Raw genomic sequence first — 1,099,718 nt, 5'->3', positions numbered from 1 at the left:
GCTCCTGCTTAATCAGTGAGTTTAAGATCTCCTGTGGATGATCCTTTTATACCCTGACCTTTTGGCTCATTGATCTCAACCAGTGATCTTGCCCTCCACCTTACCTCAGCCACTTACCATTATGGTCATCCTCTGGAACTGGCCATACCCAGAACTCAAGCTCTCCTGTAAAGCTCCACATTAAGTATCATTCTAACTACTTCTCTTTTCAGCTCATTCTCTGAGAATTTCAGCAATCCTTCAACTCCATCAAGACCAAATCCATTAATTCCTATCACATTTTCACTGTTCCTCACCTCTTCATGCTTACACCTCCCTCTTGGATCAGTTTAAAATCCATAGTCCATCATTATAAACACTCCCTTTCACATAGCTGCAATTTCTTTGCCTCTCCTTCACTTTTCTGTACTCATGGGTATACCACAGTTCCACTTCAAATCCAAATGCATGACTCCACATGTGTAGCTCAGTGAGACTGGAAGAAAACACTCAACCATGTTGATGGTCTAGTCTTAAATTCATGAGCCCTAATCTCAAGTGTCCAGAGTCCGTCCTTATTTCCCTAGTCCATTTGTCTCACACTGTCATCAATGATTATTTTATACCTTCTCTCCTCCAACCTCTAGAGCATCTTCCCTCATTCTTTCAGCTGAGGTCCTTATTTCCTATTTTACTGAGAAAATAGAACCAATCTGAGAACTTCCACAGGTTTCCATAGCACACCCCCCCAGCCAACATTTACCTGTGCCCAGATACTGCCTTCCCGCTAAGTGAACCTCTACTTCTAGCCAAAGCCAGCTTCTCCCTGTGTCCCACATCCCACTCTCAGTAGTTCATTGTTTCAGCATCTCTCCTCTATCATATTTCCTTCCCCGACTCTTATTAACCTACAAATAGGCTATTTCGCCTATGATTAAAAAAAAAAAAAAATTAACTCCACTTCTCCCTTCTGCTATTGCCACATTTCTAATTTTCCTTATACATTGAGTCCACTCAAAGTTGTCCATGGGGTGCCTGGGTGTCTCAGTCAGTTAAGCGTCCAACTTCGGCTCAGGTCATGATCTCACAGTTCATGAGACTGGGTCTTGCATCAGGCTCTGTGCTGACAGCTCAGAACCTGGAGCCAGCTTCAGATTTTGTGCCTCCCTCTCTCTCTGCCCCTTCCCTGCTCACGCTCTGTCTCTCTCAAAAACTAAACATTTTTTTTAAATGCTTTTAGTTAAAAAAAAAAAAAAAAAAAGATTTGCCCATGTTCACTGTCAGCGTTGCCTCTCTTCCCATTATTTTTTTAAACTGTATTGGGGTATAGTTTATATACAACAAAATGCACCCAAATTAAGTGTACGGTATGATGACTTTTGACAAATTTATGCATGTACTCATCACCCCTATTAATATTTAAAACACTTCCTTCACACCAACAGGTTTTCTTGTGCTACTTTGCAGTCAACATTTATTCCCACTCCCTTTTCCAAACACTAATCCGATTTCCATAAAGATAAATTTGTTTTGCCTGTTTTAGAACTTCATGTAAATGGGGTCATATAGTATGTACTCTTTCATTTCCAGCTTCCTTTAGCACAGTTTTTGAGATTCATCCTGTTGGTGTGTGTCAACAGTCCATTCCTTTTTATTACTGAATATTATTCCATTTTATAAATGGAATTCTACTCCTTTGTTTATCCATTCACCTCTTGATGAACATTTAGATTGTTTTCAGGCTGTAGCGATTATGAACATTTGTGTACAGATCTTGTTTTTTGAACCCATTCTCATGAAGATTTCTGCCTCCACTTCATTGAAACTACTCTTATCAAGGTCACCAGTGAACTACATGTTGCTAAATCCGGTGACCAAGTCTCAGCCCTCGTTTTGAGCTACTAGCAGTATTGGATGCTGATGATCACACTCCTGGAGACATTGATCTTGGCCTTCCCCACTCTCCTTCCTCCTTGACCATTCTTCAGGTTTCCTTTGTTGGCTTTTCCTCGCCTCTTCACCTTTAAATATTGGCACCTTTGTCCTGGGATCTCTTTTCTGCCCATCTTCTCTCCCTTGGTGATTTCATCCAGTGTTGTGGCTTTAGATACTTAGATGTTGATGACTCTTAAGTGTATCTCTAGCCATCTATCCTCCACTGCAGACTGTATCCAGCTGCCTACATGACATGTCTACTGGGCAGCTCAAACTTAGCATTTCCCCAAACTGTATTTCTGATCTTCCCCAAACCCTGCTCTTGCTATCTTTCTCTACTTCACTTACTAGAATTTCTTATTTCAGTAGCTCAGGCCAGAAACATGAGGGTCCTCGACCCCTTTCTCCTTGACTCCACATCCAAGCTGGCCAGCAAACCTTAGAGGATCTACTTTTAAAATCTATCCAGAACTAAAACAGTTTCGCTACTGCCATGCTGGTGCAAACCAGCATCATCTTTCACCTTGTCATTAGTTTTCAGAATGTAGACAGCAGACCCCTAGTGACTCCAAAATAAAACTCTTGCAGGAGTTCAAAACTATTTTTGCAATAATACTAACACATTGTCTTTTTCACTGTATTGGCATTTACACTAATGATGCAGAAGCAATTGTGGATAATAGTGCTGGACCTTTAGCACAAATCAAGGCATCAAACTATACTGAAGTAATAATTTTATTCTTCACTGACACATACTCTAAAATCTCCTCAGTGAAGTGGTAAGTATTAATTTCACTAGATCTTGACCCTTGAGTACAACTATACTGAAGTAATCATTTTATTCTTCCCTGACACATACTCTAAAATGTCCTCAGTGAAGTGGTAAGTATTAATTTCACTAGATCTTGACCCTTGAGTACATGTCTTTTTAATATTCTGTATGATTCTAATAAAACACTTCTGCTTCATGCTGAAATACAGTATTTTTCTCCAGGGAATGCACTGGTGCAATTGATTTGTGAGCTAAATTAGCCATTTTTTTCATGGAATGTTATTTTTATTTGAAAGAATGACTGGCGAACTGTGGCAGACATTGTCCTGCAAAAGAACAAATTGAGCTTAACACTTCAAAGAAAACAACTGGTAGAATTTGTTGCTAATGATAAAATACTAGTTTTCAAGCTAAAATTGTAATTTTAGAAAGCCTGTATCTATCCCTATGAGTTTGAGGGTTTCCCAGTTCTTTAAAGATAAATGGTATAAGGGAAGAGAAATATCTTTTTTGTCTACTTTTAAGTTCTTGACTATGACCCATGTAACAAAAGACAAATTCACAAGAGAAAAACTTACAAATTTATTTAACATAGACATACTTTGTTTTATTGCACTTTGCTAAAAAATTTTTTTAAATGTTTATTTTTGAGGGGCGCCTGGGTGGCTCAGTCGGTTAAGCGTCCGACTTCAGCTCAGGTCACGATCTCGCGGTCCGTGAGTTCGAGCCCCGCGTCAGGCTCTGGGCTGATGGCTCAGAGCCTGGAGCCTGCTTCCAATTCTGTATCTCCCTCTCTCTCTGCTCCTCCCCCGTTCATGCTCTGTCTCTCTATCTCAAAAATAAATAAACGTTAAAAAAATTTTTTTTAAATAAATGTTTATTTTTGAAAGAGAGAGAAAAACAGCTCATGAACAGGGAAAGGCAGAAAGAGAAGGAGACAAAGACTCTGAAGCAGACTCCAGGTTCTGAGCTGTCAACACCAGAGCCTGACGTGGGGCTCGAACCCATGAACTGCGAGATCACAACCTGAGCTGAAGTCAGATGCTTAACTGACTGAGCCACTCAGGCACCCCTACTGCATTTTGCTTTATTGTGCTTCACAGATTTTTTGCAAACTGAAGGTTTGCAGCAACCCTGCATTGATGAGCAAGTGTGTCAGTGCCATTTTCCCACACTTTGTGTCTGTAATTTCAGTAATTGTCACAATATTTCAAACTTTGTCATTGTTACTGTATTTGTTATAATGACCTGTGATCAGTGATGTTTGGTGTTACCGTTATTGTTGTGGGGCACCACAAACTGCACCCATATGAGACAATGAGCTTAAGTGTGATTCTTCTTACTCCTCCATGGACTAGACATTCCCCTCTCTCCCTCTCCTTGGGCCTCCTCTATTCCCTTTTGAAAACAACAGTATTGAAATGAGGCAAATTAATAACCCTATAGTAGCCTCTAAGTGTTGAAGTGAAAGGAAAAGCCCCACATCTCTTGCTTTAAATCAAAAGCAAGAAATGATTATGCTTAGTGAGGAAGGTAGGTCGAAGGCAGGGACAGGCTGAAAGCTAAGCCTCTTGTACCAGTTAGCCAAGTTGTGCATGCAAAGCAGAAGTTCTTGAAGGAAATTCAAAGTGCTGCTCCAGTGAACACACAAACTAAGAAAGTGAAACAGCCTTATTGTTGATATGGAGGAAGCTTTAGTGGTCGAGGTAGAATATTAAACCAGAGGCAATATTCCTTTAAGCCAACGGCTAATCCAGAGCAAGACCCTAACTCTCTTCAGTACTATGAAGGCTGAGAGAAGTGAGGACACTGCAGAAGAAAAGCCTGAAAACAGCAGAGGCTGGTTAATTAGTTTTAAGGAAAGAAGCCATCTCCATAACATCAAAGTGCAGGATGAAGCAGCAAATGCTGATGCAGAAGCTCCAACAAGTTATTCAGAAGATCTAGCTAGTTAATGAAGGTGACTGCTAAACAACAGATTTTCGGTGCAGACAAAGCAGCCTTCCATTGGAAGAAGATACCTTCTAGGACTTTCATAGCTAGAGAGAAGTTAGTGCCAGCCTTCAAAGTTTCAGAAGACAGGCTCTTACTGGGGGCTAATGCACGTGATGACTTTTAAGTTAAAGCTACGGTTCTTTAACCATTCTGAAAATCTTAGGGGCCTGAAGAATTATGCTAAATCTACTCTGCCCATGTTCTGTAACTGCAACAACAAATCCTGGATGATAGCATATCTGTTTGCAGCATGGTTCACTGAATACTTTAAGCCCACTGTTGAGATGTGCTGCTCAAAAAAACCTTCATTTCAAAATTTTACTGCTCATTGACAATGCATCTGGTCACCCAAGAGCTCTGATAGAGATCTATAATGAGATGAATGTTGTTTTCATGCCTGCTAACACAGCATCCCTTCTGCAGCCCATGGGTCAAGGAGTAATTTCAACTTTCAAATTTCATTTAAGAAATACAGTACAGCTGTAGCTGCCACTGATAGTCATTCCTCTGATGATCTGGGTAAAGTAAATTGAAAACCTGGAAAGGATTCACCATTCTAGATGCTAATAAGAACATTTGTGATTCATAGGAAGAGGTCAAAATGTCAACATGAACAGGAGTTTGGAAGAAGTTGATTCCAACCCTCATGGATGATTTTGAGGAGTTCAAAACTTCAGTAGAGGAAGTAACTGCAGATGTAGTGGAAATAACAAGAGAACAAAATTAGAAGTGGAGTCTGAAAATGTGACTTGCTGAAATCCATTATAAAAGTTAGGCTGAGGACTTCCTTAATTTTTTTAAATGTTTATTTATTTTTGAGAGAGAGTATAAGCAAGAGTGGGGGAGGGGCAGAGAGAGAGGGAGGGACACAGAACTCGAAGTAGGCTCCAGGCTCCATGCTGTCAGCACAGAACCCAACGCAGGGCTTGAACTCACAAACTGTGAGATCATGACCTGAACTGAAGTCGGATGCTTAACCGACTGAGCCACTGAGGCGCCCCTGAGGACTTCTGTCTTATGGATGAGCACAGAAAGGGGTTTCTTAGATAGAATCTGGTCCTGGTAAAGATTGTTGAAATGACAACAGAGGATTTAGAATACTCCATAAAGTTAGCTGATAAAGCAGAATTTGTGAGGATCGACTTTAATTTTGAAAGAAGTTCTATAGGTAAAATGCTGTCACATAGCATCACATACTACAGAAAAGTTGTAAAGGGAAGAGTCAATCATTGTGGCATACTTCATTGTTGTCTTAGTTAAGAAATCGCCACAGCCACTCCAACCTCAAGGAACCACAACCTGATCAGTCAGCAGCCATCAATATCATGGCAAAACCCTCCACCAGCAAAAGGATTAGACATGATGCTATTGCACACTTAACAGACTACAGTAGAGTGTAAACATAACACATGCACCAGAAAACCAAAAAAATTCATTTGACTCGCTTTATTGCAGTGGCCTGGAACTAAATCCACAATACCTCTGAGGTATGCCTCTGTAAGTTTTACATGACACAGGAGCCTTCATAAGGAAGTAAATGAAGACCCAAAGAAACAAACCTGAGGTTTTTATGTGAGGTTTGACGAAGAACGGAAAGTTGTAGGAAGATGTGGTCGGACAAAGATAAGCTAAGTGTAGTTAACTAGGGAAACTTAGCAAGGCGTGTTTGAGGGCTATCTTTTCTGTGTTCCTTCCATTTTGGGAGATACTATATTCCTTTTCTCCCAGGACAGAAGAGACCCTCTCACATGAGGGTTTTATGACCTATTTTGGAGGAAAGTCAGTTTTTTTCTGAAAGAAAAAATCATAAGAACAGATGAAATACATGTTTGCTCTAATGACCACTGTTGAACACTGTGGGTTCACCTGTGTACTGACAAGCAACAAGTCACAAGCAGAGCTAATGAAATAGAAAAAAGGGAGGGAGGAAGAATTCTTCCTTCACATGCCATTTCTCAAATCCCTTCAGCTTGAATATGCCAGGATGCTGCATTTTAGGGTAGCATATCCTGAACCTGATTAGAAGTAGTAATAACATCTGTGGGTTTTGATATTATGTAATGAAATGTGTGAATATTTGAAAGACTTACATAACTCAGTGAACTAATATTCCCCCACCCACCCAAAATGCATAATGTTACAAATACCTCAACCAGAAAACATACTGTAATAGACTAAATGCAGAAGCAACTATGAGAATCCAGGTGTATTCTACTAAACCAGAGAATAAGGTGATTTGTAAAAATGTTACTAAATATTTTTTGTTTTGAAAAATACAAAATTTATAGAAAACTTATTTCCATAAAATATGTTATTTCTGTTAACATGGGTTTATTATTTAGTGAATTAATAACCAAATATTATAAATGTTTCTCAGTTTTAATTTCTACTATGGTAAAATACCAATAGATGTAACCCACATGAGCAAAAGCTCTTTGGAGTTCTTAATAATTTTTAAGAATTTGTAAAGGGGTCCTAAAACCAAAAAAGTTTGAGAACCACTGACTTAGATTATTTTAAGAGCCTCTTTTCTGCTTCTGACCCATTTCAGCCTTCCCTCTCCTATCCCCAGTACTTCAGCCAAGGAAATCCTCTTAACATAGAAATCAGTTATTCACTTACTCAAACACTCTAAAAAGCTTCTCGTCTTGCTCAGAGTAAAAGCTGAAGTCCATACATTCACCTACAAAGCCCTACTGACTCATCTCCATTCCTGCTGGCTTTCGTGCCCATCCTCACTCTTGATGGGCACACTTCCATCTGAGGCTGTTCCTTCTGCCTAGAAAGCTCTTCCCACAGATGGTCACCTGACTCCCTCATCTCCTTCAGGTCTGGGCTTAAGAGTCACTTTCTCAACAAGATTTCTCTCACTGGCCAATTTAAAGTTGGCAAAAACACATGCCCACACTCCCAATTCCTTTCCCTCCTTCATTTTTCTCATGGTACTTATTGCCATCTAATATACTGTTTTATCAGTTCATCCTTATTATTTTTCTTTCTCCCTCCTCTATCTGCTGAATGAAAGCAATTGTGAGAAATAAGCCTACTGCCCCCAATCAAAGGACGAACATGGAGACTCTGAGTGAACCCAGGGTTTAATCAATGTTCTTGCAACGGCAGGTGTGTGATGGACAAGCACACTGGGGGCAGTTACAGCAGGCAATTTATCTCCTAGGCGAAGTCCCTCCCCTGATTCCTCATTGGCTGAGTACTACAGAGGTTACAGCCTTATCTGGGAGGTGCCGCAGAGACTTCAGTTCTTTGGCATACTGGTTGCAAAGCCCACGAAAAATAAGCCTGCAAAATGGATACGTCGGGGAGAAGAACCAGAAGCGAAGTGTCTAAGGGTTTGGGACTCCATTGTGGTGGGCGGGGTGGGGCGGGCCAGGGGGAGTGTTGCACATATTTCTAATAGGCTGTAAACTCATTGCTAACTAGACAGCACAGCTTTTATTTGGTATTTCTGAAAATTAATCCTCTCACTTCTCACAAAATGAATACAGCCTCTAATGACCAATAATCTAGGCTGGTAATTTGTTAATCAGTGATACCATGGCAGTTTTTCCTCTTCCATTACTTATTTTATTATCTATGAATTAGTTTATTTTGCTTCTCTGAATTAGGAAACCTTTCAGGTGTCAGTAGTGCACGTTTAAATGTTTCTTTTTTCTCAACCACAGTGATGTTTTAAAACTTCAGAGCCTAAAACCTCAAACGGGTTTGAGCCCACAGAAAAACCCTTAATTTGCATATGGATGGCTCATTTAGGCAGCATATACACGTTTAAATGACTTTGGGGTTTTTAGTATAGTTGACGCACAATGTTACATTAGCTTCAGATGTACACCATGGTGATTCCCAAGCTTATACATTATGCTGTGTTCACCACCAACAGCATCATTGACTATTTCTTATGCTGTGCCTTTTATTCTCCTGACTTATTCATTCCATAGCGAGAAGCCTGTGTTTCCCACGTGCCCTAATTTAAATGGTTTTTTATTTACTTGCATGTTGATCCTTTTCAAAAAGTAGATAATTTGGTATATTGGCAGACGCTAATTCTGCTGTATTAGTTAAGTGTGTGAAAACTCATAGGTATAGTTTAAACTTCCTTTAAAAAATCAAATGTATTATTTCTAGATTCTCTCCCTCTCTCTGCCCCTCCCTCACTCATGCTTTCTCTCTCCCAAAATAAATAAATTTTAAAAGTGGGGGATGTGCCTGGGTGACTCAGTAGGTTTAGTGTCTGACTTCGGCTCAGGTCATGATTTCACAGGTTCATGAGTCTGAACCCCCACCCCCGGCCATCGGGCTCTGCACTGACAGCGTGAATCCTGCCTGGGATTCTCTCTCTTCTCTCTCTGCCCCTCCCCCACTCATGCTTTCTCTTTCTCTCAAAATAAACTTTAAAAAAAGATCAAATATATTATTTCTGAAACATAATATTTCACTTCTTTATTTCATTTTTTAAATCTTTTATTTATTTTTGAGAGAGAGAGACAGAGTGAGAGCAGAGGAGGAACAGAGAGAGAGGGAGACACAGAATCCGAAGCAGGCTCCAGGCTCTGAACTGTCAGCACAAGCCCGACGCGGGGCTCGAACGCACCAACCGTGAGCTCATGACCTGACCAGAAGTCTGACACTTAACCGACTGAGCCACCCAGGCGCTGCTATTTCACTTATTAATTAATAGGTAAGAAAACGAGGAAAAATTATGAGTCACTCCAAAAATTTATTCAACACATGGCTACATAAACTAATATCAATAATTAGGAATAGTTTAATGAGAAATCTTGACCAGAAAACTTTTTTAAACCTTAATGAAGTTTTATACCAATGGTGACAGCAAGAATTTCTTTTAAAGTGGTGTTTTTATTCCCATCTCTCTCCTAAATGTTTTTGAAAGAATAAAACCTTTTGCATAGTTTAAGGAGTGCTTTTGAAGTGTTTTCAGAAAGCAAGCAGGATATGTTGTTTTCTTTTTAGAACTGGAGCTGAGACTATGTGAACATGAGTGGAGCCCCAGGTCTTTCTCTCATAAGTGTGTGTGTCTCCAATGATGCTCCTGCTGGGACCCTAATGAGATTTATTCCCCTTACACCTTTGTCTGCCCTGGCTCTTCATGCTGCTATATGGTGTTTGGTTTAATGAGATAACTCCTGTGATCCAGGGCAAAAAAAAAAAAAAAGAGAGAGAGAGAGAGAGCCTATCTTTTCCTTAAATGGACAAAAGGATAGCTGAGGGAATTCAAAATTATGTTCTCTGTTTGCTGTCATTTTATGTGACCAACATTTGATGGCAATCTTGAGTATTCTGAGCCAGGAAAATGATCGTAGCCACTTAATCTCAAAATCTCAGCCATGGCTAGGCAGACTGCATCTCACAGAAGTCTATTTGGTCTTAATGTAGAAAGACAAGACAGTAGCTGGGAGGTGTCTGGGGTGGAGTGCAGAAGAGCCGAGGAGAGGCTAGGAATTCTAAAATTCTTTTTATGAAATAACTTGAAACAATCTAGGGTCGATGGAACAAGCAATAAAAGTATATGTGTAAAATGTTTAGAGCAATTGGGAAGGTTATGGCAGTAGAAGTAAGTGAAATCCTCTTCTGTCATAGAGAAAGGAAACAGATGATGTCTAAGATGAATGAATCAAAAAATAGGGATAATAAATACATTATTTAGGAAGGCAAAAGTGACCACAAGAAAATTTTTAAACAAATTGTTTAATAAATTTAAAGAGGTTGGTTCTGAGGAGGGGTTGGTTTGGAGAGGACTGGAGCAAGGGAATCTTGTTTTATTATTTTTATAATCTCTTGTACTCTTTGATTTTATAACCGTGTGTGTGTATACATATATACATATGTATATATATATATGTATATATACATATATATAAACATTTTTATAAAAAATATATTTTTATATATAGTATAATAGATAGAGTAAAAATGAAATAGGTAGCAAATCTGACTTTCGTGAAGACACGAAATAGCTTTGGAGAAAGTAGGCCCCCTCTCTTTGCCTCAGCCCCATAACAAGTCATACTTCAGAAAAAGAAATTTTGATTTTGTGCTTGCTGCTTATGCTGGAGTTGGAACAGATAATGGCTCTTCACAACTTGTCGGTTCAGAAATCTTCTCTACTGGTAGCTTTAACCACTTGTCCCCAAAAGCAGATCTGCATGTTCCGGGGAGCTTTATAGAAAGTGCAGATCTCTGGGTATCATCCCAGGAGATTCTCTGCTGGAGGTCTTGAATAGCATCAGGAACCTGTAGGAATTCTGATGTGTAGTCAGATGTGGGAGCCACTGCTTTAATCCAGTCTGGTTTATGTAGCCCGCACAACAATCTTTTTTTTTTTAATGTGTCTATTTTTTAATTTTTATTATTTTATTTAGAAATTTTTTATTTAATTTATTTTCTTTAATTTACATTCAAGTTAGTTATCATATAGTGAAACAATGATTTCAGGAGTAGATTCCTTAATGCCCCTTACCCGTTTAGCCCATCTCCCCTCCCACAACCGCTCCAGTAACCCTCTGTTTGTTCTCCATATTTAACAGTCTCTTATGTTTTTGTCCCCCTCCCTGTATTTATATTATTTTTGCTTCCCTTCCCTTATGTTCATCTGTTTTGTATCTTAAAGTCCTCATATGAGTGAAGTTCTATGGTATTTGCCTTTCTCTGACTAATTTTGCTTAGTATAATACTCTCCAGTTCCATCCACGTAGTTGCAAATGGCAAGATTTCATTCTTTTTAATTGCTGAGTAATACTCCATTGTATATATATCCACATCTTCTTTATCCATTCATCCATTGATGGACATTTGGGATCTTTCCATACTTTGACTATTGTTGATAGTGCTGCTATAAACATTGGAGTGCATGTGTCCCTTTGAAACAGCATACCTGTATCCCTTGGATAAATACCTAGTATTGGAATTGCTGGGTTGTAGGGTAGTTCTGTCTTTAATTTTTTGAGGAACTTCCATACTGTTTTCCAGAGTGGCTGCACCAGTTTGCATTCCCACCAGCAGTGCAAAAGAGATCCTCTTTCTCCACATCCTCGCCAACATCTGTTGTTGCCTGAGTTGTTCATGTTAGCCATTCTGACAGGTGTGAGGTGGTATCTCATTGTGGTTTTGATTTGTATTTGTCTGCTGATGAGTGATATTGAGGATTTTTTCATGTGTTGGTTGGCTATCTGGATGTCTTCTTTGGAGAAGTGTCTATTCATGTCTTTCTTCGCCGGATTATTTGGTCTTTGGGTGTTGAGTTTGATAAGTTCTTTACAGATTTTGAGTACTAACCCTGTATCTGATATGTCGTTTGCAAACACCTTCTCCCACTCTGCCAGTTGCCTTTTAGTTTTGCTGATTGTTTCCTTCGCCGTGCAGAAGCTTTTTATTTTGATGAGGTCTCAATAGTTCATTTTTGCTTTTATTTCCCTTGCCTTTGGAGACGTGTTGAGTAAGAAGGTGCAGTGGCCAAGATCAAAGAGGTTTTTGCCTGCTTTCTCCCCGAGGATTTTGATGGCTTCCTGTCTTACAGTTAGGTCTTTCATCCATTTTGAGTTTATTTTTGTGTATGGTGTAAGAAAGTGGTCCAGGTTCATTTTTCTGCATATTGCTATCCAGTTTTCCCACTTGAAGAGACTGTCTTTATTCCATTGCATATTCTTTCCTGCTTTGTCAAAGATTAGTTAGCCATACGTTTGTGGGTCCATTTCTGGGTTCTCTATTCTGTTCCATTGATCTGCATGTCTATTTTTATGCCAGTACTATACTGTCTTGATGACTACAGCTTTGTAATACAGCTTGAAGTCCGCACACAACAATCTTAAGGAATAGAAGACCAAAGCTCAAAAGCACAAAGTCATTTTCCCCAGATCATACTTAACAGTGAAGTCAGCATTTTAAGCATATGTGCCTCCAGTGGTGTGCTGGTAGACGTTTAACATCCAGTCTTCCTAAAATAGACCTCTTCCCCTCAAAAGAACCCTGATGGGGAGGCTTTGTTGATTTTGGTGTTGTCAATACCCTTGCTGCAGCTAATTTCAAGTTACCAGCATGCCATCAGTGAACATGGAGCTGGGAAGAGATGCTCAAGAGCACCAGAATATTTCTACCATATAGATACAATGATCTAAGTAGATGTATAGCCATAATCTTAAGAGCCTAGTTTATAGTAAAGTGTGGTAAAATAATGAGGAAGTGGTAAGTCTTGAGTAACCATTACCTGTGTAATATAATTTATTCAATTGTAAATTTAATTTTTAACAATGAGTTGAGCCACTGGCTTTCACAATCACCTGAAAATCTAACAGCTGGCTCTCACACGCTGACACAAGTCTGTATGCCTGACTCAAAAGCCCTCTGTACTAGTGTTTAACAGCATGCGGTCTGTGGAATACAAGTTCTTTAAAATCTCTTCTGAAGCAAGATTTTAAAGGTCAAATATGTTTGGGAAGTGCTGCATAGTTGATTTGCTTTTTTTTTTTAAGTTTTTATTTATTAGAGAGAGAGAGAGAGAGAGAGAGAGAGAGAGGGAGAGAATGAGTGGAGGGAGGGCAGAGAGGGGGAAACAGGATCCAAAGAGGGCTCTGTGCTGACGACAGACAGCCTGCTGCGGGGCTTAAGCTCATGAACCATTAGATCATGACCTGGCCTGAAGTCAGACACTTACCCAACGGGGCCACCCAGGTGCCCCTGATTTGCTTTTTTGAAAATCTGCCATTTAGATTGGTGTATTGTAGTCCCTAAGAAGTGCTGGAGTAAAGAGACCTATTAACCTCAACCCCAAGTTTCCCTTTGCATGAGACATCATTCACCATCCTGAGGGATGGTTGCTCCTTCGAATCCACTTTGGGACATGCTATACATCTGGGGCACTCCTAGCCAAGTGATTAAAGCACCAGCTCTGGAGCCAGACAACCTGAGTTTGAATCCTAGTTCCACCATTTACTAGTTGTAGGTCTTTGGGCAAATATAAATTGTCTTCGTTTCCTTATAATAATAATTCCTATTTCATATGGTCATCCCCAGGATGAAGTGAGTTAGCGTGTATGTAAAGTGTTTAGAGCAATGCCAGGCACCTGAGAAGTGCCACCTGGGCACATGCCATGGTTATCATTATTCTCCTGCCCTTGGCCTCCAGCCAAATCCCGTCTTCCCAAATCCTCCATCGCCCCGCCTCTCAAGTTTCCCAGCAAGTGGTATGGAAGAAGGCAACAGAAGGGGAAGAAAACATCTCTTGACATTCTTGCCTGAGTTCGAAGCATTTCTAGCCACCCTAGAAGGACTTAGGATTTGTCATTTTCTTCCCAGAACCTGCCAGTTCAGACTGTGATTTTAGATTTTACATTTAAATTAAAATGCTCTTAATTAGAAACCACTTAGATATCCTGTCACACTGATTAGAGGGGAATTTTCTCTTGCCATCAAGAAAATAATGGTGACTTTATAGCAGGCCTCTTCCTTCTGAGTCAGCATTGTCAGGAACAGGGACTGCCACCCTTCACAGAAGACTGGTTCCAGGTTCTGGCCTTCCTAGCTCTGTCACATCCATGGCTTCTCCCCGGTCACCTGAAGGGCATGAACCCCTCTGATGCTTTGCCTTCTTGCCAACTTAGTCAACTGCATTCTGCCTGAGTAAAGGGGATGGTGATGAGGTGACAGCATACCGATTCCACAAAGCTGGGTTGGGAGAAGCTAGTTTTTACTTCAACTTAGTTTTCTAGGAATCTTATTTTATTTGAAAAAGAGTGAGTATAGGCAAAGGACATGAGGAGGTCACTCAAAAAAATATGTAAAAGACCAACATAAAAATATTTCTAACCTCACTAATAATAATCAAAGAAATGTAATAAACTTAAGGCATCATAGTTCTTATATTGGGACAGATTTTTTTTTTTTTCTAATTGACAAAACCTAGTAATGGCGAAAGTGTGAGAAAACCAGCACTCTCTTAGACTATTATTAGAGACTATGGAATCTTTTTGGAATACTATTAAACAATACAAATCAGGTGCTCCTGGGTGGCTCAGTCAGTTAAGCTTCTGACTTTGGCTGAGGTCATGATCTCAGTTCTTGGGTTTGAGCCCTGCATCAGGCTCCGTGCTGACAGCTCAGAGCCTGGAGCCTGCTTCACATTCTGTATCGCCCTCTCTCTCTGCCTCTTCCTTACTCACACTCTGTCTCTGTCTCTCAAAAATAAATAAACATTGACAAAGTGTTTTAAACAATATGAATCAATGTTTGAAATGTGTATGTCCTTTGACACAGCTTCGACTTTAGAAATTTATCACAAGAAGATAAAATTGGATGAGTAAACAGAAGTATATGTTCAAAGAGCCTCATGATTATAAAAAATTGGAAACAAGAATAATTATGTATGTGGTAGATTGAACTATAGGTCTCAATTCTTCACCACAATCTGTACTCACAAAGTCTATTTCCCCATCTCTTGACTTTGGACTTGGCTACGTAGTGTGCTTTCAGTGGCACGTGGGCGGATTCTTTCCTTCAGGAAGAGCATGAGAGACGTGGAGGAGAGCCACTCTTGCCCCTATGGACAGTGCAGCTACAAACTGAAGCTGAACTGCCCAGCCGAGGCCAGCCTAAGTCAGCCAAATTCCAGCCAACCTAGACATGTGATACATATATCACATGTGTACGCATCCATCTGTATCTATATGTGGAATTTAGATAGGATATGTTATAATTATATACATTATGCATTATATATAAATCACTCTTAAGTCATTGCAATTGCAGGGTGATTTGTTAAGCAGCAGTTAGTTCACCAATACAGCCTATCAACAGAGCATATATGTAACCATCCTATGCAGCTGTTACAAATGATGGTACGATCTATGCTTACTGGCGTGGAAAGAAGGCTACTCAATATTGTTAAGTGAAAGAAATCAGATTTCAGAACACAACCTATCTAGGTACAATTACACAACTATACACATACAGATGCGAGAAAGGATGCTTTTCAATGGTTCTTTCTCGAGGGTGGGAATCAGGATTTTTTTCCTTTCTCTGGAGTTTTGTGTATTGATTTTATTTTTCAAAGAGCACCCATGATTTTTTTTTTATAATTGGAAACATGGCAATGGTAATGATTATGACATGTACTGAGAGAATAAAAAGATGAGTCTTTTTAGAATAAAGAGAAAGGCAGTTAGGGAAAGAGGAGCCCAGGTTACATGCAGCCTTTGAGAGGCGGACAGAGTTCAGATGTCGACATAATAATAGCATTGATTAGTGTTCACCCTGTGTATGCTGGGAAGTGAAGGATCTCATGTGGTCCTTGTAGCAACCCCATAAGGTCATAATTTTAATTTTCTTCATTTTACAGAAAAAGAAACAGTTTCAGCGAGGATAACTAATTTTTTTCTGGATCACACAGCTTGGATTTGAATCCAGGTCTGTCTCCAGAGCCCATCCTCCTTTCCAGTATACATGCTTATTCTTATCGCGTGGCTTTGAGCAGAAGGAATGAAAGGGAGGAGTGACAAGGAGGCACAAGGTATGAAATCCAAATACCTGAGCTCTTACAACTTGAGGGGCTGTTGATAAAGAATAGGCAGAGGATAGCACAGAGGATAGGTCGGAGAATCAGCCAGAATCAAAGGTGCAAGCCTATCTCTGCACTTAGGAGCTGAGTGATTGTGCACCAGTTCCTCAGGCCCCTCTAACCCTAGCTTTATCCTTCCATGAAAATATAGAATAAATAATAAATACCTCCTTCACAGTCATGAGAATCACTTCAATGCCTGGCACATAAGTCACCAATAAATGGTTGCTAGCATTTTAATATAAGTAAAAGCACTTTGGAAAATGTAAAATGCTAATCAGATACTAGCAGCTGCAATCTACGATTTCCCTAAACACAATGTTTAAGGGAAATTGATCACGTGGGCTGAGGGGCGGTTAGAGTGGACTGAGAGACTGCCTGCCCTGCCCCAGAGTGCCCTCGTGAGCTTGGCTAGGGGGCTGGCAGTGGGGATGCCAGGTCAGGCAGGGAGACGTTCCCATGCGAGAATCCACAGGACTTTGCAGCTGCCTGGCACCTGCAGATGAATGAAACGTCACAAGTGTAAAACATCACGAACATTTCAGATCCGGAAAAATAGTGATGATCGTGATGAAGACAGCTTCGTTACTGATTTGTGAAAAATGTGTTGAAAAGTCAGTTTGTGGCACTGAAAGCTGTCTGTGAAGGATATGTTCATTTGCCCATTCGCAAATATCTATCATGTGTCTGCTGTGTGCCTGGCACTGTAGTATACTCAATCACATTATGGTGTGAGGCAGCGGTGGGGAACAAAGATCACACAAATAAATGCAAAATGCACCTGTGATCAATGTGGAGTGAGGAGGGACATGGGGTTATGAAAACAAAGAATTGGAAAATGTTTCCAGAGAAAGTGATGATTCAGATGAGATCTGGGGATGAAAAGAAATTTAAACAATTTAGTTCAAGTTGTTATTTTGCAGAAGTGTGACCAGTTTTCTGAGAGGCAGTTTACTTTTTTAAATTTTGTTAAAGTTTATTTAGTTGGGGGTGGGGACGGGCAGAGAGAGGGAGAGAGAGAGAATCCCAACCAGACTTTGCACTGTCAGTGTAGACCCCGACATGGGGCTTGAACCCATGAACCATGAGATTTTGAGAAAAAATCAAGAGTCAGATGATCAACTGAGCCACCCAGGCGCCCCATGAGAGGTAGTTTATATTTGGTCACGTAAATCATAGGTTCTTAAACTTGAGTGTGCACCTGAGTCACGTGGAGGGCTTGCTGATACACCCCCTGCTGCGCCTTGCCCGCAAAGCCTCTGATTAAGAGGGTCTGGGCTGGGGCCTAAGAGGTAATGTTGATGCTGCTGATCTGGGGCCACATTTTGAGAAGCACTGCTGTAAATTAACACCCATACTACCTCTTGCCAACTAACAGAACTAAACACGAGCAACTTCTAACAAATGTTTTCCAGGTTGCTTACCGCAAAAATCAATTTCCAAAGTCTTTTGGTTGAAATGTTTTTACACCAGGTTGAATGTTAACATTACGTGTTCAACCTTTCTCTTTATTGAAAAATGAAAAAAACAAAAAACACCACTGTAATTGTAGCCTCGCCCCGCAGTTAGGTCTGGGTGAACAAATGTCAAAGCCCTGTAAACAACGCTAATGGAACCTTTGAAGGGGAAGATGAGTGCCTGGCCTCCAACACGGCAGTGGGCGCAGACCCAGATGAGGGGCGTGCTGGCTGGGGAGTGGGTTAGTTTGGGATGATCCTATCGTTCATGGCAAAGGAATTCTGTTCCTTGGAGGCTGGGGAAAGGAAAAACTGTCAACCATCAACCACTGATATATTTTAATACAACAACATCATACAAGAAATACGTGAATATATTGCCATTCTAAACAAACTAAAGCGGTAGAGATAAAGCCTCCTCAGTGGTCATTCTTCTCTTCCTTTCTCCAGAACTAATTTATGTTGTCAATTGGCGTTTATGTTTTCAGACCCTCTTGTATGCAGTTTCTATGGGAACAATTGATTGTGGTTTCCTGTGAAGGTGTCATACTCTGCATTGTTCCACAACTTACTGTTTTTTTCCCACTCATTTGTATGTCCTATGGATTCTTTCATGTCTGTACGTAACTCCACCATGCTCTTCTTTTTGCATGTTTCTGCAGAATACAGAACTAATGAAGTTCATTTATAGACAGACATTTAAGCTGCTTCCTCTTCTGCCAATTTTGTTGCTATTTTGTTCTGTTTTTTTAGTACCTATAAGCAATGCTGGAGCGAACATTCTTTTTTTTTTTTTTTTTTTTTTCCTTTTATTTTTGGGACAGAGAGAGAGACAGAGCATGAACGGGGGAGGGGCAGAGAGAGAGGGAGACACAGAATCGGAAACAGGCTCCAGGCTCCGAGCCATCAGCCCAGAGCCTGACGCGGGGCTCGAACTCACGGACCGCGAGATCGTGACCTGGCTGAAGTCGGACTCTTAACCGACTGCGCCACCCAGGCGCCCCAGGAGCGAACATTCTTGCGTGTGCCTCCCCATAGGCAGGTGTGGGTGCTCCTTGAAGGCACGTATTGGGAAGGAGAACCACTGAGGCCCAGTATTTGTTTCACGTTTTAACAGATAATTGCCAGATTGGGTCCCTAGTCACACCCACAGGGGTCACTGGCTTCCTTATACATGTGCCAATAATTGGTAGTCCCAAATGTCTTTCGGGCCACCATCCTGGTGGGCGAGAAAACAGTATTCCATTTGTGTTTTAATCTTCATTCCCTTCATTGGTAGTAAATTTGAGCATATTTTCATATTCCAACTGTCCAGTTGATTATCTTAGCTATGAATCACCTAGTCATGATCTGCTCATCTTTCTTTTGGGTTAACTTTTTCTTATTGATTGGAGGCATTCCTTATGTAAACATGAATCTTTTGTCTCTGTGTGTTTTGCAAATACTTTTGCCCATGTGTTTTCATTTTAACTTTTTGTTTATGGATATCTCTTCTAGGATGGAGAAGTTTTAATTTGGAAGTCGTCAAATTCATCATCCTTTTCCTTTTAAGGGCTTTGCTTTCTGCATCTTGCTTAAGAGATTTTTATTTCCATCTGCAACTATCTTGGAACCACCTACGTGAATTACCTTTCATGTCAGTGAGTTGTAGAGCCAAAAGTGGTCTTACAAATGTGGCAGTCTAAAGCTGAGGAAATGAGGCATGAGCAGGGGATGGGGTGTGTAATGCCAACACCGTGCCGCCACCCTGTAGCCGAGTGACGGAGCCAGGCCCCAGCCCAGGTGTTCAGACCCCAAGGAAGGTGACTCTAAATCTGTCCTTGATGCATCCACCATGACTTTGAACAAGCTCACACAGAGAGGCCTCTGACAGAGAGCAGTCCACTACAATTGGCACCAGACACCAGATGGTCAAAGGGCCTGGGGGAAACGTAAGACCCTCCCCAGAGCCAGGCTGCCTATCCACTCTGTTATGGGGATTCAGCATGTCTCCACTACCTACAAGCTGCATGACCTTGAAGAGGTGACACGCTGCCTCAATTTCCTTGTCTGCATGGTAGAGACCAATAATAACACATACGGCAAAAGGGTATTGTGAGGTTAAGTGAAATGATTTATCCATAAGGATTTAGCATGTAATTCATGTCCAATAAATACTAGCTATTATTTATTAATAGCAATGACAGTGTATCATTATTCTTGCTTGTTTCTAGAAATTTCTCTAAATCTGAGAGAGGCCTCACCAGCTCATGGGTGTCTGTTTTGGGCACCTCTTGTCTACTCTTCCAGATCCCACCAGCCCACTTTGGACTCCAGCCACTGTGTGGTGACCAGTTGAACATAGACTTTGGCCTGCTTTGAGCAGGTGCATCTGTCAGTACCTCCCCTTGGGCCACCTCTCTTGCTGCAGGCCTTCTATGACTCCCTGGGTGGGACTCCTGAGAAGTTGCTGGAAGTGCTAAGCAATTAAAACCCATGGGTCACTGTGACCAATGGGGGACTGAAGCTTGCCCCTTTCTTCGCTGGGCAGACAGTCCTGAGATGATGCCACTGAACTCACAGAAGCTCCCATGCATCATGGGGTGGCTGACCCAACAATACATCCTTCTATAGTTATCCTTCTATGTTTCACTTGTCTCTTCCTCCTGCTTCTTGGGATCACATTCCCAAATAAACTAATTCCATGTAGGCCTTTATCTCAGGCTCTACCTTCAGGGAGCCCAGGCTAAGACCTAATGGGATAGAGGTATCTAACTGTCACATATCAGTCTCCAGCACAGGACCTCAGGCTCAGCCCCCTAATCCAGCACCTTCCTCGTCCTGCAATATTTCTGGGAATCCTCAAGGTCAGCTCACTTGTTTCCATGCATGAGTTTCCCTCATGTGTTCTTTGCCCCAGGACCCTCACTGATGGTCACTGCCTGAGAAGCCACTTAAGGTACTATATTGTCCCTTCCGGTCCTGCCTGTGCCTGGTGAGGATGCATTCCTCCTTAAAGCACTGTGTTCTGGCGTTCCCAGACCTCAGCCCAAAGGAATGAAGGCACCATTTTGTTCCTGGAAATTCTCCCTCAGTGGAGCCACAAGAACATATGGGAAGAAGGACATGCCCTCTGACACTCTCATCACCTGTCGAGATGACTTCAGCAGGCCACTGAGGTCCCCAGGTCTCACACAGTCCCTCATGAAAATGGCTCCTCCAGCCTCCATCTGTCCTCTGTATGGCTCAGACACAAGTCTTTGGGACCAGGCTGGGGACCAAGAGCCTGGAAGATACCCTACTCCCCTCCCCAACCCTAACTTTTCCCCTAAACTCCAACCACTTTTCAGGATTAGGAACCCCAACTCATCTGTTTATCTCACAGATGTCTGAACCCCATTTCAGACTATAGCCAAGACTTCTGGTATACTTGAAAGATGAAGGGCTGCAAGCATTTTATTGGTGCTGATGTCTGCATTTCAGAGAGAATCATTTCACTGGGCCTGAGACATACCTGGTAATTTTCATTCACTGGGACTTGGTTCAGCTGTTATGGCCCTTGTACCCCTCCTCCAGGCAAAGTTTAGAGTTCCTTTTGATATCAGACAGAACCCTATATGGGATCTGACTCCTGTCTGTGTTGCAATCATTTATAGTGCTGACACTCCTACCACATTGGCCAAATCTTGAAAACAGATGGTCTTGCTTGCCTTTAAATTACCAGTTTACAGGCTGGCACTTCTAGGCACTCAGAAAATGTCTTTCAAGTGAATGAATAAGGCAATAATACATTGAGATCTTCTGGGGAGTGGAACTATCACTAACAGCTGGGTTCAGATACAGACCAGCTCAACAAGGCAACAAGGCAGGGTAGCACAGAGGCATCTAAATGCTTGCTTGTTGATTGTCCCTTACTCTAGGCTGTATACTTCATGAAAACAAAGAGTCCACATTTACTGCTGTATCCTCATATCTAGAAGAGCTGGGAACATATATGCCTCCCATCAATATTTATTGAATAAATGAATGAACTATAGATATATTTCCATCTGTTTTCTTTCTGGATGCACTAATGGTCTTGATTTTCTGGTTTTCCTCCCTCCCCACCCCCCCCCCCCCCCGGGAGGAAGAGAGCATGGAGCTAATCTTCCCCCTCCCAACACAACGGTGTACTGCAGATACATTTTTGCAGATGTAAGCTTGAACCTTAATGTCAGGCAAGCCAGAAGTGCACTCCAGAGAGCCAGGGTGAGCAATCATCCAGAAACACAGTGCTATAGATGGGCTGAGGGAGGGCAGGTGAGAATCTGGCCAATGAACTGAAACTGTAGGGCAGAAGGTAGTGGGTTTTGTGGTATATTTTTCTTTTGATTTATTGCTTTTGTAAGAAGTGGATCATGTACCCAGAGAGTTATGAAGATAACGTAAAAATCAGTACAAATCCTGCAATCCTGAGGGAAACACTGTTAACATGATGAACATCCTTGAAGGAATTTCTGTATGCGTGTGCACACCCACATGTTTGCATGTGTTAGGTTACATTCACCTACAAATGACAGACGACCAAAATAATGATGATGCAAACATGACCAGCTCATTTCTCTCTCACATGGAAGTCTGTGTAGGTGGTTCAGGATTGGCAAGGTTCTCCCCAGCTATCAGTCACCCCGGCTCATCCCGTCTTGTTGGTGTATTGTATGTGGCTTCCACCTCATGGTTCCAAGGGCAGCATCTGCATTCTAGAAAACAGAGGAAGGAACAAAAAAAGAGAGGTTGTGAGAGAGGCCAAAGGAATACAAATATTTCTGCTTATATCCCATTGGCCCAAACTAAGTTACATAACTGCAAAGGGCATTGGGAAATGTAGTCCTTGTTTTTGGCAGCCATATGCCCAGCTAAAAATCCTATTACCATGAAAGAAAGGAGAAATGAATATCCAAAGGTATCCGGCAGTCTCTGTCATAGTGTTCATGCAGTATTACGTAACAGGATCAAAGAGACAGTGTAATACAGATTACAAGCTCTGGAGATAACCATGGGCTGACATCTGGCTTAGCCACTTGCTCTGGTTTGCTTGTCTATAAACTCAGGGATTATAATGGAACAAACCTATTTCATAGGACTGTTGTGATGACTGAATGAGCTAATGTATATAAAAGGGCTTAGCATGTTGCCTGACAATAAGCTCTCAGTAAAGTGGCCTGTTAATCTGCTTTTTTTTTTTTTTAACACTCACCAATATAGCTTTGCTTATCTTATCCTTTTAATGGCTGCATAGGATTCCATTATGTGGAGAGAACGTAATTTATTTAGCTAGTCCTCCCTTGATCACCATGTTCCTAATTTTTGCCATTATCAACAATACTTGCATCAACATTATTTTGTACTTGCATGATTATCTTCTTAGGGTAAATTTCTACACGTGGGACAGCTGGATCAAGTTCATGCAAGCAATTTTTACAAGTAATGACATATCACCAGATGTATTATTAACAGCTAGCGTCTGAGGACATGGGAGCGTTCCATTATAACCAAGTTTTGAGCACCTACTATATGCTGAACCTTGTACTAGTTGCTACAGAGGGTCCAGAGATAAATACACCATGCCCTGAAATCCAGGAGGAAATAACCAATCAGGATTTGTGAATACAAAATTCGGATGCTGTGAGTTGACCTGGGGCTGGAGCGAGGGTGGGAGTCTGAGAGGGTCTCTGTGATGAAATGCTCTTTCATCTGGGACCTGATTCCCAAAACATGTGTGGGTGTGGGGAACGGGAGGATTGGAGCAGAAAAGCATATTCCAAGGCGGGGAAAGAATGTGTGTTGAAAAGGAGAAGATAATGGTTAAGAGCATACACTCTGAAGCCAGAGTGTCTGGGTCCAAGTCATGGCTCTGCCACTTGTTACCTGAGAATGACCTCTTTATGCCTCAGTTTTCTCATCTTTACAATGGGGGTGGTAGTAATAGTAGGGCTATTATAAAGATTGAGTAAGTTAATGCACGGAAATATTTAGAAGAGCTTCTGGCAGCTAGAAAGCACACTGCACCAGCTAGTATTTTTCAAAATTTTTTAAGTTTATTTACTTGCGAGAGAAAGCAAGAGCATGAGTCAGGGAGGGGCTGAAAAAGGGAGACAGAGAATCCTAAGCAGCACGGAGCCTGATGCTGGGCTCCAAGTCAGGAACCTGAGATCATGACCTGAGCCAAAATCAAGAGTCAGACGCTTAACCGACTCTACGACCCAGGCGCCCTTTGTCAGCTAGTATTAATGCTTTCAGCTTCCCACCTCTGCATAAAAGTCAGCTCAAAACTGAGAGTTCGTCAGTATTAAAGCCACTTATTCATTTTCCCCAAGGGTTTCCTCTTTTCACTCTTTCAACATGTATTACTGAACACCTCCTAGAGTGTAAGCAAAATAGTCCCAGACCCAGGCCTCAAGAAACAACCGTCTGGTGGTGAGAGATATCAGTAATAAAAAGTCTTACACAAGCAGAAGCCCAGTTACCTAGGAACCAAACTGTGTTGTGCAGAGAAGCACAGGGTGAACTGTGAAAGGCAGGATCCAGAGGATTAGGGGGTTAGGAGACCCAGTAGACCCTCAGAAGGAGCAGCCAATGGAAGGACCCAGAGGAGGGCATGTCTAGCCCATCGGAGGGACTGAACGATGGCAGTGAGATAATAGGAGAAGCTAGAGAGGGCAGAGGCACAGAGGGAAGCGCAGTGGGAGGCAGGGGCTGGATCACGGGAGGTCTCCAGCCCCCAGACAAAGACAATCCTTGGAGTCTCAGGATGAGCAGGCCAACTGAGTCCTAACATAAACACCTGGGTAGCCTCTCCAAGGTCTTCATTTTTACCGACCGAAAGGTACCCTCCTTCCAGCCAACAGTTTCTCAAAACTTTCCTTGTACTTGGCTCCCAAATAATCCTGAAGCCCAGCAGAGAAGTCCAAGGAATGCTTGGACCAAGGAATGCTCTTAGCTCCTAACCCATCTTAGCTCATTTACTGCCTGATAATCCATGCAATAAGTGGTATTACCTTCTTTTGATAAATAAGAAAATAGAGATCCCGAGAGCTTAAGTAACTTGCCCAAAGTCATACAGCCTACCAGACAGTAGAGTCAGGTCTCTGAGGGCAAAGTCTGACCAAAGTCAGACCATAGGGCAGGGATGGTGTTTCACGTGGGCGTGTTAGAATGTCAGGAAACCACTGTGCAGTGTGATACGGTTTCAGGCAGCAGCAAGCTGAAAATTATAGAAACCTCTTTTCAACCAAGTGTAGAGTTCATTAAGCTGCAGGGAGCTCTTAATATCTTCAGCATTTCAAGGCAGCTCTATGCTCCATGAATAAAGGAAAGAACGAATACCCTCCCTAAAAAGGTGAATGAAAGCTTCTGCTAACTAAATACTGCAGATAAGCATCTTCCCCATTTGGCCGCAATTACCTCGGTTGGTCCCAAGTTACATCATTGCTAGTGAAATGATTAACAAAATAATGGTAATGATACCGACGGTAAATTAAATGCAAATAAAAGGAGCTCAGTGTACTATTCAATTTCCCACTTGGGGACCACTCCTAAGTTGTGTTCTTCAGCTTCCCACTGGGAATTTCCACATGTAAATAAATATGCCTGGTTGAAACTGAAAACTTAGACCTCTGTACGGGGATAACACTGAAATCTATCCCTGGGATTGCTTCTTCTCATCCCAGGGACAGTTCCTGAGGCTAATGTCAGTGAAGATGGATTCCCCCTCCCCCCAGAATGTTCCAATGAATTATGTAAATAGAGACAAACACCTTATAGGACTGACCTCTGTCACAGAATTTGACATCCTCCTGCCCCAGCCAAACCAAGTGGAAAATTGGATTTAAAGAAAATGAATCAGGACTTCCATTGCAACCCAGATGCTTTGTGGTATCTGGGTTCTCACCACCACAAATCAACACAACCCCACCAAGAGAAATTACCAACAGATGTGACAAGAAATGGGCATATCACTTGGGGTCCAGTTCATGTCATCAGCAGGTTCCTATCTTGTCAGAAGCCCTTTTATAAGGGTTTCAGCCATAGTCATTAGTTTTTTTAATAGTTCACCCTACAAGAAGAATGAGAGCCCTGGGTTTAAAATCTAGCCCTGCCTCTTATTAACTGTGTGATTTCAGAAATGTTACTTAAAAAGCTTTTTGAGAACTATTTCCTCATCTTTAAAATAAGGATAATAATAGTAGCTATTTACCATGTGGCTTTGAGAAGTAGAAAGAGAATACATGTTGCAGTGCCTGACTGAGACTAATTGCTCAAGAAATGAGGTCTGTTCTTATTACTATTAGCCTTCAATTAAAGGGTGATTCCATTTCAGGATGAGCATAAAGTTGGTTTTAGACTCTGATTTTTAACACGACTTGAGACCCTCTTAGGTCTTGAAGTTATATTGATATCAGGTTGTATAAAATTAAACTGTTTTTTTAAAAATTACTTACCTGACATGGGGCGCCTGGGTGGCTCAGTCAGTCAAGTCTCTGACTTTGGCTCAGGTCATGATCTCATGGTTTATGGGTTCGAGCCCCATGCCAGGCTCTGTGCTGACAGCTCAGAGCCTGGAGCCTGCTTCAGATTCCGTGTCTCCCTCTCTCTCTGCCCCTCCCCTGCTCATGCTCTGTCTCTCTCTCTCTGTCTCAAAAATAAATAAAAAGATTAAAAAAAATTTTTTTAGGGGCACCTGGGTGGCTCAGTCGGTTGAGCTTCTGACTTCAGCTCAGGTCATGATCTCACAGTCTGTGAGTTTGAGCCCCGCGTTGGGCTCTCTGCTGACAGCTCAGAGCCTGGAGCCTGCTTCAGATTCTGTGTCTCCCTCTCTCTCTGCCCCTCCCCTGCTCATGCTCTGTCTCTCTCTCTGTCAAAAATAAATAAACATTAAAAAAAATTTTTTTTAATTACTTACCTGTCACTTATTAGCAATGCAATTTGGAGCAAATCCTACCTTCATAGGGTCTCAGTTTCCTTTTTTGCTCAAGTGAAATTGAACAACGATAGATAAAATTATAAGACTCTTAGAAGATAAAATTATAAGAGAAATGAAGTTATAAGACTCTCAGAAGAAAACATAGGAGTAAACTTTATGACTTTGGATTAGGCAACGATCTCTTACATGTGACAAAAAGTGTACAAGCGATAAAAGAGAAGATTTACAAGTTGGACTATATCAGAATTGAAAAGTTCTGTGCTTCAAAGGACACCATCAATGGAAACCAATTTGACAATAAATTTCATATATTGAAAAAAAAAAACAAAGGACACCATCGAGACAAGAAAGTGGAAGGGCAACCCACAGGATGGTAGAAAATATTTGCAAGTCATATATATTAGACAAAACTTGTATCCAGAATAAAGAACACTTACAGCCCAACAACAAAAAGGCAAACAAAACAATTTTAGAATGGGCCAAATTTTGAATAGATGTTTCTCCATAGAAGACATGCAAATGGCCAATAAACACATGAAGAGATGCTCAATCAACACCATTGGCCAGCGGAGAAATACAAATGAAAACCATATGAGATAGTACTCTGCACCTATGAGAATGACTGTAACAAGGACAGACAATAACAAGCATTTGTAAAGATGTGGAGAAATCAGAACCCTCATACATTGCCAGTATAAAAGTGAAAAGGTGCAGCCGCTTTTGGAAAACAGTCTGACAGTGCCTCAAAGGATAAACACAGAGTTACTTAGTCACCCGGGAGCTTCATTCCCGGTAGCCAAGAGAGATGAAACCGTATGTCCACATGAAAACTCGTGAATGTTCACAGCAACATTATTCATGATAGCCCCAAAGTGGAAACAACCCACAGGTCTACTGACTGATGATGAACCTTGAAATCATTAAGGCAAGTGAAAAAAGTCAGTCACAAAAGACCATCTATTATATGATTCCATCTTTATAAAATGTTCAGCATAGGCAGATGGGTGTAGACAGCCTCCACAAGCCTGGGAGGGAGAGGGAATGGGGAAAATGGGAAATGATTGCTAGTGGGTACAGTTTCTATTTAGGGGGCTGATGAAAATGATTTAAAATTCGATTACGGTGATTGTTGGTCAACTCTGCAATTCAAAAAGCATTGAATTTACATTTAAAAAATTAAGTGGTCTGGACAAGATGAGTTATTTGGATCTTGCCCAATTTAAAATTTTATAGAATAGAAGCAGATCTTGAAATGGCGCTGGGTGCTACAGGAAAAGAATGAACCGCTTTATGTTTGGGCACAATGAAGGCTGAGGAGTGAACTTAGCCTGTGCACAGTGAGTGACAAATCCCACCACCCTACTACAAAAATTTGCTAATTCACAGGTTAGCTGCTGCTTATGCAAACCAGTGGTCAAGGGCTTACTCGCCACTTATGTTTGATGGGATACTCATCATATGCCTGGTCCTGTTCTAAGCACTTTCCATGTATCTCATTTAATCACAGCAGCCCTGTGAGGGTTCCAAGATACTGAGGCTCAGAGGGCTGCAAAGAAGTTGAGGGGTTATGTGCAAATGCAAACAGCTTGACTCTAAGGCCTGTGGCCACACTTCTCTCTACCCTGCCTAGCTTTCTCCATCCATCTACCTGGGTACAAGGAAACTGTGTGCTTAATCAGCAGTGAGTAAATACGTTAAAAATAACCTTATCATCTCTTGTGCTAGTTCTTTTTTTTTTTTTAATTTTTTTTTAACGTTTATTTATTTTTGAGACAGAGAGAGACAGAGCATGAACAGGGGAGGGGCAGAGAGAGAGGGAGACACAGAATCAGAAGCAGGCTCCAGGCTCTGAGCCATCAGCCCAGAGCCCGACGCGGGGCTCAAACTCACAGGCCGCAAGATTGTGACCCGGGCTTTAGTCGGATGCTTAACCGACTGAGCCACCCAGGCGCCCCTCTTGCGCTAGTTCTTAAACGCGGGTGGTATGATCATTTCGTATTTTAAAACCGTGAAGTCAGCTTTCCCGGATGCTCAGGCAGGCACTGTGATTTGCTTTCAAGGCACACACTTCCGGCTTCCCTGGGCTAGATACGCGCCTCTTATCTAAACCAGGCTGACTGTTCTTAATTTTTCCTTTGTAAATGTCTGTAATGGAGCGGCTTCCCAGAGGGCTCCTGGAGCTCCGGATTACTCTACAGCTAGGAAGTAGAAGCTACAGGAGCCCTAAAGAAGCCAGATTTCAAAGTGCCTGTCCCACAGTCCTTGATTCCTCCATCATAAACACAGGATAAGGACTCCTGGAACTTAGCTATCTGGAGGAGGCAGCAAATTCTGAAGCCCCGCCTTTACCGCAGGCTGTCGGGCTGGGCCCGTGGGGGCGGATGCGGCTTGGGCTCGTGCCCCTCCCGGACCTCCTCTTCCTGCGCGCACTGGAGGCTGGGCCTCCTGCTGCTGCAGCCTCTTGTAGCTCCGGCCCAGGCCCAGGCCCAGACCCAGACCCGGGTCTAAAGCCAGCGGAGGCTGTCCAGAGAGCCCGACTGTCGGCTTACTGCGTGCCTATAACTGAGAAAGCTCAGTTGAGCTCTGGAGCTTACCATAGATAAACGGAAGGTTGGAGCCCACGGTGGGCGAGAGCCGCCAGGCTCCACATGCGCACCTGGGCCTCCACCATGTGCGTGACCCTGGGAGGCAAGGCGAGGCTGCTGTCCAGCCCGGGTCCCTGCCAGGTGCACGTGGCCTGCGGCCGAAGGAGGCCACGCAACGGTGTCCTGGGTGGGCTCCCCAGTCGCCAAGGCCCAGTGGGCTGCTGTGGGCGCCAGAGGCTCCATTGGAATGACGCTTCCTTAGCAGATAACCAGCGCTTGTAAGAAGTTACAAGGTGTGTGTGTGTGTGTGTGTGTGTGTGTGTGTGTGTGTGTGTTTAAGAGTTTTTATTTTTTTTAATTTTTTTCATGTTTATTTATTTTTGATAGAAAGAGGGACAGTGTTAGCAGGGGAGGAGCAGAGAGATAGGGAGACACAGAATCCAAAGCAGGCTCCAGGCTCTGAGCTGTCAGCACAGAGCCCCGTGCGGGGCTTCAACTCAAGAACTGGGAGATCATGACCTGAGTGGAAGTCGGATGCTTAACTGACTGAGCCACCCAGGCACCCCAAGGTCTGTGTTTTAAAAACAAGAAAAACCCACCCAAACCCTAAAATCCAGAGGTGTATGATGGCCTCACCTGGAGTGACAAAACAGCCCCAGAACACTAGATCCCCACCTCCTTCCTACCCTCACTTCCAAGGAGGGCTCCCTGGGGGTGCTGAGTCCAGCCTCCGCATTCCCTGTCTACAACCGATTTACAGGAGGGGCTAGAGAGGGCCCCCTCCCGGCATGGCCTGATCTCCCAGGGTCAGATGTACTGCTCTGATGGACGTTCATCTCTTCTTTAATTGCTGAGGCAGCCCAGAGAGTGGGAAGAGCCCGACAGGATGCAGAGCCAGATCAAGTTGCCAATCAACTGTGTCCAGTCCCTGCATGGAGAAGCAAGAAAGCCCTGAGGAAGGGAATGCTCTGGAGAGCATTTAATTTTCCGGGACTTCAGAGAGGTAAGGTAACACAGGCACATGCTTTGATAAACCGCTTGAAGTGGGTGCAGGTGCTGAAACCTCCCAAACTCCCTTGCCTGAGTCGCACCGGGTAAGTGCTGCCTTCTTCCCTGGGAAGGTCTGTCAGGTTAATTGGAGAGGAGGCAAGTCTGGCCAGAGCTTCTTGAACAAGGAGGATGGAGCCTGAGGCCTGGTCTCTGTGTTCATTTCAGCCTCTCCCTTCCCAGGCTCAGTCTCTTCTCTAAAAGATTAAAGAAGGTCCGATGGAAGACGTATCTAGTTATGAGGCTTCCAGGATCCCCCAGACCTGGTTAGCTTTTGTGGCCTGTCAGTCTTCCCCTCCCCCCACCTGTGTGCAAACAGCACTTTCTGCATTTGTACAATGTGGGGCTGGAGTTGCAGGGTCAGCCCGTGAGCATGTGTGTGCCTCACAGTGAAACCCAGAGTAATAGAGTCTGAAGCTCTTCCTGTACATTTAAAAAAAAAAAAATTAATGTTTACTTATTTTTGTTTTTTTGGGGTTTTTTTAAAAATATAATTTATTGACAAATTGGTTTCCATACAACACCCAGTGCTCATCCCAACAGGTGCCCTCCTCGATGCCAGCACCCACTTTCCCCTCTTCCTTACTCCCCATCAACCTTCAGTTTGTTCTCCGTATCCAAGAGTCTCTTATGGTTTGCCTCCCTCCCTCTCTATAACTTTTTTTTCCCCTTCCCTTCCCCCATGGTCTTCTGTTAAGTTTCTCAAGATGCACCTATGAGTAAAAACATATGGTATCTGTCTTTCTCTAAGTGACCTATTTCACTTAGCATAATACCTTCCAGTTCCATCCATGTTCATTCTTTCTCATTGTCAAGTAGTATTCCATTGTGTATATAAACCACATCTTCTTTATCCATTCATCAGTTGATGGACATTAAGCCTCTTTCCATAATTTGGCTATTGTTGAAAGTGCTGCTGTAAACATTGGGGTACAAGTGCCCCTGTGCATCAGCACTCCTGTATCCCTTGGGTAAATTCCTAGCAGTGCTATTGCTGGGTCATAGGGTAGATCTATTTTTAATTTTTTGAGGAACCTCCACACTGTTTTCCAGAGTGCTGCACCAGTTTGCATTCCCACCAACAGTGCAAGAGTGTTCCCGTTTCTCCACATCCTCGCCAGCATCTATAGTCTCCTGATTTGTTCATTTTAGCCACTGTGACTGGCGTGAGGTGATATCTCAATGTGGGTTTGATTTGTATTTCCCTGATAAGGAGTGACATTGGGTATCATTTCATGTGTGTGTTGGCCATCTGGATGTCGTCTTTGGAAAAGTGTTTATTCATGTCTTCTGCCCATTTCTTCATTGGATTATTTATTTTTTGGGTATGGAGTTTGGTGAGTTCTTCATAGATTTTGGATACTAGCCCGTTATCCGATATGTCATTGGCAAATATGTTTTCCCATTCCGTCGGTTGCCTTTTATTTTGTTGATTGTTTCCTTTGCAGTGCAGAAACTTTTTATCTTGATGAGATCCCAATAGTTCATTTTTGCTTTTAATTCCCTTGCCTTTGGGGATGTGTCAAGTAAGAAATTGCTGCAGCTGAGGTCAGAGAGTTTTTTTCCTGCTTTCTCCTCTAGGTTTTTGATGGTTTCCTGTCTCACATTCAGGTCCTTTTCCATTTTGAGTTTATTTTTGTGAATGGTGTAAGCAAGTGGTCTAGTTTCATTCTTCTTCATGTTGCTGTCCAGTTCTCCCAGCACCATTTGTTAAAGAGACTGTCTTTTTTCCATTGGATATTCTTTCCTGCTTTCTCAAAGATTAGTTGGCCATACTTTTGTAAGTCTAGTTCTGGGATTTCTATTCTATTCCATTGGTCTATGTGTCTCTTTTTGTGCCAATACCTTACTGTCTTGATGATTACAACTTCGTAGTAGAGGCTAAAGTCTGGGATTATGATACCTCCTGCTTTGGTTTTGTTTTTCAACATTACTTTGGCTATCGGGGGGTCTTTTGTGGTTCCATACAAATTTTAGGATTGTTTGTTCTAGCTTTGAGAAGAATGCTAGTGCAATTTTGATTGGGATTGCATTGCATGTGTGGATTTCTTTGGGTAGTATTGACATTTTGACAATATTTATTCTTCCAATCCATGAGCATGGAATGTTTTTCCATTTCTTTATGTCTTCTACAATTTCCTTCATAAGCTTTCTATAGTTTTCAGCATACTGATCTTTTACATCATTGGTTAGGTTTATTCCTAGGTATTTTATGGTTCTTGGTGAATGCTTATTTATTTTTGAGAGACAGAGTGAGAGCAGGGGAGGGGCAGAGGTAGAGGGAGACACAGAATCCAAAGCAGGCTCCAGGTTCTGAGCTGTCAGCACAGAACGCCACACGGGGCTCAAACTCAGGAATAGTGAGATCATGACCTGAGCCGAAGTCAGATGCTTAACCGACTAAGCCACCCAGTCACCTCTCTTCCTGTACATTTTCAAGATGTTTTCTTGGGTTGGTTTGCTCCTCTGTCTCCAATTTTGGCCTGAAAGAGCTCGGCCATAATCAGATGATCAAAGCCCCCGGTGTAAGACGATTGCTTTGATTTGCTGTTTGCTTCAAAATCCGGATTACCAGCCTTTCTAATGAAGCCACTGTGAGCACAGGATTTAAAAACTCCCAGGTATCAGCGCCCTGACAGTCATTAGTCCTTCCCCATCTGTCTCAAGACCCCCTTTCTCTAAAAAATATTTTATACACCCTCTTTACTGTCCTGAAACTCATAAATAATATAAGCAATCCATATACATGATTTTAAAAAATCATCCTCATACCCTTATTATATAGGAGCAATTAAAAGAAAGTAATTTATTAGAAATAATACATACTTTAATATAGGCATGTTTGGGTACAATCCAACTAGAGACATTAGGAAGAAGTCAGAGCGTATACCAGCCATGAAATCATGTATATGATTCAGTGTATATGCCTGTGTAAGCTGTACATGGATGCAAGAGTGTTGTATTGGTGATGCAGACACCATTAGTAGTGTCAGTTTTCCAGAATGAGTTCCAAAAGAGTTTAAACAGCTCTTGATTAAAGTAATAGTAATAATAATAAAGTAACCCAACAAATCCTACCCTAAGTACATGTTCAAGAGAAATAGAAACACACGTCCATGCAAAGACTTGTACAGGAATGTTCACAGCAGCGTTATTCACAAAACAGAACAGGGGAACAGTCCAAATGTCCATCAGTTGGTGATGGATTGAAAAGAAATGTGCAGTACACTTCAGTGGAATACTATTCAGCAATAACAAGCAGCAAACTAATGATCCATGGCATGATACACATGAACCTCTAAAAACATTATGCTAAGTTAAAAAAGAGAAATACAAAAGACTACATATTGTATGGTTCTACTTATGTAAAATTTCTAGAAAAAACAACTCGATTGAGACAGTAAGCAGATCAGTGGTTGCCTAGGGTTGGGGTGGGAGTGGGAATTGACTGCAAACAGGTGCAAGGGATGGAAATGTTCTGAGTCTGCATCATGGTGATGGTTGCACGACTTACCAAGCTTACCAGCACCACTGAACTGATTAAACACTTAACTGATAATGCTTTAAAAATGAGTGAATTTTATAGTATGTAAATCACAACTCAATACAACAATTTTAAGATGTACTCTACACTTGATTTATGTGATAATTCCATTTTTCAAAAACTTGATGTATACCAGTTGTGCCAAAAATGAATTGTGTTCATATTTAAAGCAGAGCTAGATTTCAGCATCAGGTAATTATGAGCAAATTTTTCCTGCACATGAGTGTCCAGTAGGACATGGGACAGATGTGAGGGACAGTTCACTGTGAGGGACTGTCCTACATGTAATAGATTATCTACCATTCCTGTCTCCTGCCCACTGAATTCCAGAAACAGCCTCTAATCACAGTGACACTGAAAATGTCCCTATAGAAATACAAATCGCCCCCTAGGAAGTGGTTTCATCCCCACCAACGATTCCTGATGTAGCCCATCATCACATGGGGAAACTAAAGCCGAGTGAGGGGCGAAGACTTGCCCAGGGTCGTAGAATGAGTTAGTGCTTAGTGGCATTCGACCCAGACATTCTAAACCACACTTCAGAGCTCTCTGGCCTATATCAGATCTTATCAGCCTTGTTTTTCTTTCCCTCCAGACTGCTCCATCCTTTGGTACCTAGCGTGTAAAAAGCTCAGCCTCATTCAGAGTTATGCAAGAGGCAGGTAGGGGTCCAGAGATTGTCAGTATTATACTAGCACAGGAAATTCACCTTCAGGGAGCTGTAATGGGGGCAGCTGGTTCTGTGAGTCCCAAACGTGAAGCTTCAGCCAGTTTATGAGCCCAGGAATGTCAAATATCCACCATACAGGCTGCAGTTCCAACCTTTCCTCCTATGGCAAACATGACTAATTGATTATGGCACGCCTGCCTTCTGAGGCTGGATACGGACTCTGCCTCTTTCTCAAGGCAGCCATTGTTAATTAACTGAAATTTTCAGAAGAGGCAAATAGTTATTGTCCTAGAAGTGCTGGGCCCAAAGAAAGGAAATGGGCTGGATGCAGGTATGAGACAAAGAGCCACCCTATACTCCGGGAGGAGGAGAAGGCTTCTGGGTGTAGTAAAGAAAGGAACAGACCAAAATGAAAGACTAGACAAGGACACTGGAAACAACATTTCAGGCTTTGGTTCAGACAGAGTCCTCAGAGAGCAGATGCTCAGTAACTGTGTGATGAATGACCACTGAGAGAATAGGAACTGTCTGTCCTGGTTGTAGAGTAATCTCTTGGTCAGAGCCCAAGTAGGTAGGCGTGCGCTGCTCCCCAAAGTGAGGCTGAAATCCAAAGGTCTCTGAAGCTGAGCTCATAGCCTAGGCTCCCTGAAGAGTCCTTGTTTTATATTCGAGGAGATTCATCCTGGACCCAAGGAGTTCTCCAGCACAGAGAGATGTGATCACAGGAACAGGTTTCTCTTAGAGGGAACCAGAGACCCATGCAGTGTCTAAGATTTGGGGAATAGAGTCTAGTGGCCAAGTACCTGAGCTTTGGAGTCAGATAGACATGGGTTTTGATTCCAGTGCTGCCAGTTACTAGCTTTGTGATCTTGAGCAAGTTGCTTAACTTCTCAGAAGTCATTTTTCTCATCTCTCCATGGGATCTAATTCACAGAGTACTGCGAGGATCAAATGAATGGACATTCATCTTGCTCTTACATTTATCTCTATGCCCATTTGAAAGTAGCCATTGCCATTTAGTAAGGATGGCCTGCATCCCAAGCTTCAGGGATAGGCCATGACTGATCTAATCACACAGGACCATCCCAGCCCTGTTGCTCCACTGATGGTTCAGGGATGAGTTACTTAGGCTATGCCAATCAACATGTGGTTTTCTGCTAGTTAGTTCAGTCTGGTTTTGTTGGAATAAAGTTTAGAAATGGTGTGTGGTGGTAGGAAAAGGGGTGACTCTGTCTCTTTCTCTTTGTCTCTCTGTTTCTCTGTCACTCTTTTTCTTTCTTTTCTCCTCCTGGATATGAATGAGGCATTATGTGGCCTCAGTTTCTGCCAGAAGCTATTTTGCATCCATGAATAAAATCTGGCCTGTGGAAAGTCGACATATGGAATAGGGCAGAGCTAAACCACAGAGAAACCGAGCCAGACCCCTGATCAAACCTCACCTGACTCAATCTGAATTGTCCCTGGACTTTCAAAGCAAAATATGGATTGGGCTTCCTGTTACTTAAAATGTAAAGGGTTAGCACACTAAAGTGCTCAATAAATGCTAGTAACCAAAACCATTTGTATTTTGATCAAAATAATTACCAATTAAAGCCCCCAACAGGGCTTGACAGTTTCATCCCGAGATACAGCACAAGTTCCTAATGGTATTCATTCATGCCACAAACTTTTCAAACAAATTCATCAACAAATAATGATCCAGTTCCTACTGTGTGACGAGCCTTGTGCTAGATGCAGTTACAGTGGTGAGCCAGACACACTTGGTGCTGCCAAACGCACAGCCCCATTGGCCTGGGAAGCCCCACCCCGTCGCCACCCCTCGGAGAGGTCTCCTTGCTGAGCTGAAAGGTTGACCTGAACGCTCACAAAAGTGTGCATACTTGAAAGGAAAACCTTGGAAAGTGATTATACATGTGGAATCTCTGTGTGAAATTCAAATGGTTTTTAGTGTGGGGATGGCAGGATTCACTCTTCTTTATTTTTAATTTTGTTTCAATGCTTATTTATTTATTTTGAGAGAGAGAGAGAGAGAGAGAGAGAATATCCCAAGCAGGCTCCATGCTATCAATGCAGAGACCAGTCTGAGGCTCGATCTCACAAACTGTGAGATCATGACCTGAGCTCAAATCAAGAATCAGATGCTTGAGGGATCAGGCCCACGCGTCGCGAGCGCAGTCCAGTAGCTCGTCCCCGCCGCAGCATGAGCGTCCCCGCCGCGCCCCCCATCTTCGCCCCCGGCGAGAACTGCAGCCCCGCGTGGCAGATGGCGCCCGCGGCCTACGACGCGGCGGACATGCACCTGCAGATCCTGGGCAAGCCGGTGATGGAGCGATGGGAGACCCCCTACATGCACGCGCTGGCGGCCGCTGCCTCCTCCAAAGGGGGCCGGGTCCTGGAGGTGGGCTTCGGCATGGCGATCGCAGCTTCCAGGGTGCAAGAGGCCCCCATCGACGAACACTGGATCATCGAGTGCAATGATGGCGTCTTCCAGCGCCTCCAGGACTGGGCCCAGCGGCAGCCACACAAGGTGGTTCCCTTGAAAGGCCTGTGGGAGGAGGTGGCCCCTACCCTGCCAGACGGCCACTTTGATGGTATCCTGTATGACACCTACCCCCTGTCCGAGGACACCTGGCATACCCACCAGTTCGCCTTCATCAAGGACCATGCCTTTCGCCTGCTGAAGCCCGGGGGCATTCTCACCTACTGCAACCTCACATCGTGGGGGGAGCTGATGAAGTCTAAGTACTCGGACGTCAGCGCCATGTTCCAGGAGACACAGGTGCCAGCCCTGCTGGAAGCGGGCTTCAGGCGGGAGAACATCCACACGGAGGTGATGGAGCTGGTCCCACCGGCCGAGTGCCGCTACTACGCCTTCCCTCACATGATCACGCCCCTGGTCACCAAGCACTGAGCCCGCCTGGGCCTCCGGCTTGACCACAGGGGGGCCGCAGTCCCATCCGCGTGCCCCACCAGGTGCCTTCGCAGCCGGGAGTGCAGGCTCTGGGCTCTCGTGGCCCTGGGTTCGAGTTCCGGCCCACACTGCGGTGGGGCGCAGGGCCAGCTTCCCTGACCTTCCCTGCAAGGGGATACCGCTACCTTCCTCTCAGGGGCACTGAGGGTAAAATAAACACTAACACTGGGCCTGCCCAGCACAGTGCGCCAAAAAAAAAAAAAAAAAGAATCAGATGCTTAACCAGCTGAGCCACCCAGGTGCCCCCACTCTTAGTTCTTCCTGCCCCCACATACTGCAATTCAGCCAGGTATACCCTCCTCCCCTTCCTCTCCCTCTTCACCTTCATCTGCCTTCAAGACTTCAACAGAAACTCTAGAAGAGGCTCCCTGTCTGAAGCGGCTCACTGTTCTCTTCTTGGAACCTCATATCTTTCCTTTGCATCTCACACTTCTCTGAGCCCTTAGTCACCATGCGTCTCCTGGCTTCCAGCTGCCCATTCTTCCAGCTGTCACCTTGCCCTGCCCTCCAGGCTCTGGCCTCTTTTAGTTTATACTTAACCTGTGATTTCCAGCCCACTGCTCTGCCCCAGTGGCTCACTTTTAACCTGCCCAGATTCCCACTTGCCCACTGGTGGCTTCTAGGGGTTCTGAAGATAATTCCATGGTGCCTAGATTGCTAACTTCTATTGTAGCTCCCGGCCACCAGCCTAGACTTGCCTGGTACCTAAATAAATTCCTACCTTTAACATAATGGGGACAGTGCCTTGTCCTGACTCAAAAACTACATTGCGGAAAAGAAAAAAAAAATGCTACAATGCTGTCCTATTTCCCCCAGCCTTGCTTTTTCTTTTGTTATATACACTTAAACCAAACAAGTAGCACATGTTTAAGGGGGAATACTCACATGATAGCATTTGATAAAGTAAAAAGTGAAAGCCTTCCATCTGCTTTCCCTCAGTCCCTCTCCCCAGAGGCATCCGTGCTACCATTTGGCTGTGTAGCTCTGACCCAAGGTAGTCGTGGGCTCTAGAGGCAGGTCACCTGGATTCAGATCCCAGCTCTACCACTTATTAGCTATAGATGTTGAACCATCTAGCTTACTTCCTTGAGCCTGGGTATACTTACGTGTAAAACTAGGGTAATAACAGGACCTCCTCTTGAGGTTACCCAGGGTGAGGGTGGGGGAACTAAAAATAAAAAAAGCAGTAAAACACATAGAATAGTGATTGACATATGGTTAAATGCTTCATAAATGTAAGTTATTATCTACCTCATTTTTAGTAACAGCCATGTAGGGTTCCATAGTTGAATGTCTTTTATTATAAGCCCATGCAGTTTATAGAGTCACTGACCAGTTACTCCAGACTCGTGCTCCAATGCTGAGAATGTGTATTTGGAGTTGGGCATGCTTGGAAAACCCAGAATATATTGTTTTGGTTTTCTTGTTTGGAACCCAGTGACATTGTTCATCCAAGCTTCCAGGTGTTCACATCCTGACTAGAAGGTATGGTAAGAGACCATATTTAGCAAAGGTCACTTCTGCTTTCTTCTAGACATGTTCTCGAACCACACACCCTTCTTTCCTCCCAAGGTCTGTGTCCTGGGTAGCCAGCACCCTGGATGGCGAGCTCTGCTCTGAGCTGAGCTTGCTACCAATTAGAATTAGAACAGTTTTTCTCTCTGCTTTTCAACATGCTGGGCAGGCAACACCCTGGCTTCCTAGCAGGTCAAAGCAATCACAAGGTATCTTTGAATAGTTCTTTCCTGGAGAAAAAGAAAGGGGAGAAGCAACAGACCAGATGGATCTAAATTGAACACACTTTTCTCGGCACTTAATTTCCCTTACACCGAGCACAAGAGTCATTTGGCGGCCTTTTGGGAATACTTCCCAAGCAATGCCTGGAGTTTTAACCATTTGACAGCCGTTAACCATATTGAACCTCATAGGGCTTAGCTCCCCACCCGCCACTGAGGAGCATGATCAGGAACTACCATTTACCCTGAGAAAACGTCCTGTAAGTGGCACCAACCAATCTTCCCCAATACAAGCAGACCACAAACAGTGCTGACAACCATGCTCAGCAGAACCTTGATGCAGGGGAGAACAAGAAGGATCCGGGATAGCCCCTCAGAAGCACATTTTTCACCTTCCCCAATTAAGATGTTCATGCCTCTGTTGTCCCCTTTTGTCTGTGGTGCTATCCCATGGTCGTGGGATTCACAGTCATTGTTTCTTTTTCACCTCTCATACCCAGTCACCCAGCTGGCCGAGTCTACTCAGTGATGCGTCTTACATCCATCCCTAGCTTTTGCAGCTCTGCCATCTATTTTCTCGTTCAACAAAGCCTATTGGAACTACCAGGGGCTTTGTTAATACTAAGCTGAGAGAACAAATCTTAGCAATGCTCCTTATTAATTGTGTGACCTCCAGCAAGTCCCTTCACCTCACTGAGTCTTGGTGGTCTCATCTGTTAAAGGGGAAACCAATGCCTAATGCAGTGTGTTATTTTACAGATTAAATGAGAGCTGCATCACAAGTGCTAATATGCACTAGGTCTCAGTATATATCTCTTGGACAGATGAAGAAGTGAATGGAGACTTGCAGTTGAATGTGATGGAATTGACTTGAATGTCTACTTTTATTTCTTTCCAAAACCATAATAAAATGGAGATAAAGGGATAAAGAGAAGTGTAGCCTTACAGGAACACATAGAACAAAAACAGCATAGCCTTGACTTGTGATCCCTAAATACACAGGAAATAAACGAGGAAATTTCAACGTGACACCTGTGTATCAGTTAGTACTTGCATAACAAACCACAACAAAACTCATGGCTTAGTACAAAAATCATTTTATTTGTTCACAAGTGTGTAAGTCTGTGGTTTGGGCTGGGCTGAGGTGGGTGGCGCTTCTGCTGATATGAACTGATTTCACTTTTTTGCAGTCAGCTGGTAGCTGGTGTGACTGAGGGCTGGGATCTGCTGGGATGGTTAACTTCTCCCTCCCTATTGTCTTTCACTTTGCAGGAGGCTGGCTTTTGCTTCTTCACCCTGTGGTCTTGGGGTTCCTAGCAATCAGAGAATAATACCCAGTTCTCAAGCTTCTGCTTGACTCATATTTGCTAATATCTCATTGGCAAATCGCAGATTCAGTGTGGGAGGGGGCTACAAAAAGTCACAGATACCTTGATTCATTGGGGGACATTATTGCACAACCTCTGAAGCATATCCCCCATCTTTCTCAGTTAAGACGATCATGTCTTTGTTGCCTCTCGATAGAGATACTCTCCAGTGGTACTGACAGAGTCAGAGGTAGACTGAAAGAGATAAAAGCAGGTGGGCAAACGAGATCGACTTAGCAGACCTAATGGAAATGGAAATGGAAAGCAAAGCCTAACGTGGGGGACACCAAGAAGGTAACTAGTTCCTGCTATAGATTCCCAGAGATTCAGAAATTGAAGGCACCAAGTACATCTGGAATTCAGAGCTCAGGTGGGGCTACCAACAGAAGAACGGGCTGAAAGTCTGTGTAAGAGGAACTATTGTGACTCTCTGTGTCTTTGGCCCTGCCCCACACAATCAAGTGAATACCTGTCCATATCCCAGAGTTAAGATGTACCCTGGGAGAGGTGAAACCAGAAGGATTCATATCTTGGAATACGAGGCACTGCTGAAGGTAGGGGCACCTTATTAAACTACAGGAGGATTACTCAGTTGACAGTAAAATAACAATATTAAGAAAATTAGATGATGCCACAAGTGATTAATAGAAATACCATAGAGAAAAAATAAGTGAAGTAGTTATCAAAGACTTCAATAAATTTCCATAAAGTTTCTCAGAACTTAAGGAACTGAGTTTCTAAATTGAAAAGGCCCACTAAGCACTTTGCAAAATGAAATTGAAAGGGAAAAAAATAGAACTGAGGCAAATCACTATGAAAGTTCAGGATACTGGGAATAGAGAAAATCCTAACAAACAATCAACAGTGAAAACATGGTAGTGAAATACACATGGCATCAGACTTGGTGGCCACAGTAGATGCTAGAAGATAATGGAGAGATGCTTTCAAAATACCGTAAGGATACACTCAAACTGTAATTGTGATGGTAGGTTGATGATATTTTAGACATTAAAGACCTAAAGAAATTATCTTACACGCATCTTTTTTAGGAAGTTGCAACAAATAAGGAAGACATAAAAAACAGAAAACAGGACCTGCCCATTATTAGCATATTGTCTCACAACTGCAAACTCATATTTCTAATACTCTGCTACATGATGCTGAGGTCCAGACTCTGAAAACCCCTTCTGCCTTGGCCAGCTGGCTCCCTGTTAAGTTGTGCTAATGAGGAAGGGGCTTGCTAGAAGGAAACTGGAGGGCTGGAGAAGGAAGAAGGGACTTGCTTCTTCCTGTTTGCTTCCTGTCTCCTTGCAGTTCCTGAGAGGATCACACTGGCCCCTTCTTCACCCTGGCAGAAGAACCTTTTTCTTGAGCAACAGCTAAATCCAGTCTTCCCAACACTTGTAGAATCTACAGTGCCCTCAGAGATACCAGCACCAGCTGAGCCATGACCTTTACCCCCACCCCTCTCAACCCCATCTTCCTGCATATGCGGTTAAAATCACTCCTATGGTTTCAGAAACCTGATGGTAGTGAGAGGAGACCCCAGCACAATGGCTATGCATCAGACTGCTGAGTTGCTTCAGTTGATAGCCCCAGTTTGTGACCTTCCCATATCTGTGCTCTTTGCAGACTGACTTTCAGAATCTTTCACTGAAACTTGGAATCTGTTCTACCCCTTGATTATAGACTGCCATTGTGACTTGTTTGGCCAGTAAAATGTGATGGAAGTCATACCAAACCAGTTCTAATCCTAGCCTCAAGAGGTCTTGGTTAATTACTTCCTGTCTATGCAGCCCTTGTCTCCACCATGCAATCTGGGCTAACCCACTGGAGGATAAGAGATCATGGGGCATACCATCCTATAGCCAGCTACTCCACCCCCAGCCCCATAAGCAGGGCTGCAGTTAACTGCAGATGCCTAAGGAAGTCCAGCTGAGCCTAGGAGGACCAGTGTGCAGAGCTCAGCCCAATTCACCAACCTGCAGAATTGAGCTGAATAATTGTTGTCTTTAACCACCACATTTTAAAGCAATTTGTGGTGCAGAAATAGGTAATTGGTGCACAGGCTTAGTTAGAGAGCAGCCAGTCCACATTGGAACAGGAGGACTGAAGGCTCACCAATGGATGTATTCAAGAAACAAAATGATATCATTAGATAAGCTAATGTGTTTGAATATATTGAAACAATATTTACATTTCTAGGGGAGAGTTACATAATGATTTACTTTTAGATCATAGGAAGCTAGGCAATTTATAATAAAAAAAGTTGTAAAGGAAAGAAAATGCATCATAATGTTCAACATGTCTCCCCTATGAATAATATTCACACAACCATAATAAACGCTGAATATTGTTTTAACCCCAAATTATGATACAGTGATATTGGGATATCATTGTGAAGCTTGGGGGCTGGATGTGACTTGTGCACGTGTGTGACGGAAGATGGAGAGGTAAAACAGGGAGAAATCTAAATCCTGTCTTCAATAATTGGAAGTCAAGAAATAGTATGATTATGTTGCAATCATAGAGATAGATTTCAGAAGAGACAACTAAATTAAGTAGATGCCTCCATGGAGTAACAATGTTAATGGTGTGAGTTGGGATTCTTATTGTAAGCCTTGAGGAACTATTTAATATGAGTGTGTGTGTGTGTGTGTGTGTGTGTGTGTGTGTGTGTGTGTGTAAAATAAATTTCAAATTTACAAAACTGAATGACCTTTGTGGATTTCTGTCTGTAGTAATTGCCAACTCACTATTGTGAACTTGAATCCCAAGGCTTGGTTTCGGCAGTTCTGTCTTTTCATGAAAGTGTTTTTACTAACAGAAACACGGATAATATCCCTCACAGTTCCCTTGTGCCCCTGGGCCCTTGCTCCCAGATCCAATCACCATCTTTAGCTCTCCCTCCCAAATATGGCTGCCTACCTCACTCTACCACCATGTATGTGCAAGAGCTCAGGACATCTTCCCAACTAGTTTCCCTGCCTCTCATCTTTCTTGTTCCCTTCAAATATTCTTAACTAAGCTGCAAAAAAATGATAAGTCATCTCAGGTCATGCCCTGTCTACAATTCTTTATTGATTTTCCTCAGTCTACAGGACAAAGTGTATACTCACTAAGATGTCATGCATGGTCCTTCATGGTCTGGGCTCTCACCTTCCCAGCCTCACCTCTTGCCATCTGTTAAGCTTATCTCCAGCCACACCAAACTTCTTCCCACCCCTTGTTTTTGTCATGTTCTGGTTTTCTGCTTAGTTTTTGCACTTGGCATTCCCTTTGGCAGACCCTATTTGTTACCAACTCAAAATTCACCCTTCCTTTTCTTTTTACCTAACAGAATCCTAGAAATTTGTTGGTCTCAGGGAAGGTGGGCCCTTGTCCTAGTCCAGAGGTGGGCATATAACCCAGTTCTGGCTAATGATTTGTAAGAGGAAGTTGGTATAGGACATCTGGAAAGATTTTCCCTTCTTGATAAGAGAAAGGTATGCAAGCAAAAACTCTCAGCCTCTTGTCCCCCTAGCTTTCTTTTCCAGAGATCGGCTAAGGACATGGACATGTGGTAGAGCAGTGGGAGGCCCCTCCTGGAACCCAGACTTCCTACACCCTCTGCACCAATGCTAGAAACACCCCCAGACGTTTTACTATAGAAAAATAACTCCCTCCTTGTTTATGCCACTGTTGGCTGAGCATTACTTGAAGCTAAAAGTGTTTATGTTGGATATACTTACAGTTACCTGACTAAATCCTGCTCATTAAAGAGCTCTGTCTGCTGACCTTGTGCACCTAGGGCTTCTTTAATTATAGCATAATGGCTAAAAGCACCAGCTCTGAGGCCAGACTGCCCAGGTCCATCACCCAACTCAACTGCCTACTAGTTGGTAACCTTAGACAAGTTATTTATCCTCTCTGTCTATTAAATGGGGGTAAGAAATTATTAACTTTATCTAATGTTCATAGGGGGTAAATTAGTTAATGTATATTAATGCCCTTTGTAGTTCACTCCCGATAATCATTCCATTAATGTTTGCTGTTTTTAATACAAGCTTCATCATACTCCGTCACAATAGCCTTATAATCCTCTTCCCTGATAGGTTGTAAAGTTAATGAAGTCAGGGGTACATCTGTCTAGTTTATTATATCCTCAGGGATACTTTGCCTAGAGAAACTGCCCAATAATTATTTACTGAATAAATAAACATAGTTCATACAGTGTGAACAGTGTACAGAAAGTAAACCAAGTCAAACATCAACCCAATTGGGAAGTCTTTTTCACATGAAGTCAGTGAAAGGAGTTATAAATTGGCAGCTTTGTGAGTTCTAGAGGGCTACTGCGGGAAAAATTCCCATCGTTGCTTCAAAAGACAATACACCCATGTGCTTATAAGACCCCCAATGAACAAACGTGATTCCATTAAGAAAAACCACAGGATCAGCCAAAAGATATTCAACAGCCCGTGTTGGGCCAGGTGTCCATAAGCAATTGCATTGACCTTGTCCACATTTGGCTTTCTAAAGATGGAGGCTGTAATCAAAGACAGGATGTAGGAACTAACAGTAGTTTAAAGGACATCAACTCCAGATAACTGTTCCTCCAGTATCTTTCTTGATTTCTTTTGTTTTATCCTGCTTTTCCTTGCCACTCACACTAGTAGCAGAGGAACACCCACTGTCTGGGCTTTCAACTCATCCTTATCCCCCACTTTAGTTGGATTGTCCTGACAAAGTTATCCTTTACAGTGTGTGTGTGTGTGTGTGTGTGTGTGTGTGTGTGTGTGTGTGTGTGTAAATAGAGGAGAAAGATCTAGCACAGGAATGGTTGCAGTACAAGTATTTTCTGGCTAGTATGCAATTTTTGTATGTGTGTGTGTAAATAGAGGAGAAAGATCTAGCACAGGAATGGTTGCAATACAAGTATTTTCTGGCTAGTATGCAATTTTTCTTAAAAATTTTTAATATTTATTTTTGAGAGAGAGACAGAGTATGAGCAGGGGAGGGGCAGAGAGTGAGGAAGACACAGAATCTGAAACAGGCTCCAGGCTCTGAGCTGTCAGCACAGAGCCTGATGTGGGGCTTGAAACATGTGAACCATGAGATCATGACCTGAGCCAAAATTGGACCTTTAACAGACTGAGCTACCCAGGCACCCCATTAGTATGCAGTTTTATTCCCTCATGTCTCTTGACAGGCAAGACAGGGGAAAATACTTCCAGGGCCTTCAGAAAGCTTCTACTATCTATCCTCATGATAATTTACTTTCTTACCTCTTTCTTTTCCCTTCACCTTGAGCAATTATGGCATCTTTCTTTTCAAAAGCTCAGTAATTGGAAAACTGGTTTATGAATCTGGTAACCCTTTCTTCCCTAAAGGTTATCCCCCACCCCCATCACACAGAGAGCTACGGGAAAGAGAAAAGAAAGGGAGGTGTATGTATTTTGTGAGATCTAGAAGGATGAAAATTGAATTTACTTAATAATCCCACTTGTTGCTTTTTAGGAAGAACTTGGAAAGGCACAAGAATTTGTTTGGGTAACAAAAGGGCTGAAGCTACATGAGACATTTTCTTCGGAAAAACATGTATACTTTTGGGCTGCCTGCGTGGCTCAGTTTGTTAAGCATCCAACTCTTGTTTTCGGCTCAGGTCATGATCTCACGGTTCATGAATAAGTGCCCTGCATCAGGCTCTGTGCTGACAGCGTGGAGCCTGCTTGGGATTCTCTCTCTCTCTCTCTCTCTCTCTCTCTCTCTCTCTCTGCCTCTCCCCTAATCTCTCCCCCCACCCCATCAAAATAAATAAATAAACTTTAAAAAATTAAAAAGATATGTATACTTTTTGTTTTTTAAGTAAGCTCTAGGTCCAATCTGGGGCTTGAACTCATGACCCGGAGATCAAGAGCTGCATGCTTTACTAACTGAGGCAGCCAGGCATCCCCTTTTAAAAATATTTTTAAAAGTTTGGTAGTCTCTGAATTGATCAGATTTTAAACCACCATCACCAGACGGTATCAGCTCTAGAGATCACTCCATAACAAAGAGAAATAACAAAAATAATAATATTAGCAACAGCTCATATATATCAAGGACTATGCTAAGCAGTTTTTATATATTACTTCATTCATTCCCAACAAATACATGGCATAGGTCCTATTGTTATCTCATTTCTCAAAAAGGGAACTAGAGCATAGAGAAGTTAAAAATTACTTGCCTGAAGTCATAGCTAGTAGTAGAGGAGCTAAGACCCCAAACTAGGTCTGACTCGAAAGCCCACACTCTCAACCAATATAGGAACTTCTATAACATGCATGACCTGTATAGGACAGTCATCTGAACCCGCTGTCAAAACTGCATCCAGTTTTCCCAGGGCTTCTTCCTTCTGAGTGTTCACGCTTTGAGAAGTCTGGTTTCATCAAAGAGGTAACCACAAAGAGTGGAGACAGGAGGTGCGAAGTACAGCTGGCATGTGTGCTTTTTTGCTCTAGAAGTATTTTTAAAGACAATATTATTAGGAAGGTATTTTTCATTTGCAGCAACAGTCTCCATACCTTTTCTGGGACCCTCCATAAACCCAGAGAACATCTGTGGAGGGAGTCCCTGCAGTCAGCCTGGGGGAACATCACCCTCATCAGCCTCTCACTGGCTATATGATCTTGTGCAGGTTCTTTACCACTTAGTGCCTTTTTCTTATCTGTAAAGTGAGCATATCAATAGCATGTGCCTCAAGTCATGGGCCCAGATGCAGAACCTCTAGCCATAGAGGATTGTTCCCAGGCCTTGACACCTGATGGAATTTTCACTGATGGGTTTAGAAATTTTGAAAGGTTGACCTCTTTCTTCTTTCCATCTTCTCCCTTTTGGAATGGGAATGTCTATAACCGCCTGCCCCACTGTTGTATTTTGGAAGTAGATAACTTGTTTTCTAATTTTATTGGTTCCAGGATGGAAAGGAAGTTTGTCCTAGGATGGATCATACAGTTTCATGGAGATGATTTATCAATGATGAGATTTGGGACTTCTTCTGACTTGATATTTAGATGAGATTTTGGGTTTGAGCTGATGCCTTAATGGGTTGAAATTTTGGGGAATTTGGGGGGGGGTGACTTTATTGTGCCTGCCATCTATGGCAAAAAAATCCCCCCAAAACAAAAAACCTCTTTGCAGATGTGATGAGGTTAAGAACTTTGAGATGTTAAGATTATCCTGGGTTATCCAGAGGGGTCCAAAATGCAATCACACGTATCCTTATAAAAGGGTGACAATTTTCACACACAGAGAAGGTGATGTGGAGACAGACACAGAGATTGGAGAGATGTGGCCCCAAGCTAAAGAATGCTAGCAGTCTCTAGAAGCTGGAAGAGGCAGGAATAGATTCTCCCCAGAGCATGCGGAGGGAGCACAGCCCTACGAACACCTTTGCTCTAGCCCAGGGATACTGATTGCAGACTTCTGGCATACAGAACTTTGAGAAGATGAATATCTGGTTTTAAACCACCAAGTTTATTGAATATTTATTAGAGAAGCATCCCACTTCCAAGTACCAAAATCTGTATTAGCTTCTTGTGGCTGCTGCTGTTACTGGAAACATTAAATGATTACATACACGTAAAGCCCTTAGAACAGTGTTTTAAAACAGTTCTTTGTTTTTGTTAGGATTGTCATTATTATGGACATTGGAATGTTTTCAGGAAACAGAACTTTGCAGTGGTCCTTCAACAGGGGTCCATGGATGAATCCCCAGAATTTGTGTGCAAAACTCATGGTGTATGTGCATATGTGTAGTTTTATATCATTTTGCCGGGACCACAGATTGGGTGGCTTAAACAACAGAAATTCGTGGTCTCCAGCTCTGGAGGCTAAAAACTTGAGATCAAGGTATCAATCAGTAGGGTTGATTTCTTTGAGGGCCGTGAGGGAGAAATCTATTCTAAGCCTCCTTTGATGGCCATCTTCTCTATGTCCCTTCACAAGATCTTCTATGTTTGTCTGTTTCCGTGTCCAAATTTTCTCTTTCCATAAGGATACTGGTCTTATTGGATTAGGACCTACCCTGATGACTTCATTTTCACTTGATTACCTCTGTAAAGACTTTCCTCCCAACAAGGCCACATTCTGAGCTACTGTGACTTTGGACTGCAAAATATTTTGGGGGGAGGACACAATTCAACCCATAACGGTGTGAATGTTTCCATAGCTTTCATCAGATCTCAAAAGTACCCAGTACACATGCTCATAGGTGCATAGTCACACTTGCTCACAGACATTAAAAATCCTCTCACAGTATAAAAGCCTAGAATGGTTTTGGGGAGGGACTAGTGAATGGTTTGGGGGAAGGACTTCCAAGCCCTAGGATTCTCATCTCAATAGGTAGATGCCATCTTTACTTAAGCAACCTCAAACCATACTTGGAAGTAGGCGTTTTATTTGAAGGCAGTCCATGTAGTAGAAGAAGCACAGGCTGTAGATTGAACCAACCCACCTTGACACCTAGGCTCTGTATTGCATCACTCAACCTCTGAGACTGTTTCTTGGTCTGAAAAATACCACCTGCCTTAAGGCTATGATATGAAGTACCAAACTCAGTGTCTGGATCCTAGCAGGCACACAAATACCTATTCTCATGAGTGGGGTACAGCTAACTAATGGGAGCCAGCTCAACAGCACACAGAATGACGGAGTATTCTTTGACACATGCTCTGCCCTTAATCTGATATAGACACTGCTTGCCTCTTCTAGGTGACCTTGGCAGGGCAGGCTGACAGAAAATGGCTTTTAAGAAAAATGGCCCATTGGTTTTCGAATCAACCAGAACGGCAGGTAATCCTGTAGTCGGTTGCATGGACATTGCCTCAACTTGACAGAAGACTCAAGCTCCCACCTAGGGCAAGCTCAGTTTCACATTGTATGGAACATGCAGCGTGTTAGTTAGGGTAAAGTGTAAGTTGCTATAACAAAGAAACCTGAAAGGACACCCGTTTAACTAGATACATTTATTTGTCTTTCCTGTCCTAGCTAAGAGATGGTAGGCTGCCTGGCCATTCTTAATATGTAGCTTTTACTTGTGGGTCTAGAGGTAGTTGCAGCTCTCATCATCTCTCAGCCAACAGGAAGGGGGAGCATACGCTCAAGGTTTTTAAGGCAAGATCCTGAAGGTGCACATCATTTGCTCACACCTCGTTGGCAGAATTTAGTGACAAGGGCTCATTGAGCTCTAAGGAAGATAAGGATATGTCATCTTTAACTGGATTGCTATGTGCCCAGCTAAACCCAATTACTATGGAAGAAAAAGAGTACAAATAGTGGAGGATACAGCTAGCAGATGGCCACATCTGGCTCATGGGATCATTTTCTTGTTCTAGGTCTATCAGTGGCCCTATCCTTAGGATAAGTGACTTTCTCAATCATGCTCCTCTTCAAGAAACACCCTTGTCTTGCAACACACATACATACATGGACACCTGTGTGACTCAGAAAGGATCTATGGGCCTCAGATCCATGAACAGTGGAGTAGCAGATTCAAGTTCTTATGACTGCATGGTATTTCACAATTGACTAGCTCTCTCCATTCTATTATCTTATTTGATCTTCGCCTCAGTTTTGAGAGTTGGGCAAGATTTATTATCTCCATTTTACAACTGTAGAAACTTTTTCCAGCACTATGGAAACCTGCCCAGCTCAAGTGCAGAGTACCCACAAGAACTGGGGATTAACAGCCTCAGGAACAGTCTTCAGCCAGGAAGCGATGAGAGTCTGTGACAAATTGCCTCCTACCTTCCTTGTCCCTTGGTGGGAGATTTCTGCCATTGTTCCACATGGTGCCTCAGAGGGTCCCCAGTGGGCCTAAACTACAATTTCCCACAGTGGTAACTCACTCACTCATTAGTGCTCTCCTTACTGACTCTTTTCCCACCCCTGTCTTACTTTCCTTGCTCCCTCATCTAGGACACCCTCCCAAATTATCCACCTACATCAAAGGCCTTGTCTCAGGGTCTGGCCTTTTACAGTCTTTTCCCAAAACTTCCCAAACTGAAGTAGAGATATAGCTTTCTCTTTCCCTGTAGACGATAGTCTATGAAAATGGGAACTTAGAACTCTGGATGGCATGACTTCTATGACATGACAATCTGAAAACATGTGGCAGATGGACCAATGGGGTCCAAGACTCAGAGCGAGGATCCTGATACTGTGGGCAGCTTGGGATCCAGCCCACCTTGAAGTCCATTCCATTTGTACCTTGACCTCGCCATTACTTGGTACCTTGCGCTTCAGGTAATTTTGAGTTTGTTTCTGTCCCTTACAAACAAAAGAGTCCTGGTGAGATGATGTTTATTTTCTTCCTTATGCTTATATTTTTCTATAGTGTAAAACAAAAAACCCATTTTAATGCCCAAAATGACAGAATAAAGTTCCAAAGGAGAAAACAATTTTTGGAAATGTCTTTGACAATGTCACCTTGAATAACCCATGTGGGGGCACAATCCACATTTTTCTCTTAGTATCAGTGAAACCAGGCCTTCATGAAACAATGGAATCACTGAACCATGAGTTGTCATAGGCAATCACACTCTCCAAATGCTCCCACAGTGCTGAGTGACAGAGGGCCTTTCCTTTGTCAGCTCCACCAATCACCCAGACTCTTAGAATGGTTTGGATGTAGCTTCTCATTTGGCCCCAAAGCTGTGCCCAAGTTAATGACTTGGAAAAACATGCCATCATCCATATAATCTGTAAAAAACAGAGAGAGCCCTGAATCAGGCATTTCCACTGCAGAGGAAGCATTCACAAATCCTGCACATTTCAATGATGTTTGCATTATTTCTCACAACTGTTTAATTAAATCCTGTGTAAACAGATGGGCTTATCTGTTTGGTCCTAATAGTTGTAAAATTTGGATATTGTGTGATACTGACAATTACAAATATTTGTATTTACCAAGTAATATCCTTTCCATTAAAAAAAACTCCTTTATGCTAAAGAGAAACTGATTTAGTCTTTATGGAAACATACTATAGCTTTTTGTTCCCATGGCCTTTTTATAGCCAGAGGGATTCACAGATTGCTGGGCATCTCTGGGAAGAGAAATGGAAACAAACCACAGAGCACTGTCACCCTCTGCTCAGAGCTCAAGTACGTCTTCATAGGCAGCTCCATGTCCGTGTCTTGGGGTCAGACATAAAAAAAAATCTGGTCCCGATAAGATAGGTCCAATTTTCAAAAATATGCAAGTCCTTTAAATAGTAATTTATATATAACTTATATTAAATATTGGAAACAATGCAAATGTGAAGTAATTATTTTTTAGTTAAATTGTGTACAATGAAATCTGTGTAGCAATTAAAAATGGTTACAAATGATAATGTACATTTTATGGCAATAGGGCAGAGATGTATCAACTCTATATTATAAGTGGAAAAAAAAAGACAGGTCACAAAAGACTATGAATAGCATTATCTAAGTTTTGTAAGAACAAAAGCCATCTTTCTACACATGAAAGTCTAGAAAATCTTATAGCAAAATGTTAATAGGATGTATTTTTGGGTGGTGGAATATATATTTTTATGTTCTTTGAGCTTTTCCAAATTTTCTGTAATAAACGTATTATATTTGTAATGAGAAAAACAAAAATGAAAACTAATAAAAACACAAAATAATAGGTTTTAGAGAAGGCAGTAAGGTGACATATAAGAAATTAGGAGGCTTGGGGCACCTGGGTGGCTTAGTCGGTTAAGTGTCCAACTTCAGCTCAGGTTGTGATCTCACAGCTTGTGAGTTCCAGCCCCACATCAGGCTCTGCGCTGACAGCTTGGAGCCTGGAGCCTGCAGCCTGCTTCAGAGTCTGTGTCTCCCTCTCTCTCTGCCCCTCCCCACTCAGGCTCTGTCTCTCTCTCAAAAATAAAATAAAACATTAAAAAAATAAAAAAAAAAGAAATTAGGAGGCTATTCTAGGATTTTTAAGGCACTCATTCAAACGCACTAAGTGCCTACTGTGTGTCAGTCCAAGTAGAAATACATAGGCTTTTAAAAAATCAAGCTCTGGGGCGCCTGGGTGGCTTGGTCGGTTAAGCGTCCAACTTCAGCTCAGGTCATGATCTCATGGTCCGTGAGTTCGAGCCCCGCATCGGGCTCTGTGCTGACAGCTCAGAGCCTGAAGCCTGTTTCAGATTCTGTGTCTCCCTCTCTCTGACCCTCCCCCGTTCATGCTCTGTCTCTCTCTGTCTCAAAAATAAATAAATGTTAAAAAAAAAATTAAAAAAAAAATCAAGCTCTTCTGCTTTTGAAGTGTTCACAGTTTAGAATAGCACCATCTAATAGAATTTTCTGCAATGATGGAAATGTTCTCTGCACTGTCCAGTGCAAGTTGCTTTTGGGTACTAAGAATGTAGTTAGTGTGACTGAAGAATGGAACTTACACTTAATTTAAACCTAAGTATCCACAAGTGGCTAGTGGCTTCTGTAGAAGAAAAGACATACACAGAAATAATTAGTATTCACTAAGTGCTAGAGAAGCACATGGGATGGAGATATTAACTCTGTTCATTAAAAGCCTCTGAGAGGAGATACATTTTTGGCGATGAGTCTAAAGGTGTAGTTAGAAATTCACCCTGGAGGGAAGAGCATTTTGGGTAAAGGATACTGCAGATGCAGAGGGAGAGACATGACTGGGCCTGACACTTGTAAGAAAGAAAAAAAAAAAAACAAAAAAAACAAAACAAAAAGGCACTAGGCAAAGTTCATGTCCCATCAAGAAAGATAGGGAGAATAAAACCTAGACAACAATCCAGTAATATTAAGATCTACAGAAATGAGTCATTTTCTTATTTGTCCAGGGGAATAGTGTCACAATTCAGGTAGTAACTTTCAAGTCCACTAAAACTGGATTATCCCAAGGGAGGAGGAGCTCTTTGAGCCAAATACTATTACAGACGCTTTCATATACTTTATCTCATTTAATCACTACAAAAACCCCATTTTACTGAAAAGGGAAGCAAGGCTCACAGGATAAGTAACCGCCCAAGAACACACAGCTAGTAAGTGGCTGGACTTAGGTCTAATATTAAATTACCATAAAAAGATCAACATATGTAAACATATCATATTAATCCCACCCAGGAAGACATTGAGATTGAAAATAGAAACACTCTATTTTTAATAGAATGTAGAATGTAGACCCTGAGAGATTATGTTAAAAGATTTCATGGATCATTTCTAAGCTCTAATGGTGATATCCCAGGAGACAACTACCATCATGATAAATTAACTCTGGGCTGTCTGTCAAAGATTGTAGACTGAGCTGGCCAGTGTTTTATATAGCCTCATCTTGTATCGAATGCTGCAGATTGCTAGAACCAACATTACCAAATTTGATGCCAATGTCCATGGCCCCTCTAAGCCCAATTTACAAGGGTACCACCAAGTGACAAAATTATAAGGTCCTGAAACTTATCTGTGTTGCCTACTGGTGTATAAAGAGTCTTGAGTTTTCAAAGTCCCACTTCCTGGACCATTCTCTTCACCATTTTGCCTTCCTGAACCTTGTTCAGATTCGACTCAATAGCCTTGGTTAACTCCATCAACTGCTTTTATGGTGATGCTTCCCAACATCTGTTCCGCTCTACTTGTGGGAATTCCTGCTAGGTTTGCATGACGTTGAACTCAATTTTTTTTTAATCTCACTAACTAGGACAGCAACAGAAGGCTAGGGGAAAAAGGAACATTCAAGAGAAAAAAGAATCTTCTTTACTAACACTGTAAACATAAAATAGCAATTTTCTTGTACTTCATGTATTAGAAATTTCTTATTTCCAGTAATGTGAGAGTTGACCTCGGCTACAAGGCTGATATCTCCCATTTCGGGGTTTGAGAAATTTGAGCAGATGAATAAACATAGAAGACTTGAACCTGGAAGGAGAATACTAATTAGTAAGCATATACAACTAGTAAAGCAGTTGTATAAAGGACTAGCCAAAGAATGACCAGAAAAAGGGACAGAGGAAAGAAATAAAGATGTTGTTTACCAGAAAAGCATCTATGTTGTCATTATGGAAGGATTAGAAATCAAATTTTCTGATTTAGTTTAGTGTAATTTTAGTTTATTTCATAGTTTAATGTACTCTACAAGGATGGGGGTGGGAGACTGAAGATCATCTTCGTATTCCCCAAGACCATGTTCTTTAAAGGTTCTACCCAACAGAGCTAGGAGATAGAAATGCCAGGACTTTAGGAGGAAGACTAGCCAAATATTAGTGGCTCGGGTCCTTAATTAACTGAATTCCTTTTTCTGAGCTCTGCTCCTCAGAGGAAGACAGTAAAATAGATGGAGGCTGAGTACTTCCTAATAAAAGTAGCCTGTTTGGTGAATATCCTCATTAATTAAACTAGTAGTTTCTAGCACTGAATTAAAAAAATTGTTTATACATTTTTTACATAAATGTATAAATATGACAATTACAACACTGATCGCCAGTCTGTGTGCCTTTCTCTCTCTCTCTCTCTCTCTCTCTCTCTCTCTCTCTCTCTCTCACACACACACACACACACACACACACACACACACACACACACACACATGGGATCATATTATACACACTTTAATGCATCTGGCTTTTCTCACACAGTGAAAATTTCTCACACCTCATAAAAATCTGAGCCAACTGTGTGGCTCTAAATCACTCTTTTTAACAGCTGGAAATCATTCCATATTTTAGCTATACTATTGATCTAATGTGGATATTTCTCCCCTAGTCCTTTGTTTATCAACCATGCTATAATAAACATTCTTGCACCATGCTGTTGTTTCTTTTGGGTGAGTTGCCAAGAGCGAGATTGCTGGATCAAAGGGTAGCATAGGTTTTTTTTTCTTTTTCTCTCCCTTTTAAAGAATAGATGCTACTATTTGTTTCTAATTTGCAAGCAACCTTGAGCACTCACTTTTCCTCCCTTGACCTCTGTTTTCTCACTGCAAAAGGAGATGTGTGGGACTATAGATGACCTTGAATGTCCTTTGCAGCTTGTTCTAAACTTGTCTGCTTCTGCGCCTGCGCCCACTGCCCTGTGTTTTGCTGCAGTGTAGTGAGAATCATCACTACTGCTGACTCAGGAACAAACGCCCTGCCTGTCTGAGTCTCAGGATTTGAGACCTACATTTTGCACACAGACTAGTCACTTCACTGAGCCCTTGATTTCCAAGTTCAGACTCTGCTGAAATGCCTTGGTGAGGGAAGCTGCCTTTGATTAGTTGGGTTCTCCCTGACACCCAAGGTCCAAATGAGAGCTGGACAGCAAAGCTGATTACACAGCTCTAAGCTTCTGTCATTTTTGTTGAGATTTACCTTGATCTAAACAAAAGGTGTCTCAGGACACATCCATAGCAGCCTCTGTGTTTGAGCACTTTTTCAGAATGCTCCCAATTTTCCTTTAATGAAGATAAATACTGGATTATTGTGTGACCAAACTACTGAATGAGAAGGGGAAATGTTGCAAAATGATGATCTACTCTGTAAGGCTTTCTGCTCCGTGCATGTCTATCCATTTTAAACCATCCGGACCAGGGAGAAACAACGATTTTACTTGCTAAATCTGAGGGACTTCACGCAGATCATTTTTCCAGACTGAATAATAATAATTGCTTATTGATAGCAAACCAGGCAGCTGACCTCACTCTAGGCACTTCACATGCCTACTCTCAATCCTCAAACAACCCCTGAGGTAGGTTAATATTCTTATTATCCTCATTCTACAGATCGAGGATCCCCCCCCTCCCCCTGCAAGGTCACAGAGGCTAGGAGGTGGTGTAGTCTGTCTGCAGAATCCATATTCTTAGCACAAAACAACACTGCAGGGGAACTCAGCAGTAGTGGGCAAGTGGGACAAAATTACTGCACGGGGCTTCTTAACTATCTTGTTAATGTCACCTGAAACCCACACTGAGAGCCCTCACATCCACCATCTATAGAAGTTTAATGTGTTCACGGCTCAAAATCAGCTGGACACCGACACAGGCGCTCGCTATAATTATATCCCGAGTGGTGGGGTGGACCAGAGGCAACACAGATTTGGGCTCAAGTCCTGGCTCTGCCCGCTGGCCTTGGGCAAGTTTCTTCCTCTCTCAAATTAGTCCCTCAGCTCTTTCTCACCTGCTGCCCTGGGGAGGCGAGGAGGCTGTAGGGTACCGCCAGCCAGGCTAACCCCAGAGCAGTCGCGTGTAAAGGGCCGGCTCCTCTCCCTCCAGCCCCGCTCCCCAGTGCTGTGGAGGGCAGCACCTGGAATGCGCAGGGCCACCTCCAGGCCCTCTCCCTCTTGGGTTCCAGTTTGCCCCCCAAATGTCGTGGCACAAACACTGGGTCAGGACTGCCACGGGATGGCCTCTTCTTCAGTAGACTCCCCACCCTCATCCAGCAAATGCCGGAGAGACATGGGTTTTCAAAAACAGCTATTTATTTGCTTATCTGCAAGGAGCGGGGGCAAAGTGATCGAGGGCGAAATCAATTACTATTTTTCATCTTTGACAAAGTAATTAAGGCCACAGTGACTGGTTAATTCCGACCGAATGGCTGCGCGGTGATGGATGCGGATTTACGGCCTCTTCGGCGGCCGCGCGCGGGCCGGATTATCACTCCAAACAGGCGGCCGCGGAGGGCGGGGGCGGAGACCCAAGTCCGGAAGACTTGCGCTTTTTATTCTAATTCTTTTTTAATGCTGCGGCTCCATCCCGGCGCTTCCAAGCGTTGACACACAGCTGTACGCACGACGAGCTGCCCCGGGCCACCAGCCTCTGAAGGCTGGCTCTCTCCCGCCCTGCCACCCCCACTCTGCTGCTCGACGGTGCCCGACCCCCCGCCGGCTTAGGAGCTACCCCTCTTGGCCTCCCCGCCCAGACCCCCGCCTCCACTCGGAACGTAGCCCCTCCTTTCTAGAATCTTGCGTCTAGAAGTGGGGTGAGGTGGGGAGCTCAAGCAGCGTCTCCACCACCATTACGCCCCCACCCCGCAGCTTTCCCTGAGCGTCAACCGCCTCTGAACTGCCTGACGCGTGACGGGCGCCACGCTGGAACTCAAGTGCGCACTAGGCCAGGGAGGGCCCGCAGGCGACACGTCAGGCCTGGGGACCGATCGGGGGCGGGAGCGTCACTTATGCTCAGGGCTGCAGTTCACCTGGCTCCCCACCCCCCCAGCCTGGAACGTCAGTGCGCCCCGGAATGTTGGGGGTGCAGGTGGACGCTCCACCCGCTTCCGCATTTGGCGGGGGAGGCTCAGACGCACGAAGAAAGGCCAGAGCCTTTCCAAGTCGTGACTGTCCACGGTGGAAGTCTGCCCAGGGCCTGCAGAGGGGGGGCCTAATCCGACCCAGGGGCGCATCTCTTGGCGCGGAAGTGGGGGCTGTCAGGCCTGCCCTTACCCTTCTTCTCCTATCCTCGTTTGGCTCGTTGGAAACGGGTCTGTTTCGGAAGAAGCGCCCAGCAGGCTCCCTCGGCTCCGGGTGGTTCCCAGAGTCTAGGATGTTTCCCAGCGCCCACCAAGACACGCGCCCCTGCGGGCTTCTCGGCCCCGCCTGTTGTGCTGACCCTTTTCCAGCCAGAGCCCAGCCCGATCCCACACCAGTCTCCCTTACTCCTCCTCCCCGACCCCGCCTGACTTCCCTCGGAGCGGGCCTCCGGAGACAGTGCAACTGGGCCCCCGCGACGTCCCAATGGGCAGGGTGGGGAAAATTTCCCGGGTTTGAAAGCGACTTTCTAGACCCCAGTTTCCCGGGCTTTAGAACTAGGAATTTCTCAACGGTTGTTACCAAAGCTAAATGGGATAATTCATGGAAAGCTCTTGCACAATGGTTCAATATTGAGAGCTTAATAAATGTTAACTCGAAACTACAATAAAAAGCGGCCTGAACCCCGCAAGGCGGCTCGCCAGGAAGGCTTTATCAAGAAAACCTACGCATCGTTCCATCCTAGTGCAGATCGCGGGTCCCCAGCTGGCTGCCCTCGGAAGGGCCAGACTGGCGAGCCGGTGAGCGGCGGCACCCGAGCTCTCTCGAGCAGTTCGGAAGGAGGCGGGAGGGGGCCCCCGCAGTGCCCCGGGCGCTCACCGCAATCTGCCGCCGCAGCCTCCGCCTGCGGCCTCCGCGGCTTTGTCCTCCTGCCGCGTGGGGACGGCCCAGCCAAGTGCAACGGAGCCGACCCCGAGGCTGTGGGCCGGGCTGCGAGCGTCAGGGAAGGGACAAAGTGCCCTCCTTGGCTCCCCACCTCCGGGGCGAGGCGTTCCCCGAATGAGGCTGGCCAGAAAGGAGACATTGGTTTTGTTACCAATCCCCTTGGAGTCTCCAAACCAACCCTTCTTTGCAAAGGTGTTTTCCCTTTCTTCTGATGGTAGCCATTGCTTTATACCAAGAAAATCCATTTTTTTTAATCTTTAGGGCCACCCCTCACTTGCCCCGCAGTACAGTAGAACGTCCTCTTGTGGCTTCCTGGTTGGCCATCCTGCCGCCTGGCTCTTGAAGATCGCTCTCTGGAGGATCTCTCAGACCTTGCGCTTCCACATCTGGCCTGGCTGTGGTGGGTTTTTATTGAGAGGGCTATGAAAAAAGAATGGGTTTCCGTTTGACTTTGAAAGTGACCTAAGAACGAGATCACTGTTGGAAATAATGTCCTCTTTATTTGTCGAAAGTATTTTCAGAGGTGTCTAAAAAATACAATGAGAACAGTCATAATTTTACTCAGAATTTCTTTTGTGTTAATAGAGATACAATAGGAATGCAAATACTAGACCTCAACGTATAAGCGAAACTCCTAGTTTTCTGGAAGGGCTGTCTAACAGCCCTCTAACAGTGGTTGTCTGCGAGTAGAGCTGTGAGGATCTGAAGCCCACATACACTCAGGCAGGTACACCATTATAAATGTTATAAATGCAGGACCCGTGAGCACTGGCCATCGCAGAGCTGTGCCGTTACATGCAGACCCTCGATCTCAGGGTAATATTGTGGAACCCGCTGCCTGCAGATTCAGAGAGACAGCCAAGGGAACCAGAGGAAGAGAAAGGCAGAAATATGACAGTAATTTAATTCCTTCCCCCTCGCCCACCTCGTAGCCCAATCCGCTCTGTTGGCGGCTGCGCCTCGCCTTGGGTGCAGTGGGACGTGTCCCTCCCATGTTTCCCTTAATTAGGAGGAGGCAAACTTCTGTCATCCCCTCCCGCCAGCTTCGGTTTAGTAATCAGACCCATATGAGTCACGCCGAACACGCAGCCCCCTCCTGCCCGAGGGACAACTGGCCAGCGTACTCTCTGCTGTTGTCCCTTTAAAACTCGAATCCAAGGGGGTAATGATTTATCAAACTTGTATTATCAAGAAAATGTCAAACGAAGGGCACCTTGCTTTGCACTGACGCAAACCTGGCCTTTCCCAAGGAGATATAGAAAGCGCCTCTCTTGTTGGAGTCAAACCCAGTCTTCTCAATAGCTGGTTTCACTCTCTGCCGGTTCAATCTGTTGCCCGTGTCAGACATGGTGAGTGTTTGCTTTTGTTCTTTTTAGAGGAAAGGGAGCTGCGGGTGGAGGAAGGGCAGATTCGTTTAGAGTACTTCTTTTTGAAGTGTTCTATGCATTTTGGAAGAGGAAGGGAGGGCAATCTTCACAGCCGTAGGTATTTGTTCTTGTGAGCATCACCTGAGGTCGGAAAGAGGTTTCTGAAGCTCTGTAGAACCGAGATCCCTATCTTCTAACTGTGATCCCAGGCACTGTCCTCGGTGCTGAAAAGCCAGGTGTCGGTACTGAGGCTAGTCGCTGAGTCCTAGAGGCTTTTGAGATAACAATGCTTGCTGGAGACAAGGTGTTTAGATTTGGTGCAAATTAATGAGTTCCGACCTGTGCATTTATGAAAGACGGTTAGACGAGATGCACGAGGTTGAGGTGAAGGTAATATGGTCATTCTTACAGTGTAATAGTAAATATTGGTGCTAATATTCAGGAAGCCCTGAAAGATTACACGAGTGGAGAAACCAGATGGAAAAACCATCACTTGCAGATCTTTTAATTTGAAACTCAGTTGAGAAAAAGCAAATGAAAATTAGTCCTGAGTTTTGGTCCCCAAGCATGAAGGGCATTGGACACTCTTGTAACTAGTTACTGGAGGGAGAAAGAGAACCAAAAAACTTTGCATGTTCTTTTACGTATCTGGAAATCTGGGAGTGAATGTAGGTTGTGTAAGATAACAAACCTGGTTACTGTCTTGTGTTTTACATCTGGTTTGTTATGGTTATTGTGTGGTGGTTGTTGTTCTTGTTTTGCTCGGGATCATTATTCCTGCCTTTGCTACCTGGAGGGCGAAGATGGGGTTGGAAATGCTGGGATTCGTTCAACCCATTTGGCCTGAAACACTCGTAGGTGCCAGGGCATCAGCTTTGTGGCCGCAGCTTGCCTATAGCTTATTTAAAAAAAAAAAAAAAAAAAAGGCAATGTGCATTATTGAATGACAAAGGAAATGGGGCGGAAAATTAAAGAATCTTTCTACTATGGTGATGGGGAGGTGGGCACCCTACAGCCGTGATGTGAAATCCAAAGAGGGCGGGGAGCTCATGGCTGTAGGGTTATTTCTACCCTCCTTTGCTACCCCCTACAAAAACACATTTCTGCCTATTTTCTTAGTTATCCCACCATCAGGGAGGAGAATATTAACTGCTTTATGCCATCTGGTTATTGACAAGACAGGCAAATTGAGAAATACAGTTTTTCTTGGAGAAGGAAAAAAAAATCCAGATGCCAGTTTATTCCCGAGATATTGGGACCTGAGTGGTGAACGGACCCGAGTGGTGTCTGGACCTGAGTGGTGAACGTCTTTACATGTAGATACAGGTATTTTTAGAGCTACCGTGACTTTCTGTGCGTGTGTGTATGTTTGTGTGTGCACGAACTTCACGTTGTATTTGCAGGATTGCGGTGCTCCCAAGGAAATGAATAAACAACCAGCCAACAGCCTGGGGGCGGCGATGGCGCTGGGCCACCATGCTGGCCCGTGCGCGCCCAGGACGAGCCCGGAGCAGGAGCTTCCCCCCGCCGACGCCGCCGTGGCGCCGACGCCGCGTGTGCCCAGGTCCGCTTCCACCGGCGCCCAAACTTTCCAGTCCCCTGACGCGCGAGCCTGTGAGGCGGAGCGGCAGGGAGTGGGGGCTTGCAAACTCAGTAGCCCGCGGGCGCCTGCGGCCTCGGCAGCTCTGAGGGACTTGAGCGAGGCGCGCGGCGCGCAGGCCGCAGCTCCTTCTGGGGCCGCCGGGCCCGGCAACGCTCTGCATTGTAAGATTCCGGCCCTGCGCGGCCCCGAGGGGGATGCTAACGTGAGTGTGGGCAAGGGCACCCTGGAGCGGAACAATACCCCGGCCGTGGGCTGGGTGAATATGAGCCAGAGCACCGTGGTGCTGGGCACGGATGGAATCACGTCCGTGCTCCCGGGCAGCGTGGCCACCGCTGCCGCCCAGGTAAGCAGGTCGTGCTCGGCCCGCGCCGCCTCCCGCCCCCTAGGTGTGCGAGGCGAGCCGGGCCGTGGTGGGTGCACGTGTGCTGATGGGGAGACCGGTTGGCAGTGCCAGGTAATGGACGCGGGAGGCAGCTTTGGGGCTTTGGAAGCTCGCGCTGCGCTGGGGTCCCCAGTTCAGGGCTCAAGGGCTGCTGTGACCCTGCCAGAGGAATCACGATCTCAGGAGCCGCCACGACCTGTCTCTTACCAACCTCAGTGGTCGCGCAAATTCATGCAGGCTCATGAAGCGGTTGAGACAGATAGATTATGAAAACAAGACTCCCCCTTTTGTCCATGAGTGAGTCTTTTCTTTAAAATATTTTTCCTTAATTAGAAAAATTAAGAAATACAGAGGAACCCTCTTCCCCTCCCCCTGCAGGGAATAACAGTTTAAGTGCAGTAGTACCTTTGGCTTAGAGTGAAATTATCACACGAGAACTCATTGAGGAGAGGTGGGTGTACATGAAGCTACTACTGAAGCTTAAGCTTCAGGGCTCTTCCAAAACCCAGTACCTAGTTTTTCATCATAACTTTGTATATGTTGTTGTTGTTGTTTTCTTAAAGAGAATCTATCTCTTTAGCTCCATGCCTGGACCTGCCTCTACATTTGATCCTTTACACTCAATGAGAGGCATGAAAAACTCACAGAGCAAATCCCAATCCTGGGTTCAGGATAAGGCAACTACTACTGCTTATTATTACTCTCTCCCATACAGGCTCTTGTCTTCCATTTCCCTCCAGTCTCTCTGCTTCCTCTGATCTCTTTCTTTCTCTGTCCTGTCTCACCTACTTGAGCTCTTCCTTTTCCATCCCCTGCCTTTCTGCTATCTCCTCTCATTCCCCTGGCTGGGGGGCTAGGCATGTGTTGAGCACCTGAATCTAAACATCTGCCTATGTGAGATTTCTGGTTTATACAGCCCTTCTGTTCGGTGACACTCTAGTATTTACACACACACACACACACACACACACACACACACACAGGCCCACACCTCAAGAACCCAGCTGTTGGAATAATAACTAGAAATGAACATACACTTAGACCTTCCCACTTGCCCCTGTTTTTGGTGTCCACTTCTGGAGCATTTGTCTGTATATATTAACTGCCTCTGACAGCATGTGCCCAACAGTGTGACCCCAGATGGAGGCAGAAGATTGTTTCAAATACCTTGCTTAACCTCCGCACTGCGGCAAAAGCACAAAAGCGGCTGAAACTCCCACCCTTTTAGCCTGAGAAGAATTGGAGGGTGGGTGGGACTGGAGGTGCTGTGCCTGGCAAAGGACTGTGGAGGGGATGCTGAAGATGTTCAGAGTAGATTAAGCCCTGCATTTGCCTACTCTCAGCTCTGCCCATTTTTCTGTTCTTGCCTTCCTGATACCTACCTCAGCCCTCCTCCCTTCCAGAGACTTCCTCTTCTCCTGACAGCTCCTTTACTCTCCACAGCCTGTGGAACAGTGTGAGACATACCAGAGTGCTAGAATAGCAAATGGAGTGTGACGGAGGAAGTAGAGGCCGGGCAGTGGCTTGGGTCCTTGGAACCTTGGTGTGGTGTCCAGGCATCCTGAACATTTAGAATTTGTTGAGGTGGTTTCATCTTCTTCCTTTTCTGCTTAGTAGTGAGGCATTCCAGAAGGAGATACCGCCCCTAAGAGAGCATCTTAGTGTGAACTTGGAGAGGCAAGCCTCAAAGATCCATAGATGGTTGGAACTGGAAAGCGCCTCAAGGGATAGTTCTTCTCAGCCCCTCATTTTATAGATGGGAGCACAGAGGCTCAGAGAGCATGTGGCTTGCCTGGGATTATCCAGATGGTTAGTGGTAAAGTTTAGACCAGAACTCAATGCTTTAGATGTCTTGTCTCTTGCCATATCTACCTTCTCTGTTCTGCCTCTTGTTTCACACCCACACCTCTCTCCAGCCCATTTCCCTTGCCCTGGTGTTGAAAGGTGCCCCCCCCCCCAACCTTACACTAGCAAATCAGGTAGGTTCTGCCTATAGGCTTTGGTAGAGAACATGAGGCAGGGGCTCTGGCTGGCTTCAGGCATTGCGGCTCTATTTCTGACCTAGCAGACTCCAGAGGGAGAAAGGGCTGAGGAAGGAGTGTGTTGAGGGTTTTGGGGAGAGAGGGGTTGGTTAGGGATCTGCTTGCTGGGGATTCTAGGCATGATATTGGGGAACTGCTTGCCAACTGAACTCTTGGTCAGGGGTTGGGGATGGAGGGACTTGCTTGCAATCAACCAACAGGTTCAAGGTTTGGGGAAAGCTGCTTGCTGGTGTGCCCTGACTGCAGGATTTGGGAAGGAGGGGTCTAGGGGTGTGTTGAAGATGAATCTTCATATCAGAATTGGGGGCCTGCTTGCTGAAAGACTTTCAGTGCAGGGGTGAGGGGTAAAGGCTCTGCTTGTAGATGCATCCTCTCTCTTCAAAATTGGGGTCCTGCTTGCCAATGCATCCTCAGTTGGAAAATGGGGGCCTGCTTGCTGGGAAAGACCCTCAGCAGGGGGGATGGGCAGAATGGGGCCTGCTTGCCGGTGGCCCCGGGGCTGTTATCCGACAATGTGCTTTTCCGCCCCCAGGAGGACGAGCAAGGGGATGAGAATAAGGCCCGAGGGAACTGGTCCAGCAAACTGGACTTCATCCTGTCCATGGTGGGGTACGCAGTGGGGCTGGGCAATGTCTGGAGGTTTCCCTACCTGGCCTTCCAGAACGGGGGAGGTATGGCTTTTCCGGTCTTTCCGCCTGCGGAGGGGCGGGGCGGGCACTTGCGGGTTGGGGAGGAACCAGGAGCCTCGGAAAGGGCAGGGAGGGGAGGCTGGGAGCAGCCTCCTCGCTCCGGCTCCATCCCCCATAGGCATCGGTGCTAAGCCAGAGGGCAGGAGCCACCGTAAGGGTTTGGCACTAGATCCAGGAGGCTTTTGTCTGAAGATGGAGCTCAGGAGAGAGGGGGGCCTCCATGATCCCCCACTGGTCCAGCTTGGGGGACTGGTTCCCGAGCCAAGTGGGCATGGCCGCATTCAGAATTCAAACTCTGATTTAGCCAAGAAATATTCTTGTAGCAGCGCACTCTGTGCACTTAAATGGCAGTAGCTGTGTGGTCCTGGACACCAAATTAAGGACCGTTTAAGATTATAACCTGGAAATCCGAGCCTACATAGGAGACCTTGCAAATGAGTGTTTGAGTTGTGCAGAATGCAGGGTGCTGGGGAATGCAGAGGGGCCGGGGTCTGTACTCTCCAGAACCTCTCAGAAGTACCCACACACATACATCCCCTTGGGCACAAGCAGGACATATTTTGACTTTAGCCAAGTTGTTTGGCAAAAAATAGTTTTCGTTTTGTTTGTCTTCACTGGGCGGAAGAAGCTGCTTTTGAAGGAAAACCATTTCTGAAATGGTGAGGATGCCAGTTAGGTACATACCAGCTGCCAGGCCCCTTGGATCCAGTGTACCTCTTATGTACACACTGAGGAGGAGAGAGCCCGCTCATTCAAGGTCCTCTGCTGGCGCTCTCCACCTTGAGGCACCTTGGCCAGGGCCTCGCCCCCACATTGCCTAAACTGACAAGTCCCCCTCTAGGAATAGGAATTTGCAACTAGGACCTCCTCCTAGGACCAAAGAGACCCCCTCCCCACCAAGTTAGGGTTTTTTTGTTTTTTGTTTTCTCTTGGGGGAGCTCCAGACAGCAGACAGGTGCTGCACCACCAGATGATTAAAACAGAAAAATATGCCTTCTCCCCTCCAATTCCAAATTAGGACACATTGACAAGTACTTATGAGGATGGCCGATCATTTGCAAACGGAGGTGCCCTGGAAACAGAAGAACATGTGCTGGCCACACAAAAATAGGAACCCTAGCTGGGTTTCCGCTTGGTTTTCTGTAAGAATCCCAGTTCAGGGTGCAAGAAGTGGGCCGGAGATGCTATAATAAGGCTTCCAGTGACATGTAGTGGTGGGAGGTGGGGGAGGAGCTAGGGAGGGCCTTTCAGCCAGGGCAGTTTGGCATGCCAGAAGTACCCAAGTTTTGCTCCCCTGGGGATCCGCAAAGGGTGGGTCTGCGTCTGGCCCAGTGGCCAGGTTCCTGCTCCTGGTTCCAGGAGCTCCTCACGTAGCCATGCACGGGGAGGGGGAGGCAGACTTTTCTACACTGCGGCTCCCAGCTCCGCAGCCCACAGCACTGGGTGGAGAGCTGGCCTCCTCCTCAGGAGCAGGGGGAAGGATTGCATAATCCACCTTTCTCCAAAACCCCATCTGGAGAGGCCAGAGCAGGACCCCCCCCCCCCCCACCGTTTTACTCCCCAAGAGCTTGAGGGCCCTGCTGGGCTTTCCTCACCTGGAGGGGCCCAGGCAGGAAAGGCCTTTCAGCCCAGACAGGAAGTTGGAAGAAGGGTGACCAAAAAGAGTAGACCAGAGAAAAATCAGCTTTCCTTTCCTGGAGCACAGCATTCTGGGTTCTGGCATCCCTAGTGCCTGAATTGGCTCTGACCCATGCAACAGTGCTTACTGGTCCAAGTCATTTCAAAGATCATGGCTGTTCCCTAAGGCCCTCCCAAACGATCTTAATTCTTGAAGGGAATGAACCCCAGAGAACCCCCATCAGTTGAGGCAGCCTCCCTACTACTATTGTCCTGTTTGCAGGGAGCGGGGGCGGGGGGGGGGGCATTCCAGGGAATAAAGAGATGAAGGGCTGACAACCTCTGGGGGCTCCAGTCTAGGTAAGAGACTATGTAAATATTGGGAGGTGCTCAGTGCCTAGGGAAGTATTGTGGGAGGACAGAGAAGGGAGGCTTCTTGAAGGAGGAAGCATTTGAGTTGACCTTGAAGGATGGAAGGGATTTTCATGTGGAGAAGAAAGTTGAGAAGTGTGTGGTGGCTGGGGTGGTGGAGAGAGGGATTTTCTAGCCACTTGTCTGGCAGAGCAGACCCAGCACTGAGTGGCAGGAGGTGTGCAGGTAACTCAGGGTATTGCACAGGAGGACTCCTGGAGTCTACCTTAGTAGATATCGGGTCCTTGGAGGGTGGAGATGCTGAGACGATTTCACCAAATATGACTCTAGTAGTGAGTCACGGGTGTGGATTTATTGAATGCTGGAAGAGCTTAATTTGGAGGACGTTGAAATGCTGTAATAAGAAAAGGAAAAGAAGAGAAAAGAATAAAACCCCACCATGACACAACCCCTAGCAACCCATCCAGGAGGGAACTGGGAAAAGTAGTGTGTTTGTTGGGTACTCTGGACTGAACTTGGTACAGGAAGGCTGTTAAATGTCCCGGGGTCCCTGTGGTTGAGCTGGAATGTCAAAAGTTTCTTGGAAAATGAGGGGGAGCCAGCTCCCACCTCAGAGGGTGAATATGGGCCAAGGTGGCCTTGGCCTCCGAGGGCTTCTCACTTCTCACTCTGTCTTTCCAAGGTGCTTTCCTCATCCCCTACCTGATGATGCTGGCTCTGGCTGGGTTACCCATCTTCTTCCTAGAAGTGTCACTGGGCCAGTTTGCCAGCCAGGGGCCAGTGTCTGTGTGGAAGGCCATCCCGGCCCTACAAGGTGAGTCCGCCCTGCCTCCCAGCCTCCTCAGCCCTCTTCTGCTCTCTCTGGCACCATGCAGCCCCCAGGAGGGAGACCCGCTTTTGTGAACAGGATAACTCACATTTTCCTTTATTTGATCTATTCTACCTCTGGGACCCTCTGAAGAATGGCCCAAGATTGCCTCTGGCATTGGTCCGTTCCTCGCAGAATGCCTCAATCTCCCTGATGGACACAGAATCCACTCCACTATTTGTGTATCCATCTGTGAAAGAGAGCCAAGACCTAGGTCCCCTCCCTGTGCCCAACTGTAAGAATTCCCTAGGACTTGGACTGGAATGAGTCCCTGGAAATCTTGCTTCCACAGGCTGTGGCATCGCAATGCTGATCATCTCCGTCTTAATAGCCATATACTACAATGTGATTATTTGCTACACACTTTTCTACCTGTTTGCCTCCTTTGTGTCTGTGCTGCCCTGGGGCTCCTGCAACAACCCTTGGAACACGCCAGAATGCAAAGATAAAACCAAACTTTTATTAGGTAAGTTTGGATATCCCTACGTTAAGTGGTGGGCAGAGATGAAAACAACCAAATATACTTAATTCTAACATTTAAGGAGCTCATGGCTCAGAGGAGGGGTGATGACATTTTTGTTTGCCCATGACTAACTGGAGTGTTTGTTAAAAATGCAGACTTAGGGGCCCACTGGGTTGTCTGATATATTAGATTTGGATGGGGTTGGGAAATTCGCATTTTAGCAAGGTCTTCAGGTGACTCATATGTACTGTACAATTTGAAAGCAATGGGGTCCTAGAGTCTAGGAGAGTGATGCCTGTGATCCTGGATCACACTTCACAAAATACTGCTCAGTGCATGAGGTAAGTAGGAGAACAGATACTTGAGTGGCAGACCTCTGATAGAGATTAGAAACGTGCATAATGTAGTAGCTAGAAATGGAGAAGTCTGCCTGGGGAGTCAGGGAGAGTTCCTGGCGGTTCAAACCTGAAATCCCCTAGGATGTGAGGGCTTGTGGGGAGCTGTCAGCTTGCTGGGTCAAAGGCAGGTGGGTGGAAGTGAGGAGGAGCAGGGCAGACTTGTCAGCAAGGCTGTCTGGCCTAAATGACATCTTTGCCCTTGACGGTACATGGGTCTTGGGCAGGTAACCTTTCTCTCTGGATCTGCATTTTTGTCACTTGTAAAGTAGGAATAATAGTGTTCTTTATCCTACCTACCTCACGGGATTGCTGTAAGGAAGCCAGAAACAAAGGATATGGGAGCAGCTGGAAAAGTATAGCCTTCTACAAATAGAAGGTGCCTCGGTCACCTTTGTCACCTTTGAAACCTCTCTGTCATTTCAGTGGGCACAAATAAGCAAGTAGTTTCTTCTTTTTCCAGCAGATTTGTTATTCCCCTTAAGCTCAATCTGTGCTGAGGTCAGAATCTGTGATCTCTACATGATTGGCTCTTAGTGTAGGCCCCCAAATCAGCTCCTTTGCCCTTACAGCCAGCACATTGCAGAATGAGGGCATTATTTAACCCTTTGAGTGTGTTATGAGAGAAAGATGAATTCTTCCCTGCCATATCCTTGGAGACATGCACATACCTAAAGGCAGTAATTCACACTGGAGTATTTTTACGCACATTGTGCATATACATACATGCCATGACCAACCTCTACCTAGATTGGCTTTGACTAAGACTGAAGAAGAGCTAAAACTAAAGACATGTGCCCATGAAAGTCAAACCCTGTGTACCTGGAAGTATTCAGGAATGGGGGATGGGGTGTGTCGAGGTTCCCAGGTGGGTGGCTCGACGAGAAGCGTCCGTTAGACTCTCTTTGCCTCAGTGTTCTCACAGTCTCAGTGTTGGTGGATTCTTGGGTTAGGGCAGCAGTTGTCAGCCCAAGCTGCTATACATCAAATCACCTGGGGAACTGACAAATCAAGACATCCCTTAGGGTCCACATAAGACTAATTAAGTCAGACAATTTAGGGATAGAGTCAAGGATCCATAGTTTTAAAGTGCCCCAGGAACCAAAGAACCACTAGGTTGGAGTTTGATCACACCTCTTATTAATTTAGATGCCCTTAACCATTTTTGGAATGGAATGCCCCCTCTCCTTGCCTGCATTTCTGCCATCCCAGTGGTCACCTCTACAAAGCTGTTCTCTGGGAGAATTCCACTCAAAAGCTGTTCATGGAGTCACAACTAACAATTAGCTGCTGGAGTGCCCTCCTGGAACATTTTCTAGGATGTAGATTCTAGAATGCAGAAATACCTCAAGGTCATTCCCCAGACTTGCCTGTCCTTCCCAGATTGTGCCCAGGAGGGAGGTCACTTTTCAAGGGAGAACCTGCTGGAGGAGGACTGCTGGCTTGAATCAGGCTCCATGGGAAGTTTGCCTGGGGACTTCCATCAGGAACCATAGATGTCATGGTGATCAGTGTCCCACAGCTGTCCTCCGGGAGGGGCAGTAGTTCAGAAACAACATTCTCTTCAACAAACATATCCACTAATATTTGTGTGGCACCTTCACACTTAAATAACAGCTAGCACCACTTTCGACATGCCAAGCACTATGGGAACCCTTTTACTTGTATTACCAACACACAACAAGTCAACCCATGGCTTCTATTATTATTCCCATTTTACAGATGAAAAAGCTGGAGCTCAAGGTCATAGAGCTAACTCTATGGTAGACCTGGGATTTGAACCTAAGTTTGCCTGCCTCCCAAGGCCACGGTTCTAAAGCATCATGCCAAATGCTCCCCAGTCTACAAAGCAGCTTCATAAAAGATGTCCCTGCTGTTCCTAATAAGAGCCCTAAGAGTTCCAAGGGGCAGGTGACATGATTACCATTTTGCAGTTGAGAAAGTGAACTTGAAGAGAGTGGAAGGGTCAGGCTGTAAATCGAAAGGTAGAACCAGCACTGAGATTTAGATGTCATGATTCCTGATTGCCTGCTCATCCAGGATTCCCGAAGGCTCCTTGGTCCAGCAGGTTCTGCCCCATCAGTCCTGGCAGAGTGACATCAGTCCATGTGTTCCCTAACTGTCTGTTAGGGACTGAGATTCCCTGGGCTAAAAAGAAAGCTTGTCCGAACAGTCGTTTGACTTAGTAGATCCACTTCTGGGGATCAATCTTAAGGGGGGAAATCAAAGACCCAGATAAGACTTATACATGATTATTCATTGTAGCCACATTTACAGTCTTGGAAAACACTAGAAACACTTAAATGTGTGACCAAAATGCAAGTAATTCTTGAATAATCCCATAGTTCAAATAAACTGTAGTGCATCCATAGAATGAAGTATTCTGTAGTCATTAAACATGAATATTCATAAAACACGGGGAAATCCTCCCCCAAATACACAAAATGTTTACTGACAGATTTGGGACCATATTTTCTTTTCTACCTTTTCTATCATGGACACATTTATTTTATAGCCAGAGTGTGTGTCTGTGTGTATATATACACACTTATATTCGTGTGTGTGCATTTTTTTTTTTTTTTTTTTGAAGCAAGCTGAGCATGTTGTCTAGACCAGGAATGTGGGAGAGGGTGCTCCTGGATTTGTGAAGTTTCCAGTCTGGTGGATGATAACCCAGGAAACATTAAAGGCAAAGTAATGGCATTTTACAGCTAAGCTCCTAGTTGACTGGTACAAACCATAAAAACTATGCAAGCTCTGAGCAGAGAGAGATCATGGACATTTTTCACTCTGATTATTCCCTGGGAGCATATGAACAGGCTGGACAGATTTTTATCTTATTCTTAGCAAGTGCTTTAAATTCCACTCCCATTGAAAACAATTTTTTTTAATGTTTATTTTTGAGAGATAGAAACAGAGCACGAGTGGTGGAGGAACAGAGAGAGAGGGAGACACAGAATCTGAAGCAGGCTCCAGGCTCTGAGTTGTCAGTGTAGAGCCTGACGTGGGGCTTGAACTCATGGACCACTAAATCATGACCTGATCTGAAGTCGGACACTTAACTGAGCCACCCAGGCGCCCCAATCCCCCACTTTTTTAAAGCAAGTTTCCAATCTTCACTCTTTCTCTGTGCAGTCCCTCCATCTGTTCGCTGTGCTGTCTGCACATGACTGTGTTCCATTACTGAGGCCAGGCTCTCCCTTGTGGAAGTATTGGTCCTTTGGGGTCCTGGGGTGACTTAGAAAGGGCGGTGGTGGACTGACTTGCAGCAGTCAGGCTGCTCTTGAACTTGCTGCTCTTGAGTTCTCTTGAACTCACAAGTCATGAGTTCAGATGGTGGATATCCCAGACCCTTTCCCAAATGGCCATTCTGAGAAATGTTTAGAAAATGGAAAAATCCCTTCCCCTAGCGCAGTGTTCCACAAATAACCTCCAGGCTCAGCCTCTGTCCTATAACTGCCCTACCATGTGATAGCGGGCCACTGGTCTCAGAGGAGGGATTGGATAGCTCACAGTTATGACTTTCAGTCATAGCGAGGAAGTGTTTATCCCATGGCCGGCTCAGCATTGCTAGGGTCATATCGCTCCAGGAGCCTGACTCACCACCGGGATGCCAGGGCCCTGTACCCCAGCCCCCCAGCCCTGGCTCTGTCCATTGTTAGAGGCTGGGCTTGCAGCATGTTTCTAAGGTGTAGGTTGTAAGACTGTCTTCCTTAGGAGGACTCAACCTTTCAGATGTCTAATGGAGAATAGCTAATCTATGCCCTGCCAACTGAGACCAGCGACTGTTCTGTGAAATTAGGAGCCGACTGGGTCATTTAAAATGGGAACAACAAAAATACCATTTCTATTCCTGGAATGGCTTAATTTTCATTAGAACTTTAATTAAATGATCCCTTTTCTCCCTGGTCTTTCGTGTGCTTTCATTTATTAATAATTGCCCGAGTAAAGAGAATCCCATTCGAACAGCTTCCAATTTAGCACGATCGTTATCGCTGTTCTTTGTTCAGGGTTGCTGGGCCGCGGAGGTCTGATGACACGGCCCATCCTTCCTCCACTGGCCCACCTGAAGGCGCTGCGCGCTGGGAAGCACGCTTCTGCCGCCCAATGGTGGGAAGGGACATTGCAGGAGGCTGGAGGCCGCAAGGAGCCCGCTGCAGTGACGCAGGAACAGCGTGACTTTGCACTGCCGCTGAGAGTAGGGATTCAGAGACGTCCGGGGAAGCTCTCTAGTGAAGCTGCCCGCATGATTCACAATGGCAATTCTGGAAGCAAGCGATTTGGCATTTGCCCGCGTGTTAGCGGTTTCTTCGGTCTTAGGGGATGGACGTACTTTTTGGCAGGAGGACAGGAGATAGCTTCTGCGCTTACTTACAGAAAAGGGCTGTGGATGGTCCTTTGTTGTCTTTCATTCAGATTGCTGCTGGGGGAAACAAATGCTCCCTTTGTAAATATTTGATAATTAGGTCAGAACTCCTCCGGAACTCTGTTATTTGATTAGACTAAAGATAATATTGAATTAGAAGGTATTTTGAGGACTCTAAAATCAGAGGTTCTCAACTCTGGGAGATTTTTCAGGAGACATTTGATAATGTTTATAGATATTTTGGGTTATCACAACGAGGGTGGTGGGGTGGTGGTGGAGGGGCGGAGATGCTCCTGCCATCTAGTGGGCAGAGGTCAGCGATGCTGTTTATCCTGCAATGCACAGGAGAGCTCCCGGCAACAGAGAATTAATTATCTGGTCCAAAAAGTCAGTAGTACTGCTGTTGAAAACCCTGGTTTAAAGAACTAATCAGAGGGAATAGGGGCGCCTGGGTGGCTCAGTCAGTTAAGTGTCTGACTTCTGCTCAAGTCATGATCTCACAGTCCGTGAGTTCGAGGCCTGCATCAGACTCTGTGCTGGCAGCTTAGAGCCTGGAGCCTGCTTCTGACTCTGTGTCTCCCTCTCTCTCTGCCCTTCCTCCGCTCATGCGCGCGCTCTCTCTCTCTCTCTCTCTCTCTCTCTCTCTCACACACACACACACACACAAATAAATAAATGTTAAAGAAAAAATAACTAATCAGAGGGAAGAGAGTCTTATAATTGTTATTTAAAAGTTTTTATATGATATAATGAGATATTCTGGAGGAACGAGCGGGAGGTGGTAGGTGATTTATGGCTGGCCAGTGAGATTGTGGGAGATGTCACTGAGGGCTAGAGATGCCCACCCCATAAAAGTGTATGACAATGATGACTGAGTTATGGCTAAAATTTATTGAGTCCGGCAGCGCTCAAGGCATTGTGAGATTTTTTTTTTTCATTCCTGATATCACTTGCTTCGGTTATTGCAACAATCTTGTAAGCTAGATATAACAATTATCAGACAACAGAGGCTTGGACAGATAAAGGGACTCCTCTAACTCCTCTAAACTCTCAGGGCAGAGGAGCCTCTGAACCCATAGTCTTATCCACTTTACTGTTCCACAGGTAGTATGCATTAGGAGTCCATGCACCAGATTCAGGTGGCCCTGTGCTCTTTTTTTGTTGTAGTTTGGTCCACGACATTTAAAAATAATTTGACCTTATTTCCAACATTTTAAAATGGAGAGATTTCAGGGCACCTGGGTGGTTCAGTCAGCTGAGCGTCTGACTCTTGGTTTCCACTCAGGTCATGATCTCACAGTTCATGAGTTCAAGCCCTACATCAGGCACTGTCAGTGCCGAGCCTGCTTAGGATTCTCTCTCTCACTCTGCACCATCCCCCCCCCCCCCCCGCCCACTCTCTCTCTCTCTCAAAATAAATAAATAAACGTAAAAAAATAAAATAAAGTGGAGAGATTTCATGTAAATATCCAAATTTTCTGCATCTTTTGCCAGAACACAAGGAAAAGGCATGGCCCCTTTTGTCTGGAGTATCGTCTGGTTTGCCAGAGTCCCCACCTCTCCTTATCACCCTCTATTTTATGCCTTCATCATTTGTGTCACCAGCCTGGTTTATGAAGGTGTTCGAATCTATGATCCCTGCTCTCTGCTTCACAGTACAGTGGTTAAGAGCATGGCCCCCAAAGAAAGAATGCTTGTTTGCCTCCTGGTTTTGCTGTATGACCTTGGCAAGCACCTGCTCTTCTCTGTGCCTGTTTCTTTATCTGCAGCATAGACAATGACAATACCTACCTCATGGGGTGATGTGAGGCTTGAATCAGTCCGTGCATATAAAGCACTTACAAAGGTACATGGTATGTGCCCTGTGTTAGCCATTGTTATCATTACTTTTCACTCCTTTGTAAAATAGTATTTTTGGGGATAAAACAGTATCCTGGCGGACTCTATTTAAACTGCCAAGTGATGGGTATTTCTAAGGCTGTCAGAGAGGCATTGTAATATAGTCAGAAAGACTTCAGCTTCTTCCTATTTGAAATGAGCATACTAATATACACCTCCCAAGGTTGATGAGGATTTCATGGGATAGTCCTTGTTAAAGTGTCCAGGGGAGTGCCTGACCTACTATGATCCACGTGGTGAGTCCCCCCTCCCCATCCCACCCGAGGTCAGGCCTTCTCAGCCTCGAAACCTTGGACATTTTGACTGGATAATTCTCTGTTGTGGGGGGCTGGCCTGTACATTGTAAGATATTTAGCAGTATCAGTAGCCTGTACCCGCTAGATGCCCATAGCATCCTATTCCCTAGATATGGCAACTAAAAACGTCTCCAGACATTGCCAAGTGCCCCGTGGGGGACAAATTCATCCCCAATTGAGAAGCACCGTGTTAGGTCTTGTCGCAGGCTTACAAGCACATGGCATGGTCTCTGCCTCCTCAAACCCACGTGTGTGTGTGGAAGGCAGACGCAGCATGTATCTTAAGGCACTTACCGTCTGTCAGCCATGTGCCAGGCGGCGGGTTCAAGGTGAACTCATTAGTAAGCCTCCTGTGGTAGTCCTTCAGAAGGTTTGCTTATGTCTGATTCAATTTCAGATTGCAGATTTGAATTTTCAAATTTCAGTTACAGATTCATTTCTGCAAGCCATTTGTTTCTTATGGAGTCCTAGGATCTGGGTTTGAATCCCAATGCTCTTCCTTATTGGCTGTGTGATTTGAGTAGAGTTACTTAACTCCTCTGAGCCTTTTTCCTCACTTTAAAAATGGAGGTAATAGGGGTGCCTGGGTGGCTCAGTCGTTTAAGCCTCTGACTTTGGCTCAGGTCATGATCTCGTGGTTCGTGAGTTTGAGCCCGGTGTCAGGCTCTGTGCTGACAGCTCAGAGCCTGGAGTTTACTTCAGATTCTGTGTCTCCTGCTCTCTCTGCCCTCCCCAACTCATGCTGTGTGTGTGTGTGTGTGTGTGTGTGTGTGTGTGTGAGAGAGAGAGAGAGAGAGTGAGTGAGTGTGTGTTTGTGTGTGTCTCGAAAATAAAAATAAACATTAGGAAAAAATGGACGTAATAGCACTTACCTGTAGGCTGTTGTGAACATTAATGAGATAACCATGCAAAATGTGTAGCATGGCTCCTGCCACATAGGGAGTTCTCCGTAAATGACAAGCTTTGTTAGCACAGGGCACTGCTGTGGGTCCTGCAGGCTCTGGGATGACTAAAACATAATCCTGGGGTTCATCTGCACCTGACAGATGCACCTTTGTTCAGGTAACACTTTCCAGGTTAGTCTCTAGCATTTGGCAAATACTTTTGGCTCTTATTCTTCAGTTGCTAGAGAGAGGAGAGAGATGTGTGTAATTTCTGTACAGATTTCACTGTGTCTGTCCCATCTTCTTCTAAATAGATTCTTGTGTCATCAGCGACCATCCCAAAGTACAGATCAAGAACTCCACTTTCTGCATGACTGCCTATCCCAACTTGACAATGGTTAACTTCACCAGCCAGGCCAATAAGACGTTTGTCAGTGGAAGTGAAGAGTACTTCAAGTAAGACTTTTTTTTTTAAATAAACTTGCTAAGGGAAACCCAGTGAATTAATGAATTTTCAAGTTGTGGTCCAAGGTGTGGGTGGTCCAAGGGATGAGCTGCCTCCATCTGCGCCCTCTGTATCTACTCGAGTGATCTGGGAGGAAGTCTTCTTCCCTGGTTGGACTTCTGAGAGCAAATTGTTGTGTTTCTTGGCTTTGGAGAGGGGACGTGATTGCATGCTCTTGGGAACAGAACTGGTATTGCTGTCACTCCTGGTGTTGGTGACAGAACACTGCAAAACCTTCAGCCAACGTGACTGAAGCAGACCTTCACTGAACTAGGTTTTGTTTATTTTACTTTGTTATTTTATTATTTATTATTTTTATTTATTTTTAAATATAATCTATTGCCAAATTGGCTAACATACAGTGTATACAGTGTGCTCGTGGTTTTGGGGGGTAGATTCCTGTGATTCATCGCTTACATACAACACCCAGTGCTCATCCCAACAAGTGCCCTCCTCAATGCCCACCACCCATTTTCCCCTCTCCCCTGTACCCCATCAACCCTCAGTTTGTTTTCTGTATTTAAGACTCTCTTATTGTTTGCCTCCCTTGTTTATTTGTGTTTTTTTCCTTCCATCTAAACTTGGGAAGGGAGGCAAAAAGTAAGAAAACAGTCATAATTTAGTTTAAAGAAGAACACTCTCTCTTTTTATTTTTTTATTTTTAAAAAATTTTTAACGTTTATTTATTTTTGAGACAGAGAGAGACAGAGCATGAACAGGGGAGGGGCAGAGAGAGGGAGACACAGAATCGGAAGCAGGCTCCAGGCTCTGAGCCATCAGCCCAGAGCCCGACGCGGGGCTCGAACTCACGGACCGCGAGATCGTGACCTGAGCTGAAGTCGGACGCTTAACTGACTGAGCCACCCAGGCGCCCCTCTCTCTCTTTTTAAAAACAGTTTTGCCTTACTTTTGTACTTTTTACATTCTTTTTTTTTTTCAGTCTTTGAGGATTGAAGTTAAGGAATAGTAGGAAATCGTTAGCCACCATAGGAGGATTTAATAAAATTTATGGAATCATTTATTAAGGGAGATAAATGTAGACAGGGTTCAGTGGAGGGTAAGTAAGGAATGTTCTCCAGTTAAAGCTTTATGTCGGGGTTGTAAACTCGGATGTGCCCTGGGGTTTGGCAGGGAGGTTTTAAAATACAAACTGATGATGGAGAATGGTGGGGACAGTGGCAAACTGGAGAGCCCGTCTGCCACATGAGAGGGAGGCTGCTCCGCTCCAAGTGTCATTTGGAAAGGCAGGCCGGTGCTGCTAGAGCTTGCATTCTGTAAGACAAGTCGGAAATAAAATCTGAATTTCTTACGTGTCTCTCCCATTTTAGAGGTTAGCAAATTCATTCAAACAAAACACTGGGGCCAAATGAAATCCCCATATCAGTGGGCCCCTGGTTTGTGGCCTTTACTTAGATAGTAAGAAGTGGTCTCCACTACCTCTCCCAATAGCCATTAGTTCCGATTCCAGGTTCTCTCTCCTGTGTGCACTCAGAGGGGTCATGGTTGTTTCCTGCAGAACAGAAGTGAGAGTTAGACTGAATGATAACCTAATCCCTTTTGAAGATAATGTAGGAGCAGAGAGAGTGGGCCACCCCGATCACTGGGAAACTAGGTCTTGACTTGGTGGTTAGGTGAAATCTGATCACATAATCCATGTGGTTAGGTATATGGTACAATGATTTGTGAATATGTTTTTGGTGGTCTTTACCTATTCTCTGGGACTAGTCTTTATTTCCAAGAGGATTTGTTATCAGGAGCCATTTGGGAGGTCCCTCGTTAAAGCATGGGCTAGTTGACATGGCCAAGATGCTGTGGAACGGTTGCCTCGATGGTTTACCCATCTGGGGAGTGGGGACATGGGGGAGGACTTTTTATTGCTTGGGAGACATGGTTCCTAAGTTTGGGGAGCCTAGGCCAGTTCCACACTTGGCCACTTTTACCAAGCTCTTGAGCCCAGGTTGCCCCAGGGGTTGAGACCGAAAGAGGCTGGGGCTGTGCCACTGTGGAGTATGGCCATCTCTGTTCCCAAAAGCAGGGCTATGCGCTGCCAAATAGCCTCCCAAGTGCATACCCGCTAGCTGCCAGAGAGCACCGCTGCCAGCTAGGCCAGGAGTGGAGCCACCACCTTCACGTCCCTGTGCAGGTCAGGACACCCTGGGCCGACATTTCTGCAGTCCCGTCCAGTCTGGATTCTGGCTGGCCTTTTGTTCAGGTCACAGAAAGCTACAAGCGCAGCAGCTTCATCCAGGGTGCAGGACTTGATCGTTGCAGAGCTGAAGGGATTGTCTGAGTCATGACTCAGTGTCCCTACAGCTACCTCGTGTCGCCAGGAGGGGGGAGGGGACTGCTTGTGCCAGAACCCCCAATGCCCTTGGACTTGCGCTTGTATTGGGGCAGCTCCCGATGGCAGTAGAGCTGACTTAGCCTTGCTCAGAGGCTGCCAGGGCCATAATGGGCTTCCCACAACATAATTAGAAACCCAGTAAATCCAACTGGCCTCTGTGCTAATGTATGGGCTTGAACCCAGATCGGCACATCCCTCACCCTGATCTCATCAGGTCTCTAACCAGGACGGTGAGAGTGCTGGGGTTTATTCAAGGCTCCTGGCTCTGCTGGGAGATAAAAGCCTGCAGACTCTCACCTCCCTCCCTCCTTCTTCCCCTCCCTGATCTCTCTTTCCACCTCTTAGGTACTTTGTGCTGAAGATTTCTGCTGGAATTGAATATCCTGGGGAGATCAGGTGGCCACTAGCCTTCTGCCTCTTCCTGGCTTGGGTGATTGTGTATGCGTCCCTGGCAAAAGGAATCAAGACTTCAGGAAAAGTAAGAACGTGTATTTATCTTAAAAAGTCTGGGACTCCCAGGGGTGGTTGTGTTATGGAGCCGCAAAAGAGCCAGGAGACGTGGGGATAAATTCTGACTTTGGCCCTGAGTGGCTCTGGGACCTTGGGCAAGTGACTTCACCCTTGCCTTTAAAATGGGATAAATAGCATGTTACTTTCAGGGCTGTTTTAAGGATCAAATGAGACAAATACACACAGAGCTCCTGAGTGATGGTGTGGTTGCTGATTAGTTTCCTTCCTCTCCTGTCGGGGGCTGCCACTTTGTTCACCAGATGGGATCTACCTCGCATGATTGAGTCACTCTCCCTAAACTCCAGAATTAGTGCCGCTGGCTTTTTGCTTCTTGGTCTGGCTGCCTGGTCAGTTATTGCTTCTGCTGAGAAGCTGGAAAAAGATCAAAAGTGTGAAGTGGATTCCCTCTCCTCACTCCCACCAGCATATTTTGGACTTTTCACGCCCTTTTTGTGACCCTCAGCCCAACACTCTTCCACTCTGCGTGCCCAGAGCACTAAATGGGGACAGTCCTGACGGTGAGATTTTGGTTGAGCGAATCCTTGGCCGCTCTTGCTGATTAGTGGCTTGGCCAGCCCTTTGGAGACATTGGAATTCCCACCCCGAGCTCAGTTCCAAGGCACAGAAGGCAAGGAGTCCAGGAAACCTCAGGACACACTGGACGTTCTTGTAAGGGTCACGTTATTTTCCCTCATTTTCCTGCCGCTTTGGGAAGAACCCCATTAAACAGTTAACCAGTCACTCAATGATAACCAATGATACTTAATCATCCTCAGAGTCCATTTGTGTGGCTTGGGATGAAACCCGATGTGCCTTTAAGGCCCAAGGAATGAGAATGTGGTGGTGGGCTCAGACCATAGGCTGTGGAGTTGATTTGGTCTGGGTGTCCCAGCCAGGGCTTACGGTGGTGATATCCAAACAACCCACTTTGGAAGGATCAGGCCTCAAGGGCACATGAGTCTTTGTCACCTCCCACCTCCCAGGCAGGCCTCACACCCCCCACCAGGCACCCAAACTTGGCACCCATCAGTACAGAGGGGAGTCTGTCTTCTTCCTGGGTGCATGGTCGTGCTCATAGGTACCTTTTGATAACAACTCTTTCTGCTGCCCTCCCTGTAATCTGGGACCACAGGGACTTGAACTGTAGACCCCCACAGGATTGTCAGGATTACAGGAGGTAATTGGTACACCTAAAATCACATAAGGTTGAGGTAGAAGCAGACTGGGGGTGAAGAGACCTGGGTTCTAGTCCTTTGGAACTTCTCATGGTGTTTGCTGTATAGGAACATCTCTGCTTGGGCTCTGGCTGAGGTTCTGATTTGCTCTTAGCTTTTATTTGTTTTTCTGCTAAAGTGAAAAGCAGAAACCTAACTATTGCAGAAGTCCTCAGTTTCCCCATTTTTAGAGTAAAGGCAATCAGGCTGGGTGATGTCTAAGACATCTGTCTGAACACTTGCTAGGTGAGCTGACCTCAGTTTTCCCCTCTGACCTCAGTGTTCCCTTCTGTAAAATGAGAGTTAGGATCAGATGACTCCCAAGGAGCCTGCTGGGTTAGACTAGATTTTTCTTCTAGGGCAGCAGGAAGATGGGGGAAATGTTGACATGACCCTCACAACAATGGCCGGCGTGTCCTGAGGTTCCCGAACTCCTTGCCTTCTGTGGCTTGGAACCAAGCCAAGTGACTGCTTAGCAAGAGAGGCCAAGTGTTCTTCAAACAAAATCTCACTGGCAGGATTGTCACTTACAACTCGAGACAGGACAACCTCAGCTTGGTTGAAGTGGCCAGACAGGTCTCTAGCAGACAGTCTCTAGCAGGATAAGCTAGAAGGGGTGACTGCAGGAGAAGAGGTGATGGGTGAGGAGGGAGAACAGTGGCCCTGTTGGTGACCTGGGGAAGGATGGCCTGCTGGCTCTAGAGTCAGATCAGTCTGAGTTCAAATCCTGCCCCTATCGCTTTCTCATTGTGTAATTCTGGACCAACTATTTGGCCCATGGAACCTCAGTTTCTGCATCTGTAAATTGGGAAAAACAGTACTTACCGCATAGGACTGTTACAAGGATTAAATGAGATCATATATGTATATGTATAATACCTGGTATCTGGTCAGCTCTTCACTAGCATTAGCTTTTCTCATCTTTGTTGTTATGAATGACTGATGTCTTGAGGGGCCACTGCAGCACTCTGACATCCTGGTAGCTCTGGTGGGGAAATGGGAAGAGAAAGGGAGCTTTGTGGAACACTGTGTGCCAGGCACTACGCTAACTGCTACACACGCATTAGTTCATTCGATCTGCACAACAGCAGATTGAATAAATAAGGACATTTATTCCCATTTTATGTATAGAGAAGGTGAGGCACATCAAGGTAGAGGAAATTGCCTGAGGTCACACAGCTTTTAAGTGGCAGTGGTGGGATTTGAACCTACCTCTGTTTCCCTTTAAAGCCTGGACTCTTTCCACTACACAACATCATTTCCCCAGGAGGGGCAATGTTAGGAAAATATGGGAATACAGAATTGTGGAGCCATCTGTTTGCACAGAGGGGATAAAAGTTCCCCTGCTGGGAGCCAGGACCCTTGTACTCCCACCCCATCTCTGCCACCATCAGCTGTCATTGCCAGGAGGGCAAGTCACAGAGGCATCCAGGCCTCAGTTTCCACATCTACAAACTCAAGGGTCAGATTGAATATTCTCCAAGACCCTGTTAGCTTTGTTAGTCCATGATTTTTTAGGACAGTGTTATAGCTAGAATTTAGTCCTTGGTGCTAGATTTTACAGGTTTTCTGGAATGGGAATTTTTGAGGAGCCCTGAGCAGGTAAGCTTTTCTTTTAGATCTGCTAGCTTATCATTCTGCTTCATGGAGAACAGGTGCCAACTAAGGATCACTGATCATTTTTTTTAAATGAGGAATGCCACCAGAAATAATGAATCACAATTTATTACCCTGCTCTGGGGTGTGCAGACATTGGTCATGGAGCATCGTTTGGAAGCCAAGGTGAATGCTGACGCTCCTCATTATGACAGGCTCCTTTGTGATTGAAATTCCACGAAGACTGTCATTTCTAAGCAACAGAGATGTCCACCTTCTCCTGCAGCAAGAGGAGCTCAGTTCCTCTTGTTCAGGGCCGTCAGAGACAAGAATGGTCTGCTGCTTCCTAGGAGATCTCCTAGGAATGGGTCTCCCATTGAGGAGCTAGAATTCCAGGGGCAGGGGTGACAGCAGGCAGCCAGAAGGTCAAATGCATCCCATATGACCTTGGGCCGCTCTGCGTGAGAGTTATGGCAACAACACAAAGTAGCCTAATTAGCTAGCTGGTGGGACCTTACCTGACCACCTGGTTGGGGCTCCTGCTGCGAGGCGGATGCTGCCAGGTGTCTGGGCGGCAGGCTCAGATCAACTAGTCATTGCCACTCCTGCCAAATATAACTCGTTACCGTTGGAGCTTAATTCCTCTGACAATACATCCTGAAAACAAGTGTGTTCTGAGCCCCCTTCCCCCAACACAAGCTGTGCATAAAGCCTCCATGTACACCTGACTCACACTGGAGTCGAAATCCCCAGGATGTATAAACCAAACTGTGGGCCCTTTCAGTTCACCCAGATCACCGGCTCCGCAGTGACGTCATCCTCCCACAAACCAGGGCCTGGAGCTGGGTGAGGCCAGCAAGTGCCTAGGGTGGCAAAATTTGAGGTGACACTCACTCTCAGGCTCCTGCGTGTGTGGGATTGGCCCCTGGGAGTGAGTGCCTCCTTAAATATTACACCCTTAGTGCTTTCTCTTGCCTCACCTTAGTCCCGGCTCTGCCCCACCCACTTGTGATCTTGTGGCCTTTGAGGGAAGAACAAAGACTTTGGAATTAGAAAGCTTTAGCTGTGGATCTTGGCTCCAGCTGGGAGACCTTAAGTGAGATATTTAACCCCTTGTGAAATACTTACTCTGAGTCTCAGTTTCATCTTCTGCAAAATGGGACTACTAACAGCTGATTTGTAGAGGGAACTCCAGAAACAGTCGCGTCTATGCAGTCTCCCGTAGTCAGATGAGAGCAGGTGTCTCAGCTGGGTAGACTGCTGCCAGTCTGGCGGTTTTCTTCTGCTGGCCCCTGCTGTCCAAATCACCTCTTCTCCCCTGCCTCCTTCCATCCTCACTTCCCACTAGCCCCCGTGGTCAGGAGGTGAAACGGATATTCCTTAGTTGTGGACTGCCCTACTGTCTTGGTGGGGTGGGGAGTTCAGACTGGCCAGGATCATCCCTGCACCCAGCCCCATCCCATAGCCTGGAGGACAGTCCAGCCCTCCTGAGGCAGGCGATTTTCTCCTGAGATGTCAGATACCTTTGGGTTTCACAATGGTCTGTGTGTGGAAGGATTTCGCTTCATGGGAAAGAGAGAGGTGCGTTTGGTGGGGTTGGGAGGAGGTGGGCTGCCCTCCCCCATAGCCCCCTAGTAATCATGTTGTCCAGGCAAGGGCAGCGGGGAGGCCGCAGAGGCCCCCTGGTCAGTGGAGGCAGCAGTGCAGAAAAAGGACACCCGTCTCTGGTCTGTAGCCAGAAGGAAAGAGTTGACCTTGATGGTAGGTTGGGTTTAGAGGAAGCAGTCGCTTCTGCTGTTTCTTTAACCTACAGCTTTTGGACAGTGGCAGCTCTACCCTTTCAGCTCCTGAGGCCAGAAACATTGGGCTCATCCCTGACTCCTCTCTCTCTTCTCGTTCCACACTGAATCAGCAGGAAATTCTGTAGCTCTTCCAGCAAAATAAAATCTGGTGTCTGAGCATTTCTCCCAGCGGCACTGAAACACCCTGGGTGGAGTCATCACGGTCCCCGGGACAAGGAGTACAGCCCAGCCTCCTAGCTCCTGGCCAGGCATCTACTCTTGCGCCCTGCTGTATACTCGAAGTGTAGCAACTGGATGCTGCTGGAAATGTTAGATCTGTTACCCCTCCATCCAAATCTCTGCAGTAGCTCCCCATTTCCCACAGTAAAGGCCCCACGAAGCTCTCCATGATCTGTCCCCACTCCCTGCCCCCACCTCTCTGACTTCCTCTCCTACTTGTGCTCCTGCCAGCCACACTGGCCTCCTTGCTGTTACTAGAAGTCAGGAACACTCCTTACTGCAGCCGTTCCCTCTGTCTAGAATGCTCTCCCACATATCCAGTTGGGTCACTCTCACTTCCTTCAAGTCCTGGCCAACCTCTCAATGAGGCCTTCCCTGCCCATTTCAATATGGCCTTCTTCCCAACCGTCCTCCCCAGCACACCCCACCCTCCTTCTACCCTGCTCTACTTTCTCTTTTCTCCAGTACACTCACTACCTTGTAACCTGCCACAGATAATATGATTATGACCACTATTGGCTAGGGAGATCCTAGCTAGAATGTCAGCTATTTGAGGCCAGGGGCCTTTGCTGGATTTACTGATCTACCCAAATGCTTAATGAAATGACCCTGAGATAGATTGGTGTGTGTGTGTGTGTGTGTGTGTGTGTGTGTGTGTATATATATATATATATATATATATATATATATATATATATATTTAAGTTTATTTATCTTGAGAGAGAGAGAGAAAGCATGAGCAGAGGAGGGACAGAGAGAGAGGGAGAAAGAGAATCCCAGGGAGCCTCTGCACTGTCAGTATAAGAACTCACAAACCGTGAGATCATGACCTGAGCGGAAATTGGCTGCTTAAGAGACTGAGCCACTCAGGCGCCCCAACCCCAAGAGTTATATCTTAATCTCAATCCTAACCTTCCCTTGGGGCGCGTGGGTGGCTCAGTCGGTTAAGTGTCCAACTTCAGCTCAGGTCACGATCTCACGGTTAGCGGGTTCGAGCCCCACGTCGGGCTCTGTGCTGACAGCTCAGAGCCTGGAACCTGCTTCGGATTCTGTGTCTCCCTCTCTCTCTGCCCCTCCCCCACTCACACTCTGTCTCTGTCTCTTGAAAATAAATAAATGTTAAAAAAAAAAATCCTAACCTTCCCTCAACCCACCTCTGCAAGTCCCTTAATCAGTCCTCATCCCCTGAAAACCCAGTGCCTGCTGGTCCTGCCATTCTGGAGCCCCCCGCCAGGTCCTGGAGTCTGTGCAGCCAGTGCGTGGTGGTGTCTCTGTTTCTCTCCCAGGGCACAGGGGTCCCAGGTACCCTGCGGGGAGGTCTACAGGTGGGAATGTGGGAATGGGGAGGCTCTGGACCAACAGTGCTTGCCTAGCTGGCTGTATGCACCCACCTCAAGGATCAGAGAGGGTTTGGGGGGAGTCTCATCCTTGTAAGATCTTTTGATGCATTCTGGGGACTCAACTGGCTTGTGAGCAGAGGGTTGTCAGTGTTATTAAATTTAGGATTGGCATAATTCCCGAGTAAGACAGAAGTGGTGCTTCTGTTTCCACTATAACTTTGTGTGAATCATCCCATTGTACTCCTCCAAGAGTCCCATGAGGAATATGCTGGCTTTATCACCACTTCACAAGTGTGGGCACTGAGACTCAAAGGGGTTAAGTCATTTTCCAGCTGGCTCAGCTCATAAGTGATGGGGCTGGATTTGAACTCAGGTTCGTAGGATGGGATCCTGATCCCAAGCTCTTCCTTTACCCAGATGTTTGATTGACAGATAAGCCCCATCCAAAACCACAGTCCCCATGTTCTGCTGATGTTACTTCTAAATGTTTCTTCACTCTGTCCCTCCCTCTCATCCAGAATGCGGGAGTGTCCTTCGACTGACATTCAAGGCCTCCCATGGTGTGGTCTCCTCCCAGCGCCCCTGTCACTCTTAGCCCCCACTCTGTGCTGTCCTAATAGTAAGTCATTGGACCTTTGCCCTCACACGACTGCCTTCCCACTTTCCCCCTCCACCTTCCACCTCATCTCACCTCCTTAAGTTGTATTTGGCCTCTAGATCTGACTCAGGTGTCCTCTCTGTGAATCTTTTAGTAAACTCCCAGGTTGAGTACAACGCTTCCCCTGGAATTCATAGTGTCCCAGGTGAAATGGTGTGGCCCCCTGTGCAGACATTGTCTCTGGGTCTTGCAGGCCCTCAGTCCCTTCATCTTTATGCATCTAACACCTGGCACAGTGCCTGGTTCATAGCAGGCCGTCAATAAATACTAGTTGAGCTTCACTGCACTGAATGGCCATCCATTCTCAATCAGGCTATGCTAATGGCTATGCTAGTTAATCCACAAAGTAATTTTTTTAAAGAAAGGTGTTATTGTGTCCAGTTTATAGTTGCAGAAACAGATTCAGAGAGCTTATGAGCTTGTTGAAGGCTACTCAGTGCCAGACGTGTGATTTCATTTGAACCTAAGTGTTTCTAAGATCATGCTCTTTTCACCTGGCCAGGCTGCCTCACCTAGGGTGTCTGTATAAACAAGGATGGAAAGCTGAAGCTAAAAGACTCATCTCTAACGGTGGATTTAGTTAGGGTCCTCAAGTAGAGGGTGGGGTTGGAATTAGGGAGGAGGGAGGCTCCTAGCCTTCCTCCCTCGGTAGTTCCTCAGAGAGGTGTCCCCTCAGCAGCTGGGCGGGGTAAGGTCGCCCCAACCTTCCGCACTGCAGCCGACTCACCCACAGCCTTCACTGTCCCCTCACAGACCTTATTTCTGGTCCTCTCTGATCTTGGGTCCCGGTGCCTTCCCTGTGTCCCCAGCCCTGGCAGAGTTTGGGGACAACTACCGTGACGCCCTCACCGTCAGGTGCTTGTGTCCAGATGACAGATCACCCTCCACTTCTGTTGATGCCTCTTTGGCACGGACACGTCTTGCAGGCATGCTCATTCTGGTCACTCTTTCGCGTGGTTCTTCCAGGTGGTGTACTTCACGGCCACGTTCCCGTACGTCGTGCTTGTGATCCTCCTCATCCGAGGAGTCACCCTGCCCGGAGCTGGCGCTGGGATTTGGTACTTCATCACACCTAAGTGGGAGAAACTCACGGATGCCACGGTGGGCTTATGCTTTCATTCACACCCCAGGGATGAGTCTCGCTCTGGGACAGTTTGACAAAAGGGGTCAGACTTCCTCCCCCAGGGTATCTCGCTGTCCGCGTTTACAAGGTCCTGGTAACCAAGGACCATTACGCACTCGGGAAATCTTTAACGAGAAGTGGGCAGCTGGGGTTTTTTTCTGATCCCTGGAGTGGTTGTCCTACATAGCTGTCCTGTATCCGGGGTTGAGGTGCAGGCGAAAATGAAGAATGCAATGCCCGTAATAGCACTGGGCCACCTCACACGACTCATTGGGTACTAATTATAGTGTGTTGGGAATGGAGTTTTGCTGGGTGGAAAATAACAGCACTTAGGCAAACCACAGCAATTATAACTTAAAGGGCTCAGGCACATTTGCAGACTTCTGGCACACCCACACGGAGCCAGCACACATTTGGACTTCCTCTTTGCGTATTCTGTACAGGCATATCCTATTCTCACATCCCCAACCCAAAAACCTCCAAATGAGGGGGTGATTGGCTGGTAAGTGAATTTCCTCACCTTGAAGAAAAATCGGCTTATACACAGCATATTAAGAACCTATAGCTTGGATTGGGTTTGGCTGCATGTAACAGAAAACCCCAGGTAATGACAGTGTGAACAAGACAATTTTCTTTCCCTTTGATGCATGGAAGTGGCCCAATGTACATAGTTAAGCACTGGTTGGGTGGCTTCGTAGAGTCCCAGGCTCCTCTGTCTCTGTCCTCACGTGACTCACTTCTGTGTAGTCGCCAGAACCCCTGCCATCGTATCCAGCATTCCAGGTAGCACAAAGAGAGTGCGGAAAGAGGTGGAAATAGGTACCCTCCCTCTCTTAAAATAAAGGAGAAAACCCCAGAAGTTCCACATGATACTTGTTTTTCACATCATTGGTCAGAAACTAAATCATAGGATAATCTTCTCGTAGCTGCACTTCCCCTTGATGCAGGGAGGGGGTCCTTTCACTCGATGAATGGCTGTCTTTACATGAGACCACAGCTTTGTTACTCAGGAGTGTGGGACAGTGGATGGTGGGGTAGGTGCACACTTGCCAACACAGGCTTGAACTTTCTCTTTGCACATTATAAGCACAATTTAAACACTGGGTTTAATTTATAAAAATGATGGGAGGTCTATTGTACAAATCACATAAACCTCTAGCTCTGACTCCTGAGTGGCCATCTGGAGTTTTATGGGGACAATTAAGAGAGATCACCAAGAGAACCAAGAGGCGTTGTCAGCCAAGTTCGAGGAGGATGTGGCACCATGCAATCCACTGTGCTGAGGCCCAGATGGTTTTACTAAGGCGAGGAGCTGTAGAACTCTAGAGTTTTAATACCAGCTGTAATCTGTAAGGACGTCAGTTTAAGAAGGTATTTCTTTTGTACCCATGACTACGTTTGCTGTTCCGGTTATTTATCGAGCACGTATGCAGCTAGAGAGAGGGCTGTCCCTTTCTGTTCACTTCTACGTGGCAGGACGTACAAGCATGGCCTGTATGTGTAGTCTGGTTTCCTTTCCTTCGATTAGAATGGAGGTTTAATCTCCCAGGGAATTTACTGCCCCTTTTTGGCTGCCAGCACAAATGATGTATGTTTCCCATTTGTGTTGGTGTGCCTTTCCCCCTGGGGAGATGATGTGGCCCTGACTTTGGGAGACTCCCCTCCCCTCCTCCAGTGACCTTGGATCTTCTCTCCCTTTGCCTCCCAGGTATGGAAGGATGCTGCCACTCAGATTTTCTTCTCTTTGTCTGCTGCATGGGGAGGCCTGATCACTCTCTCTTCTTACAACAAATTCCACAACAACTGCTACAGGTACGTGGAGGCACTTGATAACCCAGAGGTGGCTGCTGCGTGGGAATAAGGTCTGGGAACAAATCAATGGACTGACTCATCAGACACCTAAGGCCACACCATACCCTCACACTTAATGTGAGGTAGAGCCAGAGGGTTGCTTCTGGCATAGATGGAACCACCTGCTAAGTCCTAGCTGCCGGCTTCTGATGGCCTGGACCCCAACCTGCAGGGCCGACTCTGACACATGAGCTCAGTGGCTCTTTATGTGATGGGGTTGAGCCTCCCCAGAGGTTGCTATGCAGCTGGCTATGTCCCGGGATAGTCATTTGTGAGCTATCTAGTCTATGGATACAGTTGTATGCTGGTCCCTGATGCAGTGTGGTCACTGTCCCTTGGCAAATACATTGCCAGAGATCCCAATAAGAAAGGCAGCAAAGTACAGGGGAAAGAGAACTCTGTTGATGAGCATGTTAATTCACGGAAATGTTAGTAGATGTGGTGGGCATCTTTTCACAATGTATATATGCATCAAATCATCAGGTTGTATACTTTAAATATATTATAGATTGTATTTTTCAGTTATACCTCAGTAAAGCTGAAAAAACAATGCAAGATTTGAGTCCCTTTCTAGATCTATTAATCAGAATATTTGGAAGTGGGGTGTGCCCAGGAATCTATATATCCAGAGAGGATCCTCAGGAGATTCTGATACATAGTGACATTGAGAATATTTGGATGGTGTGATGTTAGGGAAGCCCAAAGACCTCCACCCAGGAGAGCCTGGACGGCTCCTGGAGGAGATGACGTCTGAAAGTTAAATACATCTACAACAAACAATAAGAAAATACAGTCTATTCTATTGTTGAGCTGATCTAAAATAGAAAAGAAGGAAGAGAGGAAGGGAGAGAGGAAGGAAGGAAGAAGGGAGGGAGGGAAGGAAGAGAGGAAGGGAGGAAGGAAGCAAGCCAGCCAGCGCTAGAGTCAGTTGGAATTGGATTTGAGTTATGACTTCATTTACTAACACGTGAGACGTGGGCAAAATATCTCATGTCTCTGAGCCTCTTTTCTCTCATCTATAAAATGCAGATTATATATATTATATTATATTATATTATATTATATTATATTATATTATATTATATATAAATGGAGAGGTAAGAGATGATGTATGCAAAGTTTGTAGAACAATATTTCACACATAGTAGGTACTGAATCAATGGAAGCTGCCATTATTATTATTTTCTAATAATGTATGAGATATTTTGTGAATGAAGAGGAAAAGATTATAGTTAAGCTGTGAGCTGAGGTGGTTGGGATGGCTTCATGGAGGTGAGATCTCTACTGGGCCAAATTTCAGCAGGTGCAGGGGAGGTGGGAGTTTATTTCAGGTGGCAGGAACAGCTAGAGGTGGGAATGAGACTGAATGTGATGGAGATGTGAGGTGGGAGCGGGTCTGTGGGACTGGAACAGAAGGTGTGTATGCAGGAGGCTAGAAGGAAATGGGCCTGAGCTGGGCGGAGGCCAGGTTGGAGACAGCTTTTGTACTAGCTTGCTAGGGCTTCCATAACAAATACCGCAGAGTGCGTGGCCTGAACAACAGAGATTAATTGTCTCACAGTGCTGGAGACTAGAAGTTCAAGATCGAGGTGTCGGCAGGGTTGATTTCTTCTGAGGCCTCTCTTTGGCCTGTAGATGGCCTTCTACTCCCTGGGTCTTCACGAGGCCCTCCCTCTGGGTGTGCATCTGTGTCTTAATCTCTTCCTGTTAGGGCACCAGTCATTTTGATCAGGCCTCACCCTAATGACCTCCTTTTAACTGAGTTACCTGCGTGAAGACCCTATCTCCAAATATAGTCACATTCTGAGCAGCTGGGATATTAGAACTTCAACATATGAATTTGGGGGCACACAATTCAGCCCATAATGGCCGGAATGCCAGCTAAGGTATGTGAACTTCTCTGGTCACAGCTGCTCGTGAACTTATGACCCGAGAATCAGTCTGAACACTGTCCAAGGGGACGCATGGCTCTGTGCTTTGGTAGAAAGGAGGCTCTGTGATGTGGCAGAAAGAACATGGGCTGAGGCAGTAGGTCTGGGTTCAAATCCTGACCCACAATTAATTAGCCCTTTTCTTTCCCTGTGCCTCAGTTTCCTTATCAGTAAACTAAGGGGCCAGATAAGGTGGGTTGTTTACTGAACACTTGCTCCGTGCCAGGCTCTGCACTGTGCAGAACATCACATGGTTCTCTCCTCACAACCACCTATGAGAAAGGTGGGGTCATTGCCACCATTTAAAATCACTGTGGAAGGAAATAATTTGCTCAAGGTCACGTGACCAACAGGTGGGAGAATCAGGGTTTGAATTCTCCTTGCGGTTCCATCTAGCTTGACCTCTCTTTTGAGTCTGGCCAGGTTGGCTGGACAGGCAGGCTGGGAAACTGCAATCATATTGCCAGTAGAGGGCGCCGGGGTGAAGGCAGAGGGCTGGTCTCCTAGCCTGCCTCAACCCCTGGGCTTTTGTGTGCCCCACCCCAAGGTGTCCTCAAACCCTGGTGGCATTTCATGGTCCCACCGCCTTCTCTTCTCTCATATATGATTCCTGTCCTGGAGTCCTTGAAAGGCTCCATCCCGTCCGCTTCTGCTCTGATGGACAGTCTTGCCTCTGCTACTTTGATGAGGGCAGCCCTGGTTCGAGAGCACGTAGAACTAGAGTCTTGACCCAGGGGCCCTGGAGTAGGGCAGTTAGGAGAAATCTTTGGTCAAGACTGGTTGTTCCTTTCCGGCCCACAGTGAAAACATGTTTAGAAATGGGCACGTACACACATACACGTGTGCATTCAAACACAGGGGCACACATTTGTGTGTCCTTCTCCTTGTCCCTTCCTGCTCACAGAGCACACCTAATGGCAAACTCTTGTCTCTTCCCCAGGGACACTCTCATTGTAACCTGCACCAACAGTGCCACGAGCATCTTTGCCGGGTTTGTCATCTTCTCGGTTATTGGCTTCATGGCCAACGAACGCAAGGTCAACATTGAGAACGTGGCGGACCAAGGTACGGTGCGTTTGTCACTTCGCTGGTGCAGGACAGGCTCCAGGCTCACTTCACGAGCTCCTGACCTATGCTCCCCTGGGAAACTGGCCTTCTGGAATAGGAGATGGTGGGACAGCCCAGCACCGCCTTGTGGAGAGACTCAGACAAGCTTGAGTAGGAAGCTCATGCAGGGTCAGAGCTGGCCAGTTCCCAACCAGAGGGGCTGGTATAGAAGCCCCGTTCCTGCTTCCTCTCCTCTCTTTGGTTTTCCCTTTCCTCTCTTAATGCAGTTCCAGCCTGAATAAGTAAGATCTATGCCTGTTATGCCTGTCAGGGGCAAGTGGAGGATTCTTTGGGCAGCGCCCAAAGAGGATTCTCCAGCACCCTGGAGCTCATGTGGACACAGCCCGCTGCACGATGGCATCCCTCGCAGAGGGTCTGTGGAAACCAAGTGCTGATGCCTACTACCCGGAGCACCGACTTCAAAGCAGCTTTTCCTGACAAAGCATTTTCTGTTTGTTAGGTCAGGTGTGCTCTCAGGGCCTTCTGCTTAGTTAGCAATGCAGACCTGCAATTTTTTTTTTCCCCCAGTGAGTGGAAAGGTTGGATGGTGGTGGTGGGAAGGATGTAGAAAAAAATGTTTACTCTCCATCCAAGTGATCCCCATATTAATGGGTACTCGTGAGTTTATAGAGAGCTTTCATTTTCATCTCAATCTGTTATTTCCAGCACAGCGTTTTTGTAGATAGTGTTTAATATTTTTATTTAACTCTTTGTTTCCTCCCAGCCTTACTCCACAAAGGATCCCGTGATTAAGGGATTTCATTGTGGCTACTGTCTGTCATTTCAGTCATTCTCTAACCAGATGTTCGTGGGATGCCTTGGTGTTGGAACTGCGCCGGGACTGTGGGGACAGGACAGGGCTTCCTCCAGGGAGCTCACTGCCATTCCCAGATCATGCTCCAATGCGAGCACTTGAGGGAACTAAGCCCTAGAAATGTCACCTTCTCCTCGGGCTGCTGCTGGGCTCTCAGCTGGCTCCCCAAGGATAATTAATTAGGGCTTCAGTGATGCTGCTGGTGCACAGTGGGCCTCAAAGAGTTAAAGAGCTGGCATACTCCAGGGGGGTAATTACCTCTGCCAGGAGAGAATGTTAACCCCCCAGGGTGTTTGGTTCTTCAGCACTGCATTAAATTAGAGTTGCTGAGTGAATGCTACCCCCCTGCCCTCCTTGAAACCTCTCAAGTCCCTGGGGAGCAGGGAGGGGAGGGAGGGGAGAAAAGGCCTTGTCCTGGGGGGGGGTGCCTGTGCACCCCAGCTGTCCTCATTTCCTCTAAGCAGAGTAGCTGGAGCAGGGAGGTTCTGGCCCACTTTTTAGCAGATCTGAAGTGTCTGTGAGTTTTGTGACATTCCTGAGCTCATCGTGAACCAGTGGCCATGTTGCAGGGTTATGATTCCTGAGATGTGTGGCCACCTTAGCTAACTCTTCTGAGCTCTTTCCTGCCCCAGGAAAAGGATTTGGAGGCACCTGTCGCTAAAACCCAAACAGAATTTTGTTTTTCCTTTATAAAGAAAGACTAAGACAATTGCCCATGTTTCTTTCTGAAAACTTCCCCTTTCCAGATTTTTTTCACTTCCTCTGATTTAAATGGGGAGAAGAGCACTTCTTACAGGTTCTAATGTGTTAAATCTCTGGTTGTCACTGGCACAGGGACAGAGTGCCTCATTTGCATGAGGGAGTGGGCACTGGCTCATAAGGCCTCCTCTCAGACCCCCTGGGGCAGCTATCCCTTCATCTGAGTTTACACACATTCTTAAATGTGATTGGCAGGATGTCTGATTTTCTCAGATATGATGGATGCTATGCAGAATCCAGGAGAGACATCTGGGGTCGGGGCCGCAGTCAATGTCAGCCCCACCCCCTCCTAGCTGGGCCATGTTGGCATGCAGACATTGGGTACATTTTTGCTGACCCAACACTAGTAACTGTGTTTTGGTCTTTACTCCAAAACAAGTTCTCTTTAGTGACCTAACAATATTCTATTTTGTTTACCACTCCCTTCTTAGGGAAGCATTTTTGTCAAAGTCATTGCTGTACATCTCAGCCATATCGGTTTGGGGGGAGCTGAGGATGGGATGAGTGATGACACCAGCTGTCCTCTGCTTTTACGATGAGCATAGGGAAGGGGGCATGTTCTCAGTCATCTACCCCAGAAAAGCACCTTCCTGGGAAGTCAACCTTTAGGGTCACCTGCCAACCACCTTCTTTGCTGCCTATGGAGCTGAAACTCATGGTCAGAATCCAACCAGAAGCTCTATCAGCAGCAGAAATGCTCATCTACCCTCAGATAGACTGGGTTAGACCAGAGTAGATGAACACAGATGTGCATATTGGATTTAGAGTTCCCAGATCTAGGTCCCTAATCATTCAGAGACACTGCTGATCAAAATGAATACTCTCAAACAGGACTGACCATCCATCCAACTGTCTGTCTATCACCTGGATGCCAGTCCTTCCTTCCAAAGGCACAGTTCAGGCAGTGTATCCTCTGAGAACTTTTCCATTCGTAATAGGCTTCCCAGCAGAGTGGCCATATCCGGTGTGTTGTGATCGGTGTATTGCATTGACCAGAGCCCTGGTTGTGTTTTTAGAGACTCTCTAGGATAAAGCAAGACAGAGACCTCCTGTCCAAGTTGCTGACATGCAGAACCTCTTTGATCCCCTCTCATAGGAAGAGTATTGACGATCTTTGCGTACTGAGTTCTCACTATGTCCAGGCATCGTTCTGAGCCCAGTGTGGGTACTATTATCCACATTGGTAAGGAAAGTGACATCTGTCCAGAGAGAACAAGCCTCATCTAAAGTCCCACAGCTGGCAAGAGGAAGAGCCAGTTTTTCAGTCCACAAGGGAAATGGAGTATGCCCTCCAGCCACTGGGCTATACTGCCTCCCAGTGGGAGAGGAGAGGAACAGGACTCGGACTCTATGGGACATAAGGGCCTCTTTGGGGAAAACTCTGCTGGGGCTCAGTCAATCCATTTTTCCAGTGGGGGAGAAAAAAAACCCTGAACTCTACAAAGTAATATAAAAATGTATTTAAAAAAAATCCACTTCCCAGCCACCTTAGATACACTGAGTTTGCTGAAAGTGATGCCTTCACCTGTGTACTTCAGGGAGGCAGATGTAATAGAAGCAGGCCGAATATTTTGAAATCATTTCCTGCCCCCTGAAAAAGCAGTAAAGCCCAAAGGGCCAAATCCTGTTAAAGCAATCCACCAGGTCCTCATGTCGTGGCCGTTTCAAGACCTTCTTGTCCGCTTTATGGGCCCGGCTGTCGCCAGAGCACTAAACTGGATTCCTTGGTGTTCTGCATTTGAGACCTATTTTGAACTGTAGTTTAATACAGACTTTTATGGTTCACATAGGAAGCCTTCAGAGGCTGGCTGTGCCGTCTGTTCAATAAATGCATAAAGCGGGGGTATCTTAAGCATTCAGGCTTTATATTTTAAATACCCCAAGGCCCTCGGCAACATTAGGAACTAACAACCTGATAAATTCCAGTTTAAAAAAGTGCTGTTATGCTTGAGTTATAAAAACTCCAGGTGCTGCAATATCTGATTTCCAAACGTGCGGTGGCTGTGGATTAACCTGGCATTCGCTTGTCTCTGCCACTATCATTTAGTTTTCTGTTTACGAGGAAATCTGTAACTGCTGGGTCTTTAGCGATCATGGGTCACAGTAATCTTCCCAGTGAGGCTGCGAGGCAGGTAGGAATGTCTGGCAGTCTTTGTGAGAGCAGAGAAATGGCAGCTCAGACCTCTTCTGCCAAGGCCACGTGTTGTATTTGCTGAAAACCCTGAATCAGAACCGCTAGTTTCCAAGTTCCTTATCCACTCATAATCACAGTGAATAATCTGTGGGTTCTGATGATGTGTGAGGCATTAGTGTCAGTGCTGTGCCTGTGCTGTCTCATTTGTTCCTCGTAAACACCCTGTGAGGTATTTTTGTTATTCCCATTTGACAGATGGGCAAAATTAAGGCTTATAGAAATGAAATGGCTTGTCTTGAGTTGCATAGCTGGAGTCCTAGAGTCTGAATTTGGACCTGGATCTGTCTGACCATTAGAGTCCAATTTCCTTTAACCTTTACACTGTGTCTCACAGCTCCCTTTCCCCAACTAATTACCTGTGGATTCATGTAGCCCTGTCTTTACCAAGCCTTTGAAGGCAAGATAATAAAAGCAGTAGATGGATTCACGATTTATGCAAAAGGTTTCTCCTGGAGGAGTGACTAGGAAGACTGTGAAAGGCAGGAAATGATGTCATTCTTGGTGTGGTCTAACCTAGTGCTGGGTTTCTCAACCTCAGCCTTATTGACATTTGGGTTGCATAATTCTTTGTCATGGGGACTGTCCTGTGCATTGAGGGATATTTAGCAGCATCCCTGGCCTCTGCCCTCGAGATGTCAATAATCATCCCCCACCCCAGTAGTGAGAGTCAAAATTGTCTCCAGATATTGCCAAACGTCCCCTGGGTCAGGGGTGGGGGCCTAAACTCACCCTTGGTTGAGAATCACTGTTCTACAGGGTAATTATTATATATGCTCCCCCAACTCATCAACACAGAGATGGGGGGTTTTGTGGCGTATGTGTGGGATACAGCCTGGCCTTGGAGTCTGAGTTTCTGCTGTGGCACTATTTTTAGCCTCACCTCTGAGTTCACTGAAGGGTGGGCCTGATTCCCTTAGTCCTTCCCTTCAAGGAGTTTGAGGTCTAACTGGGGAAATGAAAGGAGATGAAGAAAAACAACCAGTGGAAGCAGCATATAATATGTCTGTGGAGAGGCCCCTGTGGGCTTCCTTCCAGGACGAGGGGGTCTGGAGCTGGGCCTGTGTGCAGTCATCTGTCTTGTTCCTTTTCAGGACCAGGCATCGCATTTGTGGTTTACCCAGAAGCCTTAACCAGGCTGCCCCTCTCTCCGTTCTGGGCCATCATCTTTTTCCTGATGCTCCTCACTCTTGGACTTGACACTATGGTGAGCCGCGTCCCCTTATCAAAGGAAGAGCCTTCCCCGAGGCCCTTCCCGAAGACCCTCTCGCCTGCTTCCTCTGTGCAGCCTGTGGCCAGGCTGGCCTTGGTGGTCTCTGAATGTTTCCCCGAGCAATGTAGGATGGTGAGGTACCTGTCCAGGGCTCAGGACAACTTTGTATTCGTGGGTGACTCGTGGGGTTGTGCAAAGAAGCCGTTCCCTCTCCTTCCCTCCACTCTCCATGCAAGTTTTAGCCTGTGGACTTCCATCTTTGGTGTCACTTTGCCAATGCAAATTCTGTGGGGCTGGATAAGAGGGAATAATATGAAGTCGATTTTAGGGAGATTGCCGTGGGGCTGAGACTGCCATGAATCTTGCTGGCAGGGGCTCAGACTTTAGTGGTTGGCGCAAAGAGGGGTTTTCCTCAAGTTGAAGATCAAATTCGAGGTAAACTGGAGGAAAGGAATTTACATCTCATGAATACCAAGTGAAGCTTCACATGTCCTGACGGATGAGTGTGTGCAGTCTCCGGGGGCTGGATACGCGGTTTCTAGAGCTCACATCCTTTTGGATTCCCCTTGCTGGCCTTGTGGGTTGGACCCCAACAAAGCCTTTTAGACCCATCAGGGGAATGCAGTCCTAAGAACCAAACCTCATGCAAATACCTCTTTCCCTGGTGGGAAACACAAAGGACCTTGGGAACCTTTTGGGTTGGGTGGTTTGTCTCAGATGCCCCTCTCCTGGCACCGTTCCAGTTTGCCACCATCGAGACGATCGTGACCTCCATCTCAGATGAGTTCCCCAAGTACCTGCGCACACACAAGCCGGTCTTCACTCTGGGCTGCTGCATTTGTTTCTTCATCATGGGCTTCCCTATGATCACTCAGGTGAGCTGCCTGCTGGCCACAGGCTTGGGGTGGGGCACGTGGGGGCCCGATGGCTATCTGCTCGAGACTCTTAGTAGTAGTCGAGTCACTGCCATTCCAGTGTGGACAGCACCCAGTCATGAGGGATTCTGGCCACAGATAAAAACCCGTCACCTTGGCTACTAGTGTTACTTGTAGCATCTTCATAATTGAGATGTCGCTTCCCTGAGCCAACAAGACAGGTGTGTCCTACTTTTAAGAAAATAGAATACATGAAAATCCAAATTTACTGACCAGAGAAATTCCCAGTTGGTTACTCATTACACATGGGAGTCAAACAGCTATTGGATTCCTTCTAGTCCTGCACGTTAGCTTGCTCAGTATATGTATTGCTTTTGCTCTCTCTCTCTCTCTCTGTGACCTTGAGCAAGTCACTCCTTTGGGCCTTAGTTTCTTCATCTGTAAAATGATGAATTGGCATAAGATAGTCTCTAAGCCTCATCTGTCATGGAGAGGCATAAAGAGCAAGGTAAAGGTGCAAGGGGATGTGTGAGGAGTGCCCAATGACACCTAAAGGTCATATGAAGGTCAGGGGAGTGCAGATTTAGGGGTAGAGCTGTCTATTGCTTAAGGCAAAAATGAAACCATCTGCCTGCTTTCACATATACGTCTTCAGATGTTGACCTTTGCCTTTTAAGAGTGAGATGTTAGATCACTTTTCTGTGCTTGTTTTATTGATTGGCTCAGAGTCTCTCTCGAGGAATTGCTTTGCTAACATGGCAAGGCCCCCAGCCTGCATACTAGACTGGGATTAGGTTACCACTGTGGAGGGGAGGGGAGAGCCTTTGACTCCTGCTTGTATCTGACTCTCTTCCCCACAAGGCAAGGATTGGCTGTTCTAAGTGGGAAGAGCCAGGATCCAAGCCCACCGGTGTTGATCGTTTTCTTTTACCTACCAGGGCGGAATTTACATGTTTCAGCTTGTGGACACGTATGCCGCGTCCTACGCCCTCGTCATCATTGCCATTTTTGAGCTTGTGGGGATCTCCTACGTGTACGGTAAGGAGATTGCCATGCTGACTGCCAAGGGAGGACTTAGTGTCATAAGGCATCCGTGGCAAGTGGGTTTTCCATATTTAATAAGATAATGACAGGTTTAATTGCGGCTCCTTGGGAAACATAAGAGGGCTGCACCTTTATTTCCAAATTTGCCTCGGGACCACCGTGATCCGAATTTAACTGAGAAGCAAAAGGTGGCTGATGGTGAAACTCAGAAATCCCTCTTTGTTTCAGAAACTCCTAAGACCATGCCTTTGGGTATGGTCTGACACGTGATGACTTAGGATCTGTGGACGTGGCCAGATTAGGGAGGAGGAAAGCTGCTTTGCAGGTGTGAAATTATTTCCTGGTCTTGCAATCCTCATCGAGCTTGAGGCAAGAAGTAGCTTCAAGGCTGGGCCTCAGATACCACAATGAGAAAAGAGACCACCAGGCTCACTGGTCTTAGGAAACTTTATTAACATAATGGAAGTCTGTGATGCAAGAACTCAATCCGAGCTTTTCCCAGGAATGAACTTCCAATTTCCTTACAGTTTAGTCTGTCCTATTATCACCATGGCAACCTGCATCCCGTAATTAATGGGGGCTATTATCAAGAACAATAGGAAGGTAGGGCAGCAAATGCCATTTTTGCCTTTTGTGTGGAGGTGCTTGTGCTTGGTGGGGGGGTGTCTCACCAGGGGATCTCCTGGCCCCCTTGTGTGCACTGCCAGTCACACAAGCAAGCCCTACTGGGTTCAAGGCACTAATGACTTCTCCGTACCTGGAAGTCTTAGAACCATCCACAGACTAAGGCCTCCCTAACATAGATAAGGTCACCAGAACCAGGAATGTGAACAATGCCAGTAGAGACTATTTGTATATTAAAACCAAAAAGACATAGCAGCATGCTCTAAACTAAAAAGAAATGCAGGGTATCACTTGGAACACACGATACACATAAAGGACAAATGTCTGGAGGAAGAGGGGTCAGGCCAGACAACTCTGCAGAACTCCCCCTTTTAATTAAAGCTGGGGGCCCAGAAAACTTCACTGTATGGCCAGGTATCTGTCGTTGGTAGGAGCATCTTGCTTTTAACGCAGTTGTTAACTTCCTGCCCAACAGGTGCTCAACAGCTTCTTGCTCTCCTGAAAACTTCATTAAAATGGAGGGGTGGTGGTGATGATCACGATGTGAAAAGGAAACGTCTTGGGTGCAAAACTTGGGTGCCCCAGAAACAGGAAGATACTACAGTCATTTGGGTGTTGGTAGAAGGGACATTGGTCTCAGTCTAGAAATCACATCCCCGTTGCCGGGAGAGTTTAGTTTCTGCTGGCCACAGACATGGGGCCAGCACTTAGGGCGGAAAAGATAGCCTGGAGTCGGCAGTGAAGGCTGATTGAGGACCTGCCGTTGAGTCAGGGTGAAGTGTCAGAGAGCCTTCTACCTGAGCAGACACTGGCAGGAACCCAGTCAATGTACCACTGTGAATCTTAGCTCTGTGCCCAGACACCAAAGGCTTTGCCATGGAGAGGCAAGAAGAGGCCCAGAGGCCCCCTTTTGGAGACTCAGCCCCTCGTGGTGGTCCGCTGGCAGAGTCAGGACGGAACTTCATTTGCACCCTTGGACCAAGTGCAGAGAGCTGTCTCGACCTCCTCTACTCTGTGTCCTTACTGCCGACTGCCACAAAAGGCACACTTGCACAATTCGATTCTATAAAACAGTGCTTCCCAGTGTGGATTACATACATCATTAAGATAGAGGCCTTTAAAATTTTCTGTTTTTAGAAGTGAAATTGCGCCCCCTCCCCATTATAAATCTGATAGATTTCTTGGTTCGGAAGGAAAAATAAACCCTGAGTGCCTTAGTCCCTGAGCTGTGCTAATTTTTCCGGGACCATCAAGAAAATTATCTGGACTCTAAGAGAGCTGGCGCTCAGCTGCCTCCAGAACCAGGCTGACTCTGTGTTGAGCTCAGGGTGAGCGCAGTAAGTCGGCATGAACCTCTGATTTGGACCTGGATAGAATTTTAAGATTTTTTTTAAGTTTATTTATTTATTTTGAGTCAGGGAGGGACAGAGGGAGAGGGAGACAGAGAATCCCAAGCAGGCTCTGCACTGTCAGCATGGAGCCCGATGCAGGGCTCGAACTCACGAAACTGTGAGATCATGAGATCATGACTAGAGCTGAAACCAAGAATCAGATACTTTACTGACTGGGCCACCCAGGTGCCCTAGATCTGGATAGAATATTAAGAAGTGAATCTTAGAAGAAAGGAAAAGCCTGAACATGTATATAATTTATACTCCAGAAAGTGGTATGTTCTTTACTCAGATGATGAGGCCAGACTAATGCAAAGTTAGTCTTAGGCCATTTAACATAGACCTGTGAAGAATGAAAGTGAACCTGACTGATGTGAGGCTCTCCCTTCCTGACTAAGCAAGTGAATGGCAGAGATTTGTGTTTTCTTTTTGGTTCTAATAGTCTCTAGACTCAAGATTCCAGAGGAGGAAGAGGTCATTTGAACACATAAAACATGGTGGGTGTACTTTGCAAGTTTTATCTTTGGATTTGAGTAGCTGATTCAGGTTCTGCAGTCAGGATTCCTCAAAGGCCAATATCTGGGTTTGAGGGATCCAGGTTGAAAAGTGGAACTCCCTATGTTCTGTGTAGGTGAGATCCCTTTAAGAGATTTTTAAATAAATAGAGTCACTTGGAAAAAATGATTTGTACCTTCCTGGAGCTCATCAGTTCAGGAGACTTCTGTCTGGGGGACCTTGTGCCTGAACTGCTATCACAAAGACCTCCTGTCTGCTATCTGCTAGACTCTACATTGTGTGTTTCCTCTAAGATGCAACATGTTAAATTATCTTGCTTGTGTTTTCAACTTTGGTCAGTTACTTGTTTCATATCTCAGCCCCCAGACTGTCTTTCTCCACATCCTCATGAGGAATGTTAGATTCACACCAAACAGTGGCTTTTACGTGATGGAATATGTCCTTCTTCAATTCTTGTTACCCATCCTGCAGGCCGAACTCATCGAGGGCTTTGTAGTACAAAACAAAACAACCAAGTCTCTCCAGAACTCTACGCATGCAAGCTTAACTTTGTTCCTCATGACTCCACCTTCTTTAAGAACATTGTTGACTGAAATGTCACTGTCTGCCTCTCATTCAGAGTGCAAATTCCCCCAGCAACATTTGCTGGGGCTCAGTAAACATTAGGAAAGACAGGCTGCAGTCCATTAATAACTCACGCAGGTAAATGTGTGAGTAAATGAACAGGTATTTATTAGGTGCTTACTGTATGTCCTGTGTGCTCCTAGGAAGGTGGGGAGGGATATTCAGGCAATTTGCCAGCTAGCTCCAGGAAGAGTAAGGCCACTTCACACTTAACATTGAGAGGAAGGTCAGGACTAAGCTGCACATCCCTGGTCAGGAGCTTTTGCTGCCCAAAGAAAAAGGAGGGCCAGAGTAGCCAGGAAAAATCTCAAGAAGGTACTGTCTGAGAGAGAAAAAGATATAAAAGAAAATAAAGACTGAGATTTAGTGAGTGTTGAGCTTATTGGTAACCAAGGTGGAAAAATATGAGCTAACACATAGGGTTTTGGCTTTTAGAGATGGGGCCTTCGTTATAAAGGAGCAATTTGAGGTACACACAGTGCCAGAGGCCTAACTTGTGGGACCTAGTACAAAGTGAAAATGCGGAACCCCTCATTAAAAATGTACTAAGAATTTCAAGATGGCAACCAAAGACCATTAATCCAGGGGCAGCACCCTTCTGAGTGTGGGGCCCAGTACAAGTGCACAGCTCACATGCCTGGAGGCCAGCTGTGGCTGCACAGGAGGGAGAGCAGCCCCCTGAAGATCATGTTTAGACCAAGGGCAAGGGTATGGTTTATAAAGACAAAAGCCACAAAGCTGCATGGGTGAAAATGATTGGTTGGTTGAAACAAGTTTTTTATTTTTCAGTTTAGGGTTGGTTGGTTATAAGGAGCTTGTGGGAACCAATTTCTGAGCCCCAAATCTGTTTGTTGAGTCTAGAATAGTAGCCATGATTTACCACATTTTTCCTGCTGTTTTCCTGCTAACTCAGTAACAAGCAGTTGCTCAGATCCCTTTTGGAGCTTATCTTACCCCTCCAGACTCGAGATCATGCAGCAGGCAAGTCCCTATGCATATGCCCCAGGCTCCATGAACAATTCTCTTTATCAAGAGTTAGGCCTTGGTGACTGGGTGGCTCAGTCGGGTAAGCATCCGATTCTTGGTTTCAGCTCAGGTCATGATCTCAGAGTATTGAGATAAAGCCCTGCATTGGGCTCTGCACTCACAGTGTGGAGTCTGCTTGGGATTCTCTCTCTTTCTTTCTCTGCCCCTCCCTTTCTCTCTCTCTCTCTCTCTAAAATAACAAATAAATTTTTAAAAAAGAAGAGTTAGGCCTTGAGGGTGAGGGGGATTTGGGTCAATGGAAAGAACAGAGCAGGAAGAGGAAGCCGCATAAACAACGGCCTGAGAGGAAGGTAGCCATTGACACAGTAAGGGACCCAGGTGGGGACTTGGGTGAGTCGGCCATGGGATGGGTATCACTGGACTGGGTTTAGAGCCAGCAGAGGGTAGAAGGGTTGGAGAGCCTGATCAGGAATGAGTGGGAGGCAGGAGGACGAATGCCTGGTGGCTCTCAGCCCGTTCTCCTGTGCTATACCTGCAGGGCCAGACCACAAGTTGGCAGAAGGGGCAGAACCATCATGGGACCTGGAGCTAGTGGGAGGCCAAGGCCAGGTGTCCAGAGCCCTCATGTGAGTCCCAGAGAGGGATGTGACTTTCTGGACACTGAGCTGGCCCTGGAACCCAAGCCTCCTCCCTCACCATCCCAGCACCATGCTCTCTGCATCAAACTCTGCTTCTTGCTGAATCTGAGCAGCCCCCATCTGCCCCTTCCTACAGTTCTGCATCTAGCTCCTTCACCCCTCTGGGAAAGCTGGAGTGCTCTTTACCGCCATCCCTCTCCTCCTATAGGAGGCCATCTCTGTGTCTTCCTCGGGTCTAACGCTGCGCTCCATCAAATCAGTTTCCGAGTCAAGCTTTACATCATCATCTCTTGGGGATGGTCTATTGGAGAGGAATAATCTGGTAACAGAATTGAAAACAGTAGCAGAAACTTCTAGAATCTTTTTTTTAAACACTCAGGCTTCCTTCAGTGTCTTGTGTCTATTTTTCTGGGTCTTAGCTTTGATTTCTATTCCTTTGAGTTTCTCCCCTCACTGCTCGGAGAGGCCACTCATTTGAAGGCATTTGATAACACTAAAGAACATGCACAGATAACAAATCCAAAGAGGGTCAGGTCAGCTGCTCATGGCATGAAGTTCTTGCCTGTAAATATAAGGAACCAACCTGGAGCCTCTTTGTGTCATGGATTGATCTCTCCAGTCCCCCCAGCAAACCAACAAAGGCTCAGAAACAGAATACCTTTCCTGAGATCACACCATGAATTAGAGGCAGAACAGGGGTTCAATTCTTAGATCCTAACTCCCCATCCAGCACTCTTTCCCTTGTACCACATTGTGATTGACCCTGATCAGGGTTTAAGACAGAATAGGAAGCTCAGCTGCCACCTGAGAAACTTTAGAGTGAGTTGAGAACAGCTGTCTTTGGTGAACCTCCCACACCGTTCCCAGAGCAGGCTGCTCTATAGCTAACCTCAGGCTTGGCTGTCCTCCATCATGGCTGCTGTCAGCAGGGCCTGGTGATTCATGATCATGAGAGTTAGCTGACATTCTGGGTCTGGGCTTGGCATGGAGTAGAAGCAAATAACAGGAGCTGAGGACTATGGAAGGTCTCAGGATCCATTATTTTGAGGATGATGGCTAGAGTGGACTTTTGAGGGTAAACTTTAATATTGAAGTATAACATCGTGTATACAGGAAGGAACACATAACTGAGTGTACAGCTGAATGAATTTTTACCCCTAGGTAACCAGCATCCAGATCAAGATATAGAATATTATCAGGGTCATTTTTAAAAAAGGGGTTGAGATGAACTATTTTGTTCCCTGAAGGAATACCAGTGTCTGCTTTCTACCCCAGCAAGAGATTGCTTTTTCATATCACATTATTCTTTCCTGCTGCCATGCAGCACAGAGCAGGCATTGAGGGGACAAGGCTAGAGGATAACTCTGGGCTGAGGTGGGGACAGGGGCACAGGTCAGGTGAAGGCAGCTCGTACAGGTGCTACACAGGGAGTGGATGGCCAAGGGTAAGAGATAGCAAGTGAGGAGTGGAAGGGGAGTCCCCAGCGACTGAATTACGCTGCTCCTCATGGGGCTAAGGGCAGAGGACCCAGAAACCTAAGGGGGTTGGGAGAGCCCGGGAACTGGAGGAACAAGTGGCCAATGTCTCAAACAAAAAGGTCTCAAGATGTGCAAGGGATTATTCCTGAAAGGAGGAGGCATAGTGGAAATGGGGGCTTTCCCCGAGGAGTGCCTCTGCTCCTCTTGACCTGCAGGGTACCCACTTTTCACATAAATGACCAGAGGATGAAGGAATGGGGAGATTTAAGCTGAGGCTCCTGGGCCCCTGGTCAGAAATACTGACTCACTGAAGCTTGAATTCAGGGAGCTTTCCTGTCCCATCAGCATGGCGACCCACACTTGGGGGAAAGCCATGCTTCTGATGAGCTCAGGAAACAATGTGAGAAGCTGTCCCTTTCCAAAACCTTCCTCAGTGGCCCCTCCGTCCAAGGAGTAGCTTAAAGGTCTTGGTAAACTGTGAGTGTGTGGGGATTGTAGTTATGTGTGGCCATGAGAATAACCATCTCCTCTGCTTGATACTTCAGTGAAGTTGATCAGTGACCAGGACAGCAGTCCTTTGAGCTCCAACAGAGTGGGCAGTGGCCGTTGCCATCTTACACAGAGTGAAGATAAATTGGCTCATGGAAGAGTGTCCTTGGGAGGGTGGGGACAAAAACTAATATGTAGTGACTCTCACTCTAAATCCCAAGGCTTTCGTAATACACTGTGCTTATTGACCACGATCGTAATGGATTTTGCCGAAGTTGTTGCTAAGCACATAAGGCCATCTGTGAAAACAGCCGCACAGGTGACTATGCCTGGCTGTGGCAGTGCTGAGACGCCTGGGGTAGACTGCAATTGAGCTTTTTAGATGTTACCTTGGGATGACATTTTTGACCCTCACTGCAGAGCATATTTAATATCTATTTAAATGTTCAGTTTCCCCTAATCTTCCTGGCAGCGAATCATTTGTCTGATGGTTTCTTGCATAATAGGGGTCATGCTGACACCAGTCTGGGGCCATCCCTAGCCAATGGCACTTACTTGAGGGCCTCTAGACCCTGTCCTCTACCCTCCCTTCCCCCAACCCCCTGCCACTGCACCTCATGCTGTCTCCACTTGTCTATTTGCAGGCTTGCAAAGATTCTGTGAAGATATAGAAATGATGATTGGATTCCAGCCAAACATTTTCTGGAAAGTCTGCTGGGCGTTTGTAACTCCAACCATTTTAACGGTAAGGATTGCACGCTTTATCGTGTAGTTGGATCTCGCCTGTGTATGTGGTGCTTTACGTTTGAACAAGGTGTATTATTCTTGCCTTCCAGAAGAGGAAACTGAGGTTCAGAGAGATCTAGTGGCCCACCTGAAGGTGCTTAGCGGTGACTCATGCAGTTTGGAGCAACCTTACAGAACATTTCCTCATGTACTGTTAGCAGATTACAGTCACATTTCCCACGTGCTAACCACGGTCCGGGCTCTGTTCAGAGAACTTTATGTGTGCCACCACATCTCTCCCTCACAGCAGCCTTGTGGGGCTGGCGTTGCAGTCGCCTCCATTTCACAGATGAGGAAGCTGACACCCAGAGGCTATGTGACTTACCTAGCACTGCACACCTAATAATTAGCAACCACCGCCTGGGTTCGAGCCCAGGCAAAAGGCTCCAGGACTCTTGCTCTTAACCACTACTCAGTAGAGCTGCTCTACAACCAAGATAGCATAAATTAGACCTTTATGGTTCACTTTTATTGTTTTTTGAGAACTATCTCATCATCCTCAAGTGTGACGATGACATTTTGAGATCATCTGACATTCATCTTCTTAAAGATCAGAGCCCTTCATGTGTCAGTAAATCTGCATAGGGACTTGCATGCACATCCCGTCCCTTCCTTTATTGTGATACAGGCTGAAGGCTTTGCCTTAATTCACCCTCCAAGCACAGTAATTGACTGCGACCTTGCCTTTCCTCCGCTTCCCTGGCTTGTGATGGGTGCTATCAAAGCAAGGCGGCGGGAAGCTGGCTGTAGTTCTGGTTGCAGCCGGCAGGTGGCACTGGAAACCAGATTAAGACCGTTGTTTAACTTCAGCACCAGGTTCTCTAAAGGAAAACAAGACAGGATGAAGTAAAATTGTAAAGAAAATATGTATTTACTTTTTTTTTAATTTTTTTAATTAAAAAAAATTTTTTTTAACATTTATTTATTTTTGAGACAAAGAGAGACAGAGCATGAACGGGGGAGGGTCAGAGAGAGGGAGACACAGAATCCGAAACAGGCTCCAGGCTCTGAGCGGTCAGCACAGAGCCCGATGCGGGGCTTGAACTCACGGACCGGACCATGAGATCATGACCTGAGCTGAAGTCGGACGCTTAACCGACTGAGCCACCCAGGTGCCCCTCTTTTTTTTTTTTTAACTGTCACAGAGTGAATTTTAATCAAAACACCTCAACTGATTTCCGAAAAGACATAAGTTTAGACAGAAAAACCATTCAGCATTTATCTCCCTCTGCACTGACATGAACACCATACTGAGAGGCCCACATCAATGCTCACATTTTAGAGGCGATAATTTGTCAGAAAAGTCCCACTAGATTTGGGGCACGAGGGGTGAAAAGAATCAAAATGGATTTTCCAGTTTCTTGAGTTTAGGACTGAAATGTATATGAAGAGCTCAGATTTACCTAATTGGTGGGGGATGGGGGGGAGACTTTGAAACTCTCCTGCCTGGGGGCATTCTCTGGCTCTCCTGAGCTTCACCATTTCCCCCAGTCACCACCACATATGATTTATTCTTGGGTGAAATCAAGACCTGACTTTCCTTCCTGTCTTGGAAGAGATTAAGCTTCAGAGAATTTTATTATATTTTGCAGAAACGTATCACATAAACGTAAGAACCGGCACCACCATTTGTGGAGGTCTGTTTGGAGGAAGGCACTTTGCCCCTAAAGCTTCCGACCACTCTGCTTAGTGGGTGATTCTTCCCCCCATTCTACAGTTATGTGAGCTGAGGCCCGGGGAGGCTAAGGAGCTTGACCAAGGCCACAAAGCTTTCAGGAGGCAGAGCTGAGACTTGAATCCAGGGCTTCTAAGCCTCAAGCCCACACTCTAATAAATTTCTAGAAACTCAGTGCTTTCATTTCCAAGTGGAGTTTGGCCAGTTTGGAATTAAAATAATTCTAATCTCTGTGAGCAGAGAGTCAGGGAAAAGAAATTGCAGGGACTTGCTGTGTTTTTTGAGAAAGTTTCTCAACCATGCTGTGCTTTCTTGATTTCAATTATGCAACTCCCATCAGAAACCTGTAGAGATCCCAGAAAAGCTCCTGATCCAGATTCCCCTTCTGTGTTTGGGAGCTATGGACAAGTAGAAGCGGCCAAATCCATTGTCAACTGATGTACCTCTCTCCTTCCTTGGCTGCCATCAGCAAAATGTCAGGGTGGGCCTGACTCAGTGGTTAAATTATTATCTCTCATGGCCAGGCTTGTCTCAGGCAGGGTTTTATCAAAGTTGGCTTGGCAGAGGGAAATTTATGGCAAGAACAGGTGTGCACACATAAGTTTGATGTGGAATTTGTGCAACTGGAAATGGGTACCAAAGGACCAAGCCTAACACTTATTTTTTGCCACTTGCCCTTCTGTAAAGCGAGTATTTGTGGTATGCTGGAATGAACTGAGATTATGGGTTTAAATTACTTAGAAACCTCTGAAATGAAATTGATCATTTTTATATGTGCCTTCTTGGATTTATAGAGCTATAAATATTCCCCATGCAATTATTGTATACATAGTCAGATCACGTTACTGAATTATGTGCACACATAAGCAGATGTATTGCTATTTATATAGTAAATGAAATGGAGTAACTTACCATAATTACATTAGGCCATACTTCCAATAGACTGGTTAATAAAGTTTATAACTCTAGGGGCAAATGTTTAAAAAGGGGCCTAGAGTAAGGCATCTCTTTCCATAGGAGCAATGTTTTCAACAGCCGTCTTCAGGCTCATGTTGCTTCAGATCAATACACTGAATTATTGTTGCATTGAAATAATCACTTGGCCCAGCAGCCTGGGCTTTGCAGCAATAATATAGATATGCCTTACATTTGTATACTGCTTCATGCTTTTCTAAAACACTTCCATATATCATCTTTGCGGACATAATTCCCTCCAATCATTTTTGGGCCATTATTTTACTGCTTAAGATAGAATGAGATGTGCGGGCGGCAGGGGCGGGGTGGGTGGAGAAGGCAGGACTTATGTCATCATTATTAGGTACATTATTCTCGGCTGCCACTATATTGCCTCTATGAACATGGGCAAGAACATAGTTTCTCAGGTCAGTGCTCCCCAAAGGTGTGGCAAGAACAGTTAGAACCCCTGTTCTGTCTTTTCCAGTGCCTCTCTTTGTGTTCCCTTGTTCCCATGGGTGTTCCCTTGTTCCTTCTCAGCTGCTCTAAACTTGCTTTCAGAGGGTGCTCATTGCTCCTGCCGAAGTGTGCAGTGATGCAGATAATGGGCAGAAAATGACTCATCACCTCTCTTCAAATTGAGAGGGGACTTTTGAGTAAATATCAGACCATTGTTCCCAGAAAGCCCTTGTGTGTTGTGTACGCAGTGTGAAATATATCCATTTTATAGCAGAGAAGTCTGAGACATGAGGGTCCCTCCTCTAGTTAGCGGTGGAACCGAGATCAGCCTGCTGGCCTCTTGGCTCTTGGCCCACTGTTGGGTGACACAGCCTGTTCATCCTGAGTCGGTTGAGAGTGCACCATGCACCCACTCTGTGCCCCATGGTTTATTATAGGACTCAGCTTCAGGCTCAGTCACTGCTTGCCAACCACTCCTGGCCTCACTCTGCCAGCTTTAAAGGCAGTGCCTGGATACGGGCCATTCCCCATTCAAGGAGAAGTCAAGGTAGATTCAACTCATTTATTTATTTATTTTTGTTTTATTCTTTAATGTTTATTCATTTTTGAGAGAGATTGAGAGAGAGAGAGAGCATGAGTGGGCTGTCAGCACAGAGCCTGATGAGGGCCTCTAACCCACAGACCATGAGATCATGACCTGAGCCGAAGTAGGACACTTAAACGACTGAGCCACCCAGGCACCCCATCAACTCATTTCTAAAAATATTAAAATCATACATTTAGGGGCGCCCAGGTGGCTCAGTTGGTTAAGCATCCAACTTCGGCTCAGGTCATGATCTCACGGTTCGTGGGTTCGAGCCCCGCGTCGGGCTCTGTGCTGACAGCTCAGAGCCTGGAGCCTACTTCAGATTCTGTGTCTCCCTCATTCTCTGCTCCTCCCCCACTCAGGTTCTGTTTCTCTGTCTCTCAAAACTAAATAAACATTAAAAAAAATTTTTTTTAAATACATACATTGAATGGATTCTTTCTCACAACAAAAGCTTGATTATCCACTATAGAAAGTACAGACAACCCTTTAAATACGCCCCGCTCCACGCATCAGTCCCCTTGATGTATGGCCCTTACGGTGTCTTCACAGCCTGTGTGTGTGTGTACCCATACACGTTGCTCAGTTCTGGGAGATGGCAAATGCAGCTGGCCAAGTGTGTGTCATCTTCCTCCTGAAATTCAGTTTCTTCATTTGGAAAATGGATTATTAATAATACCTCTTCCAGGGTTGGTCTGGATATAACATGGGATCATAGATAGGAAAGCAGCAAACTGATGGCAGGGGCTCAATACCTGGCTGTTAGGAATGAACACTTCGCATCACCAGCCTAACACATGTGTTTCTCTTTTCTTCCTAGTTTATCCTTTGCTTCAGCTTTTACCAGTGGGAGCCCATGACCTATGGCTCTTATCGCTACCCTAACTGGTCCATGGTGCTCGGATGGCTGATGCTCGCCTGTTCGGTTATCTGGATTCCAATTATGTTTGTGATAAAAATGCATCTGGCCCCTGGCAGATTTATTGAGGTAATTCCATCAGCTCCTTTTCCCTGCCATCCCCTCCCGAGGGAGAAGCTCTCAGAGCTCCGTGCATTAAAAAACAACAGATTCGGTAAACTTATTCTCCAGGGAGACTTGGTGATTAAGTGATCACAGTTGCCACCGTTTCTATTAAACCCGTTTTTATTATGTATTATTCCTCTAATGGAGAGACTTAGCCGATCTGCAGGCCAAGCTGTTATGCTCTTCCTCAGTGCCCTGGCAGCTCTGGGGAATAAGTGATCATGTCTCCTCTTTCCTGGAGTTCCCCTCCCCCCCTCCCCTTACCCACAGTTTACATCTGATATTTGGTTTTTAACCACACGTCAGATTCCCACTTTCCTGATGTGCATCTCTGTCCAAGTCTTCTCCCTCCAAACATCTATTCCCATTACGTTTTAAATCACTACCCCTTCCTGTTGGACTGGTATTAGAATGGCTGAGGGGTCCAAGCTCATGAACATGTCACCATCCCCATACAATGTAATGAGAGGTCCGGGGCATGGCTGGTGTGAGGTGAGACCTGTCCTTGTTAATCCCTTGATGGATACTTTCCTCATTTCTAAAGAAAAAAAAAATCCCCACCCTGACTCCAGGGTGTCTGGGAACGCATTGCCACTTGTTCAGCCACCAGTGAAGTGTGGTCAGGCTTTTGTTACTTATGAGAAGTCACTGGCTCAGGTGTGCTAGGGATAGATCAGCACTGCCTCTGTCTTGAAAATCCAGAGGTTGGACCTTTTGGACCAGACCGGTGCTCCTCAGGGTTTGGCCCCGGGACCAGCAGCATCAGCACCACCTGGGAGCTTGTTGGAAATGCAAATGAGCAGGCTCCAGCTGGCTCCACTGAACCAGAGGTGGGGAGCGGGAACCACCCCCCACCCCCACCCCCCCCACCCCCAGTCTGTAGTTTAACCAGCCCACCAGGTGTGATGCACACTCAAGTTTCAGAGGCCTTGGGATAGACCAAGGCAAAGAAACACTTGCCAATAGAGGGCAGCGAAGAACAGGTGTATGGACTTGGCTCTTGGTCAGATTGAGAAGAGGAAGAGAGGTCTCGGGAACATCCCACACAGGGGGTGGCTTTTATTTTCAATGGACTGAAAATGGAGACAGAGTTGACAAAGGGAATGTAGGAGTCTCCTTACTGAAGCGGTATTCCAGTTTGCATCCTCAGGAAATTGTCTGCTGTCCCCTTGAGGTAAATTACTGTGGGCCCCTTTACCCCCAGGGCTGTCTCCCTCTTGCCCCAGATGAGCCTCCCACCAACTCACCCAGAAATCTCATTCCCTTTGAACAGAAGCTAGTGTAGCCTCTGCTACTTTTGTCTTAGGCCGAAATTCCCTAAACTGATGAGTTGGTTCTATAAATTTATTATGGTTGATTTGGGACACAAAGGTTGCAAACTGATGATTAAGGGGAGATTAAACTAACAGCTATAAGAAATAGCTTCACTTTAATAGGTAATAAACATATAATTGTTCCCCCTTATGGAGTCTGAAATATGTTTTCTTAACTTTTTTCTAGAAAATTTTCCCATCACATTATGTTTTCTGTAAAAAGTTCAGTTGAAGGATCAGAGACAGTCCCATTATTTCTGGCTCGCCTACACTGCTGAACCGAGTCAGGAGCATATATTTTTTGTCAACAGATAATTAAAATCTTTGCTCACTCTTGGCAGTGTGTTTTTGGGGTTGTGTTTTTTTTTTCCCGGCCATTTATATACTTAGGGGAAATATGCTAAACAAAATCCAATTATTTTGATGTAACAACCTACTGTTGGGACTATGGAACAAAAGTAACTGAGCGCATGTCTTTTATAGACTGCGTCTGGCAGTGGAGAGAGAAGCTTGCGAATTCTCTTCATTTGGAAGGAAAAAATGTATAATTAAAATCTGGGTCCTTTATCCTCTGTTAATCTTGTGCAAGGCAAACTCCGAGCAATTGTTATATTGCTTGCAGGGCGATGTAAATAACTTCAAGTGAACCAAACCACGTCTCCTCCTTAACGTCCCTTGACCTCGTTAATTAAGAGGGCTATCTTCCTAACCGCTTCTCTTGGCCGGGGACCTCTTGGCTTAAGGAAGGTTCTGGCAAAAGTGGTGTCAGGCAGTTTGGGGATAGATGGGTGCTGCCTAGGGGAGGGATGGCGTGTTACTTCTGTGACCCTGTGTGTCTTTGGCTTCTTTGCAGAGGCTGAAGTTGGTGTGCTCGCCACAGCCGGACTGGGGCCCGTTCTTAGCTCAGCACCGTGGGGAGCGTTACAAGAACATGATCGACCCTTTGGGAACCTCTTCCCTGGGACTCAAACTGCCAGTGAAGGATTTGGAACTGGGTACCCAGTGCTAGTCCAATGGCATGGGATGGCCCAGACTTGATCCTGTTTTTCCTCTCTGCCTCCCCTAAGGTTTTCCCCAGCTTTCTTCCCATCTTCTCTCTCCTCACGTCTTGGTTCATGTCCATGCATGAGAATGGTTATATAGAAAAGTAGGACACGGTGTCGCATGCTGTAGTGAGGAGCTAGACAGACCACTTGAGGCGCTTTGCCTGTGTCCATGGTGTCAGTTTCCAGAGGGGTTGGAAGCTCAGGCTTTACCCGGCAGGAGTGGATCGACTAGGTGAGTGGGCATTTTCCGGTGAAGTCACGAGTAGGTACGCGAGACCCGGTCGGGCGGGAGTATCCACTGTGTGTTGTCCTTGGTGGTGCCACGGAGGCTTATATAAAATGGCAGAATTACAAGACTGTTGTTTGGGCTCCATAGTGTTGCTGAGCTGAGCAATGTAGTGATTTCATTCAGATGCAGGAAGTTTAGGAGGGTATATTTAGATGGTCGGCAGGGGTCTGAAAATGGTTTAGGATAAGACAAACCAGTGGATGTGGACACCACTGGGGTGTCCAATTGTAGATTTCCATTTACAATTGGGGATCTGTTTTCCCTCATTTGGGCCAACTGTCTCAAGTGTGCCAAGAACTCAGAGACTTGTCTGTGCACACTGCGAATCTCAGTGGAGAGTTTTCTTCCTTCACTTGTCTTCTGCTTTTTCTTTTTTCTGAAGTAACTATATTTGTGAATTCTCTTCATCATTTCCTCCGCCTGTACACAAGGAGCCATCCTGTAATTTGCCTCTGTATGGGCATAGCAGAGCTCCATTCTAGTTTCTACATGACATTTAACGCCGTGGTTCAGTGTCACAATCCCATGTTTCTTCTCCTCAAAATGTCTTTCTATGAGCTGTAGATCCCTGGTCTTCCAACCTCTGGGAAAACAAGATTTACCCGTTTGTGTCTATATATTTTCTATATATAAGACATAACCTCCTACAAGACAAAACACTTCTCAATTTTTACTCTTTTTCATTCACAATAAATGCCAACTGTGGTCATAGAGAAATCAAAGAAATGGAGAGTTTAGTTGAAAGCAACCATGATAGTCCATGTGCTGGTAGTACATTTTAGGTCACTGTATTTACAGAAATTTCTGGTAAATACAGCTTAGGTAAGTAGCAAGTGAGCCAATTAAGACTATAGCTTTTAAGACTACATTTAGCCGATTCAATTTTAAGACTTCCCAATTCACAATACTCATAACTGTGCTCTAATGAGAGCGAGTCATATGTCTGCAGAGATTGGCGAAGCCGTGACCTTTATTATCTTCTTGTATCCTGAACATGCATATATGAGATTTTTAAATGTGATATGTGTTCATGTAGTCTGTATGCGTAGTGGTGTTTTCTGTCCTTATAAATATCTTAAGAATCACTGTAGAGATGGTGAGTTTAGAATAGTGTAGTCCGGATTTTTTTTTCCTTACAGTAATAATATCTGAACCTAAAATTGTTTTCTTTAGGGGATACCATCTCAATCACTTTCTTACTTGTTTGTCGTCACGTAACAGGGTCTCAGGCAAAGTTTTCAGTTTAAATCTTGTATATTGATGTGACCTTTTCATCCCGTTCAACAGCAGTGAACCCTAACAAAAGACCTTAACGTAACATATTTTTACTTTAAATGACTTCATTGGTTTAAAAAGAGGTCTCAACTCATTTTACCGAGCTCTTCTTTTTCTAGGGCAAATATCATTGTCATTTGCCAACAGTGACGTGATTTTCCCGTTTTTGAGAACTGCCTGTGGAAACTTTAGAAAAGGAAACAGAGTCTACGGCCATACCACCCTGAACGCGCCCAATCTCATCTGATCTCGGAAGCTAAGCAGGGTCGGGCCTGGTTAGTACTTGGATGGGAGAAAAGGAAACAGAGATGGGTTTTGAACTGTAGGTTTTCATCTCTTTTGTCTGCAGTGCCTGTTTGTTCTTCCCCTCTTTGTTCTCCTTTTCTGCCTATTTCCCAAAGCTAGAACTTACTAGAATCTATCACAGAGACTACACTGAGCTTCCCCTAGACACAGTGTTAGGAACCTGAGCTGCGGCCTCACATGCCCCCGTGTTTCCCATAGTGACTTGTCCGCCATGAACACTGGTCTCCCCAAGAAAGCCATATTGATGAGAAGCCCCCCTTACTGTAGCAGATTTCACATAGTGGTACCGAAAATTAGCGTCTCCAGGTGATAACTGGTGGAGCTGGAGAGGCAGGGAGGAAAAACTTAGGTTTGGAAATTATCTCTAGCTTTTCCAATTTGAAGCCTGAAGAAAAGAGCTGAAATCAATTAGCATTCTCTCACGGGACTGGTGTGTTTGTGTCAGGGCGAATGATTTTGGCTTCCCTCTCTCGCCTCTTGGCTAACACTGGAGTCCGATGCTGGATGCCAACCCAATTTCTGCTAATTATTGCTGTCGTGATTAAAAGAAGGGGTGGGGTACCCGACGGCTGCTGCCAGGTTTGTCTCATATGAACTTGAACTGCAAGTTGACTTATGAGGGCAGGGGCCTCCTTGCTAGCTACATTCTGCTGTGAATGTTACAGTTGGAGGCAGCTACATTTGTGTTTGTCGAGATGTGTCCAGGCTGAGACTCAGTAGCTGTTCCCTGAACAGCCAGAGTGTTTTTCCTTTTCCCTACAATTGCCAATTTTCATGTAAAATTTGCTGAAAGGTGAAAGGTTCCGAACTTATCTGGAAACGGTGACTTTGTAAACTCCGTTTTTACCCATTTCTCTAGCCGTGTTCAACTTTGAGGCTTTCCCTGGCAGACAGGTGTTCAGCATCCAAGCTGATTCGTCATCATGTATCAACCTTTGCCACATCCCCCCCCCCCCCCCCCAACACTTGGCTGGGATGCTAACCAGGTGGATGTTTCCATGCTATGTGTTTTCTTCCACAGTCAATTGGATGAGAAAAAAATGAATGAGTAAGAAGAAAATGAAGGGCATTGTCAAAAACGGCTCCTTGAGCATTCCCCTTCAAACTGAGTTAAAAACCAAGTTGCTGAGGAAAAATTTTTGTTGGTTTTTACTGGGCAGAATGGTGAGGTATTTTCCACTTGTGAGATAATTTCCTAACACCGACAAATGCCAGAAATCCATTCAGAGAAAAACAAAAGCCATATGTTAAAAGCAGTAACCTTGTAATATCCTTAAAGGAGAAAAAAAAAATGTATATTTCTTAACTGTTGGTGTTGTGGCTTCTTATGCAAATATTTGTCTTACGTATTAGTAACTTTTAGTCTCTTTAGGGCTGTGTGTTTGTCATGTACAGATGTGTCCAGTCTGGTTTTATTTTGTTTGTTTCTTTTATATTCATTTGTTGCATGAAAGTCGTGGTCAGTGCAAAATCTCGACCTCAACGTCTTTGAAATTTCCCATGTGTTTTTAATGTGTAAGAAATGTAACTTGTACTTCAGTGAGCAGCACTTTAAAAATAATTTAATACAATGATCTTTAAATGGCTAAGACTTGGGTTGTCTTTACGCTAATATTGCATTAGAGTTGAGTTTTCCTTAACTGAGTCCTTATTTTGTTATCTACATGTGCCTCAGTGCTGCCTGACAACCTTCACCTGTCAGCATGGTCTTCCCATGCCTAAAATTTGAATTTTTCTTTCCTCTTTGTTCCCTTGGCCATCAGTCATCGTCCTCTTCCCAGAGACTTGCACGATAACGGTTGCTCAATGTGTGCTTGATGGCAACATCACACTGCTGCTGCCGTACCTGGATTTGGGTTTGTGACACTCGTCTTTGAGGCAGCTGACTCCAGTGGGAGCATGCTGTATGGCAGGTTGTCCTGCAGGCACTGAAGGCCAAGGCCAGCAAAGGAACATTTCCTCTGTTTCACACTGGGTGGGTGTCATGCACGAAACTTCCAGGCTGGGAACAAAGGCTTGGGTGAGTTTAATCTCGATAGTAATTTCTCCACGAAGTGTCCCTGGGATTTCTAAAAGCAAAGCTCCCTATCATTCCCAGAGTTTGCTTCAACTGTACAGAAAGGCCAAGTAATTTTGAATTGTGGTCTTGGCTTGGATCACCTCTGAGCAGCCTGCAGCCAAAGAGAAAGTATTTTCAGATTGGGCATGAATCATCTCTGAGAGCAGAGGTTTGATTTGCCTGCCATGGATTAAATACATCTTCAGGTAACCATTTGCCTTATAGGTGTATTTTATTGTTAGGATGATACTTAGTAATTGACTAGGAACTGTTTTGTCTTTTTTTTTTTTTTTTTTTGCACTTTATTGTGGACCTATCATGGAATAGGTTTATTCTGAAATTGTGTACTTGGCTAATGTCCTAAATGCAGGCATCGTATGTGGTACTGTTGCCTATGAATAAAGATGTGTTCCCTAATCAGGTCCTTATATTTTTTCATTAACTGTACATGAAGAAAATATATTATGTTACAAATGATGCATCATATATATATCTTACAGAGTACATATTATATACTGTGCATTATTCATTTAAAAAGTCATTATTCTTGAGGCCCTACCTCAAATTTTGTATTTATGTCTACAAATGCAATTTATTGTATTATATATTTGCCTATTATATACTGATATAAATTAGAATTTATCTTAATAATGTATGAGTTCACAAACCCTAAATAAATGTCAGTGTTTAAAACATGATGATAATAGTATTGTGTTTATTTCAAACCCATTACCCACATTTTTTCTTTCTTAACAAATGGCCTTCAGGTATCCCCAGGATTGATCTGTTTTATTGGGAGAAAGCTGGAACAGAAATGGAAAACTGCCCTCCCGGGAAAATGAGATATTGCGCCGCTGCAGAAACAAATATCAATTAAATTGTTATATTCTTAATCATCAGAACACACTATTGTTTGCTGAATTATTAATTATCCCTCATAGGGAAGGAGAGGGAGGGAGCGAGAGACTCTGAGTGCATCTGAACACAGGGACTGGGCGAGTTAAATCCTTGGGTGTATTTGAATGACCACTTTGTCAGTCTTCAACTGTATTTCAACTCAGCAAACATTTACGTAGCTTCTGCATTGAGTTAGACCCCAGGCAAAACAGAATATGAAATAGAACAGCCCCAGATCTCAAGGAACTCAGAGCCCAGTGTAAAGACTATGAGCCCCCATGTTCCCTGCCCAGAGATGGGCCCTGAGTTCCTGGGTCATGTGCAGAGACTGGTGGCTGGGCATTCCTATCTGATCCTGCCACCCCAGAAGCTTGATCTATCCTTAGCTTCTGTGTTGGCAGGCTCCAGGGTAGGGGGGATGGGGGTGGGGGTGGGGGTGCTGGGCCACCTGTAGGGGGAAAAGAAATGGCCTTACAAGCTGACTCAAAACCTGCCAAGAGCATGCATGTCCGTCCTGTGTAATGAGATTGACCCACACACTCAGGCTTGTCCATAACCATGCACTTCAGCAGGCAGACCAGGTGGCAAGTCCCAAATTCAGTGTAAGACCTTGTCTTGAGAGATGAAGAAGAGTGCCTGGTGAGATCAGAGTCTGGTGCTGGCTTGTCATCTTAGGTTTCTTTCTCGAAACCCCATTGCTCAGTTGTGTTTTCCTTTGACTTTTTGTTTTGAAAATTCTCAAGCATATGCAAAAGTGGGGACTGTGGAATAATGAACTTCCATGTCCCTGTCATTCAGTTTCAATAATTATCAACTCATGTTCAAGTTTATTTCACCTGTCCCTGTTACCACTCTGAACTGTGACCTTGTGGTATTTCTTTGGAACATTTCAAAAGATCCCTGAAACCCTAGAATTTTACTTGGAAATGCTCTGATGTGTCCGTATACCCCCTTTTAAATAGTCTTTCCCTAAATGGGGACAATGACAAGATGTGGGAAGCACAGAGCTCATGCATCTATGGCAGGACAGATTGTGGGCTGCAGAGTGTTGCAGGGCTCTGCCTGGAAGGAGCTAATATGGCATTTGCTCTTAGAACTCTTCTGTCTTCCTCCGACCAATCTATCTTACTGTTGCCATTTGTTTCACAGCTATTTGTCTCCTGGACTTTGCAACTCTTTTCTCACTGAGCTCGTTGCTTTGATACCCCTCTGCTTTTGCTGATGCTTCCTTCCTCCTTCTCTCTAGATGTCTCTCCTGGAACCAGAGATTTAGAATCCACAGTTGCAAGGAGTTCCAAGGCCATTCGTTGCAGTCTCTGTGATACACAAGTTCTACAAACGCCTGTTTGTGGGAACTGGATTTACAAAGAGATCCATGTGGGATGAGTAGTCACTGCCTAGAAGATTCACCTTGGGGGCTCTTTACAACAGGAAACTCCTCCAGTTTACTTCTAAGATACTTGAACTTTACAAAGATTGGATTTACTTCTCTGATTTACACATTCTACTGTGTGAAACAGAGACTATGTGTGGTTTGGGATAGTCATTTCTTGTGTTTTACTGTGATTTTATGAGAATTGTGATATTGTGAGTCATTTAGCTCAGCCCCATTCCTGTTTTCTGGGAAACTTCCCCAGACACTTGTAGGATTAGGAGAAAATAATGACTAGTATATAGTGTGGATCCACACTGAAACGGACTCACATTTTTGTTATTCATTGATCCATTCATTCATTCATTAATTTACTTTTACACTCTACCGAGGGTCTTAATTGTTTATGTTTCCAGTACCTAAGAGTTTGTGACACATAGTAGATACTCAGTAATGCGGTTTTTTAACAGAATGAGCAAATATTGAGTATTGGCTCTGTACAAAGGAACAGAGCTCTGTGTAACAATGTGCAAGGAAAACATGAGTAAGACTAGATCCTTCCCTCCAGTTTACTCAGAGTGAGTGGGGCTTTAAAGATGGGTATACACGTTGCCATAATATATAGTGGAAAGTACCAAGTGCCATGAAAGGATTTAGGATAAGAACATATCAAGGGGGTATGGAGGAAGAAATTCCTTCTGGCTGAGAGGATCAGGCAAGATTTCATGAGATAGGGACCTGGAGAGGATGTTGTTCGTGAGGAGGGTATTAAGATGAGCTCTCTGGGTAGATGAAAGCACGTAAGTGATGGCGTGGGCCTAAGACAGACCATTTCAAGAGAGTGATGGATGAAACTGGGAGTATAGTGTGTGTGTGGGAAGTGGGAACGAAGGCTGAAAATGCAGTGTATGCTTTGACAGTCAAGGTCCTTCAATGCCAACACAAAGAGTCCAGATGCTGTCTGACAGGCCCCTGGGAGCCATGGAAGGTTGTTGAATAGCGGAGAGAGATTTCCTGGCAGAGGCAGCTCTGATGCCAGGGACAAAGCATTGTCTTGGAATCGAGTGCCAGCTCCTTTTCCTTATTCACAATGTCTCAGTTCTCTCACTTGTAAAACTGCAACATTTATACTCATCTCACACAATTGCTCTGAGGAGTCCACCGAAGTTTGTATGTGAAAATTTAACACTGTAGATGAATGTTGGGTATTTACTGTTAGATTTGTGCATTTGGAATATTGATCTGGTCTCTGTGTCAAGGATGGATTAGAGTGGGGACAAACCTGAGGCAAGAGCACTGGTTTGATTTTGCAAGAAACCAGCCTTTTCAAAAACGTCAGACGTGAACTCCGAGACACCAACCAGGTCATAACTCCAGAAATATAAGGGGTCTTTAGCAGGTAACCTCCTTCCTGACTTACAGGACTGGGGCCACCAGAGGCTACATTTAAAAGAGCAGTCAGCATGGAAATGGCATGAACCAATAGGAACAGACATGGTGGTGGGGCTGGAGGATGGTCCTGGAGACTCTTGCCCTGCTGAGGGCTGCCATGTTGGTTGCTGGATCTTGGCGAAGTCTGGAGTCCAGGGCAGGTGGCTCAGGTGGCCCAGGACAGCCTGGATATTTATATCTCGCTACTTGTTTCCTCACGCCTTCTCCTCTCAGCTGGTGGAGGCTGAGGGATTCTGTGGTTACTTATGAGGGATACTCATTTGCATGACTTACCTGCCACGTCCATCCCACGCTGGTGTTGTGGACAGGTGCACAGAGAGAGTTATGGGCCCTACCTTCTGAGGTAGCATGAATTTGACCTTTGGCTGAGAGCTTTGACATAGACCATATCAAACAAAAAACACTCTGCTCAAAAGTGGAGAGCACCGCTAATCACAAGCCCACGATAGTCTTGACGTGCACTCCCTCCCTGCCCTTACCTTCTTGGGAGTGTTTCCCAACTCTATACACCCTGTGTCTTGAGGTGGGGGTAAGATGAACTTGCATTAAGCCGGCATTGGTGTTTTGCAAAGTTGGTAGAATTCGAGAGAGACTGGTGGAGACTGAATTTCTCTGGATTTCTAGCAACTTCTTCAACTTTAGGCTTGTCGCTCAGCCAAATGTGACATTTCCCGGTCCCCTTGTAGCCAGGTACAGTAGATTGGCTACTGGCTCTACTTCTCTACCCAACCCCGAATCACATCTGGGCTATGTCCTCATTGTAAGCAGATTGTCTTTCTTGCTCCTTGAATTACATAGCATGCAAACAGTAGTGACAGTGTGCCAGTTTTGAATGTAGGCCTTGGGAGACCTGGCCTATTGCCACTTGCACGTTTGTGACCCTTTGTGCCATGAGAAAAGCTTGTCCTGGCTAGCCCACTGGTCCAAGGCAGTTGAAAGGCATGTGGGACAGAGCCACTCAACTGCCACACAGAACTACTGTGAGAATTCAATCAGCTCGGCCACTGTGGCCTGAAGCAAAAGTGCCTGGCTGAGACCAGCCCAGATGAGCTGATTCCTAGCCAGCCTGTAGATACGTGAGAGTAAATAGTGTTGTATGCCATTGCAACTTTGTGGTTGGTTGGTATGCAGTGAGAGCTAACAGGTATATGAAGAGTGGCCACATGACTAGGTTCTGCGCAAAGATAAGTAGAAGTGATATGTGGGACACTGAAGTATGCTCTTCATTCCACGTTTGCTATCTGGAGTATGGATGTAATGGGTGGAGTGACAACAGCTATATTGAATCACAGGGATAAGAACGACATCTAGGGATGGTGGAGCAGAGATCTGGAAGGAGCCTGACTCCCTGAAGACTTCATAGAACCGCCAGATGAAACCTGGATTGCCCAGCTCTAGAATTCTTTTACCTTAGAGAGCATCAAACATCTCTTATTGAAGTTATTACCGTTTGGGAGTTGTTCTGTCATACGAAGCCAGATGGAATCCTTACTGATACAGGTCATAAAATAAGCTAGGATGACTAGAAAGAGACCCAGGGGGCCACCGGGACATGTGGGAGAGTTTAATGCTACTTTGTTGGCAAGGAGAATTTTTGTGGCCTGTGACTCTGGCCAGCAGTCTAAAAAGCATCGGAGAGGACAATTTTCATTTCATGTTGCTGGCAGAGCCAGTGTCCTGAATTCATGTGCTAGGTTGTCGCCTAAAGTAGCCAGAGCAGGCTCTCCTGGTTCAAAAGTCTCTCTCTCACTCTGCCATCCCATGGCCTGAAATTCCTTCAGTGGATATTCATTGCTCTAGGTCATCAGGTCTGCTGGTGGCAGCCATAATTTAGTGAGGACTTCTCCATCTCTCCTAATTCTGTATGAGCATGTATCACAGGATGCCTTCCTCCTAACTTTCCTGCAGTGTTGAGCACATGGGACTTCTCCTCGGAATAAAGTATCATTTTAAGGCCTGGAGAAGAAGACTGGGTACACGATTTTGTGGGCAGCCCAGCGACACTGGATGGTAGAAGGAACCTTCATGGAGGCAAGTTTGAAAGTTGATCAAGGGGCGTCATCTCTTCCCCCCACTTTTCGTCTCCCTGGTGAGAAATGGTCCTCAAACCCTTTTTGCCTTTTATTCCACTCCCTGTTCTTCCTACTCCTTATAGAGGATGAGCAGGAGCCACTGGTCCTCATTTCTCAATGGGTTCTCTTCTACTCTCTCGCTTTATCCATAGCAGCGGGAGCAGATGGCCATGCCAAGGTCCAGCCTAGAGAGAGGGCAGATGGTCAGTCCATCTGGAGTTCCACGGTAGGCTATGCTCTTCCAGCATTGTCTCTGTAGTTATGAAAGTCAGGCTTTGCTTCCTGCTAACTCTTTTATTTTATCGACTGGTCAAAACTTATGCAGGGAACAGAGCTGCTATTGATTCATTTCCCACAGGCCTCAACAAGGAGACCAAATTCACGGGTTTCATCCCAGGAGACGAAGTGTAGGGTAACAGTTCAGGGCACAGATTCTGCAAGCATACTGCTTGGGTTTGAAGCATGGCTAAGCCACTTATGTGGCAAATGGCTCAGTTTCCACACCTGTGAAATGGGTATAATCATCCCACTTACCTAACTGGATTATTTTGAGGAGTAAATCCAGGGAAAGCAATTAGAGCACTGACCCACCCAGAGTTACATGTAATAAATGGAGCCATTTTCATACTGAGCAGGGTTCAGGCAAGGTCTGCCTCTAGCGGGAAACTATCCTGTTTGAGGGTAAAGTGTGTGCTTTTCCCTGGTCTATAGGAATGGACAACATGTGCTTGTACAACAGTTAACAAAACCTGGGGCTGTGCATACCTTGGTTCGTGTCATCAGACATTTGAAACGCATCCAAGATTATTGGTGTTATAGATTAGGAGGGTTTCATCTAGAGAATTATAAGGTGCCTTTATCTATCTGTCTCTCTCAAGATTTTTCTGTCTTCCTGCACATCTACATCTAGCTTTGTTCTAAAAAGTGTTTGTGGCTGCAAGGCTGAAGGACAATAGTTAACTTAGCAAAACGGAAGTCCCTCTAATTTGGATGTCAGTTAAGTCTGAATGTAGTCACTGGAAGTGACTGTAGAATTCATAGGTTTATATCAAAACAGAAGTATGTGCATGGATGTACTCATTCAACCCCTCTTTATGATTGCATGCGTCTTTCAGGAAATGAAAATGCCCACGAAAAGGTTAGGGTTGCATAGTGAGCACTGGGGCTGCTAGGTTTGTGAAGGAGACTGGGGGGTTTTGCATTTTCCTAGGCTCTGCCACCACATTGGCACTCGTACTACTCTCGTTTTAAAAAACATTTTTTTTAAACATTTATTCATTTTTGAAAGAGAGAGACAGAGTGCAAATGGGGAAGGGGCAGAGAGAGGGAGACACAGAATTCAAAGCAGGCTCCAGGCTCCAAGCTGTCAGCACGAAGCCCCATGCAGGGCTGGAACTCACAGACTGCAAGATCATGACCTGAGCCGAAGTCGGCCACCCAACTGAATGAGCCACCTGGGCGCCCCTCGTATTAGTTTCTAGGGCAGCCATGTCATAGCAATTCAAACTGAACACAGAACAAGCTCAACACAACAGAAACTTAGACTCTCATAGTTCTGGAGCTTTGAAGTCTGAAATCGAGGTGTTGGCATACCCCCCCCCCCCCGCCCCCCACATACACACCAAAGCTTCTGGGAGAGGATCCTTCCTTGCCTCCCTGCCTTCTGCTGGCTACAGGCACTCCCTGGCTTCCAGCTCCAGCATTCTATTGTTTGCCTCCTTTGTCCCACAGTGTTTCAGAGTCCCTGTGTGTCTCTTCCTTCACGTGGCATTTTCCACTTCTTATAAGGCCATAGCAAATTAAGGCCCGCACTGATGACCTCATCGTAACTTAATTACATCTGCAAAAACACAATTTCCAAACAAGGTCACATTCACAGGTAGGGGGGGTTAGGATTTCAAATACCCTTTTGGGGGATGTGATCTAATCTGTAACAGCACTATACCTCTGATTTTCTCCAGTTTTATAAGGAAGCTTGTTATGGGTCCATAAATGTGAAGGTAGTTGAAAAGTTGTTTGGACAAAGGAGAGGGGCTTGGGGGAGGGGACAAGGGCAGTAAATGAGATAGGAAGTTTCTCAGTCTTGGGTCTGCCTCTAGCTTATGGATTTACTTTGGATATTAAAAAGAGTCCTTCCTGCTTGCCCTCTGTGGAATCTGCTGCCCCCAAAAGAGTCAGCAATGGAGCAGCTCTGGGGGTCAGTGAGATGAGGTAGTCTGTTGCCTTGGTGATGGCCAATGAGAAATGTGTGTTCTCCATGCAGCTTCCTGAGAGGGCATCCACTGAGTCATTCAACAAACATTCATCGAGCTCCTAAAATGTGCTAGGTATTGGTCTAGGTGGAGAGATTTATTGGTGAACAAGAAAGGCAAAAATCCTACTCCTTTGGAGCTTACTTTATATTGGGGAGACGCAAGAAATAAGTCAATGACTAAATCATTACTTTAGATAATAATGAGCACTACAAAAAAAAAAAAAAAAAAAAGCAGGGTAAGGAGGCAGAGGGACCTGGGTGAAGTGAGAAGCTTCCTTAGGCGGGGCCTCCCAAGGATCTGACATTCAAGTGGAGATTGGAGTCATGTAAAAAGAGAGCCACACAAAGATTTATGGAAATGATGTTCCAGGTAGTGGGAGCAGTCCGTGAGGAGGGCGTGCACTTGGAATGTTTGAGGAATAGCAAGAAAGCTGATGCGGATTGAGCTAGGGGGAGATGGGGGAGAGAGATAGCTGGGAGGGTGGGCAGAGACCTGGTAAGATGTTTGAATGTTTTCAAGATATTGTGGAAAAGTGCAGTGGGAATTTTTGCAAGGGAATGGGACCTGACACATGGTTTAAAAAGCAGACTATGGGGGTGCCGGGATGGCTTGGTCAGTTGAGTGTCTGACATGGGCTCTGGTCATGATCTCGTGGTTTGTGACTTCGAGCCCCACATTGGGCTCACTGTCGTCAGCTTAGAGCAGAGTCCACTTAGGATCCTCTGTCCCCCTCTCTCTGCCCCTCCCCCACTCACACTCTCCCCAAAATAAATAAATATTAAAAAAAAAAAGCAGACTATGACTGCTGGGGGGTGGGGGTTTGACCGAATTGTAAGGGGGAAGAGAAGAGGCAGAGGGAATGATGGGAAACTGATAGCACCAGGCCAGGGAAGGAACAATGATGTACTGGAACAAGGTGGGAGTAGTCAGGGGCAGTGAGAAGTGGTTGATTTGGGGTTTTTCTTTAAAGTATACTGACAAGGGCTTGATGGCTTGGATGTGGGAGTATAGGGAAAGCAAGTCAAAGATGACCCCAGGTTTTTTGGTGGGAGCACCTGGTGAATGAATGCTGGTACTCTCTCCTCAGAAGGTAGCAGGAAGCAAGTTTGGGAGGAGGGAAAATCCAAAGTCCTTATTTGGCCATATTATAATTTTTCCCCCATGGCCATTAAAGAAGTTTTTTAAAAACAGCTTTACTGGCATACAATTTACCTATTGTAGAATGAACCTATTTAGAGCATAGAGTTCAGTGGCTTTTAGTGTATTATGAATATCTGATTTTTTCACCCACCACTACAATCAACTTTAGAACATTTTCATTACCACCCCCCCCAATAAATCTTGTGCTCTTTAGCTGTCACCTGCTAATCCTTCCTTCCCCTTCCCCTCAGCCCTAGGCAACCACTATGCTTTCTGTCCCTGGGGATTTGCTGACTCCAGACATTTCACATAAATGGAATAAGATGTGTGGTCCTTTGTTACCAGCTTCTTCCACTTAGTGTGTTTTCAAGATTCATCTGTGTTTTAGTGAGCATCACTATTTCATTTCTCTTTATTGCTAAATAATATTCCCCGGCATAGATATATATCATATTTTATGCATCCATTCATTGGTTGATGGACACTGGGTTGTTTCCACCTTTTGGCTATTGTGAATAATGCTCCTAAGAACATATGTGTATAACTTAGTGTGTCAACACATGTTTTCATTTCTCTTGTGTATGTACCTAGGAGTACAGTTGCTGGATCATATAGTAACTTTATCCGAAGAACCATTTTACATTCCCACCAGTAGTATACGAGGGTTCTAATTTCTCCTCTTCTTTGTCAACACTTATCATCCGTCTCTTTGATTTTAGCTGGCCTAGTGGCTGTGAAGTGGATAGCTCATTGTAGTTTTGATCTGCATTTCCCAGATGGCTAATGATGTTGAGCATCTTTTCATGTGTTTATTGGCTTTTTGTATATCTTCTTTGGAGGAGCATCTATTCAGATCCTTTGCCTAATTTCAGACTGGGTTATTTGTCTATTTGTAATAGTTTCTGAATAGTTCCAAGTCTCAATCAGATATGTAACTTGCAACTTTCTCCCCTGTTTCTGGGGGTTGTCATTTCAATTCCTATGGTGTCCTCTGAAGCACAAATGTTTTTGATTTTGATGACGTGGTCATATTACATTGAAGACACCTTATGGTAGTTGGCTGTATAAGCCTGGGGTTCCAAGGAGAGACTGGGGCTAGGGATACACATTTGAGAATCATCCATGTACTGATAGTATTGAGCACAGGTCCCGTTGCCATATCCCAACAACAAGAACATACACAGCCATGTGGTCCCTTCGTTGCCACTATAGATATCTGCTGGGTGTATTCTGTGAAAGTTACCTTAGCCAGACAGGTCTATACGTTCAAAACCCCCACTCAAGAAATGCACTTTTAGGAGGAGATCGAAATACTTAGTTATCAAGGAAGATTTATGACCTTGTTGAGATGAACTCTTGTTACTGTTAATGGATGTGATGCTGCAAAGCTTTGACAGAACATATGTCTTGCTTTATTTTTTAATGGAACACGCTAAAAGCCCCATCCCACAGGACCAACTAATTACTGAGACTCCAAGATAGAGAGCTCTAAAGGTCTTACCCAGACCACCTTTTCCCTTTGCTGGGGTCACTGTGACTTCCAGGGATCCTGGGATTTCTGAGATCAGTAAAAAGGTCTTTGAAACAACCGTTCAAACCTACCAAAGGCTGTTCCTGTTGAGGTGTAAACAATCCAGAGGTGTCGGGGCCTGGCTCTCACAATACAACATGATTTATGGGTATTCTCATTCACAAAGCCCACCTAAACTTGAGGAATCCTATATTCTATAAGATGTGTGATTTTAATGCTAGTTTTAAATGCAACTTGCTCCAGGTTGAAGGAAAAAGTCCCGACTCTGTAATGAAAATACCAGGTTAAGGCAGACAGATCCCCTGTGGGCTTGAGTTGAATCCCAGAAGAGCTGGAGAATCAGTTTAGCTTTGACATCAGTTTACCTCTTAATCTTTCAGCTCCACTACTAGAGAGCACAATACACTTCTTTGTTGACTTCCCTTCTTCCTCCTCAGCCATCAGGGGTTCGAATTTACCTGTTCACTTTCTTTTTCATCTGCCCAGGGACCACACTGTAAAGGGCCAATTAGCTGGCATATAGAAATATCCAGAAAAATAGGGCAGAGATCGTAAGAACATGTAGATAGAAGCTTCTCTCTTCTAAGCAGGGCTGCCAATTGGGTGACCTTCAGTGGGGGTCTCCTGGGGTCATACTTATGTAGGGGTTAGAAATATGGAAAGTGAAGGAGGTGCCAGAAGTGAGAAGGGCAGATCTTTATCAGTGAAGAGACTTTTGAAACGTTGGAACTGGTTTCCAGGAAATGAGGGAGGGCTGTGCAAAGAAGTTTGTTTCCTCCCCTGAGCCTGTAAATGTTCAAGGAGTGGGTGGGCTCACGGGAGCTCAGTGTGAGCGAGCCGAGGAGCTTTAAATCCTGCGGGGCGCATTTGGTCTAAATCAGAGGTTCTGTCATCTCTGATTTCACCACTCTGCATCCTAGTTATAAATAACATCCCGGGATAGAGAAGTGCGACAAAACCTGGGTGGGACATCTTTATAGGGAAGGCCCAGGGTCCGGAAGGGGGGGTCACATAGTGGGAGGTGGACTTCTTACCCACAACAAAGTCTAACTTTGCTCCCCAGGGAATAGCTTTGGGGTGGGGGGAGGGCCCCAGAGGAACTGCAGGACAGGCTAAAATAGAACTATGAAAGGAGAGTAGGGCTTTTGACAGAACCATCAAGAAAGTCACCAAGAAAAAAAATGGTTAGGAATTTCCCCTATGTGGCAGCATTTGCCCTGTAGAACCGGAAGGTTTGCAAACAGACTCCCCAAGCCCCCACTGTAGCTCACTCCAGCGCGGGGACCCTTCTGCACCCCCTGCCTCAGCGCCCTCCCCTCGCACCCCTAAAGCGTGTACCCAGTGACCGAGGCCACCGGAGAGAGCGGACAAGGCACAGGTGTGAGCGCAGACTCCGCCGCCAGCCCCCTCAGTCCACTCGCCCCTCCCCACCCCCACCCAGTTGCCGAAGCAAATCCCGAGTAATTGTTTTCCGGGGAGGGGCTGGGCGCGCTCCGTGGCGCAGCGGGGGTCAGGGTTCCCGCCGGGAAAAAAATCCACCCGCGAGGGTTAGGCTGCTCTTCGTCTCCGCCGGGATGCACTGTGGCAACTTCGGCAGCCCCCACAGCGGCGGCGAAGCAGAGACGGCGACAGCAGCAAGGCCAGCGCTGCTGGGCTGGAGCGCGTGAAGCCGAGGGGGCGCCTTGCGTTTTCAGCGTCTCCCTTTCTGCCGCGCGTCCCGGGACTCCAGTCCCGGTGCTCCTGGTAGTAGCGGCTTCCGCGCCGGCAGCCCGGGGCCTCGCAGCTCCGCGGGCGAAGCCGGAGAACCCGATCCCCGCGCCGAGCGCAACCTGCCGGAGTGGCGGAGCCCCGCTCTCCCGCCCCAGCTCGGAGGCGGGCGCAGCCGCAGCGGGGGCCGGGGCCCGAGCCCGGTGTTGCCACCGCCCGCGGTGGGGGGCGGGCTGGAGGCGGGGCGGCCGGGGCCGCCTTCCCGGGCGCGATCCCCTAGCGCAGCACCCGGCGCTGCCGAACCACCTCCCCCGCTGCCCGCTAGCAAGTTTGGCGGCTTCGTGCCCGGCGCGCCTCGGGATCGAGGCGCATTTGTTTCCTCCTGGATTCCGCGCGCCCCGTTTGGCGGGGACCCTCGGGAGCTATGCCGAGGGATGTGATTTTAGTTGTGTGGTTCTGCGTGTGCACCGCCAGGACAGGTAAGCACGGCTGGGCGGTCGGAGGCATCCCGGGGAAGGGGGGGAGCCGCGCCGCTGTGCCCAGAGCCGGCACCGGCGTCGGGAGACCTGGAGACGAGCTCCGCGCTGGTCCGGGAAGGGGGCGAGGCGTGGATGGGTCCCTCGGATCTCTCTGCCCTGCAGCAGATAAAAGGGTGAGAAGTGGGACTCACGGGCTGGAAGATGTCCCCATGAGTGCCCCCTTTCTTGGAGACTCGGCCTCGCGGACGCTGGAGTGAGGGGCGCGGCCGAACCGGCGCACCCTCCTGCTGCTAGTAACCGGCTTCCGGGTCGAAACCCACAGCAAGTCCGGCCCGCAAACCCTACACCCCCGAACTTGAAAGGTGCGGTGAAAACCTCTCTCCCAGTGCCGGGCTGGGTTGAGAAGGGACAGCCGTGAAGGGACAGCCGTGGGAGTCGCGCCCGCAGAGAGAGCGCTTCCGGCCCTCGGGCGGGCGCGGCCGCGGCCGGGGAGGGCAGGGTGCGGGGTGAGGGCTGCGGGCGAACCCCGGGATTCCGCGGTCTCGCCTCGTTCCCTCCTGACTCTCCCCAGGGGAACTCCAGGAACATTGTCTTCCCCTCCACCCTGCCCTCAAGGGCTGGACGAATAATAATTCGGGTGAATTGGAACCGTGGAGACAATCCAGGGAGATTTTCTCAAGCTCCAAACCAGTTTTTCCTTGCTGTAATTGCGGTTTTGGATTGTGGAGGGAGGACTAGGATAACTGGCATAATTTCCGAAGTCCCCACTTGGTTCTGCCTCCAGAGACGCAGTTGTGAGGACTCCGAGCGCATCTCCTTCCATCCGCTCCCACTTGCCTCAGCCCTTATATCTCAAGGGGTTTGGAGACCCGTTCTCAGTCGTCTTCTCCACGGGTCTCATGGTAGAGGTGGGAAGATGGGGGTGGGGTGGGGTGGAGTAGGCACTTTATGGTCAAAAATACGGCTCTCAGATGCGGGGGGTGGGGGCGGGAGCGTGGCGAATTTTTATTCCCGGGCTAGCCAGCGTTGAGTACGCGCTGTCGACTTTGCACCCAGAACCGGCGTGTAGTCACTACTCCCTTTATCTTTTCTTCTTTTGCCGCTCGCATTTCCCTTCTCTAGAGCCATAAGCCTCCTTCCCAGGCCAGGTGGCAAGTTTATTGGAAAAGGACTGGGGAGGGGAGCTCGGCTTTGGTTGGCCCAAAAGTTCCCTCCGCTTGCGCCCCAGGCGCCCCTCTTTGGCAGTTAGCCCGCCTGAGGATACAAAGTTGGGCGTCTAGGAGCTTCCTGCCGACCTTTTCCATTTCCCCAGCGGGGTAGCAGTTTTCCCTTTGCTTAATGGAAGAGCGAGGGGTGTGGACTCTCCAGGGACAAAAGGAATCCCCATCCCTTTCGTATCTTCACCTGAGCTTCCCGAGGCTGCAGAGACGCCAAGGCTCAGTCCAGCCGAGAACAGTTGCTTCTTGGGTATGGGTACATCGGGATGAACTAGTCTTTTAAAACCAAGAGCACACTGGAAGAAATGCGCCCCCGGAAGATCAGGACGGGCGAGGCTAGTGCAGAACATGGGCTACCAGTCCTGTGCGCATCTGGTGCTGGTGGGCATCTTACCGAGGAACAGAGAGAGAGAGAGAGAGAGAGAGAGAGAAACTAGATGGGGGAGGGGCAGCTTATTGGTCATTTCACATCCTCAAGTGCACATCATTATCGTATGCCTAGATCCTTTGTTCTCATTACTCTTGTGAAAAGTCGGCAGAAAGTGCTTCCATCCCAGAATGAGTGACTGTGTCTCTGGGGTGCATTGTTAGTGGATACCTTTAAGAACACAGCCTTTTCCCCTTCCCCACACACCAACCTCTTTTAAGTCTTGTAATAATTCTGTTGTAGGAAGATTCATTCATTCATTCATTCGTTCATTCAAATAGTGGAGCGCCTTGCTGGGTGCCAGGATTCCTTGTGTATGCAAAGAGGAAACAACTTGGTGCTTGACTTCCAGGAACTTCAAGCTTAGCTGAGAATCTAGGTAGAAACTGGAAAACATTTTTATTCTACAGATTGATGGGGGTTAGGAGAGGGAGAAGTATAAGAAGTTTCAATGAAAGAAATACAGAGGAGGAATGGTAGGCTTGAATTTTGAGGAGGGGTGGTTGGTGGTCTGGGAAGGCTTTAATCAGGAGGTGACATTTGAGAGTTGTGTCTTGGAAGGCTTTAGGGAGTTTTCCAGGAGGGCAGACTGGGGAAAGTATACCAGGCAGGGAAGGGAAGCATGGTAGGATCTGCCCTATTGGTTGTGGCAGTTGCTTAGGGAGCTTGGGTTTTCTGTGCCACTTGGCACTTAAACCCCAGAGGCCACATAGTTCTTCTGCAAAAATTATCAGAAGAATCAGGATTTGGGGGGGGGGGTGGAATTATATCTCAAGTGTTTCACTTACAATTTCTTGTGTCTTGAAGGGGCATGATCAGCAGTTTTCTGGGGGCAGCCTCTTTGATTTGCCCAGGAACCATCATCCCTGCAGCAAGCATCCATCCTTTATGGCAGCAGAGCCTGGCTCGTGATTAGTTTATCAGGATCTGAACAGCCGCTTGGAAAGTTTATTTGTCAAGTGGGGCAATTGTTGTCTGGGCTGTTAACAGTCCCAGATGAAATAAACATGTGGTTCACTTAGTGAGCTTCTCAGATATCACCGCCTTTTAATGGAAATGAATAGATGATATCAGGCACATTTTAATTAAAGCAGCACTGCCTTGCAGTAGCAGTTACATATGAAAAGATCTAATGATAGGTGTCACAGGAAGCTGCTTAAATTGCTCATTGTTCAGGGCACTTGTTTTAGAGAGTTAAATGGAGTCAAGATAGGAGGTGCTGTTTTCCAGTTCTTGTTATTTCTAGCTGAAAATAATTCTGGGATTTTCAGGTACATCGTTGATAATTGATAATGAACATTTAGAAGACTGCAGTAATAAGGGTGATAAGATATTATGTCCGTGGCTTTTCTCCAGTGGCTTGGATGTGTGAATAATACAAAACTCTCTTTTGTAGTTTGTTTTGGTCACCTGGGCCCTGGTGGAGGGGATGGGCAGGGAGCTCCTGGGGCCCCTTTTGCTGCCTTTTGCTGCCACCTGCTGGAAAGGAGAGCTTTTCTTTTTGAAGCACCTCCCGGGCTATTCATTAACTCTGAAATCATAAAACTGTGAACAGAGCCCCCAACCTGCCATAATTATGTGCAGTATTTGCCTGACTTAGAACAGGCATAGAGCATATTCTTCAAAGATATTGCTTTTGGGGTATTAAGCATCTTTGTAGGAGTCCAGGGGTCCAAATCCGATCAACTGGTTGTGAAATCTTGCAGTTAAACGAGGTCTTGGAGCATCTCAACACAGCGTCTATTTCCACTGTGTTGATGAGGAGAAAGCACCTGTCATCATGGACAATGAGCTGGATTAGATTGAAGTGAGCCAGGTCCAGGAGGATTTGCTTGGGAGCTTAGGCCCAGGGTGCTGATGGTGTGCTGAGTGGGTTTGGGGCCTGAGTATTCCCTGGGCAAGGCTAAGGCCAGCCATAGCAGGTGTCCTGGGAGATTAGGGTGGAGGTTCTGAATCATAGAGCCAGGCCTCAAGTGCCTCTGTGATGGTGACACACTGCCTTCCAGGTTTTAAAAAATGTTTCTTCCCTAGAAGCTTTTTATCCTGCTTAATTCCAATTCCCAGCTTCAGACATTTATAGAGCAGTTACGGCCAAAGTAGAAAACTTTAATAGAGTTTCCTTGGAAAGGGCAGGAGCTCCATGCGTGGACAAGAAGCAGAAACATTAAAATAAAAAAAATTATTTTTTATGGAACTGACACTCTCCTACTACAGAAGGTTCAGGAGAGGCCATGTAAATGCTACCTTATTAATAGATTTTCTGATTCCCTCGGCAGTGTGTAAAGTGCTATCATTTGAGCATCCTGCTATGGGCACGAGGCATTTTCATTCTGAAGGAGACCAATTAAAGGGAGAGAAGAAAACTGTATCTGGAAGCCTAATTGATTTCTCTTGTTCTGTTTTTATGGGATGTTCTCATAACAAGAGCAATACCGTTACCTTAAAGCCGGGGAATCCCTTCACTTGTGGGCTCAAGGAGGAGGAATGAGAGTAGACTTAATATTGAGATTTCCCAAAGCACAGCCAGAGTGAGAAGCCCTTCTAGGTCAGTTGGGCATGTGGAGGGATTGGGAGGAAGGGGGCCACCTGTATATTTTGTACAATTCTATAGAGTTGAAGACCAGGGAGCTGTCTTATGAGAGACAGATGTGGCAAAGCCCAGCTGGGCACCAGGTGTGTCCTAGGAGTGTTCCCACAGTTTATGTGGGAAAAAGAACCTTATGAGGGAATCTTAATGAGGCTGGGAGGCAGGTATGATCATCCCCATTTTACAGACGAGGGAACTGAGTCTTGGAGAAGTGAAGTGATTTTTCCAAGTTTTGGTAGGGGGCAGAGACAGGACTGAAGTTGACTCTTCCTTTAGTGTTGTTTCTGCAATGCTTTCTAGTTTGAGTGTGCCGTATTCTCACTTGGGGACAAGGAGCCAAGGGCACCGATGGGGTGTGCTGCTAGTTCTACAGAATCTGTTTGGGTGCCTTGTACGCTTGTCTAGTTGCAGGGCTCCTAGTCTGGGAGTATTTTAAGAACGACCATTATAGTGGGTCTTTAGTCCCTGCTTAGGTCAACTGCTGCCACAATAATATTGCATAACAAACCATCCAGAACTCGGTGGCTTAAAACATTTATTCTGGTTCATGTGTCTGTAGGCTCTTCTGGTCGTCTTGACTCATTTAGGTCAGATTTGGCTGGTCATGGTGCCAGACTCAAGTGGGGTGTCTCCATGTGTCTCAGTTTCCTTGGACCAGTGGACCAGTAGAGTCATGTTCTTTTCATCCTGGTGCAGAATCACAGGAGAACAAGCCCTACCGCACAAGCACATTCAAGCCCCTGCTTGTGTAATGCTGCTAACATCCCAAGCATCCCAATGACCCAAATAGGTTGCATGGCCAGGCTCAAAGTCCAAGGACGTAGAGTTTACTTTTACTCTAGTAGAAGGAACTGCAAAGCCACACGCCAAAGGGTATGGGTCTGGAAGGGGTAAACATTTGACTCCAATAATTCAGTCACCCACAGTTTTTAAAGAACGTCTCCTTGGCCTGAATACCATCCTGTCCTCTGGTGGTGTCCCCAGATATGCATATTGCTCTGAGGTCATTGTCACCTAAAGCAGTGACACAGCATCCACTCGTCAGTTAATTAATTAGGTTCTAAATTCAGGGCGTACCAGTTGACAGGCCCTGTGTGAGGTACTGGGGCTACAGGGACGTTTCCTTCTTCTTGCCCGGCTAAGGGCACATTCCCCAGATCACTTTCTAAATTCCTAGCCAGAGAAAGGCCAGCTTGGAGGTTCTCTGGAGATAACTCTTGATTTAATTTCTGCCATATAGGTGTACAACACTATAGATCAAACTGAAATATTAGTTCTTTTCCTGCCTTTTCAAGGTGATCACAGAACCGCTGATATCTGAGCTCACTTTGAGAAAAACATCACCAGTCTCACAAGAGGCTCATGGTGCTATGACTTGAGCCAATAGACGCCCATCAGCTCAGTGCTTCTTTGCACAGAGTTGGTATTCTGGGATCAGTTTTTGCGAACTGAGTCTGTGTGAGGGATGAGCAAGTAGGATGGGAACTTAAGTGAGATCATGATGTAAAGTTGGAGCGTATCCTCTTCCTCCTCCTCTTAAACACACACCTCAAGGGGCACTTGGGTGACTCAGTAGGTTGAGCCTCTGAGTTCGGCTCAGGTCATGATCTCGTAATTCGTGAGTTCGAGCCCTGCGTCAGGCTCTGTGCTGACAGCTCAGAGCCTGGAGCCTGCTTCAGATTCTGTGTCTCCCTCTCTCTCTGCCCCTCCCCAACTCACACCCTGTCTCAGTCTCTCAAAAATAAATAAATGTTAAAAAAAAATTCACCCCCCCCCCCAAGCCCTCCAATGATTTCCTATTGCAATTAGAATAATATCCATCTCCTTGTTGTGGCTCAAAAGGAAGGGTCTAGTCTTTGGCTTCATTTTCTACCACTTTCCCCCTGCCCACTCTGCTCTAACTGTACCAACTTTTCTCTGTGCCCTGAACATTGTTTGCAGTGTGCTGTTCTCCACACCTGGAAAGCTTTCTCCCCAGATCTTGCCATTACCAGCCCCTGCAGGCGTTCACATTTCAGCTCAAAGGAACCTTCCCTGACTGTGCTTTCTAAAGCCCCACCCAAGGTGCTTTGTATTCCATCACTTTGTTTTATTTTCTGCATAGCATTTATTGCCAACTCGGATTATCTATTTTTTTTTTTTTTTTTTTGGTCCTCTTTTCACGCCTTACCCTAGGAATGCATGCTCCAGGAAGACAGCTCCAGTGCCCAGCCATGCATATTATTAGATAGTAAAAACTCAGTAATACCTGTTGAAAAGGTATTAAATGAACGCGTGAATGCAGAGTGAGTAGAAGAAAGATTTGTCTTTGAGTAAACTGGTCTCATAAGTGGCTGCATTTGGAAGGGGCAAATTTGAACCTTTAGCTTAGAGGACAAGGAGAAACCTGGCAGAAATGGAGAAGGCAGTTTACTGTGCCTTCAGTTTAACCCTTTGTCCGCCTTGGCAATGACAGGCTACAGCCAGACCAGCCTTCTGTTGCTACAGCAGCTCCTGTTTTTCCTCATAGGAAAAGAGTAAGGAGAGGGTAGATTTCCTTCCTCAAATCTGTGGAGGAAGGGGTGAAGGTGAGAGAGCTGATGAGGTTGTAATAGCTCACGATGTCCTGATGAGCCTTCACTCAGCCTCTCTGGGACAAATCGGTGTGAGCTTTCCAAATCCTGCCTCAGCAACTGCATTACCAGCAGACGAAAGTTGACAGCTGTTGCTGATTAAAACATTTCTGACTGTGCGATCAGAATTGCACTACTGAGATGCTAAGTGTAGATAGATGCTGCCTTTATGGCTTAAACACAGTCCGTTACAGTGGTCTCTAGCCTTATGAATCCATGTAATCGGAAGTCACTTTGCAATCACAAGCGTGCCATTGCACAGAAGGCCCCCTGGGTGAGAGAAAGCCTCAGGCATTTGCCTTTCTTAGGTAAGGCTCAGGGCCATGTTTCCCTGCACTAAGGTTCTCCAACATTGTTGTCAGGGTATTTAACTTTCAGGAATCCCCTTGGCGGGAATTCTCTGTTGTTTCTCTTTTTTGGCCACTCCCTCCAACCCCCATCTCGAACAAGGGCAGGATTCCTCTTCTTTTTTTTTTTTTTTCTTAAAAAAAATTTTTTTTTTAATGTTTATTTATTTTTGGGACAGAGAGAGACAGAGCATGAACGGGGGAGGGGCAGAGAGAGAGGGAGGCACAGAGTCAGAAACAGGCTCCAGGCTCTGAGCCGTCAGCCCAGAGCCCGACGCGGGGCTCGAACTCACGAACCGCGAGATCGTGACCTGAGCTGAAGTCAGATGCTTAACCGACTGAGCCACCCAGGCGCCCCTGGGATCCCTCTTCTTTGTCCTCTTCTGAATCATGATGAATAGGGAACACTCTCCAGAGTGATGGTGGTGTCAGGGTTTGCTACTGCGTCAGTTTCTGAAGCAGGTAGATCAGGGCTACTATCCAGTATCCTCGGTCCCCAGATCTGAAAAAGCTTGATAGCACAAAGTTCCTTCAAAATTCCTATGACGGCAGAAGCTACTACCCCTGAGCTGAACTCATTTGGTGGTGAAACTTGACCTCAACTGATAGGAGGCTAGGTATGGTCTTTGTTTAGCCAACTAGAGGACAACTTCATAGTTTTTGCTTCAGAAAGACTGTGTTTTGATTGTGGGGTACTGATTCAGACTTTGCTTAGGGTGTTCCATCAAATGTATATAGGCCACAGTATCTGATATGATAATACATTCTGATATGATAATACATTCTGAATCTGAAATGTAGTTGGCCCTGAGGGTTTTGGATAAGAGATCATCAATCCTTAATGCATGGGGAATGAGGGTGGGGGTGGGGACAAGGAAACTACAATATCACTGGGCCCTTGGAGGAAAGAATTGCCCTCCTTTCCCTCTGGAAGGTAGCATATGCTCGCACTCATCACTGGCTTCCTGGTATACCGTGCCACTCTTGGCCTCTATAATTTCTGTTCCATATTGCTGCCAGCAGTCTATATTTGAAGCCAAGACAGCTCTTTGTGTTCTTGTTTTTTTTTTTTTTTTTTCAGTGGTGGGATTCGGGACGGACCCTGACCTGCAGGTGGATATTATCGCTGAGCTCGACCTCGTGAACACCACCGCTGGAGTCACTCAGGTGTCCGGACTGCACAATGCCAGCAAAGCGTATTTATTTCAAGGTAAAGACACCTCTTCCTTTGCACGGGGGCAGAGCTTGGGGAAGGAGGATCTGTCTGGTGAGTGTTCATATGGTGTGTGTTTGTCGGAAGATCATCTCTGCTATTTCTCTTGTGTTATTGTCATAAGGAATGTTCGGAAATGCCAAAGGTGTTCAGATAGTCGAGGGGGTGTGTTCTGTGGGTGAGAGGAGGGGCACTAGAGGCATGGTTGTGAAATATTTGGTTTGGTGGTGAAATTTTTCCTTGGGTATTTTTTTGGGGGGGATCTAAAGTCGATTGAAGTTGCAAAGCCCTTGAAAGCCATTGGCCAGCCATATTATTTTTTTACATGATATTTCTTTAACTGTTATCTTTATCTTTACCTGTACCTATACTATACCTACACCTATCCTTATTCATAGATCTCTCTCTCTCCCTCTCCCTCATTTAATGGGCACGTGAGCACGGAAGATGTTTTATGGATGAATTAACATTCATCCATAACAGAGGATGTTTTATGGGTGAATTTAGGGGTGCAACTTACTTGGTTCTCAGTAACCCAGGGAGTATAGTATGTTTCTTAAAAGCCCACTGCCTGAGATCAAATTCTAACTTTGCCACTTATTGGCTTTGAGACTTTGGGCAGTCCCTTAGCCTAACTGTGCTGATGTCCTCGTCTAAAATACTGGTACCTACCTCCTGGGGCTCTTACAAGGATTAGAGGAGCCAGTCCATCGGAGTGGTTACGACAGCGTCTAACACATACCGTGGATCCTTAATAAGTACTAGCTGTTAGTCTGGAGCTCCTGCTTTGGACCAGGCAACATGCTAATAATAGGGTTACCAGGTACCAGTAAGAGTAAATAAGAAAGGTGCAGCCCCTGTTCTAAAATGTAATGAGAGAAACAGTCATTACCCAAGGAATCATTGAATGACAATTGCTGTACTTACTGTGAAGGGGATGTATAGCCTGCCAAAGAGTAGTACGGGGAGAAATGGTGGTGGTCAGGTAAAGGTTACCCTGAAAATTGATGTGTCAGCAGAGACTTGAAAAATGAATAGAAAGCCCGGTGCAGGAAGGGGTGGGGGTTCAGAGCATTCTGGTCAGGGAAAAATAGTATGTATGAAGGTCTTAAGGCAGAAACCAATAGAAGGGTGGCTAGTATTGGAAAGAGTGGTCAGTGGCTGGAGAGGCAGGCAGGGGCTGGGTTATGCTGGACCCCGTGGGCAGATCTGATATCCAGGGGTTTAGGTATGCTGATGATTTATGGCCAGTATCCATTCTGATAGGTGGAAGGCCGTGTATACTTGTTAGCTATTGTAATTATTACCCCTGTTTGGAGTGCCGGGTTCGTGGTCTCTTACTTTACTCTCAGTGCTGTGGGGGCCTTTGCGGAGCTTGCTGTAGGGGAGTGACCTGATTAGATGTGATAGGCAGCTTCGGTATTCCTCTGTGAAAATTCCTGGCAGGGTTCTTTTAACTCGGCCTTTTGTGAAGATAGCAAAAGGATCGTTTTAGAATGACTGGACCAGTATTAAGGGATGAGATTTACATATTTACTGCAGAGATAACTTAAGCCTTGTTAATGACATGTAATAAACCTACAGACATTATATGATGATATATAACAAGCCTATGGACATGTTAGTTTCCATTTACTCTTACTAAAGAATTGGTGAAGTCCCTAAAGTGGGTATCGTTAAGAGTATACAAGATGGAATGACTTTTCTTTTTGCATTGTACAAGGTCGGTCTGCTCAATTACTGTTGAGAGGCCATGCTTCATGAAGGCAGAAGTCGTATCTGTTTAGGTACCCCTACATCTCTAGAACCAAGTACCATGCATGGCGTGTAGTAGGTGACAGATACACATTTTTAATTGAATTAAAATATCCTCTGTCCAATATGCTCTGTAAAAGCCTTATTGCTTACTTTCACTGTTCATTTACTTAATTATTCCACAAGTACGGTCTTCCTAGGCAAGAAATCTGTTAATATGTGTACTCTTTGCTTTGGCCAACTACCTCTGGGACATCTAGCAGACTCCAGCCATGGGGAGGGGTTTTCACTTCTGGGGGAAGAGTAACTTCATTATGGGAGGTTGACTGAAGAGGACTTTCCCTTAAGAACCCTTGTGGTTATATTGGGCCTACCTGGGTATTCCAGAGTAATCTCTTTACCTCAAGATCCATCATTGAATCACATGCTAAAATCCCTTTTGCCACGTAAGGTAACATGTTTGTGGGTTCTGGCAGTTAGGACACGGACATCTTTGGTGGGCCATTATTTTGCTTATCACACAGTCTGCCCTCTAGCCTCCAAAGGTTAATTTCTGTCCCACATGAAAAATACATTCACCTCATCCCAGTATCTCCCAAAGTCATAACCTATTATGGCATCTGCTCAAAGTCTAGAATCTTATCCAGTCTTGTCAGCTGATGATCTAAATAATCTACATCAGGTATGACTGTGCCTCTGAGTATCATACATTTGGGGACAAAACTCTTCTCCATATGTGGATCTCTGAAAAGTAGGAAACAGGTAATTTGTTTCCCAAATACAGTGGTTGTGTAGGTGTAGGGTGCCCGTTATAGACAGTCCTGTCCAAAGGAAAGAAATAGAAAGGAGAGGGGCCACGAGTCCCAAGAGATTTTGAAATCTAGCAGGGCCAGGGAATAATCCCATGTGGTCCTTGGCTCTGCCTTCTGGGCTCGTGACTCATTCCTTTGAGTTATTCTTCCTTTTTCAGGCAGAGTAGCATGGGTGTGTGGCTGAGTAGTTTTAGCAGCCTGTTTCCTGCCTGTAGTATTTTGGAAGTCTGTCAGCCTTTTCTCGTTTCATCCTGTCCGTTTTCTTCAGTCCAAGTTGGCAGTGTTTCTGCTGGTATAACATTCTCAGGAACATTTAGGGCCTCTGGTGCATCGGACAAGAGGCGCCCCCACAGATCTATCTAAGATCTATCTTAGATACCCCCATCTCTGTTCTTGGCCTATGCCAAGATGACTGAGGGGAGCCATGAGTCACATACCCGATCTCTTCAAAGAGCTGTCCTGTGATTGTATCTTCTGAACTTTTGATCATCAGAGGCATTAGCAGAAAGTTGTTCAGCTATGCCTGTGGCTTTTCTCCCAGAGCAGAATTTCCTGACAGGGAATCTCCTAATTTTATCATCTTTTGCAGTCCAAATAGGCTGAGAATTCTCCTACTCCTCGGGCCCTAGTTTCTTCTGCTTGTCAGCTCATCCCTCCGTCTCCCTTTCCTGTTGTCTTTTACTATAAGCAGCAAGGAGAAACCAGTCTATACCTGCAATACTTTGCTTGGAAATCTCATCTGAATGTCCAGGTTCATCTTTTGGAAGTTTTGCGTTCCGCATTACTACAGGACACAATTCAACTAAGCTTTCTGCTACTATGTAACAAGGATCCTGTGTCTTCCGGTTTCCATTTCCTTTTTCGCCCTTACCAGCAGTATTTAAAAAAAAGTTTATTTATTTATTTTGAGAGAAAGAGAGAGCGCGTGAGCAGGGGAGAGGTGGAGAGAGAGGGAGATAGAGAATCTCAAGGAGGCTTCATGCTGTTAGCACAGAGCCTGACACAGGGCTGGATCCCATGATCCGTGAGATCATGACCTGAGCCAAAATCAAGAGTGGGGCACTTAACTGACGCAGCCACCCAGGAACCCCACCAGCAGTATTTTTAACGTCCGTGTTTCTACTAATGGTCTGTTCACCATGATTTAAGTGTTGTCTAAGATGATACAGGTTTTCTGTACCATGTTCTTTACCTCATTCTGAGTCCTCACCCGTGGGGTCTTTAACATCCATATTTCTGCTAACAGTCTGTTAGCGGTCTAGGCTTTTTCTCTCATGCTTCTCAAAATTCTTTGAGCCTCTGCTCCTTATTCAATGCCAGAGGCACCTCTATGTTTTTAGTTATCTGTTACAGTAGCATCCCACTTTCAGGCGGCACAGTCTGTATTAGTTTCTCATTGTTGCTGTAACAGATGGCCACAGATTTAGTGGCTTAAAGAGATTTATTATCTTATAGTTCTGGAGGTCTATGGGCTTCAGGAGGGCTAAAATCAAGGTGTTGGGAGAGCTGTGTTCCTTCTGGGGTCTTTGATTTATTGTCTTTTCTAGCTTCCAGAGGCTGCCACATTCCTTGCATCATGGCAGTGTCATTGCAAATTCTGCTCTGTTGTCCCATTTCCCTCTTTCTCTCTTTCTGTTGCCATATTGTCTTCTCTGATGTTAACTCTTCTGCCTCTTTTCCCCCCCTTATAGAGACCCTTATAATTATATTGGGCTCACTCAGACAATCCAGGGTAATCTTTTTATCTCAAGATTCATAATGTAATCACACCCACAAAGTCTCTTTTGCTATGTAAGGTAACATATTTACAATTTCACAGGATTAGGAGGTGGACGTCTTTGCTGGGGGAGGGGGGCGCCTCATTTTGTCAACCACAGGATGGTTAACACTGTTGGGCAGCCCTGTCTAATAGCAACGCAAGATGAGGCCTATTTGTAATTTTAATTTTTGTGGTAGTCATGTTGAGTAAAAAGAAATGACTAATATTAATTTTAACTCTACATTTTATTTAACCTAGCATACTAAAAATATTATTTCAACCTATGGCCAATACAAAAATTTATTAAGATATTTTGTAAGTTTTTACAAAGTCTCCAAAAATCTGTTTTGTATTTCATACTTATAATATACCTTGATTTAGATGCTAAGTTTTCATCTGAAATAATTGGTCTATATTTAGATTTAATAAAATTTAAAATTGAAAAGTAGATTTGCCAAGCTATTCCATACATACTCATGTAAGTGTCAGATATTAAAAATTAAACAGCTTTACTGAAGTACACTTGACATATTCTGTAATAATAAAGTGTACATATTCAAAGTGTTCAATTTGGTAGTTTTGACATATGAATATACCCATGGAACCATCACCACAGTCAAGACAATGAGCATACCTCTCACCCCAAAAGCTTCCTCTTTTTCCCTTTTGTAATCCCTCCTTCCTGCACTTCTCTGCCCTCATCCCCAGGCAACTCCTGATATTTCTGTCACTATAGAATAGCTGGCGTTTTTTAGGAATTTACATGTATAGAATCATACAATATGATCTTGGGTCTGGATTCTTTCACTGATCATAGTTATTTTGAGATTTAAATGTGGTGTGGCATGTTCAGTGCTTTTTTAATAGGCAGTGTAGTTGGGTCTTTGCTTTATTTTTTCCTTTTTCCTTTGTAACCAGTAAAACAATATCTATATTTTTATCAAGGTATGTAGACTATTCATAGACTGTTCATGTCATTGTTGACAGATTTAAATATATATGTGTGTGTGTGTAAAAATTTTTTTAACATTTATTTATTTTTGTGAGAGAGAAAGAGAGAGAGAGAGAGGGAGAGAACACAAGTGGGGGAGGGGCAGAGAGAGAGGGAGACACAGAATCCGAAATAGGCTCCAGGCTCTGAGCTGTCAGCACAGAGCCCAAAGTGGGGGTTCATCCCATGAACAGTAAGATCATGACCTGAGTCGAAGTTGGATGCCCAAATGACTGAGCCACCAGACGCCCCAACATGTTTATATTTAAATACATCTTTTTTCTATTTGTTTTCTACTTGTTCCCTCTATTCTTTGTTCCATTTTTTCCATTTTTTTGGCTTCCTTTGGATTAACTGAAGTTTTTTGTTTAATGGTACCATTTAATTTCTGTTGTTGGCTTATTAACTATAACTCTTTTTTATTTTAGTTTTGCTTTAGAGTTTATAGTATACAACATTAGGTTATTACAGTCTACCTTCAAGTGAGAGTATGCAACCTTATGTATAAGAACATTTCAATCATTTGCTTTTTTCTTCCTGACCATTGTTTTGTCACACATTTTACTTCCTCATATGACATTATTTTATTATTATTATTATTTTAAGTTTTTTAATGTTTATTTATTTTTGACAGAGAGAGAGATAGAGCACGAGTGGGGAAGGGGCAGAGAGAGGGAGACACAGAATCTGAAGCAGGCTCCAGGCTCTGAAATGTCAGCACAGAGCGTGATGCGGGGCTTGAACCCACGGACCACGAGATCATGACCTGAGCCAAAGTTGGATGCTCAACTGACTGAGCCACCCAGGAGCCCCATCATTATTATTATTTTTATTTAATCAGTCAATTATCTTTTAAAAAAATATTTATTTATTTATTTCTTAGAGACAGAGAGAGAGAGTGGGGAAAGGGCAGAGAGAGAATCCCAAGTTTGATGCGGGGCTTGAACTCAGGAACTGTGAGATCACGACCTGAGCTAAGATCAAGAGTTGGATCCTTAACTGACTCAGCCACCCAAGTGCCTGAACAGATTTAGATGATAAGAAAATCAATCACATATTTACCCATGTAGTTACTCTTTCCTGTGTTTTTCTTTTCCATCTGGTATCATTTTCATCCTGTCTGAAGGCTTTCCTTTAACACTTCCTATTGTGCCAGTCTGCTGGTGATGAATTCTTTTGGATTTTGCATGTCTGAAGAAGTGTTTTGTTTTTATTTTTTGAAAAATATTTTTGCTGGGTGTAGAATACTGTGTTGACAGTTTTTTTTCTTTCAGTACTTTAAAGATGTTGATTCACTGTCTTACCACTTGCACTGTTTCCAACAAGAAATATGTATCATTCTATCTTTGTTCCTTTGTAGGTAATTTTCTTTCTCATGATTTTAAGACTTTCTCTTTATCATGGATTTTGAGCAGTTTGACTATGATGTATCTTGGTGTGATGTTCTTCATCTTTTTTTCTGTGTGAGATCTCTTGCACTTCATCAAAAAATTTGGAAAAAATTTGGCCATTATATCTTCACGTATTTTTTCTGTCCCTGTTTCTCTTCTTTAGGGACTCCAAGTTACATGTATGTTGGGCTGCTTAGTGGTGCCAGTTTACTGATATTCTGTTCATTTCAAAAAATCATAATTCTCTTTTCTCTCTATTATTTTCAATAGTTTCTATTGCTGCACTTTCAAGGTCACTGAGCTTTTATTCTGTAGTTTCTTTTATTATTATAATTTAGTGCTTTTTAAAATCTCATATACTATAGTTTCATCTCTGTAAGTTCAGTTTTGACTCTTTAAAAAATATTCCATGCCTCTCTTTAACTCTGAATAGATGGAACACAGTTACAATAACTGCTTTATATTTCTGTGACAGCTAATTCTAATATTTATATCAGTGCTGGGTTAATTTTGATTGGTTAATTCTTCTTCTCATTACTACTTCCTTACATGGCTGGTAATTTTTGATTGAATGCCAGACATTGTTATTTACCTTGTTGGTGCTGGCTATTTTTGTATTCTTATAAATATTCATGGTATTTTTCTAGGACACAGTTAAGTTACTGGGAAACAATTTGATCTTTTTGGATCCTACATTTAAGGATCCTACATTTTGGATCCTACATTTAGATGGCCAAGAGCAGTGCTAGTGCTAATAGGTAGAGTAGAGCTAATTATTTCCCATCACTGAAGCACGTCCTTTTGTGTACTCTACCCAATTCCCTATAAATCGTGAGATTTTTTGGCTCAAGTGGTGGGAATAGGCATTGTTCTCAGTCCTGTGTGTATGTTGAGCACTGTTACCTTTTGGGCTCTGGTTCTGTGTTTTTTGGTAGTTTTATCACATGTATGCAATCCACTGAGTACTGATCTTAAGAGAGATCCATATTTTTTCTGTCTGCTGTCATCTCCTCTCATGTATATTGTCCTGTGAAATCTAAGTGCCTTGGTCTCCCCAAACTCTCAACTTCCTCACCTCAACTCAGGGAAGTTGCTGGGCTCTGCCTGAGTTCCTCCTCCCTCCGACACAGCGCGGGGACTCTCTTGGAGCAATAAGCTTGGGTAATGGTAGCACTCATCTGTATTGTTTTCCATTTCTCAAGGATCACTGCCCTTCACTGACTGACAACCAATGTCTGGAAAGCTGCTATTTCATTGAATATTCATTTTAAATTTAAATTCAGATTAATTCAAATTCAAAATCAAAATGTATTTCCTCAACCGCACTAGCCATATTTCAAGTGCTCAATTGCTGGATGTGGCTGGGGTTTACGATATTGGACTGTGAAGGTCTAGACAGGCTCTGAGCTTTTACTGTTTCACCACACCACATTTAAATTTTTTTTTCTTAGCGTTTATTTATTTTTGAGACAGAGAGAGACAGAGCATGAACGGGGAGGGGCAGAGAGAGAGGGAGACACAGAACCGGAAGCAGGCTCCAGGCTCTGAGCCATCAGCCCAGAGCCTGATGCGGGGCTCGAACCCACAGACCGCAAGATCATGACCTGAGCTGAAGTCAGCGCTTAACCGACTGAGCCACCCAGGCGCCCCGTCACCACACCACATTTAATATGGGCATGTTACAAAATCCTGTCTTTCTTTTTTTTAATTCATATATATGTATGTATATATATATATATATATATATATATATATACACATTTAATGTTTATTTATTTTTGAGACAGAGAGAGACAGAGCCTGAGCGGGGGAGGTACAGAGATAGAGGGAGACATAGGATCTGAAACAGGGTCCAGGCTCTGAGCTGTCAGCACAGAGCCTGACGCGGGGCTTGAACCCACGAACCATGAGATCCTGACCTGAGCTGAAGTTGCATGCTTAACCGACTGAGCCACCCAGGTGCCCCTAATTCTTATATTTTAAAAAAATGTTTATTTTAAGAGAGAAAGAGAGTGAGAGCGAGAGTGCAGCACAAGCGGAGGAGGGGCAGAGAGAGAGAGGGAGAGAGAGAGAATTCCACGTTGGGCTCTGCACTGTCACTGCAGAGCCTGACTCAGGGTTTCATCCCACGGATCATGAGGATGACCTGAGCCAAAATCAAGAGCTGGATGCTTAACCGACTGAGCCACTCAGGTGCCCTCAAAATTCTGTCTTTCAATATGAATACATGATAGTAACTGGCAAGCTACTTAAGCTCACTGCCTTAGAGTACTTCCATTTACTCGTTGATGAAATGGAATCATATATATATACATTGTATTTATATGTATATTATATATATGTAATATATAGATATTATATGTATGTAATATGTATTGTTATATTGTATATATATGGTATATATGGTTGTAGTGAGGATGAAATAAATTAATACATATAAAGAGCCACACCTGTAGTTGGTACATGGTGAGCTGTCATTTGATGTGAGTTCATACATTTTTAAATAATAGAATATGACTGTGGCTGCCTTCTCCTATGTATATCATCTGTCTTGTGCGTTGTTAGCGTCAGATTTTAACGTGCAGAGGTATATTGGGATAGTGGGAAAAGCAGAGGACTGGGGAAGGGGCAGAAGATTAGGGCTCAGAACTTTATATGTAATAGTTTATATCATCCTCACTGCAACCACATAAGGTAAGTACTTTTATTGCCCCATTTTGTCAATGAGTAAATGAAAGTACCTTGAAGGAGTACTTAGGGGTACTAGTGGATATGTCACTTAATGTTCTCAAGGGTCAGATTCCTCATCCGGAAATGGGAAGAGTACACAGACTGAGTGTAAGAATTAAATGACAAACTATAAGAAGGTACTTTGAAATGCGTAAAGTGTAAAAAACAAACTCATCATTCTTTCCTGCATTTATTTTTATTCCTCCTCCTATTTCACCATTCTAAGTCTAGCTCTGAGTTGATGTGTATTAAGGGAGTGAAAACCTTCATTTCATTGGCTAGCCTGATAATAATATTGATGAATTTAAGTAGGAAGCTTGCTTAACTGGAAACGCTTCTATCATACCGGCTCCAAAGCCTGATAGGATTATTTGGGGGCTAGCTAGCCTTTTACGGTTGTCTTTGTCACTGCCTTCTTTGTGTAGTGCAGACAATTGAATAAGTACGATTTTTATCCACTTCTTACTTGAAACCAATTATATTAGGAATTGGGGTTGGGGGCAGAGAGAATGAATGGCTATGTGTAAGACTGGCATGGATCTTTTCTAAGCTGAAAAACACCCTAAATACCAGCTTTAGAGTGTCAAAGTCATTTTAGACTTGTCAAAGTGTCAAAGTCATTTTGGAATACCTCTGCTTTGCCTTGAATGGGACTCAGAGAAGGCCTGAGGGTTTGGAACTCTACTTCTCCCTGACTTGACTGTACCTTGGTGTTACCTGGTGGGGAGGATGTGTCTGTCCATTGGTGTCTCATTTATAAAAGTGAATTAGAATATGCATGGGTGAAGATTCTTTAATGTGTTGGTTTTTTTTCTTCTGCCAGTAAAATGCTACCTTATAGGAGTTCTATCTTAGAAGAGTTTCTAAAGAAAAAAGTATCTTTTTTTTTTAAAAAATTTTTTTTAACGTTTATTTATTTTTGAGACAGAGAGAGACAGAGCATGAATGAGGGAGGGTCAGAGAGAGGGAGACACAGAATCCGAAACAGGCTCCGGGCTCTGAGCTGTCAGCACAGGGGCCCGATGCGGGGCTCGAACTCACGGATCGCGAGATCGTGACCTGAGCCGAAGTCGGCGCTCAACCGACTGAGCCACCCAGGTGCCCCGAGAAAAGTATCTTTCAAGTAGCATGTTTTCTGTGACGAGATAGAACAGAGGCTAATGTGGGATACTTCCAGAAGATGGAGGCATTCTAGGATTTGTGCTAGATGTTGTGGGAGACACAGACACAAAGGCAAAGATCTTGACCCCAATGAGGTTATAGCCGAGAAGGGCAAACACAGAATGCCCTTGGACACTCGAATGGAGAGGAGAAGAGAGCTGGATTGTCGTGGGTTATAGAAAAAGTCCCAAGTACGTTGAAGAGAAACTTCTCACTGGATGACCTGGGGAATGCTTCCTGGAGGAGGTGGCATCTCAAGCAGACCTTGAAAAATGGACAGGAATTAAATATATGCAGTTTGTGTTCATAGGCGCACTGCTCATGGGCACTCATTTTCACAAAAAGGTACTTGAAGCTTGAGTTATAGCTCTTAATGCTCTGAAACTCTGAGGAAGATGGAGTTACCCAAAGGGTTTGTTTAATGCTGATCGTCCGCCTTTCCTGCCACCCACTATTGCCCAAGTCTGAATTGTTTTTTCTGTTGATTGGATGCGCCTAGTCACTAATTACCTCTGGGAGCATTTACAAGGCAACCTCACTTGGAGTGGAGTGATTTAGTATAACTCTGCATTTAATCAATTAGTGGAGTGATTCAGTTCACATACCAGCATTTCTCAAATATAGGTATTTTTGCTCTTGCCAAAATGAAACTCAAGCAAGCTGTGGGAATGGAGAGGGTTTTTCAGGTTCCTCTCTAGGCAAATTAACACCTGCACTGGCATATTTGGGAAAATCATTCAGTGGCTGTGTGACTAAATGTATATCATAGAGAAAATAAATAATTTCCTAAATCTTCACACTTGTAACATCTGCACTTAAATCTGTTTTCTCAGTCATGTTCCTTCTCCCATCAAATAGTACATTAAGGAGAGCGGAGATGGAGAGAGACAGCAGAGAATGTAAAAAGATAGTAATGCTTTTAGAAACTGCTATGTATATGGACCACTTCCAAACTAACATATTGACCTTGGGCAAATTACTTTACCTCTTGGGATGTGTTTTCTCTCTGGACATTGGGTAATAATGGTAATGTCTATGATACACAATATTTTAAGGGTAAATTTAGATAACATAAATTCATTGTTAGCAATAACAAACTTAAATGTTAATCCATATTATTATTAAGAGTTCAGCAAGTATACACTTTGTCATTAAGTATTTAGCAGATACCTACTATGTGCTAGGCACTCTTTCAAGTATAAGGAATATAACGGTAAGCAAATTAGACAAAGTCCGGCTCTTGAGGGGAAACAGACAATAAGCAAGGAAGTATAGAGTAATTTCAGATAACTTCATTTATTTAAGTTCAGATAACTTTAAACAATTTATGTTTTTAAATGCAGGAAAATATTTCTGTGTTATTTTCTCCCAAAGAGTATTTGCAATTATCTATTTACTTTGTAACAAGGATGGATCAGTTGTCTGAACTGGATTTTTTTTTTATTATCTCAACCCCTAAAGTTTATTTGTCCTTTAATCCTTCCATCAACCCTATTACTTTTGTACTATTTTCATATCCTTCGAACAGATGAAGAAATAAGACCTAGAGAGTTCTAGTAACTCACATTATCTGTAGGGACAGACAGGGGATTTGAATTCAGGAGTCTATACCTGCAGAGTCTATGTCTCAGCCCCACTCCACCTCCAGGTTTTCTTTCCCTAATATATCAGAGTAGGAGTGGATAAATAAATGTAATGTGATAAAGATACAGCTTCTCTTAAGAGAAAGCGAAGGGGGCGCCTGGGTGGCTCAGTCGGTTAAGCGTCCGACTTCGGCTCAGGTCACGATCTCGCGGTTCGCGGGTTCGAGCCCCGCGTCGGGCTCTGGGCTGATGGCTCAGAGCCTGGAGCCTGCTTCCGATTCTGTGTCTCCCTCTCTCTCTGCCCCTCCCCCGTTCATGCTGTGTCTCTCTCTGTCTGAAAAATAAATAAACGTTAAAAAAAAAAAAAAAAGAGAAAGCGAAGGACATCTGCCAAAATCTCTTTGGCAGGTGTTTTAAATCCACTAGGACAGATGGTGGTCTTGTCAGTTGGTGAATTCCATTTAATAGAATTTTATGATTCTTTCACTGGGAGGGGCCTGCTGAATACCTGCAGATGAATACCTGGTGATCCGTTTGGCAGCCCAAAGAGAACTTGCAAAAGTCAGAAGTAACCAATGGGGCTACACTTAAATGTGTATCCATTTAAAATGTAGTCTCTGTGGCCTTTTGACCAGGTTTTCTTTAAAAAAATTTTTTTAAATGTTTATTTATTTTTGAGAGACAGAGTGTGAGCATGGGAGGCGTAGAGAGAGAGAGAGAGAGAGAGAGAGAGAGAGAGAGAGAAAGACACAGAATCTGAAGAGGCTCGAGGCTCTGAGCTGTCAGCACAGAGCCTGACGCAGGGCTTGAACCCACAAGCTGCAAGATCATGACCTGTGCCGAAGTCGGACGCTTAACCGACTGAGCCACCCATGCGCCCCTTGACCAGGGTTTTCTTGAGAGACCCTTGTGGGAGAATTAGATCAACATTGACAGCAATGCTGTCTGATGCATGCTGTGATTCTTAATTGGGATTTGTTTTAACATATTGGGACTAAATTCCTTTCTGTGGGAACACATCTCTAAAATTAGAATGTAAATCGGTAGAAAAATATGATTTGATATGCAAATATTTTATTTAAATACAACTTTTCGTGGATATAGCCGGTGCATGAAGTGGAGCCAAGATGTGCTGATGAGCTAGGCTGGCTCAGCCCTCATGCTTACATCCTGGTAAAAAAATACGGCACATGAGCTGCCTGACAGCACAGGGTTGCACAGTAGGCATAGGACCCCGTGCCTGGGGATGCAGCTTCTAGCATGGTTCCCTCACTTGACTGCTGGTATATTACGTAACTACTCTGGGCCTTGGGTCTTTAAGGTCATAACAATGTTTTAACTTGGCAGAGGAGTTACTCTGCCAAACAAAAGAAAAACACGTACAAGCACAAGGGATAAAAGAAGCAACGATGCTGTCACTGTCCCCCAGAATCAGATGTTAACATTTTGTCTGTTTGCTTAGAACCTTAAAAAATCTCAGAATAATTTGAAATCTGTGTTCCCCTCTCAGTGCCTTTCTTCTTTCAACCTTTCTACCAGCCGTCACTAACATGGTTGGTGAGTACTCAGTCCGTGTGTGTGTGTGTGTTAACCACATTTATATGTGTTCACATATGAGAAATATAAGGAGGGCATATGTATAGTGGCTAAATGTATAGTCTTAGGAGCCAGACTGCTCAGATTGAAATCCTAGCTCTCACTGTTACTAGCTATATAATGCTGGGCAAGTTCTTTAACTTCTTTTTGCCTCATTTTTTTTCCTATGTGTGATATGGGGATAATAAAGCATCTGTCTCCTGGATTGTTCTCTGGATTAAGTAAGTGGATTCATTATTGGACATACAGTAAACATTCAGTGAATGGTTTGTGTGGCTTAAAAATTATATAAATGGCATCATTCAGTATGGATCTTTCTGGAACTTATTTCACTCACAATTATTCTTTTGAGGACATATAGATCTTGTTCATTAGTTTGAACTGATCCAGAACACCTCAATGCACTCATCTGTTTGTCTATCGATGGAGACTTGGCTTGGTTCAGATTTTTCAGTGTGTGTTTTTGTGCATGCCTCCTTGCCCATGGTTTTTAAATTCTTAGTATATTTACCTTTCCATAGAGAACATTCTTTAAGGGAATCCTTAATTGTCCAACAAACCTTTAGTCCAGTCCTGTGGTTGGTCACCTCCAGTGATGGAGATAACATTGTATCATGAGTCAGCTCATATTGTTTTTAGGCTACTTTCTCAGAAATAATTTAAGGGAACACAAATTTTGGGTTAATGCAATTCCCTTCTATTGCTCCCACCTAAATCACTCCAGTCACATTGGCCACCTTTTGGTTCCATGAGCACACCAAGATTTTCCCTGACCCACACCATTCCTCCTTGCAAGAGGCCTAGAAGACCTCCTTGTCCCTGCACTTTCTGTACCTGGCTCTCATTCTTAAATGTCGCTTCCTTAATGAGGCCTTCTCCTACTCTCTTCCCTATAAGGTCCCCTGTTTTATTATCAACCACTACTTCCTGGTGTTTAGTCCTTCAGAGTTACCGGTAATTGAAATGATATATTTCTCTTTGTTTCATTTAACTTTGTCCGTCTGCTAGTCTATCATAGATCAGTCCGTGTCTCTGCTTGTATTGTTTTCTGTTATAAATCATTACCCAGCATGATGTCATTGCCTGGCACTTATAGTTGGCACTCAGGAAAGATTCGTGCAGGTAGAGGCACTTGTGACCACAGAGTAAGTGTAAATCCTCTTCCCATGAGATAGCCTCTCAGGTATTTGCAGGCAGCTTTCAAGGTGTTCCATCCTTACTTTCTTCAGGCTAAACATCTCTGATTACTTCAGTAGTTCCTTATTATGGGCCAAACAGAGGTTTGTTTGTTCTCACTTACTATGGCTCTTCTCTCAGTTCTCGGTTCTAGATCTTAGGCAGTTGGTTTTTTGGATTCATGTTTATATCCTTGTGTTCCTTACCATTAGATTTTATTACTATGTAAAAGGGAGAGGCTGGGTTAAATCACCAAGGTCACTTGCAGTTCTTAAAAATGGAATTGGCGGGGTGCCTGGGTGGCTCAGTTGGTTAAACCTCTAACTTTGGCCTAGGTCATGATCTCGCCGTTCCCAAGTTCGAGCCCTGGGTCGGGCTCCGTGCTGACAGCTCAGACTGTGGAGCCTTTTTCAGATTTTGTGTCTCCCTGTCTCTCTGCTCCTCCCCCACTCACACTCTGTCTCTGTCTCTCTCTCTCTTTCTCTCAAAAATAAAGAGACATTAAAAAAATTGGAATTGACTATTCCAGAACAGCATTGTCCGATAGAACTTTATATGATGATGGAAATGTTCTAGATCTGCACTGTCCAAGACAGTAGCCACAAGTCGCATGTGGCTACTGAGCACTTGAATTGTGGCTGCTATAACTGAGGAACTGAATTTTAAATTTTATTTAATTTGAAGCATTTTAAATTTAAGTACCATACCATATATGGTTAGTGGCTACTGTATTAGACAGCACAGTTCTGGAGAAAAGCTTACAGAATTTTAAAAGATGAGATGGTGTGTATAACGTATTTAGAAAAACCAACATGGGGATAGACTGGCCTGGTCAGGGTCAGGATTCATTTACTCAGTGGTCTTTTACTTAGTTAATAGATTTTTTTCTTTCTTTTTTTCTTTTCTCATTGAGCATCAGCAACGTCCTAGGCACAATACTCGGTGCTGGAGATTTAGCTGTGAAAAAGACGATCTTCGCCCTTGCTCTCATTGGACTTTCTATCTGGTGCAGTGGTCCTCAGCCCCGGTGTCGTATTAGAACCATTTGGGGAACTTGAAAACATTCTTATGCTGAGGACCAACCTTTAAGAGATTTTGATCCCCTTATAAAATAAGTAAGTCATGGGGATGAAAAGTACAGCATAGGGAATATAGTCAATAATATGTAATAACTTGGTATGGTGACAGATTGTAGTTCCACTTATTATGGTGAACATTTCATAACATAGAGAATTGTCTAACACTAAGTTGTATACCTGAAACCAATATAAATAAAACATTGTGTGTCAACTAAAATGAAAAAAAAAAGATTATTATTTATTTGATCTAATGGGGGGCCCACATTAGACTTGGATAGTCTTGTAAAAACTCCACTGGTGAACCTATTTGGTAGTAAGGTTCAGAATCTCTGGTCTAGGGGAAAGTAAGTATCCTTCTTGATAAATAGGGGAGAGAGTCATGCTTAAGTTTCCACTTTGATGGGGAGGTTTGCTGCATATTTTGAAATCTCCCAATTGATGCCCACTTGACACAACCCAACCCTCCATCCCCACCAAAAGAAGGCCTTTAGTGGCCTGAAACATCGTGCTCCATGAGGTCAATTACATGGGCTTATTTGTTGTGTAATGGTGTCAAGTCTGCAAACTATTCTCAGTCTGTAAACTCGGTCTCCTTTCAAAATGTTATTAGTCTTCAAACTGGATTTCTCTGTCTGGAGCCTTTTTTTCCTTTAATATGTATATAATATATATAATATATAATATATATAATATAATGTTTATAATATATAATAAAATATTATAATATTATATATATTATATATTTTTTTAATTTTTATTTTTATTTATTTTTTATTTTTATTTATTTATTTTTTTTGTAGATGCTCGAACTTTTTATTTCAATATTGGATACAATATTGAATACTTTTTAATTCTATATTGAATTTATTTCAATATTGTTCAATATTTGAACAGGAAAAAAGCATTTATGCAAGTCACAAGCAGTAAAGGTGATTATAAAGTTTTTTTTTTTTATGCTGGTGTAAACAATTTTTTTTTCAATATATGAAATTTATTGTCAAATTGGTTTCCATACAACACCCAGTGCTCATCCCAAAAGGTGCCCTCCTCAATACCCATCACCCACCCTCCCCTCCCTCCCACCCCCCATCAACCCTCAGTTTGTTCTCAGTTTTTAAGAGTCTCTTATGCTTTGGCTCGTTCCCTCTCTAACCTCTTTTTTTTTTTTTTTCCTTCCCCTCCCCCATGGGTTTCTGTTAAGTTTCTCAGGATCCACATAAGAGTGAAACCATATGGTATCTGCCTTTCTCTGTATGGCATCACACTCTCCAGTTCCATGCACATTGCTACAAAAGGCCATATTTCATTCTTTCTCATTGCCATGTAGTACTCCATTGTGTATATAAACCACAATTTCTTTTTTTTTTTTAATGTTTATTTATTTTGAGAGACAGAGACAGAGCATGAGCAGGGGAGGAGCAGAGAGAGAGACACAGAATCTGAAACAGGCTCCAGGCTCCGAGCTGTCAGCACAGAGCCCGACGCGGGGCTCGAACTCACAAACCGTGAGATCATGACCTGAGCCGACGCCGGACACTCAACCGACTGAGCCACCCAGGCACCCCATAAACCACAATTTCTTTATCCATTCATCAGTTGATGGACATTTAGGCTCTTTCATAATTTGGCTATTGTTGAGAGTGCTGCTCTAAACATTGGGGTACAAGTGCCCCTATGCATCAGTACTCCTGTATCCCTTGGGTAAATTCCTAGCAGTGCTATTGCTGGGTCATAGGGTAGGTCTATTTTTAATTTTCTGAGGAACCTCCACACTGCTTTCCAGAGCGGCTGCACCAATTTGCATTCCCACCAACAGTGCAAGAGGGTTCCCGTTTCTCCACATCCTCTTCAGCATCTATAGTCTCCTGATTTGTTCATTTTGGCCACTCTGACTGGTGTGAGGTGATATCTGAGTGTGGTTTTGATTTGTATTTCCCTGGTGAGGAGCGACATTGAGCATCTTTTCATGTGCCTGTTGGCCATCCGGATGTCTTCTTTAGAGAAGTGTCTATTCATGTTTTCTGCCCATTTCTTCACTGGGTTATTTGTTTTTCGGGTGTGGAGTTTGGTGAGCTCTTTATAGATTTTGGATACTAGCCCTTTGTCCAATATGTCATTTGCAAATATCTTTTCCCATTCTGTTGGTTGCCTTTTAGTTTTGTTGGTTGTTTCCTTTGCTGTGCAGAAGCTTTTTATCTTCATAAGGTCCCAGTAGTTCATTTTTACTTTTAATTCCCTTGCCGTTGGGGATGTGTCAAGTAAGAGATTGCTACGGCTGAGATCAGAGAGGTCTTTTCCTGTTTTCTCCTCTAGGGTTTTGATGGTTTCCTGTCTCACATTCAGGTCCTTTATCCATTTTGAGTTTATTTTTGTGAATGGTGTGAGAAAGTGGTCTAGTTTCAACCTTCTGAATGTTGCTGTCCAGTTCTCCCAGCACCATTTGTTAAAGAGACTGTCTTTTTTCCATTGGGTGTTCTTTCCTGCTTTGTCAAAGATTAGTTGGCCATACGTCTGTGGGTCTAGTTCTGGGGTTTCTATTCTATTTTTTAATCTACAGTTTTCAGTTGTTCAGATTCTCGAATTTGAGACTAGAACTCAGCCCCAGTGGGCTGAGAAGAGTGAGGAACCAAATGCTAGCAAGGCGGAAGGAATGTTGACTTGGAACGGTCAAGGAGGAAATTTATGGTTGTATCACTTGACACAGTGTGGGTTTTGCTGTGGCTAATAACAGCAAGGGTTGGCTTCTTTCTCCGTGTTCGTCATGGAACGTGTGGGGCTTCTGGAACAGGCTGACAGAGCATCCTTTATGTGGAACATTGCTGGTTGTTGTGACTGAGGGAAAAGAGGCATGACAAAGCATGAGCTGACTTTCAAAGCTTCTGCCTGGAAGTACATCACTTTTGCTCAAAGAAAATTTCACGACCAAGTAAGGAAGTGACCTTCCCCAGAGAAAGACAGTAAATATTTGTGAACAATAATACGGGTTCTTATAGTCTTCCCTTCTCATCCCAAATATTGATTTCAGCCTCCTTTTGGCTCCCAAACACACTTTTTCCCCCTGCCTCTCTCTAGGGAGACCAGACAGAAATTTTATCCAGTCATGTAATAGAATCAAAGCCTAGAATCCTGTGATGGTCTTTCTATCAGATATTCATTTTGCTCCTCTTGCTTCAGATACTTATGAACAAAAAAGGCAAATTATTTGCTTCCCATGTACCTCATATATAATGTTAGATCAGGGGGAGAATAACTTACATAAATACTTTTTTTGGAAAGGGGAAGAATGGGAGATACACAGTTATAATAATTCTGGGAATTGATGGCGGGAGATGTTAGAAGGGTCCCTTACTTAGGAATTGGACATGTTCTTTTGTTCTCTGGAAGTAGATTTCCAGTCCATTGTTTTCTGTGGCTCTTGGTTTCACTTTGTTGGGAGTCCCTCCTCTTCCATTATCCTCCTTGGTGGCTGAAAAACTCTGTCACTCCACTTCTTCCCCATAGAAGGTTGGGGGCCAAGTGTTGTTTTGTTGCTTAAAGTCATAGTTTCTTAGTTGGAGCTAGTGTGGCTCTCTGGCTGTGAAACAGGAATAAAACTTGGTCATTTTTGTCATTGATTTAATTCCAGTCAGCTGTATGTACCAAGAGCCTCACTGACAATTTATTCTATTACATTAAACTTATCAGATTTTCATGGAAGAGCCAGACCCTTTTCTCCATTTCTCCATTTTGTCCAACTGAAAGGACTCACCGGCACTGCCTTAATTTGTTCAGATGTGTTTTTTTAATTATTTATTTATTTATTTATTTTTATTTATTTATTTATTTATTTATTGTTTTTTTTTTAAATTTTTTTTTTCAACGTTTTTTATTTATTTTTGGGACAGAGAGAGACAGAGCATGAACGGGGGAGGGGCAGAGAGAGAGGGAGACACAGAATCGGAAACAGGCTCCAGGCTCCGAGCCATCAGCCCAGAGCCTGACGCGGGGCTCGAACTCACGGACCGCGAGATCGTGACCTGGCTGAAGTCGGACGCTTAACCGACTGCGCCACCCAGGCGCCCCTATTTATTTTTTTAATATATGAAATTTATTGTCAAATTGGTTTCCATACAACACCCAGTGCTCATCCCAAAAGGTGCCCTCCTCAATACCCATCACCCACCCTCCCCTCCCTCCCACCCCCATCAACCCTCAGGTTGTTCTCAGTTTTTAACAGTCTCTTATGCTTTGGCTCTCTCTGTTCAGATGTTTTAACAACGAGTGGGGCGTCCAACCCTTGATTTGATTCTCATCTCAAGGTGGACTTTTGATTGGCCTGCTCAAAGTATTTCTGGGTTTTATTTGTCATTGTAGGGAGATGAGAAAAAGTTGTCTCTTCCAACCCTGGAAGCCCTGGAATTTCTGACTCTGTTCCCTTTCATTTCCATCAGCAAGGTGGCCAATTCTTTTCTCTTTCACCTTGTGCTAATTTGCTAGGGCTGCCATAACAAAGTACCACAGACTGGGTGGCTGAAACAACTGAAATGTGTTGTGTCTCAGTTATGGAGGCCAGAAGTCCAAAATCAAGGCGATGGTAGTGTTAGTTCCTTCTGAGGGCTGTGAGGGAAGGGTCTGTTCCAGGGCCCTTTCCTTGACTTGTTGACGGTTGTTTCCCCTCAGTGCCTCTTCATTTTCCTTTTAAGTGCATCTATTTGTCTGTATTTTCCCTTTTCACAAGGACACCAGTCATACTGGATTAGGGCCCACCCTCAGACCTCATACTAACCTGTTACCTCTGTAAAGATCCTATCTCCAAACATTTTGAGTTACTGGGAGTTAGGGCTTCAAATTTGAATGTGGGTGGGGAGGGATATATTTCAATGCAAAGCACGTCTCTTTCCTCTAGTTCTTGTCAAATGCAGCCAATAGTAATCAAGGCACATACTAACTTTCTGTTTTTCAGGCTCATCAGCTACATTTCTCTTCTAGTTTATTTCAGATGACAGTTTTACCAAATGTTTCATCACTGCATAATATGAATAAACATCTTTCCAGCCTCTATTAATACTTTCTGCCCACTGCCAGAAGCAATGCCACATATTCTTACTTTGTTGTTGTTATATTGTTGTTGTAGCACCCCAGTTCTTGAACCTCTGTATGTATTGATAGGAAGGCTAGACGTTAGAGTAAGCAGCTGTTAGTGATTTATAATATCGAGAGTTTGTTTCTTGCTCATGCCACAGGTCCATCATGGGTTGGCTATCTTTCTCTCCTTCCCATTTTCCTCTCTGTGAGACTGGGTGCAACATCTACCAGTAGCCTGGCCATTGCTGTGACAAAAGGAAAACAAGAATGGTGACGCGTTCACTGGTTCTTGAAGCTGAAGGTTGGAAGTGAGATGTGTCACCTCTGCTCCAGTTTCATTGGCCAAAGCAAGCCATATAGTCAAGCGTTTAGTCAAAGGAGATGGAGAATACAGCTCTCCTCCAGGCACAGACAGTAAGTACTTCTGAGCACACAGACCAGCACGTAGGCTATTTTGATATTTTTGGAGAAGTTGAGAGAGATACTAGACAGAGTTGACCTTTTGGGACTAGACAGGTGGGAAGACCCGAGCCAAGGGTGAGGAGAAGGATGTTGGCCTTGGCACTGAGATCTAACTGGAGTTCGCACCAGTGGAATCTGTCTTGCATCAGAGACCTGGCAGGTTAACATGCCAGGGTTGAAAGAGACCGATGGAGGGAGCATCAGAGGGTTTGTACCCCAGATCTTCAAGTTGCAACTCTGTCATTTAGTGGCTATGTAACTTTTGTCGAGTTACCTGACTTCTCTGAGTCTCTGTTTCTCATCTGTCAGAGGGGACAGCAGTATCATCCTCCCACGGGAGTGCTTTGAGTATTTCATCCCCCCCATGTCGTAACCGTGTATCTTTGGACAAGGTACTTCACTTCTATGTACTTCAGTTTCCTCATCTATAAAATGGAGATGTAATAATATGTATTTGTAGAGTTGTTAAAAGAATTTAATGATGTAAACCATTTAAGCCAGTGCCTGCCTTGTAGAAAATGCTCAACAAATGCTGATTGTTCCTGTAGTTGTATCAGCTGAGGTGACAACAGTGCCAGACACATGGTGAACGCACAACAAAGACGAGGTAATCGCTTTCTGCACTGACATTTTATTGAGGAGTAGAAGTCTAGGAAGCCAGAGTCAGGGAAATGAGGGCTGAAGCAGAGAAGGGGAGAGAACAAATACAAGAGCTCATTGCCAAGCAGGCCACAGTTTCCTGACAGACTACTCAGAAAGGTCACATAGTCACAGCTCCCCGTGGTCAATGCAGTGATGGGGGCAAGGAGAAGAATTTATCTGTTGACTTCCAACTCCCTTGGATCCAAGTTCCCTCCATGAAGCATCTATGTCCCTACACTTCTGGGCTTCATGTGCCTGGATATGACATGAGAGCTGAGAGAGCTCCTGCCTCAGTGGCATCAGGGAGACCCCTAGAGCTTGAGATGAAGGGGTGTGGCATGATGCAAGGTTAGGAACTGATGGAGCACATATGTGAGTCGTGAAAGTAACTGGGAGCCGTCTCCAAGGCAGGCTGGAGTCTGCAGTGGTGGTGTGGCAGCCACAGCCATCTGGCTGAGTCACCATGGGAATAGCAGGAGCAGTTGCTGGGGCACTCTGGCCTGAAAGCCATGCAAGTGTGTGAATCTGGGGTGTCTTATAAATATAGTCGGCAATTTTGCCTCCTTCTCTCACTTTACAGGTGAGGAAACTGATACGCAGAGTGGGAAAAGGCTTATTTAGGGTGATATAGGTTGTTCGTTGCAGCGTAAAAACTAGAATCCAGGTTTTATGAAGAGTTAGTTCTGAGGTTTACTGATCTCTGGATTTCTGATTCAGTTCTAGCCCATATTCATCCATCCATCTGTCCATCTGTCTGTCCATCCATCCATGCATCCATCCATCCATGCATCCATCCATCCATCCATCATCTCTGTGCTTGGCATTTATTAAAGACCTCCTTTATATCTCGTGCTGTGCTGGGCTGGGCACTCCTCACACAAGAATGGGGCACTAAGAGTGGGGAACTGTGGGTTGCCTCTTTCTCCTCACTTTATGGCCTCTTTTCTGCTGTGGCTATTGGGAAGGCAAGCTGTCTGTGGAGTTGAGCCAACAGGGAGGAAATTGGATGCACTTAGGATGCTTGATAGATGGAATGACTAATGTTTTCTGGGCCAGGGAGAAGGGAAAACAGTGGTTCCATCTCTGGCTTGAGCTCCAGTGTATTGGCAGTGGCTCTGCGGTGTAGGGGGGAAGGTGGATTTCCAAGGAGGACATCTGGCTTCTGTGAATCCCCTAGGATCTTAGACATAGCCTCCCTGTGAAACCTAACCATCAAAGAGGCTTACTGGCTCACTAACTGCCAGGCACTGTGTGGAAACTGTGAATTACAGACAGGTCCATGTTATGATTCCTATCCTTTTCTTTTTCTTTTTCTTTTTTTAACTGAAGTAGGGTGGACACACAGTGTTACATTCGTTTCAAGTGTACACAGAGTGAGTCAACAAATCTCTACTATGCTATGCTCACCACAAGGGTAGCTACGATCTGTCTCCATACAATGTGATTATAGTATCACTGACTATATTCCCTATGCTGTTCCTTTTATCCCTGTGACTTATTCATTCCGTAACTGGAGGTCTGGAACCTCCCATTCCCTTCACCCATTTTGCCCATACCCTACCCTCTCCTCCCCTCTGGCAACCAGCAGTTTGTTGTTTGTATTTATAGGCCTGATTCTGCCTTTTGATGGTTTGTTTATTCGTTTGTTTTGTTTTTCAGATTCCACATGTAAATGAAATCATATGTTAAAGGAAATGAAAGTGTAGTTGGAAGATGAGCAAATCTGTAAAAGATTATTAATAACACTGCACCATTCATATTAATAACTAATAGTTATTGTGCTTGGCTAGGAGGGTCCTGTTGTATCTCAGTGACCTTGACTTATACTTCATGGACAGACTTTGTGAGCCTGTGGACCTCCTAAATTGCATTTGTACCTTTTTCTTGGGAAAAGGCCTATTGCTTGCATCACAAGCCCAGAGTTGTGTGTAGTCTCTCGCAAACATAAGCACTCTATGGCATTTCATCCTTATAGCAGCCCCATTTTTCAGATGAGGAAACCAAGACCTGGAGAGGTTAAGTGGCAGAATCAGTACTTGAACCCAGGCCTCTTTGACCTTAAACTCCATGCTTGACCCACTTTGCCATGGTGTATTCCTATAGCATTAGTAAGGGGAAACTGAGGCACACAGTGGTTGGTCCCATCTCCCAGCTTCTATTTGTGCCCAGAAAGGGTGTGTGACTGTTGCCTTGCACAGAAAGTCAGTGCTTCAGGGGCAGATGGGAGACTTGGACCACTCAGCTTGGAAAGCGGAGGTCTGAGGACATCGTGTCTCCAGTTGGGTAGAGGAGGGTGGTGGTGAGCAGCTGTGTCTGTCTCCACAGAGGCGAGGGCCAGTGCGTGGCTGCACTAGGAGCGTAGTTTATACCTAAGTTCCTGATTTCAAAGTGGGTAACTGCAGAAGGGGTTATATCCACCAAAGTTTTGTCTAAAATTGGGGGAAAGATACGTAAATCCCAGACGCTTTCCTTGGTCAGTTTTTTTTTCCTCTATGGTTCAAAGTCTGTTTTATTTTCCTGACATGCAAAGGTCAGTGGTGAGGGAATTGGTGTGTCCAGGCCTGGATTCTCTGGTTTCCTCAAGCTGCAGCCCCAGCAGAGGCATCTGACACCCACAACACTTAACTTTGCTGTTCACCTTGAGAAATGCAGATCTGCACATGCCCAAGGAGGTCTGTACCTCTGCGAGGCCCCCGGGACTTCAGCTGCTCTGTGAGTTCCTTCACACCTTGACAAGCTGCAAGGCTTTAATGGGCTTAACGCACTTGGGAAATGGGCTGTTGAGGTTGTGTTGTGTGAATTGAGACCCCACAGGGCAATCATTCTGTTGGGTTTATTACACTGATGGTCCTGGCTGCATGCAAAGGAGGAGGGAGCTGGAGCCTTTGGAACTCTTGGCTGAAATAAGTAAGCTTCTTGCAATAGAGAAATGCGGTTGGGTTGGTTTGGGAAGGGGCATCGCTGTGAGCAGGTTCGCAGAGGTGCTGAGTGGTGTAGGCGAGATATGTGTGTGAGTGCACATCATGGCTCTGTGAGTGTGAATGTGGACATGGGGCTGAGGGTAGGTGTGTTCCTAGGAATAGGGTTGTGTATGTGTAGTAATGAAGACCTGGGTTTGATTTCCAGACCCACTGTTTACGAGCAAGGTGGACTAGTCTGCATGTCAGTTTTCTCATCTCACAGAGTGGCTGTAAGGATCCAAATAAAAACCGTGCATGAAAACGAGTAAATACATGCCTGGCTTTACTTAGTGTTGAATAAGTGGAAGCTGTGGTGTTTGTTGTAGTAGGTACGTGCAAACATGATGAGGGTGTGCATAGGTGCGTGCACTCACATTAGTTGTGTCCCCAGCTGTCCCACAGAGAGTAGACTCTCTGTGACTGAGGGGCTTTCCCTCATGCAAGATCACTGGTATGCTTTCCAGACCTCCTTTTCCAGAGAAACATTGCACAGTGAGTACCCCCTGGGTCCCATCCTTTCTAGGATTTGCCCTGATTTTCTTTGGGATTGTTCATGGTTTTTGCACTTTTTTGAGTCTTTTCCCCACTAGCTATCATTTTCCAAGTTCTTTCCCAGTGTCATTGGTGGAGGGAGGAGGTGACCCAGAGGGATGAGCGATCCAATTTATGTGGGGACCACCTGCTACCACTTGAGATCTAGACACAGATTTGTCCCTTCCTCCTGCCCATTATTCTTGTGCTTTGCAGATGTAAATGAGTGGAAGGGGACATGTGAGTTCCCCCCACCCCCTGCCCCTGTGTTAAGGTCCAACTTGAAACTTCACATCAATTTTTCATGGTGGGTATTAGCACATTTTCTCAATTTTGAGATTCGTATTTTACCTTTTAACATGATATATCTTGTATTCATTATACACATATAGTGATTGAAGGTAATGTTTCTTATCCCTGAAACTTTTGTTGAAGTAACTGTGCATCTTGGAATGGATGGCTTCTTAGACCTCCATCTCGGAAATCATAACCTTATATTTCAATTTTCCATTTTGAGGACTGTTTCCCCAGCTACACTGGGGACAAGTGTGGGGCAAAAGGGACTTGTCATGGGTCCCAAGTAGAGTGTCTGGCCCATTGTGGATGCTGAACACAGGCTGGTTTGAATGGGTATCTCGATAAGTCATGGTTCCCCGCTAAAGGAGCCCAAAATGCTGGCGAGCCTCAGTTGTTCCCTTTACTATGGCTTTGGTCCTTATTCTGTGTTAATAGTTTGGGGTCTTACTATAGTTTTGCTGCTAAGGTCACTACAAGAAGAATCTAGTTGGGGAGGCAATACTGGAAGGTGTGAAGACAGTCACATGGGGTGTTGCTTGTGTTCCTGAATGACTGCCAGGTGGCGAGTGCTGTTGGAGGTCTGAGGGTTCAGAGCCGATTTGGGCTGGCTGGATCTGGGAGGACTTGCAAGAAGAGTAGAAGACTGAGCAGGGTTGGGTTAGGCTGAGAAGTGGAGGAGGCATATGATGCAGGGGGAATGGCCTGAGCAAAGGCGCAGGGAGGCATGGTCAAGGACACTACAGAAGACAGTTTGGCTTCCATAAAGAGATCATGTGAGAGTGTGTGGGAGAGACGTCTGGAAAGGCAGGTTGGGGCTTGGCTGTGAAAAGCTTTGGGTATAAGGCTTTTAGGAACTTACTGTGGGGAAAGCATGGGCTTTGGTATCATTGAGACCTGGGTTCGTTCGTTCATTCATTCATTCATTCATTCATTCATTCATTCTTCCAATAACACATTTATTGAAATGCCAGGAACTTTGCAAGTGCTGGGAACACAGTGGGGAGCGTGAAGACCGGCCCCTATCCTTGCAGAGCTTACAGTCTAGTGGTGTCAGTCCTAGCTTTGTTACTTACTACCTGGGTAAACATAAACAAGTTACGTAAAGTTTCTAGGTCTCAGTTCATCATCGGTAAAATCGGGATAGCCATAACTGAATGAAATAATGTAAATCAAATTGCCTGATACACAGTGGGTATCACAGCAATCTTAACTTTCCCCTTCCTGTTCCTCCTTGCCATTTTGCTTTCCTCACCTTCTTTCCATAGGTGGTAGGGAGTCATTGGCTCTGCATGTACCTGCTGCTCTGGGAGAAGGGCACTTCACCTTCTCAACTACCCCTGAGACTGCCAGTTACAGTTTAGTGATCTCCGCAGGCATGTGGCCTCATGCGTCTGCCTCCTGGAAGTGACTGCAAATTGGTATAGATCAAGGCAGTTCACCAGCAGTGGAAATTAACCTACTGAAGTAAACTAACCCTTGAAGTTTCCCCAGGATGACTGTAAGATCAGAGTATGGTCTGAGCTTAGTTAGGTGGGACCATGCCTAGAGAGAACCAGGTTAGGCGTGCAGGCCAGGAAGGGCAGGAACAGTGGAGATCGGAAGTGGATCCAAGGAGGGGAGAATGGGAAATGAGAGGAGATAAATGGCCCCAGGTCTAGGGGAAGACTAATGGGTGTGGGTGGACCCCATGCAGAAGTTTATTTTTAACTCCTGTAAGTATTGGTTGAATGCCTACCACATGCCTGCCACTGTCCAGCTGCTGGACAGTGCAGAGGCTGTATCAGTGAACAAGAGAACACATTCTCTGTCCTTACGGGTATCAGAATCAGAAGATAATGAGCACATGAATGACAATATAACAAAATGTTGAATAGAGTTGAGGACCATCCATTCATTCATTCATTCATTCAACAAAATCCTGAGTGTCTCCTATTTGCTAGTTATTATTTTGGGTTCCGGGAATACGACAAGGAAGGAGACGGTCTTTACCCTCATGGACTTTGCATTCTGGTAGTGACACAGTCTATTAACCAGTAGACAAAAAATATATAATAAGGCTCAGCTAGTGATAAGTGCTATTAAAAAAAAAAGAGGAAGATAACAGAGTACAGGTGACAAGAGGGTGCTTTTTAGATCAAGTGCTTAGAAAAGGCCTTCGGAAGGAGGTGTTTTAAGAGTGGAGACCTGCCTGCCTGAAAAGTGATGGAAGTAGCCATATCATAACTGGGGGAACAGCATTCTGGGTAGATGGAACTGCAGGTACAAAGGCCTCAAGCTTGGTGAGTTAGAGGCAAGTCTAGAAGGTCAGTGTGACTGACATGGGGAGGGTGAGAGTGAGAATAGCATGAATTAAGGTCAAAGAGGGAAGCAAGAGCCAGATCATAAATGGCCTTGGGAAGTATGGAAAGGAGTTTGGGTTTTATTTTCCAGGGGTGAGAAACAGTTGGAAGATTTTGAGCATGGCAGTGATGTATGTTTTGTACTTTTTTCTTTTGAGAGATAGAGCACCTGTAAGCTGGGGAGAGGGGCAGAGGGAGAGAGGGGCAGAGGGAGAAAGAGAGAATCCCAAGCGGGCTCCACACTCAGCGAGGAACCCCATGTATGGCTCGATCCCCCAACCCGGGGATCGTGACCTGAGCCGAAATTAAGAGTTGGACGCTCAACCTACTGAGCCACCCAGGCACCCCAGTTTGCATTTTTTGAAATATGACTGGCTACTGTGTGGAGCATAGAATGCAGAGGGCCAGGAGTGCACTGGAGAGATCAGCTAGGAAGTCGTTTGCAGGAGTACGAGGGAGGTGATCGCTTTGACTAGGATATCATGGAGGAGGAATATCATTCAGGTTTGGGATAAGTTTTGCAGGTAGAGACACTAGGATTTGTGAATTTGTGATGGATTGAGTGTGGGTATGAGGGACCTGGTGGGGTCAAGGCTGTCTCCTCATTGTTGTTGGGAAGACTAGTGGGGGTCCTGCTTCATTCAGTCTTATTAGGTCATGTTGTGTTTGAGGAGCTTATTGGATGTGCACAAGGAGATGTGAGGAACGCATTGGGTTCTAGAAGTCCAGGGTTAAGGGCAGAGAGGGGGCTGGAGGCATTATTTCCGGGTGTCATCAGCATGAATGTGGCATGAGGTGAAGGGAGTGATATGATCATTTAGGGCGACCTCTCAAACTGGTGTCCCTGGACTACCACCAGCAGCAGCACCTGGGGACTTATTAGAATTCCAAATTTTCAAGCTCTTCTCTAGACTGAATCTGAAACTCTGGGTGACGGTCCGGTGATGTGTGTTTTCACAAGCCCGCCAGATAATTCTGGTGCAAATTCAAATTGAGGGTTGGGGAATGAGTGTAGACAGAAAAAAGGTCCACAGATTGAGCCCTGGATCCCTCTGACAATTAAAATCAAGAGGAGAAGAAGGAGTCAACAAAGGGGGTTGAAAAGAACCAACCTGGAGCTTCAGAGGAAAACTCAGTGTTTTGCAACGGACGCCGAATGTTTAAGAAGAAGGTCGTTGATAGTTGGGTCAAATGCTGCTGAGGATTGATGGAAATGAGGACCAACGATTGTCCAGTGAGTTAGGCAACATAAACATCTTTCCTTACTCTTGACTAGAGCAGTTTCAGTGGCGTGGCTGGAATAAATGCTTGTTTGGGGTTACGTCTCAGAGAGAAAGGAAGGTGAGGAAGCAGAGAGTGCAAGTATAGGCAAGTGTTTTACCGGATTTTGTTGTAAAGAACAGCGAAAGGGGCAGCAGCTGGAAGGTGATTTTGGGTCTACGGAGGTTTTGTTTCGTTTCGAGGTAGGAGATAGTATAACGTACTTGAAAATGGGTAGTAATCCTGTCGTAGAGACAATTTAGAATGATGCGGGAGAGAAGGGGGCTGAGACCAGGAGGGAGGTCCTAGAAGAAGTGACAGGGACTGCAGTCCCATACATGAGTGGAGGGACTGGTGTTAGGAGCAGGGTGAACTGATCCCTGGCAACAGGAAGGAAGGCGGGGGATAGCAGATAGGGAGAATGATGGAAACAGAGGATAGTGAACATAGGGCCCTGAGGCTGGCAGACTCACAGGTGCAAAGATGAGGTCATTTAAAAAATTTTCTCAGTGAGGTCATCATCCGAGGGCAAGGAGCGGTGGTGGAGATCTGAGGTGAGAGAAGAAGGTATAAAATAGAAGAAAATAAAATGGGGTGATATGATGTGATAGAGCATGCCTCCTCATGTGCTCTCTATGCCCTCACAGTGAGTGCATGAGGGAGGGGTTAGAGCTTCACCCACAGGGGCTGTCTTTCCCCCAGCAGCTCCAAGGACTCATAGGCTGAGGAGGGCCATCTATTTCTACACAGGTATGGCACAAACATAGATTCCAGGCTGCCCCAAGTCAGGAAAAAAATTGGGCACTCAGCCCAGGGTTGAAGCTGAGCCCCCCTCAGCATGGTTTGGAATGGTCTTTAAGTTCTAGAACTTCTCGGCTTTTCTCCTGCAGAGAAGACAGTGATTTCTTTGGTCCATGGGAGTTCTCCAGGTGGCACTCCATTGGCTGTTGTTCAAAATGTGGCATTAGTTTATTTACTTTACAGAATATTCTGTATTTATTTTTTAAACTGTAAAATTTACAAGCTGCAACAAAGGAAATAATCCTAAGTATATAAAGCCAAAGTTAATAATTTCTAGACCTTTTCTCCCTCCGCCACACCTCCATCCCCCAGTTATTTTCTTACTCTTTTTTCTAACCCCCAACCCCCCCCTCCCCATCCCCCCCCCCCAAGAGCTCATTCAGGCTCTTGAGTCTGTGCCCAAACTCTAATGTTGTTCTCCATTGAAAGGAACCAGACCTCCCTGGATATAGCTAATTACAAAATTTGGGGCAGGGGAGCTTCACAATGGCTCTGGGGTATCTGCTTTCAGATGTATTTGGGTTATCCCCAAAAGTGGTCAGGTAGGGCAATTTACTTGTAAAAAAGCAACAGTTATTGCCATAAGTTGATATAAATTATTTTGAGTCTGTCACCATACTACCCTGAATGAACCCAATCTTGTCTGATAGAAGTTGTTTCCAGAAATCCATGAATACATGATAATCCTCAAAAGGAATACGACCCCAAGCAAGTTCTTTAACTTCTTTGTGCCTTAATTTTCCCATCTGTAAGACAGGGAGGTAATAGTGGTGTTCACCTCTTAGGACTGCTGTAAGGATTAAGGAGTGTAATTCTTGCAGAGGCATTAGCAAACAGTTAGCATGTAATGTTAAGTGTCAGTAACGATTCACATTATTCGTTTTACCATTTTCACAGAATACTCTACAAGGTTCTATGATAAATACTCCAAGTGCAAAAATTCAGACTGGGAACAAATCAAATATTTATTAAGAGCTGCTGTTTCCTAGGCACTGTGCAATGCTGTGATTTGGAACCATCAGGAATAATAATTTATATTTATATGTGAATTTATTTGATGTTGTTCTTCCACACTAGATATATGCTCTGTGAGTGTAGATTCTTTTTGGTGTTCAATTGCTGTATCCTAGCAATTGGCATAGTATTTGTTAAATAAATGAAGCAATGAAAAGCACTCGGTTGAGTAGCAGAGAGGGGTATTTATGCAAACTATAAGCAGTGTGAGAAAATGGAATAGGACTGTAAGACCATAGCAGATATTTCTACTGCAGATTGGAGGTGTGTGTGTGTGTGTGTGTGTGTGTGTGTGCGCGCGCGCGCGCGTGTGTGTGTGCATGTGTGTGTATTCCCGTATGTGTGCACATGTGTACAATAGCACCTCCTTATCTGTGGGGTATGTGTTGCAAGACCTCTGGTGGATGTTTGAAACCATGGATAGTGCTGAAATCTATACATACTGTTTTTCTTATACACACATACCCATGATAAAGTTTAATTTATAGGCTAGGCACAGAAAGAGACTAACAACAAGAACTAATAACAAAATACAATTATGATAATATACTGTAATAAAAGTTATGTGAATGTGGTCTCTCTCTCAGAATAATTCATTGTACTGTGCTCACCCTTCTTGTAATCCTGTGAGGTGATAAAATGCCTACGTGATGAGATGCAGTGACGGGGATGATGTAGGCATGTGACCTAGCATTAGAGTACGATTGACCGTCTGATGATAGGTCAGGAGAATCATCTGCTTCCGGTCCTAGGTTGATTGCATGTAACTGACGTGAGGAAGGTGAAATGGAGGATAAGGTGAGGGGTGGGGGGCTACTGTCTGTTTTCCAGGCAAGCATCCCAGAAGAGGATGCTCTGACCCCTGGCAGGTGAGAGATGTTTCACCAGGTTGAAAAGCAGGCAGGAGACATTCTGGGCAGAGACACTTTTGCCTGGCAGAGAGCCGGCACATAGAAGTGCTCAGTGCTGACAGACCGATGGAGTAAATGAATGGGAGAGGCACTGAGGTGCTGTCAGGTCACTGGGTTTGTGGGGGGAGGGGCACCCAGGGAGTGCAGATGATGGGGAATTACTGATGGTTTTGAGCAGGAGCGCTTCAGCGTAGACACAGGGTCCTGGGGGAGGATGGTCGGAGCTGCTGTGGAATCAAAATCTGGGTCACTTTGCTGCTCCTATTCTTCTAAGAAAATTTCATGTTTTCAAAGAAGCTGTTTCTTGTTTCCTTCCTTCTTTTCTGGTAAAGTTGAATAATAGCCTGGGCTCTGGACTTGGATCTGGATTCAAGTCCCAGCGTGGCCAAAGCTAACTTCATGACCTTGGACCCTGTTCCTCACTTTACAAGTGGGGGAAATAACACCTGTTTCTCAGGGTGTTATGCATTGCCACTAGGTAATGTGTGAGGAAGAACTTTGTAAACTAGTTAAGATCTGTGGAGATGTGAGGGGTGGGGCTTCTAAATTTATTCCTGGGGGTGGCAGTGCACTTGGCCCTTAACCCCAGAAGTGCAGCCAGACGTTGCTTAATTTAGCATATACGTTGAAGGTGTGGTTTTCACTGGGGGAGGAACTCCCTGAGGCGTCAGAACTGGGGACTGGGGTTCAGACTTAGAGCTGTCCTGTCCGATATGATAGCTACAAGCCATGTACGGCTATTGAAATTTAAACTAATGCAGATTAAATAAAATAGGAGGTGCAGCTCTTCGGTTGTACTAGCCACCCTGCAAGTGCTCAGTAGTCACACTGTATTGGCTACTTCTTGGCAGCACGGCTGGCCTTGTGGAGAGCTCTGTTGGATGTCCTGCCTGCGTCCTGGATCTGCAGAGAGCACCCCCCAGGGTCTGCTGGCATTGCCCAGTGAGGCCTGCAGAGGAGACAGCCTTTGGGTGAGAGTGAACTCATGTAGCATCCATGTCACTCTGTCCCCTGTGCTGTATGTGGGGATGGGCAGGACACGTAACACGTTGTCAGGTTGCTTCTTGGGAGCCACGTGCTCACCAGAAATGAATGCTGTCTCTTGGCTTCCTGCTGTGCTTTGTAGCTCCTTAAATGATCCCAGCAGACAATAACCCAGGCGCCTGTCTGCCCGTATTTACATTTTCTGTGGAGGCAGAGCCAGTGGGAGCTGCGGCATGGAAAAGCACTTTCCCATTTCTGTCATTCTCTTGACGATGCCTTCTTAAAAACCTCAGGGAGGGAAGTGACAGGGGCCTCTTGCTCAACTGATGTGCATTGGCCTTTGGGTGGGCTTTGGCTGGGCAATTGCCAGTCATGGTAATGGATGTCCTCCCCAGCCATTCTCTGGGCAGGGAGTGAGGAAGGGACCCTTCCTCTGTGTCTGCAGGTGCCTCACATCTGGTGGCGGGTGGAATGAGGAAGGAAGTTGTGAAATGGTCCAGAAAACTCAACTGGCCTGGAGGGGTGTTATTTATTTATTTATTTATTTTTATTTTATTTTCTAAAGTTTATTTACTTAGAGATAGAGCACAAGCAGGTGAGGGGCAGAGAGAAGGAGAGACAGAATCCCAAGGCTAAAGGCGCAGAGCCAGATGTGGGGCTCAAACCTATGAACTGTGAGATCATGACTGGAGCCAAGATCAAGAGTCGGATGCTTAACCGACTGAGCCATCTGGGTGGTTTTTAAAGGACTCTCTCCAAGTAGATGATGAGACAAAGAAACCGTAATACTGATAGACTTCACCCTCAGGCACCACCTTTATACTAGGAGGAAGAGTCAAGAGCGAGAACCATTCATTCACCCAACAAATATCTGTTGAGCAACTACCACTTGCCGCGTACCGTTCCAGGTACAGCAGCCACAGACCATAATCCCTGTCCTCATGGGATTTATGTTGCCGTGAGGCAAGGAGAGCCGGCACTTACTGATTACTCACTGTATGCCAGGCCTTTTCAAGCCAGCTCGGTCCTTCCCCCACCCTTCTCTGCCCCAACCAATAGCAACCTTACTGGATGCCCACTATCATTACCCCCTTTTTTCAGAAGTTATTGTCCAAGGTCACTCAACTTGGGAGTGGCGGGGCTAGTCCAGGCACTTGGGCTTCCCAGTTCATGCTCCCAGTCTTACTCTGAGCTTTGCTGCTGTACAAGCAGGGATGGGCAACGGTGTTTGTGGGTACAGAAGGACTGAGCAGTCCCTGCCTTTGTTGGAGCGTGAGCCCCGTGTGACTGTGTAGCCCTGCATTTTCCTGCCCCCAGGCTTTCTCTTCTCTCTTGTGTCATTTTCCAAATCTGCAGGATCCCGAAGCTTTCTTAGCCTCGTGATGTCGTTTAGGGCACAGCAGCGTCCATGGCTGTCCCTGAAGTTCCTTCCATCCAGGAGTCCTTCCTTCCTGATGCCTCTTCACAGATTCTGCGGGTGCTGGTGCCCCAGGGAGCAGCACAGATAGTTTTTGCCTTTCCTCAGCATTTGATTTCTTCAGGCTTAAGTAACTTTTCTGTGTCAGTGATGTCAGGAATATTCTTTTTCTAGCACCTCTTTGCCTGCAGAAAAGGAATCTGGATCTACTTTTTCTAATATTTCTTTTTCAATTCCCTCTGGGGATTAAAATTTCCCTTTTTCTTTCCCACCTTTCTGCAGGTTTAACTTTTTTTGAAATGGCTTCAACCTGCTTCTTCCGTTCTTTCTCTGTCAATTTAAGGCCTAACTCTGTTTACTGGTACTGTGTTCTTCCCCCTCCTTTTTTACTCTCTTTCCCACTCTTCCTGTTTTGACTTCAAGAGCAAAACCAATTTTTAAAAAATGTTTATTTATTTTTGTGAGAGACAGAGAGAGAGTGAATGAATGAATGAATGAATGAATGTGAAGAAGGTTCCAGGCAGACCCCGATGCAGGGCTCGAACCTACGAACTGCGAGATTATGACCTGAGCTGCAGTTGGACGCTTAACCAACTGAGCCATCTAGGCACCCCAAGAAAAAAACCAATTTTTAGGCTGTTCCAGTCCTTTCTGGGTTTCTGATGTTCTCATTCCAAAGTCCAAACAGTAACTTTCTCTTGCACACATTAAAGCTTGAAGCCTTCATGCCCCCAGTGTGCTCTTCCTGTGCCTTGGGTCTTATTCTGAATCAGTACTCCAGTTACAGACTTTTTACCTTTGCATCCTGGAACAGCCTTGTGCCACTACCACTAGGCTTTTTTCTCTCTCAAGAATGTGTCACAATGCATCACCCAGTAGAAGGGCTTTCATTCTTCTCTGTTTCTAGAAGATGCTACCTTCCCATTGTAATTGAATTGACACCCCCCCCCCCCCCCAACCCAGGTCTCTGAAGTCCATGAACATCATCAGGACCTATTTAATATCCCCAATTAGGAAAAAAGGGGCAGAAGCATTTTGGAATCCTTCCTGTCAAGCTACCACAATAATCAGGGTCTTTCTTTTCATCTCTGTTGATACCCCTAAGAACTTTCCAGAGATTGGGGCTTCCTTAGAGTGACTTCTGTAGGTGGTGGGTACTTCAAAGAAAATACAGAGAAGCCACCCAAAACCATCAAGGTTAATTCTGCCACCGAGTACCCTAAGTATTGTATAAACCTTTCTTAACTCCTGGAGTTCTGGTACCTTGTGCTCATGGAGATTGGGTGGGGTATCAACCAATCACCCCTTCCTACAAGGCCCCTAAGGGACATATGCTGGAATCATGCTTCTCAAAGTTGAATGTGCATATGAAACTTCTGGAGATCTTGGCAACATGTAGATTCTAGTTCAGTAGATCAGGGGTAGGGCTTGAACTCTGCATTTCTAACAAGTCCCTAGGAGGTGCTGATGCTTCTGGTCCGTGGATCACAGTTTGAGGAGAAAAACAACAAACCAGCAAAGGAGTACTTTTATGATTAGCTGGAGTTTGGCCCCAGTTCTGATGCATTCCTCCATTGAGGTGGAGTTTGCAGGAGAAGGACTTTTTCCAAGTGGAGACTGTTCTTTCCCTAGTATCAGCCTGGTTCTTATTGGCTTTCTTGGGGATGAAATGCTGTGGAGAACACATCTTGCCAAGCTGGAGAAGGTTCTGGGCTATGCCTTACTTTAATGACTATAGGTAAGGAAGGCAGTTCAAAGAGGTAGTAAAGAGAAACCAAGAGGGAATGACTGGGAATTCTTTCAGGCAGGAGCAAACACAATGCCTTTCCTCTAGACTCAAGGATACTGGTCTCCAAGGCCTAGTCCTTACTTCTCATGGAACACTGAAAACTCTACTCTCTCCCTCTTTGTATCACCAATCTATAGCAGTGTTTCTTTTTGGAGGTGGAAGAGGTTAGGAGGAAAAGCACTCTTACTTTGCACTCTGTTCTTTTCTGTCTACAATGGCTCTGTGAACACTTCTCCAGTAACTTTATGCATCAGGTGAGCCTTGCTGAGCTAATGTAGTTTCCCAACAGTATTTAGCCAAAGACTCTACAGAGCTCCAAGGGCTCCAATGACTCTGAAGCTTTCCCCACTGAAGTCCGTTTACACAGGGCACAGGACGCATGGATGCCCTGACAAACTGATCCCTAATTTCTAGAGCTGGGGTATCATAACAATGATATATTACTTTTCAAAGCTTTTTTGACCTTTCTTCTTTTTTTTTTTTTTGTAATTAGATGCATATCTTCTTTAGCAATAATGCAGAGCTATGCATGAATCAAATTTGAACCATGATTCTTCTCAAGGTTTCCTGTTGCTGTCCCTGCCTGCTTTCCCTTTTGGATACACCCATATTTCCCTTTGTCCTTTGTGGACTTGTCCCTAGCTCCTCTACCTCCAAATGTTGGACTAAGCTCTGTTCTCAGGTACCTTATCTTTTCCACCTCTTTGATCTCATGGCCTCAGATACCACCTACACACTGATGATATTAAATTTATATTTCTAGCCTGCACCACTTTCCTGAAAGGCAGAGCTGGATAGCTAATTGTGTAGTTGGGATTTCAAACATGAGATACCAAAACCACCCACCCTCCCCACCCCCATCTCTGGACGCGTATTACAAGACTTCTTCATCTCAACAAATAGCTCCATCATCTACTTAGTTACTGAGGCCTCAAATTTAGGGATCATCCTTGAACAGTCTTCTCTTCGTCTCCCTAATCCAGTTCATTAATTGGTACCAATTGAGATCTCCTCTGTCTCCAAAATACATTTTGAATTAGATCACTTCTTGTTTCCATACCCACAACCCGACTCTAAGCTACTATTGTGTCTTCCTTGGAATATCACAATAGTCTTTTAACTGGTAATCTTGGCCTCCACTTTTGTACTTTGGTAGTTCATCCTACAGACAGCAGCGGGGTAGTGTTACTTATGCTTAAAACTTCCCAGTGGCTTACCAATATACTTAAATTCCACACTAAGGACCTTCCTTATAAAGTTGTACCTTAGGGGCGCCTGGGTGGTTCAGTCATTTAAGCATCCGACTTCACCTCAGGTCATGATCTCACAGTTCATGGGTTCTAGCCCTACGTCGGGCTCTCTGCTGACAGCTCAGAGCCTGGAGCCTGCTTCGGATTCTGTGTCTCGCTGTCTCTCTCTTCCCCCTCCCTGCTCATGCTCGCTCTGTCTCTCTCTCTCTCTCTCAAAAATAAATAAACATTAAAAAAACTAAAAAAATAAAGCTCTACTTTGTTTGGCTCCATCCCGCCTCATCCATATCGGTCTTTCTTGCTCACTGTAATAAATGAGACCAGTCTTCTCTCTGAACGTGCTGTATCAGTCAGCCTTTGTGTGCAGTAAACTACCTCAGGGCTCAGGAGCATCAAATGATAAGCATTTATTCTCACTTTTATAGAACTACAAGTTGGATCAGCTGATCTAGTCTGAGCTCAGCTGGGAGGTTCTGCTTCAGGCTGAAAATACAGCTGGACTTGGCTCTTCTCAGCAGTTTGAGCTCAAGTCTGTTCCATGTGTGATCTTTTGAGAGCCAGGTAGGAGGGACAAGTACTCAGGGCATGCTGTTCTTGGGGCAAGGCACAAGCCCAAGAGGGCAAGTGCACAGGCACATTTTACGCCTTTGCTCATATCATACCTGCTCATACTCCATTGGCCAAAGCAAAGTCATTTGTCTAATCTCAACATCCGGGGGCAGGGTAGTGTATTCTACCCATGGTGGGAGCAGGGCATGAATGCATTTGCTGAATGACATTGCAGATTGTGATACACTCCAAGCTTGTTCTGCCCCAGAAGTTTTTAATTTGCTGTTCCCTCTGTTTGGGATGTTTACAAGCCTGCTTCTCATTATTCAGTTCTTAGCTATGTGTTACCTCCTCATAGAAGCCCTTGAGGGACCTTGGTCTTGGGTAAAGTAACCTTGTCATTCACTCACTACATTACTGTGTTTTATCTTTTTCATCTATCTTTATTGCTGCCTGATACTACCTCACTTACTTGTTTTGTTTGCTTATTTTTTGATGAAATGCACAGTTTTGGAGGACAGGACCTTGCTTGGCTCACATAAGTATTCCAGTGCCTGGAACAGAACTTGTCATCTAATAAGCGCTCAATAAATATTTGTTGTTTGGCCAGCTGTCCAATTTTTATATACCTTGAAGCCTAACTATTGAAAATTATAGGTCTCAAACACTGTGGATCCAAATATGTATCACCACATGTGGTAGAGTTAATCAGATGACCCACTACAATCTAAATTGATAACTATGGAGAGTTTAATTAATATTAATTTATAAGCAGTCATAACAACAATTGGGAATTTCTTACCTGTCTGAAGCCTGTTCACTCTAATTATTTAACTCACCATGAACCCATGAGGCTGGCAAGAACAAATATTATCCTATTTATTAGGCATGAAAACTGAGACGGAAGGGTCCAGTCAATGGCAGAGTTCCACTAGACATACATCTCCTGAGTTAGGGAAGACTGATCTGGTCATGTGGACTGTGGCCACAGGTGGGGGTTATGTTTTAGCAGTGTCGTTTGGCAGAGAGTAAAGCACAGAATCTATGGGACTTTTGACCTTACTTCTTACAACCATCCATAGATTGAAGTTTGTTGGGAATAGAGAATGTTCTCTGAGCTTTTCAAGAATTCTTGGTGGCAAAGGGGTACCTGGTTTTGGCTCAGGTCATGATCTCATGGTTTGTGGGTTTGAGCCCCATGTCATGCTCTTTGTTGGCAGTGCAGAGCCTGCTTAGGATTCTCTCTCTCTCTCTCTCTCTCTCTCTCTCTCTCTGCTCCTCCCATGCTTGTGCTGTCTCTCACAAAATAAATAAACTTAAAAAAAAAAGTATTCTAGATGGCATGGACTAGTGGAAAGATGCAATTTGGAGTCAGATAGATTTACGTTCAAATCTAGCTGTCCACTTACTAGGTGGTCTTGGGCAAGTAACTTAACCATTCTGACCCCCAACTCCTCATCTGCAAAGTAGGGATATTATAGCCTCCCCTCTTTAATTGTGTAGTAAGGCATCCAAGCATGTGGTGCATAGTAGGCACTCAGTAAATAGTGGTTTTCATTATTTCAGGTACTCTTAAGCAATGCCCTTTTCTGAGTCTGTCATGAATGCCAAATGGGACTTTCAGATAAAGATAATGAGAGTGAAGTTTTATTTACATGATACAACTTGGATGATTTTTAGACCAGTTTTCTTGGTCCATTCGCCAATTTTTAGATAACTTGTCTGTGGTGATTTTAGTAGGTAGAAATCCTGGATATCTAGGACATACAGCTTCCATTGTGGTTTGTTTCTGGTTGTACACCATTTACTCCGAAGGCTGGAAAGAACCTTTGAAAGAACTTTGGTCCATCCTTATGACGGAAGTCAACACCATAGTCACACCATTCTAGGCTGTACCTCTGCAGAGGACAATACCTGAGATCTCATGATCGGAGGGAGATAAAAGTGACCTGGATTTTAGAGGTAAACTGTAGTTTGTGAGCATCTGACCTTCTTGATCCTGGTAGCTATGTGTGTGTGGTTTCCTTTGCTTGTGTACTTGGTAGTCAATAGCCATATGCCCTTATCTGTCCGTCTGTTGGCATCAGTGCATGAAGAGAAGGCCAGTCTGGGAGATGATGGAGTTTAGACTCCTAGTGACTTCTTGATAGGTTAGATTGCTCAGAACCAGTTGTTCTCCTTACTCTTGCCATAACCCGAAATGGGTTGAGTTTGTACCAAGAGCCAGGGTTACAACATATTAGCCCAGATGCAAAACCCTTCTTCCATGGCCAAAGATTTCTTCCTCCTGCTTATCCATGGTGGAGTTAGAAAACCTAATATTCCTTCAATGACATCCCATCACCCTTGGGATAAAACCATAATTCTTAGATGGCTTGTGTGGTATGGGCCCTGCCTACTTGCCCAGTAGTGTCTTACTGCTACCCTTTTGCTCTCTTCACTCCAGCCACATTCCTGTTTCAGTTCCTTGAATGCCTTCTATTTTCTCATGCCTCTTGTGTAAGTTCTGCATATTTTGACTCCAAGTAACTAACACTCAACTAGCTTAAATAAAAAGGAAGATGTACTTATTATCTCATACAACAAGAAATCCTAAAGGAGGGAAGCTGCAGGTTGGTTAATTCAGTAGCTCAGTGACATCAAAATCAAGGTTTCCTCTCCCCCTGCATCTTTTTATCCCACCATTCTCAGCATGTTGGTTTAGCTTTCCTCATGCATGTAAGAAGGTTGCCACTTTTCCAGGCATCACATGTAAACAGCACAACATACATCAGTAGAAGAGAACATATCTCTTCTGGTATGCCTCTTGTTACCAGCTGAGAGATCTGTTATGATTTCTGCCATTGGCTGTGTGACCTTGATCTCAAATTACTAACATTTCCTGAGTCCCTCTCCTTTGTATACCCATGGAAAGAACCAGACCAGATAATCTTCAAATATATTTTAATTCTGTCCTTCCTTCCTTCCTTCCTTCCTTCCTTCCTTCCTTCCTTCCTTCCTTCCTTCCCTCCTTCCTTCCTTCCTTCCATTTATCTATCCATCCATGTTCTATTTGACATATATTTACTGAAGGCCTATTATGTCTCAGGAATTATAATAGGCAATGGAGCTAGAATACGGAACCAAAGTCCCTATTCTCATGAATTTGTATAATGTCATGGAAAAGATAGATAATAAATAATTACAAATAATGCAAAATTGTTGTGTGATTTGGCTATCCCAGGGGTGTCTGACCTTGGTTGAGTGACAATTCCTGATTTGGTTACCTTTGAGAGCAGGGATGGGACAAGGTAATGTCTCAGGCTATGGTAAACATCAGGGACTATGGTGGGTAAGAAATTAACATCTTTTGGAAAACAGCAAAGAAAATCTAGTTTTCTTGTGCTAATTTTTGTCTTTGGTAAATTGAGATATAATTAACAAAGAATAAAATGAACAGATCTTAATTTAGTTTGATGAGTTTTTACAGTCGTATGCATCCATAAAACCATCACCCACAAACAAGATATAGAAATTTCCGTTAACAACCCCCACTCCCACCCTGTCCAGCTGCTTAGATTTGCCTGTCTTTAGATTTCAAACAAATAGATTAATACTGTATGTATTTTTTGTATGTGGTTTCATTTGCTCAACATAGTATTTTTGAGATTCAGCCACGTTGTTGCATGTATCAGTGGTACCTTTTTATTGCCAATTAGTCTTCTGTTGTATGAATATATTTTCATTTCTTTTGGGTAATATCTAGGAGTGGAATTTCCGGGTCGGAGGGTAAGTGTAACTTTAAAAGAAATCACTGGGGGCACCTAGGTGGATCAGTTGGTTCAGCGTCTGACTTCTGCTCAGGTCATGATCTCACAGTTCCTGAGTTTGAGCCCTGCATCCGGCTCTGTGCTGACATCTTGAAGCCTGGAGCCTGGAGCCTGCTTCACATGGTCTGTCTATCTCTCACTACCTCTCCTCTGTTCATGCTCTGTCTCTCTCAAAAATAAATAAACATTAAAAAAAAATCACCAAAGAGCTTTCCAAAGTGCTTGTTGATTTTTCCATCCTGTCGACAAAGTATGAGAGGTCCAGTTCTACATCCTTGCCAATATTTAGTATTGTCAGTTCCTTTGATTTTGGCTATTCTAAAGTGTATTTAGTGGTATCTTATTGTGGTTTTAATTTGCATTTCTCTGATGACTAATGATATTGAGGATCTGTGTGTGTGTGTGTGTGTGTGTGTGTGTGTGTGTGTGTGTGTGTGTCCCTTTCCTATATCTTTGTGAGTTATCAAGGTCTTTTAACCATTACAATTATTGTTTTAATTATTGACTTTTAGGAGTTCTTTATATATTCTGGTTATAAGTTCTTTGTCAGATTATATGCATTGCAAATACGCATTGCAAATTTTTCTGCCAGTCTCTGGCTTATGTGTTCATATTCCTATGGGTGTTCTCATGAGCAGAAATTTTAAATTTTGATGAAGTCCAAGATACTATTTTTTTTCTTCTGGGGTTTGCTTTTTTGTGTCTTGTCTAAGAAATCCTTTTGCCTAAAGTTATGAGGTAATTTTATCTTCTAGGAACTTTATGGTTCCAGCTTTTATGTGTAGGTCTGTGATGCATCTTGAATTAATTTTTGTGTGTGGTGTGAGATAAAAGTTGAGGGTCATTTTTTAAAATACAGATATCTAGATGTTCTGTTGCCATTTGTTACAAACACTTTCCTTTTCCTCTTTCATTGACTTAGTGACTTTGTCAACAGTCACTTGACTGTGTATGTGTGGGTCTATTTCTGTATTCTCCATTCTGTTTAACTCATCCATAGCTCTATTCTTAGGGTAACACCATACACTCCTTTGGTTACTGCAGCTTTATTGTAAGTCTTTTTTTTTTTATTGTAAGTCTTGAAATCAGATAGTGTAGTAATTCCAACTTTGTTCTTTTCTTCATGGTTGTTTGGTAGTTCTGCATCCTTTTCATTTTAATTTACAGTTTAGCATCAGCTTTTCAATTTCTTCAAACCATTCTCTTGGCATTTGATATGGATTGTATGGAATCTATGTATCAATTGAGATAATGTGTGTCTTTTTTTTTAAGTGCAGTATCTTTTTTTTAATTTTATTTAAAGGGATAATGCATATTTTAAAAACAGTGAGTTTTCTATGAATCAATCAATGAACATTATATACCTCTCTATCAGTTTAGGTTTCTTTAATATTGCTCATCATTATTTTATAGTTTTTAGTGTAGGGGTGTTGCACATCTTTCATTGGATTTATTCTTTGATGTTGGGAGTTTTTTCTACTTTAAATGTAATACTGTTAATTTTAATACTGTTTAACTTTAAATGTAATACTGTTTAATTGTTTATTGCTACTTTGTAGAATTACAATTCACTTTTATAATTTTTTTTTTAACGTTTATTTATCTTTGAGACAGAGAGAGACAGAGCATGAATGGGGGAGGGTCAGAGAGAGGGAGACACAGAATCTGAAACAGGCTCCAGGCTCTGAGCTGTCAGCACAGAGCCCGACGCGGGGCTCGAACTCATGGACCGCGAGATCATGACCTGAGCCGAAGTCAGCCGCTTAACCGACTGAGCCACCCAGGCGCCCCACAATTCACTTTTATATATTGATCATTTATCTTGCTTGAAACCTGACTAAATACACTTACTCTGGTTTTTTCCTTTCACATATTCTATAAGGTTTTCTTTATTTATAATGATGTCATCTGTTGATAATGGCAGTTTTACTTTTTTCTTTTCAGTCTTTGGTCTTTGATTTCCTACCTGCCTTATTACACTGATTCAAACTTCCAGAACAACGCTGAATAGAAGGGATGCTGAACATTTTTGTCCTAATCTTAGAAGGAAAGCAACGTTTTACATTAAGTTTGATGTTACCTATATGTATGTATGTATGTATGTATGTATGTATGTATGTATTTGTGTATGCATGTGTATATGTATATGTGTATGCATATATGTGTGTGTATTTATGTATGTATTTATGTATGTGTGTACGTGCATATATGTGTATGTATGTATGTATGTATGTATGTATGTGTGTATGTATTTAGTAGATCCCCTGTATCAGAAAGAGGATGTTGTCATGTATCCCAGTTTGCTAAGGGTTCTTTTTTTTGAAGTATAATGGTATATAACACATTAGTTTAAGGTGTACATGATTCAATATTTGTATGCATGTGAAATGATCATAACAAGCCTAGTTAACATCCATCACCATACATAGTTACAAAATTTTCTTGTGATGAGAACTTTTAAGATCTATTTGCTAAGAGTTTTTTTTCCCCTCATCATCATAAATGGCTGTTTCATTTCTATGAAGTGCTTTTTCTGTATTTATTGAGATGATTTGGTGCCAACTCTAGCTTGAGCCAGTATTGGGAGCAGCTCTTTCAACAGCAGGACTGTGGGAGGTCAAAAATTTATAAGCATGTCTTGTACAAATGGAAAAGAAAAACTGACGCTTCTTTGAGAATTTTCTCTATGAACTAAAGGTGTAGCTGGTACGACCACAAAATTATTCTTTACCCTAATTACTGCCCTTTAAACAGAAAATTGCAGAGGTATGTCTCGTGTACCAGAAGTTGCCATGGCTTTAAGATCTTAGCATCAACTGAGTCTGGGAGAAGTAAAAGAAAAAGGTAGGCATGGGGACTGTGCGTGAAATAGAAAATATAAGACTAGCAGATGACACAGAGGCACTTTCTCTCATTTCAGTAAGTGATCTTTATATAGGGCAGTGTGGACCAAATAGGAATAAGGGAAAATTATAGCTCAATTTAGTTATGAAATGGAAAGAGAGCCTTGAAGTGCTTTAAACAAGTTCTAGCCCTGAGGCTCAGAGGAATCTCATTCAGAGAAATAGGACAGATTGCGTTTTGATCACCCAGCCTCTGTCCTGTGATCTTAGGGAACTCATGGAGAATGAGAGAGGTGCTGAAGGGCTGGATAAATATTATTGTTATTATTGTTTAAATGTTTATTTATTTTTGAAGGAGAGAGAGACAGAGTGTGAGCTGGGGAGGGGCAGATAGAGAAGGAGACATAGAATATGAAGCAGGCTCCAGGCTTTGAACTGTCAGCACAGAGCCTGACGTGGGTCTCGAACTCACAAGTCATGAGATCATGACCTGAGCTGAAGTCAGATGCCTAACTGACTGAGCCACCTAGGTGCCCCAATTATTATTATGTTTAAAGGAGAAGTTGTGGATTCCAGAAAGGATAGCTTACTGATCTTAATATCTCTTTTTGGCAAAATTCTAGATTTCTTTTTTTAATTAAACAGATGGAAACATAAGAAGAGAAATTGTTAACTTCCCCTGGAGCTGGTTCAAGAATCCACTCAAATGTCACCTTTCTCTAATGGCTTCTTGGGCTCAGAAAGGCAGAATCGGTTCAGTTTGGTCTGTGTGCTCCCCCATTAATTATTTTTAGCTCTAGCCCTGACCACATATGTTCTTGTAATTGGTGTCCTTAGCTCCTGCCTCCTTTACTAAACTACCTCTTTAAAGGCCAGGGCCACATTTCTTTTCTGTGTTATCTCTGAGCTTAGCACAGTGCCTGGAACTGTGAAGGTGCACATAAATGTGTGTGTGATAAATGAAATGATAGGACTTGCCAAACTGACATTTTTAAAAGAATCTTATGTTCCAGCCAAACTTTTGTACTTTTGTAGATCAATAGCCAACTCAGGGCTTAAGTAAAAAGGAGAAATTTAATTGGCTCATGTAACCAAAGTTAGGGATAGAAGTGGCTTGAGTCCTCCTGGATTAAAGAGTCATGATGACTTCATCTCACTTTCTCTTCATCTCTTAGCTCTGCTCTGTTTTGCACTGGCTGTACGTAAGTCGAATGCTCCTCTGGGGAGCAAGGTGGTTCCTAGGACCCCAGGCATAAATCACATTCTTTCCAGAACCTTAGTGGAAAGGTGCCTCTTTTTTGTCAATAAGTAAAACAACAGTTTTGGAACCATGTCTCAATTGGACTGTCGTGGGTTATATACCCATCTCTGAGCCAAATGCTGTGCTTCAGGAGGATAGATGGTTAGCCTGGCTGGTTAGCCAGGCCTGGGTCACATGTCTCTCATGCCATTGTGGGTGAAGTCAACACCTGAAGCATATAGATAGAAAGTTGGTGAGTGATGCTTCTCCAAAAGAACATCATGGTGTTGTTACCTAAAAAAGGGGGAAAGTGCATGATCAGCAGAAAAAAAAATCAATTACCTCCGGGTTCTTGACCAATTTTATCTGTTGTTATCTTGTAGACAAGTATCCTTTGATTTTGGTGGGAACTTTAGCACAGTCTCTCTGGATATTCTTTGGGCAAGATCATCAAATGTGAGCTTATTGATAATATAGTTAGGTGGATTTATAGTTTCTTGAACAAACATATTCTAAAAATCTTGATTTGTGAATTGAGGTTGACCTGAAGGGTGGTCCCCAGGGCCATGCTGTCTGATTTTGTACCTAATTCTTTCTGGGCTAGCATTTTTCATCAGTGACTTGGATAAAGACATCATAGATTACTTATCAAACCTTCGGGTTTCGCAGTTTGGTAAGGTTGCAGAAAAAATTTAGTAAATGATGCAGGGTCTTAAACTTTTTATTTTTGCCAAGGAAAGATGCAAGTCTATTAACTTCCAGCTATTCATTTTGTCAATATTTCACTAAGGAAAGACATTGATTACATCAAGAAAGGAAAACCATGATCTCAATAAAGAAAATCCAAAATACAACACTTTCCAAGAAGGCACGATTGCTTTATACTGACATTAAAGGAAAATAATGTAATGGATACAGCACAATCAATTGCAACATAAAAGTTCAGTTTTCAAAATTACAGTGAATCTAATTTCTGTAATTTTCTCTCTATAGATTTGTCATTTTAGAGTTACATTTGACAGTGCATCATGGCACGGAGCTTTCATGTGGACTTGACTGTTTTTTTAAAACTTTGTGGAAAGTTCAGAATCAGAGCTCTGCTGGCAAAAAAGAATGACACCCTTATGCTGTTTCACCCAATACAGATATTTTTCAGCACACCAATGGAGGGAAACAAGTCCCCTGACCCCCAAACCATGTACGTGCACTTCTCTGGCCTGACACACCTCAGCCATGTCTGCTTTCTTCTTTTCCCCACAGGGCAGGGAAGAAGCTGTGCGTCTGGCAGTGAGCTGTGTAGGAAGGATGGTGGAGGAGGCAGGAGGGATGATAGAGGGGTGTTCTCACCTAGATGTCAGCCCCAACCTGGGGTGCTCCCCTACCTCATCGTCTTGCGCAAAGCAAGCAGGAAAGCAGCTGAATGGGATGCTGCAAACCAGCGAAAATTGAACTCTCCTTCCCCCCAGCCCCCAGCGGTGCAGAACCTGTTGGCAATCCCCTCATTGGGAGCTGTTGCTGGAGGTGATGAGGAGCTGGGATGTCACTGCATGTCAGAAACCGGGCTCTCAGTATCTCCACAGGCTGGAACCAGGAGCGAACCTGACAGGGTGGAATTTCACAGGAACTAATATAAAGTACTTCCCAGTGGCTCAGAGCCTCCGTTACAGAAGAACGAGTCTATCTCGAGAACAGTTCATGTGAAAAAGGCCTGGGGTTTTTCATTGACTCGAGTTTAGTGTGAGCCAGAAGAATCGGTGCCGTCAGTCTTAGGCTACCTTAGTAGGAACATAATTTCCGGATGGTGGGAGATAACAGTTGTGCTACAGCAGGATTATTTTGAGCCAGATGATTTTTATTTTGCTGGGGGTTTTGCTACTATGTTTTGTGCACTAGCAGCATCCCTGGCCCCCACCCACTTGATGCCAGTAGCACTTCCCCTGAGTGTGACAGCCAAAAGTATCTCCATACGTTGCCAAATACCCCTCCGGACACTGCAGAAATGCCTCCAGCGAGAAGCCGTTGCACTGGACTCTAGTCTGCATGTGCCATGTGACAAGTGTATTCGGGTCTCGGCCCTCCATTGTATGGGGAAAATTCACAGTCTGAATGAATTCCAGAACAGTGGGATGGGCGAGGGTGAGGTGTGTAAAAGCCATGCCACTGGAGTGTTGGAGATTGTTTATTTAGACTGGAAGAGAAAGGACTCCGGTGACAGTGGTGGTAGAGTCTTGTGTTGGGGAAGGATAGCCCAGCCTTAAATCCTTCCCTCCTCTCCTTTTCCTGTTTTCTCTTTTTTCTTCCAACTGTTTTTTTCCCTCTGGAGCTCTTTCCTATCATTCTTTTTTCTTCTTTCTGTCTTCCCTGGCTCCACTTTTCCTTCCCATCTACTTTTTTGTATGCTATTTTTTTTTGTAGTGATAAAATACATATAATATAAAATTTATCATTTTTCAAGTATGTAGTTCAGCGACATTAAATTGCATTCACAGTGTTGTGCAGCCATCACCACTGTTGCCGAGATTTGTCATCATCCCCAGTGGAATCCACCCGGTTTTATCTCCGACCCATCACCAGGGGGGCACAGAGGGACCTCCACTAGCTGCCTTGGTGTGATCGCCTTGGATAAATCCCACCATCCATGCTCAGCAGGGATGGTGAGACTCAGCTGCTCATAGCCTTTCAAATTCCTATTAGCTGCTCTCAGCTGGGCTCAGTGTGTTTACCCTCGGTGCTTGTTTGTCCCACGTGGTTTCCTCCCCTGTACTCCCCAGCACCTGCTCCAAACTATCCCATTTTTCCCATTTGGCCTACCCCCATCCTCCTATTATACCTCCTATACTTCACTGCCTATAGTTCATTATTTGGGTTTATCTAAAATGAATTTCTTAAGCTCTTTCTCCTCCAGAATTTTACCTGTCATCACCTATCTTTTCTTCCTTTAGGCTTGGTCCTTCAGGCCCTGTGATCTTTCTCAAGCTACCTATCCCCCTAGCATATAGTCATATCTTTTGCCTTCAGAACTTGGTGTAAGAACCATGCCTTCTCGTTCTTGAAATTTTGGTATATTCCTCCTTCTGTCTTCTTAACATTTTGTATTAGTTGGGGCTGCTGTAACAAAATAAAATAAACTGGGAGGCTTAAACAATGGCCCTTTATTTCTCATACTTTTGGCTGCTGGGAGGTCCAAGATCAAGGTGCCAACACAGTTTGGTTCTGGTGAGGATCCTCTTCTTGGCTCGCAGATGGCTAGTGCCTTGTTGTATTCTCACATGGCAGGGGAGGGAGAGAGGTTGAGATACTGAGATTGAAATGGCCAGAGCACAAGCTCTCTAGTCTGTTCTATAAGGGCACTAATCCCATCATGAGGACCCTCACCCTCATGACCTCATCTAAACCTGATTATCTCTGAAAGCTCCATCTCTAGTTACCAACACTTTGGGAGTTAGGGCTTCAACATATGAATCTCGGTGGGACACAGTTCAGTGTAGAACATATGCCCATCTCTTTCCTTCGTAAAACCTGGAACAATCCCTCATCCTGATTTCCCCTCATGTCATTGCTCATCTCCCTCTTTTCTGGTCCATATGGTAAGCTGTGGCCAGTGTTATCCTCCCTAAGGACTCATCATGGCACTGTTCTATTCAGAGTGTGGCTTGAAGAATCCAAACCTCTTAGCATGGCATTTGAGATCTTCCATGAATCTGGCTCCAACCCACTTTCTGTTCTCATTTCTCGCAACATCACTTATCCTGATTCTAAACCTTGTGCATCCTGCTGCTGACCTTGGTGTGTGTGTTGCACTTTTATGATGCCAGTCTTTGCTTTTGGTCTCTTGTCAGTTAGAGATGCCCCTGTCTCCATTTCAGCCTCTTTGACTTCCTCCATATGTACCACATCTTTTCTGGACCAATCCTGGATGACCTCAGTTTGAATTAAGTGAGTTCTTTCTCCTGGAAGATTCAGTACATTCCTTAAAATTTTATTTACCCCACCTTTTATTCTGCTCATTTTACACTTTGTTCATCTGTCTGTCCTCTCAGTTAAGGTGTAAGCTTCCTGAGCGCAGGGACTCTGTTGACCTTTTGGTTCTTCCCCAGGGCTTTGCACCCTTATGAACCTATGATATACCAGTTACCTGACAAATGCGGGAGGTTTTCAGTTTAGCCTGTGGAGAAGAAGAGAGCAGCATGGGCCCAACTGGCTGAAAGTTCTTTATTTAGATTTAATCTAAGGAGAGACATTTTGAATTAGAGCTCATCAACAAAGGGTGGGTTTATCAGGAGGGAATGAGTGCTGTCCCTGAGGGTGTTCAAACAGAAGCTGGGAAGACCATCTCTCAGAGATATTATAGAGAGAATTCCTGATTCAGTGGGAGGTTGGATATGAGGTCCTTTAAGGCAGTGTTTCTTCATCTAGGCACTAATATTTGGGGCTGAATAATTCTGTTGTGAGGGACTGTCTTGTGTGTTCTATGATGTTTACCAGCGTTCTTGGCCTTTACTCCCTAGCTGTCCATGGCACCTCCCAGTTGTAGTGATAAAAAATGTCTCCAAACATTGTCAAATGTCCCCTGGAGAAAAAAATCACTCCAGTTGAGGACCACTGCTTTGGGGCCCCTTCTACTGGTGAGAGTCTATGAAGGTAATGTTTTGTTTTTCTATTGTCTAAATAACAAATATCTCAAAGACACTGGGAGTTTTGTAATGGGGGAAGGAACTGATCTTTATTGAGTCTGCCATATGTCATGATCTGTGAGGTGGGGAGTTTTACCCCTATTTTATAGATGAGGAAATTGAGGCTCAGAAAAGTTATGTGGTTGGTAAGTAGCACAGCTGGGTCTCAAATGTGGACCTGCCTGAAAAACTCTGTTTTCTTCCCCCTTCTTCCCCCTTGCTCTTACCTGAGTGTGTTTCTTATTGCATGTAAACTCAAATCTTTGATTAACCTGCCTCCATTTATGAGTCTCACATTCAGAATGTGAGAGTGTTTCAGTATTTGTTTCTTGAATTTTCCACTTTAGTTGAGTGCTCCCCCTTAGGCTAACCTAGAGTCACAGATATTCGGAGCATCCACGGTCTTCATGGAAGAATCCCACATTGAAATGCTTTAGTAGTTGGCTGCTCCTACTTAATGCCACTAATGGCTTTCTCCCCAACTTTATTGATTTATAACATAAAACATATAACATTGTGTACATTTAAGGTGTATAATATGATGGTTTGATGTAAACATACTGCAAAATGATTACCACGATAAGGTTAGTTGATACCTATCATCTCATATGATTATCTTTTTTTTGTGATTTCATATGTACCCTTTTAACAACTTTCAAGTATATAATACAGTGTTAACTGTAGTCACCATGATCTGCATTAGATCCCCAGAATTGACTACTTGTGTAATCTTTGAATCTTTGCACCCCAAATTACCCTTTTCTCCCACCCAGCCTCTGGTAACTACCATTCTCCTCTTTCTATCAGTATGGCTTTTTAAGATAAGTGAAATCATGCAGTATTTGTATTTCTGTGTCTGACTTATTTTACTTAGTGTAATGCCCTCAAGGCCTATCCATGTTGTTGCAAATGACAGGATTTCCTTCTTTTTTATGGCTGAATAATATTCCATTGTATTTATATATGTGTATGTACATATATACATACATACATACCACATTTTCTTTATCTGTAAGTAGATACCTAGGTTGTTTCCATGTCTTGGCTCTAATGAATAATACTACAGTGAACATGGGGGTGCAGATATCTCTTTGAGGTGGAGATTTAATTTCCTTTGTGTATATATACTTAGAAGGGGGATTGTTTGATCATATGGTAGTTCCATTTTTAATGTTTTGGGAGCCTCCATACTGTTTTCCCTACTGATTGTACTACTAGCTTACATTCCCACTGACAGTAACCAAGAAGCCTCTTTTCTTCACATCATCGCCAATACTTGTTGATCATTGCACTCATGGCTTATTTTAAGGGAGACTCAAATGTCATGAGGATTCACAGAGCTGTGAATTATTATCAGTGTTGCTAATAACCATGAAACATCTTTTCTTGTTCCATCCTGCCCAAGAAGAACCTTTAGCTTTTCTGCATGCAATCTCAGGAACTCCAGATCTTTGTGGGGTCCCTTAGAGGGCACGTCACCACTCAGTCTGATAGCTTCATTCACCATTGGGCAAGTTGTTCTTTTTTCTCTACTGTGGTAAGTTCAGGAATCTGCTAGGAGGTTTGTCTTTGCCAGACCTGACAGAACCCCTTATGAATCAATACTTCTGTCTATACTGTGCATGATGGACCCCAGAGATGCCAGTCTTCATGGATCCAGTAGGCACTTGCTCCACTTGAGGACAGAATTGTCCTGCCTGCTCTGGCCTGGGACTCAGCCCATTGGAGGAGCAGAATGTTCCTTGCTTGAAGTAGGAGAAGGACTCTTATTCCAATCACTCCACACTTTGTTTCATGGCCCCCAATTATCCTTGCTTTGCCCAGAATCCACAAAATGTCTCAAGAAAACACCCCATCTCCTGTGAAATCTTATCCCTATAGACATGGATGCTCAAAACCTGCCCAAAGGTCTGGAGAGGAGGGAGCCATCATCATTCTTGACCTTTAGGTTGCCATCATAACAAAAACAGAATCTCTTCTTTTTTCTTCCTCAGTTGCCAAACAAAAGTCAACATATAGTGGCTAAATGGTGTGGGGTGGGGAGAGAGCTTGCTTATATTTATAGCATCTGGGTCTCCACTTGGCCAGCCACCATGCCCTCTTACACAAATAAAAATGGGTATTTAAGACTCAAATTGAGAAATGCGAACATTTCCTGTGCCATCAGTAAAAGGTTTAGGCTGGAGTGCATGTAGTTGTAATGTTCTGAAGTGTGTTTGACTCATCCTTTTGGTTGACTTGGTGAGTGTGACCAATTCTCTGCTACTTAGGCTGTGCTTAGGATGCCACTGGTTAATTACAGTTAATGCTGTGATTGGAGAGCCCCAGAAACATTCGTGTGCACACTGGAGTTGACACAAATGCACAGTAGTCTCATGTCCCAGACCATGAGTCCTTGGACTTTATCTGGAGAAGTAGATCTGAAGAGTGTTGTACCTTGCCCTCCAGGCCTGGGTTGAAGAAGAAGGCAAATGGAGTGTAGAAGGTAGTGCCCAGCCTGTGGAAGAGAGAGGGAAAGACCCATTAGGGCCCGTAGTGATAGAAGTCAGCTGCGGCTCTATTAGGCAAGAACTTGAGATTTGCCCTTTGAGATCCTTTGAGTTAAAAATCAGTGTTTCTCAGGGCATCTGGGTGGCTCAGTCAGTTAAGTATCTGACTCTTGTTTTTGGCTCAGGCCATGATCTCATGGTTTGGGGGTTCAAGCCCCATGTCAGCCTCCACCCTGACAGTGTTGAGCCTACTTGGGATTCTCTCCCGCCCTCTCTCTCTGACCCCTCCCTTGCTCTCTTTCTCAAAAATAAATAAATTTCAAAAATATAATATTAAAAAATCAAGGTTTCTTGTTAAATTCAGTATACATGCAACTTGTTTGGGAATCTTTTTATTTTTCTTCTTTTTTACCACTAAACCTGAAATTTGAGGTCTCTTCTCATTTGAAAGTGTCTATTAAAGATTTAAATGCTGCTGCCATATTCCCTGGCCTCATTTGGCCTCTTTCAAATATCAGGTCTGAAGGAAGGGAGGTTCAGTCCAGCATCTCCAAATGGTCAGCTTCTCAGAGCTGCAAATACTGTGATTGTGTATTTTCTTGTGGAAATAAAAATTAGCTCTTCTTCACGAGTGTTCAAGTTGCCACCATGTTTATCTGCCAAGTATTTAGAATCCTCTTGCTGTACAAACTGCAGGCATGTCTGGCATGTAAGTGGGGGTGTGGGGTGCAGAGTGGTGGCAGAAGAATTTCACTTTTCATCTGCACCTCACCCGGTTCAGGTCGCCCGATGTCATGAAGTTGTCTGTCAGTAGGTGGCAGGGTGCAGTTCAATGCAACGATGCATTAGATAAGACAGTGTGATCAAACTTACCCCCTGAGAGACCCCTGTCTCAATGAAGTAGCTGTTCACCCAAGCTTTGGCTGGTTCTAGTGGGTAGAAGGGGGCACCATTAAAGACTGCCTGTGTTTGGAGTACCTGGCTGCAGTTAAAAAAAATGTAGACCTACAATTTCCCCAAATAGTTCTCGCTGTGCATTTTGCCCAATAAACACAAGAAAACAACATATGCTTAAGCATTTGCATTCTGGTTTGCCTGATGATTCCAGGGATCATTTTCTGGAAGAGTGTTAGAAATGTTTTATAGTCTCAGCTGAATCTCAGCTTTGTTTGTCGAGTTCCACAGACAAACCCACGACTTTGGAAGTTTGGCAAATTGCTCATCTCGGAGGTCTAAATCTCCATCCTTCAAGTTCTAGGCAAGCAGTGACTTTAAAATGTCTTTTTGCACTTACATATTTTGAAACAAACTCTGGGAAAAAAAATTGTGTTTGGAAGGAAACTTGGAAGCTGGCTGGTTTTATATGTGTGATAGAACAAGATGCTCAGAGATTTGCTTTAAAAAATGAAACCTTGAAACTTGAAGTCTGATGTCCCTGGGGCCATATGATAAATGCTGATGGTTTCGTAGAGCCACACGTTTCTATCCTTTCCTTTTCACATTTATTTCTTTGAAAGACATGCCAGAGCCTGAACTTTGAAGGGACCTGGCAGCCTCTGCAGAGGAGAGGAAACTTCTCAAAGGAGAACCTTGTGGGTGCTTTAAATATCTTGCCAGCTGGGTGCAGTCACGTGAATGATTTTCAAGATGTAAAGTCACATACTTGGAGCACTAGTTTGTGGTTCTGGTTGTGTCTCTTTGTTGTCAGTTGCTTGATGTGTTGTTTCAAGCCAGTTTCATAGTAAGCAGAGCGCCCTTTGGTTTCTTGATTTGTTCCCTAATTGTTTAGAAATGTCCTTATTAAAAGACAAAGTAAACATGGTTTCAGGTATTGTGCTGAAGGCAGAAATTGTGGGGTGGTGGGAGGGGGACGGGGGAGATGGGAGAACGCATGTGGTCCTTCTTTGAGATAAAAGCCCATCCCAGAGACAAAGGCGGTTGGAATACAAAAGCTCTTTGTACACTGAGCACGTCTGCAGTTACGGATGAACCCTCTCCAATGGCTGCTATCAAACTTGTCATATTTTATTCATGAGTTGTGGTGTGCCTGGGTGAAATAAGAAAAGCAAAGCTCCAAATCATAATTATGGCATAAAAAAGATAAAATAGTTATTATTGTGACATTTTTGAAGAATTCTTAAATCTCTCCAGTAATTTATTTGAAAAAGTTGCACAGAACGACTGGGTGTGTGGCACATATTTATGCTGGTGGGGGCTCCGGGGCTCAATTACACCCAGCCCCACACTGACAGACACTATGCATATAGTGAATAAGAGCATAATTAAGGAGAGGGCTACATCAGTAGTTAAACGTAAATAGAAACGCTGACAGGCATTTTTGCGTTTATCATGCTCACATTATTACTCCGTGGTTGATCAAAATATTGTGTGGTTGCTTTTTCATTTTTATCTTTTTTTTTTTAAACTAGACTGTGGGGTCTGGATTGTTTGGTACCCCTGGTAGGAGGAGATTTAGGAGAATAGAGGCCAGAAAAGCCCATTTAAAAGTATACCTCTGCCCTGTAGATGATGTGGGACAGCAGCAAAGAGTTTAAGAAAGAAGCTGTTGGTTTACGTCATGAATTTGAAAAAGTTAGATGAAACACTTTTTAAAAAAGATGTATCAACTTCACTGGAAAAAAAAAAAAGCTAACTGTTGTTCCGTAGGCTTTGACACAGGGGTTAGTTGTTCGTCACTCACTCACTGATTTATCCAGAGACATCTAGCAGCCCATACCATCCTTACGCTCATGGCCTCCCATCTCTAGTGCAAATTATTTATGGATTGAGTGCAAGATATTTATTCACTCAGTTTATTTTCATCATACTGGGTTCTATCCACCTGTTCACACTGCTAGATTGTCAGCTCCTCAAGCAAGCGGGTGACACCGTCCCAGTGTCATGTATGTGGCTCACAGGGTGCCATCCAACCCCAGCACTCAGACGAGGAAGAAAGTGATGGAGACAAACATTTTAGAACTGTCCATATAGATGACTGCATGTATTTGTCATGTAGATTCTGTGATAGAAGGATCATGATTATACTACCATTTAATGGGAGAGAAACAGAGTTTTGGAGGGATTCAATGGCCTGTCATTTAGACATTAAGTGTCAGGACTGACAGTGTATTCCAAATCTTCCGATCCCACATTCCATTGCAGCACAGGGCGGTGTTTTCCAATCTTTCCATATATTGGCACAGAAGGAAAGCGGCTGTATTTGTACATTACACTGGGGAAAAAAGATACTTTTTTTTTTTTTTTTTTTGTGCCTAAAGTGCTCTGTCTGGCCACACCAAGGGCTGAGAGGATCCACGTCTTAGTGATTCCTGTTACCAGGTCTCCAGCATCTGCTCAGAGGCTCCTGGGTGAGCCAGGAAGGGCCTGGGAAGGCAGGGGATGGAGGGGGTTTGTGTGTGGCCTAGGTGTATCTAGACTGTGGGGTATGAGCGCAAGCCAGAGATGTGCTAGGGAGGGGCCACAACGCCAGAAGCTTGGAGGGTCAGCCAGGTGACTGCTGAGCAAGGGAACGCAGCCAACTGGAGACATGGTGTGATGCACTGCATTTCCTCAAGGTCAGCATTCACCGTGCTGTTGCCTGTGGGAATGTGGGCCCCATGTTGCCAGGTCATCTGATTGCTTACTGGAGATCTGAAATCTCCCAATTTGTATACTGTATCCTAGGATTCTAACACACATACCGTTTTTCACGTTTTCATAATTATGTCATATGTGGTCTTACAATCAGTAGTATCTTAAAGTTATAATTGACAGCTTTTTGTTTTCTTTTTCAGGGGGTGTAAAATAATGGTGTATCTTATAAACTGTGGCACCTTGGGCTTGATGAAATATGCTGTGTTGGTTGGGAGAGTGATATGTCATACTGGGGGCTAAGCCAACATGGTGATGCTCCATCTGGCCTGAGGCTGGTCAGTTTGCCACTTTTGACCTGGAGCCAGGACACCAAGCAGGACCCAGTTCTCAGCCATGGCTGCCTGTCACAATCATTTGCAAGACTAAAATAAACCCTGATGCTGGCTTTACCTCAGACTATTTTCCCGAATTTCTGGGGATGAGGCACCTTAAAGGAGAAGGTCCCCATCTACCAAGAAACTTATGAGCTGCAGGCATTGCTGCAAAAAGAGAGACACAGCAGGATTGGTATTCGAAGCTCAGCCTGGCTTTTTCCAGCAATTCGCTTTAGCTGTGTATTTCATGTATCTTCTAGCCACAGTATCCTTTTTGCTATTTCACTTAAAGGGAAGATCTCACCATAATTCGGAACTTGTCTAACCCACTAGCATGTGCTTCAGCATGTGTGTTGAGAACAGGGTAGGATTGAGAGAGAAGTTGCTTGACTCCTGCTTTGAATTGCTTTGTTTTCAACACGTGACTTTGGAATCCTTTCCATCTCAGTTTTTGAGAGACTGGCTGTAGGAAGATCATTTTTTTGTTGTTGTTGTTGAGACTTTATCTTTGAAGGGGCCTCAACAGCTTGTTTATGTAGCGATTAATTGGCAAGCATTAACTGAGACCTGGGTGTGCTATGTGCCAGCCACTTTGCTGGGTCTTGATTGTACAAGAAGAATTTGATGGACACCTGCCCTTGTGGGGCCCTTGGTCTAGGTGCAGGGAGGAGACAGCCAGCAGTGTATTGTGTTCATTCATTCATTCATTCATTCGACAAATATTTATTTTACCCCTATGATAAGCACTATTCTGGGTGTCAGAGATGTAGCAGAGAAAAGGCAAAGTCTTTGTTTTCATGAAACTTATGTTCAGCAGAGGTGGGTGATCATTATATAAGTTAGTAATTTTAGATGTACTATGTACTATGAAGGAAATAAAGTAGCAATATTGTGGAAAGAGCTGGAGAAGACTGACTTTGGGAAGGATTAGGAGGGCTTTCTTGCAGAGGTGATATTTGAGCGATGCCTGAATGATAATAAGTCACCCATGCAAAGCTGGTATTGCTAATGATCTCTTATGCTGTTGATGAACACTCTTCATGTGCTAGGCACTGTTCTGAATTCTGTATATTCATTAGTTCATTTAATCCTTATAATACTCCTCAAAGGCAGATGGATGTTATGAGCCCCATTTTACAGAAAGGAAAACAGAGGCACAGGGAGGTGAAATCACTTGGCCAAGGTTATAGGTCCAGTAAGTGGCAAAGCTGAGAATTGAATCTAAGCATTTTTTTTTTAGCTTATTTATTTATTTAGAAAGAGAGTGGTGGGGAAGGGGCAGAGAGAGAAGAAGACAGAGAATCCCAAACAGGCTCTATGCTGACCTGCGCAGAGACTGATGTGGGGCTCAAACTTATGAACTGTGGGGTCATGAGTTGGACGCTTAACGTACTGAGCCACCCAGGTGACCCATGAATCTAAGCTGTTCTGCTCCAGAGGCCACATTCTTCGAACAAGTGTTACAGAAGCCTTTAGGTTCGAACAAGTTTAAGGGGCTCAAGGATGGCCACTGTGGGTGGGGGTACCAGAAGAGGTCAGGGAGCATACCCAAGGCCAAAGCAAAAACTTCTTTACTTCAGCCTCAGCTGTAGCCCCAAATCATGTAGGGTCTTTCAGACCAATGGTGAGGTGTTAGGGTTTTGATTAAATTGCAATGGGCAGAGTGGTAGTTTGAATAATACTCCCCCTCCCCCAAGAGATCCATGTCCTAATTTCCAGAACCTGTGAATATGTTACCTTACATCACAAAAACAACTTTGCATGTGATTAAATTAAAGATCTTCAGGTGGGGACATGACTGTCAATTACCCAGGTGGACCCAATGTGATCAGAAGCGTCCTTATTCAGGAGGGAGATAGGGTGCCGAGGAGTCCATCTGAGTAGGAGGAGTGGAGGGGGCAGGAAATGGGCTTTGAGGGACCCTGACAAGTGACTAGAGAGCAGGCAGTGGAGGGCAGGAAGAAGCCTCCATGCGGCCCGAGAAAGTGAAGGAAAACCAGAATGCCTCAAAAAGGAGGGAAGTGACAACTGTGTGGGAGGTTGTGGGGAGGTCCGTTGGGCTGAGGATTGAGAACTGGCCGTTGGATTTGGCAAGATGCAGAATGCAAAATGTGACCAAATAAGTGGTACTGGTCAGTGCAGCCAAAAATACTGGCTGGAGGTCTCCCTCCAGACCGCATGTGTCTTACCGTAGTACAGAGCCCACTGCAGAGAACATGTTCCACCATATGTGCTTGAATTTTGGAGTAGAAAGGGAAATTCCCCCTCACCTGGGGCTACAGAGCCTCATGGCGGTTCAGGTATTGGTCTGGGCCTAGAGACAGGAGCAATGTTTGGATCGGCGTGGAGAAGAAGGTGGTTGGTTCGAGCTCCAGGTGGGAGAAGTTGAGAGGGCTTGCACGGGGGAGGAACTCACCGCCGTCTTGGAAGGGGTAGTTCCAGGAGCCAAAAAGAGTATCTGCTGGCCAAGTCCGACCGTACCTGAATAGAAAAGACTCCTCGGGAGCTGGGTAAGGCATGCTTTGAGATGAAGTATCACAAAGACTCTATTTAAACCCCGAAGGGGTAATTTAACGAAAGCTGATCACTCAGGTATGTTACCCTAAGACACGCAGGAGCCAAATTATTTGCAGCAGTGGTAAAAGACCAGTTTTTCCCCAAATCAGTGTTTCATGTCTTCAAAAAAGTTTCCGTAAATGGGGATTGTAATTTTATTTTATTTATTTGTAAAGAAAATATTGCTAGCTTTATTCATATGGGCACTGGAGTTTGTATTTATACTTAGAGTTCTTTAATTTTGAGATTTCTTTTATACACAGATTTTAAGAGATAAAGTGTAAGAGGCTGATAAAGTAACTTAGAAAACCTGTGCAATTTACACAGGATTGGTATTTTATCTTTGGATAAAATAATCCCACTGCCTGAGGAACAGAAGTTTGTTTTTTTCAATATAATTTATTGTTAATTTGGCTAGACACAGTGTGTACAGTGTGCTCTTGGTTTTGGGGGTAGATTCCTGTGATTCATCGCTTACATACAACACCCAGTGCCCTCCTCGATGCCCATCACCCATTTTCCCCTCGCCCCCACGCCCCATTAACCCTCAGTTCTCTGTATTTAAGAGTCTCTTACGGTTTGCCTCCCTCCCTCTCTGTTTGTAACTATCTTTTTTTCCCCTTGCCTTCCCCCAGGTCTTCTGTTAAGTTTCTCAAGTTCCACATATGAGTGAAAACATGATCCCTGTTTTTCTCTGACTGACTTATTTCACTTAGCATAATACCCTCCAGTACCATCCACATTGCTGTAAATGGCAGGATTTCATTCTTTGTCATTGCCAAGTAGTAGTCCATTGTATATATAAACCACATCTTCTTTATCCTTTTCATCAGTTGATGGACATTTAGGCTCTTTCCATAATTTGGCTATTGTTGAAAGTGCTGCTATAAACATTGGGGTACATGTGCCCCTAAGCATCAGCACTCCTGTATCCCTTGGGTAGATCCCTAGCAGGGCTATTGCTGGGTTGTAGGGTAGTTGTATTTTTAATTTTTTGAGGAACCTCCACAGTGTTTTCCAGATCAGCTGCACCAGTTTGCATTCCCACCAACAGTGCAAGAGGGTTCCCGTTTCTCCACATCCTCTCCAGCATCTGTAGCTTCCTTAGTTGTTAATTTAAGCCACTCTGACTGGTGTGAGGTGGTATCTCAGTGTGGTTTTGATATGTATTTCCCTAATGATGAGTGGTGTTGAGCATCTTTTCATGTGTCTGTTGGCCATCTGGATGTCGTCTTTGGAAAAGTGTCTATTCATGTCTTCTGTCCATTTCTTCACTGGATTGTTTTTCGGATGTGGAGTTTGGTGGGTTCTTTATAGGTTTTGGATACTAGCCCTTTATCTGATATGTCATTTGCAAATATCTTTTCCCATTCTGTCGGTTGCCTTCTAGTTTTGTTGATTGTTTCCTTTGCAGTGCAGAAGCTTTTTATCTTGATGAGGTCCCAGTAGTTCATTTTTGCTTTTAATTCTCTTGCCTTTGGAGATGTGTTGAGCAAGAAATTGCTTCAGCTGAGGTCAAAGAGGTTGTTGCCTGTTTTCTCCTCTACTGTTTTGATGATTTCCTGTTTCACATTTAGGTTTTTCATCCATTTTGAGTTTGTTTATTTTTGTGTATGGTTTAAGAAAGTGGTCTAGTTTCATTTTTCTGCATGTTGCTGTCCAGTTCTCCCACCACCATTTGCTAAAGAGACTTTTTCCCAATGAATACTCTTTCCTGCTTTGTCAAAGATTAGTGGGCCATACATTTGTGGGTCCAATTCTGGGTTCTCTATTCTATTCCATTGGTCTATGTGTCTGTTTTTGGGCCAATAGCATACTGTCTTGATGATTACAGCTTTGTAGTAGAGGCTAAAGTCTGGGATTGTGATGCCTCCCGCTTTGGTTTTCTTTTTCAACATTACTTTGGCTATTCAGGGTCTTTTGTGGTTCCATACAAATTTTAGGATTGTCCTAGCTTTGAGAAGAATGCTGGTGCAATTTTGATTGGGATTGCACTGAATGTGTAGATTGCTTTGTGTAGTATCGACATTTTGACACTATTTATTCTTCCAATCCATGAGCATGGAATGTTTTTCCATTTCTTTGTGTCTTCTTCAATTTCCTTCATAGGTTTTCTATAGACTTCAGCATATAGATCTTTTACATCTTTGGTTAGGTTTATTCCTAGGTATTTTATGGTTCTTGGTGCAATTGTAAATGGAATCGATTTTTTTGATTGCTCTTTCTCTTGCTTCATTATTGGTGTATAGAAATGCAACCAACTTCTGTACATCAATTTTGTATCCTGCTACTTTGCTGAATTCATGTATCAGTTCTGGTAGCTTTTTGGTGGAGTCCTTTGGGTTTTCCATGGAGTGTGTCATGTCATCTGCGAAAAGTGAAAGTTTGACTGCTGCCAATTTGGATGCCTTTTATTTCATTTTGTTGTCTGATTGCTGAGGCTAGGACTTCCAACACTATGTAAACCAACAGCGAGTGGTGAGAGTGGAATTTTTGCTCTTAGTTGTAGAGCTTGTTCGGCAAGGTGGTAGTGGAAAATTGGAGAAGGATCTGAGAACCAGATAGCAATTTGAGTTCAGGAACAAGCTGGTTTCCAGTGATTCCTTTTAGGGGTGACATTAATACTTAATATGATTGGAACAAAATCTCTAAAGAGGAGGTCAGTTTTCAAAGAAACACAGCAAGAAACGGCACCCAAAGCCTCCTTTCTGGACAGATGCACCCATTTCTTGGAGCTCCTGTTCAAAGCCTGGAGTTTGAAGTGTCCATAAAGGTTTAGTATACCTGCTTAGCACAGGGTTGAAAGGCCAATAATTGCATGGTTTCCCCAGGAACCTGAAAGCATGGACACCCTGTGGCCAATGCAGATAGAAAAATCCCAAGGGAAACCTCCCCAGCAGTGACTCTGGAACAAATTAGTTAAGTAGGCATGTAATTAGATTAATGCACGTGGTCTAAGAGCTGATGGTTTACTTTTTGGGATGGTGGAAATAAAGGAGCTGAAGAAAAAAAAAATGCATTATATTGAGTTCCAAATTAGCACTCCTATCAGAAATCTTCAGGGCACTTGCAATAATGGAGCAAAGAACCTCCTCCAGCAGCCCTGACAGGTGGCCTGTTTGTGTTGCCTAGCAGGTGAGGGTACCTTAATCATCACTTAGTTCCTGCTGGCTTACTTGGGACCACAGCTGCTTTATGATTTCTCCCTGTTGTAGAATGTTGTGGAAAAGATTTTTTCCTCCTTCCCGTAGCCTAGTGAGATACTCTTGTATTACTTTCTTGGCATACATAGTGACCAGGCCTGCTGTAATGTAATCGGCCAATTATTTCTGGAAGGACCCCCTGCAGCTGCCCTCTCTTTCTCCTTCAGCTCTTTTGGAGAAAATGAAATTGCATGTTTGAAGCTTGCCAGGCAAGCCCCCTTGCTCTCCCCAGGTGCAGACTTGTGCAATGGGAGGGGGGGTATCCTTCCTATTAAGTCCTGCCCCTCACCTCTAACCACTGGGACCCCAATAAAATCGATTCTACTTCTCTGCCTCTCTGCCTCTACCTCTCATTCTCTAGTTGGCATTCATTCCCTCACTCCGTCTGAGGTAATGCTGCCCCGTTGGTCCCCGAGTGCTGAATTTGTGCAGTTTCTGGGGTGAGATAGTGCCCAGGCCACCAAAGTCATTTCTCATTGAGCCTCTGACAGTTTGCTAATTAATATGATTGTGGTCCTTGCAGCCTGTGTTGAAGTTGGACCAATTTCCCAGGGGTGGGAAGTCCGACATTAATCCACTAAAGCAACTAAATTACTTGTGTGCGAGAGGAGACCGTTTCATCAGAAGTATTTTCCTGTGGTTTGACATCTCGCTTTGCAGGCTGCATACTTCTAGAGCTCTTTCTAGTCTGGTGACGGGGAGCCCAGATTCCTGATTGAAAAGTTCTGTGAAGATACCCCAAGGTGAACAGAAGCTTATATTGTTTGCGTATCACCACGAGGGGAGCCAGCTCTAGTTTGAAGCTGGGGAAAGAAGTAGCCAGTGCTGTTTTGTATCAGGCTGAACACAAGCTCATCCAGAGGAGTGTTGCTTTTTGCCTCTTGTTGCCACAACTGTCTTTTTGCCCACAGAGCCACGGGAGCTTACCTTTAAAACATTAGCTGTTCACCCTAGTAATTGCTCTATCCTCTAATTTAATGAAAACCCATTAAACCGAAACAATAATTAAAATGAGACATCATCTCTGTAGGAGGTTTGCATATTAAAATCACTGTGCATTTCAATGCAGGCAGATTTTATTCTTGAAAAACAGCATTTGAAGCAACATATAAAAATGATTTATAATGAATAATCATAGACTAGAGAGCTTGGCAGTTAAACATGATGCCCTACTGTTTACTAGTGAATTGGAGTAGATTTGGCAAGGTCAAGGCAAGTATAGCATTAAAAAAGTCTTTTATGGCTGAGAATTAGGACCATGCACAAAAGGGAACTAATTATAATTGGGTCAGCTAACTGCTCTAAACTTTTTTTTTTAAAGCATAATTTATTGTCAAATTGGCTTACACACAACACCCAGTGCTCATCCCAACAAGTGCCCTCCTCAATGCCCATCACCCATTTTCCCCTCTCCAAACTTCTTAAGCTGGCTAGAGATGGCATTCAATATACGGAGGAGCTTAGGGTCTTGGAGGAAGAATTCTCTTGTCTTTATTCTCTTTTGTGATTAGGGAAGCCATGCAAAAAATAGCTGCAAAAATGGACTCAGGGCACATCTTTGGCTGTTGAAAGAGGTGGGGTCTCTTGGACAAGTCCCTTTTTTTGGGAGTCTGTTGACTCATCTTTGAAGTGAGGCTGTTAATGTCCACTTGGTGGGTTATTAGGACTCTGGGATGTGATCATGTGTGTGAACACACTGGCCAATGTTAAAGCTCAGACTACAGTGTGTAGCTTTCTGGGCCGCCTTTGTAAATCTCAGAAATGTCCTAAAGAGAGGCATGGAGAGGGAAGTACTTACAAAGCACATGCTAGGTACTGGGCATGTCTGTGTATTTTTCCTGAACCGTGCAAGGTGGGTGGTATTACCACTGGGTCTTAGATGAGGCAACTCCAGGATGAAAGAAGGAAGGAAGTGGGGTTAATCCAGCTCTGGCAGAGGCTACGCTGTGGAGCTGGCATTCAAACATCAGCAGGGCAGAGACCCGTAGATGGCACAGAGATTCAGGGATGCATTGTAGTTGGCCCTCGACTGGAGTTTGAATTCCAGCCATTCTATTTAGCAGGAAGCTTCTTAACTCTTTGTGCCTCATAAAATGGAAGTAGTAGTATTGACATCACTAGGCTGCTGTGAGGACTAAATCAGGTAGTTTCAAGTATTCAGGTTGACATCTAGCACACCATAAAAACTCAAAAATGTTCTGGATGTTGGCTGGCTAGACCTAGATTGAAGGAGCTGGGAGCCCCATAGACTATGACCAGTTTTTAATTTAAGAAAAGAGAGAATGGCTATTAACTGCCTCCAACTGTGGCTGGCAACCCTTGCTCACCTGCCTGTTGCCCTCCTAACGGGCCACAGCCATGACAGCTGCAGCAAGAAGTGTCTCATGGTGTGGCAGTTGCTGGTACAGGTTCTACTCCAACCCTCCAGGACCCAAGGCCTGCCTCAGCTGTGTTCCACATAAACTAAAAATTGTCATGTGTGTCCTATGTGACATGTACTATTTCAAGAGCTTAATGTGTACTGGTTGAATCTTCACACTTTCCCCATGGGGTAGATGCAATTTTATTCCCATTTTACAGATGAAGAACCTTGAGGCACAGGTTAATTTGGCCAAGGTCCTCTCTGCTAAGTGGCAAAGCTGGCATCTGAACCAAATAGTCGGGCTCCAGAGCCTGAACCCTTAACGACTATCCTGTACTGCCCCTTAATGGGAAGGTCAAGTCTTTGAGGAGGAGCATCAGCCTTGTGATGCTTCTTGAGCATGCCCACTTATGGCTCTGAACTAAACCATTCCCCTTCATGTACGTTTGTGTCTTTAATCCTGGACTCTTCACCCCTTGTGACTGGAAGAGGTCTTAGTTATATGTTCATAGTACTTGGTTTAGAGGAGTGCTCAAAGTTTTAAAGGTAGTAGATGAGCTAATGAAAAAGTGAATGAATGGATAGATCATAGGGGGCAGGGACAAAGACTACCCACGTGGCTTTTATAAGAACCGGGAGAGCATCCTGGGATGCTCTGGGAACAATGTTTTTGCCTGCACCTGATGACCTTTTGTGCATGTGACTTCAGGCCCTATGGTGGGCATGCCCTTGGGTTTATCAGACTCTTGATACTGTGGCTTAAAATGATACCTGAAGAGGTTGTGCTCTCAATTACTGCCAAAATCTACCTCATCTTGAGCTGTCATGGGCAGCATCTCCCTGCTGAAGTGCCCCAGCTGGATATACTGGGAGCTGACAGGTCTCTATTAAGGAGGGATGTGGTATTCCATAGGAAGCCAGACCCGGTTAAGATTGACTGGAGAGAGTCTGATGTGCTCACTGACTTAAAGGACACAATTATGTGATTAAAAGCAAGGTGATTGGTGCTTATTTTCTGTTGTAGGATGCTCTTATTTCTCCTCTGTTTCCATGATGTGCTTGACCATTTTAGCATACCTTTTTAATGATAATTTTCTGATTTGAAAAATTGAGATATGTGGAAAGGAGAAATTTCATGTTAGCTCCTGATTGTTGACCTCCTGATGGATGGCCATTCCTGTCTTTCTGCCATGTGTTACTCCGACCTTAATGTGTACTTGATATGCTATATGTTTGTACACGTTTGACATTATCACTTAGGTATTTCCTATGTTCTAATACTTTGGATATCCTTGTTCTCTACATAATTTTCCATCGGATGAATGTAGTCTAAACTACTCCTTACTGCTAGATAGCTTTGGCATACAATGCGGTCTTATTTCCCTTCCAGGGAAATTGAGATGTAATTGATAACCTACCAGTTTCAGGTGTACCACATAATGATTTAATATCTGTATATATTGCAAAATAATTAGATAATAAGTTAACCATCACCACAGTGAAAATTTTTTTCTTTTTCTTTTTCAATTTATTTTTTGGAGAAAGTGCAAGTAAGGGAGTGACAGAGAGAGGGAGAGAGCGAGAATCCCTCTGCACTGTCAGTGCAGAGCCTGATGCAGGGCTTGAATTCATGAACTGTGGGATCATGACCTGAGCCCAAACCAAGAGTTGGACGCTGAACTTACTGAGCCACCCAAATGCCCCTACAATTTTTTTCTTTTGATGAGAACCTTTAAAATCTATCCTTAGCTACTTTGAAATATACACTACAGTATTGTAGTCACCATGCTGTATGTTTCATCCCCATGACTTATATGTCCAATAAATGAAGTCCAAACCTTTTATAATATAGTCTCAATCATATTGACATCTTTTCTTCAGTCTTTTGTTTTCCTGACCTGGGATTCAGATAAATCTGGCATTCATGCTTTCTCTCTCTATATTCTGAGGTGTCCCACTGAGACGGAGGGTGGAGGGAGGTAGACCAGGGAGGAGGCTTAATCACTGGTAGGTTGCAGTGCCTGTGTGGGGAGGAAGCCTAAAGAGAAGGAGTGATCTTAGTATGCTAATTTCTTGTGACAAGTGGATTCCTTGATTGTTCTTACTGGTATTTTTAAATGTTGGGGCGCCTGGGTGGCTCAGTCGGTTAAGTGTCCGACTTCAGCTCAGGTCACGATCTCACCGTCCATGAATTCGAGCCCTGCGTCGGGCTCTGGGCTGATGGCTCAGAGCCTGGAGCCTGCTTCCGATTCTGTGTCTCCCTCTCTCTCTGCCCCTCCCCCGTTCATGCTCTGTCTCTCTCTGTCTCAAAAATAAAAAAAATAAACGTTAAAAAAAAAAAATTAAATGTTTATAAGAAGAGCTTTAGCTGCCTTACCATGCCTATCTAATAAGTAAAATTATGGAGGCACCAGAATCTCTTTCAATGGAGCCACACAGTAATTATGAAAAACATGTCACAGGATTCCTTAGGGTGAGTCCCCCAATAGAGTTGGGGATGCTCAGCTAGCTTTATTATTCTTTAGGCAGCTCGTTTTTTCATGTGCTCTTTCTCAACAGGTTGGGGTTACAGTTGAGTGTCTTTGGTGAGCCTCCTTTGTTACACTGTGTTCCCGACTTGAGATTCAAGATAGATTATTAAGGCAACAAACATTTGAAGCTCTACCATGTGCCGGGCACTGTACAGAGTGTGGGGTATTTATTGATAAACCATTCCTCATGGGGTTTATAGTCTGGTAGGCATGAAGGCTGTTAATGAAATGATGATACACCATAAATGATTACACACACAAAACCTTGATGGCTCTGATAAATATGAGGAACACCTAATATAGGAACCTGAGCTGGCTTGAGGTGGTCAGAGAAAGCTGGCCTGAAGGACTAGCAATTAAGCTGGTAAACAAAAGAAGAGAGAATGGAGAAGGAGAATGAGAATGTGCTAAGTGTGGAGGAGCATGGCCCTGGGAAGAAGAGAAAGTAAGCTTGTGTGGCTGGAGTGGAAGAGTGAGGAGGGGTCGGGGTAGGGAAAGAGGAGGAAGAAAAAGTAGGTAAGGGTGTCAGGCGAATGCCATGGTGTTTCTTGGAGGACTCTGCTGGGGCAAGACTCCATTTTTCTCCCCATTGACTTGCTTTGTAAAGCTTTCAAACTTGTTTGCCTCAATTTCTTCACCTATAAAAATGGGTGGGGGGATATTGATACTTAGTTCAGGGATTGTGCAAATAGATTGCTCATAAATATTTCCCAAGTGACTACAAAGTGTCAGCCATCGGGTATATGATGATGCTTTGTCCCTTTTCTGCGAAAATCAAGCATAGAGATCATGCACCTTGGTGAATAGTAGATGTAGCAGAGTGATAAGTGTAGCTTGAGAAACCAGACTGCCGGGTTGGAATCTCCCCATGGCTTCCTAGCCCAGTGTCTTTTAGAAAATTAAATTCTGTAAGCTTTAGTTTCCTCGTGTATAAAGGAGGAAACGTAACAATGGCTACTCCTAAGGCTACTGTAAGTGATATGTGCAAAGCAGTCAGCCCAGCACTTGGTACCACAATGAGCTGTACACATGTTTACTTATCATTCTGGCTTCTGGAGCTAATGGAGGTTTAATGGGATGTCATTGTGAATTTGCCAGTGGAGGTAGAAATCCCTTACACATTAACCGGGAGTCTCCTAGCGTCCCCACTACTTTCTGCTGGTGATTTCAGTTTCTTTAAAGCCGCTTGGGTGAGTCACCTCAGACTTTGTTAAAGAAGGGCTGCAGAACCTAACTGTGGAACATCTGTCCCCCGCCCCCAATCACACAAATTGTCCCATGGACAGTTGGCAGTTATGAATTGGCCAACTTTCTCTGTGCTCAGAAATGAAAAGCCATCTGCCATTTCGAGTTGGTAAGTGTTGCTTTACCTTTTTGGGGCCAGTCTTACCGTGAGCTTACCTGGGACACAGGCTAGAAGGACTTGGTGCATCTCTGTCTGGATTCTGCCATATTGTGAGGTTCTCTGTATAAACATGTTGTCATTACTAAGATGTCACCTACATCTTCCATCCATCAAGGCTGAGGTGGGCTGCCTGGGTGTTTGTTCTGTCATGTTTCTGGCTGCTGCTGTTCTTGCTCCTCCCCCCCCCACCCCCCCCACTAGCTGACCAGTGGAGAGTTTCCTCCGATATTAGGCTGAGTAGCTGCTGTGCTACTGGACTTTCAGTGAGAGAGATACTTGCAGAGAAAGAAAAATGCCAGGATAATGGAAAACACATGGGTGTTCACTTCTGCACAGCAATCCTGCAATGAGTACCCTCTTTCTCCTGCCTTGTAAATGCTTAGTGATCTTTTTGGACTCTGGCTCAAAGATCTATCTTCCACCATGCCCTTCCCAGCCTCTGCTGGTCCCCTCCTTCCGTTGTGCATTGCCCTGCTCTACCTGTTGTCTGCAGGTGACAACCTTGCTTCTGCGGCTATCCTCAAAGGCAGGAGCCGTATTTATACTGGCTCACAATCCTCACCCTGTCATCAAGCAAAAGGGAAATGAAGTTGCTTCTGTATCAGGCAGACAAGAGTGTGTGAATACCATAATTTCTTTGACCTCCTCCCTTCACCCAGTACTTCTTTTTTTAACTGATGCTTAATCATCACATTAGCATTTTTAGCCTGTAAAAATGACTAGGTAGAGCCATTTCATCCTAGGAAAGAAAAAGCACTTAACCCTTGCTGCTGATGTAGCACTTCTTAACTAGATCGTGTAAAATTTCTGGATGTTTGGAATGACATTTTTTTTTTTTTAAGTGTAAAATGTTCACTGTAAGTGGTGGTTTGTATGGGAGATTACCCTGATGCAATGGTAGAGTCCAAGTATGCTCCCTAGAGGTCACAAAACCGCCTCACCAACCAAATTCAGATGCTTGAATCATGCAGCTTATTAAGTAAAGTCAAAATGTCCAGGAGGAAGCAGGGGAAAGAAATGGAGTAGGAGTATAGGGTACAGGCTGGGTGAAAGATGGGCCACCCCACCAGATTCCTGGGTCTAGCATTGTTCATGTATTCAGTCTTTGCCCCATCAGCTTCTTTGCTGATTCAGCGGTTACATGGACAGGAATAGAGGTTATATAAAGGGTGGTGGTGGTGGTGGGAGGTGAATTTCAGTAAGTGGGAGGTGCCAGATGCTAACGTGTATCCTGTCTTGGAGAGGGCAAGTACTTCTGGTCCCAGCTTTAGTTACCAGTTAATCTGGTGAGAGTGATGGGTTTAACATTTTTTCAGGCAGAGTAGAAGTGGGGCCAGAATGGGAATGGGATGAGTGTCACAGATGGCTATCCGATTTAAGGTTGACATAGCTGTCATCCTGAAGGTGTTGTGATATGTACGTTATGACTTGGTTCTCCCACCCCATTCTATTTATAGGTAACATGCTTAGTCAATCCTTTTTATCTATGTTCAACACACCTATGTTTCATTCATTTGATCGACAATTAACACGTTTCACAGGTATCTAACTTGCTGTCTATATTTAACACTCCCTACGAGCTTTATTCATCCCACTTGTTTTTCTTGTTCTCTCTAGAAGAATTGAATATTCTTTTTTTTTTTTAAATTTTTTAACGTTTTATTCATTTTTGAGACAGAGAGAGACAGAGCATGAACGGGGGAGGGTCAGAGAGAGAGGGAGACACAGAATCTGAAACAGGCTCCGGGCTCTGAGCTGTCAGCACAGAGCCCAACGCGGGGCTCGAACTCACAGACCGTGAGATCATGACCTGAGCCGAAGTCAGACACTCAACCGACTGAGCCACCCAGGCGCCCCAGAATTGAATATTCTTAAATAATATAACAAGCACATTATAGTGGTTGCATATGCCAGTACAATATTCAGTATAGATTCTCCTTAATTGGCTTTCATTGGTTGCTTTTTTAAACCTAGGGGGGAAAAGCCCATTTGCTGTGAAGCAGGTGACCTATCACTGGTTCCAGTAATTGACAACTTTACATTTATGTTGATTTGGAAAATCAGCAGAGGAGAGAAATTGTAGAATCTAGTTGTTTCATGTGTAGAAAACACCTTCAGTACCCTCTTTTGCCAGGTGACTATTCATTTCCATGAATAGAAATGGAATGTTGAGGCCTGGGAAGAACTTGAACTCCCTGATCTCTAGTCATCTCAGTTTTCAGATAGGGAGTGTGAGACTCAGAGGGGTAAAGTGCCTTATCCAAGGTCACATAGCTAGTTATCTATAAAACTTGGTAGTCTTTAGTCTCTTGAAAACTGGTTTAGTGTTCTTATATGTTGTAATAAGTGAGATTACGTCCTGGTGTTCTTTTAGCAGCTGAATTATGGTAAACATTTACTTGAGAGAGCTTTTCTGAAAATGAGAATGCACATAAAGTCTCAATGTTTGAAAATAGATGATTTTTTTTACATTTCACTCTGATGAGTGCTAACGGGGTATCTCTGTTTCAGTGTGCCAGTCATTTACAAAAAGAAGTGAGAAGCTGGCAGAGGAAATGCTCAGTTCTGTAGGAGGGTTGGGTGAGCAGCAATGTGGTTGAATTGGATTAGACCGTTAGATGGGGTGTCCTATAAATGGGAGGGGTTGAATTGGCACTGAAAGTGATTTTCTTTAATTTGATAGCCACTGACACTTGATAAGTGTCCATTTATCTTCTCCTTTTCCAAAGGGTATCTTATTGGTTTCTGACTATAATATTTGTGGTTACTTGACATAATAATAGAAATGATAAAGATAAAATAGAAAATAAATGCAGTAAGTCTGTATTGGATGCCTGTTTCATGCCAGGCACTGAGAACTGTGGATACAACAACGAATGAATGACTGTGCCTGTCCTTGTGGAGCTTCTAATCTAGAGGGGAAAGAAAATATGGTAAAAAGGATCATGAGTAATAGAAGGGAAAAATGGATCATAATAATTAAGTGGTGTGGAGAAAATAACCAGAGAGGTGTGTTCGATATCAAAGGAGAACCTGCTTTGGAGGGAGTGACCAGGAGGTTGAAATTGCAGTATGAGCTAAAGGAGCCAGGCATGGGAAGGGTGGGGGGAAGAGCTCTGTGGGGAAAAGGGAAGAGTAGCACAAAGACCCTGAGGCAGGAGTGGGCTTGGGTATGACAGAAGAGTATGGAATTGGGTGGGGGAGTTTGGCAAGAGTCAATTGGTGTGCGACCTTGCAGGCCATGCTAAAAAGCCTGGATTTTTATCCTGGGAGGACTGGGAAGCCATGGAAGGGTTTTTAGCAAGAGCCTGAAAGGATGCTGATCTAAGCTTTAGGATGAGCCTTTGGGCTGCTGTGTAGAATGGAGAAGAGAAGGCAATACAAGCAGGGAGACCAGTTAGGAAGCTGTTGGAGATGCCCCACTAAGAGAGGGTGGCAGCTTGGGTAAGAGTTTCAGAGCAGAATTGGGTGAAGGTGGACGGATTCCAGACATGGGAGACCTCACAATTTGCTCTTGAGTAGGATCTGAAGGGTGGAAGAAAGGGAAGACTCTGGGACAAGTTCTGGTCTTTGTGGCTTGAACTGAGAGGTCCCATTTGCTGAGACTGGCAACTCCAAGAGAAATAGAGGGTTGGTGGCGGTGGCGAATAACAAGAGCTCTGTCATAGGTATATAAATTCTGAAATGCTTATTAGACCTTCATGTGGAGATATTAAGGATATTGAAGATGTATCTGTAGCTTAAGGGAGAGGTTGGGATGGCACATAGACACACTGCAGTGTCATTGGCCATTGGTGCTGGGATGATGTCTGAGAGAATGGAGTGACGGGTGAGGACACTTGCCACTAGGCCTGCTGGGGGAAAGTGTTATGAATATCATGCTGCTTGAACGTTGCTCACTTTGCACTGGACTCAAGCTTTAGAATCCTCTAATGAGCTCTCTGGGCCAACACTGCCAACCAGCTAATTCCTTATAGACGAATAAAGAAGGAAATAGCAAAAAGGGAAAAAGAAAGATGTAAGTTAATCTCAGATGTGTTTTTTTTCTTCCTGCACTAAATTCTAGGTGGAATTTATTAGGATTTTTACCCAGCAGTAATAAAAACGTTAACAAACATTTGCTAATGATCTCTAGTTTACAAAGTGATGAGTTCATATGTTTTAATAGATCGCTAATACTATCTTTTCAAGTCTTCGGCTGGGATTTTGGAGAAGGTATAGAAGCATTCCCTAAGTGGCTCTTATCTCTACCCTTGACAAAAGTTGAAAGCTTGCCACTTGACAGCACAGTAGTGAAGGACTTTCTTTGGGTAGAAAAGCAAATGTCCAGGTAGGTTTTATCTTGGGTGCTATGCCTGGGTTAGGTGCCCCCACTCTGGAGGACCAACCATGCTTCTCACCTTGCAAAGCTGACTTCTACAGCTTGAAGATGGTGCTGTTCTTTGCTGCAAACTTCAAACAGCAACTTGTAGAATTACACCAGGATGGAGAGACCCTGAGAAATGACCTAGTTCACCATCTCCCTCATTTTGTAGATGAGGAGACTGAGGCCCAAGGTCAGGTACTTGAGGATTTTTTTTCTGTTGGAAGCCACTCTTTTTATTTTACTTTATTTTTTAACATTATAATAGAGCTTGTGCTATAAAGAAGGAGGGGGCAGAGGCAGAGAGAGAGAATCTTAAAAGGGCTTCATGCTGAGCAAGCCCTCCCAATGTGGGGCTTGATCCCACAACTCTGGGATTGTGACCTGAGCTGAAATGAGGAGCCAGATGCCCAACTGACTGAGCCATCCAGGCACCCCAGAAGCCCTGCTTTTAGGATGAGGGTCTTCAAGGTCCATATAGTCTGTGATGTAGCTTGGGCAACACAGCTTTTGAAGATCTTTCTTTTTCAGACTCTTGGAGAAGTAACCAAGGAGTTCCCCCAAAGAGGATGTGTTCAGGGCATGAGTAAAGGCCACCAAACATGCCTTTGGTATCCTTTTGTTGTCTCTGAATAGTTTGCTCTAATTCTGTTCTGTTGGTGCCCAGTTTCTGATTTGAGGAAGTATAGTGTAAAATAATGAGAGTGCCTAGTTTATCGTGATAAGGGAGAGTCTGAGTATGAAATGATGAATTATCTTATCATGCAGAATTTGTAGAATTCCTGGCCAGGAGCAGTATTAGCTGGATTCCCATACCTCTAAGCCTGCTGAATTGACCTCAACTTCAATATTTCATGAGCAGGGTCAGCCACTCCATGTTTACAGAGAAATTCCAGGCACGCTTATGGATCATGAACATGCCTTGTATTCTTCAAGCAAAAATGGAGATGTCTGTCCTTATTAACACTTGTAAATCTCTGCTGGGTACAAAACAAGGACAGGTTTCCCTCTACAAATTGTGGAGCAAAAGAAATGGAGTCCCCTGGGAAAAGTGAAATTGGAAGCTGCTGAGTGGCATTTGGATCCTAAACACAGGCTTCTGTGAATTTAGGATCCGTTTGTCTCTCACTTTTTTTTTTTTTAATTTTTAATATTTATTTGGAGAGAAAGAGCGAGCAAGGAAGAGTGAGTGAGTATGAACGGGGGAGGGGCAGAGAGAGAGAGAGAGAGAGAGAGAGAGAGAGAGAGAGACAGAATCTGAACCAGACTCCAGGCTCTGAACTGTCAGCACAAAGCCTGATGTGGGGCTCGAACCCATGAACTGTGAGATCATGACCTGAGCCGAAGTCAGATGCTTTATCTACTGAGCGGCCTAGGCGCCCCTATCTCTCACCTTTGTTTTTGTTTTTGTTTTTGTTTTTGTTTTTGTTTTTGTTTTTGTTTTTAACAGCAACTTCATCTGTTTGTAGCAGGCCACATTGCCCAGTGTCCTGTCAAAATTTGTCAGAAAATCACTGGCTGACCAATTGTGAACTTGTGCAAGTGACAAGGGGGTACAGTGACAGAGGTGGCATTTCTGGGTTTTGCATTGAATGAATGCTGCTGTATGAAATGGTGGATGGTACCTGAAAACAAAGTATTGGTGAGTGGTGGGGTTGCGGTGGGGGCGGGGGAGGATGATAGATAGGATGTGGATCCTGTGGACATTTTTAACTGCATCTTTTCTCTTCTTTTTCCCTCTTCTTCTTCTGTATTCCTTCCTTCTCCTCCTTGTTCTCTTGGTCCCTGTCTGTTTCTGTTTTTCCTTTCTGACTCCTAGAAACAGAAAGAGAGATCCATGCAGCCCCTCATGTGAGTGAGAAGTTAATCCAGCTGTTCCGGAATAAGAGCGAATTCACCTTTTTGGCCACTGTACAGCAAAAGCCATCGACTTCGGGAGTGATCCTCTCCATTCGAGAGCTAGAACACAGGTAAGCTGTACTTTTGCAAATGTATTTGCAATTGATGGACTATACAACATGCCTTGGAATTTGGACGTTGTATCCTTGAGAGCATGCCCCTAGCTGAGGCCTTGTTGCTGTTGAACACATTGGTAGATTTTCTTTGCACTAAGAACTTACCTTTGGCAAAGAGGTTTTCTTGTTAACTCTCCAAAGACCACTCATGAGTGTCTTTCTCGCCTATCTTCTGTCTTCTGGTAGTCTTTGCTCCTATGAAACCACATTCTATGTCCTCTTGAAATCTTTAAGAAAGTCATATTTAAGAACCTTCAATGAGCATTATTGTGTGTTTACTCTATGCAGGAACTGTGCTGGACACAGGAATACTAAGGCAAATAATCCAGAATTTCTATTCTAAGGATCACATAAGCTAGTAGGGAAGATGGACAGATGTCATGAAGTATTGTAGCAGTATGTGTTTAAGGAATAAAGGTATTAATGGTCAATTCTGAAGGGTCATGGTAAGCTAAGGAAGCCTTCAGAAAGGATTGTGGTTGTATAAATAAAGGTGACTATTGGATAGGCTGAAGGAGAAGGAGTAAGGGATGGGAAGACAACATTCCAGAAATTGGTTGCTATGATTTTGGGAAGGAAAAAGGTGGTGGGGTCAGTGGTTGGCACATTGTGTGTGTTGGGGAAGCTGAGGAGTTTGGGGTGGGCAGTGAGGGGTGGTACTATAGAGGTAGGTAGAAGCTAGATCATCTCAAAGCTTTGAGGCCATGTTGAAAATTTGGACTAAAGTCTCTATAGATAGTGGGAACCATATAAGGGTTTTAAGTTTGAGGAAAGAGGATTCTATTTTAGGAGTTTAAAGTAATGATAATCTAAGACAAGTATAGAAGCTTCCTGAGAGAGAACAGTGAGTTGTAGCCAAGGAGAGGGCAAAGACTGTCCATCAGCCTCCACTCTCTGAAGGCCTCCTCCATAGGTCTCTAAAGTGTGCCAATCCAGAAGCCCGCCCCCAGGCCAAAGCACCTGGGCAAACAAATGGGCCTCTTTTACAGAGAGACTTGGCAGCATATTTCCATCTGCCCAGACCTCTTTCCCATTGTTTAAGTCTCCTGGGACCTGGGAATGCAAACTTCCTGTGGGTTTTAGAACCAGGTGATCAAGTAGTGTCCCCTGAGCAGCGGCCACAAAAAAACTCAGACACCAGATGAGTGTAAAAGCTCCCTTCTGGGAGAGGGTGGTGCTCAGGAATGTGGCAGAGGGAGGTGTGAGGCGGCACTTGCTGGCTGGAGCACAGCCGAGGAGGAGCGTGAAGATGGCACCCCCTAGTCGTGGTCCTGGAGAGTATTCCCACAGGCTCCTGGATGTGTGAAATTAGATGCCAGCCCCTCAGGGCAATGCTTCAATATATGCGAATGAGCTGCTTTTCCTTAAAGTCTGGGCAGATCAGCTGCCTCTGAGCTGGGCCCCGACCTCATGAGTCTGAGTGCAGGAGCCCTTCAAGAGCAGTTTCTCAGATCATAACAGCTTTGGGGGCTTGTGGGTGTGGGGGCTTGTCTCAGAAGTACAGGTCTCAAAAGCCAGGCTTCCCAATGTGGAGTTCAAACCCTTAGCCCCTACGGTAGAAGCTCTGGGTTTTGAGTTCCCTCCTGATTGTGGGTCTCCATGCCAAGGGTAGGGTTTATAGTGAGGTTGTGTCCCAGCCTCTCCTACCTGCTTCCATTTGGATGCTTTTTTCCTTATTTGCTCACTGAGCTCGGCTGGACTTCGGTTTTTTTCCAGAAGAAATTGTTGCATAAGTAGCTGTAGACTCCGCATGTCTGTGGGAAGAATTGAATTCAGGATCTTCCTGTGGCACCATCTTGAATTTGAGCCTCCTGGCCAATTTTAGTTTTTAATACTAACTTTAGTAGTCCACAGCCTACGTGTACCTGTGGGCTTGGATACCAGGGAACAGTGAAGCCTGTGACTGAGAACCTGTCCAGGGAGGTGGGAGGTGGAGCTTCCCAGGAACAGAAGCTCCCAGCCCATTGAGTGTTCCATCCTCTCTTGGGACTTGATTTACAAAACACAAAGTCAAAGGCAAAGTTACCAAGAATTTCCAGATGGTGATGGCACAGTGGAACCCTTCAGAGTGCAGGACCTTGTGCAACCCACTGGTCACATGCTGTGAAGCTGGCCCTACCTACCTTGCAGCAGACAAGGTACCCTTTGTAGGTACCCTCCCCTCAGATCTCTTGTAGGTTCTCTGTGCCCTTTGCCTGCTTTTTATGGGCTTTGCTTCTGAAGGCTGGCACCTAACTTTCCTCAGAGCACTGCCTGTTGGCCTCTGTAGCCACTACACAGAGAACAGAAGTGTCTGGGAGTTCATTTATCCCCCAGGCAGCCTGTAGTCTATGATTGACAGAGTGTAGGAGTTAGAAGCCTTGTTCCCTTGCTTTGAAGGCCTTAAGGCCAGACCAGTTCTGATGTTTGAATCCTCAAGTGCTACCTGGAATGGAGGTAGGTTGAGGCTTCCATGTCTGCTCCTTCTGTCCTTCCCCTTCTCCTGGGAGCATCTCCTTGAAGTGCTGAAATCACTTGCTCCCAAATTCATGTGTCAGAGTCTGCTTCTGGGGAACCTGAGTTCCGATAAACCTTCCTTTACCTATTTAGGTTGACCTATCTAGTAGCAGTAAAACTGAGCCAAAAACTGCATAAAGGTTTTTAATACATTAGGTCGGTGGCTCAGGAAGATCACACAGAGTGATGGCTCTGGGAAGGGCCAGAATTCTGGCAGGTCAGGGAAACAGAAGGATGTATTAAACAGGAAGAACGGTGTGGGCAGCTACAGGAGAAATGCAGGAAAATGGAACTTTTGGGGGCAGGGTGGAGAGGTGCAGAGAATGGACCAATTTTGCTGGAGCAGAGGGTCTCCATGTACATCTTCAGCAGAGGTGAGGACCAAAAGTTCTCTTTTCAATCGTTGAGTTCGATCTCAGCCTCAAAGGGAAGTGATGGACCCTGTTTCTTCTTCTGAAGGGATGTTGTCAGCATAATAAATTGGCTGTTTGTGGGTCAGCCCAGAGAAAGAGAGGTAGCATGTGTTGGAGAGGAGGTATGGCTTCGAGGCCAAGTGTGGTGTAGATTAGGAGGAAGTGTAGGTTCTTGTCACTGAAAGGTGGAGGCGTCAAGCCAGTGTCGGCTTCACAGACATGAAAGGGTGACATGCTTGTTCCATTGGGGCAAGGTAGTGGAGTTGGGGGTGAGGGCTGCCTCAGTATGAGGGCCACCTAAGTGTCCGAGAGTGGAATGTAGAGTCTTTATTCTCAATTAAAGCAGAGGAGGGAACTTCCCAAAGACAGGTGAGAAGGAAGTGGAATGGCCAACCATTGTAGAAAGAGCAGACCTCAGAGTTGGAGTGATGGAGACTGGAGGTTCGGGCTCTTCTGCACTGTTTCATGTCTCAGCTTAGTTTCCTGGTCAGAAAAAGGGAGGTGGTCATCTACTTTGCAGGTTGCTGTAAGGTGAAAGATGATTGTGCACATGAAGTGGCCTGCTCTTAATAAATACACATTTCTTCTTGTCTAAGCAAAAAATTTAAAGCTACTTTCAGGGTTTTTCTCTTTTGAAATTTTCAAAAAAAATTTTTTTTAATGTTTATTTATTTTTGAGAGAGATGGAGACAGAATGCGAGTGGGTTAGGGGCAGAGAGAGAGGGAGACACAGAATCCGAAGCAGGCTCCAGGCTCTGAGCTGTCAGCACAGAGCCTGATGTGGGGCTTGAACTCACAAGCTGTGAGATCATGACCTGAGCCAAAGTTGGATGCTCAACTGACTGAGCCACCCAGGTTGCCCCTCTTTTGAAATCTTAAAAAAAATTTTTTAACATTTATTTATTTTTGAGACAGAGAGAGACAGAGCATGAACAGGGGAGGGTCAGAGAGAGGGAGACACAGAATCTGAAACAAGCTCCAGGCTCTGAGCTGTCAGCACAGAGCCCGATGTGGGGCTCGAACCCACGGACCGCGAGATCATGACCTGAGCCGAAGTCGGACACTCAACCGACTGAGCCACCCAGGCGCCCCTGAAATCTTTTAAAAAACAGAACTCCTTTAGTAAAGGTTTAAAAAAACCCACCAAATCCAAAAACTTGTGTTGCCACAGAGTCCTCTGATGCCACCTTCTCTTCCCTAGCAGGTTTCTAATAGAACCTGAGGATCATTGAATAGAGAATCATCTGATCATTTTTCATTGTACTAGGAAAACCTCAGGTCTTGACTGAAAAACAATAAACATGCAGATATAGAACATTCCCCTCCCCTTTGGAGTTCTGTGGTGCCTTCTTCCATGTTTGGTCTAATCAAGGCAAAGTATAAAGAACTGGAGGCGTGCCTGGGTGGCTCAGTTGGATAAGCATCTGACTTTGGCTCAGATCATGATCTCATGGTCCATGGGTTCAAGCCCTGCATCGGGCTCTGTGCTGACAGCTCAGAGCCTGAAGTCTGCCTCAGATTCTGTGTCTCACTCTCTGTCTCTCTCTACTCCCCAACCTGCCCCCTGCTTGTACTCTGTTTCTGTGTCTCAAAAATAAATAAATATTAAAAATAATAATTAAAAAAAAACAATTGGCTGAATTGGGGCACCTGGATGTCTCAGTCAGTTAAGAATTTGGCTCTTGATTATGGCTCAGGGCATGATTGAATGGTATGTGAGATCGGGGCCTGTGTCATTGACCCCTGTATCGGGCTGTGCGCTGACAGCATGGAGCCAGCTTGGGATTCTCTCTTTGCCTCTCCCCTGCTCGCATTCTCCCCACACCCCCAAATAAATAAACAAACATAAAAAAGAATTGACTGAATCTGTAATATACTGGTTATGGGTAATAAAGAAGACCTAGTTTCCACCCTTAAAGAGATATTCATCCAGTTAAGGAGATCTGTGGTATGGAAGAGGAACATACGATAGTATATATTTAGGAATTAGGCAATTTGAAGCCAGCAATGCTCCCATCTGTAATAGAGAATTTTCAATCATTTTTCAGGTTTCTTATTGTTTACCAGGATAACTGTGTCTAGAGGAGCAAATTGTCTTGGAGACATTTGTCATGGATATCTGACCAGGTGTAAATGATGACCAAGATTTTGAGGTTTTTGGTTCATAGCAGGGGGTTTAGGGACCTGGTAGATTGGAAAAATAAATTGGAATCTGTCAGGGATCTGACAGACTGGAAAGCGAGACTCCTTGGGTTCTTTTTATAGTTCTTAGTCACGTGATCCGCATTGAATCATTCATGATCCAGATGAATTAAATAAATATTTGCAACAATTGGGATATGGGCACTTAGATTTCTAGATAAATTAAAAAAAATTTATGTCTCAGTTTTTTGTTGTTTTTTTGTTTGTTTTAGTATACTCAGAGTTATGCATTCAATGCAATCTTTTACAAATTTCTATTACCTCCAAGAGAAATCTCACCCTTTAAGCTGTCACTCATGAGTCTCCCTATTAGTAACCAGCCTTAGGCAAACACTCCTCTATTTGCTAGCTCTGTGGATTTGCCTATTTTGGCCATTTCATATAAATGGAATCCTACAACATATGGTGTTTGTGACTGGCTTTCATTTAGGATGTTTTCAGGGTTCTTTCATGGTGATAGTGTGTGTCAGTATTAATTTTTTTTGAATTGTAGAATATTGCATTGTTTGGATATACCATGTTTTATTTATCAATTGGACATTGAATTTTTTTCCAGTTTTTGGTGATTATAATAATTCTGTGAAATTATCTGTACGGGTTTTTTTGTGGACATATGTTTGTATTCTCTTGGGTGTATAACTAGAGGTAGAATGGCTGGATCAAGTGGTATCTGTGTTTAACTGCTAAATTGCCAATCTGTTTTCCAAAGTACCTGTACCATTTCACATTCCCACCAGCAGTGTAAGAGAGTCCCAGTTCTTTTTTTTTTTATATCTTTACTAGTTAACTGTCTTTCTCTTTGATGTTGCCATCCTAATAGGTGTGATATAACCCCTCACTGTGGTTTTGAGTTCTATTTCCTGATGGCAAATGATGTTGAGTGTCTTCATGTTTTACTGGCTGCTTATATATCTTCTTTGGAGAAATAACTATTAAGGTCATTTGCCTGTTTTAATTGGGTTGTCTTATCATTTGTAATACTCAGAGATCCAAGTCCCTTTCTCAGAAACCTGACTTAGATTTTTCCAACTTTGTGGATTGTCTTACTTCCTGGAAACCTTAAGTTTTTAAATTGGATGTCCAGTATATCTGTTTTTTTGTTATTGTTGTTTTTGTTGCTGTTGCTTTTGTTCCGAGAAGCCATTCTTCAATGAGGCTATTACAACTTCTAGGATTGGGATGCCTGTGTGGCTCAGTTGGTTAAGCATCCAACTTTGGCTCAGGTCATGATCTCACAGTTCATGAGTTCGAGCCCTGCATGGGGCTGTGTGCTGACAGGTGAGTCCGAACAGCTCAGATTCTGTGTCTCCCTCTCTTTCTCTTTGCCCCTCTGCTGCTCGCATGCGTGCACTCTCTCTCTCTCAAAAATAAATATTAAAAAAAGAGACTTCTAGAATTTATTTAAAAATTTTGTAAGGTTAGCTCTTTATGCCTTGGATAGATTATAACTTATTTTTGTCTGTCTGGTATGAAGTAGCAGTCCAACTTCATCTTTTTGCAAGTGGATAACCAGTTGTTCCAGCACCATATATGGAGTATTTTTTTTCCCCAGTGAATTATCTTGGCTCCCTTGTCAAAGATCAAAGATCCAATATCAATTGATTATAAATGGGGAGATTTATTTCTGGACTCTGAATTCTATTCCAGTGATAAGTGTCCTGCTGCTGGTACTATTTTGATGATTGTAACTTTCTAGTAAGTTTTGATATTAAGAAATGTGAGCCCTCCAACTTTGTTTTTCAAGGTTGTTTTGGATGCTCCAGTCTTTGAATTCCTAAATGAGTTTAGGACCAACTTTTTTTTCTTTTTAAGTTTTATTTAAATTCCTGTTAACAGTTTCAGGTGTACAATGTAGTGATTCAATACCTGCAACACTTGGTGCTCATCGCAAGTGCCCTCCTTAATCCCCATACCTTTTAACCCGTACCCTCGCTCCCTTCTGGTAACCATCAGTTCGTTCTTTAAAGTTAAGAGTCTGTTTCTTTTATCTCTCTCTCTTTCTCTTCCCCTCCTCCTTTCCCGTGCTCATTTGTTTTTTAAATTTTACACGTGAGTGAAATCATAGAGTCTTTCTCTGACTGACTTATTTTGCTTAGCTTAATACTCTAGCTCCATCCACACGGGTGCAAATGGCAAAATTTTATTCTTTTTTGTGGCTGAGTAATGTTCCATTGTGTATATATAACACATCATCTGTATCCATTCATCAGTTATGGGCTCTTCCCATAGTTTGGCTGTTGTAGATAATGCTGCCTTTTTAATGTCTGTAAAGATGTGAGCTGGATTTTCAAGGGGATTATGTTCAATCTATAAATTGATGTAGGGATTATTGCCATTTTAGTAATAATAAATTATCTCCAGACCTGGACTGTCTTCTATTTAGGTCTTCTCTATTTTTTAAACAGTGTTTTGTGCTTTCAGAGTGTAAGTTTTGCATGGGTTTTGTTTATTTTTTGAATTATAATGGCATAAAAAATTATACGATAAAAGGAATTATTTTCATAATCTCATTTGGCTCATGGCTACTTTATAGAAATGTACTTGATGTTTGCATGTTGAACTTCTATCCTGCAGGCTTGCTAACCTCACTAATTTGATCAGTTTTTAGTGGATTTCTCTTAATTATTACATGTAAGATCTTGTCATCTGCAAATTGGACAGAAAGAAGTAAAACTATATCTGTCTGGCTGCCTCTTATTTTCTTGCCTAATTGGCTTGTCTAGAACTTGGAGTACAATGTTGAATAGAAGTGGTAAGAACAGATAGTCTTGAAAGCTTTTCCATGTTTCATTTTTGATGTTAGCTGTGTATTAGATGCTGTTAACCAGGCTGAAGTTCCTTTCCATTCCTAGTTTGTGGAGTGGTTTTTTAAAATTTTTTTCCTTTTTGTTTTATTGTTTTGTTTTTGTTTTTCATCTTGAAAGGGTATTTTTTCAAGTGCTATTTCTGCATTTATGGAGATGATCATGCTTTTATTCTGTTCCTTATTGATGTGGTGTATTATACTAATTGAATTTTGGATGTGACACTAAGCTTGCATTTCTGGGATAAATCCCACTTAGTCATGTTGTATAATCCTTTTTCTATATTCCTGGACTTAAGAGTATATTGTTGAGAATTCTTATATCAATATTCATAAGAGCTGCAGGTCTATAGTTTTCTTTTGATGCCTTTGTCTAGTTTTGGCATTGAATCTTTACCTGACTTTAAGCTATGTGCAGTGGTTTTGTTTTTTTCCCCCCCTTGTAAGCCAACACTTGCTGATTGTGTACTATGTGCCAGGCATTTGAGTTTTAGTTTTTTTTTTTTTTTTTTTTTAAAGATGATCCTCTTTGATTGAAGGATACAATTTTGTATTTTGAAAATGTCTCTCCAATTCCAGTATTTTTATCAGCTATTCCATTTGTGTCCCATTTTCTTGAATCTCTATAATTGTGATGAATAATAAACAGATTAAAGGTCCTTGCAAAAGACAGGAAGCCTGCTGATAATCCTGTCTTTAATATGTACCTAATCTGATCAGAAACTACCAGACCTTATATTAAACAATCCATCCTACATCTAAGAATATAGGCATGTATATATATGTAGTCCTGTGTGAAGGAAATTTATCTTTATTTCCGATACACTGAAAGGCCAAAAAATGAATAGTGGTTACATTTTATTAAATACCTCTTCAGTGTACCTTTTGAGATTATGAAAGGGAGAAAAACATGAAAGTAACAGAATCACATTAGAGTCCATAATGTTGAACTCTTCCTGGGGAAAATCCTTAAATACATCTACTAATGTTGTCTTTGGGATTTTTGCAACAATATTAAAAACAATAGTAACACTAATAATAGTAACTAGTATTCAAGCACTGGAAAAGAGGCATGGTCTTGAACACTTGACAGGAAATTCATTACACACTTAGGAACTCATTAATAAGTGAGATAGTAGATTTGTGTGTGTTTGAGGCTTTTTGAATTCCTCTCTGGACTTTAAGTTTATTGGTAATACTTCTATAAATGTTTCTGGTAGAATTGACCTGAAAAGGATATGGGCTGATATTTGTTTTTTGTGGAGGCTGGGAAATCTTTCACTACTAAAATGTTCATTTTCCATTTCTCTTATGGTATTTTAGATAATTTTAAGCTCTTATTGGCCAACTTACATTTTGTCAAAATCATTTCATCGAGCTGTGTCTTTGGGGGGCAAATAGTTGGACATCATATTCTTTTTATATTTGTAATGGGAAATACCTGTATTTCCTTTTTGGACAGGGTTATCATGGGGTTGTGTAATTTATTGGCCTTTCTAATGAAACTGCTCTTTTATTGGTTAAGTCTTTTTCATTTTAAAATCCGTTGATTTCTGCTTCTTGCCTCCTTTTTGATCACTTTGTGTATTTTTAGTAGCTGCTTGGATGTTTTCAGTATTTAGTAAAATCACTGAAGGCTTTATGTTTTCTTGTGAGTATTATTATGAATGCAGCTCATTGACGTTGCTATAGTTCTCCTTTTCTGTATTTTTCTGTAGTTCTTAATTTCAGCTTGACTTCCTCTTTGACCCAAGATGGAATGTTTAAGTGTTTAATCACTTTGAAATTTTTAATATGTGACTTCTAGTTTTATTGAAGAAAAAAAAAAAGTGCTGTAACATTTATAGATTTGAGATCGCTGAATTTTTTTCTGGTGACTTGTACATATTAAATATGTTTTTGGTGGCACATTTAAATGAATGGGTAGTCTTTGTGTGAGTATCAATACATACAGATATAACTTCATATGTAACACTTCCCAGTTGTGTTATTGAATTTGCCACTTGTGTACTTATTTGCCACTTGAACTATGACCTGAGAGATGTAGACCAATAGCTTTCTATGATTAGAATTTTGTCCTGTTCTCCTTTGGTGGGCTTAAGGGTCAGGCCTGGAAAGGTCAGGCATGAACTGTACCACATCTCATTGGCTAGTACTGGGAAATTTGGTCTAGAATTGTGCCAAAGATGAGAGAACATGGGTATTGGAATAAGTAGGCAGTCTTGGTCTTGATTGTTTGGGATGTTTCCAGTTTAGTCTGTGCCCAAATTAGCAAAGTAGTGTAGGTGAGAGATTGTATCACAGGGTTGTTTTTTTTTTGTTTTTTTTTTTTAAACATGTAGTACTTTTATGTACATAGTATGTACTTAATAAACACCGAGTATATCAACAATTTGTTTTCTCCATCCCTGGTTAGGGTTGCTTAAATTTGATGACCAGTTTCAGAGGTTCACATGGAATATATTTTCCCAGGCACAGATATTGCCTTGGATAGACTACATATTGTAGAAGACAGTGAAAAGGGCAAAGGTGTTGATACCTGGAGACTCAAATGAATAATATCTTGGAATTTTTTGTGAGGATTAGAGGTATTTTTGTAAAACATCTAGCATAGTTCTTGGTACCTAACAGGACCTGCCCAAAAGCCATGAGGATTGTGGCATTGAAGTGGAATTTTGATACTGAGGGAAAGCAGGGTGCTGAGGAGAGGGCAGATAAACATACAGTTAATTTTTTTTAGTTCGGTGGTTAAAGGAAAATGATGTCTATCACCCAAACCTTCTGGTAGCATTCAATTTTTTCAGTCAAAAGTTCCCTTTGCTAATGAAGCACAATGGGGGAACAGCATACTGGATCTGAACACTCTCCTCAGTCATCATGTGCTCCATGGGAAGTAATCATCCAATTGCCTTTTCCAAAGCCCGGGGCCAGAGAAACTGCATTTACTGTTCTGGAAATCATGGTTTCTAATTTCTACTAGGCTTCTGGCTACTCTAAGGCAAGGCCATTATTGAATTAATGGCAGAAGAGTTCTTTCAGTGCTGAATTCTTTTCTAGCCAAAGGCAGACATCTCTCTCACCCGATGGGGATCCAGCAGTCAGAGGTGGATCATCTGGGAGATTTTGATGCCTTAAACCAGGAGTGAACTTCTTGGCACAGCAATATTTGGAAACTCCCTAGGTAACTGAGCCAGTTGAGTTCCCATGAAGATCTTAAGTGAGCAGATGAAATGAAATGGAAAACTTAAATACAGGGACGATTGAAAATGTACCTGCAGGTAGCAGTTGAAGTATACTTTCAAGTAATGGGCACTCCATTATTAATTCTAATCTGTATTTCAAATTTCATGAATTTTTTTTAAAGTACCAATAGAGCACATTGGAAGAGCAACAAAGATGAATTTGTCTTTCTGAACTCTAATATCATTGCAGATTTAAAGTTTATTTTTCCTGATTCAAGCGGGTTAATACAGAGCTTTGCTAAAATGGAAAGCTTAATTAACATAGATTAAATCTAATTGAATGTTCTGCCAGTGTACACAAATCTATAAGATAAAATGGTAAATCTTCTGTTTTTCTATTTTATTCCTAAATTACAGATAAAATTAAGTCTGAGCATAATTAGGAAGCTGAAAGCAAGGGGTCTGAGAAAAAGCTTTCTGTGGAACACTTCTGTGAGAAGATTAAGAAGACATTTTTGGTTTCCTAAGAGGGCCTTTCTTTCTAATCGAATGAAACTTTCCATTTCAAAAGATACCCTTTAGTTTCTGGAGTTATTGTGGTGGAAACAACTTTCCACTTTGATGCCAGATAGACCTGGGTTCAACTCCTGGCTCTATCAATTACCAGATCTGTGAGCTTTAGGAATTAATTTGCCTCAGAATCCTTTTGTGTAAAGTGAAGGTATCCATTACTATGCCATGGAGTCCTTGAGAGGCCAACAGGAGTGCTGGAGTTAATGGTTCCCCCCACGTCTCCTATCAAGGCCCTAAACAAGTGTCATTCTCCTTCCTCTCCTCGTGGCTGCTTTTCATATCTGCTAGTTCTTCCCCCAAACACTTCAGAAGGAAAAAAAGGTAGGTATTGGGACTTCTGGACCATTTGAAATAGGGCTTAGGTTTTCACCTCAGGAGGTTGTTATACTCCAGAGTAATGGGTTGTTCTCCTGGAATGCATTCTATAATTTCTGAGTGGGTTTGCCTTCTTAATTATGAATGATTTCAGCTAATATTTAAGCTATTTTGTACTCTCAGATAATTGAATTGGCAGAATGGAGGATAGGAGTTGGGGGGAGGACCGTCTAAAAGAGCGTTACATGGTTTGGTGAAGCCAGCCCAAGAGGACTTTGGCCTGGGACAATTAAAAGTACATTTCCAGTAATTGAACTTTTTACGTAAACTTGAAAGTTTAACTCTTTCCTCGAGGAGAATCCAGTGTAAAGGTGCATTTAAGAAGTAGCTGTTTTCAGTTGTTATGTGGCTTGCATTTGGGAAGGTAGGGAACAACCTTCACGTTGGAATCTTGCCCTAAGCAAGACCTAGCCATGCTGCTTTGGAAGTATTACTGACCAAGTCTCCACATTCCAAACACAATGGAGAGGCCTTGGATTTAGGACTATGCTTGGGTTAGACTGTAAGCTCCCTTTTCAACATCCAGGAAATGTTAATGGAAACTCTGCAAATACTGTTGTGTGGTGCTACATGCTGGGCTACAATTGTGAGGCACACAGTGATGAAGACAGTCAAACCCCAACACGTATAGTTAGTCCTCTGACGAGAGGACTCAGGAATCAGTGTGTGAGGTGCCTTCTATTGCCCACTGAGAGGCACAGGCAAAATAAGTAGAAATCCATCTAGAAGACGAGAGGGAGGGAGAGGGTTCTGGATGGGGCATGAGTGAAGGGGCAAGAGATGGGGGAGATCACGGTGCCTTCAAAGAACTGAAGGAAATGCTGTGTTAATGGAGGGTGGGGAGAGCATAGGTAGGGCAGAAGGAGCAAGGTATGGAAAGAAGGGAACCTGGAGAGTCAGGCAAGAAGCCAGATGATGAATGGCTTTTAGGCAGTTAAAAGGGTTTGGTGTTTCTTCTTGGAGTAATTGGGAGCCATGGAAGGGATTTAAGTGTAGGTGGGCATGATTTGTTTCTGGAGAATCACACTGGCTGCTTGGTGGAGGCAGCTGGAGAGGACAAGACTGGAGCCAGAGGGCCAGTAGGAGGTGGCTGCAGCTGTCAAGAGCCTAGGTTTTAACCAAGAGGAAGGATTCTAGACTAGGTCAGATAATGGTGTTGCAGATAGAGGGAAGTGGATTCAGAGATAATAGGTAGAGTGAACTGGTTGTTGTTCAATGTGGGATGTTGGGGGCCAGACAGGGAGGAGTCAAGGGTGATACCAAGGGTTCTAGCTCAGGCTATAGGGAATTCTTTGTCCTAAGCAGGAAGGGAAGGAGGGTGCAGGTCTTGTTTTATCCCTGTGTTCATGTCTCATGGCATAGTTCCTTGAATTTGTTCTAGTTTTCAGTTGAAAAGGTTAAAAATCTAGAAAAGCAGGGTACCTGGGTTGTTCTGCCATTTAAGCTTCCGACTCACGTTTTGGCTTAGGTCATGATCTCACGGTTTGTGGGATTAAGCCCCAGGTTGGGCTCTGTGCTGGAAGTGCAGAGCCTGCTTGGAATTCTCTCTCCCTCTCTCTCTGCTCATCCCCTACCAGCGCTCTTGCTCGCTCTCGCTCGCTCAATAAATAAATAAGCTTAAATCCTAGAAAAGCTAAAAAGGGTAATAAAGCATGGGAAATAGTCTCTGATAAATGGGATCACTTGCTTTTAGATGGAGGTGGCTCTTTGGAGGAAACAGCTAAAATGAAAATGCTAATCTAGAGATTCTTCCAAATGCTAGGAGACAAGACACCTGGAATCTGGGTTTTTATCCTTTTTACCTTTACACCCAGCAGAGTGGAGACACTGCTTCCAGGGACAGTTTCAAGGCTGTAGTATGCGTTAGCAAGTAGTAATTTTCAGACCGAAATGAAAATGAGTGGAAGGATCTCACGTCAGGGAAATAGGTTTTTCAGGAACACACTAATTAAGTAAAATTTAAGTCTTTGACGGAAGAAATGAAGCTGTTCAGATGACTTTTGACCTTAATTGAAGAGTGGAAGTATCATAGCAATAGAGTATAATGTTTTGGGCAAATTGCTCATGCTTGTATGTATGCATATTAGATTTTGGATTGCCTGGTGTCTGAGAAATGGAAAAACAGCAAATGAAGCCATTAACCTTTACTTTTTTTAGTAAAAAAGTCACAATTTCATTAATATTTATGCATAAAATCACTTAAGTTCATTGGAATTCTAGAGAATTGGAACTATTGTCTTTGACTTTCCTTGGAATTAGTAGTTGTAAAACACTTGCATGTCTGGGTAATATGTAGTCATTCATTTGGTTCTGTGGAGAGAAATATGGACAGATAAGCCTCTTCACAGATGAAAGATTTAATCCTGTGACTTGCTGAGTTCTGGGTGGAAGGCACTCCAGACTGTGAATCCATTGATGTGGGTGATGCCATGGCATGGTTGCTGGGCCTACAGTTAGAAGACATGAGCTCAAGTCTCTGTTCTGACCATGAATACCCAAGAGCTCTTGGTCAGGCCCCTCCCTGTACCTCAGCTTACTTACCTGTTACATGGGAATTCATTATTCATCAATTACTTAGCCGTGTTACACAATAATCTGTGGGCAGGAGCATTGGACTCTGCAGTGGTGAAGACGATATGCAAGTGACTTGTCTTCAGGAAGCTTGCGTTTAGCGGGGCAAGTCAGATAAATGTGGGCAAAATTAAACCTAATGACAAATGTCAAGGAGGAAGCTAGAACAGACAAGGGATGAGTGACAGGTCAGTGGAGAAGGGAGACTGCCAAAGAAGGTTCCGTGAGGATCAGACACTTAAACTGAATCCAGGAAAGGGCCGATGATGAGTAAATCAGAGGAGTGTCCTAGGTAGAAGAGACTGGAAGTACAGTGGTCCTGCATCAAGATCCAGCCTGCTGTGCTCAAGGGATAGACTGATGGTGTGTATGGAGCTTTGTAAATTGAGGGTGAGGAAAGTGAGGTGTTCTAGTTGAGGAGATGCTAACAGTAATAGCTGCCTTGACAATTTCAGTATATGAGTGCTTCATAAATGACCAGGTGTGATATTTATATAGGCCATATAATTTCAGGTCCCAAATCACTTACCACCAAACATATGCCAAGAAAACTTACCCATCCATGAGAACTGTTCCTTAGAAATCAAAATGACTTCATAATTTGAAACTGCAATCACATAATTCTTTGAATAAATGAACTCCGCTAGTGCTGTTTGTTTAGATCCACCCCCTTCACTGACTGAATTGGTTGCCAATAATCATAGCTTGGTAGGACTGAATTGGCAGTTTACCACCTGCACAATTGTCAGGTCATCTGGAGATGACCCGAACAAACTTATTCCAGCCAGTAATAGCCTGTCCTGACAGGTGAAGGGTCTCCTCCCAAGAAGACAGTTGTGACCCAGAAATGGGGGGAATATACGGTATGTGGGAGCAACACGCTGAGGAGATCGTTGTGCTGGTGTGCACATCCTAGGACAGAAACTGCACGGAGCCACAGCAGTGACCTTGGCAAGCTCCCGTTGAAGGGTAGCCTTGCAGGATTTGTTGATGAGCACAGACTTGAGGATAAAGGTCAAAATGGCAGGCCTGTAATTGACTTGCACAAGGACTTCATTTGCCTCACATCATAATGACCCCTATGACATTCTTCCACTAAAAATTTTTTAAAAATTCTGAATTAATGGCTGACTCTTAAAAATTGGGTCATTTGGCCTAAAAATCCAGCTTTCTAGCTTCTCATGGAAAAACATGGAAGACCATATGTTCTTCAGATTGCCAGTCCCTGGCTGTCCTGATTGTTTCCATGTGACTGCGAGACCATGTGTTGGTAGCTGTTTTTTTTTTTTTTTTAAATGTAGACTTAAGAAAAAAAAAGTTCTTGTACTCATGTTTTAATTAAAAGAAAGGGACCGCTTGTTTGAAGAAAACAACTAGAGGGCGCTTGGGTGGCTCAGTTGGTTAAGTATCTGACTTGGGCTCCAGTCATGATCTCATGGTTTGTGAGCTGGAGCCCCACGTCAGGCTCTGTGCTGTCATCGTGGAGCCTGCTTTGGATCCTCTGCCTCCCTCTCTGCCCCTCCCCTGCTCATTCTATTGTGTCTGTCTGTCTGTCTCTTTTTCTCTCTCAAAAATAAACCCCTAAAAAAAGACACAAATCCCAAAGTGATTTTTAGTTCACTTGAGGCCTGTGAGATGCCTGCCTGGCCCTTGCAGCCATGGAGATGCAGCTGCCCCCTCTGTAGGGGTTGCGGTGCTGGTGAGGGTTTCCAAACATGGGAGAGTGACCTCCTGAGGGGAGATGGTGGCTTCCAAGCTAGAGGTCATAGGTGGCTGTGCAAGGATGCCTTTACCGTGCTGGCATCTTTGTTGCTAATGAAAGGAGGTGGGCAGTTGAGGACTCGTGGTTTGTAATAGGTGCTCTTCAAATTGAGAAAGGAAGAAAGAACTACAAGAGCAAGGAGCTGGAACTGGTGGGGAGCTCCATGTGTTCCACACAGTATTACACCTTCCAAGCAGGATTTATGTGTGAAGCTGCCTTAGATTGTTTTCTACAAATCGCCCCAAAGACATTTCATGTTCCTGTGGCCATGGTCACCACGTTGTCTGAAGTCCGATTTGGAAACTTCTAGTCTGATGAGGAGTTTCTGGCTGACTTGAGGAGTAACTTTGAGTTTGGAAGACCATGTTTGGTTCCTGAAATCGTGGAATCTTTGGGAAGTGTTAGTGACCAACTGGGAGTAGGCCAACAAATGATCATGCAGTAACAGCCCTTGAAAAGCTGGGCTGCGTAGTCCTCAGTGGAGTTTTAGCAGAATTGTCTTTGTAAAAACAGATCTGCGTGAGGAGTTTAAATGGGATGGTGAAAATTACCATTGCTGGGCCGTTTGTCTCCTCCTGATTTGACTCTGGGTACTTGGCTCTCTGCTTTGGGAAGATGGGATAATCTCTCTCTGGATCTTGTGTATTCAGTGTCTTAGAATCAAGGTAACACAACAAGAGGTAAGAACGCCTTGTAGAGGTTTCCGGTATTCCTTCTTTTAAAAAGCGCACAGGAAGTCCTTTGGTGCTTTTTGACTTCTGTCTTAGAAAATCTTGGGCTAGCAACTATTACCCTCTGATTACCCTTACTGGTGATTACCTTTAGACTGAATTTCCACTTGTCTTGAGACCTAGTGAAATGGATACCGACAGTGTGCCACTTGTTTGACCTTCAGTATCTCATTTATCCCCATCACCACCAAGATGATTATTTTTCACCTTTTGAGATTAGGAAACTGCTGTTCAGGGAGGTTGAGTAATTTGTCCAGAATCTTGCAAATAGAAGAAGTAGAGCCAGAATACAAAGCCAAGCGTGAGCATTTGAAATAAGGCCCAGGAGGGTCTTTAAGGATTTTGACCCACTGTGTTATCTTTAAATAATCATGTCTGTCTGCCTTTCTTTCTTCCTTCCTTCCTTCCTTCCTTCCTTCCTTCCTTCCTTCCTTCCTTCCTCCTTTCCTTTCCTTCCTGTTTTTTTTTTTTTTTTTTTGAGAGCGAGAAATAGAGCGAGTGAGTGTGTACATGTGCAGAGGTGTGGGAAGGGCAGAGAGAGAAGGAGACACAGAATCTGAAGTAGGCTCCAGGCTCTGAGCTCTCAGAACAGAGCTCGATGTAGGGTTTGAACTCACAAACTGTGAGATCATGACCTGAGCTGAAGTCAGATGCTTAATTGACTGAGCTACCCGGGTGCCCCTAAATATCATTTTTCACCTCTTAACTGCGGTATTGCTTCATGTGAATAATTAGTGTTGCTGAGTTAGACATGTTGAGATTGTAGTTTCAGCCTGACTCAGGGCACACATTACTGACTGGTGTGGGACTTCTCCCAAATATGTTCCAAGGACCACCGGCCTACAAGATAGTCTTGTAAAACCAGAGGTATGAGATTACATAAACTTGGGAAAAAGGACACACTCCCTCTCTTGCTTGGAGAATCATGATAGTAGCATATTCAGGGCTCTTTAAAATCATGCAATAAGGTACTAGGCACTATATTAAGCACTTCAAATGCATCCTTGAATTCTTACAAAATGATAAAAATGGTACTATTATTACTTCATGGATGAGAGATTGTTGGTTTGTTTTGTTGAGGGTCACCCAGGTAATAAAATGATGGAACTGGGATCACACCTAGGTGTCTGGTTTCTCCGCACATTTTCCTAAAGAGTGTAGTATATTGGTTCCTTAAAGTTGCTTACTGTGGCATTTCCCAAACTTTATCACACAGTGCTTTGGGGGGGGGGGGTATTTAATATCTTTTGGTTGGACTTGCATTCTAACTAACACTAGGAACTACCGCATGTACATTATTGATTCAAGGCCACAGTGGGCTGTCTGTATAGAAGGAAGCAGTTTGGCAGCCTTGGAGAGTCTTAGAACCCTGAACATAATGGAATAGGTCAGGTGTCAGAACTGACAGGTGGAGACCAAGGGAAGCTTGATGGGGTTGAACCCAGTTAAAATGTCTCATTAGTCATTGATGCTTGCACTCCACCTCCCTGTGGTTGGCAGTGAGATGCCTGCTGAAGAAGACTGCTGTTCAAATGCTCCAAAGGTGTCCCGTATCCAACCAGTGTTTGATGGTGCACTGAGGGCAGTGCCTGGGACATGCTCCACCTGTCAAGTTTAAGAGGTAGAAGAGGGGCATTGTCTGCTTATAGACTGTCAGATGAGATGTTAGAAATTCTTAGTGTCAGATGAGGGTAAGATAAATCACTCCTGAGCTGTCTAGGCCATGAAAAACACAACCCACAGGCTTTATTGATATCAAATTATTCTTCTTTAAGCCAGTGTGGATCCCAGAATTCAGAAATGAGTGGAATGTCTGGAAAAATTCAGACACTTTAAACTTGAGGAAAGCCATGAGAATTTATAGGAATCTTTTTTCACTTCCTTTAGTAAAGGCTCTAAAATATGGTACGTACAGCAACTCCTAGGGGTTCCAAATAACATTTCATCTTGCAAAGTACCCTGGGGATTCTAAGAGTTATGTATGATAGCTGGATGGTACCTCAGGGATGAAGAGCTAATCCACTGAATCCCTTGAGCTCCTTCCAGGAACACTGTTCAGGAAACTCTGTAGGGGGTGTTACTGGAGGTGAGATGAACTTCTCAGTCCAGACTATAGTAGCAGTGGAACTTGAACTCCACAACACTGTTGAATGCTGTTTTGATGGACCAAGAATTTTGAGCAAGCTTTTTTAGTAGTGACTCTTGATGCTCTATTTTTGGGGAGATGAAAATAATTGCTTATTTCTGAGCTTGGAGAACAGTGAGGTTTCTGAATGAGGCCTGATGTAAGGTAGCCATGGGTACATGCAGAACTTATGAGGCTGATCCTGTCCTGAGAAGGACGGGTAGATGACAGCTAGTGCTGTGTGCCTGTGTATGCTCGTGGCCAGTTCAGGGTGTTTGTTCTGCACTCTTCCTCCTCCTGAGAGTTCTTAAATGTCTTTTCTAGGGGCACCTGGGTGGCTTAGTCAGTTGAGCTGCTGATTTTGGCTCAGGTCATGATACTACAGTTGGTGGGTTCAAGCCCCACGTTGGGCTCTGACAACTCAGAGCCTGGAGCCTGCTTTGGATTCTGTGTCCCCTGCTCACACTCTGTCTGTCTGTCTGTCTCTCTCTCAAAAGTAAACATTAAAAAAATTTAAATGTTTTTTTATAAACCTGACGCTGTTTCAGTTACAGAAAGGAGATTGAGATAGGCCTTTGCGGAAGATGAGCCCATTAGTAATTACAGCAGACATGTTGTTCTTTTCCTCTGTATCCTTTGATGGCTTCCAAGGGAAGATCCAAAGAGTTGACCATGGCTACAAGTCTCCATGTGCTCTGTCCCCTGCTTGCACTTCGTATGTGGTCGGTCAGCCACAGTGGCCTTCCTGATGTTTCACAAACAGGTCCCACTTCCTCTTGCCTCTGTCCCAAGGCTTTTGCACATATTTCCCATGTCTAAGAACGCCATTGTCCTGCAGGCTTCATTTCTTACTTCATTCACTTGTCCTTCCTGGTGTTCATATCTTGTCTAAGAAGCCTTCTCTGACAGCTCTACCTAAAACAGCCCCCTCCCCTGCCCCTGCCATGCTCCATCCCCACCACCCTCCTGTGTGTTTTTATAAACTTTATCATCCTCTTAGGTAGTGTATGTTTACTTGTTCCCCCTTCTCATCCATTAGATAAGCAACTCACTTGCAGAAACTTCAGTTGTTTGCTGCTGCATCCCAGGCACCCTGAACAATGCCTGACACCTCCTAGGTGCCCAACCAAATTTTGTTAAAAGAATCAATCAGGAAAAAAAAACTGTTGAAACACTGACGGGAAGCCACTGATTCTTCTAGGGAGAAGTCCAGGGAGGCTTTATAGAGGAGGAGGCTGGAACTGGACTGGACTGGAACCTGGGACTGGAAGGAGGAGTTTGCTGGGCTGAGGATGTGTGGGTTGGGGAGGGAGGTGGAGGAAGGGAAGGATCCATGGTATTTCTGGTCATGATGGCCAAGGCATGGTGTCTTGTTCCTTCTGCTCTGCTCTCCCGCTGGCTGCCTGTAGTGTACAGATGACTAGTGTCATTGCTTAGAGTTCACCCCGGGCATCTTGTCTCTGGCTCCCATACTGCAGTCAGGTGCATCAGGTGCCTGCTGGAGCTCTAGTACGAGTGTGATGAAGCCGGGGAAGGGGGGGTGCATGTATTCATTCTTCTGCAGTGAGTATTATCAGCTTAGAACCAGCTTCTCGTATGAAGTACACAGGGGTTTCACGTGCTGGCAGAGGGGCTGTAAAACATCTCGAATTGATTGTAGGGTAATAATGTCCATCTCCAAGAGGACTTGTTATGATTGTAAAATGTCCAACTGTTTTCATACATTTAAAACTCAGGATGAAGTGAGATCTCTGCTTGGGGCTTCTCACTTTGACACTTGGAATTTTAATTGAGCCTTGGTAGCTAGATCTTCAAAATGAAATAATGTTCAAACACTGTAATTAAATTTTCAAAAAGGGCAGCAGTAACCTACATACCAACAGGCTCGGCCTGTGTTCTGTAGTGATTCACGTATTGCTTAATCTGAGTATCAGGGCTGCTCTGTTGTTCATTTGCATGTTACTGGGGAGCGCTTGCTTAGCAAATGAGGATGAGCCACCAGAAAGCTCTCAAATATCCTCAAGGAGATGAACTGAGGGCCTCTCTCTAGCCTACATTCCCCTGGGTGGGCAGTACTACTATTAGGTCCAACTCTTTTCGATTTCCCTCCTTTTTTTTTTTTTTTTTTTTTTTGGTTTGTTTCATGTTCATTTTTGAGAGACAGAGAGAGAGGGAATTCAGTACTGTTAGCACAGAGCCCGACGTGGGGCTTGAACTCACAAACCTCAAGATCATGACCTGAGCTCAAGTCAGACACTTAACTGGCTGAGCCACTCAGGCTCCTCCTCCCCCCTCCCCTCCCCTCCCCCCTCTCTTTTTAAAGTACTTGATTGAGGTTTGATTGCCAAACAAAGAACTGTACATATTTAACACAACTTCATGAGTCTGGAGACAAATACATACCTGTGAAACCATCACAATCTAGGTCCTAAATTTAACCATTGCCTCCTAAATTTTCCTCCTGATGTCTTTATTATTACTGCTTGTGAGAAGAATCTCTTGCCAAAATTTCGTGTAAACGATACAGTGTTGTGGACCATAGGCACTGCTGTACAGCTCTTGTCTAAGGCTTATACCAAGGGCGTTGAAGTGCTTAATCAGGTCCCTGCTTCCTCAGGTTCAGGTGGCCAAGGCAAGCCAGGAACGGACAGGAACAGATGATGAGTTTGCAGTTAAGGCTAGACTGGGGGTCAGGGCACATCCAAGTTGGATTTTTAGGCAAGTAGTGGCTTGGAAGCCAAACAGAAAGACCCCAGGGGGCATGCAGAAGTTGAAAAGGTCAAGGTCAGTAATATGGCTCCATTCAGTGGTGTAGCCAGGACTCTGGAACACTCGAGTAATGGATATCAAACTCCCGTGAAATCAAATAATATAGCTATAAGCCATTAGCAGCAGGGTAACTTCATTTTCTGTCCTCAGGCCCTTGAAGGGTGTGACATGGCATAAATGCCTGATGTGTTGACTGAATAGATGAGATAGACTTTTTGCTAGGTCAAGTGTCACCCTAAGGGCAAGTCTGCCCAAGGCCTGCAGATGTAGACCGTGAAACCCCTCAGAGAGGTGTGAATTGATTCATTTAAAATTATGAAGCTCGATTTCCTGCCAGATTTTGACAGTTCACCAGTGTCAAGAGGACTAACCATACTTATTGTCATTTGTTGGATGCTGGGGTTGAATCTTTAAGAGTGGGTTCAACTTGCTGGATATCCAGGATGGGAAGAGCATTCCAGGAAAGGAGAATAGTGCTTAAAAATACAGGGTGGGAAGGTAAAGGTTGGAGATGATGCTGGTAGGTTTTGGTGGTCTCATCGTCAGGAGTCTTGTGTTCTTGGCTGTGCTCAAAGAGTTTGAAATCGTAATAATACATGGTGAATGAATGAGCTCTTCAAGTAGGCATTGTGGAGTCAAGAGGCTTACAGTGGGTCTAATTTGCAATGTGGAAGATGATCGCTGGAGGTGCATCTAAGGTGTTTGACCTAGGAAGAATAGCTTTGCCCCAGGGACATGAACTATAGATGTGTGAAGGAGCTACTACATGAAAGGGAGGAACATACAATGTCTTGTGGGGGAAGCAGTGGGCAGGGAATGTGGGGGAGAGTCCTAAGGAAGCCTTGTCTACACACAGCCTCACATCCCCATGGACTTGAAGCCACAGAAGGTCTGGTTAAATGTTTTAATTACATGAGGAACTTTTGAACTACAGAATGTAAGAATTGTTCTATATTTCATTAATCTGAATCCCTGGGAATTTAGTCCAAGAATCTTGGTTTTAAGTAAGTCCCTAGGTGATTTTAATGCCCGCATTCTGTGGACAAGTGTGGGGAAGTGTTGGTGCAAGGTGTTTCTAACTATGCCTTATGCGCTCTCTTGCAAAGGCCAGAGAGTGGAAACAGCCATTCAACCAGGGCTGGAAGACAAGCCAAGGACTCATGGAAATCCCCCAGGAAACTCCCTGCACCTGCCATGGGGAATCTGTACTGTTTGGGATATAGGTTGGCTGAAATGAAGACCAAAATAATACTGGTTTAAACAAGAGAAAAGCTTAATTTTCTCTCCTGCAACTGTCTGAAAACAGTTGGTTGAGAAGTTGTGAGAACTTCACTCAGCTCTTCTGTATTCTGGCCCCACAGTCTCTAGGCTGTTACCCTCTGCCCCATGGTTCATGACAGTCCACTCCTCAGCCCTTGCTAAGCCAGCATGAGGGAGAACAGAAGGTGGAGAGTGTGCTCCTTGCATCCTAATGGCCAGAACTTGATCACGAGGCCACACCTAGTTGCAAGGAAGGTGGAGCATGTGGCCTTAATTCTGAGAAGCCATGTGTTCCACTAAGCTCCTATTACTAACAGAAAGAGAAGAGAGGTCACACTGGGTGAGTGTGAATTACTGGAGAATTTTTATTGCACAATTCTCGGTGAGGACCTGGTCAGGGGAAATTATCCCTCCAGTAAAATTATCCAAAGCCTGGCTATGGAAGGAGGCTGGCTTTCCTAGAAGTTCTCACTATAAAACCCTTCCACAGGAGAAAGAGCTTTGGCTGGAGCAAACCTAGATATTGGATGGATACAATTTAAATGTGCTTATGCTTTGTGAACATGACGTTTGCATAGAAGAGAGGGACAGAGTGGGAGGTCTGTAGAGAGTTTGTGGCTGAGTGGAGGTAGAGAAAACCAGCATTTGCTGAGGTTATGCTTTTATGTGTTAAATACTTAACATAGAGGATAGTATCATATCTGTCTAGCAGATTGGAATTTCAGACCTGGCTGTATTGCTTGCTGGCAGCTGGTTTAACTATAAAACTGAGAGATGTATGTTGGAATTGCCAAGGAACAGCCTTGAGTTTTGGGGCTGGAGCACAGAAGAAGGAATGGTGGCTTGGATTGTGAGTCTGTGTCCTCATCTGTAAGGTAGAGGTTCTAATTGTGCCTGTGAAGATGTGAACATTAATGTGTAATTACTAACTCCTTGGACCCCCTTATATGGTCCTATGATCTGAAGAGCCCATGTCACCAATGTCAAAATTGTTTTCATCCTTGTGAGGATTTAAATTCCAATGAGACAACTATAAAACTCTGTCGACACGGTCAGTGCTCATCATGATATCAAATAAGGTGGCAGGAAGCTTTCTCTCTAGCTTAAACAGGTTCTTGGAACTTACGTTAGGGGACTGTTTTCTCATGGAAAGCTTTAGCTATGGATGTACTGTTTGTTCATGTAATAACCAGTGCAGGTATTTCTGGTGAGACAGCTCTTATAGTGGAGATTCAAGGACTCCATCTCCATCCACTTGATCATTCTGCCCCCTTCAACATGTGGTGCTCACAGTTGCTCTGGGGGTTATGCTCCTTCTAGCATCCAGAAAGAGGTGGATTGCATGTGGGACGTTTCAGACCACCCCTGGTAGCAGCATTCTGATTATATTACATTGGCTGGAATTCAAGTACATGGCCATACCCAACAGCAAGCAACATTAGAGAGGGAGTCTAGCTCTGAGCCAAGAAGAAAGGATGTGGATTTGGTGATAAGTGAGTAGTCTCTTACATGCTGAGTTGATTTGTGCCATATTTCATACTTTTGAAAACCATAGTGAGTTAGTGGAAGAGAAACTTGGCTTATTTTACCTCCATCTGTTGTGATGGGCATAGTCCATTAAGAACATGGAAGTCCCTAAGGAGGCTTTGCCAATAGCTCTCGCCTTCATGTCACAGAGTACCAGTGGTTTCTGTATCTCTGCTGGTTCCAGCCACTTCATGTCCTCCACAACATCCTAGATAGTATCATAGAGTGGAAGGAACATCGTTACTGTTACATAATTCTGGATGCAAATCTTAAACCTACCGCTTGCTGTGTTGTCAGATCACTTTAGACCTTTGAACTTGAGCTTCACCTGTAAACTAAGGTTAGTGATGCTTTCCCTGTAGGCTTGTTCTGAGGATTTGAGACCATGTTTGCCACACAGTAGGCACTCAGTAAGTGTTGTTGTTGGTGGTTATTATGTAGCTACTGTACTTTTCTGTTCTCAGACCGAAGGGCATGGTTAAAACTTGCCTAATGTCTGGCTTTATCTTGTATGTTCTATTCATGGCATATCTTTTGAGATCAGCCAGGTTTGAAATGTGGTCTCTATATCTAACTTGTAAACACTGGTGACTCATGGTAAAACTAGTGGTAATGAAACAAGTTTGTCATGATCTTTGTGACTGAGGAGCCATTGGCCCAGCTCTTTTCCAAGATTCAGAATAGAGGTCCTGTGCCTACTCCACTTGTATTCAGGATGGCTGGAGATGAGGGCTTTATGGACTACTTCGGGGGTTCCTCTTGCCTAGTAGTTGGTGATGTACTCACTTTTGCCCGCTACGTGTGTCAGCCTTCCCTGGTTTGAGATGGCCACCCAGTCTCACACAGGATGGGAGAACCCTTAATTTCTTTGCTTTGCTATATTTCCCCAGGAGTCTTTTCCAGTCGGTCTTAGTGTCTTATGTTCTAGCTATTCTTTGTAAGGTTTCACTTTATGTGGCGGGTAGAAGGTGGATTTCACAATTGGAACCATGGTGCATTGGTGGCTTTCCTTGATTTATTACAAGAATGATCCGGTGCCTTGGAGAGATAAGGAGAAGCTGTCAGCCAAGGTATTGAGAAAAGGTAGACTGAAGAGAGACTTCCTAGAGGATCCAGTCTTTTTTTCTGAAAGTAAGAAAAAATTTCAAGCTTTTCCATTGATATGTCAGCCATTGGTGTGGCCTCCTTGGCTCTGCCTCTTGGGGGAGCAAACAGTACTTTATTCATTTTTACTTTTGAGCTAATTTTAGACTTAGGTGGAAGTTGGAAAAAAAAAATTCCTTCTGTATCCCTCACCTGACTGCATCTAATGTTAACCTCTTACATAACTATGGAAAACTCAAAACCAAAGAATTGACACTGCTCCATTACTAGTAACCAAAATATACATCTTACTTGAATTTTACCAGTTTTTCTACTGATCTTTTTTTTTTTTTTAACCCTGTTCCAGGATCTTGTCTAGGATCCTGCATTACATTTATTTATTATTTCTTAATCTCCAGAATGTGGCAATTCCTCACATTGTCCTTGTGTTCCATGATTTGGGTACTTTTGAAGAATACCAGTCAGTTACTTTGTAGAATATCCCTCAAGTTGTTTCTCACATTTCCTGGTGATTAAATTATGTATTTTTTGGTCAAGAATACTAGAGGGCTGATAGGTTTTTTTCCTGCATCACATCAAGGGGTTCCCGATGTCAGTATATCTGTATATCTTATTATTGGTCGTGTTAAGCTTGATCACTTGGTTACAGTGGAGCCTGATAGCTTTTTTTTTTTTTAAACTGTAAAGTTTCCATTTTTCCTTTTGAGGCCAGTTTGTTCTTTCTTTAGAAGCAGTAATTGATGAAGGTCTTTTCCACACATCAAATGGGAAACTGCTTTTGAGTCCATAGGACGAGGTGTGTTGTGTGGGCCAGTTGGTGAAAGAATGGATTCGGAGCCATGCCTCGGTAATACCCAGTCTTCTCGTGACCCCGTTGCTCTTTGCGGCTTTTTCCTTCACTTAGCTCATCTAACTCCTTTGTTGTTTAAGTAGGCCAGCAGGATTTCTTTGTATATTTTGTGGTAAGGTCCTCTGTTAAAGGACATTCCTAGCATGAAAAAAAGTGTTTCTAGGCCTCTTGGTGTGATGGAAATGAGGAACTCTTTTTTTTTTTCTTTCTTAAGAATGTGTTTCCAAAATATTTTATGATTCTGATATTCCTCATGTAGAAAACAATTACTGCATCTTTTTGGGAGACTGGAGTTTCGACATTCTTAACATTTGCAAACCATAGCTCAGCAAACTCTGTGGTTGTTGAGAAAGGTGTAGTTCATTTCCACGTTGAAGAATGAGAGTCTGCCTTTGCTTAAATCCTCCTGTCCAAGACCAGAGAAGTATTTACCTCCTAAATACTCCCTACTAAGATGTGTATGTTGAAATTTAAAGAAAAAATTTTTAATGTTTATTTGGTTTGAGAGAGAAAGAGAGAGAGAGAGAGAGACACAGAGAGAGAGAAAATGTGAGCGGGAGCACAGGGGAGAGCCAGAGAGGGTGGAGGGAAAAAATCCCAAGCAGGCTCCACGCTGCCAGCACAGAGCCCAGCACGGGGCTCAAACTCATGAACCATGAGATCCTGGCCTGAGCTGAAATCAAGAGTAGGTTGCTTAACCAACTGAGCCTACCCAGGCGCCTCAGTGGGGTTGAAACTCTTAATGGCCATGTTCCTCTTGTAAGACCTTGCCATGGGTTTGCGGCCCGCAGACCAGCAGCAAGAGCATCATATGGAGCTCATTAGAAGTGCAGTCTCTTAGACCTCAGCCCAGACCTACTGAATCAGAACCTGCAATTTTGAGAAGTTTTTATTTATTTTGGAGGTGGAGGGGATAGGACAGAGAGAGAGGGAGAGAGAGATTCCCCAGCAGGCTCCGCACTGTCAGTGCAGAGCCTGACTAGGGGCTTGATCTCATGAACCGTGAGCTGAGATCAAGAATCAGAGCTCAACCAACTGAGCCAACGGCACCTCAAAGCCTGGAGCACTTTAAAAAAGAAGCTATTGCTTTCACAGTAGCTCTGTCTCCCAGGTGTGTGGGTAGTCTGAGCTGATCAGGGATTAAGACCAAGGCAAGAAGATGGGCAGGAAGCTGCTTCTGCCCTTAGCAAGCATGATGGAGATGGGAAACATAACAGGAATTCTGGAATTGCAGAAAAATTGAATTTTAAAGCCCATGAGTTCTTTTGGAAGGTGGAAGGGACTCTGGTTTTACTGGCTTCTTGAAGCTTGTGTGGTAGAAGCAGCTCTGCAGCTGGCAGTTACCTTCTCTACCTTTTGAACTGCCAGAGATCAGGCTTGGGTGCTCACAGTTGATGCAAAATGAATTATTCTGAAATCAATTTACTGAGCAGCAGTTTACTTAATAATGATTTCCCCTAATGGTCCTGCTGACATAAAATTCATGTTTGTGAGATTCATAACTATTCACATGTGATAGGAGGGTAAATTGATTTTAATCAAATTTGGTTTTAAATAAAGCTGCTTTAGGTGAATTTTCACTTAGATATATTAACCTTAGGTAAATTGATTTCAGAGGAGTTCACCTGATTCGAGGTGTTTGCTTTTGAGGAGGGGTCAGTGCAGGACAGGTGGTGCAATAACCTCACCCATGGAAATGTTGAATCCTTCGTTCAAGCAGAGATACTAGCTATAACGGAGGTTTTGTAATGGCAAGTGGGCTGGGTGGGAACCCGCTACATTTTTCTTAATGGCCCCCTGAGACATCTATCATATAGCCAGCCCATCGTATGCTGGGTGTTGAACTATGAAAAAAAATGTTAGCTGATCCCCATCTTCTGGGCTATCCCTAAACATGGTTCTTTTCAGTTACCTGACACATTCATGAGAGATCCTTTACAGTGCTCAGATTTACCCTGTGCTAATCAGCTTGAGTGGCCTTATCCTAATGTGACTATGTTCTGTTCCTTCATAGTACATATCTGTGTTCAATTTCACTTTTATTGGTGTAATTATTTTTTATTGAAATATAGTTGACATACAGTGCTATTCATTTCAGGCGTACAACCATTCGGCAATTCCATACATAGTGCTCACCATAAGTGGAATCACTATGAGTTACTATACATTGTTGTTTCAGTGTTACTGACTATTCCCCATGCTGTTCTCTGCATCTCCAGGACTGACTTTTATACCCGGAAGTTTGTACTTGTATACCCCATATCTCTTTGGCCCATCCTCCCACCCATCTCCCCTGACAACCATCAGTTTGTTCTCAGTATTTGAGTCTGTTTTTTTTTTTTTTTAATTTTTTAATGTTTATTTTTTTTTGAGACAGAGAGAAAGCATGAATGGGGGAGGGTCAGAGAGAGGGGGACACAGAATCTGAAGCAGGCTCCAGGCTCTGAGCTGTCATCACAGAGCCCGATGTGGGGCTCGAACTCACGGACCATGAGATCATTACCTGAGACGAGGTCGGACGCTCAACCAACTGAGCCACCCAGGCACCCCTTGAGTCTGTTTTTTTAGGTTCCACATAAAAGTAAAGTGTATGGTATTTGTTATTCTGAGTTATTGCTTAGCATAATACCCTCTAGGCCCATCCATGTTGTTGAAAATGGCAAGATCTCATTCGTTATGTCTCAGTAGTATTCCATTGTGTATATATACCACTTCATTCATCTGTTGGACACTTGGGTTGCTTCTGTATCACGTTTATTATAAATAATGCTGCAGTACAGTCAGGGATGCCTATTTTTTCAAATTAGTGCTTTTGTTGTCCCTGGGTAAATATTTAGTAGTAGAATTACTGGATCGTAAGGTATTTCTGTTCATTTTTTGAGGAACCTCCATTCTGTATTCCACAGTGGTTGTATGTCTTCTTTGGAAAAATGTCTATCCACTTTTTAACTGCACTGTTTTTGGTATTGAATTGTACGGGTTCTTTATATATTTTGGATATTAACCCCTTAATGGATATGTCATTTGCAGCAAATGAAAAGATACACTGTGCTCCTGGATTAGAAAAATTAATACTGTTTAAATGTACATATTACCCAAAGCAATCTACAGATTCTGTGCAGTCCCTAACAAAATACAAACAGCATTTTTTACAAGACTAGAACATATCCTAAAATTTGTACTGAACCACAAAAGACCTTGAATAGCCAAAGCAATGTTAAGAAAGAAGAACAAAGCTGGAGGAATCACAATTCCAGCTTTCAAAATATACTATAAAGCTGTAGTAATCAAAATGGAGTATGGTACTGGCACAAACATACACACGTAGGTTAAGGAAACAGGATAGAGTGTCCAGAATTAAACTCATGATTATATGGCTAGTTAACCTATGACAAAGTAGGCAAGAATACACAATGGGGAAAGACTGTCTTTTCAATAAATGGTGCTGGGAAAACTGGACCACCTTTTAACACCATACACAAAAATAAACTCAAAAATGGATTAAAGATATAAATGTGAAACCTAAAACCATAAAAATCCTAGAAGAGAACACAGGCAATAATTTCTCTGACATGGGTCTTAACATTTTTCTTGATCTCCTAAGGCACAGGAAACAAAAGCATACACTGTTAGGACTACATCAAAGTAAAAAGCTTCTGCACTGTAATGGAAACCATCACCAAAACTAAAAAACAACCTACTGAATGAGAGAAGACACTTGCAAATGATATATTTGATAAGGGCTTAATATCCAACATATATTAAGAGCTTATGTAACACCAAAAAGCAATCTTATTAAAAAAATGGACAGAGGACCTGGAAAATACTTGTCCAAAGAAGCCCTACAGATGCCAACAGACACATGAAACGATGCTCAACATGAGTAATTATCAGGGAAATGCAAATAAAAACCACAATGAGATACCACTTGACACCTGTCAGAGTGGCTAAAATCAAAAAGACAAGAAATAAGTGTTGATAAAGATGTGGAAGAAAAGGAACCCTCCTCCACTGTTGGTGGGTATGTGAATTGGTGCGGCCAATTTCCCATACTGTGGAAAACAGTATGGAAGTTCCTTAAAGAAATACCACGTGATCCAATAATTCCACCACTGGGTATTTACTCAAAGAAAACAAAAACACTAATTTAGAAAGATGTATGTACCCCTGTGTTTATTGAAGCATTATTTATGATAGCCAAGATCTGGAAGCAACTGAAATGTCCATTAATAGATGAAGAGATAAGAAAGATGTGGTGTGCATATATGTACAATGGAATATTATACAGCCATAAATGAGATTGTGCCATGTGCGACAACATGGATGGACCTACAGAGTATTATGCTAAGTGAAATAAGTCCAAGAAAAACACCATATATTACTCCCAAGTGGCATCTAAAAAAAAATGAATAAGCAACAAGCAGAATCATTGTTATAGAACAAAGTGATGGTTGTCAGAGGGGAGGGAGATGGGGAATTGGGCACAATGGATAAAAAAGTGGGAGATACAGGCTTCCAGTTATGGAATTAATAAGGTATGGGAATAAAAGTCACAGCATAGGGAACATAGTCAAAGATAGTGTAATAACGATGTATGGGGACACATGGTAGCTTGTGGTAAACATAGGACAGTGTATAAATTTAAATCATTAAGTTGTACACCTGAAACTATGTAACATTTGTTTGAGTATAGTTGACATACAGACAAGAAGCACATGGCATTCTACTGGCCAAGAGGATTGGCATTGAGCTGAGATCCCTTGCCTGATGACTGAGGAAAGCATTCATTCTCTTTGGGCATTTTGTATAATGCAAATAGCCCATCTACTTTTGGCAGCCTCTCTGGGACTCCATTGTATTGGGTTGGAGACAACGCATTGGATGGCAGAGGAGAAAGGCAGACAGAAAACAACACTAGATCTGTGAGAAACCCAGAAGCTTGATTACCTTTGTATTTTCCAATACAGTGAGTCAATAAACTCGCTAATTAAAAAAAAAAGTCAACTATTATTTCAGTATTGCTTTTACTGAATCACCTTCACAAGAAACTTTTATTTTCTACATTAGTGATTCTCAACTACAATGTCAAAGCAGTGTGATGTGTCATAATTAGTGAGGTGTGTCATATGCACTGCATTAGTATTAATGAAAACCAGAGATTGGTGAATGTCATTAATTGCAAAACTATTAAGTTTCTACTATATGCTAAACTCTGTGCTAAGCTCTGGAATTAGAATGATGAGCAAAAACCGATATGGTCCGTGTGTTCATGGAGCTTCTAATCCAGTGGGTAGAAAAGTATCAGCAAAATAATTACATTACCATTCTCTAGGTTGCCCTTTTGTTTTCTTGTTTTCTTTGGCTGTGCAAGCCCTTTATTTCTGTAGTACCAGTGGTTTATTTTGCTTTAGTTTCCCTTGTTGGAGGAGACCTATCCATAAATATGCTGCATAGGCCAGTGACCAAGAGATTGCTGCCTATGTTTTCTCCTAGGTGTTCTCATGGGTTCAGGCTCACATTTAGATCTTTAATCCACTTTGAGTTTATTTTTGTATATGGTGATAGAAAGTGGTCTTTTGTGGTTTGATAAAAAATTTTAGGATTACTTCTTCCAGTTTTGTGAAAAATGTTTTGGTATTTTGATAGGGATTGCATTAAATCTGTAGATGGCTTTAAGTAGTCTGGACATTGTAACAGTATCCTTCAAACCCATGAGCATGGAATATCTTTTCTTTTGTTTCTGTCATCTTCAGTTTCTTTCACTAGTGTTTGATAATTTTAAGAAAGCAGAGGTGTTTTTTTTTTTTTTTTCTTTTACCACCTTGGCACGGTTTATTTCTAGGTATTTTACTTTTGATGTCATTGTAAATGGGATTGTTTTGTAGTGTTCTTTTTTGTGATGTCTTTGTCTTTGTCTGGATTTAGGATTGGGGCAATGCTGGCCTTGTAGAATGTATTTAGAAGCTTTCCTTCCTCTTCTGTTTTTTGGAACACTTTGAGGAGAATAGTGTTAATTCTTCTTTAAAGGTTTTGTAGAATTCACTGGTACCTACTTCTGGTCCTGGACTTCTGTTTTTTGCAAGGTTTTTTGCATACCTGTTCATTTCGTTATTTGTAATCTGTTCAGATTTTCTAGTTGTTCCTGGTGCAATTTTGGAAGGTTTTATGTTTCTAGGAATTTATCCATTTCTTCTAGGTTGTTCTATTTGTTGGTGTGTGTGTGTATTAGTATTATTATTATTATTATTTTTTTTTGGTAAGATTTTTCTTCTCTTAAAATCCTGTGTATTTCTGTGGTGTCCGTTGCACTCTATTGTTTCTGATGTTATTTGGGTCATTTCTCTTTTTGAGTCTGGTTAAGGGTTTATCCATGTAATCGTTTCAAAGAATCAGCTCTTGGTTTCATTTTTTAAGTCATTTTTCTGTTTTATTTTTTCCCTCTTCTACTCATCTTGGGCTTTGTTCTTTTTCTAATTCCTTTAGGTATAGTTTAGATTGTTTGAGCTTGTCCTTGTTGCTTGAAGTAGGCCTGTATTGCTGTATATTTCCCTCTAGAACTCATTGCGCCCCAAAGATTTTGAACCATTGTGTTTTCATTTTCATTTTTCTCCATGTATTTTTTTAAATCTTTGATTGCTTTGTTGGCCATTGGTTTTACTGAGTTCTTAAAGAAATCTCATTGTAAGTATGTCACGTACAACATACCTCCCTATGTTGAGAGGTCAAGTCTTGATAACAGAAGCAGTCAGATCACTAACCCTTGTTTCCTGTGGCAGTCACTCTCAGCCTTCAGTACTTGGGGACATCGGCATCATGGACAAAGGAGGGTCCTACCCTGTACCAGTTCAAAGTGTCTGTTTCTAACCCAGAATGGTTGGCCTTGGCAGTGCAGTTCTCCACCCATGACATCAGCTTTCCCAGTGATTCTTGTGGTGGTTTTAGTTGTGGGACAGGTCAGGTGAGTCTGTTTTGATTCTCGTTTTTTTAGGAGTCTGGCACGTAGGTATCATCATCCTAGCTTTTTCTTTGATCATGTTACTTTGACTTGATTTCTTGTTAAATGAAGATAAAATTACCATTAACTGGATTGTTAATTCACTGAAATACTACAAAGTACGAAGCTGGTATGTGGTAAAAACTTGATAAATGTTAGCTATTATTATATAGTCATTAATTGAATGGTGCTTTTATCAAATGACTTTGGGGAACTTTTGTTTACTACAATAGTGATTCTCAAATTCAATGTTAAAGCAGTTTAATCTATCACAATCAACTGTGAGATGTGCCATATATGATTTATTACTGTTAATAAAAACAAGATATTAATGTGTTCCAAAAATATTAAGTCTTTACTATATGCTAGGCCCTATGGTAGACTCTGAAGATGCAGTGATGAGCAAAAACAGACGTGGTTGGTCAGTATGTTCATAGAGCTTTTAATCCAGTGGGAAAGACAGATATTAAAAAAAGACAAAAATGCATATTTAGAAATAAGTACTATAGAGGAAAGGAACATAGTCTATGAAAAATCCTGGCCAGTGGTGAGAAGTGCTTATTAGTGAAGTCTTCCTGGGCAGGTGACCTACAAGGTGATTAGTGCAGGATGAGTAGATGTTAATTTTGTAAAGAATGGGAGTGAGAGTGTTTTGGATTGCAGGGTGGAATGTGTAAGTGCTGCGTTTTGGTGGGAGGTATCGGGGTATGTTCAAAGATCTGAAAGAAGGTTGGTGTGCAGAAAACAACATGGAGAGTATACAAGCTGAAGCTGGACAGGTAGGCAGGGGCCAGAGCATGTGGGTTCTTGGTGGCCATGTCTAAGAATTCTAGTCTTAAGCTCAGCAGCCATAAGTCATTGATTTGTAAGCTTAGGGTGGGAGGTGATTGGAAGAGATTAGTGATGGGATTTTTGTTTTATAAAGATGACTGGCGGGGAGACTGAGTGGCTAAGTTGGTTAAGCGACCAACTTTGGCTCAGGTCATGATGTCACGATTTGTGAGTTCGAGCCCCGTGTTGGGCTCTGTGCTGACAGCTTAGAGCCTGGAGCCTGCTTGGGATTCTATGTTTCCCTCTCTCTCTGCCCCTCCCCTGCTCATGCTCGGTCTCTCTGTGTCTCTCAATAACAAATAAATGTTGAAAAAAATTAAAAAAAAGATGGCTGGCAGTAGAGTGCATTTGAAGGGACCAGAGTGGATTCAGGGGGGCTAGTTGTGAGGCTATGCAGTTGCCAGTAAGAGGTGATGGTGGCTTAGAAAAGGATGGTAGCAGTGGAGGAGGTGAAGAATAGAGAACCCAGGAGTAGAAGCCATAGGACTTGACAATGGGTTGTACATCAGGCACTGGGTAGAGAAGTATAAAAAACCATGCTTAGGTTTCTAGCCCTCATTTTGATGTAGACCATAGTGAGTGAGGACTGGGTATAGATGGAAAGTTAGTTATGTCTTGAGTTTACTGAATTTGAAAGATCAAAGTGGAGTTCAGTAGACAATTGGCTATTCAAGTATATAGCTCAGAAGACAGGCCTAAACTGTAGTTAAAAGTTTGTGATTAATTTATGTTAAAAAAAATACCCTAATGTATTTTAGTGGATTCAGGGTACATTGGAGCCCCTGATCTGAAGTGCTTTCTGAGAGGTAGGAAAAAGGACTGAAGTTAGTGGTAATGTGCCAGAAATTGATATCTTTTGGAGTGTTCCATGCCTGTGAAATCACCTATTTGTCCTGGTAGAAGATGGCTTGAGAACTGTGAGGGTTCAGGGTAAAGGTCAAATGTCAGAGATGGGTTCTGTGAATCCAGCACCAGTTGACTCATTGGCTGTTTCCCAGCTCCTTTGCATTCTGCTTGCACATACTCAGTGCTATCCTTACTTGATCTTTTTCTGTTGCCTGAGTGCCAAACTTCCTCCTCCTGTCCTTTGCATTTCTCCTTCCTGAAGCACCTTTCTCACCTTCTACCTCCATTTTTTTTATTCAGCTATAATTAACACACTTACTTGTTGAAGGTGTATGGTATGATTCAACAACTCTATACTTTTCTCAGTGTTCATCAAGATAAAGGTGCTCTTGATCCTTTTATTTCACCTATTCCTTACCCACCTTCCCTGTGGTAACCATCAGCTCTCTGTATTTGAGTCTGCTTTTTGTTTTTCATTTTCATTTTCTTAAATTCCACACGAGTGCAATTGTATGGTATTTACTTTTCTGACTTATTTCCATTAACATAATACCCTCTAGGTCCATCCATGTTGTTGCAAATGGCAATATTTTACTCCTTTTTAGGGCTGAGTCATATTCCATCGTGTATACGCCCTGCATCTTTCTCCATTGATCTATGGAAGCAACTCAAGTGTCCATTCATGTCTTGGCTATAGTAAATACTGTAATAAACATAGGGGTGCATCTATCTTTTCAGATAAGTGTTTTTGCTTTCTTTGGATAAATACCTAGTAATGGAATCACTCCATCATATGGTAATTTTAATCTTTTTAAATGTTTATTTACTTTTGAGGGAGAGAGAGAGACAGAGCATGAGTTGGGGAGGGGCAGAGACAAGGTGGTGGGGAGAGGGAGAGGGAGACAGACACAGAATCTGAAGCAGGCTCCAGGCTCTGAGCTGTCAGCACAGAGCCTGACAGGGGGCTCAAACTTGTGAACTGCGAGATCATGACCTGAGTTGAAGTTGGACACTTAACCAACTGAGCCGCCCAGGTGCCTGGGTAATTTTAAGTTTTTAAGGAATAATCAGACAAGATAAAAAAAGGCATCCAAGTTGGTAGGGAAGTAAAACTTTAACTAGTTGTAGAAGACATGATACTATGCATAGAAAATTCTAAAGACTTGACTAAAAAACTACTAGAACTGATAAATGAATTCAGTAGGGTCACGGGATACAAAATCAATGTACAGAAATGTGTTTCTATTTACTTTTAATGAAGCAGCAGAAAGATAAATTAAGAAAACACCATTTACAGCTGTACCAGAGAGTAAAATACCTAGGAATAAACTTAGCCAAGGAGGTGAAAGACCTGTGCTCTGAAAATTATAAAACACTGATGAAAGAAATTGAAGATGATATAAACAAATGGAAAGATATTCCATGCTCAAGGATTGGTAGACGAACATCTTAACAATCTACAGATTTAATGCAATCTCTATCAAAATACCAACAACGTTTTTCAGAGAACTAGAAAAAATAATCTTACAAGTTGTATGGAATCACAAAAGACCCCAAATACCCAAAGCAGTGTTGGAAAAGAATAGCAAAGCTGGAGATAGCACAATCCCAGACTTTAAGATGGAGTACAAACGAGTGTGGTACTGGCACAAACATGGACACCTTATCAATGGAATAGAATAGAGTCCAGAAATAAACCCACATTTAGTCAATTAACGTATGACAGAGGTGGCAAGAATCTACAATGGGGAAGTAGTTTTTTCTCCCTTCAATTTAAAAAGTTCTTCTGTATCTATTTCATTTTTGAAACATTTCTGGATCACAAGTCAGTAATTTTTTTTTTATCCCCCTTTCTTCAAAGGTGTGGCTTTATTGTTTGTTTTTCTTCAGGTTTTTTATTTTACCTTATCAAATGGTATGCAAATTCTTTGAAGGGAGGCATGTAAATCAAAGGCCTTACTTGGTGCTTACTAGGTAACACTTAGTGCTATGTCTTACATATGATTTTCAATCTTGCTTCCACAGAATGTAAGCCTGGCTTAGCCTTAAGAAAATGGGCCTTTGACTAGTTGTAGTTTAGATTTGTGCTATAAGAGGTAACTGATTATTTATTTTCTTGTTATTTTGAATGGGAGAATGTTTATTAAACTAAAGATAAAGAGTAAGTTCTGTGTGTTAAAAAAAAAGTGTCATGAAAAGTGTGGAACAGTGAAGATCGTATACTACCATTTATGTTAGAAAGATGGGGAAAAAGAATAGGTTAGTACTTTTCTAGCATTAACCTGTGTAAGAAGGCATGGTTTTATTAACTAAAAGATCCTGAAACAATTGGATGTCCTTATGCAAAATGAAGTTTAACACAGACCTTACACTTTTCACAAAAATTAACTCAAAATTGATCACAAGTCTTAAAATGCAAAACTGTAAAACTTCTAGAAGAAAACAAAGGGGAAAATCTACATGACCTTGGGTTTGGTGATGAGTTCTTTACAATATCAATCATAGGATCCATGAAAAAAATTTGGTAAGTTGGATTTTACTAAAACAAAGCCCTGTGCTCTGCAAAAGACACTATTAAGAGTGAAAACAAGAGTCACAGACTCAGAGAAATATTTGCAAAATATATCTGTTAAAGGATGTGTGTCCAAAATATATGAAGAACTTTTGAAATTCAACAGTGAGCAAATATCTTTTTTTTTCATTAGTGAAATGCAAAGAAGATACTTTTACACACTAATTTAGAATGGCTAAAGGTAAAAAAAAAACAAACAAACTGACAAAACCAATTACTGGGGAGAATGTATAGCATCAGGCACTCTCATTTCTGGTGGAAATGTAATCTAGTACAGCCACTTTGGAAGATAGTTTGTTCATGTCTTACAAAGCTCAATGTGGTCTTACTACATAATCCAGAAATCACATTCCTGGGTATTTACTTAGCGGTTTTTAAAACTTATTTTCACACAAAAACCTGAATACAAAATTTACTAAACTGCTTTATTTATAATCCATATAAAACAGGAGAAAACCAACGTATCTTTCAGGAGGTGAATGGATGAATTTTGGTATGTCTATACAATGGGATACTATTCAGTGATTAAAAGAAAGGAAAAACCTGTTAAGCCATACAAAGACATGAATGAGTCTTAAATTCATATTACTGAATAAAAGAACCCAGTCTAATAAGGCCGTATACTGTATGATTCCATTTATATGAAATTCTGGAAGAGGCAAAAATAGAAGGGTTAAACAGATGAGTGATTTCCAGGGCTTTGAGGGTTAAAGAGGTGAAAAACAGATTTTTTTTTCAAGCAGAGAAACTATGGAGTATGACACCCTAATTAATGGTGGATAGGTGACACTGGGAATCTGTTAAAACCCATAGGAAGTTATGGCACAAAGAGTAAACTTTATGCATATTGTAAAAAAAAAAATTGGAAGATTGGGGGATTGTGAGATGGAATGTGGAAAGTGACTGAACAGACTAACTCTATTACAAATAGGTGGAACAACCTTCATGAAAAGGGGGTTGGAGAAATTGCTGACCTGAGTAACTTCAGAAATAAGTGCAGTCAGTAAGACTGAAGGCAAAAGGAGTAGTATATAGATGCTTCATTCTAGTAGATAATTATTTACACAAAGGTATAGCTTAACAGTTGTAAAATCACGGTATGTGTACTCTGGAAGTAATAGAGGGTGGATTGTGGGAGGTTATATATAAATATGGGAAAAGGCTAGAATAAGCCATATGGTAACAGATTAGAGTTGAAGGCATCAGTATAATTTTAATTCAGATACACACACATATAGAAATACAGATCTGTATATATACACTAGTTATTATACCATATACATTTCTTTGCTCTATCAGCTAAGATGGCCTAGAAGCAATGATGGTACCCCAGTACCAATGAGCACACCAAGCAGCCAGATCTTGGTTTCTACACCATTTTCTAATGAGAAATTTCTCCAAAGGTTTCCTTGGAGAAATGGCCAATTTTAGAACTGAGTCAGTAAACCTGTAAGACCAGCCTTGAGCATCCAGCTGAAAAAACTTCCAGTGGCCCATGCTGGAACCATTTGGGTGACCAAATAAACTGCTATTGGATGGTAAACCAAAGTATAAAACACCTGAGTAAATAGTTTTGAATAAATGACTGAATAAAGAAATGAGAGAATGGACAAATCTTCCATGCAGTAGAATTCTAAATAATTGAGATACTCCAAGGAGGTAGAGCTTAACTCCCCACTAGGTTAGTGTGGACTGCCCGTAGACTTCCTCCCAAAGAGGACAGTATGAAAAGGGAGGAGAGGGAGGACTAACCTCACAGTGAAGAAACCTGACAGACACTATTTCACCAGGAAGGTTAATACCAAGATTAATAATCAAAACTAGTAAGACATGTTGGTAGTATGTATTTTTGATATGCTGTCATGAGAATTACACTTCCTTCCCCAAACCTACAACCCAAATCTAAATGTGAGACAACACCAGACCAGTCACAATTGGGGGAAATTCTATAAAATTCCTCATCAGTAATCTCAGTTTCCAAGGCCATAAAAAAACAAAGTCTAAACTGTCCCCACTAAAAAGTGTCTAATGAGACCTGTCAATTGAATCTAATGTCTCCTGGATGGGATTGTGGAGCAGAAAAAGGCTATTGGTTGAAAATTAAAGTTATCTGACTAAACTCTTGATTTTGGATCATATTGTATCCATATTGGCTCATTAGTTGTGATGAGTGTACCATATGAATGTAAGATGTTAATAGAAGGAGACCAGATATGGGGTATATGAGAATTCTCTGTTCTTTATTTACAATTTGGAAGTCTAAATTACTTTAAAAAAAAAAAACAAAAACAAAACACTTTGGAGGGATACACAGGAAACTGATAACAATAGTTGCCCATGAGAGATATTGGGTGCTCTTTCCCAAGTACCATAAAGATAAATTGCTTTTTGAACATGGAAGTAAAAAATTCAAGTTAAACATTTAAACTTAAAATATTATAAAGTGAAGACTGTTATTTTTTTGTTGGGAACAATGTTTCTTTAAGTCTTTAAGAAAACTTTGAAGTATAAAAAGTGCTATATATATATTTGCCATAACTACAACAATTATTGGTTCCTTTTTCTTAGATCTTGATATTTAGAAACCTCTTTATTGTGAGTTCCTAAGGGTAAAGAACTATACCTTGGGCTTCAGATAAGATGCAGTTGTGTGATTCTAGGCTCCTTTCCTTGGGCTTGTTTATTTAATACTTTGACTGTATTTGAAGGCATCTGTAGTCAGAAACTAACATTGCATTCTTCCCTGTTGTCAACTAGCTTATTGGTTGCTTTAGTCTTAGAATTTGTTTTTTAATTGGGAAAAGAAATCTCCTAACTTTGCAAGCTTTCATGTCTCCTGTCAGTATGTGGGATAGTTAGAACCATGTGCTTGTTACTTCAGTAAGCACAGCATGGCTTACTTGCATGCTTTAAAGACTGTAATTGGGGGCCGGGGCGCCTGGGTGGTTCATTTGGTTAAACATGCATATCTTGATTTTAGCTCAGGTCATGATCTCATGAGGTTGTGAGTTCAAGCCCCACATTGGGCTCCTTAGGGTGATCATGCAGAGCCTGTTGGGGATTCTCTCCCTCCTTCTCTCTCTGCCCCTCCTACATATGCTCTCTCACATAAACTTTAAAGATTGTAATGGAATGGTTTTGAGTAGATACAAAGAGACTTATTTTTACATTTCATTTAACAGTGAATGTTTTCTTTTCAATAACCAGCAGTTTGTAATTACTGTCCCCTTTAATCTTCTGCTAGATGTTTGCTAAGAGGGTTGAATACAGAACTAACAGGTAAGTTTACAACTGCAAGCAAGATCACCGGGTCAAGTCTGAACAAGGGAAAGGGAAAGGCAGAGAAACACTTTCTGAGAAAAGGCAGGGTGTGTGTACCCTTTCAGCAGCTTCATACCTCTGAGGCTGTTTGTTTCCATGCATGCAGAAAGAGAGAAGGGAAAGAATAGTCACTAGTGGACAGCAGGCTCTTTGTGGGGAAATTACCAACACTGTATCATATGTTTTTCTCCCAAGAAATTTGTGAAGTAGATGTTATTTTCTAACAGATGAAGAAAGTGAGGTTTAGGGAAATGGTGTGTCTTGTCTGTTTCTACTTGGGGATTCAATGCCTGAGGCAGGGATTGAACACATGTTGGCTGGACTCTGAAGCTTCTTGTATAGTAGGCATGCATTTTCTGCTCTTTCTACTGTTCCATATTGCTCTGAGTAAAGGAAATAGAATTTGGGAGTAGTGGAAGTTTGTCCAGGTAAATTGGGACATTTCTTTTACCTTTGTCAAATAACTCTGTAGGCGGAAAGAGCACTTGCGGCTAGAACCCGTAGAAAGTAACTGATTTATAAAGGGACCACTGAGATGACCACTTCCAGTTCGGGAAGCATGAAGTGTGAGGCCAGTGTATTGGGACTTGATACAAGGGAAATAATGGATTACTGAGAAAGACAATGCATTTATCTTTTTAAATAGGCTCTGAGAAACATGCATTTTAAGAAGTGATTTACTGATCTTACATTGCATTTTTGGAGCAGAATTCCACTTTTGATAGAAGAAAATGCATAGTTATAAGTTTGTGGGCCTGTAAGCAGAAAATTGGCACAATGGGATTTGATCATCTGGCCAATGGCCCTAGGCATTTAGGTAGGGACATTACCTAAATTATAGTTTCAGATTTTAAAGATATAAACCAGTATGCACAAAGTTAGTGCTCCAAAGGCTATTGATGTGTAACAAACCATCCCCAAACTTACTATATGCTTGCAGATTCTGTGGGTCAGGAATTTGGACAGAGTCCAGAGGGATGGCTAGTCTTTGTTTCATAATGTTAGCAGTATCAGCTGGGGAGAGTGGACAGCTGGGGAAACCATCTGGAGGTATTTCCATTTATATGTGTGGTGTTTATACTGGTGTTGGCTGGGATCCCAGTTGGGGCTTTCCAGCATTTGACGTGGTCTTCCCAATGTGGTCTGGGCTTCCTTATAGCATGGCAGCCTCAGGGTAGTTAGAACTCTTCATGGTGGGTCATGACTTCAGGCTCAAGTGTTCTGACACACAAGGTAGAAACTGCTTGAGGTTTTATGACCCAGCCTTGGAAGTTACCAAGCATTGCTTCTCCTCTTAAAGCACTTAAAAACCCACCCAGATCAAGATTTGGGTACATATATCCAAGCCTTTCAATTGGAAGAATATCAAGATTACATTGAAGAGCATGTAAGGTGGGAGATAACGTTATTAGTGTTTTTTTGGAAAATACCATTTGTAAAACTCTGAGCCATGTACTTTGGTTATGTGTCCTATACAAGACAGGAGATGACTGTACTCATGTTTCCTGCCATTTCTATTTTTAGCTTAGCAATCGCTTCATCACCATGGATACTTGTCAGCTTTTCGTCTTTCCTCGGTTTCATGTTCTTGTGTCTCTTTTTAATGAGTTCAGGTTGTCTAATAACCTCTATATCTCTGGGGATTGTTAGTTAGAATTTATTTTTGGTTAGTCTCTATTCAGTATTAGTTTGTGTGAGCGAGGGAGTGTTCGCCCCATGCAGTTTCTGAAGGACCCAGGTTTATTACATCTAATGACCTTACTACCCACTAAGATCTCAGAATTCTCTACTGGATCATGTGCAACTTACGTGGATAAGGCATACTCTCTCTTAACTGCCTAGTCTTGGTCCTCCATGTTACCTCTGCTTATGTTTCATTGGTGACAGGTAGGCATGTGGTCCCTACAGATTTGGAGGGACTGGGGAATAGCCTGGTGTGTGCCAGGGAGAAAGGTGAGGTGTGAATGTTAGTTATGCCTGTTGTATATGCCCTCTCCTCTTCTCCCCGTCAAGCTGCTAAGGAGCCTGGAGCCTAAGCATTACCAGAAAAATCCAGGGGAGAATGAAACTAGCTGAGCAACTAATTATTCATTTTCTTTTAAAGTTGATCAGTTTGCAGAATAGTGATGAATTACAGAAATCTAGACAAGAGCTGGATCCTAACGAATTTCTTAGTTCAGTGGTTTCAGATTGTTTTTGGAAGCAGATTTCTTTTATCTAAACTAAATCTTATGGGGAAACTCCAAATTATACAATGGAGAGTGAAGTTTCTCTGATGCCCAATCCATTCTCTGTGTCTTAGACACCCTAAGTCTTTTCTCAAGGAATCCTGGGGTGTTGTGGATCAGATCTGATCATTTAACAGGTAGGAGAAACCGAGGTACAGAGGGGCAGGGACACAACTGCCAAAGATTTTATGGTTTGAAGCAGGTGTAAGGTTGAAATCAAGTCTTGGTAGCCTTGGGCCAGTGTTCTTTGCAATATTACTTATACTATTGCCCTTTTTTTTTTTTTTTTTTTTTTTTTAAGTACACAGAGTCCTTGAGACTCCTGGCCTGAGGTAGGACACTATACCTTCCTGGTATTTTTGGCAGCTTCTCTTCATTATCCCAGCAGTTGGCAAAGAGCCAGAAGAGGGAAGTGAGCTTCTGTGTGAACACCCATGGAATTTGTTCCTTGTGATAAATTTCTCATGGCATGAGGAAATGTTGTCTTGTACTTGAATCTGCAGAGGGATTCTTTAGCTGGATGGGACATTCTGGGACCAAGGACGGAGGAGCTGAGTCTTCCTGAATTCTCTGCCCTCTGGCTTTGATAGGATCATACAGTTGTACCTGGAGAGGAGCACAGTGTGGTGAGAAGAGCATGAATCTTGGAACTAAGTAGACCTGGATTTGAATCTTAGGAGTTACAGGAATTTGGGCGAGGCACTTTGTCAGTTTGGACCTTTTGTTTTTACCTTAAAATGTGAATTTTGTAAGACTGTTGGCAAAATGAGAGGTGGTGATACATTTAAAACCTCTCAGATAGTAGAAAGTGATGGGGTGTTGCCATTGAGAGCATCCATTTTTATGCCTACCAGACTGGGGGTCAAGTCCTAGTTCTGCCACTTACAGCTGTATGAACTTCAAATCTTAAATTTCTTTTGTTTAATAAAAATGGACCTCAGTATAAGTTTTGGGGGAAAAGGATAAAAAGTTTAATAAAAATAACTTGGCTGATCTTGGTAGATGTTAATTGGAATTATTCCTGTTTTTTTTCCCTCAAAATAGCATGAAATTCAGGTAGTCTTATAAAACTTCGGTTTATAGTAACTATGTTCATAATACTCACTGGTGACTTTTAGAGAATTATACTGATGGTGGATAGGGTCTGTCTAAGTAGGGCAAGGGCTTAAGTTTAAAAAAAATTTAGCTGTGTAAATACAGGATGGGAATGCTTACCTTCATAACATCAGTTTCATAACATTTTGTATGAAATGGTTTGCAGGGTTAGATGTAAACGTTATTCGCATGCACTTATAGTTGTGGACAGCCCAGAGACTGTCTGCATTGCTGGATGCTCCATTGAAGAGGGAAAAGGATTCATTTTACTGTAGCTACAGCATGATGACCAACATGGGGAAGGATCTGGGAAGAGGAGTAAGGCAGAGAATATATGTCCAGGGGGGCCTTGTTGTCTAGGTGGGGAGTCTAAGGAAGCTGCTAGGGATGTTCAGTCTGAAAAAAAGAACTAAGTAGTGAATGTCCTTGCTGTTTTCAACTATTTGAAGGATGATAAACAGACTTTTCTGGGAGCTGAGAGAGTTCATTGGCTGAGTACTTGGCTGAGGTCCAAGGCTAAGGGGAGAAGTGCTGCTTAGAAGTCTGGCAGGTGATTTTTTTTTTTTTTTTATCAGTCATATAGCTGTCCCCTCCCCCAAATCCACAGAAGACCTTCACGTGCTTGAGGCTTGAAGAAAGAGGACTGGTCAGGGGCCGTGAGCTTACTCGACTCTTGTTTGTATGATTACCTCCAGTGCCCTTCTTCTTGCTGCCAGCACAGCAGCCTCTAACTGCTGCTTCCCTCAACCCTAACCAGCTGGCCAGGAAGTAAAGCAACACCTGGTATACTTGACTGTAGAGCTGCTTAAGCTCTAACATGCACGTGAATCCTCTGGGGATCTTAGTAAAATGGAGATTGAGTCACACAGGTCTTGGTTGGGGCCAATCTGAATTTCCACTGGTGGTGATGATGCTGGTCTATGGTCCATACTTTGAATAACAAGGCTCTACTGCAACTCATGACTCTTCCCTGCAGGCTACCTCCAGGTGTCTTTAGGCCAAATGACCCCCTCCTAGGTGCTCTGAGGACTAAGTCCCACACCTCTGTTAGCAGAGGGTTACTGTGTGGAAATAGTGCCGTATTCCCCTCCCAGCACCCACGAAACCATCTTACCCAGATAGAACTTAGCCTTCCAGTCTCCTTGTCATGTGTAGGACCACTTTAGCAGTTATCTGATGTATTTGAAAAAAACAAAAAAGCCAAAAAAAAAAAAAAAAACCCAAAAACATGGTCTTGACTTCATCCACACTGTTGGAAATCTAGCACTTCCTGAATGTGTGCATTATGCTGTCAGAAACCTTACCCTAAGAACCAAGTATCCATTTGCCTAACAATCAGGCAGATTTCTTCTCTTTTAGCTGTATGTGGAGATTACCCTGAGGTAACAGCTTGCTGTAGTACTTTGTAAAGTAATCTTTAAAAGGTATGCTTATAATGAGCCCTTGCTCAATGAAGCCATAACCCCAGGAATAATGATTGAATCTAGTTAAATATATCTGCCTCCCGTTGTCTTTTTCTTTTTTTTTTTATTCTATCAGACGATCTATAGGAGGATTCTAAGTCTTTGACATCCTTTTTAAGGTCCTGTCCCTTCCTGCAGCAGTGGCTTATTGGTCAAAGTGAAGTAATTGAGAGATGTCTCATGACGATCTTGGTGAGGTCTCTTATACAAAATCGTGTTGCTTTTCTATTCAGAAACTGGCCTTGGGTAAGGAACTTAGTATCCCTGATCACATGTGAACTCCTCTGCAGAAAGGAGATAAAGATACTAACCTTGAAGAAATTAAATGAGATGATGTTTATGAAAGCAGTTGGTCCATTCCTGGCATATGAAATGAAATGACAGCTTCCTTTGTCTTCCATTTGTTTCTAACTTTTGTATGAGGGACACATTTTATTTCCTTTTTTGCTAGTCTGAAAGCATCTTCCGAACAGGATCTATATTTTAAATCCTTTTTTAGCCCTTTACTATGTGTTCAGTAACAAAATGTTGAATAAATTAATGAATGACCAGATGATCTCTAAGGTCTTGCTGACCTTTTAAATTCTCTGATTTGGATTCTTTTAGTGTTCTAGCTGCTTAGAAGCAATTTGGAGAATTCCCTTAAGATGAATGTCTTCCATGTTAAGGATTTTCTTTTTTGCAGTTTTATAAAATATGTATTCTATTATTACTAATAAGTACATACCTGGGCTCAGGAGCTGGCTGCAATAGTAAAAGTAACCTCTTGAATTTACGACCTTGGGCCTGATTCTTTGTCTAGTATGAATTGGGTAGGTCAGAGTCTAGTCTTTGCCAACACTGCTCTCTTGGGAGGATCCCTGTGAAAGATGAGCAAGAAATACACATTTGTTATTGTCCTATGATTTGGGAGTCTCTCATAATAGAGGCTGAGGTTCAGATCTATTCATTTCGGTGCTCATAGAAGATGTTTTTGTGTGTGTGTGTGTTTTAGATTAAATTATGATCTGGCTAGTGGGGTCAGGCCAACTCAGCTAATTAGAGGAGAAACAGCGGGTCCTTTTGAATGTAGGGATGGTATCTGGCTACCTAATAGGCAGGTATTTCTTGAGTTGTCTGTACAGATGAATTGCTGACAGACCATGCCAGTTGAGGCCATCTTTACTACTGTCATTGTGCCTCTGAGATGGACAGCAGGCTGGTAGAAAAATGCATGTCAGATTTAGACCTGAATTTAAATCATGGTAGGTATATTCTAGAACCTCAGTTTCTTAGGGATGCTATCGGCCTTTTAGGTTTGTCAGGGTGATGAGTTAGATAGTATATGTTAAATGCCTAGTGCAATGCCTCGCGGTGAGATTAGGCTTGATTTAATGACGATGATGCATTTCAGAAGAGGTTTGGACTCAAAGTATCAGCCCTGGAGCATGTCTGGAAGGAATGTCCCAAACTTGACTGCTGCATTTTATGACAAAAGTGCAGACTGCAGTGGTGATGCTGAGTTTTTCATGGATCTGGAAAATGTGACAACAATCTGGGGAGAGAAAAGACTCAATTGCCTGTTTCCTGACATGATAATTTGAGATACTGTCCATATGTGAGTGGCTTCAGCCACTCTTCCCCTACTCCATTACATAGGAACTGTTGTCCACTTAAGGCTTTTTGTCTAGGGGGCAATGTGTTTAGTAATGTTTCCTTATCTCAATTTATTTCAGTTCCTGATACCCAACCTGACTTCTGTTTTCCTTTAATTCTTAAAAAAGTAGACGAGCCAGAAATAAAATGAAGCATCATTAAGCCCATTTCACATGAGTGGCCTTTTTTAGACACTAGAGGGTTCTGAACTGTACCTTTAAGTGTTGGAGAGATCTTGCACCAAGCTTTGCTAATTAGCTTGTGGCCTGTCAAGTCAGAGTGGATCAAACAGTCTCTGGTTCAGAGGCTCAGGGTGTCACTGTGAGGTTCTCCAATGATAGGTGAATTTGATTCCATGCAGTACAAGTGGTTTTTAGTTATTAGATCTTTGTATCCTGTTTAGCTAATTTTAGATTCTGAGAAACTGGGTGGTGAGTTTGTGAGTAGGGAGCATTGATAACTGTGGGATCCAGAAGTAAAAACAAACATATTTTTGTTACTCTCCATACAGCTATTTTGAACTAGAGAGCAGTGGTCTGAGGGATGAGATCCGATATCACTATATACATAACGGGAAGCCCAGGACCGAGGCGCTTCCATACCGGATGGCAGATGGACAGTGGCACAAGGTCGCTTTGTCAATTAGTGCCTCTCATCTCCTGCTCCACGTCGACTGCAACAGGTATGTCTGTGCTTTTGTTCTTTTGTGATTCTGTCCTTGAAATCGAGCAGTGGGAAGGGGAAAAATATCAAACCCCTCCAGGCCTTGCTGGGAAATAAAAAAACCAAGGGACCCTAATTGTAATTTAACCTACCAAATGGGCCATTAGATGTGCTGAAATGACCAACTGTAATATGCTAAGAAAACAGTTCATTAAGATGAAACAGTATCCTGTGATTAGGAACAAATGTACAAAAGGTTGATTACAGATTGGGGAATATTAAGTGCACCTCCGTGTACTCCAGGCACCAGCTGAAATTCCATGGAGCTGTGCTCACAGTTAACTGTGATATATTGTTGTTGAGTTCGTTCCACTTGGAGGCAAATAAGCCATTCTACCTTAGAATGAATCTGAGAAGCCTGTGCCACTGAAGCAGCTAATTCTATTTCACTTCATCAAGCACAGCTTTGCTTAAATATCTTTTTCCAAATGGAGGCTTCTTAAAGAGGCTGTGCTTTTTGAATCTTTTGGAATTAATGCCATCCATCCTCTGCAGAGGAATGAGGCTTTCAGTTTGCCAGAGGATGGCAAGACTTTGTGACATCTGGGGGATTTCATCGGGCATTGTGAACTGGGGTGGGAAGGAGATCTTGTCCCCCATGTATGTCACTGGAGTCAGGTTTGCTTCCAGCTGAAGAAAGACTGATGGTGTCTGTCGGATCATTTGCGGCTGGACAGCTGGTGAATGGTGGTCAAGGGGAATGTTTTGACCTCTCTAGAATCCACTGAAAATCCTTGTGGATAGTGATCTTACAGAGAATATTTTTGCATTGTGAGCAGTGCCCATGAATTGTTGATTCTTGTTAATGATACAAAAAGTTAACTTGTTCCATTAGGCCCAGGATAAGGAACAGGCATGTGGGGAACAAACTACCTTCTGGGACCAAACAGAAGGAAGAATAATCCAAGGTTAATCAGCTCCAGACTACAATTCTAATGAGGAGGTATTTGAATGTACTTATAGCTCTGCAGTCTGTTTTGGAAGAGGACCTGGAAGGGCAGAGAACAAATTAATGCCTGGCTTAAGGGAAGTTCTGCCATCTTGAATTAGTCTTGGTCTATTTTGATTTGTTGAAGATGTTTGTGGCCTTGAGAAGAATTGTGGTTTCAACCAGATTATAATAAGTGTGCCTGGATAAATTTTTCATAGAAACAACTTGTTCCTTGTGACCCTATTTTCCTAACTTGGGCAGCCTGCGTAAAGCCAGCCCTCAGCCATCATCATGTCCATTTCCACCTTTAAGAGCTCATTGGTGGGATGCTTGGGTGGCTCTGTCAGTGTGAAGCATCTGACTTCGGCTCAGGTCATGATCTCACGGTTTGGTTTGTGGGTTCAAGCCCTGTGTCAGGCTCTGTGCTGACTGCTTAGAGCCTGGGGGCCTGCTTCAGATTCTATATCTCCCTCTCACTCTCCCCCTCTCCTGCTCATGCCCTGTCTCTCTTTCAAAAATGAATAAATGTAAAAAAATAAAAATAAAAAAAAGCTCATTGGCTACTTATTTTCTAGAAGTTAGGTAGTAGCATTCTTGTTGTTGCCCCCCAGCCCCCACCTGTATTGCTGCCCAAATGGTAGAGCAGAAGGGCCCTGCATGTCCTATGCCACAGGTCAGAAAGAGGCCATAAAGCTCTAGTTTAGTAATTCCCACCTGAACAGTTGGGACACATTGCTGGTTTCTTGCTATGCAATTTTTTGCTTCTGCCTTCCAAAAGTGTTTTTTTCTTTTTAAATATAACTTATTGTCAAATTGGTTTCCATACAACACCCAGTGCTCATCCCTCCTTCCAAAAGTTTTATCTGTTTTTCTAATATTATCTCTGGAGGAGAAAAAAGAAGAAAGGATAGATCTCTGCTAATCTAAAGTTTCACACCTTCACAGATACTCTGGTTCCTATGAAATACTCTTTTCTGACATCCTTAGCCACTTGCCTGCTCTGAATTTGTGGAAGTTAATTTCTTTTCATCTCCATTTTTAAATTTCTAAACTAGGATAATACCTATTCGTAGATGGGAGTGCTAAATGAGATAATCCACATAAGGTGCTCTGAAGTGGTGCTTCATCTTTGCTCAGGGTGATGTTTGTTGTGGATTCTGCACGTTTTTGGTACCTCTTTGTCTCCAAACTTTCAGCCACTGTATGTCCTTCTTGGCTACCTTGGCCCTTTTAAGAGCAAAGTGGATAGAGGATGGGAGAGCTGGAGCCCCCAATAGTCTATAGGGTCATCCTCATTTATAAGGAATGGACTGAGGGGGATGCTGAATATTCCTTTCCTTCTCTTGAAAATTTTCATACTTTGGTTCATGACCTAACATGTCCTTTATGTAAGATCTTGGAAGAAGAATGTAAAGTTGTTTGCCTGTTAATGATTCATGGGCCCAAACACAAATGAGGTTTTTAGATAGATCGGGAGAAAGAAAGACCCAGAACAACTGGGCCACAGGAGAGGTTAAAAACTGATTTTTGGTGTAGTTCCCAAAGCTGATGACATGTAAGAATTTTTGGGGAACTTATAAAAAAGATGGAGTTACCAGGCCCCATCTTTGATCTGTTGGATCAGATTCCCTGAGGGTGGAAATGTCTAAAAAGCTATATTTTTAACAGGCTTTCCATGTAGCTCTTATGCAGGTGGTCTAGCTTTGGTAAATGGAGTGGTATTTCACAACCACTGGTTTAGGTGGAAGGGGAGAAAACTGGAGAAGAGGCTAGGCTGCATTGAATACATGAGAGATCCTGGGAAACCAAGTACCTGCAGCAGAGCCCTCAGGAAAGAAGAAAAGATTAAGGAAAGAGGGCACTGTCTAGTGAATAACGTAGGCTTACCTTCTTCACAAGTTTCTTCTTAGCACTAGCTGATTCTAGAGTGGCAAATGTCCTGGTCCATTTATCATGATACTGGTCTACCACTTCTATAGGCCACTCTCACAGAGAGTGAATGTTACAAAGGCTGATTTTTACTCCTGAAACTATTCATTTCATACTGCCTGAGATTATTTTGAGTTGCTTTTCCCCTTAGAGTTACACTTTTTTCTCAACCTGTTACCCACTAGAGTTCTGCTGGTTAAGTGACAAACAGTGATGTGGTAACATTTATTGAGTGTTGACTTGTGCCAGGCACAGTGCTAAGCTTTTATGTAGGTTAATTCATCCCATACTCATGCTGTTTCTTTCTTGTTTTCAAATGATAGACCAGAGGTTACATTATATGTCTGCAGTCCTGCTTCTAGTAAGTGGTTGTACTGGGATTTGGAATCAAGTCTGATTCAGGAGTGTTCTAACTGCTAGATCATTTAGCCCAACGTGGGGGACCATGGCACTGGACTTGGAAGCTGAGGGAAGTCCAGAGCCTGGTTCAATGTGATCAGTTTGCTCTCTTTTGGTATTTTCCTCCCACACATCTTACGTTGCTGATATTGGAGTTGTTTGGTAGGATACAGAATCTTCCTGATGGAACCCATTGCATTGGCATGGGGGAAGGGACCTGTGTTTATTGAATACTACAGACCAGGTAACATGCTGGGCATAATATTTCTTAGGATATTAATGTGGGGACAATTTATTAGACTTGTTGCACAAGTTTGGAATTAGAACGGCTCAGAGATACATAATTTAAAACTTTGAACCAAGATCTAACTCCCAAGCCTTAGTCTTTCTGTCCCTCCACGCCACCTCTGTAAAGTGTTAATGACCTGTACTTCCCAGGACATAGTCACAACCACATTAGGGAGTCTTCTGAGGGGAGAAATGCTCCAAAATTTTCTGGACCATAAAGACATTTGAAATAGGAAGATTTCCCTGGCAATTTTATTGCTCTGAAGAAGTGGTATGTGGTGAGATTTTGCACCCTTTTTAGCTTAGAATTGAGAAACAGCCTTTTCAGACCTAATTACATTAATTGTCACAAGAGAAGTGACTGCTATCTTAGTTGGTGGTTTTACACTTCCTGCTTGCTTCGGAGACTTAGTTTTCTTCCTGCTTTAGCTGTTGAGCTGGGCCTACTTTTAGAAGCTCCCAAAGTATGGGTAGCAGGTTACCTCAAGCTAGAAACAGAAAAGGAACCATTCTGTTGGGCGGCTAGCCTGATTATCTCCATTGCCTTGGGTTTTTCTCCAGCTGCCTTTATATTAATAGTTGCCAACAAAGACAAGAATGAGGCCTGTGCTAACCGTCCTCAGATTGTCTCATTCCATTCTCCTTTCACCCTGTGGCCTGTTCCCATTACTCTGAGCCCTGAATCCACTGACATCTGGGATTCAGTGCATAAGCATTCTGTTCACCACAGAAGACTTTCCTCCCCTTTGTTTGGTAACTTTTAACTTTCAGTCAACCTATCAAATTAATGTATTGGACACACTCTCTGCCAGGCTGTGGAGGATACAAAGAAATAAGAGTCCTAGCCGTTGAAAGTTCATGGCTTATTCACTCACTTTTAATTCTGAAACCACTAGGGCCCCCCACAGTGATTGGGCCTGGCCTCCAGATATCAGAGAAAGCATAGACTTGGACTGAAACCCTATTAGCAGGCTGATTGGACAACTCCTAATAGCAGTTGAGCAGTGGAGAGAACTGAAAAAAGTCATTCCCAGCATCTTGAAGTGACCGGAGCCGAGCTTCTCAACAGCTGAGGGACAGACTCAAATGTGTTTATCATTCTAATGGTACATTCACCCAGCACTTTGTGCAATATGCAGGTGTCCCTACTCTAAGCAAACCTCCTGTTGCCTCACTGCTGGAAAAATTTCTCTTACACAGTCATACTGCAACACAGCTCTGAACCCTCACCTCATTGCTTCAGATTTGTACAAGTGTGCACACACATGTGCAGTGCAGTTGTCACTCTGACAGTGAACATCATGATCATGGTCTAGACAACAAACACACTTAAGTTTTTTAACACCTGCTATTTGTTTATTGCAGAGCGCATTGAATTTTTGCATACAACTGATCTGGAGCATGCAGAATTTGAAAACTTACTATAAATCACTGAACAAGCCAGTAATTCAACATTTGTGTCTAATATTTCAGAATAACTTCAGGATATGAGCATCTGTTTCTCTAGGTTTTTCATAATGAAGTATGTTTATATGGCATCTTCATTTCAGGGAGCTCCCAAAGAATTTACAAACATCTTATTAAACCTAAATTCCTTAATGTAGTTAAGCCACACGTATAATGTACTACATTGATTTTACAAACATTTTCACTATAGTAAGGAGGGCGAAATTAAGAGATGACCATCAAAGGCTATAGCTTCCAAGAGATCCTGGCCAAGACTCAATCTCCTGGCTTTTCAACTGATACGTTATTCACTTCACAAACTGGAACACATGCGCACAATTTACCAAAATTAAAATAAAATTGAGAAACCAGCATATGCCTCAGGTCCAGCTAACTCATCAGCTCCAGACCTTCTGTCCAGGAAGAGATGGCAAGTAAGCTAGAGAGAGAGGATATTCCCGTGTGCAAATTTTAACAATATCAGGCACCAGTACAAGAGACGTTGTAAGGCAGTTCATGATGGATTGCTGGATTCCTGATGGAGACACTCAGGTCTGGTAGATCACAGGAGGGAGAACTGGGGTGTGGACTGGCCTCTCAGACTCCTCTTACCTTCCCAGGTGAAAATGAATTACAGTTTCTGCAGCTATACAGTTTTGCCACTGTGTGATCTGATTCTGTATCAGTCACATGAGAATTTGGCTTGGAACAGGGGTCATCTTGTAAGTATTACAAAGCCAGTCATAGTGTCGATGAGAGAGGAGTGTATATGCATGAGTGTGTCAAGTTGAGGGAAAGCTTGCAGGGAGGGCCAGAAAAGGAAGTATGAGAGAGGGGAGGGAAGAAAAGGAAAGGGAGAGCTCTTGTCTGTGTGATGAGGCATATGAGCTCTCTGGCTTAATCTGGACTGAAAGGAATGCTGAATCTTTGTCTTGGTTTTGCCATTTATAAAATGGGATTTCCATGCATTATGCAGGAGTGTGAAATCAGGCCATTTGTGTCTTACATTCCTTGAAGAGTCTTAGTTTGTTCATTCACTCATTTGCCAGGAACTGCACTTGCATCTGTAAAAAGGGAAATCATAGTGACTCTTCTAACATAAGATTGTAGGAATGTAGCAAGAGAGTGTATGCAACATCTTGATAATTTCAAGCTGCTTTGTAAACACATAGCATTATGAAACATCAATATATGCCATCATATAGAAAAGATGTTAAAATATATTGGAAAAGAGTGCAGTAAAGTCAGATTTTCACCTGTATAAAAACAGTAGCTCATGTCGCGTAGATCAGGGCCTAGTGTGTAATGTTGATCTGTGGTGCAATGTAGGATTTGATATCGATCAGGTCCTTGAAGTTCTTCTGATGGCCAAATCTTAGGCAACATTCTCCAACAGTTTTGGTTCCATGGTTGCCAGTGCAGCACAAAAATGGTTTTTACACCAACAGAGTCTCTTCAACAGGTATGTAATTGTAGAATCTCTTTAAAAACAGGTAACTATGGGGCACCCGGCTGGCTCAGTTGGTTAAGCACCTGACTTTGGCTCAAGTCATGATCTCGTGGTTCATGAGTTTGAGCCCCACATCGGGCTTTCCGCTGTTCGCACAGAGCCTGCTTCAGATCCTCTGCACCCCTGTCTGTCTGCCCCTCCCCCGCTTGCACTCTCCAACCCTCAAAAATAAACAAACACTAAAAAAGGTAACTATGGTGAATAGGAAAGAAGATATTCCATTGTGATAAAGTCTTTTGTTGATCCTTGAGAATGTGGCATGACCTTTTCCCCTTTTTATTTGTGAGGAGGTACAGAAACTTAGTTCCCCCTCCCCTTCTCAGGAGCCAAAAATATCATGGTTTTTATGAGAGGATGTAAAGCCAGGTGAAGTCTCACTGAGTGAGGAAACTCACTTGTTAAAATTTCCTAAATAAAATAAAGAGTATGAGTTTTTCTACTTGGAAAATCTGGCTTTTTAGCACAAAAGTGTTCTGCACTGCCAACTTGAGCTGAAAGAGATTGTTAACTTGGTATGACCTCGGAAAGTAGTATAGAGTCTCTGGGCCTCGCCCTTCTAGGTATACAGTGAGGGGCTTGGGAACAGATAATTTTTGGGTTTCCTTCTAACTCTGACCTTCTGCGTATCTTTCTGATCTTCCCTCATCACAGTATTTAGGGCGTATGTTTCTTTTTTTTCAATCTTCAGGACCCTGGAGAGCAACTCAGCTTTGCCGTCATCACAGGCCCTTAGTATAGTATAAACAAGCAGGGGGTTTGCAATGATCTGGATTGATAAGTGGGTTGACATTGCAGCATGCTGCTGGTGAACAAAGACTACTTACCCTAGATGCCCAATCTTTTTTTCTCACTTGTCTCTTTCCTTGCTGGAATAGATGCTGCATATGCATTTTTAGATGCTCAGGGATATTGGCCTTTTGTTCTCTCCTTCTGCTCCTTATTTTTCTGAGTGTTCTACCCAACATGTGACAGTCGACAGCCTTTGGGAGGTGCTGGGTGACCTGGCAATGAAGGCCTTGGTAGATCGATGATCTACAAGATAGAGCAGTGCACTGTAGCCAGCAGATGATGTATAGTTATGCTGTTGAAAAACATTTTTCTGAACACTGAAGGGAAAAAAAGCCTTTGCTGCCAGCTCGGAGAAATAATGGGGGAGACTGGATCCAAAGATCCAGGTGGCCAGTGCTGTAGATTCTTTGGCAAAGTGGAGAGTAGCTGCTTAATTGTTAGGCAGTTGAGACACTAGGGTATTGGATGGCTCGTTCTGACTGAGCCCCTCACACCTCTACCCATGCTGGTTACCCTGTGGCCTACTCATTCCAACCTTGTTAGGTAGGTTCCAACTTTAGTTTTGCCTTGTCTTCTAATGAAATCAGTAGCAGACCTATTTCTAATTTTGTCTTCTCAAGAACCTTCATCTTCTCTCATTCCCCAGTGGACTTAATGAACTTGTACTCTGGTGTTTTTTAGATTTGTAAATGGAGAAGACTGAAAAGGAATACAGTAGAACCTATCCCTTATTTGGTGGTTTGTTGGCTACATGAGGCCATAAGTAGATTGACAAGAAGGCACTTTATTGCATACATAGACCTAAGATGTATTAAAATAGAGAGGGAAATAGGACTTCATTTCCAACTTCAGTGATTTCATCTACATGCCTTCAGACACATCCTGAATTGTCGTTGTATTGCATGGACAGGGGTCTATACCAGATAAATGGAAGGGGAAATAGGCTACAAGAGAAATAAATGTTTTCTTGTAGGAAAAATATCGATGCTTGCATCTTTATCGTTATAATTTTATTGTCTTTTTGGTGGATATGCGTATTTTTTAAAAAGGAAAGCAAGGAGAGAAAAGTCAAACTAGAACAATACATGTGATGGAAGGAACCTTGTCTTTTTAAAGAATACATTTATATATTGTCTCTGTTCCTGTTAGGATTCACTCGTTGGAATAGAGCATTGGGGAATAAAAAATGCATGAGCCATGAGGACTTTTTACTTAAAAATATTGCGTTAGTTTTTTAGTTAGACCAGGGGTACTGATGTGGTCATTGAAAAGAATGGCTTTTCTACACTGTTGTAAGGACATTCTTCTATCTTTTTGGAAACTCAATGCTAAACAGCAGCCAGGGTGGTTGGATACAAGGAAACAGATGTATAGTTGTATCTGTACAACTGTACAGATACAAGTACCTATTTGGTGGCTTAAAAAAATTTAATGTTTATTTGTTTTTGAGAGAGAGAGACAGCATGAGCAGGCGAGGGGCAGAGAAAGAGGGAGACACCGAATCCAAAGCAGGCTCCACGCTCCCAGCTGTCAGCACACAGCCTGACGTGGGGCTCAAACTCACAAACTGTGAGATCGTGACCTGAGCCGAAGTTGGACAGTCAACCAACTGAGCCATCCAGGCAACCCTGGTTGCTTTTTTATAGGGGGTATGGCAGGAGTGGGAGTGTCGTGTGAGGATGACGCAGCTTACAGGGAAAATGTTTCTGCACATTGTTTTCCCTGTTCTAACCCCAAATTCAGTTGACTTTGTCCCTTAGCTCATCCTTCTTAATTTCTTGTGAGTTTCTACCACCAGGAGTTCCAGATTCACTAAACCAGTTGCTTAATGTGCCTGGACCCTCACCTGAAGGTTTTGCTGGGCAATTAGAGTGGAAATAATTCCCCTTCTCTTTAGAGGACCTGTTGTGTGATGCTTTCTGTAACTCTTCCTCAGCAATGTCATGCTGCATCTCTACTCGTTAGAGTCTATTAGTCTGAGGATATAACTTTCCTGACAGCAAACTTCACACACTCGAACTTACAGGCTTGGGATTGGGGCTATAAGCTGGCTTTGTTGGGATACTCAGAATGCCCGTATTAATCAGAATGGAATTTTATTTCCACCAGAGGTAGATAGCTCCAGGCTGTGACATCTTGGTACATTCTCAGCATAATACTTGACTCACTCGTTCACTCAGTGCACTTTTGCTAATACCTGCTCTCCAGGTCTGATGCCATCTTTGAAGGACAGGCAAAAGAAAAAGCTGGGGAATGTACAATTCATATTTCTTGAATTCTTTGACATTTTAGCCTCAGAGGTTCAGCGCCGTGCCGCGGGAAGCTCAGACTGCTTCATCATTAGCGAGTTGAGGTTAGTGTTTCATATTTCTTTAGAGCTGATTCCTGTATTCGTTTGTTTTTCAATATAACCCTCTGAAGCAGACATTGCCTCTTATAGCTGGGGACTTTTGAGGTGCTGAGAATAGAAGTGACTAATCCAGGAGTATATAGGAAGTCTGTGCAGACTGGAGCCTGGGTATAGAGGTCCTTTCTTATTTCTTCAGGGAGCTTATTCCAAATGAAAACATTCCATTTTTCCCCTCCTTTTTCTTTCTTTCTTTTTTTTTTTAAATTTTTTTAATGTTTATTTATTTTTGAGGCAGAGGGAGACCGAGTGCGAGTGGGGGAGGGGCAGAGAGAGAGGGAGACACAGAATCTGAAACAGGCTCCAGGCTTTGAGCTGTCAGCACAGACCCTGATGCGGGGCTTGAACCCACAAACCATGAGATCATGACCTGAGCCGAAGTTGGACGCTTAACCGACTGAGCAACCCAGGCGCCCCTTTCTTTCTTTTTTCAAACACCCCTTGTGACAAGAGAAAACTTTTAACTTCTCACAGAAAAAGTACAATGTATCCCATTTATAAACTGTAGAAAACAAAGGCCAAGTTTTATGTGCTACCTACTAAGACCGGGGTAGTGGTCACCTCCCAGGGCCACTTCCCTGTTGGACCAAAATCTGTCTTGTACATTCTAACCACTCTTGGTCTTCAGACTCTTGAAGGCTTCTGTGGTTCTGTTTTTAGATTTAAAGACTCTCCTTCCTTCTTGGAATCTGAATGTTCATAGGTTTGTGGTTTCAATACCACAGAGATGATATTGGGTCAGCCCTTCGAATGGCCCATCATCCTCTTATGATTTGTATGAGTTGCATGGGCCTCTGTGCTAATGGCCAAGGACCTAATCTTAAATCATGACTGACTGCAAATGAGCCATTTGGCCATTTCTTCAAATGTGCGAGAGATGAATTACAGGAGTTCCCAGTGTTACATGGGTGGTTTTGTACTGTTTCAATATAAATTCTGATATTCACAATTTCAAGGTAATATACTCTGTGTTCCTTAAGGTGACTTTGCAATCACAAGGTCTCATTAAAAACCACTGGAAATGAAATAGAGAGTTAGGTGGGGGACCCCCATTTAAGAGGACTTATGTCATTATTGCTACTTTTATTAGTATCAAATTAGATACATACTGGAGCCTGCAGGAGCTAATAAGAGTGAGGCACAGGATGTAGGTGAGCACATTGAAATCAGAGTAATTTTCACAGATAGCAATTTTTCGTAGACATTAGGGTGATACGTAAGGACTTCGCTTTGCAAACCTGATTACCATTGTCCCTAACATGTAGGTAAGTGCATGTAATGACCTCCTGTAACTTTTAAGATAAAAGTCACAATCCTTAATATAGCTTTCAGAAATTTTACTTGGTTTGGCCCAAGTTTCCCTCCTTAGTTTCCTCTTGCACTGCTTTTCCCACTTCTCAGACCTCAGTTTCTTTCAGTTCCTTAAGGGAACCATATTCATTTATGCCACAGGATCCTGTACATGGCATTTCTAGAATATGAAGCTAAATCCTACTTACCCTTAATCTTTAGGACAAAAGTAGTCTCTTGTGTTTTATACTCGGGCCATAAAATAGTGCTCATTTTCCTGCAGAGTAGTTTTTGGTCATTTGATTGATGTCTGCTTTTCCCACAGGCTGTAAGCACCCTGAGAACTCCCCACTGTATCACCAGTACATATTATACAGCTGTCATGTAATAAGCAGTCAACAAATACTTGTGATACCTGAATAATGAATCAATGGAAGAGTTCTGGTTTAGGGGTCTGCATTTGTGGCTTCTGACCTGTGATCTTAGCCTTCTAAATGGTTCCATTAGTTAAGTCTCCTTGTTCTTTCACCTCAGTCTCTGTGCCGTATGGGCATTGTTTCTACCCAGTCTGCTTATACAGGGTAATAGGGAGGATCCAGTGAGAACCTTCATGGGAATGTGTGTTGTAAATTTCAATGTGTTTTGTAAATATTAGGCACAGGGAATGGTGAAGAGGAAGTAATCCTCGAATTTCTGCTTTGAACTTGGGAGGATTATTCTTTTCTAGAGGAAGGCAGTTAATCTATAAAAAGGCTTTTGGTGATTTCCTGGTCTGATTCACAGCACAAGGTTGAACCATGTCTCACTCTCAAGTTGAATTTACATGTGTCCCGTGTCTGCAGGAGCTCTGGCAGGCATGAATGAGTGTAGGTGATTTACAGATAGGGTATGAACATAAACCCATCACAGGTAGGATTAAGGGCCAATGTGCCCCTTCTGCTGGAGAGCAAACACAGTTGGGTGGTACATGTGTGTGTCCTGTAAGGTTGCTGTATCACCATTATAAAATTCTGTGGAACTCCTTCTTGAAACTGCATTTAAAGCTTGCGATAAGGGCCTCCTATCAAACCTGTTAAATTAAGCCCTTTGGGCAGGGTTTCGTGAGTATTTCTCTTTTTCTTTTTAATGAGTATTTTATGCTATTTTGGTATAGACTTATTGTGAAGCTCAACAGATTTTTTTTCTTCAATTTTTTAAATTATAAAAGGTGCTTGCCAGATTCACAAAATAAAACGTGTAAGAAGCTATGTGGACAGAAATTCTAGGCAACCATATGAAGGTTGGTGTGAAAATTTACAGAATAGGCATTTTTTAGCTTTATACGATGGAATATCTGATAAATTTATCAATGCATTTCCTGTATAAGCTACATGATCTGTTATAGTAGTGAATAATAAAAACAGAAAGGCGCAAGCTACTTACAACCCTACAATACTTACCACCCTGTCCTTAATTCTGTTGCATAGTGGTGATCATTAACTGTTATATTTGCATTCTCTAGATTTTTTTCTTTGCATATACAAGCATTTTTTTCCTCCATGATGAGATAGCACTGTATGCATCGTTCTTCACTTTGTGTTATCACTGAACAGAGTAAACCCTTGCTGCATCACAGGTGTGGAGAGGAACGTATTCAGGAGGAATTAGGGCTGCTTTGTTTCTTGTGCCTTGGCAGTTCTGAGCTTTGGCAAAGTATGTAGCAGTATTCACCTGTAGGTCTGTAGCCTCCTGCTTTGGGCTGTACCCAGCAGTGGCTATAGCAATGGGGCAGGGAGCCAAGAACCCTTGCCCTTGATCAGCATGTCCTGTCTCAGCTGTGTAGCTAGAGACCATGGCAATTAGCTTATGTTGAGATAAGGGTTGCAACATTGAAGTGGGTATGTAATGAGGGTCAGATGTTCTGAGCATGTGCAGAGTGCTAAATCTTGTGTGGCCGATGCAGAACTGGTGCTATCCTGGGTCAGGCATTGGGTGAACGCAATGAGAGAAAGTATAGTTTAGTGGTTAACAGCACAAGCTTTTGGAGTTGGCCAACCTTGGATTTCAACTTTGGCTCTGATACGTGATTCTTGGCAAAGTTACTTAACTTTCCTAAACCTTGATCCTAAGGCAAATGTAATGCCTTCCTTAATGGATAGCTAGAATTAAATATGACCACGCACATGTATTAGGACACCGTAGGCTGCAAATAAAAGTGGTTTAAACTGTAAGGATAATGATCACTTGAAGTTGAGATGAGGCAGTGCCTGAGATGAGTTTCTGTTCAGGTCATCTGGGACTGACAGATCCTTTATATCCTTCTACTGTGTTATCCTCAGCATCATCTCTGGATGCTTTCCATGGGCAAAGGGGAAAAGGGTCACTATGATTGTCCTAGACTGACCATTCTTCCATGGTGCTGGCACATTGCTCCAACAAAACTGAGGTACTGTGAGAAAGAGGGGGAAATGGCTCTTGGGTAGGCTGTCAGCAGTGGGGCCATAGCTTATCAGTGGTTTAGTGCAATTCCTGGTAAGAGTTTGAGGCACACCTCCATGATGCTTGCTGATGCTGATTTTGATAATGATGGTTCTTACACATCTGAGCAGAGGGGAAGTGAAGAGGGGGACAAATACAAGGAGGTGATACCAGGAGTCATTTCTATACATGGCTGTTCCTGCCATCAGGGCATCTTTAAGGCTGTGTTCAAACAGGAAAGGATATGAGTGGGTCTGAGTGGCCAGCATGGCTCCTGCTTGAGTTCATCAACCCTGGTGGCCAAGAAACCTCCTGTTAGGCCTTTACTATGGGAAATGTGGCTTCTGTCTGTGGCTGCTTCCCCTTCCACGTGAAGTGCAATGGCAGACCCATGGAAGCCAGTGCCTGATTGCAGCTTCTTCCCAGGCCTGCCTTCCCCTTCTTCACTACCTCATGCTCCTAGCTCTTACCTTCTTGGTCCACTGGTCTCTGGCTTTTGATGTCTGCAACTTTACACAATCAGTTTTGCAAATCGTTAGATTTCCTTCTGTTTACTGACCTCAGATCTTCAGGGCACCCCTGCCAGCCCTAACCCCTGGCAACCCCCCTGGCAGCACAGCCCTTTCCTGCCCTCGGGGGAGATTCAGACCTTGGTTTTCACAGATTCCCTGATGCTGACTCCTTGCTGTACTTGGATCTTGTTTCCTCACTATACTTAAGCTGTAGATGGGATCCCCAGCTTGGTGGGAGGTGCTGCTTACCTTGCTGGAGTGTGAGCCAGGCAGCAATGGAATCGACATTTACAGTTGGGTCGAGGGTTTCACTTGGAGTAACTCTGAAATCTGGATTCTGGATTTCAGTGGAGAATAGAATACAGCCTTTACAGAATCCATGAAACTGTTCAACATAGAAGTTATGTGACTGAGCTTTGCCCTAAAGCTCATCTTTGCCAAGTGGCAAATGAAAAAAGGTGATCTCCTATTTGAAAGGTGAGCAATCATGAGGATTAACTAAAATGTCACCTTCAGAAGGGAGTGTGTTTAGGTATTGGCTCCAGTCTTCCCTCAAGGGGGAGACAGTGGGATGGTGGAAAAAGCTTTGGAGTCTGGGCTAAGTATCTTTCGTTCGCTTTTCCAGAAACTTTGTCTCCCCTCTCTTTTTCACTCGCTATGTCTTGTCAGGCTGACCTGTGTGGCTCGCATCAGCAGGTTTCTTCTTCATTTAGATTGTTTGAGTTTCATCAGCAGGAAAAACAGGAAGGAGGTGAGAGAGAGGGAAGAGAGGATAAGATCTCAGTTTCCCTACCTCTTTTTCTGTGGGGTCATCTTGGGCTGACTGAGACTCTTGACTGAAAGCCACAGGCCCTATCAGATAGCCCTTTGTGGGCCTTTTCATGCCCAGAAGAGAGATTCCCTAGCCCCCTTTTTATAAACTCTGTGGTTGTATACCATCCCTTGTAGTTTATCCACTCTCCACTCATACTTCTATAAGTAATCAATTTATTATACTCCCTTCAGATTACCAAATTACCTCTATATTTTCCATCAAGATCCTGATTGTTATAGGTTCAAAGTTAGAGACCCCGGATCACTCTCTGCCTTTACCACTTCATAGCTGTGTGTCTTTGGGCAAGTTTCTTAACCTCTTTGAGTCCGGGGTTGCTCATCAGTAAAAGTGAGGTGGCAATTATTCTTCTAACCCAGCAGGAAGAAACTGTGTAAAATGTGCACAGTGAGGTGTTTGCACTGTGATTTGCCAGGAGCTTGGGGAAAGCAGAAAGCTTTGAGGATGGAGCAGGTAGGTCTCCAGAGAGGGCTCTGCCTCCTTCCTTGATTCTCCAGCACAGTTAATGAGAGGCATATTTGACAGGGAGACTGGACCCAACAGATTATCCTTCAAAGCTGAGCCTGTGGGACCTCCTCTTCCATTCATCTTAGTCTATAAGCCCAATTCTTCCAGAATACAGATGAGATCCCTTCCAATTACAAATTATTTTGTGATGACACTAGCCTCTGTAAGATGGACTTTCAGATAAGGCCTTTGGTAAATATAATTATGTGGTGAAAAAAGAGGAAATTGTCAAAATGGTGCTAAGAGACATAGATGAAAAGGCCGTTCCTTTGGGTCTTGTTTTTTGCTATTGAGAGTGCAGCAATGGCAGGAGTAAATCCAGTTATTGTGTCTGTGATAATCTGACACTAGTGGCTAAACAGAAATGGCAGTGGCATTTATATTGGAAATTGCTTTGGAAGGTCTTGTGCCTGAACTTGGAGAGGGATGTAGCTCTGACTCTAGCTGATCATGATCAGTCTTTACGAAGTCAATCATCTCCTCCTCTTTTATTGTCTCTAAAGGACTTCCACTGTGTGAAATCACAATCATTTACCTATTTACAATTTTATGATGTCTCATTCTTTCTGACCCATAGCCTCATCTCCAGTGAATAGCGTTAGCAACTTCCACTTGTCTTCTTATAATACTGTGTCCCCAGCACCTGGCCAGATGTTTTTGCATTTGTTGAATTAAGTGAGTGAACAAATGTGGGAAGGAATCCTTTGCATAAGTGGCTGTGTTGGACAGGCAAGAGAATTCGAGGCCTTAAAGGATCTGACGGCTAGTATTCTTTTGACAGCATTGAAGAGATTGGCATGAACCCACAATTCCAAGACCTCAAATGCTCAGGGCCCTAACAGAAGCAAAAACACAGGTTAATTGTTAGAGGATTTGAATATGGCAAAATTGACTTATGGGGAAATGAGGAAGGTAGAATCAACAGTGGTTTGAGTGAGGCTATAATTAGAGCCTGACTGTGTTCATATCTAGATCCTCTGTTTGCAGTTATTTTCCTTTGCCTATTTTATTTGAACCACAGATTTATTATTTGTTAAAAAAAATCCCACATCATGGGTTTAATCAGAGTAATATGTGGGAAGTACATAGATCTGTGTTTGGCACATAGTAAGCACTTAGTCAGTGTTAATTTTTTATTAACAGTAGTAATAGTAGCAGTAGTAAAAGGAGGAGTGGGGAAATGTTATGAAGTAAATCACTGAATCCTAGCCAGTAGATGAGAAGAGTTGGGTCCCAGCTCTTGGTCCACAACTCAACTTTGTAACTGTAATACAAGAAAGGCAAAATGAACATGAAAAAACCTGATTTGAAGGACTTAAAGTTCTCAACTGCAAAACTTCCTATGAAACTGTAATCAAAAGAGTGTGGTAGTGGCATAAGATAGACCTATAGAGTAATGGAATAGAGAACCCGGACAAACCCTCCCCTATATGGTCAATTTATTTTCAAAAAGGGTGCCTATACCATTCAATGAGGAAAGAACAGTTTTTCAACAAATGGTGCTATAAAAACTGAAAATCCACTTGCAAAAGAATGCATTTGGACTCTTTTCACCACATCTAAAAATTAACCCACGGGTACCTGGGTGGCTCAGCATCCGACTCTTTTCTTTTCTTTTTAAAAATATTTTTTTAATGTATGTTTATTTTTTGAGAGAGAGAGAGTGACAGTGTGCAAGTTGGAGAGGGGCAGAGAGGGAGGGAGATGGAAAATCCAAAGCAGGCTCCAGGCTCTGAGCTGTCAGCACAGAGCCCAATGCATGGCTCAAACTCACAAACTTTGAGATCATGACCTGAGCTGAAGTCGGATGTTTAACCAACTGAACCACCCAGATACCCCCAGCGTCCGACCCTTGACTTGGGCTCAGGTCTGACTCTTGACTTTGTGTCAGGTCATGATGGCATGGTTCCATGGGCTCAAGCCCCGTGTTGAGCTCTGCATTGTCAGTGTGGAGACTGCTTGGGATTCTCTCTTGCTCTCACTCTCTCTGCCCCTCCCGATCCACCTCCCTCTCAAAATAAATGAATTAATGTAAAAAATAAAAATTAACTCAAAATGGATCAAAGACCTAAAGGTAAGTGCTAAAATTCATAAAACTCTTAGAAGAAAAAATAGGGGAAAATCTTGATGCTGTTGAATTTGACCATGATTTCTTGGCTAGGACACCTAAAAGCCCAGGCAATTAAAAAAAAAAAAAAAAATCAGTTGGACTTAAGATTAAAAACTTTTGTGCATCAAAGACAGAAGGGGATAAAATATTTATAAATATTATATCTAGCAAGGGTTAAATATCCAGAATAAAGAACCTTACAGCTCTTCAACAAACAACCCAATTGAAAAATGGGCAAAGGATTTGAATAGAAATTTCTCCAAAGAAGATACACAAATGGCTAATTAGAACATGTAAAGATGCTCAACATCCTTAAAAAAAAAAAAAAAAAGGGTAAATCAGAATCCTGAGATACCACTTTATACCCTTAGGATGGCTATAATTTAAAAGGAAAATAACTGTTAGAATGTGGAGAGATTAGAACCCTTATACAATGCTGGTGGGAATGTAAAATGGTGCAGCTGCTGTGGAAGAATTTAGTCTTTGCTCAAAAAATCGAAGTGACCCAACAATTCCATTCATAGGTATACATGGAAGGAATTGAAAGCAGAGACTTGGACAGGTAATTGCATACCAATGTTCATTGTGGCATTTTTTACAATAGTGAAAAGGCAGAAACAACTCAAATGTCTGTTAACATATGAATGGGTAAACAGTGTGGAATATACATGCAATGGAATGTATTTTCAGCTTTTTATAAAAAGGATTGCAGTGCTGGCCCACGCATTATGCTCAGTAAAATAAGCCAGACACAAATGGACAAATACTCTGCGATTCTACTTGTATGAAATGTCTATAGTAATTGAATTCATAAAGACAAAGCTGATTAGAGGTTATTGGGTTGAAGGGTAGGAGAACAGGGTTTCTGTTTGGTGTGATGGAAAAGTTTTGGAAATGGTGGAGGTACAACATTGTGAATGTAATTAATGCCGCTGAATTACTTAAATGGTTAAAATGGCAAATTTTATGTTAACTATTTAATGACAATGTAAGGTTAATAATGTAATATACCCCCCAAAACACATTGAAGTACACTTCAAATGGATAAATTGTATATGAATTATTATTAACCGTTTCATAGCAGTAGTGGGCAATAGTTTTCAAAGCAATTACTGTATAGTGTGTCATTGAGCCTAAAAGAAATAAGTGGAACAGGTATCATTTTCTTTATGTAAAAGGTGAGGAAATCAGGAAGATGAAGTGATTCCCACCCCCGCCCCCATCAGGCCACATCCCAAGTGTATGGATTAAACTTAGAATTTACAATACAGTCCTTCTTATTCTTGGACCTGTTCTTTTCCCATTAGTCTTACTGAAAACATTCTTTTCTTGTTCGTATGCCAAATTTTCCCCTCATAATTTTCTCACCCTCTTAAATTTTACCATAGATTTTAATTTCAGAATTAAAGAAGTCCCCTGCATGTCCTTACTAATACCCTTATTTGAGACCTCTCTGAAAACTGGCTTGAATTTATACCATGTAATGTGAACAGGAAGGGGCCACCAGGAAAGGGGGGTAATTAAGGAGGTGAGTGGGAGATCTCAGTCGTTTCCATGATTTTGTTCATCTCCCATGAAACGCCTTATCAGAAACAGGGCCTTGCAGTTTAAATGATTAGACGGAGTTTGAAGGGGGTTTGAAACTCCATCAGACACTTCCTGAGCTTGGAGCTGTAGCCTCATTGTTTTCCAGACACCAGTTTTTCCTCCACAATGAACAATAACTTTTTGATTAAACAGCTGGCAGTTACTATTGAATGCCTCACATTTAATAACAAAAGTCTTCCTTCAGAACAGGAAATTTTATCTAAATGGCTTTGCTCTTCGGTGACTGTGAACTTCTAAAGTCTGACAGGACTGATAGCATGAAAAAATAAAAATTTCTCTCAAGAAGGTGACAATTACTTTTTAAAAGAAAGGGGCCCAAACTAAATGAATAATTCAGAGAACTTGCTGCAAAGCAGAAGTCAAGACCCATGAGTTGTCCTCTCTGTAAACATTATTAAAAAACAATCAAGTTTGTATTGACACATTTATATTGGGAAGGCTATAGACAGCCACTGAGAGAAAAACAAAACAAAACATGAAAGTACCACTGATTCAAGGGCCTTCTTCATTAGTTTTGGTCTTAATAGGAGTAGCTACCATTATTCAGTTAGCATGGTGCTTGGCACATAGCACTAAGTGCTCTACATGTTAATACCTCAATGTGAGTTCTCCCTGTCCTCCTGATGGCATTTTCCCTTGGCTGAAGCCAGCTGGAATCCAGGGGGGGAAACCTGTACGTCTGCTTTGGCACAAAGAAGGGCAAAGACTGTATCTGGAGGGGGTAAATGGGGATATCCAGCTCAACCTAATTTAGTTATAGCCTTTGCCGCTATTTGAAATTATCATGTTGCTTGTTGTTTATTGTTCATCTACGCTATGATGCAGGCTCCAGGAGGTCAGGGATAAAATCTTGTCAAAATTTAAGTGTCTGCCTGTATGTTTTCCACCCATCTATCATCTACATAGCTATTAATGGAGCATGATCAGGGAAACTTTTGTTTATTTGTACGTACTCCAAAGAGATGGGATGTTGGAGGAGTGTTCTTTGTACTGCTTTCTTGTTTGTGTTTAATTAGAAAAATCTCTAGAAACAGACCCACGGAGGAGTTCCCTGACTTTGTTACTTGAGGGAACACAATATCAAATAAGGCTTCTATCAGAGATTCTTTTCTACAGTGAGGCCAGGCTGGTACCTATAAGTCTGGTTTTATGAGGATCCTAGGAATCTGTATCTTTCAAAAACTTACTAGGTTGTCATGTCTCCTTAGGTTTGGGACCTGCCTGTGGACTTTATTGGTGCTTTCAAAGGTCCTGAAAAAGTAAAAATGTCAAAGAATACAGATCCCTGTTTGCTTGAATCTTGGGAATGCTAAGGTTACGGGTCAGAAGTGATCTATGATTGATTGTATCAGACTTCATGGAGAGAGAAAAATATTCCCCTGGTCCCTTACCATAGCTGCTAGACCCTGGTACATTTCACATGGATTGTTTGGAAATGGTCAATCATGAAGCCTTTGGGGAGACATCCATTTGCTCTGTGAAGCTTTAAAACGCTACATGAGGATGTCACATACACTCTATGCATGACAGATGGCTTTTGGGTGTTTATGTATTAACATAACAAGTAGCAGATGGACATTGGATCAGAAGACCTTCAATGTCCTTTTCCGACCCTGAGAATCCTGGTTACCAATGTGTGCTTTGTGTGAGCAGCAGGCATTTAACATAACATTTAAATTTTCATCTAGGTGAATAATAAAATGCCGTTAGACTAAATTGTCACCCATTCAGGAGTATCAGCAAATATTTTGGAGGCAGCTAGCCTAGGGTATAATCGAATGCTATAAGCAGTGCATTTTGTCTTAACTCAGGGGAAACATGGGGCCATTGACGATGGCTTCAGAGTGCCATCATTGGCAACATATAGGGGAATGATTTAAGAAACACTCACTCCCCTTTCAAGTTGCTGCCCCATGCTCTTATTGAAATGGTAAAACTGACATTGGGTACTGTTTTTAAAGCTGTTGAGCCAAGTGGCTTACGTGAGGTTTTTGTTTTTGTTTTTTTTTTTTTCCCCTGAAAATGTTTCAAATTAAAATATCTTTTAGATTGTTCTGTGAAGGTGAGAGCATTGATCTTACCTAATAACATTAATAATCTCCTTTAAAAAAGCATTTATAATTTACAACATAGTTTTACTTAGATTATCTGTTTTGTGTTCATTGAAAACCTGTGCAATAGGTATTATTTCTTAAAAGTTTGAAGAAACTGAGGGTCCAGAAAGGTTCCGTAACTTGCCTCAGGTCACAAAGTGCAAATAATTAGTTAGGTAAGACACAAATGGAGGTTTTCTGATTATAGACCAATGATCTTTCTGTATCTTCTGTTAAGCTCCTTGTCGAGTATTTGACTTTTTAAGAACAGAATCCATAGAGAATTATAAAGCACTATGGCATGGTAGAAATTTAAATCTCGATTTGAATTTAGGCTTCACTATTTATTGAATGTTATTAGGCAGGTCATTTAACCTCTGAACATCTGTCAATTAAGTATAGTATGCCAATGCCTGACTTTTAGGGTTATTTCAAGGATTATAAAGTATGTAAAGTTCTGGAATTTAGTAGATACTCCTACGCAGCTCTTCTGACATTTTAGGCAGTGTCTGAGTTTGAGCCTTACTATGCTTGCCAGGTAAGTGGTCCTGCAGCACTGCTGGGACACCCTCTGGAGACTGGCAGTTCACTGCCTACCAAGGCTGTTACTTCCCTCTGGGTTTTGTGTTAGACATTTTTTTCCTATCTTGAGTCAAAAATGCCTCTTTGTAGCTTACACTTGTTGGTATATGTTTTACCTCTTTTAGCTACATAGAATGAGTCTAATCCCTCTTTCACATGACCATCCTCCAAATAATTGAAGACTTTATCATGCTATTTCTTAATCTTCAGACTGAACGTACTTTATTCTTTGAACCATTCATCATTTGATTTGGGTCACAAGACATTCACAGTCTTACTTGGTTTTTAGTAAAGTGTGCCTGTTCAGCATCAGAAGTTTCTACACCTAAATGTGATGGTTTCTGGACAGATTGCCTCAGATTAGAATGAGATAATTATCTTACAGTACAGTTTAGGATTGCAACACCCTTTTTGACAGCCTTATCTCCACTCACTTTTGGCCACAATGGCTAAATATTTTTCAGTATGTATGTCTGTTAAGTCTTAGATCTCAGATTCTGTCTTTGACAAGCACGGTCCCTAAGCATGGGACCTTTCAGTTTATTATGTTTAATTTCATTCTATTTGGCTCTAATTCCTGCCTATTAATGTCTCTTTTAACCCTGGTGGTATTACTCTAAATCTAGTATGATTGAAAGAATCACACCAACTCCTCTATTTTCCCAGAAACTCAAGCACATCTGGTATTGCACTGCTAAACCATAGATAAAAATGCAAAATAGGGGATGCCTGGGTGGCTCAGTCAGTGAAGTGTCCTTCAGCTTGGTGAGTTCAAGCCCTACATCGGGCTCTGTGCTGACAGCGTGAAGACTGCTTGGGATTTTCTCTCTCTCCTTCTGCTCCTCCCCCACTTGTACTCACTTTCTCTTTGTCTCAAATAACTAAACTGTAAAAAAGAATGCAAAATAGGACAGACCTACTGGAGCTGGTTTTCTGACCCTGATCCACAGTCAGCATCAACTTGGGGTAACAGCTGAATTACAAACTTTAGGCAGATAGTAAGGGTTGGTAAGAAGTAGTGGGAGAGAGATATTAGGGGCATAAAATATGGTTAAGAAGGAAAAATACCCTTGGTATACAGACCCAGATGAGGAAAGAAAATGGAGATAGTAAAATTTAGGTAATAAAGGTATGAATTGTTTAAAAATTCAAGTACAATTAACATACAGTATTTGTTTTAGGTGTACAATGCAATGATTAAAGAGTTCTGTACATTACTCGGTGCTCATCATAAGTATATTCTTAACCTTCTTCACCAATTTCACCCATTCCCCCCCCTTCCCTTTGGCAACTACCATTTCTCTGTTTTTAGGAGTCTGTATTTTTTTGTTTTTCTTCTTTCTTTGTTCAGCTATTGCTTCTAAACATGAGTGAAATCATATGGTATTTGTTTTTCTCTCACTTTGCTTAGCATTATATCTGGATCCATCCATGTTGCAAATGGCAAGATTTCATTCTTTTTTATGGCTGAATAGCATTCTGTTGTGTGTATATATATCACATATATATGTATATTTTTACTCTAAAGCATTTTAAAAATTTCTTTTAAACTTTTAAAATTTATATTCAAGTTAGTTACCATACAGAGTAGTCTTGGCTTCAGGAGTAGAACCCAGTGATTCATCTCTTACATGATGCCCAGTGCTCATCCCCAGAAGTGCCCTCCTTAATGCCCGCCACCCATTTAACCCCCCACCTCCCTTCCAGCAACCCTCAGTTCTCTGTATTTAAGAGTCTTTTATGTTTTGTCATCCTCTCTGTTCTCATCTTATTTTTCCTTCCCTTCCCCTATGTTCATCTATCTTCTTAAATTCCACATAACAGTGAAAGCATATTATATTTGTCATTCTCTGATATTTGTCTTGCTCTGAAATCCTATGATATTTCTGTTTCACTTAGCATAATACACTCTGGTTCTATCCATGTTGCAAATGGAAAGATTTCATTATTTTTGATGGCTGGTAATAATCCATTGTATACATATACCACTTCTTCTTTATCCGTTCATTAGTCAATGGAGATATGGGCTCTTTCCATAATTTGGCTATTGTTGAAAGGGCTGCCATAAGCATTGGGGTTCATGTGCCCCTATGCATCAGCACTCCTGTATCCCTTGGATAAATTCCCAGTAGTGCTGTTGGTGGGTCATAGGGTAGTTGTATTTTTAATTTTTTGAGGAACCTCCACACTGTTTTCCAGAGCGGCTGCATCAGTTTGCATTCCCACCAGCAGTGCAAAAACATTGCCTTTTCTCTGCATCCTTGCAAACCTTGGTTGTTTCCTGAGTTGTTCATTTTAGCCATTCTGACAGGTGTGGAGTGGTATCTCATTGTGGTTTTGATTTGTATTTTCCTGATGATGAGCAGTGTTGAACATCTTTTCATGTATCTGTTAGCCATCTGTATATCTTCTTTGGAAAAGCATCTATTCATGTCTCCTGCCCATTTCTTCACTGGATTATTTGTTTTTTGGGGGTGTTGAGTTTGATGAGTTCTTTATACATTTTGGATACTACCCCTTTATCTGATGTGTCATTTGCAAATGTCTTCTAGGTATTCCTAGGTATCTTACGATTTTTGGTGCAATTGTAAATGGGATCAATTCTTTGATTTCTCTTTCTGTTGCGTTATTACTGGTATATAGAAATGCAACTGATTTCTGTACGTTGATTTTATATCCTGAATAAATTTGCTGAATTCATGTATTAGTTTTAGCAGTTTTTGATGGGGTCTTTTGGGTTTTCCACATACAGTATCCTGTCATCTGCAAAGAGTGAAAGTTTAATTTCTTCCTTGTCAATTTGTATGCCTTTTATTCCTTTTTGTATGATTGCTGAGGTCAGGACTTCCAGTACTATGGTGAACGACTGTGGTGAGAGTGGACATCCCTGTCATTTTCCTGACCTTAGGAGGAAGCTCTCAGTTTTCCTCCATTGAGGATGATATTAGCGTGGGTCTTCCATATATGGCCTTTATGATGTTGAGGTGTGTTTTTTCTGTCTCAGTTTTTGTGAGGGTTTTTATCAAGAAAGGATGCTGTATTTTGTTAATACTTTTTCTGCATGTGTTGAGAGGATCATATGGTTTATCCTTTCTTTTATTAATGTGGTTATTATATTGATGGATTTGTGATTATTGAATCAGTCCTGCAGCCCCGGAATGAATCCCACTTGATCGTGGTGATTAATTCTTTTAATGTATTGTTGGATTCGATTTGCTAGTATCTTGTTGAGAATTTTTGCATCCAGGTAATTAGCCTGTAAATCTCATTTGTAGTATAATTCTTTGTCTGCTTTTGGAATCAAGGTAATGCTGGCTTCATAGAATGAGTTTGGAAGATTTACTTCCATTTCTATTTTTTGGTACAGTTTGAGAAGAATAACTTTTAACTCTGCTTTAAATGTCTAGTAGAATTCCCCTGGGAAGTCATCTGGACTCAGGCTCTTTTTTGGGGGGAGATTTTTGATAAATGATTCAATTTATTTGCTGGTTATAGGTCTGTTCAAGTTTTCTGTTTCTTCCTGTTTCAATTTTGGTAGTGCATGAGTGTCTAGGAATTTTTCCCTTTCTTCCAGATTGCCCAGTTTTTTGGCATATAATTTTTCATAGTATTAAAATTGTATTTCTGTGATGTTGGTTGTGATCTCTTTCATTTGTAGTTTTATCTGTTTTATTTTTGATAAGTCTGGCTAGGGGTTTATCTATTTTGCTTATTTAAAAAAAATTTTTTTTTAATGTTCATTTATTTTTGAGTCCTCTGTTTTATTTTTGATAAGTCTGGCTAGGGGTTTATCTATTTTGCTTATTTAAAAAAAATTTTTTTTTAATGTTCATTTATTTTTGAGACAGAGACAGAGCATGAACGGGAGAGGGTCAGAGAGAGGGAGACACAGAATCTGAAACAGGCTCCAGGCTCTGAGTTGTCAGCACAGAGCCTGACGCAGGGCTCAAACTCACGGACCGTGAGATCATGACCTGAGCCGAAGTCGGACGCTTAACCGACTGAGCCACCCAGGCGCCCCTATTTTGCTTATTTTTTAAAAAAAACAATCCAGCATTTAGTTTCACTGATTTGTTGTTTTTGTTTGTTTCTATATTATTTATTTTTGTTCTCATTTTTATTCTTTTCCTTCTTCTGCTGGCTTTAGGCTTTATTTGATGCTCCTTTCTAGCTCCTTTAGGTGTTAAGGTTAGGTTGTGTATTTTGGACTTTTCTTGCTTCTTGAGATAGGCCTCAATTGCAATGCACTTTCCTCTTAGGACTGCCTTTGCTGCATCCCAAAGGGTTTGGACTGTTGTGTTGTCATTTTCATTTGCCTCCATGTATTTTTTAATTATTTAATTCCCTGGTTAATCCATTCATTCTTTAGTAGGATGTTGTTTAACCTCAATGTATTTGAGGACTTCCCAAACTTTTTAATAAGGTTGATTTCCAGTTTTATAGCATTTTGATCTGAAAATACACATGGTATGATCTTTCTGTACCTGTTGAGGGCTGAGTTGTGACCTGATATGTGATCTGTTCTAGAGAATGTCCCATGTACACTTGAGAAGAATGTGTATTCTGCTGTTTTAGGATGAAATGTCCTGAATATATCTGTTAAATCCATCTGGTCCAGTGTGTCATTCAGAGCCATTGTTTCCTTGTTGATTTTCTGCTTAGATGATCTGTCTATTGCTGTTAAGTGGGGGTTTTAATAATACCATAATATTAGGGGACTTTATCAATGAGTTGCTTTGTTATTAATGGATTTATATATTTGGGTGCTTTCAAGTTGGGATTATAAATTCTTACAGTTGTTAGATCTTGATAGATAGACCCCTTAATTATGATATAATTCCCTTCTTTGTCTCTTGTTACAGTCTGTGTTTTAAAATCTGGTTTGTCTGGTATTAATAAGGCTACTATGGCTTTATTTTGACGTCCATTCACATGATAGATGGTTCTCCATTCCCTCACTTTTAATCTGCAGGTGTCTTTAGGTCTAAAAAGAGTCTCTGTAGACAGCATGTAGATCTTTTTTTTTTTTTTTTTTTTTTTCATTCTGATACTCTGTCTTTTGATTGGAGCATTTAGTCCATTCACATTCAGAGTGATTATTCAAAGATAGGAATTTAGTGTCATTGTGTTACCTGTAGAGTTGGTGTTTCTGCTGATATTCTCTGGTCCTTTCTAGTCCCTCTTAAAATGTCTTGCGGGGCTGGTTTAGTACCCAAAAACTCCTATATTTTTTGTTTGATGAAACTCTATCTCTCCTTCTATTCTGACTGGTAGGCTCCCGGATAAAGAATTCTTGGCTGCATATTTTCCCATTCAGCACATTAAATATTTTCTGCCAGTCCCTTCTATCCTGCCCTATTTCAGTGGACAGGTCTGCTGCTATCCTTATGTGTCTACTCTTGTAGGTTAAGGACCTTTTATCCCTTGCTGCTTTCAGATTTCATTCTTTATCTCTGTATTTTGAAAGTTTCATGTCATGGTGTTGACCTGTTTGTGTTGATTTTGACCAAGAGTTCTCTCTGCCTCTTGGACTTCCCCAGGTGAGTGCAGTTTTTAGCAATAATTTGTCCAAATAAACCTGCCTGTTTTTGCTATGTTTCTTCTTCTAGGACTCCTACGCTATGGATACTGATTTGTTTCATGGAATTAATAAGTTCTCTATGTCTCTCCTTATGAGGCAATAATTTCCTTTCCCCCCTTTTTCAGCTTGATTATTTTCCATAATTGTATCTTCTGTATCTCCTATTCTCTCCTTTGCTTCTTCAGTCCTTGTTGTGACTGTATCCAGATGGTTTTTACCTCTCAGTTACAGCATTTTTTTTTTTTTTTTAATTTCAGCCAGACTAGTTTTTAGGTCTTGGATCTCTGCAGCAAGGGTTCTCTGGCATCTTCTATGCTTTTTTCAAGCCCAGCTAATAGTCTTACGAAAGTTATTCTAAATTCTTGTTCCGATATATTGCTTATACCTGTTTGTGGAGGAGAGGCCCACTGCATTGGTTCAGAGTCAGTCTTGCTCCAGTAAACAAACAGTTGCCAGGCATGGAGCAAGAGGGGGGTTGCGGGGCAGGGTTTGGTGTAAGCAATTCCTACTTCCACTGGGGGCTGCTGTGCTGCTTTCTGAAGCCCCACTGGATTGCTGTTGGGGTGAAAATGACGCCACCCCAGTCTTTGGTCCCCAGACCGGGGATCTCAACCCCTCAGTATTCAGGCAGTCCTCACAGAATAGCAAGGGCAGCCAGCTTGCCTTGTGGCATAACTCTCTTGTTGTTTTTTTTTTTTCTTTTTCTTTTCTTTTTTATGTTTGTTTATTATTTTGAGAGGGAGGGAGGGAGAGAGAGAGAGAGAGAGAGAGAGAGAGAGAGAGAGAATGAACGAACACAAGCAGTGGGGGACAGAGAAAGGGAGACATAGAATCTGAGGCAGGCTCCAGGCTCCGAGCTGTCAGCACTGAGCTTGACGCGGGGCTCGAACTCAAAAACCGTGAGATCATGATTTGAGCCAGAGTCAGACATTTAACTGACTAAGCCACCCAGGCGCCCCTTCTGCATTTTTTTTTTTTTCTTGGGTGTGAGGCTCAGATTTAAAAACCCAAAGTCTTCATGGACCAGGCACCGTGCAGTCTGCTGCCTCCTCTGGGGTAGAGCCTTTCTGCACTGTGTCTAATGTCCATTGTCCCTGAAAATACACCTGCACAGTGTGTGGAATCCATGTGTAGCACCACTAAAAGCAGGAAAGGTTATCGTCTCTCTTGATGTGCCTCTGTCCCCTGCCAATGAAAGGCCTTTTGCTGGTGCCTGCAGGGTCTTTTATCCTTGGGGAGGCTCTATACTTTCTTCAAGAAGTACTCCAGGAAGCAGGGGAATGTTCTCTCCCAGTGTGTCATGGAGATGTCTACACCACATTGTGCACTCTGGGATCAGCACCCTCCTCCCCAGGGGTGCGCACCATAGCTCTGCTCCAGAGAAACTCTTAAACTCCCAAAACCTCAGAGTTTGAGCTCTAAACACTTCCCCCCCCCCACACACACAATATCTGTGATGTTCACTATTTCTCATTCCCCAGTCCGTGGTCTAGAGATATTTTCCTCTTGTGCGAACTCAGTGCTGCCCTTTCTCAACCCCTCTCTCTTTCACTCACTTTTGTCTCCCCACAGAAAGGGTTCCCTCCTCTCTGCGGCACTGCCATTTTTCTCCCTCCCCTCATTCACTTCCATGCACCTTGCACCCGCCCCTCTGTCTCCCTCCAACTATGCAGACACTTCTGCCACTCCACAGATCGATTTCTCTGGTGTTCCAAGCGATCCGACCTCAATACGGTTGTGTCTGAGGGATGAGGAAAGCCCAGGGTCCTGCAGTTCTGCATCTTAACTCCCTATACCACATATTCTTTTCTCATCTGTGCTTAAACACCTCAGTCGATTCCATATTTTGACTATTGTTAATAATGGTACAATAAACACAGGGGGTGCATGTATCTTTTTGAATTAGTGTTTTCATTTTTTGGGGGTAAATACTCAGCAGTGGAATTATTAAATCATATGGAAATTCTGTTTTTAATTTTTTCAGGGGTCTCCATACTGTTTTCCTCAATGCCAGCACCATTTTACATTCCCACCAATAGTGCATGAGGGTTCCTTTTTCTCCATATCTTTGCCAACTTTTTTAATTTAGTTTTGACTTTAGCCATTCTGACAGGTGTGAGATGATCACATTGTGGTTCTGATTTGCGCTTCCGTGATGAGTGATGTTGAGCATCTTTTCAGGTGTCTGTTTGGCATCTCTGTGTTTTCTTTGAAAAAAATGTCTATTTGTGTCTGCCACCCATCTCGTTATTGCTTTATTGTTTTGTTTTTGAGTTGTAGACATTCTTCATATATTTTGGATAATAACCCAGAAGAGGGATGAATTTGATACATGTTTTCTAAGTGGATGAAGCAGGTCACCTGAGGACTTGGTTGTCTCTGGGAAGACCTCTCCTCTCTCTGGAGAGACTTTTTCTGGCAAAGTCTCCCAGAAGTATTTGTTAATTTAATTTGAACTGCTGACTTCCTTATTTACCGCAACAAAGGTATCTCCTTCCAGATTTCAACTTTGCTGCCTCTTTTTCGTTTGCATTTGTATTTACTCTGCAGTCAGCTGGCAAGGAACAGTTTGGAAACCTGCTGAGCCCTGCTACTGTCCTTGCTCCTGAGCTCTGTATGGATTTAGCTCGGAACTCAGTTCTTACATGTTGGGGGCATACTCTATTCATTTCTATAATCCATCTCCCTGTCTAGTCTGTTTTCTCCTGTATAATGCCAGAGGTATATTTTTTAATCTAGTCATTTCTTGTCAGCTGTTTTTGCTAAACAGATGGGTAGGAGGAGACTGCAGAGCTCCTCTTTTGGGGCATTCCTTTCATTTCATGGTTTTTGTTGTTATTGTTGTTTTTGGTACAAATCCCTGTGTGATATGTATTCCATATTAGCACATAATTAACAGCCAGACAACCTGACATGGAAATTCAACAAGTAGCTCACCAATGTACGTAGTTGGCAGACACTCCTGTCAAGGTAAGTTTTGAGGAAGTATTTTGTAGATTTCCATGAATGCTCAACAATTGTCAGAGCCAAGAATACTGCTAATGATAGTATAGATGCCTTCCCCCCCCCCCCCCCCGTCTACATGAAGAAATCTGTTCTCACATTTGCCCTATGATGTGAAGACTGGAAAGAAAGGTTGTATTATGCCCTTCTTACCATAAGACCAAAAAGGGACTTAGCCTCCTGTGCAAGGTCATTCCCCACCTTTTAGTGAGGAGGGGAACAGCATGGGAATTGCCTTGTTTTCTCTATAGGGAACTTTCTCCAAAAAGTGCCTTGGTATTCACTAGTGCCAGCTAAGAGGCAGGGGAGGATGAGGCTCTGTCTAGCAAGGGAAGGTCATTGCAACTTTCCTCTTGAGGAAGAGCGTGAACGTTCTTGAATTCAAGGCAAAGCCCAAGATAAACTGCTTCATTTAGCATGCCATTTGGGCTTCATATTATCTTATTAAACAGTGGCATAATACATGTCGATTCACATGGTTTACATTGGAAATGAATTCTTGTATATAATTGGGAAAGGTACCCTGGTGTCCCTTCAGAGGTCTTTCTTCATCCAGGTAAATAGAAATTCAGTATTCCTTCATAAATAGTATTGTTGAACCACTGCATTGCTTTGTATAGAACTCTGAGGGTTTTATCTGTTAACAGAAAATCGAGTTCTTCATAGAATATTGACTGATCTTTTAAGTGGATGGGACAATTGCTAGGGAAGGGAGGGCATTCTTAACCAAAGTCATGAGTAAAGAGAGGTTGTACCTTGTGAAGAAAATTTCTGATGTGAGCCCTTGATTCAGTGAGTGACTTTGACAAGGAGTGTCAGTTACTCTTTGCATTGTTCATTCCTCTCAAGCAGTTTTTATGTTTGACTGGATGTTTAATTTTGCATGGTATTGTATTAGAAATTAGATACATGTTAAAATACCAATATGTACTAATGGCATGCAAAATTCCCATAATTCTCCGCATATAGCTTAAGAGGCAGGATCTCATTTGAGTGCAGGGCCTACAAACATGACTAAATGGGAATTGGGTTTTCTTTAGCCATAAAGGAGGGTAGATTTTAGATGATTGCAGAGTAAATACATTATTTGTGTCGGATAGCCTATGGGAACATGAACTAATTTGAACCGATTATAATGCAGTCGATTTAAGCAGTAAATCATGTGCTTATTAAAAGGACTGTGCTTGACCTAATTAATTTTCACATTACTATTTCTCCTATTCTTCTGTCTGGCTTTCCTGTTAGTTAGTGATCTGCCCTATGGTTCAAACTTGCTATCCCAATCTTTTTTGTGGATGAAAAGCTGAGAGGGGTTCATCTTGCTCTTTTGGCTGCCTTGTATAGATCTCATGAACTGGGGATTGGTGGAAGAAGACCCTTGAAAAGGGTCATCATGTTTCACTTGTTTCCAGTAACTATATTATCTGCAGAAAGATGTCATTTGACCACCTGAGTTTTCAGGCTATATTACTTAGTTTCATGCATTCATTGCTCATCATGAACTCTGGGCTGTATTACTGTAGCACTTGTATAACTATAGCCCTCCTATTCTGAAGATAGTATTAGGGAGAATTCATTTATTCATTAAATAGATGGAGTAAGCACTTACTTTGACTATCCCTCTTCCAGATACTAGGTATACTGACTTAAATAAGACTGATAAGGTCCCTGCTTTCAAGGTTTTCTTGCTTCTGGTAGGAGGAGATAGTCATTCAGCAAAGAGCTAAGACAATTTTGGAGACTTACTTGCTTTGATAAGAGAATAAGCTAAGTGATTAGCAGTTAGTAGCTACTTTATATAGGATGGTCAGGGAAGGTCCAGGTGAAGGAGACCACTGAGCAGGTGCAAGAATGTTGTGTTGGGGGTTTTATTTACTGCACACGCAGCAGATGTTTAGCGGTTGTAGCAGTTAGGAAGTGCAGGTGCCACTTGAGGGTGAAAGTGCTGGGCCTAGAGGTACCAGCAAAGACCAATTCCCTCTTCCTTGGCAGGGAGGTCTGAGAAAGCAGGCTCAGCCAGGACCAAAATCCTAGAGACTCCAGTGAGTAGTGTGAGGTACGTGGTCCTATGTTGAAGTGCTGGAATGTAAGGCCACATAGGTCATCCAGGTGGGGAAAGTCTCAGAGATTGGTAAAGAACTAACATATAGGGCAGTCAGGATAAAGACTCTTGCTTGCTTGCTTGCTTTCTGGCTATCTATCTATATTTTAAATTGTAGTTGACATATAGTGCAATATTGGTTTCAAGAGCAGAATTCAGTGATAAATCACTTAAGTGCAACATCCATTGCTCATCACAAGTGCCCTTAATACCCATCTCCTTTCTAGCCCATCTCCCACCTACTTCCCTCCAGCTCTGTTGGTTCTCTGTAGTTAAGAGTCTCTTGTGGTTTGTTTCCCTCTTTCCTCTCCCCCCTGCTTCCCATATGTTCATCTGTTTTAATTCTTAAATTGCCCATATGAGTCAAATCATATGGTATTTGTCTTTCTCTGATTGACTTATTTCGCTTGGCATAATACATTCTAGCTTCATCCACATTATTGAAAATGGCAAGATTTCTTTTTGATGGCTGAGTAATATTCCAGGATATATATTTTGATAAGGATGCATGAGGACAGCCTGAAATAAGAATTTAGAGTGCGGGCCTCTGCTCATTGCTGCTATTTTAATTTTCCCAGAAACCTTTCCTATAGATTGACTAAAACCAGTTCAGGTGCCAAATGGTCTAGGAATGTGCCTAGTACTGGACTAAGCAAAAGTGTTAGGAATAGTGGCCTGTCATATTTTACTCCTAAAAAAGGAAGTGCATTCTTTGTTGGTATTGGTTTAGTGGTTGTGTATCCACACACACTGTAATAACTTTGCAAATCATCTACCTCTCTTTGCTGAGTCTTTTTCCAGTCTTACATGAATTTATGATGAACTTTCAACAGAAGTCAAACTTGTGTAAATGTCAGAGAATTACCTATTGTGGAAGAATGTAAAAGATCGTAGGATGTTTGCTTAGAATTTAGAGTAATATAGAAAAGTTTGACTTATGGCTTGAAAGCATTTAAAAGAAGCTAATGAATATTTTAAAACTAAATGAAAATACTGAAATTTTAGGATATCGTAGAAAATACACCTGGTCCAAAAATTGTTTTTGATCTACATTTTAGTATCTAAATAAGCTGTTACTTTGCTGTACAACTTTAACAAGGTTAAACAGAAATGAATGTTCTTTGAGTGAATTTGTAGGGGAAAAGAAGTTGGGTACACGTTAAGTGCCTGTAGAAGTGCTGGCTGTTTCTGTCTGTGTGTTAGCTACACTTTGTTTTCCGTTCAAACCTGAGCTCCAGTGTTTCCGCCTTTGAAAGTGTTTTCTGACTATGGCAGACAGCAATCTGTTTTTCTCTCTGCTTTCATAGATCATTGCACTTCACTGAATAAGGTGTGTGCATGCATGCTGTCTTCCTGGCTCAGGCATTTGACCCGAGGACAGGGACTTGGCCACATTAATTTTGCCGTGTGGGTTCCCGTAGCCAACACAGTGTCACACAGATGATAGACAATCCGATACTGATGTGAAGGAAACCTCATTAAACAAAATACTAGAATATCAAGTTTCCATTTCCTGACAACATTGGAAACCAAGGAGTTCACTCTATTAGCTTTGACTTTTCATTTGAATTGGGTGATCCTAGATTTAAGTGACAGATCACAGATCACTGTGCCCTATCTGCATGAGCCAGCCCACCTAAACCCTACCCCTGGGGTCGGCCCTTCTGTGAAGAGTCTGATTATATTTGGCATGTTGGTGGCATAATTCCTTTTGTAAAAGAGGAATAGATAGGGATGTGATCATTTATTTCTTAGTTTATGATGTGTTATCAAAGCAGTAGTCTGCACAATACTTTTACTTCATTCAGTCATTCATCTTTCACTCGTTCACTTTTTCCTCCCTTTGCCTTTCCTTTAGGAAAACACTACCATATACCTTATGTGGGGCTTTAAATTTGTATGTGTCTTTGTCTAATAGCTATAAAATTGTTTTAAATGTGTGTATTTTTAGTTTGTATACATTACAGACCCTTTGGCTTTTTTACTGTTGTCTCAAAACTATTTTAAAATAACTTAAAAAATTTTTTTAATGTTTATTTTTGAGACAATGAGAGACAGAGTGCAAGCAGCGGAGGGACAGACAGAGGGAGACACGGAATCTAAAGCGGGCTCCAGGCTCTGAGCTGTCAGCCCAGAGCCCAACGTGGGGCTTAAACTCACGAACCATGAGATCATGGCCTGAGCCAAAGTCGGACGCTTAACCGACTGAGCCACTCAGGCGCCCCATATTTTAAAATAATTTTAATATTAAAAGAAACTATTAAGAATGGCACAAAAAAATCATACACTCTTTGCCCAGATTGTTTTTTTTTCTCTCTACATACTGTGTTTACATATGTCTGTACTTAAGCACATCATTATTTTGAATCCTTTGAGAGGAAGTTGCAAAGATCATGACTCTACCCTTAAATACTTCAGTGGATATTAGTGAAGAACAAGACACTTAAATATACATGATCAAGCCTCAAAATCAGGAAATTGAACATCAGTACAATACTGTTATATATCTACAGTTCCAGTATCACCAAGTTCCTAGTAATCTTGGGCATAGGATTTATTTTTTTCTGCTCTCAGCTCCATTCCAGGATTCTGTCTCATATTTATTTTTTATGTCCCATTGGCCTCTTTTAATTGGCAAATGTTCCTCAGTCTTTACTTTCCATGACATGGGCATTTGAAAGAGTACAGGCAGTTATTTTATAGAATGTCCCTTAAATTGGGTTTGTCTGCTTTTCCACATAAGGGTCCCCTGTGTGGGTATGTATTTTTATTTTTATTTTTTTAACACTGTAAGCTCTCTTCATTTTGCTATGTCTGAATCCAGTTCGTTGTTTCTGCCTGCTACATGGAATTCTCCAGTGAGGTCTGCCATTTGGAGTGAATTGGCCAGGCTGGTGGGAAAGCAGCCAGCAGACTTTCCTTGGCATCAGGAGAGGATCCTGATGGGGGCTATGTGACACTGGAAATCAGCACACACCTTTGATACAGGCATCAGGGTCCCTGCCTTGCTTTGGGCTGATGGTTGAGAAAGCAAGCGTCTGAGGCCCAGTATTTCTAGGGCAGAAGGAGGGATTATGCTTGCGAAGATAAGGCATGATGGAAGTTGATTTTTTGATCCTTCCTTCCTTCATGCACTTAATAAACCAGTGATTACGGGCCTCGTCTGCTCATTGAGGCTCACATTCTGGTGTATCGAAAATCAAAAAGAAAGCATTAAATTGAAAGCTCTTCCTCCAACAGATGCAAATGTTTCACAGTGAAAGGTTCAGATAAATAGTTTGACAGTGTCTTTCATTGTGTTAGTGAAGCACCCTTACAGAAAATTATGCTTCTGACTCTTTACCTAAATACAGAGATTTCCATTTCTTTCTGGTTTCTTCTGAACTTCACCAACAGGGAACATAATTTTTGCATTGTTCTCTCCATAGTTCGTAAATAATTTTGCATGCCACTTTCCTCCAGTGGAAATTATTTTGTATATACTTTCCCATATTTCACAACCTGCATATTTGTCACTCTTAATGACCATAGTAAATTACATCAGGCTGATCTACTGTAATTTACGCATTTCTCTTTTGTTGTAAATTTGGCTTGCTCCTAGTTTTTTGTGAATATTAGAAAAAAAATCCTTTTTTAAGGGAGGATATATAACAGCTTCTTCGGTTAAAGCAGTTTTGACAGGTTGTTTCATCTAAAATTGTTCATTCTAACATGTGAAAAAGGTTGCATTCCTGTGGAGAAAACACACCCTGCCTTTTTAAGGGAGAATTGTTCCTTGCTTATGTTTGAGCATCCATTTATAATGGAAAGATAACTAGTAGAGATGGAGCTGATATATTTAGAGCTTTCTCCATTGAATACCTTCCATGTATTATTAGGAAATAGCACATTTCTAGTGGAGAATAAGAGAGTGATGGACAGTACAGCGAAGTTCCAAGGCTGCGGTGTGACTGTTCCCGACTCCCAACTGTCACACTCATTCATTGGCCTTGACTCAACTGGATGGTCTCTCAGTTCTTGCCTTTGGAGAACCAGTGGAGGAATGTGCCACTCTTTGGCAGAGGACAGTCAGCTCCCTTCCAGCACGGAGACCTTATGAGTTGTCAGAACTTCCTTACTCTGGAAGTACCTGGAGCTGGCTCCTCGCGCAACTGCTCTGAGCATGTACTGAAGAGGGCAAGGAAGGATAGACCATCAGGAGGAATTGAAATTCGTCTACGGTCTCTATGGCACCCCATCCAGAACCTTCTGAGCATCTAAGGATAAGTCGAATTCTTAGGCAAGCTCTTCCTTCCCCTTCTCAGCAGAGACAGTGTTGAGAGGCACTTGGTAGAGGTGAGGTGGAGGCCTGTGATCAGCTGGTGTTTGCAGAGACTATTTCTAAAGAGAGCAAAAATCTCAGGATTTGTGAGTAGGGCAGAACAATTGAGACCATACCATTGTTCACTAGGTTCTGTGGGTACCTTCAAAGATCCTGGGGCTGTTGCTTCCTGCAAGTTATTTGTCTTCATATATCTTAGGAAGGTTTTGTTTTCATGTACAGAACTTTCTTTTCTTGCTCCTTGAGGGGAGGATTTTGTAGGTCTGGCTTATTTTATCTCTCATTGCCTTGTGTGGAGCTTGTATCAAAAAAAGTACTCAAAAGAGGTGCCTGGGTGGCTCAGTTGGTTGAGTGTCTGACTTCAGCTCAGGTCATGATCTTGTGGTTTGTGAGTTCTAGCCCCACATCAGGCTCACTGCTGTCAGTGTGGAGCCGACTTTGGGCTTTTCTCTGCCCCTCCTCCACTTGCACACACACTCTCTCAAAAATAAACATTAAAAAAAAGTGCTCAATAAATAAATATTGGTTGTATGATTTTGTGCACTAAGGATATTGTCATGTGGGCAACTACTACTCTTCTGTTAAGAGGAATGTAGAAGTGAGGAGCAGCTAGATAAACCAAAGTCAGGGAGGAGTAGAGTGCAAAGGGGTGTACCTGGGCTTTGCAGCCAGGAAGAGGGAGATCCTCATCCCAACTTTATTACTCCCTGTCTTAACTTGGTTGACCCATTTATGTTCTCTGAACCTCAGCTTTCTCACCTGCAAATGTGGATCAGACCACTTTACTCACAGAGCATGTGTAAGGTTTATTACTCAAAGTAGACAGTTAAAAATGTTTTCTCCCTCCTTTCCCTGCCCAAAGGGTGACTATAGAAAGCCAACAGAGGTCCAGTTAACGTGTCCAAGTGTTGTCAGGAAGTAGATCCCTACATTCATGTTACCCATAATCTGAAATGTGCCACATACTGCTTCTATCTCTCCATACCAGCAGCTAATGCCATGAGTGCTTCAAACAACATACATACCCTTTGGTTCTCCTTTGAGCCTCTTCACTAGTAACTGTTTTTTTGCCTCTACAGGATTTATGAACGTGTGATAGACCCTCCTGAAACCAACCTTCCCCCAGGAAGCAATGTATGGCTTGGTCAACGCAATCAAAAGCATGGCTTATTCAAAGTAAGCACTTCTTTCTACTTCTGCCATGTAGTTTTCTATGTGCTTGACACGAATAATTGTCAGAACAATTCTATGAAGTAGGTGCTTTGAAACTAGGCAGAGTTGAGTGATTTGTTCAAGATTGCGTAGGATGATGCATAGTGTAAATCATCCTCCACATGTTTCTGACTGACCTAATTCTGGGAGACAGGATAATCTTCAAATTGGCTTCCATTCTCAGAATCTTGGGGTGCATGGACACTGAGCTTTTGCTTTTCTTATCTATAAAGAGAGTAATACAATAACTGTGTTATTATACTTTATAGAAACAGGATACATTGATAAAATGAAGAAGTTAAAAACTTCATGAAATTTTAAGAAAGTCTTGTTCTTCAATAGAATGGCAGTCTTTTGCTTCTGGCATTGCGGTAGAATAGATATTTTAAAAAATTCTGCTTCAGAATGCCTATAAATGTTGGATAAAACGGAACAAAACTCTTTGAAGACCCATCATTGCACTTATAAGAAAGGAAATTCTTAGAGGCCAAATATGTGGAGAAAAGTGAAAACCAGAGGGAGGGATGTCTGCCAGTACCAAGAATTTGAAAATGTCTTTTCTGTTATTCCCATTTGAGTGAGATATACTTGACCTATAACACTTTGTAACTTTAAGATGTATAACTTTTAGATTTGATAGACTTGTATGTTGCAAAATGATTATCAGCAGTATTAACCAACACCTCCCTCATCTTACATAATTATCATTTCTTGTCATGAGATCATTTAAGACCTACTCTCTTAGGAAAATTCAATTACATAATACAAGATTAGGCACTATAATGATCATGTTGTACATTAGATCCCCAGACCTTATGTGTGTTATATCTGGAAGTTTGTATACTTAGACTAGCATCTCCCCATTTCCCCCAGCCCGTGGCAACCAGCATTCCACTGTCTCTCTGAATTTACGTTTTTTGGATTGTACGTATAAGTGGTGTCATGCAGTATTTGTCTCTTATTTCATTTTGCATAATGCCCTCCGAGTCAATTCGGAAATGTTGAAAATGGCAGGATTTTTTTCGCTCGTGGCTGAATATATTCTCTTGTATACATACCACAACTTTTTTAGCCATTCATCTGTTGACCTATACTTAAATTTTTTTATGTTTTATCTGTTGTGAGTATTGTGGCAATGAATATAGGGGTGAAAATACCTCTTTGAGGAAGTGCTTTAATTTCTTTTGGCTATGTACTCAATAATACACCCAGATGTGGGATTGCTGGATGGTATGGTTGTTTTATTTTTAACTTTTTGAGGAATTTCCATAGCTATACTAGTTTATATTTCCACGGTGTACAAGGGTTCCTTTTTATTCACACTTGTTATTTTTTGTCTTTCTGATGATAGCCACTTTAATATGTGTGAAGTGATATTTCATTGGGGTTTTGATATGCATTCCCAGATGATTAGTGTTGTTGAGCACCTCATGTACGTATTGACCGTTTGCACATCTTTGGAAAAATGACCATTGAGTTCCTCTGCCCTTTTATAATCAGCTTTTATTTGTTTATTTGCTGTTGTGTCATATGAGTTTTTAAATATGTTTTGGTTATTAACTTCTTATCAGGTTGCTGATTTGCAAATGTTTACTCCCATCCCATAGGATGCCTTTTAATTTTGTTGATTGTTTCCTTTGCTGTGTAGAAGCTTTTTGTTTGTAGATCCACTTATTAATTTTTGCTTTCATAGCTTATGCTTTTGGTGTCCTATCCAAAAAATAATTGCCAAGACCAATGCCAAGGAGCTTTTCCCCTGTTTTCTTCTAGGAGTTTTATGGTTTCAGATCTTGCGTTTAAGTCTTTAATCTGTTTTAATTTTTTTGTGAGTGGTAATACAGGAATCCAATTTGTTCTTAATGCGGTTATCCAGTTTTCCCAAAACCATTTGTTGAAGAGACCATTCTTTCCTTATTTGTCAAGGAGTCGTTGATTATATATGCAGCGGTTTATTTTTGAGCTCTTGATCCTGTTCCTTTGGTCTATGGTTTTTTCTTTTCTTTTCTTTTCTTTTCTTTTCTTTTCTTTTCTTTTCTTTTCTTTTCTTTTCTTTTCTTTTCTTTTCTTTTCTTTTTTATTTTTTTTTGCCAGTATCATACTTCTTTGATTACTAGACCTTTGTAGTCTACATTTGACTCTTGCACAGAAGGGGTTTGAACTACACGTGCCTACTTACACAGGGATGTTTTTCAATAAATGCAGTACAGTACTGTAAGTCTATTTTCTCTCAGGATTTTCACATTTTTCTTTAGCTTTATTGTAGGAACACAGTATATAATACATAAAGCTTACAAAATATGTGTTGTTTATGTTATTGGTAGGACTATAGTCAACAGTAGGCTATTAGTAGTTAAGTATTGGGGGAGTCAGAAGTTACTAATCCCTGCATTGATAAAGGGTCTAATGTAGTTTGAAATCAGGAAATGTGATGCATTTAGCTTTGTTCTTCTTTCTTAGGATTGATTGCTTTGGCTTTTGTGCTTTTGGTCTTTTGTGGTTTGAAACAAATTTTTTATTTTTTTGTTTGAAAGTGCCAGTCAGATTTTGATAGGGATTGCACTGAGTCTGTAAAAGGGTTTTGGTAGTATGGATATTTAAACAGTATTCTTCCAATTGATGAATATGGATATCTTTACATTTGTGTCTACTTCAATTTTTTTTTCTTTTTTTTTTAATTTTTGGGACAGAGAGAGACAGAGCATGAACGGGGGAGGGGCAGAGAGAGAGGGAGACACAGAATCGGAAACAGGCTCCAGGCTCTGAGCCATCAGCCCAGAGCCCGACGCGGGGCTCGAACTCATGGACCGCGAGATCGTGACCTGGCTGAAGTCGGACGCTTAACCGACCAAGCCACCCAGGCGCCCCTCTTTTTCTTTTTTTTAATCAAAGTCTTATAGTTTTCAGTGTACAGATTTTTCACCTTCTGGTTAATTTCCTAAGTATTACACTGTTGTTGATGCTGTTGTGAATAAGATTCTTTTATTTTTCAGATATTTCATTGTTAGTGTATGGAAATGCAACTGATTTTTGTATGTTGATTTTGTAACCTGCAGCTTTACTGACTTCATTGATTAGTGCTAAAAGTTTTTTGGTGGAATATTCTATGCTCAATTTTCTGAGTCTTTTTATTATGAAGGAGGTTGTATTTTGTCAATTCTTTTTCTGCATCTATGAGATGATATGATTTTTTAAATCTCATTCTATTAGGGTGAGTCACATTTATTGATTAGCATATGTTGAACCATTTTTTGCATTCTAGGGATAAATCTGCTTGATCATGATGTATGATTCTTTAATGTGTCATGAATTCAGCTTGTTAATATATTTTTATATCTATATTCATCAGGGTTATTGGCCTGTAGTTTTCTTGTAGTATTCTTCCTTGATTTTGGCATAGGATAATGCTGGTCCTCTTAAGTTAGTTGGTGAATTTTGGGAAGACTCAAATTTGGAAGAGTTTGAGAAGGATTGGTGTTAAATTATACTTAAGTGTTTGGTAGAATTCACCGATGAACCCATTTGGTCCTGGGATTTTCTTTTCCTTTAAAATTGAAGGTATAATTTACATAAAGCATAAGTCATTCCTTCCAATGTGCAGTTTTGGGTTTTAGAAAATTGATAGAGTCACATACCCACCATCATAGTCAAGATAAAGGACAATACCATAACCTCCCCAAATTCCCTTGTAACACTTTTGATTCATCTCTTCTAATCCTGAATGGCTACTAACCACTGATCTATTGTCTGGCCCTATAGTTTTGCCTTTCCCAGAATATTCTACAAATGAAATCATATATATATGTATGTATGTTGAGGTTCACCCATGTTATATGCATCAATGATTCTTTTTTATGGTACTCTAATTCTGTAGTATGGGTGTACTACAGTTTGTTTATCCATTCCTCAATTACTAGACATTCAAGTTATGAGTTTTGGCCATTTACGTATAAAGCCACTAAAAATGCTTGCACATAGGTGTTTGTATGAACACAAGTTTTCTTTCGGGTATGTATCATTGGGATTGCTAGGCTGTTTATGAAACGTATGTTTAACTTGATAAGAAAATGCCATTGAATTTTCCAAAGTGGCCATACTATTTTGCAATGCTACAACGATGCGTGGAAGTCCCAGTTAGAGCTTTAAATTTCAACAGTCTGTGCAGGATGGGAAGAATGTCCTAGATCTCATGCAAGATTGGAAGATGGAGCAGAAACTTCTAAAACCAAGCCACAATTTAGAAGACTACATCTCTAGCCAAGGGTGGACAGAAGCGTCTACTACTTAGCCACAGGAAGCAATCCAGTAACTAGTCTTTCTCCACCTCAGTTTCACACAGTTCTGTAATGAGAATTTGAAACCATAGTCCTGCTATCATGCAGCCTGGAAATTTGGATTTATTTTGCCCAAGAAGTTCAAGAAACTGTCTTAAAGCATTCCTGGATTGGGAACCTTGGGATTCTGGATGAAGAAAATACAAATTATCTTTGGAGAAGTTTTCCTTCTACGCAGACCTCACAGGATTCCCACAGATTAAGATCATGCAAATAGAATTTTAAGTCCTTATGAGTGAGAGTTAGAAGGAATAACAAACTTTGAATTAGCCCTCAAAGGGCTGCAGAAATTGAAATTACAAGAAAAGAAATTTTGAAAATCCTGATGTTTTAAAATGTTTAATGCAACAAAATAACCAATTGTGATGACTAGAGAGTATAAATATGATGAGGGAGATCTGAACCAAAAAGAAGTTCCAGAAAAGAAAAATATAGGTATTGAAGTAAAAGAAAAAACCTCAACCCACTAAACAGTAAATTAGACACAGGTGGGGAGAGCATTTGTAGAGTAGAAAATATTGTCAAAGTTATTACCTTAATAGTGGGAAGCTAAAGAGAGGGAAATAGAAAAAAGCTTAAAATGTAGAGAAGAAATATAGAAAAAAAATGTTACATATGTGTTTAGTGTGTTTATATTCATACCTATATATTTCAAAAATCCAGAAGATAATAGAAGGGGTTATGGGCTCCATTAGAAGTATGATGGCTAAGAATTCTCTAAAATTGATAAAACACTAATTCTGATTATAGCAACTATAATGTGATCAAAGTATATATTAGCTATTGTTGTCTATCAAGAAACTGAGCTATTTTTTAAGCTTCTGAGTTTTTTCTTTAGATCACAATTCTTATTTTTTTATTTTTTATTTTTGAGAGAGAGAGAGAGACAGACAGAATATGAGCAGGGGAGGGGCAGAGAGAGAGGGAGACACAGAATCTGAAGCAGGCTCCAGGCTCTGAGCTGTCAGCACAGAGCCCTAAGCAGGGCTTGAACTCACAGACCAAAGTCTCATTTTATAATCTCATTAGAGATTACTAGCCAAAGTCTGATGCTTAACCAGCTAAGCCACCCAGACGCCGCTACATAACAATTCTTTGTGTGATTAGATGATTTTTCTGGTCTGGTCTGGCTATGCTGTTATATCTTGGGCTCTCACATGTCTGTGGTCATTTGGCAGATCAGCAGGGGGCAGGATGATCTAAGATGGCCTCTTGACATCTCTGGTTGTAGGCTGGCTGTTGACTAGTGTACCTCAGTTCTTCTCCATATGGTCTCATTCTCTAGTGGTCTAGGGGCTTATCCACATGACAGTCTTAAGAGTCCAAGTGTAAGAAGACAGCAAGCCTGAGCTTATTAGTACTTTTCAAGGCTCGGCTTGCCTTACACAGTGGCTAATATTTTATTGCCCAGAGCAAGTCATAACCAAGAGTCAAACTCATAGTCCATCTCTTGAAGGACTATTCTGTATATCGTTGCAAGGATATGGATGTGAGGAAGGGAAGAAGTTTGGACCATTTTAATCTATTACACAAGCAAGATAGCCACACTTAGACATATTACTGGAATAGTAGAACCCCCCAAAGACACAGAAAAGATACTAACAATAGCTCCTAAAAGGTAAATTTTCCACAGAAGAATAACAGCTTGAACAGCTGGCTTTTAATCAGTAACAGCAGAAGACAGTGATAATAGAAAGAATTTTTTTCAAAGTTTTCAAAGAAAATCACTCCCAAATGTAGTAGCATATATCCAGCTTAATTCTCATTTGAGAATGAGCATGAGATAAGAACTTATAGATAAATAAAACTGTTTTATGACCAACAGGTGCTCGTTAAAGAAACTTTGCAAAAGAAAAGACATACAAAATACAAGGGGGAATTGGTGAACAAATGGGGAGTATACACAAACCTTAATCATTACTTGATTAAATAATAATGCCCAATTTTGGAAAAAATAAAAATATTACAAGACAAAATGCTGGGGCTATCTGATTTTAAAGTACTATAAGGCCTGTATTTAGAAAATGAATAGAGAAATTGGCTAACTATATTAAATTAAGTTCACATGTTAAAAATTCACCAACACCAAAATAAAAATATTACTTCCAGATTAAAATTTTTTTTTTAAGATTTACTCATTTTTTCAGAGACACAGAGAGACTGGGGGGGGGGGCAGTGGGGGAGAGAGAGAGACACACACACACACACACACACACACACACACAGAATCTGAAGCAGGCTCTAGGCTTTGAACTGTCAGCACAGAACCTAACAGGCACAGGGTTCGAACTCACGGCCTGTGAGATCATGACCTGAGCTGAAGTCTGATGCTTAACCAACTGGGCCACCCAGGTGCCCTCACATTTAAGTATTTGAGAAAGAGATATTTGTAAAAAGTTCTATCAACCCTGAGGCACCTGGGTGGCTCAGTTGGTAAAGCAAGCAACCATTGGTTTTGGCTCAGGTCATGATGTCATGGTTTGTGAATTCTACCCCTACTGGCAGTGGGAGAGCCTGCTTGGGATTCTCTCTCCCTCTCTCTCTGCCCCTTTCATGTGCTCTTTCGCTCTCTCTCTCTCTCTCTCTCTCTCTCTCTCTCTCTCAAATTAAATAAATAAACTTTACCAAATAAAGTTCAACCCAGAATAAGGCAAGAAGAGAAAAAAGTTTTAGTATAAACTAGATATAATTCCAGTGCATAATATTTACTAACTAAGTGATTTACACTTACTGGGTAAAAGTCTGAGTACTATATTGGATTCATAAAACTCCAATCCTGATGTATATTGTTTATATTGAAACAATAAAAAATAAAGATTTATTTTTTGCTTTTATGGACATTGCTGGAGCACCAGTGGCCAAAAGGAAGTTCAGTCCCTTTCTGACTTCTGACCGGAGCAAGGACCAGAAAAGGCATTTCAATGCACATTCCCAAATTCCCACGAAGATGGTCTTCCTTTCCTTCCAAAGAACTGAGACAGAAGTACAACATTTGATTCACGCCCACCCGAAAAGGATGATGAAACACAGGTTGTGTGAGGACACTACAAAGGTCAGCAAACTGGCAAAGTAGTCCAGGTTTACAGGGAGAAATATGTCATCTCCATTGAATGAGTACAGCAAGAGAAGGCAGGTGGCACAGTGTCCACGTGGGCATCTACCCTAGCAAGGTCTATCACTAAACTAAAACTGGATGAAGACCGCAAAAAGATCCTTGAACGTAGGAAAGGAAAAGGGCAAATGTGAGGTAGAAACAACTGAGAAGATGCAAGAATAAAGTAATCTTCTATGTAACTTTAACAAAAACTGTGAAAATGAAGGAAGAAAAAAGGGATTCATAAATGTTGGTAGTGAAATGCCTAAAAAAAAAAAAAAAAGAAAAAAAGAAACAGGCCAAATGAAAGAAAAAGGAGCTGTAGAATGCTCTGGCACGATCAAACTTCAAGGCACCCAAAGTTACCACATAATAAACAATTTTAAAGATGCATACACCTGATATGTAACTTTTAAATATACATTGCAGCATTACAGAATACTCTGGAAGGATGGTGTTCTCACTACAGGGTGCTAGGTCAACTGAATATCCCTATGGGGAAATACTAATCCTGGACTCTATTTCCCACTACATGCAAAATCAATTCTGGGGGATTATAGATGTAAATCTGAAAGGTAAACCAGTAAAGCCTAAAAAGATAGGATAGAAAAATATCTTTATGGCCTTGATGTAGGAAAAATATTTCTTAAATAAGTTATAAAATAACTACAAAGAGAAAGTTTGATGTACTTAAAATTTGCAAGCCCCCCCCCAATATGTAAGAGAGTAAAATAGAAACTATCCAATTAGTTCTATCCTACAAAGGCCAAAAAGGCAGAAAAATCGATGAGTAAAGTATCCAACTTGAGATGTTAGCAAATGGAAATAAATAAATGAAAGAAGAAATGAAAAAATAAACATATAAGAATAGAAATGAAAATAAGGAGTAGGATACAATAGACAAGATCTGGAAAAACACAATTTGATCATTTGAAAAGACAAATCTGGAAGTTTGAGCAAGAAAAAAATGAGAGAAAGCATTAAAAAAACCAAAATACTGCAAATACTAAAACAGTAATTAATCATTGATTTTATATAATAAAATGGAAAATTAGAGAAAAATAGGCAATTTCCTGAAACTATAAATTATCAAAATGGACTTTGGAAATGAAACATGGTCTTAGAATCAATAAAGTATTCTAAGGAATTCATGATACAAAATCTGTATTAGCTTTCATTGCAAAGCAAGTTTATTCAAAGCTTAGTGGCTTGAAACAGCAAGTATTTAGCTCACAGTTTTGTGCATTGGTGCTTTGGGTTGGGCTGAGATGACTGATTCTTGTATTCTGAGGGTTCACTCATGCAGTTTGAGCAGCTTCTGGTTTTCTGGGGACTGGCTATACTGGAATGGACTTAGCTGGGATGGCACATCTCTCCTTCATGTGATCTCTTATTATCAGCAGTCTAGCCTGATCTTCTTTATAAGTCGGCTGATGAGGGTTTCCAGAGCTGGAGTAGAAATATGCAGGGTCTTTGGAAGCCAAGGCTGAAAACTTGCACATTGTATTTTGTTGCATTATATTGGCCAAAGCAAGTTTTAAGGCCAGACTCAAGGATATGGGAAATAGATTTCATCTTTTGATGGGAAATACTACAAATTCCCATTGCACAGGGTAGCAGTCTGGTAAGGAGCAAAGGATTGTGACCGATTTTCACAATTTACCATGTCTCTCCACCAAACAACCACTGGCTTCAGACAGTTTTACAGGGGAGTTTTATCACATCCAAGGAAATGATTCCTATCTTGTATAAATTCTTATGGAGAAGAGAATAAATGAAAATATCTCCCATCTCATTTATGAAGATAGTTGAGCATTCAACTCTTGATTTCTGCTCAAGTTGTGACCCCAGGGTCATGGGATCAGGCTCCACGTTGAGCCTCAAGCCTGCTTAAGATTGTTTATCTCCATCTGTCCCTCTCCCCAGCTCTCATGCATTCTCTCTCTCTCTCTCTCTCTCTCTCTCTCTCTCTCTCAAATTAAAAAAAAAATGGAGTTTTATAATACACTGTACTTTTGAACACAGATTAGATTAAAAATTCTAAAAAAGAAAATAACGTAAATTAGCAATCCAAATCTAGCTGTGTGTGTCTGGATGTGTGTGAGACCAAGTTGGTGATTTCAACAATGCTAAACTACTTTTATCAATACATCGACTAATACAAGTCACATTAAACAGAAAAATCTATGGTTATCTCCGGAGGGAGAAAAAGCACTAGATACAATTCAGTACTGACTCATGATAAATTCTTAGCAAAATAGGAATTGAAGGAAACTTCATTAAACTGAAAGTGTGCATGAAGCAAACATGCAAAAACGATTGTTCTTATAGTTTAAATATTAAGAGAATTCCTGTTATAATCTGGAATCTTACAAGAATCTTTATTACCATAATTTATTTTCAACATGATAGTGTAGGTCCTTCTGGCAGAAAAACAAATCCCAACCCCCAAAATGTCCCCACGCACCCCTCAAAACACAAGGGTTAGTAAAAAAAAATAGTGAGAAATTATATAATGGATTGCATAGAAAATAGAATTCACAAATTATTACAGTTACCAAGATTGTTCTGAAACAGTGCTGGATATAAAAACCAGAGAGAAAATCAATTGCATTGCTGAAAAAAGTAGCATCAACAAAATGCAGTTAAATAGAATATTTCATTTATAAGATCAAAAAATGTATAAAGTGCTTAAGGATAAAAATATATGTATAATGATTATGGAAAAAATATAAAAATTTTTTAAAAATCATTAGAGAAGACCTAAATGAGGACAGGTGCTTGGAGAAGGCTTAAAAATGGCAATTCTACTCAAATTGATTTCTCAATTGGATGAACTTATAATAAATTCCCCAAAGGATTTTATTTTCTGATAAAATCTGCAAGCTGATTTTAAAAATGATATGGAAGAATAAAGACCAATAATATTTCTGAAGTAAAAGGAATGGCTTTCAGATCTTATTATAAGCTTATAGCAATCAACAGTTTGATATCCATGTAAGGATTGGCACATGAATTAAGAGAATAGCCTGGAGAGGCCAGAAAGGGACTTTTTATTTGTGGCAACTTGATACATAACTGAATTGGCATTCCTGATCTATGAGGAAGGGATGTATTCATAAATAAATGGTTATGAAAATCACTGCTTTAAGTATTTCATGTATATACTAATTGATGTAATTGATTTTGGTGTGTATTGTCAGGAAAAGCTTTAATATATTTGGAAACCATACACCAAAATCAATTACAATTAAATACATAAATGTGTTGCACCTGGGTGACTCTGTTGACCATCCAACTCTTGATTTCAGTTCAGGTCATGATCTCATGGTTGATGGGATCACGTCCCAAGTTGGGCTCTGCATTGATAGCTCAGAGCTTGCTTGGAATTCTATCTCCCTCCCTCCCCTCCCCCCCTCCACTAGGTACCAGTGCCTGTTCTCTCTCCCTCTCTCCCTCTCTCCCTCTCTCCCCCTCTCCCTCTCTCCCTCTCTCCCCCTCTCCCCCTCTCCCCCTCTCCCCCTCTCCCCCTCTCCTCCTCTCCTCCTCTCTCCCCCTCCCTCCCTCTTCCTCTCTCTCTCTCTCTCTCTCTCTCTCCCTCTCTCTCTCTCCCTCTTCCTTTCTCTCTCTCTCTCTCTCTCTCCCCCTCTCTCTCTCTCTCTCTCTCCCCCCCTCTCTCTCTCTCTCCCCCTCTCTCTCTCTCTCTCCCTCCCTCTCTCCCTCTCTCTCTTCCTCCCTCCCTCCCTCCCTTCCTCCCTCCCTCCCTTCCTCCTGCCCCCACCCCCAAATAAATAAGCATTAAGCAAAATACCTAAGTGTGAACTTTGCAAGTTTTAGAAGACAATATGGGAGGATATATTCATGATCACAGGGTGGGAAAGAACCAATAATAAGTATAAAGCCGTTAAAGATACTATTGACAAATTTAATATACAAAACAAGTTGAATATGTTTCTCAAAGATGACCTGGGCAACCAGATCAATTAGTAGAACATATCCAGTAGAGAAGTGTTAAAATCAGTAAGATGCTCATAAATCAATAAGAAATCAGGCAAAAGGTATAAAAAGGCAGTTTCCCAAAGTGGAAACATGTGAATAACCAATGAATTTATTAAAAGAAATGCAATTTCAGTAGTTATCTTGGAAATACAAACTAAAAACACCATGAAATACCATTTCTTACCCCTCAGCCTGGCAAAAATGAAAACAAAAATAGGATGATGCTCAGTGTGGGAGAGGTTAATCGAGACACGGTGGTGGAAACTTGAATTGGTTGAGCCACTAAGGAGGGCAGTTTGGGAGTTTTTGTATAAAATTAAAGGCATGCATATCTTATGACACATGACCCCAACTTCTATACACATTGAAGAAAGTTTGACATGTAGCCAAGAAGATATGATGTACAGTCCTCATGGGAGCTTTTTTAATGTAAAAAAATTTGGAGAAAAAGGTGTTTATCAGTGGGATGATGTTTAAATAAATGGTAGAATCCTATAAATAAACACCAAAATCATTGAAATTAAAGTAGCAGGAGAAAATTATAGTACTAAGTAATTTAAAAATGCAAGACATTTCAATTTATTGCTTATTTATACATTCACATATGTAAAAAAATAAATACATGGGAATAAGCACTAAATTTACAAGTTTACTTCTGAGAGGAAGGAATAGAAATTTAAGGATGGACACTCAGAAGACTTCAACTATAGTGATCTTTCATTTCTTAAGGTGGGTGCTACATTTGCAGGCATTAGCTTTATTTTGCTTTCAACTCTTTTGTATGTCCTAGATACTAAAAGAAAAAAAAAAGAACATGTCACAGGGTTCCTGGGTGGCTCAGTCAGTTAAGCATCCACTCTTGATTTTATCTCAGGTCATGATCTCACCGCTTTTGAAACAGAGCCCTGTGCTGACAGCGTGGAACCTCCTTGAGATTTTCTCTCTCTCCCTATCTCTCTGCCCCTACCCCTCTTGTGTGGATGTGTGTGCTCTCCCTCAAAAATAAATCTTTAAAGTCAATACATACACACACACACACACACACACACACACACACATAAGTATATATACACACACATCTGAATATATACATGCGTGATTTTTCCACGTTCCCTTATTTTCCATGTTTCTAAGAATCCACGGAAATTTGTCCAGATGTCTCAGTTCTAAACTGACTCACATTTAATGCTCTTTCTTGTTCTGTAGTTAGTTATTTCTTGGTGAAGCTACACTTTCCTTGGGGACTTGGGTCTGAAATGAAGGACAGCACTGGTTCCCAAGTCCGGGAACACTTCAAAATATTGCAGAGACATAGTAACATGTGTTGATGATGGTCTAGATTAGAGTTTTACCTTGGTCTCTAGAATGATCACAAACTGTAATATATGTTCAACAATTAACATAGGTAGCTGGATGATTGCAAAATGGCATAGTAGGCAGCTAGCTCTGAGCCTCTGTCCCTCTGTAGAAACATAAAAAATAAGCAGGAATTGTCAGAACCAATTTTGTTAAAATTTAGGAAAATAGTCAAAGGTTTAAAGCAAACTAAGTAAATTCTCAATCAAGAATAAGTGCAACATTAAAGTAGTAGGAAAGCTTTGTGATATCTTTTTACCCTTGCCTCATACTGGTCATAGCTCAGTGGCATCTCATTGTCAGTCTGTGTTCTCAGTGTGGGACAGTGGTCCCTGATTCTGGAGGGAGCGGAGACCTTATTTACATATCATAAGGTAAATCCATTCTGTATGGAACTACCTGAAGGACTGGTACGAGACACTTGTCTAAGAACTCTTCTGGGTCAGGAAAGTGACAGGTGTTGCCTGAAAATATTGCAAATGTAACATAATTTGCAGCTGCTTCAGGAAAGAAGTGCTGTTGACACATAATAGACCACATAAAGCCAGGATGAAATGCTAAGGAGAGAGAGTCTTTGGGAAATCATGGTATTGAACAGCACCTGCGCAAAGAAAGTGCACATGCATTGTCCAAAGCCAAATACATGTTCAGAAAAGGCTCAGACACTCTAAGCTGGGTCTTTGGGCTGATCTCCAGGATTAGTGCAAGCATGTCTAAGTATTAAAGGAGAAGGCATCCAGTATCTTTCCCTTCCTCCTTCTATTTCCCTCCCTTTCTCCATCTCCCTCCCTCCCTCCCTCCCTCCCTCCCTCTCTCCCTCTCTCCCTCTCTCCCTCTCTCCCTCTCTCCCTCCCTCTCTCCCTCCCTCTCTCCCTCCCTCCCTCTCTCCCTCCCTCTCTCCCTCCCTCTCTCCCTCCCTCTCTCCCTCCCTCTCTCCCTCCCTCTCTCCCTCCCTCCCTCTCTCCACCTTCACTCCTCTCCCTTTGCTACTCTGCCCCCCCCCCCCCCCCTTCTCCTTCTAGCATTCAAGGAAGTCAGTCTAAAAACTATATGAACACAAGCTCAGGACCAGGCAAGATAAGGAATATAGTCTCTTTAAAAAAAAAAATTGGGAAAGTCCTTTAACAAATGCACTGCTAGAGCATTCAACAATAAAACAAAACCAAAACCCAGGAATCCCTGGAGAAGGGAGAGAATTCTCTTTCTAGATCTCAAGTCACTATAGTATTCAAATGGCCAGTGTTTAAATAAAATCACAAGGTATTGCCATTCACAGGAATAAAATAGACAAAAACCAACTCTGTGCAAGCCTAGACAGTGGACTTACTAGATAAGATTTTAAAACCACCATACTAAATGCGCATAAGGAGCTATAAAGGAAAACATACATGAAGAACTAAGAAGTTAGGAAAATTAGGTATGAATACATGAGAATATCCATGAAGAGACAGGAATTATAAAAAGGAGCCAGACAGATAGTCTGCAGCTAAGAAGTACAACTGAAATGCAAAGTTGACTAGAAGAAAGATTTGGGCAGGCTGGAGCATCACTGGACTTGAAGATAAGACCATTGGAATTAACCATTGTGAGCTGCAGAAAGTAAAATGTGGGTACCGGGAGATGAATCCGTTTGAAATCATTCTACCACTACCACATGCTTTCCCACGACACTGCCTCCACTGCCTTCATCACTTTTAGTGTGGTCTCAAGTACAGGCAGGGCTGACTTCATGGGCAGTTGACCTGTGCAGTCCCATGGGGTGCTAAACTTAGAAGGCCCGTGATGGGCTTCATTCTCTGCTGTTGCTGTCTTTAACATTTCAATAAATTTTGAAAGGGCTCTGCCAATTACGTAGTTGGTCCTGAATATAACTCATGTGGGTGTTTATTAGTGACACACTCTAGATTGTAAGCTTTACCAGAGTGAGAACTGGGTCTGTGTTATTCAGCAAGTGCTTAGAATAGGACAAGGTTGGGGCTCCTGGGTGGCTTAGTCGGTTGAGCATCCAACTTGGGCTCAGGTCATGATCTCACAGTTCGTGAGTTCGAGCCCTGCGTTGGGCTCTGTGCTGACAGCTTGGGGCCTGGAGCCTGCTTCGGATTCTGTGTCTCCCTCTCTCTCTGCTCCTCCCCTGCTCACACTCTCTCTTTCAAAAATAAAGATTAAAAAAAAAATAGAGAATAGTACAAGGTATGTGGTTGGCAGACAACATACTCTGAAGTACAGACTACAAATCTATCATATTCCTGGCAGAGTGGCCAAGTTTTCTCTCACAAAAGTAATGCAGATTATATAAGAATACGTATTAAAAGCACTTAATGCTTAGTGGGTTACAACACGCATCCTCCCCCTTTCTTGGTTACACATTTAATACTCGCTGTGTGCTTAACGTTAACACTACATTGTGGAAGTGATTGGCACTTTTCTTGCCTTTGAGGGACTTCGGTTTCAGTTAGGAGCTGGTAATTAAGTAAGAGAGGGAGAGTGGTAAGCTTGCTGAGTGTTGCCTTGTAGCTGTCAGGAACCTTGTGCTTAAGAGCCCAGCTACCTGATACAGGCAGAAAACACAAGGAGTATTCATAGACTGAATCATTTTGCTGCAGAGGTGGGTTGTAGGTGGTGGAAGAGTAGACAGTTATTGAATGCTTCCTGCATTCTCTATCTTGTCTGCCCTACATATATTCTCTCTGTTAATTACATTTCATCTGCAGAGCATCCTAATGAGGTAGCTATAATCCGAACTGTATAGATGAGACAATGGGACTTGGGGGTTGAGCAAGTTGTCAGTCTTACATAGTTTGTGAGTGATAGAAATGGGATTTAAACTTAGCCTTCCCCCCCTCCGTCGAGCTTATGCTCATTCATTCATTCATTCATTCATTCATTCAACATCTATTTTTTAGGCTTACTTACCCCGTTCCATTAACTGTTAGATGGTGAACACATTTCACTTCTCAGCGTCCCATGGAGGAGACACACCCTGTTGTCTTTTTCTGGAGCTCCAGCCCAAAGGTACCAGTGAGAAGCACCAGAAGGGGTTTGCCAGTTCCACCCTGATCCTCTCATTAGGGAGCAATGTGATTCTCCTTGTTGCCCAACAAAGTAGCCTCATCAAATGGCTTTTTTGAAGGAACTTTTCAAAACTCCTCTCCCCCATAGAATTTTATCTGTCAGTCAGTGCTTCTGGCCATCCTTTGGTGAGATGGCACCGGTAAGGGTAACATGTCAGTGTCTCTTTATAGAAACATTATCTTGATCAGTCCACTGCTGCAGAAATCTCCCTTTCTGTAAAAGAGGCAGGCACCCTTTAAGTGAGAGGTTGGTCTATCTTCAGGCTTCTAATTAATATTTATCTTGTAGAAGCTGCCTCCTGGGTCCAAGAACCACACCTGCTTTATTGCTCCAGAACTAAATACGCTTAGTATTGTATTTTTAGGTTAAATACATATAGATGTATTTTTAGGCTAAAATAACATCATTCTCTGTTTTAAATATTAATATGTCGCTTCATAGGCAAAGTAAAAGCAAAATCTCCTCCTTTGTCAAACCTAATTTCTGGGTGCTGGTGGATCCTTGTGGATAGTGCAGTAAAAGTGCTCCTGCTGAAAAAGAGGGGGAGGAAATCACACTTGGTGCCTGGCCCAGGAGCCTTTAGCATGAGGTGATTCCCATCAGAGATCCAGAACACAGGGTGGGGATTTCTTCCTTTCAAGATAGCATCCATCGGAGAAAATAGGTGATTGGTAGTGACAGGCTTCTCTGAATCTTCTGATTGTCAAAGATTTTCATTATTGAGATGGTTGACTACCACTCCATTTCCTTTTGATCAGTTCTGAGCTGATTATACTGTTATTATTCAGAGGGTAAAGAAAGAACAAGTTTAGGTGACTTACAGTGAGCTACAGGATGCTTCAGTGGTTTGGGTGTTCTTACATTATTTCCATCCCAAGGCCATTCACTGAGGCCAAGACTCACTCTCTCTCTCTCTCTCTCTCTCTCTCTCTCTCTCTCTGTCCCTTGGATTTGGGTTTGAAACCTTTCCCTTACCTGGACATCACTGTCTCCTTAACAGCTGAGCTGTCAGTGGGAAGTGAAATTGATTACAATTTTTTTTTTAATGCCACAGCTGTTGTTTCTTACCTCAGCTGGTTCCCATAATTCCACAGATGGTAAACATATGTTTATAGGCACAGAGGAAAAGAAGCTATTTTGGATTCCTCCCTCTCTAATTTTTATTTTTCCTTTCATGCAGAAAGTCAAAGTCACAGAGCTGGGGAATCTTATGCATTTGTAGATTAATATTTCTGTGCATTAAGACTTTGGAAACAGCAGGACAGCTAATGATATGCTAATGAGCTGACAGTTTTTATTGATCGTAATGAAAGTCGACAAGTGTCTTTCTTGGCTTTTATGCAAGCTGGAATATTTTATTAACTGTCTTCAGGGCAGAAATACATAATTGGTTGCATTTTGAAAATCTTCCTTGTGAGTTTCTCAGGTCTTACTTTTTGTCAGCCTGTTGCCAAAGCTTGGGTCCTTGCCAGTTTATAAACAGAACACATCTTCATCCATATATTTACATGCCCAGCAGGAACTCTCCCCACCCCCTTTCCCTTTCAAAGCAATTTGTTTCAATGTTTTAGCATACAAAAAGAGAACCATTTTCTTCAATGTAAACAGAGATCTGCAGGGAAATAAGAGCTTTAAAAAAGAATTAGCATTTGTTTGGTGGCAAAGCTGCTTATATTTCTACCAGAAAGCTCTGAATGTTAGAAGGGTTTGCCTAATCTTAGTTATTCCATACAGAAGAGGGTCCTAATGGTATAATTTTTTCTAATCTTTATTGCATCTTCGTAGATTTCTTCCTGTGAAATGAGAAGTGTTCTTGGAACAATGGAAATGATGGGCATTCATTCCCGAAACAAAAACTCATAATGTACAACCTACCTGGTGCAAATTTATTTTGCAGTGCATGGTGAGCTGAGTACAGGAGGTAGAGGGTGGCAACAGGTGGTTTCAACAAAGAAAAAAATTATCCACTTTTCCTCTTTCCATCGGTACTAAGAGTGAAAGTTTATTAATTTGGGCTTTGCATCTTAGGGATTTATTTAGACTCTCAGCTTGGCTGAAGTTTAACATTGCAAGACCGATGAAAAAACGGATTGTTTAGCAAATTAGTAGTGTAAATAGGATTGCAGAGGAAGATACTGGCTACTTAAAAGGATCTCTGTTTGCCAGCACTGAAAAATTATTTCAGCAAACTGTTACATCTAATGCAAATAATTTATGTGCAGTTGATTAAGTATCCATTAAAGCAATTAAGGTAGAACCTCGTTTTGATAACATGACCTTGTTGTAACAACATCTTGTAAGCTCATGTAACTATGAGACTTTCTCAAATGGTCTATTTTCTCCTTAATCCATGTTGGAATGGCTTAGCACTGGTAATGGAGTTAGTAGGCCTGTAGTTAATGGCCTAGGATTAAGGTGTCCTTTAGGAAAGCTATTTAGTGTCAAAGCCTTAGGTTTTTCATAGGTCAAATGACCAGGTGATATGGCCCTGGATCAGGAGTCCTCATTGGGTGTATCAAGGTCACCTCAGAAGCTTTTTCAAAATTTATATGATGTTCTCCCTAATCTCTAAAATTCTAATATGCACCCCAATTGTTTATTATTTATTTTTGAGATAGAGAATGTGAATAGGGAAGGGCCAGAGAGATGGGGAGACAGAGGATCTGAAACAGGATCTGTGCTGACAGCAGAGAGCCCCATGTGGGCTCTAACTCACAAACAGATCATGACCTATGCCAAAGTCTGATGCTTAAGTGAGCCACCCAGGCGCCCTCGTATCCCTAGTTTAAAAAACTGATATCCTACAAGATAATTTACAGGTGTACCAGCTCTGAAAATATTGTTCAATATTATATAATTAATAGGTTTTAGGAATTTGATGCTTTTAAAGTGTTTTTTTGTGCCTGCTATGTGAAATATACTGCAACAGGGAGTACAAGGGGACCTAGAGATGAAAATATGATTTTTGCCTTCATGGTGTCTATAATCTAATAATTCTGTTGACTGGTATTCGATTCCAAATCACTGAGGTTTTATTGATATATTAGGATGTGGATGCTGTTTTCACCACTGTGATCTTTTAATGAGTAAATCCTCTTGCTCCTTGCCCCCCCCCCCCCAAAGAAAACCTACAAATGACTGACAAAAGAGCAGGGTTTTTCAAAGTGGGGCCTTTTGACTTTTCATCAGAATCATCTTGGGTAGCTTTTAACAATCAAGGTTCCAGGGCCCACTCCAATCCTACTGAAACAGAATTTCAGGGGTAACCCAGGAGTCTGAATGTTAAACGCAAGGTTATTACTCAAACTCAAGGTGTTTACTCAAGGTGATTATTAAGACACTCAAAGTTTGAGAAACACTGCCATGACAGATGTGAAACACAGCATAGGTCTGAAAAAATGAGATCAAGTGAGGTCAGCTAATACATGCCCTACTAGAGTTGCCTTTTTTCAGTTATGTGTAAATACATTTAAAGTTAAATAAGAACTAATAGAAATTCTTCTTATTCTTATTTCATCTTTGGGAGAAGTTGCAGCACTTGAAGGCATGTTATCTATAGAAATCCTCATAGATGACTTTTCTGTGAGAGATAAGACTGAGCTTCTATATAGGCTTATACTTTATGAAACTCTTCTCATTCTCTGAAGAAAACCCCATGCTTAGCAAATGCTGCTTTTATTGACAAACATCCAGGTACGGAAGAGTTCATATGGCACCTTAATGCCCAAGACCTTCTGGTGCTTGTTCTGGGGATGGTGCTAGGATGGATACACACACACACATACACACACACACACACACACTCACTCACTCACTCACACACTCATGCACACACACACATACATGCTCAGACTTCTTTGGGTTACAGTTGGTATTGTATAGTGTATTGCCATCCTTCTTTTAGTCTAGCATAGAATTATATCCATTCAAATAAATCACATTTCCATCTTGATTTATTTGGCAAGAAGAAGTGTTCATGCCACTATTGTGCTGACCCTGATTGCCTTTCCTTAGAAAAAAACACCAAGTGCTTTGAGTTTTGGTGTTAATGGGCATTGAGAAGTCCTCAGCTCTTATTTCTGTTTGCGATCAAGTCAACACCATTGACCTTGACCTAATGGTCTGTGTAACACCCCTGTGTGGTTCAGGTTAAAAGTAGAAAGGCAGAAGTGATGATGGAGGCAGGCAGAAGGAAGGTGTGGGGGAGGCCATTTGTAATTTACAGTGTAACTAAAGTCAGTATTCACTTTAAAAAAATAGGAAAAGGAAAACTGATGTACCTTCTAAGTTATGTTGCTACAGAGTGAGTGGAGGGATATCCTTTTCAGATGTATTTTCCATTCGTTCTTAGAAAGGCAATTAATACTGTGACAAGCGTGCCGTAGGTTTCTCAGTGCCGTTTCCATGAATGTTGTAGGCTTTTCTGATGAATAGGTCATAGATGGTCCTGATCCTTCCTGGTACTTGTGCTTTCTTCACTTTCATGTCTCGTAGGGTGATCAATTGTCCCCGTGTGCCCAGGAGTCTGTTGTAGCACTGGAAGTCTTGTGTCCTGGAAACTGTAAATCCTGAGCATACCTGGATAGTTGATTACTATGAATTTATCCATATTCAACCTATTCAGATTAGACAGATGTTGTCTAATGTGTTGCTGCATTCTCTGTAATGGTCTTTGATGGAAATTTATAGCTTTTCTAATTTTTTGTTTACCTTGAAAGGTATGAAAGCATAGAAAGTAAATTGTGACAATTTCAGTTTGGATGCCTGTTTCACGGACTAAGAACTTGAATGTTGGAAGGATCTTTAGTTTTTGCATCCAGGCTTTTTTCCAGATGAAGCAACTGAAACTCAGAGAAGGCAGTTGACTTACTGTTTCAAGTTCACTCAGCTCGAGATGAATCCAGAATTGGAGCCCAGGTCTCCTGACTTCCAATCCCATGCTTTTCTCATATTTTTCAAATGTGTTTGAAAAGTATCCTGGGTACTTAGAGGCATTAGCTTGCTTTGAGAAACTGAGCAGTTTTGTACCAGCAAGAAGCTGATTGACTTCCATGATGCTCTATCAATTGCTCTCTGGAATCCTCCTGCTAGAGACTATGAATTCATATTGAGGACCTGGTGGCAGGGACTTCTACCCGTGGGGTGGTTGTCTCCTCTTGTAATCACAAATACTCCATCATCCTCGAAGAGGAAGCAGTTAGTAAATGTATCCAATTCTGAGGGAGAGGTCCTATGATCCTGTTATTTCTGTTAATGTTTCCCATTCATAATTTACCTTGAAATAGTATGCAGAAAACAGCATTTGCTAATGACTTTCTGCTTAGAAGATGAACAGATAAATGTAAACCCCCTCTTAAAGACTTGTGGCATGATCTTAGGCCTTTATTTTATTTATGGATTAATCTCAGTATTCTGAACTAGGTCCCACATCTTTCATCTGTTCTGTAACATTTCTTCCATCAACTCAGGAAGAAAAAAAAAATCCCTAAAGCCAGAATCTTGATATTCAACTTAAAAAATCCAAAGGCCAAGTCAGTATTTACATTGCAAGATGGCAACCCCAATGACTTTCTTAAATCAGGGCTGTTCTTCCTGACTAAGTTAGAGAATTAAAAGGCCACTTTTTACAGTGAGATGTTGAGTAAGTTTTAAGACTCACCAACAAAAAATCATAATAATCAGTAGAGAACAAATATTGTTAAGCAATTCTCTCCATATCTAATTTTCTTTCCTTGATTAAATGAATCAGTAAAATTTTTAGTCTAATATGTTTCTATTGTTCACTGCTGCTTAAAAAATCCTCTAAGTCAGCAAAATTTAGTGTTCCAGAATGACTAAGGTTTTGGAGGAATTTTTATTGCATCAGTGCCTTTTTGGTTCAATAGTTTTTTTTTTTTTTTTTTTAATGTCTTATTTATTTTGATAGAGTGAGGGAGGGAGGGGCAGAGAGAGAGAGAGGGAGAGAAAGAATCCCAAGCAAGCCCAGTGTTGTCAGTGCGGAGCCTGACCTGAGGCTGGATCCCATGGACCACGAGATCATGACCTGAGCCAAAATCAAGAGTTGGATGCTTAACTGACTGGGCCACCCAGGTCCCCTTGTCCAATAGTTTAAGAACAGTCACTGGTAGATCCTTAGTATTGTAATGTCATTAGCAACAACTCGTGGCAACTAATGACAGCTTTCTCAAGATGAATGTAGTTTCCAAGATGTCTGGAGGAGGATGGTTTGGAGTAGTAGTTCATTGTGGACTAAGGGAGACTTACCTTTTGAATGAAGATAGCAGTGTTGTAAAAAAATCATGTGCATATGACTGCACAGCGGCCATTGGAACTGGTAACTATAATCTTGATCACCACCTCTCTCTTCTGTTATCAAGGGAATCATCCAAGATGGGAAAATCATCTTTATGCCAAATGGATACATAACTCAATGTCCGAACCTAAATCGCAGTAAGTAGCAACTTGAAGCATTTATGAATTTTTAATATTATATAACTCACTGATAATAAACATGTCACACAAAGTTTAAAAAATGTTGACTTCTGAGGTAGTGGGGATAGGGAGGTAAGTTATTGTCTATATTATATAGTTCTGTGTCTTTGAAGTTTTAAAAAAGCTTATGTGTTGACAGGATTACCATTTGAAGGTAAGAAAAAGTACATTAGCAGTTGGGGTTCTGTAGATAGAGGAAGATAGGTTTAATATGCTAGTATTTATAGTAAACAATGATTTAAATAGCTTGGCTTAGATGTGAGTTTACTTTCTCCACTTTTACAACAATTCACATTTTTTCAGTCGTATCTCAGTAAAAATGAGGACTTAATTTCAATTTAAAAATTTCCCATTGCCTTTTCAGTTAACAGTTCTTTTTTCTAGTTCCTTTCTTTCTTCTCGTTAATAAAAGGAAAAGATGTAGACCTGAAATCCTGGGTGATTTCACTCCAGTTGCAATGTAATACTTAACCAGAAAAGCAAAAAGCCTTGGACATAGCCAAGCAACTACTGTTGTAAAAATTTCTTTATTGTATTAGCACTTTATCAACATTTCTTATATTTTCTCTATTGAGCTTGTCCAACTTGCAGTGATTTCTTAAGCCTGGTGCAAGGAATAATGGATTTGCAAGAGCTTTTGGCCAAGATGACTGCAAAAGTAGGTATCTAAATTTCACTTGTGATGTTTCACTTCTTTCTCCATCCTATCTGGAATTTCCAGTGATATGCTATAATGGAAACATTTTTAGCCTTGGCATTTGCAGTATGTTACTGTGGAAATGGTTTATTCTTACGTGAAATAAGGCTACCTATAGTGAACATAACCGTTTAGCTCTTTGATACTATTAGGCTGCATCAAGATGTTTACTTGAAGAATGTTTGGAAGAAAGAGGCCCTGGGAGAGGAAAAGGAATTTGCGTGCTGGCCATCAAACTAGTAACACTGAGATGATATATGGTCAGAGGTACTGCTGCTCATAAGCTAATGCATTTTAGATGTCAGAATAATTGCCAATAATCAGAAGTGCAAAAGAGCCATTGTTAGCAACAAATGATTGTCATCAGAAGGCGTTATATCACATTTCTAAGATGTGATTCATTTCGGGACTGGTCCTGAGTTAAATAGTGGAGGAGGCAAAGTTTGCCTTCTCACACATTCGGTTTTATAATTGTGAATGTTTGCAATGGATCATCCACTTCACAGGCATCTTTCAAGGATCTGTTACTTGCCAGGTACTGCGTCAGGCACAAAGGAGGCGATAATGAGCAAGACATTATTTCTCTCCCAGAAGCTGTTCATATTGAGTGGCGGACACAAAAATGTAAATTATTATGGGCTTTAATATATAACGTTTAGACTCATAATGAAAAGCCCTGAGCCTTGTGGAGAAAGGCACTGAATAAATAGAAAATGAGGCTAGTGCCGTTGTTATGATACCAATCAGTCGTGGACCTAAGTCCTGGCCTAGGGTGAAGAAAGAATTAGGCTGGGCTTAAGAGACATTATTATGCTCTGCAAAAGGAAGAATTTTAATAACCGTGAAAATGATACATTAATCTTGTTGCACCAGTGGCTATGACTGCTCCCAGCCATCAACCATGGCACAGGGGAAAAAAAACCCAAAAACTGGTGGGTAGGTAAGTGTTCGGGCAGGGGGGTAGGGCTGTGTTTTGGACCCGATGATTGTGCTGCTGAAGATCAGGTTTCTCTTTCAAACTAGGTTTTTGGCTAAGTCCCCTTTTGTCTGGAAAGGAGAGACAGAACACTTTCGTAAGAGAACCTGGGACTTGAGAGCTGAAACATGCACTTTTCACTTCAGCATACAGTGGAAATGCGAATTGCAGCCAATTATTTGCCTTCCCATCTTGTGGTATATAGAGGCGTGTATTTTATATCGTCTGGAGCAGCTTGATCACAATAGCATTAATTATATTTTAGCTTGCCACCAAATTTTTGGAATGAGAAATACGCCACTCAGTCTCAGGTGATTGTGGTTTCCCAGCTTCAACGATGCCCCTTTCTTTCTTGTTCTTTCCTTTTGCAGGGGATGTCACTTTTCTCTTTTTAGCCATATGTTATCTAGGAGCCACATTGAGCTCTGACCTCCAAACAGTATTATGTAAAATGGGCGTTTGTGAGGCTGGAGATATCTAATTGTGGGCAATTGCAAGCAGAAAATGGTTTCACCCACCTTCTAAACCCCGCCTCTGGCACTTTGGAAGATTTATAAGTCTGTTTCTTCCAAACCATGAATAGAATTATAATTAGAAAACCAAGGACTTCCATTTTCACTGCAGAATTTTGGAATGTGTAATAATCGATAAGAGGAGAGCTGGTAAACTTTTTCTGTAAAGGGTTAGCTAGTTGATTTTAGGCTTTTCAGGCCAAGAGGCAAAATAGAAAATATTATGTATATACTTGTTTAATCACTTAAAATGCAACCATTGAAAAATGTAAAAATCATTCTTAGCTCGCAGGCCATATGAAAAGGAAGGGTGGGCCAGGTTTAGTTCATGGGCCCTAATTTGTCAACCCCTGATTCAGAAGAAGCTGGAAAGTCAGTCGTACTAGGTAATATTTATTGAGTATTTGCTATGTGTTAGATATAATGCTTAAATGTTTTATATTCCCTGTCACTTTAAACCTCACAACAGTCCTGTGAACTGGGATTGATTTATTAGCCCCCTTCCCAGATGAGAAGACTGAGTTCCAGGAATGTTCTGTGACTTTCCCCAAGACAACGGATGGCAGAACTGGGATTCAAACTCAAATTCTGAAAGCTGAATCATAACTGATGCAGTTGGAGAAGGGAGGACTGGAAAGAGAAACAAGATATAAAGAAGGAATGACTAATGGAGAGAGGGAGTTTGGGGATGGAGGGATCAGTGAGAACAATGGGCAAGTGGAAGAGAGGAATGTGTGTTCAGATGGTAACTTGGCAGTGAAACATGCACGTAGAGCTTATAGTAGCTTTTGGAGGGGGAAGGTCAGGGCAAGAACAAAGCCCCTGAACTCACTCTTTTGGTTACAGTTGATTGCTTTCTCTGGGAATCTGTGACATTTTGAGTCCTGGTGTGTGCCAGGACCATCCAGGGCCACCTTACATTACATGATCTCCTTAAAGGTTTTCAGATCTTAAAGTCTGCTCAGAATCAAACTGCAAACCTAGGATGGGCCAGGTGAACTCTCATCAAATAATTCTTGAAGAATTCTCACAGAAGATCTTTCCCTCTTGCCTGTGCCAATGTCTGAACAGGAAGGTCTTCTTTCTGTGCCTCGTGGAAGCCTTGTCTCCTTTTTGTTTACTCTTAAACTGAGAATACAGGCCTTTGGGGTTGCGTCTTCATGTAGGAGTTTCCTTTAAGACATCCCAGCATGGGCAGACCCTGTTCCCTAACTCCTCTTCCCTGCATCCTATGTAGCCATCAAGGTGGGCGCTTGGGGGCTCATTGACCTTTCTCCAGTTGCTGGTTCCCTGTAGGTAAAATGGTGACAATTATTTTTGATTTTTTTAATGATTCCATGAGTCCAGGCAAGTGAGATTTGAAGGCCTGGTTTTGTGTATGGCACACAATAGGCATTCAGTAAGCTGTAGCTGTTCATTTTGTATTATTAAACCTAGATAGAAATAGGCAGCCATGAGGGGAAGATGGTCCTTAAGAAAATGTACACCTTGCCCAGTGGCTTGGCGCCACTAAGCCTGGCAAAAGCCACAAGTTGCTGTTGGCGTCCTGGTCTAGAGGTAGGTGCCAGGAGGTCTTGGAAAGCAGAAATTCTTTACACTTGTGTGCTAGTAGAAGCCATGGAATCCTACCAGAGAGGAAGCCCAGTGCACAAGCTGGACAGGAGTTGGTAACCATAATCACATCAAAAAGATGCAGACACCAGATCAGCCCAGGGGTCTGCCCAGTGGTCTTCCCCAGAGGACTTGCTCTTTCTTTTTTCTTTGGGGGGGGGGGTGGTGCTTGAGAATGACCACGACCTTGCTGAATACGGACCATATCATGGGAGCAGTTTGTATGCACTTTCAGGTGATATGTCAGGGTACATAAGAGCCCTCTTGAAAAATTCTGGCATTCTGGCAGGATTAACCTTTTTCCAGGTAGAGAAGGTACAGGGAAGCTGTCTTCTGTCATTTTCCCTAAGCCATCCACAAGAGACCACCAGTCCCTGGCTTCCTCTGGGGCTACCCCATTGCTGGGCCAGGTATATTGTGGCTTGCTCTTTCTTGCATCCCACCTGTGCTGGAATCACATTCAGCCTCCAAGCTCAGGAAGAAGAGAACACTGGAGACTGGGAATTTCTTGATTACTTCTGTTTCAGTCTTTGGCAAATCTGTTTATGCAAACCAAGCAGCACTTGGAATAGCATTTCAGCTTGTAACATATTTAATGTTGAGATTTTCATTGTTTTGAGAAACTCAATAGTGATTTTTTTTTTAGTGAAGCTTAAACGTTTAACACAGTGAAATATTCTTTCCTTTCCATTTAATAAATGCCAAATAAATAGTATTTCAAAGAAAAAAAAAGCGCGACTAATGTACTCTGATCCATTCACTGACCTCTTACGTGAAAAAGACCTCTGATGTCTGTCTGTGAATGTGCAGAGTTAAGAATAAATGATTCTGTCCATGGTTGCTTAGATAAATGCATGAACAAAGGTAAGACTGAATAGAGATGTGGATTTGCTACTGGATCTATTTTGGATCTGTAGACATTCTTGGAGAAAATGGCAGGTAGTGTGGAAATAGCTTTTGAAAATGACTTTGTGTAAATTCAGCATGCTAATACCAGTGACAGAAACTGTAATTCATTTTTTGATTCAGAGTTGTTTTCTCCTTTATTGTTCCAGTATTTAGCAGGGTTGGGGGAAAGGAAGGTAAAGTTAAATGCCTTTGAAAAACTAGCTTTTTGCCTTATTAGTCTTTGCTTTTGTGTCTATCTCCTGCACTCTTATTATAGAGATAAGGGCTCTTCAGTGTTGTCAAAAAGTCTAAATATGTTAGAAAAGCAAAGACAGAGTTCAGAAGGGAAGCATTTGCCCTGAGAATAGCTTCCGTTATATTAAAACCAAGGTTTTCTTGGTACTGACTTTTGTAGGTGAGCATAGCTCAGTTTTGTTGGACAGTATGGGAAATTGACAATACTGCCTTTAGACACATTCCTGGATGTTCAGGAAACTTGAGCAGTCACAGAATTGCCTTTTGGGTTATTTAGTCTTTAAGAAGTTTCTTGGAGTGATACAGGCACTAGATTGTTCCAGGTTTTCAGAGTGAGGCTCATTTTTTCTCACAGATAACCCATTCTCAGCCAGTTTTAGTAAGGATGCAGGTCTAGCTGAACACTTTTTCAACCCCAAGTCATCCGTCAATCACTGCCTTTTGTAGGAACTATGGGGGCTTTAGAAATGAAGTAAAGGTGATGTGTGATAAGTTGTCATTTCTTATTATCTCTCACCTATATGTGGTTTTACTCACTTGACCTCACCAAACTCTAAGAAGTGTATTTAATGTGTTTCCTAAAGAATTCCCAAAGAGCTTAATTACGATAGATTCCAGAAACTCTAATTAGGCTAGAGATTTAAATGTAATCTGAATTTTTGGAAGATTGTGTATACTGGAGGGGTCACAGGAAGCTAGTATTTCAGGCATAGTTAGCTCTGTTTCTTCAGGGGTGATTTTGGTGCATGCAATTTGTCTAGCATCCTATTTGCTTTTTTCCCTGCCCATTGGAAATGCCTACAAAAGGCAGAAGGAACAAGTTTTCTTGAGAGATCCTAAAATTTTGGAGAAGGAGAATGAAATAAATGACAACAGCAAAGTTTGGAATTCCATTTCGATTCCATTTGTAGAGAGTAGTGCTCAGTGGTGCTGGTGGGAGTAAATGAGAGGAGCATGTATGGAATGGAACCATAATTAGTACAGAAAGATGTTGGGAGTCGTTATTATCCAGGTTCAACCATTATATCTAAAATACTGGCTTGAAACGGTCTTACTTGGCTCAGAGATTGGCACGATCATCTATATAGGGAAAATACTCAAGACATGGAGGTGTAAGTATGGTTGAGAAGGAAAAGAGAAACTACTTGAAATTTTAGGATGTAGTGTTTGTTTTAGTATATATGCTGCTGAAGGGAGAACAAAAGTAGCGTTTGTTTTGCAATCAAGGTAGTCTCTAAAGAAAAGGGGGAAATGGTAATAATGCTATCAGATTGAGTTCCACTTGAGTATGTGTGAGATTATACCAAAGTTCAATTTTTTCGTACCATATGTTTGAAGGCAACTGGAGTAGGCTGCATGGAAAGTGATCAAAAGAGGATTGGACTTTTCTCATGATGAGCTCTTCAGTGAACCTGGTGGTGCTGCATGTGGTCAAGAGCAGGTGTGAAGACAGGATAACCTCAAATGTTTGAAGAGAGTAGATTGCTTAGGACAAGTTACAGAGCAAAACTAGGTCAAACAGAAAAAGCGAGGAGAGATTTCATAGTTCACACCAAGAAAGGATGTTTCAAGCATCCAGAGCTAACCCAAAAAAGGTTTTTGAAAGATAACGTCCTGCCACTGTAGATGCGTGAAGAGAGGCTGGTGAATCACTGCAAGGGGTTACTTGTCATGACGTTCAAGCTTGAAAACTATTTTCGGATCAGAGATTCTAAGATTCTGTGATTGCTGGTAATAGTTGGGTGACCTAGGAAAATGAAAAAAAGTTTTTCTACAGAATCCCAACCTCACCTGGGGGTTTGGTTGCCTGTCTTCACCTTTGAACACCAACGTGGATTCCTTGGATGTTCGTTCTGGGGGATCCTGGGCTAGGGAGAAACTAGATCCTTGTATGAATTTCCCTTTTCCTTGGCCCAGCTCCCAGTAATTTCTCATAGGAGAGGAAGCAGTGATTTCCCAGCCTAAAAACTGACACTCTAGTGTGTGAACACGGAGAAAATGATGGGAGATTCATGTAAGTGCATCGGAGTTCCTGATTAGATCTCCGGTAAACATTATAATGAGTCCTTGAGAATACATTCATTATGAGTGTTTCTGTGTGGGCTTGAGCTGAAAGCACATATGTTTATGTACACCCATGAGGTCCCTGAGATACAGTTTAATGTCTCATTTGGTACTCATCAGACCATAGTAGCCAATATGTCTTCAATTTAGAATGATTCCACCTCATGTTTAAAAAAAAAAAGAAAAAGAATCTGGCTAAGAGTAAGTCAGCTGCTCTGAGTATTTTTTCTTTCTCCTACTTGGCTTGTATTTTTCTTGTTGCTATTAGCTTTGTCAGGACAATGCAACTGAAATAAAGAAATTACACCAAGTTATTCTTCTTTGCAGTTAAATTACGCAGAGACGAGACTTAATCAATTGGAAAACTGTCATTGTGAGAAGACGTGTCAAGTGAGTGGACTTCTCTATAGAGACCAAGACTCCTGGGTTGATGGCGATCACTGCAGGAACTGCACATGCAAAGTAAGCCTCTTTGAAAAAAATACCGTTTTAAGGGAGCATTTTCACTAGTGATTGTGTAATCTGGTCTTGTACTATATAATGCCGACTCAGAAGTATGTATGATCTTTTTTCTAAGCTTCTACTTAGCAATCTGAATAATTTTGAAGGGAACCTGGAAAAGTGTCATGTCCTATGTAAATACTTGGAAATTACAGTGTGCTTCTATTTGACAACACAGTCTAATACAATCTAACATTGTTGCTAACAAACTTACTGTTTGGAGTTTGAGGATTAGAGTATCAAAGGGAGGAAGGGACTCTGATTTTCAAGCAGCCTAGCTTTTTAGTCGTTCACAACTTCACAACTTTTCTGTGCTAGAAAAAAATTTAAGAGGAGAGTATAATTAGTTTCTAGATGTTTTTATTATATTTTAGAAGGTGTCCTTCATCTGTTTCAGAGACTTACAAGACTGCCCTGACTTTCAGGGTATCCGTCATTTGTATACTCCATCTGTTTTAGAGAATTCATGAGTACCCCCAAAATTAGTATGTAAACTCTGTGCAGTTGAAATTATTTGATAAATATCTGAAGAATGCCACTGTTTGGGAAAATACATAATGGATTGTTAGAGCCTCAACAATGATTGACAGGGTCTGCAAAAGGTGTCATTTATGTTCTTGTAAAAATAGGCTTTTGTTTTCTGCCTAATCTGCTTAGCCCACACGGGCAGATGGAATGAAGCCAGTGATGTATATCAGAAAAGTAATTGAGGTGGCACAGATTCATTTGGGTTGGAGAAAGTACTTCATTTGTGATCTTGGAGTAGACTGGCAATTCCTCCCACTGCTTCTCTTTCCCTGATGAGGTTTCTGGGATGAGATGTAAGCTTCTTCCACAAAGGGAACTTTGAAAGGGCACTTCTGAGATTCCTTTCCCTGTCCTTCCTTCCTCAGAGTGGTGCTGTCGAATGTCGAAGGATGTCCTGTCCCCCTCTCAATTGCTCCCCAGACTCCCTCCCCGTGCACATTGCTGGCCAGTGTTGTAAGGTCTGCCGACGTAAGTACTGACTGAGGGTCGGAGTGGTCCTGTGTAGCTGATGAACATTGATCCCATGAAGTACCAGAAGTTGATACTATATGTATGACAAGAAGAGCTTCTATATTTTAATCAGCTGTGATGTGCAGATACTTTACATAGGCTTTTTTTCTTTTTTAATCCTCATATCAACTCTAATTACTATTCTTCCCATTCTCTGTAGAAGGAACTGGTATTTGAAGGGATTAAGATTAAGTACTTGTCTAGGGTCAAACAACTGGTAATGGGTTGTGTTGATCTGTAAAGTCACAACTCCAAAGCTCCACACGATTTTGTCTCTCTCATTCTTTTTTTTTTTTAATTTTTAAAAATTTTGTTTATTTTTGAGAGAGTGAGTGAGCATGAGTGGGGAAGGGCAGAGAGAGAGGGAGACACAGAATTCAAAACAGGCTCCAGGCTCTGAGGTGTCAGCATAGAGCCCAGCATGGGACTTGAACCCATGAACTGTGAGATCATGACTTGGGCCCCAGTCAGATGCTTAGCCAACTGAGCCACACAGGCCACCCCCTGGTCTCTTTCATTCTGAATGGTGAAGTTGAGGGCCAGATTCGATGTTTAGGCTTTCTGAGGTTTTGGCCAGATTTCCTGTTACTGAAATGCCTTGTTAGAAATTTTGGGATCAACTTCAGTTAAAATATTGACACAGATTCCTTTAAAGTTGATTTGTCCAAGTTAAAGGATTTAAAAATTCTTACTGTTTTGGCAAGGTCACTTATTTCAGCTGAAATAGTGAAATGAGCCTGGAGACCAGCAGTAAGAGTAAAAGCTGTCATTTAGAATGCTTGGTATTTGCCAGTTACTATGTAGATGCTTCAATTCTGTTAGCTTATTGACTCCTTACTGCAGTCTTTTTGGTGAGGATTATTACTCCTGTTTCACAGGAAGCTTAGGGAAGTTAACTTACCAAGGCTGCAAGCTGGGTAAGTGACAGCAGCGGAATGTGTAACTAGTGATGCCTGACTGAAAGGCCCATTGTCTTTTCATCCAACTGTAGGGTCTTCCGTAGCAAGAGTTTAGGTTAGATGCGTGGCATCCTCTGGGTAACACTCACGGTTGTTTCTCTATTAAAAATACCAGTATCATGGGTCTTCAAAACATCGTGGTCTAGCTTTTTGCCAAGAACAGCCTGTCTCCTAATTTGACAGTGGAGGTGGGGATAGCTGGTTTAGTTACACCAGCCCAAACCTTTCTTGCACTTTTTTCAAAAGGGACTTTGGAATATTCTTCCTCTTTATGGTTGGCACAGTATACCTATTACTGTGGAAGGTGGTCCTTGGAGTTAATCTAAAAAGAGGGATTTTCTTTTTATTTCGAGCACTTTTGGAAGTCTTGTCTGGCAAGACAGGTAGCTTAGGTGCCAAGATGCTGAAATGATACTTTGCTCCCGTGAGGGAAATTTAGGTAGGTATGGATTCTTTTTTTTCAATTTTGATATTCTGTATAATAGCAGAAGATGAGGGTGAAACACTGCTGGGAATTTGTTTAAAAATATGACATACTTTTAGTCTATTATTTTGAGTTTTTTGGATAGATCTGTGAATACAGTCTCGTGGAAGTGGTTGGACATGGGAGTAGATGAGTCCTTCGGCTGTTTGGTGTTTTAACCTTTTGATTTTCTAATTATAAAAGCAATGTATTTCTTGTGTAACATTTGAAATCACAGAGAAGAGTAAAGATGATGGAGAAATCTCACGATACCACCATTTAGAAATAGTCATTCTTGAAATTTCAGTGAATTTCATTTTTTTCATCCCATCTTATGTGTGGTTGAGATCTTACTGTGCAGATAATTTTTATCCCACTTCGTTGACTTACTATTATCACTTAAGTGTATCCCTGTGCTTTAAAGAACACTGTATAAACTTCATTTTAATTAGCTTCATGTCATTCCAACATTGGGCTGTTGCTTGCATGACTTGTTTAACCATTCCCCAATCATTGGATATCTAGATTTCCCACTTTTCACTATTATCAATTACTCTTCAGAAATGTGTTTTGTATAGAAAACATATTTTTGTATTGTATATTAACATGCAGGTCTCCAGAGTAGAATCAGTGGGCCCCACATTATCCCCTCAGTAGAAGCGTGTGTGGGGAAGGTAGTCTCTTTTCTTGATTTCAATTAATTTGAGAGTTTTTAAACTTTGAAAAATACCTTAGAAAGTTACCCAACTTTACCAACATGCTGATAGGCAGGCTAACTAAAACATCAGGCTAACTAAAACAAAACAATCCTTTTGTTTGGAATTCATAGCAATTTAGCTACGTAGTACTAATTTTTTCAGCAGCTATGATTGGCAGTTTGATTGTAGTTTAACAAAATGGCAATACAAATCATGAACACTAGTTTAAAAAAAACAAAATGAAAAAAACAAAAATGATACACAGCACCTCTGGTAATTAAAAGGTTAAGAACCTCTGGCATAGAGGGTTTTCATTCCTTCATAATCTTTTATTTTTTATGTTTTAATGTTTATTTTTGAGGCGGGGGAAGGGGCAGATAGAGAGAGGGAGACACAGAATCTGCAACAGGCTCCAGGCTCTGAGCTTTTAGCTCAGAGCCTGACGTGGGCTTGAACTCGTGGAACGGGAGATCATGACCTGAGCCAAAGTTGGATGTTTAACCAACTGAGCCACCCAGGCGCCCCATTTCTTCATAGTTTTTAATTGAAATACACATTGGGCAGTTCCCGAGGGCCGGTGCCTGGAGCAGTGGTGAAGGAGCCCTCTCTGCCTCAGAGGGCTCACTTTCAGATTAGGTGACTTAGAGTATCTAGAATTCTCAGTGTAGTCCTGTTAGGCGTGTGGCTAGAGCACTGTTAGAACACAGAATGATGGCTTGTGGGACAGTGCTGAGGGGGCTCAGAGGTCATCAGAAATAGGCCTGGGGTGCTCCCTGGAGGAAGGGGAACCAAGCTAAACCTTTTTAGGCTTCTAGCTGATGACAGTTGGTGGGCTGAGCAGTAGGGTGGAGGAGAGGAGAACGAGGACTGATCAAGCAGAGTGCCAACACTAGTCAACAGAATTTCTAGAAGTTTCTAATACCTGCATATCAGAAAAAGGATGGAGAATATTTACTTAGGTTGTCCCTTTCAGATAAAATTTCCTAACCTACTCTCTGGGTTTGGGTGGAGCAGGATTCTGGAAACTCTGAGGAAAGGTGAGGATCTGGCTGAAATAAAAGGGGATTGAATATGTAAAAGCAAATTGTTTTGGCAGCTGACTTATTAAGTGTTCATGTAGCTGTCATGGCCTCAGGAGCTGCAGTGCTTACCGATGGGGGTGTCTGTTTGGAAATAGGGTCTCAGTTCATTGCTTGAGAAAAGTGCTTTGTCCTTCTGTTTTGATCAAAAGGCCAAAACACTCTTTCTGTCTTCAAGAGCAAGGTAGCTTTCGTAGTGGAGGTTTTGGGTCCTGATGCTACCCTGTTCTTCTCTCTCTTTTGGAGGCATCAGGAAAGACTCAGGAGAGCCTTGTACATTCCTTGGTTGTGGATGTTCAGGAGCTCATTCCTGGGGCCCCACTCTGACCTACCAAGTCAGTCTCCAAACAGTGGTGTCCTGTAAGGTGTTCTTTTGGTAGATGGATTGGAGAAGTATCCTATGGGAGAGAGGAAGGATGACGGAGAGGGAGTCTGTTTGGGAACAGGATTTCCGTAAGTGACAAGTAGAATAAAGTTGCAAAGGTGGGTTGAGGATTGGTGAGGACAATTGTATTCCATTGAATTCATGCATTCATTCTTACTGAGGTTCCCTCCCAATACTGTCCTTACCTCCGGGAGCAACCCCCCACATGGGGATCATTTGTTCCATGTCAGACACTGTGTTGAGCCCTTCTAATGACCCAAAGTCACAGTCCCCACTATTGTCCCCATTTTATAGATGAGAAGTAACTTATCCAAGGTCTCTCAGCCTTGGTGGAGACAAAGTAACACGTGATCTCTGGCTCCAGAGCTGATTGAAACTCTTAACTCCTCTCCTCTCCACGGCTGTCCAGGGAAATGTATCATGTCATTATGGCAGACTATTGTGTAACACACACACTGTGCAAGAAGCAGAGGTAGCACAGAGAGGGGAGGGATTGACTCCATTAGAAATGTGTGTGCATTAGAAAAGCTTCACAGGGTAAGTAACAGCTGAAGAGGGTGTTATCAGATAGGAGTTTGCTGTGTAGACAAGATGGGTGAGAACACACCTAACAAAGAGAATCCCGTGTGCAAACTCAAGGAAGCAAACATTGCATTGGTTTTTGTAGTCAGAAGCAAGATTTGAAGGCAAGGTTGTGGCATAGTCAAAGCGATTTACAAAGGCCGCTGCATCAAGAGAGCTGGAAGCAGGGCGGCTGGGCATGGGATTCAGGCATATTCTGGGTAGACTTGATGAGGCCGATAGGCAGGCACTGCCTGGGGAGAGGAAAAGGAAGGGATGAACGTGAGTGATGGCCAAAAGACCAGGCACACAGTAGGTATTCCATTTTATATAAATATATGTGTGTATATATGTGTATATATGTGTATATATGTGTGTGTATATATATATTTGTATATATATGTGTATATATATGTATATATATACATGTGTGTATATATATATATATATATATATATATATATATATATGTATTTGTATGAGAGCGATGAATCAGGGACAGAGTGTCTGTAAGGGGGAAGTTGCCAGGTTTTGAACAAGAGCCTGTGCGAGACTCATAGTGTGATTAACAGAACTAAAACAGGTGGAAGTAGCTCAGGAAGTGATACATTCTGTTTGGCAAGTGTGAGTTGGAGATGCTTGAGGGGCAACCAGTGTGATGTGGGCATCTTGCTCAGAGAGGTGGTATCTGAAGCCAGATCTGTGAATGCACCCCCTGAGGCAGGAAGGATTCTTGGGTATTCAGCCTTTCTGATCTGCCAGTCTCCTTTAAGGTGCAGTACAGAGTGCCCATGTTGATATTCGAACCCACTGATTGCCAAGGGACGGTTGGAGTGTGTGTAGGGTACAAGTACGTAAATAAAGATAGAGCAGCCTAATTCCATATCGGACAGGGGGGCCGAGTCCCACCTGTGCATTGTTTATTCAGTGTGCACCCAAATGGCAAAAGCGTCCAATCACTGCACTGGAGAAACGAGGCTCAAATTTGAAGGGCCCAGCATCTGCTGGCGCAAAAAGATACAATTGAATAACTATTTCTCTAAGTCCCCAGTACATTTGTTTCTGCCATCACAGAGAAGTGTGTGCGTCGGTGCCAGGTTTCAATTTCATGGTCATACACTGTGAAATATCCTAGTTTGCATGTCCCCGGTGTGATATGAAGGACTTCAGGTATCCATTTACATTTCTACTCATACCAAAAGCTGTTGGAACGGACTCCCAAATGCCCCAGCCAAAGGCACCGGAGCCTGACTCACCTTCTGCTTGAATTTCCTCAGACATCAAAAATAAGCCCTTTGGCTGTAGATCAAGAGGTTAGATAATGAGGATTGATGTTAGGTGTATGGAGGGCAGTGGCAGAGAAGGAGGGGTACTGTGGGAGAAATGGGGGTGAGTGTTAGAAAGCAGATATTCTTGTGACCTCGAGTGGTGATCCCGAAAGCTGTCCTAAGATAATTTTGTTGACAGTTGACGCTGGAATCATAAACGCGTCCCGCGCCAGTGCCAAAGCTGCAAATGGCCAAGGCACGCGGCATCGTGTCCGTGTCGCTCATAGCCCTCAAAGCACCCTGCTGCATGAGGACATAAAGTTTAGTGGACATTTAATTTTTATACGGGGCGCTGGTGAATTTGAGAGATGGATATGTCCCTGTGTGTGGCATGAGTGTAAACAGTAAGACGTTCCTATCTCCAGACAGACTCCTCCCCAGAATTCCTGCCAGCAGAGAGGAATCAGGCAGATTTCTTAAAGAGCAAATGTGTGGGCGACAAGGGGCAAAATGAGGAAGATTTCTTTGCTTCCGAGCCTGGGCCGAGAAGCAGATGGCAGATGTGACAGCAGTGCATTTAGCAGAACTGTCACTCTGAAATAAGTCATGTTGCCAGGCTGGCAGCAGCTGCATCTGGGAGTGTGGGGGTTTCCTGGACAGGAATTCCAGGCGCTTGGTGGATGTCCGGTCTCCCCATGCAGGTATATTGGGGAATCCACATCATCACTGGGACCAGTGAGTCACGGTCAAGAAAATTGAGGCACAAAAGGTGGTTGTGGAGAACTTTTTCTTTTTAAATTAATGTTTGTTTACTTTTGAGAGAGTGAGAGAGAGAGCTGGGGACGGGCGGACAGAGAGGGAGATACAGAACCCAAGAGGAAGACACAGAATCCAAAGCAGGCTCCAGGCTCTGAGCTGTCAGCACAGAGCCCGATGCGGGGTTCATACTCAGACAGCAAGATCATGACCTGAATAGAAGTTGGATGTTTAACTGACTGAGCCACCCAGGCACCCAATAATGTTTTCTTTTGGAAGGAAAGGAGGAGAGGTTGATTTAGAAAACTCTCTATGTTTTGTGTTTGTTCTGGAACAAAAGCAGAACTTTTGTATTTGCTTTTAATGTTTGAAAGGGCATTGAATAGCAGAAAGAATTCTTATTTGGGAATCAGAAATTTTGACTGGTTTTTGCTACCAATTATAGGCACATTAATTCTAAAATTATTTGTTGTTATTAACAGTAAGCCCAGAGAGGCACTGAGCTTGGGGCTGGAGATAAAATGATGAAATAGACCTAGGCCATCATGGAGGTTTTAGCTAGCAGGAGATGTGTATAATGAATTGGGCAACTGAGAGAAAATGTGAGGTGTGCTATGTTGAAGCTAGGTCCAGAGTACAATGCAAGGGTGAAGTGAGGGCAGTTCACCAGTGCTGGAAATCAAGAACAGCTTCGTGCTGGATGTCAGGCCTACATTGCAACTGATGGGTGTAGAGGGTGGGGGTTTTCCAGGGGAAGGTGGATGAGGCTGCCTATTCCTGGAGAATAGTACGTGTAGAAGCAAAGGAAAGCGTGGCTGGGGTATATGTAGAGGTTGAATGTTTGGGAGGGTGAGTAAATGCAGAGAAGTTGGTGAGCTGTGGAGCTGTGAAGGTTGAGAAGTAAGGAAAAGCTACATGAATGGCTTTGTTTGCTGAATTAAGGAATTTGGACTACATTCTGAGGGTATTTCGTGACCCATAGTGATTTTTAAAGCATGGCCTCATATTTGCAATTAAGAGAGGATAGAAAGACTCCAGATGGTGGGGTGTAAGTGCTGGGGTAGATAATGGTGCCATTCACAGAAAGGACATATTAGGCTAGAACAGATTCAAGTTTGGTGTGGCTGGTTGTAGGTCTGGTTCCAACAGGAAGCAGACTCTGAAATGGAGATTTGCGTGTCCTTTATTAGGAACTTTTGTCAGGATTAGTTCGGGGGTAGGAGTGGGATAGTGAAGGAAGCAGAATTGACCAGATGAAGGGGTTGAACTGTAATGCAGTTACAATAAACACTTCAGTCATTCCTACAGGGAGTTCTGGAGCTGGAATGACCTTTCAGAGAGATTCCTAGTTGGGGCCAGGGGCCAGAACTTTGTCCTACCTTCATCAACCACTCATTGTATGTGGGCTGCCCTAGAAAGAACATTTGAGCTTGGATAAAGTGGCTCCTTTCAACCAAGGGCAAGTCCTGGATCATTATTCAGTTGAGCTGTTGGTCATCAGTTGTCCCAGCAGCTGCAGGAATGAGTCCTTTGGCCATCGAGGGGGATCTGGGTAGCATGTCACAATATCCACTACAGGATCATGATGATAAGTATAACCAAATCTCTGGGCTTTCCCCTTCTGTGGCTAACAAGAGGGAGTTAGACAAGTTGATTGTGAAGGTATGTATATACTTGAACATTCCGTGAGAGTTGGAGGATTGTAGAACTAAGAAGCTACCAAATTTAATTAACCTGTTTTTAACAGATGCAGAAATGGAGGCTCTGAGAGGTAAGGTGGTTTTTGTAAGACAGTGAGTAGTAGAGACGTCTTAGAGTGCATGTTTTCACTTCTGCCTCTCCTGAGGACTAGGGTAGAAGGATCCTCCTCTGTGCAGGAGAGGGAGTCATCAGGCCTTTGCTTTCCTGTTCCTGGAAAGTTTGATGTGGCTGGAGAACTGGGTGGAGACACATTAGGGTCAGATCAAATTAACATATTCTGCACTGGCTTAAAGTTGGGTCAGCAAGTTGAGTTGAGGACTGAGTCTCAGGGGAATCTAAATTGAATGGTGGGAGTTCTATTTATGCTTTTAACTTTGCTACAGAGCCTGTCTATTCTGTGCCCTTCATAGTGACCTATAGAGTTTACCTTCCCAAAGGCAGTCTCTCTAGTGCATTGATAAGTACTTTACTGGTTTGGCTTGTATTTCTCAATAGTTTCTGAACTTCATAGGAACATAGAATGTGAGGACACGCATTTCCCATGATGACAAGGAAAAAAAAAATGGTGTCCTTCTGCATGGCGGCTTAGGTTCTGATGAATGGCACATGAGTCTCCTTTTACCCAGTTGTTTATGTCTGGAGTGTATGAATTAAAGCTACTGCTATTATCCTCCATGGTGATGTGACAACCACTTCTTCCTTGTTTTGACTTCTATCCACATCACTTCATTTTGTAGTTCCTTTGACAGATCTGACGTGGAAATAGTTGTATATCCTGAGTTTGATGGGCTCATGGCAAATGTAATGAAGATGACCATTTGATGGGAACTCAGTAGTTGTCCTTACATTCTTCCCATGACTTATGGGAACAGTTTCCTGTTGTTTAGAATCAGAGAATCTGTGGAATCTGTTGAGGTTGGATGGCTCCATGGAGGTCAATTTGTTGCATAGCCTGACTGACCCATTTTTCTGTTTTTGTTACAGCAAAATGTATCTATGGAGGAAAAGTCCTTGCAGAAGGCCAGCGGATTTTAACTAAGAGCTGCCGTGAATGCAGAGTAAGTTTCAATCTTACGTTCCCCATCCCTTGGGGGGAATTAACATATAGATAGATGGGCTTAGTTAGGGATCTGGAGTGGAACATGTTGGCCTGAGTGGGTGTCTGAGTGGTGGTCTGCTGTATGGGATGGGAAGGTCCCATCCACTGTCATTGCGTGGCTGGGTGGTCATCAGCTGTGGAACATAGAGCCTTGGGAAAAAGTACTGAAGGATGTGAGAAGGCAAAGGTAGCCAACAACTACCATAAGTCAGTGAGGTTGGCAGGTGGCCCTGGGAAAGGGTTTTGAGTTGATTTTGGGGAAATTGGTTTGTGATGCCAGCTCTGGATGGTGCCATCTCTACTCACAAGTGTCTTATATATTGTGAGAAAATGCCTGTCTCCTGCCTGCCCTCGTCTGTCTCTTTCTTGAAATAAGACGTGTAGAAGCATAGATCTTCAGTAGTCGGTCAGCTAACCTCCCGTGCTCAGCTGCTGCATACTAGCATGGTACCAAATTCTGGGTATATAATGGTAAACACAACAAAGTCCCTGTTTTTCTAGAACTTGCAGTCTAGTAAGAGAGACTGATAATAAGGAACTAAATAAGCGTATGATATAATGCCAAATCATGCTGAGACGATAGAGCGCTTTTGGGTAGGTGTGGGTGGTCTGAGAAGGCCTTTCTGTGGAGGTGATATTTGAACAAAGTGTGGAAGCCGTCCTAGGAATGTAAGAGTGAGAGACGGAGGGAAGGAGGGTGTACAAACACAAGGTGGTACATTACAGAGCAGCCACCTTCCACTGAGGAGGCACAGCTGGGGTTGTGGGGCATCTCCAGAGAGGCTGAGTGGAACCACTGCATCTCAGAATAGCCATCTTTACGAGTGCTTGCTACTACATTAGTTCATGTGCTCCTCATCACAGCCCTGGGGAAAAGAAAGGAATCTCTTTTATAAAGATTGAGGAGAATGAGGCATTTAGAGACCTGGAGAAGCTCTCAAGGAGCTTGAATACATTTCTCTATGGGGGCCTTGGTTGGAGGTGGGTGGACGAAAGGTTCTTTTCTGTCTCTCTGGGACTAGACTCTACCCCAGGGGTTAACACCCTCAGACTTTCCTATTGTATATTTCCCATTCCCACTTTCTTGGCTGCACTGGGAATGCCAGAGATCTGTGTCTCCAAACAGTCTGGTGGGCACGTAGGTGTGGTGGTCTTTGTGCAACGGTAGATGCTGTGCACCGAGGCTCCGTAGTCTGCAGCAGAGGCAGGGATGGTGTGGCAGCTAGGGTTCTGTGATCTCTCAATCAGCAAAGCAAGCTACCAGACCTGGGCATGGGGGAGCCGGTGGGGTTTTCTCTAACCTGAGGCTGGCATATTACCACATAGGATGTTGGGTGGATTAAATGAGATAAAGCACGTGAAGTACTTGGTAGAGTGTTTGGCACAAAGTAGGTTCTCAGTAAATGTGAGCTCTTCTTATACCACATGACCATACATGTCCTCTCTGAATATAAGATTGATAGAGGTCCTTTTCTCTGTAAATTGTTTAACTTTTTTTTTTTTTTTCTTTTTGAGAGAGCGTGCATGAGCAGGAGAGGGGCAGAGAGAGATAGAGGGAGAGAGAATCTCAAGCAGGCTCCATACTCAGTGTGGACCCCAACATGGCCTCAATCCCATGACCCTGGGATCATGACCTGAGCTGAAATCAAGAGTCAGATGCCCAACCACCTGAACCACCCAGAAGCCTTGATTGTTTCACTTCTAGGAGAGAGAAAATGATTTGGATTCTAAAACCTTTTTTTTAGAGGCAGCTGGGATGATTAAAAGCAATTTCACCCACTCTGCTGATGATCCCAGTTTGTTTGTTTTTTAATTTTTAAAGAAATATTTATTTTTGAGAGAGAGAGAGAGGCAGACAGAGTGCGAGTGGGAGAGGAGCAGAGAGAAGGAGACACAGAATCCAAAGCAGGCTCCAGGCTCTGAGCTGTCAGCATAGAGCCTAACGCAAGGCTCGAACCCACGGACTGGACTGTGAGATCATGACCTGAGCCGAAGTCGGACACTTAACCAACTGAGCCACCCAGGCACTCCCCGGCCCCCACCCCCCCGCCCGTATCTGTTTTTTATGTTGCCACTTAGAGGTAACAATGCCCTTTATCTCTTATATAGAAACAGTAGGTGACTCTGGCAAGGGTCCCAATTATGACTCGATCTTTTGTCAGAGGATCAAGGCAGAGAACTTTGGAGACCTCTGGAAGATGTGGGCCTGGATTGAAATGCCAGCTTATTGGAATAGCACTTAGCACTGCTAATAGCACATTGTAGATGCTCTGCCTGCTTGGGTTCGTCTTTTACTGCTTTTGTTTGCTTAGATTTTTACCGTTTATAAAAGTTGGGGCAGACAGGTTATTCCCTTTGCACGTGTGGTATGTGTGTGTATATATGTGCACGTGAGTAATTTCGTCTTTTAAAAAGTCATTAATTTCTTTTTATAGTTATTTATTAAATGTTTCCTTTGTGTATGGAAAAGGGTCATTGACAACTATATTTCTTGAGCATTTAGTATTTTTTAGACACTTCTTTTAAAGCATTTTAAACATACTATCTTCTATAAAACTCATAATTACCCTGCTAGGTAGGTGCTATGATTATTCCCATTTCACAGATGAGAAAATTGAGGCATAGAAGATCAGTCACACAGGTAGTCAGTGAGCTAGCTTGGATTTAAACCTGTGTGGTCTGGCTTTACAGGTTCCTTTCTCAGCCTCTCTACTGCCACTCCTGATGGTGTTAGACTTATTTGGAAATAATTCTCATTTCTGAGTTTTAGAAGCTAGATCCAGAAGCATTGAATGATCACTCTTTAGTCTGTCTGAGAATACCAGGTTGGTAAGGCTATGGCTCATTGATTCTCTTGATGAATGGGGTAGTATTTATAACTGGCCATAGAACAGCCTTGGGACACATTTAATGGATGCCGTCAGCAGGTAGAGGAGGTGATGGGCATAGGATGCCAAGGCTTTGAGTCCCTCCCAGGCAGCCTTTCTTAAGATTTAAACCCTGATGCCCAATGGTACCTGTTGCATGTAAAGAGTTAATGTCTCTCCTAGGCGTCTATACTGGTACTGTATAAGTACTGTCCTTGGGAGAACTGAGCAAATAATTAATTCTTGGTCTTCTGTGGTTCAAGTGCAGATCCCCATTTGACAAAATGCTGCCTAGAGATCCTTTCATTTTCATTTTCCTAGGATCATTTTAAAACCTTAGCAACACCAATTAGATAAGAAAAACTCTTGTTTCAAATATTTTCACCAAGTGTTTTCAGAAGTTAACATACTTTTTTTTTTTTTTTTTAAAGATGAATAAGCTCTTCTAGTAGTCTTGCTTACTTTGTCCAATTATTGCTGCCCCGCAACATTTCTTCAGGCCAGCAACAATTTTTGACTTAACGGTGTGAGTTGTTATTAGAAATTCAGGCTGAAACACAGTGATTAGTAAAGAACTTGAAAGTGTTTATATTTGACCGATGACCTAGAGAGTGTCACTCTAAATGAGAAAGAATGGAGGCATTGTATTTTTCTACCAACACAGAGTTCTAGGGGTCATAAAATAACATACCATAATCAGGAGGGTTTAAAATGTTAATTATCAGATACTTCTCACTAGAAATAGTTTTAAAAATAAAGTTAAAAAAGGTTTTGTGCCTAATTATGTGGCTGGACTAATGGATGTGGTGGCACTTTTGGTACTGTAATCACAGTTCGTACTATTTCAAGATCATGCAACGGGGTTTGTCTCTATTTAAACATTTCAAATTACGATCTTGCTCATTAAATACGTTAAAGGTTGATTAGAATTGTCTGATTTAATCAGCCAAGGCAAGCCCTTTTCATAAAAAAAAAAAAAAACAACTTTTGTGAGTGATTATATTAAAAAAGTCTTCATGGCATTTTAAGTATTATTATTATTATTATTATTTTTTTTTACAAAAGCAAATATATACTCTAGATAAAAAATTTTGAACATAGAGGAAAATTACAAGGATGAAAAAGGAAATCGCCCCAGGATCTCACCATCTAGACATAATTGTTTTTTTTGACAGCAAGAATGAAACTTATCTTATTTTCTCAATTTGAGTTCTGCTAAAAGCAGACCCTGAACTAAGGATTTCAGAACAAGGTAGGGCTCTCAGAAGCAACCAGTAAGGGTGTGGAGGATGCAGAATGGGGTAAGGCAAGGAACTGAGCGAGGGTGGGATTTGGGCTGAAAGGCCTCAAATACCCTGGTTCCAGGAGGGGTGCTGGAGTACTAATTGGACCCCAACTATTGTGTCCCCTTGAGGTAAAGAGCCTCCCATGCCTGTCATTCCCTGGCTTTGGGCTGTGGCGGTGGGGATGTACAACTTGTGGGTAACTCTGTCTGCTCTCTGTGTGGCAAAGTGGTGCCAATGCCCAGAATACTATCTGAGGGTGGCAAGGATGAGCCATTAGCAGAAAAGCATTCAGATGGTGGGGGTTGGGCACACAGAATTCATAAAGGGGATTCAGCAGTTTCTGTCACTCCTGTTTTTGCAAGGAGCCAGTAGATAATAAATACATTGGTATTGAAAGATATTGTAGAGGCATTAACAGTAAGCATTTTGCTTTCCTGTGCATGAAAGCTTATGCTGCTGATCATAAAGTTATTAATGTCTATTGCTTCAGTTCCCTGTTGCAGAAATTAAGGCACAGCTGGTAGGCACCCTGGCCTAGGACCAGTGCCCACTCTCAAGGTTAGGTGCCCCCCCCCCCCCCCCCCCCAGTATGGCCTGGAATGGAACATATGTGAGAATGGAACATATCTGTGATGGAGAGTGAAGGTGCACAGGTACCAGGCTGTATTCTCACATCTTAAGTCCCATTTTAAGATGGGAGGAAAGCAAGAGATCTGGATATCTTGGGACAGATAAAAAAATGAATGGCAAGGAGGACAAAAAGAAGACACTGCAAGGAATATTGGAAGCAGGACTGTTGGGGCTGAAAATCATGAGACAGGAGAGGAAACCATGGTGCAAATTTTCCAAATGGTGGATGAGTCGTTTAGAAATTAAATTTATATTTGATGTTTAGAGTTTTGTTTAGGTTCATAGTTAGGAGTAGATGTGCTTGATGAAATGGTTTCCTGCGAAACCAGTGGACTGTGGGGCCACTGGAATGCTAGTGTCTCAGAAATGGAAACCTCTGTATCGCCCCCATCTCTCCTGGCTAGCCAGCTCCATCTCATTCCCTCATTTATTTTGAGAAGTACCTTTTGGTCTTAAGTGAGACTCCTTTTCTCAAGCTGGCTTCTTAGTTGACTTAAATAGCCTCTTGGGAAGAGGAGAGAAAAGCTAAACATTCTAGATAAAATAAAAGACTCTCAAACCCTTTTTTATAGTAATTAATGGACTAATATTTAGAGTTCACAGTACAACTAAATACAGATGCTAGTAATGCCACCAAAGACAACCTTTGGTGAAATGAGGTCTTAAAGATTCATCAGGTGAATATTTAAAAATCTATTGTAAGTGATTTTACTTACATATAGGGAGAAATCCAATACTCCTCCAACTCTCCATTCAGTTCATTCGTACTTGGATACCTTGGCTCTTGTCTATTTCCTCTGCCAGGAAAGTCTCCTCTTCCCCATTTCTTTATTCATCTTTGGCATCTTCCTTATAATTTCTTCCCACTTGAGCAGTAGCATTCTCCCATGACACATCATCATACCCTTTTTAGGACTTACTGTACTGCATAATAGTTAAGAGAGTTTTTTTGTTTTGTTTTGGGGTTTTTTTGCCCCCCTCCTTCCTGTATTCAGACTAGGAACTCCTCAAGGGCAGGGAAGAGGTCTTAAATTATCTTTGCGTTAATGGTTTGTGTGATCCAGGAGCACTGAAACTACCTCATAGCAGCCTATGAGAGCTCATTGTTCATAACTTCCCGACTCCAGTCAGTGATACTATGTTGTTAATTCAAAATTGGTCGTCATCGCGGTATTCATATCACAGAAATCAGCAAACCGTACAAAGTAAGGCTCCCCCATTCAGCAGCCCATTGTGAACTTCCCAGCAATACCACTGTAGAGTGACCTTCTGCTACATAGAAGATACTCGAAACTTATTTGTTGAAGTTGGGGCTGTGTAGACCTAGAAAAAGAAATGTGCCTTCTCTTCCAGGAGTGTCATCCTGGAAGTTCTATTTGCGACTTTGTCATTATTGTGGAATTCCTAGAAGTACTATTACTTACTGAAAGTTGTTATCACTGCAGGCTGTTAACAATGAGCATTTTATGTCTGTGTCATCAACTAAGAAATGTGAATGTTTTTTTGTTTCCTGATTATTTGGCTTCCAGGGTGGAGTTTTAGTAAAAATTACAGACGCATGCCCTCCTTTGAACTGCTCAGAAAAGGACCACATTCTCCCAGAGAATCAGTGCTGCAGTGTCTGTCGAGGTAAGTGGGCTTGGTGGTGGAGCGGTGCTTGGGATGAGGGTGGGAGGCATGAGGGCTTAATGAATAATGTGAAGATCGTAACATGGGTGCAAAACTCTGCTCTGCTATTTGCAAACTTGCGTATCCTATTTACCTTTCTCAGCCATAGTCTGAGCAGTTCTAAACCTGAGGGTAATAATAGTCTGTTTCACAGGACTGCTGGGAGGGTTAAATGCAAAAATGCATAAGTACCTAGCATCATGCTTAGCATGTGATAAATGTTCCATAAGTGACAATTCCTATAAAAAGAATGATAGTTCTTGCAATAATGGTTATTATAACCATTATCATTATTACATTTTCTCATGAGTGGCATTGGTAAGCAGACTGTTGAGCCTTTCCCATGGACCAATTCCTGTATCTAGCAGACAGGGGCTTCTAGTGGATCCTTATTTATAGGATTATATGCAACTTTTTTACTTTCGTGCAAGGAAAAAAGCTTTAGCTAAGTAACACCTAATTGCTAATTCATTCTGGAGCAGAAATTGTTTTGCTTCCTTTTCCTGGAATTTTCTCCTTTCCCAAAATTTGTCCTCTTCAAATTGTGGATCAGCTATCCCTTCATTTCTGAAAGGTCTTGCCCTGGCAGATTTTCTCCTGGATTAGGAGAACCTAAAATTCGTTTAAAATCTTACAAAACAAATCTGGTTAAACTCCTATCTATTTTTTGGAAACTATACCTGTCACACATCTTTCTTCACATTCTCAAATACCCGTGGAGTTGATCCTTTTTGGCTCCCTTTGAAGCTTCTACAGCATAGCAGATTTAGCTCTGGTTACCTTATATTTCACTTTTCTCTCGTTTTTCTCTAGCATAAGAGTTGGCACATATTTAATGTAAAGGGCCACAAAGTAAACATTTTAGGCTTTGTGGGCCAGAAGGTTTCTGTTGTAAATATTCAACTCAGCTGTTTTGCAAAAGTAGCAGAGACAATGGGTAAATAAATGGGTGTGGCTATTCAAATAAAATTTTATTTATAAGAACAGGTGGCAACCTGTAATTTGTTGATCCTCTCCTCTAGCATCTTCTGATCTATAGAAATGTTGTATATTTTATCATGGAGTGTTCAGCTTATGCAGAGATTTCTCTGCTTGGTCTTTAGAAAGTTGTATTTTGGTAAAATTCCTAGGAAAACGTAGTGTGTTGATAGCCAAGAATAGCTAACGATGCCATCAGAAAATCTGCCCTGATTTTTCTGCCTTTTGGAAATAAGCATGTTTGCAGCCAGGACGCTTTAGAAACACCTAAAGATTGACTGGAATTTTCAGAGGGATGCATTTATTGGTAACGGATAGGGTTGTTAGGTAGGTCTTATAATTTAATGCAAAATCCGTTACTTGCTATTTGTTGAAGTGCCAAGTGAGACTCAGTTTATGTAAATCCTTCCTGATTTATGGTTTCATTAGAGCAGAATCATTGATTATCCCACAGAAATTCAAGAGGAATGTCATTGCTCTGACCCAATTTACAATAGACCTCGTGCCCCTGCTTCTGCTAATACTTCTCCAGAAGGCGTGCACGCCTTTACCAGTGAAGATGTTGACAGGTGTGACCTCTCACTGAAAAATAGACTCATTCAAGGCCCCATTGCTGCAACCTGGTGGGTTTTACCAAACCTGACATGACTTTGAGGGAAAAGTGGGAAGCAGGAGTAACACTTCCTAGATTAGATCATAGCTAGGACCAATTTGTGAAATCGGGGCTTTTCTTCCTTCTCCTATCTGCTGCTTTCTGAGGCAGGAAACTACCAGCTTTGTTGGGAGGGGGCTGTTTGCTGATAGTTCTTTCGGAGGTGTCTGTATCAGATAGGGTTATTTATGCTTTTCGACAACTCTGCATTTTGATAGGAATGAGAGAACGTCTTCAGGAAAGATACGGTGGTGAAAGAGTTGAATTGACCCATTTGGATATCTGGATTTTCTTAGGTTTCTCCTCTTGACTCCCACCTCAGCGTTCAGACACTGGAGTGAAGAGAACGTTATGTTAGACAAAGGCCCTTTTCAGCACCATTTACTCTGTACCATGACCTCTGTTGACCCCAAGTAGAGCAGAGCCCAGAACATCCTGCTCGCCTGTCCACATGCTGGGGCTTGCTCTGCACAGCAGAGAATCAGAAAAGGTGCATTTTCCTGTGCAGTGGGTTATTCTCTTTATTATGAAAACACAAAATTTATATGTTGGTTGACAAAAAGGCAACTCAGGAGACCTCTAAGGTCTGCTGTCTCAAACTGTGCTCTCCATGAATTTTATTCCAGATCTCTTAATCCAATTATTTCCCAAGAACATCTTTAGAAGTAGCATAATAGTCTTTCCTAATACCATGGGAAATATTTTTCTCCTTGGATTTATAGTTGTCTTTTACCTTTTCCTCTGTGTTTCCTGTGTCTTGCAAGAAGAGGAGGGGTTGGTTCGTTTCTGTTCTGACAAGACGTGCAAAGCCCAGTGGGCCTCTTCTAAGGCATATTATTCAGTTCTTCACCACTCCCCACCCCACCATCCTTTCCCCTCTCTAAAACAGAAAGTAATGAAAAGGTGACAAACACTCAATTTCTATGTAAAGTAATTTTTACCCTGCATATGGAGGGGCTGTACCATTTGCTTTGTGAATTGAGATTGTCTCCTGACGGGCAGGCAGTAAGTGAGCAGAGAGGCGGGCCTCTGATGACCTGAGATGCGTATTTCAGGGATGACCACAGTGGTGTGATTTCAGCTGTATGGTTTCTGCCACCCTGCTGTTATTGATTACAGAAACTGAAGTGGCTGTAGCCTCTCTCAATACCTCCATGAAGGCCCTTCAATTAGCATATTTATCATCTCTCTCTGTCTTACTGTGGATGTCAGGTCATTAGTCTGAGGAAAATCACCCCATGAGAGCTTATCATTCTTTAGCAATCTGAGTCACAATCTTCCTTGGGCCTGTTTAGGGAATGGAAGTTTTCTGAGGTTTGTCTTCATTAGGCCTCCGATGAGCCGTCCTACCTGAGGAGGTTTAGACTGGGAATTTGAGAAGGCACAGAGAGTGCTCTGTGCTTTCTGACCCCAGTTGGCTGGCTATATGATATGCATAAAGTGCTCTAACTTTTAAAATTGCATTTGTTTTAATGATTATATTTTATGAATTCTTTAAATGTAGGAGATAAGGTAGGTGAAAATACATTCTTACCACATAGAATAATTCTATCACTGTCAGGTCAGTGACTTCGAAGGAAATGATTTTCAGTACCAGATATTCAATAGACTGTATATTTCACATAGGAAATAATGTTGAACCCATTTTGCTGAGTTCTGACCATTTCGCTTGAGTTATAACTTGGTGACATGATTCTGAAACTCATTTTATTCCAGTCATGCCTATTTTCTTATATGGTTACACATTTTGCCTCTGCCCCCCACCCCCTGACTGATCCAGGAGAGAGATGAAGATTTTCACTGAGTTTTTCTCTTTGTGGGAATTAAACCTAAGACCGTAGAGTTAAGAGTAACAGGCTCTGACTGACTTACGATGTTCATTGTACCAACACAACTGATATCCAGACTCTAGGGGCGTGGCACTTTGTCTCTATAAATCTTGGGCCATGCCACATGCTGTAACGAATTCCTGGGCCCTTTAAAGGGAAATGAAGGTAATCAGCTGAATTGGTGGTTAAAGCCACATGGCTGTTGGTACACCCGGGATGTCCCTAAAGAAGGGACAATAGGACAGTTAGGGAAGATACCTGCCAAAAGACCCAAAGTGATGGACGTTGGCAGGAAGAGGCCATTTTGCAATTGCTGAGGTCCCAAGGTATCCAGTACCACCCAGAACATCCCCGTTCCCCTTTGCAGTTTCTCTCTGATGCTTCAGGACAGTTTGTGCCGGCAGTGTGAAATTTCTTTACCTTCCTCATGACGTTAAGGCAATGACTGTAGCAGGAGCCTGACCACTTAAAGTGTGAGCCCATAAGGTGGTGAAGGGGGAGTGGGCCCCGGAGTGACACCGATGCCTGTGCCCGGAAGAAGTAATAAAATTGTGAATGTAACCTCAGCAGAAAAAAGAGTGCCCCTGAATTGGCAGTGGTCTCAGTTAAAGGGGGGCAAAAAGCTACGAACCTTGACTGTGCATCCTCCAGTTGCTCCAGGAAACGACACTGATCATTTGACACATTCCAGAATTCTTGACACACACCTCAGGGTTTTATGCCCCTCATAATTTGGCTCTAATTGTATCTTCAAGGTTGCCAGTGACTTTGGAGGGTTTTTGTGGCATGTTTAAGATTTTCGGTGTTGGGGAAAAAATTCTTGCCCACATCTGTTCCCAATGTGTTTATCTGTAATTTTAATTCATGCTCACTTGCCTTGTCATCTGGTCTGGACTGAAATGAGTTGAGATTATTTGTACTATTTAAGATTTTATGCCCTCAATTAAATCCTCCCAAACACTCTTGGCATCGTATGATTTTCCCCCCTGGTCTTCCTCGTCATTCTAGTCTCCAGCAGAATTTGTAATTGAAATGGTTTTAGAGAGAGGGCTTTAGGGTATTTGAGGTCAAAAGAGGCTCTTGATGAGTATATCATCTAGCACCTAAATGGAGGAACTGGCAGTTAGCAGCTGGGGCAGGTTCTGTGTGTACTGGTAGATGGAGTCTGATCAAAATCCCTGCAGCCATGGGCTGAAGTGGATCGTAAAGACAGGGCTCTCTGTTTAACCGTTGAGGCTGGGAGCAGAGGGCATTTGAAGAGTACTGTCTCTGGAGTCTGTGACCTCTGTGGCCCCAGAAGTGCTGCAGTATATCGGGACCCACAGAGCCTCTGGAAGAGGGCACGTTGTCCCAGACAGAAGACTTGAAACTAAGGTCAGGCTGCCTTGGACAAATAGACCCTTAAGTGTTGACTATTGCAGAGGAAATGGATTGTTCTCTAAGACAGAACCTGTAAGGATCCAGAGCTCAGTCACTAGCGGGCTCATCCTGTTGGCCTAACCATTATGGACAAGGAGAAAGGAATGTCCTTACCCCCAAGGGCCCAGGCTTCTATGGTGTGTGTGTTGGTTGTGGAGTACATGTGGGTGTTCAATTGTCATAGGATATAGCTGGGCCATATCCCTCCTAGCTGGTCCATGGGTGGAGAGATTCCATACCAATGAGGCACATGCAATATACTGTACTTAGTATACCTTAGCCCCTATATAACTGCCAAGGTTCGGCATCAGTGATGTGAGAGGTACTGGCTTTCTAGGATTTAAGAGTGCATTTTTACATCATCGAGGTACATCGTTTCAGAGGCAACTTGCCTACCTGCTGGGGGGCACATTAGTGGTAGGAGATTGAGGGTAGGAAAAGGTGCTCTATGTGGAATCCAACTTTTATGTTAGAGAAACCATCTTGCCCAAGGATGGTGGCCTATTCGTTCCTTATTGTGGAAGAAGTCACAGTAGCAGATCATAAAGGTACTTGTCCGTTACTGGCTGTAGAAGCCAGAGGTGAAGCAGGATGGGTGGATGGTTTTGGTAAAATTATAAAAGGGTATGGAGTGGGATCTAGAGAGTGGCAGTGCATGTGTGGGGGCTCCTTTTAATAGGTGGGGTTTATCATATGCAGATAAGGCCAGTGGCTTTAAAGACAGCAAGTTGTTTGACAGGTGTTATGGTCTTTCACTGACAGCAGAGTTCTAGATACAGGGCCACTAGGCAGAGTCCACATTTTCGATTACTCCCAACTAAAAAAATGTGACCTCAGGGTTTCTGTCACTCCATTAATTTCCTTGAACATGTTATGGGTACATGCGGCTTCATGTGTTTAGAACTCCCATCCTTTAGTCAGCTTCACTCAGCCTTTAAATTGCTTCAGATCTTGTGTTATGACCCTTCTCTGTGATATGCTCTTGAAGCACCTTGTTCTCCATCACATCATCTCCTTCTAATCCGATACTCAGCATCGGTCATTTTTGCTAGAGGGTCAGATGACTAAGAACATCATTATGCTGTTGACAGCATTTTTTAAATTCTATGCCTATTGCCTAGCACAGTGCCTGGGCACCTGCTAAGTGCTCAATAAATACTTGTCAAATGAATGCACAGTGCCTCTCCTGGGAACTAAAACAGGTATTTGAGTAAACGTTGGAACCTGATTTCTGCAGATTATGTGTCTTCCTCTGAGGATCTGCTCATGTTCACCATTTGAACGTGAGCTCCATGTAGGTTTCACTCAGATTAGTATCTTGTTGAGGGCTGATGTTCTGTTGTGTGATTAAGTTGTTTTACTTCTGACGTAGAGTGTCCAGGCAGCAAGTTGTCAAGGAATGTGTGACCTGGAGAAAGAAACAAAGTTTGTTCTTTTGGTAAAATCGAGGTGTGCCGTGGATTCGAAAATGCTAATGGCTGGTGGAGTCCTGATCTCTTATCTTTCCTGGAATGTCCCTTGATGATTAAAATCACGTCTGGGCAGGGGCGCCTGGGTGGCGCAGTCGGTTAAGCGTCCGACTTCAGCCAGGTCACGATCTCGCGGTCCGTGAGTTCGAGCCCCGCGTCAGGCTCTGGGCTGATGGCTCGGAGCCTGGAGCCTGTTTCCGATTCTGTGTCTCCCTCTCTCTCTGCCCCTCCCCCGTTCATGCTCTGTCTCTCTCTGTCCCAAAAATAAATAAAAAACGTTGAAAAAAAATTAAAAAAAAAAAAATCACGTCTGGGCAGTCATGTGGGGCGGGGTGGAGAGACAGGTGTTAGAATCATATTTGGATTTATATCTCTATTTTACCCATCACCGTTTAGCTATGTAACCACGGAGGAGGTAGTAAACATCTTTGAGCCTTGGTATATTTGTCTTTAAAATACTTTGGATTCTTCTTCTGGAGAACTGAGAGGATTTAGTCATTAACTAAACAAATATTTATTGACGACCTATAATGTGTTGGATATTGCTATGGGCACAAGGTGACCAATCTTTCATAGTCCTTTCCTTTGAAGAAGTGAGCTTCTAATGGGGAGGTAAACATTGAATAAACACAGAAATAAATATACAGTAATTGTGATCACTACTATGAACAAGAATAATAGGATGTATGGAAGAAAATAATGGGGATTTCTTTAGACTTGGGAGACCAGGGAGTCTTTTCTGAAGAGCTTGTGGTTAAGCTGGGACTTAAAGACTGAGTAGAAATTACTCTGGCAGGGGTGTTGTGAGTTGGTGGAACAAGTTTACAAAGACTCTGAATCGGGAGAGGTTGGAACAGTAGAAGAATTAAAAGAAAGACTGATGTGGTTGGAGAGAAATGATGGAGAGAGAGAAAGGGCCTTCTTTGTTGCCACGAGACCAAGTTAAAGATTTTGTATTTCTCGCAAGTAAAATGGAAGCCCTGGGAAGGTTTTTAAGGGGGAGAAGGACACGTTCCAATATGTGTTTTAAAAGGATCCCTTTGTGTATAAAATGGATTAGTGACTGGGCAAAAAGGGCACAGGGAGGCACATGAGGCCCTGTCTATTTGAGAGATGGTAATAGTTTGGAGTACAATGGGCTTTTCTTATTGTTGTGGAGGAGAAAATGTTATGTTCAGGAGATACATACAACATAAAATTAATATACACAACCCAGTTTTAGAACATTGATTCTCTGCCCAGTGATGTACAGTTGTAGTAAATTGTAACTTGACCTGAGCAGGCAACTTCTCTTTCTTCTCTCTAGCCCTCACCACTGTTGAGAAGTGTCAGGGTCTCATTTTCATGGTGTTTTAAAAATTTCCCCTAAGTTTCATTCCAGGATGGTTTTGTTGATTATTTTTTTCTCTAGTCTTTATATTTTAAAGTTAAGGAAATTGATGTGATTTTGATTATTAGCAACTTAGGCTTGGGCTGGTAGTTTTGTGGTTTAAACCTAAAAGGTGGAACTCTCAAAAAAGAAAATCTTTTCAGTGGGTTTATCTAGGCCGATGTACTATATTACATGTAAAAGATGTCTGTAAAAATTGACACAGGGGGTGCCTGGGTGGCCCAGTCGGGTAAGTGTCCAACTTTGGCTCAGGTCATGACCTCACGGTTAGTGAGTTCGAGCCCTGCATCAGGCTCTGTGCTGACAGCTCAGAGCCAGGAGCCTGCTTCAGATTCTGTGTCTTCCTCTCTCTTTGCCCTTTCCCTGCTTATGTGCAGTCTCTCGTTCTCTAAAATAAATAAGCCTCAAAAAATTTTTAAAAAGCTACCTTTTAAAAAATTGACTGTATTTTCAATTTATATTTCCTAATAGCAAAGCATGTGAAGAACAACACGTGGCATTAGCATATACTTTTATTATAATTTCATAACTCTGTACCTAGTGATAAAGATTGAATTGTGTTAGAGAAATTGGCCATATATTTGCATCCAGAGAAACATGGTATACTTCTCTGTATATTTATATAGATTCCTTTGTTCCATATCACATGTACTTAGATATGATATAAATTTAAGTGTTTGAAGTCACTTAGACTCTTGCCATATTAGGAACTTGGGAAGGTTCAGTATTTGAGGGGTCAGGACAAAGATGATTCCCAGTGTTCTGGTTTAGGTGGATAAAGGTGTGGCAGATGGGTATGGAGAGTCTGGGAGCTTGGATTTGAGAAGTAAGATCAAGAGTTTAGTTCTGGCTGGGGGAGCTATGAGTGCCTGCGAGGACATCCAGATGGATTGCCAGGTGGCTGTTGGCTATGATAACCTGTAAAGTGGGGTATGCTGGATAGTCAGTGCTATTTCCTGTGCCCTTACAGAGGACTCTGAGCCTTTATTCTTGTTTCTAGGGAAGAGTAGATATTCTCAACCACGTGCCAGAAATGATAGGGTGCAAGCATTGACCTACACTTAGTTTTGCTAAGAATGGATGGGCAGAATCTGGGGTTGGGTCCTAAGTGGACCTATTTAGAAACACTTTGTAAGACATAGAAGGGTTGAGATCCATTGAGTGTAAGCATTAGTTGTCTAAACTTCCAAGTATTGAAAATGTATAAGAATTATTTCCTCAGTATTCTTAACAAGAACTTCAGAGTCAAATCATGATCCTGTCTATGTTAACTTGGATAAAAAAGTGAGTCTCAACCACATTTTCCTAATGTGTGAAGTGAGGATAATAGTGATTTTTAGCAGTGTTAAGGGTTTTGTGAGGTAAGGTGTTTAATATGCTTAGCACTATGTCTGGCATGTTGGAAGAAGTCAATAAATAGCAGTTTTTGTAATTAAGATGTTCTCTGTATTTGGGCCAGTCCTAGTCGAAAGAACTCACTATGTGCTTCTATTATAGGAGAATAATTCTGGAGGCTCAAGTCACTTATTCAAAATAGTCAAGTAAGCACTGCTATAAACATTGGGGTACATGTGCCCCTATGCATTGTCAAATTGGCTTCCATACAACACCCAATGCTCATCCCAAAGAGTGCCCTCCTCGTTGCTCATCACCCACTTTCCCCCCAACTGTTGATGGGGGGGGTGGGGGAGAGAGGAAAGTGGGTGATGGGCATTGAGGAGGGCACTCATTGGGATGAGCACTGGGTGTTTTATGGAAGCCAATTTGACAATAAATTATATTAAAAAAAAAGTCAAGTAAAAGAACTTGAATATTGGGCTGTGTGTGTGTAGTCTACAATCTGGTCACAGCTTCTAATTCTGAAAAAAAAAAAAAAAAGATTTAAGGAAGAGGGTAACTTTGAGTAGTCTCATGCATCAGACCATGTTGATAACCAGCTGAAGGAAAAATTATACAAGGGCTAGCTAGAGGGCTTGTTAAGAGATTGTAGGTAGCAACTGAAGACTGATACCCAGGAAGGGAAGAATCTGTATCCCAATGTCATGGTATGGAGACACATCAGATAAGAAAGACAAAGTCTTTAGAAGGATTCTGAAATGTGGAGAATTGAGGATTTATGATTTGGCAGCCAACTCTGATCCTGGAGTGGAGTTTAAAGAATGAGGATGTCCAGCTGGGGGTGGTGAAAGTATCCTAAAACTGGATTGTGGTCATGGCTGCACAACTGTGTAAACTGATTAAAAATCATCAAGGTGTATCTTTACAATAGGTGAATTTTATAAGATGTAATTCATACCTCTATAAGGAAGAAAAATGGTAACTAGCAAACCAGTCATATTTGCCTTCCAGTTGGTTAGGAGGGTGGAGGCATTAAATGCCACTATAGATTAATTTATCTGTTCCTTCACTCATTAATTTACCCTCCCATGTTTCTGGCTGGCTGTGTGTCCATCCATCTGTAAGCCATCCCATCCAGTTACCCTTGTGGGGGTAACTTTGGTTGAGAGAAATAAATCAGACCTAGACCCTAGACTTTGAAGATGTTAGTGTGATTGAAGATAGGATATTTTGTTAAAAATATTTGGTATTGGGGTGTCTGGTATTGGGGTAACTGAGTAACCCAGACAGTTAAGTAAACTCAGTCAGTTAAGCATCCGACTTCAGATCAAGTCACGATCTCATTGTTTGTGAGTCTGAGCGCTGCATAGGGCTCTCTGCTGTCAGCATGGAGCCTGCTCAGATCCTCTGTCCCCCTCTCTTTGTGCCCTTCCCCCCTTCTCAGAAATAAACAAGCATTAAAAAAATACATGAAATTACTTCACAGAAAATAGATATATTGAGGATGAGAAGAAACCTAAATTGTAATCCATTTGTGTCTTTATGTGCAAAAGGATATCTTCTTAATATTTTGGATGTCGGAATGCTTAGGAATTTGTTGCTTTGGGGAGGGCAGTGAAATAACATGGCAATGGATAACCTTGGCCTCAGACTCTGGCTTCTGGCTCTGTGTACCTTCCATAATTAACTTCTCCAAACTCCATCCGCTGAATCTATAAAGTACAAATAGTAATTTCAGTTTCGCAGGGTTGTTAATAGAATTACATGGGATAATGCATGTAAAAACACTTAGCTGAGTGCCTACCATTTGTGTTAATAATTATTATTATTACATTTCTGCCAGATTATTTGACATTCTCCAACTGTATCCTTCTTCCTCACGGGGTTGGAGTCCCATTCCTTTTTCTAGGATTTGTGCCCACCCCTTCTCATGTTTCTACCTGGGATGAACTCAAGGTCAAGTTTTGCATCATCTAGAAGTGATTTCTCCTTCTCTGAAACACTGATTATTTGTACTATTCACATCTCACTTCACATAGATTGCCTTGTATTTATACTACCCCTGTATTTGGCTTGTCTCCCTTTAGTTTGTAATTTCCTTGCTGGCAGAGACTATGTCTCAAACATCTTTACTTTTCTCTCAGAAGCTTGCATGGGTGCTTCAGTCCACAGAAATGGATGCCCCATAAATATTGATTATTCACTCCTGCAGGAAGGCAAGCAGATAGTGAATAAATACTGCTTGAAAGGAGGCCTGGATTAATTAATTAAACACATGCTTTTGGCACAGTGGTCAGGCCCAGCCAAAGTAGATTTGACATTAAGATTGGTTTGTCCCATGGGCCCTTCATTGTCCTTGAAAATACAATTTACCCAACTTTCTGCATTGTGAATTGACGTGGCATACGCTTGATAGAGATGCATTGGGATATCAACATTGTCTGAGTGGCTTTTTTCCTGCCTGTCAAATGCATGCAGAAGGAAAAGGACAGTTGCAGTCTCCTGGAAAAAAAGAGAAAAGAAACAAAGAATACATGTCATAATGGATGCACATGTGACCTTGGGTCGAACTTCACAATGAAAGAAAACGTGACAACTTAATTATTGATCAATTCTGACATGGGGAGGAAAGTGTAGCCCCTTTATCTGGCACTGAGCTAAGATGTCTGAAAATGGTCCCTTTGGTAGCAAAATCTCAAGTCTTTTTATTTGTAATGGTTATTGTAAGCCTTTAAAGCCCTAGTAGCAGTGTTTTTGACTGACAGAGGTGGTAGGTTTCCAGTAAGTTAAGTTTTTGCTCTCATTTTGATTGGGGCAGTTGACAGGTTATAAGTAGTGAGGCTGAGTCTGATACTATCTATGGATCCACTCTCTGATGTCCTGAGGAACAGCTACATCTTTCACTTTGTATCCTGAAGTTTTGTTGTCTGAGAGGATATAGGATATGGTGAAAAGTACATGGGCCTTGGAGTTCACCAGACCTAATTTAGAACCCTGGCATCTCCATCCTCTGTCTACTAGCTAGATAATAGTTTAATCTTCTCCTTCCTTATCTAGAAGTGGAGGAGAACAGCGTTACTAAGTTACTTTGAACTGTAGTTGTTGTCAACGTTATCATAATCCTTCTCATCTTTGTGGCTAACATTTGTTGACCTCTTCATATGTACCAAGGATTGTTCTAAGTGTGCTACATGGAGTAGCCAGTTTAACTCATTAATTCATGTGTATTAGGAAGTGTAATGCCATGCATTATATTATATTGTAGGTGTGTGAATCTTATTATTTAATAATAGTATCTTTTAAAATTCTGTTTCAAAGGGAAAAAAAAGTTACAGAATGCCATCACCAAAATGATTTAAGCTTGGAGTTTATAAAATTCAATGAGTTTTATCTTGGTTAAAGCCAGAAGCTATTGTTCACATGATAAATATGCAAAATATAAAAGCAGAGCTATTTTGGTTGAATCCAGGGTGGGGGACTTGAGCCCTACCTGACCACTCATTTGTGCCCCAGGCTCTGAGCAATAGTTTCAAAATCACTGATGTTGTCCCTTCCCAGTGTACCTGTCTAGGTAGGTGAAGTGATTTATTGTGCTTGTGGCTGCAGAACCTGTGTTAGAATTGAAATCTCCTGCCTCCAAGAACCATTCTTGTCTATGAGACCACAATATGTGATCTAGCAATATAGTTCACTGAAATGTACTAGTTCAAGTTGATAAAGCACATTCATAACCTTATTGTATTTGAACTTTTGTGGTAGGAATAACATATTCCTCCTAGTTCACCTAAAAACGCTGCACCATAAATATCCCCAAATTTGGTGGAGTTGGCAATAAGGGGAAAAATCAGAGACCAGAAATACTGAAAAAAGTGATTCCATCGAGATAAGCAAGAACACTGGAGTTGGGATTTGCCACGAGGGCGATGTCTAATCCCTGGTGGTAGAATCTGCCTCTAATAGACACTGCCAACAGATGGGAGACAAAGTCTGGGGCTTGTGTGAGATGCATAAATCAAGAACCTTGAGGGGAGAATCCTCGTTGGGTGGCTAGGAGAAACCTCCTTTGCAAAAGGAGACTGATCTATCAGTCTTGACTCTAGATAAGGGGGTATGGAGGAGAAAAGATTGCATTCCTGAAAGCTTAGGGCCTGAATTTATTCTACCTGTGTGGCTCAATCATCATGTCCCAAAGCAAAATACAAAGTGTTTTTGGGTTGATGGTTCCTTTGGGAACCTGAAGGAATCAAACACAAACCTTCACTGAAGAAATGCCATTTTATTTATTTATTTAAAAAAAATTTTTTTTTTTTAACGTTTATTTATTTTTGAGACAGAGAGAGACAGAGCATGAACGGAGGAGGGTCAGAGAGAGAGGGAGACACAGATTCTGAAACATGAAGAAATGCCATTTTAAACCCCAAATCTCAATTCCCACAGATTAAATTATAAAAAAATATGTGCTCACAAACTGAGGAATCACTGAAAACAAGAATCACTGAAAACAAGTCATGCACAATACTTAGCGAAACTACAAACCACAAAATCAGATGTACAAAAACTGAAGATCCTGGAATTATTGATGTAAGACAAACGTGTCTCGTGCTTTTTTAAAAAAGGAAATTAAGCAGCACCTGGGTGGCTCAGTCAGTTAAGCGTACACCTTCAGTTCAGGTCATGATATCCTGGTCCATGAGTTCAAACCCTGCATTGGGCTCTGTGCTGACAGCTCAGAGCCTTGGAACCTGCTTCAGATTCTGTCTCCCTCTCTCTCTTCCCCTCCCCCACTTGGATTCTGTCTCTCTCTTTGAAATAAATGTTAAAAAATAAAAGCTCTTCAAAAAAGTAAAAAAGGAAATTAAAAGATGAAAAAGGGACTGTGGGATTTGACCAAGGAGACAAAATAAGAATTCTAGAAAATCTGTGAAATAAAAATGCTGTTGATGAGTGAAACTGACCACGACCCAGGCCAAAAGAGAATAAAGATATGTCTGGAAGTTACACAGAATTCAGTACAGAGAGAAAAAGGGAGTAGAAATAGGAAAGGAAGGCTGAGTAGCATGGAGAAGAGCTTGAGAAGGAATAACATTTATCTGATTGGAGTTCTGAAAAGAGAGAGAAAATGGTGAAGAGAAGTTCTGAAGAGACACTCCCTGTGAATGTTCCAAATTGATGAAAGATTTGATCTTTAGATTCAGAAATCCCAAGGAATCATAGGAAGAAGAAATAAAAATGAACTTACCCTGGAGTAAAATTAAAGAATACAAAAGGACATTTAAGCAAATTAAGATTGAGCACAGTCACTTTCAAATTATCTTCACTAAAGGAATTTGTAAAGGGCACTTGAGAGAGAAAAAGAATTATCCTGGAAGCCATGTCTGCGATTCAAGAAGGAATGTTGGGAAAATAAATACGGAACACACGGTTTAAAAAGGATGCCCCTGGAAACCTGCTCGGGGATGTTTCTTGCCGCGTTGTTTGTGATTCAAAACCTGCAAATATCCCCAGTGCTCATCTGTAGTGTAATGGATAGATGGTGGAATATTGACGCCACAGAGTATTATACAGCATTGATGAATAAACTGTAGCTACAGGCAATAGCAGGGATGAATAGAAAATACACCATAGAGAATATGTAAAATATAATTTCTTTCATGTGGAGTTCAAAATGGGCATAAACTGAATGATCTATTTAGAAATAAGCACCTATATATGGCAAATGATAAAAACATGCAAGGGAGTGATAAACACAAAATTCAGGATAGTCCTCTTTGATGGTTGGGAGGGGACTCGGGGAGATGTAATCAAGGGGTACTGATAATCTGGTCGTGTTCATTTTATATATTCATGTAGATTCATTTTACATATTTCCTGTGAGTCATAAGTTTTACAATAAGGCGATTATAAAAAGATTGGTTACGTAAGAAAGTGGTGGGAAGGGGATTCAGGGTCAGCCTGGATCAAACATACTTTGAAAAGCATTAAAGAGAAACATCTCAAGCATGTGGTAGTCCAGTTTCCCATTCCTACTCTCCCACCCCCTTCCTAGCCTACCCTTGCATATTGCCAGTGTATGTTTTCATGCATGGTGACAAAATAGTAAAGATAATTCGTGGTTTATTACTTGAAAGTCTTGTGTTGTAATGTAAAATTTTATTTGCTTCTTTAGGTCATAACTTTTGTGCAGAAGGACCTACATGTGGTGAAAACTCAGAGTGTAAAAACTGGAATACAAAAGCTACTTGTGAGTGCAAGAATGGCTACATTTCTGTCCAGGGAGACTCTGCCTACTGCGAAGGTAAGTCAGCTATAATAAAGTCATTTGTGAGAAATGTACTCCTGGTAGACATGGTTGAAATTGAAAGCTGTCACTTGGCTCTGGTCTTCTGGGATCCTACCAGAAATTATATCGGCTACTTGGGTGCTCTGTTCTCCTCGTTTATCCAGGCTTCTCAGTAGCATGTGGAAAGCCAGACCTTTGGAGGGAGTTCTGAAACACAGCAAAGCAACAAAAGTGGCAGGGCCATGTCAAATCCCATGTTCTGCTTTCACTGTATGTAATAATCACTGGCAAAACCATAAACACATGATGTTCTTTTGCCTTATTTGAGTGAATTAGTATTTCCAAGTTCAACTGAAGGTTATAGGGTGGGTCCTCTTTTTGAATGCTTTGATACTAGCTTATACCTGACTGCCTTTTTCTTCACCTGCCAAGGTCAGAAGTTTTTTTTTCAATTGGGTTTCTAAATGACTGATTCATGGGTTGCTAATTCATAAACTATACTAAAAGTCACAGTGACAGATGGACTCATAACTTTGGCACTTGGATGGATGCCATTACAGGGGTTAGTGGCTTCAGGCATCAGTGATCCCCATTTCCACTCTAGAGAGCAGAACAACTCTATGTGAATGCCTCTTTCCAGGCTTAGCATTCCACCTTGATGGTGGTGAGCAATGCATACTCCTGCTCCTGTGTAATCCCCTAGTATCCCAGCCCATCCATTTCTCAGGTTCTAGCTGGCTCAGTCTCATCAGTTTGAGAAGTTCTAATGGGCAAAGTGGGGCGAAGCTGTTTCTCTGTCTTGGTTGGACCCAATCATTCCTGACCGATTCACTAACAATGTGTTGAACCTTGTGCTCTCTTAATTGGGAAGGTAGAGGTCTTGAATGGAATGAATGCTGTAAATCCTTGGTCATGATCTTCTAATTGGTTTGGTTCTCCACTGGCTCACGTATTCTCAAGGTAAAGATGATTCATGATGAAAATGGTTTTTTCCATTCATTCCGTTTGTATCATTGATCCCTGCTTAATTTCTTGGCTTTGATTAAACCTCTTCAGTTGTTAAGAAGATGTGTGTAATGCTTGCTGGTGCTCAGTACCTGGTGGGTGGCCTTTGGTTTTGATCTCTTCTAAAAGACTTTGTCCATTACTGCTTTGGTTCTCATTAACGGTACAGTATAACCAACAGGTCTTTTCCCTTTCTCCTTTATATCTTTCTTTCCACCTTTGCTTACTTTTATTGATTTGAACTTGATTAGAGAAACATGCCATTTGGGAGGATGAAGTTTCCCCTTTGCTTTATGAATCCTTTTTCATCTATCCTTCAATATCCTGGTACTCATTTGTCAGTTTTGAGGAAGAGGACTGATAACGTCAGTACTTCATATTAATATTTATTTTTTTTAAATCTTAGGCTGTTTTTTATTTTTTGGTCAGAAAATTAATTTCAGAACTTTAAAATTTGAACATTCTCCCCCTCAGTTTCCATGGAAAATCCTACAAAGCAGGTAATGTTCTAAAAATTTTACTGTGCCCTTCTGTTATCTGTGGGGATAGACTATGAATAATTAAAATAATGACAGAGGAAACTCAAAATCATTTGAATCTTGATCCTCCCACTGGCAGAACCAGTACACCTACCACTCCTGGCTCCCCTTAGCTATTGAGAGCTAGCAGAATATGGCAGAAAATTACTGCTGTGCAAGCTGTTTGGGACTCTGATTCATTCCTCATCAATGCCATTTTTAATTGCATAGAATAAACTCCATGAGTAGCCATTTGTGATAGTAAATCTGCCCTTTGTGTGAGAGGCCTTATTTGTCAGTAAGTGATTTTAGGTCTCATCACTGTTTTCTTGGACATACTTCTCTTTAGCCTAGTGTGTGTACCTGGCTTTGGGCCACAGTGCACTGCGGTGCTACCTTTGGTAATGGTGATGTGCTAAAGCTTCAGTCCTTTCTCTCTTGCTGTGGAGACTTTCTACAAGTCCCAGCAGGCTTGTACATGGAGAGGATGAGAGCCCCAAGAAGAAATGACCAAACATTAGAGTCCATGTATGGGATAAGAATAGAACTCATCTGGATGGGAGGCCCTGAGAACAAAGTAGAGTGAATATCAACATTTAGAGCAGAAGCCCATTTCTCATTCCATCCTGCCATCTTCAGCACATTGGACTAGGGGCTTATTTTCCTCTGGTGGCTGATGACTGCCATGGCCCTAGGCATAGTGTCCTAATACCAGTGTCACAAGCAAGCAAAGAAGGAAGGGGAATGAATGGGTTACAAACCTTCTCTGTGTGAAGTTCTGTTTTTTGTGTTTAAGGAAAGTCCTTCCTGGAAGATTCCCTGTAACCCCCTGTCCCTGCCCACATGCAGATTTCCACTCTCCTATTTTTCAGACCTGGGTTACATCTTCTTCGACCCTAGACCAACTTTTGGGCAAGGAGAATGAGAGGGCTGTTACTGGTTTGGGTTGTATTCAATTCTTGGGAGCTGGGGTAGGGGTTTTCCTTCCCTGAAACCAAATGATCTTTGCCCTTTACCTGAACCACTTAGGACTGTGGCAGTGAGAGGAGGAGAGTGGTTTTCGGTGGGCAAAAAGCAATGCCTGTCCCATTGTTTTATGGTTAAATGCAGTTTATGGTCATTTTCCCAGCTCTGTCCTCAGGTGGTCTGCGATGGTCTGATGGACAAGATTAGAGGTCACCAAGTGCCCACCTGGGTACCAGGGACTCTCAGGCTGAGTTTGTTGTCTTGCCATAGTCTAGAGAGAGGTAGATACTTTTGAACTGCCTCAGGCAAGTTATTTTTTTACTCTGAGTAAATGGAGTGAAAATGACCCGTGGTACAAACCACAACGAACAAGACTGCCTTGCAAATTAAAACAAAATATTACACACATTGTCCAGGCTATCTTGAAAAGCCCATTCAAGGCTCTCAGTGGAAAAAGAAGCACAAAAGGCTTTCCATTTTCTTAACTTCCTTGGGTAGTAGCAGAGATACAGTATTAAAGACTCCTGCTCTATAGAGGTTGCCAGAGAAACTGCCATAAAGATATCGGAATTCTTAGCCAATCAATGGAGGATAATAAGACCTTTTGTCAGCTCTGATACAATTCACAGGAGATCGTTTCATTTTGCCTCGTCCAACTCAGCACCAACATTCCCCATTTTGAAGATAGTTTTAGTTGGATTTTGGTGTTTTATGTATCTGGTCTGCTGAGGTGTTTGATCTCTGCGATGACATTTTCACTGAGTTGGTCTTAAATAGTTTCTGATATACTGGCTTAAATTAGAGGCAGTTTCTGAGGAAAGTATAGCAATTGGAGGTCTACTCATAATCTTCTTGAATTTGGAGTCTGTATAAATAGTCTCATTAACGTTTTCTTGCTGGAGTAAAAGTTATTTAGAAAAAGAAAAGGATAATGTGATGTCATATACATCATGCCGTCTGCCAGGCATGGGAAGTACTACAATTAGCATTAAGTCACAGTAACTTCTACTTACAGACTACTCTGAATTTTTCAGACTTCTTTTATGTATATTGTACTCTTTGAGACTTAAATCTGTGAAGAAAGCGGCAGCATTGACCATATTTAACTATGTTGTACAAGTGCCAGACACTCATACTCAGAGAAATGAAGTAAAGATAATACTCAACTTGCTTCTACTCCCTACCTTCCCTCCCCCCATCCCATTTCAATGTTGTATTTTTGTTTAAAATATTAGCTGCCTCCTTGAGCCAATGAAATATCAGTGGGTGTGACCTGTATTTCAGGGTCGAAGCTTTAAGAGCTATTGTAGGGTTCCACCTCATTCTCTTCCCTCTGTAACACAAAATTGGCAGTATGCCAGGGCAGGGCTGCAGTTCCAGAATGAAGAGGACAAGGAGCAGGGGGACAACTGACAGGTGATGGACATGTGGCATGAAGGAGAAATAATTGTGTAAATCACTGAAATGTTGGAAGGTGTAATTATCTGAGGGTGCAATTGCTTTTGCATAACTTAGCCAAAGTCTACCTTACCCTGCCTGAATTATTTGATAGAAGTTTTGTGGTTTCAGAAAGGTACCTCTAGCTCAGTGCCCATGACTGAAAGCAATTTTTTTTTTTAATGGAACAAGCATTGAAGATTACTGGAAAAAGTGCCAATGGAGTGGATCATTAATAGTCTGTTCTGGCTATGCTGCCACACAATAGACTTTTTGCAGACCACAAGTTGTAAATTAGTGCTTTGTTATGGCCGATTCCAATATGGGAAATTGGATTTCCCAATTACCATAATGAAACAGTGCATGTCAGAAACTTAGCAAATTGTCTGGTATCCACTAAACATTTAATGGATCACAACAGATACCATTATCATCGTCATTAACTTACATCATTAACACTTAGGAAGATCTTAGGATTTGAAGAGTGTGTACTCACTGAGGCCAATACTTTGTGAAAGTGGGTTTCCATCGTTACATCTTGTGGGAGAGTGTTCTTAGATGGAAGGATTAGATTTTATCAGTTCTGTCCACAGTGTATTGTTGGCGGAGGGGTATGAAACATATTTATAATGATAAAATCCTTTTTTTTTTAAACATGAGTGGGATTGTATTCAAGAAAATGTTGTGGAACAAAATAACCTATATGGGTATGAATTTAACAATTTCATGTAACAAAAGCACTGAAATGTCTGAAACACAGCAACTGATAAGCAAGGTGATTGAAAACTTCTTTCGCGTAACTAGGGGTGATAAAGTGTTAAGAGGCTGGTAAAGTGGCAGAAAGGTCAGTGGTCAAATGAGATGATTTCAGAATAGCTAAGGTGGTACATATTTATTGGATGCAGAGGCTAGTATGTATGCAATTCCATAGAAACAAGATGCTGTAAACTCTTGATGAAGAGACTGCATGGGAGAACATCTAGTTGCTTAATTATACTTCTAATTATGCAAGGATTAATCAGGTAACTCTTGTTGTTTTGATTGTTATAAAATGCATGAGCTTCATGATACATGTAGCCCAATTTATACTTGAATCTGGACTTCAGTCTCCTGAAGTCCTGCTTTGGACAGCATAAGGATCATAAGGCTCTGTTGAGTATTCATGTTAATAGAATCTTAACTCTAAGCTCCAGCTCCTGTTTATTTCCAGGGATTCAGAATACTTGAAATAAGAATACCCTGAAGTATCCTTTTTACCCCCATTTAGCCTACATGACTAATAGGTCTTCCGGTACCTAGTTATCTGTCAACCCCATGCCCCATGCCCTATCTTTCCAAGACTGTGATCTCTATCTGGCCTTTGCTTTGCTCATAATAACCCATGTGTCACCTTCTTCCCAGCACCAGATAGAGATGAGCCTTATTCCTGGTGTTGATTTAGTCTCTGCTGCTTTGTCAAGGGTATTGATGAAAGGCATCAGCTTCTTCTCTCCCACCCTCTTGAGCTCTTGCTGCTTTTTACCAACCCTCTTTCCCCTCTAACTCTCTTCTTGGAATTATTAAAGAAAAGAAAAAGCCCAAATCCAAATCTTGGTTACTGCATTTGGGTTAAACCACTGGGTTAATTGTTAAGCTCTGGGGCTCAGGAAGGAGCCCCAGATAATCCAAGTGGAACAGTCGTCAGGACTAATGTTAAAGTGGCACTATTTTGTTTCTTCAAGCCTTGTTTCAAAAGATCATTTGTAGGATATTGTTTGGAATTTTTAGTTATTTCTTTATGGTAAAAGTGTGGTAAGTGTTGATGAGGTTTCCAGGCTAGCTCATTGTAGCCTAGCTAACTCATTGTGCCCCTGAAGTGTTATACTACAAAGCTCTGCTGAGTTCAGGATGCTGAGAACAGAGGACTGTGTTCTCCCAATCTCCATTAATGGCACTTCCATCCACAGACTTGATCCATTCACAAAGTGTAGAAGTTCTCAGTCCCATTCTTCCCCTCGCACCCAATATCTGCTATGTCAGGAAATCTTACTGGTATTCCCTCCAAAATGAGTCCCAAGTTCACCCATGTGTTGCTATGACTCCAGTCAAGCCTCCTTTATCTCTTGGCTAGTGATTGTGACGGTGTCTTGTCTGTTGGAATCCATTCTGCAAACATTGATCAGATTGGGCTTTTTAAAATGTAAGTCAAGGGCGCTGGGGTGGCTCTGTCCCTTAGCGTCTACCTTGGGCTCAGGTCATGATCTCGCAGTTCATGGGTTCGAGCCCTGCATCGGGCTCTGTGCTGTCAGCTCAGAGCCTGGAGTCTGCTTCAGATTCTGTGTCTCCTTCGCTCTCTGCCCATACCCCACTCATGCTGTCTCTGCTCTCTCTCAAAAATAAACAAACATTAAAAAAGGAAATAACATGTAAATCACATTCTTCTCATTGTCGACAATGGTCTAATGGTTCTCTTGCCCCTTAGAATAATATCCCAGTTAGGTCCTGTGTCAGGCTGTATGTGAACCAGAACCTACCTACTTCTGTCTTCATCTCCTACCACTCTTTCTGATGCCCACTCTTCTCTGATCACACCATAATTCTTTGTGTTCCTTGAACAGGCTTGTGCGATAAAATCATTCTTTCCTCAGCCTGGGATACTCTTCACCCACATCTTCCCTAATTTGCTTTCTAGTGATCATTTAAGTTGTAGCTCAAATGCCACCACGTTAGAAAGGCCTCTCCTAACTATTCTCACCAAGTTAGCTCTGTTACTACTCTTAGCTACTCTCTGTAGCATTTTATTTCCTTCATTGCACTTATTGTCTAAAATTGTGGTGTTTTCCTGCTTAAAGGTGGGTGATGTTTTCTCCTTCGAATATAACCTGCGTGATGGTAGCAATTTTATCTTCTTCATTGTGTCTCTAGCACCTGGAAAAGTGCATAGTACGTTGAAGACACAGAACAATGTTTTAAATTTATGAAGGGATGGAAATCTCAAGCTGATGCTTGCCTTTCTGTATCTGTGACACTGCTTTCTTTCTTGTATGAGAGTTGTTGTCTTAGTATGGTAAGGGCTTCTTTTTAGAGTGCAGAGTCTGCTCATTTTGCTAACATTCAGTTGCATATAATGCTGAAATGCCGCCTGCTCATTTGAGTCCGTGTAAAGAAGACTGACAGGAGAGTCAGTTTTCACAATAATTTTGGTCACTTTTTTTGGCAAAAAAAATCACCAAACAGTCCAATTAAAAAATGGGCAGAGGATCTGAATAGATGTTTTTTCAAGGAAGGCATACGCATGGCAAGAGGCATATGAAGAGATGCTAACATCACTAATCAACATGTAAATGCAAATCAAAACCACAATGAGCTCTCACCTCACACTTGATAGAATGGCTGTTATCAAAAAGAAGCAGTAACAAGTGTTGGTGAGGATGTGATGAAAAGGGAACTTTTGTGCCCTATTGGTGGTAATGCAAATTGGTGTAGCTACTTTGGAAAACAATATGGAGGTTCCTCAAAAAATTAAAAAGAGAACTACAGTATGATCCAGCAATTCCATTTCTGGGTATTTGAAGAAAATGAAAATACTAATTTGAGAAATTTATGCACCCCATTGTTCATTGCAGCATTGTCTCCTATAGCCAAGGTATGAAAATAAAAGTATCCACTGATGGGATGGATGGGTAAGGAAAATGTACATACATACAATGGAATTCAACCATAAAAATGTCTTGCTCTTTGTGACAATGTGGATGGACCTTGAGGGCATTATACTGAGTGAAATAAGTCATACAGAGACACACAGTGTATCATCTCACTTATAGATGCAATCTAGAAAAAACAAAATAAACTGAGCTCATAAACACAGATTGGTGGTTGCTGGGCATGGGGAATAGGTGGAGGATCCAAGGGGTGAAGCGGGGTCAAAAGGTACAAATTTCCAGTGGTGAAATAAGTCATGGAATATAATGTCCAACGTGGTGCCTATGTTACTAATACTGTATCCCATATTTGAAAGTTGCCAAGAGAGAAGATCTTAAAAGTTCTCATCACACAGAAAAAAATTGTGACTATGATGATGGATGTTAGCTATATATCTTGTGATCAGTAGGCAGTATACACAAATATCAAATCATTTTGTACACCTGAAACTAATACCGTGTTATATGTCAATTATACCTCAGTACAAATACATTTTAAAAATTACAGAAAAATTTCTTGTGGCTTAACCCAATAGAAACTTTCATTTTCTTTCAGATGGATGTTCCTGGTTAGCAGGTAGATTTCCTCATACTTGGGATTCTGGGACCCAGGCTGTTGTCCTCTTTCGCTCTAGCATGTATAATATGTGGCTTCCAAAGTTGCCATGGAAGGGGAAAGGGATTAGCAGGTGATGAGTGTGAGGTTTTTATAGAGTCTGCTGGCCACATTCCACTGGCCAGAGCTTAGCCACTGGCTATACCTAACTGGAAGAGAGCCGTGTAAATGTTGTCTAGCTCTGTGCCCAGGAGGATAAAGAATTTGTTTTGGTGAATGGTTTTACAGTCTTGCCACAGTTTCTCGATGAAAACATCTCCCCCCATTATTTTTATGTTTTTTACTTTTTATTGCCTGTGTCCCACCAAATGGACTTCTGGCTTCAATGGATTGTATTAAAACTTGCTTACTTGGAAACTGGATAGGATTTAACTAAACTGTCACTTGTACTTTGTTGTTTGCATTATCACCAGGCCTTCCTGTGGCTTTCATTGTATCACATCACCTGGATTTGTTCTGTCCCCAGTATACCCTATATGCCAAAGTGACCCATCCTTCCATAGAAAATTCACAGCCTCTCACATGCTAGCGTTCTGACTTTTATGCTAGAAGGAAAGCAATTCATGGAACAGGCTTACACACATCTATAAAAGATTGATGTCCACATAATGTTCCCAGAGGTAAATGTATTCTTTAAAGAGGTTGCTTATTAATTAAGAAAATCCCCAAACAGTTAAATTTCAAACAGCATAGCAAAAGGAAATGAAAAATCAAACCAATGTGGATGTGGAAGAGAGCACTTTTAGGCATGGGCACTAAACAGATTGTCCCTGCCTGGGTGTTTGCCTTGGTAGTCTGCTAGCCTTAAATAGTCCTCCTTTCTAGCATTTTCCCTCCCTCCTTTTTTTCTTGACAACTCTCAGGACAGTGATGTAGTGAAAGAACATTGAACTCTAAGGATAAGGAGATCTTGACTGATCCTGGCTCTACCACTTAATCACTTGGGTGACCTTGGAAAGTCACTCAGTTCTTCTGTGTCTTGATTTTTCTCAAAGTGCAAACAGGACTTTAAACAAGACTTATATAGTACCATTTGGCTGTGAATGTTAAATAAGAGACTGAATATGAAAGCATTTTGTAAAGGCTAAGGCAGCATAGCTATGTACTGTAACATTATTTATGGTAATTATATAATTACACATTATATAATCGTTACTATAAATATTTTCAGCATTGACAGTAATTGGGCTAGTACTTGGTATTCAGCTATCTAGGGTTGAGATACATACACACACACTCTGAATATCTATCAAACTGTGATGGTTAATTTTTTGTATCCTCCTGACTGGGCTAAGGGATGCCCAGATAGCTGGTAAAACATTTTTCCTGCATACTGGAAGAGATGAACATTTGGTTGAGTAGACTGAGTACAGAGATCCGCCCTCACCATTGTGGGTCAGAATCATTCAATCCATTCAGGGTCTGAATGGAACAATAAAGCAAAGGAAGGCTAAATTCCTTCTTGCTCTTCTTGAGGTATGACATCTATCTTTTTCTCCAAGGGGACATTGGAGCTCCTGGTTCTCAGGCTTTCAGACTCTGGGCTCACATAGGCAGCTTCCTGGTCCTTAGGCCTTTGGATTTGGACTGAGTTATATTATCCACTTTACTAGTTTTCCAGCTCATAGGTAGCAGATTTTGGGTCTCCATAATGATATGAGACAACACCTATAATAAATGTCCTGATTGTATATTTGTCAGTCAGTCTATATTGATTATCTGTCTGTCTGTCTGTCTGTCTATCTCCTGTTGGTTTTGTTTCTTTGGAGAATCCTGACTAATACATCTCCAACATGTATATTGAGCTATTGTTTTATGTTTAACCCTCTGCTAGTCATTATGGACTTCATGGAAGTGAGGATACATGCAGTGTTCTGGGTGAATGGCACCTGCTAGAATTACGCAGTATGAAGTCTTAAATGTTGTACAGAGTGGCCCTATCAAGGGCATAGGGAAGAGGCAGACCTAGAGTCTTGTCTCATGCTTTCAGCAAATATTAAGCACCTATGTCACTGGGTTGTATATTGCGCCCTGGGAACTCAAGGATGATTAAATCATAGTTCATTTCCTCAAGGAAGTTGTCGTTTAAAGGCAAAGAGAGCCTTGTTATCAGATAATGAAAATACAGTAGGATTTGTTTTATCTTAGGAATTGAATTGGGTGTTAGGAGCACAGTAGTACGAGTAATGCATTCTGCCAACTAGAATCTGCACAGGGTGCCCAGTGGAGGGGGTATTTGAGCTGAGTCCAGTTTTTTAGGAGGAAATATGAGGGAAGGCCATCCTCAGCAGAGAGATTAGCATATATAAAAGTACAACGTGCAAAGTTTAGCATGGTTAGAACATAAAGAGCTTGGTAGGAGATGAGAAAAAGATCTGGCTGATGGTCAAAAGGTAAAGAGTAGTGTAGGCATGCTAAGGAGTTTCAGTTTTATCCTGTAGGCTGGTGTGCATCCATATAGGATGCAGGCATCACAACAGGTTGAAAACTGGATCTATTGAGATATGGAAAAAACATTGGAGCTTTAATTAAAAATTTTTTTTATGTTTATTTTTAAGAGAGAGAGTGTGTGCATGTGAGCTGAGGAGGGGGAGCGAGAATCCCAAAAAGGCTCTATGCCCAGCACAGAGCCTGATGTGGGTCTTGATCTCACAACTGAGATCATGACCTGAGCTGAAATCAAGAGTCAAATGCTTAACTGACTAAGCCACCCAGGTGCCCCTTGGGACTTTAATTTCATCTTAGTCTTTTAATTTTCACTTTGGTGTAAGATTTATAATGTACATATTAGTATAATACATGTGTAAAATAGACAAATATTTTCATATAGGAGGTACATGTTCCCAAACTGTTATCTATGTGGAGGCATGATCAAAACCAGAAATCACTAGTATAAGCTACAGGATATCCAATGGAGGGTCTCTGGTTGGATGACATTATTGGATTGGTATGTTAGGAAAGTTCTATTCATAGCCATATAGAGAGGCCACATTGTGGAGATGCTGGAGTCATGGAGCCAGATTAGGCAACACTGCTTGAATAATTGGTATCTTCATGAGTTCTCAGCCCTGGCCACAGTGGCTACTGAGGAGAATACTCATCATTGAAACAATTAAGATATGGTTGTTTGGCCTTGCTTGGTGCCTTTCTCCAAATCTTCCCAGTGTGTTATGTTTGATTCTTGACCATGACTTCCTTCTGAGAGCTCTGGTGCCTGGCATTTTCCCAGATGAAACTTTCTTGCTTTGTTCTTTGGAGAATTTATCAGAGGGGCTGGGTGGTACCCAGAGGCCAAGCCTATGAGGATGGCCTTATGTTATTTTCCAATGATGTATTTTCACTATAAGAAATCACCCTGAACCATCTTTTGGCTCACTGTTAGAAGATTTTAGGATTTTAAGTGTCTCCTTGAAAGACATGCATATATTTTATGTATAGTACTTAGCATTTTTATGTAGCAAAAAAAAAGGAAGAGAAAAAAGTGAGTCCCTGCTCATAAAAATGGTTATTTAAAAAAAAAATTTGGTTATTTAAAAAAAAACAACAAAAAACCTTGAGTTATCTCTAAGATGCCTAATACCTAGATAGCATTGAGAAGATTTCAACTCAGGAAGCTTTTATTGTGCCCTTGCTTTGGTGGCTGGCATAGTGCCTGCTGTGGCTTCTGCTTCTTGATGAAGCTTGTCTGGGCGAACAATTGTATGCTCCAAATAATTAGGGAAAAATAGCGGAGATACAGTGGAAAGATTCAGCTTAGTTTTGGTGCACTTGGGTTAGAAATTCTGGCTCTCCCATTTTGTGAATATCAATCTCTCTGCTTTTCCCCTTTGTAAAATCAAGGTGCTAATACTTAATAGGGTCTTTTAAGAATTGATACAAGAACTCAAGTGAGTAAAAAGTCTAAGGATTTAGTGTAAACCAGGTTTTAATAAATGTTCTATCACACATAATTAAGTCCTAAATGGTTCAGGATGTGTGTCAGTGAGTAGGGAGGAAGGAGAAGGCTAATTCCTAGAATTAGGGCAAAAGAGGCCCTCAAAGGGATCTTGAAAGACCGGGACAACAATGACTACAAAGGATCATGACTATGTGATTGGGAAGCCTGGGATGCTATGGGAGACTCGAGTTGAGAACAATAGGGTGTGATGGAGTTCGCGGACCTCGGGGGAGGGTGAGAAGGAGATCATTGCCAGAGTTGAGAACAGCATCTATGTGGACCTGGAGGTGCCAGAAAGCAATGGAATGTTTAGTTTTTCTGTAACCCAGGGTGGGAGATGGAGAGTGGTAAGTGCAGAGTTAGGAGGCCTTATAGACGTGACGAAGTTTGGATGCTACTCTAGCAGCAATGGGAAGTTGAAGAGTTTGGAAGAGATGTGATAAGATGGAATAGATATTTCTGGAAAATCATTCCAGCTGCAGTGGAGGCTGGCATGTAAAGCAGGAGTTCCAGTCGTCAGTCTGTTGCTCTAACTTATGCAAGAGATCATGGTGAAAATGGAGGTGGGAAGAGGCAGGAGGTGAAATCAACAGGATTGGTTGGTTGATTGGATGTGAGGGGCAGATTGGATATTACATAAAAAGGGAATTTAGAATCAATTCTCTGGTTATTGTGTTTATACCACATCAAACTCTAATGGCTGGGTTTGTGGTTTCCTCCTCTGGGCTCTGATGCCACTCTGTTCAAACCTTTATTAGAGTGCTCATCACACAGGATCACTTTTTCAACATATTTTTCTAGGTTAAGAGCTACTCAAAGGTCAGGCCTGTGTCTGATTCATCTTTGTATGCTCAAGATGCAGCCCGGGGCCTGGAACATAGGAAGTAGATGCACAGAGAATACTTTCTGAATCAACCAGTGGATAAACGAAGGCACGATTCCATGAACAGACTTCAGTGCTCTATGCCTTGTTTCCACTAAGACATTTAGAATTGCACAGAGAGATCTTGTTTTTTCTCCAAGTGGGGAAAAACCACCTCAAAATGCCTTTCAAATGGGGCTTGCACATCTTTTTATAAGAACCTTCCCTTCCTTCTTTTACCATTGAAAGGATTTGCCAAAAGCCCAGTCTTAGCGAATAACTTCTAAGGAGCTGCTATAGAGATTTGTGGACTTCTTCCTATTCATTTCTGGATGTTTATTTTCTTGCTGTGGAATTTTGTCTTTTGATACTGACACCTGGCTCCTTAGAACTCTACTAATGGGAACTTTTCTGAGCCTTGTTAAAGAAATTGGATGTATCAGATAGATTATAGTTTACCTGTCAATGCTTGTAGCATTGTGCAAACTTATGTTTTGTGTTTAACAGAGTAATAAGTGTATTTATTTAGGATTGGGAGGAAAGAATGGAAATGAGCATTCTTCTTCCTACCACCAGCAAGTACGCTTAATGAGGGCTGGGATCGCTATTCCTTTTGTTCACTGTTCTAGCTCTAGCACCTTGTAAAGGGCCAGGCAGTGTGCTGAGCAGGTATTTACACTTATTTAATCCTGTCTCTACTTGGTCAATAAAGAAATCTAATATGACACAGCTAGTAAATGACAGAGCCTGGGTTTAATCTCCAGTCCTCCTGACACAAAAAGGAATTCAAAGTCCTGTGCAGTGATGCAGAGAAAAAATAACTACAGTTGATTCCTGTTGTACATTTTTATTTGGCCAGGATACATCTGACTAGGTGACCCATTTCTTCCATTTCTAGTCTATGGCAAATTTCTTACACACAAATACTATGTTCTATCAATATATATTTGTCTTTCTGATGCACCAGCTCATCAGGATTTACAGCAGGCAGGGTAAACCGAGCATCCTTTCTCAATTGCAGAGAAGCTGTGATAAAGAGCAATTCTCAGGATCCCTGGGAAATTTTAGTTAGCTCTTCTTTCTTGGGCTATTCTTCTGGGAATCCAAAGGACATTGGGCACTTTCACGTTGAGGCTTTAGTATCTCTTATTGCTCTGAGTATAGATAGTTAAAGGGAATCTGTTTAATGTGAAGTTTGAAATTCTTAAATTTTAAAGAAGAAAAGTGGCTTTAGGACTTTCTACATACTTGGTGTCTCCATCTATTTCCAAAAAGTGGATTTTTCTCCAAATCCAATTTAATGAATTTGCAATTCATTTGTAGTGAATAATTATTCACTGTTATTCATTAATGCTATTCTCATAGGTGATAAAAAAAAAAAAAAAACATTTCTTTTAGTGTTCTTGGACACATCTAAGTGCCCAGTCAAATAAGAGCTTGGACACATCTAAGCGTGCATTAAAATAAGAGCTTGGCCTTTCGTGAAGACACAACTGAAATATACCACTTAGTGTGTGATTAGTTCTGGTATAGATGCAAAAGTAGACTTTCCTTATTGTGTGTATATATCTCTATTATCTATATAGCCAGATACAGATATAGTGTTCTAGTTGGGTTTTTCATTTTCAAACATAATTTGTAATACATTTTCATACAGACAGTGTTCACAAAACATAGTAACTGACCCGGTAAACTACCCACTGAGTCAGAAGCAGGCCATTTGGTATCTACATCCTCACCTAGTGTATTTATTAATCCCTGGTGCCTGAGTATTGTATCCCTTTTGGTAAAATATAGGGGGATAACTTAAATGCTTCAGTTTTTTTTTTTTTTAATTTTTTTTTCAACGTTTTTTATTTATTTTTGGGACAGAGAGAGACAGAGCATGAACGGGGGAGGGGCAGAGAGAGAGGGAGACACAGAATCGGAAACAGGCTCCAGGCTCCGAGCCATCAGCCCAGAGCCTGACGCGGGGCTCGAACTCACGGACCGCGAGATCGTGACCTGGCTGAAGTCGGACGCTTAACCGACTGCGCCACCCAGGCGCCCCTAAATGCTTCAGTTTTTAATGTAGCATTCTTAAAGTTCATTACACTTGTCCTAAGTAGGGATGGAAATATGATTTTTTATTCAAACATATGTTTAGAAACTGTTGTCTACCGGATACCTAAATTGCATCTAATGGTTTTGAAAAGTCCTTAGGTAGCAATGTTTAACTTAGCATCTGTTAACTTATCTGTACATGGAATCTTCTTAACATGAGAAACCTAGTGTCTTGTGGAACACCTTGTAGAAAATGGTTTACTACATAATGTGTTACTATGTGTTTACTACATAATTATTGGCTCTAATACTATTTACAGATATGGGGATTCCTAGAAATCTCTGGACAGTTACCTTACAAATGTAAGGATTTTCTAACATGAGTATAATGAGTTGTAGAACTTACTTTAATGCAAACTCTACAAAATCTGTTGATCTTTCATAATTTGCCTGACCTATGCATTATAAATTTAATTTTTGTGAATAATGATTGAGAATAGTGTCTCATGTTTTCCCTCCTTTGTTAAAGTTTGGGTGTGATGATGCTGAATGTGTGACCATTAACCTTGTGTGTGCATTGTCGTTTATAAACTGCTTAAAAATACATTATTTCCTTAATCTCCTATGAGCTCCCATAAGATAAGGATTCTCATTCTTAGAATATTTTGTAGACGGGGAGATAGACGTCCAGAGAGGTGAAATGGCACACCCAGGATCCACAGCCAGGCATTGAACCCAGTTAAATTAAATCTTAGTCCAAGTTTATGGGTCTTTTCCTGTTGTCCTCTCTTGAAACATATGTTGTTTGTTGAACACTTAAAGTACACAAGGCACTTTTATTAGCATGGAGCATAGGCTCCACGAGGTCAGCCATTTTTGTTTGATTTCTCCCCTGTGGAGTTTCTAGCAGATAGCAGCTTCTGGATGAGTAATTATTGAGTGCATAAAGGGATGGAAGAACCACAGTAATTAGGCTGCTGCTATTTGTTCATACACTTTATATGTTTTTATGTTAAATACTTCACATACTATGTCATGTTTTTCATATCATGCCCTGATAAAAATACTAATATTTTCATTTTACAGATGAAGAACTGAGGCCAGGAAAAGTCAAAGGGCTTACCTGAGGTTACTTGGCTAGTTAAGTGTTGGAGTTAGGCCTCTTTAAGTCCATAAGTTTCGTTCTCAGCTCTGCAGGAGCAAATTGAAGCTCAGATGTACTTAAACCTGTGTTGTCTTCTACCTCATCTGGCTGTTTCTGTACCAAACTGCGTCATTTCTCTGGACCGAATTCAGCCTTAGGGTAGACAAATGATGAACATAGTGCACCTCTTCAATGACAGTCAGTGTGCTAAGCATTTTGTAGGTGTTGTTTCCTTAAATTTCCCACCTACACAAGCTAAGTACTATTATTGCTGTATTCCTATTAAGAAGATGATTGACCTGCCCAAGGTTACACTGTTAATAAATGGTATGCCCACAACCCTCATCTCAGATGTATTTGTATCCATAAACAAAAGAACAAAAGCAGAGAGCAGGTTTCAAAGAAATGTAATAAATGTAATGAGCTTTGGTTTAATGCTGTTTTTACATTTCTTTCCTTGTAGTGGATCGGGAAGAGTTTGGACAACACTTGTTTCGTGATCCTAGGCTACACAGCTAAGGAATAGTCCCCTGTCGTAGATGCTTGCCTGTTTCCTAGATCCCTTTCCCAGTTCCTCCCTGTGGAGAACTTCCTGGAAGAAACTGGCTGAATACTTGGCCTAGATCTGTCTGCCTTCTCACTGTCATCTCCTCCTTCCTCCACCAAGGCCCAGGGGTCCTCTGCCTCATCTTCCTCCTTAGGTTACCCTGCAAAATCAGCTACTCCTGCTTCTCCACTGGCTCCATTTCCTTTCGCTTTCTAATCCCACCAATTTCCCACTTTCTAATTATTATCAGCATCACTGATGCTTAGTGTGATAAGACACACTGTTTATCGTAGCCACAGATAGTTCCATTACAAAAAGAGGGAATGAGATTAGTGCCCCCCTCCCTCTCCCCCCTCCATATTTACTGGGAAAGACAAAGGATTTAAATTAAAGGATTAATTGGAAACCTCATAGGTGCACTTTATTTCTGGTCAACACAACCAAGTTCTTCTCTTGAAAGGTCAGTGAGTTTTTCCATAATTTTTAGCTGCTCTGTGAAAGGAACTGTAAATCTTTGTTTATTTGCTTTATAAATCTCCCTTCAGCTCATTTAGTACAGGGCCAAACATCATAAATCTGTGGCTTTCTTTTAGACAACAACCGATGTTACCATAAAAGGAAACCTGGTCTACTAAAACTATAAGAAACTATCAGTACCAACTTTTCCTGTGTGGAAGGTATGTGTGCTTTGTGTTAGGAAAAAAACTCATACCCCTGGGCCTGCTTGTGTTATTTTCTACATAAATAGCATATTTTATAATGTTTCTCAAAGGAATGAAATAATCTTTGCCTTGAAATTGTATCTACTTTAAACCAGGCACCTTAAACTTATAAATAATGAGAATACAGCGAAACAGATTAATGACGTGCTCAGAGAATGGCTTATTCTGGTTAACTGGGCATTTTGATTATCTGAGGAGAATGTCTTGGAAAGCCCCTTGGTGCACCCCTTTATTGTTAAAAAATCTAGTTTGAAATCCTGAATCCATTTTCTGGCTTTAGGGTGCACATGGGCATGTTTGTTGTTGAATTTCTGCTTAGTTGAGATGTTTGCTTGAGAATACTCACAAGGCCACCAGGCTAGTGTGGCCATTGATTCCCAGTCTCTGACTCATAATGCTAGGTGTGGGTGCTTGAAGACACAGCTTGGGAGGGGGTTGTTTGCCCTCCTTAACATTTGGGTTTTTTTTTACCTGAAGTGGCACATAACAGTGGAAGAATGGGATCTTCTTAAAGTCAGAGAGGATGTCTTATTCTTTTTTGCCTCTCCAGCACCTAGTACTCTTCATGGCAGTTTTTCTGAATATCTGATGATTTAAAATTGAAATATTTGAATCACTGATGTGTTAAATGTTTTGGATAGTTGATTTCCCTCCCTCCCTTTCTTTCTCTGCAGTTACTGAGCACTTGTTTTTGAATATTCTCCCAGGTGCTGGGCCTACCAAGAAAGGAGATTCATACTCCCTTTTACACATCAGATATTGTGTTGAGTGCTTTAACATATATCAGCGTATCTAATGGTCCTTTTACACTGTACAGTACATTCTGAAGTTCGGATTTTTAAAGAGGAGGATCTAGGGGCACCTGGGTGGCTCAGTCAGTTAAACATCTGACTCTTGGTTTCAGCTCAGGTCATGATCTCATGTTTTCGAGAGTTTGAGCCTGTGTCGGTCTCTGCATTGGCAGTAGGGAGCTTGCTTGGGATTCTCTCTCTCTCTCTCTCTCTCTCTCTCTCTCTCTCTTTCTCTCTTTCTCTCTTTCTGCCCCTCCCCTACTCAGGTTCCCCCTCTCTCTCTCTCTCTCTCTCTTTCTCAAAAAAAAACAAAAACAAAAAACTTCAAAAAAAATAAAGAAGAGGATCTAAATCCCAGCAGGATTAGGGCTAGGATTGACATTTAGGTCAGCTCATTGCATACCTGTTCTTTCATCCTTGTTCCTGAATGGCTGAGCAGCAGAATCTCCTGGAAACTTCTACAAAGATTCCATTTGCTAGGGCCCTTCCCTGACTCAGAGTCAGAGTAAAATCTTTAGAGACCCTAGCCACCAAGAAGTCTGTGATGTATGCCTTCCACTGGTAATTTGATATTTTTGTAAATTATAATCATAAAGAGGTCCTGTGAAATTCTTAACTCTTCTTAGGATAATTCCTTAAGAACTTTGAGAATATTATATATCAGTTTGTCTTCAAATTTATTTCTCTCTGTCTACACCTTTATGTTGCTGATTCCCTACCCAGTAGTCTGGCTATTGGATAGCTCAGCAGTTCTTGGACCTTGGGATTCTGAGGTGCAGCTAGGGAGCAGTTTGCCAGATATTTTTGATTCTACCCCCTCTGTTTGCCAGGGAATGTGTTATAAGCAGGGAGGAGTTATAAGCAGAAGTGATGTGTCTAGCTTCCAAACCACAATATGTTGGGTAATTGTTGGGTAAGAACCTTTACAATTCCTTCCTTTTGGCAGTAGCAACTAGCAATCCCAGATAAGGGCTGCCGTGTGGACCCAAGTTCCAGAGGATTATAGTGATCCAGGATTTCTGCTGACTTGCAGTGAAGATGTGACTTGAGTTAAATGAACTTTGGTTATTTGAGGTACTGAGATATTGGGGTTATTTGTTACTCAACTAAAACCTGGAATAGCCATATGTGGAAACCACCATTTTGTGTCATCCAAGATACTTGAAAACTGAGTGTAGTATTTTGTGGGACAGATAGGAAGGGAAAAGGATGGCAGACAGAAGGAAAGACGTCTGTATTTTGAAACTTGATTCATCGAATTCTTTTTTCATTTTAGAAGTGATTTGAGAGGAATGTATAGAAGTTGAGAAAAGAATTTCAGTAGGGACTATGAATTGCTGATCTGGGGATATCTTGCATATCTCAAAGGCAAATCAATGGGTGTGACAGAAAATAGGTTGGTGAGTAGGGCATGATGTGGAAATACTGTTGGGTAGTTTATTATACCTAGAATGTGAATTATATGTGGGCAAGTGGTAGAAGATAAGCAATTAATGTTCTTAACTATGGTTATTACTGGTGCCTACTGGATACCTCTTGTCTTTGGAGCAGCACAGTGCCATGTCAGACCTGCTGTCTTTTTTTTTTTCCATGTTATTGATTGATTGATTGATTGATTGATTGAGAGAGTGCAAGTGGGGGGAGGGCAGAGAGAGAGAAAGAGGATCTGAAGGGTGCTCTGTGTTGACAGTAGTGGGCTCAATGTGGAGCTCAGACCTGTGTGAGATCATGACCTGAGCTGAAGTCAGACAATCAACTGACTGAGCCACCCTGGCACCTCATAGACCTGCTGTCTTAATTTTATGAATAGTTTGTAAAAATCGTTAGACCTTTGACAAACTCAGTTAAGCGTGTAACGCTTGTCTTGGCTCTATTCTGATATTTCACTTATAGTTTTCCTTATATCAATAAGCTAAGAATTTAGATGTGTATTAGATTGAGAGTTGCCTGTCAGAAAATTTCCCTCTAAGAAACCCATGAAATAAGGACCCAGTGGTGATGTAGAAGTGTGCTGATTGTACTGATTTTTTTTTTTTTTTTTTTTTGATGTGCCAGTGGCAGAAATCCAAACTCAAAATGGTGTAAGCGGAGAAAATTTATGGACTCAAATAACTGAAAATGTACAAGTAGCTTTCAAGGGAGGCTGGATCCAGGGCTCACACAATGTCACCAGGACTATTTGTATTTATCTCTGGATTTTGTTGTTTTGATTCACAGGCGGATCTGTTCGAGTGCTACCACCAGCTTCACGCTTGTCTTTATAAGTGATCCCACTCATTTTAGCAAGAGTCAGAGAATTGAGTCTCACTGGTGTGGTTTGGGTCTGATATTTGGCCCTGAAGCACTCATAGTATCCAGGAAGCTGTGGCATCCTGATCAGCCAGTCCTGGGGCACAGTCTCGTGCCTGGCACAGGATGGGTCACTTCCAGTCAGTCGTGTGGGTTGCTCAAAGGAAGCTCAGGGTGTTTTGTCAGAAGTGTGAGGATGGATTTTGGGGAGGAAAAGACAACACCTGTGCTCTACTATGATGTCTTTCAATTTTGCAGATAAGGGAACTGTAAAAATGATAATGGTTTGATAATGATTTCAGTGGTGAAAGCACTGAGTTTAGATTCAGGAGAACGAGATTTAAGCCCCTATTTACTACTCTCTGGCCCTGTGATCTAATCCCCAGGTGCTTCTTTGCTTGTCTGCTGACTGGTGGCATGATGGCCTGAGCAACATGCTGGTATGAGATAACAGGTTATTACCAATGACTTGACTAAGGTCATATGGTCACTAAGGGCAGAACTAGAAGTGGAGTCTCAGTCTACCAGCATTAAAGCCAGAATATTTTAATAGCAGTCATGAAAGTACTCTGGAAAACTTGAAGAATTATGCCAATGTGATTTTCTGTTTCTAAAAAGTTGTTTGTGGGTGGAATTTTGGTTAGTCAAATGATTTTAGAAGGGCAGTGCTTACCATTTTAAGGATTTCTGTGGTTAATTATTTAGAATTTCTTTAAGTGAAAAAAAACCCAACTAACCAATTTACTTTGTTTTGGTAAATATTTTTCAGATACCACCTTTAGAGAAGGTCAGGTCTAATTACGTTATTTTAAGATTCAATCTTGATTTTCATTGTTTTAGCGTAATGTAGTGGGAAGAGAACAAACTTGGGGATCAGAAAGATGGGGTCTGTTTCTGTTTGGCTCCTTATAAACTTTGTTGCTGTGGGAAAGTTGTTGAGTTTCTGTGAGCCTGTGCATGTTCATCCTTGGTAGTTTTTCCTATTACTGCCCTTAATAGCATTTTTCCCTTTCCAATTCTCGCCCCACCTGCACCTTGTGAAGACACATGGTGCTGTGACCTGATGCTTGGAATTCTTGTTCCCTCTTGGCTCCTGTTTCTTTCTTCAGCCATTCAGTGGTGGGGCTCTCCAAGGCTTGATCCTAGACATTGTCTGTGCTCAGTCCCTATTCCCTGTCTCCCTTGCCTCATCTTTGTCAGTGCCTTGTTTGTTTAGCTCTGATGAATGAATGACACACTCTGGACCCCCAGCTGAGATCTCTGTCTAAACTTTATGCCTGCATGTCTAATTACATTCTTGAGAGCTCTACCCGGATGTCTCAAAGGCACCTCAAATGCAGTGTGGCCAGAACAGATGTATTACCTTCCCCCAGAACACCTGCCCTTCTTCCAGTGTTTCCTCTGTGAATGATAGTACCAGCCATCCTGTTACACAAGCCACAGATTTATGAGACATTGTTAATGCTTTCCTCTCCTTCACTCCAATGTCCCATCCATCACCAAGTTGGCTTGATTTTATCTACTGGGTGTCTTTTCAATTCATCCAGTTCTGCTCACATTCCCTGACTCCCTCTAGACACAGCTTTTTTTTTTTTTTTTTTTTTTTTTTGTCTCTCATCCCAACTGTGGGAGTAGCTTCTTCATTCTGGCTGTGATTGGTTTTGCACACTAAAATACAAAACCGATGGTACTGTCCTCCCTAGTCTTAGTGCATGGATCCCCATTGCTTGTAGGAGAAAGATGCATCCTTATCACAGGCCTCAAGGAACTTGAGAACTTCTCTTCTGGTCTCACTTTGCATCTTGCTCCCCATTTCTCTCCACCCATACCAGGTGTCTCTAGCAATCTGCCTGTCCTTTTGCATGCGGCATCCCTTCCCAGTTCCTTATAACTTGGGACATTGTTATCTGCTGCCTTTTCTTTAGATCTTAGATCAGTTACTTACCTTTTCAGTAGAACTCACCACCTGGGTCACACTGCTGATATATACTCTCCTGGGGCCATATGTCTTTGCTTTGTTTTACTCTTATGGTGCTAATTGTGCATTTGTTTCCATGATTTTTTGATGATTCCATTCTTTCGAATTCACTCCTCCCACCCCACCCCTGAACATTGTATCCCTAGCATCTAATAAAGTGTTTGTCATATTGGGTAACAAATATCTCTTATTTTAGTATCTCTTATTTTAGTGAAAAAGCATGATCTCTAAAGACAGCCAGACTTGGATATATCCTGGCCTTGCTGCTTAGTTACCCAGTTTGAGTGAATTACTTGAAATATGTAGGTTTCTGGTTCCCTCATCTGCAAAATACTACTAATTCAAAAAACTACCAGTTCTACCTCATAGGTTGGAATCAGATGAGATAATGTAGTAAGCTAGCTACCTCGTGTGGAGCCTGATAGATGGTGGAAACTAAAAAAAAAAAAAAAAAAAAGTTCATTCCCTTCCTTCTCCCCTCACACTTCCCTTAGAGTATGACACATTATGTTTCATAAATGTTGGAAAGTTGGGAAGCTCTTCTCTGTACATTTTTCTTATCTTTATAGCCATCTTTTTTAGCCTAGACTGGGCATCTGCATGACTTTTACTGGAGGCTGTTCAATTCATTAGTGATGAGTCATCACCATCATGTGTCCTCTTGGTCCGTGCAGGATCACATGGCCCCTTAATAGCCTCAGTTTATGATGATGGGCCATTTGCTGAGAGATGGGAGTAATTTGCTTAGTTTTGAAGGTACATTAACTTGATTTGGTCACTAAGACCCGATGATTAAATTTCTTTTTGGAGTACCCAAATAGCATCTCTTACTTGAACTCTCTTTGGTTGCAAACCAGGTTTCAATGAATTAAAAAAAAAAAAACAAAAAACAACCCTACTATCCTGACCAAGTTAGTGATTTTCTCCCAGTGTCCCTAGTTTCTTCAAGGTTCTGGGTTGATTAGGTCAACTCCATTTGCTGGAAAATGTTAACAACCTATTTTTTTTTTTAAATCTGATTTACCTAGTCAGCTTACCAGAATTATTACATCAGTAGTCGAGTACCTATGAATGAGAAGAGTAGATGTGCCATTAGGAGGAGATGAGGTCAGATAGTTGCTTTTCACTGCATAGATCCTGCTTCATTCCAAGAATGTAAGACAACATTCAAGAATATAAAAGTACAGTGAAATAGTAGAAATGATTTCTAAACTAAAATCCCACTGGGCAGTAAAATCATAGCTAGATTAGAAAGACAGGAAGTTTTATACCTGAACTTCTGCCCATAAGGCTATGTAATTAGTAAAATTGAGCTGTACATGTTTATTGCACAAAAGAGGAACCATGATTAGTTGCAAAATTCATGCTGTCCATGCTCAAAATGGTGCCATTTTCTGGGAAGAAGGAGTGTTTTAGATCGCTGCCACTGTCTTGTGAGGCTCTACTGAAGGACTTCACCTCTTTGATCTCTGTTTCCTTCTTTGTCATGAGGAAGTTGTAATCAGAATTAGAAGTCACAAGTTGGTGTTCTGCGGGACAAATCTGGCCTGCAGACTTGTCTGTCTTATAAGGCATTTTAGAGAGACTTGCATTTGATGCCTCTTGGCACAGTTTGTAGGCTTTCAGTTTGCCTTTGGCTCTTGTGGTACACCGGGCTCTCTCCTCTGGAAGAAGATTCCAGGGAGCCCCAGAAATGCAGGCCATGCAGTGCCTCAAGCTAGTTTCAAAGGAGTGGGTGTTTGATCAGGACTTTTCAGGGTTCCAGGGCCCTCCTTCATGTTCTACCATTTTGTAGTCCTTCCCCATTTCTAGCGCTCTCCCAGGGAGTTGACTGTCCACATCCTAGAGGGAGATGGAGGTCAGATGACTCAGAAATATGGCACTTGTCAACTGGCCACTGTCCCCTTTTCCCATAATTGGGAGATGCTTATCCTGTTTGTCTTTCTCTGTCTTCTCCCCATGAGCCTTTGGCAACTGCAATCTTCAGGACCTGCTCAAGGACCTAGAAGTCTCTGATTTTATTAGGTACAAGTGGCTCATAAACTTCAGCTTTCATCGTCATCTAGAGCCAGATGGCTGGGCCCCCCAGAGTTTCTGATTGAATTGGTCTAGGGTAATAATTTGGAGCTTGATAATGTGGCATTTTTTCATGTTTTCAGATGATACAGTATCCTCCCTCATTCCTGATGGCATGAACACACTTTTAGTACCACTGTTCTAGAAATTTGGGTTCCTTTTTACCTTTCTTAAGCCCATATCAATACAACAGATGACTGTGGGCCTCATATAGGCCTTACACCACAATGATAGGGAAGTATAGCACTGTCTCAGAGAGTTAGAAAATTCAGGGATGGCCTACTGGCTCTTCTTTTTATCCTTCTAATTTTATAGCCTTCATAGCATTATATATAAAATCATTTTCCTGCATAAAATTTAAAAAAATTACACAAAAAATTTAATGGGATTGAAGAGTTAAGTATTTTAAAGAATTAAGGGCATCTTCGTGGCTCAGTCAGTTAAGCATCTGACTCTTGATTTCGGCTCAGGTCATGATCTCATGGTTAGTGGGATTGACCCCTGCATCGGGCTCTGCTAACAGCAGAGCTTGCTTGAGATTCTCTCTCTCCTCTCTCTCTGCCCCTTGCTCCACTTGCATGTTCTCTCTCAAAATAAACTTAAAAAAAAATTAATCCAGAAGAAAACTGCAGAACATGTGATACAATATTTGCCTCATATAATTTCTGGCATATGGTAGGTGATAATCAAAATGGCTTTTTTTTTAAACAGGCAATGTTTCACCCCTGTGGCGTTTCTTTCTTTCTTTTTTTAATGTTTATTCATTTTTGACAGAGAGAGAGAGAGAGAGAAGCAGACCATGAGTGGGGGAGGGGGAGGGACAGGGAGAGAGAGAGGGAAACACAGAATCTGAAGCAGGCTCCAAGCTCGGAGCTCTCAGCACACAGCCCCACACAGGGCTTGTACTCAAGAACCGTGAAATCATCACCTGAGCTGAAGTCAGACACTCAACTGACTGAGCCCCCCCCCCCACCCCCAGGCGTCCCTCTTTTTTAATTGTAATGAGAAAGGTCAAAGTCATTTTAGTGAGGGTAGAGTTTGCTCCAGATGCATTCTGTTTATTATTCTCCCTTTGCAACCCTCCTCAACTAGCTTGTCCCGTGTTATATGTACTCTTATCTGATAAAAATGTGTACACAATAGGTTCTGGAGACAGAGTGTGCAGGTGTAAATCTCTCCTTTATCAGTTACTAGCTGTGAATGTTGGGAAAGTTACTTTTGTGCCTCATTTTTTCTCATCTGAGTTATGGTGTTAATAATAGCACTTACACCACTGCTCTAAGGGTAAAATAATACATGTAAAGGGTTCGAGCAGTGCTTGAGGCATTTTAGTGTAATGGAGTTCTTGCCTTTTTCCGGGGCATAGGGCATTTTGTGGAAATGACTTTCTGATTCTGAAAACCACAATCTGTTGTTTCCCACCTAAAGAAAACTAAGGTATAAGAAAGATTTGGATTTGTCTGTTCTTATAAAGACTAGTAATCATCCACAGCTCGGCTGTCTGGCTTGGGCTTCACTTATATCTTCCATTAGAGAATATGACTGTGATGTGGTATCTTCACTCTGCTATTTGGTATTTGGAATCCCCTGTTGTTTAAAGAAATGTTTCCTTAATTTGATAAATTCCCCCTTGCTATTTTTTTCCTTGCTTTCCTTGCTATTTTATCACATCGGGGTGGACTGCATTTCAGACTTAACATCCCTTCTTAGCAGACGTTAGTCATTTGAGTCAGAATTGAACGACCTATCATGGTAAATAATAGCTGTGAATTTAATCCCACAAGCCCTATTATCATTGGTTGGTAGATAATACTGGCAACATCTTATGCTCATAATACTTACATATTTTTATCCAGAGCTTTTTCTTACCAGATTGTCAGAACACCTCAGGGAGGTTGTTACTTTCTTGAGTTTCTACCAGATAGAGCTTGGAGTTGAACAGACCTGTGTTGTCCACTTGACTTTCCCACTGCCTATTTAGCCTCAAAGTGCTTAACCTCTCTGAGCCTCAGTTTCTCCATCTGTAGTGCCCTTTTATGGTATTGAAGTACATGTCGGTTGAGTCACTGGTCTACACTCATACAGCCAACAAGTAGCAGAACTGGGTATAAATCCAGGTGCATGTGACACAGAAGCCTCTCATTTATTATTTTCTGCAGTTTCTGAAGAGGGTGGTGGGTGGTTTGTGGTCTGTGGTTCTAAATATCTGTGAGATGAATGAAGCCTGGGACTCCCTGAGAAAGGGCTGTTGTCCCAATGGTTTGGTTGCAGCAGATAAGCTAGGTGGGCCCCATCCCTGGGCAAGGACCTCTTCCAGCTCTGTGCTGACAGAAGAAGCCTATTCCCAGACTCATTGCAAAAAGGGTGATGGATACAAACATTGAAACTGTTTTTAATTGTCTTGGTTCTTCCACTTTGCTGTTATGTTTTCTGTTCCACTGCCTTCTTGACTTTGACCTTCTTTTTAGGCCTTGAACTCATCCAGTATTAGGGAGAATTGAATGTAACTGGCCCCTTGAACAGTGTGAAATCAGTTGGGTGGAAAGGAACTGTAGTCATTGCCCTCAGTTTTTGACTCTACAACATCCTGGGCAGATTTCACAGCTTTCTAGAGACTTCTATGTATAAAAAGCTCAGTATATTGGGGCGCCTGGGTGGCTCAGTCGGTTGAGCGTCTGACTTCAGCTCAGGTCATGATCTCGCAGTCTGTGAGTTCGAGCCCCACGTCAGGCTCTGTGCTGACAGCTCAGAGCCTGGAGCCTGTTTCGGATTCTGTGTCTCCCTCTCTCTCTGACCCTCCCCTGTTCATGCTCTGTCTCAAAAATAAATAAAAACATTAAAAAAATTTAAAAAAAAAAGCTCAGTATAGTTTGGGACTGGAATCTCCTATCCAATTTAATGCTTTTCTTTTCCTTGTTAGCACTGCTTAAGCTTTGGCCTGAGGAAGTGTAGCCTGGCTTTTAAATTCTGCCTCCTCTTGGGCATACAAATACAAGTCCTTCCATGAGGCTGTGTAAGGTCTGTGGCAAGTCTCCTGGGCCTCCCTCCCATTGCTGGCATTCCTAACATTGAGATTCCCTTCTGCCTGGTCTCTCCTAGCTAACCACCACACCCTTTCTTCATCTTTTAGCTGAAACTGTGATAGTTTCTTGCTGCCAGGGTCTCTTTACTCAACTGACAACTCTTGAATGTGGCCCAGTCCACATGGCTCAGGTCTGGCTACCTTTTCACACGCTCACTGGGCACCGAGGAGGCATGTGTTCTTGTCATGCTAGTACCAGGAGTGTGGGATGCTTCTCTGCTAACAGCTCTTTCTGCCCTGCCTTTTCTTTCCAGTGCTCTTCCCCCCCTCTGCTCAGACACAGAGATGATGAGTAAGTTCATTGCATAAATAGATCCAGCTGAACAATAGCATTCCAGCCTCTCCTTGGTAGTGCGCCCAATCTCTTGAAAAGCATCCTTAAGTGGTCAGAGCATTTGGTATGGTGGTAATGAGTCACAGTACCTCATCCTGTCTCCTTGTTCCTTAATCCTTTGCTTCTAGAGAGCGGTGAGGGGAACCTGGAAAATGGTATTTGGCACCCACTTGTTTTTAATGTTTGTAAAAATTTAGTACTTGATCTCTTTCTGTCCTCTACTTTGAGACTGATTCTGGTTAAGAAGGGAAGTCCTGGTCAGCATCTTAGGGCACTCGCTTCTCTGTTGTGTCCCAGCTGCTTCCTTGGCCATGCCCGTCTTCTGGTGCTTTCCACTCCTGGATTTCTCATTTTACTATTTTTTGGACTAGGCTCTGATTCCTGAAAAAAACTCCAATGTTTGCCCAACTAGTCCAGCTTTTCCATATATGTTCCAGCTTTTTACAGAGGGAATAATCTTAAATTCTCCAAAGAGGGTCCGAGTGACCACTGGTCTGGTGATAAAGTCTAGAGCCATATGCCCAAGGGGAGGGAAGTCTTGCCTGCTGAGGGGGGTACATGCCCTAGAATGTCTTCTGCTGTCTCATTATTTCTGTTTGACATCAACATTTATGGCAACCGATGGTTTTGTTGTAACACATTGTCTTGGTTCCTGTAGATCAGTAGGCTGGGCTGACTGTATAAATCCACTGTTTAACTGTTACTGGGACTCTTGAGGTATGTGTGTGTTTTTTTTAATGTTTATTTATTTTTGAGAGACAGAGGGCAAGCGGGGGAAGGGCAGAGAGAGAGGGAGGCCCAAAATCTGAAGCAGGCTCCAGGCTCTGAGCTGTCAGCACAGAGCCCAGTGTGGGGCTCAAACTCAAAAACCTTGAGATCATGACCTGAGCTGAAGTCGGACACTTAACTGACTGAGCCATCCAGGCGCCCCTCTGAGGTGTATTTTCAAGAAGGGAAAGGCAAAGTAAATTCACCTTCATTGTGTGCCTACTAACCTTTGTACAGTTGTTCTCATTTAATTTTCCCAATGGCTGTGTTTGGTAGATGATCTTACTCCCATTTTAAGGAGATGTAACTTGAGGCTCTGAGAAATCTAAGTCACATGCCCATTCTGGCTAGAGTCAGGGCTAGAATAAAAATTCAGATTGTTCTCATTCCAAAATCCTTAGGTCTTTGCCCTACATAAAAATGAAAAGACGTCAGAGGAGGTGTTTTGGGCCAGGCCAGCACATTGGCATCAGCGTTAGGGTGGTTGTATAAACTGGCATGGGCTTCAGGGAACAGCTTTTGGCACTGGCACTTACCTCCCGGGAGCACATGAATGGTTAGTTCCTGGCCTGAGGAGTGGCTGCTCTCGAACTAGAACCTGCTCTGGAAAGATACTTGCTACTCCACCCTGGCTTTCCATCTCCAAGCTTATCATTATGCACATTACTCACAGCAGCAGAGGAAGTTAATTTGGCAGAAGGAAATTAAACTCGTCTCTTATTCTTCATTCCCCCAGAAGTGTTGTACTTGAGGAGAATCACATTCCCAAGGTGATAGGTATTGTGCAGAAAGGGCACAGCAACCCCCCTCCTTCCTTTGTTCCTCCAAAGCCTGTGTAGAGTGCAAAAAAAAAAAAAATGCTGAAAATATTTTTATTTAACCCAAAAACATTTTTATGAAGACAAAGATACTTACATGCAAGGTTATTAATTCAGAGTTACAGGCTGCTGAATATGTAAGTAAAAACAGTTCCTGGGGCAGCTCTGTAAACAGGGCTTTGCAGATGAGGAGGCCAGGCAGGAGACTGTTTTCATTTCAGTGTGATCTCAGTTACTGTACTCACACCTCACAAATATGACTGGATTTCTGGGTTTCTTGCTCAGGCTGTGATTTTAATTTCTGGCCTTTCCTTTAAACTGGATTCTTTGCATATTTCATTGCTGTCTAGGATGCTGGAAGCTAGGGTTTGTAGTCTGCCAGAGGGCTGAATGTCTTTTGGAAATTTAGAGCCTTGAAAATTATTTGGCTCAATCTGCTTATCTTATAGATTGGGAGAGGAGATCCAAAGAAGTTAAGAAGCTGGGTATTCGTTGTAGTTTCTGTCACTTACAAGATGGTGGTCGTTCTGGCCTGATATGAGTTCAGGTGTTGGGTAATCAGTACAGCCTGGAGCAAAATGTTACCTGTCCCATGTCTGGGGCTCTTGCCACTGGGTCAGAATGACTGCTGCTCCCCCAGCTGACTTGTCATTTTTCACACTTCTTAGAAACTGAGTCCCAGGCATGGTGCTCATCAGTGCCTTAGCTTTTAGGGAAGGGAGTTTTGTCTGCCTAGAATGCCCCCCTCTTGTGTGCCTGGCAAACGCTTACATGGTATTTCTGACTGAATTTAGATGCCACTTCCATGAAGCCTTCTTTGACTCCCCCAGACAGACTTCAGTATTCTCTTGACTGAGTTTCTGTTTTATATGTTCTACTTATTATACCATAATCGTGATGCTGTGACTGATGGGTGACATGTTACTCCCTGCAGTGGGCTAGGAGTATCTTGAGGGCACTCACAAGCCTAGGGTTGGTGCCTTTACCTGTTTGCTGACTAAATGAGTACACAGCAGTGCTGGGCTGTGGCCAGGATGTTGGTGAGACTTTTGTTGCAACACATGAGGGAACTTGCCATCCCTTCTTACTTAGACATAGCAGCTGTGGACAGCCGTTTGCTAGTGTCCAACAGATTGGCCACCAAAGAGAGTCTTGATGAATATACTTAATGTATTTTGTTGAAAAGAAAAAAAAAAAAGAAATCAGTATGAGCCAGTGTGACTGAATAAGAAATATGTGTTTGTTCTCTGCTCCTCTCCTTTCCTGGCACATTTGGCACAGAGCTCCTAAAACCCTTGGAATCTGCTAAAATGATACATGTCTTTTTGTATGCTGGTGAGATGACTGGTGGCTGGGGGCTCCTGGGTAACCTCTGGATGGGAGCTGGTTGCCAGGGAAATCAACCATATGATTAGACAGCTGGAATTTTCAGTCCTGTACAACCTTTTATATAGGAGAGGGGCTGGAAGTTAAAGCTTCCATAAGAAACTAACGGAAAAGGGGCACCTGGGTGGCTTAGTTGTTTAAGTGTCCGACTTGCGCTCAGGTCATGATCTTGTGGTTCTTGGGTTCGAGCCCTGGGTTGGGCTCTGTGCTAACAGTTTGGAGCCTGGAGCCTGCTTCAGATTCTGTATCTTCCTCTCTTTCTGTGCACCTCCTCCCCCACCGCCCCCCACTCACACTCTTGTCTCCTTCTCTCTCAAAAATAAACAAACATAAAAAAATTAAAAAAAGGAAACTAACTGAATGGATTGGGAGAGCTTCTGGATTGGTGAATAAGAACATGTGCTAGGAAGATAGCACACTCCAAACTCTGTGGGGACAGTAGCTCCTGTGCTCAGGACCCTTCCCGACTTCACCCTGCACATCTTTTCATCTGGATGTTCATTTTTGTCCTTTAAAATATCCTTTCTAATAAATTAGTAATAGTAAATAACTTTTCTGAGTTCTGGGAGCCGTTCTAGAAACTTACCAAACCCAAGGGAAGAGGTCGTGGAAATCCCTGATTTATAGCCAGCCCGTCAGTCATTCTGGACCTGCTGTTGGTGTCACAGATGGGTGTAGCCTCTTGTAGGACTAAGTACTTAACCTGTGGGACCCGACTTTACCTCCAGGTAGATAGTGTCAGAATTGAATTGCAGGAGCCCCAACTGGTGTCTGGGGAATTGATCACTGTGGGGAAAAAACACTCATACATTTGGATGAGAAGTGTTTTGTGAGTACAGGAAACAAGGGATTTTCCTTTGATTACATTTTTCTTTTAGGCAGCAATCACCACTTTCTCCATCCTCAGTGAAATTTTATAAAGTAAGTGTGATTCCTATATCCTTCCATCTCTTCAGAGATAATCGTGTAAAGATAAATAAGCTGTGGTAGTCATATAATTTCTATTTAGCTTACAAATAATGCCTTGGCTAATTAAAACAACTTTTAAGGAGTCTAATTTACTTTGTCATTGCAGCTGAGCATTTGGATGCTGGGCTTAGAGACACATACACCCATTTCCCCCACATACGGCACACTATCAAAAACAATCATGATACAAACTCAGCAGGCCAATTTTGAAAATAAGCACAGAGTATTGTCATGAAAAAACATGAAGATTCCCTGAACAGCCGAATACTGCAATAAAAGAAATGTGATGAAACCTTGGTGAGATCTAACAGAACTATCTATAGTGCAGCAGTGCCTGGACAGGCTCATAGTAGCATGCCTATTTTTATGATCTGATTTATTGTTCACTGTGGTTGAAAGAGCAGAAAGCCAGTCAGCTAAAAGCTATGCTTTCTAAGTACCCACAATTAAAAGTAAAAAAGGACAGCAAATGCATTTGCTAATGAACAGAAAGTTTCTCATGCTGAAAAACGTAAAGCCAAGCAGTGGAAATTTGTGGGGAAAATGTAAAAATTATACGTGTTCCCAAAGTGGCACAGTAAGGATATTTACGTCCACGCTTGCAGTCCATGGTCCTCGTTTTCCAAATCTGCCATTGTACTTACAAGTGAATTAGTTTAAATTTTATATTACAAGTGCCAGGCCTTAGAGGAGCTGAACTAGAATTATTTGTTGTCCCCTGGAGTTACTTTAGTTATTTCAGTGTAATATCCTGCTGAGATTTATATGAAAATGAATTTTAATTTCTAATAAGGTAACCGTATGCTTTGGAGGGTGTTGCATAAAGTGTCATAAATAATTATTGTTTCTAACACACTCAACCATGCGACCATCAGACCTTATTTGCACCACTCACATTAGACCTGGATTTTAGCTCTTGCCATATTCCACCATGCTTTTCTTCCGATCTTGAAATAACGACAGGAGAGCTACCCTGGTGGAAACCATAGAGGCAGAAACATCCTTCTTCCCTTCTAGGTTCTTTGACTGGCCAAATAGTTAAATTGACAGAAGACAGATTAACAGAAGAAAAACAAATTTTAATTTTGTACGTACAGAAGTCCCAAAGATAGGAGACTTAAGGGCAGGTTAGACAGTGGAGGGTTTTATACTGTCCCTAAGGGATGGGATAGTACCTTGGAGCTTCAAAGGGGAGAGGAGGTCAAGGTCATGGGACCATAAGAAGAGTAGATATTTGGTAATTGGAAGTTTGCCTTGCCATGTGGACAAGTCTTTGAAATAAAGGTCAACTCTGGTAATAGCTCTTGTTCTGGTACAGGCCCCCTATCTAAATTCCTTTAGGTGGTTAAGGGAGAGGTAAAAGATTTTCCTGAGTCTGCTAGACCTTAATTGCTTTCAGCTCAAAATAATTCACATGCCAAAGTGGCATATTTCGGGGTCATGGATTCTCCCCCCTCAAAACTTTTCTCTTTCTGCTCACTTACATAATATTTTATTTTAGAACCACGAGGTCCACAAGGGAGGCAGGTATCCCACAGACTTGGTGTTATTTTTTTCACTCCTAATTGCTGCAAAGAAAATTGATCACATTAGGCATGGTGTATATGAATTGTCCAGAGGAATTCACTTGGCTCATCCTTTCCCTGTGATTAATAGTTATTAATTTCAATAACTGTGAATAAGAGTCAGAGGAAGCAAAGAAAAAAAAATCACCTTCCATAAATAGTTTCACTTTTCACATCCCAGAAGAGCAGAGTGACTCCTTATCTCACTCCTCCCTTTTGTTATCCCTTCACCCATCTTTCTTTGCTTTACTGGGTGTCCATCAGTAAGTCAATTAGCACATATTTATGTGCTGCCCTGTTCCATGCTGGGCAGTGTAGGACATTGAAAGAAGAGTAAGACATGGTTTCTACCTTTCATAAATCACTTCCTTAGAGCTAGTCAGGCTTCCTGGAATGCTACAGAATGTAAGTGGAAGAGAAAATTCAGACAAATGTTGGGTCCCTGGGAGCTGAACCACGTGGGTTTCATGAAGAAGGTGAGTTGAAGAATGAACAAGATCTGGATGGAAGGAAAAAGGGAGAGATTTTTTGCTCATTCTGCAGAGGTTTATCCTAATATGGTAATCTTCAGGTACCAGGGTTGAAATCAATGCCCTACTATTCAGTGTATGGTAGCCCCACCCTTGCTTCTCCACGGTTTCACTTACCCGCCATCACCAGGAGTCTGGAAGGAGATGATCCGCCTCCCAACATACCGTCAGAAGGCCAATAGTATCGTAACACCGCGACACGAGGCCGATGTCATTCACCTCCAGTCATCTCTTCATGTGGGCATTTTAGCATTTCACATCTTCACAAGAAGGTGAGTACAGTACAATGAGATATTATGAGAGAAAGGCCACGTTCACATAAGTTTCATTACAGTGTATAATAGTTGTTCTATTACTAGTTATCGTTAATCTCTTATTGTGCCTACTTTCCAAGTTAAATGTTATCATTGGTGTGTCTGTAGAAGAAAGAAACTTAGTGTCTATGATACCAATACTGTTCTCAGTTTCAGGCATCCACGGAGTGGTCTTATCTGCAGATAAGCAGCGACCACTGTATGAGAATTTATTTTCTTCAGTGTGATCCAATTCCCATGACTTACTCTTGATAAAAGGAGGAGGAAGTGCCAATCCTTGGATCTCTATTCAAAGTCAAAAGCTCTCTCACAGCTTTTGGACACTTCCCCTTTCCCCTCATCTTCTCAAGGTGACACTTGTTCTTCTGGCAGATGAGTTGGGGTGTCTGGTCTGAGCATTATTCTTCCAAGCTGCTTTATTCTATCTTACCTTGGGAAAGTTGTAGTTCATCATAATCGTTGGGTGGTGGTCTCTGTTCTTCTGTATCCTGGTGGAGGTTTCCATGCAAGATGAGCGCTCCCAGAGAGCCTTTCCATCCTGATGTCTATTGTTTCCACCTCTGCTGTCACTGGAGCTGCTGATTCTCTGAGACCTAATTGCAGCTCCCATTTGCTCACTTGCCTGGGCAGCCCACTTTGGGATGATTTTGCCCCTCACTCCTGTGGCCCCTTCCTGATGATCTCACCAGCTAGCATGCTTTGTAAACTTTTCATGGTGGGGAAACTGTGGATTCCTTCCTGCTTATACCTAGGATCTGAGGAACTGTTGATACTCTTTCTGCCTAAATCTGCTACACCACTATTTGTGTTCACCTGCAACTCCTTTATTGGTGTGGGGGCTCACTGTAGGAAGATCACCTTAGATACTTCCAAATGCCAACTGAGTGGTGAATTCTTTGTTCTTATATCTTCCTCTATCCTGTGTAGAGTTTATTTATTTTTGAGAGAGAGAAAGAAAGAAAAGGAAAGGGGCAGAGGGAGAGGGAGACAGAGAATCCCAAGCAGGCTCCACACCATCAGCACAAAGCCCGATATGGGGCTTGAACTCATGAACCCTGAGATGACCTGAGCTGAATTCAAGAGAACCCTGTTCTGTGTAGAGTTTTTATCTTCTTGGTGCCTGTGCCCCCACAAAACTAAGGAGCTGGGGGTATTAGGTCCTTAATGCTTTCATTCTTCATATATCCTCTCTGAATCTCCTCCACTTCCATGTTGCCCCCACTGGAAAAGCTTCAGTTTCCTTTTTATGTAGTAGGAAATTCCCCAATGTCAGACTTTGTTTTCCTACTTCATGGGCCTACTTGCATTTTGCTTTGGCAAAAAAACTCGTATCTTCAATGATGAGAAAAACTGTAGGAGAAGAAAAGCTGCTACTACAAAACTAGATTATCAAGAGGAAACATACATCAAGAAATAGTTCACAAAATCTATCTACTAAAAAGTACGATGTATGACCAAATGTGCCCAACGGTATTTTTCTGATTTACAATTCAATAGCATAGTGAAGATGGCAGCTGCTTTGGACTTAAGACGTGCGGTACCCTGACACCAAATCAGTCGTATCTGTGAGATAGAACAAGACTAGATGTTGGGCATCACTGACAGCTAAAGGATGAGACGGGAGGGCTCAGCAGTTCCTCTGTACTTTATGACCCAGAGAACTGGGGTCAAATTAGGAGTCCATCTTCCCGAACCAGCCTGAAAAAGAGAATAATGGTAAATACAACATGTTATCTTTGATGGAACTCTGGAACAGGAAAAAAGGCATTAGTGGAAAAAACTGAAATATGAATGAAGTCTGGAGTTGAGTTAGTAGTAACATCTCAATGTTGGTTTCTTTGTTTTGACAAATCCACCGTGGCAATGTAAGATCTTAACATGAGAGGAAACTGTATTAGAGGTGTTTAGGAACTCTCTGGACTATCTCTGTAACTTTTACATGAGTTTAAAATTATTCCATAATAGAAAGTTTATTCATTATTGAAAAAATTTTCAAGTTTGTTTGTTTGTTTATTTTGAGAGTGAGCACACAAGTGGGGGAGGAACAGAGAGAGGGAGAGAGAGAATCCTAAGAAGATTGTGCACTAAGAGTGCAGAGCCTGATGCTGGATTGAACCCATGAACTGTGAGATCATGACCTGAATTGAAATCAAGTGTTAGACGTTTAACCAACTGAGCCACCTACTTAAAAATAATGGAAAGTTTATTTTAAATATGTTACTTATACCTACGGGAAAGCCAGAAAGCAAGAGGCAAAATGCAAACTGTTACACTGAATGCTACAATCTTGTTTCTTGTTTTGGTATTTTCAGATTTTTTAAATTATAAGAATGTTAAATAAAGCCCTTAAATTTCTTTCTTTGGAGATACACACACACACACACACACACACACACACACACACACACACACGTATATATATGCATGTATATGTGTACACATATTTCATTGTTTTATTTACATGTGTTTAGATATTTAGATATGTAAAAAAGAAAAAAAAAACCCTTTCTTCCAATACTTTTGATAGACTGATCCTCCATAAGAATGTAAACCATCCTGCATTTAAGAGATTCAGGGTAGATAATGTAAGGTTTTTTTTTTTCCAGTTTCTTTTAGCTATAGCTGATTTTTTTGCTGTTGCTGTTTCTGAAGTTTTTTCTTAAGGTTGTATTTTTATGCTCTCAGTTTACAATCTTTTTTTCTGCAATGATGATGGTGACAATTTCCATTAAGCACCACGTACATCGCCTTCTACCATCTTTATGTACCTCTGGTCCTATTATTGCCAAAATTAATCTTCTTTCCTACGTGTGTAAACCCTGTGACACAAAATACATCTTGTGAGCTATTGAGCTGAAGCAGTGGCTAATTTAACAGCTTTAGTTTGGTCAATAATGTTGACCAGTAGGAAAACATTCACGGTCTTCTGTCTTCCTGCTGGTGAGCATTATTAACTTGGCAGTCTAATGAGTTATCTTCAAAATTTCCCTCGGTATATACCTCTGTGTAAGAGGAGATTGGATTAAATTCAATCTATATAATGCCAGGGATGATGAAAATTGCATGTCTTTCCTTCTTGGAAAGACTCTTTTTATGGAACTTTTTCTTCTTTCTATAATGCCACCTTTGCTTAAAATGAAATGCACATTTTTAGTAGGAACCAGACACTCCTATCACTTGACAAACAACAAAGTTAACTTGAAACGTCAAATGAATGAGATTATATGTTAGGCTAGACTCAGGTTTGCAAAAAGGCTCATGGTGTCCAACTTTGGAATACGTGGTGGTTTTTGGTATATTCTGTGCTGTGTCCCTACCTTAAACCAGTGATGGATGTCAAACGCCAGGATTAGGGTGCCCACCCTGCAAGATTGGCAGAAACCCTGTTATAGAAGAGTACTGTACATAAAACATGTACTGCAACCTGCTGCTTAGTTCTGTTATTATGCTTTCTCTACTTGCCCATCATTGTTGGTGCTTTTCAAAGAGTTAAGACTCCATTAGGCTTTGACATGTGATGATACCATTTCATCCTGATGTTAGTCTACAGCTTTGCTTTGGTCCTACATGCCAGTGATTGGCATCTTGGCATCACTCTGTTGTATGACACTTAGTGATTACAGCACATAGAAACACTCAGCTGGTTCTTTAGATTTTTCCACCCTAAAAATTCACGCCTCCAGTTTGAATTTTCTTTGATTTCATGCTATTTATATTTCCAAGGCCAGACTGTGGAGCCTTTAAGGGTTGCTGAGGAGCGTCCATTGAACTCACTCTTCAAAATAGTCCCCCTTCCTCTAGTGGCTAAATTAGTACTAGCTCTTCAAGTCCAACACTAATGGTGGCATTGAAAACAGGTGACCTGTTAAAGCATCACTTGCTTACTAATGTTCTTCCTCTGGACTTTGTTCTGTTTTGTTTTTAAAAACTCACTGATAAAACATTGAAACCTCTGCAAAAAACCCCAACTTCCTTTACTTGAGTTTTATCTCTAACTTTTAAAGGGCATAGATTATTTTTTTTAAACTTAATTTTTAAGCTGTTTTAACTGGAAATGTCTCAGCTTCAAATAAGATGGTTTCTGTTGTTCTGTTCATTATTCTGTCAAAGTTTTAGCTTCTAATCTGCCACCTGCTCTGTAAAGGACATCAATACACCAGAGTGTGTTGGCTAATTATATCTGATTACTTGGAAGGTCATATGAAGGCTTTGAGTGTGTGTGTTTGGGTGGCAATGTTTAGAGTGTTGATGGATGAGGTCCCTCCCATCCCCACAGGGCAAATAAATAGGGGTGGACAAAAGGTGTTGGCAGTGATTGACTAAATCACAATGAAAGATGTGGATCTGGCCTTGGGAAACTTTTCTTTCCTAATCACCTGAAATTCATAGTTACTGTTTGACCTTGAATAAAAACCTTAATCCAGTTTCTTATGTTGCTGAAGGGTGTTGAGTTTCAAGGTCATTCTAAAAATGTTTTTGAGTGTAACCTACTTCTTGAATTGTCCAGTCATCTAAATCCTGTCTTTTGGGGCTCAGAGTTAGAGCTTCAGAGTTGTTACTGGCCTTTGATCTTTGGTCAGAATCCTCTGAAGGTGTTGGATTTTCTTTTTTCTCTTAGGCTTTGTATTCTTAATATTCTTTGTCCTAGCAATTATGGGCATACATACTCTAAAAAAAGCTAAAGAAAACATGGGAAAGATAAAGATAGCTCCTATTAACTTTCCAATTTTTATTTTATTTTTTTGAAAGCCAGAAATTCCATAGGAGAAAACATTATAATGCCTCCAGTTCCTCCCAACAGAGTACGTATGACTGGGTTTATATAGATCAGATAAATTGCTTTTTTACAAGCTACAGCAGAAGTTGAAGCTTTTGATAGCCATTCTTTCTGGACATAAATGTTCTTTATGTAGCAGGATGTTAAAATACTACTCTTTCTGTCCCATAGAGGGAAGCTCACAGGCATAGAACAGAATAAGTGGTAACTCCCTATTTCCAGGGGGAGATGTTGGACCACTTAAGTAGGACTTAAGAAGAGGTAGGTGGTGCCTAGGAAATTGTCTTGACCACCCACTGCATCTCGTTAAAAAGGTTGGAGAAGAAAGAAAGAGATCAAAGACTGCTAGGAGTCTTTTTTTTTTTTTTTTTTTTGACAACATTGTTAAACTTTTCTACCTTTGGGAAGGGGGGAGGGGGATTTCTTCTTCCTCTTGAGCCTGGTGAGAAGAACTTCAAGAGTACCCCAAGAGAATTTGTGTTTCTGGGAGCTTGGGGAAGTCAGTGGCCTGGTGTCTGACTCACACCTTATACAACCTGAGGAATGAGAGCTGGAGTAAATGCCTTGGGCAGCTGGGAAAGGGGCTCCAAATGAAAGACTTGCATTCCCAGTTTGAGTCACATTTCACAAATCCCTGGTGTGTCATTTGGGTTTTCTGAGATCCAGTTAGAAGGGAAAATCATTTATTGGGGAAGTGGGGAAGGCTTGTGAAAAATGAAGCAGGAAGCAGCAGCATTGGGCAGGAACAACTGCAGACCACATGGCGGAGTCTTGGCCAGTCAGTGGAGAAATCCCGAATAGAGTGTCGGAGAGAAGGAATCCCATGCTGGTCATTAATGGCCTTCACTCACGCTTCTGCAGTGCTCAGGCCCTGGCTGGAGACCGTCCAGGAAGAATGTGACGTCAGGTCTAATGCTGCTGCTGCGGGATGATGCAGATAGGGGTTCTTGGCCAACTGGGCTTTTCACAACTAAACAGCAAGATCTTTCTTCAAGAGAGCTGAGAAGCACATCTCTGTGGCTACCAGGAATGACAAACTGCTTCTCCGTACGCTCCCCAAACATTCCAGCGTCTCTGTGTGTCAGATTTCTGAGGAGACTCTAGGCACCTATTAGGGCCATAAAAGGCTTCAGATCAGAGGAATATGGAGGCTGAGCAAGAATGTGCTATGACAGTTCCCTACATTAATTAACAAAAGGAAAGGCTTTGCAGATATGTGGGCGTTCTGACCATTCTGTCTTGGATGAATGTTGTATCCACACCAGTGAATGGGAACTGGTAATGGTTGGAGGCTAGGGGGAATGGAGAGTGTTCTTGCTTATTTGGGCAGTTCATTCCATTTTATTGTACCAAAAAACTTTAATCTTAATAAAGATTACGCAGAGCAGGGGGAAGCTATACTTGGGAACTTTTTCATCCAGAAAAGTCCTGTAGACTTACACCAAGCCTCCCTCCCCTTTCCCCCCAAGAGTCCTATCTCCTGCTCCTTTCAAAGAGTGTGACATTCAGTGTGGTAGGTGTGACTGCTCAGGGACTGCTTGACTGTGAGAGCTACCCAATCTTACGGCTCCCAGCCAGTGGGAAACTTTCCTCCTCTGCTAAGTCACTTTGGTGAGGCGTACTGTCTGTAAGCTTGCTCTTCTGCCAATCTGTTGCCTCCTACAGCTGTCACGTGCAGTCTCCTGCCATGTCCACTTGCAGCGGACTCACTTTTGCAACCTTTGGCTACTCTAGGAGCAATCTTGAATGCTAAGAGTTTCTCCTAATGCCCCCAGGTTCTCTGTCCCTAGGGTGTTGCCTTGAATCCTCAAAAGCATGACTGTAATTTTTAACCACAAATAGAAGAGTATTAGATTAATATTTTATCCACTAATGCAATTGGTACATTTTGTATTTTAAAATGTACTCTTCGTTAATTAATTAATTGAACAAGTGTGTGTGGGCCATCTCCTTTGTCCAGGCTCTGGGTTACATTTGGGAATAAAGTACTTTAGATTTAGTCTCTGACTTTAGGAGGCCCCCCACAGTCTTTAAATTTTTCTATAAATCATGCCTACAAGCATAGAACTATATGTTTTGATTTAGCTTTATCGATTCCTGGGTTTTTGTTTTGTTTTGTTTTTTCACAGAGTGGGGACATATTTGGCTACCCTTCCATCAAGATATGCCATGGAAAGAACAGGCCCAAAGAGCATTAGCAATGCAGTGGTTACTAAAATGCCATTTTTCTAAGTCACGTTAACCTTGTGCATCGGACAGCCTGGAAAGTTGAGGCTAACAGGAGCATTAGAAGTCATCTAGCTCAGAATCTTTATTTTGTGTCTTGAAGACCAAAGCTTGGAGAGGGCAAGTGACTTGCTCAAGGTCAGGGAGCCCATAAATGAGACAGCTGGGACTCCAGCTCCTTCTTCACACCCTTTGTGCTGACTTCTGTTGGTGCACAGACAGTGGACCTTCTGCCAGAGAAGCTAGAAGGGAGTTTGCCATCATCTGAGCTGCAGGATGAATTGGGTCCAGGATCCCCAGCTCTGAATCCTCAGAGCTGTTTGACTCTAAGAAAACAGACTACTAGACCTGATGCCAAACTAGCTTTGGCACTTTACGTGTTATTCAATTAGTTGCCTATAAACTTTGTAGGCTCAAATTTTGAGGTAGACAAGTGTTTAAATACAAAATGTAGACGAATGTTTCTCCTGGAGAGTGGAGTGACAGACGTGAGAAGAAGGGAAGGAGCCAGGCATATCTGGCGCATCTGTTAATAGTGCTCTGTGATCCCACCTGTAGAGCTGATTGTCTTCCCACCTGTGTTTCCACTGCTTTTCATTGTGCCTGTTACCATGTGCCTTTGTGACCCTGGGGTTTCATTTTCCATTTCTCTATCTTTGTGGTACATAACGGGTGGTCAGTATATACTAATTGAAATGATAGATGATAAAATCTAATTAGAATGGCATGCTAAGTTGACATAATAACATAATAATAATGAGCATTAATGCAGACCTTTGATTATAAAGTATTTTTGTTTATTGCCTTTATTTATACTTTGTTTTTTACTATATTTTTACTTTATACACCCCCACCTCCTACCATAAAGGAGGTATTATTTTCCCCAGTGTCATAGGAAGGTAGAGTGTCAGAGGAGCCATTGTTATATAGTGTTATTTAATTGGAAAATTGAGATTCCAATGCAAGAGTCCTGGCTCCAGACTCCCCATGGAAATTTTCAAATGCCAGGCATGGGCCGCTGCCAGGTTGATTGTTTTCACATGCCCATGATCAAATGAGAAAAATAAGAGTAAAAAGTGAATTTCCTTAATGCTAGGCTTAAACTGAAGGATCATCCTTTGTGGGGTTTTGTTTTTTTTTTTTTGCCTCAAAATGTCCTTTTTAAATAAAATGATAGTGGTAGCATATGGTATGTTAAATCTTTACTGTCCAAAAAGAATATTAGCTACAACTTGTAAGACATATATTACTTAAAAACAATTTTTTTTGAAGTGTTTATTACCAGTCTGCTAAACTTCAAAGCCTAGGAACCACAGCTACCTTGGTGGAATATGTCAACCAGTTAATTTTTTCCATACTTGTATTTTGGGAGCAAATGACGAGCAAACAAGCTCATACAAAAATTTAATTAAGACAACATCCATCTAAAAACCATCTAGGGCATGTCCTGGAATCAGAATATACCAAATCTCTTTTCTCAAATTTGCTTTAGCTACAGCCCTGGAAAGTGAGGGTTCGTATTCAGAATAAGGATAGTTGTGTTATTATTATGAGCTTGTATTTTATTATTATGCTATTTGCTGGAGCTTAGGGGTAGTTAAATACATTTATATGAGGATTTTCCACAGTAAGATTAAAATGAGGTTTATTGCTACTTCTCATTTAAGCTTCATCTTCAAATAATATTCTATTTCCAGAACATCCTGGATGATTACCTTTTTCTCTGTGTTTATAAAATAGATAACACCAAAGCATTCCCCCCCTTTTTGCCCTAGAGGCTGGTAATGGGAGCGGAAGATGAGTGTGGTGGTCTCAGTCTGCATTCCCACTGTGTGTGGCTGTTGAGATGGACTCTGGCAGAGTCAGAGTCAGGGAAAGGAACATTGATGGCTCATCAGACTGGTGGCATTTGGAGCCCACTTCGCAGTACTGGGGTACTGCTGTCTGATCACTGGCATTTTGCTGCCTCTTGGCCCTTGTCTTTACGAATGAGTAGCATGAATTTCCAATCTCCCCTAGATAAAGACGGTGTTTATGAGTGTCGGCATTAATGGTACCGTTTTGCAGCCCTGAGGTTAAAAGCTTTCCGATGTCTCATTAACTCACAATGGCATTTCATTTTTAATATTGCTTCTGCAGGCTTGCTTGAATCATCACAGTTCAAGTGACTTTAATTTGCAGAGGCAAACTTAACAGTGATGGATGCTCTAGAAATACAAACCAAAGTGGTGGGTACCACCTTGGTGGGCTTATTCTTGGCTAACAGTTTTTCATGATGTTAGGGACATGTCCCGAGATGTTAGTACAATAAAGTGAGAATAAAGCAGGCTTTGGGTTTAGACTGACTTGGGTTTGAGGTCCACCTGTGTCAGTTGCCAGTGGCCTTTGGCAGCTCACTTAACCTTGAGTCTTAGTTCCTTTATAAAATACACGTAACTGTACTAACTTCATAGACTTTAGGGGAAGATTAAAAAAAGAATACATACTGGGGCGCCTGGGTGGCTCAGTCAGTTGAGCGTCCGACTTGGGCTCAGGTCATGATCTCGTGGTTTGTGAGTTCAAGCCCCGCGTTGGGCTCTGTGCTGATGGCTTGGAGCCTGGAGCCTGCTTTAGATTCTGTGTCTCCCTCTCTCTCTCTGCCCCTCCCCTGCTCATGCTCTGTCTCTCTCTATCTCAAAAATAAATAAAACATTAAAAAATTAAAAAAAAATACATACTTAGCATCTGGCAAAATACTAGGATGGAGTCTGTCCTGTGTGTTTTCTTCCTGGTGGCACTCAAAGAAGTCATTTTAATGAAGTGCTTTGCTTGGAATAGCTAAGACTGAGTGGCAGCAAGTGTAGACAGTCAGAAGCCTTCCTGCTCTCTCAGTATGGTCTCCAAAAGTAGAATCTCCATTATTTATGGGGGATTCAGGATATGGAGATCTTGACCCTCTCTCCAAATCCCTCTGGGTTTTTCTCAAGAAGCAAGATCATTAATATGACTGGGTCATCCTATACTTTAGTCATGGGGCCTCATCTTCCCTCCGTGTGGTCACTGAGTCTGGCCTTGCTCTCTGAACAGGTCTAGCTATTGTGGTCCTGAGACTGTTCTTTTCTCAGTGCTTACAGCTTCTCATGACCTAGTCTCTGATGCAGCCAGCTGGAGCAGGTTAAGATCCCAAGACCGTCTCTTGGGTTGAAAGCGCTAACCACATGGCATTCATCTAAAAGCTTTGAAGTGGAGTTGTGTCCACTGTGGAGCATTACTTTACCTTTGTCATTGTCCCTTACATGACCATTGCTTTCTGATAATTTCATAGGGAGATAGGCAGGCTGAGCCAAAGTAAATTCCTTGGTCTCTGAGTGAAATAAACATCATCTCTAGCACTATGGATCACTGGGGAAGCAAAACACAAAATTAAGGTCAGAGTTAATTTTGATGGATGTCGAGCTATCAGTGGGTTAGCAGGTGATATATTTACATATAATGATGCTTGGTGAAGGTGGGCTGATCCTGCTTTATTCTTGGGACTAGAACACAAGTTCACAGATCTCTTCTTTTGATCAAGGCAGCATGGTGTTCCAGATACAGTCATCCATCCTGTCCCTTGGGAAATGAGAGAGAGCAGTCAACTCAGCATCTCTCCCTTATCCCCTTATTGTCTGGTTACGTTTTGTTTTCCCAAGTTGGGGTGGAGGCAGGTGTATTTGAAATTACTAAAACATTTAAACTTGTTACGAATGTCAGTTCTTTGTGACATATTCTCCCCAGAAGACATGCTAACATGTGACATATTGATATGATCGGGCGTTCACAGCTGTATCGGACATGGGGTGAGAAACTGCAGAAATGATTGGGATCAAAGTTATTGCTAGCCTGGGGCTGCTCTCTGCTTTAACTGCTGCAAGTCTTGTTTGGAGCTTTCTGCATGCATATTGTACACTCCTGCCAGCCTTTCTCACCGGCATTCTCTTCCTTCTCTTAGATATTTCTCTGTTTTGTTAGTAGCCAGGCAGCCAGGTTTCATCCTTTTGGTGACTGTCTCAGTGCTAGATTTGTGTGGGAGGGTTGCATGCACTCATTTGCAATTTAGGTGCTTTGCCGTTATGATTAAGCAGTAATTTCATCACATCCTCCGATTCTCAAAGAATGATAATAGGATCAAGATGCCCACTTAAAAAGAAGCACTTTGTAAAATTAAGGTGTGGCCTATGATCAAAAGTGATTTTTGTGACACTTTGGATATATAGTTAAAGGTGTACATCTGAATGCAAAGAAGCAAATGCGCATATTTCTAAAGGTACAGATGAGGTTCATGCTCCAACATGAAGCCTTCTATGACTTGTACTAGAGAGACACTGAGGAATTCCATGCTGGAAGTGAGTTTATCAATGATTTAAGCCAACCTTCTCATTTTATGGGAGACACAGGTGCCCAGAGAAGTGAAGTGTAACCACCTCTAGCTTCTTAGTGGAAGAACTCACTGGCTGTCTCGAAACAGCTCCCATTTGCCTTTTCTCAACTCCTATAGTAATTACAGCTCTGAATCCCCAAATAAGTAGAGGTGGGATCTCACATTCTGGAACTTCTTACATTGCTGATTGTTTCCCAAGTGTGGACTTGACTAACCCATTTCACTGAAAATATGTCAGTGGGCTGCATCCTGAAGTGTTTCTGTCCTGAAGACAGATGGGTACTAATAAGTTAGTGGAAAGATTCAGTAAAGTATTTTTTGAGTGAACTATCCGGGTATTTTGCCTACATGCTTCTAAGTTAAAGGATCTAGGACAATTTGTAAAATTTATTGGAATGCTTTAGGTTCTTGTATATGAATGGGATCAACACTATGAGTGTCTTGATGCAAAGACTGTTTTATTACAGTAATTTTTAAATTTGCTGAGCCTGCTACATAGTAGGTGCTGAAAAATGTTGAATAAGTGAAAGAAACGAGTAAATGAATGAAAAATGTGGGTAAAGAACCAATAGGGAACAAAAGCTACGGACAGATGGGTGGGGAGAAGCGCAAGTGTACCGGGAGAGGCTGACTTGTCAGGATAGCCGTGCTCACCGTCATGCGTATCCTATGCCTGAGTGTGAGACAGGCAGACTCAAGAGGTCTTCTTTTGGGGGCCCAAGCCAGTGATGTCTTTCTGTTGTATTGTAGTGCCTACTCTTCCAATTCACTAACCTTGGCCATTTGAAAGGGAAAGTGGAATTTAAGGTGCAGGGGAAGGCGAAGTTGTTGTCCTCATTATCTCATCACCTGGGGCAATTCAGAATGCCAAGGAAGGTAGACTCAACAGGCTCCAAGCAGGTTCACAGGGTAGGGTACAAATGTGAGAATTCGTTTGGTGGGAGATGAATGTTGGTAACACTTTGATGTCCTTGGGCCTCCATGTATTTGGTATGTTCCCAAACCATTGTACTTCCGTTTACTGTGGTAAACATTACAGCCACTTATGATCAGTCCTGCTAATCATCATCTCTGACTCGGAGCTGCTGCCAGCAAAATTCCTGGCCTACCAATTCATCTGCTTCAGCATACTCCTTGGCATTGATCCCCACAGTTGTCTCACATCAACATCTAAGTCGCCTCCTGGCATTTAGCATCACTCATTCATTCACTAATAATTGTTGGTGGTCTTCTATTTCTTGGATGGAGCACAAAAGCTGAGGTTATGAAGGTGGGGAACCCCTTGCCCGTGTCCATGGTGCACACTGGTGAGAACAATAAAACTCCAAGCCTTGATTAGACTTCATTATATCTTGTATGACAAACCTGTGGCTCGCAGTGAAGCAGACAGCATCACAAGAGGAAGGATGCATGATAGGTTACCCAGAAACCACATGCAAGGTGGCATTTCCTCTGTGGCAAATCGCTACTGCACAGGGTGTGCATCTTGTTGCCTCAGAAATCTGATTTTGCCGGCTTGTGGAGAAGAGTTCCATCGCTTACAGACAGGCTTATATTTGACGTGCTCATAGAACGTGCTTATACAGGATATTTCAGAATGTCAGTTCAATAATTTACGGTAACTGTCAGGCAATTCAGGCATTTATCTAAGACAGACCAGCATATTCTCACCTTGAAGGGAAGGAAAAATGATCAGAGGATCCCTTGACAGGCATGTGCTCTGAGGAAGATTTTATTCGCAGCAGCCTTGGGTAGGCTGGTGAGTCTTTCTGGAAGATACCCGTGCCCTATCAGCAGATGGCTGTACCTGAGTGGCCATGAGAGTCCCCTCTCCCTACAGTGAGCCCTGCCCACTTCCCAGTTCTTTCCTTGTGCCCTGGGGTTGTGGCTGTGCTGTTCTGGCTTAATCCAGGCATGGAGGTGTGAAGCAGTTAGAGGAATGGATCGACTAGCATTGCCTTTGAAAGTGCGCTATAGGAATATTTTGTTCTCCAAGTAGAGCACTGTGTTTCCTACTAATTTCTATTAAAATATATATTTTAAAGTGACATAGTTTGACATGGCTTGTGATGGGAAACAATCTGTTGCTCACCCCTTTCCACTCCTGCCCTAAGAAGTTTCTTTTGAAATTCCTTCCATATTTCCTTGCATTATTTATCCTCTCTTTTCCTTGTTAGTGAATTGATGTCATTGTTTGCCTTGCCATCTCACCTAGGCACTGATTATTTGAGGGTAGGGTCAATAGGTCACACTAGTTCTGTGTCCCCACAAAACTTAGCACAGTCTTTGGCTGATAGTGATAATTGTTCCCTCTCCCAAATTTCCAGGTAGAATTATAAGTCTTGAATAATAGCGACATATAGATGGAGCTTTAAAGAAAAAAAAAAACCAAGAGATTATTATGGGTGCAGAATTATTTTGGTATTTCAAAGACTTATGGCCTGTTAGGATGGGAAAGGTCCTTGGAAACGATTTATCCAAAATCACCATTTTCTGGTTGTGGACTCCAAGCTCCTGAGGGAGATTAACTGACTTGTTTGAAATCCCACAACTAGTTAGTGGGGTAGCTGGGGTTTGCGTTTCTCTGATCCTTAGTCTAATTCTGGAATTCTTCATTTGGGTATTTAAAGAGTTTGATAACTTGATGCAAAAAGTGGATTTTCATTTAACTCCTGTGTTTGCAATATCATTTCAAGCAATAGTTTGGTGCTTGGGTTTCTTAGCTTCCATGACAGGAAAAAGCACATGTACGTGAACTAAGTTCTGTGGAATTAAAATATTTTTGTTTCTCCGAAAATAGTCGGTAGACTTTACTAATTCTTTGTTTCTATGATGGAGTTTGAAGTTACTCTTCTAAATACAAACCACTGACACAGAGGAAGCAGGGGAAGTGAAAATTTCTAGAAAAAGTAAACACGGACTGCAGAATTTTAGAGACACATGGAAGTTTTGCTTTCTTGAGAACGAGAATACCTTGACTTGTTTTCTCCGTAAGCATTTTGTCAAATGGCTGTGGATCAATATTTGTGTTGCCAAAATACCAAGTAGTCTTTTGGGTTGATTGTTTTACCAAATCTAATAATGATTTGAGGGAATTGTCTTTTATTTGTTATGATCACATATTAGTTTTGTCATACGCGTCACAAAGTTAAGTAGGTTTCAATAGTAATCTAGACTTTTAATTGCCTGAGGGGGTATCTTGAATGGATCTATCAAAGCTGGTCTTTGATGTATTAGAGTCCCGTATCTCCCAGTAGTATCAGGAAGTGGTAGATGACAGAGATGGAATTGTGACCAGTTTACCAGCATTATGACCTTGGGCAGATTGCTAACCTCTCTTGCCCTGGTGGGAACCTTCTCTGGTGCACTCAAACTCCTTTCTCTGTGTTGTCATAGTGCTTTGCATTGTGGTTCTATTATGGAACTGATAAGTTCCAATGTGTGAAACACACATTGTTTCACAGTTGATTTTGAATGTCTCTTCCAATATTCTCAGCCCCTCCAGGGAAATTCTTTCTTTCTAGTTTCTTATATCTACACAACTAATGTGGATCCAGCATGCCCACCCTCTTCCCCAAAATGTTTCAAATGGATAAATGGGTCAGGCCCATAGTATATCTGGACCAGATCTAGAAGGAGCACTAAGTGACATACTGGGTAAAGGCACTATTATTTTCCTTGAGGCTCCCTTTCACTTCTTTCTGAATTAAATAACTTCATACATCTACAGAACTTTGAGAATACAAAAGGAGGCAAAATTTTCCTTTCTTCTTCTTTATTCTTTTATTAGAGAGAGTGTATGAGTGGGGGAGAGGGATGGAGAGAGGAGGGAGGGAGGGAGGGAGGGAGAGAGTCTTAAGCAGGTTCCTTGCTCAGTACAGAGCCCGATGTGGGTCTAGATTCCACGACCCTTGGATCATGACCTGAGCTGAAATCAAGAGTCGGACCCTCAACCAACTGAGCCACCCAGGTGCCCTAGTAATTCTGAATTTTAAATGCATTACTTCTTCATTTTCTCCAGGATTTTATAAACCTGAAAAGTTTAGTCTGTTTTGCTTATGCTTTAAATTGGGAAAGCAACTTGAGCTTGAAGATGAGCATCTCTAAAGAGTTTGACAAATGTGGATGCTGAGTTTGGTGACTCAGAAGATTTAAGAAATCATAATAAGTTCACAGTTCGTGTTCATGAACTATTTTTCTTCATGATGTTCTTGTATTACTGTCCTGTACACAGCTTTATTTTCTGTTTTTCTCTTATAGTAAATGAGGATTCAGCTTGCTAACTACTCCCCACCCAACCTTGCCTGCCCTTTCCCTTCCCTCCCTTCTCAGAGAACTAGGATTCACAGAAAACCTCAGGTTTGAAAGGTCCGACTGGATCTGAATCCACACTCCACCGCCGTGTGACCTTGAGCAAGTGACTTAACCACTCTCTGTGTAGTTTTCTGCTTTATAAAATCGGGACAATTAGGTAGCTATCTCATTGGGTTGCTGTGAGGATTAAATGGTTCTACGTTATCACCTGAGGATGTTTTCCTTCCTTTTGTTCTTTAAGTGAACTTCTTATTATAGAGCAGTTTTAGATTCACAGGGATGTTGCAAAGAGCGCATGGAGTTTTCCGTTTCTTAGTGCATTTGTTCATAATGAATTAAACAATATTGATACATTTTGATTAATTAAAGTCTAAACCTTGATTCAAGTTTCCTTAGTTTTTATCTACTGCCCTTTATCTGTTACAGTACCCCATCCCATCCAGGATGCCACTTCTATTTAGTCACCATCTGTCCTTGTGCTTCCCTTGATGTAGCAGTTTACTTGCTTTTTTTGTTTTTGTTTTTGTTTTTTTAATGTTCGTTTATTTTTGAGAGAGACAGAGACAGAATGTGAGTGGGTTAGAGGCAGAGAGAGAGAGAGACAAGGGATCCGAAGCAGGCTCCAGGCTCTGAGCTGTCAGCACAGAGCCCGACGCGGGGCTTGAACTCATGAGCTGTGAGATCATGACCTGAGCCGAAGTCGGATGGTCAACCGACTGAGCCACCCAGGTGCCCCTGCTTTTTTTGTTTTTAATAGTAAAACATTTTTGATTGTTATTTTTTGGAGTACAGTTACACAATGTTACCTTAGTTTCTGGTGTACAACATAGTGATTTGACAAGTCGATACATTATTCTAAGCTCAATACAAGTGTAGCTATCACCTGTCACTGTCCAACACTGTTAGAATATCACTGACTATATTCCCTGTGCTGTGCCTTTTATCCCCATGATTTACCCATTCCATCATGGAAGCCTGTATCTCCCACCACCTGTCACCCATTTCCCCTTCCCTGCAGCCCCTCCCTTCTGGCAGTTATCAGTTTATTGTATTTACAATTCTACTTGTTTGTTCATTTGTTTTGGTTTTTAGATTCCGCAGATGAGTGAGATCCTATGTTTGTCTTTATCGGTCTGACTTACTGCACTTATCATAATACCCTCTAGGTTCATCCAAGGCAGATAGAAAGATCTCATCTTTTTATATGGCTGAGTAATTAGTATCCCTCTGTGTGTGTGTGTGTGTGTGTGTGTGTGTGTGTGTGTGTGTGTGTGTGTGTTTACACATATCTATATATTTGGCATTTTCTTTATCTGTTCATCTACTGATGGACATTTATGTTGCTCCCATATCTTAGCTGTTGTAAATGATGCTGCAGTGAACATAAGGGTGCATTGAATTTTTGGAATTAGTGTTCGTTTTCTGTGGGTACATATTTAGTAGTGGAATAGCTGGATCATATGGTATTTTAATTTCTAGTTTTTTGAGGAATCTCCATAGTGTTTTCGCAGGTGGCTGTACCAATTTACATTTCCAACAGTGGTGCAAGGGAGTTCCTTTTTCTTCACACACTTCTCAACACTCGCTATTTCTTGTCTTTTTGATTTTAGCTGTTCTGACAAGTGTAAGGTCATCTTTCACTGTGGTTCTGATTTACGTTTCCCTGATGATTAGCGCTGTTGAGCCATCTTTTCATGTGTCCACTGGCCATCTATAGGTCTTGAAAAAATGTCTGTTTAGGTTCTCTGCCTATTTTTAAATTGGATTGTTTGTGGGGTTTTTTTTTTTTGTTTTGTTTTTTGGTGTTGAGTTGTATAAGTTCTTTATATATTTTGGATATTAACTGTTGATGCAAAGATATGTTATTTGCAAACATTTTCTCCTTTCAGTAAGTTGTTGTTTTTGCTGATTTGTTTCCTTTGTTATGCAAAAGCATTTTATTTTAATGTAGTCCCAATAGTGGTTTTTTTTTGTTTTTTTTGTTTTTTTTTTTTTTGCTGGTGGTTCCCTTGCCTCAGGAGACATGTGTAGAAAAATGCTGTTAAGGCTAATGTCAAAGAAATTATTGCTTATGTTCTCTTCTAGGGTTTTTATGGTTTCAAGTCTCATATTTATGTTTTTAATCAATTTTGAGTTTATTTTTGTGTATGGTGTTAGGGAGTGGTTGAGGTTCATTCTTCTTTCAGTATGTGGCTGTCCAGTTTATCCAGCAGCATTCATTGAAAGGGCTGTTTTTCCCCTGTTTTATATTCTTGCCTTTTTTTTTTTTTTTTTTTTGGTCATAAATTAATTAGCCATATAAGTATGAATTTGTTTCTGGGCTCTCTATCCTGTTGTATTGATATATGTGACTATATTTGTGCCAGGACCATGCCACTTTGATTATTACAGCTGGGTAGTGTATCTTGGAATCTGGGATTGTGTTACCTATAGCTTTGTTCTTTCTCAAACTTGCTTTGGATATTTCGATATCCAAAATACAAATATTTGGGGTCTTTTCTGGTTCCTACAAATTTTAGGATTATTTGGGTTGCTTTTGTGAAAAAATGCTGTTGATATTTTGGTAGAGATTACATTACATCTATATATTGCTTTGGGCAGTGTGGACATCTTCACAATATTCTTCCCATCCATGAGCATGGAATATCTTTCCAATTGTTTGTGTTGTCCTTAATTTCTTTCACCAGTGTTCTATAGTTTTCAGAGTACAGGTGTTTTACTTCCTTAGTTAATTTTATTCCTGGATGTTTTATTCTTTTTGGTACAGAAGTAAATGGAATTGTTTTCTTAATTTCTTTTTTTGCTACTTAGTTCTTAGTGTATAGAAACAAAACTGATATTTATATTTTATATCTTGCAACTCTACTGAAGTCCATTTATCCGTTCTGATAATTTTTTGGGTACAGTTTTTAGGTTTTCTGTTATACCGTCCTATAGATAGTGACAGTTTAACTTCTTCCTCATCATTATGGATGTGCTTCTTATTTCTTTTCCTTAGCCGATTGCTGTGGCTAGGAATTTTGGTAGGGTTGAATAAAAGTGGCAAGAGAGGACATCCTTGTCTTGTTTCTGACCTTAGAGGAAAAGCTCTGTTTTTCATCACTGAAAATGATGTTAGCTGTGGGTTTTTCATATATGGCCTTATTGTGTTTTCATATGTTCCCTTCAGACACGCTTTGTTGAGAGTTTTTATCATGAACGGAAGTTGAATTTTGTTAAATGCTATTTCTGCATCTGTTGAGATAATCCTATGATTTGTACCCTTCACTGTATTGATGTGGTGTGTCATGTTGTTGGATTTACAAATATTGAACCATTCTTGCATCCTCAGAATAAACCCATTTGATCATGGTGAATGATCCTTTTAATATTTTGTTGAATGGTGTTGGGTAATATTTTGAGGATTTTCGCATGTATGTTGATCAGGGATATTGGCCTGTAGTTTTCTTTTTTTGTGTGCTGTCTTTGTCTGGTTTTGGTATCAAGGTAATGTTGGCTTCACAGAAAGTATTTGGTTGCTTTTCTCCTATTTCTGGACTAGTTTCAGGAAAATAAGTTTTTCCTCTTGAAAGGTTTGTTTTTTGGAAGTTTCTTGAATACCAATTCTATTTCTTTACTAGTAATTGGTCTATTAAGATTTTCTATTTCTTCCTGATTCAGTTTTGGAAGATTGTATGTTTCTAGGAATTTACCCATTTCTTATAGGTTGTCTGATTTGTTGTCATATAATTTTTACAGTATCCTCTTAGAATCCTTTGTGTATCTGTGGTGTCAGTTATTTCTCCTTTTTCTGATTTTGAGTTGCCTTTTTCTTGATGACTGTGACTAAGTATTCTTTTTTTTCAAAGAAGCAGCTCGTGGTTTCATTGATCTATATATTTTTTAGACTCTGTCATTTATTTCTGCTCTGATCTTTATTATTTCATTCTTTCTCCTCTTGGGTTTTGTTTGTTCTTCTTTTTCTAGTAACTTGTAAGGTTAGATGGTATATTTTAAAATTTTCTTTCATGAGGTGGGCCTGTGTTGCTATAAACTTCCCTTTTAGATCTGCAGTTGCTGTGTCCCAAATATTTTGGAGCAACTTGTTTTCATTTTTCTCCATTTATGTTTTGATTTCTTCTTTGTTTTCTTCATTGACCCATTGGTTGTTCACTAGCATGTTATTTAGCCTCCATGTGTTTGTCTTTTAGTGTTTTTTTTTTTTTTCCATGTGATTTCTAGTTGAGTACATTTGTGGTCTGAAAAGATGCATGGTGTGATTTCATTCTTCAGTTTATTGAGACTTGTTTTGTGGTCTACCATGTGATTGTGTAGAATGTTCTATGTGCACTTGAAAAGAATGTGTATTTTGTTTTTGAATGGAATGTTCTTGATATATCTGTTAAGTCCAGATGTATACAGAGTGTGTCATTCAAAGACACTATTTCCTCCTTGATTTTCTGCCTGGATCATCTGTACATTGACACAAATGCAGTGTTTAAAGTTCCCTCCTATTATTATATTACTGTCGGTTTATCCCCTTATGTCCATTAATATGTGATTTATGTATTTAGGTGCTTCAATTCTGGGTACATAGATATTTACAGTTGTTAAATCTTCTTGTTTGATTTATCCTTTTATCATTATGAAATGCCCTTGTCACTTGTTACAGTCTTTGTTTTAAAGTCTGTTTGGTCTGATATGAGTGTTGCTATCCTGGCTTTCTTTTTGTTTCCATTTGCATGGTAAATGCGTTATCATCCCTTCATTTTCAGTTTGTATGTCTTTAGGTCTGAGACGAGCCTCTTGTAGGAAGTGTATATATGGGTCTTTTTTTTTTTTTTTAAATCCATTCTGCCATATGTCTTGTGATTGAAGCATTTAGGTCTTACATTTAATAATAATAATAATCGTAATAATTGCTATTATTTAAATTTTAGATAGTGAGTGGGGGAGAGAGACGGGGGGAGAGAGAAATCCTAAGCGGGCTTCCTGCTCAGCATGGAGGCTAATGTGGGGCTTGATCCCACAGCTCTGGGACTGAAATCAAGAGTTGAATGCTCAACAGACTGAGCCACCAAGATGCCCCACATTTAAGTAATTATTGATTGATATGTACTATTGCCATCTTTTGAACAATTTTCTTTTCTATTTTGTTAATTGTTTTCTGGTTGTTTATGTAGTTCTTGTTCTCTTTGTGATTGGTGAGTTTCTGTAGTGGTATGTATGACTTTACATTGTGTATACCTATTGAGGTTTTGGGATTGTGGTGACCATGAAGTTTACATATAACATCCTAAATATATAGCATTCAGTATTAAGTTGATGGTCACTGAAGTTCAAAGACCTTGTAAAAATATTTTTTTATCAACTTCCTCCATGTTTTTTGTATAGGCTGTCCTATTTTACATCTTTTTATTCATAATTTTCTTCTAATTATGCCTTTTTCCATTCCACTTAAGGAAGACCCTTTAATATTTTTTGTAAAGCTGGTTTAGTGGTGATGAACTTTAACTTTTGTTTGTCTAGGAAACTTGATCTCTCCTAGAAATCTGAATGATAATCTTGCTGGGTAGAGTATTCTTGGTTGTAGGTTTTTTTGCTTTCAGCAGTTTGAATATATCATATCACTTCTTTCTGACCTGAAAAGTTTCTGCTGAAAAATAAGCTGGTAGCCTTATGGAGTTTCCCTTGTGCATAACTTTTGGCTTCTCTCTTGTTCTTTTAAAATTCTGTTTATCTTTAACATTTTACATTTAATTATCATGGGTTGTGGTGTGGTTTTCCTTGTGTTCGTCTAGTTTGGAACCCTGTTCTTCTAGAACCTGGATGTCTATTTTCTTCCCTATGTTAGGGAAGTTTTCAGCTACTATTTCTTCAAATACATTTTCTTCCCCTTTCTCTTTTCCTTCTGGAAATGTTTGTTCGCTTGATATTGTCCAAAAGATCCCTTAACCTATCCTTGTTTTTTAAAATTCTTTTTTCTTTTTGCTGGTCAGTTTGAGGGCATTTCCATTATCCTGTCTTCCAGATCTCCAATCCATTCTTCTGAATCTGCTAGTCTACTCTTGATTCCCTTTAGTGTATTTTCCATTTCAGTTATTGTATTCTTCACCTCTCAATGGTTTAAATTTTTTTTTTCTCTTTATTGAAAGTCTCCCTGAGTTCTTCCACTCTTCTCTCCAGCCTGGGCGAGCCTCTTGATGATCATTACTTCAAGATCTTTATCAGGCATCTTTCTTATTTTCATTTCATTTAGTTCTTTTTCTGAGGTTTTATATTATTCTTTCTTGTGGAGCATATTCCTCTGGTTCATTTGCTTGACTTTCTGTGTTTCTATGAAGTAGGTGGAACTGTTCTTCTAAACTTGAAGCAATGGTCTTGTATATGGTCATTCCTTCTGTAGACAGTGTGTGCTTAGTGACTTCTCCTGACTGGTGGGAGCTGTGGCTTGCAGAGCTGTAGGTCATGGGTATTCCATACTAGGTCTGCTCTGGTGTGGTTACTGGAGCTGGAGTGGGTGCAGGCTGGGGCAGTCTTGAGACTCTCTGCACAGGTGGTACCCTAGCAGGACAGGTGTACCTGATGGGGGTGCAAGCTGAGGGGTCCCAAGGCTCTTCACACTGAGAGTGCCATGGCAGGACAACTAAAGATGAAGTGGGTGTGGGTTGATGTGGTACATGGGTCTTCCGTGCAAAGTGTGCCCTGGCAGGGCAGATGAAGATGAAGCGGATGTGAGCTGGGGTGTCTCGGTACTCTCCACATTCAGGGTCCCTGGTGGGACAGCTGAGGGTGAAGTGGGTGCGGTCTGGGGTGTCCCAGAGTACTTAGCACAGGGTGTCCCCTGGCAAGACAACTGGAACTTAGGCCAATGCAAGCAGTGGTGTACTAGGGTGCTCTGTCTGGGGGTTCCCTGGTGCGTTGGCATGACCCAAAGCAGGTATAAGCTGGGAGTTCTTGGTGTGCTTCATGCACGTGGCACCCTGACAGGACACCTGGATCCAAATCAGGTGTAAGCTGGGAGTTTTGGGAGTACTTTGTTCCAGGGGTGCCCTCCAAGGCATCTGAAGCTGAAATGGTGGGTCTGAAGTGTTTCAGGGTGCTGTGCACTTGTGTCACTGAAGGTTGGAGCTTTTGTGAGTGCTGATCAGGGGTATCTTGTCTGCACCGCCCAGTGGCCACCTTGTTGGGAAGGCTGTGACTGGTATGGGTTAGGCACCCTGGACTCCAAGGAAGCAGGCTGATTAGGGTGCCTAGATCCTGCCCTGGTCTGTGTTTTCCAGGTGGATGGGGTGTGTTAAGTTGTGTCTGCCAGCCCCTCTCATCCAGAGGAAGTTCCAGCAGCTTCTTAGCCATTTGACAGAGTTTTAGGGCTGGCTTTTTAAATACTTTTATAGTTCTTTTATCCTTTTAGAGTGTGTGGGGCTGGTGTGTCTTAGATACCCAGTACTTGCTTAAGTGGCAAGCCAGCCCTGGCATCCAGACACTGCTCTGGTGTTTGCTTTCAATGGGGAGGGGGGATTTTAACCTTGCTGCTCACCAGTCCTTCTGACCTAGAGAGTGTTCTAGTAGCTCTTCCACAGTTTGATAGAATTTGAAGGATGGATCTTTTATAAACTTAATGCTCTTTTAAACTTTAGCTTTTTTTCCATGCCCAAGGACAGGCAAATCTGTTCCTACTCCGTCAGAACTAACCCTCCCTATTGCAGTTCTCAGCATCAGGGGTGGGGCTTCTCTTCATTACCATGTCCCAGTCTCCCTTGTATTGTGCAGAAGCTGTTCAGTCAGCCCTCAGCTCTTCTTGAGGAGGAATTGCTCCATAAATAGTTACAATTTGGTGAGTTCTGTGGAGGAGGTGAGTCCAGAGTCGTCTTATGTCGCCATCTTGGACTGGAAGCCCAGTAGTTAATAGTTTCCTTTTTGATGACCTTGACAGTTTTGAGGAGTACTGGTCAGGTATTTCATAGACTGTCCCTCAGTTGGGATTTTTCTAATGTTTTTCTCATTTTTAAACTGGGGTTATATGTTTGGGGGAGGAAGACTCATGAATTTTTTTTTTTTTTTTTTTTTTTATACTTTGGGTTATAATCTAGTACTACATTTTCTGGTTGCTCTAATCATACCAGCTTTGTCAGATGGGAGCTCTCAGCTGGCTACAGTGACAGGGATTTTAAGTTTGATTCAACTTCATCAACCCAATGACTTGTTTGGATTTGATAAACTAGGCAGCTGGGGTTCTGAGCAGGGGTTGCCTGTGCACTCACTGCCTTTGACCATGATTAGATTCTTCCACTTGCCAGAATGTGTCAAGCCATGTCCCCTGCAGGTTTTTCTAGCCTCTACACATGGAAATTCTTGGAGTAGAGTCAAGTTTGTTCACTTTGTTGCCTTATCTCCTCTCCCTGTTCACACTGTAAATTCTGTTTGAACAACTGGGAAAGAGCCACCCACTCTAGGAGCAAGATTAATGAAGAAATATAGTTTAATGTACCATTTCTTTAGCCCCACAATGCTAGCATTTCTTATAGTTTGAAACTTTTCTAACGAAGCACTAGACAGGCTTATTTCCCAGGTAAGTTTTACATTCATGGGGCTGATGAACCCATAATTCAATGTATGCATAACTCCTGGTTGGAGTACTTCCATTTCCTTAATTATTTGCTTGCAGATTTGCTCTAATCTCAGGACTGTGTGAGCTCCCAGAAGGCAGAGACTGTATTTTATACATATTTGTGAATCCTTTGTCTAGCACAGTTCTGTATTAGAGGCTTTACATAATTGATGAAATGAAGAAGTCAGGATTGGAAAAGTAATTAATTTGTTTACCTGGTTTGGTGAACTTAAAATCTTACAATCAATATATATAATAAAACTTACATTTAAGGAAAGTCTTAGGTTGTCCCCCTTCCTTCCTATGTTGTAGTATTTTATTATCTACCTCTTGAAGCACTTTTGAAAAAAGAACACTGATTTTAGTACTCATTTTCTATAGCTGAATTTTCTCATTTGTCAGAACTTTGCCCATTTTTTTCAGATCTTTATACCTTTTCTTTTCTGTCAGTGCTATTTTTCTTAAGGTAACCATCTTTTGAACAATTTTCTTTCTATTTACCATTTCATTTCTTCTCCCCCCTCCTTTTCTCTTACTCTGGGAGTGTGTTGCTCAGTTTCTTTCAAGCTTTAACATCAAGGGGTTTGATGAATATATTAGCTCTGTTTATTGCTGGATGTCTATATAAAGAATGAACAAGCTTCTGAGACCCAAGTGTGAATGAAGCAAGGTTGTCAATGAGGGACCCAGAAGGGAAGGAAGAGATTTGTTCCTGCTGTTGAAATTAACTGCTGTTGTTACTTGGTATGAGCAGATCATGGGCTCCAGACTTGCTCGGCAAATCAGTGCTCGCTTTCCTGTGGTGATAGCAGTTCCTAGCTGGGAGAGACCTTGGTGATAAATACCTGTCCAGGTTGTGTTGGAATGACAATATATTAGCTTTTGAAGGTCATGCTTCTTTCTTCCCTTCACAGTATGCTTTAACCTGTTACTGGGAGGTGACTTTATTTGCTTCACGGCTTTTTTTTTTTTTTTGTCCTGTGGACGAATCAATGTGCTTGTGAAAAGGTCAGTAGCTTTTGAAATGCCTTAGGACTGTAATGGAATGTAAGGCCCATTTTCAAGATTCCCCTCCACCCCCCTTTTTCCTTCCCCTCCCACTAAGAATCGATTCCAGAGCCCCATCTGTGCTTTCCGTCTAAATGGTTCTTCTTTACAGGTGTTAACATTACATTTAAGTAAAATATGACATTGGCCTGTTTTAAGCAGGCACATCCTGTTGGAAACACAGTATGTTCTCCATTCCCACAAACCTCCTGGTAATTATCCTTGTAGTGTCACCATTTCCAGGTGACTGTTTGGCTACATAAATGGCCATATAGGCCTCATTTTTGTGGATATAATGTATGGAGCTTTTGTGTCTGCACAAAAGCTGTAGGATCCTGTAAGTGTCTGCCTTGTGTGCTTCCAGTATTGGCAGAAACTAACTATGCCCTGCAGATCCTGCATTGGAAAGAGGCTCTTCTATTGTGGTGCTTATTGGCATTACTGGACACTAATGGATGGATACCAGATAATATATCAGAACCTAACCTTTCCAGTCACATTTTGTGTTAGGACTGACAGGGCCATTCAGGGTAAGGTGAGTGTAATTACATTCTTTTTAAGGGCAGATCAGTTTTGGTTTAATTCAGTATCTCCCTTCCAATAGCTGAGGATAAAGGAATTACCTAGAGAAGCTTTGGAATATATCCTATGAGTAAACGTATTGCTTACTCTTTTTTATGCCTTGGAACCATTTGGTTGGAAGCACTTTGTAAACGCCAACCAATCATACTTTGAATAGCCAGTAAGTCCCTAAATCCCTATGAAAGGCACACAGATGTGACATGATTTAGTTCCACTGTGTTTCTAGTTTCCTCTCTCCATTCTCATCTGCAGGTACTCTTTGTTCTAGCCATGGCGGAGAAATCCAGGTTCCTGTAACAAACCCTGCCCTTTACCTCTTACTGCCTTTGCACCTCCTGTGCTCCTACCTTAAGTTACTTCTGCACACTGTAGTTTCCCGGTCTGTATTACCAGCAGAAAAACTCCAAGCTGCATTCAAGACCCATCCTTATTAAACCTTCAGTGACCCTCTCCTTCCCCATGTGTAGAATTAACCATTCCTAACTTAATGCCACACTTCTGCTTGATACATTGTTGCACCTATCATGATACCTGACAATGTTTTCCTCTATGTGTCTGTCTAAACCAGTGCTATCGCATAGAACTTTCTGCAATGAGGGGGAATATGTCCATTGTGGTAACCAGCAGCCACATGTGGCTGTTGAACACTTGAAATGTGGCAAATACAAATGAACTGAGACTTTATATAGTTGGTTGTTGCTACCATATTGGACAGTTCAGTTCTAGACCGTAGTTTTTGAACTTTACCATGTATTGAAATAACGTGGAGGGCTTATTAAAACACAGACTTCTAGGGCTCAACCCCAGAATTACTGATTCAGTTGGTCTAGGGAAGGGCTTGATAATTTGCATTTTTAATAAGTTCCTGGGTGATGCTGATATTTCTGATTGAGGCTTTATACTTTGAAAACTAGTGGTCTAGACCAGTGTGGTAAATTACAGCCTCTGGGCTAAATTTAACCAGCTACCTATCATTGAATATGTTGTATTAAAAGATCATTTACATTGTCTACAGCTACTTGCATACCACAATGACAGAGTTGAGTAGTTGCAACAGAGATCATGACTTGTAAAGCCAAAAATAACTTGCTATGTGACCCTTTATTTGTTATTATTTTTTAAAGTTTTTATTTACTCTGTGTGTGTGTGTGTGTGTGTGTGTGTGTGTGTGTGTGTGTATGAGAGAGAGCGGGGTGGGGGGGGGGACTGCATATGCGCAAGAGCAGGGGAGGGGCAGAGAGAGAGGGAGACAGAGAATCCTAAGCAGGCTTTGTACCGTCAGTGCAGAGCCCGATGTGGGGCTCCAACTCACAAACTGCAAGATCATGACAGCTAAAATCGAGAGTTGGACAGTTAACCCACTGAGCCACCTGGGCTCCCCGACTTGCTATCTGACCCTTTACAGAAAGAGTTTGCTGCTCCTTGGCCTCTTTGAATTTGCCTTTGTTGTCTCTTTAGCTTTGGCCCTTTCTACAATGCCTGGTGCAGAGCAGTCACTGCAGGAATGCATGAAGCGTTGTGTAGGATCCCAGTTGAGTATAAATACTGGATTTATTTATGACAAATTGTTTCAAAACTTATAAAAAGCCTATAACAATATATTTCCTTTGTTTTTACTTGAGGCATTTAAAATTCACGTCTCTTAGCAATTTGATCAAGGTGAAAGCTTTGAGTAAAGGACTATGAAATGGAGAAACCACATTATTTTGAAAGGTAGGAATATCCTATTCAATATATTAGTAGTAGTAGTAGTAATATTTTACAGTAATATAATTGGAAAGCTATTTTATCCTGAAACTGGTAGGATGACCTTTCCTTGAGATTGGAAAGAATAGCTTTTATTTTTTTTTAATTTTTTTTTTTTTAACGTTTATTTATTTTTGAGACAGAGAGAGAGAGAGAGCATGAACGGGGGAGGGTCAGAGAGAGGGAGACACAGAATCTGAAACAGGCTCCAGGCTCTGAGCTGTCAGCACAGAGCCCGCCGCGGGGCTCGAACTCAAGGACCGCGAGATCATGACCTGAGCCGAAGTCGGCCGCTCAACCGACTGAGCCACCCAGGCGCCCCTGGAAAGAATAGCTTTGACGACCCTCTCCTACCACCTCTGCTGGGCCCTTGTAGGGCAAAGAATAGGGGAGCTTCCAGATTGGTTTCTCTTTGCACTCCCTCCAGGTCACTGAGTCTCAGGTGTGCTGACCAATTACAAGGTCCATAGACCATTAACTAAGAGCTTTTTGGAGTCCCATTAAGGTGAAGATTGTGTAGCCTGTGAGCACTTTTTTCTGTCTTGTTTCACATGGTTTATTTGGGCAAAAGAACGTTAAAACAATCTTAATTTACCAGCCTGTAAAGCTCTTATCCAACCAAAACCTGGAAGTTGTCCTTGGTCTCTTCCCTAATTTCTCATATCAGCATAGTGGTTAAATAGGGAGACCTTGTAATTGGAATGTCTAGCTCCAAGGTTCTGGCTCTACTCACGATGAGCTGTGTCACACTGAGAAAATTATTCAATTCTCCATAAGGTCACCTAAACTTTCTGTGCCTCCCTTTCTATGCTGGATTCTTCGTGGTGGACCTGGCACCACTACCATCATCCCTTCTTAGAGGCTCTATCTTCACCATATTACAGAGAGGAAGGAAAATTTTCCCCAAGTTCCCTTTTCCTGTATGATTTTGGGTTAGAAACAGCCAATTACAGGCACCTGTACACGTGTTGGGAGGCTGGAGAGAAACTACTCTTTTCGAGAAGCATTTACAATGGACACTTGGGTGGATGTGAAAGCCCTAGCAATTTTCCAGTAAGCTCTTGAGAGGGACCTGTTTGCTGCTGTAGCTTCGGGCACTGGTGGGAGCTACCCAGAGATTCTTACACTTTGAGTGGTTTCCTGGTGAGCTTCTGAAATAACTGACTTTACTGAGATAGTCTGAGATCCTTGGTGGTTCCTTCTTTTACTGCCATAGTCCAAACTGTATGAACACCTGTAATTAATTCCTTTTCATACCTGACATAGTATTTTCATTAGTTAAATGCAAATAATAACAGTGGCTGCCTTATAGTATTAAATGAAAAAAAATTAGATACCCAGAGCTCTTTGAACATATTCTATATTAGTTTATTAATTTTTGTGTGTGTTTCCCCCATTCTCTCTTAGGCTTTGAACTCCACTACATTCTAGACACCCTTCTGGGGAACCTTCTCTGCTTTCTGTCTTATTTGCATAATGTATCTGTTCCTTACATTTCCAGCCAATTGACACTTCTAAATGCAAATGTGACCATGTCTGTCTTCTCCTTGCTATCAATAGCTCCCATTATCTGTCAGGTGAAGTGTGAGAAGATTAATGGTTCCATGGAATGGAAGACAAAAGTTGGCCATGGTAGACCATTTGTCTACTCATAGCCTGTGCTGTAGCCTTACTGAACTTCTTCACAATTCTAGAACATGTGCCTTTGCACATGCTGTTCCATCTGCTAGGAAGATCCTTCTGTCTTTTGCCCACCTGCTTAACTTCTCCATCTTTAATATTTTGCTTAAACATACCATGCTTACCTCAGAGTATTCAAATTAAATATTTACATGTGGTCTTTTCCTTAATTATGTATGATATTTGGGTCAAAAGCTTTTTCTAATTTTTCTTGGTATCTCTAGCCCAGGGACTAGGATAGGATGGGTTTCAATAATACATGTTCAATGAATGAATGATCAAACACTTTCATACGAACATAGATCCTACAGCTTCCAAAGGAGTACACTTGGCCACAGGGGTTAGAGGCCATGGTGTTACAGGTTCTGTCATCCAGTAAAGGCTGTGTCTGAGGACATGGAACAATAGGAAATATTTTGGCCAGTGGGTACAAAGACTGATCTGTTAAACCAATAGTGGCTGGAAACAAGCTGTGAATGCTATTGTGGCTCTAGTAGTCTCAGATGTTTGGGTTTGATCTTCCTGATTAGGACACTGTTTGATTCTTCAGGGTATACAGTTTTCCACTCCGCCAGTCTGGCTATTGCCACTCGCTGTTTCAGAGTGTCAGGCACCTGAGATCATGACTGCCTGGTAGCAAAAGAGGTCCTTGGTGGATGATGTAAAGGTAAAACCAAAGCGTAATGGAATGTGCTACTGTTTCCCTACAAGCTGGTGCAAGAGAAGATGTATATTTTTAGTGACTCTTCAGCCCTACTTAGAAATTTTTAGCAAGTGTGTTACTGTAGGAATGCTTAGATCTATTATTTACCAGATGGTATGAGTTAGAGATGGATGAAGTGTGGCAGAATCTTTGTTTGTTTCTCATTTGCATAGGCTGCTTCCAATTCAGCTCCTGTATTCCACTTCGAGTATTGCCAATGTTTGGACATCTCCCACTCTCTACTCAAGATAATTTAGTCATCAGAAGGCAGTTGAGAAGTTTTCACTTTGCTTTCTGCTTTAATTGGTCTTTGGAATGCTTTATTCCCCTGGGGGCATGGCGGGGAGCTATAGTAAAGTTAGATGTAAAAGGTCTGGACCTGAGTCCTAGATCTACCATGAACTAGTTTTGCGACTTTGGACAAATTACTTAACCTTTCTGAGTCTCATGTTCATGCTCTTTTAAATGAGAATGATTATAATCAGTCTTCTTAACTCCTAGGGTATGTTAATCTGATTAAAGGCTTTCTAGTTCTAGGGCAGAACTAGGTCCAGTACTTCTTTTTTTTTTTAAAGGAATGAGCCATTACACAGGGAACATGGACTTCCAAGCAGTGATTATGACACTGCGGTATTTTGACACCACATCCTTTCCTGCTAACATCCAGTGGTGGAAGAAAGGGTGAGTGTATGTGGGGTTTGGAGGTTAGGGATTTCCACCATTCCAGGAGGAGTATGGTTTACTCTGATGGAAGAAGGGGAGAGTAGAGTCATTGTATGCTGGAAGTCCTTGTTGTCTGGTTAGGGACTACATGTAATTTAGTGGTTCTCAACTGGGGGAGACTCTGCCTCCCAGAGTACGTTTGGCAATGTCTGAAGAGATGTTTGATTGTTACAACCATAGGAAAAGGTGGAGGGGGGAATGCTACTGGCATCTAGTAGATGGTGGCCAGGGATCCTGCTAAGCATCCTGCAATGCGTGGGACAAGCACCCACAACAAAGAACTATCTGGACTCAAGTGCAAATAGTCGTGCTGTGGTTGGGGAACACTGATGTCCTATTTAGTCCTGTCCCACAGTTGTAGGACCAATCAGGATGAGTTGCATCAGGATGGAGAGAACCCAGAGGAGGTGATGAGCACTCGGAGTGCCCTGCCTGAAGGCCATTTCTTGGTTTGGTCCGGGACCCCACTCCTGAATTCTCCAGGTTTTCAGCCTAAGGAGCCCAATACTTATGACATGAACTTGCATTAGACTCTTCTTTGCTCATTGTTCACCCTGGAATAGTGTCTTTTATCAGTATAATCTAGTGATTAAGAATATGGGCTTTGCAGATAGAGTGCCTACTTTGAATCCTGGCCTGTTATTTACTACCCAGCCATGTGACCATAGACAACTTTCTGTGGCTTTGCTGGACTGTAAGATGGAGATACTACTATCCATCTCATACAGTTGTAGTGTAATTAACACATGGAAATAATATAGGGAAATAATAAATAGCTAGACTGGTACTTGGCACTCTGTAAGGATTAACAGATGTTGACCATCAAGTACATGACTATCTTCCACAGCCAGTACACGTTAATACAGCACCACTATGTGGCCCCCATATCATTTCAGTTCAGTTGGCCAAAACCTTATTTCATGCCTTACTTTGTGCCAGGCAGTGCTGAGCAGGGAGAAATAAAAGATTTCCCTAAGGAACCAGCAGGCATGGAAGTAAACGTGTTACTGTTGAGTCGAGTGAGTCTGGCCAACCTGCATGTGCTCTGCTGTGGCAGCTCCAAGTTGGGAGTGGTTAATTCTGTCTGCAGCCATCTGGGAATAAAGTTGGTTGTCGTTATTGTTGTTGTTTTCCATTTTAGAAGGTTAGTTTTTAGAAGATGGCAAAGCAGATGGGGAGAATGGGTTTCCACATAGAAAGGGGAAAGTTCTTACTGTCTACACCCACGATGGTGTATCTCTTGAACCTTGTCCTCTTCTAAGCTGCTTAGTCTCCGTGACTGGTGTCACTGAATCCTCCTCTGCTCCACAATAGCAGGAAGATGTCACTCCTTCTTGTCTGTTTCCACTTTCTATGCTTTAATAAATACACTTGTGTCTGAAAAGACATCTTTGTGTAGGAGGGCCTCTGAACATCCTCCTTTCATCCCTTTCCTGGTTGGAAAGAGATACCACTGTAGGAAGCCCCAAAATGACCGCTAATTTTGGGAATCCATGCAGTAGACCAGCTGGACGTTGTTTCAAACGTCAGTGATCTGTGGAAATGTTTAATCTGGTTCACCCTCATGATGATCAGGAAAAAAATTCTTTCTGGTAGGGATCCACTGGCTGATAGTATAGAGGGAAAGTTAGGACTTAAAAAAAAAATTTCTTTCCTGGAGTTTTTAGGACTTCAAAAAGGTACCCAAGCTGCAAAGTGCCCTTAATACAGAGAAACAGGGATTATGTTTTGCTTCCGACTGTATTTTAATGAGCTACATTTGCCTTAAGAGTTGAGATCAATGTATTTACATATCCAGTTTTAGAGCCAGTCTCTTAAGCCAACCCGCACATCCTGAATACAACGTTAAATAGTGAGGTTTGGCTTGATGGGGTTGGGGGAGGGGACGGGTGTCAGTCTGAAGAGAGCTTTTAAAACTTTAATATCTCTTTCATGCTTGTCTGAGAGTGTGAAAATGTGAGTGAATCATCAATTAATTATGGCGCATGCAGTTGTGGATAATTGCTCATTCTCTTTCAAAAAAACTACGGTCCCCCAAGTAGTTGCTTGATTTTAGGCACGGGGTTTAAAAATTCAACCTATTTTTGTCATGCAAGCAAGGCTCGTGGAAGGCAAGTCAGATGAAAGCTTTATTATTGCTAATGATGATTTCATACCTTTAGAGAAACACCTGTGTTGCTTGCATGCTAGTGACTGTTCTCCTTTGAATGCATGCAGATTGCATTATGTACACAGTACTTGGCCTCTTTTCTTGCATTGCAAGTTACGTCTGAGATGTGACATGGTACTTTCAGAGTGGTGACAGGCCTGTTTGCAAATTTGTTTATAGTAGTTATGCTGTCAAAAGCATGTGCTATTTTCACTTGAATTCCAAGGGGACTAATTTCATTAGCACCATGTTTGGACTGACCCATGGTGAGACTAAGAAGCAAACTAAGCTTCTGTCTTTGATATCAGACCTTCTCCACTCTTTTCTGCCTTAACGAAAAGTGTAGTTTCAGGGTTCCTTAACCCGGTATGATTGCTGGTTTTTGTTTTTGTTTTTTCATTTTCTTGTTTTGTTTTTCCCGTTTTGTTTTATAAGGGCCTGCCCAGTGCATTAGAGGGTGTTGAGTAGCATAGTTGACCTCTATCCCCTTGATGCCAGTACCATGCACTCCTCCACTTCTGACCTCTAAAAATGTCTCCAGACATTGCAGAAAGCTCTCTAAGAGGCAAAATTACCCCCATTTGGAAACATCTGTGCTATTTGATACTCCATTTGTACAGAAAAGAAAGAAATCTATTACACCACGACTCTCAGTTATATGCCAGGTGGTGCACCAGGTTGTTTAACACAGCTATCTACAGTGAATTGAATATATTGATTGGTCCACGCAAGCCCTATTTTATGCCTGTGGTCCCACCAAAATTGTTAATAGTACCCCCTTTCACTTTCAAAAATGTACAGATTTAAATTATAAAGTTTCCAAGCAATTGAATTTTGAGCAAGTTGTAATTACAGAAAAGGGCATTAGCTCAGAAATTCAAGAGATTTATCAAAGGTGAGGGCGTACAGCTACTAAATTGGGTTGCTAAACCTTGAAATCAGTACTGTGTAAGTCCCAAGCACTATTGGTGGTTTTGCTTTTTTCCCCTGATTTCCCCATAGTGATCTATAGTAACTCTTAATACTAACAGGCTTTTAAGACTATCCATGGTAGAAGATACTGGAAGAGTTCATCCTTCACAGCATCCAGAAGGGAGAAGAGAGAATTTAGAGTTGGGCTGTCCCTCCTAGGATCAAATCTGAGTTTCAGCTTTTACTTTTCAGTGGCCTTGGGACTGTGCTCCCTGTATTTGTGCCTCTATAAACTAGAGATGATAGTTGAACACAACTATCATAAGCATTAAATTAGGTAACATATGTGTAGTATGGTGGCTGACATGTATTAAGCACTCAGTAAATTGTTGGTAATTAGATTTCAAGATAAAAAGGAAAGTGGTGATAGGCACGAAGGGTCCTTAGCAAGGGTTACTTGCCACTGTCTTCTGGCTCCCATGAGGGGTCTGCATCTGAAAAGAATATTCACTGAAATTTTGTAACCCAAAGCTAAAGCTATTCCTCCCTTCCTAGGATAGTTCCAATTTATAGGAAATTGTTGAAAAGCAGCAGAAACAAAATGCCATACAGATCAAGGTCATGGATCTGTAAAGGTGAGGTTTCACTTTGCATGGTTTAGGAGAGGGAGTGCTGAAGCTTGGAAGCCTTGGAAGCCCAGCAATGGTTCTGTTGATAGACAAGCAGCTGTTTGATCTTGAGTAAGTCCTTTCCCTTCTTTGAGCTGTCGTTTTGCCATTGTAGGAAGAATTAGGCTAAGCTTTGATATCTTCCTACCCATTAAAAAGACACACACACACACACACACACACACACACACACAATTAATAGCTAGGTAAAGTCCCAGCTTTACCACTTAAAATTGTACTTTCCCAACTTCATCATTCAAGTAGAAATAATAATATTCTTATTATCCCTCGTTAAGGAGGCTGCATTTTATGGTTGAAAAACATGAAACAAAACAAATCTCCCAAAATAAGACGTGGCAAGGCAACAGGATCCTCTCTCTATTTAGGTTCAAAGACTTGTTCAGTAGTTTCAACTGCCATGGATTTGAGTAACCCATTTTCCTTCCTTTTTCATCTTGCCTGTTTATGTAAATTGTGGCTTATTCAATGAGAAAAATTCACCAAAAACTTATCTTCCCATCTCATGAATGAAGTGTTTTCTGTTCATTACAACTTGCAGTGATCTCTCTGCCACAAACTTTAAGTGTTGAATCATGTCAGTCTTACTTATTCACGGAACACTTGAGGCCGTGCTTGTCCCACATGTTAATAACAGTGCTGTATAAATCAGAAAAAGTTACTGCTCCCAACGAGCTTGTGTTCAGGACCATGGCCTATATACTATTTTTAAAATTTTCATGTATCGTCTTTTACTCTCTGCTGGATGTTACTCTTTTCCAGGGCTTGACATGGTGTTTTTTGCATCCGCTATGGGTGCTTAAAAAGTACTCAAGGGGTAATAATTATAGAAACTGTAGCCCTTCTTTTCTGAATCTTTCGAGTACCAGACTTTATGTTTCGTAGGCAATGTCTCATTCCTCACAGTGCAGTGAAGTTGGTTTTACTCTCTTCATTTGAGAGTCAAGGAAGTAAAGACTCAGCAAGTTAAAATAACTTCCCAGTATCACAGACCTGGGTAGTGGAAGAATCTGAACTTGAATCCAGGTATATTTCATTCTAACATCCATGCTCTAACATGTTGTGCTATACTGGATGGATAGATGCGTGTGTGTATGCAAAAGTAGGTGAATGAATTTGACCCAAAGGAAATTTCAGTTTTATGTGTATTTATACATATGTTGTATGCATTCAGTTTTGTTTGTATCTCGTATGCTTTCCTCATTGGCCACTACTTCTTAGTCACCCTTGATGGTCCTTCCTCCCCTTACTGAGTTCTAAACATTGAGGTACCTCAGGGCACCTGGTCTTCTCTTTCTTTTTATTTTCTTGATGATTTCATCCAATCGTCTAGTGTCCAAGAGCATCTGTGTACGAGTGATGCCCATGTTTACGTTTGCGTCCATTCCTGATCCCTCTCTCCTATGTTCAGATATTTTACTGTTCACTTTATATCTTCACTTGATATGCAGAAAGCTCTTAAAAGTTAAGACATTCAAAACTGAGCTCCTTATATTCCTGGTGACCTGTTCTCCCTCAACCTCCTTGTCCTTCAGTCTTTGCCATCAGTTAAAGGCAATCATTTGAGTTGCTTAGGCTAAAACGTCAAATGTCATCCTTGATTTCTGTTTCTCACATTGTACATCTAATTCATCAGCAAATCCTATAGACCCAACCTTCAAAATAAATCCATACTCTGTCTTACCACAGCTCACTATCTTTATTGCCATTATCTGCTTTAAGCTGCCATCAGCTCTCACCTTTGTACTGCAGAAGTGTCTTAAACACCTCTGTTTTTGCTCTTGAACACATCTCTCCTTGCTTCACCTCTTCTGCACACAGCCACTAATGGGCTCCTTTTAGAGTGTAAATCAGATCATGTCACTTGTCTTCTTAGACCTCTTTAGCAGCTTCCTAATTCGTAAAAGCCATGCTTTGGACCCTTCCTAGTCTTCTGTGCTCTTAACACCCCGCCCCCCACCGCCAGAGCTCTTCTCCTCCTAATCTACCCTGTACTTAGCCTCTTCCTGCCACACCGACCTCCTTGCTGATGTGCAAACACACCAGACAAGGTTCTTTCTCTAGGACTTTGCCGTGACTTTTTCCTCGGCATGTATCATCTTTCCTTCACCCCTTCAGTTTTTTACTCCTGTGTCACCAAATCAGTAAGGTCTGTTTAAAATTGCATATCGTTCTTACTCTCTGTCCCCCTCTTCCCTTTTATATCCTTCATAGCAACATCACCATCTGAAACAATTTACTTAACCATTCATGGTGAGCAGTATGAAGGCAGGGATTTTAGTTGAATGGGTTTACTATCCCAGTCCCTAGGACATTTTATATACTCAGTAAATGAATGAATAATTTGCATATTAACCTTGTGCCAGTCACTGTGCTGAGCATTTTGGATTCGTTATTAAACTCAAAATATTCAACCATCATCCTTTCACTTAAATAATGATGATGAGATGATGAGACACCTGAGCTTGGAGAGATTACATATCTTGCTCCAGGGTAGACATGGGTCTGCTTCACCTGGAACTCCCTGCTTCAAACAATTACATTCTGAAGTTTTTGGTACGCCAGACCAGAGCCCCGGCCCTGGCCCCTTCTAAGAAACTCATGTAATTTTAGCCATCTTGAGACATTTCCTTCTGGTGGGCTTGTGACATGGCATTTCTCAGTTTCCTGCAAGGGATTAATAGGCATTCTTTAGGGTAAAGGAAGAGAATCAGTGCTAACGATTATTTTTCTTTCACCGAGCTCAGGAAGGGAGTGGTTGGGGGGGGGGGGGATCAACATTTATTTTAAATGAAATTTGCAGGAAAATTGTTAAACACCTGTTTCAGTTCTTGCAAAGCAATAATCTGCCATGTCTGAGAGTGCCAGCCAATCTCACTGGACACCTCTGATGGGGGTTCAAAACATGGTTCCATTGTTTACTTTGGGGACAGCCTGCCTTAGCTGTTCCATCTCTATTTCTGTTTTTTCCACCTAATTTTAAAGCTCTCGCAGGGCAGGGACGATGTCTTTTTATTAGTGAGTGAAGCTCCCATGACGCTTCACAAAAGCAAACAAAACTAATTCGAAACTGGCAGAGTGAAGGAACACAGGACTGCATGAAGTCAATTCCTGAACCTCGTCTCTTTGAAAATCCTCACACCTGGCCTAGAGCTGATGCTGAACTTGATGCCTGTTGATTCCAACATTGTACAGTTAATTCTCAAGGATGTTGTGGTTCTTTCAGCATTGGGTCATGTCAGCAATAACTGCCTCTTAGCTTCTGGGAGTTTTCAAATGGGACTAGAGGACAGAGGGTCAGTTTGAAAGAGAATTCTCTGACTGCTTACAGTTCCCTGAAAGACTTTTTTTTCCTCCTGTGTTGATCATTTTAACAAGGTACAGTTTAATCTCCCTGAAACCTTAGCATTCTCCATGAAAAGTTCATTTGTTGGACAAAAATGAGCAGTTCAAAGGTGTCACAAGAAGTTGTACTGCTGGTGTGGGCCTGGCAGTGGAGAGAGTGAAGCCAAACTATGACATAGGTGTCATTTTATGCAGAATTCTTGCTGCAGCATATCTTTTTCAACTGTCTGGCTCCTCTTGTGCTGATGTGTGTGTGTGTGTGTGTGTACACACACACACACACACACACACATATATATATGTGTATATATATATATATATATACACACATATATGTGTGTGTGTATATATATATATAAAGGTTGGATTCAAGTCTGCAGGGAGACCATATCTCTACACTTGGTTATTAGAAACTCATGTGTTCCCTGTGGAACCCAGCTGAAAATAGAGACAAAACAAAATGTAATTATATAAAAATTTTATGTACCTATGCTCCAGAAACCATTCTACATTATAAGAATCTTTTTCACCCAGCACATAAGATTTCCTTGTTCCGGGTGGTTCCTGGGAGATTTTGATTAAATTAATCCAGGCTAGAGAGGGCATCAGTATTTTCTTTTAAAGCTCTCCCTGTGATTCTAACACGCAGCCAGGATTGAGAACTACTGTTTCAAGCAATCTCTGGCCTGAGTGCTAAGAGAATCATTTCCTCCTGCAGATTTAATGTAGTGCCTTAGCAAGAGAAGGTATAACCCAGTCAGAGCTTAAATTTTTTTTTTTTAAGGAAACACAGGTGCTAGTTAATGACTCCATGCTAAAGACCTAGTCAGCATCTCAAAGAGCAGTGATAACAGGTAGTACCCACTGATGAAATGAGAGGCCAGGATTGACAAAACCAGATTAATTAATTAATTAATTAATTAATTATATATTCCTTGAGCATCTGGTGATATGGTCTCCCAGGCTGATTTATTCTAGTCTGTTTTCCCCTCTCTATACTTCTCTCCCCTTCTCTCTCATTTGTATCCACACACTCTCCTTCTTTCTCTCTTCCTTTACCTTTCTTCTTTGGTTTATATTTCTCACTTTCCCTGTACTTATTTCTCTGTTTGGCCAGAGTATGAGATGAGATGTATTTTGTGTTGTCTGCAGTGTTTATTGAGGAATTTATATCCTCAATGATTTATTTCAAAGGCAAATTAGCTGGGCAGTTTCTATTTCTCTTAAAAAGCCCTGAAGTCAATATTTTGTAAATTTACACGTTGTCCTGAAAAGTTGGCATCCCCAAATTCTGCCCTTGCCCTCCTTTGAGTTGTTGGAACCTCCTAGAACTCGAATGCCTCACTGAGCAGAGTACAAGTTAAGTTAGTCACCTAAGCTGGCAGATACTCCTTTCTCATCCTCCATATTACTATGTGTAGATTCTTAAGTGTTAACTTTGGTGTTTCAGAAACCAAGCACAGTTGGCTTCCCTGTAAGCATCTTGTCTGGATGTTGGGATGTGTTTGTTCTGCTATACCTTACTGACATTCATTGAAGGTGGAAGAGACTGGGGTTCTGGCTTCAATAAATAGCAAAGTTAAGCTTATTTAAACTTCACACCATTATTAGGTCTGTACTGTCTTCCTTTCACTGTGTGTGTGTGTGTGTGTGTGTGTGTGTGTGTGTGTGTGTGTGTGTCAATTTGGGTTTTGTATAACCAACTTGTTTTGTTTCACTGGTTTAACTTCCTGGGTTTTCCAGCTCATATAACTTCTTCCTTGGCATATCCCTCCTTCCCTTCCCCATCCTAACTGTCACCCTCATTACCAGCACTGCCAGGGTGATCTCCCACAGGCACTAGCAAAACCTAGCTGATCTCTGAGTCCCTGTGCAAAAATCTGACCTATCAGGCTTGTGTCTGAAAACTCCCCTTTAATGACTTAAACTAGATTAATTTGACTTTCTGAGTTGCAAACTTATATTTTTCTGAACTGCTTGCTGCATGAGTCTTGGATTCAGGCTCACAGTCCCAAGAGGAAGAAGTGAGCTGGAGAGGGGTTGAATAAAGGACACAAAAGAACGCGAATAAAGGGAAGAGTCACCTAATGTGTTAACTTCCAGCTTTCAGTCCTTTCTCCATTCATCCATGTCACTAATGGAAAAGAAATGGAAAACCAGGAGCTGCTTTTATTTTGATGGCAAGTACTTTCTACCTGAAAACAGGATTAAAGATCTCAAAACTTCTCCATCCTCAGCAAGACCTCTAGTGACTGCTGAATAGGTACTTGAGAGATTGCCAGCACAGGACTAAATGAAGTGATCAGAGGCTCATCACAATATAGTAGATGATAGGTGCACACAGGTTTGGGAAAGTTAGAGCCTATAGTATTGCTTGTTGGCTTGTGAATAAAACTTTCAAATTTCATTAGCTGTTTCTCTAGCAGTCAGCAGAAGAGGGGAATAGGTGTGGTCTGTAAGGAAATTGTTACTGCCCTTATGTGTCTGGGTGAAGGAACTGTGGATGGTTAGGAAGGGTCTCCAATTTGTCATGGTTCAGGTTAAAGCCTTCTCATGATTGAAAGATACGATGGTACCCCTGTGGTTGGGTGGTTTGCACTTTCTGAGACACCATTTGACCTTTCAATTGCCCAGACAACTGTTATAGATGAAGTGTCTTGGCTGGAGTACCTTTTTTTGGCAGCCTTTTAGTATTTAACTAATGCTATTTTAAACCAGCAGCTTAGGGACTAGGGTCCTTCTGTGATTGGCTTTTAGTTATGTATCTGAGGCCAGTTAACTTGTTTCGTTAAGACCCAGGAATAATGAGAAGCAGTCTATGACCTCACACAACTCCATTTCAGACATGTATCTTCATTTTTGATCTTCATTTGATCCTTTATTTTTTTCTGACTTTATTTTCTTCTCTCATGTTAGCTTTTACCTGTTGAACTCAGTGAAGGAGTGTGATATTTTAAGTTGTTCGTGCTTTTGTAAAAAGGTTCAGAAACATACTTATTAATTTTATTTTGTTCAGATTAGAAGACTAAGATATTTTCATTTTAGAGAATGAAGATATGACTCGCCAATGTTTTGGACTCCTCCATCCCAGAAATAATTACCATTAATCTCCTGGCACATTTACTTCCAGGCTTTCAATACGTGTGTGTGTGTGTGTGTGTGTGTGTGTGTGTGTGTGTGTGTGTGTCAGTGTGTCAGTGTCAGTATCATCATGGTTTGTTTTTTCATCAACATCTGTAGTTGAACAAAATGGCTGTCACACTTTTAATACCATCCATATTCCTCTTTAATATTACAGTATTTTCATTTTCCTAAGCTATATATTTTTTTAGAAAATGATTTGTAATAACTGTGTAACATTGTATTATAGAGATATATCATTCTCTGCATTTCTCTAGTAGATATTGAGGTCATGTTCCATTTTCACATTTATCTATAATGCTGCAGTGAACATCCTTGTATATAAAACCTTGTTAAAATCCCTGACTGTTCCCTTTGAATATATTCTTAAGTTAATACTCAGAATTTTTTTCAGGTAAAATATCATTTCAATGGGACTGGATAATTCTGTAATTTTTAAATTTTGTTGATAGTGCAAGTAGCATTGTGTTCTGGGAAGAAACTGGATTTGAGTTTAAAGTCATAAATTGAGGACAAGTTCTCCTTACTTGTATGACTTCAGGAAGGCGGTTCACTATGCTGATTATTTTCTCTTCCTTGGTTGCACAGTGGAAGATATGAAATTCATCTTTTCCTTCTTCTTGTGAGGGTCAAAGGAGGTAGTGAAAATAGCACTTGGTATATTTTAAAGAGCTTTACTCTGTGAGGCTTTGTTTAATATTTCTTTGTACAGCAGGTATTGTTTCAAGTGGGGCATATCATTTTTTGTTTTAATTTGTTAAGTTTTTAAAAAATTTTATTTATATCCAAATTAATGTATAGTGTAATAGTGGTTTCAGGAGTAGAATTTAGTGATTCATCACTTAGATGTAAGTGCTCATCCCAACAAGTGACAACCTCAATGCCCATCACTCATTTAGCCCAACCCCCCACTCAACACCCCTCCAGCAACCCTCAGTTTGCTCTCTATATTTGAGAGTCTCTTATGGTTTGCCTCCCTCTCTGTTTTTATTTAATTTTTCCTTCCCTTCCCCTATGCTCATCTCTTTTGTTTCTTAAATTCCACATATGAGTGAAATCATATGAAATTTATCTTTCTCTGACTGACTTATTTCACTTAGCTTAATACATTTTAGTTCCACCCGTGTTGTTGCAAATGGCAGCAAGATTTCCTTTTTTTTGATTGTTGAGTAATATTCCATTATGTATATATACACTACATCTTCTTTATCCATTCATCAGTCAATGGACATTTAGGCTCTTTCCATAATTTGACTATTGTTGATAGTGCTGCTGTAAAGATTGAGTGCACAAGTGCCCCTTTGAATCAGCATTTTTGTATCTTTTAAATGGAAAGATAGAAAAATTTTAAGGAAGTTTAAGAAGTTAGACATTTCTTGATGTACTAATTATTACTGTAATTGAGGCATTGTACCCCACTCCAATTGCACTGCCTCTCCCTCCCCCAAAGAAATTACTCTTCCATTTAGGTCTTTATTGTTCTCAGTTTATCTTTATAACTTCACTGGCTTTGAAGTTCGACATTTTATTTCTGTATTTCAGGTTGTTACCCTAAACGTTGTAGCATCCAGACTTAGCTCAACAACATCTAAAGTTAATATTTCCACCTTCCTTCTGAACAGACTTACTTAGAATGCTGTAAGTCTAAACACTTTTTTCTTTTATGTCACTTTTTCTCAGAATTTTATGCCTATTTTGTTTTGTTACTACACTATGCTTTTTATTTTTTGCTATACATTAATTTATTTATATTATTAGACTGCATAGTTATTGTTCATTGTTTAATTTATCCAAATTGTCTTTGCTTTGTTTAAGGATTTCATTTCTAATCTTGGGAAAATCCAAATATTCCTCTCCTTGGCCCAACATTGAAATCTGACAGTTATTTGCTCAGAAAACACTTACATGTCTGTGTGGTTTTTGTTTTGTTTTGTTTTGTTTTGTTTTGTTTTGTTTTGCCTCTCCTTTTTTTGGCCCCTGTAAATTTCCACTACTTTCTCACAAGCTCAGATAGTCATTTGGAAGAGGGTTTGTTCTATTTTATCCAAATTTACTAATTGTTACAAAATGGGAAGTTGTCAGGACATTTATTCTGCCTTATTGCTGGAAAGGAAAGTGTTGCCAATTCTTTTTGACTGGCTGATTTGTACTGGACAGATACTGGAAGCCTTTCTTACTGGGCATGAGGAGGTATTTGTTGGTAGTTAAGTAAGGGAACAGAAATGTAAAGAGGACTTTTTCACAGGCCATTCAGTTCATGATAACAATAGATGAAACATGCTGCTTGGTTTTGGCAACTAAATACTGTTTACTTGTTTATAGTTAGAGTTTAACATTCCTGGTTTAAGGGTAACCCTCAAGCATCTTCTTCTAGCTGCATCAAGGCCATGGGATTATGAACTGGTGAGCTGCTAGTCCATGTTGTGAAGATGAAATTACTTTATTTCAACTGTATGAAAAGCCCGGAAGCTAATAGTGAGATTAAATTAGCTAGGCAATAGGTTATAAATGCTTTTGTGGTTTTATTTGTTTTTGGATAAAGGATACTGGTTTGATGAGTCTATTAGTGATAAGTATTCAATAGAAGAATTTCTATCCCTCTCTTTTAAAATGCACATGTGACTTAGATGCTAGTTAGTTGTTAGGAAAAACGACCATATAATGTGAGAGAAGGCTCAGGGCAATCTTTACTAGAAAGAGAAGTTCAGGACTACATTCTGGTTTATAAAAAACCAGGAAGGACTGGCATTGATGGTTTATTTTCTGAATATTTTAATTTCAATGTATCAATACCATGATTGTAATTGTCAGTGTTCACTGAATACTTAGAATATTCTAGGTACTGTTCTAAAAGTTTATTAGCTTTCTTTTGAAACTCTTTAGTGACTATGTAATGTAGGATGTCTTATATAATACTTTCAGTTGAAGAAAAAAGCCAGATTGAGAAACTTGCTCAAATTCATACACCTGGTAAGCAGTAAGGCTGGGATTTGAACCCAGACACCAGTGTCTGAAATACTCTGTAATGTTGCACATACTGATTTTTGTAATTACAGAATCGATGGTGTAAGTGAATGTTTTAGGTGTGCTTTCTGCTACAAGATGTCGGGATGCTGGCTCAACGATGTCCTCAAGGATCAAGGCTCTCTTTTGTTGTTGTCATCCCCTCATTCTTAGCATGTTTTTTTTTTTTTTTCCATCCTCAGGCTTACCACATGCTTGCAGGATGGCTTCTGTACTCTAGATATAACATTCTTGTCCAAGGTAGGAAGAAGGGAAAATAAATGGAAGCTCTGAAACTTGAATCAGGAGAGAAAAGCCTTTCCTGAAGCTCCCATGGCAACACTCTTCTGTCTGGTTGGATGGTATTGTATTACATGGCTGCCTCTGGCTGCCAGGGGTGATGGGAAACTGGATGTCTCACTCTTTTTAGACTCTTGTAGAAGGTAGGCAAGGAAGGAGTTGTGAATGGTTATTGAGATAGTTAAATTAACAGTGCTACAGTGTGATGCTGGAAATTTAGATGAAATCTATCACTCACTTGGATGAGAAAGTCATGTAGTGGGAGCCAGGAAGGCCCACTTGGATCAGCTTTGCCTTCTGCATGTATATATTGATATAGACCTTGAGGGCTTTCATCTGCAGACCCAGCCCCATTCATTATCAGAGTCAGGCCCATAGGCAGTAGCAGATAACTTGGATCTGGAATTAATCTTGTTGTCCTAACCTCAGGCTTCTGGAATGCATGGCTGACACCCTAGCTCCCACCTTTTTGCTGAGTGTTCTTGTTATCTCTAGGCGCCAAGGGGTTTTTCCAACTTCTGACTCATTTTCAACCTTGACTTTTCCTCTGTACTTAATACTCTTGTTGTCCCCCAGCATGCTGGACTGAGGTTCAGATACCTGGATTAGATTCATGTAGGCTTCCCCTTTTGATGCTCTGTGGTGAATTATGACACCATCACTGCCAGGAAGCTCAGGCTGCTGGGCTCACTGCCACAGTTCCCACCTACGTATTAAATCAAGATGCCAACAGGGCTGTCTGAGGCTCAACGTGACTTAGGAATATTGCCTATTTTATTTGTCCTCTTCTCGGGCTTAACCTTTTCTGACGTTCACATCTTATCCTTTGTCTTGTTACTTGCTTCGCTGTCAAGGCTGCCCAGGCTGTATCAATTTGTAGAACCAAAGCTGTGCTAGGTCCCCTACCCCTTCCCAGGCCTGACACAGAGGTGGCCAATAGACTGTTTAGGTCCTAGTCTCTTCTAACTAACCAAGTTTAATGTGGCCTGAGAATTCTCTTATTATTCAGATACCTTCCATTCCACTTTCCAATATCTAAAATTTCACAACTAGCAAGTTCCTTATTTTACCCAGTTTAGTTATTGGCACCTCTTAGGTTCCAGGCTCTGTGGTGGGAACACAGTCACATAACGTATTACTGTCTACATTATATGCTAGCAGAGAAGATCAAAAGGAACACAGTTACCTCCAGGGCAAAGGTTTTATCAAGGGAGTAATAAACAGTGGCAATGCAGGGGCTCTGAGCTAGCCCATGAGGCTTGGAAATGTCTCCCTGAGGGAGAGGTTGAGACTACTAGCTGAGAGATGGGGGAATTTGGGTCAGGCAGCTTGGGTCTAGAACATGGGCAAGAATGGTAGGGCCAGGGAACAGCGAGTAGGACTGGCTTCATGGGCGAGTGGCATGCACAGTTACACACTTAGGCCTCACTCTTGGTTTAATGCTGTGTTGGTGTCATCTTGAAATTCTTTGAACAGGAGGGCTCAGCGTTTTTGTTTTGCACTGTGTTCCACCAATTATGAGGCCATTCTTGATTGAGAGGAATCCAGTGTGCAGAAGGGTGGCTACTGGGGTGGCTGGAGAAGTAGGTAGTTTTTGAAAAGAGAAATACCTGTAGGAATGTAATGACAATTACCTTTTATTCAGGATTTTCAAACAAATATTAAGTGACTAGTATACATGCTAGACACTATGCCTAGAACTGGGAAACTACAGTGAATAAAACCAACCCACAAAATTTCCTCTCTCACGGAGGCTACTTTCTAGTGGGGGAGATAGAAAATAACAAATAAGATGTCAGGTGCTATGGAAAAGAAATGTGGTAGGGTAGGAAAACATGATGATGGGAAAACATTGAGTGTGTGTGTTATCTTGCAAAGATTGGTCAGGCAAGCTGTTGCCATGTAGGTGGAGCATGATAGAGGGGTAAGGGTTGGAGTGGAGCACAGAGAGGTGATCATGTGGGTCTTTGTAGGCCATGGTAAGTAAAGACTTTGGCTTTTACTCTAAGGGAGCAATTGGAGAGTTTCCAGAAGGAGAATGACATACCTTACTTATACCTTAAAAGTACTCGGTATGTTCAGAATAGACTGACAGGAGGCAAAGGTAGAAGCAGGAAAATCCATTATGATGCTGGTATAAATAGTACAGCACAAGAGGATAGTATCCTGTTACTCGAGTTTTAGTGGAAGTATGGTGACAAATGATTAGCTTCTGGATGGATATACCATGAAGCTGATTGGATTTGTTGATGACATAGGACACAGTGTGTGAGAAAGAGTAAGATTGAGTTTAATCTCATATTAGTTATTTACATGTTAGTGTGAATAAGCACATTTAATCCCTCTCAACTTGATAAAGGAAAATAAAGAATTCAGGGAGATGAAAAGGAAACAGAAAAGAGTAGAAATATTTTAGATTGATATCATGCTTACTGTTTCACCTTATTAACTTTTAGGGAAAAACTAGTGAAATTATATTTTATGGTATCCACAGGACTGAAACAAAGCATTTCTATAAATACTAATACAGATAAAATTGAAAAAGACCCCAAGAAAGGTATATGAAAGAATAAGAAATATTGGGCTTGCCCGAAGTCATGTTTTTTTAGAGTAATTTTGCCTTTGGTGCTAATAGTTTTCAAAAGTTTGGCAAAGGATGCTGGCCTAGTTACAGTGGAATCACCATTGGCATATGTTAAAAAATAGAGATTTCTTGGGCTCTTCCCTTCCACTTTCTGATATATTGCTGAATATGTGTGGTGTAGTTTTATAAAGTTTCCTTGTTGATTCCAGTGCATATTTGTTTGGGAAACTGTGTAATATTTCTTCTCCAATACCATCAAAATCTGGCTAAGAAAATTCTGGACTGGCAAGAAAGCAAATAGTAAACTAGTACAGGAATCATGTGTTTAATGAGCAAACCAGCCACTAATAAGCTGTGGTATAAAAATCTGTTAGGTCTTCATACCTTTTGAAACCGGGGTGAGGGGAGGCAGGGGCGGGGAAGAGAAATGAGTGGTCAAAACAGTAAGAGTTTAGTTACATTTTCTTTTGATTTAGGCAGTATATCTACTAATAATTGTTTGGTGATTTACTGAAGGAAAAAGAAATAACACTGGATTTAAAAAAATATGGTTTCTAGTACCTGCTCTGGTACTTAGTTGCTTTGGCAATGGTGTGCTGGAACTGGCCCATAGTAGCTCCTGAGAACCAATTATATTTTCACGAATCTTGAGAGCCAGTTAACATAGCTCATATTAAAAATTAAATTATATAAGTATACAATTAGATTCTATTAATAACAAAGGTAATAAGTACCAAAAACTCATCGCTTACTCTTTTTTTTTTCAACATTTTACCACCATTATCTATGATATCATAATTACGTGGTGAAAATACTGAATAAAAGTTTAACGGACTCAATTGTGTTCTAAAATTCAAATATTGATATCCTGTCCTCCAATGTAAATGTGTTTGTAGATGGATAGGGTTAAATGGAGTAATCAGGGTGGGATCCTGATGTGATAAGTGCTTTTATAAGAAGAGACACCAGAGAGCTGTCTTTCTCTTTCTCTGTGCCTGTGAGGTCATAGAGAGCAGGTGGCGATCTGCAAGCCCGGGAGATTGCTCTCAGAAAGAAACCATAGCAGCCAGCACCTTGATCGTAAACTTTCCAGCTTCCAAAACTGTTAGAAAATAAATTTCTGTTGTTTAAGCTATCCAGTCTGTGGTACTTTGTTATGGCGGTTTGAGCAGACTAAGACAAATGGTGTGTTGCTGTGAATTTCTTCCCTCTTCCACGTATAGTGACATCATGTCAGTAGCTGGAATTTGGCCATGGTGGAAGTATTTACATCACAGAAGTTGGCAAATGCTACAAATCAGAGCTTATATGATTTATTGTTTTGTTGATTGTCTAGGTTAGAGTTGACAAATGATTGTCCATGGAACAAACTGAGCCCAGAACTGTTTTATTATTTTATTATTTTTTAAGGACTGTTTTTGTATAGCCAGAGAGCTAGACGTGCATTTTTTTTACATTTATAAAAGGTTGTAGCAACAGACGAATTAATAAAAAAGCATAATGAGTAATAAATGGTATAGATATATGTGGCCTGCAAAGCCTAATGTATTTCCTATCTAGCTCTTTACAGAAAAAGTTTATTGACTTCTAGCCTAAGCAAAGGGACAAAGTGTTAATAATACAGAATAAACTTAACAGCTTTTTGTGTCTGTAGTTGTTACGTTGTGAGTAGTACAAAAAATTGAGGAAATAGTCTTCTGGCATTCAAAAATAATTTGCTAAGTCAGGAAAGAAGTCTCTCAGCCCTAGAGAATGAATGAGGTCTTAAAGCATATCTTTGTTGTTTCATTTAACCTCTTACTAGTGTAAATAAAATATAAACCAGCATTCTTGTTGGAATTTTACTTGTTCATCAATTGTAACCGTAGGTTGGTTATGAATACAAGAATTCAACAAAACCCAAGAAAATTATTTTGTGAGAATCCACTGGTTGTATAGAATTTCAATAAAGACTATTGTATATTTTATTACTTGTAGTACTACATGTTCATAGCAGTAAAACTATGAAATAATCTCAAAATATGTTTGTATATTAGGTATTGATTTTTACAGAATTAATTACTATACAACTCTTGGCTTGAAACAGCATGCATTTATTATCTCACAGTTTCTGTGGGTCAGGAGTCCTGCGCAGGTTAGCTGGATATTCTGCTTAGGGTCTCCCAAGGTTGAAATCAAGGTGGTAGGTAGGTTGTGTTCTTATCTGAAGGCTCAACTGGGGGAAGAATTTACTTCTGAGCTCACTCAGATTGTTGGCAGAATTGATTTCCTTGGAGCTGTAAGACTGAAGGGCCTGGCTTCTTTCTGAATGTCAGCTAAAGGTTGTGCTCACTTCCTAAAGGCCACCCTCAGATCCTTGACATGTGGGCTACTACATGGCCACTTTCATTTTTTTGTAATTACAGTTAACACACTATGTTTCATTGTTTTCAGCTGTTAAGATATGTTCAGCACAAGTGTAGCTAACATCTGTCACCATGCAACGATAAATTGGCTGTATTCCCTCTGATGTACCTTTCATTCCTGTGGCTTATTCTATAACTGGGAGCCTGTATCTCTCACTCCCCTTCACCCATTTTGGTCATGTGCTTAGTCTTTTCCCCACTGTCAACCATCAGTTTATTTGCTTTTGTTTTTGTTTTTTTTCTTTGAGTATTGAGTTCTATCCGTTCTTCATATATTCTGGATACTAACCCTTTATTGGATATGTCATTTGCAAATATCTCATTCTATTCAGTAGGTTGTCTTTTTGTTGATTGTTCCCTTTGCAGAGCTTTTTATTTTGATATAGTCCAGTAGTTTGTTTTTGTTTCCCTTGCCTCAGAAGACATGTCTTGAAAAATGTTGCTATGACTGATGTCATAGAAATTACTGCATGTGTTCTCTTCACAGATTTTTATGGTTTTAGGTCTCAAAATTAGCCCTTAACCCATTTGTGTTTATTTTTGTGTACTTAGTAAGAAAGGGGTCCGGGTTCATTCTTTTGCATGTATCTGTCCAGTTTTCCTAATACCATTTGTTGAGGAGACCGTCTTTTTTCCATTGCATATTCTTGTCTCCTTTGTCGAATATTCACTGACCATGTAATTAAACTTAATTATAATTGACCACTGGATTTCTGGGCTCTCTATCCTGTTCCATTGATCTCTGTGTCTGTGTTTGTGTCAGTACCATACTGATTTGATTATTGCAACTTTGTAGTATATTTTGATGTCTGGGATTATGATACCTCCAGTTTTGTTCTTCTTTTTCAAAATTGCTTTGGCTAAAATTATGGAAAGAGCCTAAATGTCCATCAACTGATGAATGGATAAAGAAGTTGTGGTTTATATACACAATGGAGTACTACATGGCAATGAGAAAGAATGAAATATGGCCCTTTGTAGCAACGTGGATGGAACTGGAGAGTGTTATGCTAAATGAAATAAGCCATACTGAGAAAGACAGATACCATATGTTTTCACTCTTATGTGGATCCTGAGAAACTCAACAGAAACCCATGGGGGAGGGGAAGGAAGAAAAAAGAGTTTAGAGTAGGAGAGAGCCAAAGCATAAGAAACTCTTAAAAACTGAGAACAAACTAAGGGTTGATGGGGGTGGGAGGGAGGAGAGGGTGGGTGATGGGTATTGAGGAGGGCAGCTTTTGGGATGAGCACTGGGTGTTGTATGGAAACCAATTTGACAATAAATTTCATATATTGAAAAAAAAAAACCAGAAATACAAAAAACAAAGTTGCTTTGGCTATTTGAGGTCTTTGTGGTTCCATAGAAATTTTAAGATTATTTGTTCTAGTTCTGTGAAAAATACTCTTGGTATTTTGATACAGATGACATTAAATCTGCAGATTGCTGTTGGTAGTATGGACATTGAAACAATTTTTGTTCTTCATTTCTACAACATTGGAGTATCTTTCCATTTGCTTGTGTCTTCTTCAATTTCCTTCATCCGTATTCTGTAGTTTTCAGAGTATACATTTTTCACCTACTTGGATAAAGCTAGTTATTATTAGCTTATAAACATGCAGTGGATTTCTGTATATTGACTTTGTATCCTGTGACCTTGCCAAGTTTATTTATCAGTTCTAGTTTTGTGGTGGAGTCTTTAGAGTTTCTATATATAGTGTCATGTTGTTGATAAAGAGTGAACACCTTCTTCCTTACATATTTAGATGCATTTTATTTCTTGTGTGATTGCTGTGGCTATGACTTCCAGTACTATTTTTAATAAAAGTGGCAAGAGTAGTCATATTTATCTTGTTCCTGATCTTAGAGGAAAAGCTCTTTTTCACTATTGACTATGATGTTCTCTGTGGGTTTTTCCTATATGGCCTTTATTATATTGAGGTATGTTCCCTCTAAACCTTTATTGAAGGCTTTTATCATGAATGGATATTGTGCTTTGTCAAATGCTCTTTCTGCCTCTATTGAAATGATCTTACGGTTTTTATTTTTTCTGTTATTGATGTAATGTATCACATTGATTGATTTGCAAATATTGTACCACCCTTGCATCCCAGGAATAACCCCGTTTGATAATAGTGAATGAGGTTTTTAATGTATTTTTGGGTTCAATTTGCTTTTATTTTGTTAAGGATTTTTGCATCTATGTTCATCAGAGATATTGGCCTGTAGTTCCGTGTGTGTGTGTGTGTGTGTCTGTCTGTCTGTCTGTCTGTCTGTCTGTATTTATCTGGATTTGGTGTAAGGGAAATGCTGGCATCATATATTGAATTTGGAAGCTTTCTTCTTTCCTTTTGGAATAGTTTGAGAATTAGTATTAACTGTTCCTTAAGTGTTGGGTAGTGTTCACCTGTGAAGCTGTCTGGCCCTAGACTTCAGTTTGCTGGAGTATTTTTGATTACTGATTCAGTTTCCTTGCTGAAACTGTGTCTCAAATTCAAAAAGTGTTTAAAAAAAATAAAAAAGTGTTCTGTTCAAATTTTCTATTTCTTCCTGATTTAAGTTGGAGGATTGTATGTCTCTAGGACTTTATCCATTTCTTCTAGTTTGTCCAATTTGTTGGCATATACTTTTTCATAATGTTCTCTTATTATCCTTTGTACTTCTGCGTTGTTGGTTGTATTTATCTCCTTTTTCATTTCAATTTTGAATCCCCTTTCTTTTTTCCTTGATGAGTCTGGCTAAAGGTTTATCAATGTTTGTGATGATCTCAAGGAACCAGTTCCTGATTTCATTGAGATGCTTTGTTTTGTTTTGTTTCTGTTTCTAGTTCATTTATTTCTTTTCCAATCTTTATTTCCTTTCTTCTACAGCTTTGGGTTTTTCTTTTTTTCTTTTTCTTCTTTTTCTAGCCCCTTTAGATGTAAGTTTACATTGTTTGAGACTTTTCTTACTTCTTGAGGTAGGCATGTAGTGCTCTAAACTCTCTCTTACAACAACTTTTGCTGTATCCCAGAGATTCTGGACCATTGTGTTATTTTATTTTCTCTTTGATCTTGATTGGCTCATTTCATGTTTAGTAGCATGTCCTGTAACCTCCATGTGTTTCTGTTCTTTCCAGATTTTTTCTTGTGGTTGATTTCTAGTTTCACAGAGTTGTGGTTGGAAAAGATGCATAGTATGACTCTAGTCTTTTTCAGTTTGTTGGAATTTGTTTTGTTGCCTAATGTGTTATCTATTGTGGAGAATTTTGCATTTGTACTTGAAAAGTGTGTGTATTTTGTTGTTTTAGGATGGACTATTCTGATTATATTTGTTAAATCCACCTGGTGTAATGCGTCATTCAAAACCATTGTTGTATTGTTGGTTTTCTATGTAGATGATCCGTCCACTGATGCAAGGGGGCATTAAAGTCTACTACTGATTATTGTGTTACTCTCAATTACTTCCTTTGTTTGTTTTTGTATTTGGGTATTCCCATGTTGGGTGCACAGATATTGGCAATTACTATATCTTATTGTTGGACCATTCTCTTTATGAATATATAGTGACTTTTTTTTGTCTTTTGTTACAGGCTTTGTTTTATTTATTTATTTACTTTTTGAGAGAGAGAACGGGGGAGAGGGAGAGAGAAAATACCAATTTCCAGGCCTAGCATGGAAATTGACACAGGGCTTGATCTCATGATTGTGAGATCATGACCTGAGCCAGAATCAAGATTCAGATACTTAACCAAATGAGCCACCCAGGCACTCCCAACCTTTGTTTTACAGTCAGTTTTGTCTGATACAAGTATTGTTACCTTGTATCATTTGATACAATTACCTTGTATCAATTGATACAAGCCTTGTTTTAATTTCCATTTGCATGATAAATGCTTTCACATCCCTTCACTTTCAGTCTTCATGTGTCTTTACATCTGAAATGAGTTTCTTCTAGGCAGCTTATAGATAGGTCTTAATTTTTTATCCATTCTATCACCCTTTGATTTTTTTTTATTGTAGTGTTTAGTCCATTTACTTTTAAAGTAATTATTGATGTGCATTTATTTGTTACTTGATTTATGTTTTCTGGTAGTTTTTCTGTTCTTGCTCTCTTCTGTCATTTGTCGGCTTTAGTGATATACTTGGATGCCTTTTTCTTTACTTTTTTGCATATCTATTACTGGTTTTTGATTTGTGGTTGCCATTAGGTTTATATATAGCATCTTATGCATATAGCAGCTTCTATTAAGTTGATGGTTTCTGAAGTTTGAACCCTTTCTTCACTTTTCTCCTCCTGTGTTTTAGGTACTGTGTCATAATTTACATTCTTTTAGTTTGTTAATTTCTTGACTGATTTTTAAAGATATTCTTAATTTTACTGCTTTCATTTACTTTTCTTACTCTTACTTTTTGTCTTTCCACTCAGAGTCCCCTTAAGTATTTCTTCTAGGGATGGTTTAGTGTTGATGGATTTTTTTGACTACTGTTTGGGAAACTCTTCATCTATACTTCTAGTCAGAATGATAGCTTTATAGAATAGAGTACTTTTGGTTGCAGTTTTTTTTTTTTTCTTTCAGCATTTTGATTATATAATGCCACTCCCTTTTGTCTTGCCAACTTTCTGCTGAAAATTCAGCTGATAGCCTTATGGGGTTTCCCTTGTATGTAACTTTTTTTTTTATTGCCACTTTAAAAATTCCCTCTTTATCACTATTTTCTACCATTTTAATTATGTATCTTGGCATGTACCTGCTTGGGTTGATTTTGCTGGAGACTCTCTATGCCCCTTGGATCTGCATTTCTGCTTCCTTTCCTAGATTTTGGAAGTTTTCAGCTATTATTTCATCAGATAAATTTTTTGCCCCCTCTCCTCTTTCTTCACCTTTTGATATCCCTATAATGTGAATATAATTATGGTTGATGGTGTTGCTGAGTTCCCTTAGTCTATTTTCTTTTTTCTGTCTCCTGTTCAGCTTGATTGCTTTCCATTACCGTTCCCTCCAGGTCACTGATTCATTCTTCTGCTTCCTCTAGTCTGCTATTAATTCCATTTAGTGTATTTTTAATTTCAGTGATTTAGTTCTTCATCTCTGATTTTTTTTTTTTTTTATGCTTTCTGTCTCTTGTTGAGGGTCTTACTGAGGTCCTGCACTCTTTTCTCAAGTCCAGTGAGTCTCTTTATGACCATTACTTCAAATTCTCTAAGAGGCATATTATTTCAATTTCATTTAGCTCTCTTGCTGTGGTTTTGTCCCGTTGTTTCATCTGGGACATATTCCTCTGCTTCTTCGTTTTGTATATGTCTTTGTATCCTTTTTTATTTGTTAGGATAGTCATCTATGTCTCCTGTTCTTGAAGGTAGTGACGTGCAGTGAAATGTCCCTGTTGCACTAGAAACTGGTACTTCAGGGATGTCTCCTATGTATATTGTGTGTGTCCTACATTGTTGCTGAGACACTTTTGCCTTTAATCTAGTCATCTACAATTGATCCTCTTGCCTTTTGTGGGCAGGGTTTAGTCCCTGTGTTGTTAGTGGGCCAGTCTGGGGATGCCTTGGGCTTGAGTTGAGTCATACCAGGTGTTTGCCAGAGATGCAGTAGTACTAAACTGTAGCTTGCTTTTCCTGTGTTGTCTGTTCAGAATCCTTCATTGGTGGGCAGGGCCTGACTCAGACCAGATATCTGCCGCAGCCCGTTGCTGCGGCTGCCATCAGATTGGTATGTTATCTCCCTCTCTACCTTGGGCATGTGTCATTTTAGAGTGTTTCTGGCCCTTGTTGGAGTTGCTTGCATACTTCCATGCTTGTGGCACTGCTGTGAATGGGCCCAACCTAGAGCATATAGGAGGGTTCAGGTCTGATGGAGAATGATGGAGTGGGGTACATGGTATCTGCAAGGTCTGTGCCAGTCTACCATGGGTAGGGAGCTACAGCTGCCATGGAAATCTGCCCACGCTGGGGTGGATGGGGCTTCTCTGTGGGAGAAATCAGGCACAGGGCTGCTGTTACCAGACACAGGGCTGCTGTTAACAAGCTAAGTGTGGTGTATTGATGTTCACCTTGTTCCTGCAGGTGTCTTTGTGTCTAGGCTGGGTTATGGGGAAGGGAAATGGCACCTGCCAACTCTTTTGAAGAGGTCTCCACCTAAACTCTGTCCCTCTAGAATAATCTCTGAGATTGGTATACAAATCTCCTTCCTATATACCCCAGCCATTTTTCAAGCTGTTGCTTCTATGCTATATCTCCTTGGGGCTGTTCGTTGTACTATCTCCTTAAGGGTGGAAACCTAGCTTCCTCTTGCCCTTCTGGCTCTTCCAGAGCTGAATTCACTGGTTTTAATGTTTTATTTATTTTTGAGACCGAGAGAAACAGAGCATGAGCAAGGGAGGGGCAGAGAGAGAGAGGGAGACACAAAATCTGAAGTGGGCTCCAGGCTCTGAGCTGTCAGCACAGAGCCTGACACGGGGCTAGAACTCACAGACTGTGAGATCATGACCTGAGCTGAAGTCGGGCACTTAACCGACTGAGCCACCCTGAATTCACTGATTTTTAAAGTTCTAGGTCTTAAGCCCCACTGATTATTGGGCTTTTCAGGTTTTTAAAGGAAAATGTTGTGCAGATTCATCTTCCTCATGTGGGTCTCCTGTGCCTGGAATGCCTGATGTGGGCCTGGTTCTCTCTTTTCTGTCTTTCCCTCCTGTGGACAGACCCATGTGTCTTTTTGGCTCTAAGCCACATCTCTGCCCTTCTTATGCTCTTCTACATGGTTTTTTCTTTATATTTAGCTGTGGAGAGTCAATTCTGCCAGTCTTAGGGCCATTTTCCGTGTTACTTGCACTGATGTGGGTGTTATCTAGTTGTATCCATGGGAGGAGGTGAGCTTAGGATCCTTCTCCTCCATCTTCCCTGAAAGTCCCCACTCTCAGTTTTCTATATGACTGGTGGGGCTACTTCCCTGTCTGCGTGCATTTTTGGTGTCTTCTTGGATTTTTTTGAGCCATTGGCTGTTGAGTAGCACCTTTTTTAGTCTGCACTATTTGTGTTTTTCCATTTTTTTTTTCTTGTGATTGATTTTGAGTCATACTGTTGTAGGTGGAAAAGATATGATTTCAGTCTTCTTAAATTTATTGAGACTTGTTTTGTAGTGTAACATGTCATCTATCCTGGAGACATTTGTATGTGCATTTGAAAAGAATGTGTGTTCTGCTTTTGGATGGAATATGGTCGGTATATGTCTGTTAGGTCCACCTGGTCTAATGTGTCATTCAAAGACACTGTGTCCTTATTGATTTTCTGCCTGGATGATCTATCCATTGGTGTAAGTGGGGTATTACTGTCAATTTTTTTATGTCAATATTTGCTGTATTTAGGCTCTTCAGTGTTGGATGTGTAGATATTTACAATATTGTTATATTCTCTTGTTGGAGTGACTCCTTTATCATTATGTAATGCCCTTCTTGCTACCCAGTTTTTTTGCTTCCATTTGCATGGATCTTTATCCACCTTTCACTTTTAGTCTGTGTTTTTATGTCTGAAGTAAGTCTCTTGTAGGCAACATATAGGTGGGTGTTGTTCTTCTTCTTAGTGCATTCTGCATTTGATTGGAATATATAGACCATTTACTTTAAAAATAATCATTTTAGATAAGTACTTCTTTTCGCTTTGTTGTTTTCTGTTTTTCTATTTTGTTTTGTTTTGTAATTCTTCTCTCTTCCTTTATTTTTCTCTTGCTCTCTTTCTTTGTGATTGATGACTTTCTATAGTGCTATATTTGGCTTTCTTTATCTTTATTTTTTGTGTAGCTATTGCAGATATTGGGGTTGTGGTTACCATGAATTTCATATATAACATCCTAAGTATGTAGCTGTGTTAAGTTGATTGTCACATTGAAAAACATACTAAAAGAAATTCATTTTTACTCCCCTTCCACATACAGTATTACATATCTATATATATTATATGTATAAAACCATACTTTACATCTTTTTATTAATAATTTCCTTCTAATTATGTTTTTTTCTTTTTAACTTTCAAGTTTAACTTTTAACTTTTAACTTTTTTTTTTTTAAAGATGTTCCTTTAACATTTTTTTTTGGCTGCTGTTTTGGTGATGAACTTCTTTAACTTTTTTTTTTGGGAAATTTTTTTTTTAATGTTTGTTTATTTTTGAGAGACAGAGAAAGAGCATGACCAGGGGAGGGGCAGAGAGAGGAGACACAGAATCTGAAGCAGGCTCCAGGATCTGAGCTGTCAACACAGAACCTGATACGGGGCTCAAACCCACAAACTGTGAGATCATGACCTGAGCTCAAGTTGCACACTTAATGGAGTGAGCCACCTACACGCCTTTGTTTGGGAAACTCTTTATCTCTCTTTCCCTTCTGAAAGATAATTGTTCCAGGTATTCTTCGTTGTTTTTTTTTTTGTTTTTGTTTTGTTTTTTTTTTTTTCCTTTCAGCACTTTGAATGTGTCATGCCACCCCGTTCTGGCCTGGAAAGATTCTGCTAAAAAATTAGCTGCTTACCCTCATGGGGTTTCCTGTATATAACTTTTGATTCTCTCTTGCTGCTTTTAAAATTCTCTTTATCTTTAACTTTTGAAATTTTAATTATGTGTCCTGGTGTGGACCTCCTTGCGTTCATCTTGTTTGGAATTCTCTGCCCTTCCTGAATCTGGATATGTTTCCTTCCCTATATTAGGGAAGTTTTCAGCTCTTATTTCTTCATATTTGTTTTCTTCCGTTTTCTCTCCCTCTTCTTCTTCTTGGACCCCTCTAATGCAAATGTTTGTTCACTTGATGTTGTGCAAGAGATCCCTTAACCTCTTCTCATTTTTTAATATTCTTTTTTCTTTTTGATGTTCAGCTTGGGGGCTTTCCTTTACCATGTCCTTCAGATTGCTGATTTGTTCTTTTGCATTGACTAATCTGTTGATTCCTTGTAGTGTATTTTTTATTTTAGTTACCGTATTCTTCAGATCTGATTGCTTCTTTTTTTTTTTATGTTTCATATCTTTTTTTTTTTTTTTTTTTTTTCATGTTCTCACTGAGTTCTTTTCTCTGAGGTCCAATGAGTATCTTTATGATCATTACTTAAAACTCTTTATCAGGCATGTTACTTATCTCTGTTTCACTAAGTTTATTTTCTGAAGTTTTGTCATGTTTTTGGAGCATATCCCTGTCTCCCCATTTTGTGTGATTTTTCTATTTGTTTCCGTGTGTTAGGTGGAATAGTTCCTTCTCCTAAACTTGAAGTAATGGTGTTATGCAGGTTTGTTTCGTATTAACTGTGTGTGCCTGGTTACTTTAGTTGGCATGGGCTGGGGCTGCCCCAGTGAGAAAGCAGTTGCTGAAGTGGGTCTGGGCTGGAGTGGTCCCAGGGCTGTCCACTCAGGGTGTTTTGGCAGGACATCTGAAGCTGAAGTGCATGCAGGCCAGGGTGTCTCAGGGCTCTCTGCACAGAGGGCACCCTTGTGGGGTGGTTGTAGCTGAGATTGGCTGTGTTGGCCACTTACTTTTTAAAGGCAATTATGGAGAAAAGGAGTCTGTAGTGTGAGTCTTCTAGTAAGATGGAGTCTTGTATAATATAAGTGAAGCACATGAGTGACATTCTATTCAATTTTCAGGTTACAGGCTGTACCCACATTCAAGGATGAATAGCCTACATAAAGTTATGAACACCAAGAGATGGAGATCATGAAGGTCGTTTTAGAGTTTGCATATCTTAATATGCATGTACTTTGGGGTAATGGGGGTGGAGAACTGGTTCTTAAACCTTTACCAGCACATTAGTGGATATGGATGACATCACCAAACATCTTCAGACCTTAGTATTTTCATTTGTAAAATTAAATTGTTAGCTAGCATATCTCCACTTGTACTTCAGACAACACATGGAGATTTACAGTGTATGTTAGGAGCAGAGAGTTTTTGTTTTTTAATGGTTTAAATGTAATTAATTCAACTTTTTTCGAACTTGCTTGACCAGGGAACGTTTTGTAAATGAATCTCACTGAACAGCCTATGGAGTTTGTGTTTTGTAACACCCTTTTTAAAAAAAAATTTTTTTTTAAATGTTTATTTATTATTGAGAGACAGAGACAGAGAGTGAGCAGGGAGGGGCAGAGAGAGAGGGAGACACAGAGTCCGAAGCAGGTTCCAGGCTCTGAGCTGTCAGCCAGAGCGTGAAGTGGGGCTCGAACTCACAAACCGCGAGATCATGACCTGAGCTGAAGTCGGAGGCTTAACTGAGCCACCCAGGTTCCCCTTTGTAGCACCCTTTTTGAGTGCTGTAGCCTAGGTGAACTTCCAAAATTCATTTACTACATAATAATTCGATCATATTTTTACTTAACTTTTGTATTGCACTTGAGACTCTTGGCACCACCTGTTTCCTCTACCTGGAAATTCTTTCTCCAGATCTTTGCTTGACTAGCTTTTTCTTACCAATTCATCTGTCCCTTTCTAATAGAATTCTTTACTGAGCATCCCAGTCTCTCACTGCTGTCTTTGGTCTATTGCCCTATGTCTTTTATGTAGTGCATTTATCCCTGTCTGAACACAGTCAACTAAAATTTTGGGTAGAGTGGTGCAACTCTTTGCGGTATGTGGGTTAATGTTGATCTGTAAATGCTCGCTAGTAGTCTGTGACAAAGAAAAGTAGCTTACTCGAGAATACAAATCAACAAAATCACTATGTATGCTGCTTATTTCAAATGACTTCCTTTTGTTCCATTTTCTCTTTTAATTATGTTTTTTTTTTTTCTGTTTGTTTCAAGACTTTGTTAAGGATGTAGTGTGCTGATTTACTTTTCCATATAAGCTTTTTAACTTGTGGACTATAATAAAAGTACTCAAAATAACCATTTTGAGTAACTCTGGGCTAGAAAGGTTGACAGATCAAAGAAGTAAGAAGGAGTTGGAATAAGACTAAATGGAGGATAGATGGCAGGTCAGAGGTCAATGGAAGGTGCTATGTTTAAGGGGAATAGGAAGAGTTCTAGATGAGAGAAACCTCAGGGCTTTCCTTTTAAACCTCATACTTACTCTCACTTTAGATTTTATTTAAAACCAAAGGAAAAAAATTACCACTGCTGGATGATTTTTTTTTTATATGGGGAAAATTCAGTATTCTTTTTTTCTTTTCTAAATCTTTATTTATTTTTGAGAGAGAGAGACAGAATGTGAGCAGGGGAGGAGCAGAGAGAGAGGGAGACACAGAATCTGAAGCAGGCTCCAGGCCCTGAGCTGTCAGCACAGAGCCTGATGTGGGGCTTGAACTCACAAACTGTGAGATCATGACCTGAGCCAAAGTCAGATGCTTAACCGACTGAGCCACCCAGGTGCCCCAAAAATTCAGTATTCTGGTGAAGATCTGTACCACATACAATCTCTGTTAAAAATCTCCAACATCATCATTTCTAGTGGTTCAGCTTTCATTGTGCAAAACAAAAGGGGCAATAATATGGCAGGTTTGGCTTTATTGACTCCCCATGCAGGGGATAACACAGAAGAAAACCCTTCTCTAAAATACATGAAATTGGAGTGTGGGAATTCCCAAAGGTAGTCTGGAGTCTTTTGTGAGGTAACAGGTCTCCAGTGCTTTTATTCCATTGGTACACACTTTTCTTTCATCCTTGGTGCTACAAAGTCCTGTGTTGAGGGAAAGTCATCCCTTTTGCAATGGATGAAATAAATGTTAATAGTTTTATAGAGAGTGTGTAATTTAATTTTTACTAATAAAAACATTAACAAAATTACTTGAAACATAATGGAAAATATAGGTAAAATATGAATAAAACCATGTATCCTTCTGATCTCAACAATCTAAACTTATGAGTATTTTCATATATTTCCTTCCAGCTTTATTTCTGTGCACGCATATACTTTCTTTTTACATAGTTCTTTTTACATAGTTTACACTTTTTAAGAACTACTAAACATCATGCCAAAAGCCCGTCTCTATGTCCTTAGAATTCTTTGTAAATCTCAATTTAATGGCTGAACAATAACCTGTCACAAGTCCTGAGTGAATTATATAATCATCCCAATAATTTTGAACATTCAGGTAGCTTTAATTTTTTCCCTATCATATATTTGAGTTGAGAAATGTCTTTTGGCCCATCTTTGTTTACATTTTGAAGGAATTAAATCATTTTAAACAATTGTACACAAATGTGGCATCTTGTGTTATAGCCTTGTAGCCCTGTAATCTTTATAGTGTTCCTGTGTCTTTCATCTTTGTGCTCTGGAAGCTATGAATTTGTTGGCAGTGAGGGCTTGGACCCTTTCTGATGTGAGCACAGAGAAGGACCTGGTAGACTCTTAACAGGGAATTTTTATGCTTGCCTGAACAATGGGATTTCTCTTTCAATAATGTCAGCCGGTCTTTGACTTCTTTGGCTCTCATAGCATTATTGGATAAAAAGATGAGCATGAGAAGTTTCCTAATTTCAGTGGAAATTCAGTTCTATCTATATTTTCATGCCAAAAGCTTAAACCACTTATCACTCATATTATCCTGGGTCATTAGAAAAAAAAAAACCAACTTGTTCACTGACCTAATATCATTTCTAAAGACATTACACAACCTCTTTGCAGCATGAATTGATAATAGACTTTAAAATAGAAAAGGATGCAATTGTGAGTGGAATGATTAAAGGAGAGAGGGAAAAACTGAAATTGTCAAAGTCAGTAATCAGTGTCTTTGCTTTAAAACCAGTGTTCCCTGTTATGGCTGTCTAGCTACTCTTTCTTAACTTTCTGTTGTTTTAGAAGGGTGTATATGATTTATCAAATAACAGGCTTTTTCTTGTACCCATCAGCAAGCCAATGTAATATCACATTGGAAGAATTTAGAGGACTTGATTGTAACCTGGACATAGTATAGTGAAGAGAAGGGTGACACTTGACTAAAAAGACTTGGAGGAGTTGAGTCCAGACTATACCAGTGATCAGTGGGTCACTCCCAGTAAGTGTCTTAACTGCTTTAAAATTTAAACTTGGGTCATGATGTCTTAATCACTTACTTTGAATATTTCTAATGAGTTGACATAGTTAAGTATTGTAAAAATCAAAAGGCTTAACACCAATATAATATTGTGACATTAATGAGTGACCACTCAATGGATACGAAATTCAGTTTTTAAGCTGATCTTACATAGCAGCAAGTGAGTTTACATCTCACCAGCTGTAGGCTGGGTGCTTAGCCCCTATCGCCTTTCATAGGCTTACAACCCGGAGAAACTGTGGTTCAAAGGGAATGTGTAAATTGTAGAGACCACAGTGCAAATTGCTGGTAGAGGTAGGGTTTGAGCTCAGACTGGTCTGATTCTGAATGTGCTTTTTTATACTAGATAAGCATTTACAAAATTTTAAAAGGAGAACAAACAACCAAAAAATAGGTCTAGATTTGTATGTTTATTCTAATAGTTCTTAAACATGTATAAACATAAATTAGGCATATATTCCTAATAATTATAGCTCTTGTACAACTGTAAAGGCAAATCAGTTTACTAGTTAAGTATAAACAAAACCACAAGCCAAAAAAATTCAAATGAATTACACTGATTTAACATGAGAAGGGATGGTATTTCGCTGAAATTAAATCAACACTGGCAATATGTGTGCATCATGGATTCTGAGGAACAGGTTATTTGGATTTGGCATGTGTGCACCATCAACTATGGCATGATGACTTCATTTGTCTCCACTTTCTGTATTTGAACCACTGTTTTGAAGAGCATTCTGTAAATACCGTTTGGCTTGAATACATCCTTTATCAGTCAAGTCCACTTCTTTGTCGTTTGTTAACAGTACTTAAAATATAACCTCTCAGCACAGTGCATTGTAAATTAAAAAAAAGGGCACAAAAATCACATAGAAGTACTCAGCAATGAAGCATACGTCCAGATAATTCCAAATACACTTACACAAAAATGTTAATCTCATTGCTGAAATATATTGAATGAGACTCGTAGACTGCTGAAAACACGTACATATGCCTAATATTCCATAGGCCCTTTTCCAGGTCGCCAGGCCATACTGCTCTGTTCAGGATCCCATAGGAAGGACAGGGTCTCAGAGGCAATGGGGGCAAGGGCTAGGAAAATAAGTATTCACAGTTATTATTGAGCTTAGAAATGCCATGGAGCAGTATCCATTGAGATAGTCACCAGAGGTCCTACTCTAAACCATCTACAATCTCTGGAAAAATCTTCACCTGGACACATGCACAAGTAAGAAGTCTGAGTACCAGGTGTCTGAAATGGAAGGCTGCTCTGCAAACAGCAGCTTCCTCACTGCACCTGCTTTTCTTTTCATCTGTTGTTGCTGAGAGCCAGTCCTTTGCCATGCTGGCCTGGGGACTTGCAGGTGACGATGTTTGGAAACATCTGATGAGAGGTGAATAGGAGGTCAGGGAACTGTTCCTGACACAAATTGCAATCCATGTGTTCCAGCACCATCGGACACTGAAGTTTCAGTATTGGATGTATCATTGTGGCAGTAGCTTCATGATACAGAACATCGTTTGTGAAATCTCATTTCACTGAAATGCCTATCCTTTTTTCATTTTTAGTGGATTCACATGTCTTTTGGTAAATTAAAGATCTAGAATGAACAGTAATTGCAGACCAGGGCATCGAAGCAGCCTTTGAAATTGTCATAAGCACACTGAGAGTAGCTGATGGTACCAATAATAACTCACCATGGTGGACAGTGGGCATGGCTCTGAAAAAATCAACTTTTCAAAAACAAGTGAAGATGGATGATACCTTATTTGGGGTAAAAAGAGTGTGTGGGCAAGAAGAGTGCTTGTTTTCATTTACTAACTTAAAATACTGTGAATCTATGATGGTTGAGAACCTGTGTTCTTTACAGCAGATAGAACAGTAAGAGATTGACATAGTCTGGCCCTGAACTTGTTAAAGTTATATTCTGGTGTGGAGGATGGATATCAAATGAGAAAATAAAATGGTATAGATTTTAATGACTATAGAAGTCAAGGCTTTTTGTTTGGGAAGATCATGCCGTGTTCTAGGGAGTGTGGCTGTTGTTTGGAGATAAAGGGGGAAAGAGGCACATCATGAAATTGAGGAGGCTGGCAGAGACCATATTTTGAAAGGATTGGGGGCTATTTTAAGGGATTTTGATTTTTTCTGAGGGTAAGGATTCACTATTAAAAGATTGTAAGCAGAGGCAGAACATGTGATTTGGATTTTATAGATCAAGGACTGCTATATGAAGAATGAATTGGAGGAAGTCACCATGGAAGCAAGGGCGCCAGAGAGACCTCTCCAGGGGAAGAGGGTGGTGACTGAATAGTAGCAGTGAAGATGGAGTAAAGTGGATGGATTTGAGATATATTTAAATAGATAATACTTGCAGATGGATTCAATAGAGTGGAGTAAAAGAAAAGGAAGAATCAAGGATGACCAGGGAGTTCTGTATTAGTAATTATGTGGATGATAGTATCACTTTGAAAGGTGAAAATTAACTTTATTTGGGACGAGTTCTATTTGTGATATCTGTGAAATTCAAGTGGAGATGAATACTAAGAGGTTGGATATAGAAGCCTCAAGTTCAAAGAAGTCTTTACTGGAGACATAGTTTGGTGACTTATCAGGATATAAATGCTACTTGAAACCATAAAAATGGTTGAGATTATCAAGACAGGATGATATGGGCTCAAGCCAAATCCTGAGGACCCTTAAAGTTCAGATTTTTGGGTGGAGGTGGAAGAACCAGCATTGCAGACTGATAAATTGTGCACAGTGAGCTAGAAGGTGCCTTCATTGAGAAGGTGGGAACATAGGACAGAATTTTAAAGAGGTGGAGAGAAGTCTGTCATAGGTTGCTGAGAAACATTGGGAAATCAGAAAGGTATCCATTAGATTGGGCAACCAGGTGGTTGATGATTTTAACACAAGAGCACTTCCTGTGGGAGTAGTGGAGGCAGAAGGCTACCATATAGGAGTAGGTTGAGTGAGTTAAAGATAAAAATGTGGCAAAAGAACATGTAGACAACTCTTCTGAGAGATGGTAAAGAGTGATGTACAAATGAGCTGGTAGCAGAGGACAGATTGGAGAACAAGTTGAAGTTTGTTTTTGTTATTGTTTGGTTATTGTATGTACGTATGTTCATTTTTTAAGATGAGAGGCATTAGAGCATGTTACACATATGGATAGAAAAGATGCAACAGGAGAAATTTGATGTCAGAGGGTGTCATTTAGGGGGTAAGTGGTATCACATCTAGAGGACAAGTAAGGAAAATGCCCATTGATAGGGGGATGGACATTTTTTTGAACAAGTAAAAGATGGGTATGAGTAGGAGTTGTTGATTTGGTGGTAGAAAGACAAGTGTTTCTATATTAGACAGTTGTGTTCTGTATGGAGTGTGCACTGGGGACATCAGATGACAGCTGGAGCACATAAATACTTGGAATCTAGAGATAAGAAGAGAAGGTTTGACTGGTCTTCTCAGAGATGGGGAAGAGAGGTTGAAAGGAACGTGTAGGAGTATTGTTTTGACATTCCATAAAGCAGGTTGTATAAATTTGTTTTTTCTAAAACTTTGAGTTGTTTGAAGGCAGAGAAATGTGGAGAGTTGTATCTGACAACATTTAGGGTTTTTGTCTGGACACACATAGAGAGGAAGAGATGGCTAAGGGGGTTGATTGAGGTCAAGCGAATGATTTTAAAGAAAGATGGGGAATCTAAGCTATACAGAGCAAGTGAAGACAGGGGAGATAGCTGGTGAACAGTGAGAAAGTGCAGAGTAGATTAGTGGATTGACATCCTCCATGAGGTGGAAAAAACATGGCAGAGTTCAAGCAGTGCAAGTAAGCCCCAAGTATAGGAGATTGTAGGTTGCATGTAGAGGTATGAAATGTGATGGTTGGAGGTAGTATGATTTCTGATGATGCTGAGGTGTAGATGTGAGTGTGTGAAAAGCTGAAGCAGACTGAAGCAAAAGAGCTTTGAGGTCAAGAAACAGTCCAGGAGACATTCATTTGTTGGAATATTTTTAGCTTTTCTCAAACTGTGTTCTGTGATGTATCGAAGATATGTACATGAGCTCTTTTGTAAGAAAGAGTTTCCTGTGCAAATATACTTGGTAAATACCACATACTTTTCTGTTCATCCTCTTCCTCAGATAATGTTCATATTAGTACATAGGAGACTCTCAGAAGTTCTACTAGAAAGATAGTTGTTAAGTTAATTTAACTTTATTTTGGAACTTTGTGTTCAGGCCACATCCTCATTTCTTACCCTTTGCTACACTTTATTGACTATTCTCACAATTTTATTCCTCCAGACCAACAGGGTCACATTTTAGTAATAATCTTGTGTGGACTTTAGTGGAAATTGAATTAAATGTATAATTAAAATTCAGAATAGTTGCCTTTTAAATATTACTTTCTTGTGTCACAAATACGTTTCCATTTATTCAAGTACTTTTTTGAGTCTCCAGGTAAAGTTTTATTTTTTTCCTTCCAACATATGTCCTTCCTAATGTTTCTTGTTAATGTTATTCCTGGTTATCGTATGTTGTGCTATTATGGTGATTATCTTTTTCCATTATATGTCGTGCCTTTTTATTGCTGGTGTTTAAGGATGCTATTGATTTTTGTGTATTTACTTTGTATCTCTTTATTACTGAACTCTTCTATTAGTGTTAATGGCATTTTAATTGATTCTCCAAGGCAATGTTTCTAAATCTCTGAAAAGTGTAGACCAGTTTTTAAAGGGAAAAATATTTTGAACAACTTGTGATCACTTAAATGAATTTCAAAGATAATTAGAATGACATTCATAAAATATGAAAACTTAACCAAGAATATGCTTCTTATTATGGTAGCTCTTAATTATATCCCATGAAACCATAAACAGCAAATTAGCATTCATTATATGTGATTGATAATATTTTGCTGAGTTGAAACCATTGCTTGGGATGTGACTGTGTACTGAAGGCTTCAGCCCAGGGTCATTGGATTCAGCACCAAGTATGGTGCACTTTGGGAAGGCTCCATTCTCTCCCTCGATTTTATTTTCTCCATTACTGCAAAGCATCCATTTATGGCATCACTTGATGAAAATGCAGAACTTAGGCTCCCCTTTGGTCTTATCAGAACCAACAATTCAAACAGTAATACTTGGGGACAATTGTGACCAAATCATGAGGCCATTCACAATTATGATCATCTTTGACCTGCAGGCCAAATCCAACTTTGCCCATTCATTCATTCTAGTTTTTTTAAAAAATAATCTTTCAAATGATCAGAGAAATAAAAATATAAAATTACCGTTGACCATTCAGGGATCCCTGTGGACTCATGAACATTGAGGGTTCTACAAAATCAATATTAGAAATGTTACTTTTGGGAAATGTAGGTAAAACAAAACAAACAACCCATATATTTTATGCAAAAAGTTATCGATTACATTTTTTCAATTTCAGTTGCTCTTTTTATAACTTACTATCAGAACTTTCTGATGGTAACTAATGTTTAAAATAGAGTAGGTGTCCTGGTTATTGTTCATGTGTTTGTGATTAAAAAAAAATTAATGTTTACTTATTTTTGAGAGAGAGAGGGGGCGCAGGGAAGGGGCAGAGTTAGAAGAGACAGAGGATCTGAAGTGGGCTCTGTGGTGACAGCTGGGGGCTCAATGCAGGGTTCAAACTCATGAACCATGAGATCATGACCTGAACTGAAATTGGATGCTTAACCAACTGAGCCACCCAGGCGCACCCGTGTGTTTGTGATTTTAGTGGCAATACCCCTAGTGTTTTACTATCATCTTTGCCAAATTTTATCATATTCATTTTAGGTATTTATTAGCTCATCCTTTTGGTTATTAATAGATGAACTCATGATGTCCTGTAATATGTGATATATTTTTTTTAATATTAAGTTGTTCTTAAGAGCTTTATTGAATGGGCACCTTTTTAATAGTGGCATATAATTTAACATTTAGGGTTTTAAATTTCTAGAATTCCTAAATTTCTAAAATACTTTTTCCTAGTATTTAACAACTTTATACTTTAATAAAATTGGCTTTTATCTAAAGCTGTTTTACTGGTTGTTTTGTGTTGTTGTTTTAGGTTTTGGTATCAAGATTTGAGAGCCAAAAAAAAAAAAAAAAAGATAAGGAAGAAAGTTTAGCCAAGCTGGTGAGGGCTGGTTTAGGTTTAAGAAAGATAACTAACGCTCATTTCAGGGTTGTTGGTTTGTCTACTGAACCAGCTAACATGTCATCTAAAGGCAACAGCTGAGGAAGCAGGTGAATAGATACCTGCCCTAGTACCTTTCTAGTTTTCCAGGGAAGCATGCCCAAACTGGGGTGATTAACATAACCCATGTAGAAGCTGAATTTTCCAAGTTAGAGAAGCTCAGAGTCGAGGGGTGCCTTTACATGCTTTGGCTGAAGGAGAACTCACATCCACACTGAAGGGTTAGTCTCGTTACCCTGTAATTCTTGCTCTACTACACTCAGCTGCTACTTTTCTAGTGCCTACTTTTTCATTAGCCCTAGAGAAGGCTGCTATAGCTCATCAGGGACCATCAATTTTTTCCTTTAACTTGGGATGCTATATAGCCCAGGGGTTATTGACAGCTTTAAAGTTTTAAACAATTTTCTGGTGAAAGTAGGTCCAGATTTTTCGAAAATAATTATTGGATGTCTTTTCTTACATGCTTTTTGATTTAGTCAGGTTTAATACTTCTGAACCTATGTGTGGTCATATGTTGCCTAGAAAACTGTCTGTCTTCAAAGTTTTCATATCCATTAAAAACAAAGTATTCCTTACAATTTTCATGCCTTAAAGAAGTCTTTTGTTAGATTCTCATTTGTATTCCTCACTATGAAGATTTGTGTCTTTGCCTCATTCAGTCTTTTGACATCTTCCTGCTGCTTATGATTCTCTCTTAGATAACATGACCATGTTCTTCTTCTCTCTTCTAGCAGAGAAGTTTTTCACCTACTTGGTTCCTTTTGATTTTCTGACTCCCGGGTTGTAGCATTGGTCTTTGTGATGTTGTGAACAAACATGATTCTTGCATTCTCAGGGCTGTAAAAAACATGGGACACAGTCACAAGGATGTTTAGAGCTGGTTTACCAACGACTTTTTTCCCTTGGGATGCTTCCCTCTCCTCCTCTTCTCCCGTATGCTGTGTTCATGCGTCTGATGCCTTCTTATCATTTTCCTCTGTTGGCATTATCCCATTATGTGTGTGATGCCTTCCGTCTGTGGTTGCTGCTCTTTTTTCCATCTGGCAAGGCTGTGTTTCTGAAAGTGCCTTAGATCTGATTCTCCAGAAAGCACACTGTGACTTGGAGAATGGCATGCAGGGATTTCATTGAGCAGTGCTCTCAGGGTACATATGTGTGAAGAAATGAAGGAAGCAGGACTGGAAAAAGAAGTTGAAATGCCATGTAGTCACAATAAAAGCCATAGCCAATCGTATGGGAAGTTCTGGGGCTGGGGTGACTGGGCTGTTGTCCTGCATTGAAATTAAAAGGATTGGGGTTGGGGGGGTGGCTCAGTTGGTTAAGTGTCTGACTTCAGCTCAGGTCATGATCGCACGGTTCGTGGGTTCGAGCTCTTTGTCAGGCTCTGTGCTGACTGCTCGGAGCCTGGAGCCTGCTTTGGATTCTGTGTCTCCTCTCCCTGCCCTTCCCCTGCTCATTTTTTTTTCTCTCTCTCTCTGTCTCTCAAAAATAAATAAAACATTAAAAAAATAAAAAGGAAATTCAAAGGATTGTATCAATTCAGTAGAGATGTCATTGGATGCCACCTTCAGCAAGTCAAGGAAGAGGACATGACTTTGGGCAAGGCAGTTCTCAGCCGAGGGAAATGCCTAAGGAGATATTCAGCTAAGGGCTATCAGCTGCCAACACTCTTAGACTCTGAGGGAATGAGAGAGAGCCTCAGTGTTGAGGGCAATGTCGTCCCTTTTCAACATTTGCTTTTTTTTTTTTTTTTTTGGCTAAAACTTCTCCTGACCAGCCATTTTTGCCTTAAGTGTTTTCAAATTTTATCTATTCCTCCAGAATTACATCACTTACAACAACTTTAGTTGATTTATTTTCAAGATGATTCTGGTAATTCTAACCACGTGAAATGTTCATGATTCAAGAAACATAAAACAAATTGCCTTCAAGATCTGACCTAGATAGCATTTGATTAAAATGTCTAGATTTGCACATAAACCCTTTATTTGCTAATCAGGGCTTCTGTCATAGGATTATATTTTGAGTTTCTACTGCCTTACAGTGAGGTACTGACTCAGTAACTTTTGCTGAATAACAAGCCACCCTAAAATGTAGTATCACATCAGAGAAATATGTAATTCCTTTTGTGTCTTTAGGTCAGCCGGAGCTGGGTGGTCTAGGAAGGCCCCACTCACATGACTAAAAGTTGGCTTAATGTCAGGCAGGGCAGTGGGGTGAATTAGCTGTATATCTGCCATCCTGTAGTATGCTAGTTTGGGCTTGGTCACATGGTAGTGTTTTCAGCATTCCCAAGAGCAGTATGAGAGGGCAGTTCCCAACACATAAGCATGTTTTATGTCTCTATCTTTGTAATGGTTGCTATAGTCCCATTAGCCCAAACAAACCACATGGCCAAGACCAGAATTAGTGTGGTAGGGACTACCCAAGGGTGTGTCTATAATGAGGCGAATTATTAAAGGCATTTTTTCCCAACGATCTACCATGGGTACCATCTTCAGAGGATGGAACAGACTTCTTCCATCGTTGTTGCAGAATGTAAAATTTCTATGTCTTAGAGCCAATCTGTATGACTCTGATTACACTTCATTATTTTTTCCCTTTATGTGAACAGGAAGCCTCATGGTCCATCTTCATATTCTTTGGTATCTGAGGTGCTTTAGCACATTAGTTAGATAAAGTTTCTTTGTCTTTATGTAGAATGCTAGCTCAGCTTGATTTCTGCTTTTCTGCGTAGCAGAATGCAAGCTGTCAGTGACTATGGAATGGATGAGTGAATGAAGGACATGAGTGTGTGAAAGGGATTACTGATGGATGACAGCACTTTTTTAATGTTCATTTATTTGTTTTGAGAGAGATAGGGAGAGAGGGAGAATGTAAAGCAGGCTCCATGCAGTCAACACAGAGCCCAACATGGGGCTCCATCTCAAGAACCACAAGAGCGTGACCTGAGCCACAATCAAGAGTCAGACGCTTAACTCCTGAGCCACCCAGGCACCCCAGGGCTTGTTTTATAGTAAAGAGAAAAGTTTTTGGTCTTTCCCCTTGGGCATGATCACACTGGTTTAAAAATGCCAGTATCTTGATAATGGAAAGAGATAGAAAATAGGGAAGGGAGATCAACTAGGAGAGGGTCATTGTGTGACTCCTGGGAGCATTATTCACATGGAAAATAGTGTGGATGGTGCCCTCTGAAGTTGTATGCTATGGGTCACCCAGGACCACCTTATAGCTCCACTTCTAAGATCCTCTTCTTGTCCCTAGTTCATTCACATTTCCTCCTTCCACACTAAAGTGAACTGTATTTAAGTTTCTCGAGCTGCATTTTTAGGACGTACTTGTAGATACAATGCCTCCTAGGTGTTTTTCTGCTAAGCCACGGAGGGAGAGGGAAAACTGTTTAAGGTTGCATGTTATCTTACAGACATGGCTGTAAGCCCTCTCCCAAAGCTCCATGGATCTCAGAGCATACAGATCCATCACCAACAAAGATCTCAACTTTTTGTTGCTGGACACAAGCTCAATCTTTGGAAGACCGATATTGTCAGTAATCCATGGCAGTTTCCCATTGCATGTCTGAATTCAATGCTTTAAAAGTTATATTGAAAAAATACATCTATTAATGAAATGTTAGACAACTGATGCCACAAGCAAACACAGATGTAGATGTCTGTCATTGGGAATGGCTATGCTGCATTTTAAGTGCTTTCAGAACCCATGAATAAAGATATAATTGTCTGCCTTTGTCGGCAGTATTATTAACTTGGCTTGCCCCCCACCCCCACTCCCATCACATGAGATGATGTGTATGGTTTTATTTAGCATCACAATACCAAGGGTAGATGGGAAAATCAAACGAAAAACCTGCAAGGTTTTCTTTTTTCTCTTAAAGCTTGCTTCAGTCTTTTTTCTGTAAACTAATAATTTTAATCAGATTCTTGGGAGTGACAATCTGAATAGAGATTACTTAAAACTCATAAATTATATAAATGAAATTTTTGAGACAGTCTATTTTAGATTGGCTTTTTTTCTCCTTATAGTTGATTTAATAAGATGTCACATGCCTGTTGGCACAGGCTCTGAAGCGACTGGGAGAATTAAAATATGCAGTGTTGTCTGACTCAGACAAGAGGAATTATTTCTAAATCTGCTGTGACACATAAATATGCAGACCTACATCCTGGATCAGTCTCCAAGGCTTGGGTTAGGGTCAGCAAGAGTCTCTATCTGAGATAAATGTTTTTTGAAAAGTTTTCTGCTTTATTGTTTGTCCTCTTATCTAACTAGGATTCTGAAATACCAGGGTGACCTCACAGTCCTCAACCTCTGTGAGACTTGGTTTCCTCCTCTGTAAAGTAAGAGGATTGGACTCTGGGGCCACAGAGATTCCATCTGATTTTGACATTCTGTCAAAGATTCTAAGATCTATTCTAGACAGCCATATGTCTGTGCCTCTTTAGATTTGGGGCCTTGGGGGGCTACTCCTTATCATTCCTTGCCACTCTACTGGTTCACCAAGATCGTTACAGCTCTTGAGATCTAAGCCCTGTAAGCTCAAAGGGTTCTCTGTGACAGGAGCCTCATAGAGGAACACCTCTTGGTCTCTGGACTCTGCACCCAACAAAATCCAGTGGTTGCTTTTTATTAGAATCTGTTTAATTTTGAGCTTCCTTCTATGGGATGTGACCTTTTTCACTTATAATCTCCAGGTCAGGAATGATAGGGGGATAAGGAAGTGGTCCTCACCACATTTGGCACAAATGGCGCCAAAAATAAATACCTATTTTATTCCTTCTTCTTCTATTTCTTTCATTTGTTCGACAGGTATTTATTGACAGCCTACAATGCATTAGGCATTGTTTCAGAGTGTTGGGGAGGGGGATGAACAAAACTGGCAAAAATCTCTACCTCTGTAGAGTCTACATCCTAGCAATTGGAAATAGAAAATAAACATAGTAAATTATAAGATGGTATGAATTAGGGAGTAAAATAAAGCTGAGTCAGACAGATGGGCATTGCTGGCTGTGGGAAGGGTGGTCCTCCCAGAGGATGTGAGTTGATGAGTCTTGAAAAGAGTAAGTGAGCCATTCAGGATTTGGGGAAGAGAGTTGTAGGCTTGGAAATAGCCAGTACAAATGCCCCATAGTAGGAATGTTCTTGGCATGAGCAAAGAGGAGCCAGGAGGCCATTGTGTCTGGAAGGTGGCGAGAGGGGGAGGAGTAGGTGAGGTGGGGAGGTCAGGGTGAGTGAGATCTCCAAAGCCTTGTGTATCATAGAGCTTTTTGCTTTAGCTCTGGGTGAAATTGGGACCCCTGAGGAGTCACATTATCTGACATATTTACACAGGATCCCTGTGGCTGCTCTGTTGAGAATAGACTTTTCGGTGTGGGGATGTGGCAGAAGAGTAATAAGGGTGAAAGCAGACATATTTACTTAGGAAGCTATTGGAAAAATCCAGGAGGAGATGGTGGCATGTTGGACCACAAAGGTAGCAGTGGAGATGCTGAGAGTGTAACATGCTTCGTATATTTGGGAGGTATAGCCAACAACTTACTAATTTAGTAAATAAATTGACAAATAATTATTGAGTGGTCTTTGATATGCTGGCTACAGTTCCAGCCATGGAGATAGAGCGAACAAGAGAATCTCTAGAAGTGCTGTGAAGATAATAAAAGTGGGTTATATTTTGGTCTCTGAAGAGTGAGTGGGTGAGAGCATTGGTCTGTTTAGTTTGGCTACTGAAGAGGGAGCTGAGATCTGAATAAGGGGAAGCCGGAAGCCCCTGTGTAAATATCTGTGATAGGGCATTCCATTGCTGGTGGGGTAGCAGATGTGAAGGCCCTATGGCAGGCACAAGCTTAGCCTGTTTGTAGAAGTGAGGAGTATGGTGTGGGTAAGTGAGTCTAAAGGGTGGGAGGTAGAGATAGAAGGTGAAGTTGGAAAGGTAGGCAGGGCCAAATCAGTGGGAGATTGGAGATCGGGGAGGGAGTTGGATCTCTGAGGCTTGTTGGGACAGAGACATCAGACAGCTTGAAGGGAGAAAACAGGCATTCTGTGGTGGATGTTGGAACCACATTTATGGAGCTGAATGCTAGCTGTCTCAAGCCCATATTCAGGAAGGCTCCCATCCATCCCAAATGACCAGTGAGATGAAGCAGCAGCCATTGATCAATTACAGCTGGGTAGTCTGTGTTAGTGTAACCCATTCTGTGTAAGTGCATTCTTACTGCTTAGAACCTTTGAGAGTTCGGGACAGGTGTTCTCCCCAGGGAGCTCAGAGGCATACACTCAGTACTGGATACTGTCATGTTAGCTTATAAGTAGTGGAAAGTGTAGAATCAACTACCTGGAGTTCTGCACAGTTAGGGAAAGAATCCATCAGCTGTGCTCTCAGTTGTTTCTATCACTTTCAAGAGCCTCCTGCCATAGTCTCCATCAGTCAAAAACAGAGCCAGTTGGAGAAACTGGCAGGCCCGGGAAACTTTACCTGAAACATAATTGTTTGGCAAAATTGCTTTTCTTTGTATATGTGTCCCTGTTTACAACAGGTCTCCCTCAGGCTGTAGGGTGCCTTACTTTAGTGAATGTGTCTCTCTGATAAACCAGATTCTCCGTCAAAATCAATTCCTGTTTATATGAAATCTAAACAATAAGAATAACATCAGCAACAGAAAACTTGATATTTTTTTCCCATTTACTGTTGTGTAGGTTCTTCCTATGCATCTTTCAAAATATGATTGCTTTCCTAGATTTCAAAAGTGGTACATTTTTAGTGCAGAGAAATTGAAATGTAGAAAAATCTCGAAAGAGCAAATAAAAACATCTATAATTATTTTGCCTAGAGATAAACCACAGTTAACATTGTGATATGGACTCTTCCAATTTCTGCCTCTCTGTCTCTTTCTGTATCTCTTTTTCCAATGTGAATAGTCTCTTTTTTATAAAGGTAGTACCGTATTGTACTTATTATGTGGTAAAATATTTTCAATATAAACCTTAAATATTCAAGACCATAATTTTATTATGGTTCACGTATACAACATTATAATTCAATACACTACAAAGTGATCACTCCCAAAAGTCTAGTTACCACACATCATTCTACAATTGACTGCTTTCACTCCTCCTTCCCACACCAACCCCTTCTGCTCTGGAAACTACCAATCTGTTCTCTGTATCTATGAGTTTTAGTTTTGCTTGTTAATTTGTTTTTAGATTCCACGTATAAGTCAAATCATCATACAGTATTTCTCTTTCTGACTTACTTCACTTACTATAACATCCTCAAAGTCTATCCGTGTTGTTACAAACCACAGGATCTTAGACTTTTTAGTGGCTGAATAGTATTCTGTTGTGTATGTATATGTCACATCTTTATCCATTCATCCATCAATGGACATTTAGGTTGTTTCCATATTTTGGTTATTGTAAATAATGCTGCAGTGAACATGGAGGTGCAGATACCTTATGAATTAGGGTCTTCATATTTAGATAAATACCCACTAGTGGAATACCTGGATCATAGGGTGATTCTATTCGTAAAATCTTGAAGACTCTCCATACTGTTTTCTATACTGGTTGCTCCAGTTTACAAACCCAGTAATGTGGAGAAAAGGGAACCGTCATACACCATCCTCTCCAACTTTTGTTATTCCATTTTTTAAGCATTTTTAAATGTTTATTTATTTATTTTGAGAGAGTGCACAAGTAGGGGAGAGGAAGAGAGAGAGGGAGGCAGACAATCCCAAGTATCTGTTCCTCACTGTCATCAGAGAGCCCAACTCAGGGCTCAATCCCTCAAACTGTGAGACCTGGACTGAAATCAGGAGTCAGACACTTAACCAACGGAGCCACCTAGGCACCCCTTTCTCTTTTTTGATAATAGCCGTTCTAACAGATGTGAGACAGTGTCTCATTGTGGTTTTGATTTGTGTTTCTCTAACAATTAGTGGTACAGAACATCTTTCATGTGCCTATTGTCCATCTGTGCCTTCTTTGGAAAAGTGTCTATTCAGATCTTCTGCTATTTTTTAAAAATTTTTTAAAATTTCAATTTAGTGAACTTACAGTGTTTGTTTTTTTTTTTTAAATCAGGTTGTTTATTTTGTTTTTGCTGTGGGCTTGTGTGAATTCTTAATGTATATTTTGGATGTTAGCTCCTTATCTGATGTATGATTTGCAAACATCTTCTCCAATTTGGTACGTTGGCTTTTCATTTTGATGATGGTTAACTTTGTTGTGCAGAAGATTTTTAGTGTAATGTAGTCCCATTTGTTTTGTTTACCTTACCTTTAGAGTCTGATCTACAAAAAACAGTGCCAAGGAGTTTACCACTTATGTTTTCTTTCAGGAATTTTATGGATTCAGGTCTTAAATTCAAGTTTTTAATCAATTTTGAGCTAATTTTGTGTATGGTGTAAGAAAGTAGTCCAGGTTCATTATTTTGCATGTGACTGTCCAGTTTTCCCAACACCATTTATTGAGGAGAGTGTCCTTTCTTCATTGTATGTTCTTGGTTTCTTTGTCCTAAATTAATTGTCCATATATGTGTGAATTTATTTTAGGGCTATCAGTTCTGTTTTATTGATCCAATGTCTGTTTTTGTGCCACTACCATACTGTTTTCCTTACTAGAGCTTTGTAGTATACTTTGAAATCAGGGAACGTGACATTTCCAACTTTGTTCTTTTTTTTCAAGAGTGCATTGGCTATTATGGAATTTTTCTGGTTCCATACAAATTTTAGAATTATTCTAGTTCTGTGAAACAGGACTTTGGAATTCTGAGAGGTATTACATTGAATCTGTAAGTTGCTTTGGGTAGTATAAACATTTGAATAATAATTGTTCTGATCCATCATGATCATGGAGTATCTTTCCATTTATTTGTATCTTCTTCAGTTTCTTTCATCAGTGTCTTAAACCTTTCAATATACAAATCTTTAACTTTCTTGGTTAAATTTATGCCTATATATTATGTTCTTTTTGATGAAGTTATAAATGGGATTGTTTCCTTAATTGCTCTGATTGTTATTAGTGAGATTTCTGTGTATTAGTTTTATATCCTTCAACTTTACAGAATTCATTTATTTTAGCAGGGGTGTTTTTTTTTTGTAGTTTCTAGATTTTTCTGGTGGTAGTATGTCCTTTGCAAATAGTGAATTTTACTTTTTCCTTTCAAATTTGGATAGCATTTATTGATTGCTTGATTGCTGCATCTAGGACTTTCAATAATAGTTGAATAAAAGTGGCAAGGGTGGGCATCCTTGTCTTATTTCTGATCTTAGAGGAAAAACTTAACAGTGTTTCACTGTTGAGTATCGTGTTAGCTGTGGGTTTATTCTTTATGGCCTTTAATAGGTTTAAAAAATTTTTTTTAACGTTTTATTAATTTTTGAGACTGGGAGAGACAGAGCATGAACAGGGGAGGGTCACAGAGAGGGAGACACAGAATCTGAAACAGGCTCCAGGCTCTGAGCTGTCAGCACGGAGCCCGACGCGGGGCTCGAATTCACAGACCGCGAGATCATGACCTGAGCCGAAGTCGGCTGCTTAACTGACTGGGCCACCCAGGCGCCCCTAGGTTTTTAGGTATGTTCCTTCTATACTCATTTTGTTGGGAGGTTTTGTAAATGGATATTGAATTTATCAAAAACTTTTTCTACAGATATTGAGATGGTCATATGGTTTTTATCTTTCATTTTGTTAATGTGAAGTGTTGGTTGATTTGCAGGTGTTGAACCATACTTGTATCCCTATAGTAAATTCCACTTGATTGTGATGTACAATCTTTTTTACTATATTGTTCAATTGGGTTTTCTAATATTTTGTTGAGGGTATTTGCATCTGTGTTCATCGGGTATTGACCATCATTCTTTCTTTCTCTCTCTCTCTTTCAGTGGTATCCTTGTCTGGTTTTGGAGTCAGTGTAATACGGGCCTGGTAAAATGTATTTGGAAGTGTTATCTCCTCTTGAGGTTGTTGGAGGGGTTTGAGAATGATTAGTATTAAATCTTCTTAAATGTTAAGAAAAATTCCCCTTTGAAGTCATCTGGTCCTGAACTTTGTTAGGAGGTTTTTGATTATTGATTCAGTCTTTTTAACTAGTTACTGGTCTGTTCAGGTTTTCTGTTTCTTTCTGATTCATTCTTAGAAGATTGTATGTTTCTAGGAATTTATCGATTTATTTTAAGTTGTCCAATTTGTTGGCATATAATTGTTCATAGTTGTCTCTTTCAATACTTTGTATATCTGTGGTATCAGTTGTAATTTCTCCATTTCTGATTTTATTTATTTGAGCCTTCTCTTTTTTTTTTTCTTTGTGAGTCTAGCTGAAGGTTTGCTAATTTTGTTTAGTATTTCAAAGAGCTGACTCGTAGTTTATTGATCTTGCCTTTTTAGCCTCTATTTCATTTATTTCCACCTTGATTTTTGCTATTTCCTTCTTTCTCCTAACTTGGACTGTGTTTTTCTGCTTCTAGTAAAAATAGTATAAAGTTAGGTTGTTTGAAATTTTTATTGTGTCTTGAATTAGGCCTATATTGCTATGAACGTTCATCTCAGGATCATTTTGCTGCTTCCCCTAGTGTGGGAAACAGAACACAACAATGACCCCAGGGGCATATTCATTCAGGCTCCAAGATCTCTGAGCAAACTTGAGAGTGTAAGGTTAAAAATAACCTGAAGGGACTTGAGTGAATTGCCCTTGGGAAATGTGGTCTGTTCTTTAGTATGCAGATAGGGATGTTTTGCTTAAAGTAAGCTAGCTGTATATAGCACAGTGCATTTACTCCCTTCTTTGCCTTTGCTTCTATTGTAAAGATTCTTATCAGAACATACTTATCTGTATCTGCAAGACTGCTCTCATAAGCAAGATACTTAAGATAGCTGAATTAGATGTACATTGTCAACATGCTTCGCTAAGCTTCTGTTGTTAATCATTGCTGATTTGCTTTTCTTGAAAAAGTATATAAGAAGATGTACAATAAACCTTGGTGCCTCTGGCTGTTGGCTTGGGGTCCCCTGTGCCTCCCTATACTGTCCTCTCTTTTTCTCAGTTCCTTTGCTGCCCCAGGTCCACAGCCCATTGAGATTGACACCATAGAGTTTTGATATTTTCTATTTTTTAATTCATATTTGTCTCTAGGTATTTTTATTTCTCCTTTGATATCTTTGATGACCCATTGGTTCAGTAGCATGTTGTTTAATTTTTGTGTTTTTAAGTTTTTTCATTTCTGATTATAAATGATTTTTAGTTTTATGTCACTCTGGTCAGAGAAGATGATTGATAGGATTCAGTCTTCTTGAATTTATTGAGACTTGTTTTGTGGCCCAACTGTGATCTGTCCTTGAGAGTGTTTCATGTTCTCTTGAGAAGATATTTTATGCTGATTTTAGAGGGAGTGTTCTGTATATATCTATTAAGTCCATCTTGTTTAATGTGGTGTTTAAAAGCAATATTCCCTTATTGTTTTTCTGTCTGAATAATTTGTCCATTGCTATAAAGGGAGTGTTAAAATCCCCTACTATTGTTGTATTGCTTTCAATTTCTTCCGTTAGGTATGCTAATATTTGCTTTATGTACTTTGGTGCTACTTTGTTGGGTGCATATGTATTTGTAAATGTTTTATCTTCGTCCTGCATTGACCCCTTTTTCATTATGTAGTACCATTTGTCTTTAATTGTAGTTTGTTTTAAAGTCTATTTTGTCTCTTATTAGTATTGCCACACCACCTTTCTTTTTGTTTCTATTTGCATGGAATATTTTTTTCTATCCCTTTACTCTCAGTCTGTTTTCACTTGTGAAGTGAGTCTTGTAGGCACCATATAGATGGGTCTTGTTTTTTATCCAGCCACTTTGTCTTTTAATTTTTACACTTAATGTAATTATTGATTGTAGTACTTATTGCCATTTAGTTCATTATTTTCTGTCAATTTTTGAAGTTAATTCTCTTTCTTCCTTTGTGGTTTAATGGCTTTTTTTCAGTGTTATGATTAGATTCCTTTCTCATTTTTTGTGTGTACTGTAAGGTAGGTGTGTGTGTGTGTGTGTGTGTGTGTGTGTGTGTGTGTGTTTGTGGTTACTATGAGGTTTACATATAACATCCTATGTATAAAACAGTCTCTATTAAGTTGACAGTAATTAAATTTGGACATATCCTAAAGCTTTACATTTTTACTCTCTCCTCTATTTTTTATGACAAACTATATCTTTTTATTTTATGCTTTCTTTATTATAAATTTAATTTTATACTTTTTTTTTACCTGTAAACTTGATTTATAAGTGACTGATTCACTACCTTTGCTATATATTTACCTTTTCCAGTGAGATTATTTTTCTTTTCAGCTTAGAGAAACTCTTTATCATTTATTGTAAAACTGTTTAGTGGTGAACTTACTTATCTGGAAAACCCTTAATTTCTTCTTCTATTCTCAATGATAGTTTCCTGGGATATGAAATTGTTGGCTGTATTTTTTTTCTTCCAACATTTTGAATGTTATGCTACTCTCTCTGGCCTGTAAAGTTTCCCCTGAAAAATCTGCTCATCACTTTGTGGAGTTTCCCATGTATGTAATAGATTGCTTTTCTCTAGGTCTTTTTAAGATTATCTCTTTATCCGTACCTTTTACCATTTTAAATATAATGTGTCTTGGTGTGGTTCTTTTTGGGTTCTTATTGGAAGTCTCTGGGCTTCCTAGTCCTGGATGTCTGTTTCCTTCCCTAGCTTAGAGAAGTTTCAGCCTTTGTTTCTTGTAATATATATTTTTCCCTTTTCTCACCCTCATCGCCTTCTAGGACTCCTATAATGTGAATGTTATTCTGCTTGATGTTGTGTCATTTAACCAATCTGGTTGTGGCACTGATGCTGTGTGGGCATCACAGGGCACTGGGTGCTCACTGGGCTTGGTTGTGGCACATCTGTGTGATGTGGGCAGGGAAAAAAACAGAGTCCCTGGAATTACCAGGCAGTTTTGGTGCCCAACAGCTCCCTCACCAGTAAGTCAGAATGAGATTGCAAAAATGCTGTCCCCCCACCCCATTCTTTCTTCCTTGGAGAAAGTCATGCAGATTCTTGCCTCTCTTGCAGCGATTGTATGATTAGTAAGTAAATCTCTTACTTATGGTCTAGGTACTTTGCAAACTATTGATTTTGCCCTGGAACTCAGGGCAAGGGAATCTGCAGCCAAACCTTTTAAGTGTAAGTTCTTCATTACCTACAGTTTTATGGTTCCCCTGGACTTAATCTTGTTGATTTTCAAAACCAGGCATTTGGAGACTCATATTTGAGGTTTCTGAGGTGGGGCACAGTCCCTTCACTCCTTAAAGTTCCATATTTTGGGGATCCCTTTCCAATTGTCAGTCATTGTGCTTGGGGTGAGTTCCCTGGGAAGACTGAGTTTCTTCCTCTCATACTTCTCTCATGTCTTTTTTTTATCTTTTGTTGTGGAGAGACTGTTCATCCAGTTCTCAAGTATTTTTTAGAAGAAAATGATTTCATATATAGATGTGAATTTGTTGTATACATGGGTGGATATGAGTTCAGGATCTTCCTATGTTGCATTGCCATCTTGAACCTCTCCTTTCCACAAGAACATAGTTGTTGTTGGCTATTTTTAATGTTTGTTTATTTTCAGAGAGAGGGAGAGAGTGCACAAGTAGCGGGCGTGGGGGGGAGAGGCAGAGAGAGAGGAAGAGGGAGAATCCCAAGCAGGCTCTGAACTGACAGAGGCATTAACATGGGGCACGAACCCATGAACTGTGAGATTATGACCTGACCTGAAACCAAGAGTCAGACGCTTACCCGACTGAGCCACCCAGGTGCCCAAGAACATAGGTTTAAGTGGCTTGTTGTTTTGTATCTTCTGTGTTCTATAATTCTCTAAAGTTTAGTATTTTTTAAGCAACTGTTGTGGTGACTTTGTATACGCATTTTTTGTGAACATAGGAATGTCTAAATGTAGATTCCACTATTGTAAGGTTTTTGTGAAATATTGCTAAATTGTCCTCAAAAACAGTTTGTTCATACCTTATAGTTGATAAAAGTACTTTTACCCTAGTCAGGTCATCTTCACTCATACCATGCTTTTTGAGTCTTACTAACTTGATAGGTTAAACCAGTGACAGCTCATTGTTGTTTTAATTTACATTATTCTGATTAGAAATGTGTTAAATATTTTTTGTATGTATAGTACGTACATACATTGTTTTCTTTGAATTGCAAATTCATGTCCTTTGCTTGTGTAATATGTTCATCTTCATATTTTTTTTGTTTTTATGGCATAAGAACATGTTCAGTTATCTTCCAAGTATGTCATTTACCTTTAGTGTAGTTTATGGTGTTCTTTGATTGCAGAATTTTTTTTCACTTATATCAAATCTTTTCAATCTTAAACATCATTGCTTCTTTCTTTGCTTGTGTGGATTACTTTAATATCTATGCTATTTTACAGTTTAATTTTAAACAATTACTAATTTATGCTTTCCCTTTCTTTGTGGTGTGAGATAGAATTTTAACATTATAATATTTTCCTCCAATAATAGATCAAATGTATTAGAGCTATTTACTAAATAATGATATTGCTAAATTAAAGTGTCTTTTACCATATGAAAAATTACTTATATTTAAGTTACTGTTTCAATTTTTGTAGTTTTACATAGTATTTTAAATATATAAGTTTTCAGCTTAAATTTTTCTTCCTTCCTCTCTCTATATTCTTTTTTCATTTTAAAAGTTGTTTGGCTCTTCTTCCTTAATGATTTTTCCAGAGCATGTTTCTAATAATTGCATTCAAGCTTCAAGGATGTTTAAAGATGTAGTGTAGCAGAATAATTTTTCCTCAGAGGTGAGGCGGTTGGGGTCCACATTCAGCTCTTCATCTGACTCTTGAGTGACCTACTAGTCACCTTCCCTTTCTGTCTCAGTGTCAACCTCTGAATAGTGAGGATAGATTATGTAAGCTGCAGGGAACTTTTTGGTAATTCTAACAACCTGTGATAATAAAATATTTTGGGAGGCCTACCTATGAAATGGGCGTTCATTTGAGACCATCTGTGTTCTCTTAATGAGCAGAAAGTTTATTCCTTTAATAAATCGATTACTTTAGCAAGCTCTTCTCTCCATTAAATTCCATTTCATTTTTTGTTAAAGTTTAAAGTAAATGTTCCTCTAAAATATAAATGTATACCAAATGAAAATGTCAATATTTGTTAGTTCCTAGAACCACTGAATTTTAGAACCAGAAAATACATTAGAAGTTGTCCAGCACAGGGGCGCCTGGGTGGCGCAGTCGGTTAAGCGTCCGACTTCAGCCAGGTCACGATCTCGCGGTCTGTGAGTTCGAGCCCCGCGTCAGGCTCTGGGCTGATGGCTCGGAGCCTGGAGCCTGTTTCCGATTCTGTGTCTCCCTCTCTCTCTGCCCCTCCCCCGTTCATGCTCTGTCTCTCTCTGTCCCAAAAATAAAAAAAAAAAATAAAAAAAAAAAAACGTTGAAAAAAAAAAGAAGTTGTCCAGCACAATTAAGGAAACTGAAGCTCAGAAATTCTGAATTACTTCCCGAGATCACACAGTAATGAGTTGGCGGAAATGTGATTCAAGACCATGTTTGGCTGCTAGCTGCAGCCTATATTATGGCAATGATTTCTCTGTTAAAAATGTTGGGGTAGCAGAGACCTAAAAAACTCAAGAAATTTCTAGGAAAAATGATAAGAAAGGGGATTTTTGGGTTTAATTTTGAAGGATGGGGAATAAATTGGCAGTATATATGATTGAGTATATCCTCAATATATTAAGAACTTTGCCAAATCAATAAGAGAAAAAGATAAACATGTAAATTTTTTAAATGGGGCAAAACTAAACCTATAAGAAAGGATTCCATAAAAGAAATATGAGTGGCTCATTAAAAATTGTTGATCTTGTCTGGTAATTAAATACATACAAATTAAAACATTAGGTCCCATTTTTCAATCCATAAAATAAGTCAAGATTAAGATGAAGATAGCTGGAACAGAGAAATGGACATCTTTACAAGTTTCTGTCTGGGAAGCGGATGGGATAGCATAGCATAGCAATTTAACAGTGTTCATCAAAAGTCTTAAGAATTTGCATTTCCTCTTACTTGCAAATTTTTAAAAAGTGTTGATTTGTTTTGAGAGAGAGACAGAGAAAATGTGTGACAAGCAGGGGAGGGTCAGAGAGAGAGAATCACAGACTCTGCGTTGTCATTGTGTTGCACCCAACGTGGGGCTCAATCTCATGAGCTGTGAGATCATGACCTGAGCCAAAACCAAGATGCTTAACTGACTGAGCCACCCAGGCACTGCTGCAAATTTTATTTTTAGGAATTTATCTTTTAGGGTATGACGAGGCATAAGTATGTCAATATATGGATGTTCTACCTGTTGTTTAAAATAAAGATTGAAACAAAAAAATTTCTAGTAATAGTGCAGTATAAAAAATCCTTGTATTATTCTGTGTACAAAAAGAAAGCTACAAATGAGGTGTTAAATGAAATCCCTCTTTTGAAAATTATGTCAATATTGGGAAATTTCATAACCAAATTTATAGATTATGAATGATTTCTAAATTTTTATTTATTTACATTTCTTTTTCCATAATGATGAAAAATTATTTTTATAATCTGGGAAAAGTTTAGTACTTGAGTTATTTTCAAAGACTTAAATGGTTTAAGAAAGTATAATTATTTTTTTAATGCCTTCCCTTAAATTCAGAGACTTTGTTGATTAAAACCTGTGTCAGTTGTTTGCTTTCTTTCAGTCAAAGGAGATTAAGGTTGAGCTCAAAATCTGAGCTATAGAAGATCTCAGAGTATAAGCAGTGTTATTGTGTACAAGACCAACTCCTCTCTCTCTCTCTCTCTCTCTCTCTCTCTCTTTTATTTTTTATTTTTTTAATGTTTATTTATTTTTGAGAGAGACAGAGTGTGAGCGGGGAAGGGGCAGAGAGAGGGGGAGACACAGAATCTGAAGCAGGCTCCAATCCAGGCTCTGAGTCATCAGCACAGAGCACAATGCGAGGCTCAAACTTGTGAACCTCGAGATCGTGACCTCAGCCTTGGTTGGATGCTTAACCGACTGAGCCATACAGGGGTCCCACCAAGTTCTCTCTTTAAGGAGACTTTATCACATACCAGTAGGCATAGCTCCCATGACATATAGCTGGCAAAGTTATAGATAGAGGGGTGGGTGTGTGGCCATGGGTCTGTGGGTGTCATGTGAAGCAGGTTTGTACAAGGTTTTCTATGGTTTAGACTTAGAGACCCAGAAGTTCATTATTAAAATTTTCTAAAAACAGAAATCAAACACAATTTAATTTACTTCATCTAGAAATGTATTATCTTTATATGTTTGTATCTTCTAGTGTAATAAAATAGTTTGGGTCTGGCAGTCATCTTCTGAAATGAAAACATGATTTAATGAAATGGCATTTTCCAAGCTTTAAGTGAAGCAAATGTTTGGATTAGTGTGTTTAAATTAAATTGTTGTTTCTCTTGCTTTTATTAGCAAGCACACTCTGTCATTTCTTGTTTTGCTGCACTGTGTGTTGAGGTTTGTTTTGGAAGCAGGGTGGTAGACTTCTTAACGTTTTCTCCTGCTTTCATGTTGACACATAGGCCACTAGTTGCTGGAACCCTAATGGTGATATTTGTGTTTATCCTGAACTAACTAGTAAAGCAAGGTGATGTCCCAGATGGTAATATGAGCTTTATTTATTTTTTTATCCACAGTACCAAGTGCATTTCCTGTTGGTTTTCGGGGAGATGTAATTAACTCAGATGTAGCAGTGGATTATTTGTATACATACGGCTTTAAAAGCTTTAGAACATCTTATGGAAATGTGACATCTGGTTTTAATGTGAGTGCTTGGTCTTGCGTGCAAGCTTCAGAGGGTCTCTGAGCTATGGGGCTTTGAAAAGAAGGACCAGTACAACCTAATTTCTTTCTTCCCACCCTTTCACTATTGTGGCATCTCTTTGGTTTTGTGACGGGTTCCAGAATGAGATTCATGATTTCTCTGCAAGGAGAAAATTAAATTCCATTGAATATGGACTACAGCCACCTTCGAAGGGCAATGGCCAGATAATCCCCATTTTATCTGGTCTCCTCTGGGTGACTCCTCTTGGCCCTTGCATCCCCAGCACCTAATGCTTTACGAAGCACAGGATGAATTGTGAAATCCTGTTTGTTTTTCAGGGCTCAGCCTATATGGTACCCTTCTCTGTAGTAGAACAAAGATTTCCCTCATCTGTGTTCTGGTAATATTCTACATATACCTCTTTTTATGTGCTTTTCACTTTGGGTGACAGCTTATTTTTCTTTACTCCCCATCTCCACATATATTTTCTGAGTTTCTGAGCTTAAGGGCACGGACCAAATGTTATTCAAAATTTTACCTTCAGTGCCTAACCCATAGTCTAAAAATACTCAGTGAATATTTGCTACTTCTGTTGAGTAGAACTGTGGCGGGGGAGGGGACTTCTCAGTGTACTTTGGGTCCTGCATTCTGGACCTTTCCAGAATTCCTCCAATGGCACCTCTCATCTTCACACCTGCCCACCATAGAAATAGTGCCTATTCCATGTTTTAGTCCTAATGATACCAACGGGCATCCCAACAAGGAATTCTTAATGATTCTGATGTAATATTTTATTTCACCATGTAGATCAAAAATGAGTATTTTACCAACTCAGAGAAATGACGAGCTTTTTGCTTTCTGATATGCACCAGGGTCTAAAAATGATTAACATAACATGGCTGGCTTCTCATACTCTCGGAGACAGTTGTCCTCTGTTCTCTACCCTGTGAGACCCAGGGCAGCAGGAAGATGAATAAATAGGTCTTCTTTCCACTTGTGCTTCTACCATGGCTCCCCCTGGAATTAAGTGCAGTAGCTAATTGCTGGATCAGGGGTCGGATCTATGTTTCTAAATTAAAAAAAAAAAAATTGGTTTATCTTCTGACATCTTCAAGAGTTTACCTGCATGGGCTGAGCAGGCCAGCCATTCCAAACAGTGTTTTATGCTAGTAAACCACATAGGGTCAGGCACATTCACTAGGTGAATCGGACCTTAGTGTCGTTCTTCTGCTGCTGCTCCTGTGAAGGCCTTCGCATCACCATTCATTTCCTTGAGTCATCTCCGTACCTCACTTAGTACAGCTGTAGCACTGGACTCATACAGCTCTAGATTTGAATCCTGATTTGCCTTCTTCATAGCTGTGGATTTTTGAGCAAATCACTTAATGTTTCTGAATCTCAGTTTTCCCTTTCTGTGATGGTTAATTTATGTGTCATCTTCACTGAGCTAATGGATGTCCAGAGAGTTGGTAAAACAGTTTTTCTGGGTGTATTTGTGAAGGTGTTGGAATCAGTAGGTGAGTAACAATGACCACCCCCACCGATGTGGGTGAGCATTATCCAATCTGTTGAGGGCTGGAACAGAACACGAAGGTAGAGGAAGGATGAATTCTCTGTCCATTCTTGAGCTGGGATGTGTATCTTCTGCTCTTAGGCAGATTCTTGGGCCTTCAGGCCCCAGGACTTAGGCCAGTGGTCCCCTGGTTCTTTGGCTTTCAGCCATTGACCAGGAATTACACTGTTGGCTCCCCTGCTTCTCTGACTTTCAGGGCTCAGACTGACATACACCGCTGGCTTTCCCATCTCTCTAGCTTGCAGTTGGCAGGCTGTGGGACTCCTCAGCCTTAATAATGGTGTGAGCCATTTCCTCTGATAAATCTCTTCTTCTGTCTATTTTACTGGCTCTGTTTCTCTGGAGAAACCTGGCTAATACACCTTTTGCATAATGGGAATGATAGTATTTATCTCCTAGATATTTATGAGGATTAAATTATATAAGGTTAAAACCTTGGAAATTAAAAGCACTGAAAACTATTAGCTGTTATTCTTAATAACTTAGATTATTTAATTTCTTATGAATTTGTGGTTTGGTAACACCATCATCATGGTGGGGGTAGTCTTTGCATTTATATTTGTTTTAATACAATGTCTCAACCTAACCCTTGCTATACTTGCTCACATCTGGTAAAATATTATTGATTTCAGAATCCTATTATGTAACAAATAATGGACCTGAAGGTAGAGAAGACTAAAGTACAAAAGAAGAAAATTCTTGAATTATCTAGGACCATTTCCAATGTCTCTACTGAAAGTGGTTCAGTTTGTAGACCTCCTATCTTTTTTATACCTACAGAGACTTTGGCATCACAAAGTCTTATAACCAACCTGACACTACTGATTGACTTGTTGGTTCCTCCTCCTATGTGCATAAATCACTGATTTAAACTCTGGTGATACAACACTTAACAAGACAGAAAAGGTCTTTGCTCTCCTGTAAAGTCTAGTGGAGGCAGATAGTGAGCAAATGAATTCATGAAGGTGTGTATGTGTGTAAATATTTCAAGTCATGAAAAGACACTAACAAGATGAACCAGAGTAATGAGAGATAAGTGACTGTGATGAAATTGGGAGTAAGATAAACTTTAGCAAGAAGATCAGGGAAGGTTTCGTGGAGGAATTGGTGTTTTGATTGAGCTTTGAAGTGTACACAGCAGTTGGCCAGGGGAAGAGTGGTTACCTTGTAGGACTTAGTTGGGAAGTTAGACTTGAGGATCAGAGATTTGGTTTCCAAATCCAATTCTTTCTGGCTGGCCTTGGACAAGGTATTTAACTTTGCTACACCTTAGTGTATTTATTAGAAAAAGAGGTTTCCTCTAAAGATTAAAAGAAATATAATTCTTAAATTGGTCTGGTGCCCTGCTCAGGAAATGTTAAGTGTCATTGACATTTGCAAAGACTTTACAGTCAGAGAAAAGGAGACAGTCTCTGTACTCCTGATTTGGCAGTGGACAGTAGAGAAGCAAAGTTGTTTTTTTGTTTTGTTTTGTTTTGTTTTTACCCCCCTTCTGGAAAGATGGAGGTAATGGGACTTCTGCCACTTCCCCACTTATCCCTGCATTTTGACAGGTCAGTGTCAGTGGCATTCATGGGGTCATGTTCCTCTAAAAGCAGGGGAATCTGGTCTCTGTTCTGCAGATTTGGGCCCTGCTCTTTTGAATTGGCTAACACCACCCTCACATCCCTCCCTAGCTTCTAGCCTTAGGCTCTTTATTGAAGAAAGTATGTTAGGCAGGACCTGCCTCAGACCAGCCGTTCTATGATTTTTCTCCTTGTTAATGCTTTGTCTATTCTTTTCAAGGCATTTTCTGATGTCTAGAGCTAAGCTGTTCCGTGTGGTAGCTATCAGCCACATGTGGCTACTGATACTGCTTGCAATATGATTAGTTCACTTTGAGATTGCCAACCTGTGAAATTCACAGCAGATTTTGGATTAGTGTGGAAGAGTAAAATATCTCAGTAATTTTTATGTTGATTATATTTTGGATAAAAGGAATTAAATAAAATAATTAAAATTAATTGTACCCTTTTAGTTTTTAAAAAGTGGTTACCAAAAAATAAAAATTACATAGGATTTGAGGCTCACATATATTTCCCTTGGATGGTGCTCGTCTAGGATTATGAGAAGACTAGGAGCTTCCCTTTCACCCTTAGATCTAAGCTTCAATCCAGTTTTTTATAAATCCACACATTTGATTCCTTTTGGCTAATGCTCCTTCTCTGTTTTATGAAGCCAGTGAAAAAACAAATGGTAGAAAGAATAAACTTTAGGCCATTCGTGTCCAGTATATTTGAAGGACTATCTTCCTACATCAACAAGTGTACTGTGGTTCAGTTTTCGCACTACCCACTTGGAGTCAGCTGACCATACAAGTTAAAGGGTACGATGCACAACACAATGCCCCACTTCATACTAACTGGCTACAAATATGGGGGTTTTCCTGGCCTTCCTCAGGTCCCATAATTCACGAAGGCAAGTCACAGTGTTCAGAAACATTCTGTAATTATGCTATAGTTTTATTATAAAGGATGCAAATCAGAAATAGCCAAATGAAGGGATGTGGAGGGTGAGGTCTGGGAGGGTCCCAAACACAGTGCTTCTCTGCCACTTTCCAAAGGAGTCAGACTGTGTCACTGTCCTAGCACATCAGTATGTTCACCAACCAAGAAGGTCCATTGAGCTTTGGTGTCTAGAATTTTTAATGGGATTTTATTATGTAGGTATGATTGAATTATTTGCTATAGGATTGAAGTCCATCTACAGCCCCCCCTTTCCTCCCTGGAGGTCAGTACAGCTCAGGGTTCCAATTCTCTTTGGTCTTTCTAGTGACCAGCACCCATCGTGAAGTTACCTAGGGACCCACCAAGAGTGAGCATAAACTTAGCTGTGATACAGGCTTATAAATAACAAAGGCACTTTTACTTGGGAAACTCCAAGTTTTAGAAGCTCCATGTTGGGAACCTAAGACAAGGACTAGACAAATTCTTTATTATATAGCAGACTTGAAAAGGCAAGTGTGTTTGGGATTTTTCTTGTTTCTTGAGATAGGCCTGGATTGCAATGTATTTTCCTCTCAGGACTGCCTTTGCTGCATCCCAAAGCATTTGGATTGTTGTATTTTCATTTTCATTTTTTTTTCCATATATTTTTAAAATTTCTTCTCTAATTGCCTGGTTGATCCATTCCTCATCAGGGAAATACAAATCAAAACCACATTGAAATATCCCCTCACGCCAGTCAGAGTGGCTAAAATGAACAAATCAGGAGACTGTAGATGCTGGCGAGGATGTGGAGAAATGGGAACCCTCTTGCACTGTTGGGAGAAATGCAAACTGGTGCAGCTGCTCTGGAAAACAGTGTGGAGGTTCCTCAAAAAATTAAAAATAGATCTACCCTATGACCCAGCAATAGCACTGCTAGGAATTTACCCAAGGCATACAGAGTGCTGATGCATAGGGGCACTTGTACCCCAATGTTTATAGCAGCACTTTAAACACTAGCCAATTATGGAAAAATCCTAAATGTCCATCAGCTGATGAATGGATAAAGAAGTTATGGCTTATATATACAATGGAATACTATTTGACAATGAGAAAGAATGAAGTATGGCCTTTTGGAGCAATGTGGATGGAACTGGAGAGTGTTATGCTAAGTGAAATAAGCCACACAGAGAAAGACATACCATATGTTTTCACTCTTATGTGGATCCTGAGAAACTTAACAGAAGACCATGGGGGAGGAGGAGGGGGAAAAAGTTACAGAGAGGGAAGGAGGCAAACCATAAGAGACTTAAAAACTGAGAATAAACTGAGGGTTGATGGGGGTGGGAGGGAGGGGGAAGGGGGTGATGGGCATCGAGGAGGGCACCTGTTGGGATGAGCACTGGGTATTAGTTGGAAACCAATTTGACAATAAATTGTGCATTAAAAAAAAAAAAGGCCAGTGTCGGAAGAGCAAAGAGATGGATTCATCATTCAACTAACGTATATAGAGTTTCCAGGCATTGTTCTAGAAACTTGAAATACAGGATCCACATTGAACATTCCTGCCTTCTTGGAACCTACATTCTAGCAGGGGGAGACAGACAACAAGTTTAAAACCCTAATAAATAGATCAACTGAAGAGTGTATTAGCAAGTGGTGCAATGGGAGGAAGCAGAAGTACAACAGGGATTTCCAGGGCTTATGGGGTGAGAAAGGCAATGATGCATTGTAATTTGTAATATGTGCTCAAGTTAGGTCTTGTAAGAGAGTGATATTGAAGCCAAGACTTGGAGGGAGGTGGGGAGGTGGTGGTTAGCTCTCCAGAAATCTGGAGGAAGAGTGTTCCAGACCAAGGGAACAGCTAATGTAAAGGCCCTGAATGCAGAAATGTTCCTGGTGTGGTCAGGAAACAGTGAGAGGGACAGTGTGAACAGAGCAGCAAGAGCCAGCCAAGATAGGAGAGGAGAAAAGTAGAGGTAGCAAAGGGCTGGATCATGTAGGGCCTCAGGGACTGTTGTGCATTCTCTGGATTCTATTTTGAATGACCTCTCTCATTGGAGAATTTTGAGCAGAGGAACACCATAAACTAACTTACTTTTAAATAGATTCACTTAGGCTTTCTGCTAAAAGTTGACTGTAGTGAGCAAGAATAGAGGAAGGGAGACCTGCTTTGAGGCCATTGTCATTTATCCAGGCAGAAGATAACGGTAGGGCAGAATAAGGTGACAGCAGAGGAAGTGGTGGAAATGGGCAGATTCTGGTAGGATTCATAGGATTTCCTCAAAAATTGGGGGGTGAGGAACTGGGTGGCCTAACATGAGACAGACTGGGAACTGGGTATATCATGTACCATGGTAAGGAGTTCAGATTTTATTTTAAGTGCATCGAGAAACCAGTTAAGAGGGTAAGCAGATGAGTTCTCTGATTATGTTAATATTTTACAAACCTTATTCTCCAGGATATGGGGGAGAAGGAGGAAAGGGGAAAGGAGTGGAGGATGCTGGGGGCAGGGAGTAGCATTTAAACTCCTAATAGGTGTTAACCCCTGCTAATCTAGGGGACCCAACTCACTTCACATTAAACATGTTAAAACACACCCCCATCATCTATTAAATAGCAGTTTTTGCTGTAAAAAAATTAAAGGAGTTTAGTAAATTTGCTTTTGAAATCATTTGGCCTGAGTGACACATTCGATTCATGAGTGGCTGATTTCTCAGCGATCCTCATGCATACTTGTGGTAAATAAGAAAATCTAACCTACAAATTGTTTTTAGATGTTAAGATATTATACAAATGCAGAATTTAACCAGCCAACTCATGTAGTTGGTATAATGGTACTTTTTGTAGACAAATCAACTCATCAATGATTGTGTAGTTTTCTTTGTTTTTTTTCCTTTAAGCATGTATTTTTTTTTTCCACCGCCCCCCCCCCCCCCCACCCAGGACTGAGAGATTTTTATAGGTTCCTAAAAAGCTTATCGACTCATAAGCCTAATGGATTAAATGACCCTGGATGCCAGGAGAATAGTTAGGAAGCTGTTTTATTTGAGGGAAACTTTTAAAAGTGTCTGGTTCCCACTGGCTTGATGAAGACAGGATTTTAGGGGAGTCCAAGGGTATAGGGTGGCCTGGCCTTTGTTTTATAATTTCTAAATTTCTTTTTCAGAAGTCACCTTGTATCCTTTGGACACACTGATCTTGGATTTGCTAGAATGAGTTGGTGGTTTTACTACTTGACTCAATTTGCTCTAATATGATCTGTTCATTTCACTGTGGAGGTATTTTCTGTCCTGATTCAGTGAGGATGCCTAGAGAATCATTAAGGAGCTTAAAAAAATACAGAACATTGATTTTGTTTTTACCATCCTTGATAATGGATTACCTTTTCATTTTTTCCTGGTAGCCTGGCATTGGATTGCATGTATTGAATTCAAAGAGAAACCTAGTCTTAGTGATATTCTATAGGGTAGATGTTAACTGTGGAGTAGATAATTCTAAGGGGATACTGCTTGTTTTAACTCTGAATTCACTCGAAGTTATTATAAAACAGGGCAAAAGGTTTTGCAGTGAATCTCAGAAGAAATGTTTTTTTCCCCATTAATTTGAATAAGAGCTTGAGTGATTAAATGTTCTGATATTCTGTGTGCTACAGGAGAAAGAGAAAATATCAGTTTGAAAAAATCAAACTAGTAGTCTTTAAAAATCACATATCTTTCCCTTATTATCATAATGCTCTGGCTAGGACCATTTTATAAACACTTATCCCTTTGTAAGGGAACTCATTCATGTCTGCCCTAGGTATCTTTAATTCAGTTATAATTTTGGGTATTACAATTTAACTGATTTGTAGCCTGTTTCGTGAGTGGGATTCCTAGTTCTACTTGTAAGTGAATATAGTTCATCAAATTTGATTGTTCTTTTGTGCTCATTTGCTCTGGAGCCCTTGCTGGTAGTGAAACAAAAAGCTTTTCCACCAGAATTTCTGAATGACAAATGATGACGCCCTTTTCCCCTTGGCCTTAGTTGGAGCTGCCAGTCTCTTCATTCAAGACATTATTTCTCGCAGTTCTCAGTACACGGTTTCGTCACTGTGACAGAAACCCTTAACAGGCATCCCTGGGATGACATTCCTGGGCATCATCGGATCGCTTCACATTTTGCATTGACAGGTGTGCACAACAAGTGTTTTACTTTCTTGTACTATTATCAATGGAGCCACTAACATGATTTTTTTTTTGCTTTGTTTTTTTAATATACCACGAAAAGGTACAACATGAACTAGTGGAAGAAAAACAGGTTGTGAATTTAGAGTTTTCAGTTAGCAGGTTTTCCGTACTTTGGGTACTTGGGGCAAGTTAATTTACTTCTCTTGATGTTTATCAGCTTACTGATCTGTAAAATGACCGTTGGTGTCATTCAGTCATTCAGTGTGCATTTATTGGGAATGCCTATGTGCCAGGCAATGTTTTAGGCACTGGGTACTTAGTCCCGAATAAGAAAGTTCTAGCCCTCTTGGAACTTAGCTTTTATCAAGGCTTGAGTGAGATAGTGCATGAAGCTGTCTGACACATAATAGTCCCTAAATACAATGCCACTGCTTTGACCTTCCCTACTTCCACAGGAAGGGATTAAGTTAGAGTGAAGGTTTAATTTTTTTGTTTATACATATACGTATACGTATATGTATACATATACCTAATATATTTTATTTATTTTTTTTGAGAGAGAGAGAGCAAATGGGGGAGGTAGGGAGGGGGGAGCAGAGGGAGAGAATATTAAGTCCATATCCAGCATGGAACCAGATGCGGGGCTCAATTTCACGACCATAAGAGAGAAATGTCAGGTCATGATCTGAAATCAAGAGTCGAATGCTCAATTGACTGAACCACCTAGGCGCCCCTTGTTTTTAATTTTTTTTATTGTTTTTTTTTTGTTGGCTTGGTTTCAAATCTGAAAGGGGAAGTTGTGGTGAAGTCATAGTTTTTAAACATGAGAGTTGCTAACAAGTACAAACAGAATGCAGATGATCATGGGAGGTTTGTGGACAGCACATTAAGTCAGATGTCCTAGATTCTGACTGCATGTGAGAGTTGAAACCTTCCAAATATGTAGACATATTTTCAGAAAGTCTTGCATTTTAAAGTAGTGTTCAATCTCCCTGGCCCAGCCTGGAATGAAACACTGTGTCTAATTGGAGTAAGGCTTGCTCTGCTGAGACCTTCCAGGTACTGGGAGGAAGATAGTTCATAATGCCCAGAGAAGCATCTTCAGGAATGTCTTTGACCAAGGGAAAAAGTGAAAAGTTTCACAGAGAGGAGGTTCTCTTTCCATTGAGAAAAAAACACATTAACAAAGGAGTCTGGAAATGAACTAGAGGCAAATGCAAAACGCTTGGGGGAGCATTGGCTTGGTATGTACCATGGATAAGATGTATTTTAGTATAGTCTATGTTCTTTTCCTTCCAAATTTGTTGCTTTCCTTGTGTTAAGTCTTTCCCATAGAGGGTAATGTGCTCAATCTGGTGTCGAGTGGACTTTGGGTGTTTCCTAGATACTTCACCAGGACAAATGTAAGTCCTTTTGTAGAAGGAGCTCTGATTATAGAACAGAGTAATGGTGTGAACAGTGGTTGACATTTCTGGAGTGCCTACTGTGTGGTATGTTCTGTTTTAGATGTTTTACGTGTATTACTGCATTTAATCTTTACAATAAATATTCTCTCTTTTTAGAAATAGAGAATTTAATTGGCCCAAGGCCATTTCGTTAATAAATAAAGTCAGAATTTAAAGCAGGACCATCTGAGTCTAGAGTATACTCTTAGCGAGATAAGTGGTGGACAATTCTGTAAGGATTAGAGTCCACTGTCTGGCCTAGAATGAGTATAGAAATTGAATAGTAGCTTGTTGTATGGGGCTTACTCGTTCTCTCCTCACTCCTCTTTGCCTTTCAGCACACACATACGTGCAGAAGTATGCATATATTCAAACATGTGTGTTTTCCAGAGCGTTGATTATTCATCAGCGGAAAATAAGTGGGTGTAGCCAATGGGTGGGGCTGTGGAGAGGATGCAATCAGTATCTTTAGTTTGAAGATTTGAAAGGAGAAAACACAAGGCCAGTCTGCTGGTAACATAGTCTGTCTGTTGTTGACCAACAGGTTCAGGAGTCCAAATACTTGCAGTAGTTGTGCAATTTGGCTAGACGTGAATTGAATAACTCAATCTTGGGACGATTGATTGTGTAGGACTGCCTTCTGAATACCTTAAGTTTGCCTGAAGGAAAATCCCCAATGTCTCATAAATTGCTTAATGTTTATTAAATGAGAATTTTAGGACCCCGTGAGCCCCTGAACTCAGGCAGTGGCAGAGGGGACAGATTAGCTCTAAACTCCCGTGTGTACAGGTAGGCATGCGTTCCTGTGGAATCTGAAGAGTCTTGATTCCTACAGAACAGACCCAGACCCTGCCTTTCATTCAGAATTTTCTTTCTTCTGATAACACTCCATTTGGCTCTTATCATTTGGAATTGAAAGCAGTGAATATCTGTGTCCCCTTGGCAAGAATAGAAGGCCTTAGTTCTGGAGACAGATGGATTTGTTTTTTAAGCTCTTTGAGTATTTTTTTTTTTTTTTTTTTTTTGCATGGAAGATAATTATACAGCATACTTTCCATTTGCGGTGAGAGCTTCTAGAAGTTGTCAGCACTAAACGACCTCAAGAAGTGGAACCTTGAGAGTATTATTGCTGGCACATACCTTGATGATACTATTCTGGGAGGGTGGGGGCCAGAGTGGAATCAAGGTGAAGAAGATCTGCATATTTAGCTCAGGAAGCCCCAGTCTTTTGTGAAGTTGTGTAACCTGATATTATTCGTGTAGGCCTGTTCTTCCACACCATGGTTGTAGTGGCATACATTTATTATTTCGTGTTTTAAAATTAGATTGATTTTTGATTTACAGTATTATTTGGAGCTTCTTAGATTCTTTTTTGAGCTGACTGTGATACAGTAGAGTGGGAATCACCGACTGAAGGCCAGTGGAATATTGTGGGAAAATAGATATTTTGGAGGCAGAAAGTCAGGCATTCATCTCAACTACTTACTGTCTGACCCTGTTTGGGAAAGTTATTTAAGCTCTCTGAGCTTTCAGGTCTTTGCAAGCTTTAAAAAAGATGATGTGGGGGCGCCTGGGCAGCTCAGTCGGTTAAGCGTCTGACTTCGGCTCAGGTCGTGATCTCACAGTCTGTGGGTTCGAGCCCCGCGTCGGGCTCTGTGCTGACAGCTCAGAGCCTGGAGCCTGCTTCGGATTCTGTGTCTCCCTCTCTCTCTGCCCCTCCCTTGCTTGTGCTCTGTCTCTCAAAAATGAATAAATGTTAAAAAAATTTAAAAAAAAAAAAAAAAAAAAAAAAGATGATGTGTGTGGATACAATGCCTACCGCACAGTAGGTGCTCTTATAAATGTTCATTTTCTTCATTTCTTCTCTTAGATTTATAGGCACTTACACACAGTTATGGTGCTGTCAGGGACTACACGGTCAGTTAAACTGAAGGAACCAGATAGTTTTCCTGCTGAATGAAATGCCATGTTTGTTCATCTCCCACCCTAAGGAGCTTACTCACCTGCTCACTCCAAGGCTGGTACCAAAGGTATACCGAGAGTGATTCCAACGTGCAGCATTGTGCTAGATTAAATGAGAAGAAAACTCAAAAGAAGCTGTGTATGCACTAATATTTATATATACCATTTCTCCTCTGGGGCTTTCTTGTTTAATAGGGATAGGAAATTTTGGAAATTAAGAAGCCCTGTAAGCAAAGGAAGGTTTTGATATTGGTAGACTTTGGGTTTGTTGAGGATCCTGGATGAACTTTATAAACTAGAGTTCTTTATTCCCTCCAAATGGTATTGTGAGGTTGGGTTCTCAGTGGCTGCAGTTGGAGGCAAAGGAATTAGAAAGTCAGACAATACGGCTGATCTAAGACCATTGAGTCTCTTGCTGTTCTGGGGGCCTCATGCATTTTCTGCTACTAAAATTGAACAATATTGATATTTTTCTAATTTTTATAAAAGTACATTACTACACAGAATGTGGTTACTTGAAAGATTTGTTTCCATACTTTTTTTTCAGTAGTTTACCAGATGAGTTGCAAAGAGCCCTACTTGCCGGAAGAAAAATATCAGGCAATGTTGCCATCATTCTGACGGTTGGAAGCCCTCCTTATCCTGCTTGCTTAAAAACTGACCAACATATCTCCCCTTGTAGAGACACCACATACTCTAAGAGCTAATCTTGTTTTTAGCCCTCCCATAGTATATAGTCTAGCTGTGCCTCCTCAGAATTTCAGAACATCAGCATAGCTAAGAGGTCAAGAGCATGGCTTTGGAATCAGGGAGACTTGGTTTTAAATCCTGCCCTATCAATTTTTCAGTGTAAAATCCTTGGAAAATTTTGAGTCAATATCTTCATTTGCAAAGTATAAATAATAGTACCTATCTAGGAAGTTTGTTGTGAAGATTAAATGTATTAAGTTAATAAAGCATTATATCTGCTCTCTTTGGGGTATGGATTGAGTCTGGTTTGAATATCACTATAACCCCAGTGCCCATAGAAGATCCTCAATAAATATTGCTTAAGGGAATTAATGGATAATGTATATTAAGCATTTAGCAATGTATCTGGCATGTATTGGTCTGTTAATAAATGCTAAGGATGGTAGTGTAATAATGGTATTTGTTGAATCCTTAGCATTAAATTACTGCATCTGTTGAAATAAAACTCCAAAGAACTATAGCCAAAAGGAGGACTGCCTTTAAATGGCAACTCTTATAAACCACTGAAATAATGCCTTTAAAATGGCAACTCAAAAAGCAGCCTATCATTCAGAGCCTTTTCATATCATCAGTGTGCTTTTGCACAGGTCTCTGGTCAACTGTGCAATTTCATCAGGCCAGACCTTGAGGTTGACCTGACTTGTAATCTGTCTTTATTTAACATTGTGTTTTCAGCCTGTTGAGGGTGGCTCTTGGAAGCAGTAGGTGGCACAAGGACTCAAATATCTGTACTCAAGTCTTGACTCTATGAGAGAAGATGGAAAGCTCTTGGAGTCCTTTAGCTGAGTAGGTAACTAATGAGATGATCACTCAGGAAGGCATTTCTGTTGTCTTTCTTAAAGAATGACTGTCTTTGAATGGGAGTATCTAGCTCTCTTTCAGACTTGGTGTCTTTGATGTCTGTGTGGGGCTTCTTTTATTTCTGATGGTCGGTTTGTTTCACCATAATGATCAGATCTTCTTTAGGCTGCCAAATTGGGTAGCAGAAAGCTTCCTGAGAAGCACAGGAAATTGGAAGCCCCAGTCTTCTCATGGTCAGGGGAATAGGATTGCCTTGACACCAATATATGCAGAAGAGAATGAATTTAAACCAGCAACTAAGGTATCTTTATCAAGGTTTGGTCTATTAACTTGCTTAGCTTTGTAATGGAAGCCATTAGAGTCTCTAACATGGCAGGTGAACTCCTGGGTAGCTGATATGGCTAATAGCCAAATGGCATGCAATAATCAAGTCAATAAATATGGGAATTATCAAACGCAAGCGCAATGGTCTGGAATAGAAACTAAGTGCCTGTAAATTACTCCATTGTTACTTGAAAGAAAGAACAATACAAGTTGAAATGTTGAAACTTCATATATTACAGTTCTCTCACTATCATTGTTCTGTACAGGATGATCTCTGAATTTTATTTATAATTCTCAGCTAAATTGTTTTTTTTTTTCCTCCAGCTGCAGAACTCTGACTTGAATTCTATTTTCATTTTAAACATCAATAGTTCATTGTGTAAGAGCATTCTTTGGCCTGAACGTTCTGGGCACTTTCTGTGGGGAATATAACACAGTAACAATTCTTTATACGGATGGGAGATATAAAAAAATGACAGACTAAAGATAGGTGGTTAAGTTGTAACAAAACCCAGCACATAAAGATTGCTTGGCAGAGATTTATACAGAGAAACAGAACTACTGCTCATGCCGGAGAAATCAGTAAAGAGGAACGGAAAAAGAACAAAGAACGTATGCTTCAAGGCTATAATGAGACATGGCCGCCTTAGGCAACATCAGTGAGGAATAACATGCCCTAATTTTGTTGTCTCAGAAGCAAAACATTTCTTTTTCTGTTGATTATTCAGAATATGTGCCATTAGCCATATGTGTACATCTTTAGTCAGCAGTATGACTGTCGCCCACGTTTCATTAACATGTGTTTTACTTCCTGCTCAAAACACAGCATGCAAGAATATGTCCCTGACCTTTTAACACAGCTTGCTTTTTCTTCCTTCATTTCCCTGTCACTTACAACACCAAAACTCCCGGAACACTCTCTTCCTAGGCAACATCCCTCCCTTTTACTCTCTGCTGTTGACATTGTAGGCTGCTCGTTGCTGATTTGGTCGAAGATGTCTAGGAGCCGTGCCTCTCAACGCCTGGAAGTTACGTTGAAAGTCTGTCTTGTCTTATCACCTTTGAAACAGATAACAAATCTTAATTAGCTCTAGTATTCTGCAGATAATCATTGGTAATCATGATGGGCTTATCTTTGAATGGATGATTTAGGATTGATCTGGAGGCTCAATTCCTGGAGATTTTAAAGAAAGAATCAGAATGTGCAATTACCAGGATACCTTGGGTCTGTTTCCTGAATGGAAGAGAGAAAAGTACAGATACAGACCAATTTTTGGCCTCTTGTTGTCTAACAAAATTGGGAATCTGTGGTTGAGTATACATGGATGTCAGTACAATTTAATAAATGAATTGATGATTTTCAAATTGAGTCTTAGTGCAACTGTGCAGTGTTGAACCAAAAGAGATGTCAGCCCCTCAGGTCTGTAAGTCTTAATGGATAGAGTAAGACTTTGATACATAAAGCCAATACATGGCATCACATTTATATGCTATCAAAGACTTCTTGGTGGGTCTGAAGGTAATATGCCAACTCACAGAAGTAAAGGTGGTTTATGAGCAAGCAGTCAGAGAGGGCTTCCTGGAGGAACTAGTATTTAAGCTGAAATTTAAAGGAAGTAAAATGAAAATAGTAAAAAATACTTGAGTTTTATTCACATTTTAGTAATATATTTCTAAAAATGGTCTCTGTAGCTGGATTTGAGCAATTAATTCAAGTGCTATAAATAAGGAATACATCTTGCCTATTATCTGTCAAGAAATATAAAGAGAGAGGAAGTAATTTTAAAGAGGCTCCATCTCGGCCAAACAGAATAAAACTTAGCTGGAGAGAAATGGGAAGCTAACTTCTTCCAATAGCTGTTGCATATAAAGTAGTCAGGGGTTGGAGAAAACAGACCTTTGGAATCACATTAGAGAACTAGAGCAAGGCTGGGAAGGCAAGTCTTTTAAGCCTTATTACTTGAAGATGAGTCTTTGTAGAAAATGGCATTTCTGGGAGATCAAGGACCTTGCTACTCAAAGTGTGGTCCAGGACTGGTATTGTCAGCATTATCTGGAAATCTACTAGATATGCAGATTCTTAGGAGCCTCCCTGACCTACTGAATCAGATTCTGCATATTAACATGATTCCCAGGTCATCTGTAGGCACTTTAACATTTGAGAAGCACTGCTATGGAAAGCAGCTGCAGTCTTAGCTGGGCCGCCTGTTGTAATGCAGAGGCATCCTGCAAGCAGCTGACAATCATCAGAATCACTTGGGTAGGTGTCTTTTTTGTTGTTGTTGTTAAAACAGTAACTCAGATCTAATGAATTTGGGGGCAGATTGTGGAGTTTGCGTACAGCTTTCTATATTTCAAAAAGCTTCCCAGACATTCTAATAATCCAGGTTTAGAAGGTACTGATGTATGAGACTACAGCAGTGATTCTTAACCCTGACAGCTTTAGAATCCTTTCTTGTATTTTTATTTTTTGTTTTTGCGTTTTTTTTTAAACAAAAGCAAAAACAACCCCAGTGCTAAGGCCAGACCTCCAGAGATTTCATACTGATTTAATTGGCCAAGGTGAAGTTTATACATGCGTATTTTTCTAACAGCCCTACTGAGATATAATTTATATACCATGAAGTTTCATATATGAGTACTTTTTTTAAAAAGCTTTCTAGATAATTTTAATGGGCAGCCAAACTTGAGAACCCCTGAAGGAATGAATACCAGTAGGAGGCTATTATACTTTCCAGATGAAAAACACAAGATTTGAATTTGGACCATGTCAACAAGTAAAGGTGTGTAGGCTGAAATGGAGGAATTAAGAGAATTTTCTGGGGTTTTAACAGGATTTAATGATTGATTGTGCATAGGATAGGGAAGTATTTCAGGAGTCTAGGATTACATCAGTTTCATTTGATGGACTTCCTTGTCTCTTTTCTACATAGGGTGTCTTTTCATTCAGAAATCAGGGAGACAAAATGATGTATGGATATTTAGACCTTTAGATTATCTACAGTATGACCAGTTATATCATTAGTAATTCCTGAACACATTAGTACCTGCTTGTTTGTTTGTTTGTTTACTTAGAAAAAGAAAGTATGTGGGCAATGTCAGCACAGAGCCCAGTGAGGGGCTTAATCTCATGAACTGTGAAATCATGACCTGAGCCAAAATCAAGAGTTGGATGCTTAACTGTCTGAGTCACTCAGGCCCCCTCACGTTAGTACCTTTTAAATTTGCAGCCAAAGATAATCTCCTTTTTTGATCTCTCCATTGTCAATATATTGCACAAACCCTTCCTAGTACCTGCCTGGATACCTTCCCTAAAAGTGAGTTATGATAATGAGTACATGTGTTGTTCCATTCTTGAATACCCTTAAGTTATACATGCCTGTTTCTATTATAATGCCAAGCAAGAGGAAGGATCTTTATGCTTGAAATAACCACAAGTGGTATAGGATCAGATCAGTATTAGCCAAGATCTCAGCTCTACAGTGTTTTTGGCTCATTTCACTCTGAAACTCATAAGAATGTAAATTTCCTGCAGTGTTTTCCTTACCTTTCCATTTTTCTATAATGGGTTATGTGGCACAGAGGTCAGAAGATACTTGGTTATTGAGAATGGTAAGGAGAGAAGCCTGATCCTAGGACAAGTTGGAATCTCTTAGTTTCTTTGATTATCTCTCTCTTGGGTTCTTATTGATGAAGTTTTAGGGTGATGGTGTGGGGTTCAGAGCTGATAGCCAAGAAAGAATTCTTGAAGACGTCTTTGATGCAAAAAGGTGATTTTATTAAAGCACAGGGACAGACCCATTGGCAGAAAGAGATGCACTGGGGTTGTGATGCGTAACTGATTACATACCCTCACGTTGGAAGGGGGTTAGGGATATATTGTCTCTAAGGAATTTTGGAAGCAAGGTTTCCAGGACCTTGACAGGTTAGGTGTTGTTAGGAAAATGCCATTTGTTATCATTGAGTAAAACCTCAGTCATGAAACCCTTCAGATGTATATCAAGGGGCCATAAGCTTGGAGTATGATTGCCAGCATATATCTTGGGGCAGTTGAGATACAGGAAGTTTCCAAAGGAATTTTATGTTAAAGTAGACTTATAAGATCCTTGAGGTTGGGATAACGGTAAGCCAAGATTCCCTTTTGGCCCTAGCAAAGTGTCATCTTCAAAGCAGCTGAGCTCCTAGAGGGAGGTCACTCTGCCAGTTTCAAGGACTTGTCAGGGGTAAGGGAATTTAGTTTTTCATTTGCCTTAGTTTCCCGCATCACCATGGCAAGCACTTAAACCCCTTTCCTTTGTTCTTGGGTAGCCAGGAGTGTCTAAGGAATATCACACGTATTTCACCTGGGGTTCTGTTAGCCTGTACTTTGCCCTCAGCTTGCCCTGTGCTCCCTCATCATTTTGATTCTTGACAATTTTTATGAACACATGAACAACTGCACTCTTAAACTGTTAACTAAAGATGACTAAAGAGTTTTCCAGCATCTGGAAGAAATTCTTTTGATTCTAATGTTTATGGGTTGCATTGAAAAACACAGTGGTGAAGACAATCTTTGACTCCCTGTATGTGATGTGATCATTGCAGCTGATAGGAAAAAGATTGGAAGCACCGTCATTCAGTCCCTACCAACAGTGTCTAGCATGGATGTAAAGTGTGCATCAACCAGAAATGGCGCTGGCCCTGAATGACATGGATTTCATGTTCTCAGGTGGACAGAGTTGTTTTTTCCTCAGCTGCTCCTTATTGGCTCCTCTCTTTCCTTCCCTAGCAATTGTAACTACAGCTGTAAGCAAAGCATGAGACATTGCTGGCATCTGTGGTTATTTTACATACAATGCTGTAGGCAGAGGCTGATGCAGAAGATGAACTGGAGTCATATATATGCTAGGAATTACAGTTTTTCATAGGCTGAATTAACGTTAAAGAAAGACTACTAGCCATCTGAATTTCCGAGGACAAAATATTTTTCAGAATCACAGAACCAGGCAGGAAAGGTACTAGAAGACACCATCTCAGGCCAGCAGAGCTTTATTTGTGAGTGTTAGCAGAAACTGGGCTAGGTTTTGTCCATGTCATTTCCGCTTCCAATTTTAAATTTTTTTTTTTAACGTTTATTTATTTTTGAGACAGAGAGAGACAGAGCATGAACAGGGGAGGGGCAGAGAGAGAGGGAGACACAGAATCCGAAACAGGCTCCAGGCTCTGAGCTGTCAGCACAGAGCCCGATGCGGGGCTTGAACTCACGGACCGTGAGATCATGACCTGAGCCGAAGTCGGACGCTTAACCGACCGAGCCACCCAGGCACCCCAGGACTGTATTATTCTAAAGACTAGAGGAAATGCATACTCTTGTAAATGATGCTCCATGGGAAACAAAAGGCAATTTTATGTGGTATCTCATTAAGATAGGAGAAAAAAGTATATGATCACAAGGAAATATCAAAATGCTATAAAAAGTCAATAAACTGAAGTGCAGTATAAGGTGATAGACATACTGAGAGGGAAAACCACTGCAAGAATGATGACAATTTGAAGAGCAGAATTAGAATTCCTGTACCCTAACGTAAATGACATGGTAGAAAGTAGAATCATCGGTCGTTATTTCAAATTTTGAAATGCTCTTCGAAAGCAGAGGAAAAGAACAACAACAACAAAAAAAATAAGAGGGGTAAGAAGGTATTAGAATCCAGCCATGATAGGGGCACTTGGTGGCTCAGTTAAGTGTCTGACTCTTCATTTCTGCTCAGGTAATGATCTCATGGTCGTGGGATGGAGCCTCAAGTTGGGCCGGGCATGGAGCCTGCCTAAGAGTCTCTGTCTCTCTATCTCCTGTCCAAAAAAAAAAAAAAAAAAAAAAAAAAAAAAATGCAGCCATAATAGTGTTTCTGAAGTGAAAAACTCAAACAGCATAGATTAATTATATAATAAAGATTTATAAAAGTAAAGCGTATATTCATCTGTAGAACAAAAGACTCTGGGTAACAATAACAGAAAGAGTCTTATGGTTAAAAATATGTTGATGATTTTTTTCAAAGATAAAGAATTTAAATCCTGTCGAGGAAGAAATGAAAATAAAAGTAGAGTCTCAAAGAAACAGAAATCAAGTGGGTCTCAGACTTCTCCTGAGCAAAAGAAGGTATCAAAAGATAAAAAAAAAAACACAAAAAAACAAAAAAACTCTTTTGATGGAAGAAATTATGTGATCCAAGAAATACCTGTTCAGCCAAATTGTTCTTTTGTGTCTAAAGGCACAAAATCCACACACTGGAAGAAATTTAAGATACAGTGCTCAAGAATGGAGTAATCATTTTATAAAATAACACAAATGAATATCAGAGGCCACTGCTCTTAAAGTCAAACTTAAATCGTTTTAATGAAAACTAATTGGTAAGGAAAAACCTATATATATGAAAATGTAAACCTGAAGAGAATAATGTTCCATAGAAAATGAAGTGAAAGCATACTAAATTTTGTATTTCACATGTGACCCTGAAGAAATCTATTGTTATATTTATCTATCTGCAAAATAGTAACATGAGAGGCTGAAATGGAGAGAGGGATATGATTGTGGTTTTGAAAATCTAAATATACTAGCAGAATTAAAGATTGAGGGCCAGTCTTCCAAATCACCACAGAAGGCCCAAGGAAACTAATCACAGTCCTCTTAATAAAATGAACAAACAGACAAATGGCGAGGGAGCCTAAAACATAGTAAGTCAAACACAAGATAAGGTATACATTAAACATAAATGATTAAAACAAAAGGCTTATATTTAAAAAACAACCATATTCAGGTTTTAAAAACTGTAAATAAAAAATAAAATAACATTTCAGAGTTGGGACAAGGTATAGCAAACAAATATGAACAGAAAGAATGCAGGGGAAGCAATATTAATATCTATCAAGGTAAAATTCCATGCAAAAAACATTAAGAGAAATGGGAATAGTCCCTTAATATTGATGAAAGGTAAAAATCTGTAATAAAGACATTATAGATATGAATCTGTGTTTACTAATAAAACATCAAAACACATAAAGCAGAATCTGTTAGACAAGCAAGGAGGAATTGACAGGAACATAATTACAGTGGCAGATTTTAATGTACTACTCTCAGCCTGTGACAAATAAAACAGAAAGATGAGCGTAAGGATTAAACAATTAATAAAGGTGAATTAATATGTATCAAAAGCTGTACCCTTTCAAGAGTATACCTGTGTTTCAAATGCTCTCATAACATTACCAGCGATGATAGTAGTAAAATACTGGTAAAGTCCCTAAGCCGGAAATTAGGCAGGGACACTTTGGATATCTGGCACAGTAAAACTCTGAAAGAATGGCAGTCATCTCAGAAACCTAAAAACCTCAACTACCCAGAAATGTATGTTAAAACCATCTCCTGAATAAGTACTGTTCAAAGAAAAATGAAAACATAAGCAACTGATTGTTGAGAATTATTTAGAATTGTTGGAATATGTAATCTGAACACAGCACTGCCTGCTGATTTATGCTATGGGGTCAAACGTGTGGTTTGATGTAAATTAGTATTTTTTACCTACTTTTGTTATGTTTGGAAAGGTAGCCTGTAGGATTGAAGAGAGCAGAAAGCAGCTATGAGAAGAAGATGAGGAAAATCGAGGGGACAGTTGTTACTTGCTGAAGAGCTATAAATGTGGGTTGGAGAAGGGAAGATAGAGATTCTTAAATAGTGGGGAGGTGGCACCTTTGGAAAGTGATTTCTATATGAGAAGGGAAAAGTTGATTGTTAGAGAAAGTGGAGACCTAGGTTCGGACATGTTGGCTTCTGTTTCGTTACTATAATGCAACGACAATGGTAGCAGCTAATATTTTTTTATTACAAACTTGGAATTTGCTAGGCATTGTGGTAAGTGATTTACAAATATTACCTCAGCTAATTCTCCTCATATTCTTATAATTGAAGAGCAATGCTTTTTTGTTTCCTTCGTGCAGCTCTGGCATGATTTACTTAATCAGACCACTGTTGGTGAATATTTTTGTTAGTTCCAGGTTTGCTTCCACAAAAAGTGAATATCCATGAACTTATCTCTTGTGTATATGGTACACGATTGTGTTCATCTTTAGAAAAACATCTTACAAATGGATTATGTTAAAAGTACGTGCATTTCAAATTTTGGTAGATGTTGCCAAATTGCCTTTCAAGACTTGGTAACAAAATCTCTCCCTTTGTTGGAATCCATACCATCTGACTATACCAACTTATCCTTGCTCTTGCAGTCATCTGAAATTATTTCCCCTTGTAGCTTCTAGTTCAGTGTCCTTCTTTTTGTGCCAGTTCTTGTCATGATTCTGATAACTTCAACATCTATATGGTGAACCTATCCATGTTGATTCCTCAGTTTCCTGAACTTATCTCCATTCACTCATAGCCATCCATATACCCCTTCTCATGGTTTAAACAATATTTATATACTTATGATTCCCATGGGCATGCCCAAGGATTTGTCATCAGAAATGGAAACACTTCTGAAATTTTAAATCATTTCATCCTTCAAGTAGAAAATTCTACACCTCTGTCTTCCTTGCTGAACTACTGCTATAGCAAACTTACTTTACCTCATTGAAAGGCTTGATCTATTGCTTTCACCTCTTTTTTCGTGCTTCTTAGGTCTCTTGTTTTTCCTTTCCTTCTTGGTACAGACGAAATTCCATCTGTACCGTCTTGGTACAGATGAAATTCTGTCTGGCTCATCACTGTAATCACTTTCGGGAACATAGTTCCCGATCTCCTTGTTCTTCTCCTCCATATTATATTTATCTTATCCTTGGATGAACCCAATTATCCAGCTTCTCCACATTTGTTCACAAGTTGCTGACCTTACCAGACAAAGCAGTGTGTCCAGGTGAATGGGTTACATTTTACAGTGAGGATCACAGCTTTTCACTTAGAAATTCCACATGACTCCATCATCAACTAACCTTCTGTTCGTAAGTTTAATCGTTTATTTTACTCCTCAAACTTTCCACCTGCCGTCCTTATGCTGTCACTCCCACCCTTGGTTTGTGTTCTTACTTTTTACTGATAAAAGTGGAAGTCTCTGGAAGAGAACTACTTTATTGTTCAATTTCCGGATGCACCCATTTCAGCACCTAAATACTCTTTTCTGCTACAGTAAGTGCCTCTCAGCTTCAGAGGCCAGCACTTTCCTGTTCTGAACCCCATACCCTCTCAGCTTTCGAGGAACCCTCCTCCTGTGCATTTCCACCCTCTCTCATGGATTGTTTCCATCAGTACACTATCGTTCCTTTTCATCCTACACAAAATTTCTTCATTGTCCCTGTCGTCTTAGAGCTCCTGCCTCCCATCTGTATCTACTTTCAAAGCCATTTCTCAGGATTGTCTCTATAGGCTGTTTCTAGTTCTTTGCTGACATCTGCTCTTTTCCAATCCCATTTCCAGCCCTGCTACTGCTTTGACTTACCTGTTGCCAGATCCACAGGACAGCTTTCTGTCAATCTCTTGGCAGCATTTGATGTTAATCACTGCATCTCTCCTTGGGACATTCTGTTCTTCTTTGATAACTTACTCTCCTATTTCCTTCTCCATCTCTCTGGTCACTCTTTCTTATTTATCTTTGCAAACTCTTCTTCTCACCAAACTCAAAATTTTGATGTTTTCCCAGAGACCTGGCCTCCTCCTCCTCTTTTTCTTTGCAAACTTTTCTCTCCAAACTCAAAATTTTGATGTTTTCCCAGAGACCTGACCTCCTCCTCCTCTTTTCCTTCTCCTTCTCCTTCCTCTTCTTCTTCTTTGCCTATTAGTTCACATTAGATGTGGTCATATTAATATCTTCAGTCCAAATCTTTTTTAAGCTCTGAGTTGGTATTCAATTGCTCAGTTACTCTTTAAATTCATAATGTGTCCTCAACTAAACTTCCATCTTTCTACTGTAAACATGTCCCTGTCAGTCTTTACTATCTTATTATACCATTACCCATCCAATTCTAATGCTAGAAGCATGAGAGTCTGTCTTGACTTCATCAAGCAAGTCCACATTAGCAGGTTCTATCCAGTTTGCCCAGAAAATCGATCTCAAATCCATCTGCTACTCCCCACATTCAAACTGCAATGAGTTTTTTGTGGACTAGTGAAGTAGCTTTCCTTTTGTTCTCTACATTTCTCCTTTGTCTTTATCCCATCTAGTCTGCACCCAGCACTCAGTGATCTTTGTAAAAAATAGAAATCAAGTCATATGATTAAGAATTATGTGCATTGGGGCACCTGGGTGGCTCAGTCAGTTGAGCATCCAACTTCAGCTCACGTCATGATCTGACAGCTCGTGAGTTCGAGCCCCGCGTCGGACTCTGTGCTGACAGCTCAGAGCCTGGATCCTGTTTCAGAATCTATGTCTCCCTCTTTCTCTCTTCTCCCTCGCTCATGCTCTGTTTCTCTCTTCTCAAAAATAAACATTAAAAAAAAAAAAGAATTATGTGCATTATCTGGGAATGCAAGCTGGTGCAGCCACTCTGGAAAACAGGATGGAGGTTCCTCAAAAAACCTAAAAATAGAACTACCCTACGACCCAGCAATTGCACTACTAGGCATTTATCCACAGGATACATGTATGCCGTTTTGAAGGGACACATGTACCCCCATGTTTATAGCAGCACTATCAACAATAGCCAAAGTATGGAAAGAGCCCAAATGTCCATCAATGGATGAATGGATAAAGAAGATGTGGTGTGTGTGTATACATACGTCCGTCCATCCATCCATCCATCCATCCATCCATCCATCCATCCAATGGAGTATTACTCGCAATCAAAAAGAATGAATTCTTGCCATTTGCAACTATGTGGATGGAACTGGAGGGTAGTATGCTAAGTGAAATTAGTCTGAGAAAGACAAAAATCATATGACTTCACTCATATGAGAACTTTAAAAGACAAAACAGATGAACATAAGGGAAGGGAAACAAAAATAATATAAAAACAGGGAGGGGGACAAAACGGAAGAGACTCATAAATATGGAGAACAAACAGAGGGTTACGGGAGGGGTTGTGGGAGGGGGGATGGGCTAAATGGGTAAGGGGCATTAAGGAATCTGCTCCTGAAATCGTTTCACTATATGCTAACTAATTTGGATGTAAATTAAAAAAAATAAAAAACAAAATTAAAAAAAAGCATTATGTGCATTATCTCATTTATTCTTCAAACCTTATGAGGTTGGTACTACTATTGCCCTAAGGGAAGCTAAGTAGTTTACTCAAGATCATTGGAAAGCAGGTGAAGGAACTGAGATTTAAACCCAGGCTTCTTGACCCCAGAGCCCACAGTCTGAACCACTAGCCAATTCTCTTTCACAGAAATAGACCATTTTCTCTCTAATAGTGACTTGAACACTTACAGCTTAATATCTCATATGCATCTTCTCTAGAGACCTTGAAAATTCCAGCCAAATTCTTTGCAATGGTGAACATTTGTTTTTCTGGCACTTAACATCAAAGGGAGCCTTGTTTTAGGTTGCTGAATTAGGACAAGCTTATTGGGGCTTCATCAAACGCTAGAGGGCTCCATTCAAGTGAAGGGGGTTTTATACAGGCTATTTTATGAGGCTGTTGATGTGGACTCAGTATAATAACAATAACAACAACAACAACAACAACTCTTTGAAACTGCAGATTAACTTAGAAAAGCACTAAGGTGGTTCTATAGAAATAACATATTTACATCCTCTTTTCTCTGCAATTGCAGAGTACTCACTGGTTTCTTATCAGTTAATTATAGTAATCAAAGATGCAGATACAGACTGCTGTCAGCGTATGTCAATTTTCCCATGAAGGTCTGCAGAAAAACAAGCACCTTTAGTAATTTTCCTCCAATCCATCCTCCCTGTGCTGCCAAATTCATCTTTCTAAAGTACAGCCCAGACGCAGCAGTTCTAGCAAGTGGGGACCTCTGTGGCTTCCCACTGCCAGCTGAACAACAAAGGTTAGGCTCTCTTATTTTGGCATAAGACCCTCTGAGACCTGGTTCCAGTGTTATTTCCACCCCTGTCTTATCTCTGCTTATTCCCTTAATATATAATGTGCTGTCAACAGTGACACTAATTGCTTTTCCCTATATTCTTATTCCCTAAGAAGAATAAGTAATTCCCTAATTGCTTTTCGCCTGTTTTCTTATTCCCTTTCTTTGCTCTCTTAGCTACGTTAGCCTAAAATGCTTCGTGCTCCCCAGTGTCTGCATTTAAAAGCCCTTATTCAAGGTACAAAAGCATATGGCGTGGTGTTAGGCATGTGTTAGATTGTTGTTATTAGCTACTGTTTGTTTTCTTAAAGCATGCCTTAGTAGAAGAGGGGCTCAGAGAAGTGGAGGGCAAGGCAGAGATGGAGAACTTCAGAGTCCTTGGTACGGGTTGGGTTAGTGGGAATGCAGAGAGCTGGGGCTGGGCTGTGTTGGGCAGCTGGAGCCTCAGCCTTAGAGAATAAGTATTCAGATGGAGATCATTGAATCACCAGTCTGGCACCAAGAATGGATATTTGCCCAGCTCCCAGGTGAAGGAGAAAGAAGAGAGCAAGTTTGTAGATGAGAATTAAGTCAGTGTGTTTTTTATGGGGCCATTGGGAAGGTCAGAAATATCAGAGGTGCAGATCGTGGCATGTTAAAATGGTTAGGTGTGTGGTAGACAGCTGGTCGTGGCCAGCAGGTTACTTAGTGTTACCGTTTGAGGCAGCAGATGACCTGAGATCAGAAGCTGTTAGGAAAGGTTTTGCCCAGACAAGGATCACTCTTCCCAAATTCGCCGTTAAATTTTCTTTTCTAAGACACCTTTGGAAGAAAACTTTGCTTAGGAAAAAAATAACGTGCTTCAAGTCACACTGTTAGTTGGGCCCATTATGGTGCCATTATCGCTAGAGTATACACTGCTCCTTAGAGCACCTCTTACTTGCATTTGTATTATGAATTGTGGTAGGATTCTGGGCCTATCACAGAGTGGAAGGCCCATTCACACAGAACCTCTTATTTTGACTGTGGAAATCTCTCTATAAAGTTATACCTACAGTGGCAGAGACATTCTGACAGTATTGGAAGTTTGCTTCCACCACACCTCTTTACACTTGGGTCTTATTACCAGACCTCACTGCTATATAATATACTGTAAATTAACACACATTCGATTTGTAAAGATAATTCTCTTGCCAGTGACACAATAAAAATGCACTGTTACTGTTAAAAGCGTTACTGTAAGGTAAACATAATTTTTATAATCTTATTTTGGAATTGCATTTAAAAAAAAATACAAAGAGCCTCAAAAAAGACCCGGCATGGCAGTGACATTACTCAGGATTGTGCAGGTTACACTTTGCAAAACTCCAGGGGGTTTGCTGTTCTCATCATAGTTACGGTAGATTTGTATTGTTATTGTGGTTTCCAGGTGGATGACATTGAAATGTTTTGAGAAGGGGTGCCTTTGCCTCGTTTTTTTGTACAAGGTTGTGGTTGCATACAGCAATGAGGTTGTTTTCTGAGCAGCTCTTGAGCTCTGAGGGCCCAGGTATATGAATGTTAAGGTTAGAGTCAAGGATAATTACTTACCCATCACCTCAATTTCCTGGTCCTTCTGGTAGTTTTATTGATGTAAAATAATGTTCTTCAAGCAACATTTGTTTTTTCTACTGATGGAGTGATTAGAATAACACCTATTGTGTATGATTGTTGGGAAGATAAAACAAAATGACTACATTCTAACCACGGCATTTGGCTCAATAGATGTTAGTTGTATTGATTTATTGATGAATGAGATTGATTCTAAGCTGAGTAGTCCAGGCTTTCCATATTAGGATCAAGGTTTTTTTCTAGCCTAAAGTGGAATGATAGTTTGCTGGGCCAGCTGTGCTGGGATATCAAGTGGGTACAGGCACCAAGGTTATTTCTAGATAGGTGCCATTTGTTAGCAAGTAGTCTATGAGAGACTGCTCGTTATCTCACTCTATGTGGTGCCCTTTGTCCTGATGGCCCAAATGCAGTCCACTTGTGTCTCATGACTAATCTTTCTTGCAGCACTGTAGTTGCAAGGGATTGATGGCAGTATGTGCATACATTCACGCCGGGTTAACCACACATCACCTAGAACTTTCTCCTCATAGCAGTGATGGTTAAGGACACAACATGCTTCAAAGTTAGACTGTTTGGGATTGAATCCTAGCTTTGCCCTTTATTGGTATATGGCCTTGGATTAGAACTCAGAAGTGCTGTACTTCAGTTTCCTCATCTATACAACGAGTAGAAGAAGTACTTACATCTTCCTATGTGGAGATTAAAGGAGATTATTCAGATCATACGCTTCTAACCATGTCTAACATAAAAATACATGTTAGGTATTCTTAAACACATGTATATACATTATTTTATTCATTAAAAATATTTACTGAGTTCCTATTGCAGTGGTGAACTAGAAAGACAAGATTCCTACTCTCATGGAAGCCACATGCTATGGGAAGAGACAGACCACAACAAGACAGATCAATGGACCCTATATTTCAGGTGGTAGAGAGGGTGAGAAGTGACTGGGGAAGGTGCTGCTTTACCCAGGTCTTCAGAGAGGCCATTTGAGAAGGTGACCTTTGAGTTAAGACCTGAAGGATGAGAAGGAACCAGCTTTGGGCAAAGATTATTCTCGATTATTTTATTCAGAGAGAACCAGAAATGCAGGAATGCATTTCATATGTTGAAAGAACAGATAGAAATTTGGTATCAAGTAGAATTTGCAACAGAATTGTAGGAAAGACAGGTGGGACTTGCGTCATGTAAGGACCATAGAAAACCCATTGAATTTTATTCTAAACATGAAAGCAAAGGAAAGTTTTAAGCAAGAGAGGGATATAACCTTCTTGTTTTTTTTAAAAAAAAATTTTAATGTTTATTTATTTTTGAGAGACAGAGAGTGCACGTGGGGAGGTACAGAGAGAGAGAGGGGGAGACCCAGAACTCGAAGCAGGCTCCAGGCTCTGAGCTGCCAGCACAGGGCTCAATGTGGGGCTCTAACTCAAGGACTCACGCGCTGTGAGATCATGACCTGAGCTGAAGCTGGCTGCCCAACTGACTGAGCCACCCAGGTGCCCCAATCTTCTTGTTTTTTAAAAAATAGCTCTGGCTCCTTGGAGAGGAGTGGACCTTGAAGGCCAAAAGTAGAAGTGGGAACACCATGAAGCTGATGTAGCTTTTTATATCCTTGAGTTCCTGAAGGGCAACTGCTTCATCTTTCTATCCTCCATGTTTGAAACTCAGTGTTGGCTTAGGAAATGCTTGTTGGAAGGAGGGATAAAGGAAATGAATGAGAAACCTCAGTAAATTCAGTGTGTGAGAAGCATCTTATCCCCCATGGGCTTGTAGACAAGGTCTGTGTCACACCCCAACACCTGCCCAAACCCACTTGTTTTGTTCTCTGTAATGTGACTTGAGTGACTATTCCCAAGGTTAGAAAAAAAATGGCAAAAGATTTAGAAAGCAGGACAAGAGTGCTCTGTACCCTTTTCCATCCTCTAGATTTTTAAGCGATGAACTTCATGACATTAAATGGTGGTTTTCATTTTGGGCATATGACGTATTTTAGAATAAGATGATTTTGCTTTTGCAGTCCACTAAAAGCAGCACTAGTGTTTTCTTGTCGCTAAATGTTATCTTTAAGTTCGGAGTAGGTGAGTTTGAAAGACTTTTCGGGTCATCATTGCTGCAGCTATTAGATGGAATTTGAGCTTCAGAAGATACATAGTGGTCTGGACAAAATAATAATCTTGATGGAAGGAAGCAAATGTTAACAGTACTTCTGTATATCTGCATATGTGTGGTACATTTTTTCTCATTAATTATCACAATTACTCTGCAAGGTAGAGTTAGGGTTTCACATAAGGAATCTGAAGCTCAGAGAAGTTTATTTGCTTTAAGCAAAAACACCTAGTGAGTAAGCCCAGACTCAAACCTGAATTTGAGCCTAAAGCCTGTATATGTCCTTTCTACCAACTCGTTGCCTCTTCATGGGTAAGCTGTATCCATAAGCTAGACAAATTATACAGATTTGTACTGATAGCAACAAGTCATTTTTTCTTAACTTCACCCTATCTTATGTTGCATGTACAGGTCAAGTAAATACAATTTTTTTCCCAGCTACAAAGTGAGAAAGTATTAATTTCTTACCACAGACTGCTATTCATAGCTCACGTCTAATTTTTAAAAAATGTATCTTCAAAATGGTTATAGAGGTCAGCGTTCACACTTCTTGGGAGATTTGCAGCATTTTTTTACGTAGAGAGAGACATCTTCCCGTAAGAATTCTCCTCAGCATTTAATTTTTCAAAGAGGTGAAAAGTCCTTCCAAATGCCATAGCTAAAGGTTGTTGGGGGCACGGGGAATTTGAGATCAATTATATGGGTAGCCTGCTTTGATTTATCATTTGAAGATAGCATCTATGTGAATTTAAAGAAAGGCTGGTCAATATCACAGCACAGAGATAGGACACAGCTGGTGTGAGAGTTTTAGAGATTAAAAAAGAAGCGAAGTCCCCTAAGTGGATGGGGGATGGGAAATATATTAAAAATGCTGAGTGACAGCTACTTTAATGTAATTGTTCAGTGTAAAGCAATGCTAAAGCAGGAATTAGTCATTTTCAAGTGTCATAATCTCATGTTCATCCTGGACCAATAGCAGAATCAGTCTAAGAGATTGCAAAAGTAAATGTGCATATTAAACATATGGAAATTGGTTTAATTATATTAATATGTTTAATTATACTGATACTTTCCATTCTCATCTTCCAGGTGGGTAAAAGGGCATGTATAAAAATATCAAAGCAGTAATCCCTTGAAATTCATACAGAAATTTGAATAGTATTAAATACAATTGTCACTTATATTAGAATGAAAAAAAAAATTGTGGATAAATCTCTTCCCACCTTTGGACCATGCTATCCCTCTTCTAGTAGCTTTTTCTCAGAAAGAGTGGGCTATAAAGCATCCCCCTCATTTATGATCTCGTTTATGATACATATTAGTGTTGCCAACTATATAAATTGTGTAGGAAACACAACTCAGTCCAAGACAAAACAAACAAAGCTGTTATTCAAAAACTTGTGGCAAGGGAAGCCATCTGTCATTACTTTGAGTTCTGCTAAGAGGACTCAAAGGTTTTACAAAGGAGAGTCAGTTTTACAGAGTAAAAAGAGGAAAGACTGAGGCAGTCTTTGATTGGCAAGCATTCTATTAAGGTAGGAATTTTGGGAGTGTGGGAGACTTTCTAATTGTTCAGGAGCATTGGTGGTCCTTGGCTTATAGCAAGAGAGCAGTTTAGAGGTATTTCAAGTGAGGAAGGAGTGTTCAGTGTTAGGGATGGAAGGCTTTCTATGGCCGGTTGTTTCTTGGAACAAGTGTGGGCTGAAGAGGTACTTTTTTACAGTCAGATTTTCATGATGGCTCTTATTTGGGGGAGGGGGCCACCGTGGCGGTTTCTCAATGCTCATTTCTCTGCAGCTGTGGTGGAGGATGGAGGAGGCGGGGCTTCTTGTGGAACATGTTGTATTTATGAATTAACTGTTCATTTTTTATGTGAGTTCGACTTCCATTCTGCTGCTTCCTGGAGTTTGAGATGTACAATGATAGAGAAAATAAAGGGAGTCCACAAAGAAGAGAAATGGCCTCAGAATGGTGTTAAATGGCCCAGAAACATTTGGTCTCTTCTGGGTTTCTAAAGGCTAGTTCGTCTTCGAAGTATTGAATAGCATCGTTTGTCGTGGGTGATGGTGTGGGTGTTAGCCATAAAGTTATGGTTAACACCCTTTTCTAGGAAGGTGAGCAGAAGACAGCCATGATATGAATCATAAATAATGGAAAAGGGCATTGTGGCTCTCCCTATTTGCTTTATCTCTCCAGGTCTAATGGAGGTATTTTGGTTGATGATGTGGTGGCACATTTCTGACAAACAGCAGTGAACCTTGAGGTCAGTGTACCTGAGATTTGTGCTTGGGTCCATCACTTTTCGGCTCTTGACCTTGAACTCATGGAAGGGTCTGATATTTTAAGAAGGGCAAATTAGGGATCAGATCAGTGCCATTAGTGCATAGAACATTTTCTTAAACTTGGGCATTTTTGGCCTACTTACTTGAAAAGTAAATAAGTTTATTTTTTTAATATGAAACTTATTGTCAAATTGGTTTTTATATGGACCTTAACAAACATCATTTTTTTTTTTTTTTGAAGTATAGTTGACCACAATATTACATCAGTTTCAGGTCTACAGCATGGTACTTTGACAACTCGTTGAACATCTTGATGAGTATGTCTGATGGGGGATCTTTTCTGTTAGGTGGGATTTGGATGTGAGGCAAAACGTCTAGCTCCTTGGGAGACAAATCACAAAGTTTCACTTAGATATAGGATATATTCGTTGTGGTAAGAAGAACGCTGTTATAATATGTTACCTCCCAATCAATTGTTCTGTTATTCGGTATAATCTTTTTTATGAGAATCATGTACTGAAAGAGCTGGAGCTTCAAAATGGACACAGCTTACAACCCCCACTGCCACTTGCTAGTCATATGGCCTTAGGAAATTTAATTAACTTTTCCAAACCCCAATTTCATTTTCTGTAAAAATGGAGTCCCATAGATTAAAGCTAATGATTACCCACTTCTTGGCACATAATAGGTGTTCAGTAAATTGAAGCTCCTTTTATATGGCATACATGTTATCTTAGCCAATGTCAGGCAGTTTGTGGACCAAATATCTTCTTACTAATAAATCCCCCCATCTCTGAAGGAAGACCTGTTTTGGAGCTGGGAAATAAATTGCATTACTCAAAAGATTTTACCCCGCTATTTAAAAAACTTAGATAAAGACCTCAGAACATTTTCTTAGCATTATAAAATATACCTATGGGAATTTCCAGCTAAGTTGAAAACTGACCTTCATATAACTTTGGTTTAAATAACCCAGTTATGTGAGAAAGGGGACTGAGTGAAAAAAATGAGGTTATTTCTAGAGGTGATAGCAAATGCACAGGAGCATAGATAGGAGTGGGTGATAATCTGTGGAGGTTCATTTTCAATTTTAGAGGCAAATATTTAAAAACGTATTTTTTATTTTTTTAGTTTCCAACTAAGGAACTAAGCAGTAGAAAAAGTATTCATTATAGGACCAGTTCTTATCTGATCATGCTTCTAATTCTGAATTTTATTTTAATATCGAAGATACGCATCATAGGTTTTATCCATGGCTGTCATCCAGGTATCCATACATCCAATTATTCACACTCAATGACTTGTTTTCAAATTTTATTTAGCTCGTATGTGATATTAGGTATTGTTTGTAATGGGTGTTAAAGACAAAGAAGTGTAAGACAGACTTTGCTTTTGAAAAAATCAGGCCAGCAGAGGAGTAGACACCTGGATAAACAATGATGATGTGATTTAACTCTACAGAAGTTGACTTCATCAAAGTTGAGGACATACAGCAGTTCTGTCAGGGTAGGTCCTGAATCAGGAGTGGTATGTACAGGGTGTCATGGAGGACCCAGTGGAAAAACAGAGGATGAGAAGGCAGGGCTTTTTTGTGGAGTGAAATTCAGAATGGGCTCTGAATGGTAAGCCTGTGTTGGCTAAAAGGACAGGTGAGTGGAGCACCCCAGGTTGAAGGGACCACATGAGGAGTGGCATAAAGTATTCCAAGGTGATGAGGCTTGAATTCCTTTTTGTTTCTTTAAGCATAAGACTTACTGAATAACTTTATCATTCTCTTGATTGAAGTCTGTTATTAGGTCTCAGTAGCTGAGGATTTTGCTCAAGAGTGGCTTGGATTTGATTGCAAGTTAGGCGGCAGAATAGTAGGGAATGAGGATTACTGGGAAGATAGCTCGGCAGTGAAGAGGGAGCACTCTGAAGCTCCCTGCCTAGCTTTGAATCCTGGCCCTGGTAGGTATTAGCTGCATAATCCCTTCAAGTTACTTAACTATCGTGTGCCTTAGTTTTCCCCATCTATAAAATGGGATGAATAATGCTACTATTTAAGGTTCTAATGGGGATTAAATGAGTTAATATATGTAAAGAGCTTAGAACAGTGTCTGGCACACAGAAATACTGTGTACTCCAGTAACAGCAACAGTAAAGCATCTGCCCCCTAGAGAGAATAAGAAAACCTGAGGCCCTTGTGCGTTCCAGGCACACTTCTATAGACATTTTATATATTTGATCCATTCTCAAAAACAATCCAATGTGAGTATTTCTACACAATAGCTCTTTTGTAGATAGATGCCCAAGGTCATATACATAGCAAGGTACTGAGAGAGGGTCTTCATCCAGATCGTTTCATCTGCTGTTAATTCTTGACATGCAGAGACCTCATAGCTAGAGAACTTAGGGGTAGGCAGGCAGTGGGAGGCTCTGGGATGCCAGGGAAAGGTCTAGGATGAGCATACCTGAAAGTGAGGATGTAGGAACAGATTCAATGCAGAAATGTAGTCAGGGAAGCCATACTCCTCAGAGTGGTCTGGTGGAATTCAAGTAGAGAAGAAGCATGTTAGAATCTGAGGCATGTCTTGTTTCCCATGAGGCCTGGGAACAAGGGCAGGGCAGGCAATGGTGTGTAAGTAAATGTTCAACATCACTGATTGGTTCAGGGATTAAGGGAGCAGACGGCCTTGGTTTTAGAGTTTGTTGATTTCCATGGCTTAAAGACTGCTACATTGTGAAGTCATCGATTAGAGTTGTGAACATAAACAGTATGGTCAGATCTCATGAGCTCATTCACACCAGCTGCAGCACCCCACTGACAGTAGGACCCCAGCTCAAAACTCCAGATGACAAATGAGAGCGATTATCCTTGCGACCCACAAATTCCATCTTTTATCACCTGAGCAGAGTCTTCTTGGGGATGTGATTGGGGGCTATTTAGTTATCATGATGATGTCGCCACTACTTCTGCCTCTTCCTTGGTCAAACAACCCTGGAAGATTCAGTTTGGTCCCTCAGCAAAGGCTGTACTTGTCAACTGAATGGCTTCACCAGGACTTTCACATTGCTTACAATCAACTCCTGAGCCCACTGGGGCCATATTCCCTCCAATTTCTATCATCTTTACCCACTGCACAAACTGACAGCCTTCTTATCAACTGGCTTTTTTAAGTCCCTATTTCCAATCCTATTTTGTGTGTCCTTTGATCTGATCTTTCCTTCTGCTTGTTTTTCCTCCCATTGCACTGTGTTCTCTGGAAGCTCCACTGGCTTACAAACAAACACCCTCCTATCCTCAAAGTCTTTGCAGAATGTCCTTCCATCTTTAGCTTCCTTGAATTCTTCTGGGGATACAGCTCTCCAATGGCTCTCTGAGTGGAGGCTGCATTTTCTTCAACATGTAATGTACCTTGGAGCCCAGATACAGCATCAGCTTTTCCAAAGACAGCTTTGCTGCATCTAGAGTAATATCTCCCTTCCTCATACGCAATCTTCTTTTGAAGTCCCAGCCATCTGCTCATAACACCTGCTATCCCTTCTAGTCAGTGACAAATATCCTGGCCACTCCTCCTCACTCACTGAGGTCTTTGGTACCTAGCTACTTGGGCTTTATCTCCATGTGGAGCTGTGCCATTGTTCTGGGCAAAAGTCCAGCCTTGAAGATTTTTATCTTGGAGATTTTACCTTGGAGATTATTATTGCCTTCACTCTCATACCTCTTCATTATGCTCCTGATCTTTATTTTATGAAACTGCTCTATCCCTAATATCATAAACTCTGATCCCTAGGTAGAATCTTTCAGCCTCAAGCTTGTGCACACACTCTATCCACACATCGACTCACGGCAGCCGTACTTCTACCCCCATTCTACTGGTACTGTTAATTTTTTTTCCCTTTTAAAGTTTATTTATTTTGAGAGAGAGCACAAACAGGGGAGGGGCAGAGGGAAGGAGAGAGAATCCCAAGCAGGCTCTGCACTGTTAGCATGGCTCCAGGCGAGAGGCTCAAGGACCTCGAACTTCCAAACTGTGAGATCATGACCTGAATTGAAACCAAGAGTCAGATGCTTAACTGAGCCATCCAGGTGCCCCTCTACTGGTGCTCTTCTTAATGTGATCACTGATGCTTCCCTGTCAGATCAATACCCTGCACATTGCCAGAAGGGTCTTTAAAAAATGCATCATTGATCCTATCATGCTCTAGTTTAAAACCCTGTCATAATTCTATGTTAATTTATTCATTCATTTTACAAATCCAAGCAATGAAGTTAGCAGTCAGAAATTGCCTTTCTCAACACCTGCACACACCTCATTACTGTTTTATTTAGGAGTGACGTAAAAATATTTCTAAATTCCCCCTTCCCCCAAACTGCTACCCCTCTAGCAGCTTGTATTTTCATGTAGTGCTGATATCCCCATTGGCCTCAGAAATGAAGTGCACCCTCCTTAGCATGGCGTTGAAGACCTGCCTTGATCTGACCTGTGGTCCCCCTTCCTCATGCTTTCCTGAGTTCTCTCTGGTTCCCCTACTACCTTTCTGTGCTGTGAAGTCACGTTCATTGATGTGTCTACTTCATGCCCTGGGTCTTTCCTTTGGTACTCTTTCTTCCAGGGATTCCTTGCCTTTCCAGGTCTTGCCTTTTCCCTTATCAATCTTGTGAACATTTCTTTGTTTTTTATGACCACTTGTGTCCATGCCTTTTGCTAGATAGAATTGCTCTTTACCTCTATGTGACTGTTCCTTGCATTATTTCCTCTATGCTGCTTGCAGTGTTCTTCATTTATGCTTCTGTCTCCCCTGAGATGTGGAAGTCCTGGCCAAGCTGGCCTTGTCTCTGTAACCACACCACCCAGTATAGCTGGGCCCAGGTGAGCACGCTGTCCCTCAGGAACTCACAGTGAAAACAACTGCCTGCCTTGTCCTGCTCCACCTATGACAGTGTAGCTGTCCTTGGGAAGCCCAGTGGCAATTCCTAGTGGAGATTTTTAGAGAGACTGGATGGTACCATTTGGTAGAACAATCTTTGCCTTGAATTAGGTGCTCCAGGTGTGTAGGTATGTAACACCCAAGGAAGAGGCTGCCATGGATTGAGCTCTGGTCCTGCTTTCTTTCTCCAGCCTTTTTACCCAGTACATTTTTGTAGGTAAGCATTAGATAACCAGTACCTTCCAATTCTGTTTCTATCCCCCTTCTCTCTTGCTCGCTCTCTCTTCTGTGGAGGGAGGTGGATTTTAAAATTTTAAAATTTGTTTGCCACTTTTGAGCATGTCTCTGCTTTAGACCTCAAAATCTATCTAAAAGGACGGATCTCAGCGTTTTTTTCTAACCTAGGAAATGCTATTATTATTATCATTGTAACATCATGGGTATTTAAATTTATTTTTCCAAAATTTTTTATTTACCTAAAGTAGGAAGACCAATTCATCTTTATCAGCCTTTAACGTAGTCAAGAATCTTCTGTTATTTTGCCACTCCTGAAAGAGCTTTCCACTCAAAACACAGAAATTTTGAGTGTTTAAGCATAGGTGTTTTAATTTTTCACAATGTAGTGGAGTAAGACGTTACAGAACACTCCCCCCACCCCACCGCAGGAAACAAAACAAAACAAAACTTCCACTCCATCATGTACTCCAAGCAGGCGCACCTGATCCCAGGCAGGGGAAAGGAAAAGTGAATTTGTCTGGGCAGAAGGTGGCACTCTTATTGTCACCAGTGGCACGTAGGGAGCTGTAGGGCGAGGAGGAAAATGACTTGCTCTTTTTACTTTGCGAAGGAATGAGTCAAGGGGCCTCGGCTGGCTCAGTGGATGAGTCACTGACAGGCAGAGGACAGTAACTTGAAGGGGTACTCATTATTGCTTGAGTCCCTTAGGCTGACTGGAGAGGAGAGTTGGCCTGGTAGTTTGTCAAGAACATCTACCTTTTAACCAAAAGAGAAGCAGCAGCTAAAGGCATTTATTGAGGTCTGAGATGCTGTGCAAGGTGCATATGTGTGTGATGCAGACTATCTCGTTGAATCTTCACTAAAACACTGTTTCTCAGACGTGGAAACCCAAGTTCAGAAAAATTAGGTGACTTTCCCAGAGTAACACTAATTGGTAGCAAAGCTGGGATTTGAAATGAGATTTCACACATTTTTTTTTTCTTTCTTTCTAGCTCTGTGACATTCAGCTGTTCAGGGGCATGGGTCTGTTTTCTTTCCTGAGAAAGGAGAATTGCAGGCTTGGATTTGTCCTGCACAACTCCACTCCCCTTTTTAAAGAACAGCTTTAGGAGTTAATCTACATACCAAAAATTTCGTTGATTTAAAGTCTAAAAATCAGCGTTTTTTTTTTTTTTTTTTTTTTTTTTTTTAAACGTTTATTTATTTTTGAGACAGAGAGAGACAAAGCATGAACGGGGGAGGGTCAGAGAGAGGGAGACACAGAATCTGAAACAGGCTCCAGGCTCTGAGCTGTCAGCACAGAGCCCGACGCGGGGCTTGAACTCACGGACCGCGAGATCATGACCTGAGCCAAAGTCGGCCGCTTAACCGACTGAGCCACCCAGGCACCCCAAAATCAGCGTATTTTTTGATACACTGCATTATTTTACAAATTGTGAAATACGTATGAAGTAAAATTGTCCATTTTAGCCATTTTTAAGTGTACTATTTTTTTTTTAATTTTTTTTTCAACGTTTTTTATTTATTTTTGGGACAGAGAGAGACAGAGCATGAACGGGGGAGGGGCAGAGAGAGAGGGAGACACAGAATCGGAAACAGGCTCCAGGCTCCGAGCCATCAGCCCAGAGCCTGACGCGGGGCTCGAACCCACGGACCGCGAGATCGTGACCTGGCTGAAGTCAGACGCTTAACCGACTGTGCCACCCAGGCGCCCCTTAAGTGTACCATTTTTAAGTGCATGATGCATCACTTCCATACAACACCCAGTGCTCATCACAAGTACATTCTTTAATCCCCATCACCTACTTAACCAGCCCCTCCCTCCCACCTCCCCTCTGGTAACCATCAGTTTGTTCTCTAATAGTTTGTTTCTTGATTTCCCTCTTTCATCCCCCCACTTTGTTCATTTGCTTTGTTTTCTTAAATTCCACATATGACTGAGATCATATGGTATTTGTCTTTTTCTGACCGAGTTTTTCACTTAGCATTATACTCTCTAGCTCCATCCATGTTGTTGCCATTGGTAACTTTTCATTTGTTTTTATGGTTGGGTAATATTCCTATGCATGTGCGTACACACACATATATATACATATACACAACATCTTTTTTATCCATTCATCAACCAGTGGACACCAGGGATGTGTCCATAATTTGGCTCTTGTAGATTTTGCTGTTATAAACAATGGGGTGCATGTATCCCTTTGATAATAGCCACTCACAGGTGTGAACCGATACCTCCTTGTGGCTTTGATTTGCATTTCTTCAATTAATGTTGTTGAGCACCTGTTATTCACTTGTTGGTCCTTTGTATGTCTGGGAAAATATCTATTTAGATTCTCTGGCTAATTTTTAATAGAACATTTTTCTATTGAGTTTTATATATTTTGGATATTAACCCCTTCTCAGAAATGATTTACAAATACTTTCTCCCATTTCATAGATTCATTTCATTTTGTGGATGCCTTCCTTTGCTGTGCAGAGGCTTTTTAGTTTGATGTAGTGTTTAATTCTGTTTTATGTACTGGGTTTCCAAGCTAGGTATTATTTCAAATAGAGGCAATTCAGTATAGAGAAGTGTTTTGTAAACTTTTTTTTCATTATCTGACCCCTAAGGTGTCTTTGAGACATTTTTTCCTTATCAGTCTCCCATGAAATTTTAATACCACAGAGAATCCATATATCTGTTCATGTATATTTGTCCTTGGGGAAATCACATACTTTTATAATATCTGAGATTTTTTTGCTCTCCCAAGAGCCGTCTTTTTAATCCCTTACAAATGATTTCACCCTAGTTGAGAGCAATGGCATGGAGATTAAAGCACCATGTCCGGAGCCAGGTCTGCCTGGACTTGAGTTCCAGCGCTGCCCCTTACTTGATATGTGACCTTGGGCAAGTTGTTTAGTCTCTCCATGCCTTAATTTCCTTATCTATAGACTTGAGATGCTAAAAAACCTACTTCAGAGGGTTATTATGAGCATTAAATGAATTGGTATATGCAGGCTGCTGCCTGGTACTTACAGTGAGGGCTATCAGTTAGCTGTCAGTTTTGAAAGAGTTCTTTCATTCAAAAATAGTTTAAGATAATGAACTAAATGGAAACCAGATTATCTTCAATTTCCTGCCTTTTGAGTGGTGGTTTTCATTCTACTTTTGGATTGCGTTTTCAGAGGAAAATGGGTTGAGTCATTATTCTGTGTTTGTTTTTTTTCCTCTTTTCTCCCCATTCATTCATTTTTATATTTTCTTTTTTTAAATTTTTTTTAACGTTTATTTATTTTTGAGACAGAGAGAGACAGAGCATGAACAGGGGAGGGGCAGAGAGAGAGGGAGACCCAGAATCCGAAGCAGGCTCCAGGCTCCGAGCTGTCAGCACAGAGCCCGACGCGGGGCTTGAAGTCACGAACTGTGAGATCACGACCTGAGCCGAAGTCGGACGCTTAACCGACTGAGCCACCAGGCGCCCCCATTTTTATATTTTCTCAACAACCACATTGTATAGGAGTCTGGACTTGGTGATTTTTAAGAAAGAGCTTAAATACTATATGGCTTCAATTTTCATATTGGAGTAAATGGATTCATTCAAATGTGTAAGAATTTGGGATTTGGAATAATGTTGATTTCTGTTCAAGAAGATTATTTCATCTAGGGAATCTCATCATGTGGGAAGAAACACACAAGAAGTAGCTTGCCTTCTGAGTACATTCAGCTGATAGTCATTCATCATAAAGATGCTGGAACACAGGTATTAGTTTTATTGAATCCAAGTTGGGTTCATTAACTACATGCTCATATGTGTATAGGACCCCGTTTATTTGTGTAATTCACAGTCTGGTATTTAATCACTGGTTAATTTGATGCTGTAGTGAATCAGTAAACTTCTGGTACCAGATCATTTATTTTTAAAAGACTAAAGCCTGTGCACTTTATTTTGACTGCATGGGAAGAGTAGTGAATAAATAATTTGGACCCTTGTGACTACAGGAAATTGCTATTAATTGAATAGCAACCAAGGAAGGTAGATATTGAGAAGAGGGAAGCTAAGGTGGCTTGTAGAGAAGAATAATAGATTAGATGTCAAGGGTTCAAATTCCCTGAGGTCACCTTCCAGTTGGTTAGCCTCTTATGCCTCCATAGGACAAAAATATGAATATATGCCTATCTGTATGGTACTTGTGAAGAGGAAATGAATACATGCAAAGTACTTAAAATGATGCTTGGCACAAAGTAGTGACCAATAAATTCTACTCACTATAAAGAATAGTTGCAACCAGAGATAAGAGGATATAGATGGCTTTGCCAGTGGTATGACACTTTTCCATCTCATTTACTCTTGGGTGACTTTCCTTTATCTTTGTAAAGCAAGAGAATAGCTGGCCAACATCTCCCCATTTCGCCCATATCCCAGCCCCTGAAAGCCACCATTCTAGCCTCTGTTTCTGTATGACTTTTTAAAAAATTCCATATATGAGTGGTATTGCACAATTTTTTATCTTTCTCAATTTATTTCGCTTAGCATAATAACCCTCAAGGTCCATGCATGTTGTCTCAAATGGTAGGATTTCCTTTTTTCTCATGGATGAGTTATATTCCTTTGTGTATCTAGGTACATACACCATCTTCTTTATCCATTCATCTTTTGATGATTTAAATGTACCAACTTCCAGCTATAAGATGAATAAGTTCCTGGTATCTAATATACAGCATGCTGATTCTAGTTAATAATTTCATATATTTGAAAGTTACTAAAAGAGTAGATGTTAAATCTTATCACCACACACACACGAATGGTAGTTATGTAATGTGATGGAAGCATTAGCTAAGGCTATGGTGGTAATCATTTTGCAATATTTAAAGTGTATCCTACTTATATGTTTTACATCTTAAAGTTACACAATGTTATATGTCAATTATATCTCAATAAAGCTGTGGGGGAAACAAAGATTTGCTGCCTAATTCAATCAGTGATAAGGGAAGGTGATCAGCATTTTATGAAGACATTCTGTTGCCTTCTCAAGACTCAAATACCTTGTGGGTGAATTTTTCCCCTTGTTGGAATTAGCCACTTCTTTCTGTAGTAGAACTTAGGTTGCACTAACAAGCTTCATGTTCATGTGACTGTCTCTCTGCTAGATTTGATTCTTTTGGGGCTGGCTTTTTTACTTAGCATGAAAGCCAGAAGACAGGGACCACATCCTGCTGACCTTTGGATCTACTGCCTATGGAATCCAGCAGTCTCTTAATACCTCTTGAATTTCCTTTCCCAAATGTAGGGAAGATAAGAGACCATTGTAGCTTCTACATTTCCAGTGTTTTCTTTGGTTAATCCAACTGATAACTCATGAGAAAACCCTGGACCTCTTTAGAAGAACTCACTGATTTTGTTGGTACCATTGGCTGAAGTAGAATTCAGATACTGATGGATTCAGATAGGCTGGGCACAGCCTGAGGCCAAAAGTAGATTAACTTTCACTCACTGTGCTGCTTTCCTTGCAGACACTCCGAATAAGGTTATGGACACTCTCAAAAGTCAGAATGTCAGGCTGGGAAAAAATCTGAGGGTGCTGTCTTATAATACTTTCGCGCTGTCAGCTAGAAATTGGTATGCTTTGGTTTCCAATGGCACAAAGAGATATATTGTTTTATGACAAAATTTGATTCTGAAATTGAGCACAGTAGGGAAAATAAACATTAGCATGATTTTTTCAAATATCTGACATAGCTATGTTTGGAAAATACATTTAAATGTCAGAAAATCCAACAATATAATTTCTGCATTATGGTGTATTTAACTATAAAAACACTCCTTTACTATGCATTGATGACCAAAAGGTTACTTGAATTTTTAATCTGCAAATATTTGACTTGGCAGGTGAGCTATTTGTTTGACACATACCTTAGAAGATGATGTAAAAACCCATTTCACCAGGCAACAGAGAAATTTAACAAGTAATTTCATTAGCTTTGGAGCTGCCATAACAAAATGGTACAGATTGGATGGCTTAAATAACAGAAATGAATTGACTCGCTCTCCTGGTGGCTAGAAGTCTGAGATTAGGGTGCCACCATGGTTGGGTGTCTTGTGAAGGCTCTCCTGGCCAGCAGCTTATTGTCTTCTCCTTGTGTCCTCACATGGAAGAAAGGAAGGGTGTAAGCTATCTAGAATCTCTTCTTTTTTTTTTTTTTTTCAATATATGAAATTTATTGTCAAATCGGTTTCCATACAACACCCAGTGCTCATCCCAAAAGGTGCCCTCCTCAATACCCATCACCCACTCTCCCCTTCCTCCCACCCCCCATCAACCCTCAGTTTGTTCTCAGTTTTTAAGAGTTTCTTATGCTTTGGCTCTCTCCCACTCTAACCTTTTTTTTTTGTTGTTTTTTTTCCTTCCCCTCCCTCATGGGTTTCTCTTAAGTTTCTCAGGATCCACATAAGAGTGAAAACATATAGTATCTGTCTTAGAATCTCTTCTTCTAAGAGCACAAATCTCATCTTGAGGCACCACTCTCATGATGTTATCGAAACATAATTACCCCCCAGAGGCCCTGTTTCCAAATACCATTGTATTGAAGGTTAGGGCTTCAACCTATTTGGGGGGACACAGTTCAGTCCATAGAAATTATCTAGACACCTCCCTGGGTTGTCTTGTCATTTCCCCCCTTCTCTCTCCTTCTTTTCCTTCTTTCTTCCTTGTCCTCCTCCTCCCTTCTTCTTGTCTTCCTTCCTCCTTTTCTTCCTTTTTTCCTTTCTCCCTTCTGTACCTTTTTTCTTTCTGCCACTAAAGCTCCTTGTGATAACGTGCTTTAAGGAATAGGCATTCGTGGATTGAAGCTGATAGATACATTTTGCCTCATTTGAAGTATTTGGGGAAAAACTGGAGCAAAACTTCTAAAAAATTAATGCTTGGATATGCAACTTCTCTAGAAGGATCATAGATCTAGCCCACAATCTCTGAGAGGTAGTACTCTAGAGTGAAGAGTATAAACTCTGGACCCATCCTACCTGCTCTGCTGGCAGTTCAGGAGTATCTCTTAGCTATGTGACTTGAGACAATTTACCAAACATTCACTTCTTTCTTTCTTTCTTTCTTTCTTTCTTTCTTTCTTTCTTTCTTTCTTTCTTTCTTTCTTTCCTTCCTTCTATCTATCTATCTATCTATCTATCTATCTATCTATCTATCTATCTATCTATCTATCTTTGAGACAGAGAGCGACAGAGCATGAGCAGGGGAGGGGCAGAGAGAGAGGGAGACACAGAATCTGAAGCAGGCTTCAGGCCCTGAGCTGTTAGCACAGAGCCCGACGTGGGGCTCGAACTCAGGAATGGTGAGATCATGACCTGAGCCTAAGTTGGACACTTAACTGACTGAGACACCCAGGCGCCCCCCAAACATTTCTAAACTGTGCTTAGCACATAATAAGTGCTATGCAATGATGTCCCTTATTACTCCATCATGGCATTATCCAGAAGGAGCTCTGATTGTCCACAGTCCAAACTCTTGCTGTCGTCTTTCCACCACTGAGGTTCAGTGTCCCTTTTTATGTGTTATTGGCCTCATACTGGGCTTTTTCCCTATAAAACAGAGCCATTTCTTTGTTCTTGGAAGTAGGAAAATAAGATAGATGTATGTTTTATGAATAATGAGAGACTTTATTTCTTTGTGGGAGGGGCGTATTTTGCATAGATATTAGCTACTTGGCTTCTGTTAGGCATTTTGTTTATATTCCTAAATTCTATAGGCATTTTATTTTTCTCCCCTTGCTTCAGAAGAAAACTGTAATTATAGAGAAACATGGAACATTGGATAAAGCACTAGTTCACAGCTAGAAGACCTTGATTCTGTTATCAGATAATCTGCTCAATGATTATCTGTATAGGTTTGGGGCTCTGTTTCTATCTTCTCTGGGCTTCTGTTCCCTCATCTGAAAAAGGGCATAATCCTATTTTTTCTGCCTGACTGGATTTTTATAAGTGCAAGTCAGAGATAAAATAGGCCCCAACTTTAAAAAAATATCCAGTATGACACAGATGGAGAGTATTCACAATTCTAATATAACAGCTGACTGGCCAATGCCACCGTGTTTTTATAAGTCATGATGTCTGTGAAGACAGGAGATTAAAGTCTGGTAGAATTGCTCTGCAAGTTACCTTACTTGTCTATGGAGAATTTGCCCAGATCCATGCTTTTTGTGAATATACGTTTGCTAGTTCTGGCTGCTTTTGGTTTGCAGGGGAGATGCCAACTCAGTTGGTACAGTTAATGAAAGAACAGTGAGAAGACTTAGGTCATCTGAATAGTATTTTCTAGGACCTGTATCTTGGGAAAGGCATCTGGAGCATCTGTCAGCTTCTTAAAACAGGAGAACAGATGGGTAGCTCAAGAGAAAGTGCTTCGGAAGCAGGCTTTTATGATCTGTGGACAGAAAAACTTGAATATGTCAAGAACTTTAGAACAGGGAACTGGTAGGCTTTAGATACTCTCTGGTCCAAGTCCCTAATTTTATATATGGGAAAACCAAGGTCTAGAGAAGAAGAAGTGACCTGCCAGGGCTATAGTTAGCTAACAGAAAAAGCAGGAGGATAGCTTTACTCTTGACTGTCATTCCAGGGCTCTTGGTCCAGCAGTCAGAGTGGAACAAGTATGCTTCTTGGAGTCACCGAGATCTGAGTTGAAATTCTAGGTATCCTATATGTAGTTGTTGATGCTAGTGCATGGGATGGGAATAATGAGATAGGATCTCCACAGTGCTTGATACAGAGCACAGTCTCAGTAAATCTTGCTTTTCTTTCCTCTTTCTGTTTCTTTTTTTAAATGTGCATGAAGAGTAGGCATAACCACCTCCCACCAACCCCCTGAGTCCAACCTTCGGACGTTGCCTTTTTCTAGGAAATTCTTAGGAGCAAGTCTGAGTAGATCACACATTTTTATTAAAAGAATTCTTTACATTTGCTTCTGTCTTTGCTACCCAGACCCTGAACTCTAATTTAATGATGATAATGCCAAATTTGGGTCTGTGTTTGCTCTGAACTCTTATGCAGATGGAGGCTGGTGATGTATGAAGAATCATTACGCCACATCAAGTTTTGTTTTAAAGTCCATAAGTACACCTTTTTAAAATGAAAACAAACTACTTCACCATCCTGGGGAGGGACATAAATCATGTATTTTTATTACCTCAAAAGACCACCAGAAGATGAGCTCTAATATTTCAAAGGTGACAAGCAATCTATACGAATAAATCGTAATTTGAGCCCCATTATACTCGAGCTGATATATACTGCAGTCGGGTTTATAGATGTTTCTCTAAAAATATTAAAAAGAAGAAAACAACCAGGCCTTTTGTCTCTAGTTTCTAATTCTATAGGAGGCAGTCAGTCTTAAGCTACCAGCATAAAGACTGTATCAAGCTGTGGGCTAAAAAAGCTGGGAGCAGAAGGCGCCTACCTGTTTTGGGGCTCCGGGTCACTGGAGCCTTAAGTGTGAACGTGTTAAGATCTCTTTAAAAGAGCCAAAGAAGCAATGATGCATGATGTAGCATTGCTATTTTAACAGAGTGTAATACCAGACCAAATGTTATGAACGGCATTGTACGCAGACCTAGAATTTGAAGATCTTCTTGTTTACATATGCTTCCTGGCAGCATCAGATGTATGTAACAGAGTCCTAGGATGGAATTGTTAGTGAGGGCTAGAGCTGGCACCGTGAGAACAGTGCCCACTTTGAAGTCAGACTATGTGGATTTAAGCCCAGGCTCTTATGCTTACTGACTTCGTGCCTTGGGCAAGTGACCTAATAATCTGAGCCTCAGTTCCCTCATCATGGTGTGGGGCTACCTACTTAATTCAAGAGGAATACATGAAGTGATGAGATGCCATCTGTGAAATACCTAGCATAGTATCTGATACAAAGAAATGACAGCTATTTATTGAGGATTAGCCAGGTGCCGTGGGGGTGTTCCTAATTTTATCCTATGAGGTTATATACATTGAACCTCTTACTCATTTTGGTATTACCCTGGGCCTAATGGTGTGGGGTTTTTTTTGTTTTGTTTTGTTTTGTTTTTGTTTTTAGTCCATTCATCCCTCCAATAGTCAGGTTAACTGTGGTTCTTCTTATAACAACTTCCTAGACGGATTGAGACGTTTATTAGCTTGAACCTGAACTGGAGTGTGTCCAACTAACACCTTGAGGTTCAGCCTCAGGCTTAGCCTTTTCTTGTCTTCTGGTTTTTGGGTGAATATCACACCTGGAAAGACCATTGCTTGAGAAAGAAATCTGCTTCAGGCAGAGCATCAGCACCACCTGGACAAAGGTCGGATGGCTTTCAGGTTAAAATCTTTGGTGCTTTGGGCCGTATGCAGTTTCTTTCTCCGAGTTTCAGTTCATTCTTTCATTAGGGAGTTGTGTTCGTGTGTTCATGTGCTTGTTTTTGTAATTATTCATTACCTTTCAGAATCTTTGTGAACAATAAGCCAACGTTCATCTTAGGCTCATTTTAAAAATCTTAGCTCACTAGTTCTCAAGATTGTTTTCTTAGGATATCTCAATTCTCTGAAGATGTTTGTTAACTCTGTTTTCATTCTTTCTATAATCAGATTTGCTTTTGAAGCACTCTTGAGTCCTACTGAAACTGTCTGCAGGGTTGTGCCTTTCCCTGACGATAGAGAGGCAATTTTTATTTTGGCAAATGTGTTGCCATTCTATCTCCAGCCCCATCCTAAAACCAGGGAAGTTCTCAATTCCTTCCTTGCTTTTAGCTCCTCGTCCCAAGGGAACCAGCTAGCTGATTCTAAACACTTTACAGTTTTTTTTTTTTTTTCTCCCCTCTGCATTAGTTATACCACGAGGTGGTTTTTATATTTGGTGTTTGCATGATGGGGGATAAGCAACAAAGATAAGGTTGTAACAGTTGAATTTTCTGGTACATTCATCAACCTTTCTGCTTTATTTGGTGCTGTCTGTTTCTGGAATGGTACCTGGAAATTAGGACATATGCAAGAGCTGAGATTATCAGTGATATGAATTGAAAACGAAACCAACTGAGACACTTCACCATAGCAGCAGGGATGTATGACCCGGGGTCCTGTGTGAGACCCCATGCATGTAGAGAGTAAAGGTTGGGTAAGTCTATGGGAGAAATTCTCACTGGGGTTTTCTCACCATCCCCTTGTTCTGTTTTTGAAAATAGTTTTATTTAGGGCCTTTGAAATCTATGAAACAGAGCAATGGTTCGGCTGTTTGAATCAAAATAAGCTTGTTGCAGTCAAGTAAGTCCTTCAAATCTAGATGAGGCAGATACCTCTCATTAGTTATCCAGAGGCCTCAGGGAAATGAAGCAGGAGTTTCTCTCTGGGTGGAGCTGACAAGGGTCCATGACAGGGAAACACTCATTGCAGTCAGCAGCCTGGTTGGTGGCTGTGGCCCATGGGCTGAAGATTGAATTGCCTCTAAGGCAAGTCCTGACTAGTTTCTCATTTTAAAGAATGCCTGGGCACCCCGGCAGAATGAGATGGAGTTCCGTGTGGCCGTCTCTCTGAGTAAAATACCAACGTGTTTAGCCTTCAGCTTGCCCAGCTCCAATCCATTTTCTTCAGTACAGCTGACTGATATTTTAAAAACAGAAATTGGTTTATGTCACCACCCTGATTAAAGTCTAGACTCCTTCCCATGGCCCACATGGCTCAGCAGGATCTGGCCTGAGCTTATCTTTCCAGTTGTGCTTTAAACAGACAAAGCTCCTTCCTCTAATGCTTCTCAAACATTCTTCTCTGTCTGGTATGTTATTCTTCTCCCCTTTACCTGTTGGACTTGTGTTTTAGGTCTTGGATGAAGCCTCACTTCCACAGAGACTGCTCCTCTGGCCCTCTCAGCCTGGATCAAAGCCCCCTGGTAAAAGATCTCACATTCTTGGTAGGACTTAACAAGTTTTGCTCAATGTCTTGCCAGGCTGCGAGGTTTGTGGTGGCATTTTGTTCATCCTCTGCTTCAGGGCTTAGCAGAGGGCTAATTAATGTTCACGACTCAGTGATTCTCTCCCTTCCTGACTCTGCACAGACAAAAAGTTTAGTCTCTGTAGTTTCCCTTCTTTCCCCCTGCCTCCAGTCTCTACGTGGTGAATTTCTGTGCATCTTTTAAGATCAAGCTTAAGGATCTCATTTTTGAGATGCTGTTCTTAGTCACCCTCTATACCAGCCAGGGTGGGCTCGATGGCTTAAATCAGTGAAAGCATATTTCTAGTTCATGCAACATGTTCACCAAGCTTGTCTGGTTGCCTATGCCTCACTCAGGGACCCAGGCTCAAAGAGTCTCCATCTTTGTGCTTCCATGATTCCCAACGCCAGAACAAGAAAATGGGGTAAGTCAGGCGCTGGCTCTTAATATTTCCACCTGGAAGTGTTGTGCTTTGTTCAGACTTCATGATCACTCATACAGCTCTGCTTAGCTTCCAAGAGGATGGGGAAGCACAGTTGTGTGATGTGCTCAGGAGGAGGAAAACTGTTAATATCTGTTCGCTGAACAGCACTAATGTCAACCAACTTCCTCCAGTGCCTGGCTTCTCTTGGTGTTCCCAGCCTCTCACTTACAATGATCTATTCTTCCACTCCCCCATAGTCCTGGGAAAGACCTTGTAATCATCAATAACTGAATCACTTTCAAAATATTAATGTTAGGCACACTGCTTTGTAACCCCTCCTCTAGCTTTCTAGCTCATGTGTTCTAGACCCTCACTATAACTACACCTTGCCTCCATTAGGATTGCTGCGGCAGTTTGGGTTCCCCCAGAAGCAAACTTGGCAATGGAGACTGGAGTGCAGGAAGTTTATTAGAGAGTGCTGTAGGGATGAATGCCTCTGGGGAAGGGAAGAATGTAGGATTGGGCAGAGGGAAAAGTTAGCTCAGTCTCAGTGCTCTGAAATCTGGATGGTCCTTTAGAATTCTCTTGAGTTCGGGATGAATGAGAACTAGTCTTTGTAGGTCGCTCCCAGGATGGAAGTGTGACTGTGACTATAATCTCTCATTGGCCAAGGACAATTTCCTAAAAAGGATAACAGCTGAAGATTGTTAGCAGGCAGTACTCCCCTTAGCTGGGGGATTAAATTCTTTAGTTCTGAAGTGAGATCTCACGAGTGTAACACAGTGTCCACCCCTAATTTTAATGCATTTACAGCTGTCTACCTCCTTCTTCATGTCCTCACATCTCTCTTCAATAGCCGAGATTCCTTCCTACTTCATTATCATCACCTCCTTCTTAATACCCTCAATTCCCTCGTATCTGTCTTTACCCATTATATTTGCATAAAAACTCCTTTAACTTTCCACCTACCGTGCTATTGCCCCAAAATATCTGAATGAGACTGGAGAAAACACATGGCCATGCTGACTGCTGTCACTTAATGCACTTTTGACTGCAAATCACAGTAGCTCTTCAGCCACCTTCCCACATGCTCTAGTAAATTTTTGTTCCTTTTTTTCAAAATGACTGTTTTTTAATACCATTTCCTCTCTCCTTAAATATCCGATATGCCCTCCCTTTCTTGATTCTCAAATGTTACCCTCTCTTTGCATTTCACTGAGAAAATAAAAATAAGTGAGGGAGAACTACTTTGTCTCCCAGCCACCGAATAAGCCAGCCATCTCCACCTCTTTGCTTCTCTCAGCTTCATTCTTGTTTTGAAGGTGATGTGTTCCATCTGCATGCTGGAGCACAGTCCCTCTTGCCTTCTTCCCCAGGACTTTGCTCCTACAGTGATCTCTCTCTTCAACATCATCAGTTTGCTTCACTTGTATTGAATCCTTCCCAACAGCCTGCAAATGTGCTGTGATCTCTTCCATCTGTAAATAAGACTCTCTCTACACCAAGTCTCCCCAGAGCTGCTCCTCCATTTTTCCTTATGGGAAAAAAAAAATCTCAAAAAGTTTGCCTTGTTTTTCTCTCTTCCCTCATCTTCCATTCTCTCTTTAATGGACTCCAGTCAGGCTTTTCTCTTCCACTTTCCCAAATCTACTCTTATTAGGTCAAGGTCAGCAGTGAACTACTTCTTGCCAAATCCAGTGGTTAGTTATGTCTTTATCTTATTCAGCAGGTGACAAAAATAATCGTTAGTCCTTTCCTGAAATACTCCTCTTGACTTTTATGGTATCCGCCGGTGTGTGAAGCAAAAATGCTTAAATGATGCCAGGAGCCGACTTGTTAAAAGAATTCTAATGTCCTGGGTGCCAGAGAGATCCAAACAATATCTCATGCTCATGTGCAGTTACTATTCTGTCTTAAGTTTGTGGGAGAGTTCCCTCCACACCTTAGCTTGATGTAATCTTATTATATAGTTTTAATATTCCTTTTGTCCATTTATTTTAATTGTGCATTGTCTTGGATCACCTTTGAAAGCACATGATCTTGTGCAAGTATAACACTTGGTTTATTGCCTGAATCATTTCTCTAATTTCTGGTGTTTTGTTCTTTATAGTTATGGAAGTCTTGCTAACTGCAAGTGTCCTTCTAGGACCTCGATTACTGCACAATAACTTTTGTTTATAGGCTGAGAGATGTTTAGTGCTTAAAAGAATCTGGTGTTACTTCAGTGTGTTTTATCAGGAAGTAAGTCAATCTACTTTTACTTTTAATATAGATAAGTGAGATTATAGGTGTTTTTGTCTTCTGTTTCTACACATGAAGCGTATTAGGACTTCAGTGATTACCTTAATAGTAACACTGTGGTTGACTATCATCTTCAAGGTGCTTTCATTAAGTAAATCATCATAAAAGATTGACTTCTGAGTTCCACTCCTGGGTGTAGCATGTTCTAACAGGATGGTATATATTTTTGCCACATATTTAACCTCTCTAAGCCTCAGTTGTCTACACTGCAAATTGTGGGTAGTGCTGTACTGTGATTGTGGAATTGTTTGTGGATTAAATTAGATAAGGAGTTTAAAGATGTAGGTTCAGAACTGGCCTGCATGACCAATTCATGAGAATTCTGGAACTCATACTGGTTAAATGGAAGTCACAGGCTAGTCAGTGGAAGAACCAGAACTCACATTGTCTGTCTTAGGTTCTTACACTGTGCTGCTCCCTGTTCCTCTCCTTCACACATAAGCAGTCTGAGTAAAATGAACGTAAAGCCATTTCTGAAAACAACTTCCAGAAAAGACTCAATTAAACTCTGTACTAAGGTTGTAGGTGATTCTCATTCTTCCCATGAATGCTTATGAGAAAGTAGGGGATGCTCTGATCTCTGTTCCAGAAAGAAAAAGATGTTTTTGCTGAATCAGCCCATTATTCTGTCTCATGGGATGAATCTCCAGGTCAAGGGATGAAAGGCATCAGTTTGCATTAGACTACAGCTGCTGTCTGTATTCAAAATACACCATGGGAGAAACTGGCTGCACCATCATTTTTTAACAGATGGATTAAAGCATGTCTTAGTAAGACACATGAGCAGAGAAGCCTGGATTCCCTTGATCTCCCTGATAAAAGCTACACCATGTACAGTGGACATCTAATAAATATTAATTGGCATCAACTCATTGGACATAGAACTCCTTGATTTTGGATGTTTAAATCCAGCATCCTCCGTGGTGAGGGATTAGTAATAGTAGATTCAGTCTTCATACCTCTAGGTTTCTTAGCTGTTGCGTCTCACTGTGCATCTTTCTGGAAATACTTTCAGCTCAAGATGGGATCTGATGCACTTGAATGCAGCTGAATTTGCATTTAAGATTTTGTGTTTAATGCATCTTGCATTTTCTCTTAGCTTTGTTGGGCATTTGCCTTTTTAAATTTCATTGCAACATGGTTACATGATAGTTCCGTCATTCACCTCACTGTGATATTGCTTCTTTTTTTCTTTTTCCTCCTTCAGATATTGATGAGTGTGCAGCTAAGATGCATTACTGTCATGCCAATACTGTGTGTGTCAACTTGCCTGGGTTATATCGCTGTGACTGTGTCCCGGGATACATTCGCGTGGATGACTTTTCCTGTACAGGTGAGACTGAAGAACCAACACTGTTTTTCTGATTCAGCCCTTCTCTGCCCCATCTGTGTTTTGTTAAATTTAGATCCAAGTGTTGTCACCTAATTGGTTTTTCTCTTGCATTATTTTACCCTCACCTTTAGAGAAAAAAGTGATGAAAGAAATTTTATCTGCGCAATTTATTTCTACTCCTAGTATCTGTGTGTGTGTGTGTGTGTGTGTGTGTGTGTGTGTGTGTGCGCGTGCGTGCGTGCGTGTGCGTGCGCGCATGCGTGCTCGGGTCTTTGATTTGAATTTGAAGTCCCCCGTTGCCTATAGTAACGTTGAGGGATGTAGAGACATCAGTTTTAAGAATAGAAAAGGATCCATCTATTTTCCTTCCATCATGATAAAATGTTTTCGTATATAAGAAAATGTACTTTGTTCCCACTGGAAAAGACAAAGATTCGATTTAGAGGGGGAGAAGGAGTATCTGGTGAGTAGAGATTGGACAAATAGGGGAGCTGCTCAAGACTCTTGATTGACAAATACCGATGGTGTCTCCCCTATACGGCGGGGCTGTCAGCACTAAACTGGAACTGCAGGGTTGTGTGGTCAGTGCCTTCATTGAGTAATGCTGGCTTTGTGAGGCATTTGGTGGCGGGGGGAGGGGGGTCCAATATACTTCCAGTTATGTATATTGAGATATGAACTGTAAATTGGTTAGGGATTGTAGAAAGTTCTTCTTTTGGTCAAATATCTTTAACCAGTTTGTAACCTGTAAGAAAACTGCCCCTTAAACATAAAATGTCAGTCATTTTGTACCTTTCCTTGACTCCTGCATCTTCATTTGTCCCAATAACGTTTGCATATAGACTGAATTTTTCACTCATGGGGCGCCTGGGTGGCTCAGTCGGTTAAGCTTCCATCTTCCGATTCAGGTCATGATCTCGCAGTCTGTGAGTTCAAGCCCTGCGTCGGGCTCTGTGCTGACAGCCCAGAGCCTGGAGCCTGCTTGAGATTCTATCCCCTCTGCCTCTCTGTCCCTCCCCCCATTGTGCTCTCTCTCTCTGTCAAAAATAAATAAGCTTTTTAATTTTTTTAATGTTTTGATTTATTTTTGAGACAGAGAGCACGAGCAGGGGAGGGGCAGAAAGAGAGGGAGACACAGAATCTGAAGCAGGCTCCAGGGTCTGAGCTGTCAGCACAGAATCCGACATATGAGGCTCGAACTCATGGACTGTGAGATCATGACCCGAGCTGAAGTCGGACGCTTAACCGACTGAGCCACCCAGGTACCCCAACAATAAATAAAATTAAAAAAATTTTTTTACACTGAATTTTTCACTCCGAATGGACAGCCACTGTCAGTGTATTTTATTGCAAGTGACCTTTTCAGAAGTGCAGAAAGTTGCAAAAGTTAGGGAAGCATGTTTATATGTCCATGCAACCTTTTCCATTTATTTCTGTATATGTATAGGTTACTATTTTTTGGCTAAGGAGCTGGTGATTCCAGATTGATGCAGGTTTCTGATGGCCACAGGTGGCCAGTCTCATTTATCTATCTTTTATGTAGTATAACTAAAGTTCCTGGAGAAAAAAGAGATTGTGTAAACATAGCATGCTGAGATCTAAACATTTTAACAGGGGCACAAAACTCTTTGCGACCTGTAAACCAACACAATATGAAAATCTGATGTTCTCTATGATGGTTTCTCTGTTCTTAGTAAATCCAGGTCATCCTGATTTACTGTAACCCTATGGTTAGAAGGAACCAGTGAGTATTCTCCCAACACAGCATCACATATCATGCAACTTGATAAACCTTGATGAAGGTCCTTCTGTGTAGAAAGAGCTTGTTGAAATCATATCAGAATATTGCCTGTTTTTACTTTTTCATTAAGGGAGGAAGACCAGAGCTTGGTGGTTCTTGAAAGCCTCTTAGGGATAGGTGCCCTGCCTGGTGGTTTATATATGGAACGAGATGGAAAATGTATTGTTTATAGAACTGGTTCCACAACTGCTTTTACAAAGCAAAAGATAAGGATGTGGGTATCAGTGGGTACCCAAGCATCCCCCCTACAAAACAAAACAAGATACTGTGTAGCTCTGCAGAAAAAAAAAACCTGTACAAACACACATCATACATGCACGAAGTTTTTGTTTTGTGTGTGTATGTTTTGTATCAGAGGGAATGGGTAAGTTAGAGCGAAAGAAAGAAAAACAAGAGGGAGTCAGAGAACAGTCACTAGTCGGAGAACAGAAGACCAGGTGCTGTGAAGGACAGAGGACCATTGAAAACCTCCCTGTGGAAGGAGAACTGAAAGGACTTTTAAGGGTGGGAATATATAATGTGAGGTTTTTTCATTGTTTTGCTATTCAGTAGGCAATGCAAGTTTTCCTTATGCCTTTCAAATCTGCAGCAAAGTGTACCTATCCTGCATGCTGGATGAGCCCTTCCCCTTCTACCCTGGTGGACTTAAAGTTAACATGGTATACACAGCAGAAATGTGTGTATAGGATGTTGAGACCTCAGAGACAGAGGTACTCACTCTGAAGTAATTACTCCTGTCCCTTATCCACGTGCCCAACGTAAACTTCTACATCACTATCACAACAGTTTCCTTCTAGGAGTTTCTGAAGTCTTGATGAGGGATTTGGAATTTCCATAGGTTGGAATTGGGAGTAAGGTCTTTTTCTTTAAGAAACTTTCTTTGATCCCAGTTTCCATCCTGCCTGCTGCCCCATCTTTTTGCTTTTATTCATGGCAAAACTTCTTAATTGTGATTACTGTCCTCGTTTACATTTGCTCACCTGGCATACCTTCCTTAACCTCCTCCACAGAAGGCTTTCATGCTCACTATTCCACAGAGGTTGTGTTTATCAAGGTCAGCCTTGAACTCCATTTTGTTAAGTCCAGTGTTCTTATCTTCTGGGACCTCTCAACAGCATTGAGCGTTGACCACACCTTTCTCTTTTAAACACATTATTTTCTTGCCTTTCCCTATTTCCTGATTGTCTTTCTTCGTCACTGCCGGTCCTGCCCAGGCTCCCTAGCTGTTTTTCTTTCTCTTTTCACATTTTTAAAGGTTAGAGTGCTGCAGAGCTCTGCCCTGGATCCTGTTTCTTTGTTCACCTACATATACTTTTTAGATGCCTTCATATCATGTAGGACTTTCACAGCACTCCGTCGATACTTTCTCAGTTTCTATCGAGTACAGTATTTTTTTCTGAGCTTCTGAATCCTATCAAACTGACACCCACATGTAGATGTTTAAGAGGCATTTCATATTAACTGTTTAAGAATGACCTCTGGATTTCTTTCCATGTTGGTAAACTTCCTCTTTCAATTTTCCCCATCTCAGCAAATGAAAGCCTCATCTACCCAGTTTTTCAAGCCAGAAAGCTAGGAGTTATACTGGACTCCTTTCCTTCTCTTGCCCCTCCACCTTCAGTCCAAACACCAGTCTTACTCTACCCTCTACATCCTGTCCTAAATGTGTGCACTTCTGCCTATGTGCTTTATTACCAAACTACTAGACCCCTGACACCACACTGGACTTTGTGTTCCATTCTTGCTCCACTATAACTCACTCTTCATTCAGTAGCCAGAGCAAAGTTTTAAAAATAAGAATTTTCAAATATGCTTAAACTTCTCATGTAGTGTCCTATTACACAGAAAATCAAATCCATACTTACTTTTATATGAAACCCTATGTGGTTATTCTCTTTCCTGTCCCTATTACTTTGTCTTGTACCAATTCCATCCTTGTCCATTATGTGGTGGCCACACTGACTTTTGGAGGTTTTTTATTTTTTTTCCCCCCATTCAACATGCTTGTTTTCCCATAGGACCTTTGCGTGAGCTCTGTCTCAGAAGTTTTTTCCTCTTGATATCCCCATAACTGGCTCTTCCTTTGTCATGCAGGTGTCAACCTAAAAATGATAGGCCCAGAGAGACTTTCTCTGATTTGTATAATTAGCCACCCATTATCCTATCTCCTGGTTGTAATTCTTTATCACTTATCACCATGTAGAATTTTCATTTTTTATATGTGATTTTCAAAAATTGTCTCTTATTAGAACGTAACATCCGGGAGCCGCAATCTTTTCCCGTTTGCTCACTACCTATCTTGGCTATTTAAAACAGCCAAGGGCAGGGGGCAGGAGGGGTGGGGGCTGTGGGGTGAGGTAGAGAACATAGCTGGGCAGAGAGCAGTGCTCAGCAAATGCTTATTGAATGAAGGAATGTGCAAAACTACTTAGGCTTGCGCTATGTACCTCTCTAAATTTCATTTATATAAAAATGGCTCATATCTGCTGTATCGTTAACTGTTAGATTATTGAGGACACCAAATTTTATATGTGAAAACATTTATCGTGGCACTGTCATAAGTGCCATCAGGATAGGATGTTCTGCAGTGAAAACCCCAAATATTACTGATTTAAAATAACAACGTTTTGTTTGCTTTTCACTGGTCAACAGCGTGCTCTGCTTGCTGTGAAAACCCCAAATATTACTGATTTAAAATAACAACGTTTTGTTTGCTTTTCACTGGTCAACAGCGTGCTCTGCTCATCATAATTACTACTGATTGTAGTAATCATAATACTGACTGATGGAATAGTCAGTATTGGGAATATTGCCAAGATGGGGAAAAGAGAGCCTGGAGGGTCTTGTAACAGTTGTTATATGTTCTTGTCAGGGAGTAACAACATACCCTTTCTATCCTCTGCTAGTTGACTAGAACTAATCACCAGTACCTAACTAACTACAAGGCGATGAGGAAATACAATTCCTACTTTGTGCTTGGAAGGGTTAGAAAACCAAAATATTTGGTGAACAGTGCTAATGAATACCATAGTGACTTACACTTAATAGATTCTCAACAAACTTTGTTTCCTTTGACACGAGAAGCTGTTCATTAAAATAACCTTTTTTTTTTTTTTTTTTTTAAACAGCAGTTCACAATGTGCTGGGGAAAGTAGTCTCAAAAGGATAAAGATATTAAGCACTTCTGTACTAAGTGCTCTGATGGAAGGACAAGCAAAATGCAATAAGGAAAAGGTGCTTGATTTCTAGAACAGAGTGTCTGGAATATTTTTTGCAAACCAAGAGGAGCTATTGGAGTTTCCTGGGGCTTGTTAGCATGCACTGAGTGGATTAGCTTAGGATTTTACAGTGTGGAATGTGGATCTAGTGAGGAGAGCTAAGAGACAAGCATTCTCCCTGCCATTTCTCCTCTAGACCAGATTCCAAGGCCTCCATTACGTGCTTTCATATTAAGCTGGAACTCTGATGTTTACCTTGGCATCCTGAAAGTGAGCCTGTTAGGGCAAAGGTGCTCTTCACTCTCCAAGGTAGATTAGGTCCCCACCGCCAATCTCTCTCATTTCTTTATTGGCAAAGAAGACTTCTTCCTCTAAGTGATCATTTGCATGTGGTAGTAAGTAAGGTATGTACTACCTATCGGCCACTGTAAGATGTCTTTTCAGATGTTTCATTTTCCAAAGATAAATTTCTGGGAGAAATTGACAGGCCTGAAGACATCCTTTGTTTGCCCCACGTTCCTGATAGAGCGTTTCTCATTATTGGCATTCCTGAATTCCAAAGATCATCCTAGACTCTGTCCTGGATCAGTTTCTCTGTCACTGTTGAGTTGGTCTTCTAAGTATGTCTAGGTCACTTTTTTCTTTCTTTTAGGATGCCATTTAGCTTCCTAGAAGTCAGTAGGAATACTGAAAAGTTGTATTCAACCAAAAATTAGCCTAGAGTTAAAGATTATCTAGTAACTTTGGTAATAGATTGATTATTCAATAACTGATTGCTTCATCCATTCATGAATCTGATGCATAATTAGTGTCAGTCATGAGTGTTAGGAAATGTGGTGGTTGAGAATAGTGATAAATGACCTCTGTGCCCAGAGAGTTCATGGTTAATGAGGCAACATCTTCACATGAAAAAACTCAAATGTACATTCACTCTCAAAAATATTCCAGTGTTTGCCAAATCAATCCCTCTTGAAAGTTTTAGAATTTAGTTGAGTATTGGGTGTTTAATCCCATGTTAGCTGTTTGTCTCTTACAAGTTTCAAAGGAGAAATCCTGAAATAACTTCCAGGGTTTATGCCGATAACCACAGCCCTTTCAGAAAGGTTGCACCTGAGACAATAAATAGATGCCAAACCTGATGCCGGAGGGGAAAGACAGTATGTCAAACAGAAAAGAAGCTTTAACTCTTTCGTCCTTCTTTATCTTGTTAAAATTGAAAAAGAAATTCTATGTCATGGGATAATAAAGTTAGGAGGGTTCAACACTGAGAATGCTTGCCTGTAACTTAAAATGTACTGTAATTTCATTTTTACCCTTAGAGGCTGGGGATTCCCTGACATGACCATATATTATAGACGAGGCTCTGTACTTTTTTCCAGGAAAGTTTCCATTGCCCTTTGAAAGGGTGAAGTCTGAAGCATTGGACTCTTGACACTGGACTAGTTTTTTGCCTTAGAATCTGTGTGAGTCTAAATCACTTTCTCTCCTGTAAGGGAACCCCGAGTTGCCCTTGCTCTTTTGTGAATTTTGAAACGGGAGGATTCCCTGAAATTGACTTGGTGGGGTGCTTTTTATCTTCTCTGTACCTTTTGATTTTTGGAGTGGTCAGCCTGCTTGATTTATTGGTCTCTGACCTTCATTTATCCCCAGTTAAACTCCCTATGTTGAGGTTGTTTGATAAGACGTTATCATTGGATACTCAGGCAGCTTTAAAGGAGGATACTTGTGATTTATGACAAAAGCCGCAGCAATAAGACAGGTACTTGACAGTAATGGGGAAGCATTCATTTTTATGCCAAAAACTTCCCATGAAGGTAAGAAATAAAGGGAACAAGTGAGATAACATATATCCCATGTGATTTCTATTACCTCACTAAAAGGATTTTTATTTTCTTGATATTGGCAAGGAAGTGTATGTTTGAAATACTTCAAGTAAGCTTAGTTGAAGTTAGAGATAAATAATAGTCTATTAACTTAATGGTTTAAGTTAAGTACCTTGTAATGAAAAGAAGTGAGGCAACAGTTTAAAACACTTAGGAGAAAAAATTAACTGTTAGAAATTTTAAACGTTTTCTGGAAAATGCTTTTTTCCTAACGATGATACACAGAACACTTTAACTATGAGGTACCTGATTTTTTATTTATTGAGCAGAGCCATATGAAATAGGGCCAAAACACAACATTCTGCAACTTGAAAGAGCATGGTAGTAAATTTCATACTGATTATCCTTACCTATAGAACACACAGCATGTGCTTGTTTTGGACATGCTTGTTCTTAATGACTTTTGACTATTTGGCAGCATTAAAGGGACAGATAACTAATTGCTTGGTTCTCAGTCTCAGAAGAGGTGATCCGGGTTTAAGAATGACATTCCAGCTATGGATCTGTAGACTGCCTTCACTTTAGTGGAAAATGCTGTATCAGATGCTTTAGGATGCAAATCTACTTTTTATTAAAGATGACCAAGAACATTTATTGATATATTGAATAAGGAGAGTCAAAATAAGACCTGTACTTTTGGATATTCCATAACCCAGCCAAAAGCTCTGATAATCAATATGAGACATTTTCCCTTTGTTTTGATTTGTTTGGCCAGTATGTCCTTTTTTTCTTCCCTTACTTTAAATAAGTGGTTGACGGTGTTACCTACCTCCCCATCTAGAGGAGCGATGTGACAAAAGCACAAAAGTACAAAAGCAGGATTCCAAAATCCTAATGTTTTAGTGCTGAGGTTCTCAGCATATATACATATATATACATATACATACGTATATATGTGTGTGTATATATATATACATATAAGTATATATGTATATATATATATATATATATATACACATACATACATACATGGAGGAAAAAGTCAGTATTGGGATCTACTCCTAGAACTTTGGATTTTCATTTGGTGTAGGATTGAGACCTGGCTTCAGTTTGTTTAAAGGTCCAGGTAATTCTGTTATGCAGTCTGCTTTTTGTAAATCAGAGAATGTCAGAGAAGAATCCAAAGGGAGGAGAATTGTCCTTTCTACTATAGACTGGAAAAACCAGAGTGGGTAGTATAGGGTCAGGAGGTAATGAAGGAAGAGACTTGGACAGTTTCTGGAGGAAGGGCCCTGCCTCCAGGGCTGCATTCTGGGATATGTAAGACAACATCTTAGCAAACAGAATCCAACAGTACATTAAAAAAAAATCATTCACCATGATCCAGTGGGATTTATTCCTGGGATGCAAGGGGAGTTCAATATTCACAAATCAATGTGATATATCACGTCAAGAAGAGAAAGAATGAAAAGCATATGATCGTTTCAACAGATGCAGAAAAAGCATTTGACAAATTACAACATCCATTCGTGATGAAAACCCTCAACAAAGTAGGTTTAGAGGAAACATACCTCAATATAATAAAGGTCATGTATGAAAAACCCATAGAAAATTTCATATTCAGTGGGGATAAACTGAGTGTTCCCCTTGAGGTGAGCAGCAAAAAAAGGATGTCCACTCTCACCACTTTTACTCAACATAGTACTGGAAGTCCAACGCATGGCAACCAGACAACAAAAAGAAATAAAAGGCATCCAGATCAGGAAGGAAGAAGTAAAAGTTTCTCTATTTGCAGATGACATGATATTATATAGGAAAAAAAAAAAAAAAAAACAACCCCACGAGCGGCACCTGGGTAGTTCAGTCGGTTAAGTGTCCGACTATGGATTTTGGCTCAGGTAATGATCTCACGGTTCTTGGGATTAAGCCCCACGTCAGGCTCCACACTAACACCATGGAGCTTGCTTGGAATTCTCTCTCTCTCCCTCTCTCTCTGCCTCTCCCTTGCACTCTCTCTCTGTAAACACACACACACACACACACACACACACAAAACCATGAAAGACTGCCAAAAAACTGCTAGAACTGATAAATGAATTCAGTAAAGTTGCAGGATACAAAATATGTAGAAATTTGTTGCATTTCTATACAATAATAATGAAGTAGAAAGAGAAATTAAGACAACAATCCCATTTACAACTGCACCAAAAGTAATAAGATACCTAGGAATAAACCTAACCAAGAGGTGAAACTATACTCTGAAAACTATAAAACATTGATGAAAGAAATTGAAGACAATGCAAGGAAGTGAAACGACTTTCCATGCTCATGGATTAGAAGAAATATTGTTAAAATGTCTATACTACCCAAAGCAGTCTACACATTGAATGCAATCCCTGTCAAAATGCCACCAGCATTTTTCACAGAACTAGAACAAAAAAGTATTAAAATGTATATAGAACCTGAATTGCCAAAGGAATTTTGAAACAGAAAAGCAAAGCTGGACTTTTTGCAGACTTCAGGTTATATTACAAAGCTGTAGTAATCAAAACAGCATGGTGGTGGCATACACACACACAAAAAGATACATAGATCAGTGGGACAGAACAGAAAACCCAGAAATAAACTCACAACTATATGGTCAATAAATCTTTAACAAAGGAGGAAAGAATATGCAAAGGGAAAAGACAGTCTCATCAACAAATGTTGTTGGGAAGAATGGACAGCAACATGAAAAGAATGAAACTGAACCACTTTCAAATTCAAATTGGATTAAATACCTAAATGTGAGACCTGAAACCATAAAAATCCTTGAAGAAAACACAGGCAGTAGTCTCTGTGACATTGGCCATAGCAGTATTTTCTAGGTATATCTCTTGAGGCCAGGGAAACAAAAGCAAAAGTAAACTTTTGGGACTACATCAAAATAAAAAGCTTCTGCACAGCAAAGGAAACAATCAGCAAAACTAAAAGGCAACCTGCAGAATGGGGGAAGATATTTGCAAATGACCTGTTAAAGGATCATTATACAAAATATATAAATAAATGATACAGTTCAACCCCTAAAAAGCAAATAATTCAATTAAAAAATGGGAAGAAGTCATGAATAGACATTTCTGCAAAGAAGACATCCATCTGGCAAACAGATATATGAAAAGATGCTCAACATCACTCATCATAAGGGAAATGCAGATCAAAACCACAATGAGATAGCACCTCACACCTGTCAGAATGGCTACTAATAAAAAAAAAAAAGAACGCAAGTATTAACGAAGACATAGAGAAAAAGGAACCCACTTGCACTTTTGGTGGGAATGCAGACTAGTGCAATGACTGTGGAAAACAGTAAAGAACTTCTTCAAATCACATTACTGGATATTTACCCCCAAAATACAAAAACACTAATTTGCACCCCTCTATTTATTGTAGCCTTGTTTACAATAGTCATATTGTGGAAACAGCCCAAGAGTCCATTGATAGATGAATGGATAAAAAGGTGGTGTATGTATACCATAAGTAAGCCACAAATAAGACTGAAATCTTGCCATTTGCAACAACATGAATGGAGCTACAGCATAAAATGCTCAGTGAACTACTAGGACAGTCAGAGAAAGACAAATACTGTACGATTTCACTCATGTGGAATTTAAGAAACAAATGAGCAAAAGAGGAAAAGAGAGACAAAGCAAGATACAGACTTTCAACTACAGAGAACCAATACAGAGAACCAGAGGTGAGGTAGGTGGGGGGATGGGTAAAATAGGTGATGGGGATTAAGGAGTGCACTTGTTGTGATGAGTACTGGCTGATGTATGGAATTGTTCAGTCACTATATTGTACACCTGAAACTAATATAACACTGTATGTTAACTATACTGGAGTTACAAATAAAAAATAGGACTGAAGAGAGAGAGAGGCTATGGGATGCCTCTGTTGGTGGGGCCTTTTGAGGAGATTCTGAATCTTCTGTGACATGATTGTTGTAATGCTTCAAAGAGCTCGAAAGATAGATGACCTCTCTGGGGCGACCTGTGTTCTCTGGGTAAAGAAGTAGACTTCTTCTCTGCCAGTGTCTTGCTCATTTGGAGTCCCCTAGAGTCATGACACAACCTGATGGAAGAAGAGAATTCTCAAAATGACCGAGACAGCATTTATACGACCCTATTTGTCCAGAAGAATATGAGAAAAATTCATTAAGTTGAGGAAATTATAGAAACATACATTACTTGCACATATGTTTGTGACTAGGCTTCCTTCCCTGCCATGGCATGTGAAAGAAACAAAGTCAACAAAAGGAGAAAAAAGGGAAAAAATGAAGAGGCTCCTCATTGTGTAGGGTAAAAATTCATGGAACTTTTGGTGTTCGAGGGCAACTTCAGTTTTCCATATGTAATCCTGGAAAAGTCAAAGGCCAAATATTTATTGCATTTAGTAATAGTAGTGTTAAAATAATGCTAAAGTGTTTTTTTTTTAATTAGCAAATATATCTTAGGATCCCGAAAGGCATTTCCCTTGAGGTTTCAGGGTGAAAATAAATCTGAAGGATTTGTGCAGTGTTTGGCTTCTTTGCAAGGTTTAAATGGGAGGGAGTTCTTATACCAGCACTATTGTAAAGTATCTAGGACCATTGACTGCTGAAGAGCAGCTAGGATGAATGATGGGGCTTGCCCCCAGGGTGTTTGTGCACAAACCTATTAAGTACTGTGTTGCCCTTGATCCAAGTTCATCAGGAAGCCTTGTTACTATTTCTGTACACTCTATTGTTGGAATTGTGCATGCAGAATCGCAATTAAGCTTTCACATAAAAGGAGTTTGATTAAGGATGCGTTAGCACTTATGACATTATTGAGGCTGGTCTTGTAACCCTGCTGTGTCCACATTTGAGTGGACACAATAAATAGACATTTCTCTTTAATAACCTAATAAGCTATCTTATATTCTTTGTTTCCATCTCAAAGATTTTGGTAAATGCATATGCATAGGTATTTCTATACTTTTTAAAGGTATAGTGAGGCATTTTAGGATTTTTTTCAGGGTAATTGAGAATATATTACTTATTCTTGGGCCGGAGTGAAAGCTCTAAATTTTCATGGTTAAAAATCTAGTGTATAAATTAGTGTATAAATTTTACAGGCTGAAAGCTTTGGCTCTGCCACTTACTTGCTTTATGAATTGGAAAACCACTTGAGTTCTCTGCTGCTTCTTCAGTATCCTCTATACATCCTCACAGAGTTGTGAAGGATAAAGTAGGACAGTGTAGGCATATCAGTTCAGATAATTGTAGCTGAAAGAATGAAAAAAAAATAGACTCCACTGGCTTAAATGATAAATATATTCTCTCATAACAAAGTCTAGAGGGACAGTGTTTCCAGAGTTAGTTAATTCAGCTGCTCCATAACATCATCAGCAACACAGATTTTTTTTTGAGTTTTTATTTTCAGCATGGTAGTTTGAAACTTGATATAGCTCCCTTCAAGGTCTCAAAAGGGCTAAGTAACTCCAAGCATCACATTTTGACATAATTGTGTCCCAAAGTCAGAAGGGAAAGAGGATTCCCTTTTTAGAATACTTTTTTTTTTTTTTAATATCAAAGAGAACTTTATCAGAAGGCTGTCCCCAGCAGATTTGTTTTCATGTTTCATTGGTCAAAACTGTTTAATATACCTACTAATAAAACATGGAAAAAAAGAAATAGCTTGAATCAAGATTTATCCCTAAGTTTGGGGTAGATCTCAGCTTCCTTTTTAGTACTTAGCTAACTGATATCTAAATGAATTTGTGTTCCATTGTCAACAAAGGGGAAGGGGGTGTGTGTTTTTGTGCACACATGTGTGTTTATATGGATCTACAATTGTGTAGGCAACTGGCAGCGTCTATTAAGAGAATAGTCAGAGTCTTGAAAACACTTGCAAGCTTAGGAGTGACTAAAAGAGATGTAATTAGGTATGTGATTCTGTGTGTGTGTATCTATCTATCTATCTCTATATATATACACCATATATTTACATATATTTTAATCACCCATTTCTGGAGATGGTTCAACAAATAGGCACCTTCATACATTGCTGACAGGAATGTTAATTGATAGAAACTTTCTTGAAAGCAATTTGGCCGTTTATCAAAAGGCCTAGAAATATTTATAGCGACTTATCTAAGGAAACAATCAGTCACAATTACCTGAGAAGATTTTTATTAAAGCCATGTATTCCATTTATTTATAAGAAAAGAAACTGAAAGCAGCCTAAATATAAACTAATGGAAGTTTGATTAAATAAATGACAAGATTGCCATATATGGAAATACAATGAATATTAAAATAATTTTAGAAGAATATTCTGTGTCAATGGAAAATTCTCACTGTGTATTATGAAATTCAAAGCAGCATGTATACTGCTTTCCAATTAAAATAGTAAATAAAAATTATGTATGAACACACATAATCCCACACACACATACACAGACACACAGAAACTCAGGCAAGGAATAGCCCCCAAAGAAATAGGTAACAGAGTACCTGAGTGGATGGGTATATATGATATCTTTTCTTTATACTTTTTATTGTCCAGATTTTCTATGGAATAGAATATGATGCTCTGAATCTGCATTGTGTTTTAATATTAGAACAATGTTAATCACAATAACAGAAAATGCTAGACAAAGGTAACATAAGTTGATTTTGTCCAAATCCTCTCTCATCCTACTAAGTTAAATTTTTAAAAATGTTTATGACTTGGTAGTGCTAATGCCTTTTGCCCTTAGTGACATAGATGATGGGTCTGAAGTAAAGAGACGTAAAGCAGTGGCTTTGCTTCAGCATATTTCTGGAGAATTTGGCCAACATGACAGTTAAAGGACTCTTGGAATTCTGATGCTGGATCCTGGAAGGTGACCTGATGGGTAAGTTCCACCTGCCCAGAAGGACTTCTAGGTTCAGGTGTGGTCCAGTTCTTTTCTGCACTGTGACCAAGACAGAGATGCAGAGGGGAGATGGAACAGGCCTGGGATTTTCCACGGCAAAGCAACCACTGGATGAGAATCCAGCAACATAGATTCTAGTCCTGATCCTGCTACCAGCTCACTGAATGAATATCACCAACTCCACCAACTCATCAGTTTTCTTTGGACCTTAAAAAATCAAGGTTAACTAGCTCAATAGGTTTTAGTCAGAGAAGCTGGGATTCCAAATAAGTTTTCTTTTGAAAAGAGTTTAATAACAACCTTGCAAACTACTATTCTCATTCCTTAATTATGTAAGATATGGTTCCTGACCTCGAGGAGGTTATGGTCTCTTTGGGGGACATAAAATTTACATTTAAGGAGAATAATTTTATAGGGCATATAACTAAATGTTAAATTGTGAGGTATGGGCAATAAACGTGGGGAAGAGCCTTGGTGCCAGAATAAAGGTATTAATTACTACGTGGTGGACAGATGTGTTTTCCACAGGAAGGTGTTTGAAGGCGTTTGACTTTCATGTTGGGTGGGAAATTCCAAAAGAAGAATTGAGAAGTAATAGGATACCTAGTGCTTTAGAAATAGATCCATCTCTGTGTTTGTTGATCTACAAAATGACCTAGTACTTGCCTGTGTAGAAGTGGAAAGGAAGAAGGCTCTGAGTCAGACAGGCTTGTCTTGCTGCCTTAAGTCCAGGCATTTGTTAGCAGTATCATCTTGAATCAACTTCTGACACATCTTTCTCCCAGAATTGCAAGGAGCAAATGCAGTAATATTTATAAAGTGCTTAGAAGAGGGCTCTGCACAAAGCAAATGTTCAATAAATGGTAGCCATTACTGTGTCTATTTACAGGTGAGGAATTTGACTTGAGAATGTAGGGAGGTTAAGGAATTACCCATAATCACAGGCTAGAGAGTAGCAGAGCAGAGATAGAAATGCAGGAGTTCTAATTCCAGAGATTCAAATGCAGCCTCTATTCAGAGCTCTTTTGAAGATGCCTTCAAAATGGTAATGCAATATGGTTTGCAGCTGCTTGGTAACAAATGACCATTGTTATTTTTTATATATTTTTTAACTTGGTAAAAATGTTCATTTTAAAATATAATTTATTGTCAAATTGGCTTACATACAACACCCACTGCTCATCTCAACAAGTGCCCTCCTCAATGCCCATCACCCACTTATTAGAAAGAAGGAGCCTGAGGTTTGGGGCCAAGAGAATCCTATTTTATTCTCAAGTCTGCCATTTACAAGTTTTTGGGATCTTGGGGAGATCCTTTCAGTGTTCCATGTCTCAGTTTATAACACCAAGAGAGAGGGTTGTGTTTAAGGTTGCAACATATGGAAGAGCCTAACCCAATGACTGACTTTATATGGTGCTTAAAATTGAAGCCCTAAAACCTGTTTGCGGAATTTCCTTACCCTCCCTCTTCTCATCAAATGGCTCGTGAAGCACTTCAGAGGACACCATGGTACCTTGGAATACATTTGGAAAGCTGCTTGTCCTGAGAAACTCAATCTCTATAGACAGTGTCCAGATTCTCTGGATGTACAGACTTGTTGTCAGATGCTTCATGCTGATGGGTTAAGGAGACCATTGAGAAGTAGATTTTCCAGTGGCTTATAATGAGCAAGGAATAAATTCTTTTATTTCAAGGAAAATAATTGCCTTCTGGAGTTATTAGTTGTAAGTTGCTGTAGACCAGAGCTCTGTAATATGTTCTGTAAATTATCTTTAAAAAGTTAAGTTTGTTTCCTGAAAAGGGAAGCCCCGTAAACTGTGAATGCCATTGGCATTTATCAGACCAGATGGCTGGCATCTAGTTACTCCTTTGGGGTGGCCATAGGACACAATTGCTTTCAGGAGGAGCATGGAAGATCAGAAGCTTGGTGTACACTGGAACCCAGGATGGGGACTTTGGCAGTTGAAAAATGTCCTTCGAGGGAGTTTGTAGCACACAGAGAGATGTATAAAGAAAACACCAAGTTTAATAAAATTATAAAAGAGATCATAATTATAATATATTTATGTTGCAGTAACATTAAGATATTCAGATAGCCCTGTTTGGAATATTTCTTCCCATATAGTTTTCTATGCCTATGTCTGTATTCTACATTCTGAAATTCACATTGCAGCTACCAGTTGATAGTTTAATTTTTCTACTTATTTCATGAGCTTTGCCCAGATTAGTAAAGTTACTTAAAAAATAGAACTGTTCATGGCTACAAAATATACTTTGCTATGGATGCATGATTATAGCTTTCACCATTTGGAGAAGTATTAACATCCAGTTGCCTCTGTGTCTTTGTTTAGCTTTATCACATGCATGTTTTTATTTTTCCTCTGTTATGATAGTGGTCAATGCTTTCCTCACTTTAGCTTAGGAGTGATTTATAACCCAAAACTCAGAGCAGCCCTACCCAAGGGGTATACATACTTAAGGATTCATGGAGAGAGAGAGATGTCAGCTTCTCAGGTTTTATTCATTAAGGGACATTTCAGGGAGGAGTAGATCCCTAAAGAGCTGTGAAATAATAGCACATACCTTGGTGGTATAACCCTGCCTAGTTATGTAAGAAAGACTTTGTAACAAGACAGAGGTGCTCCAGTAAGCCCCTGCCTTGTTTATGATGTATATTTTCCAAATTGATATTTGAATTCTTTGTCCTTTAAAATTTAAAGAGTATGTATATACTAGATCAGCTAGCAATTTTTCCCCCCTTATGACATTAATTTTCCCATTCTGATTGGTAAGCTAAATGTAGAGAAAGCATTAAAGTATCAGAAGGTTCAGATAGCTGGGATATTAGAGACCTAAAGGACATCAGAAAATGCTTTCAAATTATAGTCATTTGAGTATGAATTTTGATGAATTTTTGAGGCAGTGTGCCCAGAGAGATCTTGGTTATGGATTATCCAAAACCTTAGGAAATTTTCTCATCAAGAAAGCTATTTTTCCCCCCAAAGCAGGTAGTCCTTTTAACTTCGTTATGTTAAAAATGTGGCATTGATCAGAGGAGGCAGATATCATCCCTGCCTATTAGTGAGGTAGGGAGGATAAAGGGATAATTCCCGTCTCACCCAGAGAGTGTATGGTATTAAATGACATTCATGTCATAGCCACCTAGGCTGAGCAGCTTACAGTGGAGGGGAGGGAATCAAGTGTAAGTATATCCTGTGATGATTTTCTTGGCCTCAAGCAAACCACTTATTTATTTATTTTTTTTTTAGGGCAGGTTGGAACAGCTTACGGCTTTGGAGCCAAGACATGAGGGAGGCTAGAGAGTTGTGCCCTTTATCTATTTTTAGGATTTAGAAAATCAACAAATCACAAAATAGCATTGGCATGGCTGTCATGTTTACCTTTCAACACTCCTGTAGTTTGTTTGTTTGTTTATTTATTTTCAGACAGACAGACACAGTGCTAGTGGGAGGGGGGCAGAGAGGGAGAGGGAGAGAGAGAATCCCAAGCAGGTTCCATGCTGTCAGCACAGATCCTGATATGGGGCTCAGACACACGAAACTGTGAAATGATGACCTGAGCCGAAACCAACAGTTGGACATTTCACTGACTGAGCTACTCAGGCTCCCCATCGAAGCTGCTGGAGTTTTAAATTTACTCTCATTTGGATGTAATTTATTCCATTTCATCTCTTTTCATCTTTCTTCCTCTTAGCTCTCTACTTTGGGGCATATTATAGGATTTATCCTTAAATCTTAATTTTCTTTACCTTTTATATTTGCTTCTTTAATGTGTGTGTTATTATTTATGGCTTAACCTGACAAATGATGGTTTCAATGAAAGACTGAGGGTCAAAAAATGGTGTAAGACAGAAAAAGGAAGTATTGGCAAGGATGTGGAGAAATATGGAACTCTTCTGCACTGTTGGTGGAAATGTTAAAATTGTACAGCCACTGTGGAAAATTGACAGTTCCTCAAAAAATGAAAAATAGATAAAAAGTCATATCCAGCAATTCCCCTTCTAGATAGATACTCAAAATAATTGAAAGCAGGCTCTTAGAGATTTGCATACCCGTGTTCATAACAGCTTTATTCACGAGAGTAAAAATGTAGAAGCAACCTAAGTGTCCCTGGACTGATAATTGGAAAAGCAAAATGTGGTATATACATATTATGGAATGTTATTCAGCCTTAAAAAGAAAGGAAATTCTGACACCTGCTACAATATGGGTAAACCATAGAGAGTATTATGCTAAGTGAAACAAGCCACTCACAAAAAGACAAATATCGTATGATTCCAGGTATTTAGAATAGTCAGATTCATAGAGGCAAAGTAGAGTGGTAGTGCCCACAGGCTAGGTGGGAGGGAAGTTATTTAATGGGTATATAGCTTTAGTTTTACAAGATAAAAAGGGTTCTGGAGATGGATGGTGTTGCTGATCGAGCGCCAACGTGAATGTCTTTAATACTAGTGAACCATACGCTTAAAACTAGGTAAGATGGTAAATTTTATGTTAGGTGTATTTTACCACAATTTTTAAAAATTGGGGGAAAATGCCATTGAGGAGAGATCACTTTTACTAAATCAGCTTTGGAAATAATACGTACCGTGGTTTTCCTTAGCACGTATTACGCATCAGCTTTTTTTTTTTTTTTTTTAATTTTTTTTTTCAACGTTTTTTATTTATTTTTGGGACAGAGAGAGACAGAGCATGAACGGGGGAGGGGCAGAGAGAGAGGGAGACACAGAATCGGAAACAGGCTCCAGGCTCCGAGCCATCAGCCCAGAGCCTGACGCGGGGCTCGAACTCACGGACCGCGAGATCGTGACCTGGCTGAAGTCGGACGCTTAACCGACTGCGCCACCCAGACGCCCCACGCATCAGCCTTTTAAGCTCAGGTAACGATTTGTTCATTCCTTACTTCATTCATTCATTCATTCATGAAACAAATGTCAATTAAGAAATTTAAGCATTGGGTATTGTTATAGAAGGCAGGCTTATATCAGGGAATAAAACAGAACTTTGTTATCAGTGGGGCACGTGTTCTAGTTGGGTGGAGTCAAACAATAAACAGGTAAATCTAGACTATGCTAGGCAGTGATAAGAACTCTGGAGAGAAATGAAGTGACGGGGGTGGGGGGTCGGGGGAGGGAGATAGGTGTGCTGCATGGGCCATGATGCAGTTAAATTTTTTTTTTTTAATGTTTATTTCTGAGAGAGCCTGAACAGGAGAGGGGAAGAGAAAGATGGAGACACAGAATCCAAAGCAGACTCCAGGCTCTGAGCTGTCAGCACAGAGGCAGATGTGGGCTCAAATTTGTGAACTGCGAAATCATGACCTGAGCCAAAGTCGGATGCCCAACCAACTGAACCACCCAGATGCCCCGTGATGCACTTTTATATGGGATGGTCTGGAAGGGTCTCCCTGAGAAAGAGCATATAAGCAAAGACATGAGAGAAGGGAGGGTGCAAACCACGCTGGTATCTGGAAGAGCGGTGTTCCAGGCTGTGGGCACAGCAAATGGAAAGAACAGTTGTCTACTCAATGACTCAGGATTAGATAGGAAGGCTTATTCAATCAGTAAAATCTAACCTGCCTTTCTCTAGCCTACAAGTGTCTCTAGTATTCTCTGGTAGAATAAAGCACGGGGGATTCGTGGCCATTATTTACCTCAGAGTCTCCTTTCCCAGGGTCATGGCTGTCTTCCTAAGAATTTAAGATGATAGAAGTCAGGCCATTGGATAAATGAGGCATTACTGTATTTTTCCTATAAATGGAAAGGGAAGCTTTAATGGCCCCAGCCATTACTAACTAGGACAATACCCCTTTTTGAAGAACAGAGTTCAGGAAGAAGCACTTTGAACACAGCATGTGGGGAATTCAGTGCCCATGTCCCATTACTGTTGACAAGGCCCCCACATTTAATTCTACAGGGTAAATGTAGCAACTCTAGAGTCAGGGCCAAAAAATATCTCTAAGCAACCAGGGACCTGAAAGAGCCTTGCTTTTGCTTTACGCGTACATTTTTAGTTTTCCATTTTCCCTGCTGTTGATAAATAATTCAGAAAAGAAAGGGATTTTACAGCCCCGACTTTTTCATGCAGAGGACCAATACATTATGCGATTGGTCCCTGAACACCCACAGGCTTTTAAACAAGAAGGTCAGTAATTTGTATGTGCTGGTTGGCAGTATGTTCTTTGGGGCTTTGCAATCAATTGGCTTTGTTCTTGTAACTAGTAAAAGGGTGAGGACTACGTGTGTGAAATGCACAGAGCTAATGCTGTCATGTTGTCATGGTCCCTAAGTGGGCTTCTTAGCAACAGGTAGGCTGTGCAACTTAGCTAAGAAGGAAAAGATTATCTGGGACCTCTGATGATATCAGTTGTCTTGATGCCAAAGTGAACATGGCTGCAGTGCCACACTGAGCATCTGGGAACCAGTACCTGCTGGCAGGGAGGGAGAGATATCAGAATGCCTCACGTGGGAACTTTTTCCTCATGCAACTAGTCTGTGCATGCTAGCCCAAGTATGGTATCTATTTACTTCTGAAAATCATTTCTAATGTAAGTATAATAATGATATATAATACATAATATATATGTTTTTGTATGTATATAAGATATAAATTCATAAACTGACTTTAAAGACTAAATTATGTGGGTTTAAATGTTGGGTGATTCATGTTTAGAAAGAATATTACTACTCATATGTTAAGCAAATAATTTGGGTTAGCATTCACAGTGAATGCTGGTGATTAGTTTGCCACAGGAAATAGGGGAGAGAGGGGAAAAATCCAGACTAATACACTACATGCCCTTGGGCAGGTCATGTTACCTCTTTGGGTCTCAATTTAATCATCTGTAATAGAATATTAGATTATAAATTGACTTTCAGACATGCCATTAAATTCTTATGTCTTTGAAGTCAAGAATCATGGCCTTGCATTTCTTTATCCATAGTGCCTGCCATAATGATAGATACTTATTCTTCCCTTTCTCCTTCCTTCCTTCCTATTTTTTAATAGCTAAATGCCTATGTTCAATCATTTAGAGCATTGCAATAGCATTGCAATAGCAATAGCAATTCATTGCATTCCAATAGAACTTTATTTTTATAGGTGCCTTTTAGTTTTGTATTTAAAACTTTTTAACAAATTGTTACAATAATGTGGACATCCTACTGACACTTTTTTTTCCTTTGGTAGTATTTGTTTCAGTGAATATTTATGTAACTTTTGCACATTGACTCAGGCTGTAATGATGTTTTATTAACTACTGTTGACTCGTGACTTGGAATTATCATACACATGATCAAAGAACCTTCCTTTGCACATCAGGAGATTTCTGTGAAGGAGAGCCATAGACATGGGTTCAGGATGGGCAGCTGGCCTCCCTTTTGAAGTCCTTTTCATGCTGCGTTTGTAGATGCTTTTGAATGCTTGTTGACAAATGTCACCCCTCTGGCATTTACCTTGCTTCTTTGTTTAAGCAGCGCCCACAGAGCCCAAACAGCCATACCACTGCTTTAAGTGTAATGGTAATGGGTTCCAGTTGGGCTTTTCCTCGAGGACTGGCCTGCATTGGGTGGGTAGGTGGGGAGAAGAGGAGATGAAAGTCCCCGAAGAGTAGAAACTAAATATCAGAAGACCTACATTCAAGTCTCAGCTTTGGTTGTTACTAGTTTTAGGACTTTGAACAAAATGCTGTACATAACTATTCTCTTTCTTCTTGGCTAAATGAGGGAGGAGGCCTCTGGTTTAAGGTCCCTGGATTTCTGTGATTTTCAGTGTTGTGAGTCATCATGAAAGACAGAGGAAAGTACTTGAGATTGGGATGACTGAAGAAAATATTGAGTTGGTAGCTTTGGAGTTGAAATTGGATTTTGTGGTGATGGTTGGAACACTGACGATGGACCGGGCAGGAGTCAAAGCATGGATGGAGAAAGGCCCAAGGCAGTGGAGAGGTTTTAACTTACTGGCACAGACAGCTCTTGAAAGGGTGGGACACCCTTCACCAAAGACTTCTTTGCTGCTTTGGCTTTTTTGTTCTTAAATCCCTAATTTTGACAATTCTGATAATCACTTATTAAACAAAAAATATGTGTTGATTGTAAGCAGTGTTTCAGATTCTCATTTATGTGCTAAGAATAAAGTGTGGAGGGCACAGGGTCCCTGCTCTTGAATAAGAAACTTCTTAGAAATTTCAGCTACCTTTGTGATTAGTTATGATATCTGCTCTATCGGCACAAGCCTGGAAGGTACTTGGGCACAGTTTTCAGGATCATTTGAGAGACGTGTATTTACAGGCTTCAATAAGCTTAAATTTAAGAGAGCATGCTTTATAATGCAGAGTCCAAATACATGAGTATTGAAGATATGATACACAGTCATATAGTGCTTAAAGCTAGCAGAACTAGGTTTATTAACTAAATGAACTTGTGCAAAATTCTTAACTTCCCTCGGGCTTGATCTCTCGTTTATATAATGTGCATAGTATTACTATTTATGTAATTGGGTGGTTTTGAGGATTAAATAAAGTATAAATATAAAACACTTCACTTGTTCCTAGAATATGCTCTGTGCCCAATGCATGTTAGGTGTTAGTGTTATTATTATAATTTTCATTTTGTTTTTCACTTAATATTTAACATGTAACTATAGTACCTCTTAAAGAGGGGGGAAGCACACTGTCACCTTTATTGCTTTCTATGAAACCAGGAGAGCTCTTTGGCTATTGGGAGAACGTGGATCAGATGAGCAATCTGATTTTATCATTTTCAGAAAGCATTGCTTTGTAAAGCTTCCTTGAGTGATAGGAAGGAAAGAAACTGATTTCTCTCTTAGATATGATGGTGATTGCATTTCTTAGAAGGGACAGACCAGTCCTTTGAGTGTTAGCTTGTGAAGGACCAAACCAGACAAATGTGTCTGGTGTGGTCCAGATAGTCAAAGAGCAGATGAAGATGCTTCAGGAAGCATTGTTGATAGGACCAAATGTTCCCACTGGAAGGGGACACATGGTACAGAGTGGAACTCAGGCTCTGGAACCTGAAAGGTGAATCTGCATTGTAGCTTCACAAGTCATCTAACCTGCAACAGGCCACTGTGACTTGTCTGAGCCTGTTTTCTCATTTCCAGAATGGGCTGATAACAGCAGCAGTACTTTTTATCATGTCGTAATAGAGTTAAGTGAGCTAATGCATGTAAACTATGGTATATAGAATCAGTAACTAAAATGCATAACCAGATATCTCACAGTATCTGCAACATGGTAGTTGCTCAAGAAACTTTAGACTCCTTTTTCCCATCAATCATTTTATATGCTTTAATTTGGTTGTGTAAAGTTGAAGTAAAATACAGGAAACACTGGCTTTTTTTGCCTTTTGAGAAGATTTGTCAGTTCTTGGTCCCTAAACTTTACGTTTCATTCTTACGCCTAAATCCCTGCAAACTATCTGCCAATTCTAATGTCTGAGCCCCTCCCCACTACCATGGCTAGAATGTAGGTTGTCTTGTATGTACATGACCTTAAACAAAGATGTTTAGTGCTTTATTATTAGATGAATTGAAGGAGTTGCAAGACAGATGTTAATGATCTTTATATCAATCAGTTATTCAACAAATATTTAAGTATCTGCTGCGTGCTGGACTTTGGTCAAGGTATTGGATGTACAGCAGGGTATAAGAAAGACCAAATCCTGGCCATCATGGAGCTTATATTTCCAGATAAGGAAACAGTTGATTACAAACAAACTTTTTGAGTTGTAAGTGCCGTGAAGAAAAACAAAGCAAGGTGTAAAGGATTAAGAAATATTTTGGTGTGACCAAGAGGGCTGTTTTTTAAAAAATGTTTATTTTTGAGAGAGAGAGTGAGCGAGCGAGCACATTAGCAGGGAAGGGGCAGAGAGAGAGAGAGAGAGGGAGGGAGGGAGAGGGAATCCCAAGCAGGCTCTGCACTGTCAGTGCAAAGCCAAACAAGGAGCTCGAACTCATGAACCAAGAGATCATGACCTGAGTCGAAGTCGGACGCTTAACCGACTGAACCACTCAGGTGCCCCCACGAGGGCTATTTCTTTAAAGGACAGTGTGAGCAGGCATAGGGAGGCACTGGCCTATTTGAATCAAAATTGGAATAAGAGGACAGTATAAGTGATGAAAAGTTCTGTGAGAACATTCCAGTCAGAGGAAACAGAGAGTGCTAAATTCCTAAAGAAGGATTGACCTTGGTATGTTTGAGGAACAGAGAGAAGGCTCTCCTGCCTAGTGTGAGAGAGGTAGGTGGTAAGGTCAGATCAGGTCATACATGTAGGGCCATGTGGACCTTGGAAAGTTTAGGTTTAATTATAAATGGTATGGAAAGTATAGAAAGTTGACCCAACTATAGCAAATATTAGTCATTATTGACTAATAAATGGATTTATGTAGCATTTTCTATATTTTCAGCAGTGTTGAGGTGGTTAGGGCTTGTGGGGTATTGTTGAGTTCAGACAAGTAGTACAGGAAATGCCTCTGTCTATAAGGAACTTATAAAGAAGTAGAGGGACAAATCTAACATATATGGAATAATTTTAAAGTGATGCTCTAAACTATCATAGTATTTCTAAGTACAAAAGAAGATAAAAGAAGGAGGATGCCTTGTGGTTTGGAGCAATTTATAAAGAATGTCTGGGAAGTTTTGAGGAACCAGGTGTGGAGGGTTTATAAAGCTTCCTGAGTAGATTAGACTTGAATAGGTAATCAGGAGCCATTATAAACTCCTGAACTGGGTATTTAGGTGATTGATCTGACAGTTCTTGCTTTGGAAAAAGAAGGATTAAATTCTCGGAGTCTAGTTTGTTGCCCAATAAACTTGTTCATCGAAGTCCAGAAAGGGCTGGTGGCTATGGTGGCAGGTTGGGTAGAGGAGATTAAAGGGAGAGAAATACATTTTAAAAACTTCAGTGTTCATATTTTATAGGACTATAAATAGACAATGCATGAAATTCATTTCAATGCATGAAAATGGAATTATTGGAAAAAATGAGTCATTCTGGAATAGAACAGTATGAGTCACATTTGTAGTGACATTGGGTTGTTTATTCAGGTATTTCTCATCAGTGGGGTTTAATAAAGTGAAATGACATTAGATATTTAACCAGAGGATTCAGGATTCGATAACTCCTGTTACTTGTCGTCGTCGTCGTCGTCATCATCATCATCATCATCATCACCATCATTTGGGTTCATGTCCATTTTCTCCAATAAAAGACTACTGTGTAGACAGTGTAGACACAAGTTTAAGTGGAGACCTCTTCTTCACCAGTCAAGTCCAAATTGTGTCACTGGCTCTCCCTTTATGGATGAAAATGCTTAATGCTTACCAGTAAAGAAGCAAAGAGAAGGCGGGTTGGCTGGACCTATCTTTCGATGCAGTAATTCTGTCTGCAATTCACATGGCCCAATTGATGCCCTAGCATGTGGTTTCACCTGGTTAGTTAACTCCACCTGGAGTTAGTATGCCCTACTTCTAGAGAGGAGAGAGGGATGAGAATGGAAATCTCCTTCCCAATAAGGGGAATTCATCCTATAAATGGATGGAAATACTGAACTGGATTACATGTGAAGGTGAGATATTGGAGATGGAGACATGAGTCCTCCTGATACAAACAGGTGGATAAGGATAAGACAGTGTGTAGACAAAAGTGTGTAAGGCCAGTGCTCTGGAGGAGACCCCTGTGTGGAGGTCTTTGTGGGGAAGGGCAGTGAGGAGAGAAGCAGCACTGAAATTGGCAATAAAATCAAGAGATTATAAAGTGGAAATAAAAAGAGAGAAGAGTTGATATTTGGCCATATTGCTAAAAGATTATGCAGAGAAAATTCCACTATATTTGATGAGAGTCATTGGCAATGTTCCAAAGGACAGAATCACTGCTGTATCCAATAACAGGATTAAAAAAAAAGAGATTTTTGTAGGAAATCGGACAGTGGTTAGAATTTGGAGGATCTTGGCAGTCACGCAGTTAGTACAAATTGTAGAGAAACCCGAGGGAAAGCAGCAAGACCCCGTGAAAGAGGTCATGCTCACCTCAAGCCAACTTCTAAGATGAGGAATATTTAAAGGCTAAATGGGAAGAGATTAAAGGTACTTAATCGGAAGGCATCATTTTTGGAAAGTGGGGCACAAATGGGGGAGCTGGCTTTATGGAAGAGAATGGGAATCTTTTATGCTAAGGCTGGAAGGAAGGGTTCAAGGATGGGGCAGGGAGAGGGGTCTTTTGTGAAAGCCATGTGTGGAGATCCATGCCTGGCAGTGCATTAACTCCGTATTTTCATTCAGTGCCTTCTCTGCAACACATTTTCCTTCCTCTGTCTTTCACAAACCATGAAAACGAGTTCTACTTTATGTAAATAGACAATGTAAGGCTTTCCCCTTGGAGGGACCTTTGAAACGTAGTATACACTTGATTGCTCTGTCATGTTCTCTGTGCTTTGTTTTGTGAAGGTGTTTTGTTATCTGAGGATGGGGAGCATCTGATGGCATTGTTAAACAACTAAATCTGGGGTTGCCAGCTCTGCATGAATGACATTTGATTCTTATTCCCTCATTGCTCTTGGGGAAATCTCATAATTGCTCTCTCAGTCTCCCCATCTGCAGAACTGGTATAAAACTGCGCTTCTCCTCCTGAGGGCATTAAGGGGATTACTGAGCTAATGTTTTATAAATCACCAAAAAGATTCTAAATGTGAAGTGCAACCATTACCCACCTACTAGATACGATGGCACTCATAATGATATATTTATTACCTCATGTTCATTTCCGTGGCAATAGCCTGTGCATTTGTAAAGAGATTATGCTTTCTCTGCTAGGGCAAAGACGAACGCATACCATCTATCACCTCGAGACATAACAGCAAGAAAACGAAAAGTGAATATGTGGTTGGTTTTGACCTAACTGTTGTTTTGGGTGTAGAGCCTGTTGTGAAATTTTCTCCTGAAAACAAAAATCTGCCCCCTACCTTGATGGAATAATATTTAAAATAAAATGAGACGTGAATGCTTCTTGGGACATGCTGGGTTTGAGATGTCAACATATGAAATTTGAAATCCAGCTGTGAGTAGGCATGATTTATGAATGAGTGCTTATCAACTTTAAAAATCACATTCAAACAACAGTGAAGTAGAAAACACGATGAATTGTAGTTAGGAAGGTGTGATGGCTTCTGTTTGAGAGTATATGCAGTGGAGAGGTCCTTCCTCTTTGCAGTACATTGGTATAAGGGGTTCTCTTTGTGTGGTTTCATGTCAAGGCTCCTGGATGACTAGTGATCCCAGCCTGTAGCTCATCTTACTCTAGGAAGTATTTCAACTTCAGTCAGTTCAATTTCAATTAAGTTAACTACTGATGGTGCAGTTTGTTGTGCACTATCCTCATTGGAGGAGTGCCTTTGCAAGAATAATAGGAGCGGGAAGTGTTGAGGGTTTGTGCTTCTAATGGAGGCTGCGTGAGCGAGATCTTCTAGGTAATAGATGACATGGATAGAATCAGAACAGGATGAGTTAGGATCTCTACCTCCTAAAATACTGTCTTAACATAGGGGAAAGGGCTGCCTTCATAAAGTAACAGTTTGATCTTCTTTCATACATTCTCTCAGGGCTATTTTCTAAATGTACTATCTTGACACATGTAGTGAGGAGTGAGGTCTGAAATGGTACCACCAATGCAGTCCCCACCCTGCCTTGGGGCCTTAACACTTGCTGTTCTCTTTGCCTGCTGTGTGCTTCCTCCTGATAACTGCCCTGCTTGCTCCCTCACTTCTAACAAAAGTATCCAGCTCAGTGAGGCTTTCCTGGCTACCTTTCTGAAATTTTAGTCCCTTTCTTTTTCTCTTTGTTGTATTTTTTCCTCCTTCACCATGCTTTCACTCTGTTACCTTATTTATGGTTTGGTTTTCCTACTAGAAGCTCTATGACGGCAGAGATTTTTGTCATTTTTTTTTTTTTTGTTAATGCTATGTCCTAGTACCTGAATAGTGTCTGGTAGATAGATACTTAATATATATTTCTTGATGTTATAGATGATCAATAAATATGACCAATCAAAACTGTATGTATTGGGCAGTGTGGTAGATACTAAAGATACACTAAGTTGCAAGTAACAGAAAATCCAACTAAAAGTAGACCAAGTGGGGTGCCTGGGGGGTTCAGTCAGTTGGGCATCTGACTTTGGCTCAGGTCATGAACTCACGGTTTGTGAGTTGGAGCCCTGAATAGGGCTCTGTGCTGACAGCTCAAAGCCTGAAACCTGCTTCAGATTCTGTGTCTCCTTCTCTTTCTGCCCCTCCCCCACTCGTGCTCTATCTCTCTCTGTCTCTCAAAAATAAATGTAAAAAAATAAAATAAAACTAGACCAAGCAATGAGGGGGCATTAGTGGCTCATGTACACATATGTCCAGCGATTGAACTGTTTTGAAGGCTGGGTTTTTTTTTTTTTTTTTTGAAATTTTTTTAATGTTGTATTTATTTTTGAGAGACAGAGAGAGACTGAGCATGAGCAGGGGAGGGGCAGGGAGAAAGGGAGACACAGAATCCACAGCAATCTCCAGATTCTGAGCTGTCAGCACAGAACCTGATGCGGGGCTCGAGCCCACAAACCATGAAATCATGACCTGAGCAGAAGTCAGATTCTTAACCGACTGAGCCATCAGGGCACCCCTTGAAGGCTGGTTTGATACAAAAACAAAGGGATGTTATGACAGACCTGGTTCATTTCCTTTCCATCTCTCTGCTCTGACTTGATTGGTTTCAACTTCACGCTAAGCTTCCTGGGATCTCACTGTGATTCTAAGGTCGGTGTGAACAGCAGCCCTATCTTTCACATTTGGGGAGAAAGAGGATTGTCTCTGAGAAACTGTATCAGAAGTGTCAGAAGGCTTCTTTCTCAGGAGCCGCCAGCTCACATGTCCACTCCCAAACCGAACACTGTGGCCAGTGATTATGGTGATTAGCTTAGCTGTAGTCACATGCCTCATCCCCAAAGCCTGGTTTGGACTTAGTATCTCCCCAAAACACCTGGGCTGTATGTGTTTTAGGGATGTATGGGTACCCTAATGAATATCAGGATACTGATAAAAGAAGTGGATAATTGGGAGAGAACTACAAAACCGTCTAAAACATACAACATCACCTGTTTCTCAAAACCTATGGTCTACTGAAAGAATTAGTATGTAATTAGACTTATCTGCCATGTGATGGGAATATGGGAATAATGGGATCACATATGTAAAGCACTTAGAACTGTCACACACATTGGAGTTTAATTACTGCTATTGAAATTACTTGTATTGTGATTCTTTTAACACAGAGAAGGCTTGGAGGGGTATTCTGATGATCTTGACCATCACCAGCTTTATTCCAGGCTTGAGCCACAGTGCTGAAAGTCAGCAGTTACTAAACCCCAAGGCATTTGCTTCAGCTCATAAGGCTCTCACAGGATAAAATTTATCCAATTAGTGCCTGTTTAGGTCATTATCATAAATACAAGTGAGATTTAAATAGCTTGAATTCAGATTTATAATATCTTTCCAGCTCTTGAGTAAAAACCTCTCTTAGCTTAGTATCATATTGGACACTTTTAAGTTAGAAAGGAGATGGTAGTTACAGAATTACCACCTTTCTTTTATGGATGAAAGACTGAGGCCCAAAGAAATTAATTTACTCCAAGGTTACATAGGTAATTAGCGACAGAACTGGGATTTGAACCCAGATCATCAGACTCTGGTTTTTTTTCTTCTTTCCAGATTATGTCAGAATATTCTGTTACTGACATCGGAGAAAATACATGAATGACTATTTTTATAGACCCCACGAAGTAGTTTTCTTGTGTCCCAAGAGAGCAAGAAACTAAGCGCTTTGGAAGATTTAGTTTCCACACATGAAAAATGGTCCATTTTATCGTTTTGAGAAATTGGAGGCTCAGTTTTATTTCATCTTGTGCCCACACACCCATCCATTGTACACACACGTAATGTGTTGTTAGAGAAAAATCTTGCTTGATTAACTGATCTTAAAAATCAAACCTGGGATCTCAAAGCTCAAAAGAAATATTAAAAAAACTTGCTAGACAACTTTTAATTCTTGATATTCAGTTAATTGTTCCTTCAATGGCACAGTCTGAAGCTAGCTGCTTCTCCTGCTCTGTAGGTTTTCTCTAAGCATTTAGAGCTGGAGGGTTTCTCTGGGAAGCACCTTTCATTGGGTGTTTTATACTTCTGCCTCATTATGTGACCTTGAGTGAGCCATTTAACCTCTCTGTGCCTCAGATAATAAAGGCCAATCCCTCCCTACCCCACAGATATGTGGAAAGATAAATTATGCTTCAGTGAATTTTGAATAAGAAATCTGTGAAGATAAATTGATGGTGGTGTTGAACCTTATAAATCCAAGGAGGAATGATAAGGAAGGTGATTAAGGAAATAGAACAGTAACTTACAACAGAGGGCAAACTCCAAGTGCCTAGCAATGCAAAAAGGAACAGCGAGAACATCATTTCCTTTCCCCTTCTGTCTCCTTTTTCTTTCTGTCTCTCCTATCCCTCTTCTATAGAGCCATGACTCAACGATTAAATGCTGTGAAACCAGAATCCAGTTCTCACTTTCTTTTCCATTCCTATCAATGCTGCCAGCTGAGGATGTCAGTTGGTCAGCAGGAGATCTCCTATTAGGATGAGCCTTTCTATTCTTCTCAAGAGTGATGCATTGCATGGTAATGGAATACAATTGGTAGACAGTGGAATGCTTCACTTAACACTTGCTCTAACCTTGGGCAGGGATGCCTTCCTGTTATATATTGGCTGAAATGTTAGAATCCATTTCCCTTGGGAAAGAGAACACTTCCCAGGTTCCCCTGCCATTAGGGTCTTAAGCCCAACCAAGTATGACTTGGCCAACTGGCCAACTAGATGAATTCTTGGAGGCTTTGATCAAAAACTGAGTTATGTGGGAGGAAAGGCAGGAGTAGAAGCTTCCATTGTGCTGGCTTAAATCATGGCAGAGACAGGGTGTCTGTTTCCTGCTTTTCCTGGAGACTTTCTGATTTGACAACTTCTTGATGCTGGTAGAGTTAGGGTGATGGTCAAATGATGGCGGCTTTCTGAGTCTGCAGCCTCCTGATTGCAGCAAAGGCAACACCTCGTTGGCATCTCATTTCTGTGATGTGGTTTGGGGAATTGTTGCTGGAGGTTAAGCCTGGAACCTGTTTCTTCACCCTCTCCCTCTTGCCCCCTGCTTCTCACTTATAATAGAACACAATGAAGGTGCTTGGATCCTGCTGACCCATGGAGCCAGCACATGCCTCTGAACTGCTTTATGTAAGAAAGACACTTCAGTATTTAAGCCCTCGTAGTCTAGTCACTGTTTCTTATTGCCGAACCTAGTCCTACCAGATACGTAGCCCTCATGGAAAGGGGAGTGCAGTAGGGCACAAATAAATCTGTTCCCAGGCATCTGGGAGCTGAGTGTGGCTCCTTCTGGGTCCTGAGTTGTACGAAGTAAAATGAGGTTGAAATACATACAAATTAATGAATATTCTCCAAAGGGCAGCTTGAGGTGGTTGGAGGGAGAAAAGGAGGACCTGAGGAATCATTTATGGAAGGACCATGTGCCTGAATTTCCAGGCCAAACTCCCTCCTTATGCCTTTAGTATTTACCTTCTTGAGTAGGTATTTGGCCATTAAGCACAAGAGTCAAAGGTTGCTTTGCCCTGAGTCACTAGAGCTCCACGACAGTTTTGGGTGACCTCTGTGTAGCAGGTCAGTGTTTCTATTATCTCACTAGCTGGCGAGAGAATTGCTCTTAAGGATTTTTGCTTAGGAAAATAATTTGATAAGCTCCGTGGCTGGAATTGAGGGAATGAAACAGATGGAGCACTGTGCCATAGAAAGGGACAGGAATGTGGAGTTGATGGAGAGGGAGAAAGGAGAGGGGAGGGGAGAGAACAGCCAGCGGCATGTGATGTTGGGACATAGTTTGGGGGTGAAACAGCCAGCAAAAAACTTGTAAGAACAAAGGTGTCTCCTGTTCCAGGCATGAAGTTTGCAGAGCCGCCATGTAAGACCCTTTTAAAAAGTAAATAAATACTGGGGCGCCTGGGTGGCTCAGTCGGTTAAGCGGCCGACTTCGGCTCAGGTCACGATCTCGAGGTCCGTGAGTTTGAGCTGCGCTTCGGGCTCTGTGCTGACAGCTCAGAGCCTGGAGCCTGCTTCAGATTCTGTGTCTCCCTCTCTCTCTGCCCCTCCCCTGTTCATGCTCTGTCTCTCTCTGTCTCAAAAATAAATAAACGTTAAATAAATAAATAAATAAATAAATAAAAGTAAATAAATACATCTGCTCATGCAAATGCATATTACAAGGATACATTCCCTTTTCCCTTCTTTCCTTTTCTGCTTCATTTCATTCTTTCAGAAATTAAGGGAAAGGCTGAGTGTCAGATCTAAATTTATTTCATAGGCAGCAAAAATAGCAGCATACCTCAAACAGTAAAACTATCCATAGGCTCACTGAATTCATTCAAATTATATGTCTCAGCCTCAACCTGTTGGAATTTGCATAAATCTCCCATAGGGCTTTGGACTTGTACAGTTGTGCAGTAGTGGGGCGGGCCAATCTGAAAGGTCAGATTGACTGAAAGGTCACACTGACAATTAGGTATGTTCCCCCACCCACCCACCCCAAGGGGCTGTTTGTAGACAGGTTCTCCATTATAAAGTCTCAGGGAGACTGGGCATCCATTAATGTTCCAACATGGAGACTTGAAAAGGTAAAAGACGGGCGGATCGACTAGGCAAGAGAAGTCTGTCAAGAGCAGTGAAAGGATATGAAGCAGGAAGCCACCAGTGACAGAAAGTGAGGGAAGGAAGATAAATAAGGGATCGGCCCAGAAGGGTAGGAAAGGGTAAGTATAAAATCCAGATTGAAAGAAGAATACACCCCACATCTCAAAATGCGATCTCAAAGCAAGTGAGGGAGAGTGGGACAGTGGAGTATTCTGGGGAGCATTAGGGAGAATGTATGTGTTGGAGGCATGGGGACAGGGACGTCTGTAAGAGAAACAGCATGACATGTACGGAGCAGCATATTCCTTCCAGGAAACCCCAGGTGGGTCATGTGGTAGGATGAGCGCCTGGTGCTGTGGGAGATGATGGGAACACCTTGGGATTAGCTCCTGTGAAATGGAAATTAGAAGGAAACCACCATTTTTTTATCTAAGAGTGGCATTATGATTTGGTCAAATATATTGAGATATGTGACATAGGCATTCATGGTCACCTCCCTGCATCTGTCTTTGAATTAGAAAATAGCTCTTATGAAACAACACGTGTGAAGCTTTAGGTTTTCAAGTTTGTCAATAACTTAGAGCATTCGAAAACAAGGAAAAGAGAATGAATACAGGTTTTGTTTGTTAGTGGGAGCATCCTATCTCTTAGGCTATGTCCCTGGGACATTAATCCCCAGGGTAAAGCTCCTGGTGGAACAAGACAGAGTGGATATTTGCACCCCAGAGGTCTGTTGCTTTTAATGTGGCTGACTCAGGAGCATGGTAAGTTGAAGATAGCAGTCACAGCAGGTGGGAGGCCCTAATAACTATTTCAAGAACTAAACTTTATCCACAGGCTGAAAGAGAGTCACTGAAGATTTGGCCTAAGTTTGATCAGGGTTTTAGCAGCAGAGCATCCTTTAATTGGAGAGAAGGGAGAGAAACCCAGACATGAGGTAGGGTCTCCCTTGACATGAAGTCCCTAAAACACTGTTCTGTATTGCTCTTCATCTCAGGCTCTGGCATCAGGCAGAGTTGATAGGAATGCCTGCTCCATCAAATATCGGCATGTACCTTTGGGCAAATTGTTTCAATCTGTTTCCTCAGTCACAGAACTTAAAGAATAGTAATAGTAATACCTAATAGATCAGTCAGGTTTTTATGATGAGTAAACGAGTTAGTACATGTAAAGCATTTGGGAAAATGCCAGGTACATAGTAAGTGCTATGTGGTTATATGTTTATTATTATTATAGTCATTATTGCTTATGTGCCAGGCACAAAGGACAGTGCTTAATATGGGGTATCTAATTTAATTGTCATAACAATTCTATGAAAAGGTGTTGTTATTAACCCCATCTTACAGAGGAAGAAGATGAGATTTAGAGAAGTCAAATAGTTAGTGCAAGCAGTAAGTGGTGGAATTGGTTCCCAATCCTACACAAGCCAAATCTAGAGCATCCTAATGTCACTGTGTAAAGTGCTCAGGTACCTAACACATGCTAATGGCATGGCAAACAAAAGATACTCCTATAATTATTTGAAATGGACTTGGTCTGGGGTAGAGGTAAAGAGTTCATCCAAGCGATTGAGAAAGAAAGACATGTTTTGGTAATACCTCCTACTGATCAGATGTCAGATACAGAAGAGAGATGTCAGAAGTAACGTTTGAGCACAAATTGTTGGTGCTGCTGTTACTCTTAATTATCCGGTCACATAAGAGATACAATTCAAGAGCCAAATAAACTTGGTCTTGGTCAGGTGTTCAGAGATGTTTGAGTATGTTCTTGGTCAGGTGTTCAGAGATGTTTGAGTAAGACAGATCCAGTAAAAAGTTGGGTTTGGGGGCCCTGTTTGACCTTGGTGGTAGACTTTGCCCTCTACAGTGTACTCCTTGAGAGCAATGTCATGCATGGTCAGGGTGTTAGGCCAGATGTACCAGGAGTCTGATCTCAGTCAACTCTCATTTTCCAGCATTGAATTTCGAGAATGAAGGAGTTTCCTTTTATAACAGCAGGAATCTATCTCTGTTTCTTCTCCACTCCATTTTTTGTTTTCTTTTTGGTCTCTTCTCCACTTTATCTCCAGGGTTTAACCTAGGCCCTAGAACATGGTAGATTCATAGAACGTATGTATCAACACACTGAGTGCCCTCAGACTGAATCTTCTTCTGCCACTCTTGGGCTGTGTAAGCTAATGTGCATGATTTTACTGCCTTTCAGGTTCATTCTGCTCATTTGTAAAATGGGGAAAATAATGTGTATTATCGAAGGTTATAAGGATTAATTTGAATAATATATGTATATGTGTATATATAGAGATAGATAGATAGATGTTTACATACAGAGCATGGGTGGGGTGAAGGGCATAGAAAAGCAAGATGAAACATTCGGTGCTGGCATTGGTGGGAAGCTTCTGTTATCCTCAGGTCTGAGGCAAGTGAAAGCCAGAATCACGGAGCTGAATGCATGTAGATGCTAACAGAGGAAGTGGCACCAAATAAGGGAAAAAACTGGGAAGAATCACCCCACCTCCCTCTCCCCCATCCTCCAACTGGAGGCTAGCCATTAGAGGGCAATCCAGGGCGACTCAGCACAGTGCAGAGAAGGATGAGAATAGATGTGGATGTGAGGTGGGTGGATTGAAAATGGGGACACACCAGTACCCATGCCAAATAGTAAAGAAACATAATAAGAAAATACAACTTCCCTGTAATCGTCTAGAAACCTGTCCTTTCCCACTTTGTATAACTGAGAGATCCAAATGCATTGGCCTTCTAAATGTGGTTCTGAAGGAACTGACTTAGAATAACTTTTAGTTAGAGCAATCCTAGTTCTGTTGGACTTTTAATAGCCAATATTTGAAAAAAAAATGTTTTTGTGCTTAAGTGAATATGGAAAATGCTGAGTTGAACAAAGTTAAAATATTTATGGAAAGTTTTCTCAGAGCCTTTGCTAACTAAGGAGCTTTTGGAATCTTCCTGTGGGAGATATAATGTATAGCACCCCCCAAATCTTTTTCTTAGAGCATTTCATAGGTACATACTGGAATATGCTGAAGGAAATTCTGATCTTGGACTTACAACAGAGGAGAAATCTATGACCATTTTACTTCTTCTCAAATGCAAGCTGGGGCTTAATCTTGCAGGGTCAGAACCCTCAGTTGCCTTAAGTAGATCAGCTTTTGGTGATATAGATGCCTTTGTGTAAGACAGTCTTTTCATTTCCCTGACCCTTGAGGGAGATGGTTGCTTTGCATTTGTTTGGCATTAGGATGAGTATCCTAATGGAAAGTTAAGCTGTACGGATAGTGGCCTTGACGCTAAGGCCACTGCTGACCAGGTGGTATTCCTAATGGGCCTCCTCAGGCAAGCCAACTGTGTGACACTGAAGAATACAGAAAGGGTTTGACACCCATCCGTGTCACCAAGGAGCTGGAAATATTGTTGTAAGGGGATGTAAACACATACCACTCGGAGAAGAATTCCAGATCACTCTTGATCAAATTCTAAAACCCATTGCAGAACCCAGGGATATTTTGTAATTGGTTGTGGTTGTGCTTGTGAATAAAGAAGTCTTCTCAGAGGTTGTACAGCGTCACCTGGGACTCACACAGGTAGGGGATTTTAATAGGGAGAGAGAGAGAAGCAGCACTAAGAATGGGAATAACAGGGTTTAGCACGTAAAGCATATCTTCTTTCAGGTGATGGATTCATGGAAGGAGAGGACCAGGCTGTTTCACTTCTGCAGCCAAACTGATTCTGTTCGTGGTGGATTTTGCTTCACAGGGTTTATGAGCCTTACTGCCATCAGTTCCTTGAGTTGCTGATGAACAGTGTGAGCTCAACTCCTCCGTGGGGGCTATTAGTGTACTTTTCACCCACTGAAACTTAATTAGAGGAAACAACCCCCTGCACACCTTTCACACAGATCCATCTGTAAGGAGCCAGTAAATTGGATTGGGGACCAGGGTGAATTTCACTCGAGGTATTTTCTTTCCGCAGAGAAATTGCCAAAATAGAAGCCTTCTGAGTTTCTGAATTTGAACAGGAAAGCCTTTCTTTTTAAAATGTGTGTGTATGATAGAATGCTATGATCATATAACTCATTATCTTACATTAACTTGGGTCCTACACTGAAGTCCTGGAACATAAATCTTGTGTATGGAGAAATAAAGACCCGCTGATATTTGGTTTGTTTGTCTGGTTTTGCTAGTTTTCAATCCCCTCTTTCTAAACCAATCACATATATAGAAAAGAGCCCCATGGAAAATCATGAGATTTTTGTGGCAGTTTCACCCTCTGAGGTTCTACTTAGAAAGAGAGACCATATACTGCAGCTGTGAAGAACACCACTTTGTCACTGGGTGGACCTGAGTTTGACTCTGTTTGGTCGGTGGCCTGGCTACTAAGGAAATTCACATCTGCATCTTAGTATTAGACACATCCCTTCCCCCTGTAGCATATAGGTTTATGTTTTCTGTCTTGGAGTTCCTAACACCTAGAGGAAGAGTGATGCTCATCATTTACTTATTTAGTCAAATGTTTATTGGGCACCTGCTATGTGCCAGGTGCTGTCGTTAGACACATAGATGTGGACAAGATGCACAGAATTGTTTTCCTGTGAAGTTTACGTTCTAGGTGATGAGAGAGGACAGGTAAACAGGCTTACTTGTTTACTGTGTGATAGGGTGGTCTGGGAACACCTCTCTGAGGAGGTGACTTTTGAGCTAAAGAATTATAAGAACCAGCCTTGCAAAGACCTGGGAGGAGAGTATTGTAGGCAGAGGGAAGAGTACTTGCAAAGGTTCTGTAGCAGTGAGGTCCATTAGTGGGTACTCAGGTTGGAAAGATGCTGTAGGAGCCCCTTTGAACTAAAATCAGGAGAATTTGTGGTCAGCACTAATGGGTCTGCTCTCAGCTAACCATGTATGCACAAGTGGCAAGCTTCCAGTGGCTCTTACCCAAAAAGAAGACAAGAAGGGGGCTTCCCAGGCTGGTCCTAGGGCAGAGGGGCTTCGGGCTCTGACTTGGTGACTGTGACAGCCTGTTGATTTGGTTCAGTTTTACAGCTTTAGGCAGGCTGAAAGGCTGCCTGTCAGAATGTCCCTCAGCCCCATTCTCAGGGATTTCCTCCAATTGCTGAAAAGCCAGGAGAGGGGCATGAGGGACTGCTGGCATGGAGGCAACATAGGTGGGTAGGACCTGGCTGTTGACTTTGCCTCAGTGATTGGTGACAGGTCGGGCCTGGGCAGTAGGACACTGACATCCAAGTGTACCTAGAAGAGCAGAAGGCATAGTTCTCAGCCTTGGCTGTAAAATTGAATTCTCTGAAGTAGGTGCAGTTTGAAATGCTGAGGTCCAGGACCCCACCCTCCTGCCCAAAGGTTTCCTATTTAAGTGGTCTAGAATGAAACCCAGACTTAGTATTTTTCTCTGAGTACCCAGGTGGAATGCCACATGGTCTGGCCCTAAAACCAAGTTTGTATTACTGGTCTAGAGGGATGCACCTGGCTGCTTTGTTTGTTTCATTGTGTATTTTTCCTAAGACATTTCACCATGTCTTTGACTTGAGAACCAGGGTCCTTTACCAAGTTACAAAAGACCTGCTCCTGAGAAAGTAGAGTGGAGGTATAGCAACCCAAGGGCTTCTGATAGCAACCTGCAGACATGTGGGTACATGAACACACATGTATGTGGCATGTGTATATGTAATGTGAGGACACAGATACAGTGCATACATAAGGTGTATGTAGTATGTTGATGGTATGTCGTTTGTGTCATGTGACCCGTGTATATGGTATAATTGTGTCTGTGTGCATGGCACACTTATATGTTCTGTGTGGTGTGTGGTATGTATAGGCAGTGTGAGGACTTGCATGCATTATATGTATAAGGCGTATGTGTGTGGTGTGCAAGGTGTGTATATGGTATGTGTAGATGGAGGATATGTATGGTCTGGATGGTGCATGTGTGTGTCTCTGGCGTGTGATAGAAGTGATAATGTGTGTTGATGCGTGCGCGCTTTGTGTTCGCTCAGGTGGTGTGAATGCGAGGTGAGTATGGGGAGGTGGTAAGTGTAGATGGAGTGTGTATGTGGTGTAAGTGGGTATAGAGTTTGTATGGGGCGCATGTGGTATGTGTCTCTGATGTGTGAGTCGCGTGTATTTTTGTGTGCCTGCTGTGTGCTGTTGGTGCATATGGTGTGTGAATCTCTCGTGGATCTCGAAGACTATTTCAGCCATTCATCATATGCAGTGACCTTGGTTAAATTGCTTTTTTCTGCCCCCATTTCCACATCTGAAATTTGGAATGTCAATAGTATCTCTGCCTCATATGCTTGCTTAGAAGATTAAATGAGAGAATGCATATAAAATTCCTTAGCATTTTATTTCTTACTTGACACATCCCCAAAGGCAAGGGAATTAAAAGCAAAAATGAACTACTGGGACCTTATGAAGATAAGAAGCTTCTGCACAGCAAAGGAAACAACCAACAAAACTAAAAGGCAACCAACGGAATGGGAAAAGATATTTGCAAATGACATATCAGACAAAGGGCTAGTATCCAAAATCTATAAAGAGCTCACCAAACTCCACACCCAAAAAACAAATAACCCAGTGAAGAAATGGGCACAAAACACGAATAGACACTTCTCTAAAGAAGACATCCGGATGGCCAACAGGCACATGAAAAGATGCTCAACGTCGCTCCTCATCGGGGAAATACAAATCAAAACTACACTCAGATATCACCTCACGCCAGTCAGAGTGGCCAAAATGAACAAATCAGGAGACTATAGATGCTGGAGAGGATGTGGAGAAACGGGAACCCTCTTGCACTGTTGGTGGGAATGCAAATTGGTGCAGCCACTCTGGAAAGCAGTGTGGAGGTTCCTCAGAATAGTAAAAATAGACCTACCCTATGACCCAGCAATAGCACTGCTAGGAATTTACCCAAGGGATACAGGAGTACTGATGCATAGGGGCACTTGTACCCCAATGTTTATAGCAGCACTCTCCACAATAGCCAAATTATGGAAAGAGCCTAAATGTCCATCAACTGATGAATGGATAAAGAAATTGTGGTTTATATACACAATGGAGTACTATGTGACAATGAGAAAGAATGAAATATGGCCGTTTGTAGCAACGTGGATGGAACTGGAGAGTGTGATGCTAAGTGAAATAAGCCATACAGAGAAAGACAGATACCATATGTTTTCACTCTTATGTGGATCCTGAGAAACTTAACAGAAACCCACGGGAGAGGGGAAGGAAAAAAAAAAAAAGAGGTTAGAGTGGGAGAGAGCCAAAGCATAAGAGACTCTTAAAAACTGAGAACAAACTGAGGGTTGATGGGGGGAGGGAGGGGAGGGTGGGTGATGGGTATTGAGGAAGGCACCTTTTGGGATGAGCACTAGGTGTTGTATGGAAACCAATTTGACAATAAACTTCATATATTGAAAAAAATAAAATAAAATTCCTTAGCATTTTACCTAGCACAGAGTGAGTCATGCTAATAAAAGTTACATGATGAAGACAAAATCTTGATGAATTTGATTAATCTTTCTGAGTCCTCCTTTATGTATCAGTAAAATGGGGATAAGTATTACTAACAGTGTTTTGCAAAAATCAAACTTAAGTTCATATCCTCAATATCTATTCCAGGTTAATGTGGCACATGAAGATATGTCTGTAAGTTTCACTTTATTGAAAAATATTCTTCCATCCATTAGGCCTGATTTCTTTGCTCCAAACAAATAGAGGTCTGTTGTCTCTTCTCAGTCTTGACCGTAATGTTGGCTGACAATGTTAATGTAGATATGGGCGCTAATGCTCCCTCAAGGTGTAGTGCTTGATTTAATGTGCTTGGAATATCAGGGTGAATAGACCCCTTCTGAAGGACCTGGGCAAATCTATTTCTAACACCCTGTTCTGCCTTGTCCTGGTTCTGTGTGTTTTCTGGCAAAGGAAGGCAAGGTGTGTGTGTGTGTATGTCATTGGGCAGGGGGGTGGTTGATAGCTTTTTGTTTGCACAAAACATTTGTTGTCCAGAAGTGGTAGTAGCATCAATGTGATTGAGAGAATTTACACTTTTAATCTATTTCCTAATCCCAGTTCACCCCCTTCGCCACTTCTCATCTCTGCCTACTTTTCCCAGTGCAGCCATTTGACAGGTCAAGTGTGTTTTCACTTGACATTGATTAAAGTTCCAACTACATTGCTCAAAACAAAGTGCATCCTGAGTGTGGAACCAGCAAAGATGACCATATTTTTGACTGAGAGACATCGCTTCAAATACATTTTTTTTTCCCGTAAATTTAGTGTGGTTTTGTTTTCCTGTCTGAAAAGGTCTGGGCATGTTGGCAGTTGAAGGAAAGAAAGGGCAGAACTGGGCTTGTAATAATACTGACCTTCATATAAGCCCTGCCAATACTGTGGATTCTTATGTGTAAAGTTATCGGCATTTCCATTTCATGAGGTCTCAAACTCAGCTTTTGTCTATGCAATTGACAACTGAAGGTGGTCCTTAAAGTTAGAATTTCCTTAAATGGGTTTCCTTTTAATTAAACAAACCTATGCAGTAAGAAATTAGAAGTGTGTTTTTCCCTTCCAAGAATGAGCATGAGGATGAAATATTCCAGGCACAAGGTACCTCATATCTTTGTGTTCTGTTTTTAAGCTGTCTATTCCCACGGGCTTCTACCTAATTATATTCTGAGTGATTTTAGTGATTTGGCCTCAACAGCTTCCCTGTCTTTCTGTATTTATAAACTTTGTCACAGAAAAGTCTAATTCCAGCTCATATTTGTTTTCTGTAATTTTCATTTATGTTACTTCCTAGCACCTTAGAATGACCTTTCTAAATTATTTTTCTGAAATTGATGAGATGCTTCCTTCCTGTTGATGCAGATGGTGCATAGTTGGTTGGGACTTTTTATGTTCCCCTTAACCTTCTGAAAGAAGATGGATTTAGTCCAGGCATTTACAGTACAATTGTGGTTTTGTCAAGTATTTTATAAATCATAAAATTGGTAGTGTGTTAAAGAGACCCTTTTGATTTAACCAGATGGATCATTCATTAAGCTCATCTGAGGCTGAGAGACAAGCTCTCAAAAATGAGAAGCTTGGCTTGGGTTTTGTGTATGAGTTAATGATGTGTACTTGTACATGATGGTGAGAGAGGGGACACATCAATGTGGCTGTGAATAATTATGTTTTGGTGGTGATGGGTAGAACAGACTTCTAGAAAGTTCATTTAACAGTTACTGAGTTCTTGCTATTTACCCGGCAGTCTACTAGGCACTGAGGATCCAGCAGTGGACAAGACACGGTCTCTCTGCCATCATGTAATTCACCTTCAATAGGACTTTTGGGAGATGGAACTAAGGAAATAGAAAGGATCTATCACTTATTTAGTGCCTGGAAGGTGCCTGTAACTCTGTTGCACAATTTAAAACATTTTATCACCTTATTTATCATAGTTATAAATATATAAGCCAATGAAGCAGACGTTATCCTCATTTTACTACTGAAGCAAACTGAGGCTTAGAGATGAATATCAATTGCCCAAGATTATACCACTAGTAAGAGATGAATATAGGATTATCTGACTCCAAAATCTGTACCCTTTCTACCACACTGTGCTGTTTCTTTTAAGTCAAAAAAGGGTTCTTACCCCATAGAAATTCTACTTTCAGTCCCTGGAGGCAGCCATTGATTTTTCCCGTCTTTTTAGTAGGACTGAGAACCATGCTATGGGCAGCATTAAAGAATTCATGTGTGACTAAAGTCATGGCTCTATCTTCCCACTTACTGGACAAGATGAAAAGAGCTGTGAAAATGGGATTAGATTGCCTGAAGAATAAGCCATGTGGATCTGTGGCATTGGCTGAAAGCTTCAATTGAGCTGGGACCTATTGTGGGTAAAATGTTAGTTTTTTAAAAAGGCTGTTTAATAAATGAACTGCCACCTATCTTAACCAGAGGTGGGGGGAGGGGATGGATAATTTTCAATATCCTATTTTTATTTTTTAATTTATTTATTTTGAGGGAGAAAGCGTGAGCAGGGGAGGGCTGAGGGGTGGAGGGTTGAGGGGTGGAGGGAGAGAATCCCAAGCAGGTTCCTCGCTGTCAACACAGATCCCAGCTCAGAGCTCAATCCCCCAAACCCTGAGATCATGACCTAAGCTGAAATCAAGAGTCTGATGCTCAACTGACTGAGCCACCAGGGCACCCTTCAAGGTCCGGTTTTTAGATCTGTTGAAGTCTGTGATCAAAAACAATACATGCATCTCAGAGAATATTTTCTCACCGTGGAGGGATGGTGACATTGAATCTGGGTTGAAAGATGATTGGTTCAGGACTTGACATGGCTAAGGAAATCTCTCACTGCAGCCACCTCTGTAAAATGAAAATGAATGGTGAAATCCAATCCAATTTAATCCATCAGACATTGAGTCATTATTATCTGCCAGACTTTATTCTAAGTTTTGAGAATTTAGAGATGAATAAGCCACAGTGTCTTCCTTTAAGAAGTACATGTCCAGTGGGTGAGGCATACATGTAAAATTATAGATTCTCTTTCAGGGTGATAATGGCAAAAATATAAAAATTTACAAGTTTCTTAGGTAGCCAAGAGGAAGGAGAGATTAGCAGAGGGAGAGAGAAGAAACTGAAGAAAGCCTTCCTGGTGGGTGGAGAATGTGTAACTTCCTGGAGGGAGGGTTTTGTAGGATAACAAGAAATAAACCAGGCAGTCCTGGGACAGGTGAGAAGATCTTCTAAGCAGTGGAGACAAAATTTGAAATCGAGGCCTTTAAGAAATGTTTGGGAGATGTTTAGACTTCTTTGTCATTACTGCACAAAATGTGGAAAGAGGAGAATGATAAGGGTGAGTGATGAAACTTATTGCAGGCCATGTTGTGAAGAACCTTTCATTACATAGCATAATACATAGCCTTGGGTTGTTAGCAGTTGGTCTGTGGGTGTCTTGTGGGGAAATTAGGGGGAGAAAATTCACATGAAAGGCTGTTGAATTATTTCAGGTAAGATATAGCAGTTTGAATTAAGGCAATTAGGAAAGATAGTACAGATTTGGTTCAAGGTAACGGTTGCAGTTCTTGGACATTATTGTGATATGGGAATGTGTGGGTGAAAAGTCAACAGACAGTAGTGTTCAGATTCTGACTCATGGGACTGGGTAGATGGTGTGCTAATAATATAGGCATCTAGGAAAAGGAGGGTTTGATAATGGGAGATTGTTTCTTCAATTTGAACAGGTTGGGTGAGGGGAATTTTAGAAGCTCTTATGGAAATGATTAGGGTTGGGTAAATGGATGTGCCTGGAATCTTAGTCCCTAGGCTTGGATATTTTTGGAGGGGTTTTGTCAAGACAAGAATGGTATTTTAAAATGTGGAAATACTTGAACTCCCCTTTAGAGAATAGAACAGAACTCTGGGAAAATAAGCACTTGAGGAGGAGAATATAGCCAAGAAAATGGAGGAGTAAAGAGGTAGGAAAACTACCAGGAAAGTGTTGTCCTTGAAGTGAAGGTGGCAAGAGTTTGGAGGAGGAGAGACCAGGAAACTGAAAGGTCAAGTAGCATTACTGTAAATCATCTCTTGAGTTAGCGTTTAGGAATGCATTGTGACCCTTGCCAGGGAAGTGCTAGGGACTGGGGCAGAAGTCAGAGGGCTATATGAATGGGTGGGTGGGTGACTGAGAAGTGAAGACAGCAAGTGGAAACCATTTTTCCAAAGAGTGTGGGTAGGAGGAAATGAGAGAATGGATGATATCAAGAGAAGAATGTGGGATAGGGAGGAGGGGTTGAGATTGGTTCCATAGGGAGAAACTTGAGCCTTAGAAGAAGGCAAGGTTTCATTAGCAATGCAGTGGCTGAAGACAGGACGGTCTTGAACAGCACACAGGTTAATGAGCCCACCTAATGTGGTATTGAATACAATAGGACTTCTTCATCCTGAGAATCAGTAGGGGAGGAGGAATTTAAGGGTATCCTAAAGATATGGAAATTTGTAGTTGAGACAGAAGGTAGGAGACTGAGGGAGTTTACTGCTACTGGCTCATTATTAATGGGGCACTTTGGAACTGAGAAGCCTGACATAGGATTGAGCTCTGGCTGGGGGCAAGGGAATGTGCCAGTGAGAGAGGCAGGAGTTTAAGTGATGAACCATGGGCTTATCTAGGCTAAATGGTCAGAAGACCAGGAGAAAAGGGGTGGGGCCAGTGTCCATAGTTTGAAGGGCAGATGTAGTAGGAGTTAGGAAAGTGGAAGACCTGGAAGGAAAGTTATGGTCAGGGATTAGGGTAGTGGAGTTTAAGGTTACTGTTAAGGATCACTTCAAGGTCATGGCAGTTCCTAAGAGGTGATTATTAGAAGACATTGAAGTGGAAAGGAGGTAAAGATGATTAGATTTGGAGAGATCCCAAACTGAAAATATGGTGGTTATTGGGTCATGTGTAGCGACGTTGAAATCATTTAGCCCAAAAGTTGGGGTAAAATCATTGAGGCAGCTAGCTATTAATACACACCACATTGAAAGAATAAAAAAATCCCAACCAACCTCTTTTGACCCAACCAACCTCTTTGCCTTTGACTGGTAATATGCTTTGTCCTTGCTGACTCATTCAGTCTATCTCTACAGTATTTCATTTTCCTCCTCACATAAATAGAACATGTAGTATTAGATATATTTGTTTGTAATGGAAAATTATGCAAGCATATAACCACATGCATTGTGTGTGAAAGCAAGTATTTGATATTTGTTGAATGAATTAAAATGTTTATCATCAACTTCTGTGCATGTTTGAGAATTACACACCGAAGATTGACATTGTACACACACTTATCTTTATACTTCTTGGTATAACAGTTCTTGCTGAGACATGAGAAAGCAAATTGTCTCTGCCTCAAATGAAAACTTCAATTTTAAACTGACTCCATTTGTTGGTTGTTCAATTTTGAATTCATGTTTCTGATGTCCTTGCTCTTCAATAACATGTTTTCTTCTTTGAGAAGCATCTTGATATAGTTTAGAACATCAACTCTGGAGCCAGGGTATTGGGTACAAATTCTGCCTGCAACCCCTCCCTTGCTTCATGGCCTTGGGCAACTAGTTTAACCTCTCTGTGCCTTGGTGTTCGTATCTTTAAATGAGTATAACCAGAGTCCCACCACTTAGTATAGTTGTAAGGATTAAATAAGTTGTGAGGATTATATTAGTACTGAAGACAGCAGCTAGCCGTCCTGTAGGAGTGTTACCTATTATTCTTTTCTTTTTCTCTTTATTTTTTTTATTCAGAGAGAGCGCATACACTCTCTTTGTGGAGGGGCAAAGGGAGAGGGGAAAAGAGGAGAATCTTAATGAGGCTCCCCTTCCTGCATGGAGCCTGAGGTGTGTGTGGCTCTTGACAACAGTGAGATCATGACCTGAGGTGAAATCAAGGGTGGGATGCTCAGCGAACTGAGCCATGCAGGTGCCCCTCCCCATTCTTATTTTCTAATTATACTTTATATAAATGCATAATCACGTGAATGCTAGATACGATTCTGCCACCTTGACATTCCATACTTTTACCTTGATTTTTAGTCTCATCATGTGATGTCTTAGAGTCTCCACAGTAAATGAGCACATCTCCATAGGAAGTGAACACATCCTATGTGTTCACTGGCTGAGTTTTGTCTGTGTTTGGGAAATATTTTTTTTCAGTCTTCATATGCTATCTACATTTCATTCAAACTTCCTATAACTATGATGGGACTGGGTGGGCAAGCAGTTTTTAGTTTAGATATTTTTATTGAATTTATTAAATAGTATGTATTCCATCAGTATGCATTTTTTTTCCTACGGAAGGCTTCATGTTTTCATGTCTGTGATCTCCTTTGTTTTCTGCATTTGAGCATGTAGTAGCAACATTATTGACAGACTATGAGATGGAGGAATTGAGAGGTTGTTAGACTTGTCCACGGTCACATAATGATCAGTACATTTTTTATACTCAACGTACCATGGGGAATGCCCCTGGTCTGGTTTTGATCTCATGCCTTGGTTCTAATGCCTTTTTTATTCTTGAGACTGAGATCCTGGCTCTCCTGGAGCTCTGGTGGAGCTGTTTTCTCTGGCAGAGTCTCCATCTTTTTTAATTTTTTTTTTTCAACGTTTTTTATTTATTTTTGGGACAGAGAGAGACAGAGCATGAACGGGGGAGGGGCAGAGAGAGAGGGAGACACAGAATCGGAAACAGGCTCCAGGCTCCGAGCCATCAGCCCAGAGCCTGACGCGGGGCTCGAACTCACGGACCGCGAGATCGTGACCTGGCTGAAGTCGGGCACTTAACCGACTGCGCCACCCAGGCGCCCCTGGCAGAGTCTCCATCTTAATAACTTACCCATTACTCTGTATCCTCTTGGACCTGAGTACCTGCTTTATTATCAGTCACTGTAAGTCCTTAGACTTTGACCTAGGGTTTGAACCCCTTTGCCTGTTGGCAGACTTCTCTGAAGCTGCCTCCTTAGATCTCTACATTTTATATCCTTCTCAGTTCTCCAGTGGTGTTAATAGACTGTGATTGATCACAAGGGAAATATATTGGAAGGATATGAGAGTAGGTAGGTGGGAGATGTGAACCGAATGAGTAAATGCGTATCAAAAATCTTGCTTTAAGAATGGTCTGATTAGGGGGCGCCTGGGCGGCTAAGTGACTGACTTTTGATTTCCGTCCAGCTCATGATGTCATGGTGTTAAGATGAAGCCCCATGACAGGATCTGCACTGGGCATGGAGTCTGCTTAAGATTCTCTCTCCATCTGCCCCTCCCCCCACTTGAACTTTCTCTCACCCACCAAAAAAAAGAGTGATCTGATTAGGATGACATGGATAGTACTGTTGCACTTGAATACTTGTGACTTTGCATCTCTTTTTGCCAACCCTGAACGCTCAGGATCATGACATTGAAATCTCAAATATAAATTTCTTTTGTAGTGGATAAGACTAATTGGCCAATGCCTTAGCTTTCCAAGGTCCTGAGAGAGGGCGTTTCTCCTGAAGTCACTCATCCATGCTCTAGTTGTCCAGGTATGGAGAGTGAAAACATCTGTCCTCTTTGGCATCAGTAGTGCCAGCTGGGGCTTTGCCTACAACCAATCCTGAGATAATTGTCACAATGTAAGGGTGCTTAGTTGCTGTACAGTTAAACACGAAAGTGAAGCATGCCCACCAACTATTCTCTCATTGCTTGTGATAGCACTCATATCCCTTTTCCCTGAGCCACCTGTTGAGTCAATTTTTAAGACTCAGACCGTTTTCATGTATTCTATTCTGCTGCGGTCAACTCTCAGGACTGGATGATGTCCCAAGACCTAACAACTAGAACCCAATTATTCCCAATGACTTTAGCAGTTTCCCCAGGCACCTCTTAATCCTGCTAGCTAATCTGCATATGACCCAAAAAGAGCAAACTTCTTTTATTCCAAGGAGAACTACGTTTGGATTTTATTAAGTGTAAGCACATTTATCTCTTTAACGAATACAGAGAATTCATATGTAAGTCTGTCCTTCCCTCCCCCTTCCACACACTTTTTTAAAAATTGAGGACAGGTGAAAGCCTCAGGGGGTAATTTAAAGTATCAGAAACATCAGTGGTGTACCATGTGGGAAACACTGTGTGTTCTCAGCTGGAGACTCTTTTCTCTTGTGGTTCGAGGACATTTTTCTTAGCTAATATTTCTTTAAACCCTGCCACAAATGCCTGGGTGTTTTTTGAAATGTCTCCTATTTGTAAATATTATCTGACATTTGTGTTCTCTAGGTTAATGATTCAGAATGGAAAGCAGTTTTATTTAAAATCACTTTGCGGTGTGTGGTGTGTTTTAATTTTATCGTATGCCCTTCTCTTCCTGAATAATAGTTAAAGGGGATAGGATTTTCCCAGCTTTCCTGGATGCTAGAATCCATTAGCAATTTGTATTTTTCTAGTATTCCACAACTAGTGCTTATTTCTGTGTGTGTATAATCATAACATTTGGCATCTCTTTATTCTTTTGTTTAAAAGAAAAAAATGAAATGGGGCTTCTAGGGAAAGTAATTTATGAATATTTTAGCAAGTCTTGAGCAATGGCTGTTTTATATCAAGGCAAAAGAATCTAGATTAATAGTGTGTTTTCATGGAAACAAAGGAAATGTATACATTAGTATTTCTGTGGTATTTGTTACCCAATTCATGTTCTGTTTTAGTTCTGTACAAACGGAAAGGTCATCTTTTTTTATCTGAATGTATTACAGCAATCTCTTTGGGACCTAAGGTCCTTTTCATCTAACATACTGATTTTAAATAACTTACTCAATTTAAACATGTATAATTTTTATGGATGGGCTATTTTAACTATTATTTTAGCCCCTTGCTACCCTTCACACATATATTGATATTTATTAGCATTTTTTAATTTACAAATCTATTTAGAAATATTTAAGACAGAATAAAAGGTGTTAGGGATAATGGTATGAACAGTTCATCTCAGAGACCCTTCTCCTCTGCTCCCTGACCCTCTGTGATGGAAAGAGCACTTCCCTTCCATCTGGGTTATTGTTTATTTCTTCTGATCACCCTCCCTCTCCTCTTTAGAGCTGCCACCATCTTCTCTCTCCTCTCCCTTAAGTCTCTTAGGACAGAACTGTTAAAATATGATGAGAATCATATATTTATGTATTTAAATTTTTGCATTTTTATATTTGTATATATTTAAATCTTTATTGGCCAAATTAAAAAAGATGCAGCCACTTCAAATAATACATTTTAATTAATCTATTGTATTTAAAATATTATAATTTCCCATAATGTAAAATGATAAACAAGATATTTTATGTTGTTGGGGTCTTTTTGCCCTAAGTCTTTTTGCACTAAGCCACCTGGGTGGCTCAGAAGGTTAAGCGTCCAGTTCTTGCTCAGCTCAGGTCACAATCTCACAGTTCATGAGTTTGAGCCCCTCGTTGGGCTCCTCGCTGGCAATGAGGAGCCTGCTTGGGATTCTGTCTCTGTCTCTCTCCCTCCCCAGCTTGCATGCATGCATGCATGTGCACATGCACTTTTTCTCTCTCAAAATAAATACACTTAAAAAAAAAGTGCATCTCAATTTGGAATAGTCACATTTGGCTGCATATCGGACAGTTCAGTTCTAAGAAGTAAAATTTCCCTAAGTTCACCTCTGTGAAGAGAATCTTTATCTCACATTTAGATCAGAGTTTTGGCTTCTTTTGTTTTTCTGCTTTAGTGTGAGCTGGATGGAGAGGAGGTGGGGCTGGGTGGAGCATGGTTTGAGAGGGAGATCTCTGTCAGCACAAGTGAGAGAAATGAGGGGACAGGGGATCTAATGGGGATGACTAGATTAATATAAAGATATAACTCTTCTAGATGGATCTCACTGGTTAGAGTAGTTACAGTGTGTTTGTACAATTATCTTCTTATAGATCTAGCCAAGTTTTAACATTCTGGATAGTTCCTATGTCATGAAAAAAAAGCCTGAAGCTATGCCCTCACGAAAGTACTAGGCTTGGGATTAGTTTCTAAATGAAATTGGTAGAGTCTGACCTTAAAGATCTTGAACCTGTTAGACATTAGTGAATCATTGGTAGGGCTGGGGGTGAGTCTTAAGCAGAGACTGAGCAGAGCCAAAATCTGTTTATATCCTTGGCCACCCTTTTGGGTACTGTGGATAATAGCTCTTAGTTTAGGAATTTGTGCAATATATCCTTTCCGTATCATTTTATGTTTCAAATAATTTAGTTCAACGTGTAATTGAGACATGAAGATACAGAAAGACATAAGTCACAGCAGCTAAATACCCAACATGTTTATAGCCTAGAAAGGGAGAAGTGTCATACTGTAAAAGTGCAATAATAGAAACTGGCATAACTTAAAAAGAGATTTTACTGAGAAAGGAATCAGACCTGTGTAGGGGGACAATGAGACTTTCTTGAGTTAATGATATGGGTGCCTTGTTTGGGAAAAAAGGGAAAAAAAAGACCATGTGCTTGAGAGATGGAGAAAGGTAATCTGAGCAGAGCAGTCAGGTGAGGGATATTAGGAAACTTTCAAGTAAGCTGGTATCACGAGATGACAATGTCAAAAAGGAGTGGCAGGCAAGGAAGATGGGAAGACAGGATGACATAGGTCCTGAGGGGCTGGGGCTCATTGTATAAAATTTATTTTAAAACATAATGCTTTGGCAGTTTTGTTGAGGATAAATGGAGAGAAGGCTTTCTGAAGACAGATTTATTTATTCGTTCATTCATTTACTTATTTGTAAATCCAAGTTAGTTAGCATATAGTGTAATAATAGTTTCAGGAGTAGAATTTAGTGATTCATCATTTACATATAACACCCAGTGCTCATTCCAACAAGTGCCCTCCTTAATATCCATCACCCTCTTAGCCCATCCCCCGGCAACCCTCAGTTGGTTCTCTGTATTTAAGAGTCTTTGATGGTTTGCCTCCCTCTCTGTTTTCATTTTTCTTTCCCTTCCCCTATGTTCATCTGTTTTATCTCTTAACTTCCACATGAATGAAATTATATGGTATTTGTCTCTCTCTGGCTAATTTGGCTTAGCATAATACACTTTAGATCCATCCACATTGTTGCAAATAGCAAGATTTCATTCTTTTTAATCGCCGAGTAATATTCCATTGTATTTATGTATCACATCTTCCTTACCCACTCATCTATTGATGGACATTTGGGCTCTTTCTATAATTTGGCTATTAGTTATAGTGCTGCTGTAAACATTAGTGTGCATGTGCCCCTTCAAATCAGCATTTTTGTATCCATTGGATAAATTCCTAGTAGTGCAATTGCTGGGTTATAGGGTAGCTCTGTTTTTAGTTTTTTTGAGGAACCTCCATAGTGTTTTCCAGAGTGGCTGCACCAGTTTGCATTCCCACCAGCAGTGTAAAGCTGTTCTCCTTACTCTGCATCCCTGCCAACATCTGTTGATTCCAGAGTTGTTAATTTTAGCCATTCTGACAGGTGTGAGGTGCTATCTCATGTGGTTTTGATTTGTATTTCCCCGATGATGAGTGAAGTTGAGCATCTTTTCATGTGTCTGTCAGCCATCTGGATGTCTTCTTTGGAAAAGTATCTGTTCATGTCTTCTGGATAAATAAAGAATAAATAAATAAAGAATGAAATAAAGAATGGATAAATAAAGAAATCCAGCCATTTGCAGCAATGTGGATGGAACTGGAGGGTATCATGCTAAGTGAATATGTCAGAGAAAGACAGATACTGTATGTTTTTACTCATATGTGAATCTTGAGAAACTTAACAGAAGACCATGGGGGAGGAGAAGGGTGAAAAAAAAGTTACAGAGAGGGAGGGAGGCAAACCATAAGAGACTTAAATACTGAGGACAAACTGAGGGTTGATGGGGGTGGGGGAAAGGAGAAAGTGGGTGATGGGCATTGAGGAGGGCACTTGTTGGGATGAGCACTGGGTCTTGTATGGAAATCAATTTGGCAATAAATTATATTTAAAAAAATAAATAAATTTATTTTTTATAAATAAAATTTTATAAATGAAAACAAATATATTTATCTTTAGGTTTTATTTTTTAAATTAATTTAGTTTTTAATATACATCCAAGTCAGCATATAGTGCAACAGTGATTTCAGGAATAGATTCCTTAATGCCTCTTACCCATTTAGCCCATCCCCCCTTCCACAACCCTTCCAGTAACCCTCTGTTTGTTTTCTATTTTTAAGAGTCTCTTACATTTTTCCCCCTCCCTGTTTTTATTTTTGCTTCCCATCCCATGTGATCATCTGTTTTGTATCTTAAATTTCTCATATGAGTGAAGTCATATGATATTTGTCTTTCTCTGACTAATTTCACTTAGCATAATACCCTCTAGTTCCATCCACATAGTTGCAAATGACATGATTTCATTCTTTTTGATTGCTGAGTAATACTCCATTGTGTATATATATATATATATATATATATATATATATATATATATATATATATATATACACACCACGTAGAAGTTATTTATAGATTTTGGATACTCTTTATCTGATATGTCTTTTGTAAGTATCTTCTCCCATTCCGTGGGCTGCCGTTTAGTTTTGTTGATTATTTACTTGGCTGTGCAGAAGCTTTTTATCTTCATGAGGTCCCAGTAGTTCATTTTTGCTTTTGTTTCCCTTGACTACAGAGATGTGTCTAGCAAGAAGTCTGGCTGAGGTCAGAGAGGTTGTTCCCTGTTTTCTCCTCTAGGATGTTGATGGTTTGCTGTCTCATGTTTAAGTCTTCCATCCATTTTGAGTTTATTTTTGTGTACAGTGTGAGTAAGTGGTCCGGTCATTCTTCTGCACTTCACTGTCCAGTTTTCCCAACACCATTTGCTGAAGAGACAGACGGTCTTTTTTCCATTGGATATTCTTTCCTGCTTTGTTGAAGATTAGTTGGCCATATAATTGTGGGTCCATTTCTGGATCCTCTGTTCTGTTCCATTGACCTATGCATCTGTTTTTGTGCCAGGACCATACTGTCTTGATGATTACAACTTTGTAATACAGCTTGAAGTCTAGAATTGTGATGCCTCTGGGTTTGGTTTTCTTTTTCAACATTATTTTGGCTATTTGGGGTCTTTTCTGGTTCCATATAAATTTCAGAATTGTTTGTTGTAGCTCTTTGATGAATGCTGGTGTTATTTTGATAGGGATTGCATTGAATGTAGAGATTGCTTTGGGCAGTATTGACATTTTAACAATATTTCTTCCTTCAATCCATGATCATGGAGTGTTTTTCCATTTCTTTATGTCTTCCACACTTTCTTTCATAAGCTTTCTGTACTTTTCAGCATACAGATCTTTTACCTTTTTGAGGTTAGGTTTATTCTTAGGTATTTTATGTTTTTTGGTGTAGTTGTAAATGGGATTGATTCCTTGATTTCTCTTTCTGCTGCTACGTTATTGGTGTGTAGAAATGCAACTGAGTTCTGTACATTGATTTTATATCCTGTAACTTTGCTGATTTCATGTATCAGATCTAGCAGTTCTTTGATGGAGTCTTTTGGGTTTTCCATGGAAAGTATCATGTCGTCTGATAAAAATCAATGTTTGACTTCTTCCTTGCCAATTTGGATGCCTTTTGCTTCTTTTTGTTGTCTGATTTCTGAGGGTGGGATCTCCAGCACTAGGTTGAAAAACAGTGGTGAGTGTGGACATCTCTGTCATGTTCCTGACCTTAGGAGGAAAGCTTTCAGATTTTCCCCATTGAGGAGGATATTAGCTGTGGGCCTTTCCTATCTGGCCTTTATGATGTTATGTTCCTTCTATCCCTACTTTCTGAGGGTTTTTATCAAGAAAGGATGCTGTATTTTGTCAAATGCTTTCTCTGCACCTGTTGAGAGGATCATGTGGTTCTTATTCTTTCTTTTATTAATGTGATGTGTCACATTGATTGATTGATTTGTAGATATTGAACCTGCCCTGCAGCCCAGGAGTAAATCCCACTTGATCATGGCAAAGAATTCTTTGAATGCATTGTTCGATTCGATTTGCCAGTATCTTGTTGAGAATTTTTGCAACCATGCTCATCAGGGAAATTGGTCTGTAATTCTTCTTTTTGGAGGGGTCTTTGTCTGGTTTGGGGATCAAGGAAATGATGGCATCATAGAATGAGCTTGAAAGATTTCCCTCCATTCTATTTTTTGAAACAGCTTCAAAAGAATAGGTATTAACTCTTTTTTAAATGTTTGGTAGAATTCCCCTGGGAAGCCATCTGGCCCTGGGTTCTTGTTTGTTGGGAGATTTTTGATACTGATTGAATTTCTTTACTGGTTTGGGTCTTCTCAAATTCTCTTTTTCTTTCTGTTTCAGTTTTGGTAGTTTATATGTTTCTAGGAATTTATCAATTTCTTTCGGATTGCCCAATTTGTTGGCATAAAATTGCTCATAATATTTCCTTATTATTGTTTGTATTTCTGTGGTGTTGGTTGTAATCTCTCCTCTATTTCATGATTTTCCTTAATTGGGTCTTTTTCTTTTTGATCAATCTGGATAGAGGTTTGTTAATTTTTTCAAAGAACCAGCTCCTAGTTTCATTGATCTGTTTTTTTTGTTTTTTGTTTTTGTTTTTTGGTCAGTATCATTGATTTCTGCTCTAATTTTTATTATTTCCCTTCTTATGTTGGTTTTGGGCTTTATTTGCTGTTCTTTTCCCAGCTTCTCTAGGTGTAAGTTTAGGTTGTATATTTGAGACATTTCTTCCTTCTTTTGGAGCTCCTGAATTGCTATATACTTCCTTCTGATGACTGCCTTTGTTGCATCCTGAAGGTTTTGGACAGTTAGGTTTTCCTTTTCATTGGTTTCCATGTACTTTTAAATTTCCTCTTTAATTTCTTGGTTAATGCATTCATTCTTTAGTAGGATGTTATTTAATCTCCAAGTTTTTGTGGTCTTTCCAAATTTTTTCTTGTGGTTGATTTCAGGTTTCATAGCACTGTGGTCTGAAAATATGTGTGGTATGATATTGATCTTTTTGTACTTGTTGAGGGATCATTTGTGACCCAGTATGTGATCTGTTCTGGAGAATGTACCACATGCACTTGAGAAGAATGTGTATTCTGCTGCTTTAGGATGAGATGTTCTGAAGATATCTGTTAAGTCCATCTGGTCCAGTGTGCCATTCAAAACCATTGTTTCCTTGTTGGTTTTCTGCCGAGATGATCTGTCCATTGCTGTAAGTGTGGAGTTAAAGTCCCCTACTATTATTGTATTATTATTAATGGGTTTCTTTATGTTTGTGAATAATTGATTTATGTTTGGGTTTCTACAAGTTGAGGGTATAAATATTTACAGTTGCTAGATCTTCTTGGTGGATATACCCCTTAATTATGATATAATGCCCTTCTTCATCTCTTATCACAGTCTTTGTTTTAAAATGCAGTTTGTCTGATATAAGTATGGCTACTCTGGCCTTCTTTTGACCTCCATTAGCATGATAGATCTCCCTCCCTACAATTTAAATCTGCAGATGTTTTTAGGTCAAAAATGAGTCTCTTGTAGGGGGGATATAGATGGGTCTTGGTTGTTGTTGTTGTTGTTGTTTTTGAATTTTTTAAAAAATCCATTCTGATACCCTATGTCTTTTGATTGGAGCATTTAGTCCATTTACATTTAGAGTAAATATTGAGAGATATGAATTTAGTGTCATCCTGTTGCCTATAGAGTTGGTGTTTCTGGTCATGTTCTCTGGTCCTCGGTAGTCCTCGTTACCTTTGGTTTTTGTTTTGTTTTTATCCTCCACTCAGTGACTCCCTCTTTAGGGGTCATAAACTCCTTTAGTTTTTATTTGTCTGGGAAACTCTTTATCTGTCCTTCTGTTCTGAATGATAGCCTTGATTATTTTAAAGCTGTTGGGATAGTCTAGATGAAGGACAGTGATAGCCAGGAGTAAATAAGTGATGTGAACACTATATTTTAAATATTACCATTTGAAATATAGACATTTAGGACTTGGGGATTTAAGGGACTGAATTATGTCCCCCCTCCCAAATCTTATAGGTTGAAGCCCTAACCACAATACGACTATATTTGGAGATAGAGCCTTTAAGGGGGTAATTGAAGTCAAAAGAAGTCGTGAGGATGGAGCTCTAATTTGATAGGACTGGTGTTTGATGAGAAAAGGAAGGGACAACAGCAGTGTATGATCACAGAAAAGAGGCCATGTGACAATACAGAGGTGAAGTGGCCATCTGCAAGCCAAAGAAAGAGGCCTCAAGAGAAGCTCAGCCTGTAAGGATGTTGTTCTTGGACTTTCACCCTCCAGAACTAAGAGGAAAGTAATTTATTATTTAAGCTCAGTCTGCTGTACTTTCTTATGGCAGCCATAGAAGACTAATAGAGGAGCTATATGCTAAGTAGATGTAAATTGTGAATAGTTTTCATTTATGGACTTTTTCATTACATTCTGTATACTCTACTTTGTAAGTGGTCTAAGAAACAAGATTACTTAAATACCTTATGGAATTTAAGAGGATAAAATGGGTATAGTAGACATCTTAGTTGGATACTGGGACAGCTGTGTGAGTCTCAGAATTGTGCACACATTTCTTCTCAGCCTTCACAGTCAAATCTGAGATGGCTAATGCCCATATCAGCTTCCTAGATAACCGTGGGAGTGTTTCATCAACCTGATTAGCCAGTCACCTTCATTGGTCAAGTCCTGTTTTTGCACATTATGCTGTATACACTAGATACCATTGCCTTTTATCTCTCATCCAAATTTGACCCAGTGACCCCACTTCTGAAAGAAATTATGGTACTATAAAAATGCATTAGCTATTATGGCTTTTAAAAATAGAGTAAGGTCAAAACGTATATTTCTTTTTTCGAGCATTCAGAATCCCCTGCTGTGATGATTCTTGTCAAGAGGATGGAAGGAGATCTAAAATCCTCTGGTTTGTGCCTCATTTTAAAGTATTGTACTCTGTTTCCATTATAAAGCCACTTCCTAGGATTTAAGTGGAATCGTACCTATGTCTTATCTCTTGTTCCTTCTGTAGATGATTTCATTTTTAGCAAACATTCCTCACTGGGAACTTTTCATTTTCTTCTTATTTCCATTCAACTCCATTATTTTGTCACTGACATTTTCTTCTCATAGGTAGACCTTGTTTCCTTATTTCAAATAATTTATCATTTGATTTATGACATCCCATTGATAAAGCAGGTCTAACTATTTGTGTTGTTACTAATTTTTAAAGGTTGACTTCAAATAGTATTACAGTATTTTGTAGCTAATGGTCTCTTAATGCTGTTATCAGAGGCAGACCCTTCCCTGTAATGATTTTCACTCTGATTGTCTTTGGTGTGTCCTGTGGTTTTCTGTTCTTTATTCCAAATTGCTGAGGTCTATGACCTGGGATATGTCCATTCCTTACATTAATAATAGGAACGTCCTTGCTCTGGAGATATCCTGTAGTTCATCTCTAAGGACTTTTTATGTGCTGATGACTTAAAAATTTAGATCTCCTATTTTGGATTCTCTCTTAAGATCTAATCTTCTCAATCCAAAAGTCAAATTGGCAGGTCTACCTGAATATCTAATAAGCATTTCAGACTTGTCTATAAGTGAACTCTTGAATTCCTCCCAAATTTGTTTCTTCTCTAGTCATTCCTGTTTCTATGAATAGCACCATAATCCATCCAGGAGTTTAGGGCAAACCTTTTGATCAAATGAAAGAAAAAGGAAAAAGCATGGGGCAGTATAAAACATGATAAATATACAGATGAAGGAATAAATAAAATATATCAGGTGGACACAGGATGTAAAAAAATATGGAATTCTTAAAAAGGCTTGAAGAGTAGTTTAAAAAATAAAAATGTTAATAAAATCATTCTGTCTCAAGCTTAAAAGTCATCAGTAGCTTCCCTTATTCATAGGGTAAAGTTGAAACACTTTACACTGTATATGAATCAGGGATCTGTACATATTGAGTAGTAGGAAACAACTCAAGCTGACTTAAATAACAAAGAAAACATACTGACTCAAGCACCTGGAAAGTCCAGACATGATACTGATTTTCTGAGAGGGTTGACCCAATGAATCAATGATCTCATCATGAGTAATTTTCTTTTTCTTCATCTCTTGGCTTCAATTATATAGTACTTGACTCCAATCTGAGGTTAAACCTGTCTTTGTGGTCTGAAAATTTCTGTGAGTAGCCACATGTCTTTCGGTTTTAAGTCCTAAGAGGAAAGAGAAAATCTACTTTAGGAACAATTAAAACAAAAGTACTAGGATTAAGTATTGTTGGCCTGAATTGACCTGACTTAGGTCCTATGCCTTTCTGTGAAAACTGTAGACAATGGGATGGAGCGTTATGACTGGTTTAAGCCAGGCAGGGCCCATTCTTGGAGTAGATATTCGGTCAGTTCTTCCCAAACACCAACAAAACACAATTTAGGATATTGTTAGAAAGGAGGGAATGGCTTGATTGTGAGGTTGACAGTTGGCAAATACTCATTACTTCCCTCAAAGATATTAATGCATCCCTTTGTGACTCTGGCTTTCTGGGGTACCAGTCTTCTCCCTTGCTCATTATGTTTCAGTTGTGTTGGTCATCTTTTTATTCCTTGGGCAAGTTTAGCTTGTTCTCACTTGAAGGCATTTGCATTAGCTGTTTCCTCTATCTGGAAGTCTCTTCCCCCAGCACCCTACATGGCTGGTTTCTTCTCATCCTTCAGATCCTAGCTGAAAATAACATGCTTAAAATACCCTTCTTTTGACTATATATGTAGAATAGACTGAATAGTGCTTTCTACCTACCCTCTACCCACCTTCATTACTTTACATTATCCTCTTTATTTCCTTTATAGTATTCATAACAAATCTGTAATACTGTATAACTCAGTTACTTGCTTACTTAATATTTATTGTCCAGTTTCTCATTATATTTTAAAACCTATGGAAAGATAATATCAGTCCTATTCCTTGTTAGATTCTTAGCATGTAGAAAAATGTGTAAGAACATAATTGGTGTTTAATAAGTGTTTATAAAGCAAAAATGAATGGGTTCCTAAATCTATAAAAACCTCTGTGTTGGAGAGAAAATTAAAAGATGTCCTCTGTCAAATGGCCATCTAATCTCTGCCTTAACACTCCTGGTGACATGGAATTTATTATCTCCCTGGGCATTCTCTGTCAACCTTGGACATGTCTGACCATTAGAACACTCTTTCTTTTTGCATTGAGTTAAAAAATATTGTGTCCTCTGACTCAGATATGCTGATGCTAGTTCTATTTCTTGGAGTCTAATTTATATATGATATTTTTTCAAGTTGTGGGAGATAGCTATCATTTCCTCCTCCCTTACTATATTTTATTTTCTTTAAATCTATTTTTTTCCATCCATTTCTCATCGAACAAGATTTTGACTTTCCTCATCATTCTAGCGACTCATCAGTTAATATGCTCTAGTTTGTCTACTTTCAACCTGTGCTTGTTAGCATCCCCAATATTATTCATTGTGCATTGAAGGGGAACTTTCTCTGCCTTGTTTTAGATACTGTAATTCTCTCTTTTTTAAAAATTTTTAAATGTTTTATTTATTTTTGAGACAGAGACAGAGCATGAGCAGGGGAGGGGCAGAGAGAAAGAGGAAGACCCAGAATCCGAAGCAGGCTCCAGGCTCTGAGCTGTCAGCACAGAGCCTGACGCGGGGCTCGAACTCACGAACCTCGAAATCATGATCTGAGCCAGGGTCAGATGCTCAACCGACTGAGCCCCCAGGTGCCCCTAGATACTGTAATTCTCTTAAATACTCTTAATATTTCTGACCTACTGCCTTCAGTTGAACTTACATTAAGTTAAAACTCTGAAGTATTTTTCTCAAGTGCTGCTGTCAAGCCTTATGGCCATCAACTTGTAAAATTATGCATATTTTTCAATGAGTCATCTTTTTGTTGTTGAAATAGGCAGAGAATTGTTTTCTGTGGAAGGTTTTGTAAGGAGGTCAGGTGGCCATTCAGGCACTTGCATTGGTTAAATTCCTTGAGTCTTGCAAGGGGACTTTATTGCTGCCTTCTTCTGAAATATTTGTCAGAGCATATGATTCAGTTCTCTGCTCGTGATGCAGTATATCCACTCTCTGAATTCTGATAAGAGATAAAACCTCGACACTGCTATTATATAACTCTTATCAAAAACTTCCGGATTGCCTGAAGGATATTCAACCCATCCATCATTCCCAGTGCTCTAAATTATACCTTTTAATCTTGCCAGATCATTTGGAGCAGTATCTATTGGGACCTTGATGCTTATTTTTCCCCCTTATAAAACTGCTTGTGTCAAGTGGTTTTTGGGCTTATACCAGTAATCAACACTGAGGGATGTAATAGGGGACAATGAAGTGAGATGTGTTGTTTCTACTGTAGGGATGTCGTTAAGGATGTTGTTCAAGGTCCCACACATAGAACTCTTATTTTTCTTATGAAGATCTAAGAGAGAATTTTTTTCTCATGTTTCAGTATCAAAATGAACAAAAAGCTTGATGCTCTCTTGAAAGGATGACTTGTTCTTTTTTTTTTTTTAATTTTTTTTAACGTTTATTTATTTTTGAGACAGAGAGAGACAGAGCATGAACGGGGGAGGGTCAGAGAGAGGGAGACACAGAATCCGAAACAGGCTTCAGGCTCTGAGCTGTCAGCACAGAGCCCGACGCGGGGCTCAAACTCACGGACCATGAGATCATGACCTGAGCCAAAGTCGGCCGCTTAACTGACTGAGCCACCCAGGCGCCCCGACTTGTTCTTATTTTGTGATATTGTGTATCTAGTAACTGTCTTGGTTTTTCCCTTTCATTTGAGTGTTGGGAAGCTTACAGCTATATTCTGGCTTACACATGGTAACTATGCAGAGCTGTATGGTATGCATTTCTGTAGCTGATGTTACTGTTGACTGTTCTCATACTCCTATTTCTTTTATTAAAGAAACATTAAACATTAAAGCATTAAAACATTAGATTTGGTTTATAATTTTCTATCATGTGATAAATTATGCTAATTGAAGTTTTATTCTGTATGCACTCTTCTGTCTCCTTTATCCTAGTGTTTTTGTAGAACTTCCTTACTTTGTGCCTACTGGGGCACATAATCCCTTGGTCACCTTTTGGCATGGGGTAACCATGTGACTAGTTTGACTCTTGGCCACGTGGGTAAGCATTTCATTCAAGCCAGGTCAATTAGGTGATCCCAAATCACCTATGTTGAAAATGTTGGAAAAACTTTTTGTGCTTTTGGTTCATAACTGCAAGGGGATAGGCTTAGCACCCCTGGTAGCCATGTTTATCCTTCCACATGGTGCTCTCCTAGATTTTTGATAAGATGGTGTGATCTCAGAGAATGAGGTTGATATGCAAATAGAAACAGGCAAACAAAGATGGTAGAGAGAGAGAGAAATAGAGACTGAGAGCACCTTGAAATTAGTAGTTGAGATCTAACTAGGACTGAAGGTAGAGCTATATTTATATGTCACAGTTCTGTGTGACAATATATGCCTATTTCTCCTTGAAAGAAATTGGATCTGGTTTCTGGCATGGTTACCTAATATATAATATGGTCTTTTAAAATTTACTGTATTTTGTAAACTTCCTTAAATACTTCATTGAATGAGGGTCAGTGTGTGTGTGTGTGTGTGTGTGTGTGTGTGTGTATGACCAAATTTACATTTATACATAACTGCATTTTGTGCACTAATCTCCCATCTTCTTGGTCTGTTGTGTTTCTTTTTGGATCTAAATCCTATTATCTAATACTTCTTCTCCTTAGTAACATGTTATCTATCAATATATAACTTAGATGTCTATGTAAATCATTGACCAAAATGATGAACACAATACATTTGGGGCATATACATGCTTTTTAAAGACCACTTTACAGGTAAGTACAGCCTATTAGGATTTGGGTCAGGTTCTTTTTCACCAGTGAATTCAAACCTATCCAGCCTTGACTTTATGGCTGTCATCCAAAAGGCTTTCCTTTCTGAAGCATCATGTTTTCCGTGGTTCTTCATCCTACTAATAGAATGATCTTACTAAAGTTTGCTATTAGTTCCTGTAGAACTCCTAACAAATGGTGCAGTTTTCAGCCTGTTTTAGATTTATTTTTCTGATCATAAAAGAAATACATGCTTACTGTGGAACTTGAATATAATATAATATAATATAATATAATATAATATAATATATAACATAATATATAACATAATATATAATAATATATGTGTGTGTGTGTGTGTGTGTGTGTATATATATATGTATATATATATATATAGAGAGAGAGAGAGAGAGAGAGAGAGAGAGAGAGAAACAAAATTGATGTATAATCTCAGCCAGAGATAAATGTTAACTTTTTTGCTGCCTGGAGTTTTATGTATATAGTAACCTTTTGATGTGTCTACTTGTATGTATGTATACATACTTATGTGTATACGGAGGCAACTATTAATTTATGCCAGAGATAACTATTGACTTTTTGTCATGTATGCTTTTATTTCTTTCTATGTACAAAATAAACATAACTTTGTATTTTTTAATAAAATAATGACAGATCCTTTTAGAAATTGCTTTTTCACCTACAAAATGCTGGCATTTCTATGCATAATCAGCATTTTTAATGCCATATGGGTTTTCTCTATTTTGGGATATTTACATAAGCTGCTTACAACTCTTGGATGAGTAGTTTTCTTAGTCTAACTTTTGCCTTACAGTCTAAAGCCCCTGAGGTTTGGGTTCCTTTGCATTTCTGAATCAGTGATATATATGCTGCCGTAACTTTTTCCTCCAGAAACCTACCTTATTACTCTAACGTATTTTCTGGGGTCCAAAGTGGAAGGTCCCCATATTAATTCAATGCCACATTATTCTTCTGGGGCTGCAGGGCATGCATTTGTATTTCCATTGCTCCTCCCTTAGTTTCCTCTCTGTTTTTCTCTAAATCAGGTCAATCTCCCTTAATGCTATGTTACTGCATTGGCACTGATCATTTTTTAGTCATGTATTTTTCTTACGATGAAAAGAAAGAATTTTTCTTATGACTCCGGCAATTGAAATTACATTTGCATGTTTCTGAACTTCCCTTGAACCTGGTGAAATGTGCTTTATGATGATCTGGTTTTCAAAGGTCCAAACAATCAGGTTTCAGATTGGTTTTCAACCATCAGTGCTGTGAAAGTCCAAGATGGACATTTTAAAATTATACCACAAAGGCTATTTTTTAGACCTACCTATTGAACACTGTAGAGTCTCATCTAGCCTATATGTCTCTTCAGCTCCTTCCAAATCTAAAATTCTGGAGTCTGTATTATTAGATTTTAACTAGTAGCAATTTTGCAGGACAGCACCAGATCAGTAGACCAAGGGAATGTGAAGTTTCAGCTCAAGCTTGTTAGCTCTCAGTGGTTTTCCTCAAGGCTTCTCATTTTCTTTATCCTATGTGGACTGGTGGGGGAAAAGCCACATTTCAACCAGTCAGGCCCCAGGTACAATGACAGAAGGCTGAATTTGCAGTGTGTCTTGACCGGTGGTAACATGCTTCTTCTCAGCTCTAAAATCACTGTCTCTTCTCCTTTCTTAGCTTTGAGAAAATAGCCATTATTTCAGGTATTTCCTCCCAAGGAGTTTTATTTACATATCTTACCTGGGTGTGTCCTGTTCCCTTTCCTGAGGGATTTAGTCTCATGGCCTTTGTGTTAATCTCTTTTTTTTTGCCTATTGTCTTTATTTAATAATGATATTACTATACAAAAGACATTCATAGAATATTTAGCATATGCCATACACTGTGCCAAATACTTTATGTACATGTTGAAGGCTGAGGCTATTTCTGCACATTTTTGGAACTATAACTCTTTTATAATTCCCTTTTAAAGGCAGTTTGTAGGGCACCTGGGTGGCTCAGTCAGTTAAGTGTCCAACTTCCACTCAGGTCATGATCTCACAGCGTTCGTGGTTTCAAGACCCTGGTCAGGCTCTGTGCTGACAGCTTGGAGCCTGGAGGTTGCTTTGGATTCTGTCTCTCCATCTCTCCCTGCCTCTCTCCATCTCCCTGCCTCTCTCCCTCTCTCTGCCTCTTCCCGCTTGCACTCTGTCTCTCTTTCTCTCTAAAAAATAAATAAAAATTAAAAATTTTTGTTTTTAAAAAGGACAGTTTGTAGCTCAATCTAGATGCTGCTGGGGAATGAGGATGAGGAAAGCTAGGTATTTTTTAATGTGTCAGTTCATGGGGGACTTATAAGATTTGACTCATTGACAGGTGTGTGTGTGGGTGTGTGTGTGTGTGTGTGTGTGTGTGTGTGTTGCTACTTTGCCTTGATTTGATTGAACAGTCTCTGAGAATAAGTTCAGGTTTAGAAACAATGGGGATTATAGAGTGTGATTTTCTCTACTAATGTGTTAAATTCCCTTTATAAAAGAATTCACTATACAGCTAGCTCCCCTCACCTATGTATTTCAAATTTGATTAGACATACAAAAATTTGATTTACCTACAACTTCTCAGAAAGATGTGTGCAGAACAAGTCTGTGGTAAGAAATACATGATGTTTGAAGCATCCTTGTTTAGATGAGTTATTTGACAGGAGGAGGCAGGTGGGATAAATTTAAAGCTTCACTGTAGAGGCCAGTGTGGGAAAAGGTAAATTATAGACACTCTGGCACACTTTTTAGAAATATTAGCCTAACTCCCAGTTATGTTTTGCTTAAAAATTAAAGATGTACAGCTCTCTCAGATTTACAAACACTTCCACATTCTTTTTCTAGTTTCACAGCTTACACACTTTGTCACACAGAGAATGACACTGTTTCTCTCCCTACCTATCAAAACCCTCCCACACTTTAATACCCAGTATGAGTTCTACTTTCCTCATGAAATCTTTCCTTGTCACTCCAGGAGAAGGCAGTGATATCCTTCATCAGGTTTTGCTGCCTGAAAATTCTACGAAACTGAGATTGGCCCTTTTCAGCACTTTCTCCCCATGTCCCAGCCTACTCATTCTGTGTAGTATACAGTGGGGAGAAAGCAGGGACTCGGGGGTAGGAGAGACTTGAGCTGATGTCTTTTGGATTCAGATCTTGGCTCCAAACCTTTCTGTGGCAAGAGGATCCTGGACAAGTTGGTTCTGCACTCAGTGCTTCAGTTTCCTTGTGTGTAAAGTAGGGGAACAATAGTGCTTGCTTCCCTGGAATCATGTGAGGACTAAGTAAATCTAACTAAAGCATTTGGAAGAGTACCTGCCAGGTGGCAATAGATATCACCGTTACACAGACTGTCAGCCAGAACATCCAGGCCACGATTAGTGTGGCCCTAAAGTTCTCACTTTCTGTGAAAACTAAAAAATGTCACTCTGGCTAATGGAGATTATAAAGGTTAAGAATATTCAGATGCTTTCCTCTAAATTCTTTTCACTCCTAACTATAACGTTTTGGCTAAGTAAATTATATTTTCACAAGATATGTATTCACGGGGACTTAACTCCAGCGGCTTGAGCAGCAGGCTTAACCCTACACGCAGCTGACTGGTGTACAAGGTAGGACAGGACGGGGCTGGGGAAGGTTTCCCTGGGGAAGCGATGCTTGATCTGAGAGCTATAGAATGGACCGTTAATTGGCCTAAGAGTCCCTGCTTATTAAATTCCACATTTCCCATAAAATATTTATGATGGCTTGCAAACACTCTGTCTTCAAGTATTGAAAATTACTCGTCCCCATCCGCTGTAACTTCTAACACCATTGTGGATGGTGTGTGGGGCGTATGGTAGATAACTGAAAAGTAGCTACACCTTGATGCCACATTGAAGTCATCAGAAGGGCTGGGTCACTATTTGTCTTCACAAATTATAAACTAGTTGATTAAATGCATTCTCTGTCTCAAACAATGGAAGGGAAGGACAGAGAATGGGGATGGAAGGAGGGAGAAAAATTGCTACAGTTGTGGCAAAGCACGTGGCATGTGGGAAGTTTGGAGGAGGGAAGGAAAAAGAAACAGTGATAATTTATTCTGTCCGTGCAGATGGGGAGACTGTTTGAGACCCGTCGTTCTCAGTCTTTTTTGTGCTGCAGTTCACATGATGAATAAATTCCCTGCGTGTGCGAAGATTAGCTGTAACCCCACGTCATTTATGATTTCTCAATATGGGCTGCAGAGTAGATAAGAAAGGCAGCAGTTTGCGTGTAATTAATCCCTGTAATCTAACTTCACTTCCTCTCCAGAACTGAAAGGCAAGTGAATGAGGGGGAATTTATAATTAGGATCAACTTGAATCCATTTCTTATTGACATTCAAGAAGTAAATCATTCCAAACTTCTGCACCTGAATTATGAGTAGTTGCAAATTGCTTGTTGCTCATTTTCCATACAAACGGGCCATGCCAGGACAAACATGCCCCAGCACCATGTCTGAAAATCCTGTTCCAGGCTACAGGTGGAATATTTTGCAAGAAATTCAAGTTTACAGAGTTGCTGTCTAAAATTGGAAGCGTGTTACCCTGGCTTTCTTTCATTTTTAAAAGAAATATCCTATTTTTCTTAGCTCTTTTCTATCAATTCAGCATTCTGGGTGGCTTTGTGAGCCAGTAGTCCCATTAGCACCTGTAGATGACATCTTCTTATTTGTTTGGTTTCCGGGCCTTTCTGCATGGCTGGATTTTCATTTCTAACCATTCTTCAATTTCATGTTTGTGCACTCTCTCTCTTTCTCTCCAACTCAAGAGTCGGTGTTAGAGCTCAATTTTATTGTGAATGCACATATGTTATATCCTGATACAAAGAGATATGAGAAGGGATTTTTGGCAAAGCATACTTAATCACTATAAATATTTCCTGTTCAAATTCATGATGAATTTTAATCAGGTAGAAAATGTCCTTAATTGGTCCAATTTAGAATTCAGAAGTAATCCCCTGAAATAATGTGTGACAGTGCTGGTTTTAAAGTTAGGCATTTCGCATCTCTAAGGTGAAGAATGGGTTGCTAGATAGAAATCAGTCTTTCCCCATTTAGCTTTTCCACACACGGACTGATGAAATGGTAACTGGTAACTGTTCTGAAGCTATGTTGTGGAAGAAACTTCAGATCATAATGATAATGGGATTGCTACATATTTCTTCAACGGTGTTTTGTTTTTGAACACATTTAAATATCAGAACCCAGTTTGAACAGATTTTCCCCTGGGGCCAACTGCTGGCATAGCCAACCGTAACAGCTAGGCTTTGCGTAGTCTAATTCTGGCTGACAAGGTTGGCATTCAAGGTCTTTAGTCAACTGATCCTTCGTGTTCACCTAGCCTGAACTCCCGTGTTTTCCTCCATGGCTTCCATTTCATTCCTTTTTTTTTTTTTTAACTTTTTTTTTTTTTAACATTTATTTATTTTTGAGAGACAGAGAGCACAAGTGGGGAAGGGGCAGAGAGAGAGAGAGGGAGACACAGAATCCAAAGCAGGCTCCAGGCTCTGAGATGTCAGCACAGAGCCCGACGCAGGGCTCGAACTCACAAACCATGAGATCATGACCTGAGCCGAAGTCAAATGCTTAACCGACTGAGCCACTCAGGCGCTCCTCCATTCCAATCCTTAATCTTGACCTTTTCCTACCATATTTACTCCAGCTTCTAGATCTTTGCTGCTAAAGGACCCTCTATCCTCCATTAGAATACCCTACAATTTCCTTCTTGGTAATTCCAGTCCTCCATGTTTGTATTGATAGGGAGGGAATAGATGGTAATGATTAGGGTTTCTTCATGTTTTTCATGGGTAATGTGAGGATTAAATGAGTTAATGCATGTAAAGCAACTTAGCACACTTGCCTGGCACATAGTGAGTGCTACCTAAGTGGAGATGCCATGAAGATTTTCTGTCTCAGGAACTTTCTGCACCATCCAGCTTAGAATTCCAGTGCTGTCATTTTCTTTTCTTTTCTTTTCTTTTCTTTTCTTTTCTTTTCTTTTCTTTTCTTTTTTCTTAATTCTAAGTTGTTTCATCGAAGTAAAATTTGTTTTTCCCATGAGGAGAGTTGAGATCATTCTCGAGATGGTGGGATTGGGGTGATTGAAAAGATGCTTGTCTCAAGAGCCTCTTTGTTTTCTTCATGGGGAATGCTGGAGACGCGATAACAGTTACATTTGTAAACCACAGGGGGACCTTAAAAAGCTGTCTATGAGACCATCTGAGGTTTGGAGTGCACAGCGTGACTATGTGACAGCTTCCTGGGGGAGTGTCATGCAAGTAGGTGTGAACCGATTAGTAATTGCTGTTGAATTGGAGTAGTCATTATAGCATTTTTAAGCCTTTAAGTTTGATTCCACTGGAATTACCTCATGGAATTGAGGAACAATGGATGATTCTTTACAAAAGAGAAAGAGGTGAGCTCAGCATCCTTACGCACTTTGCCAGGTTTGTGTCACATCTGGTAGATGCTAAGCAAGCATGGGCCCCTCTGTGTGTTGTCATCAATCAAAAGTTTAGTTGGCAGCGCAAATGTGAATTTCTGATGTGGATCTTGACTGAAACATTTTGTATTTCTGTCTGTGTTTAAAAACTCCAGTAAGGGGGCACCTGGGTGCCTTAGTCAGTTAAGTGTCTGAATCTTGATTTCAGCTCAGGTCGTGATCTCATGGTCATGAGATTGAGTGCCACGTCAGGCTCCATGCTGAGCTTGGAGTCTGCTTGAGATTCTCTCTCACCTCTCTCTCTGCCCCCCCCTGCCCCCCACCCAAATTAAAAAAAAAAAAGCGTTTAAAAAATCCAGTAAGAAGTGGCCGTAGGAATGAGGAATTCCCAGGATTGAGAAGTCTTAACAGTAAATCCAGGCATAAAGAACATCTAAGTGAGAATAAAATTAAATTTGCTTAAGGTTTTGGCATTAAACTAGTAGTGTCCATAGCACCAAGGCTCTGTTCCGTGGCCTTAATTATCTAAATGTGCTTTTTCCCCTAGCGGCAGGGTCGTTGATGCAAGATGCAGTAAGAGACCCCTTGTAGGTGACAGTCTTGCCTAACATTGCCTTTTCCCCAAAGCCAAGAGGCATCAACTATAGTCCATGCGCTTTGGCAAAGACTCTAGATTCTTTAAGAGTTATATTAATAGGTCACAGTGGCAATGATGCACAGACTTTAGGTTCACAATCATATAGGCAGAACTTGTTGCAAATGTTGATTCAGGACTGTCCACCCCAGGGATATAGATTTAGTAGACTGCACGTGAAACCTTGGAATCTAAATTTTAATGATTCCCTCGTGTTTTTGATGCAAGTTCTTTACATTTTGAAAATGTCCCAAGGACTGTGGAGCAGTTTTGGTGCTGGCAGTGTGGGAAGCACAAAGATGTATGCTTCTGCTTCTGCTTTTTGATTCTCTTTAATCAAATCCTCATTGATTCTCCTCAAGTGCATAACTTCTTGTCTGAGAACTTCTGACTATATGGCCCTGAAAATCCCTTCATGCTTTGCTTTTTTTTATAATAGAGGTGGAGGGAGGCTATGTAGGTATTTATTGGGTAGGAGTCAGACTCTGTTATGATTTTTCTTAGGTTGTTTATTTCACCACAGCTCTATGACACAAGTCTGTTTTGCAGACCCAGAAACGAATTCATAGAGGTCATAGATTTGTCCAAGATCACCCAAATAATGAATCATAGGATTGGGATTCAGATCGAAATCCTCCCCTCTTTAAAGCTATGGTGTCCTTTTCATTGCAAAGAATATATAATGTAACTGAGTATTTACCTTCCTCTTTCCCTATCCTGACCCTTATTCACCAAAAGCCTTGTTAATGGACTTCGGGTTCAAAGAGTGATAACATGGTATCTGGTGAAGTTGAGTTCTTAGACATTAATATGAGTTTCCCAAAAATGGTTAGTGAACCTGTAAGGGAAGTGCTACTGTTTTATTATGGTCCTACTTCTCTAATAAGGATTTTCTTTGTTTCACACTGTTTTGCCATTTTGCTAGCCATGACTGAGCCCACCAATTATCAAATACTTAAGCAGATTTGATCCTCATTCTCAAGGAATTTTCAATCTAGTTGAACGTATGGAATTAACTGTGGGATCACCTAGAGAGAGCACTGCCTTCTCCCCTCTATTCTAAGATTGCAGGTGGTACACCAGATTATTTTCAAGGCACTTTGCTAGTGCATAAATTAATAGTATTACCATGGATGTCATTATGACAAATGACCTTTTTTCAATTGTAAAGTTTCTCTATTAGTACATTTAATTGGGAAAAAAATAGAAAAAAAGAAAAAAGATAATCCATCTAAAGGAAAATATTAAATAAGTAACACTAGAGACTTTTGGTTTATAAGACAAAAATTGGAAGATAGCCTGTGGAAGATTTCAGAGATGGACAAGAATGGCTGTGACATTATGGAGGATTCTGATTTGTGAAATGCTGAGGAGTTATGTTGTGGCTGGGCAATGCATGGGAAAAGTGCATAACGTCACAGGTACCTGAGCACATTTTGCAAACTACCTGGCATCTTGTAGACTGATGGGGACAGTTACTGTCTGGGTTCTAGCCTTTAAATATAATAGGAGTTCAGTGATAGTCTTATGCATTATGAGTTCAATAGCTGAGGACATCTTCCTGGAAAAGTTGTGCTAGAGCTAGGTCCTGAAAACATAAAATATTTTTAATCTGAAAGTGGTAAAGAGAATATTTGAAGCAGGAGACTAGCAGAAATATAGATGTAGAGGAAATAACATATTTGAAGTAGAATGAGGGCAAGTGGTTGGAATTTGATCTAGTTAGCTATTGCCACAATACTGATACATCACAAAACAACTCAAAGCTCCATGAATTAAAAAATCATTTATTCTTAAGGACATGGGGCTTGGCTGGAGTGGCTTTGGTTCATAATATGGGTCTGCTAGTGTATGTCTCCTTCATGGGCCTGTCCTCATGTGTCTCTCTCCTTGGGGCAGCAATGGGGCAGAGTTATGCTGCTATTATGGTAAAGGACAGTGCAAGACAAGCACAAACATACAGGTGCACATATTTTAAGCTTCTGCTTGCGTCCTATCTGTTAACCTCCACTAGCCAAAGGGATTAACATAGAGAAGAAAACAAAAGGGCAAAGAAATGCACTTTTCCCTTGGTAAGAACTGAAAAGTTACCTGGCAAAGGGTGGAGATACAGAGAATTATGAAGAATTGGGACAAATAATGCAATCTATGATAGACTTCAACATGTGCTAGTCATTGAATTTAAAACTGAAATGATGATGTAGAGCTATTAGGGCTAATGTTTGATAAGTAATCACTCTATAAGTAATAATAGATGCTTAATAAGTGTTACATGAATGTGTATGGATGGAAGAACTGGAAGTCCATGATCTTAGATTTAACAGGAATAACAGTGATTTTTAATGTAGTCACTTGACCATAAGAGTGGTGAAGAATATTTCTGAAAAGTAAATTTGATACCCATCCATCTCACCACTTGCTCAATTGTGTTGCAGTAACTTAACTGCTCTTTCTTACCTATCACTCTCTCTGAGCTCCCTCCTACGCAGCTAATTCTGCTGGGTGTTCTGCCATTGATTCTTAATCTCCTCTACTTCCTGCCCTTATTCATTAGTCTTTGGCTTTTCTGTATTCGCATGTTTACAAATATGCTGTTACTAAATGTAGAGTGTATCTTCTATCAGTGAATGTTTTTATAATTTGCTACAGCTCTCTTTGGCATTCATGGTTTGCAATTTTGCTTTTTTTTTTCCTTCTGGCTGTTTCCTTCTTCATCTCTGTTGTTAAGGAAAACATTCTAAATTCTTCTCTTTCTTGCCTATGGGCAGACACCTGCTGCCCATTCCTTCTTGCTCCATTAACATGGGAGGATAGAACCAGAAAGGGACTCTTGGAGTTTATACCCTAAACCTGGCTCACTTTACGACTTTCTTGAACTTGACAGCTCTGTTTTTTGAACTGTTGATAATTTCAGGTTATACTCATCAGCTTCAGCAAAATCTCATGTATATTTTGGTATAAATTTAATATTTGGCACATTTGATAAGTGCTCACATTTCTCTGATTAAACTCATACAGTGTGGGTATTTCAAAGATTAGTTTTCTTGTATTATCTATCTCTATTTCACAGAGTACAATACAATCTTGAGAGGATGCTCAGTTTTCATCAATGTATTATTTTCTAGCTTTTTTATATTTTGCAGAGGGATAGAAGAAGACAGTTTGGGTAATTGTTTAAATATCAAAGTTAAAAATTAACATAACTATTAAGGGTCCCTAAGATCTAAGTAATAAAGTCATTTGACCAACATCTCCTAAAAAAGGAGCCCAATTTTAAAGACTAAGCTTCTTTCTTACCATCTTCCAGTTTTCTCTTCTTTCAAATGTTTTTTTGAAAAATAAACAATAAAAAAGTAAAAGACTCTTATCATCCTGCCTTAAAATACTGAGAGGGGTGCCTGGGTGGCTCAGTCAATGAAGCATCTGATTCTTGATTTTGGCTCAGGTCTTGATCTCTCAGTTAATGAGCTTGAGGTCTGCATCAGGCTCTGTGCTTACAGTGCAAAACCTGGTTGGGATTCTCTGTCTCCCTCTGTCTCTGCCCCTCCCCAATCCATGCTCCCTTAGTCTCTCGCAAAAATAAATGAATAAAAACATTTGTAAAACTACTGAGAGATATTGGGGTGCCTGGGTGGGTCAGTCAGTTGGACGTCCAATGTCAGCTCAGGTCATGATCTCACAGTCTATGAGTTTGAGCCCCTCATCAGACTCTGTGCTGGCTGACAGCTGAGAGCCTGGAGCCTGCTTCAGATTCTGTGTGTGTGTCTCTCTCTGCCCCTCCCCCTCTCGTGCTTTGTCTCTCTCTCTCAAAAATAAACATTAACAAAAGTTCTGAGATTATTTAAGTTTGTGAATCAGTATTGGATATTATGAAGGTAGGAATCTTTCTAGGCGTTTCTTTAGAATAAACCATAAGTTTCAATGAAGGATACTACAGATTGTACTTAGAGGTAAGGTACAGAGAAAACCTACTTTGTGTGTGAACTCCGCATCTATTTGCAGGACATAAAATGATGACAATTACACAGAGCCTTATTTTTTACTATTACTGGTTTTTGATAAAGATTATTCTTTTTTTTTTAAGTTTATTTATTTTGAAAGAGAGCAAGCATGAGCAGGGGAGCCTGATGTGTGGGGTTCAGTCTTACAAACTGTGAGATCATGACCTGAGCCAAAATCAAGAGTTAGATCCTTAACCAACTGAGCCACCAAGGAGCCCCAAAGATTATTCTTTATTTATGTTTCTAGGACCAAACTGGTTCCGGGCTTCCTTAATGTATGCTTACCTAGTAGCTGTAGTTGCCATCCAGCAAATTCCTAGACACAATGTGACTACCCTAGAATTTGACTTAAAGAGGAAACTCTGTGAGTAGCCTTTTATTTGCTTCCTTGAGCCACATTTCGCATGTAATTTGAGTTAGGAGCAGTTTTATTCCTTCTCCCTTTACAACTGAAATATGGAAAATATTTATGCAATTTAGGACAGGAATGAACAAACTTTCTGAAGTGCCAAATGGTAAATATTTTAGGCTCTCTAGGCCATACAAGTGACTATTCAAGTCTGGGATAGTAGCCTCAGGAAAGCAACCATGGAGTATATATAAGCAAATCGGTGTACTTGTGTTCCAATAAAACTTTATTCACAAAAGGAAGTAGCTGGCTGGGGAGCTGGACAGAGCTCAAGGGCCATATTTGGCTCAGGCAGACAAATGATTAGAAGACAGTGGTGTGTACATAGGCTTTGGGCCACATCATTTTCCTTTCTTAATGGCATTAGATTACCTGTATTACATAATCTCTGATTTATATCCTATCTTCTGGAAGAAAAACAAATCTGTGGTTGCTTCCAAAGCTGAGCTCATAGTAGATGCTTTCTTTTTGTTATGCAAATTAGAGAATGTTAATTGGAAAACTAATATTTAGATGACTGAAATATTTCCTAATCTGGAGTTACTAATTTGTGCCTGCTTCTGTTTGCTATGCTGCTGTTCATGATTCTTATCAGATAATTTACATAGAGATTCTCTTTTGGCCTCTGATATGATTTCTAAGCAATCGAAACATACTTTAAGATCAAAAGCAGACAATTTTCCTTTCTGTGGAAGAGAAATGAGTTGGCAAATAATATTGAAATAAATCATCCATTTCTATTTACAGCTGGGAGCTGTTTAGGGTTCAATTTAGAAGAGGGATTTTTGTTCCTCCTCTGGCTTAGCGGCAAACACACCAGCCCAGTCTTCTCTCTGAATTTTGTCTCAGAAGCTCTTTGGTTGTGATTTCTGCATTCTCTTCTGTTTGTCTCTAGTGTGTTTCCCATCCCTGCTTTGGGCCAGGGCTTAGGCATCACTGTCTTGGTCAGATCATCTTGAAGCCCTATCACAATCTTTTGTTTAAGTTTCTACCACTTTTAAAGAAACCTGTCCCCTAGGTTCCTCTAGTAATTGAACACATTATTTCAAAAAGTGTTCTGTACTTAGAAAATTGCACTTTCTAGGTAAATCCAGAATCCTACCCCTGTTCTTATTCTTGTGTCACCATTTATGTTGTAGACAAAGTAATCACCACGTCATAGAAGCTTCTTTGAAAGTAAGGCTGCATCTAAGTGCTTGTACTTCCCTATTAAAGACCACAAGTCTTTGGTGAGCTGAATCTTGCTCCAAGATAACATCACCGGAGCGGGACCAACTTTTGACCTTTTAAACCTAGTTTATTAGTCATCATGGAGATTCTGCTGGCTTTCATTTGACTGATGAGGGGAATGAGCAATAATTATATTTTTCATTTGTGGCAAAAGCAGAGGAAATAGCACGAGGTGGAACTAGGCAAGTGGATTTATTCAGGGAATATTCAATCAAAGGAGAAAAGTAGCTGCTAGTCATTGAATGCACCTTAAGTACCAGGGCTCTGTGGCTCCAAGTAATTTGAGGCTGAGGCGTTAGTAACTTGGATTTGAAACCTAGTTCTGATTTCAAGACTCATTCTTTTCCTCTACATCCCATAGTAGTTACATACTGATTTTAGGAAAACACCTGGAGAATTCTACCTCTTCTTTTACTATCTCTGACCTACATAGAAAGAAATTTGAATTTTTATAATGTTGGATATAGGAAATATACCTACTTAATTTTGTTGACATTTGCTCTTTTGTTTCTTCTCTGGTGCAGCAAACCGAGTGTTCTCTCTTTCCTGACTGGACCACAGCCAAATTGCAGAAACCTCAGATTTTCATTTAAATAATAGAAAATGCAACACCTTAACTTATCATCATTTCTTCCCTTCTAGTGCATCAACAGGGAGAGGCTGGTTTTTGAGTGTGTGTGATTCATCCTGTAAGAATAGTAACTACATTTCTATTAGTGATTCTTTGCGTCAGGCATTCTAATACTTTACATATATCGACTCATTTAATTCTCGAAACAACCTTACAAAGTGGGTACTACCATTATTTCAAGGTAACAGATGAGAATACAGGGAGGTGAAGTAACTTCCCAGCTAACTTCATACAACTACCAAATAGAGGAGTTGCAATTCAGTCTTTTGCAGTCAGACTTCAGGGTCTGTGACCATAAGGAAATGGATTCACTGAACTTGGCAATCAGGGTCCACCCAGAAGATAGAACCCATACCAATTATTTTAAAAGAGAGACTGAATATAATGAACTGTAACTCTACAGTAAAGAACTAAAAGGGAAAAAGAGAACATTGAGGTATCCCTGATAAAGTCTCCTCAGGAAGCTTCTACCACTTTGGGCTGGGAGAGGAAAAGGATGAGGCTGGAATTACTAACATTCCCAAGCTGGGAAAAGGAGCTTCACAGAGTTCAAACTCAGATATGTGAGGAAGGGGCACTACTTAACTGGTGCTAGTGTCCCTGAGAGTGGCAAAGGGGTGTCCCAGGACTGGTTCATGGATGTCTATGGAGGGGGTACTGACGAGCTGGTATTGATACTTGGGGGTGCCATAACAACGGTTCTTCAAACACTGGAAAAACTGTAAGCTGGAACCAAATGCTACTGTTGGCAAAAAATTACTGCTCTTGGACTGAAGAATAATTGCTGGGTTGACCCTCATAGGATGAAAGCTAAAGGAAAACAAAAAAGATGCAGTCCCTTCTTTATTCTGAAACCTTGCAGTTCTCCTTGTGCACCCTAGGGGCAGAGCCCAACCTGAAGCGCTGACTAGGTAGAGATGTGGTTCTCTGAGTACCATTTCCAAAACCCAATTTTCAAATAGAGAAATCAGTTCAAGTTTTAGGAAGAAAAATGTGTTACTGGAGAATTTTATTTGGTTTCCTCAGAACAGTGAAATCTTATATACTTTTAATGAATATGGTCTGCTTCTCCCATTACAGATTTTCTTCAAACATTACCTGACTTAAACCTTTTTCAGGAGCCAGCCATGTACCAAGTACATAGTAGGAGCAAAAGAAATTATTGTCGCTGAAGTGATGTCAGAAAGATTTGTGTAGATTTCTCTTTAAAAATTATTTTTTTCTTCTTTTGGTTTCACTGGATAATGGTCACATGTATTTTTATTTATTTTTAAAATTTTAATTCCAGTATAGTTAACATATAGCATTTTATTAGTTTCATGTGTACAATATAGTGATTCAGTAATTCTGTAAATTACTCAGTGCCCTTCATGATAAGTGTACTCTTAATCCCCTTCACCTATTTCCCCCCCTCTCCCACTACCAACCTCCCCTCTGGTAACAATCAGTTTATTCTCTGTAGTTACAAACCTGGTTTTTTGGTATCTCCTTTTTTCTTCTTTTGGCATGTTTCTTAAATTCCATATATCAGTGAAATCATATGATACCTGTCTTTCTGTGACTACTTTACTTTATTTAGCATATACTCTCTAAATCTATCCGTGTTTCAACTGGCAGATTTCATTCCTTTCAATGGTTAAGTAATATTCCATTATATATACACACACATATATACATACATATGTACATACACATATATACATACATACATACATACATACACACACGCACCATGCATTCTTTTCTAATTCATCTGTCTATGAACACTGGCTGTTTTTGTAATTTGGCTATTTTAAATAATGCTGCCATAAACATAGGGGTACATATATATTTTCAAATTAGTGTTTTTGTATTATTTGAGTAAATACCCAGTAGTGGAATGACTGGATCATATGGTAATTCTATTTTTAATGTTTTGAGAACTTCCATACTGTTTTTCACGATGGCTACACCAGTTTGCATTCCCAGCAACACTGTACAAGGTTTTCTTTTTTTCTCCATAAGCACACCAACCCTGGTTTCTTGTGTTTTTTATTTTAGCTATTCTAAAAGGTGTGAAATGACATCCCATTGTGGTTTTGATGCTCTGATGATAAACGATGTTGAGAGTCTTTTCATGGTGGCCATCTGTATGTCATTTTTTTTTAAGTTTTTTTTTTTTTTTTTTTTTTAACAGAGAGAGAGAGAGAGAGACAGAAAGAGAGAATTGGGGAGGGGAAGAGCTGAAGAGAGAGAATTCCAAGCAGGCTTTGCATTGTCAGTGCAGAGCCTGATGTGGGACTCGGTCTCACAAAACACAAGATGGTGACCTGAGCCGAAATAAAGAGTCATACACTTAACCAACTAAGCCACCCAGGCGTGCATGTATGTCTTCTTTAGAGAAGTATCTGTTCATGTCTTCTGCTCAGTTTTAATTGGATTATTTGGGTTGTTTTTTTTTTTTTTTTGGTGTTGATTACATAAATTCTTTATGTATTTTGGATACTAGCCCTTCATTGGATGTCATTTGCAAATATCTTCTCCCATTCACTAGGTTGTCTTTTAGTTTTGTTCATTGTTTCTTTTACTGTGCAGAAGCTTTTTATTTTGATGTAATTCCAATAGTTTATTTTTGCTTTTATTTTCCTTGCCTCAGAAGACATAACTAGAAAGATGTCGCTATGACTGATATCAGTGAAATTATTGCCTGTGCTGTCTTCTAAGATTTTTATGGCTTCAGGTCTCACATTTAGGTCCTCAATCCATTTGGAGTTTATTTTTGCATATGGTGTGAGAAAGTGATTCAGTTTCATTCTTTTGCATGTGGCTGTCCCAATGTGGCTGGTGTTTTCCCAACACCAGTGGTTGAAGAAACTGTTTTCTCCCATTGCATATTCTTGCCTCCTTTCTCAAAGATTAATTGTCCATATAATCATCAGTTTATTTCTGGGCTCTCTAGTCTGTTCTCTAGATCTGTGTGTCCCTTTTTGTGTCAGTACCATACTGTTTTGATTACTACAGTCTTGTAGTATATGTTGACATCTAGGATTTTGATACCTCCAGTTTTGTTTTTCTTTTTTAAAGATTGCTTTGGCTATTTGGGGTCTTTTACAGTTGCATACAAATTTGGGATTGTTCTAGTTTTGTGAAAGATGCTGTTGATATTTTAATAGGGACTGAATTAAATCTGTAGATTGCTTTGAGTAGTATGGACATTTTAACATTATTCTTCTAATCCATGAGAATAGAATATCTTTCTATTTATTTACATTATCTTCAATTTCTTCTATCAATGTTTTATGGTTTTCAGAAGACAGATCTTTCACATCCATGGTTAAGTTTATTCCTAGGTATTATTTCTGGTACAGTTATAAATGGTGTTTTCTTAATTTCTCTTCTAGTTCATTAATAGTGTATAGAAATACAATGGATCACTGTATGTTGGTTTTGTATCCTATGATTTTACTGAACTCATTTATCAGTTTTAGTAGTTTTTGTGGTGGAACTTATTTTCTATATATAGTATATCATCAGCAAATCATGAAAGTTTTACTTCTTTCTTACCAGTTTGGAGCCTGTTATTTCTTTTTCTTAGTTGGTTTCTGTGGCTGAGGCTTTCTGTATTATATTGAATAAAAGTGGAGATAGTGGACATTCCTGTTTTGGTCCTGATCTTAGGGGGAGAGCTCTCAGTTTTTTAGCATTGAATATGATGTTCACTATGGGTTTTTTCATTTATGGCCTTTATTATATTTAGGTGTGTTCCCTCTAAACCTACTTTGTTGAGGTTTTATCATGAATGGATGTTTTACTTTGTCAAATCCTCCTTCATCTATTAAAATCATATGGTTTTTATATTTTCGTTTGTTGATGTGATGGCACATGATGTTTGATTTGCAAATATTGAACCATCCTTGTATCCCAGGAATGAATCCTACTTGATCATGGTGAATTAGTATTTTTTTTAAATATATTGGATTTGGTTTTCTAATATCTTCTTGAGGATTTTTTCATCTTTGTTCATCTTTTGTTCTTGTAGTTCTATCTTTTTATAGTCTGTTTTTTTTTTTTTTTTTTTTTGTATTAGGGTAATTTTGGCCTCATAGAATGAATTTGAAAGCTTTCCTTTTGGTGTGGTGTTGTTGTTTTGAATAGTTTGGAAAGAATAGGTATTCATTCTTTTTTAAATGTTTGGAAGAATTCACCTGTGAAGCCATCTGTCCTTGGACTTTTGTTCATTGGGAGTTTATTATTATTATTATTATTATTATTATTATTATTACTGATTCAATTTAATTGCTGGTAATCAGTCTTCCAGATTCTCTGTTTCTTTCTAATTCTGTTTTGGGAGGTTATGTTTACAAGAATTTGTCCATTTCTTCTAGGTTGTCCAGTTTGTTGGCATATAATTTTTCATAATATTCTGTTATAATCCTTTGTATTTCTGTGGTGTCTGTTGTTACATCTCCTCTTACATTTCTGATTTGAGTTTTCCCTTCCTTCTTTCCTTTCCTCTTTCCTTCATGATTCTGGCCAAAGATTTATCAATTTGGTCGTCTTTTCTAAGAACCAGCTCTGGTTTCATTGATCTGTTCTGCTGTGTTTTGTTGTTGGTGCTTGATTTCTATTTTGTTTATGTTTGTTCTAATCATTATAATTTCCTTCCTTCTACTCCTTTGGGGTTTTGTTTGCTCTTATTGTAGCTCCTTTAGGTATAATATTAAGTAGTTTATTTGTGATTTTTCCTGCTCCCTGATGTTGGTTTGTATTGGTGTAATCTCTCTTATAACAGCTTTTGCTGCATCCCAAAAATTGTGGACCATGATGTTTTCATTTTCACTTGTCTCCATATATTTTTTAAATTTCTTTCTGATTTGTTTGTTGACTCATTGTTTAGTACCATGTTATTTTATCCTCCATGTATTTGTATTCTCTTTAGATTTTTTTTCTTATGATTGATTTCTAGTTTCATAGTGTTGTGTTTGGGAAAGATGCATGATACGGCTTTAATCTTCTTTTAATTTGTTGAGACTTATTTAGTGCTCTAATATGTGATATTCTGGAGAATGTTGCACATGCGCTTGAAAAGAATGCATGTTCTGTTCTTTTTAGATGGAAGGTTTTAAATATATCTGTGAAACCATCTGGTCCAATGTGTTATTTAAAGCCACTGTTTCCTTTTTGATTTTCTGTTTGGATGATACATTCATTGATGTATGTGGGGTGTTAAAGTCCCCTACTTTTATTGCATTACACTCGATTAGTTTGTTAATAGCTTCTTTATGAATTTAGGTGCTCCCATGTTGGGTGGATATTCCCTTTATGATTATATAATGTCCTTCTTTGTCTCTTGTTATGGTCTTTGTTTTAAAGTGTATTTTGTTTAATATAGGTGTTGCTACCCCAGCTTGCTTTCCACTTCCATTTGCATGATAGACGCTTTCCCATTCTTTCACTTTCAGTGTGCCTGTGTAGGTGTGAAATGAGTCTCTTGTAGGCAGCATATAGATGGGTCTGCCTTGTTTATCCACTCCTTTACCCTGTTTCTATTGATTGGAGCCCTTAGTCCATTTACATTCAAAGTAATTATTGATTGGTACATACTTATTCCTGTATTGTTACTTGTTTTATGGTTGTTGTAGTTTTTCTCTGTTCCCTTCTTCTCTGTCTTTTCTCTGTTTGCTGGCTTTCTTTAGTGATACACTTGGATTCCTTTCTGTTTACTTTTTGCATATGTATTACTGGGTTTTGATTTGTGGCTTACCATTATGTTTATACATAACATCTTATGCATATAGCAGTCTATATTATATTGATGGTCACTTAAGTTTGAACCTATTATTTACTCTCTCCCCTCTACATTTTAGGTATATGGTGTCATGCTTTACATCATTTTGATTTGTAAATTCCTTGACTCATTTTTATATATATACTTACTGCTTTTGTGCTTCCTCCTTTTCTTACTCCTGCTCATGGTCTTTCCTTTCCACTCAAAGAGTCTCCTTTAACAATTTCTTGTAGGGATGATATAGTGGTGATGAAATCCTTTAACTTTGTTTGGGAAACTCTATCTTTCCTTTTATGCTCAGTGTTAGTCTTGCTGGATAGAGTATTATTGGCTGCATATTTTTTCCTTTCAGCACTTTGAGTATATGATGACACTCCCTCCTGGCCTGCCAAGTTTCTGCTGAAAATTTAGCTGATATCCTTATGGGATTTTCCTTCTATTTATCTGCTTTCTTTTGTTGCTTTCAAAATTCTCTATCACTGTTTTTTGTGGGTTTTTTTTGCCATTTTAATTATTATATGTCTTGGTGTGGACCTCCTTGGGCTGATATTTTTGGGCACTCTCTGTATCCTGGATCTGTGTTTCGGTTTCCTTTCCTTTAGGAAGTTTTCAGCTCTTATTTCTTCAAATAAATTTCCTGCCCCCATTTCTCTCTCTTCTTCTTCTAGAATCCCTATAATGTGAGCATTATGACACTTGAAGGTGTCACATTTTATTACCATGTTTTCTCTGTCCTGTTCAACCTCACTGATTCCCATTACTCTACAAAGATTGCTTATTTGTTCTTATGCTTCTTCTGCTCTAGTATTTATTCCAATAAACTTCATTTATTGAGTTCCTTATCTCTGATTAGTTCTTTTTTATGTTTTCTGCTGAGGGCCTTACTGAAATCTTCCACTCTTTTCTCAAGTCCAGTGAGTATCTTTATGATGTTTACTCCAAATTTTCTATCAGAAATATTACTCTTCTTTGTTTTAGTTCTCTTACTGTGATTTTGTCCTGTTCTTGTATTTGAGACCTGTTCCTCTGTCTTCTCATTTTGTCTAACTCTCTGTGTCTATTTCTGTGTGTTAGGAAAGTCAGCTACATGTCCTGCTCTTTAATGTAGTTAGGAAGAAGAGGTCTTGTAGTGACCTTCAGTGCAGTGTCCCCAGTTCACCAGAACCTGGTGCTTCAGGACATCTCCTATATGTGTTACATGCACCATACTAATGTAGTTGAGCCCCATTTGCCTTTAGGCCAGTATTGTTAAATGGTTCTCTTTGCCTGTTGCAGATAGGTTTGGTCCCTGTGTTGTTAATGGGCCAGTCTGGGGGCCACCTTGGGCTTAAGTTGGGTCGACCAGATGTTTTCCAGAAATACATTAGCACCAAACTGTAGACACTTTTCCTGTGTTGTTCCCTGAGAAGCTTTGACTGGTGGCTGGGGCCTGCAGTCAGATCACTCTCTATCCCGAGCTCACAGCTGGGCTGCAGTTAGACTGGTATATGTGGTTATCTTCCCCTATTGCCAGGGCACAAGTCACTTTGGAGTGAGTGGTTCTGGCCTCTGTCACGACTGCTTGCACACTGCCAGGCTGTGGCACTACTTTGAATGGACTGGCCAAGGACCTATTGGAGGGGGCAGGTCTACAGGAGAACATGGGGTGGGAAAGGGTACGTGCATGATACCAGCAAGGTCCGCCCTGGTCCAGAGCAATAGGGGACCTGCAGCTGCCTTAAAAACTCCTGCCTAGGCTGCCAGGTTGGAAGGAGACATTAGAAAACTAGGTGGCGAGTGTTGGTAGTATGTTGGTTCCCACAGGCGTCTGTGTATCTAGCCTGGATAGGCGGGGGTGGGGGGGGGGGGCGGGGTGCAGGAGGGAAATGGCACCTGTCAGTTCTTTCATTCTTGGAGAAATCTCCCAAAGTTCCCTGCTCCTCAAGCATAGGCTGTGAAATTAGTAAATAAATCTCCTTTCCATACACCTTAGTAATTTTTCAGACTGCTACTTGTATGCGGTATTTCAGTGGGGTTATTTGTTCTGTCTTTAAGGACAGAAAATCAGTTTCCTCTCACCCTCCTGGTTCTCCCAGAGCTGAGTTCACTGGTTTTTAAAGTTCTAGGTGCTAAGCCCCACTGATCGTAAGAACTAGTGAGGCCAAGACTCTCTGATTTTCAAAGCCAAATGTTAGGCTTTGAAACGTTAGGCTAGGAAGGATTCTCCTTCCTAGTGTGGGTCCCCAGTGCCTGAGGTGCCTGGTGTGGAGATCTGTTTGTCTCCCCTCTCCATCCTTCCCTTCTGGAATCCTTCCCTTCTGGGGATAGTCCTGGGGGTCTCTTTATTTCCTCCACCACATCTTTGCCCTTCCTACCCTCTTTGCTATGGCTTCTTCTCTACATTTAGCTGTGGGGAGTCTGTTTTGCCAGTCTTCAGATCATTTTCTGGGTTATTTACACTGATGTGGGTGTTATCTAGGTATATCCATGGGAAGAGGTGAGCTCAGTGTCCTACTCTGCCATCTTCCCTGGGAGTCTGAAAATCATTTTTATAGGTTTCAGAACATCTGTTCATAAGGTCAGCTGAACAAATAAAGCTTGTGAATGAGTATATTATTGAGGATATGGGTGTATTATATCCCTGTGAATGCTTGAGAGAGCTTGTGAGTTTGCAGATAAATTTACAAAGATTTAAACAATATCCACTCTCTCTCTCTCCCCTGGTGAGATGATCATTAATTAAGGAAATGGATGCATCGATCTGCTTGATGGCATTCCATCAGCAGAGTCATGGCCTGTGAAAAGGTAGGTTAAGATTTTCCTTTGTATTTCTGGGATGGTTCCCAGGTGGTTAGTGGTATTTTGATCCTTCATGTTACCTGTCAAAGGATAATGGATGCCAGTAGTGGGATTAACACTGACCCTGTAGGTATTCTTTCATTTTAATAATGTGATTGGAGTCAGCTTTGTGGTGTCAAGTTGAACAGGATTAGGAAATCAATTATGTCTTTGAACAATAACCATAACAAATGGGTGTAAGGGAAGGTAAGAAAAAATAACTCCTTTATTCTGAAAAAGAAGAGAAACAGCTGTATTCCTATTACTGTGATTCTTTTTTTTTTAAGAATCACATGTGGAATAAGTGATTTTTTTTTTTTAATGTTTGGTCCATAATATGTTTCCATGTTTAGTGTGGGCAACTTGGTGTAGAGGCAGTAGCACCAGTCTAAACCAGAATGCTGAACATGAGCCCCAAGGAACTGCTGTGGGAGCTTGGATAGCTCAGCTGGCTTCAATGGTATTCAGTTTTCTGATTTGTAAAGTGAAGACATTGTGGTAATCAACATCCCACACTCTCCCCCCATATACAAACCTTATTCTTCAGACTCATCCCTTGTCTTAGTTTCCTTGGTATGGTAATGTGTTTTATTTCAAATGAGTCAGTTGAGAGGAGACCCTCACATTTTCAAGATAAATGCCAGTGTCTCTGAAAAACACATGCCATCCCCAAAAGCATACTAGTTTTTATAAAATGATTTAATTTATGATATACCTTACTGAAGTGAAGATTGCCAGTCCTACTGATGAGTGGGTTTTGATTGAAATGAAATCATGTTTAAGTGATGTAGATCTGTGCCTTCTGATTGTTGAGATGGAAATTTTGAAGCCATTTAGTAGTTTAGTGACTTGTGAATGTTTTCACTCCTCTAAATATAATGTTCAAAAAAAGTTATATGTAATATGAAGTAAACCTATGTTACATCTTCAAATAGAAACCTCAGATCCAGAATTTTTTCCATTTTGGGATTAGCGCCAGTTGTTACTTGTGCTATAACAAGTAATCTGATAAGAATTGTCTTTCTCTTGAGTCATACTAATGGTCTGTCATCTTGTAGATCATCCATCCATCCATCCCTCCTGAGGGCTTATATTTGACAGGAATGCCCAGAGGTGGTATAAAAGAATGTTTTCTCTCTTGGTGTCCACTCCCTGAGATTATAAACAGTCCAAATAATAGGAGTTTCAGTTCACATTTTTTAAATAATTTAAGTAGGGACATACTTGCATTTAATTCCAGGTTCTTTCATTTTTTTTTTACCTTTTCCTAGGCCAAAAAAAAAAAAAAAAAAAAAAATCTACTCAACCTTCCTGAGCCTCAGTTTCAGTCTGTAAAATTGAGACCCTCCTTCTTACCTGACAGAGTTGCCATGAGATTTAAGAGAGAGAGTAGGTAAAAGGCATAGTGCAGTGTCTGGCATGCATCACTTCTTTCCCCTCTAGTGTTTAACATTCTTCTTGGTTATTATCATTAATGAAAAAGGGGTTGCCCGTATCTGGGCTTTGATGAATCTATTTTTGAGAAGTATCTGCAGCTGACTCTAACTTAAACAAAAGAGACTTATTACAAAGCTACCAAGAGGCCACAGACTTGCTCCTTAGAATGGAGTAACTAACCTAGAAAGTGATTGGAATCAAAGAGGTTCCTGATGGCCAGGGTACAGGAAGAAAGGAATCATCTCATAATAGGAATGAATAGGTGGTAAAACCTACCCACTTTTTCTGTTCTCTTATCTATCTCCCAAAATTCACAGTTGAAGGGAAGGGGGTGTCAAGTTGCCTGAGGTTAGCTCACATGACTTCTCCGTGGCATTATGTGGCATGTTGAAAGCAGGGTCCCCTTTGCTCAGATCCGGTAACAGGAGGGGAGTTCGTACACACAGTAGCGGTGAAGGACATGAAGTTCTTGGTAAGGAACCTGAGGTACCAGCAGGAAGGGGAAATGGATACTGGATGCTCAATTAGAGCACATGTCAAGGACAGCATATGTGTGCTCATACTCATATCTATCCTCATATGTTTTTACGACTCTGAATCCATCAGTTCTCAGCCTTTATCCTGGTAAACTTAAGGGTCTTGATTGATTTTAGTTTGTTCTCCTAAGACAGCCTTTTCCCATCTCCTGTGATGTTTTAATTGCTCGTCCCTGGACCTTCTCCAAGTCTTGTTAAGTCTTTATTGAGCCGTGGCAACCAGAGCTGCGTGGTGTTTTGTGTGCTGATGTAGTATGATTGGTTTCAAGGAGTGGATAATGTGTTTGGTTTTATGTTCAATATCCTTAGTCAACACTAATGTTATTTATTGAGGATAATAAGTTTCATTTTTATATCACTGGGGCATCCAGCAGTGTAAGCCTTGCTGTCACTGGGGAGACCTAGCATTTTAGAAACAGAAGAGTATGAATATACAACGGTGTTACTTGGCATTGGTAGAAGGGGAAAAAATTAAAGGTTCGTATTTTCTACACACCCCCAATATGTTCCCAACCCTCCTTTGCTCCCCCTCCCCCAAATCTGTTCTTTGAGGACATAAACTCTTTGGTTTGGGGTTTAGATCCAGGTTTATTCAGTTGCCAATTCTGGCTTTTCAAATGTATGACCCTAAACAAGTCACTTTAATGTTGCTGAGTTTGGGTTTTCAGTGCAATAGGAATAATAATTCCTAGCTTGACAAGATTGTTAACGTTTGGGGAGTGTATCTGCCACATGGTAGAAATAGAATGTCAGAGTCCCACTTTTTTCTTCCCCTTGCATCAAGGAGACTAGAGAAATCTGAAATAATGGAAATCATGGGATCATACTGGAGCTAGTTCAGGGGGAGACTTTACAGAAGAGGTGAGCCTAGAGCTAGTCTATGAGGGAGAGAGGCGACATGACTTCCACAAAGGAAGGGATGAGAGCATGAACAGAAAAGCGTTGACATGTCTGAAAACTGGAAGTCAGGAAGATTACCAGTTTTCCTTGTGATCATCCGAGTGGCTGGTTAGAAAAGGATGGGGGATGGTGGAGAAGGGCCTGTTAAGGAGATGAGGTTTGATTTGAGAGGTCTCTGTGCCCAGGAGGCATAAAATCAAAGTAACACTAAAAATGATAAATTCAGCCACGAAAACCTGGCCTATCTCAAGAAGTAGATTGACTAGACTGTTAAGCAATGAATACTTTAATTTCAAATTTTTGCCTATTCTTAAACTTCATGCAGTGCCTCTGATAAAGGGTGCTGATTCTGTTAGTTGTCACAGGCAGTATTCTAACTCCTTCTGTCCAAGTTGCCTACATGATTTGTAACTCTGTGTCTGCTCCAGGCTTGCTAAATTCAGAGAGTCCTATGGAATGTTCAAGTTCAGCTACTCTCACCTACCCAATTTTCAGATGAAGAAACTAAGGACCTGAGAGAGCACGTGAAATGCCAAACATGGGCTTTTGGAAGCCTTGTATAGTGGAAAAACCATGGATTTAAGACCAGTTTCTGATACCTTACTAAATGCATGAATTTGGATATGTCATCTGACCTTTGGAACCCTGGTTTCCTGTCTGTATAATGGGGTCAACAATACCTGCCTCCAAAGGTGGTTGTGAGGTGGAAATTAGGAACACCTGGCAGAATGGCTCAATAAATGTATTCTTGCCCATTTCTTTTGGAACGGATTCATGTTCTAGAATTTAAGGAAGGAGTTGTGCCATCCCTTAGGGGAGGAACACCAAGGGAAAAGCAAAATGACAGAAGGAATCTAAGGGTAAATGTTTTTTGCTTCTGTTCATTGTCCACAGTCAGTATCCTTGTGGGAAGGAGGTGAACAACATCTCCTCCTTAGTCACTACATCTGGGGCTGGGACACTCCTCGTGATGCTGGTAGAAATTCAGGCTGACATTTAAGGGGTGAGACAGATGGCTGTCCTCTCTGTTAAGAATAACTGCACCTCAGCCTTTTATCCACAACTCTGCAAATGTGTTTACCTCCCATAGAAGGTTTATGTGTTGGTCATTTTGGTGAAATGATTTCTTACAACTCAGGCATGTAAAGACTTTCACATGGCCCTGTGACTTTTCTCTCTCACCTTATTCTTGCAGTCTTGACATTTACAGCCCTGAAGTTCACAGAGGCTGTGGTACAGAACTGAAGGAACTATTGAACTGGAGTGGTTTTTTTTCCTTTAATTAAAAATTAAAATTTTTTCACTTAACTAAACCGAAAATGAAAGCAAAGCGTAGTATACTCTAAGGCACAGTGGCTAGAGAACATGTGTGCAAATTAAAGAAACTGGATTTAAGGTTCAGAGTCTCCACTTACCTGTTGTGCAGCCTCTAGCCATGTGACCTTGGCCATCTGATCTTGAATATTTCTAGGGTCTATTCTGGCATAATCTTTTTGTGATACCATAAACCATTACAAATATAGAGAAAAACTTAAGAGTATGATTTAACAAACGACTTCTTGTACCCACCATCAATTCTTTTCATATCTTAAGATGTTTCAGTCTTGCCATATGTACCTTCTGTAAGAAAAGTCATACCCAGCATTAAAGTGCCTGTATATCCTTCTTGGATCTCATTCCTTTTGTGTTTTCTCTTGAATTTGATACCTAGTATTTCCATGCATATTTTTATTACTATTATTGTCTGTTTATATATCTGTAAACAATATGTAGTATTGCTTGGAATGTTTCTAACCTCATAAAAGGGATACTATATCTTAAATTGTTTTAATGTTTATTTTTGAGGGAGAGAGAGACATAGACATAGGCATAGACATAGACGTGAGCATGGGAGGGGCAGAGAGAGAGGGAGACACAGAATCCAAAGCAAGCCCTAGGCTCTGAGCTGTCAGCACAGAGCCTGAAGGGGGGGGTTGAACTCACCAACCCTGAAATCTTGACCTGAGTGGAAGTTGGAGGCTTAACCGACTGAGCCACCCAGGCACCCCTCAACATAATGTTTTTGATCCATGTTCACCTACATAGGCTTAATTCATTCATTTTAACTGATACACACACACACACACACACACACACACACACACAAATAATGGTGGAATTAATACACCAGCATAGGTCTCCTTTTGCTGTGTCCATCTTTAACCTGCCTTGATATTGTCAAATTGCTTTTAAAGATTGGAACGCCATTGTTGCAATTGCTTATTACTAGGTTACTTATTTAGTATTTGCTTGGTACCTGTAGCCACTGTTAAGAATCCTAAATAGAGTATCTTCATTCAATAAGCACTGTATGTTCTCTTTGGCAATGTACGACACTAAATATAAAAATAAGAAAGACATGATAACCCGGTTGCAACAAATCCTATACTGTACATGAGCCATCTGCACATATAATCATTACCATATGTAATAGTAAGAATATCTGCTCAGTCCATCAGGCTATTGTAATTTAGTGCCATGTTAAGTTCAGTGGAAGCAGATTACCTTAAAATCTTTTGGCCTTTACCATTTTTTCAGTTTTTTACTTGGAGTGCTTCTGGCATTATAAGAAAAACATATGGCTTAGGATTCAGATATATTTTAATTTTTAATAAGTTTGCCTTGGTCATAGAGTCCTCTGGTTATATTTTTTAGCTGCACAAAATGTAATTATTACAGGAAAAAGAAAACTTTTTGTTGTGTGTATGTAATACAGATGTTAGCTTGTCACCTTCAGTAGTATTGATACTTGAGTCCCAGGAATGACTCTTGTGTGGAAAGATACTCAGTCTTTGGTTGAATAAGGCAGCAGGTCATGTTTTCAGTTTTTGTTGTCAGTCAAATCCACAAGACCTAATGGGTTTGCCCAGCAGCAAGTTTAATTAGCTTTCAGAAAGGATATAGGGCATTGAGGAGGGCACTTGTTGGGATGAGCACTGGATGGTGTATGTAACCTAATTTGACAATAAATTATATTAATTAAAAAAAAATGATACATGGATGCCTGGGTGGCTCAGTTGGTTAAGTGTCTGACTTCAGCTCAGGTCATGATCTCCTGGTTCTTGAGTTTGAGCTCCGCATGGGGCTATGTGCTGACAGCTCAGAGTCTGGAGCCTGCTTCAGATTTTGTGTCTCCCTCTCTCTCTGCCCCTCCCCTGCTCCTCACGTTAGCTCTCTCTCTCTCTCTCTCTCTCTCTCAAAAATAAACATTAAAAAATTAAAAAAAAAAAGAAAGGATATAGAACAGGGGATACTGAACTTGCACAACCAACAACATCCCAGAGGCCTCAGCCACCAAGACCCAGCTTCTGGTGTCCATTCACAGTATGCAGTTTGTTCTGCTTTCAAGGGTTAGGAGGTGACCCTAGTCTGGATCACATATGCACAGGGAAGCTGGAGGGTCCACAGTCCTTCAGCATGTAAACCTTGACAGTCCCCCTGTATCTAAAGGGGAGTTTGTCCAGATCCCTTTCTAAAGTGCAACTGCAGGCATAAGTAATATTCTGCATATTCTGACAACTAAACACCGTATGCTCAGGGACAGCCTTGGACCAGTAATCCATACGTGGCCAACCTAGTGAGATCCTCGTTGATCTCTAGTCAGTATGTTTCTTCATTTGATACTGCAGAAAAAATTGAACTAGCAATCAGATATCCCTCAAGCATTCCCAGAGGCTGGAGGAGGAGATTATAGCCCAGTCATTAACTCTTTTTTTTTTTTTAATTTTAATTTTTTTTTCAATATATGAAATTTATTGTCAAATTGGTTTCCATAAAACACCCAGTGCTCATCCCAAAAGGTGCCCTCCTCAGTACCCATCACCCACCCTCCCCTCCCTCCCACCCCCCGTCAACCCTCAGTTTGTTCTCAGTTTTTAACAGTCTCTTATGCTTTGGCTCTCTCCCACTCTAACCTCTTTTTTTTTTTTTTTTCCTTCCCCTCCCCCATGGGTTTCTGTTAAGTTTCTCAGGATCCACATAAGAGTGAAACCATATGGTATCTGTCTTTCTCTGTATGGCTTATTTCACTTAGCATCACACTCTCCAGTTCCATCCACGTTGCTACAAAAGGCCATATTTCATTCTTTCTCATTGCCACGTAGTATTCCATTGTGTATATAAACCACAATTTCTTTATCCATTCATCAGTTGACGGACATTTAGGCTCTTTCCATAATTTGGCTATTGTTGAGAGTGCTGCTATAAACATTGGGGTACAAGTGCCCCTATGCATCAGTACTCCTGTATCCCTTGGGTAAATTCCTAGCAGTGCTATTACTGGGTCATAGGGTAGGTCTATTTTTAATTTTCTGAGGAACCTCCACACTGCTTTCCAGAGTGGCTGCACCAATTTGCATTCCCACCAACAGTGCAAGAGGGTTCCCGTTTCTCCACATCCTCGCCAGCATCTATAGTCTCCTGACTTGTTCATTTTGGCCACTCCCAGTCATTAACTCTTATTTGTTATCTTGTCTCTGGTCACTAAGCCTCAGCAATTCAGGAAGGAAGTGGAGAGATAACATGGTTGAGATGGCACTTTCTGCCCCTGGCAAGGAAACCGTTGCATGTCATATTGGGCTTATTCTAAGGTTAACAATATAATAGAGTGGTTTGAGAGCCTGGGTAGCTATGTCTGTGTTGAAGTCATGGCCATACTATTTCCTACGTATGTGTCACTGAGGTAGGCAAAATAGTGGTCCGTGTGAAGGTGTCCACATTCTAATCCCTGCAACATGTGAATGTGTGAGGTTAAAAAGCAAAGGAGAATAAAGATTACTGATGGAATTAAGGTTGCTAATCAAATGACTTTGAAATGGCTTCATTATCCTGGATTATCTGGGAGGCTCCAGTGTATTCACACAGGTCCATGAGTGGAAGAGGGAGGTAGAAATCGGGGAAACAGATGGAAGCATGAGAATTAATTGGTTTGACATTGCTGGTTTTGAAGATGCATGCATAGGGTCATGAGCCAAGGATACAGGTAGCCTCTAGAAGCTGGAAAAGTCATGGAAATATGTGATAATTTGTAATGGTAATTTGTAATGGCTGGAGTAGGAAATTGTAACAGTGCCTCTCACCTCTCTGTCTTCAGTTTCTCAGTTTATAAAAAGATGATTGTGACAGTACTTTCCTCCTTTGGTGGTTCTAAAATGTAAGTGCTTGTGCAGGATACTCTGCTTACTCTTGGGAAGACTCATTCTCTGGACTAGAAGTCAAGAGATGTTGGTCACGGTTCAGGCAAAATATTGACCATAGTAAATTTCTGCCTTTCTTCCAGAATCATGGTGAGAACCTAATATTAACTTCTATTTTTAATTAAAGATATAGAAGTGAAATGGACTTACTAGATTGTGTGTCAAAGATACATGAAGAAAAGCCAAAATATTACTTGTGATTATAGGAATATTACTATTTGATTATAGGAGATAATGTTGGAGTAATCGGTGATATTAATTCCAATGACTGGCAATAAGTAATATGTTTCCTTTTAGTTCTATATTTATAGCATTTTGCATTTCCTGCTTTTGGGGTAATAATTATAGTTATTTACTCTAAATCCCAGACATGGGTGTTATCTTTTAATTGCAACCTCTGTTTATAATGTCTGAATATAGGTGCAATTATATTTATTTAATTTGAGGATGAAGTGGAAGCATCACGTATTTGGCCAGGATATAATTATCACACATCCCCTAACAACACTGTGAGTGTTTTATAAGGTACATTAATTTTCAGTAAGTAGGATGGCAAAGTTCTTGTTGCACTGTTTGCTACTGATTAAACATTTAAATATTTTTGGTCAATTTTTATTGAATATACAGTTGAAAGGTAAATTCGGGACAATAAAATTGAGACTTGTCGTCTTTGCTTTTTATTTTTTTTTCTTTTATTTTTTTAATGTTTATGTTTGAGAGACAGAGAGAGCAAGCAAGTGAGTGCATAAGCGGTGGGGGGGGGGGGGGGGGCGGTCAGAAAGAGAGGGAGAGGCAGAATCTTCAGCAGGCTCCAGGCTCTGAGCTGTCAGTGCAGAGCCTGACGTGGGGCCATGAACTGTGAGATCGTGACCTGAGCTGAAGTTGGACACTTAACCACCTGAGCCCTCCAGGCACCCCTTATTTGCTTTTCAAAGTATTCCTTTCTTGAGGTCAGCAATGTATCAGGTGTGAGCATGCATGCGTGTGTTTGTGGAATGAAACATGCATGTGAGGCTGTTATTATAATTGGTTGTCAGTATTTCTGTTTTCAAAACCATGGCAATATGTACCGTTACGGGCATATTGTTTTCATGTTCTTACTCTTCAGATGACTCATAGGCACAGTTAAAGGGCACATTCTATAGTGGCAAAATTTAAAAATGGATGTTTCCTGTGGAGAATTTATGAAGTAGAGGTTCATTTAGATTCTATACCAGAAGCATATCAGAAACATAAACAGAATGCTGAAGAAGGGGGCGTGTTCACAGTTTCCTGGATAGTCAACAGTGGTTATATCAGACCTAGCATTTGAGCTGTGTCACCTCTTGAGGGCAAACTTATCACAAAATGTACTTACTACATATCTTTCAGTACAAAGAGAAGGAATGAAGATGGACATCTTTAGTCTTTAATGACTTTTGCAGAAATTTCAACCATTGTTTTTAGACCATTTATCATTGATGAATGATAGTAATTTATAATACTTAAACAGTTAAAATAAATATGGCTCTAATGCATTCCCTGACAGTTTATTTCTTGTCAGTTCTTCCCTAAACATGAATACGAGGAGGAAAATCTGGTTCTATTTGACTACTAATATGTGAAAATCCAAAAGTTAAGATTAGATAAGTAAATGGAGTAATTTTTAATGTTGCAAGTAGGTGATTTACCTTATGCAAGCATAGAATTTTTTTCAAAGAGGTTGGAGGGTAGAAAAACTTATATTTGAAATGTTTTGCTTTTCAAAAGTTAAATTGGAAAAACTTAGTCATAAATAAAGAAGGAAAGTATCCCTTGATATTATATGGCAAATGGATGGGAATTGGGTAATTTTTCAAGAACTTTGTAAGGATTGGGTCTGAATTCGGGCCCTGCAGAGGGAGCAGCATAAATAAAAGGCACTTTGTTACAGAAGTCTTGAAAAATCAAGTCAATAAATATTTGAAAATGTGTTTGCATTTTATAGCTAGTCAGCATGTTTGGCATAGCCACAGCCAATAAAGGAGCATTTTAAAAAGAGTGGAAGGTGTCTTTATAGAGGAAAAAGAATCCTCCTGTGAGTAAATCTAACACAGAAGTGTTGTAGGAACTTTGTGTCCAGGAGATGCTGGGTAGTTTTGGACTGTGTTTCTGCAAAGTTACCCAGACTGGAAACATTCACAGATAAGAAGTCATTTCACTTGATGTTCCTGATTTTTTTTTTTTTTTTTTTGAGTGACAGGGATAAAGGGAAGATTTTACAGACTGTCTGCGGCTTTCACTTTTGGCACTGCAAAGGGAGAAGTCAATATCAGATTTTAGATTCTTCGGATTTGTCCTACTTTTCTGAAAAAAAAAAATCTCATTATGTTTATACTTGAAATTCCTAGCTTTGTAGATTTTACACGATTAGATGCCAGCTGCGCTGGGTCTCCCCTTTAGGGAGGCTCATAGATGTGGATCATTTCCATTCCATCTAATTTCATTCCTGTTGAGCCAGATAGTTATAATGTCAGTGTCCTTCACATTGGAAGATTCTCCAGCTATGAAGCAAAGGACAGAGATGAAATACATATTGACCTTTAACCTCTATTTAAATATCTCTATAGGACAGACTGTCAGTTACTGGGTGGCATTTCTAGGGGCTCTGTCTTCTGCTGCTGTCCCTGTCCCGTGGCCTCCAGACCCCCCACAGCCCCTACCTGTCAACCTCCCAGGATGGAGCTCAGCCCTGATATTGAACCTGTTTTCAGTGAATAAGTAAGGCTTGGCTCCTTGACTGGAATGGGCTTAGTTATCTTTTCCCAGTTTTACCCTTTGGAATGGCTAGAAGGGAGGATTAAACAGGAGCAACTGATAGCTCAGTGGTTCTCAACCTTCATGTTTATCCTGGGGGAGATTTAAAAAATACTGTGCCTGAACTCCACCATCAAGATTCTAATTCAGTTGGTCTTACCTATGGCTGGGCATTGGTTCATTTTAAGAATTCCCCAGATGTATTAATGTGACATGTGGCCAAGACGATCAGGAAGCTGGATGAGACATATAATTCTCTAAGTGTGGTTTCTGGACCAGTAGTATCAGCACCATTTGGGAACATTCGGAAAGCCAAATCCTCAGGCCCTGCCTAAAACCAACTGAATCAGAAACATTTTAGGGGTAGGACTCAGTGTTCTGTGTTTTAATAAGCCCTCCACGTTCTGATGCCTGCCAGGTCTGAGAACTTACTGCTCTAGACTAAGCTACTAAGATAGGGAAAGGGCTGAGGGTGTACTCTGGTTGATACCATTATATCCAAAAGGTGGGTCAACACAGACACACACTGAGGAATAAGTCAGGCACCAACCTTTAAGGAGGAAGTAGAATACAGAGATCCATGTTGGCAGCCCAGCATCCCAGGGGGTTGGAGTTTCAGAAGGTAGTGCCTGGTCCCAGCTCGTTGTGCGTGGAGAGTGAGTTTCGGAGAGAGACTGCCCTGGGTTCAAACCTTGAACATTTTTTAATAACCTAGGTAACTGACTCTCTGAATATCTTTTTTCAGTTAGGTGAAACAGGGATGGTAATTACTATCTTTCAGTGCTGTGAAAAATAGAATGAACTTATAGAGGGAGAATATCCAGCAAGAATAAATGTTCAGTACACGCCCAGTGCAAAATGCATTCGCAAATAATTGATAATATTCTCATACAAGAAATAGTCATTGCATTATTTTACACAACATGGATTGTCGCATTCTCCTCCTGTGTCCATGGCAAATATTATAAATTAGCTCCAGAAGTTTTCTCGCGTTCTCTGGAACCTTGAATGCTTTCTAAATAGCACTCCAGGCAACCATAATTAGATAGTCAGACCTGGCTTGCAACATGAACACTGTTTGTCATCCCTGGTTAAGAATGCAGACATCTTCTTAGAGCTATTCTTATTGATTTATTTATTTCCTGTCCACATTTAGGGAACACCTGATATGTGAGTATCCAGTTGATATATAATGCTATTCACATGCATAATTTAAAATGTTCTGGTAGTCACATTAATAAAACAAGATGAGGGATGCCTGGGTAGCTCAGTCAGTTGAATGTCCGACTCTTGATTTCGACTCAGGTCATGATCCCAGGGTTGTGGGATCGAGCCCCAGGTCGGGCTTCATGCCCAGCATGGGACTCTCTCTCCCTCTGCCCCTCTCCCCACTCTCACTCACTCTCTCTTTAAAATACAATACAATAAAATAAAACCAGTGAAATAAAATTTAACATTTTTATTTACTGTAATATGTCCAAAACGTTATTACTGCCACGTGTTAATTGATATAAAATTATTGAGATATTTTACCTTCTTATTTATGGAACTAAGTCCTGAACTCCAGTGTGTATTTTACCCTGAGAGTGCATCTCCCTTAAGATTAGCCATATTTTCAGGGCTTGATAGTCACGTGTGGCTAGTGGTTGTCATATTGGACAGCGAAGCACCAGATCTTCCTGTTAAGGATGGAAACAAGGTGTGTCCATAGCCTCACCTAACTGTGTAGTCAGCGACTCAGTCCCAAGGAAGTAATATTTTCCTGCACAGGGTGTTTTTAGCTCCCACCTTGGATTTTCATGAAGAGCAGAGTAATGTAGTCTGTGTGAGAGCAGAGTGCCTGGTACCTCTTCAGGTTTTGTTTCATTTCCTTGTTTCTCCATCTTGCATGTCTGACAGGAACTGTCGGTTCCACTTGGAGCCTATGGGTCTTACGCTCTTTGACCTCATCACCTGCCTTGAGTGAGGGTTTGATTCCATGCTCCTGTTGAGGCATGTGTTTCTACTGTCCTGCCTGGACATTAGTCCATAATAACTTGACAGCATAGCCACTTAATGAGCTTATGCTGTAATATGGTAGGTGCTGTGCTAAGCAATTCATGTAGAGGGTGATGCGGAGTCCACCAGTGGCTTCTACCACACTTAGAATACACTGCTTGTGGCTTAAAAGGATCTACCTGATTTGACCCATGGCTACCTGAAAGACCTGATTTCCTACCATCGTCCTATTGCCTCACTTCACTTCTGCCATCCCAGCCTCCTGCCTCTTCCTTTTCCCACCTGAAATATTTTTATTGGTTTTCTCTCTGCCTTGAGTGCTATTGCCCCAGATCATTATATGGTTCACTCCTTCATGTCCTCCGAGTCTCTGTTTATGTGTCATTAGAAAAGCCTTTCTAGATCTTTGTACCTAATTTAACACCCTTATCACTCTCCTTCCCCTCACTCTGCTTTATTTTTCCTCATATGAATTACCATCATCCCAAATTATATGCTTATTTCTTGTGTATTTGTTGGTTGTCTACCCCACTAGAATGTGATCTCTACATGGCAGGGAAATTATCTTTGTTCACCATTTACATTTCTGTGCTTAGAGCAGAACAAGCACATAGCAGGTGCATGATACATATTTGAATATCATCACATACATATTTCCTCATTGAATCTTTATCCAGCCTTTTTTACTAAAGGAGAGCGAGAAATCACACATCACACAATCATTAAGTAGAAAAGCTGAGACTTTAACCTAGTAGTGTATGTCCAGAGCTCATATTTCTAATTACTGTACTTTCCCACCTCTAAGGAGGATGAAAAGTCTCTGACCTTTATCTATGCTTCTGTTTTCCTGTAAATTCTCTAGGAAAACCTTTTGGCTTTTGTTGGTATGACTTTCTTCCTCCTCTTCTATTCATACATCATTAGACATCATCAACCAGGGGAACTGAACGTAGGATTTAGAGACAGGTTTCGACAGTGCTATCCACATATGCATTGATGAGCCCAGGGCAATCATTTAGTTGATGTTGATGAAAGCATATTTTGATTGCTGCAGAATTGCCCTTATTTGGTTCCATTTTAGGGCCCATTTATGCTAAGTGATAACTGAAGACTTTGTAGAGTAAAAATAGTGTGCAACTGACAGTCATTCCTTCCTAGAGCTCACTTTGAGGGTGGAAGTCTGCCTCAGATGAGCAAAGAGTTTTTCCATGTGTTTTACTTTCATTTCAGCCCAGTTCCACAAAATCTCATTGAGCTCCTGTTTCATATCATGCCCTGGTACAGAGCCGGGGATACTGACCTGTAAAAATGGCTACCTCAAACTTAGTATAAAACCGCCATTTTACTCTGCTCATAAATTCTGTGGATGAATAATCCAAACAGGGCCCAGTAAAGATGGCTTGTATTTCACTGATATCCAGGCCTCAGTTGGGAAGACATTGGTGTCTGGGGAGATTCAGACAACTGAGAAATGGAATCTTCTGAAGGCTTCTTTCCTCACATGTCTGGTTCCTAGGTTGACACTCCTTGAAGGCTGGACTCAGATGGGTCCGTTTACTGGACTGTGTATACATGTCTGGCCATGTGTCCAGCTTTTTATGACATAGCAGCTGAGTTCTAAGAGATAATGTCTTGAGAGGAAGCATCCAGATGACAAGCATTCCAGAAACTGACAGACTTCTTCTGACCTAGCCTTGGAAATGATGTTACCTACTTTATGCCACACTCCCTTGGTCAGAAACATGTTAAGGCCGGTCCAGATTCAAAGGGAGGGTAATGAAACTAGACCTCTTAATGGGGAAGGGTCAGGTTACATTGAGACTAGCATGTTTTGGACATTCTTGGAAATTCTTCCATAGACACAGAAGAAAATAATATTTTGTACTACCTTGGATTGCCAGAAGTTGACCCCTAATAGAGAGGCACATCAGACTTCTATCAGGCGGCTTCATTTTTCTTTGGGAAGCAACACTGTCCTATAGCATACACATTACGTGTATGAATGGGGTTGTTTTCTCTGCTTTGTGTTTCCATTCCATGTTCAATTGAGCCATTTTTGTAGACCTGTCACCTTGCTGTAATGACTCACTGTGTGCATTCTGGTATTGCTTGGCAGCTTGGACTGTTTGGTTACATTTCTTTTCAAAGTTAACCCCCAGGCTCAATTGCCTGGCTAATTCCCATTCAGTCTTTTAAGTATATGTCACTTCTTCCAGGGAGGCTTCCCTGACCCCTTCCCTGGATTATGTTCCCCTGTTGTGCATTACTATATGTAGCATGTATTATCTGGGAACAGAAGGGCCTGTTTTGTCTCTAGATGGTAGACTTTATGAAGACAGGACCAATCTGTGTCTTTGCCTATATATCTTCTGTGCCTGCTAATGAAGAGGTCCCAAATAAAAAAAAAATATGTATTTATTTTATTTTGAGAGAGAGAGGAGAGAGAGAGATCACAAGTAGGGGAGGGGCAGAGAGAAGGAGAAACAGAATCCATAGCAGGCTCTGCACCAACAGCACAGAGCCCCACACGGGGATCTCACAAACTGTGAGATCATGACCTGAGCTGATACCAAGATTTGGACTCTCAACCGACTGAGCCACCCGGGTGCCCCAAAGAAAGCTACTTTTTAATTATCTTCTAAAGCATCTGAACTGGAGGGGGAAAAGGCAACCACGGACAGAGAGAAGGCCACGAAGTTTGTATGATGTATTTCTTTGCTTTCCCCATACTCTCTTCCTTTTCCTTCTTTCTTGTCTTCCTTTTCACTCAGTGAAGAAAGTAATTCTAGAAACCTCCCAGCATACTTACTCCTATCCATTGGGCTCCCAGCTCTGTACAGAGAGCAGTGGGGAAGTATCTGGCATTATATCCTTTATGGTGAGTTGACTCTGCCAGCATTGAAGAAGAAGGAAACCAACCACTTATGGGAAGTCTAGGAAGTATACCCCCTTCACCTTAGGCCATGAGGCTGATAAAGCTTAGGGTCTTCCTGTGCTCCAGAGATTTTCGTGTTGATACAGACTCCTAGGAATACTCCTTAAAGAGTTGTGGTGGCAGAAACCTATTGTAAGCCTCCTTCAGTCTCAATATTTCAATATCTTCAATATCTCAATATCTTGAGTATTTCCAAAGTGGCAATTCCTTTGGTAGTTGGCCTGGCAAAAATTTTTAAGTATTGTAATTTTCATAGTCCCAGCCTAGTTAATTTAAAAAAAAAAAAACAAAAAACAAAACAAAAACAAAACTTACAATAATTGAATATCTACTATATAGTGGGCCTTGGGCAAATATTTTTTTTTAATTTATTTTATTTTATTTTTTAATGTTTATTTTTGAGAGAGAGAGAGACAGAGAGAGACAGAGCTTGAGAGGGGAAGGGCCAGAGAGAGAGGGAGACACAGAATCTGAAGCAGGCTCCAGGCTCCAAGCTGTCAGCACAGAGCCCGACGCGGGGCTCGAACTCAGGAACCGCGAGATCATGACCTGAGCCGAAGTCAGATGTTTAACCGACTGAGCCACCCAGGTGCCCCCTTGGGCAAATATTTTTAATCACATTTTTCTTTTTCTTTTTTTTTTTCTTTGTTTTATTTTAGAGAGAGGAAGTGAGAGAATGTGAGGGGGTGGGGAGAGGGGCAGAGCGGGAGAGGGAAAATCTTAAGCAGGGAGCCCAAAGCAGGGCTTGATCTCACAAGTGTGAGATCATGACCTGAGACATAATCAAGAGTCAGATGCTTAACCAATTGAGCCACCCGGGTGCCTGAATCATATTTTTCTTAATATTGTTCCACAGCAAGCCAGGTAGTATACTGTCTGCTTTAAAGATGGGTAAAGAGGGATGCCTGGGTGACTCAGTTGGTTAAGCGTCTGACTTCAGCTCAGGTCATGATCTCTCGGTTCGTGGGTTCAAGCCCCACGTTGGTCTCTGTGCTGACAGCTCAGAACCTGGAGCCTGCTGTGGATTCTCTGTTTCCCTCTCTCTCTGCCCAACTCATGAACTGTGAGATCATGACCTGATCTGAGACCAAGAGTCGGATGCTTAACTGAGCCACCCAGGCGCCCTAAAGAAAGCTACTTTTTAAATCTCTTCTTAAGCATCTGATCTGGAGGAGGGAAAGGCAACCAAGGACAGAAAGTTTGTATCATATATTTCTTTTCCTTCCCCATACCCTCTTCCTTTTCCTTCTTTTTTGTCTTCCTCTTCATTCAGGGAAGAAACTTATCCTCCTTACTCATTCGTATTCATTGGGCTCATGCTCTGTCTCTGTCTCTCAAAAATGAATAAATGTTGAAAAAAATTTTAAGATGGGTAAATTGAGTCTCACAAGGGTTAAAAAATTTACTGATATCTTAGAGCTTCTTTTTGCGGGGTCTGTGGTTCAGACTCCGTATGTCCATCACTCAGTCTTCCATTTACCATTCCCCCACCCTAAGTACCATGTAATAATTTCATTATAGACTTGTATGTCCCCTTTCCCTTGATCCTCTAGTGTCTCCTTTCTGGGAGACAGTGATGGGCTTCAGGACCTGGCCCTTCAGTGTCCTCTTCGGAACTTAGGGTGTGAAAAACTGTATGTGATATTGGTATATTAGTTTTCTAGCACTGCTATGACAAACTGCCACACACTGGGTGGCTTAAAACATCAGAATTTTTTTCTCAGGATTTTCAAAGTTGGAATCCAAAATCAAGGAGTCAGTAGGGTCATTCTGTCTCCAAAGGCTCTATGGAAAAACACTTCCTTTCCTCTTAGAGCTCCTGGTAGCTCCTGATGTTCCTTGACTTATGGGTGCATAATTCTGATCTCTGCCTGTCTTCACATGACCTTCTTCCCTGTGTGTATTTTGATGTGTCTCCTCCTTTTACAAGGGTACCAGTCATTGAGTTTAGGGCCCACTTGAACCACGTATGCCCTCACCTTCACTAATTACATCTGCAAAGACCCTATTTCCAAATAAAGTCACATTCTGAGGTTCCAGTGGACATGCATTATGTGGAGGGCACCACACCCCACTGTAGTTGGGCATGGAGGGCAATTCCATAGGGATGAAGCCTATTGGAAAGCAGGGCAACAGCACTAGCACATTTTCAAGGTTCTGGCTTTCCTTTGATTCTAGCTTCTTTTTCTATGGGACCTTGTACATCAGATGAGACCCAGGGCACTTGACAAGGAGTTAGAATCACTAATGGAAAGGGAGGAAAAGACGTTTTTCTCTTTTGCCAGTCTCTCTCTCCATTTTGCTTTGTGTTTTTGTACCATCCTCTTGCTTCAGAATGAAAAACAAGAAGACATACATAACAAGGCTCTGGAAGGAATAGGCAAACTTCTATGATAAGGATAAGCATTATTCTTTTTTGCCATGTCTTATATTTAAACAGTTTTCTTCAGAGTTCCTTTGGGTAACTGTAGAACCAAAAAAAATCACAAGCTAGCATCTTCACAGTAGAGAGACAAAAGGCCTCAAAAAAATGGTCACTTTGGGGATGCTTACATGACCACTACTTAAAACCAAAGTAAAACAACAGTTTTGCGTGTTTTAGTCTCACATTGGATATTCCTATTGCACTAGGTATTTTAAAAGAAACCCAGACACATTGGACCACAGATCAGTTCTTCATTTATTTTTTAGTTTAATGATGCATTTCTAAATTAACCCTGTGGAACAAAATGAATATTTACTGAATCTGTATTATTTGTTTGGTATGCTGTTAGACATTTTTTCCATGCTTTTTCAGCTTATCTTTCCAACAGCTCTGTGTGATGTGTCTTACTGTTTCTATTTTTGGGTGATGACACTGAAGCTCAGGGACATTAAGTATACTCGTTTAGATCACAGCGTGAGCAAGTGAGAAAACTGGACTCGGACCCAGAGTCTCCGGGATGTAGAGAAAAGTAATAAAGCTCCTAGTAACATCTTCCCATAATTACTGAAGAAGACTTCATGGAAAATGCAGGCAACTCTGTGCTGTATTGATGTTGATTATGATTATGATTATGATGGTGGTGATGTTCTCTGCCATCTTTGGAGCACCTACTATGTGCCCAGAATGATAGTAGAGGGATTAGGAAGTTTATTTTCATGAGCACTCATTTTATAAACATTTCTTAAACATCTCTTCTGTAGCAGAATCTGTTCAGATGTGAAGGCACAGACACCAAGCCAAATTTTCCACTCATTTGTTACGGTATTGTCCACATATTGTACACACAGAAACTGGAGTGTGGAGAATTTGCCCAGTCTCTCTAGGATTTGCATCTAGTGCTGGGATTTGTATCCAGATTGGTCAGCCTCCAAAGCTTTGTTTTTCTGTATAAAATTGGATGGATATGAAACCATTTTATTCATTCTAAAAAAAATGAAAACAACTCTCTTGTTTAGTAATAAAAGATAATTTGTTGAAAAAAATTCAGAAGTATAAAGTGAATAAAGTAAATAATATAAATGCCTCCCATTTGTCCTCTATCCACCCCTTCCTCCCCATCACAAAACACTGGTAATAGTTTAACATACATACATTTAACAGACTTTCTTTGGATGGATATATAAATGATTAATATACATTATATATAACCTGCCATATTTAATATATAATACTATATATCCAGGTAGAAAAGCACTTGATTGACTTACTACTTTATGTTTTGTTTCTTATTGCTGTGGGAAAATTGAAAAGGATTAGAATTACTTTCCTTCTACTTCTCATTCCGACCTGTCCTCTGTAATCCCCCTGGCCAGTCGGCTCATAACCCTACTCTGGGCTTTGAGTGAATGAAGGACAGCTGTCCTTCTGTCTGTCCAGTTCTGGAGACCCAGTGCCTCTTTGCCAATGGGCAGAGTTAATGCACAGTTTCAAAGAAACTGAATTACCCAGAAGGAGCTGGCATTAGAGGGTTTGGTATTTGAGGAAGTAAAAGGGGTCTAAGCTAAAGTGGCTACACCCTGGAGAGGGAAGATGGAGACCTGTAGGTTCTTAAAGTGGTGTCTCTGAGAGTGGGGTCATTTCCAGCAAGGAGAATGGATTTGTGGTATAAAGATTCAGGTCCCTGATATTAGGGTAGCTGTCCTTGGCAAAGATCTTAACACCTGAGCTTAGCAGGGAATCAGCAGAACTTCAAGCTGCCTTTTAATGGGTTATGGTAATAGCCAATGTGCAACTCAGTCTGATCATGAACTTTTGTCTAAAATCCTGAGAACCATAGTGGGATCCTGCTGAGTGCGAAGTGGACTGGAAAGTAACCAAATAATGAATGAAATTTAGCTGTCCATTCTGGCAAATAGCGAGCTTAGAGTTGTATTTATTTTGATTTCGAAAAATGTTTCTTGAATTCAAGCACCACTTTAGATTATAAATAACATGTCCTTGGGCCTAAAGTGTAGATTTTCAGATTTGACATCTAGGAAACTAGGGATCATCTTATAATTGACACATACATTTTATACATAATTACTTTCTCCCCTAAAAATATTCCTCTGAAATAAATAATATTTTCAGTTAAGGTAGTATGGCATATTCCTAGGGTGTTAGCAAAAACCATGAACAATTCTTGTATCCATGTGCAAAAGAACATTTTATATGGGAGTGATTTCTCATGAGTCATTACATTCTCATCTTAAAACATGGACAGAGAGGGGCGCCTGGGTGGCTCAGTTGGTTAAGCAAATGACTTTGGTTCAGGTCATGATCTCACAGTTTGTGAGTTTGAGCCCCACATCAGGCTCTCTGCTGACAGTTCGGAGGCTGGAGCCTGCTTCAAGTTCTGTGTCTCCGTCTCTCTCTGTCCCTCACCTGCTAGTGCTCTCTCTCGCTCTCCCTCTCTCTCTCTCTCTCTCTCTCCCTGTCTCTCCCTCTCAAAAATAAATAAACATTAAAACATGGACAGAGAGATAAATGTTAATAATTTGCAACAACTTAATATTGGGGTACAATTGCCATAGCAGAAAGTTTACTTTTTATTGTGTACGATTCAGTGGTTTTAAGTATATTTTCAGTTACACAATCATTATTATCTGATTTTAGAACGTTTTTATCACCCTAAGGAGAAAACTGCTTTCCAAGAAGGATTATTCTCCATTCCCTCAAGCTTAGCCCTAGGTAACTACTCCTCCATTTCCTGTCTCTATAGATTTGCCTATTGCGGACATTTTATGTAAATGAGATCATATAACACATGATCTCTGGGACTGATTTCTTTCACTTAGCACAGTGTTTTTGAAGTTCATGCACAATACGTGTTGTAGTATATAGCAGTACTTCATTCTGTTTTATTACTGAATAATGTACATCAAATTATAACATGCAGTAATAATGTTGTGTGGATATACCACATGTTCTTTATGGATTTATCAGTTGATTAGTATTTGAGTTTCCACCATTTGGCTATTATGAATAACATTTATATGAGCATTTGTGTGCAAGCCTTTGTGTGGGCATATGTTTTCATTTTTCTTGGATGTATACCTTAGAGTAGAATTGCTGGAACATGCGGTAACCCCATCTATGTTAAACAGTCTGCAGACCTACCAAAGAAATTTTTAAAGTGGCTGAAACATTTAACGTTCCCAGCAGCAATGTAGAAAGGGATCCGGTTTCTCTGTATGCTTATCAACACTGGTTATTGTCTGTCTTTTCGATTATAGCCATTCTTGTGTATGTGACATGGTATCTCATTGTGTTTTTTGCTTTGGATTTCCCTAATTACTAGTGATGCTGAGCATCTTTTTATGTGCTTACTACCCATTTGTTTATCTTCTTTGGAGAAATGTCTATTCAAATACTTTCTCGGTATCTTTTTATTGAGTTGTAAAGGTTCTTTATATATGCTTGATTCGAGTCTCTTGTCAGGTAAATGATTTATAGATATTTTCTTATAAGGCTTAGGTTTTCTCAGAATCCTTAGCAATTCTTCATGAAAGAAATGGCCCGCCTCAGAGCTCCTGAAACCACTTTATTTTCTCCTCATCCCACAAAGTCAACGTGATAAACACATCAACACATCAGTACCAAGTTGTATTTTATTTTTGAATTCTTCTAAGTTTCCCTCAGCTACCTGATGCAATTACTTTTTTCTTATCTTACTTCTCTTTGACCTCTCTGTAACTTTTGATGCTAAGGACAATCATACTCTTGTTTCTTGCTTTACTCTTTCTGTCTTTTCTTTTTTCTTTTCTTTTCTCTTTTTCTCTTTTCTTTTCTTTTCTTTTCTTTTCTTTTCTTTTCTTTTCTTTTCTTTTCTTTTCTTTTCTTTTCCCCCTCCCCTCCCATCCCCTCTAATAAGTATTTGTGTTAGGGACATACTATGTCTCAGCAGTTCTGGTAGGAGCTGGATCTAAAGTAAAGAAAGATACATTTGACATATATTCCCAAGCAATATATGTTCTGGTAGAAAAGGTAGGTATTAGTAAAAATAGCAATACATTAATAGACATAAAATTGCAACTGTGATTAACTCTATGAGGAGGTGCTGAGTGCTTACATCAGTAGGTTACAGGGGAAACTTCCCCATCAAGGAAATCAGGTGTTCTTTTCTGAGGAGCTGAGGACTGAACTGAGATAATAAGGATAAGCAAGCAGTAACTGGGCCAAGAGGGAAGCCTATATGAAAGTCCCTATGACCTGAGGGAAGGAGATAAAGGCAGGCTGGTTGAACAGAGCAGGCAAGAGTGAAAATGAAGCAAAATGGTTCTAGGCAGTTAGGTGGCGGTGAAACCATGCTGGGACCAGGAGATCATATTAACAATGTCCACATTTTGAGATAAAAGGGAAGTAACTGACTGGAAAATTTCAGCAGGGATGGCAAGATGATCAGATTTGATTTCCTAAAAGATTGCTTTAAATGTAATATGAAGAATAAATTGAAAGTGGGCAATACTGAGTGTGGGGAGATTCATTGAGAAATAATAGCTCTAACTTAATTAATGGCAGCTTAGATGTGGGTGAGATGATGGTGGCTTGGATGAGGGTGGTGGCAATGGAAATAAGGGTTATAGCAATGAATGAGAAAAATCAAGACTTGGTGATGGATCTATTATAAGGGATTAGGGAGAAAGGAGTTTCAAGAATGACTGATAACTACATGACTCTAATTCTTCTGTCATGGTTTGACAGTGACTGTCTTGGTTTGAATCTACCACCTTATAACCGTGGGCCACAACCTCTTTGTTCCCATTTCTTCATATAGAAAATAGGAATAATAATAACTCTTAACTCATATGAATGCTATGATACAACTAGGTCAGAGTATGGCTCATAGTATATGACACAATTAGGTCAGAGTCTGGCTCATAGTATGTGCTCACTAAATGTTACTTACGAAAAATCCCAATTGTTAGTGCTCTTTAGAAAAGAAACAGAGGAGGGAAGTGACTAATTTCTTAAAAATTAAATATACAGAAGACTTTTGATTTTGGCCAAGATGGACTAGCCCTCTTTCTCCTGGGTCTTTTCTTCTATAACCAAAAGAAAACCCTTAGACACAACACAACAAATACCCAGGAAGACTGAAAGATGAACGGAAGGTGAACTACCTGGGAACTTTGGGACTTGAGGAGCCACATGGAGTGAGTTCCCCATTTTATTTTTGAATCTTAGTCATCCTAGTTGAGATGCTGAAGCAGACTGCAACCTTGAAACCACCAATACACCACCAACCACAATTAGGTTGTGGTTATAAAAGTTCCAAGAAAAGTCCACTCCACTTTTGGGGAAAAGGGGGCTTCACGGAGCAGAAAACCTTGAAAATACCAACTCTACTTTAGCCATCTTTCAATGGGAAACCTGCTTGGCAGAGAGAACATGCTGATTGTCTCCCTGTAGTAATGTCAGTGGGGTTCAGCATGGACCTGGGCCTCCACTCCCCACCAGCAGCTTGGAGACTGAACAAGGCAGTGCAAGGTGGGCCAGTAGGCACTCTGCTCTTTCCCAACTTCATTGTCAGGGGAGCTCACCACGGAGCTGAACTTCATCCAGCATTGACAAAGTAGTATCAGGCAGAGCTAATACTATATTTAATAATGAGAGACTGAACACTGTCTCTCTTAGATTAATAATAAACCAGTGAAGTCCACTCTCATGACTCTTGTGCAATATAGCACTGGAAGTCTTAGCACAATAAGGCAACAAAAGGAAATAAAAAGCATAGAGAGCAGAAAGAATTAAAACTATTTCTGTTTACAGATGACATGATTATCTAGGTAGGAAATCCTGAGGAATCTACAAAAAAAATTATAGAGCTAATAGGTAAGTTCTGCAACGTCACAAGCTATGAAATCAACGCACAAAAATCAATTACATTCCTATATACTAGCAACCAACGTCTAGAAACCAAAATTTAAAAAAAAGATTACTATTATATACAGTTGCTCCAAAGTAAAATGAAATACCTCACGAAATAAATCTAACAAAACATGTGTAGGATCTGTATACTAAAAATTACAAAACACTTAGGAAATAAATCAAAGAGTAAGTAAATAGGTAGATATACTATGTTCATAGAAGAAGACTCAATATGGTAAAGATGTCCGTTTTCCACAAATTGATCTGTAAGTATAACACAAACCCTTATTAAAATCCCAACAAGAATTTTTATAGAAATGAACAAACTTAATTTAAAATTTATGTAGGGGCACCTGGGTGGCATAGTCGGTTACCCTTCCAACTTTGGCTTAGGTCATGATGTCACGGCTGTTAGGTTTGAGCCCCATGTTGGGCTCTGTGCTGCCAGCTCAGAGCCTGGAACCTGCTTCAGATTCTGTGTCTCCCACCTTCTCTGCCCCTGACTCTCCCTCTTCCTTTCTCTCTCTCTCAAAATTAAATAAACATTAAAAAAATGTTTTTAAGTAAAAGAAAATTTATGTAGAAAGAGAAATTAGAATAACGAAAACAATTTTGACCAAAGAAGAGTAAAGTGGGGGAAATCACTATATCTGACATTAAGGCTTTCTATGTGCCTTTCTTTATACTTACAGTAATCAAGGCAGTGTGGTATCTGCAAAGGAATAGACACCTAGATCATTGGAATGGAATAGAGAACCCCAGAAATAGGCCAACGTACATATAACCAATTGGTTTTTGACAAAGGTACAAAAGCAATTTAATGGAGGAACATAGCTTTTTCAATTTTTGCACTGTAACAATTGGACAAGTGTAGGCAAACAAAACAAAACACCTCAACTGAAACTGTATACCATATACCATATACAAAAATTAGCTCAAAGTGGGTCATGGACTTAAAATGTAAAATGTAAAACTGTTAAAAAAAATAGAAAATCGTTAAGACCTAGGGTTAGATAAAGAGTTATTAGACATGACATTAAAAGCATTATCCATAAAATAAAAAATAAATTGAGTTTCATAAAAAATTAAACCTTTGCATGTGAAATAATGATGAGGATGAAAATACAAGGCATAGACTGTGAAAAGATATTTACAAACCACATAATAAAGGCCTGAATATCTAGAACATATGAAGAATTCTCAAAATTCAACAGTAAAATAAAAACCCAAGTATAAATCCGTAATAGACATGAGCAGATAATTCACCAAAGACAAGCTTCAGGTCGAAAATGAGCTTGTCAAAAGATGTTCAACATCATCAGCCATTGGCAAAATGCAAAGCACAATGTAGTATCACGTACACACCTATCACAATGGCTAAAATTTTTAAAGTGGCAAAACGAAATGCTGACAGTGATGTGGAGAAACTTGATGACTTACACATTGCTGATGGGAATGTAAAACAGTACAGCTATTCCAGGAAATTGTTTGGCAGTTTATTACAAAATGAAGCGTGCATTTATCGTATGACCCTGTGTTCACACTTTTGCATATTAATCCAGAGTAATGAAAGTATATATTCACACAAAAACCTTCACCCAGATGTTCATCGAAACTTCATTCATAATAGAAAAATACAGGAGACAATCCAAGAGTCCTTCAGCGTGTGTATGTTGAACAAACTGATGAATTTATGCAATGGAATACTTCTCAACAACAAAGTAACTTGTACTGTGGACACATACAACTTGAATGGAATTCAAGGGCATTTCATCTAGTGAAAAAAAGTCAGTCTCAGAATTTACTTACTGTACGTATAATTCTATTTATACAGCATTCACTAAATGACAAAACTGTAGAGATGAGAACATGTTAGTAGCCAATAAGGGACAGGGACTGGGGGTAGGTGGGTTTGGGGGAGTGCTGAGTAGGTGTAAACAAAGAGCAATACGTGAATATGGTGGTGGGTACCTGAACTTATACATAGGATAATATTGCTGAGAATTATACACTTATATACACATATACACCCCCAAAAGGAGATACTGTTTTTGAAAAAAAGGTGTAAACTGAATAAGGTTTGTAGACTAGCTAACAGTAATATACCAATGTCAGTTGTCTCGTTTTCATGTTGTACTACAGCTATATAAGATGGCACTATTGAGGGAAGGAAGCAGGGTGAAGTGTAATGGTATTCTTTGTACTACTTCTGCAACTTACTTTAAGTCTGTGATGATTCTCCTTTAAAAAGTAAAAAATTAACCTACACTGTGGCCAACACTTTAGAAGTTCCTTTTGATCACACGGTAAGGTGGAGTTTTAGAAAGAATACAGGAGAAGAGATGAGGAAGATAGATGGAAGTTTGAGTGCCAGACATACAACTTATTGTATGTACTGTATGCCCAACATATTGTATGTACTGACACCTCACAGGTGCTTCAAACCTCAATTTCTTTATAAAATGTTGTCGATGAGATGTGCTTGGCTCCTCCTAGTGAGGTCATTGCAACAATTTTGTAAAATGCATGAGAGATGACTTTGGACAAAGTAAAGCTACAAGCCCACCAGACCGCAAATATGGAGCATTTGCAGCTGAGGTGACTATTTCAGTAACTTGTTTGGGTCCTGACTAGTCCACTAAGAAAACATGGTATTTAATTTTTTTTTAATTTTTTTTTAATGTTTATTTATTTTTGACAGAGACAGAATGCGAGTGGGTTAGGGGCAGAGAGAGAGGGAGACACAGAAGCAGAAGCAGACTCCAGAGCCTGATGCGGGGTCGAACTCACGAGCTGTGAGATCATGACGTGAACCGAAGTCGGATGCTCAAGCAACTGAGCTACCCAGGCTCCCCTAATTTTTTTTTAACGTTTATTTATTTTTGAGACAGAGACAGAGCATGAGTGGGGGAGGGGCAGAGAGAGAGGGAGACACAGAATCGGAAGCAGGCTCCAGGCTCTGAGCCATCAGCCCAGAGCCCGACGCGGGGCTCGAACTCACGGACAGCGAGATCGTGACCTGAGCCAAAGTCCGACACTCAACCGACTGAGCCACCCAGGCGCCCCAAAAACATGGTATTTAATTGATAATGGCTATTGATTCCATTTGATTGCATTATTACAGAGGTAGGGTAGAGTCTTTCTGAGCCACTCTATGGAAGGGAAAGGAAGAAAAGGAGGAGGATAAAGGACCTATGTGATAATGACAGTGCCTCATCAGTGCTTAACAAATATTAGCCAGCATAACAACAATTATCATCATTAGTGGAGAAATAGCATGCTGCCGTAATCATTATTCTTTGTCCTGAGAGGTTGGATACTCTAATTATACTAATCAAACTCTAGTCAGACATCAACAATTCTAAATATACATCTTTCACCTTTCCAATTTATAGTCTTGTTTCTTGGGGACAATTGAATCTAAGCAAATAACTTCCTTGGGTATTCAAAGAGATATTCTAATTTAATTATCTTCAAAAGCCTATCTGTTCGTAGCCTTTCTGCCTGAACTATAAAGGAAAGAGAACATTTTCTTAACCAATTTTTACTACCATCCAACAATAAAGGCTGCTCCCAAATAATTGCAGTAGTGGTGGTCTTAGCAATAGTAGTAATAATGGTCATAAAAATAGCTTACATTTATGAAGCACGTCCTAGTTGCCGTGTGCTCTAAGCATTTTACTTGCATTAATTAATGCAATCCTCACAACCACCTCAGAAGATAGGTTCTATTATTATCCACATTTTCCATATTAGGAAACTAATAAGTGGCAAACCCAGGGTTGTCTCAGCCAGGCTGCGTGGTTCTGGAGTCTGTGCTCTCAACTGCCTTGTGCCGCCTCTCAGAGCGCTTGTCCTCCCCCTTTTGCAGCATCTCCAACAGCTGGAAGGGAATTTGCTGTTTTTGGAAGGAGAACATTTCATATTTGATGATTGTTGTCCAACATAGGTCAGATCTTCAGTGGAAATTTGGGGCTAGTATATACAAAAAGACCGTCTTCCTTCCTGGCTGTATGGAATCACTTCCATATGTCTTGGTTTAACTTCAACCATATCCAGATTGCTTGTAGCTGCTGACTGATGTGGTCACCCTGGCATCTAGTGTCACAAATACGAGCTCCGTCACTTACTGGTTTTGTGATCTTGGGCAGATTCTTTAATGTTTGTTTGTTTGTTTGTTGTTGTTGATGTTGTTGTTTTTGTATCTGCTCCTTCATTGTAAAATGGGAAAACTCATTTCATGTGATTGTTAGGAGAATTAAATGATATGTGCAATATTTAGCTCAGTGCTTGGCACTTTCTAGGCTCAATACCATTATGGGAAGTAATGATAGGCAAAGTGAGGGTTGTATAAAATATGCTACAATTCCTCTCTTCAAAGTTAGTTAATAAGGCAATAATAATAAAACTTACAAATATCACCATGTATTGTGATATGGTTGCCTCCAAAGAGGTAAAGATACCAAATTTGGTAAAAATTCCAAGATGGGTGAAATTTATGTGGTATGGAGAGGAGGTGTGGAAGGCTTTCCTGGCAAAGTATGTGCATGAAATGGTGTTTGAAGCCAGGTGGGGGCAAAGGTAGTCCAACTACATTGGGAGACTGTATTTTAAGTCATGGACATAAAATGTCAAACTGGAGAGGGGTAGGAATGAACTCTTGCATTTGCAGGACCATGTTGGGGCCATCTCATCACAGAAGAGGGTTTGCTTCAAGAATATTGGGAGAGAAGACTACGTAGGATAGATATGCTAATTACCTTAATGAGGGAAATCCTTTCACAATGTATACATACAATAGATCATCACGTTGTACACTCTAAATAACTTAGAGTTTTGTCACTTATGCCTCAACAGAGCTTGGGGGGAAAAAGACCAGGTAGGTAAGGATGTATCAGATGTTTGAAATGTTGCATAAAACCATGCCTTTATTTTGCCTGTAGTGCCTCTCATGGGCAATCCTGACTGAGAAAACTATGACCATTTTTCAAAGACCAGTTCAAATACTACCTTTTGCAAGAAGACTTTTCTCCCTATGAGCTGAAATTTCTTTACCTCAGTGGACTCTTATTTCAGTCTATTCCTCCTATCTAGCATGACCACACGTGCCAGTTTGCCTAGGTCATCCTGAGTCAATGCTGTTATTCTAGTGTAATTATTAATAGAGCCCCCCATTCACTCTAAAATATGTTGTTTTCTAGGTAAAATACAAAGTCATCTCCTGGTAACTCTTATCACTTCTCCCTTCTGTTCTGCCTAGTTGCATATTGACATCTGGTGGCCCCTATTAAAATGTTCGTGTGAACAGAGACATACCTACTCACCTTTGTAGTCCCAGTACAGACCCTAATAATTATTAAATTAATTTAAATAAGGGATTGAAAACTTCAGTGTCAAAGTCTATATTCTTAGACTGTGTGCCCGACATCCTCTGGTGTTGTAACTACATATACTAGGTTTTTAATAGGTCTGTAAATTTGATTGGACATCCACAGGGTGATACTATTTCTGGAGTATGCTGGAAATAACATTAGCACAGACTAGATGTGAGTTCTCATAAATTTTCTCTTCTCCATGCATGGTAACCTGTGCACGCTTCTCACTGACCATTTGCATTGGTCTTATGGCCAAAAGAAAATTTTTGTTTTGAAAAATGGAAGGTGTTCAGTCATATGCCTATGTACGCTTTACTTTAATTACACATGGGTGACCAAAACAGCTGTACGTTGTAGAATTTAACCTTTCTCATTACTGGGTTTCTGTTAGGAAATTTAGAGTAAAAATTAACGAAGATAGAGGATATTTCAATTGATTGGTACACTTTTGTAACAGCACACTACAAACTATATTGAATTTTTTAGTGTTGTTCAATTAGTGTTATTTCTTTGGGGTTGCTGGCTGGGATTTCAACTCTTGTATTATAACCTTTGTGACTTAAACCTGTCTGAATTTTCTTCTTAAAATTTCTAACAAGTTATACTAGCAGATGTTAAAGGGAATAAGGCCTAACCTTTCAATACTCTTTATTTACAGAGTAGCGATTTAGATGACTCTAAATTTCCTGCTGATGACAGGAAGGTATCGCTGTCTGTGAAATCTTGATTTCTAACTTGGATTCTTGTAGTGTATTTTGTAAGGTGTTAGACCTATTTCCCTCATGTTTTGTGGGTTAAGGATGCTGTAGCTATTTGAAAATATATAACCATGTGATTACCCATCAGGTATCAACCCAGGGGTTGAATGCTGAACCCTGTGAACTTGGACTACCTGGAAAACTAGAGTTAAGAGCCCTGCTGAAGGCCCTTGAAGAGAGGTCCTAAGAGTAAATCCCTTTTAGACTCAGCACAACCCCATGCTTGCCAGCATTTCCTGTGACCAGTGAAATTCCTTTTTGAAATTCCTTGTTAGTCAGCCCTTCTTTGCCAAGTGATATCAGCTGAGCCTCCCTCTTCAGTTTTACTCTCTTTGTTCTAAAGAAACTGTGGATTCTCACATGTGGGATTTTTTTTTTTTCCTTTTTTAACCTTAGAGGCAGGTTTCCCAACCCAGGAACCATTGACATTTTGTACTGGTTCACGCTTTCTTGTGTTGGGTTTTCTTGTTCATTGTAAGATACTTAGTAGCATGCCTGTCCTGTATCCACTAGATTCTAGTAACACCCCTCCTCAAACCATGATAACCAAAGGTATTGGCAGACATCATCAAATGTTTCCAGTGGGGATGGGATGCAAAATTACCCCCTGTTGAGGAACACTGCCTTGGAGCCTCTATAGAAACATTTGCAGAGCATGGAAAAGGCAATGCCCTCAGAGCAGTACTTACCAGTCATGTGACTTCCATAAGATGCTGCCTTCTCTGACCCTTAGCCTTTTTACCTGCAAAGTGGGGATAATGACATCTATCTTTGAGACCTGTTGAGATTTCAACCACATCAGGGATAGAAACTTCCAGGTATATAGTAAGATCCCCATACATGGTAGTCATGCCATTCTTATGTGGTGAGTCTCAACTTACTTTTCTAACACCTGTGATTCCAACTTAAGAAAAGGCGTTTCTTTCTTTTTTTCTCACCCTGCAAACAGAGCATGATGAATGCGGCAGCGGGCAGCACAACTGTGACGAGAATGCCATCTGCACCAACACTGTCCAGGGACACAGCTGCACCTGCAAACCGGGCTATGTGGGAAATGGGACCATCTGCAGAGGTAAGCTTGCTGCCTTTGAGGTGAGCTGTGAACAGCTTCCCTGCCTGGGCTTCTGGTATTCATGTGGTAGACCCTTGTCACCATTCTGGTAGCTGAGCATGGCTAGGGTTCTGTTCCTGGTCTGTCATCTGGTGAGGGCACTGTGCATCAGAGAAGAAAAATGATTTAAGTCTACATTTTGGATTGAATGCAAAAGGTATGCATTTGGGTCTGGGGCATGATTCTATACCTTCATGGCTCTGTTTAGCTTTGCCTCTTGGCCTGAGTTTGTGAGGGACACTCTGATTGCTGACGTGGGTTTTTATTCCCTGTGTGCTTTGCTCAGAGGGCAAGTGGGCACTGCCAGTGGCCATACTCCAGGTATCTACTTGCATAGGAAGCTGAAAGTTCTAGCCTCTGTCTGTGTGGTAGCAGTTCAGCAATTCAGATGTAGTGCCTTGGTTTCCATCTGCATTTGGAATAAAATTAAAGTTTCTCCTTGTGGCTTATGAGAGCTTTCAGGATCCGGTCTCTGGCTCCTCTCAGCTGGCATCTCTCTTTTCTCTCCCCTCATTCCCTTTATGCCAACATATTATCCCTCACTGTTTCTCAGACATGCCAACCAGCTTCCAGTTTCGGGATTTGCACTTGCTTTCCCCTCAGCCTGGATGTGCTCATTTCCTTCAGGTCTTGACTCAAGTATCTCCTTATCGGAGTAACGTTCTTAGGCCGCCTCTAAAATAGCATCCTTAATATTTCTTAGCCTCACACCCTACTTTATTTATTTTGTTTTCATTAACACAACATAACAGAACATTATACATTTATGTGTTTGCTTCTGTATTGTCTGCCTCCCCATTGGGATGTAAGCTCTCTGAGAGCAACCGCTTGGTTTTGTCTCCCTGCTGTGTCTCCAGCGAGTAGATGGATGCCTGGCACATTGTAGGTGCTCATTAAATATGTGTTACCTTACTGAATTAACCAGAGGAAAGTGACAACATTACATTGCAAAGGAGGCAAAATGTACAAAAGACAGGAAATGATCCTTTGGGTTCTATATTATTATAATTATCCCCACTTTAGAGGTGACAAAACTGAGACACAGGAAGGCTGAGTAGCTTGAAGACAGAAGTAATATACAGTGAATAAGTCACCATAATCATGCCCTAAATTGGGCAGAATTTAAAAAAAAATGACTTTATTCTCTGTTGGTGAGGTTGATGTAAACAGATTTGTTTTTATTTGTGTACATGCCTGAGTGTAAATTAGTGAAACTTTTAATGGCAATTTGAGAAAAAACTATCAACATTTAAAGTGAATGTGAAGAGTAATAAAGGGATTCTCTTGATTCCATTCACTTTATCTCCTGAAATGTATTCTGGGAAAGACACATGCCCATGAGGGGGGAATGTGCACATACAGAGGTGTTTTGCTGTGTTGTATATATTCATTGAAAGCCAGATACAGCCAGAAAAATCTGTCAGTAATGGAATGATTTATTTCACGTGTCATTTTGTGGAAGAGAATATAAAGGTTTAAAAAACTTTAAGTGTATGTATGCACACACATGTGTATGTGTGTTCATGTACATACTCAGTAATCTCCAAGATGCGTTTTCAAGAAAAATCAAATAAAGCTATAGGACATTACCTGTAGCATCATCACGTATCTCATTTATTATTTATAACTACCTATATGCATACTTCTGTAAAGCATAAAGACTGGGACATGCAAACTGCTCATGTTATTGCCCGTGTGTGTGTGTGTGTGTGTGTGTGTGTGTGTGTGTGTGAGAGAGAGAGAGAGAGAGAGAGAGAGAGAGAGAGAATGTTCACTTATTATGAATTCAATGTTGTTTTTATCTTTTACAATGGGAATTTATACATATAATATTTGTGGGGTTTTTTTAAGTTCCATGAGGCAAATAAAAATACCAGTGCTCAGCTTTTAAAAGAAGGCTGAAGATACTTCAAAAGTAAAGTAAAAAGACATAAATATTAATATAATTCCATGGATTATCCAGCCCACTGCTGGTACTTTCATGCTAATGCTATAAATCTGAGGCGCACATAGGGATTTGATTTTAATGCATTTTTTCTTCAGAATTATGTTACCTCATAAAATAATATTAATTACCCTAGTTCAGTGAGTTTGTGTTTGCCCAACCCTCTCATGCCATTGGGATAAGTAGTGGCTTCACCTTTGTGGAATTTGAAAGTCTGATTGTAAAAAAATTATGAGTTCAAATAATGTTTCTGGTGTCCACAGGCTCTGAAAATACATCTTCCCTTGAAAGTCACAAATCAAGGACAATAATTTTCTTCAAGTGGTTTTCGTGGTCAGTTAAGTGGACATCAATAAGATGGGGAGAATCTCGTGTTTATAAATGTTGCCTGGGGAGGCAGTGCAATGTAGTTCAAGAACTGGATTGCAAATTTAGGGAACTAGGGGTTAGACAGGATTTCATTGCTGCCGAATTGTAACTTCTGTATTTTTACATACTAAAATTGGGTGAATATCCCCATCCGTGTTTTTCCAACAATGTTATTGCAAAGAGTTATGAAAGGAATATATGTGTGTGTGTGTGTGTGTGTGTGTGTGTATGTGCATATATATGTGTGTATATATATATATGTATGTATATGAAAGGAATATATATGTGTGTGTGTATATATGTATACATATGTATATATACATATGTATGTATATATACATACACACACACACACACACATATATATATATATATAATATATATATATATATATATATATATATCAATGTGTTTTAGACTATCACAGGCTCTAAAATGTAAAACACTATTAGTAGTAGTAAAACAGTAGCAGTACAATGAGGGAAGAGGTGGAGGCAGTTAATGAGTTGGCTTGAACCTCAGCCTTCTCCCTGAGTTGCCCAAATTTGTGTCTTCGTTTGAGGACATACACTTTGTAGTTGACTTTTCCACCTGTAACCGAAACATTTACAGAAGGAGTTGGACAAGGATAACTAGATCACTTGAACTGTTTTTTTAACGTGTAAAAGCTTTTCTGGATGTGGTATTGTTCATGGAATTGACTACATCTGCATAGAAATAAAAGCCATTAACACTAGTAACAAAATATGAGACAGCAATTTCTCAAACAATACCAGTTGGTGTGAATTCTTTCACATCGGCTTTCCTGGTGGTCAGTGCCCATGGAAGGTGTTTTTTGGAATTTTTTTCACACGGGTGGTAAATACCTGTTCAGCTTCAACATTCACAAAGTAGGTGCAAGATGCCTTGCTGGGTGTGTTCATATATGTTATCTCCTTAGTTCCCACCATATCCCTGGGAGCTTGATAGCATCGTTACAGCTCACAGGTAAATCTTGAATAAGACATAGCTGAATTCAATTTACCTGGATTAGTGCTACTGACTACTTTTAGTTTCTTCCCTCCAGGCCCCTTCCTGTACCTTCTCCATTTTTTTTTTTCTCTTTCTCCCTCTTCCTCTTTCTCCCTAACTATTCATTATTTAAGCCTCTCTCTTTTTTTTTCTTTTTTCTTATATTCTAAGTAGAGACTGTAAAAAAATCAGAAAGGGAAGAGAAACAGTACAATGACAATCTGTAATTTTTAAATTTGCCTATATTTTTGATAAACAGACTAAAATACTTTGAAACTGTGCAAGATTTGTTGCTAAAAATTTGGGGTTAAATGGACAGAACACGTGCAAATTGCTTCAGGTCCGATTTGCACAACCTGACATACAGGTTGGGGTGGTCTGTGGAGTGTTTATCTGCCTTCACAGTCCTGCATTAACCTGGAACTGAAGGTGAGTTTGGGGCAGCTTCCACTTAGTAGGTAATAGGCAGGGCCTTCTCCCTTGTCTGTCCCTAAGGGCTGGGTAAGATATGATGATCCTTGAGAACACTATCATCTTCATGATTAATAGTATTGACATTTATTAGTCAGTTTATTAGACTGTAAAGATACAGTGGGAATAAATTCTGTGTCTGGAGCATAGTTCTGGGCACCATAAGAGCAAAAGGCAAATAAGAGAAGGTCACTGGAAACGTCACCATTTAGTATGAGAAAAAGATTTGAACAGTTGCTTCCCACCCAATGTAACTATTTACAAAATGGTATTATCTCGTGTGCAAAAGGCTTATAAGGAATTATTCAAGGGGTGCCTGGGTGGCTCACTTAAGCATCCAACTCTTTAATTTCAGCTCAAGTCATGATCTCATGATTCTTGAGTTCTAACCCCACATCTGGCTCTATGCTAAGTGTGCCAAGCCTCCTTGAGATTATCTCTCCCCCTCTCTACACTCCTTTCCCACTTGGGTGAGCTCTCACTCTCTCAAAATAAATAAAGAAAAAAATTATTCAAAATTTAGAGCCACATGAAAGGTATTATTATGTGTTAGTTAGGACTCCTTTGGTTGCGAGTAAGAGAAATCTACTGGCAAGACTGGCTATGTGACTGTCAGAGCCCAGAGTAAAATAAAAGACTTGGGGGGGGGAAAGTAGAAGAAAAATTTTTTTTCTGTTTAAAAGTACTAAAATATAAAGCTTTTGCCTTTCTTTTGTGGTCTCTTTCTCACCCTATTGTGATGGTTTTTTTTATTTGCTATTTAATGGCACTTCCTTGGCCCTGAAGATCCTCTTGGGGTGAGTGCAGACACTCAGAGGAGCTTCAAGCCTATCCCCTAACTTGGCACATGCACTTGGCCCACTGAATGCAGGGCTCCTCTCTGCCTTGACCAGTGGGGCAGGGAGGTTGAGCCAGGTGGCTCCCCTTCCCTTGAGCCTTGTACCCCAATCCACAACAGATGGTCAACCTAAGGGACTGCAATCTCCCCACCAGTTCCCCACATCACCTGTGGAATGCACCTAAGTGCTGACAGGGAGGATGACACAGTTATACTTTCAACTGGAAAACTCCGAGCCTACATTCCTAACCCCTACCCTGTGCAAAGACCCTGTTGGGGGCAGGGGGCAATTGCTGCTTAGTGGAGAAGAGAGAGGCTCTGAGAAACCAGAGCCCAGGGGTCAGAAGAATGGAGAGCTGAGAACCCATCCTGGAGAGGGGGGTAGACTATGGGAGTGAGACCACACATGAGCTAAGGCTCCAAAGCCCCAGTGCATGCTCTGTTGTCTGCTTAGACCTAATTTACAGAACAAATTCAAATATGAAATTAGTAAAAATGTTAATGTGGTGACCACAGAACATGAATCCCCAAATGAAGGGTCCTTCTGAGTCAGGGGCCCCATGCAACTGCCTTGGCTGCATGCTGGTGAAGTTGGAAGCGTCAACTAGCCTTCACTGTCCAGGTGTGTCATATGACCTGAGGGCGGAAAGGTGGCTGGGATTTAGGAACAGATTTCTCTAAGAGCTGGAATGCTGATTGTATGCTGTCTCCTTGATGCTTCCTTGTGGATTGGCTTCATATTTCTCTCTTTTTACAGGCAGGCTTTATGTTTGTCCATGTGGTTGAGGATCAGATCCTCTGTTTTGTAGACTCAAAACTTGGCCTTGTCAGAGTACCAGAGATGATCAATCTCTTGGGACTGATATACTAATTTTTTTATTTTTATTGAAAAAAAATTTTTTTAATGTTTGTTTATTTTTGAGAGAGATAGAGACAGAATGTGAATGGGTTAGGGGCAGAGAGACAGGGAGACACAGAATCCGAAGCAGGCTCCAGGCTCCAAGCTGCCAGCCCAGAGCCTGATGCGGGGCTCGAACTCACGAGCAATGACATCATGACCTGAGCTGAAGTCAGACGTTTAACCGACTGAGTCACCCAGGCGCCCCACTGATATACTAATTTTTTATGATAAGCTGCTGTGGTTTGAGGAAAGCCTAAAAATGATAGCTCTCCCCACCCCACCACCTGCATTCAAAACCAGTTGAGAGACAAATAAATTGAGCAGCGGGAACTAAAATGTCGATATGAGTACTGATAAAAATTATACCAGAGAGCACGGCTTATGTATTCGACACTGGTATTTGTAATATTGAACCCCCGAATTAGACAGACTTCTGCATCTATTCACGGTGGGCCAAGGCGACACCTAGGGCTTCCTGTGTTTATCTCCACATAGGACTTTTTCACATTGTAGGGCAATAAAAGTCCAGAAGAGTTGTTTCCTGTGTTCCTCCTAATCCCTAGTGAGTAAGTGAGGGAACAGCTGGGCTCCGCAGGTCAGGTTTCTCTCGCTCACCAGCAATCAGGGAAGAATGAGAGGGCATGGCAAGTGGCCTAGGGCAAACATTTCTTAGAGAAATCAGATACATGGAAAAGAGGCACCCCCTTCCCCAAGTCCACGTACAACTTCTATTAAGAAGTGTCACAATGTTTGTGTCTGTAGTTTCACTGTCTTTCTTAGATGAAAGATACACAGGGAGCCTTTTTTTTTTTTTTTTAATAAATTCTGAATTATTTAAGTGAAAAATCAGAGCTAAGAAGTTAGTCTGGGATTTTATTGGCTCGTCACCTCAGTATCTGTTCCCTGGCTGCAACTCTCTCCATTGTAGGTATAGTGATCTAGGGTCTGTTCTAAACGTAGTGTGATGCACTTGCTCAAAATCTTCCAGTATTTCAGGAGACAATGGGTGATATTACACTCCTAGTGTCCCCTCAATGTTCTTTTGTTGTCTGGAGCAATATAGTAACTAATCTTCCCCTTGTCCAGTGTTTATTTTCAAACCATGTGAGTGGGCTCTGTAATGATTTTATAATTTATGGAAATGTACCTTCACTTTTTCCTACCTTTCAAGTCCAGGAAGCCCTCCCTGATCTCAGGCTGAGTGAGTGCTCTTTCTCTGTGCTCCAAAGACACTCTCCAAACACTGCTCCAGTCCCCATAATCCTATGTTGCAGTTGATGGTTTTACTCGCCTGCTTCCTGTAGGCCAAGGCTACATATCTTGGTTTAACCAACATTTAGCATAGAGCTGAGCATGTTATAGTACTCATAAATTTCCTGATGAGTGAACACATTAAGATTCCTTTCTAATAGAGCATACACTTGTGTATCTAGAAGATTCTGCAACAAAGCAAAAATCTGCATGGGACACAGATGGTTAGGCCACTGGAGCCTTGCCCCCAGCCTGAGAACACCACCTCTCCTAAAGGTAGATATGCAAATGGATTTTGATGTGGAGTTGGCTTTGCTAATTGAATAACTGACTTTCAGAGAAGATCATTACAATAAAATTAACTTCACTGTAAAAGTTCTTGGAACATAGCTACATGTTTATTCTGAGGCACCTCAGAATCCTATAGTTCTCTGAAGTCATTTATGAGTGTGTTTGCATTGAGGTACATTTGCAGAAGTGCTGTTTCCTAGAAATTCTACTTCATGGGAGGCTGGATAAATTGTACAAGAAAAACCAAGAAAGTCAGTAACAGAAGGCTAGAGAAGGTTTAATATAGACAGAAAGAGTAATGTGACAGTACATGCTAAAGATGTAGATGAAATTCTGAATTAAGTAATATAGGTACCTTACATGCACAGAGTTGTTTTCAGAAACTCAGAGGCACTATGGGAGGAAGGATGAGGGAGAGGCAGAATAGAAAAGTAAGTTATTTTACTATGATATCACTGAAGATAATAAAGTTGATAAACTGCTGGGCTATGAATCAGAGAAGATGATATTTAGGGATTTTGAAGTACATGCAAGGGGAATAGGAAAGTCTTTGGCAAGAGTACTCACAGCGCTCCAGAGGTGGTTTTCAAAGTGGTTAATGTAATGAGGAAGGATTCAGGAAGGTCTCAATCTAAAATTCTGCCTTTAGGTGTACAAAGTGTTGGACATGATGGCACGAGGCAAGATTGACATTATAGGCTGGTTTGACCCATTTAGAGCCAGAACCGTTTGTAAAAACACATTTGTATTGATAAATAGATAAAGGTGGTGAATATATGTCTAAGAGTGCACCTCTGGTTATAGAGCAATTTCATAACATTTCAAGGAGGGATTTGAAACTCTACCCTACAATTGGTTCATTTATAAAATCAGGAAGCAGGTAGATAGAGGAAGCTCAGGATCAGACTCTGTCAATAGGAAGAATCTTTGCAATGAATGTGGACCATACTTCTAGCAACGAGAACCATTTAAAATTTTCCAACTAAAGAAGATGATGTGAGAGGGTGTCCCTTTGGTAGTGTTTAGGACTTTTATTTCAGGATCATATTGAAATAATTGGGCCAGATCAGATTACTATAAGAAATGTACACATGGGTGTACAAGTAAATGTAAATGGGCACATGGGTGGCTCAGTCAGTTAAGCGTTTGGCTCTTGATTTCAGCTCAGGTCATGATCTCATAGTTGGTGAGTTTGAGCCCCATGTTGGGCTCTGTGCTGCCAGTGGGGAGCCTGCTTGGGATTCATATTCTCTCTCTCTCTCTCTCTCTATCTTTCTGCCTCTCCCCCGCTCTGTCTCTCAAAATAAATAAATAAACTTAAAAATATGGGCCTTTCAAATTTTTTTAGGACTATTTGATGATTTAACCATAAAGCATAAACAAAGATAAGATTGATGTGGGTGTGGATGACAGAATCTCTTTCAGTTCAACCAGTTACCAAAAAGTGTTCTTAACACAGGGATATAAATTGTAACATACAGTGGTAAGAAATAGTTTGTTAAGAACACTCCAAACCGTAATGCCATGCTTAAATATTCATAAACCTGAGGAATGGGCTACAGAATGATGACACGATTTTCTTCTAAAGAAGTTATTTCCTATTGATTAAAGTCTACACTCTTCAGCAAGGCACTTAAGACCTTGTATCAGCTTTGCCATATCTGGATATCTCAAGCCTCATCTCTTACGGTAGCTCTCCTCATTACCTTACCAGTCACACTTGGCAGTTCACTAACCATTCTCTTAACAGGCCAGGCCAGGCCAGGCAGTCTCATGCCTCCTTCCCTCTCCTTGGGATCCTTTATTATACTGGAGACACTTTTCCATCCTCTTTTTCTTCCGGTTGAGATCCTGTTTATCCTTCTTAGTCCCACTCAAATCCCATTTTTCCTTGATCTTCTCAGTCAGAAAAAAATGGCTTCCCCTCTCATTTCTACTTGTAATATTTAATGTGTTATGCATTATTAAATTGAGCTGTTTACATATCAGCATTTCCCACTGACATAAGACGTAGTGCTTCCTGGGTGCTAGGTAAATATATATTGATGCGAAATAGGAATTGGCTAGTTCATCTCACACAAATCCACTCTTGTAGCTTCGTGTATTACTGTGAGTCTAAACCACCATTTAGATAATCAAAGAAAAATTGAAATTGTAAATGCTTGTGTAATATCTATTTTAATACTTCAGAAAACCATCAATGGATCTATTATTTAAGTTCAGATACATTATCTATTTTACATAGAAAATTCATTTATTCTCTCTTATGTTTCATTCCTATTGATACTGAATACCCCAACAATACCCCATGTCCTGTGGATACCGAACATAATTATACCAGGAATGATTAAATCCTTTAGCTTAATTTAAGAGTCTATAGGCAGCCCAAGTGAGGTATCTTTCTTGCATCTGTTTGTATTTTTTTTTTTTGCATCTGTTTCAAAATCTTAAATGGCTCCATTTTAGACTCATCCACTACTTATTCAGTAATCTCAACCAGAGCTAGATTTAGAGCTGGAAAGCACTTATCAAGTGCCAAGTCAAGGCAACATGGGGAACATGACAAGTTACTAGACACAGAACTCTGCCTTTCATGTTCCAAGAGACTTTCATAGTATCTTGGCATGTACTGTTGAGTAGGATATTGTCTTTTCATATTGTTTCTTGGCTCCCGTGTGACCAACGGGAAACATTCATGAGGCTCAGATCAGTATTTCACTTTGTGGCCCCAAACAGCATGAAATCAATTATTCTGTTGGTCATTTAACTTTGAACCATTGATAAACTTAGGATCGCATTGTTTTATAAAAATGGAATATTACTGTACCACTGCCTCTTGGAGGTTTAGAGTGTCACCATTTTTTGTCTCCATTCCTACAGGTTCAAGTCAGTACAAAACAGACATGGGACAATGTAGGAATCATACTGTTGACCTTATCTTGCGCTCTCTGGGACAATCAGGCCCCATTTCAGGGCTTGCCTCTCATACTGTTTTAATTTTAAGGGCAGAAGCTGATGAGAGGATGCAGATACCTGGTCAAATCTCTGCTTTACTGATTGCATAGAGATGGGAAGTTCTGGGGCTCTCTCTATGCCTGATGCAGAAGGTCTGAGAGAAGAGATGGTTTGTGTCATGCTGGAGCCATGGTCTTTGTGGCACACATGAATCAGTTTGTCACTTGGTAAGGGAACACTTCTCATAAAGGAAAGAGCTGTTACTTGGATATAGAAACAAAAAACTTTTTTTTAATGTGAAATTTATTGACAAATTGGTTTCCATACAACACCCATTGCTCATCCCAACAGGTGCCCTCCTCATGCCCATAGAAACAAAGAAACTTAATACAATCATTCCGTTATCATTCCCTCCTGCTAAGATAGCCTGCTAAGACTCTCCACCCCCCAGAAATGCTCACCCCTTTTAAATGCACCATTAGTAATAATAAAAGGACATTGGTAGTAATGTTCACAAGAGTATTTGAGTTACAACTGCAGTGTTAAGCAGTATTAAAATAACTTCAAACCTTTTTGGCAAACTCACTATCCTAAAAATGCTTACCCACAAGCGCTGGTACTAAATTTAGAAGTGGGTGTATTTGTTATAGTCCTAAGAGAAAAAAAAGAGTGTCTATGCCTGGAGGGGATTCTTATGCTTAAAGTTTCAATATATTTCCTTTGGAAAAAAAAAATGTGACTGGAACTAGAAAATGAAACTGATTGTCTCTTCTAAGTTATCAAGAGATGTTCTGCTCATCAGCTCGATGGAGAACTGCAAGCGGACACAGAACCTGTTTTGCAATCTTGAAGCTAACACAGAGCATTAACAAGCCCCGGGCAAGGGAAGGGGACTCGGGTGGCATAGATACAATATATTGGTTGTGTAGTTTGGCTTAATAAGGCAGACTTGATATAGTCTTGTCCTGACCTTTAATATTCTTTTGCTAGAAGTGCATATTTACTGGGCAAAAAGGGTCTCTGGGATGCACTAAAGCACTTTCACTTACCAAAGTCTGTGTTTACCTTTTAAAGTTTGCAGACAATAGCTATATCCCTGGGGGCTTAAAACTTTAAACCAGCTTGCATCACAGAGGGAGTGGGAATCTGATGCTTAGACAAGTGCTGATTCTTTTGAGTGCATTTTGAGGATTGTACTTTGGTGAGTTACATAGATGTTTGTTATCCATAATTGTCACATCTGAAATGACTCATGAGATTAGCAGAGCCCTATAAATATATTTCAGTCCATTTTATTTTAAAACAGTCTACTGAACATTGACTTTCTGTTCAGAAATCAAGATAACACGGTCTTTTTTTCCTAAGTAACAATTCTCAATGGACCAGGACATGTTTCCTGATGTTTCTTTAGGCGACATTATTGCAGATATCATAGTCAATCTCTAGGCCATCTTCTGGAGTAAGATGTGTTTGGGGGAGCAATTATTTGCAAAATAATCAAAGTATTTAACAACTAGTATTATAGAATGGTGACAGTTATACTTGACATGCCCATAGCAACTCAGAATATGCGCAAGGAGTATTTATCTTATGTAGGACCACAAAACTATGGTGTACGGCTGAGCACCATATTTTAAGGCAAGTTTAGCTTCAAGAGATCTGGTCTCTTTTAATGATGGTTGTGCTATGAGAGAGCTAAGCAGCAGTCAGGAGCCTAGGCCAGGTACTGCTACTGGGTCTACCCAGCCCACATACTACTTTAATATTACCTTAGAGACTGCTCTTGACTCCGATTTGTATTAAAGACACAAAGGACAAATGGAAAAACACTTACATATAATCTGCAAATGTTAACAGAATTTGGGGGTAGTGCTAATATCAATCCTTCCTCAACAGGATCTTGGTGGAATGCTTAACTACTGCTGACCAGTAGAATGTGCTGTGGTTCACGCTTGCCTGTTTTGCATTTCTGCCTCATTCTATCCCAACACAATGATGTATTTCTTCATTTCAGCCTTATGCTTGCTAGAATAAAGTCAGGTGTTTTCATGGCAGAGCGCCCTTGCTCTGTTGATAAGTGCTTAAAGCTTACTCCTTAAAATACAGTTATTTTACAACTCAACCACACTGAATTCATGTCTGTTTCTACTGCATTTGCTTCCTCTTTTCATTTATACCTAGATGTTTATTTGCCAGGGCGTCTGTTTTACACAGTGTCCTGTGAGAACTGAACCCATCAAGTGACCTCTTGCTGCTCATTTCCCCATTTGTTATTAGGTATAATGACACTCCCAATTTCTTCTCTCAGCTTTTAAATGGGAAAACTATAACACAAAAGGGCGAACACACATAAAATTACTTGTATAAGGCAAGGAAATAGTGGTAGCTGCTATAACAGACAGCTCCAAAATTTCAGTAGGTCCAAAACAATAAATTCTGATTACTCCTATCATTGCGCACAGAGTGGATGGCGAGTCGGGATGTTGCTCTGCAGAGTCGGACAGGAACCTGCTCACTTTCCATCTTACAGCTGTGACCTCTTCCTGCTTCTCAGAATCCTTCCCACTCCATCATCAGATGAGGAAAAAGTGGTCATACAGGGGAGGTTTTTATGGGCCAGACCTGAAAGTTGCACATAACACTTTGGCTCACATGGCATTGGGCAGAACTCAGTCTGTGGCCATATTGAATGAAGCAGAACACCGGGAAGGGGGAGGACACAGCTGTCGGTGAGCACTAGCAGTCTCTGCCATATCGTTGTTGTAAATAAAATTCTGAGTGCCACTCCTAGGAGTGGCTGCATTACTATTTGTAGAAAATAAACCTCTGTGCAATTTTGAAATGGATTCTGGCTGATGCACTGTGCAGATCTTTTGTAGGCCTTCAGGTAAGAAAGACTGGGAGTATCCAGGGCTTAAAAATGTTGCCAGTTGAGTGAATGCATTCTTTCCAAACATGTCATCACCACTTATATCTGGATTCAGTCAAATTAGACAGTTCACTTTGTGTCTCAGCTTCCGATCCTGCTAGTTTGAAGAACAATTGAGAAACTGCTTCATGGGTCACTTGAAAGCAGTCGAAAAAAATTCAAAGTCATTAAATGTCTCTTGAGTAGAACTGCCAGGGACACAGTAAAGTAACTCCTCCTGAGCCCTGGACCCTTCATAATTCTATTACTCGAATAAGTGATTCCAACATGTTACTATGACAGTTTTCTTCTTGTCAGTGATCATTTCTTCCAAAATTGATAAATTTTCCATTTTTAAACTTAAAACCTAGAAATTGTGTGTCCGTTCTCTTGCACTGCATTTTTGTGTCACTTTACTCATTTGTGGATAATGCTACTTTAATGTGGCATATCCTGAAAGATACTGGACAGGGATAAGGCAAAAATTCAAGTATTTATTCAGATCTAAATTAACTATACTTTCAAGTTTGTGTTAGGAGTACTGAACTAATATATTTTCTTGTATGTAGAATGTTAGTTTCATAAGATGGTTATTTAGCTTGTATAAGTGACTATATAGATGACAGAGGAATTCTAGATATCCCTCTAAAGTATAACCTATTTTTGGAGCTGTGCCCAGATGAGATTGGAAAATGGTTTGGTTTCAGCCTCCCTAGACTGTGTAAAGCTGATTTGTGAAATTCTACACAGATAAGGAAATTGAATGTTGGTATATTCACTTAAAGTATCTCTTTGAAGACTTTATTAAGGAGAAGAAAAGCAAAGTGTAATACATTTCTCAGAAGAGGATTTGCTTTATGCTTAACAACAGAGTAAAACATGCCTATTCACAGGTGTATGTTCTAAAATTAGTAGACATTATGGCTCTAGAATAGCGCTGTCCAGTTGAAATATAATGTAAAATATGCATGTTATTTTAAATTTCTAAGAGTTGCCTTAACAAAGGTAAGATAAAATAGGTCTGACACATCTCAGATCAGAGATTTCAAGTGCCCAGCAGTCACCTCTGGCTAGTGGCTACATCAACAACTATAAAACCTTCAGGGTAGGTTTCAATTAGTAAAAAATTATTATGGCACACTCGAATCTGCACCCTTGAGCACACACAGGAAATCTCTGGAGAGGTAACATGCTGCCCTTAAAGTAGGAAATCTCACTTTCCATGATTTTGTTACACTAAAAGTCAGTTCTGATTTTCAGTTGAATGCAAAATGATAGCATTAAGCAGACAGATGGCTGGAATCTGTATACCAGGGGTTGAGAATATCTAATTCCTTCTACAGTATAACATTTCCTGTCTCAGGATGGAATTTCACCATAAAGTCAGATATTGAATAGAAATGGGTAACATTCATCAAAGCTCAAATTATACTAAGATAAGAGGGTGGAAGGAAAAAGAAAACAAGTCTATAACATTTACCTTTGTTGCATTTCAAGATCAATTCTAGATTAAAAACGATTTGTAAAAGAGCCGACATAATGCTTTTCCTAATGACCTGCTTACTGTGATGATGCTGCTTATCAACTTTAAATAGTGACATACTCTGCAGTCTCTTCTTAACAGTCATTAGCCAGAGGAAAGCTATGCAAATCACAAGGATAGGAAAGCATGGCACTTTGGGTAATTTTCTGATATGCTTAAACATGTCACTCAGTGGGATCATGCTTGAATGCTGAATCCACATAAAATGAAACCTCTTTATTTTAGACCCGGATCATTTGGAATGGTTTTACTAAAATTGAATTAGCAAGTCCCAAACTTTGTAAATATAAGAGCTTTAGAGTCTGACACTTGAAATGAAATCTCAACTCTGACACACGCTGTGTGAGCTAAGGCAACATCCCTTAACTTCTTGGAGTTTGCTCGCTTGCCTGAGGAATATGGAGGATAGGGCACTAACCTCCCACGAGGTATTACCATCCCTGTCTTTTCCCATCTGGCTGCATTCTGGTTCATCCATCCCACATCCAGGACTAGATTGATTTTCTGTGGTCGACTTGTAGGCAGAGTGGTGAAGAGCAGAGCTTCTGGAGCTAGACTGACTGGCTGGAAGCCCGGCTCTTCTGCCTAGCTAGTTGTGCCATCTTGGGGTCGTCACTTAGCCAATCTGTGCCTCACTTTTACACTTAGAGATAATAATTGTATCTACTTCCAGGGGTTGTTTCCATGGTTAGATCAGGTATAAGTGCTCCGAGCAGTGCCTGGCACAGAATGAGTACTGTTATTGAGTGTTTGTCTGTCTATGCTGTAATTCTCTGCTGAGGAGCCTCCTGGGTATCTATTTGACCTTCAGAATGGGATTTGCACTGCTTAGCATGGTACATTGGCCTTTCCGGATCTAGTTCCCACCTACCTCTAGACTCATTCCCTGCCACTTCCACTGTAATAAAACGTGTATTTCAGTCAAATCAGTTCTTGCTGTGAAAGAGCTTAATTGCTAAGTGTATGGATTTTGGAGTCAGTCTGCTGTGTTCAGAACTAGTCTCCAGCACATCATAATTCCATGAACTTCAGAGTTACTTAAACATCTCTGACTTGAGGGTTAAATAAAGGGCTTCTCCATGTTACGTTCTTAGTTATTATGTCCTCACTTTGAGTGGAATATCTTTCCCTTCATTTTCACTTGGCTTTTGCTTGTCCATCAAAATGGAGTTATTTTTTTTAGCTTTTTCAAGGACCCTACTTCTGCCCCTGCTGTCTGTCCCCACCTAGCACTCTGTCCCCCTCCTATCACACTGACTGTCATTGCTAATTTGCTTAATCTATTTCCCTTATTGGCCTGGGAAGCTTAACCCACAGAGGTCATTTGATAAATGTTCATTGAAGAAAATAACCAACAAAATAGTTGTGAAGGTTAAGTGAAATAACTTATGTTGAGTATTTGACACATGGTAGGAATCCACTAAATACTAATTTCCTTTCCCTTAAAATTTACTTTTAGGTATTTATCATGTGGGAAATGGGCATTACAGTTTTCTGAGAAAATGAAGAAAGTCAATAAATTAAGATCCTGCTCAAAGCACAAGTATTTGATGGCCACCTACCCAGAGCCCCACCCCTATGACAGTAACAGTTAGTATGAATGCAACACCTGTGAGCCAGGCATCGTGCTGAAGCTTCTAATGCATAACTCTCTCATTTTAGCCATACCAGTTCTCAGTGAAGAAGGCACGATTATTGTCCCCACTGTGTGAATGAGGCAACTGGAGCTTAGAAAGGATGATTGAGGCGATTAGCTATGTAGTGTGGGCCAGCTATGTAGTCTAGCTGATCAGAAAGCTCCTAGATTTGCAAAATTATATATATGGGCAGGATTTTGGTCCTAGTGTGGCCACTCACCCACACTACAGACTTCCTTTTGAGGTTAGATAATGAGAAAAGGGTCTTATGTAGCCCTGGAGTTGTCATGTGTGTGGGTCAAGCTTGAAGAATGCACTATCCATGGGACATAGGTCATGTGAGGAAAATACACTTCTCTTGAGAAAGTAATAAGGGAAACATACTTTTGGGACATAGACAAAAGACCTGGTTATTGCTGGGTAGTGGAAGAAGCATTCCCTGAAAAGGATGAAAATTTAAGGAAATTGGTTTCCCATCTGCAGAAGCTCTAGAAGTCATAGCCAGAATCTGTGGGAGAAGGGAAGCAGCAGATCTGATGTTGAGTTTGAACTGAGATGGATACAGGGAGAGATTGCATTTTTGGAGTGTGCATCAGAGGAGTGTGGGGCCTCATCTGAGTATCCCAGTGGTGGTTCCCGAAGTAGAGTCAAGAGAATCACAGCTGCAGAATCTAGCGTATGGACAAGTGAAGAGAAAATAAAGGCAGCTAGAATGGGGCGTCTGTTGCCACCCAGAATTCTTTTGCCTGTTGGTAAATTTCCTTCTGGAAGCCACCTGCCCTTGATTTCAGTCCATATGGCTCTAGCGTTGAAGCCCATCACCTTTCTCTGAGACAATTAGAGCAGGGCATTCTCCTGGCCACAAGGATTACTTCGGGGTTTGAGAAGTTACATAAGCAGATCCAATTTTGTTTTTCTTTTTTATTTTTTCCAGTTATTCTTATACCACCCCCACCCCGTTCCTTCTCTGGTTATATTGGACACAGTGTCTCACTTTGCTACCTGGGAGGGAATCTGGAAGGCTATGACCAGGAGCAGTCGTGGCCATTCGGGGACTATAGGGGTGAAGTTCTCTTAGAATGAGCCAACACAGAATTGTGTGAGGAGACAGAGTTGTACCAGATCCTGAAAACACTGTTGGAGCATCTATATCCAGCCACACCTGAAGCAGGACCACCCCTAGTTTTGATTAATCCTGTCTAGTTGGTTTTTCTGTTGTTTTCTAACAAAATGCTAACTGTTGGTATGGTAACTCAGCTTTTTTATGAAGGAAAGCAGTATGAATTATGAACCTCCCAATGGGAAAATCTTTGTATTGCTATGAGAGTAAGATCTATTTGGAGTAAAGATTATGTCAATCAGGGTGGTCAGGGTTTCAATTATTAAGCCAAAGATGGGGGGCAGTGTTTTAAATGGAAGAATAAGCAGCAGATTTGATCATAAACTTGTACATTTTTTCCCCTTAGGCATGGCCAAATGATTATCAATCTCAGTACTCTTGAATGAGAGGTTTTTCTTCTTATTCACTAAAAATGTCAGTTATTGTGTAAATACATATGTAGGGTTTTGTAGATGCTTTTCTCCTCTCCACTATACTCTGGAGCATCAATTGAGGTCAAACAGTCACCACTTTGCAACATTCATACCATCCCCATGAACCTGCAGGGTTCTTCCTTGCCCCTGGCTTTTAGAATTAAAAGTATCATTTCCCTCTTCTTTAGAATGATGATATTTTGATTCCTTATCAGCTGCCAGCTGGATTTGAAGGCCTACAGCCTAATTACCCAGATTGGTAGGGGAAAGTTGTCATATTTTGTCTCTGACTGATAGGAATTAAAACACAAATAAACTCAAAAGAGTTACCCTTTGGGTAAGATTAAACCAATGATTATAATTCACATCATTCCATAAGTTGTATTATCTTGAGCAAAACACTCTATTTTTTGACATTGCAGCTGATAAGTATGGGGGGGAAAGGAGTAAAAACAGTACCTCCTAACCTCTTTTACATCATGATATACCTAGAATATTTGATAGGTACGTGGGTGTAAATAGATGAGGCTGCTCACTGCTGAGGATTGCCAGGCTGGGCTGAGGGGTTCCGTAGCTCGGCACACCTGATCCTACTTCTGGAATGCTGATCAGAAAGCTCCTGGATTTGCAAACTATATGGGCAGGATTTTGTTCCTAGTGTGGCCACTCACCCAAACTATGTCCTTAGGCCATTCTCTTTTCCTTTTTGGTCCTCACTTTGCATCCTTAAGTGAGGAATGTGAGGTCTAGTCCAGATGTAAATGACTGCATATTTGGAGCATTAATGGACCTGATAAATGAAGGTTTATGAGATGCACTGAGGCATTAAGCATGAAAACACCAGCAGGAAGATCATTATTTAGATCTGTTTAATTTCTGCTGAGCCTACTCTTTAAAAAAAAAAAAGCCTACATTATTTAAGATACCTGTAATACAGTATATGATGGAGAGTGTTAGGGCCTGGGTCATTTACACAGAGATTATTCATAGAATTTCTGAACTAAAAGGAAGAGTTGAGATAATTCCCCAAATACAAAAGAAGATTCTCTTAAAATCGTCAGAGAATATTTGTATAGAGCATCATGCAAACACACAATTGAGGATGCTTAGGACCAACTTGCAATTGTCCTTTGATAGCACGAAAAGAAAAGCATATAAATATATAATCCATGTGTTATTAACAAACCTACTTTTCCTTAGCCAGGTGTTTAGCACATCGAATTAGGGACATGTCAGTATCAATAACCTATTAACACCCAGCAGGAACAGGGACTGACCACTTTGATGGGACCAGGCGGCACTAGGTCCACCCACTAGGGATGTTTGGGGGCAAATGATCAGAGGATAAGGAAATAGAAAAGACTACTAGTGCCACCAGGGGCTGTCTTTGCTGGTGAGCATACCCCAGGTGCAGAGAATCAACAGTCAGTGAAAATAGTCTAGGCAAACTTCTGGCAGTGGTGTGAGGGAGAGCTGTGGTCTGAATGTGTCCCTCTCAAATTTTTGTTGAAATCATAAACCCCAAAGGTGATGGCATTTGGAGGTGGACACGTTGGGGGATGCTTAAGTCACGAGGATGGAACCCTCATAAGTGGCATTAGTTTAGTGCCTTATAAAAGAGGCTCCAGAGAAATCCCTAGCCCCTCGACCATGCGAGGACACAGTGAGGAGGTGCTGACTCTGAACCAGGAAGAGCATGACCATCCTGGCACCTTGTTCTAGCCCTGGCAAGCCTCCAGAGCTATAAGAAAGAAATTTCTGTTGTTTTTAAGTCACTCAGCCTATGGTATTTTGTCATCATAGTCTGAATGGCCTAAGGGAGGTTCAAGCTGATGGAATAGATCACAGAGAGGAGGACTTTGAAGTGGGAAATAGTGAACCAAGCGTATTTCTGGTGTTAAGATGCCCTATTTGGGGTATCTGATATCTAGATACTAGGATGTAGTGCAGGACAAAGTTCAAGGATAACGCTTCCATATATCAGAGGATCAAGGACAAGAATAGGACTTGTGAATAGGGCTGTGTTTGTTGAATGCACACGGACACACACAGAAATTAATGAATGTATATAGTGTGTTTAAGTGTAAGGCTCTGGCCAGATGTTCACACACACACACACACACACTTCCATTTAATCCTTACCAAATGCCCAAAAGACATGTATTATCCTTTTTACAAGTAAGACAGCAGAGGCTTATGTTACTACCACCTGTAATCACACTGTTAGCAAATGGCAGAACCAGGATTTGAACCCAGGTCTATCTGACTTCAAAGTCCATTCTTTCTTCACTGGTATGCAAGAGAGGTTAAGTAGCTAGAACCTGCAGAACATGGACCAAGGAAGAAACACTGAATAAGATTTGTGGAATCCAGTCAGTTTTATTACCCTAATACTAATCTGGAGGACATGTATGCCTTCTGCCTTAGGTTGGGGTTGATCTGTGGAATAAAAATTTAAGGCAGGTTTGTGACCCAGTTATCCCTGACCTATCCTGTAATCATGCAGCAATGTTTTTTCTCCAAATCTGATGCAGTTGAAGGAAACTGCTTCAATTTGAAAACTTTCTCATGTTGCATATTTTACGGCATCAGACTGAGCCTCAAAATGCACCTAGGTATATGTTGATATCCCATACTAAAGTTATTCAAGGGGCACCTGGGTGGCTCAGTCAGTTAAGCATCTGACTTTTGATTTCAGCTCAGGTCATTATCTCGCATGATTCATGGGATCTAGCCCCATGTAGGGCTCCGTGCTGATAGCACAGAGCCTGCTTGGAATTCTCTCTCTTCCTGTCTCTCTGCCCCTCCCCTGCTCATGTATGTGTACACACTCTCTCTTGAAATAAAGTTTTAAAAAGTTATTCAAAAAAATTAGTAGTATTCAAAAAAGAAGAAGTCAATTGCTTCTGTAATTACTGGACACTTGGGAATTAATCAGAAATGGAGCTTAAATAGAAGCTTCTTATTTCTTGAAAAAATATGTACGGTTTGAGACTTTGCTTTTATGTGTGTGGTCTGCTAAAAGAGCTATCAAAAGAAAGAAAACACTTGAAATAAGTCAGAGGGCAGGGAGAATGATATTAAAGCCTTGAATATTAGATTTTAATCTTTTTGAAGGTAGCTATTGATCACTTAAATGTAGTTTTGCATTCCATGGCCTCTCAGCGCCTACCTCTTGATCAGTAATTTCACCAACTGAGTAATTCCTGAACTTAGAGGGTATAACTAATAACAGGTGGAATACTCTAGTCCATATTCAGATACATTTACATGTGAGTAAATTTATAAAAATCACATCATTTTAAGAAAATCAAACATCTCTGTGGATCAGGATTAATCTAGAAATAGTATGAGATACCTTGATGGACCATCAAAGCATTTTAGAGCTGGAAGTACCCTTAGGAATCTTTTCTTCTATTTATAGGTCAGGATATCCTGGGGAAAGGATATGACTATAATTTCTTATTAACAGAATGAGGCTGAGAGCCCAAGTTTCTAATTCTTAGAAATCTTTTCATTATTCTCTGATATCTTTCTAGACTTTGTTTCACAGTTGTCTCTATATATGACTATGTAAATGTCTATTTATCTACCTATACACATACACACACACACACATGTATACACACACACACACACACACACACACACACACATGCATGCATACAGGTATAGTGATGGCATGTTAACTATGATTTGCATAGCACTTTGCCTATTATGAAAGTAATTTTCATTCTTATTTCCCAGCTAATCCTTGAGGGAGATACTGTCTTAGACACTGTTTTATAGATGATGAAGCTGAGTTTAAATAGGGGAAGTAACTTGCTCAAGGCGACAAAACAAGGACCTGCTAGAGCTCAGCCTTAAATGAAAATTCTTTGAATATAGAACAGACTTCTCTTCCCACATTTGATAATAAAGCCAACTGTGTAGTAACATCTACCTTGTAACATTTTTGAAAGTGAAAGAGGGGGCTTATTAATGATGTCACTGGTAAAACGGTGCCCTGCTGGACACACTGCTATAGAACACATGGTCATCTTATAATTCAGCTTCTGCTACTTGATCATCCAATTATGATGAAAATTTTATGTCAGATGTTTCAAATTAGGGATGTAATGGTCAAAACAAATTCTCGGTCTTAGTTTGGAGATTAGAGACCTGGCAAGGTTTGAACAAGTTACTTTTTTTAAATATGAAATTTATTGTTAAATTGGCTTACATACAACACCCAGTGCTCATCCCAACAGGTGCCCTCCTCAATGCCCATCACCCACCCTCCCCTCCATCCCACCCCCCCATCAACCCTCAGTGTATTCTCAGTTTTTAAGAGTCTCTTATGGTTTGCCTCCTTCCCTCTCTGTAACTTTTTTTTCCCCTTCCCCTCCCCCATGGTCTTGTGTTCAGTTTCTCAGGATCCACATAAGAGTGAAAACATATGGTATCTGTCTTTCTCTGTATGACTTATTTCACTTAAGCATAACACTCTCCAGTTCCATCCACGTTGCTACAAAAGGCCATATTTCTTCTTTCTCATTGCCAAGTAGTATTCCATTGTGTATATAAACCACAATTTCTTTATCCATTCATCAGTTGATGGACAAAGGGCTAGTATCCAAAATCTATAAAGAATTCACCAAACTCCACACCTGAAAAACAAATAATCCTGTGAAGAAATGGGCAGAAGACATGAATAGACACTTCTCTAAAGAAGAAATCCAGATGGCCAACAGACACATGAAAAGATGCTCAAAATCACTCCTCATCAAGGGAAATACAAATCCAAACCACACTGAGATACCACCTCATGCCAGTCAGAGTGGCTAAAATGAACCAATCAGGAGACTATAGATGCTGGAGAGGATGTAGAGAAACGGGAACCCTCTTGCACTGTTGGTGGGAATGCAAACTGGTGCAGCAGCTCTGGCAAACAGTGTGGAGGTTCCTCAGAAAATTAAAAATAGACCTACCCTATGACCCAGCAATAGCACTGCTAGGAATTTACCCAAGGGATACAGGAGTACTGATGCATAGAGGCACTTGTACCCCAATGTTTATAGCAGCACTCTCAACAATAGCCAAATTATGAACAGGTTGTTTTTAAGCTAACAAATAAGGATGAGTAGACAAAGGTCAGAGGTTTGCAGAGCAGGTGGCATGGGGAAAAAAAGAAAGATGTGTCCATGTAAGTGGAGCAGTTGCAAGAAAGAGCATAGAATGTATATGCAACTACTCCCTGTTCATATGCCTGGTCGTTCAGCTACCAAAGTTTACTGAGAATTAGGCCTATGCCAAAAAATTCTCTTTATAGCATGATGCAACAAAAGTAATAAATGTGTCTCTGTGAAACCAGACTATGTTTAATATAAGACTAATTGCAAAACTAAATGGTACACTCATAATGGTACCTGGAAAAAATGTCACAATGGGAAAAAAAAAAAGCCATTTCCTTGCTACCCAGGCAATTACATTGTGGAAATTGCACCATCAGAATGAATTAATAGCTGGCTTAAAAAAATTTAGTGCCCAGCAAACAAATGCATAAATTAGGTATCTTGAATAAAGGAGATGTTATAGTAACATTTGCTCAGTTTGTAGAAGGAAGATTTTGCACAGAGGGAATGGGCTGAGTGAAAAGGAAGCCTGGAAATTGGATAACAGGAAAGCATGCACCTGCTGAAGGGAGCTGAAGTTTTGTGAACTGTCTGGATAGTCATCTTTGCCCACCAGCCACTTTCAATAGTGTCTGGGCAAGCTTGTCTTTGTTGCTGACTCCTTGGCTGTAAAGGTGGCAGACACGCTGATGATCATTGATGAAAAGACCAACAAGCTGAACTGTGCCGCCTGGTTGGTAAGCTTCTTCTTTGCCATTAAGTGGAGTTCTACCATCCCTTCTTTTCACAGTACATTTCACAACTATTTCTAAAAGAATCCAGCTGTGCTGAGATGGCCACTCAGGGGGGATGCAGTAGCTCAGGGATGCCTGGATGTCTGAGAGCTGCTAAGCAGGCCTCACAGCCTTCAGGCATCTGCTGAATTGCTTTCCAGAAGCACATTCCTTCCCTTTCTCTGATGTGGAAGGGAGTGGGAGAAGATGGTCATGATCTGAAATGACAGGCATGCTGGGTGGGGATGAGCTAATTTACAGGGGGAAATGCAGCCTACAAATGAAGAACAAAGAGAATAAAGGCCTTGTGGGTTGTCCTTAAGCCTTTAATGGAGCCAAGTGAGAGTATCCTTAACAGTGGGGGGATTGGTCTTGGAAGAATGGTTGGAGGCATCAGTATTTTCCCACAACATTTTCAATATTGTGGTTAGCAGGGGTTTATCTTGTCCACAGAAACTAACCTAAATCTGACACTTCAGCTTTAAGTTGGTTGATAAACTGTGTTCTTCAGACTTTGTTTCCCAGGAAAGTAATTGCCTTGTTTTTTTTTTTGTTTTTTTTTTGTTTTGTTTTTTTTTTTGTTTTTGTTTTTGTTTTTACTGGTTGAAAAACAGAGCAGCTCTCCTTAGGAAGCCCTCAGGATATATTGTAAGGCAAAAGAGGCTTTTCTGCTTGAATCATCTAACTGCAGAGCTAAAAACAAAACTCAAAGTTTCTTAGTAAAATCCCTTTCCGAAATAGATTTGGAGGGAGAATTGGATTGCAATTTGACAAGATTACATCTAGACAAAATCCAGGGTGGGAGGAGGAAACCAGTTCATTGTAGCTGGGAAACTGGAAATGAAGATGTGTTGTTAAAGAAGTTGCTCTCATCCATTTGTGTAGTAGTCATTCTGTGTCTCCTCTCCCTCCTTTTCCCTCTGGTTTCCTGAAACAATCTGATTATTGTTTCCTGATTGCAGTTTCTTTCTGTTTTTAAATATGCCCACAAGAATAGGGTAGCAAAATGAAATTTTAAAACAGATACAGTTCTTTCTAAAAAAAAAAAAAAAAAAAGGTTTTATTTGCTTGTGCCTACCTGTTCAAATTCATTATTGACCCTTGTTACCTCCTCATGCTCTCTTGACTTTTATGATTTTGTACTGCTGCTATTTCTTTAGGTTTTAACTGTTCAGAAAAATTTCCTTCCTCTTTTAAGAATCAACTCAAGCTTTACCTCCTCACTGAGGACGTTCCCAGTTCCCTTATCATTCAAACATACTCCTTTCTTTCCACTCCGTTGTAAGGAATTCTTAAATCCATATCAATTCTTAGCACATTCATAGCATCTTCTCTTTATGGAGCTGTCTTCTTACCAGGCTGTGATTCCCTTAAAGTAGACATTCCTTTCTTATGTCTGTGGCCTAGTTCAGTGTTCAGTACATAAAGAGCAGTTAACGAGCGAATGTCCAATATTACCCATTTATGTTTATGGCATTTATTTTCTAAGGTTCCTTCACTTCATACCCACATGATATGTAATTTTTACCTCTACTGACCAATCTCTATATAATTACGTGTTAGCTTTTGTTGAAAACCAAAGATAGATAGAAATTGGTATGACTTGACTTAAACACATTAATGCTCCATTGGGTGGATTTACTTCTGCACTATGTAGTTAACAGTCAGAAGTGAAGTGCTGTTGATCTGAGTCTAAAGCTAGGTAGAAAATGAATCCCACTGGGTTGCCTTTAGTGGTGACAGTTAAGACCTAGAGACAGATACACTGTTGGATCTACTAATGTTGGCTTTTTTTTTTTCTTTCTTCTCAAAGGCAACATAACTCTTCACTTTGGCCTTTGGAGGTCACAGGTAGCATAAAGTATCACCATGGTGTGACTGCTTGGTCAGCCTGAAATATAGAGCAGGTCTCAGCCTGACTTCCTGGGATCAGGTATATTCATGGTATCAACCTGTCAGTGACCTGAAAGTGCTCAGTTTGCTAGACTGTGGAACCTATAACCATCTTCCAGTGGATAGTTGACTGCTCTCATAAGTGACTACCTTTTTCCTCTGGCTCTTGCTCTGGGCTGTGGGTGCAAGGGAAGGGAGGGAAGGACCTGGTGTGTCAAAACAATGACAATGTAGCAGAATGATTAAGAGTTTAAGAGTATCTGAGTTTGGGTTCCCCCGAAAGCAGACTGTGAGCAAGAGACTTGAGTTCTTGGGTTCTTCTTTAGGAGACAAGCACAGGAAACACTGATAAGGGATTGGTAGAGTCAGACAGGAAGGGGAAGATGGCCAGTTTTTGGTGCTTCACATAAGAGACGTGAGTTACAATTGTAGACAACAGGAGCTCAATCCCAATTGGAAACTGTCCTCTTGGTGTATCTTACCCAGGGGTGAGTCATTGGTGGATGGCTGCTCCAGGAAAAATTAATTTCCAGCTCTGGTCTACTGCCACCTGCCCTTCAGGCTCAAAGATGTAGATACTGGAAGTGCACAATCGAACAGGTGTGTGACAAAATGGTAAGGCCCAAGAAGATGTAGGAAAGGGACAAGAGTGTCCCCTATAAGAAGATAGAATGGGACTCTTCATTTTCTAGTGTGGGCCCAAGGTACAATAAGTATACAACTTCAAACTGAGATGCCATACCACTAAGAGGATACTTCTTTTTTTTTTTTTTTTTTTTTTTTTTTTTTCATTCTTTTGATTTTATTATCTATCCCTTAGGTACAAACAGGACTATTTATCAGCGAGGTAAAAAATCTGACAGGGTAAGCAAATTGAAAACTTTTTCCCGAGTATTATTTATAGTACCAACGACTCAAAACTTAGTTTTTACATTACTTCTATTCTTATAATTTGACTTGTTTGTTTCTATATACACAGATTTCCAATTTTTACTTTCTGTTTTTTTTTTTTTTTAATATATGAAATTTACTGTCAAATTGGTTTCCATACAACACCCAGTGCTCATCCCAAAAGGTGCCCTCCTCAATACCCATCACCCACCCTGCCCTCCCTCCCACCCTGCCCTCCCTCCCACCCCCCATCAACCCTCAGTTTGTTCTCAGTTTTTAACAGTCTAAGAGGATACTTCTAAGTAGATATTTTAGAGCCAGTTTCATGATTCTTGAATTCCTCACCCACTTTAAGGATATGGAAAGTTTAAGGGAGATACACATATCTTAGTATCTTCTGTCAGTCTGATCCTGGAAGGAGAGCAAAAATAGCCACCTGGGAAAAGGGAGATATGTAGGTGGGACAAGAGAAAGGACCATGTCCCTTTCTCCCACTATAAGTGCCCAACCCCAGCAGACCCCAGCAGTGACTAGATGTTGAAAGAAGTTTGGAGTCTGCATTAATGTCTGGGGCTGGACAGTTGTTCACAGGACTTTCTGTTATCTGAGAGTAAGGAAAAAAGTTATGGAACTTGACAAAGACCAAGATTTCATCCAGGGGCAAGAGAAATATCTTTCTTTAGAGTCAGGAGAAACATAAAAGTTGTTTCTTTATTATATCCCATGGGCGGTGTTTGTTAAAGTGTAGACTTTGGAAACAGACTTTTGTTGGATTTCTTTTTCTGTAGTTTATTGGCAATGTGTACTTGGTAAAGTTTCCTCACTGTATTAGCTTTCTCCAGAGAAGCAGAACCGGTAGGGGAGATAAAAACACACACGCGTGCGCGCGCGCGCACACACACACACACACACACACACACACAGACATTTATATTTAAAAAGAGATTTATTATAAGGAATTGGTTCACATGATTATGGGGGATGGCCATGTCCAAAATCAATGGAACCAATTTCCTAATTGAAGTCCAAAGGCTGAAAGCATAGAATCAGGAAGAACTGATGATGTCTTAGCTTGAAAGCCATCTGTCAGAAAGAACCAATGATGCAGTGTGAAGGCTGTCAAGCAGAAGTCTCTCTTACTTGAGGGAGGGTCATACTTTTGTTTTATACAGGTTTTTATTTGATTGGATGAGGCCCACCCACATTGCAGCTTACAATCTGCTTTCCTCAACCTATTGATTTAGACACTAATATCAACCAGATACAGCCTCACATGACACACCAGGATGATGTTTGACCATATATCTGGGTACCTCCTGGTCCAGTCAAGTTGACATATAAGATTAACCATGACAATTACCCTTTATGAATTGATTTTGTTACCTCATGGGTTGTACAGTTATTAAATGAGAAAGTCTATGAAGCCTGGGCAGAGTTAGAGGGTCAGAAAATGGTAGCCATAATTATTACCAATTGGAGCATTAAGAGAAGCAAGAGTTTGGTCCAAGCTTAGGAAATAGAGAACTCAGAGGAGTAAACTCTTGGGATCAAATGTAGGCCAGCAGTCAGGGGAGTAAGAAAAGAATACCCCTGAAATGAGAGAAACTTGGACCTAAAGTAATTCTGGTTTTGAGCAATGAATATCTTGTATTGTGCCTGTTCAAGCAGGAAAAACAAGGTTTAACACCCTTACCACCTTTGTCGAGCATCTCTTATACACCAAATACTGCATTCATTCAAGAATGAATAAGGTGTCATCCCCATGCTTGATGATGTTATAATCTGTGATGGATAAACTTTTGGTAACTTCACAATTCTATTGTGTTGTGAAGGAGTAATCATTCTAAAGCAAGTGTACTTGCTATAATTGGAGTCAGGGAAAGTTTTATAAGAAGTGATCTAATTTTATGTGAATTTTGTGGGACAAACAGGGGTTTGCCAAATGGGTATCAGGGGTAGATGTGTGAGGCAGAAGAATAGCATGAGCAAAGTCACAGAGGTGTATTTGTCCATGGTCTTTTTGGGGAATAGAGTATAATGTGATTGTGCTGGATAATAAGGTTAGTGAGAAACAGAAAATGAAAATGCTTCCAGGAGGGATCCAGTGGGTGGGCTGGGCTGGTATCCAGGAAGTCTTGAATGCTCTACTAAGGAGTTTGGAATGCAGTCCCTGTATAGAGTAGAAGAATGATGGTCATACTGGTGTTTTACCGAGAAGAGAAGATACAAAATTACCGGGTAAGAGTTTCTTGATACTACTATAGTTAAAAGACCATTATTTTTTTGTTTTCCCAGAAATGATTTATCTTCCAGAATTTAGATTGCCTGGCTCTTGGGAACCCAGCCTATATCAGTGAAGAAATGCTCCCAGCTTAGCGCATTTGTCTTTAAATTAAGTTTGAATAGAGTTATCCTGATCATATGCTTTAGTGTGGAGTCATATGTAGGCAGTAAGTTCTGAGATATGATTTATGTATGATCAAAATTAACATCAGATCCTTTAAATCTCCTGCAAAATACAGCTCAGTGTAATTTCTCAGTTCATTTAGTCAACAGATGCTTACTGACAAAATTTGTTCTAGATATGGTGAGTGTAGCAGGAAACTAAGCAGATTCCCTGAAGCTGGAAAGTTAGACAATACAAATGAGCACATAAGTATATGATATGCTTTCAATCAGTGATACCAAGAAGAAAAACTAAAGCAGGATAAGAAACTAGAGTGAAGGATTAAGGGAGGTTTTTCTTTGATGTAAAACTGTGATATCTGAGAAAGACTTCAGGTAGTGAAGAGACGAACCACACAGGAATCTGAGAAGACTGTTCCCGGCAGAAGGCGTAGCTAGTGTGAAGTCCCCAAGGGTGGAGGTCCTAAAGGAACGTTGAGTAAACCCAGGTGACTGGAGCAGGTGATCAAGAAGAACGGTGGCAAGGGTGCCTGGGTTGCTCAGTCAGTTGAGCATCTGACTCATGATTTCGGTTCAGGTCATGATTCCAGGGTCATGGGATTAACCCTGCATTGGGCTCCAAGCTGAGCATAGAGTCTGCTCAAGATTCTCTCTACCTCTGCCCTTCTCCCCCCGCTCACGCTCACCCTTTTTCTCTCTTAATCTTGCTCTTAAAAAAAAAATAAAATAAAAAGTAGTGACCTGATTAGACTTGTATATTTGAAAGGATTACTTCTGCTTCTGTGAGTTTTTTAGACCACCAGGAGTCAAAAGTGGAAGCAGGGAGACCAGAGAGGAGGATATTGCGATAGCTTATGTGGGAGATGATGGCAGACTATAGTTGTAGCACTGGAGGTATTGAACATGGTTAATTTGGGCAATATTTTGAATTTAGAACCCAAAGGATTTATTGATGGATTAAGTGTATGAGAGACAATGAGGTCAAAGACTGATGATTCTAAGGCTTTTGGTGAGAGTCAAAACCAAAGGGCTATTTATTGAGATGGACAAGATGGCAGAAAGAAGAGCAGTGACACTCAGTGAGTCGAACAGAATCAGGTTTTCCTGCAGAATTAGAAGAGATTGAGGTTTCTTTAGTCACGCACCAGAAGAGTGTACTGTGTTTTGGAGCCACATTGAAGATAACCAGAAATAAATATGGTGTCTTTCAACATTAAAAGTAGATTCAGTAAAATACCGGTGCTACTAGAAGCATAAAGGAGGAATGGAGTCTGCTTTCAGCAGTAACAGATTTCCATCCTCCATCTCAAACTCTCATTTTATGGCAAAAACTCTTTGAAGTGAAGGGAAATAGCAGAAGGAATTATCTACAGTTTACGATATTCCTCCCAGTGTTTTCTTCCTTCCTTCCCTCCCCTTCTTCCAAATTTTCTCTACCCCCTGCTATCCGCATGATACCAAATGCACAAATGTTACTCTGCTGCGACTGGAACTTTTTTTCTTGATACGCTAACAGATGCTATGATTAAGTTAAATGCTACAGATGAGGAACTAGGGTTTCTCCAGATGAGTCAAAAGTAAAATGCTCTTCTTAATTTTCAGATGCACAGTCTGACACTTTAGTTATGTCCATACATTTTATGTAGATTAAAAGCTCACATACAACTTCCCAAAATGTTTTTATGAAGCAGTACCTAAGTAGTCCACACAAGTATTAGAAAACACAATCACCTGTGACTGAATTTAATTTTAGCAAACTTGGCCCATTATATCTTCATTCAGAAATCATTACTTGGTTTTATTACAGTATTCTTTCTGACACCCAGACCTTGATGAGCACCATTGACACTGTCTCCCTGTTTTTTTCAAGTGGACTACCCATTTCACATTGGCTCATTGGGGGCATATTAACAAGGTACTAGACAAGTGATAGATTTCTGTTCTTTTGCTGGTAATTAGATTTGACAGGTAGTATTGCAAGCTGCCTCAGGAAACAGAAAGATTACTGTCCAGGGGGCTGCTTTAGTATCATGAGAATGTCTTCATTAGTGGTCCCTTTGTACAGCTGGAGGAACCCAGGATTATGTGGCTCAACCATGAATATTCAAATATGGCTCATTAATACTTGGAGCATTCTGATGTATTTTAATTTTTTAGAAATCAAAGTATAGTTGACATATGACATTGTTAGTTTCAGATGCACAGTAGCCATTCAGCATTTATATACATTGCAAAATGATCACCACAATAAGTTTAATTACCGTCAGTCACCATCTAAAGTTTATAAAATTATTGACTGTATTTCCTGTACTATACTTTATATCCCTTTGACTTGTTTTATAATTGGAAGTTTTCACCTTTTAATCCCCTTCATCTGTTTTGCCCTTACCCCTCACACCTCTCCTTTCTGAAAAACACTATTTTGTTCTCTGTGTTTATGATTCTGTTTTGTTCATTTGCTTTTAACATGACACATTTAAGTGGATCATATAGTATTTGTCTTTCTCTTATTTCACTTAGCATAATACCCTCTAGGTCCATCTGTGTGTTGTCACAAATGGCAAGGTTTCATTGTTTCTTTTTTTTTATGGCTGAATAATATTCTGTGATGTGTGTGTGTGTGTGTGTGTGTCTTTATTATATATTGATGGACACTTAAGTTGCTTCCATATCTTGGTTATTATAAGTAATATTTCAGTCAACTTAGGGATGCATGTATCTTTTTGTGTTAGTGTTTTTGTCTTCTTCAGATAAATACCCAGAAATAGAATTGCTGGATTGTGTGGTAGTCCGATTTTTAAGTTTTTGAAAAACTTCCATACTGTTTTCCACAGTGGCTGCACCAGTTTGCATTCCCCCCAATAGTGCAGGAGAGTTCCATTTTCTACACGTCCTCGCTAATACTTGTTATATCTCATCTTTCTGATACTAGCCATTCCGACAGATGTGAGGTGATGTCTCTTTGTGAATTTGATTTGCATTTCTCTGATGATGAGTGATGTTGAACGTCTTTTCCTGTGCTATTGACCATCTGTATGTCGTCTTTGGAAAAATATCTATTCAGGTCTTTGCCCATTTTTTTTTAATTGGATTGTTTGCTTTTTTGTGTGTATTTCATTTTTAGCACCATCTTTGGCAGTTTGGGACAAAAAACATATAAAACATTCGTCTTGAGTTGACAACTTATGTATGCACATTCTCATCCTTTGACATCCCTTACCGAACAGCAGCTCAGTGAAGAGAAGTATTTTAAGTTGCTGAAGAATCATCTGTCTTCTAGCTGGTAACCCAACTGACTGATAAATGGGCGGCAGACAGAGTACTCATCTACATGAGGGGACATGACATTCTGTCTTGAGGGCAATGGCGGATCCTTGCCCTTTTTCCTCAGCATACTTCTGATGAATGAATTTTAACTCATACTTATATTTGCCCTAAAAATACTAAAAAAATTAGCGTTCACAAAATATGAAGACAGATTTTTAAATAGTTCCTTTTTGGTAAAGGGAAGAATTATAAATGAAAGTTAATTCATTTTCCCCTAGAAGACATATTAATACTTGCCATCAACTTCTCAAATTACTAAGTAGAGGAAGGTTGGAATATTAAGGGCTGTAAATATTCTTTAAGTGGATATAATATTGAAGAACCTTCTATACTTTACTGAATAGACATTGAAGAAGTGACCATACTAATCAACTATATTCAGTTATCAAAGGGTTTGCTAATAAATCACTGCTATTTAGAATGTTAGCTTATTGGTTCTTAGAATTTTTAAAATTATAATTTTGGCTAATAAATGTAATATGGAGTTGGAATGAAATGATACACCGTTTTATCTTTATTTTTATTATTTATTTATTTATTTATTTAAAAATTTTTTTTATGTTTATTTTTGAGACAGAGAGAGACAGAGCATGAACGGGGGAGGGGCAGACAGAAAGGGAGACACAGAACTGGAAGCAGGCTCCAGACTCTGAGCCATCAGCCCAGAGCCTGACGCGGGGCTCGAACTCACAGACTGTGAGATCGTGACCTGAGCCGAAGTCGGACGCTTAACCGACTGAGCCACCCAGGCGCCCCTATTTTTATTATTTAGAATGATATAGAACACTTCAAATATTGTATTTGCACAAATAAAAATGATTTATAGACATGCATTGAGCTACATACTGTTCAGATTATATGTATTTAATCTTCACAAAACTCTTTGAGGAAGATATTATTACTCTTATGCAAGAGGAAACTGAGGCAGACAGAGATTTTTTTTTTAAAGCAATTTTCCTAAGGTCAAATAGTTATAAGAGCCAATATTAGAACCCAAGCAGTCTGCTAATTTTTAACTCTCATACTTTGCTGCCTCAATGAAAAAAATCTGTGGACACCAAAAAATCAATTTGTATTTCTGTGAAATGTATACATACATGTAGTTTAAAGAACCAAATGGTTCTAGGAGATTTTACAAAGAAGATTAATCCCCTTGGAGAATTTCCCCATTTTCTATCCCTAGAGACAACCACTTCCAGTGCTTTTAAGAGATTCTTTTGGTGTTTTCATCCATATCTCTAAATAGCATGCTTCTTTGCTACCTCTCCATATTTCCAATTTTGACATTTTTTATTGACTTCCCACCATATAAGATGGAGATTTGGCTGTCTTTAATACACCACACCACATATCTTTTCATTAAATTAGTTCTGTTAGTTTGAGTTACCATGACTGTGCGCGTGCTACTGATGAATGAATTATCAAGTGTACTTGGTTTCCTTTCTTGCACAGATCTTCGTTCACCTGTCATTAACAATCATTGAGTCATTCATTTTATTGCTTAATTTGCTGTGGATTTATCATAATTTATCCCTAAGCTCTCACCAGTTATATCAATACTCAACCCAAAGGATGGTTGATTTCTAGGCTTGTCACACAGCTCATGTCTGGGGAATCTCTCTCTGCACCATGATTCTGGGGATCCCTTTTGCATCACCTTGGGGTGGTAGCCCCTGTTCCTGAAAACCACGCATACTCTGTCTTGATTTACTGCTCTGGCTTGGTGGGATACATTTTCCATTAATTACATGAGAAATGGTACATGGGAGAAAAACTTTTGAGATCTTCTCTGAAAACTTCTTTCTTTTGTTAAGTGGGTTGATACTTTAAAAACTGCTTGAAAAGCTATCTGGCACATAATAAGCAAAAGATAATATGTCTAGTAAATAATGTTACCTTCATCCTTGCCTGATAATTTGAAAAGCCACTGTATTTTTGGTTGTAAATAATTTTTTTTTTTCTCAGAAGCTTGGAGGAATTATTCCACTGTTTTCTAGGTTCCATTATGGAATTTGAGAAATCTAACACCTTTCTGACTTCTTATCTTCTGTTTTGAAATCCAATTTTTAAATATAATTTATCGTCAAATTGACTTACATACAATACCCATTGCTCATCCCAACACATGACCTCCTCAATGCCCATCACCTATTTTCCCCTCTCACCCCCATTTACCCTCAGTTTGTTCTCTGTATTTAAGAGTCTCTTGTGGTTTTCCTCCCTCCATCTCTGTAACTATTTTTTTCCCCTTCCCTTCCCCACCATGGTCTTCTATTAAGTTTCTCAAGATCCACATATGAGTGAAAACATATGATATCTGTCCTCTTCTGACTTATTTATTTCACTCAGCATAATATCTTCTAATTCCATCCACATTGCTACAAATGGCATGATTTCATTCTTTCTCATTGCCAAGTAGTATTCAATTGTATGTATAAACCACATCTTTATCCATTCATCAGTTGATGGACATTTAGGCTCTTCCCATAATTTAGCTATTGTTGAAAACGCTGCTATAAACATTGGAGTTGAAATCCCATTTTAAATTTCATGATAACAGAGGTCCTGTTTTCTTTCATTCTGCTGGGCACCTAGTGGACCTTTTCAATCTAGATACTCATAGCTTTCAACTCCATAAATGTTTTTCTCTTTTTTTTTTTTTTTTTTTTTTTTGACAGAGAGTGTGTGCGAGTGAGGCAGGGGGAGAGGGAGAGAGAGAATCAGGCAGACGCTATGCCCTGTGTGGAGCCCAACATGGGGCTTGACCTCACGACCCATGAAATCATGACCTAAGCTGAAATCAAGAGTCAGACTCTTAACCAATTGAGCCACTCAGGCGCCCCAAGTCATAAATGTTTTTGAATTGTCTTTGCTGACTTGTCCCATCCCCTCACCCATATGTCTTTTGTCTCTTCTTTCTGGCTCTTCTGTTTTTTTGATCCCATACTCCCTAGTTGTCCAATACTCTTTTCTTTCTTATTTTCATGTATTTTATCACTTTTGATCTAATATCCAAGAAATAAATATATTTCTTATATTTTATCTTCCAACCCTTTTCGTTTCTTCAGAAACTTTTCATTTCTGCTGTCCTTTTTATACTTCAAGACCACTTTTTCTCCGTGTTTTTTCATAGCATATTGTTTTTCTTTCATGAATGCAGTACCATTGTTCTCTGAAGACATTAATGATAGTTCATTTGAAATATTCTTCTCTTAATGGAGTCCTTGTTTCTACTGATTTACTTTGGTGGCTTTTATAATAGAAGCTTCCCCCACATGTTTGAATCTGGCTCTTTGCTCATACTTAAGAGTTGAATTAAAAAAAAAAAAAAAAACACAAGTTGAAAGTTCTGTGCAAATGAGGATGTGATGGTTGACAGTGGAATTCAGTGTAGAGTGATCTGGGCTGTTCTTTTGCTAGACACTTCATTGTCAGTGGGAAGGGATGGGAAGGAGAAAGGGAGGAGGATGGGAGCCCATGGAGACATAAAAAATCATAGAAGAAGGGGCATCTGGGTGGCTCATTTGGTTGAGCGACCCTTCTTTGCTTCAGGTCACGATCTCATGGTTCATGGGTTCGAGCCCCACATCTGGCTTACTGCTCTCCTGTCAGCACAGAGCCCACTTCAGATCCTCTGTCCTCCTCTCTCTGCCCCTCCCCAATATGTGCTCTCCCCAAAATAAGTGAATATTTAAGAAAAAACACAGAAGAAGAAAGGCAGCATGATATAGGGTAAGGAGGACAAGCTTAGGTGGAAGAAATGTGAGTTTGAATCTCCCCCTCACTTAGCAGGAGTTATTAATCCTCCTGGCATATCACTTTCCTTATTTATAATGTGATGAGAATAACACCTACTTCATTGTTGTATTTTTCACACACAGCCCTGGATATGGTGCCCAGTGGAGGCCATTTTCCATCTTGAGTTCAGGGAGGGCATTTGCAGGCAGGGGATGAAGGGAATCCATTTGAGAACATTTGCATAATTACACCTGCTTTGTAACCTTGACCAGGTATAAATCAGTTGGCTAAACTAGCTGGCTTCAGAAAGTTTCCTCTAATTTCCAGATTCTGTAGTTACTATGATAACCGTATTGAAAAAATTGAGCCATGTTGGCTTAACAAGTGTAGAGTATGCTTTACAGGAACTATGATTTAGGGCAAATTGAAAGTGGGACTTTTTGAGAAAACCCACAGTGTATGGTTGCCTGAGCTGGTGTCAAGAGTTATGGAATCGGTGTCTGTTTTGAACTAAAAAATTGGATTGAACAGAGAGGAGGACTTCATTGATTTATGGCTCCAATCACTATTAACTCAAAGAGATTTTTTTTTTTTTGTGCCAGATCCTGGTTGAAAGGAAAGCCTCTGAAGTGCAGAGCAGTTGAATAAAAGTATGATAATCACACTTGTGAATAGTTCTTGGAAGACTGCAATCCTCCTAGGTAGGGAGAAAGAATCTAGAGTGGCAGAGTTGAGGCCCTAGGTAACAGAAAATTATTTAATAGAGTTGTTCATGCGGCTGCAACGCTTAGTGAGAAGGGAAGATAAAAGATAAATTGTTTTCAGTTTACCTGTAATCTGGAGTATTTACCTGTCTTCTTTTCAAGGAAGGCTCAGGTTGTTGCTTAAGCATCACATTCATAAATTTCACTGTTTTATATACAACAAAAGCAAAAAAACAACCAGAAAACAAAAACTCATGAATAATGTGAGCTCCCCATCCCCACCTCAATACCCTTTTTGCTAGGGTTGGATTTTCACCTTTACTAATAAAAACTATATCCAAAAAGCTCTTAGTGTAAAAATAAGTGTAGCTCTTCTTCAAATGGCTTCTGCAGTGGATTTGGTTATTGTATCATGTGGAATCTCTTGGAAAACGAGGAGCACATTTTGGGATTACGTTAAGTTTGGCTGCATCTGTTAGATCTTCTGTGGTTATTAGCGATGGAATGACCGGAGGGAAATTGCATCAATTGTGCAGTAGAGACAATGGAAAAAATTAAGTCTCTGTGCATTGATCTTTTCAGAAAAAATTATTGATAAAACAGTGTTCATTATCAGTTGATTTTGTAGGACGACATGAAGTAGATTTCGAGAGTTTTCTTAGCGTATGTTAAAATTTCTGCTTTCAGTTGAGGTACAGCTTTGGTATAAAGTGCTCCTGGGTGTTGAAAATTTACAGTCTCTTTTTTAAGTGCATGTTTTCCTTTTTAAAGTGGTATCTTTCAATACCTTGTATTTTTATTTCAAAAACCTTAAATCTTTCTGCCTTCAGGGTATCATAAGTTTCCTTAGTTTCCCATTCAGGGTTCTCTACCCTCTGACCCCAATTTAATTTACCCACTTGTCTGCCACCGTTTTTCTACCTAACCCTTTCATTTCAGCCAAATGGGGAGGCTCAGTGTACCCTACAGGCCTTTCAATTTTGCCCCCATCTCACAAATTTTCTCCTTTCCTCTGTACTTATCCGCTGCTAGCCTTCCTTTAAGATTTGGTCAGAGCCCTTTGCTTAACCACCCTCTCTCGGGGACATGGTGAGTTTATCCTCTGAACTTGCATGTCCCAGTTGTGTCACTCAGGACCCATTTAGCATCAACTTCCAGTTCACATTCTACCTAGACACGTTTCCTTTAACTCTGCCTGGATGGTAAGCTCCTAGAAGGCAGCAGGTTTTATATTTGTTCCATAGCTTTTTTTTCTTTCTGATGCTGAAAGATCCAATTATGTGTTGATTACTTGTGTATCTGTCTATCTGTCATGTATTTTCTGCTGTCTGCTCTCATTAGAATATAAGCTCCAAAAGAGGTCATGAATATTGCAAAAGCTGCAGAGGTCATATGTGGCAGGCAGTTGGGCTCTGGGACTTACGCTCTCAATCACTAATCAGTGCAGCCTAATGGTGGTTGTCCGTGACTCTGTCACTGCCATTTCTGATTTTACTTATTCTGTCAACACGATACTGACACTGTTGGCCGCTCATTCCTTGAATGTTTCGCTTCTCTTGGCTTCTGTGACATCCTTTTAGCTCTATTCTCCTCCTCCCTCCCAGATCACTTCTCTAGTCCTCTAACAGTTCAAAATTGATGGTCTTCAGTTTTGTCCCCATTATTTTTCTGTGCTCTCACTACAATCCTCTTTCTAGCCTAGTACTTCCTGACCTCAGTGGTATGACACATTACAGTGTCAGAATCAATCATGACATAATGTCAAAACCACTCACTTATTCATAAAGCATTAAGTTACAAGCACTTGCAAGTGATTTACTTTTTGAAATAGACTCACCTCCGAATTACCATTATAAGGATGTCAAACTCATTTGTGTGTCAGTAGTATGTGCTTGATTGTGTGAGGAAAGGTGGGATTACAGCTAGCTGGAAGTGACTTGCTTATAATTCATTGCCTATTTTATATTTGCTGAAAGTATCTATGGACTATGGTTATTGGTGTGTCATTGATAGTTACAGCAATTTTGTGATATTATTAGTCAACTGTGGATTTATAGTTGTGTTTGTTTCCTTGATTTCACCCATGGATACATTTTTAATAACAGGTGAAGAAAGCATGCATATGCATTTATCTCTGCATAGCCTAGAAATGAGAATGCATTCTAGTTACAATTCCAAATCAAAGGCAATATGATCAGCCAAATAACATGTGCGAGATTATTTATATTAACATCATGAATAAATATAAATATTATGTGCTACACTTTTTAATCATAAAATGAGTTATTTTTTATTAATGTGTGCTTTCTCATATTACTAGTAGAGCTCTGAATTTGACTTGTAAAATATAGTTTTACATAGTTTTTATGTTAGTCATATATATTTTTCCCTCAAAAAATGATGATTTGAGAGTATTAACAGATAGTTTTACTAATCATTCACTATTAAAATGCTTATGAAGGTATGTCCTATAAAAACAGCTTAGGAACACTCTGCTTTATGTGGTCAGTTGCTTTTGTTCATAGTGTGTATGTTTGGTTTTCATTTCAATCTGAGTGTGCTCCTAGGAGTGTGCCTCCTATGGTTGCCATTCATCATCTGTCATAGCAGAAGAAAAGTTGAAACCCTCTGCTCGAGGCTGTGTCATATACTCCTCTGTGACTAACTCTCTCCCTATGTTGATGACTCCTGAATTTTTGTCATGATCCACGATCTTTTCTCTGGAGCTGTAGACTCATTTATTAAGCTACCCACTGGGCATCTTTATGCGGATGTCCTACAGGCTCCCTGAACATGTCATACCTGAAACTGAGCTCATTTTCTGTCCTGTTCCCAGGCCCAACTCTTTTTTTTTCCCCCAGTGTCATACATTTTCATCAATGATCTCATTTACCCTGTCCACTAAAGACATTAAGAATAATATTCAGTGTGTCTCAGGCCATTAGTCTAGTCCTGTTTTTATTTCCAAAATATCTTTGAAATGATTTCTCTCCTTCCTCACTGCCTTTACTGTAGCACAACTGCTCATGATTTCCTATTGGGACCGTTTCATAGCCCAGTAGTTCTCAAACTTCAGTGTATATCAGAATCATTAAAACACAGATTGTTGGGTTCCAACTCCAAACTTCCTGATTCAGTAAGTCTAAGGATAGTCCTAAGAAAATACAGTTTGTATTTCTTCCAGTTTGTGGTAACCCTGATGCTGCTGGTCTGGGGATCATTTTTACAGAACAGTAGTAGTGATAGCCTCTTAATTGGCCTCCCTGCTGCCATGCTAGCCACCTTACTGTTTACCCTCCAAAGGATATATATATTTTTTTTTTTTTAATTTTTTTTTTCAACGTTTTTTATTTATTTTTGGGACAGAGAGAGACAGAGCATGAACGGGGGAGGGGCAGAGAGAGAGGGAGACACAGAATCGGAAACAGGCTCCAGGCTCTGAGCCATCAGCCCAGAGCCTGATGCGGGGCTCGAACTCACGGACCGCGAGATCGTGACCTGGCTGAAGTCGGACGCTTAACCGACTGCGCCACCCAGGCGCCCCTCCAAAGGATATATTTTTAAATGCAAGTCATATTATCTCTGTCCCTGACTTAAACCCTTATATTGTCTTCACATTGCTCTTACAATAGATTTGGTTGAACTCTTATCCCTTGAATATGTGAAATCATAGCACTCTGGTTATTCTTTTACCCGTACAACATATATTTTTTGTTCCACTGAGGTTAAGAACTTTTTCAGTTGTCCATGTATGTTTGTAGATCAGCCCGGCTATTAAAATCTCAACCATTGTCCATTTTATAATCCCATTCTCAGGCTTCCTGCTTCATTCACATCTTTGAAAGGTGCATCTTTTTCCCCATGTGAGGAAGAGGATTGCTCTGTATCCTTATGTAAGAGTTGGCCCATTGATAGAAACAAAATTGTGTAGGTGAGCTTGAGTCATTTCTCTTCCAGTATTCTCCCCTGGGATTGTCCTCTGCTCTAGTCTTTGGCCCTGGTGGTGGACAGCTATTACCTTCCTTATGTGACGTATTAAGTGATAAGCAGGTACTCAGCTGGTTCCTACTCAACACCTGTTTTATATCATGTTTAGGAAGCAGTTTATTGACTCCCAGTAGGCTGCCTTCAAGCACACCAAATGCTGGCCCTATCTGACTGGACCTTGTGAGGGGGTAAAGATAGGCCCTTGCTACTCAATATGTGGTAAGGAGGCCAGTAGAATCTGTATCACTAGGGAGCCCTTTAGAAATGCAGAATCTGCAATCTTCCCTCAACAGAACTGTTGAATTAGAATCTGCATTTCAGTGAGATCCTAGGGTGGTCAAGTTTGAGAAGCACTGGCCTAGGCTTCTATGGCTCCTGGACATGCTCACCTTACCTGTTACCATTCTTTATTAATTCATAATTGTATGAATTTGTAAGATCTGCGCTAGCCAGTTTCTTCATCTGTAAAATGGGGACTGTAATGCTTACCTGGTGAATTCTGATGACGCATGTAAAATATCCAGCACAGCACCTTAGACGTAGTGAGTGTTCTTTAGTGGTAGCCATTATTAAGTCTGTATCTTCATCTTCTTGGATTTTAACAGCCTTTTGGAAGTCTTCATAAATAAGACCCCTACCTCCCCAAAAACTGGCATGGAGGGGGGCATTGATGCCTGAAAGTTAAATAAGAATGGGATTATGACTGGTTTATAATTAAAGATATGCCTAATTTTTAATTAAATGGCATAGCTGGGATGACTTTGGGAAGCACAAAAGTTGCTTGCTTTGCAGGGTTGAATGGTTGATTTCTAGCAATACCTAGATATTAATGCTTGTAAGTCTGAGATAAGAACATGCATTTAAAGACACTGACCATCACAGTGATTTGATGCAAATCAAAAACAGTGAGATACTACCACAACAGATTAGAATGGCTAAAATTAGGAATACATATCAAGTGTTGGTGAGGATGTCAAGAAGCTATAATTCTCTTTCATTGCTGGTGGAGATGTAAAATAGTACAATCATTTTAGAACAGTGTTTGGCAGTTTCTTAAAGGGTTAACAATAAAAAGGAACAGACTCTAACAGGCAGAAAATGAGTAAGGGCAAAGTTGAACTAAATAACATCATCATGAATGGGATATAATTGACATCAGGAGACTATTTTACCCAATAAGAGCAGAATACACATTTTTCTCAAACTCACATGAGACAGTCAGTAAGGCAGACCATATTCTGGGCCAGAAAACATACCTTAACAAATTGAAAATAATTGAAACAAATAATGTCTGTTCTGAGACCACAATAGAATTAAACTAGAAATCAGTAACAGAAAGATAGCAGGAAAATCCCAAAATACATATGGAGATTAAACAACACATTTCTAAATAACATGTGGGTCAAAGAAGAAATCTCAAGAAATTTAAATATAAAAATATTTGAACAAAACGGAAATGAAAACACAGCTTATAAAAAAAAGAAAAAAAGAAAACACAGCTTATCAAAATCTTGCGGTATGTGGTAACAGAAGTACTTAGTGCGAAATGTATAGTAATGAATGCATTTGATGGAAATGAAGAAAGATCTATAATCCGTAACGTAAGGCTCTACCTTGGGAAACTGTAAAAAGAAGACCAAATGTAAGTAAGCAGAAAAAATATTAAGAATGGAAGGAGCAATCAATGAATTTGAAAATAGAAATTCAGTAAAGGAAATCAATAAAACCAAAAGCTGCCTCTTTGTAAAGATCAATAAAATTGGTAAGCCTTTAGAGAAGCTAACTAAGAAAAAAGAGAAAGGACACAAATTACTAATATCAGAAATGAAAGAAGGGACATTACTATAGATACGATGGACATTAAAGAAGATAATAAAGGAATATTATGTCCAACTTTATGCCATGAATTTGATAACCTGGATGAAATCAAACAATTCTTCAAAATATGTAATTTGTCACAACTCATATAAGAAGAAACAATCTGAATAAACCTATATGAACCTACATATTTTATATATTACATATACATACATATTTATGTCATACACATATATATTACATATACATACACACACACACACACACACACACACACGTGTGTGTGTGTGTGTGTGTGTCAGCTTGTATCAGTAATTAATAACCTTCTAAAACAGAAATCACCAGACCCAGATGGATTCACTGGTCAACTCTGCAAAGAAATTATACCGAGGTGCCTGGGTGGCTCAGTCAATTAAGCATCTGACTCTTTATTTCAACTCAGTTCATGATCTTGTGGGTTTGTGAGGTTGAGCCCCATGTCAGGCTCTGCATTGACAGTGAAGATTCTCTCTTTCCCTCTCTCTGCCCCTAGCCCAATAATGTACTCTCTCTTTCTAAATAAATAAATGAACTGTAAAAAAAAAAAAAAAGATAGAAAAGCAGTTCTATACAGTTTATTCCAGAGGATGGAAGCACAGAAAATACTCCCTACTCATTCTGTAAGATCAACATTACCCTACTAACAAAACCAAAGACATTACAAGAATAGAAAATGAAAGACCAATCTCTCTCATGAGCAAAGATGCAAAAATTTTTAACGAAATATTAGCAAACTGAATCCATCAATGTAGAAAAAGAATTATATACCATAATTGAAATCTATTCCAGGTATGCAGTGCTGGTTCAATAATCAAAAATCTGTTAATGTAATCCATCACTTTAACAGGATAAAAAAGGAAAAATCACATGATCATATCACTTGACACAGGAAAGCATTTGACAAAACCCAACACACATTCATGATAAAAGCTCTTAGTAAATTAGGACTAGAGGGGAATTTCATTAACTTGATAAAGAAGAGCCACATCCAATCTACAGCTAACACCATACTTGAGAAACACAAAGCTTTCCCACAAAGATCAGGTACAAGCTAAGGAGGTCTCCTCTTACCACTCCTTTTCAATATTATATTGGAATTTCTAGCTAATGCACTAAGACAAAAAAAGGACATTAAAGGTATACAGATTAAAAAGGAAGAAATTGTTTTTGTTTGCAGGCAACAAGATCATCTATGTAGACAATGTGAACTAATCAACAAAACTAGAACCAGTACGTGATTATAGCAATATTTCAAGATAGGAGTTTAATACACAGAAGTTGGTTGCTTTCCTATATGCAAGTAATAAAGAAGTGAAATTTAAAGTACAATATCACTTATGTTAGCATTCCCCAAAGTTAAATACTTAGGTATAAATAAAAAATATGTACCAGATCTATATGAGGGAAACTACAAAACTCTGATGAATAAAATCAAAGAAGAACTAAATAGAGAAGTTTTCTATTCACGGATAGGATGTCTTAATATTGTCAAGTTATCAGTTCTTCACAACTTGATCTGTAGATGCAATACAGATTTAATCAGAATCCAGTAAGTTATTTTGTGGATATCAACAAAGCAATTCCAAAGCATATATGGAGAGGCAAAACAAAACAAAACAAAACAAAACAAAACAAAACAAAAAACCACAAAGAGCTAACACAGTATTGAAGAAGAGCAAAGCTGGAAAACTTATAGTCCTCAACTTCAGGACTTACTATAAAGCTACACTAATTAAGATAGTGTTATTGGCAGAAAAACAGATGAATAAATCAATGGAAGAGAATAGCCCAGAAATAGTCAACTGATTTTTGGCAAAGGAACAAAACCAACATAATGGAGCAAAGATAGATTTCTAAACAAATAGTGCCAGGAACAAGGGGACATACACATGCAGAAAAATTAATCTAGACATAGACCTTAAATCCATCACTAAAATGAACTCCAAATAGAATCATAGCTTTATGTGTAATATGCAAAACTATAAAACTCCTAAGAGATAATGTAGGAGAAAATCTAGATGACCTTGAGTATGGTGATGACTTTTTATATACAACACCAAATTCAGGATCCATGAAAGAAATAGTTAAAAACATATACTACATTAAAATTAAAAAAATTTCTGCTCTAAAAAAAGACAATGTCAAAAGAATGAGAAGCCACAGACTGGGGGAAGTTTTTTGCAAAAGGTACATGTGATGAAAGACCGGCATTCCAAATATGTGAAGAACTCTTAAAACTCTACAATAAGGAAACAAAAATGCAATTAAAAAAATGGGCCAAAACCTTGAAAGATAACACATCAGAGAATATGGTAAATAAGCATATGAAAAGATACTTTACATTATATCTCATTAGGGAAATGCAAATTAAGACAATGAACTATCCCTAGGTGCCTATTAGAATGATTAAAATCTGGAACACTGACGAAAAATTCTGACAAGGATGTAGAACGATGGGAATTTTCATTAATTGCTGGTGGAAATGCAAAATAGTACAACCACTTTGGAGGATAGTTGATCAGTTTCTAGCAAAACTAATCATACTTTTACAATAGGATACAGAAGTCCTTGTTATTTATATTTACTCAAGTAAGTTGAAAACTTATGTCCACACAAAACCTGCACAAATTTATTTATAATTACCAAAATTATAGCAGCTTTATTCATAATTATCAAAATTTGGAAACAACCAAGGTGTCCTTCAGTAGGTGGATATACAAACTGGTACATCCAGACAATGGAATATTATTCTGTGCTAAAAAGAAATGAAATATCAGTCCATGAAAAGATGAGGTAACCTTAAATACATATTACTAAATCCATGGAGCCAATCTGAAAAGGTTACATACAATGTGATTTCAATTATATGACATCCTGGGGTAATGCAAAACTATGGGGACACTTAAAAGATCAGCGGTTACCAGGGGCTAGGGGGAGGCAGTGATAAGTAAGCAAAGCAGAGCAGAATTTTTAGGGCTTTGAAACTATACAGTATGATGCAATAGTGGTAGATACACACACCTCCTTATACATTTGTCCAAACTCAGAAATTATTACACTAGGAGTGAACTTTAATTTAAACTATGGACTTTGGGTAAAAATGTTGTGTCAATGTAGGTTCATCGGTTGTAACAAATGTGCCACTCTGGTGCAGTATTTTGATAGTGGGAGGGAATTTAATGGGATGTAGGTGCTCTCTGTGAAATCTCTGAACCTGCCATTCAGTTTTGCTGTGAACCCAAAACTTCTGTATGATATTACAGAAGGCCTGATAAAGCCTATTTTTTAAAAAAAAGTATATCATGCAGAGGTTAGCACGTTGAATAAATATACTTTCTATATGATACTTCACATCTTTTTTTGACTAGCTCACTCTCTCTCACTGCAGTAGAATGTCTGTCAGAATAGAATACCAAGCAGGAGAGACAGTTGTGACCTACACAAGAATTATGGATCTAGAATTCCGCTAGAAGAAGCCAATTTAAAACAAGAGGAAGATTGTGTATTTTTACATAAGTTAACCTCTCCTTAATGATCATGGCACTGAAGATGCTGACAGCCACCAGTTGCTTTGTGAAGGCCATGTTGCGACCTTCTACTCTCTGCCATTCTTGGGAGATTTTATTTGGCCGTGAGACCTCACTGAGGAGCTTCTCTTTTAAACACGGTATTCCTCCATCAGCCAAGTATGGTGGGCGACACACTGTGACTATGATTCCTGGGGACGGCATCGGGCCTGAACTTATGCTGCATGTTAAGACTGTGTTCAGACATGCATGTGTGCCTGTGGACTTCGAGGAGGTGATAGTTAACTCCACTTCTGGTGAAGAGGACGTTCACAATGCCATCATGGCAGTCCGTCGAAACTGCGTGGCCTTGAAGGGCAACATCGAAACTGACCACAACCTGCCACCGTCTCACAAATCCCGCAACAATATGTTTCGCACCACGCTGGATCTCTATGCCAACGTTATCCATTTTAAGAGTCTGCCAGGAGTGGAGACAAGGCACAAGGATGTTGACATCTTAGTTGTTCGGGAAAACACAGAGGGTGAATACAGCAACCTGGAGCATGAGAGTGTGAAAGGAGTGATCGAGAGCCTGAAGATCATTACCAAGGCCAAGTCTTTGCGCATTGCTGAATATGCCTTCCAATTGGCCCAGGAGATGGGGCGCAAGAGAGTGACAGTTGTGCATAAGGCCAACATCATGAAACTGGGAGATGGTCTCTTCCTACAGTGTTGCAGAGAGGTGGCCTCCTGCTATCCTCAGCTCACTTTCGAAGGCATGATTGTGGATAACACCACCATGCAGCTGGTATCTCGGCCCCAGCAATTCGATGTAATGGTGATGCCCAATCTTTATGGCAACATAGTCAACAACATCTGTACAGGGTTGGTTGGGGGAGCAGGCCCCGTGCCTGGTGCAAACTATGGCCATACGTACGCAGTGTTTGAAACAGCCTCAAGGCAATCAGGCAAGAATTTAGCCAACAAGAATATGGCCAACCCTACTGCCATGCTTCTGGCAAGCTGCATTTTGCTGGATTACCTCAAGCTCCACTCCTATGCCACCTCCATTCGTAATGCAGTCTTGGCGTCCATGGAGAACAAAGATGTCCATACTCCAGACATCGGAGGTCAGGGTACCACATCAGATATCATTCAGAATATCACAAATCACATCAGTACTGTCAATTAAATGGTTATGCCTTGCAGGCTGAGCTACATCCAAGTCCTTCTCACTCTTCACCTTATTCTTCTCACTTAGAAACCCTAGCCTGCTTGGCTAGTGTGGACTCTGGAATAAACTGGCTCCTGCTCCAACTCAGAAGAGGCAGGGGAAGCAAATCAAAGCTGATTTTTTCTGTTAAATTAAAATGCCATAAATGCCATAAGCATTGCTTATTTAAATTAGCCAAACCTATTGTGTTGTATACATATTGAGGAATTCTTATCTGTTTTAATTCACAATTCACACTTCTCTATGATACGATACACTAAGTAAATCAGAGCTGTTTGTAGAGTCCCAGGGCTTTCACAGAACCTAGAACGCTCATTTTTCTCTTTATCTGGGTCATTAAAATTCAGCAAACCAGCCTGCAGAGAAGTCTGGCTTCTCTCTAGAGGTTGTTAATGAGTTAATTAGTGCAATAAAATTTGCCTACAAAATATACATTGTAACCTTAATAATAAATAAGGACCGTAAAGCTGAGCTAGTACAGAATGCTTCCACTCCCTCCTAGATCTCTCATCTTTTCCATGGTCGTGTTTATGTTCCTAAGGAATTTTCACTGTGTAATTTTTCACACATGGACATCCCTGAGTACTTGAGCTCTCCTGAAAAGCGCATTCTTGGATTCCTTCTAGTTGGACTCAAGAGTCTAGAGGTCAACTCCCCAGTGAAGAGGCACATGGCCCGTAATTCTTCACTGTACAAATGTAACCATGCACTGTAACTCCATGTTTACTGCTTCATAGTCTGTGATGGTTTACTTTCTTTTAATCTCTTTTTTTTTTTTTTTTTTTTTTGAGGAAAGAGTGTGCAAAAGAAAATGAAAAGCACTGGGCTAATTTAAATGTTTGCTGTCAGTTTATTTACAGTATTTTTTTTTTTCAACGTTTTTTATTTATTTTTGGGACAGAGAGAGACAGAGCATGAACGGGGGAGGGGCAGAGAGAGAGGGAGACACAGAATCGGAAGCAGGCTCCAGGCTCCGAGCCATCAGCCCAGAGCCTGACGCGGGGCTCGAACTCACGGACCGCGAGATCGTGACCTGGCTGAAGTCGGACGCTCAACCGACTGCGCCACCCAGGCGCCCCTATTTACAGTATTTTTAAGGCCCTAGTTGGGAAATACACAAAAATGATCATTTTATCAGGGCTCAGAAATAGTTATTATTTAAGTTGGAAATGAAAATAATGGTTATGAGAACTTTCAGTGGCTTCATCTGCAAGAATGGCCTGCAGACAAAAATAAAATTGAGAAAAGAGTGAATAAAGTATTTTGGAAACTTTTGTGTCTCAGCTTTAACCTTTGGATTTCACTGTGGCTGGTTCATGAACCACAAGTTAAAGACAGTGGACTTAGCCTTGAAAAATTCCTTATGGTTCCCAAAAGTCTCTGCCTTAACATATTACCTTATATTAGCTTCATTATGTGTAAAGTCAGGGTCCGGGTTTAGAAAACCAAATGCTAGTTTGCAGGGACTTCATTTGAGGAGGAAGTGACTGTCTACCTATCTGTGAGTCTGTCTTTAAGAATAAAGCTAGCAGAGATAAGTTAGTTATAATCATGGTATTCTTTTAGCGGACTTTTACACATGTTGCTAGCCAGGGCCGCCACTGGCCTACAGTGTGATGCCTTGCTCTGGACAGATCTAGATCTGCACCAGAGGCATGGTTTGATGATACAGCAAGGGGTAATTTTTGTCATGAAGTCCTCCCCCCTGCAATGCCACGTAACCCCATCCTACCTTAACCCACAGTACCCGCTCTATCTTTTCCTCTCATGACTAGGGGAATTTGTTCATGGCACAACCAGCCCAAATGCAGACAGTAACCTGACTATTGGCTTCTATTTGACAGTGGGAGTTTATGCTGATAAGTACATTTGAGCTACAGTTTGCCTTTCTGTTAAAGGTGGTTGTCTCCAGAGTCTTCCCACAGTTGTTAGGTCAGACTACCTTGATGGCACCTATTATACCATCGTGGAACTTTCCATTTATCAGTGTTAGATTTTTCCCACTTAGCTATGAGCATTTCTAGGACAAATGCTGTGTATTCTATTTCCTTGTCCTGTGTAGCCCCTAACGTGATGACTGATACAGACAAAATAAACAATATATATTTATTGAATCACCAAAAAACGAATGATATGGCATGTATCCCCTCCTATTTCTTCTGTGTAAAGTGAGGTAATAACTTTACCTACCTCATAGGATCATTAGCAAGCCTAAGTGAGAAAATAGACATGATGTTGATAGCACTTGCCTGTCACATGATAAGTGCTTGCTGTGTTTGGAAATTATTCATTATTTTTCACTTTATACCTTTCTGAAAGATAATTCTAAAGAGGACTTGGCAAATTACATTAATTCATTACTGTCATTGGAACTTACTAGAGAAGTTTCTTAATTTATATTACAGGTTTGTAACTGACTTTAAACAAGGGGAGCCAATCATACATGCTTATTAAAGTCCCCTTATTTCTCTACTTTTTCTTTTTTTTTAAGAGAGAGAGTGAGCGAGCAAGAGAGGGGAGGAGAGATAGAGAGGGAGAGAGAATTCCAAGCAAGTTCCCCACTGTCACCATGAAGCCCAGTGTGGGGCTTAATCTCACAAACCATGAGGTCATGATCTGAGCCCAAATCAAGAGTCAGATGCTTAACTGACTGGCCACCCAAGTGCCTCCTTCCTTTTTTTTTTTTTTTAAATTTTTTAATTTCTTGAATCTAGCTACCTCTCTTCTTACTCTTTTCTTCCTCTTTTCTCATTAGCCTTTTTCATCACTGGTAACCTACCAATTTGTGTTATTTCTAATTTGTGTCCTGCCTATAATTGAGTCCCCTTAAATCTATTTTCTGCAATGCCTTCAGTAAGATCTTTCTGAAAGGAAAATTGTATCATGTCACTTTCCTACTTAAAACCTCTCATTGAGTGGCTTCCCTTTGGCCTTAAGAGAAAGTCAACTGACTGTACATGAAAGACCTCCCATGGTGTGAGACCTGCTTCCTTCTCTAGGTTCACCATTTCCATCCCTTCTCTTCACTACAGTAACAACACAGTGTGGCACCCCAAAAAGTGTGCAGACAGATGTCATTGTTAAAGAGCCATGTATCCTTTCGAGGTCATACCTTTGCACATGGCCTTGGTTCCTTTCCCCTTCAGGAGATGACGGCCTTTTCATTTTAGAGGACTAAACTTGATCATTACCACCTTTGGGAAGCTTCCTTGACTTGGAAGCTCTTTCATTCCCTGCTGAGATGGAGGGGAGTAGCTCTCCCAGTTCTCCTAGAGAGCTCTGTATATCCTACCTAGTATGCATATCTCTGGTTATCATTACGTGCTTTCCTTCCCATCAACCTTACTATACAGTCCATTCTTTGGCTACAGGAATGAAGGAGTCATTCATTCCTACAACATCAGACCCAGAGACAGGGATAAACTCTTACTTGCTGCTCACTCTCAGTATTTATGGAAGGCAGATAAAAAGGTGGAAAGAAAAGACTGGCCTGAATTCACAGATAGGACTGGAGGATTGGAAGAACTACTGTATTGCAAAATACTCCTGTCTGGCTTCAGTCTATGAACCTTTCTTTATAAGACTGCTCCTCTCTAAAGAACTTTACTGCCCTCAAGGCAGTAAAATAGGTGGTTGGCAGGCTGCCTTTGTTTCCTGAGAAGCTTTCTGTACTACGTTAATGGATACTTTTATCTTAGGCTTTATCAATTTACTCTGCTTCACTTAAAGTCCTGATGCTATAAAGAACAGCAGCTACAGATTGTCTTATTTTTCTCTAAATTAACTCCTCTCCATTATGGCTCTATTTTAATGGCCTTGCAAATCATTCAGGTTGCATAGCTGACATTCATCTCGGCTCTTCCACATAGGAGCTCTGTGACATTGGATAAATTCCTTAGCCTCTCTGATCTCCAGTTTGCTAATCTGTAAAATAAAAATAATTACTTTGCTTCATAAGATTGTTATAAAAATTAAATAAGGTTGTTTGGTTTGGCAACAGCTGTGTAAGAAACCAGTTCAAAATTTAGTGGCTGAAAGCAAGTAATTGTCATGAGTCTGTCGAGTGATCAGATGATACTTCTCTCATCAGTATACTTTCTTGAGGGCTATTAAAAAGAATAATGTCAAATCCTGATGTCCATAAATATCAATATAAAGATACTAAACTGTATCACTTCATAATTACCTGTCCCTACCACCATCTCCATAGGTTTACTTTTATAGAAGGATGCTTTTATGTTCTTACTTCAGCTTTCCGCAAGGTCTGGTATGTGAAATCTTGTTAGGGGACAGCTCTGAAAACAATGAATCTGCTTAAAAGGTCAACAGAAAAGATTCCCCTCAGAACTGAGAACCAGGAAAACTTGAGTTTTTCACTATGAATTTGTGTTCTTCTACCAGGTAATTATATGAAGTGGAAACAAAAAGGATGGTTTATTTTACAAATAGGAGAATTTTGAAGAAATGTATCCAGTTCTGGATCATTACAGAGGTTGCAAAAAAAAAAAAAAAAGATAGTATTACCATAGGCTCAGTTGGGAGTATGCAAAATATCTGCAGGAAGCTGATTACAGAGCTAGAAATTGTTTGGAGGAAGGCACTTGGTCCTTGAAGTTTCCCTGGCAATTTGAATAACATGGGTACCCAATGTGGTAAAGTGTTCTTTACATCAAAGTGAATTTGCTTACACTGGTATGGGAAGCTACATACATTGCATTTGTGATTGCCCCAAGAAACACGGAACAAAGAAAGTAGATATATTTTAAGTGGGAAAAAAATTGCTCTTTACAAAAGCAATTAAGAAAAATTGGAATACCTAGGGGCACTTGGGTGGCTCAGTCAGTTGGGCATCCCACTTCAGTTCACTTGTGGTTCATGGGTTCAAGCCCCACGTCGGGCTCTATGCTGACAGCTCAGAGCCTGGAGCCTATTTTAGGTGTCTCCCTCTCTCTCTGCCCCTCCCCTGGTTGTGCTCTCTCTCTCTCCCTCTCCCCCCCCCCCCAAAAAAAAATAAACAAACATTAAAAAAATTGGAATGTCTTGTTACCAATGTTGCAAATGCTTAAGACCAATATAGCCTGAGTGTAAAAGCACTATCTCAGAGGAAGACTAGCCTGGGCACTAATCAGCTTACACATCTGATTTGCTACACTTAGTACCAAATCTCCTTCATGCAAAATAGATATAAATGAACGAATATTGCCACAAAAGAGAGAATATCATATATGTCCAAGTACAAGGCATTTTCCTTTTTTTCTATCCCTCAACAAAAAAGAATTGCCTTAAATTCAAGTCCTTATAAGTGTTCTCTTATGACTAGAGAACCGGGCTTTTGTTTTGAACAATAAGAAGCTATTTGGAGGACGGGGGAAAAATGACATGAACTATGCCAGTTTAGGATTTTTATAGAATTTATTTGTAGAATAAAGGTTAAATGGGGGCAAGAAAAATCACTTAACAAAGAATTAGTCATTATTCCTGGAAGTGTGTTCTCACAAATGCAAGTATTGAATGTTATTACATATATGCCTTTTAAAAATCACTTAATAACGCAGTTCAATTTTGGTCACCATGTAGAGGTCACAAATATTTACCTGTTAGATAAATGAGAAAACAAGGAGTCTTAACATTATGCAATTCGATTCTTGTGACTTCACTGGAAATTTCCAACGAAGGCCTGAAACACAGATTCAAAAAGTGCTTTATCTCAAACAGACAGGTACGATGATGATAGGTTTGGAAAATTTTAGAGAAGGTGAAAAATGACTCTGTATTGGGGAAGACCTTGAAGTCAAGATGCATGGGAAGAGATTAAACAAAATTATTTGATATCATAGTAAAGGATAATCATTCTAAATTAATCTAATGTAGCCTATTAAGTAATGTATTTAATATAACTATGCATGATAACTAAATCCATCAATCAAACTTTATACATAGGTGTCTATTTAATATGCTTCTCAAAGTTGTTCAACTTTGCCCAGAATATTTTTCTTTCTTTTTTAGATGTTATTATTGATAAAAAGGCAATCATTCTCCTTATATTTAAGATTGCTTCCTATTCAGGTATTTACCTGATCTCTTAAATGGAGATTCTGTGTAAAAAGGAAAGAAAAGAGATTTTGAAGTTACTGTGCAGAAATCTATAATAACGTAGAAGTAGATTTCTGGATTTGAAAAGAGTACTATGAAAAGAAATGCAAAGGAATTTTTAAAAAAGACTTTATTCTTTTTTTTCAGTTTTTATTTATTTATTTTGAAAGAGCATGAGCAGGGGAGGGGCAGAGAGAGAGAGAGACAGAGAGAGAGAGAGAGAAAGAGAGAGAGAGAGAATATCCCAAGCAGGCTCTCAGCTGCCAGTGCAGAGTCCGATGTGGGGCTTGAACTCAGAAACCCATGAAATCATGACCTGTGTCGAAATCCAGAGTGCCCCAAAATGCAAAGGAATTTCAAATGAAATTATATTTATCTATTTAAGGCAGTGGCTAGAGCATACCTAAAATACTCATTATAGTTTTGATCTTTCAACTTGACAAAAGATGTCATTTCCATGAAAAGGTATGGTGCTAAAAATCAACTTTACACCAAGCATCAGAAAAAGATGTTGAAAACCCTGATTTATAAAGAACTTGTTTTCTCCAGGGTAAGAAAATTTTCTGAGGTTGATCCTATTCAAGATATTCATGCTGTAATGGAACTAGGTTATTTTGATCCCGTTTTATTCTTGCTAGTAGCAAGATACTTGATTCATTCGTTTACTTAGTAACTTCATTTGTTCTTTCTCTGATTCATTTGTTCCATGATGTTTTTCTTCCACTGAGTTCTTGCTTTGAGCTCGGCACTGTGCAAGCCTCTGAGGATGCAGCTTTGAGAATCTATGTCCTTTGTCTTGAGGACTGAGAATCAATAATCATCAGGCAATTTTAACGGAATGTGATGACTGTTACAATAGCAGCATAAGCAAGAGTGCTGTGAGAACACACAAGAGGGGACAACAGAGAGCTCCCCAGAGTAAGTTGTGCCTCTAGGGGCGAGTGAGGGGGTGGCGGAGGGGGAGGAGGGCATATGAGTAAGCCCAAGAGAGACTGACAGCTTCCAGAAATGCCATCATAACTCATCACCTATTACCTGGTGGTTAAAGCTTTTACTTTCCCCTCATCATTTCTTACAGTATATAAGTTATAGTATATAGTTATTGTTGAATTCGTTTTATCTACCAGAACTTGCACTGATTATCTAGAAGGTGGGATTTTGAACATTTAAGGTGCACATCTGAACTGTGAAGTGATTTTTTTTGGAAGGATAAGCCCTTTACGTTGATTAATTAACCTGATTAGACCCCTCATCATAGTAGGCTCTAATTCTTGTGATTAGGAAGATTTACTATTTTTCTTAAGCTACTTTGCAGCACCGTTGCTGTCTCTTCAGAGCCTTTCTCTTCTTGTCCGTGTTTCTGTCAGTCTGTCTGTGAGCTTGTTTCATCATTTAGTTTTTGTTTTGTTTTTTTTCCCAGCACACTTCTTTTTTCCTCCATCTCCTAGTAGATCTCTAGAAACACATCCTCTTCTCTTCTTTGGTGCTGAGCTCCAGAGTGTACCCCGTGCTCTGATACAATATTGATCTCCTATTCCCTTTGGAAAGGGCCTTGGTGTTCATTTGAAAGCCCATCTATGGCCCTTTTCTGTCATCCCTGGTTCTGCTGCCGGTGGCACAGCCTGCTCCCCCGAGTGCCCTGTGAAGCTGCCCACAGGCCACCCTCTTTACCTGGGGTGTGTCATAGTTCCAGTTACCACTTGTCTTTGGTGGCATCAGGACACGTGTCACCCACTCTTGCCCATGGCTGAAACAGTCACCCTCTTTCTGACTGAAGCCAGTGACGGCAGCTTTCCTGGTGAGAATGACCCTGTCACTCGTCCACCTGATACTTTGATCATCTTCTCCCAAGAAGGCACCTTTCTGCAAAAAGGATCGTCAATCTCTCCATCTTGTCCTCTGAGGCTATTTGGTATCTGTTTAGAGCACTCCAGAAATGAGCAGCTAAGAGTATTAGCATGACTTGACCATGGTTATTGTTTTCATCCGGATTGACAGATGCTTTTTATAGTCTCTGGCTGAATTTCATCTGAGAAGAGCTTAAAATGCACAGGAGGAGGAAAGTACTTCTCTCCTAGGATCCCCACTGAGCTGATAACAGTCTATGGGGAAGTCATCTATTTAAACAGAAATAAACACGCCTTGGGATGCCAGGAGCCTATTTTCAGCTTTATTAAGCTATTTTCAGCTTTATTAAGAAATCTGTGTTTAATTTTTCCGAACATCTCCATTCCTGTTCATTTAGCTTTTCGCTATGTGTGGATCAGTTAGAGCACTTGATGAGAATGCAGACCTTGCATTCTGCTCCTCACAGCAATGCAGCTCATTTGGAGAAGAGTAAAGAATCTGGAAGACTTCCAAGGGCCTCGTCAAAAACTTGTACTCAACTGGCTTTTCATGGGGACAAGAATTCCTGGTCAGATGTTGCCTGGTTCTTGGGAAATTTTCCCTGTCGGATATTTTTTCCTGTTAAAAATTCCTTGGATCCATGTAGATTGCTCATACGATACTTTAGGCCACAGACAGCTCTTTGTCTGTGTGGGTAAACGGTCAAAAAGTAAATACTGCAAGATTTTCGGGCCATCTGGTCTCTGTGGCAGCTGTTTAGTTTTGCCATTTTAAAGCAATGGGAACCATAGACAATAAATGTGGCAGTGTTCTAAGAAGATGTTATTTATGGACACTGACTGTAATTTAAATTTGACATTATTTTCACATGTCATGTAATACTGTTTTTCTCTTGACTTTTTCCAACCATAAAAAAAATGTAAAAGCCATTCTTTGCTTGCATGCCATACAAAAACAAGCCTGTGGACTGTAATTTCTGAACATTGCTGTAGGCAGAGGGGGACTCCAGTAGTGAGCAAGACAGAAGCCCAGCTCTCAGGTGACTTTTGTTTACCGAGAGGGAAAACTGACAATGAATATGCAAACACACAAACAATGAATATTATGTCAAGTTTTAAGGACTAAGAAGAAAGGAAACCAAAACAAAACGTGGATATTGGGACTGACAGCAATTGGTAGGGGAGGGGCTGAGGGGGTGCGTTGCTTTAGCTGATAGGAAAAGTTTCTCTGACTTTGCATCTGAGTTGGACTCCAAATAGTGCCAGGGAGACATGTGGACATCTGGTCCAAGTAGATGGAATGGTGAAGGCAGAGGCCCAAGTCACGGTGAGCTTAGGGTGTTTGAAGAATTAAGATCACTAGTGTAGCTGGACACGACATTACAGAAGGGAAAGGGAAAGCCACACCATGAGAAAGAAATATAGTGACAAGTGCTTGTAGGATTCTGGGCCAGGTGAAGGGTTTTGGGATTTATTCAGGTTTCAGTACTAGACCATAGGTAGATTTAAAGCCGGGGAGGGACGGGAAGTGGTTTAGGACTTTGGATAGGTCACTGAGTGGATGGGGGACTGTGGGTTGGGAACAATAGTGGAGACCAGGAGGGCAGTCAGGAGGCTAGTCTGAAATAGAGGCTTTTCCATTTAACTCTTGTAACACTTGTGGACTACCAAATGAGATTTGTATCAAGAGTGCCACAAAAAGTTAAGTCTATATTATTCCATTTTACCTCATTAATGCTCACAATGACAGCTATTTTGGGGGTACGCTAGCTGTAGCATTATTTTATTCTCAAAGTTCTGTGAGGAAGGTGTCTTTCTACAACAGAGATGAAACTAAAGTACTAATGGGCTCTGCAGTAAGGCCAAAAGGTCTCAAAACTGGTAGGTGGCAGAGGGACCCTAAAACCCATATTTGTCCAGGTCTTAAACATGTGATATGTTTACTTATGTTTCCATTTTCTATTATTATACATCGAACCAACCCAAAGTGTCTTGGCTTAAAACAATGATTTATTATTTTTCATGATTTGAGGGTTGCCTGGGCTCACTGAGGGCTTCTACTCTATGTGCTGTTGGCTGGGATCATGCGTGAGGCTGCAGTCAGAGCCTGAAACGTTCAGGCTCTGAGCTCATCAGAGCCTGAAACGTTCAAGATAACCCCATTCCCATGGCTGGCAATGGGTGCTAATTGGCTGCAGTGCCTCTGTGCTCCCTTATGTGACATTTCAACTATCATTAGGCTAGACAGGCTTTCTTACCACATGGTGGATGGATTCCAAGAGGGAGCATTCCAGAGAGACAAGCCCCAATGTGCAAGTGCTTATCAAGCTCTGATGTATTGCATTTGATACCATTACCTTCGAGAAAGTCTTAGAGCCAAGCCCAGAACTGAAGTGAAAAGAGATTATGCATGGAAGGTAAGTTCATTAGCATCTGCCAATATCTGTGACATTATTATCCTAGCTTCCGCCTTTATACAGAAATGTGCGAAAACTATTTCTTTTTCTGTGACTGTTCTTCTCAGCAACTTAAGGATAGGCTAGGAAGGACATCAGATATGTCCAGATTCATGTGTTGACTAGGCATTTATTGGGTCCCTGCTCTGAGTGAAGTACTTTGCTGGGAAATGTGGAAAAGTAAGAATTAGGTAAGATACAGGTCCTTCCCTCTAGGTGCGTTCGGTCTAGAAGAAAAGATTATGCTGCCAGATGATGGTGCTTGAAAAAACATAAATGTTTGGGGATAGAAAATAGACTTTAAGATATATTTCAAATTGCTCTTCTTGGAGGCCTGGGTAAATTTCAGAAAGATGTTCTTCCTATGAAATGTATCCTTTTCTCTGACTTGCTATGATTTTCTTTTTTTTTTTTTTTTTTTTTTTTAATTTTTTTTTTCAACGTTTTTTATTTATTTTTGGGACAGAGAGAGACACAGCATGAGCGGGGGAGGGGCAGAGAGAGAGGGAGACACAGAATCGGAAACAGGCTCCAGGCTCCGAGCCATCAGCCCAGAGCCTGACGCGGGGCTCGAACTCACGGACTCACGGACCGCAAGATCGTGACCTGGCTGAAGTCGGATGCTTAACCGACTGCGCCACCCAGGCACCCCTAAGATTTTCTATATAATGGAAGAAATTGAAGCATTTATTCTCCCAGAAAATTAGAGGGCATTGTGAAACATCAATTTTCCTGAAAAGTGAACTAATGTCCAGGTCAATTCAGTGTTTGAAGAAGGAGAATTGCATTTGCTACCTTGACCTCCAGCTTCGTTTGATCTCTGACTGGTTTAGGTCACTAAACAATATTGATTTTTTTTTTTTCATTGAAACCTTCCTGAAGTCACCTTTCTATAAAAAAACAACACCAAATAGCCACTGGAATGAAAAGTCCCAGTCTACTCATTGTGTGTATAACAGATGTTTGAGCAACAAAAAGTTTTGAGTATAATAGATGCTCATTTAATGTTAATGTTTAAGCTAGGACCTGCTGTTAGTTCTTATAGGTGTTTGGCATTCTAATGAGATTTAAAAACAAAGCTATAATACCATTGAACATGTGCTTATGATATTTTAGACACTATCTAAATGCCTTCTGTGTATCATTTCCTTTGCCTTTGTACATGTTTGTGATTGTTGGTACTGTAATTATCTTCATCTAGATAGAAAAGCTGCAGGCAAAAGAGTTAAGTAGCTTGCCCAAAGGCCATAGTCAGGGATTGAACCCTGGTCATTTTGATTCCCAGTACCATTTGCATTTACCACTGTGTAATCCAAAAGTAGCAGTGGAAAAAGCATTGGAATAGTCTTCAGGGGAGTTGAGATCTAGTCCTTTGGGCTGAACTAACTAGCTATGTGATCCTGGACAAACCAACTTCTCTTGCCTGAAGAAAAAAAAGATAACTCTTTTCTACAAACACAGACATTTGCAGCCCAGATTTCTATGCTAATTTAGAGCCTACATTTTCTTTACAGCTTACAGTGAATCTTTCATACTCCTGATCTCCTGTACCCTGTTCTCTTTTTCTTTCTTTTTATAATGAACATTTATCCCTTTCTAATATTCTATATCATGTACTTAGTCATTCTTTACTGTCTGTCTCCGCTGTTTCGGGATGCAAATGCTAGTGAGAGCAGTGGTCTTTGTCTGTTTTGCATAAAGATCTATCCCAAGTGACTCCAGAACTTCCTGGCACATAGGAAGCCCCAATAAACATATGGTATCCTTTTTTCCTCGAGGGATATTGTTGTGGAAGATGGGAAGAGGCATTGCACGATGAAGAATATGGTGTAAGAAAGGGCAATAAGACATTGGGTGTCTTGGTCTTTTAAGTAGTTTCATTTTTGTGAGGAAGCCAGGAGAGAAGAAGACCGTACTCTGGGTAGGTTGCACGATGGAGAGGGTCTTGTGTGTCACACATCACTGTTCAGATTTTATTTGTTTGTTTATAGCCAAACAATTTGGCTTGTTTGATCACCAAGACTTGTTAGGACACCAAAATTCCAGGGCATATGGTGGTGGGTTCTGAGAGACAATCCTTGAGGCTTAATTGTATGTGGAAGTAACATTTAACCTTCTGCTCAAATGTATGGTCATTCTTTCCGGGGAAATGACAAGAGCCATCAAGAAAATAAGGAATGATGTTGTTATACTCTGAGCTCAGTGAGAAAAATGTGCAGATGCAGATGTGTTATTCCTTATTTATGGTAATTGAATTTTAAATTTAATTTAGCAGTAAAAATCTGCTATTTAAAGGATTGTTGCACTGTAAAAGACTTGAGAAGCGCATAGATTCTAGGGGTACTTAGAGAAGCATTTGATGCCTGATGGGTGACAAGCACAAATGCATCCAAATTAATCATAATTGCCATTCTAGCAAGTAAAATACAGCAATGTGTTTATCAAAAGGACGCTTCTGAAAGATATGAAAGGAACACGATAAATAGCAGGGCCAAAGGTTTATGTTACGAAGCCATGTGGTAAACAGAAGCTACCAAACTGTATACACAACATAGTCTAGAGAATGTCGATTTCATGTATATTACATCTATTTTAATATTTTATAAGCATTTTAAAAAAGCTGAATATTATTCTATTTTGAACATTTACAATAGTTGTGTTAGCCTTACACACTTTTGGACATTTCAGCTTTTAAATATTCATAGCCCTAACTAATGCAGTAAACATCTTGGTGCACTTTTTGTTCTCCATATTAAGGATTGTTCTCTGAAGAGATCATACAGTGGAATTACTGGGTCAAAGGGTATGAATTTGTATCAGTCTGTCTGCTAACATGGCTAGTGAAAATTGGTACTTAATATTTATTTTTTGTTGTTGTTTTTAATTGCTAATGAGATTGAGATTGTGTTTATTAGCCAGTTGTTTACTCTTCTCTGAAATGCCTTCTTATGCCCTTGGACGTTTTATCTATTGGAGCTTAGTGTTTTTCATTTGGATATCACACTCAGAATTCTGCATATGCAAAAGCCAAGTCTTTCAGTGAAGCTAAATTGTCACTATTCTGGAACAATTAATCATTTCATTGGAACAGTTGGTCAATCTTCTGGTATGATGGGTCATTTCATCTGTACAAGTGGAACATTTTAGTGAAACATCTGCTGGGAAAAGGTGCACCCAATAAATCATGTTTGGAGGTAGAGCTGAAAATCAAAGCAGAGACTAGTTTACGACTTGCTCATGAGTTCACAGGCACCTCCGTTTTGATTCTTTCCAAAGTATAATGATGATGGAAAGTTCAGGAAACATGGTGTTTCGCCATGTACATTAGGAGCCTCTGCACTAACTGCAGTATGTCAGTATTTTTATCTGCTTTCTAAAGAGATGTTGAGAGCAATCTTCCCCATGAAATTAACAGCCTGGATTCTCTCCTTTCAGTGACCCTTTGCCAGATGAAAACTCTGATCGACTTAATTTAATAAATGAGGAAGCTTGTTCCCTCATTTTTCATAGGTTGTCCTCTGCAGTTGGATTGAAGCCAGATCTACAGATAAGGAGATTACAGAAAACTATCTGAAATAATGAGTGCAAGCTTACTAAGCTTGAGGTGAAAAGGGAGGATAGTTTTATTTCTACCCAAGTGTGGGAATTTTGTATTAGTAATGTTATCTCCTAACTTTGCCACCATCACCCTGAGATCTAATGACATTTAGGGGTACTAGGAGCCAAGGTCAGCAAGCATAAAAACTGTCTGAGTTCTTTTAATCTTGTCCCATACCATAAATGTGAATTAGATTAACTACAGATTTGTTCTGTGAAAAATTAGGGTGTTGAGTTAATAGTGTTCCTTTTCCTGTAACTTCCTGTTCAATTATAGAACTTATTTAAGTGTTTTTTAAAAATATTTGCTCTAATGGTTTGCCTCCTTCCCTAACTTTTTTTTTTCCAAACCATAAGAGACTCTTAAAAACTGAGAATAAACTGAGGGTTGATGGGAGGTGCAAGGGAGGGGAAAGTGGGTGATGGGCATTAAGAAGGGCACCTGTTGGGATGAGCACTGGGTGTTGTATGGAAACCAATTTGAAAATAAATTTCATATTAAAAAAAATATTTGCTCTAAAAATAGATACTCTGCATTCTTGCTCTGCTGGAATAGGGCTTGGTAACCCTTGGTATAGGATTATACCTATCTGCTATGGATGAAAATATTTCAGTCACTTAACCCAGGATATACAAATAGCCCCAAACACATACATATATGCATACAAACTTGTACATGTTTTCATAAGACAAAACTAAATCCAGATAATACCGCACCACAGAGCAGTGGCTCACAATAAAGATATAATTGTTTTGAACTCAACTAGCCATGGTTTCTTTCTAGGCTTTCTGTTCTGAACATCCAGCAGCAGTAATGACACATCTGAGCCCCAAACCTTTGTCTCTCAAATCCTAGCCCAGGACAGAAATACTGGTTTTATAATCTGTACCATGGTAAAGTGTAGGGACATATCTCCCTCACTTTAATTCCAAATGAAAAGCCAAAGGCCTTTTATATTCTTTCAGAAGAGAGGTCCATCACAACCTCTGCTTTAAACAGATTAAACTGTGGTTCAACAGCCTGGCTGTTGCAAATGATCAAGTTGTGCTCAAGATTCACGTTTTATTTGGTAAGTGATGAAACAAATAAACCTTGTATTCAGAATAATAATTATTTTTTAATTATTAAGTGAGTATGGTTTTCTATTTATGTTATCTCAGAAGGATTCAGGGCTATTTGTCATGGATAGATGCCAAGCTAAACACAAAGTTCATGTGAAACCAAATACTTAGCGTTATTAAGCATATGTAGGAAATAGCATGTGTTATACAGAACCCAGCAGCTCTAAATTGGAACCCTTAGCCTTTTCCATTTACTACTGAGAGACTGTTCAAGTCTTAGTATCTTCATCCATAAAAATAGGGCTAAAACAGTAAACATCTCATGAGGTGGTTGTAAAGCTTAAGGAGATAACACATGTAAAAGAAGGTAGTGTGTGTTATGGTGTAGGGAGTTATTAAAGATAACAATGTCGATGAATATAGCACTTGCAATAAAGGAAGCCAACCAAATCTGAAAATCTCTTTTCTGAGCTAACACGTCAAGAAAACAAGGTGCAGAAAATAAGGGCAAATTAAGCCTCCCTGAACTCTCCCTTGGAGAAGACTGACAGTAGGTCACTAGGAGATTTGTAGCCTGCAGAACACTGCATTTCTTTGTTAGGTTTTGAAGAAATATGTCTAAAAAGTGTATAGGTATGGAACTGTGCAGAGAACCACATAAGCTATCTGTATAAGCAATAATCAATAAACATTTGCTTATCATAGAGCTATGGTTCCATTTCCAAGATTACTGTGTCATCTAGGAAGAAAGCTATTTTTGTTGTTCTTGTTTTTAATTTTTTTTAACGTTTGTTTGTTTATTTATTTATTTATTTATTTGAGAGAGAGACAGGGTGCGAGCGGGAAGGCAGAGAGAGATGGAGACACAGAATCTGAAGCAGGCTTCAGTCTCTGAGCTGTCAGCACAGAGCCTGACGTGGGGCTTGAACCCCCAGGCCACGAGATCATGACCTGAGCTGAAGTCAGCCACCCAACTGACTGAGCCACCCAGTCGCCCCATGAAAGCAATTTTTGAAGGGAACATCAAGACCTTATTTTTCTTTCCTCCCTCTGAAATTCTATATTCATTTTCTCTCCTTCTTCTCCAACTCACTATCAGTCCTTCAGCTTTACTTTGAAGTTTATCTAGCAGTGGGAAACAATTTTCTCATGACATTATCTTGTGATAGTAGCATAGGCTGCTGACATTATTTCTAATTATACACACAGTAAATGGCTTAATTTCCTTCTTGAACCGCTTATGTACTTTATGTCAGACATGTTCCTTTTGATCATCCCATGGGGTTGATATCTCACCATAGGAGTTTCATCAAAAGGAAAAGAGTTGGGGAGCAAGCAGGCTTCAAAATGCCTTGAAGAAAGCAAAGTTCTAGGCAGAGTTTACTTGTGAGTAGATGCAGATAGCTATCCTTTTTTAGAACATTAGACTGTGTACTACACATCTTGTTAGACACTTAGCACAGATTTTTATTTTAGCTTTACTTCACTTCTTTGGAGCCAAGTGTGTTATCCTCATTTTGTTGAAGAATCAACCAAACCCAGAATCTTAGGGTAATGTTGTCAAGGTGACATAACAAGCAATGGGTGTGACCTCTCTTTGATTCCAGGTCGAACTCCAAAGCTCTCTCCCTCAACCTATCCTGTTCCTTAAGACATAACAACACTCTAAATACATATTTCCTGAACATGAGTGACACTTTATATCATTCCTTACAATGACTTTTAAAATGTCTGACGTTCCTGTTCTTTATTACTCAAATTCCACCTCCCTGAAAGGAACTGATTTGAAAACAAATAGTTCATCAAGAAGAGTTCATCTTTAGCCCTTTCCAATTGGATGAGTAGATGGGAGTTTTTGGAAAATATAAGTTAATTTTAAGCCTTTCATGATAGAGACCAACTTTCTCTTTATTCCAATCACTATTCTAAAATGTTGTTTATGATCTTAATGACGTAGTTTATTTTTGACAGGATAGAGATAGGAGCTATAATTTCATCATATAAAGGCAGTTCTACTTAATCTTTCTAGTATATAAGGGGCTATAATAAGTGCCTTATATACATTAAAAAAATTCACAAGAACTATGTGAGAAAACTGGTATTAAATCTAATTTAATAGGGGTGCCTGGCTGGCTCAGTTGGTAGAGCATGAGACACTTGATCTTTATGTCATGAGTTCAAGCCCCATGTGGGGTGTAAAGATTACTTAAAAATAAAATCTTAGAGGCAGCTGGGTGGCTCAGACAGTTAAACGTCTGACTTTGGTTCAGGTCATGATATCACAGTTTGTGGGTTCGAGCCCTACATTGAGCTCTCTGCTGACAGCTCAGAGCCTGGAGCCTGCTTCAGATTCTGCATCTGCCTCTCTCCCTGCCCCTCCCCTGCTGGTGCTCTTTCTCTCTCTCTCAAAATTGAATAAATGCTAAAAAAAAATTAAAAAATAAAATCTTAAAAAAACTAATGGATGAGAAAAGTGAGGTTCAGAGGAACTATTTACTTGTTCAAGGTATGTAAAACAAGTAAGTTACAGGACTGGTATTTGAAACCAGATCTATGTGGCCCTTAAATATGTGCACTTTCCTTTACCCTCATCATAAGAAATAACATTTGGGTTCACTCTCAATGTGAATTAGAGTGTTCAGACAGACTGATAATTACAGTAATACCTTGACATTTAGCATTCTTTCAAGAATAATGTAAGTTTAGCAAATATTCATTGATTGGGTACTATGTGTCAGGCATTATCAGAGGCATTGGATCTAAAGCAAAAGCAAATGTGGTCCCTGTCCTCCTGGTCTTTATAATCTAATAGGAAGACATAGATCAATTTAAATAATGACAGTTGTGATACATGCTGTGAAGTAATGCATGGTATCAGGAGAGTGTGTGATTGCAAACTTGACCTAGTTCCTGGGTCATCAAAGGCTATCAAAGGGAAATTAGTTGAATTTATGTCCCTTTTGATCTTCTGATAGGATCGACATAATTTTATAGGAATTTAATAGGATGGTGATTTGGAAGAGTGGTGGCCAAGCAGAGAATGGTGATATAGCCTCTCTGCAGGTTAAGAAGCAGGAAGGACTTTGCATGTTGGCATGCAGGGGTACAGACGCTGATGAGGTAACGGGGCAAGATCCTGCTGAGCACTGAGTGCATGTTGGGCGGTCTCATCTGTGTCTAATGGGCACTGAGAATCCACTGAAAGGTTTAAATTGTATACAATCTGTCATTCAAGGTGACAGAGCTTTCCTTTCAACTTCAGTGTGTGGACTGCAGACACTAGGCAAGTAACCCATGTACTGGCTTTATGAGCTGAAAATCAATCTGAGTGTTTCAGCAACAAGGACTGTAGCTTTACTCATTTCTCACATAGTGTTTAATGACTCTGCAGCAGCTTATTGATGCTATCAGGAAACTGATACATTTGTAAAAAGAAATGCATTATCCATGCTATAAAATTAAATGTTGCATTGCAAAACAATGTACTAAATACCTTTTTAGTCAATTTTTGTAAACTAAATGTTATAAAATTATATTGGAGCAAAAAAGCAGCATAAATCCAGCAGAAATATATTTCTTTAGGAAGTTTATTTAGTTGCCCCATATCGATAGGCAGGTTTTAATTACCTTTTTACAAACGTGTGTTTTCCATATGTGGGAAAAGATGTACATTCATTTACCCATACTGTCCTTCAGGCCTGCATATGTCTATTTGGGGCTTTGAAGGCAAATTCATTTTAGGAATTACCTTTTTTTTTTTTTTGGTATATGAGCATAAAATCAAATATATTTTTAATCTCCTTTTACATAAATATTACCATGTCCCTGTGTAGCCAGGATTCTGTTTTAAATACCTCTAAAATTGATCATAGCCACTGATGCCTAGATTAACTTTCAATGCAAAAATTGGAGCTATCCCCAAAGCACTCTGAACATCCCCTGTGTAATGTGTGGTCCTAAGATTTTGCATAAAAACAGGTTAAATAACCTCTTCTGATACCTACAAAAATGACAGCATTTACTCATCACCTTCTGTGTACTAGACCCTTACATATCATCTCATTGAATCATCACAAACGAAGAGAATAAGTGTCATTATTACCCTACTTTATACATGAATAAACTAAAGCACAGAAAGGTTAAATATCATGTTCTGTCCACAAAGCTAGTAAGTTTGTGTTTGGATATGAACCCAGGCAGTCTGACAGGAGACTCCATGATTTTAGCTTCTGTCTGGCAGTAACTATCCAATGTGGAATGGCTTTTTTAGAAAGGATGTTTTCATAGGGTAGTTTTTTCTGGCTCTCTTTTTGGAATGACTACTTTGTGAGGCTTGATGTTAACACCTCTTCCCTCAAAGACACTAACTCCTGCAGAAGGAAATAATTGAATAATAGCACAGATGATGATGAGAATGATAGGAGCTCCCATGACTCAAACCCTGATTATATACTGGACACTGAGCTCAGTGTCCACTGGACTCAGAAGCTCAGAGGATTGAAATAATCTGTCCTTGGAGTGGCAGAGGTGAGAACATAGATTACATCTGAGCAACATACAAGTCCATTTCCCTAACCCAGTACACAAGATGGTCTCAACTCTACACGTGTTTGCATCTACTGCAAGTGTGGATAGGCATGAAAAGAATGGATGGGTAAGAGAAATATTTTATAGATTATCAAAATATGAGGTCTGGCACTGCAGTTTTTTATAACCCAAATATCATTGCATTTATTAAGCCATTTCCTTTTCTCTGGGGAAGTGGAGATCAGAGGATGTCCTTCCTTCTTATAAGAAGCCCTCTATATTAGAGGTTCTCCTCCACAGCCTCCCCTTCTCCATGATGAATGAACCTGAAACTGTTCATGTCCCTGAATCCATTTGATTTTTTTTTCCAGTTAGGGTATTTGTCAGCCAGTTCTCAAGACCTTGCTAGTGTCTTTAGTTTCCTTTTTAATGTTCAGATTCTTAAAATCCTCCAACCGGTAATGGAGCCTGATAATCTGACTACCTGTCCCTCAGCACTGACCATGGGACAGGACCAATGTCAGCTATCATTCAAGATTCACAGAAGTGAATGAGGTGTGATACTTTCTTCTAAGAAGCAATTGGATTCAATGAAAGAGATAGAAAACCCAGAGTATACGTGATCAGTTGAATCTCCTATCAGAAAGATGGCTTAGAGTCTCTATGATAAGAGTCTTGTTTTCACGTCTTTAACCTTTTTTTTTTTTAATGTTTATTTATTTATTTTGAGAGAGAGAGACAATGCATAGGAGAGAGAGGAAGAGAAAGAATCCTAACCAGGCTCATCACTGTCAGCTCAGAGCTCAAAGTGGGGCTTGACCTCGCAGTTCGTGAGATCATGACCTGAACCAAAATCAAGGATCAGACACTTAATGCACTTAGCCACTCAGGCACCTCCTTGGCTTTAACCTTTTGACTTCGACTATTTTCAAACAATTTCAAAGACCACTCATGTGAGATCATTCTTATTTTGCTGATACACTCATTTGGATCTTTTACATTTGAGAATCAAGCCATCCAGCATTCTGGAAACAGTCACTTAATCCTTCAGTAAACATTTACGGAACGTTTCTTGTAGTGACCGAGAGCACATACTCCTGAATCCTCTTTCCCAGGTTCAGATCCCTCCTATTACTAACCCTGCCACCTGGAGTAAGTTTCTTGGCTTTATCAGCATTAGTTCCCCATCTGTGAAATGTGGACAGTAATCGAACTGATGCCATACTGTTGTCATGAGGTAATATAAATTAAGCACTTTAGGACAGTATCTGAAACAGAGTAAGGGCTTGGTACATGTTAGCTGTTACTATCAGTAGGAGCATTTTCCAGGTACTCCACAGGGTGCTGAAATAAAATGACAAGCAAACCCAGATGTGGCCCCTGTTCTCAGGAAGCCAGTGTTTGAAGAGCTGAAGGAAGACTCAGCATGACTGCAGCTCCCAAAGTGGGTGAAGTGATGATAGATGAAAATGGAGAAGGAGCTAGGAACCTTGTAAATGTAAAATTTAGCCTTTATCCTCAAAGCGATGGAAAACTACTGAGCTGATTGAAAAAGGGAGGTGACGTTTTGTATGCATATTTGGAAAGATTACTGGCTGATGGGTGGATGGCTCAGGAGAGGGGTGCATTTGATGACAGAGAGCTCTCAACCAATATGTGAAATTGCCACAACTGTAGACACGTGTATGCAGTGCAGATATGGACAAGTGTAACAGCTAGGGATGGATAATGGAAACATTTTGTAGCTCATTAAAACATGAGTTGCTCAGTATCACACAACTAGTTAAGTAGAGAACTAGGTTGGAGCCAGAGTCCGTGCTTTTAGCCACATGATCTTGCTTGGTAAGTGATCTGGGTGAGACACAATGGGAATTGGGACTAGTATAGAGGTAATGATGATAGAGAGCAGGACACAGACTCAAACAGTGTTTGGGTCCAAGAACAGACAGAACTCCGTGAAGGATTGGATATAACACACAAGCCAGGCTGTCTCTGTATGTGATTCTACTTAAACCTTAAATTATATGTAAAAAGGGTCTGATGAAGGTCACTGAAATTATTCATATGTCACTGCATTAGGTGAGTTCAATTGTATTATTAAAAATGTGCTTCCTAATCTTGGATATTTGCAAAGGTCTTGGGACATCCTCTGTAACTAAATGCTTGGCACATTTTTGGAGAATATTCAGAACCTTTTAATTGCTTCGCCAGCAGAGTCAGTCACCCTCAAAGTTGGATATGATAAACAACATCCCCCCCTCAATGTATTTAGCGATGGAAAATTTTTTCCCTTTTAAGTGTATTGTAGAGCTTTCAAACTTTTGAGTCAGTTTCAAAAGTTTGAGCCAGTTAAAGGAATTACTTTATCTGTTGTTTGTTTTTTTTTCTTTTTATTGCTTGTAGAGAAGTTTAAAAGGCAACGTGAAGTTACAAGTACAATGACTTTTCAACTATGATACTCTTACCATGTGAATGAGTTGAGTTTGCTTCTCATTCTAAAGGATTTGATATTTCTCAGTACACATTTGGGACATTTTCTGAACCTGAGTTTGTCAAAAATATCTTGGCTTTTAGTAATATCCCCGGTATGCCAACTTTCTCTTCCCTTTGTGTCTTCCACAGCCCTAATCCTCTCAGTTCCTACTGCTAAATTCGCAATTTTTAAATCTGATACACAGGGGACTTCTTTTGGAAAAATTTAACATGAAAAAATGTCAAGTTAGGACTTTCATGTGGCATCATGCCATCTAAACTTTGAAGGAGACCTGTGTTTTTACACATTTAAAAAGTTTGTCTTCATTCTGAAGATTAATATATGGCCAGTTAAACAAATATTGAAAATACTGAAGAAAAAGAGGAAGGAATTGAATATCCATATTGCCACTGCTTAGAGATTACCACTGTTTACAGGGTGATAAATTAACTTCCAATCTTTTTTCTGTGTGTAGTGTCACAGTTGTGGTGGTCATCCAGCTTTGGGGGGGGGGGGTGTGGGCGGCGAGAGGGCACATGATCTACTTCTCAGTCGTGGTGAGAAATCTCAAGTTGATTTCATCTAGTCTCAGGTGTCCCAACCCTTCCTATACCCCTAAGGTGTGCAGAGCTCCCTTCTCTGATCCTGGGGACTAAATAGTATCCTAAATCACCAAGTGGAGTGTCATTCCCATAACACTTGGATTAGATGTGAGGTAGGGAAAGGAAAAGGATACTAGTGAGTGGCATTCCTGCTGGATTATTTTCAGGAAAAGTGCAGGCAGTCAGTCCTCACTGGACAGCAAAGAGAGAGATGCGTGGGTGGCCATTTCTGCTTGGAATCTCTGGTTGTGGGTGTGGCTTCCTCCTGCAGGTAGACCTGGGGGAAGGGCAGAAAAGCATGGGCCCTCTCAGGCAATAACGAACATTTCATGAGCACAAAAATTAGGATGGGGTCACATAAATTATATCTTGATATAATGGTTTCTTTTTTTTATTTTAAAAAAATTTTTAACGTTTTTTTAATTTATTTTTGAGACAGAGAGAGACAGAGCATGAACGGGGGAGGGTCAGAGAGAGAGGGAGACACAGAATCTGAAACAGGCTTCAGGCTCTGAGCTGTCAGCACAGAGCCCAACGCGGGGCTCGAACTCACGGACCGCGAGATCATGACCTGAGCCGAAGTCGGTCGCCTAACCGACTGAGCCAACCAGGCGCCCCAATGGTTTCTTTCTGTAGTTATGATAGTGATCACAACACCAGGATCATTATTTAGCTGTATGGTGTTTTATTCCTGTCAATATATTCCATGTAGTCTAAACATTTCGTTTTCCTGGGCTAGCATAAATAATGGCATTGATGATAATAATCATAATATTTGTACTTATACAGTGTTTATGGAAACTTGCTCAACACCACACAGCTAGTAAGGGGTGAAGCGGAGATGAGAACTAGTATTCATGCTCTTGCCATAAATGCTACCACTGGATAGATCTCCTTGTAAGCATAATTGTAAGCACCATGTAATATTCCATTGATTATATAAGTTAAAATATGACTAACCATTCTTTACTGAAGTAAAGAACTATTACTAGGGTTTACTTCTTCTAATTATAAACAATGCTGTTGTGATCACCTTGATGAAGCTTCGTTGTTGTCTCATTGCCTTGGATTTTTTTCCTTTAGGATGCATTCATCAAAGTGGGATTATTGACTCAAATTTATACACAAGTCTGTGGCTTTTGATAGATAAGCCAAAATGCTTTTTCTAGTCAGAGTGGTTTAATTCACACTGCCATCAAAGATTAGTGGGAATTTCTCCTTTAGATATTTGGTGTCTATCTCTGTGGTCCTCATGCTATGCCTGTTAGGTGCTGGCTGTCGTGGAAGATGTTTCCTATTTCCCTCAGGGAATTAGGCATTTACTTGGCACCTGATATAGGTAAATTTGGCCATGGGGAGTGAGGGGCATAGGGGAGGGAATTAATTTCAGGCAGAGGAAACACGAGCAAAAACAGATGTTGTAAAGTAAAGCCCTTATTTTCTAAACACAAATTTAATTTGACTTAATGTTTCTGGGTCAAATAACTCGAACAAAGGAGTCTGATCTCTGGGCATTCACTTGATAGGCTATAAATATAAAGCCAACAGATTCGATTAGTTGATTATAAGCTTCCTTAGACTTCTCATATTAATTATTCTATAACTGTATAAGTTAAATAAAGTAACCCCCCCATATCTCCAAAAAGAAATTCTATATGTTGCTTGAATTCTAAAAATATGTATTTCTTATGGGGTAGGAGGTAGAGGCTCAGTATGATTTTAAGTGAAAGCCATTATTTCCGGAAGATAACTAATAATCCTGGAAGATTCATGGGGTGTATGTCAACTGTGAACAATTTAAAACTTTAAAGTTCTTGTTCCTCTCTACAGCCTATAAGGATATTCATTTGTTTCCCTGACCTTGACTGGATTCTATAGCACAGCATGTTCTTTCTCTTATACTGGAGAGAGAATTTCTTATAAAATTAGAGGAAACATAAATCAAGTCAAACCTGACATTGGCATACAGAGATAGGGCAGTGTGAAATCCATGTTCTTAATCCAGGAGGCACCGTCTGCTCTTTGGGGTCAGGGAGGTAATGCTTTAGGACGGCATCCGCAGTCAGCCCTCCTCTCACGTTGTGTATTTGGAGGGCACAGAAGAGCTCCCCTCTTCCTAGAAAATAATTTCCAGGGGCTAATCCATGTTTCTGAAGTTACTACCTTTGTAATTTATTTGAAACAGGGTCATTAGCACACCATAAATGTCTCCTCTATCCTTCAAGTCCCCACCGAAGTGATGTCTCTCCCAGAAAGGCAATTATCCCCATGATACTTGTTTTTTTAATCCATCAGCTTATTGTTGGTTTATTCTTCTCCCACCTAGTGTGTAAACGCCACAGCAGAATGCATCCAATTCATCTTTGCATTCCCAACATCCAGCATGTGGTAGGTACTCAGTAAATGTTTGTTAAATGGACACAAGAATAAAGGATGGATCCATTTTCCGCATAAGAATTATTCTTCCTTTTTGCTCCTACTGTACTCTGTTTCTGCTAGGAGTGAAACATCCTAGGTAAGTGTACCTGCCCTAGATTCAGACTCTAGGATCTAGTCTTCAAATCCTGGCTCTAGCTCTGATAAGCACCGTGACAGACCGTGCAAAATGCTAACTTCTTTGTGCCTCAGTTGATTCATCTGCAAAGTAGAATTGGGATTACTTTATAAGACTGCTCTTTAGATTAAATGAGAATACTTATAATGAGCTTAGAACGTGCTATTTTTTCATCATACTTGTATGCATGTTAATATGATTTATTGAATTAGCTTCTTTAAAATAGAACCTCATTTGGCTTTGAATCTTAGTTCTCTACTAATAGTGAGGTCTCAGCAATATTTATTAAACATAATTGACATAGTAATTTGGAAGGTTCATCTTGTCAAAGCACTAGTAACTTAAACTTGTTAACCTTATGAACTGCTTTAGATGGCAGACCTCATGAGAACTGGGATCGTGTGCTTTTATTTATTTTTTTATCTTGTATACCCAGCAGCTAACATAAGCTTTTTATATGCTGATTATATAATAAATAGTTGGCTGATTGGCATGCACCAAACCCCATGCTAAAGACCTTCAGTTATGCAAGACCGGTCCTTGCCTCCGCGGTTCTTGAGAATAGTTTTAATTTGAGCTAGATGATAAAATTCGGCAGGAAGCAGAGGGAATAGAACCTGGGAGTATGAAGTCTTATGGGAGGGAGGGGCTAAAGGGGCTTGGGATACACCTCAAAACCCCCCCCAAAAGATGCTGGATAGTATATCACCAGGCTTGGTGTCTCCTGAATCACTGCAGATATCTGTACTCCTGCCAGCGCCCCACTGCCAAACTGGGACAGGCTGGCCTCCTGTTTCCTCTCCTCCAACTGACAACAGGCATGTTTGTATTCACAACATTGGCTCAAGGTCCTGTTTAAAGCAAATATATTTGGACATGAGACTATGTCATTGGCATTATTTATAGTAATTATGATAATTATTTTCCTTTACCCTCTGGAAATCTCATGGTAAACTACTCAGCAAACTGCTCCAGAGAGCTTGGGAAGAGTTTGGAAGCCCTCATCCTTCACTAGAACGCTTAGAACCTAACATTCTGCACTTACATCACCCTGATATAGTCTGAGAGACACTAACAGCTTCCCTGAGATGGTGATGAAGGATCAGAATAAATACTGAAAATATTGGTGTGAATGCGGTGCTGTGCTGCCAAGGGGCTCCATGTCCTTGCTCATCCATTATCCTGTGCTCAGAGTGTCCCTGGAAAGTAGACGGTAGGATTCCCACTGACAGACAAAGCTGTACTGAAGAGGTTGGCTCAAGCCGCAGAGTTTATCCCGGCAGAGCCTGGACTCTTAATGACTCTCCTGGTGTCTCTGACTCTTCCTAGCAGAGTGAGAAGCTACCATATTTGCTTCCATTTGGTCCCATTGCCCTCTGAAGAACAGCATTAAACACCTTCCCTTACCTGACAGGAAGTTCTTTCTCTTCTACTTGCTGCTCTCTACGACAAGCCCCCTGAAGTATGCTTTCCATGCACACTTAAATATTTTATGTTAATAGTGATTGAAGTCAGATCTCAAGTAATACTTCCTGCGGTTTATTGGCCCAGTTAATTTAACGTTAAGAAAGAAACGAGAATGAATAAAAAGCATTGCACATTTCCATATGCAAATGTATGCCTGGAGGAAGCTGTTAGACACGGGGCCATCAATAAATTCTGGAAATTTAGTAGAATTGCACATGACTCTGACATTCATTTCTGTAGGTCCTAGGGTTGGTTTGAGAGCTCCTCCTTCATCTGTTGTCTTCCTTTACAGGACTTGATGTTTTTTGTTACTCTGCAACTCCCTGGCTCTGAGAATGCATCTTCTGTGCTGCACATGAGCAATGGGCTGCTGTCTGCAGGGAGATTGGTAATTATGTAGCTCTGACAGGTGCTCATTGCAGGGCTTCATTTCCTGCCTGGCCTCAGCTATCCATAACAGCCTCAGCAGTAATCCTGCCGGGAGAGGGAAAGGTCATGGCCCAAGGGAGTAATTTTCATGCAGAATTCTGATCAATTCTGGGATTCCTCAGAGGTGAATCAGGGGCCATTGCTGGGGGCAAGAGGAAGGCCAGCCAGTAGCACTCCAGAGTTTTGCTTTTAATCTCTTATATATTTATTATCCTAAAAGAAGGGGAGCAGGGCTCCGCTGAGTTTAAAGTCATAAACCATTGAACAAGAAATAGGAGAGAGCTAGTTATAACAGCTGTTACTTACTGTTTGCAAAAGTCTGGGAACTGTGCTAAATTCTGGATCTGTATTCTCTGACTCGATTCTCTAACCCTACGAGTATTTCCGTGTCAGAGATGAGAATGCTGAGGCTCAGTGATGTGCAGTCACTTATCCACGTCACATGGGTAGTGAGTGGCAGACCCAGGAGTCCTTTCCCTGGTCTCCACAAATCCGCATGGGGCCCTGCACAGTCTCACATGCGGTATAAGGTATTGAGGATACAGCAGTACACAAGAAGGATATAACAACATCTTCACGGGGCGGGGCTTATAGAGCAGTAGGATTTGAACCCAGGTCTGTGTGACTGCGGCATTTGAGCTCTTAACTCTTAAACCATATTGTTTCCAAACACCAAACCCGGAGATCCTATCTTTGAGGTAGCTCCCAAGGAAGACATGACACATTGAAAGGAACAGATGTGTCCAAAATGAGCCACACTGTACTCGCTTTCTGTGGGATGTGTGGGCAGGGAAGTCCCATGGAATGGTGGGTTCTGTGCTCCTCGACTCTAAGACAGCTTCCCTCTTTTGAGTGACACCTCTGATTCTCAGAACAATTCCTTTCCAATGTTAAGCAATAACTTTATAGGGTAAAGATCACTAGACTGTGAGTTAGAATTTGCTTCGTGTCTTGAACCCCTTACCATCTTGGGAAAGTAATTTTACTTCCTTAGTCATTTCCACATCTGCAAAATACCATGTTTAGAAGGTAGCCTTGGTACCTTCTAGCTCAAATGCTCTGATTCTGAGTTTGTGAATAAACTATGTATATGCCCTGGGATTGGAGGGCATACACCTATGGGTCTGCTTTAGGAGAGGATGTCCCCTACAACAGTGGCTTTGATTTTTTTTTTTTTACTATCATCAGAATATATATGATATATATAAGAAATATATTTTACGTTGTGCCAGTATATAAGCATACACACATATATATACACGTCAGACCAAAGTTTTCATAAAAATATTATTACTTATATGCTCTTGAATAATGTATTCTGCTCAAGTCTATTTTATTTATTTTTGTAGAGGTGTTGACCATGATCCAAGAAATTCATTTCATAATTGATTTCATAACCCACTAGCTATGTCTGGTTCCATAAAACCAGGTCGCCAAGGAGAGTTTCTCAAGGGTAAGCCACATCTGCCTTCCACTTGCTTTGGATGATTAAAATACATATATATTTATTCCTTGGGCTGCTGAGCAAATACCACATTGCCCTCTGGGATGGTTGTTCCTCCCTCTTTGCCTAAGCGGGCAATCTCTCCCAATTTCTTGCTCTGCCTCCATGATGCATTAGACCCTCTGCTGTCCTTTAAGTGAATCAAAAGTGCCCCCTTAGGATAGAAGCACAAGCCGTTGTTATATGAAGAAGTGATAGGCCAATTCAGCCTGGAATAAAACTGCTTCACTCAGTCATCAAAGAGCTCTTTAAAATTCCTTAACTCATGGAGCTTAACTGGAAAGAAAAAGTAATCACCCTTATTTTGTCAGGATACAACAACACAGTCAAAGCACTTGCGGCTTGTGAAGTGGCTTTTTTACTAGTAGGTTGGTCTCCATTTTGCTGGATGGACAAATTATTGCACTAACCTAATGGATTTGTAAACTGAGGCTGAGAGGCCTAAAAACGAGGGATCTCAGATAGGGACTGTTTACCCAGTGGGGTAGAACACTGTGTTTAAAGCTCACTAGCTGTTCTCTCTGTGAAGTTTTTTTTCTCACAGCACCTCCTTGAGAAGCTGCTAACACGGGCAGGGGAGAAGGAAGTTGTCATGTAGCCCATCCTTTTGTGATATCTAATTTCTGGTGGTCTTCTCTGTTTCTATTCATCATGGATGCCATTTTGTTTTCACCCCAATTATTAGTGACCTAGGAAACACCTTTATATTCAGTGAGACATTTAGCTCTCTTGGGTGTTCTGCTTTAGCCATGGTACTTTTGGTATTGCCTCTCATGTTATCTCTGGCATGGCTCCAAGACGACTACCCTGTTTTACAGCTCAGCTAAAGTGTCACCTCAAAAAAGCCTTTACTGACTAGCTTGTTGGACGAGCTTCCAGTCTCTCTGCCATATTACCCTCTTTCATTTTACATCACGTTGCTACTATCTGAAATGTTCTTATTCGTTTGTATAAATGTTTATTATCTGACACCTTCTAGTAGCATATAGGTTCCCCTGGGAGTAAGGAGTATGTTCCCCACTGAATCTTAAAACTAGAACATTGCCTGCAAGAGTCAGGGTCAGTAAAAATATGTGGTATCCTGCTGGTGTTTACTGCCCATCTCCTAACTCCAAACTGAAAATAATCCCTCCTTTCTCCAGTTCTGAAAGAACTTGCTTTTACACTGCTTTTTCCTTGGATGGTCATTTCTTACGTAAATATTCACATCTTCTGCTAGGTTGTAAGTTCCCAAAGGGGAAGATCAACATTTTATTTAGGAAATTGACCTATATCACCTGCCTGTGGGGCCAGTCATGGTGCTGGAAACTGCTAACACCGTGTTATTTGAACTTCACCACAACCATATGAAATAGTCATTATTACCCCATTTTGCAGGTGAGGATCCCAGCCTTAACAACTTAAGAGAGATGTCCAATTCACTTAGCTAGTAAATGGCAGAATTGGGATTCAGACAAAGGAGCATTCGCTTCTACTTTATTTTCTCTTATATCCCTTTGAGCCCTGCATGGAGAATCATTTGTAAGTGTTTCAGACATTAATGAAAATTTTAAAGGAGCTTCCATCTCAAATCTCAAGAGTAATACTGTCAACTTCCTGTGAGGGATCTTACATTTCCTTCTATTTCTTTTCTATACATTCTTCAGGTAATGTGGTGCTGGTCAAAGTTCCTGCTTCCCAGAGAAGCCTTGGTGGCAACTTCCTTGAAACAGATGACAGGTTTTCGGACAACATTGATATTTAGTAGGTGCCTGTAAGTTCCAGACACAAGTAACCAAAGGGGAAATGTAGTAGGCAGGTGGGAGGGGGAAAACTGACTGAGAGCCAGAAGTTAGAACAGGAAGGCAAACGTTAGGGAGTTCTTGGAAACATTTAATCTTTGCTGAGAAATGCATTTTCTTTCTCCTTTAGGTTAAAGAGAGTTATATGTAACATACATGTATTTTCTTCCCTTTCTGTCAAGAATCATCTTCCATTTGCTTATTTTTTAATAGCATATTTACATTCTATTTTTGGAAATTGATTCTGACTTTTTTAGTCTTTTTTAGTCTTTCTGTGTGCCTTCTTAAATAGGAGTTTCTTTTCCTGCTCAGAGAAAGAAATCTTTGTAAAAACTTGAAAAATATGAAACAGTACAAATACAACTGAAATTTAACCATTTGGAGACAATAATACTTGTTCATTTCTTTCCAGTCTACTTTTTTTTTCTTGTGTGTATCATGTTTTGTTCTAATAAATGTATAATTCTGTTTTCTGACTTTTGCCTCTTGGAATTTATTAAACCCTTAGATTGTTTCCATTGCTACCCGGTTGTAAATAATGCTTCAGATGAGATCTATTTATGTTCATCTTTGTCTACATCTCTGATTCATTTCCTCTGAATAAATGCTTTGAAAATAGAATAATTTGATCAGAACTTTCTACAACAGCTAACCCAATTTAGTTTCTCACCAGTATTGCATGAGAATGCTGTCTTGCCATTCTTTTTCAGCATTGGATAGTGTCTGCTAAGTTTGCTGCTTTGAGGGTTAAAAATTAGTAGTCCATTGTTTTATTCCTGTTTTTTTTTTTAACTTAGTTGTTTTGAGAGAGAGCATGAGTGGGCAAGGGACAGAAAGGAGACAGAGAATCCCAAGCAGGCTCCATGCTGCCAGCACAGAGCCTGACGTGGAGCTTGAATTCGTGAACCGGAGCTAAAACCAAGAGTCAGATGCTTAACCGACTGAGCCACCCAGGTGCCCCAGTAGTCCATTGTTTTAAACTAATGAACCTTTTGATTACTAATAAGGTTGGTATTTTTTTTCCCATTTGTATATTTGTCTTTGCATGGCTTCTTATGTTAAACTTTTTTTTTTGCCTGTTTTATAAGTATTTTTAAATTGAGGTATTATTTGCATGTAGTAAAGTACACAGATCTTAAATGTACTTTTCAACCTGTGAAAAATGCCTATACTTGTTTAATCTCATCACTGTCAAGCTGTAAATCATGCCTGTCAGTCCACCAAATTTCCCCATGTCCCTTTTCAGTCACTGACTCCACTCAGAGGCAATCACTGTTCTGATTTGTTTCACAAGAATCTTTCCTGCACTGGAATTTCATATAAACAGAACTATACACCGTGTAACTGTTTTGTAACAAGCTGCTTGAAGCTCAGGATAATGTTTTTGAGGTTCATCCATGTGGTTCAGTGTATCAATAGTTTATCCCATTTTATTGATGAACATTTCATTGTATTTAATTGCGTGGATAAACCAAAATTTGTTGGTCCAGTCTTCCACTGATGGGCATTTGGGCTATTTCCAGTTTTCCAGTAGGTTTGTTTTGTTTGACAATTAGGAGTAAAGCTGGAATTAATACTCATGCTAAGGCTCTTTTCAGGTTGAAATCTACAGTCTTGCTGTTTGTTTTATATTTGTTCTAACTATTCTTTACTCCTTTACTCCTGTCCTGCTGCCTTTTTAGATGGATAGAATCTCTTTTTGATATTTTTTTTTCCAGTGGTTACACTATGGCTTGTAATATGCGTCTTTAACTTAACCATAGACAAACTTGAAATACTGCCCTACTAGTTCATGCTTAAAATCTTTTTAAAGAGTATATACTTCAGTTTCCTCCTCCCAGTATCTTACTGTCATACGTTTTATGTCTACTTGTGTTATAAACCCTGAAATACATTATTGTTATCTTTGTTTTAAATTGTCCATTAACTTGAAAAAATTAAAAATAAGTAAAAATATTTTGTTTGCCCACATATTTGCCATCCCTGAACTTCAGAATTAATTTTCAGTTTGGCATTTTCTTCTTCCTGAAGAACTTCTTTTAACAAAATATAGCTGTGCTGGTGAAATCTCAGCTTTTGTCAACCTGAAAAATTCATTACTGTTGCTTACATTTTTGAAGGGTATTTTGTTATGAGTCTGTTTCTGCTTTTTTTTTGTTTGTTCATTTTTGCTTTCTAGATTCCACATATGAGTGAAATTATATAGTATTTGTCTTTCTCTGACTTATTTCACTTAACATAATACCACTATCTATCTATGTTGTCCCAAATGGCAAGATTTTATTCTTTATTCTTTTTTATGGTTGAGCAATGTTCCATTTATATATATAAAATCCCTTTTTTATCCATTTATATATTGATGGACACAGGTTGATTCCACATCTAGGCTATTGTACATAATGCTGCAATAAACATAAGAGTATATGTATACATGCTTTCAAAGTAGTGTTTTCGTTTTCTTCAGGTAACTACCTAGAAGTGGCATTGCTGGATCATGTGGTATTTCTGTTTTGAAGTATTTCAGGCAGCTGCACGCCATTTTTCGCCATTTTTCATAGTGGCTGCACCAGTTGACATTCCCATCAACAGTGCATGAGAGTTCCCTTTTTCCCACATCCTTGTCACTACTGCTTATTTCTTGTCTTTTTGACACTAGTCATTATGACAGGTGTGAGGTGATATCTCATTGTGGTTCTGATTTGCATTTCCCTGATAACTCCTGATGAGCATCTTTCCAAATATCTGCTGGCCTTCTCTATATTTTATTTGGAAACCTGTCTCTTCAGATCTTCTGCCCACTTTTTAATCAGGTTACTTGTTTTTTGTGTTATTTTGTTTTTGTTTAATTTTTGGTGTTGAGCTGTTTTGGAGGATATTTTTTGCTGGGGATAGAATTGTAGGCAATTCTTTTGTCCTCTGGCTTGTTTTTTTCTTTGTTTTGCTTTTGCGTTTTTTTTTTTTTTACTCCAGACTGAAAACTTTTGTCATATAACTGGATGTTTAATATATTCACATTTATTGTTATTTTAATAGTTGGATTTATGTCTTCCATTTCACTTTTCATTTTATATATGCCTGTGTCCCTACTCTATTTCTTCTTAATGCTTTCTTTTGAATTAAGTGAATATTTTCTGTTGTAGCATTTTAATGACTTTTTCACTTAGACCTTTTGAGTTGCTTTTTTAGTGGTTGGTTTAAGACTTACATATGCATCTTAGAAGAATCTGTCAGATTTATACTCATTTAATTACAGTGCTATGTAGAAATGTTACTTATACATAGCTCCAGTCCCACCTCCTTTTATGCCATTATTATACATCTTACATATATGCCAACTCAACAATACATGGTTGTAATTATTTCTTTATATAATTTTATGTCTTTTAATATAACTGAGAGAAGAAAGCAATTTTATATAAAAAGAGCAATTATATAAAGTTTTGTTATAGTAGCCTTCTTGGCCATATTTTCGTTCTCTCTCTTTATTTCTGTGGATTTCAGTTACCATCAAATGTAATTCCTCTTTCCCAGTACAGCTTTGTTCTCACTCACCTTTGTGTGGTTACTGTCAAATACATTATAGTTTTGTACTGTATAGGCCTGATGATACAATTCCATATATATTGTTTAAAAAAAATATTAAGAGAGAGGGAGAGAGAGAGAGAGAGAGCGAGCGAGCATGCAAACTGGGAGGGGCAGAGATGGAGAGAGAGCATCCCAAAGAAGCTCCTTTTTCAACACTGAGCCCAATGCAAGGCTCAATCTCACAACCCTGAGATCATGACCTGAGCTGAAATCAAGAGTCAGACGCTCAACTGACTGAGCCATCCAGGCATCCCATACACAGTTTTATACAATTGGATCTTAAATCAAGAGAAAAAGGAAAATATGCATATATACTATATTGTAATTCTATAAGTATACAATTTTATATATGAATAAGAATTCTGTTACTTTTTTATATAGATAAGAATTTCATTTGGGGTCACTTTTTTGTTGTTTATTTTTGAGAGAGGGAGAGAGAAAGAGTGAGTAGGGGAGGGACAGATAGAGGAAGAAAGATAATTCTAAGCAGGCTCTGCACTATCAGTGCAGACTCAAAATCAAGAGTTGGACCCCGAGGTCACTTTTAAACTGAACAGCTTACTTTAGTAGTTCTTGAAAATGAGTTGGCTAGCAACAGATCCTCTCTGTTTTGTTTTTCTGGAAATGTCTTTATTTTTCTTCATTAGCAGAAACCTTTTTTGTTATCTAATCCTTTCCCCCAGTTTTATTGATAAGTCACATAGATTACTATGTAAATTTAAGGAACAGCATGATCAGTTGACTTAAGTGTATTGTGAAGTGATTGCCACAATAGCTTCATCTCATATAGGTACAATGAAAAGGAAAAAATAAATTCTCCTCATAATGGGAAATATGGGGCTCTACTCTCAACAACTTTCCTGTATATCACACCACAGTGTGAGCTGTAGTGTTCATGTTATACATTACATTCCTCGTACTCATTTTATAAGTTGCACTTGTACATTTTGAGTGCCTTTCCCCATTTTCCCATTCCCTCAACCCCCAACCCCCCTCCCGGTAACCACAAATCTAATTTCTTTTCCTATGAGTTTGTTGGAGTTAGTTTTAGATTCCATGTAATATTTGTCTTCTCCATCTGATTTATTTCACTTAGTATAATGGCTTTACGGTCCATCCATGTTGTTGGAAATACCAGGGTTTCCTCATTTTTATGGCTAAATAAAATTCCATTGTGTATATGTGTGTATCTTACAACTTTTTTATCCATTTGTCTGTTGATGGACTCTTAGGTCGTTTCCATGTTTTGGTTATTATTGTAAATAATGGTGCTGTGAACATGAGTTTGCAGATATCTTTGAAAGTTAGTGTTGGTATTTTTATGTCCTTTCAGTATATTCACAGAAGTGGAATTTCTGTACCATGTAGTACTTTTATTCTCACTGTTTTGCAGAATCCCCATAGGGTCTTCCATAGCATCTGTCCCAATTTACCTTTCCACAAACAGTGCATGAATGTTCCCTTTTTTCCGAATCCTCACCAGCATTTCTCCTCTTGTCATTTTGATGCTAGCCATTCTAACAGGTATGAGGTGATACCTCATTGTGGTTTTAATTTGCATTTCCCTAATGACTAGTGATGTGAAGCGTCTTTTCTTGTACTTTGGCCTTTTGTATATATTCTTTGGAAAAATGTCTATTCATGAAATATTTTTATTTGATGTAAGATTGTTTGGCATTTTGAGGGGCTTTTGGGTGGCTCAGTTGGTTAAGTTACCTACTCTTGATTTTGGCTCAGGTCATGACCTCACAGTTTTGTGAGTTCGATCTCCTTATCGGGGTTTGAACACTGACCACACACAGAACCTGCTTGGGATCCTCTGTCTCCCTCTCCCCCCACACTCTCTCCCCTCCCCCATTTGCACTCTTTCTTCCTCTCTCAAAATAAATATACTTTAAAAAAGAAGATAGGCATTTTTATTCTTTTAGCACTTTAAGTATGTCTTTTCACTGTCCTTTGATCTCCATTGTTTCTGAGATGTCAGCTGTTAATCTTACTGAGATTTTTTTTTTCTTCTACATGATGAGTCATTTTCCTTTGCTATCCAGATCTTTTTATTTGTCATCTTTTTTCAACCCTTTTTCTATGATCTGACTGGTATGAATTTCTTTGTGTTTATCTTTTTTACTTCGTTGAGCTTTTTGGATGTGTAGATTAATATTTTTCATCAAATTTGGGAAGTTGTAACCATATCTTCCAATGTTTTTCTGTTGCTTTTACTTTTTCCTCTCCTCTGGTACTCTCAGTTATGCAAATATTGTGTACTTAATGGTGACTTTTAATTATGAGGCTGTTTGGGAGCTCCTGGGTGGCTCAGTCGATTAAGCGTCTGACTTCAGCCTAGGTCATGATCTCGCCATTCCTGAGTTCGAGCCCTGCATTGGGCTCTGTGCTGATAGCTCAGAGCCTGGAGCTTATTTCAGATTCTCTCTCTCTCTCTCTCTCTCTCTCTCTCTCTCTCTCTCTCTGCCCCTTCCCCACTCACACTCTCTCTCAAAAATAAACATTAAAATTTTTTTAAAAATTATGAGCCTGTTCTTTTTTTTTTTTTTTTCAGTTTTTTTCTCTGTTCTTCAGACCTCTTGATCTCTTTTGATCTTTCTGTAAGTATTTCGATTCTTCTGCCAACTCAAATCCTGTGTGAGGAACCTAGCACATTTTTCATTTGTAACATTCTACTACAGACTTTTTCTTTGATTCTTTAAGTATTTTTTTTATCTCTTTATTGACATTCTGTATTTGATGAGACTTTGTCATCATACCTTCCTTTAAAAACAAGGCTTTATTTAGGACTTTAGATGTATTTATTGTAACTGCTTTGGAGGCTTTAAGTGTAAAACCTTAGCCTTCCCATAGGGAGTTTCTTTTCCTTGCTTTTTCAGTATTTTTTCTGGGTGTAGGTTTCACTTTTCTGTTTTCTTGAGTGTGGAGTATCTCATGATGTTTTAGGTGAAAAAGTACCCATTTTAGATAATATATTATAGCAACCTTGGATATCAATCTCCTCCTCCAAGGCTTCTTATGATTTTTCTTTTTTTGGTCATTTGCTTTATGTGTTTAAACACTTTTAGTGAAGCCAATTTCCCCTATAGTGTGAAGCCACTGATCATGCTCCTCAGAGGTGTAGCCTTGAGTATGCTCATAGTCACCCTGGGAGACAGGTATTTTATCAGGGTTCTCTTTGACTCTAATTTCTCTTATAAGCTCCCTGCCTCTGTAACACAAACGGGTATTAGGCTCCACTGATTTCTAGTTGATTGCTCTGTTTTTGACCATGCTATGGAATATAACTTGCTCCTCAATTTGATTCACTTAATTTCAGACTCCTTACCTAGAATATTTTGAGGCCAGTCTTTGAAGTATATTCTGACCAGGGGAAGTCTCTCCTTTGCGGTCTCTTTCCTGATTCTCTCTGGTAAAATTGCTGACCTGTGGTTTAGCTTTATTGTTCATATGGAGGTACCGGCCTCCTTTTTATTGCTTCCCATCAAAATCTCCATTTGTTTTTTTGAGTGTACCCTAAAGCTTGAAATTTTCCACATTCTTCTAAATGAAATCCTTCCTTTAGGCAGTGCTTGGTGTTCCCTCTTCCTGTGGCCTGTTAAGGCTTGTTTTTAAGCTTAGTTTGAATGAATCTAATATAGCCTTTACCCTAGAGATAAATTAACCCTATTTCTAAAGTTGGTCCTTTGGGGGACTCTACAAAATTCTCTGAGTATTCAACAAGATCTCTCAACTTTTTCTGGTCAGAACTTGAATGTCTTTCAACCCTATTAAACTGCAAAAACTTCTTCAGGTCACAATGCTCCATTAGTTCTTCTTTAGCTGGCTACTTGGACTATCACTCCAAGGATGCCCAGCTTTGTGTACAAAGATTCAAGGGGGTCCCTATGCAGATTTTCAAATTCTTCTCTGTTCACTTTCCTCCTCTGGGACACTGTACCCTCAAATTCCAGTTACCTCTACTTCCTCAAACTCGAATCTTTGTCCCATAACCCCATGAATGGTTCTGTGCTCTGCTTGAGTTTCCTTGTCCTACACCATTGCCTACAGATTGAGGCAATCTTAGGAATTACCTTATTTGTTTTTCTTCCATGGGGCCTCATCACCTGTGCTTCCCATTGTTTGAAATCTGAAAATAGTTGTTTTATCTCTTTTATACAGGCATAGTTGTTTATGGTAGGAGAGATAGTGTTAGGTCATCTGAACTGTCATCATAAGATGTCTTGTCCATTGTTTTTTAACTTAGTGTTTTTCTTATTTATTGGAGTGAGCACTTTGAAATTCTGAAAACTTGACTTTTGTCTATTAGATTAGCAGATAGTTTCCTTTTATATCATTTACCTTTACATTATTATGTGCTGTTTTAAGGTCTTCATATTTTAATTTTTACATAACTGAATCTATTGGTATTGACTTTGTAATTTCTTCCAATTAGAGATTTAAGCATTGGCCTAGAGTTTCTTTAATGGGTTTTTTTTTGGGGGGGGCTTCATTTTTTTCTATTTAATTGTAGTTCTAATGAGATAAGCTTGGGTATTTTTATAAGATGGTTTTGTATGTCTTTTATTCCAATTTCATTCAAATCATTTGTAGAAAAAATGTATAAAGAAATTAATTAAATAATGCTGAAAAGTGGTTAAATGTTATTATCAATTATTTTAGAGTTCATGCATATCCTGTATCATAGACTTAAGGTCATTCTTGGGTAATATGAGATTATGACAGATCATACTGTAAGCTTCTTTTCAAAAGATAAAAAATGCATAAAATCAATAAAAATGGAAATGAGGACATGAAGGAACAAAGCAGCAGCCAAACTGGGTAGTTGTAATTTAAGGCAGTGGTTACAGTGACCAGACTCGCAGTCTGAAAGACCTACGTTTGAATTCTGGTTCTACCACTTGCGACCTTTGTGATCTTCAACTCCATTCTTTTTAGGTTGTGTTTAAGGTGAAATCAGACCATGTAGATAAACCAGTTCCTGACACATCACCACTGTGCTCACTATTATTGTGATTGGAGTGGTGAAAGAAGTACAAAGAGATGGAGAGATGCAGTTTGAGTGACGTGTTTGGGCCAGGATGAAGGAGTATGATCTAGCCTTTCCTCTTGTTATAATAAGCAGAACAATACGAATTGTGTGATTTTAAGTGTGTATGCATACATTTGGCATCACTAGGTGGCTCCCCTATATCTGTCTCTCTGACTTACTCTTACCATGAATTGCCATAGATTCATTTCCTGACCTTTGTACAGAGATACACTGAGCATGGAAGCACTGGGTGGGGAAGAGGGTGGATAATGGGGAGAGAAAGGATAGCTGGCATTGTTTGCATGACTTCCCCTATCCCGGTAAGTAAGTGCTCTGTTTGGTTTATCTATTCTCTGTAGACCCATGTGTAAACCATATTAGACAAAATTGGCTCTTTCCTGCTTTGCTCAAAGGAAGTTTGTAGTGAAAATGCACTGGAATAGGAGTATGAATCACTGAATTGAAAATCCTTTTTCTTCACTCTTTTGCTGTGCAATTTTAGGCAGTTTCCTTCTTCTCTTTGGTTTCCACTTTGCTGTTAGGCCGGAGAAAGTCCTGCATGTGAATTTATTCATTTATTAACTTTTTTTTATCAAACTTGAATGATTTCTATGCATTAGGTGCTGTGTTTGGTGCTGGGAACACAGCTGTGTAAAAATCACAGAGCTTGTCTTTGTTTCCACCCTTAAGGAATGTTTATCTAGAGGGATAGATGGACGATAAATTAAGTGAGCACATGTATAGTGAATGTGGTAAAGGAGAAATGCACAGTGTCATGGGTGATGGATAGTGCAGGCCAATGGTTTGCAATATTTTTCTGCAAAAGGACAGAGAGTAAATATTTTAGGATTTTCAGGCCAGTACACACAATGAGTAATTTTTCTTCCCAAATACCCAATAGTCTTTTTTATATTTTACATTAAAAAGTGAAAAACCAGAGGCGCCTGGGTGGCTCATTTGGCTCATTCAGCTCAGGTCATGGTTTATGGGTTCCAGGCCTGCATCAGGCTGTATGCTGACAACTTGGAGCATGGAGCCTGCCTCAGATTCTGTCTCCTTATCTCTCTGTGTCCCTCCCCGACTTGGGCACACTCTCTCTCTCTCTCTCTCTCTCTCTCTCTCTCTCTGTCCCAAAAATAAATAAATAAACTTAAATTTTTTTTAATGGAAAACTATCCTTGGGTCACATGGGTCTTACAAAAACATATGGCAGGCTATAGTCTGCTGATCCCTGATTAGACCAAGTATGTAATGCACAATATAGTCTGTTGGGCATTGTATCCTTACCCAGGGAATGTTAATGGTCACCCTTCTCTTGCAGAGTGCAGAGTGTTTCCATCTTTCTCTAACTCCATGTATATCAGTCTTTGCATCATGTTTTCATAGAGTTCAAAAACATATGGGATACATGCAGTCATGCTTACCAGTACATTTTTGGTATTTTGATGTGGTCACCTATGTGTCTCCTCTCAAAGAGGATTTAACCATTTAATTAGTTTTCATACAGTGTCCTGGGGAGTGTAGTGGTTTAGTTTGTGCAGTTGTGTAGATTCTGTGACAATAGCTGGGTTGGTCCATCCATCATTATGCTGGGCTGTGTCTGCAGAGGCAGCTGGAGGGAGATTGAGAGCAGATACTGAGGGCACAGACGGAGGAAGAGAAAAAAATAGGTAAAATACCTAGCTGTCTTAGACCAGGATTAGCAAAGGTGTTAGTTTAGATTCTCCGTTGTTTCATGGGTTAAAAAAAATCTATTTTTACTTAATAGAATCAGAGGCATGATCTCTTCTGTGTACACACTAAGCTATTTGGAAAGGCCCCTAAAGACCAATCAAATTCAATTAGAAAACAAGACAACCTTTACTATGTTGTAAAATTCATGATATTAATAATCTCGCCAAATACAAAAGCCAAGATTTTTTTAATGTCACTTAAAATGCCTGAAACACTTTAAAATGTTCTGAATTTTATTCATACTACGGTAAGTTTTAATTCAAATGCTCTTACAGATACCTCTATTTTTTTTTTTTTTTTTTTGCAGTTACACTGAGAACTAGAAAAGGAGGAAAATAAATCCAAATGAAGTCAGTTTGACTATCAAATATTTCCTTTATTTCTCCTTTCCTCTCTTGCTGTTTTTTCTCCCACTTTCCCCTTAATTGTCTCAGTGTCTGACTTTTTCTGATTGTGTCTTACTTAAACGAGGGAAAAAAAGCTATGACTGGGGAAAATGCCAAAGATCTAATCAAGGAATTGTCAATAATAACCATGTGACTCAAGTCATAAATCACTTTGGATTAAGCATCACCCTTCATCTGGGTGTGAAATTTTCAATATCATTTATTTGTTATCTGCCAATGTAGATTAAAATGTCCCCTTCCCAGGAGATCTTTCAGAAAAGGATAGATCCTCACTGTCAGGGCAGCTGGGAAGCTGCCTGCTTGAAGATGGCCACATAAAGCTGATGGCATACTCAGTCCTTTTCTTCCCTAAAAACTTGAATCCATTTCTACACAATATCCAGTTAGAAAGTAAAAATGTGGTCAACACATGTTTTGTATATGATGGCAGATACATCTTAACAAATTAAAAAAGAACAGTTGAATGATGATCTTAATGTTGTGTGTGTGTGTGTATGTGTGTATGTGTGTGTTTTACCATATGGATGTATTTGTTTAACAAAGTGAACAAAGAGCCTGTCCAATTCAAGTAATTGCAATTACTCCTGCAATTCCTGCAATTCAAGTAATTGCAATTCAAGTAATAATAACTCCTGCAATTCAAGTAATAATAACTAATATTCTGAGCACCTGCTGTGTTCTAGGTACTAATTCCTTTACTTACATGTGTTATTTCATTGGATTTCCTCAATTACCCTATAAAGTAATTCATTATCTCCATTTGCAGAAGAATTTCTAGGGTATAGAGAAGTTATCAGCCCAGAGTTACACTATTTACAAATGGGAGGGCCAAGATTTGAACGCAGTATCCACAGCTTATGCTCTTAAACGCTTTACCTGCCCCGTCTCCTTCCTTCACAGAGGTTTTCAGATTTGCAGTTTTGTATTTTTGGGGGATGTGTGTGTATCTTTTTATCATGTCCATCTCCTCCCTAGATTGCAAGTTGCATGACTGCAAGATTGTGGTATTTTGTTCACTGCTGCATTCCCAAAGCCTAGGATAGTAGCTGGCACACAGTGGGAAAGCAGTGACTAAATATCTGTTGGAAAAATGAGTGAGAAATATCCTATAGGTGTGGTATTGGCTAGCAATAGTAACAAAAGTAATATTTGTGTTCTGCTTTGTAAATGACGAAGCATTTCCATCACAGTTACCAAAAATTGCTGGGCAGTGGTGGCAAAGCCTTTGAGTGTTCAGTTGACCTAATGATGCCAGTTGCCACCCTGAGGACCAGCTGTATCCCATCTATAGCCTAACTTGCAGAAGAGTCTTCCACAGGGTTTTACAGATGAGCTCTTACCTCACACTCCCAATTCCTCCCTGTTTCCATCTACCTCTTCTTCATTTTCCAATGGGAGGTGGAAGTGAAAGCTTTTATTTTTCCCTTTTGAGAGATAGCATCTAACACTCTTATTTGTTTTGTTTTAAATTAAAAAAAATTTTTTAATGCTTATTTATTTTTGAGAGAGAGGAGAGAGAGAGAGAGAGAGAGAAAGAAAACATGAGCAAAGGAGGGGCAGAGAGAGAGAAGGAGAATCAGAATCTAAAGCAGGCTCCAGGCTCTGAGCTGTCAGCACGGAGCCTAAGGTGGGGTTCGAACTCACAGACCGTGAGGTCGTGACCTGAGCCGAATGAAGTAGCCTAACTAACCAAGCCACCCAGGTGCCCCTGTTTTGTTTTGTTTTGGTTTTTTTGTTTTGTTTTGTTTTGTTTTTGAAGTAAATTTTAACCTGCCCTAATGATCATCATTGTCCCCACATTGCTTACTGACTGGAAGTCAGATACCATTCTCAACATTTTCCATGTATTAGCTCATCTAATTCTCATATGAACCCTATGAAGTGGATATATTTTCCCCATTTTTTTAGGTAAAGACACAGATACCAAGACAGTTTAAGCAATACTTAAAGATCGAGCACCCAATAAATTGTGGTTTCAGTCTGATTCCGGCAAGTACAGTCTTAACCCCCACATAGCTACAGAAACAATGGCTTCTGGGCATTGTTTATTGTATGGAGTCTTCCCTCTGCTAAGTGATTTAGCTCTTTTCTTTATGATAGTCTCATCAACAGCAAGTTAGGTACTATTGATTTCCACATTTGGCATAGGATAAAACAGAGATTCATAGATACTAGTTATGTGAACTTGCACATACTGTTTTAATCAGATCAGTTCATATGTCTAATCACAATTAAGCCCAAAGGCAGAGATGATATACTCATATGCCTTCCATTCTTGAGCAAAGTTTGCTTCAGTTCTGTTTGAATATTAGGTCTTACCACAGCGTATCCCAAGTTTTTTTTTCATGCCAGTTCCATGCAAGATCAACTGACATTTATGTAACAGTAGGTAATGCATATTATCCAATACATTAAACATTTTAACATTCTTTAGCTTGGCCTTTATTATCAAAACTGTAATAGTGATAGCAAATACTTTCTCATAAACTTCCTCAGTATGACATTAACTCGCCCTTGAATATTAACTAGAACTTTTGTGTGCATATGAATAATAATAACACTCTACATCTGTGTAGCACTTACCGAAACACATTTATTTGGTATTACTTCCCTGTGTCAAACCTTTTCACGTATATTACTTTGTTGAAGTTTACTATATGGAGGTAACTTATCCTCATCTGTACAGTCGAGCCACATGAGGTTTGTAGAGGCCAGTGACTGGTCCAAGCCAGAACTGATAAATGGGGAAGCAAGGTTTCATTCTCAGGACTGTGCAATTCAGAATTTAGGATCTTGCCACCATGCTTTTCAGTCTTGCCTGATTGTCCCCAAATTGTTGAAAAACAAAACAGAAACAGTTTAACTGATTTGCTCAAGATCACAAATTTATAACAGGGATAGATAGCACTAGAATTCAGGTCAACTAGATTCTACTATGTTGGTTTGGGCACTATACTTACTGAGTCTCATACATGTACACATAGTATACAAATATATTAAGCATATGAAAATAAAATATTTCCTATTTAAAGTTTAAAAAGTTTCCTGCCTGTTTTTCATTGCTTTACTCAGGTGGCCCTTTAAAACTTCTCATTGCTGAGGTTATTACATTTACATTCAAGGATCATAGCAAGAGCAAGTTAAATTCCAAAAAAAATCACAGGAAATAAAAGATATTCTTTTTGAAGATCTCATTGAGATTCTGATAGGATAAAGCCTAAATAAAGAGATAAGTAGGTCGAAATTTGAGACCAATTTTGCATTTGAAAAGTCAGCAAGTATTCTCAGTTAAACAGCATGTGATGAATAGATTTGTGAGAAGCGGCTCTCCTGTAAGTTGTTTCCATGCAGAGAAGTCCTGCAAGCTGGGGCTAGGCAGGTGCTCAGTTTCTTCTCAATGAAATGCAGTTTTCAAGGTACTTGGCTTGGGAGCATTGAGTACAGTATTTCCTAAAAAAAATGGAACTGAAAAGGAGGGAGTCAGGGAGTAGTCGTCAGTCTGTGTAATTTATTCATAATAAAGGTTGTTCTCTGGACCCTTTTTGCTGTCCTCCTCAATCAAAGATAATGTAAAAAATCGATATAACTCCATTCATTACTTTTGGTGTGTCATTTTATTAATCAGGATAGAAAGGCTATGCCATCCTGATAGTAAAGCACACAGTCTCAGTAGATTATACTACAGAAGTTTATTTCTTATTGCCGTAAAGTCTGATGTGCACCGAGTCACCCTTGTCTATCTTATAGTTATGCCCTGTGGTCCACAGGGCTTTCAAGATAACTATGACAACAGAAAGGAGGGGTAGACAAGACACTCCAACTCTCTTATGACACCTGTCACTTCTGCTTACAACCCATTGACTAGAATTAATCACATGACCCCAGCCAACTGAAGTAGAGGCTGAGAAATGTAGATTTGGTACTTATTTGATGAATGATGTCTCTGAACTGTTAACTATGATTTCTTCCCTCTCTTCTTTCTGCCACCCTACTTTTTCACCTCCCACTTGACATTCTTCTCTTCCTGATTTTCTTCCAATCTGGTATTCCTTCATCTGACTTGTTTCCTCTTCTTTCAGACACTCTTTAACAAGTGATATATTTATTTTGTAGGGCACTTGGATGATTCTAAGAGTGAGTGCCTCCTCAGTTATGTGCCTTACAGGTTTCTCTTGCCTCATCCTTGTCCCAGCTTAGCTGTTATGTGCCAGGTGGTTTCTAAGTTGAGGAATAAATAAGAATTAAACATGATTCCTAACCTCCAGTTGCTTACAGTCTTGTAAGAGAGATGTGATGAGCAGAAAGTGCAATATTTTTAAAAATGTATGTCATACGACTTCTACAGGTAATGTGTTGAGGACATTGATTCAGTGGTGTTTTACACCCAGTAGCATTTGCTAAATGCTAATCAGAGCACTTTGCTAGGCCACATCTTAAGGACTTAAAGTAATTGTAATTTTCTTGCTTTAGAAAGAGCAATTGCAATTGAAGGACATTAGTTAAAACATAAAGGATTGTCCATCGTGCATATTTTAAATAGGTATGTACATTGTGTCAGAAGTTCTCAGACTTTGCTGGCTGGATACGGGGTTCTGAGCGAAGCCTAAAATGTGTGAGATCATCTGGTCCAGGAGAAGGTATAAGGTCCAGATCCATCAAAGCTTCTGAGGTTATTTACCCCAGAATTTCTGAGGGTGGATTACAGACCCTTAACTGCCCTTCTGTTTCATGAGACTTTACCCCAGGCTTATAGGAACAAAGGTACTCCATCTTATCAGAAAATATGCAGCATCATTTGTCCCTTGAAATACTTGGCATTGATAGTCTTGCAAGGAGGAAAGAAGCATTTCCTTTCTTTTTTCAATGTCTAAAGAGAGCTATTCCTGTTATCAGACTTGGAAAAGTTCATAAACCTTCAGTGAAATGTTAATAAAGCATGTAAATAAACAATAAAACTGTAAATAGGCAAAGCAGGAAGAGATCTTGATCAGTTGGGACAAAGATTAGTCTCAGGGGTGCAGGGATGGGCTTCAGGAGGCCTGTGAACCCCCTGAAACATTTGTATGTATTTAGCTTTGTGCATTTTATGGAGAAGGGCCAATCTCTAAAATATTAAGAGCCACTAACCTCATTTTACAGAGGTGGAATTTGCAGTTTGAAGAGATTTAAAGACACACCTGAGGTTGAGCAAGTAATCAGGAATAAAACTATTTTTAGAACCCTATGCCTCTTAGCCTCACTGTTATGAGTGAATTGTGCCCCATCCCCCAAACATTATTAACGCTCTTACCCCCAGTTCCTGTTAATATTACCTTATTTGGAAGTAGAGTCTTTGCAGATGTAATCAGGCTAGAATGAGGTCATTAGGGTGACCCAAATCCAGTATAATTGGTGTCTTATATGAAGAGGAAAACAGGCACACAAAACAAAATGGTAATATGAAGACAGGGACAGTGATTAGAGTTACTCATCTACAAATTCTAGAATGCTGAGGTTTGTTGGCCACCACAAAAAGCTGAAACAGGCAAGGAAGGACAGACCCTAGAGACGTTGGAGAGAGCATGGCCCTGCCAATACCTTGATTTCAGCCTTCTAGCCTACAGAACTGTGAGAGAATACATTTCTGTTGTCTTAAGCTACAAAGTTTGTGTAGTTTGTTATGTCAGTCTTAGGAAATGAATGCACTCACTCATTTCTAATTCTCCATATCAGTACATTAATTCTCATCATATTGGTGCCAATGCTGATAATTATGTTTTGCTGTGTTTTTAAATACGTGTTTACCAGTCCTAGTTTATGTACCTCCCAAGGCGCTCAGGGCCCATCTGTTCTCTGGGTCTTGGCTATTTGCCATGCTTCCTGGCTTGAATAGCTGGGCAATGGCTCCTGTCATTCTCTCAGTCTTAGAATTCCAGCCACCGGTCATAATTTACTGATTCTCTCACCTATTTTGGGATTAAGTGACAGCCTTAGGACTACCTCTGGGAGCACCTGTAGCAGCTTCTGTGTCCAAGTCCAACCTAACTAGACCCATGGAAACTCTAGCTTCCCCAGTACCTTCACAAGGGCAGGATGACTTCAGCTAGAATTACAGAGTAGTTAATGTTCCTTTGAGCAAACTTTGACCAAGAGAAGAAAGGAATCATAAAGAGATAATGCAGGATTTGTTTTCTTTGCTCCCCATCATATAGATGGTTCTAAGATGCAGAGATTCTATACTGGCTTTTCTGACATATCCCATGTCACCAAGAAATCAGTGGTATTTTCTTGGGAAAATATGGTCAGATCATCATGCACCATGTTCTTTTTGCTTTATGTACTTTAAAGGAAAGACTCATGCTTCTCCTTGACTCTCACTGTACTCCTAACATTTTTGGTCACAAAATGTGTGTGTGTGGTGTGTGGAGTATCCCCATACCAAGCAACTCTACAATGCCAGCGGGGTGTCTGACACTGTCCACTTGGAGATAGATTCTGTAGGTTAGGCGTTCAGTCCCAAAAGACTGCCCCTTCTACTGTAACATCCGATGCCAATTCCAAGTCAAGGTTGTCCCCTGTGCTATAAATCAGAGGTTCCTGTGACCCCATCCTCAAGTTTGGTTAATTTGCTAGAGTGGCTCACAGAACTCAGGGAAATGGTTTATTTACGAGATAACTCATTCATTATAAAAGAGTATAACTCAAGAATAGTCAGATGGAGGAGCTGCATGGGGCAGAGTACGTAGGAAAGGGTAAGAAAACTTCAGTCCCCTCTCTGAGCTCTACCCTTCCTGGACTTTCACTTTTTCACCAGCCTGGAAGCTCTCCAAACCCCATCCTTTTGGGTTTTTACGGAGGCTTCATGTAGGCATGGTTGATGAAGTCATTGGCCATTGGTGATTGAACTCAATCTTCAGCTCCTCTCCCCTCCTTAGAGGTGGGGTGAAGTGGGGCAGAGCAGGGCTGAAAATTCTATCCAGCTAATCATGTGGTTGGTTACCCTTAGCAGCCAGCCCTATCCTTAGGGCTTTTCAAAAGTCGCCTCATTAACATAAACTCAGGTGTGGGTGAAGGGAATTCATTACGAATAACAGATTACACCCAGTTTATGTTTAAGCTCTGGAGCTGGGAACAAAACTAAATATTTTTTTAAAGATGCCCCTATAGCTGTTATATAGAAAATTACAAGGGTTTTAGGAATTATGTGCCAAGAACTGGATGAAGACCAGATAGATATAGATATACAGATATAGATACGTTTTTGTTATATGACAATACCACAGCTATTGTAGGTTGAATTGCACACCCCCAAAATTCATGAAGTCCTAACCCCCAATAGTTCAGAACATGACTTCATTTGGAAATAGCATCATTGCTGATGTAATTAGTTAAAATAAGGTGATAGTAGAGTGTGGTGGACCCCTAATCTGATATGACTTGTGTCTCTATAAAGATGGGAAACTTGAATACACAACACACACACACACAGTACCATATGAAGATGAAGGCAGAGTTTGAGGTGATATTTTTACAAGCCCAGGAATGCCAAAGATTGCCAGCAAACCACTACAAGCTAAGAGAGAAGGGCAGGAAACAGATTCTCCTTCACAGTCCTTGGAAGTGCCTACCAGCCCTTCATCTTGATCTTCTGGCCTCCTGGAACTATGAGCAATAAAATTTTGTAGTTTAAGCCATCCAATTTGTGGTACTTTTTTATTGCAGTTCTGGCAAATCGACACACCTACTTCTCTACTTCTCTTTTCATTCACTCTCATTCTTTCCTGCTTTCACTCAATTGTACCAACTCCCTGTCAGAACCATTCAAACTTGTCCCAGGCTCTTTTTCCATAAACGTAAGATAATATAACTTTGACTCCTAATTTGAATTTAATATGTGTGTGGTTATCCCTGGGTTGGATGCTGGTAAAGAAGAGATATGATATACCCTTTTCTTGGAAAAGCTCATGATTTTAAGCAAGACAAGTCTAATTTATAAAACACTAGGAATCCGGTAAGGCAGAATGTTGCATATTATACATCTCTATTGTAACAGTTCAGGAAAGGGAGAGTCACATCATAAGCTTCTAGAACTGCAAAATAAATTATTGGCTCCGGGGAACTGTGTTTAGCTGTGTGGCTTCCTGCCATCACCAGAAAGGCACCAATTCCTATTTAGTGTATTCTGTACATATTTTTGAATTCTCACCAATGGATTTGTGGCAGGCAAAGGGGAGTCTTATTCCAAATGGAAGCTCAGGCGTTTGTAAACAAGGCCCCATGTTGGTAATTCAGACAAAGTAATCAGAGTTTATGACTGTGGGAGTCTGGAGTATATGTGATGAATGGTATTAATTGGGAGTGAATTGATACTGGAGGGTAAGGAAAGATAATTTCTCCAGCTAAGTACACATGGCCAGTCGCTCAAACTATTCCCCAGACCAAGCCATTATCCCCATGAAAAGGCATTTATTAAGTGCTTATTTGTACATCACGCTATGTTAAATGCTGAACCAAGTAGCTCTTGGAACCCCCTCCCTCGTGTTAAGAGATAAACTGAGGCACCTGAAAATTTATGAGAGTTTATTTGAGCAGACATCAATTCAAATCGAGCAGCACTCTGCTGGCAGGGAACTAAGGGAAAGGCTTTTATAGACCACACAGGGAAGCAAAACAAGGAAATCATTTGATTGGCTATAGCTTAAGTGCTTGCCTTATTTGGGAAAGCCCACTTGGCTGGTTGTGATTGGTTGTTCTTAAGTTTTCACTTCTTAACCTTGAGGTGCTGACAGGAATTGACTCTGGCTCAGGTTTTCACATGCTTGCATAATCTGTAGGTACAGGGATGTCACCTCAGTCTAATGGCTTCCTTGTTTGATTCCTTTAACACGTGACAGTATCATTTGTGCAGGTGTGGAGGAAACAGTAACCAACCTTACGTGGAGTTTAGAGCTTCGAATAAAGAAACTTGTATACTTAACAATACCTTTTCTTTTTGAGAAGAAACCAATTGAGGTCTCATTTTCTTTGTTCATTGTTTCCACATAGCTCTGTAGTTAGGGGGCTGTGTGAGCTTGTTTGTGTATATAAATGATAAAAATCTGGAATTGACTCAGAATCTCTGATTTTTGCTTCCCAGCTATACTCCCGCAACCCAGTACCGTGCATTATAATGTCTGTGATGCCAAGGCTAGTTCCATCCTGTCTCCACTGAATCCTGAATACCTGCAAAAAGCTTAGGTAAAAGGAGGTATATAAAATCATCTGTGGAATGAGAAAGCTGTTGGACTTGGTAAGGATGATGTGTCGGGGCATTCCAATAAGGAAGACACCAAATGTTGTAGAGTGCCTGTCATGTTCTAGGGTCCCTACCAGGGAGTGTATTGATACAATCCCAAAGGAGACCCTTTCCTTCATTTTAAAATGGGTATACTTGCTTGCTTGCTTTATTTATTTATTTCTGCAGAGTCAAATAGGACCTATGTGAAGAAGCTGGCACTATGTCTGGCACAGAGCACATTTTCAGTTACGTTCCTCCTCTTTCCTTTATTACATTGAGCATCGGCCTAAGACTCTTGCCAGTGATTTTCTATGCCCCTGCTTAGATTAGATGCATAAAAGCCAGTCAGAGATGCTGGCTATGTTTTTGGTTAGCATCACTTTTTTAAGGAAAATACCATCTTCCTCTTCACTAGTCTCTTTCTTTTGATATTACTGAATGGAAGTTTTACTGCAAGCAGAGTCTAGACCTGTAATATCTGTCATTTGGACCACTGAATTATCTCCAGTGTCTAACAGCTTGGAATTGTCTCTTTCAATTCATACTCCTTTATTGTAATTTTACTTTATTATTTTCTTAATTTCAGTATAGTTAACATACAGTGTTCTATTAGTTCTATTAGTTTTATTAGTGTCTATGAGTGTACAATATAATGATTCAATAATGCAGTACATTACTCAGTGCTCACTGTGGTAAGTGTACTCTTTAATCCCATCACCTATTTCACCCATCCCCACCTCCTCTCTGGTAACCACCAATTTGCTCTCTATTATTAAGAGTCTCTTTCTTGGATTGTCTCCTTTGATCTTTGTTCATTTGTTTGGTTTCTTAAATTCCACATATGAACTCTCTAGATCCATCCATGTTACCGCCTTTTTGCTCCAAAAGATATCTATCCAAAATACTAATTTGACTATCCCCTTATTTAATCCCTTTGATAGCCTAGGATTAGATAAAGCCCGGACTCTCAGTATAACATATAAGACTCTTTGTGACCAGGTTCCTACCTTCCTTTTGAGACTCATGTAGTTCAGCAGCTCCTACGTAGATGGCATTTCATGCACCAGCATGATCTCATTCTATTACTTTGCAATCTTCCTTGCACAGGTGCTTCTGCTTATAGCTTCCCACCCTTTATCTTTCTTCACTTAGCCAAACCCATTCATTCTTTCAGAAATAGCTCAAGCTGTTAGGCTCCGCCTGGCACCCTATGGAAAGCCTAGGTACCCTTCCTTAAAGGTTTCTTATCACCCTGTGTTCTGTCAGAAATATAGAATGTTATATTCAAACTATCCATTGGTACCTGTTGCTCCCACAGCAGTCTAGCCCACAGGTCAGCAAAGTTTTGTTTTTTGGGTTTTTTTTTTTTTTGGCTTTGTTTGTTTGTTTGTTTGTTTTTCCCTGTAAAAAGCCAGGTCATAAATATTTTAACTTCGGTGGGGCATGTGGTCTCTGCCACAACTACTCAACTCTGTCATCGCAGCAAAGCAGTCAAAGACAGTATGCAAATGACCTTGACAGTATTCCAAAAAAACCTTTATTCACAAAAATAGATAGCAGGCTAGATTTGGCCTGTGGGTTGTAGTTTGCCAACTCTTGATAATGGGAATCATTTTTTTCTGTTTCTTAATATCTCCATCTAGCTTGATGCCTAGGATAAAGGGCTTGCTCAATATTAATTGAACTGGGAGTGTTAGCCTCTCCAAACTATCACCTGCCAAGCCCTTAGTTCTTGTTTTGGTTTGAAGTACCATTAGGCTAAATATTTTTAATTTTGTATCCAGCAGGTGTGCCTCATCTGAGGACCAGAAGCGAGTTGGTACTTACTAAATTACCAGGTCACATGCCGATGAGGAGATCTGTGCCTTCCGCCTGAGCATTTAAGGCTTCTTGCTAATTTTCTTAGGTATCTCATTGCCCTCAGGTCTTTCAGCTCTCCTTGAAACCAGCCACAGTGCCGTCTGTGACCTGTTTATTGAAAGCTGTGTAACTAAGTACAGTAATAGAATTTTTCAATCAATACCCAATTGTAGCAGGAGCCAGTGAAGAGATTTCAGGGCAGCTGTAACATGCTGGGATAACGTGGTGTCACTAAGAAATCAGGCGGCAGAGAGAAGTATTAATTGAGTTCCATCAATCACACATGTGGGCATTGGGCCTGAAATTTGGTACAGAAGCAATAGCATTGTGCGATGTGTATTTGGGTGTGTAAACCCAGACAGCACACTCATCTGAACTCTGCTGAATGGCACTCAGTTGGTCTAGACCTCTCATAACAAGTGGGTTTTTTTTTTTTATCCCACCCCTTCAAAAACTCAACAGTCTCTTCTGTTTGCATAACATAAAATGAAAAGTCATGGCATCTAATAGCAACCCTGATACAGTGGCTGCCATGAAGGAATATAGCCATAGAGACTCGGAAATCAAAAGACCCAAAGTGGAAATTTCCAGCAGTTCTACCTACTATGTGTTTTGAGTGTAAGTCAGGTTATATCCAGAGCATCAGTTTTCCTACCTTAGCAATGGGGATAATGCCTGACTTCCTTATCACATTGTTTCAGTGAATTTCAAAGCAGTTTTTGGCTGTGAACATGCTATGTAATGATAGTTGTTGTATTATGAACACCTTGGCTATTCTGCTTCTCCAGGAAATGATGTGTCAACTGTAAGTGAATTTTATTTGTAATTTAATCTTTTAAGTGCCAGAAGTTTAATTGTAAGGATTTATATGGAAATATTTCTCGAATGCATAGTGAACTAACTGCTTTATTCAACCCACTAGTCAGTGCGAATTTACCTCGTTTGTTGCTTTGAATTAACACTGGGAATTATGCTTCTGTTATCAGTGTTAAAGCTGTAGATGCTGCTGGGCTATGGTACTTACCTGGGATTGGACTCTGACTTCAGAAATAGCTTGGCTTTTGCTTTCTGGAAAATCCCAATTTGCCACTTTATAAATTTAGGCGATTGATGTCTTTCCACAAAGGGGAAGTGCAGACTTGAAGAATTACGAAAATAATGTTCTAGTTGGAAAGAACATGTTAATACCACTGAGTTTCGGTATCTTAAAAAGAAGTGAGATGAAACCCCAAGGGTTTAATGACTTGATCGGGAACACACAGAAAATGAATGTCAAAACTTACACTCTGTCTCTGATCACCTGACTACTTTAACAATAATGCAATTTGTAGGGAGCTTTACAATTTCCAAGGCATTTGAAAATCCGTATCTTCTTTGGACCTCTCTGAAACCCTGTGACATTGATAGGGTAGGGGGTCATTCCCTCCATTTCCAGAGTGCAAAGTGAAGGCCACCCAGTTGCTATATGATCAGGAAAAAATATTGGGGTTGTGAACACGTGCCTTCTGACCACAGGTCCTGGTTGTGTTCAAAGCCATCATATTTCACACTCCTGAGGTGTTTCGTGTCTACTCTAGCATGCAATATCAATGCTACATGACTTCTGGGGCAATGTGGGTTTGCTGACTGCTCTAAATTCTCTTCCTAAAAAATGTCTTCTCCCAGAGAATTCCTCGTGTTTCAGAGCAGTTTCTTCACTGTGGCTGTGGATGTTCTCTGCACTGTTCACAGCATGTGAAACCTTATCTGTAAGTTCTGTACTACGAGCAATAGCAGTGGCAGGCACCTTAATATCATATCAGTTTTTATCCACTTAAGCTTATAGACCGCTTCTGCCTCCAGCCTCATCTCCTTTCCCTTTTTTCATAGCACTTTAGGGTCCACCAATACTAAGTTAGTTGAAGTTCCCAGTACGTGGAAGCCTGTTTTTGCTGTATTAGTAAGAAATATATCAGTTAGAGGTGATAGTAACCCAACTCAAACTGGCTAAAGCATTGCTGGGAATTTATTGGTTCATTAAACTAACAGTGAAGGGATAGAAAAGGCATTGCTGGACTCAAGGTTTCCACATTAATATGAGAAAAATCTCTCTCTCTCTCCCTCTCTCCCTCTCTCTCTCTCTCTCTCTCCCTCTCTCCCTCTCTCCCTCTCTCCCTCTCTCCCTCTCTCCCTCTCTCCCTCTCTCCCTCCCTCCCTCTCTCCCTCCCTCCCTCCCTCACTCCTCCTCCCCCTCACCCTCACCCTCACCCCATTCCTACAGTCTGAAGTTTTCTATGTTAGATTTCTTTCTCAGGCAGCTCTCAAGTGGAAGGAAAAATAACCTTTGGCAGTTTTACACTTATATTAGCTCAGCAGTTCCATTGAAATGACGGCACTTCCTACCACCCCAACCCCACAATAACATAAAGAACATGTTCTCTTTGAATTGGCTTAGTTATATATGTCCATTCTTAGGAATAGAACATGCAGTGAACTCAACCCAAACCACAAGAACTAAGAGTAGAGATAAGAGGGATTTCTGAAAACAGTACATGGTGCTACTATAAATGGAGAATGGATAATGAACAGACAAAAACAAAAATATGTATATATTCACGACATGTACCAAAATGTCTTGCTCCATCTTATTCACCTAAAAAACTCGTATTTATCCTTCTATATCCTACTCACAAGCTGTGTACTATCTGGACGATTGGAGGTAAATTACTTCTATATGTTTGTGTTCTTGTCTCCAACATGGTATATAATAGAAAGAACCAACTGTTAGCTAGTTGTGGAGATTACATACCCAATTCATGCAAAGTACCTAGAATACCCTTTGGTCAAGATTAAGTGTTTGTAAATTGCAACCATGCTGCTCCACCACTGCCACAAACACTGTGACATGTTGGGGAGACAAATGCTGTGAAGAAACATAAAGTAGGGTGAAGGCATCGAGTGGCAGTGGTCTCATTTAGGTCCCATTTTTGGAAGGGATTTCTGAGGCAGTAGTATTTGAGTAGAGGTCAGAATGAAATGAGGCTGTGAGCCATATGAACAGCTTGAGAAAGAATATTCTAGGCAAAGGGAACAACACACAAAAAGACCCTAAAGTGGGAAAGAACTTGGCTTCTTTAAGGAGTAGAATCATAAGAAGATATTTACCCAGAAGTGTGATTTCCCCAGAGATATTCAATTGTACCTTTTAGCAGAATGATAGACACACATATCATTAAGCACTAAGTCATTATTGCTAGCAAGAAATCTCTAGCCATTTAATCTCTCTTAGAAGTTTTGAGCTGAGCTCAGGGTAGGTTTTACCAGGCAGAATTCTGAAGTCCGAGTATAAACTACTCACCAAGTGTTTTACATTGGCAGTGGTGGCACATAGAGCCTATGGAATAATATGTGCCTAGAAGGAGTATCTAGGTTGTGCTTGAGGTAATTGGTTCAAAAGAGGGCTAAGCTCTTAAGAGCTGGAAAGAGAGTGGAGAATAAGTCTTCTAACCTGAACAGGTAGAGACAACAGGGGCTGGTTGAACATGGAGTATCAAAATGACTCAATATGGCTGGAGTTCAGAGGCAGAGTGAAGTATTGTTGTGTCAGTTGGGTAGAAATGTCTTCAGGGAAATGTCTTTCTGCATAGAGTAAGACCCCTTTCCTCAGAAGGAATCATTAAGGTAACATTAGGTGGTAGAAACATGATGAAGTTATTTCCTTTGATCTGTTTCTTCAGTATGATCAAGACTTTGGACACAAGACAAAATACAAAAACAAGGTAGTACAGATTAGAGCAAAGAATGTTCTTTGTTCTTGTCATCCTTCCAGTTATTAAACACATGGTGTCCATTTATCTAATGTGTGGCAGTCCCCGTGCTGGGCCCTGGGAGAAATACAGAAATGAGGATTTCAGGGCTCTGGCTCCTTTGTAAGCTTGGATAGTAATAAATTACATGTAAACCAATAATTTGAAAACAGTGTAAAAGGTGCTTCATCACATAAGAGCTATGCAAATTTGAAAGGTATTTGGTCCTTTAAGCCTCTGTTTCCTTATTTATAAAGTCAAAATAATACACCTACCTTATAGCACTTTGGAGTGGGGTTAAAAGATATAAACAGTGTTAAATGATTAATGCACTTTCTGGATATAGTAAATGTGCAGTGCTTTTCTAAGGGCTGTGATTACAGCAAAATAGAAGAAATATCTGGGCCTGGTAAATCCCGATATAAGGGATGCCATTTGAACTAGGTCTTGAAGGATGAATTGATAAGTGAGGCAAGGCCATTACAGGGTGGAGAATCATGTGAAATACTATGTAGTGTTCTAGGAGAGAATTTTGTTTATGGTAGAATTAGGTAAAACATATTGAGAACTATTGAAAAAAAACTTGAGGAAAGTCAGAGTGGAGTCAGATTATGATGGCTTTGTGTAGCATTCCAAGGAAGACTTCTTTGGATGAAAATGAGTCTTCATAAGTTTTTAAGAAGAGGAATGGGGTACTTGGAAATGATACATGTCTAAACAAGTAGCAATGAAATGGGGAGGAGAGGACACAAGGACATGGTGACTGTGTGTGTGTGTGTGTGTGTGTGTGTGTGTGTGTGTGTGTAATGATGGAGGGTGATTCTCTGTTAGACCCACAACCCTTAGATGAGTGTTAAAAGAACACAGCAGGAAGAAACCAATTGCTTTTGCTTTGAAAGCAGAAGGTATGTGTGTGATGCCGTAGATGACTGTAATTGGTGAAATTTACCACTCATCAGTGATGGTATTTTATGGAGGCTGATAGCATTAATGCATCTGAGAAAAGTCAACCTGTCCATTTTCTGTATAGTTGCAGGGAAACGTAATTCACCAGCACCTGCCTGACTCTGTTTGGCAAGTATTGGCATCATCAACCGTAGTTTTATCAGCATGAAAAACGGTTCAGGGAATGCACTACATTCAGGAAAGGGGTTGCTGAAACCCTAGAAAATGGTTTTGAAACTTAATGGTGTTCTGATTATTGTTGTTTTTATCTATAGTGCTTTGTCTTTGAGACTCTTTTGCAGGTGGGGGGTGGACACAGAACTTAGTCTTTTATGTTTTCTTGGGAAAAATCTCCCCCTTTCATTTATCAGTGAACCAAATGTTTTTGATCGTTTGAGTTTGGGAATGTCTGTGTTACATTGTCTTTGATAGAGGTACCTTTTTGTGTTTGCTGCTTTGTAATGCTACAGGGTAGCCCTAAGTAAATTATTGTATCACAGTTAAGCTTGATACTCTACTGTAGTGGCCATCACTGTGTCCTCAGTATGGCTGTATCTGGTATTACTGATCACAGCACTGCCCTATGAAACCAATAAAATGAACATGAATTGGTTTGGCCTTTCATTAAATGTTTCACAATCCACTAGATGGTAATCATTAGCATTTTCTCTGTGACTCTTGAAATAAATGAGACCATCCTTTTACTTGCTGCCTCTACCTAGCCGTCAGATTCCATAAGTCTGATAGATAGTGGGACATCTCTGGAGTCATGCCCAGGAGGTTGCTCCTATGAGCTCAGGGGACTCCTAGCCTGAGAGACTGGATCCCCTCTGTCTCCTCTGTCTGTGCTCTTCTCATCTCCATGTTGAGAAACATCATCAGCCCTCTACACCTTCTTCTTCTCTTTGGCATGGCTTCTGTTGCTATAGCCAATCTCTTGTCTTCCTTCTCTTTCTTTCCTGTCTCCTACTTCTCAAGTTCTCAGCTTTTATATCTACCGATCATAAGTTCCTTTTTTCCTAATTTGAGACACAATAAAAACACACTTTTGAATGATTATCTCATTCACTTTATCTGGCTACCTTTTTTGTCTTGCTTACTGCTTTGAAAATATTTTCTCACTCCAGTAATTTCTTGGGTATGACTATTGCATAAGGTATCATTCTGCAGGTTGAAGGGTCCTGATTGCGCTCTTGAAAAATGGCAAGTGGAAAACGACACCACCGTGAATGGCTAACAAAAGAAGGAAATGATTTAACTCTTGATGTAGATTTTGTTTAAGTTTGGAAACAACTAATATTGAACAAATGCCTCTGTTCTTATGGTTAAGAATTCTTCTCCATTGCTCAATGCATAGGTATATAATTTCATTGACCCTGTGTTGCATTCTGTTGAAAATAGAAGCCAACGCATTTGTAAAAGCCCAACATTAGGTGCAAACACTTCATTGTCTTCACCAATGATAATGGGAAGGTTAAACTTCCTGGTGATACTCCACTAAATCCTTTGCTGGTTTTAGAAGTCTACTCTGTGATTTGTAATTTATTTATTCAGTAAGGAGTGATTGAGTGTGTATTATATGCCAGGAGCTACACTTGGAACTGGAGACAGAGAGATGAATGACATGGTCTGTTTGCTTGAGAAGTTCAAATCTATTAGGTCAAACAGATTAGTGAGAAGATGGTTAGAGGACAGTACGATAAGTGCTATGATGAAATGTGCTAAAGGTCCTCTGGAGGAAGAAAGGAGGATACCTGGAGTAGGTTGAATAGTGGCCCCCTGAAAGATATTCTAGGTCCTAACCCCTAATACCTGTGAATGTGACCTTTAGAAATGGGGTCTTCACAAATCTAGTTAAGATTTGCAAATCTTACCTTGAGGTGGTACCATCCTGGATTTAGCACGGGCTCTAAATCCAGTGATTGGTGTCTTTATATAAGAAAGAAAGTCCTATATAGCACCCTCAGGAAACAGCAGTGGTGGCTTGCCTAATCCCGGCGTGTTCGGTATCGTGTGGGCTCACCAGATGAATATGCAAGCAAGCTCAGCATGTTTGGGGAACTGCATCTGGTGGGATAAGGCTGCTGGTGAAAGGTGGCAAGGAAGCCTTCTGCAGAGGAAGGCAATGTACAGGCTCTGTGCCACTTGCTGGTGTATTTATCCTGTCATTTAACCTTCACCGCAACTTGAAGAAGAGGTTGTCATGTCTTCATCTCACAAGTGGGCAAACTGAGGCTCAGAGAAGGCTTGTAATTTGCTGAAGGTCACACAGCTAGTGACTGAATCCAGGTATCTCTGATTCTAGGGACTGTGCTGTTTTACCTCCACTGTGCTCTATAAATTAGAAATACATTTTGAGGGACTTGAGCCTAGATATTTCAAAAATAACATTAGCTCAGGAATGAGGGCAGCTCGTGTTGTAGGTGAGATATCGCTAAACATCTAGAAAGACAGATAACCAGGCAGTGGTGAAGGCTCGAGGCCTGGCGGGTATGTGCAGCATGAAGCCAGCCATTAATCAGACAAGCTCACTTAAGAGGACCCTGGGCTTTGACTTTGAAGACAGCCAAAGAAAGGTCAAATATATGTTTTTCAATCCTCCAGCAAGCAGAGCTCTTTGGAATTCTTTGCATTCTACAACATGGTAATTAATAATTCTAATTCTGTATTCCTTCCTTGGGACCTTGAAGCATGGAATTGAAAAATTATACCTCTTCAACAAAATACAAACAACAGTGTGATAACCCTGTGAGGTAGGGTTTCATCTCATTTACCTTTAGTGCCCCAAGTCAGTGTCTTTTTTCCCCCTAGATAGATTCCCTCTCTGTGTATGTAACTAATGATAATAATATCAATAATTATTATCTTTTGAGCACCTGACTCTAAGCGCTCAACCTGCAGTAAATTTTTTTTTCTCATGACAACCATATAAAGAAAGTGCTGTTTTAATTTCCCATTTTTCCATGAGGAAAATAAGGTTTACAAATGTGTCTCGGTAAGTTCTAGGTTACACAGCTAGAAAAAGACCTGAGATTTGTAGCCAGGCTGCCCGTGTCCCAGAGCCAGTCATCTGACCGTCCAGGTGTCCATCTGTGTTAGGTATTTGAAAGGGCAGGAGTGGGGAGAACTGCAAATGCTGCAGTTCTTCCTTCTTTTTCTCCTTTCATCTTTCCCTCCTCCCTTATTTCTACCCTCTCTCTTTCCCTCTCTACTCCTTTAAAAGCACAAACAAGCTTTCTCCCAGTGGGGAGAGATTCTGGAATTCTCAGTCTCTGCCTTGTAATTAACTTTTGCTTGGGCATGTCATCTAGTTCCTGTCCTCTTCATGTCCTCATTCATTACAGAATGGTTCCATTGCAGATTGCCTTTTAAGATTCTTGTGGAGCGCTTTTTAAACCAAAGCACAGAATGCTTTATGCGTCTGAGAAATCGCTCCAATTTCAAGGTGGAGGTAGGAAATGGAGAAACCCTCTCAAGAGCTCAGCTCCACCCAGATGACCCAGCTACTATCACTGCAGCCTGGATTCATATCTCACTCAAGGTTTAACATCTCATTCCATGTGGTTATATAAAATCACAGAATGCTTTTCCCGGGGAGAGGTTACTAGAATTTGTTTCTTAAAAGTTTCCAGACCGTGACCTCCAGAGGTCACAGTATAATATAGGTCTTGACTCCAATATGGCATGCAGCAGGAAACCTTCTGACCTCCTCACCCCGGGCATTCTCCTCAACTGCTTTTCACAGATAGCACTTGCAGGTTCCCATTTTTAGCGCTCCTGTAAATGCTGAACACCACATTTTGAGTTGCTTTCAGAGTTTTTGTTGCAAAGATAAAACTTGACTGTTGTCTTAGTTTTTTACATTGTGGGACATCCTTAACTAGCTTCCTGAATTTTGCTTTTTGAGATTTGAACACCAACTCTTACTCTGTTCCTCTTCTTAGGTTTTTGTCTTAATCCCTTATTATTTTCCTTCCTATTGATTCTAGTCTTCAACAAACTCTCCTGAACTCTGGCATCAGTTTATATGCCAGTTGGGGAAGACAGATCACAAGTTTTCACATTTGGGAAGAAATTGCTGCACTGTATTAACCTAGAGAATAAGAGACTGACAGATTTAAGAGGAAGTGACCATTATTGTGCACTTATGTTCATGGGCATGGTGAAAGATACTTTATATGCACTATTTATTTAATCCCAGTAATATCAGTGTGCCATAGGTTCTCTTATTGACCTAACTATACAGATAAGGAATTTGGTGCTTAAGGAGATTAAGCAATTTTCAAAATAAGGTCATGGTGGCAATCCTTTTATAATATAAAAATGTGATAAATCAACATATTTTACACCTTAAATGTACACAATGCTTTTTTTTTTAATGTCAGTTATATCTCACCCAAGCTGAGGGGTGAGAATCAATCAGCTAATAAGGGTTGGAACCGGGACCGGAACCTAGACCTGTTTCCAGAGTCATAACCACACACCAAGCTGTAGGCTCTATGGAAGAATTCCACAGACACCCATGTTGTTTGAGTAATGTGTGAATGATTGACCCCTACGTGCAAAAAATCAGGGCCGAATATTCCTCATTCCCAAGTTTTTAGAGATTTTTTTGCTGCATTGCTCTTCCTTTTATGTGATTCTTCCATTTCTACATTTCAGAGACTTTAAACTCAAGAAACTTATTCATATTCAGCATTTTGGCTGTGCTTTCCTAGGAAAAAGCCACCAGTTTTATTCTGAATGAAATTGGAATTGCAGGAAAATAAGACAATATTGGCCGTTCTGAATCGTTCGTAAGAGCAGTGAGTACCTGAGGAGGAAGGCAAAGTAGAAGTGGCTCTTCGGGGCGCCTGGGTGGCTCAGTCGGTTGGGCGACCGACTTCGGCTCAGGTCATGATCTTGCAGTCCGTGAGTTCGAGCCCCGCATCGGGCTCTGTGCTGACAGCTCAGAGCCTGGAGCCTGTTTCAGATTCTGTGTCTCCCTCTCTCTGTGACCCTCCCCCGTTCATGCTCTGTCTCAAAAATAAGTAAAACGTAAAAAAAAAAAAAAAAAAAAAAAAAAAAAAGAAGTGGCTCTTCAGTGAAATAGCCCAAAGCCTGGGTTAGTAGAATACCAGCTACAGGGGCGCCTGGGTGACTCAGTCAGTTGAGTGTCGGACTTCAGCTCGGGTCATAATCTCACGGCTCATGAGTTCAAGCCCCGTGTCAGGCTCTGTGCTGTCACTGAAGAGCCTGCTTCAGATCCTCTGTCCCCCACTCTCTGTCCCTCCTCCGCTTGTGCTCTCTCTCTCTCTCTCAAAAATATTAAAAAAAAAAAAAAAAGGTGGGGGAGTTGCCTGGGTGGCTCAGTGGGTTAAGCGTCTGGCTTCGGCTCAGGTCATGATTTCATGGTTTGTGGGTTTGAGCCCCACGTCAGGCTCTGTGCTGACAGATTGGAGCCTGGAGCCTGCTTAAGATTCTGTGTCTCCCTCTCTCTGCCCCTCCCATGCTCACACACACTCTCTCTCTGGAACATAAATAAACATAAAAAAAAAAAAAGAATACCAGCTACAGTCACTGTGTCACAGTCACTGTATCTCCTTCCTTATGGCCCATCTCCCAGCAAGCTCGGTGCTCCTCTGGTTCCACCAGTGGTGCTCCATGCATCTGTCCTTCTGCATGTGCTCTTGCTCCCCACCCCTGACTTGACCCTCCTTGGCCCCAAACTGCCTTGTTCCTTACTGTTTTTCTGATTCAGCTTAGTCATCTGCTGTTGTATGGACCTCTTTTTGATCTTCTAGAAAGACGTTTGTGCAGGCAGTATTGCTAGGATATATAAAGCACAACGTGATCTGTACACTCTACCCCTCAGGGCTTCTGCACTTGCTGTAACCTCTGCTTGGAACACTTTTCTGCTTGATGGCTCACTCCTTCTCCGCTTGTGTCTTTACTCAGCTGTCACCTGCTCAGTGACACCTTCCACAATTGCCCTGTTTAACTGTAACCCTCCCCCGCTGTCACCTCCCCCTACCCCACTCTCCTGCTCTCTTGTGGTTTTCACTATATCGCTTGTCATCATCTACCTTACTGTGTCACTTACACACTTATTTTGTTATTGTATATATTCTCCCACTAGAATATAGACCCATAAGTTGAAGTATTTTTTATCTATTCTTTGTAATTCTTGGTTCTCAGAATAATCTTTGGCACAGAGGGTATTCAATAAGTATCTGTTGAATGACTAAATAAAAAGGACTGTCTACCTTTGCTAACCTTTGACACCGTTGACATGTTGAGCTGGATAATTCTTTGCTTTGGGGCTGTCCTGTGCATGCAGGATGTTCAGCAGCAGCATTCCTGTTCTCTGCCCACCAGTACACCCACCACTGCACTCCCCCATTTGTGACTCCAGAAAATGCCTCCAGACATTGCCAGGTATCCCCTGGGGAGGGGAGGATTGCCTCAAGGAGAATCATTATAATAGACTTTTAGATTCTGGAGGATAGGGATCACGTCTTACTAGAGTATCTAGTGTCTGAACACATAGCAAATGATCCATTTTTAAAACTGAATTGATCTGACTTGGTCAAATGTTGATCTCAAATTTCATGATACAGTTCATGACACAAAACTGATTTCTCAAACTTTGTTTTCTTTACATAATTGATGTACTCTACCAAAATACACAGGTTTAATATCACCAGAATTCAAGATGATAGAGAGGAAGGCAGAATTGCAAACAACATGACCCTCATCCTTAAGAATCTCACAGTCCAGTCAGAGAAGCATATATACAGCCTCACCCCGCCTCTCCCCTCCAAAACAAAATGCAAAAGGATGCACTATCTCTCCTTTTAACCATGGTCATTCCCAACTACTTTTTCCTCTGAAAGAGATTTTCAGTAAAGGCTCATATAGTAAATATTTTTACTTTTCAGGCCACATGGCCTCTGTTGCAACTATATCCCTAGAGAATAGCAACATTTACTTATATCACTCTTTCTAGAGCTAAGACCAACATCTGAAGATTAATCTAAAAGTGACTCTGTGGCCCCACATACTGTCACAGAATGCTGTGGACTAGAAGAATACAGTGATTACCAAGGATGTGTGAAATAAGTGCCTAGTTTAAAGTGCAGTTTTAGCGGGCTGGGGAAGTAAGTCATTGAATGATAGCTTATTTTTAAAATGATAGAGAATAGAGTACAGTGCAAAGCAATGCAATGGAAGTCAATACAGTAGAAAACATCGAAATGCATTACACATACTGAGAGTCAATTTTATATTACTGGTTGTGTGTATGTGAAGGTTTCTGAGTAAAACTTACAGCCTACTATTTAGAGTAGTAAAAAAGATTAGCAAAGCATTATGTTAAACCAAATAACTAGAATGATGGACAGAACAAAAGAGTCTGTATGCAGATATCCAGGTAGCACACTACTGTGCCTTGAGGTCACTAACAAAGTGGACGGAAGTGGATGGGATCCAGGAAGTGGATGGGAAATGGGAAGATGGAGAGGATGGCTCGCAGGTGCTAACATGCTCCTGTTTGCCTGCATGACTAACTGCATTTTCTTCTAATGCTCTGTCTCTAACCTTGATGTGAGTTATAAACACTGACTCATTTTCATCTTCTATTCAATACCTTTCCGCAGGACAAACCTTGACCTGAAGTGTCCCTTTTCCTGTGCTTCTCTTCTTGGCAAAAATCCCATTCATTCCTCCAGACCCAACTCAAATGCCAGCTCTGTTGAAAAGCTTTGTCCTAAGTCCATCAGGCACAATTTATCACATTGTCTTCTATGTTCTGTAGGCATTTTATTCATATTGCTATCATAGCATTTACTGCATTTTATTCTTGTTTTTTTTTTTAATGTTTATTGATTTTTGAGACAGAGAGAGACAGAGCATGAATGGGGGAGGGTCAGAGAGAGGGAGACACAGAATCGGAAACAGGCTCCAGGCTCCGAGCTGTGAGCACAGAGCTCGACGCGGGGCTCGAACTCACGGACCGCGAGATCATGACCTGAGCCGAAGTCGGCCGCTTAACCGACTGAGCCACCCAGGCGCCCCTATTCTTGGTTTTATATGTGTTTTAGATGTCTCTGCCATCTCTCACCTAGCTATAGACTTCTCAGCACCCAGCATGTTTTCTGTGCACAGTAGGTGGGCAAGCTCAAAATGGTAATGACTTAGAAAGAGATGATTGATGCTGGACTCAAAACCCAGATTACCACTTAGCAGTGTGACCTTCCACTTCTCTAAGCCAGCTTTCTCATCTGACAATGAGCATAACATGGCTAATCCACAGTGCTGCTGCTGTTAGGATGAAATGGAATATAGTCTTTAAGGCCTTAATAGGTCTTCCATAAATGGAATTCACCATTACTATTGTTAGTATTATTAGTGTTGAAAAGGAGAGTGCAAAGGGCTATTACAGCTGTGGATACAAACACACATAGTAAGTAATAGGGGTGATGGTGACCTGGAGGCAGTAGTTAAATATCAACTTGTGCAGTATACTGTGTGCTTAAGACCAGAATAATATGCAAATGGAGAGTTGTAGACATCTGGATGTTTGATTTTATTTATCAGACTAGCCATCTGGATGATTTTATTCTTAGTTTTTTTTCTGCATTTTAACTGTTTTTTGCAAGGGGGGGAGAGATTAAGGAGGTAGAAATGGAAAAAAGGGTTAAAGTAACATAATTTTGCTCCTGGAGACACCTAACAGACTTACATTGTGTAAAGTTGGAGCAGAGTTTCTCAGTCTCAACACTGTTGACATTTTGGGCCAGATAATTCTTTGTTATGCAGGGCCAACCTATGCATTACAAGACGTTTGGCAACATCCCTGTCCTCTACCCACCAAATGTCATTACCGCACTGACCCTACCTGCCATCTGTGACAACCAGACATGTTTGAGAGGGTCTTGATATGTACCATGTTCTGAAAGAAATGAGGAATAAACCAAAAAGCAAACATAGAGGTGATATCACCTTTGTTACTGACAGCTGGATTGAAGAAGATGAGTTTAAGTCAGTAAGACAAGGTAGTTTGCTAAGAATGAACACAGAAGAAGGCTGACTTACCAACCAGGTTCCAGGGAGGAAGGCATCATCTGGGAGGTAAGGAAAATTGATTCCATCTGAATGAAGGCAGCTCATTCCCAAGAAAGATGTGGGGGTGGCCATGGAGTTTTGGTAAGCATGAATAGGTTTTAAATATTTCCTCCCCATTTGGGGTTTTAGGTGCACATAATCAACTTAATTATAATCTTTGGCTCATAATACCATGTAATCATTGGCCCATGGTAGGCAGCTATTATTTATTGAGGTATCTTGATGGTTATTTTTAAAGGCTGTAATTCACATCTAGTAACTATCCAAAACAAAGCTAGAAATGTAACAATTACATACTTCTAATGGTGCTTCCAGCCTTGTTTCCTGCTTCTCCCACCTGAGAATCATCACCCTGATACATATTCTCCCCAAATTTACCAACAGAATTTAATTCCTCTGCCTGCACAGGTCAGAAATGAGCTCGAGGAAAATGCTTCCTCAAGGAAACCAGGAGGAAAGAAAAGAGTTTCCTTTTATCAGATGGTGCTGAATGAAACTTGTATGTTTCCTTATATTTTGTCAGCATACTGAGTATCCCTGGAAACTAAATATATGCCCAGAAAACTTTCTGAGGATCCTGCAAAGTGTTTGGACCTTGAATGGTTATTACTTTTTTGTTAGTGTAAAACCAGCATTGTCACACTGAACACATGATGATGATACTGGGCATCTGCAAACCTATATTCTCATTTTGTTCCCTACATGTCCAAGTTTTGTTCCACATGCTGAGACTTTTTGAATATAAAACAAGTAGTCTTTCTGTGGATTAATGCTCCCTCAATTTTGAGTTTTCTGGTTTTCTTGAACAATGAAGAGAGTCCCTTCAAAAACAGAATAATACCATTTCAGAGTTGGTCCAGGACAACATCTCCCCCAGGGTATGACATTAATAACAAATGGCATTGTAATGGCAGAATCAGGTTTTTAATTTCATTGCATATTTATAATCTATTCAAGTCATGCTTTGAATTAGTGGTTGACAAAAGAGCAACATACCCATGATGCCTGAGTTTTCCTGAGTTTGCAAAGTAGCTATGATTCCAAGTTTCACTGTAAACCATGTGATAGAACTAAACTCATCAGGTCAAGGAAGGAATGACCATGAGCCTTCATTAAAGAATAAGCTCCATGGCATAGGGATCTTTTCTGTGTAATCCTTGGCACATCTAGAACAAAAACCGGTGCATGATAGTAGTGTTCTTTGGGAAAACAGAATCCTGGTGATAAATAACAACAGTCACCTCCAGGTCCTGAGCACACTATACCTGTAGTGCCCTGCGCTGGGTGGTTTGCATTGGCAGTTCAATGTAACCTGCACAGTGTAGGTGTTTTTGTCATTATTGTTTGTTTTGTTCTCTGAGGTCCAGAGAAGTGAAATAATTTGCTGTAGGTGACATAGCTATTAAATGCAGAACAAGGGTTTGAGTCATGTGGTTCTCCTATCCTGTCTTCCCAGAAACTGGAAAGAAATGTAGTGCTGAGTTGGCTTTTTGTTTTGGTTATACCATCCACTAAGTAATGCTGTGCAAAATTATAGGTCCTCTGAGCATCAGAATCTTTGTCTTTGAAATGCTGGGCTGATAGTTGATCAAGAAGAACCAAATATAAATAATCTATCCACAACCTTTAGTTTAGGATGCCAGTGTCTTTTGATGTCTTGTAAAGTATTCAAAGAAATACTTTGCATTGATCTTGATTTCGGGTAGTTCAAGTTTTGGATGACATGTTCCTTCTTTATTTGCTTTTCTGTTTTGTTTTTTTTTTTTAAAGTACTTTGTCATACTCTCTGAGGTTTGAGTAGGTAATGAATTTCTGTTCTAGATAAAGTCCATCAAAAAATACTGTGTGCCTAGATTTCGTAAATTGTGACTAGGCTCAGACACAAATGGAGATTAGATAAGATGAACATGACCAGCTCCCTACCCCCCTTATTTGGTGCCATACGTGCAATTTGGACATATTTATTTTTTCTTTCAATTTATAGACCATTTACTTAGCCCTTATGGAACTATCCAAAAAAGAACAAAGCTGCCCATGTGAATACCAGATTGCAGATTAACCTGCACTGTAACATATAAAGAAAAGGCAAGGCCTATAGCCAAAGAAGTCTGCTTGAATCTTTGCTCTCCTACTTTGCTACCTGAGTGGCCTTAGACAGGGTACTTTGTTTTTGAGCCCTGCTTTTACCTTTTTTGTGAAAGAAACAGTAACACCTATCTGTCATTTCCATGATAAAGGTCACTACTACCATTATTAGAAACTAAATCAAGCATAAACAACAAGGGATGCCTTTAACCCATCTTGGGGAAGCCCTACTCCTTGTCGAATGGGCTTATATTGTCTGGGTATTAGGCAATTTGTTCCCACTCCGTGCTTCACCGTCGTGACAATATTGCCATCAATCAATTTTATTTAACAAAATAGTTATTTAACACTATGTGCCACACACTGTTTAAAGGCCCTTACAAACACTAATTCATTTCGTCCTCACAGCACCCTATTTATTATGACATCTGCATTCTTAGAACATTACAAACATTATGCTTGCCACAAAACCTCGATCATTTCTTCGTAAGAGTTGAGTAAGTCAGGAGCACGCACGCATATTATTAGGAATCTGTTTAAGTGTGTGCGCACATGCGCATACAGCTCTGGCCCAAGTGCTGTTTGTTTCACTAAAGAAACCCAAGCTGAGCTTCTTGCTTCCTAATTCCTGTCGTCTTTTGGGGTCACTTGAAACTGCTCCTTACCAGCTTTACATCTGCCATTTCAGCCTGCAACAACACTTTATTTTTTGTTACTAGCTCTGGTGCAGAGCTATATGTTAAATATCCTACTTGAAATGTCAGTCACCAGAGGCCAAATGTGTGATTTTGGGGGCAAGAGATTTTGTATACGTTTGTATGCATATGTTTATATACATATTGGTTTGTGATGAATATACCAAGGCTGATGTGGTCCAAATGTGTTTTGCATAGTCTTAGGGTACTAAGATGCTAGAAAATGGGAAATCGTATTTGAATAGCAAGGTACACGCTGTGTGTCCTCTGACAGATGCAAAGGAGCTCACGATTAATTACTAAGCTACAGAATGTTAAATTATCCAGGGGATGTTAAATGATGTGGAAAATGGTAATATTGTAAGAAGTTCTATGTATTTGAACTAGTGTTCAACTCTCCAGAGGTTTTTATGTAGCTTTTTAAAAGTTAAACCCATATTATTTGGGTGATGATGGCAAAATATAACGATGACATTCTTCCAGTGTGGCATATTTCTAGCAGCAGTTAAAAGCATTTGCTCACCTAGGTCTCTTGTGAATGAAAGAAACTCAGTGGTAACAAGTTGCAATCATCTTCATTAATGACAAATTTTGCGGTTTTGGTACACTATATTATGGGTTATGCTGAAGGGTTTGATCATAAATTATCCAGCATGGAAGTGTTGAGGAATTGTTAGAAAAAGAGTTTTCTTGTCAGAATAATCTGTAGAATATAGGTCAGTTCATTCAGCAACTACCGTGTGCTCAGGTTCTAAAACTACGGTACAGTGGGGAGCAAGAACAATCCAGTTACTTGTCCTGATGGGTCTTACAGGCCAGTGGATGAAATAGAAGGTGGTAACTAATTATACATAAGTGAACAATTATAGGTGGTACTGTTGAGGAGAGGTTCATGGAGCTATACAGCTAGCGGGTAATATGGGAAACCAACCTGGTCTCTGAAGGTTAACAGGGCAGCACTGAGTTGGGGTTTGGTTTATCAAAAGACTTAACAAAGAATACATCCTTTGAAACAGCATTTGCACATTGAAGCATTTCTCCTAAAGGAATAATTTGAGGTGTATTGAGCATTTTAGCTATAAGGACAAGGTAATGTTTTACTATGGAATTGTTGGAAACATCTTAAATATCCAACAGGAAGCACTTAGTTAAATTTATGTCATCAAAAATTATATAGACTATTCCGAATCTTTTAAAGTAATATACAAATGTTTTTATTATAATAAAAGATGTTTTAAAAATAGTTACAAAGAGTAGTTTCAAAATCGTATTTAAAATGCCTTTGTGTTTGGGCCACCTGGGTGGCTCAGTCAGTTGAGCATCCGACTTCAGCTCAGGTCACGGTCTCGCGGTTTGTGGGTTCGAGCCCCGCGTCCGGTTCTGTGCTGACAGCTCGGAGCCTGGAGCTTACTTCAGATTCTGTGTCTCCTCCTCTCTCTGCCCCTCCCATGCTCATGCTCTATCTCTCACTGTCTCTCAATAATAAATAAATGTTTAAAAAAATAAAATAAAATAAAATGCCTTTGCCTTTGACCCTACCCTATCCTTTCTAGTTTCCTATTTGATTTAAAATTTATCAATAATCAGAATAATAGCAATAGTAATAGTTGCTCATACTAACTACCCCTTAGCACATGCCAGCCCTGTGCTAAATACTTAATATCCATTATTTCAATTGATTTCATATAAACCAGTGAAATAGGTATTATGTTTATTTCTTTTTGTATACAGAAACTTTTAAATATGTCAACACATAAGTACTCTCTCTGCAGCGAAGAAAGAATTGTTTCTGTGTTCATGCTGTTCACCATGAGTTTCCTTATTGCCATCTTATCTAAGAGAAATCTCTTACTATTATTATTATTTATTTATTTATTTTTTTTGTGACAGCTTTCTGCCAAGAGGGCTGCAGGTACGGTGGAACATGTGTGTCTCCTAACAAATGCGTCTGTCCTTCTGGATTCACAGGAAGCCACTGTGAGAAAGGTAACCTTGCCTGTTTTGTTATTTTGGGAGGATAGGGAGTGGAGACAGAGAGAATCTTTCATAGAGAATGAAACTCTTTCTCTAAGTATGGTACTGTGGGTTAACTTGGTACCTTATGTTTTGATGGCAGGTGTTCCTCTTCCAAAGAGGGTACATTTTGATTACAGAGTATTAGGGATCCTCCCTTTGAAAATAGGGCTTCATTTGCCCTCTCTCCAGCATGTCTAATTTAGCAAGGTCGAGTCTTTTCTCTGCTATAGTTTGCTGTGTGCATTTTTAGTGCTAATTGGAGATAAAGCCTGATGAACTGACCTGCCCAACTTATCATCTATTGGGTAGCATAACATGCAACTATTGGACTTGTAACAATCTGCTGCATCAACAGAATCTAGATTAGAACCACATGCTCTTTGCGTAAAAGCACATTAAATAACTCTAGCAGCAGGTTTATTGGTGTGCTTGGAATTTTATTCTAATATTGGTTTATAATGAACATTATCGTTCATGGACCTGATAATATAAGCCGATTAGTATTGGTAAGATTCCATTATGTGCATCTTTCTATTGGCAATAAATGTAATGTTTACACTTGGTGCTATCTGGTGAAATCCAGCTCTCTTATTAATTGAAGACGTCCTCCTACATTTGTGTGAGTGAAAAGTGCCATTCGATTGTCAGTGTGCCAGTGTGTGCAGTCAGTGCAGGCAAGGGGTTTATGCCACGTAAGGATGAACATTTCAGTGTATCTGCCCATGAGTTTTGTTAGGGTAAAACCACTGTATTGTGTTTTTCTTAGAAGGGAGTGTCACACTTGACACTTACCATAGAATAGCATAGAAAAATGGAAACACGATGTTGTCATCATTATTCCTCTTAGTTGATGAGTTTGAGGGTGTCTTCCTGTAATGCCAAAGATCGAAGCAAAGCTCCTTTCCTTCATGTTTAAAGTTTTCATATTTTTAATGAGCCCAAACTGTCCAACAGACTACATTGTGCTACCTATATATTTATAAGGCAGCCTGAGTCTTTATAAAAATATTTCAAAATGTACATAAATTATTCAACAAGGAAGTCAATGACATGCACACCATCGTTTCCATATTTTGTGATATTATCCACAAATCAAGTCACATTTATTAAATAATATTAATTGGCTTATCCTTAAGAAGAATGTGTCAAGAAGCCAAGTTCTACTTCTGAGCAGCATATGAGAACATTACCCCACGGAGCTGAAATATTCTTGCCAAAAGCAAAGACACCAAATGGTAATTTAGCACACATGTCTTTACTGTAGTACATTTGATTTTGATTACGTTTTCTAAAATTAAAAAAAAAATCTGAAGGTTTCCCATTATTTCCTCTAGAACTGCTGTGTTTCCCTAAAATGAGTATCCAGGGATTAATGGGGACAGAATGGTGATGGTGATGATGTTGATAATGATGGATACCACTCCTACCAATAGACCATTTATCATGTACCAGTTATGTGTCAGGCCTTTAAAATGAGTGCTTTAATATTAACACACAAAAGAGATTGATGTCCCTGCTCCCATTTTACAGATGGTAAACTAAAGCTTTATCCAGGTTGGCAACTTCTCTAGCCACTTCTGGAGTGCTACAGAGCCACTATTAGAACTGAGAATAAAATATAAGTTGCATTGCACAAAGCCTGTGGTATAAACCCTTGTGTGTGTTTCTCAAGGATAATACATGGACTTCCTGTTAAAATCCAGACTCCTGGGCTACCACCCCAGACCTGGTGAATCAGGACGTCTGGGCGAGGGCCCACAAATCTGTACTTTCACCAGGCACTTCAGGTTGCTGTTATAAACTAATTGTTAAATTGTTATTGAGATATTTAGCCAGAACATCTGTAAAGTTCTTACTCTTTTTACCTTTTAAAGAATTAATGGAGAGCATTTATCTTAGACCAATGCCTGAGTCAATGGCCGCTCATGAAAAATTAACTGTCGTTTCTGATGACTTGTTGATTTGACCTCTGGCCTTTTCTCTGCTTGATAAGGGGTTAACTGAATCAGTGCTTATGTTCTGGTTCATAATGTGGAGCAGGAAAAATAGAGATGAAGGAGAAAAGACCAGGGGAAAAACGAAACAAGAACAGGCAGGACATGGGTTCCTACATAAATGTTATGGTTGTTAAATTTGAGATTGACAATTGCATTTTCATGAATCTTTGCAGTTATTATAAGGTTAAAAAAATAAAACAAGGTTCTCCACGTATAATGCTATCTGCCATCAGTAGCAAAGCCATTCCATTAAATGCTGGCCAGTATTCTTTTTTTTTTTTTTTAATGTTTACTTCTTTTTGAGAGAGAGAGAGAGAGACAGGGTATGAGCAGGGGCAGGGGAGGGGCATAGAGAGAAGGAGAGACCCAGAACTCAAAGTGGGCTCCAGACTCCATGCTGTCAGCACAGAGCCCAATGTGGGGCTCGAACTCACAAACCGTGATATCATAACCTGAGCCCAAGTCAGATGCTTAACCAACTAAGCCACCCTGGTGCCCCATAATGCTGGCCAGTATTCTAATTCTGTGAGATTTTTTGTGAGTAGGATCAAGTATACATTTTCTAGTCAGTTGTGTGCAAGGGATCTAGATGAATTTAGGATAAACACTGAAAACCTATGCCATATCTTATCTGAATTATTTTGTCACATTGATCATTAGCAAGAAGCATTAAGTAATTCTGTTTGCCTTTGAATAGTGATGTTGGATGCCTTGAGTCTCAGAGTACAAGGGAAAATGCAAACGCATTATGAATGTCTCATAGCATGACTAGACTAAATCTTTTATTTGGTTTGTTTCAATTTCAGGGCTAATTAAACGGTCCCATTCGAGCTATATAGAATTCACTTATGTTTCGTCTTAAAAACGTTTCCATTGCCCCCCCCCCCCCGTTATTGGTTTTATCCAGTGTGATATTCAGCCTTTCAGAACATAAGTACATTTAGTTAAATCATTGAAATAATTTGTTAAAAAAATGCCTGTCTAGAATTTAATGAAGTTAAGACTCCCACCTGTGTTTTTTATGTTACCACAAAGATAAACAACCCTGCATTTATCTTCTATTGATGAGATTTTAGTAAGTGTAAGCTTTTTATAACCCCACTCACGATAAGCAAAATTTTATCTTCCTTGGTTTTTGGACAGTATATTATGTTGGTCCTTCTCTATGCCCTTACCTTTGATTTGGTTTCAGCATAAACATTGAGATGTGTAATGAGAGATGAGTGAAGAATCAGAAGTCATTTTGCTACTTTTTAAGGAAAGAGCAGCTAGAGAAAGCTTTCTTGTTAACTTAAGGGAGCTAATAGGACATCATGCCAAAGTGATGTAACGTAGCCAAACATAAAACAAGACGAAAGAACACAAAGTCCTCCCAGAGACTTTTCAGTGTGAAATCAAGGAGCTGCACTAAATCCAAAAATAGGTAACCTACCAGAAAACAGCAGAACATCATCTTCTGAGAAGTGAATGAGAATAAGCTTTCTACTTGGCATTAAGCAAATGTGCAAGCAAGAACAAGTAGACATTACATATAGGGTATCAAATTATGTCCAGTTAAAGGTTTCATAAACTTGACAGTAGTGACCTTGTGGACCAGATAGTTCTTGGTTGTGAAGGGCTGTCCTGTGCATTGTGGGTTATTTAGCAGCATCACTGGACTCTGTACCCACCAAATACCACTAACTGGGTCATCCCCAGCCAGGACAAGCAGAAATGTCTCTTGACATTGCCAAATATTGCCTGGGAGGCAGAATTAATGCCTACTGACAACACCAGGTTAAGATGTAGCATTTTTAAAAATCTTTACAAAAATTTTATGTATGTATGTATGTATACACACCCACATATGTATTTTAGGTAAATGTATCTCAGTATTAGTTGATAATATACAACTTATAAGCATTTTTTGGCAGATAAAACATTTTTAGAAGTGCTCAGAGCCACTATAATTAGAAAATTCTTGACCATCCAAGAACCAGAATCTGGCTTATATCCACCATGTGCTCTGTGAGATGCACCTTCTTATTGTCATAGGCACCAGGTTGATGTGGAAGCTCGGTCTACTTTCTCCCACTGACAGAATAAACAGGTAAATGCTCTAACCGCACTCAACAAGTAAGTTACTCTAACCCTTGTGTTCTAAAGGAAGAGAAAACCCTTTATTCTTTCTTTTTCTTTTTACAAAGTGCTTTTAATATGTGTAGTAAGAAGATAATGTCTCATAATGTAAGACTTAGACACACACACATCGTAAATGGAATATTCTCTAAAATGATTTCTCTCTGACGATACTAGGCAGTTTTGGAAAGCGTTTTGACTGGGATATAAATGAAGATGTTCTCGTCTGGTGGTGGTACAGACAAGGCATCTAATTTTACTACATTTTCCTACTTGTATATTTCATGAATTCTAAGCTGTGTACCCAAGCACTTATAACCAGGATCTTGTGAATCAGACAAAGTTGGACAGTACTTATCAAACTATAGGCTAGACCATAGTCTAATGTAAAAAATTATAAAGAAATTATACTGATATCCTAAAATTAGCAGACTTTGACTTTCTCCCATATTGCTTCAGAAATGGGTTCCTTTGTTGTAAATATTGTTCAATAAACTCACATAACCATTGAACCTCTCATAATCTGCAAACCTTACCAAAGTATATTAAGTACCTGATCAAGAATATTCAGTTGGGGGGGGCACCTGGGTGGCTCAGTCGGTTTAGCATCTGATTTCTGCTCAGGTCATGATCTCGCGGTTCATGAGTTTGAGCCCTGTATCGGGTTCTCTGCTGTCAGTGTGGAGTCCGCTTTGGATCCTCTGCGCGTCCTCCCGGCCCCCAACCTTCTCCGCTTGTATGCATGCACACACATGTACTGTCTCTCTCTCAGAAATAAATAAGCCTTAAAAAACAAAAAAATTTTTAAGGATATTCAGGGAAATCAATAAATAGCAAAAAGTTTAACTGTGTTATCCATTCACAATATAATGTCCAATAACTATTTTCTTATTTTGATTATCTGGATTTTCTAATATAATAAATATTATTTGTGTTTATTTTAAACTCTTAAAAATAATTTCTTACTACAAAGAACATAAAAAGTCACATAAAGGACTTCATTTTTCTTAGTTATGGGGGGCAGGGGGGGGTCTTTTAGCTTTTCCTTAAAGGGAAATGACTTTTTTGCCAGATAATTTGTTCTTTTCCCTGTGCCACAGGGACTTGCAGACATAGAGACAGAGGGTAGCAGTTTGCCCTGAGTATGTTATCTATCCACCAAGTAAAAAGAAACAAAGACTTCTGTAGTCTTCCAAATTTTAAATATTGCTCTGATTTTGAGAGAGCTCTGCTGGCATTCATCTGTATGCATTTTCCCTGCCCACTCTTGTTTCAGGAAAAACTTTTAAGAGCTTTTAAGAAGATGGATAATAGTTCCATTCTGTCAGTGGAAAAGAGAGTATTTTTTCAGTTTCTTCTCCAGGTATTACGAGATTGTGGGGAAGGCATGTGGAAAGAGAGTGTAAATGTGCCCCTTCGAATTCCTAGCAGTCAGGAGATTTATTTACTGTTTCTCATCATGAGCTTTCTCTGGTTGTCTGTCACATGGTGCAGGCTTGGTAAGTGGCAGCTTCTATTCCTAAAATTGCTGCTGTTGTACAACCAATAGCTGCCTGAGTAAGCAGTGCTTTTGTGGCATCATTTAAAAGGGAAATATAAGAATCTGAGGTTTCTCTGAGTTGAACCACACAGATGCTCTATTAAAATTTCATTAAAGTTAGATGACTGGGAATTGGTTTGAGGAGCTGTTCACTTCTCTGAAGGTTTCCAGAAATAGAGAATAGCAGAGAAGAAGCATTGTAGTGGAGGGAGAGACGAGCCCAGACCCACCATCACTAAGATCATTCACCTTGAGTACCTTGTTTGGTACCTTTTTCCTGTCCTCAATTCCACCCACTCAACTTTTCTTCTTCTTTCAGCTATGATGGAGAAATTCAGCCTGAGATCTAACATACTTTCCCATGGCTCCAAAATGCTGTTGCCACTTAAGTCTTGGAGCTGTTTGGAGCTATGTCAAAACCCTGTCCTTTACCTGCCAGGGTCGCCATTTTGTCTGGTTTCAGGCATAGGGAAAAATTCCTCAAGCCATTTTTCATTCTCATCTCCTTGATACAGAGCAAGTTTTCAAGTCATATCAGTACAACTTTTGGGAGTGATACCTTTTGTTCACAAATAGGGATATGGACTATAAATTAGGTTAGTAGTATAGACGGTAGTACAGAGGACTGGAGTAAAGGACAGAGGCCTAAGTTCTGATAATAGATCTGCTTCACGAATTAGCCTCTGTGAAGTGAAACTTACATTAGCCCATCTCCCATCTATTGTAAGTCCCCAAAGTTTTTCATTTACTTCTTGTGAGGCAGCTAGTTTCAGCCTTTTGAACATCTACGAGAACACATATGTATGTATTCAGCCAGTCACTAGTGGAGTTGGGGTTCTGACCCATGTATTACTGAATCCAAAGTTCATACACCTTCCAGTAATGTTTCCTCTTTTTAAAAATTTTTTTAATGTTTATTTTTGAGAGAGAGAGGCACAGAGTGCGAGTTGGGGAAGGGACAGAGAGAGAGGGAGACACAGAATCTGAAGCAGGCTCCAGGCTCTAAGCTGTCAGCACAGAGCCCAACACGGGGCTTGAACCCATGAACCGTGAGATCATGACGTGAGCTGAAGTCAGACGCTTAACCGACTGAGCCACCCAGGTGCCCCTAATCTGTTTCCTCTTGATCACATTACTTGTGTCCAAGGGCAGTTGAACCAAACGAGTTCTATAGGAGGCCAAATAAATTATGTTTTCCTGTGAAGAATGAGCCATAATTTCCTACTTCCTTATGTGCATTGTTTTTATATATTCCTTTCAAAATTTTTGGTGTGCCTAAGGCAGGAAGAGAATAAAGAAAATAGGGATAAAGAGTACAATCTCTGAAGCCACACTAGCTCATTTTAAGTTGGGGTTTCAGAATATATGATATGATATCAGATATATGTAATGTTTCTAAGCTTGTTTACCACTAAAAAAGGAATATCGCTATCATTTATTTCATAATATTATGGTGAGATTAAATGAAATAATCTATTTAAATCACTTGGTAGAGTGCCTGGCATACAATAGGTATCTGTAAATGATATTTATCATTAATTCTGTTCTCAATTTACCAGTAATAAAACTGAGATTCAGAAACAATAGGCTACTTCCCCAAGGACACTTGGGAATTATTTTTTTTTGCCATTGTTTGTTTCCCATTTGTTGGTGTTGAAGATTTCACACCAGGTTCTCACAATATTCTTGATAGCATAGATGACTTTGTACCTAGGCAGACGTGAGACCTCATTGAAAAGGCTCCCCACAGTTCCATCTACAAATATTTCCTCACACCTTTGTGGATTCTCCAAATTCACATAGGAAAAACAAACATTCTGATTCTCAGTTCGGCATCAGGAAACCTGGATGCTATTCCCAAATTCTACGCTTTACTAGCTATGTGATGGGGGCAACATCAGCTTTTCAGTGTAAAATGAGAGTAATCATCTTAGAAAACCCTGAAAATGGTCTGAACTCATTCATCAAGGAATTTATGCTGAGAGAGTAATCAGAGATGGACACATAAATGAGGTTTGAGGACATACCTACAATCTTCAAAGGATGGCATTTTAAATAATAATACATTGGAAGAAACCTAGATTTATAACAGTGGAGAATTAGTGGAATAAATTATAGGCAACGATTGTATGGGACCTTTCAAACCTATGAAGGAAGAAGACTATTTAATGAGATGGGGGATATAGTGTACAGTCAAGAACATAAACTCTGGAACATTCTGTCTAATTCTAAGGCCTTACTCTATCATCTTGGAAAGTTACTTCAGTCTTTTGTGCCTTCCTTTTTGATTTAAAAAATATGCATAAAAACAGTACTGCCCCACTGGAAAGTATTTTTAAGGCACCTGTGTGGCTCATTTGGTTAAGCATCTGATTCTTGATTTTGGCTCAGGTCATGATATCACCATTTGTTGGATCAAGGCCCACATTGGGCTCTATTCTGACAGCTCAGAGCCTGCATGGGATTCTTTCTCCCTCTCTCTACCCCTTCCCTCCAAAAATAAATACATAACTTTTTTTTATTTATAAAATTTTGTTTATTTTTGAGAGAGAGGGAGAGAGAGAGAACACAAGTGAGGGAGGGGCAGAGAGAAAGGGGGACAGAGTATCCGAAGCAGGCTCTGTACAGACAGCAGAGAGCCCGATGCAGGGCTCAAACCCACAAACCGTCAGATTATGACCCGAGCTGAAGGCAGCTGCTTAACTGACTGAGCCACTCAGGCGCCCCTAAATAACTAAATTAAAAAACAAAAAAGGAAAGTATTTTTAAAATTTCCTGGTATCTGGTGTGCCTTAGACATTATGAATTAAAAATGGCATGTTTAACAGGAGTCCAATTTTTATGCACAGACACACATGCACTATACACAGATAAAATGCTGGGAAGATGTTGATCTCACTATGGCTTATCAGGTCCTTGTGTTATTGGGAGCTTTAAGGACCAAAAATTATCTCAGTTAAGCAATTAAGTCAATATTGTGTTAATGCCAAGTAGAAGCTTTTTACTGTCCACACTCATTGACCTGCTTCAGTCCGAGAAGTCTGCAGTAAGAAGCCAGGTATGGGCAATTTCCCTCCTTTTCCCTTCAATATCCAAGTTTAAAGTTCATAGATATCATGAATCCTCCTCAGGGTGAAAGAGATTTATAGGAAAGAGGACACAGCCTCACATAACAGGTACAGTGGTCTTCCAGCCTTGAGGCTTTCTGGATGGGAGATGATGTGCAGTGGCTAGTTTTTGCCTCATGAGGCGCTTTGGTGAGGGTCTTTGGTCACTAGGGATTTCCAAATGAAGTTCCTCTGACATGGGCAATCCTTTCACCCTTCTGCAGCTCTAAGTTTGTGAAGGTCCCCTCCCCTGTTGTGGATCCTTTGCCCTGCAGGATTCACATATGATTAAGTGGAAGCTCTGACTCTCTTCTGTAGGAAACCATACCTTTCCCCTCCATCAGCCCAAGTGCAGCCCTCTCTTGATGTAGTTTTTGTTTGTTTGTTTTTGTTGTGCTGTGTGGCTGAGGCACCCATAGATCCAGGCACTGACCTTTAGACTTTTGAGGTATGTCAAATGCCAGTTGCTATGTCCCTCACTATCCAGAGGACATTTCTAGGTGTACTTGAAGTCTGTCACCCTTAGATGAGTTTTCAGAGAAAGTTCTTACCTCTATCCCCATACCCACCCTCAAAAGTGACCTAGAACTGACAGCATGCCAAACAGCTTTCTCTAACAAGATCCTCACTTTTGGCCTTGCCCACATCTCTTGCTACATCTCTAGGCCTTTGTTTACAGAGCTGTAAGGTGGTTAATGGTTAATGTAGGCATAGCTGATTTTGGAAGTGTTATAAAGGTAGTCGAGCACTCAGCTTTGGAATATAGAAATCCTTAATATATTATCATCTGCCAACACTCTGACATGGGAAAAGTCCAGTTTAAATATCCTATTACATTTGAGTTCAGTAAATACTTGATAAATGGATGAGTACAGTCAAGGACCTTCAATTTCACATGGTCCACTGTTATCATTTTGTAAATTTCAAGTTGTAATAACTCCCTTTGAAATCTCATTTAAAAGATACCTAATTTCAGGGAACCTAGGTGGCTCAGTGGGTCAAGCGTCTGACTCTTCATTTCGACTCAGGTCCTAATCTCACAATTCATGAGTTCAAACCTCGCTTTGGACTCCTGCACTAGCAGCAGAGTCTGCTAGGGATATTCTTTCTCTCTTTCTCTCTCTTTCTTCCCACCTTTCTCTGCCCCTACCACACTCATCTAGCTCACACTCTCTCAAAATGAATACACTTTAAAAAATAAATAAATAAAAGACATCTAATTTAAAGTGTATCATACTGAGGATGGAAGACAGAAATGCCATTAGTTTAAAAATTTTGTGAATTTCCAGTACCATTGTCAGAATGCCTTTCCAGAAAGCAAAGTGAAGGGAGCCGTGTTTGTAATAGATTGACATTCCCCATCAGATAAATGAAAGCTATTAGGTATTACCTTGTCTAGTTAGTAAGGCAGAAAATAATCCCTGACTACTTATATGACAAGCAGTGCCTGCTCCCACCAGGAAAGCTCACACTACTGAACTGTGAAAGTCAGGAGTTTGGTTCATATATTCCTCTTTAATCCTATGCCCTGCGGAATACAGACGCCACCATAACTTGAAGCACAATGGCTAACCAGAAAGGAAATGAAGTGTCTGTGAAAATATGACCAACTGGAACCCAGAAATTACGAGCTTGCCATAGTAACTAGTATCTAAGAATTCTTTGTATCTAAGACTATGTATTGCACTATAGATCATGTGGAAAAAGATTAATCAAAGCCAATAGACTGACTGAGGAGAAATATAACTCTTGCGATTTGCATCACTCTCTTCTAATAGAATCCACTGATTAGGAATGGTGGTTGCCTGAAAATGTCCACTTGGGTCCAAAATATGATGAATCAAACATCAAGATGTATGCATTCATTCTGGTAATGGTTGAGGAGATAAGCCGTTTCTGGCTTGGTGGGCTAATGTGATTTTAAAGCCTTCTCCAGTTTAACAGAGACCTTAAAGTTATCTACAAGTGGCCACAATTTTAGCTAAAGTAGATTGAGTCCATGAGCGGACACTTTATCTTCTAAGCGCTGAGGAGGTACTGAAAGGTTTTCTTATCATGATTTTATTTTGTTAAAGAATACCTTGCTAAGAAAACTTTTCAGTACCTTCTCAGTGCTTGTGAGATAAAGCCAGATTGCAAGGCGTGATATATAAAGACCCCCCATGCCTGCTCTCTGCCTACCCCTCTAGCTTTATCTCCTCCTCCTTCACATACATCTTAAATTCCTGCCTGTTCTAAACTACTTCTGATCAGTGAAATGTGTATTTTATCTATTTATTTTTTACAAATACCCGAGCTCTGGTTGATAATGTTCTCTCTGCTGGCAACACACAGACTTATATGGTGATCACAAATATATGATATTAATTTAGAATAATAGAAAAGAGTGGTTATTGAGGGTCTCCAATAACCTAGTATACCTCCAATCCTTCTCCCTCTCACATTTCTCCTCCTCTGGTCTTCCTTATTCCAGCTGACGGCAGGATCTAGCCTTTCACATTCCCTGGATTAAGATCTTGAACTTGTCCTTGACTTTCCTTTTTCAGGGCATATCTAAATCTTGGTGCTGCCTCCAAAATACATCTAGCACCCAAACTTTACATCTCTACCACCACTGCTCTTGCACATGATATAATCATCTCTCCTCTAGATGAATGTAAAAACAGGCTTTAACCCGGGTGCCTGGGTGGCTCTGATGATTAAGCGGCCAACTTCGGCTCAGGTCATGATCTCGCAGTTCATGGGTTTGAGCCCCACGTCGGGCTCTGTGCTGACAGCTCAGAGCCTGGAGCTTGCTTCGCATTCTGTGTCTCCCTCTCTCTCTGCCCCTCCCCCACTCACATGCTGTCTCTCTCTCAAAAATAAGTAAACGTTAAAAAAAAAAAAAAAACAGGCCTTAACCTCTCTTTCACTATGGTGCAATTATTGTCTCTTTTCAACAAAGTAATCAAGGGGACAATATTATATAATCTGGATCTAGTGACTCCTCTGTCTCAAATCCTCCATGGCTCCCTATTTTCACACAGTAAAAGTCAAAATCATTACCATGATCTCTGAGACTACATGTTCTGTGCCCCCTACCTGTTACCTGTCTGCCCCCTTCATTCATTGTACTCCCCTTCACTTGTATGCCTTCTTTTCCACACACAGTGGTCTCCTTGATTTTCTGGACATACTAGTCATGTTCCCCTTAATCTTTGGTTTGCATAGAATTTTTGGCTCCTTCATGTCATGTAAGTATTTGTTCAAGAGTTATCTCCTCAGAGACGGAGAGCCTGGGTGGCTCAGTCGGTTAAGCATCCAACCTCGGCTCAGGTCTCTGTTCCTGAGTTCAAGCCCCATGTCAGGCTCTGTGCTGACAGCTCAGAGTTTGGAGCCTGTTTCAGATTCTGTGTCTCCCTCTCTCTCTGCCCCTCCCCAACTTGTACTCGGTCTCTCTCTCTCTCTAAAATAAATAAACATTAAAAAACAAACAAAAAAAAGAGGTATCTCCTCAGAGAGACCCTCATCCCTCCTCCTGGTCACTGTCTTGTCTTCAGAGTCTTTATCACTTTCTGACATGATGATGGTTTTGCTTTGGGGTGTTTTCTTTTGTTTTTTGGTTTTTTTTTTTTTTTGGTATGGTCTGACTGCCTAGCCAGAGTGTTAACTCCACGGTGCGGCGTGGGGGGGAGCAGGGGGGGAGGGAGGGTTGGTCTTATTGCCACTACGTCTCCAGTACCTAGCACAGTGTCTGGCACACAGCAATTGGTCAGAATATTTATTGAATCAATAGGTAATAAGAATCACTTACATTTTGTGGCAGTCTCCAAAGACAACACTGTCATCATGGCACATCTCAGGGAGAATGAGAAAATTATTGTTGTCAGTGACACACCTTCATCCCTGACCTTTTTAGGTCATATAGAGTAAAAGTTATCCTTGACTTCTCTTTTGTGCTCACTTGCCCGTTCAATCAGTCACTGCATTCTTTTTTTTTTTTTTTTTTTTTTCCTTCTCCATCCTACTGCCTAGTCTAAACTACTGGAATGATTTTGGCCTAGATTGATTAGAAGGCAAATCTGTAGACCCCAGTCCTGTTCCTTCCTCATTAAAAAAACAAACAAACAAACAAACAAGAAACAACAGTTCTTCCTGTATTACAGGCAATATAAACCATATAAGATATACATACAATCAAATTATATCTGTGCTGAAAAACTTTAAATGGTCTTCGGTGCCCTTGGCATAAACCCTGGCCTCCTTTCATTAGTATCAATGACTCTCTCTCAGCTACTTCCCCTTTCGACCTTAGAATCATTGTCCTTCCAACACTGAACTTTTTCAGATTTTCTCAGAGCAACAGTCTTTCACACTCAGACCTCTGCCTCTGATATTTGCTGTATCTAGAACTCTTGGCTTTCTCTTTCTCCACTTTCCTTCTTACCCACTACCCAGTCCCCAGCTTCCCTCATTCTTTCATGTAGATCTTAATTTAAGCTCTTGTTCAGAAATAGCTTCCCGCTCCTTAGTCAAGGTCAGTCCCCTTCCAGCATTCTTCATAGCGATCTGGATTTCCCTTTCATAGCATGTATCACAAAAGACTACCTGTTGACTTGCTGTCTCTCCCCTTTCTTCCTACCATCCATCCCTGAGGCATAGGTGACATCTACGTTTAACTTCTCTCCCCTGACTCCCCAAAACCTACAAAGTACTAATTTGATATAGCAATTATTATCCCACAGCATCTTAAAACCAAAATTGTACATGCCCTAATCATTTTTTTCCATCCCTGTCCTGCTGGTCCTATTCTTCTCACACCAAGGTGTTAATGATAAGAAATATAAATGAGATCATATGGGATCTGTGTAACATGTTTCTGAATGACAGAAGCACTAGCATCTATGGAAAAAACTTTGGTACATTAACTGGATGGTACATTTTACCCTTTCCCCCTGCAGACTATCCCTGGCCTATCAGAGCACATCGCTGACCCCAGTAAGTGTGGCCAAATACATTTCCCAGGTTCTTAAATTGACAAGGAGTCCCTTCTGGATTGGGCCACTTGAATGAAACAGTTAAAGAACTATAACTATACTTCTAAGTACTTTCTGATTTACTGTCAGCAAATTATTATGACACTCTCAGTAAATGATGCCAAGCAACCAACGGCAAGCTTTAATTTTTCCAGATGCTTGGTCTTCAGATATACGGAAAAACGCCACAGTCACTTATGTGTTCTTTAGAATTAGACTGGTATAATAACATTAGCATTTTGGAGACGTTTACATTTCTTTTTCTACATAATTTTTTTCAATGTCTCTTGCAGAATTTCTCTAGTCTCTGAAGACTGTAGTCAGAATGGTGAAGAAACTCTTTAACAACAACTACTACTACTACTTCTCCTTCTTCTTTTTCTTCTTCTTCTTCTTCTTCTTCTTCTCCTTCTTCTTCTTCTTCCTATTATTACTATCACATATTTATTTTGAGAGAGAGAGTGCAAGCAGAGAAGGGACAGAAAGGGAGACAGAGAATCCCCATGGACTCTTGTACTGACTGCAGAGTCTGATGCACGGCTTGATCTCAAAAACCATGAGATCATGACCTGAGCCGAAATTAAGGGTCAGACACTTAACTGACTGAGCTACCCAGGTGCCTCCATACTTCTTATTTAATGCTTAGGCTAGATCTTGTGCTCAGCTCTTGACATATGTTCTCGAAACCTCATAACCCAGAAGCCAGTCCTTGATTAGCGTCTTCAAGCCCCGTATTTTTATCTAATTCCATCTGAGGACTCTGTCTACTATTCCCACTCACCATTTTTCAAGCATACCTCAGGACTTTTGCTCCTCGTGTTCTCTCTTTCTGGACAGTTCTTCATATACATGCCTCATTTCTTTACATCCTTCAGGTCTCAACTCAAATACCTCTTGTCGGGGAGGCCTTGCCTGCCAGTCTCTTAAAATTGCAACCCCCAAATTTTGCCCCAAACAGCATTTCCATTGTCTTTTTTTCTGCCTTCACTGTACTTATAACCATTTAAGACATTGAATATATCACTCATCTGTCTTGTTTAGCATGTCTTTCCCCAGTGGAAGACGACCATGATGACAGAGACTTCTGTCAGTGTTTGCTGCTGTAGCTTTGGCTCTCAGCATTGTGCCCGGCACTTAGCATGCACTTAAAATATACTGACTGTGTAAGTGAATGATTATCCTCATTTACTGAGTAAACTGAGATTAAGAACGGTCACGTAATACACCCAAGATTATAGGGCTAACAAGTGGTCAGAGCTGTGGTTTAACTGGTTCTTGTGCTTCAAAGCCCAGGCTTTTAAACACCATCCTTTGCTATCCTTTTCAGAAAGGCAAAGCTGATTAAAAAGGCTTTCACAGTTTTTCAGAGCTCATCTCTGGTGTGTGTGGCTCTTTTTTTTTTTAACTGAACTCTGAATTCTGAGGGTACCACCATGATTCCTCTGTAAACCACCTGCATCACATTGATGGTTGGAGAGACTAGCTTTCCTCTACTTTAGTTTACACTCTGTTCTTTAGAATTGGACTGGTATAATAGACATATTTCATGGAGGACAGGTCTTTACAGTCTCCATTGCTTGTTTCCAGGCACTATGGTATCTCTCTTTTAATCCTATAATAGCTGTATTATCATCTTGGTTTTACTGATGAGGGGATAGAGGCTAAGAGATTAAAGGAGTTGTTCAAGTTTGTAAAGCTGATAAGGGAGGGTATCTGGGACTTGAATTCTTCTCTGGTGGTTTAAAATTCCATACTTTAAAAAATTTACTTCATTATTTTGTCCTGCCAGCCATAGTCTTCCATTTAGAAGATTGTTCATTTCTTTTTCCCAAACTCATTAACATCGGGGTTTAATCTTGAAAGTGCCAGAAGGAAGTGCCACTGTAATACATTTTTTACCCATAGCGTGTTCTTACATCAGGACAATGGGGCACAGTACAACTTTTCAACCTGGACAAACTCAGCCACACTCCACGTGTCACTGACCACATTATATAACTTCTCAAGCTGCAAGAATCTCACAATGCTGTAAGAACGAGAGAAGGTCCAATAAGTAAATAGTAGATGATAATAAATTAGTAGGTTGTAAAGAATCAGCAGTATATACACTGCCCCCTATAGCTTCTGTATATGAAAGCAATGTTATCAGTTGTAGCTAATACAACTCTTCAGTGACAGAATCTTTCAAAGCCATTTTCGTTTTAGAGCATCTCAAGAAACCATTGTGAAATAAGCATCCTTTAAATCTTGCAAAGAAAACATGTTCCTGTACGTTCAAATGAGTTTTCCGAGTTCAGGGAGTTATAAACATTGAGCCGCTCTTCCAATAGAGGGCTTTCAGATCCCCCACTCCAACCTTTTCACTTGAAGTAGAATAAAAACAATGTGAGCCTCTCAGTGATGCCACTCCAGCAGAGATTAATAATAAGGATACTATTCTAAAATTAAAAAAAAAAAACACCTCTCACATGTTAAGGTGTGACATAACACATCCTCAGAAAAATGGAACTTTAAAAATCAGAAAGAAACAAGATCTCTGAACAGATAGTTTGTAAGCAAGGGTTATATGAGATCTGGTATCTGTTTTGTTTATATCTGCAGATCTTTTTGTGATTTAACAGCTTTCATTTTTTTTTTTATCAAGGAAAACTTTAATGTCAAGTAAATACATTTTCATGAAGTGAACTTTTTTATGTTTTGATAGTTATTAGCATACAAGTGCTGGGCATCTAAGAGAAACCCTTTCCCTATTCCTCAGTCTATGAACATACCCTTTGCCAATATTTTTGAGGCGACTATGTGCCACCTCCTATAGTGATTACTTAAATGGATTATAAGGTAAATACTACTATTATCCTCATTTTATAGGTGAGGAAAATGAAGCTCCAATAGCTGTTAGGTTTGAGATTGAAATTTGCTTCTATAGCACAATAGGCAGTTTCTTTTGTTCTAATATAAGTTCTTGACTTTCTGCATTGTTGAAGGGATTTCTGAAAACTAATTTATTTAAGTCACTCTCCCTTTCTCTGTTCAGTTTCTGTAATATTTAGCAGAGTTGTCTAGTAAAAACCTTTGATAAATGTCGCATTGCAGCTTCTCTTATTTAAGGGTGATCTCAAAGCCCTGAAATAATCCTGGGAGTGCAGGAAGAGGGAAAAGCAGAAAGTCTGGAAAACACACAAAAAAGATAATAAGCTTTTATTTAAATGTGATACGTGGATGGAAAAGAACACAAAACAAATATATAACTCACTGAATTTTCATAAGTTAAAAACATCTTTGAACAGAACGAAAATTTAAAAAGAGAAGATGATCTGCATCCCAGAGGCCCTGTCTCCCTTCCTCTTCCAAGACCCCAACAAGATGAGCCATTCTAACACCATAGACTACTTTTGTCTCTTTTTGAACATTGTACAAATGGAATCAATATATGACCACTTTTGTCTGACTTCTTTTGTTGGACATTTGATATGTAGGATTTACCCATGCTGTTGCTTACAGCTGTAGTTTTTAAATTCTTCTGGAATGGCATTCCATTCTGTTGGATATGCCAAAATGTATGCATCCATTCTATCCTTGGACATTTGAATTCTTTATAATTTTGCTTATTTTGCTACAATAAATATTCTTGCACATGTTTTTGGGTGACTATATACAAAAAATTCCATATATGGGTATATCTATAGAATTGCTAGGTATGCTTAGGTTCAGTTGTAACAGAGAGTACTAAACTATTTCCCAAAGTGGTTGTACTTATTTATATTCCAGTAGTGATAAGTGAAAATTCCAGTTACACCACGACTTTATTAGTACTTAAGTACTCTCTTTTTTATTTCATCCTTATTTCTGTTGTGGTACTATATTTTGTGATTTTTTTGTTGTTTATTTATTTTAGGAAAGAGGGAGAGAGTTGGGTGGGGTTGGGCGGGGGGAGACAGAGAAGGATGGAGAGAGAGAATCCCAAGCAGGTTCCATGCTGTCTGTATGGAGCCTGAGGCAGGGCTTAATGTCACAAACCATGAGATCATGATCTGAGCTGAAACCGAGAGTTGGACACTTAACCTACTGAACCACCCAGGCACCCAATATTATGGTTTTAATGTGCACTTCTCTGATGAACATGTATTATATGTTCATTGTCCATTTGATTTTGCTACTTTATGTAGTACCTAGTCTTTTGCTGTTTTTGTTTGTTGAACTATCTGTTCTTTGCTAATGCACTGAGTTTAAAACGTCAAATGGTTCTACATGGCTGGTTATGAAAACAAAACAAAACAAAACAAAACACACAGCAATTCTTTCCTCTGGTCCTACTCCATTCCTTCTCTCTAGAGTACTTCATTTTCTTCCTCATATCTTTAATAATAATATATTTATATTATCATTTCTTGGTTTCTCCATTTTAGTCATTATCTGTTGACCACCTTGGAAGACAAAAGATTCAGCTCTTTCTCAACTTCTCACCCACAGTGCAGGCATAGACACACACACACTTCCCATTTCCCTCATCTTTGATTGTGATTATCATTTCTCAGTGTTCACCTTAATATGTCAATGTAAATGACCTTTATACTTGAGCTAGACAGTTAGCTATCATTAGTTCTTCTATATTACACAAATACTTTCTGTATCTGGATTTAATTATTACCTCATTTTTGGTATTGTTTATCCACCCAGTTTTTCATTCACTCAACATTGATTCATTCCTAATATTTCTTTAAATAATAATATCCTCCCCCCAACACATTGAAATGCATTTTATATTTTATAAGTTTAATTCAAAGGAAGTTTTTCCAAAGTCTTCTGACCTCCTCCATTCTATCCTGGTAGTTGTCTAACACAACTGTTTCTTTGGATCTCCTTTCTACATCATCTATTTCTTATTGGATCTTCTGTTTCCTAAATCCTGCCTGTGTCTCATTTTTGGATTACAACCTCATTTTTATAGAAAAGATGTTTAATTGGCTTCCTGAGAGAGAGTGTCTGGAAGATAAATTGTTCAAATGTTGCATGTCTGAAAATGTTTTTACTCTACGTTTGTAGTTAGTTGATAGTTTGGATGGCTTTAAAATTGTAGATTACAAAGAATATTTTTTTAAACATTTTAGAAGTAACTCTGTTTTAATTTTTCAGTGTAACTTTTGAGAAGTGCAGTGCCATTCTATTCTTGATTATTGGCATCTACTTTTCTTTTTCTTGAAAATTCTGGACTTTTTTTTGTCCATGTTATATAATTTGATGATGATGTGCCTTTGTGAGGGCCTATCATTAAACCAACATACTGAGAACTTTGAAGAGCCTTTCAGTTTGAAAATTGCTGGTTTTGTTTCTGGGATAAAAAAAATCCTTGATATTTTACTCCCTTGAATTATCTTTGTTCTTTATTTCTGGAATTCCTACTATTTGGGTGACAGACCTTTAGATTGGACTAATTGTTTGATTACTCCTGCTTCATTTTTCATCTGTTTCTCCTTTTTATTTCACTTGTCTTTGGGAGGCAGAGTTATTTCATCAACTTTATCTTCCAGATTTATTGTTATTCATTTCTGCTGTCCTGTTTCACTACTGTTTTTCAATACTCTTTTTATATTGTTTCCAAATCTTGTAGATAGTATCTTCTTCATTTTTTAGCAGATATCAAGAGTTTTTAAAGTTTTTTAAATTAATATTGTCTGTTTTCTCTATCATGATTTTTTTTCAGTTAGTTTGTTCATCTATGCCTTTTCTCATGCATCTGGTAGCCTTAGCTACCTGCTCATTTTTATGAGTGAGACATTAAAATATTGGTGGAAACCTCAGTTTAGCTATATGGGATATTGATGTAAATGATTCTAGGCTCATTCTTTTTGAGCTGTTCCAATCTTACACAGAAGATTCTTCCAGTCTAATGGAAGGAAATAGTTAAATTTCTAGGGAAGTTATAATTCATTGCTTGCATTCTGAGAGCCAGGTAGGAGGCTAATCCCCTTATTTTTAGTGTGGTATTGTCAGGGAAGAAGAATTTCTTCTGCCCTTCAAGGTCCTTCTAGCTGGACTAAAAATCAAGTTGACATGAGACTGGTTAACAGGAGAAAATCAAATTTAATTTCATATGTACAGGCAGTCCACACAGACATGAGATTCCAAAGACATTGAGGCAGCATGAGGTATTATGTCATTCTGAACTAAGGAGAGGGAGGGAGTAAGGATTTGTAACTTGAAGGAAAGGAATGCAATTCATGGGAAGATGAAAAAGAGAAACGATTAGTAAACAAATGTTTGCTGGGCCAAACTTAGAAACAATGGGGCATAGAGGACTGTGATCAAACAGGCCTTGCTAGGTTCCTCCCTATGTACCATGCCTAGTTCATATCATAATGTAGTTATCTTTGGTTATGGCTCTCTTCCTGGAGCTGGTCCTCTATCAAAACTTCTTAGAGGCAGTTGAGGAGGAGGTTTAAGAGCTTTTCCTGAATTTGCTGAGTTTGGATTGCTCTTTAACCCAAAATAATTTTTATGCCAAAATGGCTCATCTTGGGGCAACCTGCCCTTGTCCCTATAGTATCTTTGCTCCCAGCTGTCTTCCAGGTTTTGTGGTACCCTCTGCTGGAAATAAAACTCTAATCTTTGATGGAGTTGGAGAAAAACAGCAGTCTAGAAGGGTGAAGGAGCATCTCTGAGGATTCTAACTGCTTACATAATTTCCAATTAATGTTCCCCCTTGCCTTACTCTCTGTGAGCAGTTCCAGAGATAGCTGATGCCACCAATTTCTGTGTTGGGTGGTGCGAATCAAGTAGCTTCTTTGCTTCCTCCACTGCAGGCTGTGAGTCATTTTTTCTCATGTCTTCTGAGTGTGAGTTAACACTCATTCGTCTCTTTCCTAGCTTCCAAAATTATGTTGACTTTGTCTCTTCTCCAATGTGCTTTGTCTTTGAGGGTTTATGATCTTCATAATTTATCTCTAATATTATTTTATGAGTGTTTGATGGAGACAGTAGAGGCAAATGTGAGTATTCAACCTAGTGTCTTTAGCTGGAAAGTAGCCCCTCAGTTCTGAAATTGTTTCTTAGTCATAGATGAAAAGTCATAAGGAATCCAGGCTAACACGGAAATGTGTATACAGTAACAGTATTATAATTGAATATGCAGTTAGATGCTATAAAATATAATTTTTTTTGAAGAAATAAGATTGGGAGAAGAGATACTATTTATAAGTATCCCATGACATCTACTGTCTGTAAAAATATATATAAGAAGAGACTTCCTGAAAGGATGGACATTTCCCTTTTGGAAGTGGAATATCTATTTAATTTCAAAGACCAATAGAGCATTATTTGAAATGTTAAATGTCTGACTTATTCCCTTAAATTGGCAGGATGTTATGGGAAATTGGGACTATAAATTACTCTTCCACTAAGGATAGTTAAGTCAGGGTTTTAAAAAATCAAGACCTATTTCACATGACATTTCATTTGAAATACAGTATTAGGTGATTTGGAAGTGAGCCTTTCAGTGGCTTGGGAAATGACCGAGGGAATGTAAATAAGAGGAAATGGTAGAGGGAAATGTAGTACATAATTGGGGTAGAAGGACCATCAAGATACCACAGAGATGAGCACTGGGCTCAGACTTATTTAACAACTTCATTAATGATTTGGAAGAAGAAAGATTCAACAAGTTAATTAAATCTACAGATGGTCCTTAGTGGAAGTTACAAATACCAGGGAGAACTGAAAAATAATATAGAAAGACCTAAGGGTCAAAAGCTTTGATAGCTTTGGGCGCAGAAGAGCAAAATTAAATTTGGGGAGGATAATTGCAATTGAATACCCTTTGTTCGATTAAAAAATAGGAGTTAAACTGCAAACAATTAATCCTGAATAAAAAATAGTAAAGCTAAAAGAAATTCCACGGCTTATGAGCGGATTATTTAGACAAGAGCAGCTTTGTGACTCTAAAAACAAATTTCATTTTAAAAAGCAAATGCACTTTTTAATGTATTTGTTGTCTGCCTAACATTCACAAAACATTTAGTCACAGGAAGGCTGGCATTACAAACACTGGTTTGTATGTACAAAAACTACATTCTGGTAAGGTATGTGGATTTGAATCTCACAAATAGGGATGCATGGGTATCTCACTCAGTTAGCATCTGACTTTGGCTCAGGTCATGTTCTCATGGTTTGTGAGTCGAATCCCCAAATCAGTCTATGCACTGTCAGTGCAGAATCTCACAAATATACTGCCATGGATTAATGAAGTTACGATTGAGAAATGATGGGAAGAATGATACGATTCAGAAGGCAATATTGAGAGGGGACTATGTAGTAGTTTACTTCAACTATTAAGTGATTGTGATGGGAGTTTGGGAAGACTGGTGGGTAAATTTATATCCTGTCCTAGTAGTACTGTTCACAATAGCTCAACCCTCTCAGTCTGGGTGTTGGTAAAACTTGTTGGATATCAATGGTTTGGTCAATAGAATAGAATCCAACCAAGGCCTGGGGGCAGTAGAGCAGCCTGGATGAAGTTAGAGTGTAACCATTAAGAATGGAAGTCCTCTGTAGAGGAGCCAAGATGGTGGAATAACATGGAAGTTTTTTGTGTGTCTCACATCCATGAAATACAGCCAGACTGACACTAAACCATCCCGCACACCTAGAAAACTTATCTGAGGATTAACACAACAATCTGTACAACCTGAACCACAGAATTCAGCAGAAAGAGAAAAAAATCATTTTTATTTTCAATTTTTATTAAAAATATTTTTAATTTTTTTCTACTTTTTTTATACTTTTGAGTAAATTTTTTAAAATTCTATTTTACTTCCATCATTTCATTTTATTCTACTTCAGTGTATTCATTTTTTCAAATTTTCAAACGATTTGTTTTTGTCTCTTTTTTTTTTCTTTTTCTCCCCTTTTTTCTCTAATCTATCAAGCCACTTTCAACACCCAGACCAAAACACACCTATGATCTAGCATCATTTATTCAATTTGTGTGTGTGTTTAATTTTTTAATTTTAATATTTTTTAATTTTAATTTTTTTAATTTTAATTTTTTCTACCTCATTAATTCCTTTTCTTCCTTCAAAATGATGAAACGGAGGAATTCACCCCAAAAGAAGGAGCAGGAAGAAGCGACAGTCGGGGACTTAACCAACACAGATGCAAGCAAGATGTGAGCCAGAATTTAGAATCACAATAATAAGAATACTAGCTTGAGTTGAAAATAGATTAGAATCCCTTTCTGTGGAGATAAAAGAAACAAAAGCTAGTCAGGATGAAATAAAAAATGCTATAACTGAGCTGCAATCTCGAATGGATGCTGTGGCAGCAAGGATGGATGAGGCAGAACAGAGAATCAGCGATGGAGGACAAATTTATGGAGAATAATGAAGCAGGAAAAAAGAGGGAGATTAAAGCAAAAGAGCACAATTTAAGAATTAGAGAAATCAGTGACTCATTAAAAAGGAACAACATCAGAATCATAGGGGTCCCAGAGGAGGAAGAGAGAGAAATAGGGGTAGAAGGATTATGTGAGAACAGAAGTCCTCTCTTTGTGGGCAAGATGTCAATCACTGAATGAATACTTTGCCCTTGTCTGGATTATTCAAAGCACTTCTGTAAATGAACTCCTTTAATTCCCAGGCTCCTCCTATAAGATTAGACATTATTCTTACCCCCCATTTGAAATCATGAAAACTGAAGCCTAGAAACTCTAAGAAAATCATCTAAGGTTAAGTGCCAATAAGCACAGGGAAACTGGAATTCAAACCGAAGGCTGCCTGCTTCTAAGATCTGTGTGGGTTTTTTTTTTTCAATTCTCCTACACCATCTCTCATAGAGTATTAGCATAAATAATATATGCAGAACTCATGTGTGTACGTGTTTGTTATTCTTTAGAATTTTAGGTGCTCGTCCTGGGCAGAAAAAACTTTTTCTTATGGGATTTTATGGACACAGCTGTTCTTGTATATAAAGTGTGTGAGCAGAATTCATCTGTAGTCTCCAGCACAAAATCATTTTAAAGGCAGAGTATTTTGTACCCGGGTTAATTGATTATGTGTCTTGGGAGGGAAGACACAGAAACTCATTAATATGTAGCCAAAATTTTATAATTTGATAATGCCATTTGTGACTATTGTTACCCGAAATAAACTCTTAAGAGTCAACCATATTTTAAAATTTAAATATTAATTAATGTTTTCAGGACATAATGCTTATATACATTAGAATATTCAGATACTCTACAAACTTAAGGAAATACATTGAAAGTGTGTCTGTCCTCCACCTACAAGTTTCTCTACCTAGAAGGAATAAGGATTACTAGTTTCTGGAATAAAGGCTACTAGGCCACCAATTTTAATAGGACCAGATGGTATGGGTTTGTTTAGAGCTAATGAGCTACTTTGTAGAGATAAATACAAGGAGAATTATGTGATTTTGAGAGAATTAAGATGCACTTCATAGTTTTATTTGGAAGCAGCTAGATTGGGAAAACTCCCGTGAAAGTGTACCGAAAACCACTAAGAAACAGAAAAATGGGGGATAAAATGTGAGCAGCTTTCCTGGAAAGTGAACAAGATATGAGGGGGAAATCCCAGTGAACACTGAGAAGAGTTGTCTGTGGTAACTGATTGCTCTAGTCTCTTCATGTCTGCCATCTCTTTGTAACTGATCAAAATTCCTCATTTCTGGAGAGTGAGATCTCCAAGTGAGAAGAATTCTGTATTTGTAATAAAAATGAGGTGGTTTGAAATGAAACTTAATCATATTTAGGAAAGTCAAGTATCTCTTCTGAGAGAGATCAAGCAGATTATTAAATGATTTTAGCAGGCTAGTAACAATACTTTTCTAACTTTTAAATCTATATGTGGCCAAATAAAATACTGAGAAAGAAAATCCTGTTTTGGTCCCTGGGGCAAAAGACCAAAGTAATCCTTCTCTCTAACATTGACTTAAATGACTCATTCAATTTCTAGGGCTCACTTCCCTCACTAAAATGGCATCAGTGACTGTGGACAAATTTTTTCATGATAGAGTGGAATCCCTTCTATTTGTTCTAGTAATAGTAATTCGTCCATTATTTAACACTCAGTGGGAAATATCACAGGTCATGTTACAATGTAGAACTTTGAAAAGCATGAAATATTAAGAACATAGTTCTACTTTTTGACACCAGTAGAAATTACATTGGCCTCTCTGAAAATAATACCTGAATCGAAGGCACACAGATGAAGGAACCTGAAAAAATAATAAAAAAGAAACATCAATCCTCAAAATCAACCAAGTATGAGAATTTATTGATTAGGAAAGGAAAAAAAAAAAAAAACCAAAATACTAGCTGAGATGAAATCTAATCTAGAGAGACCAGGTCATTTCATACAGACTTTAAATGTCTTTTCAGTCCCTTCTTTAATCCCAGGAACATCCAGTTGTGAGTTTTGGCAGAAGCAGTTTCCACATGCACATACTTCTGACGATGAAGCCTCCTTCATCGTGTAAATTAATTTTTGCCCTGATACTTGTCATCAAAGTATCAGTAATTCAGTAAGCCATACTCTGTGAGCTTGCTCACCACCTGCAGTGTTACCTTTTTCCCAAGAAGAAAAATATAAAGGGAACTAAGCTTATAGGAAGGGAGCCTGGGATGCACATGTTTTCTAAAGCAGTTACTACCAGTAAGCAAAATCTCTTTTGTAGAATTACCTGACCCGTTCACATATAAAACATTATAATCTGTGATTCCTTTTTAAGTAAAAATTGGCTTCAGAATGCTAAGTAAAAGCAGAAATGGATTTCATCCCAGTAGCACAAAGAATTTCTAAAGAAAGGTCTAAAGACATATAAAGAAAGACTGGGCAGCTAGGGCCACTTGTGAATTGCAGAATCGGCGTGTCTTCATTTAGCCCATAAATAGTTACCAACTTCTTGCTCTGTGCAAAAATGACTTAACATAAATCCAGATCATGAGCTATCATGGGAGGTAAGAGAGGCATATAAATAATTATTAATACATGATTTTAAAGTGATAAATTCTGTACAAGAGTCACAAAAAAAGCTCTGGTAGGATTTTAGAGGCAGAGTATTACTTCTGTTTTGGGGGAATGGAGGAAGGATCAAGAAAATTGTCATGAATGATAGGTGTTTGGATAGAACCTTAAGGAATGATCCCGACACTTCCAACTTGCAGTAGAGAAGCAGCATTCCACACAGAATGGCATAAACAGAATATTACAGTGTGAAATTACAGGAACGTCTTGTGAGAGCTGAGCAGTCTACTTTGAAAGGTAGGTGGGATTAGATTTCCTTGTATTAAGCTCGGTGCAGGAAGATGAATTAATCATCTCAGTTGCCTCACACCATCATGCTATTACTGTAAGTTCTCTCTTGTGCATTTATTTAATCTCTTCTGTCACTGCTCCCTATTCTCATTCCTCACTCTACTACACAACTGTTTAATGTACCCAATAGTTCTCTTTACTCATATGTGTTCCTTTATATGTGAATTTCAGTTCTTTGCATTTTGATTTGCAGTTTATTTAAGTGGTATAAAATGCTGTATATAGTACCATTCTTCCCTTTTAAAAACTCAGCACCTTTGTTTAAATACAAAATTTAGATTGATTGCCCTGTTTGCTTAAAAGTTCACTTTGACTGGCAATGCTTCATGGTAAGGTACTATTTCTGTGCCTCCATCGTGTTCTCTTACCTTTCCCTCCAAAATAAAACCTACACAGTCACCATCCCCCCTCAACCACAGCCACTGTTACTATCAACAGCCTCTGAACTGTCCCCTTGTGAACCTGTGTGAAAATCTCCTGGGAACATAGACCAAAAAAGGGTTAAAGTGATGGGTGAAGATACATCAGTAAACTCTGTCTGATGAAGTACTAGCAGATTGTTTCCACAATTGCTGCATCAGACCACACTTCTTTTGATAGTGCAGGATTATGCCAATGTATATGTAGCATTGTCCAGGTGTCTCTTTGCCAATCTGATATATGTAAGTGATTGATCATTGTTAACTTTTGGTTTTGCAAAGTACTAATGAGTTTGAGTATCTCTTCCTATGCTTCCTAGACTTTAGATTATCTTTTTAAAAAATTACCTATTGATCTGTTTTGTCCACTTTTCTATTGTGGCTTCTATCTTTCCCTTATGGATTTTAAGGAGTATATATTAGAATGATGTTAAATAGTGGCAGAAATGGGACATGATCATTTTGTTTTCCCGGTCGTAAAAAAAAAAAAAACGTATCATAAGGTTTTTTTCATTAATTATGTTTGCAGTGAGTCTTTGATGTATTACTTCTGATACAAAAAGTTCTATTTTGGGACCATAAATATGAAAAAATATGTGTGAATGTATGTGTGTATGTATATGTATAAGAAATGTATGTGTGTGTATATACATACATATGTATGAGGGCTATAAAGACCACAGTGAATATTGCACTCATATTTTTGTGCAAAGTACATATGCGATCTGTAATTCTTTTAAAAATTAACATATCAGTGTCAAACAAGTGAGGACTGGCTAAGCCTTTGGCATGCATGAATTCACCATTTTTCATATATTTTAAAAGGTTCCACTGATTTTTGTGAGTTAAAAAATAATACGTTTTCTTTAGAAATATGGAAAGTATGGAAAAGTAAAGAGAAAATTTAAATTATTCATAACCTTTATACCAAGGGAGAAAATACTGATGGTACTCTATTTCCTTTCACTTAGCATAATTATGTATGTGCACCTTCTAAAAAAGTTCAATTTAAAAATATGCATATTTTATAATTTTGAGTCCTGTAAAATATATAAATTATATAATAAATGTTCATTTACACCAAACCTTATATAACTACACAAGTAGTATTTTACAGCCATATGTTCTCTAAAACCACATTTAAATTATCTAAAATTATGCATACTTGGGGAACATGGCTGGCTCAGTCAGAAGAGCATGTGGCTCTTGATGTTGGGGTTGTGAATTTGAGCCCCACGTTGGATGCAGAGATTACTTAAATAAATAAATAAATAAATAAATAAATAAATAAATAAATAAACTTAAAAAAACTAAAATAAAATTATGTATATTAAACATTAATGTTATATTTATGTAAAGCATACAAATTCTGTATCAACTTTAAAACATACTTGTAATTAACAAGTTAGTCCATACTATAGGTATTAGACTATATCTTGTTTTTATATTAATAGCAAATCATAAACCATTACTTTTTACAGAAGAGTTTTATAATTAATAGTAATAACAAAAATAATAATAGACTTAGCTTACTCACTGTGTCTTTCATTGGACTGCCCATGGGTGGGCTTTGTAGCTGTGCACTGTAGTTCCAAGCACCAATCTCTGAACCTGTACAGACTATGTCCCCTGAGCCTCTCTCTTTCTTTAAAAATATTTTCATTAAAAATATGACATTTGTGGTTCTTCCTTTTCTAGCAATCTGAAAGCCTTGTATGATTCACTCCCTATCTCTGCTGTCACATTAGATGATTCATAAATGTGCATGCGTTTAGCTTTATGCAAAGTTTCTGGAGTCATGGGACTAGACGTACTTGCTTGGTGAGACAGAGATGTAAGAGGTACCACCTATTTATGTTGGAAAGAATTAGCATCAGCAGGAGGATCAAAGGACACTGGCCTCAGGCAAAGGCAGAGATCCTTGTGTAGCCTCAGAGAGGTCCAGTGTGAGGAAGGCAGTTGGAAGGAGGACAAGATCTCATTACAACAGAGAATAAATCTGTTTTATCAATGGCCACATGACCCTTACAGTGTCTGTTACACAATAGATACTCAAGAAAATGGCTTCTGAACTGAATTCTAGATCCCTTTAGATGGTGTTTAAAAATCTACTTTTTGTTTTGACTTATATGAATCTTTATTTGTTTAAAAAGGTTACTCCTATTCCATTTTTCCCTTGTATACTCATTTCTCCATTTCTCTTTCTTTCTGATTCCTTACACTATAAGTGGACAACATAGAGTCATTGATTTTTCATAGCACTAATGGAAACTAATAACCCTCAAATAATTCATTTATTCAGTAGCTGTTAGATCATCACAATATTCTGATTTGTATGTTGCTAGAGATAAAAGTCATCTCTCTTTTGAAGGAAAAAAAAACTTAGACGACGTCAGTAGGTGTAACAGCTGTATTTCCACATGCTTCTCTTGAAATTAGCCATAAGGGCCCAAGGAAAATAAAGGATTAGGGATGGTGATAGAATATGAAACCTATCTGAGGTTAGTCATATGTCCACAAGTGGACAAAATACTCCATGACTGGCGAGTAGCTAAGAAACAGTGAATTGGGTGTTTGGTTTCATTATTAATAAGTATGCATTTTGTCAAGCTGTGTTGTTGACTATCCCATTTTGATGGTATTCAGTTATTGTCATTTGGTAGAACTTAAAGTAAATAGCTAAGAAAAGCATGGGTTTTAGGATGAGGCTAGAGATGACTTTGAATTCTTATTTCATCACTTAACTTTGTATATCATTGGGCAAGTCCCATACCTTCTTTGGGTTTTAGTTTCCTCACTTGTCAAGTTAAAATAACAGAGGCCAAATGAATTTTTAAAGGATAAATAAAAATTATCGTAGATAACATTTGTTGAGCACTCACCATATCAGATGCATATTCAAGTGCTTTTCCATATATTTTCCATGTATTTCCATGTTTTCTCTATTTCCCATATTTTTCCATGTATTTGCTATTTGTGCATCAAAATGCAGACAGGAAGTGTCCCCTTACAGATGAGGGATGAGAGAACTGAGACAGAGGTAACAAGTCATTTAACCTAGGTTAAGGTGAAATTGGCAGGTCCAGGGTTGGAGTTAAGACATGCCAGCTACAGAGCCTGGTTTCTGCTGCACTGCACTGTCTGTTGCTGTGTTAGGGTCTCCCATCTGTGAAAGCTGTGCTGCTGAAAAGGGAAGTTGATAGACACGGTGGTGTTACCACAAGAAAAGAACATGACTGGCACCCCTACCCTGGACAAGTGTGTTTCTTTCTCATAGCTGCTACAAAGTAGCATTTCCCACTAGTTTAGAATTTCGCAGATGGAATATCTGTGCAGATATGAAAGATTATTTGTGTACGTGTTGCAGGTGGCCTACTCTGATTAGATATGACTTTAAAGTAACTTTTAGTTCTGTTTCTTTCCTCCCTTAATTTTCATGCTTCTCTAAGAAAGTCAACTTTAACAAAACTGTAGTTTGATTCATAGAATCCTTTCTAGAATCTCAAGATTGGAGATTAACGGCAGATCTGTTTTTCACTACCTACCCCATCCCCCACTCCATCCAAAGCTTGTTTCCTTATAAATTCATTCCAGTCTGTTTGTGGTGGTGGTGGTGGTGGTTTGTTTTCTGTGAAAGGAACTCATTCCCACTGAAGCAGCACATTTCATCAAATTTTTATAGTAATTCCTATTTTCAGATGCAATCTGCCTCCTTGTAATTCAGCTATTGGTCCCTTCCATGTAACAGCTTCCTAGCAGCAAAGTGGCTACTCTTAAATTTGTTCCCCGTTTAAGTTACCCTTTTGGATTTGACATATACCTTCACGCCGCCAGGTTCATTGGGGTCATTAAGTCTGCCACCATATATATGTATATTCACAGCCCTCCTGCCAATTTCCTGTTATCTCTAAAGTTGATGAACCTGCAGTGCCCTCTGTGTGTCTCTCCATTTCTTGAATGGAGGGTAACTTTCGTTTGTGCTCTGCCCAAATCAGATCCCATTAGAAAGCTCAATGGTCATGTACTTATGACTGGTCTAGGCCACAAATAAAGGAAAGAGTGAGATGTTCCGCTTCATTAATATGTTGCCCTTTCACATGTATCTTCTCATATGACTGTGATGCTTTTAGCTCTTCTCTCTCCATATCTCCCCTCGTTCCATGGTTAATGGTCCCTGTCCAAATCACTGCCATGATAAAGCACTAGGTGTAGGAATCCTAAGAAGACAGAGAATGTTAAGAAGAGAGATGAGAGGGAGGGAAGGAGGTGGGGAAGAGGGAGAGGAAGAGAGATACTGACTTTGAAAGGGCCTGTCAGTCAAACAGAAAATAACACACTTTAGATACCAGTGATGGCAGCAGTGACACATTTCACAGTGTGTCTTCGAACGTCTTGGAGCTATAGAAAGAATATGGCAAAGAAAAGCACCATATTTAGTCTCTATTCCTTTCTACTTCAAATTATACAACCCTTTCTGTAGCATCGGCTGTTAAAGCTGAAATACCACTTGCTATAAAGCCATCTTAATAGAACATACAAAGTGTCTTTTCAGTGAAAATGTAAAAGATTTTTATTGGATTGACGATATAGAATCTTCAGCCAGAGCTCCTTGAGAAGAAAAATATCTGTTTCACCCAGTGTAAGTCACCCACAAACTATGAAGCTGTCCAGGGTACATTAGGGAAAAACAACAACAACAACAACAACAACAACAACAGATAATTAAAAGGGGCATTTGGGAAGATTTTGTTTTGTTACTTTGAAAAAATGTAAAACAAAATCTCTTTTTTCCAAATACTTAAATGCAAAATGCTTACCTGGCAAGCTGGTGCCCAGGTGAGGACTGTAAGACCTTATGTGTTAGGTATTTGTCCTGTGTCCTGCTAACATCAGCAATGTGGGTAAGTTGTACTAACTTCCCTATGGTGACATTCCCTAGAAAGTGAAAATCGACCTAAAAAATTATTCTGAGTGTCTTCTGGGGCAGGGGTGGTTCATAACCTCAGAACTGTACTAAGGGTCTGTTAGACTGTAGCTGACTAGAGGAAACATGCATCACTGAAACTTAAGGAAAGGGGTTATAGCATGTTCAATCAGAGAGAGCAAGGCCCACTCTGTATGTAGCATTTTGACTTAACCCATTCATTGGGCACACAAAGCACCTGTGGCTGGAGCAGAAGGAGAGAGAGTTTCAAGTCAGGCATCCTGGGTATGCATCCTGCCTCCCCATCTGCCAGTGACTGTGATATTTGCAAACTCCTATGATTGCTCTGAACTTAAAGTTTAAAATGGAATAATAAACTCTACTTCACAACTTTGTAGTGAGGAATAAATAGGACAGAGTAGGTGTGGAACTGTGCCTTCAAAATAGCATATTTTTAAATTAGTTTCCATCCCTCTTCTTTGATTTAATTTTTAAACAGGGAAAGAGTTTGCCATTTAAATGTTAGAAAAGATATTCAAATTTGATCTCAGATTTAATCATTTATACAGATGTAGACTTTTATAATTCACCTTGGCTTCTAGTCCTTTTAGTTATCAAGCAACAGCCATTCTAATGCTTGGCTTCTCATCCAGCTTTCTTGGTGTCAACCACCCTGAAAATCTGATGCACGTGAGTTTGAAAACCACATTCTAGAACCATTCTTTTTTGGTCTCTATCCATATTTTCAGTCTTCTGTTTTCCTCATTCCGGATACTATTGGATACTGTCATCTAACCGGATACTCTCATTTGTAAGTATTGGAGAATTTAGGCTAGAGATCCACCCACAATATTTGCATTTGATCGAAATTACAATTTTGGAATGAAATGCCAGTGTTCTAATGGTGAATTCACAGGCAATGTTACAAATTTATGCTGTGCCAGCTCTGGCCTGTACATCTAGATTTCCTTATAATGTAGTCACACTTCATTAGGTGTGGCTGTCCAAGGAGAAAGGCAGAATTAAAAAGGATACCTGGAAGTAGAGAGTACTCTAATGTTTGATGGAAATATCCATTCTTTATTTTAAAAATTTACCTTTATTCTAGAAGATGCTCTTGGAGTACTGGTCTCTTACCACTCTACTAAAGAGTAAATAAGGCTTTGTCTCCTGCGGCTGAGCTACAGTTCTTTAACCTAAGAAGTCATCTGAAGAAAGGTCTTCCATCAGCAGCATGTAAAGCCTATTGCTTTCTGTACCTTTCCCATTCACCTCTACAGTCACCATGACATAGAGCTGATCATTGCAGGTGTCTTTTAATTATATGATCATGCAGAGGTGAGAGCAGTTAAGAATTAGCTGGCCCCTGTTGATATTGGCCGATGCCTGAAGAATTGACCAGTGGCTCAGTTATCAATATCTGTAGGGAAGCCACCAACAGAATCAGGGAAGACGTAGCTGACCTCCTGTGGAGGACATTCTTTGCTGCTGAAATGGCTGTTAAATTGTTCCACATAGACTCAGGTGTATAGGAAAAGCCACATACTCTGTTTTTATTATCTTAAATCATATTCCTATTCTGAGCCCCCATTACATAGACTGGTGGGAATTCAGTCTTTAATAAAGAAGATTCCTTCCTAGAGTCCTGTGAAGATCTTGGGGGTCTCATGGACCCCAAAAAGCATTTGAACATGTTGTATAGTCTACACTGGGCAGTGCTAGGATGTTGATAGATAAAGGTGCTCAAACAATTTTAAGAGTTTATGTCTCTCATATCTGTTTTCATCTGGGCTAAATTTCATTACCAGCGGGCTCTTGCCTCATGGTGAAATGTGTGCTGCTGGCGACCCGAGGCACCCATTTTCAGTTGCTGGTCCTACTAGTGGATATAAAAGAGTTCTTTACCTCTTCCAACAAATGTGTCCTTAATTGGCTTTCATTGCAATGTTTAGGTTAAGTGTTGCTTATAGATCATTCTGCATGAATCCTTGGTACTGAGAGTGGGAGAAGTCCATAATAGAAAGTCAAGAATGTTATCAGAAGAACAGAGTTGGACATGCAAAAGCAACGAGTGTGTATTTGGGCATGGAAAATAAGAATCTTTTCAAAGTTAGGAGCCCAGTTTTTACAGTCCTGTCTCCTCAGGCACATCATTCAGCTATCTCCAGAAATTCTAGCTCTGTTTTTTTCTGGAGTTTGCTGATAATGAGTAGATAAAGCCTTCCACCATCTGTGTAATGCATCCTCTTCCATTTCTTTATCAATGTTGCATAAAAGATCTCTCATTCCTGCTTCTACCTCTGCAATCAAAAGCTCTGGGATTTCCCTGCCTCCCCAGATGCATTTGTTCAACCTTGTTGCTGAACTTCAATTTTCAGAGAGAGCGTGTGACCTGCCAGTTACTTTCTCAGGCCTGAAATATAGAAAGAACCTAGCTATTCTTAGAAGGAATAAAGGGGGGAAATACAAGAAAGAGATTGTAAACAATATCTTAACACATTTTCCTACCATGTTTTTCATTTATACTATATCATATTTTCTTCTACTTGATTCATAGTAGGTCACACGCTCAAAATGTACCAGCTGGGGTGCTTGGGTGGCTCAGTCGGTTAAGTATCCGACTTTGGCTCAGGTCATGATCTCTCCCTTGGTGAGTTCGAACCCCACATCGGGTTCTGTGCTGACAGCTCAGATCCTGGAGCCTGCTTCCAATTCTGTGTCTCCCTCTCTCTCTGCCCCTTCCCTGCTTGTGCTCTCTCTCACTCAAAAAATAAACATTAAAAAAATTAAACAACAACAAAAAACAAAATGTACCAGCAGACTGACTTAATTATTGCTGTTCTTCAATTAGTTGCTTTCAGATAAAATTGAGAGGGCAGAGTAGTACAGTTCAAAGGCTTTATCAGGAATTTTTGGATATGTGGTCCCTACTGGAACAATTGTAGTAGGATAGGATTTTCTGATTTACCTTGTCCAGTTCAGCTTTATAAACCCCTAGAAATTCTGATTTGGGTTCATCTAGTCCTAATTTCTCATCTTACAGGCAAATTTAAGACCAAAGATGTTAGGACTTGGTCAAGAAGCAAGAAGACTTATAACTACTTTTCTGAGGGCTTGCTGTAATGCCAGGCACTGTAGAATGACACTTCTTACTATTGAGTCATCACAAGAGCCCATGTAAACAGAAATAATAATGATGAAGATGAAAAGTAATAAATGAAGAGGCTTAGCCATGCATTACTGGTATGGCCCAGCACTGGGATTAAACTTGATATATATATATATCATATATATGATATATATATATATGATATATATATATACTTGATATATATGATATATATATATATACTTGATATATATGATATATATATATATATACTTGATATATATGATACATATATAATGATATATGAGATATATATATATGATATATATATACTTGATATATATGATATATATATATACTTGATATATATGATATATATAATATATGAGATATATATAGATATATATATATATCTATATATATGTATATATTTTTTTTTTACTCCAAATTTCATTACCCAAGACTCAGTACTACTGTTAGGATCTGTACCTGGGTCACCTGAATCTCAGGCCAGAGGACTTTCCTCAGTGGCATGAGAGGGATCAGTCTTTGTCATTGGTTTTCAAATTCTTCTGCTTAGTGGAGCTCGAGGGTGTTAGCAAAGTCACCTTACTAGTCACTTGGGGTGAGGTGGGAGCCAAAGAGCTTACTCTAAGGCCTCCCCTCCCACTTCAGCCTGAGATGTCATGCCTATTCATTGCTTAGATTAGTGCATGGCAAGCAACTTTGTATTTGAAGAAAGGTTTTGCAGTAAAAATCTGTGCAGACCCCGAGTCTCATGATCCCTAGGGCACTTTCAGTATGACTTCTGATGGCTGTGTGGTTCTACCCATAGACCAGTTGGCCCCACCAAGCTCCTCTTTGGTCACACAAACTATATTGCTGCCCTAGGCCTTGCTGCTTCTTGGTCTCCTCTTGGCATTGCCATCACGCATTTTAATGATGGCTTGTTTAGTATCCTGACAATGACCAAATGGATAGCCCCACCTAATTTTGCAAAGAATATAGGAATAGCTTTGGTTAGTCTGTTTTGTAGTTTTGTTTTTACCGTTATAAAAAGAAACAGGATTCTCATTTGTGTGTGTGTGTGTGTGTGTTATATTTCAGACCTGTTGTTGTGTTCTGGAATAACAGAACACAAAGGTCTGTAGCCTGAGGTAATTGAGGTCAGTGGAGATGTTTCCAATGAAGGTAATATACAAAATCAGATTCTGGGCCATAAGAAAGTTGACCAAAAAAACTGTTCTTTTCAGGTGCTATATGTTTCCCTAGGATTTTCATTAGCTCCTCTGCAATGTCAATTATCACCTCCTAAGCAGCTAACTTACCAATCTATGTTCCCGGACCTAATCCTTTCCAAACTCTAGATACACATGCTGTTTTGAAATTGGCTTCTCACTGTGTTGAAAGACCCTTGACCTGGTCAAAAATGGACATGTCATCCTTTCTTGTCCTGAACTATTTTTTTCTGCTAAAAATCCCCATTTCTCTTCCCACTAACTCATTTTTTTGGAATCCTGCCTTTGGCCACAGCCAGAAATTATGGACCTATAACCAATTTTAGTTCCAAGACCCAGAAGGATGCCTGCTGAGCCAAGACGGACACTGAACACAAGTGGAGCCAACTGGATTCTGTCTTCCAGAGATTTCAAAACAGGATGCAGAAAAGAGAATGAGTCGGTAAGGCTGTGCTGGCCACACAAATTTTAAGGTCATATGCAGATAGGAACAGAGTTCATGCTAGGAAAACTAAATTCACAGAGAAGCAGAAATAAGAGCTTTGTAGAGGAAGTCAGATTTTAGTAAGAGAAGAAAGAAGACAATGAGAAAGATGGAAGAGTAAATTTCTTGATTGCCTAGTTCCCGGGGAGATCAGCAATACTTAATGTATTGGGTTCTGGAAGTTCTCTACATGTTCTTATTTAATAATACTTTCTCTTGAATTTATTTATGTGGGGTTTTGTCCGTGGCAACCAAATTATTCCTAGCTGAGGCACGCCTTTTCCTGAATTTTCTAATAATTACCACAACAAGCAGATTATTTACTTTACGTCTTAATATTCAAACACTCTTATGTAGTAAGGAGTATATTCTTTGTACAGATGAGGGAATGAGTTAGAGAAATCAAGCATCTTGTCCAAGGTCTTTTAAAATGATGTCTGACACCAGAATTAGGCAATGAACCTTATTTCTGCTTATTTCTGTTAATACTACTTTTTATCAGGCTCAAAAGTTCAACCTTTATAAAAAGTACTTATTTTACATAATAACATCCAGCAAATTCTCTGAATTCTCTCTTGAAATATTCTATCTTTTGCTCAGCATTTGAATACCCCTAGTTTACAGTGTTGCAGCGGGCAGGTCTATTTTCTATAAAGATCTCTCAATCAATTTTATTCTGTGAATTGTTTGCCAGATTCATCATTCTGAAGCCCAACTATAATCGTCTGACTCTACCCCTTGGAATTCTTCAGTGGATCCCCATTATCTGTCAAAACTGATAATAACGCTTTTACACTGTATCAATGCCTTATCCAGGATCTCCCCAGATTAACATTGCTACTCTATCTCTCATCACTCTTATGCATTTATTTACCTTGCCCTCTTACTAAACAAAACCATTCATTATTTCTCCAGTCTTTGGACATTGATGTTTCTGTCTTGTTTCTACAGTTTCCTCTACCCAAAAATACTTTCCTCTTCTTTACCAGTTGAAATCCTTTTAACTTTCTATAATCCATTTCAAGTGTCCTCTCCTCTGTAAAGTATTTAATGATTCTTCACTAGAATCACTGGGTTTGATTACTCACTCTCTCCTTTAGAACCCTTAAGAAATGTCTTATATGCTTCTAATGTAATTCCCCTTCCTTGTGATACAGAGGGTTGTTAATTGCACATACAGGGGTGGCAAGTACTTGGCATACATATGATTACTATGCCCATGGAAGACAGCATGAGTTCACCGAAGTTCTCTTTACTGGGATCGCAGGTACTACCTTAGAATCCCTCTAACATAACACTCAAGGAGGCCACTTCCAACTAACTGGAATCACCATGCAAAATGGAACTAAACTGGTATCCTCATTATAGAGGCTCCTGCTACTCTTTATACCTGGTACTTGGCCTTGGACACAGCACAGCTGTAGAGAATGTTCCAGAGCTTTGACTGAGGACTGCCTATCTCCTAATTCTCCATTTGCTTTGGTCAGCACACTGTTTTAAGCTAAAAAGGAAAGGAGGCCACATGTTCCACGGCTTTGACTCTTTTTGCTGCAGTTTTCCCTAGCCCTACTTAAAGAGATATAGATGCTTGATCATTAAGAAAGGCAACTAGCCTACTAAAGAACCTGAAAATCAAAACACATGTTTCAGTGTGAGCATTGATTTCCAATCTGCAAATTAGAAGGTTGTTATTTTGACATGACACTTATTCCCATTACAGCTGGTCAGATTGTTATCTTAGGTGAGCAGACACTGGCCTAGATGTAATCTGTCCCCTTCTTACAGGTCATAACTTGACATTTGGAGGAACATGTTATGTGTCACTCTCTCATGGGCACACACATACACACAAGACAATAAGCATACAAAGAATGAAAGAAGGCAGTAAAGAATTAATGAAAGTCAGGAAAATACCCCATTCAAATGGGTTTTGTGCTTTTAAATTTAGGATATAAATTATTCTGTTTTCATTTCTGTTAAAAGTAATACTTATAGTAATTACATATTTCAGATGAATGTTTAAAAAACAACAAAATGAGCTTCCTTTTACATATTTCAGATGAGTGTTTAAAAAGCAACAAAATGAGCTTGTTTTTACATATTTCAGATGAGTGTTTAAAAAGCAACAAAATGAGCTTGCTTTATCACTGTTCTTAACTACTTTATACATTATCTTATTTTCCCCCCTTCTTTTTTATGTGGGACCCTTTTTTTCCTTCTGATACAATGGAAATGTCAACTGCTTTTCCTTTTTCATTGTTCCATCACATAGATGCAAGAAAACAAACCTATTTGAGAGAACAAGAAGATTAATGTCTATGATGCATTGAGTATTCACTACTTGTATAATTCATTTCTATTCTTTGGTAAACAGAAAAGCCTTTAGTTATTGGCAAAGTACATTGCCAATGGAGGGAATACATCCTGAGTAAATTTCAGGTTCTATCAGGTTGTGCTTTAAAACTGAGAGAGGGAGTGGGGTAGGGAAAGGAAAGGAGAGATTTCTTTCTCTATCGTTTTTATTTATATTTTTTATTTTATTATTTTTTTAAACATTTCCTGCTCTGGGCTCCATTCCAGCACTATATTCATATAATTCAGTGATTTATAACCTAACATAAATCAGATACCCATCACAGTTAAGTGTGATTTGTTATATGTGTAGATTTGTGTTTATGGTATCTTTATTGAGATTTCCAGCAATAAGATGTAATATGTAATCTCTGCCTATTTAAAAGCTTCATGCTGTTTGATCACGAAAATGATTTGCGTCTTCCTTATCTCAGTGGAGAGAATATTTGATACAAGTTTGCCTACCATGAAGTCCCTGTGGTGTCGTGTGCTTGGCAAGCTCCCTCCACTGCACTAGAGCATACGGTGTATGCCAACTATGGGATTAGAGACACTATGCGCTGGTGGCTGATAAACAGCAATTTCGTTGTGGAGAGAATTGGCTTAATGTAAACCCACAATTTCATCTCCTCCCTCCCCCAGCAGATGGTATATATGGAGATATTTTCTGAAGAGAATATAGCCTGGCCATTCTGTCTCTCTTAATATACCAGATGTGACAGAGATAGTACCAATCTGGGGGTCAAATTACGCAAAGTCAAACATCAGTTCCCTCACAAATTAGTATCCTAACCTCAAGGGAGGTACAGAACTTTCTGCTTCTCATTTTCCTCACCTGGAAGGAAATAGAATATCTAATTTCCAAGTTGAGGGAATTAAATGGGACTTGTGTAAAGTGCCTAGCCTGTCCGCCATACAGTAGACATTCGAGAAAGGCAAGGAAAGTGTTGGTATCCTGCCATGTATGGAGGGAGAGAGCGAGAGACATCAACCACAAGTGAGCGACCAAAGGACACTTTGTGGTTTCATTGAGGTTTTGTAAACCCATCTGTGGGCTTTGCCTTGTTTTACAGTGCTCAGGAATTTGCTTGAGGGCTGTTTGCCTACTGTTCACTCCTCCTCAATATGTGTCTAACAATAAGTAACAATCACCCATAGTCGGGGTGGGGGAGAATATAAACACTTTAGTGGAGATGTGTTAAAAAGTGATTTGGGATCCACAGCCACCTCATCCTGAAACTAGGCTAAGGTGAGGGAGGCTCTCACTTCCAAAGCAACATTTAAGAAGTTACCAAAAACCTGGGGTGCCTGGGTGGCTTAGTAGGTTAAATGTCCCACTTCGGCTCAGGTCATGTTCTCACTGTTTGTGAATTTGAGAACTGCACCAGCTTCTGTCCCCCTTTCTCTCTGGCCCTACCCCACTTGCTCACTCTCTCTCTCTCTCTCTCAAAAATAAACATTAAAAAAAATTTTTTTGAAGTTACCTGTAGTCTCTAGTTCGGCAGACAATCCTGGGCAGTGATCCTGGCCTTTGATGATGATACACTCTCTTTCCTCCCCCATGTGTATGGAATGTAGTATTCCAGGTTATCAGTACTTTGGGTAATAAGAAAAGTGTGCAGCCCCCAAACGCATGAGAAACTTTATTAAATCTAATAAAACTCTAATTGCCAATTCAGAGGGTACCTCAGTCCCTTGCAGTGGTTTGCTGTCACTGTTGTTAAGTATCAGTGTCACTAGATGACAGCTGTTCAGGACTGCTGAGTCATCCAGAATTCTCAGAGATGGGATGCAAGGAAAACTATAACCCAGGATGTCAAATCTGGGGGAACTACCTACTAAAGCAGTTTTGAAACTATATTATGAAGAAATGACAGGGGTTGCTGGAGGGAGTAGTGAGATGTAGTAAACGGGCTTTCAGCACCTACCCCAATGTACATTTGAAGAAAAATTTGGATTTTTAGCAAGATGAGCTTAAATAAATCTTTAACCAATCCCTATCTCCTCATCTTACTTTTATGAAGTCCCAGAAAAGTTAGGTGTTTTGCCTCAGCCTCACACTGGATTAACGAAGAGACTCAAATAGGAACCCAGATCTTTTGACATGTGGCTTCAGGTATCTCTCCTTATTTGGGCTTGTTTTTGTCTGGATACCTATTCCAAGGCATCCCAACTGCCTTGTCACCAACCTCCTGAAATATTAGTTGTTTGTCATCCATGCGGAATGGCAAAGCAATTCCTCTGATGTAGAAAAATATTTTTTGAGGCTCTATGGCAAGATATCAACATTTATTTTCTCCTATGACCTGACACAATTTGAACCAGTCTCTCCAGAGGTAAAATGCAGGACATACTTCGTCAGCTGTCAGGAAGTCAGGGGCCTCAGCGGGGGCATGTAAACGGCATTTTGGTTTATGTTCCTGCTATAGAGGCAATAATAGCATGATCAAGGCTTTTGTTGCGCACGATGGTAGTAAAATCTTTACAGCCCTCCGTTTAATGACAGACTGGTCTTTCTGAAGCCTTACGGCACAAACCTACCTGGAATTAGAGATTAGGGAGAAAGAAATTCATGAACTTGAGCAACTATGATTATCGTCCAGAGAGACTAATTATATGTTTAATGAGCTTGAAGCAGGTGGAAGATGCATGAGAGTTCTGTGCCGCTGGGTCTGGTAAAGGGTCTCTGGAAATCAAGTTAATTTGAATATATTTATGAATGAGGGGTAAGGGAGAGGAGTGGGTCAAGGAAGAAAGAACTGGTGGGAGTAGAGTAGTATGCAGGGTATTCGCGTTTTTTACACTCCTCTGATTCTCTCTCTCTCTCTCTTTCTCTCTTTCTCTCTTTCTCTCTTTCTCTCTTTCTCTCACACACATATCCCGCTTTGGGAAGTTGATGGAAGCTATGAATAATCTCCCCTGAAATATTTGCATATATACCCTGAGCATGTTTGAGAAGGAGTAAGGACTTTAGTGACTTGCTAGGGTATCCCATGGACATCCATGGATCATAGCCTAAGAATCACTGATACAGCAAACGACAAACCAGGTGTGATTTGGTTTCCATTATACCTGATCAACCCCCCTTCTAAATCTCCAGATCTTTCATAAATGTTAATCTTTTCTTTTTATTGTTTTGCTTCCTTTCACTGCACTCTTTGGAGTTTAAAGGACATTTTGCAGAGTGGGAATAGGGCTATTTTTAAATGAGCCTTTGGTTATCAAATCTCTAATATGGGTTACTTTGGGTAAAAGGACTCCACAGATAATTCTGGAATAGTTTCAACCTTTCTCAGTGAGGAGCTCTTCCTTCGCACCCTGAGTTTCTAATGGATGACCACATTTACTGCAATGGTTTCCATCCCCCCTTCCACTTGTTCAAGCTCAGAATGAGGCATTAAAGAATAAAGAAGTGCCCCCAAAGGGAGGCATCAGCAGAAAATGAAGAAAACCAGAACATCAAGATAATCCTGGAAGTACCACCTGAATTACTCAGTTAACCATGCCAAGTAAATGCTGCTCACTCCTTCAGGGCTGTTCTAACTATCTGAAACTGAATGAGTTAGAGCTGTGACTAAAGAAGCTGAACTTGTCTGGGAAACTCACCCCTGAAGGCACAAATGTAGCATCATTGCTTCTACCTTCCCTTGCCCTTGTTCTCAGCAACTTTATGAAAAGGAAGAGCAGAGTCGTTAGAAAAGATGGGTAAATGCACCTTTGCTGCCAGCTGTGTTCAGAGGTGCACAGCCTGTGGCTTCTGTGAAGCTAGTTGCCCCGGAGAGAAACAAGTGATTTAGGTAAAGTAGGGTAAGTTCCTTTTTCTCAGACTCAAAAGGATTGAATTTCGAAGTATGAGTTTGATAACACCAGGCCATCTCATTTCTTTAGCAGTTTGATTGACAGGTTTCTAGTTTTATTGAATCTGTGTGCGTCCAGATTAAAAATGTAATGATGATGCTAGGTTTATTGATCTCTGTTTCTTGCCTTTGTTTGGCTTCTCATTCCTTTGCTTTCCTCCTGATTTTTTTTTTTTTTTTACAGGAATGGTTTAGGGTAGTAACTTTGTCACTATGATGTCTTTCCTTTTAGGGACAGGGGAGCACCCAATCTGGGATTTTTAATCCCTTACTTTGCAAAAAAAGTATTGCCTAACATGTTTGCCTTTCATATGCCTTACTAAAAGAAGGTTAAGCAAAGGAGAAGGGTTGGAGTTTTTCCATCTCTGGCAGTAACTCTTGAAAACAGACGTAGAAGCCATGTGTTTGGGACTCAGAGACCCATGCCAAGTGACATTTTAGTTGTCACTAATTAGATTAGATTACATTCACTGGGTTTCCACAGTCTGCAGGAGGGGGTGGCAGGGGATGTAGGGAAGCCTCTTGGTAAACCGACTTCTCGTGTTGTGTGCCTCCAAAGAAATTATGCCTATTGCAAAGACTGAACTAGGCAATGTTTTGGTCTCCTGGAGCCCCTGCTGCTACAGCACTTTAGGAAGCAAATACCTTTCTTCAGAGAGAAAATAAAACTCTAGGTAAGTTGTCTCCAAATGCTGACTCCACTAAAAACACAGATGATTGTTTCTCTGCCCACTTCTCGACCGCAGGTGATCTGCCTTGTTCAGGCTTGGGAGTGAGTTAAGACAGAGATTAAAAAATTGGTCCTCAGGGGTGCCTGGGTGGCTCAGTCGGCTAAGCGTCCGACTTCGGCTCAGGTCATGATCTCGCGGTCCGTGAGTTCGAGCCCTGCATCGGGCTCTGTGCTGACAGCTCAGAGCCTGGAACCTGTTTCGGATTCTGTGTCTCCCTCTCTCTCTGACCCTCCCCCATTCATGCTCTGTCTCTCTCTGTCTCAAAAGTAAATAAACGTTAAAAAAAATTGAAAAAAAAAAAAAGAAAACATCTTTCCTTATTAAAAAAAAAATTGGTCCTCATAGCAGCGTGATGGGCTAAAATGAATATTACCTTGGATGGGACAACCTAGTCCTTCTAATCTTGGGGTGGGGCTATCTCCCTAGTAATTAGTGAAGGGCTGGTTTCATAAATGTTGGCCTTTGTGGACTTTCGTTTTCCCTTCAAAAGTCATTCAGCCTCTGTGCCTATACTCCCTACATTAATTAGTCATTTGCAAAGGAAAATGAGAAGAAAAAAAGAAGATAAAATTGACCCTTGATTGCAAATATCTTTTTCAGATCATGTAATAGTCCAGAATTATTATTTTTTAAATGTTTACTTATTTATTTTGAGAGAGGGGGAGAGAGTGTGTGTATGTGTGAGAGGGGAGGGGGGAGAGCAGAGAGAGAGAGAGGGAGAGAGAAAGAGAATCCTAAGCAGGCTCTGTGCTGTCAGTGCAGAGCCCCACATAGGGCTCGAGCTCACAAACCATGAGATCATGATCTGAGCCGAGATCAAGAGTCAGACATTTAACTGACTGAGCCACCCAGGTGCCCTAAAGTCAGAATTCTTTGAAGAAAATTCAGGTAACAGAAAGCTAAGTGGATTTTCTATCTTCCCACTTTCCCTTCACTCAAACTGGATGATCTTAAGGTGGTGGTGTTTTTTTTTTTGTTTTGTTTTTTGTTTTTTTAAATTTTTTTTTTTAACGTTTATTTATTTTTGAGACAGAGAGAAACAGAGCATGAACAGGGGAGGGGCAGAGAGAGAGGGAGACACAGAATCTGAAACAGGCTCCAGGCTCTGAGCTGTCAGCACAGAGCCTGACGCGGGGCTCGAACCCACGGACTGTGAGATCATGACCTGAGCTGAAGTCAGACGCTCAACCGACCAAGCCACCCAGGCGCCCCAAGGTGGTGGTGTTTAGAAACAGAGTCTTTCTCTGCTCCTCTGACACAAAAACCACATAATGGAAATTGGATCTTCAGAATCCTCCATCTAAACCAGGAGGCTGGTGACAAGTGATCCAAACAGAATGGCACTGGAGGCCACCTGTGGGCATCTTCACTGATTTCCATTTGCTGGAACACCTGTTGGGTAAATGCTAGGACCTTTGTTTTCCTTTGACATTTAGTTGAGTCAGGACAACCATTGCATAAAGTGCATTTTAGTTCATTTAGATTCTGTCCTTTATTTCATGTTGGTGATTTCTTTAGCCTGTCTAATCCTCACAAAAATTATGAGTTTATCCCTTTCCATAGATAAGGAAAACAACACAGTAAGAAATTGCATAATTTGTTCAAGTTCTATAGCTGGTAAGTGGGGACACAAATCCAGATAGCATGGCTCCAAGTTCATGGAGTAGGACACACTGCCTCTTACTGTTGAATAACTTAATATGCGTAAAGAACTTAGAGCCTAGAGTGTGCTGTTACATGAACATTTGCTGCTACTGCTACTGCTCATGCTGAGCCACCCAGGCACCCCTCCACCTGCTTTTCCACTTAAAGATCCCTGTTCACATTTGCCTGTTCAAGGAAGTCTGGATGAAATGAGGGGAAGATTGGGATTCCTTTAGTTGCACTGCACTGTAATATAATGCTTTTGACCAAGTCCCCTTGTACTTGAGGGCCAATTGTGCTACCCAAATACATAAAATAGAGGCAGCAAATCTTGCTAAGGGTGAAAGGCAGTGAGAAAAAGGGCTTTCTATGATAAAAAAAAAAGTCCAAAATGAGCTTTTCGCGTCTTAACTGAGACCATTTTCAGAGTTCTGAAATTGCCACATAAAATTGGAAAAAAAAAATCCGTAAGTTTCTACATCAGTTGTCATGGAAACCATCACTTTTGTTTGTATGATACTGAGACAATTAAATGTTAACTGGGGTATCAGAGAGAAACTGCTAAATTGTAGATCGAAGAGTTTTGATGGGTCACAGAAATAGAGTCACAATCAGTCATGAATTCAACTTTTCTCATAAATTTTTGCAGCATTACCATCAAAAGCAAATACTGTAATTCACTGAGAAACCTGACACTCTTCTCTGATGATTCTGTATTGCTGGTCCCAAGAAAGAGAAGTTTTCACTGAAACTATGAGTTTGATGCACATGTTTATAATATGACTGTGGAATATAATCTTAATCCCTTAGGGGAAAAAACACCTAGGTTTCATTTTGAAGAAGGAAAAGGAAAATATGTAAGTAGGAGTATACATGGGAGAGAGCAAATATATAGCTTTGGAAGTTGATAAAGAGAGTAATTCATTCAGTCTATGAGAAATTTAGCTTTCATATATACAAAGCACATCTCATTAAGAATTCTGTCTTTGAGTCTCATTCTTTTTTGCAAAATGAAGGTGTGCTTGCAGTATTTACCTACTCATTTAATATTAAACTAAATGCAAGAGGATTCAAATTAAGCATGGTAGGTTAAACATACACATTTTTATCTGCATATGTCCTCATATCCCTGGGAAAGGAACAAAATTATATAAATGATGGTAAAGGGATAAGAAAATGGCACAAATTCACAAGTATAAAAAGGAGAGGCTATCCGAGTGGCTGAGAACAGAGGATACAGATTATATGGACAAATAACCTGATAGCAGACCACAGAAAAATGACCCTGAAGTGTTTGCATAGTTACTTAACATCTAGGAAGATTTAGGAATTCGCACCATATGCTACCCCTGAAGATGAAGATCAAGTGGGGGGATAAACACAGGAGAATTGGATAAAAACTTGTTTAAGAGCAGTGAGACCCCTCCCCCCGCCCAACACAGGTTCCCTTCCCTCCCATTTGCACACAGAGGCTTCATCTTTCCCTCCCATCAGAAGACTGAAGGTTTGCTCTTATGAGAAATTGTTCCAGGAAACCTCCAGACGTGGGAACACAAGGTGCAGCAAAAGGCAGGGTGAGGATGTAAAAAGAAAATCAAAGGAAGTAAGCACAGGAGAACTTGTAAAATTGCAGCATCTCTAATTCCTTCCCCCTACTTGGCAGTCTGGCATTTACTTCTCCAGGCGATGACAGTGATTGCTTTCTGACAACAATGAGGATCTCAAAATAAAAGACCCTTAGGCATACTAGAATTTGAATATCTTATAACAACAAAGTAGCCAGAAAAGCCTAAAACAATGAAAGACAGAAACAAAACAATCAAAATGGATAAAAGAAATCCACAGAGAATGAGTGTGAACAGAAAAAAATGCCCAAGGAAAGTCTATAATATTTGCAGAAAGATGAAAAAACATTGCATTTATGAAACAATAACATGCTATAAAATGAAACATGCAAAGAATAAGAAAGAATTTATAGAAATTAGAAAAATATGATAGAAATACAAAAGTTCATTACACTAGTTGGAAGATAATTTGAAGATATCTCAAGAAAAGAGGATAAAGGCCAAAAAAGAAGAAAAAAGAAAAGGAAAATGGGGGGACAAAAATAAGAAAAATTAGAGGATATGTTTAGAAGCTTAATTCTGGATAATGGAAGTTACCAAAAGAGAAGGCAGAAAACATTAAGAGAAGAATATTAACCAAGATTTAATGAATAAAATTCCCCAGAATGCAAGAACATGAATTTTCACACATGAAGAACTCACTAAATAGGTACAATTAAAAGTCATACCATTGTATGACTTTTTTTAAACAGAAGAAAAGAGAAGATTCTAAATGCTTCCAGAAAAGAAAACAGGTCATATATGAAGGATATAGAATCTGAATGGCATTGACTTCCCACCACTAGTATTAGAAACTAGAAGACAATAGAAGAATGTACTCAGAATCTTGAGGGAAGTTAGAGACCACAGTTGTATACACAACTAAATATCAGTCAGTAATGAAAAGTATTGTAGGCAGACTAATGTTCTCCCAAAGTTGTCCATGTCCAAATTCTACAAACCTGTGAATATATTACTTTCTGTAGCAAAAAGGATTTTGCAGATGTTATTAAATTAAGGACCTTGAGGTGGGGAAATTATCCTGGATTGATGGGGTGGACCAAATGTAAACAGAAAGTCCTTATAAGGGGGAAGAAGGAGGATCAGAATCAGACAAGATTTGAACACAGACAATGTTTGAGTGATGTCACTGCTGGAAGAGGATAGTGAACCAAAGAATGTAGGCAGCTTTTAGAAGTTGGAAAAGGCAAGGAAATGGATTCTCCCCCCCAGAGACTATAGAAGGAATGTAATCTCTCACCTATTTTAGATTTCTGATCTCCAGAATGATTGAAATGATATATTTATGTTGTTTTATGCTTGTGGCAATTTGCCACAGAAGCAATAGGAAACAAGTAAAAAGATAAAGACACTTTTGAGGGAAGTTTAGTCCATAGTTCTGCAACTACCTAAGTATTAATCAATTATAAAGATAAAGACAGTGCTCGATATTGAAGCCAATTCCCAAAAATACCTCCATGCCTTCTTTCTTAGGAAGCTACTAAGGATGTGCTCCTCTAAAGTGAGGTTGTAAATCATGGAATACATGGAATTTGCCAAAATGAGTATCCACAGGAGAGAAATTTTATAGGATGGGGAAAAATAATTATAAAATTAACTTGTGCCAACAAAAAACAATGTTTACATGGTTATAATAACGTAAACTCTAAATTTTGACAAAATTTGAGATAAACTGTGTTAGAGCACGCAAGTAGAAGAAAACAAATAGGTGTCTTCGTCTTCCAAACGGGGACATCAAGTAACAGTGTTAACAATTAGCAAAATCGGGAAATGAGCATTTAAAAACAAGCTATCTATAACTGTGGAAGTAAATACCAGAAGGCATAGCTAAAAGCGAAGAATATGCTTGCATTTAGGGGCTAAGAGTCAGAAACGGGAAAGAGTTGATGCTCTTAACACTGTTGATATATTATGTGTTAATATATTATGTAGAAATGCATAAATACATTGAGGGGCCCCTGAGTGGCTCAGTCGGTTGAGTGTGAAACTTCAGCTCAGGTCATGATTTCGCGGTTCATGGTTTCGAGCCCTGCGTGGGGCTTGCTGCTGTCAGTGCAGAGCCAACTTCGGATCTTCTGTCTCCCTCTCTCTGTCTGTCTCTCTCTGTCTCTCAAAAAAAAAAAAAAATGTTAAAAGAAATACAGTAAGATTGGAGAGGAGAAAACCTTTCTGTCACTTTCCCCCCCTTTTTTAATAATTCCATTCCTCTTAGGAATTCTACTCTTCCTTGAAATTAAGTTTTTGGGGCACCTGTGGCCCAGTCGGTTAAGCGCCGACTCTTGGTTTTGGTCAGGACACCATCTCACAGTTTCAGGTTCTGTGCTGGCGATCCCTGCTTGGGATTCTCCCTCCCTTTCTGCCCCTCCCCACTCATGCTGTCTCTGTCTCTCTCAGGATAAATAAATAAACTCAAAAATTTTTTAAACGTTTACAGGCAATTAAGTTTTCAGCCGTATTCTTACATTGTAAAATTAAATGGCTGAGCATGGGAGGGACAATTGCCAGCTCTAGTCCCTGTGCTCTGCATTCACGGTACGAGTACAGTGACATGCAGTTGCCATATGATCTACTTAGGCCGAATTCTGTGTCTCATTCGTCATTTATCCCAGAATCTAGTAAAATCCCTGGCATACAATATACAGTGGTTGAATAAATGAAATTCTGGCTGAAAAATGAATGAATGCATAATCGTTATTACAATTTTATGAGCATCATAAATCACAGATTAATATGAGAAAAGAAGATACTTTTAGGGCTGCTCATGGAAAATGGCGTTTGAAATGTTCTTGAGGAGATAATGCTAGCACAAATTGCATATCTTTGTATAGGCCCATGCATTATTTCGCCTTCAAAGCCTCAAAGCTCATTATATAATTATGTATACTTTTAACAAGGTACTTTTGTACTGTATTCAGCAGGTTGATTCTGCAGTTGAATCACTGTTGGCGATGTCAGTCACTAAACACAGTACCATACGACCAGCTACTGGGAATAGATTTCCCTGTGTAATTGTGATGTACTCCTCACGACAATCGCCAACGTTGGCAGTGATATGAACTGTCTGTGATGATTACAATGATTTCAGTCTACTTAGCTCAATTATATAATATTTTTAAAGTAATTTATACTTCTCTTATGCCCCAGTGATTAGGCTTACTAAATCGATGCCAAGACAGTGTAAATGGCATTCTGGACTTGGATTTGAGACCTGGATGCAAATCCCAACTTTATAAAACTTCGTTAACTTCTGTGACTGTGTTTATCAATTATTGTTGCAATAATTCTATGTGATAAATAATTCTAAAACACAAAGGCTTACAACAGCAGACATTATTTTTTTCGGACTCACCCAAGCCTGCAGGTTGGCTAGGGCTCTGATGGTTTCAGCAAAAACCAGCTGGACTTCAGGTACTGGTTAGGTTTAGGTATATTCCAGATATTTATTCATTGTTTTTGAACTTTCAGCTTTTATACACATTCTCGTGGTGATGGCTAATCCAGCTCAAGCAAAAACATTTAAATTCTCTGTGTTTCAGTCTCTAATCTGTCATTGGTCAAAGCACATGGTCAAGCCCAACATCAGTGGAGTATACATCAGTCAGGGTCCAGTTAGGGAAAGAAAGATGAGCTATTGTAAATATTATAACAATAGGGGTTTTATTATAGTAAATTGATCTTATGCCAATGTGGAAGAGCTGTTCAATCAGGATCTGGTAAAGGGGTGAAGAGGAATCAGAAGTCAGATACAGGTGAGAGAAGGTTATACTGATGAATCTGACCTGGTTTGTGCTCTTAATCAGCTAGTGCTGAAGGTAGGTAGAAAAAGCCTCATATGCACGTATCTATAATCATAGGTAGAAATTGTTGTCTTGTAGATAAAATGATACAGATTTTCAGTGAACAGACTTACTAGAACAGAACTTCCTTGAGAGAGAAGTAAGGGAGAGTTAACAGGGTGTTAGTATTCCGTGGTGGAGGGAGAACATGGGAGCTAACATGTTTTGTCCTCCATTTTCCTAGAGTCCCCAGTAAAGCCAGGGTTATGTTCCTTCATGGAGAATAATCATTAGCACATATACTTTTCTGGCAAAGGAGTGAAACAAAGGTGTTTTTCTGGTGCCATTCTCAGCCAATTTAAGTCTTTGAAGTCATGAATTCATTTGGGGTTTCTGATGAAATTATTATTTTAAACCTGGCCAAAGGATTTGGATTTAGTTACTGATGGATAAACATTCCAAAAACGCTTTTCTTTCACTTTTCCTCCAACCTTTCCATTTATTTTTTTCCTCTGATAGAATGTTTCAGATTGAAAAGAATAATAATCCTGCTTTACTTGAAAACCTCAACAAAACATCTATATTCATAGGATTTTTACTTAGACACATTTTGCTTTCTTAAAGGAACCATAAGAACCACCCATCATAGCTGACCTGCTACTGTTTAGAAGAGATGTGGTGATGTCTGTGAGAAAGTGCTGAGAAAGGAAGAGAAGGAAAATGCATCTAATTCACAGATGATAGAGTATGGCCCAGTGCCTGTTAAAGCACATGCATTGTGATGTAGGTGTTCTGGAAGGTATGAAAAGCAGCACCATGAAATGACTTTGTTGTCTGTGATAACTTATGAAAGATCTATGGATGTTCTCATCAGGTGTTTAGACCTATTAGCGTTGCTATTGGAATTTTGTATGTGGGGATTAATAGGTTTATGGTCACTTCCATGATAAGCCTCCACATTGCAGTGTCTGATTCATAGACAACACTTGAGGCCTTGGATCCCACACTGGTTCATTTTGATTCTCTGGTCCAATAATTCCTAATGACATAGAAATTTTAAAGCTAACATGAGTTCCACTTTTACATTCACAGGAAGTGTTTTTAATTTGCTCATGCAAGAAGAAAGAAATTGGTTTAAAACTTTGATTGCTTTGTTCACTGAAATAGTGATTTTAGAACACTTAATATTAGACTGAAAAGTCAAAAATGTTTTAAAACATCTTGAAGACAATTCTATAAAGCTCATGGGCTTAAATATTAAAGTAACACCGACAAGTTGGGAGGAATGTAAGATGATACAAATGTCATAGCAGATTTTCAAAAAAAGGGTTTGAATCTGAGTTTCCTATTTTAGCTTTTATACTGATAAAGGGGAAATTTTTGACTTTTTAAAAACCAGCGTACGAATGTGGAAGCTGATCTATTACGGGTATGGAAACCATGTCAGGCAAAGAGGCTTCAATCTTGTCTTGGCTGTAAACAACACGACTTCAGTGCAGCGGGTAGCAAAAGTATGACTTGCTATTCCAAGAAAGTTTGCTATTCCAAACCCACACATTCCGAGCTGCGCCAGCTTTGAAATTCAAATGCCACATCATTTGGAAGTCACTTTTGAAGAGGAAAATATATTATGATGCATTTTCCCTTGTCGACTGGATTGATGACAAAACCTTTGCATGTTTACTGGTTAGAAAAGGCAATAAGCAGGATAGTCTCTTACTTGTCTGTAAGATAAATTGACCAAGTTGGTTGGTTTGGGATGTGGGTTCACAAGATTTCAGAGAGTGCCTTTGCCGGGAACACTGAAAACCTCAGGGGCACCATTTCCTTAAAGACAGGAGAAGATCCCAGTGCTTCTCTGCCTTAGTCCCTTGATTGGTTGATCTGTAAAACGATAAAAGTAATGTCTCTCTTAGTTGTGAAGATGAGATAACAGAAGCAAAATTTCTATACAGTTCTTAGGACAACTTAGATGCTTGTTACATGCTCTCTTCATCCATTGTCACAGGTGTTTGCCTTCCTCAGTGCTTCCTGGCAGATAACACGAATCCCTGAAGCAGGTACATGGAGGACAAAAGATATTAAGCTATTGGTATCACAACTAAACATGCCACCTGCCTAGATACGCTGCCTGTTAAAATAATCTATTGACTATATTTGTTCTATCTTTACAATGAAAAGCTTACATGAAATCCAACTTTTTTGATCATTCTTGCATCCCTTTGGTTTTCCACTATGTTTTGATATTTCCACTATATTTTTAAAGTTGTACTTATTTTGGCTAAAGACATCTCCTACTTGGGGTGTGTGTGTGTGTGTGTGTGTGTGTGTGTGTGTGTGTGTGTGGTTTTGGAGTATTTTATGAATGAGAATGCTGTGAATTCTTTTGAGCATTTTTTTCTACTTCATGCACATTGGAAAACAGGACATTTAGTCATTTCATCTAAGATCTTCTACAACTAAGGGCACCTGCATGGCTCAGTCTGTTAAGTATCTGATTTCGGCTCAGGTCACGATCTTGCAGTTTGTGAGTTCAAGCCCCGCGACGGGCTCTGTGCTGACAGCTCGGAGCCTGGAGCCTGCTTCTGATTCTGTCTCCCTGTCTCTCTGCTCCTCTCCTCTTCATGCTCTGTCTCTCTCTCAAAAATAAATAAACATTAAAAAAATTTTTTTTAATCTTCTACAACTAATCTTAAATTTAATTTGCTATTTTGCTTTGTTTAGAGGCTATTTGAACATTATAACTTGTTTTAGGGAAATGTTTTGTGATGAAGTGCTCTGTTACCACCCCAGATAGGCATTTCATCCCCCGTAAAAGAACCTGGACCTTCTGAGAGACAATGCAGTGCCTTTTAGATCATAGGACATTATCTGTGGGGTGAAAAGGGATCACATTCAGGCTTCATGAACTTCAGATAATACGTAGCAAAATAGAAAACACCTCATCCTGCAGCACAAGCCAACAGAAATCCTACCTAACTTCAGGAGTATATGCACCTCACCATTCCTCAGCCCGCTGCGACACTTCGATATTTCCATTTCCTTGTTTGTCACACTCTTTTACCGTTATTCCTCCCAACCAGAGGTAGCAACTTGAAGGGACTTTTCAAGTCCTATTCATTTCTGTATCCTTTACAACTATGGTCTGGAGTATAGGAGGTCCTCAATCAATTTCAAAACAAGATGCAGATGATTAGGAGGGAAACTATATGTATATTTAAAAAAATCTTTGGGTGACTTCTAAGTTCAAAACGCATTTGACCTAATTCTTTCAACTTATGGAGCAGACTACATTTTAATTTAATGGTGCTATTGATTCAGAAGGACATTTGGGATACCTGCTTTCTTCCTGCCAATATCTGCTTGGCTGAATTCCTCTACTTCATTCAAATTTATGCTTGTGTCTTATCTTCTCAGAGAGGCCTGTCCTGACTCCCTATTTAATATTGCAGCATGTTCCCTTGAGTCACCCCTAGTACTCCCAGTGCCTGTTAACTGTTCTCAGAATTCTACATTATCTAATTTTTTATTCCAATTATCATGCACTGTCCCTATCCTGCTGGAGGTATGTTTCACTAGAGCAGATCTGTTGATATGTTTTGTTCACTGATATGTCTCGTGTATCTTGCATGATGTCTAGCACATAATAGGACTTGGTAAGTGTTTGTTTAAAAAAGATATAAGTACAAGATTCTTAAAAAACAGATATCAGTTCTTATACCTGTAATATGCCTCTAAGGCAGGAGTTAGGGTTTAGACCTTTTATACAGATTTACCATAATGAGGTTAGAATAGTGAGCGGTCTGTCATTAGAAAATTATCCATTTTTCCCAAGTGTGATGTGCAGAAGTTTTGCTATAGTTGAGAGGGGTCTCCTTCTGTGCTAGCACCAAAAGGGCATCCTGGGCTCTGAATGGCCATCACCCTTGTCCTGCTCTGTCTCCCTTCTCTCCTCTCCCTTTGCCGTTTAGCTCAAACTACTTCTGCACACTTGCATGCATGACCACATAGGTCTTGTGCCGTTGATGGTCTTTCAACAGGAATACAGCTAAGTGTTTATGAATGGTGGGCTCTGAATTGGAACTGCTTGGGGTTTTGCCTGGAACACACCTTTACTCCTTAGATGTGTGACTCTGGGCTATTTTTCTTTGCTGCTGTGTACTTCAGTGTTCTTCTCATCTACAAAATTTTTTATTCTAGTTATTTTTTTTTTAATTTTTTTAACGTTTATTTATTTTTGAGACAGAGAGAGACAGAACATGAACAGGGGAGGGGCAGAGAGAGAGGGAGACACAGAATCTGAAACAGGCTCCAGGCTCTGAGCGGTCAGCACAGAGCCCGACGCGGGGCTTGAACTCACGGACTGCGAGATCATGACCTGAGCCGAAGTCGGACGCTTAACCGACCAAGCCACCCAGGCTCCCCTTTTTATTCTAATTATTATGCACTGTCCCTATCCTGCTGGGGGTATGTTCCATCTACAAAATTGGGAAAATCCTTGCATCTTCTTTGTAGGGCTGTTTTATGAATGAATAAGATCCTACATAGAGCACTTATAGTGGTGTCTAGCATACAGTAAATTCTCAGGAATAAAATGAAAGCTATTTTAGATTTGGCTTAAGTGTACTGAAAGTTCGCGTATAAGGACCATCCAAACTTCTTACCTGTCCGTGTATGCTCTACAGAGAGCCTAATAGCAAACATGCCTGTCTACTGAGTGACTCATTAGCTTTTCAATGTCCTGTTTGGTTGATTCTACCTACTATGAAGGTAAATGATCTCATGTTATCCCTAAAGATAAGTAAGAAAATACAAAACAAAATGAATTTCACACACTGATGGTATTAGTTCTTATTATCCTAGTATTTTTTAAGGAACCTGGAGCAAATATACCTGTCATTGTTGCCTCTTAGAGCAAACCCTTCACAGCCCTAAACCTTACATCACTCAGCTCAAATCCTGACAGCTAAAGGACACCAGGATATAACTCTAGTCAAGTAGTTGGATTTACTACTTGCTGCAATAGAGATATTGGACATTTTTTCAAAAGGTAGTTACTTCAAGAAAATTTTAGGGCATGGCTTTTATGTGATTTTGGTTTGTATGAGGTGATTTGTGGAGGTTTCAGGGAAGGAGAGGTCTCTTCTGGATTGAGTGCTTCAAGGAGGAAGGGACAAATGCATGATTGGGGTACCTTAGCAATTGTTATCTATGAATTAGAAATTGAGTGGATATAAAGCTATAATTGGTTAAGAAGCAGTGTAGTCATTGTTACCTGAGAGTGGGGAATGTTTGGGGTTTGTTTGTGCTGTATTCATAACTGTGCTCATACATGATTTAACTGGGATATTACTTTGGTCTCACACTATTATGATCACTGAACAAATTTATGTGAGATTGTTTAGGAGGAGAACACCTTTGCCTTAATATTAAAGTCAGGGCAGATGTCAGGTGAAAATTGTCAGCCTTCTACAACGTACTCTTGCCAACTTTTCTACTTCATTCCTCAAACTCCCAGGAATTAATTTTAGTCTTGCTCTGATAATCCTAACCAAGGACATGTAACCTTCCTTAGATTATTGGTTCCTTAGACTTTGTCATGTTTTCTATGCCTCACCCCACAAATGACCTTTCTCTTTAGTATTTGATTAGCCTCAAATTACAGTAAAAATAGTTCCATCTCCTTGGCCATCTGGACCAGATTATTGACTTCCCCAGTTGAGAGGAAGCCTGGAGACTCATCAGCTTCTCTCTCTTCCCACCAGATGGTGCTAAAAAGACTTCAGTAACTCTTGTAGGATCACCTGCCCAAACCATGAGTTTATATACACTCTTGTGTATTTTTTGGTCATTTTAGACTTATCTATTTTATCACCCAAATGCCATGATGTTTCCCGTAGACAGGAACCAAGTCTGTTTTTATCCCTCACAACATGTAATACAGTAATGAGCATACCAGGACAATCAAGAAATACTTTACAAAATCATTGGCAGGATTACCAGAAAACAGAAAACTTATTGTCACTATGAGAATAAACCACCTTCCATCCAGTTCTTTCCTGATAATAATTACTATATTTTGGTTTAATGCAGGAAAGTAAAACAGAAAGAAAAAGGAAAAAAAAAGGCAGCTTAATTAATTCTGTTACTATATATTTTATATAGATAGATAAAACTTAGCCCTTGGTATAAAATTTCTATTCTTATTTTACATCTCCTGTAGCCCTGTATTTTCTGTAAACTTCTCATTCCCCATTCATTTGTCATAACTCATTAAAGAGAATCTATTTGCTGACAGTATGTGCTATTTTGGGATGAGCCTCCAAAAATCCTTCCCAAAGCTTGTTTTAAATACTTCCATGAGCACTCCACAGTCATATCCTCTCTTCACATCTCAGTTGGGCAAAATCGTCAATTTTTCCTTTCTTAAGAGATTCAAGTAAATGTACTAAATAAAAAGTGTGTTTTGGGGACACCTGGATGGCTCAGTCGGTTGAGCATCTGACTGTTGATTTCAGCTGAGGTCATGATCTCGTGGTTGGTAAGATGGAGCCCTGCACTGGCTCCACGCTGACAGCACAGAGCCTGCTTGGGATTCTCTCCCTCCCTCCCTCTCTGCCCTTCTACCACACTCTCTTCCCCCCACCCCCCTCAAAATAAATAAATAAAACTTTTTTCAAGTCTGTTTTGTTCTGTTTGAGAAATCTGCACCTGTGGTCAACAGTCACAGCATTAAAAATGCACATACTTGGATTTGTTGTCTGGTTGGATAATTTTGCCCTAATCTTGATATTTTATATTTATTTACAAAGACAAGAAAGGAAAATAGTTAAACAAAAGCCTCTTGGAAAGAGGAGTTATTCTTACTATTGTTTGTGCATAAAACAATAATCTTGTCTGCTATTGAGAGCAAATTTTGAAAACTGTGTTTGAGCTCAAAATGTATAATGTCTCATAATTCACTGGATTCGCTAAATACTTGACATTAAAAATAGAGACAGTTTCAACAACATAAAATTATTATTTGGTTAAAAACAATTTCTTTTTCTTGTCTCTTTTTTACCTGCCTCCCACATAATTAAACGTAATGAGGAATATATCTTTTATATATGTCAATTTATATACATATACATATTTATATATACCTATTTATATACATCAATACATCCCTTTAAAACTATATAGCACAAACCTCTTTGTGTGCCTCAGTAGGGCTCTATGAAGTGGCTATGAATTGTTAATTCTCCTTTTTACTTTTCCCACTAAATTTTATATAGGTAACATCAGTGGTAATGACTGAATCCAAAGAAAGTCAAATAAGCATTTCCTACGTACCGTATCATAGACTTGTAAGGTTGGTTCATGGGAGACAGGACACCATAGGAGAGACTGAAATCCAGAGACAGTCCTGTCAACTACAGCTTAGGGTTTAAGTGGGACACACACTAAACTTGAAGTAATGGAAGGAGGAGGTATGGCTCAAAAGGTAAAGGAGGGTATGGGAAAAACACACAAGTGGGAATCTAGGCTATGGACAAGTCTACTGAGAATAATGAGACCTAAGATGTAGTAAAACACCATGACATGGAAGAAGAAAGTCAGTGGATATTGAGACAGGTGGGAAGACACTAACTGAACTTCTAGCCTTTCGTTCTGAAGATAGATCCCAACCCTGGGTATTATAAAATATTAGGAAATGAATAATCCACAAGAATAATACATATTTCAATCCAGGTCATACATGGAGGAAGAGGGAAAGGGTTAAGAGCTGAGTTAGACCATACCTCAACATAATAAAGGAGATATATGAAAACCCTACAGCTAACACCATACTCAATGGTGAAAAACTGAGAGCTTTTCCTCTAAGGTCAAGAACAAGACAAAGATGTCCACTCTTGGCCACTTTTATTCAACATAGTAGTGGAAGTCCTAGCCACAATGGTCAGACAAGAAAAAGAAATAAGAAGCACTCATATTAGTAATGAAGTTAAATTGTCACTGTCCACAGATGACATGATGCTATGCATAGAAAATTTGAAAGACTCCCCCAAAAAACTACTAGAAGTAATTCAGTAAAATGGTAGGATACAAAATTAGTACCCAGAAATTGGTAGTGTTTCTAGTAGCAATAGTCATGCTTCGGATAAACCTCATTGGTTACGATACTGCCACTGTGCAAAGCCAGTAGTGTTTCTATATACTAATAACAAAGTAGCAGAAAGAGAAATAAAAAAAGAAAACCATTTACAGTTGCACCAAAAAGAATAAATTTAACAAACTAGGAATAAACTTAACCAAAGAGGTGAAAGATTTGTACTCTAAAAACTACAACAACTGATGAAAGAAGTTGAAGATGACACTAACAAATGGGAAGATACTCTGTGCTCACAGATTGCAAGAATTGATACTGTTAAAATGTCCATATTCCCAAGGCAGTGTACAGATTCAGTGCAATCCCTATCAAAATACCAACAGCATTTTTCACAGGACTAGAACAAATAATAATAAAATTTGTATGGAACCACAGAAGACCACGAATTGCCAGAGCAATCTTGAAAAAAAGAAGCAAAGCTGGAGGTATCACAATCCCAGATTTCAGGATATATTACAAAGCTGTAATAATCAAAACAATATGGTACTGGCACAGAAAGAGACACAAAGATCAATGGAACAGTGTAGAAAATCCAGAAATTAACCTACAATAATAAGGCCAATTAATCCATAACAAAGGAGGCAAGAATATATAAGGACGAAAAGATAGTCTCTTCAAGAAGTGGTACTGGGACAGGTACCTGCAAAAGAATGAAACTGAACCACTTTCTTAAAAATAAATGCAGAATGGGTTAAAGACCTAAATATGAGACATGAAACCATAAAAATCCTAGTAGAGAGCACAGAGACAGTGATTTCTCTGACATTGGCCATGGCACCATTTTTCTAGATCTGTCTCCTAAGACAAGGGAAAGGAAAGCAACAAAAACAAACAAAACCTATTGGGACTACATCAAAATAAAAAGCTCTTGCACAACAAAGGAAACCATCAACAAAACAAAAGGACAACCTACTGAATGGGAGAAGATACTTGCAGATGATGTATTTGATAACCAGTTAATATCCAAAATGTATTAAAGAAGTTACACAACTCAATACCAAAACAAAAACAAAAACAAGCAATCTGATTATAAAATGTGCAGAGGACCTGAATAAATGTATATAATATCTTCTGATTATATAGAAGAAGGTTTATTTCTGATCACTGATTGATCATATATTTACAGAGAGGACTCAAATGGCACTAGCAGAGGCAGGCAGAGCTGGTTTAGAGGGGAGGGGGAAGCAATAAGGCCCAAATTGTTACTGTGGTCACTTGATCAATGTTAACTGAGGTAAAGCATAATAAATAATTGATGTCTTCTGCAGCCTAGGCTCCTACTTTAAGGACTATTTCTTGTTAATATTATACCTTCTTGGATTTAGCCAAGGAAGGGGAGCATCCCAATTTGACCATATTTCAGCTTCAGTGTTTTAGATGTTGGGTATGACTTAAAGATGGTTTTCATCCATTCCATTCTCCAAAGAAGTAAGCATTTTACTAGATTTTTCTCCTCTTTCTGGAATTTCCTAAAGCCACTCTTTTATGACCATTTCTAGCAATACACACTACCCATTTTGTCAGTCTGTTATTAAATCACATTCTTGAGCTGTCTCACAATTTTTTTAGGTCTTTTTAAAATATTTATTTACTTTTGAGACAGAGAGAGACAGAGCATGAACGGGGGAGGATCAGAGAGAGGGAGACACAGAATCCGAAACAGGCTCCAGGCTCTGAGCTGTCAGCACAGAGCCCGATGCGGGGCTCGAACTCCTGGACCGCGAGATCATGACCTGAGCCGAAGTCAGACGCTTAACCGACTGAGCCACCCAGGCACCCCACGATTTGTTGCAAATAATACACTATTTAGAGCACAAAACTGAACTTTCGTGAGGAATGAAAAAATTTTTTTCCTTTGAGGAGGCTTTGTTTTTTTCCAGAAGTGTGACTAGAATAAAGAAGAATTTCTCTCTACAGAGCACAGAAAGAACATTGTTAGGGCCTAAAACACAGGAGGTGTGAAAATGTTTATTATTTCACTGTTAAAGTGTGTTGGTAGCAGAAGAATTTGTGTGTCAAGAAGGAAGCAGCAACAAGCAGCATCCAGTGCTGCAGTCAAGGAGAATGAGGGGAACAAGCCCTTGGAATTTGGGAAAGACAAAGACAGGAGCACAACTTTGTGAGAGCAGTTTCTGCAGTGTTGAGGTCACATGACTGCTTGCCTTCCTCAGAAGAGTCTGCAACTTTCATTTATTGTTCATCAACCAGAATATTCATTACAGGATTTTACCTCCGACAACCAGACTTACTTGACCGAGTTGTTAGAAGATCTGTGAAATTTATGAAAAGCAGGACTTGATAGGTATTATCTGTAGTTACAGTTGTACAGAGCTTCTGCGTCTTTGCAAACCTTTGGAACTCCTTTGTTGTTAAATCTCTCCCATCTTACCATTCACATCTTGCTTACTAGAATCATTTCTAAACCACTTTTGCTTTCCCAAATCAAACTTTGGCTTCCCTTGTTTCTTCTGTCTCACATGTTCTTCTTGTTCTGCCTTTCAGAAAATTGCCTAGTTTGAAGTACCTATTTATAATGTTTTCTAGGGCAACACTGAAACGGTGTATCTTTTCTCATTCTGGGCCATGTGAGTATGTTTACCACTCATTTGTCACCTGACATACTTTGTTGTGTTCTAGATTAACTTTGGTGTGCTTTATTTTCTTGGCTGTAACACATAGTTCTCTGGAGTGAAGATCATGCTTTGTACTTTGTATTTTCATGTATTCTGTGATTATATGTACAATCATTAAAGGCTGTGTGATGATGTAGCTTTTAGCATGAGATGTGATTTTTCTTTTCTTATTTTTAATTCCAGTTAACATACTGGAATTAGTTTCAGGTGTATTGGTTTCAGGTGTACAATATAGTGATTCACTATTTCCATACATTACTCTGTGCTCATCATGGCAAACACACTTCTAAATTGCCATCACCTATTTAACTCTCCTTACCATCCATTCCTCTCCCCTGTGGTAACCATCAGCTCTCTATAATTAAGAGCCTGTTTGTGGATTTCTCTTTTATTTTCCCTTTGCTTGTTTGTTTTTTTAAAATTCCACATAGGAGTGTCATATGTGTCATTTCTGTGACTGACTTATTTTGCTAAGCATTATCCTCTCTAGCTCCATCCATGTTGTTGCAAATGCCAAGATTTCATTCTTTTTGTGGCTGAATAATATTCCATTACACACACACACACACACACACACACACACACACACACACACGATCTCTTCTTTATCCATTTATCAATCAATGGACACTTGGGCTGCTTCCATAGCCTGGCTATTGTAAATAATTCTGCACTAAACATAGGGTGCATGCATCCTTTGAATTAGTGTTCTTGTATTTTTTGAGTAAATACCCAGTAGTACAATTGCTATGTCATAAGGTAGTTGTATTTTTAAACTTTTTGATAAACCTCCATACTGTTTTCTAGAGTGGCTACTTTGCATTCTCACCAATAGTACTTAAGGGTTCCTTTTTCTCTGCATTCTTGCCAGCACTTGCTGTTTCTTGTGTTGTTGATTTTTGCCATTCTGACAGGTGTGAGGTGATGTCTCATTGTACTTTTGATTTCCATTTCCCTGCTGGTAAGGGATGATGAGCATCCTTTCCTGTGTCTGTTGGTGCTCTGAATGTCATCTCTGGAGAAATGTCTGTTCATGACTTCTGCCTATTTTTTAATTGGATTCTGTTTTTTGGGTATTGAGTTTCATATGTTATTTTTTTGTTTTCAGATTTTTATTTATTTATTTATTTTTTTTTATTTTTTAATATATGAAATTTACTGTCAAATTGGTTTCCATACAACACCCAGTGCTCATCCCAAAAGGTGCCCTCCTCAATACCCATCACCCACCCTGCCCTCCCTCCCACCCCCCATCAACCCTCAGTTTGTTCTCAGTTTTTAACAGTCTCTTATGCTTTGGCTCTCTCCCACTCTAGCCTCTTTTTTTTTTTTTTTTCCTTCCCCTCCCCCATGGGTTTCTGTTATGTTTCTCAGGATCCACATAAGAGTGAAACCATATGGTATCTGTCTTTCTCTGTATGACTTATTTCACTTAGCATCACACTCTCCAGTTCCATCCATGTTGCTACAAAAGGCCATATTTCATTTTTTCTCATTGCCACGTAGTATTCCATTGTGTATATAAACCACAATTTCTTTATCCATTCATCAGTTGATGGACATTTAGGCTCTTTCCATAATTTGGCTATTGTTGAGAGTGCCGCTATAAACATTGGGGTACAGGTGCCCCTATGCATCAGTACTCCTGTATCCCTTGGATAAATTCCTAGCAGTGCTATTGCTGGGTCATAGGGTAGGTCTATTTTTAATTTTCTGAGGAACCTCCACACTGCTTTCCAGAGCGGCTGCACCAATTTGCATTCCCACCAACAGTGCAAGAGGGTTCCTGTTTCTCCACATCCTCTCCAGCATCTATAGTCTCCTGATTTCTTCATTTTGGCCACTCTGACTGGCGTGAGGTGATATCTGAGTGTGGTTTTGATTTGTATTTCCCTGATAAGGAGCGACGTTGAACATCTTTTCATGTGCCTGTTGGCCATCCGGATGTCTTCTTTAGAGAAGTGTCTATTCATGTTTTCTGCCCATTTCTTCACTGGGTTATTTGTTTTTCGGGTGTGGAGTTTGATGAGCTCTTTATAGATTTTGGATACTAGCCCTTTGTCCGTTGTGTCATTTGCAAATATCTTTTCCCATTCCGTTGGTTGCCTTTTAGTTTTGTTGGTTGTTTCCTTTGCTGTGCAGAAGCTTTTTATCTTCATAAGGTCCCAGTAATTCACTTTTGCTTTTAATTCCCTTGCCTTTGGGGATGTGCCGAGTAAGAGATTGCTACGGCTGAGGTCAGAGAGGTCTTTTCCTGCTTTCTCCTCTAGGGTTTTGATGGTTTCCTGTCTCACATTCAGGTCCTTTATCCATTTTGAGTTTATTTTTGTGAATGGTGTGAGAAAGTGGTCTAGTTTCAACCTTCTGCATGTTGCTGTCCAGTTCTCCCAGCACCATTTGTTAAAGAGACTGTCTTTTTTCCATTGGATGTTCTTTCCTGCTTTGTCAAAGATGAGTTGGCCATACGTTTGTGGGTCTAGTTCTGGGGTTTCTATTCTATTCCATTGGTCTATGTGTCTGTTTTTATGCCAATACCATGCTGACTTGATGATGACAGCTTTGTAGTAGAGGCTAAAGTCTGGGATTGTGATGCCTCCTGCTTTGGTCTTCTTCCTCAAAATTACTTTGGCTATTCGGGGCCTTTTGTGGTTCCATATGAATTTTAGGATTGCTTGTTCTAGTTTCGAGAAGAATGCTGGTGCAATTTTGATTGGGATTGCATTGAATGTGTAGATAGCTTTGGGTAGTATTGACATTTTGACAATATTTATTCTTCCAATCCATGAGCAGGGAATGTCTTTCCATTTCTTTATATCTTCTTCAATTACCTGCATAAGCTTTCTATAGTTTTCAGCATACAGATCTTTTACATCTTTGGTTAGATTTATTCCTAGGTATTTTATGCTTCTTGGTGCAATTGTGAATGGGATCAGTTTCTTCATTTGTCTTTCTGTTGCTTCATTGTTAGTGTATAAGAATGCAACTGATTTCTGCACATTGATTTTGTATCCTGCAACTTTGCTGAATTCATGTATCAGTTCTAGCAGACTTTTGGTGGAGTCTATCGGATTTTCCATGTATAATATCATATCATCTGCAAAAAGCGAAAGCTTGACTTCATCTTTGCCAATTTTGATGCCTTTGATTTCCTTTTGTTGTCTGATTGCTGATGCTAGAACTTCCAGCACTATGTTAAACAAGAGCGGTGACAGTGGGCATCCCTGTCGTGTTCCTGATCTCAGGGAAAAAGCTCTCAGTTTTTCCCCGTTGAGGATGATGTTAGCTGTGGGCTTTTCATAAATGGCCTTTATGATCTTTAAGTATGTTCCTTCTATCCCGACTTTCTCAAGGGTTTTTATTAAGAAAGGGTGCTGGATTTTGTCAAAGGCCTTTTCTGCATCGATTGACAGGATCATATGGTTCTTCTCTTTTTTTTTGTTAATGTGATGTATCACGTTGATCGATTTGCGAATGTTGAACCAGCCCTGCATCCCAGGAATGAATCCCACTTGATCATGGTGAATAATTCTTTTTATATGCTGTTGAATTCGATTTGCTAGTATCTTATTAAGAATTTTTGCATCCATATTCATCAGGGATATTGGCCTGTAGTTCTCTTTTTTTACTGGGTCTCTGTCTGGTTTAGGAATCAAAGTAATACTGGCTTCATAGAATGAGTCTGGAAGTTTTCCTTCCCTTTCTATTTCTTGGAATAGCTTGAGAAGGATAGGTATTATCTCTGCTTTAAACGTCTGGTAGAACTCCCCTGGGAAGCCATCTGGTCCTGGACTCTTATTTGTTGGGAGATTTTTGATAACCGATTCAATTTCTTCGCTGGTTATGGGTCTGTTCAAGCTTTCTATTTCCTCCTGATTGAGTTTTGGAAGAGCGTGGGTGTTTAGAAATTTGTCCATTTCTTCCAGGTTGTCCAATTTGCTGGCATATAATTTTTCATAGTATTCCCTGATAATTGTTTGTATCTCTGAGGGATTGGTTGTAATCATTCCATTTTCATTCATGATTTTATCTATTTGGGTCATCTCCCTTTTCTTTCTGAGAAGCCTGGCTAGAGGTTTGTCAATTTTGTTTATTTTTTCAAAAAACCAACTCTTGGTTTCGTTGATCTGCTCTACAGTTTTTTTAGATTCTATATTGTTTATTTCTGCTCTGATCTTTATTATTTCTCTTCTTCTGCTGGGTTTAGGCTGCCTTTGCTGTTCTGCTTCTATTTCCTTTAGGTGTGCTGTGAGATTTTGTATTTGGGATTTTTCTTGTTTCTTGAGATAGGCCTGGATTGCAATGTATTTTCCTCTCAGGACTGCCTTCGCTGCATCCCAAAGCGTTTGGATTGTTGTATTTTCATTTTCGTTTGTTTCCATGTATATTTTAATTTCTTCTCTAATTGCCTGGTTGACCCACTCATTCGTTAGTAGGGTGTTCTTTAACCTCCATGCTTTTGGAGGTTTTCCAGACTTTTTCCTGTGGTTGATTTCAAGCTTCATAGCATTGTGGTCTGAAAGTATGCATGGTATAATTTCAATTCTTGTAAACTTATGAAGGGCTGTTTTGTGACCCAGTATATGATCTATCCTAGAGAATGTTCCATGTGCACTCGAGAAGAAAGTATATTCTGTTGCTTTGGGATGCAGAGTTCTAAATATATCTGTCAAGTCCATCTGATCCAATGTATCATTCAGGGCCCTTGTTTCTTTATTGACTGTGTGTCTAGATGATCTATCCATTTCTGTAAGTGGAGTGTTAAAATCCCCTGCAATGACCACATTCTTATCAATAAGGTTGCTTATGTTTATGAGTAATTGTTTTATATATCTGGGGGCTCGGGTATTTGGCGCATAGACATTTATAATAGTTAGCTCTTCCTGGTGGATAGACCCTGTGATTATTATATAATGCCCTTCTTCATCTCTTGTTACAGCCTTTAATTTAAAGTCTAGTTTGTCTGATAGAAGTATGGCTACTCCAGCTTTCTTTTGGCTTCCAGGAGCATGATAAATAGTTCTCCATCCCCTCACTCTCAATCTAAAGGTGTCCTCAGATCTAAAATGAGTCTCTTGTAGACAGCAAATAGATGGATCTTGCTTTTTTATCCATTCTGATACCCTATGTCTTTTAGTTGGCGCATTTAATCCATTTACATTCAGTGTTATTATAGAAAGATATGGGTTTAGAGTCATTGTGATGTCTGTATGTTTTATGCTTGTAGTGATGTCTCTGGTACTTTGTCTCACAGGATCCCCCTTAGGATCTCTTGTAGGGCTGGTTTGGTGGTGACAAATTCCTTCAGTTTTTGTTTGTTTGGGAAGACCTTTATCTCTCCTTCTATTCTAAATGACAGACTTGCTGGATAAAGGATTCTCGGCTGCATATTTTTTCTGTTTAGCACACTGTAGATATCGTGCCAAGCCTTTCTGGCCTGCCAAGTTTCAAAGGAGAGATCAGTCACGAGTCTTATAGGTCTCCCTTTATATGTGAGGGCACGTTTATCCCTTGCTGCTTTCAGAATTTTCTCTTTATCCTTGTATTTTGCCAGTTTCACTATGATATGTCGTGCAGAAGATCAATTCAAGTTACGTCTGAAGGGAGTTCTCTGTGCCTCTTGGATTTCAATGCCTTTTTCCTTCCCCAGTTCAGGGAAGTTCTCAGCTATAATTTGTTCAAGTACCCCTTCAGCACCCTTCCCTCTCTCTTCCTCCTCTGGGATACCAATTATGCGTATATTATTTTTTTTTAGTGTATCACTTAGTTCTCTAATTTTCCCCTCATACTCCTGGATTTTTTTATCTCTCTTTCTTTCAGCTTCCTCTTTCTCCATAACTTTATCTTCTAGTTCACCTATTCTCTCCTCTGCCTCTTCAAGCCGAGCCATCGTGGATTCCATTTTGTTTTGCATTTCGTTTAAAGCGTTTTTCAACTCCTCGTGACTGTTCCTTAGTCCCTCGATCTTTGTGGCAAGAGATTCTCTGCTGTCCTGTATACTGTTTTCAAGCCCAGCGATTAATTTTATGACTATTATTCTAAATTCACTTTCTGTTATATTATTTAAATCCTTTTTGATCAGTTCATTAGCTGTTGTTATTTCCTGGAGATTCTTCTGAGGGGAATTCTTCCGTTTGGTCATTTTGGAGAGTCCCTGGCGTGGTGAGGACCTGCAGTGCACTTCCCCTGTGCTGTGGTGTATAACTGGAGTTAGTGGGCGGGGCCGCAGTCCGACCCGATGTCTGCCCCCAGCCCACTGCTGGGGCCACAGTCAGACTGGTGTGTGCCTTCTCTTCCCCTGTCCTAGGGGCGGGATTCACTGTGGGGTGGCGTGTCCCGTCTGGGCTACTTGCACACTGCCAGGCTTGTGTTGCTGGGGATCTGGCGTATTAGCTGGGGTGGGTAGGCAAGGTGCACGGGGGGTGGAGGGGCAGGCTTAGCTCGCTTCTCCTTAGGTGATCCACTTCAGGAGGAGCCCTGTGGCAGCGGGAGGGAGTCAGATCCGCTGCCGGAGATTTGGCTCCGCAGAAGCACAGAGCTGGGTGTTTGCGCGGAGCGAGCAAGTTCCCTGGCAGGAACTGGTTCCCTTTGGGATTTTGGCTGGGGGATGGGCGGGGGAGATGGCGCTGGCGCCTTTGTTCCCCGCCAAGCTGAGCTCTGCCAGTCCGGGGGCTCAGCAGCTCTCCCTCCCTTTGTCCTCCAGCCTTCCCGCTTTCCGAGCAGAGCTGTTAACTTATGACCTCCCAGACGCTAAGTCGCGCTTGCTGTCGGAACACAGTCCGTCCGGCCCCTCCGCTTTTGCCAGCCAGACTCGGGGGCTCTGCTTGGCCGGCGAGCCGCCCCTCTGCCCCGGCTCCCTCCCGCCAGTCCGTGGAGCGCGCACCGCCTCGCCGCCCTTCCTACCCTCTTCCGTGGGCCTCTAGTCTGCGCTTGACTCCGGAGACTCCCTTCTGCTAATCCTCTGGCGGTTTTCTGGGTTCTTTAGGCAGGTGTAGGTGGAATCTAAGTGATCGGCAGGACGCGCTGTGAGCCCTGCGTCCTCCTACGCCGCCATCTTCCGGAACCTCCGTAATTTTTAAAACTCTTGGGTTTCCAGCTGAAGCTCTTAAAAAGGCAGATTAGCAAGAGAAAAACAGTTTATTAACGTGTGCAGCATATGTCACATGGGAAAAAACCTCATGAAAGGTAACTGGAAGTGGCAACTTAGAACTCCGGCTTATATAGCATCTTCGGTAAATTTGTAGAGATGACAGGATGAAGGAAGCCCTTGGGCTTTGCAAAAGCAGCAAGCTGTAGGAAGGTAAATTTATGGGAGGCAACTAACGGAGTAGGGTTTATTGGCAGATTCTTGTGGTGCTGTCTCTGGGATGATAAGAGTCTGTCTCCAATGAAAGAATTCATATCCTCTCTTTAGGCAGAAAAGAGCAAGGTAGAGCCAGATTTTTATTTAAATTCTAGTTAGCTTGCACACAGTGCAATATTCGTTTCAAGAGTAGAATTTAATGATTCATTACTTTGGTATGACACCCAGTGCTCGTCATAACAAGTGTATTCCATAACAAGTACCCTTCACCCATTTAGCCCATCCCCCCTCCATCAACCCTTAGTTTGTTCTCCGTCTTTAACAGCCTCTTATGATTTGTCTCCCTCTCTCTCTCTCTCTCTTTTTAACCCCTTCCCATATATTCATCTGTTTTGCTTCTTAAATTCCACATATGAGTGAAATCATATGGTATTCGTCTTTCTCTGGCTGACTTATTTCACTTAGCGTAATACACTTTGGCTCTATCCACGTCATTGCAAATGGCAGGATTTTATTTTTGATGACTGAGTAATATTCCCGTATATTTATCTATTATATCTTCTTTATCCATTCATCAGTTGGTGGACATTTGGGCTCTCTCTATAGTGTGATGATTGTTTATAATGCTACTATAAACATCAGGGTGCATGTACCCCTTCAAATCTATTATTTTATATCCTTTGGGTAAATTCTTTGTAGTAGAATTGCTGGATAATAGGATACTTCTATTTTTAACTTTTTGAGGAACCTCCGTAGTGTTCTCCAGAGTAGCTGAACGAGCTTGCATTCTCACCAGCAGTGCAAGAGCGTTCTCTTTCTCCATATCCTCACATCTGTTGTTAATATTAGTCATTCTGACAGGCCTGAGGTGGTATCTTATCATGGTTTTGATTTGTATTTTCCTGATGATAATTGATGTTGGGCATTTTTCATGTGTTTGTTAGCTATCTGGATGTCTCTTTGGAAAAGTATTTGTTTATGTCTCATGCCCATTTCTTAACTGGGTTATTTTTTTTGGGGGGGGGTGTTGATTTTGTTAGGTTTTTTTTATAGATTTTGGATACTAACCCTTTATCAGGTATCTTGTTTGCAAATATCGTCTCCCATTCTGTAGGCTGCCTTTTAGTTTTGTTGTAGTTTCCTCACTGTGCAGAAGCTTTTTATCTTGATGAAGTCCCAGTAGTTCATCTTTGCTTTTGTTTCCCTTGCCTTTGGTGACATGTCTAGTAAAAAGTTGCCCTAGCCAAGGTCGAAGAAGTTACTATCTATGTTCTCCTCTAGAATTTTGATTGTTTTCTGTCTCACATTAGGTCACTCATCCATTTTGAATTTATTTTTGTGTATGGTGTAAGAAAGTGCTCCAGTTTTATTCTTCTGCATGTTGCTGTCCAGTTTTCCCAACATCATTTGTTTAAGAGTTTGTCTTTTTTCCATTGGCCATTCTTTCCTGCATTGTTAGAGATGACTTAACCATATAGTTGTGGGTCCATTTCTGGATTTTCTATTTTGTTCCATCAATCTAAGTGTCTGTTTTTGTGCTGGTACAATACTGTTGATTACTGCAGCTCTGTAATATAGCTTAAATATGGAATTGTGATGCCTTCAGTTTTGTTTTTCATTTTCAACATTGCTTTGGCTATTCAGGGTCTTCTGTGGTTCCATACAAATTTTAGGATTGTTCATTCTAGCTCTGCGAAAAATGCTGGTGGTATTTTGATGGGAATTGCATTAAGTGTGTGGAGTGCTTTGAATAATATAGACATTTCACAGTGTTTGTTCATCCAATCCATGAGCATAGAATGTTTTTCCATTTATTTATGTCCTCTTTAATTTCTTTAATAAGTATTCTATATTTTTTCAGAGAACAGGTGTTTTATCTCCTTAGCTTTATTCCTGGGTCTCTAGTTGTATTAGGTATAATTGCAAATGGGATTCATTCCTTGATTTGTTTTTCTGTTGCTTCAATACTAGTATAAAGAAATACAACACATTTCTGGTTTTTTGATTTTATATTCTGCAACTTTGCTGAATTCACATATTAGTTCTAGATTTTTTGGTGGAGTCTTTCAGGTTTTCTACATAGAGTATCATGTTGTCTGTAAATAGTGAAAGTTTGACTTCTTCATTGCCAATTTGGATGCCTTTTATTTCTTTTTGTTTTCTTTTTGCTGAGGCTAAGACTTCAGTACTATATTAAATAGTGGACATCCTGTCTTATCTTGTTCCTGACCACAGGGGAAAGGCTCTCAGGTTTTCCCCACTGAGGATGATATTAGCTGTGGGTCTTTATAGATGGCCTTTATGAGGTTGAGGTATGTTCCATCTATCCCTACTTTGTTGAGGGTTTTTATCAAGAATGGATGCTGTGTTTTGTCAAATACTTTTTCTGCATCTATTGAGAGGATCATAGGGTTCTTATTCCTTTCTTTTATTAATGTGGTGTTTCACATTGATTGATTTGTGAATATTGAACCAGCCTTGCAGCCCAGGAATAAATCTCACTTGATCATGGTGAATAATTATTTTAATGTATTGTTGAGTTCAATTTGCTAGTATCATGTTGAGAGGTTTTGCATCCATGTTCATCAGGGATATTGGCCTGTAATTGTATATTTTAGTGGGGTCTTTGTCTGGTTTTGGAATCAAGGTAATGCTGGCCTCATAGAAATGAGTTTGGAAGTCTTCCTTCCATTTCTATTTTTTGGAACAGTTTGAGAAGAATATGTATTAGCCCTTCTTTAAATATCTGGTAGAATTCTCCTAGGAAGCCATCTGGCTTTATTTTATTAAATTTAATAAGTTTTATTAAAATTTTTGAGTATTTTATTACTTCTGGTGCAATTATAAATGGGATTATGTTCTTCATGTCTCTCCTACTCTTCCCATCCTTCCAAGCTCCTCCTTGAAAGAGATTTGTACTTAAATCCTAACTCCCACATGGTGGTTTTCCAGCTGTAAATTGGGGACAGAGATACCTGCTTCTCAGGGCAGCCGTGAAAATTGAAATTATGTGTGTTAATTATTTGGCACTTGTGTTTCTTTGTAAATGTCAGTTCTCTGTCCTTGTCATTTAATTTAAAAATCTGGCATCAGTATGCAGCACATCTTCAGCAAGATGTTTTGTTAATACTTTGGCTAAACAAGTAGTTCTGCACTAAGTTAATTTTGACCTTGTTTCTTCATTGGATACACCATGAAAACTTGATTAAGAAAAGTCCAGCTACATGGAATGTATAAGCAGAAGTTTTGCTGTTACTTTTAACATTCCATTTTAAAAATGAAAATACATGATTTAATCAAAATAACTAACAAATAGAAATATCTGTCTATAGGCCCCTGTAATAGAAGTTCATCTTGAAGTTCTTTACTCTGATCCCAAGTCATCAGAAAATACTTATTTTTATTTCAGTTACTAAAATAAAAAAGAAAATTGACTGATTTTTAAAAAAATGGCTTACAGGATTCACCCTGTCACCCTGTGTATTTGGTTAATGCCTATTCATTCTTCAGGTGTCAGTTTAGATAAATCTATTATAAGAAGCCTATTCCAATTGCCTAGGGTTGTGATTCAGAGTCCCGCTTCTGGAATCCTATGAATCAACCCTTTATTAACCGTAGCCATATCCTTCCTGATTTGTCTCCATCCAACAGTTTCATAATTGCATTGTTCCTCTTCATCCTTATCACTGATCATTCTCTAACACTTAGCACCATAAACCTCTCAGAAGAGGTACACTCAGCAAGCACTTGTTGAAGACAAGAAAGAAACTGGACTAAATGAATTTTAATTAAACAAGAAATTCAGTTATTCATGGTAGTCCACCTATATCAAGCACTGCAATTAGGTTTTGGGGGCATTTAGATAAAGTCCCTCAGATATTAAGCATATTGAGTTATTTCACATATATATTAATTGGGTACCTATTATGTGCATGGAACTCTGATGGGTTCAGCAGAAGCATCTCTTGTCTTCAGAGATATTTTGTACAAGTCTCTGTTCAGCACAGGATTGAAAGGAGTCAGGCCCTAGGGCAGCATTGGAGCTGAGGCATCACGTGACATTGACACCTCAGCACCACACTGGAGAGTTTACCTACATGAGAGGTGAGACTAGCAGTGGAAACAGTGAATATGGATGAAGACACGGATAATCTGAGACCCTGGAGTAGAAACTGGCCACAATTAGCTTTATTCCCTGTAAGAAATGTTTGTTTTCTTTTGCTTTTTGTTATTTGTTTTCATTGTACCCTTCCTTTTTGTATCCTAATTGTAAACTACTAGGATGGCTAGTGCTTAATGAATGATGTTCAGTATTTGTGTTATTGAATGTGTGCCCTTGTTTACCTAAAGAGCTCCTGGTGTGAAGCAAAACATGATAGGCATGAAATTGGAGGGTCTTTTGTCTTTTTTAATTTTCTTCATAGTTGAAATGGAGAGTTTTTTTTAATTTTTATTTCATTGAAAATGGAAATTTTCTTTTTTTATTATAAAATGAGCAGTTTTATTGTAGAACATTCAGCATATATCAAGTCATAAATAGAAAAATAATTATCACTCTTTGTCTTTCCAACCAGAGACACCCTAACATTTCATAGGTACAATTACATTTCTCCGTATGTACATATACACATTTTTCTTGATAGCAACCTCCTGACAACATAAGAAATGATGGCACATTTTAAAACTAAAAATGAAATCATGCTACAAAGAAGTTTTAAACTTTTCCCCTTAACAGAATATAATGAATATATTTTTAGGCAACAGACCTACATTGTCATCACCCTAAGCAGTTTCTTACTGGTGAACAGCAAAGAAAATTTTGATGGCTTACTAGCTGAGGAATTGCTTCATCTCTGCACATTTTTTGACCTGATCCTTGAATAAAATTTCTGGAAATTGTTCCAGAAGGGTGCACAAATTGAAGGATGTTATTATACACAGCCAAATTGTTGTCCTTAGGATTTATACTTATTAATACTCCCACCAGCTGGATAAGAAAATGCCCATTTCAGCACACCACCAACATGGGATAATTTCATTTTTTGAGTCTTTGCTAATTTACAATTGAAATTCAATTAAAAACATATTTCTAATGAAAATCCATCTTACTGATCTTAGAAAGTTTGATGTTACTGTTCATTACATTTCCTTACATTTTCTTTGCATTTTGTTCATATTTTACCCAGTAAGTCTGTATGTTTTGTTTTAATCTGCTAATCCTTCTTAAAATCATGTTATTATAATTTATTTGTAATTATTAGTTTAAGTGTTGCATACTATTAATCAAATGTATGTGCAAAATTCACCAAAGACAGATAGACACACACACACACGTATGTATGTATTATCTTTAGCACGCTATTGAGGTCTAATTGACATAGAAAAAGCAGCTATTTCAAGTGTAAAATATGGTAAGTTTTTATATAGATACCGACCTGTAAAACCATTACCACAATTAGGATGGTAAAAGTATAAATCAATCCTAAAGCTTCCTCATCTGTCTATGTGATTTTCTCTTCCACTCTTCTCTGCTTCCCTTCCAACCAAAAATCACTCATCTGTTTTCTCTTACTATGTTAGTTCCATTTTCTAGAGTTCTGTATCAGTGGTACCACGTAATGTGTACTCTTTTTTTGGTCTGATGCATTTCACTCAGAATAATTACTCCTCATTTCTAGTGGTATCTCGCTATTTTGTGTGGTTATAATCTGCATTTTCTTAATGACTAATTATGTTTGGCATCCATCCATGTGTTTTTTTTTCTTGCCATTCATATATCTTGTATTGTCAAGTTTCTGTTCTCTTTTATTCATTTTTTTAATTGGGCTTTTTAAAAAAACTGACTGGTCCTTATATGGGTAAATTCCTTTATCTGATATATACTTTGTAAATATTTTCTTCCAGTATGTGGATTGCCTTTTCAGTTTCTTTGAAGAGAAGTTTACAATTTTGATGAAGTCCAATGTATTTTTTTTTATAGATTGTGCTTTTGGTGTTTCATCTAGGTAACGTTTGACTAACCTATTGTCATGAAGATATTCTCCAGTGTTTTCCTTTAGAAATTTTATTTTTATTTTTTGGTTTGTATGTAAGCATATGATACATTTTGAGTTAACTTTTTGTAAATGAGGAAAAGTATGGATCAGAGTTTTCTTTTTATTTTGGATGTGGATATTGATTCTTCCATCATCATTTGTTGTAAAGGCTAACCTTTCTCTATTGAATTGCCTTTGCACCCTTGTCAGAAGTGAGTTGGCCATGTATAAGTGAGCCTATTTCTGGACTCTCTCTTCTTTTTCATTGATCTATTTGTCTATCTTGAAACCAGCACTATAGGAATTTATCATTGTTACTTAATAATAAGCCTTGAAATAAGGTAGAGTGAACCCTTTATATTTTTTCTGTTTCAGAATTATTTTATTTTTTTTAAAAAAGCTTTCCAACACATTTCCCTTTTGCCTTGTTGGTGACCTGTTAACACTAATGAGAATGAATAGTTGTGATACATCTGTAGTTTCTGGGAGGTCGGAAAAGGAGAAATCTTTTATTTTATTATTGTTCATTTAATTTTAAAAATCAAAATATCCATCCAAAAATATATAGACTCTTTTGATCTGATAGCACAGCTCAAAAAGAAGTGAGCCATCTGTGTCCTTTTCTTTTCATTATAATTTCATGTAATCACTCTGTGGGATAAATCTGGGAGATATCCAATGAATTTTCTGCAGATCTTTAAAGACCAAGAAACATTGTTAATTTAAAAAAGAAATACTTTCAGGCTTAGTCTATAGAGTGTGTTTTGAAAATGCATCACACTTTGAATATTGGTATTTATAGTTATAGAAAGAAATATGATTTATCCTATTGAGGGATAAGCTGGTATAATTGATACATCATCTGATGATACTAGTTACAATCTGGATGAAAATTACAGATGATGGAGTCATATCTTAGATATCCTTTGTACTTTAAAAGTACTGTTGACAATAAAAAAAGTTACTATTGCACAAAGCTGCTGGAGACACAAATCCTATCCTGAAACACTATCATATTAATTTTAAGTCTACATGATGAGTTTGGAAGAAAGGCTGTATGTTGACTCACATACATGGAAGAAAACAAAATTTGACACACAGGAAAGGAAGAATGGAACTATACACAACGTGGGCTCCTTGTGTATCTATTATTGCTAATAAAATATTTTTAATTCCAGTTTTGTTAGCATACAGTATTACATTAGTTTCAGATATATAATATAGTGATTCAGGAATTCCATACACCACCCAGTGCTCATCACCCAGTGCTCATCACAAGTGTACTCCTTAATCCCCATCAACTATTTCACACATTGCCCCACCCATTTCTCCTTTGGTAACCATCTGTTCTCTATAGTTAAAGAGTCTGTTCAGGTTTATCTCTTTTTTTTTTTCCTTTGTTCCTTTGTTTTGTTTCTTAAATTCCACACATATGAATGAAAGCATATGGTATTTGTCTTTGTCTCACTTATTTCACTAAGCATTATACTCTCTATCTCCATCCATGTCCTTGCAAATGGCAAGATTCTATTCTTTTTTGGTGGCTGAATAATACTCCATTGTGTGTGTATGTATGTGTATATATATGCATACCACTTCTTTATCCATTCATCTATTGATGGACACTTGGGCTGCTTCCATAATTTGGCTGTTGTAAATAATGCTACAATAAGCCTAAGGATGTAAGTGTATCCCTTTGAATTAGTGTTCTTGTATTTTGGGGTTAAATACCTTGTGATGTGCTTATTGGGTCATAGGATAGCGCTATTTTTAATCCTTTTATGAACCTCCATACCATTTTCCACGGTGGCTACACCACTTTGCATTCCTACCAATAGTGCATGAGGTTTCCTTTTTCTTCACATCCATGCCAATACTAGTTTTTTGTTGTGTTGTTCATTTTAGCTATTTGGACGGTTGTGACGTGATATCTAATTGTAGTTTTGATTTGCATTTTCCTGATGATGACTGATGTGCCGTTAGGCATCTTTTCATGTGTCTGTTGGCCATCTGGATGTCTTCTTTGGGGAAACGTCTGTACATATCTTCTGCCCATTTTTAATTGGATTGTCTTTTGGGTGTTGAGTTGTATTTGTTCTTTATATATGTTAGATACTCTTTATCAGGTATGTCACTTGCAAATATCTTCACTCATTCTGTAGGTTGTCTTTTAGTTTTGTTGATTGTTACCTTCACTGCACAGAAGTTTTTTATTTTGATATATTTCCAATAAGCTTTTTATGCTTTTGTTTCCTTGCCTTAGGAGATACATCTAGAAAAGTGTTGCTATGCCTGATAATCTGAGCAATTGCTCCGTGTTCTCTTCTCTAGGAATTTTATGGTTTCAGGTCTCACAATTAGGTCTTTAATCTATTTTTAATTTATTTTCATGCATGTTATAAAAAAAAGTGGTCCAATTTCATTCTTTTGCATGTAGCTGACCAGTTTTCTCAACACTATTTGTTGAAGAGACTCTTTCCCATTGGGTATTATTTTCTGCCTTGTTGAAGATTAATTGATCATATAATTATAATTGGGTTTACTTCCAGGTTTTCTCTTCTGTTCCATTGATCTATTTTTGTACAGTACCATACTGTTTTGTTCTCTTGTCTATTTTTGTGCTGGTACCATACTGGTTTGTTTACTACAGCTTTATAATATAACTTGAAGTCTGGGATTAAGATACTTCTAGCTATGCTTTTCTTTTTCAAAGTTGCTTTGGTTATTCAGGGTCTTTTGTGGTTCCATATAAATTTTAATATTGTTCTAGTTCTGCACAAAAATGCTTTTGGTATTTTGATAGGGGTTGCATTAAATCCGTAGACTTCTTTGAGTAGCATAGACATTTTAACAATATTTGTTCTTTGATTCCATGAGCAAAGAATGTTTTTCCATTTCTTTATGTCTTCAATGTCTTTCATCATGAAAGAAACTTTCATCAGTGTTTTGTAGTTTTCAGTACAGTTCTTTCATCTTTGGTTAGGTTTATTTCTAGGTATCATACTGTTTTTGGTGCAATTGTAAATGGGATTGTTTTCTTAATTTCTATTTCTAATGCTTCATTATTAGTGTATAGAAATGCAACAGATTTCCGCACATTGATTTTGTACCTGTGACTTTACTGAATTCATCTATCAGTTTTAATAGGTTTTTTTTGGTGTAGTCTTTTGGGTTTTCTATATTTGGTATCATGTAATCTGCAAATAGTGAAAGTTTTACTTCTTCCTTACCAATTTTGATGTCGTTTATTTCTTTTAGTTGTCTAATTGCTGTGGCTAGGACTTCCAATAGTATGTTGAATCTAAGTGCTGAGAGTGGAAATCCTTGTCTTGTTCATGACTTTAAGGGAAACTCTCAGTTTTTTCCTGCTGAGTATAATGTTAGCTGTGGGTTTTTCATATATGCCCTCTTCATTGAGATACATTCCTCTAAACCTACTTTGTTAGGGCTTTTATGGATGAATACATGTTGCACTCTGTCAAATGCTTTTTCTGCATCTATTTAAATGATAATAAGGGTTTATCCTTTCTCTTATTGATGAGACATTTCATGTTGACTGATTTGTGAATATTGAACCACCTTTGCCTTTTGGGAATAAATCCATCTTTATTGTGGTGAGTGATATTTTTTTATGTATTGTTGGATTCGCTTTGCTATTATTTTGTTGAGGATTTCTGCATCTATGTTCATCAGAGATAGTGACCTATATTCTGTCTGTGTGTATGTGTTTGTGTGTGTACATGTTTGTGTCTTTATTTGGTTTTGGTATCAGGTGATATTGGCCTCATAGAAGGAGTTTGGAAGTTTTCCTTCTATTTTTTTGGAATAGTTTGGGAAGAATATTTACTAATTCTTTAAATATTTGGTAGAATTCACCTGTGAAGCCATGTGGTCCTGGACTTTTGTTCATTGGGAGTTTTTTGATTACTGATTCTATCTCTTTGCTGGTAATCTGACTGTTCAAATTTTCTATTTTTTCCTGGTTTAGTTTTGGTAGGTTATATGTTTCTAGGAATTTTTCCATTTCTTCTAGATTGTCTCATTTGATGACATGTAGTTTTTCATAATATTCTCTTAACAATTGTGTTTCTGTAGTGTTGGTTGTTATTTCTCCTCTTTCATTTGTGATTTTATGTGAGTACTTTCCCTTGATGAGTCTGGTTAGTTTATCAATTTTGTCGATCTTTTGAAATAACCAGCCTTTGGTTTCACTGATCTTTTATTTGTTTGTTTGTTTTAGTTTTTATATAATTTATTTCTGCTCTGATATTATTTTTCCTTCTGCTGGTTTGGGATTTTATTTGTTCTTTCTCTAGCTCCTATTGGAGTAGGGTTATGTTGTTTGTTCAGATTTTTCTTGCTTCTTGAGGTAGACCTGTGTTGCTACAAACTTCCCTCTTAGGACTTCTTTTGTTAGAACACAAAGGTTTTGGATCATTGTGTTTTTATTTTCCTTTGTTTCCATGTACTTATTGATTTCTTCTTTGATTTCTTGGTTGACTCATTCATTGTTTAGTAGTCTGTTTAACTTCAATGTATTTGTGCTCTTCCCAGACTTTTTCTTGTACTTGATTGCTAGTTTCATAGCATTGTGGTCAGAGAAGATGCATGGTATGTCTTCCTTTTTTGAGTTTGTTTAGACTTGTTTTGTGGCCTAATATAGAATCCATTCTAGAACATATTCCATGTGAACTTGAAAAGAATGTTTAGTTTTCTGTTTTAGGGTGGAATGTTCTGAATATATCTGTTAAATCCTTCTGGCCCAGTGTGTCATTCAAAGTCACCATTTCCTTTTTGTTTGGATGATCTTTCCATCCATGTAAGTGGGGTGTTAAAGTTCTCTACTATTATTGTGCCAGTATCATTTAGTTCCTTTCTTTATGTTTGTTATTAACTGTTTATGTGTTGGGTATGCCTGTGTTGGGTGCATGAATATTTGCAATTGTTACATCCTCTTGTTGAATTTTCCCCTGACTAATGAAATAATTTGAATAGTCCCTCTTTCAGCATTCATATTACAGTGACCTTCCTTTCATTTTGTATTAGGATACATTGATTATTGAAATGCATGTATTTTGTTAAATATCTGCATATATATTTTAGAAATAGTAGGAAATGAATAGATGTTTTTACCATGCATTGTACTAAATACTTCATTTATATCTTCTGATTTAGTTCTTCGAAAAACATTAGCAAGGCTGATATGTCACTTTACTGATTATGCAATTAAGGCTGAGTGAGATGCATTGGTTCAAGAACTCAAAACTAGTTAGAATTAGAACTGGGATTAAGTTTGAGGATATTGTGATTCTAAAGCCTATGTTTTTCCCAAAGACAATTATACAAATACATTGCTATAAAATAATTGTGGCCTACATTATAAGGAGGCTCTTCTCCAGAGGCTGTGTTCAGACTACCAACTTGGCAATTCCATTTAGGTTCAGTTCCTTCAAAAACGTGTAAACTGTTCTGGGAAAATAGAATCAGGAATTCACATTTAGTGATATTTGGTAATATATTTGGATATATTCTAAAAGACAATGACATATATTTTAACTCAGCCTGACAGGTGCTAAAATGTTTGGAGCCAATAAATAGGGAAACTGATTTTTCTCCCCTAAGAAATAAAATCCTTTTCAGAAGTTTCTTAATTATTTCCTTTGTGGGGTGTGTGTGTGTGTGTGTGTGTGTGTGTGTGTGTGTGTACATGTTTACACACATGTGTATGTGTTTATGTAAGAGATAGGGCAACATTGTCTAAATGTGGTACTTAATTGCAGTCAGAAGTACTTTTGTGCCTGAAGTAGTACACATAATATTCTTTCTTTTGGCACGTGGAAGTTAATTATTGCAAGCAGGAAAACAACTAAACAGGAAAAGTTGAGAAACATTTATTAATGTTTCTGTCACACTAGAGATTTTCGCATATAAATCCTCATGTGTTCTTCACAGTGTATGTGAAGTAAGAAGTCCCTTTATTTGAAAGATGAAAACTCTCAATGCAAAATATACTCACTGTCTTTCAGTGCTTGATATCAAATGTCTAAAAAATGGTCATTTCATGTACTTTGCCTGGGTATTTTGGTTATAGCAGGTGGGCAAACCTAGCCCCTATTACTCTATTTTGGCCAGAAGTGAAAGCTATTTATTTTTCTCTTAAATGACCTTACTAGTTGATGTCTTTCAAGGAATTGTTCATTTGATCTAAGTTGTTTAATTTATAGTTGTTTATATCACCTGATTATTGATTTGACCTCTCTAAAATTTGTGCTTGTAGTTTGTCCTTTATTTCCTCTTAAGAATTCTGCCTAGAGGTTTATTCATTTCACTGACCTTTGCAAAGTAATGAATTTTGAAGTTACTGATTTTTCTCTATTGGTTATCCATTTCCTGTATTACTGATTGCTGCTCTTTATTATTTCCTTCCTTCTGTTTACTCTGAATATAATTTGTTCTTATTTTTAAATCTTCTTAGGGTAGAAGCTTAGATCATTGATTTGACATCTCTCTTTTCATATGTGGCCATTCAGTACTATAAATTTCCTTTTAATCATTGCTTTAGCAGCATTCCATAAGTTTTCATAATTTGTTTTAATTTTTATTTCATTCAAATTATGTTATTATTTTACCTGTGACTTTCTCTTTTATCCATGGGTGGGTGGGTGGATATGTGTGTTTGTATGCTGAGTTTCCAAATATTTTGGAATATTCCATATACATTTTTATTATTTAATTCCATTAAAAATTTTTTTAATGTTTTTTTATTTATTTTTGAAACAGAGAGAGACAGAGCATGAGCAGGGGAGGGGCAGAGAGAGAGGGAGACACAGAATCTGAATCAGGCTCCAGGCTCTGAGCTGTCAGCACAGAGCCTGATGTGGGGCTCGAACTCACAGAGTGTGAGATCATGACCTGAGCTGAAGTTGGACACTTAACCAACTGAGCCACCCAGGCGCCCCTATTTACTTCCATTTTAATTTGGATTTTGTCTTAGAACATTATCTATATGACTTAAATATTTTTTTATTTATTGAGAATTATTTAATAGTCCAGAATATTGTCTAATTGGTTAAATGTTCAATGGGTGCTTCAAAGGAACTTGGGGTGGAGGATTTTATAGATGTCAAGTAGAGCAGGTTGGCTGATAGTGTTTTTAAAGTCTTCAGTGTCATTACTAATTTATTGTCTACTTTTTCCATCATTATTAAAAGACTAGTTTTAAAATATCAACTGTAATTATAGATTTGTGTATTTCTTCCTAAAGTTCTATCAGTTATTTGCATCATGTACTTTGAATCTGTTAGTACGAGCATGCACACTTAGAATCCATCTCTCTTATTGATTAATTGACCTTTATGATCATTACCTAATATGCCTCCTCATTACTTGTTTTGAAGTCTACTTTGTCTGATATCACTATGGTTACTATAGCTTTCTTTTAATTACTATATGCATGGTATATCTCTTATATCTGTGTCTTTGTATTTCAGTGACTAACTTTGATACCACATAATAGAGTCTTAGTTTTTTTATCCAGTCTCACAGTCTCTGCCTTTTAATTGGGCTGGTTAGGCTATTTGCATTTAATGCAATTATTTTTATGGTTGCATTTAATGCAATTATTTTTATGGTTGCATTTAATCTATTGCTATTTTATCCATACTGCTATTTGTGTTTTATTTATACCATCAGTTCTTCATAACCTTGCCTCTACTTTTCCCACTTTACTTAGGATAATTTTTATGATTCCATTTTGTCCTCTATCTTGTTAGCTGTAACTCTTTATTTTTTTAGATGGTGCTCCGGGATTACAGTATATATCTTTAACTTCTCACAATCTACCATCATACCAACTACCATTAATTTGCTTCACATATAGTATAAGAAGTTATCACAGGTTCTTTTACACTTTACAGTAATAAACTTGTATTTTCCCCTATTTATCCTCTGTGCTATTTTTGTCATACATTTTATTCCTACATATGTTGTAAACTCCAAAATATATAAATATTAGGTTTTTAAAGGCAGCCAATTTTTCAAAGTTAAAAATGAGAAAAAAGTGCCTTTCATATTTATTCATATGTTTACCATTTCCAGAACTTTTCAATCTTTTATCTTTTAGGATCCAAATTTCTTCTGTGTGAAGAATTTCTTTAAACATTCATTTTTCTGTAAGTTGGTTGGTAATGCATTCTCTCAGCTTTTGTTTACCTGCAAATGCCTTTTTACAACTTCATTATTAAAAGATATTTCACTGAATGTAGAATTAAAAGTTGACAGTTTTTTCCTTTCAGTACTTTAAAAAATTAGCTTGTGTTTCTGGTTTGAATTGTTTTTGATGAAAAATAAGAGATCATTCTTATCATATTTTCCTTTTATATGATTATGTATGTGTTAATATGGGGGCTTTTTAAGATATATTTTTATCCCTGGTTTTTATCCATTTGATCAATATGTGCTTTGGTGGGTTTTGTTGTTGTTATTGTTAATATCCTTCTATTTGGGGTTTGTTGAGTTTATAGGTAGTAACGCTATGGTTTTCATCAACTTTGGAAAAATTATGACTATAATTAAGCCATTATTTCTTCAAATAAGTTATTTTCTGAACCCCTTTCACTTCTTTTTCCCTGAACTCTAGTTATTTGTCTGCTAGCTTGTTCTATAGGCTACTCAGGCAGATTCTTTTCATTTTTTTTTCTCTTTTTTGTGTCATTATGGGTAGACTCTATTGCTGTGTCTTCAGTTTTACTGATTTATCATTTGCGGTACCTAATCTGCTGTTTGACATATTTGCCTTCTTTTTCTTTCTACACTGTAGCCTGAATGCTGGCAGAATGCTAGAAATAACAGGACTTTCTCTTTTTTCTTCTCTAGGGATCACTGCCCTGCCCTGCCTGTTCTCTATAGTCCAAGTTACTTTGCAAAAACAAACAAACAAACAAACAAAGACAAAAAGTTTTTTAGTGCAAGAATGCATTTGTTTTTAGGGTAAAGGTATTCTCTCGGTAGGTTTTGGTAATATTTTCTTCATATTGATCTTGTCACTTTTGACAATCACGTTTATGAACAGGTATTCACTGGAAATCTATTAAGCAACACTTTATAGAAACAAAAAGATGAATAAGAACCTAGGTTCGTCCTTAGGTAGCAAGACAACAGAGGAAGATATACACTTGTTTTCCATGAGATTGTGAGACCAGATAAAGATTCTTTAAAAAGGTGACTCTTTAAAAAGAGTCAAGATACAATTTCTTTTAACCTGATGTATTGACTTCAGAAGGCCAGGATAAATCTTATAATCCCTTGAAAAATCCTCTTGATAGAGTTACAAAGACAAGCAAAGGATGCTTCCCTTAAAGGGCTGGCAGTGTAGCAGAACAGGAAAATATGTAAATAAATAAATTCAGGGAAATGTTCTAAGACTAAATAGAACTAGATATGTAAGTGTTGGATTTCAAGCACAAAGGAAGAAAGGGCGAGTTCTAGCTGAGCAAGCAGAAAGTCTTGACGAAGGAATTTTCTCTAGTCCTAATTCTGAAAATTGAGTAGCTTTTTGCTGGGTAGGTTAGTGTGTTGTATGTTTTGTGGGTAGAACATCATGGGGAAAAAAATGGAAAAGTCATAGCTACATGAATCACATTTGTGTGCTCCAAAGTATACAAAAATTTAAAGGAGTCAGAGTGTGATGGAGGTGAATACAGTTGGAAACAAGATTGAATGGTAGGGTTGAACGTTATCCTGTAAAATTCAGTGAAGTAAATTCAGTATTTCCAGATTGCTTTCTCAAATATAAGCACGGACAGAGGTGCTCTTCACCAAAACAGTCAATACTAAAGTAGGAAGTTTTGGGGGGAAAGGTGAATTTAATCTTAGAGTTTCAGACCTTAGGTTCTCCAGGATATCCACTTAATGAAATCCAAATGATATGTGAGTATAATGTTCTTGCTATAGTTCACGGGAGAAGTTGGACTAAATGTAAAGTTTTAGGATTTATAGATTTTTGCCAAAGCCATTAGTGTTGGTTAAATAATTGAGAGGAAAGGTGAGGAGGAATAGACTACCTACAATAGGGTAAAAATGGTTAGAGAGAAATGAGAAAAAATAGAAGAAATTTGTGTCTCAGAAGTCAAGGGAATTGAGAATTTCTAGAGGAAAAGTTAACAGTGTTACATGCTTAAATTTAATGTGTGATAAATGACAGAAGACTCCATTGGACTGGGTAGTTAGATCGTCATTGGTAACAGTTGTGAAATGGAGACATGAGGTCCCCATTAAGATGACAGTAGGAAGATTAGGTAATAGAAACCAAAGCTGAAAACTAATCACTCCCCAGGAAACCTGTCTGTGAAGGGAAGAAGAGTAAGAGCATACCCAAAGAGAGACCCTAGGTAGGAAATTATTATTTTTAGAAAGTGAAACACTTAAGTATATTTTTAGCCTCTGTTTTAAGAGCTAGTAGAAAAGGAAATGTTGAAAATTTAGCAGGAAATATTCTTAATGGCAGTGTGAGTATAGTGAGATCTCTTTCATACACAGCTGGCGGGTGTATACACTGGCATAATCTTTCTGAAAAGCAATTTGATGATATGTGTAAAGAGCCTTAAAAAATGTAGTTTTTGACCCTAAAATTCTGTAAATTTTACTCTATGGGTAGAATCAGACATGCAGATAAAGATTCATGTACACAGATAATAATCACAGCATCATTTATATTAATGAAAAATGGAAACAATCCTTATGCCCAGCAAAGGAGGCATAGTTATATAAATTATAGTGTATTCATAGAGTATTAAACAACCATTCAAAATCCTATTTTCAGTGACTTTCAAATTATTGGGCAAAATGTTCTTGCAATTACCCTGTAGAGTGAAAAATGAGAAATGAAGAAAAAAGCTGAATATAGAGAGAGATTCATATGTTGAAAATAGAAATATAACACTTAATTGAAAAAATATAGAAATGAGTAGGAATAAACTAGAAAACTGAGAAATGTTTAAGCACAGACTTAAGAAGATTAGATTACAGTAGTGACCTAAAAAATAACTTTAGGTAGAGAGATACCTCTACCTAAATGAGAAATAAAAGCATATTTGTGGATGTAGGGAAAGAAATGAAAAGAGTTTTTTTTCCATTTAATGAGAGGTAAATCATTCTTCAATATCACCATCGCAACCACCCAGTATCAATAACATATACTGAAAGCTAATTTTGTGTCCTGTGTTATATGTTTTTAATACTCACAGTAGCTACTTTTAAAGATAAGCAAACCAAGCCTTGGAGAAAGTAAAAACTTTCTCCACACACTAGGACATGGTGGAGCTGAGATTCATGCCCAGTTCTATTTGTCACCATAGTGCAGTCCCCAGCCTTCTGCAGAGAGGAGCTGAGTAACCTTGATAAGGAGAGACTTAAAACATATAATAGCACTGTAAGGAAATTGAAGCTGACTGGAGACAATAAGAAAAAGAAATGGCTGAATGGTACCAAGGGTCTTCTTAAGATCACTTATTTGGAGTGCCACCAGTTCACAAAATTATATCATTTTCTCCAAATGCAGTTGTGTGCCTTGGTGTAGGAAACAAAAGGAGAGAAGGTTGGATTAATTGAAAGTTATGGTTTAGTAAGGCAAGTCAACAAAAAGAGTAGGATTTGAAAGTTTTGAAGGTGTTTGGCAATAAGTGAAGCTAAATAGGATCTAAGCTTAATATAAATTACAGAGTTTTCACAAGAAAGGAAAGGTGGAAGGAGAGACTGTAGGACTTGAGGAGGGTAAGGATATAGTGAAAAGGGTCAAAGGGGAAAGGTGATACAATTTGTTGGCATCAAGAAGGGTGAGGATTTTAAAGTTATGTGGTTAGATGAGCTGTCGAAAGTTCTATGAAAAAAATGATTAAACCATCTTTGTGATGATAAAAATCAAGAGTGGAGATAAAGACTGTGAGGCATGCTTCGGAGTGCTTAGTAGATGAAATGGAGTCGCCAGAGGATCTCTTGGTGATAGAAATGTGAGGTAGAGCAGAGGTGGGCAAGTGAAATGACATGAAGCTCAATGGATGAATGTTTGCATGAAGACCAATGAAATCAAAATCTAGGATTAGTAAAGAGCACTAAGAGAATGACCCTGGATTTTATTTGCATGGGGACATAGGAAGAGGGATTTTCTTAATGAAGAAGCAAGTTATAGTCCCATGTGTAGAACGTTGCCTGATGCACAATTAATGTTGAATGAGAACTCATTCTCACCCTATAGATGAATGAATATAAAATTAATGGGTCCACACCAGGAGGGAGAGGGATTGGGAAGAGCTGAGGATGTGGTAGAATGGGGTCTATTGACCTTGAAGCAGGGGTTCCAGTGAGCATAATGGACAGTATCTGTAAAGTCCAGAAATGGGTGAAAAAACATAATGAGAAAATGTACACAACGGTAGATGGATATGAGTCACAAGAGGTTTGTTAATGAGAAGGAATGGTGTACTGACTGGTGACTAAAGATGGCAGGCGTGACAGATATTACTCCCACTGATTTTGCTGTGATCCCTGAGACGAGAACAACTGAACCCTAAGTATTCTGAGAAGCCAGCATATTAGAGGCCTGCCATCTTTGCTCAGTACTCACATGGCAAAATGTGGAGATGATTTTATGGTGCTTTTTCAAGTTAATTCTGTCATGGTTATTGGAAGTGATGAGCTGACCTTTAAACTCCATTCCCAGAGGGATTGTTATTTTGAGGTAGCCATGGAACAGGATATTTTCCTGACAGGAATTAGGTATGACAGAGCAGCTTGGGTGCATCTACCCTTAAGTAAAGCTCTTTTTACATAGTTGGGGATGAATTTGGTTGTTTTCTCTAATGTCTTATCCCTCAGTGATGTAGAGGTATACTTTAGGTTGCTAGAAGGCTAACTCCTCAAGTTCTATCATGAGCCTGGTTCTGTTTTTTTGCTCCAAAAATTTGGTGAGAGTCTTTGAGGTGGTATAATCTCTCTTCTGTAGCTTATGTGTCAGTAGGATGCATATAAAAATATGATAATATATATTAGTCTGGAGGCACATATAGGTGAACTAGATGAATTACTTGTGGAGGGAAATACCCACAGCTTCCTCATGTTGTCATTGAGGTAGTATAATTTTCTGAAGGAAGAATTATCGACATGTAGTGAAATGTAAAATCAATATCTGTATTATTTACTGAACTCATGCTGGGCATTTTTACCAGAATCATTGGTACATACATTTGGTCATAAATTTCCCAAATTCCTGGATGGGTTTGTGTTTTAATTAACATTCTTAGCTGGAAACTAGAGGCAGATGGGAAGCATTGTTAATAATTCCATAATTGATAACAATTACTTCTGAAACACAGAAACATCTCATAGCTCACTAATTATCTCAGAGAGCAAATGCTCTAAATTATTAAGAGAAACACTCACTGATGTGGGAAGTTGAGTCATTCAGTGAGTGAAGACTGGGTTAGAGTCAGACGACTTGGGTTTGATTTCAGGCTTAACCACTTATTAGCATGGACATAACATCTGTCTTCCCTAAGCCTTAGTTTTCTAATCTATAAAGTGAGGATAATTCTTATTTTCACAAGGTTAATATGAAAAATAAATAAGAATATGCATTTGAATAAACAATGCACAATTCCTGGTACCAGGCAAGTCCTCAAAAATTCACCTGAAGTTAACATATGAAGCCTGAATATAAAACAGCCCTAGAGGTTATCAGTATGCAATATTCAGTCATTTCCTCCACCCCTTGTGACAATTCAATTTTTTTTTTAATTCTTAAATTTCTATCTTGAGGATCAAGGACAACCTATTTTTACAATAAACGTTTGGGTTGTCCTGAACTTAAATCAGTTTGATTTTATTTAATGTATTATTTCCCAATATGTTTAATGCTAGACCTTTCTCCCCTATAAAACGTATTCATGTCTTAAGGAATCAAAGTTTCTTAGAACACTTTAGGGAACACTGATACAAGATTTCAGTCTCCCTCTCCTTGGTGGCTTAGAGTTAGGAGCAGATTGACATTTATTAGGTGATCAAAATAAGCTGGGTTCCATCTTTGGACTTTTAACTATAAAGTCTTAATTCTTACAACATCCTTCAGGGGTCAGTATTACTATCCACACTATTTTGAAGCTGAGAAGACAGAGATGTGGAGAGTTTAAGCATCTTGCTGAAGATAAAACTGAGAAGCAATGGAAGCTGATTTAAAGACAGCCAGTTTGTGTAACCACAATGCTACTTTGGGATTTAATCAGCTAGTGTAGTTCAGTGGATGCCGAATAGAAAGTGAAGACCAAGAAACTAAATAGGGAACCCCCTAGAGTGGTATATTCCCAAAGTCCAGGGAAAGTGTGGAAGCCAAGGAAAAGCTAGGAAACAGAGCCAAAATCAAGAGCAGTGAGCTGAGAATAAACTGGGAGAAGTGTAGAGCATTTTGTAGGCTGCTGGAAGCTGTCAGGGGCTTACTTTTATCTGTCACTCATGGTCTTCTGTGTGGGTAAGCCTGCTGAGTTTAAAATACCAATAATAGAATGGACATTTTGGTTCAAATGGGAGAATTTTATTAAATGGGTCCATGGAACTCTTTTCAGTGTGTAGATTGATACAATTGGAATTAAAGAAAATCATACTGAGTCAAATAAATATAAGTAGGAAGTCAGCAAGCATTGCTACATTCCATTTGGGTTTTTTTAATTATTTATGTGAAGGAATCTACTTACTGCCTCATGATGGATACCAGTAAGCCATACTTGCTACTTGGCTTAGCCCAAGCAGCTATTAAATACAATTCCTTATTTTAGCTGGGTTTGTGGTTTTGTGAATTTAAGAAAGAATGATTACAATGAATACTTTTGTTGTTATTTGTGTTTTTTCTTTTTCCTTAAGACCGGGCATTCCTCTGGTGTTAAGAGGATTCCTTTACTGGGATATGGAAACCATATAATGGTCCAAAAAATTGATTTGATTCATACAGAGGGGTGTTATATGGTTTGGAGCACCACATTTGGGTATGAGGAGGAGCTACTGTGGAATCTGTCACTCCATTTTACTCAAGGCTTGGTTTACCTGTCTTGTATAGGTTCCTTCTTGATCCGTTGTCCATCATATACATACTATCAGAAGCTGGGTTCTCATTTCACAATGGTGACTTCTCAGAGTTAAAGTAGCCTCATTTGCTCACATGTTGCCAAGAAACTGTCCTTATCTGCTAACATAGGCTAGTGTGCATATTCCCGGAGACCCAAACTTGACAGTTTGAGAGTTGGGTGCTTCTTTTCCTTTCCACCCCCATTACTCTCTGAAATTGCCAAAGGTAAAAACTTTCATCACAGCAAAGCTCCTATCCCTGAGTGGAGTAGCAGTTTGGATATCATTTACGTTGGGCTGAATGAATCAAGTAACCACTGCAGGAAAAAGTGTGACTGGAATATGTCATAAATTTTAATGGGTTCTTTGATGTATTTGTTTAGTAATTGTCTAGAACCTATCCAAAATTACCTTAACTGTACTATGGAGCCCAGCTCTAGGAACTCTTTTCTGCCTGCCCTTCCAAAGCATGGTGCTGGATCCGTGTCCAGGAGTGAAAATGGATTAACAGTGTACCCAAAGGGGATAACCTGTTCTGTCATTTGGGTGATGGTTGGTTCTACTTCCTCCTTTTTAGCAAAATGAGAGCAGTGAGTTATCTAACACCTAGTGTAAGGTATTTGATGGTTTTTGGAGAATTGGTCATTTGATAGGATGATTTTTAATAAATTTATTTGTAGCAAATTAATTTTTGGCTATATTGAACTAGAGCCCAGTATCAGCCTCATTAATGAGGGTTACAGAGCAGTATGGACAAATGTGGGACTTTCTCCTTTTACAACTCAGGACTATTTTTTTTCCTACCCTAATGTTATGCTTTCTAGTTGTTGGGGACTGAGTATCTAAGTCATGGGGAATTTTGTAAAGGTTCTGTATTTCCACAACAGATGTGTCCTCTGTCTTTAGTTTGGTAGAGTCTACTCAAGAACGATTTCTTTTCTGAATTCCTAAGCTAAGGGATAAGAACCATATGTGTCACTGAGAGCTTCATATGTTATTTTGGTCATCTATTGGGCATCATATACTACACCTCACCTCTTAGTAGCATAAAACAATGACATTTTAATGCTTCTCCTGGCTCCTTGGATCAAAACTTCAGATAAGGCCAAGTAGGAATTGGGGGGTGGGGGTCTTGTCTCTATTCCATGATATCTGAGGCCTCAACTAGAAAAACTCTAAAGACTGGATGTGACTTGAATGGCTGAATCTAGAATAATCTTTAACCTTCATTTCTCACATGTCTGGAGCCTGGGCTGGAGCACATGCAATTACATGTGGTATCTTCATATGACTTGGGCTTCCTCACAGCATGGTACCCTCAGAGTAGTTGGGTTTCTTGTATGGTGTGCAGGTATCCAAATTCAATATTTTAGTAAATAGTAGCCTGTATAACGTAGATTTGGATACCACATAAATTCACTTCTGTTCATGCTCCAAAAGTAGAAGCAGTCACAGCCTTCCCAGAATCAAGAGTAGGTACGGTAAACAACTGCCTATTGCTAGAAAGTCTCAAAGAAGCTTTGACTATATTTTTAAATTACCACATTTGATAACTATCATCCTTCACCATAATCTACTTTGGTCCTAGACATATATTCTAGGGATATATCCATGGCTCAAAAAAAAAAAAAATTAGAATAACAGCCCAGGGCCAATTTGAGAAGCTCAGGAGAGTACCAGTCTTATTAATTTGTAGTTATTTTTCTCTTAGGATGCCAGAAGACATTCCCTAGCTTTACCATATATCTTGATCACTGGACTTCACATGAGGCATCTTAGCTGTATGCAAATTAGTAGGGGGCTTTGCTGCCTCTGAAAATACCACAAAATATTGGGACTAACAGGCCAATTATAACAGAGGATTATTGAACATGGATACTGACTCTGGTGTTGTAGGACCTTGCAAATAGGTGCTTACTATACTGGATTCACCACAATCTGAACTCTCTCTTCTTCACAGACTTGCAGAATCTGAAATTCAGTATTTGTTAGCACATACTCTTAGTGATGAGATCATGTGAAGCTAGTTGTAGGAGGCTAATGTATAAGCAGATACCAGTTTAATAATTTATATGGAGAACTATAATTACCTAGGGATACTTTCATTCATTGGATTCCAGGCTTTCCCTGGAGGTACCCTGAATGAAAAAGCAAATAATTAGAGGCCAATTTGGTGAGTATTGGACAAAATTCTGGAAGGGCAGGTATGATGTCATGATTATGTTATATACTCAATGTCTACCACTGTCTGATGTGGATGAGGCTCACAGTAAACATTTGTTGAATACATAAAGAGTAACTGAGCCTAGAAGAGACCTTAGGGGGATGTAATCTGATGGTTTTCAAGCATTCCTAAGGCTCTTGAAGAGGTGATCTAGAAGCCACCTTGGAGATCAGTGGGCAGGAAATAGCAAGGGCCCTAAAGCAGCTCCCCTTCTATTTATTTCAGAATTTCAGACTCTTACAAAGACATAAATTTTGAAAGGTGTTCTACAAATAGAAAATATGACAGTTAATACTAGGAAATATGATCAATAGTAATGTTTTACAATGAGGAAACTGAGATCCCCAAATATATATGTAATTTGCCCAAAATCACCCAGTTAGTAAGAGACCAAGCTGGCACCCAAACTGAAGCTTCCCACTCCGAGCCCTGACCTGTTTCTAAATGCAATATGCTTAAGATTCCCTGAAAACTCAGCCCATAATTTGCTGTGATGTTCTCCTAACCATCTCCTGACAATAGCATTTGGCAACTGTCCAGAATTTATTATAGCATTTTCATTTTCTTTCTGAGAAGCAACACTTGACATTTCAGTCATCGTCTTATAAAATTCCCTCCTGCCTCAGTTTTTTTCTTCTTCCTCCTTGAGCCTTATTCATTCACTTTGGTTTTTATTTTTTAATTCCTTGAAAAGCCTCAAAGACAAATTATTTTCTGGTATAAAGAAGAAAGGAGCAAGGAGGATGCATTGGAAAGTAGACAATAAAATCCAGGCAAAAGCTCATTCTAAAACACATCTTCCTTGAAGCATTGTTATCACTGCTATTGCTCATACTATCCTGTCTGTTCCCTTGAGCTACCATCTCCTGCTGATACTTTAAAGAGGTCAAAATATCCCCAGCTTACTTGCATGTAAAAAATGCAAGTCTTAGCCCAAGATAAGTATTTCTTGCTCATCTTCAGCTGACTGTACATCTGACCTTGCCTTGGAGTTGTACACATTACCTTTCTACCTGCAGTTGACTATGAGGATCAGAGAAGTGGAGAGGGCCAGAGATGAAAAAAGCTTTGGGAACTTTGAAATCCAGTTTTATTTTACACACGAAGAGACCGAAACCCAGAGAGGTTGGAATAATTTGCTCAAGGCCACACAATTAATTAGTGACAGCAAACTGTCTCTTCATCCCTACTCCAGGACACTATTAGCAATAACAAGTGTATTTTTGCTTCCAGTCCAATTCAGTATCCTTCAGATGAAACTCTAGTGGCAGAACAGACTCCCAGTATTCCATAGGACCATTGAGGCCCAAAGGATCAGACATGGCACCCAACGGGCTGAAGTCCTGAGAGGCACACAGGTGTGGATCCACACATGGGCCCAGTGGGTATCAGTCAAGATACCGAGCAATATCCGGGGTTGAGTTCATTCTAGCTGTGCCTGCAGCTTGTCACCTCAGCTCTGTTGTGACAGTTGATTGAGGCATTAACAGTGTGCTCATCTAGAGAAGACAGGAACAGATGGTAGGGACTGCAGGCAGGTGTTTCTGTTATTCCCACTGAAAAGACATGAGCAATGAGTCCTAGTCTGGAGCAGTATTTTAAAACTTTTTTTTTTAAGTAGCAAAAAGATTTTTTTCCTAGGCAAAATCTTGCCTAGAACACCAGTGAATAAAATGGATGAAAACAGAGCTGCTTTGGTTTAATTTGGGGAGAGAATAAGATGTCCTCTGAGGCTCTAAGAGGCAACAGAATTTAGATATTAATAATTAGCAGGAGGAGAACCTGCCACTGGGAATAATTTTGGAAATCTGTGGTGATAATTTTGGTTTTAATAATTAGAAGGGTGGTACTATTGTTACTTAGTTGGTAGGAGCCAGGGATGTCAGATGTCCTGGTAAGTGTGGAGGATGGCTCTCGACATTGAAGACTTATACCATATCCTACATGATGGATATTGTTAGGGAGGAAAAAAAATTTCTCTTTCAAATATCTTCTAGCTGGTCTAAGAATTAATTTGACGTGAGACAGATCAACAGGAGAAAATCAAACAAAAATTTAATAACTTGTGTAATTACTACATACGTGAGAGAGAACCAGGAAAACTGAGTAACTCACTGAAGTGTCGAAAGCTGTCACCTTTAATAGTATTTCCAGCTAAAGACAGAAGCTGTTGGGGATTGGGAGTCAGTTATGGGAGGTTACCAGGAAAAGCACAGTAAACAAGGGTAAAGATGTTATACAGATTTAAGTCCATGCCTTCTCTATTGATAACAGTTTCTAGAGATTTAGAGTCATCCCCATCTGGTACTGAAGGAGACACTTTTTACAAATAGAGATTTCCTGTATACATGTAAATGTCTTTTACAATGGGTAACTTCTCCATTTTTAGAGCTTCTTTTGTATATGCAGTTTCTTATAAATAATAAGTTTAGAATAAGGATTATGCCAAAGAGTTGTATCTTGGGGTGGCAAAATTTCCTCTTCTACAGTATGAATATTTCCCCAGACATTCACATAGATGAAAAAGCAGTTATTAAGTATCTGAGCCTAGAATCCAATCCTATTTTACATATGACAGGTAGTATTTATTACACAGTTTAAATATATTCTACATCTTTCAGAAATGCAAGAACTGGGCTAATTGGGGGAAGAGTGTATTTTTTTGCTTTCTTAGGAGCTTTACTAGAAACTGTTCACCAAGAAACATAACAAAAAGGTTAAAATAAAAAATTCTGGAGCCAGTCTGCCTGGCTTTGCATCCCAGATGCTACACATCTAGCTTTGTGTGACTTTGGCCAAGTACTTAACCAGTTTGTGTCTCACTTCCCTTAGTTATACCTTGGAAATGGTAAAAGTATCTATCTCTCTCAGTGTTGTGACAATTAGATGAATCAATAATGTAATGTGCTTAGAGCAGTACTTGGCACAAAGTAAGTGCTCTCACTTTATCTTAGAAAATCCTATTCAAGCATGCCTGGTGATTATGACATATATATGGATATGCATATTTATGTCTTCTTAAAAATATCAACTGGAAGGAAAAGTGTTGAAAATAAATCAGTTGAATGTTGTATTATTTCACTTAAATATGAACTTAGCAGGAGTAAGCATCTAACTGCTTAATTACATTTTCTAGGGTAGCCATTCCCAGCCTTTTACATATTATATATCATAAATTACTTTCTTTTTTTATCTTAAATTTAGAGTTTATGTTGATTTTTTACAGAATATGCGTATAGGTAGTTTAAATTATTTTTAAATTTCATTTCAGGGTAACATAGAAAGCATTACAAATACTTGCTAGGAATGAGGTGCATGGGGCATGATCAGATGCAGAGCTACGGAGGCAGATGAATGAGAAGCATTTGGAAATCTTGAGTTTATACCAATGAAATCAGAGTTGTTCTGGGTAAAGCTGATAACAAGAGGTTTCTCCAGCCCACTTTTTCTCCCCCTGAATCCTCATACAACCTTGAAGGCTCCAGTAAACACAATTTGAAAATAACTCTAAAACAGAGATGTAAGGGCATCTGGATTGCTCAGTCGGTTAAGCGTCCGATTTCAGCTCATGTCATGATCTCACAGTTCGTGAGTTCAAACCCCACATTGGGCTCTGTGCTGACAGCTCAGAGCCTGGAGCCTGCTTCAAATTCTGTGTCTCCCTCTCTCGCATTGCCTCTCCCCGCTTTCTCTTTGTCTCTCTGTCTCAAGAATAAATAAATATTAAAACATTTTTAAAAAGTAAAATAGAAAAAAAATGCAACAGAGATGTATACACACTCTCTCTTGCTCTGTCTTAAGCCTCACCAGCAAGCTCCCTACTAGACTAAGAAGCCAAAAATGGAATTGTTCTCAGTGCCATAGCAATTAATAAGCTATAAGATGTTTTTTGTTTTTAATGATTGCTATATTGTAAAGCTAGACATTTTTCAAGTTTGTTCAAGAGACAGTTCATTATTCTACTGAGATATCTGGCTAACACCTGGCCATGTTGAAACACTTCTCAAGTCACAGACGAAATTCTCACAATTTGAGGGAACTGTTAACCAGATAAGGGTCCATTGCCTGATGCACAGTAAGCCAAACACTGACACTGATTTTGCAACAGAGAAAAAGGGTTTCATGCAGGGCACCAAACAAAGAAATAGGAGAAAATTTCTCAAATCTGCCTCTCTAAGAATAGGGGAGCTTAGTATCTGTGGGATTTTAGAGGGGGCAGGGCTTGGAGGGGGTAGATGTAAGTGATTGGTGGTTGGAAGAAGGTGAAATAAGAGGAAAGATATCACTCTGCACGGGCACCACCCAGTAACATACTTGTCCATGGTTGTGTGTACAAAAGATGATGACACCAGTTAAGACAAATGGGGGGAGATCTCAGCCTATGTCTTCATGGAGTTTCCTTTACTCTTGGCCCCTTCTGTGCAACTGCAATAATTTTTCCAGTTTGCTCCAGTCTTAACTAGTCTTATCAGTGGTCTGTCAACTTCTGCAAAACCAGCTGGCTCATAAATCAGGTTAGCTGGAGTTTTCTTAGAGTAGAATGGTCAATCATTTATTTGTTAATGTGTTGGTTTCAGGATGATGCTTTGTTAACAGATGTGTTTTAAGCTGGGTATGGGTTTTAATTACTGTTATTCTTGATTCTTAACTGTAAGTCATTATTAGTTATATCAATATTGATATGGAAATATTGGGGTTCAGAGGTGATGGCCACGAAAAAATTCCTGAGACATCTTTGGTGCAAAAAGTTGATTTTATTAAAGCACAGGGACAGGAGGCATGGGCTAGAGCTGAGCCAGGAATACGAGGAGTGACTGATTTTATACTTGGGAGTTGGAGGAGGTAAAGTCAAGGGGAAGTTTCCAAAAGGATTTTCATATGCTAAAGAAAACTCACAGGATTCTGGAGGCCTAAGTGTTGTTAAGGTAAGGTTGTTTTTCTCTCTGGCATGGCATTAACATTAAGACAGTAGGGAGTTCCTGGAGAAATGTTATACTCTGCCTGCCTCAAGTATTTGTCAATGGGCTACAGGTTATAAGGAAATTTAATTTTATCTACCATTTCTTTCTGCCTTTGCTTTCCACATAGAATATCAACTTCATTTCTTGTGATTTTTTTTTTTTTTTTTTTTTTTTTTTTTTTGCCTAACCTTATATAGTGATGCTCTATTGTAATAGTATTATTTGGGGCCAATAATTTGCCAATAACCAGACTTTTAGGTACTTACATTTCAGTTAAAGTATGAATAATCTATACCCAGTCTCAATTTGCTTCTAAGACTGGTAAATTTATACTTGTCAATTCAATAACAAATTACTCCTTGGCTGGAAGTGAAAAAAAGATGAAGTGGCTTGGATAGAATTGATAGCTACCTAAAAGGACCAAGATTGATAACATTTAAGAATCCTCTCTACACCAGAAAGGTATACCTGGGCTGAGGGTGATACAGAGAAGACCCAGGAAACATGATGCCCTGCAGGAAAGATAGAGAAATTGGATGTCCACCCAGAGACAGATTCTGTTAATGGAAGGGATTATTTTTTATCTGAAAGCATGTTTGCAGAACACAGCAGGCCTGCTAAACTTACTGAGGAACCTGAGTTCTCCTGAGGAACTCTGCCTGGAAAGACGGTGAACAGATCTGAAATAGCACTTCTCTGCTTTGAGGTGCAAGATATTTTTCTGTTGGGGATTCCGGACTTTTTAGCCAGATGCCATTCATGCATGTGCAAGGAGAACAGACATTTCCAGGACTTACCAGGAATGCCAAGGCTCTCTATCCTAATAGAAATAGGAGTACAGGTTAGTCAGATTATAGATAAAACTACCTGGAATTTTTAGGGGTCTACTTACTTTCCATCAATACACATCCAGAACCACATTTTTTTCTAAAGTAACATATAAGTAGGAGGAGTATGTTGTGGAGGAAAAAACATCTTCCTGTACCCTTTGTTAAAAAACAAAATTGAACTAAGTAGATCTGACATCTAAGTGGATTTATTAAGCAATTAATGAATGAGGTAGCATCCCATCTAGCAAGTAGATACTCCAAGGAGTTGTACAAAATGGAAGGGTTTTATACAAAAGAGGGTGGGCTAGGAGTTATTAGCAAAAGAAAAGAAAGGATTGTTTTACCATGGTCATCCTCCCTTAGGGGAAAGGCAGGAGGTCTTAATATGCAGATTAACTTCTCTTCCTTTGGGAGATGGACGGAACCCTTGTGTCAGATTACCTCATTGGTGCTGACCAGAAAATTCTCAATTGATTGGCTTAAAATTCTATTCCTGGACAGGTTGAAACTGCAATTAGTCTTGGTTTTGTTGTCCTGGGGGCAAATGACTCTACCTTAGACCTATCTTTTTATTTTTATTTTTTTAGTGCCTTGAAAGGTTCTCCTAGTTGATCTAAGAATCAAATTGACATGAGGTAGATTAACAGGAGAAAATTTTAAAAAAATCTAATAACATGTATACCTGCATACACATGCAAGAGACACAAGAAAACTGAGTAGTTTACTGAAGTGACCAAAGTCATCACCTTAAACACCATCTCTAGCTAAAGACAAAAAAAGATATTAGGGGTGGGAAGTCAGTTATGGGAAGTTACCAAGAAAAGCACAGTAAACGGGGTAAAGTAACAACTTTAAGACTTAAGTACATGCCTTCTCCATCTATAATAGTCTCTAGAGATTTAAAATGTTTTTTAAGCTTATTAATTTTGAGAGAGACAGAGTGAGTGGAGCATGGGCAAAGAGAGAGGGAGAGAGATCCCAAGCAGACTCTGCACTGTAAGCACAGAGCCCGATGCAGGGCTCAAACTCATGAACTGAGAGATCATGACCTGAGCCAAAACCAAGAGTCAGACGCTTAACCAACTGAGCCACCCAAGTGCCCCTCTAGAGATTTAGAGTCATTCCCCTCTTCCTGGTACTGAGGGAGGCACCCTTACAAATGAGAATTTCCCTTATACATGAAAAGATCTCTTACAAAAGGGTAACATTTATCCAGCTTTTCAAGCTTCTCTTGTGTCTGCAATTTCTTAAAAATAAACAGCTTAGAATAAGTAATATACCAAAGAGATGTATCTTGGTGTGGCAAAATTGCTGCCATACAACCAGAAGTCCAAATCCTGTGTAATTATAGTACCATTTTGTTTTTTCAGTAGATTTTTTATGAGTCCTAGAAATGATGACAGTGTTAAATGAACTCCACTTGCAAAGAAAGGTTTTGCAGAAGTACCTAGTATCCTCCCTCCACCTAAACAAAGTCTTGCAGCCTCAGTTGAAAAATGGTCCTGGATTTTCATCCAGCCCTAAAATTCCATATTTTCAAAAGAAATTAGGAGATTTCTACTAACCCCATTATTCTCACTGTAATGTTTGCCATAGCTCTTTGTAGTTTGGAGAAGAACCTAGAAAGATGGACTTCATTCCCCATTCCCTTTCACTTATATTTGAATTAAAATGCGAATTATCCATACTCATTAAACTAACAAGAATTGAAGACCATCTGTATGGCACACATTTTTATAGGCTTAAGGATGCATAGATAGGGAACCTGATTTCAAGCTGCTCAAGGCCCAGGGATGTCTTTGTACACACAAATGACACTGGTGATAATGCAGTAGAGTAAGCATTGTGCTTGAGATGAGTAAAGTGCACTAAGGAAGTAGAGGATGTTGGGCTGCAGCATGTTGAATTCTAAGACATTGTGAAAGTGTAAGTACCACTGCTCTGTTTAAGAAGAGATTTGATAGAGGGACGCCTGGGTAGTGCAGTCGGTTGAGCGTCTGACCTTGGCTCAGGTCAGGATCTCACAGTTTGTGAGTTCGAGCCCCGCATTGGGCTCTGTGCTGATAGCTCAGAGCCTGGAACCGGTTTCAAATTCTGTGTCTCCCTCTCTCTGCCCCTTCCCCACTCATGCTCTCTCTCTATCTCTCAAAAATGAATAAACGTTAAAAAAAATTAAAAAAAAAGAAGAGATTTGATAGAGACACCCAAGTGGCTCAGTCAGTTAGGCACCCAACTCTGGATTTTGGCTCAGGTCATGATCTCATGGTTTGTGAGTTTAAGCCCTGCATGGGACTCCTTGCTAACAGTGTGGAGCCTGCTTGGGATTCTGTCTCTTCCTATCTCTGCCCCTCCCCTGCTCGCTTGCTCACTCTCTAAACAAACAAACAAACAAACAAATAAATAAAATTTAAAAAAAAGAAGAGATTAGATAGTCCTTTGTGCATTTGCAGATTGCCAGATTTTTCCCTTTTGACTTTAATTTTAGATTTTATTTTTTTTATTTAAAAAAAATTTTTTTTAATGTTTATTTATTTTTGAGACAGAGAGAGACAGAGCATGAATGGGGGAGGGTCAGAGAGAGGGAGACACAGAATCTGAAACAGGCTTCAGGCTCTGAGCTGTCAGCACAGAGCCTGACGCGGGGCTCGAACTCACAGACCGCGAGATCATGACCTGAGCCGAAGTCAGCCGCTTAACTGACTGAGCCACCCAGGCGCCCCTAATTTTAGATTTTAAATTAGAGGGAGACACACAATAGGTCTTTCTGAATGCAAGTGTTATCACTGATGACATGTATCACCCCCTTCTCTGAAATCATTTCAACTGTTGAACGAAGGGTGGAATTTGATTCATAGTTTCCAGCATTCATCCATAAAAGGCAAACAATGTCTAAGACTTACTGAGGGACTACTCTGTGCCAGGTACTTGCCTATGTGATTTCCTACATGAACTCATTTAACTTTTTTTTTTTTTAATGTTTAGTTTATTTTACTGAGAGAGAGAGAGAGAGAGAGAGAGAGAGAGGGAGGGAGAGAGAATCCCAAGCAGCCTCAGCACTATTGATCCCACAAACCATGAGATCATGACCTGAGCCAAAACCAAGAGTCAGGCACTTAACTGACCTTCCAGCCTCCCAGGTGCCCCAAGAACTCATTTAACTCTTACCACTATGTTATGAGGTAAGGACCCTTTGGTTCCCACTTCATAGATGGAGAATTGAGGCGAAGATATGTAAAACAGCATGACCAAAGCTGGTACCAAAAAGTAATCTTACTTAGATTACTATCTCCAGCAAAATGCATCTAAAATTTAAATATGATCATAACGCTTTGCTGACTAAAGCCTCAATGGCTCCCTTTGCCTAGGCTCAAGAGGGTAAAATTCAGTGTCCTTAATGTGATACCTTAAGTTTTCTGGTCTCACCTTTTGCCTTCTCTTATCTTGAACTATGTATTCCGGCCATACATATGGGTCTCCCATACACCTGTTTTCATATTTTTGGCCATCATTTTAAGCTGTGTCATATGTATCTATTATCCCTCTGCTCTTTGCAGATTTGGCTCCTCTGTCACCCATTCTAATACATTTCCTACTAGCTCCAGCTCAGTGATAGTGCCTGTCCAATACCTGGCAGTCTGTGCATCTTTATGACCAGGACTTACCACCACACTGTGTGGACATTCATTTAAGTGTTTCTCCTCTGTACAGATCATGAATTCCTCATGCCTTACTTATTCTGATATTGTCAGCATCTGGCACAGTTAAGCAGATGTACATAATAATCACTTATAAATGGTAATTGTCCACAGTCCTCTCATCATTATATTCAGAAAGGCTGAGACCCCAATCTTCTAAAATATATCTATTTAAAACTACAAAAACTTTCAGGAAAATTCTTCCCAGATTTACTTTCTTGCATTTGCTGGAGTTTCTCATTCCTTGTAGTCAGGAATCTGCAAGGAAAAAATGGCTGTATACATGGATCGCATTGTATATCACTCTTCTCTCTCTCTCTCTCTCTCTCTCTCTCTCTCTCTCGTAAATGGTCTTTTTCTCTATATTTTAAAAGATTACAGGCATAGAAATGAATTCACAAGGGTTAGAGAAAGTAGCCTGAGGAAGATGAATAAAATTGAGCCTAAGATAAAATTATCAGCCTTGCCACTTTTTTGATCTTGACCACTAGAATACACTTTAATAAAACTATTTCGGTCTGTATTCCTTTCTGATTTATTTCCAGGTCTTTCTGATCCAAAGATCCATGTTTCCTATGTAGTGAGCTGGAAATATTGGTAAATAAATGGCATTAGCATGAGATTTCCCTTTAATGGTATACTTTAAAGAACTGAAAATAATTTCAAAGATTAAAGTAATGTGTTTAATACGATAGCTACCATTTATGGTTTTCTGTGATGGGCATGTTACATTTCTTATTTAATAGTCACAACAATTCAGGGAGGAAAATGCCATCATTATTCTCATTATAAAAAGAAAGAGGGGCACCTGGGTGCCTCAGCCGGTTAAGCATCTGACTTCAGCTCAGGCCAGGATATCACAGCTTGTACATTTGAGCTCCACATTGGACTCTCTGCTGTCAGCACAAAACCTGCTTCAGATTCTCTGTCTCCCTCTCCCTCTTCACCTCTCCTGCCGATGCTTGCTGTCTTACCCTCAAAAATAAAAATAAACATAAAAAAAAAAGAAAGGCTTGGTAAGCTTAGGATTTTATCTCAGGTCAATAGCTGTAAAGAGGCAAACTGGAGACAATAAACCAGTTCTGTGTGATTCCCAGGTTCATGCTTTTCATTACTTCACTGAATACATTACTTAAAGACCTGTTCATATACGTGCATATGTGGGTGGTGGGGAGAAAAACAGATTTAGGCTCCTAATTAAGTATTTGAAGCTTTAATTGAAATATAAGAAATTTTTTTTTTTCATAACAAAGGTCCAGTTTGACTCTGTCAACAAATAGAAAAAAAGGTTTAAAACAATTACTGCAGTCTAGTCCTAGAGACCATGGCATTCAATTGAGTTCAATTTCAGGGGTGACTTCAGCATTAGAGTCAGTGGAGAACAAGGCTGGTATTTTTTTTTTTCCTGATGGCCTTTGAGCTGTCTAAGCTCCTAGAAGGAAGACACAAGGCTCACTGTGTTGTTTTGTTTTGTTTCAGAATTTCTCTCCCCAGCTCCAGTCTCCTGAAAAATTCGATTTACTCTTTTGCCTGATTAGCAAACTCCCTTCTCCCTTCAATTCCATTCTTCATTAGTTTGATTTTATTTCCAGATACCTGAGACACTGTCTGCTTATCAGATACAACTTGCTTTCCCTTATCCTACATTGTTGAACTTCAAAGATTTGGAACATTACAACATTATTTTAACTCATGCCACTAAGCACATTACTCTTTCAATTGTTATTGAGTCATAAATCACTCCTTGGCCTTTACCCACTGCCAAGTTTGCAGTTAACTGTTGAGAGCATACTCTGAGATGCCTCTTGGAAAATAAACCTTTCCTTTACTTGTATATTTGTCTTGTTACTTCATTATACTGAGAGAAGGAGAAGGATCAGTGTAATATTTGAATCAAGTCAGGTGGGTTGGTATGAAAAACTGGGGATTGCTTCCTGGAAAAAATATGACAAGCTCTGCTTTTCTTGAACAATGTGAAGAATCTGTGTTGTTGATATCTGCTGAGGTGAAAGAAGCATCCTAGAAGAAACAGTCAAATATTGCTAACAATTCCTTCTTTCATTCTCCTTACTCCTTCCCTTCCTTCCATTTAAATCATCCATATTATTCCTAGTTATTAGATGATAAAGTGCTGTCGATCTACTATGGATAAGGCACTGTTCAAAGCTCCCCAAATTAGAGAATAGAGATACAAAGATCAATCAAACTTAGTCTTAGCCTCAAGTCGTTTTTATAACACTAGGTGAGGCAAAATGTAAAGGGCAGAAAGGTGACTACAGTCCAAGGTAGGAAGTGCTTGATGTCATAGAGAGGCACAGGTATGTATATGGAAGTTCAGATGAGAAATTATTCCTGCTGGGGAATCAGGGAATCTTCATGACTATGGCAGCATTTGAACTGGACTCTTAAAAAAATATAAGAGTGTTGGGATGGAGCCAAATTTCTAGGTGGGAGGAATGAGAGAAATGTCAGGCTGCCATCAGTTCCCTCATTTCTGCCCCATGCTTCTGGGCCAGCAGTCCTTAAGCCCTAACCTCTTCAGACCCTTTTCCATTCATTTTCCCGGATCAAAGTCATTAGTTCTGTTTTGGATGAATATGCTAGGTGGCCAACTAGTTAACCTGTTGATGTGTCCACGCTGAAATAATACTCATCTTCTATATCATTCATTTACTTGTTCATTTTTTAACAAAAATTTCTGTGATGTGACCTCAATTCTACTCATACAGTATTATATGATCAGATGCCTGTTGGTGCTTTAGGGAAGTAAGAGATAATCAACATTCCCTTAGAGTAGAGAGAGATCTATAGGTAACTTGGCATTCCCTTTGTCAAATGTTACTGAGCACAAGAAACCCTGAGCTGGATCTATTTTTTGTGGGCAAGATAATTTGCACGTAGCCAGTTCAATTATTTGGCAGACAAATGTTGGGGGAGGGTGTGGATTGTGAGGTTTACATGGGGCACCCTGTAGTTTGAGTCAAAAGACTTAGAAATCTGCTCATTCTACTAACCCTGTATTAAGACAAAATATCCCTTGAAAAGTTGTGTTCCAAGAGCCTCATTGGTTCAAAGTGTTTATCCAGATATTCTAAAAGGATGCTTTATTTTACCAGGGGACAAGGTAGGCAAATAGATATTTAAATTTCTTAAATAACATTAGATACCATGTAATATTTATAGGAAATTTCTCCTTTACAAAACTACCTCCTGGCACATCATCATCCCACTCACATTAAAATGTAATCTTAACCTGGGCCTGTGAGATCCTGGATAATCTGGCCTCTGTTTACCTCTTTATTTTCTCTCATCTCCTATCACTGTCTCATTGTTTAAGTTGCTTTAGTCGCATCAGCTTTGTTCATTAACTATAATCATTTCATTGCTTCCTTGAGGTCTTTGTACTTCTGTATCTTCTGCCTAGAGTGGTCATCTCTTAGCCTGTGGCTGTCATCTTTTGTAGAATAATTGTGGATATTTTACTACACATAGTAATCATTAATTAATATACCAAGTGTATTAACTTTAGCTGATACTAATAATACTAATTCTCTATTTGACAGGTTTTTTTTCCCCACATCTCTTATATCAGTTCAATGCATATTCAAGCTGGAAGGCATCTTAGAAACCCAGAGTGGAAAGGGATTCTTTCAATGTCATGTATATCTGGGAAGTGAGTCTCCATGTTCCTTCCGCTTTCTGATATGATCAGTTGCCTTATAGCCTGCATTTGAGAAAAAAGGAGAAAGAAAAAAAAGTTAAAAGCAAAATATATCTTAATGCCCTAAATTTTTCCTTTGCTTCATGTTAACATTTGTTGTAACCCAACTTTATTAGAAGCTCTTCTATTTATTTTATCTGTGCTTTTTTAATTATGTGAAGACATGACAGAGCCATATCTCAGTATTATTTTAATAGCAAGCATTGATGTCTAAAGTTTAACCCTGCTGAGAAAATTTTAATTATGTTCCACATATTCCCAGCCTGAATGGTTCTGTGGTAAATTGCAATGTTGTTCATAGCTATCCATTTCCTTTCTACTCTAAGAGGAATCTACATCTGTATCCTTTGTCACATCACTTACAGGGCCTCCTGTAGGCTCCATTGCCAATACTGGCCTTGTGACTTGCTTTGGCCATTAGTATGTGAGTCCATAAGACATAGGTTGCATCCAAGGAGAAGCTCCCTGCTACTACAAGAAGCATATTGTACAAAGGGGCTGCTTTCCCATCCTGATGTTCAAAATGAGAAGACATGTGGAGCAGATTTGTAGTATGTCTGGAACAAAGCCTGAACTGAGTTTCAGCCTTCATGTAGTATGTACAAGAAACAAATGGTTTATTGTCACTGTTTTGATCCATTAAGAGACATTGAGTTTCTTTGTTAGCATAGCAAAATTTGAATAATAGAGATTTAAGGAAATAGAGCAAAGAATTACATCTCAAGGTTGAAGATATATCAGAGGTCTGGCCTCTGTCCAGTATGGGAGTTACTACAGAGTACCCTATGAAACAGCCACCAAGCCACTCACTGCTTCAAAGTCTCTACTCTCAAGAAGCTGTCTTATCAACTACTCAAGCATTTTTGAATCTCATTGTGTCTACGTAATACCTTAACAATGTGGCTACATCTGTGACATCACCTGAGTTGCAACTGTACAATTACTTACTAATTATTAATTATTACTAAATTATTAGTTACTAATAATTTCTTTTTAGTTAATTTTTATACTTAAATAAATTTATATAACAAGGATACTTTGTTTATCACTATCAGAAATGGGCACCCATTTTCACTTGCCTTAAACAGAAGGTCATTAGGTAAAAATACATACATTTATAGATCTGAAACAATATTAGCAATTCTGCCTGTGCTCTATCAATTCCTATGGCTATAGGCCTTTTTCTCTGTTCATAAGAATTATTAGGAAATATTAGAAATTGAGCCCTACTTCTTGTTACCAGAAAGATGGAAAGAGAAATTAATAAAGGGTAACTTACTATGTTATTTGGGGCTGTTCAGTCTGTGCCTTTTTGTGGCCCATCAGGAAGACACACCAGAAAATAAACTGGATAAAGCAAAGGGAGCATCACTTCTCTAAAAGACAGTTAATCCAGAAGGAAGCCTTTTCAACAACTTCTTTTATGCTAATATATTGATATCATGGGGATTGACTTTGATGAAAAGATGATAAAATTCTAATTCTCCCACTTTTATATCACCTCTCCCCACAGTCCTAAGTCTTTTTTTTTTTTTTTTTCTCCAGGGAAAACATCTTCAGGTCATTCAGCTTTTCCTTGTGTGTTGTGCTTTCTATGCCTCTGTGCCAGTCTCCCTACCCTGGCTGTCTTCCCCTTGTTGGTTTCTTCACTCTGATGCAAAAGTGAGCGGAACTCACCCTTGAACAATTGAGTTGGTCTAGAAACCTCTTGTGTAAAATTCCTTTTTTTCCCCTGTCTCCCAAATTTAATTAGGGCATAATTGGAGACTTTGGAAAACAACAAATGTCTAATAATTGATTCCGTCCACTACAACAATAAAAATCCTTCCCTTTATGAAATATAGGTTTTCCTGAAGCTGTTACTGTTGGCTTTAGGATCAGCAAAATTTTAAGCTGTCCTAAGCCTAGGGGCTAGTTTTATTTTAACCATTCCATGACCAAGAATGGATCAAGGCTGCTGTTCCTATAAATTATCTTCCTGTTTCCATCAAGAAAAATTGCAAATCAGTCAAGTGGGAGGTTGTAGCAGCAGGACCTAGTCAAATAGGGCAGGGAAGTAGGACATCTTAACTGTCTGGGAAGAACCTGTCACACAACCTGGCAGACTCTTTTGTAAGGAAAACTATTAGACTCCATTTGACTTGACAGTGTCAGCCACAAACGTACTAAATTGTCACACTTCTTTAACAGAAAATCCTGGACAGTAATTCCTTCTTTGAGTTAAAACAGCCTTCAGACCTCTCTGGCTACCAGGAATTTGACTGGACTGCTCTGCAATGAGTGCCTGTTTAAAGCTCCCCTGTGTGTAGGGTGGGAGGGAGTCTGTTCTTCACCTCTAAAAACTGCTCATTAGTGTTATGCATGTGCCTGACCAGTACCCCTGAGAGAGGAGAAGTAAGTAGTTCAGCCAATTATAACGTTATGGTATTCCATTCCCTTCAGATAGCTTTGACTTAGTATTTTCCTTAATATTTCCCTCCTATACCAAGTAGAGTGGTATGAATAGTCAGGGTAATAGCCCTCAAACTGAGTTTTTACTGTTGTAGCTTGCTGCCTTTTAAGTCTTTCTTCACAGCTGCTTTTCTGGCTCTTGGCTCGATGGTCTTAGATAGATCACCTGTCTCTTAACTTCTTCAAGCTTTAGTTTATTCCTCAATAAAAGAGGAATTTACAGTGCCTTCCTCCAAAAGCCATTGTAAATATTCAGTGAGATGACATGTGAAAGTCCCCTAAGATACTGCTTAGCACATAGTAAGTGCTTAATAAATGGTGTTTAAATCAAAATCAGGCTGTACAAAATATTAAATTCCTCTAATTTGAATGCCTTACAGGTAAAGTCTGTCCTGATTCAAAGAGCCTATAAGGCCAACTACAAAGACCCCTTCATAAAGGGCTTATGTGCATTATTCATCATTTCTATTCATACAGGACTTAATGACTGTGGGAGAGAGCTCAGAAAAGAACAGTGAAGATGATGAAAGGTCCATGAGGTCATTGCTCTGAGGAAAAGGTTAGAGGAGATGGGTTCTTTAATTTGGGCATGTGAAGATTGCAGCATGACTTACTAATGGTCTTCAAGCATGATTGATGTTGGTAACTGAAAGAGTAATGGAAGGGTTGCATTAAAGTGGAAATACATTCTTACTGTTTTTCCAAGACCTTTTGGATTATTTCCTAAGAGCATAAGCAGATGAAATAGATTCCTCTTGCTAACAATAGTAGACACTGAGGCTGGAGTCAAGGAGAAAACTCCCCTGCCTTTGTACTTGTCAGAGGCAGGATCTGGATAGCTGGTGGCTCAATATTTTTCAAAAATGTTTTGCCTCTTAATCTGGGTTAAGCCCCTGATGCCCCAAATAGTACCTGGTTCACCATGAATGGGTGACAGGTATCTGCTAAAGAGATTTTCCTCTTATCTTGTGAAAAATGGAAATACTAGGTTATGCTTATGGTTGATGCACATGACATATGCTAACATGGCAAATGCTAGCTAGCTTTATACAAATTATTGTGGTGGTAGTAGGAGGAGACATTGTAGGGTAGGCACTAGATAACTTCCATTTTCACTAAGTTATGAACTCAGTGAGGGCAGGTTGCTTACCGTCCAGTGTTCAAGCTCAGTGGCCCTCAGTCATGCTTGTACATTGGAATTTCCTGGGGAGCTTAAAAAAAACAAAAAAACAAACACTGAAGTCAACGATTCAAATGAGACTATTGGAATCCAAATCTCTGGGTGTGGTGCATGGGCATTTCTGTTTGTTGCAAGGTATAGCCAGGCTTGTGAATGGTTATTCTATCTGAATATGAAAACCGAACTAGGAGGGTAGTGGGCAGGTCGCTATTATGCGTTGTGGTCTTTATCTCAACAACTGAGAACTCTTGAAAGTTCCAGAATCATCCTGAAAAGAACAAAACTGTAGTCTATGTAGCGTACATTGGAATTTTTTATTATCCTCTTAACGCTGATTCTCCCTGGAACAGGGACACCAGAAGTTTCAAGGTGGTCTCTAATTTTTTTACACTCTCTAACATTTTAACTCCTCTCTCATATCGATGATAAAACATGCTTCTTTTAAATCTATACAAGGAAGGAAGGCTTTTGATATCCACCTTTTACAGAGTTTTGTATACTTCTTGACTTTTATGCCAAACATTTCCAACCAAAAATTTGTCAACATCTCAGATGTTCTGCAGTCTGAGCAGCATCTGATGTCGAAGGAATTACATTATCTCATTTTACATGCGAGAGGGGGACTTGAACTTCTACTAGGGCCACCAAAGTCTATAGACTATAATAATATGGATGGTTAATATCTAAAGAATCTTTAAGGATGAATGAGCATTTAACAAACAGATACATATCCCATATTGGATATTCTAAATAATTAGTACAGTATTATAAAGGGTAAACAAAGTCTGCATGCATCTGTGACTGATAAAGTGATTATCAAAATTCTAGCAGTGAGGCAAAATGGAGAGGTGTTCCTTTTATTCTTTCTTGTCCCCATTATTTCCTTAGAATGTGGCCAAGCTTGTCACAAGGTTTAGTTACTAGTTAGAATAATAGTTACTTAAGAATCGAATACTTCTTTTGTGAAAAATATTGCTCAATTGCAGTTTACCACTACAAGAGAATGTGGTGTCTTTTAACCTCAGGAATGTGACATTTTTAAAGGATTATCATTAAATGGAACAAAACAAAATTATCATACAATTTTTAAACATCAGAAAACTCATTTCTGTATACTCCTGGATTTATGGATCCCATATGATGAATGGTGGCTGGCCTTATTATGAATCCTATTTGGCTTCTATAGTCTTAATAGATAGTAAAGGAATGCCTGCCACTGCCTTTCCAGCACTATGTTCTGAAATTCTAACAAGTACCTGTAGTACAGCTGTTGTGTACTACAAGTGAAAGCCAAATTCACTCAAGTGCCGAAAATAAGATCAAATTAACCTTTTGTTAGTGTAAAAAAACACCACTTGTTTAATTACTTAGAGGCCAAATCACTTCAGCACGAGTGCAGTCAGAAAGGCTCCTTCCTGGGAAAGCCAATGTTTTTTTGTGCACTACTCTGTACCCACAAGAAAGGATGGAAAAATTTCTTGTTTGAAGCATGTGCCAATATAAGCTTCCTACAGTGTACAACTTCAACAACCTAACTGAATGAATTGTTGCGCAGGGTTATTTGTGGTTGTCCACTTAAGTGTAGGTCTGGATCTCCCAAGTACAATGATCTAAATACTATCATGTCTGAGGCAGGGGTGCACAATTGGGCAGTAATTAATCAGCTAATTTAGCTACCATGTACAACAGCTAGTAAGGCAATTCTGCAATAAGTATTAAGATTTTTAAAAATTTGGGGGCGCTTGGGTACCTCAGTCAGTTAAGCGTCAGATTCTCGATTTTGGCTCACTGTGAGTTCGAGCCCATGTGGGCTCTGTGCTGACAGCAAGGAGCCTGCTTGAGACATTATCTCTCTCTCTCTCTCTCTCTCTCTCTCTCTCTCTTTCCCTTTCTCTGCTCCTCTCCCATTTGTGCTCTCTCTCTCTTTCTCCCTCAAAAATAAGTAAACAGTTAAACAAATTTTTAAAAAGAATTTAAAACATCTTCACAGCTTAGGAGTCAGGATTTTATTTTTAGGAGGATTTCCTAGGGAAACTATGAAATGTAAACGAATATTTATATGGAAAATGTACCTTTTGCTGCTAGTCGTTAATCAAAAGAGTATAAATGAAAGTAACCAGGTATTTTTTAGCATTAAGTATAATGAAGTTAATTAGAATGCCCAAATAATGAAATATTGTATGGCTGTAGTATTTTGATATAATGTTAAGTAAATAAGCAAATTATGGAATGGTATATATAGCATATATCTTCATTATAAAAGAATGCATACGAATGTTAATAGTGGTTAGCTTGGGTAGTGGAATTTAAGGGTGATTTTCTCCCTGCTTTTTTTGTTGCATAAATGTCCAAGCTTTCCACACTTTTTGATCTATAATGTAAATGGTCCTTAGCTTTTTTTCCTAAAACTTTGTTTCCTAAAAACAAAGAAAACACTTCCTAATACAATAAACTTAAACATAAGCACCTAAAGAGAAAAATAAAATTCATTTCCCCATACCCTGAGAAACCATGGCCATTTATTTTTGCATATAGACTTGTGTTATATACTTTTTTTTAAAGGTGTTTATTTTCTTTTAATGTTTTTAATATTTATTTATTTTTGAGACAGAGAGAGATAGCGCATGAGTGGGGGAAGAGCAGAGAGAGAGGGAGACAAGGAATCTGAAGCAGGCTCCAGGCTCTGAGCTGTCAGCACAAAATCCAATGCAGGGCTGGAACTCATGGACTGCGAGATCATGACCTGAGCCAAAATTGGAAATTTAACTGATTGAGCCACCCAGGCACCCCCTAAAACAGTGTTCATAATGCTGGTTTAATGCTGGGCAACTTTGGTTTTTTTTGAGTATTTTTTTTCTCTCTCTTTTTTCCTTTCTTTCACTTATTCCTACCATTGGACCTCCTTCCCATGTAACCACCTAATATACACATTTACAAATAGACACTTCAATATTATGTAAGTATAGGTTTCTGTTTATATACATATGTTTGTATTATGTATATACATATGAATATGTGTGTAGCATTGGATATATATGTCCATATATACCTATGTAAGTATATATTATATATACAGATATGGATATCAATATGAAACTGCCAGTCTCCAACTGCTTTTGACTTACAAAAATGCCAGTTTTGTGTGATATATTCTTCAAGTTAATAAGCTCATTCATTTTAGTGGTATTAAATGATATTGCATGGTTTGGACAAACCAGTTTACTCAGTCTTTGCCTCATTGATAACATTCACTTTATTGTCAGCAAAAACAATGGTCCAGTAATCATCACTGTACATATATTGTGAAACAGCAGTACTTTTATACTTAAGTGATTTATTTTGTGTGTGATAGATATTTATTTAACCAGAACTATTTATATATATTATTAACAAAGACATATTTTAAGCTTTTTGTTTTGTTTTGTTTTAGTTTGAGAGAAAACAAGTGCACAAGCAGAGAGGAGGGACAGTGAGAGAGAGAGACAGAGAATCCCAAGCAGGCTCCACACTGTCAGCATAGAGCTGGCATGAGGCTTGATCACGTGAACCACAAGATTGTGATCTGGGCTGACATCAAGAGTCGGACACTTAGGGACGCCTGGGTGGCTCAGTTGGTTAAGCATCCAACTTAGGCTCAGGTCATGATCTCGTGGGTCCCTGCCTTGGATCCCTGTGGTGGGCTTTGTGCTGACAGGTTGGAGCCTGGAGCCTCCTTCCGATTCTGTGTCTCCCTCTCTCTCTGCTCCTCCCCCACTCATGCTCGCTCTCTCTCTTTCTCTCTCCCTCTCTCTTTCTCTGTCTCTCTCACAAAAATAAACAAGCATTAAAAATTTTTTTTAAAAAAGAGTCGGACACTTAACCGACTGAGCCACCCATGCCCCCCAACAAAGACATTTTAAATAATCTTCTCTGAGGGCATCTGGGTGACTCAGTCAGTTAAGTCAGTTAATTTAAGGTTATGTCGGTTAACTTAAGATTAAGTGGCTCAAGTCATGATCTCAGGGTTCCTGAGATCAAGCCCTGCATCACGCTCAGTGCCGATAGTGAGGAGCCTGCTTGGGATTCTCTTTCTGCCCCTCCCCTGCTCATGTTTGCTCTCTTGCTCTTTCAAAATAAATAAGTAAATTCAAATAATCTTCTCTGATATTTGCAAAACTTTACATTTTGTCCCTTTTCTGGCTGAAATGTAAAAAAAGAAATCCTACTGAAAAATAATGATAATGGCCAAGTCTGACTGTTTATTTTTCAACAAATCTCTATCCATCGAGATTGCTGCTGCTGTGTTTTAGTAGATGGACGTTAGCACAGCCAGGTACTTTTCTAAATCTACTTTACATAGAGTTTTTATTTGGGATAGTTAACCAAATTTTATCAAATGTCATTTAAACATTTATTGTTTTAGAATATTCTTAGAAAAGAGCATTTGTAATGCATCAAATATGTTGGGAGGCATATAAAGTAAACATTCATGAATAAACTGCCCAACTTAAAATAAAAAGAACAACGTTACCCATAATTTAAACTTATCTTATTCTTGCTCATTGCTCAGTATTCTGTTCTTTTTTGTCCGTTTTCCTTGGGTGCAAAGTCTTTCCAGAATTGCATATTTATTTTTCCTTTGCATTTAAAAATCATTTCAACACACTCACACTTAAATAAATATGTTATATATTTTTACCGGTTTTTGCACTTTAGAAAAATGGCATCATACTATATATTTTGTAAAATATGTGCATGTCCTGCCACCTAGTAATTCTACTCCTCGGTTTATCCTAAAGAGATACTCCTATATAAGTGTCCTGGAGATCTATATCATCAGTATTATTTATAATGGCAATAATTTATAACCAGTCTAAATATTCATTAATGGAAGAATAGATGGATAAAGTATGGTATGTTCATACAATACAATATAAATTAATATTAATGTAATTATTAGAAATAAACAACAGATATTTCTGACCACATGGAAGAATGTTATTAAAATATTTTCATTGGAAAAAAAGCAAACCCTAAAAGTCTGCATCTATTGATTTCTCTCCCATATTGTAGTGATGCTGAGGATTGTGTTGATTGTTTTCTTTATTAGTGATGTTGAATCATCTTTTTTATTCTTTGACTCAACCCAGCTTATTCATAGTATATTCTCTTTTTAAAAACATATTTTTCGGTGATACAGTTCAAATACCATAAATTCCCTATATGTTTGTCAGTGGGTTTTTCATACAGTCACAAAGTTGTGCAGCCATTGCCAATTTCTGATTTCAGAATACCTTTATCACCTGAAAAAGAAACTGCAAATCTTTTAAACAGTCACACCCATTACCCCTTCTCCTTAACCCCTTCCCCTCAACCTCTGGCAAACACTGTGCTACTTCCTGGCTCTCTGGATTTGCCTAGTCTGGATATTGCATTTTAATAGAATCATACAGTATGTGGGCTTTCCTGTGTGGCTTCTTTCAGTAAAAGTAATCTTGTCAAGGTTTATCCATGTTTAAGTATGTATGAGCACCTCATTGCTTTCCATGGACAAATAGTAGTCCGTTGTGTACATGTGCATGCATGTGTGTATGTGATGTTTGTTTGTTGGTTCATCAGTTAATTGATTTTGAGTTGCTTCCACACATTTATTATGAATAAAGCCACTATAAATATTTCTGTACAAGTCTTTTTTTAAATATATATATTTATCAAAATATATGTATACATTTATAAATATATGTATATATAAGTATACGTGTGTGTGTGTATATATATATATTTTTTTTTTAAGTTTATGTATTTTGAGGGAGTGTACAGGAGGGAGGGAGGGAAGAAGGGGGAGCGAGAGAGAGAGAGAGAGAATGAGAATAAAAATTATATCCCAGGCAGGCTCTGCACTGTCAGCACAGGGCCTGACATGGGGCTCAGACTCATGAACTGTGAAATCATGACTTGAGCCGAAATCAAGAGTCGGTCACTTAACCTACTGAGCCACCCAGGCACCCCTGGGTGCCTTAATTCTCTTGTGTTTATATCTACCAGTAGAATTAATGGGTCATGTGATAATTCTGCGTGTAACTATTTGAGTAACTACCAAACTATTTTACACAGTTGGCTGCATGTACCATTTTACATTCCTACCAGCAATGTATGAGTGGTTCATCATCACCAACACTTATTATCTGGCTTTCTGATTATAGCTGTCCTAGTGGTTATGAAGTGGTATTGCATTATGGTTTTGGTTTGCATTTCCCAGATGGCTAATGATTTTGAGCATCTTTTCGTGTGCTTATTGGCTGTTTGCACATGTTCTTTGGAGAAATGTCTATTCACATCTCTGATGTGTTTCTGTATACTATATTAATATATAGAATTTTAATGAAAGAATTTAGAATTTTCATTCTTACATGAGCTAGTCTATGGTTTTTTATTTATCTACACCTGGTGATGCTACTTTATAAACTACATTTGAGAGCTGTCATTCCTTACTCTTAATGCAGAAACATAAACTATATTAAGATTGTTTTTTAAAATGTCAATAGACTTATCTATACAGTCATGTAATCTGAAAGCCTTTGAAAATGATAGAATTTTTTCACTTTTCCAATCCGTTATAAGATGCATTCTTTTCAATACTTTTATTTCTTTTATGGACAATTATAGTGATTGCTTTTTTTGAAAAAATATCCATTTCCTTAGGATTTACACATCAGTTACCTGAGGTTTCTCATATAATTATTTTAATCTTTCAATAACTCTGATTATGTCTTTTTCTATTCTTAGTTGTATTGATTTTGCGCCTTCTTGATATTGATAATTAGGCATCTGGCAATTTCTTTCTTGTATTTTTATTTTTTTAATTTATTTTCACAAATGTTAGCTTTTAAACTTATTCATTCTGTTTTTTTATTTAAAATTTTTTTATTTCTTATTTGACCATTTTTTAAAAATTTAAATGCAGGTCTTTTTCTCTAGCCATATCCCACAATTTTTTTACTAAAGTTTTCAACTTTTGTTTTCTGGATAGAAATATTATAGAATTTCAGATTTAATTTTTCTTTTGGTCCAAAGCTGGTTGAGGAAAGTCTTTCTTAATTTCAGGTAGTTAATAAGCATTAAATAGTTTTAAAATTCATCATTTCTCATTTAATTGTATTATATTAGAAATTGTGAACTATAAAATGTTTGCTTTAAAAATATTTTTTATTAAATACTAAAGGCCTAATCAACTTTATGTCTCTCACAGATAAAATGTATTATTGATTTATAAGCTATTAAATATATAAAATATATAATGTATACACATATAAACTTAATCTTTATCATCAATATTTTTTTATTCTTATATATATTACATCTTTCCAGTTATTAAGGAAGTATTATAACATTTTAAACAATAATTTTACATTAAATTCACTTGCATTCATAATTGAATTTCCTCTTCATAATTACTTGCTTTGTTTTATGCTATACCCAGGTGTATTCCTGTAATATATTCTTAGCAGGGTTCTTCCTTAATTTTTAAATTTTATTGCATCTTATATCTTATTCTTAAATTACAACGTATCTGATGCCAGTGTTCCCATTACAACTTTGTTTGCATTGCCTGGTAAATTTTGGCCCATTATTTTAATTCTTTCTTGTTTACATTTTAATGATACAGTACAACCACACAAAAAATATAAAGAAAAATATAAAAGATTTCATGTACCAAGATTCTTTTATTTTTTTATTTTTATTGATTTGTTTATTTTTTTAATATGAAATTTATTGTCAAATTGGTTTCCATACAACACCCAATGCTCATCCCAACAGGTGCCCTCCTCAATGCCCATCACCCACTTTCCCCTTCTTCCCACCCCCCATCAACCCTCAATTTATTCTCAGTTTTTAAGAGTCTCTTATGGTTTTCCCCTTCCCCTCCCCCATGGTCTTCTGTTAAGTTTCTCAGGATCCACATAAGATAGAAAACATATGGTATCTGTCTTTCTCTGCCTGACTTATTTCACTTAGCATACCACTCTCCAGTTCCTTCCACGTTGCTACAAAAGGCCATATTTCGTTTTTTCTCGTTGCCAAGTAGTATTCCATTGTGTATATAAACCACAATTTCTTTATCCATTCATCAGTTGATGGACATTTAGGCTCTTTCCCTAATTTGGCTATTGTCGAAAGTGCTGCTATAAACATTGGGGTACAAGTGCCCCTATGCATCAGCACTCCTGTATCCCTTGGGTAAATTCCTAGCATCGCTATTGCTGGGTCATAGGGTAGATCTATTTTTAATTTTTTGAGGAACCTCCACACTGTTTCCAAAGTGGCTGCACCAGTTTGCTTCCTACCAACAGTGAAAGAGGGTTCCCGTGTCTCCACATCCTCGCCAGCATCTATAGTCTCCTGATTTGTTCACTTTAGCCACTCTGACTGGCGTGAGGTGACATCTCAGTAGGGTTTTCATTTGTATTTCCCTGATGAGGAGTGACATGGAGCATCTTTTAATGTACCTATTGGCCATCTGGATGTCTTCTTTAGAGAAGTGTCTATTCATGTCTTCTGCCCATTTCTTCACGGGATTATATGTTTTTTGGGTGTGGAGTTTGGTGAGTTCTTTACAGGTTTTGGATACTAGCCCTTTGTCTGATAAGTCATTTGCAAATATCTTTTCCCATTCTGTCGGTTGCCTTTTAGTTTTGTTGATTGTTTCCTTTGCAGTGCAGAAGCTTTTTATCTTCATGAGGTCCCAATAGTTCATTTTTGCTTTTAATTCCCTTGCCTTTGGAGATGGGTGAAGTAAGAAATTGCTGCGGCTGAGGTCAGAGAGGTTTTTACCTGCTTTCTCCTCTAGAGTTTTGGTGGTTTCCTGTCTCACATTCAGGTCCTTCATCCATTTTGAGTTCATCTTTGTGAATGGTGTAAGCAAGTGGTCTAGTTTCAACCTTCTGCATGTTGCTGTCCAGTTCTCCCAGCACCATTTGTTAAAGAGACTGTCTTTTTTCCATTGGATATTCTTTCCTGCTTTGTCAAAGATTAGTTGTTGGCCATACATTTGTGGGTCCAATTCTGGAGTCTCTATTCTAATCCATTGGTCAATATGTCTGTTTTGTGCCAATACCATGCTGTCTTGATGATTACAGCATTGTAGTAGAGGCTAAAGTCAGGGATTGTGATGCCTCCTGCTTTGGTCGTCTTCTTCAATATTACTTTGGCTGTTCAGGGTCTTTTGTGGTTCCATACAAATTTTAGGATTGCTTGTTCTGGCTTCGAGAAGAATGCTGGTGCAATTTTGATTGGGATTGCATTGAATATGTAGATTGCTTTGGGTAGTATTGACATTTTAACAATATTTATTCTTCCAGTCCATGAGCACAGAATGTTTTTCCATTTCTTTGTATCTTCTTCAATTCCATTCATAAGCTTTCTATAGTTTTCAGCATACAGATCTTTTATATCTTTGGTTAGGTTTATCCCTAGGTATTTTATGATTCTTGGTGCAATTGTGAATGGGATCAGTTTCTTCATTTGTCTTTCTGTTGCTTCATTATTAGTGTATAAGAGTGCAACTGAATTCTGCACATTAATTTTGTATCTTGTGACTTTGCTGAATTCATGTATCAGTTCTAGCAGACTTTTGGCGGAGTCTGTCGGGTTTTCCGTGTATAGTATGATGTCATCTGCAAAAAGCGAAAGCTTAACTTCATCTTTGCCAATTTTTGTTCCTTTGATTTTCTTTTGTTTTCTGATTGCATTGGTCAATGGACACTTGGTCTCTTTTCATAATTTGGTATTATAGATAATGCTGCTGTAAACATCAGAGTGCCTGTTTCCCTTTGAAATAGTATTTTTGTATCCTTTGGGTAAATAACCCAGTACTACAATTATTGGGTTGCAGGTAGTGCTATTTTTAACTTTTTGAGGAACTACCATACTGTTCTCTAGAGTAGATGCACCAGTTTACATTCTCACCAAAAGTGCAGGAAGGTTCTTCATTCTCCACATCCTCACCAGCACCTATTATTTTTTGTGTTGTTAATTTTAACTATTCCGATAGGTGTGAAGTGATGTCACACTGTGGTTTTGATTTGTATTTCCTAATGATAAGTGAAGTTGAACATCTTTTCAAGTGTGTTGGCCATCTCAATGTCTTCCTTGGAAAAATGTCTATACATGTCTCTTGCTATTTTTTAATTGGATTAGCTTGTTTTGCAGTATGGAGTTTTAGACATTCTTTAGAGGTTTTGGATACTAACCCTTTACCAGTGTTGTCATTTGCACACATCTTCATCCATTCTGAAGGTTGCCTTTTACTTTTGTTGATTCTTTCTTTCACTTTGCAGAAGCTTTTTATCTTGATGAAGTCCCAATAGTTCATTTTTGCTTTAGTTTCCCTTGCCTAAGGAGGCATATCTAGAAAGTAGTTGCTACCGTTGATGGCAAAGAGGTTACTACCTGTGTATTCCTGTAGGAATTTAGATGATTTCCGGTCCCACATTTAGGTCTTTAATCCACCTTTAATTTATTTCTTTATATGGTGTAAGAAAGTCATCTATTTTTATTCTTTTACATGTTGCTGTCCCATTTTCTCAGTACCATCTGTTGAAAAGACTGTCTTTTTCCCATTGGATATTCTTTACTGCTTTGTCAAAAATTAAATGACCATATCGTTGTCTGTTCATTTCTGGATTTGCTATTTTGTTCTTTTGATATATTTGTCTATTTTTGTTCCAGGACCAGACGGTCTTCTTTTTTTTTTATTTAAAAAAATTTTTTTTACATTTATTTATTTTTGAGAGATAGAGAGAGATAGAGCGTGAATGGGGGAGGGGCAGAGAGAGAAGGAGACACAGAATCTGAAGCAGGCTTCAGGCTCTGAGCTGTCAGCACAGAGCCCGCAGGACCATACAGTCTTGATCATTACAGCTTTGTAATATAACTTGAAGTCCAGAATTGTGATGCCTCCAGTTTTGCTTTTCTTTCTCAAGATTGCTTTGTCTATTTTGGGCCTTTTGTGGTCCTATGCAAATTTTAGGTTTGTTTGTTCCAGCTCTGTAAAAAACAATGGTGGTATTTTGATGGAGATTGCATTGAATGTATAGATTGCTTTAGGTAGTATAGACATTTTAACAATATTTTTTCTTCCAATCCATGGGCCTGGTTTGTCTTTGCATTTCTTTCTGTCATCTTCAATTTCTCTCATTAGTGTTCAGTAGTATTCAGAGTACAGTTCTTTCATCTCTTTGGTTAGGTTTATTCTTAGGTATCTTACTGTTTTTGGTGCAACTGAAAATGGAATTGATTCCTTAATTTCTCTTTCTGGTGCTTCATTATTGGTATATAGAAATGCAGTAGACTTAGGTACACTGATTTTGTATCCTGTGATTTTACTGAATTCATTTATCAATCCTAGCAGTTTTTTGGTGGAGTCTTTTGGGCTTTCTGTGTAGAGTATCATGTCATCTGCAAATAGTGTAAGTTTGACTTGACTTCTTCCTTACCTGTTTGGATGCTTTTTATTTCTTTTCTCTGATTGCTGTGGCTAGTACTATGTTTAAAACAATGGTGGTGAAAATGGACATCCCTGTCTTGTTCCTGGCAATAGAGGAAAGGCTCTCAGTTTTTCGCCATTGAGAATGAGATTAGCTGCGGGTTTTTCATAGATGGTCTTTAGAATTATGTGGTATGTTCCCTCTAAGCCTACTTTGTTGAGGGTTTTTATCATGAACGGATGTTGTACTTTGTCAGATGCTTTTTCCACAGCTATTGAGAGGGTCATATTGTTCTTATCCTTTCTTTAGTAATGTCATATATCATGTTGATTGATTTATAAATATTGAGTGACCCTTGGAACCCAGATATAAATCCCTCTTGATCCTGGTAAATGACTTTTTTGAAGGATTTGGTTTCCTTGTATTGAGAATTTTTGCATCTGTGTTAATCAGGGATATTGGCCTGTAGTTCTCTTTTTTAGTGGTTTCTTTATCCGGTTTTGGTATCAGGGTCTTATAGACCCTGGTCTTATAGAACGAATACTGGTCTTATAGAATGAATTTGGAGGTAGTCATTCCCTTTCTATTTTTTATAATAGTTTGAGAAGGATGGGTATTAACTGTTCTTTGTTTGGTAGAATTCCCCTCTGAAGTCCTCTGGCCCTGGACTTCTGTTTGTTGGGAGGGTTTGTTTGTTTGTTTGTTTGTTTGTTTGTTTTGGTTTTTGTTTGTTTTACTGATTCAGTTTCTTTGCTGGTTATCAGTCTGTTGTTCAAGTTTTCTGTTTCTTCACTCAGTTTTGATACTTTATATGTTTCTAGGAATTTGTCCATTTCTTCCAGGTTGTCCAAATTGTTGACATATAGTTTTTCATAATATTCTTTTATAATATTTCTCCTCTCTTATTTAGGATTTTATTTATTTGGGTCCTTTCTGTTTTCTTTTTGATAAGTCTGGCTAAGGGTTTATCAGTTTCATTTATTTATATTTTTTCAAAGAACTGGTTTCTGGTTCATTGATCTGTTTTATTCATTTTTTTTCCTATACCATTAATTTCTGCTCTAATGTTTATTATTTCCTTTTTTCTTCTGTCTTTAGGCTTCATGTCTTGTTCTTTCTCTAGATCCTTTAGGTGAAAAGTTAGGTTGTTTATTTGAGATTTTTTTTGTGCTTCTTGAGGTAGGCTATTGCCATAAATTTCCCTCTTGGGACCACTTTTCCTGCACCCCAAAGATTTTGGACTATTGTGTTTTCATTTTGTTTCTGTGTATTTTTAAATTTCTTCTTTAATTTCATGCTTGACCTATTCATTGTTTAGTAGCATGTTGTTTAATTCTGTGTATTTTTGGTTTTCCCAATTTTTTTTTGGTGTGTGTGTGTATTTGTGTGATTGACTTCAAGTTTCATAGTGTTGTGGTCATAACAGGTGCATTGTATGAGTTCAGTATTTTTGTATTTGTTGAGGCCTGTTTTTGACTTAATATGTGATCTCTTCTGGAGAATGTTCCATGTGCACTTGAAAAGAATGTGTATTCTGCTGCTATAGAGTAGAATATTCTGAATATATCTGTCAAGTCTATCTCGTCCAGTGTGTCCTTCAAAGCCATTGTTTCCTTGTTGACTTTCTGTTTAGATGATCTGTGCACTGATGTAAGTGTGTTGTTAAAGTCCCCTACTATTATTGTCTTATTATCAATTAGTTCCTTTATGTTTGTTATTATTTTACATATTTGTGTGACTTTATGTTGGGTACACAGTTATTTGCAGTTGTTAAAGCTTCTTGTTGGGTTGTCCCCCATATGATTATATAATGCCTTTATTTGTGTCTTTATCCAAGGTAAGTATTGCTACTACAGCTTTCTTTTGACATCCATATACACGATAAATATTTCTCTATCACCTCACTTTCAATGTGCACGTATCTTTAGGTCTAGAAATGAGTCTCTTGTAGGCAGCATATTGGTGGGTCTTGTTTTGTTTTTGTTTTTGTTTTTGTTTTCTTATCCATTCTGACACCCTATAACTTCTGATAGGAGTGGTTAGTCCTTTACATTTAAAGTAATTATTGATAGATATGTATTTATTGCCATTTTTATTGTTGTTTCTGGAGATTTTCTCTGATCCTCTCTTCTTTCTGTCATTTTCAGTCTTTCTTTCCCACTCAAAGATTCTCCTTTAATGTTTCTTATAGGGCTGGTTTAGTGGTCAAGAACCCCTTTAGTTTTTGTCTGAACAACTCTTAATCTCCCTTTCTTTTCTGAATGATAGAGTATTCCTGGCTACAGATTTTTCCCATTCAGAACTTTGAAGATAGCATGCCACTCCCTTCTGGCTTGCCAAGTTGTCTATTGAGAAATCTGCTAGCCTTATGGGTTTTCTCTTGTAAATTAAGGACTTTTTTTTTTTTTTGTCTTGCTGTTTTAAGATTTTTTTATTGATTTATTTTGCAAATTTAATTACAATATGTTTAGTGTTGGCCTGCTTTCGTTGATTTTTTTGGGGGTTCTCTGTGCCTCCTAGAAATAGATATCTATTTCCTTCCCTAGATTAGGGATGTTTTCTATTATTTCTTGAAATAAGTTTTCTGTCCCTTTTTATCCTTTTTCTTTTGAGACGCTTATAGTACAAATGTTATTACATTTGATGGAGTCACTGAGTTCTCTATATTTATTCTCATATTGGAAAATTCTTCTTTCTCTCTTTTGTTCAGCTTTATTATTTTTCATTATCTTGTCTTCTAGGTCACTAATTCCTTCATTTCCTCCTCCGGACTTTGTTCATTGTATCAATCCTGTTTCTAAAATCTTGGTTATTGCATTCCTCATCTTTGACTGATTCTTTTTTAACTCTTTTATCACTGTGGTAAGAGCCTCACTGACGTCTTCTATTCTTTTCTCAAGCCCAGTGAGTATCCTTATTATTGTTGCTTTAAATTCTCCATCAGGCATATTGCTTATATCTGTTTCACTTAGATCTCTGGCCATGGCCTTATCTTTCATTTGAGTAAATATCCATCTTGGCATTTAGTCTAAGTCTCTGCCTTTTTCTCTGTGTTATAAAAGCCATTTACATCTCCTTCTCCTGAAAGTAATGTTTTTTTGAAGAAGATGCCATGTAGTGCCCAGGGCCTAGCACTTCAGGGAGTGTCTCTGCTGTGTGCTGCATGCCCTCTGCTGTTTTGTTTTGGCTGCTCTGTTCTTCAGGCCATTTTTCTGCAGAGGCTCTCCTTGCCTACCTGGGTAGTGTTTGATCCCTGGCCTGAATGTGGCCAGTTTTAATTAGGTGTGCTCTGGTCTGCTTGTTAAATGATACCTGACACCAGAACTGAGGCCCTGCAGAATTCTCTGGTAGGGAAACATGGCATGATCATGGGCTTGTACTGGTCTTCTAGGGGAAGGGTCCACACACTGGGACTAAAGCAAGTGTGACAGACAGGCAGTCCCTCCAGAGTGCAGGCGCTTGGGATTTAGTGTAAGCAAATTAGGCAGCCACTGTTGGTGTTTCACTGCTTCCAGCAGGTCACTCTGTGTTTATACCGAAGGATAGAAGAGGGAAATGGGGCCAACCAGCTCCTTTGTTCTAGGGGAGATGTCTCTGTGAGGGCTACCCCTCAGGGATTTGCTCTGAGATGAGTGAATAATCTCCCCACTGTGGGCCCCAGACATTTCTCAGGTTTCTGTTTCATGCTGTCTGCCCCTGTTGTTGGCTTGCCTTTTCCGCAGGAGCAGTGCAGTGCCCTCTGGGCTCTCTCCCAGCCAATCCCACTGACCTTTATAACTTTAGGCTTTGCAAGAACTCATGAAATTTAGCCCCCCCCCCCATTTTCCAAGTCAATGTTTTTTTTCTTTCTTTCTTTATTTTGAGAGAGAAAGAGAGAGAGAGAGAGAGCAAGCAGGACAGGAGCATAGAGAGAGGGAGAGAGAGAATCCCAAGCAGGCTCAACACTGTCAATGCAGAGCCCATTGTGGGGCTTGAATTCACAAACCAGGAGACCATGCCTGAGCCAAAATCAAGAGTTGGATGCTCACCCAACTGAGCCACCCAGGCGCCCCATCTAAGCCAATGTCTTTGGGGAATCGTCCTCCTTATGCATTCTTCATGTCCTCTTCTCTCTCTTGCCCTTTTCTGTGACCACAGCTCCCTCCCCTCAGGAGTACCCATGATCCATTTCTCCCTTAAACCACATCTCAGCAATTCCTACCTTTTTTATGTGTCCTCTTCTCTCCTTTAGTTGTGGAGTTTGTTCTGTCAATCTTCAGGTTGATTTCTAGGGTATTTAGGATGATATGATAGTTGTCTAGTTGTATTTGTGGGGTGAGATGAGCCTACACTCCTCCTTTTCCACCACCATCTTCTTGGATTTTTTTCTATCTACAATTTTCATTCACTCTTTTTTTAGATATATACATATAGGTAGATGTATTTCTAATGCTTTTTAATTGCTGTATAATATTCTATTTCAAGTAGATACTGTTTAGTTTACATTCTTCTGGTGATCAGTATTTAGGTTGTTTCCAATGTTAATATTACAGAGAGTGTCATAATTATATCCTTGTGGAAGTCCCCTTGTAAGCTTTTGCAGGAGTTTCTTTAGGGTACTTATCTAGAGTTGGAATTATTGCATCATAGGGTAGTACTATCTTCAATTTTATTAGATATTGACAAATTATTCTCCAGAGAGTTTTACCAATTTAAACCAACATATGAGAGTTGATTTTATACACATTTCACTAATATTTAGTATGGACAGATTTTATGTTTTTCTAATCTGACATATACATTAGTTTCTTATTGTTGTGTTTATTTGCATTTCCATGATTGATACAGAGAACGAATATCTTTTCATTAATTTGTTGGCCATTCAGTTTATTTCCAGTATGTAGTTACTGTTCATGTTTATATTGTCATTAATATTTTTCCTATGGATTTATAAGATTTTTAATTGCATAATAGATACTAATTCTTTGTTTTATGTCATCCTTGTGAATATCTTGGTTCATAAAACATCTTGTTATATTATTAATGCTGTTTCGTTATTTTCTTTTGATTAAGTTTTTTGTTTACATCGTAGTTCAGAATTCCTTTCATACATGGTTCACGAAGGCATTATCTCACTTTTTTCTTCTCAGTGTTACACAATTTTGCATTTGTTATTTAGGTCTTTAATACATTAGAATTCCTTTTCGTTTGGTGTGAAATAGAGACCTATTTACTGCTTCTGCTCTATAGGAATAGTCAGTTGTCCCATGTACTTGACTAGTGCACCTGTATTCTGTAATACTTCATTATAATCACACTCCTACATATTATTAAGTCTATTTCCAGATTTTCCATATTCATTGATCTGTTTGCTTCATTGATCTATTTGCTTCATTGATTTATTTGCTCTTCATATAACAATAGCCCAATAACACTGTTTTGTTTACTATAATTTTGAAAAACTATAGGTTATCTAAACATTGTTTTGTTTACTATAATTTTGAAAAACTATAGGTTATCTGGCAGCATGCATTTCCCACCTTGTTTTATTTTGAAAATTTCTTCTTAGTTTTCTCATAGAACCCAAGTTTGTTTATTGGGATGGCTAGCTGTCTCTGCTCCCATTGCCAGAAATAGTGTGAGTTTTGGCAAGTTGTAAGTTAACTATTGAAGCAATGGGAGGAAGATTCTTTGTGTTGGTCAACCCTGCTGTCAAGATGAGCATTCTCCTACCCTTGGTGTAAGAGGATTCAACCCTCCAACTCTGCTTCTCATGATTCTCAAGGGCAGAGAATAGCAGGTGCTTCTGGGTTATTTGCATAAGTGTAATAATGTCCTTCCTCATATGAGTCCAAGGATCATAATACCACAATTTCCAGGAATCATTTTGTTTTTATCCTTGTCTCAAGTCTATCTAGCACCAGTCTAATTACATTTCAAACCTAGGATGGGAAAGCATATGTCCACAATTTAAGTTGGGACTCTAGATCCTGATATAGCTTGCTGACATCTACAAGGGCCTGACTAGTTGCCATAATTAGTCCTGCATTCCTCACGAGAAGACATAATTGGATGGATTGGAGTTGAAAGAGGAGGGAAAAGGGATACTTTTAGGCCTTTATCTTTCTATAATCTTTTATTCCAAATTTTATGTAATGATAATTTATTACTTTTATCTGAAAAATAAGTAAATTAATAAAAAAAAACAAGTTCAGCATGGCATAAAAGGGTTATCTTCCTTTTTATGGCATCTACTTCACCAGGTAATTACACTAGCTTCATTAACTGTGACTACTTAGTAAGAACATACTGCTTCCAAAACCTTATAGAATTTGAGATTTCCCCTCTCAGAATTCTTACATATGCTACTTTAGAGTATACTGTTTGACCCAAAAATAGTTCCAGTAATAAGTTTTATAAGTCACCTTAAATTATGTCTCAATTCTCACCAAGCACTAAAGCAGAATATGCTATCTAATTATTATGTCCCTTAAACTTGTTTGCTCTTTATGCAACATATTAGCTTATTTAGGAATACCTGCTTTATGATTTGCCTTTGACAGCTTTAGTGTTTTATTCCTCCCACAATATTAACAATCAATTGAAACTGTGTTCTCAATAATTTGCTTTGTCTTTGAAATGTATATACATTTGGGTGTCAATTATTTACACTTTCTTTTTATTTCTAGTACCTGGAACCACTGCTGTAGTCCCAATATGGATTTTATGCAGCATACCTATGTTAAAATTTATCCTTATTAACGATGACATAATACTAAGCATCTTAGGGTATTGTTGGAAGCTTTACATGAAATATTATGTTTATAAACTCTTTATAGTTTGTTTGCAATGTGTTTTCAGATATCTCTTTCGAACTTTATTCTTACTCTGCAAAGAAAGCATTTATTTTCTCAATTAGAAAAAAGAAACTGAGATCCAACATCATATTTACAATTAGTAAATATAAGACAGGGCTTAAAGTCCTATTTTCTGACTTATTTCAGCATTGCTTTTCTCCCCTGTGTCAAAGTCTAATGTACAGAGTGTTGAAGTATTTTAACTGTTATAGAGGGTTAATTTTTGTCGGTCACTGTCCTGATGGTAGAGGATGTGTCTTACCATCTATGAACATTGTCATGTAATAATATTTTAATGTAAATTAGTCCCTGCAGGTAAATATGACTCTGCCAATATGCATAATGTTTAGGTCTTGAGGGTGTGTGTGTGTGTGTGTGTGTGTGTATTATGTGTGTGTGTGTGTGTTTTGTGTGAGTTTTTGTGATTTCCTTTTACTGATAATATTATTTCAAATTTTTTCCATGGTTAGAAATTTTTTGTCTCTTATGGGTTTGGCAGTTTAATAAAGACTGGTTCTATTGCCCTATCATTTTCATTCTTGGTCAACTAGAAAGCCACTGAGAATATTTGATTTTGTACTGGCGTACAGCTGCAGTGATTATCTTGCATGTGACCGGGTGTTAGATAGAGGTTGGCTCACACTTCCTGGATACTGTGTATAAAGAGTCACATTAACAAGTTACATTGGAGGGCTTACTTCTTCTTGGCATTTATTAATATGGAAGACATTGTGACAACTATTTCACTTCATTTGCATATCTCATCTGATTATGCCATGAGGCCAAATAGCAGGCAACCCCATTATTTAAGTTGTTAACAATTAACTGGACAAAAGAATGTGTAATGGACTATGGGCAATAATATGTGCCCATATTAAATCCCATATTGGGATTTAAACTGATTCATCTCATCTGCTGTGATTACTATACATCTGTCATGAATGACAAAAAAGGAGTTCTAGCTTATTACTTTTCAGCCAGGGATGTTCTGGAGTAGGTCAGGATCTCCAGTTTGTGGCCTTAGTCCACCATTCACCTGAGTAATGATCTATTTGTGACGGGGTAAATGAACTAAGTAAAGTAAGACATATGCATATAGTGTCTAGGAACCAATGTATTTACCTGTTCTAGCTCCACTCTAGCACATCCCTCTTTGTCAATATTTCATACTTTTCTTCAAAGTCCCAGAAGTTTAATCTTGTCCCACAACAGCCCTTGACAAAGCTCATTAACACTTTTGCTCTCTTTCTTTGACAGACAGTGACCATAGCTTTGAAATCCTGCCTTTTTGTTATATGTGTTGCCAACTCTCCCAGGCACAGAATCTGCTGAAGCCTTGGAAAGCAGATGCTAGTGGCTTCTGATTTACATTGACTGATTTTCTACAGGTGCCACTCCACTGATATATTACTGACAATATTATCAATTATGGAAGTAGGAGGTGGTATGATCAAAATTCACAAAGAATGGAGAGGTGAATAAGAATTATCAGTATAGGATAGGAGTATGTTACTCTGGATGAGTAACTAGACTGAGGAACATCTATTGATTGTTTGACTCCGGGTTATATGGGAAAACTAAGGAATAGAGAGATGCCACATGACAAGGGAGCGGTAGGATTCTAGCAAGATCTTCTGGCTTTAAACCCCATCATCCATTCATTTTAAAATGCTGTAGAAGGCAGAAATTTGCTTTAAAACTGGTTACTGCATTTATTCTCCCCCTGATTGTTTGGAATGTTCTCCACCAGATTCAGGCAACTCTTTTATCATCAACATTTACCACATGGCCCTGGAGAAGCTAAGCACTCCTGGTGTTCCTGCAGCCTGGCTCATCAGAATCTTATTCAGGTTTTTTTTTTTAAGGAATTTCTGCCAAAAATATATCTCTTGACTTTTAGTGCCTTATTCTTCATGGTCTTCATTAAAGTTTCCTGTCTCTCAGACACTTTTGAGTTTTAGGATCCTTTTGCCAAGCAGATATATTACAATGACCCTTGCTGGGTACACACCCACACTGTGACTATACAAAGGAGTGACAAAAATGGTATAGCAAATGTGCATGGTTTTCCTCCTCTAACAGGTCTTTGGAAAGCTGCTTGCTGTTTATGTTGATAGAATGATTGCTTTTTTGTGCTTTGTTCCCAAAGAACACAAACAACATATCTTGAATGACAGGCAGGAAAAATGCAAGAAACAGGAATGAGTATGAAGAGAGTCTCAGGTTTCTGCTATCTTCTCAGAGTACATTAAAACTCCTCTCTCAACCACACACATGTCAGTCACCTGAAGAATGGATAAAGAAGATGTGGTTTATATATACGATGGAATACTACTTGGCAATGAGAAAGAATGAAATATGGCCTTTTGTAGCAACGTGGATGGAACTGGAGAGTGTTATGCTGAGTGAAATAAGTCAGGCAGAGAAAGACATACCATATGTTTTCTGTCTTATGTGGATCCTGAGAAACTTAACAGAAGACCATGGGGGAAGGGAAGGGGAAAACCATAAGAAACTCTTAAAAACTGAGAATAAACTGAGAGTTGATGGGGGTGGGAGGGAGGGGAAAGTGGGTGTTGGGCATTGAGGAGGGCACCTGTTGGGATGAGCACTGGGTGTTGTATGGAAATCAATTTGACATTAAATTTCATATTAAAAACAACACAGGGTTTGAGACATGTGCATATACCAATGTTGTAATCAAATAAGGAAGTGAGTTTTTCAGCAAAAAATAATGAGAAATTCTGAGTTTGTCTTATTCTGTAGTACTTTTGCTGTTTGTCTCAGGCAAGCCCTTGTATCTGTATCAGTTTCAATCTCCTCAGTTGTGAGAATCCTCCTTAGGGTTATTGGAGTGTACAGCGATAAAACTTGTGTCAGTACAGCACAATACTTGATGCAGTCTCCTTCCTTTATCATAAGCATGTGTAAACTAGGGAGACTGAATCTCATGATCATTAAGTTGCCTTGAAGTTCTAATACTCCTGCTAAACTCTAGACGATGCTGTCCAAAATGGTAGCCACTAGCCTACCATTCGAAATATGGCCAGTGCAACTGAGCAACTTAATTTTTAACAAATTTGTTTAATTAAAATTGTAAAACTGATGCAGGGTAAAATACTTTCCCTTTAACACAACTTCATGGTGCTTAGACTGTATTTCACTGTATTGCATCATGTTAAAATGATAGTCATTGTTGGAGTATGACTGTTGGCTTCTTATGATGTTTCTGGTGTCTCATGGATAAATGTTTTATATTGATTCCATGTTGAAATGATACTACTATAGATAGAGTGAGTGAAATAAAATATATTACTGTAATTAATTGAAGTCATTTCTTTTAACTTTTTAAATGTGGTTTCCAGAAAATTAGATATTCCACATCTAGCTCATATTATATTTCAACTGGGCAGCACCGCTCTAGATAGCACAGGAGGATGCCTCAACCTGAGAGTTGACGCTTGCAGCACAGAGGGCAGTCTTACATTTCTCTGGAGAGTTAGAGGCAAGGTCCCAATGATGTGTTTACTACAAGGCCAGGTCAATCCCTTACTAGGCCCAGTTCCTTTCTGAAGGAATTTCAGGTAATAGGTAACTTTTATATTACTTCTCAACTTGATTGAGTGTAAACCCATTCATTTAAAAGCTATTCTCTGTCAGACCCTGCAAATGATGCCTAATTCAGACCGTGCCCTAGTTCCTCAGACTTACACCATATATAGGTGCTTCACTTGCCCAATCTAGTTCTTAATTTTGGATTCTGTTTTGTGGGTATGACGCTTGACTCTTTTTTCTACTTTTTGACATCCAATAGTTAATCCTTGAATCTATTTCGCCTCCATATTTTTCCTTGATGCCAATTTTGGAATGCTGTGACGTTACTGAGAGATATGTATTGTGTCCCCTGCACAGTGCTAAATCCAGTAACTACTGAGCTGAATGTTCAGCAGGGATTTTTCTTTGCCCAAGCCACACCGAATTAGTGAATAACTGGTGACTTTTTCCTTTCTCACTGTGCGAATCCTGGCTAGGTATTCTCTGTCATGGAGCTGGGACCTTGTTTGTCCTCCAGGGCTTAAAGCAGCTGACTGACATATAAGTGTCCAGTAGGTATTTTGACAGGGTAATTGGAAGCTAGGGTGCTTTCTCCTAAGTGCATTTATCTTTTATTGTGAGAACACTATCTTAATAATAACTCACATTTGTCAAGGTCTTTTTAGTTGACATGTGTATTCACATCCATTATTATATTTGATCTTCACATCAGCACTATGCTGAGATTATTTCATGTACTCAGATGCAGAGGCAGACGCTTAGGTGAGTAAACAGAGGGGCAGGAGTTAGAACTCATGTCTTTTGATCACAGGCCTATTTACTTTCCTCTACTTACACAGCTTCTACCATCTGACTTCAATGTATGTGCATGATTGAATAAACTTGCAGGGTGCCTTTGTAATGCTTGTCTTAGTTAACTTGATGCTTATCACGATGTACCTATAATAGACTGTGGGAAACTTGGTTTTCAAAATTGCTGATTCTTTCTCATCTTGCCTTTATTCTGGTCATAGGCATTTGGTCATTTTTTCTGCTTTTCGTTTGGCTTCCAGAGAGGATGTAAACTACTGTAGTTTTAATTTCAAGGAGTTTTTAGTTATTTTAAACTTATCCACTCTCTGTCTCAAAGCAGAGATTCCAAAATAATGTTCAGCTTCTCATTCTTGTCTCTCCCCGGCCTGCCATCAAATCCTATTCATTCCACACTTAAATCCTTCCTTTCTCCAGACTCCATGGCTAACACCCTTGGTATCCTTTCCTCGGATTGTTTCAATATCGTGGGATTCAGAGTTAAAATTTTCTATAGTGAAGAGTTTTCTAAAATAATCAATAAGTGAGATAAATGAGCTAAAATGTCCTTGTCATACTGACTTGGGATATCACCTCATAAGAGGACTACTTCTGTTCTCGGGCCCCCTAAATGATTTTCCTGTTTCCAACTAGTCAGTCTTTGCTAACCCATGTCTCAAGAGTGATCTTTTCAAAATAGAACTGTGATTGTCATGCTCCTGCTACAAAGCCCTCAGACAGTTTTCCACTGCCTACATGGTTAATGGTAACTAAACTCCAGCGGGACTTCAATTGTGCTCGTTTATAGAGGAATCCCTTCCTATCTTATAAACGGTCTTCCTTACTTTTCCTTAAGCCCTGTGCTCTAGCCACAATGTTACCTGAACACAGTCAGTTTGTCCTGTATCCAGATTATTTTTACATATGGTATTTACTGGGACCCTAATGCTCTTTTATCTTCATTAGGTAAAATTCTACTTGCTCTTCAAGGTCCAGCTTAGATATCTCATCTGTGCATTCTCTTTAATTCTCATCTCTACCTACCAGTAGTTCCCCTTTTAAAATAACTTGAATCATCCCCTTGACTTTAACTTACAGAATATTTTATTCTAAATGTAATTATTTGTCTATTATTTGGGAATTTTTCTAAATGTAATTATTGTCTATTATTATATAATTGTTTGTCTATTTCTCCTCCACTAAACTATGAAATCTCAAGTGTGAAGGCCATGTCTTTCCTATATATGTGTTATGTGCCTTGTTCTTAATCATAGTAGCCTTTCATTAAATGAATGATGATTGAATAGAGGTTGAAAGTCTAGGTTTTCCTGTGTGTGCATACACCAAAATTCAAAAACCATGTGGTCAGTGCAGGGCCACCAGCACCATGCCAGAGTCTCATAATAGGAATATCTTTACATGATAAGACAGGCTGGAAACTAATTTAAAAAATCATAATGGTGCATGTGTGGAAAAACACATTTTTGCAAAATAGGTGTGCTATCTTAAAATAAGGATTTATTTTGAAAGATCACTCAAAATGTGTTGGATTATTATACTTTAAAGAATTGTCAAGGAGCTGAGACGACAGAATAGTAGGAGGACCCTAGGCTTGCTTCATCCCTGCAACACAGCTAGATGAATATCAAATCATACTGAATACCCAAGAAATTGATCTGAGGACTGACAGAACAAACTGAACAGCTAGAGGGAAAAAAGAGGCCACATCATAGAAGGTAGGAGGTGCAGAGACAGGGTTTGGGGGAGAAATGGATTGTGGGTGCTGTGGAGGGGAGGAGCACTGGTTGCAGATAGAGGAGCATGGGGGGTTCCACAAGGTCAACACTTCCCCGAGGCCATTGACTGGGAAACATGAGAAGGGCTGGTTTTTGAGTTTTTGCAACCAGTGAGGCTCAAAGACTGGAGTTTTAGAGGTCCACAGTGAGGCTGGTATAGAGCTTTCAAGGCATTGCAGTAGTCATGTAGGGATAGCAGGCAGATAACCCAGGGGAGCAGATGCCACAATCTGAGGATCACCTAAAATGAACTGAGAGAGATGGTTCCCTCTTCTTGGAGTGCATCTGAGAGAGAGGGTGTTGCCTCTCTGGGAACAAAGGAGCCAGCAGGTCACATTTCTCTCCCTTGCCCTTCAGTGTAGGTACGGTGGCACCTGCTGAGAGCGGCTAACGTGGACACTGGCTCTTTAGTGTGCTTTGCTCCAAATTCTACATTCCTGTGCTCTGGCTTCAGCTGCCCTTCTGAGTAAAATCTGTATCAATGCCAGCATGGCAAGACCCTCTCCCAGAAGACCAGTGCAAGTCCCCACCACACCAGGTCCTTAAATTTTGGAGTTTTAAAACTCAGCCAGCCTTCCTGGGATAGAGTCCAGAGTCCCCTGCACTGCTCCAGACAGACTAGCAGCCTGAACACAATGTGAAAACAGTGATCTGAACAATACCTAGGATGCACAAGGGGACATTATTGGCTCTTCTGGGAGGGCTTTTCTGACAACAATAAGCATGAACGCCCCTCCCTGAGGATAAAGGAATTGACTGGCACCATTTCCCTCTTCTTCCCCTCAGCATAAACTAACTTCAATAAATAGCACAGTGCCAACACTCTGCTTAATCTGCTTACACCAAGCCCTGCCCCCCTGAGGTCTGCCAGCACTGCTTTTCTTGGGCAAGTGTTCCTGAGAACCAGCACAGTGAGCCCCTATCCCAGAAGACCAGAGCAAAATCCTATACACACCATCTACTGACTATAGAGTTATGCAAATCTTAAGCTCTACTGGAAATAACATCAAATGTCTTCAACATGCAGACCAGAACACAACTAGTTAACACTGGCCACACTCTGGCCAAGGTCCAAACACTTCCCCTTGCAAGTGTTTCCTGGCAAGGAAAAACACTGCAGAGGATTAACCTGAGAGATAGACCAGACATAACATAGCAGCAAAGTGCACACAGCATTCACCAGGCACACTTCCCGAAGCACTAGGCCCTGGACATTATATGACCTCTTCTTCATAAAGCCATTAGTCTCAGGGGAAGGAGACAAAACGCTTTCCTAACACAGAGAAGATGACTGAGACCTAGACAAAACGCCAAGATGGAGGAATTCAACCCAAAAGAAAGAAGAAGGAAAGGTCATTGCCAGGGATCTAATCGAAACAGATGTAAGTGATATGCCTGATCCAAAATTTAAAGCAGCGCTCATAAGGATACTAGCTGGGTTTCAGAAAAAGCATAGAAGACATCAGGGATAGCTCAAGTGCAGAGATAAAAAGAGCTTAAAACACCAATCAGGCTGAAATGAAAAATGTAATAACAAAGATTCAAAACCAACTGGATGTAATGACCACATGGATGGAAGAAGCAGAAGAATGAATATGATATAGAAAATAGAATTATGGAAAATAATGAAGTTGAACAAGAGAAGGTAAGAAAAATTTTAGATCATGATAGCAGACTTAGGGAACTCAGTGACTCCATGAATTGTGATAGAATTTGTACTATAGGAGTCCCAGAAGAAGAAAAGAGAGAAAAGGTGGCAGAAGGCTTATTTGAGGAAATTATAGCTGAAAAGTTTACTAATCTAGGGAAGGAAACAGACTTATAAATCCAGGAGGGACAGAGAACTCCATCAAAATCAACAAAAGCAGACCAACACCAAGACATATTGTAATTAAATTTGGAAAATATAGAAATAAAGAAAATAATCCTTAAAGCAGCAAGACAAGAGAACTCCCCAACTTACACGGGAAGACAAAGTTAGCAGCAGATCTCTCCCCAGATACTTTGCTGACCAGAAGAGAGCAGCATGATATATTCAATGTGCCAAATGGGGACAATCTGCAGCCAAGAATACTCCATCCAGCAAGGCTATCATTCAGAACAGGAGAGATAAAGAGTTTCTCAGACAAACAAAACCTAAAGAAGTTTGTGACCACTAAATCAGGCTTGCAAGAAATATTAAAGAGGACGCTTTAAGTGGGAAAGAAAGAGAAAAAGTGACAAAGACTAGAAAGAAACATAAAATCTTCAGAAACAATGACAAAACAAGTAATAAAATGGCACTAAATTTGTATCTGTCAATAATTATCTGAATGAAATTGGACTTAATGCTCCAATCAAAAGACCTAGGGTGTCAGAAGGATAAAAAACAAGAGTCATGTATATGCTGCCTACAAGAGACTCATTTTATACCTAAAGACACCTTCAGATTGAAAGTGACGGAGTGGAGAAACATTTATCATGCAAACAGATGTCAAAAGAAAGCAATACTTATATCAGGCAAACTAGAATTTAAATCAAAGATTGTAACATGAGATGAAGAAGGGAACTACATCATAATAAACGGTCTATCCACCAAGAAGATCTAATAATTGTAAATATATATTTATGCCCTCAACTTGGAAGAAACCGAATATATAAAATAATAACATAAAGAATCTCATTGATAATAATACAGTAATAGTGGGGGCTTTAACACATCACTTACATCAATGGACAGATTGTCTAAGCAGGAACTCAATAAGGAAACAATGGCTTTGAATGACACAATTGACCAGATAAACTTAACAGATATATTCAGAACATTTCATCCTACAGCAGCAGAATACACATTCTTTTTGAGTGCACATGGTACATTCTCCAGAACAGATCACATACCAAATCACAAATCTAGCCTCAACAAGCACAAAAATATTGAGATAATACTATCCATATTTTCAGACCACAACGCTATGAAATTTGAAGTCAACCACAGGGGAAAATTTAATAAGACCACAAATACATGAAGGTTAAACAACACCCTACTAAAGAATAAATGGGTCAAGCAGGAAATTAAAAAATTAAAAAGATACCACATATAAACAAATGAAAATGAAAACATTATGGTCCAAAACCTTTGGGATGCAGCAAAAGCGGTCCTAAGAGGGAAGTATATAGCGATACAGGTCTACCTCAAGAAGCAAGAAAAATCTCAATGCAACCTAACTTTACAAATAAAGGAGGTAGAAAAAGAACAACAAATAAACCCTAAAGTCAGAAGAAGGGAAATAATAAAGATTAGAGACAAAATAAATGATAAAGAAACAAACAGAAAGCACAGTAGAATAGATCCATGAAACCAGGAACTGGTTCTTTGAAAAAATTAATGAAATTGATAAACCCCTAGCCAGATTTAACAGAAAAGAGAAAGCACCAAAATTAATAAAATCACAAATGAGAGGAGGAAAAAATGACCAAAACCACAGAAATACAAACAATTATAAAAGAATATTATAAAAAATTATATGCCAACAAATTGGGCAATCTGGAAGAATTGGATGAGTTCCTAGAAGCATATAAACTACCAAAACTGAAAAAGGAAGAAATAAAAAAAAAAAACTTGAATAGCCTGATAACTAGCAAAAAATTGAATCAGTAATCAAGAATCTCCCAACAAACAAAAGTCCAGGGCCAGATGACTCCATAGGAGAAATCTACTAAACATTTAAAGAAGAGTTAACACCTATTCTTCCGAAACTATTCCAAAAAATAGAAGAGGAAGGAAAAACTCCAAATTCATTCTATGAGGCCAGCATTATCCTGATTCCATAATCAGATAAAGATCCCACTAAAAAAGGGAACTACAGGCCAATATCCCCAATGAGCATTAATGCAAAAATTCTCAAAAATACTAGCAAATTGAATCCAACAGAATATTAAAAGAATCCTTTACCATGAACAATTGGGATTTATTCCTGGGTTGCAGGGGAGATTCAATATTTACAAATCAATCAATGTGATATACCACATTAATAAAAGAAAGGATAAGAACCACATGATCCTTTCAATAGTTGTAGAAAAAGCATTTGACAAGTACAACATCCATTCTTGATTTAAAAAAACCTAAAGAAACTAGGGAGAGAGGGAGCATACCTCATTATACTAAAGACCATATAAGAAAAACAACTAATATCATCTTCAATGGGGGAAAACTGAGAGCTTTTCCTCTACAGTCAGGAACAAGACAGGGATGTTCACTCTCACCGCTGTTATTTAACGTAGCACTGGAAGTTTTAGTCTCAGCAAGCAGACAACAAAAAGAAATAAAAAACATCCGAATCAACAAGGAAGAAGTAGGAGCATGTGGATGGCTCAGTCAGATAAGTGTCTGACTTCAGCTCCGGTCATGATCTTGCAGTCCATGAGTTTGAGCCCCACGTCAGGACTCTGTGCTAGCAGTATGGAGCCTGGAGCACGCTTCAGATTCTGTGTCTCCCTCTCTCTCTCTGCTCTTGCCTCTCTCTCTCTGCCCTCTCCTTCCTCCCTCCCTCCTTCCCTCTCTCTCTCTCTCTCTCAAAAGTAGATAAACATTAATTTAAAAAAAAAATAAGGAAGAAGTCAAACTTACACTATTTGCAGAGGATATCTATGATACTCTAAATAGAAAACTTGGGGTGCCTGGGTGCTCAGTTGGTTTAGTGTCTGACTCTTAATTTCAGCTCAGGTCATAATCTTGCTCTTTGTGAGTTCAAGCCCTGCATTGGCAGAATCTGCTTGGGATTCTCCCTCTCCCTTTCTCTCTACCCCTCCCCCACTTGCACATGCCCTCTCTCTCTCACTCTTTCTCAAATAAATATGAAAAAAAAAAAAAAAAAAGAAAACCCAAAAGACTCCACCAAAAAAACCTGTGAGGACTGATAAATAAATTCACAGGATACAAAATCAGTGTACATAAATCTGTTGCATTTCTATACACCAATAATGAAGCACCAGAAAGAAAAATTAAGTCCCATTTTCAGTTGCACCAAAACAATAAGATATCTAAGAATAACAAAGAGATGAAAGACCTGTACTCTGAATACTACAAAACACTGATGAGAGAAATTGAAGGTGACACAGATTGGAAGAACAAATATTGTTAAAATGCCTATACTACCTAAAGCAATCTATACATTAATGCAACATCCATCAAAATACCACCAGCATTTTTCAAGGAGCTAGAACAAGCAAACCTAAAATTTGTATGGAATCACAAAAGACCCAAAATAGCCAAAGAAACCTTGAAAAACAAAAGCAAAGCTGGCGACATCACAATTCTGGATTTCAAGTTACATTATAAAGCTGTAGTAATCAAGACAGTATGGAACAAAACAGACACAGAGATCAGTGAAACAGAATAGAAAATCCTGAAATGGATGCACAACTATTGCTCACTTAACCTTTGACAAAGCAGGAAAGAATATACAATTGGAAAAAGACTCTTCAACAAATGTTTGGAAAACTGGACTGCTTTCTTATACCATACACAAAAATAAATTCAACATAGATGAAAGACCTAAACGTGAGACAGGAAACCATCAAAATCCTTGAGAACACAGGCAGCCACCTCTTTGACATCAGTTGCAGCAACTTCTTACTAGACACATCTCCAGAGGCAAGGGAGACAAAAGCAAAAATGAACTGTTGGGACTTCATCAAGATAAAAAGCTTCTGCACAGCAAAGGAAACAGTCAACAAAACTAAAAGGCAACCAACAGAATGGGAGAAGATAATTGCAAATGATATAACTGATAAAGGGTTAGTATTCAAAACCTATAAAGAACTTACCAAATGCAATGCCCAAAAAACAAATAATCCAGGTAAAAAATGGGATGAAGACATGAAATAGACAGTTTTCCAAAGAAATCATCCAGATGGCTAACAGACACATGAAAAGATGCTAAGCATCACTGATCATCAGGGAAATACAAATCAAGACTACAATGAGATACTACCTCAAACCTGTCAGAATGGCTAAGATTAACAACACAGTAAAAAAAAGATGTGGGCAACAATGCAGTAAATAGGGGACCTTCTTTTTACTGTTGGTGGGAATGCAAACTCATGCAGCCACTCTGGAAAACAGTATGGAGGTTCCTCAAAAAGTTAAAAATAGAACTACCCTCCAATCCAGCAATTGCACTACTAGGTATTTACCCAAAGGATACAAAAATACTGATTCAAAGGGACACATGCACCCCGATGTTTATAATAGCATTGTCAACCATAGCCAAATTATAAAAAGAGCCCAAATGTCCATCAGCTGATGAATGGATAAAGAAGATGTGGTATATATACAGAATTGAATATCACCCAGCCATGGACAAAAATGAAATCTTGCCATTTGCAATGACTAAATGAAACTTGAGAGTATTAATGCTAAGCAAATGAGTAAATCAGAGAAAGACAAATACCATGTGATTTCACTCATATATGGAATTTAATAATCAAAAGAGATAAACATAAGTGAAAAAAAAAGACAAACAGAAAACAGACTCTTAATTGTAGAGAACAAACTGAGGGTTGCTGGAGAGGCAAGATGGGCAGGGGGATGGGTTAAAGGGGAGAGCACTGTGTCAGTCTTGTATGTAAGTGATGATTCACTAAATTCTACACCTGAAACTAGTATTGAACTATGTTAACTGTAACTGAAATAAAAAGTTGAAAAAGAAGAAAATAGAATTGTCAATTTGGCTGCCATTTTCTAATTTATGAGTTTATTCTGACATTCTCAGAAGACTTAAAGCAGCCTGATAATGGTGATCTAGAACTACAGAGGCACAGTGCAGTTGATGTTCAGCATGGTATTGCCCCTGGTTGACCCAACAGCTCACAGGTCCACCTTTGCCCCAAGTCATAGCACTCAAGGATAGTTGGGATGATGTGTTTGTGCCTTTCTGGCCTAATAGGTCCTGATAATTTTGTACTCCTAGTAGAAGCCACCGTTTAAGATGTTTGAAGTAGGATTTGAAGTGAAATGGCATGAGTTTTAACCAGCTTTGATGCGTTCTCACTGTGTGATTTGGGACATTCATTTCATCATCTGGAAAATCACACAAATGTGTCATGTGATTGATGGAAATATTAAGGATGATCATATATTCAAAGCATACAGGATAGTGAGCATTATTAATTCAAAACACTTAACCAATCTGAGTCTATTAAGTTCTAATTCTACAGAAAGGTATTAGACCCATTCTAATGTTTCCTACCATGTAACCCTGTTTTTCACTGCTTAGCATAGAGGAGATAGTTAATAAGTATTTGTTGAATAAGTAGCATTGTTTTAGGATCATGGCCAGAGAGACCATAGACTGGGGGTCCTTTCAGTGGCTACAGTGTCATTCTGTCTTACCCAAAGAAGAAATGGAAGAACAAAACACTTTTTTATCACATCACATATTGAACTTGCATTATTTTCTGGACACTCAGGTGGGTTTATGTTTTGTACGTTTAATCTTCAACTTCTCAATGTAATAATATGTTCTTCATACTTTTAGACACAAATAATCAGGCTCACATTCTAACTAGTAAAAGAAACTTGTTAAAGGTCACAGTTGGCAAGTAGCAAAGTCAGAATGGACTCAGGACTATTCATTTCTTTCTATCAAGTTATAGTGACTGGGACATCCTGAACAAAATGGTTCTTCAGTTTTTTTCTTCTTCATTTACTATCTTTTCCTTCATATAAAATACATTTCTAAAAAAAAGTTTGGATTTATGTTACATTTGTGATCCGGGAGAAAGCAAATTTTAAACATTAGGTTAAAGGTTTTTGTTTTTGTTTTTGTTTTAGAAGATTTATCTTCCTGGGACATTTGGCAGGAAAAAAAAGCTCATTCTTCCTGGAAAAACTCACCACGAACTCTGGTCCTACCAGGTTCCCACAGATATAGTGCCATTGAACAAAATCTTCCATTCAACATTTCTATCTAATATGAATTGGAGTCAGAAAAATAATGAACAACAGATAACATGTACAAGGGTTTCAGAAAATAGAATTATTGGATCCCAACAGATAATTCAGGAATTGTAATAGCTAATTAAATTTGTTGAATATAGCTGATAAGGCTTTTTGAGGTACCTCAGATCTTTTGTGAGAATAGAAGAAAGACTAAAATTAATGATAAAAGCATTCAAGTTATGGAGTTAACAAAAAGAACTACAGAACAAAACAGTGAATCAAAGGAAAAGAAATAAAGATAGCAAAACTAAATCAAATGAAAATTTCTAAATCATCAAAGCTAATGCTATTTTTTTGGAAGGATTTATAAACCAAATCCTAGTGGCACTAATCAAGGACAAAAGAGACAAGGTATAAAAATAATCATTATTAGAAGTAAAACCTGAGACTTAAATATAAATCCAATAAATATTTCTGAAAACAAATTTTAGGGGCACCTGGGTGGCTTAGTTGGTTGAGTGCTGACTCTTGATTTGGACTCAGGTCATGATCTAGCAGGTCATGGGTTCGATTCCTGTGTCAGGCTGTGTGCTGGCAGCACGATCCTGCTTGGGATTCTCTCTCTGTCTCTGCCCCTCCCCTGTGTGTGCTCTCTCTCAGGGTAAATAAACATTTTTTAAAATAATAATTTTATGTTATAATTTGAAAACTTTGATGAAATACATGAGAAAATCAGTTTCCTATCACCCATGTTTTAAATTTTTTTTCAGAAAAAATGTAAGTAAAACAACCTGAAATGATTTTTTTTGTAATCTCATTAACAGGTTGCCTTTTCCTAGAAATTCAAGGATAATTTAGCAATATTTAAATATAACAATATAATTAATTACATTACATGATACAAGAAAATAAATATTTAGAATCATCTCAAAGAGAAAAAGCTTTCAATAAAATTCATTTACCGTGTTAAAGAAAAAAGATATTAGCAACTGAGATATAGAATCTGTACTAAAACCTATAGCAAGTGTCATATTCAATGGTGAATCAATAGAAACCCCCTAAAAAGATACAACAAAGAGAAAGATTGAAAATCATTTTACATTATCATAAATTGCCTTCTGTTCATCAAACCACCTTCTCAGAAAAGTGAATATATAAGCTATATAAATGGAGACATTTGCAAAATCTATAAACCAACAAAAGTAATATGTAGATATTTAAATAAATTTTTTAAATCTATATAAAAAGAAAACAAAGTGGACAAAAATTATAAGCATAAGTTATAGAAAGAAGAAATATGGAAAGATGTTCAGTTTCCCTAGTAATCAGGTAAATCTAAATAAAACGACAATGAAATAGTATTTCACACCCACTGTGGTAACAAAACTTCTGACGATACCAAGTATTGACAAAGCCATGAAACAATAGGAAAAATTGCACACTTTTGCTGGAGCGTATATTTATATAAATTTATAAGCGCTTTGGAGAATTCTTTAGTACTTTGGTAAAGGTGACAGTGCACATACTCTCTTACCCAGCAATTTCACTTATAGAAATATACTTGAGAAACTCTTGGACATGCACACAAGAACCCAAAAACCAATGTTCATAACTTCATTGATAGTGACTGCAAAAATCCGGGAGCTAAATTTCCGTCAAATAAAGAATGAAATAATAGCACAGAAATTGAACAAAGTAGGCTTACTCCTCTCAACATCACTAAATGCCAAAACAATATTGAGTGATAAAAGAAGTTAGAAAAATATGTGTAAACAGCCTGATGCTGTTTATGTCATTTAGAGCAGTACACATTGTTTAGGGATTCATACATAAAGAAGTTCATGGGAGTGATAAAACTGCTTTCAGCATGTTAATTCTAGGAAGATGTGATAAGGTAGCTTTATGAGGTGTCTTCACCTGTATTAGTAACTTTTTTAACTGGGTGCTGGGATATTAGAGATTTTATTGTATTATCTTTTATACTTTTTTGGATTACCTTAGCATTTCATAAAAATGACAGGCATCTATATAAGTGAGCCAAAAAGATTGTTACTTTTCTCATTGCCTTGATGGTGATTAAAATTAATTCCCAAACTGCTGTGGATTTACTACTATGGTGTATATTGTTAATCCTTGGGTTTGATCTATTAGTGAATCCATGTACACAGTGATAACCCATGAGCTGAAAGTTTCATTGAAAAGTCCATGGACTGAGGCCTAATTAACATCTCAGGCACTTGTGTTGAATGAGAAGACCTCTCCAGCCTGCTAGGAGTGAGCCAGGATGATTTTATGTGATTCTGTAATGTGGGTGAATGCACGACTGGTCACATCTTGTTTCAATTATAGATCATAAGCCATAATGTATGCTTTTTACAAATTGTATTTATAAATGTGCAGAGAGGCAGAGAATAGTGGCTGTATTCAATAAACACCATAAATAACCATGGTGAAGTAGAGCACAGAATCCAAATGCAATTTATATATTCTCTGTGGAATTTGTAAAGCATTTTCTTAAGCAGATACGGAAAAATTCCCGTATCTGCCCCTTACTTGAATTATATAGAAGCATGTAGAAAAGCTCAATCTAGTCTTTTTTTCTTGGTGTCAGTCTTACTCTCTCACAATTCTCCGGTTCAGTTAATGTATAAACATTTGTTGCGGGCTAAACCTGGACATAATTTCAGGAGACAAACTACAGTTCATTTGTTCATGCTCAAATCTGCCAAAATGCCATGATTCAAACCTGGCAGAACATATTTAAAGGTACACCTGTGTGTGAGTACTTTTTTCCCCCAAACTGAGCTTTTGAGCGCCCTCAAGAGTTCTTTATTCACCTCAACCCTCTTGCTTTATTATTTACTGTTCTTTTAACTGCCCTGCATGTGCTCTTCCTATTTTATGACTTGCCCTACCTCTTCTTGACTTGTCAGCTGTGCCTGTTTCTCCTAGCTGAGACCTCTATAGCCATTCTTTCTCTTTAAGAGTAACTTTTGGGGTGCCTGGGTGGCTCGGTTGAGTGTTTGACTCTTGATTTCTTCTCAGGTCATGATCCCAGGGCCTTGAGATCGAGCCTGCTCTGTGATCTGATCTTGAGATCAGGCTCTGTGCTGAGTGTGAAGCCTGCTTAAGATTCTCTCTCTCTCTCTCTTCCTCTCTCTCTCTCTCTTCCTCTCTCTCTCTCTCTTCCTCTCTCTCTCTCTCTCTCTCTCCCTCCCTCCCTCCCTCTGCCTCTCCCTCTCCCTCTCTCCCTCTCCCTCTCTCCCTCTCCCTCTCTCCCTCTCCCTCTCTCCCTCTCCCTCTCCCTCTCCCTCTCTCCCTCTCTCCCTCTCCCTCTCCCTCTCTCCCTCTCCCTCTCCCTCCCCCTCTCTCCCTCTCCCCCTCTCCCCCTCTCCCCCTCTCTCCCTCTCCCTCTCCCTCTCCCTCTCTCCCTCTCTCCCCCTCTCCCTCTCTCTCCTTCTCCCCTGCCCCCCTCCTCCTCTCCCCCTCTCATGGGCTTTCTCTTTATCCCTAATAAAAAGTCATGTATTTTAAAAAATTAACTTTGATGTGTGTTTGTTATTTCCATGACTTCATTTGAAAGAGAGTTTTAGTTAAGAGAATGGAAACAGACTCTCATGGTTTATATCTCACTTCCTTCATCTTTTTAGCTGCGTAATTTTGAGCAAGTCCCATAACTTCTCCTCATCTGTAAAATAGGGGTAATAATAATATTTATATCATCAAGTTGTTGAGAGGGTTAAATAAGCTAATACATGTAGTGCTTGGTAGAGTAAGCACTTAATATGTGCTGGTGGTTGTTGTTTTCACTATCATTATTAAGATGTTATCTCCAATATACTCCAACAAGTGTGTTCACGACAATATGGCCTTGTTTAGGTTCTCCAACCCACCTTGGTTTCCTACAACTTTATTGTTTGTGCTTTCCCTGTGGAGTCACTACTTGGCTTACTTTGCATGCCCCAGCATGGTGCGGGCAGTGACCCAAAGCAGCCTTCCACTGAGCTTGCCATTCCTACCAACAACCATCTAGAAGGCTGTGGGGATGTAATGGTAAATAAGAAAGAGGAGTCCCCACTTTCATGAGCTTATACTGTAGTGTAGGAAAAGAGACAATATACAAATGTATATGCCAGATCACCAGATACTGACTAATGCTGTGAAGAAAAGAAAGCATGGTCATGGAATAGAGAGAGACTGAACAGAGAAAGCTACTTCACAAATGGCGGTCAAGAATGATTCTTTGAGATGATGGCATTGGAGGTGAGACCTAAATAATAGAAGCTGCTGGTTGTGTTTATTAACAGTGTTCTAGGAAGAGGAGACCAGTAATGCATAATCTCTAGGGATGTTTTTTTGCTAGATGATGGATTGGAGAAGGCTAGGTTGTCTAGAATGCAGTGAACTAAGGGGAGAGTGGAATGTGATGAGAAAAGGGATATGTCCAGATCTTACAGGGAATTGTAATACAGTTCAAAACTTCTACAAAATCCAAATACAGTAAAACCCACATATTGGAGAAAGTGGGCTTAAAATATGAGCCTACCCAGGTGAGACAGCTCCAGGATTTAATTTCATCCAGACTTTGCTGCTGCTTGGTGCCACCTGGTGGCGATTGTCCTCTGGCTTCAATGTCACATTGAATGACACACAATGTCACACAAATACTTCTAGTTCCTTGTCTTGGCTGGAACATCGCAGCTGTTCCAGAAATGTCCTAGTGAGTTGGTGCTCGTTGAGGATTGTTCATGATCCCAGAAGACAGAGCTAAGAGAGTATTGGGCACATGGGACCCATTCTCATTCTCAAAGCAGGGTCAGTTCTTGTTTACTGTTGGCCTTACATTCTCTTCTCTTTCCACCTCCCAAAAAGATAAGCGCTTTATTCTGTTTGAAAATAAAGGCTTGTCAGAGCATGAGCACCAACTGCCACTCAGAAGTAACATTATATTTGAAATCATGTTGTCATGGAGTATACCACCCCAGGGTTTTACTGTTAGGATGATGTTTGAGCTTTGGTTTGTACTTACTGTGTTTGACTTATAACTATATTATTGTCTAATGTTTTAATTATATATGTACTTGTCTCCTCCAAAGAATGTGAACTTCTAAAATGCAGAAAGAAGTCTTATGCATCTTTGTATCCTGATAGCAAAGGGGTAAAAGAAACCAACATTTTTATTCACTAACTACAAATAGTACAAGTCTCATTTAATACTCAACAAAAAGTCTACAAGGCGAGAATTATTATGTCTGGTTTTTTCGTTATGTCTCTTTTGAAGATGAGGATGAGTCCAAAACCATACAGTAAATAAGGAAAGAACATTTCTGTGAATTCAATCCCAAACCATCTGAAAATATAAGCTTACATGCTTTTGGCAGCAGGGGGGCGGGGTGTAATCTCTGCACCTGATGTAAACCAAAAAGCCCATTTGCATTCCGCCTCACCAGATCCACTGCCTTGAACACCCAAGCAGGTTGCTGGTATGTAGCTGATTGGTGAAGTATACATGAAAAGCATACTCGGCCATTTTAGAGGAACAGAGTGGGGTTAATGACCCCTATTTGACTAATCAAAATAAGCATTCAAGGTGGTTGGATACCAAATTTATTCTCAAGCATTAAGTCCACAGGCAGCTGAGCTCTGGGACCCCAGGAAGTCCTGCTGTTGCTGCCACAGCAGAGGAACTTGCCAATGTCAATCAGTCAGTCCCTGATGTTCAATTAGGTTATGACTTGTGATTCTCTTTCTCCCCTCACCATTTACTGAATTGTAGTCAACACCACAGGAAAAATTAATGCCTATGAAATGAGGCTTGATTAAGGGGAAGAGCATTTACTATACAGAGTATTCACTTTTGTTAACTTGTAAGGGTATTTTCATTTTCCCAAAAATAGTATGAAGTTGGTCTTTTGCTTTTGCAAAGTCATTTCTTTGTGAATGTGTGTATGTGTATCAGGGAGGGGGCATCGGTGGCTAGATATCTGAAAAGAAAAACTGGCCAGATTTTGATGATGCAGTTCTTTATTACTCCATTGGCAGAAGTCATTTTTTTTTTAATTTAAAAAATACATATAAACAGAAAAGGAGGAAGTAAAGAAACAAAATTGTCAAGATTTCACAAAGAGATGCCCAAGACTGAGTCTGTCAGGGATAATTGTGTTGTTAAATAAGTGAAAATAGAGTATAAACAATAAAATTTAGAAAAATAAAAGCTGCTATTGAACATGGGCTGTGAATTCAACAATCAATTTGCAGGTATCATCTTACTGAAATATTACAATGATATAGTCATCATTTTCTCCCTTTCAGTCCCTTGGATTGAAACAGATAATACATGGTTTTCTAACCAGTAAGAGGTAGAGGCAGAGTTCAAGCTTGGTTCTGGTTGACTCAAGAACATGAATTTCACAGTCTGAGCTGCCCTGATTCCATTGTCCCTGGCAAGTATTAGAAGGGTAATGGGACATCCCCCTCTGCCTTACAGCATGCCATGCATGTGCCCCAGTACTGGCTATATCAATCCATTGGTATTGAATTACTAGAATTTCTATTTATATTAGTTTTTATTTTATAAAAAATAAAAACAAAACTTTACTAACTTTTTTAATATTTATGTTTGTGAGAGAGAGCATGTGTGCATGAGTGGGGGAGGGGCAGAGAGAGAGGGAGACAGAGGATCCAAAATGGGCTCCAAGCTCACAGAAGATCCGTGAGATCACTCATGAACCATGAGGTCATGACCCGAGCTGAAATTGGATGCTTAACCAACTGACCACCCAGGTGCCCCAAAACTTTACTAATTTTTAATTGTAAATGATTTGATTGCAAACCATTGATGTGACATCATTTAATTAGTATATAAAGTGGAACAAGATTAAAAGAAAGATTTTCAGGGGTGTCTGGGTGGCTCTTGATTCTGGCTCAGGTCACCCAGGGTCATGGGATTGATCCCTGCTACCAGAACTCCCTTAAGATTCTGTCTCTCTGCCCCTTATTCCTGTTCATATGCTCTCTCTCCAAAAAAAAAAAAAAAAGATTTTCAGAAACAACTAAACATATTCCATCATTTTACAAATATTAAAAATAATACATTAGAGCAAACATTTTTGTGAAATTAATAACAGTGTAGTTAACATTGCTCATTTAAATTGTTAAAGTATTCTGCTTTATGATTTTATATTTTAACCTTTGTATATGTTTGTATTTAAAAATATTCATATGAAGATTGCATGCTAAAAGTATTCATAATGTCACAGTTTCCTCTTCCAAAAGTTTAGAGATCTTGTTGCCCTTGCCACCACAAGGGCAGCCTCTTCTTTTAAAAAAATTTTTTTAACGTTTACTTATTTTTGAGAGACAGAGAGAGACAGAGCATGAGTAGGGGAGGGGCAGAGAGAGAGGGAGACACAGAATCCGAAGCAGGCTCCAGGCTCTGAGCTGTTAGCACAGAGCCTGATGGCAGGACTTGAAGCCATAGACTGTGAGATCATGACCTGAGCCAAAGTCGGACGCTTAACAGACTGAGCCACCCAGGCGCCCCTAGGGGGGCAACCTCTTCTGACAGGTGTCACAAACTCAGATGTCTACACCTGCCAAGCATGAATAAAGTGAGCCAGGAGTGGGCTGCTCTGCAATGAAGAATCCATGAACCTTTTAAAGGTGGCAGCCGCTTCTCATCATGGGCAAGTTGCTGCCGGGTGGAATATGGGTCCAGGGTTGACAGATTAATTTTTTTTTTTTTAAATTTTTTTTTTTTCAACGTTTATTTATTTTTGGGACAGAGAGAGACAGAGCATGAATGGGGGAGGGACAGAGAGAGAGGGAGACACAGAATCGGAAACAGGCTCCAGGCTCTGAGCCATCAGCCCAGAGCCTGACGCGGGGCTCGAACTCACGGACCGTGAGATCATGACCTGGCTGAAGTCGGACGCTTAACCGACTGCGCCACCCAGGCGCCCCGACAGATTAATTTTTTTAAGGTGCCAGGAATCCAGAACCTATATGTGAAAACCCCAGGTTCTTAATGTTGGCATCTGTTTCAGTTGTTAAATATAACTCTTGGGGTGCCTGGGTGGCTCAGTCACTTGAGTGTCAGACTTCGGCTCAGGTCATGATCTCACGGTTTGTAAGTTCGAGCCCCACATCAGGCTCTGTGCTCACAGCTCAGAACCTGCAGCCTGCTTCAGAATGTGTCTCCTTGCTCACTCTGTGTCTGATCTATCTGTCTGTCTCTCTCTCTGTCAAAAATAAGTAAACATTAAAAAAAAATTAATATTACTCCCTGTGTGCCAACCAAATCCATACAAGGTGTGTGGGCTTTCTTGTTCCAGGGCTGACTGTTTGGGTCATCTGTTATAAGTCCACAGAAGTAGGTGTGGCACAGGGAGTTGTACAGTTTTGTTTGTGACAGGAAAGCCCTGCCTTAGGACTTCATTTTGTTGAGGACTGGTTCTCAATGTATTTCTTCCTTTGCCAGTATCATTATTGGGAAGCAAGGAGTTAAGTGATGAAGGTGGTTCCAGCGATTGCGATGACAGCAGTAGGTTGATGGAATCCTTCTTAGAAAAAGGGTTTCCTGTAGCTTGAAGGTTGCTAGGGCTGAAGGTGAAGCCACCAGAAATAGTGAAATGCTCTGACGGAAGACTTGACTCTTCCTGGCCAATCTTGGGTGGAAAATTCAATCATTTAATAATTCTTCTTTTATGTTTGCTTTTTAATTATACCTTAGACATTTGCATCACTTTTACAGGACTGACCTTTGTGTAGCCCTCAATAGAAACCATCTGTGGACTTCTGTGGCTGCTGTGTTTCTACCTACTTCCCCAAATCTCAGTCTTTAGTGCAAGCCAGGGGACGAGGGAGAGGAAGGGCAGATGGAAGTAGCTTGTACCGATTGCTGAAAGAGAAAAGACATGAACGCTGGGTGTTGTATGGAAACCAATTTGACAATAAACTTCATATATTGAAAAAAAAGAAAACAAAAAGAAAGAGAAAAGACACAAGAGTGAGTGCTCAGCTGATACGAGCCCATAGACATATCACCAGTAGGAATCCAGTCCCCATGTCTGGGGGAACTTTCCTCTTGTTTCCTGCCACTGATTTCCTTTTTTTCTCTCCCCAAATGCCTGAAGAGGTAGCATATTAGGCTACAAAGAACATAGCTAGGAGGCAGGGCTTCTCTTCTCTGAGTACTTTGTCTCTGAGCCTCTGTTTCCTCATGCTTGAAGGGAGACGCTGAATTCTAAAGGTCCCACCTCACTGTGGAACTGTGTGGATCAAGCAAGATACTGTATGTTATAGCACATTGGATATGGTTCTGTGCTACACATGCCTTAAGAGATCATTATTGCCAAGCCCACAAGGTACAGCATTTCACATCAAAAAGACTACCTCAGATACTCTATGGTCTGAGTTTGAAGCCAGAACATTCTCTGGAGATAGCAGTGGGTAGGTTGGTACCTGCACTTGATTCACTGCAGGTTAGGGAAGGAGAGAAAGTGAAGCTGGCCCTGGATGTGTCCCTGCAAATGCTATCATTTCTCTGTGTAGTTGGCCTGGGTTTCCATGAGAAATGGTTTTTTTTTTTCTATGTGTGTCTACCCCAACAGACTGTGACATCCTCCAGGGAAGAGGCCATGAGTGGTTACTTATAATGTCACAGAAGGAGGTAGAAGAGGCAACATTGTATTAGTAAGAGGGCCAAAGTATTTGGCATTAGATAGACTTGCTCTTGAATCCCAGCTCTATCATGTACTATCCTGTGGCCTTGAGAAAGTGACTATACTCCTGGATTTCTTGATATGTAAAATAGGGAGAAGGGAGAGTAAATTGTGCTTCTCAAGGCTGCCATGGAGACTAAAACATGGTGCCTGGGCACTGAATAGACATTGAAGAAATGTTTATTCTCTTCCTTTTTTATATTCGGTATATATCAAAATTTCTGGACACGTGATAAATTTATGTGTATGTGTGTGTGTATATGTGTGTGTGTGTGTGTGTGTGTGTGTGTGTGTGTGTGTGTGTGTAAAATATGTGTAGCAATTTGGCATTGCTACTCTTTAAACAGCCTTTGAATTGATTTATGCTATTAGGGATTTGTTAATCCAGCCTGGAGACCTTGCATAAATCTCCCTATTGGTACTTAATTTTCCTACATATAAAAGGATGGTAATTGGACTCAGTTTGCAAACTGAAAGCTCAAGTTTGATGAAAAAAATGTTGCATTTTCTCTGTCCAGTATTGGCCCAACTGGTGTTTTTAAAAAATAAGAATAAAACCAACCTTACAGGCAGACTTAACCAGTGATGAAGGATGAAGGAGCAGACTTTGCTGAGCAGGAATAGTCCTACAAAGACATTTTCAAACCATATGTATCAAAGTCCACCATGGAATGATATGGTGATGCTTCCCAGAGTAAAGCAACAGCGACTCCCCATAGGCAGGGCATGTACTTGCACCAGTTTACTAATGCCTGGGCTTCATCATTCATTTAGATTGCCTGCTTGGATCTTCTAATTTTGTAGTGTATGACCTTGAATATAGTAGCATATAAAAATTCCATTCCTTTGTTGCTCTATGATTCAATGATTTCTAAGCACAGGAAATTTAGAAATTGTTCATCATCACCAACATTACAATGGCTAACCACAGAACTGAAAGGAGTTGTTTCTCTCTAGGCATTGAAAAGAAATATATGGCAACCGTAGGCAATGACAGTATCCTCTAATTTGTTTTCAACTGATCCTCATCCTGTGTAAACTGCTGTTAGTAGTCTGTCTTCTTTGGATACCTAAACAGTTTCTTAAGTTGAATGATTGTTTATTCAAAGAGAAATCATTCATTTTCTTTGTTTCCAGTTGTAGTTTCTTAGTCTTGGCTCAGCACTTCCCAAGTCACAGGTTGTCAGTTTGACTCAGTAGGGGCCAGCTCTGGGTCTGGATCCTTTGATAGCAGGAATAGTCCTACAAAGACATTTTCAAATCATATGTATCTAGGACTCTATGAAGTCATGACCAGCCAAGATACTCTCTCAATGCTTTGGGGGTATCTTAACCCTAGGTCCTTCTATCTGTTCTCTTATGCATTTCTTCTCTTCTGTGAAAAAGATACTTTTCTCCCTTTCAGAAACACAAATTATAACACTGTGAATTTGACAAAAGCTTTTTTTCTCCCACAAATAACTTTTTCATTATATGATGGTTGCTATCCTGCCATTACACAACAAAAAAGAATTTTCTCTGGGTATAATCAGATGGTGACAGAAATATGGGAAAGTTTTCTAAAGGACTGATTTAAGTTCTTCATTTTTCATTGGGAGCTGAAGCCTCTCTGTTTTATTTGAAGGTAAATTATCTTATGTATCATGTCTGCGTAAATACCTCCATTATGGATAATATAGTCTTTTAGAATACTCAAAGCATGGACCTGTCCTTGGGATAGGGACATCTTGCAAGAATAAACGTTCCTCCTACTTAAAAGCAGGAAAACAAAGACTTGTTCAAGATGACTTCATTAGTATCTTAACCTAGGATTCTTAAATCGATAAAGATACTCAGGACTAGATATAATAGCATGAGGGTGAAAAGTAAAACATAGCTATTTTGGTTCCCTGATCACATCAGGCATGCAGTTTGGTGAGAAAGACAGTGTGGTGTATTGAAAGGTAGAATAGCTTATTGAACTTTTGGGATCTAAAAACAAATAAGTTTGAGTCTTAGCATATTATGTACTAGATCTATTGCTTTATGGAAATTATTCACTCTGGGCTTGGTTTTCTTATCTGCAAAATAGAATGTTGTATTACTTAGAATTTTGGATGTAAGTAGCAGAAAACTCAGGTAAGTGTGACTTAATAAGAAAATTGTTAATTACATCTCATGATAAGCAAGTTGGCAGTATGTAGCTCCATGGTTGGCTCAGCAGTTCAGTGTTACCAGAAGGCTAGTTTGGTGTGTCCATGATTTTACTGCATTTTGTCCCATAGTACCAAGATGGCTACAACTCCACTTACCAACTCTTCCACCCAGATTGCTAAATAAAATGAGTGTGTCAGAAATTCTGTTATTTTTACCATGAAAGGCAACCTCATTCTCATTTCCATCCCCAGCAGACTTTCTTTTACTTCTCACTGGCCAGAAGTTGGTCACATGCCCAGATCTAGACGTGTCACTGGGAAAGGAAGAGGGATAGCCTTATTATTATAGACCTATCAATCTCAAAGTATGGCCCTTAGGATGATTCTGTCCAGCTTGTTAAAACACACATTGTTCAGCTCTACCTCCAGAGTAGTTGGTTCATTATGCTGGAGTTGGGTCTGATCATTTTCATTTCCAAAATATTCCCTGCTGATGTTAATGCTGCTGGTCCAAGGATCACTCTTTGAACCACTTATTTAGATCAGGAGTGATTCAATCCCTGGGGCTCTGATAAGGGTGCTACTCTTTTCTGAGATTATGGAATTACTACTCCTTATGTAAACAAGTCAAAGTTAACATGGGAAGACAATGGAGATACCTCAGTAGATAATTCTGGGGAGATAATAGAATTATTTACAAAAGTGTTAGAACAGCTTAATGAACAACGGCGGGGAGTTGGAGTAACCTAGAAATGAGCATCTCAGGGAGCCACTACCATAGCTTGTTCTGAGGAAACATAGCTGTTGTCACAGATGCCAGCAAGGTGGAGCATATGGGAAGAAATATCCTGCTTCTCTCTTCCTCCCTCCTTCCTTCCCTTCCAAGTCGCCAGCCTCGAACCAGCCACACGTAATCGAAATCCAGTTAGCAAGAGTCTAAGAAATATAACTGTGAGGAGTTAGCAGAGGAAAAGCAGATACCGAATCAACAGAAAATAGATGAATGATTGGCACAGCAGTTGGGAGGATGCAGACGATGAGTCAGTCACAAATGTTTGCTCTATACAAGGTTGATAGTAGAATTTTAAAACATTTAGAGTAGTTGACACCATACTAGTTACACAACAAGGTTCCAGTTAAATGGTGATCATGGAATGAAATGATCCCCAGAGAATCGCCAGAACACATTATATGACCCGTAAGGGTAGGAAATGTACATTACTACCTTGCTAGAGTCCTCAAAGAGGCTTCTTTTATACTTAGTTCAGATGGGGCATCTGGGTAGCTCAGTCATGATTTAATGGTTCCCGAGTTTGAGCCCTTGTCATCGGGCTCTATGCTGACAGCTCAGAGCTTGGAGCCTGCTTCAGATTCTGTGTCTGTCTCTCTCTGCACCCCCCCCCCCCACACACACACACTCATGTCCTTTCTCTCTCTCTCTCTCTCTCTCTCTTTCTCTCTCTCTCTCTCTCTCTCAAAAAGAAACTTTAAAAAATTTATGCTTGGTTCAGAGAATGACATTGAAGGCTTTATTTGCCTTCTTGATAACAATGGACACAGATACCAAGAACTTTGACCTGATACCCAGAGAAGAACAGAAAATTGAAGGTGCCCTTTCATCCTCAGAAGCATTCCAAACAGAAGCTTGAAGATTATCCTGAGTAGCATGGTTTCATGAGCCAGTATATCCATCTCACAGTATACTGCAGTTGTTGCATAAATACTCAATTGAACTCCATTCTCAGTTCAAGATATCTCAGATGGAGCTGATTTTACATCTTGCTCCAAGAATAGACTGGTAATCCAGACATAGCCACAGTAATTACTTCAGAACTCAGCAAGTGACCAAATTGTGACTAATGAAGCTCAAATCATAGATTTTTGACAATGCTTGTTAAGAATCTCTTTCCATAGGTGCGCCTGGGTGGTTCAGTTGGTTGAGCATCCAGCTTCAGCTCAGGTCATGATCTTGCAGTTCGTGAGTTCGAGCCCCGCGTCGGGCTCTGTGCTGACAGCTCAGAGTTTGGAGCCTGCTTCGGATTCTGTGTCCCCTTCTCTCTCTGCCCCACCCCTGCTTGTGCTCTGTCTTTCAAAAATGAATAAACATAAAAAAATTTTTTTTAATAAAAAATTTAAAAAAAGAATCTCTTTCAATAGGTTTAGAATTATGTTAATCCAGAACAGCTGGAGGCACTGCATGGCAAGGCTCTGGCTTGAAATGAAGCTAATGTGCTGGAAGAGCAGAATGGAAAGAAGAGGCATTCTATATCCCAATGATATTGTTTGATATACGTAGATTGCATAGATCCAAGGGCCACTGGACTTTTCCATTATGTGAGACAGTATGTTTCAGGGGAGGGAGTGTTAAGTAAGGTTAAAATACACCTTGCAACTAACAGTTCAAAGTCAAAAGGTGTTTCAGCATGATTTACTAAGTACTCATTCCTGTGCCTCTTTCCTGTGCCTGCTGCCTACACCCCATGCTGACCTGCTTTTCATTCTCGTAGATCTGTATTTCACAGTTACCCCTCCAACCCTTGTCCATGACTCTTTTTTTTTTTTTTTTGGTTGTGATATGCAGAATCATATTTTTGTGTTTCATCTAATTCTTAGTATCAAAAATTTGCATTTGGTTCTTGTGCATCAGGTTATATTAAGAAATATCCCTTCTAGGGGCACGTGGGTGGGTTAGGTGTCCGACTTCAGCTCAGGTCATGATCTCACTCTTCATGGGTTCAAGCCCCGCATGGGGCTCTGTGCTGACAGCTCCCAGCCTGGAGCCTACTTCAGATTCTGTGTCTCCCTCTCTCTCTTCCCCTCCACTGCTCATGCTCTGTCTCTCTCAGTCTATTAAAAAAATAAATGGTAAAAAAAAAAAAAAAGAAAGAAAGAAATATCCCTTCTAGTATAATAGTTTTTGAGAGGTTCCTATGATGTGACTAACCGTACTTCACATATACCAGCCCTGCCGGCAGGACCAGATATAGTGTAAAAATCTATTTGCCATACTTTTACTAGTTGTTTTACAGTGAAAAGTTTTATCATTGGATTAAACTTTTCTTTTTCCAAATATAAACATTGCAGCCATACCTTTGTGTCTAGACATTGCTGTAGCTGATTCCCACAGATTGTAACGTGTTGTGTTTTTTAAAATTCAGTTTACAGTATTTCATGCTTTCCTTGTGATGTCTTTTTTTCTATGGGCTTTTTGAAGTGGTGTAATTTCTAAATATTTTCACCTTTTCTGGATATGTTTTGTTATTTTATTTCCAATTTAATGTTAGTGGACAGAGAACACTGTAGGATTTCAGTCTTTTGAAATTTTTTGAGATTGTTTTATTAAACAACATTTGTGTTGTATATTGGCCAACATTCCGTGTGCATTTGCAAAAAAAATATGTATGCTGCAGTAATTGAGTATGATGTTTAATAAATGTCAGTGAGTGTTTTTTAGGTTTATATTCTTACTGATATTTTTTCTGTCTATTCTATCATTTACTGAAATATGGATGTTAAAATCTCTGCACATATGTATTTTTCCCTTTAGATCTTTTGTGTATTTTGAAGCTATGCTATTAAGCACTTTTAATATTTAAGATTGGTATATCTTCCTGATGAACTGAGTCTTACGAAATTTTTTTTAATCTTTGCTAATTTACCTTATCCTGAATACTTTTTTCTCATACAGCTAATCCATCCTTTCACACACTTTATACATAATCAAATCATCATGTTGTACACTTTAAATATGTTACAATTTTATTTGTTATATCTCGGTAAATATGAAAGATTATGTGTGTGTGTGTGTGTGTGTGTGTATATATATATATATATATATATATATATATATATATATATATATATATATAGCTATTCCACCTTTCTGTCGTTGATATCTACATGGTATATCTTTTTCCATACTTCTATTTTAAGTTGTTTCTAATTTTGTATTTATAGTGTTTCCCTTGAAGACCATATATAATTGGGTCTTCTTTTTTTATCTAGCCTGATAACCTTTGCCTTCAGCTGAGTGTTTAATATATATACATTTTTTTTATAATTCCAGTGTAGTTAACAGTGTTATATTAGTTTCAAGTGTGCAATACACTTTGAATAATTCTATACATTACTCAGTGCTCTTCAAGATAAGTGTCCTTTTAATTGCCTTCATCTGTTTCACACATCCCTCTATCTACCTTCTCTCTGGTCACCATCAACTTGTTCTAAGAGTCTGTTTCTTGGTTGTCTCTTTTTAAATTTTATTTCTGTTATTTCTTAAATTCTATATAGGAGGGAAATTATATGGTATGTATCTTTCTCTGGCTTAATTCGCTTAGCATTATATGCTCTAGTTCCATCCATGTTTCAAATGGCAAGATTTCTTTCATTTTATGGCTGTGACTGAGACCACTGTGTGTGTGTGTGTGTGTGTGTGTGTGTGTGTATACACACACCGTATTTTCTTCATCCATTCATTCTTTGATGGACACTTGGGCTGCTTGCATAATTTGGCTATTGAAAATAATGGTGCAGTAAATATGGGGGTGCATATATATTTTTGAATTAGTATTTTTGTATTCTTTGGGTAAATACCTAGTAGTATGATTACTGGATCATATGGTAATCCTAGTTTTAATTTTTTGTGGAACCTCCAAACTTTTCCACAGTGATTGTACCAGTTTGCATTCCCACCAACAGTGCTGGAGGGTTCCTTTTTCTCCGCACCCTCACCAACACTTGTTTCTTGTCTTGTTGTTTTTAGACATTCTGACAGGTATGAGGTGATATCTTATCATGGCTTTGATTTGAATTTTGCTGATTATGACTGATGTTGAGCATCTCTTCATGAGGCTGTTTGCCATCTAGATGTCTTCTTTGTAGAAATATCTATTCATGTCTTCTGCCCATTTTTAATTGGGTTATTTAGTTTTTTGGTGTTCCGCTGTATCAGTTCTTTATATATTTTGGATACTAACCCTTTATCAGATATGCCATTTGAAAATATCTTCTTCTATTCAGTAGATTGTCATTTTGTTGTTTCCTTTGCTATGTAGAAACTTTTTGTTTTGATGTAGTTTATTTTTGCTTTTGTTCCCTTGCCTCAGGAGACCTATCTAGAAAAATGTTGCTACAGCTAATGGCAGAGACATTACTGCTTCTGCTCTCCTCTACAGTTTTTATAGTTTCAAGCCTCACAATTAAGTCCCTAATCCATTTTGAGTTTATTTAAGAAAATGGTCCAATTGCATTTCTTTTGCATGTAGCTGTCCAATTTTCCCAGCACCATTTGTTGAAAAGACTCTTTCTCATTGTAGTTTTTTGCCCTTATTGAAGATAAATTGACCACATAATTGTAGGTTTATTTCTGAGCTCTGTATTCTGTTCCGTTGATCTATGTGTCTGTTTTTGTGCCAATATCATACTGTTTTGATTATTACAGATTCGTAGTATATTTTTTTTAAATTTTTTTTAACGTTTTATTTATTTTTGAGACAGAGAGAGACAGAGCATGAATAGGGGAGGGGCAGAGAGAGAGGGAGACACAGAATCGGAAGCAGGCTCCAGGCTCTGAGCCATCAGCCCAGAGCCCGATGCGGGGCTCGAACCCACAGACCGCGAGATCGTGACCTGAGCTGAAGTCGGCCGCTCAACCGACTGAGCCACCCAAGCGCCCCAAGATTCGTAGTATTTCTTGAAACCTGGGACTGTGATACTACCAGTTTTGTTCTTTATTTTTTTTTTAATTTTTTAAATGGTTTTGAATATTTATTTATTTTTGAGAGAGAAATAGAGCACGAGTCAGGGAAGCACAGAGAGAGTGGGAGACACAGAATCAGAAGCAGGCTCCAGGCTCTGAGCTGTCAGCACAGAGCCTGATGTGGGGCTCGGACCCACAAACCGTGAGATCATAACCTGAGCCAAACTCGGATGCTTAAACAACTGAGCCTCCTAGGCACCCCATAGTTTTGTTCTTTCTTAATATTACTTAGTTCTATACAAATTTTAGGATTGTTTGTTCTAGTTCTATGAAAATACTGTTGGTATTTTGACAGGTATTGCATTGAATCTGTAGATAGCTTACGTAGTATGGACATTTTAACGATATTTGTTCTTCCAGTCCACAAGCATGGAATGTTTTTCCATTTCTTTGTGTTGTCTTTGATTTCTTTCATGAATGTTTTATAGTTTTCAGAGGACAGGTCTTTCACATCCTAGATTAAGGAATAACTAGATATTTTATTATTTTGGGTGCAATTGTAAATGGGACTGTTTTCTTAATTTCTCTTTCTGCTGCTTTCTAATTATAGAAATGCCAAGGATTTCTGTACATTGCATTTATATCCTTCGATCTTACAAATTCATTTATCAGCTCTAGTAGTTTTTTGGTGGAGCCTTTCAGGTTTTTTGTATATATTATCATGTCATCTGCAAATAGTGAGTTTTACTTCTTTCTTGCTAGTTTAGATGCCTTTTATTTCTTCTGGTTGTCTAATTGCTCTGTCTAGGACTTCCAGTACTATGTTGAGTAAAAGTGGTGAGAGTGAATATCCTCGTCTTGTTCCTGATATTTGGGAAAGGCTCTCGGTTTTTCCCCGTTGAGTATGATGTTCACTGTGGGCTTTCCATATATGGCCTTTATTATGTTGAGGCATATTCCCTCTAAACCTACTTTGTTAAGGGTTTTTATAATGAATGGGTGTACTTTGTCAAATGCTTTTTCTGTATCTGTTGAAATGATTATATGGTTTTCAACCTTTCTCTTTGATGTGATGTATCATGTTGATTGATTTGCAAATATTGAACCACTTTGCATCCCAGGGATAAGTCCCACTTGATCATGGTAAACTATTTTTTTGAAGGTATTATTTGACTTGGTTTGCTAATTTTTTGTTAAGATTATTTGTACCTATTTTCATCGAGGATATTGACCTGTAGTGTTTGGTGTTTTTTGTTTTGTTTTGGGTTTTTTTTGTTTTTGTTTTGTTTTGTTTTGTTTTGTTTGCTTCTTGATGCAACCCTGTATTGCTGTAAACTCTCCTCTTAGAATAGCTTTTGATGCATCCCAAAGATTTGGATCTTTGTGTTTTCATTTTTGTTTACCTCCATATAATTTTGATTTTTTCTTTGATTTCTTGGTTCACACATTCATTGTTTAGTAGCATGTTACTTAACCTCAATGCATTTGTGCTCTTTCCAGATTTTTTCATGTGGTTGATTTCTAGTTTCATAGCATTTTGGTCAGAAAAGATGCATGGTATAATTTCAGTCTTTTTGAATTTGTTGAGACTTGTCTTGCGACCTAACATGTGATCTATTCTGGAGAATGTTCCATGTGCACTTGAAAAGAATGTGTACCCTGTTGCTTTATGAGGGAATGTTCTATGTCTGTTAAATCTATCTCGTCCAGTGTGTCATTCAAAGCCATTGTTTACTTGTCTATTTTCTTTTAGACGATCTGTCTATTGATGTAATAGTAGGGATGAAGTACCTTACTATTATTGTATTACTCTAGATTACTTCTTTTATGTTTGTTATTAACTGCTTTATGCATTTGGGTGCTTTCAGTTTTGGTGCATAAATATTTATAATTGTTATGTCTTCTTGTTGGATTGTCTGCTTTATTACTGTATAGTGTCCTTCTTTATTGCTTGTTACAGTCTTTGTTTTAAGTCTATTTTGTCCAGTGTAAGTATTGCTACCTTAGCTTTCTTTTCACTTCCATTTGCATGATAACTGCTTTTCCATCCTCTCATTTTCAATCACTATGTGTTTTTAGGTCTGAAATGAGTCTCTTGTAGGCAGCATGTAGATCAGTCTTGCTTTTTATCCATTCTGTCAGCCTGTGTCTTTTGACTGGAGTATTTAGTCCATTTACATTCAATGTAACTGTTGATATGTATGTACTTATTGCCACTTTGTTGCTTGTTTCATGGTTGTTTTTGTAGTTCTTCCCTGTTCCTTCCTTATATTTGTCTCTTCTCTCTTGGTTTCCTGGCTTTCTTTAATGATATAGTTGGATTCCTTCCCACCCCCACCCCGTTTGCATATCTGTTAGTGGGTTTTTTGCACATCTACTACTGGTTTTTGATTTGTGATACCATTAGGTTTATATATAATAACTTATGCATATAGCAGTCTTTATTAAGTTGATGGTCACTTAAGTTTAAAGCTATTTACTCCTCTCCCCGCCCATGTCTTAGGTATAACATGTCATACTTTGCAGCCTTTTATTTTGTGAATCCGTTGACTGATTTTATAGACATATTTTATTTTACTGTTTTGTGGTTTCTACTTTTCTTACTCCTGTGGTCTTTCCTTTCCAAAGAGAATACCTCTTTAACATTTCTTGAAGGCCTGGTTTAGTGGCCATGAATTCCTTTAACTTTTGTCTGTCTGAGAGACCCTTTAACTCTTCTTATATTCTGAACGATGTCCTTACTGAATATAATATGCTTGGTTGCAGGGGTTTTTTTTTCTTTCAGTACTTTGAATATATGATGCTACTCCCTTCTGGCCTGCAAAGTTTCTGCTGAAAAATCAGCTGATAGCCTTATGGGATTTCCTTTGTATGTAACTGTTCTATTTGCTCTTGCTGCTTTTAAAATTGTCTTTATCACTACTTTTTGCCCTTTTAATTGTTGTGTTTCATGGTGTGGCCCTCCTTGTGTTGATTTTGTTGAGGATTCTCTGCCTCCTGGATCTGGATTTCTGTTTTCTCCCTAGATTCAGGAAGTTTTCATCTGTTATTTCTTAAAATAAAATTTCTGTCCCCTTTTCTTTCTCCTCTCCTTCTGGGATCCCTTTAATGCAAATAGTATTATACTTGATGATGTTGCAGATTTCCTTTAGTATATTTTTATTTATTTATTTATTCTTTCTTCTGTTCAGCTTGATTGTTTTCCATAAGCCTATCCTCCAGGTTACTGATTCATTCTTCTGCTTTCTCTAATGTATTCTGTCTAGCGTATTTTTACTTTCAATTACTGAGTTCTCTGTCTCTGATTGGTTCTTTTTTATGTTTTCTCTCTTTTTGTTGAGGGTCTCACTGAGGTCTCCCACTCTTTTCTCAAATCCTCTTTATGACCATTGCTTTAAATTTTCTATCAGGCATGTAACTTATCTCTCTTTTGTTTAGGTCTCTTGCTGTGGTTTTGTCCTGTTCTTTCATTTGGGACATATTCATCTGTCTTCTCTTTTAGTCTCTCTCTATTTCCATGCCTTACAAAAGTGAGCTGTATGACTTGTCTTGAAGGTAATAGCCACATGAAGAAGAGGTCCTGTAGTCCCCTGCAGTGTAGTGCCTGTTCACAAGACTCTGGCACTTCAGAGGTGTCTCCTAGAGTGTTGCATGCATCCTACTATTGTGGCTGAACTGCTTGTGTCTTCAGTCCAGTTATCTGCAGTGTCTCTCTTTGCCTGTAATAAGCAATGTTTTGTCACTGTGTTGTTAGTGGGCCAGTCTCAGGCTTCCCTGGACTTGAGTTGATTGAGACCAGGTGTTTGCCAGAGGTGAAGTAGCAACCCACTGAAGGGCATATTCCTGTGTTGTCCCATTAGAAGCTTTCATTGGTGGGCTCGTCAGTTTGCTGGAGCTGCAGTTGGACTGGTGTATGTGGTCATTTTCCCCCCTCCCTGGGGCAGGAGTCACTTTGGAGTGGTGCTGGTCCATCAGTGCTGCTTGCTCACTGTCAGCCTTGTGACACCACTTTAGATGCATTCCAGCCAAGGGTGGATGGAAGGGAGCAAGTCCCCAGGAGAATGTGGGGGCAGATCATGTTGTGTTAGCTAGGTTTGCCGAGGTTCACTGTGGGAGGGGACCTGGAGCCACTTTAGAAAACTCCTACCCCAGGGCTCGTGAAAGCAGGATGCATTGTCCACTGTGGGAGGGGACCTGCATCTGTTCTGGAAAATTTCTACCAAGAGCACCATGACTGGAGGTTGCTTATCCACAGGAGAGTATGGGGCAAGGAGCACTGTTAGCAAGCTAGGTGTAGAGTGTTGAACTGCACTGGTTCCCACAGGTGTCCATGTATATAGGCTGGGGTGTGAGGGAGGGACATGGCACCTGTCTGCACTTTTTTTTTTGTGAAGTCACCCACAGATCCCAGCCCCTCTAGCACAGGCTCTGCCAATGGTAAATAAATACAGGTGTTTTCCAAATTGCTGCTTCTATGCTGTACCTCAGTGGGACTTTTTGTTGTGCTGATTCTTTAAGGGCAAGGGCTCTTTTTCCTCTTACCTTCCTGGCTCTCCTAGAGCCAATTTTTAAAGCTCCAGCTGAGCCCTGCTGATTGTAAGAACTCATGAAATTCAGCCCCTTTGGTTTTCAAAGCCAAATGTTATAGGGGTCATCCTCCTCCTGCCCAAGGTCCCCATGCCTGAGGTGTGGGAGCATTTTCCTTTTCCCTCTCCACACCCTCCATGCCCTTCCCTTCCTTGGACACTCCTGTGGGTCTCTTTAGCTCCCCAACATGTCTCTGCCCTTTCTACCCTTTCTGATTGGCCTCTACTCTACTTTTAGCTCTGTAGAGTCTGTTCTACCAGTCTTCAGATCACTTTCTGGGTTAATTACACTGATGAAGGTGCTATCTAGTTATATTCTTGGTAGGAGGTGAGTTTAGGATTCTCCTACTCTGCTGTCTTCCCTGAAAGCCTATATACATTTATTGCAAATATCAATATGGTTAGATTTGAATTTACCATTTTGCAGTTTCTTTTCTATTTGTCTCATTTGGTTTTATTGTTCTATTCCTTTTATTTATGCTTTTTGGGGGGGTTAATCAAGCGATTTTTTTTCATTATTTTTAGTGGGTCTTCTTGGGATCTTCTAAGCATCTTTAATTTATCCATCTACTTTGAGTTACTAATGTACTAGATCAATATAGTCCCACTTTTCACAGACTGCTTAAAATTAATTTTGTAATACTTCAGTGTAGTTTTATTTACCACTTACCTGTTCCTTTTGCTATTGTTATTTGTTACATCTACATACATTGTGGATTCTATAATAGTGTTGTAATTTTTTATTTAAAGTCATTTGTATTTTAAACAAGAGAATTAAAAAGGAAAATCCCTATCTTTTTTATATTTTCACATCAATTTATCATTGGTAATGTGCTTTATTCTTCCACTAGATCTGAGATACCATCTGGTTCCTTTCTCCTTCTGTCTTAAGAACTTCTTTCAGTATTTCTTACAGCGCCATTCAGCATGCTGTGATTCACTGTTTTAGTTTATCTGAAAATATCTTTATGTTACCTTTTTTTAAGAAGTTGTTTTACTGCATATGGAATTTTGGATGTATAACCATTTACACTTAATGTGATTATTGATGTGGTTAAAGTCTGTCATCTTGCTATTTGATTTCTATTTGCTCCATCTGTTCTTTGTTCCCTTTTGCTCCTTTTTAATGTATTTTTTTTTTGCAGTGAGTATTTTTTAGAATTCCTTTGTCTCCATATTTCCTTACTACTTATAAATCTTTCGTTATTTTACTGGTGCCTTTTGTGTTTATAGTATACATCTGTAACTGACTCTAGTCTAAGTGATGTTATACTACTGCGTCTATAATATAAGAAACTTACAATAGTATACTTCCATTTTTTTCCCTGTTCAACTTAATGATATTGTTGTCATACATTTTATTCCATGAATTAAACCCAGTAATATATTGTTTTTGTATAAGCAGCCAAAATTCCTTTAAAGAGGCTTAAATAATAAGAAAACAAGTTAAAATTAAAATTTTTAAATAAAAATTAATTTCAAAAAATTAATAAGAAAATAATTTTGTTTCCAGTATTATTCTTTTATGTACAGCTTTATTTTTATCTGTTATCATTTTCCTTCTGCTGAAGAATTCCCTTTAACATTTGATGTAGTGCAAAAAAAGGCAAATGATTTTCTTTCAGGCTTTATAGATCTGAAAGGTTTATTTTACCTCATTTTTTTAAATTTATTTTTACGAGGTATAGGATCCTAAGTTGACAGTTTTTATTTTCTTTCTTTCTTTTATTGTCTTAAAGCTATTACTTCACTGTCTTTTCCCTGGTGTTATTTTACCAAAGAAATCTGCTGACATTCTTATCTTTGTTCCTCTACATGTCACATGTCTTTTTTTCTGATTGCTTTTAAGATTTGTTTTTTTTAACTTTATCACTGATTTGGGAAAGTTTAATATGGTGTGCCTTCATGTTTTTTTCTTCTTATCTCTTGAAGTTGGGGCTCATTAAACTTAATGGGTCTGTTTGCTTATAGTTTTCAAGACATTTCGAGTATATTTCCTCAAGTTTTTCCCTATCTTCCTGCTCCTCATTCAAGGATTTCAATTACAGATGTATTAAGCTACTTAATTTTCAATCATAGTTCATTGATTCCCTTTTACTTTTTTTATTCCTTTGCATTCATTTTAGGTAGTTTCTATTTCTCTATCTTGAAGTTCTCTAATCTTTTCTTCTGAAATATCTTACCTGCCAATAGCCCCATTCAGATTATTTCTCATCCCATACTTTGTAGCTTTTATCTCTAGTAGCTTGATTTAGTTATATGTGTGTCTGTATGTATATTCTCTCTATATATAATATCCTATTTGTAATATAGAGCATGTATATGTACACACACACACACACACACACACACACTTAACATCCCTGGTTAGCTTTTTAAACATATGAATACAGTTATAATAACTGTTGTAATGTTTTATCTTTAATTCTAACATCTGTGTTAGTTTTGTGTTAGTGTCAAATGATTTATTTTCCTCTTCATTTTTAGTTAAACTTTCCTGTTTCCATTCATGCTAATAATCTTTGATAGGATGCCAGCCAATGTTGATTTGACCTTGTTGGATACTGGATATTTTTGTATTCTTATAAATATTCCTAAGCTTTGTTTCTTGGCCACAGTTAAGACACTTATACACAATTAGATCCTTTTGGATATTGCTTTTAAGATTTTTTGTTGGGGCCAGAGCAGTATTTAATATAGGGCTAATTATTCTGCACTACTGAGGCAAGATCCTTTAGTGTACTCGATCTAGTATTATCCAGTGAATTAGAATTTCTAGTCCGGGGGTACCTTAGTAGCTCATTTGGTTAAGTGTCCAACTTGGATTCTGGCTCAGGTCATGATCTCATGGTTCATGAGTTCAAGCCCTGCTTCGGGCTTTGCGATGACAGTACAGAGCCTGCTTGGGATTCTCTGTCTCTCACTCTCTCTTTGCCTGTCCCCTGTTCATGTGCACACATGCTCTCTCTTGAGTTCTCTCTCTCTCTCTAAAAATAAATAAATAAACTTAAAAAAAAATTCCATCCAGTTTATGGAAGTATGCACTCTTACCTCCCTATGTGAGCCCAGGTACTATTTTTCTCTAATCCCTTCTGGTTGTCTTTCTCCAGATTTGGGTATTTTAATCACTCATATTTTCTCATCAGTACTCTACTGAATACTTGGACAGCATGTAGAACCTCATCTTCATTAAAAGTAAAAATCTATTCAGTTTTCAACTCTGTTTTTATTTCAGTCCTTGAACACATTTTTAATTTTTTTAAACATTTTTATTTATTTTTGAGAGACAGAGACAGAGCATGAGTGGGGTAGATGCAGACAGAAAGGGACATGCAGAATCCAAAGCAGGTTCCAGACCCTGGGCTGTCATCACAGAGCCCACACAGAGGCTGAATCCACAAACTGTAAGACCATGACCGGAGCCGGAGTTGGACGCCTAATTGACTGAACCACCCAGGCACCCCTAATTTTTTTTTACATTTTACCTACTAAATCCAACATCTGGATAAGATTGGGTTTGGTTTCTATTATCTGCTTTCTCTCTTTGGCATGGGTCACATTTTCTTATTTCTTTATGTGTATAATGCTTTCTTTATTGTGTATTGGGTATTATGTTCCTTCTTAGTAGAGATATAGTTTTCTTCTGAGGAATTTATTTTCATTATAGAAGGCAGTTGAATCAGCTAGTCTCAGACTCCAAACTCTGCCCACTCTGGAATCATTGGATGATATTTCCACTGAAATATTTCACAGGGAAATCCATTGCTAACAATGAATTAGATCAGCTGTGGGCCTAAAATGGTGCTTAGCCATGGGTGATGATAAAAGAGTAATGTTTTGTGAGACTACCATGAGAAGTTGACAGTCTGCAACCCAGAAGAGAGTTCTCACTAGAACCCAACCATACTGGCATCCTGATCTCCATACTTCCAGTCCCAGAACGGTGAAAAATAAATTTCTGTTGTTAATAAGCTGGGGGGGGGGGGGGAGGGGAGTGGGTGGGGGAGAGAGAGAGGGAGGGAGGGAGGGAGGGAGAGAGGGGGAGAGAAGCTGCTATCTTTAAAATATGCAGAGACTATATGTTATAATGGCTAATAGTATGTATTTTGGTGTCAAATAGACATTGGTTTAAATTCCCACTCTCCTACATTCCAGATGTTTTACTATGAGCATATTATTTAAACATCTAAGACTCCATTTTCTATAAAATTAAGGTTGTTCAAGTTATATCAGAGCTATTCAGAGGATCAAATGAAGTACGGAATATAAAGCATTTGTCAGAATGCCTGAGACCAAAAATTAACAGGTAGAAGTTTAAAAATTCTATTTGGTAGGGAGAGAAACTATAGCAAAAAGCAGAATATTCTAAAATATGATAGATGTAAGAGTTAAATAAGGAAGTAGAATTTTTAAACACCATAGGAATTCAGAGAAAAGAAAGTGGGCTTCCTTGTCTATTTAATGTTTGTTCTTGGATTTTAATTAAATAAAACAATCACATGCAGGCTGGGAAACATGAGATGAAATTGCATATAGAATATGGACATAGGCAACCAGACCAGAGTGTGCAAAGGCCAGTAACTCTGAGAAATAAAAGCAAAATGGTAGGTAAAGTGACATCAGATTATTTTTGTTTTGAATGCCTAGTGGGAGGCTTTTATAGTAATGATCATTCGTAAGTACTGGGGGAACAAAATAGAATGAAATCACAGAATCATAGAAACTTCAGGCTGGGAGTGAATATGATTTTGTTCAGTGTGTTTTTTTTATTTTATTTTTTTAAGTGATTAAAGTTCATAGCAGTAAAACTTTAATAGATCTATGCTACAGAGACGTAGCTGCTCAGTGGTCACTCAAGGTGGATCTATCTGGAGATTCAACTGATCTGCTTAAGAAAACTTCCATGAAGGGGCGCCTGGGTGGCTTAGTTGGTTGAGTGCCCGATTTCAGCTCAGGTCAGGATCTCACGGTTTATGGGTTCCAGTCCCGGTTGGGCTCTGTGCTGACAGCTCAGAGCCTGGAGTCTGCTTCAGATTCTGTATCTCCCTCTCTCTGCCCCTCCCTTGCTCATATTCTGTCTCTCTCTGTCTCTCAAAAATTCATAAATGTTGGGGCGCCTGGGTGGCGCAGTCGGTTAAGCGTCCGACTTCAGCCAGGTCACGATCTCGCGGTCCGTGAGTTCGAGCCCCGCGTCAGGCTCTGGGCTGATGGCTCGGAGCCTGGAGCCTGTTTCCGATTCTGTGTCTCCCTCTCTCTCTGCCCCTCCCCCGTTCATGCTCTGTCTCTCTCTGTCCCAAAAATAAAATAAAAAAAAAAAATTAAAAAAAAAATAAATTCATAAATGTTAAAAAAATTTTTTAAAGAGAATCTCCATGGAAACTTAGTACTCTCTATAGTACTGGTTAAAAAACACTGACCTATTTGATCTTTGCTTATTATAAAAATAAAAGAATTGATGTATTGAGTTGGAAAGTGACTTACCTAAGCTCAAGTAGCTATCAAATGCCAGAATACCTAGTATTATTTTAACTAAGTGTTGCTGAGTCATCAGTTTGGGGACTAACTTAATATTTGGGGAACATTAACTTAATATTTATATGGACTGGAGAGGTCAGTGACTGAAAGACATTCCAGCAGACATTGCATTCATTCAGGTCTGAGAAAATAAGAAACTAGAGCATGGTGTTGGCAACAGATCTCAAGAGTGAATATAAAGCAGGTTAGTAAACCATGTCAAAGAAGGAATTTCTAGTGTATCTTCATTCCCTTCTTCTGTCCCTCTTCCAGCAAGTATTCATTTTGTGCCCACTAAATTTAAAGTCCAATTCTGTTCTTATATAATCATATTACCCCCATGGGGCTTACATTCTTGTGAAGGCAAGGAAACGGAAACAATTAAGATATACACGTAAAATACAAAGCAATTAGGTGGCAGTAAATGCAAGAGAGAAGATAGGGAATATTTGAGCTGGGGTAAGCATGGTTGTCATTTTGGAGACAGTGGCCAGGAAAAGGCTTGCTAAGATGGATATATGAACAAAGACTCAGAGGTTGAGAGATTAAACAGAGGAGCTATCCTAGAGAACACTCTAGGCAGAAAGAACAGCATATATGAACAATATGTGCCAAGGCCAGAGCAAGCTTAGTATGCCTGAGGAATAGCTAGGAAGCCAGTGTAGCTGCCGTGGCTAGCAAAGGAAATAGTGTTTGATGAATTTATAGAGATAAGAGCAGACAGATCATGTAACTTTGTAAGCCATCAAAAGAACTTTGACCTTTTACTCATTGATTGTGAGGAATGAGAGCAGGGAAGGTGTGCTGAGGAGGCAAATGACTTTGAAATGTAGAAAGATACATGTCATGAAATGCTTTGGGCAGAAGGAAGAGAGACCCTTGAGGTTAGCTAATCTGTAGGCAGTAGTAAATGTGTGCATGAACTTGTGTTAGAAGCCAGTTTAGAGATGTGGACCAGAGAGCCTCCAGACTAGAGAGAAGAGTTGGGGTGCAAACAGATTGGCTCTTTATGGAAGAATTTGGGAATGAATTTTTAGCCATAAAAAAAAGACTTCAGAGATAAAATTGGAAGGGTTCAACCAGGAAGAGGCTGATTCTCTTGTGATGAGTCAGTAAAGAAGGATATTTAAAGAAGACAGAGAGCCCTATCACCATTGCCATTGGCACCATTGTTAATAACCAGTACCTTTAAGTTTAATGGACTAAAAACTAGTTGATAATCAGAACTTGCAAAGAAGAATCAGTAAGAATGATGTCACCATATAATTTGTGTAGCAGTTAATTGACTCCAGAGTTTATTCATATCTTATTGGAGCTTTGTTTTTGATACACACAAAACATGTATTTTTTTAATTTGACTAAGGAAGAAACTGAGGTTTCTTAAAACTTATAGCAACCATTCGGTTGGCTAGTAGCAGAAGAAGGCATAATCCCAAAGCCTAGATCTCCCATCTTCTGGGGTATTAAACCTAGAAGAGCACTGAGGTAGGCTATAACAAGATCTTTTAATTTTTCTTGTAAGAATGGAGGCCTGGAGACTTGGACTATCTTGGCATGAACACATAGCTCCTCTGTGACCAAATAAGGAATAAAAATGAGAGAATGTTAATTATTGCAAGCCTAATGAATGCCTGCCTAGCTCTATAGAGTAGCTTTACATTGATCTCATTCAATCCTTAAAGCAACATTATGAGCTAGGTAAAACCATCTTCATTTAAGAACCAAGGAAACTGAAGCTTAAAAAAGATAAATAACTTGCTTAGTCCCACAACTAGGAATTTAACAGAGCCAAGATTCAAACTCAAGTGCATCTGACTACAACTGTGTCACATTCTAAAACAAAACTTCTCTCCCACCTCTTTTGCTGTCTACATGATCTGTGATTGGTGCTGAGGGTTTTTTTTCCTTGTTTACTTGTTTTTATTTTAGAGATTGTGTCTGCGTGACTTCTGACCTCTGCAGTCTTTCCACTTAATATGGAAAGAGGTTTATCAAAACAGGTAGGAAATACTGGCTGGAGCAATAAAACAACCTCAAACAGTGTGGTGCCTCATAGGAGACAAAAGTATTTCTGCTCATAGAAACAGTCCATGACAGTTCCAGGTCTGTGGAAGGGTTCCACTCTCCATAATCATGCAGGGAACCAGGCAGACAAAGGCTTTACCATTTTTAAGCCATTTGTGGCTTCCAAGGTTTCCTTGTATTGTAGCCCCCTGTGGGCAGATAGAAATAGTAAGGACATTCATGAGACATTTTTGTGGACCATACTGAAATGACATTACTTCTAGTTCTAGAGCTAGATCTCAGAAACATGGCCTCACTCGACTGCAAAGAAGGTGTTCCCGGGACACACCATAGGGAGTCCACGAAGAGGAGATAGAGCTAGCCTGTTCCTTTGACATAGTCTCTCTGTTTCATTTACGTATCTTTTTATTTTCCCTGAAACATTCTGATGCATGCTGTATGTTCAGTACAATCCTGGAAGTCAGCCAATATTAGCTAATAATCAGGTTTGTGTTTACTAGATTTTTGGCACTTAATGATATTGATTCCACTTAAATTCATGTGACTTTTTGGGGGGAGAGAACCCATGTTTTTATGGGGTGTATATGATACATTCAGATTCTACTCCTGAGTGTTTTACAATGTCACCGTTATCTCAAAATCCAAATGAATGTTTTTAAAGATCCAGAAATCACCTCTGCACCCTAACCAGTTTTTTGAGTACAAGTTAGCATTAATTTTTGTTTTCTGTTTTTTAGCAGTATATAGAGTTCAAGGTTAGTATTCTGTATAATAGGAGAAATAGAATAGATTTTGCTTAAGAGTCTTTTTTTTTCATTAATCCTATAAAGTTTGACTTTATTTTCCCAACATCTACAGATGAGAAGACAAAGATTTGGAAAAATCTTTACAATATATAGTGTGTTGGTGAGCAGGAATTTGAAGTCATGCTTGTCTCCAAAGTCCATATTCTATTAACCATCATTATCTTTTTTGTTGTTGTTAACATTCCAGTTTGCTCTGATAGACTGTAAGTGCATGGGGCACAGAACACTTTGCTTTCATCTCTATCACAGGGTGTGATGTACATCATTTCATATATGTGTGCTCAATATAGTTGTGTTGAGTCATTGAAAGTATCAAAGTTTTTCTCACGTCTCAACCTCCTGACTCTATAAATCCTGAGAAAAGATAAAATCCAACTGCATCTTGAGCCTCTACTTCACTGTGAACTTTAACCAATGAATATGATGTACAATAGTATCTCTTTGAAAATAAGCTTTGAGATAAACTTTATTGATTTTGTTAATTTTCAGATAGCATATCTTAGACAGAAAAGATCAGATGAAGGAAGAGACTCATCCAACTCAAGAGTATAGAATTATACAATAATCCAAGGATTTATTTGTGAAAGGCTTTTGATAGCAAATTTATTGTACATTCCAAATAGGATTCAAGGTGTTCCTTAGGACATATCCTATGAAAAAACCTTTGGCGGGGGGGGGGGGGGGGGGGGCGGTGTGCCTGGGTGGCTCAGTTGGTTAAATGTCTGACTCTTGATCTTGACTCAGGTCATGATCTCAGGGTTATAGCCGAGTGTGGAGCCTGCTTAAGATTCTCTCCCTCACTCTCCCTTTGCCCCTCCCCCCCTCTAAAACAAACAATGAAACAAACAAAAAACTTTGGTAGTCACTTGGATTTCATTGTGATAAAAACCTCCAGGTACAGGTAGTGTTGTTTATTGACGGCAGTAGGAGCTCGGTGTCTTTTTGTTGCCTATTATGCTGCCTTGAAAAACTCTCTAAAGATTAGAAACAGAAACAAAGCGTTAAATGGAAACTACATGGTGCCCTTTAGAGGTAAATAACACATAAAGATTAAACTAACCCCATTATATTTAGTTCTATGAATTGACATTGTATCTTTGTGCTTTGCAAACAGCAGGAAATCTTGTGGTACTTTGAATCTGTTCAGGCACTCTTTTATTGTTCCTTTCATTCAGCCCATTGTCATTTATTTTTACATTCATTCCTTTTCAGACTGTTATTGAATACCTTCATATTACTTGATATTCTCTTACTGTAAATGTAATTCTAAGATGCTGTCTCTGTTCTTGGGGAAATTTGCATTTGAATGAAGGGCATAAAAGGGGAATTACTGGCATGGAGCAAGACGTGCTTAAATAGATGTGTGCATATATACTGAGCCACTAGGGGAGGGAGGACCTGGGTGTCTGGAGGAGTTGGAGAAGGTGATACTGGTTGGGGTTTAAAGGATGCTCATGTACACCTCCTTCCCTTGATCATGAGCCCTGGGATTTCCAGAATAATGTCTTTCCTTTTGCATCTACCACAACACAAATATCCTCTTTAGCACATCATACTTTCAGTTCAACAAGCATTAGAGAATTAAATAAATGCTATATCTTTGTGCAAATCTTCCTTTCTTCATTTGTCAACAAGATGATATGATAGAGACAAATACACATTCTAGCTAGTTCTGAACCTGGTTTCACCATTTGCTTGCTGTGTGACCCAGGTTATAATGTGAGCTTTTACATAGCAGACATGTAGCACTAAGGATACAGAAATGGATACTGTTAGGTTCCACTCTTAAGAATCTCCCAGCATCTATTGTTTCCTCTGCCACATTTTCAGATCTGTTCTGGGTTAAACTGAGGTTTAAACAAAATTCTAGGACTTGGTATAGGAAGGAAAAATTATATATATATATATATATATATACATATATGTATATATATATATTATTTGTTTCCTTTGGAATAGGTAACACATTGTATGATGCAGCCAGGCTTCCCATACACATAGGGCAGGGAGAGGCTGAAGAAGGAGGCAGACTACTGAAAATCAGTAGGTGGCGGGTTTCATAGACAAAGGAACTTAACATACAAGGCTTGTCATGAGCAGCTAGCTACAAGACGAGTAGATCTCCACACCCACCTGCCAGAATCTTAAAAGTTTATATCGAGGCCTTCACTGGGCTCAGTCATGTATACCGTCCATATGGTCTTAACACATTGCTTTCTCAAGGCTGTGTCCTTAAAACAGCTCTCTCTCTCTCTCTCTGGGAACAGTGGGCAGAATGTATATTCCAAGGAAAGGGGAGGGAGTGAGGAATACCTGATTGCCTAGGTCCAGGTCTCTGATCAGTTATGTCCTGATCTCTGTCTCTGTCCAGGTCTCTGATCAGCAGTTATGTCCTCTCAATGACTTTCCCCAACACAAGCTTACAGTAGTTAATCAGAATTCATTGAGAAAGAGTTGGATTCCATAGTGAACTCACAGAAACCCTATTTCCAGAGCATCTGTCTTGTTTGTTTGCCTGTGGCAGGTGCTGACTGGGAGGAACCAATCTCTGAGGACAAAGGCAGCACAACCCATTTATAATTTTTAAAGTCCCCAAAGTGTCACTGAAAAGCATCTAAGTGTTTTCTCTATTTGGGTTTGCAGGCGTTGCTTTTAATACTACTGTGACTATGTAGAAGAAACAGCCAGGTTTATGAACACCATGAAAATGTGAGCACCGTTCACGTGTAGCCTGGTTGCATATCAAATGAAAATGTTAGCTTACATTGTAGACCTTACAGAACAGAAATGTGCAGCTTTGTTACCAGATGCCAGTATGTGAGGAGCCCTGGTTATTCCCATTGAGTCACCAGAATCTGCTAAGGGCAGTGCAGCTGCCAGGCAAGGGGCATCTCTACCATGTTACTCATTTTCATTGCAAGCCAGGGGTTCCTCGGTGTCTCTGGGGGCAGTCATAGATATAACCATCTGGTTGTCTTCATTCTCTTGTTAGTATCCCTCGTGCCACACAGACAACTTCTGTCCTGCCTAATCATAGAAGCCTTTAATAGTCTCAGATATTATTTCATTCTGGGAACATAAATATCTGTGAACTGACAAAAAAATATTTGCACGTGATTTGCCACTCTTGCTCCTCTGAACCTGAACATTGAATTGAGGGCTGGAGGAATTATTGAAAGATGTTCAGATAACTTATCCTCCAAACTGGTATGCTTTTGAGAAGGACATGGGCAGCAGATGTAAACTAGGCTTGTCCCAGGTCAATCAGGACATGCGATTATTTTGGTTATCTGAGAAGGTTTGGCTTGTGTATTCCCTCATTTCTTAAAATGCTGACTACCTGGAAAGTTGTTACCTGAAGACTGTCGGCAGTCTAGATGTTGACAGGATGTGTGGGGGGTCATGACTGCCTCTCTGGGGGCTTTGGAAATCGTTATCTTAGGTAGAATTTGTTGCTGCTCCATTGCAGACAGTTGTCTTTCAGCCTTAACATGGAGAAGCTATCTCGGAAAATCAGTCTTCTCATTACCCTTGTTTCTCTCAGTGACTGCATTTAAAAATGCTGAACTGACTCCATAAGTTGGGACTAGCCCTTTGTTTCTGAGACATAGCCTCAAGTTACCTCTCTGTTTCAATTTTTGAAATTCTAAGTGATCCAAGGTGTGTCCTCCAAAACACACATCTGTAAAATTTCAGAAATTACAACATAGCTGTTTAAGATTAATTTTCTAGGGATTTATAATACATGACAATCTGACAGCCATAATGGAAGGTGCCACAGAAGCCTGGGTCCTTTGGGCTGATGACATTTAGAAACCTAAGGGATGCAAGTGGGACCTGGGAAGGAAGCTGACTAAGAGGACCCTAAACTCACTTTGCCCCACAAATAGGTAACACATCAGCATAAATCACCTGAAGACTGGCAGAACAAACTCAATCACCAAAAGTAGAGAACAGGCCACATACATGGAAGAAGGTAGGAAGGGTGGTGATGTGGTTTGGGAGAAAAATGGACCTTCACCACCTGTGGTCCAGAGAGAGCCTGGGTTGTGGAGAAGGGTGAGAAATAGTCACACTGGGAAAGGGGAATCCCTATAACATTTGGCTTTGAAAGTGAGAGGGGCTGAATTTCATGAGTTCTTACAACCAGTAATACTTAAAGCCTGAAATTTTAAAAATCAGCAGGCTCCACTCTGGAGTAGCTCAGAGGGCTTTAGGAAGCTGAGGCCTTGCCCTTAAAGAGACAACACATAAAAAACCCACAGAGATAAAGCATAGAAGTAAAAGTTTGAAAAAGACCTGGGGCACATGGGAAGGAGACTGATTTACTCATCACAGAGACTGTCCCAGAGAGGCAGGGAACACAGAGAGACCCTCTTCAGGAACAAAGGAGCTGGCGCAAGCCATTTCTACCTGTTCCCCTCAACATAAACATAGGGCCACCTGCGGGAACCAGAGTGGTGCCAATACTCACCAGCAAACATGCCTGCACCAAGCCCTGACCCCACACTTAGGCAGATCAAATATTTGTACTAAATCTTGCCTCAGTCGCAGCACTGCATTACCCAGAAGATAAGCCTAAATTTTGCCAGCACCCTATCTCCTGAATAGCACTTACTGCAGGACCTTAATTCTGGTGGTGGTGACAGCAGGTTGCATTTTGCAAGCAGACCAGAACACAACTTATTAAAACACACCCTACCCAGCTGGGAACCAAACACTATCCACAACCTGCAAAGAGAGCCTCTTCAGACAATTGAACTGAAGGAAGAAAAGGCCAGGGCTACAACAGGGTACACCCAACGCCTATAGGAGACAGTCCCTGAAGCGGCAGATCCTAAGGAGCAGGGAACACTGCACTCCAAGACACTATAGGACCTCTTCTTCATAAGGCCATTACCTTCAAGACAAAAGATAGAGCTGACTTTACTAACACACAGAAACAGATACAGAGAGTTAGACAAAATGAGGAGACAGAGGAATATATCTTTAAGAAAATAATAGGACCAAATCATAGCAAGAGACCTAATTGAAAAAGAAACAAGTAATATGCCTGATAGAATTTAAAGTAATGATCGTAAAGATACTCGCTGGACTTGAGAAAAGAGCAGAGGACATCACTTCAAATGGAGGACATTTAACAAAGAGAAAAGAAAGAACCAATCAGAGATAATACAATTAATGAAATTTTAAAGTATACTTGATGGAATAAATAGCTAGAGAAAGCTAGAAAAACCAGAAGAATGAATTAATGACCTGGAAGACAGAGTAATGAAAGTAATCACCTGAAGAAATGAGAGGGGGAAAATTATGCAAATTGAGACTAGCCTTAGGGAACTCAGTGACTCCATCAAGCAAAATCACATTTGCATTATAGGGCTCCCAGAAGAAGAGAGAGAAAAGGGGGGAGAAAATTTACTCAAAAAATAATAGCTGAAAATTTCCTGAATCTGGGGAAGGAAACAGATATCCAGATCCAGGTGACACAGAGATCCACCCAAGAAAATCATCACAAAGACATCCACACCAAGACATATAGTAATTAAAATGGTAATTAAAAAGTATTGATAAAAAAATTAAAAGCAGCAAGAGAAAAGAGTTAGATACAAGGGAAATCCCATAAGTCTTTCATGTGATTTTTCAGCAGAAATGTTGCCCGAAGAGAGAGTGTATCATGATATATTCAAGGTGCTAAAAGGGAAAAATCTGCAGCCAAGAATACTCTATGCAGCAAGGGTATTGTTCAAAATAGGAGAGATAGATTCTCAGACAAACAAAAACTAAAGAAAGGCACCTGCAGATTGAAAGTGGGGGGATAGAGAAACATTTCTCATACAAGTGGCTGGCAAAGCATGGGTAGCAATACTTACATCAGGCAAAATAGACTTTGGAACAAAGACTGTAACAGGCGATAAATAAGGACACTATGTAATAATAATGGAGACAACATGAAGATAAACAGTTGTAAATATTTAAACACCCAACATGAAAGCACCAAAATAACAAACATAAAAGAAGTAATCAACAGTAACAAATTAATAGTGGACACCCCACGTACATTAATGGACATATCATCCAAACAGAAAAACAACAAGGAAACAGTAGCTTTGTTTGTTCGTTTGTTTGTATGTTTAACTAGGGCTTTTATTTATTTTTTTAATATGAAATTTATTGTCAAGTTGGTTTCCATACAACACCCAGTGCTCATCCCAACAGGTGCCCTCCTCAATGCCCATCATCCACTTTCCCCTCCCTCCCACCCCCATCAACCTTCAGTTTATTCTCAGTTTTTAAGAGGCTCTTATGGTTTGCCTCCCTCCCTCTCTAACATTTTCTTTTTTTTCCCTTCCCTCCCCTATGGTCTTATGTTAAATTTCTCAGTATCCACATTAGAGTGAAAACATATGGTATCCGTCTTTCTCTGATGACTTATTTCACTTAGCATACCACTCTCCAGTTCCATCCACGTTGTTCCAAAAGGCCATATTTCATTCTTTCTTGTTGCCAAGTAGTATTCCATTGTGTATATAAACCACAATTTCTTTATCCATTCATCAGTTGATGGACATTTAGGCTCTTTCCATAGTTTGGCTATTGTTGAAAGTGCTGCTATAAACATTGGGGTACAAGTGCCCCTATGCATCAGCACTCCTGTATCCCTTGGGTAAATTCCTAGCAGTGCTATTGCTGGGTCATAGGGTAGGTCTATTTTTAATTTTTTGAGGAACCTCCACACTGTTTCCAGAGTGGCTGCACAAGTTTACATTCCCACCAACAGTGCAAGAGGGTACCCGTGTCTCCACATCCTCGCCAGCATCTATAGTCTCCTGATTTGTTCACTTTAGCCACTCTGACTGGCGTGAGGTGATATCTCAGTAGGGTTTTGATTTGTATTTCCTTGATGAGGAGTGATGTGGAGCATCTTTTCATGTGCCTGATGGCCATCTGGATTTCTTCTTTAAAAAGTGTCTATTCATGTCTTCTGCCCATTTCTTCACTGGATTATTTGTTTTTCGGGTGTGGAGTTTGGTGAGTTCTTTACAGGTTTTGGATACTAGCCCTTTGTCTGATAAGTCATTTGCAAATATCTTTTCCCATTCTGTCGGTTGCCTTTTAGTTTTGTTGATTGTTTCCTTTGCAGTGCAGAACTTTTTATCTTCATGAGGTCCCAATAGTTCTTTTTTGCTTTTAATTCCCTTGCCTTTGGAGATGTGTCAAGTAAGAAATTGCTGCAGCTGAGGTCAAAGGGTTTTTTTCCTGCTTTCTCCTCTAGGGTTTTGGTGGTTTCCTGTGTCACATTCAGGTCCTTCATCCATTTTGAGTTCATCTTTGTGAATGGTGTAAGCAAGTGGTCTAGTTTCATTCTTCTGCATGTTGCTGTCCAGTTCTCCCAGCACCATTTGTTAAAGAAGCTGTCTTTTCCATTGGGTATCTTTCCTGCTTTGTCAAAGATTAGCTAGCCATACTTTTGTGGGTCCAATTCTGGAGTCTCTATTCTATTCCATTGGTCTATGCATCTGTTTTTGTGCCAATACCATGCTGTCTTGATGATTACAGCATTGTAGTAGAGGCTAAAGTCTGGGATTGGGATGCCTCCCGCTTTGGTCTTCTTCAATATTACTTTCGCTATTCGGGGTCTTTTGTGGTTCCATACAAATTTTAGGATTGCTTGTTCTAGCTTCGAGAAGAATGCTGGTGCAATTTTGATTGGGATTGCATTGAATGTATACATAGCTTTGGGTAGTATTGACATTTGAACAATATTTACTCTTCTAATCTGTGAGCACAGAAGGTTTTTCCATTTCTTTGTATCTTCTTCAATTTCCTTCATAAGCTTTCTATAGTTTTCAGCATACAGATCTTTTACATCTTTGGTTAGGTTTATCTCTAGGTATTTTATGATTCTTGGTGCAATTGTGAATGGGATCAGTTTCTTCATTTGTCTTTCTGGTGCTTCATTACTAGTGTATAAGAATGCAACTGAATTCTGTACATTAGTTTTGTATCCTGTGACTTTGCTAAACTCATGTATCAGTTCTAGCAGACTTTCAGTGGAGTCAATCAGGTTTTCCATGTATAATATCATGTCATCTGCGAAAAGTGAAAGCTTGACTTTATCTTTGCCAATTTTGATGCCTTTGATTTCCTTTTGTTGTCTGGTTGCTGATGCTAGGACTTCCAACACTATGTTAAACAACAGCAGTGAGAGTGGACATCCCTGTCGTGTTCCTGATCTCAGGGGGAAAGCTCTCAGTTTTTCCCCATTGAGGATGATATTAGCTGTGGGCTTTTCATTACTGGCTTTTACGATGTTTAAGTATGTTTCTTCTATCCTGACTTTCTCGAAGGTTTTTATGAAGAAAATATGCTAAATTTTGTCAACTGCTTTTTCTGCATCGATTGACAGGATCATATGGTTCTTATCTTTTCTTTCATTAATGTGATGTATCACATTGATTGATTTGCAAATGTTGAACCAGCCCTGTAGCCCAGGAATGAATCTCACTTGATCATGGCGAATAATTTTGTTTTGTATGCTGTTGAATTCGATTTGCTGGTATCTTGTTGAAAATTTTTGCATCCATATTCATCAGGAATATTGGCCTGTAGTTCTCTTTTTTTTCCTGGGTCTCTGACTGGTTTGGGAATCAAAGTAATGCTGGCTTCATAGAAGGAGTCTGGAAGTTTTCCTTCCCTTTCTATTTTTTGGAACAGCTTGAGAAGGATAGGTATTATCTCTGCTTTAAATGTCTGGTACAATTCCCCAGGGAAGCCATCTGGTCCTGGACTCTTATTTTTTGAGAGATTTTTGATAACTGATTCAATTTCTTCATTGGTTATGGGTCTGTTCAAGTTTTCTATTTCTTCCTGTTTGAGTTTGGGAAGTGGGTTGGTGTTTAGGCATTTGTCCATTTCTTCCAGGTTGTCCAGTTTGTTGGCATATAATTTCTCATAGTATTCCCTGATAATTGCATATATTTCTGAGGAATTGGCTGTAATCATTCCATTTTCATTCATGATTTTATCTCTTTGGGTCCTCTCCCTTTTTGTTTTGAGAAGTCTGGCTAGAGGCTAGAGGTTTATCAGTTTTGTTTATTTTTTCAACAAACCAACTGTTGGTTTCATTGGTCTGCTCTACAGTTTTTTTTAGATTCTATATTGTTTATTTCTGCTCTGATCTTTATTATTTCTCTTCTTCTGCTGGGTTTGGGGTGTCTTTGCTGTTCTGCTTCTATTTCCTTTAGGTGTGCAGTTAGATTTTATATTTGGGATTTTCTTGTTTCTTGAGATAGGCCTGGATTGCAATGTATTTTCCTCTCAGGACCGCCTTCTCTATATCCCAAAGTGTTTGGATTGTTGTATTTTCATTTGCATTTGTTTCCATCTATTTTTTTAATTTCTTCCCTAATTGCCTGGTTGACCCATTCATTGTTTAGTAGTGTGTTCTTTAACCTCCATGCTTTTGGAGGTTTTCCAGACTTTTTCCCATGATTGATTTCAAGTTTCATAGCATTGTGGTCTGAAAGTGGGCATGGTATGATCTCAATTCTTTTATACTTATGAAGGGCTGTTTTGTGACCCAGTATGCGATCTATCTTGGAGAATGTTCCATGTGCACTCAAGAAGAAAGTATATTCTGTTGCTTTGGGATGCAGAGCTCTAAATATATCTGTCAGGTCCATTTGATCCAATGTATCATTCAGGGCCCTTGTTTGTTTATTGACCCTGTGTCTAGTTGATCTATCCATTGTTGTAAGTGGAGTATTAAAGTCCCCTGCAATTATCACATTCTTATCAATAAGGTTGCTTATGTTTGTAATTGTTGTATATATTTGGGGGCTCCCCTATTCAGCATATAGACATTTATAATTGTTAGCTCTTCCTGATGGATAGACCCTGTAATGATTATATAATGCCCTTCTTCATCTCTTGTTACAACCTTTAATTTAAAGTCTAGTTTGTCTGCTATAAGTATGGCTACTCCAGCTTTCTTTTGACTTCCAGTAGCATGATAGATAGTTCTCCATCCCCTCACTTTCAATCTGAAGGTGTCCTTAGGTCTAAAATGAGTCTCTTGTAGACAGCAAATAGATGGGTCTTGTTTTTTTAATCCATTCTGATACCCTGTCTTTTGGTTGCAGCATTTAGTCCATTTACATTCAGTGTTATTATGGAAAGATATGGGTTTAGAGTCATTGTGATATCTGTAGGTTTCATGCTTTTAATGATGTCTCTGGTACTTTATGTTCCTTGCAGCATTTCACTCACAGAATCCCCCTTATGATCTTTCTTGTAGGGCTGGTTTAGTGATGAATTCCTTCCGTTTTTGTTTGTTTGGGAAAACCTTTATCTCTCCTTCTATTCTGAAAGACAGACTTGCTGGATAAAGGATTCTCAGCTGCCTATTTTTTCTGTTCATCACATTGAAGTTTTCCTGCCATTCCATTCTGGCCTGCCAAGTTTCTGTAGATAGGTCAACCACTATTCTTATGTGTCTACCTTTGTAAGTTAGAGCACGTTTACCCCTAGCTGCTTTCAGAATTTTCTCTTTATCCTTGTATTTTGCCAGTTTCACTATGATATGTTGTGCAGAAGATTGATTCAAGTTACGTCTGAAGGGAGTTCTCTGTGCCTCTTGGATTTCAATGCCTTTTTCCTTCCCCAGATCAGGGAAGTTCTCAGCTATGATTTGTTCAAGTACACCTTCAGCCCCTTTCTGTCTCTCTTCTTCTTCTCGAATTCCTATGATATGGATATTGTTCCGTTTGATTGCATCACTTAGTTCTCTAATTCTCCCCTCATACTCCTGGATGTTTTTATCTCTCTTTTTCTCAACTTCCTCTTTGTCCATAATTTTATCTTCTAATTCACCTATTCTCTTCTCTGCCTCTTCAATCCGTGCTATGGCCACCTCCATTTTATTTTGCACCTCATTTATAACATTTTTTAGTTCCTTGTGATTATTTCTTAGTCCCTTGATCTCTGTAGCAATAGATTCTCTCCTGTCCTCTATGCTTTTTTCAAGCCCAGCGATTAGTTTTATGACCATTATTCTAAATTCTTCTTCCATTATATTGCTTAAATCGTTTTTGATCAATTTGTTAGCTGTCGCTACTTCCTGGCATTTCTTTTGAGGAGAATTCTTCCATTTCGTCATTTTGTGTAATCCCTGCGGTAGCTCCAAACTGCAGGGCATTTCCCCTGTGCTGTCCAGAGTATTTTGTGTTGGTGGGTGGGGCTGCAGTCAGACCCAGTGTCTTCCCCCAGCCCACCTCAGGGGCCACTGGTGTACCTTATCTTCCTCTCTCCCAGGGGCAGGAATTGTGGAGTGGTGTGACCCCTGTCTGGGCTACCTGCACACTGCTAGGCTTGTGGTGCTGCTCTGATGGGATCTGGCCAAGGGCGTATTAGCCGGGGTGGATCTGCAAGTTGCACAGGGGCAGGATGGGCAGGCTTAACTTGTTTTGCCATTGGGTGGTCCCCTGTGGGAGGGGCCCTGCATTGCTGGGAGGGAGGCAGTCCTGTGGGAGGGATGGATCCACAGAAGCACAGCGTTGTGTGTACGTGTGGTGCTAGCAGGTTCATTGATGGGAACTGGTTCCCATTGGAATGTCAGCTGGGGGGTGGGAGAGGGAGATGCCTCTTGGCAGTGCCTTTGTTCCCCCACTGATTTCTGTCCTTCCAGGGCTCAACAACTCTCCCTCCAGGCATCCTCTCACCCTCACTGCTCTCCAAGAGCAGAGCTGTTGACTTTTAACATTCCAGATGTTAAGTCCCACTCGCTGGCTGTCAGAACTCATGGAGTCCAGCCCCTCCACTTTTTCAAGCCAGACTTCGGGGGCTCTGCCTTGCCGGCAGGCTGCCCCTCCACCACCCCGGCTCCCTCCCGCCAGTCTGTGTAGCATGCACTGCCTTTCTGCCCTTCCTACCCTCTTCCGTGTGTCTCTTGTCTACACTTGCCTCCGGAGAGTCCATTCTGCTAGTCTTCCAGTAGTTTTCTGGGTTATTTAGGCTGATGTGGGTGGAATCTAAGGTATCAGCAGGAGGAGGTGAGCCCAGCATCCTCCTATGCCTCCATCTTCCCCACCATCCTCTATCAGGAAACGGTAGCTTTGAGTGACACACTGGACCAGGTGGATTTAGCAGATATATTCAGAACATTCCATATTAAAGCAGAATACACATTCTTTTTAAGGGAACATTGACCTTTCTTTAGAATAGATCACAAATCGGCCACAAAAGGAATTTCAATGAATTCAAAAAGATCCAGTTCATACTGTGCGTCTTTTCTGACCCAACACTATGAAACTAGAAATCAACCACAAGAAAAAGTCTTGAGAGAGCACAAATACATTGAAGTTAAATAACATGTTAGTAAACAATGAATGGGTCAACCAGAAAATAAAAGAAGTTAAAAAATACATGGAAACAAGTGAAAATTAAAATACAATGGTCCAGAGTATTTGGGATGCAGCAAAAGAAGTTCTGAGACAGAAATTTATAGCAACACAGGCTTACCTCAAGAGCAAGAAAAATCACAAATAAAAAAACCTAACTTTATACCTAAAGGAGCTAGAAAAAAAACTGAAGCCAGCAGAAGAAAGTAAATAGTTACAAATAAAAGCAGAAATCAATTATGTAGAAACTGAAAAACAATAGAACAGAACAATGAAACCAGGAGCTGATTCTTTGAAAAGATCAACAAAATTGATAAACCTCAGCCATACTCATCCCCCCCAAAAAGAGGACTCAAACAACATCACAATGAAAAGAGAAATAACAACTAACCTCACAGATATATATATATATATATATATATATATATATATATATATATATATATATATATATACACACACACACACACACACACACACAATTGTAAGATAATATTATGAAATAATTTATGCTAACAAATTGGACAACCTAGAAGAAATGGATAAATTTCTAGAAACATATAACCTACCAAAACTTGAGGAAGAAACAGAATAACTCTCAACAAACAAAAGTCCAAGACCAGATGGCTGAATAGGCAAACTTTACCAAACATTTAAACAAGAGTTAATACCTATTCTTCCCAAATGATTCCAATAAGTAGAAGAGGAAGGAAAGGTACCAAATTCATTCTATGAGGCCATCATCACCCTAATATGATAACCAGATAAAGTTAACACCAAAAAAGAGAACTATAGGCCAACATCACTGATGAACAGAGATGCAAAAATTGTAACAAAATACTAGCAAATCAAATCCAACAATACATTAAAAAATCATTTACCATGATCAGGTGGGATTTTTTCCTGGGATGCAATGGTGGCTCAACATTCACAAACCAATCAGTGTAACATCACATCAATAAGAGTATAAAAATCACATGATTATGTCAATAGATATAGAAAAAGCATTTGACAAAGTACAACATTCACTCATTATTTGAAAAAAAAATCTCAACAAAGTAGATTTACATGAAACATACTTCAACATAATAAAAGCCTTATATGAAAAACCCACAGTGAACATCATAATGGGAAAAACCAAGAGCCTTTACCCTAAGTTCAGGAACAAAATAAGGGTGTCCACTCTCACCACTTTTATTAAATATAGTAATAGAAGTCCTAGTAATAGCAATAAGACAACAAAAGAAATAAAAGACCTTCATATTGGTAAGGAAAAAGTAAAACTTTCACTATTTGCAGATGACATGATCCTATATAGAGAAGACCCAAAAGATTCCTCTACAAAATTACTAGAAGTGATAAATGAATTCACTAATATCATAGGATACAAAATCAGTGTACAGAAATCTGTTGCATTCCTATAGGCTAATAATGAAACAGCAGAGAGTGTAATGAAAACAATCCCATTTACAGTTGCACCAAAAATAATAAAATACCTAGGAATAAACTTGTCTGAAGAAGTAAAAGACCTGTACTCTGAAAACTGTAAAACACTAATGAAAGAAAGTGAAGATGACATAAACAAATGGAAAGGTATTCCATGCTCACGGGTTGGAAGAACAAATACTGTTTAAATGTCTATACTACCCAAAGCAATCTACACATTTAATGCAATCCCTATCAAAATTCCAATAGGATTTTTCACAGAACCAGAACAAGCAATCCTATAATTTGCCTGTAACTGCAAAAGACCCCAAAAGGCCAATGTAATCTCACAAAAAGAGTAACAAAACTGGAGGTATCACAATTCCAGACTTAAAGTTATCTTACAAAGCTGAAGTAGTCAAACACTATGGCACTGGCATAAAAAAGACACAAAGATCAATGGAACAGAATAGAAAGGCCAGAAATAAACCCACAGCTATATAGTCAATTAATTTTCGACAAAGGAGGAAAGAATATACAATGGGAAAGAGTCTCTTCAAATGTTGCTGGGAAAACTGGACAGCTACATGGGAAAAAAATGAACCTGGACTGCTTTCTTGTGCCATACACAAAAATAAAGTCACAATGGATTAAGGACATAAATGTGAGGCCTTAAGCCATATAAATCCTAGAAGTGAGCATAGCCAGTCATGTCTCTGAAATTGGCCATAGCAGCATTTTCTGGATATATCTTCTGAGGCAAGGTAATTAAATGCAAAAATAAACTATTGTGACTACTTCAAAATAAAAGTTTCTGCACAGTGAAGGAAACAGTCAACAAAACTAAAAGGCAACCTATGAAATCGGGGAAAATATTTTCAAATGACCTATCCAATAAAGGGTTAGTATCCAAAATACATAAAGAACTAATACAAGGGTGCCTGGGTGGCTCAGTTGGTTGACTGTCTGACTCTTGGCTTCAGCTCAGGTCATGATCTCATAGTTCATGAATTCAAGCCCTATATCAGGCTCCATGCTGGCCCTGAGCCTCTCCCTGCCCCCCTTCCCCGCTCGTTCTCTCTCTATGTCTCTGTCTCTCTCTCATATAAATAATTTTAAAAAAATTTTAAAGAAATAATACAATTCAACACCCAAAAAACAAATAATCCAATATAAAAATTGGGCAGAAGGGTGCCTGGGTGGCTCAGTTGGTTAAGCATCCGACTTTGGCTCAGGTCATGATCTTATGGTTCGCAAGTTCAAGCCCCGCATCAGGCTCTGTGCTGACAGCTCAGAACCTGAAACCTGCTTCGGATTCTGTGTCTCCCTCTCGCTCTGCCCCTGCCCTGCTCTTACTCTGTCTCTGTCTCTGTCTCTCAAAAAGTAAATAAAAGTTAAAAAAGTATATTAAAAATTGGGCAGAAGACACGAACAGACAATTCTCCAAAGAAGACATACAGATGACAAACAGAAGAGAAACTCATGAAGAGATCATGAGTGATCAATGTTACTCATCATGAGGGAAATTCAAATCAAAACTACAATGAGATATCACCTCACACCTGTCAGAATGGCTAAAATCAACAACACAAGAAAGAACTAGTGTTGGTGAGGATGTGTAGAAAAAGGAACCCTCATGTATTGGTGGTGGGAATGCAAACTGGTGCAGCCACTGTGAAAAACACTATGGACATTCCTCAAAAATTTAAAAATGGAATCACCCTATGATCCAGTGATCACTCTACTGGGTATTTATCCCCCAAAATACAAAAGCACTAACTCAAAAGGACACATGCCCCCACCAACCCCCATGTTTATTGCAGCATGATGTCGTATTAGTATTTCAGTGTATGTATTTTACCATAGCCAAATTATGGAAATAGCCCAAGCAAGTGTCCATTTATGGATGAATGGACAGAGATGTGGTATATATATACAATGGAGTATTATTCAGCCATAAAAGAATAAAATCTTGCCATTTGCAATGACATGGATGGAGCTAGAGAGTATAATGGTAAGCAAAATAAGTCAGAGAAAGACAAATACTATATAATTTCACTCATGTGTGAAATTTAAGAAACAAACAAGGAAGTGAAAAAAATACAAAACCAAAAAACAGACTTTTAACTACAGAGAACAAACTCATGTTACCAGAGGGGGGAGAGGGGATGCATGAAATAGCTGATGGGGAGTAAAGAGTACACTTATCATTATGAGCACTGAGTAATGTATAGCATTGTTGAATCAATATGTTGTACACCTGAAACTAATATAATGCTGTATGTTAACTATACTGAAATTCAAATGAAAAAAATAATGAGGAAAAAGAAAGCTAAGGGATGCTATGTGTCAAAGAACTATAAGGACCGTAGGATAACAAATCGTAAAGGAGGAAGATGGCAGCCGGCAACAACAGCAACAACACAAAGCTGGATTTGCCTAGTATAAAGAGCTGCACTTTTTCTCTCTTTACTTGGCTGGGATGCCATGACATGAGACTGACGGGTTGCAAGCTACATTCACAGCCCTGTGCACACCTTAGGACATGTCAAGGTAATAGAAACACTGGTAGCTGATTGCCCCTGAGATGATGCCTACATCAGGGCACTGCTGAAAAAGATTCCAAAATGTGTTTTATTCGTGATGTGTTATTTCCCAATATTAATTAGATTTCTATTTGTATAAGACTGTCATAGTTAAAATATTAACAGGAGAACTGGTAAAAGATTCCCAGGCAACAATCGCTATATTCCAACAAATAATTACATGGAAAGATTCTCTAAAAATGAGCTGACCCTGGCATGACAATTGACAGCTTGTCTTTCTACAGTGGTGTCAGCTCCTTCAGCTCAGAGGCAAGCCTTTGGGCTAGAGAATCTGTGCATGATCTAGGCATTTGCTTATGTGAAAAAGCCAGATCCTAGAGCAAACAAAGCCCAGAACATGTCCTTCCATCAGGAATGATTTGAAGAATGAGGATCTCTCATTGACTCTCATAAATCAAGTACTTAAGCTTTAAAAGAATTCTGAACAGGGGCATCTGGGTGACTCAGTGGGTTAAGCATCCGACTTTGGCTCAGGTCATGATCTTGCTGTCTGTGAGTTCAAGCCTGGTGTCAGGCTCTGTGCTGACAGCTCAGAGCCTGGAGCTTGCTTTGGATTCTCCGTGTGTACCTGTCTCTCTGCCCACCTCTCTCTCTCTCTTTCTCTCTCTCAAAAATAAATATTTAAAAAATTGTAAATAAAGTAATTGGAGCAGTAGTTACCCAACTATGCTTCCCAAAACATTAGTCTCACAGGATCCTAGAGGTATCCCAAGAAAAAGTAACCCTCAGGCACAGAAATTTGGAAAACAGTGCATAGTATTCTTCTTTCTGAGCTTTGCAAGGCATATGAATATGCTGTCTCTTTGATACCGCTGTACAAAAGAAACCCGTTTAACACTATTTAACCTAGAGTTTCCTGAGCTTATTTATTCATAGATATTTCCAAGGAACAGCACACAATATCTGGAATTACTGTTTTGGAAACCATAAAGAAAAAGCCATATATACTCAATACCTAAAATGTGCCAAACATCCTCAATTTACTTTTTGATTATGCAGAAGCCAACAAAACAGGATAGGATGTCTTCATGATCATCAGCTCTCATTTATTATTTAGTATATGAGAACATACCCATAGCATTCAGTTTGTTTGGATTCGGGGGTAAAAATGGGATTTGATTTTTCCTGTGACTTTCATTTTGGGTGACTAACCAGTTTTAACTGCTATGTTGACATGAGCATGTTTTAGGTGTTTACTGAAAGGTTAGTGTCAAAAGAATTTAATGTCCTGGTGGGCTTGTGTTTTTCTCTGAGGCAGATATTGATGAATGCACAGAGGGAATCATTGAGTGCCACAACCATTCCCGCTGCGTTAACCTGCCAGGGTGGTACCACTGTGAGTGCAGAAGCGGTTTCCATGACGATGGGACCTATTCACTGTCCGGGGAGTCCTGTATTGGTAAGCAGCTTTTAGCCATGCCCTCATCCTTCTGGACCTTTGCAGGAGGGGCAGCCTGCTTTGGCACTCTTTTCAGCTTCCATGTTAAAATATGACCCCTTGCTGGTTAAACTCATTAGTTTTCAAATTTCCTCCCTCAACAATTCAGGGATTAGGTAGGGATTATGCAGTGTGGGGTTTTAGGATTTTTATATGGAAACTGGGGCAGTCAGAGTATCAAAGCCTGAGTCTGTATGCTGTGGCTTTTAGTTCTTTTGAAGTAAAATCATGATGGCTTGCTGAAATTTCTAACAGTTTGAGAAACAGAAGTGGGAGAAGAAGAAATACTACTAGACTGAGAAAGTTTAGTTTAAATTCCAGCTCTTATACTGCACCTCTCTGAGACTTCTTCTGTGAATGTGATAAAAGTAGAATAATGATATATATGTGTTGCCAGGTTTAAGTGGGATACCACACACTTAAAAATTGTAAGCTTTACATTGTTATGCAAACATAATATAGCTGCATTAACCTTATTATTGTTATTACCACCGTCATCCTTACAAAGTTTCCTTTCATCACTGTTCTGCTTGAGATTCTGTTAAATGCTGAACAGAGGAAATTAACAGTTTTTCATCTTCAAGACCCTACAACGTTCATAAAATACAAACAACTGATCAAAACTCTAATTGTTTCCATGAGAACCTTGGCCATTCCACTTATGTCATGTCCTGTGAACTCAGCTAAATTCTTTAGGCTGATTTGGACAGACCTAAAGGGCAAGCATTCTGGCTTTGGGTCCAGACTGCTGAATTAGAAAATGCAAATTTGATTTTGAAAATTCATTCATTCTCTTGTCTTTGCTCGTTGCATATCTTTTTTTTTAATGGTTGCTACTGAGATCCATCTAATGTTTTTCTGTTTTTCCCAACTTCTCCCCTGAGGTTGTTTTACAGTAAAGATGAATTAAGGAACAGTGGGTGCACAGCATGAACTGTCCACCACAGTTTGACGCCACTGTTGAGAGGCATGCAGTGTAGTTGTGAAAAGCATGGATCCTAGAGCCAGACTCCCTGCATCAGAGTCTAGCTCTGTCATTTCTAAGTTCCCTGTGGCAAGATCTTATCTAGTCCACACCTCAGTTATCTCATCTGAAAAATGGAAATGTTCTATCTAGGTCAGAGGAGTGCTGGGAGAACTAGTTGAATTGACACCTGTTAAATGTGGACTGAATGTTAGTTACTGTTATCTTAAATTTTCCTACATATTCAGCACTCTGCCCCCGGATCTGTATATGTTTATTTTATTCTTAAAATAAAGATCTGTGACCTTAGGGAGAGGTTTACATTTATCCTGAGTCTTCAGATACTTCCTTTACATATGGCCAAGAACTTCTGTATGTGTGTACCTCAGTGTGAATAAATGTTACGTGAATAGGCATAGATAGAATGGCAGTTGTTATTGAGAAATGGAGGTAGAGAGATGGAATACTGACATATGTGGTATTATATTTGGGCACTAAAAATTAAAATGTCATTTTTAAACAGTGTATTTGACCTCATTAAATGGGAGACTCTTGGCTTTTTATTGGATAAAGGGGCTGAGAGATCACCTAGTTAAACCAATTTTATAACTGCTTGGACCTGCCATGGCCTTGCACACTTATGTGCCTTTGCTTATGCTCTCCCTTCTGGCTGGGAGAGAACGGAACTTTGAATCGAAGATGACCCTATCTTTTCTTTGATCATGTTGATTCATATACAGATCTGTTCTTTTTCTCAATTCACGCTGTCAGTGTATTTGCTCTGTGAGTGTGAAATGGACTTCATTCTTCTGTCTCTTCAGTAAGACCCTTTAGTAGTTAGTATTCAGTCACTGAGAAAAATGCAACCACTTCATGTGCCTGATAAAGATATTCAGTCTCAGAAAGGTGATACCGTGTTCCTAGCCACATAGTTGGTTCGATACAGGTTTAGACTCAAGCCTAAATGAAGGGTAACTCTACACCCCAGATACCAGGTACAGTTCCAGTTTATGCCTGTTGTTCTGATGTAATTATCCATAGCACCCTGTGACTCCCATAAATGTCCCCATTCAGTTGACAGATGTCATGGTCACCTCACCTGTGGATTCTTCTCTTCCATGCTAAGTTGAATGCCTGGGGATCAAATCTCCTGCCCTCCCTGAGGAGGCACTTTCTTCTTCCATGAACTGATCTCTGTTCTGCACAGGAAAACTATAGCAAACTCGACTCCTTGACAAGGCAGTAGAGTTGTTTTTATTAGTGGCATTTTTAATCCAGGTAATTCTTAATCTGAATGCCCTTTCATTTCCACACTTTTGGAAGTAACTTTGTGAATGGGTCTTAATAAGAACAGAAGTCTGGCCATCATTCAGTTTTTCTTTGGTAGTTGAGAGCACTCTGTTCATGGTGCTCTCATGGTGCTCTGTTCTGTTCATGGTGCAACATATATATATATGTCAGATCATTTCATTTTTGTATTACACCTTTCTAATGCCTTCCCACTGAATGAAAAATAAATTTCTAAAATCTTCATGTGGACTTCGAGGCTTTAGGTAATACTGCCTCTACCTACTTCTTGGATTTAACTCCTATCGATGTTAGCCTTTTTAATCTTTTCATGCCTTGAACGTACAATGAACTCAGCCAGTTTCAGAGCTTTTGCCTTGAGTGTTCCAAACAGAACAGCAATGTCAGCCTGTCATTGTATGGCTGTCTTTTTTCTTTATGTAATTCTCAGCTCAAATCCCACTCCCTGACCATTTTATCTGAAGTAGTCCTTTTCTGGTGACTTCACTAAATCACTCTCTTTGCTATCTTTTGTAACATTTTTTAATAATCAATTTGTTTTACATACCTGTGTGTGTAATTGTCTCTTGCCACAAGGGTACAAATTGAGGACAGAGACCTTGTTCATATTTTGCCATTGTCCCTCCGGCCCGTAGAACATTGTAGGTACAAATGGGACAAGTAATGCATATATGTCAAATGTTTGAAGGACTAGAAGTAATAAACACCATATCAAGTCGGATTTATTTTCTGTTTGGCTTGGCATAACTAGTTGTGTGGATGGTGGTTAATACATAAGATGTTAAATATCACAAAATCATGTGAGTTTTATTTCAGAAAAAAAAATTATTGAGAACAGCCATCACACTAGCATTGTGTTAAGAGTTTTGGGAATGTGGGTATGAATCAGGTAAGATCTCTGTTCTTGAGTGATTTATGACCTGAAATATTCTGAATCATCAAAATACACCTTAATAGCATTGGAAATTATTCTATCACACCAGGCCCTAAATAACATCATCTATTAAGTCTTACACATAAAGAAATAGCATCTGAAACAACCTATAAAACTTTTTATAAAGGTGTTTGACAACGTAGATTCAGCTATGCTTTTTCCTGAAATAATATTGGGAATGGCATGTGTTAGAGGCCGAAATGAGGCAGTCTAGGAGAACAGTTGCATGCCACTCCATGCCATTTTTGTCAGATGGAAATAATAACACCTGATCGATGCATCAGTTGCTGTAAGCATTGCATGTTACTGATGTCAGAAGAACCAGCACACATGCACATTTACTATGTCATGAGAAAAATGCCTAAGATTTGCCTCCTTCTCCTAAAGTGCATCATCTAATTGAAGAAACGATCAGTCTTAGGTATTATAGAGGCAGACAGAATCAGCATTACTGAGGAGTCTAACAGACTGTGTGTCTATCTGCCCCTTTCTCATATGCTTGTTTATTTTTATAATTCCAGGAGAGCTGTGCATACAAAACTTTGCCCAATGGTATTTGCACACAGGATGATTACCTACAGTGGCTACCGTAGGGTGCAGTGCAGTGTGCTCTTTGTTTAGATGTGGTAGTGGGAGTCAGGGATTCCCAGTTGCAACATAGAAGTTTTGAGCTGTTGCTTTTTTATCTAGACATAATTATCTGGGTCATCTAGAAATAGGAACTAATGTATAATTAACCATGGCATATGTAAAGAGCAGGGGTTTACATATTTTGAAAAGGAGATTCAAACTCCCTCGATGTCAGTCTATCTCCATGATCTTGCTCCTGCAAATGAAACTTTATTTTCCTCTGATTCCTCTCTCACTGTGCATGGATCTGCTAGCCTGCTCAAATCCCTCTTCCATTCTTCCCAAACCCTGGACTCTCTTTCCTTAAGTCCTTTACTTGTATGCTTTTGTCTGACCATCCCTCTGTCCTCATTTCCAGTTGTCAAAATCCTGATGAAGTCCTGCTTCCGAAACCAGTGATTCTCAAACCTGTTTCACAGTAGATTCACCTGAGCAGCTTTAAAAAAAAAATACTTATGATGGGCCAGCACACCTGGAGATTCTGATTTAGTTGACTTTTTGGAGGACATAGACAGAGTCATCTGTTGGTTTTTTTTTTTAAGTCTCCAAGTCAGTAGAAAGAATATTGAGTTAATTTAGAGAACTACCATCATAGAATTTCTCTAAGATCATCTTCATCATCAGCATCTTCATCTTCATCTTCATCATCTCCCTTTTATGCATCCCCATGGCCATTTATTTGCAATCTCTTATGGAACTTGCCAGATCAGCCTTGTCCTCTCCATTAGTTGGTTGATATTTTGATACTTTGATATCCTTTATAGATTTGTATTGAATTGTATTAGTCACACATTGGTGGTTGTTTTTTTGTTTTTTTTTTTTTTAATTTTTTTTTCAACGTTTTTTATTTATTTTTGGGACAGAGAGAGACAGAGCATGAGCGGGGGAGGGGCAGAGAGAGAGGGAGACACAGAATCGGAAACAGGCTCCAGGCTCCGAGCCATCAGCCCAGAGCCTGACGCGGGGCTCGAACTCACGGACCGCGAGATCGTGACCTGGCTGAAGTCGGACGCTTAACCGACTGCGCCACCCAGGCGCCCCAGTGGTTGTTTTTATTGAACAGAATTTTCAAATTCCAGTAGAATTTGTTTTGTTGATGAAGCAGTATACTGAGGGGTGACATATGACTCTTCTAATGGGGCATGGCCCCTCGGCCTCTATTAATGCTGCTTCTGTAGAACTTGCTTGAGTGAGGCAGGTCCCCAGACCCTGGAGTCTGCTCTCTGATTACTGGAAACAAGCCAACAAGGATTTACTTGTCAGAACAGCTGCTGCAACTGTCATCAGCTCGCAAAGCAACATAAAACAGCCAGAAAAGGTTCTGTTGGAATCACTCGGGAAGATTTCACTTTTAACTTGTTCATAGGTTAGGGTGGATTGAAATGTTCTGAGAATGGTTTGGGTTCTGCTCTCACTGCCCAGTGCCTGGTTCTCATGGGAGTGGAGTTAAAAAGGGCTAGGACCTGGATGTGCTTCCTGATGGGTGGGAGTTATGAAGGCTTAGTGGGTGACAGTGTGATACAGAGGGGAGGAAGGTTTCAAGTGCATATAAGCCTGGAATCAAATCCCAACGTGGCCACTTTCTAGCTGAGTGGCATTTGGCCAGATGTTTAACCTCTTTAATCCTTAGTTTCCTTGGCATACAATGATTAAAATAATACTTGCTGGTCGAATTTTTTGTAATAGAAGTGTTCTTATATGCAAATATCCTGTCAAGTAGTAGATAATAATAGTCAACATTTAACCTCACTTCACCTCAAATCCCTCACCTGTCAAATGAAGACAGCAACAGTAATACTAATAAGAGCTAACATTTATTGAGAGCTTACTTGGTGCCAGACACTGCTCTAAGCAATTTACAGAAGTGCCATCTTCATAAATTGCTGTGGAGTAATTGTGAGGATTACATAAGCTAACAGGGGAAAAAAGCATTCAGCACTTGCTTTTTAAGTGCTTGGTAGCTCTTAGCCATTATCACGTACTGAAAACCCATGCTGTGTGCCAGACACTGTGCCAGGGAGTTTCATGCATTATCTAATTCAGTTCTCACAACTTCAGTAAGTGGGAAGGCCTCTTACTATTTTAAAGATGAGGAAGATAAGGTCTCAGGATTAAGATAATTTGTCCCAAATTCCACATCTGAGAAATGGCCCAGAGACCATACTGCAGATCTGTGTGAACCCAAAGCTTCTGCCTTTGATATGTTAACACTGCAATGCTTTCGGTAAGGAAGGAGGCCAGCTATGAGCCCATGACTGAAGATGTTAAGCAGGGAAGCTGGAATTCCAGGAGACAAGGCAAAGAGACAGACAAGGCAAAAAGAAAATGAGAGACAATGAATGAGACCCAGATGGACAGTTTGGTACATTCGGTGTGAATCAACAGCACGGGGGAATTATTGTATCGGGTGGACTCAAGGCCTGTGTCTTGGGTCATCCTGCTAGACCGGGGATAGGATGTCAAGGCGGCAGGTTTTTAACACCTGGCTATCCACTGATATCATTACCTTTGCTGCATTTTTCACCATATGAATCCAGAGTAGAAAAAGCAAAGGAAAGTGTTGGGAATAAAGAGTATGAGAAATGGTGGTGAATAGATTTTTTTTTTAAATGTTCATTTATTTGTTTTGAGAGAGAAAGAGAGCAGGGTAGGGGCAGAGAGAGAGGGAGGCAGAGAATCCCAGGCAGGCTCCACACTACTAGTGTGGGCCTGATGCAGGGCTCGAACCCAGGAACCATGAGATTATGACCTGAGCCAAAACCAAGAGTCAGATGCTTAACCAACTGAGCCACCCAGGTGCCCCTGGTGGATAGATTTTCAACTAACTTATACTGATTTTTCCATTCATTTATTTATCCTCTGCCTCTTAAAAGCAATTACTTCTATATATAAAGAAAACATATTCAACAGAGTTATTAAAATAAAAATATTTGAAAAATAAGGAAGTTCTAGTCACCATCAAAGTCAGCAAAGATGCTTATGACTATCCTGGTGTCCAGAGCCAAAATGGAAACATGAGTTATACAAATTGTTCTAATATGAAAGAAAGTTGCATTTTAAAAAATCCTTAAGAAAGTAGGCTCAAATGTGCTTTTTTTTCTATTTCAGAGTAGAGGCATGCTAGGGTGGTAAAAGCATCGTTGTGGACCAGGCTGTTTCAGACTAAGATGACTTCAGACAGAGGCATACACCCCAATCTTGGGATAGTCATTGGATTTTCTCTCTTTGCAAACAATAAGGATGCCCCCCCTTGCATATGAAAGTATTTTCAGTTAAACAACACCCCACCCTTCCTTGTTAGTATTTAGTGAGGTCTCATTGACTTCAAAATTGATATTTGTTGCCAAAGAACTTTAGAAACTTTAGATTTGGTTTTCAGCCAAATAATAGATTTTCTTTTTTTTTTTTTTAATTTTTTAATGTTTATTTATTTTTGAGACAGAGAGAGACAGAGCATGAACGGGGGAGGGTCAGAGAGAGAGGCAGACACAGAATCTGAAGCAGTCTCCAGGCTCTGAGCTGTCAGCACAGAGCCCGACACGGGGCTCGAACTCACGGACCTCATGACCTGAGCCGAAGTCAGACGCTTAACCAGCTGAGCCACCCAGGCGCCCCAAATAATAGATTTTCTATTATTGAAGAGCCTTCCCAAAGGCAGATGCCACCTGGCCCATGGAGCTGTTTCTAGCTAGAAACAGTATGAAGTGTGGTTTGTGACTTAAGGACCTCAGTTGCATGACAAAAAATTGCCACATGTCACCAAAATGGATCAAATTGACAGACCAGTTGCAGATAGCATCTGGGTAGGGAATGGATACAAAAAGAGATTGGTATAGTCAGGATGCAAGATGGAGAGGTTAAGAACATTTGCCAACCTCTAATAGAAGTGATATTCTGCATACCTGAGCATGGCCTCACAGTGGATCTTAACACACAATTGCAGATGTGAGTCACGTGAAAGCAAGTGAAAAATGAGTCCCTTTGGACTCTCAGGAAGCTTCCTGCTCCCCTTCAAGTCCAGCCGTACGTACATACATATGTAAGCCTGGAGCAGAGCAGCACATAAGATAAATTGAATATATTCTAGAGGCTGCTCAGGAAAGGTAAATGCACCTACTCAAGTTTTGGTGATAAATACTTCACAAAATGATGTCAGAGTAGAATTCATTGCACTAAACTCAGGTATGAACCTGAGGTTCGTGGTCACCTTTAGCCTTTCTGGGCTGACACAGCAGGCCTATGCACTGTTCTCCACTTTAGTTTCAGACTAAAACCAGACATTTTCGGGGATTATTCTAACAGGATCTCAAACTAATTAGAGGGTCTGTTCTGTAGGCCACCTTGGCCCGATTTAGTATCTTTTTGGTGACAATGTTCAAATACCTTCCTAACAGCAGCTGTGATCAGCCGTAGAGCAGATACAACAACTGTGGACTTGTGCTTTGGAGCAGTGCTTGGTTATATGGGGAGCCAGGGAACTTCACTTCTCATCCAGGTGAAGATCGCATGGGCAAAAAGGAAGAAGTTGAAAATAAGCTATTTAAACAAACAAAACCCTTTATAAGCATACCAATGTTACAAATTTTCTATCCATAAAAAATGAGCCTGCAGTGGTCTTAGCACTGAGACAGGTGATGTGGAAGATGCAGAAAATCCATCTCTTAGGGACTTTTTTTTTTCCATCCCGTAGGACACTTTAAAACACCAAGTTGGAGATAAAAACCAACATACATGAAACAACCAATAGCATTCTGAAACAGGTTATAATTAACTGCAAAATTATGTGGTCAAAACTATAAAATAGGTAATTGGGAAAGAGAGTGATCAGAGAGAACCATCACTGTAACCACATGGTGATAATTACACATGAAAGGTGGGAAGGTTTTCGTGTATTAGTAGTAGTTAAAATTACTTGATAACTTCATGTGATGGCACTTTTCTTAGAGCTTTATATTTTCTAACTCATTTCATCCTCAAAACAATTCTATCAGGTAAATATAATTATAATCTCTGCATAATAGGCAAACTGAGGCACACTGACATATTCAATAAATTATTCACAGTCATAAAGCTATTTATTGGTAGCTTCCTTTTTCCTGACAGTGTTAACCAACATCTTTTCAAAGAGTTTACATGTTTAATATTTTTGAAATATTAAGCAACAAAATATTGCTTTATTGCCTGCTAAAGTCTTGCTACCCAAATGGTAACATTAATATTTTTATTTATCAAATGCCAACCATGTGCCAGTTAACCTCCAAAACTCCTTTGTGAAATAGGTAGCAAGTGAGGGGAAACACAGGTAGCTTGGCCGTGTGTGAAAGAGCCCATGTTATTTCTGCTCCCCCAATTGCCCCAGTCAATTGTGTATTAGTTAAAGATAATTTATGAAAGGATTAGATTAAGTGATGATCATTCAGATAATCACACCATCTTCTACTTTCACTGTATGCTTGCAGATACATCAAGTCCATGATTTTTAAATTTAGTTTGTTTTACACGTGTGTACATGAGAAACTAAGATTTGACTCCATGAAACTAAGATTTGACTCCATGACAGTGTATTCAGGAGAGCCTCATGTATCTCAACAAATGATGGTGGCCATCTGAGAAGCCACATGCATACATCAACATGCTCCTCTGCCCAGAGCTGGCCCCAAGGCTATGGGAACGTCTAGTATTGCTCCGTGATGGCCAGTTGCAGTCGGGGGGATCAAAAGCTCCTGAGTTCAAATGGCAGGCATACTGAAGAGCAGTAGCAGTGCAGGTGAACAAGCCAGCTCATCCTTGGCTCAGCTGCTGAGGCCTGAGTGGTTTGCTACCTCCTTTCCCCAGCTGCATTGAACTAGGAAGAACAGCTGTGCTTTATAGGATATATATACATACTTTTATATATATACTTTGTATATACTTTATATATATATACATATATATATACTATATAAATATATATATATACTTATATATAGGATATATACTTATAGGATATATATATATATATATATATACACACACACACACACATATATATATATACTTATATATAGGATATATACTTACTTATAGGAGATATATATATATATACTTTTTTTTTAACTGGGGTCTGGGTTTCGCCTAGCATAAAGAAATAAAGTGATTTTAACTACTGCAGCTTCTTTTTTTCCTCCCCACAGTTGGCATCGGTGGTTAAAACAGAAGTGGGGCAACACTTCAAGCAGAGCATTTAGCAAAGTCTACAGCTAGACACTAATGCTAGGGTATTTTTCAAAGAAAGGTTTTAGTAGCGAATATATTTGGAAAATCCTAAATGAAATATAATTAACCTGGTGTACTAACTGCAAGACTTGTCAGAGCCTTTACTAGACATTAGTGTCCTGAAGTGGATTTGGTACTCTATAGAATAGACTAAATGAAAACTCAAGGATGAAAATAGCCTGCTTTAGGAATTTCCAGAAAACCTCATTTATTCAGTATCATTGAATAATGATCTGCTCAAAAGAGGGCTTTTTTCAAGTTCTATAACAAAAGGTTATTGAGCATACTACTTGTCCTTTAAGTACCTGTAGTTTTTATACTGTCATTGAGTTTTGTTGTAAAGAATGTGACTTTTTGTCTATGACTTTCTTTTTTACTGTGGTTGTTAAAAATGAAATCACTGAACTCTCCTCTATTGAGTGATCTCCCAAAGGCTTATTGGGGTATTGCTGGTTTGCCCCTAAGCCCTATAGTCCCAGCCTCTGTATTTTTGATAAACATATTTCACTTTGGAATGGATATTTTATCTCCTTTTCATATTGCTCTCCTGACCTCTTGTTTGGTAATAATCATCCAAAAGATTGCATTAACACTGTGGTAAATGAAGACTTGGTACTGTGATGTCTTGGGTCACAGGAATTCAAAAGCAATACTGAGATGCCTGGTGCTTATTTAGACTCTGGAGCCATAAAGAGTGATGGCGCATGGTTCCAGAGGCCATGGAGGACAATTTTGCATTGCGTGAACAGGCCCAGTGGGAGTTCTGACAAAGGGAAACATGTAAGGAGTGCAGAGTGTGCAGGGGCCTGGTATGGAGGGAGTAGCAGTTGGGTAACACAGAAGGAAAAGGCTGGTGTGTTCCCTGAAAAGGTGCTTTGCAGTGCAGTTCCAGTTTTCTTTAAGTCTTCCCTGTCATTGTGAACTTGGCCTTTTTTGGAAAGATTAAGTTATAGTAGAGGCAACTTTGATTTTCTCCTGCATAGAATCTTGAAGCTTGCAATGTGCCAAATCTTTAGTATGTTTGAAATGACTTGGGTTTTTGTTGTTGTAGTTGTTGTTGTTTTACTTTTGTCCTGAATAGTTGATAGTCTCAACTGGGTGACAACAAAATGAGTGCAGTATTCCTAAAAAAGAGTTGCCTAACATTTCTTTTTGTGAACTCAATTCCATGTAGCTTAGGGCAGTGGTTCTAGAAGTGTGATCCTTAGACCAGTAGCAGCAGCATCGCCTGGAAAGTTGTTGTAAATGAAAACTTTCTACCTCATGCCAGACCTTAGTAACTCAGCAAGTCTGGGGACTGGGCTGGTGATCTGTTTTTTTTAACAAGCCCCATTTAGTTGATTCTGATGCCCACTCACGTTTGACAATCGCTGTCTTGGAGGTTTCATTGAAAGCCTTCAGAGGGCTATGTGAATGCCCTGAAACTGAATGCAAGTTTGTGTATATGTGTCTACATGAATCCTTTGGAGGAAGGGGAACCATAATTTTTCACTAGAGTCACAGATCTTCCCCCAGCCATGTAAAAACCACCATTGAAATACCAGGATCCAGCCTCGGTGTTTCCAGTCACCACCCTGATTTAACTTCTTGTTGTTTTTCACCTGGGGATCTACAGTTTGATCTCAGGGGATGTTCACTTGCCTTTCTCGGTTTCTGAACACTTTTTGATATTGAATTAATTACACGTAGGTGTCAGCTTCCTGCCTCTTATAGCACAGTGTAAACAATTGTTTCATCACAGAAATTTCTGGCTTGGATGTCTTAGAACCAAAGATCATGTCTGTGCAACAACTCAGAGATCAGCATCTATGACTTCTTTGAAATAAATATTGAATTGTTTGTTTTAGTCTGAGATTACTTATGCTGCTGTGAAATATTTACCTCTGGATTTACGAGCAGGGAATTTTAAACGATTATACTCAAACCAAACAAAGCACTGTCAACATAAAAATCACCATTCACCTTTTCAGTGAGCAACTGTTGAGAGGGTCTGGTCTGTGCTAGTCCATGTGCTAAGTTTTAGGCACACAGTGAGACACACATTTCACCCTTCTAGTCTGAAACTGGGAAATAGGAAGGGGCAGGAATTGGGGGAGGATGAACTGTCGAACAGTTAGATATATAAATAAATAAAAATAAGAATCGTAGGAAAAAAATTGTTTTTTGGGTTAGGGTATATGGGGATGGCAATGTACATAGGAATCTTTCACAGAAAGTAGAATTTTTTTTTTCACCAAGTTTATAGGATAAGAAGGAATTTTTTCCAGGGAAGAGTAGATATTAAAGTAGGTTTTCCAGGCAGGAATAGCAGTCTGATTGGAACAGAGTCATGAAAGAGATCTAAATGTGTCCAAAGGATGGTGACATTTCCAGGGTGGATAAAGTACTTGATATATATGTGAGTGTGTTGTAGGTGGGGAACAAGAAAGGAGCCTTGTAAATAGAGCTAGAAGCCAGATGATAAAGGGTCTTGTTTTCTAAGCTAAGGAGCTGAAAGTTGTGAATCTTACTTCACAATATCACTGTCTCTCAATGTTGAACTATTGACCTGTATAAATTGCTATAAATATTTAGCTGTAAATAAGTAGTATTTCTTACACGATTTTAAACCCTCTCTCATATGTGTATCACTGTGATTTTCCACACCTGTGTGGTTTTGCTCTTCCTATTCCTTTTGCTTGGAATGTCTCTTCAGAGAAAAGCGAGGCCATCAGAATTAGCTGTCTATTGATCGTGATCCTTAACACACAGCTACTGTGTGATCACATTTTGTACTAAAGTTCTCACAACAACCCTGCTATTGGGGTATGATTCCCCATTTTATAGAAGGATAAAATGAAGAACACAGAGGTCTACCACACAGCAAGTAACAATTTCTCAGCTGAGAAGTTGTGAAGTGACTTACTGAAGCAGTTTAGAGGCAATATCTACATAGAATATGGGTTCAAGTTTAATTTTCTGTAGATTCCTGGATGGTTGCTTTGTAACAACTCCAACTGGGTCATTTTCCTGCTTAAAAAAATTCTTGAGATGAGAGAGTGGTATGATCAGGTTGTTAATGTTTGAGGAGATATCAGCAGAGAAAACAGTTAAGATGCTATTATAATGGCCCCAGCAAAAGAAACAGAGAGGAGTGTAAGCCACATTACTAGAGTAGGTGGTGAGGATTCTAATTGGTCCCATTAACTATTATGTTTTTTAGAGAGGAAGCTTGCTGTCCTTGTTTTATTATTTTTAATAATAATTTTTACATATAGTGAGCATTAATTAATACTTTGAGAATCTGTGGACCAGTTGGTGTATTGGAAATTGACCATTTAGCCTTTGCAAGATATCACTATATTCATTTTCTGTAGAATTGGGAACCCACCATAGTATGATTGTAGCAGGATTCTCACACAGAGAATTGTGACACTGAAGCTTCTCTTTCCAGGAAGCAACTTTATTTGTGCCAACATGGCTGTTAGGTTTGTACCCGAAAAACTGAACCCCTGAATACCACGTGGTGTAGTTTTTTAATGTTTTCTACTTCTTTGTCTCCCATATATGGTAACACACAAGGCTGCAGTCTGATTAAATGGTCTCATGTTACAAGGTCGTAAGAGATGTCACATACGCGTGTAGCCAGGTTGCCTTGAGGGTTTTGGCTTTTTTTATCCCTTTTCTTTTCTTAGGGAGGAGACCCTACCACATGATGACAAGCCTGACCTAAAGTCAAGATGCCTGTATTTGCATCCTGACTCAGGAACTTACTGGCCATATGGCCCTATGCATGTTGTTACTTGACCATGTGTTGCCTTCTGCTGTGCTTCTTATACTGGGGTACAATTGTCACTGAAAGCATGCTGCTACATGAGAAGGTACATCAATCTAAAAGAGGAATCTTTACTCAGTGGTTTGAGAAAAAAATGATCTATCAAAACAGTCTGACTATAGAGGGGCAGGCAAAAATAGTTTCTAATAGAAAACATTAAGCTTCAAATAATTTCAGACTCACTGTTTCCCCTTTGTGTATGTCCAGGATTCTGAGAAATGGGTGGTCATTCCGTTCTGCCATAGAGGTAAATTTGGTAGAAACATTTGAGAAGCGATGATTATTTGACCCTCAGTTCAATTATCTTTTGAGTAGAGATGATGGTAAGGCTAACATTCTACATTTTTTTTTTTAAAGAACTAAATCATGAATTTTAAAGGATTTTGAAAGTTTGAAGAATATGGGTATAAGTATTGTAAATTATCATTATACACAATAAAATGATACAAATCTTTGTTTCACAAAGATGTGTTAATAATGCAATAAAAGTACCTGGGGATGGCAGGGACACCAAAGCTTCTGCAGGTCCCTGAGTCAGATACACGGAAGAGATTATCTGCCTCACCCTGTTAAAATTTAACATTCCCAGGAGCAAGAATTCTATTTTATTTTCTGTAGTATTCCCAATGCCTAGAACAATTACTGGCCTATCCTATGTGCTCAATAAATAGTTGTTGAATAACTAAATTAATAAAGGGACTTAGAAATCATTTCTATTATGAATGAGGACATTGGTCCCTAATTGCTACTTACTCTGAGGAGCTGAGCTGGACCACAGAGGAACTGCAACAATTCATTTTGTTTATCCTCTAGCAGCCTGAGTGGTGTCAAGTATAAAGAAAACTTTATACTTTCTTTACTGAGTGGTAAGGACAGATTTTAGTCAATAACAATTATTACAGCAGGGAAGAAGGTCCAGCATGAATTGAACTCAACTTGGATTTGTGCAAGGTCACTGGGCTTTTGAAAAGGAGATTGAAGGCGTTGGGGTGGGGAGAATAGTGGGGGCTTGAGTAGAGCCAGGAGAAGGGGAAATTTACAGAAAGCAGGAAAGGCCATTGGTCCAGGTGAATCCCATCTGGGTTTATTAACCAGTTCTTGTTGAAGTTATGCCCCTAATCTTCCACAGAGACTGGACACAGGTGCCATACTATGTACAGGTGTTGGCTGAAATAAATAGGGAGCTTTCTGGGCAGCTGTGAGCCTTCCCATGCAGGAACCTAAGGGGGGGGGGGGGGTTGAGCCGTGATCTTAATGATCCGCTCTTGCATGTAAAAGCTATGCTACTCTTTTTCAAACGTTTTAACATGGAGGGATGTGGTGGACAAAATAATTTGTGCTGAGAGTCTGCTGTGTTTATAGGCCAAGGTGGAGGCCCAGTCAAGAGGAGGGCTCAGAGGAGCCTGATGAGAGTTTGCTCAAAGAGAGAATCTATGTCAGTAGCCTCCTTTGCTTTTCCTTGGAAACCAACATAATTTTGGTCTTTATAGTTTTACCTCCCTTAGGGTAAAAAACACAGAAAAAAAAATCACAATAAACAGAACTTGTCTCCTAAAAGCCTAGAGCAGAGTGGGCTGAAATCTTTTACCCCTTGTTTCATTTTCCCTTGACTCCACCAAATGCCTTCTAGATCCTTCCAGAGAATTTCCCTTCAAAATAGAAGGCAGCCCTAAATCTATTTTCACTAATTCAGTTGATTAGGAGAAGCAATATGAAGAGAGGAAGAAGATCCAAGAAAAGAGATCATCCAAGAAAACACACCATGAGATGACATTAAGGTTTAGTTTTAGCTTGTTGGTTCTCTCAGTAGATACTGGCCTTCTTAGCACAGTTGTCCGAATTGTTATCCTTCATCAGTGTCCTAACTCTCCTTCTAGTGGAAAAGAGTTTTTGGAAGAACTTGACAACTTCCTAGAGGTTAGGGATCAAAATAAACAGAGTGGTAGAGGGAGACAATAAATAATAGGCATAGAAGGTTCTGAATTCTTAGGTGCTGTAATCTGACCCTCTTGTTCTTTAGACTGAGGTCTGGTTTTAGAATTGTACCATTGACAATGTTTGGTTTTTATAATGTTTGTTTATTTATTTATTTTTGAGAATGAGAGAGTGACTTTAGGGAGGGGAAGAGAGAGAGGAAGAGAGAGAATCCCAAGCAGATCTGTGCTGTCAGTGCAGAGCCCAATATAGGGCTCAAACTCACGAACTGTGAGATCATGACCTGAGCCAAAATGAAGAGTCAGACGGTCAACTGACTGAGCCACCCAGGTGGGTGTTTTTCTTTTTTTTCTTTTCTTTTCTTTTTTTTTTTTTTGACCTTTGAATTCTATGTAAATGTAGGATGTTTCTGGTAGTAAATGAAATTATTTTGTAACCTGTCTGTGCCTAAAATCTTCCCTTGGCACAGAAGACAGAAGAAATTCTTTCTCATCTGATAATTTGTTTGAAAGAATGATTTGTCAAAATAGTTTCGGTTTCACCCCACCTGGATTCCCCATGTGTATTTGTCCCCAAGGATTACATTGTCCAAGGCTTCAATGCAGACAGAAAAAACATGTTTGTCTCTTCATTACTTTCCCTCTTTGGCACCTGCTTGTAAACACTCATTAAGAGAGACAGGTGTTTCAATAAATATTGACTGTCTAAGCAAACTGTTTAATTCTAAAAAATCTCTTTGTCCTCCTGAAGCTGGGTTCTTCCATTCTCCTCTTTCCTGTTCTCCATCTACTACCACTCATATTCTAACACTGGAATTAGAGGCTCAGTCCTACAAAGGAAAAAGTAATCATACCATCTGGAAATGGACAAGATCTCAGAAAATACCTTCTACAACTCCTATACTTTACCAAAGAGAAAACGGAGGTCCCTGAAGGACAAAGGTTTTTTTTTTTTTTAAATCACAGCTCAACCAGATTCAAATTTAACACATGTTTATGCATTTCTTAGTAAGAAACAGACCCTATAAAGATGCTGTGGGAGACACAAAGATACATAAGACCAGAATATGCCTTCTGAATGAATAAGGAAGATAGAAAAGTATGTTCACAGCTCTGCATACAAGGTAACATAAAGGAAATATAAAATTAAAGTGGAAGAGGGTAATTTTTTTCAGTTGAGGGTGAAATTTTGTTACACAATAAAATGAATATAACAATAGAACATGTATGGCCCAGTGTTAGGCATTTAGCAACTTGTAAAACATAACTGTTCCACTCAGGGATGCAGAGGCCGCTAGAACATAACCCACCCTCTCACCTATAAGCAGATATATAAAAACAGAAATCTAGGGTTGCTGGCATCAGCACTGTAGCCTCTGTATGCAGTAAAATTCTCTTTGGATAGCAAGTATTTCAATATTTCTAGATTTTTTATTTTCGCCACTGGTCAGAATCGTATTGATTTTGAACACATTTAATCACTAAGTAAAGAAGCATGAGTTATTCATGGCAGAATGTAAACCAACTTGGTTAATTTAGGAAGCTATTCTGCTTTTTTGCTACTCTTGTTTTCTAACCTAGAATGAATTGTTTTCTCCATCTGCATTAGAACACCCAAATTTGCACAGCCTATAAATGTGGTCTGTGACCAAGCCACCTTCATCAAGTGTCAAAAAAAAAAAACCCAAAAAACAACCAAACAACTATATCCTTTTAATAATAGTCACTGAGGGGCGCCTGGGTGGCTCAGTCGGTTAGGCATCCGACTTCAGTTCAGGTCACGATCTTGCGTTCCGTGAGTTCAAGCCCCGCGTTGGCTCTAGGCTGATGTCTCAGAGCCTGGAGCCTCTTCCGATTCTGTGTCTCCTTCTCTCTCTGACCCTCCCCCGTTCATGCTCTGTCTCTCTCTGTCTCAAAAATAAATAAACTTTAAAAAAAATTAAAAAAAAAAATAGTCACTGAATATTAACACCAGATTTACTGATCAGGGTTCAGGGAGAGCTTAGAGTGTTAGCATTTCTGGCTTTGGCTGGCCAATGTACTGATCAAATCCATGAGAATTTGTGTGAGAATTTAGAATTCAAGAGGAAATCCTCAGTGAACAGATGAAGGTGTCAGCTTACAAAGAGCTCAGGACTGGTGGTAAGGATTTGAGTATATCCAGAAAAGATGGGTCAAGGGAATTCATGAGATGAAATGAATGCTATGAAAGATGAAAAATACAGACACAGTATGAACAAGAACAATGATAATAGCAGCTAATCATTTTTGAGAAATTACTACATGATAAGCATTGTGTTATATGCTTACTCAAATTATCAGATTATCCCTGGAGGTATTTTTTTATCCATACTTTTCAAATGATAGGACCAAGGTTCAGAAATGTTAGGTAAATCTACTACAGTTGCAGGGATGGGACTAAGGTGCAGGTGACTCATTTGTCTCCATTTGCCTAGAACTTTCCTAGGTTTAGCACTGAAAGTCACCTATCTCAGGGACTCCCTCAGTCCTAGGCCAACTGGGACAACTGGTCACATTAACTGGCACCTAAAGCTTCTGGATTCCAAAACTTAGGCTTTTCGTTGGTATGTTATGCTGCTTCCTCTGAGGGGGAAGAAAGCAACCACCAGAGATGGAACCTTAGAAAAACTGGAGACGTCTCCACACAGGGTCCTTACTTGTTGGACCATATCTGTATTTGCCTATTTTATCCCCGGTCCCTAGCACTATGTCTAGGAAAGAGTAGATGCTCAATAAATATAGTTGTAGTTAGTAAATTAATGATTGATGATTAGTGATTGGAGGAATAAAGAGGTAAGAAGATGACTAGAGCACTGTCATACCCCACAAGGGTCAAGAAGAGAGCATTTAGACTGAAATAACAAATATTGTAACTTTTTTTTTCATTTTTAAATTTTTTTTAAATGAAATTTATTGTCAAATTGGTTTCCATACAACACCCAGTGATCATCCCAACAGGTGCCCTCCTCAATGCCCATCACCCACTTTCCCCTCCCTCCCACCCCCCCATCAACCCTCAGTTTGTTCTCAGTTTTTAAGAGTCTGTTATGTTTTGGCTCCCTCCCTCTCTAACCTCTTTTTTTTTCCTTCCCCTCCCCCATGGTCTTCTGTTAAGTTTCTCAGGATCCAGATAAGAGTGAAAACAGATGGTATCTTTCTCTGTATGACTTATTTCACTTAGCATAACACTCTCCAACTCCATCCAAGTTTCTACAAAAGGCCATATTTCATTCTTTCTCGTTGCCAAGTACTATTCCATTGTGTATATAAACCACAATTTCTTTATCCATTCATCAGTTGAAGGACATTTAGGCTTTTTCCATAATTTGGAGTTGTTATAATATAACAAATATTATAATTTATTAAAGGGTGATGATTTTGCAAACTAAGAGTTGTGAGAAACTTCAGGATTTAGGCTTCAAAGAGAGGGTCACATGGAAGCTTGCAAACATTTAGGAGAGGGTGAAGATGTGTAAATGCAGGTAGCTGCTAATGGTGGACACTGAGGAAAAAAAGACCTGGATCTAGGGAATGGCTTAGGAAAGGGTGAGCCCAAACAAGGTGTTTTTCTTTTTCCTTTGCTTAAAGAGAGGGTCTGCTCAGTTAAAGGAAAAAGGGAAGACTCATTGGAGAGTAACAGAATTACACACTGATGGTAAGAGACACGCTGTAGGAAAGGGTTTCTTCCTGGAGGAGGCTGGAACAAAGAGGAGTTAACACTGGAGGGACGTTGGAACTTCTTCCCAAGAGGTACATAACAGCATCTCAAAGAGACCAAGTTGTAGCTTACTTTTCTTTTAGTCTTTACCTTTTCAGGCTGAACCCCTCATGTTTCATTAAACTGATATGAGTTTAATCCCTCTTCATGCTGATGGAGCTCTTCTGATGGTTCCAATGTGTATCAACCCCATCTTTAATAGTCTGTGTTCTAGTTTGGGACCTGAAACTTTCTGTGCAGGTTAAAATTTCATTAGCCTTGTATTTTGCAAGCCACTTCAGACCTTAGATTTCCTGTTTTGTTTTTTGTTTGTTTGTTTGTTTGTTTTCCACTTAATTTTGCTGATGTGCAGTGTGTATATTTTTCCCTGTCATTTTCTCACTGCCACTGTAAAAGAGGCAATGTTACTTTAGCTATGGGAGAGGCAGCTGCGCTCTATCTGGTCTATCATTAATAAACCCCCAAGCTCTGTTCTCATTTCCAAGCTATTAATGTCTGGTAATGATTTCCAAGTCAGAACACACACAGCTGGATATTCAAACCCCAGGTTAAATTTTGTTTTCTGACACATCACCTGTTTTGAGTTTGAAAGGAAGTCTAGATGGGATATGAAAGTTATTCAAGAAAGTGGAATATGGGATAATGAAAAAATTGACCTGCTACCAAACCCCTGACAAAAATGTTTCTCTTGATCTCTGAAATCAACCTGCAGAACTTTTAGCTCCTGAGGCAGGTACCATTACAGTTGTTATGCTATTAAAATTTCTGCAGAGCCATTTTTCTCGAAGGGTAGGGAAACTGTTCGAGGCTACGTTGGGATTGGTTTGATTGCTGCTGATATAAACATTTCTGAATTGTGTTTTCTTACATGCCCAAATAACCTAAGAACCTCAAATTAAAGAACAAAGCAGATTGACTAGGCACAACCAGACTTTTTTTAAAAGCAAAATTGAGTATAATAATAACAGCTTTCAGAAATTGTGAAAATGTCAATGCAAGAAAATTAGTTCTAATGTAAGCTTAGCCATAGAATTTTATTGAGGAAATTCTCATCTGAGCATGGAACATTTAAATAATGAATTTACAAGGAGAAACACAAGGAAATCACAAAAAGCCATTACTTACAATAAGAAAAAACAAGTACACTTTAATGATTATAGATTTGAGTGTGGAATATTTTGCCTGATTTTTGTTTCATTGCCTCTTTGTCATTGGAGGCCTGTCAGATGATTTTGGTAAGTATCATGGGTGAATGTCTTTGTGTTTGCTCAGCAGAGAACAACAGTTGCAATATGTAAATAGGGTGCCTCCTCCCTTTGGATGCCTTGGGATATGTATAATAGATTAAGTTGGCTTTGTGCAGAGCAAACAGGTCTGTATTACCAAGAATATGAATGATGTGGGTTTCCATAATTGCTAACATCTGGCTTTCCATAAATCTGTTAAATTGCATGGAAGCTGAATTAGATTTCTGTGTCATAAGTAAAGCAATTACATGGAACTTTGTAGACAATATGGTCCTATATTCAACTGCAAAATCCTTTCATTTTGGAGCAGCAAAAGCAAATCCAGGGTTTTTTTGCGCACACTAGGTGTGTTTTAATTGAGAGAGAAACACTGCCAATATGCTTACAACTTTGTAAATGAAAAAAATAATTAAATATTAGAAAAGCATGTTATAGTTGGCCATTAATTGCCAATTTAGAGAGGATTTCAGAGAAGACATTAAGTTAAAGATTCTTTTGCAGCTACTGGTTGGAATCTTGAAATTACTCTTCCAGACATTTTCTGAAGTGCTTTGTTAATGGGCCTTCCTCTGTCCTTGTCCTCATGCATTTGACAGGAAACTGGAGTGGGGAGGGAGGAGGGAAGGTTGCCTTCCTGTTTCAGTGTGGTTACTATTTTGCCATATTTATTATACTATAAACCAGACTTATGGGCTTCCCCAGATGAAAACTTAACAATAAAATGTGTTCCCTGAAGGGGAAGGTTGTGGTTCTGTCTTCTGCTTTCTGAACACCCAAGAGACCAAATTTTAGTGAAATCGGCTTTATAATAGTAATGGTCTATAAACTTCCCGGATTAAGTAAGTTAAGTGAAAACATTGTACAACCACAGTGCTTTCTATTGTACTCGGCACTGAGAAGAGAATAAGGAAAAAAGATTTAGTCCTTGTTTTCAGTGAGCTCACTATCTATGGAGATGGATATATTAAGTGTGTAAGAGCTAAATGCAAGGATAGCATTGTATATAGAGTACAGAGTCAATAGTGACTGTTTCACAGAATGAAGAATGGTGATGCTTGATCTTGATTTTGAACATGACATAGGAATGAAGATATCATAGGAAGGGAACTGCTTACTTTGTAAATTAATTTATACACCAACCCATTCCATGCAGACTAAGAGGAAGGAGAGAAAGGAGAGGGAGAGTACTCCCATAATGAGAAAAGGCATAGAGGAAACAACATGGACTCTTTGTAGATAACCCATTGCTTTTGAACAAAAAGGGGAAGAGACAGAAGCTAACAACTGGAATGTTAGATCAAGGCTTATATGCTGGGAGCTTAAATCATCTATTATAGACATCAGAGGACGACTGAGAGATGGTAAGCAGGGGTGTGATATGGACAAATTTGCTTTTTAGAACACCAGTCCCTTGCGGAAGGTATTTAGAGCAGTCATTCTCATCTGACTGAACAGAGCCCCAATATCTGGATCCTACTTTATACACCAATTAAATCAGTCTCTAGTGGCGGTGAGCCCAGGCACCAGTACCTGTTAAGAGCTCCTCAAATGTGTCTACTGAGCCCACAATTGAAAATCATTGGATTAGAATGAGAAGTCGCTGGAGTCAGGAAGACCAGATAGGAGGCTAATGTAGTAGTCAGGGACTGGTGTGAAGATTTGAGTTAACACAGAGTTCAGAGAAATCTGAATATTTTTTATGATTCCATGTGTTATCTATCAAGTTACTCTCTATCTGTATCTCCCAGACATCCAAACTAGAGTGTATATGTGATTAGAGAAGAGTAAGACCAAATATTTTCATTGCCACTTTGAGCAAAAGCCAAGGAGTGAGAATAATGCAAACATATCAGTTTAGTATTGTTCCAAGATAGGATCTGCCACCAATGTTGTCACTGCAGTGGGAGTTTAAGGAAGTGACTGATTACTATGAATTGGCATAATATTGGGAGATGCTTAATTGAGGAGGTAGGGCTTGAACTTTGTCTTAAATATCCACATTCTTTACATCAAGAAATATATGAGTTCTTATGTTATCTACAATTTTTAAAAGACCAGAAATTCATTGGGTATTGTTTTAAACAGGGGATAAATAAGTGTCAGAGAGGCTAAATAATGTGACCAAGGACATACAGTGATATGTAAAATGCCTTTTATGTAGTAAGCACTCAATTAAATTGAGAACTTGTTTTCAAACATGGGTCGCCTGACTCCCACATCCAATGCCACTCTTAATTGAGAAGAGTTAGAAGAAGAAGACTTGGGAGACAAGAAAGGTTTCCAGGTAGGAGCACCATATGGTCAGATGTGTGGAGAATAGCATGGACACAATGGAACAGTAAAGACATAACTGAGGTCAGATTGTAGTTGACTGGGAATCTGGGTATTGTAATTTGGGTTCATTTCCACAGTTTTTAAAGGAGGAATCATTGGGTGCCTGGGTGGCTCAGTCGGTTAAGTGTCTGACTGGCTCAGGTCATGATCTCATGGTTTGTGAATTCCAACCCCTCATCGAGCTCTCTGCTGTCAATGCAGAGCCTGCTTCAGATCCTCCAACCCCCTCTCTCTCTGCCCCTCCCCTGCTTGTGTGCTTGTCTGTCTCAAAATAAATAAATAAACTTAGCAACAACAACAAAAAGAGGAATCGTTGTTAATTAACTAAATGTCTTGACTGAGACTACATTTAATGAGACAAAGACAAAAATAAATCTTGGAATAAAGTATTTGAACTCCGTAACATTTTCCACTTTGTACCTTTACTGTGAAGCCAAATTTTCCAACAGTGCATGCAGTCAGTAATAGAAGATAGGTCATTTATTTCTCATTATTTTTAAGTCAGAGTAGTTGCAAAATTATAGAAAACTTTGAGTAATTATGTAATTCTCAGAATTTCAAGTAAGGATACTAAAGAGGATCCATATAAGATCTTATGCTTGGAAGTGAGTTGCAATATCTAGAGGGTTAATAGTTGAAAGTAGATAAAACCACAGAACATTCTAGTATTCTGAAAGATGACTCTAGACCTTGAGTTGGTTCAGAAAAGAGCTCTAGAGCATGTGTTACAAGGCCCAGGATACCACCTTTGCTTCAACGTGGTACTAGATGTGTGACCACTTATTCATCTCTGTGCCTTAGTTTCTTATTTTGTAAAACGAAAGTAACTATTTCCGTCTTTGCAATTATATGACATAATTCCTGGAAAAGCTTCAAAAAACGTTGACACACTATATAAGTATAAAGCACTAACAGTAAATATATATTATGCCTTTAAGCACTATTGCTTTGAGTACTTTAGGAGAAAATGCCACTTAGAATTATTTTTTCTTTAATTTAGCTCATAACCCTTAACCAAATGCCCACAACCTATACATATTTAACATGAAATTTAGGAAGTAGAGTAAGTTAATTCATACTGTTCTTTTTTTTTTACGTTTGTTTATTTTTGAAAGAGAGAGTCGGGGGGAGGGGCAGAGATTAGGGAACAGAGGATTTGAAGTGGGCTCTGAACTGACAGCAGAAACCCCAATACGGGACTTGAACTCACAAACCGTGAGATCATGACCTGAGCCTAAGTCGGACGCTTAACCAACTGAGCCACCCAAGCACCCCAATCTATAATGTTCTTATTTTAACTTACTATAGGGATTAAACTTCCTGATCAGATGCCTAACAATAGTTATCTATATGTTCTTCTAGTGTTTCTCCTTGTCACCTACATAAGGACAATGTCTTAAATGTCATTGTTAACATTTATAATACCTAGTGTTCAAAAAAACCTTGTGCACAGAAGGATCATCTGAAGGATATTTGAAGGACATAGCACTAGATTGACCAGTGGAGTACAAGACTATGATAAACAAATGACTGATATCTTTAAATCGTGTAAAGATTGTCACAAATAAGAAAACTCAAGTTGACTTTTCTTGAGTGGTCTAAGAACTAGCACCAATAAGTAGGAGTTCTAGGAAAATATATTTCATTTCATTTAAGGAAGACATTTCTAAAAGAGTTATCCGATGGAATTGGCTGCCTTTTGAAGTAATAGATTGCCCACTGGGAAGAGGCTCAATCCAGGACTGGACAGCTATGTGTTTGAGATGTTAAGGTCACTCAAGCTTTGAATGTCTGGGAAAGCTGACTGGATTTTTGCTTTCCCTCCATATTTAGCTGTCATTCAAAAACCGTAAAATATATGTGTGTCTTCCATCCTCATCCATGCTATATGTACCATAGCTCTAAGATGTTTTTTTCTGGGGACAAAAATGCTTCTGACCATTAGGATGGAGAGGATTTGATTAGGCAAGACAACTACCAAGAATTAGTCCCTCTTCTTTCACACTTGGCCCCAGGATCTGGGGGAGTCTGATTGGTTCAAGGTTGCCCTAATTGCCCACTTATTCCTACTCAGTGGATGATCTATTCACACCTTTTCTAAAAGACCCAGATCTGTATAGGGTGCATCCCCACTGTTAATGAATTAGGACTATTTATGGCCTCTAGATGGTACAGCTCTCAAGAATATCCTAAAACTGGATTAGAGCTGCTACTGGATAGTTTAGTAATTGGAGTCCAACAGCTGCAGGTTTGAGTATGAGACCTGCCACCTATTAGCTATATGACCGTAGGCATGCTATTTCATTTCTATGAGCCTCAGCTTCATTATTTGCAAAATATAGGAACAGATTTTCCTACACAGAGCTGCTTTGCAGAGTAAATGAGATAATGCATGTGAACAGCTTAGTAATATTAATACTAAGTAAATGCTCAGTAATATTAATGCTATTGTAAATGACTATTTTCTAATCACAATCTTGGCTAAATTGTAAAGCTCTGTGCCTTCTTTATTGCAGACATTGATGAATGTGCCTTAAGAACCCATACCTGTTGGAATGATTCTGCCTGCATCAACCTGGCAGGGGGCTTTGACTGCCTCTGTCCCTCTGGGCCCTCCTGCTCTGGTGACTGCCCTCATGAAGGAGGACTGAAGCGCAATGGACAAGTGTGGACCTTGAAAGAAGACAGGTGCTCTGTCTGTTCCTGCAAGGTGAGACTAATACAGTGCGGCAGGAATTGTAACTGTTCTTTTCCTCCCTTCACTCTTCTCTTCCACCCCACCTCTTTCCCCCAGGCGTTGACTTGCTGGTCTCCTGTAGTTTCTGAAAAGGCTTCTCTCATTCTAATCCATGCTACAGCTAATGATGATGCTGAGTGGCAGGCAAACCTGTTTTGAATTGATCATGCCATTAGTGAGAAGTGAGGTGTGCAGTTGAGAAGAGACTGCAGAGCACAGGGGGAGTAGGGCAGAGAAACCAATGTTGGTGCTCCCACCGAGAGCCCGCAGTGCCTTTCAGGTTGGTTGGGTGAGAGATTTAATGAGCTCTCATTCCACACTTACACAGACTTGCTGATTAAAACTACTCTTTGCCTGAAATGATCACCTGCATGAACTTGCTTATTTTTGTGGTAACATCATCCAGAAAAGCAAGGCACATAGGCTTGCTTCCAGTGGTCAGAGATAGGTGGACCTCTGTTCTGAACAAATGGAAATGATAGTATGAGACCTTCTGATAAATGATGTCTTCTTTCCGTTCTCACTGCTGGGCTGGATATTCCTTACATTAAGTTGTTTGGAAGTGAGTTTAATGTTTATGAAAATAAGCCTGTCATCCCCCGGTTTTAGCTTTATGCTTTGCAAAATGGGCCTATTAAAATGTTTGATTTCCTTGTGCTTTATTTTTTCTTTTGTTGATCTTGCTTATTCATTTTCCTTTGAAACTGCTTTACTGTAGCTCTTGCATTGTATTTTTATGTCTGTGGATGGGACTTTTTAATCTTGGGCTTTATGGGCATGGGAACCACAAGAAATGACTTGTTTAGTAGTCTCTTAGGGAGCTGGTGTCCTGATAAATTCAGAGAGCTCCCTGGGAATAGAATGGAAACGAACCTTCATTCACCTGTCTTCAAGTCTACCACACCTCCAAAGGACCTGGGAGCACCCATTTAGGAGAGCTACATTACCAAGTGTTTAGATCATTACTCCATCATGCTCACTTTTTACCTTATACATGCATCTCGTTCAACACATCCAAACACAGGTCCAGTGACCCCATTTACTGAGCACCTCCTCTGTTCCAAGCACCCTGTAATTTAAAAACAGCATCACACTTAATTCTTATAGCACAGCTTTGAAAGATAAAGTTTCTGAGTTTTAGGGCAAGTAATGTACCCTAAATATCACAATACATAAATATCCAAGCTGGGACTTGAATTCTAGTAGTTTGCCCCAAATTTCATTGTTTTCTTATTCTGCCACAAGTCCTATAACTCTCCACAGATGATATCTGCTCATGTATTTAAAACTGATTAAATAGGCAATCTAACCTGATTGAGCTCAAACTGTAACCTTAGTACTATATTAGTGACACAAAGGGCAAAGTTTTTAACAGAAAGAAAAGCTTGTTGTGGTTTAAAATAGTTGAGAAAGGTATATAGAAAAGGTTGGCAGTTAGGTCTCCATTCAGCCAGCAAAACAAGAAGGAATTCCTTTATTAGTGCTTTTCTAGAAAATATTGTTTTTCCCAAACTTACGAGGATGATCACAACCTGACCTGGAAATCCTTTTTAGGATTTGCAGAGCCCCAGTCTCTGGAATCAATAAGAGATTTTTGTTGAGTCTTGAGTACTGTGTGAAACCAAAATATCTTTTTCAGTTTTTGTTTTATTTAGGCCCATGGGAGGGAACTTAGCAATCATTAAAACTTCCCAAAGTTGCATTAATTAATTATGCTAATAATCCAAGCAATATAAGTTGATTTATTCTGCTTTGACTCTTTAAACTCTTGCCAAAGTCAGAGGATTAGACTGAAATTCCACAAAAAAATGAATAATCCTTGTAATCTTATATTGTTAATGTAATGGCACCTCTATCACCACCCCACCACCTTATGAATAAAATACAGGGAAGATTTCCTTCTTTGTTTCTTCGTTTTCCAATTGCATTTATTACTCATTAATAGCATAGCTTCCAAGAACTTGTGGAAGGAGAGGACAGCTTTGATTTAGGAGATAAATTAAAGGGGTGCCTGAGTGGCTTGGTGAGTTAAGTGTCCATCCGACCCTTGGTTTTGACTCAAATCATAATCTCAGTTTGTGAGCTTGAGCTCTGCATTGGGTTCTGTGCTGACAGCAAAGAGCCTGTTTGAGATTCTCTCTCTCCCTCTCTGAACTGCCTCCCTAGCCCCGCTCAACTCTCATGTACTCTCTCTCTCTCAAAAGAAATAAAACTTTTTTTTAAAAAAAGAAGCTAAGTTAAAAAAAAGCTCTAAAAAGTTCTTTAAAAAAGAAACTAAATTAAAAACCCTAAATCAAATTCTGTAGATCATTCTCAAAAAAATGAATTTGTGGCCCTGCTTTTTTCTATTATTTGCATCTAGAAGTATTTTAATCCAATTTCATAAGCAGTAGCTCCAACACATAAGCATCCAAATGGACTATAATGGCGTCACCATCTTTGAGGCTAAGAAGTCAAGACTGAGACAGAAATACTGGCTGTTAAACCATACTCTTGTTTTCAAATTCAAATAAAACTAAATCACATAATAGCAGAATTATACAAGCCAGCAAAGGGTCAAGGTTTACTATTCAAAGAAGCAGAGTCAAAGCAGTCTACAGATTCAGGGAAGTCCCTAGTATTTTTCATAAAACTAGAACAAATAACCCTAAAATTTTTATGGAACCACAAAAGACCCCAAGTAGCCAAAGCAAACTTGAGAAAGAACACAGCTGGAGGTATCACAATCCCAGATTTCAGATACACCATAAAGCTATATTGATCAAAACAGTGTGGTACTTGCACAGAAACAGACATAGGTCACTGGAACAGAATAGAGAGACCAGAAATGTATCCACACTCATATGGTCAGTTAACCTACAACAAAGGTGGCAGTCTCTTTAATAAATTATGTTGAGAAAATCGTACAGCTACATGCAAAAGAGTGAAACTGGATCATTTCCTTACACTTATATACAAAAATAACTTGAAATGGATTAAAGAACGAAATAGGAGACCTGAAGCCATAAAATTCCTAAAAGAACATATAGGCAGTAATTTCTTTGCCATCAGCCTTAGCAATATTTTTCTAGACATGTCTCCTCATGCTAAAGGAAACAAAAGCAAAAATAAACTATTAGGATTGTAACAAATAAAAGCCTTTGGCACAACAAAGGAAACCAGCAATAAAATGGAAAGGTCTACTGAATGAGAGAAGATATTGCAAATAATATATCTGATAGAGATAATATCATAATATATAAAGAACTGATACTGATCACCAAATATCCATTGTGTATATAAACCACAATTTCTTTATCCATTCATCAGTTGATGGACATTTAGGCTCTTTCCATAATTTGGGTATTGTTGAGAGTGCTGCTATAAACATTGGGGTACAAGTGCCCCTATGCGTCAGTACTCCTGTATCCCTTGGATAAATTCCTAGCAGTAATACTACGTGGCAATGAGAAAAAATGAAATATGGCCTTTTGTAGCAATGTGGATGGAACTGGAGAGTGTGATGCTAAGTGAAATAAGCCATACAGAGAAAGACAGATACCATATGGTTTCACTCTTATGTGGATCCTGAGAAACTTAACAGAAACCCATGGGGGAGGGGAAGGAAAAAAAAAAAAGAGGTTAGAGTGGGAGAGAGCCAAAGCATAAGAGACTGTTAAAAACTGAGAACAAACTGAGGGTTGATGGGGGGTGGGAGGGAGGGGAGGGTGGGGGATGGGTATTGAGGAGGGCACCTTTTGGGATGAGCACTGGGTGTTGTATGGAAACCAATTTGACAATAAATTTCATATATTAAAAAAAATGGGCAAATATCTGAATAGACATTTTCCAAATAGGACATACAGATGGACAGTAGGCACATGAAAAGATGCTCAGCATCATTAATAATCAGGGAAATGCAAATCAAAACCACAATGAGATATCACATCATACCAGTAAGAATGGCCAGTATCAAAGAGACGAGAAATAACAAATGTTGTCAAGGATATGAAGAAAAGGAAACCCTTCTGTACTCTTGGTCAGGATGTATATTGGTGCAACCACTGTGGAAGTTACTCAAAAAATAAAAATAGAAATACCCTATAATCCAGTAATTCTACTGGGTATTTACCCAAAGAAAATGAAAATGCTAAGTTGGAAATACATATGCACTCCTGTATTTATTGCCACATTATTTAATGTAGCCAAGATATGGAAGCAAACCAAGTGTCCACTGATAGATGAATGGGTAAAGAAGATTTGGTATACATATGCATGTATGAAATGTTGGAATATTACCCAACCATGAAAAAGAATGAAATCTGGCCATTTACAACTACATGGGTGGACCTGGAGAGTATTAGGCTAAGTCAAATAAAGATAAATACCATATGATTTAACTCATGTGGGATCTGGAAAAAAAAATGAACAAACAAAAAAAGAAACCTCATAATAAAGAGAACTGATGGTTGCTAGAGGAGAGGGGGTTGAGCAGATGGGTGAAATTAGAGATAGAGATTAAGAGGTGTAAACTAGTTATAAAATAAATAACATGGAAATGAAAAGTAGAGCATAGGGAATATAGTCAATAATATGGTGATAATATGATATGGTGACAGATGATGACTATACTTATTGTGGTGAGAGTATTGAGTAATGTATAGAATTATAAAATCACTATGTTGTACACCTGAAACTAATATATTATTGTATGTCAACTATACTTCAATTAGAAATTTTAAAAATGCTCAGGTGATCAGGAGAAAAAGTGGCAGCATCATGAAATTCTCAGGCAGTTTCAGAAAGAGCCACCTTCATTCAATGATGACCAGAAAGAAAACAAACAAACAAACATGGGAGTTAGGCATAGATATTACAAAAATGGGAGTGTGGAGTACAAATTAAGAATACGTACTTGAACAAAATTAGATCATACATGTGAAGAAACATTTAGATAAAACTTCTTTAGACCCTCAAAGAAATTAAAGCAAGAATTCCAACAAGATAGACAAAAAGGCAAGAGCATTAAACGAGAAGGAGAAGGAAAGCGGCTCCTGGAGAATGAATTGAGGGGAAAATCTCTGCACTATGAAGACTACCTCAGAAGCTTTTTGGAATCAAACCAGTACTGCTGCCACAGAGATGAGAGGGGAAAACCCACTAAGTATGAAAGGGAAAGGTGGAAAAGAAATATGATTACGTGACAGATATGGAAGCTGACAGTAATGATTTAACACGTAGTGGGTTTTCCTGAAGAGAACACAACAAATGCAACAAAACCAATTTCATAGATAAAAGAGAAGGATGACTGATTTGTACACCAAAAGGATTCTCTTACTATAACAAGACCAATCAGTGTAAAGCCATCAGGACCAGTACTAGTGCCATAAGCATCAGGACAGCATAAGGTCAGCGTATCCTGGGAAATTTCAGGTTGGCTTCAGACTTTCCTCCAAAACTCCAGATGCCAAAAGACAGTGGAAAAATTATTTGCAGACTATGGTAGGGAAAGTCTTTGAGCTAGGCACTCATAAATACTTCTTATGTTGTAGGCTTTAGTTGATGGAATACATATTAAAAGAAGAATCAAAGAATGTAGGACTATGAAGAGAAAAAAACTATACAAGCCAGATGTCAGAAGCCACTCAATCTCATACACGACCAGTGTTGTCATATCATAAAGAGATTAATAACTTCTTTATGATGCTTCAAAATTGTCCTTCAAAGAGAGACTATAAATGAAATGTGTCCTGGCATGCTAAAGGTGAAATTGGTGCATTTTTCCCTAGATTATATTAGCCACTAAAGTGCTTTTATCTTCTTATTTTGACCCAGTGTTTATATTATCCAAGGACAATAAGCCTCTTTAGATAGTATTCAAAATAAATACTCTGCTATATGATTCCTGTATTATACTTGGAAGATGGAATATCATCTCCCTCATTTAGACTTAGAAGAAAGTTGAATTTAAACCTAGACAAAGCCAGAAATCAACCTTTTTCACTCTACTCTTATTCCTGGGTTCTTTTCTCTTCCCTTAAACTCCTTGGAATATGCAACTTCAAGGCATTCCACCAGGAATGAGAAGAACTGGATTCTATTCCAGGCATTGCTAGTAATTGGCTTCGTGACCTTGAGCAAACAACTTAGCATCAGAGCCTTTTTCCTCAGCTGTACAATTGGCTGGATGATATCAGAAGTTCTTTCTGTCTCTAAAATTCTGTAAGTCTGGAAACTGCTAGTGACATTTATGCCCTCAGTATTTCTCTCTCACCCTTTCCAAAATGTTTTAGTTTGTGGCTTAGTATCATTATTCATATAGACCTTTCAAATCCTTTCCAGGATTTTCTTTTGTTTCTTGCCAGCAGCTGGCATTTCTACATTTACTTTACAATAAGTATTATGTATACATTTCTTTGCATATTATACATTGAAATAGGATTAGTATGTCATCATGTACAAATTATTCTTTCAAATTCTCTACACTACAAAGAGTGATAATTTGGGTCAATTTCATATTTGAGGGTTTAAATATTTAAATGGTTTAAAAGTAACCCGGATTTCACAACATTGCATTTTTCCACAAGGTTTTCAGCTATTCTAACACCTGCTTAAAAATGTCAGGCACTTCAGGATGTCTGAATATCACTATAGAGCTGAGTACACCAGCATTAGTCTTTTGAGTCCATTAATTTTATGTATATAACAGTAGGAATTTTTCTTAAAACATAAGTTTTACATGGAAAGGTTCAAACCTATGCTGAATATTTATTGCTTTTGTATTCTGTCATCTAATTGTGTTATTTTATATATTTTAAATATGAAATACAGCATGAAAATTATAATGTTAAATTATTTTAAGTATATTTATTTATTTTGAGAGAGAGAGAGCGAGCAGGGGAGGGGCAGAAAGAGGGAGAGAGAGGATTTCAAGCACAGAGCCTGATGTGGGGCTTGAACTCACAACCATGATACCATGATCTGAGCCGAAATCAAGAGACAGATGCTTAACCAACTGAGCCACCCAGACACCCTGAAAATTATTATATTGAATCACTATTATATTATTAATATTATGTTAATATGATAAATATTCAACAGAAAGGATTGATAAATACTAGAAAAAATGGTAAACTTGGAGTGAAATCTTTCAAATTCTTTCCCTAGTTTTTGGCTCTCTATATAATTTTTTTTTAATATTAGATTTGAGAGAGAGAGAGAGTCAGTGAGTGAGTGGGGGAAGGGCAGAGAGAGACAGGACAGAATCTGAAGCAGGCTCCAGGCTCGGAGCTGTCAGCAAAGAGCCCAAAACAAGACTCAAACTCAAGAACTGTGAGATGATGACCTGAAATGAAGTCAGACACTTAACCGACTGAGCCACCCAGGTGCCCCTGGTTCAATATATAATTTATGGTCAGGCTTACCAGGACAAGAACCTGCAAGATAAAGAACCTGCAATAAATAATTAGGACATCCATGAAAAAGGGCGTTTAAATAGGTACTATTGAATGATAGTACATAGTATAGCCCAAATAATTTCTCCTGTAACTTAGCCACATATTATCTGAAGTTCTGATAAGATTTAGAAAAGTTAATATGATTTATAAAGGACACATGGAAATTAAGACAACTGGTGGGGAAGAGAGGGTAGGGGGAACAATGTTATTGGATAATTCTGTATAGATACGGTTTGGCAATCTCTTCCTCAGCCCCAGGATCTTCCTTCTGTCCTAAGCATGGAGGTAGAAATGAGGGAACATTTCTTATAAGTATCTGCTCATACTTTGAAAACAACCTCATGAAGTAAATATTATTATTACTTTACAGAAGAAATAAGAAACTCAAGTTTCACACAAGTAAGTGGTGGCAGTAGACCTGAAACCGAGATATCCATGACAAAATTCCAAGGTCTCTAGTTAGAGAAATGGGTTCCCAGCCTTACTGCTCCACATGGGTGTGGTTCTGTGAACTCTGCAAGATTCTTTATGTTTCTGAGCCATGTTTTTATCAGTAAGACTGGGTTAATATCTGCAGACACATTTGCTGTGAGAGTGAATTAAGATCAAGATAAATTTGAAGTACCTAGCTCAGAGACTTGCAGAGAGCTGTCTCCATGACTAATCACTTACCAAAGAAGACTCAAAGTTCTTTTAAAGGCCTCTTTCCCCCTTGAGAGTCAGTACACCAGGTTAGCTACTAGTGTTTCATGCCAATTGAAAAAGAAGTCTTGAAACATGTCCACAACTTAATGGAGTTCGGCAATAACAGTAAGCCCAAATGGATTTGGGATTTTTAGATGCCATGTGCTTCCTTAACAGTGACAGTAATTTTATGCATCTTTAGACCACTTAGTTGATTAGGCCCAGAAAGATTGCTAAATTGCTTGGAACCCATGTTCTTCTAGCATTATCCAGACCACAGAGTGAAAAATGGTGGTCTCTTTGGGCTTGACCTCTAAATCTTAGTTATATCCCAGTTTCTTTTCACAGATACCCATCTGTGGCTCTTCCATTCATAAATTTGTCCAGAGCCTTAGGAGACATCTTTATTTTCTACCTGTGCTACATGGGAAGATAGAGAGGTCTCAGGTTTTTAACTTCTTGGAAACTGCAGCATTTTAGTATGAGTGGTCATATTATATTGTTGGTTATGGAGATGAATAGACAAATGGATACACAGTCACCTGACATGCCCTTGTAGTCATGAATGATTTGTTATAGGGACATGGAAAAGGGAAGTATTATTGTATTCTAGGAGGATGCAGAAAGGAATAAGGAAAGATGTCACAGAGGAAGTGACCTTTGAGTGAGACCTTCAAGGATGAGAAATTTAGCCAAGTAGAGATGTGGGGAAAGTGAATCCCAAGCAGAGGGAATAGCAAGAACAAAGATGCAGAAACATTGCATGTGTTAAGGAAAATATGAAGTAAATGGTGGGCTTAGAATATCAGAAAAAAAGAAGAGTATGGGAGGGGGATAACTGATAATAAGCCGAGAGAGAAAGGTTACAGATAGAGCCAGACAGTGGAATTCAGACTTTATTCTGTGGACAGCAGAGTATCATGAGTGACTTTTTGTTGAGGATTGGCATGGCCCAACCAAAGTCTGATCGACAGCACAGTAGAAGGACTGAGGAGATCCAAACTAAATGGAGACGTACCACTTAGACTGAATTGAAGGTTCAGGAGAGTAAAGATGAGAACCCGAAGGAGGGTTAGAGACAGAAGATCACATGAAAGATAACACCGAAATTAAGTCATGGGTCTTGATAAATGATAATGTCAGACACTCACTCTCTGTGGCCATGTGTGCCCTCATTCCGTGGGCAGAAGCTCCAGAGTGGCATATTTGCAACTTAGCTGCCCCATTTTCCTGGGTCAAAAGTGTTCCGGTGCCAATGATCAGAGAAGGAGCCAGGGTTGCAAGTTAGGCTTGCATTTATTCCTACACCTTCATCTACTTCTAGTAGTAACTGGAAAATCCAGTGGGAGAAAACAAGCTGTGAAGACCAGATTTTATTTCTGTGCTGCCTGCAGGATTGTTTTGTTTTGTTCATTTTCTTAGTTGAAAAGTGAATAACATTCATCCTTTAACTAAATGTAGTACTAGAGATGGATAGGGAAATAGATACCATAAATAACCACTTGCGCTCTGCAAGTGGAGGGCCAAATTCCTGTGGCAACACAGAAGAAGGGTAAAGTGGAGAGGATCTTTGCCATGAGATTGTCTGGAATGCTGACCACGTGACCTGGCCTCATACAAGCCTTTGCTCAGAAACTGAGGAAGGTGACCAGATTAGGGAAACCTAAGGGGTTCCTGTGTTTCCTTCAGGTAAGAAGAAAGCCCTGTCTGTAAGGAGCTGACAATAAAATAACCCTGCCGTTCTCCCTGTGGCACCCATTCGTAGAGTGAAGAACAGGGATGAATCAGCTTGTGCCTGGGGCCAGGGTAGAGGTTAGCTTTCTGAAATCCTGCAGTTTACTCCTAAAAATGCTTTGCTTTGCTTTGCTTTGCTCTCTAAACCTAACCAGTGACATTGTCAATACCTTCCTCTCTAGGGTGTTCTTGATGGAAGGAGTTAGCTGTGCCAGCCCTAAAATTGTGCTTCCTTTTCTTTGAAACATGAACAAATTGGCAAGTTTAGTTCACCCTCAAAACTCTAGGGGTCCTGTCAAGGAACAGGGTCTTCTTTTCTGTTATCCTCACTTAATACTTCTACTGCATGTAGTTCCAAATCCTGCCTTTTCATTGCTTTGTTTCTCCATCAGAGGTGTCAAACTCTTCCTTGGACCAGAATCCCCTGGAGGGTTTGTGAAACTTTGATCACTGACTCTACCCCATAGACTTTCTTGTTTGGTGAGTCTGGGTTTGGGCACAACAATTTGCATTTCTAAGTAGTTCCCAGGAGATTCTAATGCTGCTTGTCAGAGGACCACATTTGAGAACCATTGCCTCAAGAATCCTTCTGATTTGAGTTGTGCGAAGTCCTTTTATCCTACCCTTTAGCATATTGGAACATCATTGCTATGAATGTCTGGAGTGAGGTCTGGTTCATGTTTTGTCATTAATTTGCTCTGTGAGAGAAGTGCTTTCCCCTCTCTGGACCTGATTTCCTCTTCATTAAAATGAGACATTTGGAATCAATGACTGTTAAGAGTTTTATTAGAGAAGTGCTAATTAGAGAGGGCTGGTTGTGTGGTGTAACCTGAAGCCAAATTAATATTTTGTAAAGACTGGATATCACAACACAAAAATTTGTATGTGAGAAGGTAGAATAGATGGGTCTAGAGTACCACTCCTAATTTTACTCTTTATATCAAAGATCAAAAAATGTTTTCTATGAAGGGCCAGATGGTCTTTGCATAACTGTCAGGTCTCTGTCTCACATACTGAACTCTGCCATTAGAGTGTGAAAACAGCCAAAGGAAATATGTAAATGAACAAGGGAAGGTGTGTTTTAATAGAACTTTATTTGCAGAAACAGGTGACTGGCTGAATTTAGACTGTAGGTGTCAGTTTGCCAAACCCAGGTTATATTATAATTGAATTTACATAAATAATCTTACCTAAGTTTTTATTTACTTATTTTAAGAGAGAGTGTGCATATGTGAGTGAGTTGGGGAGGGGCAGCGAGACAGAGAGAGAGAGAGACAGACAGACAGACACACAGAATCCCAAGCAGGCTCCACACTGTCAGCACAGAGCCTGATGTTGGGTTGGATCTCATGAACTGTGAGATCATGACCTGAGCTGAAATCAAGTCAGACACTTAACAAACTGAGCCACCCAGGCACCCCAAGACCTCCACCTTCTTGATTTGAAAGTTTCAAAACTGTGGCAGAAAAGTGATATTATGCCATCTGGAGTAAATAATGTGTTAACTATTCAGTAATAAAATGTGTAATTTATAGTATAAAAGCTGTAACTTTCCATGGTGTAAGAATAAATCCCTTTTTTATTTGATGGGAAAGTGTATGTCCCTGCTTCTGAAAATTCAGGAGCAATTTAAATAATATAGTAGTCATTGTTTATAGCTGAAATCCATTATAAAATTATATAAAAGCATGTAGCTTCTACAGCAGAAGGGTGAAAAAATACATCTTTGGCATTTAGATGGGGCTTGTTCTGACCAATCCAGCTAGGACTGAGGTCAGGCTCTGGGAATGACCCCAGAGATCTAGCATGAGAAAGATTACTCACCAACTTTGAGCTCAATTGTCTTGCCAAGTTTAGATGCTAGTGTGGCTGTGTTCTGTTAGCTGAGGTTTTGTAATGGCATTCTCATTGAATTAATGGAGCCACCTGTGACATTTTCATTATTAAAAATGATTTTCTTGACAGTTACTCTGTAATTCAAAAGGCAGAATGAACGTAGCCATTGTTCTAAAATATGTTAGAACCTAAGAGGGGCCTATTCGGCATTTTCACATAATTGATGAAATAGGAAATTGCTTTATTTTGCACTAACCCTGGAGGCTATCCACTTATTCTTATTCATTCTTTTAATCCCCACATGCAGAGAGAAACCTAACATTCTGATTGGGCCTTACTGCCTGTGGTACAGTAGCCTCTTCTAAAGCAATGTGTCCCTGTTTACCGTGGTTTGTGGATAGAGCTTTTAGGTTATGGAGGCCCAATCATTCTATACTTGGGGAGAGTAATACTGTGACCTCAGTAGCTGACCTGACCACATGATTTTATATGGTAGCTACCGTTACTTTTTTTTAGCTTCTGTTGGTTAAAATAAATCACTAGGGAGTCATTCTGGGCAATGGTTACACGAGCAAAATACATAACTGAGTTAAAATAAGGGCCTATTGTTGGAAGACTCCTAGAATCTGGAGAGTCCTTTGTCCAGACTAATTATAATCTCTGACTCAATGCATTTGTTTAACTTGAGTGTGTGTTTGTGTAATCTGTCATCCCTTGATAGAAAATTATGATTTCTTGTCATTTTATGCAATAGTAGCTAAAATGCACATGCTTTGAGGAAAAGCATTTTTCAACCTGTTATGTCATTATATACACAGCCAGCAGGTCTCCTTTCCATTCTCCATAAAAAAATGTAAAGCATTTAAAGATTTCCACTTCAGCTGACAGTAAACTTGTCTCAGTGAGCACTGTCCTATTCAACATTGTTATCGATGAAGTAGATGAAGACCCTGAGGGCAGATCCATCAAGTTTGCAGATGTCACTAGGCTATGAAGGAGGACGAACTATGGTGGATGACAGAAACAGCATTTAGAAAACATTGTGACAGGAAGAGAGATGAAATGAATCTAACAAGGTAAAATACAATAAGGATAAATATCAGGTTTTATAGTTGCTGCCCCCAAACAACTGAGTACACAAGATAGGGATAGTGCTTAATGAGGTTTTAGTCTTCATTAACTTCAATATAAATCAACATCATGACATGCTATAGTAAGTAGGGAAGTAAATATTGAAACCAGCCTACTTTAAAGAACACATAGAGCTTAAAACAAGGTGACCATGAGTCCCAATTCACTGCTGGTCAGACTGTTACTGAAGAATTATATTTAGTTCTTTTACTCAGCTACCTCATTTGAGAAATGGAGTGTAAATTGTACTCCACAGATTTATCAAGACTAAATGTGCTGGGATGCCTGGGTGGCTCATGGGTTAAGTATCCGACTTCAGATCCAGGTCACGATCTCGTGATTTCTGGGTTTAAGCCTCATATCGGGGTCTCTGCTGTTAGCGTGGGGCCTGCGTCAGATCCTTTGTGTGTGTGTGTGTGTGTGTGTGTGTGTGTGTGTGTCTCAAAAATTAAAATAACCTTAAAAGATTAAATGTGCTAATGCATATAAAAGACAGCACAATGTACGGCACAAAATAAATGTTAAAATCAAGGTAGAGTATTATTATTATATTGGAAATGCTTAAACTGTTGAAGAAGAAGACAACTATAACAGTGAAAGGATTCAAAACTAGTGGTACTAGTCAAAAAATTAAGAGATAATCCAGAGATGAGATGATTCAGTGGAAACATAAATGCTCTCTTCTACAAATGGAAGAGTTGAAAGTTGAAAGTGTGGCAGAGGGGATTGGGAGTTCTGTGATTAGCAAGAGTGTGAGCAAATATCAGTGGATAGAGGCAAAAAGAAGTCCAGTTTTTAACATTCAGACATGAACAGAGATATATACATTGAATGCCATCCATAGTGGTGGCTTCCTTGAGACTGGAGAACTTCAAGCATAGGCATGATGACTTGATATGGTTGCTCTAGAGAAGTTTCAAGTGTAGACCCAGGAGGCTTGGTTATGTGTCCTTGGTTATGTGTCCTGGCTCTGAGATTCTTTAGTTTTTAAATATTCAGCAAAGCAGTCATAGCCACACATGGTGGCCACACATCTTACATTTTCAGTGTCTTCATTGTCTGAAGTGAGAAGTTATTGTAAGCAACAGATGTATAATGGGTATATGCTGCAAATGTACGATCATTTTTTTTTATAGTTTATTTTTGAGAGAGAGAAAGAGTGAGCACAAGCAGGGGAGGGGCAGAGAGAGAGACAGAAGCTAAAGTAGGCTCCGGGCTCTTAGCTGTCAGCGCAGAGCCCGACACAGGGCTCGAACCAACCAACCATGAGACCATGACCTGAGCCAAAGTCAGAGGCTTAACCTACTGAGCCACCCAGGCACCCCTGCAAATGTACTGTTAATGTTTGAGTGCTGTTGAACTTCAAGTCTTTATGAGTGTTCAGGGCCATTACTCCAGAAATTGTACTGTGCCTATTATTTGGGCACCTAGGGTGTAAGGGGCACCTGATATAGCCCCTTGTAATAAATAGCCTAAAGCCTATCTTGTAGAAGAAAAATTGTTTTGAAACCGGAAGCCCTGGTGATGCTCCTTAGAGATCTTTAACTCCATACTGGATAAGTCATTTAGCCTCTCTTGGCCTCAGTTAATTTTTCTGTAAAAAAGGGTAAAGTCAGACTTCCTCCCAGAGTTGAGACAGAGATAAAATTAGATGAATACATTTGAATGCATTTGGTGGTATCATTGTAAACTGGGAAAAATACAGGAGCATAGTTTTCCCATTAAACGAGTTCTTGAACATATATGCATTTTTAAATCCTTGGTTTAATTGTAATTTTACTTAGAAATGTAATTTTTGGAAACATTTAAGAAAAAAGTTTCAAGGAACATACGACTTTTTGAATTTAGAAATATCTCCATTTTTACATGAGCTGCTCTGCAGGCAAGGTTAGCGAAAGACAGGGTGTGTATATGTGTGAGTGCACACACGTGCATCTGTTTTAAACAAAATGAAAGGTGGACAGGGGAGTACTTGGACTCTAAGAAATCCTTCCTATGTGCTCTGTTTATAAGGTTTCCCTTTCCTAGTGCAGCCACCTTGTTTCCCTAATGATGTAACCTCCTTAACCTCATCTCTAAACAGGATGGAAAGATCTTCTGCCGACGGACAGCTTGTGATTGCCAGAATCCAAGCGTTGACCTTTTCTGTTGCCCAGAGTGTGACACCAGGGTCACAAGCCAATGTTTAGATCAAAATGGACACAAGCTCTATCGAAGCGGAGACAATTGGACTCATAGCTGCCAGCAGTGCCGGTGTCTGGTATGTCAGCTTCCCTTAGAATGTTTTCTCCCTTTACTCTGGAAAGGTTGCAAACTCAGTTGCTTATGGGTTTTAGTTTCTGCTATTTTTGATCCTATTCAGGAAACTTGAGTCTTGTGGCTACTACGGGGCATATGCTCTGCCTAAAGACGTTCAGATTCTACTATTTAAAACAATATACAGGGGCGCCTGGGTGGCGCAGTCGGTTAAGCGTCCGACTTCAGCCAGGTCACGATCTCGCGGTCCGTGAGTTCGAGCCCCGCATCAGGCTCTGGGCTGATGGCTCAGAGCCTGGAGCCTGTTTCCGATTCTGTGTCTCCCTCTCTCTCTGCCCCTCCCCCGTTCATGCTCTGTCTCTCTCTGTCCCAAAAATAAATAAAAAATGTTGAAAAAAAAAAAAAAACAATATACAAAGACAGGATGGGGGGATGGGTGATATAGCTGACGGGGACAAAGGAGTGCACTTCTGATGAGCACGGGGTGATGTATGGACTAGTTGAAATCACTATACTGTATATCTGAAACCAATATAACTGTGCATGTTAACTGTCCTGGAATTAAAACACAAAACAAAAAAATCAATATACAAGACTAAAAGAATGTGTTTATGGGTCAGATTTGGCTCAACTTATGTTAGTTTACACCTACTTTTTGGCAAATCCAGATGAAGCGAAATCTCTGCATGATAGAAAACTTTCAAAGCCTTGACCGGGACTTGTAGTTCTTAAAGAGCCAAATCTTTGATTTCTTGGGACCTAACCATTAAAAGTTTCAATAGGAGACATAACAGAACATGGTAGAAATATCAGGGATGGAGTCATAGAGACTTAGAATTCAGTCTCGCTTCTCCCACCTGCTAGCTCTGTGTTATTAACTCAGGCAAATCCTCACCTTGCACTGATCATTCTTTCCTTGTACACAAGTGGCATACCAATTTTGTAGGACTGTTAGGAAGATGAGAGAACATATGTGAAGTGCAAATACAGTGCTTGACACATAGAAGGTACTTAGCATACAGAAGTCACTACTGATAACATTCTCTAGATGTTTCAGATGCTAAACCTTCATATAGAACAAGTAGAGGTAATTTTGGATCTTCATATAAAGATACTAATGGTATAATCAGATTTGAGAATGTCTGAAGAAAAGACTAAATTTCTGGACCTAGTTCTTTCTCTTTCAAATCATACCACAAAGTTTTCAAAGGATGCAAAGACTGTTTGGCTATATAATCCTAGTGAATCTTATGTTCCTTCTATGAGGGAGTCATAACTATTGGAACCAAGTCACAACCAAGTCTACTTGTAATAGAACCTATAAGCAGGATTCCATAGTTTAACATTTTCTAAAATTAGTGATTTAGTCCGTGAATTCTGTATGAAAGTAAGCATTTAGAGAAATTGTACTGTAAATTTCTCTCAGATTTTCTAAAGTCTCCTGGTGAATGTGCAGATCATCTTAGTAGAATACATTCTTCTGAATCACCCCTAATACTGAGGAGTAGAATTCAGATATATTCAAATCAAAGCCATTTTTTTTCAAGCTCCCATCCAAGGGCAACTGAACCCAACACAACTATATCAGTCTGGAAAATTGCATTTCTTTTTCAAGAAGTCAGTCATCAGGCACTTAGAAGAATTGGGATTAATTTCAGACATGAAATTTTCATTGAATTTCAGAAGTGTTTCCATGTCCATCCCTAGCCCCTAAGGCTAATATCTCCTGGGAAAACTGAAGATGTTGAACACGTAGCTTAATAATTGAGTATACTGTGGGTTATATTTACTAAATAGACTCTGGATGATATAATGGTGAGCATGATAGACCTTGTCTGTTATGTAGCTGACCAAATCGTTAGGCGTGAGTTTTCATAAATTATAATGAATTTCCATAATAACTGAAGAGGCGGCTAGAGAAATAGTTATAGGCAGCTCAGTGGAGCCACAGTTGCCAGACTCTGAAACACACAGAGGCTCCATCTGAACTATAATACCTTGCTACATGTTAGTGATGTCACTAGCTAAATGTCACATTCAAAACCATTCTGAAGTAGTTCTCCTGGTCTCAATTTTAAATTTGATACTAAGAACTCAGTTTATGATGTTGTTGAAATATTACAGTGCTTCAGGTTCCGCTTTGACCTTAAGAGAAGTTAATTTCTCTTAAGACACTAGCCATCACCTTATCACCTATGCACTTATTTGTTCATTCAATTAGCATTTTTTTGACCAAAACTGTGCTAAGCGTCAGGGAGATAAAGAAACAAGCCCAAAGCCTAAATGCTCAAAACTTAATCTGGAGTTGTACTGATAAGGAACATAAATGTGATGATAAAAAATAGTTATGGGGTGCCATTGGCACACAGATGTGGACCTGCCTCTTTCTCAGGCTGAAGTATAGACAGTCAGCAAAAGTACCATGGAGGAGGTGATATCTAATCTATGGGAGCTCTTCAAGGAGGAAGCACATTATACCCATAAAGGTGGAAGTAGAAACATACAGTGAGGACAGTGATGATAATTACTGTCCCTCCCCACCCCCGGCGGGACTTTGGGAGCATAATTGTTCATAAGAATAAAGATAAACCATTTCTGGCTCTCTCTCTACAGGAAGGAGAGGTAGACTGTTGGCCACTCACTTGCCCCAATCTGAGCTGTGAGTACACAGCCATGTTGGAAGGGGAGTGTTGTCCCCGCTGTGTCAGTGACCCCTGTCTGGCTGATAACATTGCCTACGACATCAGAAAAACTTGTCTGGACAGTTATGGCATTTCAAGGCTGAGCGGCGCAGTGTGGACAATGGCTGGATCTCCCTGCACAACTTGCAAATGCAAGGTAATTGGATGTCCTGAGGACAATTGGGCCTTGAACAGTTGTCACAGAGTACCTGCGGGAGGTTCATTCCTGATGTTTCTGAATGCACAGGTTCTGAGGGGCATGATGGAAACACAGGCAGGCATTTCCATCTCAAGGGAGGTTAATATGTCTGAGTGGATCGGAGCCACACTGTGTATATAAGTAAATTCCAAATGAACATGGATTAAAACAGTCCTCTCTCTTGCCTTTGAACTACAGAATTTTAACAATTGACACTAGGTCCAATTATGGCTGATTTAAGCTATTTTGACCTGCATATTAAAAAGGAAAGAAAGATCTCTTTTTCATGCTGGAAAAATTTATAAGCCCTTTCATGAAACTGTCAGTGTTAGAAGAAAGTGCTCTATGAAGTTGTTTGCTTTAATTATCACAGTATCTAATGCGGGGACTTGAAGCTTTTGCTGCAGGATTTAATTGTGATTATTTTCCTGTCATTTTGGAGGAATTCCCATGAGCGATCCTCATACGTCTTTGATATTAAAAACTGACCCCTTCCTCCCTACAAAGCTTGAGAAGAACTATGGCTACAGCTGACTTGAAGCTGGGGTTAGGCAGCCATCTCTGCCAAAACATTGAAGATTCTCCTGATGAAGCACATTTAAAATATTAGTCTATTCGGTTCTGTCAAATCCTGGCTCAGCTTCAGCTATCAGTGGAAGGTTCCCAAGTCATCTCTTTATGGCTGTTCTAAAGGTGGATTCTTTTCTTTCTTCTGGAAAGTACCATCTTTAAATTCAGCCCCAATAGGAAAAGGCCAATATCAACCTGCACATAGCAAAAGAGCCACAGTCCCATGTGTACTTTCAAGCCCCAGTAAACTTAGCGACCAGGGGATGTGGAGACCTGTGTTATGTATCAGTATTTCTTTGAGGTCAGGTTTGAGATTCATTTAGGGAGATTATCAAGGTATATTAACATTAATTTCCATTAATTTGTATATCTAAATATGTACTGTTCCCTTCATAGTCACCACTGAGAGACTCTGTTCCTATTATGCAAACCTTTCTGGAACCCATTTTGGAGTTGCCTTCATGTTCTTCTACTTTTGATTTGCTTTGTCAATGACAAATTATCTTTGAGGGGTATGTTTTTGAAAACAATTTTATTTAGAATAAGTCCAGTGACTAAGTTGCGTGAACAACCTGGAAATACAGGGGACGAATCCCAAACATGGTTTGGGAGGTATAAACTTACACTGCCAGCAGGAGCTAGCAAAGGGACTCAAGAGGATCTCCTATGTCTTTCCTTCCCTCACCTCCTCTAGCATGTAGCATTCATGGAGCTTATCTCAAAATGGAGATGGTCATTTTGGATATGAAAATGCACACTGCTGATTGATTTATATCCTCTGTCTCAGTTGGCTAACACTTTTGTCTTGATGCACAGAATGGAAGTGTCTGCTGTTCTGTGGATTTGGAGTGTCTTCATAATAATTGAAGTATTTAAAATGGACTCATCATTGCGGGAGAAAAATGGACGAAATGACCATCCAGCATGGTGAAGAACAGGAATTGGTGTTTTGTTTTTTACCACAATTACCAAAGTCTCCATCTGAGGAAGGTGTTTGGGGGTTGCCTTTTGGATCTATCACTTTGTTCATTCTTGCTAACCTAGTCTAGGTGACCTACAGTGGTTGTTATAAGAAGTTTCCCGTGTTGTAAATCACGTTTCCCTCATCAAATCATTTGCAAATACATTTAAATGATCTCATGGTAAATGTTGATGTGTTTTTTGGTTTATTTTGTGTACTAACATAATAGAGACTCGGCTCTTTTTATTTTTTTCTTGAGTTTTGGATCAAATTCTGCAAATAAAGTTGCCTGTTGTGATTCTGTCCCATCCACTGCATACTTAGTATCAAGACCCCTGTGAAATGTTTTGATGAATGTATGTAGAGTCTAACTGAATCATACTTACATTTCAGACTGTTGAACACACTTAGATGCTCACTCATTCAGTTTAAACAAGGTGAAAGAAATTCTGATATAGTAAAGAGGGGCAAGGCCACAAACATGATTATACACTTATTGTTAAAAGAACTTTCTCCTCCCTCTTGCAAATAAGACAAAAGCTTAAGTCACAATTTAGAAGCAGCAATACTTATCAGCTTTCCAGGCACTGAAAAATTGATAACTTACAAGGGACTTGCATATCTATTAATTCAAGTTATCATCCTAGCACAGGTGAATGGTATCATTCCTACATTACGTTCCTGCATTACAGAATAGTAAATTAATGGCTCCTGAGCAACAGTTTGTTTGGTTGACTTATACCATGTTGGGACTGGTGGCCAGCTCTCCTAATGCCTGCCCAGTGCTATTTTCTTTTAGACCACACCACCTCTCAGGTGGTGAAGGATACACCTTTAAGAAAAGTTACTTGTATGTTCAATAGTTATTTTAGAACAGTGAATGTTTTCATTTGAGCCACCAGCATATTTTTAAGAGTTGGCAGTTATTGAGTGGTACAAAACGAATAAAATGTGTAAATAACACTTTATCTGAGCTGAGAATTCAAACTTAGGTTGTAGTTTCAGCTAAATCACGTCATAGTGGTTTATAATACCTAAGGCTCTTGAATTCATTATTATTCTGAATCAAGTTGTTTCATGAAGTTTTACTCACTTTCCTAGTATCAAAAAAGATGTTAAGTCATTCATGCTAACAATATTTTAAATCCCCCAAAATAATAAAATTATTCATTAAAAATGACAAGCTCAGATTACCATTGTTCATTGATATTTGCCAGAGATTCTACTCAATATCAAATATTTTTGCGAAGTTCACTACATGAAATTAATTCCAGGTGAATTAAATTATGTCAATAGTTTAAATATTGTATTTGACAACTACTGTTAAAATGTGGTAAGTTAGAAGATATCTCTCCTTTAACTCCTTAAATGCAATCATGGAATGGAGAACTTGAAAATGATTCTTTTAAAAATACGGGTGCCTGGGTGGCTCAGTCAGTTGAGCATCTGACTTCAGTCAGGTCATGATCTTGTGGTTCACGAGTTTGAGCCCCGCATCGGGCTCTGTGCTAACAGCTCGGAGCCTGCTTCAGATTCTGTGTCTCCCTCTCTCCCTGCCCTACCCCTGCTTGCTCTCTGCTCCTGTCTCTCTCTCTCTCTCTCTAAAAAATAATAAAGAAAATATTTATGACCCAGTATTAAAAAAAAAATCTTAAGGGGCACCTGGATGGCTTAGGTCACGATCCTGCAGTTTGTGAGTTTGAGCCCTGCATTAGGCTCTGTGCTGACAGCTGAGATCCTGGAGCCTGCTTCAGATTCTGTGTGTGTCTGTCTCTGAAAAATGAGTCACATTAACAAAAAAAAATTTAATTGTTTAAAAAAATGTTAATTTAAAATTATTAAAATTAAAAAATTAATTTTCATTGGAAAAACTAAGACATTTACAAGAATCATTCATAACCGTATAGGTCAGTGTTGGCAAATTATGGCCCTGGTGCTAAATCTGCTTCTATACTTCCCTGGAACACAGCAGGGACCATTCATTAATACATTCTCTACTGCTGAAGAGGTAGAATGGCAGAACTGAGTAGTTCCAACAGAGACCTCGTGGCTCACTTGGTCTTGCCCTCTACAGAAAAAGTTCACCAGCCTCTGGTAAAGAAAATGACTAACACTGCTGTGTATTTTAGAATGGGTTTCCATTTTTACCAATGAATTTTCAAAATTTCACCACTGTCTTTATTGCACAGCCATCAGTGTTGATGGCTTATCCTAAAATAGGGGGTTTTTTTGTTTGTTTTTTTACAACTACATTCCTAAAATGTCAGTATTTTCTTCGTTTCATTTTAGATCTGGTGGGTAAATGTAACCTGTGCCAACTTGATAACATGTTATTGATATTTAGTAGCACAATTTACACTACTGCCAGCTTCTATCAATAAGGGGCTTGCTTCCTATCAAATAATTGATGACATTTTCTTATCAAAAATTATTGAGTGCTTTATACATAAGATACTCTGCTACACTCTGCTCAGAAAATAAAGATGAAAAAAATTGTCATTAAAGTTCACCATTATGTGAGCCTTTAGAGGTGTTGAGGATCTTTGAATCTATTAGGGGATCCAGTTGAAATAACTGCTTGAAATACCTTCTTGATTCAGAAATTTTAAAAAAGTTACTTTTTAAAAAAAAATGTGGTAAATCTCTTGATGGAATTTGGTTAAGTCTTGTTCTATGATGTGGAATGTAAAATGGGTGTCCATTTAATGAAACAAAACTATATTTAACAAACCTGCCTCCTTGCAGACCCTAACCATTGTCTGCTCCACCACAAGAGTCAAGAAGCTAACACACAGTCTGGTAAGAAACAATGATCCATACATAAGTAATTGTTTAGCTACCTTCCAATTAACTGTATTGTCAAAACATTGTGATTCAGGAGAGTAGAATATGAGGGGAGAGGAAAGTTCTATGAACTAGATAAATCTATTAAAATAAAATTTACCTCACTCTTCTATGTTGCATATGAAATATATGCATGTGTATTATATATATTTTATATATAAGTAGAATATAAATATATAATATATATTCATGTGCAACCTATAATGCATATATTTTAATATATATATTCATATCTAATATGTCTGTGTGTGTGTGTGTGTGTATATATATATACACACACATACATACATACATATCACCAGACTTCCCCTCTTCTGAGCTTTATACTTCTGTGCTTATGTCACTATTGTGGACTTTTAACAGACTATATAGGCTAGCCTATGTACAACCTTCATCTTATACCATCCAGCATAGTGCCTTGCATAGAGTACATCTTCAATTAATTGTAAAAATTGAATTCATAATCATCTTTTACAGTATCAAAAAGTTATCATCGGAGAGTGGAGACAATCCACTCTAGTGGCTTTCAAATGTTCTTAAGCGGTAAGACCTGTTTGAAAAATCAAAATGTATTCTGTGCTCCGATATAAAAATTCAGTAAAAGCAGTTTCTCTGTTTGGAGCAAGGGTTGAGAACCCCTTCACACATGCCACACCATAGCTCACAAACTTGAACAGCACGGTTTCAAAGTCATTGACCTGAACTTCATCTTCACCTCTACAGATGAAACCAACGCTCAGAGAGGTTAAGTGACTTGCCCAGAGTTCATAATTCATCATAGACCTAGAGCTACCACCCAATCCACACGGTTTTCCTTGTGCCGTCCTGCTAATGACCCCAAATGTTTTCCCACATTTCATTTTCAAGTGAGCTTTTCTTACTCCTTCTAAATGGATGACATTAAAAGACAATCATGGAGGAACTTCAATATCTGTAATTGTCTCTGTGTTCTGTATTCCTCCTGATTGTGATATTGCTTTATGAAATTCAGATACTAAGAACTGAGAAACATTCTAATTAAAAGCCTGACAGCATGCCTAAACCCACAGTAGTAACAAGCCATTTTACCCAATCTCATGCTCTATAGGAAAATTTTAAAATACAATTTTTGTGAGCACAATTCATTCCAGAAACATGCTTGTAATCCAAAGCACCTGTATATCAAAGTGAATTTCCCCATAAAAAATAATGGAAACTCAGATGACTCACTCCACAACTCCAAAATATTCATATAAAAATGATTATAATACTGCAATATAATACAAAATAATAAAGAACATATAAAATATAAAGCAAAATAAATTAACCTGCACTTACCTCTGAAAACCTTCATGGCTGGTGTAAGGGAGACAAGAGAGAGGAGGGTTATTGTGTAGGACGACTTTCACTATCACTAATAGAACCACTGCTGCCTGTTGGCTCAATGGAATCTTTTTCTGCATGGGGGACATTGTATACAATAAACTCTTGTCATATACTGTATTTAATGTAACTGTCAATAAGGCAGCAGAGGAAAGGGTTTATATCTGTAGGCAGCCTGGCCTAGAATGAAGCAAAGCATTCCTAAGCTTACTCTTGTATAGAAAGCAAAGGACTATCCATAGGTGTTTTGAAGTGACAAAAAATACAGTAGTTCCAGCTGTGGGCACCTTCCAACATTCTTAAAAGTTATTTATGCCAGACACCAGAGCCTGAGACCAAGCATCAGCAAGTTACTTGCAATCTAAGGTTTTACTGTACTCCTTAACACACACACACACACACACACCCCCATCAGAATACTACAAAACCTGGCACTGAAAGGCGATCTTGCGTATAGTCTGCTTTCTGATATTATTCATTTGCCCATTTATATTTTTTAATGCTTATTTTGAGAGAGAGAGAGAGATCATGAGTGGGAGATGGTCAGAGAGAGAAAGAATCCCAAACAGGCTCCACACTGTCACCATGGATCCCATGACCTGAGCAGAAATTGCGTCAGATGCTTAAACAACTGAGCTGCCCAGGCACCCCACACTCCTGCTTTAGTAAAGAGCCAAATGAATATAAAGGAGGGAGGTGGGAATACTTCTTTTAAATGCAAAATAAAAATATATTCTTTTGATCAAAACATCAAACACCATGCAGCTTGGGAAATGAAGATACTGTAAAGAAAATAGAACAAAAATCTGGGGTACTACATTCCATATTTACAAATGGTGAAGTATTGCCTTCAATCATGTCTGTGAACAGAGCTTTAATGATTCTATTGTGGGCCAGGGAAGAATTTTTCTTAGATTTTAATTTTAATTTTACATATAAAATTTGAAAATGGCATTGAAGGAATGAGTCACTGCACTAGAAATCAGACTGACAAAGGTTTTAATCAGATTTTTAAACCTCAACTATTATTGGGGACAATGGAGAAAAGTACCCAGAGTAAGTTGGAGGGAGTACAGTGACATAAATAGTGCATCTCAAAGGTCTCAGTAGATTGTGAGCCAATTGTTGACAGTCGACTATATGGACCCAGGCTTTTCACTTTATTCAGAGAAGCCACAAATTGGGATTTTACTGTGTGATGTTATTAGTCTTAAATTCTGAATCCAACTTTAAAAGAATGAATTCAGGACATAAAAAACATGTTGGTGGACTGATGTAGCTCGTAGAATCAATTTGTCACAGACCTCTGGTTGAGAGCCACAGGAAACCCTTCAGTTAACTAATGCTACTTCAGAATTTATAGGTCAGCAACAGTTGCTTTTCTCTTTACCCCCTCTCCCCCTCCCTCCCATTTATCATTCACTTTAATCGTATGGCATTGAATGGTATCTAAGCCCCAGAATTTCCTTGGTGTGTTCTATATCTGCCTCTGCAAAGTGTGTGTATTGACATTTCTGCTGATTAGTTCAATTCTACTGGAACTAGAACACTTCTTAAATGAGTGGAACATCAGCATCCTACGTTTTAGAAGGCATCATTTGTAATCTTAAATATTTCCATTTCTGAAATCAATGATGCGTGTGTAGAAAGTACTCATTTGGAAGGCTTAAAATAGGAATATGTTACTTTTTATCAAAACTCTCCATTTCCCAAGCCACAGATATGGATTAATTCACACAAGTGCACTGACGATGACTAAGTGTTGTCACTCTTGGTGGAGGAACAAGACAGCTAGACTCACAATCTTTCCTGTTTCAGCTTCACTCTGATTCACGACCTGACAAATCCTAGCAGACCAGGGTACCCCAGGTAGGCTATGGCAGCAGAAAGCGTATGACCTGCTGGCAGGCTCTTGGAGTGTCATCTGCAGAGATAAAGAGAAACACAGAATACCTTCTCATTAACAATGGCAGAGCATCTTGGCAGCTGCAGTACATCCGAGAAAGAAATGTTTGTCATTTCTCTCTGTTAATGGATGAGAAAAAATGTGGACAATCAGTATAAATAAAACAGACTTAAAATTCTTTGCTATCAAAGAGAGTGAAAAGTGATATTGGGGAGTATCAGATTAAAACTAGCCTTGGGTATGAGTCCCCTGTGGCTGCTATGACAAATTATCACAAAGCTGGTGTCTTAAAACAGGAATTTATTTTCTCGCAGTTTTAAAGGCGAAAAGTATGAAAGTATCAACAGAGCCATTCTCCCTCCAGAGACTCCAGGGGAGAATCCTTTGCCTTTTCCAGCTTCATATGGCTCTACTTGATCTTGGTTTGTGGCTGCAACACCATTCTCTGCCACCTTGGCCACAGTTTCGCCTCCTCCTCTTCTCTGTTTGTCTCTATTCTAGGTGTCTCTTACAGGGATTTTCATCATTGGATTTAGGGTCAACCTAATAACACAGGAGTTCTTCTCGAAACCCTTAATTACATTTGCAAAACGCCCTTTTTAAAGAAGGTAACATTCACACGTTCTGGGGATTAGAATGTGGACATAACTTTTGGGAAGCCACAATTCCGTTTAGTACACTTTGATCAAGAAGGCCAGAAAACAAATCTTGATTTAACCCCTGTATGTGTCAAAGAGTTGTGATTCCTTCTTTCTCATGCACTGGGGTAGAACCATGTCTGTGTAATCCTCACTCCCATTTAGAGAAGACGCCCTTCCATCTACAGTGTCCAAAGAACCAATAGGCTGGAACTTACATATTCCAGTAATTATTTTCTGCAGAAAATTAAATTTATGGTCTAAGGGAGAAAAAAAACCATGAAAGGAATCCAGTAGGCAATTATAAAAACTAAGGGAATGATGAGGTCATGGATGCTTGGCTTTAGTCAATAATGCTTGGATAGTACTTGGTATCCATTCACAGTCCATCAACAACATTGCAAAAATTAAGAAGTAGAAAGTTCAGCTAAATGCTCATTTCTCTTTTTAAAAAGGACTTCTGGAAAAAGAAAAACCTTCTGACCATACAACAAAAAAATAGTCCGTCAGATATTTATCTGGAATTTCAAGCACATCATAAAATCTTCATTAATTCTGTGAAAGTCAATTTCAGCTTTCTCTCTCAGACTTAACAGTACTCCAGATAAAGCTTGAGACTAATGGTCTTTAAGCCCTGTATGTGAGTATGTGTTGCAAATATCTCCCTTTTCCCAGCAAGGTAACAGATCTCCCTAGTATACCTGATGGCACTATAGCATATCAATTTCCTCTCTTGATTGTGCAGTGGTGTTGGTTAAATTATAGTTTATCACACATTCTTCCCTTCATCTCATTCAAAGGTAGTTTAAAAGAACCCATCTCTGGGCATTGTGAAGAAATGTAGGCATTTTGTACCAGGAAATAGACTCACAAACCTATTTCAATTAATTATCAAATTAATGTTTCATGGGCAACCTAACAGGCTCTATATTTTTGGATCTGCAAGGACTAATATAGAATTAATGTCCTATCTAATAAGGATGGTACTAAGTGGTACACAAATGTTGTCTCACTTCATACTTAAACCACTCCTAAAGCCTGGGGATAGTGATCCACATTCTACTGATGAGAGAATGAAGACATGAACATGTTTTATAACACACAGCTCTGTGTAGGGGTTCTGTGCTTCTGAAACTAAAGCTATATGGAGTAGCTGGGAAATATTTAGAAAGGAAGCCTTGAAGTTGTCTTGAAGCATTAGGAACAGGAAGGTTTTCCCAGAATAAGGACAAGGAATGAAATCGGCTGGAGGAGAGTGAGTACTGAAAGTAGGCAGCATAAGTAAAGATTAGAATAGCCTTTTATGTCAGGCTGAGTGATTTGGACTGGGTTGTACAGGACCTGAGATGCATTCTGGTTCTAGTAGGACCACAATTTTTACTGTAATTCGCAGTAGGACCTTGCTATGCCTGGCACGTGCATGGCTAGAAGGCCATCTCACTCCAGGATTCAACAGCTGTTAATTTTCACTTTCACTTTCTAGGGAAGATGGGTAGTTACATTCAGCTGTCTGCAACCATCCCGCTTCTGCTTTCCTGAAGACCTGTGACTCTTCATTTGTTCTCATGAGTAGGGTTGCATTGTGAGCTGTGAAATGCATCCAGCTGTCCAGTTCCTGGCAGAAGCCTGTTCATCATCTGCCCTTCTAGTCTGGATCTAGATGGTTTAATCACACTGCCTTTCAGTGGGGAGATTTATCTTTCTAGTCACTTTACATAGCAATCTAAGAAAAGACGAGAAATCACTCTCCCCCCACAATGGGCAAAACTAGTAAAATAAAAAATGCCCACTGTCTGGAGCATGAAAGAAATGATATATTGTGAAAATTCAAACTTTAAGAGTAAAACAGGGGAACTCAGACCAAGAAAACAGTTTAACTGGCCTTTGAGAACTTCCCATGCAATGCACAATAGCAAAAGTGAGAGCATGAAGTGGCTTAAATGCTCATATAACAAATCAGTGTATCTGGCTCAAGCTTTGGAGCCCCCAAACCAAAGACAATGGGAATTGTAGTATCTTGAGAATGTCCCCCCTGAGCACATGCATATGTCTGGTTCCAAAGAACTCTCTTCATTGTTAAGAAACCAGCTGCCAATAGTTTATGCTTTTCCTTTCAATTATTTATGAACTTATATGTATTCTAGGTATCGAATGTTATTTTACTGAGCACCTATTTTGGACAGTGTTATCTGGGGAAACAGGAAAAATGTCAAGGTACAGGCATTCGGAGGAAAAAGAAGTCACTTCCAGACAAAAGGGTACAATACACAGCATTACACTACTGAAGAAAACATTGCTGGGTAAAACAGCTCCTAAGGCTGGGCATTCGTTTTGCTAATGTTTAAGACAAAGACTAGGCGAGCTATTTTTAAGGAGCTCTGGGAAGCAAGGCATGAACAGTAACTGGTGGTGGTGTTACAGTACAGTTGGAACTAGACAAATACGGCATTCCTGAAGATTTGGTAGCATAATCGGGGGGCGGTCAGCAGGTGTGTAGGAGACTGGGGGTCAGCAACAGAAAATGCAGAAAGAAAGAAATGGCATCAGTTGAAGTTTGCTGACACTTGAGCAGATGTGCTGCACTGTTATAAGGTAAGAGGTGTCTAACAAGAGAGTTTGGTGCAAGGGAATGAAGTCACAGTACATGATTTTGATGCCGTAGTGAGTCTGAATGAAGCCACCAGCACCGTACAGAGTGGGGAACAAAATGGCAAGCGGAAGAATAATGAAGACAAACCGTACCTGGGAGACACAAGACAAAGTGGAAAAAGCATATGTCTTGGAGCCAAACAAGCCTGGGTTTGAATCCCAGTTTTTTCCCTTCTTAGTCCAGTCAACTGTGACCAAGTTACTAACCTGTCTAAAAAGCAACATCCTTGTTTACCAAAAAAGGGGATTAATACCACACACCAATGAGGGATTTTATGAAGTTCATTAACGTTATAGGTGCTCAATGAATAGTAGTTATTTGGAAAATCTCCTTTGATGTTTTTTCTCATACTGACGCCCTCAGATGCCTTGCCCTCTCTTGCCTCACCCTCTTAGGCAACTGCATAAATTGCTGGCCAGAAATTGAGTTATGCCTTTCTTGAGAGTTCAAAACATCTTAGCTATATTGATGAGCCATCAAGAAAATACACAGCTTATCCAGTTTTCTTTTTCCTCCCTCCAAGGATATGAATGAGTAACTTAAACATCTGAAGGTGCTTTGAGGGAGGAAAAAATTCTAAAAGGATGACAAACTGCTAACAAGCCAGGTAAATCTTACAACTGCTCTGCACTTGAATTCTGCTGTCAGGCTGTGTGTGGCAGTGGAACAATGATAAAGGGGTGTGTTGTCGATAGACGATTACAAGCAAGTAGGTAATGATTGGAAATGATTACCTACTGGCCGATGGACCAAAATCTAATGGTGAAGAGCAGTCAGGTAATTTGAAGTCATTTGATCTGACAAATATTATGCAGCTGAAAGGCTGGGTATTGTTTCCCTAGGAAAACCTGCAAGGAAAGAAACATTTTACCTTTGAAGGCACATGCAGAATACCCTATTCCTCTGCACACTTAAGAAATGGAAGGAGTTTCTGAAGAAATAATATGCTTGGTGGCATTTTTCAAATAACAGGATGAAGAGAGTTTTGAACAACAGATGAGACTGAGTAGATTGATTCAAATTTTCCCTATTTTGGTGGCTTCCACAAATCTCCCAGTTCTTGCCATGTATGTGTTCATGTCCATGAAGGCTGTCAGGTGGTCTGTATTGCAGTGGTATAGACAAGCCAGATCAGCCAGTAGTCACTGAGTGCTCACAACTTAACTATATTCCATGGAGATTGTTAAAAACCAAATGCAAGAGTTCAGAATGAAGGCTTGCTAAAAGAGTCCCAATGAGTGATTGAAACAGGTAAGTCATTTCCCTTCCCTCCCAGATTTTAATACTCATTGTCATAAGGCAAAGAATCAACAAATGACTATTATTTCCCAGAGATAGATTTGATAAAGTGTAGGTATTGTTTTTAGAGGAAGGAAGCAGCTCACATAATATTAAAAGCGCAGGTGTGAGATGCTTCAATTATCCTTTCCTGATAGAATTATTTAGATAATTTAAGGAAGAAACAACAAAAATAAGTACTCAGGTTGTGTACCTTATAGGGGGGAAATTGTAGATTAAATCTCTAGTGCTAAGATTTTTTGAACACAAAGTTTGACCTGGTTTGCAGCCACAAGTATTTATTATGTGCCAACTGTGTGTTGATCAGGAAAGGAAGAGAATGAAGGAATAATGGCCCTTGTTTCTGAAGAAGTTTAAAATGTGTAAGGGGTTATAGACTAGGACTTTAAAATCAGTGTGCTAAGGGTTGTAACTGAGGCCACCATAAGATGCTAAGGGAGTAGAAAGGAGGAAACCCTAACTCATCCTTTTTGGGTAAAAAGTTGTCAGGGAAGTCCTTAAAAGGACTGGGTGGAGATGAAAATATCCAAGGGAATACTGCAATAAACAGTGTTCTAGAAGATGAGAATAACGTGGGAGAATACCTGGGAGAGTGATAGAGTGGCATCCATAGGTGGTTCCATACTTCTGGGACATAATTGTGAAATGGAAAGTAGGGGGAGATGGTAAGGACATTTGAAGAGAGAAACGGGCCAAGTTTTGGAGGGTCTTGTTTGTGAAAATATGAAACAATTGGACAATGAGAAGGAAAAATGATTTCATAATCCAAGTTTGAAATTAAAAATGGGAAAAAAATACTTTAGTGTTGACATTTCAAGTAAGATCCTGATGACCATGACAACTTCCTGGACCATGAGCATCTGCCACAGAAGTGTTAAATACTTTAGAATTTTGCTTCAGGTTTTTTGAAATAAAGGAGCCAAGAAGACTAAAGAATGACAGGTCAAGCACACTTGAAGAAAAAGCAACATTATGGAAAGCAGAGCACAGGTGATCCCAGAAAAAACAAACAAACAAAAAAGGCTGACGAAACTTTCTGGTTATCGTCCTTTACAATACATTCTTCTTACCTTGGCCTCTGTCCTTATGTCCTTGCTACTTTGGGTTTCTAAGGCTGTAAAAGCTGTAGCAGAATATTGTCAGTTGAGGTTAGAAAGTGTGTTTTTGACTAAGTGGAAGGGTGAAAGAAAAGCGGCATGAAGGTTTAAATAATGGAGGAAGGTGTGAGTAAACAGGCCAGAGATAATCTCCCCTCCAGTCTTCATTCTGAGGATAAAGAGAGTGTACTTGAAGAATCAACTGTATTCCCAAGATTGTCCCTGAAGATAGGGAACGTATGCACTTATTCTCTCTTTAATTGTTTCAGGCATACATGTGTTTATGTATTCCTTTATGCAATTTTCTATTCATGTATTATTCTACTTCCTTACTTAAGAAGATAATTTCAATATCTATTTGCAGTGTAAATAAACTAAAACTAACCAAGGAGCCCCTAAGTGTCACTACAACACTAAAAAGGTAAAAGGGCTTACTGTAACTAACATTTATTAATGTCTTGCTATGAACTAGCATCGCTGGTAATTTCCTTAATGGTCACAATAAACCTTTGGCAGTGGTACTATTTTTAACTCCATTTTACTAATGAGGAAACTGAAGCAGAGAGAGATTAAAGAATACTCCTTAAGGTTGCAGAGTTCCCAAGAGGCAGATTTGGGATGAATCTACCAGAAGAGTTAAACTTTAACTGACCAAGAGACCCCATTATGCTTTTCCTCTTCCTATGCTAGAAAATAATTTTTCAATTTTGCTTCTTCTGTTCACCTAAATTATTTTTCCACTATGTTACCCAACCTCACTTTGTCCTTTTTCCTCTGATCACTGAATGTTTCAATCGGGGTCCAGAGAGAGAAAAACAAAACAAAACAAAACAAAATGGGAACCACTTTAAATATTTCCAGCAGAGGGAATTTAATACAGGAGATTATTTACACATGTGTTGGAATAACTCTGAAGCTAAACAGAGGAAACCAAATCAGAGATTAACAGCATCTGGAAGCTCTTGGAAGGATAACAAGAGGACGTAGTGTTAGCAAAGTGCAGGAGCCAGAACCAGGGCCAACTGGCAGAAGCCAGAAGCAAGGCGGGGGCTGCCATGTTGGAATAGGAACCACAAAGCCTGTCTGGTGATAGCTAGAGTGACAGAGGGCATTGCTCAAGGCAGAGACAAGAGAAAAACCTGGCTTCTTCTCTCCTTCTACATTCTAGTTTTCTGATGCTTCCCTTTAATACAACCTATCTACAAGTCAGAGGGAAAAGGAAGTTTGCAAATGTAATGCAACAAGGGAAGGACCAAAGAGGACTATGAGAACAAATCAGCAAATGGCAGGTTCCCCAAAGGGCTGATTGACCAGTTTGCTCCATCAGCCCATTTTGTCAATAAAAACACAGATATGGCATATCTGTGCAGCACATAGTCAAAATCAAGCATCTATTTTCAAAGATATGGTTGCTGACACACCATACCATTACGCACACTTTTGAGAGAAACAGGGTCCCCTTTCCCTTGGATGGCAGCCAGTAACATTTGCCAGTGATACAAGTTACAAAGAGATAAGAAAATGGTATCTTTGTTGAAATTTAATGATCTAAGGAAGTTAAGTCTCACTTTCAACGACACAGTTTGACATATTGTGTCATTAACCTCTATATGTATTTCCTCCACAACTTCTAAAGTAGGTTCCCAAAGGGCATCACTATTCGTGGCAGAAATGATTTAAATTTTGTCATGTTAAAAAAAGTGGCAAATCATGTAACATTTCATATGGGCATATATTTGAAAAGAAAAACATAGTTCCTGAGTGAAAGAGGGCACTTGCTATTGCAGGATTGACAATATACTGACATGTTTAGACAGAGAGCTAGCTGCCTTCTTGAACAGTTTCTACAGTATGTAAGAGACCACAGGGTGTCTGAGATAAGACTTAGTAAAAGATTATCTCCCTCTCTCTCTCTCTCTGTCTCCTCCAAAATTTGGCATTTAGCTACATTTACGCTTTTGTAATACCCCTGGTGATATTGCTGTCACTAAAAGTTCTGATTGAAAAAGCCTGCATGAAGTAGCCCTCCTACCAAACTTCCTTATTAGCATTGCATTACACTGGACCACCACCTGATGCTATCCTTTACTTCCAAAGACTTTCATTTCTAGTTGTGTTTATACTCACTACTATAGATGAGCATGTCTTGAATGGCTTAGTTCACTAGAGTCTTCTCCAATCCAGTTGGTCAGAAGCCTCTATGAAGGACTTATTTAGAAATAGACTATTTGTAAGGATAACTTAGAACTCAAAGAGTAATTTGTTCCAGAAAAATCCCTGTTATGTTCTTAGTGTGTTGTCTTTTTCTATGTCTAAACTTGCTAGATGAGTAGATGCTGCATCACTACATTTCATTTTGCCTGTGTAGACAGCTTGAGGACATTTAACATAGTTGATTAATGGAATGGGAAAAGACTGGCATAGCAAATTGGCTGAATTTCTGAAACAGGAACTTATTTTGCTTCCTCCTTCAACTTTCTCAGTCTGGTCTTGTTTTTATAGAAATTCACGGTTTCAGTCATTTTGAAAGTCTTGTTTGAAAGATATACCTTAGAACTGCTGATGCATATCAGTGAAAATACACTATAGAGAATCCTAAGTTTATTGAAACTGTTCTCTGAGTTTGGAAGCAACTGAACAATAGTAAAGAAACAAAAAAGAGATTTAAAATTTTAGATTATTTCAGATAGAACTGTTTGGAGAATTGGGTGCATAGCAGTAGTGGCTTCATAAAATTAATTCCCAGAATTAAGTAGATTTACTCATGTGGTTTTGGACAAAATCAGATCTCCCACATGTGTAGAGCTTGCCACTGTGAAATTTAATGCATGAAGAAACAGGATAGAACGCACATTGTCTGCAGGGAGACTAGTGCCAAAATGCAAGGAAGGAGGAAAGGACTGAGCTTTGCATGCATGTAGCTTCTTTCCTTACCTGACTAATCATATTAGTAATTCCTTCTCTCTTGGGATGTAGCAGGTAAATGGGCAAAAGAAGTCAGGTGCTTCTACAAAAAAGGAACAGCAAGTCACATCCTGTCAGTGTCATCTTTTATTCAGTTTACAACTTGTTCTCTCTTCCTTCCTTTTCCTCTTTCTTTTCATTCTTCTTTGGTGTCAATTTTATTTATTTCATACAGCAGGGGTGTCTGGGTGGCTCAGTGGGTTAAGCATCCAACTCTTGGTGTCAGCTCAGGTCATGATCTCATGGTTCGTGAGTTTGAGTCCCACTTCAGTCTCTGTGCTAACAGTGTGGAGCCTGTTTGGGATTCTCTCTATCTCTTGCCCCCTGCCCCAGGTCTCTCTCCCTCTAGAAATAAATAAACTTTAAAAAGTCTATACAGTAAATATTTATTGAATACCTGCTTTAGATGATCTCTATAACAGAATCTTCTTATTCTCCATTTCCTCCTCCATATTTAACCTGTGCCTATGTGAGCAATGCCAAATGTATTGAAGGAAAAAAGTGGGGTTAAGCTTTTATACTGTGGATATTTACATGCACATACATACATACATACATACATACATAGTGAGTTCTCTGTTGGGTATTAATTTTAATTCATTCACTTAATCATTCAAAACACATTTATTGAAAAGTATATAATACTTTTCAAGTGTTGGAGTGTTGGGGATAGCACAGTAGCACAGTAAATAAAAGGGGAGATGTGTTTGCCTCAAGGAGTTTCTATTACAGTTAGGGAGATTGATAATAAGCAAACAGACATAATGTACTCTCAGGCTTCAAGAAAAATAACACAGGGTAGTGAGGGAAGATCTGGCTGAGGAGACCATCTGTAAGCATAGGTCTGAGTGAAATGAAGCAGTGTCCATGCAAATGTATAGGAAAAGAGCCTTCAAAGCAGGTGCAACAACTATAAAAGGTTTGGTATAGAAACAAATTGACTTAAAAGAATTATATAGAACATGGTATCCCAAAACCTCAGAACACAAAGTCTTTTGAAGCACAAACAAAATGTTTACCAAAATTGACCATACATTGGTTCATAATTCAAGTCTCGATAATTTTTTTTAAGATTGGATTTATATGTGGTGTATTGTCTGAACACCATGGAATTAGGCTGAAGATCAATTTTAAAACATTACTATGTGTTTGTAAATTAAAACTATTTCTAACTAGCTGAAGTAAGAGCATCTTATCTATTGGAATGGATATCATAATGCATATTAAAATTATTTTGAACTTAATAAAAATACCATATGTTCAGATTTGTGGGATGCAGCAGTTAAGTAGAGGGGACATTATAACCACAGATGAATACATTGTAATGAAGAAAAATTAAATTTAACAAGATAAGAACACATCTCATCAAGTTAGAAAAAATGTATCAAAGGAAGACGGTGAAAATTAAAAGAAAGGAGAAGGAGAATATTAAAAAACTGAAAATAAAAATAAAGCAAACATTTAATAAAAAGGATCAACACAGGCAGTAATTCTTGGAAAATCTGATAAGGCCACTATACCTCTGATGAGATCTACCAAGGTGAGAGAGATGAGAGAAGAAAGCACATATAATTATCATCAGGAAATAAAGTGACATCACAAGAGATGCTGCAGTCTTAAAAGAAAAAAAAAAAAAGAGGATATTGCAAACACTTATTAAGTGACAAAAGAAGTAGATAACCTACATACTTTATATCCTTTTAAAAACATAAACTCATGCTCAAATACTTCTCAAAAATGAACTCTAGGCCAACTTTGTCCCATTAAATTCTCCCAAGCATTCAAGGAAGAAATAATTTTAATTTTATGTTAACTATTCAAAAAAAGGAATATGAGCGAGGCTAGCATAATGTTAATACTAAAACCCAACAAGGATACTATAAAAAAAATTAAAGGACAAAGCCACTGCGAGATAATAGAAACTATACATTGGTCTCGGCCCCCGGTTCCTGCCACAGAGCTCTGGAAACCCTTGTAATTAAGTAATAAGAGTACTAGAAGCATCTCTTGTTCTAATATTTGGTCTTTGACCCCATTCCTGACTATCAGAGGGGGCCATTAAGAGGATGTGACTGTTGGTTGAACTATGAGCTGGACCCAGCCAATAGGAGGCTCCTCATCCCCTCCCCTTTCCTTGGAATGTGTGCTCCATCCACAATCCCCACATTAGGAGGCATTTCAAGGATATAGCCTTAAGAGAGTAAGGTGTTGTTGAGAACATCTGGACAGTACATGTGACTGAACCCCATTAAGTCCTCTACATAAACTTTTAAGATTCTGGTGGGCAGGTGTAGATATCTACTTGTCTTGTGACTGCCCCAAACTGTGTATTATGTTTCCTTGCTTATTAAACCTGCCACCTATCAATGTGTAGTGACCTGTATTTTTCTTTGGTCTCTAGTATGGGGCCAGTTTTAGATTTTATCCAGGGAACTCCCAATGTTGTAAACCAACACTGACACAGGACTCCTAAAACACCTGTCAATTACTAAGTGGTAAGAGCACTAGAACCATCTTTTCTTCTACTGAGGCTCTGAATGGGCTCCTGGAAGGCTCCTGACAGGGACTGGTTCCCAGAAAGACCAAGCCATGATTAGAAGCTTGGAATTTTCAGCCCCACCACCATCCTCCAGAGAGAGCTGGAAATGGAGTTAATAATTGGTCATGCTTATGTAAGGAAGCCTCCCTAAAATCCCAATAGTATGACGCTCATAAGCTTTCAGGCTGGTGAACACATCCACCTGAGGAGGGTGATGTGCCACTACTCTAAGGGACAAAAGCTCCTGTGTTCAGACCTCACCCCATGTATCTCTTCTTCTGGCTATTCATTTGTATCCTTTATCATATCTTTTAATAAACTGTAAAACATAAGTGTTTTCGAGTTCTGTGAGCTGCTCTGGCAAATTAGTGAAACTGAGGCAGGGGTCATAGGAACCTCTGATATGTCACCATATTGGACAGAATTTGTGGATAACCTGGGTACCTACTGCTTGCAATTGGCATCTGAAGTGTATAGGAAGAGTCTTGCACCACTAAGCCCTTCACCTGTGGGATCTGACACTACCTTCAGGAAGACAGTGTCAGAACTTAAATTATAGGACAGCTAGCTGGTATTGTGGAGAATTGCTTGCTGTGGGAAAAACCCTCACACATTTGGTGACCAGAAGTGTCAGAAGTGAAGTGTGCTGTGTAAGTACCAAAGGAGACTCCCAGGAGAAAGACTCATAGGAGGAAAACCTGAGGTTTTCCTTTGACAGTCACCCAAAACTGATCCTAAACATAACATTAGAAGACTGAATCCAGAAATATGTATGTGAAAATGATGATACATCTTATCCAAGATTAATGTCTCAAGAATGAAAACTGATTTAACTATAGCAAATAAGTTGGTATAATTCATCTTATTTACAGATTAGAGGAGAAAAAGCATATCTCAATACTCAATAGAGGCAGAAAAAATGCTTGATAATATTTAATATCCATTAATATTAAAAGAAAATACAAAACTAAGAATAAAGGAGGATTTCATTGATCTGCCGAAACACATCTACAACTGAAGTAGTGTAAATATAATATTACATTGTGAAATATTAAAAATTCTCCCTTTGTGACCTGGAATGTGACCATGATATCCACATTACCATTTCTATTTAATTTCAAATTTAAAGTTTTAACACTGAACTGGGAAGAAAATGATACAAAAAATATAAGAATTAGAAAAAAATGTTTAATAAATTATCAAAATTTTAATTAATATTATATTCATGGAACATCTAAAAGAATCTATAGAAGAATAATTAGAAGAGGTAAATTATTAATTTTTTATAAATTATGAATAATTATTAACATATGGTTTAAATTATTAAACAAGAAAGTTATACAAAATTCATTATGAAATCAAGATAGAAAAATAAATTTTAGTACTACATTCTAGCTATGAATAGGTTAAACAAAAACAACTAAAAACTAAATAAAACTTATAGCACCATCAAAATCTATTAAATATCTAGTAGAGTCTAACAAAACTTTTGAAATTCCTTCAAGGGAGAATTATAAAATTTTACTGAGAAAAAAATGAACACAAAGTAAGAGACGTAATATAATTAAGGATTTGAAGAGTCAAAATTTTAAAATTATAATTTTTTCTCAAATTGGTATAAGGAATCAATATTATCCCAATCAAAACCCCAACTTGTGTTTTGGCAAGTAATTGTAACATTTTTACAGATATTTAATGACAAATAATAATCAAGATATGCCAGAAGAAAATAATGAGGTAAAAGACTTGTTCCATCATATGTCATTGTTTACTATAAAGCAACAGCAATTAAGAATGTGTGATATTGGGGGAGGAGTGAAGACGGTGGAACAGCATGGAAGTTTTTTTTGCTTCTCACATCCATGAAATACAGCCAGATCAACATTAAACCATCCTGAACACCTAGAAAACTGATTTGAGGATTAACACAACAATCTGCACAAAACTGAACCACAGAACTCAGCAGGTACCTGGCATGGAGAGGTGAACTGGGGGAGAGAGAAGACTCAAAGGGCAGGGAGCTGTTTTTGGGTGCATAGAGAGGATGGAGACGGGGGAAGAGTACAGGAAAAACACCCCCCAAAAGCAGCTGGAGACAAAGTAGAAAAGTGGAAACAGCCGCAGGGACTGAACTAAAAAGGGAAAAAGGAAAGGGTTTAAATTCCAAAAATACTCTATAAACAGGAGTAATGCAGAGTCTGAAACCCCTCAGCTCGATACCTGATGGTGCTCTCGTGGGAAGGTCGATTCCCCAGCAGCAGAGTGAGGTCTGGTGGTCCTTGGGCCATAGAGAGAGGTGGTTCCCTGCTGGGAGGACATTTGGTAGAGGCTATGTGGCCACCCAGTCCCAGCAGACCCCAGAGAACAACCACATTCGCTGGGGCTGGAACAAGGTCATTAAGGGTGAATTCTGGTGTGAGATGCATGTTGTGATTTGCCATAATCCCTGAAACCCTGCTGCTATGTGATTGCATTAACATTTTCTGGGGTAGGCTGGCACCAGGCCACGGTCTCTGGGCACTGGCAGCAGCATGGTCCCACAGCATTCCTGGGTGCAGAAGGAGACCATCCCCCAAAAGGTCTGAGTGGCACAAAGCCACAGTCCCTCAGAAGTGAGGGGTTGGGAAACACAGCATCTGAGACAAAACTCAGGAAGGAGGAGTGACCTCGCAACCTGACAGCTTGGTCACAGACAGTGTAAAAGCAGGGAGCAGACAGAAGCCAGAAACAAAGGATGGGTGCATGATTGCTGATCGGGGAGAACAGAGTTCTGATACTAGAGACTGGGTAGCTGGGTGACACCATTTTCACCCCTCCCGCGTATGTGCATACATGCCTAAAGCACCACAACAATCCACCCCAGTAAGCTAAGCAGTGCCATCTAGTGGAAAATGGGGCCGTTACATTAAGCCCTGCCCAACCTAGCAAACTTCGCTCTTCAGGAATACCACTAGTCTCTCTGCCTGCTTAGTTTATGGATTATAAATTGCTTAACAGCTTGACTTCTAGGGGAAAACAATGTAATTTCAATCATATTTAAGTCTGTTCCCTGGTACATCAATTGTCTTTGTTCTCTCTTTCGTTTCTTTTCTTTTTCTAGAATAAAGAGAAAATATTTTCATTTTCAATTTTTATTCAAAACTTATAATTCTTTTCCTCTGTATATTTTACATTTTTGTAAATTTTTCAAATTCTATTCATCATTTCATTTTAATCTATTTCATTGTATTCATTTTTTTCAAATTTTCAAACTTTTTTCTTTTTCTTTTCCCCCCTTTTTTCTCTAATCTGTCAAGCTCTTTTAAAGAGACCAAAACAAACACCCTTAAGATCTAGCATCATTTATTTGATTTGTGTGTGTGTTGTTTTCAATTTTTTTAAATTTTAATTTGTTTGCCTTATTAATTCCTTTTCTTCCTTCAAAATAACAAAATGAAGAAATTCACTCCAAAAAAAGACGAGGAAGAAACGACAGCCAGGGACTTAATCAACACAGATACAAACAAGATGTCTGAACCAGAATTTAGAATCACGATAATAAGAATACAAGCTGGGGTCGAAAATAAATTAGAATCCCTCTCTACAGAGATAAAAGAAGTAAAAGCTAGTCAGGATAAAATAAAAATTCAGTAACTGACCTGCAATCTTGAATGGATGCCGTGGTGGCAAGGATGAATGACACAAGCAGAGAATGAGCGATATAGAAGACAAACTTATGGAGAATAATGAAGCAGAAAAATAGAGGGAGACTAAGGCAAAAGGGCATGATTTAAGAATTAGAGAAATCAGTGACTCATTAAAAAGGAACAACATCAGAATCAGAGGAGTCCCAGAAGTCCCAGAAGATAAAGATAAAGAAGATAAAGAGAAAGAGAAAGGGGTACAAGGGTTATGTGAGCAAATCATAGCAGAAAACTTTCCTAACCTGGGGAAAGACACAGACAACAAAATCCAGAAAGCACAGAGGACTCCCATTAGATTAAAAAAAAAAAAACAAAAACAAAAAACGGCCATCAACAAGGCATATCATAGTGAAATTCACAAAACACTCAGGCAAGGAATGAATCATGAAAGCAGCAAGGGAAAAACAGTCCTTATTCTACAAGGGAAGAGAGATCAGGTTTGCAGCAGACCTATCCACAGAAACGTAGCAGGCCACAAAGGAGTGGCAGGATATATTCAGTGTGCTGAATCAGAAAAACATGCAGCTAAGAATTATTTATCCAGCAAGGCTGTCATTCAAAATAGAAGGAGAGATTAAAAGTTTCTCAGACAAACAAAAATTAAGAGCTCATGAACACTAAACCAGCCGTGCAAGAAATTTTAAGGAGGACTCTCTAAGGGGAGAAAAGATGGAAATAAAAAAAAGACCAGAAGGAACAAGACTAGAAAGGACCAGAGAACACCACCAGAAACTCCAACTCTACAAACAACATAATGGCAATAAATTCATATCTCTCAGTACTCACTCTAAATGTCAATGGACTCAATGCTCCAATCAACAGACATGGGGTGACAGAATGGATAAGGAAACAAAATCCATCTATATGCTGTTTACAAGAGACCCACTTTAGACCTAAAGACAACTTCAGATTGATATAAGGGGATGGAAGACCATCTATCATGCTGATGGTCGACAAACAAAGCTAGAGTAGCCATACTTATATCAGACAATCTAGACTTTAAAGACTGTAACAAGAGGTGAAGAAGGGCATTATATCATAATTAGGGGGTCTATCCACCAAGAAGACCCAACAATTGTAAACATTTATGCTCCAAAGATGTAAGCAACTAAATATATAAATCAATCACAAACATAAAGAAACTCATTGATAATAATACCATAATACTAGGGGACTTCACCACCCCACGTAAGCAACAGACAGATCATGTAATCAAAGCATCAACAAGGAAACAATGGCTTTGAATGACACATTGGACCAGATGGACAACATATATATTCAGAACATTTCATCCTAAAGCAGAATACACATTCTTTTCCAATACACATGGAACGTTCTCCAGAATAGATCACATACCAGGACACAAATCAGCCCTCACCAAGTACAAAAAGATTGAGATCATACTGTGCATATTTTCAGACCACAATGCTGTAAAACTTGAAACCAACTACAAGAAAAAATTTGGAAAGATAGGAAATACTTGGAGACTAAAGAATATCCTACTAAAGGATGAATGGGCTAACAAAGAAGTTAAAGAGGAAATTAAAAACGACATGGAAGCCAATGAAAATGATAACACCACAGCCCAAAACCTCTGGGACTCAGCAAAGGCGGTGATGAGAGGGAAGTATAGGGCAATCCAGGCCTTCCAAAAGAGGGAAAGCAAGGTCTCAGATACACAACCTAACCTTACACCTTAAAGAGCTGGAAAAAAGAACAGCAAATAAAACCCAAAACCAGCAGAAGACAGAGAATAATAAAGATTAGAGCACAAATTAATGCTATCAAAACAAAAACAAACAAACAAACAAACAAAAAACATTAGAACAGATCAATGAAACCAGAAGCTGGCTCTTTGAAAGATCTTAAGAAATTGATAAACCACTAGCAAGTTTGATCAAAAAGAAAAAGGAAAATACCCAAATAAATAAAATCAAGAAAGAAAGAGTAGAGTTCACAACCAACACAGCAGAAATAAAAACAATAATAAGGCAATACTATGGGCAATTATACACCAATAAATTGGGCTATCTGGATGAAATAGACAAATTCCTAGAAACATATACACTACCAAAACTGAAACAGGAAGAAATAGAAAATGTGAACAGACCCATAACCAGTAAAGAAATCAAATTAGTAATCAAAAATCTCCCCCCAAAAAAAACATAGTCCAGGAACAGATGGCTTTCCAGGGGAATTCTAGCAAACATTTAAGGAAGAGTTCACGCCTATTCTCTTGAAACTTCCACAACACAGAAATGGAAGGAAAGTTCCAAATTCTTTCTATGAAGACAGCATTACCTTGATTCCAAAACCAAACAAAGACCCCACTAAAAAGGAGAACTATAGACCAATCTCCCTGATGAACATCGATGCAAAATCCTCAACAAGATATTAGCCTACCAGATCCAACAATACATTAAAAAAATTATTCAACACGACCAAGTGGGATTTATACCTGGGATGCAGGGCTGGTTCAATATCCACAAAACAATCAATGTGACTCATCACATCAATAAAAGCCAGGACAAGAACCCCATGATCCTCTCAATATATGCAGAGAAAACATTTGACAAAATACAACATCCTTTCTTGATAAAAAACCCTCAAGAAAGTAGGGATAGAAGGAGCATACCTTGAGATCATAAAAGTCATATATGAAAGTCTCAATGCCAATATCATCCTTGATGGGAAAAAACTGAGAGCTTTCCCAGTAAGGTCAGGAACAAGACAGGGATGTCCATTCCTGCCACTGTTATTCAACATAGTATTGGAAGTCTTAGCCTCAGCAATCAGACAACACAAAGAAAGAAAAGGCATACAAATCAGCCAGGAGGAAGTCAAACTTTCACTCTTCACAGATGACATGATACTCTATATTGAAAACCCAAAAGATAACACCAAAAAACTGCTAGAACTGATCCATGGATTCAGCAAAGTCTCAGGATATAAAATCAATGCACAGAAACTGGTTGCATTCCTTACACCAATAATGAAACAACAGAAAGAGAAATCAAGGAATTGATCCCATTTACCATTGCACCAAAAACCATAAAATACCTGGGAATAAATCTCACCAAAGAGGTGAAAAATATATACACTGAAAACTATAGAAAGCTTATGAAAGACATTGAAGAAGACACAAAAAAATCTTGGAAAGCTATTCCACGCTCCTGGGTAGGAAGAACAAATATAGTTAACATGTCAATACTACCCAAAGCAATCCACATATTGAATGCAATCCCTATCAAAATAACATCAGCATTCTTCACAGAGGCAGACAGACAATCCTAAAAGTTGTATGGAATCAGAAAAGACCTCGAATAGTCAAAGCAAACTTGAAAAAGAAAACCAAAGCTGGAGGCATCACAAATCATGGACTTCAAGCTGTACTACAAATCTGTAATCATCAAGACAGTATGGTACTGGCAGAAAAGTAGACATTCAGATCAATGGAACACAATAGAGAACCCAGAAATGGACCCACAAACATATGGCCAACTAATCTTTGACAAAGCAGGAAAGAATATCCAATAGAAAAAAGACAGTCTCTTCAGCAAGTGGCGCTGGATAAACTGGACAGCGACATGCAGAAGAATGAACTTTGACCACTTTCTTACAACATACACAAAAATAAACTCAAAATGGATGAAAGATCTAAATGTAAGACAAGAAGTTATCAAAATCCTCGAGGGGAAAGCAGGAAAAACCTCTTTGATCTTGGTTGCAGCAACTTCTTACTCAACAAGTCTCTGGAGGCAAGGGAAACAAAAGCAAAAATGAACTATTTGGACCTCATCACAATAAAAAGCCTGTGGGTCGTAGGGTATTTCTATTTTTCCACAGCGAAGGAAACAATCAACAATAGTAAAAGGCAACTGACAGAATGGAAGAAGTTACTTGCAAATGACATATCAGATAAACAGTTAGTATACAAAATCTATAAAGAAGTTATCAAACTCAACACTCAAAAAAGAAACAATCCAGTGAAGAGATGGGCAAAAGACATAAATAGTTACTTCTCCAAAGAAGACATCCAGATGGCCAACCAACACATGAAAAAATCCTCAACATCACTCATCATCAGGGAAACACAAATCAAAACCACAATAAGATTTTACTTCACACCTGTCAGAATGGCTAACATGAACAACTCAGGCAACAACAGATGTTGGCGAGGATGTGGAGAAAAAGGATCTCTTTTGCACTGCTGGTGAGAATACAAACTGATGCAGCCACTGTGGAAAACAGTATGGAATTTCCTCAAAAACCTAAAAATAGAACTACCCTACGATGCAGCAATTGCATTACTAGGTATTTATCCAAGAGATACAGGTATTCTGTTTCGAAGGGAAACATGCACCCCAATGTTTATAGCAGCACTATCAACAATAGCCAAAGCATGGAAAGAGCCCAAATGTCCATCAATGGATGAATGGATAAAGAAGATGTGGTGTGTGTGTGTGTATGTATATGTATATATATATATATATACATACACACTCACACAATATGGAGTATTACTTGGCAATCAAAAAGAATGAAATCTTGCCATTTGCAACTACATGAATGGAACTAGAGGGTATTATGCTAAGCGAAATTAGTCAGAGAAACACAAAAATCATATGACTTCACTCATATGAGGACTTTAAAAGACAAAAAAGATGAACATAATAGAAGGGAAGCAAAAGTAGTATAAAAACAGGGAGGGGGCAAAACAAGAGATTCTTAAATATGGAGAAGAAACAGAGGGTTACTGGAGGGATTGTGAGTGGGGACATGGGCTAAATGGGCAAGGGGCGTTAAGGAATCTACTCCTGCAATCCTCGTTGCACTATATGCTAACTAACTTGGATGTAAATTACAAAAATAAATTGATAAAAAAAGAACGTGTTATTGACAAATAAATCATTAGAAGAGAACAGCAAGCCAAGAAATAGACGAACACATATATAGATTCCAATTTTTATAAAGGGGGCATTGCAAAGCAAAGCAATGGAGAAGAGCTCTGCTTTTCAATAAATAGTGCTGAAGGAATTGCATATTCATGTGAAGGAAAGTTGGTTCACTACTTTACACCATACACAAAACAAATCCAGATCAAAGATCCAAATGTGAGCATATGAGAATATTGTAATAGTTTTGTACAATAAGCTATAAAAAGCACCTAAGTATAGAGAAGAAAATGAATACACTTGACCATATTAAAACTAAATTCGTTCATTATAAATCACTATCACAATGTGAAAAGGCAAGTAAGTGAGGAGAGAGGCATGCATCATCAACAAAAGGGGCTGTATTCAAATTTATAAATACATTTTGTGATCCATTAAGAAAAAGACATACACCCAAAAGAAAAATTAGCAATAAACTTGAATGGGCATTTCAACAAAGATTAAAGTTAAAGCCAACAGCATGTAAAAGGGGACTCAGTCTCATTCTTAGTCAGGAAATTGCAAATTAAAGTCACAAGAAATGATTAGTACACCCCTACTTAGACGGACAAAAATTTAAAAATCTGACAAGAACTATGAGACGTTTAGGGTTACAGAAACAATCTTATACTGCTGGAAGTATAAATTTTTACATTTTTGAAAAAGTTGGCATTACCTAATGATACATATATTCTATGTCCCAAGAGTTTCAATGTTAGGTATTTACCCTAAAGAAACCTGTGATTTTGAGGATCAAGATACATGGATAAGAATGTTCATAACAGCATTGCTCAAAATGCCCTGAAACTGGAAGTGCACAAAAAAATTTATTAACACTAGTGTGGATTTAAAATGTGGTATGTTTGTATAAAGTGAAATTGTATACATCAACACAAATAGATGAATGCAGCTGCAAAAACAACATAGCTTATCTTAAGAACATAAATTTGAACAAAAGAAGATACACACAAAAACATATACAGAATGATTCCATCTACATAAAGTTCAAAATATGCAAAACTAATATTATGGTATATGTGTATACACATATATACTTAAATGTGATTATCTTTAAAATTAAGATGATAAACCTATAGAGTGAAGCAGGGCTTTGTAATCAGGAAGGCAACACAGGAGGACGTCAGGGTCTCTGGTATGCTTACATCATTCTAATCTTGATAGCTGTGGTTTTATACAAGTTAATTCATTAAGTAGTCACTTAGAAGTTAGGATTGTTTCAGTGCATGTTTTATTTTAAATAAAGATGGTATCTCATCCCTCCAAAAAAAATAAAGGAAATGTTGAAGACTTGCCTTTGAAATAGTTTCAATCTGATAAGGGACCAAGTTGAAAAACAATTACTTTTTCCTGGTTGAGTATAATAAAGGCTATGATAGGATTGTCTTTTCTTCTGAGATGACACATATAAATGACAAATTAAACTTTGCCTGAAGCAGGAGTCTAAGTATTAAAAAGCTTGTTCTTGGGGTGCCTGGGTGGCTTGGTCGGTTAGGCATCCGACTTCAGCTCAGGTCATGATCTCACAGTCCCTGAGTTCGAGCCCCGCGTCGGGCTCTGTGCTGATCGCTCAGAGCCTGGAACCTGTTTCAGATTCTGTGTCTCCCTCTCTCTCTGCCCCTCCCATGTTCATCCTCTGTCTCTCTCTGTCTCAAAAATAAATAAACGTTAAAAAATAAATAAATAAAAAGCTTGTTCTCATACTAACCCATTTATAGATGCCTTTCCTACCCTTCCATGCAAATAGGACACCTATTATATAAGGATTGGTAGTGTAGGAAACAGAATAAATGTTCCAAATCATGAATTCCATTATGAAAAGCCTGAACAGATTAAATCAGGACATATTAGAAATTACACATGATCTGATGGAAGATGGCTGGCTTACCTCGTCCTGCTGATCACTTAGATTCTACCCACATCTGCCTAAATAACCCAGAAAACTGCCAGAAGACTAGCAGAACGGACTCTCTGGAGCCAAGCATAGACAAGAAGCCCACGGAAGAGGGTAGGAAGGGGAGAGAGGCGGTGCACGCTACACAGACTGGCGGGAGGGAGCCAGGGCGGTGGACAGGCAGCCCGCCCGCAAGGCAGAGCCCCCAAAGTCTGGCTTGCAAAAGTAGAGGGGCCAGACTCCATGAGTTCTGACAGCCAGTGGGACATAACATCTGGAATGTTAAAACTCAACAGCTCTGCTTGGAGAGCGGGAGGGCGAGAGGACACCGTGAGGGAGAGGTGTTGAGCCCCGGAAGACAGAGCTCAGCTCAGTGGGGAACAAAGGCTCTGGCAAGCACCATATCCCTCTCCCATCCCCCAGCTGAAATGCCAAAGGGAACCAGTGCCCATCACCGAACTTGCTTGCACCATGCAAACGCCCAATGCTGTGCTTCTGTGGATCCCCCCTCCCGGTGCTGCAGGGCCCCTCCCACAGGGGACCACTGATGGCAAAGGGAACTAAGCCTGCCCCTCCCTCCCCTGTTCACCTTGCGGATCCACCCCGGCTAATACGCCCTTGGCCAGATGCAATTGAAGCAGCACAACAAGCCTGGCAGTGTGCAAGTAGCCCAGACGGGGGCCACACTAGTTCACAGTGATTCCTGCCCCTGGGAGAGGGGAAGATAAGGTACACACCAGTCTGACTGCAGCCCCAGCAGTGGGCTGGGGGCAGACATCGGGTCTGACTGCAGCCCTGCCCACCAACACAAGTTACTCCAGACAGCACAGGGGAAGGCCCTTCATTTTGGAGCTAATGCAGGACTACCAAAAATGACAAAACAGAAGAATTCTCCTCAAAAGAAACTCCAGGAAGTAGTGACAGCTAACAAATTGATCAAAACAGATTTAAGCAGTATGATGGAACAAGAATTTAGGATAATGGTCATAAAACTAATTTCTGGGCTTCAAAAAAGCACACAGAACAAAAGAGAATCTTTGCTACAGAGATCAAGGGACTAAAAAATAGACATGAGGAGCTACAAAATGCTATAAATGAGGTGCAAAATAAAATCGAGGCGGCCATAGCACGATTGAAGAAGCAGAAGAGAGTGAATTAGAAGATAAAATTATGGAAAAAGAGGAATCTGAGAAAAAGAGAGATAAAAACATCCAGGAGTATAAGGGGAGAATTAGAGAATTCAGTGATGCAATCAAACGGAACAATATCCATATAATAGGGATTCCAGAGGAGGAAGACAGAGAAAAAGGGGATGAAGGTATACTTGAACAAATCATAGCTGAGAACTTCCCTGATCTGGAGAAGGAAAAAGGCATTGAAATCCAAGAGGGACAGAACTCCCTTCAGACATAACTTGAATTGATCTTCTGCATGACATATCATAGTGAAACTGGCAAAATACAAGGATAAAGAGAAAATTTGAAAGCAGCTAGGGATAAACACGCTCTAACTTACAAAGGTAGACACATAAGAATAGTGGCAAACCTATCTACCGAAACTTGGCAGGCCAGAAAGGAATGGCAGGAAATCTTCAATGTGATGAAAAGAAAAAATACGCAGCCGAGAATCCTTTATCCAGCAAGTCTGTCATTCAGAATAGAAGGAGAGATAAAGGTCTTCCCAAACAAAAACCAAAGGAATTCATCACCACTAAACCAGTCCTACAAGAGATCCTAGGGTGGATTCTGTGAGTGAAATGCTGCAAGAACCACAAAGTACCAGAGACATCACTACAAGCACGAAACCTACAGATACTGCAATGACTCTAAACCCATATCTTTCCATAATAACACTGAATGTAAATGGACTAAATGCTCCAACCAAAAGACATAGGGTATCAGAATGGATAAAAAACAGGACCCATCTATTTGCTGTCTACAAGAGACTCATTTTAGACCTGAGGACACTTTCAGATTGAAAAGTGAGGGGTCACACTACCGAAGTCAAAAGAAAGCTGGAGTAGCCATACTTATAGCAGACAAACTAGACTTTAAATTAAATGCTATAACAAGAGATGAAGAAGGGCATTATATAATCATTACAGGGTCTATCCATCAGAGAAAAGCTAACAATTATAAATGTCTATGCGCTGAATATGAGAGCCCACAAATATATAAATGATTAATCACAAACATAAGCAACCTTATTGATAAGAATGTGGTTATTGCAGAGGACTTTAATACCCCACTTACAACAATGGATAGATCAACAAACAAACAAGGGCCTTGAATGATACATTGGATCCGATGGACTTGACACATATATTTAGAGCTCTGAATCCCAAAGTAACAGAATATACTTTTTTCTTGAGTGCACATGGAACATTCTGCAAGATAGATCGCATACTGGGTCACAAAACAGCCCTTCATAAGTATAAAAGAATTGAGATCATACCATGCACACTTTCAGACCACAATGCTATGAAACTTGAAATCAATCACAGGAAAACCTCCAAAAGCATGGAGGTTAAAGAACACCCTACTAAACAATGAATGGGTCAACCAGGCAATTAGGAAAGAAATTAAAAAATAGATGAAAACAAATGAAAATGAAAATACAACAATCCAAATGCTTTGGGATATAGAGAAGACAGTCCTGGGAGGAAAATACATTGCAATCCAGACCCATCTCAAGAAACAAGAAAATCCCAAATACAAAATCTAACAGCACACCTAAAGGAAATAGAAGCAGAACAGCAAAGACATCCCAAACCCAGCAGAAGAAGGGAAATAATAAAGATCAGAGCAGAAATAAACGATATAGAATCTAAAAAACTGTAGAGCAGACCAATGAAACCAGCAGTTGGTTTTTTGGAAAAAATAAACAAAATTGATAAACCTCCAGCCAGGCTTCTCAAAAGAAAAGGGAGAGGACCCAAAGAGATAAAATCATGAATGAAAATGGAATGATTACAGCCAATTCCTCAGAAATACACACAATTATCAGGGAATACTATGAGAAATTATATGCCAACAAACTGGACAACCTGGAAGAAATGGACAAATGCCTAAGCACCCACCCACTTCCAAAAGTCAAGCAGGAAGAAGCAGAAAACTTGAACAGACCCATAACCAGCAAAGAAATTGAATCAGTTATCAAAAATCTCTCAACAAATAAGAGTCCAGGACCAGATGGCTTCCCTGGGGAATTGTACCAGACATTTAAAGCAGAGATAATACCTATCCTTCTCAAGCTGTTCCAAAAAATAGAAAGGGAAGGAAAACTTCCAGACCCCTTCTATGAAGCCAGCATTACTTTGATTCCCAAACCAGTCAGAGACCCAGGAAAAAAAGAGAACTACAGGCCAATATCCCTGATGAATATGGATGCAAAAATTGTCAGCAAGATACCAGCAAATCGAATTCAATAGCATACAAAAAGAATTATTCGCCATGATCAAGTGAGATTCATTCCTGGGCTGCAGGGCTGGTTCAACATTCGCAAATCAGTCGATGTGATACATCACATTGATAAAAGAAAAGATAAGAACCATATGATCCTGTCAATCGATGCAGAAAAAGCAGTTGACAAAATTCAGCATCCTTTCTTAATAAAAACCTTCAAGAAAGTCGGGATAGAAGGAACATACTTAAACATCATAAAAGCCAGTTATGAAAAGCCCACAGCTAATATCATCCTCAATGGGGAAAAACTGAGAGCTTTCCCCCTGAGATCAGGAACACGACAGGGATGTCCACTCTCACCGTTGCTGTTTAACATGGTGTTGGAAGTTCTAGCATCAGCAATCAGACAAAAGGAAATCAAAGGCATCCAAATGGACAAAGATGAAGTCCAGCTTTCACTTTCTGCAGATGACATGATCTTATACATGGAAACCCCGATAGACTTCAAAAAAGTCTGCTAGAACTGATAACATGAATTCAGCAAAGTCGCAGGGTACAAAATTAATGTACAGAAATCAGTTGCGTTCTTATACACTAATAATGAAGCACCAGAAAGACAAATGAAGAAACTGATCCCATTCACAACTGCACCAAGAATCATAAAATACCTAGGGATAAACCTAACCAAAGATGTAAAAGATCTGTATGCTGAAAACTATAGAAAGCTTATGAAGGAAATTGAAGAAGATACAAAGAAATGGAAAAACATTCTGTGCTCATGGATTGGAAGATTAAACATTGTTCAAATGTCAATACTACCCAAAGCAATCTACACATTCAATGCAATCCCAATCAAAATTGCACCAGCATTCTTCTCAAAGCTATAACCAGCAATCCTAAAATTTGTATGGAACCCCAAAAGACCCCGAATAGCCAAAGAAATGGTGAAGAAGAAGACCAAAGCAGGAAGCATCACAATCCCAGACTTTAGCCTGTACTACAATGCTGTAATCATCAAGGCAGCATGGTATTGGCACAAAAACAGATGCATAGACGAATGGATAGAAAAGAGACTCCAGAATTCGACCCACAGAAGTATGGCCAATTAATCTTTGACAGAGCAGGAAAGAATATCCAATGGAAAAAAGACAGTCTCTTTAATAAATGGTGCTGGGAGAACTGGACAGCAACATGCAGAAGAATGAAACTAGACCACTTGCTTACACCATTCACAAAGATGAACTCAAAATGGATGAAGGACCTGAATGTGAGACAGGAAACCATCAAAACCCTAGACGAGAAAGGGGGAAAAAAACCTCTCTGACCTCAGCTGCAGCCATTTCTTACTTGACACATCCCCAAAGGCAAGGGAATTAAAAGCAAAAATGAACTATTGGGACCTCATGAAGTTAAAAAAGCTTTTGCACTCCAAAGGAAATAATCAACAAAACTAAAAGGAAACCAATGGAATGGGAGACGATATTTGCAAATGACATATAGGACAAAGGGCTAGTATCCAAAACCTATAAAGAACTCACCAAACTCCACACCCGAAAAACAAATAATCCAGTGAAGAAATGGGCAGAAGACATGAATAGACACTTCTCTAAAGAAGACTTACAGATGGCCAACAGGCACATGAAAAGATGCTCCACGTCACTCCTCATCAGGGAAATACAAGTCAAAACCACACTAATACCTCACACCAGTCAGGGTAGCTAAAATGAACAAATCGGGAGACTATAGATGCTGGAGAGGATGTCGAAAAAAGAGAATCCTCTTGCACTGTTGGTGGGAATGTAAACTGGTGCAGCCACTCTGGATAACAGTGTGGAGGTTCCTCAAAAAATTAAAAATAGACCTTCCCTATGACCCAGCAATAGCACTGCTAGGAATTTACCCAAGGGATACAAGAGTGCTGGTGCATAGGGGCACTTGTACTCCAATGTTTATAGCAGCATTTTCAACAATAGCCAAACTATGGAAAGAGCCTAAATGTCCATCAACTGATGAATGGATAAAGAAATTGTGATTTATGTACACAATGGAATACTACTTGGCAATGAGAAAGAATGAAATATGGCCTTTTGGAGCAACTTGGATGGAACTGGAGAGTGTTATGCTAAGTGAAATAAGTCAGGCAGAGAAAGACTGATACTATATGTTTTCACTCATATGTGGATCCTGAGAAACTAACAGTAGACCATGGGGGAGGGCAGGGAAAAAAAAAGAGGGAGGGAGCCAAACCATAAGAGACTCTTAAAAACTGAGAATAAACTAAGGGTTGATGAGGGGTGGGAGGGAGGAGAAAGTGGGTGATGGGCATTGAGGAGGGCACCTGTTGGGATGAGTACTGAGTATTGTATGGAAACAAATTTGACAATGAATTTCATATTAAAAAAAATAGGAAGGTGGGTGGTAGTTGCAGTGTGAATATTTTCTCTGCTCTGGATCCACCCATAGTCCTACAGTGACAAAAAAACAGCAATTGATTCCTCCTCTGCCTGTGGAAAGGGGGCGCAGAAGTTAGCTGTAAGAGAGAGCCCGAACACCAGAAGGAGAACCTGAAACGTAAATGGAAGTTGACAAGAAATCAAGATTGGTTCATCTCTGTGCCTCTGGTTTTCTTTGTGTGCTGCCTGCCTGAAAGGAACACACTTGGAACGAGCTATAACAAGCAGCATCTTAAAAGATGCTTAAAAACATAAAACAGAATACTGATACTAGAATGGTTGCCCTACTCTAACATTTGTAAGTTATGACACTCAGGATTCAGTAATGAACCCTGGAAAGAGGAAAGAGAAGACTGGGTTTGGGGAGGGTGGTGACAGAATTTAAAATGTGAATTGACTAAGAAAACCTAGAATTGTAGTGAATCTACCTGGAAGCTACTAGTTGACATGTTCTCTATCAGGCAGAATGAAGGCTAAGAATCACCACTTAAACAAAATAAAACAAAGAAATTATTTCATAATCTTGGGTTTGGAGCGATTTTTTAAAAAATCTGCAATGTATCTAACAAGTTCCATCTTAGTTTTCAGGATTGTGTATACTTGATCTCAATGGCTGTTCCGGAAGCAATATCCCATTGGCTGTGATAAAATGTCTAACCGAAGCTTCCCATGTAAAGCCAATTTTTAGTTGAGCAATCTTAATTCAGAAAAAGCTGTGCAAGATGGACTCTGTAATTTGACAATTCAAAATCTTTCTCTTTGGTGATACATTTACAATGTCTTGTAATTTCAGTTTCCCCTATTGCAAAGAAATTCCTTAGCACTTAACCATTTAAATTTTGGAGAAAGGTAATTAAGGAATAATTTTCCCCTGGTGATGTTTGTGGTCTTAGCAAATGAATCAGCTTCTAGCATAGCAGTAAAGGTTGCATTCAAACTGAGCCTGGTATATAATAATGGAAGCAGATGGTTTACCGAGTTAGGGAATGAGAACTGATTATTGATTTGCTATCCTTGTAACGACATCAGTGGAGAGTGATAATGGACTATACCACTTGTAACAGAGTAAATAGCCATTTTTATATTACTTGCTTTCTTGCAAATTGGCTACTAGCAGTGAGAGTAAAATATATGGCTGTCTCATATCTCGAAGCACTAAACAAATTGCACTAGAGGCATGCAACAAAGCACGGTAGAACATTTGCTGATATTTATAACTTGAGCTCAGGCTAAAAACTCCACATTAAAAAGTTCACAATTCTCCCTGTTTATTTTCCAGTCGTTTAGGTGTTACTTCCTCAATTCTTCGCTACTGCTCCTATTTTGGAATAATGCATAATTGGCTTTTACCTCACAATGCTAAAGAAGCACTCTGGGGCTCTTAACAATTTGTCATTTCCATGACAAAATATAAGCTCTTTTCTGGGCTTGTATTTCTTGAAAAAGGAAAAGTATTAAGATACAGAAACACAGCTTGAAAATGATTCTTCAGCGAAGACTTTGTACTGATTTGGAGAAAAACCTGTTTTTGTCTTTCTCCTCCTCCTTCTTTGGGAGAATGCACAAGCTGGGGAGAGGCAGAGAGGGAGGGGGGAGAAAGAGACTCTTAAGCAGGCTCTGTGTTGTCAGTGTAGAACCCATGTGGGACTCTGTCTCATGTCACGAGTTGAGATCATGAGCTGAGCCAAAGTCAAAAGTCAGATGTGTAAGGATTGAGCCACCCAGGTTCCCCACTGTCTTTCTTCTTTAATCAAAGCTTTTTCCCCTCCCCTTTCTCTCATGCAGTTGGCATTCTGTCAGGGAAGACTACATGGATCTCTGAGTCACTCCTCCAGCAAGATTTTCTCCCTTCCTGTTGGATGTGCTCTGAGTCCCCATACATTCCGCCATTAATTCTATTCATAAGCTGGATGATTTTGTGTGATACTGGGCAACACAATCAATTTATGCCAAGACAAACCAGTGTTTCCAGGGTTGGCATCCACAACTCTTATAGCTAGGAGGGTTACTTCCAATTTGGGAAAATATTATAGCCTCTCACCAGAAGAGTGTATTTATATTTGAAAACCAATTTGTTCTCCAGCTGCAACAGCTATATCACTGTTCAGAACAGGGTTCCTAAACCCTGTCACCCCAACCTGGTGGTCCATGTTGTATCCTCAAACAGAGAAGCTGTATTATTTTAGAGAGTAAACAGATGCCCTTTCTCCTCTCAAAGTTCATTGAATAAATGAGAAGTGGAGTATGAGAAGAAGAATAAGAATCTAAAGGCCATATATAAAGATGCAGAGATGACAAAATGTTCCCTCACTCTGATCCAATGGTGGTAGCTTCCTGGAATCTCATATTGAAAAGGATGCTGAGGACACATGCAGGCACCTTGGAAAAGCAATACCACATTGGATTGTGATATCTGTCCAAGCATAGAATAGTATGTATCACATAGTTCCGACCCATGACACATAGAATTCTTACATTTGTTTCCTAGCTATTGGAGCATTTTGATATGTTGCATACCATCCAGTTAACATTTTATATAGAAATCTTATGCTCTTTTTTTCTAATGTAGAACCTCCAGGAAGAGGGCTTAGAACATATTACCAAGATAATATAGATATTACTTAGTAATTAAGACATTGCTATATTCCTTATAACCAAATATATGCTAGTACAATCAAGCGTTCAGTTTGTTCATAAACTCACCGTGGGTGGTTTGTTTAGAAAGGACCAAATCCTCAGGCAAAGCTTAGGCAGAGAAATGCACTACATGTTCAGGTTTATTTTAACATTTGGTTTCCATGAAGTTCACTCTCTCTTTCTCCAGAGATTTGTTTTTATAGCATTTATTTTCATTCAGAGATCAATGGCTATTCCTCATCAATGTTTATATCATCTTGAAATCTAGAGCTTGTTCTTGACACACATAAATATGGTTTCATTTAAATTATTTAGATTTGTTTATTGCTTTACTCTGTCATGCAAGTATCACTGCACATGCCTTCAGCCAGAAATAGTAATTACTGTTGGATATGCAGCCATGCTCTCACAATAAAACCCAGACTATTTTATAATAAAAATAGATCGATTTAGGTACACTGGTTTTATAAAAGCATGGTTCTTTATATAGATCAGTAGTTCACAACAAGAGGTGATTTTGCCCCTCCAGGGACATTTGGCAATGTCTGGTGACACTTTTGATTATCACATGGGGGATCAGAGGACTGCTAACAGTACCTAATGGATAAAAGCCAAGAATACTGCTACCGGCCCAGGATAGCAACCCACAACAAAGAATTGGCTGAAATTAAGAGACCTGTTCTAATTCGTAGCATAAAACTCATCTTGTTGGTCATAGTTATAAATATGTTTTTACTGGTCTCCTACTTAGTAACCTAATTAAAGAGCATAATATGAAATCAACCATAAATTCTGTTGAAATTTATCATTATAAACTTAGGGTGTCATAATATTTATTTACCAAAATAGACTAAACGTTGTGATGTAAATGAAGCTTTAAGAAATATTAAGGATTAAATCATAGAATATATTATCTTACCATAGTGAAATTAAACTAGAAATCAATAATAGAAAAATAAGAATAAAATCTTCAAATGTTTACAACTAAAGTAAAACCCTTCTAAATTACCAGTGGATGAAAGAGGAGATCAAAAAGAATATCATAAAATATTTTGAAATGATTATAAAATAATGAAAATATGATGTATCCATATAAAGCAATACCTCGTGGGAAATTTATAGCTTTAAATGGATATTAGAAAAGAAAAATAATCACTAAACATCTCAAGAAGTCATAACCTTAACACAAACATCTTTCAAAAATTACATATGAAATTCCAGCATATATAAAAAGGCAAACACATTATATCTAAGTGGGGTTTATTCCAAGAATGCAAGATTAGTTTAACATTTGAAAATCACTCAGTGGAATTCTCTACTTTACTTTAACAGAAAGAAAATGGCAGGGCGGGGGCATATGGCCATTTTAATATATGCAAGAGAAGCTTTTAAAAATAAAACAGGGTGACTGGGTGGCTCATTTGGTTGAGGGTCTGACTCCTGATTTCAGCTCAGGTCATGATCTCACAGACATGGGATCGATCCCAGCATCAGGCTCTGTGCTGGCAGTGTGAAGCCTGCTTGGGATTCTCTCTCTCCCTCTCTCTCTGCCCCTCACCTGCTTGTGCATGCTCTAAATAAATAAATAAATAGACTTAATTAAAAAAAAAAAAAAACAACAAACGGATGTCCATGGCTACAACATCTAATCTACCTTGTTCTGGAATTCTTGGGGCTATGTTTGTTTTTTGAGTTTCTTTGTTTTTTTGGATTGATTCTCTCTCTCTCTTTCTCAGTGCTTTTTAGCTGTTGTTCAAACAGGTTCTGTGGAGTAAGTAGATAATGATTTACTCCACATAAAGATAATGTACAGTAAAAATTATAACACATTGATGAAAGAAATTGAAGAAGACATAAATGGAAAGCTATCCCCATGTGCAAGCTGAAGTTACAAAGAAGATATCTGATAGAGGGAACATAATAGAGCAGAAGCATAAAGAGAAGGAAAAGCATCAAGAGCTGAAGTTCATCTAACATTTAGATAACAATAATCACAAGTACCATCTATTGTGCCTTTACCATATACCAAGTTTTGTTATACAGCATTATTCAGTCGTTAGACAACCATAGAGATCTTTCACTTAGTCAAGGCAGAGACAGGAAAACAGTCATCGTAAATACTAAGGAATTAAGGCATTCGTTATATGAACTAGACCTTACACAATTATGAGAGGAGCTGAGAAAGTCAAAATCTGAAAGAGAAGGGTATGAGGATACTAGAGAAACCATCACTGACCAGTCAGCCTGAGGGACTGGTACAGATGGACACATCTTTCAGATCATTGCAAGAAGCCAAGCACATCTGGCCACTGAAACAGGCCTGCAGTAGGGTAGCTCTATGGGATACTGCTCTCTGCTTTGCTATTGCTTTTGTGAGTCACAGCCAAACACCTGGTGGTAGGCCTGCAGCCTCTGTTGGTCATCAGGGCCAGCAACTAGGAAAATGAGTTAGATGTGGAATGGAAGATAGAAAGAATAAGCTGAAACCACCAGACATTTCCACACTCATCCTTGAGCATGTCTGATCATGGTGACGTACTAAAAGTGATGACTTCTGCTTCACTTCATCTTCCCAATCCCAAGTAAGTTCTTCTTTTGGCCAATAACCTAGAGCCATGTGGTGAAAAGGATGTTGGGAAACACAGATCTTAGCTTTAAACAAGGATGCATGAAACAAGGCAATGCATTGTCATTTGCCCCTTTTACAGATGAGGGAAGGAAAGCTCAAGCTGGTGAAATAATTTGCCCCAGGCTGTTATACATTGAATAAGTACTTGACCTGTGGTCCATAGCCAGGTGCATTTGATACCAAACTCGGATCCTTACCACCACTCTATAGTAAGGATAATTTACCTACCTGAAGGGCTTTCTGGTTCAGGTTCCACATTGTTACATTCAGTTAGTTTTCTTGAGGGGTTTACTCTGTATGATGTAACCAAGGAACATTATATGCAGTTTTAGTGAAGATTAAATGAGTCTGTATGGAATGAGTACTTAATATTTTCCCCTGTGAGCTCTTGGTTCCTTGTAGCTATTGATGTAACCACGTCTCTGATGATGAATGGTCTTCACCTTAAGCAGCTTAATAAAAGGAAAGTGTGGACCAAGCCTTCTGGACAAAAGTTTAGCTTTGCCACTTAATCTCTGCTCTAGGCATAACCTGTAAATTTCAGTGCTTTTAATCTCTAAATGAGGACAATACTCCCTTCTCCACTTTCTGGGATTTTTGTGAAGATCAAAAAAATTATATATTTTTTTTGAAAGCAAAGGTAAAAGAAAAGGATATTCACAAAACACAAGAAACATGGTTTCTTGATTCCTGGGCTTGAGCTTTTCCAGTTAGCCTTTAAGACTGACTTTCCGGAATAATTATCTCTGCTATCCACGGAGATTTTGAAAAAGACACAAAGAAAATGTGTGCAACAAATAACCTACAAACCAAAAGAAGCCTTATTATTATTGGATCTCTTCAATTTTAATGATTTCCTTTTGAAAACATTGAAAAGGTAAGCTTGCTGTCATGTCCATCTCCCCTGACTCTACCCCCACCGCCACCGCCACCGTGATGAAAGCTTTAGGCTAAGCTACCTCTGCAATCTTGCTGCTGTTTTGGTGCTATGCCTCAGCACCTTGTGCAGAGGGAGATTTCAGGGTGGTTATCTTTCGAGCTCCCCATTCCTTTAAGGAAGCTGTATTTCTAATCTGTAGCATGAAGACCTTTTGCTTACCCTGTTAGATTAAATCACAGGACTCCTTATCAGCCCAGAGCTGAGAGAAAACTTGCAAATTGAATATAGACTTTACCTGTGAGCAGCATGAAAAATCAACGGAAACTAGTGCATCCTTGCAAGTAATACTGTTGGTCCAGATGTTTCTCTAAACACACTCAGATTGCAATTAGGCCTCCTCCAGATTAAGACTTTAGCAACATCTCAGGTTTAAAGAACTCATAGAGGAAAGTCATTTGCACTGCAATCTTTGTTGTGGTTTAAAAGAAAAAAAAAACTTTTAAAAGGGAAGCATGTGGGATATTAAGTCATCATATATAGCCAAGGACTTTCATCTGGGCTTTTGTTTCCCCTAAAGAGTTGATGAGATATGAAAGAAGACCCAAGACAAGTATTCATAGTGTGAGTGATGTTCTTTAACAACCCATATGCTCCCACCCTCGTCCCACCGCATGGGGTAGTTGGCATGGTATGGTGAAAAGGGTATGAGTATTTTGGCCAGGTAGACTTGAATTTCTGGTTCCACACTTCCTTTCGGGATAATTTTAAGGATAACCTAGTACACATTTTTCTTTTGGAAAATATTGCCTACCTCAGTTACTTTTTTTAGAAAATGTTATATTCTGATCTCTTGGCTTCTGTCTCTACCTGCCTTTCTCCTAGAAAGCTGGACATGCAGAGACCAGTTTTGTGAGCTGGTGATTGGCATGTGCTTAATGCCCCTGGGAAGTTGGGAGAAGTTTCTTAAGGACACTTGCCTCTGGACCTCTTGGGACAAAGTCAATCCAGGCTCAAAATAGCAAGGATGCCTTCGATGATATTGAATGTGAACAAAAGACAGAGCAGGTTGTGCTAATCGTAATAGATGCACTCATAAGCATGAAATTTTGCCTCTGAAGATGAAGAATCAGGTGTTAGATGCCTGAGCTAATTACCTAAAATGACCACCTGAGGCTAAACCAACTATTTTCTGATTAGCAGTCAGTGCAATGGCTCTAATCTAATAAACTGATGAGCAGGGAGAATGAGAGCAGTGAGAAGGAAAAGGCCCTGTGTTTGTCCTAGGGCCACTCTGAGGCCAGCAACCACCTAGGCCTTCTCTGTCTGGATGACCTGTGTGACCTGGGTCTGGGAGAAGGCTCAGCATAAGCAGAATCACATGAATTGTAGGGGTTGGTGAATCTGGAACTCCAAAGCCTCTTAGAGAAACTTTAAAGGAGGGTAGTCAATTAATTTAGGGTGAGAGGTCTAGTGCTCAGCTTAGGGAGTAGGGGACCATAGTGAGTATCTCTTATCTGCTGTACTAATTTGTCCTGCATTACATTCCTGGGACACGTCATCTGTTTCTGTCTTTCAGCAACTTCTATGCTTTGCTCCACATGATGGGGACACTTTGTGCGAACCTCATCTTTTCAAGAGTGAGAAGAATTGACATCAACTTGTTCCTTCCTTTCTTGACTGTTCTTTCCTTTATGTTTTCTGTTCTTACGGTCAGCACATCATCATGCTTCTTCACCTGCATGGCAGCAGTGACGTCCAAAGGAGCAGCTGAGTCCAGTTTGCAGTCTCAGAGCCTCATCAAGCCCTCTGAAGACATCCACAGCAGCTACTGGCCTTCCCTCCACAGAGAGCTGGATTGCAGGCTCACAGAACCAGTGCTGCCAGCACAACCCAGGCAACAATCTCCTCAAGTTCTGAGTTTCCACTCCCAGGACCCCTCCTTCAGGCTTTGATAAGCCCAACCTCCTGCTCTTGTCCAGTCCAATCAGGGTAGCTGCTTCCTGCAGTCATTACCTTAGAATAAACTTTTTTGGTTTTTTTTTTACCCTTTTAGTCACCTAGTTAGTTGAATATGTAGTTCACTACCCTGATAGTGAATTCTTTCCACTAAAAGTGCTAGTATGATTTATTTCTCCTCTTGTAGCTATAGAAATTGGTACCAAAGCCCACACCATCCAAGATGAGATTGCAGATAGATTTGGAGATGTCCTTGAGCTTGAATGCAGAGTTGAACACATTGCCAATGGCAAATTGGATGCTGGTAATGCATGGCATGCAGTGGTATCACAATTAATCAAATTTTCACCTGCACTAAATGGTGATGGTATGCCTACTGAATATTTCCACCTCCTGTTGGGACCCTAAATAATAGAGTTTATTTTGGGGATCTCTTAGAAAATTTTACCTGCCAATGGCTTACCTCGGTTCTTAGAATAAAATCCAAACTTTATCCCATGGGTTTTACTTCTTATTAGCATCTTGTCCCTTTCCATAGTTGTCTCCTACCCATCACCCCCTTGCTTACAAACCTCTAATTCTCCTTCTGACCCTCACAGGAGGAAACTCTGCCCCACCTAAGGGCCTATGTGATACCAGTTGACTATCCACTGGGATGCATTTTACCCAGGTCATTGTATGGTTGGCTTTCATTCATTCGGGATGTAGCTCTAGTGCCACTTCATTGCAAAGTCATCCCATGGCCACACAACCACTGTGTCTATCTGGAAAAAGAGGTCAGCACCTTGATACTTGAATGTAACTCAAATTAAATGACAAAAATAGAAAAATATTTATATTTCAAATGAATTACAGCCAAGAGAACATACAATTGTATGTCATTGTTTAAGCAATCAAAACTCAGCTACTTAGTTTCATATACATGTTCTTTTAATTTATATATTTACTTTTTTTTGTAAATAGAAATATACTTTTTTTTTTGGCAGAGGACCAATAAATAGCATCATGAGATCAACAATGCTTATCAGATCTTTATCAACTTAACATGTTTACTGATTTTTGCCTTGGTCATTTTTCCAAAACAGAATTGTGCCCAGTAGGAATGATCACTACATACAAAAATGTGAAGGATTAGCATTGATTAGAATTCTATTAGAATTGTGCCATTTTAAACTTAAATTGAAACATTAGAATTCACACATCAGAAAGTGTGGAAATACTAGGTATTTGAACAAAATTGAAAATGGCCTTTCAAATGGGAAATGATTAACAAACACTTGAAGTGAACAACAAACCCCTCCTCATAACAGGATCGATATAATAAAATAGATGAATTTGTGGATGTTCTTTTAATATTAATATGAGAAGAAATGTGGCCACTACTTAATTGGTATTAACAAGAGAGAGGATACAAATTTAAGTTACAGCATCTGTTGCTTCTTGGTTGCCTCCTTGCATCTGGCAACTCCTGAAAGTCCCCAGCACTTCCCAGAAGACCCTAGCAGCCCTTCTAAGGCATTCATCACACACCAGATATAACAATGGTAGAGAGCACTTAGAATCTGGCAATTGACACAGCTGGGGAAAGCTGGGAGCAACAAAAGCAGAGAGAAACAAGGAAAGGTTGACAATTAGAAAAGGTGAACACAGCTTTCTTGGCAGGTACTAGTTAGATGATACATGGTAAGAAATTCCCTGCTCGTTCACTAAACCCAACTACTCAGCCAGGCAGCCTTCTATTTTGCCAAAAAGCCAAAATTGAATTCAAGATGAGAATTTTGTTTTCTTAATTCCAGAAGATTTCTAAGGTATAAGGCTGTGATTTGCTTTCCTCACAACTAGATTTAACTCAGCATACATCTGGGACATGTTACATAAACACAGACTTTAACGCTTCCTGGATGACAGTGTCATTTTGTTTACAGTGGGACTGTAGGTCATTTCAGTGGCACTAATTAAAGAGCTGAAAGGATATTGAAAATGCTGGTCGAATCTTCCACTAACCACACCCCACCACCAAACACAGACACTTGCTATGTTTGCTAATTAAATTATCTGAAAGCAACTCAGTGTTTCCATTTTGGCTACTCTGCTTGGATACCTGGTGGTGAGCCAGTTATTTCTTCACATTAATATGGAACAGACTTAACCTAAGGTCTTCTTTCCAGGTAGTCTGACTGAATTGGATTAGGACTAAATTTTAAAATTCACCTGAGAGAAAATTCCCCTGAGCAGAAAGAGACAGCAGGTGTATTAAATGTTCAGAGAGAGAGATTTATATCTCTACTAGGCTTACTTCTTGCTGAAAACATTCTGTCCTTTTCAACATGTAAAACACATTTTCAAAGGAGAAAATGTCCATGGGAAAGACACACAATAGAAAGACAAGGTTAAGAAAGAGTCTGATGGTCTCTCATAGACCATCTCTGAGTTGCATGGTTTCCCTTTGTTCTACAAATCTGGTATACTTGTGCTTTCAAAATGACTAGAGACTGCAGAATTTAAAAACACTTAAGCCATCCAAATTTCTTTCTGAAGTTGGAGGACAGATCATCTTATTTCCATGAAAATAAGAGAATTGAATTAGATATTTTAGCTTATAACCTAAAGAATAGAACCTTCAATGTAGATTATTTTTAGTTTACCAATTGGTTTGAACATAGCCTACCTTGTTCTCAGAAAGATATAAGATGGTTAAAATAACACATATATTTTGGTAGGTGCAGGAAATTTGAGAAGAAAATGGAGGCAGAAGAAAATGGAGGTTGGAAAATTTAGGTGGGCTGAAAACAATTTAATACAGTAATGGTTTGCTCCTTGCATTAGGCAGAGAGCAAAGTTACCTTCAAGCTTTCTAGCAACCAATGGGCATAGAGAAACATTATTGTTTTCATGGTTCAGAGTGGCCAAAAGCCAGAAAATGAACCAGTGGCTTCAGAAAAGCAACTTTTACATGGTTTCAGAAGGACACATTTTCTCCCATTTTTTTTAAAAGATGGGATACCCTGTAACATAATGAGCAAAATCTTTTTTCTAAATATAGAATAAGTTAAAAAAAAACTGATTCATGTAATGCCTCTCAGTGTAGGCTAGCAGCCCTCATTCCAATTATGAACACATTAAACCACTTAAAATTTCCCAGAGAGAATTTGAGTTTGAGTGATATGATGCAGCAAGAGTGGGATTCTGATGATCCAGCTCAGAACAGAGGTAGATCATACATAATTTAGACCAGTGGCTCTTACCCTGACTGCAGATTAGAAACACGTGAAGTACTTTAAGAAAATACTGCTGAACACATGCCATCCCAGATAAATTAAATCATAACCTCTGCAGCTAAATCACACAGAAAGGTATTTTTTAAAAACGTTCTCAGATGAGTGTAATGTGTTGCCAGCAATGACTGTGAGGGGCAAACGAACCACGGAGCCTTTGGTCGGTGCCCCATAAATCATGTTCTTTAATCACATTTTAGAAATTAAACCATGGTGGGCCTGAATTTTTTTTCTATTAAAAATACCAGAAGTACAGGGGGAGGAGCCAAGATAGCGGAACAGCAAGGAAGTTTTTTTTGCATCTTGCGTCCATGAAATACAGCCAGATCAACACTAAAGCATTCTACACACCTAGAAAACTGATTTGAGGATTCACACAACAATCTGCACAACCTGAACCACAGAACTCAGAGGGTAGGTGGCGCAGAAAGGTGAACTGGGGGAGAGAGAAGCTGCAGAGGGCAGGGAGCTATTTTTGATTATGGGGAGAGGACAGAGATGGGGGTGGGCGGTGAGTATGGGAAAAGCATACCCCCACCCCAAAGCAGCTGGAGAGAAAGTGGAAGAGTGGAAACAGCCGCAGGGAGATGCCATCTGGTGTCAGATGTGTGTTATGACTTACCATAATCCCTGAAACGCTGCTGCTACACGACGGCGTGAACATTTTCTGGGGACAGTCTGGCATCCAGCCACAGTCTCTGGGCCTTGGCAGCAGCACGGTCCCTCAAACATTCCTGGGTGTGGCCAGAACCTGGCCATTGCTCGGTGAGACTTTCCCCCAGAAGGTCTGAGCGGGACAAAGCCGCAGTCCCTCAAAAGTGAGGACAAAGCCGCAGTCCCTCAAAAGTGAGGGGCCGGGAAACACGGCCGCATCTGAGATAAAAGTCAGGAGGAAGGTGCTGCCTGGCAACCTGATGGCTCGGTCACGGACGGTGTAAATGCGGGGAATGGAAGGAAGCCGGAGGCGAAGGACAGGTGCAGAGTTACTGATCGGGAAGAACAGACTTTGGGTACTAGAGACTGGGAGCTGGGGGACGCCATTTCCAACCCTCCCGCGCAAGCGCAAACACACCTACAAGCACTGCAACAATCCACTCCAGGAGGCTAGCAGCGCCGTCTAGTGGAGAAACTAGGTGTTACACTAAGCCCCGCCCAACCTGGCCAACTTCCTTCTTCAGAAACACAAGTCTCTTCACCTGCTTAGTTTACGGAATATAAAGTGCCACATAATTTGACTTCTAGGAGAAAATGATGTAACTTCAATTGTACTCACTCTGTCCATCTATTCAATTATTTTTTCTTTTCTTTTTCTTCATATGAAAGGAAAAATATTTTTATTTTCAATTTTTAAAATTAATTTTATTTATTTATTTATTTTTAATATGAAATTTGTTGTCAAATTGGTTTCCATACAACACTCAGTGCTCATCTCAACAAGTGCCCTCCTCAATGCCCATCACTCACCTTCCCCTCCCTCCAACCCCTCATCAACCCTCAGTTTACTCTCAGTTTTTAAGAGTCTCTTATGGTTTGGCTCCCTCCCTCTCTAACTTTTTTTTTTTCCATTCCATTCCCCCATGGTCTTCTGTTAGTTTCTCAGGATCCACATAGGAGTGAAAACATATGGTATCTGTCTTACTCTGATGACTTATTTCACTTAGAATAAAACTCTCCAGTTCCATCCAAGTTGCTCCAGAGGCCACATTTCATTCTTTCTCATTGCCAAGTAGTATTCCATTGTGTACATAAATCACAATTTCTTTATCCATTCATCAGTTGATGAACATTTAGGCTCTTTCCATAGTTTAGCTATTGTTGGAAGTGCTGCTATAAACATTGGGTTACAGGTGCCCCTATGCATCAGCACTGCTGTATCCCTTGGGTAAATTCCTAGCAGTGCTATTCTTGGGTCATAGGGAAGATCTATTTTTAATTTTTTGAGGAACCTCCACACTGTTATCCAGAGTGGCTGCACCAGTTTGCTTCCCACCAACAGTGCAAGAGGGTCCCCGTTTCTCCACATCCTTGCCAGCATCAAGTCTCCTGATTTGTTGATTTTAGCTACTCTGGCATGAGGTGGTATCTCATGAGTGTGGTTTTGATTTGTACTTCCCTGATGAGGAGTGATGTGGAGCATCTTTTCATGTGCCTGTTGGCCATCTGTAAGTCTTCTTTAGAGAAGTGTCTATTCATGTCTTCTGCCCATTTCTTCACTGGATTATTTGTTTTTCGGGTGTGGAGTTTGGTGAGTTCTTTATAGGTTTTGGATACTAGCCCTTTGTCTGATATGTCATTTGCAAATATCTTTTCCCATTCTGTTGGTTGCCTTTTAGTTTTGTTGATTATTTCCTTGGTAGTGCAAAAGCATTTTTATCTTCATGAGGTCCCAATAGTTCATTTTTGCTTTTAATTCCCTTGCCTTTGGAGATGGGTCAAGTAAGAAATGGCTGCAGCTGAGGTCAGAGAGGTTTTTTTCCCCCTTTCTCATCTAGGGTTTTGATGGTTTCCTGTCTCACATTCAGGTCCTTCATCCATTTTGAGTTCATCTTTGTGAATGGTGTAAGCAAGTGGTCTAGTTTCATTCTTCTGCATGTTGCTGTCCAGTTCTCCCAGCACCATTTGTTAAAGAGACTGTCTTTTTTCCATTGGATATTCTTTCCTGCTTTGTCAAAGATTAGTTTGCCATACTTCTGTGGGTCCAATTCTGGAGTCTCTATTCTATTCCATTGGTCTATGTGTCTGTTTTTGTGCCGATACCATGCTGCCTTGATGATTACAGCGTTGTAGTACAGTCTAAAGTCTGGGATTGTGATGCCTCCCGCTTTGGTCTTCTTCTTCACCATTTCTTTGGCTATTCGGGGTCTTTTGGGGTTCCATACAAATTTTAGGATTGCTGGTTCTAGCTTTGAGAAGAATGTTGGTGCAATTTTGACTGGGATTGCATTGACTGTGTAGATTGCTTTGGGTAGTATTGACATTTGAACAATATTTACTCTTCTAATCCGTGAGCATGGAAGGTGTTTCCATTTCTTTGTATCTTCTTCAATTTCCTTCATAAGTTTCTATAGTTTTCAGCATACAGATCTTTTACATCTTTGGTTAGGTTTATCCCTAGGTATTTTATGATTCTTGGTGCAGTTGTGAATGGGATCAGTTTCTTCATTTGTCTGTCTGGTGCTTCATTATTAGTGTATAAGAATGCAACTGAATTCTGCATATTAGTTTTGTACCCTGCGACTTTGCTGAATTCATGTATCAGTTCTGGCAGACTTTTGGTGGAGTCTGTCGGGTTTTCCATGTATAAGATCATGCCATCTGCAGAAAGTGAAAGCTGGACTTCATCTTTGTCCATTTGGATGCCTTTGATTTCCTTTTGTTGTCTGATTGCTGATGTTAGAACTTCCAACACCATGTTAAACAGCAACGGTGAGAGTGGACATCCCTGTCGTGTTCCTGATCTCAGGGGGAAAGCTCTCAGTTTTTCCCCATTGAGGATGATATTAGCTGTGGGCTTTTCATAACTGGCTTTTATTATGTTTAAGTATGTTCCTTCTATCCCGACTTTCTCAAGGTTTTTTATTAAGAAAGGATGCTGAATTTTGTCAACTGCTTTTTCTGCATCGATTGACAGGATCATATGGTTCTTATCTTTTCTTTTATCAATGTGATGTATCACATCGACTGATTTGCGAATGTTGAACCAGCCCTGCAGCCCAGGAATGAATCTCACTTGATCATGGCGAATAATTCTTTTTGTATGCTGTTGAATTCGATTTGCTGGTATCTTGCTGACAATTTCTGCATCCATATTCATCAGGGATATTGGCCTGTAGTTCTCTTTTTTTTCCTGGGTCTCTGACTGGTTTGGGAATCAAAGTAATGCTGGCTTCATAGAAGGGGTCTGGAAGTTTTCCTTCCCTTTCTATTTTTTGGAACAGCTTGAGAAGGATAGGTATAATCACTGCTTTAAATGTCTGGTACAATTCCCCAGGGAAGCCATCTAGTCCTGGACTCTTATTTGTTGAGAGATTTTTGATAACTGATTCAATTTCTTTGCTGGTTATGGGTCTGTTCAAGTTTTCTGCTTCTTCCTGTTTGACTTTTGGAAGTGGGTGGGTGCTTAGGCATTTGTCCATTTCTTCCAGGTTGTCCAGTTTGTTGGCATATAATTTCTCATAGTATTCCCTGATAATTGTGTGTATTTCTGAGGAATTGGCTGTAATCATTCCATTTTCATTCATGATTTTATCTCTTTGGGTCCTCTCCCTTTTCTTTTGAGAAGCCTGGCTGGAGGTTTATCAATTTTGTTTATTTTTTTCAAAAAACCAACTGTTGGTTTCATTGGTCTGCTCTACAGTTTTTTAGATTCTATATTGTTTATTTCTGCTCTGATCTTTATTATTTCTCTTCTTCTGCTGGGTTTGGGGTGTCTTTGCTGTTCTGCTTCTATTCCTTTAGGTGTGCTGTTGGATTTTGTATTTGGGATTTTCTTGTTTCTTGAGATGGGTCTGGATTGCAATGTATTTTCCTCTCAGGACTGCCTTCTCTATATCCCAAAGCATTTGGATTGTTGTATTTTCATTTTTATTTGTTTCCATCTATTTTTTAAATTGCTTCCCTAATTTCCTGGTTGACCCATTCATTGTTTAGTAGGGTGTTCTTTAACCTCCATGCTTTTGGAGGTTTTCCAGACTTTTTCCTGTGATTGGTTTCAAGTTTCATAGCATTGTGGTCTGAAAGTGTGCATGGTATGATCTCAATTCTTTTATACTTATGAAGGGCTGTTTTGTGACCCAATATGCGGTCTGTCTTGGAGAATGTTCCATGTGCACTCAAGAAGAAAGTATACTTTGTTGCTTTGGGATGCAGAACTCTAAATATATGTGTCAAGTCCATCGGATCCAATGTATCATTCAAGGCCCTTGTTTGTTTATTGATCCTGTGTCTAGTTGATCTATCCATTGTTGTAAGTGGGGTATTAAAGTCCTCTGCAATAGCCACATTCTTATCAATAAGGTTGCTTATGTTTGTGATTAATCATTTATATATTTGTGGGCTCTCGTATTCAGCACATAGACGTTTATAATTGTTAGCTCTTCCTGATGGATAGTCTCTGTAATGATTATATAATGCCCTTCTTCATCTCTTGTTACAACCTTTAATTTAAAGTCTACTTTGTCTGCTATAAGTATGGCTACTCCAGCTTTCTTTTGACTTCCAGTAGCATGATAGATAGTTCTCCATCCCCTCACTTTCATTCTGAAGGTGTCCTCAGGTCTAAAATGAGTCTCTTGTAGACAGCAAATAGATTAGTCTTGTTTTTTTTATCCATTCTGATACACTATGTCTTGGTTGCAGCATTTAGTCCATTTACACTCAGTGTTATTATGGAAAGATATGGGTTTAGAGTCGTTGCAGTGTCTGTAGGTTTCATGCTTGTAATGATGTCTCTGGTACTTTGTGATCCTTGCAGCATTTCACTCACAGAGTCCCCCTTAGGATCTCTCTTGTAGGGCTGGTTTAGTGGTGATGAATTCCTTCAGTTTTTGTTTGTTTGGGAAAAACCTTTATCTCTCCTTCTTTCTGAAAGACAGACTTGCTGGAAAAAGGATTCTCAGCTGCATATTTTTTTCTGTTCATCACATTGAAGATTTCCTGCCATTTCTTTCTGGCCTACCAAGTTTCAGTGGATAGGTCAGCCACTATTCTTATGTGTCTACCTTAGTAAGTTAGAGCGTGTTTATCCCTAGCTGCTTTCAGAATTTTCTCTTTATCCTTGTATTTTGCCAGTTTCACTATGATTTGTGGTACAGAAGATTGATTCAAGTTACATCTGAAGGGAGTTCTCTGTGCCTCTTGGATTTCAATGCCTTTTTCCTTCTCCAGATCAGGGAAGTTCTCAGCTACAATTTGTTCAAGTACACCTTCAGCCTTTTTCTCTCTCCTTCTTCTGGAATTCCTATGATATGGGTATTGTTCCATTCGATTGCATCAGTTCTCAAATTCTCCCCTCATACTCCTGGATGTTTTTATCTCTCTTTTTCTCAGCTTCCTCTTTTTCCATAATTTTATCTTCTAATTCACCTATTCTCTCTTCTGCCTCTTCAATCCGTGCTATGGCCGCCTCCATTTAATTTCCACCTCATTTATAGCGTTTTTTAGCTCCTCATGACGATTTCTTAGTCCCTTGATCTCTGTAGCAATAGATTCTCTCCTGTCCTCTATGCTTTTTACAAGCCCAGCGATTAGTTTTATGACTATTATTCTAAATTCTTGTTCTGTTATATTGCTTAAATTGGTTTTGATCAATTCATTAGCTGTCACTACTTCCTGGAGTTTCTTTTGAGGAGAATTCTTCCGTTTTGTCATTTTTGGTAGTCCTGCATTAGGTCCAAAATGCAGGGTACTTCCCCTGTGCTGTCCAGAGTAACTTGTGTTGGTGGGCGGGGCCGCAGTCAGACCTGATGTCTGCCCCCAGCTCACCGCTGGGTCTACAGTCAGACTGGTGGGTACCTTATCTTCCTCTCTCCCAGGGGCAGGACTCACGGTGGAGTGGTTTGGCCCCTGTCTGGGCTACCCACACACTGCCAGGCTTGTGGTGCTGGTTTGATGGGATCTGGCCAAGGACATTTATCTGGGGTCGATCTGCAAGGTGCACAGGGTGGGAGTGGCAGGCTTAGCTCATTTTGCCATTGGTGGTCCCCTGTGGGAGGGGCCCTGCATCATCGGGAGGGAGGCAGGCCTCTCAGAGGGATGGATTCACAGAAGCACAATATTGGGCTTTTGTGTGGTGCAAGAAAGTTCGGTGATGGGAACTCAGTAAAATATACTTTATGCCAGGCCTGTAGAGGAGAGCTCCCACCAAACTTCTTAGTGATGCTGATGATGCCTCTCTCACCAGTGCTTTCCTGATGGGCTTGCAAAAATGGTGCAGCCGGAAAGAGGCCCCTCAACTTCCTCAGACCAACTCTGGCCTAGGAATGGCCTGTGGGTGGGATGGGAAAGCTCTTTATTTTTTCAGTATTTATTAAAAATACTTTTGTTTGATTTTTTCTACTATATTTTTTACCTTTGTGTAAATTTTTCAAATTCTATATTACTTCCGTGATTTCATTTTATTCTATTTCATTGTATTCATTTTTTCAGAATTTGAAACGTTTTCCTTTTTTTTCTTTTTCTTTTTTTTCCTTTTCTTATCTTTCATCTATCAAGGTTGTTTCAACAACCAGATCAAAATACACCTACAATGTAGCATCATTTATTTGATTTTTTGTGTGTTGTTTTTAATTTTTAATTTTAATTTTTTTACCTTATTAATTCCTTACCTTCCTTCAAACTGACAAAATGAAGAAATTCACCCCAGAAGAAAGCCGAGGAAGAAAGGACAGCCAGAGACTTAATCAACACAGATACAAACAAGATGTCTGAACCAGAATTTAGAGTCATGACAATAAGAAGGGTAACTGGGGTAAAAAATAGATTAGCATCCCTTTCTGCAGAGGTAAAAGAAGTAAAAGCTATTCATGATGAAATAAAAATGTTGTAACTGAGCTCCAATCTTGAATGTATGCCGTGGTGGCAAGGATGAATGAGACAAGCAGAGAATAAGCGATATAGAAGACAAACTTATGGAGAATAATGAAGCAGAAAAATAGAGGGAGACTAAGGCAAAAGGGCATGATTTAAGAATTAGAGAAATCAGTGACTCATTAAAAAGGAACAACATCAGAATCAGAGGAGTCCCAGAAGTCCCAGAAGATAAAGATAAAGAAGATAAAGATAAAGAGAAAGGGGTACAAGGGTTATGTGAGCAAATCATAGCAGAAAACTTTCCTAACCTGGGAAAAGACACAGACATCAAAATCCAGAAAGCACAGAGGACTCCCATTAGATTAAAAAAAAAACAAAAACAAAAAACGGCCATCAACAAGGCATATCATAGTGAAATTCACAAAACACTCAGGCAAGGAATGAATCATGAAAGCAGCAAGGGAAAAACAGTCCTTATTCTACAAGGGAAGAGAGATCAGGTTTGCAGCAGACCTATCCACAGAAACCTAGCAGGCCAGAAAGGAGTGGCAGGATATATTCAGTGTGCTGAATCAGAAAAACATGCAGCTAAGAATTATTTATCCAGCAAGGCTGTCATTCAAAATAGAAGGAGAGATTAAAACTTTCCCAGACATACAAAAATTAAGAGTTCATGAACACTAAACCAGCCCTGCAAGAAATTTTAAGGAGGACTCTCTAAAGGGAGAAAACAAACAAACAAAAAAAGACCAAAAGCAACAAAGACTAGAAAGGACCAGAGAACACCACCAGAAACTCCAACTCTACAAGCATCATAATGGCAATAAATTCATATCTTTCAGTACTCACTCTAAACTTCAATGGACTCAATGCTCCAATCGAAAGACATAGGGTAACAAATAGAGAAGAAAACAAGATCCATCTATATGCTCTTTACAAGATACCCACGTTACATCTAAAGACACCTTCAGACTGAAAATAAGGGGATGGAGAACCACCTACCATGCTAATGGTCGACAAAACAAAGCATGAGTAGCCATACTTATATCAGACAATCTAGACTTTAAACACTGTAAAAAAAGATAAAGAATGGCATTATATCATAATTAAGGGGTATATCCACCAAGACCTAACAATTGTAAACATTTATGCTCCAAAGATGTAAGCACCCAAATATATAAATCAATTAATCATAAACATAAGGAAACTCATTGATAATAATACCATAATAGTAATGGACTTCAACACCCCACTTAAGCAATGGACAGATCAGTTAAATAGAACATCAACAAGGAACAATGATTTTGAATGACACACTGGACCAGATGGACTTAACAGATATATTCAGAACATTTATCGTAAAGCAGTGGAATACACCTTCTTCTCCAGTGCACATGGAATGTTCTCCAGAATAGATCACATACTGGTACATAAATCAGTCCTCAACAACACTGTGAAACACAAAACCAACCACAAGAAAAAATTTGGAAAGGTAAAAAATACTTGGAGACTAAAGAACATCCTACTAATGAATGAATGGGCTAACCAAGAAGTTAAAGAGGAAATGAAAAACTACATGGAAGCCAATGAATATGATACCACCACAGCGCAAAACCCCTGGGACGCAGCAAAGGTGGTCATGAGAGGGAAGTATATAGAAATACAGGCTTTCCTAGAGAAGGAAGAAAGGTCTCAGATACACAACCTAACCTTACACCTTAAAAAGCTGGAATAAGAACAGCAAATAAAACCCAAAACCAGCAGAAGACAGGAAATAGTAAAGATTAGAGCAGAAATCACTGCTATCAAAACAAAACAAAACAAAACAAAAACAGTAGAACAGATCAATGAAACCAGAAGCTTGTTCTTTGAAACAATTAACAAAATTGATAAACCCCTACCCAGTTTGATTAAAAAGAAAAAGTGAAGAACCCAAATAAATAAAATCAAGAATGAAAGAGATCACAACCAACACAGCAGAAATACAAACGATAATAAGACAACACAATGGGCAAATATATGCCAATAAAATGGGCTATCTGGATGAAATAGACAAATTCCTAGAAACATATACACTACAAAAACTGAAACAGGAAGAAATAGAAAATGTGAAGAGACCCATAACCAGTAAAGAAATCAAATTAGTAATCAAAAATCTCCCCCCAAAAACAGAGTCCAGGACCGGATGGCTTTCCAGGGGAATTCTACCAAACATTTAAGGAATAGTTCACACCTATTCTCTTGAAACTGTTCCACAACACAGAAATGGAAGGAAAAGTTCCAAACTCTTTCTATGAAGACAGCATTACCTTGATTCCAAAACCAAAGACCCCACTAAAAAGGAGAACTACAGACCAATCTCCCTGATGAACATGGATGCAAAAATCCTCAACAAGATATTAGCCTACCAGATCCAACAATACATTAAAAAAATTATTCACCACAACAAAGTGGGATTTATACCTTGGATGCAAGGCTGGTTCAATATCCACAAAACAATCAGTGTGACTCATCACGTCAATAAAAGCCAGGACAAGAACCCCATGATCCTCTCAATATATGCAGAGAAAACATTTGACAAAATACAGCATCCTTTTTTGATAAAAACCCTCAAGAAAGTAGGGATAGAAGGAGCATACCTTGAGATCATAAAAGTCATATATGAAAGCCTCAATGCCAATATCATCCTCGATGGGGAAAAACTGAGAGCTTTCCCAGTAAGGTCAGGAACAAGACAGGGATGTCCATTCCTGCCACTGTTATTCAACATAGTATTGGAAGTCTTAGCCTCAGCAATCAGACAACACAAAGAAAGAAAAGGCATACAAATCAGCCAGGAGGAAGTCAAACTTTCACTCTTCACAGATGACATGATACTCTATATTGAAAACCCAAAAGATAACACCAAAAAACTGCTAGAACTGATCCATGGATTCAGCAAAGTCTCAGGATATAAAATCAATGCCCAGAAATTGGTTGCATTCCTTACACCAATAATGAAACAACAGAAAGAGAAATCAAGGAATTGATCCCATTTACCATTGCACCAAAAACCATAAAATACCTGGGAATAAATCTCACCAAAGAGGTGAAAGATATATACACTGAAAACTATAGAAAGCTTATGAAAGACATTGAAGAAGACACAAAAAAATCTTGGAAAGCTATTCCACGCTCCTGGGTAGGAAGAACAAATATAGTTAACATGTCAATACTACCCAAAGCAATCCACATATTGAATGCAATCCCTATCAAAATAACATCAGCATTCTTCACAGAGGCAGACAGACAATCCTAAAAGTTGTATGGAATCAGAAAAGACCCCGAATAGTCAAAGCAAACTTGAAAAAGAAAACCAAAGCTGGAGGCATCACAAATCATGGACTTCAAGCTGTACTACAAATCTGTAATCATCAAGACAGTATGGTACTGCACAAAAGCAGACATTCGGATCAATGGAACACAATAGAGAACCCAGAAATGGACCCACAAACATATGGCCAACTAATCTTTGACAAAGCAGGAAAGAATATCCAATAGAAAAAAGACAGTCTCTTCAGCAAGTGGTGCTGGGAAAACTGGATAGCGACATGCAGAAGAATGAACCTGGACCACTTTCTTACACCATACACAAAATAAACTCAAAATGGATGAAAGACCTAAATGTAAGACAGGAAGCCATCAAAATCCTCAAGGAGAAAGCAGGCAAAAACCTCTTTGATCTTGGCTGCAGCAACTTCTTACTCAACAAGTCTCTGGAGGCAAGGGAAACAAAAGCAAAAATGAACTATTGGGACCTCATCAAAATAAAAGCTTCTGCACAGTGAAGGAAACAATTAGCAAAACTAAAAGGCAACTGATGGAATGGGAGAAGATATTTTCAAATGACATACCAGGTAAAGGATTAGTATCCAAAATCTGTAAAGAACTTACCAAACTCAACACTCAAAAAACCAAACAATCCAGTGAAGAAATGGAGAAAAGATATGCATAGACACTTCTCCAAAGAAGACATCCAGTTGGCCAACCGACACATGAAAAATGCTCTATGTCACTCATCATCAGGGAAATATAAGTCAAAACCACAATGAGATACCACCTCTCACCTATCAGAATGGCTAACATGAACAACTCAAGCAACAACAGATATTGGCGAGGATGTGGAGAAAGAGGATCTGTTTTTGCACTGCTGGTAGGAATGCAAACTGGTGCAGCCACTTTGGAAAAAAGAATGGAAGTTCCTCAAAAAATGAAAAATAGAACTACACTACAACCCAGCAATTGCACTACTAGGTATTTATCCAAAGGATTCATGTATGCTGTTTTGAAGGGGCACATGCACCCCAATGTTTATAGCAGCACTATCAACAATAGCCAAAGCATGGAAAGAGCCCAAATGTCCATCAATGGATGAATGGATAAAGGAGATGTGGTATATATATATATATATATATATATATATATATATATATATGTATATATATATGTATATATATAATACATGTATGTATATATATATACACATATATGTGCATATATATATATATATATATATGTATATATATAGCCAGGACATATATATTATATGGGGAATATATATATAGTATATATACAGTTGCAAATATATATATACAGTTGCAAATATATATACAGTTGCAAATATATACAAACATAAATATAAATAATATAAAATATATATATATATAAAATCAGTGGATGGAACTAGAGGGTATTATGCTAAGCATAATTAGTCAGAGAAAGACAAATATCATATGACTTCACTCATATGAGGACTTTAAGATACAAAACAGATAAACATAAAGGAATGGAAGCAAAAATAATATAAAAACAGGGAGGGGGAAAAGCATAAGAGACTCTTAAATATGGAGAAGAAACAGAGGGAGGGGTTTACTGGTGGGGTTGTGAGTAGGGAAATGGGCTAAATGGGTAAGAGGCATTAAGGAATCTACTCCTGCAATCATTGTTGCACTATATGGTAACTGACTTGGATGTAAATTAAGAAAAATAAAATAAAATATCAGAAGTACATCTACTTATATTGCAAGTTGAATAAAAGTCATGTACTACCAACTGGATGATTGGGACACAGCTGTTCTGTGCAGAAGGGGTCCCTATGGACAAAGCCAAATTTCTCTTAGGAAAATGACTACTGGTAAAAACTAATGGATGAGTAGCTGCTGGTTTCCCTCACACTAGGAGGGCTCTTTCCTGTTCATAAAACACTTTTACATACATAATATCAATTGCACCTTATAAGAGCATCTGGAGCTGGTACATTATCATTTTCATTTCATCAGTTATTTAGCTGAGCTCCAAGAAGTAATTTGCCTAAGGTTACTTGGCTAGTGACAGTCCAAGAACTAGAATCCACCTCTGCTGACAACTAGTCCAGTAAACTTTGTAGCATATATTTTGTTCCTCTAATTTCAAACGTCCAAAACTTGCTCCACTTGGTTAATCCCTCTGAGGATACTAAAGAAAGAGGAAAACAAAATATTTTTTAATTCCACATCTTCTTTCAGCACTGCCCCAATATTCTGCTCTCCTCTTCTGTTAAACATCATAAAAGAAATATCCACATTATTTATCTCTACATTCTCATCCTTTATTTTCTTTTCATTGTAACCTCTTTGGGCTTTAGTCCCCAACATGACACTGGACAGTTCTGGAAAAGTCACCGTGGTAGCCAGCCTCCAAAGTGGTCCTCCATGATTCCCACATCCTACTATTGTGTAGTGTCTATGCACCCTTCTGCATTGTCCCATTGTTGGTCCCTTTGATAACACAGAGCAGAAGTTATGGTATGTCAGTTATGAGATTGAGTTGCAAAGGCTGCAGTTTTCATGTTGGCCATCTGTGTTCTCTGTTTCTCTCACTGACTCTGAGAGGACCCAGCTATCACAGGAGAACAAACAAGCCACCTATATGGAAAGCTATCCACATGGTGAGGAACTCAGGAATGAGGCCAACAGGTAGCAAGGGTCTAAAGCCTATCAATGCCCATGTAAATGAACGTGATATCAGATCCTCTGCAGAGAACCTTCAGAGAACTAGGGCCCCAGCCAATATCTGAGTGCAACCTCATGAGGAACCCTAAGCCAGAACCATCTAGCTGAACTGTTAGAATCCTGAGCCCCAGAAACCATGTAAAAATAATAAGTATTTATTGTATTAAGCTACTAGGTTTTAGGGTACTTTGTTATGCAGCAATAGATAACTAATACAATCACCAATATTTTTAATCTTGCCAAATGCAATGATAAATTGTCTTAGGCAATATTTCTCACAGTTGATCACTATTTAAAATGCTTTCATTTCTTGAATTTCAGGATACCTTCATATCCTGGTTTTCCTTCTACTTCAATTATCCTGTTCTTATTTATTCTTCTTTGTTGCCACCTCTTCCTTTCACCCTAAAAAGTCAGACCCCTAATTTTCAAACCTCTTCTTGAGTTATACTCTATTAATACATAATATCCATAAGCTCCATGGTTTAATATTATCTCAATACCATTGACTCTTGAATTCATACCTCCATTCCTGGTCTCATAAAGCTTTGGATTCAGGCATCATCACAAAGTCTCCCTTGAGTACCTAATACTCAAACTCAATGTGTTTAAAGCAAAAATCAATTTCTGTCCTCACACTGATTCCTCAGTCAGGATTTTCCATCTCAGTGAATGGCACCAACGTTGCCCAACTCATCAGGTCAAAACCCTAGGAGAGATGCTTGATTCTCCACTTTCCCTTAGCCTAATCAGAGGACAAATTGATTTCTTGAACATAGTGGCATCAGCTCACTAAGGAACTTGTTAGACATGCAGGATTGTAGGTCTCTTGCCAGACTTACTTAACCAGAATCTTCATTTTAACAAAACCTTTACTTGAGTCATATGCACAATTACACATGAGAAGCACTAATTCAGAGGACAAATTCGTCAACTAAGTTGTTATGTTCTGTAGATCAGTATCTCCTTAATCTTGTCTATAAAATTATGGAGGATTGGTTTAATATGTGTGGAAAACACTGTATAATATATGTTCGGTTTTCAAAATTTCTTACAATAAAAAATACATTGAACTCTGTTTAAGCCCTCTTTTTCACCTAAAAACTGGTTAAAATTCTCTTTTTTTCTCTCTCTCTCTGTCTCTCTCTCTCATCCTCTCTGTCTCTCTTCTTCTCTCTCCCTCTCCCTCTCTCTCTGTTTCTTGCTTAGCCAGCATGTATTAATATTCATTGGAACTACTATTCCATTCCATTGAGAAACACTGTGCCTGATAGTCTGTCAGTTATTATTGTTTGGTCTCATATTTTCAATTCATTTGTTCACTCACCCATTATTTAACAAACATTTACTATTCTGCATAGAACCTACTCTGTGCAAGACACTTTTCTATGTGCTGGGGTGAAAGCAGTGGAAATGAAAGCTGCATAGTGTCTTTGTAGCGTGTGCATAGCTCGGTAGGGTCATCCTCAGCCATGTGAAATGGGGGTTACAGTTACACACCCAACCACTGGTGACTGTGTACCCCTCAGGCAACAGTTGGGAAGGGACAACAGGGTGGCATCAGGAACTAATGTTCTTCTGTGGCATCTATCTAGGATGATCTGGCCCTGTGATGACAACACCCCATCCTCCTTCCCACATAGCCCAACTGGGCACCTTGTGGCTGTTTATAACTTTATATTTTTCTTTTGAGCTTCTGTGGCTAATCCTGACACCTCACATTCAATTGGAGTAAATCATTAATGGGTCAACACTCTCACAAAGTTTTGCTTGTTTTTCCTGAACCACACTCCTGTCTTGGGATGGTTGAATATGTCCAGATTACATTTTGAATGCTTCTTTGTTGCAAAATGTTTTTCCACTTCTTTTCACTGGGTTATTTATGATTATTCAGGATTCAACTCCAGCATCTTCTCCTCTAAGAAGCCTGTTTTGAATTCCTTCCCTGGGCTTCTTCTGTGTTTGCATAGCATAGCATCGTGGGTTAAATTCTCTATATATGTCATTATATCTCTTTCATTAGCTCTTAAGTCTCTCTAAGTCAGAGGTCCTCATTTATTCACTGTTAAAGCAACATTACCTAGTTTACTTCCTAGTAGGCATTCAGAGTATTTGATGACTTAAGCTGAAAACATTTGTGTAAGCTAGAACAGTAACTAAGCTAGAACAGCTAAACTGCCAAGACTTTTGGTGAGCTTATGGGTTTTTCTAAGTATACCTTCTTTTAAAAAAATGCTACTTTTCTTTATATCCCACATAAAATTCACTGTTGAAAATCTGAAGAGTCCAAAAAAAGATATAGAAAACACCCATTATCCTACCACATACATCTATACATGCCCATATATTATTGTATTGCATACCTGTTATGTAATATATAATATATTTAATTTTAAATTATTTCATATTTTCTTTTAAAAATAAGATGTTTGCAAATGACATATGAGATAAAGGTTTAGTATCAAAAATCTATAAAGAACTTGCCAAACTCAACACCCAAAAAACAAATAATCCAGTGAAGAAATGGGCAGAAGACATGAATAGATGCTTTTCCAAAAAAGATCCAGATGGCAAGCAGACACATGAAAAGATGCTCAACATCGCTCATCATCAGGGAAATACAAATCAAAACCATAATGAGATACCACTTTACAGTGGTCAGAGTGGTTCAAATTAACAACTCAGGAAACAACAGCTCTTGGTGAGGATGTGGGGAAAGGGGAACCCTCTTGCACCATTGGTAGGAATGCAAACTGGTGCAGCCACTCTGGAAAACAGTGTGGAGCTTCCTCAAAAAATTAAAAATAGAATTACCCTATGACCCAGAAATTGCACTACTAGGAATATATCTGAAGGATACAGGAGTGCTGATTCGAAGAGGCACATGCACCCCAATGTTTATAGCAGCACTCTCAACAATAGCCAAATTATAGAAAGAGCCCAAATGTCCATCAACTGATGAATGGATTAAGAAGATGTGGTTTATATATACAATGGAGTACTATTCAGTGATGAAAAAAGAATGAAATCTTGTCATTTGCAACAACGTGGACAGAACTTGAGGGTATTATGCTAAGCAAAAGAAGTCAGGCAGAGAAAGGCAGATATCACATGATCTCATATGTAGAAGTTGAGAAATTTAACAGATGATCATAGGGGAAGGAAAGGAAAAATAAGATAAAAACAGGGCAGGAAGAAAACCATAAGAGACTCTTAAATACAGAGAACAAACTGAGGGTTGATGGGGTGGGGGTTGGGGAGACGGAGAAATGAGTGATAGGCATTGAGGAGGTCACTTGTCGGAGTGAGCACTTGTTGGTGTTATATGTAAGAGACGAATCACTCGTTTCTATTCCTGAAGCCAAGACTACACTATATGTTAACTAACCTGAGAATAAAAAAAAAAAAAATTCAGACATGAGGAGTACCTTTTATATGTCTTTATATGTTTATATATTCATTCAGTGAATATTTATTGATTGTCTTGGAAGTACCAGACACATAGTAACACATCCTATTATTTAATCTCTTATTGTTGGACATACAAATTGTTCCATGTTTTTGCTTCATAAAAGCTGGTGTGGCAAACATTCTCTTTCACAACATTTTGTGAAAGTTTTAATTTTCATAGGCTCCATCACCCTTTGTTTAGAGAAATACAGTTTTAAAAACGGGAAAAGATATCCTTAAGTGGGAACTTCTTAAATTATGAAAATTTTCCATCTGATGTAATGAAAAATTCTGACAGTCGCTTTAGGAAAATGCTGAAGTATTATTTTATATGAAATCCACATTGAACCACAATTCCCTTGTTTTTGTTGTCTTGTTTTACTAAAGGTAATAATGACTCAGGAAAAGTCTCCTCCAGTTGGAGGCCCCCAGCATTTTCTGATATAAATGCAGTCTAGAGCACTGAGAAATCTGCCACCTGATTTACCACCAACCACCCAGGATCTGTTCGTAGTTGCATTGAGAGATTTGTGGCAAATAAAGAAAGAGAAGAAACTATATCATGTGACTACTATTTGACTGGTATTATGCTCCACCCTTTAAAAACACTGTGCCTTAAATGTAACAGGTATTCAATAAACATTTCCAAAATAAAGAGCTGTGATCTTACTAGCTCTCCATTATTGGAAAACTAACTAGCTTTTCACCATGTCAGTTTCCTTGTCTGTAATAATTACTATCTATACATTCCCACAAAAGCCCTGTGGAGTTTAGACAAATATTATTTTACATACAAGAAAATGGTGTCTGAGTTTTCCTAAGAGACTTGTCTAGGCTCATCTAAATAGTGGTTAAGCTTGCGCTTAGATCACAAGATCAGGTCTAAGAATAGCTCATATCTCTTAGCGTTTTCTCATCAGTCGAGTTCATTCCTGTGCCAGTGGAGCTGGCATTGAGTGAGGCATGATACCTAAGGATACTACAGGGCTTGCATGGAGCCTCACTAATGGCTGAGGATGCTGGTGGACACAGGGCTAGTTCTGGTGCATTGCTTACTTACTGGTATCTTCAGAGTCTCTACTTCAAATCCAGCCTCATCTAATGCATGAATCCCCAGTAAAAACAGCCTCCCCCTGTGGCTATAGTTTCTGCTTCCAACCTGTTGGTGCAGATCTTGAGGTAGCCCCTTCTATCTTTAGCCTAGTCTAATCTCAAAATTCCCAGTTGGATTTAATCAAATCAAGACCATGCCAAAAATCGTAAACGGAATAGCATCTACTCCAATTTTGAGAATAAATATAGCTGGGATTTTCTGCTAGATTTTTAATTAAATGAAGGAATTTAATTAAATGAAGTAACTAGTTACATAATTAATTCTCTTACTAAACCTATGAGACAGATAGTCATAAAAGTTGCAGCTTAGGGGCACTTGGGTGGCTCAGTCAGTTAAGAGTCTGACTCTTGTTTTCAGCTCTGGTCATGATCTCACAGTTCATGAGTTCGAGCCCCGCATTGGGCTCTGTGCTGACAGCTCAGAGCCTGGAGCCTGCTTCGGATTCTGTCTCCCTGTCACTCTCTGCCCTTACCCTGCTCATACTCTGTCTCTCTCTCAAAATAAATAATACACAAAGCATTAAAAAAAAGAAGTTGTAAACATTTTTAAAAAGTTGCAACTTAAATAGGACTTTCTTAAGATCATAGAGTTAAGACACAGCTAAATTGGTAGTATAGGTGAGATCTGTCTGATTTTGAAGCTGAAGGTCTTAAACACTTGGCCAGAATTGTACAAACTTCAGGTGTCAAGGCATTAGCATCAGGGTCACTACACTGTCCTGTGCAATTCCAGAGACACTCTCCACTTCTATGCATCATACAGGGACCCAAGTGGTTATGAAATTAGTTTTGTGAGTCTCAACTTTCATTAGACAATGTAAAATAGAAAATATCCAAGTGTATTATACACCGTGAAGTAGTGTAAATGCTGCCCTATAAAATGTGTGTGTGTGTGTGTGTGTGTGTGTGAGTGTATGTGTCAACATCATATAATGTCTGGGAGCACAGATTCTGGAGCCAGGTCACTTGAGTTCTGATCCTGGATCTGCCATTTGCGAACTGCAAGACCTTGTATAACTTACTTTACCTTTCCATGACTCAGGTTCCTTATCTGTAAATTACAGTTAATAATAGTGACCACCTCATGAAGTTATTGAGACAATTCAAGAAATTAATATATATATATATATTTATATATGCTTATATAAATGCACCATATGCTTATATATTGATATATGCTTATATAAAGGCACCATACTTAGCATGGTGCCTAACACATAGGAAGCACTCATTACTATTTTTAAACTTTTTTCTTCAATTTCTACTACTAGTGTTATTACATGTGTGTACTAGATTATGATTTAAGATATTATTCTTACTATAGATCATGGTCAAAAAATGTGAAGGCCAATGCCCTCAACTGCTTTTACTCCTTTATAAGTAGGTCTGATTGAATTTGAAAATAACCAATGACCCTCTGACAATACATTACTAAATGTGACTACTGTTGTGGGCCCGGAGAGATTAAGTAATTCCACTCTGGCAAGAGAAGAGGAGGAAGCAGCACTTAGGTAATCAGGAATAATTGGTGTGGCCATTATTCCTAATAGTCCAACGGGAACTATTGGAATAAAAGAGGAACCATAGAGAATATAACCAAAAGTGGCACAGGAAATGAGATAGGACAACAGATCCTTTGAGTTTAAGTCTGTCTTCCCATCCTTATCAGAACAGGACCCCTAATTTGAGTAAAAGAGTTGTACAGTTACTTTCTGGGAATTAGTGACATATAAGGAATTTAGAAAAAACTGTCCTTTTCCATGCCCCCAAAGTCAGAGGGATCTCTCCAAACCAGTACCAGACTTAGGGAGAACAATATAATATGAGACAGTGGATAGTAGTGGCTTTTAAATATGGAGACTTAGGCTGGACTCCCAGTTTTAACATTTATCAGCTGTGTGACTATGACTAGGTCAGAAAGGCCACACATTTCTGGGACATCTAATTTCTCCTTTCTATAAGAATGTATTATACTTTTCTGCACACTGTCATCCTTAAAGGGAGGTTGTGGGGATTAAATAAGATAGTATATTTTTAAATATTTAGGGGTGCCTGGGTGGCTCAGTTGGTGAAGTGTCCAACTCTTGATTTAGGCTCAGGTCATGATCTCACGGTTCATGGGTTCAAACCCCACGTCAGCCTCTGTGTTGACAGCATGGAGTCTGCTTGGGATTCTCTGTCTCTCTCTCTTTCTGCCTCTCTCTCTCTCTCTCTCTCTCTCAGAAACAAACAAATAAAATTTAAAATAAAATAAAATATTTAAAATCCATAATTTGAAGGCTTTCCCTGAAACACTATGGATTGAATACCACACTGAAATCTTGACCACTGTATAATGTGTCCTGATATGGGCCTGCCTATCCCTTCATATTCACTGCTTCCTCCTTTCTCCCTTAAACTCTATATTCTGGCTACATGCATACCTATGAAAGGGAACATGACGTTTCATAAAACATATATATCACAAAATATATAAAACATATATTTCTGTTTTTAAAAATGCCATGTTTGGGGTACCTGGGTAGCTTAGTCCGTTAAATGTCAGACTCTTGATTTTGGCCCTTAAGTTGGAGCCCTGTGTGGGGCTCTACACTGACAGTGTGGAGCTTACTTGGGATTCTCTCTCTCCCTCTCTCTCTGCCCCTCCCCTGCTTGCTTTCTCTCTCTCTCTCTTTCTCAAATGATAAATAAATAAACAAATAAATAAAATTCCATGTTCTCTTTCATGTCTCATTTTTCACACCCACTCCTCTATTGGCCCAGAGCATTTTTCCTACCCCCCCCCCCCACCTTTTCACCATGCCACTTGAACAGAAATTACCTTACCGTGGAAGCACATTTATGTCTCAAGTCCATTTATGTATATCATTGCAGAGTCTCTGTATTTCCCTTGCTCAGTGGCATTATATTTGTTTCTGGCTATAAATGACTCATATCTGTACTAGTATGATAATGTGTAATTGTCACTGACAAATTTCCAGTATTTTTCAGCATCTGGAACATAATAGTTGCTCAGTAAATGCATGCTGATTCAAAAAATTATTATTTATATTCATGTCTTCAAACAAATTATGGTCTCATCTTGAGTGATGGGGGTTGTAACCCAGGAACAAATTGTTGGGCAGTCAGGTATGGAGATCACAAATTAGGACAGTGAGCCAAACCAAAAGTAACAGGCCATTATTCACTTATAGCAACAGTGCAGGCAAGAGGCAAAAGAAAAGACACTGACTATTTGGTGTTCCATTTTTCACCACAGAACAGCACAGACCAGGGACAGGCTGATTACAGGCAGTACACCCAAGTTGGGGGGAGGTGTGGAAGAGGCATTTCTTACTGCTGTGGAACATCTAACGAGGCCCCTGCCTTTTTAAGGACTGGGGTTTGGGAGAAGGGATAGGCAGAAGGCTAGGGGTAAAAAAAGTACTGTGTTTGAGTGCAGAAAAGTGGCCCAGCTGAAGTGCCTGAAGGAGGCCTCTGAATATAGGTGTCTGGGCTAGGAAAGCAGACATGTATATGAGCTCAGCTGGCTTGGGAAGCACACATCCTGGTTCACAGCTCCTTCCAGAAAGCTGCAATGCACAGGGCTATGCACCAAGTCTGGTGTGGGGAGGACAGGCTACTCTCATGAGGCAAAACCTTCTATTGTCTCTAGTCAATCTTGAAGGGTCATGCATGGATTTTGGCCTCAAGCTGGACCCTTAACTCCACCCTGGTGGAGGATCCAGATGAAAAGCATGGGTTACCTCTTCATAGACTGGAACACACTGAGCATTGAGAGTATTGGTCTGTTGGTTCAAAAGATCTTTGGGACAAGATTTTGCGCCAAGGCCAGGATCTGGCAAATAGGATAGATTTTCATGCTATGTTTTGCATCTTCTCACATCAGTGATAGTCCATGCATGTAAACCCAGTCTGGGATGGTGTCTGAATTTCCATGGGCCATCCTCTCATGGAGCTAGAAGGCGATCTCCAGGTTTCGCTGACATGAGTGGTCTGTATGGTCAATGCAGGGGCTTTTTTGATAAGAAGCCACATAGGTTAACAAAGAGCCTATAAGGAGTAGAGCTGATTTTTACCCAAACATCTCCTCCCCACAGGGCAGGGCTTATTTTATATGCCAAGACAACTTAGTAGCCCAACCAAATGACAAGTCCATTAGCCACAGAGCAATCTCAGTCCTCCACATACTTTGCTAAGATGACCCTCATTGCAGGATTTTTCCATCAGGACTTGGGGATGAAGGCAAGTGAGAATGCATGTGGATGGTGTATCTATAGAAATAAAGTATTCAGTAGTGGGAGCCATAACAATGGAGATCTTAAGGACTTGAAGGAACCCACCCATAGCTGGCCCTAGGCAAAGTTCCTGGTAGTGGCTTCAGATCAAAAACCAAAGAGCATTATCTTCTTTCCCTTAGCTTAGTGCCAGGGGATGCAGGAATTATAGCCATCTGTGCACCAGGATGCCAAAAGCCCAAGAAGTTCAATTCTCCTCCACCTCCCATGGAACTTTGACTTTGGCATAGTGTTTCTGGTTTACCCAGGGGGCATATTTTTCCTTAGCCTAACCCCTAATCCTGTTTATTTGTGAAAGCTGAGAAGTCTGAGTAAGGGTCGTCAGGGCTCTCTGACTCATATCTGGGCCCATTGGGTAGAGCACCAGGAATAGTTCTTGTGTCAATCACAGAGGCCTTCATGTCCATACCCCAAGGTGGCTGCCCATGGGGTCCCTCATGACTTGATTGGTGTCTGGCCATGAATTATCCGGAGGAGGGTGGGAGCAGAGAATCAGGTAGACCAGTAAGCTTGGGGTAAGTAGGCAGGAAATTGTTCCCTGCTGGACCCCCTGGGGTAGTGCAGGGTGGGCCAGTTTGGTCACAGTCCTGGCTTCCATGGGGAAATGGTCGCACCCAGAAGTCAGTGGCTGGAAGGCACAAATGCCCTACCCCCAAAACGCACTGTGTGGCTTTGGGCCTGGAAGCCCAGTTGTCAGACTTACATCACCCTTTTTTTTTTGATGATCAAACTTTGGGGTGAAAGGTTCTGGAAGCCTTTTGAGGAGTCTTCTCTCCATCGTACCATGAAGCCTGAGTGAGTGCAGCATGGGCCTATTCAGCCACTGGACAATGTTCGGCTTTCTTTGGCAGCCTGAAGGAGGGGATCTGTGGTAACACAGCCACAAGACACTACTCTCCCTCCCTAAATTGAACAAGATGACCTCCATTAACAGAAGACAAGATAACCAGATTTCTAAGGTCTCTTTTGGCCACTGGGCAAGCCCTCAGAGGCACTATTTTTTTTTTTTTTTTTACTGAAGTCATGAGTCTCAACAACCTTTTGTACTATAGGCATTACTAGCAACAGAGAGCTGCTTAGAGTTAATAATAGTTATGAGGCACAACTTAGCTCAGAGCCCCCGATGGTTTCTGGTCTCATTGTCAGAGGACCTAAGCAGTGGTTAGGGCCTGCTCCTCAGTTTTCTTGGATTTCTAATTTGACCTATTGGGTGAGTTCAGCCACAGCATCGAGGGCTAAAGAGAAGGACCAGTGAACTGAAAAGTCTTTGTAAACAACCTGCTAGCACTCCTGCAGCCCACCTGTGAGGTGATCTGAGTAATACTCTGGCTTTTGGTTCTTCCAAAATGGTATACTGCTCTATTGACCACCCTGCTTACTGTGCCCATTTGTCAAGGGTTGGAGATAGTCAATTAGGTCAATGAGCCAACTCACAGTTACAGTCAAGCCTCTATTCCCTTAGTGTGACAAAGCAGACAAGAGATAAAGAAAAAGGCCATGGCTATCCAGGGTGCCATTTTCCCCATGAAAAGAAACTGCTAGAGTCAGATGACAGCAGTGAGCTGGAGGGATTATTTCACTGTCAGGGAGCAGCACAAAATATCTCTGCTTTTTTATCAACCCAGGGTTGGGGGTAGGGCAGGAGACAGACAGAGTAAAGGGCTAGGGATGAAAAAGTACTGAGTCACTCAACAATAGCCAAATTATGGAAAGAGCCTAAATGTCCATCAACTGATGAATGGATAAAGAAATTGTGGTTTATACACACAATGGAGTACTATGTGGCAATGAGAAAGAATGAAATATGGCCATTTGTAGCAATGTGAATGGAACTGAAAAGTGTTATGCTAAGTGAAATAAGCCATACAGAGAAAGACAGATACCATATGTGTTCACTCTTATGTGGATCCTGAGAAACTTAACAGAAACCCATGGGGGAGGGGAAGGAAAAAAAAAAAGAGGTTGGGGTGGGAGAGAGCCAAAACATAAGAGACTCTTAAAAACTGAGAACAAACTGAGGGTTGATGGGGGGTGGGAAGGAGGGGAGGGTGGGTGATGGGTATTGAAGAGGGCATCTTTTGGGATGAGCACTGGGTGTTGTATGGAAACCAATTTGACAATAAACTTCATATATTAAAAAAATAAATAATAAATGCAAAAAAAAAAAGTACTGAGTCAGAGGGGAAAAATTGCCTAGGTCAAGTCCTTCCTTCACTCCGTCCTTAAAGAGTCTGGGAAGCCTCTGAGTTAGGAATGTGGATACTCTATTCATATGAGCACAGCTGGCCTTATGGGGCTGGTGAACTGAGTCCTCAACTGCCACTCCTTCCAGAAAGCCACAATGCACTGGCTGTGCACCAAGTCTGGTGTGGGGAAAGCAGCGCCCTCTTTTGAGGCCAGCCAGGCAAAACCTTATAACTGTCAGTGGTCAGGCCTGGAGGATCACACACAGGATTTTGGCCTGAAGCTGGACTCCATGAATAATATGAGTACATCCAGATGGATGAAGAGACAAGGGTGGAAGTAGGAGGGGATTAATTGTCACAAACAGATCTGAAGCCAGAGTCAAATGAGGCCTCTGCTCTGTAAGTTGGACAAGGAAAGATGGAGAGCCAAATGAGGCTAATATTCCAGAATGAGAACCAGGAAGTCCTAAGAAGGCTGAGACCAGATCCAATGGCAAGTGGGACAAACATGTGTACCAGGAAACCCGTGACTTTTACGTATCTCTTAGGTTATTCCTATCATTGACTCCAACAGAGTATGTAGTTCCTAGATTCTAACCCACTTCAACCTTTTTTCGTAAAAATATAAGTGTGCATTGGAAGGGTGCTGTGTCCTGTAGTGTTGACAGGCTGGCAGTCTCTTCTCCAGCAATGCTTGGAGCCTATACCAGACTCCAGGCAAAGAACACATGCCAGTGATTACAAATGCAGCAGCGAAGGGAGAATGGCCCAGGAAGGAAGGAAGAATGAGATATCTTATAATTTACGGAGCTATGAGCCCTGGCACCTCGCTCTTTAATTTTAAAAACACTGTGCAATGTGCTGTACAGACGTAACTTGTCTTTGCTGTCTCCAATTTCCCCTAACTCATTTGCCACTGGTTTCAGTAACCCGGGAGGATAAAAATAACTTTATTTCTGCTGCCTCAGGTTTTCTTCCTATAAATAGTTGGAGAAAAATGGGGGAGAATTGTGTTTTATTTTCTTTATGAAGCTATCATAGGATTCGTATCCATACAACCAAAGAACTAAATGACAAGAAGTTAGGGAATACAAAACACCCGCAACCAAATGAAGGTTCTCAGGGGAAATGTGAAAATGGATGCATATGGGAAGATAGGAGTTGACAGAGAGAATATCAGCTCCTGCTTTGGTACTGCTCTGATCATCTTTCTCATCAATTATTTACAGAAGGAAGATCTACATTAAAATTAATCATGAAATTCTGAATTGCTCCTTTTCATTAATAATGAAACAGCTGCACCAAATGCAAACAGACACCGATAATAGAATATGAAATAATGCTTAACATGCTGAGGGAAAGGGTCTACTTAAGTGAAACACCAAGAGGCTAATTATTGTACAATTGTGAGGGCGATGGTCTGTGACCCAGAATGGCAGCCTTTACTTGACAAAAACAAAACAAAACAAAACAAAACAAAACAACCCCACATGGGTATCTGTTTCACCTGCAGTTGTCCTGATTAGAGCTATGTTTGGAGCAGCCCCAACCAATGATAGAGCAGTTGCTCCTGAAGTGGAGTTTGAAGGTAATATGAACCATCGCTTTTGAGTCAGTGCCTGGCCCAGAATGAGGTCTCAGTAGATGCTATTAGCACCACTGCTGTTACTGTTCTAACAATGTCAAGAGATTGGCTAAGCACACAGAATGATATTCACAGATTTGTGTTTCAGGCAAGCAGAATCTTAAGAAGGTTTCTATTTTTTCCTCCATTAATGCTTTATTTATTTGAAAACATTCTACGGTGGAACCTCTTACGTTCTCTCTGCACTATGTCACAACTCATGCACATTTCATCCTCTCTGGTCAGAAGACTTAAAATGTCCTTAAAAACCATTCATGGTTACCATGCATGCCTAATGGAGAACTGAGGAAGAAAATGTAATGTTTTCTCCAAATTCAGAGGTACATAAAATTACCTATCTACTTCCAATCAGCAACCAAATGTTTAGTGATGAAATCCCTTAAAAGTAAGAAAAAGTGTTTGTGATGGATTGAGAAATGCTTTCCCAACGATGAATGTTTCTCCTACAGGTCATGGTTCTTGTGAAACACACTGATGGTCAATGGGCTAATCCATGGTCTGGTAGAAACAGGTTTCTTATGTTCTCTGTGGCTCAAGTTCCCTGGTGTTCATGTTTCTGTATCAGAGACCTGAACTGCAGATTGTTAGCTAAGGTAGCAATGTGAAAAGTGATCCACACTGGATGTTCTACAGAAAAATACATTCAGAAGGGCCATAAACCCTTCTTTGGAGTTCCCAGGAACACCACATACTTCCTCATCCATAGTAGTTGGAGTCAAAGTACAGAAACTTTCTAACAAACAGGCAGAATCCTTGTTCTTACCCAGAAAATTTGCAACCACTCTCTGAATGATGCCCACACACATAGCAACTATCTGTCAGAAGCATGCAAATCAAGTCTAAAAAATGTATTCTCGTTCTAAAAACGTATCCTTGTTCTCCTCAATATTTCCTTGAAGCATTTTGCCTCATTGGAGACTTTGCAAGGCTCATGACCCACAGCGCCTTAGGCTGATCCATCTTTCTGTTGCTCACTCCTCATTCTCCTGCAGAGCTGTTGTAGACCCACTGGAGCAAGGGGAGTTACAGTTAGAGACTGAAGCAGGGAGGGGACTCCCAGCTGCTCCTCTCACATGTCTAGACTGTGACTCTTGAGGGTAATTTAAAGCACAACTTCTCAAAGTGTGTGCTCCAGGATGATATTAGACATTGTGTGACAAAGAATGCTTTCCACAGTCCAGTGGTACTACAAATTCTTCAGAACCTGTAATGTATTGACATATTTTATTTTAGTGTTCCAAGAGAATCAGCTGGTCTCCTGGCTAGTGCAGCCATTAGTTGCTTGGAATTATTTCTGGGTGTTGTGCTGAGAAACCTCAAAACAGGCCATTAGAGGGAAGAAGGGATAGAGAATTTTTCTTCCTAGATTCCTTTCATCTCCTGTCTCCTACTTGTTGAAATTCTCCTTTTAGGAAATGACTTTCCCTGTATTTCAGGGTTGCATCATCCAGCTAGATGGTGAGTGGCAGCCAGGTCCCACACACTGTAGTGTGGCATGACAGGAGCACTTGGAGACTGATCTGCAACTGATTGGCCTCTGGTGATTGAATGGCACGGCCAGTGTGCAGCCCACATCACTGAGGCACAGGGGCAGCCAACAAGTAGCAATAGCCTGGGAGGGAGAAGCATGAGGCTGGGCAAGAGAACCTAAGAAAGGTGTGTCTTACTTGCTCTCTTTGCATTTGTGACACAGTCTAGAAGCCTGGTGTGAACAAAAACCATTGACAAGAAGAGTGTGAGGGGACTACAAAAAGGTAGAAAAGATGGGGCATACATGCTCTTGCTCTCAAGGAGTCTTAGGTTGGAAGGTAGGGAATAAGAAACCACCGAAGAAGAATCTAGGAAAACACGTATTGGCAAAATTCCAATCAAGTTCTGGATTTTGTGTTCTAAGACTGCAAAGTGAAGGGTGGTTCTGGAAGGATTCAGAAAAATGGAAGACATAGGATGGCTTTATGCAAAAGACCTTGAATGGAATGTGGAAGTCAGGTTGGCTAGGAGGTGAGGGACTAATAAAAAAAGGGCATTTGATGAAATCCAAAAGTAAAAGTGAGTTTTGTTCTGGATGACTTTCATGAAGACAACTACCCAACTTAAGTTTGCTTTTTCTGACCCAGAAATAAGTATTTCTCCTTTGCACCCTCATATGTCCTATACATAGCACTGTAATTTGCTAAATATTACATGTCTCAAACTGGGCTTCTGAGAGTCCCCCTCTTTCTTCTGCCTCTGTTCCCTCTTTTACCTGAGTTTTCCCCCATTTAAGTTAATGACAACCCCATGTCTAAAGTTGCTTAAGCCAAAACATGCAGATTCTTCCTTGACAACTCTCTCACTCTCCACATTTATTTACTTTGGCAGCCCTCTAGACTTGTCTGTAAGAATTACCCAGAATCTGGCAATGCCTCCCAATGTCAGTGTAGTTGACTCTTTTTAAACCACCACACAGAATTACTGTACCAGTCTCCTAACTGGTGTCCCTGTTTTTATTCTGATTTATTTACAACCTGTTGGCTACTCAGTGGGCAGAATGGGCCTTTTAAAATCTATGTCAGTCACCTTTCTGCTAAAAACTCTCCTATGGTTTTCTATTTCACTTAGAGGTAGAGCCAAACTCTCAACAATGGCCTTCAGCTGTATATGATCTGGCTTCTGTTTACCACCTGGTGTCTTCTCCTGTTCCTCCTCCCCTCCACCCCCATTTCTTGTGCTCCAGTCACACTGAGCTTCTGCTATTCATGAGACACTTCGGGAACAGTTTTATTCAAGGTCTTTGCATGGCTGATCCCTCCGCCTGGAATGCTTTTCCCCGGATTTCTACATGACATGCCCCCTCACCTTGTTTAAGTGTGCTTATGTCAACGTGTCAAGGAGGTTATTCTTGACTATTTAAAATTGCAAACCCTTGCTCCCAAGCCTCCCTATTCCCTTTCCCTGCTTTATCGTTCTTCCTAACATTTATCATCTTCAGTGTATGCTATGATTTTTTTCGTGTCTCCTTGCCAGAATGTAAACTCCATGAAGACAGGGTTCTTAGACTACTTGTTCATAGCTCTATTTTCAATGCTTAGATGAGAGTTATAGCAGGTACTGTGTATGCAATTAGTAGGTGAATGACAAATTAAATAAAATTTGGTTACTTGTCTATTTCTATTACATGTTTGTCTACTAGCCTGTGAACTTCTAAAAACATGGAATATTCTATTTTAATCATTAGCACTGAGCACAAGACTTTGCTCTTAGTAAGCCTCAATAATAGTTCATCCATGAATGAAGGGGAGAATGCAGAGTTAACTTGAACAAGTCACTATATAGAAACATGTTGTTTGGAGAAGATTGGTTTCCAAAGGAAGTAGATGAAAGGGAAGAAATACACATTCGTTGAAGAATTGCTATCTAACCTAGATACATGTTTTCAAAGTAACTGCTTGAGATGAAAAGCAGTTTATGCCCAGTACACAGATGAGACAAATCACTGTCAGAGGATTCAAGTGCCATAGTCATCACATAGGTAGAGACAAAGCCCTTGTACTTTCTAGTATGTCTACTCCAAGCCAAGAAGGAAATATCCCGAAGTACAAAATATCCTTACGTGTGATTTAATGTTTGGACCAATAATTTCTTCCCCTTTGTGTATTTTCTCTCTCTAGTGAAGGAAGTCAATTGTGTACTTAGCTAAAATTTAAATTTCACAAGATAAGTTTCAGGTCTCTTAAAACATTCACTTATTACTCAGTCTTTCCTGCTTCTCTGGTGATTTTACCTCCAACACCATCAAGGATCTTTCCTCAATTACTTGCATATTTAGTTACTTATAATTAAACCATCATCCTTATTGAATTTAGAGGCTAGCGGAATCTTGTAGCAAGCCAGATGTGTGCAATTAGGTTGGATACCACAAGGAACACCCCAATCAGCAGCATGTGGGCTTCAGGCTTGCTCATTAATGCTTCTCTTTGCTTTCTACAAGCTTATATCTGATAGTAACTTTGTGGAAGACCTGACCTGGAAAAATGAAGGCCTTTATTTTTTTAATCCCAACTGATCTTTGAAGTTTTCTGTATCAATTCACCTAATCAGGAAAGGAATAGTCCCTGGTTCTGAATTAGAGATCGTTTTACTGACGTTTTGTTTTTGAATGAGATATAAAAACTAAGCTCCTTCCCTAGCACACCCTTCCCAGCTCCAATAATCAGAACTAAGAAAGGAAGCCCTGAGCAATCAAGTCTATATGCTTGAAAATTACATTGCATCACCTCTTAATGCAATGCAGGTTAAGATGCATTTAGGCAGAGTGACTCTTGATCATGTTCAAGGCAGCTATTCAGAAGAGAGGCATGAAAAAGAGAAAGGTGCTTTTAACTACATGGAAAACAGCTGAGGTCTAACTGAGGTATATCCCACGGGGGAAAAATAATTGGAATTAAATGGACCATCTGCACTACCACTGATTGGAAAAAAGGAGTAAAATTCAATATAATTTTACAAGATGACCATGGAAGCAAAAGCATTGTGAAAAAGCACCTCATTAATAACATGAGTGGAGACCACCAAATTTACAGTTTGTTTGTTATGATAAACTTAGTAGAGACACAAAAAAGTGCTTGATTATGTGACTGGTGACTTACTTTCTCTATGACTTTGTCATTTTTCTGCAAATGGTTGTGAGTACTTAGTTTGAGCACTAGTCAGTGGATTATCTCAGGGAATGGATTGTCTCAGAGAGGTTAGATGAACCAGAGTAAAAGCAGCAGAAGTGAAAGTACAGTAAAACCTCGGTTTGCAAGCATAATTCATTCCAGAAATATGCTTGTAATCCAAAGCACTTATATATCAAAGTGAATTTCAAGAACCGTTGGCTCAATTCTGATCATGTGATGTTCAGCATCATATACTACTCGCATTACAAGATATCACTCACTTATCAAGTTAAAACTTATTAGAAATGTTTGTTCACCTTGCAGAACACTCGGGGGACAAGTAACTCACAATCCAAGATTTTACTTGGACTCCAAAGTTTTTAAGGAAAGTTGAGAGAGGATACCAATAGCAAGCACTGAGTCTAAAAAAACATTTTGAGATTGTAAGACTATGAAACAAACCACACGCGTGTAGGGACAGTTTAAAAATAGCAAAAGAAGAAAAAAACAAAAAGCAAGGTTTTAACTCACAATCCAAGATTTTACTTGGACTCCAAAGTTTTTAAGGAAAGTTGAGAGAGGATACCAATAGCAAGCACTGAGTCTAAAAAAACATTTTGAGATTGTAAGACTATGAAACAAACCACACGCGTGTAGGGACAGTTTAAAAATAGCAAAAGAAGAAAAAAACAAAAAGCAAGGTTTTTCTTGCCAGTCGTTATGTTAAGTTCTTACATATATTTGCATATGTTAATCTTCTAGGAAAATGTGTGAGCCACATATGTATTAGGGTTGTTCAAGATATAGTTGAGGAAATTGGGACTTAAGCTAAAGTGCTTGCCTAAAGGTCATGCAGCTCTTAAGTAGCAAAACCAGAATTCCCATCTAGATGTATTTCATACAGAGGCACATGTACTCCTTCAGTGTAAACTGTCAAGGTAGAAGAGTCTTGAGTAATTGCCACAAACACTACTTAGGTGACTGTAATATGTCTTAATTTCTAAGTGACTATACCAAGATTGGGTAGGTTAATTTGGCTTGAAGATACATGGTTAGAGTCCACAAATATAAAGATGTTCATGAATGGGGCATCCCAAAAGTCAGAAATTGTAAATTTTTCTCCCAGCTTTATGGCAAATTTTTGTGAATTTAGGAATGCCATTTCTTCTTTCTGGGCCTCAGTTTCTCATTTATTATGATAGGATTGAACTTGCTTATCTATAAGGACCATTTATTAATAAATATTCTATGACTCTTCCATATGCTCTTCAATGGTGTGTGTCTCTCAGACCACTGGGGCTTCAAGTGATTGTGAGCGGTCCAAGTGGTTTGGCTTATTTCATAATACGCACTAACATTTATTACGTTCTTAGTATATACAGGTATATGAAACTGTGTTAAATACTGTGCAATCCTTTTAACAAAACTGAGTTGAGTTTTATTATTACTCCCATATTATGGGTGAGGAAACTAAACACTCAAAGACTGAGTGAATATCCCAGTGTCCTATGGCTAATAGTTGTAAACCCCAGGATTCATATCTATGTGTTTTAGTCTGAAGGTTTGTGCTTCTAATTATTATCTTTCTTCGCCTCTGTCATCACCAGACAAGGGTAGCCCATTATCTCTCTGCAGGGTAAGTAATTACACATTCTGATGAAACCCATAACACAAGCAATGGGGCTGTAGTGTTATTTAAATTACTACCTTGGAAAAAGTCACTTCTAAAACATTTTTAAGGACTGAGTTTAAGTAGTGATTGGAATGCCATTTATATAATCTGAATCAGCTTAAACCATATGCCAGAAATATTAACATAATGATTTCCTACCTAGAGTTTTCTTCAGTGGCAAAATGTTTACTTATAATTTCACTCTTATAAATATAGATGCAAAACCCCAACAAAATACGAGAAAATTGAGCCAAGCAATATATAAGAAAGGATTATACACAATGGCCATGTGGGAATCTAGCTTAGTAATGCAAGGTTGGTTTAATATCACAAAATAAATTAACATAACATACCACATGTATATAATAAAGGACAAAAATTTCATGGTCACTTCAATACACAGGGAAAAAGTATTTGACAAAATTCAGCACCCATTCATATCTATATATTGAATAAAATTTTACAATAAAAAAGAAATTAAGTACTGATACACGCTATAACATAGATACACCTTGAAAACATTATACTGAGTGAAAAAAACCAATCACAAAGGACCATGTATTTTGTGATTCTCTTTCTATTACAATGTCCAAAATAGGTAAATCTTTAGAGACAGGAGGTAGACTATTATTTGCCTAGGACTGGAGCAGTGATGGGATTTGTGGGTGGGAGCTAAGGTGGGGAGCTTCTGAGATAATAAAAATATGATAAAGTTGGTTGTGATGATGGATATACAATTCTGTGATTATTCTAAAAGACATTGAATTGTACCCTTTAAATGGGTAAATTGTATGGTATATGAATCATATCTCAATAAAGCTGTTTAAAAAAGGTCCAACCCATTTGACAGGAGTAGTAATACTATCCATCACCGTTGGTTGGTTTTACTCTTTGGGACCAACTATCCCTCAGAAAGAAGACCACTCTTTTATTCCTCAGTTCCTTTTATGTCCAGACTCATAGTCTGGAACTAGACAATCTCTATTTCTTAAATGTGATTCCTGATTTTGCTCAAAGAACCCAGAACAAAAAGAGAGGATATTACAGGTGAGAGGAGTTAGCAAGTGTTTCATAGAAAAAGTATCCCTTTTTAAAAATAAAATCTCTAGATTAGGAAGTATTTAAAAATTTATTTTGAAAACTAAAATTCATTTATTCTCTCCTAAATCATTGTCAGGAGGTGTCAGTTTACATTCCCATTGCCAATTGACTATTCAGTGCTTTGTGCTTACCTCCCAAATTGTCCCACTTTATTTTCTACTAATATATAACATAGTTCTTTCTTGAGCAGAAATCCATCTCTATAAGTTGAAACTTAAATGCATTTGGTTTTATCCCTTTAGGCCAACAGATCAGTCAAATTTCTCCTTTCATCATGACTACCCTTCATTGATTTGCAAGTACCTTTCATACCCAGAAGCAAAGATGTGAGATGGAATAAGCACAAGAATTTGATCCAGATAGACAGACTATGGGCCTTGGGCAAATTATTTAACATCTCTGAGTTTTACTTTCATGTCTGTGAAATGTGAACAATAAAATCTACTTTACAGAATTCTTAATGAAATCTGTTGGATAGCTTTTACTTTTAAGTGCCTAGCAGAAAGTAGGTGTTCTAGAACATTAGGGCCCTTCTTGTCACTGTTGGCTGCTTCTATATCTTTTCAGTAAACTTTTCTAGCTATTCCAATCATCCATTATGTAAAATGTTAATAAGTGACGTGTAAATTATGCTTGACCTGTAAACATAGGCTAAAATGGAGAGCAAGCAGAGACCTCTGACCTCAGAGATTTAGGCAGCTTACTTTGTAGGGAATTCACAATACTTTGTCAGCCTTATAAGCTGAACATGTATCTCCTTTCCTCTGGCCATCCATAAGAAGTTCTCGCTTTGTAAACAAACCCCAACTCACTCAATAAGCTAAGGAATAGAGATTTTTTTTTTAAACTTCGAATTCCTTCCAACCCTACAGAGAGTTTATGTTTTGGGCCTATGCAATTCAGAGTTTTGCTTTCCTAGTGTTTCTAGCCTTTATTCCTTCAGAGGCAAAATTTATTCTAGGAAAAAAAATTACACTAAGGAGCTTGGCTATAGAGTGCCATAGATGTTCAGTCGTGATAGTATACAATTTTTAGGTTTAGGAAGAAACTAAACTTTCTCAAGCACATTCAGTGAATATTACCACTGTGATCAGTAATTTCCTTGCAACGATTTTAAGCATTTACTATTATTATCTACATCCTACATAGGAGAGAGCAGAGACTCAAAGGGGAGAGAGCTGCTGAAGGTCTCCAAAGAAGCGCGATTCTATTTACAAAGCTCCCTCTCCGGTACATGCACTTATCCGATTTTATATAAAAACATGAGTTGCCCCAGCAAAACTCTTGAATTTGATTGTTGTATTTTGACTCCCTTTACAGGAAAGTAAAAATGAAATAAATGAAAGAGCACCTGGTTAGTAGATCAGAAGAACAATGTTCTCATTCTGGCTATGGCACTGAATGTGGGAACCTGGGAAATTTTGAAGAATATTATTAATAATTACATAGAGATCACTAATTATATAAAAGTTTTAATGAATCATTTTTTAAAACCCTCAAGTCTTCCACATTCTCCTTGCTCCCATTTCTACCTATTCTCTAGGGATGATTCACACTGAAAAGTCATACATCTGTATAAAGGTATTTTTATTTCTTTTCCCACTATTATTTTATCAAAGACTGATTCCAGACAGACTTTATGTCAGGAACAGAAGTTAGCCTCCTGAAGAGACCTTGGAAATCTTCCACAGTCTCACTTTGGTACCAAATTTCTGGGCAGCCCAAAACTCTCTCAGGGGACCTGAATCTTCAACATTATTTTCGTAATAATACTCAGATGTTATTTGCCCTTCTGACTCCCAACGTCTTGGATGTACACAGTAGAGTTTTCCAGAAACTGTCTGACATGTGATATCACAACAGATTGAATGCAGAAGCAGATATAAGCATCCAGGGTCTTCCAGTAAGTCAGACATTAAAGACAAATGCAAAAAGGTAAAAAACAATGCCACTAATTTTCCTTCTTGCTAATTTTTTTCTTTTTTAAAATAGAAAAAAAATTTATGTTTATTTATTTTTGAGATCAAGCCAGAGAGGGACAGAGAGAGGGGGACAGAGGACCCAAACCAGGCTTTGCACTGACAGCAGTGAGCCTGGTGTGGGGCTCAAACCCACAAACCACGAGATCATGACCTGAGCTGAAGTGGGATGCTCAAGCAACAGAGACACTCAAGCACCCCTAAAATAGAATTTTTAATTAAAAATGTTATTGTTTATGTTAACATGAAAAGTGACATTGTTTTAAAATACATTGATAAAGGGGAGGGGCCAAGATGGTGGAACAGCATGGAAGTCTTTTTTGCATATCGTATCCATGAAATACAGACTGATCAACACTAAACCATTCTACACACCTAGAAAACTGATTTGAGGATTCACACAACAATCTGCACAACCTGGATCACAGAACTCAGCGGGTATGTGGCGTGGAGAGGTGAACTGGGGGAGAGAGAAGCTGCAGAGGGCAGGGAGCTATTTTTGATTGTGAGGAGATGACAGAGATGGGGGGGTTGGGGAGAGTATGGGAAAAGCACACCCCCCCCCCCCAAAGAAGCTGGAAAGAAAGTGGAAGAGTGGAAACAGCTGTAGGGAGATGCCATCTGGTGTCAGATGTGACTTACCATAATCCCTGAAACGCTGCTGCTACACCATGGCGTGAACATTTTCTGGAGACGGGCTGGCACCCAGCCACAGTCTCTGGGCCTTGACAGCAACATGGTCCCTCAAACATTCCTGAATGTGGCTGGCACCTGGCCATTGCTCGGCAAGACCCTTCCCCAGAAAGTCTGAGCGGGACAAAGCCGCAGTCCCTCAGAAGTGAGGGGCTGGGAAACACAACTGCGTCTGAGATAAAACTCAGGAGGGAGGTGCCACCTGACAACCTGATGGCTTGGTCATAGACAGTGTAAAAGCAGGAAGTGAACAGAAGCTGGAGACAGAGGATGGGTGCATGATTGCTGATCCGGGAGAACAGACTTCTGATACTAGAGACTTGGTAGCTGGGTGACACCATTTTCACCCCTCTCGTGCATATGCATACACACCTACAAGTACCACAACAATCCACCCCAGTAAGTTAAGCAGTGCCATCTAGTGGAGAACAGAGCTGTTACACTAAGCCCCGCCCAACCTGGACAACGTTGTTTTTCAGGAACACAAGTCTCTTTGCCTGCTTAGTTTATGGACTATAAGGTGCTCCATAGTTTGACTTCTAGGAGAAAATGATATAATTTCAATCGTATTACAGTCTGTTCACTGGTCCATCTATTCAATAATTTTGTCTTTTTCTTTTTCTAGAATACAGAAAGAAAGAGAAAAAATTGTTTTTAGTTTCAATTTTTATTAAAAATATTTCATTTAATTTTTTCTACTATACTTTTTACTCTTTTGTAAATTTTTCAAATTCTATTTTACTTGCATAATTTCATTTTATTCTATTTCATTGTATTCATGTTTTCAAATTTTCAAACGTTTTCCCTTTTTTCTTTTTCTTTCTTTTTCCTTTTTTCTTTTATCTTTCCTTTTTTTCTCTAATCTATCAAACTCCTTTCAAAAACCAGACCATAATACACCTAGAATCTAGCATCATTTATATAATTTTTTCTGTTGTATTTAATTTTTTAATTTTATTTTTTTTACTTTATTAATTCCTTTTCTTCCTTCAAAATGACAAAATGAAGAAATTCACCCCAGAAGAAAGCAGGAAGAAATTACAGCCAGAGACTTAATCAGCACAGAAACAAGCAAGATGTTTGAACCAGAATTTAGAATCATGATAATAAGAATACTAGTTGGGGTTGAAAATAGATTAGAATCCTTTTCTGCAGAGATAAAAGAAGTAAAACCTAGTCAGGATGAAATAAAAATGCTACAACTGAGTTGCAATCTTGAATGGATGCCCTGGTGGCAAGGATGGAAAAGACAGAGCAGAGAATCAGCAATATAGAAGACAAACTTATGGAGAATGATGAAGCAGGAAAAAAGAGGGAGACTATGGCAAAAGAGCATGATTTAAGAATTAGAGAAATCAGTGACTCATTAAAAAGGAACAAATCAGAATCATAGGGGTCCCAGAGGATGAAGAGAGAGAAAAAGGGGGTAAAAGGGCTATGTGAACAAATCTAGTGGAAAACTTTCCTAATCTGGGGAAAGACACAGACATCAAACTCCAGGAAGCACAGAGGACTCCCATTAGATTAAAAAAAAAAGGTCATCAACAAGGCATACCATAGTCAAATTCACAAAATACTCAGGCAAGGAGAGAATTATGAAAGCAACAAGGGAAAAAAAGTCCTTAACCTACAAGAGAAGAGAGATCAGGTTTGCAGCAGACCTATCCACAGAAACGTAGCAGGCCAGAAAGAAGAGGCAGGATATATTCAATGTGCTGAATCAGAAAAATATGCAGCAAAGAATTGTTTATCCAGCAAGGCTGTCATTCAAAATAGAAGGAGAGATAAAAAATTTTCCAGACAAACAAGATAAAAGAGTTCATGAACACTAAACCAGCCCTGCAAGAAATTTTAAGGGGGACTCTCCGAGGGGAGAAAAGATGGAAAAAAAAAGGCCAAAAGCAACAGAGATTAGAAAGGACCAGAGAACACCATCAGACTCCAACTCTACAAGCAACATAATGGCAAAAACTCATATCTTTCAGTACTCACTTTAAACATCAAAGGACTAAATGCTCCAATCAAAGGAGAGAGAGTAACAGAATGATTCAGAAAACAAGATTAATCTATATGCTGTTTACAATAGACCCACGTTAGACCTAAAGACACCTTCAGATGGAAAGTAAGGGGATAGAGAACCATGTATCATGCTAATGGTCAACAAAACAAAGCTGGAGTAGCCATACTTATATCAGACAATCTAGATGTTAACGACTGTAACAAGAGATGAAGAATGGCATTATATCATGATTAGGGGGTCCATCCACCAAGAAGACCTAACAATTGTAAACATTTATGCTCAAAAGGTGGAAGCACCCAAATATATAAATCATTTAATCACAAACATAAAGAAACTCATTGATAATAATACCATAATAGTAATGGACTTCAACACCCCACTTAGAGCAATGGATAGATCAGCTAAACAGAACATCAACAAGGAAACAATGGTTTTGAATGACACACTGGACCATATGGACTTAACAGATATATTCAGAACATTTCATCCTAGCAGCAGAATACACATTCTTCTCCATTGCACATGGAAAGTTCTCCAGAATAGATCACATACTGGGACACAAATCAGCACTCAACAAATACAAAAAGATTGAGATCATATTGTGCATATTTTCAGACCACAACACTATGAAACTCGAAACCAACCACAAGAAAAAATTTGGAAAGATAACAAATACTTGGAGACTAAAGAACATCCTACTAAAGAATGAATGGGCTAACCAAGAAGTTGAAGAGGAAATTAAAAAGTATATGGAAGCCAATGAAAATGATAACACCACAGCCAAAAATCTCTGGGATGCAGCAAAGGAGGTGATGAGAGGGAAGTATAGGGCAATCCAGGCCTTCCAGAAGAAGGAAGAAGGTCTCAGATACACAATCTAACCTTACACCTTAAAAAGCTGGAATAAGAACAGCAAATAAAACCCCAAAACAGCAGAAGACAGGAAATAATAAAGATTAGAACAGAAATCAATGCATTTCAAAACCCAAAACAAACAAAACAAACAGAACAGATCAATGAAACCAGAAGCTGGTTCTTTGAAAGAATTACCAAAATTAAGAAACCCCTACCCGGTTTGACCAAAAAGAAAATGTGAAGGACCCAAATAAAATCAAGAATGAAAGAGGAGAGATCACAACCAACACAGCAGAAATACAAACGATAATAAGACAGCACAATGGACAAATATATGCCAATAAAATGGGCTATCTGGATGAAATAGACAAATTCCTAGAAACATATACACTACCAAAACTGAAACAGGAAGAAATAGAAAATGTGAACAGACCCATAACCAGTAAAGAAATCAAATTAGTAATCAAAAATCTCCCCCCAAAAACAGAGTCCAGGACCAGATGGCTTTCCAGGGGAATTCTACCAAACATTTAAGGAAGAGTTCACACCTATTCTCTTGAAACTGTTCCACAAAACAGAAATGGAAAAGTTCCAAACTCTTTCTATGAATCCAGCATTACCTTGATTCCAAAACCAGACAAAGACCCCACTAAAAAGGAGAACTATACACCAATTTCCCTGATGAACATGGAGGCAAAAGTCCTCAACAAGATATTAGCCTACCAGGGGGCGCCTGGGTGGCTCAGTCGGTTAAGCGTCCGACTTCAGCTCGGTCATGATTTCGCAGTTCATGAGTTCGAGCCCCGCGTTGGGCTCTGTGCTGACAGCTCAGAGCCTGGAGCCTGCTTCGGTTTCTGTGCCTCCCTCTCTCTCTGCCCCTCCCCTGCTCATGCTCTGTCTCTGTCTCAAAAATAAGTAAACATTAAAAAAGAAATTTAGGGGCGCCTGGGTGGCTCAGTCGGTTGAGCGTCCGACTTCAGCTCAGGTCACGATCTCCCGGTCTGTGAGTTCGAGCCCCACGTCAGGCTCTGGGCTGATGGCTCAGAGCCTGGAGCCTGCTTCCGATTCTGTGTCTCCCTCTCTCTCTGCCCCTCCCCCGTTCATGCTCTGTCTCTCTCTGTCTCAAAAATAAATAAATGTTAAAAAAAAAAAAAGAAATTAAAAAAAAAAAAAGAAAAGAAAAAAAAAGATATTAGGCTACCAGATCCAACAATACATTAAAAAAATTATTCACCACGACCAAGTGGGATTTATACCTTGGATGCAGGGCTGGTTCAATATCCACAAAACAATCAATGTGACTCATCACATCAATAAAATCAAGGACAAGAACCCCATGATCCTCTCAATATATGCAGAGAAAACATTTGACAAAATACAACATCCTTTCTTGATAAAAAACCCTCAAGAAAGTAGGGATAGAAGGAGCATACCTTGAGATCATAAAAGTCGTATATGAAAGTCTCAATGCCAATATCATCCTTGATGGGAAAAAACTGAGAGCTTTCCCAGTAAGGTCAGGAACAAGACAGGGATGTCCATTCCTGCCACTGTTATTCAACATAGTATTGGAAGTCTTAGCCTCAGCAATCAGACAACACAAAGAAATTAAAGGCATCCAAATCAGCCAGGAGGAGGTCAAACATTCACTCTTCACAGATGACATGATACTCTATATTGAAAACCCAAAAGATAACACCAAAAAACTGCTAGAACTGATCCATGGATTCAGCAAAGTCGCAGGATATAAAATAAATACACAGAAATTGGTTATATTCCTACACACCAATAATGAAGCAACAGAAAGAGAAATCAAGAATCGGTCCCATTTACAGTTGCCCCCAAACCCATAAAATACGTGGGAATAAATCTCACCAAAGAGGTGAAAAATATATACACTGAAAACTATAGAAAGCTTATGAAACACATTGAAGGAGACACCAAAAAGTCTTGGAAAAATATTCCATGCTCCTGGATAGGAAGAACAAATATAGTTAAAATGTCAATACTACCCAGAGCAATCTACATATTTAATGCAATCCCTATCAAAATAACACCAGCATTCTTCACAGAGGTAGAACAGACAATCCTAAAAGTTGTATGGAATCAGAAAAGACCCCGAACAGTCAAAGCAAACCTGAAAAAGAAAACCAAAGCTGGAGGCATCACAAATCACGGACTTCAAGCTGTATTACAAATCTGTAATCATCAAGACAGTATGGTACTGGCACAAAAGCAGACATTCGGATCAATGGAACACAATAGAGAACCCAGAAATGAACCCACAAACTTATGGCCAACTAATCTTTGACAAAGCAGGGAAGAATACCCAATAGAATAAAGACAGTCTCTTCAGCAAGAGACTAAAAGGCAACCAACGGAATGGGAGAAGGTATTTGGAAACGACATATCAGGTAAAGAGCTAGTATCCAAAACCTATAAAGAACTTATCAAACTCGACACCCCCCAAAAAAACAAATAATCTCGTAAAGAAATGGGCAAAAGACATGCATAGACACTTCTCCATAGACATCCAGATGGCCAACTGACACATGAAAAAATGCTCTACATCACTCATCATCAGGGAAATACAATCAACACCACAATGAGATACCACCTCACTCCTGTTAGAATGGCTAACGTTAACAACTCAGGCAACAACAGATGTTGGCGAGGATGTAGAGAAAGAGGATCTCTTTTGCACTGCTTTTGGGAATGCAAACTTGAGCAGCCACTCTGAAAAACAGTATGGACGTTCCTTAAAAAATTAAAAATAGAACTACCTTACGACCCAGCAATTGCACTACTAGGTATTTACCCAAAGGATACAGGTATGCTGTTTTGAAGGGGCACATTCACCTGACGTTTATAGCAGCTCTGTCACCAATAGCCAAAGTATGCACGAGCTCAAATGTCAATCGATAGATGAGTGGATAAAGAAGATGTGATATATATACACACATATATATACATATACACATATATATATACATATATGTATATACACACACACGTATATATGTATATGCACACAGACACACACACATACACACAATGGAGTATTACTTGGCAATCAAAAGGAATGAAATCTTGTCATTTGCAGCTATGTGGTTGGAACTACAGGATATTATGCTAAGCAAAATTATACAGTCAGAGAAAGACAAATATCAAATGACTTCATTCATATGAGGACTTTAAGATACAAAACAGATGAACATAAGTGAAGGGAAACAAAAGTAATATAAAAACAGGGTGTGGGACAAAACATAAGAGACTCTTAAATATGGAGAAGAAACAGAGGGTTACTGGTAGGGGTATAGGAGGGGGCATGGGTAAATGGGTAAGAGGCATTAAAGAATCTACTCCTGAAATTATTGTTGCACTATATGCTAACTAACTTGAATGTAAATTAAAAAATAATAATAATAAATAAAAGTGAAATTCAAAAGAAAAATAATAAAATATTTTTTAAAAATCAAAATAAGAATAATATATTGTGGCATGGTAGACAATCTATGAAATTCACATTTAGTATTCATAAATAAAGTTTTCTTGGAACACAGCCATGTTTATTCATTAAAAAAATATGGAGAACAAGCAGGGTTACTGGAGGGGTTATCGAGAGGGAGGATGGGTAAATGCGTAAGGGGCTTTAAGGAAACTCCTCCTGAAATCATTATAGCACTATATGCTAACTAACTTGGATGTAAATTAAAAAAATAAATGAAATAATAAAAATAAATAAATAAGTCACCTAAAAAAATAAAAACATAAAAACGACCTTTACAACTCAAACAATTAATTAATTAATTAACAAATAGCATAAAGTTGGAAAACAATATTTGAATAGTCATGCTAAATATTTTAAAGGTTTTCTAAGAATTTTTCTAAAAGTCTTTTGTGGTCAGATGTTTTTATTTTGGAGTCTTTTCAACTTGTAATAGGCAATCCCTGTGCTATATAAATCTATTTTTTTCCAGAAATATAAAAGCTGTAAATTGGGCCAATTCACGTCATGAAGCAAGTACAACTGATTTCAAAACATTACAAAGATGGCACATAAAAGGAAAGCATGGATCAAAGAGATTTATAAGTATTCAAAATAAAATGCTGGTGGATCAAATCCAACAGCACATCAAGAATATAATGCACCAAAAAGAAAGTAGGATTCACTACTGAATTGCAAATATGATTTATTGTTTTGTAATCTAAATCATGTAAATAGGTCAAAAAGTAAACATCCCAATTGATTATTAAAAATAATTTGAGAAGTTTCAACTCTTAGTCTGATTTAAAAAACTATAAATATCAAAATTACTCTAATAGATATGGATATAAATAGAGATATATATTAGATAAATATAGATATGTATAGACTTTTTGGGGAGAGAGAGAGAGAATCCTAAGGAGACCCCACACTCAGCATGGTGCCCCACGCGGGGCTCTATCCCATGACTGTGAGATCATGACCCAGCGGAAATCAAGAGTAGGTCATTCCACCAACTGAGCCACCCAGGCACCCCAGTCTAAAATATTTTGATTATGATATCTATCTGAAAATTGTCATGTCAAAGTTAAGGGAGATACACTAGGGGCGCCTGGGTGGTTCAGTTGGTTAAGCGTCCAACTTCGGTTCAGGTCATGATCTTGTGGTTCGTGGGTTCAAGACCTACATCAGGCTCTGTGCTGACAGCTCAGAGCTCAGAGCCTGGAGCCTGCTTCGGATTCTGTGTCTTCCTCTCTCTCTCCTCTCCCCCGCTCACGCTCTGTGTCTGTCTCTCTCTCTCAAAAATAAACATTTAGAAGAAAGAAAAAAAAGGAGGTACACTCAATGTCTTAAAAAAACCCACCATGCACTATTATTTCACAATGAAATATTTTATACATATAAAACTATTGACAATGTACCCTTACGGTTCCTTATACATACAATGCAGCAAAAGAAAAAGAATAATGATTTATATTAAGAGGATTCCCCTCTGATTTAATTCCCCTTTTTGATCATCTTCTTCTCACCTGAGATACAAGCTATCTCAAATTTTTTATTCATTATTTCCCTGATAGAGTTCTAAACAATGTGCTGCCTAATTTTATATGGGTTCTGTCTCTATATAAATTGTACCATACTGTATATACTATTTGCAATCTACTTTTTAACTTAATATTGTGAGTCTTTCATGCTGATATTTGTAGCTGATTTTCTTTTCTCTTCACTATTGTTTACTATTACATTGTTTGTATTAGTCACAGTGGATGTTTCCTTATTCTGTAGCTAAATATGCAGGTTATTTGCTTGTCTGTTTGTTTGAATACTTGACTATGAACATTTTTGTTTTAACCTCTTTATGCACAGTGTCCATATACCTGAATAGAAACAGTGCTGTCCAATAGAACTTTCTGACATGAAATGTTCTACAAATCTGTACTACGTAAGAAAAATTAAAGCAGTTATATTTATTATCATTACATACATATCTGGATTTTTTCCTGTTTTTCATTTTTTCTTCTGGAATCACAAATGGATTTGTGTTAAGCCTTCTCATCCTATCCTCCACATCCCTTAATCTCTAATTCATAGTTCCCATTTTGACCTTTTTTTTGCCTTACCTTTTCAATGCTTATTTTTCCCTTCCTTAGTACATTCTCTTTTATTAACGGCATTATTCTTTGCCTCATTTCTTTTTTTCTCTCTTCCTCTTCCAACTTTTTATCACTGATTTCCAAACAATTATCCTTGAAATGTTATCATCTATACTTAACTTTATGAAGTCTAAAATTTATCATTGTCTTTTCTATACTTCTAAACAATGAAAGGATTTAACAACGCTTTAACTCTGATTACCCTATTCCATCCCTACAATATTTTTCATTGGCATTTTTGTACACAATTTAGTATTATAGTATAGCTTCTCAAATAGGCACTAATTTTGCAGAACTGAATTAAACTAATGAAAAAATCTAATTGTATTGTTATTGTTGCATATTGATGGTATTGTTATATGGTTCTGTTTTTTAGTGGGCTTTAGGAGAAACCCATTTCATTCATCTTGACTTATCTTTAAACCTCAATATAGCTGGATATACATGTGAACACTAAAGGGAAATTTCTTGAAACTTATTTCAACTCATCCTCAGAATTCAGGAAAAATATTCTATTAGAAAATGTAATGTATATTACAAGTTAATGAATCATCAGAAGAACCTCAAGATGATGATTCTGTAGAAAATACAGAATTTTATACACTGTATGTTAGCCAATTTAACAATAAATTATATTTTTAAAAATGATATACTCTTTACCAGACTCTGTTTCATTCACTCTTTTTTTATTTAGTATTTAGAATAGTTGTTTTGTGCTGATGTTACTTTTGTACTAAATCCTTGACTATCCTGCTTTATATCTTTGATATAGAACGAAGTATTACTAATGAATAGAGAAATGGTGAATGATACGAACAGATTATTCATATATAGCAAACAATATACATAATTATTAAACTTTAAAAATATGCCAGGTTATAATGCATAAAGGAATGCAAATTCATATGCTGGGCTATGAGGCTGAGTGGAAAAGACAAGCTGCTTAAAATATGTATAATATAATTATTTGGGGAAAGAACATATGTAAATGAACATATTGTCTTATATCTATATCTAGATATGTATCTATAGATTTGTAGAACTGTATTCTAGCTTCTAAAGATGTGTGTGACACTGGAGTAGTGAGTTACCCTTTATGAACTTGAACTTGCTCATTTGTAAGATGGGCATATTGATATTTAACTTGGAATCCTGTTATGAAAAATAAGCAAAACTTTAGAAATCACCTGATACATTATATTTCAGTAAATATAAGGATGGTCTTTTCTGTGTTCTTCCTGCCACCAAAGAGATGTCTTAAAAATTAATATCTGGGGCACCTGCATGGCGTAGTTGAACATCCTACTTCTTGATTTAAGCTCAGGTCACGATCTCATGGCTCATCTGTCTCCCTCTCTGTCCCTCCCCCACTTGCACTCTCTCTCTCTCTCAAAATAAACATTTAAACATTTAAAAAATTAAACATTTAAAAAATAAACATTTAAAAAATTAAAAGAAGAAAACAAAAGAAAAGAAGAGAAGAGAAAAGAAAGCATGTCCGACTTTGTCTGCAAAATTATCTGGGTCTTTACTAACTCCCTTTAATTTCCATGATAATGTAGTTATTTGCAAAGGTGCAATAAGAATCTGACTCATTTCTACCAAGATCTAAATGGAGAAACCAGAGTTATAACCATAGTCATGCCAGAAATGTCACATTTGACAGTAAATTGTATTTGATCGGATAGGACAAACCTGCTACTCAGGAGCAAGACCTTCATTTCTTATATAGAAAGGATGTTTTCAAAGTCCACCAGGAAGTCAGTCCAGTACCTGTTCTATGCTTTGGAGTTATATTTCATGAAGAATGTCATTTATTAGTAGAGCAGAAATTTTGATAAACCTGGTAAATCTCAAAAAAATAGAATATATCCATTCAGTTACAGATTCTGTAGTTGAAAGCTGATAGAGGCAAATTGGATAGTTCTTGCTTTTTAGGCTCAAAACAGATAAACACATGAGGGCAGTAAAAAATTTTTCTATCTGGAAAAAAAATGATCAAACATATGACCCTAGCTTCCAGACAGTAGTTAATTTTCTTCTTTAGTTCTGTTAAACAGTAGTTAAAAGTCCTTTATGTATTAATCATCACCTCCTGTTGCCTCTGTACAAATTAATGCATGACATAGAAGAGAACACAAAATTAATGATAATCGGAACACCGTGGAACAAGCTATTTTGGTCAGATTTATTCCTTAGGTGTGGAGGTTAACCACGGAGGGTGGAAGTGAGGTGGGGTGTAAAGGGGAATGGAGGGTGAAGCCAAAAAGTTAACTAACACTTTCCTGAGCATCGCCTCTGTGAGCCTGGGAGAGGCACAATACTCTCCCTGGCCTTCCCACTAAACACTCTAACCTCAAGTAAGAAAATGGAGGAGACCCTTTAGCAAGGTGATTTGCCCATGGGAGTTCTGGGATCTTTTTTTTTTAATATAATTTATTATCAAACTGGCTACAATAAAGTGTGTAAAGGGTGCTCTTGGTTTTGGGGGTAGATTCCTGTGGTTCATCGCTTACATACAACACCCAGTGCTCATCCCAACAAATGCCCTCCTCAATGCCCATCACCCATTTTCCCCTCTCTCCCTCCCCCATTCACCCTCAGTTTGTTCTCTGTGTTTAAGATTCTCTTATGACTTGCCTCCCTCCCTCTCTGTTTGTAACTATTTTTCCCCTTCCCTTCCCTCATGGTTTTGTTAAGTTTCTCAAGATCCACATATGAGTGAAAACATATGATATCTGTCTTTCTCTTACTTATTTCACTCAGCATAATACCTTCAGGTTTCACCCATGTTGCTACAAATGGCATGATATGATTCTTTCTCATTGCCAAGTAGTATTCCATTGTATATATAAGTCACATCTTCTTTATCCATTCATCAGTTGATGGACATTTATGTTCTTTCCATACTTTGGCTATTGCAAGTGCTGCTATTAACATTGGGGTACAAGTGCTCCTATGCATCAGCACTCCTGCATCCCTTAGATAAATAGCTAGTAGAGCTATTGCTGGGTCATAGGGTAGATCTATTTTTAATTTTTTGAGGAACTTCCACACTATTTTCCAGAGCAGCTGCACCAGTTTGCATTCCTACCAACAGTGAAAGAGGGTTCTCTGGGATCTTTTTTTTTTTAATGTTTATTTTTGAGAGAGACAGAGACAGAATGCAAGTGGGTTAGGGGCAGAGAGAGAAGGAGACACAGAATCAGAAGCAGGCTTCAGGCTCCGAGCTGTCAGCACAGAGCCCGACGCAAAGCTCGAACTCATGAGCTGTGAGATCATGACCTGAGCCAAAGTCGGACGCTCAACCGACTGAGCCACCAAGGCGCCCCTGGGATCTTTTCTTATCCTTGTATAAGTTACTGTTTTTTTAGGTGTTTGTGTTGTTTTGTTTTGTTTGTTTTTGTCTTTAGCACCCACCCATAATGAGTACTGTCCTGGGCATAGCTAAGCATTTAGCATGCCATGACAATCTGAAATATATAATGTAGGTTGGTAGAGGAAAACAGACCTATTTCTTCTTTTCTACTTGAAAGATTTCTTTAAGAGATAGAGAGGGTCTAGAGATATCTTTGTGGCCTTGAGATAACAACAAACACTTCCATAGTGGTAGCTGCTCCAGGCACAGTTCAAAACATTTATGTTTGATTCCCACCCCCACTCCCCAAACTCTACAAGGTTTCAGAGGCAAATTTACCCTGGAGTTAACAAAGCTTAAATCTCAGAATCAGGTCCCCAAGTTTACATTGTAATTTTGTATGCATTTCCCTAAAGGACACTTTCACAATTGTATAAGCCTTAGGCCCCCAACCCCAAGTGGATTCTTGAGGGTAGGGAGACCCACAGAGAATGTAAGCACCTTGCCCAAGGTTATACAGCTAGTAAGGTGACAGAGGCAGACTCATTCCCAGACTCTCCTGATCCAGAGTACACTCTCTATTACTTTTACTCTGCATGGCCTTGGAAAGCTAAAGGAAGAAAACTTATATGTCCATGCCTAGGCCTTCCAAGCCAAGCTGCTTTAAGTCATGCATCTCATTTATGAATGAGATAAACCTTAAAAGTTTAAAATTTCTACTTTACTTGAATTTGCTATAATTCCATTTTAATAATAAATATCTATATGATTATTGTTATGCCAAATCAACAAACACTGATAGAATCCCATTTTTCAGAGTCTTGCCAACATTAAAGAGCTTTCTGAAAATTATGTGAATTACCTATCAGAGAGAACCTGTGACTTAAATTCAGGTGAATCTAACTAAAGCTCAGCTACGTAGCTGCTATTCAGTATTGCCTAAATTCAAGAGCTCAGAATTTGATTTACTACAACTGTTTTCATTTTACTTGCATTTGTCATTTATTAAAGACTATTATGTGTTAGAAGCCATGTGTATGTTTTTGTAATTGTCATAACAATCCTTCAAGGTAGCCATATGCATCCTCATTTGAGGGGTGGGGGGGGTTAGTTGAGACCTGAAGCATTCAGTAATTTGTCATTTGCTCTGGACCTGGTACAGGCAGAGGGAGGACTGCCTTTGAGACCTGAATCCGAAGTCTAGATTTTCTGCTACATCTACCCTGTCATGGGGAATTGGCGTCAGTGACACTTTATTAACCATCCACATACAAAACTAGTTTCTCCACAAAGCTGCCTCTTGTGTATAAGTTAAATGGAGAATTCCCTGTCCTTGAAAACTCCTTTTGTTGTCTAACTTTGGTTCCAAAGGATTTTTGGCATTTTCTGAAAAGCAAAGAAATACACTCCTACACTGTAAAAATTTATTCAAGGTTTGAGAACCTATTCCCCGGTGAGAGTTCCAAAAATGTTTTAAGCACTCCCTGCATCATTGGAGAAAATGTACAGGTTCACGGTGTGCAAATATTGTGACGATACATGTGCTAATGATCACATTGCTGTCGAAATTTACCTTGTACAAGTATTTGCATCTCCATGGGACTATTCTATTGAGTAAGATATGTCACCAGAAAGAACAGAAGGATTTTTCTTTGTCCTTAAGTGTGGCTTGAATTGATTTTTCTAAACTGCTCCAAAGTGTGTGCTTTCATTCTATAATCCATCCTAAGTGTTTTAAAATAAAAGAACTATCAAATCACTTGGCAGAACGAGGCCTATTGATGCCCAGAAAGGCCAATTTATATTCAGTTGGTGCCCTGGCAAGCAGCATGATTGATATCATTCATATTTGAGACCCGGAGTGATAAATAGTTACACATGACCAAGCGCCACACTTCGGGGCTCATGGACCCCTGTTGAGTTATTGTTTTGTTTTGCCCCTGGTTCTTGTAGACTGAAAACTTAGTTTTCATAAATTAATCAGAAATGGCATTTTGCATTTCTGATTTGTTGCCTTTCTCAAAAGGCCTTTACTTGCAGTTTATAATGCTGAGTGGCACAGTTTCAGGCTGCCCAAAGAGATACGAAACAATTGGATAATCAAAAGTTTTCCTGCTTGTTATTGTGGCAAATAAATATAGCATTTCCTGAAAGGTGCATTCAAATGCAATGACATTTAAGTGCAAAGACATTTAAAAACGTCTTTATAATATGTTGAATAGATCTGAAATAATTTTTATAAAGATATATGTAAATTAATATAAATAACAACAAAGAAAAACCTATATTCTAACCATCTATTTTAAGGAGAAACAAAACAAAACAAAACAATTTCATTTGAAATTTCCTCTCTGCTTCTTCTAGATTCG

The 1,099,718-nt window shown here is 40.1% G+C and overlaps 4 protein-coding genes, 1 long non-coding RNA gene and 1 pseudogene across 6 annotated transcripts; 4 read left to right on the top strand and 2 right to left on the bottom strand.

The window, feature by feature from the left end:
* The first annotated feature begins 36,657 nt into the window (after nucleotides 1–36,657).
* Nucleotides 36,658–37,660, top strand: LOC128776098 (guanidinoacetate N-methyltransferase-like). Its single transcript, XM_053899220.1, has one exon. It carries the CDS (start codon nucleotides 36,707–36,709, stop codon nucleotides 37,415–37,417), a length of 711 nt encoding a protein of 236 aa, XP_053755195.1. The 5' UTR covers nucleotides 36,658–36,706; the 3' UTR covers nucleotides 37,418–37,660.
* A 22,113-nt stretch (nucleotides 37,661–59,773) lies between these two features.
* SLC6A5 (solute carrier family 6 member 5) lies at nucleotides 59,774–116,468 on the top strand. The gene is made up of 16 exons (XM_019456534.2): nucleotides 59,774–60,067; nucleotides 61,489–62,031; nucleotides 64,645–64,783; nucleotides 67,473–67,604; nucleotides 67,951–68,124; nucleotides 76,276–76,417; nucleotides 79,156–79,288; nucleotides 87,116–87,250; nucleotides 88,981–89,084; nucleotides 91,995–92,119; nucleotides 97,020–97,132; nucleotides 97,882–98,013; nucleotides 98,952–99,051; nucleotides 106,449–106,549; nucleotides 111,085–111,252; nucleotides 113,455–116,468. The coding sequence occupies exons 1-16, from the start codon at nucleotides 60,065–60,067 to the stop codon at nucleotides 113,608–113,610; spliced, it is 2,400 nt and encodes a 799-aa protein (XP_019312079.1). The 5' UTR covers nucleotides 59,774–60,064; the 3' UTR covers nucleotides 113,611–116,468.
* A 13,839-nt stretch (nucleotides 116,469–130,307) lies between these two features.
* NELL1 (neural EGFL like 1) lies at nucleotides 130,308–1,004,376 on the top strand. 2 transcript variants are annotated; one of them, XM_053899886.1, is made up of 20 exons: nucleotides 130,308–130,481; nucleotides 138,753–138,881; nucleotides 214,449–214,599; nucleotides 262,884–263,054; nucleotides 300,871–300,967; nucleotides 323,233–323,305; nucleotides 323,923–324,005; nucleotides 330,678–330,812; nucleotides 331,745–331,847; nucleotides 340,744–340,817; nucleotides 347,171–347,270; nucleotides 362,551–362,679; nucleotides 535,926–536,051; nucleotides 651,283–651,405; nucleotides 769,305–769,400; nucleotides 958,515–958,655; nucleotides 984,370–984,563; nucleotides 999,495–999,671; nucleotides 1,002,281–1,002,505; nucleotides 1,003,934–1,004,376. In XM_053899886.1, the coding sequence occupies exons 1-20, from the start codon at nucleotides 130,427–130,429 to the stop codon at nucleotides 1,003,982–1,003,984; spliced, it is 2,433 nt and encodes an 810-aa protein (XP_053755861.1). In that variant the 5' UTR covers nucleotides 130,308–130,426; the 3' UTR covers nucleotides 1,003,985–1,004,376. The 2 variants fall into 2 exon arrangements, with proteins under 2 accessions (XP_053755861.1, XP_053755862.1); XM_053899887.1 differs by lacking the exon at nucleotides 958,515–958,655.
* LOC109271254 (isocitrate dehydrogenase [NAD] subunit gamma, mitochondrial-like) lies at nucleotides 697,274–698,988 on the top strand. The gene has a single exon (XM_019456537.2). The coding sequence runs from the start codon at nucleotides 697,319–697,321 to the stop codon at nucleotides 698,486–698,488; it is 1,170 nt and encodes a 389-aa protein (XP_019312082.2). The 5' UTR covers nucleotides 697,274–697,318; the 3' UTR covers nucleotides 698,489–698,988.
* LOC128776372 (U4 spliceosomal RNA) lies at nucleotides 827,747–827,875 on the bottom strand (annotated as a pseudogene).
* Nucleotides 1,004,377–1,010,091: 5,715 nt separating the features above from the next.
* Nucleotides 1,010,092–1,019,323, bottom strand: LOC109271358 (uncharacterized). The gene is made up of 3 exons (XR_002081942.2): nucleotides 1,019,236–1,019,323; nucleotides 1,018,809–1,018,881; nucleotides 1,010,092–1,010,208 (listed from the first exon to the last, which is right to left on the bottom strand). It is a non-coding gene; the product is annotated as an uncharacterized LOC109271358 (long non-coding RNA).
* Nucleotides 1,019,324–1,099,718: the final 80,395 nt, after the last annotated feature.

Source organism: Panthera pardus, unplaced genomic scaffold, assembly GCF_024362965.1.
Source record: "Panthera pardus isolate Hobbes unplaced genomic scaffold, ASM2436296v1 HiC_scaffold_12, whole genome shotgun sequence".
Taxonomy (NCBI): Eukaryota; Metazoa; Chordata; class Mammalia; order Carnivora; family Felidae; genus Panthera; species Panthera pardus.
This window is presented reverse-complemented; position numbering and strand designations above follow the sequence as displayed.

Bases quoted from the DNA above. Each gene is read 5' to 3' on its own strand.
- LOC128776098 (XM_053899220.1), top strand. From the start codon at position 36,707: ATGAGCGTCCCCGCCGCGCCCCCCATCTTCGCCCCCGGCGAGAACTGC.
- SLC6A5 (XM_019456534.2), top strand. The intron at 62,032-64,644 runs GTAAGCAGGTCG...TTCCGCCCCCAG, and splicing joins TGGCCACCGCTGCCGCCCAG to GAGGACGAGCAAGGGGATGA. The intron at 67,605-67,950 runs GTGAGTCCGCCC...TTGCTTCCACAG, and splicing joins GGCCATCCCGGCCCTACAAG to GCTGTGGCATCGCAATGCTG.
- NELL1 (XM_053899886.1), top strand. From the start codon at position 130,427: ATGCCGAGGGATGTGATTTTAGTTGTGTGGTTCTGCGTGTGCACCGCC. The intron at 214,600-262,883 runs GTAAGCTGTACT...CTCTCCATACAG, and splicing joins ATTCGAGAGCTAGAACACAG to CTATTTTGAACTAGAGAGCA. The intron at 263,055-300,870 runs GTATGTCTGTGC...TTGCCTCTACAG, and splicing joins CTCCACGTCGACTGCAACAG to GATTTATGAACGTGTGATAG.
- LOC109271254 (XM_019456537.2), top strand. From the start codon at position 697,319: ATGATCATGGCACTGAAGATGCTGACAGCCACCAGTTGCTTTGTGAAG.